Consider the following 1,153,433-nt stretch of genomic DNA (forward strand, 5'->3'; position numbering starts at 1 on the left):
ACTACTCGTACAATGTAGTCTTTCCATATTTTGCAATACCGTTGTGTAATATTCATTGACACTACTCGTACAATGTAGTCTTGCCATATCTTGCAATACCGTTGTGTAATATTCATTGACACTACTCGTAAAATGTAGTCTTTCCATATTTTGCAATACCGTTGTGTAATATTCATTTACACTACTCGTACAATGTAGTCTTGCCATATCTTGCAATACCGCTGTGTAATATTCATTTACACTACTCGTAAAATGTAGTCTTGCCATATCTTGCAATACCGTTGTGTAATATTCATTTACACTACTCGTAAAATGTAGTCTTGCCATATCTTGCAATACCGCTGTGTAATATTTATTTACACTACTCGTACAATGTAGTCTTTCCATATTTTGCAATACCGTTGTGTAATATTCATTGACACTACTCGTACAATGTAGTCTTGCCATATCTTGCAATACCGTTGTGTAATATTCATTGACACTACTCGTAAAATGTAGTCTTTCCATATTTTGCAATACCGCTGTGTAATATTTATTTACACTACTCGTACAATGTAGTCTTGCCATATCTTTCAATACCGTTGTGTAATATCCATTTACACAACTCCTTTAATGTCAATTGTATTGCTTTTTATGACTTGTACTGGAAACTTATGACCATTCACATACCGGTAATTGTCTTTTTAATAAATAAATTTATATTGCAATTATCAAAGCATTTTTATAGCATCTCATAATTGTTATAGCATCTTACTACCCATTGCAATCTCGTCGTTTTATTAAAAAAATACCTTAACTAAAGTAAAGAACATTATTTTACCACTTCTCATCATAAAACCATTTACACATATTTCATTCGCTTCTTTCTTCAAACTATTCTCTAATCATATTTTGAGTATAATTAAAATCTTCCGGATGTTTCCTTATCAAATCAAGGAATGCAATTGCACATCTTAATGGAAATTGCCATAACGTTTCGTCTGAGAGATCCACTGTTTACCTTCATGTACAGTTGGCGCATGCGCTGTAATACAATTTTGCTTTTAGCAAGATATATTCTCTTTGCCCTGTAGTCTGCCCATAAGAATTATTGAGTTGACCACACTGCTATGATGATGAGCAAACCAAATCAAATTCACGGCGAAAGAATGAACCAGATCAGAAGCGCATAAAATATGGGTATTACCATGCAGTTGGAGTATAATATTTTGTTACATCAACACACGGCAATAACAGTGATCAACACTTAAGTGAAAGTGTTATATTTTCGCCGCGATGCAAGCGCAAAAGATTTTAATTCTACAATAAATGTTGTAAACTTAGAGCACAATGGAGAATATTTTGTTTCTACAAGTTGTTAAAACTTTGATCGGACTGTTTGGTATTTGCGGCAATGGTCTTGTTTGTGCAATTATTTCCAATGTTTCGTTTCTCCATACCACAACAAATGCTTTTATCTTCCACCAGGCTGCGATAGACTTACTAGCTTCTTTGTTTCTTCTATTACACGCAAATGTTCCAGATCCTGCTCCACTGCCATCTGGTGCCGCAGGTTCTATTTTCTGTCGTGTATGGAATGGACATGTCATTTTATGGATACTCCTTGTGGCATCAACATTCAATTTAGTCGTGCTAACGTTTGAAAGATACATTGCTATTGTATTTCCTTTTCGCTATCAAACGCTTTTTGAAACTCGTGTTAATGCCGTTATATTAGTATTCGTTTGGTTTCTTGCAATTGGTTACAAATCAGCTGATTTAGCACGATATGATTATCAAAATGGGACCTGTGTGTTTGCAGAAATATCATGGAAAGCAGAAATGGGAATCATAGTTTTTATGGTTGAATATCTCATACCTTTACTCATCATGATATTTGCATATTTGAATATCATTTTGATTTTGAAAAAGAGCTCCAATCGTTTGGCTGATGTTTCACACGTTGTAACCGCGATAACTGCTGCAACAACTGCGCCAACTTCTGCTGCTTCACCAAATTTAGACAACACTCTTGGTGGTGAACTAAAAAGAGCCAGAAAGAACACATTCAAAACACTTCTGATTGTATTTGCCGCGTTTGTAATCTGTTGGACACCAAACCAAGTTATATTTTTAATGTTCAATTTTGGTTATCCTATTGACTATTCCAGTGCATTATACATCATAACAGTCTGTATGGCAAGCTCAAACTGCTGTCTTAACCCAGTTATATATGCCTTAAAATACCGCCAGTTTAGGAAAGGACTAAGAAAATGTTTTGGGCTTAATATTCGAATTGAGGACGGGTCAACGGTAATGTCAGACATAGATTACCATTCATAATGACATTAACAGAAGTATGATGTGTGAAATAAAATGAAAATCATTCGATTTCATTTACTATGGCCATGTGTGTATTGATTTAATATGAACGCCATTGGCAATGAAGGACACTACTCCCCATTCCAGAAAAATACAGAACTAATTTTTTTTTGGATTAAAAAATATTATTCTGTTTTGCCAAATGAAACATAGCTAAATCCTAATCCTTTTAGTTAGTCCTAACTGATAATGAAAGTAAAGTTTTAATATTTGGTCAATTTATGGAAATAAGGGCCAAAAATTGGTAATTTTGCATGTTTTCTTACAATTGTAGTCACAAAATTGTAAGACTTGGCACAAGTCTAAGCATTCAAAATCTTGAGTGTAGGGTAAGAGTTAGCTTATAATTTTAATATTATACGGTATGTTATTTTTGTTAATTGGTTATGAAAAAGATTGGAAAGTGTGTTTTCCAAATATTAGAATGCATAACTTGAAATTAGTCTTTGTTCAAGTCTTTGGGCTTGATTGCCACAGAATACGAAAAAGGTTGAAAACGCCCTAAAAATGCATGTTTTTGGCCCTTATTTCCAAAAATTGATCAAATATTACAATTTTACTTTCATTGTCAGTTAGGACTAACTAAAGGATTAAGATTTAGCTATGTTTCATTTGGCAAAACAGGATAATATTTTTTTAATCCCAAAAAATTAGTTCTGTATTTTTCTGGAATAGGGAGTAGGCAGTGTTTGCTTTCATAAGTAATATCAGGAGTATTACTCATATATCACATCGACGTGTAATAAGAATCTTACTATAAATAGGGAAATGTTGTATCTATCTATCTATCTATGTATGTATCATGGAAAGGCTCCGTCAGTTTCGATCCAAATGTCGCCAAATTCATACGGGAGATCGATGAATATACGGGAACGTGTTTAAACTTTATTTGGTTGAAAACGGTCAAGAATTGGCCTCAAAATCAGTGAAAATGTGGTACGTTGCTATGCTGGGTAAACAAAAAAGGGAGTCAGTTGTCAAGCTAGCCCGTGCGCGTCGTACGGGCGTATCTAATGCCAAGCCGCTCGCGTAGCGCAGCGATAGCGCGCGGGTAACGCAGCACTACGCCATGTCGCGCGTAAACGACGCAGAGTCGCGCAATGAATGATAATACGGGTGAACGACCGACCGTAGGCGTAATAAATACGGGGAAAAGATGTGAAAAGTACAAACAACATGAAGAGGTAGGCCTACTGTAATTAAAAAAGAAAACAAAATGAGGACAAACAGGTAGGCCTACGAGTATGTGGGTTAGCCTATAGTTAGTCACAGTAAGAAAATGAAAACGGGAATAAAATAGGCTAAAGAAGGAAAGAATAATAAAATGTAATAAAATTAGATGATTTAAATAAAAAAAAGCTATTAAACTGAGGACAGAACTAAATAAATAACATGAAAACGGGAAATCACAAGCTAAGCAGCAAATAAAAAATGAAGTCAACAGGGAAATGTAAGAAAGGACAGATTTAGAAAATAATGGGAACGGGATTGAGTAAATAAAAAACATGGTAATGTAAATTTGCAAGCTTAGCAGCAAAATGTTTTTAAAAAATGGAACAAAATTGGCCCATATAGAAGAAACTAAAAAGAAAGAAAGAAACTAAAATGGAAACTTAGGCTTAACGAGGGTCAGACTCGGATAAATGAAATTTACCTTTTCAATGATTCTACCTGTTCAGTAATTCCTCCCGTTTTAGTGAACGCTCCCATTTACTCACCTAGCGGGGCCCCGCGCGTAGTAGCCTGAATCCTTCTGGCCTCTAATGGCGGCGCCTTTTTTTACCCACAATCCTTCACGTTGCCTTATTCACCAACAGCACAACCCGATGACCGTGCGTAGTTGTTGAAAGACTGAAGGATCCAGTCTACGCGCGTAGCGCGGGTGTCCCGCTAGTCAATACAAAAATAATTTCAAATAAATTACGAATACAAATAAAGTGAATACATAATGGCTGAATTTACTAAATTATAATTGATCAAGATTGGTAATATAATAGAATAACAAGAGTGTAAAAGAGTGAAAAACAAAGTGAAAGAGTGATTTCCCCAAAGAGTGGAAATTGCTATCTATGAAAAGAAATGGAAGTAACATGAATTCAATGCCATGTTGAAAGGTGTTATTTTATAGTAGAGAATGTATCATTTTATTAATTGTTCAGAGTGTAGTTGTCATGGCTATATTTTTATTCTTTTTGAAAGATGTGGATTGTTACTTTTGTACATTTAGAGAGTATCGAAAGGATATTGATTATGAAAAAACGTGTACCGTGTACAATCAGTGTAACATATAATTTTATTAGTAACATCAGTAATTTAATTAAAGAAAATGTGAGGGTTTTATGAAATACATAGGGATATGTCACATGTATAAACATGGGCTTACTCAAAAGTGATGCATCAAGAAGCAAAAGACTTGCTGCAAAATTGTTCAATTCTGGCAATGTGCAACTCATATTGTGGATCAGTGTTTACATTGTCATTGTGGGGTATTCAGGAGGATGTGGGACGCGGGGGACGTGTAGACATACAATATATTAGTGCTTAATTTGTAGACAGTTTTTGCAGTGTAGCGCGCAAACACCAACTCACCCCCACACAACTTACCCGTATGTATTACCCCACCCCACACACACGTATACAAACCCACCATTACCACAGACACAACCCCACCCCACACAACCACATACCCTACACATCTACTTGAAACACCACACAACAATACTTAAATTTTCCCCTGAATATGGACCCAGTATAAAGAAGAAATAAACAAACAAACAAACAAACAATATACTTAATGCGCTTTGTTATTGCGACTAGGATATACATGTATAGCGTAGGGGATCCTTGCAAAAATACAAAAGTCTATATATAGTGAACGTTGCCGCATTATACCATGGAAATAAGAACCCTCCATGATTATACTTATGCGTATTCTCAGGCACGCATGATGATGCATGATATGCAGCCAGCATAAAAGGTTTTAACATTATTCACAAAAGGTTAGAACAAATTTATGGATGGCGGAAACCTTCAAAATACGCCTAAGAATACGCCTAAGAATACGCCTAACCTTAGACGTCTAAGATGCATTCTTAGGCGTCTAAGATGCAATCTTAGGCGTCTAAGAAAATCGCGGTAGACTTAAATCAACGAATCACAGGACCAGAAATCCCAAACAACCAATCATCTTAGGCGTATTCAATTATTGACCAATGAAATCTTAGACGCCTAAGATTTTACACGCCTAAGAATTCTTACACGTCTAAGATTGATATTTTAGTGATGGACGGTATCACCAATGTGATTTTCTCTGAGGACTTGCAGCAAAATTGATTAATTGGTTTGATTTTATTTTCGTTGGTTTGGTGTGCTGTTTTGGTGTGGCTAGGAGTAGTCAGGTAAAATGTTGATGAGCATGATGACGGCGACGACGATGACGACGATGATGATATGATGAGGATGATGATGATGATGATGAAAATTAATACACAAACAACAAAGAGGAACAAACATGCCTAGCATATATTTATATACCTCCATGATTCTATTTTTAACATAGCAAATTTGACCTCTTGTCTTCTTGCACTTTGCAGACTGAAATTATGCATATCTGATCTCTTCAATTATAAAAGACGATTTGGCCTTGGCCGGGGGCCTTAGCGAAAATATGTCACACGCTGTTCGAGTTATAAAGACATAGTTGGTTGACCTTATAATGTGTGTGCAGTAATAACTTGACCTCTGAACGTATTGGATATAAACACATCATACCCTACACCGTCAGGTTAACTTTCTTGTTGAATGGAGGTATCGAGGTCTCTTAACTGTGTATTTTGGCTCAGTCATACCATACGTGTTAAGAAAAAACATACATGAAAAGTGAGCAGGGTGACATCATAGACACGTGCTGTTTGTTTAAGCATTACAAGTAACATGAGTGGCAAACATTAATGTTTCATGAAAATTTCATACTAAATTTAATCCTTCATCACTGCCATCATCATCACCACCACGACTCTAATAATCATCTGACATAATTTGTATTATCCATCATCATCATCATCATCATCATCATCATCATCATCAACAACAACAACAACAACAACAACAACAACAACAACAACAACAACACCATCATCATTATCATCATCATTTACACTATAGCCACACAAATAGAAATCTTACATTAACTGCAAGTCATCAGAAAAACAAACTATTTAAAACAAATTAAAGTTTTATCAGTTTGCAACAACAACATCAGCTGCTAGATTATGTTCAAATGAAAAAAAAACCTATTATGTAAAAATATGTTCAGCCTGAATTGTCAAAAAGTGGCTGAAAAGAACAAAACAATGGGCCATTGTGCCGAAAGGTGGGAGAACATGTACCCTACCCCCCTCCCACCCCATCACCCCTTTCTCTTTGGGATTGACGCGGTGGCTATGGAGAGAAAAGGAGTTTATTAAAAAACACACCACCCAGCCATTGTTCGAAATATTCTCTAACGCACAGCGTCCCTTGTACGTTTTGATCGAATTTGCGATACCGTCCATCACTAGTCACGGTCAAATGGTCAATCTTAGACGTGTAAGAATTCTTAGGCGTGTAAAATCTTAGGCGTCTAAGATTTCATTGGTCAATAATTGAATACGCCTAAGATGATTGGTTGTTTGGGATTTCTAGTCCTGTGATTCGTTGATTTAAGTCTACCGCGAATTTCTTAGACGCCTAAGATTGCATCTTAGACGCCTAAGAATGCATCTTAGACGTCTAAGATTGCATCTTAGACGTCTAAGGTTAGGCGTATTCTTAGGCGTATTCTTAGGCGTATTTTGAAGGTTTCCGCCATCCATACAAATTTCCAGAAAACGTTTAAATATTGGATTATATAGGCCTAATTGGTTTAAGACGTTTTCATAACATCATAGGCATTTTTTGAAAACTTACTGCAAAATATTCTAACATAATGTTATTTAAGTGTTGAAGAAATATTTGGCAAAAATGTTTGCAACAAATATTTGAAAATAAAATATTGACATTTCAAAACGTAGTATGACCGTTATATAAACAGACATTTGATGTTATTAAAACGTTTTTACCAAAATTAAAACCCAAAATATAATCCGTTTAAAACGTTTTAAAAACGTTTTGTGTTTGCTGTGATGCAGTTAGTTTAAAAAGTGTGCTATATTAATATTATCATTTTCTCTGATATCATGTACACAACCATTTGACAACCTCAAATTTGATTTAATTAAAAAAGACCATCTTTAAAAAAAATATGTTGACATTGTACTGAATTACAATTACATGGCAATTGCTATTGCAAATTATTATTGTGAATGATATTAAAGGTCGGAGCAACCGTAATATTACAAATAAAGTATTGTTATCCATTTGTGTGGCAAAAAGTACAATCCCAGGTGGTGAGAGCCACGAATTCTCTAAATTCAGTACATTTCCGTTGTCAACCGTGTAATTGAATGGGATTATTTTGAAATTTTTAAACGCTTAAAATATCACAAACAAGTAGGCCTATGTAATGTTCAAAATAAATATTAAAATACCATCAAAATGTGTCAAGGTTTCGTGAAACCTACGTTACCGCGATATGTTAATACGTGTGCTCCTTAGTGGTTGCAAACACTGAACTTGAATCCAAACCACGGTTCGCTCTTCTCACATCCCTTAAGAATGAGCAACATTAAATATAAAAAATATTTCATCTGCGACACAGTGTTTTGACCATAAATCTCTCAAACAACCTGCCGTGGTTTATAAAAGGAATTAATGAAAGATTATAAAACATTACCATTTTTCTGAGTGTAGTCTGGTTGTTTAATTATACAAAAGAAATTAACAATGGAAGTTAAATCATTCGTGAAAATTATAATTCAATGTGTGCGACACGATTTTTCCAAGTACTGCCGATTTATCGGTTTTGACCCTGATTGCTTGAGCATGTTATATAAGTGCAGTTCATTAAACCTGTAATTTCAGCATGTTGGGGGGGGCGAATCTTTACATCAATGATATTAACGACGTTTTAAACGTTTTAAGTGTATTATTATAATATAGTTGGGGATAGTGTAGACTTTCCTTGCGCAGGATCTTCTAACAGAAAATCCCTCAACATAAATGCTCAACATTTATATTTTGCATTTTTCCAAACCTTCTGAACATGATAATATATTATGTATATAGAAGAAACGAAGCGAGTGATACCTCATCTACAAAAACAATTTGCTCGCAAATGTACTCTCTTTCAATTTAAATTGTTGCCATGGGGATTCTTTGGATGAGAAAATACAATGCACTTTCAAAAATTGCATGAACTATTGAACAGCTTTTCAAAACAAATTTGCAACACGGTATTCTCTGCATGATTTCTTCTATTTCACTCATATAAACACCTCAAAAAAGTAACTAACCCCCCTTAAATAATAGCCATTATTCAAAAACGGGCTATTGAATTACAAATCTGTAAAATGCGTTGAAGCAGAATTTATTTCTGCGCATTTTGACACCTCATTTGATACGATAGCCCAGAAAACAATAAAACGCCAGTCAATTTAATGTAGCGAGGTCCAGGTTTGAAAGTTGCACTTGCATACAATACAAAAACACTCAGATATTACACAGATTTCCTTCCATTATACTGAATACAAAATCAATACAATTTACTGCAACTTTCATATCTTTGGTTACATTGATTTAAATGTACGCTGTGACGTCATTATTTAGTCAATTGCAACAAATGAGGTGTCAAAATGTGCAAAAATAAATTCTGCTTCCAACGCATTTTACAGATTTTGTAATACAATCCCCCGTTTTTGAATAATGGTCAATATTTAAGGGGGGTTAGTTACTTTTTTTGAGATGTTTACTTCAATTTGACATTATTCAACAAAGGTGAGTTGCTTCAATTTCCATTTACTAATTCATCTGCTCAAAGCCATTACCATGATTACAGTTATACATTTAGAACGGTGGTCACCATGCAGCTTCTTTTGTTATGCATCGCGCTAAAAGTCGATCGATACATGTTGAAATCAGCACAATTCAGAGATACACCTTTTGATATGAAATTAATTTTCTCGGTCAAATATAAAGCAATAATTTCCTTCAGAAATGTCAGTTAAAAACATAGTGCTTGGATATAGTCTATGAGCTTGGCTTCGGCGAAAAACGTTTCGTTGGAGGTCTCCAGAACCGATTTTTGTTGTATACTAATTATGATAAGGACATACTAGTATACCGTATGTCCTGGGCACAAAATGGTATGTTCCAAAATTGTAAATATGGCACATTAACCCTCAAGGTCACGTGCAAGGTGACGTCTTAAAATACCGATTTTTTTTTTAAGAATCAAGGATAAATTTCATTGCCTGAATAGATTGTAAAAAGACGATTTTAGTGTGTTATCGCTGATTTCAAGAGAAGGTGTGTTCTGACTTTTTCACTAAACAAACAATATTCTTCTTTCCTGCATCAATTCAAAATGGCTGCCAAAATGATAACCTTTTTTATGTGTAGGCCTACAGTTCATTAGGTAATTTTTATAGTGGCTTTAGATATGGAGCTGGTTGGAGTGCTCTAGAATCGACTTTTTACACCTACCAAGTAAAAGTAGGGTATCTCCGAAGTATAAAATGGCACGTTTCCAAAAAATGAAAGTAGCACATTAATCCGTAAGGTCGTGTAGAAAGGGATGCCTTAAAATGCCGATTGTTTTAAAGGTTACATCACAGATAATGTAATTCCAATATTCCTTTGTTCCTGCATCAATTCAAGATGGCTGCCAAAATGGCAATTGCCTTTATGTGTATCGTCTTATCATAGGTACTTGTAGTGAATTTAGTTATAGAATTGGTTGCAAGGAACTAGAACCGACTTTTGCCACCTAGTGTAAAGAAATTGAAAATTAAAGAAGTGTAAAAAATTCAGAATGGCTGCCAAAATGACAATCTTCTTTATGTGAATAAGTACTTTTTATAGCTTAGTTATGGAGTTGGTAGAATACCTCCGAATTATAAATTGGCCGCCACTGCATGGTTCAGCTCTGTTTCAAGTTTAGACAATTTAGCATCAGCAGAAAATTTAGATTAAATAATCAACATGATCAATTGGGATATCGTCCAAACCAGCATAAATATTATAATAGATATAATATAAACCATCATGAGCAACGTGAAAACGTTGAAACCTGAATGGTTACAGAATCACGTTCAGACCATCTGTGACATGCTAGTGGCATGGCGTAGCAATGTCATCATATTGGGGTGGGGGGGGCACCGACCATGATGGGGGCACCAGATCTGATTGGGGAGCACAAGCCGTTTTTCGGTAATTTTCCAATGGGATTTTCTAATTTCGCAATCGATTGGGGGGCACGTGTATGGCAAGCTAAAAGGCCCATTACGTATTGCGACAACGCGTTGCTTTCGAAAGCAACGCGTTGCTAAGCCAGCCAATAGATATAGAGCTTTTAGCAACACGTTGCTTTCCCCAAAGCAACGCGTTGCTTTCGCCTTCTGAAAGCAACGCGTTGCTTTCGCAAGCAACACGTTGTTGTCATTCTTTACGTCTTGTGGCGACAACCAATCACAGCGACTCTTACAGGATACACACAAGCATGCAAGAAACTCTTTATAAGCTTATTTATTGTTCTCATTTTTGTGAAATTTTACGCCTGAAATGGATTTCGTTTTATGATAATGAACAAATTAATATTGTTGCTCAAGGAATTTCTCAGACTGAGTATTTAGGTCTATAATTAAGTGTACAATTATAGTGTGATACACGCAAAACACAAAACATGTAACAACTAGTACCACTAAGGCGGGATGGACATAACCAACAGCTCTTCAAAGCGCCGATACACACTTAAAAATAGGTAGTCAAAAATGACTCTTAAGTAGTCATTTTTGACCCCATATGCAGGGTCAACTATGCACCAAACCCATTGAAGTCATTTTTGACCCGGTACATGAAGTCAAATGATTTGACCCAATAGTAGTTAAAAATGACTACATTTAGGGTCAAAAAATGATTTTACCCCTAACAGAGTCAGTTGAAAAATAACCCTATTAGTGTCAAAAAATGACTATATCCGGGGGTCATTATTAGAAAATTACCCCTAACGTAGTTGAAATGACTACATTCAGGGGTCCCGGTTTAAAAATGACCCCGGAAAAAAAAAAAAAAAATGACTATATTTGGGGTCATTTACATATGACCCTTTTAGGGGTCAATTTAATATGATGTCAACAACTAAAAATGACCCCTAAGGTGGTCAAATTTGACTTCATCAGGGTTATTTCAAATTGACCCCCTAAATTAGTCAAAATTTTGACTACCTATTTTTAAGTGTGATATGATTGGCTAATAAAAAACCCCGGCTTGGGCGCCCCTGAATAATTGAGTATGTAAGCAACGCGTTGCTTTGGGAAAGCAACGCGTTGCTTGTGAAAGCAACGCGTTGCTAAAAGCTCTATTTCTATTGGCTGGCTTAGCAACGCGTTGCTTTCGAAAGCAACGCGTTGCTTTGGCGAAAGCAACGCGTTGTCGCAATACGTAATGGGGCTTTTGGCTTGCCATACACGTGCTCCCTGTGCCACCAAGACGCTACGTAACGCCACTGCATTTTAAGAAATGTACATTTTCATGCATGCCTTTGAATAAACTAAAATTGAACGTTTTAGTATATGGCTAAAAGTCCCATAAAAGGAGCAAATATTGCGAAATCAAATATTCGTAATTTCTGTGGAACTTCGGGCGTAGAATGCTTATTCTCGACTGCAAAAACTTATTATAAAGTTCATGGCATGGGTCTCTAAAACAGATGAGTGTCATATCAGGATCTGACTGGGCAAAGATTTGAACGATTTGAAACAAAATTATATAGTTTATGATATGAAAAAGGTGCTGTACGTGTTTGAAATAATATTTCCCGCCAAACATGATCCTGCGGGGTGTGTGCATCACCTTCCTTACTAGACGTACACAGAGAGTGGTCTGTGAAGGGACACCTTCAGAGCCGAAAAATGTGACTTCAGGGGTTCCACAAGGCACAGTCACTGGACCATTGTGGTTCTTACTTTTCATCAATGACCTTCCTGCAAACCTCACAAGTACAGCAAGGTTGTTTGCAGATGATTGTGTGCTTTATACATCTATCAGTTCACCTGAGGAGCTGACAGTCTTGCAAGACGACCTGACAAAACTTCAGGAGTGGCAAGACAAATGGGGCATGAAATTCAATCCCAGCAAGTGCTCTGTTATGCAGATCACCCTCAAGAAAGAAAGACCGCAGATGAACTACACATTCTGTGGAGAAGAACTCAATGAAGTGACTAGCCATCCATATTTAGGAGTCCAAATCGACAATCGTCTTCAGTGGAAGGGGCACATCAAGATGGCAGCCTCAAAAGCAAGCAGGATCATGGGCTTCCTTAAGAGAAACATCTGGTTTGCATCGCAGGAAACTAAAGGAAACTAAAGTAGCAGCCTATACAGCGCTGGTTAGACCCGTATTAGAATATGCTTCCTGTGTATGGGATCCATACAGAAGAGGAGATAAGATACTTCTGGAGAGAATCCAGCGGAAAGCAGCCAGATTCTGCTTGAAAGACTACGAGCAGCGCAGCAGTGTAACAAAAATGCTGGAGAAACTTGAGTGGAAGACCTTAGAAGACCGACGCAGAACAAACAGACTGACCATGATGTACAAAATCATGAACGACTTGGTTGCAATCGACAGGGACGACATGATCACCATGTCAACGGAAACCAGAACCAGGGGTATAGTCACCAACATAAAATCCTCAAGATGCAAGGAACAAAGGACATCTATTTGAACTCCTTCCTCCCTCGCACTGTGACAGACTGGAACAAGCTCCAGGGGGACACCACTCAGGGGCGTAGCAAGAGCATCAGGGGCCCATGGACAAGGAGCAGTACGGGCTCTTTGAAGCAGGGCGAGATTAACCTTGGGGGCCCTGGGCCAGGTAAAAATTTTGAGGCCCCGAAATCACGTGCCGAGGAAGGCAAGTGAACTCAAGTCAGTGGCCAAGTTTTGGCTTAAGTATAATATGGAGGGGGACTAACATATTTTGTTCCAATGTTACTATATACGCCATTTGCGCGCAAAGTACGCCAAAAAAATTCAGACTATTTTAGACTATTTTAGCGCCAGATCAACATAAATGTTGCTATTTGAATGGGCGCGAATCGCAGAAAATCTTGCTGGTTAAAAGAAAGATGCATAGGACAACTTTGGGGCCCCAAAATTTGGGGCCCTGGACCCGGGCCCATCTGGCTCAATGGTAAATCCGGCCACGTTCTCCATTATCAGCCCTTATTTAATTTTCACTTTTGCGCTCGGGGCCCCTGAACGCTCGGGGCCCATGGACTTCGTCCACCCTGTCCCCCCGCTTGCTACGCCCCTGACACCACTTCAGCAGCCACACTTGATATCTTCAAAAATAGAGTCCAAAAGTAATTTAGGTAGTCATATCAATATCAGCTTGAGCAGCATCAAAGTTGGCGAAAGTACAGCATGATTGAACCTGCCGACTTAACGCGGCTGTGTACTCAAGACGTTGTTTCTTTCGCAAAATTGAGCTTTTTTGATATTTGTTACTTTGTTACTGCGCTATTTTATGGATTTTATTTCACTATTTCATTCGTGTTTGCAATTTTAAAAGAGAGAAAATCTTTGTTGTATCAGCGGGGTGACACGCGCGCAACAACGCATCGCGCTGCGTATCGCGCAATTTGTTAACGCACAGATACGCTACGCATACGCGACGCTTATCTGCATGCGTGGCGCATCCTTTGGAAACACTAATTTCAAGTGGTCAAATGGCTCCGTTTTAGCTGATAAAATGTGGGGTTTTTCAAGTTCTTTTCCTCGATTTGAATATCAAGTTATGAATGGATTTCGCTCAAACTTCTCAACGGGCTGTGGATTTACCCGATGTTCACATAATATAAGGTAGAAAACGAAAACTGCCGCATTCTCCTGTGAGATTCGATGAAAGGGCAAAATGTGACCACTTTAAACTTTAACGGCCATTATTTCAATGTTCATTTTCTCGGTAAAATGACGATTTAGGTACACGATAACTCAATAAATACAGCATCTATAGGTAAGCAAATATGATCATCGTAAAAAGCATGATCGACTCAAGAAACGGTTTTCTCATTTTTTATATTTTGGTCTATTTCCGATTTTAGGCATCATTTTGTGCAAATAGGCGTTTGTGGATTTAAAAAAGTTCAATTTGATGCCTTATATGGTCAATATCTCAAAAACTGAGGCCAATATCAAAAAAAAAAACCGTTTTTGGAATGGAGCCTCAAGATTGAGCTAAAAACAAAATAAAATATTTTGGAAAGAGTGTTTTTTGTTATGATGTACCTAACAAATATTGCCAAAAACTCACTTTTTGTGATTTTTTCATAATTGTTGTTTTTACCCCAAATCTGTATTTATATTAAGATTTATTGATGTCTTGCCTTTATAAAAAAATGTATACTTTTATATGTCTTGCGCGAATAATTACAAAGTTATTGCACTTTTACTACATGCATGTCTGAGAGTACACAGCCACCTTAACCAAGACAAGACAAGACAAGACATCATGATCATGAGCGTAATCGCAGCGTTGAAAAGCGTCGCACGCGCTGAAGTTACCATGTACGCACTACTACTAGCGCTGATCCGCACAACAATCAGCCTGATCAATGAGAGAGGGAGAGAGAGAGAGACTCATGCAGCTCAGAGATATACGAGATTATCATCCTACTATATATATTACTTTATTACTAGGCACATAAACAGAAAGAAATACTCTTTTGACAATTTCAATTACTTCTAGGCTTATATGCCAAATATTCCCATCATGGTTGAAGACGAACGCTTATCGAGTGCTATAGAAGGCGCTTTTGCGTCTCTCCATCGTACAGTGCTTCACGAAGATGAAATCGTCAAATTTATAAGGTGAGCGGGAAACCACGATAATATCAACACTACAAATCATAGACTACAAATAGGCCTGTTGGAACCTAGTTTTAGCACACGTTACAAATATTAACCAGTGAAAAGGGTTAAACTTTGAACATCAAAGTATGAGCTTTTTAATCGAAGTATAGTATGCTACACACGCCCGAGATCATTTGCTGAAGAACTAATTTAAACGGTGATCTAAAACCCAAGGAAGGAACATAATCAAAAGTTGTATGCTATTTGAAGGTTCTTAGCACGATGCTGGTTCCCTTAAAGGAGTGTTTCGTGATCCTAGCATCCTCTTTTTATGACATTTTTCAGTACATATCCACGAAAAAGCCTATTCCCAAAATTTCAGTTGATTCCGATTTTGCGTTTGCGAGTTATGCATGATTATGTGTATTACACTGCTCCATTGACAATGCGTTGTAATTTCGTTCTGGTGCACCAGAACGAAATTCAAATTTCACGATATCTTTGCAAAACGAATTAATCTGCAAGAAATATTTTGTACATAAACATTATGTAGCCAGAGGTTTCCAGTGATATAAAAATCTCAACTTTTTTTGAGAAAAGTGGGGGATGAGGCTGTGGATCACGAAATGCCCCTTTAATAGCAAATCAATATTGCATCCAATGGAGCAAACTGCAAATTTTGAATTTGCATCTTCCTTGGGTTTTTGGATCATCATTTCTTAACCATTTCAACGAATGAGGTCTTAATAATGCAGCTATGCTGCTGGTTTTAATCATTATTGTTTAGGATATTCAGGGGTGAAAATAACAGGTTGCGATTTCCAAACGTACGTTTCGTACGCCTATTATATCTTTTTCACAATCACTCTTCTGTGACGGGATTTTGAATAAACGTACGGCGATACGTATTGGAAATCGCAACCTCTCTAGTATAGCGGTCTGCAGTTGTTGGTTGCTTATATACAAATTATTCCAATCCAGGGACATGAATGAAGAAGCACAAGGGGACACAATGCCGACATTTTTTACCACCAATCAAGATTCTGCCTCCTTATTTGTACTTCAGGTAAGAGTATCCACATTTAGCTGCGCGATTGTAGCATGTATACTCTTTTATGGTATTAAAGCTGAGTAGATATCCACGAAACTAGTTTATTCTGAATTTTCAGTTGATTCCACAGAATTAATTCTGTCGGCTGATTCTGATTCTGCGTTTGCGAGTTTTGTACATAGGCTAAATACAAATTTGACGATTTTTATTAATGTTTATTTATTCATTTATTTATTTTTATGCTAAGCGAATAAATCTGCAAGTAATTGTTTGCACACAAACATTATGTAGCCAGGTGTTTCCGGTCTGGAATAAAAATTCTCAACTTTTTTGATAAAAGTGGGGATGAGCCTATGGATTACGAAATGCCCCTTTAAAGTATTACTAGGCCTATAGGTCGTGCTGCACTGATGTTGGAGGGTAGGCTATAGAATGCGGCCAGAGTGTGGAAGCTCAAAGTTATTATGATTCCGACAAGTCAAGAAGAAATTTGCCTCCAGAGAGGTTGCTTCTTTCCTCCAAATGCCAAACAACCTCTCTCACCCAAACTTGCCACTATATCAAATATATTTAATCGATTATAATCCATGATGATGAATGCAGATTTTCCTTGCGTCGGGAACACCGTGCAATTTATACAAGATGCTTTACTCCGCTCGAATAAAATGTAGGTTTTTTCCCTTTCTTTCTTGCAGAAAGTGCGTCGAATTATGCGACGTCAATCTATTAAATTTCGCATTGTGAGGCGGCTAGGAGCCTTCTTCGTTCGAGGATATTGGAAATGTTACACGACAAAAGTTACTAGTAACCCAGAAGAACATCAACCCCGTGTGGGCTTAGCTCGAGTTCCTAGAGATCGCTTTTTACTCGGAGAATTTACTAATCGTCGCAAAAGGCGGTACATTCAAACGATTAATCATGGCACGGGCACTACGTCATCTTCTTCTGAGTTTCTATCTGCTCACGAAGCAAATATGAAACGTCTGCGATTATCTGTATCTAATGATCAGTCTAATATGCAAAGATTGAGACAAGGGGATAATGTGGGGTCATCTTCATCCACTCAACCTCCAAGTAACTCCTCGTCGAGATCTGATGAAAATATACTTTATCCATCTTCATCGGTGAATGTATTTGTTTCTCATCACGATAGATCTGTCGGGACGTGATGATAAGAGTTTACGTGTGAACCTGACTCTGACTGTATAGATAATTGTTTTAATAATGGACTTTTATTAATCAATGGTTTTTGCGGTCATTTAACGTGGGTTTTTTGATTGTTTGAAATGTATCTTTAAATATGACTTAGGAGGAGATATCGCAATAATTAAATTATCATTTCACTACATGTTAACGTTTATCGATTTAATGACTTGTGTGATCATTATTTTCGAGAGAGTAGGCGGGTGACGAACTGTCTGTTTGTCTATACATAAAGTATGAACTTTATGACTTTATACTATCCTGACGAATCTCTTCCAATAAGTCCTCTAGTGTTGGTGCATGTTTACCATGCATTTTCTTTAAAAACCTGATTTTGGCCAAATTTGCTTTTCTTTTGAGTCATATAGATGACATCAGATGCTATCTTCAGTAGATAGTGCATGGGATTGTGTAATTCTAGCTCATATAGATGACATCAGATGCTATCTTCAGTAGATAGTGGGATTGTGTAATTCTAGCTGATGTAGATGACATCAGATGCTTCAGTAGATAGTCGGATGATGTAATTCCAGCCCATGCAGAGAGTATCAGATGCTATATATCTTCAGTAGATAGTAGGATTGTGTAATTGTATCAGATGCTATCTTCAGTAGATAGTGGGATTGTGTAATTCTAGCTCATATAGATGACATCAGATGCAATCTTCAGTAGATAGTGCATGCTCTCTAAATGTAAAAGAGTGAAAAACTCACTCCCGAAAAGAGTGATTCACTTATAAGACCACTCAAAAAGGAGTGAAATGTGTTTTTTAACTTTAAAACCACTCAAAAAAGAGTGAAAACCACTCTTTAAGAGTGAATTTGAACTCTTTCAATGAGTTAAATGAAGGACAACTCTAAAAATGTGTTGTCCTTCATTTAACTCCTTGAAAGAGTTGAAATTCACTCTTTTATAGTAGTTTTCACTCCTTTTTTTTGAGTGGTTTTAAAGTTTTAAAAACACATTTCACCCATTTTTGAGTGGTTTTATAAGTGAATCACTCTTTTGGGGAGTGAGTTTTTCACTCTTTTACATTTAAAGAGTGGGATTGTTTAATTCTAGCTCATGTAGATGACATCAGATGCTTCAGTAGATAATCGGATGATGTCATTCCAGCCCATGTAGAGAGTATCACATGCTATCTTCAGTAGATAGTGGGATTGTGTAATTCTAGCTCATGCAGAGAGCATCAGATGATATCTTCAGTAGATAGTGGGATTGTGTAATTCTAGTTCATATAGATGACATCGGATGCTATCTTCAGTAGATAGTGGGATTGTGTAATTCTAGCTCATGTAGATGACATCAGATGCTATCTTCAGTAGATAGTCGGATGATGTAATTCCAGCCCATGCAGAGAGCATCAGATGCTATCTTCAGTAGATAGTGGGATTGTGTAATTTTACCTCATGCAGAGAGCATCAGATGCTATCTTCAGTAGATAGTGGGATTGTGTAATTCTAGCTCATATAGATGACATCAGATGCTATCTTCAGTAGATAGTGGGATTGTGTAATTCTAGCTCATGTAGATGACATCAGATGCTATCTTCAGTAGATAGTCGGATGATGTAATTTCAGCCCATGCAGAGAGCATCAGATGCTATCTTCAGTAGATAGTGGGATTGTGTAATTCTAGCTCATGTAGATGACATCAGATGCTATCTTCGGTAGATAGTCGGATGATGTAATTCCAGCCCATGCAGAGAGCATCAGATGCTATCTTCAGTAGATGGTGGGATTGTGTAATTCTAGCTCATGTAGATGATATCAGATGCTATCTTCAGTAGCCAGTCGGATGATGTAATTCTAGCCCATGCAGAGAGCATCAGATGCTATCTTCAGTAGATAGTGGGATTGTGTAATTCTAGCTCATGTAGATGACATCAGATGCTATCTTCAGTAGATAATCGGATGATGTAATTCCAGCCCATGTAGAGAGCATCACATGCTATCTTCAGTAGATGGTGGGATTGTGTAATTCTAGCTCATGCAGAGAGCATCAGATGCTATCTTCAGTAGATAATCGGATGATGTAATTCCAGCCCATGCAGAGAGCATCACATGATATATTCAGTAGATAGTGGGATTGTGTAATTCTAACTCATGCAGAGAGCATCAGATGATATCTTCAGTAGATAGTGGGATTGTGTAATTCTAGCTCATGCAGAGAGCATCAGATGCTATCTTCAGTAGATGGTGGGATTGTGTAATTCTAGCTCATGCAGAGAGCATCAGATGCTATCTTCAGTAGATAATCGGATGATGTAATTCCAGCCCATGCAGAGAGCATCACATGATATCTTCAGTAGATAGTGGGATTGTGTAATTCCAGCCCATGCAGAGAGCATCACATGATATCTTCAGTAGATAGTGGAATTGTGTAATTCTAGCTCATGCAGAGAGCATCAGATGCTATCTTCAGTAGATAGTGGGATTGTGTAATTCTAGCTCATGTAGATGACATCAGATGCTATCTTCAGTAGATAGTCGGATGATGTAATTCCAGCCCATGCAGTGAGCATCACATGCTATCTTCAGTAGATGTGGGATTGTGTAATTCTAGCTCATGTAGATGACATCAGATGCTATCTTCAGTAGATAGTCGGATGATGTAATTCCAGCGCATGCAGTGAGCATCACATGCTATCTTCAGTAGATAGTGGGATTGTGTAATTCTAGCTCATGTAGATGACATCAGATGCTATCTTCAGTAGATAGTCGGATGATGTAATTCCAGCGCATGCAGTGAGCATCACATGCTATCTTCAGTAGATAGTGGGATTGTGTTATTCTAGCTCATATAGATGACATCGGATGCTATCTTCAGTAGATAGTGGGATTGTGTAATTCTAGCTCATGTAGATGACATCAGATGCTATCTTCAGTAGATAGTCGGATGATGTAATTCCAGCCCATGCAGAGAGCATCAGATGCTATCTTCAGTAGATAGTGGGATTGTGTAATTTTACCTCATGCAGAGAGCATCAGATGCTATCTTCAGTAGATAGTGGGATTGTGTAATTCTAGCTCATATAGATGACATCAGATGCTATCTTCAGCAGATAGTGGGATTGTGTAATTCTAGCTCATGTAGATGACATCAGATGTTATCTTCAGTAGATAGTCGGATGATGTAATTCCAGTCCATGCAGAGAGCATCAGATGCTATCTTCAGTAGATGGTGGGATTGTGTAATTCTAGCTCATGTAGATGATATCAGATGCTATCTTCAGTAGCCAGTCGGATGATGTAATTCTAGCCCATGCAGAGAGCATCAGATGCTATCTTCAGTAGATAGTGGGATTGTGTAATTCTAGCTCATGTAGATGACATCAGATGCTATCTTCGGTAGATAGTCGGATGATGTAATTCCAGCCCATGTAGAGAGCATCAGATGCTATCTTCAGTAGATAGTCAGATGATGCAAGTCTAGCTCATGTAGATGACATCAGATGATATCGTCAGTAGATAGTCAGATGATGCAAGTCTAGCTCATGCAGATGGCATCAGATGCTATCTTCAGTAGATAGTCAGATGATGCAATTCTGGCTCATGTAGGCTATATGGCATCAGATACTATCTTCAGTAGACAGTTGGATGATACAATTCTAGCTCATTAGATGACATCAGATTATCTTCAGTAGATAGTCAGATGATGCAATTCTGGCTCATGTATATGGCATCATGCTATTTTCAGTAGACAGTTGGATGATACAATTATAGCTCATTAGATGACATCAGATGCTATCTTCAGTAGACAGTCGGATGATGCAATTCTAGCTAATGCAGATGGCATCAGATGATATCTTCAGTAGATGGTCGGATTATGCAAGTCTAGCTCATGCAGATGATATCAGATGCTATCTTCAGTAGATAGTCAGATTATGCAATTCTGGCTCATGTATATGGCATCATGCTATTTTCAGTAGACAGTTGGATGATACAATTATAGCTCATTAGATGACATCAGATGCTATCTTCAGTAGACAGTCGGATGATGCAATTCTAGCTAATGCAGATGGCATCAGATGATATCTTCAGTAGATGGTCGGATTATGCAAGTCTAGCTCATGCAGATGATATCAGATGCTATCTTCAGTAGATAGTCAGATGATGCAATTCTGGCTCATGTATATGGCATCATGCTATTTTCAGTAGACAGTTGGATGATACAATTATAGCTCATTAGATGACATCAGATGCTATCTTCAGTAGACAGTCGGATGATGCAATTCTAGCTAATGCAGATGGCATCAGATGATATCTTCAGTAGATGGTCGGATTATGCAAGTCTAGCTCATGCAGATGATATCAGATGACTATCTTCAGTAGATAGTCAGATGATGCAATTCTAGCTCATGCAGATGGAATCAATATAGCCAATAGGTTGAATGCAATACAAAGAAATGCTAAAATGACGAAGCTGACCAAAATTTAAAACGGCGCTTATATAGCAAAGGTTATCAGGAACATGAAGGAAAATATTAAGAAACAAAAGTGCAAAACATGATTGATGTTTAAAAAAAAAACGATGATGATTCAGTATACGCAAGAAATTATCTGTTGTCTGATATAAACCGCCGTATATGCTATCTTCAGTAGATAGTCAAAAAGAAACGAAAAAATCATTAAACATAAGGAAAAAATATATACGACAAGATGTTTTTAACAGACTCCGCTGGAGGTATTATTTTCTTCCCATGCCCTAAATGCTTTCTTCAGAAGATAGCAAGCAAAGCAAAAAAACATGAAAAATAATATTTCAAAACACATTGACTAACACGAGTTCTAAAATTTAGATGATGATTCAGTACGGCTCGCGGCTCATATATACTAATTGACCGCAGGCTTGAAAAAAAAAAAAGCCAATAGGCCGAATGCAAAACTATAAAGAAATGCTTAAATGACGAAGCTGACCAAAATTTAAAACGGCATTTATATGGCAAAGGTTATCAGGAACGTGAAGGAAAAAATTAAGAAACAAAATTGCAACATATGATTGCTATTTTAAAAAACGATGATGATTCAGTACGCAAGAAATTATCTGTTGTCTGATATTAAAGCCTTAATGTACGTACGATTTCCGTCAAATTTTAATTTTGGTATTCTTTATTCAAAATGTTGAAATAATATTATAGTAATACGCCTAACTGCCGGGAAGGGTTGCTGTCCATTTTAAGTTGAAATAACAAGGTAAAGTGAAAGAAACCCCACTTTTGACCATTTACAATGCAGTTCTATGGGAGGACATATTGTCATAATTTTTAAATTATGATATGTCGAACTTTGCTCTGTTGACCGACAAAGACAACAAATTTTGCCAATTCCATTTAGGTGCAAGTTGAGACATGTGTAAACATTACAAATATGCACACACAAAAAAATCAGCTTTGAAAAAAATTAACCAATTTCATATTATAAGATCGTACATTATGGCTTTAACCTAGACTTCTCCGTAGTCCACTTGCCCATTGTGCATATACTCTTAAAACTCTGATTTAATTAATTTGTGCACAATTGATAGATTTTCACATCTGATCGTTTTAGACACCGTACTCTTCGGGCTTTCGCGATTATTAAACTGGTAGGCCTAGATTCTAAAATCAGAACTGTTCAATATTGAAGTGCCATTAAGTTGCATTATAAGCCAATTCAATGTTGCATTCAAAAAAAAAAAAAAAAAACCGTTGCGTTCTAGATGATGATTCAGTACGGCGCGCAGCTATAGGACCTACTACTAATTGACTGCACGTTTAAAAAAAAAAGATTTTCAAGAACGTCAAGGAAAAAAAATTAGAAACAAAAATGCAAAACATTACATGATTGATATTTTAAAAACTGATTCAGTACTAAAGAAATTATCGGTTGTCTGATACAAACCCGCCGTATATATACGGTATATCATGTAGGCCCTAGGCCTATATATGCTATCTTCATGCTCAATAGATTAGATAGTGAAAAAAGAAAAAAAGAAAAAATCATTAAACATAAAGAAAAAATATATATACGACAAGAAGTTTTTAACAGATTCCGCTGGAGGTATTAATTATTTTCTTCGCAGGCCATTAATGCTATCTTCATTAGATAGCAAGCAAATAAAAAAACCATGAAAAATATTTATAAAAAAACACAAGTTTACGTGGTGAACTAGGAGGACTTACAAGGTATCTCTTCAATTTTACAACGGTCACAAATTGTAAGTTGAATAAGTCAAATGTCAAATAAAAGATTAGCTCGTATTAGCTCGTATTGGGCTTTGCCCAAAAGTAATAAATGTTACATTATTCACCCCAGTTGGAAAAAAGGAGAAAGTGATCAAATCTGGGCCATAATTGACAAGTGTGTCTGTAAATTTGAGAATGGCATCATCCTGCTATCTACTGAAGATGACATCCGACTACCTCACGTGCGCTAGACCCTCCCTCGGGTCCGTGGAGAACGACTGGTAATGTAGATTACATAGCATTAAAAATCAACCCAATACACGGAATCAGCGCTCAATGGACTTTCGCGTTCACTTATAATACGAGTAGGCCTATATTTCTATATTGCTGCATGGTTGACTGTGGTGGGTGTAATTAGTGGCGTCGATTTGTGGATGAAGAGGAATGGGTTTTGGCATTGAAGAAAATAAGGGGGGGAGTTGGCATTTTTTTCATAGGGCATTACGTAATTATTTATTGTTACATTATCCAGAGATGGAACCGAACCGAGACTGGGGGCCAGTCTACACGTGCGCATGAAGCGATGATCCTTGAACTTTGACATGTGGTTAGTATACGAGCTGCGTGAAACCGTGAAACGGTGGGATATGTTGACAAACTGCACAGGCTATGGACCACTCTATCTGATATTATATTTTGTATAGCATTTCCAGACTTTGGACGGCTTCTTTGTGATATATGCTTACTCAGTTGCTGATAAACACAGATATTGGATCAGTATTGTCATCTGAGGAGTATCATACAGAAGAAGTAAGTATAATAATATGAGGGCAGAAGTGAGGGTAGGCCTATAGCCATAGGCGTCACTCATCATACCATTGCAGCTGGCAGTGAGTGGATGTGTTCAGCTCCATAGTGTTTTAAATGGTCTATGTTCAGTCACGGCTAGTCACAGTCAGTGTGCATATTATATCTGTTCCCTATGGGCCAGGGTGGGAAAATTTATGGCCTATTTGTTGCCAAAAAAACACTTGCACCCCCCCCCCCCAGCCCAGCACAAAACATTGGTCCCCGAGGCCGAGGTTCCCCCGTTCATGTCTTGGCGGGCATGGGAATCATTTGGGAATCTATTTTACAAATCTTGTATGGTATAAATCTGAGACGAATATAACAAAATGATAGGACCAGCCTTCACCGTTGACCTTCAAAACAGCTCTCAAATCCGACCCTGCAATTCACATCAATTAGACCACTCTCTCCGACCTCCAGTTAAAACTCTTTTTGGAGTATTTAGGAGGAAGCACTACCAAGTATATGAAGCAATGCACTTTTACCCAGTGACGTAGTAGAGAGGGGGACATGTGCCCTGGGTGCCACCCTTGGGGGGGGGCGCCGAATTGACAAATTCAGCAACGATTCTGCACCCCTCCTAGCGATGAAAGTCTAAATTTTGGCATTTCAGCACAAGATCATTGGCATATGATATTAGTTTGGCCGCAATATGAGCAGAAAAATGGTAGCATGAAGAGCAACATTTTTTTACTGCATGACCTTGTATTAGGCAAGCATGGGAAAAGCCATTGTGCTCCCCATTGTTCACTCGTTTTGGCTGATTAATTTCCATTGTTAGGAATCCCTGTGCACATCAAAAAAATGAGTTTTGGTGATATTTATTATTATTTTTGATCAAAAAGTGCCACCATTTGCTAACCACTAAACATGAATTTTATATCATCAAAAAGATAACTCTCTCAAGTGTTTATTGTAACACGAAGAAAAATGTTAACATGTTCCAGTGAAATGTTCTGAAATTATTTATCAAATAATTTGCCCAAAAAACTTGAAAAAGAAAGAAAAATGTCTCATTTCCCATTGGAAATTGAAAAACGTACAACTTTCTAACTTAAAAAGTGCCACCTTTTCCCAAAACTCAATGGATTTATAATTTATATTATTAGAAAGTAGATGTAGCAAAGTTTTTAGCAAGCGAAGATATTTAAAAACATTTTTCATTTTCCTGTAGTGGTTGAAGATAGGTAGAAAAGTTGAAATTTTACTAGAATTTCCTGTGTTAAAAAAGACCTTTTGAAAGTGGCGTGAGCAGATGCACCAAAGTTTTCCATATGAAAGATCAATTTTAGACCAATATTCAACTTCATTATAACCAAAATTAATAAGTGATTATATAGGCCCTATTTGTGCAAACTTTCGGGCGCGCATTTGTTTCAAGAATTGAGGGAGGGGCGCCATTATACATGACTATAGGCCTATCCTTAGCCCTGGGCGTCACAATGTAGCTGTGCTACTCCTTTAACCATTGTCCACTGTTAAGGGGGTACTACACCCCTGCCCAATTGTGTGCCTATTTTTGCATTTTTCTCAAAAATTATGGCGCATTGGGGACAAGTAAGATATGTATATTATAGGGGCAAGGACTACAACTACTGCACTGGAAATTTTATTTCAGCACAGCCAACAGTTGTGGAGTTACAGTCAAAAATGAGGGAAAACCAATATTTGATCAATAAATCAATAACTACTTGCTTTGTGTTGCTGTATTTTCAAAACAGTAGTTGTAGTCCTTGCCCTATAATATACATATCTTACTTGTCACCAATGTGCTATAATTTTGAGAAAATTGCAAAAATAATAAAATTGGACAGGGGGTGTAATACCCTATAACCATATCTAATATGTGGCATCATTATTAATACCTTTAATCAATTTCTTAAATTAAATTGTCGCACTCTTTATACTGCCCTTTGAACAAGTCCTTGCTATGCTACTGGTAACCCACAATTATTGAAACTTGCTATTAAATATTATTTACAGATAAGCCACCCAAATAGACTACAACATGGCGGCAATGATCCCTGGGAGGGTATTCCTTATCACTGGTTCAACAGACGGAATTGGCAAACACACTGCTACCAAATTAGCCCAAACTGGTGCTACAGTTCTTCTTCATGGGCCGAAATCAATCACGACTTGACCAAACATTAAGAGAAATCAAAGAGCAAACAAATAACACCAACCTGAGCACCTTCTTGGCTGACTTCTCATCTTTAGCAGAGGTTCGTAAACTATCTGATGCTATTCACCAGAAGTTTACCCACTTGGATGTGTTGATTAATAATGCAGGTGTATTCATGGACACTCGTCAAGAATCAGTCGATGGACATGAGATGACCTTTGCCATCAATGTCTTGGCTCCTTTTCTCCTGACTTCTCTTCTGTTGGATCTCCTCAAAAAAGGCAGCGCTAGTAGGATCGTGAACGTCAGCTCAATCTCGCAAGCCAGCAGAATTGATTTTGACAATTTGCAACTAAAGAAGTCCTACGGTAATGGACACAAAGCTTATGAGCTTTCTAAACTTAGCAATATCATGTTCACATATGAAATGGCCGCGATGCTTAAAAATTCAGGTAAAGATTCAGGTATTACAGTGAACTGTTTAGATCCAGGTACAGTGAATACAAAGATGTTGCTTCAGGGATGGGGTCCATGTGGCATTGATATCTCCGATGCTAACAACGAATTTCATCTGGTCACAGATGCAAAGTTTAATAATGTCACTGGCAAATACTTTGTAGACTGTAGGGAGCGCAGATCTAGCTCCATATCATATGATAAAGAAGCACGCAAGAGGTTGTGGGATATCTTGATTACAATGACAGATGCCAAGTTTGAAGCCTGATGATATTTGTGGCTCGCAAGAAAGTTTGCAATTAGGGGAACAAAGTAAAAGTTTTATTATATCTGAGGGAGAAGGGGTCAGAAAATTTGATTGTGTTGGTTAAAAATATTTAAAATCAAATATTGGTCAACGTTGATCACTCAAGTTGGAATTTTTAACATTTCACACTTACATTTCAGGGAGAGAGGGGTCAGCATCCTAACAAAAGCACTTTCATTTATAGGATGGCGTTAAACTTCTGGTTTGTTCCCTAACACATTATAGGAATATCTTGTTCTGTAAGGGCTGCAATAATTATGAGCCCTGGGGAGGGTAAAATTGGGGGGGGCAAGAAATTTTTGGCGAGCCAAAAAGGGGGGGGGGGAAGCAATTTTTGGCAAGGGGGCAAGCGATTTTTGGCACACATTCTTGGTGCACCTTCTAAATAAAACACTCTAAAAAGGAAATCCGCTACGCTCACAACATGTATATATAGACCATTTAAGGTTTGCAAATTGGCATCCAAAAAATTTGGCATGTACAAAGAGGGGGGCAAAGATTTTTGGCGGGCCGAGAGGGGGGGGTGAGCCATTTGGAAATTTTACCCCCGGGGGGCTCATAATTAAATTGCACAGCCCCTAACAAAATAACATGCAATAATACATGTTCAGGGGCTCCGGAAGATGTTTAATATTGGGGGGCCCAATGGTACCTGGCTCAAATTATTGGGGGGGGGGCAATGGTACATTTCCATAGCCACAGAAATTATTGGGGGCCGAGCCCCCCCACCCCCTGGTTCCGGGGCCACTGATGTTATCATGGTTATTGAACATGGCAAAACACTTGACTATATTATAATAGTAAAGACTAAGATGAATCAAGAACACATAACAGCTAGCAAGGTCAGTAGTTGCGGACAGGTCCCCATGCCATTCATGCCATTGGGGTCTCGTCTGATAAATTGTAATGCTTTTCTTACTGTTGCCACAGATCCTGGTGAGAGGATCTGTGCTGTTGCATGTAATTAATGTCCAAAATGTCCGTATACAAGTTGTAATGCTTTATCAGCATTAATGAAATTGATGGTTTAATAAAGAATAAATAGTGCCTTAAACATATAGATGTTAAAACTGTATTGCATCCAAATGTAAATAATGTCACATATCAAAGTACATGTACCTAATAAACAGTGTTGTAATAAAGTAAAGCATGTGATGTGTCTACTTCCATGATTGGATCTACAAATTAATATCAGTGCCTTGGGTTGTTTGACACCAATAAAATATTCGTGCAACGTATCATATTTAAATATACTCGTACATAAACCTAAATGTATGGAGTTATTTTTCACTATAGTGTACAAGCTAGATTGTACTCTTTATACATACATAGACATGAACCATTTAGGGGCTGTGCAATAATTATGAGCCCTGGGGGAGGGTAAAATTGGGGGGGGGGGCAAGAAATTTTGGCGAGCCGAAAGGGGGGAAGCAATTTTGGCAAGTCGAGAGGGGGGGACAAGCGATTTTTGGCACACATTCATGGGGCGCCTTTTTAATTAAACGCTCTAAAAAGGCTTAGGAAAACAGTACGGAAACGCTTGAATATGCAAATTTTCCTGCTCGCTGCGCTTGCAACATATATCTAGACCATTTAAGGTTTGCAAATTGGGATCGCAAAATTTGGCATGTTCAAGGGGGGGCAAAGATTTTTTGGCAGGCGGAGAGGGGCAAGCGATTTTTGGCAGGCCGAGGGGGGGCAAGCGATTTTGGCGGGCGTTTGGAAATTTACCACCCATGGGGCTGATAATTATTGCACAGCCCCTTATTACACTAGAACCCAAAAAAAGCATCACAGATGTCCATACTCCTGTCACACTGTTAAATTGATCAGTTCCCTTCAGTATATAATACATGTATGCAACTAAACCATTTCACACATGTCAAAGGAGGAACATGAGAAGATCAGGATGGTCACTTAGGCTGCGATCACATACGGTATTCGCTATATATACGCTCATTCAATCAGGCTGAGTCACATTATATAGTATACTCCTATGTGAACTCGGCCTGATTGAATGAGCGAATATTGTATAGCGAATACCGTATACAGTATACTTTATATGTCAGCCTTATGGTAAACATTAGGCAATTACACCAAATTCAAAATGTCTTGAAACTTCTTAAAACTTTAAGGGAAGTAGACCCAAAATTTGAAAAGGGTAAGGCCAATGACCAATGCCCTTTAATTACCCTCCCCCCTGCCATTTTGAGGTTTCACATCATTATCAGCCAGAAACTAAACTAAATTTAATTGTTCGATTGCTGAGCAAAATTTTTCAAAGCATGTTATATCAATGTGGCAACGTAAACAGTCAAAAGGCAAGAGTAGCATATCCAGGATTTGAAATATTTGAGCGACATGTACTTTGTTTCTTCACCCTGCACACGAAGAATTGTCTATAGAATTGTTTATTGTTGACTCCATTTTTTTTCACCATACCCTTCATAAACCGCCAGCCTAAAATGTACCAACAGTTATGATGAGGGGGGGGCACCAACTTCCCCCCCCCCCCACCCACTGGCTATGCCAAAGACCCTTGACTAGCCAATCTTCTCTTGTCCCCTTCAACCTGCCAAAAAATTGCTTGCCCACTCTTGCCCAACGGATCACAGGATCAGAATTCCGTTCCACTGTGCGGGTATCAATCTTAATTCTTGCAGACGCAATTTGTGGGAATCATTTGATTCTTTGTAAACTACACAAGTTTGAAAGAATCCATTTTAATTCACGCAAATCTGTTAGTACTAAAATCTTTACGAGATTGATCGATTCTCGCAGAAATTCTGACCCTGTATTAGCCCCTAACATGACATGTCTCATGTACTTAGTTCATTACGATATATATATTCACAGAGAGCCATGTGAGAGAGAGAGAATTCAGAGAAGAAACTAGTAGGCCTATGAAAAATGCTCATCCATATTAAACATACTTCATAGGTGATATCTAAATTAAGGTTATAGGGTTTACTAATTAGATATAGTCTAAGTAGAACCTAGCCTAACCCTAAAACTGATGATATCACCTGGGGTGATGTTTTTGTGTGTATTATAAAATAGGCATGGATCTAGCAAATTCCTCCTCACCCCCCCCCTCCCCGGAGATGAAACGAAGCAAGTTTTTGTCCAAGTCCCTTCCTCCTTGAAGCTTGCTTCCCCCTGAACCAGTCCTGGCTATGCTACTGGTAAACACACAATTATGGTATTGACACTTGTTTTAATATATTATTTCCAGATAAGCTACCCGGGTAGACTACAATATGGCGGCAATGTTGCATGGGAGGATATTCCTTATCACTGGTGCAACAGACGGAATAGGCAAACACACTGCTACCAAATTAGCCCAAACTGGTGCTACAGTTCTTCTTCATGGACGAAATCAATCACGACTTGACCAAACATTAAGAGAAATCAAAGAGCAAACAAATAACACCAACCTGAGCACCTTCTTGGCTGACTTCTCATCTTTAGCAGAGGTTCGTAAACTATCTGATGCTATTCACCAGAAGTTTACCCACTTGGATGTGTTGATTAATAATGCAAGTGTATTCATGGACACTCGTCAAGAATCAGTCGATGGACACGAGATGACCTTTGCCGTCAATGTCTTGTCTCCTTTTCTCCTGACTTCTCTTCTGTTGGATCTCCTCAAAAAGGGCAGCGCTAGTAGGATCGTGAACGTCAGCTCAATCGCGGAAGCTCGCTGCAAAATTGATTTTGACAATTTGCAACTGAAGAAATCTACGGTAATGGACACAAAGCTTATGAGCTTTCTAAACTTAGCGAGATCATGTTCACATATGAAATGGCCATGATGCTTAAAGATTCAGGTATTACAGTGAACTGTTTAGATCCAGGTACAGTGAATACAAAGATGTTGCTTCAGGTATTCGGACCATGTGGCATTGATATCTCTGATGCTAACAATGAATTTCATCTGGTCACAGATGCAAAGTTTAATAATGTCACTGGCAAATACTTTGTAGACTGTAGGGAGCGCAGATCTAGCTCAATATCATATGATAAAGAAGCACGCAAGAGGTTGTGGGATATCTTGATTACTATGACAGGTGCCAAGTTTGAAGCCTGATGATATTTGTGGATCTCGCAAGAAAGTTTGCAATTAGGGGAACAAACTGAAAGTTTGATGACATCCAAGGGGGAGGTGTATGACTACATTTGTAAAAAAAAGTACCTCTAGTTGTAAATAAAATATTAGACTATGCCATAGTCGAATTTTATTAAAAATATGTTATTATTAGTCATGATGAACCCATTTCGTTGAACTCAAAATTATACTGATGTTTATTAAAATTAAAGTATTCAATAGTAAAATGGTCATAAAGAGTTTAAAATATCAGATGATTAGTGACAATAAAAGTAATTGAATGCAACATTATCTTGCATAATTATAATGGCTCACTTTAATACTGAACAATTCTGATTTTGGCATCTACCAGTTTATTGATAGTGAACCCCGAAAATTCGACTATGGACTTTGAATTGTAAGCAGAACTTTACCCCCTAGACTTTGCTCTCTAAAAACACACTGTCAAGCATACTTGTTTATCAGTCCATTAGCCACAAGTACTAAGCACGGACACACTAGATGTTTGATGAGAGATTAACTTTCGCGTCAACACAAAAGCGCCACAAATACCACAGACAGTTGTGTATGGTGAAGTTAATGGTAATGGCGCGGGCCCAGAAGATTTAAACCATAGCGAGATATGGGCGACCAATCACAAGGCAGATCCATTTAATGATGCATTACATCATGGCCAATTTTCCATAGAGTCCCGTGTTAAAAATCTTAACCGCAAGTCAAAGTCAGTAGTGCACTTGGGAAGCTAACAAAGAGAGGGAGTAGGGTGACTGAAAAGATCAGATGTGAAAATCTATCATTTGTGCACACATTAATTAAATCAGAGTATTAAGCTTAAATACAATATCCAGAGTATGCACAATGGGCAAGTGGACTACGGGGTAGTCTAATAAAATATTGGCCAAATTTACATTTCACACTTCGTCACTGGGCGGGAAAACCTCACTTTTGCCCTTGAACATGGATGAAGCAAACCATACAATACAAAGTCTCACCTACAAGGCTTTATCCATTTTCAAGGGCCAAAAGTAAATATGAGGTGTTTCATGCATGTGCTTTTGGCCCTTCAACAAGGCTGAAGCAACCTCTTCAATATAAAGTCTACACCTACAAGGCTTTATCCATGTTCAAGGGCCAAAAGTACATGAGGTTTTTCCCGCCCAGTGAAGACTTGCATTTGAGGGAGGAAGGTCAGGTCAGGTCAGCAGCCTGATATTTGAGCTATTAACTCATTAAATTTAAAAACATGATGGTCAATCCAGACTACTGATTGGGAAATTCATCCACAATGTTAAAAGTGAACGGAGGTATCATTCATGAGTGCACAGATCCCCAGGCACAGATCGAAGCTATTATAGCAGTTTATGTAAAGCGTTCACAAGCAAACAAGAAAATATGAAGTAGAACAGACATAAAAACAAAATAAAGGCTAATAAAAACAAGGAAATTAAAATTCATAGTCCCATTTATTATATTGTTATCTTGTTTGTACATATTATACAAATATTCTCTCAGCATCATTAGTACTTAAGAAACACAATAGTTTTTCCCTGTACAACTTTTCATCATATTAATATAGTTTCTAAAAGTTTCTTAAAACACAGCTGAAAGGGAGTATTACATTTATGCTTTGTGGTATACTGTGATAGAACTGCACTTGCCATAAAAAATGTACACAAAATCCCGTCATTTCAATTACTCACTTAAATCACAGGTTCTTAGACTTATGTTTGAAAAAATATGACCCCTAAATTATTGTGAAACTCTTCCTAGGCCTCATTATTTAAACACAGCTCTCTTTCTTATTTCCTGTAAATATTTGCTATGGAGTAAGCAGATACACCAATGCATGATGGGATACTCCATTGAGCTGCTGTGCGTTCTTACTGTTACCACAAATCCTGGAGAGAGGATCTGTGCTGTTACATGTTCATTTAATTAATGTCCAAAACGTCTGGTAAATTGTAATGCTTCATCTGCTTTGTCAGCATTGAAATAGATGTTTAAAGAATAAATAGTGCTTTAAACAGAGAAGTTAAAATGTATTGCATCCGAATGTAAATAATGTCACATCAAAGATCCTAATAAACACAGTGGTGATAAAGTAAAGTGTATGATGTGTCTACTTCCATGATTGGATCTACAAAGTAATATCAGTGCCCTGTTTGGTTTGATTCCATACACCTATAAAATATAGATGCAATGTATCGTGTACAGTCCAACCTCTCTTATCCAACCAAGTATTGGCAGGATCAGTGAAAAATCTGGATATGTGAATTTTATGTAATTTTGCATTGAATGTCAGAAGTGCTAACATCTACAGCAAAATAACTACACTGTGTCTCGTCTCAAGTTGAGAGTAGCGTCATGTTGGACTTCTTTATTTAATATTGGCAGATTCAAATCGTGCATGCTAACCTAATCTTGTGCGGGCGTATACACACTTGTAGAAGGGAGATTTATCCGTACGCTGGTCACGCAAATGCGTAAACGCACTGATTCGAGTCTGCGCCGAGTTGTTCTTCACAATTACATTTGGCTATGCCAGTTGAAATCTATACACCCATGTGAAAGACATGACATTAATCTCCCACACAGTGGGTGTTTATTTCAAATGGAGTCACTTATTCAGGTAAACCCTTTTGAAATTCACACTCTTGTGTGGGATATTAAGGTCATGTCTTTCATAGGGGGTGTATGGATTTCAACTGAAATACATGTAGCCCAATTACATTAAAAGCAACAAATGTTTTATTAATAAATCACCCTGCCCTGTTCTTTTCACATCTATTTAACTATTTGAAGGCAAGTTAATTTGTTCCATTTGCTACGTAACATTCACAAAATCATAACAATACAGTTGAAAACAATATCCTTGCAGAAGTCAGGTTACAAAATGCAGATTGAAAAAAGGCTTGTTTACTTGTTGATGCTGTGTTTAATTTACATTCGCATAAAATGAACGTCAGCTTCTTTAATTAACCCATACAAGGATACTGCTATATAATTGACAAATAAAATTTACATTTTATATCTGAATATACATCAAAAAGGTCACAACTTGCATAATACAAGTTAAACCTTTTGCCATCAAAAAACAACAACAACAACAACAACAACAACAACAACAACAACAAAACATAATACATAATAATATATAGTCTGAGTACAATGCCGCAATCAAATCAAGTATCCATTTTCACTGATGCGGCAGTGACATCAGTGCATATTTCATTGGGCGCAGCTTGAAATCGGTAGCATTAGCTCAATGAGCCTATGTACACACATACACGCTTGAAGCTGACACATATATGGGAGTGCGAAACAGCTGCCTCCATGAGCTGACGTCACTGCCATCTTGGGGTGCAAAATGGTATATATGCTAACTGAATCACAACATTAACTGGCAACTCCAGGATACTCAATTTGAGTCCTTCATTATGGACCATGTGATATCATCTTGACAATTTTAATGATATGTTACATTTTAAAGCAATTACTACATGTTGATTAAAAGGTTTGGGAAGAAAGTTAAAATCAATCCAGCAGTTGATCATTTCTCCATACAGCATGAGACCTTACTGTCTTGACTTTAAATTGCACAGTGTTGCTTGATACTGCATCAAATCTGACCTCATGAACTGGGTTTTCCTATTTTTCAATGAGGTATTCATTCTTGGGAAGTTAGTTTCTGTTAAATGACTGACCAACCTGATGAGCACATGCAAACCAAAAATAAAACTTAATAAATCACAAATAAGAAAAGTATAGTCTATTTACCTTCCTCAGTAAGTCAGTAATTCAGATACTGTTTTTTATTCTATCTCCAAATGTAAAAGTATACATTTTCAGAAAGGAAATGATGCAAGGAATCCAACTAGCATAACAGATTTCTGTAAACATTAACAGTTTTTGAGGAAATCTCATCATTTGATTTTACTTTACTGACTCGAGGAAGGTGCATGGACTATTATAGTTTGTCCACTCTGAAGTACAAAGTGACAAAGCGCGCGTATACAGCACGTTAACAGTGCGTAGTGCTGCGTCTCTGCTGCAGGTATGCGTGCCTTCAAAGTCGGCACAATGCGTGCGTCCGCGTCGGTACTTTGTACTTCAGAGTAGACTGACTGTAGTGCTGTGTAAATGTGTTGACATGAATGCACACAAGTGATTATGTTTTTAAGATAAATGGCCATTTGAAAATAACCATGATAACTTCAAAGCAAAATATTTACACAATATAATTCTCACAGAATGCGCCCAGTATTTGATTGTCATCAGTCGCCATGTTATGAGCGAATGTCCAAGATTGCTTATTGCACAGCAATGATTTACAGTTTTACCACAAATTAAGGCTGGTCTTAACCCTGGACTTATGGAAACTTTTGAGCCTCATAACTGCTTAATATTTGATCGAAAAGATTTTCTCCAAAAATGAGCATTTTAGCCCAAACTTGATCTCACAGATGAATTCATCAACTCTTCATACTCTAGATAAAAATTTGGCAGATATGAGGTCCAAAAATATCCATAATGCCAGGGTTTAGACCACCCTTTAGTAAAAGTACAATTGTAGTTTTAGTTCAAGAACCTTATGCTCATCATCTGTTCTGCATCTGTTTTCATCAGGGCCTGCAAGATAAGAAAATAATAGGAAACAGAATTAGTTTCATAACAGTACAACACTGCCTTTAGGGCACGATAAGTGGAGACATAATCCATGCCCAAACTTGAGACTTTTTGATAATTAAGTTCAGGGTTGCTTTAGGATATGTTTAGTGCTGGGTGGCATTTGATGAAAATCTTGCATATTTGGCAATTTTTCGCTTAAATGGACCAAATTCTTGAACAATTTTGGCCTCTGAGTGATGGGTTCCAGTGCTAATATTGAAGCTGATAGGCTCTGCCACCCACCACCACCATATACCCCAGTTGCTCTACTTTTGTGACAAGGTTTTTTTTTAAATACATTATGCAAGCAAAATGTAAACTGTTTGCACTATCGTGTACAGCACATCAAGGTCTAGGGAATGGTTTCTCATTTTTTCTAAATATTACAAAAAAATATGCCACTATGAGCATTTTATTGCAGAATATAGTGACAAAATTGCTTTTTTTTAAAAACATTTTTTCAATATTTTGAAAAATGAGGCCAATTTCCATTTTTTTTAAATCCCTGATTTTATGTTTTTATTAACTTAAAAAACATCTACTCCGAATTAATTTTTTTGTATGTTGTTACAAAACAATTGGGGTATAAAGGTTTGTTTTGTAACCTTTTCAAAAATAAAACTTTTTAAAACAAAACAGACGTTACCATAGAATTCCTCAAAAAGAATGTAAATCACTATAAATAAGCTATTTATTGCACTAAAATGCACAAATTTAAAAGCTTATATACATGTACCCCAAACTGTACACACTAATTCTAAAAATATTACCATCTGGAAATCTTGAATCCAATCTGTCCATCATTGTCGAATCAGCTTCAGCAATGGTTCTGTCAGCGATAGAGCCAAGTTGTTCCTCTGTGATATTTGACCCTACCATCATCTGCAGTACTACTAATAGTTCATCTTTGGATATTCTGCCATCATTGTCCAAGTCATACATACGGAAGGCAACTGCAATGATATAACACAATCATCAATTTCATACACATCATTTTTAAAGTTTCTTTTATTTATTATCATGCTCGGGGGGGGGCATCAACTCTGTGTAATTGCAGATGCAAAGGAACTGTGAACTTCTGCGGTTCCTGGACAGTGTTTCTAGATCTAAAACAACATAAGGATGCATCAAAGTGAATCCATGCGTCTGAAATTCAGTGGCGGCAGAAGCATTAAAATTTAGGGGGGCAAGCAGATTTTTTGTTTATTGCCATAAAAACAACACTATTTTCAGACTATTTTATCCCCAAATGAAGGTGAATTTTGGTATCCAATTGATGGCATGTGGACATAGTGTGTGAGGCACAAACAATTAGGCAATTTTAACCTATTTTGGTGCAGTGTTTTATGTTTATTGGGCTAAAAAGGAAGATGCACATGATAATTCAGGTCGATTTAAGGTGGATTTGGATTCTTGTTTTATTTAGGACCAGCTTCTGCTGCCTATGCTGCACTTGGATAGTGATAGTAAAAAACTCAATAGGGTGGGCCATTGTCCATGGTTGCCAGTGCAATGTTTACATGTAGGTGGGTGGGTGGGGGGCTGGTGGTGTAATATTTTGTGATTTGTTGGTATGATTACACTACTATTGACAGTTACAGTTAATCAGTCTATGGTGAACAATATTTTTTAGCTTTAACATCCAATTAAACTCTCTTTCAAAACTTGAGCTCTGTGTGAACAAAATCATTAACAGTATTTCGACTGAATTGTGCATCACTTTTTTTACAGGAAATGCAATAAGACAGAGTATACTAATATATAAATATCACCCTTCAGTGAACTTTTAAAATATTTATAGAACAATGTCCACATCATAAAACCAACTACTTATAACCCATGGATTAATAGTGTTGGTTGTGATATTAACCATTGCTTTTATTTTCACTCATAAAACCTCTATACCACTACAACAATTATCAACACAGCAGTTTGCCAGGAAAAGGAAGTTACACCATATTACTGAAAACCAGAGGAAACGGTAGCACCTCATTGAAGGTTAAAATCCTTGAAATTGGTCATACACGTACACTTGTTCTATCTGCTGTGGAACATTGAAATTATTCAAGTTAATAGTAGAACTTGCATTTAGCCATGCATTTAGCACTGATAGTCTTCTATGAATTCATTAGCCCAGCTACTAAGATGTCAAGACCATCAAACAGGCACCTTCATGTAGATATACATGTATGGTACACTTTTAAAAAGTTGGGAAATTTGAGGAACTACATACTCAGGCATGAGAATTTTCAGGCTTAAGCCCAAATTCAGGCATCACCATAAAACTCAATCCCTGCCCTAAAGCCAACACTTACATCTGAGTTTGTTTTCTCTACTGTTGATCAAGCTGCCTTCCGCATCTGCTGTAGTAAGTTTGATTGGTCTGAATAGTGCTAATGTCTTCATAAATTGCTTGAAATTAATAGTGTTATCTGAGCTATCCATAAAGAAGGCATGGATGATACGATCTCCCAAGGGATTGATGGCCAATTCAGGTATTCTTAGCAGGTCTTCACGACTGTAAAGGGTTAAAAAGCATATACAATCAAATTAGTTTTGTACCATGTACCCTTAAAACTGGGAAATTCAATCAATTGTTAGTCTCTGAATATTGAGGAAAAGAGCATTGATAAAGAATCAGGAATATGATAGAGAAAGTGACAGAAATAGCAGGCCTGCAGAAATAGTGAGGAGTGATTTTACAGTTCTGTTGGAATCCAAGAGAGGCAGAAACAGAAACCACATTGTAGCTCTATACATGTAGGATATATATTGTTGTGACTTGCTTGTAAAATTAAAACCATACCCTTTTCAAACGGAAAGCAAAATATAAGCAACTACAGAGAAAAACAATGAATCATCATAAATCTGAGTAAAATTATACAGTCTGAATTTATGGACTTAAATTTGTTATCAATGCAACATACCAATTTATGCAATAAATTGAACTTTATTAATTAAAGCCACCTGCATCAAGGGCTTTCAAATTTATGTGCTAAACAGTAACACGGTTGAGTTAATAAGGATGAATTAATTAATTTTGTTACATGTGTAATGTATACTTGTACAATGTATACTACAGCACTTTGAATCTGGGAAAAAAGGTGCTACATGTACATAAATCCAACATTTATTTTTAAAAATTGCGATAATTTAGTCAAATTGAGGGAATTTTAAAATTCTAATTCATATGATGATGACCTGTGTACATAACGAACTTGACAGTTCATCGCTGCTACAGATATTTTATTTCATGTTGCATATAGTGTACAGTAGTATGACTACTGCAAAAGGGAAAATTTTCACAAGGTTTAATTTTCGCGAATAACACCTTGCGAATATACACCAGGCACAAAAAGAAACTCGTCAGTTATATTCATCCTTGCTGTTCAATAACTTGATAATTTTAGATTATTCTGAAATATACATTTTGTTAATTGGACATTTCTTTCTCATTTGACACCCTGTTCGTGAACATTGAGCAAGAATTGACCAAGATATGCGCCTCAAACTCTCAAACCCCAAAATGAAAAGTTGCAATTTTAACGATTCAATTGTGCCTGTTACACTGTGTGCTTTATTGATTGGCCCGTGGTGCTTGTGTGCAATACAACGATGTGTTCCCATTGAAAACCGTTGAAAATGCAACTTTTCTTTTTGGGGTTTGAGGCTTTGGAGGAGCATATCTTGGTCAATTCTTGTTCGTTTTTCACGGAACAGGGTGTCAAATGAGAAAGCAAAGTCCAATTAACAAAATGTATATTTCAGAATATTAATAATCCAAAATTATCAGGTTATTGAACAGCAAGGATGAATACAACTGATGAGTTTCTTTTTGTGCCTGGTGTATATGCAACAATGTATTACAAGTATAGGGCAGGACTCACGAAAATTACTGCCTGCGAAAATATCCCCTTTTAGAGTATATCTTTTTGAAACTTGTGCAAACAGAAATTTAAACAAATTTTTTAAACAATTTACTTACCTTAGTGTACCATTGTCTCCTGTATCTAAACTGGTAAAACGGCTGTACAATCTCACTATTTGTTTTGGTGAAACTATGGAATAAAACAAGATAACAAAATTATTATTGACACAATTTGGTTCTGAAACTAAGGTGATAAAACATATTTTTTGTACATTGTTCATTGTTCAAGGACACTAATAACTAGCCATGGTAGCGGAAGTGTTTAACGCATACCGTATACAATTCAAGATTTTTTTTAATGAAAGAGGGGGCTGCAGACTTTTTTCTTGGAAATAAGGCTTGTGAAAATTGATATTAAAGGAGTATTTCGTGATCCTAGCATCCTCTATTTATGTCATTTTTTCATTAGATATCCACGAAAAAAACCTATTCCCAAAATTTCAGTTGCTTCCGATTTTGCGTTCACGAGTTATGCATGATTATGTGTATTACACTGCTCCATAGACAATGCGTTGTAATTTCGTTCTGGTGCACCAGAACGAAATTCAAATTTCACGATATCTTTGCTAAACGAATTAATCTGCAAGAAATATTTTGTACATAAACATTATGTAGCCAGAGGTTTCCAGTGATATAAAAATCTCAACTTTTTTGAGAAAAGTGGGGGATGAGGCTGTGGATCACGAAATGCCCCTTTAAGCTCTATTGCCATATTAGCAGGTTGATACCTCACGACTGGATGGAGGAGCAAGAAGACATTGCGAAGAAGAACGAAGTGTGCGTCGCGACTCGCGGTGAATCTGTAAGAAGGTTGGTGATGTATGATGGAGCCAAGCTATTGAGAGCTTTGTACAATGTATGTGATGAGAAGAACTTTGAAAACAATCTGATCCTTAACTGGTAGCCAATATACAAAAATGTAACTGATCACTACGCAATGTATCAATACCATGTCTCGACTTTGCGCAGGTGGTGAATGACGTGCATTCTCTAAATTCAGTAAATTTCCATTGTCAACCGTGTAATTGAATGGGATTATTTTGACATTTTAAAATGCTTGAAATATCACAAACAAATACTTAAATAGGCCTATGTTAATAAATAATCTAAATACAAATAAAAACCGTTGGGGTTCGATAATGAACCCCACAAAATTAACCGAGTATATGGTCGCATGTCATAAGTTGGGTACAATTTCCATTACATGGTCAAAAATGACAAAAAATGTATTTTTTGATATGTTGTATATATTGAAAACCTCTAATAATTAACACCATTTTTAACCTTATCACATGCTTAATTTATGAGATAATGCTTAATTACTAATTAATTAATACACAGGTGTCTATGTAAATCTCAATTTTCAAATGCGTTTTTCTCAAATCGGACCTCAATTACAAAAATGACTGTAAATTTTTTATTTTATGCAAGAATGTTATCAGATTTGGAGGATATGGTCTCAATACATTAATGCTTCAAATGAACTATTTAAAATAATTTGTACGTATGTTAATTACATTGTGAAGGTCAATGACCTTTTTACGAATAATTAGCGAGACGGTTATTCTATTATTAAGGAAATTAATATCAAGAACAGAAAAGTACATTAGCATGTTGCTAAAAATACTGAAATTCAACTAGGATTTCATGAAAAATGAAAAAAATGGAACATATATCCATTTAAGGTGGTACTACACCCTTGATAAATTTGTGACTATTTTTGCATTTTTCTCAAAAAAAAAAAAGTTATGTAAATTATAGGGGTATTAGGAATCAAGTTACTACACTGGAATTTCAGTGACTCAAGACAAGTGGTATACTTCATTTACGATAAAAGAGGTACCGCTAGAATGTACCTCATTTCTTAACTTATATAATGAACCCCTTGTCTTGAATCACTGAAATTTCGTGAAGTATATTGATTCCTTGCCCCAATAATATACATAACTTTTGTTACCAGTGTGTACACAAAATGTAGTAATTTTGTAGTTACTTTTTGAGAAAAATGCAAAATTAGTCACAAAATTGATCTGAAACCAACTGATGTGATTTTTTTTACTGAATAATGTATAATTATATGCTTCAGTAGATTGAAAGAGTATAAAATTAGGCTTAAAATGAGGTATGAACCACTGCTGTAGGATATGGGGTTACAGAAAGCCAATCAAATTTGTATCACAATTTTCAGAAAAGTGTAATCCCTCCACCCTTTTTGCATACCCAACTTATGACATGCGACCATATGGAAAATGCCATACGGCCGGGCGGTTTCACAAGTTGCCAGCTTTATCATGCCACTCATCACCTGACTTTGCGAGTGTAAACCAGTCTAACTACAGAATTTTGTACCCTTTGGAGTTTGGCGATATTACTGTTATAAAGGAGACTGTTGTTCGCGTCCAGTCGCGAGGTAACAAAACACCTTGGTCTGGGGCGGACATTTTAAAAATGAATTTAGAAGAGCAGCAACGACATCACTTGCATTACATTCGAGATGTTAAATCTACATCATGTGCAAAATTTGAGGAAATTCGCACGAGTCCGTTTTATTTTAGGGCCATCTGTCTATCACTGGTCTTTACATGTAGCCCTATGGAGAGAGTGCCCGTTGAGGGCGCTATAACCCCCATTTTAGGAACAAAAATGTGATTTAAAAAAAACAGACTCGTGCGAATTTTCTAAAATTTTCAGAGTATGTAGTATGAACATGTAGAAATATAATCAAGTAGTTGCCCTACCTGCTCTTCTCCGAAAAAATAAAAAGTCCTATACATTTTTTGTACCGTACCTCAATGATAATGAAACCTACAATGTAGGTGAAAAGCGCACACTATCATGACTATAAAGCATTCTGCTGTTGATATTGATTGGTCCCTTTGGACGTAAGTTACAATGATAAACACATAGGTTTACTAGAGAAGTCTAGCCACAAATTTGCTCAACAATCGCTTCACTTTCAATTTCAAGACTATGAGTTAATTGCAACTAATCACCCTGCTAATTACATGTATGACAGTAATGTGGAAGTAAATGTGCAGCAAAATGGAAGTAAATGTGCAGCTGATCACACGATCATACGATGGGTGATCGCATGAATAATATTATTAAAATTGAACTTTAGCTTAATTTTATAATATATTCAAAATAGGCAACCCTTACTTTTGAATACAGTTGATTCATCAAAATAACTATCATCGAAATTTGAACATCAACAGAATGTTTTAAAACATGCGTTGTAAAAAATGACAACTGATCTACTGAGTGATAAATGATAAACGAATACGTATCATGTACGTATCACCGATCAAAACCAATTTTTAAAAAAGAGCACAATTTTACAGCATAAAAAATTGCTATGCAAAATTAGGGATTTGCTATACAAATATTGCTATAATTCTATATAAACACCCCCGATTTATACGCTGTAAAGTTGTGCAGTCAGGGTTCGCAGGTTTTTGCCGCAGGTGGAAAAAACCACGGTTTTAACCGCGGTTTTAACCACTTGGCAAAAACAGTTTTTGACAGTTTTTGCCGGCAAAAATGGCAAAAACTAAAAAAGTGATTTATAGTTCAGTTTTTTCATCTCAAAACAAATAATGAATTTACAAAAATAAGTTCCCGAGTGTAACAAGGCCAGATTTTGTAATTATAGGCAATATATTAAGAAATTAAAGGCATGCCTTTTCATTGCTCAAGTGCAGTTAACCAAAATGTGGCATGTATCAAATTCAAAACTTTTTCATTTTAAGGACTTAATGAGACAAAAAATATGTTGAATGATTTGTTAAAAGTTGTGTGTTACTGTTTATGAGCTTTCTGTGTCACTTTTTAATATTTGAGTGACTATATGTGAGTTTTTGCCAGTTTTTGCCATTTTTGCGGTTTAAACCAGGCAAAAACGTTTTTGCCAGGTTTTTGCCACTTTGCCAGCAAAAACAGGTTTTTGCCAGCAAAAACCGAACCCTGTGTGCAGTATGCAGTATTAACTCATGATGTATACAGTCATGACAGTACATGTACTGACAGTATACTGTGTTGTGCAATTGTGTTGAGTGAGTGCCCCGGCTGTGTCCAGTACATGTATTTACAAAATTAGGGATTCAATCATGTTTCACCGTTGTTCATCACCGATTAACAACGATGCGTCCGCGTCGTCTGCAGGCGTGGTTTACTTCGCGAGGGCAGCTTTAGCTGCCCGAGCGGTAAACCACGCAGACGCGCCGGACGCGAAGTTGTTAATCGGTGATGAACAACGGTGAAACATGATTGAATCCTTTCAACAACGAAAACAAGCTAAAGATCGTATAATTCACGATTATTTTATGAGAAATGTCAGTCAATCATTGCCACTCAGCCTTACAAGAACTTCGATGATTTCTCTGTTGATATCAGCAATAAAACTACAGAATAAAACGACAATGTTTAGCCGCTACCTGAAAAATACTGAATTCAAATTTTAAGCTTGCATACGCACAAAGGTTCCAGGCATGACGAATTTTACGCGCTCTCGCGTAACGCGTAATCTCGCTCGCGTTTGCGTATACGCTACAGTAAAAGTGTGGATTCATCATGGATTAACAACGGTTGGCTCCTGTACAAAGGTATAGGAAGAGTTGTTGAAATAAATATCATCATGATGTTTAAAACAAATAGGAAAGCTTTACTCTTCTTCACTCCAGGGCCTAGTCTATATCATGTTATATCCCTCATTAATATATTCTCGTTCATTAATTGGTTAAACGAGTATCATGTGACCAAAAATAGTTTTGCTATTTTGCAAACTTGTTAACAAGCCGATTGATGAGGGAACGGGTACTATTCAAAGTACTATCTCCGGGAAATAGTTTTACTATCTCCTCTGAGCGCGTCCCGAGCGCAGTATGACCTCATAACAGCGTCGCAGTTCCTAGTGGTCAATGCAACTCGCCACATACGCGGGATATCAGTACCGGCTCCGGGGTATTAATGTGGTTAACTGCAACACTAGATTTAGAGAGGGTCAAAAGCCAAGCTTATTGGATCTTGCCATCACTAATGAAGATGGTTTGATTAAGGAGGTGCAAGCCAGATGTCCGTTGGGGAAAAGTGACCATGTGGTTTTACATTTTGAACTTCAGTGCTACATGGAAGAGGATGATGAAGTTGAAAAAGAGAGATATCTATTCAACAAGGGAGATTATGAGTCAATGAAAAAAGAGTTAAATGCAATTAACTGGGAGGAGGAGATGAGAAGTATGGATGCAAATAACAGTTGGAGGTTATTTGCAACTAAGATGTATGAGGCCATGGAAGACAATATTATCAAGACCAAACCAAGACAAAGTAAGCCAGAGAAAAAGAGAAACCCATTATGGATGAATAAAGATGCGATGAGTAAGGTGAAGAAGAAATACCATGCATGGCAGCGGTACTTAGCTACTAGGCAGGGAAAAGACTACAAAGATTATTGCACAGCAAGAAATGCAGCAACAAATGAAGTTAGGAGAGCTAAGAGATCATTTGAAAGAAAACTCGCTGAGGAGATCAAAGTAAATCCGAAAAGTTTTTGGAAATATGTCCGCTCCAAGACCCATGTTAAACAAGGGATAAGTGATTTGGAAAAAGAAGATGGAACACTTAAGCACACTGATGAAGAGAAAGCGGAGGAATTGAACAAGTTTTTTGTTAGTGTGTTCACCAGAGAGAAGGATGAAGACATCCCAGAACCTGAGATGAAACATGTTGGTGATAGGCTAAAGGATATTACAGTTTCAGAGGAGGAGGTGAAGAAAAAGTTGGATAAATTAAAACCAAATAAATCACCAGGTCCTGACGGATTTCATCCAAGGGTGCTTAAGGAGGTCACAGATGCAATTACAAAACCACTGACCATCATCTTCAACAAATCACTTGGTGAAGGGGTAGTACCGGATGACTGGAAAATAGCACATGTGACGGCAATTTTCAAGAAGGGATCGGTAAAAAGCCCAGGCAACTACAGACCAGTGAGTCTAACATCAGTCATTTGTAAACTCCTTGAGTCAATTATCAGAGACCACGTCATGGACTTCATGAACAAAAATAAGCTGCTTAGTGAAGACCAACACGGGTTTAGAGCTGGAAGGTCATGTGTGACTCAGCTGATAGAGATCATGGATTTGTGGTCCAGCATGTTGGATGAGGGCGGAGGTATTGATGTGATATATTTGGACTTCAGGAAGGCTTTCGACAGCGTACCACACCAGCGCCTACTCAAGAAAGTGAAGGCTCATGGCATAGATGGAAATCTACAGAGTTGGATAGAAAGCTTCCTGACAGGTAGAAAACAGAGAGTCTGTGTAAATGGTGGAACATCTGAATGGGCAGACGTCATTAGCGGTATCCCGCAAGGCAGTGTCCTAGGTCCTATCCTCTTCATCATATTCATCAATGACCTACCTGATGTAGTTGAAAGTTATGTAAAGATATTTGCTGATGACACAAAGGTGTTTACGCATGTTCAGAAAGAAGAGGATTGAGAAGCTTCAAGAGGATTTGGACAACCTGAGTTTGTGGTCAGATACCTGGCAGCTGAAATTCAATGTAGCAAAGTGTGGAGTAATGCACTATGGTTCACAACCAACACCATGTACATATAGCATGTCAGAAGAAGGTAATAGAAGAAATTTAGAAGTACTAGAAGAAGAGAAAGATTTGGGAGTGAAATTTGACCCCTCGTTGACCTTTTCAAAGCATGTTGATATGGTTGCCAATAGAGCCAACAGGATGGTTGGAATCATAAGGAGAACATTTGATTACATCAATAAAGATATGCTGAAGATTCTGTACAAAAGTCTAGTGCGTCCACACCTAGAATATGCAAATTGTATTTGGAGTCCAGTTCTACACAGAGATAATGTAAGGATTGAGAGAGTACAGAGAAGAGCCACAAAAATTGTTGCAGACCTGAAAGAGATGACGTATGAAGAGAGATTGAAAGAGCTTGATTTACCCACATTAGCCTACAGAAGATTAAGGGGAGATTTGATACAGATGTATAAGATAATGCATGGTATTAATGACATCAATCCAGCCTCCATCTTTCAAATGGCACAGCAAGGTGTGGGAACAAGAGGTCACAGCCTCAAGGTGCAGAAACAACACACTAGACTCCGTATCAGAGGAAATTCTTTCAGCAATAGAGTGGTGAGCGCATGGAATGGACTGCCTGCAAATACAGTGCATGCTAAGACTACCAATGAATTCAAGAATGGCATAGATAGAGCTCTAGAGAAGACATACAACAAGTTCACCCATGGAACGGGAGCTCTCTGGCAGAAAGTTGTTTATTAACATGGCCCCATAAATAGATTATGCAGTAAGGGTATTGTGATGAAATTGGATGGGCTACATAAGGACTTTTTTTCCTTCAACAAGAGCCCAAGAAGAAGGTGTGTTCAAGGTGTGTAGCAATTCGTTTTGTCTTGCGAAGCACACAATTAAGCAGCACAGAACAGAAGTGCAGCTAAAATACGGCGGTTTAATGGCATAATCTGAGTTACATCAGGATCAGTGTCTTAATATTGATGGTGAAATAACAGGGAACATGTTAACATGGTTACTCGTTTTCACGGCGGTATTGTAGAGGTTGTCACACATTTTCACGGTAAGCTTTAGCCACTCAACTGTGTGCGCGCTTTGTGCATTCAATCAAAACAAAGCAAGGCCGGCGTAGCCTTGACTAGGCCTAGCCTACTACATTTATGCCTAGGCCTATGCCTTGTGTTTAATGAACAAAGAATATATTAATGAAGGATATAAAACAAATATTTACTGCTCTAAATTCGGGATCTGGTGGAATCTATTGGTCCCCGAGGTGAACTGGAGACCGTGAGCCTACTATTTTCCCGAGACCGCCAGGAGCAGTAAATATTTGTATACTATTACTATACTTCAAAACTTACATCCAGATTCTGCCTGAATTTCCTCAATTTCTTCGTTCCGAAGAAGCGTTGATGTTCTTGATCCCATTTTGCACTGTTACCTCTTCTTACAGACACCAGAAACTGGTTTATAAACTTAAAATTAACAAAAGCTGAGTTAGATCACGTACAGATTCGGCTCACTTCCTCATCATCGGCCTCTTCTTCTTCCTGGTTGCAGATACGTGTTGCTATTTTTTTCGCCCACGGAATGCGCACAATTCACATTTGGTGATGACGGACAAGAACTGACGTTTAAACGACATCTGCGGTGAATTTTAACAATCCACAGAGCTACCAACCCTTAAGAGGAGGCTGTGCAATAATTATGAGCTCCCCCGGGGGGGTAAAATTTCCAAACGGCTCGCCAAAAATCGCTTGCCCCACCCCCTCTCGGCCCGCCCAAAAATTCTTTGCCCCCCCTCACACCGACACCGCCTGGCTAATAATTATTTGGTGCAGAAGGGACACTAAAATGAATACACGGGATCGATACACGTGAATTGCTATGCACGATTTTGATATCAGACGAAAATCTTCTGATACCGGGTTAGAAAATGATGAATATCTCCCGTCATGATTTTTTTCTCAAGAAACCAGATTTGGTCTCATAAACTTGGAAATACGTGTTGAACAGATATGATAGTCGCTAGAATGCGCTTTGAAAATTGGCCGTGCGCTTTGAACTCAAAATTTGACCATTTTATATTGCGTTGGTCCTGTTATGGACTACAGCGTGCAGCGTGTAGTACAGCTGCACTCACTGTAGGCAGTATAAAAGTCGATGACCATTGACCTCAATGGGGTATACAAGCTTAATCACGCACAACCAAGATCGATTACCCGGCTATTGTGAGTAGCCTTAGTTATGTCCCTCGACTAATTATTAGTTTAAAAGAGCTTTAAAGGTTTGAACCAAATGGCTAATCGTGGCTGTGGATTTAACCTACCATGGCGATTCCTGCCATGAAGATATAGGGTCGAAGACACTGTGCCCCTTGCACATGCCAAGTTTTTGGGATCCCAATTTCCAAGCCGTAAATGGTCTATATGCATGTTGTGAGCATATTTAAGCGTTTCCATACCGTTTTCCTAAGCCTTTTTAGCGTGTTTTATTTAAAAGGGGCCCCATGAATGCGTGCCAAAATTGCTTGCGGCCCCCCGCTCTCGGCTTGCCAAAAATTGCTTGCCCCCCTTTCGGCTCACCAAAATGTCTTGCCCCCCAATTTTACCCTCCCCAGGGCTCATAATTATTGCACAGCCCCTAATCCTGCAGAAGACTTCCTCATTTGCTGACAATCTCCCGTCTTCTGCAGAACATATTAAATCAACTACGGTACTGCATTTGCGGCAATCTGGCTAAATCTTCAGCATTTAGGCCTATAAGGTTGAGTAGCCTTGGAAAGGACGTGTTATAGAATTTGTAGACCAAAAATGGGGGGGGTTATAATTTTAACACCCAAAATAGGGGATTGCCGGTTGTAGAATTACTAAGGGCTGGTGACTCAAAAGTGTAAAAAAAAAATCAAAATTGTTTAGAAATTGCTTAAAAGTGAAGGATAAGTCACTCAAATTGTCATTTGGTATTTTTGAAATGAAAAATTTGGCAAAACACAAAGAAAACAGCAGTATTTACGAAGTTGAAGCCCCATTCAAATTAGATACTGTCAGTACCTATCTAAATTATAGTTTCATGTAAATTCCTTATTTTTGTCTTAAATACACGGCTTTCGGCTGAACCACTAGCATGCTATGTTTACATATTTATTTTTATGACAATGACAAAGGTACCAAAATCTTAATTTTGATGATTTTTATGATCGTCCTGATGAGCAAATCACTGAATGGGCCTTTAACAATCAAAATGTGGTTACTCCTTCGTGTAATTATACACGAAATTAGGGTAAGGGTTAGAGTTAGGATTAGGGTTAGACTTAGGATTAGCTTACACAAAATAATTACATGAAGGATCGACCAAGTTCGCGCACAATCTTCTTGAGTCTTTGTCTTAAATTTATGTAGGCGGAAGGGGGGTCATAAAATTTGCGACCCAAGATAGAGGGGGTCGTAAAGAAATTTACCCCGCGATGGGGGGTTCATAAAAAATTGACTCTGGTCACCAACATATTCATGGAAGAAAATGACATACCCCTAGAATTTTATCCAAACGGTTACATTCCATCACATCACATCAAACTAAAGCTCCCATTGGGCACCCATTCCTTTTTTAAAGGAATTTTTATTTAGGCCTTCGTATCAATTTGACAGCTTTTAAATTTGGAATCACACGCCCAAAATTCACCCAACCCGTCAGAACCAAAACTCTGGCAACCTTTTCATAAAGGTCGAAGGTCACATCCGCATTTCCCTGTATCCGCATGTACATGTGTAAAGAGATAGGTAAGCTTAAAAATAAAATTTAAAACCCCCAAAAACCAGGGCTGTCAACTTTTTGGAATTGCTTGGCGTGAGACAGAGACGTACCGGGATTTGCCGACTCCAATGTTCATTTTGTACCAGTCCATGATTATTTGAGCTCTAGAATGTGATAAGCGGGGGGTAGCCTGAGGTACTCACACCTCTGTACTAGTCTCACGATTTCCACTGGCCTTCTCCGCGTCGACTGTGAGGAAGGAGCAACGTAGGGCCATGATGTGTCGGGCTGGGGGGGTAGGAGCAACAAATTATTCATGATGATGCGTGAGATTTTACTCATTTTCCAGCTTTTTGCGTGAGATTTACTACCTAAGGCGTGACATTATACTACCTTGGCGTGAGACCGTGAGAAAGTGACCCAATGCGTGAGACTCACGGCCAATGCGTGAGAGTTGACAGCCCTGCCAAAAACTCGTCAAAGGTGTACAGCAAACTAATATATAGGTATGCCAAGTGAATTCAAATTTGCCATCAAATTCAAACTGCATCATTTTATTTGTAATTAAATTCAGGTGAGTTGAAACCATCCAAACTAAACCATCAATCATTTTATTTATATGTCAAATTAAAGCCCTTGCCTTGACTCCCCTTGAGTAAAGAAAGACAAAACTGAAAACCCTTTTTGTCATATAGGATTAGGACTAAAGCGCCCGTCATATTTTCCTGCCGCTTGCCGCTTCGGCAAGCGGCAGGGCGTTTCAACCAATGACAAGCCTTGATTGTGTCCGTTTGTCTGCAATGCGTGTGTGCCACGCCGATCAGCGGCAGGGTAGTATGAAACCAGCAATAGGGTCATAGCACTTTCTGTAGCAAAGTTACCGTATTCATTCCAATAAGCGCCCATGGGATGCCCCAATAAGTGCCCACCCAGGGTATTTTCAATTTGCTAAAGGGTACCATTAATGTTGAAGTAACGGATAGACGTCGATACAGTGAAATAGCTGGGGGATTAGAAGTCCTGTGTAAACCTGCAATATATGGAACGTCTCAGGACCCTTTTATAACGTAAATTTGTCTCTAATAAACGCCTGTTAGGAAAAAATTGGGTAAACCATGTAAAAAATAAGCGCCCACCCATAATGACTTTGTTAAGGCGCTTATTGGAATGAATACGGTAGGCTACATCTTGTCAAAGATTGACTTTCATCATACGGTAGACTGTAAAATCGCACCAGCTAAATTTGCACGCTACAGTCTGAAAAAAAGATCCCGCGAACCATAAATTGACACACGTATGGGTGTAGTGCCGCGTACTATTACGCTGACTTTCAGATTCGCCGAGGAGGACGATTTCGACCTCCTCGTTTGTTTACAAACAGAGAGGTAGACAAAGGGCCTGTCAAAACTGTTCCGCTTGTCCAAATACTCGAGTATCAAAAGGATGGTCCACAATAGAGTGATTCACGCAACATGAATAGGGGATTAAAAAACTGTGAAGTAGGACCATGTGCTTCTTTTGTCCACTTTGCCATCAAGATTTCGAATGAAAACAGTTCAGACCCAGAACAGGATCATGTCAGAAATTAATATTTTGTTCTGGGTCTGATTATTCGGACTAGTATGGGCGCTGCCATGGGGTGCTAATGGGTGCTGGGGTGCTAATGAACGCCAGCACAAGCGTCCAACACGCTCAATAACGCGCATACAAGTTCGCCTATGCGGCCGGTAGTTCCAGGATACGCGATTACACTGCCGCTTCCACGCAGTAACACACTTCTGAACTGAGTGTCAGGGCCCTGCTTTCATCAAAAAGATTCAGCTAACAAAAGAGCATTTTGGTGGTGTTTCTAGATCTTAGTCTCATGATGATAGCAGCTTTTCTATGTGGAACTGCTATCAAAATCCCTCTATTTAAAAATTCCACGTGCGAGTGTCTCATCACCATAAAAATCATATATTTGGGTCAAGTGAAGTATAGACAACATACATGTATTTATGTAGGTTTTCCTTGACCAGGCTGTCCAATCTGTTCTTTTAAATTTCTATGTAAATATGTATTGTGTTTGGGCCAGGTCTTAGGCAGGATTTGAAGGTTTGGGTGTGTAAATTAAAAAAACTGGGTGTGTAAATTTAAGATTTGTGTACAAAGTATAGGCCATGTGGGCAAAAACTTAGTGTGTATTTACAAATTTGGGTGTGTACAACACTCCCTACACGGCTGGCTGCCTAAGCCCTTGGTTTGGGCCCCGGTCTAGGCGAATTTGGCTGACTAGCAAATGTTAGGGTTAGGATTTTTGTGCAAATTTTGGTCAAATTTTGCCATTTTGAGCCTATTTTTGGCAAAAACAATGATTTTTCCCAAGCGATAACAAAAATAGCATTCTCTCAGCAAATAAGTAAACTGGAATTGTTATGTGAGAAGGATGAAAGTTTTTGTCAAACCATATATATGTTTCACTTTTGTCAGAAGATGAATTTTGGGTCAAAATAGAATTTTTTCCCAAAAATGCCCCTTTTTTGACCCAAGTGTGTATCCACATGGAACAACCTAGTTGATTCATGAATGATAAAGATTAACATGTTTTCTCTTGTTTTTTCTTTCAGACTTTTCCTGTAAACAATGTAACAAAGTAGTTTACACACACATGCACAGTGCACACAAACAAATGACTTTTATTACCGGTACTAGGTAAAATGAGCAGCCTAATGATAAAGAGGGTAGCAGCATCATTAACAAGACAGAGTTTGTGCCAATATATACCAACAAACACCCCTAGAGTTATCACTTGTTGTTGTACAAGACACTACCATGACACAAATGACACATACAAATACTGGTCTTTTGACAATCCAGGACTACACCGAAAAGACGACACTTTTCGAACATTCATGAAGCGCAATCTACGCTACCAATGGCTTGCAATAAAAGATACACTTGCAGCACCTAACCCTGATATGGTTGATGAACAGAGTCGTGTTATATGGCAGTATGAAGGACCGGAGAGTGTGAACAGTTTCCTTGTGTCTAGCGATGAAGTCATGGGAGGTAAAAGCAAAGCCTACGTGACGAGTAGCAGAAATAATAAATTGCTCTTTTATGGCAAAGTAGATACCACAGTGCCACGAGATGGAGAGACTGAGAGAAGTGGATATTGTTATATGCAATTAAAACAAAGATATGTAAGTGCTACAGTATTGAATGAGCATGTAGTATGTATGACCCATTGACCTTATTAGTGAAGAAACCAAAAGACTGGTGAAGTCCTAAATGAAACTAGTTTTGTAATAAGGTGAGATTAAAAATGTTGATTACATTTCTCCTTTGATTTTCCCCCTCCCTTTGAGTTTCATAAAATTACAGGCAAAGAGAGAGTTGACTCAGGGGAGTGGATCAATACCAGACTAAATCAGAACTGATTTTTTGAAAAGTTTAGGTCTATGTTGTTTTGCCAGATAAAACAACTTTATCCTAATCATTAAGTTTGACCCGGGAACTAGCAAAAACAGTTGAAATTCTATGTTCAGTCAAAAGACAAAAATATCCTTATGTTACCCAGTTTTTGGGTTTATTGAGAAGCATGCACATTATATGTCAAAGCTGACATGTTTGACCCACAAAAAGCAATCTTTCGCAGAAGATCAAACGGATACACTTACGTACCTTTTAATTTTAAACTGAAGATGAAATCCCTTCAAATTTACAAAAACTTACAACACTTTTTCTCTTCATTCCAGGGTGCATTCAATAAAGAATATCTCATGGATTTTCGTAAATTCAACAAGTTGACACTACGTGTTCGTGGAGACGGCAGAGCCTACATGGTGAACATGAAGCCTGAGATGTACTGGTCTGACAATAAGAATGATTTATATAATTATGTGTTTTACACAAGAGGAGGTCCTTACTGGCAGGATATATCAGTAAGTGAATTGTTGAGTTGTGTATTTGATAGCTTATAGGCCATCCACCACAAAGTGGTAGTAAAGTCGGCTCTAGGTCATTTTCTGTTTATTGCAGAATTTGAAAGGATGCACTTTCAGCTTTAAAATGACACCTCAACCAGCTTCATCGGACATCTGGAAGTGAAGTTATGGTTCATCAAAGGTCAAATTCCTAGTATATTTTACATAGAAATCCATATACTGTTTTTCATTATATCTCAAAATGGAGAATGCCAACTTTATGACCAGTTTGTGGTGGATGGGCACATATGTGACCTGCGCCGGCAAAATGAGCGTTAAGTCGCAACTTGGTAGTTTATGAGACATTCCAACTGTTGAGTTGATGTTCTTTGTTTGAACACACCTGTATTAGTACATTTAGTAGTGTTACATCCTTTGTGAATGGGGACATAATATGCTGTAGTAGTCTGTATTGATTTCTGTCCCCACAAAGGACATACCGCTTGTGACTTACACTCATTTTGTGGGAGCAGGTCACATATTTATTCCTGGTATTTCAGACTATAAGTGGGTATTTTACTGACGTACACTATAAAATGAGCATTGGGCTAATATCCATACATCCCTGTGGAAGACAATGGAGTCACCCATTCAGGTAACCCCATTTGAAATTTACACTCCGTGTGTAGAAGATAAAGGTCTTTTCTAATTCCATAGGGGTGTGTATGGATTTCAACTGGAATAGCATTGTAATGGTACATGTACCAATTAAGATGTTGGTGTAGGACCAAAGAGGTGGACTGGAGAGTCTGGATTCTCCCATGCTTGTGTGTTCTTATAAGAGGGGGGGGGGGATAGTGACCTTTCTGAATTGTTTACCCCAGGTTTATTTACATACAAGCTATATGGATTATAATCCTTGAAGCTTTCCTAGTTTTAATTTCTATAATCTAATTGTCACTAAAAATGTTTGAAAATGTGAGCAAGTATAAATGCATCAACTCGCAAGAAAAATGAACATGATGAATGTGTCCAAAAGCACTGCATGTAGTTAATGCAGTTTTTCTAACATTTACTCTGATTGGTTCTCGCTATCTAAGAGTGAAAGAAGTGTAATGTTAACATGTATAAGCTCAATCTAATTCTGATATGGAAATGTTTTGTATTAACTTCAGTGGGGGGTGGGGGAGAGGCAATTGCTGGAAGTTTTTGTAGCATACTGTGTCAAATTGTGGTAGCATGGTCAAATTTATAGGACTATAAAATGATTGAGGCCTTTCGTGATCATGGTGATGCGATCAAGCAAAATGAGGCATTTATCAAGCAAAATCAAAATTCAGTTTTAAATTCATTATATCAAGGGGTCAGAGCCAAAAGGCCCTAAGTACAAAAATTACCATATAACGATACAGGCGTTTTTGTACTTTGGGCCTTCTGGCTCTCACACATTTCATGCATAGTGTTGCACTTAGAGCTTTACATTTTAGTTGACAACAGTTTCTGTGACTATAACTTGCCCAGTGTTGTAAGGATTATTTTGGTACCAAAATCTCATTTTGGCCAAAAAATGCACTTAGGGCTTTTTGGCTCTGACCCCTCAAGGTGCTATTTTCAGAGCTTTATTTTGCTGAAAACTTCAGAACAATAAACTACAAAGGAAGTTAAGTTAAACACTATTATAACCGTTCTCAAAATCAAAATTGGTGACAAACGGCTCATCTAGCTTGATCACAGCATATTTATTTTGAACTTTTGCTTTCAAAAAGACAACAAATTTCATCAATCCCAGTATTGTAACAAAAATGTGTATTTGTAACCCTTGATGTTTACATGTATCTTTCCTTTCTTTCAGCTACCATTCTCCAAGTTCTTTTTGACATCCGGGGGTCGTCTTCAGGACAGACAAGCACCAATGATGATGGATAAAGTAAAATGGATAGGAATTATGCTTGGCGATAAAGTAGACGGTGAATTCTCCTTGGAAATTGACAATATCAAAGTAGAGTATGATCCCAGTCATTTTGAAGAGTTTGCCTATGAAAAATATGGTGGATTTAAACTATAAATGAGTGCAATAGGACTATCACATGTAGTATTCTTTGATGCAGTTTTTTTTGCTACAAGTACATCAGATGGTGGCCCTGGGATGGTGGCCCAAGATAGTCCAACTTCCATACATGCTCTTCCAACTTTTAATCTGTATCTGCTAACATTGAAGTAAAATAATTCGCCTCAACTCGGGAGTTACAATGATATGAACTTTCAAATTCTTTTAAGACCTTAATGGGAAAATTACTTTGAACTGAAAACGGTTAAGTGCCAATTAATAAAGCCTCAAGAATATGCAGATCATTTGTTTGTTCAATTTGAGTTTTTAAATTTAATAAAATAAATAGTTGATATCTGCAAGAAACTACCAAGGATCCATTTTTTTCAGTGTATGCATGTACCATACTGACAAATGTTATTGTTTAATAAATGGGATTCGTTTTCAAGTTTGATTTCTTTTTAATGCAGCTATTTTTTGTTTTTGTTTCACCTAGACTGGGAGTCTTAACTATATTTGCTCACAGGCAATTCTTTCCTCAGATTTGTGTTTAAGGTGAAAAATGTAGGCCAACATGAAATTCCTACATGAAATTCCTACATGAAATGTAAGCAGAGATGCCACTTTTCAGGTTTTGGCCTAAATTCAGTTTTTTTGTGAATCCAAATTCCCACCCAAAACTGAGTGGCATCTAAGAGATACAAGTACCGTATTCATTCTAATAAGCGCCCAGAGCGCTTAACAAAGTCATTTTGGGTGGGCGCTTATTTTTACCTGGTTTACCTAATTTTTTGTCAGGGCGTTAAATTTATGTATGTTATAAATGGGTCCTGAGACGTTCTAGTAGCTTTTCTGATGTAGGAAATGTATTGGAAGTTTACACAGGACTTCTAGTCCTCTGGCTATTTCACTGTCTATCAATCACTTCAACATTGATGGTACCCTTTAGCAAATTGAAATACCCTGGGTGGGCGCTTATTGGGGCATGGGCGCTTATTGGAATTAATACGGTAGCTGGGTTTTAAGGCTTTCCATTTCAGGCCCAATTTTAAAAGTACTTCCCATTTTAAAGTAGAAGCAAAATGAAAATATGATTTATACATCTTTAGCCGTGTTTGTTTACATTGTTGTTATTTTATTGTTTGGTCAGTGTCTGCCTTCCGTACCTTCATTTGTAATAAAACCAAAACACTATTTCACACAAGAAAAGTTCAAACTGAGATGGATGCACCAATATTTACTTATGTCAGATTTATTCATTCATACATGCAATCATGTATATATAAGAAATTTATATATATTATAAATATAAGGCACTCATATTGTACAAGGAATAGTTATACATTGTACATTCATTCAACAAACTTAGACACAAGGCTTAATAATGGTTTTATCAAAAACTGATTTGCTGTTGAGGATTGTTCTAAAAAGAAAAACGTTTTCACATCCTAGGACCTGATATATTTTTCACATTGTCTACAGCAACTATAAATTTAGGTCTAGGGAAATGAACAGAGTCAATAGACTCATGGTATGTGATGTGATCAAGCAAAATCAGTTGGAAGTCATATTGATTTTCAGATATAGCCTAACAAAGACAATAATTTCTTTTGTTGCATATTGTTTTGGAAACACTTTCAACTGGTCATATGTTTGGAACTAAATGTTCAATTTCAAAAAATGCTTTATACAATCATGTAAAAAAAACCTGAAAATTGAATATGCCCGACTTCAGACTGATTTTGCTTGATCGCACCACATATCTTTTTAATTTAAAAAAAATCACATATTGTCAAATAAACAAAACATTGTTGTCAACAGTAAGTTACTTGGAATGTAAAATAGGAATTGACAGATGTCACTAAATTGCACCTTGTAGCATACTGATTTGTACCCATCAGTCCGTAATGATGCCTGACTACCACACCCAAGTCCCAAATGCAACATTTTCATGATTTGATCCACTTTAATAAAATACCAAACATGCATTTCTAAGTCTCTAAACTATGCATCAAGGTCATTTGAAGCAGATTCAATGTTGCATTTGGAAGATTTGTTTGATTAAGATTGTATCATTTTAAAGGTATAATTAAAGCTCTTTACGTGCCCAGCGTGTAACTACGTAGTGCTGTTGTGATCTGCTGCAAGTCAGCAACAATATTTAGCCCCTCATTGCTGATATTGATAAATTCAGAAAGCAACAGATTGTGCATAGGAATATAGGAATGCATTAAATATAATCACAGACATGCAAAATAATTTGTACAATTTTGGTACTTAAAGGAGGATTTCATGATCCTAGCATCATGACATTTTTCAGTAGATATCCACGGAAAAAGCTTATTCCCAAAATTTCAGTTGATTCCGATTTTGCGTTTGCGAGTTATGCATGATTATGTATTACACTGCTCCATATGCCACTGTTATTATTATTATTATTATAAAACATTTATATGGCGCTCCACAAAGCACAGAGCGCCTTACAAGAAAACATATACAATATCAATTCAAGCAAATTAAAATTAAAGCACTGTTGTAATTTTGTTCTGGTATACCAGAACGAAATTCAAATTTGGCGATATTTTTGCTAAACGAATTAATCTGCAAGAAATATTTGGTACATAAACATAATGTAGCCAGAGGTATCCAGTGGTATAAATATCTCAACTTTTTTTGTGAAAAGTGGGGGATGAGGCTTTGGATCATGAAATGCCCTTTTAATGCTGAAAAAATACAAGCTGAATATACACATAAATGTGTACACAAATGTATGTGGGAATTTGGCATTGTACATGTACTGCTCCATGTAGCCAACAACCAAAATTTACAGCTAGTCTCTCACTTCTTATGGCGTATTATCATCTACATCTGTTACTTGTACCCGAATGCATGAACACATGAGAAGTAAACCAGGAAGTTCTCTAAAATTTGAAACACTTGAGCTTGGCAAAATTTTTGCCTTAAAATTACATTCACTAAATAATGAACACACATACATATCGATTTAAATACATATTTATACAGTCTCTTTTAAAAACTTATATTGCACTATATCAAACCATGCTCACTATTTCTCTCGATGATGGCCAATTAATTGTTCTATCAAATGCACTTCAAAACAAATTATGTCTTGAGTTCGAGTCCTGCATTTTGAATGAGAAAGTTATCATGACTACACCTACATTATTGTATTAATAGATGAGTTGACTTGTGAAGTCATTGCCTGGCAATATATGCGTGCATCATCACAATTTGAGAAAAAACAAATAAAACAGCAGTATTGACAAAATTGAAGCCCCAATTCAAATATAATGTAGCTAATTTCTCTACTTCAGTAGAGAAATATGTCTTCCATTGTCTTTAAAAACACAGCTTTCAGCTTGACCACCAGCGGTTTTGGTACCTTTGTTACTGTCAAAGATGTGCTAAAAAATGTACAATGTGCAAGTTTCTCATGATTAAATTAAACTTATATTTACTTATGATGAATATATAGATTGAATAAAATGTGTATAATTCAAACATGCTTTTATACAACCCTGTCACCTTTGTATACCAACGGCAATTTGGTCTTTTTTTTTTTTTTTCATAAGATGAATGGAACGCATGCAAATATAAAATAAAGAAATTGGAAATTTATAATAATTTACAATAATTACATCACACACTACTTGTAAGGCTTAAAAAAATGATGTGTCTCACATTTGTTTTTCTTAGCTCGTCATGTCAGCTGAAATGTCAAATTAATATTTTATTTCCTTTTTTTAAAAGTTTTTTGCCAATAATTTGAAGAAAATTTACCTGATTTGATACTTGCATGGTTTAAGTATAAACAATTGATATTTGTACTTCAATTGTTTAAATCAACCACAATTTTATGCTGTGTACTTTTGAACACTCTAAAATTACATCTGAATAAGTTTTGAAAAAAAAAATCTTTAAATTAAAAACGCATTCGTTTTTTAACCTGCCATGGCTTTGAGACATAGCATTTTTTAAGCCTAAGCATCACCATCTACAAACATTTTCAGGTTGAGCACACATTATTTTGGTAAAATAATTCAGCATTTTGGTTTCATCTGAAATAAATAAGTATACAAAATAAGTATACATTTTTGGTCTCCACCTGCATGATCAGGAAATGCTTTCTTTAAAAAAAAAAGTTCTAGACCAGATCAAAGTGGACCGATACTTGGACCAGACTGGACCAGAATTTAAATATAGTTGGGTCCAGTCAGATCCAGTCTATACTTTGATCAGCTTGTAATCGGTGGGCCTTATAACATCGGGGATTAATTTCAATATATTTTATTTTAAGAATTGTCTTGTGACATCTCACCAGAAGTATCACAAATTATTAATTCAAGCCCTATACTTTTGTCTACTTTATTTCACATGTACAATATTGACCAGACATGTCAACTATATCACTCTAAACGTGGGTCTACTTTTTACGAGCTGATCAAAGTATAGGATGTCCCATAGGGGATGCATGGCAACATCCGTGTCACATCACCCTTGGTAAGGCGGGTTGGACGGGAGCATGACTTAGCTGTGTCTCCACTCAAATATTGTGACAAAAATAAAGCTTAAGACACAAGAGGCCTGGGTGAAGATTTGTTTTGATATATTACTGCCCATAACTCAAGAACCGCAAGACATATGGAAAAATAAATGCAATTACATTGAATTTGAATGCATTTTGATATCATTAATTTTTTTTTAGGTCAGCCATGAATGATCCTAGCATTTAGGTCTATAAAGTTCAGGGACACTACAAAACCGAAAAAAATAACTTTAAAAAAAAATATATATATATATGCAAATTTCTTACACTATATATATATATATATATATTTTTTTTTTAATTTGGCACCGGGCAGGGTATTTCCTGCCCGGTAATGTAATCTTGGGCGAAAATGCCAGCCTTAATCTCTATCTTGGAGCTTACTTGATTGAAACTTGTGATAATATTAATTCTGATATGATAAATATGTATTGGTAATTCAATATGCGCTTCACTGAAGTGTACACACACTAACAATTTACTCAGCTACCCCCGAGATAGATACATTAGTTGTTTGCTTCAAGTGGATTCAGGTCTCCTCAGCACTTACACTGGGTTGGGCAATGTGCTGGTGTACCTTGTGTAAGTGTACAACATATTGACACAGTCATGCTTTGATACAAAAAGTGGAAAATGCAGTAGGAAAGTTGAAAAGGCACTTGCTTGATAAATGCACTGTGACCAATGTGTACAAAGGTTTTGGGATTAAAATGTGACTTCATAGAAGTAGGTATTTAGAATCCACAAGAAACACTCCTATTCATCCTCTACACATCAGAAGACATATTTCCCAGACCAATGCTGATGACTACCCTGCCATGTTAATGGTACAGCTGCAGAGAATGTTCTTTGGGTTCAAAACCAAATTTTTTTGTAGAATGGTATGGTCTTTTCATTGGTTTCAAGTACTGTCTTGTACGCACCTAGATGTTCACTAAGTAATATCAAGGTAGAAACCAGCCTGAAAAGGATATTGATATCAAAGTGTGTTAGTTGGGTTTGGGGATAAACTAGGATTTAAGCCTAGCTGATGAAGGTGAAAATAAGTGGGAGACGGGAGCCATTTGGCCAAGAAACTCTGAAATGGGCCCTGATTCCATCTTGATTTTAGTTGACCAGGGAACACTTGTCTCACAAAACTGGCCCCCTGGATAGTGAACCAAAAATATCAAATTTGAAGTGCTTATTGAAATCATCTAGCACATCTATTATTTTTATTTTTTCTTTGGTGATTGGAAATGCCCCCTGGTTCCTTTGTAGTTAAATTTGTTGAACCAGGTGCCATTTTTATTATGTAAAAGTAGCCCCTGATCCATCACTCCTTATTTTCCTCCTTGGTAAGTGACTCCTGATTCATCCAAAGTGGAATATTACTACACTAGAAATTTCAATTGAACGAACACAGCTTTCAACGGCTGAATGCATGACCTTGGATGCAATAAGTAAAATACTAACCAATCATGAGTGAGTTGGCATGGATGCATTCACTTCCGCGTTATGCACGTTCAGTTTCACACGCTGGCATACATTGCACAGTATAAGCGAAAAATCATCACACTATGTCAGGCTGTGTTCATTCAATTGAAATTTCTACTTGCAGTATTCTGTTTAACATTATCCTGTCCATTCTTCAAAGAGAAACCATATTTCAATATATGTGTTTGTTTGTTTGTTTGTTTCTTCAAAACCTGATATAATTTTCCCTCCACTGAACAAAAAATACACAGAAAAGGAAAGTTCAGATTTTAAGGTCTTTCTCAACATAACAGTGGTATCTCTGAGAATCAAGTTGAGAGAACTGTCTATTAGGCTTACATACCATAACATACACTTCATTTCTACTTACAATTTTCCCAGCTGTTTTCCCCTGTAATTTTCATTCACCACAACTTCCTCTATTCTTCCTTTCTGAGTAAGATAAAAAGAATGACAAAATGATAAAAATTTGCTGTTTTTAGTTGATGTTACTTTTGTTCTTGTTGATAGTGACATCAGTTGTGCGCACCCTAAGAGGGAATTTTGAATTTAGGCAACTAAAACCACACTACCTCTTTTACAGGTGGATGGACCTGCCAAATACGTTGGTCAGTCAGGATTCTTTTTCTTCTGATAGCATGGATAGTGGATAAATACCCTAAAAATCACTTCAAGGTGGTACTACATCCCTGATAAATTTTGTGACTAACTTTGCATTTTTCTTTTTTTATTAACTACACACTGGTAACAAAAGTTCTGTATATTATAGGGACAAGGAATCCAATTACTTCAATGAAATTTCAAGACAAGTGGTTCATTATATATGTTGAGAAATGAGGTACATTCTTGCGATACCTCTTTTCTTAGCATACATAATGTACCGCTTGTCTTGAGTCACTGAAATCCCAGTGTAGTAATTGGATTCCTTGCCCCTATTATAATTTATATCACTCATACATAAATTCTAGACAGTTCATTGGTTGATTACCATTTGCCATTTTTACCATCACCCACTCCGTGTGATAGTATTTCCCATCATGTGCTTTGCAGAGTGCGCCTAAGCGCCAAGCCATGCGCTGACTCTTGGACTCGCCGATTTAGTTATGGGGTGGGTCCCAAAATGTGAAGTATATCACCGCAAAACATGGTGTTATGTTGATGAAAAAAATGTATTTCCTACCTTAAATAGTATTTTAGTAATAGAATTTATGCATGAGTGATATAAAACAAATATTAACTGTCTTAAATTAGGTGTAATGGTGAAATATAATCACTCGGTGAAAGATGATTGTTCCATTCCACTCGCCGTTCGGCTCGTGGAATGGAACAATCCATCTTTCACCTCGTGATTATATTTCACCATCACACTCATAGACAGTTAATATTTGTATAATAACTTTTGTTACCAGTGTTATTATTATTTGAGAAAAATGCAAAAATAGTCACAAATTTATCAAGGGGTGTAGAGTACCACCTTAAGTTTGAAAAATATGAATTCATAGTTATAAAATTTTCAGTCAAAACAATCCACCTTGGCCCTCCCCCCCATGGATGTTTTTTTATTGCATACAGCTAAAAAAATGCCAACAATTAATGCACAATCTGGGTTGGTTGAGCTCGTAGGACAGTTATGTTTTTGTTGCCTAAAGTTAACCTTCAACTGAATACAGCATTTTATTTGAAACACTAAACTATAATAATAATATTATTATTATTTATTCAACTATGATACAATTTGATAGATATTTTCTCTATATCACACACACATTATTCCAGGGAGCACTATTTATTCCAAGGAGTACTGCAGCGGGCGATATTCACATACCTTGTGATCAAAAGGTAGATTTCATGCACTGCATCTAAACTTGTGTGTAGAGTTAAGACTACCTGACCCCAGTGGCATAGCTATGGCCAAGCTTTGCACGCATTTCAACATAAATAGTCATTTGAAAGACTATTTAATATACATGTAAGATTATATGAAAGACTATTTAATATACATGTAAGATTATATGAAAGACTATTTAATATACATGTAAGACTATTTAATATACATGTAAGATTGATTATAACCAAATTAGTGGCATTTGTGCAAATTTTTGCATGCTATGTGTGCACAATTGTTTCAGGAATGAAGGTGATATTCTTCATCCTTGTCCCCTGATGTCCATAACCCCTAGCTAGATACTGCATGGCCCCCTGGAAAGGAGCATGATGGGATAGGTAAAAAAGGACTACCGGTACTCTTGACTTAAAGTCATAATGTACGATCTTATAATATGAATTTGGTTAATTTTTTCAAACCTGATTTTTTGGCATATTTGTAATGTTTGCACATGTCACAACTTGCACCTAAATGGAATCAGCCAAATTTGTTGTGTTTGTAGGTAAACAGAGCAAAGTTCAACATAAAGTCATAATTCAAGAAATTATGACTTTATGTCCGCCCATAGAACTGCATGTTAAACGGCCAAAATAACAAGCAGTGTTTCTTTCACGTTACCTCGTTATTTCAGCTCAAAATGGACAGAAACCATTCCCGATCATTATTACTAGTATTATTTCAGCATTTTGAGTATATAATGACAAATTTAAAATTTGAAGGAAATCGTACATTAAGCCTTTAAGGGACTCACCAGTGAGCACTGCCTTATAATTTTCTGTTCCATGATTACAGTTGCTGAAGCAATAACTTGATTTGTTTGTGTATCCTCTATGACAATTACATAATAGTAACCATCCTTTTTCATATTATTGAATCTCTCTGTAAAACAAACAAACAAATAAGTAAAATGATACATTTATACTATAAAACAATGTCATCTGGTGAAACCTCATCACAGGTTGCCAACTAGTACAGGCACTAGGATCTCAAGTTGATCAGTGTGTCTATTCTTCCAGAAAATTCAAATTATTCCCTCATGCTACCGTGCCGTGGCTGCATTCTTCCCCAGATTCTTTCCCATAGAAATGGACTCAAAAGGGAAAGTTATATCTTGGGGGCCTTCATGTACTTTCCCTTATTGTTTCTGTCCTCTCCCTTCCTTGACTGAATGTGTCAGACCCAGAAACTTTTTCATACAACTGTTTACTGTTCAGCTAATTTTGAGTTTTATTTTGTCTTCCCTTCAAACCTTTACTTTACCGCTTCCCTAGATGATACAGTCTACCTGGATCTAGAGAAAGTCCAACGGTTCAAAGGGAAGATGGACTCGGACTGTAAAATACCTCTAGTCTCTTTGTATTTGTCATGGGATTGAGAGTTCAGCATTTTAGTTTGATTTTCAACTTTTTTCAGTCTTTTAGGAAACTTTAGGTAAACGGTATACCGTATTTCCTCGAATAAACGCCCCGGGGGTGTTGCATTTTCCAAACGGGGGTGTTTATTAGAGGTCATTTCCCGTTAAAATCATTAGGTAAGCTTAAAAGAACGAACTATGAACTAGAAACACTGACTTTTGGTTCACTTCCGGGTTTCTGATGCAGATTTTTGCCAATTATTGCTGCTATTATTGACCATGTGAGCAACTTGGTAAGCTTACTACACAAGATAGCATGGAAATATCGGCATTTTTGAAACATCTTTGTTGAAAAAAGTGGTGGGGGCGTTTATTTGAGGAGGGCAACTATTCGAGGAAATACGGTATATCTTCAATACAAAAGGTCAAAATTTTCATATGATGGAAGGCTTTTCCTCCAGCTCCATGCACATATTATTAGATTTATAAAGTTTACTTCGAGGACTGTTAAATATCAAAATAATTTGCCATAAATTTATATTATATATCGCAAATTTCAATAAAATTCAAAATTATTTGATATCAGAAGGACATTCCTTGAATTCAGAATGCAATTTGGTGTGTCTGATGTGCTCTCAGGTCCCACAAAAAATACTGTGCAAAGTTGGGTGACCGACCCCTTAATTACTAACCTGTGAACTTTTCTCTTGATATATCTCCCATTTCTGTCAGCTGACCTAGCAATTGAATGATACCTGAAAAAGATGATATTGTTGTAAAATAATTTATTAAGCCTAACCCACCAGGGGCTTTTTGGCCAAACTGTGCCTATATATCACTTAGGGCGATTGCGTCATCACACCATGTGAGATGCACACACGAACAATGCATATATCAAGTAGTATTGTGTAGTACTCAGGCGTGTTAGGGTTAACCGAGTCTATATTGAGTTTCGATAGTGGTCACCTATAAACCCTAACCCGCCAAGGGCTTTTTGGTGACGGGAAGGGAAGGAAGGAAGGAATAAAGAGAGATATCAAAGAAAGAAGTTGTTTGCTCCGGGTGGGGTTTCGAACCCGAGACCCCTCGCATGCCAACCACTGGCTCAGCGGCACTTTGCCAAAGGGCTTGGGTTTCTATATAGCCTATATATCACTTAGCGCGATTGCGTCATCACACCACGTGGGATGCACGCACGAACAGCGCATATATCAAGTAGTATTTTGTTAGTACTCAGACATGTTAGGGTTAAGCCTTGCATAATAAATACAACTTTTTGGTATTAAAAGAGCTTTGTATTTTAGAGCTTAAAAGCTCTATTTCATTTTCAAATAGGGAAGCAAGTGTACAATCACATAAGATGTACATGTTTGTAGCATAATAAAATTGTTGATCCTGGAGTATAATGTAGTGGTAACACACAATTTAATGGAGCATTTCCAAGTTTGTACTTGTATATATTCCAAATTAATTTGAGGGCAGATTAAGTTCAACTAAGCAGGCTTCAGTGTAACTAGAAGAAGAACAATTATTTTAGAACATATGTAGAGGCTTAAAATGTTTTAAGTCAGGTCCATTTTACTCCGTAGATCGGGAATGACGGGATCCTAAAAATATATGTCAGCAAGGTTGAGACGTGGTCATCGGGTGACCAGAATCACATTAATATTTTTGCCCAGCATCAGTCCTGCCTATTAAATAAGAAGTATACCTGAATACCAACCTCTGTCATAATCTCCTAAAGATAATGGCCTCATTACAAGTGACTCTCCTGGATTTGATGGACTGATCACAGGGTCAAAGGTCACCTTACACTTCCTCTCAAAATCAAGCTCTTGTAACAGTTTCGAGTCAAACATCTTGATGTCTGCGAGTCCATTCTGGAAGACAAAATAATGGGAATAGGTTAGATTTAGGTCTATGCATATGGCAACTTTCAGATGAAATCATGAGTGAAAAAACTGGTAACACCAAAATTAGCTGAGTTGCTAGAGGATTGATAGTTAATACTGTGATACATATTGAAAAATCATGGTTGCCCCGAGCTCTAGGTCGGCAATAAGACCCAAGAAGAAAGCTTAAGGGGTACTACACCCTGTAGTAAATTTGTGACTATTTTTGCATTTTTCTCAAAAATAATAACACACTGGTAACAAAAGTTATGTATATTATTGGGGCAAGGAATCCAATTACTACACTGAAATTTCAGTGAACCAAGACAAGCGGTTCAGTAAATATGATAGGAAATGAGGTACATCCTAGCGGTACCTCATTTTCTATCACATTTATCGAACCGCTTGTCTTGGGTCACTGAAATTTCAGTGTAGTAATTGGATTCCTTGCCCCTATAATATACATAACTTTTGTTACCAGAGTGTTATTAGTTTTTGAGAAAAATGCAAAAATAGTCATACATTTATTTATTTAGGGGTGTACAAAGTAGTACTCCCTTATTAAATAACTTACTAACTACGATATCTACTCAACTGTTTTTGGTATGCATCGATTCCATAAATTATTCAGATTAATATTTCATGATTGATTAAAAAAACATTTAATATTTTCCATATTGTTCGGATGATTTTCTGTGGTACAACGAGTTCAAATTTCGCCCAAAGTCGCAATCTTGTCTTCACTTCCGTGTTACACACTGGGAATGTTTTTCTTGTTATTTTGTGATAATGAGAGGCAGAAAATGTGCCAAATAGTATTTGGATTGCAGTTTAGAATGTGTACTTTAGGATGATAGCTCTAAATTTATACGTACATTGTAGTTGAAAGATAAAGTCATAAAAAACATGGATGATATATACATGTAGTTTTGAATGGAGAGCTGCTCACTGATATAGTTTTGCATTTTTATATAAGCTAGTGTACAAAGCGGCCATAACTTGAAATATATGAAGTGTGCTACCGTGTATAGCAATGGAAGTTTGGAAGTAAACACAGCCGATCACGATCGGTTCATTGCACCAAAAAAGTTGGTAAAAATATACTTCTAACTGGGTTAAAATAAAAATATGAAACCTTTGCTCTAATTTGGACAGAGATAATTCAGATACTATGACATATATTTTAAAGTACTTGTGTTGATGTGAAAAGGCAAAAATAATAAGAAATGTACTGTGTGACAAGAGAAAAAAATTAAATCTTCCGAACAAATGTAAAATGTTGCTATATATGTAAAATACGTATTAATTTTTTTCCGGATTTCTCAAATAACAAAAACCAAATCATGGCAAATGCAGTAATATTGACTATATTGTCCCAAAAACAAAATGCGCATGACCAGGGGATTATAGAACACACATTCGCCAAAAGATTCGGTGACTTAACATATTCATTAGACCAATAACCGGGACAATAATAACTGCACACCATCTATTTTGAGGTCATTGTGTGAAATCGGGCCTGGTTTTGTTTTGGGCTGACGTATTTTTCCTCGGAGGAAAAATACCTCAGCCCAAAACAAAACCTGACAATTTCACACAATGAACTCAAAATAGATGGTGCAAAGTTATTAGGCCCCTAACAGTCAATTTTGAGTTTCCCGTCACATAATTTCTGAAAACAAGTGAGGTAACTTTTTCATTATTCATTATTCATTATTTGTCTGCCTTTCATTATATGACCAACACGCATGTAAAATGTGTTGTTATTTGCCGCTCACTCACTTGAAGATGGATGTTAATTAGCCCAAATGAGATTCAAAAGTATATTACAAAGAGTCTGCAAGGTTTACAGTAAAATGTATGTTTTGATTTTGATTTTTCCACAAAAAATAAAGGGATATTCATAATTTTTTTGCAAATATAACCAGTTTTCATTGGTATTTTTTGGAAAATCACAATAATGAATTCAAGTGAGGGTCAGAAAATGAAGTGAGGGCGGGTGACGGGAAATTCAAAATCGACTTTCCTTGGCCTTATTATTGTCATTCATTACCGTCATATCTAATATTTTGAACAAATCAAAATAGCATTTTATGTTATTTTATGCCATAACCAGTTTTAATTATTGTTGTAACCTACCCTACAAAAAATCGGCCAGGCGGATTAAACATTCAAGCCGAGCTACCAATGACAGAACTTGGCGCGACGGCATCGCATAGGCGTGTGCGTTGCCATTATGCTTAGCTTATTATACACGTACGCGCACGCAGAAGTCATTGTAGCGCATCAGGAGTCATTGTGAGTTATTAATGATCTCGCAATTAGTGCGCGGTCAGGCAATCAATTTGTTTTGATTGGATCACAGGCCTCGCATATATTAATGATGTTGCCGACATTGCCAAACTTTTGTTTTAAATTTATTTCTCATTTCTTCGGCTCAAATTAAACCCTAGCCGATATGGCAGACATATGATCAATATCTGACTGTGAAACATGTTTATATAAGGTAACAATAACATCAGAATGGGAAAGAAATTTAAGCTTACTGCCAAATTGGCAATGCCCGGACTGGCCGGAGAAAATGCAGAATCTCGGACTCGATGCTATAGTTAACTTTCTTTAGCATGTAAAATAGAAAGCTGTCTTTTAATTAAGATTTGGTTTAACGTTTATTTTAACATCTTACCTCCATTTTGAGATGATCTAGTTAGAGAGAGTGTTTTTTTTCTCTTTTACTATGCCACGCCACGTAAGCAACGAAAATAAACACAACCAAATTTTTCTATGACAGGCTTTCAATATTTTTGCCAAGCACAGCCTGTAGTATTTATTTTATGAATATTCGTCTTGAATGACATGCTTTATTACAATATTTCATTTAAAATTGATATTTTTTATTTCAAATAATATTATTAAACATATATTTATTATAATAAAGGTTTTAAGCAAAAATATGAAAGAAATTGCTGTACTATTTTAAGGGAAGTACCACGGATCTCAACATTATCGTGAACAAGGCTAAATTAATAGCAAGATGTCAGCGCCCATGTACAAAGTACAAGTGGAGGAAATTCTAAAGTTCAATTCAAATGAAAATTAAAAGCATATTCTGAAGACAAGGTAATACATAGATCGAAAATATACGTTTTTTTAAATATATTTATTGAACACAGACGATCATGACGATATAAATCACACCCATATACATGATAAACTTTATAGTAATGTACTATAATACAGTACATACATGAATCTACAATACATGATTATAAAGGGGGTACTACACCCCTGTGGTAAATTTGTGACTATTTTTGCATTTTTCTCAAAAAATAATAACACACTGACTGGTAACAAAAGTTATGTATATTATTCATTGGGGCAAGGAATCCAATTACTACACTGGTAATTTCAGTGTCAGATTCAAGACAAGCGGTTCAGTATATGATCGGAAATGAGGTACATCCTAGCGGCCCGGGGCGGTGTACTCAAGTTTGGTTTTGGTAGGGACGTGCCGCTGAGATTTTGGAAGTAGACCCATAAATATACCAATTTTTCAAGAAATTTGGACCCATTGATATACCAAAAGTCAAAATTTTCGGCGAATTTACCCAAAATTGTCTTAGTTTTTACAAATTTTCCTAAAATTTTGGAAAAATTTTGAAAATTTTGGCCAGATTAAGGAAAAATTGGGCTGTTTTCCGAAAAAAATTTAGAAAATTTTGAAAAAAGGATCCATTCATATACCAAAATAGGCTTTGAAAAAGGGGTCATTGATATACCAGAAGGCTGAAAATGCTACCCATGTTTGCGTGCACGTCCCGTATGGTCATTTGTACTGAGTACCCCCTGGGCCTAGCGGTACCTCTTTTCTTAAATCATAAATAACATGCCGCTTGTCTTGGGTCACTGAAATTCCATTGTAGTAATTGCATTCCTTGCCCCTATAATATACATAACTTTTGTTACCACTGACATGACTGAGTTATTAGTTTTTGAGAAAAATGCAAAAATATACACAAATTTATTGAGGGGTGTAGTACCCCCTTAAGGTCAGAGTAAGGGGAGACACATTCGTCCACACCCGAATTTGAGATTTCTTGATATTTATCAACACTAAGATGTATTCTTTCACTTGAAACTGATAAAAATACAACTTCCTAATATTTACTTGTATTTTTGCTTGATTTATTTCACTCTTTTCAACTCTAAAAAGTCACATGGCTCAAGACAGCTTAGTAAATTGGCGGCAATGCGCGAATGCGAAATATTGTGATTCTGCGCGATTTGCGTCAGCGTGACGCTGGCGCTAACTCTGCGCGTATGTCCAACATGATCAAGGCGCATTCGCTATGTTGTTAACGCCAGCAAATGTGATGTAAACAATACAAAAATTTGCAGTGAAAAAGCCACTTAGATTTATTAATTATTTTGGATTTAGGCGCACTAAAAACAGACATTATAGATTCATTGGTGCAAAAAGATGCATATTTAGACCATGCACCAGATACAGCTTTTACAAGCGTGAAAGTCTTGCCGTTTTTAAATATAACGACGTTTTGTGCATAATTTTGACATTTTTTTACTAAAACGTCGAATTCTCAGAGTTCATTTTTAACAATATTGTGCGATTTTTGTGACAAGATAACTCGAATAATATGCAAGCAAATGGTAAAACTTTTGCACTATCGTTTAGAGCACATCAAAGTCTAGGGAAGGTTTTCTCATTTTTTCAAAATATTTGTTTTGAACAAAAATATACACCATTATGTGCAATTTTTAGCTTAATAGAGTGACAAAATTGCTTTTTTCTCATCCTTTTTGCTATTATTTCGAAAAATAAGACGAATTTCAAAAAAATAAATAAAACCTTCCCTAAGTTCATGTCTCTTCTCCATGAAAAACTAACTAATTTTTGTTTACTCCGAACGGATCCTTTTTTAAGTTGTCACAAAAAAATTGGGGTAAAAAAGTGCATTTTTGTATTTTTTTCAAAAACTCGAGATTTTTGAACAAATCTGACGTCACCATGGGATTCCTTGACTCATTTCCTTTCCAAAAATGTATAGTTTTATATACTTTGGACATACAATTAAAAAATAATGATGCTCGAAAAGGTCGGTGTTCTCTCCCATTACTCTGCCCTTAAAGGCCCATATAAAGGTTTATTCAGATTTCCTTTTACAAATTAAGCGTAGGCCTACTGAGAGCCGTCCAGCACGTATTATTTACACAAGGTCCAATGCACACGCTTGACGTCGCGCACATATACACAATGGTTAAGCTGTCAAAGGAAATCTGAATGAAACTTTAGAAGATGAATGTAATGAATAATTTATGTCAGAATTTGTTAAAAGATATAATTTCTGAGACTGGATATTGATGAGTTTACTTGTGGTTCCCTGCCAGGCTGTGACAAATCGCCTGTCTGATAGCCCGGGGCAATCACATTTTTTGTCGGGCAATTAAAACTCTGAAGGGGGCAAATAGACAATTTTTGCAAGGCTTATTGATATAATCGTATGGTATTGCATATCGTATGGATTCCGCATCTCTCTGCCCCTCCTCTCCCTCTCTCTCTCTCTCTTTTTCTTCTTTCTCTCCTTTTCCCTCTTTTTCCTTGCACTAGGGGTGGGGGCCAAATAGGCAATTTTTGCCAGGGGCAATTGCCCCTCTGCCCCCCCCCCCCCGGCAGCTACTTCTCTCTCCTTTTTCCTTGCACTAGGGGGCGGGGGCCCAAATAGGCAATTTTTGCCAGGGGGCAATTGACCCCCTGCCCCCCCTGCAGCTATGCCACTGCGAGTAAGCACAGCCAACCAGGATGGAGGATGGGCAATCACCTCAAAAAATGTTGTTAAAATAATTGCACTTCAACTTACTTTTAGACTGTTAGAAATAGGCAACACTTGCTGTTATAAACTTATCAAATTTAAACACTTTAGTACATCATGTACAGGGTGTCCCAAAAAAAAGAGGCCCCACATTGCGCCCTCTTTTTCTCCTACTTCTGAAAGGTTGATTAAATATATATTGTGCTGTAAAGAAACCTTCAATCGTTAGCTTTAATAAACCAAAACAATTATTTCAATCAGCTCATAACTTTTGAAGATATGTCCTTTTAAAGAAATGTATCCGTTTTCACTCTGTCCATGGAGGAGGTTTGGCTACTTCAAAGATTGAAAAGTGCATATACCATGCATGAATATAAAACATTCCTCGATGATAACTTTATAAAATAACAACTTTATTTAAGGGAATGGGCTTTACCGGTGGGCTTATGGGTTATGGATTTTGTTAAGTGTCATTAATTTGGGCGAAATTGATGTGGGATGGGACTTCTGTTGCTATACTTGCAATTACTTATATTTTTCTCGTTTCTTGCTTTCTTTTTATTGACACTGACATAAGTCATTTCTCTTTTTGGAATTAAAAGGTAGCCCTGAAAAGGGCTGTTTAGTTTGTCTTTGGTTCTTTTGAAGTGAGTTTACTGTGCTGCTCTGCCCTCTACCTGGTTGCCTCCGTGGCGAATACAGGTTTCAGCCCTAGTTCTCATTGCATTAATTGCGCTATGCATACCATCCTTAAGGCCTTGTCGCGGATACTTGCGAATGCAGCAGTAATACTGGGTTGCGAAGATGTTTGAAGTTAGCTGGTGATCCTCGCTTATAGTGAATGCTTTCCCAAGACTAATGCTATTATCTATCCATGTCATTAACCGTGTGTTTCGTTTAAATCTTTGATGTAGCCAAACCTCATCCGTGGACAGAGTAAAAAACGGGTACATTTTTTAAAGAGGGCATATCTTCAAAAATTGTGAGCCGATTGAAAGAATTGTTTTGGTTTATTAAAGCTAACGATTTAGGGTTTCTTTACATACCAAAATATATTTGATCAACGTTTCAGAAATAGGAGAAAAAGAGGCGCAATGTGGGGCCTCTTTTTTTTGGGACACCCTGTACATGTATCATCCACAATTGAAAGCTTAACATCAACAGTCCATATCGTCAGAACTAAATGAGATATTCCCATTGTGCCTTCAGCAGCCAACAAATTTGCCAGATGTTCATATCAATCTATTGCTTTTAATTATTTGTTTAGAAAAGTTTTGAGCACTCAATCTAGTGGGGCTCTCTTTTTTGATGTGTTATATTGAAAAATTTAAGCAAATGGTTGACGATTGTGCTTAATACATGTATAGGCTAAGCATAATTTGGACAACCATAGACTATCACATATTCATTCCAATAAATGTGCCCAATCATAATTAACGATATAGATTGTTTTGTTTTGTTTGTAACTTTTCAGCAATTCATCTCACACCTGTTCGGCAAACAGCTGTGTCACCATGGTTTCTTCACTTGTGTGTTCAGCTCTCAAGCTGAGTAAGCCATTACATGTATTAGCCAACGTTTCAGTGTGTGCTACCAGGACTGTACCCCAACAGCTATTTCATCATGGAATTGGTCAAATACGCTGCTTCAAATTGTCTTCAAGGCAACCACAAATGCTATTCAGAACTTGGAGACATCCAAAATATGCTGCATTGAGTTCATCATGTATACAAACAATTCAGCAGTGCCAGTATAGTACCACAAACGGAGTACCGAATAAACAGAATGAGCCAATTAGTAAAGCAACAAAATCCAGGCCTGTAAGAACTCACGATGAGCAACTTGGTGCAGACAAATGTGATGCTGATGATAGCCATAATGATGATGTTCCTGCTCATGAGAGTGAACTTGAAAGTAGGCATGGTACAAGGATTGTGGATCGTTATAGGATGGCAAAAGAAAAAATGCAAGAAACAAGAGAAAAAGTACAAGAAAAGATTGAGCAAGTCAAGGAAACGGTTAGTACTGTGTTTTTGTTTGTTTGTCTCCATATTTGAGTGTAAACAGTGCTAGGTCATGCTACCTTCTGACATACCTTAAAGTATTTTTAAGTTCAAAAAAAGATAATTTGTACATTCAATTTGTCCTGAAGTTTCACATTATTTTTTTTTTCAGAATGAAAACATCTTCACCATACCCAATTTTCTGACCGTTTCAAGAATTCTGTTATCTCCAGTACTTGGCTACCTGGTCATCTCTGAGTATTATACTCTTGCTGCATCATTGTTTCTTGTGACAAGTGCTACAGATGTGGTAAGTTTATTGGCTTTTCCATGTTCTTGCCTCAATTGAAGTTGGTTTCATGTTTTTATCCTTTCAGCCAACAATGCTTGAAAATATTCTTGCAATCCTCTTTGAGATTAAGATCCACATGTGGTGTGCATATTAAATGAACAAAATTTGAAATGATAGAGACATTTTATTGGGATTTCTGTATAGGGTACTATAAAGTTAAAGTCTTAAAACCATTCAACTGGACGCGCGTTTTTGAGAGGCTATGGTATCGCATCTTATCCTGGGTGCAATGTGCCGCAAAAATTTGACACGGTCATTAAATACGAAGTAGTCTGGTAACATATTTTGGGATTTGTCAGTATACAATGGTCACAACAATTTGCACATGTATAAAACTATCAGTATTTTTAGCTTTCAAAGAGGACATTGGGTGGCTAAGTTACAGGGCCGTAACAATGAGCCTTGGGGGCCCATGGACAAGGAGCAGTGTCGGGCCCTTTCAATATCTCCTACGTATGTATATCAGCCCTTTATCAGTCCTATCCCTAACTCATGCTTTTGCTTGGGCCCCTGAGCCCTCGGGGCCCCTGGACTTCTTCCACCCTGTCCACCTGCTTGCTATGGGTTATATATAGGGAAATTTATAACAACTAATACATCAGAACTTGTTTGCCTTGAATGTTTTATACAAGTTGGATTAAGTTAGTTACCTGTATGTAAAGCAGATACTCAAAACAATCACACATTTTTTTGTATTTTCAGTTGGATGGTTGGATTGCAAGGAACTTCAAGAACCAACAATCTGTATTAGGATCAATAATAGACCCACTAGCTGACAAGGTATTGATAACAGTACTCACCCTCAGCTTGACCATCAGTGGGCTTATTCCAGGTAACTATAATGTATATTCACTTTATCAAGTTGCACAAAAAAATGGTGGAGGAAAAATATTAAAATGTTCTCAGTCGCAGATTGCACTCTATTTAGACAATTATGAGAAAAATGTGTATGTTACTTATATTTTATCTTTTTCCACTGAACTAGTGACTTCATAAAACTAGCAAGTAGCAATGTTACCCCATCCTCATTTTATTAGCATCTGTAACTGCCACATGATGACACTGTTGAGTTGTTGAGCAAAAATGTTGTTAAGTGTTTAGGCCCTTCACTTTTTAAAATAATTTTCCCACCTTTTTGAGTGCTATTAAATGCAGCATACAAACATAGTTCAAATCCATGCTTCAGAGCATGAAATTAAGGGGTCAAAAAGTATTAAAAACATGTTTTCTTATGACAGTCCCACAGCCGGAGAGATCCATATAAAAGAATTCTGGACAAGGGAGGTTGGACTGTACATTAGGCCTACTGTAGTCTGTACATTATACTGTTATTATGGGCTCGGATAGCGACGTTGTACATGAAGTTTCCCAAAAGACCTCAAATGTGACCCCTCAGCACAACTGAGCCCGGATGTCGCCAGTGCCACTATTGAGATATGCTCCATTGAACTTAACAATAAATAATAGGAAACAAAGGATTTATTGACTGTGACCCAAATGTGACCCCTCAGCACAACTGAGCCCGGATGTCGCCAGTGCCACTATTGAGATATACTCCATTGAACTTAACAATAAATAATAGAAAACAAAGGATTTATTGACTGTTTTATTGATTTTTCACTACTTAAATGTCAAGTACTATAGACATGATATACATCATTTTAAAGCTAATTTCAAGCAGAATATTTTGGTTGAATATCTCAAAAATGATGATTGGCGACTTCCGGGCTCAGTTGTGCTGAGGGGTCACAAATATTAATTTTTAATAATTTGCCATAAAATTTGTATTATATTGCAATTTCAAATCAAAATTATTTGATATCAGAAGGACATTCCTTGTATTTACAATACAATTTGGTTTGTCTGATGTGCTCTCAGGCCCTATAAAAAATACTGAGCAGAGGTGGGTGACTGACCCCTTAAGCCATTTCATTTCATTACAGAGAAACCTTTTGATATCAACTCAATCTAATCCATACATGTCTTGTGTTTGTGTTTCAGGGGCCCTGACATTTATTATCATAGGCCGTGATGTAATGCTAATTACCAGTGTGTTCTGGTTAAGATATAAGTCTCTACCTGAACCGAAAACTTTATCGAAATATTTTGATTTAACTCATACTACCGTGAAATTGCAACCCACAACTATTAGCAAAGTAAGTATATTATATATACTAGTAGCTTTAACTATTTGTGTGGAGGGTGGTGGTGTGTGGATGTTTGCATATATTGTCACCGTCAAAACATTTCATGTTGGAACCAGGGACGTTTATGGAATTGGCGCCATCCCCGGTTCCCTATTATATGCAATGGGCTGCAAATAGTACACACAATGTGCTGCAACTTCTCTGGCATGAAAGGTGGTTTTCAGATGATTGGTGCATTAGGGCTGCAGCACCTAATATAATCCTATTGTAACTATTGTACATTTTGCGCTTGCAGTAAGGTACAAATATTATGTTTTCAGTGTCACTTCTACACAAGTCACATCCTAATTACACAGTCACATGGTTCCATAGCCAATGGAAATCCATGAACCGATCAGCAATCATCATTTCAAGAGTTGTCGCCAGACGGTTTGTTTATTGACAGAGGAGCACAAACCAACTGGGACCATTCTATAATTCTTGGCTAGAGATTTGGTTTCCTTGAAAGAAAAATGCCAAAATCTTACATGCCATAGTGAAATTAGGGGAAAAAGCTAATAATACAAACTATTAATGGGTGAATTATATTTATAATTTGTGATTTTATTTTCTTCATTATAGTACAATACCTTAATTCAAGTGGCTCTTGTAGGCTTTACAATAGGAGCCCCTGTCTTCAACTATGTGGATCACCCTCTTCTACAAGCACTATGGTAAGCTAATCTAACCACTTTGTCTTTGAACCAACTTGGAATATAAAAGAACTCTTACTTGTTTTCCTATCAGATAAAATAACCGATGTTACAACAAAAACATTTGGTCTGATGATGATATACATAATATATATATTCTAAAGTGTTTTTTCATAGGTACAAAAGTGCAATACAAACTACTGTCCTAGGGCATGAAAATAAACACAATACATAAAACGGAAGAAAATTAACAATTATATGGGAACAGATATCTTTTGTCTATTTCCAGGCAAAAAAAGTATAAATTTGGTGTTAAGAAATTTCTTCCTATCAAAATGCAACTTGAGTGCCCCCCCCACGGCTCGTCTGGTCTGATTGGCCTTCTGCATCTCTTGTTGTGTATTGTATATTTTTTTTATGTTGCATATTGTGTTTAGTACGATTCAGATAAGTGCTAACATGTTCTTTCTTTCTTTTTTCATTTGTAGGTGCATAACAGCAACTTCAACTGTCTTGTCTGGACTCAGCTATGTGTTTTTAAAAGACACCTTCAAGTATGTTAGAAAAACAAAATCAAAGTAACAATTTGAAATCTGTATGTGAAGTATCTTTTTAAAGGGTAGTACATAATCATAGTGATGACAAATGTGGATACCCAATCGCTAAGCATAGATACCTATCATGGCTTTGCACTGGTTGTGGATGGTTTACAGTGGGACCTGCTACCTCTAAATGAGCGTAAGTCATAAGTTGGTAGTTTCAGATGTTCTGGCTGCTGAGTTGATGTTCTTCATTTGCTGTGCACCTGTACAAACCAGCAGTATTTCCTACAAAGGCATACAGATATACTATTGGCTTGTCGAACTAGTGTGTGTCAAAAAAGAATACCAACACAGCAGCCAGAGGATCTCAAAACTACCAACTTGTGATTTTACGCTCATTTCGAGGTAGCAGGTCGCAAATAACATTCCACTATAAACCATTCACAACCAGTGCAAAGCCATGATGGGTTTCTGTGCTCAGCGATTTGCATGAAGCACTTCATAGGTTGTAAAGGGACTTTTTATAATAAACTGTTATTTGTCACTATGCAAAGATCACAACAATATTGGGAAAGAAATGTATAACATTTTCTTTTTGTGAATAAATAGTTTAACTTTGACACTACACTATTTTTTGCTTTTCACTTGTTCGACTAGCGTCTTCAGCAGATAGTGATGCTGTGATGATATCTTGTCTACAATCGGGATATTCCTCATTGATGACGTCTTGTGAGTGACAGTATGATGTCATAGGATGTTACGATGTAGTGCCGCCCCCTGGGCATCAGCAGGCTATCCCAAATAGGATCCATTTCTAGTCCTTGGTCGCGATTCAGTCTTGGTTTTTAAGTCTTTATTTGGATAGCTTCAAGAACTCTCCGGGAAAATTCTTTTTGTTCCCAATCGAGCACCTTGACGTTTTCCATTCAATCTGGTGACCTCTTACAACATGTTCCCTGACCACTGATTTGGAGCCACCAGCAGTAGACTAGTTTTCACTACATGATAAAATCCTATGACGTCATACTGTCAATGTAGACAAGATATCATCACAGCATCACCATCTGCTGAAGACGCTAGTGAAAACGTTCCAGGTGAGGGAATAATAGTGCAGTGTCATAGTTAAACTCTTTATTCATTTTATCTACCACTATGTATGAATATCCACTCGTATATCTTCTTTTTAGTTTTTACTGGTTTGCATATCATTTGCTTGCAAAATGCTGCCATATAAACAATAATGATTATGACAATTGCAATATTAGAGAAAACCTGTGCTAATACAAAAATAGAGAAAACACAGCGAATATCAAAGTACCATAAGTTTTGTAAAAAAATCTCTTGTTCTGTTTATCAGTTATGTGAAATATTTTGTACAGAAAATACCCAATTGTCTCTTTGACTAGAACAAAAGGAGATTTCGACATTTTTCATTTTATTTTGACATTATTTTTAATGGTGGACTGTATGATTTACAGGAAAATATGACAAGTCAAGAAAAGTGAATTGTCAAGTATTATAAATTTTCAATTTCATTCAGTATTCTGCTAAAGATTTTATTCACAAAATTTTTGAAAAAAGTAAAAAGAGATTGAACATATTAATCAAAAGACACTGCATTTTCTTTGATTGTATCGCATCACAAATGGAAAATAATTCTGCTAATGCAAATCTGGCCCATGTATGAACCTGATATTCCAAAATTTCACAATTTTTGAGTTATTATTATTATTATTATTATTAACGAACGTTATAGTCATGGACGTGTAGAGTAACACTATCTATCTTTGCTATAAAAAAAACCAGCCTTGATAACCAAACTTTTTATCTATAGAGGGCAGTATTTTAGCAGGATAATGCATGGGACCACAGATTAACCTAAAATGTCGTTGTTGATTCATCCATCTTCTGTATAGTTTTAATGATATATATATTTTGATAGAGGAGCAAAGTATTTGGTTACTTGAGTTTTAACCCCTCGTCTAATGAAGGGAGTGGTTGTGCCCCTAGGCTTTCCATCCAGGATGATACATTACACACATCAGTACCACTTTATGACTTAGGAGAATTACAAGACCGTCCTTTTAACCTCCATATTTAATATGATTATTTAGTGGTCCAGGTGCTTAAGTCAGTCATTTTCAGGGTGCGCTTATTAAAATTATGAAATGATAGTTACAAAGGGAATTTACATGCATAAAGATTCAAATTACGTTAAAATTAATATATATCTGAAGTTAAAATCCTTATAATCCTAAACTGGAAGGTTTAGAAAAGTGATTTTATTCAGACATTTGATAGAATTTAGTTGTACAGGTGCCTTGAAAAGGTGGTGCAAAGCTGAGGTGACAATATTAATCTTACATTTTGTAAGATAGTTTGGCCAAAACTTAAAATGCAAGTCTATACTTACCGTATTTCGTCGAATAGTCGCCCCCCCTCAAATAAACGCCCCCACCACCACTTTTTTCAACCAAGATGTTTCAAAAATTCCGATATTTCCATGCTATCTTGTGTAGTAAGCTTACCAAATTGCTCACATGGTCGCGAGTAGCAGCAATAAATGGCGAAAATCTGCATCCGAAACCGGAAGTGAACCAAAAGTCGGTGTCAAAAGGTCATAGTTCGTCATTTTAGCGTGACTTTTAAGCTTACCTAATGATTTTAACGGGAATTTTCGTGCTAAAATGACCTCTAATAAATGCCCCCCTTGGGAAAATGTACGCCCGAGGCATTTATTCGACAAAATACTGGTAAGTGTTAATATGGACCATCCCAAGTTGATATGGGTAGTGTACACAAAAAATATTGGCAGTTGCGTAGCACAAGTCATCTAATCGATTGAGGGGCATGTGCATTGTGCACCTATGATGCTACACCGCTGAATATTGTTCAGTTCTATGAATTGGTACCAAATACAATATATGTTGTAATATAACAGAACAGTATAACTTAGTTGTTCTGAAGATAACACTCCACTCTAAGAGAGACTTCTTTAGGAAAAGATCAAATTCTATTCATGTTGACCAACCTAGAATATAATCTGTTGCAAGGTTATTTTTATGGTTTAACCACTGTGTATACGTGTGCGACAGCAAGCATGTGCATAGGACCTTGTGGAAAATAATGTGTTGGACGGTTAGCAGTACGCTTAAAGGCCCATTCAGTGATTTGCTCAGCGTAAAAATCATCAAAATTCAGATTTTGGTACCTTTGTCATTGCCATAGATGTGCTAACATAGCCTGCTAGCTGGAAGCTGTGTATTTAAGATAAAAATAAAGCATTTACATGAATCTGTAATTAGCCACATGTATTTGAATGAGGCTTCAACTTCATCAATACTGCAGTTTTTTGTCAAATTTTTCATTTTACCAAATGACAATTTGAATATAACGTATCATTTACTTTCAAGCAATTTATAAACAATTTTGTTTTTACAATTTCACTGGGATCACTGAATGGGCCTTTAATTTGTAAAAGAAATTCTGCAAAAAAATTATACCAAGTAGTTTCAAATTTTCAGTGTCTGAGCAAATAGTGCAATAATTATGTTGTTGTTTTAGGGAATCCAGAGAGGGTTGCAACCCCTTAGATATTGTGAAACCAAAAAAAATCAGATAAGGATTAGTTGGAAAGCTGATTCCAATAATTCTATGTTCATAATGATACATGTAATATTATTTTTACTTTTTAAATTAAATTTGAAATGAGTTAGAAATACTGGTATTACAGGCTGTATCACAACGGTTGGTAGCCACCAGTTTCCAGTGATTATGGACATCAAAATATATACAACATCGGATCCACCTAATTTATAAATTAATGTTAGGGGTCATTCCAGCAACAACAACAAAAAATCAAAAACATGTTTTGGCTTTGGTCAACACTGTTTTAATAACGTGTTGCATTATGTAACATGGAAATGTTTTATATGAAAAAATACCATACCAACATTTTAAAATGTCAAAACGATGTTGTACAAAAAAAATTGTTATATAACCCACTTATAACATTTTCTTCACAACATATGTGTTTGCTGGAATGAGACTTTAAATTATGGTAATTTCAAGACATTCCAGCATCCATTTTTGAAGATAGCTTTCCAAGAAACATCAAAAGTGACGAGTCATTTTGATACAGTCTGTATGTGCACTTTGCTAATTTCAATATCTTTTTAATTTTTAAGAGTAAATTTGCCAAATGTTAAAATTTACTGTTTGATTTGTGTTTCAATTGATGCAGCTATTAATTATGTGTAATTATCATGGATACACTGATTAAATCAGATATACTTAATAATCTTGGTGTGTTTTTTTATTGAATCCTGTATTCACCTAAAGTTCATTTGGGTTATAAGGCGGAAATTATTCGGCTTTTGTTACTGCACACATCAATTAAGTCCCAACTCACGCTCAGTACGCTCACGTAAATTCACATAAGTGTGCGCCGGTCACACATTACGCAATGCACAACTGCGTGCATGCCATTCTATATCAATACATGGTGTTATGAGTTATTTTGTCCGCCTTATGCAAGCCGAACAAACTTTACCCGGGGGGGGGGGGAAGAAGGAATTTTGACATGATCTGGTCCATGGAGGCTAAAGGAGGCAGTTTTGAAAGTGAGTTAATATAATTATTACCTTATTAATGCTGAAATCACCAAAGGTCTTGTTTCTAAAGTTTTGAAGTTTTATGATGTCTATTTTCTTATATATTTTATTGTTTTTTAATTCCATATTTTTGTCTTTTAATTTCTTTGGCCTCCATGGACCAGATCGTGTCAAAATTATGGCTTGTCACTTTAAGTCGCAAGTTGGTAGTTTGAGACATCCTGGCTGCTGCATTGGTGTTCTTTGTTTCACAGACACCTGTTCAAGCCAATAGTATGTATACTGCACCAAAAAAGTATCCTTACACTTGGAAAAAATATCCTAATTTTAACACGAAACTATATTTGGGTAAATTTGTTTTTTTAATAGATGCACTATCTAATTCTGCAAATTATGACACCCCATTGAATCGAATGCGACCCCAAGAAGTAAAGTTACAAGCATTTGATTACAGAATTACATTTTTTTTTCAGGTGTAAGGATACTTTTTTGGCACAGTATGTTTTATGTCCTGTGTGAATACCACTGGCTTGTAAGTTGTACAGGTGCACGGCAAACAAAGAACATCAACTTAGCTGCCATGATGTCTTGCAACTTTATGCTCATTTCGTGTTAGCAGGTCATATGCCAAAATAGTAAGGGTCTTTTGGTGACAAACTCAATTATTATAAAATATAAGTCAGAAGTATTAAGTAAACATATTTGTGAGGCGATCAAGCAAAATCAGTCGGAACTCGGAAATATTGATTTTGATTTGATTTAACTTCCAAAGATAGTACTTCTTTGGCACATAAATGTATTTTTAATTTGTACTAAAATAAAATTTACATAAATGAAGAAATCTAGAATCCTTTTGTCTTCCATACAGACTGTGTAGAACTGACTGGCAATATTGTACTTAAATGTGATGCGATCAAGCAAAATCAGTCGGAACTCGGAAATATTGATTTTGAGATATAGCCATGCAAAGGAAATATTTTCATTTTTATTCCTGTTGTTTTGGAAACTCTTTAATTATTCATATCTTTGGAACTGGTTGTTCAATTTCAATGGGGTTTTCTGCAAAATGAAGCTTTGTAAATGGTTTTACTATCCCATAAGAAACTGAAAATTTAATATTTCCGAGTTCCGACTGATTTTGCTTGATCGCATCACATTTAAGTACAATATTGCCAGTCAGTTCTACACATTCTGTATGGAAGACAAAAGGATTCTAGTTTACTACAACACTTTTAGTTGCAACCAGATACTTGTAGATGAGTTAACCTCCAATGTCATATTTACATTTAGCGCCAATAGTTTCACACAAACTGTACAGCAAAATAGTGCAGTCGGTACAAATGATGAACGCTGTCGCCAGGTCTGAACGCTGTACCGGCGTTGGCTGAATTCAAGCGGGCACAGGCAGAATTTTACAATCTATTGATTTACTAATCTAAGGCTGTAAACAACAAAGAGTTGTCATTTATACTTGATACCGAAAAAATAGTGTCATGTCATTCCTCCAGATATATAAAAGAGGTCCCACTAGGTCAAGTTGGACTGCAGTGTATTTTCATTTGTAAGAGTGAAAATTTCCACAATTAACTATAATTGCCCAGTAATGCTTGCTACACACGGTTCCTTGCATAGAAATACACACACACAATTTCACTCCCTACTTTATTAACATGATTTACTTTTATATCTACACAATGTAAATCTCACAACATTGGAATGTCTCTACCTTTTATTCTTAAAAACTCAATATGATTCAACATGGAAACTATCACACACTTGAAAGAAATATTGAAAGATATATTTCTTTCCAAATTTTTTAATCTATTTACAATTTCATACATTTGAATTTATACAGGATAACCATAATTATAAGAGTACCAATAGAGGTTATCATAATACCAATTTCTTCAGCTGCAAACATTGCTTTAGTAAAACAGTCAAGGTATTCATGTCCATATTGGTTGGTAAAAAGTTAATATTTAGGCCTATAGTAAACACATCACAAAAAATAAGTCCCCCTGTAAAATTTCGTCTTAACATCGTAAAATAGAACTTTGTACCAATAAAACTTATTTAGATATAATTATATGACTGTTTACTAAATGTTGTGTGAAAATGAAAGATGTCCATAACTTCATGGCTGAATGAGCCCAAATTGAAGACAAAAACTGCCCTTTCCAAAAGTCACAAAGTAGGCCTATGATTATTAACTGCAAGGTGTATTGTGACAAGGAATGGGACTGACCATCTGACAACTCACTGTGCTGAACTCTGCACCAAGAAGGGGATTTTGCATGGCTGAATGATCAAGAATCGATACACATCAGAGTAAATGTTCACTTGGTGAGGATTTTAAACTGCACTCAACCACATGGGTTTTCCATTAGTAACAAGCCATGAATCAACTTTTGTAACAAGCATAGGCCTACTTTGTGACTTTTGAAATGGGCAGTTTTGTCTTCAATTTGGGCTCATTCATTCCTGAAGTCATGGACATTTTTTATTTTCACACAATACTTAGTAAACAATCATATAATTATTTCAAAGTTAGTTTTATTGGTACAAAACAAAACCTTACAATGTTATGACGAAATATTGAGAGGGGGACTTATTTCTTGTGCTGTGTTTATATTCGACCAAATCAAGCTGCATCCGGTTATGTAACCTAATACCGTACAGATTTGCATGTAATGATGCATATGGGTTCCCAAGACATAACTGGAATTTAAGGCACAAAGTAAAAATCCCATCCAGCAAATAAGAACAATTTGAATGTTTAATTTACCTCAAGGTAAAGGAGCCCATAAGCACCATTAGGTGAATCTTTACAGCAGTTTCTCATTTATTTTAAAATTTACACACAGCAGTTTTTTGCTGGCACACAATGTCACAACCAGAGGGGGGGCTTAAACATCGTCAGTCAGGAACTGAGGCCCCCCTTTGAACACATGACCTGAGCCCCCCCCCCCCTTAACCCCATGACCTCGCAGTTCATACAGGGGCCTATGGAGACTGTCCAGATTTTGCCCCCCCCCAACTGCATTTTCCATCAACCCCGGCCCACGGCTCCATCATTTATGTACATCTAGTTGAGCCACTGGTGACTAGACGTAGTGGAGCTAGTTGTGCCACTGGTGACACAATTTGATTCACTCAGACCAAAAGAGGTAATTTTACCCCAAATTCACAACTTGATAAACACTAACAATCCATGAAAGTATCCTGAGTAAAGCTATAAGCTTATATAATCCAGTACAAAATTGATATGTCAGCAAATTAAATCAAAGTTTAGATTCTGGATAAATACATTATATAAAACATTCAATGTTCAAAACTTAGTGGATCTAATCAAACACTATAGTGTGTCTTGTCTTAAGTTGTGAATAATGCCCTGTTGGATTGCATGTACCGTATTCGTTCCAATAAGCGCCCATACCCCAATAAGCGCCCACCCAGGGTATTTTCAATTTGCCAAAGGGTGCTGTTAATGTTGAAGTGACTGATAGACGTTGATACAGTTAAATAGCTTGAGGATTTTAAAGTCATGTGTAAACTTGCAATACATTTACTGCATCAGAAAAGCTACTAGAACGTCTCGGGACCCTATTATAATGTAGGTAAATGTGTCTCCAATAAACGACCCTTACGAAAAAATATGGTAAACCAGGTAAAAAATAAGGGCCCACCCAAAATGACTCTGTAAAGCGCCCTGGGCGCTTATTGGAATGAATACGGTACATAATAGTACTACATGAACTTTTGAATTGATATAATATAGAGCAAAATAATACAAAGTGGTATAAAAGTGAACTGTTGAAAAATATTTCCAAAACTTTAATTTCCACTCCATCCCTGATAAAATTTTTCTCAAAAGCAGAGTTAATAATTATGTCGACTGCACAGTGCCAGAAGTGGGTAAGTGCAATAGCTGCCCTGTGAACATTTGGCATATTTACACAGTATATTGTACTCAGCTACACATGGCAGCTACACAGAACAGCTATAATTGTACTTGCCTACTTTTGGCACTGAGTATTCGATGTATTCAACATGAAATCAAGGTACACTATGTCTTCTTTGTTTCTCCAACATTGATACTTGATGCAGGTTGCATGATGCTTATTACTGTTACTTATAATGTACTGTACATCAGAAAATTTTTGCAGGTGTTTAATTTTCACGCATTTCTCTGTCGACCAGGCAGCCACAAATTTTTAACCTCACAAAAACATTACACATAGTACTTAATGTGAATATATTTGGAAACATGAATTAAACACCCAATAAACTGTCCTGAATTGACAAATCGCGAAAAATTAAACCAGTGAAAATATCCTACTATACAGTATTAACACAATTTGGTTTGGCTAGCTTTAAAGTGTAATGATTGTCTTGTTTTCAATGGTCTGCCTGTTTACTAGTCTAATACACATATGGAATGATCCTGTATGGGACTCTCTTGCAGTAGTTGTCCCAAGCTTTACCATATTTCTCACGGCAATGTCCATCATCACGCATCTCGCGATGAATAAGCAGGATCAGGAAGTAGATTGGGTAGAAATATGGGATGATGCTGTCGAAACCTGGTGAAGAAACGAGAAATAATGATATTGTCAGTAGTCAGCATACATTCTCCTCAAGTTCAGAAGTGACATCAATTCTCTTGCGAGGTTGCACCACAAGCAGTCAGACTAACTGCCCTTGTAAGCTCTGCTTACCATTTGATACCATAATTAGTGAAATACTATTCCTATAATTACTGTTCTATGCTTACTTATTCCCTGCTGAATACTGTACCACTTATTCTTTCACCGATAATATATGCAGGTTAGATTGGAAATGGAAAGAATGAAAAGGTGAAACATTAACTTACCACAAAACAGTGACCATGAGAGCGACATCATAAGATCTCCCAGGTAATTTGGTTTGCGTACCAGACCCCACCATCCTGACACTAACAGACGTCTACCAGATGCAGTTGGTATGGTTTCATAAGCTACAGGCCAAAAAAACCCAAGGTACTAGAATTAAGTCAGCTGCTGGAAATATACCCCTTGATTACAATACACTATGAAACACCATGCTCAAAGCCATATTATATATAGCTATTCTGAGGTCAAGATTAAAGTTGGAATTTCTGCAAATTCTACAAAATTTAATGCCATGAAGTCAGAAGCAGTTGTTATTTTATTAACATTAATTGTTCCTAAAGTATGTTTTGTTACCATTAAGGGGTACTACACCCTGGCCAATTTTGTGCCTATTTTTGCATTTTTCTCAAAAAATTATAAGCATTGGTGACAAGTAAGATATGTATATTATAGGGCAAGGACTACAACTACTGCACTGAAAATTCAGCAACTCAAGGCAAGTAGTTATTGATTTATTGATCAAATAATATCCCTCATTTTTGACTGCAACTCCACAACTGTTGTCTGTGCTGAAATAAAATTTCCCGTGCAGTAGTTGTAGTCCTTGCCCCTATAATATAAATATCTTACTTGTCACCAATGCTTTATAATTTTGAGAAAAATGCAAAAATAAACACAAATTGAGCAGGAGGTAGTACCCCTTAACAATGTGAATATTTCAGCTATTGTAACTGTTAAGGTGATTACTATTGTATTTATTACTTACAGCCACTCTCTTCGCTGTTTGGATTCTTCCTGAAGTTATTTTTCATTGAATTTGATAAGCCTGAAGATGATATAACCTCCAACTGTATCAAAAAGAAAGATAGAAGTGAAGCAGTTTCAAGGTTATTGTGTATTATAGTTTGTTTATGTTTCTCGAACAAAAATGTTTCACAAAACTATTGTCAAATTGCGACTACAATTTCTGTACAATTTCACTAGCAGAAATGAGAGAATTTGAAACCAGCCAAAGCCAACTCAACTGGGATCAACTGAAATGTTGACTCTGGTAAACTTGATCAAACTAATTACCATTCCAAAACTATACTGACTCAACACTGCCTATATCAGTGGAACTACATGCCTTCTATAATTGACAGAGATAAAAAGACTAGTTTGCGTCTGACGTCATTGTCAATCAAATTCCCTACCATCCTTGATTGGTTAATAGTGCGTAAAAGGAAGGTCGATTTATCTGGTGCCGATTGGAGAAAAGGAATAGCAGAACATGGCGAAACATTACGTACTTTTACAAGGCAAAAAGCAACTTTTCTAGGCATTGTTGACATGGTGCCTTCGCGAAAGAAAGTTTCCTACTATAAAGACCTAACTTTTGAGGCGGTTTGTATGTTTGAAGGTGCAAAATTAACAATAAAGGCGCCGGTTTTACGCCCGCGTTCAGCAACTTGTATCATCACGACATTTGAAAACAAACCGTGCTCGAGTTTGATTGACAGATGACGTCAGACGCAAACTAGTCTTTCTATCTCTGTCTTCCAGTATAGGGGTCAGCATGCCAGGAATTCTAGACAGGAATAGCCTAGATTAGGCCAAAGTCATCAACCAGAGTTCTTGACGTATGCCATATCAGGATCAGGATAAATTACCTGCTTAGTGCCAGAAGTGGTTAAGTGCAACAGCTGCAATGTGTAGCTGATGAGTACAATATGCTGTGTGTAAATTGCCAAATGTCACAGGGCAGCTATTGCACTTACCCACTTCTAGCACTAAGCAGTCGAAATTGGAGCACCCTGAACAGACACGCCGGAAGGTACTATCTACCAACATGTACAACTCTCTTCAGAGCCGACTGACACAGTCTTGTGTCAATGATTCAGAATAGCTCAACAGCACCCCACATGCCCGATACTGAGAAATAAGAAATATAAAACAGATATGGACCTATTTCATGTGTATGTACTTACCAGCTAGTAGTATGATTGGTATAAGGCAATACTGTGGCATGTCTTTGGGAGGATGATCCACAAGGTAGCGTGCTTGCAATGAATATGTGAACGGTACCCAGACGAGATCCCCAAATACCAACATGAATCCAAAGCCATCATAAATTATGTCCATCGTTGTCAGAATCGCTTCCTATCAGATCAGATATGAGAGTATAAAGTCTGAGATTGGTATTTTTACATCAGAAACTAATTTGTAAGTGAGAATTAAAGACCTCAGAACTAAAAAGGAGTTAAGTCTCATTGAGTGCATTTCGAGATAATGAAGGCTGTTATATCCATGTATGTAGTTTCAATGCAAGAAGGTGGTTTTCCCCTAACAGTTTCAATGCTCTACAACATTATTTCAACTGTTTTGTGATTTAACCCCTTTTAGTTCTGAGGTCTTCAATTTATTTCCACTAAACAGGGGGGCCTCAATATAAAGGTTTGCATTATGTGCTATTTAATTATTGGAGACATTTTTCTGCTAGTTCTTTCTAGTCAAAGTGATTTGTGTCATATATTTTGCTGTGACTTCAAAAAAGAGTTGCCACTCTAAGTCATAAAACTAAATTATTACAAATTAAAAGAGAAACTTTTAATTACATTGTACAATGTAATTCATATAATCTTTTCTCATGTTCTTAATTTGTTCATATCATTCATATTGTATATTTGTTATGCCCTGTTTTGTATTTGGAAGTGGAACTAAACAAAATCAATCAATGCATGGGGATAATAGTGACACCTTCGCTGTCATGATTCTGAACTTGTTATCATATTCAAGTTACAGGTGTTACTTTAAGAAATCAGGGGCAAATAAACTGCCTTTTGTATTTGAATCATTTCAACTCTGCTTATATGCAGTGCACCATACGTTGACTTGGCAAGCAGTTGGTTGACAGGATATGACCAAAGACTATTCTTATTGCATATTGACTCTTAAGGTTAAGCTTACCTCAAAAATGAGTGCATCCGTGACATAGCCGACTTGGAAGAAGACTACACAAATCAGAGGATAAGGAGGATTCTCTGGAAAATCCGTCCATGCTTTCACTAAAAAGGCTATATCCAGCAAAGCCTAAAAGTAGAACAAAATGTTTATAATATATCATCATTCAAAAACAAAGCCAAATTTAGATTTATCCTTTGTGTAAAACTGCACTGAATTAGCCTATCACATTTGTATACTGAAGGATTTTCAGCTTTATTCCATAAGCTGCTTAATTCCTCATTGGAGTCTTTATACTAGTCTAATTCATGAATATCTTACACCAATGATACACCAAATTGTGTCTATTTTTAAAGGGTTTTGGCAAACCCATAACCTTAGATGGTCTTTATTAAAAACATAGGTGAGGCCAAATTCGTAATAACTGCTTTTAAGGGTGGAATTTCCAGGTAATTTTGTGCCCGGCGTACCTACATAATTTACAGGTGGGTACCAGTATCACTAGGGATCAAGTGGGGTGCAAAATTTGCACTTGGAAACTTTTACAAATGGTCTCCAAACAAGTTGAAGGGGGGGGGGGGAGGTGAGAGTAGTAACTTAAATGACATCTAGTGAAACTATATACCTGAAAAATACACCTGTAAACAACAGCTTTGTTTGACACTGAACTCTGGTCTCTTGTAGTTGCATTTGTTGGCTACAGACAAAGTTTATTAACTCATTGGTGCCACTGGACTTTTCAGGCAAACCTTTCACACAAATTAGGCCATGGTAAGGCTTATAAATATATTAAATAATGACCTTAGGGTAGAGTCTGAAGTTTTCCGTTTTACGGAAAATTGAAGAAATTCACGGAATCGGAGGTACAACACGGAAAATGACATTTTTGTATGTGACAAAAATTGTTAAAAGATAAGAGAAATAAATGTTAAAAACAATCATGAGTTGTGTATGTCAATTTTATGATAAAAATACTGTTTAATAATACCAAAATAAAGGTATATTACCGAGGCATGAACCCCCTATATCCCTCCAAACATCGTAATAGTCGGCCTATTATCGTGAGAACATTCCAATCAGAGCATATTGACTGTGATATTGAACACTTTATTGTGATATTAATATCATTATTTATACATTTTAAGCTTTATTCATGACACGGATTTACAAATTTTACAACACGGATTACAACACGCAAAATGGATTTTAGAAAACGGTAAACTTGGGACTCTACCTTAGGGTAACCCAGCCAGAAATCCAGACCGGTTAGCCTACTGATGGGCTGGTAATGGATAGCCTGACAATATATCCCAGCCTTATTTACCACAGATGCCACTTAGTTTCACTCAAAAAAAAACCTGAAACTGGTGAGAAAAACCTAAAATGGCATGTGAATGCCAAAAAGCACCAAAATGGACTGCAAATAAATAAAAATGCGGGAATTTGGACTCACAAATAACCTGAATTCAGGCTGAAACCTAAAAGTGGCGTCTCTGTTTTCAATGTAACTACAGCATACATGAACATAACAATAACTATATAAAACTTACCCAACCAATTAGACCTGGTCGTAATTCACAGAAACATTTCAGGTCAAAGCTCTTCACAAATGGACGGGGATTCAACTCATGCCCAATGAAAAAGTCATAGACAACATTACCTGTTGAAAAATATAATTATTTAAGATTAGAGGTAATCTGAGAAACCTGTTATAAGTAGATCAAAATTTAAAATGTTTTAAAAATATAGTTCCTTGAAAATATATCCCTGAGCACCTAAAACATCGTTGTTGCTATTGTCCTTGTTTGTTTGCTTGTTTATTTGTTTACTTTTTTTCAAACTGCAGATATTTTATAGTTGTCTCATCACAAGCTAAGCTAAACTCATCTACTTAATTAGTGCATCTCATCATGTTCCTATTCAGCTGGTGTGTTTAACTGTGATTTTATGACAGCATTTTTATCTTGATGTATTCAATTTGTCCCTTATAATTTGGCTGGTCCCATTTAAATGCAATATTTTGTTATGTTATTTATTAATTATTGTTTTATTAAATTAAATTCTTTAGTGCATCTGTGGGGTGTGTATATGGAGGGCTGATAGTTTGGGTGTGGGTGTATGTAAGGTGGGTGTGGAGATGTAGGGGTGTGTGAGCTGTATGAGTGTGAGATTTTGCCTCAACAAGTGCAATTAATTTCTTTGAGTAATTTAATGGTGTTTTTATGTATATTTTATATGTTCTTTATGTCTTTTAATGTAAACAATGCAAATGTAATATTTCATGTAATTTGGCCTACGGGCCACAAATTTGAAATAAATTTAATCTGAATATGAATGAATATCAGCCCTGGTCCACTGCTCCTTATATAGATTTTCAGGCTCTGCTGGGGGCATATGAGACCTAATTCTAACCATCAGGTCAAGCATGGAGGTATGGAAGCACGGAATGCAGAAATCGGACAGTGCAAAAACAGTATGCCTCACGGTGGAGGCATAAACACAACAAATTAAATCTGACCAACCAACCCCGTCTTCCACAGGGTAATCGAGAACAACCAAACAATTTTTTTTGAGGGAGCTAACTTGTAAATTTGAACAATAAGGTTACATATAATGGTCATTATTATCTTGTGTGAAAATATTGGATCCAAAACATAATAATGATAAAATTGGATGCTTTATGCCCAACATTTATTGCTCTCACTATAAATTTTAAAATATTGGGCTCGACAGTGTCTTGCCCAATCTCATAGTTCTACCAATAAATATGGGCTCAATCGATCCAATTTCATATCAAAGTTGAGCTTACCTGAGTTACCACCGGGTGCAAGTGCATGGTTGGGTGCACCAAGAGCCCATACATATAAAAATACACTCATTATCAATGAAAAGATCATGGCACAGGCTGCTAGAGGTAAGAATTTGTCGTACAATGCAGTTACTCCACAGTTGTAGTAAATCATGGCTACAAAGAGTGCAATGCTAATGACGATAGCTATGAAGCCTGGGAAGAGAGAAAGACAGAATGTAAGTTAGTGCATGAGAAATGCTGAGCTACATTCCCTTCTAACAAAAAGCTTGAAAACAGCGTAAAAATGACCAGAATGGCCCTAAAACGGGCTGAAAATTTTAAAAATTCAGGCAAAAGTCTGAAAACTTCCATCCCTGTCAAAATATACAGTGGCAACTCGTTAACACAAACTCTGTTAACATGAAGTCCCAAGCTTATATTCTATGTTATAATGTAACCTGATAAAATGAATTTCTGTTAACACAAACTAAATTGTGAAGCCCAGATAAGTTTGTGATAATGAGTTGGTACTGTACCACTCTTGCAAATTTGCATCTCTAAAAAACAAAGATGAGTATTTGAGTGACACTTGTATACCCAAGTTAGCCAGCTTGACTTTGCCTATCTGATCATCCAAAGTATTGCATAGACACGATCTGCTCTACGGGGGCTAAGGAGGCATTTTTGAAAATTGAGTTACTATAAACTATTACCTTATAGCATTTAGGCTATCATATACTGAAAACACCAAAGGTCTAGCATACTTGGTTCTGAAGTTTCGTGATGTTTATTTTCTCATGTATTTTATTGTTTTTTACTCCATATTTTTGCCTTTATCTCAATTTCAAATTTGCCGCCTTTGGCCCCCATGGACCAGATCGTGTCACATACCGTATTGTTTGTAATAAACGCTCCCCCTCTAATAAACGGCCCCTCCAATTTTTCTGTGAAAAATTGACAAAAATGCAAACATTTCCATGCCATATTGTGTAGGTAAGCTTAAAACTTGCATCAGTCAAGTCAGTCACGATCACTAACATGACTAAATTGCATGGACAAAACCTATTATGACTCAACTCCCATTCATTTCATTGCCTAATGATGGTAGAATTTCACTAATTCCATGCACTTACAGGTGTAATTTTGTTGTATTTCCCACGAAAATGTCATTTTCTGTGAGACAGATGTATTTTCCGTGGGTGCTGCCATCATGTATAGTCGTAAATCCCTCCTTTAACAGGAGCACCATCGGGAAATTGAACCCGATTTTTAAGCTTTTTTCACTGACAATTCACTACTAATAAACGCCCCCCCTTTCGGGGTATTAAAATTACTTTGGGTTAATTCCTTCAAATATCATTGTAGGCCTACATAAAAACGCAACCTTGTACGCTTACTTGACTAATAAAAACTAACATGCCTTACCATTTAATCTGTAGGAAAGACGCTCCCCCGTTCTTAATGGCTGTCCTTTAACAACCTACAAAAAAGAATATCACTTTGTAATTTGATTGAACAGTTTCTTCCATTACCAAATTGACAGCCTCATCCCCCACTTTACCCCATCAAAATTAATACATTGGCATTGACAGTAGGATGTAATAATGCCAGCAAAATTTTAGGTTAGAGATATGTTATATTTTTTCATTCTATTGTAATATCTTTCTTATTTCATCCAGAGTGATGTGAACATTTTTGAAACTAGCTGAATAAATGTACATTTATGACTTTCTATACATCAATCTGGAATAAAATTATTTTAGGCCATCTTAATTAAATCCTGTATCTCAAAGTTTGTGAGAAAAAAATGCGGTTTGTTTTTTTGTTATCTTTTTTTTAATGATTCAGTACAGGATTTCGGACAAGCATTTTGTGCAAAAAGTACCCAATGTTGCAAATGTTGGAATAGTAGACAACATTAAGTCACTGCTATTTTTGTGTCCAAAATTTGTGAAAAACCAGAAACTTATGATCAAATACAAAATTTGAGTTTTATTTTTGCCTTTTGTTGAAAAAAAAAGGGGACCAAAAAAAGAAAAAAAAAGAATTTTGTGAATTTTAAAGAGGACTACATGCATGATTTTACTAACACACGCGGCAGCTTTGAGACACAGGATTTAATTAAGATGGCCTTATCACTTTTACCACTGGCCCCCCTACCCTTTCCCCCCATAGGGCCTGCACTTTGGCTCGACATTTGAAAGGGGCGTGAATTCATTTTTGGATACGCCCCCCTTATAATTAGGTAATACTCGCACACATTCCCTATATGTATATACATGTACCACATGTAGTAAATCTGTCTGCTTTGGCTGCATTGTGCCGTTCTTAAGCAAATAGTTAAACACGATGTCATCAAACATTATAACAATAGCTCTTTTACAGTGTGCAATCATCCCGGGCAATAATTGGGCAATAATAGAGGATGTGCGTGAAATTATTGATTGGCTCCATACAAAGGATTTGAACCGGTGTCCTTCACGTAATCATGGCGCAATGCAGTGCATTCAATCAAACGTTGTCGTCAACCTATTTGATCGTATAGTGCATTTGTTATGTGTGTGAGACGAGCTGTCGCGGTAGATTGCAATAGCTTGTAATCATGGTTTTGTTGAATGAATTTGAGTACTCCGCCATATTTACAGTATGACACGTCATAATCTAGGTGATTATTTGCATTGGATGTCTTGAATACGCTGGCGAAGTTGTGTAATAATCGGATTAATGCTATGACAGTAGGTGAATACTAGTTTTGAATATATCGCGTTGCAAAGCCCCATTCAGTGATCCCAGCGAAAGTGGGAAAAAAATCAAATTGTTACTTTCATAAATTTTTTAATGAAAAAATTGGCAAAAACCCAAGAAAAGCGGCAGTATCGACGAAGTTGAAGCCCCATTCAAATACATGTAGCTAATTTATATATACTGTCAGTATATAAATTACAGATTCACGTAAATGCATTATTTTTGTCTTAAATAGGCCTACTCGGCTTTCGGCTGAACCACTAGCAGAAGATACCAAATTGAAGTTTTATGACCTTTGAAATTCTTTTGTTGCGAGTGACATGGTCAGTTCCAAATTCTGACGCCTTTCCAAGTGAGCTAGATGCTCCTGAGATACGAAATAAAAATAAAATAATACACTGTATACCTGCTTGTGTCGGTAATTGATTTGCTCTAATTCCATAATGGTACAGTGCAACAGAAAAACAGTAACTGCAGTATGAAAGAAACTTTCATTGTCAATTGTCCATTGTTGGTTATTTAACTTGAAAATAATACTCCCAACGTTCAAACAATTTTAAAAGTCAGCATAAAGGTTTGTGTTACATTATTTGGACAGTGTTAATTCATTCCAGAAATAGAATACACGAGTGAGCCACTGAGTGGGAATAACATTGCTATTATTGTCACCGAATTAATCATATCTCTGGTATGGCTTAGTGGTAAATCGTGTATTTGGAAGTTCGATCTTGGTTCGAACCCCGCAAGCACCTCTCTTTGATTTTCGATTTGATTTTAACTCATATTTTTAAATCCTAGTTTTCATATTTTTATTAAAGCCGTAATATACGATTTCAGGCAAATTTGAAGTTTTGTTATTCCAAAAATTATAACAATATTTATAATATTAGTAAATAACTGTCAGGAAGGTTTTCACGTTACATTTGAAGCAGAAGCAGCGAGATAGAAATGAAAGAAAACACTTAATATCTTGACCGCTTAACTGTGGTGTTCTGGGGATTAGTCAGACATCAAAGTTAGTTGCTCTATCTGGACAACGAACTTGGCTGATTCCAATTAGGTGTAATCCGAGGTGTAAGTTGGACATTGTGTAAAAATTACAAATATGCCAAAATATTAGGTTTGAAATTCATGCATCTCATGATTTAATATGTATGCATAAAAGCTCATAAAATATGTTGCCGATAGGGGAGGGGTCTAGTCCAATTAAAAAATAATTGTACTTCAGTTAAATGAGATGATACTACCTTCTTTGACGACTACAATATTTTGTTACACAATAGAGTATTTTGCATTTATAAAATATATAACAATAGACGTTTTTAATTGCTATATTAATCAATATAACATGTATAATAGACAGCGCCGGCTGGGATCCATTTCGTGAAGCATCGTGACACTTGCAACGGCGCTTACGACACGAGGACTCAAAGAACGCAACTTTTCAACCTACGACTAGGTTATTCCACCGCTCATTTTCGCTGAAATTTTAATACAAGCTGTGGTTAATTAATGTTTATCATAACAAAAAAGCATTAGACCGGCGCGCCGCGGTGTTTCCTCAAAGCTGTAGATATAACCATTTTTGTTATCGTGACATGCATTTTCTCTCATTTTTTAGGCTACTTAGCGCACCAAAAGCATTCATTTTTTCCACAATAATTCAACTTTTACACGTTATTCTTTGCCTTATACTCATGTTTTATATCTTATCTATGGGCTCAATATGGAAATGATGGGAGAAACGACTCGTGTATTCCATTTTTTTAATGTTTTCTGAAAAACCGTATTTGCCACCTGATTTTCAACATTGCGTTACGTAACAGCAGAGGTCACGCCGGTAAAAATTACCGGAAGTGAGCTAAGTTGCTGTCGTACTGAATAGGGTGCTTGCACGGAAGATCTTAAGTTCAAATCATCCTCCAGATACGCTCCAGAAGACATATGCAAATGCATGGAGTACAATACCAATCACCTGTAAACTGGTATAGATCAAAGTAAATCTTTGTACTCCATGCATTAGCATATCTTATGGAGCTTGTCTGGAGGATGATTTGAACTAATGACCATTCGACCGTGCAAGCACTCTATTTGACATAACTTTAGAAATATTTGAATAGGGCAACATGAGTAAATAATAAGAAAACAAACATCACGCCCTCGATGCAACTCGCATGTAATCGAAGGCCATAAAAGATAACCTGATAACAATAGCTTGACAATAGCTATCTATAATCCGTTTCGAGTCCCTTCATACACAGTCCCTGGTCCTATGCATATACTGTGTGTATTGTTCCCGGGTATAGTCAATGCAGTCAAGCAAACATGTATATATTACATTTTGAAAAGGCTATAGTGTATCACAGGCATGTATTGAATGGCCAGTCATACAGGAATTAATCAACTTGCAGTGACTGGTTCCTTTGTTACCACATGTCAGTCATCTATTGGTTTTTTGACCATCGTATCACAGTGATGGCCAATCACAGGCGAAGTAATCAAATAGCAGTGACTGTTGCCTTTGTTACCACATGTCAGTCATCTTGTGATTATTGGACCATGTAAACCTGCAAAAAACGAGCCAAAGTGCAGGCCCTATGTCAACCAATGTTGAATCATGATATTTTGTTTCAGCTATTGTGGAAGTACCCAACATTAATTGCAGGGAAAGTGGGAGGGGTTGGGGCATATAGATGGGTTTATACTCCACAATATTATACAAATCAACATGTTTCATAATTTAATTCCACATTCCAGTAACACATTTTGTCAATAGGTCTGCTTTGGATTGCTTGTATGTTTCATCCTCTAAAGAATGTCCAGACTTGTTTTCATTTTTCCAAACTCCAAAATAACCAAGAATTAAGGAAAATACTTCAAAAAAAAAAAAAAAGTCTGAAATTAAGTTGCTTGATTAAGTCATCAGTCATAGCCGCATAAATTCAATTCTTGGTACTTACCCGTCCAACTGGTAAAATTGCTAGAAATTCTTGGAAGACAAACCACCCGATGAAGATTTCAAATGCTGTTACATCAATGTAATCCCTCCAGTTTAATGAAATGATTGAAGGGTCAAAGGTCACTTGACATTTATCTTTTCCACAGGTAAAGTAAAGGTAGAGCACCACCAACGGCAAAGAAAACATTGTGAAGAATGCACCTGTAAAAATTCATTTTCATCAAATTCAGTTAATTCTTTCAAAAGTTTGGGCAGTATCATATTGACCATATAAAATATACCAACCATGGTGTAACAACTGACTTGATAGGGCTCGAGGAAAAGTTCTAAACTGACAGAATATAGAGGAACAGGGTTCTTAGTCAGTGGCATGTGCAAGATTTTTTGACTGGTGGGGCACACAACCCTGTTCCCCCAATGACTGCGCCCAAAAAGGTTGACCCCAATTTTTTGTTTATGGTTTGAAAAAGTGAAGAGCAAAATTTTTTTATATGCCCCTTTTTATGGGGTAAAGTGGTACAGCTTATTCTAAGTTTAATGACCTTATAAGATCAACAAATTTTCCGGCTCAAACTGGCATGAACAGTAATTTTCCGGCTCAAACTGGCATGAATAGTGACCACTCCAGTTCCTCGACTGATAGGTCAAACTGGCCCCTGTCCCATACCCCCCCCCAGGCCCTTTTGCGCATGCGACTGTTCTTGGTTGATTACACAGCCATTCCACCAATTTTAATGTACATACATGTATTATCACGGGAGATGATAGGACAGTAACAACGACCAATAGTTAGTGCATGTAGATTGAACTTATCCAAATCGAGAAATTTGATCAGTATCTGCATGGAAAACCGAAGGTCAGAGTTCACACTGATCATAAACCACTAGTCAACATCTTTGCAAAGCCCATACAAAACTCGCCGAAGAGGCTACAAAGAATGAGGTTGTGACTGCAAAAATACCAACTAGAGCTGGAATATAAAGAAGGCACAAAGATGTATCTGGCAGACACAAGGACATCGTCTTTACAGACAAAGAACCAAGTTTGTATGAAGAACAAGCGAGTATCAACCAGATAGATTATGTCCACCTCAAAGTTGACACAAAGGAACAAATAAAGAAAAAGACAGCTGACGACGAGGCGCTGCAAATGCTGAAGCAGACAGTCCTGCGTGGGTGGCCAAATCGGTAAGACAAAGCACCATTGGCCATTTGTCAGTACTGGGCTTATCAAGACGAAATAACACCAGACAACTTAGGGCTATATACAGAGATGTGAGAGTCATTGTCCCTAACAGTTTGAGAGGAGTAATGTTAAGAAAGCTACATGTAATTGTAAGCCACCAGGGTGCTGAAGCCTGTATCCGCAGAGGAAAAGATATTCTTTTCTGGCCAGGTATGGCAGCTGAAATAAAAGACACAATGGAACAGTGCGGCATCTGCAACGAATTCATGAACAAGCAACAAAAAGAACCACTAATGAGTCATGACATATTCCACACCTACCATGGAGTAAAGTAGGAAAGGACCTATTCACCCTCAACACAGAATATTTGATAATAGTTGACTACTATTCTGACTATTGGGAAATAGAACAACTAGAAGACACAACAGCGGAGACAGGTACATTATAAGGAAGTGTAAAGTACAATTCAGTTGCCATGGGACCCCTGAAGATCATCATATCAGATTCAGCCCGGCAGTTCTGCAATGCTGAATTTGAAACATTCACACAAGCTTGGGAATGTAAACACATCCCAACATCTCCATACAACAGTCAGTCTAATGGTAAAGCAGAATCAGCAGTAAAGATCGCAAAAGGACTTATCAAGAAAGCAACAAAAGACAACTCTGATCCTTGGGAAGCGATCCTGGCATGGAGGTTTACCCCTACTGAAGAAACAACAAGCAGTCCCACTCAGAGACTCTTCTCACGACGCACACGAACCATGCTACCCATCAACAACAAATTACTCAATCAGAAAGTAATCAAAACAGTAGTGGATGAGAAAATGTGTAAACAAAACAAATCAAAAGAACAGTACGATCGCACAGCCCAACCACTATCGAAACAAAAAGTAGGTCAAACGGTACGTGTGAAAGTAAAACCGCAAGAAAAGCATGCAACATGGCTTTTGGGTGTTTGTATGCAGTAGATATCACCTGGAAGTTATGTGGTACAACTTAATGGACGCGCAACAGAAAATTCCTTAGAGCAACCAAGGAAGACGCAACAGACATGATACCAGAATGTCCAGAACCGGAAACCCAACCAGTAAATTTACCACCACAGCAACGCAATGACGCAATCCCAGAAGTACAAGGAACGCCAACACAACGAAGCTCACAAACACGCAATATCCACACACGTTCAAAATACAAAGACTATGTTATGGACTAATCTGCAGATTAACGATTTGAGTGTATTATGAACTGACCACGATTTTGGAATAGCGAATTTGAAATGGATTATATAATATATATAAATTAACTTTGACTGCGATTGACTGCGACTGCAGACTATTAATGTTTATGAGGAAGAGACAATTTTGATAAGTAATAAATTGCGCAAGCAGCGAAACGCCATGGAGAAAAGTAAAATGCAGAGAATGTAAAAGCGAACTTGTGCTCTTGAAAGTAAATATACAATCACTCAAAATTGTGCGCCATAAACTAAGCGAAATTTAACTGTTTTTATTGAGTCCTCAAATATACCCAAATTATATATTTTCAGAAACTGAGATTGTGATATTGAGACAGTTAAATATTATTGCAGCTTTATATTGCTTTGCCAGCACTTTTTATAGAGTTTTATGATTTTTTGCATGCTTACAAATATTTGAACTTGTCAGCAGTGATTATAGGAGTATTATAACTTGGGAAAGGGGATGATTGTTAGTAGATTGAATTTATCTGAACCCCTAGCATAATCATTTACCATGGCAACCTGCTGAGTGCAAGGGACCATTACGTGATACCCTTGATTGCACTAGAAATTGGTACAAACACTAGGATCCAAAACATTCTCAGTATTAGTGCACAGTTCTTTAACCCCAAAACATTTGTACATTCATTGAATGACCTTTGAAAATTTGTGTACAAAAACTCATCCTCTGCAACTTAAGGTCGAATTTTGCACCATGATTGTTTAATTGAGGTTATTGAACTATTTTTGCCATATAAGTTGAACAAACTTAAATACTGCTCTCCCAGGTCCAAAGGTATTGTAAACTATTACAACAAAATCATAATGTAATTATAATAAAACGATAACATATATGTGCATTTCAAAGGTTACTTATATCAGGAAAATCACAATGCACATTTAATTTTACATTCCCTGACACATGGTTTATCCAAATGCACCAGAATGTTGTAATGGGCTGTTCCATCACTCCCCCTATAGTCAAATGCAGCAAACCTATGACGAGCGTGACTACCGTGATGTTGCAAATTCGGAGCTAACATCGCGTACGGCGCACAGTTCATTCATAAATTTCCACTCGGCAACAGCAGATCGCCTCAGCAGCCAATCAGAGACAAGTGCGTCCAACGCAATAAATATGCGAGATATACTTAAAATATGTGCTCGTCAAAGGTTTACTGCATTTGATTATAAAGAAGACATAGGATTTCCCAAAAAAGTCACCATTTTTTGCTCTGGGAATTCCCCCCTAAAATGGTCATTATTCACACAACCCTAAAGAAGACATGACAACACCCCCCCCCCCCCCTTCAAAAGACCCCTTTTTAGGCTTGGGAAAAATTCACATTCAGAACCCTATTTTTATCAAATGAAATTGGCCCTTCCCCTCACCCAATACTGTTGGCGGTATTGCATCGACGAGTATGTGTTCAGATTCAACTATACTTACTTAGTAAAAAAGTATGTCGCAGACACATTTGGTAAAAAAGCTAAGTGCTATGTGATTTTTTATCTTTTTATTTTTTTAAGAAAATGAGCTATGCGATATGCGATTTTTTTTTTTACAGTCAAGACACAATATTTATGTATTTTTGATATTCAAATACAGAAACATAGTAATATACAATACACAATGAATAGATTTGTTTGACTCTTTAACAATAATGGCGAAATGTGTACAAAAACAACAACCAAACTGCATAATTGAATCGCTATACGATGCTAAAAATATTTTAAAATGAACATATGGGCAAAAAAAAAAAATACGGCCAATGCGTAGCGCTAAGCGGTAAATTGGATTTCACATAGCAATGCGCCCGGGTGTTCGAGACATTTTCTTTCTTGGCCTTATTGGAATTCTTTATTTTCATTGCAAATACAAAGTATTTCTTGGCCAAACTGGAACATGCACGTTGTGTCCATGTGGCGTACTATAAGCGTGTAGTGTACGTAATGTAAGGCGCGTCTATGCTTTTTTTCTGTACCGCGCTATATTTGTGTGTTTATCGTGGAGCCACTAGCATTTATAGTGTTCCAGTTTGGTCAAGAAATACTTAATTTTACGGTTATCCCTTTTAACATTTTCAGCTCTTGTCAATTTGGTATTTTGTCCCAAAATTGACCCAATGAGCCATAAAATCCAAACTTATTCTTTACTTATTTGCTTCTGGACAGATTTCTCAACTTGCTGGGTCAATTGAGCACCATTAAATGGCATTAGGAGCTAGGAACACTAATTCCCTTGATCAAAGTATATAGGTAACACAATCTGGTCCATGGAGGCCAAAGGAGGCACTTGTGAAAATTGAGTCATTACAATTACCAAATACAATAATTAGGCTATCAAATACTGAAAACACCCAAGGTCTGGCATACTTTGTTCTAAAGTTATGGAGTTCTGTGATGTCTATTATCTCATGTATTTTATTGTATTTTTACTCCATATTTTTGCCTTTTATCTCAATTTCAGATTCAACGCCTTTGGCCTTCATGGACCAGATCCTGTCACATGAGAAACATTCAATACCCTTTAGAGAATTATAATTCAATATAATTATAATATAAAAAATTATTAATTTATATTTTGATTTGACTTACCTACAGGCCCTCCAAATTCATAATGTGTAGTTTTTGGTACAGCACCTTTCTTTGCATCCAAGTTTTGAACCCCTGATCTGGTAGCTGGCCTTGCACCCTCAGCTTCTGTCTAAATTTACAAGGAAATCAAAATTTAAGGTTAAACATATTTTATTAACATACGTAATTAAACATATGTTTATAAATACGTTTAACAACATATGTTAATAAAATATGTTTATAAAACATATTTTATTTTAAAACATATGTTAGTAAAATATTAATAAACTAGAATTTCGCGGTTCTCGACCTGCACGGTTCTCGACGCAAAGCGTCGGCCGCAATGCCTCCACATTGGCGCCCATCATTTTAACCTGTGCAATTTCACTTGACCCAAAAATGACCTTCACATTATCTGCCTCACTAAGGAGGCCGTTCCCACCAAATTTCCCGAACCTGCAGCAGTCTATGGCGATTTGACCCCAGATGATCCCGAATAACCCCAAAATGACCTTGACATTTTTGCCTTGTTTCAGTGCTTGGCCCTGATTTGGTAAAACGATCTAACTTGAAATTTGGACATTTTGAGATAAATCCATATCATGGGTAATGTGAGGGCGCTCCTTCCATTGGTGACATCCTAAAATCACCACCATGCCACCAAATAATGAGACTTTTATATTTTCTAAGACATTAGATCTGTTTAATAATTTATTTTATTCAAAAGAAAAAGCCAAGTGTTCAAACTTTAAAGCTCTTTTTCTCGAAAGGGCGATTTTAATTTCAAGTTAGATCATTTTACCAAATCAGGGCCGTGTGGTCGTCCCCACAAAATTTCATGAATCTGCAACATTACAATCTATGGCGATTTGACCTCGGATGACCTTGGATGACCCCAAAATGACCTTGACCTTTTTGTATTCCTACAGTGGTTGTTCCCACCAAATTTCATGAACCTGAAACAATATATGGCGATTTGACCCCAGATGACCTTACAATGACCTTGTGATTACGCATTGTTTGCGCTGAAAAGCAAATCAGGTCAAGAACTTCTCGCTGTGCTACTCTCCGCCAAGTTTCATCACTGTAACTTGTACAGATCTCCAGATAATCTGTGCACAAGGTTATTTTCATTGATATGCATAAATTATGCAAATTAGGTACTTAATTACCATATTTTGCAACGAAAACCAGCTAAAATTTGGAGATCACCAATTGCCACCCCTCCACCAAAGTGCATCACAATATGCCTTACCAGTTCTGAGAAATTGCACTCGCAAGCTCGGACAGACATTTGCTTGAATAAATTATGCAAATTAGGCACTAAATTACCATATTTTGCGACGTTATTTGTGGAGGCATAAATATGTTTAATTAACATATATGTTATTAATCAAGTTAGACTCAAAAAACAAAATTTGTCTCGGTTGGGATATGAGGCATTTTCTGGAAAGGAGAAAATGCTTTAAACATGTTATTCAGATTCAGAATTGTAGCTTGCCCAACTTGAGTGCCGGATTATCTTTACTATCCAATTCGAGCTCTGGCTCGGGGCACAATCTTTTTAGCGAACATGAGGGATCGGGAAATAGGTATACCCTCCTAATTTTTTTTAAACTTCTTTTTATGGTGAAAAAATCATTTGTGGAAAAAAAAGAAAAAAGAAAAAATTTTTTTTTAATTCCTGCAACGTAGTGCACCATCAATTACTAAAACTGTTTTAGATCCTTACATATAGGGCTGCTAAGAATACGCAATTGCGTTATTTGCGCCTCAATTTGCGTATTTTGGCTCCAATTGCGGTTTTTGACATTTAAATAAAATCTATTAAAAAAAAAAATGTTGGCGGGAAATCGCCGATTTTTGCATTTCTTGGAAAATCGGGGTGCATTTTTTGGCCTCCAAAATCGCGTATTCTTAGCAGGCCTACTTACATACCTTGTCCCAGATCTCCCAACAGATGCACAAAAAATGTATTAATGCACAGATATCCGGACAGAGAATTTTAACAGGAATATACCACTCTGACATGTAGTACAACTGCTTTACTAATACATTTTGCCAGTTTGAAGTAAAATTTCTATATGCAGCTGCTAGGTAAGGGTTCTAAAAAATCGGACAAAAGATGCACACTTACTCTTGCTGGTGTTTTTCTCTGTGACATCTTGATTTGTGTGCCGTCTGGGATATCTACTGACTTTCTTGATGGCGAAATCTTTCTGGACGGTGAAGCTTTACGACCTGGTGATCGTGACCTCCTGCGTGAGGGTGACTTGCGACTTGGTGACCTTGACCGTGACCGTCTTCTAAATGCAGACTCCTCTATTGGCAAAAACAAAAAGTATGGTAATCCATGGATTCTTCGCAACACAATACTGTAATTACAGATGTACATGTAGTATTTGTGAGTTATTAAACTGCTCTCTATTCAGTTGACATTCAAAAAACACAGAACAATGTCATTTTAAACAATACCAGTTGCAAACCATATAAGTCCTTCCTACAAGTTTTAAATATAATACCTACAACAAAAATTTTATATCTTGAAAAGAAAATCAGTGAAGGTTTGAGACGTACAAACACACCTGGCAAAAAGGTAGACAAGTCTATTGTGAAATGACATAAGTACACCCAGGCAGACTAAACTAAACAATCCAGGGTCGGGTCACAGTGTAGGCCTATATATAGTAAGTAAACAGTAAATCATTTGATAAGAATTTTTCAGTCAGTCAGTATTGTGCATACACCTTATCTTTTGTGTATCTTCAAGGTCAAGATGAATATCAGCTGTATCCTAGCTCTAATTTTTGCAGTAAGGGACCGTTCACAAACACTTGTTAGGAGGGGCCTCACACCGACATCGCCTGGCTAATAATTATTTGGTGCAGCAGAGACATTAAAATGAATACACGGGATCCATACACGTGAATTGCTATGCACGATTTTGATATCAGACGAAAATCTTCGGATACCGGGTTACAAAATGATGAATATCTCCCGTAAATGAATTTTTCTCAAGAAACCAGATGTGGTCTCATACACTTGAAAATATGTGTTGAACAGATATTATAGTCGTTAGCGTGCGCTATGGACTACAGCGCGCAGCAGGCTATAGCGGCACTCACTCAAGTGGAGAGAGTATAACCATTGACCGCAATGTCGTATACAAGCTTGCTCACAGAGCGAGAAATCAATTACCCCGTCTATACAGTAGCCTTAGTCAAGTCACTTCGCTAATAATATGCATCTCATAAGGTCCGAATAAAATGGTCATAGGTGGCTGTGGATTCAACCTACCATGGCGAGTTCTACTATGAAGATATCGGGGCGATGTCACTGTGGGCCTGATCAATGCAAAAAAAATGTCATCACAAAAAATTTTCAGGGCCTCCTTTTTGACATGAAAATTATACATGTAGGTCAACCCCATAGAAAAGCATATAAACTCCATTTTCCCGGGGAAATTTGTAGTCAATTTTGTCAGGCCCCCTAGGAGGGTCGAAACTTTTAAGGGCCCCCCATTTTGCATCAGGCCCCCCTAAGAAGTGTTTGTGAACGGTCCCTAAATTCTTGCCAATCACTTTACATGCACGTCGGAAGTTACACACTAGTGCATGGTGCTGGTAAGTGTTATATAAGACATTATTACCATGCACATGATGCTGTAGGACTAAGTCTCATTCCATTCCATGTACAGTATGTGTGCACAATTTAGTCCAGAGGGCAGTACAATGGTGTACACAGCAAAACTCTGACAACAAGTAAGTTTTTGTCAAAGTACTTGTATTTTTTAACTCAATTTACAATTTGTATTTTTAGCATGATCAGAAAAAATACACCTTTTCTTGAATCTCAGTGTTTCTCAACCCTTGTTTACCGTATTGCTCCTAATAAGCGCCTATGGGCTGTGACATTTCATGAAGGGTGGACGTTTAATAGGGATCAATATTTTGTGTCCGTTTTTGCATTAAATGACCAAAATAACGCCACCTCCCCCGGTTTTAGGTGTGTCCGTTTACAGGAGGAATGGCTTATCATCATGAGAAATGAATTTCCTATATAATATCCAGTGAGACCTAGGAGTGATTTAACATTCTTTTCATGCATATTTGCACTTAATAATTGTAAATTTTATTGCTTTTTAAATTTTCATTTTGGAAAATTTGGGGGGCATTTAATAAAGACTGGGCGCTTATTAGGAACAATACGGTAATTGTTTTCAGCTTTTGCACAGATTAGAAACAGTTTTAACCATTACAAAATAATAATAATAATAATACAAACATGCAAATTTGATGGAAAGTGTGGGTCCATATAGAGCAACCAATTTTAGTTTATATCTAGTTTAAACATGAATCATGTCAGGGTATATCAAGACAGATACAACTATGTTTGCCAATTTGCATTTTTATCTGGGGACACCCATTTCAGAGGTGACACATCATATGTTGAGCTGTTGAGGCCCCTTTCCAGAAACAGTCTTCCAAAGATCGCATATATTGTTTTATGAATGCCAGCATCTTCTCAGGCTAATTTCACTTTGGATCCAACAACCAAGTGCTTCCGATACCTACCTTACTGGTTTACTTTTCAATAACAATAACAAAGTAATTTACAGCATTAGTAGGCCTATATATTAGTACAGTAGTACTAAAATAATCAGACCAGTGCTTTCCCTGGGGGTACTTTCACTTTGTCAAAATAGGCAACACTAGTGCTCAACATAAGCCAAAATTGGAACTCCAATTGACAACTGAGTGTACAATGTTACACTGGTCCACATTAATGTGACTCTTTGTAAGACGACTCTCAAATCAACAGCTGGTAATATCATGGATGATGTTGTTCAAGTCAGCATTGAGTTCATCTTGTTGACTTTGGTGACCTGTGGGCCTGCAGAGTGGTGTACAGGTTTTGGTCTGAGGCTGCCTTATTATTAAGGGAAACATGGAGAGCACAAAATCTTACTTCCACACTCAATGAACTCTTAAAAGACTGGAAGTTCAGCTTTTACCCAAAGACCTTGCCAAAAAAACCAATTTTTTTACAATTTGTTCTCACTGATGAATGCTGTGTTTTCAGCCTCACATCATATCCATTGGGCCATCGGGGAAAATGCCCTTCCTGGTCAGAACTCTCCACACACCTGTGACCCCCCCCCCATTTCAAACATTTCAACTTTTTGCGGCAAATTTGCACAAAATTGGTTGATTTTCCCCCCTGAAATTCACTTTTCCCCCTCCCCTGAAAAACTGCCATTGTCCATTTCAAATAGAAGTGCCCCTTCTCCCTCACACTCCCAAACCTGGGGCTTTTGTGCTTGGCAATGTTTTAAAATAGTTGACAAAAATATCAAATATCCATCCAACCTGCAACCAGGGATGAAAACAAGCACGGACATAATTTCCTGAAACAGCTTTAACATTTCCTGAAAAAGCATATTTTCCCAATACTTTGTACAGGGAAGATCCAAGCAAAATTTCCTGAAATCAGGAAATTTCCTGAAGATTTACATCACTGTGCAACACATACGATGTATTGTTGGTCGAAGCAACAAAAAAATGTAGTTCACAGCATCTTGCGAATGGTAGTGAGCTTTAGCAAAAATTGCATTGTTCAATTCATAGCGAGAGGTGTAGAAGAATTCAAATATCACATATATATTTTGTAGGTCCTGTGGTTCTTGAGTTATGTTGTAAAGAGGGCTGAAACAACAACACTTTTGTAAAACGTACATAACTCATTAACAACAATAAATTAAGTAAGTTTTCAAAGTATAGGATTTGTAGAATGAACTTTTGCAAAACATCAAGGTGTTATTTTTCAATAAAATATTGATCTAGATAGTTGTTTTTCTTTTGGTTGCTTCGACCAACAACACCTCGTCTACCCTTAATGCAATGTTTGATGACAACACTGGACTAAACTGCCACAGTGATTGAGACTATATAGCAACAGGTTATAAATAACAGCAGTTTCATAGTTTGTTCAATGTAATATGTTGGGTACAAAGGTCAAATTTAAGTTTCAAGTAGCCTACAATACATCATACAATAAACAAGAGATTTTTAGATAATTAATTATGTTCATTGTAATAAAGTCAGGAGAATTAGAGCTTAAAGATGAATTGTTGTAAATTTTCCATGACATTGACAAAGGTGTTTGTTGAATCCAGTCCACACAAGTATCTGGATGTGTCAGGGATGCAACTCATGCAAGTGGTCTGAAGCGATTTGCAGTACTTAAAAGCCTGAAAAAGCACACAAATTTAAGCTATAAAGCCTCAAAATGGGCTGAAAAAATAAAAGTGTGGAAATTTAGAGAAACAAAAAGAAGGAAATAGGCCCCATGTCACATTTACATCAGTCTATAATATCGAATTGAATAATTCAAATTAAACAATTCATTGAGTGGCCATGGGCAGCGCCATTAGACATGTTACAAGATTACCAAGTGACAGGAGCTGGACCGTACACACACAAAAGAATAGGCACTTTTTTGATAATTTTCATCAAGGTTACTCAAAAATACAGCAGAGGTCTCTGCCTTTTTAATCATGTTATAAAAATCTTAATTTCAAAAATATTTACAGATGGAAATAAAAATCCATCGACAGATAGTCTTGTTATGCTCTCATAAACTTAGAAAAAAATCTGAAAAATCCAAAATATTGGTCTTAAAATTGGCCAAGGTTACGCTGTCCCATTCAAAAGCACAGGAAGACCACCCACAGCATTGAGGTCACCTTTCTAGACTTCCTGTCTACTGGCAGTAATGGCTACTAGTCGGTATTATACAAATATTAACTGTCTATGAGTGTGATGGTCGAAATATAATCACAAGGTGAAAGATGGATTGTTCCATTCCATGGAACAATACATCTTTCACCAAGTGATTATATTTAAAACCATTACACAAATTTAAAGACAGTTAATATTTGTTTTATATCACTCATGCATAAATTCTATTACTAAAATACTATACATTTTTTCATCAACATAACACCATGTTTTGCTGTGATATACTTCACATTTTGGGGTCCACCCCATAACTAAATCAGCGAGTCCAAGAGTCAGCGCACGGCTTGGCGCAGGCGCACTTCAGCAGAGCACTATGATGGTAAAGACTATCACACAGAGTGGGGGATGGTAAAAATGATAAATGGTAATCAACCAATGAACTGTCTAGAATTTATGAATGAGTGATATAATATAGACTGTTACATGGGAAAACACGGTAAATCGCCCAAAACCGACAATTGCTTGAAATTACCAGAAATTATGCTAAATTGTGACCGATCATTATGAATCGTGTTACATTTTGATAAATCATAGCAAATTTTACAAAATTGTTTCAAATTTTGGTCAAACGGCTAAAATCGCCAAAAATCACCAAAATATCTGCTAAGAAAGCAAAATAGCGATAAATTTAGCAAAAATAATGTGTGATTTATCGTGTTTTCCCATGTGACGTGGGGCTTGGAAATCAGGCAGCTGCCTGAAAACTGACATATCCCTGGTGACTGGTGTCCTATAACAAGTTTAAGGGTTCAGAGAGTCACATATCAAAAATGGTACACTGGATGCCCAAGCATGGGAGGCGGAAACCTGGAAGACCTGCTCTGACCTATACTGACATTCTGGAAGATGACACTGGACTGGAGGCAGCAGACTTCAGGACAGCAATGGAGGACAGAAAGTTGTGGAAAGCCATCCCAGTTCAAAGACACCACTCGAATTAAGCAAGTACGTAAACAAGAGTCACATAGCTAGGACACCCAAAATTATAAAAGGTGTCCCTGTATACTTATACGTGAGTAGTACCCCCTTGAGCCCCTCAAGTGCTAAGGCCAAGTAACAAAAATAACATGTATATTGTCCGGACTTTTAAAAAAAATCGACGAGGGAGGTCCTTATTATTTGTTATTGTGTTATTTTTTTACCATTCATTTCTGTGTAAAATTGCAATTGCAAGGTGTTTGTCAACACATCATAACATCGGGGAGGCCCCCTTATATTTTTGTTATTTCCCCAAAGCCCTACCCCTAGCTTGAAGAAAGTGTTTGCAATGTGTTTAGAGGCTGTGCAATAATTATCAGCGGTAAAATTTCCAAATGGCTCGCCAAAATTGCTTGCCCCCCCTCGTCCGGCCAAAAATTGCTTGCCCCCCCCCTCTCGGCCCGCCAAAAATTATTTGCCCCCCTTGAACATACCAAATTTTTGGGATCCCAAATTCCCAACTTTAAATGATCTAGATATATGTTTGCATGAAAGAAGCGTGCAGGAAAATTTGCATATTTAAGCGTTTCCGCACCGTTTTCCTAAGCCTTTTATTAATGCGTGAATGCGTGCTAAAAGTCGCTTGCCCCCCCCCTCTCGGCTTGCCAAAATTGCTTGCCCCCCTTTTGGCTCACCAAAATGTCTTGCCCCCAATTTTACCCTCCCCCAGGGCTCATAATTATTGCACAGCCCCTTATAAATGATAACCAAGAACTTCTTAACATGTCTTTTCATCACAACAATTTTAGAAATAAAGTAAGGAAGCAAATAGGAAAAATAACAAAAATATTTCAAAATCTCCAAAAATCGGTGAGGGCGGGAACGATATACATATTTATTATTTTACTTGGCCTAATAATAACACGTAATAACGGAGGGCGAGTTAAGCGCAGCGGTAGTTCCCTCGCTTTGCACCACTGAGGTCCGGGTTCAAGCCCGGCGCGCCCAAGGACTCATGTACACTTGGTTTATCCCGATTCCATGCTCGCTCTCGCAGGTTTTCTCCGGGATCTCCGGTTTCCTCCTGTATCGCAAAAATCGGTGATTAGTTGTAGCTAGTTGTTTGGTTATCAAAAACTTCCTTCACCCAATGGAATTTGGGAGCTGCACAGATAATTGGTGGATGTTACAATCTAAATGCGGATAGGTGTGCGCTTGCTCGGCAGCAACCTAGTTGATGCGATCTGATTGTGATGATTCACCATTGCAGCGAAATTACAGCGCTTTGAGTCCTCTAAGATCTGGAGAAAGGCGCTTTATAAATCCAAAATTTATTATTATTTATTAATACAATAAAGATTACTCAAAATGAATATGGAATTATAGCTGCAGTGCTGTGTGATAGAAGACACATACCTTCACATGTTTCTCAGCCAGATTATCTTCAGTTCCATCTTCAAATTTGACTTTGTAGCTATCTTCATATTCTCCTATCGCTGTCACAACAGCTGGGAACCAAAGGGCACTTCCAATCCATTTGGCCAGAACCTTTTCTCCTACCTGTAATCCTTTCATGGTGCACCTGAAGCTGAATGAAACAAAGAAAACAAACAATCTAAGAAATATCTAGTCATTTAGTCTACAACAAAGGGGAATACAGGCTTTGAGTTTTGAGGAGTGCGATCACACTCCTCCACAATCCTTAAATGATCATAAGGATTGAGTGCGATTTATCACACTCCTTTTAAAATCTCTAAGCTTACATCACAAAAGCGTAATCATTCAATAGCATTTATCACATTCCTCAAATAATGACAGCTCATTGCATTACGTGAGATTTACTACCTAAAAAGCGTGAGATTATATATATTATAATATACTACCTTGTCCTTGGCGTGAGACTGTGAGAAAGTGACCAAATGTGTGAGACTCACGGCCAATGCGTGAGAGTTGACAGCCCTGCTCTGCAGTACGGTCGAATAGCCTTTACATGTATATCAAGCCTTGAAATAAGAAGACTGGAACCAGGAGCAATTTGTTTTGAACATTGCTCCTGGTTCACTGGGATTTTACAAGAACCAGGAGCAATTTCTGAAGAAACAGGAGCAATTTTCAATATTAAATCCTTTTCTGCATAATATATACAATACAGCATACCAGCACGACTGCATCAAGTGCAGAACTGTAACAGGAGCAATTTATTTTATAAAATTGCTCCTGGTTCATGTGAATTTTACAAGGACCAGGAGCAATTGATGGCTTTACGAGGGTTAATTTGCTCCCCGCGCCCACTTATTTCAAGGCTTGCTTTATATGTTGGACAGATAGTATCAGTTTGTGAATGAGGACAACGTATAAGTAGGGATAACCATCAACATTTCATGTTGCCCCTATTGCTACAAAAAATTGTTTTCTGGATAGAACTCATCAATAGAAGTATTTTGGTGGTTAAATGGTCAAAATCGGTAAAAACTTTTCAATTATGAATTTTCAAAGTTTCCCATTCTGACCGGTCATTGGAGCGAAATAAAATGACAAGGTCCAAAAATATCAATTGGGAGCAAAATTGGCATTTACATATATTTACCTTTATATATTAATTTATTTTAACATATATATGCAAACATGAAACAAGCATATTGTGATAGTATCAAAGGGGTTTCTTATGAAATGGCACTTTACTAGTCAATGGCATAAATTATTTTTTTTTCAAACCGAGGCATTGAAATCATGCATTTAGAGAACATTTGCAAAAATCATCCAAGATGGCCGATATGGCACAAAATCAAAATTGCACAAAGTCCAGGTAAACCTTTTTTTTTTCACAACCAAAAATTTCGATGTTATTGGGTTTAATATGACCAATTAGTAGGTGTATGCAAATTAAATCTTAAGTGTCATTGAAGGTCATTGACTCATTCACAACAATAGAGGTTATCCACTTCACTCATCATGCTCATGTGTGACTTCTAACAAAAGCAGCTGGTTCCTGTAGTATTCCTCATTCAAAACAATTCAATACATGACCTCGGAGTTACCTGCATGACTTTCGCGGGCTATTTTGAAACAGTTATGGTTGCACATTCAGGTACTTCTTTTGAAAGTTCTAAACAAGGTTTAGCCAGCAGCAAGTTGTAGATGATATGGGCCTAAATATAAGAAAACGTTTAGGGTTGAAATCAGGTGAAAAATACATCAAATGAGCACGAAACTTCACATTTATGTTCAGAAAGGTGTCTTCGAAAAGGAGTATGGAAATTCCAAAGGGAAGCTGGTGATTTAATTTGTAACTCGAGATCTACTTGTTCAATATTTTAACCTTTGTACAGAGGGTATGATAGAGGTATTACTGGCAACTCTGTCAAATTTCAGCTCAGTAGGCCACGTTTTCACCTGAAATTATTGACATGAATATTTTGTGCCATTCTTGAGCAGTGCTGAACTCAGCCACTGGCAATTACCGTGAAGCGCACTGTGGCGATGGACCAATTTTGACTCGCACTTACAGGAAAATTAAATAAGTTATGTTGCTGATGTAATTTGCAAGATAGTTACAAAATATGATTGGCATTAACTTCCCCAATTTTTACAGAAAAATATTGAAAAATAAAAGAATGAGATCAATTTAGAAATGTCTGTGCAAGCAGTGCACAGTTAAGCTCCCTGCATGTCTATGGGAGTGTTCTAATCAAGTTGATGGTTCATGGTCATCCCTAGTATACCTTGTAAGTTGTACTATTAAAGGTCAGGTCTATTGCAAAAACAAGTTTATCTCTATTTGAAGAGAATATTTATTAATACAAGTTGACACTTGTTGCAATTTTTTATGCGTATTTCTCCTGAAAAAGGAGAAATTGCGTGGAAAGTTCAGCCCCGTACGTGTTCTTCCCCCGTTTGAAGCGTACGCGTTCTCCCCCCGTTTGGCTGATGACGTAGGTAAATGAAGCGGACACTATACCATATGTTTTCATCATACAATAACAATCACTTTGACAAGTTTGACATTAGCAACAATGAGTTGTACTTACCATAACAATGCTGCATAACAATATGCACATTATTGTTCTCATTTCGCAACAAAGCGCCACACAGTATTGTTACTATGCGTTTGCTTTGTAATATTTCATCCAACTGAAACTATAATAGCAACCAGTGTATGAGTTTGTGGACTTAACACGATGCTAGTCTCAGATGAAATTCTAAGCTCAAATTATTTATTTATTTTTTAGGCTTAATATTTCTCATGATATTGATATATATACATGTACATGTCATATGAATTGTAATATCACAATTAACGGCTGATTTTATCCATATTAAGAAACCATTAAATTTGTAATACTTTTTAGAGTTTTTTTTCTTGTGAACAACAACAGTATACGTTCTGTCCATTGAGCAAATGTGAGAGCGTTTATAGTCCCTCGAAGCAGGCACATCTCATTTCCTGACGTCACCGTTTTTCTATAGGCCAAATCTGTCTCGTTCGAAGGGACTAGGAACTCACTGCTTAAGTTACGTCTTATTTTCTCAAAAAATGAGTCATTTTCATGGTCCTTATAATATTAGCTTGCCAATGACATGATGTTGTTTTTGCAATAGACCTGCCGTTTAAAAGGAGCAAGGGCAGGCTGCACACTGATTTGTTCAGTGGCAGTGCAGTGCCAGTGCACATTTTGGTGCAGTCTAGTATTTATCATCATGACATTTATTAAAGAAGTTTAGAATTATAACTTACAGCAATACCTGATGTTGATGACCTTGTCTAGTCTGGCTGCAGACAGTTGTGATGCTGATGCATGTGTCCAAACTTCCAAAGACAGATTATCAAAACATCAAAGTTGTATTGTACATTCGTTGATCTCCATGCATTTATGTGACCCTGCTGCTGCTGTTTATGTTTACCGATTTACAGCATGTCCAAAATTATAAAGCGTGAAACACACGGTAAAAACGATACACGTATGTCAAGATAAAGAGACTGTGGTTTGTACAAGAGATGGGTAAGGCCCCTAAAACTGACCAATCAGAAGTCTTATATTTGACCTCTGAAAATTCTAATCCAATCAGCGATCATTTCATTCATGACGCGGCTGACACAAATTTTTTGCCGTTACGAAGCCTTTGTTTGTATGTGTTTTGTCAACTTCCTGATCGATTTCACTACGCCGTAGTAATTTACGGTTTAAATATTGCTGTAGGTTCTGAATTCAACGGTCAGTATTATTACAGATTTCTTATATATATTGGGATCATTCTTCACAAAGTAGAGTAGATATAAGTAAATTCGTTGAAAGTTTTCTGACAATCTGAAAAAGAGTATGTTTTCATAAGCTTACCTATCACTCGATTCATGCACTGCAAATTACCGTGACTGAACTGTGCGGGCAAGACCCAAGACGGCCGTAGCTTCCAACCGGGCCAGGCCAAACCGCGCAGGTGTCAATACAGAGTGGGTGAAGGTTCCAGAGCTAGTGTATTAATTCTGCATTCATATGATTAATCATGTAATTCAGTATGAAAATACTAGATACAGTAAATCATGAAAATGGCTGCTGACAAATTTTGGTATTCCGTTCGTATTGTATTCATGAATTGGCTTTCGTACTTGTCTTGACTTCTTCACTTCGGAAGCATCGTGAGCGTTGTAACTCATGAACTTCCAACATGATACTGCAGCTCTCATTTGGCTAGCTCGTTCACGTAGCGGTTCCGTTGTCCCACTGGCCTACTACACGTAGATTGCATGGCGATCGGAGTGTTATCGTCAGAGCACCTCGGACTAAACGTAGATTGCATGGCCATCGGAGTGTTAACGTCAGAGCACCTCGGACTATCATTTGGCATGTTGGCCAAGAATATGCACAGCACAGGGGCATGATGAGGGAGTAATTACATGGATGGGAGAGCAGAATAATTTAAAATAAATGTCACACTCACACAGCCTACATTTGAAACTTCGGTGGTCTTTTCCTTTCGTAAATTCAGACCACCGCACCAGCCAGAGCTTGAAAAAATGTTCCCGGGAAGCAAGCTGAATTTCCCACAATTTATAGCATGTTTTTATCATGTACCGTACATACAAAAAGACACAATTTCCCTCCAAATACCAGAATTTCCCTCCAAACACCATCTTTTCCTGGGAATGAGCTTCCCAAATTGAAATTCCTCACTTTTTCGAGCCATGCAGACCACCCTCACTATATATGGACTACATTTTTAATAGCATCAATCAAGGCAAGGTTTACTGAACATTACTTTTGCATCAACTCAGGTTAAACAGGCATGCAGGTGCCAAACACTTTGCAATGTTTGCATTTGAAGTTCAAGGTTTATTGGAAGGAGGGCAGGGCTTTGATAAATGTGGGAAATTATGGGGTAAATAAAAGAATTTGTAGAACTAGAATAAGGGAAATTTCTCATGAATACAATAACGCTCTTTTCAAACATACATACAAGTACTAATCTTACAGATATGAGTGATCAGCATGATATAGGCCTACACCAGGCACAAAAAGAAACTCGTCAGTTATATTCATCCTTGCTGTTCAATAACTTGACAATTTGGATTATTCTGAAATATACAGTTTGTTAATTGGACTTTTCTTTCTCATTTGACACCCTGTTCGTGAACATTGAGCAACAATTCGTCGTCCGTATTCCATAGTGGCGTATAGTGGGGCGCCGCGAATAAACAACTTTTCGAGAAAATCGGGTTTGAAGAAATGCCAATTTAAAATCGAGTTGTGTAAATCAGACATTCATTATATTTTGTAAATGATGTGAAATTTCTGTAGTAAACTAACTATATTTTATTGTTATATATTTTCAAAAGAAATAAATACATACTTTTGCTGGCAAACTGACAATAAAACTATACGTCACTATGGAAAAGCGAACAAAACGCAATACCCTAACCTTACGTTAACCAGACGCCACCTCGGTCGCCATGTAATCCCTATGGCGTTACTTTTTCGTCGTTCAGTATTCCATAGTGGCGTATAGGTCCGATACGCTGCTGTCACGCCACTATGACATACGATGTTTTTCATTTTTGCCGATATTTCATAATTATAAAATGTGTATAAAAAGTGTTGTATGGTCGACACGCCACTATGGAATACTTGAAAAATGTCACTTTGTAACTATACATACATTTAATTAATTAATTACTTATTAATTAGCTAATTATGACTGATGAGACTTAGAAAAATGAAAGAGAACATCATTAAAACATATGTGCCAATTTTCAAAAAAAATGACCAAAAATCACTATACGCCACTATGGAATACAGCCGACGAATTGACCAAGATATGCGCCTCCAAACTCTCAAACCCCAAAATGAAAAGTTGCAATTTTAACGATTCAATTGTGCCTTTAACACTGTGTGATTTATTGATTGGCCCGTGGTGCTTGTGTGCAATACAACGATGCGTTCCCATTGAAAATCGTTGAAAATGCAACTTTTGATTTTGGTGTTTGAGGCTTTGGAGGCGCATATCTTGGTCAATTCTTGCTCAATGTTCACGAACAGGGTGTCAAATGCGAAAGAAAAGTCCAATTAACAAAATGTATATTTCAGAATAATCCAAAATTATCAAGTTATTGAACAGCAAGGATGAATATAACTGACGAGTTTCTTTTTGTGCCTGGTGTAGTTCAATGCATAGGTATCGCGTGAACACTGCAGTGTTTGAAAAGAGCGCTATTGTATTCAATCTATGATTGTAGACACAGGTGATGGGTGCAACCTGCTTGTAGTTTAGGGCGATATAGTCAAAATTGATACAATTAGTTGTTTTATTTTATACCCACATCATAGCTTATGCACTAACTAATATTCATTGAAAATTTAGAGTGATTCTATCAAGTAGTTTTAAAGTTACAGCCAAAAGATTAAAAGCAGATGTTAATTTTTGCGATTGCCTCAGACAATCCCCGAAATATGTCCTTGGAACGCTTTAGGCATCTTGAATCAAAAGTGTATTTTTAATGTGGATAAAAATGTTCAATATTTGGAATTAGAAGAAAGCTGGGCCATCAATTAACACTTTTCCTTCCCCACCCCCATCATTCAATGTTGCGACACTTTGGAGACACGCTGAACACATTTGCACGTTTAAACATTGCACGGGGGAGTGGGGGGACTTATTTTCCCCTAAAGACGCTTTAGTGTTCCAAGACATATTTCAGGGATTGTAGTTCCAGTTTTGAACTTGATGCAGTAGCAGGACTAGTAGTAGTGCTGGTATGCTGTCATATATTGTATCTACAGAACAGGATTTACTTTTTCAAAATTGCCCCTGAAGAAACAAGGGTAATGTTAAAAAACAAGTTGCTCCTGGTCCCAGTCTGATATTTCAAGGCTTGATGGTACAACAACATCCAACATTTTAGTAAACAGGTTAAAAAATGACAAATTTCTAGAGATGTCTTTTTTAAACTAAATTTTTGATGTTGATACATTAGAAAATAAAGGAAGAAAATTTCACAGATTTATAGTATGCTGCGCACAATGCCTAGACGTTGATCCACAAGCCCAGTCTCAGCACACTTTACAGGTTGTCACTAAGTTCACTAACCACTATGGCCCCTAATCATTCCATATGTGACCTTCCACCACGAAGTGGTAGTAAAATCGGCCCTAGGTCATTTTCTGTTTATTGCCAATTTTGAACAAGTGCACATGCAGCTTTAAAATGACACCTCATCCAGCTTCATCGGACATCTGGAAGTGAAGTTATGGTTCATCAAAGGTCAAATTCCTAATATATTTTACATAGAAATCCATATACTGTTTTTGATTGTATCTCAAAATGGAATATGCCGACTTTACGACCAGTTTGTGGTGGATGGGCACATATTTTGACAACTCTGGGACCACTGTATTGTAATTTTGCTCTGGTGTACAAGAACGTAATTCAAATCTAACAATATTCTTGCTAAACAAATTATCTGCATGAAATGTTATATGTAGCCAAGGTTTCCAGCATAACAATCTCAACCTTTTTGAGAAAGGTGGCTGTGAATCACAAAATGGCCCTTTATAACAATACCGTAATATTACAGTCAAATAGAATACTAACTAGCTGACCCGCTGGCGCTGATCTCCTTTTTTGTGAATAACATGATACTTCCAGACTCTAATCTGTGTCAATTGATGCATAATCCATCTTGTTTTCAAGTATTATCTGGTAATTACGGGTTTTAGAACTAACCAGTGGCACTTTTGATTGGTCTCGACCAACTGGGATATTCGTTGAAACAAATTCATCGCACAAATCGCGTATGCAATTATTCAAGATTCATGGCTCTGTGTGTGTTTTGATATTTTCAACTGGAGCAAACAATATGAAGGTTAGCACTTAGTTACTTGATTTGTTATCATCATCATTTAGGCTACTTTATAGCATGCACATAGTAATTTAAAATCTTTCAACATAATGTATCAACATTCATATCAACTTCATTTATTTATTCTAATCGGTGACTAACAAAAATAAGCTTAAAATGTAGTATTAGATAAATTTATGAAAATTGAAATTAATTTGAAACGAAAGAAAAGTGTATCTCATATTACTACAATTCATTTTCCACTTCATGGTTCTTTCAGGTCCACCATGGTGAAAGGAGTAAAGGCAGGAGAAAAGGTAATGGCCAAATGGCCTGGAAGTGCCCTTTGGTTTCCAGCTGTTGTCCTGTCGATAGGAGATGATGGAGAAAGCTACGAAGTCAGATTTGAAGACGGAACTGAGGATGATCTGAGTGAAAGACATGTGCAGGTATGTGTTCTTGAAAATTCATGTGCTTGATAAATTGATATAAATTTAATTAATCTTTTCTTGTTTTCACAAATTTCAGTAAACCAATTTGAAATTAAATTTGATGCAAGTTTTCCACATCTTTGTGGAGTTCCGGAAATTTGGTGATAACATGATTAACTACCATAGCAATAGATAACAATTTTTGAATATATCGTCCTACACTACAATGTTCATAAGGTACTTATGGATTGAACCATAGATGTCAAAGAACAGGGATAAAGACCTATATCGTAATTCTAATTCTATAGAATATTCATATCATGCTGATCACTTGCACATGTAACATTTGAAAAGAGCGGTATTGTATTCAATCTATGATTGCAGACATAAAGTTAATTTCTTTAAACTTCCGTGGTCCGAGCTGTGCGACAAGCGACTACGAGCGTACACACAGAAAAAATAAGCAATCACGCTGATTGGCTGATCAACGCACTTGACAACAAGTCGGTTGACCATTGGTTGTCTGTTCAGCGCGTAGTAGGCGACCTTGTCACTTTTACGCGATCGCAATTCACCAGCGCGTACCCCGACCACGGAAGTTTAAAAAAAACAACTTTACACAGACCTGTGCAGAGTTCAACCTGCTTGTGGTGCGGGCGATATATTCAAAAATGATATTCATCTTACATCTTGCTCCTGATTACATCAGCACATGGCAAATTTGAAATTAAGATTTATACAATGCAAGTTTTCTACAAAGTTTGCTTTTTCAGGAAATTTAACAATTTATTTTCATTCCTGTAATAAGATTAATGTTGTGTATTACCAGCAGTAATGAATTGTGATTTGATTTGATTGTTTGTATTCTAATGGTGTAATCTACATTTCTACATAACATAATTCTCAACAAAGTTGCATTACTGAAAGCAATATAAAGCACGTAGCTCAATATGGTTGTCCCCTGGAGTGATTTTTTGGACAAGAGAGGATAAGTGATTATTTGAACACTGCTTGTTCCTAATTTGTACAGTATTTTGACGGTTACATGACCAAATATGGAAAATATAATAATATTATTATTTTATCATGTAGTGAATGAATGAAATGGATTCAAACTTGCTGAGGTATATGAGGTATAACTTAAGGTATTACTTTATACTGTTGTATAGTTGAATATTTTAACTAAAATTTATGACTTTCAATTTCAAAAAAGAAAAAACGGGAGTGCAAAACTGTAATCACTGTTATTGATTATGAATTGTCTTACACACAATCACATCACTCACCATTGAACAGCACACTATAAAATTTTCCAAGCATTGACTTGATTCGTTAGATCAATTTGTGTGTAACATTGATGATTGATCTTGTCTTCTTTTTCTATCACAGAAAGAAACTAATTTTAGACGATCAAGGTCAAGGTCACCAGCACGTAAATCGCCATCTCGTAGAAGGTCGCGATCACCTGCACGTAAGGCGTCGCCCTCTAGAAAGAAAGCTGAATCACCGTCACGTAAATCATCCGCTTCACCATCACGTAAATCAGCTGCTTCACCGTCGCGAAAATCACGCAAAAGAAGCCCAGTAAGGAAAGTGGCCCCTGTAGCAGAGAAGACACCAACAAGACCAGTAGCAGAGAAACGAGTCACAAGGGTACGTTTTCCAATGAACAAGTGAATGTCAGTATTTTAAGGTTAAATACAATTGATTTTCAAGGCTTGATTCCAGAGGGGCGTAAGTTAATAATGGAAACAGCCATGCAGAAAAGAATGAACTCATGCGTACAATAGTGTATCAATCTGAACTAGGGCCACGGACAAACCGCGGCTCGTGAGTCATCCTATATGTTGCAGGGATAGGGAAGGGGCGACCATGATAGGACCATATAGGCTGATGGGGGGGTTGTGGGCAGCCGTTTTGGCAATTTTCCTTTGGATTTTCTAAATTTTCAATTTTTAAAATTATCCTGGATGATATCTGTCGTGAAATAAATCAATGCTTCTATAGGTTATAATAGGCCTAGTATGCCTATTTATACCCTGATTATGCAATATATAGGCCTACAACAATAACTACAACAACAGTAACAAAACCAACAACCAATATTTTGTTAATCTAATTTGCAAAAATATATTCATAGGCCGCGCCTATTAGACTAGCATAGCTTAAAAATTCCTGAATTATAATGAAAAAAAAACGGGCAAAAACAATCAATCGCTGCAGTCAGAAAGAAAGAAACGAACAAGAAAAAAGAAAAAAAAGTGAGAGAAAAATAAAATAAAATAGATAGAATGGACCACATAGGGACGCGAACACGTACCAAAGTTTTCCAGCTCAAAACTATAGTATTATATAGTCGAACGTGAGTTCGGCGCGCTAACCGATTGAGCTACTTAGCGACCTGTGAAATCGATTGATCTCAAACTGACTATTATGACTGATTATGGAATAGTGCATACCAGGCTCTTATGGTAAACAATCTCATCACCGCTGTACATGTCGGAGGTATCGATGGTGAAAAACCTCGATTTTTGCAAAAGTAGCTTAAATTTGGAGTGAAATTCAAATGGTATAGGAATTGACATACTTTTGAGAAATAATGTAGGCAGTTAGAAATCAAAATTAACGTTCCACAATCCAGATATCGATAATATAACATAACAGTGTTTTGTGGTACAAGATTCTCGAAAATTGGTCCCAAAAACGGGCTAATAAAATTTAATCGGTACTGTATTTGGTTCTTCCCCATGGCAACATTATTTCTTTGGTCGATTAGTAGTACAATACAAAAATGGAGAAAACAATCACTCGGCGTGGTTTTATACGGAGCGAATATTTGAAAAAAACTGCATGGAACGTGTTTTTGATCTTGTGAACATGGTGGGTAAAAATGATTTAAACGAAGGATTTTCAAACGGATTCTAAAAATTTGTATAAACACACAAAAATAATGTTAAGATACATCCATGCACCAACATTTGACTCACTGCGATATTTGATTGCTGAGAAAACGCGGTTTTAGAGAACAACTTTATACGTCTTTTATACGTTTTTTATACGTTTCTTCGTGTAACCTTAAGGTGTTGCAGGGAAAAAATTAACCAACAGCAAATGCTGCCCATCAGCCTGTGCCCCATTTGCTTGCCATGCCGATTGCTGCCCTCAAAATGACCCCATGCCAACGGCATACCTAAAGTCTCTTTGCCGACGGTGCCCTTAGCTCTATTTTACTCAAATTAGGCGACATTTCATCGTAATTACCTAACCTCGTAGTCCTACATTTTAGATAGTAAACAATGCAGACAACCATGACAACAAGTCCAGCGTGATCTCTTTAAACCACAACTAAGTAAGTGTAAGTGTGATAGCACATTGTTTCCCAATCTGTGTCATTGTATTTCAACCAAAACTGCCTTGCCCCTTTTTTTTTTTTTTGTGTGATGTGAAAATTACAAAGAAAACATAAAAGTGGAATATAAAAGTTCAATATTTCATCTTTTTATGCAATGGTAGTACATGTATTTTTTAAATGATGTTTATATTGATACTGTAGAGCTACAAGTGTATTGTGTTAGTGGAACCTGTGCCTCTTATTCCAATTTTCATTTCTTAAAATTTGTTTTTAAAGAAATAATTTTTATTTACTAATGCTTCCTCTACAGACTGAAAGTCATTACAGCACACGATCAGCAGTACAGTTAGGTGCTCAAACCCTGGAATCACCAGTCAATCTCAAATCAGGAAGAGTACCCAAAACCAGACAATATGAGTTTGGCGGGCCAGTTGGTAAGTCATTTGGTTGTTTTGGTTCACCAGCACATGAAGAATTCAGATCCAAATAGGCCATTTTCAAACCAATTGCGTAAGGCCACTAACATCTGCCCTATATAGTTTGATCAGCTCGTAATCGGCGGGCCTTATCTCCCCGAGGATGAATATCAATATATTTTATTACAAGAATTGTTTTGTGACATCTTGCCAAAAGCATCCCAAATTATCAATTCAAGTCCTATACTTTGTCTAATTTCTTTCACAAGCACAATATATACCTACTTTTGGGCGTAGTGGTAAAAGCCTAACAATTCCCTCCGATTACAAGCTGATCAAACTAAAGCTAGCTATATAATTGACACTGTATTTTCAAAAATCCAATGTATTTTTTTTTAACTGATCAAAAACAGCACATAATATCAAAGAATATAATTTTAATTTGCCTATACTCAAAATTGACAAAATGGATATTGGATCGCTTTTCTGAACTCTTCACATTGAGATACCAGTATGTTTAAATGGCAAATTGATTTATAAAATCATTTTTCCAGCTAAACATGTGTTCGCTTTTTTCAAACTTTGGAAGTTGTCAAGTTACAAAATTTGAACAGAACCAGTGTTCGATTTACCTGGTGTAGCAGAGCAAAACGCTCCCCATTTTGTTCAACCTGCTACACAAATATCAGCTTGTATACATGTAGCACTTTTCTTACAGTGTAAAAATGCTAATATCATTTTAGAATGTCGCCTGTGTTAGAAATAGTGTTTTCGCTAAAAATTGCTATGCATATTTCTCAAAGTAAATCTAACCCTGAACAGAATCACATCTTCCAAACTAAGGTATTTTCGAATGTGAACTCAGTCATGTAGTCTGATTTCATCAGAGCATCAGTAATGATGTGAAAGAATTTTTGGGTCCATTTTCAGTGCATAGATGTGGAAGTAAAAAGTTGAGTTTGTTGTTAGCAAGCCCTTAATAAATTTTCTTTTTCTCCATGTATCTACAGGAGCTTTCCTCATGATGATTGGATTTCCCATCTTTTCATTTTACCTGTACTTTGCCTGTAATGAGAAAAAGTGCCAGTTCGCCTACCCAACAATCATCTCTCTAAACTGGCGCGATTATTACGACTGCACTGCCTATGAGATTGTCTTGGGATGGTTGGTCTACCAGGCAGTTATGTCTTTGTTACCTGTGGGAAGGGTAAGTTCTTATTGGATGGGGCAGCACATGACTTCCATGGCTGGTGTACCACCAAAATTACCATATTTTTAACCCCTAAACTAAACATATCGCTGCAGGTCTAACATTGGAGTTATGAGAAAAATATGAGCTATCACCTGATACCAAAATCTGCATTTTGATGGGATAAAGTGGGGGAGAGTGATGCTGTCAATCAGGTCACACAGTATGTAAAATAGAGCACTACTTTGTCATCGGATGTGCTATTTTCCTAACCAGCCAGCAGAGCTGACAGGTCCATGCCCTGAAATGTTGCTACTAAATAGTGGTGTACCGACCACCAAAATACCTAACAAAATTGAACAGGACCAAAACTGCACAGTGTCTTCCGTTTAGCCTATTTTAGGCCATTATCCTTATTTTGGCCCATTTCAGCATAATGTTGCAAATTTTTCACAAAGTTTTGAATTAAATCAAATACTGGAACTTACATTTATTGCAACTTGCTACGTTGCGTTTGAAACCATCAGACTTCATCAGGCAACTGACCCGCTGGGCTGGTCATGTGACACTTTGAGACGGCTAGGGATCGTCTTGATGGCCCAGTCCCATGCGTGAGATAAGTTGTATCTCAGTCCCCCTTTCTTGTTAAGTGACGGCTGCTCTACTCTCTCCCAGATGGCTTCCTTGATGCCTCTCCTGTGCCACTGTTCCTCCTTATCGAGAATCACTGCGTCCTCGGTGTCAATATTATGACCAGTGTCTTTAAGGTGAAGGTACACGGCGGAGTTCTGGGCCTCGTTTGTACTGGGCCTCCTATGTTGATTGAGTCTAGCTTTCAAGGCTTGTTTTGTTTCGCCAACATAGGCAGCAGAACAATCAGCGTCACCGCACACTAATCCATACACTAAGTTATCAATGGTATCAATGGGTGATGTGATCCAAATTGTAAGTAATGATCAGTGTGCGTGGGTTTTCTGTAAACATTTGAAGTTAGCGAACCATCGTTCTTCACACTGATCAGGCAGTCTAAGAAAGCTAGCGTGTCGTCTTTACAACTTTCCTGAGTAAATTTGATGTTATCGTCTAACTTATTGATGTGTTGAAAGAAACCTTCTAATTCGGTGCGCTCAATGATCACGAAGGTGTCATCAACAAAACGTAACCAGAGTCTAGGCTTAACACCCGGGTATGATTGCAAGGCTCGCTGCTCGAAACTTTCCATACACAGGTTAACAACTATCGGGCTAACTGGGGATCCCATCGCAACTCCATGTTGTTATTTGTAAAATTTACCTTGGTATGAGAAATAGGTGGTATTCAAACAGATGCTTACGAGTTCCACGATTTGATCAACATTAAGGTTTGTCCGTTCACTCAAGGTGGTATCATTGTTCAAACACTCCTTTACAACTTTCAGCGCAAAGTCTGGTGGAATACATGTGAACAAAGCGGTAACGTCATACGATGTTATTGTTTCACCTTCGCTTAGAGTGATATCCTTAATTCGGTTGACAAACTCTTGGGTGTTTTTGATGTGGTGCGGAGATTGTCCAACAAGGGGCCTAAGATTTTAGCCGCGTGCAGACTTTGCGAGATTATACGTTACAGATCCGATGCTACTCACAATAGGCCTTACAGGTATTGATTCTGGCTTGTGAATTTTCGGGAGTCCATAAAACGCAGGTACTGATGAGGTCTGATGGTTTCAGACGCAACATAGCAAGTTGCAATAAATGTAAGTTCCAGTATTTGATTTAATTCAAAACTTTGTGATTTTAACGACTGGATGACTGAGAATATTCACTATTTTGTTGCAAATTTTTGCGTTCATACGTCCCAGTAAAGTCATTTTGGTAGTTGGTCAGCTGGAAAATTTTTTCCACCACTGATAACTAGACACCAAGACAGCACTCAAGCACCAATACATCAAAACCAAAGTCTCGACTACCAATACATCAAAACTAAAGTTAGACATTTAAATATATGGACCTGTAGGTTACTTTCGGGCAGGACAGGTTACTTGAAGGAGCAGCCTATTCTGCAGAATGAATCTTACACACTGGTCACATACCATATATTCAAAAGGAACTGCTTCATCAGAAATTGTGATACATGTAATTGATAGACCAAACAAAAAGCTAGTGTTCATTTATTTTAGTTTTACAATTTAAATCAAATCTTGAGAAAGTCAAATTTTATCAGTAACACTTCAAACTTTAAACATTGTTTTTCCATGTACAGCTAGTGCGAGGTATGCCACTGAGGACGGGAGTACGTCTTCAATACAGGCTTAATGGTAAGTTTTTACATTCAATACTCAGTTAGCCTATAGATACCAATTAGATTAGGATAAATTTTTGACTTTAGTGGACATGAATGTTTGTGATGTGTGTTAAGTGTTAAGCACTACACAAGTAAAATATGTTTTTTGAAAGTCTTTCCTAATTGTTGTAATCTGAATATTTTAATTTCATTTCAAATCCTCAGGTTTCTTTAATGCTGTGGTCTCCATCGCACTCTTCATAACCATGATATACTACAAATGTGGGGTGAATGTTATCTTGGACAAGTTCCTGCAAATGAATGCTGCTATCCTGTTTGCTTCATTCCTATTGGCTGTGGTGCTGTACATCCTGGCAAGGCGTAGCCCAGGACATGCCTTGGCACCAAAAGGAAATTCAGGTGTGTTCAATCATTTCTTCTACCATTATCCTTACCAATACTGGTATATAAGTGAAAATAAGATTTTTGATCATGGAGTACTGTATGTCCAAATGCATACTGTATGAGCAATAATTGTCAATGGCATGTCAATTAGCAACCGGTTTGCACAGGCCTGCTGTGCACTGCCCATAATTTTCACTGAAAATGTTTATGGGTTGGTGGGCAAGGTAATATACCAGTAGAAGATGTATGTTCATGCTAATTGCAACAGAATGTTTTAAACTTGAAATATGTTTACATGTGTGGAAAAAAATCATTTCCCTTGTTTGAAATAAGGTGTGCACTCTGGCCAAAAGCCTGGGAAAATCACTGGGCCTGTAGATATGCTGTGGCTTGTGAAATTTTGTCACCAAAGTCAGCAAGACTGACTTATTGTCAATGGTCCTTGAAGATTTTGGCTTATTTCAAACACTTAATAATCATCATTTCCCAAGTTATATTATTTTTAAACACTGTTAACGACTTCAGATTAAAAACATTCCATAATCATAGTCTTATTACTAACTAAATACTAATTGAATTCTAATCAAATAATCCCTATTTTAACCTACAGGCAACATCTTGTACGATTTCATCCTTGGTCATGAACTGAACCCTCGTCCTTTCTGGAACTTTGATGTGAAATTGTTCATAATAAATGCTGGGATGGTTGGAATGGTAAGAAATTAGAATCATTCTGGGTCAGAAATGAATACTCATGATCCTCTATTTAATAAATTTGTAGAAGTATTTCTTAGAGAGAACATTATGTGCATATATTGGAATGCTTGCAACAAGAGTATGATGCTGTATCCATGACCCATGTATACATTGGCAATTTGGCACATTGATCAATGATGTTGCATCCAGAACTTTTCATCAAAAAGTGCTGGAAATACACTATTTTGGTACCAGGTATGACAACACGACATGACAAATTTCCCACAGCATTACGCACAGGGAAAGTGTCCTAACCTCTTTGTGACACAATCATGTGATCTCACGTTCGGCAACCAAATTTGTATAATTTCAAGAGCAAGAGGAGTATTTTTTTCAGTGAACAGATAGCACATGCCAATGCCACTGTTTGTTTCATAAACTGGTATCTCTTGCGAGTTTTCTGTTTGCATTGGTATTTTATCCACTATATTACATGTGCAGAGAATTTTAATAGATAAGAAGCACACCATTATGTTTAAGATAAATCACATATTACACTCTTTCTTTTTTCAGATTCTACTTGACATCGGTTACTTGGCAAGAGCGTGGACTGGGTTTCCTGACAATCCCCCCTACCCTCTGCTTTGTCTGGTCTTCTTCCGAGTTTTCTATGTGATGGATATCTTATTCTTCCAGGTAATATAGCAAGTGATCAGAGCTTCAATTCAGTTGTTTAGTAACTGAATAAAAAAGTTCCTCATGATCCTGCAGGATTGAGATCAAAATCTGCACTTTGATAGTTAAGCAGGAGAGAATAACTTTTTTTTTTATAAAATTTGTGTGCTGGATTTTTTAAATCTTAATATTATGCAATTTTTGGGATTTGGATTAATCGCGGTGGGATATTATTTAGTGATCGGGACTAAATTTTTTATCCTCTACTAAGTAATAAGAAATATCTAAAATTGAACATTTTAAAGATAAGATTAAATGAGTAAAATCTTGCACTGGCAGTATACATTTTTAATAAGAAAAATATTAATACATTGAATACTTAGGCTAAACAAAAAAATTGATGTCTCATGGGAATTGAAAATTATATAATGCAGTATGCAGTTTTTTTTATTTTATTTTTAATAATTCAACAATGCCAATTTTGGGTATTGTACTATATCACAAATGCAATTCTATAGTGCTGTCATACAGCACACCCCCATCTGCCCATGTAGGTTATAGTAGGGCCTATACAGAATAGTATTGAAATGGCATTTTACCCTACACTTGAAGTATTTATGTTGCATTTAAGCTGTATGTAATACATTTTTGAAGTTGCCGATTCGATCAGAAGCAAATTTGAAACTGAACATTAATATTATAGCAGATTTTCAACAAAGTAGTATTTATTTTGGGACATTAGAGCACATCAGACATATCGAATTGCATTCTGAATACGAAGAATGTCATTCTGATATCAAATAATTTTGATTTTTGAAATTCACAATTTAATACACATTTTATGGCAAATCATTAAAATTGATATTTTTGATATTTAACAGTACTTGAAGTAAACTTTATAAATCTGATGATTTATACTTAAAGTGTATGTAGGTGGGATGAAAAGCTGACGATCAATTGAAAATTTTGACCTTTCGTATTGAAGATATGGATTTTTTTCCCCAAAACACCAAAAGAAATTAGGTCTTTTTGGGAAAAAAAATCCATATCTTCAATATGAAAGGTCAAAATTTTCAATTGACCGTCGGCTTTTCCTCCCTGCTACATACACTTTAAGAATATATCATTAGATTTATATAATTTACTTCGAGGACTGTTATATATCAAAAATTTGAAAAATATCAAATTTTTATAATTTGTCATAAAATTTGTATTATATTGTGATTTTCAAAAATGAAAATTATTTGATATCAGAAAGACATGCTTCATATTCAGAATGCAATTTGATAGGTCCGAGGTGCTCTCATGTCCCACAAAAAATACTGTCGAAACGCAATAAACGCTCATTTTAGATCCCTTAAAATGAAAAATAAAATAAGAAATAAAATTGATTCAACTTCTGCCATTTTTCATGAGCAAACGTGCAGCATATTAATCTTAATGCGTGCGGGGGGGTACATAAGACAAATCTTTTTTATTTTTATTTGCCCTTGTTTATTTATTATGAATAAATAAACATCTTAATTTTTTTCCAATTAATTATGATTGCAGGAGACAATGTTAACAGGACTTGACATGCAGAAGGAGGGAGTTGGTTTTTACCTGACATACGCTGCTCTTAGTTCGTCATTTCTCTGGTCTCTTCAAGCTCGCTACTGTGCTTCATTTCCCCCAACAAACATGCCATTATATTGCCTGATACCAACAATCTTACTCAATGGTGAGTTCAGTTTTAGTGAATCATGTTTTTAGCAGCTAATATTGTAGATGTCATTTGCTGAAAATTGGCCGAAAAGTATCCTACCCTGATGGCTATCTATCCATTTTGCTGAGGTGATATTATCCACTGAGGTGATATTACCTTAATGGAAATCCACACTACTAGACAAACCAATGCAATTCCCTCTGGGACATATATTATATGGTGTATAATGGTTTTTGTGGTTTAGGGGTGAGAGTATTTAAAAGGTTTTAAACTTTGTGCTTTTTCAGTATTTTTTTAAACAGTTTATCTGACCTGTAGTCATGTAAATGTCACATTAATTATCAATTCACAACAGGACAAAAGAAAACCTGTGGGTCGGCTGCTTTTTTGTAAAATGGATCTAATTGCCAATTTCTATTGTTGATGCAGGTTATTTTTGTACCATACCATGGTAACGCAAGGGACTATTCTTATGTGTATTAAATGGTGGTAAAAACACTTATCTGTATGTGGTCCAGACTATAAATATATTCAATCACTGAATTGTTTGTTGGTGGCATGATGGAATACATTGACTCTCGATTGATCCTTTTTCTTAGTAACGTATAGCAGACAGCTAAAAAAAAGCGCAGTGATTTATAGTGTGCTATGCACAGGTACAACGCCTAGACGTTGATCCACAAGCCTCAGCACACTTTACAGTACTTGCTCATTTCACAATTTTCATCAGAAGTGGTTTTTAACAGGTGTAATGAATAATTCCCACTCCAGATCTTTTCTATGATCAGTACATGTAGTTGCATTTAGGTATTATTCATAAACAGAGACGAGGCAGGAATGATTAGTTTCATGAATTAAAATCCAATGGGTTACTATTTCATCCGGTTGTAGTCAGTGCTGTACGGTGCAAAAACTGATTGAGGAGCCAATGGCTCCTATCTATATAAATTTAGGCGCCCAAATATTGCTCCCAGGCTCCCAAAAATATGAGGCGCCAACTGAACAGCCACATGCGTTGAATGTTCATAGCTGCTGTACTCAATATTCCCATTTACGCTACATACTTCATACATAGCATGTACAGTGTAGGCCTATATATGTTTTCCAGGAAGTCCCCATCAAGACATCATGATAAATGCATATTCATAGCATACGTTCGTACTCTTGAATGCTACATGTACATGTACGTTACATACGTATTTTGCATTTGCTGGTGATTAAAAGCTTCAACAGTTGGTCGCCATTGTCGCCAGGGGTTGAATATTTAGTCGCATCAGAAAAAATCTAGTCGCCAATGCGCCTAAAATGGTCGCACCGTACAGCACTGGTTGTAGTCTTGTAGATGTCGGTTTCAACCAAGTGGCAATGCAGTTGGGCCTATTCTTGTTGCTGGTGTGACACATCACTGATAATGATAAAATAAATCTATTTGCTAAGTTTGAAGTATACTTTTTTGCATTGCTAATAAATTAACAAATTTTATACGTTTTTTGCAGTGGCTGGCTATATTGTGTACAGGCAATCAAACTTAATGAAGTGTCAGTTCAGGAGAAACCCTAACAGCAAGGACATGGCAGGTAAATTGAAATTGTGTGCTATTGTTTATCTGTAAGTGTAAATATTACGTTAACCTTAACACTGGTAAGTTTTAAAAAAACAAAAAAGAAAATAAGATGACTAAGAAGTCACTTGGTCCCCGAATTTGAACCTTACACCCTTGTGTGCCAAGAAAATAGGTTTCATTTGGCCCAGCCAGCGATATATATAGCACTTAGGGTGAATGCGTCATGGCATCACGTCAGATTCATGCATGCGCAGTGGTTATCCTTGTAGTGTTTACTGGTGTTAGAGTTAATGTGAGTTTGCTCAAAATATTCCCAAAATTAGCATACTGTTCCTTGATTTGCTTTGCCCCAACAGCTTTTATTGCTTTTTCTCATTGCCAATCTTTCTTTCCTCTGAGAAATCATAGAATTGCTCATTTTGTCAGCAAAATTTGCTTAGTTTTATGCATGTTACATTTTTTAAAAGCATGATGCTGTCAAACATGCTGATAAATTACCTAAATGTAACTAAACTTTTCATTTCCACAGCTCTTGAGAGTATACCAACATCATCTAGCAGGAGACTTCTGGTTGCAGGATGGTGGGGTCAAGTACGTAAGCCTAACTACCTTGGCGATATCATGATGGCTCTGTCTTTTGGCTTCTATTGTGGTAAGTACGCTGTAATTAAAGATGTTAAAATGCAGTCATAAAAAAGTGTAAAAATGGGTACCTGATCTATTTCCATTTTCATTTACATGTGAAGACATGTGTCAGTCCTATTCAAAATATCCATTTAGCTATGCGGATGGCGTGCATCAGTTTTTAATTGCCCGGCACAGCCTTGTTAGGGCTCATATTGAAATACCCTACCATGTTTTCACACAGAAAGAAGGCAGGATTCCCCTTGTTAAGCGCGCGCCTCAGGAAAGCTCGGTCATAAAACGGATGGATTATATGCATCAGTGATACACCCTGTCCTGGATTTTAACAAAAGAAGGCTAGCACAGGAAAGCTGCAGGATGGCGCATACCTTCCTGTGTAAAGGAATTTCAATATGAGCCCTTACTGATTTATGTGTATACATACAATGTGCATAAATACGGTATTGAACCTACCAATGGGAGACTTAACATCAAATGCATTTTGCAGTATTTCTAATCTGGGTTCCTAATTCATGAAAGGAACTGTGGACCATCCACAGACCACACCTGTTTGACATGTGTCCACCTTATCAGGTGCCGAGTTCAGTTTGTGTCCACGCTTGGTTGCAATTACGAAAAAACCTCTGTTGTATTGGTTGTTTGGGTCATAGGGCCATTTGGTATAAAAGTTGTGATTCAAATCAACCCAATTTAATCGGTTGTTCTCTACATGTTGCTGTGAAACAAAAACTCCCAAATATACTATCCTTAGTCTTTAGTCAGTGATGTCAATGCCTTGAGGCAGCTGTTTCATGCACGTATATATATGCAGCGTCTTTTAACATGTGTGTGTACCCCACAGAATTAGAGAAGGAGAACCGGGACTCCCTATACCGCCACGTACAGTCGCGCCGTCAGCTATGGGGAGAAAATTGGGGGTATTCGGGTCCTTGCCGACGGTGCGCGGAGACGAACGAAAACAACTCTGCGTCTCATCTGAAGCGTCTTGGTACTCGCGTACAGGTCGCATCAAGTGCGTCTCTCAAATGCGCCCATCATCCATGTCGCGCTTGCCGAGACAACGAATGCCTCAAGCGCATTCCGAGGGAAACCGAATACCCCCAATTTTTGCTCCATGCCTGTATCAAGATGGCGGTCGAGTCCTGGTTCTCTGGTTTTAATTCTGTGGTGTACCCATAGCTTTGAGCAAACACTTGGGATTTGACGTCACTGATTTGCCAAGGTAGAAAAAATGACCATGGTTGGACCCACGTTGACTTTGTTTTGGTTTAAACACATTTCTATAGGTTCCACCAATGTGCCTCATCAATATTATTTTTCTTTCTATAACAGGATTCAACAGCATATTCCCATACATCTATCCAATCGTCCTGATACTCTTCTTGGTCGCGCGTGAGAGGGACGACAGCAAAGCATGCAAGGACAAGTATGGAGCTGCCTGGGATCGCTACTGCAAGAGAGTACCCTACAGATTTATCCCATACATTTATTAAATTTTAAAAATGCTCTGTGGTATCTTTATTCTAGTCTTCAAAAGCAAGTCAAACCTGATGCTTTTACATTCCAAGTTTTGAGGTGAAATTCTGGAATGCAAAGTTGCACACCAGTGATTAGAATTGCTCAACTTCATGATAAAGAGTCGCTGAGTAAGCACTTTATATATGCTCTTGTTTTGGATATAACATCTCCAATTTGAATGCAATTCTAACTCGCACTCTTTTGGTTTAGGCTATCAGGTTGAGAACAATTTGGCTTTCATACGACTCAAGATTGTATGAATATAATAAACTGAAATAAAGTCCAGTATTATATTTTTTTAACCACAGTCCTTAAATGATGAAATTCACCTTGTCACGTTAATGTGCACTTACACAGGCTTTTAATTAAAACATACAATGTATCTGAAATGTTTCTAGAAGATTAATGTCAAAACAATAGTGACACTTTCATTTGAAGTTAATTGGGAATTTTGGTTAGGGATTAATCATTCTGTACCAAGCAATAAATTTTTCATTACACAATTTAGCCAATGTATTCTTGTGAAACTCAGGTGAATAATAATTATTAATGTATGCAAACTTGTTGAAAGAAAATTATATGCTATGATACATGCGGAAAATTACTTTTGACTAGAAAAATTCAGGTGCTTTTGCATGGGATTAGAGTACTTTATCAACTCTGGTCTGGTTTAGGATTCCAATGTGCTGAAATGAAAATTGGTAAACAAAATGACTTGGGAGGGCGATTGTTTTATTTATGAAAATTGCAAGAAACAGGGTGTTTGTTTGATTGGTGGCTTTCTTTCCATTCAGCAAAATACATCATGGATGTATAAATTTCTAGTGTCACACTTGTAAGTGAATTTCACAATTTTACAAATGTGTAGTAGTCTTGTCACGTATTTTTAAGAAAGGTACATTTTGTATATAGTGATTCTTTTGCAGCAGAATGATGGTTTTGTAAGATGTATTTAAGTTGACCTCTGTGAATAGCATGCTAAGCATACATACTGTATTTCAATATTTGAACACACAACTTCAAATCATTCACACCTGTTGTGTACTTTTTTGGCATATCCAGTTGATGAATACAATATAAACTTTGCTCATTTTAATTATTCTTTAATCAAATTTCAAGTCCAGAGACAGGGAAATGCTTGTGGTTTGCTTTAGTGTTGAAAGAAATATTTCGATTAAGAATTTGGATGTTTGCAAATGGGCTGTGAGAATGCCAATAAGGTTGCCTGTCTCGAGTAGTACTACGGGCATAAGTAGATTCATATACTTGCATCCGTTTATGCCAGTGATGCAGTGCAATAATCATTGCATTTTAACAACTCATTTGTTTCATAACTTTCATTAGACCTATAGTTTTTATCAAAGAGGCTTTCATAGGGTTAGAGCTGGTGAGCATTTGTAGTGAAACTTTAATGCAGCTATTTTTGTGTAAAAACCACAAGCTTTGTAGAATAGGAGCAAGGTCAGCAAGTAATAGTAGCCCTAAATTGACCTCTTTTGTATATATCAGGGTTAGTATTCAATTGCATATATTGTAAATAAACTTGAGTTTGTAGTTTTATCTGTTATTATAAGTGTTTTATTCAGTTTTAGCAATGTAGGAAAGTCTTGAGCCATGATAATGAAAGACTGCAAGGATCTTTCACAATTTGCAACAATACTGCTTGTTTATGTCAGTATGAATTATGTTTCTCTTAAGTTATAGTATGAAGTTTTAGAATTTTGATGGGGGAGGCATTTTTAGTTTTAATTTTGACAATACATTCATAAATTAATTTTTATTCATTTATGGTCTGTAAGGGGCATTTAACAAGTGCACCTTTTAATTGTAAATGATTAATATTTTATTGAAACAATACAGAATGAAGGAATAAATAATGCTCTGCAATGTAGAATGGCTCTCATGTGTCATATTTACCTGAATATTGTAAATAATTGACATCTTGAAATAATTTTCATAACATTTTAGAAATGTTTTGTATTGTACTTTCAAATTTGTGCTGTATATGCAATGCATCTCATGGAAGAACGTCATACAAGAACTTCAATGTATGTTTAACTGAAATTATTTTGAATTGTGACCTTGTTGTGAATCAATTTATTCCATCAATATTATAAAGTCCTAATCTGAATTTTTAAGATCTTATTAATAGCAGTCCGCAAATAAGAGACATAGCTGAGTGATCAAACATTGTTATAGGCAAAATATCTAATACTCGATCATGAGAAGATGTGCCTTCTGCATACTGTTGCATCATGGTACTTTTTGTGGAACAACACAATCACATGACCTAAGACCGTGATTGGTCAATTCTCAATGCTCCGTAAGCGTGTGGTCTTTGTGTAGTACGCTCGACACAATATCTGTGCGTCCCATGTTGACTCTCATGATCGAGAATTGGATATTTTGCTTATAGTAATTATTGTTAAATCCTACCAGTGATCTCCTATGTGTCAGGCCCTGAACATGTTTAAATCAAAACTTCTTATGTAACCTATTGGCAGATTTGTTTTAAACATATTCAGGGTCAAAGCACATAGGAGGTTTTTCCTGCCCAACGACGATATGTTGGTTAATTATTGGTACTGTGATGATAAGACCATAGTATAATGTAGATACCAGTGAATTGTCTTGTAAATTCAATGTCTTGTATTGCGTGTATTTTGAGAATCTTGACAATAAAGTAAAGTCTCTAAAAAAGAAAAAGAAATCTTGTAAGTGCAGAACATGTACATCAATTTTGTCGGAGTGCTTGGTGGTATTCTTAGAATACAGCTTTCAGTGGAAACTTGTTAACACTAAATTACTAATAATGAAAAAAATGCTATGAATATCTACATATCTACTGACAACACAATCTCCTGTTAACAACAGAAGTATGTTAATGGTCCTAGGTTGCTGACTTGGTTCCACTGGATAATACTTCTCAAGCTGAGACATACAGTGTAACCTGTATAACACAAAATAGTCGGGCCTTTGATTTCATTTCTTGTGTTATCAGGTCAATGCATAAAGGTATATGCATGGGACCTAAAAAAATTGGGAATTATGTGTTCATAAGTTTCCACCAAATGTATCAACAAGTACTGAGTTTGGGCTATTTTGATTTCCTTTACATAAGAAAAAACAGTTGGCCATGGTCATTAGCACCAATCCAGCATGAAATGTGTGTGTGTGGGGGGGGGGGCAATCAGCCTGAATTGTCAAAAAGTGGCTGAAAAGAACAAAAAATGGGTCGTTTTGCCATAAGGTGGGATTGATGGCCATGGTATGAGATAGATTGTCAGTGTGACATAATTTTACAGCTACCATGTGGGTTTAATCAATATAATTACATTCGAAAGAAAAGAAATCGTGTGATAATATAGCACCCATGACAATAAAAGGGAAATATAACATATTGATTTACCAGCTTTTGCCCACAAGATGGTGAAAGGCTGATGGTGTCACTCACAGGAAGTGTAAATGCTGTTGCATTTACAGGGGCATTTTGTAATCCACAGCCTCATCTCCCCCTCCCCTCATTTTTCTCAAAAGGTTATACAACTGGAAACCTCTGGCTACATAATGTTTATGCGCAAAACAATTCTTACAGATTACTTTGTTTAGCAAAAATATGGTCAAATTTGAATTACTTGAATACAGTGGCTATATGGAGCAGTGTAATACACATAATCATGTGCATAACTCGCAAACGCAATTTATCGGAATCAACTGAAATTTTGAGAATAAGCTTTTGTCATGGATATTGACTTCAAAATGCTAGGATCACGAAATACGCTAAGACCTTAGATTTCAAAAAATTAATTAACAGGGATGTACATGTATTTTATATAAATTTTTGTTCCATCCAAAGTAATCTTGCTATTATGCGTTCCATGTTGCCTGTTATATGCAAGCCTACCTTTTCAGTAAATCCCATAAGCCTTTGCATTTAGACCCTTGATGCCATCATGCCGATGAGCACATTGTTACTGCGCACTTCACAGCTTTTAAATTCGCAGTAATGATGTTTGCTGATGATGTGCACATCGGCATGATGACATCACACACAAAGACTTATGGGACTGACCAAAATCAACTTACATCTTAGGGTGGTCTTAACCCTGGAATTATGGAAACTTTCGGGCCTTATAACTGCTAAATTATTGGTCTTAAGTATTTAAAAGTATACATATTTAATAGAATGGCAAAGACATGATAAATTCATCTTTGAGGACAAATTTGGGCCATTTTTGGTGCAAATTTCTCAAAGTTGGTCAAAATTCAAGAAAATAAAAAACGGATCCTAGATACTCTTATCTAGTTTTTTTAAATCAAGAAAAAAAAATTGTGATTTTCTGATTTTTCTCCAAAAATTAGCATTTTGGCCCAAATTTGACCTCACAGATGAATTCATCAAGTCATTGCCATTCTAAAAATGTATACTTTTATATTCTTTAGACCAACAAATTTACAGTTATGATGCCTGAAAGTTTCCATAATTCCAGGGTTAAGACCACCCTTAATAATGGTGCATTGACCCTTGCAATGAAGTTTGCAACATAATTATATTGAAACTTTATAAGGCAAAAAAAAAAAAGGTTTGTCTCAAAGCGGCGCATTTGTAAAATCGTGAGATTTGGAAAAAAACAAATGCGGTAATTTTTTTTATTTCAAAATTTTTTTAGTTTTTTTTAGTTTTTCCAGAAAAATTTGGCGAAAATCAGATTTTTTTCTCCAAATACCATGAAAAAGTCGGGAATAAAAAAATCGCATTTCGCATTTGTTTTCAAACCACTTGTGAGCTTTGAGACAAACCATTATTTTTTATTGGCCTAATGAAAGGGATCCGTATTCAAATTCTTTGTAGTTATCTTTTAAAAAGAAAGTTGGGTGAATCTTATATAATGTAATTCTGTGCAGAATTCAAGGCTTCATTGAAGGGTAGTTCTAAGTCAATTTTCAGTATACATCACAGAATTAGAGAAGGAGAACCAGGACTCCCTATACCGCCACATACAATCGTGTCGTCAGCCATGGGGGTAAAATTGGGGGTATTCGGGCCCTTGCCGACGGTGCACGGAGACGAACGAAAACAATTCTGCGTCTCATCTGACGTGTCTTGGTACTCACGTGCAGGTCGCATCAAGTGCGTCTCTCAAATGTATGACAACGAATGCCTCCAATTTTTGCTCCATGCCTGTATCAAAATGGCGGCCGAGTCCTGATTCTCTGGTTTTAATTCTACCCATGTTTGCGGCACGTCCCCGTTTGGTCATTTGTACTGAGAACCCCCCCTGGTTTAGAATTCTTACAATGTGCATATTTTGGTGATGTTCTAATCCTATTTCAAGAAAACCCGAAGTGATGGTTCCATTGTGTGAATTATGTTATTCATTCATAAAATACAATGTAATTTGAATGTTAGTATTCCTAGATGGAGCTATTTCCCCTCCTCAGTTATTGGTAATTTTATCCAAACTGGTGAACTGGGGCGGTACAAATGGCCATACGGGGACGTGCCGCAAGCATGGGTAGCATTTTCGGCCTTTTGGTATACTATCAATGACCCCTTTTCTAGGCCAAAATTTTGGTATATGGATGGATCCTTATTTCAAAATGTTCTAAATTTTTTCAGAAAGTAAATTTGAGTACCCCCCCCCTCCTCATTTGTTTGTTTTTTTTGTTTTGTTTTGTAATTCAGTGTTCCTTTAAAAATACACTAGTCTTTGTATTTTAATATCAAAATATTTCCTTTATTTCATTGCTTTTGTAGAATCAACATGAAGGGGCTGCAGACTGGAGAAAAGGTTATGGCCAAATGGCCTGGAAGTGCCCTTTGGTTTCCTGCACTTGTAACAGCCATAGATGAAGATAGCTATGAAGTCAAATTTGAAGATGGAACTAAAAATGATCTGGAAGAAAGAAATGTGACAGTATGTTTTCATCAGTTTTGTTTCTTTTCACCGTCAACTGTTGTCATACTGTAAAACATGCAAACATGAAGAGCCTCATCCACCAAAATGTAAAGGGTTTTGAGCAAATCATCGATACACATAGTTATATATGAACAAGTAAACCTGCAAATGTGTGTCTCAACCACAGAATTAGAGAAGGACTCCCTATACCGCCACATAAATCGAGCCGTCACCTATGGGAGAAAATTGGGGGTATTTGGGTCCTTGCCGACGGTGCACGGAGACGAACGAAAACAATTCTGCGTCTCATCTGAAACGTCTTGGTACTCGCGTGCAGGTCGCATTAAGTGCGTCTCTCAAATGCGCCCATCATCCATGTCGCGCTTGCATGACAACGAATGCCTCAAGCGCATTCCGAGGGAAACTGAATACCCCCAATTTTTGCTCCATGCCTGTATCAAGATGGCGGTCGAGTCCTGGTTCTCTGGTTTTAATTCTGTGGTCTCAACCCCATTAGCTCAGTTGGTAAAGCGCCGGACTTTGGTGCAATTTCATGTTTTCAAAAGCACATATGCGAACTATCAAGTTTTACGGTATTTATAGTTGGGGTCTATTACAATGAGGTGATCCTAGATGTAAACATAATGTTCTCCAGATATATTCAGAGTTTTATTATAAAAATTATTCAATTTTATCAGCTGCTCAGTAGTATTTTTACATTTTGATGTTAACCCCCTGGACACTACTGGTCATCTAACATCATTTCTGATTGGTTGATAATGCTCATTTTAATTGCCAATTATGACTAGCCTTTAAACTATTGGTCAAACATGCATTTGCAGATTATCTTATTAATACCCTCCTTGCTTGGTTCAAAATTGAACACAATATGAATATTCATTTTGGCCAATCGGCAGGTAGTTCTCATGAGGTAGATTTTCTCCTTGATTATTTTCTAAACATGAATGAAAATACATCGCTTTTTATTTTAACAGAGGGAATCTTCCTTTAGACGACGATCACGTTCAAGATCACCAGCTCGCAAATCCCCAACTCGTAGACGATCACGATCACCTGGTCGCAAGGAGTCACCAACACGTAAATCATCAAGGAGTCCGGGACGAAAACCATCAACGAAAGCAGCCAAGGAGACCAAGACAACACCTACACGTACAGCATCTAAGCCCAAAACAACACCCACCCGTACGTCAACCAGGACCACTGAAGTAAGCACAGCACAATCTGATGTGAAAAGAACAGTCACAAGGGTACGTATGTATGCTGCCTCAAGCTCAGCCAACACTTGATATTACGCCTCAAATTAAAGGAAGTGTATGGCAATTACAACATTATGTCTTATATGTAATTATCAAGCACGAAATCACATGGTTTTATTTTAAACAAAGTCATATTGACCATAAAAACAGCCAGCTCTCACCACACAATATTCAAAATTCCTGTGCCAAAATTGTCAGTGTGCAAATTGAACGGCGCATACAAGTGATCACGGCAGCTGCGAAATTCACTTCCTGATTTAGTTCCAAGTGTATGGAAATTGCCATACTGCTGAATGATTTTGCCGTCTCCCTCTATCATGCCGCTCTCCACATGTGACCAAGTCCTAAAACAGACAGCACCACCAACGTCAGCTCCACCAGGAAGCCACCGTCAATTTGAGAAAGTGCTAAAATTGAGCAAAAAACTGTCATTGATCGAGGTATGTAACATCAAACTTTGGATTTGTTTAGAAGCATTTTGCACTTACTATTAAGACTTCTTAAGAAACTTTCATAAATGGGACCAATTTTTAAAAAGGGTGAAAAGCCACACAGTAAAGATTTTTTAAACTTTGGGCCCTTTTTACATTTTGAAACCTTTTTTGGTAGTTGGCATTTACTAACATGTTCACCTGACCCATACAACCTAAAATCAATGTGTATGATATATGGTAACAAAGTTCAAGTTGAATTCTCATTTTAATATTTTCAAATTTTTTTCCCTCTCTTTTTACACAGACTGAAACATACAGTACACGTTCAGCTTCCAGGTCTGGGGTTCAAATCCTAGAATCTCCTGTTGATATCAAATCATTCCGCGTACCCAAAACAGCTCATTATGAATTTGGTGGACCAATTGGTAAGTTTATAGCTGTTGATATCCTGACATTCCAGTTTTTGTCTCTTATAGGCAAACAAACCCTTTTTTTTGGCCTAATCACAATCTAAGCTGATCCAGTAAATATTTTATTTAATGTTGTTTCCAGGTGTTTCGATCGTGATGTTGGTGCTACCATTCCTTGCATTCTACCTCTACTTTGCCTGCAATGACAAGAATTGTGCTTTTGCATTCCCGACTGTTATATCACTTGACTGGTTTGATTATTATGACATCACTGCTTATGAGATTGTTGTGGGATGGATGGTATTCCAGTTTATACTCCATATGATACCTGTTGGTAGGGTAAGTGGGAAATAATAATGTTTCTTTTTCACTGGTCAACAACACTTTTTGATCTGAATATTTTACGTCATCAGGGGTGAAATGCTGTTGGTTGAAGTCCGGATGTTTCTTTTATTGTTTGCATGTTTTCTTGCTTGCTGTTGTTGTTGATGTTGTTGTTGTATGATCCATAAGCAATTTAGTCAATTTGCACACAATTGCACAGTCTCTTTTCTCGTCAGATTCTGGGTAAAAGTCAAAAACGTTTTTAATAATAATTATTTTTTAACAATAATAATAATAAAAAGATAATAAAATGGTATTTATCTGAGACGCTTTCTAGATGTTCACATCCCTCAAAGCGCACCACGTGTTGGTCCATATTAAAATGCAGTTTTTTATTTTGCATGAAGATATATCATAATACTAATCATGGCGTGTCCGTCCGTCCGTCCCTCTGTCCGCGCGCAATCGCGTGCGCGTGGCTCGCTAACGCGTGCTCACGGTGCGTATCGCGTTCAAGTGGTGAGCTATCGCGTAGTGCGCGGAGTACCGACGGGCACAGTGCGAGCATCGGAAAGCATTACAGTGTGGTTAATCGTGCAGGTGCATCTCATCGGATCAATAGGCCTATTTTCAACACATATTTCAAAACGGCACACGTGCAGAGGCCTATTAGTAGCAGAACATGACTACTTCCGTGGTGCAATATTTTTTTCCGTAGTTAAACCCTAATCATGTTTTGAATAACAGCCTACATCCAGATACTAATTTCAGGATATTTGGGGGGCCCTCAATCCCTCATATGTGGTAGCAGGAGAAGAGGCGAACAATGGGTTTCCAGATTACAGCCAAGTAAGCATCACAGCTACAAAACTACTAAGTTGATTATTGTGTCAAATTGGGTCTTGATCATTGAGAGACGTATATCATAGTAGTTTAAAAGGTCAGGGCAAGTAGACCTATAATAAGCTCCTATATGGGTAACGGGTGTTGGGTAATTAGAGATAGTCACAAGAACCACCCAACCCGAGAACCTCGAAATCTAGTATTATATAATTCTCAGTTGTCAGCCTGAACATTGACCAGTTGAGGGCAGCAGTCTAGCTTGCCCCTTAAAATGTTAGAATATTTTCTCATATTTTATTTCTGTCCTCACTTTGCCAGGTAATGAGAGGTGTACCACTGAGGGCAGGAGAACGTCTGAAGTACAGGCTTAATGGTAGGTTCTCTTTTATGTATGATCATGATCAGTATGTGCAAAAATGTTAACCCTTGGCCAAAAAATGTTGACTTGTTTTGTTGATTTCTCTCACATGCTTTGATGGATTTCAATGGAACTTGGACCTTGGACACATTGACCCATGGGTACATTGATGTAATGTCAAAAGTGAGGATCTCAATTTCCCAGACTGCTCAAAAATGTTTAACTAATTGCTTCAATTACCGTAATTGTTAATGATTAAATGACGTCCGACTTCTGGGAGCATTTCCCCTGACTAACTGACAAAAGGGGGGGAGCATTTTTTTACGAACCACAAAGGCCTCTTAAAGATGCATGCAGGATTTTTTTTGGTTCGAAAATCTATTAAACTAACAAAGAAAAGTTTATAAAAGTATACATTTTGGAAATGATGAAAGAAATTCAACTGTTTCTTCAAATTTTGAAGAAAAACCTTTTTTTTTTGGTCCACCATAGCTATATACTTATGCTGACACTTCTAAATGATAAAAATTGCATATTATTGTTCTGAGTCAAAAATCTAGTTGCTTAACTTACTTTTTCAAATTGTATTATCCACTTCGAAATTGGCCTATTTACTCAATTGTGGCCTATAAATATAAATAGATTTTAGTCTTTACAAAAGAAGATGCATTATGCAATTCTTTGACACTAAAAAAAGACAAAAGTGCAGCGATGTAGAACGACCTGTCTCTGGCAATAGCCTTTGAAAATTGATGATGGCCCATATATTATTGTCACACCGTTTGAAATTACTTCAACCGCTGAGTAAAACATAAAGATTTTGCCAATTTTAAGTGTCACATGATGTGGACCAAAATGACACATGTAGTTGACAACTTTTCAGACATAGACTATAATAAAATAAAGCATGATAAGTGTGCATTCTTTGAAGATCTACAGTCAACATATAGGTGGTGTGTCCAGGGGGGTGCTTTGGGAGCTGAAAAATCATGTAAAATCAGCCATTTTTTGGCGATTTTAGCCATAAGCCCCCCGCATAACTCTGAAAGCCCCTCTGAGCCCCCCGCAGGAACAGATCCTGGACATGCTGGTGCATATGCATTTTAAGAGTAGACTGTTTGCATTCATTGCAAACATGTCAAGGATAATAACCAATTGTGTCAGAGATGAACATGGAAGCCAGTCATTATTTTGGATTTTTAACTAGATTTTGGTAATCCTCATAAAATTTACCCCATTTTTTGTAGGTTTTATAAATGGTGTGTTCTGCGTTGGCCTCTTTCTAACCATGATATACTTCAAGTGCGGAGTGACCATTATCTTTGACAAGTTCCTGCCCTTGATGGCTGGTGCCGTGCTGAGCTCCTTGATTCTATCTGTGATCCTTTATATTCTGGCTAGACGTGCACCTGGACATGCTATTTCACCCAAAGGAAACACAGGTTAGTGTAAAAACCACAAAGGATCTAGACCAGTGGCATCGCCGGGGGGCATGGGGGTGCAAATACCCCCAGTCAGAACTCTTTCCCCCAGTTGCCCCCAGTAAAAACCCAAAATTATGGAAATGTTCACTTTTTGCAGTAATTTTGCACAAAATTTTTTGATTTGGCCCCCCTAAAAATTCCTTGCACTGCCACTGGTCTAGAATTTGAGAGATCAAGATTTGAAATGTTATACTGTAGCAAGGTGCTCGAATCGTGCACAAAATTACAATGCATCTGTTACTAGTTAGTTACTGATTTAGCCTTTTTTCGATACTTGTTTCTATGGTTATGTGACCAAACACACTTTTACTGACTTGTGTTCATCATCATGATGTCCTGTTTTATTTTGCCTCAGTGTGAATTATCTTCCATTATGCTGTGTTGTGCCCCTGGAGTTGTGCCAGGCTTTGTCATTGTTTTGCACATAGATGTATAGATATCTTCACAACTTATTATTTGTAACCCATTTTGTCTGATTCAATCAACAGGAAATGCCTTGTACGATTTCTTCGCTGGACATGAGCTAAACCCTCGTCCATTTTGGGATGTTGACATGAAACTCTACCTTTTCCATACTGCATTGATTGCAATGGTAAGATTTGAGTTGACCTGTTTATTAATAGCACCATCAAAACCATGAGTGACTCCTCTACCTACCTCAGAGGAGTATTTCAACCTAAAGTTACTTAGGGTCCTTTGTCTTAGCGGGGTAAATTCACACACAACATGCAGAGCTCCCTGCCCTGAAAATCCCAACAAGAATTAAGGGTCTGTACCCTTATTTGCTGGTTATTTCAGTTATATCAAGGGAGCCCATAATGTGGTCTCAAAATTAATATTCCAGACGTCCGACTCATTTTGCTTGATCACATCACATAATGTGCCATTACAAATGCAGGTGCGCGATATATGCAGATGTTTATGGTATTACCTCACATCTGATGAAGACAACTGGTATATGTATCCTCAGCAATCACAAGACACTAAAAAGAATTCTGAAATAATATGAATAATAAAACTGCGTAGAAGGCTTTCATTCATTTTAAGCTAAAGTAACAAGGGTAAGTGAAAGCAACCTGGCTATCATGGTCGTTTAATATCGAGTTCTATGGCAGAGTCATAATTATGACTTTATGTCAAAATTGCTCTGTTGACTTACAAACACAACAAATTAAAATTTTATATACGGGTGTGCCATAAAATATCACATTACCTGTGCAGGCGGTCATGTGTGAAAACTACAGTACTGGTTGCAGCCAGTCACTGCTATACAGTAGTGGCTGCAACCAGCACCAGCAGTGCTGTAGTTTTCACATATTGACCGGTTGCAACGGTAATGTGATATCCAGAATAAAAATCAATTGTTATGGAATCCTGTCATGAAAGCCTATCTACTTACAAACATTTGGTATGATTCCACTTTGGTGTAAGTTGGGACATCACAAATATGCTGAAAAATCAGGTTTGAAAAAAAAATCAGTTTCATATTATAAGATTGTATAGTATGGCTTTAAGATTAGTGTAAAATTCTGGGGAAAAATATTTGGTGGATCATGGGTACACTCAAAGTGCTGTATAAGGCCACAGCGGCTCGTAATGGCAAAGTTGCGCTCTGCGCCTGGCCTCCTGCTTAATTTAATCCAGAAATTTGATGGTTGAAAATAACCTTACTCAATATTATACATGTATTCACTTTAATCACAATAGATAACTCTGTAAGGTTGTTCCCATCTTCCTAGAATAACACTAGCACTGAATTGTATTCTGGTTTTATTTTATCCTGTTAGGCTCTTATTGGCATTTCATTTTTGGTGGAAGCATGGACTGACTTCCCAGACAACCCTCCATACTCTCTTGTTTGTGTTGTCTTCTTCCAACTTCTCTGGGTGTTTGATAACTTTTTCTGCGAGGTAAGTTGTTACTAAAGCATTCTAAATCATTTCATTACTTACATTTCCAGAAATCTTAGTGGGCAGTATCTGAGCAAGTCATTCAAATGTATATAACAAAAATGGTAACTTGTACTTTCAAGAAGGCAATTAACAGATAAAAAGATACAACTTAAAGAGGTATCAAACATGATTTTGGCTCCCATTTCATCAATGGTACTCCATCTTTCATCAGCGAGTGACTGTATTAGGTTATAACTTTCAGGAGTCTACGAGTCTGTAATCACTCAGGTCAAAGGTAAAAAAAAAACCTTTAAAAGGGTTAAGCAGCGTCAAAGGAAATCTTTGAAATGTTGGAAACTGTGATGATTATTTTTATGTGGGGGGGGGGTGGAGAAAGTTACTTAATGAGGTATACAAACCAAAGTAATAATGTGTTGACATGAATGTTAAGTTTGTTAGGATTGGTTTAATAATGTACACTGTAAGGTCGTGTGTCTTGAGCTCGCCACCAAAAAAAGGTGGCGACGTTACATTCTGCCAAAGTCGACTCAAAACAAAATAATGATAATATCTCTGTCAAGCAAGAAGTTATTGTCATGCTTGTGGTCTCATTTTGTTGCTAAATAAAATGCACTTTTAACCCTGTAAAAAGAAATACTTGAACTTTTTTAATACTGACACTGTGCTTCATAGAATTCAGAATGGGCAGGGTGGCGGTGGTGGGGGATGTGGTGGTGGGGGATGTGGTACACACAAACTCTATGGGATTGGTATTTTTAGTGCGTAATCTGCTTCTGTAAAGGCTGTAAATTGGATTTGGACTCTATTTAGCATCTAAACGACTCACGGCCTTACAGCTAAACAATTCTTCTAATTGTTTTTAATCATTTATGATTGGTTTAGTGTAGAAAATACAAACTTTTCCATACAAAACTACCCGTTGTCATATTAAACACTGTAGTAAGTAATGCAGATGTCTTCAAAATCTGAAAGTTACTGTAAAATTTTCTGAAGGGAAATTTGACGAGGAATCTAAATATGGACATATTTTTTCTGTATGGGTTAGGGGGAAAATGTTTAGGTTCAAAATATGTTGAATTGTAAAAAAATCTAACATACTTTGGGACACTCTATATTCGAGATTACCAAACAGCTGTGATTTTGGTTTCTTCCAAGTCAGTTGGCTCTCCATTTCCTCTAACCAAATGAATGTTGTTTACTTCCAGTTTATTACTGTAAGTTGGTAATAAGCAATGCATTGAGTGACCCATTTTTTATCAAAATCTTTTTTATTCCACCCTGTATAACTTGCAGGTCACCCTGTATAATGAGTTGAAATGTATATATTGGATTTGCTGATGCCTTCAGCTTTCCAAAAATGTATACTTTTGCTAGTTTAGGGTTGATGATTGTCGAGATAATCTAATTAGAATCCCGGTTGGTGTAAAATTCATAATATTTGTCATGTAACGCTAAGGGTGGCGAGTTCAGGACACACGGCCGTAAGTCCAAGTGTTTAGGGTGTCTGTAACAATTTTGGCATTTACACAGAAAAGGTATGACACCTAAACACAAAAGTTAACACATAAATACAAAGAGTAAACACTTACGATATTATCTTACAACTTACAAAAGTATAAATGATTGTACACATAATCGCACTAACAAGAACAGTAAAATTCGACAGTGTTTCTCTCAGTGCAGATCAACGTGAAAGTGACATATGACATGTGAAAACATTATGATAAATAGTTCATACATACTCACGATATAACAACGTTTCTGATTGGATTTTCGCTCTCTTTTGCTGGTCATAAATACCGTTTATGACCAGTACGCAGGGCATAAACAAGCTGCGCCACGCAGCGTTGGAACCCAATTAACACGATCCACGATTTGCTAGTGTTGCGTGACATCGCGCATGTCACCGCGCCCATCTCACGCGGAGCGCAAAAGATGACGCGATCACGCGTTGACTCCCGGCCATTGACCTCATGAGCCGAGCTGCTTCCTGCAAGTAGGCCTACTAATTTTCTTCCAATTTATGAAGGAAAACGGTATGGAAACGTTATTTAAACTTGTAAACCCTTATTATTTTCATCTGTATTGCCTTGCTAAGAATGTTGGGTAGGGGCCTATGTATGAGCGGGGTTCATTCATAGGATTGGAACATGATCGCTGTTTATGCCCTCGGCTTTCGCCTTGGGCATAAACAGCGATCATGCCCTCAATCCTATGAATGAACCCCTAAGTCTTTGTCTAACTTATGTACGGTGTCTGATCTCCGCCAAACTCCCCTTTTATAATTCATATCCCCAAATTTTAGTTTTCCCCTTTTGTAAATGCTTTCCCCTTTTTCAAATATTTCCCCCTTTTTTACTTTCCCCGTTTTCAAAAAGTTTCCCCCTTTTCGACTTTCCCCCTTTTCAAATAGTTCCCCCTTTTCGACTTACCCCCTTTTCAAATAGTTTCCCCCTTTTCGACTTTTCCCCTTTTCATATAGTTTCCCCCTTTCGAATCACCCCTTTTCAAATAGTTTCCCCTTTTTTAATTTACCCTTTTCAAATAGTTTCCCGTTTGAATTACCCCTTTACAAATAATACCCTTTTTATTTTCACCCATTTTGTAAATAGTTCCCCTTTTACAAATAATCCCTTTTAACTTTCCTCCCGCTTTTCACAAATAGGTTCCCATTTTAAATAGTTTCTCCCTTTTAAAATAATACTCCCTTTTTGTTTTTAATACTCCCTTTTTTTTTTTTTACTCAACGTTTTCCGTGCGTAGTCTTTACCATTAAGCCTGGACCCTGGAGAGTACCGTGCACTCACTAGAGCTCATTCCGCTACATCCATTATTGGAAAGGCGTTCTACATGAATTTGGATACCAACGTAGGTAGATTTATAGCCTGTTGTGCAAGCGCCCGCTAAATTCAATGGGTTAGGGATCCGTCAACTTTTATGTACGTTTATAGAGGGGCTGTACAAAGAGCAAATCCGATATGATTGATAAACCAAATGATGTTCAGAATGTTAAACGGGTGAAATGGCATGCATAAATATTTATGCTGGTCAAATTCATAGCAATGATGTTTGAAAGTATGTGAAGAACTTGTCTATAAACAGGGATATGTCAGAGACAACAAACAACTGGCTGCCATTGTTACAGAAGCCTAGATAGGCCTAATAAGAATTGTTTGTGCTATATATTCAAAAGGTTTTTTTAAAGTTAGCACCAAAGTTTAAAACAAGCGGTCTTAACAGTGAAATGACAATAAAAGCATACATTTATAAAACGGGCCTGGACAAAATGGGCATTGCATATTTATGACAAGTGTGGCTGTGTGATTTTATGCAACTTTATTTTTAAGCCAGTTCCGAGTAATTTTCGCTATTCTTTGTTTGCCAACAATCCCGTTAACAATAAAAATGTGCTTTCTAATCAAAGGCTCTATGGCATATATTCAATTGACCAGACAAATGAACCAGGGACTTCGGTCAGTGGTGCACGCCTCAAAAATCCAAAAAGAATTAGTAGGCCCTCCCTATATGTTAGATGAAGAATTAAGTAGCAATTAAGCCTAGTCTTTTTTAAAATTCGAGACAAGTCCAAAATAATAACGATTAATAAGGCAATCTAATTGATTCGAATTCCAATCTCCTGGCCTTTTCCTGGGTCTATATTTAGTTGCATGATATAATTCAGATTATGATTTTTCTTAAATGTAGATCTATATCTACCAAAAAACGTTGACAACGTAAAGAAATCAGCAAGTTTAAAAAACCCACCTCGGCTCACTTTTTGAAACTTGGTCCCATTTGTAAAAGGTACTGATTTAAACTTTATCATATTTACATCAATTTAAAACATTTCCAGAAGTGTTATGTATCTTTAATGTGCAGATGCGATATTAATTTGTAAGCTTTCTGGAACGACCTGAACGGTTATTATCTTGTTGCATGATAAGCCAATATCTTTTTGTGTTTTGTTTTATAATATCATGATTAATGATTGAATTAAACGAATAACAAGTAGGCTTGTTTGTAATCTTGTTGGAAACGCCGCCTTCTGTTGAAATAAAATAAAACACTGATTTGCTATTGGTGTTCAAATGGGACCAAGTTTCAAAAAGTGAGCCGAGGTGGGTTTTTTTAAACTTGCTGATTTCTTTACGTTGTCAACGTTTTTTGGGTAGATTTCTTTTCTTTTTATGAATGTAGCCAAGCAGCTCCAAGCTTGGAAAGTCAGGTTATGAAGTGCACCATAAAACGAATAAAACGAAAAATGGATGTTTGAAGTTGCCATTCTTGATTCATGACAATAAATAATTAAACAAAACTTTATCAGTCGTTTATTTTTAAAACTTGCTCGTTACGCGTGACTGTAATGTTCAGAGGCGTACACAATGATCAATACACATTTTAATATACTTTAATTATTCAAGGCTACGTAAATATGTAAATAAAATGTAAATATGAACAACACACACCCAATGTTGACAATGCCAGAGAGACACACATAGAGTAAATCCGATTTAGGCCTACTTCATGTCGGAACTGGTAAATGCGCATATATTTAAGCCTATACTACGGAAGCGCCTAAATGCCCCAGATAATCGTGTTTTAACGTTTGTGGTTCTTTGTAGCCCTGCGGGCAATCTACTTGGCTATCCAATTTCGCGGTTTGTGGTTCTTTGTAGCCCTTCGGGCAACCTAGTTGAATATTCCTATTAAGCGGCGGTTGTCGGCGATCTTCGTGGTTTGTGGTTTTCATCAAGCCCTGCACTCTATCGGGGGTGAATATATAGTTTAAGCTTGTTGAATATCCATATTTCGTGCTTTGTGGATCTTTGTAGCCCTGTGGGGCAATCTAGTTGCATATCCAAATTTCGCGGTTTGTGGTTCTTTATAGCCCTGCGGGCAATCTAGTTGGTATCAATAATAAGCGGCAGTTGTTGTTGATCTTTCGCGGTTTGTGGTTCTTTATAATCGAATAATCGATAGGCCTGCGGGCAATCTAATTGGATATCCCAATTTCGGGTTTGTGGCTCTTTGTAGCCCAGCGGGCAATATAGTTGAATATCGTGGTTTGTGGTTTTAATTTCCTCATCAAGCCCTGCCCTCTATCGGGAGCTAGTTTATAGTCTAAGCTTGTTGGATATCCGTATTTCGTGGTTTGTGATTCTTTATAATCGATAGGCCTGCAGGCAATCTAGTCTTTCGCGGTTTGTGGTTCTTTGTAATCTTTCGTGTTTTGTGGTTTTAATTTCCCTCGTCAAGTCCTGCTCTCTATCGGGAGCTAATTTGTAGTTTAAGCTTGTTGGATATCCATATTTCGTGGTATGTGGTTCTTTGAAGCCCTGTGGGGCAATAGTTCCATATCCAAATTTCGCGGTTTGTGATTCTTTATAGCCCTGCGGGGCAATCTACTTGGATATCAATATTGAGCGGCAGTTGTTGGCGATCTTTCGCGGTTTGTGGTCTTAATTTGTTGGATATCCATATAATCGATATGCCTGCGGGCAATCTGGTTGGATATCCAAATTTCGGTTTGTAGTTCTTTGCAGCCCTCGCGGGCAATCTAGTTGGATACCCCTATTAAGCGGCGGTTGTCGGCGATCTTTCGCGGTTTGTGATTTTAATTCCCTAATTAAGTCCTGCCCTTTAGCCCTGTGGGGAAATCTAGTTGGATATCAATATTCAGCGGCAGTTGTTGGCGATCTTTCGCGGTTTGTGATTTTCATTTATAATATTTATATCAAATATAATTTCAGTCTGAGCTGTGAACAGAGCCACTGATAAATAAATAATAAATAATAAATAAATGTCGGTGTTTTAAATGACGAAGATGCCATGATAGTCAGGCATGGTGATAGCATCTGGATGGTGAAAGTAGGCCCAAGGCCTAGGCCTAAATGTGAATAAAAAATCAAACATGTTTGTTTGATGAAAAACATAATGATATCACAATAGCAATGGATGTTCGAAATGGTGTTATTCTTGATTTACGACAATAAATTGATTAATAAAACATTTAAAAAAAAGTGGTGGGAAGTTTGAACTTGAGCAAAAATTCATAAATGGATTAGAAGTCCATGGCCTTAACCACTTTCGCCACGCTGGACGTCCCGTTATTACGATGTGTGAAAGTGGAGTATTTATTAATATGAATATATGCTGTGGTCCGGAAAGAATAAAAGAATTGTGAAAAACTTGATTTTTTGGCGAATGGGGTCCAGAATTTGTATGTAGGGTATCCAGGAAAATGCCTGGGTATATTTGAAAGTGAATCTGAAAAATTTGTGCGACAGTGACAGCCATGTATGGCTGTAGCAGTGTCGAAAGATTGTGGATATCAGTATGATTAGCTATGATTTGCCACTAATTTTGGCTATGAAATACCGCGTGAAATAAAGCAAGAATGTTTGTTTATTATCAAACAATCGGATTGACTGTAAGATTCGTGTAACTTTTTGAAATAAAGAGTTATTAAAATATGACACTTTGGACAGTAAATACGATTTAGCATGGTTTTAGATATATTTTGTACCCAGCTAAAAATATCATAGAACAATAGCGTTTTGTTCCGTGTAAATATAGTCTCGCGGTGCATCTGTTTATTCTTCTTTATCAGTCGTTTTTTTTAAAACTTGCTGGTCAAGCTACCGCGTGACTCTAATCCTATAGAATTAGAATTCATAAATTACATAATAAGTATCATTTTATTCATTTTATTTAGCTCAAGAATTTGTATCAGACAATCATGTGCTTTCAACGTGTAGGCTGGACCTATTTCAATATCGAAGTACATGTATGCACGATCGAAGCATGAAGGCTGGCACTATAGATGGTCGGTGCCTACTGGTAAAGCCATACGCATCGGGGGAATAAAAAAAAGGGGGTAAAAATTTAAGGAGGGAGGAACTATTTTAATGGGGGATATCTGTTTTTAAAATGGTATTATGTAAAAGGTGAAAAGAAAATTGAAAAGGGGAAACTATATGAAAAGGGGGAAATTCGAAAAGGGGGATACTATATGAAAAGGGGGAATTCGAAAAGGGGGGTTCTATGAAAAGGGGGAAATTCAAAAAGGGGAAACTATATGAAAAGGGGAATTTCAAAAGGGGAAACTATATGAAAAGGGGGAAATTCGAAAAGGGGGAAACTATAAGAAAGGGGGGAAATTCAAAAGGGGAAACTAGGCCTATATGAAAAGGGGAAATTGAAAAGGGGGAAACTATATGAAAAGGGGAAATTCAAAAAGGGGAAACTATATGAAAAGGGGGAAATTCAAAAGGGGAACTATTTGAAAAGGGGGAAAGTCGAAAAGGGGAACTATTTGAAAAGGGGGAACTATTTGAAAAGGGGAAAGTTAAAAGGTGAAAATATTTGAAAAAGGGGGAAAGCATTTCGCAAAAAGGGGGAAAACTGAAAATTTGGGGAGATGAATTATAAAAGGGGGAGTTTGGCGGAGATCAGACACCGTACTTATGATACAATACACCAATCAAGTAATTGATATACCCCCTGAAGCCCTCAAAATACACGAAGAGCAATCGTGTCAACTATAATACACCTATCACGTAATTGATATACCCCTTACCATTTCCTGAACCCCTATACCATAAACGAATGTTGAGGCATATCACCAAATCGTATGCAAGTCATTTCGGTGAAATTAAATAGGGAAGCATCGCCTGCGGGCGCTGCTTCAAAAAGATCACAACCTGATACTGTCACTCACTCACTGATGAAAGATGGAGTACCATCTGAAAATTCTGAGGTAGGAATTAATTCCTTGTGTTTGGATTAAAAGTTAAATCAAAATCATGATTTATACCAACGTTAATGAGCTTTCCTGAAGGTATCAAACGTATTGGACATGATTAGCACTTATTAAAATGATGAAATGGGAGCCAAAATAGGGTGTAGGCCTATGAAGTCAAAATCAGTCATAATCCTTAAGGCACAAGGTGTATGTGGTAAATTTATTATTAGTATTTAAACATTTGACCAATTTTATTTGTTCAGAATTACTGAAAAGGGTTGTAACTTGAACAATTTTATCAGTTGGCCTATGACATTAAAAATACTTGATTAAAAATAATAGTCATGTGGTCCGTGTGTACTGATATAATAAGACCACCAAGTAAAAAATTATTCATATGACTGATCACTACACAACGGATAGGCAATTTTCAGACAAATATCATAAACATAATGAAAATTCCTTCAGAAATTACTATGATTTCAGCCATTCTAATTTTATAATAAGTTGTCATGAATTAAATTGATTGATTGATTTGATTCCTGCATTTCCTTCTTTTTGTGAATTTTTGCAGGAGTTTTGGCTGACCACCGTTGATGTACAGCATGAAGGACTTGGATTCTACGAGACATTTGTTGTCCTTGTTTATCTACCTTTTGTTTATACAATGCAAGCCCGATACCTAGTGTCACATCCTCCTGCAAACATGCCACAATATTGCCTTATACCAATCATCATCCTCAATTGTAAGTACAATGTGTACTTCATTTATTTTTCTTGCAAAAAAGAACAAGGAAATATAATGAGTAAATAAGAGAGGGAGGAGGAGAAAGGAGAAGGAGACAGAAAGAGACAGACAAGCATAGGTGGTGGAAGCAGGGGAAATGGGGGGACACATCCCCTAAATATTTGCAAGGGGCATCCCTCTAAAAATCATAATATATGAAAAAATAAAGCAACAATTGCCCTAAAAGCGCCCTTTTTAGCACAAAAACAATGTGTTTTGGGGCCAAATAGAGTAAAATCGCACAATTTTGCATGCTTTGAACACACTGGCCCATCAAATAGCAAAACACAAAGTCATTGGGGCTAATAGTCTGAAATTGAAATTTTGCGCATGCAACAGAAGTCCCAGTAAAACCAGAATAAAATATGCTTGTCCCCTGACCCCCTAAATTTGAATATTCATGACACTGCTTTTGTATGGTTGGAATATTAACTCCACTGCAGACAGACAGTGAGATATGCAGTCAAGTAACAGATTGGCAGCCAGAAAGAAGAAAAGAATATTTTTTATTTTTTGATACATGTATATTTTATTTTTTTGCAGTGGTTGGTTACATCATTTTCAGACAATCAAATTCGATGAAGAGCTACTTCAGGAGAAATCCCAATGCTAAGGACATGAAAGGTAATCATAATTGTTTTGAAAACTTGTTCTATGGCAGCTGTGAATATGTATGGAGAAATTGTGTCCCCTTGCCATATTCCCCTCTTTTATGTGGATAAGCCTAGAGACATCATTATCTGTGTAGATTGTAGCTGTAGCGGTTATGTAAATGTCTTCTAAGAACTTAACATACATTTCATTAATCCTTTTAAGGCTGCAAACAAGTCACAATGTTCCACTGAATCAAAGGCTTTCTCATAATCAATGTAGCCTATACAAAACTTCATTCATTCTATCCCAATTTCACATGGAAATATTTTCTAAAAGGCAGTTTGCCTTACCACCACCACCACTAGTTACGTGCCTGCAGAGCTCACACCATCAAATCAAGTTCCTATTCTTTTATGTGCTAAAAGGTACACAAAGGTTTGTCATTTTCTCATGGTTAACTCCTTGATGCATTCAAAACACCATTTTGCCTTACGTCAGAGCCATAGCCAGGGGGTGCGGGTGGTGCAATGCCCCCCCACAAAAAATTGCAAAAGTATACAAAGAGTCCCAAAATTTAAGAATTTGTGAGCGTAGCAAGCCAAAAAATAGGATTTTTAAAGCTTTTTTGGTCAAAAAAGGTCCAAATTTGGGAAGAAAGTCCACTTTTCACAAAATTGCCCCCCCCCTCCTGCACTGGGGAAAAAAGTCCACTTTTTCAAAATCAGCACCCCACAAAAAAATCCTGGCTACAGGCCTGCCTAAAGTTTACGATATATTCGACCATATTTTGGTAGTATTGTGCTGCTCAATTTTTCACAGTGGTACATCGAAAAATGATTTAAATCAGTGCATCTATGTTATGTTGTGACATCATTTAGTGAATTGAACCAACAAAAAAAAATGTCGAAAATGTCAGAATTGTAATGTTTTTAATCCTTTTCAGAGATGCCACTTTTCAGGAAATTTCCAGACGATGGTGGACGACATTATTCAATGTGGCAACAGCCAAAAGCGTAAATAAAACAGACAATATGACGGCAACACTGCCTGCACGCAGGGGCGGACTGGCCACTGTGGCGTTGTGGCGATCGCCACATGGGCCGCTTGGTTCTGGGCCGCTCAGGGCCGGTTGCTCAAAAAGAAGAGAAAAAGAAAGAAAAAGGAAAAGAAAGGAGAAGGAGAGAAAGAGAGAGAAAAGGAAAAAGAGGAGAAAGAAAGGGAAAATAGAAGAAAAGGGGAGAGAATGGGGAAGGAGTATCTTAAGACATAGGCCCTAGGGCCTGAGGCATAGGTCCGAGAGCCAAGGCGTAAGGCCCAAGACATAGGCCCTAGGGCTTAAGGTAGGACCTATAGGCCCTAACACTAAGCTATTATAGGCCGGCCACTAGTACACCGTCAGCGGCATCACCTACAAATGGCCTTTTGAATCAATTCTCTAGACCGTAAACACAGCAAAAGGCCAATACTCTAGATGCGATAGCCTACAGTAAAAGTTTTAAATTTTAAGCCAACAGCAAAATATTGGGCCGGCTGTCAATGGAATATTGGTATTTCATTGCGGCTGCGGAATGAGGCTAGGGCCGATATGAGCTTTTGGTATATAGGCAGACATAGGAGAAAGAAAGGAAAAGAGAAGAAAGGGGGATCATTGAGGGGGATGGGTAATATAAGGGCCTACACAGTGTGCTCGCTGTTTGTCTGCATAGTGATAGGGCCTAAGGCCTGCATGTAGAAATATGGGCTGATAGGCCTACAGGCACTCGACTTTCAAGTGACGGGATAAAGTGGACATGGGACACCAGTTTGAAACTATACATGCTATCATAGTGGTCTTTTGGTGAGAGCTTGACGCCATATAACCAAGGGGTAATTCAGTAAGGAGGCCTACAGGGTTCTTTCAGTGAGACTGGGACAAAACTTGGGTCAAAATATAAAAGTTGACAATTGTTTTTCAAAAGTCATCAAAATGGGGTTTTTTTTAGAAACAACGGTGAAAGACTACCAGAAATTTGTCAAAAATTCTTTACAAAGGGAGGTCTTATTGTGACAGGAAAAGAAAAAATAGGGGTCATTGAGTGAGGAGTTCAGTAATTCAGTAAAATAAAAAAATAAAAAAGTGGTCATTGAGTGAGAGGGAGTTGAAAAATGGGGGTTAATGTGGGTTGTGGCCACACTGCACGCACATCGCTTCACTCATTTTTAGTGAGTGCCCCCCTCCCGGCCTTTGGCCCTTTGGACCACCATCGGCAGTCAAAACTAGCACGGCTAGACCATCATTCGAAAACCTCTGGGCTGGGGTGCTCCTTGTAATGCAGGGATTACATTACATAATACTTACAGCCACATTACTCAGTTCAATACTCAAACCAATTTCTTTCCTTTTGATGTTTCAACTCATAGGCGTAGATCCCAGGGGATGGGGATAAATCCCCCAATATTTTAAAAGGGATAGTCCATACAAGCCCCCCATGATGACACCTGTAGGCCTATGTGAGTTTCTGACCAAATCAATCTCATATTTGGCCATTTTAGCCTAAAAATTTTTTCGCGCTTCGGGCAAATTTATTCCACTGCATCATCACCAGTTTACCTTCAATATGCCAAAAATGTCTGTGCGCTTCGCGCGCATTTGTATAATAAACTTATGTCGCCAAAAGGTGCTATTTCAAGAATATTTTTCCAACCCCAATGTCAAAAACAAATCTAAGAGTCTTCTACGCCACTGTGGAGTTTTATCACGCCGCTATGAAATGATCAATGCAATTGTTGCCAAAGCTCACTACCATTCGCTAGATGCTGTGAACTCCCAAATCGCAATAGTTTAAAAAAGTTGCTATTAACCTTTACCCAGTAGGCCTAAACAATTTTTAGCATCTGTCTTTTAATGATTGAAATTTATATATACTCACGATATGATAACACAGTTCTGCAAAGATGTAATTCTATATGTGTGCAAATGAGTCAAAACATAAAACATGCACTACTTATAAATTGAATAACTGTTGGTTTGATCTTGATTATTGCAAGTGAGTGACAATGGATAAAGAATATTTCAAGTCTGTACAAATGGAATTTGGCTTCAGAAATCGTTGTCAAATCCGGGCTTCCTGACCCCCTAGAATAGCTAAAACCCTTAGTTGTCCGGGGGCTTCGCCCCCTGGACCCCCACCAGGGGCTTCGCCCTGGACCCTACCAGGGGGCCCTTACGCGGGCCCCTGGACCCCATGCGCTAGTCGCTACGCTCGCTGCGCTCTATTTGATGAGTAATAGGGCCGCTCTTAATAAATTTGCCACGGCCGCCTAAAACCACCAGTCCGCCCCTGCCTGCACGTTGGACGCAATTATTTTTTCCCGAGCCAAGATGTGTGCCCGGGGATGCGTGTTTTACTCTATTGGCCGGGTGGCCCCATTACAGAAAAAAAATGCACAAAACATATTTCCCAGTGCAATGTATACATTTTTACATGAAAATAAATAATTTTAGATTCAAAGAAAAAAGAAGAAGAACAATTTTGAATCATCGCCACGGGTGGGAATCGATCTCAGGATCCTCTGCGTGGGAGGCGAGACTCGTAACCACTACACCACGTAATCGCATTGGGAAACATGGGGGAAATTTTCAGTATATATCGTAACATATCGTGTGTATTCATACAAAAATTTTTTTTAAAAACAGTACTTCCAATGAGGTTCATTGTCGAACCTCAACGATTTAGACTGATAAAATAGTGCTTGATAACATGCATACACTTTTGGAATTATTTGAGACATTTTTGTGTTTACGTGTAAAACCAATGACGACGTCCCGGGGGGGGGGGGCACTTCCATAACAGATATGCATCATGGGGACGACGTCAAAATTCAGTCAATCTTGGCCGCGTCCCTGGAAATTTCCTGATTTCAGGAAATTTTTGCTCTACCTTTCCTGTGCAAAAGGATAGGGACAAATGCATTTTCAGGAAATTTGGACAACACCAAGTGGTATCTCTGTTTTATGCATGTATATTGAGAAAAACATCCACAAGGCACAACTATCACAAAAAATGGGTTTCATCAGCTTTCCTTCGATACCTATTGTTTTCATTTAGATAGAAAACACTGTTGTTGTTTTTTCAGATTGGTTGGATGCAATTTACGGGTGTGTGGTTTCTTAAGGGTAAAACAAAAGTTTAAAAAGATCATTTTAAATGATCTGCACTCTGCAGACTGGCTCAATATATCGGGATCATTAAAGTTAACTGGTTCAGTTTAAGTATGACTCAAATTGGCATTGCTCATCGCCTGCTATCTACTGAAGATAGCAATATTCAGAATCAGACATGATAAATCAGCTGGTGTGGTTCTGCGAATGAAAACACAGTTGTTCATTTAGATTGGTTGAACCCAATTTAGTTATCTAGTCCTCTAGAAGCTCAACCAATGAATCCAATTATCTCTTTCTATGATACTTTGTGCCAGTTGGAAGAAAGAACCTGCATGGTTTTATACCGCAACAGTAATTTGTGCTTTTTTCTTTTCATACACAGACCTGGCAAGTCTACCAACCTCCACTGGTAAGAGACTCCTGATTGCGGGTTGGTGGCGCTTTGTACGTAAACCAAACTACCTAGGTGATCTCATGATGGCTCTCAGCTGGTCACTGTTCTGTGGTAAGTCATCAGGTTTAGTCATTGAACAAGCATATTCACATCCAGTCAGAATTAATAGGTAAATTTTCACGGGAAAATTTTCTGGACATGTGACACCCATGGGCGCAGACATATTAGCATTATGGAATGTGACCCCGAGCACAGTGGTGTTCTTCCAATGTATTTGAATAGGAAGAATTCCTTCTTTGATGCAAAATAAGTTACTTGTCGCAAGTTAATAATATTATGGTAAGAGTTTCCGTAGATAAATATTTTTTTCCGTAGATAGATATTTTTGAAATTGCGTTCTGATGATATTGTGAAGAAATTAAGATAACATAATATTTAATAAATTTGCAATGCACAAATTTCTATCAAAATTGCGGTCAAAAATACTATTCCAATTCAAAATTACTAAGACTTGAATAGCGAGGTCACCGCCGGGGGTCAGAGATCAAGCTCGAGGTTACACTCACATTGATACGCATTGGTCACGTGTCCAGAAAATTTTCCCGTGAAAATTTACCTATTAATCTTGACTGACATCCGCAGGGTATAACTTTATCAAGTTCAAGGTTTTGATAATATTGATAATAATTAAAATAAATGACAAAACAAAATATTATTTTTATATATAACCAGAGAAAATGTAAGAAAAGGAGGGAGAACAAAATCATATCCTTAATTGAGAGAATCCCGTAGGTAATCCTGTCGCATCTATTCATAGTCCTTTATTTTCAAGTAGTTAGATATCTACTTGATAGCCTTTAATCATGTTGATGTGATGTGTGTAACCGACCACGGCTGATTAATTTGCACTCCAGAATTGGAAATATTTCCAATTATGACACATTTGTGTCTAGTACCTGCTGCTCTGATGGGATACCACATGTGGATACTACAAGAAAGAAATTTAATTTGTAAAAATTCCCACAAAATCCGCCCATTTTGGAACATTATTTATACACTGACCTTTCCCTAAAACTAGTAAGCAGAAACTTGTGTAGTTTTTGTGTATCACACCCATCATGGATATCGAACCACTTTGTTGTATTTTATCATTAAACCTAAATAGAGTGATTACTTTGAATGAGCGGCTGTTCACATATTTTGTTTGAGGATAGCTAGATCAATCTCATTTTCCTTACATCTTATCTGATTTAACAAAGAGGGCAATTGGTAATATCTCATATGAGTAACCACGTGTCTACTTTATATCATGTTTCTTTCTCCTATTTACTTATTGCAGGTTTTGACAGCGCACTTCCATACTTCTATCCAGTTTTTCTGACACTGTTCCTCCTCCAACGGGAGAAAGATGATAGTAAAGCATGCAAGGCTAAGTATGGAGCAGCCTGGGATCGTTACTGCAAGAAAGTACCCTACAGACTTATTCCATACATCTATTAATCTATATTTGCCTCAGTCTTTTTTTAACTCCATTTGACTTTAACAAGGAATGGTAGCCACACTACTACAGACTATCCATCAACAGTCAAAGTTCCAGTGCTTTGTATGATGTGAACTATTGCATATATTCTGGGTCGATGTGTGTCTAACAATCAGGCCAGTGTTACGTGCCTTCACGTATACGCGATAGAGCGTTGCTTATCTTCGCGTTTATGTGAAAGAGCATAAAAATATGCGGTATGTGCGTAACAGTTTTGTTTGTCACACTTCATGGAAAGACCAACCTTCAATATTAATTATCGGGTGATGCTGAGACTTTGTCTGTTTCTAGTATAGTATGTGTCTGTGGTTGTAGCATTCCATGGGCACACAGAAATTTACAACATGTATGTACGAGGGGGTATCAAAAAGTTTTAGAAATCGCACAGAAGTGAAAGAGCTATATCAATGAAATTTTGTCAGTGCAATCACTGGTCCTTATGTACATTATGGTCCAAAATTGGTCTCATAAGTATGTTTACTTTTTTTACAGGAGCTAGATGTCACTACCTGCCTATGTAACCGCATAACCAGCAAAATGGAGAAAATTAAGACATGCAGCATGATTAAGTTCCATTTTAAGGGTTACAGTGCCCAGAAAATCTGTGATGAAATAAAAATTCCTTTTCCAAAAAGCAACAGTGACATACCACAATCACCACCGAAGATAACTTTCATTTCATCATCAATTTTCTAGGCACTGCAACCCTTCAAAAGCAGGATCTTAATAATGCTGCTTGCCTCAATTTTCTCAATCTTGCAGTTTACGGGCAATAACTGGGGCAGCGGGTTATTGGCATCTAGTGCCACCTGTAAAAAAAGTAAACATACCTATGAGACCATTTTTGGACCATAATGTACATAAGGACCAGTGATTGCACTGACAAAATTTCATGATATAGCTCTTTCACTTCTGTGCGATTTCTAAAACTTTTGATACCCCCTCGTATATTGATGTTTTGGGAGAAGTAGAAGTTTATCCCCATAAACCAAATGAACAAAGTCAATCAAAATCAAATCTCTACTTAAATCAGAGTAAATACTGATCAGCTGATGGTTCATTGTTTTAATTTTTGAGTATCAAACACACACCCTCCACATACCAATAAAATATATCATTTGATATGTATGAAAGTTAAACCCATGCATACAGCACCAGGAGCCGGGTCCAGGAGTCCAACTACAAAAGAATGGTTGTGACCAGAGAAGATGAGCTTCCCTGGTTCTGACATTAGTTGTCAGACAATGTGAGTAAGTGCAAATGAAACTGCATATTACAGAACTCATGTAGTCCAGTTTGACCCAAGTTCAGAAGAATTACTAGTAGTCTGACAGTGTTTTTGGTGAGTGCATATCTGTATCTAATCTGGACAGTGGTGTAGCATGTGTCATCCATGATTAGGGTGAGAGGCACCGGGCCTGATTTTTATGAGATTCAAATCAATTGAGGCCTGTGAAAAGGCAAAAGTTAAATAGTGTTGGTTGGAACTGTAGCTTTATGTTTTATATGGAATACAAGTCTATAATTCTTCTATAAGGCAACAAAAAAACACCCTGTTTTATGGGCGCATGGACTTTTCAAGTAAGGCCGGTCAGTAGAGATTTTTGGGTTTTTTTTAAAGACTAAAATGACCCTAGAATATCACAGAATGACTGACAGTTTGAAAAATCTGGCAAAAAATTTGATGATTGTTTTTGGCAAACACATTATTTTAGCAAATAGTAAAAACAAATTTTCCCCAAAAACGCAAAATTTGGGTCGGTCAGGCCTGTAAAACAGGGTGTTTCTATTTTGTCACCTAACATTTTTTTGAATTTGCAAGAAGATTGATTTGAAACAACTAGAACACATTATGGCTGCCACCCTCCCCTATTATATAATTCTAATTATCTAATCAAATTCTCTTACCCCAAATCCACAATACTAACCATAACCCTGATCCCATCCATATAAAAAAACTTACCCCTCAACCCTCATAATATCTTGGGTGACAGCCTTGTTTTTCAAGTCTTTTCAATGATATACATGTAATGACATTTTTATCAGTCATGAACGGTAGATATTATGTACATGAACTATGTGTATTTTACACACACCTCATGATGGTTCACAGAGCTTTAAATACATTTTTTGATTCATCTGTACATTTTGTATATATATTCTTTGAATGCAGAATAGTTTTGTAGGATATCAGCGAATAGCATGCTAGGCATGTTTTAGGGCAGGGTTGCTCAATTAGGGCCAAACACATTTAAAAGATCTGTGTTAAGTGCCAAATACACCTTATTTAGCTATCGTAAAAATTTGATAACAAGCATATGTGCCTATTAACATGATTAACCAGTTGCTCAGACAACACATTTTTAGGGTAGTTGGGTAAACTTCCTTTTTTTTTCTTTTAATATAGAAATATATGTGTTATAGATATTAGTAAATTAAAAGAAACATAATGAAAAAGTATAACAAACTACACTAAAAATTCGTTTTTTGTCTGAGCAACTCGTTAATAGGCACATATGCTTATTATCGAATTTTTACAGTATGTTTACTTTACATATCTGAGCTGTTCAAGGACGAACCACAGTTGGTCAGCGGGCTGGATCTGACACACAGGCTGCCTATTGAAAACCCCTGTTAGGCCATCGAAATTCAATAATTTGTCTCAAGTGCATTAGTAAAATAGCCTGCTTTTTTGCGTCATACCTGCTGGATTGAATACATTTTATTTTTTTTCCACTGTTTTTTTTAATGATTTCCAAAATCCATCCCACAAAAATCTCACTTCTAACATCATTCGTAGATTTTAAATTAAAAATCTACGCATCATCAGACGTAAAAAAAAATGGTCAAAGTCGTTAATCTCTATTCTTGAACACAGTGAAACTATGGAAATAGTAGATGTATGTGTATTCCCAGTGCAAGGCTCTGAGACAAACTATTAAATTAAGATGGCTCTTAAACATTTCCTTGGCAGGTTGACATGTAGTATTACAATTATAATTGTAAGATTTGTAGAACATTAATAAGCTCTATTCTGAATTCCAATTTTGATATCCATAAGCCACCGCGTGTATTAGTATTATATTTGTAAGATTTGTAGAACTTTAATAGGCAAAGTGATTGTAGAAAATTAATAAGCAAAATGGAGATCAATTCTGTATTCCAGTTTTGAAATCCAAAAGTTAGGCTCTGCTATTATAGAAATAAACCTGTTTCCCAAACTTACAAGCTCATGATCGTTGAGGTTGATTGTTATAAACATAAGAACATTTTGAAGTATGCAAAAAGTGCCGGAAGCTTGATATAATTTTGTGTGTGGAACATACTTCTTATGTTTTAAACTGTAGTCAATGGTGTTATTTCTACTAGTACACAAGCAGAGTTTTAAGATTCTAAAAATTATATTTTTCAGGGGGAAAGTTTGATTAATTATGATTTTTAAAACTTTCATGAATATTCATGACACTGCTTTTGTATGGTTGGAATCATTTTTTAAGATGTGATACTTTGTAGATAGTGAAAATTTTGTACTCTGAATTTGAAATGGAATTAAATAAAAGGTGTTTTTACACTAGAAAAAATAACTGCCTTTTTATCTGTTAGTCTAGAAACGTGTCATTCATCTCTACCTTCTTATGTCGTAATTTGACTCACTTTTTGGCAATGATTGTCTGTCTTGCCAATTGCTCACCATCAGCGTTATCTTTAAGCATTTTGGGTATTTTCAATTTGGACCCTTTTGATTGTGAATTTTTCCTCTGAAGGGGTCCAAAACATTGTCCAAGGGCATATCAATTTCTAAGCGCTCTTTAAGCAAAGCCATTGTTCATTGAATTTACAACCGTATAACAAAACAGGCGAAACAGTAACTTTTTGCACAAGATTTGCAATTTAAAGGCCATTACTCATTGCAATTAATAAGTCTAATATATGGACAACATAAGTGTGCTCTTTCATTTAATGACATAAAATTGGCAAATTATTGTAAGGATCAACCTGGGTTTTGACTTTTAAAACCTACAACTTGGTCAAAAATTGTGTGTAGGCGGTTTTCAATAGATTTACCACATTCGCCTGGCTATACATTGAATTGCATCATCTATTGACGTAATGAAAAAAAGTGTTTTTCGCGGGAAGTGTTAGCTTTTGTTCGATACAAAAACTTTTCTGATTGGATGGAGGAAACTATTAAGGTTTTGACAAAACCCAATCACAGATGACATATTTTCCACTAGTCACCAGCTAGAAGCTCACACAGCTCTTATGATGCTATGCACTCAACCATGTAGTGTAAACACAGACTGTGCCAGAATGCAATGCTAGACTCACTGTGTTTGGACAAGTTTGTGTACTCATGGTGTATTGAGGTGGAAACTACATAGATGCATTTATAAGAGTATCATTTTGTAGCCAAACCTTTCGATATGGTATTTTTTATTATTTTGGGTCATATACCCATATGGTATTGAAGTTGAAATTCAAGTTGAATTCTCAATCAACATTTTCATTATTTTTTTCATTAATTCTCAATCAACATTTTCATATTTTTTCTCTCTCCTTTTATACAGACTGAAACATACAGTAGACGTTCAGCTTCCAGGTCTGGGGTTCAAATCCTAGAATCTCCTGTTGATATCAAACAATTCCGAGTACCCAAAACAGCTTGTTATGACCGTGAATTTCCAGGACCAATTGGTAAGTAGATATCTTAACATTCCAGTTCATATTGAAGCCATATTGCAACATTTCCATAAAAAATAGATTAGTAATAAACTTTTTCATAAAATGTTAGCTTTTACTATCAGATATGTCCCTTTTTGATTTTAAGTCGAACAACTGAGGTAAAACTAGTGGCAAATGGTGGTCATAGACCACAAACCTAGCTGGGCGTGTTGGTGTTGTGGAGGTATCTGACCCCTGCAAAATGTCCAAAAATGTTCCCCTGGTTATGAGGTTTGTTAGCACCGAGTTTGAGTCCCAATACTCCTTACAGATAACATAACAATAACATAACATAACAATGGCGCTTGATATAGCGCAATACCAAAAATAGGAACATTGCGCTTTACAAATATACAAAAATAACAACAGCAAAATACATTAGAAAATATATGTTTTAAGACCCTTTTTAAAAGATTCAACTGTGAGAGTAGTGCGAAGGGTAGCCGGTAACTGGTTCCAGAGGGTTGGACCAGACACACTAAATGAACCATCACCAATTTTTCTATGATTCCTGGGGATGACAAGGCAAGTAATATCAAGCTCAGAGCGAAGGTCTTTCCTAGGTGGAATGTAGGTAGCGATGTAGTCGGTGAGATAGATCAGTGATAGTCCATTTAGCACTTTGAATACGTGAAGAATAATTTTAAATCGGATTCGTATCCAGAAAATGCATTTCTAAGATTTGACACCAGATGACCTTTGACCTGACGCCTCTGACCCGGATGTTCCATAACGTCCCCTATGTCATGAGGTTTGTTGCCACCGAGTTTGAGTCCTGTACATCTTACAGATGTCCAGATAATGAAATTCTAAGATTTGGCCCCAGGTGACCTTTGACCTGACCCCTGCAAAGTGTTCCAAAATGTTCCCCTTGGCATTAAGCCCCGTTAGACTGCTGCCCTCAGTCGTCAACCATCTGGATTGACGACTGAGAAAACTACGTGGAAAAAAAGTGACGGATTTTGCAACAGGATTCCTGTGGCATAGAGCGTCTTGCAGTTGTGTCCAAATTGACCTTTTGACCGAGTTTGTTGTTTTAGAAGTTCAGAGCGCGATCTTGTCACAGCGGCGCGGTACAGCGACGCGGTATACTGGCGCCGCTAGTCAGTCGCGCCACTGGCGCACAACCAAAGTCGCATTGAATAGTTTTCAGAAGTCCGTCATGATATGGGCTGTAAGATAATCAGTCGTCACTACGAAGCATGCGAAGTGTAGACGGCTGATTGGAATTAGTCTAAAGCCCCGTACCCCTTACAGATGTCCAGAAAATGCATTTCTAAAATTTGACCTCTGCATGACCTTTGACCTGACCCCTACTAAATGTTCCCCTGGTCATGAGGTTTGTTGTCACTGAGTTTGAGCCCCATACTTCTTACAGATGTCCAGAAAATAAAATTAAAAGGTTTGACCCCAGATAACCTTTGACCTGACCCCTGCAAAATGTTCCCTTGGTCATTAAGTTTGTTGTCAGCGAGTTTGAACCTTTGACCTGATGCCTGCAAAATGTTCCCCTGGTCACATGAGATGTGTTGTCACTGAGTTTAAGCCCCATACCCCTTACAGATGTCCAGAGAATGCAATTGCAAGAATTTACCCCCTTAATGACCTTTGACCCCAATTCTGTGTGCAAGTGATAGGCGCTGGGTAAAGCCGATGCACATGTGTAAGTGACGTCATTGTGCTATGTAATATGTGGCAGAAGAAGCATTTTGAAGGTATTTGGTTATATACCAAAAATGCCCCTTTAATGACCTTTGATCCCAATTCTGTTTGCAACCTATGGGCACTGGATATAGCCGATACATATGTGCAAGTTACGTAATTGTAGGGTGCAACATGTAGGAGGAGAAGCATTTTGAAGTTTGTTGCCAGAAGAAGAAGAAGAACTAGAGCTACTGTGGCTCACGAGCCACGAATGTCAGGCGATGACTTCTGATTGACCTCATTTGACCTTTGACCTCGGGTAAGCGTGAGTTGACTACTCATGCTATCTCAAATCAAGGATAATTTGCATCACATTTAAGCCCAATCGGGCCTATTTTAACATTTGACCTCATTTGACCTTTCCTGTCCTGTAACCTTGGATGACCTTTACGGCTTTATACTCCCCAAGTGTCAGGGATCATTTGGAATTTTTCCAAGTTACAGCCCGATCGGAGCAACTTTAAATTTGACCTGACCTTTGACCTCGCATGACCTTTGTGGTTTCATACTCCCCAATTGTCAGGGATCATTTTCCCCGAGTTACAGCCCTATCGGAGCAACTTTCAATCTGACCTGCCCTTTCACCTCACATGACCTTGGCGGTTACATACTCCCCAAGTGTCAGGGATCATTTCCCCAGAGTTACTGCCCCATCGGAGCAGCTGTAACATTTGACCTTGGATGACCATAGCTGATGTTTCATGATCCCCTTATGATTATTATATATAAGTTTTAGCCCAATCGGACAAATTTCAAAATTTGCCCCCCCCCCCAACCCGAGTACTGGTATTCACCATTATTGCTATATAGCATTTACCATATAGCCTTAGTGTGTATGTATTGATTTTCATAAATGCATCATGGGAAGGAATATAATTTGACCACCATCCCCACCGCACAAGCAACTATATAGCATTTATCACATACCTTTAGTGTGTATTTTCATAAATGCATCATGGGATAGCATCATTTCCAAACCTTTAGTGTGTATTTTCATAAATGCATCATGGGATAGCATAATTTCCAAACCTAACAACTCTTACCTCTTATTATCAAAATAGCAGCATAATATTTACTGTTAATTTTCCTGGAAACTTGAAACCACACCAGTAGACATGCCCAAGCATGCAACGAAACTATATGCTTATCTCTTGTTATCAAATAGCTGTTTCCCTGCACAAGGTTGCTGCCTCTAATGATAGCTGCTTCATTACATTTCACGCAAATATTTTCACAAAATGACCCTATTAAGCCTTACATGAACTTTGACCCCAATCTGTGGTACAACTTATTTGAAGCTTGGGCCAGCGATTCTTGCTGACCATGTTTGGTGGTCATAGCATGTCATTTAAAGGAGCAGTAGCATTTTTAAGATTTTCACAAAATGACCCCTAATAACCCTTACATGACCTTTGACCCCTATCTGTGTAGAAGTTATATTAAGCTTGGGTCAGTGCTTCTTGTGGCCAAGTTTGGTCAACATTGGTCCAAGCATCTGGCACTAGTAGCAATTTTTGGTTCTACTAAAGAAGAAAGAAAGAAAGAAAGAAAGAAAGAAGAAGATTTAGGAGCTTCACAGTATATCAGGCGGATAAATCCGCCTGACATAAAGAAAGAAGAATCGGATAGCAAAACATTATCTAGCTCGGGGGGTTGAAACCCCCCCAGCTAGGTAACAAAGAAATTTGGAATTTACTACCAGAGCCATTGTCACCAATCCTTTGATGTTTTTATGACCGTCCTGCACACCATGTACATACTGTGTTATGAACATCACATAAGTGTTCAACTAATATCATAATAAATAAACATCGGTTCCCATGCTTTATTCAAAATTTCAGATTTTGACAAAACTACAGCACCTAATGTCTCCATTTTTGTACTTGTAGGGTATACAAGTTTAATAAAGTATATTACAATCGTGTAAAAAACAGAATTTTTACAAATATTGTGGGTATCCTCCTCCTCAGCAAATGTTACAATATGACTTTAAGTTAGTTTTTGGGGCGCCCGCTATGGCGGCACCCCTATATTGGCTTGTAGTTCCAAATTGCTTCAAATTTTGGTCTTTCTAGATTTACTATGCAACTGTTTTGCTTAAAAGTAGGCCCATTACGTGCTTGGAAATAAAAACACAACTTACTTGGTTTAGATTTTGCAAAAAATGGGGGGTGCACCTGGTGCCCCCCCACTTAAATCCACCCCTGTAATCAGTAATCACAATCTTTGCTGATCCAGTAAATATTTTATTTAATGATGTTTCCAGGTGTTTTGGTTGTGATATTGGTGCTACCAATCCATGCATTCTACCTCTACTTTGCTTGCAATGAGAAGAATTGTGCCTTTGCATTCCCAACTGTTATATCACTAGACTGGTTTGATTATTATGACATCACTGCTTATGGGATTGTTGTGGGATGGATGGTATTCCAGTTTATACTCCATATGATACCTATTGGTAGGGTAAGTGGTACTCCCCATTCCAGAAAAATACAGCACTAAGTTTTTGGGATTAAAAAAATATTATCAAGTTCTGCTAAATGAAACAGTTCAATCCTAATCATTCAATTTTGTACAAACTGGAGATAAAAGAAAAAGTTTCTTTTTCTAGGTCTTGCCTTCCGAGCGAATAACATGCTTACTATACCTGAACAAGACATTGATTATTTCTGATAATGGTCTGTTTCTCACCCTTTATGTAATACATATTACTGTGCAGTCTCTGTTCCACAGATTCTGGGGAAAAGTCAGATACGTTTTTAACACATAAGTTTCTCATTCGTCAACCTGAACGCTGACAGATTGAGGACAGCAGTCTAATTTAACTTGAAATTATTTGGTATTCTAGGTCGGTAAACATGAGTAAGATTTAATCTTTCCCTAGAGAAGTCCTTTTCAGAGGGCTGAGCTTTCAGAACTCTAGCTAGTGTGATCTTCAGAGCAGCTCTGAAGATGGCACTCGCTAGAGTTCCAAAAGGTCAGCCCTCTGAAGTGCCATCTTCAGAACAGTTCTGAAGATGGCACTCGCTAGAGTTCCGAAAGGTCAGCCCTCTGAAAAGGACTTCTCTAGGAAAAGATTAAATCTTACTAGCTCTTACTCAGCAGTCTAATTTGCCCCTTAAAATGTAAGTATATTTACTCATATTTTATTTCTGTCCTCCCCTTTGCCAGGTAGTGAGAGGGGCACCACTGAGGACAGGAGAATGTTTGAAGTACAGGCTTAATGGTAGGATCTCTTTTTATGAGTTTGTGCATTTTGTGTGAATAAGCTGCTTAAAAACTATACTTTTGTCCCCTCCAAACAAAGTTTGGAAACAGGTTGTCCACGCCAAATTAAGTTTGGAAAGGGGACTTATGAAATGAGCTCCGATGCATGATGTATGTGTGTCTGTATAATCAGTGTGTGCAAAGATGTTTACACTTGGCCAAAAAATGTTAACCCTTGGCTTGTTTTTTTGTAGTTCTCCATATGCCAGTGGATTTCAATGGAACTTGGACACATTGACCCATGGGTACATTAACATGTGTAGTGTGGGGCCACAGGTCTCAATTTGGTGTTTATACAAAATGATCAACTCCAAGCGAACCCCTGTTCGCGAGATGTTGTTGACTTTGACCATCCATTGACCAATGAAATGCATCGTTTTGTTGGTTTTAGCACTGCTTTTGAAAATGATTGGTCAAACATTTGTAGCTCATCGCTGAGCGACTAAACATAGCACATACTTGAATTTGTCAGGACACATACATGCCCAAATTTATATCTTCACATAGCCAGTGCATTAACAAGTTGCCAGCATATTTATTTTTTGTGTTTATTGTATGACCGGGACAATAATAGTTTGTGCATTTGGCGCATTTGAGTGAATTTGTTTTCCAATGATTTCTCTTTTTCGGAATACATGTTGTAATTAAAAATATAAACTGGTCCTTCTTTAGCATACATACTCTATACCGTACCCTGCAACTCAAAATGTCCTCATAAAGGCTAGAGCATGCGAACAACCCAGCAAACACAAAAACGTTTTAAAAACGTTTTAAATAAGTTATATTTTGGCTTTTGGTTTAGGTAAAAACGTTTTAATAACGTTAAAATGTCGGGTTATATAAAGGTCATGATAACGTTTTAAAACGGTTTTTTTGAAACCACACTACAACAACATTTTTAAATGTTTTCAACAAATGTTATTGTAAACTATTTTTGCAAACATTTTTGCCAAATGTTGTATCAATACTTAAATAACATTATGTTAAAATATTTGAACCCAGCAAACACAGAAATGTTCTTAAAATGTTTTTTTCAAAACCTTTTAATAACATTTAAATGTCTGGTTATATAAAGGTCATGAAAACGTTTTTAAAATGTTATTGAAAATATTTTGGGCAAACATTTTTCGCAAAATATTTTTTCAACCCCAAAATAACATTTTGTTTAGAATGTTTTGTATCAAGTTTTCAAGAATGTTTTTGGAATGTTATTAAAACGTTTTTATACCCTTTATATAACCAGACATTTAAACGTTTTCTGACATTTTTGTTTGCTGAGCAGTAGATTATCAAAAAATGTTTTTTAAGGTTATGAAAATGTTTTATACCCTTTATATAACCCGACATTTAAACGTTTTCTGACAACCTTTTATAACCATTTGCGAATGATGTCGAAAACGTTTTGTGTTTGCTGGGAATATATAGGAATTCAAAAGCATAGGGTCTGCTCGCTATCGCGCATACACAGCAAAGAAAAGTATAAAAAAAGTATACATTTTGAAAAGGAAATAATGAAAGAAATTCAACTGTATCTTCTAAACCTTTTTTGAAAAAGGTCCAAAAACTTTTCAGTCCACCATCATGACAATAGCTACTTATGCTTACACTCCTAAATGATAAATAGTGCATATTATTGTTCTAGAGTCAATTTCTAGTCACTATACTTTCTCAAATTTTATGATCCACCTTGAAAATAGCTTAATTTACACAACTTTGCCTCATAATAAAAATGGATTTTAGTCTTAATTATCTGGCCCTAATTATTTGACAATTCAAAACAACCTGTCTCTGGCAATAGCCTTTGAAAATTGATGATGGCCCTTATATTATTGTCACACCGTTTCAAATTACTACCACTGAGTAAAACAAGAGGATTTTGCCAATTTTAAGTGTCACATGATGTGGACCAAAATGACACATGTAGTTGACAACTTCTAAGACCTTTACATAAATTATAATAAATTCTTAAACACTTGAGAACGTTCCTGCAATCTTATTGGTTCTTACCCAGCTTTACCCGTATGATATGACACGATATCACACGGGTCAGTGCGTGCGCGTCAACGCGATACGCGTACTCACTATTTGGACCAATCAGAGGCGCACAACAACAACGAGACTGATCGATTTTAAGCCCTAGGTAATTCCTTGCAAAATGTAGATTTTATTTGATTAAAATTTGTATGATCTTTTTATTTGAATTGAAGTGTTTAAGAATGAGAATAAAGGTATTGTTTTTAGCCGCTATCGTCCATCTATCGTCTCATATAACACGGGCGACATCATTTTATTTTTGGCGTAAAACAACGAGGCAAATTTACTTAAAATAATGATGTTGTGTTATATGAGACGATAGATGCACTCCAGGGGCTAAAAACAATATCTTTATTCTCTAAATATAAGCTTGATAAGTGTGCATTCATTGAAGATCTACAGTCAACATAATTATGCATAGGAGTAGGCTGTTTCATTACAAACACGTCAAGAATGAGCAATTGTGTCAGAGATGAATGCAAAGCTAGCTATCACTGTATCAGTCATTATTTTGAATTCATATAACCTCATTAATATATGCAGCAAGTGCGATCCAATAATTTTTATTTTTTTGCCAAAACGCAAACGCTGAACGCGGTTACTCAACAGTGGATCTCCGTGCCGTCAGCATAAATATTAGTAACCTCCACGCACGTCGTGTTGTGCGTCGAACAAACTGCATACTGGATATATTTGCACACATTGTTATTCGCACTTCTGTTATTGGTCGTCCTGTTTTAGCCTGATCGACTTTTGGAAAGGCAAAATGTAAAAATTGTTTATTTTAGAGGAAAATTGTGTGTTATTTTGTTAAAGTGAAGAGATGAAAGTGACGGTTATGAATGAGGTTAATAACTTTACATCGGTAATATGTCGGCCATTGTGAAAAATCTAAACATTTTGCTTTGGACCTCGGAATATCCCTCAGGGCTGTGCCCAGTGGCGGCGCCAGAAATTTTTTTTTCCGGGGGGCATTGAGGGGGGGGGGGGGGCAAAGTGAATTTCACTGGCAAAATTGCTGCAAGAAGCGGAAATTTACGTGATTTGGGGGGTTTTGCCTCAAAAGTGGGGGGAAACTGGGGGGAGGGCAAGAAAAATATTTTTCCCCCACCCCCACCCGGAGCGCCGCCACTGGCTGCGCCTCTCAACCACCACTGGCTGCGCCTCTCAGCATATTCCGCGGTTCCAAAGGCAAAATGTTTAGATTTTTCACAATGCCTTCCAATTAACTGATGCGCAGTTATTAACCTCTAATTTCTAACTAGAATTAGATTTTGGTAATCCTCATAAAATTTACCCCATTTTTTTGTAGGAATCATAAATGGTGTGTTCTGCATTGGCCTCCTTCTAACCATGATATACTTCAAGTGCGGAGTGACCATTATCTTTGACAAGTTCCTGCCCTTGATGGCTGGTGCCGTGCTGACCTCCTTGATTCTATCCGTGATCCTTTATATTCTGGCTCTGTTTGCACCTGGACATGCTATTTCACCCAAAGGAAACACAGGTTAGTGCAAAAACCACAAAGGATCTAGACTTGGAGAGATGAAGATTTGAAATGTTATAGGTAGCGAGGTGTTCTCCAGGCCCGTAGCCAGAAGCCCCCCCCCCAATGTGCAAAAGTATACAAAAGTCCCAAAATTTAAGAAGTTGCGAGCGGAGCGGGCCTAAAAAATGGGGTTTTTTGGTCAAAAAATTTCCAAATTTAGGGAAGAAAGTCCACTTTTCATAAAATTGCCCCCCCCTTGGAAACTAAAAATGGGGTTTTTGGTCAAAAAATTTCCAAATTTAGGGAAGAAAGTCCACTTTTTCAAAATCAGCACCCCCGCACAATAAATCCTGGCTACAGGCCTGGTGTTCTGTAATGATGCACAAAATTGCAGTAGTGTACTGTTACTGGTGGGTCTTTTTCTATACTTGTTTGTATGATTATGTGGCCAAACACACCTTTTAACCCTGGTTTTTAGGCTTGAATGCCACTGACTTGTGTTCATGTCTTGTATTATTTTGCCTTTGTGTGAATTATCTTCCATTGTGCTGTGTTGTGCCCCTGGAGTTGTGCCATGATTTTCATTGTTTCATTATAGATATCTTCACAACTTGTTATTTGTAACACATTTTGTCTAACTCAACCAATAGAAAACATCCTGTACGATTTCTTCGCTGGACATGAGTTGAACCCTCGTCCTTGGGATGTTGATATGAAACTCTACAATTACCGTACAGCATTGATTGCATGGGTAAGATTTGAGTTGACCAGTTTCTTTATCAGTCAAAATTAATGGGTAAATTTTCACGGGAAAATTTTCTGGACATGTGACCAATGTGTATCCATGTGAGTGTAACCTCCAGCCTGATCCCTGACCCCGACGGTGACCTCGCTATTCAAGTCTTAGTCATTTTGAATTGGCATAGTATTTATGGTCGCAGTGTCGATAAAAATTTGTGCATAGGAAAATTATTTGAATATTATGCAATCTTATTTTCTTCACAGTATCATCAAAAGGTAATTTCAAAAATATTTACAGACGGAAAAAATATCTATCTACGGAAACTCTTGCCATAACATTGTTAACTTGCGACATGACAAGTAAGGAGGAATTCTTCCTATTCAAATACATTGGTAGACCACCCGCTGTGCTCGGGGTCACATGTTCCATAATGCTAACATGTCTGTGCCCAGACACGTGTCACATGTCCAGAAAATTTTCCGGTGAAAATGTATCCATTATTCTTGACTGTTTATATTATAACGCTGTGACTCCTCTACCTACAGAGGATAACCTACAGAGGAGTATTTCAACTTGAAGTTAATATAAGAGGATGATCAGATTATCAAACTCATCCCCACATTCCCACAAATGTCATTATACTGTAACACCTATTGGCGTACATGGGGTCCTTTGCCTTCTAAATTCACACACAAATAGAGAAATTCCAAAAACGAATTAACCCAGCAAACACAAAAATGTTTTTAAAACGTTTTAAACATTTAAATCAAAACGTTTTGATAACATTAAATGTCGGGTTATATAAAGGTCATAGAAACGTTTTAAAACGTTTTGTATGAAAACACACTGCAACAATATTTTTAAAACGTTTTCAAAATGTTATTGTAAAATATTTTTTGCAAACATTTTTTGCTAAATATTTTGTTAACACTTAAATAACATTATGTTAAAATATTTGAAGTAGGTTATCAACAATTGTTTATGAATGTTATGAAAACGTTTTATACCCTTTATATGTCCTTTATAACCTGACATTTTTTCTGACAACCTTTTCTAACCTTTTGCGAATGATGTCAAAAACGTTTTATATTTGCTGGGAAGGGTCCAACCCTTATTTGCAGGTGGGATTTTTAAAGTAGGGCAATTTTAGTTTGTGCCTAAATTTCAGTTATGTCAAGGGCAGACCCGTAACCAGGATTTGTTTGGGGGGGTGACTGATTTTGAAAAAAGTGGACCTTTTTTTTCAAAATTTGGACCTTTTTTTTTATATAAACTTTTTGGCCTTTTGCGATTTGGGGGGCATCTTCCCCCTGACTGTTACCTGACATCTGATGAAGACAACTGGCAACTGGTATACCATATACTCACAAAACACTAAAAGAATTAAAATCTTAACTCAACTGTCTTGCACTCTTTATTTAACAAACAGTTAATTAACTTTTGAATGTTATAGTATTCAAATGCATGACAAGTGTTTTTTATCTTTTCTAGTCATGAAAAATTGGAGGCCTCAGCAGCTCATAACAGAAATTTGATGGTTGAAGATAACCTCAATATTGTACATGTATTCTCAATACAATACTCTGTAAGGTTGTTCCCATTTCCTAAAACATGTAAAATAACAATCAATTTTATCCTTTAGTTGATAAGAATTCTGGTTATTCCATCATGTAATTTTACACGAAATTAGGGTTAAGGTTAGGGTTAGTTTAGGGTTAGGATTAGGATTAGGGTTAGGATTAGGGTTAGGGTTAGGATTAGCTTACACGAAATAATTACATGAAGGATCGACCAGAATTCTGCAATTTCATTGGTCAAACACCACATGGATAAAAATTCATATGACCTGTGTGTACTCCTATAATACAGGCAGGTAATATTTTCTGTATTACCTGCGTAATTCTTACATGCACGAGTATGCATATCATAATTTATGCGATATCCTAAGACTCATGCGCATACTTCACGCACGGCATGGCTGCACTGTTAAAAAGCGAGGAAGAACCTGGTCTACTGTTCAGCAAGGGGGCTATCATTTTCTTGGAAGGGGTCCCAAATATACAGGGGGTCATAAATGTTTGGAAAGAAAAATGGGGGGGGGGGTCATACAATTTTTGATGACCAAAATGTAGGGAGTCACAAGATTATCACAGATGTTTAGGGGTAAGGTATATCGGTGATGGGGGGGTCATAAAATTTTGTTGCCAAATAGGGGGTTACAATTTTATTGACACCAACTTTTTTGCCCCCCCCCCCCATCCAAATAAAATGATAACACCCTAAGATTGTCAATCTAAATTCCTTCAGCAAAGTTTACGAACAAGTCAGAACATACCGGGTAATAGAATTTATGTTCACTAAAGGATAAAAAAAAACCTGTTTGTTCTCACGAAATACGGGAAAATATCTACGGTCTGGTTATGGAATACGGGACCAGGCCGGGTGTATATTCCCATATTTCATGAACAAACAGGGGGTAACTAATAGTATTGCAATTTTCTTTTTTCCTGTTAGGCTTGTATTGACATTTCATTTTTGGTGGTAGCATGGACAGACTTCCCAGACAACCCTCCATACTCTCTTGTCTGTGTTGTCTTCTTCCAACTTGTCTTCATCTTTGATAACTTATTCTTTGAGGTAAGTCACTACTTAAGTATTCTAAATCATTTCATTTAGGGACTGTTCACAAACACTTGTAAGGAGGAGCCTGATGCAAAAAAATTGTATTGCAAAATTTTTTGGGCCCCCCCTTTACAGACCTCAAAAAAAAAAAAAAAATCAGGCCCCCCCTTTTTGACATGAAAATTATGGGTCAATCCCATAGAAAAGCATATAAACTCAATTTTTCCAGGAAATTTTTTCAGGGCCCCCCTTAGGAGGGTCAAACCTTTTCAGCCCCCCCTTTTTGCATCAGCCTCCTCCTAACAAGTGTTTGTGAATGGTGCCTTACTTAAACATTTCCAGAAATCCTAGAGAATCATCTCACGATCACATGGCCAGAAAGGAAAGTCATTCAAATATGTATCCAACGTATATAAAAAAGGTACCTAAAGGATACAATGCCCCCTTTTAAGCAAATTGTTTAATTGAATATATGTATAGTCACTTTCTTCTTTTTGTAAATTTTTGCAGGAGTTTTTTCTAACCAGCACCGATACTCAGTACGGAGGACTTGGATTCAGCGGGACATATGATTTCCTTGTTTATCTACCTTTTGTTTACTCATTGCCAGCCCGATATCTAGTGTCACATCATCCTGCAAACATGCCACAATATTGCCTTATACCAATCATCATCTTCAGTTGTAAGTACAATTTGTACTTCATTTATTTTTCTTGCAAAAAAGAACAAGGAAAGACAAAGAGTAAATGAGAGAGGGAGACAGAGAGAGAGAGGGGGAGATGGAGGCAAAAAGAGAGAGACAAACATAGACGGTGGAAGCAGGGGAGATGGAGGAATACATCCTCCTAAATTTTTGCAAGGGAGCAATCCCCCCTAACAATCATAATAGGTGAAAAAATAAAGCAATAATTGCCCTGTGCATCTTCCTTTTTTACAGAAAACTATGTCTTTTGGACCCCAGATAGGATAAATTGCACAATTTTGCACGCTTTGTGTGCACTGGCCCATCAAATTCCGGCATCAAATAGCAAAACACACCTTCATTATTAATTTTGCCCGCGCATATGAAGTCCCAGTAAAACCAGAATAAAATATGCTTGTCCCCAACCCCTCCCCAGAATGAAGAAAAGAATATTTTGAATTTTTTTATACATGTAGATTTTATTTTTTGCAGTGGTTGGTTGGATCATTTACAGGCAATCAAATACAATGAGGAGTTACTTCAGGAGAAATCCTAATGCTAAGGAAACAAAAGGTAATCATGATATAATATCAGTATGTTTGTTTGTTTGTTTAAACAGTCGTTCTGGGTGGACACATACTTGGGTCCTGAAGGGACCAAGCTCACGCAAAATGCTCAAACCAAAATGCTTAAAAGCTTATACCGTATTTCGTCAAATAAACGCCCCCGGGGGCGTTACATTTTCCCAAAGGTGGGTGTTTATTCAAGGTCAATTTTAGAACGATAATTCCTGTTAAAATCATTAGGTAAACTTAAAACTCACGCTACCATCACTTCCGGGTTTTCGCCAATTATTGATGCTATTATCGACCATGTGGGGAACTTGGTAAGCTTACTACACAAGATAGCATGGAAATATCTGCATTTTTGAAACATCTGGGTTGAAAAAAAGTGGTGGGGGGCGTTTATTTGAGGGGGGGGCGACTATTTGACTTAAACACGGTATGTGCAGGGCTGTCAACTCTCACGCATTGGCCGTGAGTCTCACGCATTGGGTCACTTTCTCACGGTCTCACGCCAAGGGTATAATCTCACGCCTAGGTAGCAAATCTCACACAAAAAGCTGGAAAATGAGTAAAATCTCACGCATCGTCATGAATAATTTGTTGCTCCTACCCCCCACTTTTCACATTCTCAAGCGCCGTGGCTCAAATAATCATGGTACAAAATGAACATTGGAGTCGACAAATCCCGGTACGCCTCTGTCTCACGCCAAGCAATTCCAAAAAGTTGACAGCCCTGTATGTGATGCGATCAAGCAAAATCAGTCGGAACCCGATAATATTATATTTTCGGTTTCTTATAGGATAGTAAAAAGCATTTACAAAGCTGGATTGTGCACAAAAAGCCCATTGAAATTGAACAACCAGTTCCAAAGATATGAGCAATTAAAGATTTTCCAAAACAAGAGGAAACAAAAGGACTAAATATTCCCTTTGTTTCGCTATATATCAAAATCAATATTTCCGAGTTTCAACTGATTTTGCTTGATCGCATCACATATAAGCATGCTGGCCTGAATAAAGAGAAAATAAAGAAACATAATTGAAGAAAACAAGCAAAAGAAAGGCCACTTCCAACAAATCAATTATACAATTTTGACTCTTGGCCATTAAAAGAAATTGGGAGTTCTTATTCCGTGCCAAATACAAGGGCTTATGTTATAAGCCTATCCATGATTCCATCAACAAAAGCAAATTGGACGTCATCCACATTTAAATTTTACTTTTCTACATTGTTGAATTATAGAGCTTGATGAAACAATATATTAGTTTGTGTTTGCATGATTATAGCATTGTCCCGACCAAATATATAATATTAGGAAACAAAAGGAACTGTACATTGTGTGATCTGTTTTGTTGTTGTTTTTATTTTTTGGGGGGTTGACCCCAATAAATAAGCAAATAAATTGACCCCCCCCCCCCCCCATACAAGGAAGGTCAAGGAAATTTGCCTCTGTATTTCTTTTGTTTTCAAATTGTGGTCCTTCAAAAAACTCAAACAGTGAATCTATTTCTACCTTTGTTGGAATGAACAACATGCATGGTGATGTGATGAAACAATTAACAGCAGTCATTTATGAAAGATTTATGATTTTCCTTTTCATACACAGAGCTGGCAAGGCTCCTGATGGCGGGCTGGTGGCGCTTTGTACTTAGACCAAGCTACCTAGGTGATATCATGACAGCTCTCAGCTGGTCACTGTTCTGTGGTAAGTCACATACTAGTATGTTTAGTTATTGAGCAGGCCACATATTCACATCAACAAAGTATACTGTTTGTGCACGTTTAAGTATGAAGTAAGGTACACACATTTTGCGTAAGCGTATTGTGCATCACGTAGTAAGATGCTCATTTGTGCGCCTAGCAGTCAGTGTGTTAATTCCTTTTGACATTACAGCACAGAAACGGCGTAATTTACTTTACTTTGTACTTCAAAGTGGACAAACTGTAATTTGATCAAATTTGAGGTCTGTTAAGTTTGAAAAAAAAATAGTGGGTTATTGAATCAAATAAAAACAAAATTGATAATAAAATAAAAAAAAGTTATTTTTAAAAGAGAAAATTTGTTTGTAATGTTTTATAAAAGTAATTCCATGTCTACTTTACACTGGCATGTGCAGGATCTTTTCCTGCGGGGGGCTCAGAGGGGCTTTCAGAGTTATGCGTGGGGCTTAATAGCTAAAATTGCAAAAACATGGCTAATTTTACATGATTTTTAATAAAGTGTGGGGGGCTTCAGCACCCAAAAGCCCCCCCCGACACGCCACTGCTTTAAATCATGTATCTTTCTTCTATTTACTTATTACAGGTTTTGACAGTGCACTTCCTTACTTCTATCCAGTTTGGCTGACACTTTCACTCATCCAGTGGGATAGAGAATATAGAAGAGCATGCAAGGCTAAGTATGGACCAGCCTGGGATCCTTGCTGCATGGAAGTACCTTACAGACTTATTCCATACATCTATTCATCAAGTGGACATATCCTTAGGGGGCTATCATATTCTTCAGAAGTGAGGGTCCCAAATTTACAAAAAGTCGCCATCAAAAAATTTTATGACACCCCCACCACCACCGATACACCTTACCCCCTAAACAGACTAAAATTGTATTGAAATCAGTCTTTTGAATAAAATAAACACACTTTCTGTGGTCATCTTGTGACTCGATCCCTACATTTTGGTCATCAAAAATTTATGACACCACCCCCCCCCCCTTTTTTTCTTTCCAAATAATATCACTAAGTTAATAAAAATAGACAAGTTTGTTGAACAATCTGGTGTCGTTTACCACCTTTGATGAAGGTCACTTCCCGATTTCCTATCTACAGGTTGACAATAGTATTATAATTGTAAGATTTGTAGAACATTATTAAGCAAAATGGAGCTCAATTCTGTATTCCAGTTTTGAAATCCATAAGTTAGGCTCTACTATTATAGAAATGTTAAACCTGTTTCCCAAATTTACAAGCTCATGATCATTGAGGTTTATTGTTATAAACTGTTATAAACATAAGAACATTTTGAAGTATGCAAATTGATGTTTAAAAAGAGCCAGAAGATCGATATAATTTTGTGCATGGCACATACTTTTAAGTTTTAAACAGTAGTCAATGGGGATATTTCTAATATGTGATAATTTGTACATAGTGATAATTTTGTACTCTGAATTTGAACTGAAATTCAATAAAAGGTGTTTTTTTACACCAGAAAAACTAACTGCCTTTTTATCTGTTAGTCTAGAAACTTTTGCTATTCATCCCTACCATCCTTTTCTGTCCCCTCCCACTGTATGTTGTTATTTGGCAGACACTTTCTAATTTTTTTACTACAATTGGCTGTCTTGACAATTGACCTCATACATAATTGGATCTGGGTCACCATGTGTGTGGCATCCTTTGAGTGTGGAAACTTGCCACGCCCCTCAAGAATGACATCACACACAACATTCTGTGTTTATCTCTGCCTGTGACTATATACCTGTATTAAATGGTACCTGAACTCATGGACTGGTATACATGATGCCCATACCTATACAAGTCCTTGAAATCTATACTAGTATAGTACAGTAGCACTGTACGTGTCAAACACACAACCCTACTTAAAGAGGAAGCCCCACCAGAGCAGTTCTTCTGGGGTGAAACAAACCTGCCTGGTTATCACATTAATCAGTGACAGATTATCTCTGAATTTGACAGGTGCTAATTGATATTATAATGTCATTGCATCAATTAACACCTGTCAAATTCAGAGATAACCTGTCACTGATTAATCTGATAGCCAGGCAGGTTTGGTTCAACCCAGAACTACTCTGGTGGGACTTCCTCTTTAAAGGCGCTTCCAAACTGGGATGCTGGACTGTGCAAATAATGACATTTACTTTCTTTCACCGGTTAACCATGGACGTATGCAAATTATTCACAACTAGTTAGGAAATTTTAACCTATAAACCAGGGATTGATTGTTTTTTCTCACTGATAGGGAACTCGCTCTTAAATACAATTTTAGGTTACTTGCAGACAATTGCACATAATATAATGCAGAGACGGTTACTTGGAGGTCCCCACTTGGTATGTAAAGTATCATGTATGTCCCTGTTCAAAGGCGATTACAAACGCACACATGCCCAAACACACACAATGAACCTCAAAAGAAGTAACACATCAACTATATGCTGATATAAACAACTGTTCATGTGTTCTGTGACTGTGAAGTTGTTAAACCAATTTGGAATGAGCTTATTTCTGTAATTGTCAACAAACATGATATTGATTTTTCCTGCTCAAAATTTAATAGAATGTTTGGTGTCCCAGGTGATAAATTCCTTACCCATTTATTCCTGATTTTAAAATATTATATTTATATTTGCAAATTTCAAAATTTTTATTGGATTTAGGGCCCATGTTAAATTTAATAGGGAAACAGAATACTTTATTGCTAAGGGTAAAGACAAGCTTTCTGCCCATTTCCGTAAATGGAGATTTGATTTGTAATTTTACCTGTATCTATTTTATAAAGTTTTGAAGGCTGCATGATCTACATTGTATGCTATGAGGTATGCTATGATTTTTCAACATTTGTTGCTGGATTGTATCATTGGTGTTAAATTTGTGCTTTTTTTTTTGTGATCTTTGTGATTCGTTTTGATTGCTTTGTAATTCTTTTTTGTGTGATATCTTGTTAAAATAAAAAACACAGAAACATAAAAAAAACTATATGCTGATATAAATGATGAATTGTTAAATTTATTGGAAGAGTGTATTGCAGTTAATGTACCCCGAACATTTTCCCATTTACATCTCCACAGTATGAGAGTTGAGTGGTTGTAGATACCTATTCAAACCTACAGACGATAATGGAATGTTAGTGTGACGTTCTAGTATTGGGCTATTCCAGTTGAAATGGAAGACACTGGCATACAATACAATGTTCAGTGTCTTCACCATGTACACTGAACATTGTATTGTAACTGTGACACATGTACATTATTCTATCTATCAAACCACGTTAGTCCTGCTTATTACCAATAGAATGAAGTAAACCTTCCAGTTAGGGAACAAAGCAATAGTTTGATGTCCTATCAACTAAAGTGCTTTCCTTAGGAGACCGACCCATTCCCCCTCCCATATACAGTCTGTCCACTTAGAAGTACAAACCAAATCTGTGGCATCGGGGGTAGATGCTTTGCGTCATACGCTAAAGCGATGCGACGCGTAAAGAGCGTGGTGCGCTCGGCAAGTACAAATCGCGCAGCAGTTGGCGCCAAAGAAGCATTGCATTGAAATAATTATTCTCATACCTTCAGTTTCCGAGGTTTATTTACTTTGTACTTCTATGTGGACAGACTGTATGTGAGTGTGAAATGTTGAAAATTCTAACCAAAAGTTGAACTTTGACTGATATTTTCAATATTTTTTACAAATGTTATCAGACTTTTTGACCCCCTCTCCCCAACAAAAGGACTTTCGTTTATAAGACGTCATCTTTAGAACTATTGGTTTGTTTCCTTTAACCAAAAATGTTTTAAAATGAAACCAACTTAACATTGGGAAGTAGATTTAAAATTATTTTACAAAATAAAACTACTCTTACACTTTACACTGTCACGATTACACAAAATGAGGACAATATTGTAAATGTTAAATAAATTTGTCAGATTTTTGCACCATAAAAAGAACCATTCTAAATGCAGCTTTAAAAGAACATCATCTGGTAAATCAGCTAATTACACTACAAACTTTGACATCATTGTCTTTACTCCAATTAGATCACATAAACAAGTTAAACCAACACCATACATTCCCCACCTAAACCCACCAAAAAATAACAAATTGGACATTGAGAAAATAATTATTATTGACCTATGATGTTTTCAAGAATCTCATTATTTTAACCTTCCCTTCTTGGTCCCATTTTAATAGAATATTCAATTAACAACTTCTGCCTGTTTTGATACGAACGTGTCTAAAGGCAGCGGAAAAACCTGACGTCACCAATCCATATTTGGCAATATTGACCCCTGTTTATTTTCTTACACAGAATAAATCAGTATACCGAACCAGCGAAAAGGCATGTGCGTCAGGTTTTTCCGCTGCCTTAAGTAGGTTTCTTTTGATACAATATTGAACTGAGCTTTCCATTAAATCAGAACATATTTCTTGTATAAATCAAGCAAATCAAATGTGTGCTGGGTTCCCCATCTACTTCCCGACAGAGATTATGTTTAAAATGGTTGTAAAAATAAAACTGGAAGTTGGAACAGTTCTTAAAATCATTTTATGAAAAAAATGACATTACGTATATCTCCTTTATGCACATTATTTTTTGTAACATTAGACAAGATCATGTTTTGAATATGAACATTGTCAGGCACCTTTACGGCTGAATCCCATGATCTTTCAGGATCCGTTGTCAGTTTCAGTGGTCTAGATTTGTATTGAACAAGACATTCTGTATCGACCTTATATATGCCCATCCACCACAAACTGGTCGTAAAGTCAGCATTTTCTGTTTTGAGATACACTCAAAAACAGTATTGGATTTCTATGTAAAATATATTAGGAATTTGACCTTTGATGAACCATAACTTCACTTCTAGATGTCCGATGAAGCTGGTTGAGGTGTCATTGTAAAGCTGAAAGTGCATTTTTTCAAAATCTGCAATAAACAGAAAATGATCTAGAGCCGACTTTACTACCACTTTGTGGTGGATGGTCACATATTAATAATAAAGATCATTCATCATGATAACACATGGCTTATAATACATGTAGGTGGTCAATGTAAACATCTACCACCAATAGTCATATAAGACTGTATAAGCCTTTGGGTTTTCCTTGTAATGCTGATATGAGTTTCATGACACAACATTTATCAGCTTGCACATATTTTACCAAGTCCTTCTGTATGTTCCACAACTGCCTCAGTGCTGGTCAGTTGCGTATTAATGTTCATTGCACATTACAAATGTGTCCATAGACCATAACAAAGTGTCCATTGAAGCAAGTCTTTATTTTGATACCATTATTCTCATCAGTTGATTGTTGAATTTTTCTAATTTCTTCACATCCTGTGCATGCTCTGTTCTGTACTGTAAGCACTGTAAGAAGAAAACATAATCACAAATTTATTATGTTTCAAACAATTCATTTCCTGCTGGTTAATCATTTTTAAATTTTTAAACCTACATGCAGACCTGCCAACCTACTGAAGTTAGAATGAGGGACATTGAGACCAAAACCTTGTACATGTACACAAACCAGGTACCGGCAAATTCAAAGACTTAAGGTGTGCAATACTTTCAGGCTTCAGAGAAGGTTTTGCAGGTCTAAAGTTATCACAATAGACTAAAGAGAATGCTATAGCAAATTTTAAATAGAAATTTTCATCATTTTCTGCTGTTCTTACATTTAAATTTGTCATCACTGAAATTTTCTGAAAACAGGACTGTCCCTCATTTTCACTTTGGTAAACCCCAAATGAGGGACAGTTGGCAGGTCTGCTACATGTATATCTAATTTTGTTATGCTTCTTAATTCTGAAATAACATTTCCATTTCCTACGTATACATGTATGGAGGCTAGAGAGCCAGAAAGCCTTAACCCACATGACACACATGTAGGATGCCTCATTGATTGATTGCCTCTGTGAGTTAAGGCTTTCTGGTTCTCAACCCTCGATATGCATACCGTATGTAATATTAATAACCACTACTCGGCCGATTATATTTCATAATTTGATGTGCAGGTGGATTTTTTTTTCAAATTTATTTGTGTACTGTACAGATACATTTTATTTTAACAAGTATGTTAAGATGTATACTCAGTACTTACTACTTAGGCTACTTACCACTTTGTCATCTGTAACTTTGATTGAGAGTTGCCCTTTACTATGGCTGTATTTGGTCACAACCCGTGTCTAAAAATGAAAAATAAAATGGAGAATAATACTTAAATTAGGGAGGCCATAAATTAAATGAGCAATGTCATCAAACTTGAAATATTGCTCCCATGAGTCTTGTCTTGATATAAAGTAATGCCCAACACCTAGTGTCTAGTGTGAGTCAAGCACTCTAAGCTAGCAAAGAAATGTTAGTTTAAAGCAGGCTTCCTCAAATAGATTTGTTGAAGCACCACATGAAATAACTAAAAAACTGCAAAGCGCCACTCAATGGCTGCTTGAAGTCGCTGGAAGTCAGAGGGGTTCTGAAGCTATCGATTTTTTTAAATTTAAGGTACAAATGAGGCCATTTGGTGCAACATTTTGTACTATTTTAGCCTGTCTTTACAATGATAACATGGGAATCGCATTGTTTATTTATTTATTTTTTTAATCTAAAAGGCGCCGCGCACCACTCGGGAAGCCACGGTGCGCCACATGTGGCGTGCGCGCCGCTATTTGCGGAGCCCTGGTTTAAAGTCTGATGAAGCGAAGTACTATTCGCCCCGCATTGGGTAAAAATCTCGGACGCGAAATGGGATATATTAACACAATCCTGGCACCCATACACGACTGTGGGAATGAACTTGACTGAGTGAAAATGCCTGTGATTTAATTTTTACAACACTGGCACGTCCAATGTAGGTTCAAACGATCTTTGTTTAAGTTCTGCGGGGACAATCAGACCCAACAGTTGTAATATTTTTTTTAGAAAGTGCTAAGTTCGTCACCATTGGAATACTGTGTGAGCCCAACCGCGATATCTCCCAGATTTTTTCCCGCATTGCACTCTGTTCTGAAGTATCAAAAATGCTTATTGGTGCATCCACCTCCCCATTGTCTACATGATCGATAATCCCTCGCGTGAGTACGCTGTACGCTGACCACGGAAGTATTCAAAAAATTTACTTTCGCTGATACTTGACCTTCCATGGCAGAGGTCCTTTGAACAGAGTTCCTTTGTTGTTTCATAACTTATAATTTAAAATGCCATGTTTTTTTGCTTGTGCAATAAAGGTTTTGCTATAAAAGTTTTAATCTTTCAAATTCATTTATTTGCCCTCCTCCTTGACTTTGTCGCCTGTTTTTTGCCCTCTTAGTCATTCAATAAGGACTCCAATGGAATTAAGGGGGTACTACACCCCTACCCAATTGTGTGCCTATTTTTGCAGTTTTCTCCAAAATTATAGCGCACTGGGGACAAGTAAGATATGTATATATTATAGGAGCAAGGACTACAACTACTGCCCTGGAAATTTTATTTCAGTACAGACAACACAACAGTTGTGGAGTTACAGTCAAAAATGAGGGAAAACCAATATTTGATCAATAAATCAATAACTACTTGCTTTGAGTTGCTGAACTTTCAGTACAATAGTTGTAGTCCTTGCCCCTATAATATACATATTTAACTTGTCACCGATGTGTTGTAATTTTTTAGAAAAATGCAAAAATAGGCACAAAATTTGCCAGGGGTGTAGTACCCCCTTAAGCTTATTGCATGATTGGGTTATTCCTTGGTACCGGTACTCTTTCTTTTCAGTTTCAATCTTTCGGCCTTTTTGGAATATTCTCATTTTTGTTGTTTTTATGCTAATCACTAAATTTGCATTCATCCTGTATTTTAAAAGGGCATTTTGTGATCCACAGCCTCATTCCCCACCCCCCACTTTTCACAATAAACTTGGAGAATTTTATACCACTGGAAACCTCTGGCTATGTACCAACAATTTCTTGCAGATTAAATTTGTAACTTCTTAGCAAACATATCTCAAATTTGAATTTCGTGCTGGTATTCTCTTGGTCGGGCTGACGTCACAAAGACTTTCCCCTTTCTCGAGCTGGTTGCTACATGTGCGCGCTTGTGCAAAGGGGACGAAGGGGACAATGTTCCCGGATGTCCGAACGAGGGAATTCCAGCACAAAATTACAATAGTGGCCTATGAGCAGTGTAATACACATTATCAATCATGCGCGGAAAGCCATAACTCGCAAACCCACAAAATCGGAATTATTTGTGGATATCTACTGAAAATGACAATGACCAATACAATGTCATAAAAAAGAGGATGCTATGATCACGAAATCCTCCTTTAATTATGTCTTTATAATGTGCAATTTAAAATGTGTGCAATTGTAATTTTTTATGTTTGATGCTGAATAACAAGGAAAGGAAATGAAATGGCTTCCGAATTTTGAACCTTTTTTGGTAAGCTTACTAATTCTAATACCGTAACATATTTTTAAGCTTTAATTTAATATACCCTTTCTCTCACCTTTGATGGATCAGCAACATAAAGCCTTTCAGCAGCTTTTGCAAATTCCTCCCAGTTAGTTATGTAAGTCATCTTGAATTGTCAGAAATAACGAAAACTCTGCGGCGTTCTATTTTTCCTGACACGAATCAGTTTGCAGTGCACCTGAGCCCGTATCAACTCGGCCCCGCACGGCTCCGTCCAACTATGATTCGGCTCAAGCTGAACTAACTCCAACTCGGCCCAAAACCAGCTCAGCCCAAGTTTGTTTTTCTTCTCTTTTTTTCTCTCTCTCTCTCTCACTCTCCGTACTCTAGTTCAACTTCTATCCCTATCTTATCTTAATTTAAATCATTTCAATTTGTGATTGTCTTAATTTCTTAATGAACAAATGAAACTAAAGATGAAAAAGCACGGTAGGCTAACTGAAGTCTGAAGCCGAGAACAGGGGGAAGGAAACGTAAGTTGATATGACGAAAGGCTTATGTACTCCTTTTCTTCTTTTTTAATTTTTCTGGGCTCTTTTCTTTCTCTTTTTCTCAGATGAGATGAGAGGAGGAAGGAGGAATTTGTGAAAGGGGACTGGGAGGAAGACACAAACAAAACTGAAACCTGAGCAAACAAATTAAGGAGAAAAAAGAAGGGAAAACACTAAAGAAAAAAAAAATAATTACTTTTCCAGAAATAATCTTAATTACTCAATTCCAGAAAATAATTTGACCTAATTGGCCGGGTATAGCCTAGCGATCATCCATCGTCATCATCATAATATTGTCACTCCATCGACATCATCGTCGTCATCACCATTGTTCAGTGTTGTCATTGTCGTAGTTGTCATCAGCCCCCGGGCATCAGCCCCGTGACCCCCGGGCCCCACCCTACCCCTCTATCTCTCTAAAAAGGAAACTTTTTTTGACGAAATTTAAGGCATCCTTCATCTATGGAATTAAAGAGGAAGCCCCACCAGAGCAGTTCTTCTGGGGTGAACCAAACCTGCCTGTTATAAAATTAATCAGCGACAACTTGGTTATCTCTGAATTTGACAGGTGCTAATTGATGTTTTCATGTTTTTGCATCAATTAGCACCTGTCAAATTCAGAAACATCCTTGTCACTGATTAATTTGAATGATAACCAGGCAGGTTTGGTTCACCCCAGAGGAACTGCTCTGATGGGGCTTCCTCTTTAAGTAAAAATATTATTTTGTGACTGTATATATAGGGCATATATTATAGGGCCTATTGCTCGAAATTCTTATTTTTGGAAACCTTGCTCAATCAGGACCGGCATATCCCAGCCAAATCGCGCCATCAGCAAAATAAAATGCAAATCAGGTCCCCGGGATCAAGACCAAAAGATCACAAATGATATTGAGGCAAGCAAGTTCATACAGGGGCAAATTAGACTAGCCTACTACGGGAGCTGTTGCAAAAATTGGCAAGTTGGCAAGCCAAAAATGCAAGCGGGAGAAGCCATATAGCAGGCCAAGAGAGGGAGGCAAGCAATTTTAACAGTGAAACCTGGGGGGGCAATTTTAGTGGACAATGATATTTACGGGGGGCACCTTAAATAAAACGCTCTACAAAAGCCTCATTGGGGGAAATGATGCAAAATCTCTTGGCTCGCACCAGGCCCGTACGCAGGATTTCATTTGGGGGGTGCTGATTTTGAAAAAGTGGACTTTTTTCCAAGGGGGAGGGCGATTTTGTGAAAAGTAGACTTTCTTCCCAAAATTTTGACCTTTTTTGTCCAAAATAGCGTAAAAAACTTTATTTTTTTGCTCGTTACGCTCGCAAATTATGACATTTTGGGACTTTTTGCATACTTTTCCAAATTTGGGGATGCGTCCCACTCCCACCCCCTGCATACGGGCCTACTCGCTGCATGCCTCGCAATAATAGCTTAAGTGTAGGCCTATAATAGGCCTACATTCGGTGGTTGCAAAAATATAGGCTCCCAAAATATTGGCATTAATGCAAAGGAGGCAGCAAAATGATTGGCAAATCAAAAGGGGAAGCGGCAATTTATTTTGACAGGTGTAGGCCTAAAGAGGAGCGGGCAAGCATTTTTTGGCACTCCGATAGGGGGAGGATATTTTTGGCATGCTGAGAGGCATTTTTTTTTCAAGTTTCAGCCCCCCCCCCATGGGCTTAGACCTACTTGATTGAGGGGTAATTTTTTTATTATTCCCTATGAATCTCACATTTGAAAAAAAAAGGACATTGAATATCTGAACGAGAACCAAAAGATTACCAAATGCCGCCCTTTTATTCAAGAAAAAAATCGTTCATTTTCAAAAATGTTCAAAAGTTATGGCCTATGTGCAAAAATTCAAAAGTTTTAAAAGATTTTATTGTGCAAAAAAAAGTATGACCCTTATTTTAGCAACACATTTAGCAAGGGCCAAGGAAGAAGACATAAAAGGACATGGTGATCAGTTGGAGGGGGAGGGGCATTGGGGCGGGCAAAGTGAATTTCAGGGGCAAAATCAACATTTTTTGCACAAAATTGCACCAAAAAGTGGACATTTTTGTAATTTTTGGGGTTTGCCTCAAAAGTACCATGTACAGGGGGAAGACTGGGGAGAAAATATTTGGGGGGGGGAAATGCCCCTCCCCATGATAGTGCCCACCACTTTGCTGAGGATTTTAATATTGCTTCCAACAGTAGAGAGAAGTCAGATGTATGGAACCATCTAGTCTGGATGGAGAGATCAGACCCTGGGCTTCCAACAGGGGCTTCCAATCTGGGGCTTCCCCTGGGGCTTCCAATAAATTTATCAAGCGCCACCTTTTGTTTCCTCTTGGAACATCCCACACCCCTTCCAAAAATGGTATTACCAAACTAAGATGGCGTCTTGCAGCTGACTACCGGAAAACGTTCAGATGTAGGAACCAAAAGTAAGCTTTTTTCTTGTTTAAGCTCAATATTTGTACAATTTTAATTTGAGATTAATTCAATGATACTTTGTGTACGGTAAGATTTCGTTTTAAGTAAATTAGTATCAGAATCGACGCTTTATTTCATGTTCGTACAATCGTGTTTATGTCTGAGACTCGGAACCATTCATTCATTGTTGATCATCAAATGATCAAGCTTGTCATGCTTTATGTTTTTGTTGTGATGAAACCATGATTAATTTCCATGACCCACCAAAATGACTTTCAGATAATTCATCATAGACATTGTTATCAGTACTTACATGACTGAGAAACAAAATGTACTATGATGGCAAACGTGTGTTGTTCAAATAATTTGCAATATCTGATTTAATTTAAAATGTTTGTGTTTCAGATCAACATGAATGTGATTGTCTTGATCAATAATGAATGATTTACTTGAAAATCAATGAGCACTATCTTTCTCTCACCTGTCGGCTGTGCTGCTAGTGTACAACAAAGAAATGAAAGATGAAAGGCAGGCACTGTTGACCAGTCAGTGATCCCACAAAAATATAAGACTAGAAAAGGGAATACGTCTGGCAGATCTAGCCGCTCATACATATTAATTTGTGATTTGTAGACTAAAGCTGAAATAAAAATTTATACTACATCACTGAGCGATAGTGATTGGTTTTTAGCCAATGAGGTGGAGCGCTTTTTGTTGCTTTGGAAAAAGTGTGCTCCCGTACCTCATTGGTCAATTTACCAATCGCTTGTCGCTCACCAATGCAGTATAATTACATGTATAAATTCAGCTTTACTGTCCAATCACTCCTTTCACTTCAGCTGTGTGTAGCTATTGGCCCCATACTACTATTTACTAGTCTATCATGACTAGATCATAGATGAGACACGCCACTCTGTACAAACGACCATGTGACAATCGACATAATCGTGGAATGAGAATAGTCCAAGAGCCTTAAATAATTAAGGCTTCCGAATTTTGAAGCCATTTATTGAATTACCTGGTACTTTTGTACCAATATAAACAGAAGACTAAAAGATTCACATTTTTGTACCAATATAAACAGAACAACTTAGCCTGTAAAAAAATGTCGTTCCACAGTACTGTCTTTTACCTAACATCGCAGTGTCGCAAGTTGGAGTGTATTTCCGAACAGATTTTTTGTTTGTTTTTAAATAGAATTTTGAAATGCTTGTCAAGGTGACCATTATGCATTTTGATACTCTGACATGCATGTGCTGAGGTTTTTGGCTCTTTTTTTTTTAAAATGAAAAAAAAAAATGATTTCACATTTTGAACCTAATGCTCAGGATTTTACTTCAAAAAATAATGTGTGTGGGAGCCTTGAGAGTTGAGACATAAGTTTTTGGAGATAGATAGCCTATAAATCATTATTAGAATGAATGACTGAAAGGATGGATGGAAATGGAATCATGTAATTGTAATGGTGTGCAATATCATGCTGGGCAACAATATTGTGAGAAAATATAAATTATCATCATGTGATAATTCTCACTGCTTCATCGATGACCCCATGATAAATTATAGACTTAACAACTCCCAAATGAAGCTGAATAAAGTCGCCAATTGATCAAATAATATTCCAAGTTTGTAATCAGATTTTAAATAATGTATTAGACTATGCCATAGTCGAATTTTGATTAAAAAAATACGTTATTATTAATCATGATGAACGCATTCCGTTGAACTAAAAATTATACTGATGTTTATTAGAATTAAATTGTTCAATAGTAAAATGGTCATAAAGAGTTTATATAATTAGATGATTACGACAATAAAAGTTATATTGAATGCAACATATCTTGCATAATTATAATTGCTCACTTAATATTGAACAATTCTGATTTTGGAATCTACCAGTTTATTGATCGCGAAAGCCCGAGTAAAAAATCCGACTTTGTACTTTGACTTTTAAGCAGAACTTTACCCCGGGACTTAGGTCTCTAAAACACACTGTCAATCATACTTGTTTATCAATCCAATTTAACCGCAAGTACCAAGCATGGTAGTAAGACGCGCTAAATGTACGTCCATACACACCACTGAGAGTTAACTTTGGCGCCAGATCAAGCGTGCATAAATTCCATAGATTGCTGTGTACGATGTAGTTAATGGTAATGGCATGTGTCTGGAGGATTTAAACCAGTGTACAAATTAAGTGGTAATTGTCCTGACACCCAGATTTGCCGACGGATAACCAGAAATTCACTGCAGGTTATCCGTCGGACACCCACACTTTTTTCACCTTCATGCAGTATAAAAATGATTTAGTCCCAATATTTTATTAAGCTTACGAGAAATCACCTTGCTTTCCAGTTCTGTCTAGTCTTTGTACTCCTCAAAGCTTTGAAGTTTCAAACCACCACATCCCCAAATAATTAGTTAGGGCTCGAGTGTGCGCTGTGTGGCTTTGTGGGCGCAATAGCGGCGCCTGTGATGATGATGAGGCTTTGACATCAGCCAAAAACTTAGATTTTAGAATCTTATAACACTGGATTTTGTATTGATTTGTGTCTTTTCTTTTATTTTGAGTACTTATATATATTAGTAGTTATGATATTTTATTAAATCCCAATTTTGGCGGATATACGGATTACCAAAAACTCTGGTGGATGACTAGATTTCATGACCTGGTCATCCGCCGGATAACCTGATTTTTTTCTTATTTTGTACACTGATTTAAACCATAGCGAGATCTGGGCGACCAATCACAAGCCAGATCCATCTAAAGATGCATTACATCATGGCCAATTTTAGTTTTATGCTTAAATGTAATAGCCACTTTAGCCAGAGTATGCAAAATGGGCAAGTGGACTACGGAGAAGTCTAGCGATGTATCAGTATAACATAATTCCTTCTGGAACATGAATCCATTTAAGATTATACAGCATTATTTTAAGCTTTGACTACAATTTGTTTGAGTCTTAAAGATTTGCTGCAATATCACAACATGGAAAACCCAGGTGATGCCCCCTTTTAGAATCATGGAAGGAACTTTCATGGATGGATTTAAATGAATGTTATTCGAAAATGAATCATTTTGAGCCAGGTGCTTAAGGTGGTACTACATGTACACCCCTTGATAAATTTGTGATTTTTTTTTGCATTTTTCTCAAAAAATAAATAACACACTGATAACAAAAGTTATACATTATAGGGGCAAGGAATCCAGTTACTACACTGGAATTTCAGTGACTCAAGACAAGCGGTAATTATTTATGATAAGAAAAGAGGTACTGCTAGAATATACCTCATTTCTTAACATTGTATGACCACTTGTCTTGAATCACTGAAATTTCAGTGTTAAGTAATTGGATTCCTTGTCCCTATAATATACATTACTTTTATACATAACTCTCTTGAAAATTATTAAGGTATGGAGTAAATTTAAGCCAACATAAAAATATATAATATACCAATACCATTGCCAATATTGAATATAAGAATTGCAAATTTATGCGCTGTCTTTCACAGCTTCCAGTCCTGCAGCAGTGTCCCAGTTAAAAGTTTGGTATTGATAGAATTACTGCACTAGAGGTGGGTGTTTACACAGTTGAATGAACACAGAATACCATTGGAATTTGTGGCATTACAATTGAAATAGAAGCTGATCTTTGACTTATACCTGCAGTAATTGTTATTTTACCTTGTTCTTATGAATACCCTGGGAAAAGCATAATAGTAGAACAAGGAAGGAACAGTACCGGTAATTAATGGCTTATAAATTTCACTCCACGTTGTTGTCTATTGCCTCCACAGCACCTTTAATTTATTGTTGTTATTTTGTTTTGTTCATTGGTTTAATGGTGTTTTTAAGGTCTTAAAATAGACAGAAACCACAATGAGTAAAATAAACAATTTGTCAAAGTGTCCTGAAGTTGAATTAAAATAGAAAAAGCCCTGAAGTTACATTTTAAAAAGAAGTTGCATTATTATTTACAGGACCATTATGAACAACTTTGACACTCTTGAAGTGATTAATTTTTCTATGAAATAGTAAACATAAATAAATGAACAGAAAAAATGAACAGACAGCAAGTAACCTAGGTACCCGGTACATAAACATACCTGCATGCATGCATACATGTACAACCCCGAACTCCCACCCTACCACCCAAACAGACACCCCCATTTAATCCCCAGTCCCCTCCACACACTCTTCCCTACACACCCCTACACAAGACTAAAATTAAAATATTTTGAAAGTGCATGTATACATAAGGCCAAATAAAAAAAATAAACATGTTTCACGTCCCCTCCCGCTTCCTTTTTTGAGGTTTCCTCAAATATATTTTTATTTTTGAAATTCAGTTATAACTTTTCAAAAAAATATGTCTAGGAAGTTGGGATGCATTCTATAGCCTTGTTAAGATACAAGAAACACTTTCGGAAGGTTTTGTGATCATTAGAGGGGGTGTAACTCTCAGCACAACAAATAAAAAAGGGCCTCCTCCTTTTTCCAGGCATTATTGTATACGCTAAAACAGCTCTAAGTATGGGTATTTACACCAATTTTGCGATAAAAATAGAAAATAAAAGCCCCCTCTTCCTCCTTTTTTTCGAAAACCCGGACGTGAAACATGTTTTATTTTTTACTTGGCCTAACACTTTCATAAAGCAGGCTTACTGTACAATGCAAGAATTTGTTTGACAGACTGGCTGATGATCAGATTTTAATCCACAGATATATTGTTAGTTGGGTTTTTATATCCGGTAGGAAATGAATTAATTCTTACGTCACACAATTATTATAGTTTGGCAACATGTACAACGTGAATAGTGTTGGTCAAGATCAAAAAGGGTAATAAAGTAAGATATTAAAAACACACTTGAAGGAGAGACGGAGAGCCTGTACCTGTGGGTGCCAATGTGCATAGTCAAGCTGAGGTAAGTTACTTAATTTTAAGATAATTACTTAATTAAATAGGTTATTAGTAGGATAATAGGATATACACTGGTCGTGACCATAATAGACACTTGGGATAAGTGGGGGCGTTTGAGAAGTAGCGAGTCAAAACACATGGTCAATCACCCATATCTCTGTCACTATATTAATACATGGACCAGATTTTACATACAAACTACATGGTTTTTAACATTGCCTAAAATTATATAGTGTTATATAAAAATGAATTGATGATTGATATATGCGTTGTCATCATCTTACAGGTTTGTGATAAAGCCTGAATGAGGTACTGTTGTTCATGTCTTTTCCAAATTAAAAAATATAATTTACAAAAATGAAAGTTTCAAATTCAAATATCTTGGCTCTTACTGATTATGAAAGCTATTCTTTTGAGTTTTACCAATCAATGTTTTGAATGGGTACTATTAGTTATCATTCTGAAAAATGTGGTAGAAGTTTTGGTTTCAGTTTACAGTTGTGCTTGCACTTCGAACTGTTGAGCTCTTTTTAAACATTCACACAGTGCAGGGAATTTTTAAAATATCAGAATGCACAGTCAATGGATGGATTGACTGGATTTGAGAGGTGGTCATTCTTATGGGTGTACATCGGATGAAATGGAAGTCAGTTGAGTGATTTTGAATTGATTTTTTTACTGTAATGCATAAAAGTCAGTGTTGATGTCAGACCCACAAGGGGTCAAGTTTTAAAATTGATCGGATTTGATTTAAAGTTGGTGGACATAAATCTGTAAATATCAAGCGGAGGTCATTTGAGGTCAAAGGTCATTTAGGGGTCGAATTGTAAAGTCAGTGGTCATGAAAATGAAGGAAACATGTTTACAAATTATAAAGCAGAGGTCATTCAAGGTCAAAGGTCATCTAGGGGGCAAATTTTAAAATGGTTCCTATTGGGCTCAACGTTGGACGTATATAGGAAGGGAACATAATATCCAGCTCCCGGATCCAGCTGGGGTCATTCACTTGAGGTCAAAGGTCATCTTGAGTCAAATGTCCAAGTTATTTGCATAGCACCACTAACCTCTGTACTAAACGGTTCCAAAAAAGTAAGTCCCCCGGCCCCAGTGTTTACTTTCTGGAATTTGGGTGCGCCAAATGAAGCATTTTACCCCAAAAATTGGCCCAATTTTGCCTCAGTAACTTCTCAAATTGACTAATTGTAATACAGCATTGCAAATTTGTATGCGCCAAATATATTTTTCACTGGGCCAAAATTGCGCCATACAGCCTCTGAGTAAACACTACTCCCCCCTAAGACATTTTAGTATAATTCAAATACGGCTTGATCAATTCTCTTCTTTTAAAGTTTGGAACATAGACTGATTAGTTATACATCAAGTGAGCGGGTTTTTGTTGCTAATTTTTATCATCTTCATTGCAAAATGCAGCCATTTATGAAATTTTCGGCCCAAAAAAAGTTGCATTTTTCTACATAGGCTTTTTATGCTTCAATTTGTGTTTGACAATTTTTTCCCTTTAACATGTTTAAGTGAGTAATTTAATCAAAAAGAAGCATAATTTAAATTAATTAAATTTAAGCTTTTCCTGATTTAGGTGTCACACATTCAAAAACAGTTTTTATGGTTCAGTGAATAAATTAAAATGAATGCTGCAGCTTATTAATGTCTTGCCTTCCTTCATGTGAGATGGCTTCCAAGCAACGTTCTTCTCTGCTGTTGGCCAAGCTGGTCCCCAGCATGCTTCAGGATTTGCTTCAGGAAGTCCTTTAAGGTGGTGTTGTCCCTCACTTGTCCACTTGTAACAAGTTGAGTCTTGATAACGGCCACCCATATAAATGTTTTTTGAACCATTCAAGGAATGACCAATGAAACAAGTATAGGGATCCAGCATAAAAGATCTAACCAGGAATCTGTTGGTCCATTGGTTAAATTAATCAATGAACACATCAAAGTTACAGTTGTTCCTTCCTAATAAATTTAATTAGAATGAAAAACTTGTTACATTTACGCATTTTAATGCATACAAAAAGCCAATTTAGAAAAGTCTAACTTTTGATGATGAATAAAATTTCATAAATGGCTATATGATTACTCACTGAACCATAAAACATGTTTGAAATGTGTAAAAATTAATTTATTTAAGTTATTTTAATAAAAAAAAAAAAATATATAGAAACATTCCTTTTGATTAATTTTCTTCAAGTGAAAAAGGTCCGAAACCAAAAGTCATGCATAAAAAATCTATATAGGAAAGTGCTACTTTTTTTTGGCCGAAAATTGTATAAATTTCTGTATTTCTCAGTGAAGATGATAACAGATAACAACAAAACCCTGTTCACTTGATGCATAACTAATCAGCCTATGTTCCCAACTTTAAAACAAGAGAATTGATCAAACGGTTTTTGGATTATACCAAAAATTCTTAGGGGGGACTTATCTTTTTGGAACCGTTTCTAGTTAGGCTATACTAAAAGTGGTCCACCAACATTCTGTAATTATAATGACCGCAACAACTGACAACCAAGCAAAATTGTAGTTTCTTCCGTCGTTAGCTATCTTCAGCCAGGGTGAGATACGGATGTGAGGTTGCTAAAATTTGATTTCATTTTCAGGTCAATTTACTAATTTGGGGTTCATTATGGCTACATGTAGGATAGATGCTCAAAATTTTCTTCAAAAGAGTAGTACATTTAAAGAAATCAATCCTGATCAGTGTGAATGTAAACATGTCTGTCATACAAACTTTGATGATCTTTCTGATATGAAAACAACTGGAAGACAAAACCCATGAATCCTGTACAGCTGACCCTTAGCATCGTTTTGTCTTTTGCCAAAATGAGTGGGTGTTTTTTCGGGAAAGTATGACAATCAAGTTATCCTACCACTGTAACACGGCAGGAAATAGTTGAACAAGACTTTTGAGGAAGTAGAACTGAGAGAAGTTGCTGTGCTATAGTTTACATTCAGTTTTCTTTGCCAAGAGTTGTTATACTTATCTGAAAGTAGAGACTTTATTTTGATTATTTGATATACACACGGTGTCAGAATTTGCGGGGGTTCCAGTGGTAAGTAAGACAACGTCATCATGTCTAATTTATGACTAAATACATGTTCTTGAGGTTTTTGATATAATTATAAATGTAAATCAGTATTGTTCTGGATTATCTTAAAATTTAGTACAAGGTAAGTTTGTTTCGGGATGTACAAAATGTAATTGGATGTGGATGTACACATGCCCTGGGTTTATGTTATAGCTTGTAGCTTGTACGATGACTGTTGGATGACATGATATCACTGTATGGGGAAGACAAGTGGACTCTTGAGTTGTGAAATTTAAATAGAAAATATTGTTTGGTGTTGTTGTTAATTATTTTATATTTAATTTGTTTGTATAATATTGTACAAATGTACAGCTGAAACATGTGTACACAGCTGAAACACACACTTGACACTTGTATTGTACCTCACAAACACACACAATTTAAATCCTGCTTATCATTCTAACAAACATCAAGAACTCTTTGAAATATTCTGTAATATTTATGCCATTCTTTATACCATATTAACCATAGATAGGTAAATTATCAATTTTTTAAAGTTTTATAAATAATTTTGAGTAGCTAAAGTATGGTAGAAGCAATTCTTGAACGAAATTTCGAAAGCAAGATTTCTAGCTTTTGAGTACTGGTAGCTAAAGTATGGTAGAAGCAATTCTTGAACGAAATTTCAAGATTTCTAGCTTTTTGAAAGCCAGTCTCTGTGACCATACTGTGACCTAGGCTACAAAAATGTGCATTCATATTCAATGCATCTGTACAAATTATGTAATCAACTGTACACTTTAGCTTCTTGCTTGCCATTTGGCAGACAAAGAAACCATAGAAAGTCTTTCTTAAGGTTATACTAAACTTTGTAATGATCGATCCAGAATGAGACTGCATGTAGCCCCCTTTAAAATTATCTATTTCTGGAAATAAATATCGTAGAGAGAAAGCATAAACTACGTCTAAAAGCTGAAAGTGTAAGGGTTATTATTATGCTTGAATTTTCCACTTGGCTCAAAAAAAGAAATGTACTTTTCAAACATTTCAATTTTTTTTCAATATCCGAGCATCAAGATTTTTGGGAACACGGCCATAATTTCTCAGTGGAAGTGGCGATTTTGTTGGGAACTACGACATTACATTACAAACAAGTCAATAAAAGAATGTGCATATTCATTCTTGATATTGCTTGTCTCGATTTGTTTTAGTAAGCTTACATGTTTGCGAATTTGAAGTAAAATGGCCTCCACTTGTATGTCGTTTTGTAACCAGTAATAACAATTCCGTGTACACGATTTCATAGACAAAATTCTGACCTACATTATTTCTATAAACCCTCTTCTATATGCAGGTGCTATTTAAATTTTTATTTCGATAGCAGAAAATTGAGATATTTGCTATTTTTCCGACTCGCTGCTGTCAAATTGTCTAGTTTCGCGATAAAAAGATACAGCGTAAATCAATTTTTTTTTAGAACCATTTCACCTCGTTTGCTTGTGCTTTGAAGTACAAACTTCAAAATTGATATAGTGATTCTATATTTCAAGCTGCGTCATACTGTGTTTTTCTTACCTCTGATTGTCGCTGCTCAAGGCCAAAATTAGAAATTTTTTGGACAAAAGTGACACTCTCATTTTTTTTTTTAAACACGCTGTTTACGTATACTGACGGGCTCTATTTGCCCGATAAAGTGGTGTTGCGAGTTTGGATTTTAAAATATTTAGGTATTTTCTAGCTTAAAATCTAGCGCCAATGAACCTGGTGCATGGGAGGGGAAAATGTGTGTGTGTGTGGGGGGGGGGTAGTTTTTCATGCTTGCTGCGCTTGCAACAGGTAGATATATTTAGAAATCCATTTAAGGTATGGGTATGTAAATTGGGGATCCCAAAAAATTGGCATATAGGCCTAGGCCTATGCAAAGGGGGTGGGGCATTTTGGCAGGCCAAGGGGAGGGGCCACAAAATTTGGCAGTCCAGGGGGTGCGGACAAGCGATTTTGGCTGGCCGAGACGGGAAGCAAGCGATTTTAGCGAGTCGCTTGGAAATTTTGGCTTGTAATTAGTAGGCTAATAGGGCCTACGGTACTGATTGCACAGCCTTCGAGAAAGCAATTTTTTGGCGGGCGGGGAGGGAATAAATTTTGGCATGTCGAAGGGAGGAAGAATGACTTTACCTAGCACACATTAAAGGGGCATTTCGTGATCCACAACCTCATACAACCCCATAGGCCTACGTCCTTTCTCACAAGTTAAGATTTTTATACCACTCATCCCGCTCTGGCCACATGTTTAGGCATTTTCACGCAGATCAAAAGCAATGGAAAATATTGCCAAATTTGAATTTCGTTTTAAAAGCCTACTCCCCATTAAAAAAAACCCACTAATTTTGGGGATTAAAAAAAAGTTCTGTAAAATGAAACAAAAGGCTGCCTCAATCCTAATTATTCATTTAAGGCCAGGCCTTCATTTCTGAATATAGCGGGAGCTCAGTTAGTCACTGTACTCAGGAGCTTGACAAGGAGCTCAATTATATAATATCAATATTAAACCATAGGAGCAGCTCAATAAATGCCATTGGTAAAATTATTAGGCCCACGTTATTTTATTTGACTGTGATCCGTTTTAATAGGCTATATACACTAGCTGTATATACCTTTAAAATTTCTAAAATTGGTGGAATTGAACAAGCTCTAAATTTCTCATACGTCCAGCATAACCAAGGGCAACTGGGGTGGGTGGGAAACGCCCCTAGCTATGGCCATACCCGTAGTGGCGGAACTAGAATTTTTTTCGCGGGGCATGGGGGGAAGTGAATTTGAGACGGGGCACTTGGAAATCATTGCACTAAATTGCCGCATAAAAAGTGGAAAATTACATAATTGTGGGGATTTTGCCTAAAAACTGGGTGGGAAAGAAAAAATATTGGGGGAAATACTGCCCCCCTAGCGGCGCCACTGCATAATATGAGTCGAAGTCATCGAGTCACCAAAACTCGAGTCGAGTCGAGTCGAGTCATTTCGAGTCAGTCACTACAAGTCTGCTGCATATCCATCCATGATGCTAGAATGACGGAAGTTCTGGCGCTGAACTTCAATTTCAATATCACGAGTTTTTATCAGGATTTTACCAAGGGAAGGCGATAGGTGTAGGATTTTGCTGATATACCAGGCAACCCGAGAAAGGAACTGAGGTGTGGCTAAATAAGGGAGTGTTCATTATAAATATTTTCCATTATCATACTTTCGGCGCTTGAGAGCATAATTATTTGAAGCGTACATCGTGTCAGTCACATGGTCACATATTTTCTGTTGAAAGTGAAACGCACATGTCCCTGATTAGCTCGGGGATTAGCTTCTGCGCGCCGCGTGCTGGCCTGTTGTTGTCCCGGGTTGTTGTCGAGTGGAAATGGGAAATTTATGAATGAACTTCCGCAAAGTTTGCAACATCATCACGCATGGCGTAGCTGGGATTTTTCCAGGAGGGGCAAGACTGTAGGCCCTATGGGGCGGGGCCCAAATCCACCAAATTTCCCACTGGGGGCGGGGCCCAAATAGACAATTTTGCCAGGCTTATTGATAATAATCGTATATGGTAGGCCTATTGAGCTGTAGGCCCTATTGCATATCGTTTGGATTCCCCATCTCTCTGCCCCTCCTCTCACCCTCTCTTTTTTCCTCTCCCCCCCCTCTATCCCTCTTTTTTTTTCCTTGCACTAGGGGCGGGGGCCCAAATAGGCAATTTTGCAATTGCCCCCCAGCGGCAGCTACGCTACTGTCATCACGGTAGACACACGCGGTAGCCTACAACTATGAGGTTTACAGACAAATATAGGTCTAGTAGGCCTATCAAAATGTTATATTTTTATATTTTCTGGTGGACTCATGGAGAATATCATGTCATGGAGGTCCCGGCGCTGGGTTGGGGGGTCTCATCAAGGCATTTTGGTATGCCTACCCATGCTTGATTCCGGAGGTTTTTAGCAGGCCCGACCATTTTTTTATAAAAACACCTCGGGCGGGTCTCTTCAAAACATTTGTACCGCGGGGATCAAAGTCACCCACATTTGGCCTAATTTGACGCTTTTTTAAGGGCACTTTTGCCAAAATGCGCCTAAAAGTTGGTCTTCGCTGTAAACCCACCTATCATAGTCGTTGAAAAGGTAGGCCTACCCCAAAACTGTGGCACATCCACGAACCCGAGGGAGAGACCTCCATGGGTAAAAACACACCTCTAAGCGGGACCAGATTTATAATTTAAAATAGTCATCACGACAAAGCGGGCCATGGTAGTGTTAATGGTATTAACACTTTGATTTTAGGCTTAAATGATGAGTGTAGACCTATAAATTGCAAATTTGCACACACACCAGAGGAACCTTCTCAAGTTGGTTTGGGTAAGGATGTGAGGCTGTGACTCGAAAAAACTACGGTGCGATTTTAAACCAAATTTGAATAAAACAGACCCAAAATTGTATCAACTTTTGGACTGAAAGTTTTCGCAAATTTTTACTTTTTCGAGAAAATCATTGAAAAATACCCTTCTTAAACCTAATTTTCAAGACACTGAGGGTCAATAAAATCATGGCTAAAAATACAACAGAGTCTAAACTAAATGGCTGAAAATGCACCCCAAATCTGCCGCACATCCCCACGACACCGTATTTCACCTTATAGATTTTGAAAATTGTGCATAATAAAATAGGCCCGAACTTATCCCAAATTATCCCCGAAAAAAATATTTTTTGCAGGTGAGGTTGGAGTCTTATTATTTTTATTCTCAGAGAGGATATGGGGTTGATATTTTTAGCAGGGTACAGTTTGTCTTGTTTTTGTTTTGTTTTTTGACGTTGAAGTTCCAGATTCTTTTTTTCATATATTATTATTCATTTATTATTTATACCCTGTAGGCCTACGTGGGGAAAAAGACACACGACAGCTACAGAGAAGCCACGAAAAAACTCCTGTGAAGTGCATGAAAATGCCCGAAAATGTGCCAACCGAAACACCCGAACAGGAAGATAAAATAAAAAACCAAACCAAAAACCCAGGAAATTTCCCGAAATAAGTTCAAATTCTTTGTCCCCCACTAAAATATATTATGAACACTCCCTTATGAAGTCTGCCCTCTTCCGGCTATTCTGGTAGTAGGCGTTGACAATTACCTTAATATTTTTGAAGCATGTTTGAACCCGATTTGTTCTCTATTCACATTTTTAACGTTGCAAGTAACATTTCAAGACCTCTATTTGTGACAGGTATTTAATTATCTTGCTAGAGATGTGCCTAAAGTTGAAATTCAATATTTCGGATCGCAAAGATCGAGAGATATAAAGTTGCTGAATATCAGTTTAACACCATGGATCATATGGGCGTCTTATATGAACGATTATGATAGCTAAGCAAAATGCCTGGGATACAGGTTGTATAAATACTACATGAATATTCATGAACTATACAGATTCCATTCTTCTCTAATAATAAAGATGTCAATCACTCTCCTAGCGACAGTTGCTTGGCGCTTGTAAACAAATCGAATAATAGTGCTTGACAAGAGCTAAAAAATAGGCTAAAACACATTTTCACACATTTTTTCCGGATTTTTTATTTCACATGATAAGTAGACATATTTTCTTACGTATAAGGTAATAATATATTTTTTCTGGAGGTAAAGCCCTTCAACACTTTGTTTAACCTTAAGTCATAAATTTATATATTTCTCAATATTTATTTTGAAAGAAGTCTTGCTTGAGCGCTTTGGTGCCACAACATGCATGTAAAGTAACCATTGTGATTTCACTGCATTGCAGTAAACCAGTCAATAGCATGTCCTGGTATCAGGTCAACCTGTGATGCTGTAATATAAGTTCCAAGTCTTTTTGAAAGAAATTGGAGTAAACAACTTTGCATGACTACTATTCACAGGTTTCATGACTTTATGGCAATTTTGGGATTTATTATTTCTTTGACACCTAGAATGCAAGCTTCTGTGACTGGATTTCCACATAAAAACATGTACGGTATGTACATTGGGTACATCACAATCATCGGAGCAAGTAATTTAGTGGATGCAATTTAGTTGTATTTCTCTTTTGCCATTTTAAGGATTTTAAAAATAACAGTATTTGGTATTAAACTTGGGTGAACATACGGCAAAGTAGAGAAAAACATTGATATTTCAATTAATTACATGTCTACAGGTGTAATTCTTCTTAAGTGCATTCATGACATTTTTTCTATTGTCAAAATTGATGCATTTTCATTTATTATCAACCCGATTTGAAGCTTCATAAAAGCCCAGTTTTATGCTATTTTTTAGATTTGTTCACTATTTCCATATATTTTGACAAAGGAACCAAATCGTTTTAATGCTGTTAATTTAACAATTTTGTTATAACTCAAATTGTATTAATTTGTAAACATATTCTTGTTTTATTGACACACTCAAAATAAAGCATGATTCCTGTTAACAAACATGTATTCTTTTTCATTCTTTCTCTGCAGTTTTTCCATGGTGTGTGAATGATAATTACGTGTTCCATGTAGTGTAGCTCCTGACGTCAGTAGCGATTTTTGTCAACTCATCCGTGTTCTTCCCCAAGACAACTGGACCACCACCTACAAGTACTTCTCAATAGACCTTGGCAAGACCATCTACAAAGAGTGAGTAGGGTATTCAAACTATTCATTTTTATGTATTTAACCCCTCCCATTCCTAATTTATGTGAGAACTAATAGTTTGTACTCATCTGAATGTGCGTCCAATGTAAGCCCACAAGCAGTTTGTACCCCTGGGTCTGAGCTTCTACAATTCTGAAGGGCTTGTCAATTTTTGGACACCAAAACTCCAGAGATGAGACCATTCGCCACTTGCACGGTTCCGCCATTATGCACTATATGCGGGGAGAGCCTCGAACTGGCAGCATACATGAAAGGAAGAATTACGTAACCTTACACAGAATGTTATATGACTGGTTCAATTCCCATTCATGTATGCTGCCAGTTCGAGGCTCTCCCCTTTATAGTGCATAATGGCGGAACCTGCAAGTGGCGTAATAGATAGTGACCAGAACCTTTCACTGTGTATGACGAAACATATGTGTCAAAGACTATAGGTAATGCTAGAATTAGCTTGGCTCCAAAGCTGTCCTATAAATTTGTCTACCCTATCAAAAAAGAAAAACAACTGAGATCATGAAATACCGTGATATCCTCTCTGACACTAGTCTGAGGAGTGACCAAAGTTCCTTGGTGTTGTTTCGGTGAGTGGAGATTCTAGAGAGAGCTGGACTTCCTACAGTTTATCCACTTTGAAGTACAAAGTAAAGTACACAGTAAATTACACAGTTTCGGCGTGCTGTAATGTCAAAAGGAATTAATACGCTGTTAGGCGCACACAAATGCATGAGCATTTTATATGTGAAGCACAATACGCTTACGCAAAATGTGCGTACCTCACTTCATACTTCAAAGTGGAAAAACTATAAGTAACTGAGGCTAGCTAGCATTTTGGTTGCCGAGACTAGTGCTGATTCGCTTGAGATAGCACTCCAACAGGCAAAGTCCCTATGCACTGAGAATTCCTGCATATTCATGAGGGCTGATTGTTTGATTGACTGTGCCTTCGTACAAAAGATACGAGGTAATAGTGTAGCAGTTTCGTGTGTTGATTTTCCTGCAATGATTGGCCCTCATTAACAGATGATGCTGGGACTTTGCCAGTTAGTGAATGGTCTATAGTTAATAGTCTACTATGCTGCGATAGCTCTGAGCTATGGTAGAATAAGAGCTGAAATTTGTATTTTTAAGGTGGTTATGGAGGCATTATAAAAGTGCTGTAAGCATGTTTTAAACAGATTTATTGAGTAGAGCAAAGTACACTGATCAATATGCCTTTTGTTTGGAGTCAATTGGTCATACGGTTTTCAAAATATATCAATTTATATTTTCTTTGTATCTTATTGTTTTGATCAATAATCAATAAAGTTAATGAGCTAAATTGACTGGAGAAGCTCATTTACATATAATTTTTTTGCCAATATTTTGCTAAAATCCATGCATAAATGTTCAGGGTACTTTTATTTTGCATAATTTTGCCTGAAACTTTGTCAAAGTGTTTCTAATATGTCCTGATGTATTATATAGTGAAGCCGCTCCCTAATTTGCATATTTGCATAATTAATTAGCATTTATGCAAATTAGCTCATTAATTATGCAAATATGCAAATTAGAGAGGCGGCTTCACTATATAATACATTAGAACATATTTGAAACACTTTGACCAAGTTTCAGAGCAAAAGTATGCAAAATAAAAGTACCCTGAACATTTATGCATTGATTTTTAGCAAAATATTGGCAAAAACTACATATTAATGAGCCTTTCCAGTCCTTTTAGCTCATTAACTATATTGATTATTGACAAAAACAATGGGATACAAAGAAAATATAAATTGATGTATTATGGAAACCGTATGTCCGATTTGCTCCAAACAAAAGGCATATTGATCAGTGTACTTTACCCTACTCAATTAGTCTGTTTAAAACATGCTCAAAGCATTTTCTAATTTCTAGAAAATGCATCCAATACCACCTTAATGTTGATCTTAATGACAAACATAAGAGAGCTCTATAGAGTGTCTTGCTGATTTGGATGTCAAATGTCATGGGCCCTTCTGAGCCCACAGGATGGTATTTGAAGTTGGCCCACTGTGACACAGGTGAAGGGCCTGCCTTTTAATATGAGCTCTGGATGTGCCTGCTTAGATAGAAAAGAATTTCTCAACTCTACATGTTGAAGATTCTCACAAATAAAAATTCATTCATGTGGGTTTATAAAAACAAGCGTACATTAGTGGGTTGATTTGTTTACTGTGATGTTACATCCTGGAGTTACATACACATTGAGGTACAACCTCCAGATGACCTGATGTTTCTTGTTATTCAAAGAGGTCATGCGCAAGTTATGAATGTTTTACCATAGCGCTACACATTACTAATAACATGAGTCATGAAGTTTGCTGTCAACTGTGAACTTTTGAGTGGTACTCTATGCACGTATTATCCTTACTGATGTGTGATTGTATTCATGTGAATTTGATAACATTTGTTCATTGTTTTATGACGGCGTTGGTGATAATTTGTTGAAAGATCAACATGTGAGTATGTGTGTGTGAACGATAGGTTGAGTAATGCTGGCTTGAAGTTCATGCATGTTATTAAAATTTTGCAACATTATTTGTATAGTTCCTGTGTTTCTTCCATTCATCCGCAGGCTTGTGGCCCAGGCCTTTTAAGGCCGAAATGTATTATGTAACTAGGCCCAATTGAAGGTGAATAAGTTGGTTTCTTGTAATGCTCGCTGACAATAGTAGACCATACATGTAGGACTATGTAGTATAAATATCATTACAGGTTCACGCTACCTTAAATAAGTAGGCTACAGTATACATTGCACGCTGGGACACTTTAAGTAAGAAAATTCCCTAGAAGTGATAATTAGGGAAGTGCTGCTAATTAGATAATTAGCGTATTATTTAATATCCAAGCAAAGCATGAATTTGAGATTACAATTTGATCTATTGGACTTACTTTTTAACTACCTGGATGAATGATAATCTTCACATATTCCAAGCAAAGTACACACTGTAATATTGTTTTGTGTGTTAGGGTGTGTAATAATTGTTGTATGTAATGAATGTTATACTTTTCTAGGGTGCATAATTTTGATCTTTCCTCCGAGAAGCAATGAGCTCATCAGCGTTTAATTTTATGTGAATTTTGTACACTTTTCATGGTGTGCATCTTGTAAAGAATGCCATGATTAGATATTACTGTACTAGCAATCTTCCTTTGCTTAAAGCTAAACTGAGCTGTCACACTGGCATGCTCGCTCTTCTCTTCCTGAGCTCAAGTTCTGTGCCTGTTTTCAAATAGTCTCCTGTGCCTGTTTTCGAATAGTCGCCTCAGTAGCCAGTTTGGTTCCGCTCCCTCCACACAAATAGTCTACCAATGACAACATATAACACCATTTCTGATTGGATAAGAGTAAGGCCCGGCAAAAAACGCGATCTCGCTTTTCACGCCGCGTTTCTCGCTATTAACCAACTATCTCGCTTTTTAAGAAAGTTTCCAAGCAGTGCACTTACTATAAAAATGTTGCTTTATGCCATAAAGTTAAGCCAAATTCCATAAAATGCATTTCCAACTTCGCCAAAGTGCAGAATTCAACAGCATTGATGCAAGTACATGGATTAGTGAAAAAGCCATGCTTTACTCAATAAAAACGGGCATTTCATTTCAAATGAGTTCAAGTTTAAGCCAAATATCATGATATTTATTGAATTACTGGAGTATTTTGACTATAAAATATTCAAGGGCAAATTTTTGTCATTATTTTCTTCGTCACCGGCCGGGGACACCGGCCATCAGCAGGTTTGTTTATCACAATCTAAACATTGACTAATTCTGACCAATAGAGGGCAGATTGGCAAATTATTGGATTTTTCAGGCGGCGAATGGCATGATAGAGCCAGCAACTTGTGAAACCGCCCGGCCGTATGGCATTTTCCATATACTTGGTTATTTTGTGGGGTTCATTATCGAACCCCAACGGTTTTCTTATTTATTAACATAGGCCTCTTTGTTTGTGATATTTCAAGCATTTTAAAATTTCAAAATAATCCCATTCAATTACACGGTTGACGATGAAAATTTACTGAATTTAGAGAATGCAATGCGACCACCACCTGGGATTTTTTTTTTTTTTTTTTTGAATTTTTGCATTTTCAGGCGTTTTGAAAGCTTTTTGTGCCATTTTGGAGGGAAAATTGTGCTTTTCTCACTTTTTGATACTTTGGATCTTGTTTTTTACTTCAAAAAATTGTGTTTTTTGCCTAGGCCTAGCCAAGAGGTAAAGTCTATAGAAGCAGAACCAGAAAGATGCATCCGGGAACTTGAGTCTGGGTTGAACTCACGGCCTAATATAATCAGCTGTGCAAGCAGCATCGAAAACCCATTGGTAATAGTGTTTAATGTTGTAGAGAAGGACAATTTTCACAATGTGAATATTTTTACCACGCATAAGCGTTATGAAAAACTGCTTCTGGGCAAATTTGGATGATGCAATGTACATGTAGCCATGGAAGTTATAAAGGTACGGTCCGTTAAAATTGTTCAAGCAGCCGATTTAATTAACCAATTGAAAGCTTTGTTTGAAATTGTGTTGGATGATGTCATTGTAAAAAGTGTTAGCCAATCAAAAAGAACTCATTCGTTAATCATTGGCAGACTGTTTGTGTGGAGGGAGCGGAACCAAACTGGCTGCTGTGGAGACTAATATTCCAAGGGAATTTGAGTCAAGTGGAAAACCTGATTTAGTCTGAAGATCAAGAATTTGTGGTTTCCTGAAGATTCAGGTCAAGGTTTTTCAATTGTGGTTGTTTTAAAGATGAGTTTTAATAAGGGCTTTAGGGATCAGGTTGACCTGTCTGTCTGTCTGTCTGGGGTATTTTGAATGTTCAGGCCAATGCCTTAGTGTTACACATCAGCCAAAAGAGGTCTCAATCTGTCTTTCTTAGTTAGCACTTCTTTCTTAGAGATGTGCAAGATTAAGTTGATGGGTAGAGACATGGATGTGAAGGTGACTGATCTATGTTGCATACCGAGGGTTGAGAGCCAGAAAGCCTCAACTCACAATCACCTGCTCCCACAAAATGAGCATCAAGTTGCCAGAATACTAGAAGATATACAGTCCATTAAACACGATAAGGTAAAGTGAAATAAACCCTACTGGTTATTTTGGCTGTTTAACATGTAGTTCTATAGGAGGACATAAAGTCATAATTTTTATTATGAATTATGACTTTACATGTATGTCGAACTTTGCTCTGTTGACCTACAAACACAACAAATTTAGCTGATTCCATTTAGGTGTAAGTTGGAACATGTGACAACAAATATTCCAAAAGATCAGGTTTGAAAAAAATTGACCAATTTCATATTATAAGATACATTATGGCCTTAACACCAAGACTGCCAAACACTAAAAATACTACAGGATATATCCAACAATGACATTATGTAATGACACAATCACCCTAAGTCAAGTGATACATACGCACACAGTTCCGTTGGCCACAGGTGGCTAGTGCTACTGGTCAACCACAGACGCAATTTAAGTGGTTTGGTAAATATACTATTCTTTGCAACAAAAACTATGGCTAGGCCTACATGTAGATGCTGTCATGTTTCCAATTTCTGACTCTTTGAATGGGAATATGCCCGATTGTGATGGACATTTCATTTTACAGTCTATGATAATTATCCTAAAACATTGCCCTTCCATAAATAAATATTCCATATTTGAAAGGATTAGCTCAAAAAGATACGGCACATATACTTTTAGTCAAAATAAATAAAAAGAACATATCATCTTCAAATTGGTCCAGCATAGATTTCCAGTTCAAGTCCATTGACCTTATAAATTAATAAAGAGGGCTTAAGTATGGATCTATTTTAAGAAATGATCATTTCAAGCCAACTCCCATAAAAACTTCATATCAAAGGCCTCATGCTCTGATTTGTTAAACTTTACTGGAAATTGGGAATTAAATTGTGCAGCACTTGCAGTAGGGAACGATCCTCGAAGAATGACACAAGTTAGGCAGGCAGGTCTTGATCAATACTTTCCTGTGGTTTGCACTGTAAGCACGTATTCTGTGATTGTGTATTTCCCTTCCAAGTGGTCTTGGAATCTCTGACAGTGTGAATGAACAAGAGTGCAGCCCAGTCTTATGTGATTAAATATAGCCATTCTTCATCAGCAGCCAAATATTTAAAGATTGTTTCAACGACCATTGTCATTTTGATCAATAACAGCTCTTGATACTTCTGACAAATATTTATGTTTGCTTGATAGCAGGTAGCAGTGCAACTTCTCTTCACCTGTGTTTGTGTTTGTATATAAACATTGGAATCTTTCTCTTAGTTCATGCAAATTAGATGGTAATTAAGCATGATTGTTTCATAGGATGTAGTCAATTAGGGAGCTGAACCTTTTGTTGTGTGTCACTTCAGGGTAGTATGTCTAAGCCTCAGTGGAAGGCTGAATTGACATTAAATTTTGCTATCGGCCAGGGAAATAATAAAGTCACCAAGATGTTGTGCAAAGGAGCTCAACTACAGTTTCTTCCGACGGCACCTGGAACTCCACCGCCAAGTCCGGGATACGAGATAGCGTTGCCCCCTCCTTCTCCATGAGTCGCGCGTCGCCATAAATCGCATGGTCGCCCACGAATTTACCGTTACCGGAGTTACCTGAACGATGGGTTAATCACTATGGACTAGTAAGGAGCCAAGGAACATGTCATCAAGGGTATGGCCGTCATGCGATGGGAAGCAAATTTATGTTTAATTGTAATAACGGAGGAGTAATACACGATTATCATCACACTGGAATACATAGAGTAGGGCGGCCGGAGCACCATCATTATCAAAGGTAAACTTGTGCAGGCGATCAAAACAATGCAACACATTGTAGTTTCTGTATGTTTGTTGTTGCTTTGTTTTGATGTTTTTTAACTTTCTTTTTATTGCAATCAACTGAATCAAGCTGTCTATTAATAGTTGTAACAAGAACATTTGGCCTACACCTGTCTTCTGTATAAAGGTTTGAAATTTAGCCTAGTCTTGAGACTACACAGTCTGTACATAGATTCTTTAGCATATGGTCTGAACAAATTTCTGGATATTTGGTGTTAGGTATGTACTACTACTGTATAAATTTATGTAGCGACATAAGCAGACATTCTTGATGAAGAGAATAAAATTATTACAATGAAATAGCAAATATATGGTAATGTGAAGGAGTAGGGTTGGATGGGGTAATATTCATGCCTACTCTATGCTTTCGTTGTATTCTACCTCTGATTTTGACATTTAGAGAGCAGAAAGAAAAAATGCATTTTTTGTAGCTCAAACTACATCCAGAAGTAGGCCGAGTGCAGTCATAGACCCTGGGGTAAGCTTTTTCCAGGGTCTATGGTGCAGTGAAATGAAACCAAGTGTCACTTCTTATATTTCACAAAGTCATCTTCAGTAGGTGACTATTATCACCTGAAAATTATCTTCTATTAGCACCATGATTTCCCCTATTTCCATGCGCCTAATCAATTCAGTAAGTAGACAAGTGCTAAACTAATTGGAATGGGAACAGTTTCTGTGGTCTAGGCTGGGATATTGTTGTCATACTTTGTGAAGAAGAGCTCTTGCTAAGGGCCTTTGGCTAATTGGCCTTATCCCTCATGGCCTACTTAATTACTGTTATTGATCGGGCTAAATTAGGCACAAGATTGACAAAAAGGGAAACTTGAGGCCTAATTAATCTTGATTATTTAGGATTTCATGGTAAATCATGAAATCCATGATGTTTTCAAACCACTGGGGCTAGAGTGTATTAAAATCACCATAATTTGAGATATTGTTATTGTATTCTGACTGAAAAATATCAATTCATTGATTAAGGTAGGGACCGAGTCCCAGGAATTCGAGTCCCGCCCGGGTAGCCGAGTACCCGGGCAGGAATTCCATGCCCGGAACCAGAAATTCCAAAAAAATTAATGATTTCAAAAACAAATTCAATGCATTTTGAAATCATTAATAGACTATGACATGAATACAAATTATCAATTTTCATATTAAAAATACAAAACATCTTGAAATATTTTTTTTTAAATTTTTTTTTTTAGGTCAACCATGAATGATCCTAGCATTGAGGTCTAAGTCCAGGGACACTACAAAACCGAAAAAAAAAAAAAAAAACTTGTAAAAAAATAAAATAAACGGGTACCGGGCACAAAATTACCGAAAATCCCAACCCTATCATTGATTTATACATAGGCAGGGTACTTTATTTAGCATATTTTATCGTTGAGAGTGTTTACACAGATGCTGACATTAATTTTCAAGTATTAAAGTAAATATGATCAAATCTTTTACTTACTATCTGGCAGATTTGTCATTTTTGACTGTAGGTTTAAGGGCTGGGGTATGAGCGTTTGGACAGTATTTATTGTGGGACATTAGAGCACATCAGACATATCGAATTGCATTCTGAATCTGAAGAATGTCCTTCTGATATCAAATAATTTTGATTTTTGAAATTAGCAATGCAATACACATTTTATGGCAAATGATTAAAAATCGATATTTTTGATATTTAACAGTACTCGAAGTAAACTTTTAAAATCTGTGTATGTAGGTGGGATGAAAAGCAAACGATCAATTGAAAATATTGACCTTTAGTATTAAAGATATGGATTTTTTTCTCCAAAAACACCCAAAAAAATTAGGTCTTTTTGGGAAAAAAATCCATAACTTCAATATGAAAGGTCAAAATTTTCAATTGATCGTCGGCTTTTCCTCCCTGCTACATACACTTTAAGAATATGTCATTAGATTTATAAAATTTACTTCGAGGACTTTGAAAAATATCAAATTTTTATAATTTGTCATAAAAGTTGTATTATATTGTGATTTTCAAAAAATGAAAATTATTTGATATCAGAAAGCCATGCTTCGTATTCAGAATGCAATTCGATAGGTCTGAGGTGCTCTCATGTCCCACAAAAAATACTGTCGAAACGCAATAAACGCTCATTTTAGATCCCTTAAGTGATGAATCTGTTGATCTTCTGCTCTAAGGTAGGATTAGAATAAAATCATTGAAAAAGTTTTGTTTCTCTTGATGTGCATTTGGGTAAAAATAGCTTAGCTTAGCTTACATGTACACATTTTCCCGTACATTTTTTTTTTTGTGAACTGCTGTTCTGGTTTTATCTCAACTCTGTTTCAAGACTTCAACAAATTTGAGCAATCTGATATGATAAACCTTTGTGACTCAAACACTTTGTTGACTATGGAAACAACAGTCTTCAAGATTACAAGAGTGTTGAGAGAAACTTTTTTTCCATTTTGAAAGTTTAACATTAACATCACAATATGTGCTTTGAATTGTAATATTTGATTCGATGTTCGTACATTGTACAGTACATCCGCCAATTTTTTTTAGTTATTTGTTTTGTTTACTTTTATAGTTTACTTCATTAACAAATAAAATTATGTCGGAACCAGAGAAAACAAATATTCTGTGTTGCAGAGCTTTGGTATTTGGTTACTCCTTCATACACAAAATTTAGGTTAGGATTAGCTTAGGTTTTCTTACACATAATATTACATGATTTGTTGAATTGAATATAATATGTGGAATCAAATTTAAAGTCTACATTGTGCACATTCATAGGCTTAAAAAATTTGATCAGAAAAGATCAAGCTGCTGCTACAACTGAACAACCACTAAACCTGTAAAAAAACATGAAAAATGTATGTGTTCAGAACAGATGTATTCTATGAATTATGAATTAAGAATTAAATCATTATTTTAGTACATAAAACTAATCTAATATCCACTTGTTACTCTCTATATGTTAACCTTGCGATGAGACAGATTTCCCCTTTAAAACGAAAACATGTTTGTACATATACTAATTGACAAATCGTGTGATGTACAGCTAAGCAAGATAGTTGGTGATAGACCTGGGATACAAAACTGAGGAATCACCATACATCAGGATCTGAGCAATTTCTGGTTTGATTGTTATCGTGATCAACTCTGAGGGAAAGATAGGGGAAAGAAGGGAAATATTTGATCAAATATATACACATGTACACCATGCCATGTTTCCTTGTATTTAGTTTTAACATTACACAGCAGTATTGTGGGGTACAAGTTACAACCCACCCTACTTTTTTGACTTGACAGTATGAGTGTGTAAAACGAAATTCTGACCCTGCATTCGGGGATGCCAACTGAACACGACAGGACAGTGATATCATATCAGGAGAAAAACTGGAGCACCTGGAGAAAAACCTTGCGAGGACGAGCATGGATCGGCAAGCAAAATCACATGTGGCAACACTGGGAATTGCACCCCAAATTGCACCCACGCTGCAGCCTGGGGGCACTCACTAAAATGGGTGACAGGGATGTGTGGCCACATTGTGCAACTCCATTTCACGCTAGAACATTTTAGAACAAAGTTACATCTTCCAGGCTGTTGGGGTTTTATTTTAGGGTTGTATGATTTGCCGGGATGATTAGAATAATGGTCCTGGGTCAATCAAAGAATCATGGTATTATAAATATATAATTTGATATATTGAGATTGGCATTGATACTGATATTGGCATTATGAGTTTGGGTTCAAATTAGGATTCAGGACTAGAAAGAGTGGTACCATTATGTAATATTGTTCCAGAAAAGGTCACATTGTTACACAATGATCAGAGGGGTGGAAATAGTGAATTTTGTTTAAATGTATGTCCATCCATCCACCTATCCATTGTGTGATTTTAAATTTACGGCATTGCACAATGAATAGTAAAGCAAGTTTAATAAAATGTAAAATTCATAATTTATAAATGCAGGTGGATAAACAAAAACCATTTTGAAAGCTGTGACCAAAAGTGTTTACAGAGTGGTCAGTGGAGTTGGCATAGCAACAAGTAAAGAAAACTCTGCTTCCAGCCAAAGGAGGAGGGAGAGATTGCAGTCTCTTGACTCTGTCTTAAATGTCCCAAATGACCGGTGAATAAATACTCAACCACAAATATTATAATTTCAAAGCTGATGGGCCCATCAACATACTTGGTCTAGGTACACACAGAAGGAAATCCAAGATGTTAAGGCATGCACCCGGGTACATTAAATAATGATTAAGAAGATCAGTAGAGTGTTAGTCATTCATCTGGCTTCTGGTTTTGTAATTATCACTTTAATGAGAAAAATCTGATTAATTGGGAACGGACAGTCATTTATTTTACTCTGTTATGTTCATCTTATGCCTTTCTTTGAAGTAACAGTAACAAGGACTGAGATGCTTTGGAATGTAAGCAGGAAAAACAACATGAAATTGTATTATTGTTGTCATATCCTGATTGCATCTTCAAAGGAAGGGTAACATTTGATGGCCAAGGCACTTTGGCTGGACCAGAGGAGAGGGCATAATGACATAATTGGAAGGTCAAAAGGGTTAATCCAAGTAACTTATTTGGAGGGGGGGGGGTTTGTAGGCTACAACCTTTGGGAAATGTAGGGAAATTCCAATCACACAAAATATCATAATTTGCCCAATCTTGGTGCTAGAGAGGATCAAGTGTATTTGGCATAGTAAGATAAGCAATTTTGGGCTAATTATTTGGAAAAATTCTGCTCTCCTGCGACAAATGTAATAATTATACAGCCCTACCCCCTACATTTTTTTATCAAAATATGAAACAAACAAAAACAAACATGCAAATTCAATTAGAACACTGATCATATCGTAAAAGTAATGTTGTTGACAAGATCAAAGTTAACATTTTTCAAAACATTTAACATAACTAACTGTTTTGTCTTAAAATTGATTCCCAATTTAGCACATGACTTATGGTGCCAATACATGTAGGGCACAGGACTTTGAGATTTGTGACATTCAAATTCATTGTTTTCCCAATTCAGTCATTTATTATATCATTTTGAGTGTATACTGTTTGTTTGATTGTTTTTATGTATTTTCTCAATAGGACACTGGACACCCAGTAGCCAGTCATAATGAATTTTGAGTGACAAAGAGGGATGTTGGTCTAAGTAGCCTGTCTTTACCCTGCTTTCCAGGCACTTCCTGAATGCATTTCTGGTGATTTAGTGGGTCAAGTATACACCATGCTTGAAATTTGACTGGAATTGACAATTACGCTGGCAGATACATGAATGTATCAACAATATATTTTCATATTTTGTTCATACATTTAGTTCTCATAGTTTTTTAAACAATTTCGTACCAAACATAACAACAAGCATAAAATGAATGTGTCATACAAAAAAACAGGTGTAGCAGGTGCATACACTTTATACATTTTTTAATAAAATTAAAATGAAATATGAATATTAACAATGAAAGAATTAAAAGGAAAAGAGAAATCTAAAAATCTATTAGGTCTACACATTTTGCCTCATTCATGGCACAATATAGTGGCCTCAGGAAGCAGCATAGAAAAATTTAATGTGCTTTTCGCGATACAAGATCTGTCTGTTCAAATTGGCAGGTTAGTCATAGCAATTTAGACTTATCAGTACAAACATGAGCAATCAACCGAAGATAGCTACAAATTCAATATTTGTAATGATCATGCCAGAAGTGTCAAGAATCTGAACATTTGTGTCAAAATCATGTAAATACGTTTTTACTTATAGCATATTTACACACATTATTTCAAGTGAAGTGACATAAATCAAGCATATACATTGTTGTCTGTGGAATGGGCATATGTATCCAGTGCGTTTTCTTTGGATTTATGTGTTTATATTTATAATGGTATTTTAGGTCAGGAAGCCAAGTGTAAAGTGCTCTTTGCTTACCGTATATCTGCAAATAGTCGCCCTTGGGGGCAGTGCATTTTCCAAAAGGGGGCGTTTATTAGAGGTCATTTTTAGAATGATAATTCCCGTTAAAATCATGTAACTTAAACTCGCGCTGAAATGATGAACTATGAACTTTAAGGAACGATGACTTCTGGTTCACTTCTGGGTTTATATGATCAGACTTTCACCCAAACTTAAGTTTTGTGTGCACCTTGGTAAGCTTACTACACAAGATAGCATGGAAATATCAGCATTTTTGAAACATCTCGGTTGAAAAAAATGGTGGGGGGCATTTAATTGAAGGGGGAAACTATCCAAGGATATACGGTATTTACTTTTTCCTACATTTTACTATTTTTGCCAAATGATTAAGGAACTCTAATTTATAATACTAGTATTTGTCAGATTTGCTGGATCTATATTATCAATTAGGAGTACTACAGGCGCTAGCAATACCGCAAGGGACCATTTTACAATTGTATGTGTACATTTGAGTTATGTAGCTTGGTTAAACCATATCTGGAACATGGCCAATAATGTTGGTTTCTTTGTGTACAACCCCAATTCTTGTGCCCTGCATGCTGCGCTGCATGAGGCTGTGCTGTTTCTTGGTCTTTTGTATTACACGCGATTCGGTCATGTTCAGTGTTATAAATCAAACAATGAATTAATACATGTATTGAAATTTTCACCATGTAGTAAACCAAACATTGCGATTGTTATAATGCACAGTCTTGTGTCGTAGAAATTGAAAACATCAGTAATCGAGCCATTTTGAACAAAATGTTTCTCAGTGAAATCAAACCCAAAAGGTCAGCTGTTGTGATGATTTTAGTCTAAAACATGAACATGTATATGTGTATTTATTATCTTGCCGCTCTAATTTAAAAAAGTGGTTGGACATGAATTTTTTTTATATGAAACGGAAAAAAAAGGTTGAAAAGTGAGTCACTTATAACTTGATGACATTGCTTGTGTCTATTTCATGTCTCTGTACTGTGCAGGTACAAAATTGACATCATGAAAGTGATGGATGGGGCTTGAAAGAAACAAGACAAGACAATGTGCTTCCCATGTGCCATAATAATAATCACTATAATGCCACACATTTAATCCAGTTTTGATGCAGTCATATGTGGTGAAGGAGGGGGACGTCCCCTCTGGAGTCCTAATAGAAGAAAAAATAAAGTGCATCATCCTTAAAAACAAAACACTGTGTTTTGGGCCAAAATATAGTAAAATTTCAAAATGTTGCAAAATTCATCTGGGACTAAAATACTCTGAAATTTTGTGTGTACAACAATGCGAGGCGAGATGGCCGAGTGGTTAAGGCGTTGCGCTGCCGGTCGGGAGATACGATCGACGAGGGTTCGAGCCTTGGGCTTGCCTTAGGTGAAAATTCTCTTCCTCCCAAAAAGTTCCTATATGGTCGGGAATCCTTCAATTGGGTTCAGTTATTTAATTTCAGAATTTAATTTCAGAATTTTCTCTCGCCCCCATGCACTGCCTAGCATGTGCAGATATAGGTAGTGTATGTGCTTCGTCCGTGATTCGGAAGTCACATAAAGCCGTTGGTCCCGTGTTCAGGAGGATTCATCCCTGTGCATGTTAAAGTGTCAGAGCTATTCGAAAAGAGAACGGGGACCATCCCCGGTTCTGATATCTGCACTCATCCACTCTAGGTTCCAGAGTTACCTTAGCGACTTGCGGTATTCCGCCCTGCTGACTAAAAAACGCAGAAGGTTCAGAAGGTAATGCAAATGTCCCAGCAAAACAGGAACAATATGCTCCCCCCTCCCCCCCTCCTCCCCCCCCCCCCGACTAAATTATAATGCTTCCATGCAGCTCATTCTTCAAAGAATAAAATTTACAGGAAAGAAAGTCTGGCAAAAGTATTTCAACAAATCCAAAAATTGTTTAATGATGATGTGACATCAAATGTAGCTTCTTGAAAAACTTTCAATATTTTGCCAAACTGATAACCCTCAGTGACCTGATTCATTATTGTTGAACCAATTTAGTGTATTGAGAACTGGTTAATGACTGTTGAAAATTAGCATTATAATTGATATACACCAATAACAACAGCCAAGATAATTGTTTTGATGATAATTTTGTTCTAAGGTAATTATTTAATTGACCATCTCCAATACTTCATTGTATTGTAAATTGATCTGTTTGTTTTTAAATGACCTAGATGATGACTCACTCTGTTTATAAAATTTGATTCTGTAAATTTTCTATAATATTTTAATATCAAAGCTACATAGTAGTTCCATAATATTGTACAGAGCTCTGGTGTGTCAGCTTGTATTCACATTACCCTATAAAAGTCAGCATGGTTAATTACTAGAAGGAAACAAATATATTAAATGGATGTTATTTTCTACAGGAGTAAAAACATACCTGGCTATTAAAGGGGCATTTCATGATCCACAGCCTCATCCCCCCCCCCCCCCCACTTCTCTAATAAAAGTTGAGATTTTTATACCACTGAAAACCTTGCTGCATAATGTTTATGTACAAAATAAATCTTGCAAATTAATGAATTTAGCAAAAAAATTGTCAATTTGATTTACATTCTGGTACACCAGAACAAAATTACAACACAGTGGCCTATAGAGCAGTATGATCATGTATAACTCGCAAATGCAAAATCGGAATCAACTGAAATTTTGGGAATAAACTTTTTCATGGATATCTGCTGAAAATGTCATAAAAAGAGGATGCTAGGATCACAAAAGAATCAATCTCTTACATACATGTATCAATAAAATTAAATGGTTACAATTATGCAGAAAAGACTCAATATCCAAAATTTGACAAAAAATTGTTGTACTTCTTTGCTTGGTTCCCTGTTCACCATTTGAAATTTCAAAATCAGGAGTGAGTAATACACATTTTTAAATGGTTACAATTTGAGTAACAATTATGCAGAAAAGACTCAATTTAAAACAAGTTTTAAATGAAAAATCGTTTGTACTTCTTTGCTTGGTTCCTACATGCAATCGGTCACCATTTGGAATTGCAAAATCAGGTGTGAGCAATACACATGTACATGTTGATATTCATTGAATAAAACTTAGCCAGTTAGCAACGTTGTGAATCGTAATTCAATTACGTCTCCATGGAACTACCTATAGATGTTTGATGTCACTTTGAGTCATCCAGTACAAATCTTTTAAGGGATGCGTTGAGGCTTGATTAAGGGTGGTGTTCCACCTATGAGCTTCGAACGACTAATAAGGCCAACACCTTAACCTACTATTTCAGTCAGTGCGGTACTTAGTAATATTTGTCGACAAATTTAGACTGGGTGTCAGTTTCAGTTTGATTTTCACCATTTCAGAATGTAAAGAACCAATTTTAGCTGCTGGATAGGCAGCAGCAAGAGCGTGTGCAATAAATTACTGTCATTATATCAAAAAGTGCATATTTTATCATGTACGTGTACAAGACGATTCTAGCCAACAATAATATTTTAAAGATTTTTGCATGATTTCTGTATTTTCATCATCATTGGAGTATAGTACTGCCAAAAAAATTTGTCACTATATCGTCACTATATTGATTGGGAAAATGTGACCGTTTATATGTATGGACAAATCCTGCAGAATTGATGTACATGTATACTGTGCATTTGTATGTGCATCGTTTAAGCTGTATTGATTTTTAACTTAGCATAGGTTAACCGCAATTTTTAATTAACACAATTCAATTAATTGGAAGAAAATTTCCATATTTATATCTTTATTTTTTAATACTATTGTGAAGAATATGTAAAAACGATAGTAATGTTTGTTATCTTGTTGTTGTGTAGGTGGGGGGGGGGGGGCGGGTGTGTTTGGGGGGGGGGGGTATATGCCATGGCACAAAGTGCAAGTGATGAGGTGTCACATATGGTATGATGAACTTCAACTCGACCCTGATGCTACTGCTATACTAATATTACTATAAAAAAAAATCATAATTTTTGCCAAATTAATTTTCATTTTTAAAAAAGTCTGCATTATACAATATCTGATTTTGTTTTGCATTTTAATGTTTTATACCACATGGACTCCACCTTGACTATACTGAATGAATTATATTATTACTATTATTCATTAATTGTTAATTTTAATTACATGTACATTTGAAAGTTAAGCGTGTTTAACAATTCTATCCTGTCAAACTCGGATTCACTTGCGTTGATAGACATGGTGGAAATTGCATGCTTACCGTAAGTACCCTGTTAAACCAAGTTGGTATTAACCTCAATTACACAGATTAAGTCCATAATATATTTTGATAGTGGAGGTATTTTGTTCTGTCACCAATTTTGGAAATTTGCTGGAGCTTCTCGTGTTGAGAAGCTGCAACTATATTTTGAATTTACATGACTCCAGATTTACCAAATCATCCTTCATGTGCATACATGTATTAATACATATGACTAGCGGCATGATCTGGAAAAAACAAATGTTGATACAAATCACTGGGGTAAATTGAGATTTAATTGAATGGAAATATGCACAGAAACATACTATTTGGAAGCACTGAGGTTAAAATGAAAGGCAATGACAATTATGATAAATTATGATAAAACTTACATCAAAAATCTGCCTTGATGATATGTTTTACTGCATCTTATCATATAGATCCTGTTTTTGCCAGGATCTGTGATTCTTACTCATCTATCTCTCCAGGATCTGTGTTCAGGAATTAAATAATCAGATTGCATCTTGCAATTTTGAAGCAAGATAGAAAATACATGTAGTTTTTTGTTAAAAATACACATTTTGATCTAATACTGCACAGGTTCCGCACACCTAAAAAAAATCAATTTGTCTGATTCTGCGGTTTTCTACATTAATCTATAAGAAACAACAATATCGATAAAAAAGCAAGTAAAATATTAAATTAATGATGTCATAAAAAGCTCAAGTAAATGTTGCATTTTTTAAGCATGGATGTTAAAAAAATTTTAAGTAATTGTTGAGACTCCAAAATGTCTGCTGATTGTTTAGGATAATGTGTGAATCACTTATTTAGAACAGCAGCAGCAGCTTGCATCATCATGTATTGTTCAAATTGAGCTCAATTTTGATTGAAAGAATTGTATGTAAAGTGAAAGTGATGAGCTAACAGTCAGGGTCATGGGTAATTGGGAAATAGGTTGACATTGCTACATGTATAATGACATGTATAATATTTCCCCATGTCAAAAAAAAGTTACATCCCTGTTTTCAACAGGTTTTTTAAAGCTATTGTTTTAATATTTTCAGATGAGTCAGGTCTGTTGTATCCTTTAGTTTTACCTAACAGAATTACTGGAAAATTTCTGTATTCAAGCATTTTCTGCATTTTAGTTTCAATGTTCATTTATTCTTGCATTCCTTCATTAATTCATTCATTTGTTCATTCATTCATTTGTTCATTCATTTATTCATTCATTCTCTTTTCCTATCTTTCATTGTTTTTCTTTCTTTCTTTCTTTCTTTCTTTCTTTCTTTCTTTCTTTCTTTCTTTCTTTCTTTCTTTCTTTCTTTCTTTCTTTCTTTCTTTCTTTCTTTCTTTCTTCTTTCTTCTTTCTTTCATTTCTTCTTTCCTTCCTTGCCTTGCCTGTCTATTCTTTTTCTTTCATTCCTTGTTTTTTGCCGTAGTCGCTGCTGACTTCGGCTACAGGATCCATAATTTGGCAAGTCATGGTAGATGTGGATTGCATTACCTGATATAGATAAAATGGGTGTAAATCATCATCGTTATTACAAATAAAGAACCTGACTACAATTAAATAGAAAATGAAATTTCCTTGTAATTACTTCTGCGAATAATAGTACAGATGTTCTCACCTCTCAGCAGCCCCAACAGACGTGTATGGTTTAACTGTTACTTTTACGGCTTCCTAATCATGTAGCTAGGCACGTGAAGTTGTCACACAGGAGGTACCGCATTCGAGACCCAGAACAATCTTTTTTTTTTTTTCACTCAATTTGTCCTGTTTTATTGTTTATCAAACTAAAATTATATTAAAAAAATGTGATTGTATACTAGTTTTATTATACTTTTTATTATCTATTTTATGTTTTTGTCTCACCTGACCTATGTTCAGATGGGAACCAAAGAGGTAGGAACGTGATAAAATCAAAGCAGAGGTCATTTGAGGTCAAAGTTCTTATAGGGGTCAAATTTCAAAATTGCTCCAATTATACTAAATATTAAATAAATCGTGAATAATAAATTGAGGTGAGACTTCAGCTCTTGTTTTATATACCTGGCATTTTCCTGGTGACTTTGGCATAGTTTTTTTTTTTTGGAAATCCTTGTTTATTTATACTTTCAATCCTGTAATTGTTTATGACGTTTGATAGGGAAGTGTTTGCTAAAGTAGGAATATTTGTCAACTGTGACACAAGAAAGCAGGAAGCTTTTGCATAGTACAGGATCTAGTGTGCAGCCATCGTCCATATGTAACTTCCTATATTGATTGGGTACTATCGGTTCCTCATTCCAAACCATTCAATATACATAGACTAATTAATACTCTCAGTCCTGATAGTGAAGTTCAAAAGTGATAATACATCTCTATGCTAACAAACATTGACATGTTCAATTCTGGTTATGATTTTCAGATCTCAACTCCACAGAAGCCATGTGTTAAGTTCATGTTTCATAGATGAAGGTCACAAACTGGTTCACTAGGTATGAGAGTGTGGCAAATTAATATATTGTTTTTTGGAAAGTATTTCATGTAATCCAATTTTATTTTCATTTGTAGTTTCATTTCTTTGTCTGCAATGACAATGAACTAATATCTGTATGAAATATCTGAATGAGAGTGACAGTAGTTAGGCTGTTATATTAATTGCTTTGAATCTATGAATGTTATAACAAATTTCAAAGTTTATTCAGAAATATGTGCCAACCTTTTTCTTTTTAAACTTTGCTTCAAAGTTTATTTTTTTCACAGCCATATCATATTTTGCAATTTGTAATTGAATTTATAAGTTATTTTGTTTGACTTTTTGTGTATTTGATTGCTTTATATATATCTTTCAAATCAGTGTAGTTATACTTAGTTTTGCTTAATTTTGTTACTGCTATGTGTAAAATATTTTTCAATCATAAACATAATAGCTTAGATTTTGAGACAACCTGGGATATGAACATGATTTTAAAATTGGGATTCAAAGGCTATTGTGTTTTGGTGTATTCATGGCTGCGCTGGTTATGTTGTTTGATTTGAAATGAATAGTTTGTTGCTTTATTGAGTGTTTTTTCTGCAGTGATATATTTTCTGATGACAAATATGTGCTATATACTCACTAGGATCCACAACATGCTCATTGCTCATCTATCACGGCACAGTTCTTTAACCCCAATACATTTACGCATACATTGAATGGCCTTTGAAAATTTGAGTACAAAAACTCATACTCTGCAACATGAGGTCACATTTTGCACTCTGGTTGTTTAATTGAGGTTATTGAACTATGCCATTGGGATGAGGCTATTGTGGTCCATAGTGACTCTAATCTCCCAAAGAATAGGTAAGGGAGAAAAAAATCCTACTAAAATCCTATCTGATCATGAAGGTAGTAGAGATGCAAGCTATAGGTGGCGCTCTACATTTGCGCTATTAGTAACGACTCACAAGGTCACATTCCGAAGGTATGTATCCAAGCACAACTGGTGGTTCGTAATGCAAAGTGGATGCCTAGAGGAGAGGGCGTGTCAGTCCTACCAGTGACTAGTATCTCACGCTGCGTATACCTGTGTTTATATCGGGTCTCAAGAAAATTGACTTGCTGTGTTCTTAGTTACTATCAGTCTCAAGTTCACTTTATAACCCTATAGTTAAATTCCATGTAATTCAAACACCCCTACTGCGGTCTGCAACCTAACGCTGAGATCGTTACCACACTGTCGTAATTAAACACGATCTTGAGTAATTAGTACAACGAAAACAAATATTATTGTTACACCAGTGTCCACATAGACATACAAAAACTATAGTTAGTTGTTGACTAGTTCGATTGGAACTTTGATAGGAAAGTGACCTTTGACCTTCCATGGAAGTTTTCAACACCAGGTAATGATCAGATGTGCTATTACACTTCCTGCTTGGCTCATTTCAGAGATGTAATATCTGTTACAATCGCTAGTTGATAAATCAGGATAGATCATGGGTCTCTGACTGGAATAGACATCAATCATCTTTTGCTTGGAAGTACATACTTGAGTGTCTTGTAATTCTCCCTGGTCTAGGTTCTATTCTAGGGTGCCCGGCTTGAATTTCTTGACCTTATAATCTAGTGGCTAAAAGAAAAGAAAATTATATGTAAGCAAATTGCTAGCTACATGTACGGTAATTTGTCATTGAGGAGCTGGTACAATATTTGATTTGGGTAAGTTGTTTGAAAAATATTTGTAGCATTTTTGTACATGTAAGCTAAAAAGTTGCGGTATAATAAGTGACATAGACCCCGTTTACACAGAGCCTGAAGTCGATTTTAGTCGAGTTTGAACTCAACTTCATTTGTGTGTAAACAGGGTTGTCATAATTTGAACTCGAATTTGATGTCGCAATTGGCTAAACTTTACTATACCCTACCACATTTGGCCGAGTTTTAGCCCTGCTACACCGACGGCGCGAAACTTGATGATAGGATTACATTAAATGATGTATGGATTAACTCAGTGCAATAAATAAATCACTTAATTCAGCAAATTAAATAAACGAACGAGGGTGATTCTAAACAACATTGTAGTAATTTAATTAATAATGCCACTATACAATGAAGAAGAGGAACATTAGTAAATTTTAAATTTAATTAATTGCTTTGCTTCCCATAATCAGCCAGGAATCATAAATCTGCATAATGATCGGTTTCCATTCATTAATTATCTTATTTAAAGAAGAGATAAATAATTATTAATTAACTTAAGAACATTAAATAAAAACATTAACTTTAAACAATGCTCTGTCATTAATTACCGTATAATATGTAAATTATGATGCACACGAGGAAGGTTACCGTTGTTGCAGGGCTACAGCGACTTCGCCGTTTGATAATTAATCAATTAATTAATGTTCTTAAACAATTAACTTTTATCAATATTCAGTCATTAATGTTATCATGGTTATGCCCATGAGGAAGGTTATCGTTGTTGCAGGGCTACAGCGACATCGCCGTGTGATAATTAATGAATTAATTAACAAACAAACAAACAAATTAACTAACTAACTTTATAAAATATTCACCCATTAATGCAATGCCTATGAAGAAGGTTATCGTTGTTGCAGGGCTACAGCGACATCGCCGTGTGAACTTTGAGCGACAATTTCTCAACAACCCTACTACCGATTTCCCTGATTTTTGTACCAAATTTCTTCTTTTTAAAAGACCTTGCTAAGTATAGGCCTAAATGATAAAAATTATCATGATTTAACGTTGTTCATAAAACGCCCCTACCACTCACAAGCTTTACTTTGCATTGACCGCATTCTTACGTTCAATACAAATCTGAATAAAGATGGACGATAACAGTTCTGTTTCATTCACAATGTTTTGTTGAACTTGTAAAAGAAATGTCTTACAATGCTTATTTTTTCACCTAATTAGTCGGGACTGTATGACCATTTTCTTCTTAACTTTTCAGTGGTCACGGTCCTGTTTTTATTTATAACAACTGCAAAGTATGAAATCACATAAACCAGTGTATACGTCGTTCATAAAAGGCCCCAACCAGTGATAACCAGGTGCAAAAGTTCTGTTTCTTCTTAATTAACTTCTCAGTGGTCATGGTCCTGTTTTTATTTATAATATCTGGAAATTATGAAATCACATAAACCAGTGTATACGTCGTTCATTAAATGCCCCAACCAGTGACAACCAGGTACTAGGTGCAAACTAAGTTATGTGCATTATGCGCTTACCAATGACAACTTAACTTAATATTTCCTCTTGTCAACAAACAAGCAACTCCCCATTTCACATATGTGCATCATATCATTCGCGGCGTCGCGTCGCTGTAGCACGGCAACAGCGGTACCTTCACCTAATGGCAAGGTATAGGTTAGTGGCGTCACTGTAGCACAGCAACAGCGATGCCTTCCTCCTCTTCATTACATTTAGTTGATCAAGTCATTACAAAATACGCAAAAAGTCTAGCTTTGCGCCGTCGCTGTAGCACAGCAACAACGATAGCTTCGCGCCGTCGGTGTAGCCCAGTAAAAAGGTATAGCTTCGCCACACTCATTTGTTAATATGACAACTTTAACAATTAGGCCTACATAAGGTGCACCTTTGCACCGTCGGTGTTGCCTTACGGAAATAGGTCTACCTTACCGCCGTCGGTGTAGGCCCCTCATAAAAGGACTAGCTTCGCGCCGTCGCTGTAGCACGGCAACAGCGATACCTTTGCGGCGTCGCTGTAGCACAGCAACAACGATACCTTCATTCACCATCATATCATTATTCAATATATGATACTTAACGTATTTACTCCATGAAATAAATGCTACTCATTCTTAATCAAACCACTCATTAACAATTAACATTCCTCTTATCAATATAACTTTAATCACTATTAACAATCATTGTTAATTATTTACAACAACCCTCTTATCCCTCACACTCATTATTATTATGTCATAATTATTAATTAACTACCATCGCCCTCTAATCCATCATAATAGTTAGAATTATATAATCATTCATAACCAATTACAATCGGCCTCTTATACGTCACACTAATTATAATTATATCATGCTTATTAACATCATCTTTTGATGCGGTCATCATTTTACTTGAGTACATTAAAATATATTACGCATAATTAATACTTCTAAGCCATTATATAATGCAATATAGTTATTTCATTATGCTTAAATTAAATTCAAATGACATTACTACTATCTAAAAGTAACCACAATAATTTAATCGTACTATCACTTATTACCTTGATGAATGCAAACTTCATTAAGTCAAACGCCGACATACTTTATTAAAAACCTGACTCATATAATACCTCTAACTTAATTTAAATCTATCCCATTATAAGTAATTCGCATACGACGCCGGTGTAGTTTTACAAAAAAGGTGCAGCTTCGGCGGCGCCGCCGATGTGGTAGGGTATTCTAAAGGTACTCCTCGCAATTGAAGTCGGACTTCTCTCTGTGTAAACGGGGTCATATTGTCAAAGTCTAGCCATATCTTTCTGTTTGTAATGTACTGACAAGTTCTGCCAAGATTGTTTACTGATGAGTTCAACAAGAAAATGTAATATAAGTCCATGTGTGAATAGAAATGGAATATCGCTCCAGATTCTAAGTAGAGAATTGATAAGTCTAATTTGTATACAGTTGTAAGGAAAATTTTTATTTTACAAAACCCACATAATTATGTTACAATTGAAATAAATCCTGATGGTGTATTATTTTGGTGCAACATAAAGTAACTGAAATGAATTGTTTACATTGTTTTCAAGTAAGAACCTTGAAGTGTCTTTTATCTGTCTTGCTCTGTTGGCAAAAGTCTGCTTATGAATAATAGGTGTCAGTTATCCTATTGTAATCTAGAGTTGGCGGACATGGGTCAATAAGTAGCTAATACTTAGCCCTGTACAGGTAGTATTATGGCTTCATTGCAGCCATAAAACCTGTGTAGCTATGTTGGCTTCTTGGATACATTATTTGTACTTGTGCATTAGTAACACAGCTATGAGTATGAGGATATATATACAGTGATTTATAAGTTGTGATTTTATCAGAGGAAGAGTCAGTGCTTTTAATAGTAGTACCATCATGGAAAAAACAAAAATTTCAAAGAAAGAATTGGATCGTATAAAGAGAAGTTCTCTACCACCTGCACAACCTCCACCAAGGAGTCCAACTCAACAGCAACGCAAGGTGATCAATGCTCCAAAGAGTCCAGCTCAGTCGCCACGCATGATGACCAATGCTCCAGGGAGTCCATCTCAACAAAAACTACGTATGGTGACAAATGCTCCAGGGAGTCCAACTCAACAAAAACTACGCTTGGTGACCAGTGCTCCAAAAAGTCCATCTCAGCAACCACGTAGGGAGAGCAATGCTCCAAGGAGTCCTGCTCAGTCACCACGCAGGCAGAGCAATGCTCCAAGAAGTCCATCTCATCAGCAACCACGCATGGTAACCAATGCTCCAGGAGGTCCGCCTGAAGGTGGGAAAGGGATGAATTTAAAGTAAGCATGCTACTGTTTTTGCACTGTCTTGTCTGTTTCCAGTTTAAAAATGGATGAAGAGTATTTGAAAATAATCATTTTTCTCAAAGCTGAAAATTTGCATACCCTGAGAATTGTAAAGGGGTCTCCCTGTCAGTCCGAAACACTGTCAGTCCAAAAATCTAATTGAAGTTAGGGTTAGGGCTAGGGTTAGGGTTAGGGTTGATGTGTCTTTTTCAATTAGATTTTCTGACTTTTAGATTGTTTCGGACTGACAGGGTGTACCCATTGTAAAAATGTACAATATTAGTTTATAAAAAATTGGGCGTCAGTATTGGTTGTTGTTGTACCAAAAGCAAGTACCGTCCAAGTCCAAACACAAATTTGGATTAATAGCTTTATTTGTTTCTACTGGACAAGGGTTGCTTGGAAATATTCTTTATATAATCCTGGCTTATGTTTTGAGTAGAAACATTTGCAGTCAGGTGTAACATTTGCAGGGTATAACCAGAAGTTTAGGGAAGTAGCTAACTTTTAATATTAAAGTACCCGATTCCTGACCTTACGTTAAAGCAGCTTGCGGTCACAAAAATAATTCAAGTACTGCTGGTATAGACTGCAAATATGGAGTTAATATTTATAGGTAAATAAATTTGTGTGTCACTTGTTGCGAGTGAAATTGTACAAAATTAATACAATTGCATTAGTTTGTACAATTTCTCGAGCAACAAGTGATACAAATTTCATACACAAGAAAAAAATCCTGTGATTTTTATAACAAAATTGTCTCTAAAAATGCTGGAAAATATTATATATGCAAATCTAAGTCTAAATCAATTCGCAAGAAAAATGAACGCGTCTGAAAACACTGCGCGAAGTATATGTCTGTGCATTATACACAATCCATGCATGGTTCACATCTATTCGCTCGTGAAGTGATGTAATAATCGGATTAACTACCATAGCAATAGGGTAAAACAATTTTTGAATATATCGCACTTCACTACATTGTAGTATGTTCACGCAGTACTTCTGCATTGAACCATATCATGCTAATCGCTCGCACCTGTAAGATTAATATCTTTGAAAAGAGCGGTATTGTATTCAATCTATGATTGCAGACATACACAGGTGATGAGTGCAACCTGCTTGTAGTGCAGCGCAATATATTAAAAAATTGTTTTGCCCTTTTGCTATGGTAGTTAATCCGATTATTACATCACTTCGCTAGCGAATAAATATAATTGCTCTGATTGGTTTTCGCTATCTAAGAGTGTATGAATGTGTTAAAGCATAAACAGAAATATGCTACATCTTCATTTTACAATGTACATGTAGGTGCTGCATGGTTGAACATATTTTAGGTTGGCCGGTTTAAATGCCAGATAACAAAATATTGAGTGATATTAAATATGCAGAGTGCCTAATAATAATAATAAACGCACTGAATCACAACACATGATTCAAGATTTATATAATATACAAAAATAGTTGTGTTGTTTACTCTGACACATGTCCCAATTACAAATTATATCTACAGTGGAATAATCTATATTTTTGTAAACAGCTGCAACTTCTAGCTACATATTGATTCATTAACACTTTTTATTGTGAGCTAATATTGGATCAAAACACTACCACTAATTATCTGACAAATTACATTTTAATAACTAGGTGTAAATTAACGAAACATACATATAGCAATAACCGGGAAAATATATTTGGTAAGTTAACGCTAGGGCATTATATTATGGCACTTGTTTTCTAATTGTAAATACTAAATACTGTAATACCAAGTGCTGTTACATATTAGTACTACTACTAGGGCATGTTTGTAGAGTTGTATCAGTTCAATGTTTGTTCAACTCCTACATTTTTGTAGCACTAATATAATACTCATCCAAATTGATATGAATCATTATTTTCTAGGTAGACCAATAGATTATTATAAATACTATCTGGTCTATATATATATTTCCATGATTGCAACACTGGCATACTTTTCAGATTAAGTTCCTGGTAATCAATTTTTATTTTCCTTAGTTACTGTTATATTTATAAGGAACTTTAATATGTTGTCCCACCACAGGGCTTACATGTGATACTATTTGTACTAGCTTGAATACTATTTGTATAAATTGACATGTAATATTGAGTAGTGGAATTCGGAAGTGTGTAGTACTGTAGGTGGGTATTCAACAAAAATAGGCAAATAAATTGATAGCACTGTAATATAATATATGATCACGTTAACATAGTTAAAGTCATATTATAACATTTCTGTAAAAATAGATAATTATTTATTTTCCATAAAATGTTAGCGTTTACTGTCAGATATGTCCACTTTTAATTTTGAGCCGAACAAGTGAGGTAAAGCATAGAAAATTGGAATTTACTACTAGCGCCCATGCATGTTACTCCCGCGGTTGTAATACAGTACAATCCTTGGGGGGTGTGTGTATGTGTATCCCGCACGTCTAATATTTCCATCGTAATAATAAAACGCCGGTTCCATCGTTTTATTCAAAATCTCGGATATTGACAAAACTACAGCACCTAAAGTCTTGATTTTTGCAGAGTATCTTTATTGACTAAAGTACATTACAATCGTGTAAAAACCAGAATTTAAAAGGGCGTTCTCCTCAGCAAATGTTATAATATGGTTTTTAAATGTAATGATGATGATGGAACTAGTTAATATACATGGCAACTTTTGGCTTAAGTTCAGTTCCCTTCTATGTATTGTAACATAACACATTAGTTGAGCAGTTGGAAAAGACAGAACGATGGTGAACATAATTTATACATCCCATGTTAGATATAGTATTTCAATCCTGGCATCTAATGGGCTTTTTGTACAGTATATATATATAGCATACGGGTAATATTGATTTGGTATCAAATAGCCCCCTCATTCTAATGTTGACATTGCTGGCTGTTGGCCTCACTGAGAATTCAGACCAGTGGTAAATGTATGCTTCCATTGGTGAATATGGAAAAGCTATATCCCATCGGACATAAGGATTGAACATTTTAAAAATGAATTCACCATTAGAGTTAAATCCATATTTGAATTTTGATCCATTATTGTGCAGTTTTAGGGGCAATAATGGGGTAGAGGGTATTCACAATATTAGTGGGATATTCTTACAACTCCTATATTATACATTCAAGAAATTGCTTGCTGAATTTTGTAAGATGTCCATTTTCACAATTTGTCATTAAATGTTATTCAGCTCAACATTGTCTAGTATAAATGACATATTTAATTGAATTTATCTAACAAGGAAACATGTCACATCCTCATCTTATTTCAGTCAAGAATAAATTGTTGACGCTTATAAAGCTTACTTGTTTTGTTTCATTTGGTTTTAACATAGTTTTTATCATGTCATGTAACCTTTAAATGCTGATTTCCATTAATTAATAAGCTTTTAATTGGGTACAAAAAATCATACACTATATCTTGAGTATAACTTGTGGTCTTTGATTGTTGAATGGAGTTTATTGAACTCTGCCACATAAATGGAGACCCTTTTCACTCATAGTGAGTCATAGTAAAATTGATGTCTATTGCACATCTATAAAATACTAAAATAAATAGGAAATTTACATGGTCAAAAGAAGGGAAATGTAATACACATTGTAAAATGAGAATTGTATCGGTCAGTTTGCATTCATTAATACCGGCTGAAATGGGATCGTCATCTCATCTGCTAATTAATCACAAATCTGACCATTTACAAGGGTTTGATACAGATCATATTCCTATGAGAATTGTGTATTAGGATTTAATTAAGAACTTCAAATAGATTAATCTGTGCTACAGACCATGTACCATATTTGTTCCATTAACCGCCCATGCCCCTATAAGCGCCCACCCAGTGACTTTACAAGAAGCAAACTGGATGAATATCTTTGACTTTTGTACATATTATAGGCCTAAACAATGTAAACAAATTACTTTGCTAAGCACCTTTTACAGTTCCTTTATTATTCATGGGGAGAGAAACTACTGGGTATCACACACTCAAAGAAACCGAAGTGTGTACACGTAGTCTGGTGCTGCTTCGTGGCTCACACTGTCTTGCCTTCGCCACTCCGTTCATGCCTAAATCCGGTCATTGAATCGCAGGTAGTCTTAGTCAAACGCTACAAATGGATAGACTCTGTTTGAAACTAGTTTGCTTGAGTAATACGACAATATAGCTCCCCAGTCCCCACCCCATCAGACCTGGTGCCCCGATCATATAACTCAGGCTGTGGTTGAATCTCATTTGGACTTTTAAAGTCCAGTGACTTAGCATTCCTGGAGCAGGTCACAGTCCATTTGGAATATATAGAGTAGATGATAATGAGAATGAGATGATAATAATGAGAATAGACATTTGCTGAGGTGAAGTCATGGTCACATTTTATTGTATCCTTTTTAATTTAGTACATGTAGACTGGTTTACTGTAAATTGCTATCTACTGTAGATAGCTTAGAGGTGGGTTTTTTTGGGTGTTTTTTTTTTGGGTGTTTTTATGCAGAGCTCTGCAGTAGGTCAAGTATCATACTCTTGTGTCATCAAGAAAAGTTATCACACAATCAAAATCTAAAAATGATTTGAGACATACATATAATATATCATAATATATTTCATATTTCATTATGTAGTACTAGATGATAACGAGAACAGACATTTGCTGGTTACATTTATTGGATTCTGTGTATAAGTAGGCTGATTATTAAATAAGCTAGTTGCCAGAATATATAGGTCTGAATATGGCTATCTACTGTAGATAGCTTGGTTTATAAATCCTGTTCAAATTTTATTTTGGTCATTTCACATACAAACATCCTGCATTGTTCAATTGCTATAGTACTTTGGTGGTTCTGGAATCAATTCAAAGTCAAAGAAATTTTATATTTCAGTGAAATAAAGCTTAAAAGTTGAAGCTAAATGGTTTGACTCATCAGCTGTAATTCAGACGTACCTTTGAATGCTCAATGGATCCTCTCTGTCTAGGTACACATCACTTGCTACCTAAAATAATCATCATGCGTGTGCATCTGATATGCATGCACAAGGCTCATCAAAAAGAGTACAGTTATAAAGCGTACTGGCACTGGAGACATTTGGCAATTACTTTTTGCAGCATTAAGACTCTTGAACACTAGCCTATCAAGATGGATGCTTTTATGTGGGAAGAAGATTATATAATGTATGTGTAAATTTCTTGGTTTTTTCTTATTACTTGGAAGCTGTTATGTTGATGGTGAAGTTTTTATCCAGTTGCTCCATTTGTAGAAGTTCTAGAAGCATGTGGAATTATAAATATTGAAGCAAATGTGGTTTCATCGAGTTCATACAAGCACTCAAGCAGTGTGCCAATTGGATATTTAAGAAGCTTTTTAAGTCTGCATGAATTTTTGGCAGACTCAGTACACCGGTCGATCTTACCGTTTCCGATGTTGATTAAGATACTTCTTGCATCGATCCCGAGATGCGGAAAAACCAATAGTCATTTTGTCCCACATAAATGAATAAATAACAAAACCCCGATCCCCGAGTGGACTCACCCATTCGGTGACGTCACACACGGTAATCACCCCTTATCCTCCTTGGTTTCTAGATGAGATAGACGTGTGGATTTTTCTTTACCAACGCTAAGTATCATTACGAACCAAAGGACGAGATATACAGTTTGTTTGTTACACTGAGGTAAAAACCAACCAGTATAGTCGCTAGGGAGATAGTTTTGACGACATTTTTCGGCTAGAAAAGTGACAAAACGATCCAAAAACTTAGCTTGTATGTGTGTTTCCGTTCATATCACGGGACACACGTTTTCAAAATGGCCGCCCTTAGGGACGCCATTTTATATTTTGTTCTCACGTAAAACAACTATAACAGACTAGTAAGTTACAATAGATGTTTGTACAGTACTGTGTATACATGTATGGTGAGTGATTATCGCTATGTTTATGGTGTGCTCTATCGTTATATCTTTCAGTACGCGTCTGATGACGCCGAGTTACTGCTAAGAGTTCGGTGGGTTTCCGAAGGGACCAGCCTGACAAATCTTCCCCAAAAGGTTTTCAGTTTTTCATCCCTTTGTATATATATTTTTATATCATACCACTACATCAGCGTCAGCCACTGTGCGTGTGGGTCTGTTTATTGGGCTTGAGCTTGTGTTCGGGGGGTAGTGCTGCACGCTCCCGATTACTACAATGTCTAGGCCTTGTCAATCATGCCCTTCCCTTGTACCAGAGTGGGACCCGCATCCACTCTGCTACTCCCACAGGGATTGCTCTAAATCAAATAAGTGTGCTTCCTTTTGCATAGGCTTATCGGACATCCACTTCGAGGATTTAGAAAGTAGCGCTCGTTTAGGTCTTCGACACAGACAGAAGAAGACTAAGAAACAGAAGCCTACAGGTAAGATTGATATGGTAGGTACTAGCGAGGCGGCAAGGGCCACGCTAAGGTAACCTCTGGGGCTCCGGTCCGGGCAAGCAGGCGGACCCTCCGGGGACTGCTAGCGAGCCCGAAGGCCTAGCAGCCAGCGAAAGCACTGACTTAACGTCTAAGCTAGTAGCAGGCAGCAGGGCGGTACTTGCCCTAACAGGCGAGTACCAGTCTACCAGTGAGATCTCTAGCGAGCTTCTTGCAGGTGGACACCCGTCTATTGCTGGCTTAACAGCGGGTCTAGCACCCATGAAGTAGCGGCGACGGACAGTATGCCAAGGGTACCCGGGCTTGCCTGGGTTGAATCTAGCATACAGCGTGCAGCGGACTTGCCTCGGCCGGTCTGTAGCACGCAGCGTGCCAGTGGAACGCCGGGCTTGCCCGGGTGGATCCACGGCACGCAGCACGCCCTTCGTTCCCCGCAAGGGTCGTAATGATGGCGTGCATGGGTTTAGCAGAGACGATACCGGGGCTAACGCTTCAGGTGTAGTCTTAGCAGAACCAACTGGGGTTGTCACACGGCAGCGTTCCATGGTGGGACCGCCGAGTGATTCCCTGGGCCTTGGAATGGCTGCCGGCTGTCCTCCGGGACTGGCTAGCGGCTATACCGGGGTTGGGCTCGCAGTCTCTCACGGGACAGCGACCCAAGTGCAAACAGTGGCAGCTACCGAGTCGAGCTACGGCTTGACTTCAGTGGTAGCCACTATACGCACGCCGCCCATAGCTGCCGTGAGTGGTCCGCCACACACAGCGACCTTGGGCAAGGCTCAAGAGGTTAGGGTAGGTAGTTTGAACAGCCTGGCTGATCAACAACCCACTTATGTCCTCGAGAGCCAGCAGAGCGTGGGTGATCCATTACAGTCAATGGGTCAATTACCCTCTTATGATCGATCACTATCTATTCAGCGGAGCATGGCTCCATTGATTGATACTGCCTATTCAGGTAGCGAGGTGACTGATCGGGGGTATACACGCTCAGCTACCCGTGATACTAGGCAAGCTCCTTTTAGCCAAGGGACAGCCAGTATAGCGGGTACCCATACACTGCGGCTTGATCCTCTAGCGGGAACGCTGTGAGGCATGGGTACAGTGGTGCGCAGCCGGGAGCCCTACCGGGCACCTACGCTACAACCACGCAGGTACCGCAGTACTGCGTCCTGGTTACCACAGTCTCTGTGGCAACAGGGGAGGCGGTACTGGTACTACCGTTCCACGGGGTTGCCCTGGTGGCGGATCCTTTCAGGGTCAGCTACCAACAGGGTATGCCCGTGGTATCCGCCGCAGGGTGGTTTCTTCCACGGTGTTCCACCGTGGCAAGTGCCGCCTAGCGTTGGGCAAGCAGTACCACCAGTTGTTACCCAACCCGGCGGCGAAAGTGGCTAACCCTGATACAGCTCAGGGTAGGCCGCACACTGCTATGGCTAGGGCGACAGCAGCAAGAGCGGGCGGATCCCGGGGCGCTATAGCTAGCATCTCGGGGTCTAGCGGGAGTACTCCCTCTTCTGCTGGTGTTCAGTTGGCTAGCCACACGGTGGCGACACCTCCCTGTCCACCTTCAGATGCCCGTCGTCAGATCTCTTCCTCATCAGAGAGTGAGTCAGAGTCTGAAGGCGAGGGAAAGGAGTCGGAAGATGAAACCAGTAGCGACTCACAGTCTGATGAGACTGTGCAGCTAGCTTCAGGTATCCTTCCCCCGCTGCCCCGTGAGGAACTCGCTAGCAATGGTCTGCCTGCGGACACCGCTGAGGTGATGAGCCGTGTGGCCCAAGGTTTGGGCCTGGCTTTCTCTCAGGAGGAGTCCGTTCAGGAGGACCAGGGCATCTTTTCAGTAGGATGCCCAGCTAGCTGGCGTCCACACAAGGGTCGCCGCACTTGCATTCCCGGCGGACCTCAAGGGTAGGTCTCGTAGGGCTGTCAGGCTCGCTGGAGCTTCGACGCCGGCGTGCTTGCACGCTTCCACTGCGTGTTTCGCAGGAGGACTACTGAAACCTACCTCAGGGTCCCTGACATGGATCCAGGCGTTGCCAAGCGCCTGCCGCTAGCGGCCAAGGCGCACGGGTCGTTCTCCCCCCCAGTGGGCGGAGGAGCTAAAGCTCATAGATACGCGCGCACGCTCGCCGACACGACCCTCCAGCGTCGCTACCACGCTTGCCGAGCACCTCGGTAGGAAGGTAGCGAACGACCACGGGCAACGTCGGAACTCTTCCGCGAGGTTAATCTGTTAGCGGTGCTAACAGCTAACCTCAACGAGAGTTCTATGGGCCTAGCCCATAGGATGTCATCTCGCCGGGAGAATGCCTGTCTGTCCCTCCAGTCAACTTACGGCTCCGACTTTGCTGATGCAATGAAGAAGTCAGACTCGGTGGGACAGGGGCTACTCTTTGGACAGGCCTTTTGCGCTACGGTTGAGGACCGGGCAAAGAAGGCCACCAATGAGAGCACTCTGAAGAAGTCGGAGGCTGCCGTGACCAAGGGGAAGGGCGGTAAGGCGACGAAGAAGCACAAGAAGAAGAAGTCTTCTAAGCGTTCTTCAGCGCCAGCTCCGGCTTCAGCAGGACGCCCGCACCACAGACTACACCGAGCCCGAGGCTACTCCAGCACCTCCCAAAAAACTGGGAAGCGCAAGAGTAGTGCTGGACCAGTATGGCAAGCCCCCTAAGAAGAGCCGTTCTTCTAAGGGTGGCAAACCAGATCGGTCCTGAGGGCACGGGCGGTCGACAGTCCATGCCGGCAGGCCTTGGACTTCCACAGGATTCCCCTGTGGGCGGCCGCTGTGCATTACGCCCAGAGATGGCATGCCATCTCACCGGGCGCCTGGGTATTGTCAGTGGTCAGTGGGGGTTACAGGCGGGAATTTACCAGCCACCCCTCGTGCGCCTGCACGATTCAGAGGTCCACGGTAGTGCCGCCAGACGGCCCCCAGCGTCGGGCACTACTGTCAGAGGTCACTCAGCTTCTCACGAAGCAAGCGATTGTCCCGGTCTACCCCCTTTCACCAAGGGGTTTTGGAGCACGTTTTTCTGGCTCCAAAGAAGACCGGCGACTGAGGCCCATTCTGAACCTCAAGCCGTTGAGCGAGTTCATCAGGCCCAAGAGGTTCAGAATGGAGACTCTCGCCGGTGCTAGCCTGCCCCATCAAGGGTATGTGGGCGGCATCGCTAGATCTCTCGGACGCATATCTGCATGTTCCGATCGCACCTCAAGATCAGAGGTTTTCTACGCTTCAAGGTACAGGGTCAAACTTACCAGTTTCGATGCCTGCCATTCGGCTTGTCCACCTCCCCCAGAGTGTTTACACTCCTGGTCAGGGCGGTGGCAGCGTACCTGAAGCGCAGGGGAGTCAACATGTGTTGCTACCTGGGACGATTGGTTCATTTACGGACGCACCCGCTGGAGACACAGTGTCTCGTGGAGTTAGTAGTTCCGTGCGGTGCGGGACCTGGGATTTCTGATCAACGTCAAGAAATCCAATTTGGTCCCCGCAGAACACCACTATTCTTAGGGGCCCAGATCAACCTCAAGGAGGGATCGCGGTGCCCTCACCGAGAGGGTGACGAACATGGCGAGGTGTGCCCGACTCTTGGCGAGTCAGAGGGGCACCCGCTGTGGCATGGATGAAGGTTTTGGGCCTTATGGCCAGTATGGTAGACCTCGCACCGTACTGCCGCTTTCACATGAGGCCTATACAACTACACCTTCTAGCCTTTTACAGGCCCAGTCGTCACCCAATATCCCTCGCGGTTCCGATGTCGGAGATCGCGAGAGGAACTCTGGTGGTGGACCCATCAGCCCAATTTGACTCAAGGTGTCAGGTTTCCTGCACCAGCGGTGCGTCCACGTAGTGACGACCGGCAGCGTCAAAAGCTGGGCTGGGGGGCCACATCCATCGGGACTCAGTCTCGGGCCTATGGTCGGCCACGAGACGGAGTTCCATATCAACCTTCTCGAACTTTGGGCAGTGGAGAGAACTCTCCAGCATTTCGAGAAGGTGATCGTGGGATCTCATATCGTTGTCCAAACAGACAACACAACCGTGGTGGCCTACCTCAACAGACAAGGGGGCACCAGGTCACCACGGTTATGCCTGCACGCTTTACGCCTGATAGGGTGGTGCAAGGCCAGGCAGATTACGTTGAGAGCGATGCACATAGCGGGAGTCACCAACATCCTCGCGGACGATCTGTCACGAGGAAAGGTGTCGGGACCTACAGAATGGTCCCTTGCTCCGCAGGTCGCCCAGACGATCTTCGAGGTGATGTACCACCCTCGATAGATTTGTTCGCATCTCATCGAAATCATCAGCTGCCGGTGTATTGCTCAAAGGTCGCAGACCCACAGGCATTCGCCGTGGGCGCTCTGTCCGTGAGACTGGGGAGGAATGACTGCTTACGCTTTCCCCCCGATCTCACTGCTCGCAAGGGTGGTGACCAAGATCGGGAGGGAGGATTGCAACGTCATTCTGATAGCACCGTTCTGGCGAAACACCTGTGGTTTCGACCGATGGTGGATCTACTAGCGGCTCAGCCGCGAGTACTCCCAGTTACCAAATCTACTCCGGATGCCCGGAGGAGAGGTACCAAGTCTACCACTAGAGCACCTGCAGTTAGCTGCATGGCCCTTATCAGGGAACGTGCGGCGGAGGGAGGCTTTTCATCAGAAGCTGCTTTCTCATCGCCGGGGTAGAGCGAGAGTCTACCCTCCGTGCGTATAGTCAGCGTTTGGCTCCCTACTACGCATGGTGCGATGAGAGAAATACATCTCCCACTAGAGCCCCTGTGCCTCTAGTGGCAGATTTTCTGACAGAAAAGTTCAGGTCAGGACTTCAGCAGGCAGCGATAGCCAACTATAAGTCAGCCATTCTCTCGATTCATCGGGGATTTGAAGACGGGTCGACTATCAATTCAGATGGGTCCCTAAGTCTTCTTCTCGACGGTATGTTCAACGGCGCCCGCCGAAAGGAAGGTGGTCCCTCCATGGGACCTCAACACAGTCTTGGAGTATATTAAGGGTCCCCTTTTGAGCCCCTGTCAAAAGCGACCCTTAAATACGTCACTCTTAAGCGGCCTTTCTTCTGGCGTTGGCTTCGGACGGCGCTGCTCAGAGTTGCACGCAGTCTCGAAGTCAGCCTCCGTGATTTACTAACAACGGAGCGACGCTGTTTCTTCGCCCGGATTTCCTTGCAAAAAATGAGCGAAGTACATTCCGACACTCGCCCTCTTCCTCCCCAATATTGGGCAGGGTTCGTCAATAGCCGAAGACAGGTTGTGGTGCCCGGTGAGGCGCTACAGCACTACCTTGGCGAACACAAACCTTAAGAGGGGCTCATGACCGCTTATTTATCACTCACGCAGAACCGCACGGTCCAGCCGCTAAACAGACTCTGGCACGGTGGCTGGTCCAGGTGTTTAGTGGACTCGGGGCGGCAAAGACGCCGCCCCAAGGCCCACTCAACCAGATCTATCTCATCTTCGTGGGCCTACCATAGGGGGGTCCCCATAGAAGAGATTTGTCAGGCTGTGTCTTGGAAGAACCCGTCGTCCTTTTCCACGGTTTACTACAAAACGTAAACCAACGACCAGGCGATAAGTTCTCCAGGGCTATTCTGCGGAGATAATATGGTGGTTGGGTATCAGGTGTTTTCGCGGACAATCAGAATTCCAACATGGTAAGAACCAGTGTTTCTATTCTTAACCACTGAATTTTCAGTTCAGGGTTTTTGTCTGTTCACGTAGTCTTTCTGTTTCCCGGCAGTGAGGGGGGGAAATAGTTTGACCTCGCGATTACCATGCTACCCACTCTCCCGATCCTTATCAGATGCTGGCCAATCTTGTACCTCCATCCGTCGGTTACTTGCTAGATCGATCTTTCAGATGTTGATGCAAGAAGTATCTTAATCAACATCGGAATCGGTAAGATCGACCGGTGTACTGAGTCTAGTCCCAAACAAAAATGTTTGGTAGACTCATAACGGTGCGATCTTACCTTTCCGATGTTGATTATCCAGACCCCGCCGCCCTACAAGTTTGGCGAGTAGGGGCTGCCCAAGTCGGATAAGGGGTGATTACCGTGTGTGACGTCACCGAATGGGTGAGTCCACTTTCGGGGATCGGGGTTTTGTTATTTATTCATTTATGTGGGACAAAATGACTATTGGTTTTTCCGCATCTCGGGATCGATGCAAGAAGTATCTTAATCAACATCGGAAAGGTAAGATCGCACCGGTTATGAGTCTACCAAACATTTTGTTTGGGACTAATATATAAGAAGAAGAAAAAGCTATAATCGCTATTGTATCGTTCAATAATAGATTTCCAAAATGGCATCACAGATCCTGGAAATTACATGGCATGGATAGCTGAAATCTTGTACATGTGTATAAATTTATCTATCTGCTTTACAGCATTGGCATTGATCAACTCATGGTGAACTCATGAATGCTATTATACATTTATCTAGTATGACAGGTTGTGTTGTCCAGTCACCGAGTGTGTAATACAGGACATCTGATACATCATCTCATCATCTATTGGTGTGATACCCAGCATAGTATCAATGTGCTACCTATGATGAGGATAATTAGTAGTGTACATATTATAGTGTATGGTGTCTACACTACTTGGTATTATTGGGCTCGAATTACTTCATTCAGGATGATGCTCAAGCTATTCTGATATACATAATGCTTCTGCGACTTCATTCATTCCTATCTTACTTTATTGCTGATTATACAATATGTATGTCATTAGCACCAATCTGGCTTGAAATGTGGGGGAACAATTGGCATGAATTGTTAAAAAGTGGCTGAAAAGAACAAAAAATTGGCCATTTTGTCAAAAGGTGCGGGGACACGCCCCCCTTACCCATAGGATTGACCCCATGCATGATACATGTAGATGATTACAACTAAAAAAGGTATCAGTGCTTGCAATGTACAAAAACACATTTTGATGCAACTTATAGCCAGTTTTTGAAGGTCATTTCAAGGTCATCCAGGCAGTTGCAGCCCAGAAATTTTTCCAGGGAAGAGGGGGGGGGGGGGAATTAACCAATTTTAAGAAAAATTGTTGTAAAAAGTTAAATTTTCTTCGTCATTTTCGGTTCTTACTGGGAAAGGGACAAGAGTTCTGACTTGCCCTCATGCACCCCCCCCCCCCGCCATCACTTCATCCAGGTCAAGTATGATGCCATTGCTAGGAAATTGAAACGGAGAATACATCACATTTCAAATATTTGAAATTACTGCCCTATTATTGTTTAGGGATTAGTGATACTAGATTGTTTATATACAAGTCATTAGATGTTTTCCTCTACAAATCCTGAAACCTTTTAACCTGAAGTGTTAAAACACTTCTTGCCCACAACCAGGGGTCGCATGCTTGCATGTCCCACTACCCTTACTTTTTTGTTTTGGACGGTTTGGACCCCTTAAATTACAAGTTGAAATGGACCAACAGGTCCGATCAATGCAGTGTGAAACCACCTTCTGAAAGTCATATAATAATTTAATGCCTCACAATGACTGATCATGTTTGTTCTTTATATTTATATCATTTCAGTATGGAGCAGTCCATTTGCCAAGTGTATGCATCAGTGATGCTGTATGATGATGGGAGAAGGCAATGGATGCCTTCAGGAGGAGCTCCTGGTATGGCCAGGGTGCACATCTACCAACACCAAAGTAACAACACATACAGAGTAGTAGGGAGGCTAATGGCTGACCAATCTGTAAGTAAAGTCAACTCAGCTTTATACCCAGAATCCTTTACAGGGAAATCAAAACTATGGCATTGTCATTGAGTTGATCATCAATGTGGACATTGAACTGGTGGAGAGTGTGCAGTACAAGATGGTATTACATGTAGTTTCATGTTTCATTTGCAAAGGCTTTTGGGTTAGGACAATAGACCGGCTCCAACTGTACAGAACCACCGGTTGAGTTTTGATTTCATCCCTTATGGACTAGATCATTGGTTCACAATAGGTGGCCTGCTGACCAATTGTGGTGGGCCCTTGAACAGCTCTGAAATGTACAGTAAACATAGCAAACCAAGGTGTATTTAGCCCTCAAACACAAATCTGTTCAATGATTTTGGCCATACATCTCCTGCCATTAGATATAATTGAGGAGAACCCGTGGACTAAATATGCTGTAATAATGCATTTGATGCCAAGCCCATTTCTATTAGCCTGGATCAAATTCACTTTTTCTGTAATTTCAAGAATCCTTTGCAAAGAAACCTAAACTACATCATTGTCGGTGCACGTATCAGCACCGGAATCGGCACTGTCCATGTTGAACTGGTCGAACATGAGTAGCAGCAATATGCACATCAAAGATAACATCATTTTGGTTTCATTTGTAAAGGCTTTTGGGCTACACTGTGAAACTGTTTCCTCTTGCATGTGAAAACCTATAGGGTTAATGGTGTTATTGGTGAATGACTTAGAAGTGGCTTCCTTAAGGGATCGGATAGCAATGTTTGCAGTCTTTTTAGACACATGAAAGTGCATTCTGAATGCAAGGTTTTGATTTTTTTGAAATGCGCGATATAATACAAATTTTATGGCAAATTATTAGAAATTGATATTTTTGACATTTTACAGTCCTTGAAGTAAACTTTATAAATGATATGTACTTAAAGTGTATATAGCTGGGAGGATCTTCAATACGAAAGGCTAAAATTTTCAAATGATGGACAGCTTTTGCTCCCAGCTATATCAGCTACAAACACTTCAGGTACATATTAAGATTTGTATAGTTTACTTTGAGGATTGTTAAATGTCTGAAATATCAAAATTATCAATTTTTAATAATTTGCCATAAAATTTGTATCATATCGCAAATTTCAAAGAATCAAAATTATTTGATATCAGAAGGACACTCCTCATATTCAGAATGCAATTTGGTGTGCCTGATGTGCTCTCAGGTCCCACAAAAAATACTGTGCTATCCGATTCCTTAATGGTATTATTGGTAAATGACTTGTAAGTGGTAACCTTAATCTGAGTGAAATATAAGTATCATTAGTATGAATTTTGGATTGAGTTGGAAATATTACACCCTAATTGTGTTCAACCTGATTGCACCACTACAAGTAAAACATGCCTAAAAACATGTTATATTCATAGCATTAGTAGTACATGTAGAGCTGTTGTCAAGATGAATGTTGTTGACAAACTTGTCGATTCACTTTCTTGGTTTATTGATACATCGTGCACATTTCCCAAAAGGAAAATAAATCAAATAAACACTGCTCCCACAGCAAGTTGTTGAAGAAGATGAGTAAATATTGCGCTTTCCATCACAGAAGTTAATATCAACAGTGACGATGTGAGATGATGTTGATATTGATGTCAGGAGTTTAATTTTTAATGATATGTCATCACGAAAATTTAATATCAGCAGTACTTCTGCCAGGGGACAATACTGAAATGCTTTAGTTTAATATTGCTCAAAGCTTTAGTCTGCAGTATAAATTTGTAAAAATTGAAGCTTTTTAATTAAAAGTTTTGGCTTAATTGTATACTTGCATTCTGGCATGTACCAGAATTACACAGGACTAGTATTATAGGCCTACCATACATATTAAGTTGTGTCGGAAGGTCATTGAAATTTAGCATCAACACAGTTATGTGTGCTCCAAGCATTGTTGATTCACAAAGCATATAATTGACAATGAGTAAATAAAGCAGGGAATGCAGTATAGTGAAATAATTGTTCAAATGCCCCCAAAAAGGGAACATTGTTTAACTGTCCCAGAAACGAAACAAAAAATAAATTTGTGCCCTACTAGCAAGTAATAAGTGGCTACTACTAGGATTTTATAGTGTTGGGGGTAATTTTAGGAATTGATTAGAAAAACCATGTTTGGGGTATGGAAAATTATATTTTTTGGATTTACATTTCATGTTACCAGCTTACAAAAATCTGTAATATGATCTGATTTTCACTTGGTTAAAAAAAAATGAAATAACGTTGACGGCATAAAATGCTTCAGTCAGGTATTTCGTCTTAATTGGGCTGAGTATTAGATAATAAAAGATGATTGAATATTAGTGAAACCATACAAAATGAAATGTTATGCCAGATCCTCATTTGGCTATTCCATTTAAAATCCACACTACCCCTGTGGAAGATTTTGGAAATATCTTCCACAGGGGGAGTATGAATTTCAAATCGAATGAACACATTAGGCAGCTTCATTTGAAACTCGCCCTCTCTCTGTGGAAGATTCAGGTTGAATCTTTCTCAGTGGGTGAATGAAATTCAAATGGAGCTGCCTAATGTGTTCATTCCATTTGAAAGTCATACTCCCCCTGTGGAAGATATTTCTAAAATCTTCCACAAGGTTGTGTGGATTTTAAATGGAATAGCCCAAATTTCCTTGATTAAAAAATGCCATACGACAATGTTGCTGAAGTACAGTGTTCCATTCATGTCTTGATTGATTGATGCTGGAAATTAATTTTATTTTATAAATCAGATCATTCCGATGAGTTCATGGAATGAAATTAAAATGCCTGCTATAATTAGATCATGTAATATCCCATGACGTCACAAGTCTGAGTCGTGTTTATTGAATAGCACAGAAACCTCACATTTCATCAAGAGAACATGCACATAGTTTTTAGCATATCTCCACACAGTGGTGATTTTAATCATAATTTCCGTTGGGAGATCCATCAGTATTTGTTGGTATTAATAGACACCTGTCTCGGTGGCAAGCTATCTTGTCATCGGTGCAACCGGGTCGACGTGAAGATGGACATGAAATTGATTTCTGAGGAAATCTGAGAGGAATAAGATGGGCAAAAGTAGCTGGAGATGATAAGTCATAAGACATTAAACTTGGGTTTCCAGAAATAAAATATTTTGATAAAAAAAATCAATGAAGACAATGACTTGGTAGAATCTAGTAATTGCGCGATTTCGCTACACGTTTCTGATGTTGTGTATGTGTAGAACGGGAAAAAGAATTGGTCTTTTTCATGACCAGGATACAACTTATTTTGGAAACGAAGTGCCTAATGAAACACATAACACAAAGGTTTATGTATTACAAGTTAAAATATTACATTAAAATTTTAACCACTATGTACAAATACACTTACAAAATGTGTGGCTAAATCACCTGAATGTTTTGATACAAGAACATACATTTGATAAATGCACAATTGCACGTGGAAAAATAAAAACATTGATAAAAGTGAATAAATTTGTAGGAAATGAAGCCAGACATTTTTCAAATTTATTCCAGTAATTTTTGATTTCAACTAATGTCATTTTTACTTAGATAATAATAACTGCATGCTATCTGTTTTGAGGTCATTGCGGGAAATCAGAGGGGTTTGATTTGGGCTGACGTAAGGAAAAATACCCAGGCCCAAGGCCCTGGATAGTGCATTTGTAAGGATATGAGCCATGCAGACATTAATGTATCAGCTTTCTATCATCTAATCCACATACAAAATTATCTTCACGCCATTAACCAACATTCTGAGTGATTCAGGGCATGCACTCTAATAAACCTAGAAGTTCAGTGTATGCACTGTAATAAACCTAGAATTTCATGACTGGTTGACTGCTGTCAAAATTAGGATCAAATCAAACAGATGAGTTGTATGTCACATATGCAAATTAATCATGTATTATATTGTTTGCAATTCCACACAGAGAGCTATCTATAAATTAAACTTACGTAAACTATATCTGGAACATAATTTAAAGCCATAACATTTCCATAAAAAAATAGATTAATATTTATTTTCCATTAAATGTTAGCTTTTACTGTCAGATATATGTCCCCTTTTAATTTTGAGCCAAACAACTAAGGTAAATAAAATAAAATTGAAATTTACTACCAGCGCCGATATTGACAATGCGTGTCACTTCGTCTGTTGTGTTGTGGCACGATCCTTTGATGTGTGTATGACTCCCACATGCCATGTACGTACAGTGTTAAACGACGGTTCCTGTGCTTGATTCAACATTTTGGATTTTGACAAAACTACAGCACCTCAAGTCTTGATTTTTGCAGGGTATGTTAGTTTAATGAAGTTACATTATCAGTCATGTAAAAACAGAATTTTGAAACATTGAGGGTGTCCTCCTCAACAAATGTTGTAATATGGTTTTAAACAAAATATTGTAACTTGGATGGTTTCTTTTGTTTTCTCCTGTATTAGGTTGTAATAAATTGTGCCATATTAAAAGGTCTCAAATATAACCAAGCCACGGCAACCTTCCATCAATGGCGAGATAGCAGACAAGTTTATGGCCTTAACTTCCAGAGTGCTGAGGATGCAGACAAATTTGCCAGTTCTATGATGGACTCATTAGATGCACTACAAGGTAAACAATAAATACCACTGCTATACTCTATCTGGCTTTAAAAGTATCTGTAACTCCCAAAGAGATTAGACCAAGGAGTACAGACTCAAAATTATCCAGTGTGTAATGCTATGGTAAATCTACCACAGAGATTATACCCAAAGAGTACAGACTCAAAATTGACCTGGGTATAATGCTATGGTAAATCTACCACAGAGATTATACTCAAAGAGTACTAACTCATAAAATGTTCTGTGTGTAGCTATTGTAAATCTGACATTTTGGTTTGTTGCTCATGAAAGGCAAATGCATGCAATTCTACTCTGACATTTATTGGCGAAACCCCAAAATGGAATGATAATTGGCAAATGTAAATATAAGCATTGCCACATTACAAAAGTTTGCTCATCTTAGCTCCAGTTTTTTGGCACCACACGTTTACTTGCAGAATGCAAACAACCACACACTTCAAATGAAAAGTTTGCCGGGTGCATAGCAAAATAATCCAGAGACTATTTCGCTCTCCAGGAGCAACACACAAACATGGCAAAGTTGGTACTCTGTGGTCCTACCTCGTTGGTAACACCACTCCTAGGGTAATATGAATGCACTTCGTTTCACAGGCAGCAGAACAGCATTACGTTACATTTCATATTACTTGAAGCTGGATATAGAATTGTACTCAAGGGGGAGGGGTCATTTGTATTTCAACCTGTATATCATCCAATAGACACAAAAGGAACAGTTGTAAATGTTTTATGGTCATGCAAGGTGCGTTTAGTATACCAAACAGCCAAAACTCCAAAATAGGGAGGTATATTTTAACGGGGATTTACATTGTACAATTGCTGGATATAGCAATTACTTTGATACGGTTTGAAAAAAAACACACACGATTATATATTCAGGTCATTATTAGTAAGGAGTTGTTTAACGCATGAGGAAATTACTTGTTGAGAGTATTTTTGAAAACGTGTGTGTGTGTGTGTGGATGATATACATGTTGAAATGCAAGTGTCACCTAGCCCGGATTGTACTTGATGTGCTCGCCCAAGTACACAACTAGTTTCCTTCTTTGCAGAGTACATGTTAGGCTGCACATTTGTACAATAGTGCCAAAAGTAGCCTGTGGTGTGTAAATACGTTAATGTAAGGTAGGAATGAGTCTGCATTTCAGATGAGATACAGAATTACATTGGTTTGAAGGAAACTAGATTGTTATCGAATACAACATAGCTTCTATAGTTACGCATTACGACCAGAGCAAACACGCACATTGGCATCAATTTACTGATACCAGAGGAGACTGTATTATTATCATAAGGAGAGGGACAAACAAAGCAGTTTATCCTACCTGGTGTTTTACAATTACACATCAAACAATGAAGTAACTAAGACCGAGCCAGTGCAGAGCCCAGATCAACTTTTTAACTTTGATTAATCAAAGTTTACCCCTAGCAGAACGAATGGTTGAGTCCATGTCAGGTCATCGTCAAGGTTTGTTTTTCCTAGTGATCAGTGCATATGGGACAGTTATGAAGCTGGACAGACCCTGTTCAACAAATAAGAACTTTTGTTAGGTGACGTAAATTAAAGATAGTGGTGATCGTTGGAATATTATTCTTTTATTTTAATAGAGGAGAAATTCATGTTATGAAGTTAATAGTCCATAGTAATTATTTTGTGGTGTGTAAATAAAAGTAGTTATTAATCTTGCATTAACCAGTGTACTGATTTATATTTTTTCAGAACAAAATTGAAAAAAAAAAATGAAGTAAGTAGCGATGAGTAACAACCCAGTTGTCACTTACGTTTGAGCCGCTTTGTAGCAATTAGGAAAGTTGTTGATCTGTTGACAGGCTGTGGTGTAATGGTTTGCTGATAGACTAACACATCCAAGATGTCTGTGTAAACAATTAGATGTTACACTTTTTGCTGACGGTGAATTTATTTTTGGAAACATTTTTCACGATTCACTTAATTGACCTGAAGTCATCGATCATGATATCAAGTCACGTGTGACAATTGTGGATTGACAATGGTATAGATTTTTTGCACCATTTCTATTCTGGTCACATACTGTGAGCATGGTGCATTCACCTGAAACATTACTCTATACATCACTAGGTTCAGTTATGTGAGGGTAGCAAAGATAAACAGAGCAAGCAATTTTTTAAATGCAGGCCTTTGAAACTTGTGATATACGAATATGAGATTGCTGTTGTAGATAGGTTGATAGTGAAGTATTTCATGTAATTACTGCATGCAATTGTCGACTCCTTGTCTTTTTGCGTCCTTTTTAACATTCCTCCATAAAATCACTATCCTTTGATATATTTGCTGATCATAGTTTTTGTACATGTAATGTTTAACATGAGGTGTAGGCTGTAGGTAGATGGAACAAGCTTTAGGGCCACAAAGCATCAGCTGTGTATACAATATGGAGTGACTATGTATACGTTAATATTCTAACCAAGTTCAGATCTGTTCAAAATGTTTTACTTCATCTAATCTAACACTGGCTTACTGCCGCCTGACCAACCCTCTCTGACACTCAAGTCTATAATTTGGGCTGACGTGCTTGATGGTAGCTTGTCACACTTTGCACTCGCTATTCAAGGATGTCACGATAGAAGGAATTGAGCCAGTCGTAAGCAATGGTAGTAAACCAATTCTATCCCACAATATTAACCGACTCTGTCAGCACCACATATCGGGCTAAAATTATACGGTCCGTAACAGCAATATGGTCAAAATTGGGGACCTTTCGACTATTAGTCAAGCAGCTATGTTGATACACAGTCTTACACTTGTTATTAATAGATATGCAACAGAGGGTGGTAGGCTAGTCCCAATTTTAGAACTTACTTACACAGAGCATATGGTATCTGAAGCTAGGGGTATAACCAGCTGTGAATGTCACAAGTTCATGACATGATTTTATAAATAGACCATCTTTTTTTATTTGGCTTACATTAGGCTTCATTAGGATAGCAAAAAATAGGGAACAGTAATATTCTTTAAGTAGTCTGACTTGGTCTTCTTTGACATGCTGTATGTATACCGGGGCTGTATGCCTTCAAGAGTATATTGTAATATGGGGATGACACTGAAATTGCAATTCTTGCAATTGTGAGTACAAACTTAGTGGTATTCTGTCGGTCCGTGCCACGTTACTTCCGGTTGATGATGCGACTCAAATTTGAGTGAAAACAAGTCCTTGGTTCGATTTTTTGTTGATGATTTCTGTCATTTGTGTTGTGTATAATTTCAATCGTAAATAGTCAGTAGAATCAAACAAGTTTCTAAGTTTTCAGAGTGGAAGTTACTTACTTGATTTATCGTTTTATATAATGACAAACCGACAATTAAAGTCCATGGTCGAGTGTTGTTTTTTATATATTTTCCGAAATTGACGATGTAGCCACTCCAGTCTGGAGTGACTAGTCTCTTTCACAGCCGGTTTCTGTCGTTCATTACAAACCGTGAGCCACATGAAGCTTGGGCCCAAGACTAGAAGCTAGACCGACAGAATTCGAATGCAAACTATTGTAATTCCATGTAAATTTGGCCAGGAATGATAGGATAACCCCCCCCCCCCCAACAAGCTGGTGGATAGATAGCCTACAATGTATCCAGTATCAGAAAAACATGGTACAAACATTTGATTTTACTTTGAACAATAATATTGACATCACTTGTTTTAGTGTCTTTAAAAGTTGAAAGTCATTTGATACGATTAGGCTAAAAACACAAGGAAGAAGTTGGATGGAAACTGAAACCATACAGATACTTATCTCTTATGTTGATATGTAAAGGGTCGTGATAAGATACATGGAATGCAAATGTGCTTTAATTTAAAGGTAAAATTTGAACTATGATACATGTAGGTATTTATGTAAAATCAATGTGTTGGTATATATTTTCTGATGCAGAAATACATCTTTTTTATTTGTATATAAAAAAGTAGTAGTAATTTAATATTATTCAACAACATTAAAATATTTAGTCACATCACAGGATTAAGAATTGCAATTTTTCTGTGATTTTCAGCTTTTGATACAATTAGGCTAAAAAGACAGGGAAGAAGTTTGGAAGTTTAAACTCAAACCATGAGCCACATCTAAAAAATAATGTTCAAAGATCAAATGAAAATTGATTTGAGTCAACAAATTGTTACTTCTTGGCTAGGAAGTTATGTCATTCAGGATTTATAAAATCAACATTAAATGATAGTTATTTGTCTTCATATATGATAACACTTGAACCTGACCGTACATGTACATCTAACCCAACACCTCCAGAAATCTGTTGACAGTGATGATCCTCCCTGAGGTTCTCCCTTATCTAGATCTGCCTACAACATCCCTCATCATTAACCTTTTATGGGAGATGCTCTTATTTTTGTTGTCCCAAGGCAATAGGAAAAGTTTTTATACATGATATGCAGTGATGAAGATTAGATTATATAGCAGTGATATCACTTGCATTGTGTTCCTTCTTAGATTTAGTATATTTAGATAGTACCACCTCATTTTTGGTAAATATGTTATTTTTAATATATACAGCTTGATACAAGTCATGTTATAATTAGGACATCGTTGAAATGGTAAGCCTGTCAGCGGGTCATTTCCAAAAAGTAAGCAGGAAAAAACTAAACAAAAACCAAAGGATCCACCACAAAGATGGGTTCTAGAGTGACGTCAGGCTATGCCTGTCACTCCATCGCATTCCAGTGGTGAAAACCGGCGGAATACCAAGAACACATGGTCTATGATGTGCAGTATGCTCTTGTCCTACCCTTAGTGTTGTGTTGACATCAGATGGAAATACACCCGATTTGTCAAGATGCAACGCTAAGGAATAACTTGTGGAGGAGATAGGACCAAATAGTTTTGATGTGTTATTGCTTTCCAAATTTTACCATTCCATATTGTGTGTATGTGTGTTTGTATATGGGTAGTTGACTGAATAAACTTTAAATCATCATGAGGAGATCAGCTGTGTGCATCTCTCTTGGTAAGTGAGGATCATCTTTCTCTGTCGTCATCATAAATAATTATCAGCCATATTTTCTTGTGATAATGTCATGGCTGTTTGCCCTCCAGGCATGCGTCATGGGTTAGACTTGCGGCTTGGTTGGTATCAGCTGGGTTTTGAAGCAAGGAGTGTCGCTATGGGACTGCATTGCTCGTAATATTTACCAGTATCAATATATTTTATAAGTTCTAGTAGTTTTAAAATTGATTGTATTTCAAAAGTCAATGTTTTTGAGTCTGCATTGCTCATTTGGTCTGCATTGCTCATAATATCGGCACACATGTACATGTATTTTCAAGTAGCTTTAAAATTTACGACCTTTCAAAAGATATGTTTTTGTAATTTTCAAGTTTCCCATTCTTATTTTAATCTTTTGTTTTAAAGATGCAATTCTCATTTTCCTTATTTCCATGTACATGTATTCATAGCGCTGTTGACATTGACTGTTATTATGCTGAATATAAAGCCAACATTTTAATATCAATTGGAAACTCTTGGAATTTTAATTTACAAGTTACAACAATCTGTAGGGAAAACTAATCATGAAAATTATTTAATAATTTGATAAAATAATTTTTTGATAACTCAAAGTTACAGTGATGATATCCACATCCTTCAAAAGCAAATGCTATGTATACATTTATACCCAGACCTGAAAAATATGTTTTAATTTCCTGGCAAGAGAGATATAAAATTTCCCTCCAATTTGGCAGGATTTCCCACTAATTCTTATATATTTCTTTATCCAGAAAAGCAAAATTTCCCTCCAAACAACCCTGGCAAAGAGATAGCCAAATTGCCTATTTTTCCCAGGCCTGAATTTATACCTTTGATTTAGATGTACATACTGGAATTCACTTGGAACCCGAGAACACAAGGCACCCACACTTATACCTTAAGGATAGATGTCATCAGAGTTTAAGATTCACTCTTATTTGTTACTGGTGATGGCAGGAGTTGATCTTGTGGTTTTATTTTTATCAATTGGAATCACACTCAACTAATACTGTGCCAGTGTGCTTGGTTTGCTGGGATATTAATCTATGACAGGTAATGTTCCAAAAATAGCATGCCTTTGTACAATCTGTGAGAAGAGAGTGACATTTTGTTGGTGTAGTCTGCATTTGGACTCTGCTCAATGGAAGGGGAGGACTAAGACCCACAGTCCACACTAGTATATTTTCATCATCGTGTTGTAATTACCGGATTATGACACGATTATGATAATGAAAGATGAGAGCATCCACATGGTCAGCGCCTCGTCATTGTGTCATAATAAATTCTGGTTAGGCGCATGAAAGTTGATTCTGAGTTTATCGTCCCCCACCCGCGTCACTTTTTGGAAACCAAAAATACCCACGTCAAATTTTCAAAAATGCCAAAATAATTCATTATTTTCAAAGTATCAGTGTTTTCACCAGTTTTAGCAATTGGAAACATATATTTTTTTGTTTGTAAAACATGTAAATTCATAACTTGGAAGCAAAACCAGGCTCTTTTCTAACTTTTCTAGTCCCTACCTTTCGTGAAAATTTTCAGAGGCAATTACGACACGATCATGCTACAAACCGGCCCAATGATGGAAATTTTGATCATTTGTAAATGATGACACGATTATAGTATGCCAACGACATTGAGCGGACACACTGTACTAATATCATAATACGATTATGACACGATCGTAATCGACGGGAAAAAACACACTGGTGTGGACCGGGTCTTACACATAAGTAAAAAGTAACTCCTCCCAAAACAAACAAACCAGTAAACCAACCAAAACTTAAATACTTAACACGCTGACTTATCTAAGGGCATTATATTTCATTATATTTATTTATTTCACTGATTGATCATTTCACAGATTTAGTATTATTGATTGATTATGGTGTAAACAGTAGCATTTTCTTACTTTTATCTAGTTTTGTCTCATCACATTAGACTAACAATTAATTAAATAGTCAAAGTGTCCTTCACTAGAAAGTGTGCAGAGAAAAGCTGCAAGATTTTGCATGAGGGATTACCAAAGAGAAAGTAGTGTCACTCAAATGCTGGAAGATCTCAGATGGGACACTCTAGCTGTCAGAAAGGAGAGAAATCGTTTAGCTATGTTTTACAAAATCCAAAATGAGTTGGTAGGAATCAACAAAGAAGCCTATATTCAAACTTCTTCTGGTGCGGGTTTGAGAAGAAACCACCCGAGAACTGGAAGGGCATGGAATTCCCTCACTCAAACCACTATATCAGCCCCATCTTTAGATATTTTCAAGAAAAACCTCTAGCTTGCCGGTCACCAAATAGTTAGCGATTTGCAGTTTTCGCCCTGCTGACTACAACTTCAGAAGGTTCATGAATGAAAACAAAAACGTTAATAACAATAATTAACACTATAACCTGAATGAAAACAAAAACAATAATAACAAGAATTTATACTAAAGTCCTTTTCTTCACCTCCCCCGTAGTTTACGTACACACTTTGAGAATTCCTGTCAGTTGATAGCAATCAGCTGTACCAATAAACTCAAGTGAAGCACAGTTAACAATTTATACATCACTGCCAGAATCACAGCATCATAACAAGCATTTGTCCCAGTTAATGCAAGGATCATTTGTTTGAATTTTAATAATGGACAGAAATATTGAGTACATTTTGACTGAAGATTCTCAAAATATTGGCATAGTCTCAACCTTGCTTGAACGTACTGTAGACAGGATATATATGTTACTCAATAGATGCTATATGTATGTGATGCAAACTAATCTTTTAGGTGTGTGTTACTCAAGCATTGCTTTTAAATACCAATCTTCTACTTACCATCTGCAATACATTGTATATTAATACCCATACTAAAATGTATGCCACATGAGTGCAACCCCATCTTAGTGCAACATTTGATCAGTTAAAGGAGCACTTAGGGCTCCCATTTTCTTTGGAAGGGTGGGTCATTTCAGTGACTGGAGTCATTTTTTTTACCCCCTAACATGGGCTTAGATTTTTAAGACCCCCCCCCATCTCTGGTTGAAAAGTTTTATGACCCCCTTCTGTGCATATAGATTTGATACTAATTATTCCTTGTCGGAATCAAGGCATGTGGATCATGCAAGAAATGTTTTTGGTGGAAAGAGTAATAAATGTGGGCATAGCACACACAAATTTTGATTGTAACAACATCATGTAAATATTGTGCATACATTTTTGATTGAAAAAGTTTGAGTCACAAGCCCAATATTCTACTCCGCCATTTTTGGTGTCAAAAATTATGTCCCCCTAGTTTTGGTATACAAAACATGACCCCCAGTATATTCATGACCCCTCCTGATGAAGAAAATGACAGTCCCGTTGTAATCCCCAGAATTGTACCCTCCCACCGCAAACAAGATATTTGCGTTGGAAAAGTTCAGAATATGTGGTCTGTGTATGCTGCATGTCCCAGTATGGTTATTTGTACTATCATTTCAGCTCAGTGTGAGGAAGTCTACATGTCTGCAATAATATGAACATTCATAACTAATTTTCTTAAGTTGCAAATGAAGACTATTAAATCAAAGTGATATAAGTCACATAATTGGGCACTTAAAATTATATTACAATATCATTTTTAAAAAGAAAGAATGAAATGTCACCGAATTGAAACTATCTAGGAGATACAGAGGCAACATATGTAAGCATTTGGTTGTCATAACAACACAGTGACATCCACGATGATTCAAGTGATCAAACTTCTTAATCATATGCCCCATTGATATTGTTACTAGTCATTGTAATTGAAAGATGTGTATTTCCCAGAATGTTATCCGACGATGTCCGCGATAGAGATTTATTTTAAATAGCTTCAATTTAGTCATTGATTCTTGGCTTAGTATCTGTCAATCATAAATAGTTCATGAAGACTGTCTAATGGCACATATGGTAGATTTACAACTTTCCAAGTTTATCAGTGAAGTTCATCAGTCGGTTACCTTAAAGCAGTAAAAATATCTTGCTTCATAAATAAGCCTAATTAGCTATCTTGTTACAGGGATAATTCAAGGGGATTGCATCCCATCATTGATGAATTACATGCTTGGTTTAACCCACAACATATGGGAGTAAAACTACATCCGATGACATCACGAGTATGGTCAGAAACATTTTATCCCATTTTCAATTTTTGCTACTACTAAATTGAAAGTTGATATCAAAAGTTTAAATGAGTATAGACTTTTTTAATGAGTGTAGCAGCCTAAATGTATAGCATAATTATATTTTATGTCACAAAATATAGCAAATCTTGGTACGTTTGAAAGTTAGCAGTGTTGAAAGTGTTATAAAAGAAGCAGGGGGTCAGTCTAGCAAGAGGATTCTGGAAACCAGCCTGACTCGGTTGGTATGGTAGCAATCTTGTGAATGCTGTCAGCGATGGTCGGAGCAGTTCGGTTGTTCCCGTCCATCCATCGACCAGCCAGTCAAATTCCAGCTGTATGACATCACTGTATATTTGTATCTGGGATGTTTTTAGAAGATGATGTAGGCACCGCAATGTGGTGAAACTATATAACTGGTATGACGGTGATGGATTCACTCAAGTTGGATGATAGCACACAAGAGGTGAACTGCCCCAAGACATAAAAAGAGATAATTTCAACCGCAAAGGTCGTGACAGATAAAGCTTGGGGGATTAATTGAGCGCACGACTCTGGAAGTGTTTCAGTGTAGGGATTTGTACTATGCCGGGAAGTGCAGTGGTAATGTTGCATGGAAGTTTGGTAACAGTGGAAAGAATAACGACTGCATCGTAAGGGACCATTTCGCGAGACAACGACTCAAAGACAACATGGAAGGGGACGGAGAAGCTGAAAAAGAACAATGTTGCACCCCTTCACAAGCTTTTGCAGCATTTGGGGGAAGTTTACGGAAAAGAAGTATCCCAACGGCAACTAGCAACAGTGATAAGAAGGAAAAGGAGACACCAAAAGCTGTGAAGGAGGTAGCAAAAGCTGCTCCCAAGAAGAAGACTACCTTCACATGGCAACCTGCAAATCAAACACCTAAGGCCAAAGATGATGATGATTCCAAAGAAAATATCAGTACTTCTGATGATATTGTGTGTGATAGTAGCGTAGAGATTACTTCCAAAGATACTTGCAATCCAGATGAACATAATCAAGATGATGATGTTGTTGTTGATGAAAACAATGGGTTATCAAAACCAGATGATGTAGATGACAATAAACCTATTGATGCCTCACAGGGTAGTAACTGTAGTATGGATGAAGACAATAGTCAATCTTCACAGCAAATTGATGCAAATGGTGTGGATCCTACTGAGCAGTGTGATGAGAAGACAAGCTCACCCTCACCAGTACCTTGTGATGGATTAGATGCAAATGCAAACCCAGAACAGGATATTCCAGAGGAAGACTGGAACAATGTCAACATCCAGACAGAGGAAGCTGATGTCCCACTACCGTCTCCTCCTCCTACTCCTCCTCCTTTTGAGGATACTAAGGTGGAAGATGTAGAAGAACCTTTTACGGAAGAACAGAATGAAGAACCTCCAGCTCCTGCTTACTCAGATCTAGATGCAGATGATCATACTAAGGTTGGAGATGGAGTAGAACCTTTTATGGAAGAACAGATTGAAGAACCTCCAGCTCCTGCTAGCTGTGATGCAGATGAGCAGGATGTTGTGGTTGAGGAGGATATGCAGGATGATACAGAAGGTAGTACTTTGGTGTGTGTGCTTAGTATTAAGGCTGATTTGATTTTGTCTATTAACTATTTCAACTAGTTCATTACATAAAATGGTTTAAGGATGAAAAACTGGTTGGTTTTTTCGACAGGAGTAAGCAAGTTATGATAATCTTTTACAAGTTCCGCCGTTGAGCAATTGTTAAATAAGGAAACAGGAAAAGTGATCTTGCCCGGGAATTGAACCCAGCACCCCAGGTTAACGAACTTAAGGTACAGCTTACACTAATCATGAAGCTCCCATTACCAAGTGATTAAGGCACAGGTCTCGTAAACCTGAGATCCTGGGTTCAATTCCCAAGTGGGATCACTTTTCCTGTTTCCTAATAATTGCATGACGGCAAAACTTATAAAATATTATCACAGTTGGTTTAGGATCCTTAAAAAGGTTGTACCTTTGGAGTGTGTTTGACTCCTAGTTAGATTCAGTGAGAATACTAATACCGTTTTCTTTTTTTAAATCCCAAGTTACTTTTTAACAGTAGAGTAAATAACAACACATCTTAGTACCTACACTGAAAGCCAATGTATGTTATTGTCCAGAGTAATCAGCTAATATATAAATAAATAGTACCATTTTAACCTTAGGTTTCAGTTATTAAATCAAATGAAGTGTTCTCCACAATACAACTTTATCCAAAATCTATTTACTGAGTTTGATCAGTTTTCTCTTTTGTCGAATGACCCTATTAAAAAGTTCACTGTGTATGTGTAAACTGTACACCTATATGTACCTTTGCTTTCAAGCTGGTTTGAACTGTGACTTTAAGATGAGTATATTGAACCAGGAAATGATATTACAGAACCATTAAATAACAGGTGAAACAACAATGAATGCACATAACAAGTACATGTAATTGTATTTCAGGGTGAATTAAAAACTATAGACAGGAATACAAGACTTAGTGATTGGGGTGCTAAGCATTGGGGGGGGGGGGGCAAATTAAGCACAAGACATTAACATATTTAGATTCCCTTTCTTTACCATTATTCATGTATGGAGAAATATGATCCCGAAATATGATCAGGTTTCCAAATCTTTGAATATCAGTTTGAAAGAGATTAACAATTTCCATCAAACAACTTAAAATCACATTTTATTTATAGTTTAACAGAGGCTGTTACCAAGTTGATAGTATTATTCAGTCCCCATGTTATTTTAAACAATTTATTTGATCATCAACAATTCATTGAGCAATATCTTTCTGACAACTTGAACTTCACAAAACCCATTGCTGTAACTTGTAAATTTGAGACAGTCTGCACACAAATATTTTAATATGTTTTGTCCATAGTCATGAAATAGTGCAAAGCTAAAGTGGATAAGCTGACCACCCTTTAGTTTTGGTATTTGTTTCAGCCACACTGAGAAAATAGTAGCAATTGAAATAATAGAAATAAAGTCAATAGATGCAAAAGCCTCATAAGTAATTATTCCGATGCAAAAGCCTCATAAGAGATCATTTGATACAATTAGTAGTAAGCTGAGTGTCAAGGAAGAAAGATGATTGCGAGTAAGTTGATGAAAATATTCTGTATTTTAAGTGCACTTATATACTGACAAAACATGTATCAAGATGACAGTATGGTTTAATTTGATTTTGTATTTCTTGATATTTAGTCACCTTCTGATTGTAATGTGGGACTCATTCTTTCGGCAGAGTTGTTGTGTATTTTTATGACAGAGTTGTTATATACAGTAGTAGAAACTTAACTTAAAGTCTGTTTTCAACTATATTCTGGGGTTGATGTATAAATTGCAGTTGGATTTGTAACTTACCTCTCTGGTTTGTAATTGCTGTGTCTCAAATTTATTTTACTACTTTGCAGGAGAAAACATGATCGGTGTGTTTTTGCAGGTTTAATTATTACTTGATTAATGATGATATTTTATCTGTCTCTTGTTTTATCTGTTTCTAGCTCCACCACGTCCATCCCCTCCAACACCTCCACAGCCTCCTGTACATCAAGTAAATCATCAAAATGGACCAGCTGATGATCCAAGACTAAGGTGTGTATACTATTAGGTAGTTAAATGTATAAACAAAAACAAGCTTGCTTTTAAGGGATCGGATAGCAACGTTTACACAGTAGTTTTTGCGGGACCTGAGAGCAAGCACATCAGACACACCGAATTGCATTCTGAATACGAGGAATGTCCTTCTGATATCAAATGATTTTTTTTAAATTTGCGATATAATATAAATTTGATGGCAAATTATTAAAAATTTATATTTTTGATATTTAACAGTCCTTGAGGTAAATTCTAGTTAGATGAGTTTGTGACAATCAATTTTGATGCAAAGTTAAACAAAAATTGCACCCTTAAATCAGAAAAAACAACATATTCATGAATAGTAATTCCCCCTAAAACAAGAAAAGCTTACCAAATTCCCCCCCCCCTCATTATTATTTTTTTTGGAAAAGGCACTAATTAAATTAAGCTTGATCAGAAAAGCTACCTTTGCCTTAAAATCACTTTTTCCCAACCATTATTTGCCCAATCATAACAATATGCATCTTTTAAACTCATTGTTTGTCATGCGTTTTTAACATATCCTGAGTGGGCTCCTGGGCCACACACTTTCCAGACACCTAAGATTTGAACAAAATTAGTAGGATTAGTCAAGTTATTAAGACAAGTAACCATGGTAATTGGTTCTTGATCTCATCTATCAACTGAAATTCTTACACATTTTACTTACAAATTACAGGAAATTTACTGTAAAGTGTTTGTCATACTGATGTTATGAGCTGTGATGAGATGGCAATATAGCCTTTGCCTTTCGTTACCAGGGTTTATAGCTATAAGCTATTCCATTGAAATTCCACACTACCCCTGTGGAAGATTTTGGAAATATCTGCCACAGGGGGAGTATGAATTCCAAATGGAATGAGCACATTGGGCAGCTCCATTTGAATTTCATACACCCTCTGAAAAAGATTCCATCTGAATCTTCCACTGAGGGAGATTGAGTTTCAAATAAAGCTGCTAATGTGTTAATTGCACTTGAAATTCATACTCTCCCTGTGGAAGATATTTCCAAAATTTTCCACAGGGGGAATGTGGATTTTAAATGGAATAGCCCAATATATATTACTTACTGACCTACAAGTTGCACATTCTCCTTGAATATAGAAATGTTGGGAAGATTTGTTGAAATTAACTTATGATGTGGGAATCTTATCATTGAAAAAGGAACTGATACCTACTTAAATGTACAAGAAACATTTTATCTTTTTATTATGGTAGTTATATGATAATTATTGTTTACTCTGTCAACAGCGACATATGTCATATTTGTTTACTATGTCAAAATGTGACACATTTCATATGTTGTTTTGTCTGTTTTTCATCACACGCATGTACAACAAAGCAGTCAAACCCAGCAATAATATATCCAGTATACATGTAGGTATCATCTGGTACTATCTTTACTATCATCTGGTTTAGAAGAGAAACTAGCATGAAGTGAAAATATTCTCACCTCAAAACTGTATTATAATCAATAATATTCCATATCTCGCAAAAACATACCATACTCTCAGTATTCTATTTGCCTAATGAAGATAATTTATGGAACATTTTTTTCAACGATAATACTTAAAGGTAGAAATATTTTGGAATAAGATAATTTTGCATTCTCCTGAGCTTGAAAAAAAAATTAAAAACAGATAAGAAAATTGAAATTGATCTCATGCACAGACTAGATCCATACAGGCAACACAAACTAAGTGAAATTAAAAAAAAATGTGTATTATGTCAAATTTTTAGCACAAAAGTGTATAGCTTTAATCTCAATGTCATCCGCTCAACCCACAAATCCGACCACAAAAAACGCACTTCCTCACGTCACATTCACTTGAATGCAATGTTAGCTTCAATCATGTCATGTTTTCTTTAATCTTCCTTCAATATCTGCACATACTAGTGTCATGTAATACAGTACAGAAATGGTTAATTCATGTTTAATTGGTTAATCAGAGTGCTGAATTCTTACTGTTTGACTTAAATTTATTCCTGCTCAACTTTTATAGCTTTCTGTTTTGAACATACATGCCAAAACTGTTTTCACATAGCTGTATATCGCCCCAACAAAAACTGAATGTCATAATTGTATGTGTTTCAATCATTGGGAGACAGATTCTACAAATTACACATTAATCCATTAGGGCGTATATGTGGCACGTATTTCACATTCTGTTCTATGCTATTGCTGAAAGTACAACATGATTAAATCATGGCCCAGATGTACACTATACACTGAAAAGTATTCACATAGTTTGGAGAGCGCTGCAGATTCTAATTTTTTGTAATGGAATTTGGCAATTTGTAATTTGTAACTTGTGTAATGTTACTTGGATGTACCATATAATTGACCGCTTTTGCAAACTCAGGCTGGAAAATTGGGTCAAACTTAAGCTTATTCACTTGTAATGGTTGTCGAAATTTGCCTATGTCCGGCACAGAAACAGTTTTTCTTAGTAGAAATAAATCTTTTGAAACTGAGAAAAGCAGTAAAAATGAGAGATTCATGGTGAGAAATGCAAGAATGCGTTTTCTCTCTAAGCCTATAACCCAATATGACTTTGCATTGACTAGACAGTTAGTTTCTGGAGGTAACACAATTGTCAGTTTTGAAATAGATATTATATTTGCTTCAGCATTTGTACGGTACTCCCAGATGAACCCCAAATTAAAGTGCCTCAGAGAGTTTGAATCAAGGCATGTTTTGTAACCCTAGCTTCTCTCTGTAAGTAAAACAAAGTATATTGCCAATCCATTGGTGACATTTCCAAAGAGCCTGCCCGTGGCAGACACAAACATACTCAGTTAACTAACCAGTGGAATATTATCTTCCTCTGTACATTCTTGAAATATATGCTATGTCTAGTGGTGGCCATACCATCTTATTACATGTGGCAAAATAATATTTTATATTAATGGTAGGTTTATTAGGCAAAAAATAAAAGGTTAATTTTAAAAGATATGCATTTGGGACCTTGAGATGGAAGGGCAAAATATTTTTATTTTTATTTATAGTACTAAAAACCTGTTTCACATGAAAGAAATTACTGTCGTGTTCCATGATAATTTGGTTTTAAAATGGCAGGGGGGTCAACAATTAGTACTTTGTGACATAACTTGTTATTCAAAATGTGAATATTGATAATTGAATTTTACAACAAATACAAAAATAAAAAATAATCTTTTTCTATTTTTATTTTAAAAATTAAATTTGGGTGGAGGAAAAATGTTTTTCTTCTGAAATTGGAAAAAATACTTTGGGTCAGTTTGGTTACTTTGGCACAAATCTGATTTTACTAAAGTAAATTTAAGTTTGGACATCAGGTTTTAAATCTTAGGGAATGTCAATATTGGTTTTAGTAAAAGTGATGGTGCATCCATGAAAAAAGTGAAATGACTAGGCGCTGACTTCCGATGTGAAGCCAAGTGTTATTCCAGCATGGCGCTGGTATGATTACTGTGCCATATCTTTGCAGTTATTTTTAGAATGAGAGGCATTTAAGGATAAGCATATTATGGGATGGGTGTGGTTGATACTGCCTACAAATGTTTCATTAAAACTTTATATTATTTAGTCTGCAAGACAGTAACAAAGGACAAGTTTAAAGACCTTTTTGCCAAATTTGAAAAAAAAACCATCGCTTTAGAATAAACAGAACAGGAATTAATTACACGACCGGCAATTAAATGATTTCAATGTTAATCAAAGAAATCATCTACTATTTTTCAAGTTTGGCTACTGACAATCGATCTTGAGTTTCCTATCACATAATTTCTGAAAACAAGTGAGGTAACTTTTTCATTATTCATTATTTTTGCGACTTTCATTTTATGACCAACGTGAGTGTAAAATGCATTTTTATGTACCGCTCACTCACTCAAAGATGCCAATGTTTGGATGTTTGATTTTCCACTAAATTTGCACAGGTATTCATCTTTTTTGTGTGTGGGGGTGTGTGTGTGCACAAATGACCAATTTTTATTTTTATTTTTGGAAAATCACAATTATGAATTCAAGTGTGGGCCCAAAAATGAAGAACAGGCGGCCGATGGAAAACTTAAATCAACTTTTTTTAGCCTTATGTAGGAACAAAATTTTGTATAATATAATATGCTCAGTCAAATGATGATTTGTATCACAAGTCTATAAGTCATTCAAGTCTATATAAACAATCATATAATTTTAAACTGTTTCATTCCTAGAATCATCGTGAGTTGATATATCATAAATTTGATTTCATTATTAGTAAACTTCCCAATTTTTGGAGTTTGTGCCAACTTTGTCACACACAGTTCTTATCATGTAACTTGATTAGCATTATGAATATCCTGCATAATATTTGATTACTTTGATCCTTATAATTAGTTTGTTTGTTTTAGGGTCATGTTTGTAGGTTAACCATATTTCCTATTTAAAGGATACATGTACAGGGTGAAAGTTCCTGTTCTGTGTTTTCTTATAAATACACATTTCTGTAGTATTTCAAAACCACCACATGCTGTGTTTGTATGTCAGGGGTAAAAAAATACAAATGATGTAATGACTCAAAGAATAGCCCTTTGCAATGTGTGTTTTTAAACCCTAAATCTAACCATAACTTTGTCCTTAATCTAATCAGCATTTCATTCTTTTGGGTTTGATAAACAAATAAACATTAATATTTAATTGGAAGAGATTTTTGGCCAAATTAATTGTTTCAAATATTTTATCCATTGCCAGTCACTGCAGTGACACATGAACATAATATTTGAAATTAATATTGTGAACAATACCCCCCCCCCCCCTAATTTGTCACTTTGGGCTTGATATGCTTTGTTTTTCTAGACACAAAGGGACTCTGGTCTCATAATCTCCCTCTATCACTAGTCCACTTGATTTGATTTGGATAAAGAACTACATAAATGACAAGTCTTACTTTATTTATTCCATTGCATAATTATATTGTATCTATTTCTTTTTTCACAGACACGACGGGCACATGCAGCAAAGTGCAGGTAAGCATTGGTATTAGAAGATGTTTATTGTTTGTCTCTATGTGTCTTGTACTGATCAAAGTTTCCAAAGTTAAGCCAAATGAACCTCTCCTCGAATATGTATGTGTCGTACACTGATCAATGTTTCTATAGTTGAGCCAAATGGCAATTGAACCACTCGCCATGCCATCAGAATCGATTTGGACAATCAGCCCTGGTTGCCTCCTAATTTTTCTGAAAGACTGCATTGTAAACATAAACAATCCTTGTTTGGAAGATGGAGCACTCTAATAATAGACCATTGTGCAACTGCAGATGTACTGCGGAGGATTCCTCCCATTTAATGAAACAATGGGAATATCTAAGCTCTTTTGGTTTTTTTATTCTCTTTGAGCCTGTTGTGAGGTGCAGTTTAATGTTGTTACTAGAAAACATCCTGATGTGGCAGTGGCATCAACGTTGTAGCAGCTGTTTTGCTCGCGCATCTATGTGGTGTCTTTAAGTGTGTGCGCAAACACTAGCGATTTGAAAAATGCACAGACGTCGCTGCCACATCAGGTTGAAAAATGGTTTAACTAGTTCTTAACTGTGGTTCAGGTATCAGAAGAACTAACAAACTATAAATATCAAAACTTGATTCAGAGATGTGTAATCAGTCAGTTACTTAAAGGGGGATCCAGTTGACCAGGCAAACTTTTAAGGACAACCCAATTAAGTAGGCTTAAAATATAATCAAGTCAATGTTCACCTTTATACCACCAAACTTTGTACAGCTCCCAACTTAATGTGTTTTCCAGATATTTGTAGCGGCCTTTAATTCAGTCAAGATTATGGAAAATATGATGTGGGTTTTGCTAATCCTAACATGTGTTTACTATCACATGGCCATGTGTTTTGAACTCGCCACCCTTAGCGTTACATCACAAATATTATGAATTTTTACACCAATCAAGTTTCAAATTGGAATATCTACACAACTATCAACCCTAAACTAGCAAAAGTATACATTTTTGGAAAGCTGAAGGCATAAGCAATTCAAATATACACATTTCAACTCATTGTACAGGGTGACCTTGAAGTTATACAGGGTGGAATAAAAAAATTCCAAATAAAAAATGGGTCCCTTAATGCATTGCTTATTACTAACTTGCAGTCATAAACTGAAAGTAAACAACATTGATTTGGATAGAGGTTAGGGGAGCCTACTGACTTGGGAAGAAAAAAAATCTCAGCTGTTTGGTAATCTTGGAATACAGGGTGTCCCAAAATATGTTCAAATTTTTTTACAATTCAACATATTTTGAACTGCAACATTTTACCCCTAACCCATACAGAAAAAGTAAGTCCATATTTAGATTCCTCATCAAATTTCCTCTCAGAAAATGTATACTTTGACTATGATAGGATAAGTAATTAAATATTGACAGCAACTTTTAGATTTTGAAGACATCCGCATTGCTTACTACAGTGTTTACTATGAAAACGGGTAGTTTTGTACGTAAAAGTTTGTATTTTATAAACTAAACCAATCATAAAGAGTTCAAAATGATTAAAAACAATTAGCATAATTAATAATCTTTCAAAAGAGCTCTTAACCATGCCTGTAGCCCATATGGATGTAAAGATATGATCAGTTGATTCAACGCGCACACAAAATCTATATTTCTCATAGACTTTGTACATACCGCCACCGCCTCAACCGCCACCGCCTCAACAACCACCTCGGCCATTCTAAACTCAAAAAACTATAACTCCACTATCTTAGCTGATAAGCAATTCTCCTTTGGAGGTCTGCTAGGGCACTCATTTAGCTACAAAATGACACCAAACACACTACAATACCTTTTGTTTAAGCAGAGATATGACAATTTGAACGAGTCTCGATTTGGAAAAGCGTAACAAAACCACCATTTTTGGGTGGCGAGTTCAAAACGCATGGCCACATATCATTGTTGAGCTGTCACACCAGATTTATCATCATTCTCGTAATAACACGTTAGGCGATTAAAACGCTAACAAGGAACAACCATTGGACAGCCCCTATTTACACTATATCAAATGATGATAGAAGGAAGTGAGATCATTATTATGGTTTACTGCAAGGTTTGCAGACAGACACAACTGATTTCAATCAGTCGCTCAAGGCAAATGAGTGTTTTGAAAGAAGCCAGGCAATGCAAGGAATTAGCTGCGATCTTTTAATGAGATAACAGTGACCTCTTTTTTAAAAGTCAAGATTAAGGTGCTTGCTTTAACAATAGTATGTTTGGGTAAATGCCAATATCAGCTGAGGTACATTGCACGTATCTATGGATATGAAATTAATAAAAACAAAAGCATTTCTGTTACAAGTAACCTTTATTGTTAGTAATTATGAGTAAAGAAGTATCAAATTTGTAGTAATTGATTGAGTGTTCTGTTCAGGGCTCAAATCTGTCACTGCACATCTAGTCTCGCAATTTGCAACATGACGCTTAAATGTGTAGTGTTTACTTTTAAATTTGAGCCTATGAGTACAATCTTTTATAAAGAAATTCTAATATTTTGTTGTAAACCTTTGGTGAAGGCATACTTCTGTGAAGTTGATAAGGCACCTACCTCGCCTAGTATGTGTGCTTTACTCGTTGCAGTCATATATGTGTCGCACATTTGTTGCGAGTTCCCAACTTGTCAGCATCGCATAAGTGCACTCTCGTCAATGGTTTGCACAGCAATTTACTATAATTTAACAAAACTTGATCAACCATGCACTTAGCAAAATATTTGCTTGAAATAAAGAAAATTTAAAATATTGGTTAGCCATTTGTGAACCAAAGCAACTGCATCTTGAAATGGACACATTGATCAAAAAGTTTAATGTGAGCTCCGTTGTTCTCTTTCACGTCACAAATAGAGTGCCTACAACTGAACCTATACTGTCAGTGGTTGCTTGTTCAAATCCCTATATTTACTGTTTTGTTAAGGGGCAATTGTTTTGGAAATCAAGATCATGATTTGTTTTTCTTATTGGTGTATTTACAGCTCCATCACCACCATCAGTGCCAGCAGAACCTCCGGCAGTCCCTCGTGCTCCTCCAGCGCCTCCGGCACCTCCAGCAGCTCCACCAGCACCACCCGTACCATCAGGAGGACCCCCCTCACCACCACAGAGTAATTCAGCACCGCCCGCCCCTCCAGGAGCACCCCCTGCACCCCCAGGACCTCCACCACCACCAGGTGGTGGTGGTGCTGGTGGACCACCTCCTCCTCCTCCACCTCCTCCCCCACCTGGTCCTGGAGGACCAGGGGGTGCAGGTGGCGGTGGTGGTGGAAACGATTTAGCGTCACAGATTGCTGCAGCCAAATTAAAAAAGGCTTCAGCTGCACCAAAGGTAAGGATTTCATCATCATCATATTCGGCTGCGGAGCAGGCGACCACAAGATTTCTCTGTGCACAGCCATCTTAAATGCCTTCATCATACCCTAGTACACATTAAACGTAGGTTACATAAGTAGTACATGTAGTACATGGATGTCCCGGTCTTCTTTTGCAATGAGTAGAGAGCATATCTTCTAGCAGGCTGCTCTTCTGGAAGACGAAGGATGTGCCCCGGGAGTCTTAGTTGGCGATTCCTTATGCAGCGGATTCAGCGGCTCAGTGTTGGTCACTGGTCATGGCGCTTGTGCTGGCATTTGAGACATGATCTCTCCGCTTAATATTTACCATAATCTTGAAGCAGGAGGTATCAAAAACATTGAGTTTGCTCTCCATGTACGGATTACTGCAAACAACTTTTCATAAAGTGTCCTTGATACGGACATAAATAAGACATAAATAAGACATAAATTGCCAAGGATCAAAATAATCTGCGATTCTGTGGCTATTTTTTCCCTTAGGAAATGGCTTAAATTTGGTGAAGATCCATTGTTGAAAACAATTTGCTCTTTCCTGTTTGTGAAATAAATATGTTGTAACAAAAAAAACCAATAACAAGCAGTATTTCATACAGAGGATTAATCTAATTTCTCCTTTATTTTAAAAGTCAAACCTGAGGACCTTGTGTGCACTTGTCTTTTGAATCTCTTAGATTTCAAATCAAATTAATGATGTAATTTGAAATGACATATTGCAAAAAAAAACTATGTCTCAGAGCTGCCGTGCGCATTCATTCAGCAGTGTGCCTTCATCTTGGAAGAATTTGGACAATTGCATGATTGAATTTTTTGTACAATTTCATTCTCTGTCAGTTTTTAAAGTGTCAAGCATGAAGCATCGAGAACATATTTTGACCATGTTGCATTGTACCGTAAAATTCCATGTACAAGCATTTATACCTCTAAATGAGGTTTTTTTGACAAAACAGACACCCTCCACAAAAACATTATTTGGAGTTTGAGCAACTAGATTACTGATACAGGCAACTGTATGAACATAAGACCAATCTATTGAATGTTTTGTGGAGGGTGTCTACCTTCCATCTCTTTCGTCAAAAAAACCTCTTGTTTACGGGCATATATGTTGTAGATGGAATTTTACAGTATTTAAAAAAAAAATGCCTAATCTATGATGAATCATCTGAATTTGCTTGTAATTGAACCTCTTGTTACAAAATGTTCTCATTCTTTTCTTTCAAGCCCGAGGGTGAAGAACCACAGAAACGAGCTGGTGGTCCAGGAGGAGTTAACATGATGGCAGATTTGCAACGAAAACTTCAAATGAGAAAACAAAAAGCAGAGGTAAGTCCACCTATCCTCCCTCTTCGTCCCCTATTTTAAACTAGTGAAATTTTAAGTCAGTTGAAATAGTGACATGCCGTATCAGTTGAAATAGTGACATGTCTTATTTAATTTAATTGGGATACTGTAAAATGAGCTCTGATGCCTGTGTGGTTGAGTGTGTGCAAAAAAATGTTAACCCTGGGCTTTAGTAGCATATGTGTACATCCATATCAAAAAGATGCCCTTGACAGCTGCTACATGTCTCTTTTCACAAAATAGCTAGGAATAAATATCAGACTCTTCTCAAGTGGAGGTCACTTCAAATTATCCTCAAGTCACATGGTTTATGAGTATCCCAGAGAACATTCCTAAACCATGTAATTTGGGGATGATTTGAAGTGACCTCCACTTCAGATAAGTCTGGTATTTATTCTTAGCTATTATGTAAAAAGAGACATGTAGCAGCCAACAAGTGCATCTGTTTGACATGGATATGACATATGTGACCAGCTTCAACAAAACCCGGAACAAGTCGTCAGGCATGTTTTTGAGTTACAGGCCTTTAAAGATGACATTCCTATAAAAAAAAATTGGAATTCTTAATTTCATGGTATTTGACCTTGGGACTGAGTGGACTTTCAAATCATTGAAAGTACTTAAAAAGAGGTTTATTTAATCAATAATTAACAGTTGAACTATGATAATCCCTATTGAATCCTGTGTTAGGCAGGAAACTAATTAGCACATTACTCAGACTAGCAATTTTGCAAAAATATCAAGGTATCATTGACAATCCATATCTTGAAAAGTAATGATGCTATGTATATAATTTGGGTATCAGTTTGAAGCTTATTGTCCCATTCTTACATTTTTATTCAAATCATGAAATGTCAAAAATGCAACTTGTTCCTGGTTTTGTCGGAACGGGTCACATATGTGATGTCAACAGATGTTCAAAATACTTTGAATACCATGTACATATAGATTCTTCTTTACTGTAGAGAACCTTTAACCCTCTGAATTTGAACAGAAATAACGACATATTTTCAACAAATATGCTAAAAAAGAATTAGAATTGACGGAGATACAAAATTTGCATTAAAGATTCCTCCCTCATCACTTTTTCTAAATCCTGGGATGAGAAACGAAAACTGTGGAAAGATTTTATTTATAAGGCGGAAAATAATAAATGAATTTGTCTTTTTCTGTTACCAGGGTGGTGATTCAGGAGCCTCATCGGCTCCATCAGCCAACAAAGAAAGAAAATCACCACCAGAGCAAAGATCAGGTAGGTAACCATTGAAACCATTGAAACCTGTCATACAAAAGGTTCTTTTGTTGCTTTAGAGCATTTCAGGATATGTCAAAGATAGACATGAACAAAAACACAAAAGATTTTTCTCCTGAAAATCCAAAGTAGCTTCCGTTTTGTAGGATGAAGTCAGTGGTATTGTTTTGATACGTATCAGAAAAAAAAGTAAATCAACATGAAGTAAAACCGATTTTGATATGATTGGTCTGAAAATTAATGTCTGGTCATCAGATGTTCAAAGTCAATGTATAAATTTTGTTGTAGGTAAGAATAACATCACTGTGGACATATCTAAATTTTTATTATCTAAGTGCTGACTGACCCTGTACCTCTTAAGGCCAGTGTAATGGGAGAGAACATGGACCTTTTCGAGCATCATTATTTCTGAATTGTACGTCAAAAGTATATAAAACTATACATTTTTGGAAAGGAAATGAGTCAAGGAATCCCATGGTGACGTCAGATTTGTTCAAAAATCTCGAGTTTTTGAAAAAATCACAAAAATTCACTTTTTACCCCAATTTTTTGTGACAACTTAGAAAAAAATCTGTTCGGAGTAAAAAAATCAGCTTTTCATAAAGAAGAGACATGAACTTAGGGAAGTTTTTTTATTTTTTTGAAATTAAGTCTCTTTTTTGAAATATTGAAAAAACATGTGAAAAAAGCAATTTTGTCACTCTATTAAGCTAAAAATTGCACAGAATGGTGTATATTTTTGTTTAAAACAAATATTTTGAAAAATGAGAAAACCTTCCCTAGGCTTTGGTGTACTCTAAACGATAGTGCAAAAAGTGTACCTTTTGCTTGCATATTTTTCGAGTTACCTTGTCACAAAAATCGTGCAATATTGTCAAAAGTGAACTCTGAGAAATCGACGTTTTAGTAAAAAAATGACAAAACGTCCTTATATTTTAAAACGGTAAGACTTTCACGCTTGTAAAAGCTGTATCTGGTGCATGGTCTAAATATGCATCTTTTTGCACCAATAAATCTATAATGTCTGCTTTCAGTGCGCCAAAATTCAAAATAATTAAAAAATCTAAGTGGCATTTTGACTGCAAATTTTTGTTTTGTTTACACCACATTTGCTGGCGTGAACAACAAACCGAATGCACCTAGACTGCATTGGACATACGCACAGAGTTGCGCCGCGTTACGCTAAGCGAATCGCGCGCGTAATCAAAATATTTCGCATTCACGCATTTCTGACTCATTATTTCCCGCCAATTTACTAAGCTGTCTTGAGCCATGTGATTTTTTAGAGTTGAAAAGAGTGAAACTAATCAAGCAAAAATACGAGTAAATATTAGCAAGTTGTATTTTATCAGTTTCAAGTGAAAGAATACATCTTAGTGTTGATAAATATCAAGAAATCTCAAATTCGGGCGTGAACGAATGTGTCTTCCATTACTCTGGCAGTTCATTTTAAATCCTGTTCACAATCTAGAAATGACATCCAAGGATGGTGGATGTCCACAGTTCTTTTTTGTCAGTATCAGTGTGTCCTCCTTTGCCAATGTTTACAAAAGCACCCCTACACACCACACACACCCCACCCCATGCGCACACAATAAAATTATGAGGAGTTTGCAAATATTATGTTACTTTGCAAATGGACCTTGTAATCACAATTGTTTGACAGATATCACCCATGGGTTTGTAAGCTGTGGAATCCATAGTCAGCCAGACCAGGAAATGATTGTCAAACTATTAGTTTGCTTAGACATTAATGTGCCTGGATTTTCTCTGAAAAAAACTTTAATGGACTTGGGGAGGTCACATGATGTGTACAAGTCAACTGGCTATGTGGCAACATGATTATGACAACTCAGGTCGCTGTGAGGCATGTGCAAGATTCACTCACTCGGAAAATCAGTATGTTTGTGATAAACAGCTGTTTCTATGTTATTTACTCAATTTAGAATGATGTTATCATTGTTGGTAACTTGGTAAGGAATAATAAAGCATACCCAAGATTGATGTAACATTTTATTATGTACATGTTATCAATAAAACTAAAGCCTCATTTCAAACAGTACTTGGGGAATTCCCACAATAGCGAAGCAAATTGTCTGTCACAACATACTAGCAATGATAAAACAATTTTCAAAAATGAAACAAATAATGCTCATAACAATACACTTAGATGACGGGTACACATGTATTAGATGGAAAAGTCATACAAGATAGAAAAGGGGAAATGTCTCTAGGACTGACCGGTAGAAATGATCCGTGGATTGAATAATTGTCATATCATCATCCGTGCCCTTGGCAACAATGTGTAACAGGAAATATGCAACTTTGCAGGGGGTAGAAATAAGGGACATTTCCTGATAGCCATCTGGGCTATTTAGTCATTTTTTCTGATAGTCCAGAAGGAAATTCAATAGCGCTAAAAAAAGACAGTGTGTTTGCAAAATTAATTGCCAATCATTCATCAAGTATTGCACAAATTCATTCTATGTGAACTTGCCGGACTTTCTTCAATGAGAGATGAATTCTGTGTAATTGTGTGTGATATCTGACTCTTGTCAATTGTCATGCACGTATTGCACGTAGAGCTTAAACACAGCAGCGGGTATCAATAGCCCAATGGGCTGGACATAATAGCCCGATGGAAAATTTAAGAGCCATGACTATCGGGCTATCGCTTATTTCAACCCCTGGCAACATGTGTTAGCCTCTTTAATATGTCAAAATGATATGCAATCTGGAAAGTTTATATCTTGTGATTATTGGATGACCTCAACACATGCATGGCCCAGCAATGTGCTATTCCAGTTGAAATCCACACAGCCTCTTTGGAAGACATGACCTTAATATCCCACAACTTCCCCTTGTCTAGTTGCTGAACAGGCATTGACAAGTATTTGCATAGATGTAGATGTAGGGAGTGTTGATTTCAGACAGTCGCCTATTCAGGTAACTTGAAATTTACACTGTCTGTGTGGGAGATTAAGGTCATGTTTGCCATAGGGGGTGTAAGTGTTTCAACTGGAATAGTCCAATCTGGTTCACAGTTAATCTGTTACAAAAGCTAATCCTAGAAGTTTTGTAACGAAGGATAACGTTTAGAGTCAGTTCCATCCATACATTAGTATAACCTGTATAACAATGTACAGATATTACTTTGTAGGGCTTTACTTTGGAGGATATTCTAAATAAATTAATAACAAATTTAAGCAGATATTGTACATAAAGTACTGTGTCATTTTTCAATGACACAGTCATTTCTGTGCAACCATACCTTGGAGGGATGACACATGTACTAACACCCTATATGTAACACTTACAGGTGTTAGGATGTTAATAGCGACAATTGTGTTATCTTAGTGACTTTTATGTTTATGTCAATGTCACATGTTCTGTCTGAGTTGAAAAAAAGTCAAAATGTTGAATGATGTATTACTTCCTTACCCAGAAGATATTCTCAACCTTGAGTCATTTTGTTGTATTTCCTCTGACAGACATTTGACTATTTTGTCAATATGGCTAGGGAATGAAAGAAAGTATTGAAAAAGGGCTATTCATATTAAAAAGTTGCAGAATCATATTGGGCTTGAATGACTTGGCATTTTAGAGCAAGAAGCATAATATTGTATAATTCGTGGTTTTTATCAAAATGATAAAAACCCATTTTCTTCCCCTATCCAATTTGTTACTTTCTATATCTAACCAGGAATTTCAAGTGAATAAACAGTACAGGGAAAACATATTGATATGCATAGAAAAACGAAAGACACTGTTATGTATTGGAGAAGTCAGTTTGATCAGTATTCTATCTGAGATTGATGAATATTCCCCCATTGTCCCTTCACACACCTACATCCACAAGTCCACACATACCCCCACCCACACAGTCAAGAATATGAGGACCTCAATGAGGCCATAACTTTATCTTATCTAGCCAAGGACACACACATCCATCTCTAATCGCCATACTGTGGACCTAACCCGAAACACACAAGATCCAAACTCTCCAATTGCAAGTGTACCTATAACCCTCACTCTGTGGACCTTCGGCATACATTATTTGTGATGTGTGGAATATAGTCATTTAACGGAGGATATCCTCGGTTGTTGAGTGTCCATGTTTTACTGTATTTTTTCATGTGTGAGTGTATCCTCGTTTGGATGAATATACAAATGCACCCTCTCCTAATTTACCATATACATGCGCACACACCCCTGCATCAGTTTATTTCCTCTTTTGCAATCTTCATGCCAGTCCTGAGTATTGTCAGAGAAGTTCAGCTTTTATGCATTTTGAAATTAATTATGTTTCCTCTCTAGAGAAACATTATGTTTTTTCTCTAGAGAAACATACAAAGAAATGCAAAAGGGGGTTGACAAGTATTGTTGATCCTGATTTTCCGATGAGTCAAGAAGTCAAGGTCAAGGAATGTTTTGTTACCATGGCAATCTTAAATTTATTGGTTTTGAAAAACAGAGTGAATATGAAAAATGCCATATACTGTACTTGATCAAAGAAGTATCCATTTAACATTACTGTGCATCAAGCTCAGTGAAATTGACAGCAGATATCGACTGCTCATTGCCAGAAGTGGGTAAGTGCAATAGCTGCCATGTGTAGCTACCATGTGTAGCTGCCATGTGTAGCTGCCATGTGTATGAGTTCAATATACTATTTATAAATTGCCCAATGTTCACAGGGCAGCTATTGCACTTACCACTTCTGGCACTGAACAGTCAATATGCTGGCTGCATGTACTTATTGACACTTATACTATGTTGAATCTGATTGTCATTTCAATCATTGTTTTGAAAACATTTGTAACATAATTGATATGGTTTTTTTGTTATCACACAGAACCCCAAAAGAATTCCAGGCCGTGGGAGAAGAAAATCACCAATGGAGCAATAGCACCAGGATCGCCTAGAACGTAAGTTGTTTGTGTTCTCTCCCTCACTTCCATGTTGATTTGTTATATGTGATCCATCCCATGGCTTGATGATTACAGGGGGGAAATTCATATCTATGTTTCCTTAAATAGTCCATGTAAAATGAGTAATACGCAATTAAAAGGGGCAATATTTCAGATGAAAATTGATCAAATAGCCTCATAAAAATGTCAATTCTTGGAGCCCTAACTTTCTCACTTAATAAAGGGCAATGGAATACAGGGTCACTCAGTGGGGATATTCTCACCCATATTTTTTTCTCAAGAAAATGAATAAAATACTTTCCCCCTTCCCAAAGATATCAGTTCTTAAGGCCTGATCCATATTAATTGAAGAACAAACATTTGTGTCATTTCCAGGACACAAATTGAAATAATCACAAGGCTTCAAACAAAATAAACACCACTAGGGAATTCATTGTCTTTTAGAACTTAAAGTATTAAATATTCCTGTATTGTTCGATGTTTTTGAATGTATTTAATAAATAAATTGATTTGATCTCTCTTTTTTGTTCTGGGTATCTTGCATGATGCTTGTTCCTTCGTCCCCTGGATATATGCATTGGCTACTATTTGTTGTACGGTCTTGTATTCATGTCTTTGTAAGTCATGTTGTCTTATGTACTCTACTTGCTCATGTTTTTGCATAACATGCTCAATCTGAGGCTATTGGTGGACGTGTTGCTACTACGCTTTATTCCATACAGTACGTGTATAGTAATAGAGGGCCATGCTACGGGCTGTATGCATTGCAATGTACAAAAAGTAGCCATGGTTCGGAACAGTAACCTCAGATTGGGCACTGTCTGTGTTTTTTGCTACCATCAGTTTTGTGGTATACATCATTTGCTCTATTCATCTAAATTTCTGTACTTCTCTGTTTCTCTGCAACTAGATTTTTTTATAAAGGGTATCATGGTTTGCTTAAGCTCTTCGCAAGTGTTTTTTCTATGACTCCTAACAACAATTGCATTTCTTCTGTTACTAATTTTGTATTTGATTTCTGCTGAATAAATGTTTACAGGCTAATTTCTGTACTTCTCTGTTTCTCTGTAACCAAATTTTTTTATAAGGGTATCATGGTTTGCTTAAGGGATCTAAAATGAGCGTTTATTATGCGTTTCGACAGTATTTTTTGTGGGACATGAGAGCACCTCAGACCTATCGAATTGCATTCTGAATACTGAAGCATGTCTTTCTGATATCAAATAATTTTCATTTTTGAAAATCACAATATAATACAAATTTTATGACAAATTATAAAAATTGATATTTTCAAATTTTTGATATATAACAGTCCTCAGTAAATTATATAAATCTAATGATATATTCTTAAAGTGTATGTAGCAGGAGGAAAAGCCCGACGGTCAATTGAAAATTTTGACCTTTCATATTGAAGATATAGATTTTTTTCTCCAAAAGACCTAATTTTTTTTGGTGTTTTGGGGAAAAAATCCATATCTTCAATACGAAAAGGTCAAAATTTTCAATTGATCGTCGCATTTCATCCCACCTACATACGCTAAGTATAAATCATCAGATTTATAAAGTTTACCGAGTACTGTTAAATATCAAAAATATCAATTTTAATGATTTGCCATAAAATGTATTAAAATGCTAATTTCAAAAACCAAAATTATTTGATATCAGAATGACATTCTTCAGTATTCAGAATGCAATTCGATATGTCTGATGTGCTCTAATGTCCCAAAATAAATACTGTCCAAACGCTCATACCCCAGCCCTTAAGCTCTTGACAAGTGTTTTTTCTATGACTCCTAACAACCATTGCATTTCTTCTGTTACTAACTTTGTATTTGATTTCTGCTGAATAAATTTGTACATGCTGTATCAAGTGATTTGTACCGACCAATTTTGATGTTCATTGCAAATCCTGCCTCTTCCAACTGCAACAGTGGATACGCTTGAAATATCTGGAATGTATAGTTAATGACTTGTTATACAATTAATCCACAAATAATTTGAATATTGATGTCTCGGACTCATCTATTATCAGTGAAAGCTGATGGGTACCAATCATTTTGATACAGCTTGTATAACTTGTATAATACAAGATATTTAAGTTTTAACTTCATTTTCAATTTTTTTTAAAACACAGTTTTGGTAGGCCCTATATGTTGCTATTTACTTTTAAGTCTACAAAAAGTTAATTTTGAGTTTCCTGTCGACCGCCCGCACTTCAGATTTTGGCCTGCACTTGAATTCATTACTGTGATTTTCCAAAAATCAAAATAAAATTGGTCATTTTGCAAAAAAGCGATGAATATCTGTACATTTTTAGTGGAAAATCAAAATCAAAACATCCATTTTGCTACCAACCTTGTAGCCTCTTTGGGAGTTCCTTTTAAATCTCACTTAGACTAAACATCCTTGAGTGAGTAAGCGGTAAATAACAACATGTTTTACACTCGTGTTTGGTCATATAATGAAAGTCACAAAAATAATGAATAATGAAAAACATACCTCACTTTCATTCAGAAATTATGTGACTCAAGATCAATTTTCTCAGAAATTTATTTTCCTAATGTTTTCCACACACACCACTGTATGTGACTGCTTCTTGTAATTTGTTCAGTCTTTATTACATGCAGAATAACATGTGATGTACCTCTCTCTTTCAGACAAAGGCGGTCGTCTATAAACAACAAAGAAAATGGTAGTGCAGGAGGGGACAATGTAGACTTTGAGAAGATGAAGCAAGAAATTATGGTAGAAATGAGGAAAGAAATCAGCAAAATGAAAGAAGATATTATTGCAGGTAATTATGGTGGTGTTATGTATTCTCTGCTTCAAATCCCTTGTGGGTGTACCCTAGGGTGGATGTTTTATATAAAAAAAAGCAAGTGCTAATATTGCAATGCAAGTGCACAAGTTATACAATGCAAATGCTCACATTGCAATGCAAGTGCACAAGTTGCAATGCAAATGCACAAGTTGCAGTGCAATTGCACACATTGCAGTGCAAGTGCACAAGTTGCAGTGCAGTGCAATGAGCATCCTGGAAAACATGGGTGTTACTTTGCATTCTAACCATTTCATATCACTATATTTTAACAGCTGACACAAGAGTCAAGTCTGATACTCAAAAAGAGTGATTGCTTTTCTTATTGAAGCTTTCACAAAATATAAAGGTTTAAGGGGTTTGTAACCCACCTTTGCACCTTTTTTTTAAATTTGCGATATAATACAAATTTTATTGCCAATTATTAAAAATTAAAATTTTTGACATTTACCAGTCCTCAAAGTAAACTTTATAAATCCAATGATATGTACTTAAAAGTGTATGTAACAGGGATGATTGGGACTGGGAAAATTATTTGATATCAGAAGGACATTACTCGTATTCAAAAGGCAATTTGATATGTCTGATGTGCTTGCAGGTCCCACAAAAATAATTGAAAATGTCGCTAAGACTTTAGGGCACACAATATATTTGTAAAATGTTGCTGTATATTTGTAAGTAGTCTCACTTTCTTAATCATATTTTTTTTCATTCATTTATTCTTACAGCTATCAAAATGGAGCTAAACAGGAGATAGGCAATATAGATATGAACACAAGATGCCTTAAGAACTGTTAACACTGTGTTGATATAGGATTACATACATGCCTAGATATCAGCAGCAGGCTGATGAGACACCAAACTATGCCGCTAGTCTGCTTTAATGCATCAAGTCACCATGGATACCATAATGTCATGGTGACCCATATGGACGTCCTCTGACAGGGACTGAAATTATCCTGAAATGGATTTTTTTATAATATATGAATAAAATTATTATTATATAATCTTGTATTTTGATCAGCGATGCTGACTGATTGCTACACATCGAGTTGATGGATATTGTGATATAGCAGTAACACAACTTATGGGTAATACCGTCACATACCCTCCCACACAGGCTGACGTTACCACTTTGCATATGGAATTAAAGCCTTACACTGTGTGGTTGGGATATTGGAGGGTGTTACCAATTATGATTGGACAACGAAATTGGGCCATGCATGTAAATCATGTCATGGTCAAGGCAATGGTGCAGTCGCATAGTTCATTTAGCATAACTTGAACATATTGTTGACCAGTTTATTCTGTATGAACTGTAGAAAGATGAGGGTGACTTTGGTAGAGGGGAAGGTATAGCACTGAATCTCCGTAATGTGTGTGACCGCAACCAGGAGATGATGATTAGGTATTTCCCTGTTGAACGAGTCCCGTCCTAATTAACGGTAACCACTTCGTTTCACTTCAAACATTATTTTGCGAAACGGCAAAAATTTTCTGTTTGAAATCCATACATCCTTGATGATAGACATGACCTTAATCTCCTACACATGGGGTGTAGATTTCAAATGGAGTCGCCCATTCAAGTAACCCCATTTGAACTCCCTGTGTGGAAGATTAAGGTCATGTCTTCCACAGGGGGTGGATGGATTTCAACTGTAATAGCCAAATGAAAATGAGCTAACCTGTTATAAGAGCATAATGAAATAGGAAAGGAATTTGAATCTACATTGGAGTTACGACAGTTTTTTGTGTTCAGGGGATTTTAAAATCTGCCCTAAGACAACAAAAGAGCCTCATACGTAAAAGGAATGTTGGAAGTGAAAGTTTGAAGTGTTTTATGTTAATGGAATGGATCAAAGTTGTTCAGATCAGATGACACACATAAAAAAGAGTCACAACTAAAAATATTTTTTACTAAACAAGATTTTCCTGCTACGATTCTGAAACCTAGAAATAAATACAACTCCTGAATAAGAGTTTGAAACTTTATTTTGAAAGTTTGACATCATATATTGATACAGTATGTATTATTAACCAAGGTCCTATATTGTTATTATTGTAGGAGTTCTGTTTGTGTATACTTCCTTTGTAAAAATAATGATTTGTCGTTGGGCAGGAAAAACCTCCTATGTGTCATTGGCCCCTGAACATGTTTAAAGCAAAACCTCATAATTATGTAACCTTTTGGCAGTTTTGTTTTAAACATGTTCAAGGGCCACAAGTACATAGGAGGTTTTTCCTGCCCAGCGACATTATATTAAATATCAGTGCTCTCATTGTTTTCCATCAAGTTTACTTAGGCATGGTAATAGTAGTAAATAATGTATATAACCATGCTAATTCAGTACTCGGTGATATAGCGCATTCAGTATAGGAAAGGGCATTGGTAACTTTTAGGATAACACAGTGGGGCTGTTCCAGTTGATATCCATGTACCCAGTATGGGTGACATGACCCTAATATCTCACAATGGGAATGTAAATTTCAAATGGAGTCACCCATTCAGGTAACCCCATTTGAAATTGACACTCCCTGTGTGGGGAATTTAAGGTTGTGTCTTCCACAGGGGGTGTATGGATTTCAACTACAATAGCCCATTATACACCCTGTCCTTCTTAATTCATATTAAGTAAAAAAACAGCCACAAATGAAACCCCAACATATTTTGAATTTTCAAATCATGCCTAAAATCCCATATATGGTATAGAACAATCCTGGTAGTGATTGGCCAGATCTGTCCCAGTTGTTTGAAAGATTAATTGTCAAAATGTGTGTCAAATGTATAAAAAATTGAAGTATATAAATCAAGTTTTATTTAATTTGCGGAACAATTTTAACCATTTGTCCTGGAAGTTGACTTACTTTACATTTAGTAGCGGTTTATTCTGATAGAACAAAACAGACTATTAAAAGTGAAGTATAACAGCTTGGTGTATTTTCTCCATATTTATGTAAATTATATTAAATAAAATAATCCTTGAATTTACACAAAGTGATATGTGAATTTTTGATTTGTATGTCCACATAAGTTTTTTGTTTTACCTTCTATTTTGTTGTTATTAGCAATGTAATATCAAATATATATGAATATTTTCTTGTTAATATGTATAGAACTTTACATAGTTACCGTTTGTGTAAAGCTTAGTAGAGTTGTTTTTCATTTTATTTTCATTTATATGCCCAGTAATATAATCAATAAATACTTTCAATATTTTAAACAAGATACAACATAGTGTATAGCCTTTGGATTGTGGGTTCCAAGTATGATTAAGGTCACAGGTTTGTCAATTCACTTTTTACGGAAAATCCCAACAGCATTTGCGATTGAATCTCTGTTGACGTATCTTCGATGCACGCATCTTCACCATGCACATTGAAGTTTACGCAGCAAGATGCGTGCATCGAAGATATATTACAAGGATTCGATCATAAATGCTTTCAGATTTTCTGAAAAATGGTGACTGCCCTATATACTGTTTAGTCTGAGACATTACACAGTTTGTGCATTACATGAAATTATTATTATTATTATTATTATTATTATTATTATTATACAAGCATTTATACCACGCTTTACAAAGCGCTACTGCAAATACTGATATCAGAATTAGTTAACTTGGTCCAGAACGGCTACCTTTTGTAGTGCATTTCATGTCGGTTCTTAGATAGCGAATACTAAAACAGCACAGGGAAGCTATTTCACAGCAACATCTTAGCAAGATGCAAGTTTTGATCATCATTTGAGTGAAGGATACAAATCAGTTGCTGCAGTTGATATAATTGTGAATACCAAATGTAATGCCCAGCTGGAATTGAATCATATCCTGATATCATTCCCTGGTATAATTCCATCTGGAATTACTTTCTAAATCTGTGCATCCCGTGGGGTTGGGGGATTTGTGGAACTGCCCAAATGTTACACAGATGTTGTCACTTGTAATTGGACAACTCAACTGATGGGCAATAGAAAGAATGGTACAGACAATACAATTACTATACTTCACTACTGAATACTATCAAACATGTTTCTTTCAGTTACTGTAAAATTTGAAATTTTTAGTGTTCCGCATCATAAGTTAAGCTTGAACAATATTGAAATAAATATTTATTGTGTAGGTCCAGGGGGTGTACCTTAACTATTCGGTAAAATCCAATGGGGGCAGACAGCTTCTGGGCTATTCCAGTTAAAATTTATATACCCCATATGGAAGACATGACCTTAATATCCCACACAGGGAGTGTAAATTTAAAATGGGGTTACTTGAGAGAGTGACTCCATTTGAAATTCACACTCCCTGTGTGGGAAATTAAAAGTCATGCCTTTCATAGTGGGTGTATGTATTTCGACGGAAATACCCAGTAAGAGCTACCAGCTTGACAGGAACTGGAGTCTTGATTAATGAGTCTTATAAGCAGAATAAATTGCTATCTATCAGTCAAGTATGTAAATCATCGGCTATTTTTACTGTAGGTCTGATGTTAAATAAAGTGTAGGTCTATATTTAGCAAACATGAAATTACTTAATTAAATGTGAGCTTGCAGAGGTGAAAAGCATTATGAAAATTACCTTTTGCAGAATTCAAGATTTTACAGGGTTCATTTGCATTTTGTAGCGTGTAAAATCACTGTCAGCTTAACAGGGTGAACCAAGAGACTGTTAGTGTTACCCCTGTGTAAAGAATGGAGCAGTTGGGATGAGAAGCAATCTAATTCACAGGCATATTATACTTGTACACCCTTCATGAAAATACATGTGATTGGCATTGGGCTATGAAGTCCATATACCCTATGGAAGACATGACCTTAATCTCCCACATGGGGTGTAGATTTCAAATGGAGTCACACATTCAGATAGTCCCATTTGAAATTTACACTCCCTGTTTGGAAGATAAAGGGCATGTCTTCCATATAGCGTGTTTCTATTGAGCATCCAGAATTTTTCCAGTGAAATTGTTAACCGGGTAATAGCGGAGAATGGCGGCTAATGGACAATTTCTATTGGGGACTGTTATCCTGCAAGCGCAGTCTGTCGGAACGATGTCAGTTTACATCCGGATAATTTCTCCGCCATTAGCCTACCAAAAGTAGGATAAATTCCCCGGAAAACTCTCGCCACTATTATCCGGAGAATAGCGGAGAAGGTCAGTTTCTATTGGGCACAGTTAATCTCTTAGCGGTTTTTTTTTTTTGATAATGGCCCCAATAGAAACACGCTAATAGAGGGTATATGTATTCCAACTCGAATAGTCCATTTATGTGACAATAATAACCCACTGGTACAATCGTTTAATGTCCAAATACAAAACCAAGTCACATTTGTACAGGTCTATTGTACACCTGTGTGTGAAAAGAATTTATACTTCTGTACAATTCTTAACCACTTCATGTACGCAGAAGTACCAATTCGGATTTTATACTCTTAAATAGTTTTATCCTTGAACTTTTAAAAAGATTATTTAAGTGCATCAGATATGTGCTGTTAGGTATCACTTACCATTGGTTAAATTGAAAACAAGAATGTGTCACAGTTGGTTTGTCTACCAGTGTTGTGAGCCATTACCCTTTCATCATAAGGTTTTCAATCTTTGTAAGTTACGAAGAATATTAGTTAATACTTATTACATTGCAAAAACACCCCTCACAGTCTCCATGTCGGAAAGTTTTTTAGTGTACTGATAACATTGGCAATACTAAGTAAGCAGAAGTAAGAAGAGTCCAAACCACATTAGTGCCTTTTCAATGTTACTTCAAACTACTGTATTTAGAACCTTTGTGATATTGTGTTGTTATAAACCTGGTCACAACAAGTATGACTATTTGTAGTTATAGGCATAATTTGTAGATAAAAATTGATAAAAGTATTGAGAAGTAAGTGTATTGGCCCTAGTTTTTACCCACATGTATACTGTACAAAGAGGGTTAGACGAGGGGAGCTTGGATTCCTCATAGCCCAGTGCATTGTGGGAAATCTGCCATATTGACTCATCATGCATGGGACCAAAATAGAATTTACGGCATAGTCCTAAAACTGTATGGATAAATGGTATGAAGCATTTGCACATGCCACACTAAGTGGTCATTTTCGGGACATTAAATAATACAAAGGCCACAATCACACAAGAATAAACAGTTTGCCAAACACTTGGCAAAATAATCTGAAGGCACATTGTTTCACCCTCCATGCTTAATATGTAAATATGGCAGAGTCCCAGCTCTCTTGTCTAACCTATAAGATTTCATACTGTTCTCCTATGTAGTAAATAGTGCATTCATGTTGCAAAGTGCCAGTTTTATTTAATAAATTATGGCATTAATCGTAAGGGATGAAGACCCTTATAAATAAATTATAATGAACTTCATGAAATTTTTGTGAGAATTTATGACGTGTATTATGATCCTGATTGATTGTTGAGATAAGCGATTTGTGCTTTGTGTACTTGGGGGAAAATGTTTTTCAATAGGGAATAAACCTGGAGTTCATAAAATAATATGAGCAGCAAAATTTAATCTTCCACAAAGGGAGTGCACATTTCAAATAGAGTTACTTGAATGGGTGACTCCATTTGAAATCTATACTCCTTGTGTGGGAGATTAAGGATGGAAAATTTATATTCCATCAAAACTTTTGCCCCGATTAAGGCCAGAATGTAGTATGATGTATTGCGTGTGTTTTACCACTGGATTGAGTATAATGTATGAATGGGCTATTCCAATTGAAATTCATACCCCTTATGGAAGACATGACCTTAATCTTCCACACAGGGAATGTTAATTTCAAATAGGGCTACCTGAATGGGTGGCTCCATTTGAAATTTACACCCCCTGTGTTATATATTAAGGTCATGTCTTCCATAGAGGGTGTATGGCATTCTACATTGTACAGTCCAGTAGAGTGTAGTATGCAATTTACCTGCCATACTATATATTGGCCCTAATATCGTGCGCCTCTGATGTAACCACCATGGTAACATATCATCCAAACCAATATTTTTAATGGTCCCAGGTCGTAAAAAGTGACTTTTTCACTGTGCTCATGTCATGTTATGATGTATATTGTGTGTATTATTCTATAGCATCACTGAAGTGGCCATTCTAAGGAAGACTTTGATGAGACTAACTCTTCAGTCATTGGTCTTGGCATGTGCTCTGTACAAGGTCCATCCAAGGACTAATGCATTTCACCTAAATTCTCTGTTTCAGCGCCTCTTTCAGTGTACCTGTTTCAAGCATGAAATTGGCTCCAAATCAATATGTTACATAACCGATAACCAAATTTGGCATCAAGTCTTAACAGCTACAAAAAAAATGTACTGTTTCTACTTCTTAAACTCAAATTGCAGCATTTTCCTTCTGCATTAGTTTGACTTGTGAATAATGAGAGAATAATAAGCACCCCCTTAAAATGGCTTCCTTGGGCACCCAGGATGCTAATTAGGTTGAATATGTATGATCAATATGAGCAAGGTTTTGTAATATACATTTGCCAGCATTATTTTTTTATTTCATTGTATGTATGTACCATGCATATGGACTTCCAAGGGATTGTGGTTGTACTTACTTGCAAAGTGAGAATTATTATCTCAAAAGTTTATGAAGAGATGTTAAGGTCCTGTGAAATTCCCTATAAACTTGTGAAACTATGCGTTTAAAATTTGATTGAGTATGTTGTTCTGATGAATGTTCACATTGCAGGCATACATGTATTATCTGCTAGAATAGGCTTTTTTATCTTTTGACTTAATCCTTTTTTTCTTTTATGTGACGCTATTTTACGGCTGGATTTTAAACCTCAAGAGACTCTCTCAGTTTAATTTAGGAGAAAACATCTTCATGTGGATCGAATAATAACACACTTGCTGGCAGAAAAGAACGGCATTTGTTTGCGATTTTTGAGAGTGTACACAGCGTAAACACAGAAGTGGAGTTCTGATTGGCTAATTCAATCGTCTGATAATCATAACAACAAACCAGTAATCTGGCCAGTTATCCGTTAAAGAAGTGATCAGCGCATGGCGGCGCTCATTAAAGCCCGGCATATGTCATTCATTAACATGGCCCACACGTCAATCGGAACATGAGAGTTCTGTACTTCTCTAGAAGCTAGCATAGATCGCAATTCATTGCTGCATCAGAATTGTTACCGGGCTAATAAATAAGTTTGAATGGAACAGATATGGCCAAGATATGTCTGGCAAAAAGGGTGTGATATGATGCCAAATCTGCCACATTGGGCTATTCCATTTAAAATCCACACTACCCATGTGGAAGATTTTGGATATATCTTCCACAGGGAGAGTATGAGCTTCAAATTGAATTAATACATTAGTAGCTCCATTTCAAACTCACTCTCCCTCAGGGGAAGATTCAGGTTGAATCTTTCTCAGGGGTGTATGAAATTCAAATGGAGCTGCCTAATGTGCTCATTCCATTTGAATTCATACTCCCTCTGTGGCAGATACTTACAAAGTCTTCCACAGGGGTACTGTGAATTTTAAATGGAATAGCCCAATTTGCTAGATGTTAAAGTTCAAAGTATGGCAGTTACCATGGTTATGCCACCTGTTGTACATTAAATTGTCACATTTGTGTCTCAGAGAGCCAATAGTTCAGGTAGAAATTTACCTACATATCAAAGAGAAGGTGAAGCCTTATATTAGTCCTTCATAAAATATGGTAGTCATCAGTATGATATCATATGCTGCATACGCTTTAGTGTCCTGCTGCTGGTGTGAGCTATGTTAATTAACCCAAGTCTGAGTATATCGTAGATAAATTGACCATACCTAGCATACATTATTTTATGATTCGGAAGTTATGTAGTTGTTACTCAGGATAATCCTGCTGTCCAATCCAAAACCAAGTTTGAATTAATTTATTTTCCCTTCGTCCAAATTTTCAACCCACTCCCTAAACTCACCTTCCAGGATAAGTTCAGTGATCCATACATACATGTCTTGATAGATTGATGCCATAGACATACGTGGATCAGTGAACTTAACTTCCTGGGTACCAAACTATGTGAAAGTGTAGTATGTATGTATCGGTCTTTGTCTATTATAAGTGGCTTACTTTCACTGTTTGTTTTTTTGTATTTTTGTAAAAGCATTATTTATTCAATTCTACTGCTTTCATGATTGTAATTTTCTGTTTCTCATTTGCATAGGCAGTGTAAAAAATAAACAAATTTAATTTCAATTTATATGCCATAAGCTGGTGCCTCTATGCTATTTTTGTGTGTATATAATCCTACTTCTATTTTCAAATACTACATTTAATGGGTTCATACAAAATTAGATCTAGTTTTGTCAATACGCTTGCATGAAAAATCCATTCCAATGCTTTTTTTTTGGTTGCACAGAACTTGTTGATCATATTTATCTATTTGTACGCTTTTTAACAAAATATTGTGACAATAGTACAGTAAATATAAATATTACAGAAACTGTGTGGTTCCTGAATTGGGCTATTCCATTTCAAATCCACACTACCCCTGTGGAAGATTTAGCTAAAGTCTTCCACAGAGGGAGTATAGGTTTTGAATACAATAGACAATTGGGTAACTTCCATTTGAAATACTCACTCCAGTTGTGGAAGATATAGGTAAAGCCATAACACAGAGGGAGTGTGGGTTTTAAAATAATTAACCCTGACCAATTGCATTTGAAAAACATACTCCCCCTGTGGAAGATATTCCAAAATCTTCCACAGGGGTAGTGTGGATTTTAAATGGAAGAGCCCAATATGAGACTAGCAAACTTTTTGAGTAGTTTGTAGCAAACAACTCATTATTGAGTTTGATGTGTAGATTGTGATGACATATTTGTATGTGCCACATTTCATTTCCCCCACTCTACTGGTTTTTACTTACAGCAATTAGGGGAGTCCTTGACTTTGCCAATCAGTGAGATTTGAGGTGATACTACATTACTTTCCTAACTTGTGTAGTTTTCTGAAAGACTTGAATCATAGGGGTGCAGATTTTGGGTGGCTGTGTATGTTCATTCCAAAATTTCACAATTGGCAGTCAATAATATGCTACTAGAAAAGGGGCAAAATGACAACTTGTAGTCTTGGAAACGAGTGAAATATGATGCTGGCATTATCCAGGTTGTTGTGGGGGAAGCAGAATCATTGATAGCATTGAATGCCAACCTTTTAAGCACACCAAAACACAAGTGTCTAAACCCAAGGCAATTCCAGTGGAATTCCATACACCCCCTATGGAAGATATGACCCTAATCTCTCACACGGGAGGTATAGATTTCAAATGGAGTTGCCTATTCAGGTAACCCCATTTGAAAAAATTCACACTCCCTGTGTGGAAGATTAAGGTCATGTCTTCCATAGTGTATATGGATTTGAACTAGACTAGCCAATTGTCATTAATCCCAGACTTGGTTGTTATTTTGTATTAGAATCCAAGACATATAAAGTTGTGTGTAAAGTTTAGTGTATCCACACACCTTGGTACATATACCTTTCAGACAACTTCCACATATTTGGGGAAAAGATTTGTGGCATAGGTGTTATATACTGGTAATAATAATGATAATAAAATAACTAGATGCAATATACATAAATTGTACAAGTACATTATTGTCCCATTTTTAGGGCGAATGGTTCATATGGAAATGAGAAATAAAACTATGGCATAAAAGTAAGAGAGTGAAGTCATTTATTTATGTGGTTACATGTGTTTCTAAAAATTTAATTTGGGTTATTGACAAGTGAGTGTATTTTGTACAGTTGCTATATCAGTGATGCAGTACTCTTCTGGTACAAAAGTGTCAAATTGGATCAATTCAAAAATCAACAGAAAATGTGTCATAATTTGCTTTGTGCCTTGGAGGATATGTGGGACAGGCAAAAACAGAAAAGATGATAAACTTGCATGATTAAGGTATTATTGGAACGCTGGTGTGTCAGAACATTGTAGTATGTTTTTGACTCTATTGTCAACTTATTTGACATTGTAAGCATGCTTCAAATCATCATTTTGATGATCATTTCAGAGCCTTTCTCATTGGTGGACAAAATTATCATCATAATTTTGTACTTGGGATCTAAATCAAATTTGAGGTTATTTCTGCGGAAAGAATTAATATGCAAGACATTTTTTGTACATAAACATGTAGCCGGAGGTTCCAGTGGTATAAAAAACTTTTTTTGAGAAGTGGGGGGATGATGCTGTGGATCACGAAATGCCCTTTAAGTAATTCATATTATGTCCTGCTATGTCCTGCATTTAAAGGTCACACAAAAACTCAACCTTCGCATCATTTGGTCTATATAAGCTCAAAGTAGACAGAGGTGATCCAATGTCTGCAAGTCAATCCACATCAATGCATATTGCCATTAACCTAATTATGCAGCGTTCATGATGATATGATACACCTGGGTACTTGTCTGCCCCGTGATAAATTAATAATTAATTACCCTTAAACCGTAACAGTTTTAATTACCAATTTGCACACCAGAAAACTACATTAAATTCAATCACTAAAACACTCGGGAAATCTGCAGTATCATTCAGAACCCATCAAAGCAGACTACTCTCTGTTTTATGATGGGATTTCAGCTTGGTATAAGATTCTTTTCCTAGGTATGGGACATCCATATCAAACCCATTAGTACTCTTGGTGAACTTCTTCAAAGTGGTGGAGAATGTAGTGTTCTTCTTTTTCCTACATACATGCTGTACCTCACATTTTGAGTATTATCGCACAGGCTTTTATGTGCACAGTTTACATATGATCCTGGAACCTAGGATTGATTGCAAATATCAGAACCGGGGATTGTCCCTCTTCTCTTTTCGAATAGCTAGAACTTCTTGTACACGGGACTAACATATTTACATGACTTCTGAACCACAAGACGTCGCACATACACTATCTATACTCTGCATGTGATAAGCATTGTATGGGGTGAGAAGAAACTCTACAACTATATTCTGTGAAGTGACTGAACACAATTGCAGAATTTCCGACCTTATAGGAACAGTTTTGGGAGAGGAAGAGAATTCTCACCAAGGCTCGAACTCTCGCCAATCATATTCTCCCGCTCATATCACTCTTTCTAATTATTGGAGGCCTACTCTATAGACTGGCGTGAAGGCTTGTGAGTTTGAACCACTCTATAAGACCACCTCTATCTCTGCTTGAAGAGAAAGATGATGAAAGCATCGTGGGAGCATTACTGGAGGTGGGTGGTTGTATTTGCTAGATTTGTTGCATTGGGCATGTTAGTAGGTACATACAAATCATTTGGAGTGTTAATGGATTTTTACATAGAAGATTTAGATGCAACTGCAGCTAAGATAGGAGGTGCTACAGCTCTGTTTTTAACAGTCGCCTATCTCACAGGTAAGCAGAAAACAAAAAAAGCCTGTTCTGCAGGACCAACCAACTCAGATTTTGTGTTTGGGGGGACTTTTGTATAGTTTAAGCTGTATGAAATTAAAAGCAATTGTTTCTATAATTAAAGACAGAGATAAAAAGAATTTATCGCGTCTGATGTCACTGTCAATTACGATCCTTGATTGGTTTTTTGACAGTAAGAGCTCAGATGGAAAATATGACTTTAGGCCAATTTCAATCAAAAATTAAAGAAATTTAGGCCTGTCTTTATCTATATTTTATTCATTTACTTGCTTGATTTTTGTATATAACTATAATTATTGTATTTCTGTATTTTGAATCATGGTATTTATAATGATCTTGTAGTTGATGATACCATTACACTTATTTGTAATATATTGTAAATACATTGTAAATACTGTATGATACTTTGTAAATATTGTGTATCGTAATATGTTTTGTTGCTATATAACATGTATCAATGAGGGCCTGCTTGAAAAGCAGTGCTTGTCACTGAAGCAGTATAACCCTCAATAAAGAAAGAATAAATAATAATAATAATAATAATTTACACAGGTTAATAGCGTAGAAAGGAAGACCGATCTATCTGGTGCTGATCGGAGAAAAGGAATAGCAGCAAATGGCTAAAAAATACGTACTTTTACAAGGCAAAAAGCAGCTTTTCTAGGCATTGTTGACATGGTGCCTTCACGAAAGAAAGTTTCCTACTATAAAGACCTAACTTTTAAGATGGTTTGCATGTTTGAAGGTGCAAAATTAACAATAAGGCGCCCGGTTATACCGCCGCGTTCAGAAAGTCATCATCACGACACTTGTAAACAAACCGTGTTCGAATTTGATTGACAGATGATGTCAGACGCGATATATTCTTTTTATCTCTGTCTTTAATTATAGATTGAAGTGGATTAATTTTGACTGAAATTGTTTCCAAAAAAATTAGAAAATTTTCAAAATATGTTCACAAAAATTGTTCGGATTTTTTCAGCTTTCGGTAACTTTCTTATGATTTCCATCAGATTTTAATTTCGTTATTCTCTAAGGTAAATGTTACAATATGGCTTTAACTAACAAATCATGAATATCTTACTTTAGGTCCCATTGTTGGTGTCCTGACTGAGTTACAAGGTCCTAATGGAGCTCGCATACAGATTATGGTAGGGGGTGTACTGGCTTCTGTTGCCCTGTGTCTGACTGCCTTATCAACCACATGGATACATCTTGCTGCACTTCTAGTACTAGCAGGTATGTATTATAATCCAGAGTGATTCATCACAAAGCTCAGTATTTCATCTTAGAATTATTTAGATACAAGTTATCTACTGCTGATAGCAAATAATTCATCAATGCCCCATCTACTGCTGATAGCAAGTACATGTATTTCATTGATGCCTTACTGCTTTTAGTAAGTAGTTCACCAATGCCCTATCTACTGTTGACAGCAACTAGTTCACCAATGCGCTATCTACTGCAGATAGCAATTAGTTCATCAATGCCATCTCTACTGCTGATAGCAATTAGTTCATCAATGCCATCTCTACTGCTGATAGCAAGTAGTTCATCAATGCCCTATCTACTGTTGACAGCAAGTAGTTCACCAATGCGCTATCTACTGCAGATAGCAATTAGTTCATCAATGCCATCTCTACTGCTGATAGCAATTAGTTCATCAATGCCATCTCTACTGCTGATAGCAAGTAGTTCATCAATGCCCTATCTACTGTTGACAGCAAGTAGTTCACAAATGCGCTATCTACTGCAGATAGCAATTAGTTCATCAACGCCATCTCTACTGCTGATAGCAATTAGTTCATCAATGCCATCTCTACTGCTGATAGCAAGTAGTTCATCAATGCCCTATCTACTGCTGACAGCAAGCAGTTCACCAATACTCTATCTACTGCAGGTAGTTCATCAATGCCCTATCTATTGCTGACAGCAAGTAGTTCACCAATGCGCTATCTACTGCAGATAGCAATTAGTTCATCAACGCCATCTCTACTGCTGATAGCAATTAGTTCATCAATGCCATCTCTACTGCTGATAGCAAGTAGTTCATCAATGCCCTATCTACTGCTGACAGCAAGTAGTTCACCAATGCGCTATCTACTGCAGATAGCAATTAGTTCATCAATGCCATCTCTACTGCTGATAGCAATTAGTTCATCAATGCCATCTCTACTGCTGATAGCAAGTAGTTCATCAATGCGCTATCTACTGCTGATAGCAAGTAGTTCACTGATGCAATATCTACTGCTGATAGCAAGAAGTTCATCAATGCCCTATCTACTGCTGATAGCAATTAGTTCATGCCCTACCTACTGATTATAGCAATTAGTTCATCAATACTGCAGATAGCAATTAGTTCTTCAATGCCATCTCTACTGCTGATAGCAATTAGTTCATCAATGCCATCTCTACAGTAGAGATGGCATTGATGATCTTAATGCTATTTTTATATTTTTAATATATATTTGCTATCTGTACCTAAGTGTCTTTTAGTTCCAGAGTTTGTAATTTTGAATGTATTTTAATATATAATATTTATTATTCTTGTAAATTGTTAACCATTTTGATGTATTTTGTTTGACCCCTGGGCACCCATGAAAAACAGTGTTCACACTGATTGGGTTTCCCCAGGCAAAATAAGATCTAATAAATAAATAAATAAATAAATACTGCTGATAGCAATTAGTTCATCAATGCCCTACCTACTGATTATAGCAATTAGTTCATCAATACCACATCTACTGCTGATAGCAATTAGTTCATCAATGCCCTATCTACTGCTGATAGCAATTAGCATCAATGCCCTATCTACTGCTGATAGCAATTAGCATCAATGCCCTATCTACTGCTGATAGCAGGTAGTTCATCAATGCGCTATCTACTGCTGATAGCAGGTAGTTCATTAATGTGCTATTTACTGCTGATAACAAGAATTTCATTCTTGTAGCTAATCAATGTTAGATCTACTGCTGATAGCAATTAGTTCATCAATGCCCTATCTACTGCTGATAGCAATTAGTTCATCAATGCTCTATCTACTGCTGATAGCAAGAAGTTCATCAATGCCCTATCTACTGCTGATAGCAATTAGTTCATGCCCTACCTACTGATTATAGCAATTAGTTCATCAATACTGCAGATAGCAATTAGTTCTTCAATGCCATCTCTACTGCTGATAACAATTAGTTCATCAATGCCATCTCTACTGCTGATAGCAATTAGTTCATCAATGCCCTACCTACTGATTATAGCAATTAGTTCATCAATACCACATCTACTGCTGATAGCAATTAGTTCATCAATGCCCTATCTACTGCTGAGAGCAATTAGCATCAATGCCCTATCTACTGCTGATAGCAATTAGCATCAATGCCCTATCTACTGCTGATAGCAGGTAGTTCATCAATGCGCTATCTACTGCTGATAGCAGGTAGTTCATTAATGTGCTATTTACTGCTGATAACAAGAATTTCATCAATGCCCTATCTACTGCTGATAGCAATTAGCATCAATGCCCTATCTACTACTGATAGCAGGTAGTTCATCAATGCGCTATCTACTGCTGATAGCAGGTAGTTCATCAATGCGCTATCTACTGCTGATAGCAGGTAGTTCATCAATGCACTATCTACTGCTGATAACAAGCAGTTCATCAATGCCCTATCTACTGCTGATAACAAGCAGTTCATCAATGCCCTATCTACTGCTTGTAGTAAGTATAGTTCATAAATGTCATTACCTACCACTGATTGCAATTCATAACCTCCGCGTATTACGCCATATGTGCGTCCCAATCAAATTGCTCTTTAGATGATATACGCACACCGGCGCGGAGGTTATTGATATCCATCAATGACCTCCGCGTATGCTTATGCGGTACAATGACTTCCACGTGTGCGCATCCGTTGCGCCGGAATACTTCACGCGCACGCAACTACTATATTTGCACATGGCGTGATTGCGCAGTGCTGTAATTGGTAAGTCCGTTATAGTCTGTTCGACTTTTTAAAGGGCGAAATATAAGTTTCGATAAAAATTGTTTATTTCAGCAAATTTTGGAGAATAAAATCTTGAGAATTGGTTGAGTGATGAGTTAAAAATGACGGTTATGAATTAGGTTAATAACTTTGCATCAGTTTATATGGGCATTGTGAAAAATCTAAACATTTTGCTTTGGACCTCGGAATATATTCCTCGGTTCCAAAGGCAAAATGTTTAGATTTTTCACAATGCCCTCCAAATAACTAATGCGCAGTTATTAACCTATAAGTAGTTCATCAAATTCCTATGGCTGATTGCAAGTACTTCATCAATACCCTCTCTGCTGCGTAACGGTACTAGTTATTCATCAGTATTGCTCCACTAGCAGATCTGACTTAGAAGGCACTGCCCCTCCCCCCAAAATCTATAAAATATCATGTTGTCTTGGAGACTAAACAGCCTCTTACAATTTCCATACTTCTGTAATGCAGAGCCTTTTCTTTTTCTCTATTGAAACTCCAGGTGTTGGATATGGCATGGTACAAGTCGCAACAGTAGCTCCACTTCTCATGTACTTCACCGACCAGTTTGGTCTAGCTAATGGAATCTCGGCAGCTGGGGGCGCTGCAGGTATGATAATACTCCCACCGCTCACCGAAAAATGGATTGAAACATATTCTTGGCGTGGAGCATCAATCCTCTTAGGAGTTGCTAGCTTGCACACAACTGTTGCAGGTGCCCTGATGCGTCCACCTACAACCTACAAAGACAAACATTTATATTTCCCAATCAATGGACAAAATGACAGTCTCCTATACAAGGATTATGATAGGTTCTTTACGCCTGTCAAGAATTTTGCATCTTCCTTGAAAGAGAATCTAAGTATAGAGGTGTTTCGTAAGCAACCTCGGTTTGTACTTTACCAGTTCATATTCCTTCTTAGTGCCATTACGTTTGCTGGCTGGCATCTGTTTCTGGTACCAAATGCTCTCAGTCGAGATGTCCCACCGATTGACGCAGCCTTCTTAGCATCAATTGGAGGAGTAGGTAACCTGATTGGTCGAGCAGGAAATGGACCACTACTAGATCATCACATCTTCAGTGACACAATGCTATTTGTTGTTATTCATTTTATCTTGGCAGTGGTTCTTCTGTTTGACCCTTTAGCACAAACATATGGAACAATGGCTTTCCTTGCCTTCTTCGCAGGATTGACTGTTGGTGCTGGGTATGCTGTGACAGTTTATATAGCTAAGAACCTTGCAAGCAGCACCGAGCATGGAGATGGTTCTGTTATGGCAGCTGTGGGATGGACACATTTCTTCATGGGGTTTGGAGCTTTATTGGGAGGACCATTAGTAGGTAAGATATAGTTTATTTATTACTGGTAATAAGTAGTAAGTTCATCAATATCCTATCTACAGCTGATAGCAAGTAATTCATTTCTGGTGAAGGTGTTTCAGCACACTGTATCTCCTGTCATGAACATTGTGAAATTATTAACAATCTTGCGTTTATGCTTTGTTTGGGTTTTGTTGAGTTGAAATTGCTGCTGTGTTGTGTTATATGCTGCAAGAATATTTTTCATTTCTGACTGAACTCTCGAAATAAAGCTGGGCCTACTCAAATACCCCACCAAATGGACGGTGGATGTGAGGGTGGTGACAAACCTTGTATTGCATTATGTCACATAAACAGCTTGCTCAGAAATGTGTGGAATGTGGGCTAAGTACGCAAGTAGTGAACTTGACATTCACAGGGGTATTAGGATAGAGTACATATATTGTGTCATGCAAAGGAGTATATCTGTTAACATTAACTTAGATTATTTTTTAAAATCTACATGTAACCTTTTTTTGGGGGACTCTCGGTATAACCCTACATTTAAATGTTAACTGTTTTGACCTAAACCAAATATAACACATTAAACAATTACAAACATTTTTATGTTTGCTGGGTATCTATCTGCTGCTGATAGCAGGAACTTTATTAATGGCCTATCTGCTGCTGATATCAAATAGCTCATTGATGCCTTATTTACTGCTGATAACAAGAAGTTCACCACTATCCTAACACCACCACCTGTATCTCAACTGGTGCACTGGATTCCGAAGTATGGGAAAAGGAAACAAGGAAGGCCTGCCCTAACATATGTCGACATTCTGATACAAGACACCGGACTTAAAACAACTGACATGGCAACAACAATGCAAGACAGGAATATATGCAGGGCCATCACAGTTCGAGGACACCACTCGTCATAGTCAGGTAGGTAGGCATCCTATCTACTGCTGATAGCAAGTAGTTCATCAATGCTCTATCTACGGATGCTAGCAGGTAGTTTATCAATGCCCAATCAACTGCTGATAGTAAGAAGTTCATCAATGCTCCATCTACTGCTGATAGCATGTAGTTCATTAATGCCCTATCTAGTGCTGATATCAAGTCGTTGATAGATGCTCTATCTACTGCTGATAGCAGGAACTTTATCAATGGCGTATCTGCTGCTGATCAAGTAGCTTATCAATATCCTATCTCCTGCTGATGGCATGGCAAGTAGTTCAACAATGCATTGTATACTGCTGATAGCAGGTAGTTCATCAATGCTCTATCTACTGCTGATAGCAGGTAGTTCATCAATGCCCTATATACTGCTGATAGCAGGTAGTTCATTAATGCTCAATTATACTGCTGATAGCAGGTAGTTTGTCAATGCCCTATCTACTGCTGATACTATAGCAGTCATTCCTCGGTACTGCTGATAGTAAGTAGTTCATCAATGCCCTATTAATCTACTGCTGATGGCAGGTAGTTCATCAATGCTCTATATCTACTGCTGATAGCAGGTAGTTCATCAATGCCATATCTACTGCTGACGGCAGGTAGTTCATCAATGCCCCATCAACTGATGATAGCAAGTAGATCATCAATGCCCTATCTACTGCTAATAGCAGGTAGTTCATCAATGTTCTAGCTACTGCTGATATCAAGTAGTTCATCAATGCGCTATCTACAGCTGATAGGAAGTAGTTCAACGATTCCCTATATACTGCTGATAGCAAGTAATTCATCAATGCCCTATATACTGCTGATAGCAAGTAGTTCATTAATGCCCTACCTCCTGCTGATAGCAGGTAGTTCATCAATACCATATCTACTGCTAATAGCAGGTAGTTCATCAATGCTCTATCTACTGCTGATAGGAAGTAGTTCAACGATTCCCTATAGACGAATCCAAATACACGCATTCCTACACCTGACTAGCAGCCTTTAGTTGGGTCCCTGTCGGCTACAATGCATCCAAAATGTGAAATGATTCGGCCTTGGCGGAAATTTTAAACTGCATTCCATCACCCGTTTTACACCTTCCGCGAAAACACAGGTAGACAAAAGAATAAAGTTTACAACACAATACAGTTCCAACAGTTGTGCAAATAAAGGCCGCCTTACACCAAGAGAAGGTCGAGGAGGGTTAATAGAATAATACAATAGAGATAATTCCGCAGGTAATCCCGTCGCATCTATTCATAGATGTACAAATGGATGAACAAAAGGACTATGTATGAATAGATGCGACAGGATTACCTCTATTGTATATATTATTCTATTAACCCTCCTCGTCTTTGCATCTTCTCCAGGTGTTAGGCGGCTTTTATTTGCACAATCGGGCGCTCAAAACCCCAGGTTGGTGCTAGCAGGAAACCAAAGATGGCCGACCAAATCCTGACCATGACTTGGCTCGTTGGATTCGTCTATATACTGCTGATAGCAAGTAATTCATCAATGCCCTATATACTGCTGATAGTAGGTATGTCACAGTGGCTGCACAATAATTCTGCTACACTGTGCATGCAAGCATAACAGTGAATTGAAAAGCGCGTGCTTCAAAGTTGTTCAATTTTAGAAAACATCCATGTCGATAAATGAATTTCCTCAGTATGCTTCATTTATCCAAATTGTTTGAATTTTTAATATATGGTGTGTGAAGCCTTTCCGAGGCTACCATCGGGTCCCTCAAAATTAAAAATTGTTTTGTTTAAAAGCTACTGCCTGTTTTTATGGATTTTTGAAGATCGCTCATATATCAGTAAATATAGGCCTATTGAAATAAAGGGACCTACCACCATTTAGCTGAAATACTAATCTTTCTTAGCATGTGAATTATTTCCGTCGAAAACGAATGAAACACTTCGAGAAAACTAGTTGAAACAAAACATTATATCAAAGATATTTTTAGGGAGTAATTTTGCAAACCTCAATAGCTCTAAGCCATTGTCCAAGGCCATACTATGTTTGTATACGCGGTACAGTGGGGATGGCTTTTCCGTTTACCATTTATCATCCCATGTTAATCCAGATAACAAAATGTTTATATAAAGTTTTATTGCATGTTGATTATGATTTTTACTTTTCGGATTTGGCTTTGAGCAATGGTGACACATACCATGTTTACAGAAAAAAATGAAAATTCTATTCCAGACATCGTCAAAATGTCAAACTTTGTATGTTTTGTATTATATTTAAGTAATTAACTGCAGTTTCTTCATTCAACATCATAACAGGTTCATACTTGACATATTTATGGTGAATGAATAGACTTTCATTAAATATTGAAAAAACACAAAATTACTCATGCCTAATTTACATAAAAATATCATGAATACATAATTACCTGTAATTAGCTAATTTGCATAATTAATTACTTTTTGTGTATTTTTTGTTATCAATTGAAATAACTCTGTATACATATGTGTGCAAAAAACCGCACCCTGATATCATGTACGGTTTTCTATTGGCATCAATTTTGCATATTAATTAGCTGAACTTAGTCATTTTTTCACCTTTAATTTGTCTGCAGATTGGCTGAATTTGCTAAAATAGTATATTTGGTTAATTTATTATAATTATTCAATGATAGATTTTTAAATTTTGTTTTCTTTAACGAAGTTAGGAAAGATAGGCATTTAACCTGTGGTACTTAAATTAATGCTGCTTTTTTAAGCAAGCGTCCAAATAAACCTTCAAAATCTCGAAATGTGCCAATTTTGTCATTATAGCCATTTGTGGCAGGTTTGAATTCCATTTACGAGCATCTTAAAATTGACACTACATCACAATTCATTGACCGATTTCAATTCCGTTTTTTGATTTTTGATGCTTTAATAAAGCTCATTCATGTAGAAACATTAAATAACGTTTTTTTCTGCTGCGCTTATTTTTGAGGTGATATACCTACTGATAGCAAGTAATTCATCAATGCCCTATATACTGCTGATAGCAAGTAGATCATCAATGCCCTATCTACTGCTGATGGCAGGTAGTTCATCAATGCCCTATATACTGCTGATAGCAAGTAGTTCATCAATGCCCTATATACTGCTGATGGCAGGTAGTTCATCAATGCTCTATCTACTGCTGATAGCTGGTAGTTCATCAATGCTCTATCTGCTGCTGATAGCAAGTAGTTCATTAATGCTCAATTTACTGCTGATGGCAGGTAGTTTATCAATGCCCTATCTACTGCTGATAGCAAGTAGTTCATTTGTTTGTTTGTTTACCCAGGTTGGTCCGTGAAGGACACATGCTAATCCATGGGAAAACCATGGACCGTTCCAAGCTCATACAAATGCACAAGCCTGGATAGCCAGTGTAGGCTAATAAATATGCATGCTGGCCTAGATAAATTTGATAAACAAAGCAAGAAATGGAAGAAAATAGCTAGGAAAAAGAGAAAAGAGAGAAGGCCACTCCCAAACACAATTGTACAATTTTACTCTTAGCCCTTACTTCAGTGCCCTGTATATTGCTGATAGCAGGTAGTTCATCAATGCTCTATCTACTGCTGATAGCAGGTAGTTCGTCAATGCCCTATATACTGCTGATAGCAGGTAGTTTATTAATGCTCAATCTACTGCTGATAGCAGGTAGTTCGTAAATGCCCTATCTACTGCTGATAGCAGTAGTTCCTCGGTATCTGTTCCTCGGTACCTATCTACTGCTGATAGCAAAAAGTTCATCAATGCCATAAATGTTGCCAAAATATTTTGCAAAAATGTTTGCCAAAATTATATTTTACAATAACATTTTGACAACAAATGTTGTTGTAGTGGGAATGAAAACAAGCAAGGTACACCAACGTGATGTGGGGAAACAAGTAAAAAACAGACTAGACAATATGCAGGGGGGGGGGCAAAAACAGCAAATGTAGGCATTAGAAGTAGGTAAAGTTCGATAACCAAAAATTACCAGTTCCAAGGCTCACAAAAGTGCTAAACCTGCAAAAACAGGAAGGATCAATGGGAATACAATGGTGCACTAGAACAAGTGATGAAAATCACTGTGCAGATAAACAGACTCGGTAAACCAAACAACTGATGTAGGCACAAAAACAGGCAAAGTTCGATGGCCAAAAATTGCCAATTTCAGAGCCCACAGAAATGGGAAGTGTTAGCAAAACAGTACAAAAGTACACTGGAGCAGATAAGCAAAACTAAATAGACAAAAAAACAACCAATGTTTCGAGCAGATACACTGCTCTTCTTCAGGGGCAGACAACAAAATATAAAAGCAAACAACAAAAACTACATGCTGTAGTTTAAAAACAAATTCAAGTCAAAACCTGAAGGCAAGTTCAAATAGAACTAAGTAGCAAACAAGATTATTATAAGCGCAGAGCAAAATAAGCATGTCTTACCTCTATGAAAGACAGTTCACTACCAATCACTACCAATTTATCATGTACATCCAACATTTGAGAAATAATTTCATAACCTTTATATAACCCTGCATTTAAATGTTATTAAAACGTTTTGACCAAAACTAAAATGGGTTTATATCACATGGAGTTATAAAGTTTTACAAACATTTTATGTGTTTGCTGGTAGCAAGTAGTTTATCAATGCCCTATCTACTGCTGAATGCTGATAGCAGGTAGTTCATCAATAATCTATCTATTGCTGATAGTAGGTAGTTCGTCAATGCCTTACATACTGCTGATAGCAAGTAGTTCATCAATGCTCTATCTACAGATTATAGCAGGAAGTTCATCAATGCCCTCTCAACTGCTGATGGCAGGTAGTTCATCAGTGCTCTATCTACTGCTGATAGCAGGTAGTTCATCAATGCCATATCTACTGCTGACAGCAGGTAGTTCATCAATGCTCCATCAACTGATGATAGCAAGTAGATCATCAATGCCCTATCTACTGCTAATAGCAGGTAGTTCATCAATGCGCTATCTACAGCTGATAGGAAGTAGTTCAACGATTCCCTATATACTGCTGATAGCAAGTAATTCATCAATACTCTATCTTATGATGATAGCAAGTAGTTCATTGATGCCCTATCTACTGCTGATAGCAAGTAGTTCATCAAAAAGAAATAAGGAAATGCACTGTGATTGCAGGTAAAATCTGCAATTAAACAAATGGAAGATGAGGTACAAAATATATTTTTTGTGTAAATAGTAATTAATCCCTTAACTCAATTTGTATTCAAAATTAACATAATAATTATGACCCAATATTGGTTTCAATATCATAAACCAATAAATACAACACCCATCCAAGCATATTATTGCACCATATACAGCTCTTAGGTTTGATGTATGACACCATAAAAATATGGTAATAAAACGGGCATCTGCTTGCTTGCTGTTCAATTCATCAAATATTATGTTGTGCAAGTCAAGTGAGCTTAGCGGATATGTGTGTGGGAGACTAATAATCTAGCAAATAAAATCTACCAACATAAAACTTTACTTGTAGGGATTATCAAGTGATTGGTGGAACCAAAATACCCTATAAATCATTAAAATTCAGATTTTTGCATTTTTGTAACAAGCGTAGAATGATGTGCTATGTAGCAGCAGGCAAATGACAAACCTGAAATTATCAAACTTATTTCTCTGGGTTGATATATGAACAAATTTTAATCTTTACCCAGCACACATAGGCCTAAATGTTAAAAAAAACATAAAAAACAACCCAAGAAGAGGGGAGCGGTTAAGGCGTTGGACTGTGAATCCAAGGGTCAAGGGTTCAAATCCCAGGTCCGTCCGAGCTTGGCTGGCTCTTTGTGTCCTTGAGCAAGACACTTCACTCTACTTGCTTAGTGCTTCGGAGGGCACTTTAAGCTGTCGGTCCCGTGTACATGCATATTTTCTCACATTAATGTAGTGTGCACGTTAAAGAACGTCACAGGCTATTCGAAAAAAGCAGGGGATCATCCCGGTACTGTTGACTGTACTTCAAAAATGCACTCATTAACTCTAGGTTCCAGAGTTCTCCTCGCCTGGTTACAAATGTAGCGTCGAGGAGTATCAAAGCAGAAGCAGAAGCAGAAGAAACAGTGCATATGGCCAGATTCGAACTGGTGACCTTCATAATACTAGTAAAATGCTCTAATCAACCGAACCACAAAGGCATGCTACAGTAGAACAGTATGATATGGCCTTAATAGACAAAACATTTTGTACATAAAATATCTTTTTTAATGTATAGTAACAATTATGATGATGATGACGATGACGGTGATGTTATTAATCAGTTTTCTTCTGTTGTTCCTCTTGCAATTATCTTACACAGGAGCATCATTTGATATGACAGGGAAATACCATCTTGGATTCCTCATCATGGGAGGCGTTGAGTTGCTGCTTACACTGATGACACTGGTAGAAACACTATATACAAGACGACGAACATCAAATGATGGGTTGAAATATGTTCTCATGTAATGAAAACCATTTAGTGATCTTAATTAAAGAAATTCTACCCAAATTATCAAAAAACTAAATGTTACATTTTCTTCAATGGTGAGGAGTGCTAATATACTCTGCAAAAGCTACACCCCAAAGAACTAATCGGTCAATGTCAATGTTTGTATGAACACATTCAGCTATACATGTAACTGAATTGAGCTTCATATTTACTGCTATTTTTTTGCTCTTTTTGTCAACTTTTCACATAAACAATATACCTGATCACTGATAGAGCCTTTGAAATAAAGAGATTTTCTCCAGTTACAAAGATACATAGCTTACTGTTATGTGGTATCATAATTAGACTCTTATTTGGACCACTGATTAATAGTCTTATTATCCCCAGACAGAAATAAAACAACACGTTGACAACTTTTTGCGACTCATGTCGACATTAGAAAAAGATCAGTGAATTTATTTACCAAATGTTTGTTGACAAAGAAAACTGGAATCAACCAATACACAAGCAGCCCCAAAATTGGACAAGCGATTGCTGGTACTATACTTTTCTGGTGGTTACCTAAAAGTAGCAAAAGGGCAAAGCATGCTAGCAAGCACGCAAAAAGCAAAAGGGCAAAGCAAGCATGCTAGAGACAACTTTGTTGATGTGAATATACCTCATGACGAACTCCGCCGGGACATCCTGGAGTCCATGTAAGCTGACTCATAAAAAGCCCAGATAAATAATAAGGAGACAACTTTACCCGGTATGAAAATACCTACGTGGTGAGCTCCATTCGTGATTACCTATAGAGCAGGTTGCTCACTAAAATGCGCGGTCTTAGCAAAGCTGAGGCCTTCAAATATAAAGATAATTGGATCAAAGCATGATCTCAATGAAAAAGCAAACATTGACTGGCTGAAACCTTCGTTTTCCATATAAATACATAGCGTGCTCCACTAGACTACTGAAGCCATATTTGCTATTCAGGAAGATTACCTGACAGAAAAATAATGATTGTTTTGAAATAACTGGTTAAGTTAATGTAAGAACTACACTATTACATTAAATATCAAAAATTCAGACAGAAAAACTGCCTCTTATACACTTCACGTATCAATTATACCCTAAGTATCGAGTAACATTGCCCTCATTTTGTGGTGAATATATCTGCTTGGTTGGCTTTGTTACTCGACTAGTAATAGTAATAAATACCCACTCTACCTATTCACGAAGCCTCATGATAATTCTTATACTAATTCTGGAAAGTATTTCATATTTTGTTTTGAATATGAATAATATCTTCAATCAATATATTCCCTACCTCCACCATTAATGGGTGTGGTGGGTGGGAGAAATTTTTCACCGATCTTCCTCCAATGCTTCATCGACAGAGAATGACGCTCTAGCTCACAAGCATGGCGTCGAGCAAGCAGTACCGACACACGTGATTGGACCCCACAACGCACCAACGAATCACGCCATTGGCCAAAGCTAGTTACCCGGGAAAACCCTGACCTTTGGCCTGGCCTGAAACTTTCTTTCTGCAGGTGATAAATTGAGTTTCACCGCGATATACGCAATGAAACTGTAATCTCAATAAAGATTACATCTTGAATAAATAATTTTGTTTCTATTGAATTATACACCATTTAGGTATTAATGAATTTCATACTTTATTCATAAATGCAATGGCAAATTTCAACTTGTACGATCTTGACCGATTTGTTAAATGCAATATGTACGTTTAATGCAATATGTACATTTTTCAAAAGCCAAACCAACACTGGTATATGTGACCATCCACCACAACTGAGCCCGGATGTCGCCAGTGCCATTATTGAGATATGCTCCATTGAACTTAACAATAAACAATAGGAAACAAATGATTTATTGACTGTTTTATTGATTTTTCACTACTTAAATGTCAAGTACTATAGACATGATATACATCATTTTTAAGCTAATTTCAAGCAGAATATTGTGGTTGAATATCTCAAAAATGATGATTGGCGACTTTAGGGCTCAGTTGTGCTGGATGGTCACATATGGTTTTATTAAAAACACCCTATGTGAAACTAAGTGAAATACATAAATCAACTTGTTCTATGTATGAGCTCCCCCATTCCCATAAAACAAAATAATTGTGTAGGGGTGTGTTTGTACATGTGCATGTGGACACATGTGCATATTATGCAGGATACAGGCTATATGAAAATGATTGGTACTCATTTGAGTCCTATGATTATGGACAAGATGCAACATAATATCCACCAAATTTTTGTTTAATGCTCTGTGTGCTAGCCATAGGCCTAGCTGCCTAGGCTTCAACATAAACAGTTTTCAGCTATTATTTTTCTCAAAATACCAAGAGCTATCTTAAGAACCACTGAACCAATACTACAATGCTAGACAAAATAGGTTGGAATGAAAAATAGAATGTGCACCTTGTAATGGCCATATTTTCGTTATTTCTAGAGTGATGAAATGGCACTTTCTTGAGTGTCAAGTCTAAACATTACCCTCACCCCAATACCTCCCCTGCCCCACCAATCAATGTTGGGTACTACTGAGCGCACATGAACAAAATGTCAGGATTCAACATTGATCGGGGAACGAAACTCATTTGCAATACCAGATTAATTTCATTCCAACCCTTTTGTCCAGGGTTGTCTCTAAGGCTACCGAAATTACATAATGACACATGTTTTATAGCTATAGTTTTTTATTCTTTGTCCGATTTACATGAAAATTTACATCAAAATAAAAAAATTAATTGTCTTTTTCCTCAATGACAAAACCAAAATTGTTTTAGTGTCACTAGTGTAAGGGAGCGGTCAATTTATGTACATGCAGCCTTTAATTTGAAGTTCATGCAATTCAACTAAAGTAGCTCATATAACGTCATATATTGCATTATAAGTGTTGTACGTCCAAGAAATGTTCATTTTACCCTTTACATGTAAATGAAATATCATAAATGTAATTCATGAAAGTATAATCTTAGAAACAGAACATGAAAAACTGAAATAAATGTTTTTTGAAGTTAAAAAATATACAAAATACATAGAAAATCATTATTTCGTCTTCAGTAGATAGTTAACATGTGTAGTATATTTTACAGGTTTTATAGCTATATTGTTCTTATTGTAAGTCTGTAGAAAGGAAAATTAAAATCAAATGTTCAGTACAAAAACGAAGCATTTAATTTAATTTTTATTCATAGGCAAAAGCAAATTAAAACAAAAGAAAATTTAAAAATGCCGAATTGAACCCAAGCCCTTCCGTTAACTGCCAGTCGCCTTATCCACTGAGCTATTGAGGCGTTGTAATTCTCGTGCACTTTTGTACTAGAGATTCTTTATAAATGAATAAAAAGTGTTTTAAACTAATCCACTTGTTTTATGCAACAATAATTGGCTTATTGAATAGAGAACCACGGTATTCAGACCTTTTCTTCACAAATTAGATTCCAAAACTTGAAATAAATAGAAAAAATGCACGGTATGCAAGCCTGTAAATAGTATAGGGACATAGTATTAAAATCTTTATTGTGTCTGCATACCATAAAACTCATACATTGATATGGTCTAAATTATCGCAAACAAATCGAGTAACATTAAATAGCTCCATTGGTAGAGCGTACCAGTTAAACGAGCTGATTTGACAGCGCGGGTTCGAATCCTGCATGGTCGCTTTTTTATTTTGATCCCGATATTTTATTTTTCCTTAGCATTTATTTATACAGAATAGATTTCAGATTTTTGTTGATCTAAATAATGTTTTACAAGTTTGTAGACTTATTTTTTGGCATTTAAAGTGATCAATTGTGTTTCTAAACAGGGCCAAAAATAGGATATTAGGAATTTTAGTGACCAGTCCCTAAATATGACGGATTAGCTATTGTTACTTTTTGTGGTAAAGGATAATGATAAGAGCTGCTTAGCCTCCAAATTGCAGGTCCATATCTTATTTACTCTTCATTTTATGGCCAAAAACCAAAATTACATGATTTTTTTCAACTTTTCAAATACAGTCTCTAAGGCTACCCGAAATTACATAATGACACATGTTTTATAGCTATAGTTTTTTTATTCTTTGTCCGATTTACATGAAAATTTACATCAAAATAAAAAAATTAATTGTCTTTTCCTCAATGACAAAACCAAAATTGTTTTAGTGTCACTAGTGTAAGGGAGCGGTCAATTTATGTACATGCAGCCTTTAATTTGAAGTTCATGCAATTCAACTAAAGTAGCTCATATAACGTCATATATTGCATTATAAGTGCTGTACGTCCAAGAAATGTTCATTTTACCCTTTACATGTAAATGAAATATCATAAATGTAATTCATGAAAGTATAATCTTAGAAACAGAACATGAAAAACTGAAATAAATGTTTTTTGAAGTTAAAAATATACAAAATACATAGAAAATCATTATTTCGTCTTCAGTAGATAGTTAACATGTGTAGTATATTTTACAGGTTTTATAGCTATATTGTTCTTATTGTAAGTCTGTAGAAAGGAAAATTAAAATCAAATGTTCAGTACAAAAAGCGAAGCATTTAATTTAATTTTTATTCATAGGCAAAAAGCAAATTAAAACAAAAGAAAATTTAAAAAAATGCCGGCAATTGAACCCAAGCCCTTCCGTTAACTGCCAGTCGCCTTATCCACTGAGCTATTGAGGCGTTGTAATTCTACGTGCACTTTTGTACTAGAGATTCTTTATAAATGAATAAAAAGTGTTTTAAACTAATCCACTTGTTTTATGCAACAATAATTGGCTTATTGAATAGAGAACCACGGTATTCAGACCTTTTCTTCACAAATTAGATTCCAAAACTTGACATAAATAGAAAATGCACGGTATGCAAGCCTGTAAATAGTATAGGGACATAGTATTAAAATCTTTATTGTGTCTGCATACCGTAAAACTCATACATTGATATGGTCTAAATTATCGCAAACAAATCGAGTAACATTAAATAGCTCCATTGGTAGAGCGCGTACCAGTTAAACGAGCTGATTTGACAGCGCGGGTTCGAATCCTGCATGGTCGCTTTTTTATTTTGATCCCGATATTTTATTTTTCCTTAGCATTTATTTATACAGAATAGATTTCAGATTTTTGTTGATCTAAATAATGTTTTACAAGTTTGTAGACTTATTTTTTTGGCATTTAAAGTGATCAATTGTGTTTCTAAACAGGGCCAAAAATAGGATATTAGGAATTTTAGTGACCAGTCCCTAAATATGACGGATTAGCTATTGTTACTTTTTGTGGTAAAGGATAATGATAAGAGCTGCTTAGCCTCCAAATTGCAGGTCCATATCTTATTTACTCTTCATTTTATGGCCAAAAAACCAAAATTAGATGATTTGTTTTCAACTTTTCAAATACAATGCTAGACTAAATAGGTTGGAATGAAAAATAGAATGTGCACCTTGTAATGGCCATATTTTCGTTATTTCTAGAGTGATGAAATGGCACTTTCTTGAGTGTCAAGTCTAAACATTACCCTCACCCCAATACCTCCCCTGCCCCACCAATCAATGTTGGGTACTACTGGCGCACATGAACAAAATGTCAGGATTCAACATTGATCGGGGGGAACGGGGGCTCATTTGCAATACCGTACTAATTTCATTCCAACCCTTTTGTCCAGGGTTGTAGGCTTGTTTGTACTCATTTTAATGTATTTTTCAAGCTGATTCCAAATACGGTCATGAAAATGTACATTTCTGACATTTTTGAATTTTTAAAACAAAATGCTACATTTGGAAGAAGCAGACTTTTCAATAACCATCAAAACAGATGGGTACCAATCATTTTGATACAGCCTGTACTTGTACACGCTATGGTGTACCTTTACAATCTACCCCATTATCAAAGTGGAATAAACTGCTCTTAAATTCTAGTTCAGTGCACAAAGATAGAACCCATGCAGTAATAAAACAAAAAACAATAAAATGTATTTATATAATATTCTAAATGGCATTGTCCTTTTGATTAACAAGAATACTTATCCAAGCTTAATCTGGTCTTCATAGTTGCAGGTAACTGTTAGGCTGCTACACAATTTGATTTGTCGATGAGCAATGTATGAATAAACAACTTTATTCACGGTATTTGGCTTGCATTTGAGAATCTTTATGAGCACTACAGAATTCTGTTTGTAATTGTCAAAATTAAAGCAAACTTACATCGGTATCTGCACAGGAACATCATTACTACAGAAGACATTTTGAGGAGGCCAAGGTAAGAGGCTGCTTATTTTGTAAGTTTTGTAAATTGAATGAAATATGATAAAGGACCAGTATTATCAGTATCTTATAGCCAGATAACATTTTTTTCAGTCCGACATGGATGTTTGGATAAGGGAAGTTGAACTGTATTTTTATAAAGAAATGTTGTAAACTTTCGTTACTTTCCAGGCATATCATCAATTACCATGCCAACAGAGAAGCCACCACCATGGGAGTGTTACTGGGGTTGGGTGGTAGTATTAGCCCGCTTCACTGCCCTCTTTATGTTGGTAGGGACGTATAAATGCTTTGGTGTCTTACTGGATTACTACATTCATGATTTAGGGGCTACAGCTGCGGAGGCAGGGGGCGCTTCTGTCTTGTTTGTTGCGATCATCTACTTCACAGGTGAGTTAAATGCGAGCCACTCATTTGAACGCGAGTTGTGCCGGTTCTTTTGATATGTCATGACTGCCCGCATGTACGCCATGTACGTACTCTACTGTGTTATGCACATCGTGTATGCATTTGACTACATTTGTAAATTTGTACATTTATAAAATGAATAGAGTTGAACTCATTCAGTGATTTGCTCATCCGGACGATCGTAAAAATCATCAAAATTCAAATTATGGTACCTTTGTCATTGTCATAGATGTGTTAACATAGCCTGCGAGTGGTTCAGCTGAAAGATGTGTATTTAAGACAAAATAAGACATTTTACATGAATCTGTAATTTATATACTGACAATATTTAAATTAGCTACATGTATTTGAATGACATATCCTTCACTTTTAAGCAATTTATAAATAATTTTAATTTTTTTACACTGAATGGGCCTTTAACAATTACAATGTTATATTAATCAGAAATGTAGACTTTTTCTGTTCCAAATGAAAAATAAAAATACAGAGACGAACCAATTTGGTGCAGCTTTTTAACATAAAACACACCTGTCGAAACCAGTGTGGTTATCAAGTGAAGTGTTCCAATTCAGTTAATTTTGTTCAATGATACTCAAATAACTTTTAAAAAAATTGATATAATGCCAAATCATAATCTGATGACAAAAGCCCATAGCAAATGTAGGCCTACCAACTAATTTCGTCTGATAAATATGCTTTCATATTCATAATTTTTCATTGTGCTGATATTTGTTAATTTTGTCTGAGATGTATTTAAAAAATCTTTGCAATTTGAATTCAGGGTACATTTCTGATTAAAAGCTTGCTATTGGGCAACATTGCATGCTTGATAGAGATCCTTGAATAGTTTGCCAAAAACATAGCATTTAAGGCACTTTGTGGAAACAAGAACTGTCTTGAAAAAAGATAACACAGTTACTCAACGTTCCACAACTGTTTGGAGTAATCTTTATTTTTGTGAGGTATTATTATTAATTGACATGAGGTCCAATTCCCTTTGACATTAGTCCCAACATTCCAATGTGTTATGGAGTCTATTATAATTATTAGGATGGTGGAAGCCAGTAGGCCTAGAACATAGGCGTAGATCTGGAGAGGGGGGTTTTTTATGGGGGATGGTCCATACAATCATCCCTCCCCCAATATTGATGCTTGCATGTGGGTTTCTGACCAAATCAATCTCATATTTAGCCCCTTTATCCCCCAAAGTGCAAATGTTTGCGTGCTTCACACAAATTTATTCCACTTTTGCATCATATTTCATCAGTTTAGCTTCAATATGGCAAAATTGTTCATGTGCTTCACGTGCATTTGTGCAATAACCTTATTCTGTTGCCAAAAGGTGCTGGATTCACTAGTACTTCAAGAATTTTTTTCCAACCCCATCCTCCATGTCAAAAAGAAATCTACACCCCCGGGTCTACACCACTGGCCTAGAGATGAACTTATTCCCTATTCTGTAAAAAAGAAATGTGATTTTGTGTAGTTATAATCATAAAAACAGCAACATTGCCATGCATGGGTCCACTTTATCACACTTTCTTTGTTCTTGATTACTTCATATAAATAGGTCCATTCTTTGGTGTTTTGGCTGACATGCATGGTCCAAATGGAGCTAGGATATGGATCATGGTTGGTGGTGTACTGGCTTCAATTGCCTTATGTCTATCTTCTATATCAACAAATTGGTACCAACTGGCTTTCTTTCTAGGATTAGCAGGTATGTCTCCGGGGGGGGGGCACTCCAACTTTGGAGGTGACGCGTAGGGCTGTTAAGACCCCCTTTGTCAGCATCACTGTCACCGAAAGACCCTTTTTTTTTACGAACGCATGCTCTGTCACCCGAAAAACCCCTATTTTCCATTTGATCTGTCACCCAAAGACCCTTACAAGTTCAATTTGAACAGCAACTTTCATTTATCACTGATTTTTTCACTTATTTTGAAAAAACAAAAACATTTGAAGCCATTTAGAACTAGGAATTTGGCTCTCACCCAAAGATTTTATTTAAAAAAAAATCATGTTCTCACCCAATGACCCCATATTTTTTACATTTTGCTCTCACCAAATGCCAAAAATCATGCTCTCACCCAATGACCCCATATTTTTTACATTTTGCTCTCACCAAATGCCCCCTTAGTGCGAAAGTGCCAGCCCTACACCTATATCCATTTCATATTGAAGTGCCCCCGGGGTTTGTCTACTATATCACTTGTGGTATAGGTTATTGGGCCAGTGCTTTTAGTCGTTTGGTACAAAATTGCTGTACAAAATCAATGTATTGCATTCCCAAAATTAAGAGAATTCATAGCAGGCACCTAAATATTTGCATGTGTATCCAGCAAATACAAAATCAGGGGCGAAGCCAGGGGGGAAATCACCAAAGGTCAAATAGGTCCACTTTGCAAGTGAAAAAAAAACAAGTTTGTTATGCTTTTTTGTTGGTCAAAAAGGTCAAAATTTGTCCCATTTGCAAGCATAACAAGCAAAAACATAAGTTTTTTTAAGCTTCCATAGTTTAAAAAGTCAACAATTTTGGGAATTTTGCTTCACAGGTGTTGGATATGGCATGGTACAAGTCCCGACTGTTGCTCCACTCCTAATGTACTTCACCGACAAGTTTGGTCTAGCCAATGGGCTCTCCGCTGCTGGAGCTGCAGTAGGCATGACCGTGCTACCCCCTCTCACCGAATACTTGATCCAACAATACTCCTGGCGGGGTGCTACAATTATTCTTGGTGTTATTAATTTACATACAACAGTAGCAGGTGCACTTATGCGACCCCCAACATCTTGCAAGGATAAAAAGACTTATTCCTTACTATTTGGCACTGATGATGGTGAGGATGCATCTGTATATGAACTTAATAGGTATTTGCAGCCTCTTAAACGCTTTCTTCTAATGATGAAAGAACGTCTAAGTTTGGGTGTATTTCTCCATAATCCCAGGTTTATGTTGTACCAATTCATCTTTCTCTTAGCAGGACTTCAGTTTGCTGGCTGGCATGTTTTTCTTGTGCCAAACGCCCTCAGTCAAGGCATACATCCAATTGATGCCGCTTTTCTTGCATCAATTGGTGGTGTCGGTAACTTTATTGGCCGTGGTTTCAACGGTCCACTCCTTGATCATCATATCTTCAGCGATTCAATGCTGTTTGTTCTTGATCATATCATCTGTGCGATTGCGCTACTTTTTGATCCACTAGCTAAAGAATATGCAACAATGGCAATATTAGCTTTCTGGGCTGGGCTGACAATTGGATGTAGTTATGCGCTATGTGTAGTTATTGCAAAGAATCTGGCAGAAGAAGAGAAATATGTTATGGCAGCTGTTGGCTGGACACATTTTTCTATGGGATTTGGAGCTTTAGTTGGAGGACCATTAGTGGGTAAGTTAGGTCTAGAAAACAAGTTTGTATTGTCCTTAAAGGTTTTTTTTTCAAATATTTTGCCACATACAATATTTAAAAATGCAATTTCACCGCAAAATACGATGGTAATCAAATAATATTTCCCATTTTCTCTCATTTTGTACACAGGTATGACATATGACAAAACAGGGAATTATCATTATGGCTTCCTGATGATGGGTGGATTTGAGCTGCTTTTGACTACATTAACATTTATAGAATTGATGCACAGACGACACAAACACCCAGAACTAAAGGACAAGTATCTTATCATGTGATTCAGAAGTTTGTCATTAGATAAAGGGGTTTCAGTTCAGTTCAGTTTTATTTCATGGTTATACGATCATCCCTGTGATCATCTTCTCTTAATGAACCCATTTCATACAAGGTGGGTCAAAAAGAGTGAAATAAGGCAATTTACGTCAGAACCAAGTTGAACTTTTCTGTTGTTGAAAGTTTCTATAAATGCTACACTCAATGTATCCTTGTATGAAAAAATGAAGTAAATCTCATCTACCATGTTAAGCATTTTTTTGCAAACTAACTTGCAATATGCAATGGAAGCTATTCTCCGAAATGCAAATTTTGTTTTACCACACCGAGTACATTGGCCATTAAGCTTTTCACTTAAATGGATTTCCATTTGAAATGAAAACTGGCCTTGTAAATAACTCATTTTCTTTTCTGACTAACAAAATACCGATTAACATCGATCATTGAACCAGTTGTGTACTTTCATCAAGCTGTATCTACACGTAATAAAATAAAGATCAGGGTTTTTGTTTGAAATTGGACATGTGTTTTTTTTAACTCAACAAACATTTTTAAACTCAATGTGTTTTTAAATTTGTGCCACAGTAGAATTTGTGCCACAGTAGAATTCAAGCATGGCAACATTGATCATCATTCCTAGAAATTTGGAAACATTCATACAGTGTACGAGATCAATTAATGATAATGATGCTTACCCGCCAGCCTAATATAATACAAGGGAAGAGGCTTATGCCCGGGGGGCTTACGCATCATACACTGGAACATGGAAACATTACAAACTAGCGCACAAGATCAAATTAATGATGCTTAATTGTTATTCTTAATAATCAATATACAGGGGAAAGAACAACTAATTGATCTTGTACACTGGTATGTAATGTGTTGTTTGTACCGTTTACCCTGACTTCTCATATCCATAAGTACTTGACTAGTACTAGTAGTCCAACAGTCTTGCATGTTCTACAGGATCCAGTATGGACTAGTGCACATTTATACTCCCCCATCTTGTATTCAAAGGGCAACTCACATATCAGCAAGAACTGATCACCCATTGAAATTTGTCAACTTGCTCAATCCTACTATAAATGCATAAAAATATGCATTCTACCCAAGAGCCATTGCAGTTTGGAACAGGCTACCACCCTGAGACGAATATACCTTAGGTATATTCGTCTCAGCTACCACCAGCAGCAGTTCTACACTTCGCACCATCTGTGCCCGTTTTCAAGAGTGTTGCAGCGCCAGCAATAAGGGAGATGCAGCCTCTTCATGGACTACATATCCTTTAAATGAATTCGCACCTTGTATATAGCGCACCATTTTGTTTTTCGTTGGCTTATTTGGATATGCTTCGCACCCTATGTTATTTTTTGTACGTCCACAGGCTGTAGACGTCTGATGTACTTTTCATCCTAGTATAGCTGAGATCAGCTTTTAAGGATTACGGAACCAAGAACCAAGTACTCTTTATCAGGGACAGTCTGTGTAACTCAGTGGTATTGCGCTCGCCCATCAAGCAAGAGTTCTGGGGTTAAAGTCCCCGCACAGGCAGGTATGTCTCGGAGTTTTTACTCTGGTATATCTGCCTATGCATGTTATGTTTCCATTTGTAAATAATTGTGCTAGTGTGCGATGCGTAATTCTTCTTTCCCCTGGTGTCAAAAGTACCCAAAGCAAGTATTTTTCATGAGAGTAAAATAGACCTAAAACAAGTAGGCTATGTGGTTGTTTTCCTACCCTAAGCATGTATTTTAGTACTCTTATGCGTCACAATCAGAACACACATACAACCGATGGCAGCGATAAGTCAAGAGACCTAAAGGAAAACAAATGAAAAAGCAAGTTTTGAGGATTGAGTTTTTGAGTACAATTTCCGGGACAATTTCACCCAGAATTTTACCTCATTTCAACTAATTATGATTATGAGTTTAGCTACCCTTTTCAAATAACATATGAGCGATTACGGTATCCATTTCCCCATTTTTTATAAACCCATTTTACTTGTGTGTTTGTACGCGGGTGATATACACCTTGAAATACAAGCGACTCCTGGGATTTTGGCTCCAAAATTGAGGAACATAGACATAAATAATACCTAGATCACTAAAGGCCCAATCATGTGGAAAATCAAGCCAGCGGGAGGAAATTGTAGTATTTCTGTAGCAAAACGTCTACAAATTATCAAAAACAGGGCTGCACATATAATTTGTAATATTAAATGGGGCACACCTGGTAATACTGTTCTTGACTTAGTTGGAAATCAGTTTCTAATAGGCAGCAGTAGTTTCAATAAGATTTTTAATTTAACTTGTCACCTCCTTATTTAACTCATATATTTTCAATTCCAGAGAATCATTACAACTTTCTCCAGAGTAAATTTAATGTTAAGATCCTCAACCAAGGACAGATTTATCATATAAGAAATGGTAGTTTAGAGGTGCAATCACCTGGAACAACAATATTTAGATGAAACTATTCAAAAAATCTATGACTTAACAATGTACATATTTTCAAAAAAATAATGCTATAAGTGTATATTGTTAACATTTATTTAAATCTATCAATTTTATGGTGATGTAAATCATAATTTATTTGTTCTTTGTTTTTTAATATATTTTGCATGTTGCGTTATGTCCATGGGGCCCCATGGGGCCCAAGGATGAACAACTTTGTTGATCTGGGCCTCTGAGGTGAAAGAAAGCTTCCTAGCCTATCCTATCCTATATTCTTTTACACTGGTCTGGACCTTGGCAAGTTGGACACTTCAATTATCATGGATTATGGAAAATGTTGAGCTTGTATAACATTTTATGAATAAATCCATCAGATGTGCTGTTTCCTCTAGCTATTGATGAAGAGTACAACCAACTAAATCTTACAGTTGTTTCACTATCATACAGGTATGTAATTTGTAAAACTTTTTATAATATTTGTTAACAGTAACTGTACCTTTTAGATGACATATCTTGGTAACATATAAGATTCAGGGTATTTTTATATTATGATGAAATTTAAATTCTGTTATCGCCTACATGGAATATTATTAGTATGTTCTAAGATGACTTTGCACTCATCTAAGAGGCCTTTTAGATGTAGATCTATTACTCTGCATTTATCTGATGATACTTGTATGACATAAGAGGAGTACTTTAGTTTAGATTTTAGACACTTTCAAAAATATCAAAGTGCAATCATTTTGTATGTATTTGAAGAGCTTTGTAGCAAAAGCCCATACATCCACTTTTTGACTTTTTTGAGAAAAACGGCTTGTTTTAATTGTGCAAGTATTACTTATTCAATTTGATTGAATTTGGGTTTTGATAAAGTGTTGATGAATAGAAACTAGAAGAATAGGTTTGGTACAATTATCAAGCCTTCCTATTTATTTTATTATTTCTTTTATATTGCGCCTTTTGTGGATGTAAGGGCTTTTGCAACAAAATAAATTTACCCCTTTTCTAGAAACCACCTTTGCTATCAAATTTGAGCCCATTTGTTTGCATTACTTTATGTAACTTGACTAATGCTTTCAAAATCAAAAAGAAAAATTGAAATAGCCCTTTAACTTTTTTAATTATGAATTTTTAATTAAATCTGCCAAAATGCCATTTTTGAGCATTTCCGAAGCTACAACTTTTGTTAGGGGCTGTGCAATAATTATGAGCCCTGGGGGGAGGGTAAAATTGGAGGAGGGCACGTACGAGAAACATGTATTTTTTTTACTCGGCCTTATAACAATATTTATTTTCAAAATAGACTTTAATAGTCTATTTTTTTTTTTTTCATTTCGGCTTAAAATTTAGCAGTTGTGTTTCTAATTGTAATTAGATATGTTGTAATAAAACATAATTTTAATATTTGTATATTAATTTTCTCTGAGGACTTGTAGCAAATTTATTAATCTGATATATTTTGTTGGTGTGGTGGTGTGGCTAGTAATCAGGTAATGATGATGATGACGATGATGTTGATGACAGATGATGATGATGCTAATACACAAACGACAAAAAGAGGAACAAGCATGCCTAGCATATAATTCTATTTTTATTTATACTTTTATTACTTTCCAGGTATATCATCAATTACCATGCCAACAGAGAAGCCACCACCATGGGAGTCTTACTGGGGTTGGGTGGTAGTATTAGCCCGCTTCACTGCCCTTTTTATGTTGGTAGGGACGTATAAATGCTTTGGTGTCTTATTGGATTACTACATCGAGGATTTAGATGCTACAGCTGCGGAGGCAGGGGGCGCTTCTGTCTTGTTTATTGCGACCGTCTACTTCACAAGTGAGTTGAGTGTTGGCAGCTGAATTTATTTTAGGGGGCATGGGAAAATAAATGCAGGGGGGAGTCTGATAATTTGACTGGAAAGAAACAGTGGGTCCAAATCTGGGGAGAAAATTCTCTCTTACATACATACATACATACACACCTACTCGTATCCACCGCCAAACGAGGACACCTAACTTTTCACAGTAAAACCGAGGACCTTATACATTTGAATTTTCACATTCCAATCGTGGACTTTTGTGTGAAAACATGACAATTAATCGACTAACCGAGGACCTCGACATATTACCGGCATTGGGGGACCTACCCCCATGCAATTTTGAGCTGTATAGCGCCCTCTGAAAGCGTTAAAAAAATGAGGACGTCCTCGTTTTTGTGTGTGTCTGTAGTTTATAAGTGAAATGTCAAGTGGGTGTCCTCGTTCGTAGGTGAAAATGCACGCACACACCCCTACATACATAGGCTACATACATACATTAATTTCTTATAAGGCGCAATATCCAGTTTGATCAAGGCGCCATACAAAATACAACAAACAATACCACATGAAATATAATACAAAGCAAAAATACAAAATCAGATTAAAACAAATGAGTTTTCAGAAGTTTTTTTTAAACTGTTGAGCTGGCATTTCTTACATGCTGTGGAAGTGAGTTCCAAAGTGATGGGCCTGCAACAGCCTAAAGCTTGTTCACCTATACATTTCTTACTAAATGGTATTAATAATAATAATAATAATAAACCAATGTTTCTACAGCGCAATTTGCATCGCAGATGCCCCATTGCGCTTTACATTACTAAAAAAGGAAAATGCACATACATAAAATATACAATATAAAATTTACCCATACAACAGGTTAAAATTACAAGAATGATGACACTGGATATCGTCACCCTCACAACCAAAGTGCCCAAGTATGATGGGTTTTGATTCTTGCAAACCAAGACGAAATCTAGGCCCTGGCACGGAAATTAATTTTCATAGGGCTGGCTATATCACACTTTCTTTGTTCCTGATTGATCCATATCAACAGGTCCATTCTTTGGTGTTTTGGCTGACATGCATGGTCCAAATGGAGCCAGGATATGGATCATGGTTGGTGGTGTACTGGCTTCAACTGCCTTATGTCTATCTTCTATATCAACAAATTGGTACCAACTGGCATTCTTTCTAGGATTAGCAGGTATGTCTACTATATAGGCCTATGTGGTATTGGTTATTGGGCCAGTACTTTTAGTCATTTACTGCCACTGTTGGTACATAAAAACTACTGCGCAGTGACAGCACCACGGGGTGCATGGGGGGGGGGGGAAATACCCCAGTCAGAACTCTTGCCCCCTGTTGCCCCCTATAGTAAAAACCCAAAATTTTGAAAATTTCCACTTTTTGCGGCAATATTGCCCCCCTGAAATTCACTTCACAAAAGTGTATAAAAACTGTATCAAAAGTGTATAAAAAACTGTATCAAAAGTGTATCAAAAAACTATCAAAAGTGTATCAAAAAACTATGAAAAGTGTATCAAAAACTATCAAAAGTGTATAAAAACTGTATCAAAAGTGTATCAAATGGCATGTATCAAAAATAGGGCAGTCCCGCTGGCCAGCATTAGAATTAGAACGCTGATTTGATACAGTGACATATTTGATACACTTTTGATATAATTATGTATGAAATGTGTACGAAATGAAAGGATAAAATTTGAACGCTAATTTGATAGTTTAAATTGGAACGCTTATTTGATACAGTTACATATTTCATACACTTTTGATATAATTATGTATGAAATGTGTATGAAATGAAAGGATAAAAATTTCAACGCTAATTTGATACAGTTTAAATTGGAACCCTGATTTGATACAGTTACATATTCGATACACTTTTGATATAATTGTATCAAATTTGTATGAAATGAAAGGATACATTTCATTTGATACTTTTTTGATACATTATCTTCGCATTTGATACACTTTTGATATGTATAATTGTTGAATTTGAGCTTGATTGGATCAATTTTGAAATTTGAAAAACTGTTTCAAAAGTGTATAAAAAACTGTATCAAAAGTGTATAAAAACTGTATCAAAAGTGTATAAAAAACTGTATCAAAAGTGTATCAAAAACTATCAAAAGTGTATCAAAAACTATCAAAAGTGTATCAAAAACTATCAAAAGTGTACAAAAAACTGTATCAAAAGTGTATCAAATGGCATGTATCAAAAATAGGGCAGTCCCGCTGGCTAGCATTAGAATTAGAACGCTGAAAGGATAAAATTTGAACGCTAATTTGATAGTTTAAATTGGAACGCTTATTTGATACAGTTACATATTTCATACACTTTTGATATAATTATGTATGAAATGTGTATGAAATGAAAGGATAAAAATTTCAACGCTAATTTGATACAGTTTAAATTGGAACCCTGATTTGATACAGTTACATATTTCATACACTTTTGATATAATTATGTATGAAATGTGTATGAAATGAAAGGATAAAATTTGAACGCTAATTTGATACAGTTTAAATTGGAATGCTGATTTGATACAGTTACATATTTCATACACTTTTGATATAATTATGTATGAAATGTGTATGAAATGAAAGGATAAAAATTTCAACACTAATTTGATACAGTTTAATTGGAACCCTGATTTGATACAGTTACATATTCGATACACTTTTGATATAAATTATGTATGAAATGTGTATGAAATGAAAGAATAAAATTTTCAACACTAATTTGATACAGTTTAAATTGGAACCCTGATTTGATACAGTTACATATTTGATACACTTTTGATATAATTATGTATCAAATTTGTATGAAATGAAAGGATACATTTCATTTGATACTTTTTTGATACATTATCTTCGCATTTGATACACTTTTGATATGTATAAAATGTGTATGCAATGTTAATTTGATACAGTTTTGATACATAAAAGTGTATGAAATGAGGGTTCCAATTCAAATACTTTTTATTTCATACATTTTTCATACGTATCAAAAGTGGTGTATCAAAAGTGTATCAAATTTCAGCTAGGGCTGTGAGGGAGGCTTAGCCCCTTCCTGGACACGCTGGTGAAATCTGTCATTCTGGTTTGTCACTCATGGAAGGCAAATAGTGAACCTCCCTCGTTTTTCGACAAGAGCCTGCAATTGAACGATTATTTGTGTCTTGAAGAAATGTAAAGGATCTGTCTTTAAAACCCACTATAATTTCATTATCAAAATTTATTTTTAATGCTCATAAAATCAGGCAAACTCTTTTGCCCCCTGGTGATGGGTAAATATATTGTACTGTACTTTATTGTATTGTAAGGCCGAAGGCCTATATATACTGAGAAATAAAATCTCTCCATATGGAGAGAACTGAACTGAACTGAAATCCCAATATATACCTTGTATATGTTTGCTGTATATTTCAGAACTGCTCTAGGGCCAAGCACTATAAATGATCTGTAGGCCAAATCCATAGACTCTAGACTTTCTAGAGTCTATGGCCAAATCTGACCAGCGGGCCACCCATTGAGAATCCCTGTTCCAAAATCACTCAAACATTAACCGTACAATAATAATGATGGAAGACATGACCTAGTCTCCCACAAAGTGTGTGACTTTGACCCTGTTCACATTAGAAAATGTCTTCATTCGACGAAGATAAGTTAATCTTAATTAACTAATTAAGCATGCATACACATTATGCTGAACGAAGACTGAACGAAGACATTGCACTGTGCACATTTGATGAAAATTAACGAAGCTCGAACGAAGCTATTAACCATTGTTAACACCCAGCTATTATCAAAGCCGGCGAAGGTCACTTGTCACATGATCACTTTCCTTCGTCGAACGAAGCGAGCGTACACATTACAAAATTAGCTTCATCGAACGAAGTATTCCTTCATCGGAACAACCTTTTTAGCTTCGTTGAACGAAGCAATTTTAATCTTCGTCAAAGGAAGAAAAGTGCGTACACATTCGTCGAAAGAAGAAAATTTTCTAATGTGAACAGGGTCTTTGACTTCATTTGAAATCTACACCCCCTGTGTAGGAGATTAAGGTCATGATGTGATGGGGGGATTTCAACTGGTGATGGATTTCAACTGGTGATGGATTTCAACTGGTGATGGATTTCAACTGGAATAGCCCATAGACCATTAATTTGCTTTCCATTCATTTTGCTATACAGGTGTTGGATATGGCATGGTACAAGTAGTTACTGTTGCTCCACTCCTAATGTACTTCACTGACAAGTTTGGTCTAGCCAATGGGCTCTCCGCTGCTGGCGCTGCAGTAGGCATGACTGTGCTACCCCCTCTCACCGAATACTGGATTGAACAATATTCCTGGCGGGGCGCAACAATTATTCTTGGTGTTATTAATTTACACACAACGGTAGCAGGTGCACTTATGCGACCCCCAACATCTTGCAAGGATAAAAAGACGTATTCCTTACTTTTTGGCAGTGATGATGGCGAGGATGTACCTGTTTATGAACTTAATAAGTATTTGAAGCCTCTTAAACGCTTTCTTCTAATGATGAGAGAACATCTAAGTTTGGGCATATTTCTCAATAATCCCAGGTTCATGTTGTACCAATTTATCTTTCTCTTAGCTGGACTTCAGGTTGCTGGCTGGCATGTTTTTCTTGTGCCAAACGCCCTCAGTCAAGGCATACATTCAATTGATGCCGCTTTTCTTGCATCAATTGGCGGTCTTGGTAACTTTATTGGCCGTGGTTTCAATGGTCCACTCCTTGATTATCACATCTTTAGTGATTCAATGCTGTATGCTCTTGATCATATCATCTGTGCGATTGCGCTACTTTTTGATCCACTAGCTAAAGAATATGCAACGATGGCAATACTAGCTTTCTGGGCTGGGCTGACGATTGGATGTAGTTATGCGCTATGTGTAGTTATTGCAAAGAATCTGGCAGAAGAAGGGAAGTACATTATGGCATCTGTTGGCTGGGCACATTTTTCTATGGGATTTGGAGCTTTATTTGGAGGACCATTAGTGGGTAAGTTAGGTCTAAAAACAAGTTTTTATTGCCCTTTAAAAATCTCACAATCAGGTCGGTCAGTTGGTAATTTTTTGTTCAAATATTTTGCCACAATATTAAAAAATGCAATTTCACCACAAAATATGATGGTAAATATTAGTATAGTAGTATATTATAGCATAGTTTTAGTATTTGAAAAAACAAATTGGAAAAAAAATAGCCCTATTTTGTCAGATTTTAGAATTTGTCAACAGGGCAATACAAATCTCCTTTTTTAGGCCTTATGACCAGCTTCAATAGGTTATATGAGTCTGGACTACTAACAATCTGAAGACAAAAAGAAAAAATGTAAAAATAAAAATTGCACCAGGCGACACTTTAATATGACTTCAGAAGGAAATGTTTGAGTAGCAGACAAGTTACCAACCCTTACAACCCATATTCATATACAGACAGTTGAAGAAATAAGGTACCAGTTATGTTCACCCCTGTATGTGTGTATATCCTAAAGAAAGACAAATATGTGAAGTGATCAAGCAAAATCAGTCGGAAGTCCGAAACATTGATTTTGAGATATAATAATAATAATAATAATAAAATAAAACGGCATTTATCCACGCTTTCTGGATACTCAGATTTCTCAATCGCGCCACGGTTCGATATGCTGCCAAGCCCCTAAGGGCGGCGCAAGGTGACCTCAATGCTGAGTGGGACAGACAACAGGCCCGGGCTGATCCCCTGCTCTTTATGGAAAGGCCTGCAACTTTTACATGTCCAGATATTGCTCTTCTGGTACACAGGACCACCATTTATGTGACTCTCCGAACCACGGCATGCTATGCACCCACTGTGTTGTCTGCACGTTTAGGGCCACAATTAGTGGGATAGAGGAGAAATTAGAAAGCTGATCTTACAACCTTTTGACCGATAACCTAGTGCACCAAACTACACTAAACGTGTACGACCACCCTCTACCTCTAGGCTAATACTGTAGTGGTTCACCACTGCCTATAGCCAAACAATGGAAGTATTTTCTTTTGTTAATTCATTTGGAAGTTCACAGCATCTTGTGAATCTGGCAAAAATTGCATCAGTTTCAGTTTCAGTTTATTTCACCTTTAAATAATTATTACAGAGTAAAGCAAATTCATATGGTAGGAGACCAAACAGAGCAGAGCTCGACAATTTTTGGCCACCCTTTACAATATTAAGTTAAACATTCAGGACGAAACACAATCAAAAGACGAAGCAGGACATAATTGTGTGCAGACAAAGACCGGACAGGACACGTGAGACAGACAATGTTGGCTATGGTTTAAGATTACCTATTATACATAATAGTAATAATAATTTCAGATTTGTACTTATTTTTGAAGCTTGTCAGAGTAAGTGAATTTTTGGTATTTAAACTAATATTTTTCCATAGTATAGGCCCTTGTCGTCTAACAGTGTTTCGGGCTAAATCATTTTTAAAATGAAGAGCTCTATACATTTCCGATGACCTAGTATTATATGCATGAATCGTACTAGCTTTAGTAAAATAATTTGAAAAAATATCTGGTAGAAGATCATTATAAAATTATACATGAATATTGCTTTCTGCAGTTTGTGGATATCATAGACTGTGAGACTATTGAATGAAGCAAAAAGGGGCGGAGTGTGGGCAAGAAAGTGAGAATTTGAACATAAGCGAATTATTAGCTTTTGCTTAATGTGAATTTTGTTTAAGTTACAGTTATTTTGATCAGCCCAAATAATATTACAATAATTAATGTGTGGCAAAACCAAACTTATATATAATGTAAATAATGTTTTTAAAGGTAGGACATGTTTGAGCCGAAATAAAATACCAGAATATTTGGACACAATATTAGCTATATGTTGTGTGGTGGTTCCAAGTAAGGGACTCATCCAGTGTGATTCCAAGGAATTTAATAGAAGAAACCTTTGAAATTGATACATTGTCAACATATATGGCTGAGTCGTGATATCTTCGATTGCTAAATCTGTTTTTAAAAATAAGGTATTTTGTTTTATTTATGTTGAGTGATAATTTATTTGCCTTAAGGTGGTATTGGATGCATTTTCTAGAAATTAGAAAATGATTAGAGCATGTTTTAAACAGATTAATTAAGTAGGGTAAAGTACACTGATCAATATGCCTTGTTTGGAGCAAATCGGACATACGGTTTCCATAATACACCAGTTTATATTTTCTTTGTATCCTATTGTTTTTGTCAATAATCAATATAGTTAATGAGCTAAAAGGACTGCAAAGGTTCATTAAGGCAGCTGTGTACTCTCAGACATGCATGTAGTAAAAGTGCAATAACTTTGTAATTATTCGCACAAGACATATAAAAGTATACATTTTATGAAGGCAAGACATCAATAAATCTTAATATAAATACAGATTTGGGGTAAAAACAACAATTATGAAGAAAATCACAAAAAGAGAGTTTTTGGCAATATTTGTTAGGTACATCATAACAAAAAAACACACTTTCCAAAATATTTTATTTTGTTTTTAGCTCAATCTTGGGGCTCCATTCCAAAAACGTTTTTTTTCTTTTTTTGATATTGGCCTTATTTTTTGAGATATTGACCTTATAAGGCATCAAATTGAACTTTTAAAATTCACAAACGCCTATTTGCACAAAATGATGCCTAAAATCGGAAATAGACCAAAATATAAAAAATGAGAAAACCGTTTCTTGAGTCGATCGTGCTTTTTACGATGATCATATTTGCTTACCTATAGATGCTGTATTTATTGAGTTATCGTGTACCTAAATCGTCATTTTACCGAGAAAATGAACATTGAAATAAAGGCCGTTGAAGTTTAAAGTGGTCACATTTTGCACTTTCATCAAATCTAACAGGAGAATGCGGCAGTTTTCGTTTTTGTACCTTATATTACGTGAACATCGGGTAAATCCACAGCCCCTTGAGAAGTTTGAGCGAAATCCATTCATAACTTGATATTTAAATCGGGGAAAGAACTTAAAAAACCCACATTTTATCAGCTAAAAACGGAGCCATTTGACCACAAGGTTTTTGTGAAATCAGTGCTTCCGTGGTGTTTCCATAAGATGCGCCGCGCATGCAGATAAGCGTTGCGTATAGGTAGCGTATTTGTGCGTTAACAAATTGCGCGACACATAACGCGATGCGTTATTCTTGCGGCGTGTATCCTGCTGGTACAACAAAGATTTTCTTTCCTTTTCAATTTCAAACACGAGTGGAATAGTGAAATAAAATCCTTAAAATATTGCAGTTGGAGTTTACAAATCTGGATTTTCATTCCTTGTATTTATAAAAAACATAACAAAGTACAAACATATCAAAAAAACTCAATTTTGCGAAAGAAACAATGTCTAGAGTACACAGCCGCGTTAATATGTAATTTTTGCCAATATTTTGCTAAAAATCAATGCATAAATGTTCAGGGTACTTTTATTTTGCATGCTTTTGCCCTGAAACTTGGTCAAAGTGTTTCTAATATGTTCTAATGTATTATATAGTGAACCCGCCCTCTAATTAGCATATTTGCATAATTAATGAGCTAATTTGCATAAATGCTAATTATGCAATTATGCAAATTAGGGGGGGGGGCTTCACTATATAATATATTAGAACATATTAGAAACACTTTGACCAAGTTTCAGGGCAAAATTATGCAAAATAAAAGTACCCTGAACATTTATGCATGGATTTTAGCAAAATATTGGCAAAATTATATGTAAATGAGCTTCTCCAGTCATTTTAGCTCATTAACTTTATTGATTATTGATAAAAACAATAAGATACAAAGAAAATATAAATTGATATATTTTGAAAACCGTATGTCCGATTGACTCCAAACAAAAGGCATATTGATCAGTGTACTTTGCTCTACTCAATTAATCTGTTTAAAACATGCTTAGAGCACTTTTATAATGCCTCCATAACCACCTTAAGCCAGTTGGAAATGTTGCATAATTCTTGATTTATTGTGTTGATAAGATAGGTAAAGTCTTTATGGGAAGCCATGAGATTAGTGTCATCTGCGAAAATTATAAATTTGAAAAACTTTGAGGCATAAACAATATCGTTCAAATATAGGATGAAAAGTAAAGGACCTAAAATTGAGCCTTGAGGAACGCCGCAAGTTGAATGAATTAATGATGATTTAACGTTATTAAATGAAACATATTGTGGCCTATTCATGAGGTAGTTCCTGAACCACTCGAAGGCGATGCTGCATACATCGTAATGAGTTAGTTTGGATAGAAGAATGTCATGGTTTAGCGTGTCAAATGCCTTCGAGAGGTCCAGGAAGATACCAACACTGTGCTGATTGTTATCTAAGTCAGTGACAATTTTGTTGTATGCATCCATAATAGCCATAAAAGAAGAATGTTTTGGGCGAAAACCAAATTGAGATTGATGCAAAATATTCAAACTTGAAATAAAACCATATAATCTATTGTGCACAACTCGCTCAAGAATTTTCGAAAAAACAGAGAGGACGGATATTGGCCTATAATTGCAAAATTTGTGCCGGTCATCGTTCTTGAAAATAGGAATGACTTTGGCCATTTTTAACTGATTTGGGACAATGCCGGTGGTTAATGACAAATTAATTATATGAGAAAGAGGAGAAGCTATGATTGTGCGTGACGATTTAACAATATCGGGTTGTATTTCATCAAAGCCACTACTTTTACCCGATTTGAATGAACGGCAGATATCATTGATCATTTCATAGCGAGAGGAATAGGTCCTGTGGTTCTTGAGTTGTAAAGAGGACTGAAACAACAAAAGTAAAACATACATAACTCATTAACAACAATTTATCAAGCAAGTTTTCTCACGGTATATGATTTGTAGAATGAGATTTTGCAAAACATCAAAGTGTTATTTTTCAATAATATATTGATTAAGATAATGAAAATCAATGTTTTGGCAGCTTCTACCAACAAAACCGCATCTACCCTTTACTGTCACATATTTTGAAATGGTTGTCCAAATTCAATGGGGTTTTCTACAAAATGTAGCTTTGCAAATTCTGTTTACAATCCTATAAGAAACTGAAAATTGAATATGTCCGACTTCAGACTGATTTTGCTTGATCACACCACATAATGTCAAAATTAAAACAAGCAGCCAATTATACCTTTACCTGTACCCTTAAGCTCTGATTTAAGACCTCATAGAAATCACTTGAAGAGACAGTGATCGAAAAACGCAAGGAAGGAACAAAATCAAAAGTTGCATTTTATTGTTCCAATCTGGAAAGCACAGCGCAAGTTCTTTTGTTCGAGAACGCTTTATGTACTAATCTATAGGGCATCCAATAGAGCAATTTGCAACTTTTGAATTTGTATCTTCCTTGGGATTTTGGATAACCATGTCTTTATTTCTTAACCTATTTCAACGAATGAGGTCTTCAATCTGAGCTAAAAGATGCAGCTATTGCCTGCTGGTTCTAATAATGACATATCTATCTTTATTTAAGGATATACACTGGGTGAAAATAACTGGAATCTTAATCCTTTTGCTGTGCGTATAGTATTATGTTCATGCTTGGTAATAATATTACGGGCTAATATTTCCCATTTTCTCTCATTTTTGGTACACAGGTATGACATATGACAAAACAGGGAATTATCATTATGGCTTCCTGATGATGGGTGGATTTGAGTTGCTTTTGACCACATTAACATTTATAGAATTGATGCACAGACGACACAAAAACCCAGAACTGAAGGACAAGTATCTTGTCATGTGATTCATAAGTTTGTCAATGGATAAAGGTTCAGTTCAGTTTTATTTCATGGTTATTATCATCCCCGTGATCATCTTCTCTTAATGAACCCATTTCATACAAGGTGCGTCAAAAAGAGTGAAATAAGGCAATTTACGTTAGAACCAAGTTGAACTTTTCCGTTGTTGAAAGTTTCTATAAATGCTACAGTACTACACTCAAAGTCTCCTTGTATGAAAAAATGAAGTGAATCTCATCTACCATGTTAAAAGGGCATTTCGTGATCCACAGCCTCATCCCTACTTTTCTCAAAAAGTTGAGATTTTTATACCACTGGATACGTCTGGCTACATAATGTTTATGTACCAAAAATTACTTGCAGATTAATTCGTTTAGCAAAAATATCGCCAAATTTGAATTTCGTTCTGGTATACCAGAACGAAATAACAACAGTGGCCTATGGAGCAGTGTAATACACATAATCATGCATAACTCGCAAATGCAAAATCAGAATCAACTGACATTTTGGGATTAAGCATTTTTTCGTGGATATCTACTGAAAAATGTCATAAAAAGAGGATGCTAGGATCACTAAATCCTCCTTTAAGCAATTTTTTGCAGACTAACTTGCGATTTGCAATGGAAACTCTTTTCTAAAATGCAAATTTTGTTTTACCACACACAGAGTGCATTGACCATTAAGCCTTTCACTTTATGGATTTCCACTTTTAATGAAAAATGCCCTTATAAATAACTCCATCCACCATTTTCTTTTCCAATTAACAAAATACCGTATAACATCGATCATTGAACCAGTTGTGTACTTTCATCAAGCTGTAGCTACACGTAATAAAATAAAGATCAGGGTTTTTGTTTCCAATTGGACATGTGTTTTTAACTCAACACACGTTTTTTAAATTTGATGTGTTTTTTAAAATTGTTAAGGTGCCATAGTAGAATTCAAGCATGTCAACATTGATCAGCATTTCTAGAAATCTGGAAACATTCATATAGTGTGCGAGATCGATAATGATGCTTACCCACCAGCCTAAATATAATCACACGAACAAGGAAGAGGCTTATACACGCATCATACACTGGAACATGGAAACATTCAAACATTTAGCACACAAGATCAAATTAATAATGCTTAATCGTTATTTTTAATAATCAATATACAGGGGAAAGAACAATTAAATGAACTCGTACACTTGTATGTAATGTGTTGTTTGTACTGTTTACCCTGACTGCTCATATCCATAAGTACCAGACTAGTAATGTGACTATTTTTGCATTTTTCTCAAAAATAATTACACACTGGTAACAAAAGGTTTGTATATTATAGGGGCAAGGAATCCAGTTACTTCACTGGAATTTCAGTGACTCTCAACAGGCGGTATGTTATTTATGATGTGAAAAGAGGTACCCCTAGAATGTACCACATTTCTTAAAGGTGAACCTCATTGAAAATAAAGTTATATATCAATGGAAAGCTTATGATGTCAGGATATTAAAAATTATTTTTCCGATTTTTTGATTGCTAATAAAGCTGAAAAATTAAAAAATGATTGAATTTTTGGTCTTTTTTAAGTCGCCCAAAAGCACCCAAATCAATCGTCTATGACCTTGGGAATGCTCGTGGACGTAAGCTCAGGGTTCGTGAGTCACATGATCCTACTCGGAAACATGTAAACAAGACTTGCTTCCTGTACTTTGCAAGCTGCCCGGCAAGTCTGATTTTCACAATAAAGCTTGAAATGAGAGGAATCTTCAAATTGCTGGTTCCTTCTATATATATTAGAAATAATAGAATTATTGTCAACACATAAATTTTCCGTGACGTTTTGACAAAATCAGTCATAACTGGCTGGGTATAACTGGGTAATTGAGTTTGAATTTCGCGCTGGGATCAATCCCATGCGCCAATGCTGCTACCGCTCATGTCATGGACTGAATAAACATGATCGAATAACAAATTAAATAGTTGTTTGTGACATTCCCGATATATTCTTGATTCATTTTAAAATGTCTGATTAAAAAAATATCGTCTTGCAGTAATTAAAAAATTAATAAAAAACCGCCGATTTCATCAAATCCAGCCCATAAAAGGTTTTCATATTTAGCGTATTGCGGTAATACATTCTTTCCACACAATCGTGATTGAAAGAAACAGATACTCGGGCAGATACTTTATTATAAAATAAATACAATTTAGGCTTAGTATGCCGTTATTTGATGGAATTCTGAAATCTGAATAAAATTAAATTATTGTCACTTGTGTCATGATTCTTTAATGATAGTACAATCAGTGTACGGTACTGAAAAAGTGAAACATTCATGTTTTATGGATTACCGAACACGATGCGTAAATTGCTGCTGAATTGCAGGGACGGATATGCACAAACACAGCGACTCGCTTCGGGCTTCGTCCTCCGTGTTTCATGTGGTGTTTCAGCAAATTTGATCAATCGTTCCCTTATATTTGGAACATTTACAGGAATAAATTTTGCTGATGAAGTAGCAATAAGTTGGAAATATCAGAATGTGAATATCAAATCGGTCATTTTGTCTGCAAGTTCAGTACAGTCATGGATACTGAACACTCGGGCGTAGTGAGACTCATTCAGTCACTGAGCTCATCCCGTATGTATCTATACTGAGTTCGCCTATCATACATGACCGCCATGACTGGTTGTAAAGCTAAGAAATAATTAAAAAATCCTGTACATGTACCTTATTCTATTCCTTCATTTTCTCATTGTGATAAGTTCATCTCAACTTGGTGTGACGATCTGTACTGGTAGCACTAGCAGTTATTTTTTGTAATCTGTTTTCATTCCGGTTCTTCGGCGAATCTTCGCTCTTCGTGTTTTACTGTAATATTCCCTATGCATATCGTGGATGGCTTGGCCTATCCCAAATCACCCCGGCCAGCACTTTTCCCATTTTTAAATCCACACACTTTATTCAGGAACTTCATTCTTAATTTGATCATGATATTTCCTTCATGTTATTCTTATTTTATTGAAGATATTTTTCATGTAAAGTAAGTTGACAATGACTGAATTCATGCATTGGCCCGATGCATGCCACAGTAATACACGGACATTGTGTTTACAATCAAACCCGGAAGTAACTGTGTGTCCCTGGGCTGACGTCATCAACGAAAGCGCCCAATTTGAACGATTTCGTTTTGTAATTTAGGGGGGGTGCCAATATCCAATCTTTGCATGGAGATTATGTCTAGCCTGGTACGCTATGCAAATAAAAAATATTCTTTTCTGATTCCTGACATCATAAGCTTTCCATTGATATATAACTTTATTTTCAATGAGGTTCACCTTTAACATAAACTGAGCTCAAAAACAAACTTATAATGGTCACAAGGTCATATCTTGAAATCCTGTCCATCAAATTGAACCAAAATTACACACAGATCTACTTCAATACTCTACTCTTAACACATGTCAGTAACCAAGCAGTTATCCAACTGACACAACAGCAAAATGCACTGACATGGGACAGCTTCCTGGACCACATTCACAGCCCAGCCCATTTCATGAAAAAAAAGTGTATGAAAAGCAGAAAGCAGCACCGTTTTATCATCTGTGCAAGGATCTTGTGTGCATTCTCACAGATTTTTTGTCCTGGGTGCCAAATGTTGGGCTGTGAAAGTGAAGGAAGTCCAGGAAGCTGTCCCATGACAGCGCATTTTGCTGTTGTGTCAGTTGGACAACTGCTTGGTTACTGACATGTGTTTTGAGTAGAGTATTAAGGTAATCCTGTGTGTAATCCTGTGTGTAATTTTGGTTCATTTTGATTGACAGTATTTTAAGATATGACCTTGTGATTCACAAGCTGTAAAAAATTATAAGTTTCTTTTTGAGCTCAGTTTATATAATGAACCACTTGTCTTGAATCACTGAAATTTCAGTGAAGTAATTAGATTCCTTGCCCCTATAATATACATAACTTTTGTTTAACAAGTACGCAGTTATTTTTTGAGAAAAATGCAAAATTAGTCACAACATTTATCAGGGGGTGTAGTATCACCTTAAGTCTATACTATTAAAAGACTGCAATTATTTGATGTATAGCCTTAAATCTCTGCTCCAACATTGGTCCCTTCTGTTCTACCCTATTGCATAATTAATTACAGTTTCTGTAATCATTGAGTGTCCTATTGAAACATTAAAGCAATATCGTATGATTTTAAGACGAGAACACCTCATTTTTGCTCAAAATTCTTACTTTGACATGATTGCAATATACTTTGATGAACTAAAATACCTGCATATTGGTGACAAAATATGAGATACAAAAAACCTCTAAATTTGTTAGAAATCTTACAATACTGTAAAGATTCCCCTAATGGCACACATGGGCTCCAATGCCACATGGTAAATTCACATACAAATAGAGAGCTCCTTCTTCTGTATATCCCAATAAGAATTAAGGGTCCATACCCTGGTGGGATTTTTACGGGAGGGCACTTTTAAGCTCTTTTAGTTTGTGCCCAAAATTCAAGTTATGTCAAGGGAGTCTATATGCACCATTTAGACAAATCTATATGGTATTGCGTTAAATACCAGCTACTGATGAAATGCAGAACAGAATAGCTCTTGTTGTTATTGCACTGTTACACACCATACCTTAGCCCTGGACCCCAGTGCTGTGACATGTACCCGTTGCTGGGCGTGCTTTGCGCGTCCTCTTGGCCACTTTGCAGCATTGTTGGGCACGCTGTGTCCGAGCCACTTCGTGGCCTCGTTGAGCCACTTCTAACCATACCCACCTGCAAACAGCATACTGGGGTAACATTCATTTGACAGCCTTTGATGATGTGATGTCTTCACAAAAAGTAACATAGCCATTACAAATATGCCAATTTGATCCATGGAGGCCAAAGGTGGCAAATTTGAAATTGAGATAAAGGCAAAAATATGGAATAAAATACGCTGTTATTTTCGCGTACAGAATTTTTTGCGATTTTGTGATTTTTTGAAATTGCGCAGGTTGTTTATTTCGCGGAGTTTATGCAAGTGTAATGTAATTTATATAAAAACGGTATTTTCACGTGTTGTTATTTTCGCGCCTGCACGTCCACTCGCGAAATTCACGAAAAATAAAACCCTCGTTAAATAACAGCGTATACAGTACATAAGGAAAATAAACATCACAAAACTTTAGAAACAATTATGCTAGATCTTTGGTAGTTTCAGAAAATGGTATGTTTATATTATAAGGTAATAATTATATATGTAGTAACTCAATTTTCAAACATGCCTCCTTTGGCTTCTATGGACCAGACCGTATCACATTTTAACAACACAGCAGTATTTTGAAAGAAAAAACCCCGAATTTAAAAGTTGCACTTAGGGCTCTTTTTGAAATTCCATTACACAGGAAGGTGTGCGCCATCCTGCAGCTTTCCTGTGCTAGCCTTCTTTTGTTAAAATCCTGTGTGATTATAACACTGCAATTAGCCACTTAAATTAGGAGCGCGCTTTCCTGGGTTGTGCGATGAGCCGTAGTCAGAGTAAATCTTCCCATTCGTCATGGACCACTTCAAAAGGCAGGGTGTATCACTGATGCATATAATCCATCAGTTTTATGACCAAGCTTTCCTGAGGCACGCGCTTAGCGAGGGGAATCCTGCCTTCTTTCTGTGTGAAAACGTGGTAGGGTATTTCAATATGAGCCCTTACAGCGATCAATGGTTATTGAACGCAAATATTGTGGTATGCAAAACCCGCCATTATCTTCGCACTGAATTCAAATCAATACAATTTACTACAATTTTTTAATTCAGGGTTTTTTAAAATGTTAATATTGAACAAAACTGGGCGAAAGGGTATCAAACTGCATAACATAAACAATCTGCCTTTCTATGTTAAAATGTTGTGCATACGATTAATAGTTCTGAAGCAATGGGCGTATTTGTAATTACTGCATTACTTTTTATAATGTTCTGCATTTAAAGTGATCACAAAAATTGATGATTGGCACTTTTTGTGTTGTCATAATGCATAACAAATTTATAGACAAAATTATGTCAACAAGTTTACATGTATGATGCAGCATGATCAAGAAGTCTCTGGTCATGTGACAATAATACACCAACATGGATCAACAACCCTACACAAGATCAACTATAGCTAAATAAAGTAATTCTTGGCCAAGCTAGAATGTACCTGTTGCGTCTGTTTAGCCGTACTAAGCATGTACGCAGTCTAATGCATGCAATCTTCTTGCCTGCCTATACGTGCATGAGTCTATCATGGAGCTAAAAGCGTGCTGAGTGTTTGATCTTGGCCACAGATAACCTGATTTACCTATACGCCCTGATGCTGCACCATGAATGCGGTGAGATATTGTACAGCGTGAAAAAGTCATCCAGTCCACACGACCAAATTGAATTACTTTTTTTGTTAATATTCTACTCTATCTGGATGATTGACACCTGTCAGACACCAGAGATTGATAACATTCACATCATAATTCGCTGTCGTAGTGCACGTTAGTAACCATTGGTTACTGCTCCAAGCCTGGGCTCATACACCTGTTCCGAATTTTAATATGCCATAGGCTTTGTGTTGTGATCATTTCGATCAGTGGTTCGTAACAAAGAAAGCGTGATCCAGTTGGCCTCGCAACGGTCATATTGTAACATGCACTACGACAGCGAATATGAATGTAACCCGGGCCTTCTATCTTTCTCCTGGAGCATTAATCAATCAGAGCATCATAGTACTCATGAATATGCTAATTATGTAGCGGGTGATGTCGCTGGAGGTGCCTCAACAGTAATACCAGTAAGAAGATATCCACCAGTTCCACTCATTGTCACCAAAGGATGGGTCCTCTTGGGCAAAACCTGCATACAAAACACAAACATTAAATCATCGATTACAGCATTTACGCTAATGACATGAAATGATGTTATCTGTCACATTTTTTCAATGATTTCATTATTTTGGAAAATTTCATTATTGTCAAAACTTTCATTTATATGGCTATTACTTATATTGTTGACGGAAGACCATCTTAAAACAGGTATTACCGTATTCGTCCGAGTATAGTCCCACGCTCGAGTATAGTCCCACCCCCATTTTTGAAAAAATTCCAGAAATAGTAAAAAAAAAAAAATTTTTTTTTTTTTTAAAGTTTTTTTTTTTCGGTTTTGGAGTGTCCCTGGACCTAGACCTGAATGCTAGGATCATTCATGGTTGACCTAAAAAAAAAAAAAAATTTCAAGATATTTTGTATTTTTAATATGAAAATTGATACTTTGTTTTCATGTCATACTCTATTAATGATATCAAAATGCATTCAAATTCAATGCATTTTGAAATCATTAATAGAGTATGACATGAATAGTTGATGCGTTCACCTAGTTGATGCGATCTGATTATGATGATTCACCATTGCAGCGAAATTACAGCGCTTTGAGTCCTCTAAGATCTGGAGAAAGGCGCTTTATAAATCCAAAATTTATTGATTTAAATTTATTATGAATACAAATTATCAATTTTCATATAGGGGCATTTCGTGATCCACAGCCTCATCCCCCACTTTTCTCAAAAAAGTTGAGATTTTTATATCACTGGAAACCTCTGGCTACATAATGTTTATGTACAAAATATTTCTTGCAGATTAATTCGTTTTGCAAAGATATCGTGAAATTTGAATTTCGTTCTGGTGCACCAGAACGAAATTACAACGCATTGTCTATGGAGCAGTGTAATACACATAATCATGCATAACTCGCAAACGCAAAATCGGAATCAACTGAAATTTTGGGAATAGGCTTTTTTCGTGGATATGTACTGAAAAATGTCATAAAAAGAGGATGCTCGGATCACGAAACACTCCTTTAAAATACAAAATATCTTGAAATTTTTTTTTAGGTCAACCATGAATGATCCTAGCATTCAGGTATAGGTCCAGGGACACTCCAAAACCAAAAAAAAACTTAAAAAAAACCAAACAAAAAAAACAAAATTTTTTTTTTTTGAAATTGAGTATAATCCCACCCCCAATTGTGAAAATGTTCACCTAAAAAACGGGTGGGACTATACTCGGACCAATACGGTAATGCTTAGATCATCATTAGAGACATTTTGCAACAGATTGAGAAAAGATTTGAATTTGTTTTTATTAAAATGAAAAGAAATGTGCAATTTTTGTAATCACTAGAAACATGATGAGGTAATCCTTAAGTTTCCATTATTTACTACATCCTCTACCCCTACAACTAAGAAACACTGCTGATATTGATCAGCAGGGGATGTCAGACCCCATGTCAGACATTTTGAGAGTTTCAATTTTGATTATTTCCATCTCAATTTTCAGATAATTGACTTTTTAATGAAAATAATGAAAGTTTTGGTCAAATTGAAAAGATGATGCGGGCGGGTGACGGGAAACTCAGAATCAACTTTCATTAGCCTTATACCTGTTGCAATCAAGTCAAATGAGTTTCTTTCTTGTCAAGATAGAGGTGTCATTTTATTTACTGTTCTTGCCCATATTTACAGGTTACAATGTGCCCTTAATGCCAGTCCGCAAACCACTAACTGGTAAGGGAACAACCTAAAAGACTGACAATGTCCTATAAAAGAGTTTCTTTCGGGAGGTAGAGGGTTAAAAATGTTAATTACATTTCTCTTATACTCTTAAGGTTAGTAACTATTTTAAACTGTTGCGATTTGGTAGTTCACAGCATCTTGCGAATATTAGTGAGCTTTGGCAAAAATTTCATTGATCATTTCATAGCATTTCGATACAAGCAGGGGAGGGAGGGTCAGCTATAATATATTGTTCTTTTTGGCTGTTCCCCAACTTCACCTAGACTAATTCCAATCAGCCGTCTACACTTCGCACATACTGTGTATGCTTCGTAGTGATGACTGATTATCTTACAGTCAATATCATGACAGACTTCTGAAAACTATTCAATGCGACTTTGATTGTGCGCCCTAGCACAGCTGACGTGACAAGATCGTGCTCTGAACTTCTAAAAACAACAAACTCAGTCAAAAGGTCAATTTGGACATAACTGCGCATGCTCTATGTCACAGGAATCCTGTTGCAAAATCCGTCACTTTTTTTCCACATAGTTTTCTCAGTCGTCAATCCAGACGGTTGATGACTGAGGGCAGCAGTCTACAACTTAACCTCTTTAGTACCATTTCAAAAGTAGCAACCCTACTGCAGGTAATAACTTTCATCTGCATCAGATTTATTCAATTGTAGCACCAGTCATGTCAATAATAGGTATGGCAGGGAAACAAACACAAAATTATTTTAGTAACTTTTCACCCGGGCATATAACTTTTCAGAGTTACCGCCTGAATGACCAGTAACTATTTGAGGCATATTTCTAACACTGCCCATAAACAGTGCAGGAGAGATTGGTGTTCCCCTTCATGTGATCAAAAAGCTCTTTGCACAAGACAGCCTATAATATTTGGTTTAGATTAGACTACTTTGTATTCCCCTTTTGATAAATAATTCACCCCACTAAATAATATACCATTCCATGAAACACAACACAGCCCCAATGACCGCTCTGCCCAGAGAACAGCGCCTCCTTACCAGTTCCAGCCATGATATTGTTCCGAGAGCCTATCACAGATCTGTAATGTTGAGCTCATATTCTATCGTTTTTATCAAAACAACCTAGAGTCACTCATATTTGGTTCCCTTGGGATGCCGATAAATATAGACGCTATTCTTTATTGGGACAATGAAGGGTTACACCAAATGCAGAAAGATTTAGTGTTGTGCACCCATATAGGCACATTAAACTCTAACATTTGTCTACACACAAAAGTTTTGCATGATTTCACGTCATAAGACAATGTATTGAATATATTAACCACTAGACTGAATGCTTTGACATTGTCACAGATTCTTTCTATGTTTGATTCCAAACAAATTCTTCACTAATGTGTGATGACCTGAACGGGGCCAACTCTCTTAACAATGAATCCACACTGGGGGAGTCACTTCTATTTCAAAATGTATCATCTGCCGACAAAATTAAACTTGGGAAAAGGGTCATTTTTTATGGTCGTTATCTTATTTTTATAGGTATCCAAAAACACACACAAAAAATACAAGAAAAAAATTTGCACTGAAAAATTTGCACTTTTCTTTCCATTACTGTCATATTGTGAAGTGCCAATGGACAGTCAGAATTAATAGGTAAATTTTCATGGGAAAATTTTCTGGACACGTGACACCCATGGGCGCACATATTAGCATTATGGAATGTGACCCCGAGCACAGCGGGTGTTCTTCCAATGTATTTAAATAGGAAGAATTCCTCCTTTGATGCAAAATAAGTTACTTGTCGCAAGTAGATATTTTTGAAATTACGTTTTGATGATATCGTGAAGAAATTAAGATAACATAATATTTAATAAATTTGCAATGCACAAATTTCTATCAAAATTGCGGTCAAAAATACTATTCCAATTCAAAATTACTAAGACTTGAATAGCAAGGTCACTGCCGGGGGTCAGAGATCAGGCTCGAGGTTGTAACACTCACATTGATATGCACTGGTCATGTGTCCAGAAAATTTTCCTGTGAAAATGTACCTATTAATGTTGACTGATGGAGGTGTTAGTTCAATATGTTAGGAAAATATTTTACCAGATGACCCCTATGTTGACGTTGGCTAAATAAGCTGTATTTTGCTCATCTGTGATTCAAGATTTTCTTGTCCACTATTTTGAACCCCTAGCTACTGAATAAATACTGTTAACTGCACCTGGTTTTCCAAACTTTTCCTTTCTTGATTTAAAATGGTCTATCAGAATATCAATACAAATTTGACAATATTTTTGCTGAGCGAATGAATCTAAAAGAAATATTTTGCAAACATGAAAGTAACATTATGTAACATTATAAAAATCTCAACTTTTTTTGGGATAAAAGTAGGGGATAAAGCTATGGATCATGAAATACCCCTATTCGTAAAAATGTTCAAACATTTTCAAATTACTTGTTGATGGCATAAAAACAAGCACATATTACTAAATTGTTACAGGTGTGATTTTATTGAGAAAAAAGAATTGCTTTTTAGGACAGTATGATCTCTTGACTTCCATTGGCCAAATGTGTAAAAAATAGTGGGGATGAAAATAAAATCTCAGAGGCTTTATGTTTTCTGTCACATAGTAAAAGTGCCAGAATATGATTCTGCTCAACAATGTTTTCCCATTATCTCCATTAAAAACTACATTCCCCCTCTTTCAGATTTCCCCCTCAAGACCCAAACATTTTTTTGGATTCTCTCTTTAACTCCCACTCCCCATGTCATAAATAATGAATGGTCCCTTGGGGCTCTTGTACTGCCCATCTGTTATGCCACTTTGAGAAAATAGATTTGATACATTTAATTGTCAAGTTTTGGCAAAATGGTCCATTTTGAATGACAATGTGACTCCTATACTTATAATCCTTAAGGTGGTTATGGAGGCATTATGAAAGTGCTCTAAGCATGTTTTAAACAGATTAATTGAGTAGAGCAAAGCACACTTAACAATATGCCTTTTGTTTGAAACAGATCGGACATACAGTTTTCAAAATATGTCAATTTATATTTTCTTTATATCTTATTGTTTTTATCAATAATCAATAAAGTTAATGAGCTAAAATGACTGGAGAAGCTCATTAACATATAATTTTGCCAATATTTTGCTAAAATCCATGCATAAATGTTCAGGGTACTTTTATTTTGCATACTTTTGCCTTGAAACTTGGTCAAAGTGTTTCTAATATGTTCTAATGTATTATATAGTGAAGCCAGGGGTGCAAATTGTGATTTCTTCCTCAGGAGCAAGGGTTTTAGGCTCAAGATTTCCTCAATCATACCAGACATGAACATAGCTTTATTCTGCATTCGAAAGATGAGAATGGTAACATAGCATGTATTTTTAGAGAGACTCTATACATGTATAGTCTTTGAGCTCTCAAAAGGCTCTTTTGAAACAATGTGCGCGCATAGCGCGCAAAAATCTGGTATTTTACACTAGTTTGGGTGAATTTTGTTGTGACACAGGCTCATTTCCCCTTTCTTTTGCACCCCCTTCATTTTTGTCAGATGGAGCACTTTTATATATTTTTTTTGTCAGGGGGCACTATGGCCCCCTTGCAGGGCATTGCTCCATTGCCTCAAGCACCCTTTCAAACTTTGAAGTTTGATAGACTTGTTGACAAAGTCATGGTAGTCCTCTCGGAATCCTTTTTTTTTTCAGCCAGTTTCATAACCGGTGAGCAAAATCATGTGTAAAGTGAGCTTTCTGTAGATTAAATGAATCAGAGAGATACTTCTGAACATTTGTATGAAAATACTGTCCATCAAAGCCTCCTGAGTCCTGCAACTAACTCAATTGATTACTTAATTTTCATTGTCAAGAAAGTTGCATGCAGATGTGATAATTATACAGATGCTAAGCAAATAATTCAATATTCGTGCCTTTCAAATGATATTGTTAAAGAACACTCAGAAGAAGAAAGAGCAATTAAATGCCAAAAAAACTTTCTTGACAAGGAAAGGTTATCAGACGAGCTAGTTGCAGTTCTCAGGAGGCTTTGATGGACATTAGTTTTAATTTCCCCAATTTTTGCATCATAGTTCATCGAATTTGAATATCAAGTTCAATGATTTTTTATTGATTTGGCCTTCTCCATTTGTTTCCTTTTAATTTCCTCAGTAGGTCTTTGGTCAGTAGGTGCCACTTAATCACTCGCTGACCCTTCACTCTAAGAAATAAAGGTTCTAGATATCACATTATTGTGGCCATTTTTCGGTTTTGGAACCATTTTTTTGGTTCTTTAGAGGAACTCTAAGGGTTCTCCTGAGAGGACAACTTTAGAACCTTTTTAGAGCCTTTATTTCTTAGAGTGTTGTATCTCAATTTCTGTTACCATGCAATGCCATGGCTGCCTTTGTTATGTTTACCTCTAATAATGTTGGTCCATTTCCTCAAAATATCCTTTACAATTTGTTCAATGCTTATGATTCTTTTTAAATTTTCTCAAGATATTCCAGGTCGGCAGGCTCTCCTCACTGGCATTAGTATTGAATTCCTTTATGACCTTTCCCCCATAAAATCCTCATTGCTGCCTCTGTATAAATTTCCTCAGATATGTGCCATGTTTCCACCTGCCTTCCCGATTTCTTTTTTCTTGTTAAAATTACATTGAATATCTCTTCTGGTGAATGGTGATAAGTTGTAAATTTCCTCAAATATGCATTTTAACTATTTCCATGTTATGACACCAAGACATTCCTCTTTTAAGGCTCTTATTTTTTGAACAATCATGTGAATTCCTCAAAATTTTGGATAACCATTGTCTTGAGATTTCCTCTCTTCCATTCAGTAGCTTCACTGCCTCACAACCCCACCTATTAACTTGTTGTCTTTTGCTGAGATCTGTTTCCTCCTACGTCATCTTCTACCTCACTCCATCTCCTCTTCTTTTTCTTTCCTCTTTTTCCTTTTCCCTCTTCCTCTCCTCTTTTCTTTTTCTTCTCCCTCCCTCTTTTTTCCCCTCTTTCTTTTTTTTTTCTTCTCAAGGCATTATTTCCTCAATTTTAACTGTCATTTCCTAGGAGCGGTGCTCCCCGCTCCCACACAATTTGCATCCCTGAGTGAAGCCGCCCCCTAATTTGCATATTTGCATAATTAATTAGCATTTATGCAAATTAGCTCATTAATTATGCAAATATGCAAATTAGAGGGCGGCTTCACTATATAATACATTAGAACATATTAGAAACATTTTGACCAAAGTACCCTGAACATTTATGCATTGATTTTTAGCAAAATATTGGCAAAAATTACATATTAATGAGCCTTTCCAGTCTTTTTAGCTCATTAACTATATTGATTATTGACAAAAACAATAGGATACAAAGAACATATAAATTGATGTATTTTGAAAACCGTATGTCCGATCTGCTCCAAACAAAAGGCGTATTGATCAGTGTACTTTCCCCAATTAATCTGTTTAAAACATGCTCAAAGCATTTCCTAATTTCTAGAAAATGCATCCAATACCACCTTAAAGTGAGTACATGAATAAGGAAATGCAAAGTTCATTTGTTTTTGCAGTGGTTTCATAGTGGCATATTGACATCATTTAGCCAATACTGAGCTGATCCAATGGTGAAAATTTAGTTAGGATAATTTGCATTATTTTAATTGTAGATTGAGTTCCTATACTTTATATACTACTACTATATGACTGTTTTCAAAATGTTTAAAGAATGAATATCCGCCATACTTATCTTCTCAATTTAATTTTGTTCATGATAACCATAATCATATAACTAAAATCATACTTCTAATACATTGATTGTACCAAAATTTAAACTTTTCACGTCAGGGCATCCGGCAGCCTATGCATGGAATTCTTTGCCACCGACAGTAAGAGCTCAGATGGAAAATATGACTTTAGGCCAATTTCAGTCAAAAATTAAAGAAATTTAGGCCTGTCTTTATCTACATTTTGTTCATTTGCTTGCTTGATTTTTGAATATAAATATGATTATTGTATTTCTGTATTTTGAATCATGGTATTTATAATTATCTTGTAGTTGATGATACCATTTATTTATAATATATTGTAAATACATTGTAAATACAAATGTATGATATTTTGTAAATATTGTGTATCTTAATATATTTTGTTGCTATAACATGTATGCAATGAGGGCCTGTTTGAAAAGCAGTGCTTGTCACTGAAGCAGTGTAACCCTCAATCAAGAAAGAATAAATAATAATAATAATAATAATAATATACCAAATTTAAAGGCATAATGTGCGATTTCCTTCACAGCGATGCCCTCAATTTTGCGCGGATTTCTACTTTTTGCATAATGCCCAGTGGTGTACTAAAATACTACATAAAAGACTAAGCTTGAAGTGCTTTAATAACAGTAAAATTTAACTTTTTATATTAAAACCAGGTCGACCCAGTTTTATTCAGAGTTCACAGATCGAATGCTTGCTAACATCTCCCGTGGATGTCAGCTTATGTTTACACACGTCGAGCGTGATGCTCTGTGCAGTATTACATGTTACGATTGGTGAGCGTAGTACACGCATTGTAGACGCTGGAATGAAATCGCAATTTTCTTCGTTATACCTCATTTGTTTGGCTCCAAATTAAAAGGGGATAATGTGATCAGTGAAAACAAACATTTAAATAGGAATCTATTCTTTATGCAAATCATACATTATTGCTTTAACTTCAGAAAAGTTCCTTTTGTTGGAAAATCTTGAACTTTATTTTGTATCCATTTTGGTCACAAACTACTTGAATACTGAATGTCATAGGATTCCTTTTGAAAGTTTGTATAGGCAGACACTATACACAAGTTCAAATAAAATGGTGGTTCCCCCTGGGGAATATTGAATTCACATTGAAGTGAACCAGCTCACAAACAACTGATTGTGGTTCATCAGTGCGGTAATTGGGTTTGGCAGGTTTTATAGGTGTTTTGTGTGGAAACCGGATGACGGTACCGGTAAGGACGAGTTTTCTTGGTTGGGAGTGGTTTTAGTTTCTGAGCAAGTTACTAATTTTATATTGATAACTTATTTTCAGAAATATGGTACAAAATATATTATTCTATGGTAGGTATAATTTAGCTGCTTTTAAAACTCTCTCCATGCGGGTGTCGACTGCAGACAACAAGTTGGGTTTTTTTAAATCACAAATACAGGGCTGTCAACTTTTTGGAATTGGTTGGCGTGAGACAGAGGCGTATCGGGATTTGCCGACACAAATGTTCATTTTGACCCATGATTATTTGAGCCACGGCGCTCGAGAATGTGAAAAAACTTTTTGCGTGAGATTTACTACCTAGGCGTGAGATTATACTACCTTGGCGTGAGACCGTGAGAAAGTGACCCAATGCGTGAGACTCACGGCCAATGCGTGAGAGTTGACAGCCCTGCAAATATCAGAATTGTAAATATTCATGACCATATTTTGGAATTAGCATGAAAAATGCATAAAAATGAGTACAATCAAGCCTAGTATTGGTTCAGTGGTTCTTGAGGTAGCTCCTGATATTTAGAGAAAATATCTCAAAACTTAGGACTTTATAATGTTGAAGCTTTTGGCTAGAACGCAGAGTATTAATCATTATGAGGCGTCCCATTAATATCTTTTAAGAAAATTGATATCTGTACACCATATGGAAAAGTTAAGTGCATTTGCTCAGCGATTGTCATACACACTGCTTAACCACGGGAGATCATGGGTGAATTCCCTCTCTGCAGTTCTATCTATCTACATGCTGCTCATGTGTTGATTAAATTTGAATTTACACGAACATGCCCGGAATTAGCATGTTAAAAGTATCTTTATCAATAAAAACATCACTTCAAAACATTCTGATGATGAAAACAGGGTGTCTTTTTAACTTTAAAATGTATTATTTCGCTCAAAATTCCGTGCCGTCAATGGAAAATGGGCCAATTTTTCACTATTTTTGGGGCCTACTCGCGTTAAATGTAACAGCCAATTAATAGGATGGGACTTTTTCTAAGAACACAGCTTGTTTATTGGCATACAGGAGTTAATGTTTCTTCTGATATAAAACTTGCTTTGATTGGATAAGAGGAACAGGGTGACATTTTGCCCTAAAAACGAAACGGCCGACAGCTACTTTCGAGCATGGCGAACCCGACCGGGGTCATCGATCATCAATTAACTCCCTGTGCATGACGTGCGTGCATGCATGCATGACGATGGGTCATAATAGTTCATGCTCATAGCACAGCTGACTGGTCAAATCTTTTCTGAGCAAAAGTGGGCCTAACTATGAAATGGTTTGTTTCACAAATGCTAACCATAAGGAATTGTCTGTTTTCACTAATGCTTAAAGTCATGATCAGATAATACCAATTTTTTTTTGCTTGGTTTTTTTTTCTTCTTCAAAACTGATTTTTAGTATATGTTTTCACAAGTGCAACAGTCATCCATGTAAGTGAAATTAGTCAGTTAGAAAGCATAGCAATGTTATATATTACTTTTATGGTGCAAATAATAAGTCTCAATCTCACAGATCTCCATGCTTAGTAAATGTGCAGATAAAACAAGCCCTTTTTTCGCTTTTGCAAAGTGCAATTAAAAACTGTCAGTGATTACTAAGAACGTGAAGATCGAAAATGTATAATCATAGCAGTGTGCCAGCGGCATGCGCAAAGGGGGGGGGGCAGGGGGCACAGGCCCCCCACTTTTGTTGGTCATTTGGGGGATTCGGGGCAAAAACATTAAAATTTGCCCCCTCAACATAGGATTCCTTGGCCTTTTAAAACGCTAAAACCCCAGAGCTCCACCAGGGGCCCTAATGCGGGCCCTAAGCCCCACCCGTGAGGGGCTTCGCACCTTACACTCCTAATCAGACTCCATTCGGGGCAACTGAACAACCTGCCCCCCAACAGTACAATAATTGCTGTTTTTTTTAAATATTGCTAACGGATGTTATTTGCATGGAAATTAGCAGGCAAATATATAAAATAAGTGGTCAATAATGCAATAAAAATATATGCATTTGTAATTAATAACACAAACATATTCTAAAATAATTGTACAAATATTTATAATTCGTCTAGAAACAATATACATGTAAGGAAGGCGATGTAGGGTCACACATGTCAGGTTCTCGTTGTGACCTATTGCCAAAGACGAATTCCCCATTGTAAAAGGTGCTGATATAACTTATCATATTATCAAATTAAAACATTTTCAGAAGTGTTATGTATCTTTCAGGTGCAGATGCGATATTAATTTGCAAGGTTTATGGATCAACCAGAAAGGTTATTATTTGCTCATGCTCTTGCATGATAAGCATATATATCGTATACATGTTTTGTTTTATGATATTAATTTCATGATTAATGATTGAATTAAATGATAACATAACAAGTCAGCCTTAAATTGCGCATAGATCTACTAGGACTTAAAGCAATAATGTGTGATTTGCATGAAGAATAGATTCCTATTTAAATGTCACTGATCACACTGATCACATTATCCCCTTTTAATTTCGAGCCAAACAAATGAGGTATACGAAGAAAATTTCTATTTCACTTCAGCGCCTACAATGCGTGTACTACGCTCGCCGATCGTAACATGTAATACTACACGGAGCATCACGCTCGACGTGTGTACACATAAGCTGACATCCATGGGAGATGTTAGCAAGCAGTCGATCGATGAACTCTGAATTAAACCGGGTCGACCCGGTTTTAATTTAAAAAGTTAAATTTTACTGTTATTTTAAAAAGCACTTCAAAAGCACTTCAGGCTTAGTCTTTTACGTGGTATTTTAGTACATCACTGGGCATTATAATTATGCAAAAAGTAGAAATCCGAGTAAAATTGAGGGCGTTGCTGTGAAGCAAATCACACGTTATGGCTTTAATAAAATAAGTACATTTTGCATAGTGCGACAGACTTTTATTAAAGCCTCATTACTCAAACTTTGACTGTTCTCAAATTCAGACCCCAACATGATCCCATTTATTTTTCAGGTAATTCTTGTTTGGGAGTATTTATATATACATAAGGCTCAAAAAAGTTTGATTGGAATTACATGAAAATATTAGGGTTAGTAGGTAGGGGTTATTATTATTTTTTTTAAAGGGCATTTCGTGATCCACAGCATCATCCCCCCACTTGTCTCAAAAAAAAAAGTTGAGATTTTTATATCACTGGAAACCCCTGGCTACAAAATGTTTATGTACAAAAATTTCTTGCAGATTAATTCGTTTAGCAAAGATATTGTGAAATTTGAATTTCGTTCTGGTATATCAGAACGAAATTTACAACGCATTGTCTATGGAGCAGTGTAATACACATAATCATGCATAACTTGCAAGCATAAAATCGGAATCAACTGAAATTTTGGGAATAAGCTTTTTTCGTGGATATCTACTGAAAAATGTCATAAAAAGAGGATGCTAGGGTCACGAACTACTCCTATAAGCGGTAAATTGTGTTTGATAAAGACCTTTAAACTTTTTTTCCCTTTTTTTTGAAATTTAATTTATTTATTTTCATTTTTTTTTGTAAAAAAATAGTCAGGTTCTGACCTACTTTTAGGGTTGGTCGGGTTATGCCAATCAAAAGTGTTTCCCCCGCATACGACCCAGCACAGTTCTGAGTACTCTTCTATTACGTCCCGGGTACACTCCCGGGGTAGATCCCGGCCTGTTTGAGAGGCATTACATCCCCGTACACTCCCCACTATGTCCCAAGACTGCGAAGACACATTGAGCTGTTACATCCCGGCCAAGTCCCGGCTCGGACCTCGCTATTGCCAGGCCCTGGGGGCCGGGACTACAATTGATTTGTGCATTAAGGCCACAATAACGTAATCTGCCAACAAGATCTCTTTTTTTATATGAGACCAACTGAAGGTTTCAAAATCTGTTTTTCATTGGGATAATATTGGCACACAATTTTCCATTCACTGTAAATGCAATAATCATTTTATGAGGTTTTTTTGGTCCAAAATTTCAAGAATTTTTATCTGACAAACCAAAATAGTCCAGACGCTAAAATTTGGATGTAGTATCTTACGATAACATGCTATCAAATTATTTTTTATAAAAAAATCCATGACCCACTTGTATCACACACACCCTAAATATGGTACATTCTAAGTAACAGTGACTGATAATAAATCTTTATCAGTCGTTTAATTTTAAAGCTTGCTGGTAACAGCTACCATGTGACTCTAATATATTTTAATTACCTTTACTATGTTAATTATCTTTATTAGTCAAGGCAACTAAGAAAATCAAAATATGAACAACACTGCCAAATCTTCACAATATCAGACACAGCCAGTCAGTGCAAATGAACACAAGTCAGTTTGCAACTGTGGTAATGCGTGTAATTGTAGGCCTACTATATAGAAGTAAGTAATGTGTAAGTAAATGTTTATTGATGTTGGAGCAGAGGATGATAGCCAACACCTACTGGGTGACTATGAGCGTGTTTATAGTGGGAGCAGATGTGCGGTACATTGCGGTACATTGCGGTACAATTTCTACCCGGTTAGAGATTATCCGGATACTTGCCCACTATAAACACTAGCAGTATATGTATGTACGGTACATCGATATCCTTTTAAACCGAAGGATATTGTGGCGAGATATTCCCACTATAAACACACCGGTATAAATTGTGTGCGGTATTACCGGAAGTGGGAGCTTCTTCATGATGTGTAGGATGCGCGCAGGACATTCGGAACGATTCTCACCCCAAGAGTTATCAAAACAGAAGCTACATGTTCACCGCCATGATCATATTGTTGAATGGGCTCTTTATAGCTCACACCACAATATTTACACATTCCCCGTGTGACCTTGGGGCCATTGCAAATGTACGATAATGTTAGTTGGTATATAATTTGTGCGGTAACTGTGTCTCACTATAAACAGCAAGGGTATTGGTATATATACAAGGATTATCGTATACGGTATACTCAATATGCAGTATATTCACTATAAACACGCTCTATGTAGCTGGCATTATATGGCATAGCAGTGTGAGTGAACATGATACCACTGCTCTGCTACTGCATAGAGGCCCTGCATGGTTTTATTGATTGGCTCCAGACAATGGATTTGAACCGTGTCCTTCACCGTAATCATGGCGCAGTGCAGTACATTCAATCAAATTTTGTCATCAACCTATTTGATTGTAGTGCATTTGTTATGTGTATGAGACAAACTGTCACGGTAGATTGCAATCATGCTTTTGTTGAATGCATTTGAGTAGTCTGCCGTATTTATGGTATGAAGCTGTATGATATGTCATATGCACATCCTCTATATAAGTGTATGGTTAAATTTTAATTTGGACAGTAATGGTTACAATTATCCTTTATACTCACATCAGTTTTGTTCTGAAATTGACCAAGTAATAATGACACACAAACAACATCTTTTGCACAGAATTCAATGGGATTTGAAAAGTGAAGTGGCAGTTGGGAAGTACTTAAATCATCCACTGATGTTGGAGTTTATTGGACGTAAGTTAATGTAACCTGCAATAAACATGATAATCAACATCCCCAAATCAAAATAAATGTACCTTCATGCGAAATACTTCTTGCAATTTGGACCACTTTCTTGACATGCTGTCTTCATTTCATGATTTGAGCAGGTTGAGCCAACGCAAACAGACTTTGGCTAACATCTTGCCATTTGTTGTTTATTTTGCTTCTTTTTATTGATTTCATAAGTGTTATTTAATAATGATCTACTCAGGGAAGAGTAGAAGATGATCAAATGCAAATGTGTTTGATTGGGGAAGGTGTATCACAGGACCGTTTTGGATGAAATAAATTGAATTGGAATGAAGCTGTCGTGTCAATTTGCGATTATGTTTGGTGGGGAAGTTCTGTTTTTGGGGCATATTGTAGTGATGATATTGCTTCTCAAAAAAGAGCTGACATATTGAAATACTTAAATTTTGAATCTTTGAATCTGTGGAACTCAAATTTTCAAATGTCCGGTGGCCCACATAAACAAATGTGAATTTTGCCGAAATTTTGCAGGAGCTATTTTTTTTTACATAATGGAAACAAATTAATCAAACAAACATTTTTAAACATCATAGAGCATTTGATGCACGCTAGTGGTGGTATATCATCTCTTCCCACTTCCTGTGACCCAAGCTCCCGACATTGCTTTTATGAGCCCGGGGGGTGTAAAATTTCCGAATGGCCTGCCAAAAATCGCTTGCCCCCACCCTCTCGGCCCGCCAAAAAAAATCGCTTGCCCCCCCTAGGCCGGCAACAAAATCTTTGCCCCCCTTTGCATATGCCAAATTTTTGGGATCCCAATTTGCAAACCTTAAATGGTCTAGATATATGTTGCAAGCGCAGCGAGCAGGAAAATTTGCATATTAAAGCGTTTCCGTACTGTTTTCCTAAGCCTTATTTAGAGCATTTTATTTAAAATGCGCCCCATGAATGTATCCCCGAGGGCTCATAATTATTGCACAGCCCCTAAATGAGGATCACTCTGTCACAAGTGACATTCTATAGAGGTTGTGCATATGACGTATCCATTACGTATACCGTAAATATGGCGGACTTCTCAAATGCATTCAACAAAAGCATGATTGCAATCTACCGTGACAGGTCATCTCATACACATAACAAATGCACTACGCTCAAATAGGTTGATGACAACATTTGATTGAATGGACTGCAATGCGCCATGATTACGGTGAAGGATACCGGTTCAAATCCTTTGTTTGGAGCCAATCGATAAAAGCATGCAGGGCCTCTATATATAGAGGGTACATAACAGAGTCATCCTCATTTTAATAAAATTCTGTCCTCCATATTTGTACCACAGGAAAATTCGCATGATAATACAATAACACATGTGATAGGTATGAATGGTTCTGGAATCGATCTAGAGACCTGATCCTCTGTCATCTTAAGTTATCTTAGAACAGAGAAGATGATAAAAGAGGAGGTCGCTCGCTGCTCACATCAAATAAATAATGTGTGCATCCGCCTATTGATGGAAATAATGATCTAATCCGATTGATCAACTAATACGATATGTAGCTTTGTGAGTCAAGACTGTCTAGTTCTAAACGGCAGTTGACCACGAAATATAATTTCTGCTTTGTTCGGCATGAGCGGCTGCTATTAAGTTTGACACTAGATTCCTGTGAAAAAGGCCCTCATTTGGGATCCAAATATCATTTTTGGACACGTTTGGACACAAAACACGATTATATGGAGAAACTGGCACGAGTTTGAATTACTGATTGCACCGATTTTAAGTTTCCGTAAACTGCCACAAATATTCAAATAATTATCATTGAAATTTCTTTTCCTTTGACTTATATTAATTTTACTAACGGAAAATTATGAATGCTTGACTTTCCATAACTTAACAAAAATGTTGATTTTTGTGTGTGGGAGTTGCGATATATAATGGTTTTTCACTCGTTTAAAAATCATGGTCACCCAGGTTAATGATTTGACTGCCAGATTGGGAATTTAACAATGTACTTCAGTGTGTCGAATATTTTCTCAACTAAAGAGAAGTACCAAATCAGTCAAGCATGTGGGGGATGAACAGGTACCTGTAAAGATACAAGTGGTGTTTTAAATACTCCAAACAAAGAAAAGTGAATAGGATTAACTGTGGGCAATCGGATTATGTTCCAGCCGATCTCCTCTTTTCTCATCTTCTCTGCTTAAGGCCGGCTTACACGATGCAATTTTCCATGCAATTGCCTGTTGCACAGACCTTGGAAAAAGATTGCTCCGTGTAATTTGGATTTGCAAGAATTAATCCCCGTGCATCAGGCAAATTAATCCCCAAAGCAACAGGCAAAAAGGTAGAGACTTGCTCTACTTTCAAGGTTGTTGCATGCAATCTAACCTCCTTCAGCCAATCAGCTAAATGAACACCGGCTGGTCACTGCATTCATTTGGGAATGTGTAGGGACCAGCTTGATTCACCATCCACAACATGGTAAATGTGTGCACATGCTACATTATAATACACTTGTAGGTCTATGTTGTTTGTGGTGGTGGTGTTTAGCCCTTTTGATCTTAGTTTTCCTTAGCCTTTTCTTTATGGAAAATTGTATAGATATACAGGAGAGGATGGCAATCTTTTGCTTTCAGGACAACACATGAGCCATTTGGATATGATTACGAAAATCATTAGCCACTACTTATGTTTTGAGTATATCCCCAAACCTATGAGCACGCTCAAGGAATTGCAAGGCCACCCATTGCTCCGTGTATTTTGTTCAATTGCTTAGCTTCATGGTCAGTGAGCACATAATCTCACCCACTAAGTAATGGGCCTTGCAATGGAAATTTCATCGTGTAAGCCCACCTTTAGAACTATCCTCCAGCATGGCTGCCATTTCAATTGTTTAAACCGTTCCGGTTGGTTTATTGCGTACCATACAGGGATAATACAATTTAAGGAGGTATATGAGGCATTTTCTGGAAACTAGTGGTCTGAGCATGTTTTAAACAGATTAATAGAGTAGGGCAAAGTACACTGAAGCATATCAGACATGAGGTTTTCATAATATATCAATTGATATTTTCTTTGTATCCTACTGTTTTTATCAATAATCATTGTAGTTAATGAGTTAATGACTGAAAAGGCTCATCAATATGTAATTTTTGCCAATATTTTGCTAATAATCAATGCATTAATGTTCAGGGAGCTTTTATTTTGTATACTTTTGCCTTGAAACTTGGTCAAAGTGATTATATTATATTCTAATGTATTATATAGTGAGAAGCCGCCCTCTAATTTGCATATTTGCATAATTAATGAGCTAATACGCATAAATGCTACTTATGCAAATTAGATTGGCTAGGTACTTAATTATGCATAAATTATCTGGAAGCCAATTATTTGAAGCCAATATTAAATAAAAATGTTATGAACATTTATGCATTATTTTAAGCAAAATATTGGTAAAAATTACATATTAATGAGCACTTTCAAGTCATATTAGCTCATTAAGGATACGATACATGATTTACCGACAAGTGACTCATTTTGGAATGTGATCATGAATTTTGAAGAAAAAAAAGTTTCCACAGGCTTCGTTGGGATTCGAACCGGCGACTCGGAACTTCCTTTGATTACGCGTCTAGCGCTTTACCACTCGGCCACGGTGGCAGTTGAGTGGAGGAGTGTAATGATAAATCATAACTCTCATAATGCCATCTTTCTATCTTTAGCCTTTTGTTTACTAAAAAAAGACGCGTTTTGTAAAGATAGATTAGCCGTTTTATGCATAAAAGAGCACGAACATTTGGGAAAGGTTTCAAACAAATAATAAAGACACTGATGTGATGATAAAATTGCGTAAGTCGGGAAATATCTGCGTCGCAATGTTTTGTTTTGGTTTTAGGAATTTGACCTTAAAATTTACGACTTCATAACATTATCATTCGAAATCAACAAAAGATATTTCAACTCATTCTTTCTGTGGAATGTTTTGTACATGTATGTGAAATAGCTTCAACAATGGTTCGCTGCATAATGGTAAAAACAGCATTGACCTAAAAAAGGGCGAGAGGTACCATATTTACCGATTCAGGCTAAATTTAAAATTGATATAAAACGTTTGTTTTTTGATCAATTACAAAAATTAATTTTTATCATATAAAGAAATTGTGTCTGGCGTGAATTACACTACAGTTTTTTATTCTTAGGGCTCTTTAACTTCTTCAAATATTTTTTTTAATGATAGAGTGAATCCCCTGGCCCTCTATAATTATGCACAAAAGATCGAGTCCCCTTAACTAGGTCTATATTGATTATTGATAAATAATATGATACAAAGAAATTTAAAATGTTTGTATTATGAAAACCATGTGTCCGATTAGCTTCAAATAAAAGGCATGTTGATCAGTCTTCTTTGGCCTTCTCAATTTAATCTGTTAAAAACATGAATAGAGCGCTTCCAAAATGCCTCAAATACCACCTTAAAAACTCAAGGTTTCACAGATAATAAACATAATTATGTAAAGTCTCTACACAAAACAATAGAGGTTATCCACTTTACTCATGTGTGACTTCTAACAAAAGGCGCTGGTTCCCATAGTATTCCTTATTCAAAATAATTCAATGCACGACCTCGGAGTTACCTGCATGACTTTGGCGGGCTATTTTGAAACAGTCACGATTGCACATGCAGGTACTTTTTTTGAAAATCCTAAACAAGGTATAGCAGTTGCTGAAAGAATATGCAGGTTATAGAACACAGATAACCTCTATTCATTTCTCCCTAGGTTTGTGTGGTCCTGATGAAGCTTGCAGTACATCTATAATCAGCACCAAGGGCACACCTAAAACCATCATCTTCTCCTCTGCAGGTATGTAGTCCTTGAAGCTTGCAGTACATAACCATTATCTTCTTCTCTGCTGGTATGTCAAAACAGTATTATTTCATCCATTTTACTGGTTTTATTTGGTTTCCTCATAAAGTGAGTGTATTTGCATTTCTAGTTACTAGTAGGCCCTATTACTATGTTCTAGGTATTATGTTCTGACACTTGATGAAGATTGTAGTAAGTTTCGGACTGATATTTATGGCCTAAAAGTTCTTCAAAAAGTTTTCCTAATAGTTATTATTATAGAAACCGAACATGATGATTTCTGAATTTAAAAGTTGAGACTGCTACTTTGATCAGTGGTGGTGCAAGGATTTTTTTCGGGGCATGAATTTCTGGTAGTAAAAATGCTACTAATTCAACGACGCGACTCGAGAGAGCAAAAAGTGGGGGTCTGGGCCAAATTTTAACAAGCCATATCTCCAAAACCTCTTGGAGTTGAGCATTCATTTTTCCCATGTGTTCATTATGCTCAAAGAGGTATGCTAGAAATGATTTTCAGCAACATTTGAGGGGATGACCACTGACCAACCAACACATTTTGTTGATGTGGCTGGAATGACTCATATGTGAGTAGGCAAACCTAACTGATGTTTTTAAAGCAAAGTCATCAAGACCCCAAGCCACTATCTCTCAGAAATGTTAGCCAAGAACATATTTTCAACATACCTGAAGTTGATGGTGGGGTAAAATGTCTGACATTGGTTTTCAGGGGGGTCAAAATGTACACAAAATGTACAATTAGGGTTTTGCATGGGTACTATCTCGGCTAAAATTATTCTAATAGGCTCGATATGGGATAAGAGTAATGTCCTACCAAAGGGCTCTGACTGGCAAAAAAATGGACAGTAAAATTATTTTTACTTTTGGAGTTCTGACCCTCCGAAGTTGGTCCTGGATAGATGAAGTTACATTTTGAGGGCCCTATATCTTTTAGAGTAAATGAGTTACAAGTTTTCTGATGCCAGATTTGAATTCTACACAAAAATGTACCCCAGGATACATACTTTTCAAAGTTGTAGGGGTTCCCTTTATACATTCATGGACCTCCAAACATCGTCTTTCGGCGTTGCGATACATTTTTACGATGACCCACCCCCCAAATTTCAAATTGATGCCACGGGAAATCGAAATGGAGTATGAAGCTCAAATTTTCAGGATTTTACTTTCTCATCAATATCTACCACCACACAGAAAAAGAAAAAAAAGGAAGAGGTGCTGCGGTGCACATCCCTGGAGTTGACATGGAATGGCTCTAAAGGAGAAAAAAAACACAAGCCAGCTGGCATTTCAGAATGGATTTGTTTGCTAGGTGTCTTATCAAAACTTGCATGTCCAATTCAGTATTGTGAGCTCAACAAATTTGGGAAATGAATTCAAAGACAATTTGGACATTCTAAAGTTAACATTTTTGTTTGTATTGTTTTTTCTTCTTCAATTTCAGGCAAGCAGATCGTGGTTGTATATCATTAGGCATATAAGTAAATAAGAATGGCAACAAGGAAGCGCACATCATGGGAGAAATACTGGGGCTGGGTGGTGGTATTTTCTCGTTTCAGTGCCTTGTTCATGCTATTGGGTACATACAAATCATTTGGAGTATTGATGGATTCTTACATCTATGATTTAGACACTTCTGCAGCTGAGGCCGGTACAGCAACTGTCTTGTTCTTTGCATTTGTTTATTTTACAGGTATGTACTAGTAGATAAAAATAATTATTTATCTCTGATTTGTAGCCAGGATTTATTGGGGGTGGAATTTGAAAAAGTTAACTTTTTTTCCAAAAGTGAACCTTTCCCAGAAATGTTTTACTTTTTTTTACCAAGAAAGCATACAAACCTATTAATTTCTGTGCCCGCTACACTTGCAAAAGCAGCAAAAAGTAGGTATTGAGAAATGTCAGCATCCAACCCCCCCCCCCTGGCATTTGCTCATGGTGACGACCTCATTTTTTCTTGAATTTCTTTTTGATATAAGTGCTGGTATGAAATAGCAATAACTAATTTGTTTGGCTAGAATTTATCTCTCAGTGAAAACCAATAATATTTGGGAAAAAAATATAATTAATTTAGAATGTAAATCGCACATTATTACTTTAATTGCAAAGACTTTTCATGACTTGTGAATTTGATTAAGGGGGTACTACACCCCTGTGGTAAATTTGTGACTATTTTTGCATTTTTCTCAAAAAATAATAACACGCTGGTAACAAAAGTTATGTATATTATTGGGGCAAGGAATCCAATTACTACACTGAAATTTTAGTGATTCAAGACAAGCGGTTCAGTATATATGATCGGAAATGAGGTACATCGTAGCTGTACATCTTTTCTTATCATAAATAACGAACCGCTTGTCTTGGGTCACTGAAATTCCATAGTAGAAGACCGTCCTGTACAGTTCGTGACCAACTTTTAGAACAGAGATTTGAAAGTTATTTTGGGATCTTTGATTGATTCTGAATCAATTTAGCTTGGGCTCACCTCCTGAAACTTCCGGGCATTCCAGGGAGGGGTCAATCAAGGTTACATGGGGGTCAAATTTTCAGAATGCTCCAATTATGTCAAGTAATATATCAAATTACTCGTGTGGTCATGAGGATTCCAAAAATGTATAGTTTGTTATGTGTCAGACCTTTCAAACGGGCGCTATGATGAAAACTGTTCATAGGTCAACGACCTTTTTGAATTCTGACCATAGTAAACAACATCCGATTTCGGTGATTTTGGTGTCTAAATATATGTTTTCTTGCATGAGAAATACAACTAAGCAAATTAAAAAACTGTACAAGGAACCGATGACCCTCTTTTGCAACATGGCTGCCAAAACCATCCATATTATAATTAGGAGGTCATCGGTTCCTTAAACAGTTTTTTAAAATTGCGAAGTTGTATTTCTTAGGAGGTGAAAACAAATAATTCAGAACAATCAAAATCCCAAAATAACTTTCAAATCTATGTTCAAAAGTTGGTCAAATGGAATTCCTACAGGATTTGCCTTCTACTACCAGTGTAGTAATTGGATTCCTTGCCCATATAATATACATAACTTTTGTTACCACTGTGTTATTAGTTTTTGAGAAAAATGCAAAAATAGACACAAATTTATTGAGGGGTGTAGTACCCCCTTAAATAAGACAAAAATGATTGATCAAAACATTGAAAGATTAAAAAACAAAATCCTAACTGACCAACTCTACCACAGAATTAGTGTGCCTGGTTCTTACTTTTTATTCCATGTTGAATATTTGATGCAAACATATTTGTTAGGCTTGGGCGATTATTTTGGATGTATTGATGTACGTATTGAACATCGTGTGAATAGGTTGAACATTATTTGTTGCATAGAATCCTACTATTAAACATTGCTGTGCATTTTAAGTGGAGAAAATGTGAACAGTTGTTTCACTTGTTATTCTGGTTGCAGTTTCAGCTAATAATCACCTATAAAGATGCAACTATTTTAAAAATCAGTTGAAAACATTGCCTAAAATCTATTTCCTTATAGAAAAACAATTGATAATTTTGATAAAATCAAAATGTCGATACTGCGAGTACGGTGTTTTTAAACTATAATCGAGTACCCGATTTAAATAAAAATCAATTATTTTTCGATTAATCAAAATATTTCTCAAGACGGGTATTCATTATTCAATATATTTTCAGCCATGTTTAACTTCAAACTAATATTTGTTGATGGAGAATTGATGATATATTTCCACCAGATTTTTGAAGTCAAATATAATTGATTTTTTCATGTAAACTAGCGATAGGGCTCAAATAAAAGGTCCATAAGCAAACATAAAACATGGAACCCAAAGACCCTTGTAGCATCGAAGCTATCCCACTTGTAGCAATGCTGACCTACATTGTATAATGTGAACCCCAACACTTAATTTAAGGGGTGGGATTATATCACAATTTTGATTTATAGAGTGCAAGGTGAAATCTTTCAAATGAAGTGGAACTAAATTATTGCTTTCATGGTCATCCATCCCTAAAATGTTAACAAAATTAATGTAAAGAAATTCAAAAATGCTTGAATGTCCTATTCATCAGCCCTACAATACTTATACCATTCAAAATCAGGTCACAAATTCGGTTGCATTCATAATGCTGTTTTGTTAATATAGTCGTAAAAATATCAAATTGGCTGACAATAAAGAAATCAAGTCTCCCAATTATGTCAAAACATTTCATTCCTCAAAATTATACAAAGTGAAACTTTCCAGCACATCGAGTGTAGTTTTCAGAGTTGAAATTTCTTTATTTTCACAATTTAGATTATTGTTGTATGGATAATGTAATGGTATAATGTGGAAAAAGATTCAAAATTCTGTGTAGAAACTAGAAAAACAGTTCAAAAGCATTCAAAAATGTATAATTTCCTGCTCGCTGGGATGGATATAGACCACTTTTAAGTTACAATGTTTGCCATGTGCTGGAGCCCACTCCCACTCATTTGTTGGCATATCAAGAGGGGATGAGCAAGCAAAGTTTTGGCATACAGAAAAGGGGAAAGAAGCAATTTTGGGCACACAGAGAGGGAGGGGAATCAATATGCTGTTCCAAGATCTTGCCCTCACCCAGGGGTCATAATTATTAACAACACCCGTATGGCCTTATTGTAGATTGGGCTATTCCTAATAGGCCCCCTGCAGAAGACACAGCCTTAATCTCCCACACGTGCATACTTGCGCAGGTGTAGATTTCAAATGTTGCCACCCATTCAGGCAAGCCCATTTTAATGCACACACCCTGTGTGGAAGATTCAGGTCATGTCTTCCATAAAGAAGTGTATGGATTTCAACCCGGGGGGGGGGCACTTCAATTTGAAATGGATATAGGTGTACGGCTGGCGCTTTCGCACTAAGGGGCATTCGGTGAGAGCAACATGTAAAAAATATGGGGTCATTGGGTGAGAGCATGATTTTTGGCATTCGGTGAGAGCAAAATGTAAAAATATGGGGTCATTGGGTGAGAACATGACCTTTTTTTAAATGGAATCTTTGGGTGAGAACCAAAACAGCGCCACAAAAACCTTGAAAATCAATTTCTAGTTCTAAATGGCTTCAAATTTCTTTATTTTTTCAAAATAAGTAACAAAATCAGTGATAAATGAAAGTTGCTGTTCAAATTGAACTTATAAGGGTCTTTGGGTGACAGATCAAATGGAAAAATAGGGGTCTTCGGGTGACAGAGCGCGGAGCGAAGCATGTGTTCGTAAAAAAATATGGGGTCTTTGGGTGACAGCGATGCTGAAAAAGGGGGTCTTAACAGCCCTACATACGCGTCACCTCCAAAGTTGGAGTGCCCCGGGATTTCAACTGGTATAGCTCAATGTAGCCATCTGTAGACCTTCCTAATTGTGATTTTTTTTCTTTGTACCATACTGCAGCTCCTATCTTTGGTGTTCTGGCCGACATGATGGGTTCTAATGGAGCCAGGATCTTGATCATGTTAGGTGGCATCATATCAACAATTGCTATGTGTCTATCAGCATTATCAACAACATGGTATCAACTGGCGTTTTATCTATCTCTAGCAGGTACGTCTAGGCCGTCAGTGTGATGTCACAGTGGCTATCTTGTGGGTACTAGTAAACTCTGTTAAAAGTTTCAAGGCATGAACAACAGGTGAATTTAGTTGACTAAATTATAATTCTATTCAACTGGACTATTTTTGATGGCTACGGTATCACGTCATATCCATGATGCATCATCAGTTGAATAGAATTATAATTTAGTCAACTATTTGATCTACCTGGATGATTGATAATATATAAACAGGTGAATTAGGTATAGAGCAATACTAGCAGTCAGTCAATCTATGAGGTCAGTCATATCAAGCAAGTGAATGAGGAGCTTGTGGGTACGAATCATGTATACAAACACTATTGTCATGATCACTCTTAAAAAATGCTGATGGCCTCTATTATTACATGTATATCAGTCCAAGCTAGGGCTCAAACTTCAACATGTCCGCTCATAAGCAACAAATTACAAGTCAATGATAAAGGGTATCATTCAAAGCCAACAGACTGAAGCTGTTATTCATATAGTGTACCTGATTTGAGCGTGGACATATTGGAAAATGTTGCCAATCAATATTCATGAAGTTCCCGGATGAAGTTGTGCAATTTAGTTGTATAATCAGGTTACTTTATTAGGAGTTTGTATTCACACATTGGGTGCATTGACGTGTATCATCAGGTCATAGCATGTTCATTTATTATACAGTAGAGGGGCCAGCCCCATGACATTTTTGCGTCGTTGGACACTGAGATGTTTCAAATGGAAAAATCATATATTAAAAAGTTCAAAATAGTCTGGAGAATCTTTACTGGCATGTTGTCAAATTTGTAACCTATATGCATTCTATTCTGTTTCCATGGTAAAACTCATGCTATTTCAGGATATGTTGTCATTTTTTAACCAAACTGTTACATTCCTTATCTCATTTTATCTGTAATTTGTTTTCCATTATTTTATAGGTGTTGGATATGGCATGGTACAAGTCCCTACTGTTGCTCCACTTCTAATGTACTTCACCGACAAGTTTGGCTTAGCCAACAGCATCTCAGCAGCTGGCGGTGCTGTAGGAATGATTGTGTTACCACCACTCACCGAGCGCATGATAGATAACTACGGTTGGCGTGGCGCTTCAATCATACTAGGTGTTGCCAGCTTGCATACCACTGTGGCCGGTGCCCTCATGCGACCACCCTCTTCTTTCAAAGAGAAAAGATCGTATCAGCAGATCTATGGCAAAGACGATGCACCTCAGGATGGCACACCTTACGAGTCTTTGACGAAGGTCAAAAGATTTGCTAAATTAATGCAAGAACAGCTAAGCATCGATGTTTTCCGCAAACGGCCACGATTTGTAGTCTATCAGTTCATTTTTCTTTTAGCGGGAGTGCAGTTTGCTGGATGGCATCTGTTTCTTGTTCCAAATGCACTCAGTCAAGACATTGCGCTATTCGACGCTGCATTCTTAGCGTCCATCGGCGGAATAGGGAACATCATCGGTCGTGCTTTTAATGGACCTCTACTGGACCATAACATCTTCAGTGATGCCATGCTGTTTGTTCTAATCCATCTTGTGTGTGCACTCTCCCTCCTGTTGGATCCTCTAGCGACTGAATACCCCCTCATGGCCGTGCTAGCGTTCTGGGCTGGACTAACGATTGGCGCCAGCTACGCTGTGACAATTGTGATTGCCAAAAATTTAGCCGAGGAGGAAAAATACATAATGGCAGCAGTTGGCTGGACGCATTTTTTCATGGGATTCGGTGCCGTGATAGGAGGTCCATTAGTAGGTAAGTGGGTATCTTAATCGTAGGTTAGACTCCAAATCAGTAAGCTAGATTTGAATGGCCATTCACTGGGCTTAGAGAGAAAACACAATCTCGCATTTCTCGCTGTGAATCTCGCTTTTTTGCTTTACTCGCTTTGCCACAAAAAACTGTTTCTGTGACGGATATATGCAGAATTCGAAAACCATTACAACTGGTTAAGCTTAAAGTTTGACCCGATTTTCCAGCCCGAGTTTGCAAAAACGATCCATTTTTGGCACATCCAAGAAACATTACAAGTGATATTCTTTATTTACTACACAAATCATTCCGTATATGACCTTTTAAGCTGATTTATGAAGAAATATTTGTGTATTTTTGGTCTCTCTGGCATCAGGTCTGCTTTTCTTCCCCCCCCCCAATTTTGGGGCCATATGGAAAAGTTAGGCCCACTTTCGCGCAGAAAAGATTTGACCAGTCAGCTGTGCTATGAACATGCACAATAATGACCTATCATCATGCATGCACATCATGCATAGGGAGTTTATTGGCGATCGATGACCCCGGTCAATAGACATCCGGGTTCGCCATGCTCGATAGTAGCTATCGGCTGATTCGTCGACGTATTTTAGTGCAAAATGTCACCCTGTTCCCCTTATCCAATCAAACCAAGTTTTATATCACAAGAATCCTTAGCTCAAGTAGGTCAATAAACCAGCCGTGTTCTTAGAAAAAGTCCTGTCACTTTAATTGGCTGTTACATTTAACGCGAGTAGCCCCCGCAAAAAGTGAAAAATTAGGACATATTCCATTGACGGCACAGAATTTTGAGCAAAATAATAAGTTTTAAAGTTAAAAAGACACCCTGTTCTCATCATCAGAATTTTTTGAAGTGATTTTTTTATTGAAAAAGATACTTTTAACATGCTAATTCCGGGTGTGTATGTGTAAATTTTATCAACACATGAGCAGCATGCGGGTAGATAGAACAGCAGAGAGGGAATTCACCCGGATTCCCAGTGGTTAAGCGACGTGTATGACAATCGCTGAGCAAATGCACTCAACTTTTCCATATGTAAATCTCACTTTTCAATCTCGCATTTTGCAGTTACCATCTCGCATTTTTGGTCAAAAAATTGTGTTTTTTCTCTAAGCCTACCATTCACACACCAAAAAGGGAATGACCTCTGGCACACTTTCTCACTATTAAAACACTACTATAGAAATTGACAAAAATATTAATGATGTGACTTTTAAATACAGACTGAAAGAGGTTATATTACCCCACTGAGCACTACCTGTAGATCTAACATTGCCTCTGATTGGTCATTTACATGATATTTTCACTTTAATCACCAATCAGAATGGAGCTTTGCAAATAATTCACCCCATTTTTTTTTTTTTTTTTAATTATTCTAACAATGTTGCTGTTTTTTCCAATTGATAATGAAAACTTCTTTTTGGCCAATCGGCAGGTAGTTCTCATGGGGTTAAACAAAGTTAAAAGGCTGTAAATCTGAATCAGTTCACACTAATTCCTTTTTCAAGCGATTAAAGTTTTATGGCAATATGGAAAAAGTGGTGATATACCTTTACTTTACCTCCAAAATGTCTTCTGTTTTATTTGTTTGTTTATTCCATGGTTTCTTTTTTTCTCCCCTTTTTGATACAGGAGCCACATTTGACATTACTGGATATTACCATGTTGGCTTTCTTCTCATGGGTGGATTTGAAATACTTATAACAGTTTGTACATTCATAGAACTGATGCAAAGAAGATACACTCAAGATCTAAGGGCCCGCTATCTGCTTATGTGACGTTTCATGCCAAGCCTATATATACCAGTATATGATATGCAAAAAATGGACCAATGATAATGATATTATATGATAATTAAGCCATACACATGTTTTGTACTTAAGGTGGTACTACACCCCTTGATAAATTTGTGACTATTTTTGCATTTTTCTCAAAAACTAATAAAACACTGGTAACAAAAGTTATGTAAACATATTATAGGGGCAAGGAATCCAGTTACTACACTGGAATTTCAGTGACTCAAGACAAGCAGATATTGATTTATTGATCAAATATTGGTTTACCCTCATTTTTGACTGTAACTACACAACTGTTGGCTGTGCTGAAATAAAATTTTCAGTGCAGTAGTTGTAATCCTTGCCCCTATAATATACATATCTTACTTGTCACCAATGCGCTATAATTTTTGAGAAAAAAAGCAAAAAATAGGCACAAAATTGGCCAGGGGTGTAGTACCACCTTAAGGGTACTTGCTCATCAATTTCATTCAGGGGCGTGTTTGAAAAATTGTTAGTAAAAAGAATAAAAAATACTCAAATTCACACCAGGGTTTGAACCCGGATTCGAACCACTGCCAAGGCACTATGAATGCTACAGATGCCTACTGTGCCACGGTGACTGTGGTTAACATTCGGCGATTTTCAAAGATATACATATATTGTAATGATTTTCTCAGGGTGTGGTATATGGATGATGCCTGATTTCCAGCAGATAGGCCGCCCTCTCTATTTAAAATAACTCAGAGAACAGAAAACATGGAGCAAAACGACAGTGGAAGTACAATCACAAAATAACTCGATATATTAATAAAACATAAATCCTAACCATACAGAGACTGCCCCTTATAATTTTGGAAGTCATGTTTCTAAACAATTGGTCAAGCGATCTTTGCACAGAAACAAATATATGTGTTAACTCAACAAGCTCCATATCATAAGTGAAGTTGTGCAGCGATTGACTGGCCCACGTCACATGCCAGTCGACTGGCCAGCAACAGCAACGACCAATCAGGGAATGGCGATGTAAAAGTGTGATGCAAAAGTGCGTCTCACATACGTCGCCACATCTCTCCGTCCTCGTTACAGAAATGTGTATACCTTCCGCTGCATAATGCATACTACAAATGCAGACGCATCCACAATAACGAGGAAGAGAAATGATGGGACATTGTAAATTACAATGTCCCATCATTTCTCATGTCAAAACCTGGGGAGCGACCATGCACATACATGTATACTTGCATGATCGATACTCAATGATCCAGACAATACCATTTGAATATACCGCCCTTATGTATGCATCTGCTCGACACATCTGGTCACTTGCGGGAAGATATACTATACCCTAATAGCTTACAATAGATACCCCACCGTAAATAGCTCACCATTACCTCGCTGTGCCAGTATATACGTGTAGCAGGGCTGTCAACTCTCACGCATTGGCCGTGAGTCTCACAAATTTGGTCAATATCTCACGGTCCCACGCTAAGGTAGTATAATATCACGCCTAGGTAGTAAATCTTATGCAAAGAGCTGTCAAATTAGTAAAATCTCACGCATTATAGAAATAATTGTTTTCTCTTTTCTTTAAAGCAATGATTAAACCCTGGGATTTAAATAGTGTAAAAATGATGCACCAAATGGCTTCAATTGGACTTTCATTTTGCAAAATTTTCCAACTTCTCAGGGGACAACTCCCTCAGACACCCCCTGCGTAGGGGATAAATAAGTGGCCATTTTTGTTTCTACTTTTGACATTTGCCAATGTATGTTTAACACAATATAGGCCTAGGAATAATATGGAAAACTTGTCCACAAAAGGCTTCATGGATCGTCATTTCATAAATTTTCGTTTTTTTCAAACTAAAATTTTACACACTAATATTGCCAAAATGGTCCACCAAATCGCTTAAATTAGGTCTTCATTTTGCAAAATGTTACAATTCCTGATGGGAGACATCCCCCCTGCATAGTGAATAAACAAGTGCCCATTTTGTTTCTACTTTCGACATTTGCCCATGTATGTTTAGCATAATAGGTCTACAATAACAGGAAAATTTGTCCACGAAAGGCTTTATGGACGGACATTTCACAAATTTATCGCTTTTACAAACTAAAACACTATAGTGCCAAAATGGTCCACCAAATCACTTCAATATTAGATCTTCATTTTGCAAGTTTCATACGTCTCAGGGGGCACACCTAAAAGGTGTGTATGCACATTATATGATAAGACAATTTAAGGTTTTAAATTCGGGTTCCCCAAAATCTTAGTGTGTAAAGGGGGGGGCAAAGATTTTTGGCACATCAAAAGGGGAAAAAAGGGGGGAAGGGTTTTTTTGGCACTGCCAAGGGGGGGGGCAAGCAATTTTTGGCAGACCACTTTGAGAATTCACCACCCCGGGGGTACACATATTCTTATTTTCCCCAAATTCTGGTTTCTTTGATTTGGATGATGATTTAGTTATCATTTTGGGAATTTTCTGCTTAAGCACATGATACATGCATGCAATTTGATCATAAAAATAGTTTCAACATTTTGCAGAGATTGTAAATTTATGAAATTGTAGGCATCTGTGTGCATTTAGGTGACTTTGCAGAGTTTTTATGTGTTTTTGTATTCGGATTAATGTTTAAACTTTATACCATTCAGTTTGACATTGTGGACCTACTATCACTTATGGACCACAAGAGCCTCATCCCAATGGCATAATCCAATAACCTCAATTACATAATCATAGTGCAAAATTTGACCTTAAGTTGCAGAGTATGAGTTTTTGTACCCAAATCTTCAAAGGTCATTCAATGAATGTACAAATGTATTGGGGTTTAAGAACTGTTCCTCTGATAGATGAGCATGTTGTGGATCCTAGTGTATGGTCATACTACACTTTATATGACTCAGCATTTTGTTAGCTACTGTATGATTTAATAGGAGGGTGTTGTTGAATTGACCTGTTATTTATTTTGATCAATTTTCTCATTTTTATTTCCATACAGAAAAAGTAAATCCAAAACCAGCTGGCATTTCAATTAAGATTTATTTGCTAGGTGTATTATCAAAACTTGCATGCATCATGTCCAAGTCAGTATTGTGAGATCGATTGAGAAATGAATTCAATGACAATTTGGACATTCAAAAGTCACATTTTTGTTTGTTGTTTCTTCTTCGATTTCAGGCAAGCAGATTGTATGGTTGTATATCATTAGGTATACATAAAAGTAAATAAGAATGGCAACACAGAAGCCACCATCATGGGAGAAGTACTGGGGCTTGGTGGTGGTATTCTCTCGTTTCAGTGCCTTGTTCATGCTATTGGGTACATACAAATCATTTGGAGTATTGATGGATTCTTACATCTATGATTTAGACACTTCTGCAGCTGAGGCCGGTACAGCAACTGTCTTGTTCTTTGCATTTGTTTATTTTACAGGTATGTACTAGTAAAATAATATTTATTTATCTCTGATTTGTTTGTTTTTTCAGTGGCATACTTTTAAGCATACTTTTAAGCTTAAAAGCCATTTTGGGGGTGAATTTTGAAAAACTTACTTTTTTCAAAAAGTGTGTCCTTCCCAAAAATTATTTACTTTTTTTTTACCAAGAAAGCATAAAGAACCAAATTTTTGCACTTGTTACACTCACAAATGGGCAAATTTTGACCTTTTTTGACCGAAATTTTGTTTAAAAACCGCAACACTTACAAAGTGGACTTCTTTGGCCTTTGTCGATTTGGAGAGGGGCAGCCGCCCTCTGGCTATGCCCCTGGTTTTTGTTTGCTTGTTTATTTAGGGGCTGTGCAATAATTATGAGCCCTGGGGAGGGTAAAATTGGGGGAGGGGGGCAAGACATTTTGGTGAGCTGAAAGGGGGGCACACATTCATGGGGCACCTTTTAAATAAAATGCTTTAAAAAGGCTTAAGAAAACAGTACGTAAATGCTTTAATATGCAAATTCGCAAATTCTGCGCTCGCAACATATATCTAGACCATTGGCGGGCAGAGAGTGGCGGGAAAGTGATTTTTGGCAGGCCGAGAAGGGGGGGGGGGGCAAGCGAATTTTGGCGGGCTATCTGTAAATTTTACCCCCCTCCCCAGGGGTTCATATTTATTGCACAGCCCCTTATTTATGATATACCTTGGTTCGCATTATCACATGAGTTTGGGTATAAAACAAAAACTTGTTTGTCTGTTCTCTAGTACTATAGGCAAAGTATCTAATTCTCGATCATGAGAGCCAACATTAAGGTATGCAGTTTATTTGCGTTGAGCGTACTCACACGCTTACGGAGCAAGCAGCTCATTTAAGAATTGACCAATCACACTTTGAATACGGTAGTCGCTAGGCAAGGTCGAGGTTCGGTCACACAATTGTGTTATTCCACTAAAAGTACGCTGACACAACAGTACGCAGAAGGTACATCCTCTCATGATTGAGAATTTAATATTTTGCCTATAGTTTTTACTGTATAAAGGGTTTTATTTTCTTCAATCTCCCTCACATTTTGATAACTGTGTTATAATCTCTAGGGACCTGTACCTATCAAATATTGTATTTGCAGTTCAAAAATGGAATATCTGTATTCACTGAGTTTTTAAAGCCATTATGTGCCATTTGCTAGGGGGGGCATTTGCACAAAAGTGTCATTAAAAGCACATAATCATAGTTAGGGCAAAAACAGCAAAAAGGAGGCTTAGGTATAGAGAAATGTCAGTATCCATAAATATGTGTGGCACATCCCCGCACATTTTTTTTTAAAGAACCCCCTCCCACCGCTGGGCATTTGATCATGGTGACCCTCATTTTTTCTTGAATTTTTACTTGTGTATGATTATAATACCAAATTACCAAATGATATACTTAAATACCCTGTGAAAGACTAAGCCTTACATTCTTTAATTACAGTAAAATTACAAGTTTTTATAATAAAACTGGGATCCCAAAGTTTGGTGCTCCGTGCTGCACACCCCTACCAACATTTAAGTTGAGCCCCCCCACCACCCTTGTTGTATTGAAGCTATCCCATTTGTAGCAAAGCTGACCTTAGACTTGTCCATTGTGCATACTCTGGTTATTGCATTAAAAGCTTAAAACTCTGATTTAATTAATTTGTGCACAATTGATAGATTTTCACAACTGATCTTTTCAGTCACCGTATCCCCTCTGTTTGTTAGCTTCCCAAGTGGACTACTGACTTTGGATTTCTGGCCTACTAAAATTGGCCATGATGTAATGCATCTTTAAATGGATCTGGCTTGTGATTGGTTGCCCATATCTCGTTATGGATTGGTTTAAATCCTCCGGGCACCTGCCATTACCATTAATAACTACATGGTACACAACTATGCGGCCTTTGTGTTGGCGGGAACATGAGCGCATCTTGTACCATGCTTGTACTTCCAAGCTTTGTGCGTGCGGTTAAATTGGGATTGATTAACAGTATTAAGTATGATTGCCCGATCAAAAGTCCCGTTTAAAATGCAATGTCCATTGTCGATTTTTTAACCCGGACAGTAGTATACGGGACTGTAGGGACGATTTCAAGGTCACACGAGCTCATGAATATTAATGAGGGGTGTGGCTAATTAGCATATATGAATATGAATGAGGGGTGTGGCTAATTAGCATATATGAATATTAATGAGGTGGGCGTGGCTAATCGTAACCGGAAATACCGCCATTTTGAAAATTTTCAAAATAAAAAATTTCAAAAAAATTTCAAAATAAAAATTTCAGCAAAAAAAAATGTCAAAATCAAAATTTCAAAAAAATTTCAAAATCAAAATTTTGAAAAAAAATTTTCAAAAAAAAATTCAAAAAAAATTTTCAAAAAAAAATTTCAAAAAAATTTTCAAAAAAAAAATTCAAAACAATTTTGAAAAACAAATCATGAGGGCGGCTAATTACGCAGATGAATGAATGAGCGAATGTAAATAAAATACCGCCATTTTTACTGAATCGAGAAGTTGACTTTTTACCAGCGTTCATATTTAGGGACGTTGACATTAGGGCCGGTGAAATGAGTGAATGAACAGTGAAATGAGCGAATGAGCAGCGAAATGAGCAAATGAACAGTGAAATGAGCGAATGAGCAGTGAAATGAGCAAATGAGCAGCGAAATGAGCAAATGAGCAAGGAAATGAGCAAATGAGCAAGGAAATGAGCATGGAAATGAGCAGCGAAATGAGCAAGGAAATGAGCAAATGAGCATGGAAATGAGTCAATGAGCATGTAAAATGAAATAAACTTTTTAAACTTTTATTAGCAACTTCTAGAAAAGTGCGGTCGATTAATGCGCTTTAGTCATCGCTTTCCATCTCGACATCCTCTTCGTCCTGTTGGAAAAGCCCGACGAATTGAGATCGATGCTTAGCCAACGTTATTTTTACAGCTTTGCCCACGTCCATGCCTTTATCCGTCCTCTCTTCGAGGTCGATCACGATATCTTGATGAGTTTCGTCATATTTCAAATGGACGTTATGTGCCAAAAATGGCCCGTAGCTGTCAAAAAAATCGCGTTTAACGGCCCATGCGGTTTTCATATTGGCCTTTTCCCCGGCCAGGTCTTCAGCCATACCTTCGTTGGCGTACTTTTCGTATTTTTGGGCCCTCATCTCGCGAGTAGCTACTCTGGCCCGTTTAAGCCATTCTCGTCGTGGCATTATCCTCCAACTCCACGTCGCTATCTTCTCCTGATGCCGCGCTTCCCGCTTCGGAATCATCCGGCTCAATTTTCGGGTTCGGAATAAATCCGTCTCGGGCGTTCCTCCTCTTCACCGTGCATCGTTTTCATGTGTCTCCTCAAGTTGAATGATCGATTGAAGCGTTTATGCATGCGCGTGACAAGGGTGGGGTTTGAGCGCTGAAATAGAAGCCATCGTCGACTCCTCGAGCTGATCTCCAAATGACAAAACGGGTGAAACAGGCATTTTATAACCTGCTCATTGACTCATTTCGCTGCTCATTCGCTCAATTCACTGCTCATTTGCTCATTTCACTGCTCATTTTACGTGCTCATTGACTCATTTCCCTGCTCATTTGCTCATTTCCCTGCTCATTTGCTCATTTCGCTGCTCATTCGCTCATTTTGCTACTCATTCGCTCATTTCACTGCTCACTTGCTCATCAAAGGTCACAAGGTTCTGTCCGGGTCAAAGGTCAACCGGAAATAGCGCCATTTTGAAAAGGTCAACCGGAAATGCCCCCTCATTAAGAGAGCGCACCACCATTAAATGCGCCATTGAAATACACAGGGAAAGACGCACTTTTGGATCGCGCTCAGCAGTTCAAAAGCGTATTTCAGCTATCAAGTTTGGTATCAAATTAAAGCTAATCATGTATAGAATATTATTCTTTCAACGGAACATATTGCTAACGTCGACTTTTTTTCGCTATTTTGCCGCAAAGAAAAAGTATGCAAATTTAACCTTAAAAATTACTCAATTTTGAAACCGGACATTGTCCAAATTAAGCATAAAACTCCATCTCTGAAATAAAACATTGGGACTTTTTCTCATATTTTGTCATGTAGACACTTGTCGGAAGCAAATGAGCTGAAAATGGGCAAATTTTGACTAGACGTTTTGAAAATAAAGCCGCAACAAGCTCAAATAAGCGGTGGACTATTTTAACCGAATTTCACTGGTACATAAATCGTGGAGTGATTTGGTGGTGCGCCCTCTTATAAGCGGCAATAGTTATCAAAATCCAATTTTTTACCTTTTAAAGTAAACTAGAGACAGTTTCTAGTCATTTTGCAAGATTTCATACCTCTACGACATTCCGTTCGGAAGAAATGATGTTCTAAAAATCAGCCCGGAGTCACCAAAAGACCCAAATTTCAACATGTTCTTCAACACGCAGAGTTTTGCAGATGTTGGACAGAAAATTGAATGTTTGATGCTAAAAGACACTTTATAATTTGAATTTTTTAGTTGTGAAAAGTACAAAATGTGTTTTCATGTTTTGAATATCTTCGATATATTTAGGCCTATTTACATAATTATGTCAAAGTCCCCCCCCCCCCCCCCCTTCTCTTTCTCTGTCTTAAAAACAAGGCCTACTGATATTGGCAATTGAAGCAAAAATACAAGTTTTTATGCGTTATTCTGATCTGGCATAAATCTACAGCAAAAACACTCACAAAAGTGATTTTTCATGCTTTTCTTAACGTCACAGACTTGTATTTTTGGATAAATCTAAAAAAAAAATCCTAAAATTAATCACAAAAGTCATTTAAAGCGTTTGCGAATGAAATAAGATGATTTATTAAAATTTTTGGCCGTTTTTATTAAGCTTTTTGTACAGAAGCGTACAGCCCAACAAACATTGAAAGCCTCTTATAAGAGAGCGCACCACCATTAAATCGCCATTGAAATACACAGGAAAAGCGCACTTTTGGATCGCTCAGCAGTTCAAAAGCGTATTTCAGCTATCAAGTTTGGTATCAAATTAAAGCTAATCATGTATAGAATATTATTCTTTCAACGGAACATATTGCTAACCGTCGACTTTTTTTCGCTATTTTGCATAAAGAAAAAGTATGCAAATTTAACCTTAAAAATTACTCAATTTTGAAACCGGACATTGTCCAAATGCGCGCCAAAACTCCATCTCTGAAATAAAACATTGGGACTTTTTCTCATATTTTGTCATGTAGACACTTGTCGGAAGCAAATGAGCTGAAAATGGGCAAATTTTGACTATACGTTTTGAAAATAAAGCCGCAACAAGCTCAAATAAGCGGTGGACTATTTTAAACGAATTTCACTGGTACATAAATCGTGGAGTGATTTGGTGGTGCGCCCTCTTATAAACGTCAATAGTTATCAAAATCCAATTTTTTACATTTTTAAGTAAACTAGAGACAGTTTCTAGTCATTTTGCAAGATTTCATACCTCTCGACATTCCGTTCGGAAGAAATGATGTTCTAAAAATCAGCCCGGAGTCACCAAAAGACCCAAATTTCAACATGTTCTTCAACACGCAGAGTTTTGCAGATGTTGGACAGAAAATTGAATGTTTGATGCTAAAAGACACTTTCTAATTTGAATTTTTTAGTTGTGAAAAGTACAAAATGTGTGTTTTCATGTTTTGAATATCTTCGATATAGGCCTATTTACATAATTATGTCAAAGTACCCCCCCTTCTCTTTCTCTGTCTTAAAAACAAGGCCTACTGATATTGGCGATTGAAGCAAAAATACAAGTTTTTATGCGTTATTCTGATCTGGTATAAATCTACAGCAAAAACACTCACAAAAGTGATTTTTCATGCTTTTCTTAACGTCACAGACTTGTATTTTTGGATAAATCTAAAAAAATATGTTCCTAAAATTAATCACAAAAGTCATTTAAAGCGTTTGCGAATGAAATAAGATGATTTATTAAAATTTTTGGCCGTTTTTTATTCGCTTTTTGTACAGAAGCGCGTACAGCCCAACAAACATTGAAAGCCTCTTATAAGAGAGCGCACCACCATTAAATCGCCATTGAAATACACAGGAAAAGGCGCACATTTGGATCGCGCTCAGCAGTTCAAAAGCGTATTTCAGCTATCAAGTTTGGTATCAAATTAAAGCTAATCATGTATAGAATATTATTCTTTCAACGGAACATATTGCTAACCGTTGACTTTTTTCGCTATTTTGCCGCAAAGAAAAAAGTATGCAAATTTAACCTTAAAAATCACTCAATTTTGAAACCGGACATTGTCCAAATTAAGCCAAAACTCCATCTCTGAAATAAAACATTGGGACTTTTTCTCATATTTTGTCATGTAGACACTTGTCGGAAGCAAATGAGCTGAAAATGGGCAAATTTTGACTATACGTTTTAAAAATAAAGCCGCAACAAGCTCAAATAAGCGGTGGACTATTTTAACCGAATTTCACTGGTACATAAATCGTGGAGTGATTTGGTAGTGCGCCCTCTTAATATTCAGATATGCTAATTAGCCACCCCCATCATTAATATTCATATATGCATGAGCTACATGTAGCTCGCGAATATACATGAGCACGATGAACATGAACACGATGCGTAAATTGCTGCTTTTTATGCTGAAGAAATTACATGCAGCCGCGCCGATCAAGGTGGGCAAACACAGCGACTCGCTTCGTCTCTCCGGTAGCACAAGTTTGCGCCGTGTATCAGCAGATTTGATCAATCGTTCCCTTATATTTGGAACATTTACAGGAATTAAATTTGCTAATGAAGTAGCAATAAGTTGGAAATATCAGAATGTGAATATCAAATCGGTCATTTTGTCTGCAAGTACAGTACGTACAGTCGCGGATACGGAACACTCGGCGACTGAGACTCAGTCATAGTCAGTCACTGAGTTCACCCCGCCCGTATGTATCTCTGAGTTCGCCTATCATACATGACCGGTTGTAAAGTTAAGAAATAATTAAAAATCCCATTACATGTACCTTATTCAGTGGCGTGCCGTGGCGCCCCAACCCGGGGGCTGAAGAAGAAACAATTTTGCCGCCCTTCCTTAACAGCCCGAAAAGGTTGACCCAATTTTTTTTTCACGGTCGTTTGAAAAAGTGATGAGCTCATTTTTTTTCTTTTTTTTTTTTTAATTTTTTAAATTTCTTTTTTTCATTTTTTTCATTTTTTTTTGAAAATTTTATTGAAATTTTTTTTTGAAAATTTTGATTTTGAAATTTTTTTGACTTTTTGATTTTGACATTTTTTTTTGCTGACATTTTGATTTTGAAATTTTTTATTTTGAAAATTTTCAAAATGGCGGTATTTCGGTTACGATTAGCCACGCCCACCTCATTAATATTCATATATGCTAATTAGCCACACCCCTCATTCATATTCATATATGCTAATTAGCCACACCCCTCATTAATATTCATGAGCTCGTGTGACCTTGAAATCGTCCCTACAGTCCCGTATACTACTCCGGACTTTCGAGATTAATAAACTGGTAGATTCTAAAATCAGAATTGTTCAGTATTGAAGTGTCAACATTATGATATGTTGCATTCAATAATATAAGCCTACGTATACTTTACTTTTACTGTCACTAATATAATTATAAGACTATTATATAAACTTTTTCATAACAATTTTATACTAGAATTTTGATTTAATAAATATCAGTATAATTTTGAGTTCAACTGAATCCTTTCATCATGATTAATGACATGTTTTATTGATCAAAAATCCACTATAGCATAGTCTAAGCTGACCTATACATGCACGGTTGGGATTATCCAGTTCATTTTGATTATAGAGGGCAAGGTGACCTATTTCAAATGAAGTGGAACTAAATTATTGCTTTCATGGTCATCCATCCCTAAAATGTTAACCCAGGGGGGATCACTCCCATTGTGGCCTGTACACCATCCGCGATAATCAACTTTTGAAAGGCACCCTAAACAAGGATTTAACCCTTGGCTAAAACGATACCCTAAACAGGTTACACGTGCCTGTTTTCACACCCTAAACAGGGATTTTATTTCTTGCATAAAATTTCATACCCTAAATTTCATTTCTGCGTATTAGCAATTGCAATTTTGCTACCCTTTCCCCCAATTTTTCATGTTTTTGCCACCCTAAACACGATACGCGCGTATCGTGCCTACCTACGAAAAACTACCCTTTTTACGCGTTTTATTATCACGGATGGTGTACAGGCCACAATGGTAGTGACCCCTCTGGGATGTTAAAGGTGAACCTCATTGAAAATAAAGTTATATATCAATGGAAAGCTTATGATATCAGGATATTAAAAATAATTTTTCCGATTTTTTGATGGCCAATAAAGCTGAAAAATTAAAAAAATGAATGAATTTTTGGTCTTTTTTAAGGCGCCCAAAAACCACCCAAATCAATTGTCTTTGACCTTGAGAATGCTCGTGGACGTAAGCTCAGGGTTCTTGAGTCACGTGATCCTACTCGGAAACACGTAAACAAGACTTGCTTCCTGTACTTTGCAAGCTGCCCGGCAAGTCTGATTTTCACAATAAAGCTTGAAATGAGAAGAATCTTCAAGTTGCTGATTCCTTCTATATAATATTAGAAATAATAGAATTATTGTCAACACGAAAATGTTCCGTAAATTTTGACAAAATCAGTCAGGCTGGCTGGGTATAACTGGGTAATTGAGTTTGAATTTCACGCCGGGATCAATTCCATGCGCAAATGATTGCTGCTACCGTATACCGTTCATGTCATGGACTGAATAAACATGATCGAATAACAAATTAAATAACTTGTTTGTGACATTCCCTATTCTTGATTCATTTTAAAATATCTGATTTTTAAAAATATCGTCTTGTAGTAATCAAAAAATTAATAAAAAAACCGCCGATTTCATCAAATCCAGCCCATAAAGGTTTTCATATTTAGCGCATTGCGGTAATACATTCTCCGGTACATTCTTTCCACACAATCCCGACACAATCACGATTGAAAGAAACAGATACTTTATTATAAAATAAATACAATTTAGGCTTAGTAGACCGTTATTTGATGGAATTCTGAAATCTTAATAAAATTAAAATATTGTCACTTGTGTCACGATTCTTTTAATGATACTACAATCAGTGTACTGAAAAAGTGAAACATTCATGTTTTATGGATTACCGAACACGATGCGTAAATTGCTGCTTTTTATGCTGAAGAAATTACATGCAGCCGCGCCGATCAAGGTGGGCAAACACAGCGACTGGCTTCGTCTCTCCGGTAGCACAAGTTTGCGCCGTGTATCAGCAGATTTGATCAATCGTTCCCTTATATTTGGAACATTTACAGGAATTAAATTTGCTAATGAAGTAGCAATAAGTTGGAAATATCAGAATGTGAATATCAAATTGGTCATTTTGTCTGCAAGTACAATGCATGCGTACAGTCGCGGATACGGAACACTTTCGGCGACTGAGACTCAGTCATAGTCAGTCACTGAGTTCACCCGCCCGTATATGTATCTACGAGTTCGCCTATCATACATGACCGGTTGTAAAGTTAAGAAATAATTAAAAAATCCCGTACATGTACCTTATTCAGTGGCGTGCCGTGGCGCCTAACCCGGGGGCTGAAGAAGAAACAATTTTGCCGCCCTTCCTTAACAGCCGAAAAGGTTGACCCAATTTTTTTCACGGTCGTTTGAAAAAGTGAAGAGCAAAAAAAAAAAAAAAAAAAAAAAAAATTTCAAGTTCTAGCGCCCTAAAAGCAACCGTTTTTCAATTTTTTTTATGCTTTTTCAATTTTTTGCGCCCTTTTTTCTTTGCCAAATCGTTTTGCCGCCCCCTTCGTTTTTGCCGCCCCTGTTTTTTGCCGCCCCCAAAGCCCCCCCCAAAATACGCGCATGTTATTCTATTCCTTCATTTTCTCATTGTGATAAGTTCATCTCAACTTGGTGTGACGATCTGAACTGGTATACTAGCAGTTATTTTTTGCAATCTGTTTTCATTCCGGTTCTTCAGCGAATCTTAGCTCTTCGTGCTTTACTATAATATTCCCTGCATATCGTGGATGGCCTGGCCTATCCCAAATCACCCGCCAGCACTTTTCCCATTTTTAATCCACACACTTTATTCAGGAACTTCATTCTTGATTTGATCATGATGTTTCCTTCATGTTATTCTTATTTTATTGAAGATATTTTTCATGTAAAGTAAGTTGACAATGACTGAGTTCGTTGCATTGGCCCGATGCATGCCACAGTAATGCATGGACATTGTGTTTACAATCAAACCCGAAGTAACTGTGTGTCCCGTGCTGGCGTCATCATCGAAAAGCGCCCAATTTGAACGATTTCGTTTTGTAATTTGGGGGGGGGGGTGCCAATATCCAATCTTTGCATGGAGATTATGTCTATCCTGGTGCGTTAGGCAAATAAAAAATATTCTTTTCTGCTTCCTGGCATCATAAGCTTTCCATTGATATATTTAACTTTATTTTCAATGAGGTTCACCTTTAACACTGGAAATAAATTCAAAAATGCTCCCTGGAATGCCCTATTCATCATCACTAAGGGCTCATATTGAAATACCCTACCACGTTTTCACACAGAAAGAAGGCAGGATTCCCCTCGCTAAGCGTGCGCCTCAGGAAAGCTCGGTCATAAAACGGATGGATTATATGCATCAGTAATACACCCTGCCCAGCATTTTAACAAAAGAAGGCTAGCACAGGAAAGCTGCAGGATGGCGCACACCTTCCTGTGTAAGGGCATTTCAATATGAGCCCTAAATACTTTACTTTTACTTTTATTATAGTCGTAAAAATATTAGAATTGGCTGACAATAAAAGAAATCAAGTCTCCAAATTCATAACATTTCATTCCTCAAAATTATACAAAGTGAAGTTCCAGTACTGCAAGTGTAGTTTTCAGAGTTACAATTTCCTTTTTTTCAGTTTTTATAGTTCATCGTTGTATGGATAATGTAATGGTATAATGTAGAAAAAGATTAAAAAGTCTGTGTAGGAAAAACATTCAAAAAAGCATAATTCCTGCACATCATTGATGTAGACCACTTTTAAGTTGAAATGTTTGCCATATGTGATGTAGTCCCTTCCCACTCATTTGTTGGCAAATCAAGAGGGGGTTAGCAAGCAAAATATGGCACACAGAAAGGGGGGGGGGCAATTCTGGGCACACAGAGAAGAGGGGGGAATCAATATTTGGCATGCTGTTCCAAAATCTTACCCTCACCCTAGGGGTCATAATTTTTATTTACAACACCCGTATGGCCTTATTGTAGATTGGGCTATTCCAGTTGAAATCCTTATGCCCCCTGCAGAAGACATAGCCTTAATCTCCCACACATGCATGGGTGTAGATTTCAAATGGTGCCACCCATTCAGGTAGGCCCATTTGAAATTCACACTCCCTGTGTGGAAGATTAAGGTTATGTCTTCCATAGGGGGTGTATGGATTTCAACTGGTAAAGCCCATTCAGGAGCTCATTGTAGCCATCAGTAGACCTTCCTAATTGTGATTTTTTTTTCTTTGTACCATACTGCAGCTCCTATCTTTGGGGTTCTGGCTGACATGATGGGTTCTAATGGAGCCAGGATCTTGATCATGGTAGGCGGCATTGTATCTACAATTGCTATGTGTCTATCATCATATTCGACAACATGGTATCAACTGGCGGCTTATCTATCTTTAGCAGGTACGTAAATCATTTGCTGAATTAATTAATTATCATTCCAGTCCAAGCTAGGACTCAAACTTTAACGTGACCTCTCATTAGTAACAAATCACAAAGCATCATCAAAGTATCATTCAAAGCACTAGGGTCCCAAAAGCCAAGTTGATAATAAAGTAATTGGGAAGATTTTGACATAATATTGGATGGCTGAGCATGATACCATAACATATCGGATGAGTCATTAAAATATCGGACGAGCCATCGGCGAGTTCGATATTTGTATGACGAATCCGATATGTTATGGTATCATGCGAAATAAGCCATCCAATATTATCATTATTAACTCCTAATAACCCTGAAAACTTAATAATGAAAAATATCGTAGTGTCATTAAAGCCATAATGTATGATCTTATAATATGACATTGGTTAACATTTTTTTAACCTGATTTTTTGGCATATTTGTAATGTTAACCCAATTTACACCTGAATGGAATCAACCACATTCTTTGTTTGTCAGCATAGCAATTTTGGCATTATGTCATATTCGGACATTAAGTCCGCATAGAACATCATGATGTTAAATGGCAAAAATAGCCAGTGGGGTTTCAGTTACTTTTATCTTGTTATTTCAGCTTAAACTGAACAAAGACATTTCCTGACAGTTATAACTAATATTATTTCAGCATTTTGAGTTTAAAATAATAAAATTGGGCTTATTACATACACCTTTCGGGGAGGAAGTCTTGATTCTATCAGGCTGATGCTATCACATTAAAACAAATGTTTACATCATGTAGTTAAAGAACCACACCCTAGCACTATTAGTTCATATACCATAAGGAACAAACCAAAAGATCGATGACGTCCTATAAACGAAACTAGTTTTGTTTAGGGGTGAGGGGCTAAAAATACTCGATTACGTTTGTAGAAAAAACATCAGTTTGAAGAATGTGTCATTATTAATATTATGTCAACATTTTATTATTACGTTTCTGGCAGGGATGGAGGGGTCGGCCGAGAAATGAAACTAGTTATGTTTATAGGACGTCATCAATCTTTTGGTTTGTTCCCTAAGAAATAGAATTTTTTTTTTGGTATAAAATGTTAGTTTTTGCTCTCAGATATCTCATCTTTTAATTTGGGCCCAAACAGATGAGGCAATACAAAGAAAATCGCTATTTATTACCAGCGCATATGTCACCAATGCGAGCCAGTCATTCGAACGTGAGTTGTGTCGGCACTTTTGATATGTCACAACTGCCCGCACGCCATGTACGTACTGTGTTTTGCACATCGTGTACGCATTTTACTATTATTTCCATCGTAATAATAAAATGAAGGTTCCTGCAGTTTATTCAAAACCTTGAATTGCGACATAACAATCGTGTAAAAACAGAATTTTGACAAATATTTAGGGCATCCTCATCAACAAGTGTTATAATATGGCTTTATTGAAGTAACAAAACATGTGCATAATACACTGATACAAGTATAATGCTTTCACCAAAACAATCTTGATGACCAGAGCCCCTACCATGGGATGAAAAAAAACAGACTTTGTGGAATTCCTGTCCATAAGAGGATCAATAATCTTTGTAAAATTACCAAATTAATATTACAAGTTACAACATGACGCTTCTCTAAAAAGTCTCTAATTTTTTCACATTATTTTATAGGTGTTGGATATGGCATGGTACAAGTTCCTACTGTCGCTCCACTCCTAATGTACTTCGACGATAAGTTTGGCTTAGCCAACAGCATCTCCGCTGCTGGCGGTGCTGTAGGAATGATTGTTTTACCACCACTCACCGAGCGCATGATCGAAAACTACACTTGGCGTGGCGCTTCGATGCTACTAGGTGTTGCCAGCTTGCATACCACTGTGGCCGGTGCCCTCATGCGACCGCCCTCTTCTTTCAAAAGAAAAGATCGTATCAGCGTATCTATGGCAGCGATGATGCACCTGAGGATGGCACACCTTACGAGTCTTTGACGAAGGTCAAGAGATTCGCTAAATTAATGCAAGAACAGCTAAGCATTGATGTTTTCCGCAAACGGCCGCGATTTGTAGTCTATCAGTTCATTTTTCTATTAGCGGGAGTGCAGTTCGCTGGATGGCATCTGTTTCTTGTTCCAAACGCACTCAGTCAAGACATCGCACTATTCGACGCTGCTTTCTTAGCGTCCATCGGCGGGATAGGGAACATCATCGGTCGTGCTTTTAATGGACCTCTACTGGACCATAACATCTTCAGTGATGCAATGCTTTTCGTTCTCATCCATCTTGTGTGTGCACTCTCCCTCCTGTTGGATCCTCTAGCGACTGAATACCCCCTCATGGCTGTGCTAGCGTTCTGGGCTGGACTAACGATTGGCGCCAGCTACGCTGTGACAATTGTTATTGCCAAAAATTTAGCCGAGGAGGAAAAACACATAATGGCAGCAGTCGGTTGGACACATTTTTCATGGGATTGGTGCCGTGATAGGAGGGCCATTAGTAGGTAAGTGGGTATCTTAATAGGTTAGACTCAAAATCAGTAAGCTAGATTTGAATGGCCATTCACACACCAAAACGGGAATTGTCTCTGGCACACTTTCTCACTATGAAGACAAACTGACAAATATTAATGATGTGACTTTTTAAACAGTTTATTCTGAAAATACAGACTGAAAGAGGCTAAAATTTGGAGACCACCATTCGCCACCCCTCCACCAAATTACATCAATATACGCTTTACCAGTTCCGAGAAATTGCACTCGTAAGCTCGGATGGACAGACGGACGGACAACCAGGAAACATAATACCTCTGGTGGAGGCATAAAAAATGGTGACATACCTATACCTTTACTTTACCTTCAATATTTCTTTTGCTTTATTTGTTTGTTTATTCCATGTTTTTTTTCTCCCCTTTTTGATACAGGAGCCACATTTGACATTACTGGATATTACCATGTTGGCTTTCTTCTCATGGGTGGATGTGAACTACTTATAACAGTTTGTACATTCATAGAACTGATGCAAAGAAGGTACACTCAAGATCTAAGGGGCCGCTATCTGCTTATGTGACATTTTATGCCAAGTCTACTAAATACATATATACTAGCATATGATATGCAAAATATGGACCAATGATAATGATTATGATAAGCCATGTGTGCATGCAGGCCCGCAACCATTTTTGACCAAAAAAGCGTAAAACACCTGATTTTTTTGCTTGCTACGCTCGCAAATTTTGAAATTTTTGTATACTTTTGCAAATTTGGGGAGGTGCGGTCGCACCCCCCCCCCTGCGTACGGGCATGTATTTTTTTTACTTTACATGCTTTTTAGAGGTGCTAGCTAGCAATGGTAGATAAGAACTCACACTAGGGGTGTGGGTCCTTATCTACCATTTCTAATTTAAGGATGAAGACAGGGTCACGGTGTAGCCTTGGTCCAAGACTTGGGGGCTTCACAGATATTATAGGTCTATCATCATTGCTTATTTTTATACTTAGTATCCCAATATTATACAACCCCCTCATTGCATTGATCAAATCACCAACAAATGTGCTGATAACTCACAGTGGTTTCTTGGATATTTATCACTGTCTAATAGGTAGTCTATAACGGAGCCCATGTTGCACCTAGCACCACTAAACCACTTTTAATAGTTGCCCACGACAACTGATCAAACTCAATATCCTACACATAGGACCAAGTACAAAATGTACTGCATGTACTAGTAAAATAGGGATAAATAATGCCCTCACTATTTTGCAGGTCAAACTCAAAAATTATAATGATTAAATGCCCTGGACAGAGGTTTACATGTATTAAATGTATCATATCTTTATCCATATTGTGATTGTAAACTTACTAATTTTGTATAGACCTTCATGAATTTTTAATTTTTTGATTCGGTGATATTACTGTAAGCCTATATAGTACATGGTGTGTATGTTAACCACGTGATATGGGCCTATAATATCATATGTCACACCTCTCATAACTTAATAATTTAGGCATAAAACCACATGAATTTTCATTGATATTAATTAAATTTTACTATCCTAAAAAGGTCAAAAAGGCTTGGTCAAGTCTAGTCACGGTGTGGGTTCTTATCTACCATTTCTAATTTAAGGGGGAAGACAGGGTCACTCAAAGTGGAAAAGTTTAGACATTGTTTTGAATTGTTAAGGGTACTACACCCCTGGGGGTACTCAAATTTTTTTGGGTAGGGGTGTGCCTCGAAGATTTTGAAGTAGGACCCATGGCTATACCACTTCAAACCTGATTTTTACTACCGATGTATATACCAACATAGAATAGACACCCATGACTATACCAGTTGAAAAGACAAAAATACCACCCATTGATATACCAACCCCATATACTGACCCATCCATATACCACTATAGGGCCTACGTTTAGAATAATGTAACAAATTTTCATATCATATTTTTTATTTCTTGTTTACTGTATTTTGTATTTTTTTATTCTAGGTTCTATCAAGGGTCTATCATTTATTAATTATTATTATTTTGTTTGTTAGGGGTGGTGCAATAATTATGTGTACCCCGGTGCTGAATTATAGGGGGTAAAGATTTTTTGATAGGCAAAAAAGGGGGGGTGGCAATTTTTGGCAGAACATTTTGAGAATTCACCACTCCGGGTACACATAATTGTTGCACCACCCTCCCCTTATTTTGAAATGAATACAAATCCAAAATATATTTATTGTTGTTTTGTTTTCTCAGTTTCCTTCATTTATGTTCGTTTGTCTTGTACTTCATTGTAGGGCCAATATCTAGCCTAGTTTGTAACAAGTATTGTGTGGGGATAGATGATTCTTGCACTTATTTATTTTAAATTTTATTTAACATACAAAAACCACGAAAACAGTGGTGCAGCCAGTGCCCCCCCATACCCTGCATGGTGAAAGAAGAACAACAAGAAAAAAAAATTAATAGAAATTTTGAACATCAAAATGAATTTTTTTATTTATATTTCTTTTGTACAGTACCTTTTTTCTTCCCACTCATGATTTATTGAAATTTTAAACGAATTTAATATTCATGCATTTCTGTTCAATGCAATTGCAATTATCATTTAATTATCGAACCAAAACAACATCAATTTGACCCATCGATCGTGTATGATCTTGGCAGTGCTGCCGCGTGTCATGTCAGCTGAATTCGGAGCCAAAAATAAAACTCAACTTTACACTAAAAACTTACCCGATTGTTGATAAAACCTATTTATATGATTCGATGCATTTAAAAATCGGCAGTTAATTTACTCAAATTTTGCGATCCCGAGTTCCGAGAGGCAAAACTGACTTAAAAACAGCGATGAAAAAATTGCCGTTGCAACTTCGATACCGATAGGATTTCAGTGATTTATCAAAATTGTCCTGGGTAAACAGAAGTAGTGCTGGGCTCAAATATACTACACCGGAAGAGTGTCGCCATCTGTTTGCAATGACAACTCAACCTTTGCTAATCGGACTATCAATTGATTTGCCCAGCTCTGAATTTATGGTTCTGATTTGCCTTATTTGGATAGCGATGTATCTTATTTGGACACGATCACACAATTTATTTTCGTGAAATTCATGCTAGTTTAAAGATTTTCGACCCATTGAAATTGATATACCAAAATGTGATTTAGACCCCATTTCAATACCAATTTCAACTTACTACCCATGCGTATACCACAAAAACAGAAAAAATAAGGGGTCATTGATATACCAAGCGGCCGAAAATGTGACCCATGTTTGCGGCACGTCCCCGTATGGCCATTTGTACTGAGTACACCCCGGGACTACACCCCTGTGGTAAATTTGTGAGTATTTTTGTATTTTTCTCAAAAAATAAATAACACACTGGTAACAAAAGTTATGTATATTATTGGGGCAAGGAATCCAATTACTACACTCAATGACTCAGTGACTCAAGACAAGTGGTTCAGTATATATGATAGGAAATGAGGTACATCCTAGCAGTACCTTATTTCTTATCATATAACAAACCGCTTGTCTTGGGTCACTGAAATTCCAGTGTAGTAATTGGATTCCTTGCCCCTATAATATGCATAACTTTTGTTACCAATGTGTTATTAGTTTTTGAGAAATTTATCGAGGGGTGTAGTACCCCCTGAAAAGTATACATTTTCAGAAAGGAAATAATGCAAGGAATCCAACAAGCAAGCATAGCAGATTACTGACAAAATGAACAGTTTTTGAGAAAGATGCCATTTTTTGGTCTACCATATAACGACTTACCTTAAATTTCCATATTGATGAAAACTGCATACTTATGTTCTAAAGACACAAAACTAGTCAGTTTAGTTTTCTTAAACTTTTGGAATTAGGACCGTATACAAATTTTATACCTTAAAATATCCACTATTTTGGTCAAAATTGAAAGAAAGTCTAATTTTGATCGTTTTTGATCCATATTTTTAAAAGAAAAAGAAAAATTCTAAAATTTGATAAAACAGTAACTAGTTTTGTTTCTTCATAACATAAATATGCAGTTATTATTGATTTGGAATTTTAGGGTAAGATGTTATGGTGCCATTTTTTGTGCATCACATTTTTTTGTTTACATTTGTGCTCAAAAATCATTAAAATCAGAAAACCGGGCTAGAAATAATTACATGATCAGCAGAAGCAACCAGAAAGCAATGAAAATGTTTATAATCACTGGGTTAACTAATATGCTAGCGACAAACAGATTATGGTGCGCATTGCAGTTTTTGTATTTAAAATATAAAAAATGAAGAAACTGCACTGCATGCACTGCTCTTTTAGACGATGCTACTTGTTATTTTTTGCCTTACTTTAAAAGTTTTAAAGATGCAAAACAATGTACAAAAAAGTCCCACTTAGAGTGACCCTGTCTGTCCCCTTAAGGGGGTACTACACCCCTGTGGTAAATTTGTGACTATTTTGCATTTTCTCAAAAATAATAACACACTGGTAATAAAGTTGTGTATATTATTAGCAAGGAATCCAATTACTACACTGAAATTTCAGTGACTCAAGACAAGCGGTTCATTGTATGATAGGAAACGAGATACATCCTAGCGGTACCCTATTTCTTATCATAAATAACAAACCGTTTGTCTTGGGTCACTGAATTGCCAGTGCAGTAATTGGATTCCCTGCCCCTATAATATACATAACTTTTGTTACCACTGTGTAATTAGTTTTTGAGAAAAATGCAAAAATAGACACAAAATTATCGAGGGGTGTAGTACCCCCTTAACAAACCCTTTACATTGACCACCATTCACTACCTCATCACTCAACATCAAGATAATCAGTGTAATTTTATGTTAGAAACCTACCACATACCTGATAGTTTCTGAGCCACGTTTCTGTTATTCTCAAACTGATTGCTCCTCCTCTCTCCCTCAACTTCAAGTAACACTCCATCAGCGGCTGCAAATATTTAAGAATAAAAGAAGTCTTTTATTGTTTACTCAAATAATTATATTGTCTACACATTATTTATTATAACAACATTAATGACAAAACGGATTAAATTTTTTTGGAGTAAGTTGGCGGATGAGGTTTTGAATCATGATGTGTCCTATTAATAAATAAAAATAAATAAATAAAAGTCGGTGATTTAATGTGCGTGTACCATGTGCAAATCTCCCATTTAAAATTCTAATCGGTAGTACATCTAGTAACTACACAACGCAAAACAATTAAGGTACCAGTTAAAGGTAGGTGATCTGATTGACAGCCTCATTCCCCTCTTTACCCCGTCAAACCACATCAAAAGGCAGATTTTTATAACAAATGAAAGATCCAATTTTCTCACTAACATATTGAAATTTGGCATTCCAAATCGGTATATTACCGAAGATATCATATCATCAAAAAACTGTTGAATTATTAGTACTGACTGTGGTAACCATGTGAGACTAATTCAACAGTGTTTTGCTGATATCTTCAGAAATATACTGATTTGAAACTCCTAACTTCAACATGTTAATGAGAAAAATAGGTTCATTTAATTACATGATTATCATGAATAAAGGAATTAGTCACATTTACATGTTCTTTTTGCATGAATGCTTGAAGGGGGCAATATTTTTATGTTATACACAAGTTTTAAAGAATTCCATTTTCCTTAAATTTTAGGGCTCATATTGAAATACCCTACCACGTTTTCACACAGAAAGAAGGCAGGATTCCCCTCTCTATAAAGCGCGCGCCTCAGGAAATCTCGGTCATAAACGGATGGATTATATGCATCAGTGATACACCCTGCCCAGGATTTTAACAAAAGAAGGCTAGCACAGGAAAGCTGCAGGATGGAGCACACCTTCCTGTGTAAGGGAATTTCAACATGAGCCCTTACCCTTGTATATCCTGAACAAACACAGATATATCACAATTAGAACCAGCAGCCAATAGCTGCATCTTTTAGTTTGGATAAAATGCATTATTCATTGAAATTGTTCAAGAAATACAACACAGACACAACAATCCAAAAACCCAAGGAAGATGCCAATTCATAAGTTGCAGTTTGCTCAACTGCATGCCTTATTGATTTGTGCACAAAGTGTTCTTGAACAAGTGACCTAAGCGCCATACTTTCCATTGATTAGTACATTAAAAACTACCACTGTGCTTTGCATTGATTAGAACATAAAAGTGCAACTTTTGATTTTGTTACTTCCTGGGGTTTTCACCGTTTCTTTCATTCTCAACCAATTTTTTTAATTTTAACAAATGAGGTCTTAAATCAGAGCTAAAGGGTACAGGTATTGGCTGCCTGTTTTAATTTTAACATATTTATCTTTGTGCAGGATATACAAGGGTGAACAAAACAGGTACCTTAATAATTCTTTTGTGGTCTGTATATTGATATTAACTCAAGGCAACGAAAAAGAAAAACCTGTTTAACAAACCCTGTTTCACAGGCTGACAGACTTTTCAAGTGGTCAGGATTTTTTCCTCTTACATTGACCCTCAAATATCACCACCCGAAAACTTGACAAATCACACAAAAATTCTGTGATTTTTTTACAAATATATTTTGAAAATGTACAAACTGCTGATTTTACGTATTTTAACAAAATTAAAAAATAAATCTCCCAAATTATGCAAAATCTGGGTTGGGTGCTTTTTTGTTGTTGCCTAAAGGCATCATTAAAAATATAACAATGATGCCTTTTTACCAATATTGTGGTATTGTGTTAGATCACAAAGATAATATCTTTAACAGTTCAGTTAACTCCTTTGGTAAGGCATCAAACTTTCAAAGCTTGATTTATTTGCATTACATGCCTGATTTGATGAACAATCTACATATAGAAACTCTGCCAACACAGAATTCTACATGTCAAATTTGGATAATAGGATATGGCACCTATAATAGACCCAATCGAATAAACTCAAAATGGTACAACAATTGATATGGCAAACATGTTGGTTCTAAGTGACAGAGGGGCAGGTCTCTCTAGTTTGATTCCACAACCATTCATACTTATCACCTGTTTTATTGTTCTATCATGTGAATTGCCCTGTGGTACCTTACGGAGGGCAGAATATTTTATTTAAAGGAAGTCTCCGGCAATCAAACTTTGGTAAGGCATCAAACTTTCAAAGCTTGATTTATTTGCATTACATGCCTGATTTGATGAACAATCTACATATAGAAACTCTGCCAACACAGAATTCTACATGTCAAATTTGGATAATAGGATATGGCACCTATAATAGACCCAATCGAATAAACTCAAAATGGTACAACAATTGATATGGCAAACATGTTGGTTCTAAGTGACAGAGGGGCAGGTCTCTCTAGTTTGATTCCACAACCATTCATACTTATCACCTGTTTTATTGTTCTATCATGTGAATTGCCCTGTGGTACCTTACGGAGGGCAGAATATTTTATTTAAAGGAAGTCTCCGATGTTACTCAAACTTTGGTAAGGCATCAAACTTTCAAAGCTTGATTTATTTGCATTACATGCCTGATTTGATGAACAATCTACATATAGAAACTCTGCCAACACAGAATTCTACATGTCAAATTTGGATAATAGGATATGGCACCTATAATAGACCCAATCGAATAAACTCAAAATGGTACAACAATTGATATGGCAAACATGTTGGTTCTAAGTGACAGAGGGGCAGGTCTCTCTAGTTTGATTCCACAACCATTCATACTTATCACCTGTTTTATTGTTCTATCATGTGAATTGCCCTGTGGTACCTTACGGAGGGCAGAATATTTTATTTAAAGGAAGTCTCCGGCAATCACAACATTATGCCTTAAATGCACGAAAAATAATTATCAAGCATGAATCACAAGGTTTTATTTAAAGCAAACTCATAGTGACCATAAAAACGAATAAAAACATCCATCTCTCAACCCGCGATATTCAAAATTCCCGGGCGCCAAAATTATCGAGTGCAATGACGTCCCAGTAATGCAACGAAGGCTGATGACAATTGAGCACAAATAACCTTTACGTCATTGCACTTATATATTAGACAATTTATGCGTGGGAATTTTGAATATCGCGTGTTGAAATCGGACTGTTTTTATTCGTTTTTATGGTCATTATAAGTTTGTTTTAAATAAAACCATGTGATTCATGCTTGATAATTATTTTTCTAACATATAAGGCACAATGTGATGATTGCCTGAGACTCCTTTTAAATAAGGATGAGTGACATAGTATTTGATAGGGTCTATTATACAGAGCTGTATCCCATAATATAAATGTTAAATGGTGTATGCAATGTCTTGAGCTACCATGATTCATGGCATCTTATGCAACCTGAGGACTACACCAGGCACAAAAAGAAACTCGTCAGTTATAGTCATCCTTGCTGTTCAATAATCTGATAATTTTGGATTATTCTAAAATAAACATTTTGTTAATTAGACTTTGCTTTCTCATTTGATACCCTGTTTGTGAAAATCGAACAAGAATTGACCAAGATATGCGCCTCCAAACTGTCAAACCCCAAAATCAAAAGTTGCAATTTCAACGATTTTCAATGGGAACGTAGTTGTATTGCACACAAGCACAACGGGCCAATCAATAAAGCACACAATGTAACAAACACAAGTGAATCGCTAAAATTGCAACTTTTGATTTTTGGGTTTGAGGGTTTGGAGGCTTATATCTTGGTCAATTCTTGCTCGATTTTCACGAACAGGGTGTCAAATGAGAAAGCAAAGTCCAATTAACAAAATGTATATTTCAGAATAATCCAAAATTATCAGGTTGTTGAACAGTAAGGATGACTATAACTGATGAGTTTCTTTTTGTGCCTAGTGTATATCAATCAAGGTCTTGATAAGAGCCACAATACTATTTTTCATCTTGGCAAGCCAGTGACGTCAATGCGTTGAGGCATCTGTTTCGCACGCACATCTATGCGGCATCTTTAAGCAAGTGCTTGTGTATGCCAGCACTTTGAGTGAATGCATGCGATTTGAAGTTGCACCTAATGAAATGCGCATTGACGTTAATGATTTTGGTGCATTTTGAATTCTGTTAGTGTACATGAAATGCATGCTATGTATACTTTATTTTTTATTCTTCAATGTACAATCCAATATATCGACTGCTCAGTGCCAGAAGTGGGTAAGAGCAATAGCTGCCATGTAAACATTTGGCAATTTATACAAAGTATATTGTACTCGTCTACACATGGCAGCTACACATCACATGGCAGCTATTGCTGTAATTGCACTTACCCACTTCTGGCACTTAGCAGTCGATATGTATGCATTTTCCAAGAAATGCCAAACTAAGGACCACTTTCCTGTGGTGTCACTTCCATATTGGGTCAATATTGGGTCCAGATGTAAACAACAAGTTACAACACACATGGTTTCCTGGGGTTCATGCAAATATGTGATAAACATGCTGCACTGCTTCTTTTCTCTTCGGTTTTGACTTCTTCCAACTGTTTAACAACTGTTTAACCCTAAAACGTTTTTTTTTTGCTATCGGAAGGCAGAGAAGGAACCAAAAAGGAGAGAAAATGAATAAAGATTTCACACACATGATCACCGACCTCGCTCGTGCCACAGGGGTTTCTCACTGGTGCAGTGCATCACATAACATTGATCACATTACCAGCAAGGTATTTTGCTGTTGGGTGTGGAGGATTATGCTAGACCCAATATCGATTGATTGATGACATCCAGGAAAAAGGTCCATAGACTACCCTTGTGAAAATGTAAGTTGTTTTGCATACCTCTTTGTTGGAGCAGTAGACCACAAATGGTCTGGAAAGAGCCAACAGCTCGATAAGTGCCATCAGAATAGGACTGGGCTGAAATCTACTCACTATTACAAGTCTGTAAAAGATGAAAAAGGTGGAAATATTTAGATAATGATTGAGCTTATGAACTTCACTGGTATGATATACTCCTACATTATGTATTATTAAATAAAATAATCATGAGGCAAATGAACCAATAGCAACTGATATTTTGGGTGTGAATAGTATGGCGCACACCCACTGATTAGTTAGGGGTGCATAATTTACTGGTATGAAGTCTACGATATACGATAATACTTCTATATTGCATATTAAACTGTATATAATATATATTATTCCTTGACATTTTTAGGACATCTTAATTTAATACCGTAGTTCATCTCAAAGCCCCCCCTCCACACTTTAGTAAAATTGGTGGCTTTTTGCGCATTATACCCGCTGGATTGAGTAAATTTCAGGTTTTTTTCCACTGCTTTATTTTTGTGTCAGTTCCTGAGAACTGACACCTTCTAATACAGGTTTGACGATCATGTGACAATTCGAATCATATTGAAAGATCACATGATTTGTAAAAATATCAATATCGATATCAATACTATTTGCAGCAACAAAACGGACCACAGCTGATGTACTAGATTGTCTATTTGAATACAATTATCTGGAGCATAGCCGTGCGCGTGCACAGAATCTAGTTGCCACGAATCGTCAATTCAGTCCCAAACCAATTCGCCCACATGCTAATTCGAACCCTGTATAATTGATGTACAAAAAAAGTTGGCCAAATTTAACTTTTTCGTGATTTTCTCCATAACCGTTGTTTTTACACCAAATCTGTATATTTAGATGCCTTGATGTCTTGCATTCGGTCACAAATCTTTTTAACCAAATATCCTAAAGAGTTGTGCGAAATGTTGAACTTTTCCTCTGGTTATAAAGAACAAAAAAAGTCAGCGGTCGCGTATCTGTACGTAGCTGCAGTTTGTGGCCCTCACGGACTTAGCAAGTAGCGCAAGGCGTTCAACCGAAGCGCTTGCTGACGCAACCTCTCTGGATAGTATATAAAAGCAACAGAGCCCGAAAGTAGTGCTAATCTGTACGATCATTGGTTAATGAGATTACACTTATTGTACTTTGTGCACTTAACTCTACATCATTTCCTACAGAGTCGTACGATATGTCAACTTTTCCCTTGGTCATAAGGAACAAAAAAAGTCAATTTTGTGCACTTAACCCTCTATCTTTTTAACCAAATATCCTAGAGAGTCGTGCCATATGTAGAACTTTTCCTCTGGTCATAAGGAACAAAAAAGTCAGTGGTCGCATATCTGTAGGATCATTGGTTAATGAGATATAGCCACTTTTTAAAAAAATTTGTGCACTTAACCCTCTATCTTTTTAACCAAATATCCTAGAGAGTCGTGCCATATGTCGAACTTTTCCTCTGGTCATAAGGAACAAAAAGTCAGTGGTCGCATATCTGTAGGATCATTGGTTAATGAGATATAGTCACTTTTTTGTACGTTGTGCACTTAACCCTCTTTTTTTTAACTTTTGGATATCGTTTGGAGTCAAATGATTTTTCATTTTAAAGCTTATGATATACATTTTCTAAACACGAAATAAAACAAAATTGACCGCAAGCCGACTTTACAGCTGTTTCGTGGTGGACGGTCACATATATTCATTAACATATTAAATCGTTTATCCCTTTGGTCAATATCGAATTGGTTTGTGGCTGACTTAGCTTGGGACCAAATTGGCATATATGGCCGAATTGGTTTGGGTCCGAATCGACCTGCTTCCATGCTGATAGCAGAAAATGGCGAAAAATGACGTACTTTTACATGGCAAAAAGCTACTTTTCTAGGCATTGTTGACATGGTGCCTTCGCGAAAGAAAGTTTCCTACTATAAAGACCTAACTTTTGAGATGGTTTGTATGTTTGAAGGTGCAAAATTAACAATAAGGCGCCCGCTTATACCGCCGCGTTCAGCAAGTCATCATCACGACACTTGTAAACAAACAAGTTTGTTTTGACAGATGACGTCAGACGCAATCTCTGTCTTGATAATATCGAATGATAGAATCGCCATCTTCGTCCTGTGAAAAAATTTGAAGAATAGAAGGCTGATGTTGCGCCAAAACACGTAGGCCTATGTAAGTGTATAATTAGGCTTATTTAATGATAAATGAACTACCACTAAATGTTCTTGTCAGTGCTGCAGTGCATAACTTCTCTTTAACATTACATTCAAATAATAATTACATTGTAAATTGGAACTGACACCAATTTTTTTCAGGAATATCTTGTTTTTCCAAATCCATCACAAAAAAATCTCACGTCTGACATTGTCACACATAAAATTCTTCATCTTGACCGCAGTGAAACTTCCTTGTGAGACGAAAAGGTGAGCTTGTCAAAAAGCTTGTCCCATAGATTGAAAAAAAATTTAAGAAAAAAAATCCTTAAAAAAATCCGCATTAGGTTTTTAATTTGGGAAGGGCTTTGGGACAAAGTATTGAATTAGGATGGCCGGCCACAATAATCATGAGGCAAATGAACCAATAGCAGCTGATATTCAGTGTGTGAGTAGTATCACACACAACCACTGATTAGTTTCAGGTGCATAATTTTTGCCCCATTCATGTATCAAGATGGTGGTTGAGTAGGGGTTCTCTGGTTTTAATTCTATGATTAGGTCATTGATGTGTAATTATTTCATGCGTTAATTTTGGGATGTAAAACTGGTAAAAAGCCGTTATTAAAACATCTGTTTATGAATAAGGTTGATGACTGCATATGGTTTTGTTTAAGAAAATAATGAATTAATGAATAACAAATGACATCCATTTTAAATTAACACACTTTTCACCAATATGAATGCGACGTCATTAGGAATGAGGATCTTCATAAAATTCTTAAATGCAATTTCACCTGAAAAAAAATTCAACACAGTCCATCGTGCCTCTAGAATCTAGATGATAAGAAATTCAATGTAATGTACTTACGCATCCATATTTTTTTGTTGCAATATTTCCTTCACTTTAACAAACGCTTCTTGTCGTTGTTGTTGTCTTTCAAGCTTAGCTTCTTTTTGTTCTGGCTGCAAAGAGGCAACAATATAAGGAAGGAAATAATGAGTGGATGGATGTGGCAAATTTGAATGGGACAGCAGTCTCAAAAAGGTTGTTTGGTTATATGGGTGGTAAACACACCCATTAGGCTAAAAAAATAGTTAACTTGCTCAGGGTCTTAGCTACAATGCTAGACAAAATAGGTTGGAATGAAAAATATAATGTGCACCTTGTAATGGCCATATTTTCGTTATTTCTAGAGTGATGAAATGGCACTTTCTTGAGTGTCAAGTCTAAACATTACCCTCACCCCCAATACCTCCCCCTGCCCCACCAATCAATGTTGGGTACTACTGAGCGCACATGAACAAAATGTCAAGATTCAACATTGATCGGGGGGAACGGGGGCTCATTTGCAAAACAGTACTAATTTCATTCCAACCCTTTTATCCAGGGTTGTAGCCACCAGTCTGGCTGTCATTTTAGACGGCCAGTTTGCTCCTGGGACGGGCAAAATTAATGCCTTTGACAGATGCTATATTATAAATTGTATGTTTTGAGAAGCTAATTGCCCTTTTTAGTAGGCCCAATTTGTAGAACAAGGCCATATCAACACATATTTGAACTCTTTGAACCCCCAATGGGCTATAGAAGTCTGGTAAATGTTTTAAAGGTCAAATTAGGACAGGCAATTTTATTCATTCGAATGACGGGCAACCCTCAATTTCTAGCTAAGACCCTGAACTTGCTCTTTAGGTGCCAACACCTTTCAGTTGGTCAATATTTTTTTTTTTCTGCAAAATACAATGTGACATGTAATGCTTTGCACAGAAAGTTTTTTATGTTTATGAGCTTTACAAATATATACAACTGCATGCCACGATCCATTTGGATTTGCCGTTACTTGAACTTTCTGGAGCTCAACATCTTCAGGCGTGACAATACTACGAAAAATATGATTCAAATCAATGCAGGAAACGTGACTGAGCACAACTTTGGTGGTTGTGACAGGAAGCCATGTTTAAATTCAAGCGCTGTGAATAACCCTTAAATGCTGACCATTGCCAACATTCCCGGGCCTATTTTACAAGTTGACCTCAAATGACCTTCACCCTCAGTATCTTGACCTTTAACTCCACCATTACATGAAGGCTACCCTATTTGGGCCATAACCCAAGATTGGATCAGGGAACTTCTATTATTATCGGGAATTGCCTGTCACACATGATCGCACACAAGGTCGTAGGCAATTGGTCGGACCTCATATGCCCAGAACATATTGACCCAGGTCAGCATACCACCATATCCTTCCAGACATGCTTAGTAGCCAAGTCCGTAGAAGAGTGGATCCACACACTATGTACACAAATATACATTTGGCCACATTTTATTATACGATTAATACAAATTTATAAAACATGGTAACAAATATTCTCTAGCAAATCGGTTATAGATGGAACTGGTACGCATATTATAAATTCGGGATATTAAATATCTTCCTGACCAGCCAGATCTGTGCATGGTCAAAGACGAGTATCAGACCGACGCAAACTGGCTTAGTCTCCACATCAGCCAGTTTGGTTCCGCCCCTCCACAGGGAGCATAACCTGTGTAGGAGACTTGGTCGGACCTGGTCGGACCTCATCTCTCCCCATCGATTGTGACCTATAATCCCCAACATTGCCCTTATGAACTCACATCCACCTGATTGGATGCAACTGCATTTGAACTGTTCCTATCTGACTTCTTTGTATTGATGAGCTTCAGCTTGCTAAATTGATAAGATAATCAATAACAATCTGTCACATGATTTTGGCTCATTTTGCCGTAACACGGGACTGTAATTCACCTTTTCGGTAAATCATTCCTTACACCCCAGATGTCATCATTTGATGTCACGCTGACTTGCAATGTAAAAAATTTGACATCATGCTGAAGACATCTCAGGTCTAAGGAAATATGGGATTTACTGAAAAGGCCAATTGGTTTCAAACTTCTAACTGACACATTTACACACTTACCGTTTCTATCTTGCGTTTACCCTTTCCCTGCTTCTTCTCTGTACCACTCTCTTCTCTTGAGGTTATTTCCATAGCACTCTCTTCCTGATCCTTCACTTTAGCTGATTGTGCACTTTCAGTACTGCTGCCAACTTCAGTTTTACTTTCGTCCTTCTGCATGTCATCACTAGCTTTCCTCTCTTCTTGTAAGTCTGCACTCTGCTCAGTACAAGTTGCACCTTGTTGTAAAGTCTGTTTAGTGTCACCTGATTCAGTGTCCATCTTCTCTGTGATTTGTACTTGCGACTTCTCAACCTCTGTACTTTCTTGAGCTTTTGGGCTTTCTGTACAGTTGATTTCTTTAAAAAGTCTACCTACATTTCCTAATACAAGTGAGTGCACAGTATCTTGGTACGACTGTGGGAAGTTATAAGCATCGACTGCAAGACGAACGGGTTTGTCCTCAGAGTGGAATTGGACAATGGTGCCTTGACCTGCAGAGAAATACGGAAATAAACATATCACAAGAAATAAGTCCCCTCTCAACACTTCATCATAATATTGTAACATAAAATTTTGTACCAAATAAACTAACTTCGAAATAATTATATTTGCCGATTTTTCAATTCCAAGTGCTGCCGATTGATCAGTTTTGACCCTTTAGTTGTCAATTCAGGTGCACAGTGATTTTCATCACTTGTTCTAGTGTACCTTTTATATCCTTTATTTGATTCCTACCTGTCCCTGAGGGCCACTCACATGTAAAGGTTGTATGTGTTGCGGTAATGGATTTCAGTTCACAAGACAAAAAAGTTTCAAAATATTAGTTCAGAAGCCTCAATTTTTGTAGGGAAATCAACACCCCTCCCAAAATGTTGTGCTCCCCCCCCCCAAGAAGTCAAGATTAATGTGTAAATTTTCTTGGCAAAATTTTCTGGACATGTGACACCCATGGTGGCAGACATATAAGCATTATGGAATGTAACCCCGAGCACAGCAGGTGGTCTACCAATGTATTTGAATAGGAAACATTCCTCCTTTGATACAAAATAAGTTACTCCCTTTTAGATTTTCCATGCTATGAGTGAAAAACGTGCAGGAAAACATGTTGCTTTTACTATTTTCAAGCTCAAATCCTTAGATCTGGGTCCTTATTTCCTAAAAATCCTTAGATATGGGTCCCTATTTTCGGTTAGGGATCAGGCTCGAGGTTACACTCACATTGATACGCATTGGTCACGTGTCCAGAAAATAAACCCCTTAATCATGTTAATGTTGACTATCCAGAATATGCACCTTTAGTTGAGTTCACACCCCTGTGCTTTTGTTAATCAGTTATATCATACCTGCCATTCTCTCCATCATAGCTCCTAGTACAAGTCCCTGTGTGGATTCTACAAGCATCACTTTGCTGGTGGACTGTATGTTAGCTGCTGTCAAAATCTGAGCCAGTGTGTCTGCTCTCAGCTGACTACAAAGAATGATATAATGATGGGAAAGGGTTCAAGTGGTAAATTGAATATAAATTTTGCATTTTTCTTAAAAAATAACTAAACACTGGTAACAAAAGTTATGTATATTATAGGGGCAAGGAATCCAATTACTTCACTGAAATTTCAGTGATTCAAGACAAGTGGTTCATTATACATGTTAAGAAATGAGGTATATCGGGGTACCTCTTTTCGTATCATAAATAACGTACCGCTTGTCTTGAGTCACTGAAATTCCAGTGTAGTAACTGATTCCTTGCCCCTATAATATACATAACTTTTGTTACCAGTGTGTTATTATTTCTTGAGAAAATGCAAAAATAGTCTAAATTTATCAACAGGTGCAGTACCACCTTCACTCAAGACACCGACAAACAGTAAACCATTAATAAATGAACCACTTTCAAATACTACTTAATTTCCACTTTCCTGCACTGATTTGTATTGATACTAATGCAAGTCTAATAATAATAATGGTAAATATTTGTGAATCTATGGAGCAAATCTATGCAGTTATGGTCCACTTAAAATAACTTTAAGTCTACGTGCTCACCAAGCCTCACAACCCTTTCAGATTTCCACAAGCAATTTTGCACTCATTTCTAATGACTTTGCCAATTTGCTGAGTGCACAATAAATGTGACATGATCAACAGAAATGTGTCTTATGGCTCTAATATTAATATTGAGTTATTTCCAAAAACAAAATGTGCTCAAATTCATTTGTCTGTTTTAGGAACTATCTGTAACTTGGGGTTTGCGTTGATAATATCACATATAATCGTGTGCATAATGTGATATGGGTCAATTTACAACTTGATGCCCAGGCCGCAGTTAGCAGCCATGATTCAACTTGCCAAATACATTTACAACTCTCAATATAGTTTGTTCTGACGAATGAGACTCATAACATTGTGCATTGGTAAGCACACAGTTGAGAGCAGCACTTATGCTAAAGTGTGTTTGGTTTATATAAGGCGGAAAAAATAAGTCTCAATACACTGTGTATTGATATGGAATGGCATGCATGCAGTTGTGCGCAGTGCTTACGCTAGTTGTGCGTCTTGTAATGTGTGACTGGCGCACGCTTATGTGAATTTACGCGAGCGTGAGTTGGGACTTTATTGACGCGTGCAGTAACAAAAACTGAATAATGTCCACCTTATATAAGCCGAACAAACTTTAGATGCACATTGAGTAATGAGTGCCTGGGGTGCACTAATGTAAATTTATGCAATGTGCGCAGTAACAAAAACAAATATTTTTTACCAATTGTGAGCTGAATAAACTATAGCCAACAGGCCAATACGAAATGAAAATTATGGAAGAACACAGTACCACTTCATGAACTATTAATTAGAAACAAACACTCACATAATTTTTGATGGAGCCCTGTTCCAATACATGTCGCATAACAGCCTGGTGCTAGGTCGCAAAATCTGAAATCTGGTCAGATGTCTAATAAAAAAAAGAAAGATAAAACAAGGTAAGTTACATTTAGTTTTTGTGGTTTCAAGAAGACTCAAGTGAGTAGGTCATCTGCATAGAATGACAGAATATACTGTCATTTGAAATTTGCAGGAGATCATTAAATAGCTCTTCTGGAGCCTTCACGGAGAGCTGTTTAGAGCATTTGCAATAGAATGTAAGGAGAGAATGATCAACTAAGGAGAGCTATAAATCACTCTCTTATATCAGATGTAAGGAGAGCAGTAGAGAGTGATTGCTCTCGTTCTCCTCAAAAGGCAGTACCTGAATATACAACAGCACATCAAGCCCCTAACTGAAGTACTCTTCTTCTTCTTGCATGTATAAAGGTCCATCAGGTAGATCATAGCTAGACAGGTACATGTAGCTTCCTGCACAGCCAGCTGATGGTGTCTTCATCAAGCTCTTGAAGTCCAGGAGCACCATGTGGGGACTTGTAGATCGGACAGGCATTGATATGTACTCCATCGTATGAATTTCACCACATTCACAGTTGGGCGATGATGCTGCAGCAAGTACTAACACCCACCAAACTAGAATTATGCGGTTTGTAATTAAGGTGGCCCCCACACAAAGGTGTGTAAATAACAAAGGTTTGGGAATATAAGTAATATGCAATATGCAAATAAGCTCATTAACATTCATAAATATGCAAATAACATGCCACAGAACTATACAGCACATTAGGCCACTATATACTATCATAATACCAAGTTAGAAGTTGATCGGTTATCACGTTTAAGCTGCAGAATGGATTAATGAAAATGTAGGCAATATATGCAAATAAGCTCCTTAATATTCATAAATATGCAAATAACATGACACAAAACTATACAGCACACCAGACCACCATATCCGATCACCAAACCAAGTTTGATATAATATTGGATGGCTGAGCATGATACCATAACATATCGGATGAGTCATAAAAATATCGGAAGAGCCAACGGCGAGTTCAAATATTTGTATGACGAATCCGATATGTTATGGTATCATGCGAAATAAGCCATCCAATATTATCATTATTAGGCTTTCTGAACTTCTAATAACCCTGAAAACATAATAATGAAGTTGATCGGGTACTGCGTTGGAGCTGCAGAGTGGATTAATGAATTTGCTTCCCCCGGACAACCAGGCAACCAAACAAACAAAGAAACAGGCAACCATCTGGATGATAACATAAGCCCCACATATGTGTGGGGGCCAAAATAAACGAAGGCTGATCATGTATCTCCATGATCAACAAAAGATCTCAGTAATGTTGACCAGCAACTGAAACTTAACTAAGAGCAGCAAAACTCCATGAACAAGCCAATGGCAGGCTAACTTTTGGGATTTGAATCATTGACTCCCAAATAGTGACATCCTCTACATGCCCCGGTCCTCTTAAATGAATGTACACACTGGTTATACTTCTCTCCAAAGAACAAATTACAACTTACTTTTCTCTTTTCTTCTTTCTGTATTTGGCTTGAGAATATACATTTTTGTCTTTGAAAGAGGCACTATTCTCCACTAGCTGCTCTATAATGCTCTGTAATTTAAAAAGTTAAATATGATGTAAAATTATATTATATAATATTTTCATATGGAATTTGGGTTAGGGACAAACTCAAATTATATTTACTAGTGCAGCAATAATTACATATAACCTGTGTTTACTCTCTCTGGAAATCAGCTGCGCCAAATAAAGCATTTTTCCCAATTTGTCCCAAAATTTGCCCAAATGGACTATTTGCAATACAGAATTGCACATTCTTGTGAGCCAAATTTCATATTTACTGGGCCAAAATCCTGACATACGGCCTTTGTGTAAACACAGCATTGGCCATCAAGTTTTCAAAAATATCTTAATTTTATTAGAAGCAATATTGACCTGGATCCATACCCAGTACACATTATAGACAAGTAGATAGCTACAGCAGGTCAAATACATCCGATTATTTTCTGGTTGTCCAGGATGTTTAACTTTTAAAGTATATGTAGCTTATTTCACACTTGACAGTTAAAATAAGGCTTTGATCATGCACCCGAAAATAAGTCACTGACCAATCCTTAAATGCCGCTAGATTTTGGAGTTTGAACCAAATTTGGGTGAATCCAAAACATAATTGTGAATGTGAATTACCTCTCCAGAATGGCCACTTTCCTTCAATGACGAGATGTCCTCTCGACTCAGCTTCTGTGTGCTAGAATCGTCCACAATGTTACGATTATCTCCTCCACTTGCTGCAAGCATGCAGAAAATTGACAAAACACAGAAATATTCAGCTTCAGTACAAGTTTCAACATTTCATTTGTGCATAAAAATATTTCATATGCTAAGCGATATGTGACTTACAGATAAAAAAACACACCATTTTTACTCATATCTTGTTCAAAAACAAACAAACAAAACACCACATGCTGTGGTTGAGATACTTCACAGTATTGTGTTATTGATTATACTGAATTCTGCAATGCATCGCTCGTCGCTTTTGCATTTATACTGACCTCGGCGATAGCGATTGCAGACAACAATTAAAATATTGCATTAAAATACCACAAAATACATTTTTAGAACATCCATTGCTGTCAATAATTATTGCTTCGAATCAATTCATCACCTAAAGTTGATAATCGAGAAAGGTAAATAAATGAGCAAAATAATAGATCCAGTTGATTGAAAATGATTGGTTGATGTATTCACGGGTCAAACAACATCACTCGCTTCAACTTGCTTCAACTTGCAAAAGCGACATTGTTTTTTTTAAACACTGAGCATGCATGAGAATCGCTTATCAAGTATAAAATTCAGCTTATTTAAGGCTAATAAAAGTATGCAATACTATGCATAGTCTTTATAACTCACCAATTTGTGAATTGCCCTTTTTTACCCAAATTTGAGATTCTGAAAATGTGTGAAAAGGGCAGAAAATGCAATAAATAAATAATTTACACATTCCACCTAGCTCTTGTTGACATACACATGTGCATATTGTGTACAAAATGTATGATTTTTTCTTTTCTTTTGAGACAAAATGTCCTCAATAAGAACAGCTTACAACAAAATGCATACATTTTGTTTTCCTTTGAGGTGAAAATGAACATTACCACATAAATGCATTGCATATAGCCTAACCTACCCAATTTGAGAATTCTGTGGAAGAGCTGTTTAAGGGGGGTACTACACCCTTGGCCAATTTTGTGCCCATTTTTGCATTTTTCTCAAAAATTATAGCGCATTGGTGACAAGTAAGATACGTATATTACAGGGGCAAGGACTACAACTACTGCACTGAAAATTCAGCAACTCAAGGCAAGTAGTTATTGATTTATTGATCAAATTTTGGTTTTCCTTCATTTGTGACTGTAACTCCACAACTGTTGTCTGTGCTGAAATAAAATTTCCAGTGCAGTAGTTGCAGTCCTTGCCCCTATAATATACATATCTTACTTGTCATCAATGCGCTATAATTTTTGAGATAAATGCAAAAATAGGCACAAAATTGGGCAGGGGTGTAGTGCCCCCTTAAGTATGATAAATGTAAATCACATTTCACTACTGGGCTATTTCAGTAGAAATTCACACATTCCCTTTAGAAGGAAGACAAGACCTTTCACACACACAGTATGTAGATTTCAAATGGTGTCACCCATTCAGGCAACCCCTTTTGAAATGCACACTACCTGTGTGGAAGACCAAGATCATGTCTTCTATACTGGGTGTACCGTATGGATTTTAACTGGAATAGCCCAATTTCTCTCCCAGGGTTGCTAAGGGACCATTCACAAACACTTGTTGGGGGGACCTGATACAAAAAAGGGGGGGGCTTAAATGTTTGACCCTCCTAAAGGGGGGGGCTAAAAAAAATAACCTCAAATTCTCCTAGGAAAATTGAGTTTATATGCTTTTCTATGGGGTTGACCCATAATTTTCATGTCAAAAGGGGGGGGCTGAAATTGAGGTAAATTTGAGGTCTCAAAAGGGGGGCGCGAAAATTTTTTGCGATGAAATTGTTTTGCATCAGACCCCCCCTAACAAGTGTTTGTGAACGGTCCCTAACATAAATGTACATACCTGAATCAACTTGTTCTGCCTGGAGGACGCTATGATCAATTTGGACTACATCATTGTTCCTGACTTCCCACACTGTCCCATAGGGCTGACCAAGTGCTGCATCCAGTAGGAAATCTTTCTTGTCCATGAATACTCGCCTGTGTCATAAATTAGAGAGCAACAAACAGTTCAACAGAAATGTACATTGCATTATTCAATTCAAATAATGGCCAACAAAAAGATTACAAAAACAGGTGGTACCCTACGAAAATTTTCTTATTTTTTCATACCCCCCCCCCCCCCCACCACCCGACTGCTCTAGATCGGCCACCGACTGAACATATTTATGAATGCATGGATTACGATCATCTTGAAACTTCAGCGGGGAGACTTTTGCATATATATCATATTTTTGACAATTTCTTTCCAAGATTTTATTTACTAAAGTTTGTACGACACCGCATAATCTATGCACTGTGTAGTGGGGGAGTTGTGTGCAGTGAGTATGTGTTACATGAAGGTATAAAAGGCAAATTCAAATTTGTCATCAAACCACATCATTTTATATATTGAATCAATGCCATTGAGTAAAGAAAGCCAAACTGAAAACCGTTTTGTCATTGCGCTTTCCATTTACAAAAAAAAAAAAAAATTCTTACCCAGAAGAAAAATGCTTGTGCACTTAAATGTATTTTTTTTTGTATTTTCAGAATTTTATAATTTTTTTTAATTTCCAAAATTATGTGAAAGGGTTCTCCTTCCTATAATAAGCCATAAAAAAATTGCAATTTTGATAAGATGAGGCTAAAATAAAGTAATTGAAACTTTATTAATATATATTAATGCATTTACTAAACATGCTAATACAGGTCCGATTTGGGGGTTCCCTTTTGGGGGTTGGGGCAAGGGTGTTAGGCTAGCTGGGCTTGGGTGGGTTAGTATACATGTATTAAGGTTTCGGAAGGGGTTAGAGTTTGTATAAGGGTAGGAAAAACATAAAACTTTATAAAAAAATATTTTTAAAAAAAATTGTTCTGCTTTTTAAAATTTTTTGTTATATATGTTTACACGGTTAACCGACCGGATTGTGGTCCGTTTAAACGGTTAGAAAAATAACCGTGAATTTACACCCGTAGACTCTGAGCACCTCAGACTATAAATCAAATCATGGTAGGTATTATAGAAGGAGGTTCCACAAAAAAATCCTAATCCACTCAATAGGGTTAAGCCGATTACGCTATTCAACACGAGTCATCACTTGAATGGATTTAATCAGCGCAGTCCCTCAAACACGGCGTTTGATGTTTATGATCGTTATGCGACAATATCGATCATCTATTTTAAAATTTAATTTAAACAGACCCCCAGGTGACCCGTGCGAAATGGATGGTATTAGTGCCCTTTTGCATCGGTCACATGATCTTCGATTGCGTCATTGTGTTTCCGAGTTCAAGTTGATTTACTAGATTGATTAGGTTGATTGAATTGCCTCATTTCCTTCCAAAGTTATGGTGAATTTATGTATTTTTTCTGATCATGATTAGTAATACCGGTACTGGCGGGTGTCTGCGGGACTTTTAAACCAGTGGAAATAATTTGGAAAGGTTTTCCAAGACTGGCAATGTTGTTTATGATCCGCCAAGCTTGGCCATAAGAAATATCGGCGTTATAAAATTACCGGGAGTAAATTGTTTTCCTTTGTTTATGGTCACGGCCACAATGCTTTGTGGGTAAAAATGACGTCATTCTGCTTAGAAGTCACGATAACGGTGGTTCATAACCGGCTAAGCTCAACATGCTCAATAGATAAGAAGCTTAGCAAATTCATACCTGATTGCTCAGTATCGACTCATAACGATCATAGTACAAAGGGAACTGGGTTCGTGAATTCTCCTTCTATAATACCTACCATGATCAAATTAAGTAATTCTTGGCCAAAATGGAACGTGAACATGTGCGTTGCGTCCATGTAGTGTACTAAGCGTGTACGCAGCCAGTGTACACTTTCTTCTGTGCGCTATATTAGCGTGTGTTTATCATGAGCCACTAAGCGTTCACAGTGTTCCAGTTTGGCTAAGAATTACTTAAGGGGGTACTACACCCCTGGCCAATTTTGTGCTTATTTTTGCATTTTTTCTCAAAAATTATAGCGCATTGGTGACAAGTAAGATATGTATATTATAGGGGCAAGGACTACAACTACTGCACTGGAAATTTTATTTCAGCACAGGCAACAGTTAAGTTATGGAGTAACAGTCAAAAATGAGGGAAAACCAATATTTGATCAATAAATCAATAACTACTTGCCTTGAGTTGCTGAATTTTCAGTGCAGTAGTTGTAGTCCTGGTGTAGTACCCCCTTAATTTGATTATAGTTTATATAGTTTAATGGGCTATTCCCACTTGGTCCAATCCCATTTGGTCCAATCCCACTTAGTCCAATCCCATTTGGTCCAAATCCCACTTTGTCCAGACCCAGTTAGTCCAATCTCACTTAGTCCATGTCCCACTTGGGCCATGTCCCACTTAGTCCATGTCCCACTTAGCCATGTCCCACTTAGGTCATTCCCACTAGGGCCATGTCCCACTTAGGCCATGTCCCATTTAGGCCATGTCCCACTAGGTCCATGTCCCACTAGGGCCATGTCCCACTTAGGCCATGTCCCACTAGGTCCATGTCCCACTAGGGCCATGTCCCACTTGCGCCATGTCCCACTAGGGCCATGTCCCACTTGGGCCATGTCCCACTAGGGCCATGTCCCACTAGGTCCATGTCCCACTTGGGCCATGTCCCACTAGGGCCATGTCCCACTTGATCCATATCCCACTAGGGCCATGTCCCACTATGGTTATAATATTTGTTGTTGGTCATTTTCAGTACTTGTTTTAGTTTTCATAGTAGGGCCTATAGTTGTAAGGGGGGGTGGGGTGGGAGCTGATGCAAAAAGTGGGTCCTAAATATTTTAATCCGTCTGTAGAGGGTCATTAAAAAATCACCAAAATATTTTCTCGCAGAACATGAGTTTACACTATATTTTCTATGGGGTTGACATACATTTTCATGGCCAAAAGGGGCCCTGAAAATAATTTTAGGTCCCCTAACAAGTGTTTGTGAACGGAAAGATAGTCAATGTCTGTCTAAGTTCTTCTGTTCTTTGGTATAGGATCACAGTCGTCTAAGTATATCCAGTAATTGAGAATATAATGTAAGATTGGATAAAGTTGCACTGAGAGTGGGTCCCATGCATGACCATGCCATTTTTCTTTTAAAAAAAGGTGTTGTATTCAAGAACGAGACTTAAAAGATTTCTAAATTGTTCAGTTGGTGGTTTGTTAAAACATGTTATTAACCTGGAGTTTTCAAAGGCTTTGCATGCTATACCTATTGCTTCAGATAATGTTTCAGTATATATAGCTGTGCCAACTATTATTTCTAGTGAGATATTAGAGTGGGACTGGTTTGTTAGCCTCTAGTTTGTTTATGATGTCAGAAGCATCGTTCACATAATTATATAGATTGTTTTGAGGTTGTAAGTTTTAAGAAATAGTCATAACATGTGGATGTTTTGGATGTAGGTCCATTATGACTAATAATTAGTAGGCTTATATAATAGGATGTGCATGGAAGAGTAAGTTATCTGGAGGTGGTTTATGGACTTCTGGTAAAAGGCATGTGTAGTTTGATATATGGGTCAAGAAAGGCCCATCTTCCTTGAAATATATTTGGAGTTGTACATATCTACGAGTGTGTTATGTACATGTTGAGCTTTATCATGCATTTTTGGGGTTTTGATGACTATATCGTGGATGTTATAGAGTTTATTGTAATAGAGCAGTTCTTTCTTTTGTTGCAAGATTTGGTTGTGGTCATGTGAATCTTAGATGACAAATTTCATTTTTGGTTTTCAGAGTCTAATGGTACCCATTTTGATTTGAGTCTGAAAGGAGCAATTTTGTTTTTGTTTTTAGGCAGCGAAAAAAGAAAACCCTGTTCTCTGGGCCCAACCGACCCAGAGTTTGAACAAATTGGGAAAAAAAATGTTTATTTGTATTTTCTCAAATTGCAAATTATTTACAAATTTTGGTGATTTTTTGGGTCATTAAAAAAAAAGAAGAAAAAAAAGGCCGACCGACGTAGAACAGGGTATCTTTTTTCCGTCAACTTATCGTGCATGATAGAAGATACTCTCATTTTTCTTGCAAAATTGGTGTGTGACGATGTGCGTTCACACAATTTACAAACCTTAAGGCGATATAATACCCTGATTTTCATCAGTACCCATCTTCTTTTTTTTGTTGCAAATTTATGAAGTATATAAATATGTTCATCATCTCATGTCCTGAACTTATAAAATATCTCTACATACCAAGTGGTTTTAAACCATTTTAGAAAATCATTTTAGCCCTATATATTTTTTTTTGTTTACTGTATCCTGGTAACTGAGATGTGTGTTTCATAACAAACCATAATTTATTCTATTGAACATGTCCAAGTAGAATACATGAATAGAATACATTAAATCCTTTGTTATACTATCTATAGAAATGTACTCACTGATTATAACACTCAATTAAATAGGCATAATCTCTTCCACATAGACAATTTAATACTACCCCATGTATGTATCTTCTATAATGTGCTGTTAGGAAAAGAGATTAAAAAAGGCTATAAGGTCATCAAAGGTCAGGTTATAGGTCAATTGGTTCAGGTCAAATTCAGGCATCAATTTTGAATACATGTGATAGTCTGTGATATCAAACATGTCATAAATGAGGCATCAATTTTGATATTTTGTCTGTTACTGGATATATAATGGAAATGTGTGAGGTGGATATACTAAAATACCTTGGGATGTACATGGTGAGTACAATTTAGATTGCCTAGTTAAGATGGATTGGGCAAATAAATATAAAATAGTTACCAAAAATCACAAAAATGAAGCTTACGGAAAACTACCTAATATGGTGGTATGGTGACAAAAAATACAATCTTTTTCAACATTGCTGTAGTGTGGTTGTGGTAACCTGTTACCTATGGCTTAATTAAGTTTCAGTGACATAGTGTCGCAAGTTCAAAATACAAAATATAGCTCGACATTGAAAATAGAAGCATTTTAACCGGTTAGTTTTTTGATAGTTGTGGAGCACCAAGTTCATGAAGTCATAAAAGAAATCAGGGACCACTTATTCCCATTTTACATATCAACATTATTTCCCTATTGTGTTAGCAACACATATCCAAAATTTTAATGAAATCCGTTGATAGTAAGCTTTCCAAAATGAAGTGAATTTAACCCAGTGATGTACCACTTTTTGGCTTATACCATTAGAAGCATGTACGCGTCATTGATACTGATGCCACCAATTAAACGAGAAGATTTGCCCCTTCACATACCACTTTGTCCAATTTCTTTTTCTCATTTCTTCACAAAATGCAAAAAAAAAAAAAAAAAAAATGCAATGGGTGTAGTACCCCCTTAAATGGTCTATATAATATAATGCGAACTATGCAAATTACATAGGCCTATGATAAAATGCCACCAGTGTTCGATTTTCATCTATTTTTTTGTGTAGCAAAAATTGCTACTCACTTTCAGATTTGAGTAGCAATTCCAAAATTTTGAGTAGCAGTTTGTTTTCACCATATTTTATCGATTTTTTTGTATTTTTTTATCTTCTCACAGATTACTCAATCCCAGTACTCAATGCTTAAAAAATGTTATGCAAAGTTCTGCAGTGTTGCAGACCGAATGTGGTTCAAAATTCGGCACCTAAACTTCCTAAGCTGATTATCGTGTGCCCTTTCTAAAGCATAAATTTTCCTTCAATAATCAAGAGAAGTCCTACATTTTTGAGTGGAGGAAACTCACTAATTTATTAGCTGAAGCATTAAAATAATGTGAGGAATCTATGAAATCCTAAAAATCTTGTATAATTTTGGAAGATTGTCACCAAGGACACACGATATTTCCTTCTCACCACTGAACTATACACCATATAAACAGTGCTACTTCTATGACGTCATAAAATTAATATGCACGTTTTTAGTTATCTGGTAATACATGGAAGTTTGTAAAAGTTTGGAAAAAAATTTGCATACAAGGGAGGATACTGTATTTAGTTTAATGGCGTAAACATCACGATTTAGGGACTTTTGGGTCATATTTTTGTGGATTATTTTCTTGGAAATGGAATTTATGGAAACATTTTTGACTTCGACAAATGGCAACTTGCAAATGATGGTATATCAGCGTGGTTCACGATCGCAAGTAGGCATTTTATGGGATTGCATTTTTTGCTACTGGTCTGTGTAGTTGAGTAGCAGTTTGTAAAAAATGACTCGCATTTTGCGATGCGAATCCAGGTAAATCGAACACTGAATGCCACTTTCGTATGATTATGCACATAATTATTATACAAGCCAAAGATCATCATTTATGGGTCATTTCTGTTCATAGTCTCCGGCATTATGTTGGCAAACAATCCCTTCTTCTCCTTCAGTCTCCATCTCCTTCCTTTGTCCTACTGATTCCTTCTCTTTTCCTTCCTCTGTCTATTCTTCACCCTTTTCATCCACCTTATTCTGCTCCTTCTACATCATCTCATTTTTTTTCCTTTCTGTTCTTCTAAACCTTTTCATCTTTTTATGTACATCTAGGCCTATGTACGGGTCCAAATGGGATATGGCCTAAGTGGGACATGGCCTAAGTGGGACATGGCCTAGTGGGACATGGCCCTAGTGGGACATGGCGTAAGTGGGACATGGACCTAGTGGGACATGGCCCTAGTGGGACATGGACCTAGTGGGACATGGCCCTAGTGGGACATGGACCTAGTGGGACATGGACTAAGTGGGACATGGCCCTAGTGGGACATGGACCAAGTGGGACATGGCCCTAGTGGGACATGGACCAAGTGGGACATGGCCCTAGTGGGATTGGACCAAATGGGATTGGACTAGTTCACCACGTAAACTTGTATGGCTCAAAATTCGGACCGCTCGCCATAAAGTTTACTGATTTCTATGTTTTGAAATTTGTTGATGTTTTAATGATCCTTGATTCCCGGTCGATTATTTTAGCTGTGTCACGTCATGTGCATGGCCTTGGCGCTGGTAGGTACCAGCCAAACTTCAGAAAAAAAACATGATCGCCGATAACGATGTGATATGGGACTTACATAGGATTACACAGAGATATTTCTTGCCAAAATTTGACCATTTCTAGGCAAGTTGGCCCTACTTTGTCTGCGCTATATGAAAAAGGACAGTTTTAAGTAAGTAAATGTACAATGATTTTGATGTTTTGATGTTTTGGGAGACTGGGAGGGATCAGAACCAAAAGATGATGGAGCCTATTCTTGACTGTGTAATATTCCTTCACCACATTATCGTACAGTAAGAGGCTTATACGATGGACAGATCTAGTATCAGTTTGTGAATGAGGACATCGTATAAGTTCCTTGTACTAGGATTGGACCAAGTGGGAACTGGACCAAGTGGGAATGGACCAAGTGGGATTGGACCAAATGGGATTGGACGAAGTGGGATTGGACCAAATGGGATTGTATATCTGGTTCCATACAGCAATACGCAGTATTGCTGTCTGGTAAGCAGGTGCAATTGAGACGTTGTGAATTGAGGCGTCGGAGCCGGTCAAACACAGAGGACTAGCCTACATCCCGTATCCTACTATCACTCAAACAAGCAAATCTCTTCACGAATTCACTCACCTTGCGATCCTACATCATCAGTTGAAACAAACATCTAAGTTTCCAAAAACAACTTTGTCATTCCTCAAAACTACAAGTAACTTCATTAATAAAAATTGAAATCATACTATTACCCGTTATTGAAAATTTTGTTCGATTTATGTGAACCAAAAGAACGCATGCGAGTCGAGTTCAGTTTACCAAAATGGTAGCTCCTGCCTCCTGGTCACCTCAGATATGAGCGTCAGTATCAAGCTGCTTATTAAGCGGTGGATCGGATTGGTTGAAATCAACGCCACGTTTTTGACCTTACAGGGGTCAGAGACATGCATATTCATGTATGAAAACAGCGATGCGGATATAGTATCATCACCGAGAACTGAGAATTGCGACATTTTCGATGTTTGTACCGGGAATTTCAGACACGGAGACTCATGGAGATTTGAAAAATTCGTCCAAAGGTAACCAAAGGGTTGGGGATCGCATTTTAACTATCACTAAATGTTTGGAATTGAGGTCGGCTAAAAAGTAGACAGTTTGGGGACTGTAATTGGTGTAGATGTCACATTTTGAACAGTGAGCGATAAGTGACCAATTTCATGCTCAGCACAAGTGACTATCTTTACACAGGGTAATGGGATTGGACCAAGTGGGAATAATCCTCCACAGGATGGTTTCCGAATTTTGCACTCTCAAATAATTTAATGTCAAAAAACAAATATGATTTTTAAAAACTGTGACAATTTACCTCTTTTTCCACAGCTTAAAAAGTTTTAAGCTATTTTCCTTCTTAAGTATAAGATTATCCCCTTCTTTTACACAGTCTGTACTTTCCATTTTAGCTGGTGAACAGGTAGATTTCAGCAGACATAAATCGTCAACAAACCTCATGCACGTGAGTTTGTTTACACCGGAAGTAGACTAATTATTCAGCATTTCTATAAAATAATCTACTTCCCTATTTTGATACTTTTCAATAGTTCAAATGAATTTAACACATTTTACTGCTTTAATGTTTCTTAAATCTAATTATTTTTCAATTTATAGCCTTATTTTAAAATATTCATGATCAAATAATTATGTATTATCAACAATTTTATTCCAACTTTTTGACGTATTTTTAAAAGTGCCTTTGAAAGGTCAGCAAGGTCATTGAAATAATTGTTGCACAACCGTTACCCCAGGCCCCAGCAATGATTTATCCTCTATTGAAACTTTAATGTTTATCATATTTATGTAAGCAGGGACTTTCGAACTTATAGAACCATCAAAAATTGCAGAAACACTGCAGGACCAGGAATCAGTATCTGACTGTGTTGCAGCTAGCAGCTTAAAATTCAAATTTAAGGTAAAGCTTTTAGTAAGCTTAAATTAGTAAAAGCAGAGAAGATGATAAAAGAGGAGGTCGCTCGCTGCCCACATCAAATAAATAATGTGTGCATCCGCCTATTGATGGAAACAATGATCTAATCCGATTGATCAACTAATACGATAAGTGGCTTTGCGAGTCACGACTGTCTAGCTCTAAGCGGCGCAGGCCCGGATATCAATTTGTTACGTCAGTTGACCGCGAAATATAATTTCTGTATTGTTTGGCATGACTGGCTGCTAAGTTTGACCCGAGATCCCTGTGAAAAAGACCCTCATTTTGGATCCAAATAACATTTTTGGACACGTTTGGACACAAAACAGGAGTATATGGAGAAACTGACACGAGTTTGAATTACTGATTACACTGGTTTTATGTTTCCGTAAACTGCCGCAAATATTCAAATAGTTATCATTTAAATTTGTTTTCCTTTGACCTTATATTAATTTGACTGGAAAATTAATTATGCTTGACTTTTGATTTTTTTAATGGGAGTTGCGATATATATAATGCTTTTTCAATCGTTTAAAAATCATGGTCACCCTGGTTAGTATTATTTTTTTTAACAAAAAAAGCATGATTTGACTGCAAAATTGGGACTTAAGCGATGTACTTCCGTGTGTGGAATATTTTCTCCACTGAGAGAACTACCGAATCAGTCGAGCGTGTGGCGGATGAACAGATTACCACAAAGGAAGTTTCAAGTGGTGTCTTAAGTACCCCAAACAAAGAAAAGTGAATAGAGGTTAACTGTGGGTAATCGGATTATATGTTCGAGCGATCTCCTCTTTTCTCATCTTCTCTGGTAAAAGCCTACTTTTTACTTACTGTAAACATGAAATGAAATGATGATGGTCATGATGACTCACATGTGATTTATATATGTCGATGGTATAGTTTGTTTGTATCATTCATAGGCGAAAATTTATTCGGCTTTTGTCACTGCGTGCCTCGCCAGTGGTGCCAAAGCCGCGCCAGGCATAGGCGCACAATTGGGCTACTTTATTAGCGATCACTTGCCGCTACTCAAAAAAGCATGCCGCTACCGAGGCCACTACTCATGCTACTTGCCTAAAATTGGGCTACTTTTTCCAGTGAGTCTCAGGCCGCAGCACTATTGATGTATTTTCCTTTCAATTTAGCCGATTTATTAAGGTTTTGAGTCTCTGAAGCTCCAAATTGCACAATTTTACAATGGGTTTTGTGACCATTTAATATTGATCTGTCAATAGCTTCCCAGTTTAGTACCGGAAGTTTTTAAGTCAAGTGCTTTTCCGCCCAATTCATTGGGTGTTTTGCGTTGTTTATTCGGCTAAATCTGCCCAAATATTCGGTATTGGTCGCTATTTTGGAAGCTTCAAAAATTGGCCTAATTGAGAATATTGTATCGTGGCCTGGCGAGTCAATGTACCGCGCGCGCCTTGACGCTGAAAAGTTTTGGCAACACTGCTGCACGCATCAAGAAAGTCCCAACTCAACACACTCATGTAAATTCACATTTAAGTTTGCGCCAGTCACGCATTACACAACACTGTACACATACACAACAACACGTCACTATAAACTATTGAACATTATTAACATTATAATAATAATAATAATGTGATAGTGTTTATTCCGGTGTAAATTGTTCAAAATATTCTCTCACACAAAGCGAGGGCATCCGTGAGCAAATTCGTTGCTACTGTTTCTCGAGTATGGCATAGCATATTACTTAGTACTGCAGTCACAGTTGGTATACAAGATTGCCTATTTTATAGCTTAAATCGTTGCAAAAAACAACAACATCACTGGTCTACTAAAAAATTATAGCAAGCAACGGACTGTAGCCTTGAATGTGTACCGGTAACTATCGTATGCAAATTCGAAACTTAGAGTTCTTGAGTGACGTAGCCAATAGGAGGTAAGTGTGTTTAACACAGTGAATATGTGACATGTAGGCCTACATTGTACATGTACCAAAATAAGTACGCTCTTTAAGGTTAACAGCAATTTACATGTACTTGTACCAGTACTGAAAGTATGGGTTGTTCAGCTTCAGGTCAAGGAAATAAAAAATACAGTAAAACTTAAATATTTGTAAAAAAAATAAATAAACAGGAACCCACAGAACCTGGTATATCTTCGCCAATTAACTAGATTTTCGTAACTAAAGCGGTATCTCGGCTTGGGACCATGGTGCTTCGGTAACTAGTATGGGGGGATTATGGAGGCTGTGGGGGACTTTAATGTAATTTTAATGAATTAATCCACTTCGCTTTATCCACTTTTCTCTCTATAGTTTGCCAAGTTGATTGATAATTTGCAAATGAATGATGAGATATTATATAATATAATATAATATAACCCACAACCATTGTGTATACTCTGCGGGTTTGATCTGTTTGGAAATGTAGTTGGAATCTTATTTACAGAGGCCAGATTGATATCGACTCCTCAGTGCCAGAAGTGGGTAAGTGCAATAGCTGTCCTGTTAACATTTGCCAATTTACACACAGTATATTGTACCCATCTACAAATTCTACATGTACCCCGGTACACATGGCAGCTATTGAACAAGTTTTATACACTTCACACTGGCACTGAGCAGTCAATATACTGTGCATCAATCATTTGCTTCTAAAGCAGGTATTGGCATAAGCATGTACGTAGATGTACAATTTTTGTACATGTGTAAACTATCTCTGGTTCATGTATGTCTTATATTTCCAGATACCGATTAAAGCATGGCTTCAAATGAAATAGATGATGATCAAAAGAAGGTAAGAGTTATGCTGTCAGAGATATATCTGATTGATGTAACTTGACTCAAGTTAGTACCTTCGGTTTCCAATTATTCTTCATCATAACTTGTAATATAAAGTTATGAAACTTGTGTGTACCATGCATGATGTATCTGTATCTGCATTTTGGCATCACTTATTGTCGCATACATGGGTCAGGGCATAAATGAGGATTATGGGTCAATTTCATCAAGCTCAAACCAAGATTCTTGTAAGCAAATTGAGATTGAACTAAGACCAACAATAATTCTCACCAAGAATGCTCCGTTATAGAAGAACCAAAATTGGATTCTACAACCTGTTTATGAAAATCATTAACCTGGGGTGGGGTTTGTAGGGGTGTGTATTCCCACTTTGTACCATTCCTACCATAGCTTTTACATGCATTTATTCATTTAAATTTGCACTTTTCATGCAGGGTTTGTTCTCCAAAGTAACTGAACCTTTCCACACAGTACCATGCACACGTACTGCATATTTACATGGTTTTGCATCAGGTCTTCTTAGTGGAGTAAGCACATTCCTGTTCACAAGTAAGTTATGGGGTCACAGGTTCTAAGTTCTTCCTAAGACTTCTAAAATAGATAAAAAAGTTGTTGACGAAATAAAAAAGTTCAAAATGTTATTGGTAGCCTATTTTCATTTTGATTTACACACTTTGTCCAATTTACAATGTTAAATGTCATTGCTCATTTATATGTCAATTTGAAAGTTGCAGTGGGTCTGTTAAACTTAAACAAAGCATTCAAAATGTATTCTGAAGTTTGGAATATTCTGCATGCTTTGTGAAAGTTGAATGGAAAAAACTGCCTTACATAATGAGCTATTATGACCGAGCGCAACAATATATGACATTGTAAATTGGACAAGGATGTATTATTTTATAACAAATTAAGCTACCAATAACTGTTGTATGTTTAATTTTGTCACCAACTTTTCAATTTATTTAAAATGTCTTAGGGGGAACTTGTGAACTTTTTATATTGATATTGCAGATTTTCAGTACCCACACTACAGTATATTATACGTTGGCATCATCAGCACTTTCATCAAATAAAAAAAGTTGGTTGCTAATTACCGTACTGAATTTATGTTAATAAGAATGTCCGATGCTGCAGGGTTTGAATGTTCAGGTTAAAGGACTCTAAATACATGTGCTATATGGGTGATCACTAATCAGAAGCTTGACAGAGTTCCTACAAGAAAGTACACACAGAATCTAAAAAAAAAACTCATGTTGGGACATTTATTACTGAAAACCCCTGGAATAGACCCATGTTATGTTACTTTGACTGTCTTAATCCCATAGGAATTAATATTTATTTGAATTACCAAAATAAAAACAATATAATACAACTTACAAGCAAGTAAATCTTAATTCAGGAAAGAAAAATAGACTTGTAAACTTGTCCAAACACAGAGTGCTTTCCTTTCCTGTTACATTACAATGTAAATACAAAAGAAAACACACAAAATAAAAACAAAATTAAATTGATAGAGAACCGACTTGAATGAATGGTTCCCAACTGTTGTCGAGTAATATTTTTACTATTTTCATTGTCGACGTCGACAAGTTGTCAACGAAGTAATACATCAATAAAGTCAACATACATGTATTAAGTTCCGAGACCATGTTATACATCGTTTATTTACATCAAAATATTACCAGATACCCCATATACAAATGTACACAGCATCAGAATATTGAGATTGTATTTAGATAATCTGCACCACTTACAAATGAAAATAGAAGACTGGTGCAGTTATTTCATGGTAAATAATGATGATATTATGTTCATCTCTAATATATTTTTAAAGTCTAGTTTTTTGTCAACAATTGGTCCCTGCTTGTCGACAATCAGGAAAATTGCTTTATCATCATTATTATTGACAACAGCCCTATTCCAATCTCAGTACATTGTATCAATTGAAGGTAATAAGTATTCCAATTGTTTCAATTTATTTCAGGTAATGTTAGGAAGGCAAGCAACCTTGGTGTAGTAACATTTGCACTAATCATGCCAGGATCATTGTAAGTCAATAATTTGTTACTTTATAAAAATTGATCACAATCAGATCGCATCAACTAGGCTGATTGCAGCTGAACCCGATGTTAACCTACTTAGATTGTAATATCCACCAATTAACTGTGCAGCTCTGCAAATGCCATTGGGTGAAGGAAGTTTTTGAAACCAAACAAGTAATCCCTGATTTTCAAATTGAGCGGGAAGTCACCAGAAATAAAGATATGGTCCATTGAGCATGCCACAAAACAATAGAGAAAAAAAGGAAGAACTGAAAGAGATATTGACTTTTGAACACCAAGTGTGATGGGAAAATTTAAATCTGGTTATACCGTGATTTAGTCAAATAAACACCCCGAGGCGTTACATTTTCCCAAGGGGGGGCGTTTATTAGAGGTCATTTTTAGCACGACAATTCCCGTTAAAATCATTAGGTAAGCTTTAAAAGTCACGCTAAAATGACGAACTATGAACTTTTGACACTGACTTTTGGTTCACTTCCGGGTTTCCAATGCAGATTTTCGCCATTTATTGCTGCTATTATTGACCATGTGAGCAACTTGGTAAGCTTACTACACAAGATAGCATGGAAATATCGGAATTTTTGAAACATCTTGGTTGAAAAAAAGTGGTGGGGGCGTTTATTTGAGGGGGGGGGCGACTATTTGACTGAAATACGGTAATGAAGGGAAGAGGTCTCATTGATGCATACCATGGCATTATTTAGTTTAAATACTGGTATACCAAATTATCAGAGGATTTACACAATGTACACGTAAGTTGTCTTTACACTAATATTTTGCTATGGAAAACATGTAGTACCTATGTTAACATTGTGTTTATTCTCTTCCTAGCTTTTATTGCAGATGGAAAAATTTCAAAAAAGAACTTGAAAAGCAGCGATCGACACCAGCAACAATTGCTCCATGGCGACCAGATGACGAATCTAGTGATGTAACAAATGAGATGAAAGAAACATGACAGGAAAATAGCGTCAGAATTTGATGAACTCAAATGGTGCAATAGACTTTATTAAAGAGGACTTTTGCAAGGGTTATGCAACTTTTTCCCATTAACTAGTGTATTGTCAAAATTAGGCAACTTAAAAGGACATTTCGTGATCCACAGCCTCATCCCCCCACTTTTCTCAAAAAAAGTTGAGATTTTTATATCACTGGAAAGCTCTGGCTACATAATGTTTATGTACAAAAAATTTCTTGCTGATTAATTCGCAAAGCAAAGATATCGTGAAATTTGAATTTTGTTCTGGTGCACCAGAACGAAATTACAACGCTATCTATGGAGCAGTGTAATACACATAATCATGCATAACTCGCAAACGCAAAATCGGAATCAACTGAAATTTTGGGAATAAGTTTTTTTCGTGGATATCTACTGAAAAATGACATAAAAAGAGGATGCTAGGATCACGAAATACTCCTTTAATTCGGGGAAATTGTGTATAAATCCTTCAATCGTACCAGAAATGGTCCACTGAATAGAAGGAAGCTCTTCAAGGTTTGTAACGCCAAGCAGAAATAGCTTCTTATTTATTTTTTTAAATTTTGTCCATAAGAACTGTCTGCACATTGAGCTCTGTAAATGAATGTGCTTAAAATAATTACTTCTCTTTTGGATTCTCACCAACTCACACAGCTAGTTGACAATTTTGCATCAAGTTTGTTATTACAAGGATTACACCTGGTGCTGAATGGTATTTCCATCGGACCAAATTAAATAATATATAAATACAATAAATAAATGTTGGCATTTTTACAGTGCCTTTCATGTGTTTCAATATGATCAAAGCACTTAACATTTATTCCGCTGTCGTTAGAATATATGGTGGCTTGCCACACAATGCCCAAGGTATGCTCATACCTTTGGGTGATGCTCAAGGGACAATATAAATAACAGCTCCCATTTCACGCCTGGGTAGATAGAGGTAAGTGAGTAAAGCACCTTGCCCAAATGCACAACATAATGGTACCGCCAGGCTCAAACTTGCAAACATCAGATAGCGAGGCAGAGCCTGTTTTACTAAATTTTGCATAAACTTGTATCAGTCATTTTCCAGCCAATTAGCATGACACAGAAGAAAAACATTCTGTATAAACTGGCAGTTGAAATAATATAATATTTTTAATGTTAGCGCATTAAAACAAAATAATCCATATGTTGCAGAGAAGTAATTCATTGGTAGAGCACCAGCGCAGTCACCTTTCGGAGCCTTATTTCACCCTTATACAGATGAGCACTCCCTTATAATGCCTCTTTGAAGGTGTCTTGGGAAGTATTTCTTGAACTGCATATCTCCTTGTCTTGGGTAGGCATCAATCAATTCTCTGAGGTCTCTGGATTTAGGACCGGACTCTGGTGGGATAAACCGGTTTTAGGGGGCCCCAACCATCCCGCTTCCCTCAGAGATAGATTTAATTAAATCTTCATCAGAGATTGGGCACTCCATCCTACTTTTGTGCGACGCATAATTCTTCTTTCCCCTACCAATACATACTGATGGTTTCAAAAATGATAATCCAGATTTAAATGCAACCATTTGTAAACACAGATAAGACCCCAGTGACTTAAACTTTCAAATGTTTTATAACAATCTTCTATGCATTGAACAATGTGTTATTATATCAGATGATATTTTAGTGAAATAAAATGTGTACAAGAAAGAAACAATAAGAAACAATACTCTTTTATTTCATTCTTTATTTTGATGTCATATTATGATTCTCATCATGGAAAACAAAATGAAGACAGTAAATTGAATACATCAATACAAAATCCTGCACCCAAGTCCATACTTTGTGCCAAATTGAGTTAACGCTTGGGCAATTGTTGCTTATATACATAGGCCTATCACATGTATAAAAGTTGAACCCAAATCCACCTTCTATGTGCATCTATTGAGCATGTGAAATCCAGCATGTATGTATACCCAGCATGTATGATACTCAATTGTTTTTTAGTTTTCTCAACATCACTTTCCATGGACTTGGGCGAGTTATGTATTCAGGTATTCAATTGGTAGTGTAAAGCATGATCATTACATTGCCCTTTGTTCCAGTTTTCTAGATGACATGACACTACTTTATGATGGCAAGCAAATGGCATCTAATGATGACAGGTAGTTGTGTGATACATGGCTTGCTTCATAAAATATTGTGATTATTTTGTTTTACGAAGTCACACCTGGTTGTGCTTGGTCACAATACAATGGCTCATTGTGTAAGAAAAGATGCAGCTTTGAAAGTTACACTCTCATATGCAGAAACAAGCATGTGAATAGGTCAAGCCTACTACATTTTTGAGAGATGAATGGACCCTTTATCTACATGTACACTAAGCACAGAAGGTAACATTTCACACACAAGTTTTTATCAGAAATTTAAAAGAGTTTCACAGATGCTATTGCTTTGCAGGGTAAGAAATTTGGCGTGAATCAGAGAATCGATTCTCGTCATAAACAGATTTGTGTGAATCAAAGTTGATTCCCGCAAACTTTTGTAGTTTACACAGAAGTTGATTTGCGAGAATCAAATGATTCCCGCAAATTTATTTTGCAAGAATCAAGATTAATTCTCGCACTGTGAAACAAAATTCTGACCCTGCTTTGTCCAGTGTATTTTGAATCATGTCACTTGGTGCAATGCAATTTGATCCTCCAAGTTAAACCCATATGAATTATGAAAGAACTGCTTTAATTTTTTCAACTGTTCCTCATTTATTGCCAATTTTTTCATTGCGAAATACCTACTGGTAATTTTAATGGCTTATCCTTCAGTTTTAAGCAATGTATACACAATTTTGATATTTTTGTAATCTTGCCGGGATCACTGAATGGGCCTTCAATCATGATTAAGCTGCAGTCTTGCTCAGAAATATTGGATAGGCCTATCTGCTGCTGTACATATCTGCCATAAAATTGTTGAATTAGATATAATTGAAGGTGTTGTTTCGTATCACCTAAGTCGTACAACATACGAGTCACTTAATGATACATAACGTACCCATCTGTATGGAACGTAAGAGTTATGTCTGTCAAATACTTTCAGGTATTTGATTTGTAGATGCGAGCATACAAAGTCTTTGATTTCAAAATCCAGATTGGCTGGTCCTACTTCTAGTCTGCTGGATGTGGTTAAGTTGTTTAGAGTGAGCTGTGAAGAGAAACAAAAATCAAACTCAATGTTTAAATAGTTTAGCAAGGGTGAAAATAAAAAATGGTGAACCAGGGGTTCCTTTTTACACAAAATGGCCCCTGCTTCACTTCATTCAACATGGAACCAGGGGCCACTTCTAATCAACAAGGGACCAATCTGGATATACATGATATATGTTCATCATGCATGAATTTTTGGGTATAGTGACCAGGGGCCAGTTTATGAAGAAAAGTGTTTCTGGTCAGCTTAAATTTAGATGGGACCAGGGGCCATGTCAGGGTTTCTGGGGGCTAAACGGCTCCCGTCTCCCACTTATTTTCACCCTTGTAGTCTAGATCCATCTATCTTTGAAACATGCAAATAATTTTGTGTGTGTAGACCAGATTTGTTCCTGAAAATCACCTTTGAGTCCAAAGAATTACTTCTGTTGGATTTTTCTTTTGACCAGTAATAATTTGGCATTAGATCCCCTGTCAAAATATACTAGACTAAAAGTCGGAAATAAAAAAAACTAGTTTGCATCTGATGATTTTGTCATTCAAGCTCGTGCACAGCCTGTGATTGGTTAGTATCACGTAAGTAGGGCGGTGCCTTTGTTGGTTATGCGATATTAACTAATCATAGGGAATTTGATTGACAGGATCATAAGACACAAACTGGTTTCTGCTTTTATTATAATGTACTGGATTTTGAAATGATATCTGTTTAAACTAAACTGAAGAGCCAGAAAATGCTACCTGAACCCCGGGCCTGAACCTGCTGCACACATCCTCATACTCACATTTCAAATAAGAACCGCACCCCAAAATGAATTATTTATAGTTGAAAAAGAAAGCATAAAAGGCACTTTTAGTCTCCGGGCCCCCACTAATAAAAGGAAATTTTGACTGGTAACTGAAATTACTCACTCTGAGTCTAGCCGTAGTATCAGTACCTCCTGCAATCTTCTTGATGGCCCAGATGGTCTGTCTCTCACTAGCTTTGTACTCAATGGATTGCCCACTGCCTTGGATACTAGGAATAACACTTCAAAAGAAAACAGAGAAATTTGTATTAGACAAATTTAAGAGGAATATGAAGCGGGTACCAGGAGTCATTTTTCTAAACAAGTGGCTACTGGTTCACAAGGATTTTAAGTGAACCAGTTGAGGTCAATCAGGAGCCATGCAGTCAGTGTCAAACTGGATATTTTTGTGCTATATTTATTTTTATGTGCTTTTTATGTTACAAGGTGCTACCGTGAAAATAACAACATGTAAATATATTCCTTTACTATACGGGATTACGGGTCAATATACCGTATTTCGTCAAATAAACGCCCCCGGGGGCGTTACATTTTCCAAACGGGGGGCGTTTATTCAAGGTCAATTTTAGAATGATAATTCCCTTTAAAATCACGCTAAAATGACGAACTATGAACTAGAAACACTGACTTCTGGTTCACTTCTGGGTTTCCAATCCAGATTATCGACCATGTGTGCAACTTGGTAAGCTTACTACACAAGATAGCATGGAAATATCGGCATTTTTGAAACATCCTGGTTGAAAAAAGTGGTGGGGGCGTTTATTTGAGGGGGGCGCCTATTTGACGAAATACGGTAATGAATCACAAATTCTAAAACGGGGAAACAGTTAAAAAATGTCTACTTTACCATAAAACTTACTCGGTTGTTGCTTTTGGCACTGGTATTGAAATGGCTACATTGACAGCACTACGTGATTTGGGCAAATCACAACGTAGGTGAAACTGAATATCTAGAGCTCTGTAATCAATCAATAAATATATATAATTCAATTAATTAATCATGCAACTTTTTACTATGCAATAAGCCAAGAAATTACAGAAAACATTTACGAGAGTAATTTAGAATTGTGCAGAACTCTACATTTTTGGAAATCAGCATCTTCTGCAAGTCTGGTCAGGAATTCCCAATCATTTTGAAATTGTCATTTGGCCAATTTTTTAGCTCATGTCACAAAGTAAATGGGATCGAGTCAGCTGAATATCACTAGAGTCAGTTGCTTCCTTTTAGCCTCAAGTCACTAGTCATGACTCATTACAACTAAAGTTACATTTTGCTCCCAACAACAAAATTCATTCCATTTCTCAATTATTTTGTAAAACTTAAGTGGAATACTGAGCATTTTGTGCAAAGTGCTGAGCTTTGGTTTAGGCCAAAAAAAGATTGTTTGCTTGTCCTCCACTGACCGGCCCTAATCTGGAAAATCTGGATAAAAGGGTTTTTTTTGTTTTACTGTACAAAATGAATACCGACCCTTATTTTGGAAATTCCAGAAAAAGGTTTTTTTCTTTCAATATTTTTGACATCCTGAAAAGTTTTTTTTCACAGTTTCTACACACTTCTAAACTGTTTTACAACATGAAGTAGAGAAATATCCAAATTCACAACTATTTGCCTATTTATTAAGCTAATTAAAGGCATACAGTCATGGTTTGGCTATGACCTTTAAAAATAAAATTATATGATAAAAAATCCCGACCAAATTCTAAAAAAGTTATGGAGGACCAGAGCCGGATTTACCTTTTTGGGGGCCCTGGGCCCGGCCAAAATTTGGAGGCCCCAATCGCAGCGTGAGGAAGGCATGTGCACTCAAATGGTCAAGTTTTTATCTTCTATTATGACATTTGCGCGTGAAGCGCGCGAAAATTTTTCAATTTTATACTATTTTAGCCCAAATTGAAGCTGACCTTTGCTACATAACAGGCCATTTGCGCGCAATTTTTGGCCCAAAACATGGTGTTTTTCGGCTAAAATGGAAGATGCACACTGCAAAGGGCAATTTTGGGGGCCCCTAAAATTTGGGGGCCCTGGGCCCGGGCCCATCTGGCCCTATGGTAAATCCGGCCCTATGGAGGACAAGCAAACTATCTTTTTTTTTTTTTTTTTGGTTTTTGGCCTTACTGGTATGAAAATGGAAAATATCTTACTGTTTGTCAGCTACTTCTTCAATGGTGGCTGAAAGTTGAAATGGTAATGCACTAGGTAGCTCTCCGGATACACCATACTTCATGAATGTTACCTGGATATACAAGTAAACAGAGAAAAACATATGTGACCCCTTGGCACAAATGAGCCCTGAAGTCGCCAATCATCATTTTTGAGATATTCAACCAAACTATTCTGCTTGAAATTAGCTTTAAAATGATGTATATCATGTCTATAGTACTTGACATTTAAGTAGTGAAAAATCAATAAAACAGTCAATAAATCCTTTGTTTCCTATTGTTAAGTTCGATGGAGCATATCTCAATAGTGGCACTGGCGACATCCGGGCTCAGTTGTGCCGAGGGTCACATATGCTTAAATTTAGTGATGCACTTTGCAGTGTAATTACAATTTCAACAAGTTAAAAAAATGTGAGTGGACACTACGAATGAGCCATAAACTCGGCAAATTGTATTCTGAGATACATGTACAGTGCAAAATGTGCCGCAAGTCATATTCATAGGTGTCTCAATTAGGCGCGACATGTTTCTCATTTGATAGCATTTAAACCAATCAATAATCCTATTGCTGAAGAGGATAATGATCTTCTCCATAAAATCATTAAATAGCTCTAGTCTTTGTTTGCTTTGGCTAAATCCTGTTCAAGTGGTGCGTTACAATTGCATTGTATTTTAGATGGGTATATGTATACCCAACAATTAACAATGAGAGGACATTCCTGTCCCCCGTTGACTTGGGGATGATTTGAAATGACCGCCAATTATGACTTTATTACCAGCAAAGTGGGAAAAGAGACATATAGAACCGAAAAGGGTACCATTTTGTTGAAGGAGCAGAGTTCAACAAACCATAACCCCGCTTCTGGGTATCGTTTGAAGTCAAAAGATATACTATTTTAAAGCTTATGATATATATTTTCTAAACACGAAATAAAACAAAATTGACCGGGGGCCGAGTTTACGGCTGATTCGTAGTGTCTAGTCACAAATGTACAGATTGGATCATTTCTATCCCCTGGCTTTAGCCAGCCATGAAGGGGAATCTTGCGATAATGAATTCCTAATGTGTATAGATGTAGGTGTGTGTACATTCCATTTTGGTTAAGTTTGTCTTTTTTCCCACTATCTGCAGTGCAGATCCGCATAGGGTACAGTAAAGCAACTTGATAGGGGGTAGCATGGCCAGAGGGTCACAATCCAATTAGATTTTCATTGCAAAATATGCTAATGAAGTAACTGATTTGCATAATTTATGCCTATGAATATCTGGAGATCACCATGGGAAACATTGATGTAACTTGGTAGGGGAGAGCATGGTCAGAGGTTCTCAACCTGATTACGATTTTGAGCTATATTATACTAATAAAAGAAGCTGATTTGCATAATTGATGCGTATTAGTTGGGGATGTAAGCATAAAGAGGACCTAGTTTGTTAAGGAAATCTATTACTGGTTTGGCAGGGTCCCAAAATGAAAAAAAAATGTATTCTGAATACGAGGAATGTCCTTCTGATATCAAATAATTTTGATGGTTTTTTTTTACTCTTGCAATATAATACAAATTATTAAAATTGACATTTTTTTATATATAACGGTCCTCGAAGTAAACTTAGTAATCCAATGATATGTACTTAAAGTGTATGTAGCTGGGAGGAAAAGCTGTTTTTTGACCTTTCGTATTGAAGATGTACATTGTTTCCCCAAAGACCTAATTAATTTCAATTTTTTGCCACAAAAATGACCTCCTAAAATATCATTCGGTAATGACTTTGGAGCCTTATTTAGTATTCCAATATCGAAATTAAACAAAAACATCCTGATCAAAGTCGACACATTCATTGTTTACTTTCTTTACTTAAAGGAGGATTTCGTGATCCTAGCATCCTCTTTTTATGACATTTTTCAGTACATATCCACGAAAAAAGCCTATTCCCAAAATTTCAGTTGATTCCGATTTTGCGTTTGCGAGTTATGCATGATTATGTGTATTACACTGCTCCATAGACAATGCGTTGTAATTTCGTTCTGGTGCACCAGAACGAAATTCAAATTTCACGATATCTTTGCAAAAGCGAATTAATCTGCAAGAAATATTTTGTACATAAACATTATGTAGCCAGAGGTTTCCAGTGATATAAAAATCTCAACTTTTTTGAGAAAAGTGGGGGATGAGGCTGTGGATCACGAAATGCCCTTTAAGCCAATTGTGTTTCTCAAAATATAATATTATCAGGTGCAAATATTGATATAATATGTGATCATAATAATGTGTCTAGTTCCTGCACCTGTATGAGTTAATTTCAAAATTAGTTGAACTTAAAAGTTCAAAGTTCAACTCATTTTTGAGAGATTATGTAATCAGATAACACATATTATAGACACAGAAACTGCTTTAAAAAAAAAGGATATATCGGATGAGTACATTTCACTTCAATTCAACTTGCAACAAAACGTTGAAAAGATGAACAAAGTCTAGTCAAATGAAGCTATTTAGAGCAGAGAATCGTGAGTGAGTCAACCGAAAATCATAGATGAAAAAGCAGTGTAATTGTTCGTCAAAACGGGAAAGCTCACACAAAAACATTGGACTAAACTGAATGAAAGGTATATTGCCTAGACCATGGTGTGACAATTTATTATAGCTTAATTGAAAGTAGTGTTAAAAGGATTGGGCTATTCAGTTGAAATCCACACTACCCCTGTGGAAGATTTTGGAAATATCTTCCACAGGGGAGTATGTTTTTCAAATGTAACTGGTCAGCATTAATCATTTTGAAACCCATACTCCCCCTGTATTATGTCTTTACCTGTATCTTCCACAACTGGAGTGAGTATTTCAAATGGAAGTTACCCAATTGTCTATTCTAATCAAAACTCATACTCCCTCTGTGGAAGACTTAAAGCTAAATCTTCCACAGGGGTAGTGTGTATTTTAAATAACTTCAGGTTTGTATGCCACAATAAAATTGTTTGTTTTGAGTTCTAATTCATGTATAATTATTATGTGCCGCAACAATTGTTAACCTTATGGATTTTAAATTTGAGGATTTTTTTATGAAAAAACCCACATTATTGTGTCGCCCGAACAAATCAAGGGTTCTGAACCAGAAAGCCTTGACACTGCATGCATTAACAGAACAGTGCATGCATTTAAAGGCTACGCAACCTTCAGCAGAAAATTGCCTTTCAAAAAGGCATGGGGATTGGGGAATCAATTGGCACATTATGCGATTCCATTTATCACATTTGTTTTCATTGAATTACAGATCGATACTTTGATAGTATACCTGGGAGTGAATTGTGGAAAGGGAAAATGCTTCAGTACAACAATTTGCAAACTTGATAGAAATGACCGGTTGAATTCCATCAAAGCCAAGAGAGCGAAACGAACTAATCTGTTGATAGCTTCATCTACTACATTGCAAGTAACCTTGCCATTTTAGAGTTACTGACGAAATGGTCAAACCATAGTGGTCAAACTGAACTCAAAGCCTCACTCAACAACTGACAGTTACTTAAAACAAACAAGCAAACCGATTTTTTTAAAAACTGTTGTGATTTATACAGTGCTACGGCTACGCACAGGCACAACGCCTAGACATTGATCCACAAGCCTCAACATACTTTACAGGTTGTCGCTGACCACTACGGCCCCATATCATTCCATAATCCAATAAATAACAACACATGGACTTGCAGCTAAGAAGTGCACACCCTAGGCATTCCACAATATAGACCTTCACAGCCAGGATCAGCTCCCCGATTTTGGTACAGCTTACAACGACACAATTAGCAGTAAGTTCCTTGTCCAGGGGAATTCAAGCTAACTGAATTTTACACGAGTGCGTACTAACCACCACCAGGGTTCGGACCCACAACCTCTCGATAAAATGAAGCAAACTCGCCCTCCAGTTTGGAAGCTGATGCTCTACTTACTTCTTGCATATTTTACTTATAAGCTCATAGTGTCACTGAAATTGTTCTGGGATGAGAGCCATCAAAGTCATGTAAATGCAGATCATTCACAGGATGGCAGATCAATACTCCAGATGCAAATATATCACCGTGAGTTCTCTTCCAATAACTCGTTCATGATGCCAGAGACCACATCAGTACCAGTTGACCCTAGAATCATTGTACTTGTTCTTTCCGAAAAAGAAAATGTTCAAAGAAGATCTTTCATACGGAGAACTTTTGACAAACAAAACGGAGTGGCAGTTCTTATGAAAAATGTATTTGTAATAGAAAATTCTTCTGAACAAAGAAGCAATGGTGATACTGATAAGGATGATGTCATTCTAGCCTGGAAACATTACAGTGATCAAAAACTGGGAGAAAAAGATCAAATTGTATGTGGGATTCAGTGGGTTGTAGATAATTATCCCAATGTAAGCTTTGTTTTTATTGTAAGAGATAACATGTATGTGAATTATCCACTACTAGGTGAGCGAATAATGAATGGCGGGAAATATGATGATATGGGAAGTTTATGGATTGGAAATGTGCATGCAAAATTAGCCGATAGTCATATGAAGTTTTGGTATTCCTTTTATGATGATAGTTTTGGAACATATGATTATTACCGACCATTTCCAAAATATTGTCTGTTAGATAATGGGTTCGTTCTTAGTGGTAGTGCAGCAAAGTATTTAAATGAATGGACAAAAAAGTGCAAAACGTACCATTCTGATTATTGTTACAATATTCCTGTCGGAGATATTTTGATTGGGTTTGCTGCAATGAAGGGTAATTGGTCTATAATAGAAGATCATCAAATCATACCGCCACCATATTATGATTCCAGTTGTGTGTGTGCTTTTAAAAATCAAACAATAACAGCTGGTTTTGATTTGAATGAAATGTGGGAGATGGCGCTAGGTGACGTTAGAAATTTTAAGAAGAGATTTTCAAGAGTATGCCAAGATCAAGATTTCAGTGTATGGGGGAATTACGTCTCCAATAAAGATTATTTTAATAAAACACTAAATAGAGTGGTCAACCCCCGTGGTGCGTGTTTAGACAAAGATGGGAAAAAATTATCCAACCTGACCTTGATCATGTTAGTTTACTCCCATCCGGAAAATTTCAATCGGAGGGAAGGTATACGAAATACATGGGCAAAACATAAACAGGTAGGCGATGATGAGATACAGGTGCTTTTTGTTGTAGGAAAAGCCAGGTATCGGCTCGTTGAAATAGAGGCTCGTAGTTATAAAGATATCATACTTGGCGACATAGGGGATTTTTTAAAACAACAGACTTTGAAGCTTGTACTAGGTTTCAAATGGGTCACACAAAATTGCAACCATGCAAAATATTTTTACAAAGGGCATGATGACATGTTTGTCAATATTGAAAATCTATTGCGTGAACTTAAAAAAGAACACGGACATAGTGTTAATATGGATCAACTTTACATGGGTTCTTTTATTAAGAAGGGGGAGGTGGTATCATATCCATACGATTCTGATTATTATGTTTCATCGAACAGGAATATCCCCATATAATAATTCTGGAAAGGTTCTTTCGCCATATTTTTGCTCAGGGCGTAGCTATGTGATATCAAATGGTTTAATACCTAAAATGTATAAAGAAAGTATTTCTACACAATTGATCCCATTAGATGATGTTTACCAAGGAATAATAGCTCTACATTTGGGGTTGCGTGACCCATTACATCATCATGGCTTTAAAACCAATGGAGGGGATTATGATTCTTGCAGTCTGCAAAATGATGTGCTAACATTCCGTGGATATTATGATGAGCATAGCATCGATAATATGTGGAAAACGTTCAAATCACCCTGCATCAATGATAGCCAGGTAGATTTGCATGACTAACCATTTTTGAGGTGTATATAGAACATAGTAAAACAATTATAGAATGTTTATGAGTACAATAGTAAGAATATTTTCATGAGGTGAAATATGGACTATGCCGAGTTGAATGGAACAGTTCATATTTCACCGAATGAAAATATATTTTCCATTGAACAAATAAAAACCATTCAATACTTGTTTTATATAATAAGGGCTCATATTGAAATTCCCTTACAGGAAGGTGTGCGCCATCCTGCAGCTTTCCTGTGCTAGCCTTCTTTTGTTAAAATTCTGGGCAGGGTGTATCACTGATGCATATAATCCATCCGTTTTATGACCAAGCTTTCCTGAGGCGCGCGCTTAGCGAATGGAATCCTGCCTTCTTTCTGTGTGAAAACTTGGTAGGGTATTTCAATATATATTCCTTTTCTTCCACTTAATTTTATACAAAATAAATTTAAAAATATATAAACTATATTTATTTTAGAAGCGATACCCACACTTATAATTGGCGAGTCAAGGTGGTCACCATACATGCTATATGCACACGCATGTCACTGTTGCCGTGGTAGTTATGCATGAGTGCAAAATTAACTATTGCACTTGCAGAGCACAATAGTCGGTTTCTAAAAATAGCAAAAATAATCAATAGTAATTGACCAATCAAATGACAAGAATCTTTGGATGAGCGGATGAGTTTTATAAATAGAATGAGAATTTAAAGAACATTTTATACCAATATAAGCCTAGGATTACAATCACTACATTATGTTTGTGTGCACAAATATTCTTGCAGATTTGATCGTTTGACAAAGGTATCATCCAATTTGTATTTTTGGAGTGTCAACAGGTGAGCAACAAAATTAATTACAACACAGTGACCTATTTTATGAGCACTGTATTACATATGATTATGTGTGAATCGCAATGGCAAAGTCTGAATAAACAAATTCAGGAAATAAGCCTTTTCCATGGATAGGCCGATCTTTTGAATTATACCCTAAAAGGGATGCTAAAATCACAAAATGCCCCTTTAAAACAAATGTATGTCAATTATGGCAGCTATATTGAGTTTGTTTTTGCAGATATTATACACTGTTAAGGGATCTGGAATAAGCGTTTTGAGCGTTTCTACAGTATTTTTTGTGGGACATGAGAGCACCACAGACGTATCGAATTGCATTCTGAATACGAAGAATGTCTTTCTGATATCAAATAATTTTCATTTTTTGAAATTCACAATATAATACAAATTTTGATGACAAATTATTAAAATTTGATATTTTTCACATCTTCAATACGAAAGGTCAAAATTTTCAATTGATCATCGGCTTTTCATCCCACCTACATGCACTTTAAGTATAAATCATCAGATTTATAAAGTTTACTTCCAGTACTGTTAAATATCAAAAATATCAATTTTTAATAATCATTTGCCATAAAATGTGTATTAAATTGCAAATTTCAAAAAAATCAAAATTATTTGATATCAGAAGGACATTCTTCGTATTCAGAATGCAATTCGATATGTCTGATGTGCTCTAATGTCCCACAATAAATACTGTCCAAACGTTCATACCTCATCCCTTAAATCCATTTTTGAGTTTTTTAATTTAAACAGCAACTTGTTCATTTTTTTAATCAAAATTTCAGACACAGGATTTTTTTTAATTTGCCTCCAAAATTGGGTTTCAGCTGCATAAAAATCAAAAACTTATTGAAATTTCCATTTGTAGATTGTAAAGGCAATACAAAAATATACTAGACTTAGCTGTGGTCTAAGACCACGAACACAGCCGTGTTGTGACCCCTTAATCACCTTTGACCCCAAAATATATGAAAACCCCATAGACATTGGCTAATGTCAATGCACGTGTCGACGTGGCATCACTTTGCTATGCTTTATGTGGCAGAAGGGGCATTTTGAAGGTATATCGTTTTATACCGGAAGTGACCCCTTACTGACCTTTGACCCCAAATGTGTATACACCATATAGACACTGTGTTATAACAATGCCTGTGTGCAAGTGGCGTCATTGTCCTACGTAATTTGTGGAAGAAGAAGCATTTTAAAGGTATTTCGTTTTATACTGGAAATGACCTCTTAATGATCTTTGACCCCAAATAAAATAATACCACATATAAACTGGGTAACCATAATGCATGTGTGAACATACCGTTACTGTGCTACGTTTTTCTTAGCTAATAGAAAATTTTGAAGGTATTTCATTTTATACGGAAGTGACCCTTAATGACCTTTGACCCCAAATCTGTGTACACCCCATAGACACTGGGTAATAACAATGCATGTGTGCAAGTGGCGTCACTGTCCTACATAATCTGTGGAAGAAGATGCATTTTAAAGGTATTTCATTTTATACCGGAAGTGACCCTTAATGAGATTTGACCCCAAATAAAAAAATACCACATATACATTGAGTGACTGCAGATCATATGTGAACATACCGTTACTGTCCCATGTTTAACTTAGCTAATAGAAATTTTTGAAGGTATTTCGTTTTATACCGGAAGTGACCCCTTAATGACCTTTGACCTCAAATCTGTGTACACCCCATAGACACTGGGTAATAACAATGTATGTGTGCAAGTGGCGTCTCTGTCCTACATTATTTGTGGAAGAAGATGCATTTTAAAGATATTTCTTTTTTAACCCGAAGGTGACCCCTTAATGAGCTTTGACCCCAAATAAAAAAAATACCACATATACATTGGGTGACTGCAGATCATATGTGAACATACCGTTACTGGCCCATGTTTTACTGATCTAATAAAAAAATTTGAAGGTTTTTCGTTTTATACCGGAAGTGGCCCCTTAATGACCTTTGACCTCAAATCTGTGTACACCCCATAGACACTGGTAATGACAATGCTGCGTGTGCAAGTGGCATCATTGCCCCACGTTATATGTGGCAGAAGATGCATTTTTAGTTGAAATCACGTTTTTGACCCCTATGACCCCTACGTGACCTTTGACCCCACAAGTTTCATGTGACATGTAGGGGCACGGTCAGTGATCATTGTGACCAAGTTAGGTCAAAATCGATGTAAGCATGTGAGTGCTAGAGCAAATGTAATGGTTGACAGAAAGAAGAAGAAGAAGAAGAAGAAAGAACCTGTAAGAAAAAAGACACAGCCGTGACTAACGTCACGGCTGTGTAAATAAAAAACAAACAAACAAAAAACCCACAAAATTGCTGGTAGACCAGCTGTCAGGAATGTTTTATAGATGTCTGTGTTAGTCTGTTTGAAACAAACTGAATTTAAAAAAATAGACATGTGATGTAAAAAAAAAAAATAGTAAAAAACCTAGACAATTGCTGGCAGCCCAGTTGCCTGCAGTTTTCTGCATTTTATAAAACTGAAATATAACAGTATACCTGCTTTTCTTTCCTACTAGCAAATTGAATAAGTATTGAAGGGTTTTGTTTTAATAAGAAATTTTATATTGTACTAATACTCCAGATGTTTTATGTAAATTTTGAAATTCAATACACCACAACAAAACGATGAAGAATATACTGTTGCCAGTGTTGTATATTAGCAGAGGGCGGCCAAAATGAAGGGGCGGATTTTGTTCTTGTAACTCCAGGGCCGAGTGATACTCCATACATTTCATGTCAAGAAGTATTCACTCACCAAGTATTCATTATTCAATGTGTTAACCTTTGGGTACAATACAACTGCCAGGGAGACCTTGCGGTTTACGAACCACTGTATTTTTGAACTTCTTAACGAGTGTTGTCATCATTACACTTAAATACCCATGGATTAATCTATAGCATGTATTTTTTTCAATTTACACTCCATATTTTGGTACAGTTCAGATTTCCTTCAACTACCCATTAGTAAGAATCAAAATATTTTCACAATTATATTTTGCTATATATTTTGCAGATCACCTGTTTTCCTAGTGTACAGCTGCCTATACTTTGCATGCGCATATTTTGGGGGGGCTTTAGGGGCACCAGCCCCCCGGGGTAAAAGCAGAGGCGGCCAAAATGAAGGGGCGGAAGAAGGAGAAAAAAAAACAAAGGGGAGGCAAAAAGAATTAGTAAATAAAAAAGGGCGGAAAAATTTGATAAAGCCTAAAAAATTTTTTTAAATGGTACTATACAATCAAAATGAGCTGCTTTTAGGGCGCTAGCGCCTGAAACCCCTTTTTTTTTTTTTTTTTAATTGGGTCAACCTTTTTGGGCTGTTGAGGAAGTGGCGGCAAAATTGAATTTTCTTCAGCCCCCCGGGGTTGGGGCGGCCACGGTACGCCACTGCTTTGATCAGCTTGTAATAGGCGAGAATTATTCGGTTTTTGTTACTGCACGAGTCAATGAAGTCCCAACCTACACCTGTGTAATTTCACAAAAGTGCACATCAGTCACACAATAGTCAAAGTGCATTTTGCGTAAGTAAGTGCTGCACCCAGCTGTGTGTGCACTTTTTATATCAATCCACAATGTTATGTGTCCTGCCTATTACAAGCTGATCAGAGTATAGCTAAGCCTGCCCTGATAAAAGAAAGAAAGAAATACATTGATTAATCCAACCTCAGAACGATGATCATACACTGTGCTACCAGAACCACAAGGCCACACACTTTCAGAAAGTTGCTCATCACAACAGCCCTAATCATTTCATTCACCATTCCAGGATGTGAAATTCAAGAACAGGGCAAGCCCTAATCGACCTAAATTAACCATCACAGCCAGGTAGACCAGGACAATTAGCAGCAAGTTCTTTAATGTCCACAGGAATTTTAAGCCAGCTCAATATTTCCATGAGATAAGAACAGAAACTGATACTGTAGGGTCTCCAACTAAAACTGTCATATTGCACCAGAGTCACACACCTTACCGATTGAGATAACTGGACCATGCACTGGAAAACTATTAAGGCCCAGAGAAGATATCTTACACTTCCCACGATGCATTTCGTCTGTGTACTGATGAGTGATTTGATATTCAGTGCAACATGGGTCGACAGTGACAAGCAATACCTCAATTAAAACCTTAATGTACGATTTCCTTCAAATTTCAAATTTGTTCTTCTATACTCAAAATGCTGAAATAATACTAGTAATGATTGGCAGGAAGAGTTTTGTTTCTGTCCATTTTGAGCTGAAATAACAAGGTAAAGTGAAAGAAACTCTACTGCTTATTTTGGCCGTTTAACATGCAGTTCTATAGGAGGACATAAAGTCATATTATGATTAATTATGAATTATGACTTTATGTCGAACTTCCATTTAGGTGCAAGTTGGGACATGTGTTAACATTAAAAACATGCCAAAAAATCAGGTTTGAAAAAAATTAACAAATTTCATATTATAAGATCGCACATTATGACTTTAACAGAGCTCATTCAAATATTGCAGTTGTGGTATATCTTGTCACTCGACCCATGTTACACGAATAGCAGATCAATACAGGGAAGAAATGCATTGTGGGAAGTGTAAGATATCTTTACTATACCATTTGTGGGCAGTGAGGTCAGTGCCCATTTCATTAGGTGCTTCAAATTGCTAGCAGACGCTCAAAGCGCATTCGTCACCTGCACGCCCTTCAAGATGCTGCATAGATGTGGCACAAAACAGCTGCCTCAACACGTTGATGTCACTGCCACATCAGGATGAAAAATATTATATTATATTATCAACCTACCTGCCCTTCAGATGGATGGATGATAACTGTCCGCTTCTGGTCAAATTCTGTCAGATTGACACTAGGGTGAAAGTTGGCATGGTCTAGCCTCACACTGGAGCCATATCCTACTTGACTCGTTTTACCTATAACAAGATCGTCACTTAATCCTATTTGCAGTTCTGGGAAAACAAATCAAAATTTTACAAGATCTGAATTCTATTAAAGTGGAAGTCTGCAATAATGTTACAAAGATTCCTAGCAAAAATATGTACATTTGTAACTGACTTTAATTTTTTTTTTAATTTTAGACACCAAGACAGAAACAGTTTAACACCAGATTGCACCACAGCTTGCATAACTACATGAAATGAAACAGAATATCAAACAATAATGCATTTCATACAAATGGGAAATAAGGAATCAAAGTTCCTATTACAAACTACATAAAGACAATAACAAACACAATTTAAAATAACAAAATACTTTCCTGTGCCTGGTGTAAATTATTACCTGGGTTTCCAATGACAAAACTCTTCAGATTGATACAGCCATTGACCTCTCCCCTTATAACAGATCCCTGACAAAATAAAAGATAAATAATAACAATTAGTGGGTTTTTAGCAATACTTTTGGTTTAACATTGCACACAGGTAATAGAAATTGTCTCAATCACAAAAAAGCAAAGTGCATCAACAATCATAATGGTTGATTAATTGACTGCACAAAGTGTGAGTCCATACATATAAAAAATTAATACACTCCTGGCATTTTTGTAACATTCACTTTGATTGGTTCTAAGAGTGTATGAAAGATATAAAAACATACTTTACTTACATTAGCAGATATGAGTACTGTTAATTTTTCAATAACATCTAAGTATATCTCATTCTTGGCACCCCTGAAGAGCTGAGAAGGAAATACAAGTACATGTACATATGTACAGGTAAGTTCACAAACATACATAATATTACAAAAACTATCTATACTACTAAAATGATGAGCTTCATCTGTCCGGCTATACTTTCAATGCACTTTGATGTATGTATGGCCATGTATCTGTCATCTGGTGCATCTAGGCCATAGTTCATAAGCAAGATACAAATTCAACGTACTAACATCCACTCACCTGCCCTGATGGAGCCATTGGTATAGGTTTCTCTGCAGCAGCTCCAGGTGCAACATCCATATCAGATCCAAACTGAAACAGATTTGGGAAATATTTCTATAACAAGTTCTTTCAACATAAATATAAGGATTTATACCACATGACTTGTCAACAGGTATATGTGAAAAGGTCCAATTTTAGAATAAACAATTTTAACACTAACCAGCCTGAATGCTACAAAATGATACAGCACAACAAAATATACTACAGCATGAAGCCACTGTGAGCCCAAACATCCCATGTATATAATTGCGCAATTAAATGAGCACATATATATAGGCACAAAAAGGCTGGGCGCCAAGTTAACACACTTGACTTGCTATATCATGGGCAAGGAGCTCCAAACCTGAGGGGTAACTGGTTCAAAACCAGGCAGAAAAGACAAAGGCACCTTTGTTCTTCATCTTCTTCCCTCTCCCTCCGCCCACAAAACCAGTTAGGTGCGAGGCATAAAAATAAGTTTTGGAGTTAGGGTTTAAGATATATGATAAGGTTAACAATTCTGAAAAGTGTGTATACCATGTTTCCTCGAATAGTCACCCCCGGAGCCATTGCATAATCCAAAAGGGGGGGTGTTTATTAGAGGTCATTTTTAGAATGATAATTCCTGTAAAAACATTAGGTAGCTTAAAAATCACGCTGAAATGTCGAACTATGAACTTAGGAGCGATGACTTCCGGTTCACTTCCGCATTTACGACCAGATTTTGCTAATTACTGATGCCATTAGCGACCATGTGTGCACCTTGGTAAGCTTACTACACAAGATAGCATGGAAATATCAGCATTTTTAAACATCTTGGTTGGAAAAAGTAGGGGGGGGGGTAAGGGGGTGACTATTCGTGGAAATACGGTAGTTGTTATTCATGATATTGATTCTTACCAGTCCTGGGCCTAACCCCAGAATTCCTAGCATTGGTCTATCGGATCTCACTTGAGTCGGGTCACCTTGTACATATGGCTTCAAAGCTTTGGTAGATGTAGTCTGTACATAGCCATAGTCCTGCAAACAGATTGATGAAATAATTTAGTGGTTTAAACCTTTGATCACAACACAAAAATGTACGTGCCTGGAATTTTCAGTTGACACTTTGACTTTCATCAGCAGACTGGCAACCCAAATTAGAGGTCAGCGACCTTTTGGACACTTGAACCCAAAATAGGGTTACAGACTCTAGGTAGCTTGTATCGGTCCCCGTCTCTGTTCAGCGATGGCTGGTTCACTCTGATATAGATGGAAAGATTGATCAAATGTCAAGTTGATGAGGGAGTTGGTGTACACAGGAACAAGACCATGAACAGAGAGTAGGGGACATATTTCCCAAGTCACGTCTATGATCCTTTTTTAAAGAGTGGAAAAGAGACTAAGAAGTACTGGAAACAAGTTTCCCGGAAAAGTGGATCAGATGACCATATCAGTATACCTGATAATGTCCTCCGAAGTGAAGGACAAAATATTGAAGTGAGTAAAAAGCGGGGTAAAAAGTCACTTTGTATTGTCAAGCAAAATGGAAATATTTACACATTTTAATCTTTTGCAACAACTCACATCCATGTAAATACTTACAATAATTTCATCCACCAATTCATTGATCAAAGCAAAGTTGAGTTGTATTGATTCTTCTGTTAAAATGCCGCAATAGTCCTTCACTATGTTACTGAATCTGCAATATGGAAGTGGAAAAATAATTGTATGCCTTACTTGCATATAAACATGCAGCAATATACCTACAATCAAGTGCAAATTTGCTGGGACACTTTCATAGTTCAATGACCCTCCCCGCACCCCTAATTCAATGTTGTATACCAAACGCCTCATTTTTTAAATGGCCTATATTTTTGCTCCAACATTGGTTGGTGGGGAGGAGGGGATTCGAAATAGGTTGGAAACTATACAAATAAAATATCACATGGTGAACTTCATATGACCGGTTTTATTGAACAGAGGGCGCGAAATATGAACAAGTGTCCCAGGGAAATTTGCACTTGATTGTATTGAAGAAGACAAAAATAATCTATTACTTTCAGTAAAATTACCATAACTCGCAAACGCGTTGCTCGATTGACATGATTATTTCACTAATTTAAAACAAATAACATTGCGCATTTTTTGGTTACTTTAATTGTTATTTTTTGTCAAACTAAATATTTTTAGGTATCAAAACGCTGTAATATATGCATTATTTAAGGCATATTAACACATGATTGCTATTATAAGCGCATTATCTCATAATTCACTTTTAAAACAATTTAAAACTAATCAAAATTAAATCATATTGGAAATATAGAGTACAATCGGTTAAAAATACCTACTGAAATAACAAAAAAATCAAAACAAAACAATTGTTTCCCTTTAGTTCATTGGTAAATGTTAATGTAAATTGGCAACATAAAGGAAAAAAAAGAAAGAAAGAAAGAAAGAAAGAAAGAAAGAAAGAAAAGAAAGAAAAAAGAAAGAAAGAAAGAAAATTAGCATTACATGGATTCGAACTCGAGATCGAGAAGCAAGGCCAGTAACTATATGCCACCGGAGACTGATGACAATTGCACTCGATTTCAGCGTATTTAATCCTATCATTGCAATGCTACTGTATTGTGTTATTGAGCTTCGATCCAATGAATTCATTCATTAAAACTCATGTTTTGGTCAGTATTCAGCAGTCATTATCTAACGATATTTTGAATATACACGGTCACATTATACATACCTTCCTAACTTTGATATGTTTATTGGTAATTATTCCTCCATTTAAGCCAAATGAGCACGGTCTTCCATAATGTGAAATAAATATATATTACCTTTTAAGTTATATTATTCTGGTAGACCGTTATTGCGTCATTAGTTCTTGTTATCCTTGTTATAAATAAATTCGCATGAATAACAACAGCTCACCCATGGTGTAGTGGTTTGCTTACTGCCTTGTGATCATGAGGGCTACGGTTCGAAGCTCATTGTCGCCGATGTGTTTACTTTTAAATCCTGCTCTTTATCTCTTTTTTTATTTTTGAATACAATAATAAGCAATAATAAGCACATTTAAAATGTGTAATTGTATATACACTTTTTGGCATGGCATTGTTACGTTGAATTAGCGTGTCTGTGATGGGTAGTTGAAGGCCTATATTAAAGAGTTTAACGTGCATTCCGATAATAGCATTTGAAATAGGGTAATGAGTTTGAAAGATCACTGATGAGACAAACATCATGATTCTGTTCTATTTATTTCTATATTTTCTTAATTTCTTATTTGGATTGCTTTTATTATGTTTGTAAATTCTTCCAAAGGAGAATTTATATGTCCACTCTAATATAAGCAATCAATGTGTCAAATATTCCTTGAAAAATGCATGCATTGCAGGGTGTGATATTCAAAAAAATGTTTATTTTAATAAATTTTTTAAAAATTGGCTAAACATGTAATGCATAATGAAATTATCTTGACATCACTGAAAAAATTATGAAAATCGAGCAACGCATTCGAGAGTTATGGCGATTTTATTGATATTAATAGATTATTTTTTCGCATCCCCTATACAATCAAGTGCAAATTTGCTGGGACACTTTCATAGTTCAATGACCCTCCCCACACCCCTAATTCAATGTTGTATACCAAACGCCTCATTTTTTAAATGGCCTATATTTTTGCTCCAACATTGGTTGGTGGGGAGGAGGATTCGAAATAGGTTGGAAACTATACAAATAAAATATCACATGGTGAACTTCATATGACCGGTTTTATTGAACAGAGGCTGAAATATGAACAAGTGTCCCAGGGAAATTTGCACTTGATTGTAGTCAAAACAAACTGCTATATTAAACCACTCACACTTTATGGCACTGGCTGAAATATTTAGGTGGTACTATACCCCTGATAAATAAAAGTCATGTATATTATAGTTTCAAAAGTTATGTATATTATAGGGGCATGGAATCCAATTACTTTTGGAATCCAAGACAAGTGGTTCATTATACAAATGTTAAGAAATGAGGTACATTCTGGCGGTACCTCTTTTCTTATCATAAATAACATACCGCTTTTCTTGAGTCACTGAAATTCCAGTGTACATGTAGTAACTGAATTCCTTGCCACTATAACATACATTGTACATAACTTTTGTTACCAGCGTGTTATTATTTTTTGAGAAAAATGCAAAAATAGTCACAAATTCATCAAGGGGTATAGTACCACCTTAAATAATAAGAAGATACAATTTATAGCATTCAATAGCATTCACTTACCTTGCCAGGAGCTCCAAGTGAGTAAAAGGAGACACGTCTGATTTGGTTGTGCACACAAAGAATAAGTTAGCGCATTTTATATGAAGCATGTAAATGCCATTTGCTTCCTGTATAGAAAATGAAGAAACCAATACTTGATATCAAATACACACTTACTATTGGAACACAATACCATCATTTGAGACTTCTGAGTGTAGACTCAAATGAGAAAGATCTTTGTAGCACATGTCTGAGCTTGAGTTCATTCTTATGAGCTGTGATAACTTCGACTCAGGGTTTATGCTTGGAGAGGAGAGTTTATGAGGAGATGATCGATGAGGTACATGTACTATCCATAAGTAACCAATCAACCCAATAACACAGTCAAGACGCAAAGAATACATCATGGAGATTTTCATATCATCTTCATATATAATAATATCAATGTATCACGAACATTTATTTAATATGTGTAGACGTGAATCTTCAACATTCACTTCAGGCTATAAGTATATGACTGCTTTCTCTAAACCCGAATCAAAGAATGCTCCTTTTTCTTTCCCTCAAAACAATTTATATTATTCCAGGTCTTGTGCATTAGACGCATTAACATCTCAGTACGCCTGCATTATTTTGCAGAATTTTTGCAATTATTAACCTATGCAGCTGCAAAGGTTCTCAAGTGACATTTTTGGTGAAAACTGAGTTTGATGTATTACTTCTAGTAATCTACACACAAACATTTTACAAATTACAATAAAATAGCAACCTTTATAAAATGTAAACACAGTCCAAGACCAATCTTGTTTAAGTTGAAATTTGTAAATATGGCCCCTATTCACAACAAGCATTACTCACTATTACTGGTGGTAAATCTTGTCCTTTGCTTGATTTTAGTTTTTCTACAAACAACTCTCCTGCATCTTTGGGTCCATCTCCTCTGTCTATAAAACTGTTAAGGATTTGCAACAGATTTCAAGTGTGTAGTCAAGCCCTAATGGAGGAGGCTGATTTTGAAAAGTTATTTTTTTTAAGTTATAATTTCACAAAAAGTATGATAGAAAAAGTAATTACATACCCGGTACATTATTATTTTAAAGTATGGTACCTGATAGCCCTTGGTAGAAACCCTACTTTAGGCCCAGCAACCTTTTTTTTTCTAGGGTTTTCCATTTTCTGTTGAGACAAACCTTTTTTAGCCTACTTTTTTACCCTACTTGCATAAAAACATCTACGCTCTTGAGAGAATACAACGTCAAGCAGCAAGATTCTGCAAGAAAGTGTACACCCGCGAGAAAGGAATTGTTACCAACTTACTCCGGTAGCTTGATTGGGACACTCTCCAGTCAAGACGGCAAGCAAAGAAATTGACAACTCTTTACAAAATGGATAATGGGCTCATTGATATTAAATTAGACGACTACATACACCACACCACACGGTCATCGAGGGGACACAACAAGAAATTTTTCCAGCCAAGATGTAAGACCACCATCTACCACAAGTCATTCTTCCCATCAACCATCGTTAGCTGGAACCAGCTTCCTCCATCCGTTGCTGAGAGCCCTGACCTGAATACTTTCAAAGCAAACTTAGTTCAACACCTCAAACCAAAACTATAATTGCTGCAATCCAACCGCTGCGCAAGTTGGTGTGATGTATCCTCAAGATATTTTTGCCAGCATCGACTTCAGATTCATACATGTAGCCTAATGTAAGTTTTTCCTTTCTTGGTTTTTCTTTTAAATTTTAATATGAAAAGGATACAATCTTTGAAGATTAAGACATCTCCTCTTGAAGATAAGATGAAGAGTTGTGCTAGCATGATGATGTCTGTATGTTGTCCACACTACATGGCGGCTAACATCTTTGCATTCATGTGGAGTTGAAAGGTTGCTTTAGATTCACAAGTGATGTCCTTCCTTCAAGTCCAATGACACGTCATAGGGTAGAAACGATAGCTATATAATTGTACAAAATATACATTTTGTTATAGGCCTAAAATTATGTGCACAAAAATGTGTTTCTGTACATTACGCAAATCTTGGGATGTTACACACATATAATGTTGATTGCTAAATGGACCAATCTTTTGTCACCTTGAGAGTCATTTCTGTCACATAATGTGAAAACCCAAGTAGCAATATTTTAATGGTTTCTGCTTCTTTTTCTTGTACAATACTGGCCAACATCCCTATCGTGGAATCAAGCAGTCAGGTTTACTCTGCTTACTCCTATCACATCTTTTGTTCACCTGATCCTCGATTGATACATTGTGAAATAAAGCCTCTTTCATCATGGCAGTAGGGAAAAACAATGGCACAGAAGTGGAATGTAAACACTTAATTTCCATCACCGGCATCACTGTGTAAATGAATATGAATAGAGGAAATGCAACACTGGATTTGCAGATTGAAATCATTTGAAAATTATAGTTTTCGGCAAGGTTCTTCAACAGTCTGCCAATTTGGCACTGTTTAGATTATAGTGTAAACATGGGAGTGTTCTGATTAGCCAATTGAATTACATCATCACATCGGCACTTCATTTGCTGATCAAGCTAGACTCGCTGCTAGTCCTATATACGCTGTACCTATATGTGTATATTTAAGACTAGCACATACATGTACAAGCCAATTTGTATGTCTATCAGTTGTAGTAACTACAAATTTCGAACGTTTGATGACTTGTTCTGATGATTTGTAGGAAGTGCCATAGGGTGTCTCCAGTGTTAAATGTTTTCATTATAAATGTCGCAAAATATTTACATTGACAACAATTAACGACCTGTTTGACATATTCATACATTGCTCACCTGTGTTTTCATATCATATTTGTGACCGTACAGCACAAATGAGCCGTAAATGTCCTAAATTGTATTCTGAGTTAAAGTGTAAAATGTGCACAAAGGTCGTATTCATCGGTACCTCAAGTTGCTTCGACAAGTATCTCATTTAGATAGTCAAACACCTTTTAAAATTTAAACCAATCAATAATCCAATTCTTGAAGAGGATCCTTGGATGTTTCTATAGAATTCTTAATAGCTCTGGTCTTTGTTTGCTTTGGCTAAATCCTGTTCAAGTGGTGGGTTCAAATCAATGACCGCCAATTATGACTATTTGATATTTATTACCAGCAATGTGGAAAAAGAGACACATTATGTAGAAACGAAAAAGGTACCATTTTTGTTGAAGGAGCAAAACCATAACCCTGCTTCTGGATATCGTTTGAAGACAAATCATATACCATTTTAAAGCTTATGATATACATTTTCTAAACGCGAAATAAAACAAAATTGACCGGGGGAGGAATTTACGGCTCATTTGTTGTGTACATGTACGTTCACATTTTGTGGTGAAAAATGATTACGTGTAATTTGCAATCATTTGTAGAGCAAAGATTTCTCCATTCCGACAGCTAAGTACAGATATGATTGCATGTACACAGCACTTCTTGGGTCAGAGCCGGGAGTTTCAATAATTGGAACTGTATGTGTATGGGAAATACACACTTAATGATTTGCGCAGGTCAGATTTTGGTATGTACGGTATAAAAATTGGTACCCACCTTATTGTGTTTGCTAATAAGACTTAAATTGAAATACAATTAATGATCGAATGCATTTTAGTGTCCAAAAAGGCAGAAATTACCCTCAAACTGTAGTTGAGCGCACATTTTCATTCCCATGCATGCAAATGTAAAAAAGCATCTAGGCTAGATCAAGCTGCATAGCAACATGCAATATAGTTCTTTTTACATGATAATCAGGAAGAGCAGGTGGACACTGCTGAAGAACTTTGCCAAATACTATATAAATACTAACTTTAATTGAGAACAATTTCATTTTTTTCCTAGAAGCTACACCTATCGCACGGTCATCTCAAAAGGAGGTTCTACCCGCAAAGTGTGTGCTGTGTGTGCGTACGGCTATCAAACGCATGCTTTAATTAAGCTACGATGCTATAAAAACTGTAATCTGAGCCAGGTTTTTACGAGCTCAGCAGTGAAAATTCTCATCACGTAGTGAAAACTTCGGTCCGCGTTGGAGTTGGAAAATGTTCAACTTTTTCGCATCGCACTGCGATATCGCAGCCGAGCACACTTGTGATTGGCTGCTAGAAAATCAAGGTCGGTAAAATGACCTTAAAAGAGATGCAGACCCACATACTTTTCAAACATCGCAACATCGTGTAAATGTACAAATATGGTTATATGCATATCATTGACATTGTAGGTATCCTAGGTGAATTCAAATTTGCCATCAAATTGCATCGTTTTATATATCAAATTAAAGCCCTTGAGTAAACTAAGCCAAAACTGAAAACCTTTTTTTCATAGCACTTTTCGTAGCAAAGTTACATCTTGTCAAAGATTGACTTTCATCAAAAAGATTCAGCTAGCAAAATTCCCCAAAACGGCATTTCGGGGGTGTTTCTAGATCTTAGTCTCATGGCGATGGCAGCTTTTTTTAATGGAACTGCTATCAAAATCCTCTAAAATTCCATGTGCGACTTGATTATCACCATAAAAATCATATATTTGGGTCAAGTGAAGTATAGAAAACATATTTATGTAGGTTTCCTTCACCCACCTATTCTCGAAAAAAATTCAAATTTCTATGTAAATATGCATTGTGTTGGGGCCCCGGTCTCAAGCGAATTAAGCTGACTAGTAAATGTGTTAACTAAGGTTTGCCTAGGTTACCTAGACATTGTGCGATGCTGCGATGTTTGAAAAGCATCGCATCGAGCTGCATAAGCACTGTGCCCAAAAGCGTTCACGTCGTTTTATATCAATATACTGTGTTATGAGTCTTTTTTTTCCGCATAATAATAAAATTTATAAGCCGAACAAACTTTAGGAAAATGGTAAGCTTAAAAAATGTAAATAAATGCCAAAATGGCACAGACACAGTGCTGCATGCTGTGCATCCAATCCATGACATCTGTTTTATGACACAAAAGCATTATACATGCAAAATAGAATATACTGACCCTGATACTCACTGGCTACCAAAAAATCTCACGATTTGGTATCGAAAAAGGGGATTCTTGACCTTAGAAAATTATATTAAAATAATGTAAATGTTGATTTCGTTTTCACAATATTTAATTAGCGACAGCTCGTAGGACAAAACCAACCAAGCAAGCCTGAAAAGAACAATAGAAGAAACTGAAAAGTAAAACATAAAATAAAAAAATAATAAATACATAAATACATAAATAAATAAATAAATAAATAAATAAATAAATAAATAAATAAATAAATAAATAAATAAATAAATAAATAAATAAATAAATAAATAAATAAATAAATAAATAAATAAATAAATAAATAAATAAATAAATAAATAAATAAATAAATAAATAAATAAATAAATAAATAAATAATCAACATAGGCCTATCATCAATCAATCAATGACTCGAAACGAATTTTTAATTTTATGTGCCACATGAATGAATGAATGAATTGTTGAATGAATGAATTGTTGAAATGAATAAATGAACGAACGAATCTCACGCCAAATTATTACTGACCTGGTATGTAACAGAACAGCCTCGGAACCATAGACATATCGTTTGTCTGGGCTCGGAACAACGTTTGCCTTTAATTATGTTAAGACTAAAGGCAAGAAGAACTTTTTATAAGCTTAGGCCTATATAGATTCAGAAACTTTTAAAACAAGTGAAAAAAGTTGAAACTGAGGCTATAAAATCTATCAATCGACCAATTAATCAATCAATCAAGCAATCAATCAATCAATCAATCAAATTAATTCGTTAGTCCGCGCGGCGCTCCTCTCTCCTGACACAAGCGGCTAGGGAAGCGGCGGCCGGCAGGGGTAACCTTGTCAATCAAATACTTCATCTATGACTCTTTGTGATTAGTTTCTAGATTTCTGTCCAATTTTTCGAAGAGGACACATTTTAAGCTATTTTAAAGGGGGATTTTGTGATCCTAGCATGACTGCATCTTATTTTGATAATAGTATCCACGAAGAAAGCTTATTCCCAAAATTTAGTTGATTAGTCCGATTTTGCGTTTGCGAGTTATGCATGATTAGGGCCTATAGGTCTATGTGTATAACACGGCTTTTGACTAACACACGCGTCGCGTCACGTCACGTCACGTCACGTCACGTCACGTCGCGTCTTGGCTGCAGTTGTTAAGCTTATATCATGTAAGCTTATAATACGTGAACTGTCATAGGCGATGACTGACTGTGTGTGAGTGTGATACACAGATGCATTTTGCAGTTTGCTGTTTATGTAATGCTTTCTCTGTGCAGAAACACACTTATGTCCTGGTGGGACCAGCATGACCATAGGCCTACTAAAAAAATCCAAACAACCCTATGATGTGGTTATTGAGTAACCCTATAAAACAACCCTTTCAAATGGGTCATTTCATTTGACCCCGAAATGAGGTCATTAAGTAACCCAATAAGGCAACCCTTTTGAAGGGGTCATTTCATTTGACCCCGAAATGTGGTAATATTTTGACCCCAATGGGGTTACTATTTGACCCAAATACGTAGTCATTGCAATGACCCCGACCAATGGGGTCAAAATGACCCCGTTAGTGGTATGGTGTTTAGTTGATAACTATGCTGGGGTCAAAAATGACCCCGTAGTTTTAAGTGTGTAGGTCATTATAAACTTCTCATATTAGCTACTAGCTACGCGACATATAGGGACGCGTTCATCGAACTGCAGCCAAAACAAAAAAATTACACCAAAACGTAATTTTTTGTTGCATTAATATTGATACATAAATACAGATGGTTTTAATGGAAATCTGTGTTGGGAACATATGGGATTTCTCAAAGATTTAATGCAGTTATAAACTCCTTATTCGATTTGTATTTTGCATACCCTGAAGAAAATGCAAAAATGTGCACAAGGGGCACGTTCGCCCTTTTGGGGATGGGGCATGTTCGCCCTATATCTTCCCCGGGCGGACTTACCCCAAACTGGAGGGCGGACCTGCCCCATCAGCGTATTATGCAAAATATTGATAATTATACCATTAAACAAGGTAAAACTACTGAAAAGCATGTTTTTTAAAGTTATGTGGTATCAGTATTACTCATACCACCGTTTATGTCCTAATCCATAATCTCCCCGAAGTTGTTAACATGATACGTTTAAGCTCACTTTGGACCCCTACATTTTACCATGACCCGACCCCTGCAACAAATTTAGTGACTCCCCAGAAGAGAATGAATGCCCTGTATACTCTTGCTAAATGTTTGCATTGAATATGTTATTGTTATGCAATGTTTAAATCATTTTTTGTGATTAGGGTGAACTTACCCCACCATATGGGCGAACCTGCCCCAATATGGGGCAAGTTCGCCACTTTAAAACTTTTTTGTTTGCTCTATCCTGTTGCTATTGTAAGGCCTATAGTTCTGGGATTGTGGCCGTATATAGCTAAGACATAGGGCTTTCACGTGGGCTAATCAGGTCACCCCTAACCTTAAAATTGACATCGCTAGGCTGGTCAGAAAAAATAGGGCGAACACTCCCCGCTCTCCCCTACACAGTGCTCTTTCCCATTGACGCGTGACCTCTACAAATAGCCCTACGTTAAAAGTATGGGGATATGATTAGTTAACGTCGCTGTGTGAAAAATAACCGGCCAATATTAAAAGTACTCTTCTAAAGTTCTAGAAAATATAGTTTTTTAACATGTCCTAAATTTTTAGCTAATTTAGATGTTTGGAAATATTCGTACTTTGGTGTTTTAGTTAATGTTATAGGTAGGCCTAATAGTACATTGCCTAGTTAACGTCGCTGTGTGAAAAATAACCGGCCAATATTAAAAGTACTCTTCTAAAATTCTAGACAATATAGTTTTGTAACATGTCCTAAATTTTTAGCTAATTTAGGTGTTTGGAGAGGGTCGCACTTTTGTGTTTTAGGAAGGACATGTAAACGACAGATAACACCAAAAATATGAAGAAATTATTTCCAAACCGTGTTAAGTCAACAATCATTATGTTGCTCATTTTCAAGAATGCAGGTTTACAAAAAGCACGCCATTGTCTCATTTCGTGAACAAAGGTACACATACCATTGTTTCCTTTCGTTTCCTTTATAATCGGTTACCCAACTGAAGCTATGAATACCAGCTTTATTGCGATATCGCACATGAAAACAGATTGTGCACAACCAGAGAAGATCCGATTTAATCAGTTGAGCTGTTTCAATGAGTGTTATCTTGGTTTAATAGCTTTTAATGGGGTTAAGTCCTGCAAAGGTCGAGATGAATTCTACTGTAGACATGACTGCATCATGATAGGCCTAAATTAGTTGATGTTATAGATTTAAGAGTAGGCCTATAATGGCAGAGGCGCTGTATTATAACCATATGCGTAGATCCCATGGGGGGGGGGGGAGATAACCCCACCAATATTTTGCCAGGGGGATGGTCCATACAATCATCCCCCCCCAATGTTGATGACTGATAATGAGTTTCTGACAAACTTAACCGGGAAAATTAACCTCACATTTGCCCATTTTAACGGTGCAAATTTTCGCGCGCATTTATTCCACTTTTACACTAGGCCTAGGCCCCCCCTATATGTCATCAGTTTAGCTTCAAAATAGCAACATTTTTCGCGCACTTCGAAACTTATTCTGTCACCAATTGACTATACTTTAAGATTTTTTTCCAACTCCCCCCCCCCCCCATGTCAAAAAGAAATCTACGCCACTGATTAGGCCTAGGCCTATAATGTTATCAGTGATGGAGGAAGAACTTTTGAATGACCCTCATAGGCCTATATTTTCGTCTTAGGCCTACTTTGTTTTGTTTTTCACAACTCAAAAAAGTCCTACTCATAAACAAAATAAAAAGTTTGAAAAAAAAGGGGGAAAAACAGGACTGAAACTGGCATCGAGAAAAACAGGGAAAAAAAAACCAAGCCACTGCGCCCTCTGCAATCAAAACTAATCAAAAGGGTGACAGGCTGTAAGTAACTAAAAGGGAAAAACTTGGAAATTTCAAAACGTGAATAAAATAATTTTAGACTTGTCAAAAAAGATTCTGTCATTCCGAATTTACCGACAACCTTAAATTCGATTCTGGAAGATACTTGGGGCACAGGGCCTGGGCTGTTACCTGCCGATCGTTTGAATCTACTTTCATGGTGAGTACAAAATCAAGTTTAAAATCAAATCAAACCTATAGTCGATTTTTGATAAATAAACATTATGTTATTTAATCATGATCATTAGGCAGGCTATACCTGATCTCATGTACCAATACCTTGTGTATTGGTACATGATTCGGCGGGTATACTTCAGCAATAGCGAATAAGTGGTCGTTTTTTACTCTGTTCAAAACGTCACATGTACACCAAATACAGCCCCCGGAATGGTCTACTTTTAGCGTGCCTTAACTCCGAAACAGTTTAGTCAAAGTTAAAAATGCGATCCCCAACCCTTTGCTTACCTTGGACAAATTTGCAGTATTTTCCGCTAGCTCCGTGTTGAAAAATGGCTGGTACATGCCCGGTACAAACATAGAAATGGCCACATTTGCTTCAGTCCTGGTATGAATATTTCTTCCGTAATCCAATGGTTGCAGCGTGGGCATCACGATGATAGTCTCCTACACAACCAGCTTTGTCGGCCTGGCGCTTCGTCGATCCTAAAAGTGAGGACAGCGTGAGCTCTTACCTGCGTAAAAGTCTGTTCGACAAAGGCAATAAGGATGATTGACAGCGCCGTTCATTGGGCGGAGCCATTATATTACAGCAGACAGGTTGCGCTGTTCTCTGACCTCGACTGTTCGTCACGTAGACATACCGTGACCTGGGTACACGTACAAAGCTGGGGGGATGCGACTGCGGCCGCCATTTTGAATTTTTGACACGCGGTATCTACTCTTCAGAAAAATTACTTTTGGTGACGTTTTATATCAAACAATTTTCGATAACGGATTTCTACTAGGATTTCAATTTTTTATTAATGAAGGTGCATGTAGTTTTGAGGAATAACACGGGATGTTTGAGTTTTATTTCAACTGGTGGTGTAGGAAGGTGAGTGAATTCGTGAGCGAGGCGGGATTGAGGTTTTGTTGTTTCAACGATCCGGTAGTAGGATCTAAACGTAGGCTAAAATGTTTAATGACGCCATGTTTACATGAAAACATTAGCTGCTGCGAGGTCAGTGTCGTTGAATTCTTTACCTAAATTCCTTTCAGGATATTCTGATTTCACTTATTTATGATGTGTACGAAAATTCACCATATAAACTCAAAAGTGTGAATGCAAGCCGTTATTGCTGACAATAGAAACATTGTTGCAAAGTCATTAAAAACAGGTCTGTATTACAGACGTTCTTTGGCCGAAACGAGATACAGGCTAGTTAGGCAGTCTATAGGCAGGCTTAGTTCACCACGTAAACTTATGGCTCAAAATTCGGACCGCTCGCCAATAAGTTTACTGCTTTCTATGTTTTGAAATTTGTTGACGTTTTAACGATCCCCGATTTCTGGTCGCTTATTTTAGCCGTGTCACGTCACATGCATGACGCTGGTGGATACCAACCAAACTTCAAAAAAAAAAAAAAACCTCGATCGCCGATAAATCGCCGATATGGGACTTACATAGGATTACACAGAGTTATTTCTTGCCAAAGTTTGACCATTTCTAGGCAAGTTGGCCCTACTTTGTCTAAGTTATATATGAAAAAGGACAGTCTTAAGTAAGTATAAGTGCAACGCTTTTGATGTTTTGATGTTTTGGGAGACTGGGAGGGTTCAGAACAAAAAAATGATGGAGCCTATTCTTGACTGTGTAATATTCCTTCAACCAGTTGCCGTGCGGTAACAGTCTTATACGATGGACAGATAGTATCAGTTTGTGAATGAGGACATCGTATAAGTTCCTTGTACTAAGGCAGGCTGGACACATCACACTACCGTGTGATGTGTCCAGTTCTTCGCCGAACTTACATATAAGATGGAGAGTTTAGCATAACGGCCTGCCTATTTACGCTTCCTGAAAACACTCTTGCACATAACATACAAAACCACAAATTCACTAACTTCAACTTGCACTACCGACACCATGAAAAATATTTTAATTATTACCGATCCTTCAGAATACTTGCAAATATTGGCAGTTTCATAAAATCCTGCTGCTGAAAATCGTAAATTCCACAATCTTCTGTCAGATCCAGGTCAGTAATCACAGATGGGCGAATCTACCAGCGTGACAAGACCAGAGATAATAAAGGATGAGAGGCCACGCCGTACAAATAGCTAGCCTGATTGGCAAGCGTTGTCGCTGGCCAGATCTTCTCTGATGCGTGTATGATGAGTAGAGACCATAGAGCCCTATCTAGGGCTCTGTGGAAGAAACAGTTCCTAATTTTGAAGCCATGGATAATATATTCATTTATACGAGAACCATATTTTTGTACCAATCACAGAACAGAATTTCACCTACTCACAGCTGTCAATCATTCTTGTGAAAGCGTAAGCTCCGCCTAGTATCAAGGTCTTCTTCTGCGCATTGGTTGTGCGCATTAACTAGCCTCCAGCACAAATCCTGTGCACACGATCAGGTTGGATGGGCGGTTTACGCCTGGTTTACACAATAGGAACTGCAATGCATCCTAAACTGGATCGTTTCCGTGTATTCGCATTGCATGGTGGGTAATCGCCTGCCAGTTTGCGTAGCTCCACGTTCACAACAGTTTAAAATCAACACAGGTAAATGGCCCATTTCACGGTTAGGCGCCACTTTTTGATTTTCAACGTATCTGGCCTGGTGTGTAAAAAATAATGGGGTTACAGAATTGACTGTTGGTGATTTTTCATTGTCTCTGTATAGCCTACCTCCACTAGCTTAATCGGCCTTTCTGCTTTTATCTTTCAGGGCCCACAGGGGTCAGAAGTGGTCAAAAACCACATTTTACTAGCAACCTAAAAACAGACATTTATTTTCCAATGCTGCCACTTTTAACTATGTTGAGCCTACCAGCTGCTTTTGTTGTTTTTATGTAATGAACAAGTTGCACTATACAGCCATACATGAACAAAGTAGTAGTTGTCAGTTAAACTAGCATGAGAACCATTTAAATTTCTGAATTCGGATGTGACATTTTCGTTCACATCTATGTACCTTATTCAATGTGGAATAGATCGACTAATACTTTACATGAATGGCAAACTAGTGTGTTTTAGTAAAGTTCAGAGTCTTGTTACTATTTGTTGAACAAATTACACTTGTTGCTCTTAATACGTAGATACAGCGATATTTTGAATTTTTGCCAACAAATTCGTTCACAATTTTGTCACATCCGATTAATTTTCCAAATAGTATAATTTATTAACAAATAAGTGGCAGAATTTGTTCTCCTTGATTTTTAAAAATCTCCTGCTATGACCTATCTAATGACACCATTTAATGAAAACTCCTTCGTCAACTTAGCTTGCAGATGTCATTTCAAAGTTTCCGTTCACATGTGTCACATCCATGGTACCTGTCACATCCAAAATAGTTTCTTCAAAGAACTAAGACAGGAATGGGACTAGGATGCCAGTTTGAAGTTATTTCATTACAGGTTTGTTGGGGATGAAAAGGCACAACAATTCTTTAATTCAGTATGCCTTCTTTAATTGTGACAGGAGATTCAAAAAGCTTCAATTTCCGTTCACATGTCACATCCTCAAAATTAGTAGTTTTTAGGCCAAAATACTTAAACAACATGATATTTGACTTTCTAAAATAGGTTTATTATTTCATACATGTCACATATGATTATTTCATGGCTTTGTTGTTGTCTTTTAGGGGACAGTTTTGTATATAATTTACAGAAGCGGATGTGACATTTTCAATTGTGAAATGGAATATTTCAGTATTATAAACATTTTGCTTGGCAAAAATATAAAGGGTCAGGAAAAACATTTTAGCATTGCTCAATTCAATAGAATCTATCAAAATATATGTGTTAGAAGTGCTTTAAAGCTTATATTTTGACAAGCAAACTGTTTATAATAATGAAATATTCTGTTCACAATTAAAAATGTCACATCCACCTCTATAAATTGTAAACAATGTTTTAAAATGAACACTAACACAGGTTAATATGTTTCAATATATCCCATTTAATTTACTGAGTGTGTGAAAACTCTTTGAATCATTATTTTCTAAAACATACTCTACTTTACAGTGTGTGGTTTCCGTTCACATTGACATCAGTCACATCCAAAATTGCACAAACATAAGAATCTTGAATTTGACCTGTGCTTTCAAACTGGCTGATATTATTTGTGAACATTACCCATATTATGACCATCAAAGCTGTGAAATATCAGAGTCATTCATTGATTATTAAAATTGTTGAGTAAACCTTTTCATGTCAATTTCCCTTTTTTACCACAAAAATTACATGTAAGTGGCCATAAATTTGTCATTACACAACAAAATTTGCCCAAATTTGGTCAGAAGAGAGCCTATGACATACTTGTTTATTTTAAATATCTATTATATATGTATTGGACAGTAAAAGTATAAATATTCACTACTCAATATTTATCAAATTTGTTAAGAAATTGCATAACATGAGATAATAAATTATAATTTTCTTCAAGAAGTAGAGAGATTTAAGCTGGGAAATGATATTTTTATGAAAATCTGGTCTTATGTGGAAAAGAAAACCCCAATTAAATGAAATTTAATCCATTTTGAAAATTTCAAGTTTTTTTCACCAAAAGTGGCGCCTAACCGTGAAATGGGCCAAATCCATATAAAAATTAAGGTGGCTGTGTACTCTCAGACATGCATGTAGTAAAAGTGCAATAACTTTGTAATTATTCGCATAAAACATATAAAAGTATACATTTTTATGAAGGCAAGACATCAATAAATCTTAATATAAATACAGATTTGGGGTAAAAACAACAATTTTGAAGAAAATCACAAAAAAGTGAGTTTTTGGCAATATTTGTTAGGTAGGCCTACATCAAAAAAAAAAACACTCTTTCCAAAATATTTTATTTTGTTTTTAATTTTAGCTCAATCTTGAGGCTCCATTCCAAAAACGTTTTTTTTTTTTTTGATATTGGCCTTATTTTTGAGATATTGACCATATAAGGCATCAAAATGAACTTTTAAAATTCAAAACGCCTATTTGCACAAAATGATGCCCAAAATCGGAAATAGACCAAAATATAAAAAAATGAGAAAACCGTTTCTTGAGTTGATCATGCTTTTTATGATGATCATATTTGCTTACCTATAGATGATGTATTTATTGAGTTATCGTGTACCTAAATCGTCATTTTACCGAGAAAATGAACATTGAAATAATGGCCGTTGAAGTTTAAAGTGGTCACATTTTACACTTTCATCGAATCTCACAGGAGAATGCGACAGTTTTCGTTTTGTAACTTATATTACGTGAACATCGGGTAAATCCACAGCCCCTTGAGAAGTTTGAGCGAAATCCATTCATAACTTGATATTTAAATCGGGGAAAGAACTTGAAAAAACCCACATTTTATCAGCTAAAAGCGGAGCCATTTGACCACTAGGTTTTTGTGCTTCCGTGGTGTTTCCATAAGATGCGCCCGGCGCATGCAGATAAGCGTCGGCGTATAAATCCACGTATTTGCTTGGCGTTAACAAATTGCGCGTTAACAAATTGCGCGATCACGCAACGCGATTAGTTGTTGTGCGCGTGTACCTTGCTGGTACAACAAAGATTTTCTTTCCTTTTCAATTTCAAACACGAGTGGAATAGTGAAATAAAATCCTTAAAATATTGCAGTTGGAGTTTACAAATCTGGATTTTCATTCCTTGTATTTATAAAAAACATAACAAGGTACAAACATATCATAAAAACTCAATTTTGAGAAAGAAACAATGACTAGAGTACACAGCCGCGTTAACATGGACACAAAATTGACATAGCTTATGTAATTCAAATAATAAAATGTAATATTATCATGATAGATGCACGTTTTATTAAAACTTGAAAAGATTATTAAGTCCAATAATTTGTTTGTGTTAGCTTACACGAGTCACAAAATGGCAACCCATCACGCATTTTCTGCATGTGCCGACATTAGTAACTCATAGTGACTGTCCTCAAACTAGCGCCAGTGTGTCTCAGGCCTGATAACGACCCCAGGTAATTTTATGCAGAAAGGTTTCTTGCGAACAGCTGCAGGTGACAATTAAACAATGAACACGGCTTGTTTATGTACATGCGTGGGAGGCTTTGTACGTCAGCTGGCGTGTTTTGGACATGTTCGGCGTAAAAAGTGTCGTTTTTCTTCATGAAAAATACCAGCGATGACCAGTTTTTTGTGGGCTATGTTACAGGTATGTCGGTTCGTCATAGGGTAGAAATGATAGCCGTACAATTTGTATAACATACAGTTTAACATAGACCTAAACATTAAATGGGCACAACTCGACCTTCCGTATTATGCACAAGTATGTGGAAGTGGCAGGCATACATGATCATGATGAACGCCTTCAGTTGAATTGGGTTCATTCATATATTTTCATGACTAAACGGTTGTTTATGCCCGAGGGGCCGCATGATGATTCAGATTCAGATTCAGATTCAGATTTTATTGACAAATACCAAATATAAAGGTGTAGTCAGTTGAATTAGGGGTTCATTCATATAATTGTATTTTCATGACTAAACGGTTGTTTATGCCCGAGTGCCGCTTGCCCCGTTCATACATATACCAGAACATTTTGTGATTCTTATTTCATCAAAGTTACTAAAATGCATGATTTACCTGCACTTTTCCTACCCGGCGATCTAACATCCGGGACACCGGGCATAAACGCTGTTTATGCCCGGCTCTCGACCAATCACGCGCGCTGTTACATAGCGTGTATGTATGAACTCGAAATAATACTTATACCTATGACATATGATCCTGACTTTTAGACCACCCGAGCTATATAAGGTACAAATTGCAAATTTATCATATTAAACTTTCACAACAAGGTTAAACTTAAAGGAGTATTTCGTGATCCTACAGCTGTAGCATCCTCTTTTTGTGACATTTTTCAGTAGATATCTACGAAAAAAGCTTATTCCCAAAATGTCAGTTGATTCCGATTTTGTGTTTGCGAGTTATGCATGATCATGTGTATGACACTGCTCCATAGGCCTCTGTTGTAATTTCGTTCTGTAGGTGCACCAGAACGAAATTCAAATTTCACGATATCTTTGCTAAACGAATTAATCTGCAAGAAATATTTGGTACATAAACATTATGTAGCCAGAGGTATCCAGTGGTATAAAAATCTCAACTTTTTTTGAGAAAAGTTGGGGGATGAGGCTGGCCGGCTGTGGATCACGAAATGCCCTTTTAAACATGTTTTCAACTGTACAAACATACCTTTTATTCCATCGAACAAGCTTTATTTTGTTCCAAAATTCATGTTTTTATAGCTATTTTTGACGTATAAAAAGAGCTGGTAACAAAACCGGTGATGCCAGCTCCGAAGTTTTTGCGTAACACTAGCCCTTGATGTACGCTGCTTTTGGCGGTAATTTACGCTAGCGTATCATGCATTTTCAAGCGCGTTTGACACTTTACTGCGTGACGCAATTATGCATTTATTCAAAATGGTGAATTTCTCGAAAAACGTGATGTATTTTACCCCGTATTTTCCATCATTACTCAAAGCCCTGCCCTCTTTCACAATATTTTAGCTTCTTGGATATCATCGGAAACGTAGATTAGTAATATTAGGTAGGTCACTGTATTTTTAAAGATTTTTTAGATGATTTTTACGATGAAAAAATTGATGTTTTAAGCTTCTTTTCAAAAATCGGTTTTAGCTTGTTAAAAAACGGGTTAAAAATAATTTTTAGCTTGTGGGATATTTTTGCTTAATAGTTTAAAGCTTGACTCCTTACAAATGTAGATGAAACTTTTAGTTTAAGTTTGTTAGAATATTAAACCTTGATGAAATAGTAATATTTGAGCCCTACATGTATATATAGCGCGGGTGGTCTAAAAGTCAGGATCGCCAAAATACTAATAAATGGTTGTGACAGTAACAGTAAACTATACGTAGGCTTATAAATATTATTGAATGCAACATATTATAATGGCATAATTATAATGGCACTTCAATACAATGAAGAGAGGTAGTAATCTGATATTATCATGCACAGCTCAGAGGTGGGTGGACAGGATTTGAAGACACCTGAAAAAAAAAATAAATCGAGAAGCAAAAAAACAAAACAAAAAAAACAGGAAAAAAAACGGAAAAAAAAACCACCATCCCAGAGCCCAGACGCCTCGAACCGAGGCTTGAGTTGAGAGTAACTGCTAACACCATCATGACCATGTTGGATTTCGCAGTGGCAGATTTAAATCGCTTGCGCTAACCTGTAGGGTGATTTGTCCATACGCTGGTGACGCAATTGCATTAAAATGCACTGATTTGAATCTGCCAATGCAAAATCCAACATGGCGTTACTCTCAAATTAAGTCTTGAGACAAAACATACTGTTTCTTTAGTAAATCAAACTAGAATATAAATTTACAAATGCAAGCGATTCGCACACAATTTGCAATGTTGACGTATAATAAAATAAGATGCAGCTTGACTTGAAATTATTACAATATGTTCAAAAGGACCTTGTTTCCATGATAAAAAATGTCTTTTTTCAATCGAAAATCGGGCAAACAGAAACCATTAAGTAAAAATTAAGGCCAGGTTAGTTTTCATGTTGCGTACAAGGAATGACTTTTTAAAGTGACAAAAATTTAGTGTGCTGACTGTGCTTATTTAAGCCTTTGATGTATTATGATGGTCAGTTGCTGTGTTTTCGCCCAAATTTAACATTTATCTTTAGTTTTTACAACTTTTCCTCCAAAATTGTGGGTAAATTTCAAATACTATATCATTGAGGCAAAATTGGACTATTTTGCAAAACAAATTTTGAAAATTGACCCATCCACATCATCATACCAAAATTGACCAAGAAAAAGGGTCATCGATATATATATTATGTAAAATCTTCAAGCTTATTTATTTTACACTATTTTGGCCCATGATCGGGGTAAATTTTGGTGGGAAACAGGATCCTTGCTTGCCCCTTTTTTCTTCCTTTGCCTTCCGGATTTGATTTTCGCCTTTTTTTTTTTAATAAGAGGGCACTTTTCTCGTACATTTTTTTGTGAATTTTTAGAATTTAAAAGGCATTTCATGATCCACAGCATCATCCCCCCACACTTTTCTCAAAAAAAGTTGAAATTTTTTTCTACCACTAGAAACCTCTGGCTACATAATAGTCCGACGAGTAGGACCTTTTTTTCTAAGTTTATACTCATTTCACACTATGATCACCATCTCACATGGTGCAAGAAAGACGAATCGCGAAAGTCTAGTAACTGCGCCGCCCCCCCCAAATTTTTTTTTTTTCGGGAGGCGCGGTTAGTATATTTTTGTGGTTAATCTTTCTTGAGCGATCAGAGTTAGAGTATAGTTGGTAACTAAGAAAAAAAACAGGTCCTACTCGTCGGACTACTACATAATGCTTATGTCCAAAAATTTTCTTGCAGATTAATTTGTTTAGTAAAAATATCGTGAAATTTGAATTACGTTCTGGTACACCAAAATGAAATAACAACACATTGTCTATGGAGTAGTGTTATACACATAATCATTCATAACTGGCAAATGCAAAATCAGAATCAACTGGAATTTTCGTGGATATCTACTGGAAAATGTCATAAAAAGAGGATGCTAGGATCACGAAATTTGATTTCTACTTTTGGAGGTTCAAGCCCTTGGAAGTTCACGCTCTTCTGAACAAGCCCATTGTTTATGACATTCTTTCTGATTATCAGATACCTATCTTATCAAAAGCAAATAGACACGCAAATACTTTGTAACAAAATGTTAAACCACTTGTGTCATCTAATCTGTGATGTACACACACAAATAGATAGTCAGATCTTGATTATCAAGGTTAAACATTGGCGAGACCAATCAGTTGAATCAGAGCAGTTGAATATTAACTGGAATGCCAAGAATGTTATCAAATTATTACAGGTTTTAACACTCCTGTTGAAGTGGGTAATTAGTGTATTGTTTTTGTTTGTGTAACTTTTTAGTGGTCCTTACCTTGATTAAAGAAAATATTTTATTCTATCTGTGGTCAAAACATGATGTAACAGTAGTAGAACTGATACTGGTTCAGTCCTAGTATCAATTTTAAACCTGTTTCAAGTTAATGTTATTTAATAAATATAATAAAATGAATATTAAATCTGTTCATCTGGACTTATTCTTTTTGATAGCGACAGTATCGCGTCTCATCCAAGACGCATCATCAGGCTGACTGATCAGGTTGTTGACTTTTGACCAGTGACACACTTGGTGGTATGACGTCACAGGAGAGTCGCCAGGGTAGTTTCCGGATTGCTGCGTCGTAGGTCCTTGACAGGTTGTGGCGAAGTCCCCCTCCTCTGTTGAGCGAAGGTTCCTCCCGCCGGACATGTATTGCCTCCTTAACTCCTCTTTCAAACCACTTATGTTCTCTGTCGAGCACTAGCACATCCTTGTCCTCAAATTATTAAATAAATGAAATTTAATTTCTGACTTAAAAGGGCATTTTGTGGTCCACAGCCACACCCCCCACTTTTCTCAAAAAAAGGTGAGATTTTTATACCACTTGAAAAAATGTTTATAAATGAACAAAAAAATTCTTGCAGATTTATTCATTTAGCAAAAAAAATTATCAAATTTGAATTACATTCTGGTGTAGCAGAACAAAATTACAACACATTGTCTATGGACCAGTGTAATACACAAAAATCATGCATAACTCATGAATGCAAATACAAAATCGGAATCAACTGAAATTTTGGGAATAAGCTTTTTTTCGTGGCTAGTAGTGAAAAATGTCATAAAAAGAGGATGTTAGGATCACAAAATACTGCTTTGCACTTTCCCACAACCTCACCCTGCCTCCAAAAATAAAAAACTTTTATACCATCAGAAACCAGGACTAGATAATATTTGTGTGCATTAACTTTCTTGCAGATTTTGGTAGTTTGACAAAGATATCTTCCAATATGTAGGCCCTAATTGTATTTTCCAGCTGTTGTCAGCCTAAAATTACAACAAAGTGGCCTATATTATGTCACTGTAATAAATGCGAAAATCACAAATGCAATACATGTCCAGATCAAGTGAAATTTTGGAAATAAGCATTTTTTCGTTGATGTCTACTATTGAACCATACGCTAAAATCACAAAATACCCCCTTTGTTAGTTTTTACTGTCACATCCCCTTTTAATTTTGAGGTTAAGAAATGAGGTAAAACAAAGAAAATCATGTGCTATTTATAATTCCAGGCAAAGAATACTAATTCAATGTGTCCCTGACTGTTCAATAGAAGTAAAAGTAATCAAAATGTACAACTTTATCCAACTTTGTAAAAAAAAAGTAATTTTTTTAGTAGCAGTATTTCTCTGGTTTCCAACCTTGAATAACAAGTAATTTTGGGCCTATAACTTGCTTTTTCAATTAAAAAAAAATAGCCTAAGGAGGTAAGATGTATCGGTAGAAGGGGTCAAAAAAATTTTGTTGCGGAAATAGGGGGGTCACAATTGATTTATTTCGAAAAAAACCCAAAACAAAACCAAAAAACCCAACATTTTTTTAAAGATTTTTTTTTTGATGTCGACATGTCGGGATATGTGCCGATGTTGACATTATGTCGATGACGGCCTTAGGGCTCTTTTTGAAATTCCCTTACACAGGAAGGTGTGCGCCATCCTGCAGCTTTCCTGTGCTAGCCTTCTTTTGTTAAAATCCTGTGTGATTATAACACTGCAATTAGCCACTTCACTGACTTAAATTAGGAGCGAGCTTTCCTAAGGCGCGCGCTTAGCGAGGGGAATCCTGCCTTCTTTCTGTGTGAAAACGTGGTAGGGTATTTCAATATGAGCCCTTAATGATTGTATATGTACAACGCTACATGGTTGCGAATAAGCCAACCGGGAAGCCAACTATGGGGCTTCATTTAAAAGGGCATTTCGTGGTCCACAGTATCATCACCCCACTTTTCTTTCATGAATAGTAAAAAAAGTTGAGATTGAAACCTCTGGCTACATAATGTTTATGTACCGTACATGAATAAATTTCTTGCAGATTAATTAGCAAAAATATTGTGATATTTGAATTTATATGTTCTGGTACACCAGAACGAAATTACAACACATTGTCTATGGAGCAGTTTCTCATTTTCTCTGGTAATATACATATTGAATCATGCATATTAACTCGCAAACGCAAAATCGTAATCAACCAACATTTTAAAGCTTTTTTCGTAGATATCTACTGAAAAATGTCATAATAGAGGATGCTAGGATCTCAAAATACTTCATTAAGGGGTCAACTGCATTTGTTTTTCATTAGGCCTGCTTATTGCCTGTAAACTGTATGGGGAAACTGCACCATCGACAATCTGTACCTTTTACTTTCCTTGACAATAATTGAGGTTACTTTAACATTTAAAAATTCCTGTATAAAAATCCCAGGCATAAAATTCAGTGGCATTCTGTCATGGCAACCTGCCAAGTCACTCAACTCATAAATTCCAGCCTGTCTGATTTACCCAAAGAGGGGGGAACAAGTCTCTTCCCATATTGACCATGAATGTGCTACTCCCTGGCAAAAAAAATATTGAGTCAAGGCTTTCCCAATCCATTCATGATGAGTCAAAACACCAGGGTGGTGAAAAGTTGAGGAGGAAAACAAAAGTGTGCAGTGTGTTTGAAATGGTTGATTTAATAGTCTGTGGGCTGTGGTATGCCATGTATGCCAGTCTGTATTATATCCAGTGGCTCACACTCCATCCAGTCATATCTCAATGAGAAGTGTGTGTGTACATTTGCATATGAATTACTGGTATGGAACTGGCTCGCAGGGGGTATATTGCTGGTGGATTCCTGGTAAATAAGTTCACTTTAATCATAGACCAGCGAAATATACTGAAATTGGAATGTTTAACTCTGTGAATTTTTATGCTAACATTGATTAATTGCATAAAAATTACTTAAGATTCAGAAATTGTAAGCACTCCAAACATTTGTTTTGGACAAGTTTGTGGCAGGTATAAAGTTTCTTTCATCCACCCCTCAGTAACAGTGGAATAGTCCTGAATGGCTGTGGTATTTTGTATCCCAACACAGCAGATGTGCTGAGAAACCTAAGCTAATAGTAATGCCCTGCATCTTGCAGTCAAACCATTGAACGCAACGTCAATAAGGATAATATTGTGAATGCTTCCGTCTGCTTAAATGTTACCACAAATTCATAAATTTGGATACAATAAACCAAGGATATAAATACATCCAGGAGATACATCAATAGTGCATATTTTTACAATCAAATTAGAGCAACTGTGTGCAGGATTCACATGTTTACATGCACAAACACACTTGACATGTCTGTATGCAACGAGTCTGTATGCATATGAGCAGTAGGAACCACTTGTGTATTGGCTAAATACTACATCTACTGAATCTTAACTCTTTTGTTGGATATATATATTTTGCATGGATCATATATGAAATAAGAAGGGAATTAATACTATTATACGTAACATAATGGTGAGTACAGATTAATCTAGTTGCGTATGTGTAAAGAACCAACCGCTAAACTAAACCCACACAACGCTTTGTTGTTCTGGTCCATGGTCGTTTCTTTGTCAAAACCTATTGTATATATCCAAGAAATGACAACTGACTTTGATACAAATGATTGTAATCTGCAATTTTTTCACACACATTCCAAACTATATATTTGAGCTGAGGCTGCCAAATTTTGTTCAAGTAACCGCATGACATGAGGTACATACATTGTACATACTGCAGTGATTTCATGTGCACACCCTTTCCAAATTTAATGAGGTGGATGTTTGTAAATTATGACACTTGTTGCTTTCAAGTTGCATCTAACTTTGTGCAGCCAGCTTCTGCTGGACTTGTTTTTACACTGACAAATCCCTTCATGACCCTTTTAAAGGAGTATTTTGTGATCCTACCATCCTCTTTTTATGACATTTTCCTATAGATATCCACGAAAACAGCTTATTCTCAAAATTTCAGTTGCGATTTTGCGTTTGCAAGTTACGCATGATTATGGGTATTAGTATTGCACTGCCAAATATAGGCACTAACTGTGTTGTAATTTTGTTTTGGTACACCAGAACGTAATTCAAATTTGATGACATTTTTGCTAAACAAATTAATAAAGTAACATAAATGTAACCAGAGGTTTCTTTTTTGAGAAAAGTGGGTGGATGAGGCTGTCTGTTGATCACAAAATGCCCACTTAAATACAAGTCATCTCAATGATTCGCACATATTTTTGCATAGTCAAGTCTCACTATTTCTCACAACAGTAAGTACATTAAATGTGATTTAAATGTGATTTAAACTATGTAGCCTAATTGATAATAATATAATTTCCCCAGATTGTTTATCTGATATACAATACATGTATATTGGCTGAGCTGGGGTATATATTGCTCCCCAAACTGAGTGTTGATGTATTTCCAACAAAATAATAAGATTATGTGTTCAGGTTGTAGAATGTATAATTTGCACCAATACTTACAATGTACATTGTACATGTATGAAAAAATATTTACTTACAATGTACATTGTACATGTATGAAAAAATATTTGATACAATGTAGATAATTTGAATAGACGATTTCTGTGGAACCCTGAATTTGTTGTGCACAATATTTTCTCCTTGCTGCGCCATGCAAGTTGACTCGTTTGTATTGCTACATTTTAGACTGATCCACCCACATGCAAGGTTTAAATGGAAATTGCATCAGATAAAATACCAGACCTGACTTATTGATCGTTTAAAGTGCGTCAATAATCATAATAATGAAACATTCCTCTGAAAATCAATTCTTTAAAAGTAGCAGATCTATACCTGTGTGTACAATGTACATGTAATATCAATGTCATCCATCTTCAGAAACATTGCGTACCGGTATATAATAGCCTATACAGACTTTTTGTTTTAAATTTTTGTAGTGATGAGCAAATAATAAAAAAATTAAAAGGCACTCAACATTTCCCAAAATATATTTGTATTCCTTTCATTTTAGAACTTTAGGCTTAGCTAATTTCTCTTAGCCACAAATTCTTCATTTTTTTCATACAATATTGTTGATGATGCTAATAAATTCAACATTTACAAAAACAGCATTATCATGAATAGGAAAGAAATAGAGGAATTATCATAAATTTAAAATTAACAATTTTTTATTTGCATGAAACACATGTACCATATTCGTTCCAATAAGCACCCGTGCCCCAATAAGCGCCCACCCAGGAAATTTCCAATCAGTGTTGAAGTGACAGATAGATGTTGATACGGTGAAATAGCTGGAGGACTACAAGTCTTGTGTAAATTTACATTTTCTACATCAGAAAAGCTACTAGAATGTCTCGGGACCCTTATATAACATACATAAATTTGTAGAATCAACACCCCTTACGAAAAATTGGGTAAACCAGTTAAGAAATAAGCGCCCATCCATAATGACTTTGTTAAGCGCCCTGGGCGCTTATTGGAATGAATACGGTATGTACAAATGTATACTATGTGTCAGAGTAGTTTACATGCATCCAGACCAGATCCAGACCTACATGTACATGTACAATTATGTACATCCGGGAAATCCCATTGCGGCCTGTACACCATCCGCGATAATCAACTTTTGAATTTAAGCACCCTAAACAAGGATTTAACCCTGGGCTAAAACGATACCCTAAACAGGTATCATGCGCCTGTTTTCACACCCTAAGCGGGGATTTTATTCCTTGCATCAAATTTCATACCCTAAATTTCATTTCCGCGTATTAGCAATTGCAATTTCGCTACCTTTTTTTTCCAAGTTTTCATGTTTTTGACACCCTAAACACGATGCGCGCATATCATGCCCACCCACGAAAAACTACCCTTTTTACACATTTTCATTATCGCGGATGGTGTACAGGCCACAATAGGAGTGACCCCCCGGGCATACAGTACATACGTACATTAAATTGAAACTGAACTGGTTGATGTTCACCCTTCATGACTCTGATACTTCCATCTGGTATAAATTGTCCTCATCACATGCTGCATGTTTAATCAAGTTACACAACATTCAATGTAATACATACTTGCAGATTATCTAATCACATTATTACGCCGCCTCCTCCTCCTCCTACCCGAATGTCAACTTTGTCGTCAATTTCTTGGTATCGTTATCCTCGCATACCACGACGTGGATTCTGTTCGTACCAATACCAACAAGTGAAGATGAACCAGAGCTGTACACTGAAGTTTATTTTTGATTCCCTTATAGCCATAGGCATTATGGCATTTCTTGGGTAGACCATTGTAGATGTGATACAGCTGACAGGCCATGAAGCAATCCTGGGAGCTGGAAGGATTTCACCCTGATATACTCATGAATGCTCATGAATGATATTTTACATACATGTAGATATTATGAGGTTTTCAAAAAAAAAAAAAAATTGTGCTATACAAAATGCACAACTGGTCACATACATGATTTGATTAGATCCGATCAGACCAAAGTTGGCAAAAATATGTTTAAATATATAGGTTAAAAACAACAAAAACCATAACAAAATGGACATAAATTTTGCAGCCTTGCAACCAAGGGATTTCAACATTGGTAAGATTATATACTAAAAATTATTAAAAAGTTATTATTTGATATTTAACTAGTGGCAGCACCAGGATTTTTTTTGGGGACCAAAGTGATATTCAGGGTGGGCAAAATCGACAAATTTTGCGCAAAATTGCCCCCCGTGTAGTGCCGCCACTGATAATAACAAAATTTTCAACATTTTAAACTTTGGTCTGTGTCTGAGTGGATCAGATTGGGCCTAACATTTAGACTGGCAATGTTTAATTTATATGAATTTGTGCATAGATAATTTAGATATCATACAATTTACATACAATTTGTGTGCAATATACATATGTACAGCTGCAGCTTGCCTTTTGCTTTAGTCTGTTTGTTAGTCTGTATCCATAAAATTTAATTGGCAGTGTTAAATTTTTTATTAAACTGAGCTGCTTGAAGTGGTGTGCAAATGTTTGTTAGGACTGGTGGATTTTGTAATTAATGTCAGAGAGGGCCTGTCACAGGTTTGACATATTATACTTAATTTCACATTACAGATTGACCACTGTATCCAAAAGGGGCAAACTTATGGCCACTTCAGAATCTATTTAAGATATATAGAAATGTGTACAAATATAAAACCAATGCATTTTTTGATCTTTAATAGATTTTGAAGGGAACACAAACTTGTTACAAATCTGCCCCTTTTGATCCATGGATACAAACTTGTGTAATTTATGGGTGATTTTATTGTTTTTCAAATTAACCATGATAATATCAGCACATTTCGTCAGGTCCAGGGACTCTCTAAATCCACAAAATTAATTAAAAGTTGTATATTTAAAATTTATTTTTAGAAATTGCATTTTTTTTAAATTGAGGTGCATATTTTGGCCTCCAAAATTGTGTATTCTTTGCAGGCCTAAGTTAATTTTGTAGCGAGTGAGTAAGACATGAAGTTTGACATGGACTTTTTTTTAATATCATTTCTTGTGCATGATGCATTGCCCCTTTCCAAAAAAGAACAAACAAACTAACTACATGTACAATACATTTTTTATAACATTAAAACAACAATAAAAGTATGTTCATCCAACCATCCACACCCCCATCCCAAGTTTGCCACACACCCCCACTTGTACCCACCCTGGCCTGCACCCACAGTCCACACATATTTTTCGTATGTACACACACCCACATACATGTACCATGGGCAATTATGCAATCATGAAAACTCATTACTATAGTATATTGATTTTGTGGTATTTTGCAGGACTACTTGTAATTTGTATACATGTAGTAATTATTACATTTTGTACTTGCTGTAAACAATATTGTTTACAAGTGAGTAGGATACTACACGTGGGCTGTTACATACATGTAGCTTCCTTTTGCTCTTGAAACTAATTACTAACATTGATTGCGATTTCATTATTAGTTCATCAGCTGACAAGGTTTTGAATTCTTAATTCCAATTTTGCCAGCTGGCATACACTTTGTTTAAAAACATCACAGGAAATGATTTTGTACAATGGGCTATCCCATTTAAAATTCACACTCCTGCTGTGGAAAATTTTGGAAATATCTTCTACAAGGAGAGTAAGTTTTTCAAATGTAATTGGTCAGAGTTGATCATTTTGAACCCCTGTGTATAATGGCTTTACCTACATATACTTTATATATATCGTCCGCAATTGGAGTGAGTATTTCAAATGGCAGTTACCTAATTATCTATTTCATTGTTTTGAAACGTATACTCCCTCTGTAGAAGACTAGCTAAATCACAGGGGGAGTGTGGATTTAAAAATGTAATAGCCCAATGTCCCCAAATCAAAACACAGTCTGATGAATAATTTCATAAATGATCCAGAAATGAAGTCACCCCATCTCAATGTGTTTATTTAGATGGTGTGTCTGTGTGTCAATTGTTTCCAGGAAATCGCATCTCGCCACTGGGGTAGATCTACACGTAGAACGTAGAACGTGGCAGTTAATTGACGTTGGAAATATTACGCTGATAACAGATTTCCTAGCAGGGATCTATTCTGCATGTAATTTGATGTAAATACTGCATGCTGGTGTTAATGTGTGCTTCCCATCAAAATAAATGCATGTGAGCGATTAATATGTCTGCTACCTTGCAAACATGTTGTACAGGGAAAAAATGATTCACATGTAACTGCTGGTGCTGGGATAAATTTCACATGATCGGCTGTGACATCCCATGCCCATGTTCTGCTCCAATCATCATGTTCCCTTAGGTCATAATATATTTCATTTCTTTTATGTACCTAATGTATGTAAACAGGTATTTATATTGTCATTAATCTTAATTCAAAAGCCATCATTACCATGATGACTTCAAGGTCATCCTTCAGTTGAAATGAAAATTGGAATGACAACTTTACTATAGGCCCTTAAAAATGAACACATTGTTGCTAAGTGAATTTGTGCTTAAGTACCAACTGTAACAAGTGAAAGATTTGAGCCATGTAGATGTGTGGAAAAGGTAGTCAAGCAAAATGTTAACCCACAGTGCCCCCCCAATAGTGTCTACAGAAAGAGAGCTAGCTTGCTACTCAGTCATTTAAGTTTCATTATTAATTTGCATATTTTGTCTTCTTTTTGTTTCAGGTCAATGGCGAATGACATAATGGGACTGCATCTTTCCTTGCTGGTTGTCATTCCATAATGCCTCGCCTGACTGGAGGAGGTAGCTTAACCTCCAGCTCCAAATCTCTTCAAACTAGCCGGGGTAACAAACCTCTCAAAGTAGTCTCAGTCAACTTGCTCAATGATGATGAGGAATTGCAAATAAATGTGGAGGTAAGGATTAGTGCACATGCTAGAATTTAATAAAAAAAATTTTAAAAATTTAAATTGTCTTAACTTTGGTTTAGGTGGGGATGTGCGGATGGGACTCCAAGTTCCAACAAGTTCTTGAAACCAAAATTTAACAACAAAGTGACTTGAAATTATACCAATTTTGGAAAATTTTAGCAAATTTTATGAAATATTATACTTTCTTGGGGGAGGGTCTCAACTTTGGTTTCGGTGGGGATGTGCAGCTGGGACTCTGACAAATGACTCAAAATTTTACAAAAAAGTGACCCGAAATTATACCAATTTTGGGAAAATCTTAAAAAACTATGAAAAGTTGGAAAAACACCCTTTCTTAAACGAAATTTTCATTTAATTTAGGGCCAACCCCATTATGGCCCCATACATCCCTGTACCTTTGTTTCTGCACAGTAACATACAGTATGGCAGTTATGGCTTTGAGTGGATAAGGACTCGAATCAAAACTACAGTGGAAGAAGGAATAGATCATTTGAAAAGATCAAGATGAAGAGATAACACACTTGTAGCAAATCACGAACAATCATCACAATGTTTACAAGCAAAGTTTATAGATCACTGCATTCTTGGCATGCTAAAGTTGTGTAATTATGATCATAACCTTTATTACAAATCAGATCTATTAATTTGTATACCTCCTATTATGATTATTAGTTTTTAAAAACAATTTTGTATGTGTAGGTTGTGTAACTAAACAAGGTTATACTTTGTAACTAAGCAAGCCACCATGTACATGTAGGCGGTCACGAGCAGTTTAAGCTCTGGAATGTGTCCAGTTACAAAGTGCCTAATGAACTAGAATCCGGAATTTAATTCGACATTGTATTTGTGACCGCTTTGGTATTTAGATAAAAATGTAACACCGGAGTGGAATATTGGACAAGAAAAGTAAGAACAAACACCTTTTAAGGTTATTTAGGAGTCAGTTTTGTTGATATTCTTTTACCAAAGGCAAGAGGTCTTTTAGGCCAATTCGGATTGCTTATTAAAAATTTTAATGATCTTAATTATTGTCTCAAATTATTGGTGATTAAACAATTGGAATGAAATTGATCCCAGTGCATTTTTCAATTGTTGTATAAAATACCCAGACAAAAGGCTTTGTGACTCAGCTACAAACAAGCAAGTAGAATCCCAAACATTCTCATCTTTTATTACATAGTTAGGTAACCCCAATATACTTGCACACTCTTACAATGACCTCTAGATGAGCTTGCTACAAAAACTCATACTCCATAATTTAAGGTCAAATTTTGTGTTATGCTTGTTTTCAAGATTATGGAACTTTGAAATTGCACATGAGATCATTTTGACTTGATAGTGAAGTACATCACTACATGTAGATGTAGGACCCACATGCTCATCTATCAGGACACAGTTCATCAACTCTAATACATTTGTACATTCATTAAATGACCTTTGAAAATTTTGGTACAAAAACTCATACTCTGCAACTTGAGGTCAAATTTTGTACTATGATTGTTTGATTGATGTTATTGAACTATGCCATTGAGATGAGGCCATTGTGGTCCATAGTGCATGTTCATGGTCTTGTTCATGTCTGGAAGTTCACCTTCAGATTGGAAGAGAGTCTGTTATGGCAGTGACCATAAGAAATGTGGAATGTGAGGCATGTTTGTGGTTAGGTTTTACAGAATAAATACAGGGTTAAGCACTATTTCCTGTTTTGATGGGAAAATACTATGTGGTCTTGATTCTGGTCTTGACCATGGACTTTGATTTGAACATGATGTAAGGACAAGGTAGCAGGTTCTTGGGGGTGGGTGCACTCATTAGCGCCAATCCAGCTTGAAATGTGGGGGGGGGGGACACCTGGCTAAAATGGTTAACAAGTGGCTGAAAAGAACAAAAAATGGGTCATTTTGCCAAACGGAATTGGGACCCTGGAAAAAGATTTTTACAATGTATATTCTACAATGATACTGCTTACTCCCGTTATAGTACATTCTTTAATGTATTTTTGGCAGTAGGAATTAACGATTAAAATTCCTTGAAAATCCTGCATGGACAAATAATGCAAAGCAGAGCTCTTTTTGCTCAAAGGACAAAATGCTCCAAAAATTTGACAAGAAAGGGTGATATTTGTGGAATTTCAAGTACCCATGCTACGACCTCCTTCCTATTCAGTTTCAAGGACTTGAGTTTGTTTGGGCAAGGAAAAGCTTTTGGCTAATAGTCAAGAATGGGTTTTAAGGATTGTTTTCTTTATTTTCCTTTATATATTCTTTTCTTTTTGTTTTGTGTGTCACATATTTTGGAAAACATATGGCACATACCAAACTGACTTCAAATATCATGGTATTTTTAATTATACAAATTTGTTTTATAGTAAGCCTATAGGCTCACAAGTTTATGATCAGCGATGATGTGGGAGCAATACATGTACATGTACATTGCAAGGACCAAAATTTGTTTGAACACATTCACATATATGTATACATGTAAACTAATACTCCACATACATTGTATGTACAATTTCCATCAAATTCATCAAATGATGAAATAATTAGTAAACTACATCAGTAGTTTCAGGAAGGTTTTCTGTCCAAGCAGAAATAATGAGGTATTAAAGACAGAAAGCTCACTTTGCTGTTAAACATGGAGCTCTATGTGTGATTTAGTGCAAATTATATCGTATGACTTTACTTCAAAATTGCTCGTTAGTATACTAGTCCTAGTACAAACCACAAACACAACAAATTTGGCTAATTCCAATTAGAGTTTGGATGTGTCAAAAATATATGCCAAAAAAATGTACATGTAGGCCTAGCCTAGCCTACGGCTCTGTGAATGTGTGCATGTTATTATCCAACCTTTTCATCTGCCATTTCTCTCCTTGATTTGTTGTACAACCTACATTTAATTACAATGTACATTTGCATGTGGGAGAGCAAACTTTGGATACATTCACTTCCTGTTTCTACATGTATAACAAAATAAAATAAAAGTTAGTACGGTACATATTTTCATTTCCACTGACCTTGAAAAAAATAAGATCAATAAAAGTAAACAATTTTGTACACAACACATGGGTCATAAACACATTGTACAGATAGATCGGATGATCTAACGGGTCACAAGTTTCTTTGTATTTGATATCATATTCAATACACAAGTTTGTTGATGATCAAACTTCATTACAAGTAGTCTATGAACCTGCTACCTTGCATTAGCAGCCAATTTCAAGTGCTATGATCAGAATGTTTTGTGTGCGATATGATATCCCTGTGTTGTGGTAATGGTTCAGACCGGACGGTTAAAAAGTGAAAGTAACACTGCTGTTTGTCAGCTATTATATAAGCCTTGTGAAAAAAAAATATGTTCATGGTTTCCATTGTATTTAAAAAAATTGAAAATATGCCTATATGTTTTCCGTTACTAATTTTTTGTAAGAACCCCAACCCTGGAACTATATGCGGGTCTTATTTTCATTTTTGGAGTAATTCTGGTATACCCTGCGCATATGTATAATCATAACCCTAATCCTAGCCCTAAAAAATAGTGTGCGCAGGGTAATTAAGAATTGTATTGAAAACATACATGTAGGGTGCGCAGGGTAATCCAGATAATTGTACCAAAAATTTGTACGGGTATGTGGCACACAGACTTTCAGATACATTGTTTATGCTGATTTTCTCTTTACCTACTTTTTGCTGTTTTTGCTAACCATCAGTATACCAATTTTGAACAAAAAGCACCCAAAAATCACAGACATTTGCCATAATTGGGCGCTTTTTTAAGGGCACTTTTGCCAAAATGTGCCAAATTGGGCGCATTGGTATTCAATGAAAACCTACCCATCGATATACCAAAATTGCTGAAAAGGTATCCCAAAACCGTGGCACATCCCCAACGATTTCCCATATACATGTACCTTCAACCAGGGAGAGCCCCCCCCCCCTGGCCGGCATACAAATGTGGAGTACAGTAAAATGGTGTTTGGGTGCAAAATAGTTGCCTACATTTTATTTCTTATTTTGCATGACAAACCCAGAAATATTACTCACGGCTTGAGCTTTCGCCATCTTGGCTGATGGCTTGATCACAAGTGTCTGTTGTGATCCAGGTCCCACTGCGTTCCTTGGAGGTTGGATGCACTCTCACTCCCAGGGTTGAAAGTTGGTTTTAGCAGTGGATCATATACGTGGCACACAGACTTTCAGATACATTGTATATGCTGATTTTCTCTTTACCTACTTTTTGCTGTTTTTGCTAACCATCAGTATACCAATTTTGAACAAAAAGCACCCAAAAATCACAGACATTTGCCATAATTGGGCGCTTTTTTAAGGGCACTTTTGCCAAAATGTGCCAAATTGGGCGCATTGGTATTCAATGAAAACCGTCGTCGACGGGGCTTATTCTCTCAGTCACGTATATGATCCACTGCTAAAACCAACTTTCAACCCTGGGAGTGAGAGTGCATCCAACCTCCGCTGGAACGCAGTGGACCGGATCACAACAGACACTTGTGATCAAGCCATCGCCAAGATGGCGTAAAGCTCAAGCCGTGAGTAATATTTCTGGGTTTGTCATGCAAAATAAGAAATAATTTGATCTACAACCCTACTGATGCATCTGTTTACGGTAGTTGCCTACATGATTAGGATCTCAACATGCTCATGTGTCAGGACACATTTCTTTAACCCCAATGTCCGTTTCTACATCCATTTGAATGAGTAGGGTACAAAAATACATACATGTACTTCAGATAAACTTACGGTCAAATTGGATGGAGGTTTAATGATTTTCACTACACTAACAATGAGACAATTTGAGCACATAAATGTATAATTTGGTTCACCTGAAGTTTGGTAGTGACGTCAATGCTCATTCGCGGTTGCGCCGCAAGCGTGCTGACAAACCGCCCCTGTGCACGTGCGTGTACACTCGGGTCGTTTAACTTAAGGCGCGCGATTCAATACTGTGGCAAGCGAAATACGCACCTACGTCACTACCGAACTTGAGATGAACCAAAGTATAGATTGTAGTGCTCCAACACACATATCTTAAAATGTAGAAAAATAAAACATTTGGATATTTTTGTGTATGCATAATTGTCAAAAACACAAACTTGCAACATTACAATACATGTAAATATTTTCCTTGTAAAATGACCTGCAATCCAAGCTGTTGGTATTCCCATCAGCATCAGGTGTGTTTCCGGTTGCATATTCATTGATAATTAAAGGCAAATTAATTAATGCAGCCTTGAAGATTAACCTTCATTTAAATGTAATTAGATTGGCTAGATTGAGTCACATAATTGTACCAAGTTCAAGTATGAAGTAATTAGTTCTTGCTTATAATTTCACTGTGAATATCTTTGTTTGTTTTTTTCAGGGAAAGGCCAAGGTGCAAGATTTATTTGATGAAGTTTGCCAATCCCTCGGAGTTAAGGAAACTCAGTTCTTTGGGTTAGCCGTATTCAAGCGTAAGTTATACTGTAGTAACTGTACACATAGCAATATCTTATACACCATCCTTTGTACCAATTTTAAGTGGATTTACTGATTATAAATACTGTAATATTACCACAAATAATGTGGAGAAGGTATGCTAATTTTATTTCATGAAACAAGCCCATTTCTCATTAATTAAAAGCCTTTTATTATTCTCTTTCATTTGCCTCTTTTCTTTTTTTCTTTAAATTGTCTATAGTAATACTTTATATGAAAATAAATTCGCATGTTTGTTTGTTTCTAATCTTTCACTCAAATTTCAATTCTTCATTTATTGGACTTTATTTCAATTGATGTTAGTCAAAACAGGAATGCTTCTAGATAATCTTTACACAATTACAGACATTTTGTAACAGATTGAGAAAAGGTTGAGCTTGTTTATTAAAATGAAGAGGAGTTTTCAATTTTTTGACATCACCAGGAAAATTTTCATTATTGACTTCATCCTCTACCCATACAACTGAGACAAATTGGGCATGTCTGACATTTTGAAAGTTGAAATTTTGATTATCAGGGTTGATTATTGCCAGCTCAATTTTCAGATGATTGGCTTTTTCGTGAAAATAATCACGAAAGATTTTAGCCAAAATGAGTAAGTGATTCGGTGGGTGCCAGGAAATTTGGAATTAACTACATGTATCATTAGCCTAATGTGAGCTAGTTTGAAAATGACATGCACCTGGAATAGAAACAGAAAGAAATGTTTGCAGTGTCTTATCAAATAGCAAATACTACATACATAGGCCTACATATACATGTATAATTTGCAAGAAAATTAACACATTTGTTATACATGTCAACCCAAAATCATATTAAATGAGATTTTTGATGTTTTTTTGATTCACAGATGCTGAATATGAATTTTTAGACCCCAAATGTAAACTTTCAAAGCACGCTCCAAAAGGCTGGAAGTCTGATTCAAGCAATGTAAGTATACCAAGATGTAAAAAGAATTTCCATCCCAGAGATTGAGAAGGGAGGGGACAAGAACCAAAACATTTACATTGTAATGTTAATTTTCACTGATAATGGTTTTGAACAGCACAATATATTTCTTGCTATTGCAAAAAAAAAAAAATTTACAGACAGAACTGATATATAAAATTATCTTGCTTGTCTCCATACCATTTGTTAGAAATTGCATGTATGACAGCCAGACAATAAAACCATTGTACAAGGTACATCATAGATATTAAATTGAAACTTTTCTCCCCGCCAATTTAAAAATAGCCTCAGAAACTTTTTAGGATAAACCACAGACCACCAATAAATAATGTGGCTATACTTGGTTCCACAAACACTTCAAGAAATTTGTCCACATTTATGATTTCCCATGCAGTGAAAATTGAGCTTCCCTGTTGTGCAGTTATGTGGCCCTTTGAACCCCCTTGCATTCCTGTGTAGAGAAGCGGGTTAAAGTTTTGCCTGATGGTGCATGTGGTGGGGTAAATCATTAAGCCCTACCCAGTTTTTCATCATGACTTGTGGCCTTGAACTTCATGTGATGAAATTCTGGGGGAAATATTTCCCTATTAGCCTTATTTGGGGTCATTTACTTTGATTTCTCTATTTTATACTGATGACTGACATGTACAACATGCAGGAATGCAACCAAAGTTCATGATGACTGCACAAGACCTTTTTATTTCATGTGTGGTAGACTGCTGCTGTACAGATTTATGTGGCTAACATTCAGACACTATCAATTGATTGTGCATAATTCTTTCCAAATGCAACATGTCAAAAGAACTAAATTATTGTTGGTCTTTATGGTTGGTATTTGGTATAATTCTAAATATTTTCTCAGAGATATTGTTGCGTTTTGAAAAGCTATGAACATTTACAGCGTATGTTCATGTTAAAAATCATGATTTACAGCGGGATTTACAGTGTATGTTTAACTTTTTCTTGTGGATAAAATGGGGATAGGGCCAGGGCTGATTTTACCAAGGCTTTTGATCCTGAAGAGGAGGTCTACATGTTGGTTATGCATGGTACTAATTAAATGCATGAGAAGAAACATTACCCACAATGTATGTTATGAGCATATGTTATGTAAATATTTACAGTACAGGTGAATAACATACTTGTTGACCTTTTCTAAGGTCATGGTTCAAACAAAATGTTAAACATACTATGATACATGTAGGGGCCTATCTAATATATCAATGATCATGTTACCTGCATGTATTTATGTAGAGAGTTTGGTACATGCAAATTTTTGAGAGTCAAATTAGAAACCTTTCTACATGTAATATATTTTTGTTGATTTATCATGTGAAAAAAGTACTTAACTATCTAGAGGCTTAATTATCCTTGACAAGCTTTTATAAGCTAATCATGTACCATGATTAGGCATAGACTGGGCATAGACCTAAAGACACTAGATAAAAGTAGGCAAAATGAGCTATGTACATGCGCATAGTTCTAAATTAGATTTTTGGTGTCCTGATATGAGGTCATTCACATCAACACTTGGGACCCTAGATGCACCCCTTGGAAAGAATAACATTTCCAGGGTCTTACATGACAAAAGCCCTGGGGTCAAAGCCATAAAAATACCTTCTCTTATCTGGCTGCTTCTCTCTCATATTCATGGCAGGAAAAAGTGGGCAACACGGGGAAACTCATTGCAGGGAAATATTTGGTTTTTGACCAAAAAAATAAAGAAATACATAAGTCATACTGGAGGGAAATTTGGTCAAACCGGAGGGAAATTATGGATTGCTTGCAGGGGAAATTTTTTTTTTCAGCTTCTGCTCATATCCCTGTTTAGAAGCATGACACCATGCATAATCTCATAATATTTAGGCCTATGGCTACAATTTTTGCACTGTGTCAGGAAGAATAGTACATTAATATTTTGAATATTCTCATTTTAGGCCTATGGCTACAATTTTTGCACTGTGTCAGGAAGAATAGTACATTAATATTTTGAATATTTTCATATTTCCTGGTCTAAAAGATTATTATAAAAAATATTAAAGTAGAGTTTGTAGGCCTACTTGTTTGCGGAAGAATTTTTATTAGGGGGGTATCATTTTCTTCGGAAGGGGAGTTACCCGTCCTTTTTTTACAATCTCCAACAGTAAACTTGGAATCACTTGCGAAGGGCTTTAAAGTGGAATACAAAAAATATTAGTAGCAAATGAGAAAAAAAAGCATATTTCTAGGGCTATATTATGGCAAGAAATATGACAACAAAATATTTGGTTCAGCTGCAGAAATGGTTCAGTTTTCATGATAATTTGAGAATTAAAACCATTCCTTTCAAATCAATAGGATAAAAGACAGGATGAGCCAATCTGTAAAATACTCGGCTTATAATGTCTTACAAAACTGTAATCTATACTGTGTTAAACAAGCAGCAAATCAACATGTATGAAAAAAGGAAATATCCAAGCAATAAAATGTGTGGCTGAAATCCATAAAAATTGATTTCATAAGAACTTTATTTGTCACGCTTTTCAAAGTCTACTCCTATTGTGAAAATGCATCCTTATCAATTTTTATGGAATATTAAAAAGAGTTATGTTACGAAGGTAAGAAGCACTCATGTGTAAAGAAATTAGCATGGTATGCCCCTTGGGGTTGGTTGTAGATTAACATAGGTGACATACCATTGGTGATCTCTTCTCTTGTGTAATGCAGGGGCTCAGAATGGGAGAACTGTGTGGGTGTGCACAAGGTTGCCAGGGTGCCTCATCTGCCCAAATTGGCTGTGGAGTTGCTTTCAAATGGTTTGCCTGGCCTCAGAATATAGGCACTGGGCTCTGCAAAATGTGCATGTGAACAAAAGTTTGTTTGTTTTAAATGATATTCTTGTAGGAACGGAACAACGACCCATAATAGGAGAGGGTTACTGCGTCTGCTTGCAGTACCCCCACCCCAGTCTATGTCAAGCTGGCACATTTTAGGCCAATTACTACCTACAAACTTTTACATCTTTCAGGAAATGCCAAATTGAAAACTTGTTTCTTGACAATCCATTTTGGATGTTACACGAGCCTTCTGGGTAAAGAGAAAGTACCTCAATTTTGGATTAAAAATCATGCTAAGAATTTTGGGGTAATGCATGTTGATTATATTAATAAGATGTACATTTTGTAGCTGCATCCTTTGCACCTAAACAATAGTATGGCATTGACAGTCAAAACATCCACAACATTCATTCATAGTATTTAGAATGCTTAGTAGGCCTGTATATTACTATATTATTATTAAAAGTTTCAGGGTGTGGCAGTTTTCCATGGTATATTTCGTTTTGCAGATTTTCACAGGTTTTCAAATTGTTGAAGTGCTGAATTACTCTTTTTAAGTGTCTTTGTCACCACTTCAATTCAGGAAGTGCAAAATTTGGTGATTTCTTTGAATTTGGTGAAAAATGTCCTTGGTACAGTAATGTTTGCACATTTGATCTGAAAATGGCAACTCTGTTCTCAACAGATATTTATGCAGTGACGTGGCTAACTGGAAAACCCAACATGGTCCTTTAATATCGCAATGAATGTTGTTTTGTTACATTAAAAAATATATATTTATATAAATTATTAAATCACATGATTTTCTTTAGGTAGGCCTACTTATAAAATTGTGTGGTCCAAAAACTCTAGACATTGTTTCTTTCTAGGAATGGAGCTTCTTTGATATGTAAGAGGCCTATGTTTTTATAAGAATAAGGGTAAAAATAAGAGTTATTCCACCAAGATGCAGTTTTGGGAAAAAAAGTAATACCTGGTTCACCTGAATTTAGTCGGGGACTCACTTCAGTCTAAACAGGACTCACTTTTGTTTTTGTAAGTTTTAACACTATGGACCACAATGGCCTCATCCCAATGGCATAGTTCAATAATCTCAATTAAACACTCATAGTGCAAAATTTGACCTCAAGTTGCAGAGTATGAGTTTTGGTACCCAAATTTGCATAGGTCATTCAAAGAATGTACAAATGTATTGCTTGGGGTTAAAGAACTATGCCCTGATAGATGAGCATGCTGTGGATCCTAGCGTAACTTTTAACTTTCCCCATCCTTTATTTCAATGCTCATTTTCTGTTCTTGAACTTCAGATACAAATTGTCAATTTATGTATAAATCTTTTGTGTTGGTATTATTATTTTTTAGAAAGAAAAAAACAATGTAAATGTAAACTTTTGTAAGTGCATTTAGAGTTTTTGCATTTTTTTAAAGCATTATTTGAGGCTAAGAAGGTTCAAAATGTAACACAAAATAGCTTAGCCAGAATGAGGGAGGTGGTTGTGATTAGCCTAATAATTACGATTGATTGATCATTAAAATAATAATTTCATAATAATAATAATAATGGCCCAAGGTTTTTAAACATGTGCATGTCCACATGCACGATGAAGGCAGTATATAACTTGAGTAAGTTGGGTATTCTGATTGTTAAATAGAAAACCTTCATAAATGATAACAATCACTTATGCATGACAATATGCTCATCCTATCAACATACTTTGAAGAAATAAAATGTGGAAAAGAACAGTCAATCACAAGCATGCTACAATGATGATTTAATGCAAGGTTCAATAGATTAGTGCCATTAGCATGATTGGGCTGATAATGGAAGCATTCAGAATAAAGAATGTTAAGAAGAAAATTAAAGGACATTCCAATATTTGTTGTAGTGGAATGATTGACTGGATCAGGGATAACTGAAGAGTTGTTTGTAGCCTTCTGTTTATAGGCCAACTTGCGTGCATGTATTGGGGGGGCAGTAGCATTTAGCCAGGGAGAAGGGGAAGCTTCCCCTGTGAAAAGTCTTGAATGCTGTTGTTGTCATGATGGTCATGGTCATTGGCATTGTTATTCTCATTAATAAAGCCACGCATACATTCCCGGGATACGTTCTTGGGATACATTCCCAAATCCCAACCCATCCTCAGAGGGCCTGTAGGTCAAATTCATGCCCACCAACTGCTCTCCACTCCAGTATTCGGCCCTCAGACTAACTGTAAAATGTGAAGGAATATAACAAACTGGGATGGGGTAGGCCAATGTTTGTGTCCCTGAACAATAAAGTTGAGAATAAGTCAATGAGAACTTTTTTTTTTTTTTTGATTTGATTTGTTCGGGTTGTGAGAACCCTGGATAACCCAAGAAAGCCTCTATTGAAGCTTATTTCCATTGGGGTCCATTTGAACGCCGGGACGGGTTGGGAACATTCAGGGGTTAACACCCTACTCTTTTCGAAACTGGCTGCGAGATACATGTACAGGTATGGCTCTCTGCACACGGGACCGACGGCTTAACGTCCCCTCCGAAGGACGGAGTACTTTCATGATTCATTTACCCAATTCTAAATGAACCACTGTGATAGCAATATGTTGGTACATGTAAAGCATGGTAAAATAGGCGTATTTGACACAATTTAACCATATTCAAAAGCTTTAAACTATGAAAAATCTAACCATGTTCATCAGCTTTAGCCCACATCACATGCCTGAACTAAATCCTTGCCATTCTTGCCCTAAAAACCTGGAATATGTTGGAATCATTTTGATCTTGATTTGTTATTCTATTTGTGTAAGTCCTGTACACAAAATTCCCCTTAAATCTCTCCCTGTTTAGTAGGCCTAACCCTTGGAAAAAACCCTGCTCATATTGCCTACACAACAAGCATTGAGGTTTATCAGACCTCCAAATGACTTCACGTACTAAGGAATGCCCTGTGAATAAGACAAGTTCAAGCCGGATTCTAAATATACCTGGTTAAAGTTCAAACGTAATCCACCTTGGTATGCCGCTAAGAGATGGGTAGGCTCTTGGCAATTTTCTCCCAATTAGAGCGGCAAGCTATAAAATCTCTGCCAGCAAAGCTAAAATGCTCTTTTGAATTTAAGCTAACAACTTGTAACATGTGGTGGATTCAATATTAGATAATGTACAAATTGAAGGTATTTGCTCAGTAGATACATTTTAAGCATTAAACCATGCCCATGCTTGTACAATGTAGGTCCCATGTGTCCATTCAAAAAGGAGACTCACCCTGATACACAGTTTGATGACACTGTTTGAGATATATCAAAATTGTCTGATCCAAACAGAAAATTTAACAAGGTAAACAGATTCGGCAATCGGCATGCCTGCAAAATAATATGTAGGGAACTCGGGATCAGGAACCATTATTGCAATGTTGCAATTTGAAGGACAATAATCTGGCATATAAAAAAATGCAACCATATAATAAGAAATGGTCAAATGATGGGAAAAATATTGCAGTTGTGGAGGAACAATTAATTGTGTATGTTTCCCAGAAAATAACCATAAATAATGAAGGAGGCGGCCTATATGCTTCACCCTAGCAGGGCGGAAGACAATGCAAGACACACACTAATATATGCGAGGATCTGAAATAAACATATTCAAATGTATTTTTCACTCATGCAGTACACGGTACATGTATGATACTGGGAAATCTCAAAGCATGCCACTTTACAATGTATATTTAGGCCATCTTAATAATAGTTTGTCTCAAACTTCAGTCCCCACACGCATTAGGCCTATATGTAGTAAAATCGCCCGTTTTTGCCCGTTATGGTTGTGTGATCCATAGTGAGAGTGTCTACCAATTGATCAGTCAATCAAAATTAAACAAATGATCAGTTAATTACTTTTGATTCTTCACTTTCCACAAAATGTGTCCTGTGACAGCAAGAGTCTAAACTTTGAAAGAGTTCATCATGCATTCCCACAGAGTGCTTGCGGGTATAGGGCAAAAGCCAGTGGAGTCACAAGAGCACACAAAAGCGATCAGTGACAAAAGCTAGCTGCTATGCCAACAGGTATGGGAATCAAAGTCAAGGTCATGACATGTCATGCCATTTTGCAATTTCACATCAGGATGAGCCAGGGAGCCACACATACCTTACATAGTATGATGACCAGTAACTTTCACTTAAGTTCTTTTTCATATGGAGCCATGAAGCCAATATCTTGAAAAATGGACCCATACTGTACTTTCATCCTCACTTTCATTGATTTTCATGCAGAAATTATTATATTAATCAATGGGTACAAAAAATGTATATATAAATCCTAGTATTTTATAAATAAGTTTGGTTAAACCATAGATTTTTAAAAATTGAAGATTTTTGGTTAAAACAAATGAACAATATTAATATGAGCAATGAATGGAGAGAGCAGAAAAATCAGGACTCAATTGACACATCCCAAAGTAAAGGTGTTCATTGTTCTGAGAAAATAGTTCAAATTATTCACTTATCACGTCAAACGATGATCCACATTGCACACAAAGATTTATCATTAACAAGTTTACCACAATTACATCAGCATGAGATTGCAGATTGTCTTGTCTTAAAAACTTTCTCAACCAAAAAACCACACAACAAACACAGATTAGCTATAACAACATTCCATTCACAACTTTGTAATGGTTATCTGATAACCAATTATTGATTAGTATGCCACATACAATGTAAAATCAAAATAATTGATCAGCAAGAAACTTATAGCATCACAAGGTGGGTTCGTAAGTTGATTGTACTTTTGAATGCATTCATGTATACAAATTGTCAGTCTGCATGGCATCCTCTTGTATCTCAAAAGGCTGCCTTGTGGGATTTTTATCATTGATTGTATTTCATGTTGTTATTTTAGATTTCATCATGCTTCTCTCTTTTTATGAATGGACACAAAATTGTAATATTGTAATAATACCATAAATTAATATATTAAGTTAATTTTATACTAGTGTATCTCATTACAATTAGATGACAATAATACAAAAATCGAAAAAGGCAGCCTTTTGAGATATGAGAGTATGTAGGGCAGCTGACGTTACAATATAGGTATGTTTGCATACCATGTATGTAACCCATATTTCAAGACTGCTGACTTTTACCTTTTTATTGACACATTTTACAGATTTGGAAGGTTAGAAAAATGTCTGTGGGTTGATATCCTGCTCTATGGGTTTATAGCAGAGCTTTTCTTAGAAAGATAAAAGAATTCATTAAATATCTTCTGATGATTACAGCCCATTTCATCATGCATGCAGTCTAATTATTAACTTTTCCCATGCCATAATCCAAAAATATTTCACAAAAAAAAACCCCAACACCCGGTCAAAGTGAAAATTGGCAGGCTGGCCTCCATATCTAGCTAACCTGGATTCTTGTGTGTGAAACCAACGTGGGAAAAAGAGCCTGGCAAAAATACATGCTTGGCTATCTGCAACACCCAACATCTGTGAATGGAGTCTTGGGGCATACAATGTTCGCAAGTCACTATGGACCACAATGGCCTCATCCCAATGCCATAGTTCAATAAACTCAATTAAACAATCATAGAGCAAAATTTGCCATCAAGTTGCAGAGTATGAGTTTGTGCAGCCAAATTTTCAAAGGTCATTCAATGAATGTGCAACTGTATTCTGTACTCTGATAGATGAGCATGTTGTGGATCCTAGTGAGTTGCATAGTTCATATTGACTGGATTGGATGATGCAAAAATGATGAACGAACACTAGTACAATGTAGCAAAGCTTACTGTTGCAGTATAGTCCTCTATGATGGGGATTCCCCCTTCAATAAAATTTTGGAAGTGTGATGAACAGTGATGGCGCCAAAGGCCAATGGGTCATGGGGGAATTTGCCCTCTCCATATTTGCTCCCCCTTCCATCAGAACAAAAAAACATCCAGATTTAAAAAAAAACATCCTTGCCTTGTGCCACCAATGGTCATGAAGCCCTCAAGCAAACTCTCAAACCCTTTATGGAATTGACCACCTCCTTTGAAATGAAGTAAATCCCTCCTTCCACAAAAGCAACCACATACAATGTCGAAAAATTTACCTTTCAAACAATTTTGAGTAATAAAAACATTTAAAATTGTCTTGACATTTTGACCTTTAAGGCCAATTTTCAACAGTAAAGTTCAAAAACATTAGCTATCTGTGGCATTTGGAAGGCTAAGGAGATGTCATTTTAATGTGCATTTGAAAAACAATCTGACATGATAGTACATGTAGTACCCCCTAATCCTCTTTGATCAAATACTCAACCCCAGAAAGTCTTACGGTGAATGAACTTTAAGATATTTGAATGTAAAGGCCCATTTATATACATTGTAATTACATTATTGAAATTATGTTGGAATTATGTATAGGCGACTTATTTTCCCTTTATTTCATAAACCCTTGAGTTAATTTTTCACCCATGGAATGTTGAATAGGAATTTGGACTAAACTGATCAGTGTCAGTGTACTACTGGGATATGGCCAATAATTTGAGGGTATTTGGCTGTGTCTCAAGAATTTTGTGATTAATTTGGTTCAAAAATGGTTGTATTTTGAGGAATTTGGCAGGCCTGTTTCTAATAAAGTTGTATTTTTATACAATATGTTGCAATGAATTATTGTCATCATAAAATTTAATTGATTATTAATTGTGAGAAATTTACTTGTAAACAAATTAAAGCCATATTATAACATTTCTTTAAAAATAGATTAGTATTAATTTTCAATAAAATATTAGCATTTACTGTCAGATATGTCCCCTTTTAATTTTGAGCCAAACAAGTGAGGTAAAGCAAAGAAAATCGGAATTTACAACTAGCGCCAATGCATGTCACGCCGGCGGTTGTTATATGGTACGACCCTCTGGCGTGTGTGTGTCCCGCACACCGTGTACGTAGTACTGTGTTGACATCGCATATGCGTTCAACTAATATTTCTATCGTAATAATAAAACGCTGATTCAGGTGGTTTATTCAAAATCTTGGATTTTGACAAAACTACAGCACCTAAAGTCTTGATTTTTGCAGAGAATCTTTGTTTACTAAAGTACATTACAATCGTGTAAAAACCTGAATTTAAAATTTTTGTGAGGGCGTTCTCCTCAGCAAATGTTATGATATGGCTTTAACAATAATTTTAGGCAACTGTAAAATCTGTAGTGCACATGTGTTATAAATTCCATGATTTATCCATACAGTTAGATTTTTGATTTAAACAAACTTTGTAAAACCTATATTTCATTTATATTTTGCTAATATCATTTATTGTACTTTGTTATTTTTTGTTTCATTTTTTTTTAGGGATTGGACAAATCTGGCAAGCCTCTACTCAGTGTCTACTTCAAAGTGCAATTATATGTGGAACATGTTTCCCTTCTCAAGTAAGTTCAAATCTTAACAAATTTATTAACTGTAAAGTAGTAATATTTTTGTGTGTGCACAAAATGTGTCCACAAAAGCTGGTCTCAGTATAACAAATCTGTTCCAATCAAAAGTATGTGTTTTTCGTCCATCATACTAGTTAACAGTAGTGGATGGAAAGACAATGGCTGGCTATGCAGATGCCAACAAAGCTTTACATACTCATAAAATGATATTATAAAATGTATTTCAAAGAAAAGAATGCAAAATATTGATGCTTTTGTTCATGTTTCCCCCACAGAGAGGACCTGACGAGGCACCATTATTACTACCAACTAAAGAATAATGTGCTTTCCGCACCAGTATTATGTCGGGAGGAAGCTTGTTTTGTGCTGGCATCGTATGCACTGCAGGCTGATATGGGTAACTTCTCAGAGGAAAATCACACAGGGCATTACTTCAAACCAAGCAGTTACTTTCCACCTTGGGTAGGTTGTGATTAAAGATGAGCAGGGCATACTTTTTGAATTCCCTGACCCGAACAAATCCGGCAGCTAACTCCCTGAACCCGGACTGTCCATGTCATAATTTGTTTTGGCCGGATTGAAAAATGATCTCATTAAAATTTTCCCAACTGGGAATGACCTGGCAGTATCCATGTTTAATCTGTCCCCAAGATCCTCAACACTTCCTTGACTGGACTGGTATCAAGACCATCTGGATATGTTGATTTGGTATGGGATGCAGAGATGACACTTTTCAGGATTTAGCTTGAATTCCCTTTTTTGTGAGTCCAAATTCCAGCATTTTTTATTTTCAGCCTATATGTGAATGCAGGCTTTTTGGCCTGCATTCACATGCTTTTTCAGGTTTTTCTCATAAATTTCAGGTTTTGAGTGAAACTGAGTGATATATGTGGGGATGCGAATGTTATTTATTTGTGTCCAATTTGAATTTACCTAGTGTATTGTGAACAGACTCGGTAAAAGCAACAATCCAACATATTTGAATGATAAATTCCTTTTGTACATTTTCCAATTTGTAGGTAATCAAGAGACGAGGGGAGGATTATTTTGTGAAGCACGTACCAGCCATGCATCTTGATCAGAAGGGAACCAGTAGGGTGTATGCACAAAAGGCTTTCATCAGGGAAGCATCTAATACTGCTGAACATGCAATGCATTTTTATAGACTTAAAAAGGTAAGGAACTGGTTTAATCAATGTTGAGTTCTTGAAGTCTACACTTTGTTCGTGCTGGTAACCCCCGGGGGGGGGGGGGTACTCAAGTTTGGTTTTGGTAGGGACGTGCCGCTGAGATTTTGGAAGTAGACCCATAAATATACCAATTTTTCAAGAAATTTGGACCCATTGATATACCAAAAGTCAAAATTTTTGGCCGAATTTACCCAAATTTGTCTTAGTTTTTACAAATTTTGAAAATTTTGGCTAGATTAAGGAAAAATTGGGATATATTTCGAAAAAAATTGAGAAAATTTTGAAAAAAGGACCCATTCATATACCAAAATAGGCTTTGAAAAAGGGGTCATTGATATACCAGAAGGCTGAAAATGCTACCCATGTTTGCGCACGTCCCGTATGGTCATTTGTACTGAGTACCCCCGGTAACCCGTTCTTGTTTGCTTGAATGTACTCTCTGTGTAATTTGATACTACGACCAATGAAATATATTCTACACATACAGTTTGTTTGACTTCAAATTGGCGAAAAAATGAATCGTAACATTGTGTAAGCCTATTGATATAGAATGGCGTGCACGCAGGTGGGTGCAGCACTTACTCTACTTGCGCGTTGTGTAATGCATGACTGGCACTCGCTTTTGGGGATTTACGCGAGAGTTAGTTGGGACTTTATTGACGTGCGCAGTGACAAAAACTGAAGAATTTTGATTGATTATAAGGTGAACAGACTGTATGCCACTACCAAACTAGAGATAAATCAAAGTATAATCTAAGACGAATTCAAAAGATATTTTGCGTCACTCAGGGCAAAGGCATGATTGGTTGCTGACCTGTGCAGTACGACTTTTTCTTGACAGGACATCTTTTTAATTCTGTCTCAGATTATGCATGTTATGTATCTGATATGTGTATGTTAACTCACTTATACATTGGTTACAAACATATATCAACTTGTACCCCCTCATTATCACTACAGGTGGTCTGACAGTTCTGTGTGTTCCCTGTTGTGTGCTCCCACAACTTGTACCCCCTCATTATCACTGTAAGTGTCTGATAACACACTTATACATTGGTTACAAACATATATCAACTTGACAGGTGGTCTGATAATACACTTATACATTGGTTACAAACATATATCAACTTGACAGGTGGTCTGATAACACACTTATTGGTGTTATATTCACAGGTGGTCTGACAGTTCTGTGTGTTCCCTGTCGTGTGCTCCCAAGGATTCTCATTGCTGGAGTGGATGGTATGATATCAGATATATTCCCTCCACTTTCAGCACATTCTTTGAGTGAATTTCCTCCGTTCATATCACAAAACACCGCATACCAATGTATAAGAACCGGTATTCCTGGAGGCTGATTTTGTGTTGCATATACTTAACAACTTATCACATGCCATGCATTAATGCAAAAGATATATGCTGTAACAGACACAGTCAATTTTGTCACATACACACATCATAAAATAATTGGTCCTTGTTAACAGATAAGGTAGGCTTTTTGCAAATTTGTAATATTGCTGTTCTTTTATTCATCTGAAGTTGTGCAGGTTATTTCACAATGTTTGTCTTATGCCTGGGCCTTTTGATGTAGATATATGGTTAAAGGCAGCTGTCAGAATATACAACTTTGATGGGTTCATAGGATAGCAGTACCTTGCACTGAAGTGGCTACTAGTGTACACATACCCTGTATATCATATGAAAGCTGAAATAAATTTATTGCACAGTCAACTCGTTTTTCTTGGTTGAGGAGTTAAACTTAAGTTTCTCAAAGGGCAAGAAAACGGACCTTGTGCCAAGAATATAGGCCAGGACCTAGTTAATTTCTATCGATATTATGATACGTTTTAATTAGCAAAATCTGTTTAAGTTTGAAGTCAGTTAATCCTTTTTACCATAATAAAAAAGGCCCTACTTTGCTACTGTGTGTGTGGTGTGCATAAGAAATGAGGATTCGTAACATGAACCCATGGTAAAGTTACAAGGATGAAACATACACATATTTTTCTTATGACTAACTAACAATATAATTGGTAAAAATCTTTGTAAAATTGGCCCCTGATGTGTGTTTATTTCTGGAGAAATGTGGAAACAAGAACCTACAGGGTGAAGAGATGTGCCTCTTCAGGTTTTTATGTGGTTGCTGGTTTATGAAGCACTTCATGTGTTAAGCAGTCACAAAGTCATGGGTTCAATTCGTATTTAAGAAATTATTGTAATTTTCTTTCTTTACCTTTCTTTAACTTTGTTGAAATTGGCAATTTGAAATTAATCGGTAAACATGAGTAGGATTCAATCTTTCGTTAGAGAAGTCCTTTTCAAAGGGCTGAGCTTTCGGACTCTGCCAAGTGCCATCTTCAGAACCAATGAAGATGGCACTCGCTAGAGTTCTGAAAGCTTAGCCCTCTGAAAAGGGTTTCTCTAGGGAAAGATTTAACAAATCCTATCTTTCACAAAATTGGTACACAGATGAATGACAATTCATGAATCTTATAAAACATTTTCAATAATGCAATTTTGGTATAATTTTACTACTCTCTTATAATCCATTAGATATAATAGGTACAAAAACTGGATCAAAGATACATAAAATCATGTTAGTATGATACATGTAGTTTTCAAATCCCATGTTATTACGGGAAAAATTAAGTCAACGATTATGAAGACTGAAATGTGCTACGTGCTGAAAATTGCAATCTCGTTTCTCTTTCTTGGAGTGTATATTATGCCCTTGACACATGGTCTATTAAATCAACTCAAATGTGACTTGATGTTATGACATGCAAGACTTGGCTTAGGTTTAACATATTAAAGGCTCATCTGACTATGCCAACTTAAAGGCACATTTAAAGGTACATTGTACATGTTTATATCATACTTTTGGATTGTGGGAAAAATGTAGTTCACAACATGGCTTTTAGGATAAGTGCTAGGTTTTTTTAAGCATACATGTATGTAGGACTACATGCAGATTTACAACTACATTTATTATTATTTTTGTGGAGTATTAGTAATAAGAATTCTGGTTCAAAGTTTTCAGTGTTAACCCTATCTCTATAAAATTGTACAGAATCTTACAAAGAAAACCATTGTGCATGCATGCATTTCATGTGATGCCATGACGCAATCAGCCTATTAATATATGCAGGGAATCGGCCAGCAGGTAATGGCCCGGCCAGCGAAACCCCTGTGGCTGGTGGCTACAAGTTGGTGATCTTGTGCGGGCACCTGAGGGGTCTAAGGTTCGAATCCTGGGGGTGCCAAGTAACTACTTTGTTTATCTTCTCTCCTTTTATGTTCCTTCTTTCCTTTCCGATAGCCAAAAAGCATGTTTAGCGTTAGGGTTAATATCAGGATATAGGTTAGCAACATAGGACTACTATGAACAAACTTTAATAAGGACTGCTATTTTTGGGATAGCAAGCCTTTATAATGAAGTTCTGGATACATGTACCAGGAGTTTCTAACTGATGTGATAGAACTTGAAGCATAATATGTAGACATGAAAGTTGGCCAAAGTGTACCTTAAAGTCACACACACTTCACCAAGCATATAACTAAAAAAAAAAAAAAAACTCTTATTAACATATAATAATGCTGATTGTTAACGACCAATTATGCCAGTTTTAAAGGTAAATTGGTATGCTCAGTTTCAGGGTGATTGTTAATGATGAACCAGGCCAGTTTGGTTTTAAAAGTAATTGATGTGTTCAGTTTCATTTCTTATTGACTGGATTTTCACCTTGATGTTACCCTTGATTGCATTCACTAGGTTGGGATGTATTGTATATATTTGCTTAACCGTCTCCATGCAGGTGTTGACTACAGATGACAAGTTCCAATTTTTCTTCAAAAATTCAAAAATTTCAGAATTGTAAATTTTCATGATGATATTTGGAATCAGCATGAAAAATGCATCAAAATGAGTACAAGCAAGCCCTGTATTGGTTCAGTGGTTCTTGAGCACACTCTTGATATTTTGAGAAAACATCTCAAAACTTGGGACTTTTCACGTTGAAGACTATAGCCAGTGTGCAAAGCATTAAAATAGTGACAAACATACCATGTACTCTCAAGACTTCGAAGTTGCGATGTAGCCCTGAAAATGTAGCATGTGCAAATTAGTAGTGAGCATCAAATAAAACACTGTTTAAGACCAGAAGTTTCATTTTGAAAAGAGAGCTTACCATTGATTTTGGGATTTGCTTTGATCGGAATTGAAACAGCTTGCCAGCATAAAGTGTTTTTAAACAGTAGGAAAATCACATTGAACATAGCAATTTAGTCATATTGTGATGGCAGATGGTGTCTAGGATATAATGCTTTTCATGGTTAAGTGCAGACAAATCTAATTCTAACACATCTGCAATGAAGCAGAGACACATGATTTTCTGCTAATCAATAAGTGTACATTTTGTAGAGCTCAGAACTCTGATTCATGCATGGAAATGATTCATGCAAATATTGATTATAAGACCCTTCTTAACATTCACACCATATTACAAACTTGATTTCTTTCTTATTTTGCATATGGAACTGTCTAAAAGTATCTTACATGTATCTGTATCACAGGATTATTATTGATTATTATGAAGAAAAACTTGGCCATTTATGGGCTCAGGTAGATGACCAATAACACATACCCAGCCCCTGGTAAATAAACACTTGGTTAATCAGGATCAATCATTGTAAACAGGCATTTCTTTCTTATTCAGTCAAAAACAAACTGTCTTTACCATTTAACAAACCAGCAAAACCAGCAAGTTTAAATGTAATTTTCACCAAAACCTTTTTCAAAATTGATTCAAATCTTGAAATTTGATGTCAAGCAATGTGGTCAAACCGAACATTCTGAAACAATCACAATGCATAATGCATTACTTGTGTTTCCAGAAGCAAACAAATGTCTGAAACAAACATGTTTCAAAACAAAAGGTTTCATTTACCCAATTGTACCTCCTTACATTAGTCAGCATAGTCTATTATGTTGTAGAAACAATACAACCTAATACCCAGGTTTGCGTGACTTTCTCATCCATTAGTGCGTCCAAACAATACACACAGGTGTATCGGTTTCCCTACTTAAACTGCAAAATATATCATGTACTCATTATGGTTGTATTGTGGTCATGATGTGACAATGAAACCCATTACAGGTGAAATGTACTAGGCAACAGACAAACAAATATTTCCTGTAACTTCACAAAAAAACCTGTTGTATAAAACCACAGACGACAAATTACGATATAATAGGTAATGGAGTGATATTTTAAAACTTCACCTTGACTTTTAGGTGACATCTTTGACAATTATTTAATATTTAACTTAGAAAAATTTAGAAAAAAATAAAAATAAAAGATAAATAACTCATCAGCTTGTTGTCAAGTGTTAACTTAAATACTGTTTAGCTGTTGCACAGTAACAAGATTCCTTTTAGACCTGAAATTACCAAGTTTTAGAATACCCAGAACAAAACAATTTAACAAACCAAACATACCAAACTGAAGATTCAATTTGCTCAAATTTCACACAAAGTTTGAAGTTTGTCTAATATTCATGTGATACTAGTGTAGGTTTACTGCATAGACTGTCAAACAAGCTAGTGTCTTCATCATGGGTTATGTTGAATTCCAAAATTGGGCCAGTTTTTGTTGCCATTTTGAATGGGGAGGCACATAACACAAAATAATGATCATATGGGTATGCTCTCCAGAAAGCAGAAAAAATCCATTTTTGGACTGAAAGACCCCTGATTTTGATAATTTCAGCTCTTGGACCCTTTAATTGCTCATTCCGCACATTTCTGTTTTTTCAAGGTGATTTTCAACCAGAAAGCCAAGAAAGACTCTTGATATTTACCATTTGCACCTCCGAAAGACTCCCCTTTACCGGTATGATGTCAGCTTCCAAAGACCCCACCATCTCCAAATTCTGGGGGAACATACCCACCAAAAATTGACGATGTGCCCTCCCCTCGAGCCATCCCTCTGGTTCAGGCGCGTAGCAAGGTGACAAAAAGTGGGGCACCCCAAGTTACACAAAGCTGCAAAAAAGTTCAAAATAGTGCAAAAAAGTGCCAAAATTGCACATAGTGCAAAAAATGGGGTGCCTCGCTGCCAACCTTATACTACTAAACCTTGCTTATAAATACTTTTTTTACTAATAGTAAATAGTAATACGGTACTACCAACATGCACAGCCTGATTTGGGATAAAAACTCTTCAGAAATCGGGCTCTGTTGATTGTTTCTTGATCTAACCTTGGTATCACTATGTCGCTTTTTGTCTTGCAAAAATGCAAATCTGTTATTTTGGGGGAAAAAAGCAATTGTTGTTAGTTTTGTATGTGTGTGGTGAACATTCCATCACATAATTGAATAGCTATAAAATGGAACCAAACATACCTTGTCTAGGTGTTGTTATCTTTGTCCATAAATATGCAAGATATGCACCTGTGGTTTCTAGATATGACTTTTTTTGTTTAAAAATATGAACATTTTAAAGGATTTTTGCACACTTGAAGAATTTGCTATTGATAGAAGTACAATGAAGATAGTAATCTTATCTTTATTGAAGGTACAACAGCTGACAAGCTCTGCTTTCCAAACAGACCATCATGCCAGGCCCAGAACCAGGATTTGGACCTTTTTGGACCAGGGGGCAGATTTTGAAAAATTGGACTTTTTACCAAAATTTGGACCTTTTTTGACCAAAAAGGCATAAAACACCCCAATTTTTCGCTCTCTATGGTCGCAAATGGGTAAAAAAAGGGTACTTTTGGGGCATTTGGGGATGGGGGGGTGGGGTCTGCCCCTCTGGTTATGGGCCTACATCATGCAAATGTTCATATTACATTCCATTGCAACATCATAAATATTTAAAATGTACTCAAAATTTACAGATTATAAACAAAATAGGATCAAGCAACTCGAAATACAACAAAAAAGGTTATCAACAATGGAATTGGTTAAAATACAATATATGCAAGAACAAACTTTTAAACAGGATCTTAGCAAAGTTTTGATTTCCATATTCATGAATGCAGAGTGTTTTGTTGGCTCACTTTTTTAGGGAACAAAGCCCAAAAATACCATTCTGTATTGAAAAATTGTTGTTGCTAGATTGCTTTGACAGAGCAGCAATTTGGAATGGTTGATAAAGGAAACGGTACAAAAGTAGATTGATGACCTGTCAGATTTGAACTTGACCTTTTATGATATTGAAGTATTTTGGTTCTTTTCAGCCAGTGTGTGGTGCTGATTTCGTATTCCCAGTATACAATTTAATAGAAACTACAGATTGCATGAACCAAAGTATAAATATAATAAATTATATAGTAATTTATGTCAGCAGCTTGAATACAGATATCAATTTTGAATAATTTGCTAACCTTGAGTTATTTTTATGGTTGTATCCATTTTTGATGGCATTTGTTAACGAGATTGAAATATTTATTCATCGGCATGTCAAACACAAAACACATGATGATAATTGGTCTGGATAGTATTTGCAAGAAATTTGCTACATGTTAAAGTGTAGATTCATTATATAACAAAGGACCTACACAGGTATTATTGAATCAAGTGCTCATATTCTTTGAGAAAAATGTTTTTGTGGTTGAGTAGTCAGGATCAGTAAACCATAAATTACTATATCTTACATTTTAAAATGATATTTTTCAGGGGGAAGAAGAATTATGCATCACACACTTAAACATGAATTTACAAATGGAAACATGACATGCATACATGTAGGCAGATATACCAGAGTAAAAACTCTGAAATACCTGCTTGTGCAGGGACTATAACAGTTGACAGTTTTGTTAAATTATTTGTGTATTTATTCATAGTGCTTTTGTCTTTTTTTATATTACAGACAAAAACAGAACAGTCACCGTCCATTTGGCTAGGGATATGTACGAAAGGTATTCAGTTATATGAGGTAGGTTTATCAGTCTGCAAAGACACAACAATCATTTCATTAAATGGTAGAGTGATATAATGCAGTGGTTGCATGGGTAATTGAATGGATACATTTACATCAAGTTGGTGATTGAAATAATGTTGAGTGTTGCATGTGCTTGCCACACACGCATATGCAAATTTGTAATTCCATGAAGCAGATTTATACTGTTTGTTCTAAAGTTGTGCCAAATTAAGGGTACACTAGGTATTTTTGGTTGAAACAGCCAAAAAAATTGATTTTCATTATCTAAATCAATATATTATTGAAAAATAACACTTTGATGTTTTGCAAAAGTTCATTCTACAAATCATATACTTTGAAAACTTGCTTTGTTCATTGTTATTTATGAGTTATGTACATTTTACAAAAGTGTTGTTTCAGCCCTCTTTACAACATAATCAAGAACCACAGGACCTACAAAAGTATATCTGTGGTATTTGAATTCTTCTACACACTCGCTAGGAATTATTGTTGTTTTAATGAGTTATGTACATTTTACAAAAGTGTTGTTTCAGCCCTCTTTACAACATAATCAAGAACCACAGGACCTAGTTGATGGTTCACATGACAACATTTGTAAACACTTTATTCTGGCGATTTAATCATGGGTATGAATGAGATGAATTGATTGCAATACAACATTTGTTTGAAATATGAGCTTCTAAATCATCTTATGTATACAATATCTGATTCTTGGTGTTGTTCTTTCTCCTTTCTAGGATTCAGGAGAGGGTAAATACCCACTATGTGAATACTCATGGGGAATCATCAAAAGATTGGTTTTCCAGGTAAGAACTAGCAAATAATGTTAATGAGTTTAACATAGAAATGAGAAATATGCCACAGAGTTGAAAGAATAAGTATACTTATGCAGTATTTAAATTTTCCAACAATGTGTGATGCAAACAGCCTAATCTATTGTATATACACTTTTTGGTTCACAGAAGGAATATTTTATTTGCAAATTTGGTTACTGGGTACAAGACATGAGACTTACATGTATTATTGTAATGTTACTTCCTGTAGTACTTAATTGCAAAATACCCTTTTAAAGACCTGGTGGGGAGGGTACTACTCACAGAGTACAGGCATACAGGGATGTGCCGCTCCAGTGGTAGTGCTTTTCCCGAAAATTCCCTGACATGTGTCTATATTTTGAAGAAAAAAATCTTTAGATATTGGTCTGTTGTTCAAAAATTCCGGTGCTGCAGTGTATGTGTGAAAAACATGTTACTTACTACTTTCAACCTCAAATCCTTAGATATGGTCTCTACTTTCGGAAAATATTTGGATATGGGTCCCTATAGTTGGAAATCCGTAGATATGGGTTCCTGTTTTTAGTAAAATTACACTTGGAAATGGGCAAGGGTTCAGAAGCACAATCCACACATACTTGTCGAAAAATAATTGAAACCAATTATTTAAATGTTTCTGATGGCAAGTAACATTTTGGTTGAGACTGAAGTTGATGGGGAAGGTATTATTAAAAATATGTGGACTAAATTGAAGCATTTAATAGGCCTTAATTAGCTATCGTAACAACTATATCCGTATTCATTACCTATAGAAAAAGAAGTTTGAACTCCAGGTGGAAGGTGCTGAAGGTCGCAAGATCACCTACTACACATCGAGTGAAGCTAAGTAAGTACTTCTTCCAAGAAGAATCTCAGTTCCTTAAAGGAGTATTTTGTGATCCTAGCATACTCTTTTTGTGAAATTTTTCAGTAAATATCCATGAAAAAAGCTTATTCACAAAATTTCAGTTGATTCCAATTTTGTGTTTGCGAGTTATGCATGATTATGTGTATTACATTGTTCCATAGGCCACTATGTTGTGATTTTGTTTTGGTATACTGGAACGTAATTCAAATTTGACGATATTTTTGCTAAACTATCTGCAAGAAATTTTTTTTGTATATAAACATTATGTAGCCAGAGGTTTCCAGTGGTATAAAAATCTTTTTTTTTTGGGGAGTCAAGTGGGGGATGAGGCTGTGGATCATGAAACGTACCTTTAATTATTGAGTAAGAACCCATCCTATTGAATTTAAGACCAATATATTTTCAATGGACATGTGAGTTCATTAAATGTTGATATTTCAGATGGTAATGTGAATATTTGACTAGAAAGAAACAGATTATCAATACAAGTGATTTCCAGAAGATTTTTATTTTTTTTGAAGATGAATTCATCCAATTAAACAACACCGAATGTCTTTAGCATGAATGATACTCAAGCTCTGTCATATTAAAGGAATGCCAACTATGGGAGAAGATGATAAGGCTCTTTAACAATTTATAACTTGTATCTGCTGCTTCATCATTCATATAACCAGACCTTTATCTATTCAGCGTTGAATGTGGCATTCTTTCATGAATTTGTCCGGTTTTGTGTCTTTCCATTATGTTTATATACAGACCTGAAATGTTTCAGCTTTTTATCGGATTTCAGCTTTTTCAGTTGCTCAAATTTACGTACTTTCTTTTATTTCCACCCAATTTGAGCTATTTTACCTCAATTTTATGCTATGTTTCAGCTTTCAGTTTCAAGCCAATTAGTCAAGTAATAATCTAATATTGTATTTATTCATTGTAAATTTATTTTTTTACAGATCCAAGCATTTGCTGAGACTTTGTAAGATGACCCATGCCTTTCAGATGCAGACACAAACTTTGGTTGATAGGGCGAAAAAGAGGGAAAGTGCTGCAGGTAAGATGATCATTGCGATCCATGTTGGTCTGGAGATAATGGATTGATTAGATGATATCATGATTCTGTTATTGAATCTCAATGTTTTAACATGAATGGAGCATAATTATTGAAGATCTCAAAATATATTTCACTTCTGGGAAATCTTAGGCTGGAGCACATCAGAAGATCCTCTACTACAAATTCAGCTGGCTTGTATTTCCAACACTCCATGTCTGTCATCATCAAAAGAGGGCTTGCCGCATTATCCTTGATGCTAATTACTCATCCTACACAGATTCCCTTGATCAGTTGGAACTCCAAACTTTGAATGATAGAAGACTACATCTCTGTACACAGTTTGCTCAAAAATGTGCCAAATCTGATAGGTACTCAGAATGGTTTCCACACAATATGAGGACACACAATATGACCTTTAGAGTAGACAGTGCAATAAGTATCAGGACCCCAGAACCAAAACAAAAAGATATGGGAACAGCTCAATACCCTATCTCACTCATCTACTTCATCTCATCATGTTCATATTCAGCGTGTGTGTTTTAAATGTGATTTTATGACAGCATTTTATCTTGATGTATTCAATTTGTCCCTTATAATTTGGCTGGTCCAATTTATGTGCAATATTTTGTTATTTATTAATTACTGTTTTATTAAATTTAATTCTTTAGTGCATCTGTGGTGTGTGTGGGGTGTGTATGGAGGGCTCATAGTTTGGGTGTGAGTGTATGTAAGGTGGGGGTGGATATGTAGGTGTGTGAGAGCTGTATGAGTGTGAGTGTGAGTGTGAGATTTTGCCTCAACAAGTGCAATTAATTTCTTTGAGTAATTTTATGGTGTTTTTATGTATATTTTATATGTTTTTTATGTCTTTTAATATAAACAATGCAAATGTAATATTTCATGTAATTTGGCCTACGGGCCACAAATTTGAAATAAATTTAATCTGAATCTGATCTGATAATAATCTCCTCATATAGAGGCAATATCAGCTACGTACCCAAATATTAATGGTTCATATTGATCTTGTTTGGTTTACCCACAGATAAGAAGAAGTATCGCGAGTCGTACATCAGTGGCGATGTGTCCTGGTCAGATTTAGACAGCTCAATGACAACGACATCATTCAGCGAGGTATCCAACATGATGGAACTTCAAAGACGTTCAGTTGTCAGCAACGTTAGTTCTGTGACTACATCAGGAATTGTCTCTGATGAGAGACCACCACTGGAAAAGAATTTAAGTGAAGGTATGGATTTATCACTGCAGTAGAAATTCAAAATGAATGAACATAGCCTGATGTAGCGTGACAATTTTTTTTGCGTACACTGCGCGATGTACGCCAGCGTGTAGGGGTGCATGCGTAAGTGAATCCAACCATGCTAACACACTTTTGATTGGTCAGTTTTGTATCTGAGGTCATGCGTTCTTAGTTGTAGTTTGAAATATGCGATATATGACCGTGGCTGGATCGTGTACAGCTGTTGAAAGCTGTGTTCATTCAATTGAAATTTTTACCCCAATATTTATGTGTACAGACGTGTAGCAAGGTGACAAAAAGTGGGGTGCCCAAAGTTACGTGAAACTGCAAAAAAATGTTAAAAAGTGCAAAAAATTGCACAAAGTGTGACTTGCCTGTATGTGTACTGAATAGAATAGAGAATTGAATGTATTGAGTACAAAAACTCATATTCTTCAACTTAGAGGCAAATTTTGAGTGATGGTTTTTAAATGGAAGTAGTTAAATATTACACCTTTTTGCCCAGTGCACAATCAAAGTAGCAATATTAATAGATGTAATATTTTGGGTCTGGCCTATAGCCAGAATCCAAATCAAAAAACACAATTATTAACGTAAACTTAGAATGGCCACATTGCGAAGGCAAGGTAATGGTTCATGCTTGTATTTTAAAGACCGGCGTATCCATCAGGGGTATGAGAGTTCCTCTTTTCAGCTGATTTTCTCATTTTGGGTTGACAAAATTTATGCATTTTCTTTTATTTTCATGCAGCCCATATTTGGTGTTTTTACCCAGACTTTACGCTGTTTTTCAGCATTTTTAGTAGTTTTCCTCTTTTTTGGTCTGTGGCCTTTCACACCCCTGATCCATCTCTCTTTCGAAGCAACTTGGGGCCCAACTCCTCTGTGAATAATGTTGTTGTGGGTGGTCCACCACACACCGACATCGCCTGGCTAATAATTATTTGGTGCAGCAGAGATATATACTAAAATAAATACCCGGGATCGATACACATGAATTGCTATGCACGATTTTGATATCAGACGAAAATCTTCGCATACCGGGGTAGAAAATGATGAATATCTGCCGTAAATGATTTCGTCTCAAGAAACCAGATCTGGTCTCATACACTTGAAAATATGTGTTGAACAGATATGATAGTTGTTAGCTTGCATCTTGAGAAAAGGCTGTGTGTCTTGAACTCAAAATCTGACCAAAATTCTAATTTTATATTGCGTTGGTCCTCTATGGACTACAGCGCGCAGGCTATAGCTGCACTCACTACTCCAGTGGAGGCAGTATGACCATTGACCGCAATGTCGTATACAAGCTTACTCACACAGCGAGAAATCAATTACCCCGGCTATTGTCAGTAGCCTTAGTCAGGTCACTTGGATAATTATGCGTCTCATAAGGTCGGAATAAAATGGCCATGCTTGGCTGTGGATTCAACCTACCATGGCGATTTCTACCATGAAGATATCGGGGCGATGACACTGTGCACCACTCCTCCCACACAACGAGTATGTTTACCTTCCTAGCATAAGCCGGTATCCACCTGGGAAGAAGGAGACAATACAGGTTAAGAGCCTTGTCTAAGGGTACAAGACAATGAATTCACAATCCTCCTCCCGTACCACTAGGCCACTGTGCCCCCATAAACATTTACTTTGCCTTGAGAAAAGAATTAAATGATAATGACATTTTTTTTTGATGTTTCAGTTGAATTTGACATCGATGATCAGCATATGAGTGGCTACACATTAGAATCGACTCTGACCCACAATACAGCTCTCCCTAAGTCACTTTCACAACTCGAAGCGAGGCATTCAAGGCAGTCATCCGGTAAAGATGAGAAGGCTAAGATTGCATCATGGCTTCCTGGTGCATCCGTTGGTGTAACGCCGGCAGCAAATAACCGGCATTCAATGGCTCTGTCGGATGCGTCAAGCTCTCGTGATCCTGCTGGTGGTTGGGGCAATCCTGCTGTCATATGCAGTGACTCAGAATGGGCTTCAGATGATGAGGTGAGCATCCTACCTAACCATATTTCGTCGTCTGCATCACATATCGTTGTATCTCAAAGGCTGCTTTGTGTGATTTTTTTTTATTGTTTTCATCAAATTGTGATGAGAGACACTGTAAATTAACTTTATATATTAATTTTGATATATTATCACAAATTTACAATCTTATATCCATTCATAAAAGAAAGAAGCATGCTGAAATATAAAATAACAAAATGAAATTTATAACAATGATAATAAAATTCACACAAGGCAGCCTTTAGAGATATGACAGTATGTGATGTAGATGACAATTTATGTTTGTTACTGATACTGAGATTTTTAGATGATTCTTTCCAAGAAATTTAACTCCAACCCTTTGGGGTGGTTGGGGTGTGTGGGGGTGTGTGTGTGTGCTATGTGTTGTCCACCCTGTTCCATTCCAGGGAGGGCACCCAGGGTGTGGGATTTTTCTGGGCCAATTTTGGTATATGGATGGGTCATTTTTCAAAATAATCCCAATTTTTTCTGAAAAATAGCTCAATTTTGCCTAACTGTAGAAAATATTTGGCAATTTGCATTCAATTTGACCGAAATATTTTACTTTTTGTAAAGCGATGGGTCCAAAGTTCATGAAAAATTGGTATATAGATTGGTCCACTTTCAAATTATCAGCGGCACATCCCTACCCAAACTAAACTTTGGTACCCCAGGCTGAGGGGTGCATATGTGTGTGTGGGGGTGGGTTTGTACATGATTTTAAACAACAAAGTGAAATTACTATAAATTAACTTTTCTTTTTTTTTCTTTCAGGCTGAGGATGATGATGAAGAGGATGAGAGAGACAGAAAGAGGAAAAATGTCAAAACAAAACATGGTGCCAAGGTGGATGCGAGCAGCACAGATAGCCAGCAGCTAGGCTCGAACCAGCCACCTGCAAAGACACTCATTGATCCCTTGAAATCTATTCAGGCAGAGATTGCAAGTAAAGATGTATGTACCCCACTGTTAAGTGCACTGTGCAACGACCGCTCACTGCTGATGATGCAGCAGTATGAGCACAATACAACTCAGGATAACAACGGCAACGAAGATGATACCGACAGGTGCCACAGCCCCAGCGATCTTGAATCGGGCCACGATTGTCAGACGGCCAGTCAAACAGACTTGAACATTTCACTGACCACTTTGGTCAGTCATAGTTCGTTTGATTCCGACATGCACGGCTCGATTTGCGAAAGGTTACATGCGACAACATCAAGTTTGGTCATCTCAGAGAATGATGGAAGGTACTTAAGTGGTCACTTATCAAAACATCAAACACTGTCAATGCTAAATAATTTACCCGATGCAGAAACTGCTAGACTGCCGTATAATGGTCATTATAATGGTGGCAGTGATGGACGCATTAAATGTCAGACATTACCTAGTAAGATAAATGCTAGTGAGCAAATGTTACTCATGGGTAGAGCGGCTAGTCCGGCAGCAATAAAGGAAGAGTATGTGTCATATTCGGCGCCGAATCTCTCGCCGGATACAGAGATACAAGTGCCAATACCAGGATGCTAGATGTCAGGGTATTTTGTACTGGAATATTTTTTATGTGAATGTAGAAATGAGAAAGGCTAGAAACAAAATGTTTGTCGTAAGGGACTGGCCCCCAATAAACTTCCTGATTTGATAAAATAAAAAATATACTTCTCTTGCAGTTGAAGGCAAATATATACTATGTGAATTATTAGGTAACTTCTTAGCAAGTGGGGCAGCAACATCATCAAAATATGTTTAGGTAATTGCTATTTTTCAGTCCATTACAGCAAACAAAACATTTGTCTTGCCTTGCCTGATAAAAATGGGAGGGTAATTTATAACACTGAAGTCAGTATTCATTTGTATTCAAAAAAAGAAAATGTTATTTAATTATACAATTCAGATGATATTTCCTCAGAAAATACCTAATATCAATTTTATTATTTTAAAGGAGAGAGCATTAAAACTTCTGTGTTTATTTTTCTGATGAAGTTACTCCAGAGAAATGTCATTACAAATTCATGATCTCATGATATTTTTCTTGAGCAACTTCAGCCAAAACATAAACAAATACAGAAGATGGAATGCTATGTCACTTACAGCTATTTTGACATCACACACCAAACTCAAAGTGGCACACAGTATAGGGAGTGTCTGACAGTACATGTATACCAGGGGTATGGACATGCAGCATTTTGTAATCTGTCAATTTGATACTGCTAGACTGAATAGAGATCATAAGGCTGAAGTTTTTACGCCTCAGCCTTCTAATCAGCTGGGTAGTAGATAAGGTGCCCATGCTATATTCGGTGGGGCACGTATTTGAATACTGCATATTGCATAATGAGTTCAGAAAATGGCTGCACCAAACCATTATTTCAGCAAAGGATGCCTCATGTAATATTGAGATATTGCAGAATTATCATTAAATAAGGGCTGAAATCAAAATTCAACTAAAAATTAACTGCTGGTTTTCTCTGGTTATCCATTGTTTAGAACAATAGAAACTGGACAGAACCGACAGTCAACCACAGGTTGAGTTTTGATTTCAGAAGTCAGTGGCTCGTAAGATGATTCTGTATGTAGCTGCTCTGTCTTAAAATAGCAATTTTTAGACCTAATACGCTTAGTTTCACATGGAGTTTGGTAGGGATGTTAGTACCTTTAAGTGGTTGTGCTGATAAACTGCTCTTGTACGATATGAGTGAATATATAATTGCTGGATTAGGTTCATGCACACGATAAACGATTTAATTCTGTTAAAAACGCATCTACATCACTACCAAACTTGAGGTGAAACAAGGTATAGCCAAAGAGATTATAGTGTGTCTCATAGCGCCATTGGATTTCAGTAGTGGCAGCTTTGAATCAATGCGTTCACGTGTCGCCAGTGTACTGACAAATTAAGCCCTTCTACATGTGTGTGTATATACAACTGTCAGTGGGTTTGGGTTAGCATGCACAATTCAAAACTGCCACTGCGAAATCCAACATGGCGTTATTCTCATGTTGAGACGAAACAGACTGTAGTTGGCTTGGGCTATTACAACTTTGATGCACCTACATTATGGCCGGCCATAATGCTGCTTGATTGCATCATCAGTATACTGTCTGTTTGTGAAATGATGTAAACAAAAATGAATTGGTTTGTTACCATGGTTACAGAGAAAGTAATTTACAGCGTTGATTTACACAAGCTTAAATCACATTCAGCACATTGTATAGTATGAAATTACTATTTATTAACCCTAAAAAAACCAACAAAAACAGGTACTCTGCATGTTGGGTTGGATGTTAATGTGTCAGGTCAGTTGTATTAACTTGTATAGAAAGATATTATATATTGGGTGGACTGTTTTATGGGGTTGTATGATGGGTCCCTTTATTAGAGGGTCTGTACATGTTGTTTGAAATGTTTTATTGTACAAAACTCGACTAAAACTGACCACTTGAATATTGAAATGAAACATATTTAGCCAGTTGTGAAAAAATGTATTTGAACTATTATGATAATGTTCCATAGATCCACAAAATATGATAGACGCTGTTCCCCTGGCTGTATGTTGTTGGATTAACAGGACTGCCCCCCCCTCCCCCTTGGTCATCATAACATATATGTTATTGGATTAACAGGAATTAATGGGAAATTAATGTCTTTTATTCCAAACATCTCGGCAATAAATTGTTATGTAATATAGCTTTGCTTTGAGGAGTATTACCGTCAATGCGTAAAACATACTCAGAGTTAGCCCAGTATCAATGCAGTGATGGAAGCCAAAGAAGAACGAAGAGGTTGTGATTTATTACTGCAATGCCTATGTGTAAACCAGTCACAGAGTTACATGGTTTTAAGAGATGGCAAATTCAGTGCTGAGATGTTTGTGAAGTCAGTAGGTTATTCCATTTAAAATCCACATACCCCTGTGGCAAATTTAGCTAAAGTCTTCCAAAGAGGGAATAGTAAGTTTCAAATAGAATAGACAATTGGGTAACATCCATTTAAAATACTCACTCCAGTTGTGAAAGATATGTAAAAACATAATATATACAATGGGAGTTTGGGTTTTAAAATGACTTACTCTGACTAATTACATTAAATATACTCCCCCTGTGGAAGATATTTCCAAAATCTTCCACAGGGATAGTGTGGATTGCAAATAGAATGAGCCTAATACTAATCCAGACTCAGACAGGTAATCATAAAGTACAATAGTCCAAATTCAAGGTACTCATCAGAACAATTGGTTAAAGCTTTCTCTGGTTATTGAAATGGGCATCAGCAAAGTGATATTGGTAGGCTAATGAACCTACTTGATTAGAAGTCAAAAAACATACACTTTATTAAGAGTTTAATAATCCAAACTAAAAATTCAATATAAATAATTGGATTAAAACACAAACCCATATAGTACAACCTATAATTGTTTTTCCGAAAGTTGCACTGATGTCTTTATGTAACTTGCTGTATGAGAGGGAATTACACACATGAAGATAATGACAACAATGGAATGATTCCTTTGATTCGTTAACTTGCACTTGTATTACTAATATAAACTTCACTATGTCGGTTGACCAGTCCTGTTACTGTGCTACATATATTTTAACCAGAGGTGCAGGAATTTTATCAAAGTGATAAACAATGAGAATTTATTGTATTCATATACAATTTATACAGTATGTCTGAGAAATTGGGTTGAAGATGTGTAATGATGTATTTTTTTGTTTGTGTTCAAGAAAAACAATATATGTGTCAAATTTTTAGACAATTCAACCCTAATACATGTCCTCCCAAAGAGAGTTTGAGTAATTACCTATCTGCAACCAGCAAAGTTAAAGCATATTTTGCTTGTGTTTGTAGACAAGCACGTTAGTGGCTGAAGATAGATGGTTTATTCTGTCAAACTCTCTTTGAGAATATCAATGTCTAATGTGTGATATTGCATACTTGTGTAAGCCTGTGTCCTTGTAGAAATTAATGAATTTATGACTTTGATATCCATTTTAATGTTATTTTACCTCGTATATACCTGAAATTTGATTGAAAACATGTCATATAAGGTTTTGTAACATTTTTTAAACTGTGGCATGCAAAATGAAATTTCTTTTATGGTGTACACACCTTTTATATTTATACATGGTGTTCCAATGGTGTACAGGTCTTTTAATAGGAGTTTTTTAAAAGCAGCCCCAGAGAAATGTACCTTTCAAAGCTGTTTTCTCACAATTATTTTGTCTTTTTGTAAACTGTGTGGTCAAGAAAACCCATGGTTTTGTGCTGATAATGAGTAAAAACAGCATTACATTTAGATAAAATCATACTGTTCAAAACAATTTGAAAGTTACAAGTTGATATAATGTGGTAAGCTGTCTAGGACATTTTGTATTTCTGTAGTATTGTGGCTCTACCATTTTTCACCCTGATGTGGCAGTGACTTCAGTGCACATTTCGGTGGGCGCAGCCTCAAATCACTAACGTTTGTTTAAAGAGCTGGTGTACACACACACGCTTAAAAGTTGCCGCATTGATGTGCATGCGAAACAGCTGCCGCAACACGTTGACGTCACTTGCCACAACAAGGTGGAAAATGGTATAATTCAGTGATTCAACAAATTTTTTTTGCATGCCAAGATGTTCAGGTGCCAAATATGAATTTTTATCCTTAAAATAAAGAACTGTTTTCTACCTGTGTATATTATTATACCACCGATGTGCAGCTACATGTTTGGGAAAGTGTTTATAGTTATTGTGAATTATTCTTGATATATCACAAGTCTTGTGATGGACTGCATTTGTTAAATCCTTACCAAAAATACAACCAAAAATATTTCGTCAATATACCTGATGTAGTGGTCATATCTTCTTTGCATACAGTATCTTGAGCTCCTTTTTGCATACTTCATCAGTTGTGTGTGTTCTTTAATGGTATGTTTCTTACATCATCTTTAATTCCTCTTTTGGTCTCATTAACATGTAGTTGCAAATTATGTATGCAACCATAAGTAACACTTAAGTTCAGTCTTTGGGCTGGTCCCAAAATAAGACCGATAATTGTTTTTTATGCATTTCTTTTCAAATATCAACATTCACCAGATATATTATTAAATTGAGTCAGTCTTCCAGTTTCAATATTGTATTGCCAAATCACCCACCAAAAAAAAGAAAGTAAAAACCAAAGGACATTCATTAGCTTCCATTCCTTTCCCATTTCTTGATTAATTTGGGACTAAGTAGCTACGAGACACAAGTGAATTCAGAACAGCCTGAATCAAATCGAACTTGGTTGTCTATTAAGTCATTTCCCGTAATCATGATAATGCATCAAACATGATTGGAATTGGGAGTAAATGTTCAGTGTTTCTCTCTAGCTTATATCGAGGGGTCAGTTAAAGACGTAACTCCATTTTGGCCATTCTGAAAAAAGTTTAAAGTTTAAAGTTAATGGTCCACATTGACTTATGGAGTTAAGTCAATGTTTCACTGGCCATTGATTTCAATTGGGTGCTAAATGGAGTTACCTCTATGTGTTTATTGAAAAGTGCTCATGTTTCTGAAAATTTTGCTATCGAAATCTCCATTCTCCAAAAAAATGGAGTTACGTCTTTGTGTCACTGATCCCTCGATATGTCAAAAACCTTCATAGGTGCTCAGTTATATCCTTTACAAATCATGCTTCATATTTAAAAGTGTGTGTAATTTATAGCATGTTGTGGAGTACTTTCATACATTTAATAGTTCAATTTATAACATACATGTACTTCATGAAATACTATAGCATGTATGGTAAAGGGTGCAAATACATGTGTAATGATGCTGATCACAATTATATTTTAATCTTGTTGAACAAGGATGAATATATAGAATTGCAGATTCATACGTAGTGGTAATAACAATGAAAATTATTAATTTAAACTTCAACACTACTTATTTATTTCGCTTACCGGAAGCGCTTTCGAGGAACTTCCTCGTCATCAGCCGATGTTGTTAGCTCTGATGTTTTCTGTGTGGGACAACCTGATCAAACCCAGCGGCACCAGGGCAGGAAACTTCCGACCGGTGGCGTCATCAAGTGTGATGTCACCTGATCAGGTTGGTCTCTAGCCGTTTCCAAGAAAACATCAGAGCTAACAACATCGGCTGATGACGAGGAAGTTCTCAAAAGCGCTCCCGTAAGCTTAAATAAACAAGTAGTGTTGAAGTTTAAATTAATAATTTTCAAGGATGAATATGTTTTTCATCCATGGGTACTAGCCTGAACTATAACTTGGTATTTGAGGTTAACAGAATGATCCCAATTTATTCTTTTCCTTGACTTGACCAAGTTTCATCCTTAATCAGAACCTGGGATCTCTCTGTATCTAATCAATGCTCTAACAAATAGAGCTAACATTGTAATCACCACTTTTTCTTCCATGATCAACTTAAAGGATTTCTGAGTGGCCCTAGGATGGATTGGTGGGTCGAAATGAGTGGCCCTAGGGTGGGTTGGTGGGTGAAACTGAGTGGCCCTAGGGTGGGTTGGTGGGTGAAACTGAGTGGCCCTAGGGTGGGTTGGTGGGTGAAACTGAGTGGCCCTAGGGTGGGTTGGTGGGTGAAACTGAGTGGCCCTGGGATTTGGGTGGTGGGAGGGCCTGATTGGAGACATTATTCATGTCGTATCTTACAATATTATTAGTTCACCTTTTCGGTAAATCCCGTAAACCATTTCGTTTTCGTCCCTGATGTTGTCACCTGATATCACACTGATGTGCACATTGTTGGCAAACATCATTACTGCGCAGCGATATGCACATCTGCATGACGACGTCAGTGGTCTAAATGCAAAAGCTTATGCCGAATGAATGGTGAACTGATTCCAATGGATTTTCCTTGTGGTGCCTCAAGTCCCTTTGATGAGAATTTTTATAATTATATATAACATGTACTAAGCACTGTGTATTCATATCATAACTATATTTGGAGGGGAAAAGTTATTAACAAATGTGTACATCCATATCAAAACGATGCACTTGTCGGCTGCTACATGTGTCTCTTTTTACAGAATAGCAAAGAATAGATACCAGACTCATCCCAAGTGGCAATCACTTCAAATCATCACAAAGTCACATGGTTTAGGAATTTTCTATGCACATGGTTTAGGAATGTTCTCTGTATTCCTGAACCATGTAACTGATTTGAAATGACCTCCACTTGAGATGAGCCTGGTATTTATTCCAAGTTATTATGTAAAAAAAGACACATGTAGTAGCAGCTGAAAAGTGCATCGTTTTGATATGGATGTATACAAATTCTATCAATATTAGCGAAGCAGAAATTTAAAGCAGCTTGAATTTGGAATGAGTTTTTAACCAAGTCAAACTTAATAGAAGAGTTTAACTTCAACGCTACACTATTTTTCACTCACCTGGAACGTTTTCACTAGTTCGACTTGCGTCTTCAGCAGATGGTGATGCTGTGATGATATCTTGTCTACAAGCTTGTTTGAGATTTTAAATTCTGCTTTGTTGTTGTATAAATCAAATCAACCATTCTGTTCATTGTTTAACAATGTATTTACTATATAAATATATTATATTATATAACCAATTTATTTATATATAATGTTTTGATACCAATACTTTTGTGGTCAGTTCACCTGTTATAATAAACAATATTGACCTCATGTTATATTGGCAGTATTTCATAATTAATGTACATGTGTTTATCACTGTTGTTATGATAACATTTTTTTTCAATGGTCTATGTTTGCATTTTATATGTGCTTAAATGTTCTAAACATTGCAAATACATTGTATGTTATATGGTGTTATTGTTCATATTATAAATGATATTATGATACCATTATCAATAAACATTGAAAACTTTTAATATTTTTAGTCTGTGTGCTTTTTTATTAGTGACTTATCCAGATGGGTGTGTAAAAGGCAAATGGGATGGCAGAAGCCATATTTGTCCCATTTTAATAAAAAACTGCAGAGTTCTCTTGATATCAATACATTGATCTTTAAGGGGACTTGATCTTTTGTGCGTAATTATAGAGGGCCAGGGGATTCACTCTATCATTAAAAAAATTATTTGAAGAAGTCAAAGAGCCCTGGGAATAAAAACTGTAGTGTAATTCACGCCAGATACAATTTCTTTATACGACAAAAATTAATTTTTGTAATCGATCAAAAAACAAACGTTTTATATCAATTTTAAATTTAGCCTGAATCCGTAAATATAGTACCTCTCGCCCTTTTTTAGGTCAAGGCTATTTTTACCATATGCAGCGAACCATTGTTGACGCTATTTCACATACATGTACGAAACATTCTAGATAAATGTTGATTTCGAATGATAATGTCATGAAGTCGTAAATTTTAAGGTCAAATTCCTAAACCAAAACAAAACATTGCGACGCAGATAATTCCCGACTTACATAATTTCATCATCACATCAGTGTCTTTATTATTTGTTTGAAACCTTTCCCAAGCGTTAGGTGCTATTTATGCATAAAGCGGCTAATCTATGTTTACAAAGCGTGTCTTATTTTAGTAAACAAAAGGCTAAAGATGGCATTATGAGATTTATCTTTTATCATTACACTCATCCGCTCAACTGCCACGGTGGCCGAGCGGTAAAGCGCTAGACGTGTAATCGAAGGAAGTTTAGAATCGCTGGTTCGAGTCCCAACGAAGCCTGTGGAAACTTTTTTTTTTCTTCAAAATTCATGATCGCATTCGAAATGAGTCACTTGTCGGTAAATCATGTATCGTATCCTTAAAGAAACTGAGGAAGCCAATAATCACAGTGACATTTATATATCTTATCTTGGGTTCTTGATTTAAGGCCAATAATGTGTTTTGGGCATTTTCTTCCTCCCAAGCAAAATCATGCAACTGTGGCGGAAGTAACACGTTAGGCCCTTTAATAGAATCCATGCAATTCATCTTGTCAGCTTGATTTGTCGCAATTGATATTTGAGTGCAAACACCACCAGGTCATGCCCCCCTCTGTCCTGCCTTAAACATTTCAATAGATACAGTCCTGGAGATGAGGCAATTAAATCATCACAGGACATGAAAGGAAGGCTATACAGGATGTTCTACTGAAAAGGGTCTTAATTTTCAGCACTTTGGTATAAGGATAGGTCCTGTTCTGTGTGAAAATTGGTAGATGGGATATAGTTTTCAAAATGTTCTCAGGTTTGTTGAGCCAAAATTTCTGAAAACATTTAACTTACGAAAAATTTGTCAAATTTGGTCAAAAATCTGGGCCTCAGGATAGACAGTTCCTATTTTTGATGACAATTGGTATAAATATGGGCAGGGCTGTCAACTGACCCATTGAGCGTGACAGTTGTGCATTCGGGCACTTCCTCTCACCAAGGTAGTAAAATGTCATGCATCAATGTTGTAAATGTCATGCCAAGGATGTAATACCACAAAAATCTCATGCTTCATCAAATAAATTGTCATCCCTACCCCCAACGTTTTAGATTTTCGAGCGCCCTGGCTCAAATAATCATGGATCAAAATGAACATTTGTAGTTGGCAAACAATAATTCCATCTCAGTATGCCAGTGGTTGGACAGTGTCTCACACCAAGCAATTCCAAAAATTTGACGGCCCTGATATGGGTCCATTTTGTGATCCCTCCCTACCCAAAACAAAAATGCACCTCCCCCTTGGCTTAGTAGAGGATCAAAATATGGTGTGATAAAGCAAAATCAGTCTGAAGTCAGACATATTCAATTTTCATTTTTCTAAATGATTGTACAAGGCATTTGGAAAGCTACATTTTGCAGAAAACCCCATAGAAATTGAACATTTAGTTCCAAAGATATGAACAGTTGAAGTGTTTCCAAAAGGGATAGCAAAAGAAATTATTCTCTTTTTTGGCTGTATCTGAAAATCAATATTTCTGACTTCCGACTGATTTTGGTTGATTACATCGCACATGATAGCAACTATGCTCAATCAAAGCCTTCAAAGGAAATATACTAGAAAATGTATACTGCACTCAATCATTTTCATGGTGTCTTTCAGCACATTTGCCATTTATTTGCAGGAGACCTTTACAGTATCTTTCAAACCTAACATTACTGTCCATAGGTCACTGAAGCAGTTTAATTGGGGTTTTGTGGCCTTCCGTAAGTTTAAGTTAAGCCTTGTTATTCATGAACACAAACACACATTTTTATTCACAAAACACAATAAACACTACACAAAATAATGACAATATAGTTGTAAATAGCAGTTTATTTCTATTTTTCCAAGCAAAATGTTTCAGAACATTTTGCAAAACAAATAAGTTAACTTACAATGGAGTATCAGTTATGAACTTATGATCAACTGTTCTTTGATCCCAGGTCTTTGATAATGCTGGCTAGAGGAACAACCATCTTGTTGCAAAGTTTTCTTCTACGATTCATAACATCAGCATTTTAAAACACATGACAATGTTTGGTATTATGAGCATTATAAAGCACAGGTGAAAATAATGATAGTATATATTGCATCGCTGTTTTTAGTTCAGTTTTTTTGCTCTTTCCAACAACCTATAGTAGTATGTCCATGAACACATGCAGAAGTTTTACCTCAACAGTTTATAGCGGAAAATAATCAACATTGAAATGGCCATGCTACATCAAAGTTACAGCACTTGTGTAGACTGGTGGAACCGCCCGTGGTACATATACTTTGTGAATCGACAACTCAGAATGATCATGTCAATCCTTGAGCTATATCTTAAAGGTGCATGACCAGATTATGGTCAGATTATAATATGTTGTGTTTATCTAACATTAAGGTCCATCACCTGCACAAGTTTTAAGATAAACTGCTTCAGCAATTTGGATACTAGAAGCAAAAACATGTATCCCAGTGGCCCATAGAACAGTACATCACTTCCGTTGCCTAAACAAAATGTATTCCGGGCCTTAAATTTCACTGGGGTTATGAGAAAAAGATGATAACAAAGTATGCATTTTGATGGGGTATAGTAGGGGGATCAGTCTCTCACTATAGTCACACACCTTTAACTTTGATGTATATATCAGTAGTTGCAACATTGAATCAAATCAAATACTGGCAAATGCACCATTTTACATCCAGTTTTTGAGTTAATATTTATAATAATAGTTATTTTGAATGTTTGAGAAATTTGGCCTGTCACTGAATGCAAAACAAAGTTTGTCATTGATAGTAATACTTGTACATTTGATGTTGACCAGCAAACAAGTGTTCTTTTATAGGTAGAGACCTTCTGGAGTGCCTTCGTTTTTGCGATACAAGACGTTTTCCTTTGACTTCTTGAAGTCTTCATTGGTGACTTTCATCCTACGTTCTCTCAGCGCCATTAGACCAGCTTCTGTGCAGATAGCCTGTGTTGGACAAAACATAACACAAGGTTGAAATCTAAGATATGTGACAGTGGAGCAAATTCAATGGCAATATAATCAGGTTCAAAAGGAGGCAGGATTTCGTTTAACGCAAAGTTAGCTTGATATTTGCAATTTTCCATTACCATGATAAACCCTTTGATACTAAGTTTTATAACATTCTGCATTCACAATCAGGTATCTTATGCAGAGTCTAAGTCTGAACTATTCTAGAATTAAGAATAATTCTTGCTTCATTCACTCAAGAAAATCTTTGTGAGAACTGATACTTCAGATTCTCACCCACATTCCAACCCTGCAGTAAATGTTTGGTGTATTACCACAAATTCAGTGTCTGATGTATTCAAAACAACGACATGTGACACACCCTAATTAAGGGTGAGAACTAAATCACATTATTGCATGTTTTTGATTGCTTAAAATTCAGAGTTAAATCATTCCAGTTGCTGCGTCATTTGCTAAAAAGTGCACTTACAAATTGGGATCCAAATTTTTTTCTCTTTGAAAGCCACCTAAGCCACTAAAATACCTACCTTGATATCAGCTCCAGACAGATCGTCCTTGGCCATGATGTACTCATCCAGATTAACATCATCAGAAAGCGTCATACGACTTGTGTGAATGTTGAAGATGCGGCGCTTGGTTTTCTCATCAGGTAGTGGGAACTCAATCTTCCTGTCAATACGACCTAACAGAGCAGGTAAAGAATGATATGATTATATGGATTTGCAATCATAAGTACTGAGAATTTACACTCACCTTGCCACCTTCATTATCAAATGTTTAAAATTTTTTTATTGTATCAGAGAAGAGTGAGAAAAAGTGAACAAAAACGACAAGAGATAGAGAGAAGAAGAGAGTGAAGAGAGATGGAAGGAGGAACATAACTAACGCTGACGAAACTTCGGCCAGGTACAAGTGACCTGGTGAAGGGGGTCACCATAATATATAGCTGGTTGGGGACTTTTTACAGGACAGGCCAGTGTAGCCAACAATCAGGCTTATTTCCCTGATAGAAACTGACTGTAACAAGGTCTTTTATCATGGGTCATTTGCCCTGCATTTACCAAATGAGCCACAAGGAGAGCAGAAATAGATTTTTTCTTGTCCTGCAGGGAATTGAACCTGCAACCTCTCGCACCAAAGGCAAAGACCTTAACCAGTGTGCCACATTGCTCCCCAAGAACACAAGAACCAAGCCATTATTATTACCTGGTCGTATAAGAGCTGGATCTAGTGTTTCTATACGATTTGTAGCCATAATCACTTTGACGTCGCCTTTGTGGTCAAAGCCATCAAGCTGATTAAGAAGTTCTAACATGGTACGCTGAATTTCACGCTCACCACCAGAGTTGGATTCATACCTGGATAAATGCAATGAATAAATACATCCATTTATCAATCATTTTACCAATCAAACAATCAATCATGATAAAATGAATAAAACATGAGTCATAATTAATAACTAGAAGATAGACTAAACTACTGAATCAAGATATAATGATTCTACAGTACATCCATCAACTTTGTGAATTCAAAGACTTGTAATGAATCTGCGTTAATTGGTTAGTGGCAGTCTGGATTATACGTGGTACAAGTCTACAAGAGTGTCATCTCACCTTTTAGTGCCTATAGCATCAATTTCATCAATGAAGACGATTGAAGGAGCATGCTCCTCGGCCACCCTGAATAATTCTCTCACCAGCTTTGGACCATCTCCCTGTGGAAGAGACAAAAGAAGTATCGCCATTACAAATTTAAATTCACGACTATGTATTTAATCAGACATTTCAAGCAGGAAAATATGGAATGCATTACCTTACTTTTCTCCACAAATTTCAAAATGGAAAGGCAGTATGTTTCACATGGAACAAACATAAAGGCAGTGTCCTGTACTCTTATGTTACTAATCTGGTACTTTACTAAATGGAAACTTTCCTGAAAATCGATTTGGCTCTTGACCACAAGTCCGATTGTTTGCAATGCACATGACATCAAACATTAGTATATCACCAACCTAAAGTTTTATGTTTTTGCTCCTTTTATGCTGAAATATCATCATCCAATTCCGGAAATGTGAAACGAATGAAAATGCTTTATTTTTCAAACATTTAGTCGATCAGTATAGGTCCTTCAAAAAAGTTTTATCTAAGGACTTTAGTCCTCAGATGTATAACACACATAATGCACACACAATTGAACTCTTACCAAGTACTTCTGGATGAGTTCTGAGCCTACAACTCTAAGGAAAGTAGCAGACGTCTGATTGGCTACAGCCTTAGCTAGCAATGTCTTGCCTGTTCCCGGTGCACCGAACAGGATGACTCCTTTGGGTGGTTTGATGCCCATCTCCTCATAATATTCAGGATGAGTTAATGGCAGTTCTACAGATTCCTGTGTTAACGTGAAACAAAATTAATATCCGAGTTATTTGGGCAAACCTGAAGGTGTAGATTCAAAAATGTGTTTGCTTACACAACATATCAGAGAGCAAACATTTATCAATGGATGAGGCAAATATAAAGAAGTACTTCAAAATACTAGATAATAATGCCATCCACCAGTCTGCAGTGACAAGGTAGGGTTATTTATAACAATGCCAGTGAAAGCATTAAGATTAGTCCCAAACAAAAATGTTTGGTAGACTCATAACCGGTGCGATCTTACCTTTCCGATGTTGATTAAGATACTTCTTGCATCGATCCCGAGATGCGGAAAAACCAATAGTCATTTTGTCCCACATAAATGAATAAATAACAAAAACCCCGATCCCCGGTGGACTCACCCAAAAGGTGACGTCACACCATATGATAAATCCCTTATCCGACTTGGGATCCCTATTCGGACCAAACTTGTAGGGGTGGCGGGGTCGGGATAATCAACATCGGAAGGTAAGATCGCACGGTTATGAGTCTACCAAACATTTTTGTTTGGGACTAGACTCAGTACACCGGTCGATCTTACCGTTCGATGTTGATTAAGATACTTCTTGCATCAACATCTGAAAGATCGATCTAGCAAGTAACCGGACGGATGGAGGTACAAGATTGGTCAGCATCTGATCAGGGATCGGGAGCGGGGAACGATGGTTTTCGCGAGGTCAGAAAATATTTTCCCCCAACGGTCGGGAAACAAACAAAGACCACGCGATCACAGACATAAACCTCCTTACTTAATAAGTTTGGTGGTTAAGAATAGCGACACTGGTTCTTACCATGCTGAGTATTCTGTATAGTCTGAAAACCTGGTACCCGTACACCACCGTATTATGATCGCCCGAACAATGTCCCGGTAAACCTCCGCCCGTCTCTGATTACTAACGTAAGCGGAAGTATCGTAGAGAAGGGCGAAGGTGGCTTCCGGGACACCGCCTGCTAGATCTCCTCAAGGGACAACCGAGCGGTATACCCAAGATGATGAGATAGCTCAGTGTCGAGTGGGTCGTGGGGACGCGAAACCTTCGCGATCCCCGGACCCCACCAACACCTGGACCAGCCATTGCGACAGCGGCTGGACTGAAAGGCTCTGTAAGGGTGATGAATGCGGTCGTGAGTCCCTCGCAAGGCTTGTGTTCGGAAGAAATAGTGCTGCAGCGCCTTATCGGACACCCCAGCCTATCTTTGGCTTCAGCCGAACCTTGCCCAACCCTGGGGATTGGAGAGGGGACGAATGTCGGTATGCACGCGCCCGTTCAGTAGTCACGAGAACAGAGCGCCCGAAACAGTGTCGCTCCAGTGTTTGTGAACACGGAAGCTAACCTCGAGACCGTGTGCAACTCAGCACCGCCGTCCGAAGCCAACGCCAAACCGGAAAGCCATCTTGAGAGTTACGTATTTAAGCGGCGCTTTTGGACGGAAGGTCAAAAGGGTGACCCTTAAAGTAATCTAAGACTGTGTTGGGATCCCTAGGAGGATCACTTTCCGTTTTGGTAGACACTCGTTGAACACATACCGTCGAGGCGTAGACTAATAAGGTAACCATCGGCTATGATAGTCGACCGTCTCGAAACCTCGGTGAATGGAGAGGACAGCTGACTTATAGCTGGCCCCAGTGGCCCGCTGAAGTCTTGCTTGGAACTTTTCTGTCAGAAACTCCGGAACTAGCAGCACAGAGGCTCTAGCGGGAGAGCTATTTGTCTCATTGCACCAAGCGTAGTATGGAGCCAGACTCTGGCTATACGCACGGAGGGTAGACTTCCGTCTAGCCCGGCGATGAGAAAAACAGCTTCTGATGAAAAGTATCCCTCCGCTGCGTGTTCCCTGGTAAGGGCCATGCAGCTAACTGCAGGTGCTCTAGTGATAGACTGGGTACCTCCGCTCCGGGCATCCGGAGTAGATCTGGTACCTCGGGAGCGCCAGCGGCCTTGCCGCTAGCAGAATGACAATGCAGTCTTCCCACCCGATCTTGGCCACCACCCTCATGAGTAGTGAGATCGGAGGGACTGCATAAGCTGTCATCCTCCCCAGTCTATGGACAGAGCGCCCACGGTGAATGCTTGGGGTCCGCGACCCTTGAGCAGTACACCGGCAGTGGATGATTGCGATGAGATGCGAACAGATCTTTCGAGGGTGGTACATCCCTTGAAGATCGTCTGAGCGACCTGCGAACAAGGGACCATTCTGCTGGTCCCGACACCCTTCCTCGTGACAGATTGTGCGCGAGGATGCTGGTGACGCCAGCGATGTGTATCGCTCTCATCGTAATCTGCCTGAACTTGCACCACCCTATCAGGTGTCGTGCATGCAGGCTCAATCGTGGTGGCCCGGAGTCCCCTTGTCTGTTGGGGTAGGCTACCACGGTTGTGTTATCCGTCAGGACAACGGTATGTGATTCCACGATCACCTCCTCGTAAGCGAGGAGGTTGATGTGAAACTCTGTCTCTATGGCCCCCATAGGCCCGAGGCGGAGTCTCCGTGGATGTGGACCCCCAGCCCGCTTTTGGCGCTATGGTGCGTCACTACGTGACATACCGGGGTGCAGGAACCTGACACCCTGGGTCAAATTGGGCTGATGGGTCCACCACCAGAGTTCCTCTCGCGCGATCTCCGACAAGCGGAACCGCGAGGATATTGGTGACGACTGGGCCTGCAAGCAGGCTAGAAGGTGTAGTTGGGTAAGCCCTAACGTAGAAAGCGGCAGTACAGTACGAGGTCTACCATACTGGCCATTAGGCCTACCACCTTCATCCATGCCACAGCGGGTTTTGCCCGAGACTCGGCCAAGAGTCAGGCACACCGCACCATGTTCGTCCCCCGCTCGGGTGAGAGCACCGCGAACCCCTCCGTGAGGGTGATCTGGGCCCCTACAAATAGTGGTGTCTGCGTCGGGACCACGCTGGACTTTTTTGAGCTGATCAAAAAATCCAGGGTCCCGCACCCTACGGACTATCAACCCCATGAGACCCGTAGTCTTCAGTGGAGTGCGTCCGTATATGAGCCAAGCGTCCAGGTAGCAACTGATGTTGACACCCCTCTGCTTCAGGCACGCTGCCACCGCTCTGACCAAGAGTGTTAAACACCCTGGGAGAGATGGACAGGCGGATGGCGGTATCAAAACTGGTAATTTTGATCCTGTACCTAGAAGCGCAGATGCCTCCGATCTTGAGAGGCGATTGGCATATGCAGATAGGCGTCCGAGAGATCTAGCGATGCTGTTCCCATGCCCCTGATGGGGCAGGCTAGCACCGAGGCGAGAGTCCCCATTCTGAACCTCTTGGGCCTGAAGAACGTGTTCCAGCGGCCTGCGGTTCCGGATGGGGCTCCCGTCGCCGGTCTTCCTTGGAGCCAATGGCTCCAAGATCACCCGTAGAACGGGGGTAGACCGGGACAATCGCCCGCCGTGAGAAGCTGTGTGATCCCTGTCAGTAGTGCCCGACGCTGGGGGCGTCTGGCGGCACTACTGTGGACCTCTGAAATGTGCAGGCGAATGTGGGGAGACTGGGTTGCCAGTCTGTAACCCCCACTCACCACTGACCATACCCAGGCGCTCAAAGAGATGGTTTCCCACCTCTGGGTGAAAGCCATAAGCGGTCGATCCACTGGGAGATCCCCTGTGGAAAAACCGCTGAGCCCCCAGGAATGCTCTGCCTAGCTTCCCTTGGAAGAGCGCTTGCTCTTCTTGGGGCTTGCCAGCTGTTCCTGTGCTACCCTTGCGCCTCCCAGAAATGGGTGCTGCAGAGGTAGTGGGCTCGGGTACTGTTGGTGGTGCACGGCCTGCTGAAGTCGGAGCTCCTACCCATGGTAAGGGCAGTTTCCGACCTCTTCAGAGTGCTCCGTTGGTAGCTTCTTTGCACGGTCCTCCACCGTGGCGCAGAAGCATCCAAAGAGAAAAAGGACCCTGCCTTTCCATCGCGTTGAGCGATTGGAGTGGCAGGCCCCTCCCCCCGGCGCTGAGTGGACACCCTATGGGCTAGGCCCATGGAGCTCTCGTTGAGGCTAGCTGTTAGCACCGCTAATAGGCTCACCTGTGGAAGAGCTCAGATGTTGTCTGAGCGTGATACGCTTGCGACATCTGGGTCCCTCTCGGATCCCCTCAGGTAGGTCTCGTGGTCCTCCCGCGTTACACGCAGAGGAAGCGTGCAAGCACGTGGCGTCATAGCTCTACTGAGCTCGACAGCCCTACGATATCTACCCGTGAGGTTTGCCGGGAATGAGAGTGCAGGCGTCCCCTGTGAGGAAGCAGCAGCTGAGCATCCTACTGAAAGGATCCCCTGGTCCTCCTCCATGGACTCCCCCTTAGGGGGTGTCCGGAGGAAGATCAGTGCTGTTGCTCCCCTCGCGGGGCAGCGGGGGAAGGAGACTGTAGTGATGTCACTACCGGACTCAGCTTCCGACTCCTTTCCCTCGCCCACAGTATCCGTATCATGCTCTGATGATGACGGTAACTGAGGACGGGCATCTGAAAGCGGGTAAGAAGGCATAACCACTGTGTGGCTCGCCGACTACCTGCCAGCAGAAGAGGGAGTACTCCGCAAGACCCTGAGGTATCCGCCATGGCACCACTGGGTCCGCATGCTCTCGCAGCCGTCGTCCTAAGCGCTAGCAGCTGCGGGCCTACCCTGATCAAGATCTGGGTTAGCCCCATGCCGGCTGGCCTGGTCAACAGCTGATGATGGTACTGCGTGGCCATCGCTAGGCGACACTTGCCACGGTGCTAGGCCGTGGAAGAAACACCCTGCGGCGGGTACCACGGGGCATACCCCGCCGGCAGCTGACCCTGAAAGGATCCGCCACCAGGGTAACCCCATGGTACTGCAGTACCAGCACCGCCTCCCCCTTGTTGCCACAGAGACTGTGGCGACTAAAGCGGTGCTGCGGTACCGGTCGCGGTATCAGCGTGGGTACCCGTGAGGGTTCCCAACTGTGGACCGCTGTACCCTCGCCACACTGCGTTCCCTGTTTGGGGATCAAGCTGTGTGCTGGCGTGGTACCGCGCGGTACTAGCGTAGGTGCCCGTGAGGGCTCCCCCGGCTGTGTACCACTGTACCCATGCCTCACTGCGTTCCCCGCAAGGATCAAGCCGTGTGTATGGGTACCCGCTATACCGGCTGTCCCTTGGCTAGAGGGAGCTTGCCTAGTACCACGGGTAGCTGGCGTGCATACCCCGATCAATCACCTCGCCACCTGAATAGGCAGCGTCAATCAATGGAGCTATGCCCTGTTGATTTGACAGTGATCGATCAAGAGAGGGTAATTGACCCATTGGCGGTAATGGATCACCACGCTCCGCTGGCTCTCGAGGACATAAGTGGGTTGTTGATCAGCTAGGCTGTTCAAGCTACTTACTGTACCCTCTAGAGCTTCGCCCAAGGTCGCTGTGTGTGGCGGACCACTCACGGCAGCTATGGGCGGGTGCATAGCGGCTACCACTGAAGTCAAGCCGTAGCTCGGCTTTGTAGCTGCCACCGAATGCACCTGGGTCGCTGTCCCGTGAGAGACTGCGAGCCCAACCCCTGAATAATCGCCAGCCAGTCCCTGTGGACAGCCAGCAGCTATTCTAGGGCCCAGGGTATCACTCGGCGGTCCCGCCATGGAGCGCTGCTGCGTGTGACAACCCCAGTTGGTTCTGCTAAGACTACACCCACAGCGTTAGCAGCGGTATCGTCTCTGCTGAACCCATGCATGCTAGGGTTCAACCCAGGCAAGCCCGGGTACCTTGCATGCTGCCCGTCGCTGGCTACTACTGTGGCTGTTTGAGCCCGTGAGACATGCCTGCAACAGGCGGGTGTCCTCCTGCTAAAACCCGTGAGGATTTTCGCTAGAGGGCTGGTATCCTCCTGCTACAAAACCCGCTAGGGTTTCCGCTGGTGGTTACCGCTCTGCTGCCTGCTACTTTGCTCCGGACGTATAGTCAGTGCTTTCGCTGGCTGCTGAGCCTTTGGACGCGCTTAGCAGTCCCGAAGGAACCGCCTGCTTGTCCGGGACCGGAGCCCCTTAAGCAGACCTGCCATGACCCATAGGGGCTGTCACAGCAGAATCTACCGTGTCGACTGGTATCCTCCTGCTGCAAAACCCGCTAGGGTTTCGCTGGTGGTTACCGCTCTGCTGCCTGCTACTTTGCTCCGACGTATAGTCAGTGCTTTCGCTGGCTGCTGAGCCTTTGGTCGCGCTAGCAGCCCCCGAAGGAACCGCCTGCTTGTCCGGGGACCGGAGCCCCTTAAGCAGACCTGCCATGACACATAGGGGCTGTCACAGCAGAATCCACCGTGTCGACCTTACCAGTGCCCTTGGTAGATTTCTTCTTCGTCTTATGGCGATGGACGGAGCCTATCCCAATCGTCAAGCTGGAACTCGGAGAGTCCTAAGCAAAAAGAAAGACATCTAGAAGATCGTGAGCACTCCCTGTGGTTGCAACAGAGCGGGTGTGGGTCCCGCTCCGTCACCAGGGAAGGGCAAGCCCGACAGGGCGAGGCGAAGCGAGGAGAAAGGGAGGGGGCTACCCCCCAACACGCGACTCAAGCCCAGTAAGCAAACCTGAGCACGGAGGCTGGTCGCTAACGTTAGTGGTAAAAGTAAGGACTGGCTAACTTTATTACTAAAATGTCAGACGGGTCCCTACCAATCCCCACCGTATGAATATCTGATTAACTCGTCTTTATTGGACGGTAATGAAGACATAACGATAGAGTAATCACCCTAACATAGCAACAATAACCTACCGTACATGAAATACAATGTGTATGTACAAACATCTATTGTAACTTTCAGGCTGCAATGGTTGTTTATGTCGCAAACAAAATGAATGGCGTCAACGAGCGGCCATTTTGAATTGCTCGTGTGTCCCGTGATATAAGCGGAGGCACGATATGTAGCTAAGTTTTGGATCGTTTTTTGTCACTTTTTTGCCAGAAAATGCCGTCAAAACTATCCTCAGCCGAACAATACCGGTTTGGTTTTACCTAAGGTGTGAAACTACAACCGTATATCTCGCCTTGGTCGAGAAATTGATACACAGTGCTATGAACAATCGATAGGCACGTCTGTGTCAGTCGGAGACCAAGGAGGATAAGGACGATCATATGGTGTGGCGTCACCTTTTGGGTGAGTCCACCGGGGATCGGGGGTTTTGTTATTTATTCATTTATGTGGGACAAAATGACTATTGGTTTTTTCCGCATCTCGGGATCGATGCAAGCAGCATCCTAATCAACCTCGGAAACGGTAAGATTGACCGGTGTACTGAGTCTATCAATTTGCTTTGTGCATTTTGAAGAAAAAAAATGGGGAAAGTCATACAATATTTGTGTATTTTAAAACTGAAAATGTGTTTCATAAAAGAAACCTCTGGCCTACCCACTCCGTTGTTTTTCAGCCAGTTATATTAATTTGTCAGGCCCAAGTAAGAATGAACATGGAATTTGATCACATTTGTGTTTGAATTTACCTTGATCTCCTGGATCTGTTGGTCTAAACCTCCGATATCTGCGTATGACTCTTGTGGGGCTTTCTCTAACTTCATGACTGAAACCATTGGGTCTGTATCATCACTTAACACACCAACTATGGCTAACACCTACAAAAGAAAAAAGAGACAAAAACACATCAGGTAATGGTTAATAACATAAACAATACTCTACTTTCTACTCTTACTTTGAGAAATATGCAATTGGATTAACTTTTCATGGAGACCAAATTGTAACCATAACCCTTACATTACATAAAAGTGTATGCAATAAGAAAATTTGCTATAAATCGGGTTGGCCCGGCAATACAAGGGCAATTCCAGTGCACTCATGCATGATCTTTTTGACCCTATTACGCACAAACACACTACTCTTTCTCTAGCACCACCTTGTTTTCACCGGCATGTGACATCATCACACCCTCAGCTGTAACATTTGTTTGCATACAGTCTCCCTTTGGATGACCTAATGAAAGAAACCCAAATCATAATCACTCCTTTTATGTTTGGTTGAGAAGGGCTGTGTGCACCTTATTCACTGACCCAACCAGAAATGGGCAACTTTGCTGTCCAGCCAAATAACTGTCCATCTGACAGACCTGTAGCAATTTCATCTTAGTGTGTATAATCCAGTAGTGCCGATAATGCTTTAGAATCACTGATCTAGCTAGCTAGTTAGTGTCAGAAAAGTTAAGACACAACACTGCCTCTAACAAATACACAATCCAACAAACAAAGCAAAACAATACAATCACCCATCCAACTCCCCTCACCTTGTGATTGAGTAGAACTGTACAGCCTGGTTCAAGTTGATCTTTATCTACAAAGGACAATATACTGACGTAATATTCTGAGCCAACGGACGCAGATACAATGGCGTGGTTATCATCGATGATCTCCTCCAAGCTACCTACTGACATAGGGGTACCACGAAGGTCATCCACTTTGGAACGTTCTTCCTGTAATGGGCAAATCATAAAAACGCAATGCTTATGAAACATAGGTGGAAAATTTGCAAATGATTATGGTATTTATATAATAATAATGGTATGTTTTAATGTACCAAAATCCACCAAGAGCAGGGGTGCTCAGAAGGTGCAGAAAACAAAAACTGTATGGAAACAAACTTGCATACATCCCTCATTAATTTCTGACTCCTTTACATGTATATCAATCAAGTCTATCTTTTGTTATTCCACCAATAAAAAAAACAATAGGTTGAGATTACTCTTACACACCTCATCTTTCTCTTCCTGTGGTTTGAGTCTCTCCTGGTTACGAATAAACTCTTCCTCCATCAGCAAATAATCCTTAATTCGTTCTTGTTTCAGCAATCTTAATCTGCATCTTGTGTGTGGTGTAACTGTTCAGGCAAAAGAAAATAGAAAAAGTTCACAAAAATTGTGATTAAATGAAAGAGTAAAATGATCAATAAAGCCTTTGTTTAATTCACCTTTTTGGTAAATTCCATAAGCCTTTGCAGGAATGCAGGTAGACCTGAGATGTTGTCATTTGAAGTCATGTCGATGTGCACATCCTTTACATGTAGCGAACATCGTTACTGTGTATTGAAAGCTGTGAAGTGCGCAGTCAAGATGTGTGCATCAAAGTGATGACATCAGAGGTCTACCCACAAAGGCCTACCGGAGTTAGGGCTCATATTGAAATTCCCTTACACAGGAAGGTGTGCGCCATCCTGCAGCTTTCCTGTGCTAGCCTTCTTTTGTTAAAATCCTGGGCAGGGTGTATCACTGATGCATATAATCCATCCGTTTTATGACCGAGCTTTCCTGAGGAGCGCGCTTAGCGAGGGGAATCCTGCCTTCTTTCTGTGTGAAAACGTGGTAGGGTATTTCAATATGAGCCCTTACCGAAAAGGTAACAACTATCAATCCGAGTTGTACCTTTGAGAACATTGGTCAGGAATGGTCTACTGCCAATGGAACTGATAACTTACAAAGACCTTGAGGTAAATGATGAATATATAGCCATTAATGAAATGTGATAGAACACCAACCTTAATTCATTCAAAATGGTCAGGAAATTTAAAAACTTTACTAATTTCCTCTCCCTCTGTGAAATTCTTGACCAGCACCACTACCATTACCTCTCCATCTCGGACTGATGGTATCAATGTTTAAATACTTTGAATCCCATCATTCAGAATCTGTTCAAGACAAGAAGTTCAGCAAATCATTATTGAAAGGCACACCTGGGCAGGAGGCTACATTGTGAAACCTCCTAATATCTAGCACCCAGGGATGCGAAAAGTCAAATTTAAGTTTGCTTACCTTGTGGCAATTTGTTAGCGGTATCTGGACCCCTGGTTCGTCTTCTCTTCTTACCCACTCTTGTGGGTACGGGAGGTTCATACTTCTTCTTCTTGTCCTGTACAATTAAAAACAACAACAAATAATTTAATCAAATGTGTGATTCTCATCAAATAACGGGTACCAAACCTGAATATTGGTGTGAATCTATTCAGTATTTCCTACTACTAAGCTGCTGATAGGAGTTTCTCATTATTTTCAGCAAGTGATCCATGGCCATGCTGTAAATTTATCACTATTAATTTGAACTCGCAAAGTTTGATAGATCATGGTTGAGGTGTTCCCGGAAGTAGCATTAAAAAGGGTCTAATTTGACCTACTGAGATTCCAATCAAAATATGAAACAAATTAAATTGTAAGACAGAGAAATTAGAACTAGTTCCAATAATTGGAACTCACAGCTTCGACTGTGAGTTCCAAGGAGCTATGTGTATGTGTCGCCGCGATTTAGCGTGCATTCATCACCATATTCACATGTACATAATCGTGGAGTGGACTTTTCGCTACTCAAAAAACATCTTTTTAAATATTTCTTTGGACAAAAGCTGATGCGTAGAATATGTTGAGCAATCACAGATGACATACATCAGTGACACATGTTTCTAAAAAGAGTATTTTACTAGATATACTCATGCAAATTTGCCAAAATAAAACCCTGGAGGCACCCTACAGGAGTACCTACAACTTGAGAACAAGTCCTCAAACATTCGAAATTTGTAGTTACTACAACTAAATTAGAACATCTTTCCTTGTTGTTCCATCACACAAAATAAAAGGAGATTGGGTTATTCCAGTTGATATCTGTACAGCCCCTATGGAAAACATGAACTTAATCTTCCACACAAGGGGTGTAGATTTCAAATGGAATCACCCATTCAGGCAACCCCATTTGAAATTCATACCGGTACTCTTTGTGTAAAAGGTTACGGCATATATAAGGGAGTGTACAGATTTTTGACAAAAAAGTACATTGACCTTACCTTGTCATCCTTCTTGTCTCCACCACTACCACCACCACCAGGACCTGATTGGTTTTGACCCTAGATAAAATAAATATAAATAAAATAAAAAACAGTTTTGAGTCAAGGCTCACATGTCAGAAGGAGGGGCAGGGTTTCGATAAATAAGAGAAAACATTGAGTAAACAAGGTTAAAACAGCTCCTTTGAAAACATGTGCAAACAGCTGTGAATAATCAGGATACAAGCATACCACGGTACTCATGATCAGTTCTTTATCAGCATATATACTTCCATCACAAGAAAGGTCAATCAAAGCCGGTAATCAAAGCGTGGGAATGAATTCAGGGAGAATTTCCTATAAAAAATGGAGAAATTCAAAATCTGAATCTTGAGACTCATCTTACATGAGAACTCTAGCTTCGAATTTGCACATGATAGTTACGCATTCGATGCTCGAGTACGTTGCTATCGTTTTTTCGGTCGGTGCAAATTTGTTTTTTTTTTAGGTCAACCATGAATAATCCTAGCATTTAGGTCTAGGTCCAGGGACACTACAAAACTGAAAAAATAAATAACTTGAATGAAAATCAATGGTTCCGTTCGGAAAATATTGCCGTTTGAAAATGGACTTTTTTCTGGTGTCAAAACGAGCAAAAATTTCGATGACTGAAGATACTCAAATTTCATTTATCTGTAATTTTGGTTATAATTTTTTGTTGGACATGGTATATTTTTTCTGACTTAGCTGGATGCCAGGCTTCCCGTTAGTGTGTGTCATTGCGTCCAGACGCGTATTTTACAAATTTGGACGCAAATTCACATGGCTAATCAAGTATTTTGCACAAATTCAATTATTACAAGGTATATGTTTAAGACTGAATGTCGCATGCAATATAATATACAAAGACGCAAGGTATGCACAAGTTATACCCGTCAAAAATGACTGTGTTAGTCAATAGTCATGATAGTGGGAATTTCATGTAACATAATTTTCCAAGTGAAAGTTTGTAGTATTTAAAAGCTATGAGCCAAAGATGCGTTTATGTCAAAATGTATTGTCATACGTGTTTTCGTGTGTCATATTATGTGCCGTTCTCTTTCTTTGATTGTTTTCATTATAGTCATATGTTATAACGAGATTGTACTATGAATTTCATAATAAAGATGGCATATAAATCCAAAAAAAAAAAAAAAAAAAAAAAAAAAAAAAAAAAGTATTTTGCGTCCATGTGGGCATGAAAAACTTTCGAAATTTAATCATTAATTGATGATAAAAATAAGACATATTTATTCTTTTATATTTTTAAGATAATAAAAGCCCCAAAATTTTGACCCACCTACTAAGAATTGTAGTAAAATCTGTGATATTTGTAAATGCATCGTCAGGAAATCGTGCACTTTTGCAAGCTTTCCGTCGATCGTTGTTTGATGGGAAAGTCCCCATTGATGCTTTGTTTACAAAGCTTGCTGGAATGATGACGTGCGGCTACCGTGCAGTTGCTGTTTATTTAATTATTTATCACAAGCTGACAATATTCAGTTTTTAATGTTTTAAGTTTATTTTCTCATAAATAATCTATGTTTCCTTTATTAGTATTATTGTTACGATGAATAAAAGCAATTTTAAAGACAAAATCCAAATGATAATCTTTTTTGTATTATTTGTGGTAGCGTGTGTTTTAGCTTTTATATCATCAACAACACGTTTTAAAATGAAAGAAACCGAAGTAAAAGTACGAAAATTTGCGAATGTTTTTGCAGCTGTTTCTGACCACGTTTCCGACACAGAAATGAGAAAAATTATCATAGCGACTGGAGATGGAATATCATGGCAAAAATGCACTTTTATTTTATTTTAACAATCAACATTTGATGAAGTGTAGACCCGGGGTACGGGTACGTGTGTTAGCAACAAGGGGCTGCCGTTCTGACCATGAAATTCCGCGGCGTTTCCCAGTATGATTGATCGTGAATTTCAGATGGACGCACAAAAATATGTCTGGACGCAAGTTTTTTCAACCTTGTCAGCAAACTTGCGTCACACATGACGCACATTTTAAAATCCTTAACGGGAACCCTGCTGGATGCTTATTTCAAGTGGTCATGATCATGATGGATTTTACTGCGGAGGATCCAGGTTTTTCAATGGAGACGGACAATATGCACGAGGTGTTTTCACCAAATTTTACAAAAATTTCACCGATCCTACGCACACGATTCGTCAGTTCTGTGCACGTGATGTCATGCAGGGGTGCGTGGGGCAGTGCTAGCAAATTTGCATAACTTTAACTTGGTAAGGAGTTTGATTGTGTGTCTGGTTGTCATGACTGAATTTGCGGCGATCTTTTCTTTTAGACCACCTGAGCTATATAAGGTTAAAATTACGAATCTATCAAATTAAACTTTCGCATCAAGGTTAAACATGTTTTAGCTACCAAACATATCTTTCACTTCGTCGAACAAGCTTTATTTTGTTCCAAAATCCATGTTTTTATCGCAATTTTGGACGTAAAAGAGCTGAATGCAAAACTGTTGATGCAAACTTCGAAACCTTTGCGTAGCACGAGCACTTGATGTACGCTCGCATTGACAGTGATTAACACTCGCCTATCAAGCATTTTTAAACGTGTTTGACAGTTTTTTACTGCGTGACGCAATTCTGAATTTATTCAAGATGGCGAATTTCTCGAAAAACACAATGTATTTTTCTTTAAAAAATTCCCTCATTTCACAAATTCTTTGGCACTTTCCACTCATTTGATCATCTTTTCATGTAACGGAAGTGATGCTGCTTTTATGAAGGTACCGTACCGTACCGTATGTTTCTTATTTTTCCGATAATTTTTAAATTGTTTTTTAAGACAAAAACTTCCAAGCAGAATAGGCATTTTCACTTGTTTGCAAAAAGTTGTTTTAACCTTGTTTTTTACCCCATAATTTCCCTCATTTATCGAAGCCCTGCCCTCCTTCAAATATAAACCTTGGCAACTGTTTAACATTGATAGGCATGTTCACAAAATTTTCAAGTAGGATATTTCACATGGAAATTATTTTGTTTAAAAAGGTGATTATTTAACTTAAAAAATGAGGGGTCAACCATGTCTGTAGGTCAAAAATTAGCGAAGTTATGGGCAAATGTCTGTTTTTAAAAAAAACCATGTAATGCATCATTTTTCGCCACGGCGATCCATTTTACACAAAGGCGATTTTATTTTATGAAATCTAACTTTCACTGCATGCTGACTTCTGTATCAAGGATAAAGTACCGGCACATTTTAGACTACGTCGTCAAGTTTCTGGTGTCCAAATTTCAAATTTGTGTATTTCCCTTTTTGGATTGAATGTCGCCCTCTATAATAAGGAATGTGGACATGTCTAACATTGATGCAAAAGTAAACCTTGATGCAAAAGTAATAATTTACTCCCTTTATATAGCGAGGTAGTCCTAAACCTTAAACATCATTTTCCGAGGCGCGGAAGTACACCAAATTGGTGTCGGGTGACCTTTGACATTCTTTAGTGGCGAGTGACATGGTCTTTCAAATTCAATTCACGCAGAGTGTACTTGACAGGCTTGTCTATGCTTCAGTGGTCATGAAAGAATTCAAAAGATAACCTCTGCCCCAATAATCCCAAGCCAAGCTATTGTCTGAAACTGCACCTCGGAAGATGTATGGTAAGAACTCAGCTCAGTCCTCAAATGATAGTCATATAAAAAATGATATATGATATAACGACCAAAAGATAAGTGACTGACTATCATTGCATTGAGGACTGAGTTCCGCAGTCTAGCGAGGGTGGAAAGGAAAAGATCGCCGAATTTACAGGCCGCTCAAGTACATGTTAACACACAACACACACAACAGAAGAATTAGAAAAATTTACTTCACTTTGCAAACAATGATAGTTGATACATGTTTGTTTATAAATATTATAAATTTTATTGTTCTCAAAAAGGCATGTTAAGCTTATGCAGTTTCCTCCTCTACCAAAGCATATTAATTAATTTAATCAATATAATTCATTACTACATTACATTAGCAAATAGTCACAAAAATAAAAGAGCAAAAAATTAAGATATACATGATATATGAGGCATTTTTAAGCACCTGTATTATGACTACTCACCATGATTTTCTTCACACGACCGGTTCGCGAAGATGCTGTATCATGCACTGGTGTCTAGGAAGTATTGTTTTTCAATTAATTATAATGCTGTGTATTTTAAGTAAATGTACAAGAGATAAAAAGCGTCAAAAACAATTTTATAAGAGTTAATGGATAAAATATAATTTCTCTAATATTTATTTATTGAATTTTTGAATTTCACTGTTTAATTAGGAGCTTTATGGGTTTATTGATAAAATTTTGGAAATATTTTTGATGTAAATATTTCTTTACGCCAGTATTTGCGCCACCAACGGCAACACAAATACAGCTATAAACATGCTCATCTACAGAGTGCAAAATTAAGTGAAAGCAGATCTAATGCGTATTGTGCTGAATTGTGTCTCTAAGTTGAGCGTAAAAATGTAACCGTTGAGCCAATCAGCTGGGCATATGTTGTGAAGCAAAGAGCGGCTGTTTTCAATTTGATGTTTTAATATTTTTTAACCCCCTGATATACTTTACTGCGTCTGCATTAGGAAGGTAGGTAAATGTCCAATATAAGGCAAAATGTATATTGTCTTGACGTTTCGTGCCATTTCTTGTTTGATGTAAAATTGTCAAAAAATTTTAAGCTTACCTAAATTTTTATTACTTCCGTGGTCCGAGTACGCGCTGGTGAATTGCAATCGCGTAGAAGTGACAAGGTCGCCTACTACGCGCCGCGCCGACGACCAATGGTTCAACCAGCTTGTTGTCAAGTCCGTTGATCAGCCAATCAGCGTGATTGTTTATATCTTCTGTGTGTACGCTCGTCTACTACGCTTGGCGCACAGCTCGGACCACGGAAGTAATAAAGAATTAACTTAAACTAGTCCTAGACTGTCCTAGTCTAGTCTAGATAGACCCTAACTGCATGCTGCATGTATAATCAAATTAAGTATTTCTTGGCCAAACCGGAACACTGTGAACGCTAGTGGCTCCGCGATGAACACACGCGAATATAGCGCGGTACAGAAGAAAGTATACACGCGCCTTGCACTGCGCACATGCTTAGTACACTACATGGACGCACCGCGCATGTTCCAGTTTGGCCAAGAAATACTTAATTTGATTATAGTTGTACTTGTAGTAACTACAAATTTCAAACGTTTGAGGACTTGTTCTCAAGTTCATGAAGTTGTAGGTACTCCTGTAGGTATATCCTGTCTGGACACATCACACTTCACGTGTGATGTGTCCTGCTATTCACCAAACTCCGATATGCAGTCGAAGTACTTCGAGGACGGCCCGTCACTTTTAGCTTCCTGAGAACACTTTACGAAACCACAAACTCACTAACTTCAACTTGCACTATTCATAACATAAAACATATATTAATTATTACCGATCCTACAGAATAACTTACATACATTGTCAATTTCATGGAATCCCGTTGCTGAGAATCGAAAATTCCACACAGAAACGTCAGACATGCTTCATAAATCACAGCTGTTACGCCGACTTTATACAACTCGCTCGTTTTTACAGAAAAGTGAAGCAGCATGGCACTGCAGCACAGTGCACTATGAGGCGGGGGTGCCGTGTCATAAATCGAACAAAATTTTCAATAACGGGTAATAGTAGGATTTCAATTTTTTATTAATGAAGTTACTTGTAGTTTTGAGGAATGACAGTTGTTTTTGGAAACTTAGATGTTTGTTTCAACTGATGATGTAGGATCGCAAGGTGAGTGAATTCGTGAAGAGATTTCCTTGTTTGAGTGATAGTAGGATACGGGACGTAGGCTAAAATAGTACTTTGACCTGCTCTGACGTCTCAATTCACACGGAATTATTCGTACCTGCTTAACAGACATAGTACCGGCGTTCCCAGAAAAAAATTCATAGTCGCAGAAAAAAATCAAGACAGGAAAAATATTTTGAAACATCCTATCTTTTAATACCATTTTCCTGCAGATCTGAAAATATTCTGTGAACACACCACCTCTTGTAAAAATATATTTCTGTGAACTTTAAGGATAACTGATCAATAAAATTGAATGCCAGGAATATTTGTAAACAAAATATGAAAATAAAAAGATGTCTTTTAATTTGTTGATTTAAAATTTTGTATGACTCGATCGACTGTAGTCTCTAAACGCTGCTTCTACAACAGGAGCTCCAGACCAGATGATCGTATACACCGCTTGGATCCCAGAATGTATATGCGGTCTAACCAGCATCTTGTTTTTCAAGGGTTCATACTACAAAATTCGCCATACAATAGTCCCAACTTTGCATAAAAATTGTGTTAAATTGGTACAATATTAACAATTGTGTTGAAAATTGTGTTTGCTAGAACTTGTGGTGAATGTGATCTCTACAAATTTGAAATGAAAACACAACAAATTGAGTGATATTTACGATTATGTGCGCATGAATTAACACACAATGTCAAAACACGGTTAGCTTAGACTGCTAAGAATACGTGATTTTGAAGGCCAAAAACGGAAAAAAACCCGATTTCACGCCAAAAACGCAAAATCTTTAAAAAAAACCCAATTTTTTGTTGTTGCGATTTTTAATTTTTTTCCCCCGGATTTGGAGAGTCCCTGGACCTAACATCAAGTGCTACCATCATTAAAAAATTTGAAAAAAAAAAAAAAAAAAAAAAAAATAAATATCGTAACCACTCTGGTATAAGCCCACCCCCCTAAATGGGCAATTTCACTTCAATAATGGGGTGGGCTTATAACCGGGGAGGGGCTAGTAGTTGAATTTAAAAATAAGAACAATCTGCCTTGGCATTTGAATATGCCCGATGTACCAGCAATTTCTTGTTCATCTTTGTCAATTTTTTTATTTGTAAGTATGGAATGTTAATTTTTAACTGATATTTTTTTTAATATTTGTTCGTAACTGTGAAAGAAAAGTAGCCAAAATTGCTACCGGGCTTATACCCGAGTGCACCCTTGTTCTCGGAATGGTTTGAAAAATAGGGGTGGGCTTATAGCTGAAGGTGGGCTTATACCCGAGTGGTTACGGAAACAAATTAAAAATCGTGTTATTTAAAAAAATATTTCGCGGATTTTGAGAGTCCCTTGACCTAGAGTGAAGTACTGCAATCATTTGTGGTTGATTTAAAACAATTTGGAAAAAAGTTACTAAAAAATTACAAGTTTGTATCCAAATGGGACCGATTTGTAACTTGTGTTCACTGCATAATCTATTAAAGATATAAAAATCCATTGGTTTTGTACACAAGTCTATCTAATAGATTTTGAAGTGAACACAGGTTACAAATTGGTCCCATTTGGATACAAACTTATAATTTTTGGTAACTTTTTTCCAAATTTTTAAAAATCAACCACAAATGATTGTAGCACTTCACTCTAGGTCAAGGGACTCTCAAAATCCACGAAATATTTTAAAAAAACCAATTTTTAATTTTTTTCCCCCCAATTTTTTTTAATGATGGTAGCACTTGATGTTAGGTCCAGGGACTCTCCAAATCCGTGAAAAAAAAATTAAAAATCGCCAAAAAAAAAAAAAATTTAGATTTTTTCAAAAATGTCAAAAAACCGCATTTGGAGCCAAAATATGCAAATTGCGGCGCAAATAACGCAATTGCGTATTCTTAGCAGCAAATCGGGGTGCTTAGCAGCCCTATTTTATACTTTACAGGTGCAACTCTGAAGGTTTAAAAAAATGATATCTTTACTATTTGTAGGTCACACGTTTGGTGGCTAAATAATATCCATGATGTCAAGCGAGAGTGATGGTTATGATGCAACTGATTCTAGTGTTCCATACAGACGCGGAGCACCACCTAGGAGACGTGGGAGAAGATCATCTGCATCCACCGCTGACCAGATAGATAGCATCACATCGGATCTTAAGGTATGTCATCAATGACCTGATCTGTCAAAATCGGACAATTGTAACCTGCAAGTGGTAAAACACTATGAAATTTGACCTACTGTCCTTCATGATTAATTATTAAAAGACTTTCCTTATCACAAAAATCTGAAAAGGTTATCAACTTATCATACATGAAACAGATTTTTAAGTACCCGTATGTAAACTATATATAGAATGATATACGGTCCACAACTTATAAGTTCCCCCCTAATACTTTTTAGAATAAGTCAAAAATATTTTACGAAATGTGAAAATGTAAAAAGATATATGTATAGCCCTTTTTTGTTTTACACATGTGCACCAATTTATAGTGTCACATGTTATTGCGTTCAGTCACAATGGTTAATTGTGTAAGAAAAGAGGCTGTTTTAAAAGTTGCACCTGAGTCCATCGCAGTCAGGTTTTCTTTAACAAACACATGAATAGATCTGGCTACTGTATTGTTTGAGAGCTGACTCCTATGGACTCAGATGCAACTTTTAACACTGTTTAAAACTGTCTCTTTTTTTACATAATGAACCATTGTGACTGAACGCAATGATGTGTGACGCTATAATTTGGTCCAAATGTGTAAAACAAATATGGCTACCCATACCTTTTTACACGTTTGCATTTTGTCAAATAGTTGTCGATTTATTTAAAAAAGTATTTAGGGGGGAACTTATAAGTTGTGGACCCTATGTTATACATTATGTGTGTGATGATTATGCAGAGTTCCTTGTGTTGGAAATTGGTAAAATCCAATAACATTATGTGTACTGTATATGTGTGATTCCGATGTGTGTTCCCTAGACTACCAATGAAGTAGCTGGGCAGGAATGTACCTCTGGGGCAGCAGTAATAGGAATATGATACTAGTGTTCTATCCATTCTGACTTTTGGTCCTGAAGTAGAATGCGTAAAATGTTGTGTAAAAATAATACTTTCAAAATTGTTTCAGGAAACCAATCGCAACCTTCGATCTGTGGATGGATTATTAGAACAATATAGGGACACCAACAGAGAGCAAAGTACTGCAATTGACAGGGTAGGTGAAAGGGCAGATGCATTTGCTTGCAAACACAGAATGTTTCACAGAAAACATTTAAATGTCAGGTTATATTACGTTTAAAACATTTTATTAACATTCAGAAAACATTTTTAAAAACTTGATGCAAAATATTCTAACATAATGTTATTTTAATGTTGATAAAAGATTTTGAAAAATATTTGCCAACAACAAACATTCCAACAAATATTTTGCAATAACATTTTTGACAACATGTTTTGTTGTATTACTGAACATGTTAATCAGGACTGTTATTGAAAATAAAGACAAATTTCATAAATCTGGTCCAATAAAACAGCACTTACTGTGGACGTTTCGAAATCTGTCAGATTTCTTTATCAACACAACAAGTTTTACACAGAAGGTCGTCACAACAACTTCAGTGTTGATAAAGAAATCTGACAGATTTCAAAACGTCCACAGTAAGTGCTGTTTTATTGGACTAGAACTATGAAATTTGTCTTTATTTATTATGTTTTGTTGCAGTTTCATACTTTCATATAAAAGTTTTTTATTTAAGCATATTGTCACAACAATTGAAATGTTATTTAAAAAATGTTTTGACCAAAACTAAGCAGTGTTTATTTGTAATGTTTTAAAAACATTTTGTGTTTGGTGGGTACTCAGTGACATCACATGAGCCAATTTTGTTAGATCCTGGAATCAACCATTAATACTACGTCAATACTTATTTTTGAAATGAAGTATCAACTTATTATCAGAAGTAATGGTAAAATTGTATTTGGATTATACATACAAAGATTAAGTATGTATGCAAGATTGTGTTATAGACCCTGTTTACACTCAGAGAAGTTGATTTCATTTGCGACATCGATTTCAGATTGTGACTAAGGATTAGCGTAAATTATTTGTTGACAGGGTGTTTACACAGTAGTCAACTTCAAAACAAATTGTGAATTTGACTTGCTCATGCTTGAAATTACCATTATGAAGTCGGCTTTTAATTGCGTGTTCGTTTACACTGCAGAAGCCGGGTTTGAAGTCGAGTTTGAATTTGATAAATGTTGCTCTGGGTCATCATTAGAAGTTGACTAATGAAGTCAATTCAAAATGCAGCGACCCTGTTTAGACACAAATGTGTAACTAAAGTCAACTTCAGGGTCATAGTTTAAAGTAAAAATGAAGTTTTATTAATAACATTCCTGCCAAATGTGATGCTGCATACACCCTTCACAATTTAATTTCAGTTCTTAATGCTCCTCACTTTAGCAACTCACTCTCCCACTTAGTCACTACAACTCTCGGACTCACCCAGTCACTGTAATAAAGCATACCGGTACAATAAAAGTTTGATTAATTGTCACTTTCTTACTTTAGCTGCGAGAAAACCTTGCTCGTTCAACCGATAAACTCCGCAATGAGCGTGTGCGTCGTAGGTCACCTCCTCTTCAGAGAAGCAACAGGAGCACATTGAGAGCAAGTGATTTAGAGAGTAGTCGTCAACGGAGATATAGGACAACCTCACCTCTCAAGGACTATAGGGTAAGATGACAGTTCTTGTTTGCTAAAAGGGACTAGGACTAGTCACGCATGGCCACAATTTACATCCCGGTTGTTGGTGTTTTTTTTATTGGATGGTACTTGTTAAAATATATGCCTACTTTCACCTTATTTCAATTTGAAATAGCACCTAGTACTAAATAGGTTCCACCTTGTCATGGTTTTTCAGTCCACTTAAACTTTGATGTTGGAATCTTAATATCAATTAATTTTTGTGTGGTGTATTTGTGCAAGTCACTAAATGAATTTTGGCTGTCCTGTAGATCATTCCTATTGATTGCTATAGAGCTTTTCAGCGGCTGATTGTAAATCATTGGAAACTAATTCAAAAAGATGCCACACGCAGTAAACAAAACCCACAACAGCATGTTTAATGAGCATTTGGCATAGTATAAATGTGCACACCAATCATGTACCATGTTGCTCTTAATTGACACAAAGTTAGCTATCTCTAAGGTCCGCTATCTCTAAGGTTCGCTATCTCTAAGGTTTGCTATCACTAACGTGTAAAGTCTATGGAGATCAGAATCCCGCTATCTCTAATAGAGAAAAAGGTTTGCTATACCTAAAAAAATGTCCGCTACTTCTAAGGTTCGATATCACTAATTTAGAATAAGGTTCGCTAGTTCTAAGGTTCGATATCACTAATTTTAAATAAGGTTCGCTATCACTAATTTAAAATAAGGTTCACTATTACTAATTTTGAATAAGGTCCGATATCACTAATTTTTTGAAGGTTCGCTATCTCTAAGGTTCGCTATCACTAATTGCAATAAATTTCCGCTATACCTAAGGTTCGCTATCACTAATTTCGTTTAAGGTTCGCTATCCCTAATTTATCAAGGTTCGCTATCTCTAAGGTTCGCTATCACTAATTTCGATTAAGGTTACGCTATACCTAAGGTTAGTTATCACTAATCTTAAATAAGGTCCACTATCTCTAATTTTAAATAAGGTCCGCTATCTCTAATTTCAAATAAGGTTCCCTATCTCTAATTTTAAATAAGGACCGCTATAGCGAACCTCATTTGAAATTAGAGATAGCGAACCTTATTTAAAATTAGAGATAGCGAACCTTATTCAAAATTAGAGATAGCGAATCTTATTTTAAATTAGTGATAGCGAACCTTAGAGATAGCGAACCTTAGAGATAGCGAACCTTAGAGATAGCGAACCTTAGAGATAGCGAACCTTAGAGATAGCGGACCTTATTTAAAATTAGATATAGCGAACCTTAGGCATACCGGGATTGTTAAAATTAGAGATAGCGGACCTTATTTTAAATTAGTGATAGCGAACCTTAGAGATAGCGAACCTTCAATAAATTAGTGATAGTGGACCTTTTTTTAAATTAGAGATTTATTTAAAATTAGAGATAGCGAACCTTAGAAATACCGAACCTTTTTCAAAATTAGTGATATCGAACCTTAGGTATAGCGGACCTTTTTCGTAATTAGTGATAACTAACCTTAGAGATAGCGAACCTTAGAGATAGCGAACCTTAGAGATAGCGAACCGTAACCGTGCTTTGTACCCCCTCAACATTGTTCTTGGGTAGAATTGTGTAGTCAATAGAAACAGATAATAATGACTTTGTCTTTGTTTTGCACATTGTTACAGGTATTATATAATTATGTAAAATTATTTCCTGTGACCAAAGAATGTACATAAAATGCTTGGTATAGAAAATAGTGATTCTTTAAAAACCAATTAATCTCATCTCAATATTATGTCAAGTTTTGTTATTTGTTTTTGTTGCATTAGTCTGAAGTTGATACTGCCAGCACAAGAACCAACATATTCCGACCATCTGTCCGCTTTGATGACAATATTGATGAGGTATGATTTTGAGATAAATATAAGATAGGAATTGTTGTTTGTCCAAGATTGAAATCTATAGGTGTCAACCTAATATTCCGCTCTTCTCCAGCATGCCTCAGTTCAACACAGTTGCTCAGTTGGTTAGAACATCGTGCTAGTAATATAAAGGTAGCTGGTTCAAATCCAGCTAGATGCACTGGGGTTTTCTTTTCAACATTACTGTGTGCTGGCTGCTCTGGCTACAGATGAAATTTTGTTCATCCTATCAACCCAGAGAACTAAGTATAATACTTTCATGGTAGAACTTGTTGTCTAGAGGTCTTTGAACCTGCAGACAAGATGTTTGACCTGTTTTCACTACAAGCAGTTATTCACCTTTGCTGTTGTCTCATTAGAATACTTATAATTTGTATGGAAACATAATTGCTTGCAATGGCTGCCATGTGAAATTTCTGTTAATGTTGACATCTTTGTGAGTAGGTAAGTATTCCTGTAACTCTCTTGGAATTACTGACTTATGATTTAATTATGCGGAATGTAAGTTCTTGATTCTGTATCAAATGTAGTGACATTATTATTTTTCTGGAATTAAATAAATTACTGATAATATTACAGGGGTGCAAATTGTGATTTCTTCCTCAGGAGCAAGGTTTTTAGGCTCAAGATTTCCTCAATCATACCATACATAAAATAGCTTTATTCTGCACTTCAAAAGATGAGAATGTTAACATAGAGTGAATTTTTAGAGCGACTGTATGTTAGGTCTTGGAGCTTCCAAAAAAGGCTTTGTGGTGACATTGTGCGCGTGTAGCGCACAAAAATTTGGTATTTTACACTAATTTGGGGTCAATTTTGGTCGGACAGAGGCTCCTTTCCCTTTTAGTTTCCTTTACCCCTTTCCTCTTTCATTTTTTTGTCACAGGAGCACAACTTGTTTAGTGCTTTATATGATTCTTCTTTTTAAATTTCCTCAATATTTTCCAGATTGTCCTCTTCTCAGTGGCATTAGTATTGATACTAAGTACACTGAATTCCTTCATGACTTTTGTTCCCATAAAATCCTCATTGCTGCCTCTCTATAAATTTCCTCAGGTATGATTGCCGCCTCTCTAAATTTCCTCAGATATGAGTCCTGTTTCCACCTGTCTTCATCCAACTTCTTTTTTTTCCTGTTAAATTACATTGAATACCTCCTATGGTGGTGAATTGTAAATTTTCTCATATCTCATTTCCATATTCTAACACCAACACCTTCCTCTTTTTTGCTCTTATTTCTTGAACAATAATGTGAATTCCTCCAAATTTTGCACAACCAGTGTCTTTAAAGATTTTCTCTCTTCCATTCAGTAGCGTCACTTCCTCACAGCCATCCCCTATTAATAGTATTATCTTGTACCTCACTCTTCTTCTGTTTCTTTCCTCTTTCCCCTCTTCCTCTTCTCTTTTCTTCTCTCTCCCTCCTTTTTCCTCTCTTTCTTTTTTCTTCCCATGGCATTATTCCCTCTCATTTCCTAGGAGCGGTGCTCCCCGCTCCCGCACAATTTGCATCCCTGGATAATAAGATGTGCAAAGATCCTTTTCTAAGTTGCATTCTGTATCACTGTCATATACAGTAAATGACATGCAAGGTAGAGAAGGTCTTTCAAAGATGTGTCTTGTTATTTAATTCATTTTTTTAATGTTTGCAGTAAATTGGTTCATAATCTACATAATAAGGTAACAAGATTCCTGGATAAAACATCATTTTTCAAATAAAAGAAGTACTAACAAATGATGTGTTGATTTTAGTACTAAAATCCTAATGCTGCACCCATCTGGATTTTAGAATTTGATGGTATCTCAAATTTGAAGGTGTCTAAAATTATTCCACCCTGTTATTTTTGGATTTCATATGTTAGTGCCCCTGCCCTGAAATCGTAAGGAGGAATACTAGTTAAGGCAACCTTTGCATGTATGACTTCATTCCATTGCAAGCAACAATAATTTATACTAAGTTCTTACTATTTATACTAAGGGACTTTTTAGAGCATATTTAAGGGTCAATTACCTCTCAACTATTCCACAGTTGGAAGATTCTGATGCATAAAAACTATTGTGTTTACCTCTAGTGTCCCTTCTGACTTCCTCACAGGAAGCATAGCAACTCCTCAAAGATGCCTCCTCAGTGATATCAAAGGGCTGACATTATACCAGATGGGTTTTTAACATTAACGGTCGTACTACTATTCAAGGGTCTTGAATATTAACAACCACTATCAATACAGTATTATTAGCCTTCAAATGGTAAATGAATACTAATCAAAGGGTATCTTAGCCTTCCTGTTTGGTAAGGGTACCAAAATCCTAATTCTGCACCCATCTGGATAAAATGGATTTCATGTGTTAGTGAGGCTGTTCGGAAATCGTAAAGAGGAATACTAGTAAGGCAACTTTTGTATGTGTGACTTCACTTCACTTCAACGATCAACAATAATTTATACTAAGTTCTTATAAAGGACCTTTCAGAGCACATTTAAGGGTCATTTACCTCTCAACTGAAGATTCTGATGCATAAAACTATCGTGTTTACCTCTAGTGTCCCTTCAGACTTCCTCACAGGAAGCATACCAACTCCTCAAAGATGCCTCCTCAGTGATATCAAAGGGCTGACATTATGCCAGATGCTTTTGCTTTGGATTTGTCAGTAATGTAAACCCTCTAGATAATTCAGGATGGAATTTTCAAGGAGATTGCAGGAATGCCAACACAGACTACCTTCTGGGACTATCCTCATGTAAATGTCATACTGTTTTGTGCCACTCTTGTTTTTCACAGTTTTCACTCCAATTGAGGATAAGTAAGAAAAGCAAAATGTGTACAGACATATATTTCCATCGATTTGATTTCCGCATTTACATCTTCAAAGGTTAGGTCATTAAAGCTAATGACTTCATGTATTTGAGTTAATTCCACAATAATGGTTTTAGGTTAATGTTTCATGCTATAGTGTAGAGTCCAAAGTTTTACGGAAAACGGAAAAAAATCACTGAATCGGAGGTACAACATGGAAAATGACATTTTGTGTGATGTGACAAAAATTGATCAAAGATAATAGATGTAAATGTTAAAAACAGTCATGAGTTGGGTATGTAAATTTTATGGTAAAAATACTGTTATAATGCCGAAATAAAAGGTATATACTACCAAGGTATGAACCGCCTATCCCTCCAAAAATCTTAACAGTCGGTCTGTTATCGTGAGAATATTCCAATCAGAGCATATTGATTGCGATATTGAACACTTTATTGTGACATTAATATCATTGTTTATACATTTTAAGCTTTATTCATGAAACAAGATTTACAAATTTTACAACACGGATTACAACACGGAAAATGGATTTTAGAAAATGGTAAACTTCGGAATCTATGCTATTGCCATATGTTGTTGTAGAATTGTCAGATATATATATGTAGATGAAGAGGGACTTTGGGTATATTCTTTCTATAGTGTGTCTCGTATCAAGTTGACATTAACACCATGTTGGATTTTGCAGTTGCAGATTTGAATCGGTTTGTTTACGCAGTTGTGTTGCAAGCGTATGGACAAATTGCCTTCTGTGTATGTGTATTCGCCTTGGGGGATTAGGTTAGCATGCATGATTCAAATCTGCCCCTGTAAAATCCAACAGGACGTTACTCTAAACTTGAGAAGTGACAGACTAAAGTCTGTGCATTCAGCTGAATTATAACAGTACATTCGTAGGAGCCACAAAGTTTTAAAAATGCACTTACATACATGTACTAATTTTGATTTTGTCAAGTCAAATCATGTCTTCCGACAGGGGCATATAGATTTCAACTGGAATAGCCCATTAGTTTAGACAGGCGGCATATAGATTTCAACTGGAATATCCCATTAGTTTTAACAAAAGAAGCTGCAAGAATGGAATCAACCACATACATTTTGCATAGGTGAATGACCTCGGTGCTAGCCTAATGTTAAACAAGTAATAATAATTTACAGAAAGATGCAAATTGCTCAACAGAAATGTGATCAATTGCATCAACAATATCTTGTGATCTCTACACTTTGTATTAAGGTAATTCACCTTTCCTTGCCAGCCAAATGTTCTGTTGAACAAGTTCCCCTAAGAGGTCCATGCAGTTATTGGGATATATCCAAGTGGTAATCAAATTAATACCACAATTCTCAAGAGTACACTCTGCCTTGTTGGATAGGGTTTTTCCCTCCAAATGTTAGTTATGCAACTCTGTAAACTCATCATGAGGAGTCATTGGGTGAAAACAATGTACCTGTAAAGGCTGCTGTAAAATATTTTCAACATTTTGATTCCGATAAAGAATCTTTAATTCTGGCCTAGAAACATTTTTTATTTCTATGGAAAATGTGGCCAAATTTCTCACCAAGATAAAACATGATTTTCCATAGTTGTTATTATCTATTTCTTTATAATATGAAAGCAAAATGTTGCCACCAAATGCCAAAATTCAACAGAAAGAGGCAGCTTCTTGATTTCCAAGATTTTTTTCCCAAGGCATGCTTGAATTTTGAAAATGTTCTCGTATTAGTAGTTGATCTTGATATAAAGCGAGATAGTCAAGGAATCAGAAATCATCCTTAAAGCGTTTTTTGAGTATCTGGTTATAAAGTGATGTGTCTTTTTTAATTGAGTAAAACAATTTTTATATCTTTTTTCATTGAACATCATTCATTTTACCTTACACAATTTTCATTGAACACAATGCAAGGGTTCCAGCAATTTCACTGACCTCATACAAAGGGTCAATGCCTTTGACTTTTGATTTTGACCTTGAGAATTTTACTGAAGAGTCAAAAATGTTGAAAAATACATTAGTGCTAGTTCTAACACTTTTCTATATTGACTTTGAGCCTTCACTTTGATCTTTGACTCTTGAGAATTTTACCCAGTGAAATTGCTTAGTTACAATATACTTTTGAGTATTCTTTTCTGATGTAAAGATTTATTAAGATATATGACAATTTGTGTTCCCATGAAAATTGTAAGATACCAAAGAACTTCTTGACTGAATTTTACTTGCTTGATCCCATCTCTGATAGGTAATAATGAATTTTTAAAAAGCAGCTATTGGGGCTACAAAAAATTTTCACTCAGGAGTGCGAAATATCCCAGTGGTGTCTGCTAGCTCTGGGTGTTCAGGAAACACACATTATATCACAAATTATGCAATGTTTTCAACCTAATTAGTGCCCTGGATGCTTCAAGTAAAAGTCATCTGCATAATTACCTTAATGCTTAATAATTACCGCAAATTGAAAGTCAAACTAGATGTTTTTCATTCAAAATAATATTGTACTTCAGGAATATACCCCAAAATTTCACAGCCGTGTTCAGATGTTTTTGCTGTGATATGACTGCAATTTTTTAATCCTATATTGGACTATTCCAGTTGAAATCCATCCATACACCATCTATGGAAGATATGACATTAATCTTCCATACAGGGAGTGTAGATTTCAAATGGAGTTACCTGAATGGGTGACTCCATTTGAAATCTACACCCTTATGTGGGAGATTAAGATCATGTCTTCCATAGAGGGTGTATGGATTTCAACTGGAATAGTCCATCAAGAGCACTGAAAGTGTGGTTTAAAATGGATACATGTAATAGAAAAGTTGACAATGGGGCATCAATTAGAAGAGCGGCACTAATTAGGTCAAATAGATGTGTTTAAAACATCTCCCTTTATGAGATTCATGAATATACATGTACTACTTGAGATATGATATTTGGTAATTTTGATTTTCAGCTTTTTATGAGGTATAATTGCAACTACGTGTATCAGATGGAGACATTGATATTTCAACTTAAAGGAGTACTCGGTTCAATAGCCTTTTGGGGCATGTTTTGCTTATTTCATTTCGTTTTTTATAGTTGTAGTTTTGCAGTTTCTAATTTCTGTCTTTTTATTCATTTTGACATGTTCATCAAGAGCCACAGGATCATTGTATGATCTAAGAGTGTAATATTTCGATTCCAGGGCCTCAGATTTGACGAGAATGAATTCATTCTCTTAATGATTCTCGTAACATTTGTTGCCAGAATCAATATATTTCATTGAATCATGCAGTAAGTAAAGCGACTTGGATGCTTTTTGATTCTTGCAAACTGGCACAAAATCTAGACCCTGGATTACTTTGAATGCCTATGTTAAGATGTACTGAGACATATGAGATGCGTATACTTCCTAGAGGACACGGGGCAGCTCTCTGTGGAAGGGATTCTAAGGCTTTGTACATTACATTTTGTTTGTCAACAGATTCATGAAATTCACCAGAATGTGAGAGACCTAAGTAGCGACAATCTGAGACTGGGCGAGGAATTAGACAGAGAGATACAAAGACGTAGCCAGACGGAGATGGAAAGTAGAAGGTCATTGCTGCAATTGTCTGAGAATCTCAGGAGAACACAACACATGGATAGGGGAGACAAGGTAACATGATTTATACTCTGTTCTGTATAAGGTGGGACATGACATGACCTTTACAAAAATGTATAAATTTTGCACAAATGGTTCAAAGGTCATGTTGCCAACTTGTGGTAGAACATACTTTAGTTGTTAGAGCTCATTTAGAGAAAGGTGGATCATTATTATGGACAGGGCATATGAGATAACAAAGGTCAATGGATGGGGTCATGTTTCACCTTATACTGAACATGACCCAGTGAACTTTGTTAACTTAAAATCTGGAGAATATGGGACCTTAGGGGAGCTCAGAACTATCAAATTCATAGAACCTTAAAACACTAAGATCTGTCATAAATTTTACAGAGCTTAAAGATCTCACAGCACTTTAGTTTCTTTCTTAGAACCTTAGATTTTGGAAGTACTTGAGAACCTTTGTATCTCTCTGAAGTTAGAAGTACTTGAGAACCTTAGATTTTGGAAAGTATTTATGATCCAAAAGCCCTTAAAGAGCTCCCAAATGTTTCTGTTTACTTTGCAAATAAATTTATTGGTTTTAATTTAGATAAGCATTAGGCACTAAGAGATGCATTTCACTGAATCTCACATACTTAATATCAAACATAATAGCCTCAAGTATACATATCTGTCATCATTGACACTTCAACAAGTCAATCAAGTTTTAGTTTCAGAAAACCATGTTAATCCATGTTATCCATGTATTGAAATTACATTTAGCATACATTGAAGTGAACCACTTGTAGAGATTGGTTGTACGCTGTTGATGTCACATAGCCATATAATTAGGATTATATATCCAGAGCTTAATGTAAAATAGGACACATGAAAGCAAAGGTGTTGTCACAAATTCTTAATTTAATAGTGTAAATGAGTCTACATATGAAGATGAGAGACATATCAAATGATATTGTAGAGATTCATCAGGTTTGTTAGTAATCAACTATTAAAGATTGATTTTTTTACCAAATCCAATAGAGAAGTGGTGAAATGATGGTAAAACTCACCAACTGAAGTTTCATCCATCTAGACCAGCTCTGCTACCACGGGAACTAGTGTTGCCAGTCTTGTCGTATGGATTAGGAGGAAAGGAGTTAACAACATCATGAACTGAGAAAAGGGCACATACAATCTTAGTAATCTGTACAGTCCTCTGCTACAAAGTGACAAAAGGACACAAGTTCCCGCTGTAGCAGATCTTTATTTGCCATATATTACAGCATTTTTTTTGTCTTGGCATCACCAATAAAATAAATGTTAAATTACAGTTGTTTTGGGCATCTGAAGAAATCTCATATTTTTTCACAACCCCAGTAAAGTTGGACCTGTATTATTGATCATCATTCATTTGAGATGCATGTTTTTGGTTCTTATATCCAATTCACTATACCAATTTAACTCAAGAACTGTTGCCAGGGCTATAGATATATGAAGAGTATCTACCAGTACACATTGCTCAACACAATCCCGCAACAAGACATTAATTCATTTTTCCGTCCATTCCTTTTGGAGATGACCTGTAACTTGCAACTGGGAAAAATAACAGTAGGACCTAGAAATAGATTCCAAAATAAAAATTATAGTGTTCCAATGAAAGTCTTTGCTATATGTTGGTCTGTTTTCAGAATATCTATATTTATTGAAAAACACATTTTCCAACCATATCAAGTATTTTGTAAACTTGTGTTACCTATTGTATTACCATTTGTTTCAGTCTTCTGCAAGAGTAGAAAAGAGATTACGAGATATTCAAGATGAACTGAGACAACAAAGACGACAACGAGAATCTAGGGACACAAGGTCATCAAGGGAAGATAGAACGCAGGCTTCAATCTCAGCTGAGCTAAGAGAGGTGAGTGGAATATAGGGGTCAAGGTGGGCGGCGGCGTGCGGGCCCGCTTTGGACTGACGCGGGCCAGCCGGCATTAAAAATACTGGTGTGTGTTTTTACACTTAATTTTTAATATGATTTAAAACTGGAAAATCTAGCTTATGACTGAGTTAAAGAAAAATTACGAGGAGCATGGGCTCTCGGTCTCAGGACAGGGTCTTAGCTAGAAATTGAGGTTTGCCCGTCATTTGAATAAAATTACCTGTCCTAATTTGACCTCTAAAACATTTACCAGACATCTATAGCCCATTGGGGGTTCAACAAGTTCAAATATGTGCTGATATGGCCTTGTTCTACAAATTGGGTCTACTAAAAAGGTCAATTAGCTTCTCAACACGTACAAGTTATAATATAGCATCTGTCAAAGGCATTAATTTTGCCCGTCCCAGGAGCAAACTGGCCGTCTAAAATGACGGCCAGACGGGTGGCTAGCTAAGACCCTGTCTCAGGACCTCATGCTTGAGAAGTAAGAGCTGTACCACTGAGCTATTTAGAACTTGGTTATTATGTGAGAAATAGAGAAATACAAATTGGCTGTTGACTACCATTGTAGAAGTAGAAGTATTTGTTTGAAGCTCTATTTTCTACTCTTTTTACCTGAAATTCAACAACTTCATATAATGCATTTTATAGTTGGGTCAACTTTATGATGAAATGTGGTCAAATAACTCCCCAAAATGAAAAAAAGCATGCACCAACCGTGCCATGCAGGGGGTTGTGGTGTCAACGAAGATTATCCGCACAACCGTAATTTGAATAAACACTTCCTACTTCTTGATGCAACAAGTTGCCTTCAAAATAACACTACAAAGTCAAGACCATAGCAATATAACTAATTAAATTGTTTTATAAATAATACCACACATTTCATTTTCTAAGACTTTTTGAACAGGAGTGAATGGATATCAATGTAATTCAATATATCAGTTATTTATTGATTAAATATGTACATTTAAATTGACAAATTTAGGTATTTGAACAATCAGTTGGAAGCTGTTCCGTGTCAGTGCATTTTACTGTTGTGTCAGTTGGACAACTGCTTGGTTACTGACATGTGTTTAGAGTAGAGTATTGAAGTTATCCTGTGTGTAATTTTTGTTCATGTACAGGCGATTAATTGGAACCCAACAAAAGAAATATGGAAATATACCCTGTGTGGAATATTAAGTTCATGTCTTCCGTAGGGGAGTCAATGGATTTCTACTGGAATAAAACCTCGAAATTTGAAATTTTCATTAAATAAAACCATCATTAGTCATGCACAGGGCATAGAAAAGGGCAGGAATGAGGTTCACAAAAAATCTTAAGAAGTGGCAGAAAATGAAATTGAGATGACATGTAAAATGCAATAAATTGTCACTAACTTGCTGCATTTGTCATTTTGTTTTTGTTTAGGGGTACTACACCCTGTGGTAAATTTGTGACTATTTTTGCATTTTTCTCAAAATTAATAACACATTGGTAACAAAAGTTATGTATATTATTGGGGCAAGGAATCCAATTACTACACTGAAATTTCAGTGAATCAATACAAGCGGTTCAGTAAATATGAGAGGAAATGAAGTACATCCTAGCGGTACCTCATTTTCTATCACAAGTATCGAATCGCTTGTCTTGGGTCACTGAAATTCCAGTGTAGTAATTGAATTCCTTGCCCCTATAATATACATAACTTTTGTTACCAGGGTGTTATTAGTTTTTGAGAAAAATGCAAAAATATTCACAAATTTATTGAGGGGTGTAGTACCCCTTTAATGCACAATTAGTGCATCCAAAGGCTATTTTGTGGTCAGAAAGTTTGAGCAAATATCAGAAATTTTCTGCATAGTTTAAAAACCATGCAGAAAATTTCTGACTTTTGCTCAAATCGGCTTGTTTGTTCCCGAAAAATTGCTTTTTATGGCCTAGTCATACTTTTTATCAGGCTTATTAATGATCTGGTTTTGAGATATTTTCTCAAAATATCAAGAATCACTGAAACAATACCAGGTTTGTTTGTGCTCATTTTAATGCATTGTTCCCCGGTGGGGTCACTCCCTGGCAGGGGGGACACGTAGGACCGTTACCACAAGTACAAATTACCCCCTTTCGCAGTTGATTTCGAGGACAAATCATGAAATTTTACCCCCTTTTTTACTCCAAAACAAGGACAAAATAGTACTCTGAAACACCCCTATTTTTTAGATTCCGAGGACACATGATTTGCAATTTTGACCCTATTTCAACAAGGACAAGGCTTTTATGAATGTTTTTTTTCAGTAATTAACAGGGCATCACAGAATTCAAGTAGTACCCCTTTTATATTATATATTATAAATCAGAAATAGGGCCAGCTATCCACGGGATAGGGAGAAAATAATAAGAACCCCTTTTTTCAATTTCGCGGACATTTGTGCGATAAAACACCCCTATTTTTTCAATTTCACTGACAATTTTATCCGCGGACAAACCCTGAAGATGACCCCTTTTTCCGCGATTTTGGTAACGATCGTGCGGTCGGTATTGCAAGTTGAGAGACCCCACCGGGCATTGTTCATGCTGATTCTAAATATACTCATGAAAATTAACAATTATGAAATTTTTGAATTAAAAAAACTTGTCATCTGCAATCGACACCCGCATGGAGAGGGAAAGCGAGTTAGGTGTACAAACCCCGACTAATGTTACAGTGTATGTGCTTGATTATTTTACAGTAACATGAAAGAATCCACATTTTTAGTGCTGTAGTCAGTAAATATTTCTTTACAATGAAACAAGTAATAATATCCCAAAAAACTTCCAATCAGATATACTACAGTAGTGTATAATTTCCTCTTTAACTCATATTTCATGCTTGAGTACAACAGAGAGAGAGAGGAGGCTGTGAATAAGACACATTACTCTCTATGGAGTAATATATTCATGCATAACTAACATCAGTGAGCAAGCCCTATAGGCAAAACTGTCTGGCAGAAGTTCATAATACGTGATGTGATTAAGCTCTAATGGGTCATTCGTCAAGTGCATTCCAAGTTCAATTTTTCATCAAATATTCTTCCCAATTGAGCATTTTCACAATATGCTGAAATTGCCATCAAAATTGAACTTATGGTTCCTGAGAGATGTGATTATTTTCATGATGCTGAAAATAATAAAATACATACACATTTGAATACTTACTTTGTTCACACCAAGTTGTGTTGCTCGATCACACCATATATTCAAATTCTACTGTAGCAAGTTGAGAACCACCCTGTAAATTTTATAATGAATGGAGATTGTGGCATACTGTTTTTGTAATGTCCGTCTGTACATCCATACATCTATCTATCGGTACCTCCGTCCAGATGCTGTAGCTCTTTTTTAACAATGTACATCAAAGTGGAGGCATGTGTCAAGAACCGCACATGTCGAGAACTGCAAAATAATAGTATTTTTATTTGAAATGACATCTTTATTGACGGTAGTCAGTTGGGGTGCCAGGAATTTTTTTTTTTTTTTGGGGGGTGGGGGAAAAGTGAATTTCAGGGGGGCCTGCCAAAATCAACCAATTTTGCGCAAAATTGCCACAAAAAGTTGACATTTTTGTAATTTGGGGTTTCTACAGGGGCAGGGCAAGAAAAATATTTAGGGGAAAATGCCCCCTTGCCCCCATTTTTTTATAACTTTATCACCTATTTTATCACTAGTGAATTTGACGTAAAATTTCCACGCTCTTTATGCGCAGTTGTCATACGTTTTCAGCAGGTCAGCGGCTAGATGTTCCTGGCCTCTATTTTTTGCCCAGCATATTATTTATAGACATCATCATACCAGTCAAAAATGATGTATACATCATGCAAAAATTGAAGCATCTTTGGGACTTTTCCCCCTTAGCAATTGTTACTTGTCTCTGATATTCACTGTATTTGACTTCTGCTGTCTTATATTAGGCTATATTTTCATTCAATGGCTTGAAGCAAGTGCTTGAAGCCCTATATTGTATAATGATACCGATTATTCTGCTGCCTTTGATAGTTGAAGTTTGAGAGGCAAAAACTTGTATAATTTGTCTAATATTAAAAAGTAACATGGAAAGCTCATAAACAGTAACACACAACTTAATCGATCATTCAACATATTTTTTGTCACATGAAGTTTAAAATGGAACGGTTTTAAATATGATATGACACATTTCAGTTAAGTGCCCTAGTGAGTAATGAAAACCCATGCCTTTAATTTCTTAATATGTTTCTTATAATTGCAAAATCTGGCCTTATTTTACTCATGAAATTATGAAAAATGTGAAATGTTTATCACTTGCCATTTATGCCGGTAAAAACTGTTTTTGCTTTAAAGTGGAAGAAAACGCTGTTATAACCATGGTTTTTTCCACCTGTGGCAAACACCTGCGAACCCTGACTGGTAGCCCTAGCCTTGGCCTACCTATTACTAGATACCTAAGTAAATACCAACCTGCTGTTTGCTTGGTGTTTAGTATCTTCAACTTAGGCTTATGTTTCCCACTAATGTCGATAGAGGGTTGCATTTACGCTGGCTTTTACCATTCTCGCAATGCGTCTGCAGATCTGTGCACAAATCCATTTATAGTGAGTTAGCAATGAATATGTGTCATGGTGGTTTGATTTTGTGATGCCGCTATTTTTTTTCTTTGAAGAAGGAAGAAGAAAGATAAGGAAAAAATGGAGGCATGAATGGAAGAAGATAAAATGAAACCATGGGATTAATACTGGTGTACAACTAATCCATCCAATTTCAAACCCTAAACAAGCCCTGTCCACCTTTTTAAACCTAAACACTTTTTCTTGTTTTTCCAAGTGTGGTCACTTTGTCGAGACCTAGCAAATCCTATTTTAGAGCATAATATAGCAAATGATAGAATTTGGATCTGACTTGTGTTCGGAATGTATACTGAGTGTTAAAGAATATTGAAAATGGACAAAATGTGACACAATCTGGTCTATGGGGGCTAAAGGAGGCATTTTTGAAATATTGCAAACATTAAGCTATCATATACTGAAAACACCAAAGGTCTTGCATAGTTGGTTCTAAAGTAATGAAGTTTTGTGATGTCTATTTTCACGTAATTTATTGTTTTTTACTCCATATTTTTGCCTTTTTTTTTCAATTTCAAATTTGCCGCCTTTGGCCTTCATAGACCAGATCGTGTCATAAATGGGAGAGGACAAAATTACGATAAATCATAAAGCTGTACTTATTGGGAAGCCGTAATACTTAATTTATAACATCATTTGTAGAATATTAAATGTCAGCTGGATCAATGTTTCCTTTCGCAGGTTTAATTTACCTTCAAATATATGTGAATCTTTTAATCAAACTGCATATTTTTAGGTTTATAAATGAATTTGGATTTGTTGTCCAAATTAACACCACTTATTATTAGTCCCTTTTGAGGTGTTTTTACTTATTTTCAATTGTCACCACTTTCATTTGCATGGAAATTCTTTCACCTATTTAATTTAGTCCGGGACCAAACTTTATTCAACTTGTTTTACCATGTCTACAGGTAGTCGGAAGTAACATCTGGGATTATATAGAATAATTGCATATACAGTTGGACACAGCACCCACAGCAAGTGTATTTTGCATAATGTGTGATGGGTACACTTATGAGCTTACACTCAAACTCAAAAGTCACACAATCCACAGAGCGCACTTGACACATGTGTACTGCGCCAAGTGTTTGTATATTCTATATATGAAGCAGTTATTGTGAGTTGAATTAAGATCCAAATGTTGCCACAGGGTGTTTTATCCACATAATTGGGCTACTTTCAAAAGTCACTGCATGTCAAGAAAAATTGGGCTACTTTTGCAAATATTGAAGGCTTGCATAGCAAATCCCCTTTATTTACACAATATTTACATACTTTTGTTATAAAAATGCAGTTCTGATGCCTTCAGATAGGAATGCGACAAACATCATTCAAACCTAATACCTATAGATTTATATCTTCCGCTCTTCCCCAGCATGCCTCTGTGGCTCAGTTGGCTAGAACGTCATGCTAGTATTACGAAAGTCGCCTGTTCGAATCCAGCCAGATGCACTGATGTTTTTTCTTTAACGTTTATGTGTGCTGGCTGCTCTGGGGAAAGATAAAAAATTTGTTCATTTTAGGATGTTGGGTGCATTTTTTGTTGTTGACAGGAAAATATTGGGCTTTTTGAAGCTACTAGAGCGCCATCTACAGCTGTCTTGCCAGACTGCTCGCAGCACAGTTGGTCTTAAAATTTATTACAATCCTGATAACATCACTACTTTCATCATTTTCATAAACAAGTTGTATAACTGCGATGCTTCACTTGAAATGTAATAAGCATGATTAGGAATAAAAACAAGATATCTCATGACATGAACAAGTCTCGAAAAAATGGTGCCCATGAAAAAATGGTGCCCATGTTGGCGCATTGTTGATGAGGGTCACTGATGCAAGGCTCAAGTTACTTTGCCTCTGGATATCCTGGCGTATGTGTTCCAAGAAAAACAGCTCTGTAGCTTGACATTGCTGGACTACTTGTTGTGATACAAACAATGTAATCGATAGTTCATACAATGTTGAACCAGTATCAAGTGGAGCAAGTAGGCTGTCAACAATTTTCCATATGTATAAGTTTACAGGTTACATTTTGACTGCTCAGTGCCAGAAGTGGGTAAGTGCAATTATAGTTGCCATGTGTAGCTGCCATGTGTAGATGAGTACAACATACTGTGTGTAAATGGCCAAATGTTCACAGGGCAGCTATTGCACTTGCCCACTTCTGGCACTGAGCAGTCGATGTATACGTTTACAGGTTACATTTGTCTTATTTTTTTATCAAAAAACTTATGCAAGAAAAAGGAAGATTTATCACTCGTGATATAATGTTTTGAAGAGTTCCCTTTACAATTAAGCAAACTCATAATGCTCTCACCATGTTACCCTGCACTATACTATAACAAATTATGCATATGATACATGAAAGTTCATTAACTCAACAACAGCAGATCGTATCAACATTTGTAGGTCAACAGAGCAATTTTGGTTCTTAACCCTAACAGCCTCAGGGCTTTTAGGCGACGGGAAGGGAAAGAAGGAAGGAATAAAGAGAGAAAAGAAAGAAAGAAGTTGTTTGCTCTGGGTGGGATTCGAACCCGAGACCCCTCGCATGCCAAGCACACGGTCGGCGACACCTTGCCACGGGTCTTGGGCTTCGCTAGCCAGCGAAACCATGCCTATATATCACTTAGGGCGATTGCGTCATCACACCACGTGGGATGCACGCACGAACAGCGCATATATCAAGTAGTATTTTGTAGTACACGGTACGGTTAGGGTTAAGATAGCTCTTGATAATAAAGTATCTCAAAACTTTGAACTTTTTATGTTGAAACCTATCTTGCAGAGCACTAATGTCTACTTTGAAGTATTTTCAAACAAAAGGTAGACAGACTTTCAGACAGCATCACTAGAGATTGAAAGGCAGACGCAACCCATTTACAAACGTAATGATGTATGCTCTACAAAGTACATCAGCTTTGTTTTTTAAGTCTTTAAATCTTTCTTGCTTTCTTTTTCAAATACAGGCTGTTAAATCTCAGTCGCAACAACAAGACAGGGAATTGAGAGACCGCTTACTGCAAGCTGAGGCAGAGAAACAGAGGCTAAGCAGTCAGTTGGAGAATGCTCAGCGGAAACTGGACCAATCAGAGGGTACTAATACTGCCCTCAGTAGCCAGGTAAGAGTTCTGTGCTTTAAGGGGGATGATGATGTACACATATCCAACTGTTCTGGCTATCAACTCAACTCTATCTATTTTCTGTTGGTGTCTTTGAATAACTTCTCTACAATGGTTACTCTTTAATCATGGTACTTAGCTGAAATGCCCTCATCAAGTTGCCATGGATAGACTGTTCTGTAACAGTCATACTTGTTTCAGATAGACTATACTGCATTCATACACTCTTAGATCCACATAGCCAATCAGAAAAGCAGTTAGAAAAATATGCTTAGTGCATTAATATTGTATAATTGCACGGACGTGCACTCCGCGTACTACGCGCAGTGCTTCCGAACGCGTTCGCATCTCGTAGGATTGATTCATTTTCCTTGCGGGTTGATGCATTATATTTGCTCGTATTTTCCAACATTTGTAGTGACAATTTTGTTATAAAATTAGCAAAAGTTACAGCTTTTTATCTTGTGTATGAAATAGGTTAATAAATGCGTATTACTTGTTGCTCGAGAACGGGGCTCGTGCACTAGACGCCTCAACATCTCAGTACGCGTGCATTATTTTGTACAATTTCACTCTCAACAAGTAAGACACATTCATTAACCTATAATTCAGTGATCTATGAGAAAGGAACAGAAAGAAGGGTATATTCCAGTTGAACAACTATTAAAGTTTTTTGTCAAGACCAAAAGAAAAACTTGCGTTTTCTGCTGACAGTTTGTCTGCTGACAGTAGTTGTCTTAATCAACAGACCTGATAAACCTCTTCGGTCATATTCCAGTTGAAATCTACACACCCCCTATAGAAGTCATGACCTTAATCTTCCACACAGGGAGTATGAATTTCTTCCACACAGGGAGTATGAATTTCTTCCACACAGGGAGTGTGAATTTCAAATGGGGGTTATCTGAAGGTGTGACTCCATTTGAAATCTGCATTCCATGTGTGGGAGATTAAGGTCATGTTTTCCATAGGGGGTGTGGATTTCAACTGTAAGAGCCCAATGCAATCAACTTCATAGCATAGAATGATCCCATAGATTCTTTGCATGGATCTGGCATCTTACTACCAAAACAAAGTTTTCCCTACAAATGCATGCACAAAAAGTGCATTGTTGTTTTTCACACTTTTCTAGCAATGCCCCAGAAGGCTTTTAAAAGCAAAGCGTACGTGGTAATTAAAGCATGCATATGAAAGGCATACACACACACAAAACACCCTTTGTTGGTAGTACCTCGTTTTGAGATGACCATGCGTAGAGTTAGTAGAATGAAACTAATTTTGTGAGTAAATATTTCATAGACGATGGGTGATGACATAGGGTCTATCACCAACCTCACTGTGAAACATGGTAAACAAATTGATACTGAATATGGGAAGGAGAAAAGGAAAAAGTTGAAAGGAAATAAGATTTGCAAGAAAATCCGAGCTCATACAAACAAATGAGCTATGGATTAGCCCAGGAGCAGGTGACGACAAAGATATATCCCACAAACTCTTGACCTAAGCTTGTATAAGGCATAAACACATTAAGATGGTTTCTTGAAAACCAAGATGCAAAATATACCTTTTATTTTTTTTCAAAAATTATTTTTCTTTCCTAATATATGCCTCAAATCACACATATTGATGGTGAAGACAATTATAACATGGGTTTAATATAAAAAGTTTTTTGCAGCATTGAGGATTGAATTTTATTTATTTTGTATTTTAAAATAATATGCAAAAAAAACCTTCAATTTGGGGCTACTCACCAGTAGCATTGATATCATGTTTGTTTGTGTATTGTGTTGATGTCATGAGCCATAAACGTAAGCCACATATGGCAATGAGCTATTCCAGTTAAAATCCATCCCCATGGAAGACATGACCTTAATTTTCCACACAGGGAGTGTGAATTTCAAATGGGTTTCCTGAATGAGTGACTCCATTTGAAATCTACACCCCTGTGTAAAGATTAAGGGCATGTCTTCCATAAGGGGTGTGTGGATTTCAACTGGTATATAGCCCAATGTATTCTGTCACAGACTGAGTTCTCTTAACAGTAACCTCAAAGTGTGCACTTTCTAAACATGTCAAACAATTGCTAAAGAAAATGAAATGCATGCTGCCTATGGGAAACATACAAACTTTGTTTCTTTTTTTTTTTTTTTTTCCTTTTTTTTTTTTGCCTAATGAGAGCAAGTTATTTTGAATATGAATGACTGCCATGTTTTTCTTCTTTGAGCCTTCAGGGCTCACAATTTAAAAATGAAGAACATAGAAATAAATAAAATAAGAAACTTGATTCTGATCATTGCCCTAGTTTTACCTGTATAAATACAGTTTACCATCCTTCAAAAATACACCAGCAGCCCTAATTGTTCCACTATTTCTTAGTGTTCATTGCCCCACATTTAAACCATAAATAATTCACACTTATCTACCTGGCCGCTGCTGCATTGTACATTTCACACTCGTATCACACCTTGGAAATCAACAAAAAGAATAAGTTGTAAAGTACATGACGCTTTGAGTGTCACAATCATCACACTGTATCATTTTTCAGCCTGAGGTATCGTTGCCAGAATCTCATCCGTACTGACTTGCCAGATCAAGTGTTCATTCACCCTCTGGTGAAATTTGTTAGGCTAAAATGAGTCTATTTGGTGGATTTTTCTCTCTCTGAGACGAGTTATGTGAGTCATTTTGAACTGATTGAAACATTGGGCTATTCTATTCAAAATCCACACTACCCCTGTGGAAGATTTTGGAAATATCTGTCAAAGTGGGAGTATGAATTTCAAATGGAATGAACACATTAAGTGGCTCCATTTGAATTTCATACACCCTCTGAGAAAGATTCAACCTGAATCTTCCACTGAGAGAGGGTGACTTTCAAATTTAGCTGCTAATATTCATTCCATTTGAGTTTCATACTCCCACTGTGGAAGATGTTTCCAAAATCTTTAGCCCATTCACATGGATTTTGAATTTAAATCAGGGTGGCTACAATTTGTGCTACCTTGTTGTTTCGGAGAGTTTTTTTGTGGACGTTTTAATTGCTCTCCTTGAAACTCGGGCTACTTTTCAACCCATCAAATTTGAATTGTGCTAGGCAAATTTTAGTATGGCATCAACTAAGCATATTCTGGTGCGGTATGAATGCATTTAAACACAGTTATGGGGTTGGTAAACTCTGATGTTGTAGAAAAGGTAAAGATATACTTAATAGTGATATAATCCCAGTGATAATTAACTAAAATATTAAAGCAGGATTATCGCAAGCTGGCAATGAACTAAGGATGACTTATTAAGTTGATGAATTGCTTGCAAAAGTGAGTTAATGACAGATTCAAAAGTTTCACTTAGTGTTACTACATGTACTTAATATTATGCCAGAATATTATGCACTTCATTGCAAAGACAAGTACTTGAATTCTGAAAGAAGATATATCATAATCAATTTGCTAAATTTTGAAAAAAATGTGCTGCTTAAATAATATTCAATTTCAGACTTGCATAGAAAACTATTGGGTCATGTACAAGTAAATGTGTATATGTGATGCGATCAAGCAAAATCACTCTGAAGTTGGTCATGTTCAATTTTTAGTTTCTTATTTGATTGTAACAAGCATTTACAAAGCTGTATTTTGCAGAATACTCTATTGAAATTGAACAACCAGTTCAACAGATATGAGCAATTAAAGAGTTTCCAAAACAATAGGAAACAAAAGGAAATATTTCCTTTGTTTGGCTATATCTCACAATCAATATTTTTGACTTTCGACTGATTTTGCTTGATCACATCACATATATCCCAAATTGGTGGTTAAATGACAATACTAGGCATCACTTATCAGTGGCTATCAGGTACCGCTGCAGGCACTTGCCTACAGCCCATTGAGGATATCATTATACATGCCAGGGAAGGGTAGGGAGTATCACTTGTATCTAGGCATCAACATTGACCCAATTCCTCACCTGGATACAGAATCAACAAAAAAGTCATCCTGTTGTATTTAATCTATTGGACAAAATTTTACCGGATTGGTTATAAATTGTACAGGTTTTTAGTGGCGGCACCAGGAGTTTTTTTTTGGGAGGAGGGAAGGCATTGGGGGAATGTAAATTGGGGGGGGGGGGGGGAAAAATCAACAAATTTTGAACAAAATTGCCACAAAAAGTGGAAATTTGTGTAATTTGGGATTTTTTTTTTTTTTTTTTGGAGGGGGAAAGAAAAATATTGGGGGGATGGGCCCTTTCCCTCCATAGTGCCACCACTGTTATTATTAAGTACATGTTTTGTATCTGCATGATAGCATACCAATTTCCTTTTCTTTTGTTATATTTGGAAGTTGATTGCATTTTATGAATTTTTTCACCAAGAGGTATTTATTTGATGATTTATCCCATTGAGTGCAACAGTAGGCTTCCACTACATGTCAGAGGGTGTAAGATGGAACATAAAAAAACCCAATGTAATAAAGCGATCTATTACAAGTGACGTCATGCAACTGACTGAATTGCCTGGATAAGTAAAAAATCCAGAAGTGAATTCTGCATAGGATGTCTAAAGTGCTAAAATTGGAACAACAGAAAATTACTCTGAAAGATTATACTGAAAGAGGGTATTTGAATACTTTGCAACATATAGCCCACTTGACATTTGACGTCATTGCCTGGCAGTATGCACACGATTTATGGCAATTTCCATTGTTCTTTGCTCTGCAGTATGCATACGCATCATAGTTTGCTCAGGGCATGTGCATTTTAAATCGCCCACCACATTTCATATAGTGCAAGAAAGCCATTGAACAGTGTAGCGGTTCATTCAAGCATATCAGTAGACCAGTCCCTCACCTTTGTTGATAAACAATGATGTCAAGTGGTCTATACTAGCCTACACATGTTTTCTAAATGCTTTGGAGCATAAGGTGTCAAAGCATTAAAAACATGTTTTCTCATAAAAATTACCAGGTAACAGAGATCCGTATAAAAGAGATTCACATATGTGATGCGATCAAGCAAAATCAGTCAGAACTCGGAAATATTGATTTTGAGATACAACCAAACAAAGAAAATATTTTTTATGTTTCCTTTTCTTTTGGAAACACTTTAATTGCTCATATCTTTGGAACTGGTTGGTCAATATCAATGGGGTTTTCTGCAAAATGCAGCTTTGTAAATGCTTTTTACTATCCTATAAGAAACTGAAATTTAATATTCCCGAGTTCCGACTGATTTTGCTTGATCGTATCACATATTAAAGGGTGGTTGGACTGTACTAATATTCCTGTATATAAATTTAATGACTGTTGAGATAGTATGACTTTACCAACTTAATTCTGTGGCAGGTCACTTTATGAATAATTCATGAATAAATACAATTTGTGCATTGTGCAATCTAAATCATATTTTGTTATTTGTAACTACCATACTTGAAATGAAATCTTATAATGGTCATGCTCTTTGTGACATAGTACATTGATGCAAAATAATCACCTCCACATGTGACATTATATGGGACCAGAAAATGTATTCCTGCAATTGGTGCAGGCGATACAATTTTCCATCAGTTATTCAAAAGGGGAAGGAAAAACACTTGAAACTTTGTTCAAAATTTATAGTAATAATAAAAGTTAAAATGGTATCAGTTATGACAGGAGGATATAAACTTTAAAATTCACTCATTTTTAGTATGGGAAAGCCCTCTTACCCATTTCAAAACATGTAATTCCAGGGAAATATAAACATCTCTTGAAACTTATGGTATGGGAAAATAAGCCCTTTCGTAAAAATATATACTCTTGGTTATGAATGAGGTTAATAACTTTGCATCGGTTATATTTTTTGGTATTGTGAAAAATTTTACACATTTTAATTTGGTTCCAAAGGCAGAATGTATAGATTTCTCAGAATATCCTGTAAACAACTAATGTGCAGTTATTAACCTGGAAATAGTTGAAAAGGCAAACTTATAGAAAAATATTAACTTCTAAAATCAGATGTCGATTGTAACAACTCCTGAACTAAAAAAGGAATATAAATAGGTACTTTAAGATACAAGATACATAAATAACAACACTAATTTTAAACCACTTGGAAAAAATGCCCAACTTCAAATTCCTGAATGTGAAATTTTAATGTGCATACACCGATCTCAATATTGCAAATGAACCACATTTTGGCTCTAGGATAGAAAATAATAGAATTATAGCTAGGTAATCAGACATTAGAATTCCTTATGGTCTCGCCAAGCGTGAACTTCAGTTGTGCTGTTAAGTGGTATGCAAATTGGGTAGCAGAGACTCTTGGGGTGATAGCATGATCTTGAGCTCAACGCACTCTTTACGATTGTTGGGAAATACCCTTGCAGTTTGCAAACAGTTCACCTTTTTTTTTAATTGACTGAACTTCAATTATACCTATGCACCATATTTAGAAACCAAAATGTAGCATAGTTTTCATCAGTTTACTCACTGGTGTGGCAAGAGCGTGAAAATGATGCAGTGAGAAAAAACTATTTTGAAAGTACTGCAAGGGCCCCATTTTGATGCAATTTGCATGAATCAAAATTGAGTCTCACAAACTCATCTGGCGCGAATTAATTGAGAATCAAATGATTATTCTATCCGTGTGCAGTCTGAGCATAATTTGGAGAGAATCAATTCTGATTCTTGCAAACTGAGGTAAGGAGAATCGTTTTGATAGCCGGTTCTTTGATTCCTGTTAAATTTTGAGGCCCTGTACTGGTTGCTTGCATCAAAATGAAATTTACTGTAATAGGATAAGCTTCAGTATATATTCTTTTACAGACAAAGTTGTCTTTGAACTTACCAAAACATTTTGCTTACATAGTTTTAGTCTTAAAAGAATTCCACCCCTAAACAAGGCTGCAAGGAGCTGACCTGGTACATATTTATAGACACCCTGTATTACAGATGAAAAAGGCTGTTACAGTGTTCACTTGAGAAAATTTACTCGTTCTCCTCTGATCATATTAGACCTAATTAGGCATGTTTTAGCAGAAAAGTGGTTGATATAATACCAGCGTCTACAGTCCTTTGTACATTTCATTGATATACTAAGAGGAGGGGAGCAGAAAGGAAAGGTACTGTGGTAATTAATGGGCCATTGTTTATATCACTTGTGCCAAAAAAGATAGTTTTACATACACTCACAATGTAATAAATGAGGTCTCACATCTGAGACTATAACAGCTAGACCTTATGTGCTAAAGAGGTTTTCAAAATGTTTCCTCTACTACCCCTAAGCATCATCAAATGTCAGAATGTATTCATCCCATTTGCATCATTTCCCTAATAACGGCATAGACGGTCTTTGTTTATAGTCGAGGACTTTGTAGCGACACCCTGGATAGTTCTTATAGTCAGGAGAAATAGAAGATCATGTAAGTGTCGTCAAGTGATTTTTGCCCGCAAACGTAATGATGACAGCCGAATTTGGCGTGTAATGCGGTAAATGAGTGTAGCTTTTCTTCATGCATTTAAAGAGGTATTTAAAGGAACTGCTTGGAGCTATCAAGGACATTTTTAGTGCAATGTCAGTTTAACATTGGGCTATTCCAGTTGAAATCCACACTCCCCCTGTTGAAGAGGTTAGTTAAAGTCTTCCACAGAGGGCGGATGGGTTTCAAATAGAATAGACAATTGGGTTATCTTCAATTTGAATACTCACGTCAGTTGTGGAACATATATATATGTAAAGCCATATACAGGGGGAGTATAGGTTTCAAAATAATTAACCCTAGCCAATTCCATTTGGATAACATACTCCCTCTGTGGAAGACTTTTCTTAAATCTTCTACGGGGGGTATAGCAGATTTCAATGGAATATCACTTTTATATTACTTTTTAAGGACTCACTTATTTTCATGATATGATTACAGGCTTTGTTTCAATGTAATGACATCAACCGTATTAAAGCTGTGTCACGTATCACATGCAGTCATGGTCAGATCTATTTTTTCCACACAAATAGTCCCGTTCCGGAAAGTATAATTTGTTTTCAAGTGTACCTTGTCAATGCTGTTTCCATGTTTCTTAGCTTATGTTAAATTTAAAAAAACCTGTCTTTTCTTGTATAGTCAAGCATTCATGTTTGTTAGGAGTATTATTTTTGTGCTAGATGTATTACAATTACTCTTGTTTCTTCCCTATCATTATCGTCGTTGTCGTCATCATCATCTTCATCATCATCTTCATCATCTTCTTTTTCTTCATCATCTTCTTCTTCTTCTTCTTCATCTTCTCAGGCCTTGCCATTTGAGGCGAGCGGTCGCTCTCACTCGCCACCGCTCGCCCAAACTCAACTTCTAGTGAGCGATTTTAACTCACCAAAAACACTCAATATCGCTCGCTGCAAATCACCCAAAATTCAATAGAGTCAAGTTTCAGCACTTTCAATGTATTCGATTTATAAAGTGATCTTAGCCTTAATCTCTGAAAACTGGAGAGAAGGTGTCAACAGTGTGGAAGTGTTTCATATTGGTATGAAGATCTTTCAGACCTAGGAGTGATTTGATCACTATGTATTAGAGAGTGATTTAGCTCTGGGAGTGATTAAACCACTCGCCTAGTATCATTCTAGCGAGTGATTGACTACTCGCCTTTAAAATCTAAACAACAAGGCATGTCTTCTTCTTTGTCTTCTTTGTTGTCTTCTTCTTCTTCATCATCATCACCATCAACACCATCAATAATGCCACCCATGGCACTCAACAAGTAAGAATTAATATTCAATATGGGATTAAGGGCAATGTACATGTAGCTATATGTTGAACACATTACCAGAATACCCACACAGTATAATGTCTGCCCCAAGTTGAGTTTTCGTCACTTGTGCATCTAGTGTTTTATCCGCGACACTAATTTAATGATCAAGGTCCATTTTACAGTCATAATTGTTGTAATATGACATCAATAATGTTCACTTACTTAACAGCAATTATTGATCTCATAAAGTGAAACATTGAAAATAAAGATCTGTTGCTATGGCAATGCTATTTTTAGTTGAACATTATGTTATATTTCTATGGAAATGAGGTAATGTAATGAATGTTGCCACAATTTATTAACATGTATTTCCTTTCTCCTGTCCAATAGCATGGTTATGGGTAGTCTTTACTGATTTTTTTTTCAAAGGTTTTTCCTATCATCGAGATTGTAAAATTTTGTCTCAAGGTCTATTGCGGCAAATTGGAATTTGGTTCCAGTATTTTAGAAAAGTAATAATAATATCAATCTAATTGCTGTATGCTGAAATAATCTCGGATAGATGAGGTAAAAGTTTTAGTTACTAAAATCAGCTGTAACTAGGGACGATGGTCTGATGGAAGATTTTTCCACTCAAGAGGTCCAAAACCCAAGAAGGTTATTGTCTATGTGAATACTATTGAATATCAGTTTGGCCTAAACAGTGAGAAAAGACTGGTGATAGCAAATGATTGGACTTAATCTTTTGTCTACACTGACTGTGCATGTATTTGGTGTTATGCTTGTAATAATGACTGACAAACTTACCGCTTGTATCATGTGGGACTCATGAAAATATTCTCTCTTGACTTTTGTTGTGTACAATTGGATACTGCCTATTGGCACCTGTGTACCGCACCATTGTACTGCGTCATTGTGACAAGATTGCACTTTGAAGTTCTGTGCTCAAAAACTAACATGGTCAAAAGGTCAATTTGGACACAACTGCACAATCTCAGATCATCTGAATCTGGTGAAAAAGTCAGGCACTTTAATAACATTTAATTTGTCAACCTATATAACAATGTTTGCGGTTGTCAGTGTAGGAAATGATGCCTGGCCAACTGTTCTCTTATCAGGTGCATCACTTAGCTGACTTACCGGTATGATTGACATGAGCCTGAAAATATGCCACTGCCTGTCAGGTCTTTCCTTTTGTATCTTAAAGTTAGATCATCATCTACCTTAGAGCAATTTTCAGACTCATTTTCAAACTTTTAGCCGTTAACTTAGTTTTAGACACAAATTTCTTGTGCATATTTGTTAAATAGGTTGGGTGAATTGGTACCCAAGTTGAAAATGGATGCTATTCCAAAAGGATTCCAAAGTGAATTCACCCTCCACCCTTTCTTGTCCACTACAGAGAAGTTTTAGAAAGGGTTCTTTACAAAAAGGAGGCCCATTTATTACACAATTTCATATTGAGAAATTGAAATATAGGACAGGTAACTTGTTAAGGCTGTCTAGACTGTCCCGCTGTCTTATTGAATTGGTGTTGAATATCCAACCTTACTGGTAAGTATTACGAGGCCTCTGTAAGCAAGTATACTATGCATACGGGGGCTAGCATTTGTTAAGTTTGTGGAAACTGACAGCAGTAAGTGTTTTCATAATTAATTGTAGTTAAGCTTAATCTAGTAACTGAAATAATCATGCTAATTCACATTGCAAATACTCTTGCTTGATTTGCGTAGGTTTCAATCCAGCCAAACTTAACAAAAGAATATGGCGTAAGTATTATATTTTTAATCTCAATGTGGTTTCGTTGGTAACGGTGCTGCTGCAAACAAATGCATTTGAACCAATATTAACCACTGCTATAATGGGAATAATCCAGAGCTACCCTGATGACTAAGGGGCTATTCCATTTGAAATCCATGTTATGCCCAACTGCAGTCTTCCACAGAGGGAGTATGTGTTTCAAATGGAATTAGCAAGGGTGAATTATTTTGGATCCCACACTCCCTCTGTAATATGGCTTTACCTATGACTTCTACAACTGGAGTGTGTGTTTCAAATTGAAGTTACCCAATTGCTTCTATTAGAAACACATACTCCCTCTGTGGAAGACTTTAGCTAAATCCTACACAGGGGGACTAGTGTGGATTTCAAGATGAATAGCCCAATATATGCATAGCTAACCCAAACCTCGCTTTTTTTAACCTTGGGCCAAAAAAATGTGTTGTGTTGCCACCCTCCCAACCAACGTACCCATCTCCAGTAGAACAACAAAAATATGTGACCAATTTCTCTAAATGGGGTGGGTTGCTGAAGGAAAAAATGAAAAGTGCATCCAAATTGAAACATTTACTTTAAAAAAAGTTTTTTATGAAAATACTGGAACTGACTGACCCATCTTTGGGAGGTGACACAATATTTTCTTGGCTGTGTGCATGGTTATTGCTTGCTGCCTGCATGCATGCTATCCATTTCACAGTAGTAGTTCAATAGAATTGCATGGAAGTAAGATTTGTCTCATGTCCCCTGCGTGCATTGGATTTCTGATGGTGAAAATGTTCAAAAATAAAATTTCATTTCACAAATTTTATTTTATTTTCAAAAAATGAAGACAAATCGCCATTGGCAAAACACAATGGGCCAAAAACCGGTGATTTTTCAAGGGGGTAACCCCCCTGAACATCTGATTTATTGATGAAATAAAAAATGCATACCGCATTAGATTTCAAACTAATGGGACATGAGACAAATCTTTTTTTTTTTGCCTAAGCCTGTTAAGTGATTGTACACCATGAGCTTCTGATTTGATACAATATTGGCATGGTTTTTTTGTTATTGTTTTTTGTTATTGGTTTTTTTTCTTGTTTTGTTTTTTCATTTTTTTTTTCAAAAAAAAATGGACAAAAGAAGACTCATTTTAGCTGGTGAAAGACTTTCTTTCCGCTTTCCTCCCTTTAAATTCCCACTCCTTTTAAGTCATCATTGAGCAAGTTCCAACTCATAATATAAAGATGGGATTTCTCACTTGAGAATATAAAACATTTAGTACCTAGCAGGATTAGCTTCTAAAAGGTAACACTTTCGTAGTTTAATTATCAACTCATGGGGCTTATTTTCTCAGTGTAGGTTGAGCAACAAGCATAAACAAGCTCAAGTTTGACACGATTAATTGTGCCATTTCCATTAATTTTTCCAGCTGGGGCTTATCTATCACAAAATGTTTCTGAAATTCTTTGTATATAGACCTGTCAGGGCAAAGTTACCACAATATCATGGCAAATGAACAAATGTGTACTACAAATGTGTGATAAATTAACAATTTGGTATTGCCTACACCTGCTTCCTTTCGCAAATTATGTTGATATTAATTCATTTTCAGGCCTAAACGTGTATGTTTGAAAAAATGTTAACTGTTTCAAGAGTATAGTGTTGACTGATTACTTACTGCTACTCATTGATCAAGACAGAAGCATGTCAAAATGGTGGTACTCAAGAGCTGAAAATATAGAGGTCCCCATTGCTTCTAAAAATAATTAGGAAAGCTTTTTCAATGTGGATTATCCTTTTTCTATTTGAATTCCTTTTTGGATTTCATTTTTCTTTTTGGATTTCCATTTTCTTTTTATATTTCATTTTTCATGTTTGTTTCCTTTTTGGAATTCCGTTTCTTGTTGGAATTCCTTTTTCTTTTTGGATTTCCTTTTGAATTTTCTTTTTCTTTGTGGATTTTCTTTTGGATGGATATCTTTTTTTTTTTTTGGAGGAAATTTATACTCTATTGCCGTTATTATTCACACCACTCAACAACCAAATGTGGTGAAGTTCATACCAATGTATCCATCAAGAACATAACCACAATAATGTTCATCAGGGATGTAAAGTTTTCAGGCTTTTGCCCAGGGCTTGAAAAAATGTTAATTTCCCTGGAAGCAAGCTAAATTTCCCACAATTTATAGCATGTTTTTAAAAAAAAAGACACAATTCCCCTCAAAATACCAGAATTTTCCTCCAAACACCATTTCCTGGGAAGGAACTTCCAAAATTCCCCACTTTTTCGAGCCATGCTTTTGCCTGAATTCAGGCTTTTTTTGTAGTCCAGATTTACACAATTTCATTTATTTTTGGCTTGTTTTAGGGTCATTCTGGTCATTTTCACACTGTTTTTCAGGCTTCTACAGGCTTTCTTTAAAAGTAGAGTTTCATCCCTGGTTCATGCACACCACTCAACAACTGAATGCGGCAAAGTTCATATCATAGTATCCGGAAAGAACCTAGCCATAACGTTCATTCACACCACTCAACGACTAAATGTAGCAAAAAGTTCATACAGCAAGAACTAATCATGATTCTTATGCCATGGTGTGACCATATACCACATAAATGTCAATCCAAGATAAGATTTCACACAAAGGTGTAAGTGACGACGGCACGCTCACTAGCGGTCGGTATTGTGATTGTCAAATCAGAAACTCACAGCGGTAAGATGTAACTTGCATGCAAATAATGTTTAAGGTGCTGCTTGCTGATTGAGCCTGTACTGAATATATCTTAAATTAAATAGTTTGAAAGGAAAATGTGGACTTACATGAAAGCTGACACAAGAGCATACTTATTATTCATATACTAACGTAAGTCTGTGACTTCTGAGTGAAAATCATTAATACTTTTGAGCTCAGACATAGCAATTATTGTTGTTAGAAAACACTTTTCGTTTTTTCAAACTCTTTTGTGGAGCATCACTTTAAATGGGCATGAAATGAAAAAGTCATACATCCTAGACTTCATTGGAAAGCAAAGTATTTTTACATTCAGCATTAGAGTCTATTGTATGAAATGAACAAGTCATACAACTTAGACTGCATTGGGAAGCAAAAGTATGGGGATTCAGCAATCAGCAAACTCCATGCTTTTGATGACATTTAAAGGTTATGAGTAGTGACTCTTTGTGAAACTTTTACCAAGTTGTCTGAATTACACACACAGACATCCCCCCATCCCCACATACATACATTGTACTTGTAAATTTGCAACTGTGGACCTTTTTCTTCTCAGTAGACACCAAACCATGGATGAACCCCACATATCAAAATTAACTGCCTACCCAATGACACCCATCGGACACACCAGACTTTTTACATACCAAGGGTTGACCCCCTACCAGAATAAACATGGACACATTGGTGAATTACACTCTACTTTGCATTTTGGCAGATTCTGGCAGCCAAAGATGTTCTCAGTTGCAGGTGTGTGTCCATTTAGGTGGTAAAAGGTCAGATAAAAGTCCATGGTTGCAGGTCTATACAAAATATATATCCACCCCCCCACATACACCCCCACACCTTAACATCACCCAGGGACCACTGAACCATCCAAAACTAAGTCTCAATCAAAAATTCTATAAAATGTCAAACTGGAACCAAAATGTGAGAGTGCCCTATTTATTACTCTTTTCAGCATATCATAATTCCTTAATGGTACCTACTTTTAAATAGTTAAAACTATTTGATAAAAGCATAACATGATAGCTTTATGAATTTGTGTTGCGCAGAATATCATGTGTATATGGCAACATATTCTCAAGAGGATTTTATCAATTGTAATACCTAATGAATTTGTGATCAAAACCCTTTTGAGTGTAATAGAAGTTCATTTAAATACCAAATTGTGAAAAAGATTATTAACTATTAAATCTATTACATTTCCTTGAATATGAAATTTTACTATGACTTGCATAGAAACACAAGTTATCAAATTAAATTGGCTTTGATTAAACTTCAGTCATCTAACACGCCGTGTAGTCGTTAAGTTACTGCTTTCGTGTGCTCGGCATGCTGCTTTTCAACCAACAAGGGGGTTGTGCTTCAGTGAAAATGGAAGGGCCTCTCACTCTCCAGAGTCCTCTTATGCAGGAACTCAACAACTAGCCCAACTTGGTGGCAGTATCAATGCAGAATTTTCCAACAGCAGTTTGTATACCTTAAGTATATCGCGTTTTACGTGAATGGCTTACAAGATTAATCCAATAGATCTATTGTGTTAACATTGACATCTCGGTGGCTTGATTTGAATGCGGTATCGATAGAGTAGAGAAACTTAGTGGTAATGGGTAACGGATGATAATTTTGGAATGGTTCAATTTTACTGCAGTCAATTTAAATAGATTTATTATAACAAATTTGTAGTAAAAGTACAATCATTTGTTGGCTTAGTTTCTACATATTACATTGGAAAGGAATGTACATGCTGGAATATAAAGTTTTATGTTTTTTACTAGTATGGTCTATAAGATTTCACACCACCAAATTCTATGATTGTGCACCATTAATTTCAATTATCAGAAAAACCCATGGCCAGCTAAATTAAGGATTAAAATGAGCAGAAATTTGCATAATTTTGGCAAAATTTGGATTGGTCATGATTAGTAATGTTAAATACTGCAAGTGTACCACAGGTGGGACGTGGGAGACTGGAGAGCTCTAATAATTTTAAATGATTTTAAGCAGTCTTTTCTTTACAGAAACACTGGCATGACTTTGCCTGTAAAATAGGCAATTTCCGGACATCGTAGACTTAGAGGGCCAGTCGTAAAAAATAATGACGGTCAACCTATATTTTTTCCCAGCCAGAGGGATCAGGCAAGGGCTGATTTCAACCATCATAGCTGTCGCTTTTAAGCGACAATTTTAAAAAATTGAGTTGCTCCTGTGAAGAAAAAAAATGATGTTTTCTTAAGGCAAATTTAGCACATATCTGTATGGGACTCTGATTTGGTGGTGTGAGATGATAAGCTTATCCCATTGGGCCACTAGTTTTGCATTATTGGTAGTAGTCTGCTTAGTTTAGGGCCATTGCTTCATGCTTGGAAATAGATTATTTCACCTGGCCTACATACAGTAATCCATCTTTCCCCTCATTTATACATATATATTTGAATCTCAGAGTAAAAGGTCTTACATGTAGGATATTTCAGATATTATCGAACACCTGTTGTGTTAAAAATAATAATGCAATAACCATAGTAACAAAATTCATCCTGCAACCTGAAGCAATGTTACAATCTAATATTCATAATGGTAATCTTCATTATTAGGCCATGTCTGCATTCTATCATTAATTCAGATGATTAAGATCTCCTACTTTGATAGCAATCTTTTTCATTTGAAGTGTACAGATGCAAAAATGCAATAAACACCAATCAGGATATTAGTGTTCATCGCATTCTGCCTAGAACCTGTTGCTCCCATATTCATTCTGCATGGGATATATCATGCACTGCAGCAAAATGAATACAATGGGATACATTGTCACCAATCAGAGCTGTCAATTTTTGTGCAGCAGGTAGGTTAATGGTAATCAGGATAATGGTGTTTATTGCATTTTGCATCTGAACGCTTTATTTTAAAGCTTTGTCCTTATTGTGTTGTAGATAACATGTGATTTCCACTATTCTTAGCATTTAGGAGCTCAATTACTCCGGAGCTCCTTGACTTGCTCCTAACTCTATTTGAGGAGAGTTATTTATTGAGCTCCTTGTTCTTCCTTGCTCCTGTGATTTTGATACTGATAATTTCTAATTGAGCTCCTTGTTGAGCTCCTAGACAAGTCCAGCAGTGTAAAAAAGAAAGTTTCATCAAATTCTAGATATGAAGACCTGGGATGGATGAGTTATGTGGATTATGAAAACCACAATGAAAGTCAAAAATCAGCAATTTGTTTCTGCACAAAGAGGTATAGAATTTTGTTCACCTCTTTCATATTATGTAACTTTTAGATTTCATTCAGCAGGTAAGTGATGACTGAGGTATTGTCCATCAAAGAAGGTGTTTATTCTTTGTTTAGTTGTTTTTGTTTGTTTGTTTGTTCGTTTGCTTGCTTACTTGCTTGCTTGTTTATTTGTTGCTTATCCATTGCAGGGGTTAATAACTTCATGAATCAAGTTGAAAACAGGAAAGTAGGGATTCTTGACTCGAGACCATTGTGTCACATTAATGCATATAATGCATAGAATGGAGTCAGCCTGTCTGCTGCATGCCAGGCAACTTGTACAAAAATATACAAAAGTTTTCCTACATGTAAATGTAGTTCCACATATGAAAATAAGTGACATATGTGATGGTTATGAATTTGTAATGTAAAACAAATTTAGTGAATTATGCCATTTTATTGCGTATGTGCTACATACATGAAATTTGCATATTTGGGTCAGCGCTTGTGTAAGATCTTGATCAAATGTATGAATTAAGGTAGTTTGTGTGTCATTATTTGAGTGTTCCAGTTTTAAAATGATCCTATTGTGTCAGCATTTTGACATGACGTGTTTTGAGATAACATAGCATATTTGGCTCATTGGATGAGAGAGAAATGTGTTCACAAAGATTGGGTATTCCGAATTTGCAGCCTCATTGGCATATCCTTACATGGTTAACTCATTATTTACACACAGGTGTCTTAATCAAATGAAGCAATAATTCGAACAGAACTCAACAAATAAAGAGTGGGAATCAACTTGTGATACTGTAAAAGTAGAAATTTTCGCGAGGTTTTATAAAATCGCGAAAATAAAAACTCGCAAAAATAACCTTTTGCATTAGGTTTCTATTGTATCAATATCAAAACCGCGAAATTTAATTCTTGCGCTATTGACAAAATCGTCAAAATCTCGGAAATATCTTCTCGCGAAAATATTGACTTTTACAGTATTACAAATTGGATATAATAGAATGCATTTGTAAAGGGCATCTGTACATGATCTGTACTGATGTAGCCTGATTATGATCATGATATTCTTTGTGTAATGACTGGACTGCCCAGCTTAGGGTTAAATCCGAGATACTAGGATCTGTGGGAAATGCTGTAGAGATTTTGATTTCTCCTAGTATTGAAATGTACAAGGATCACTCTTCAGCAATAGTTCAAATTGAGTAAGAACTTATAGTATTATTGTATTGATTTAATAACATCTGAATCATGATTTTGTTGATTGTGTGATTCTTACTCAATCTGAACACCCACTAAAGAGTGATCCTTGTACACTCCCAATGATAATTGGTGACTATGGAGCAAAGCTACTAGTAGATGTAATATTAGGTTACGGCATTCAACTATGGTGCAAGAGGTTGGGGGTTTGAACCCTGGCGGTGGTTTAGTGCGCTTTAATGGAAAAATTGAGTTAGCTGAAAATTCCCCTGAACAAGGAACTTACTGCTAATTGTCTCATTGTAACCAGTACAAAACTCGGGGAGCTGATCCTGGCTGTGAAGGTCAATTGTGGAATGTCTAGGGTGTACGCTTCTTAGCTGCAAAGTCCCTGAGTTGTTAAACTTCTCAGTTTTTTATGGAAGATAGAGTGCGATGAGGCTTGTATATCAACATCTAGGTGTTGTGGTTTTTTAGGTTGTTGGTTCAAATCTATACACCAAGGTAAGGTACCTTGTCTCAGTACAGTTGGATCATCCTACAGTGGTTCATTTAAGCATAGACAATGGAAAAAGTTCCGCCGTTAGGTGCATATGTCTATGGTTATATAGATGGTTACGGTAAAATCATTGTGTAGAGGTACAGCAAACCCCCACAGCAAATATTACATGGGAGCTGGAGATGTGGCCCCAAACAATATTGATAGAGAGCTGGGCACTCCAGGATGCAGCGCCTTAGGTGTTACCATTCTGTACCCTTTATCCAATATTTGCATTGCATGCCTCAATAAAAAGCTGTCCTTAATTTGTATTCATTCATTGATTTATAACCTACAACCTAGGTATTCTATAAAACAGTATATTTTTTGCAGCATCAAATATTTGCACATGTATCCATCTCGCAGTTTTAAATTCCATGCTTGCAAAATGTACCGCAAGTAAAGTTTTATATACTTTTGTAATCTGCTCCAATTGTAATGATATCCTTTGTACGATTTTTGTAGCGAATTTGTACGACTCACAGCATCGATGTGAAGACAGTTTGCATGTTTTCGAGTAGGTAACAACCAATACCATCCTCCACGTGCCTACCTCACATATGTAACTCCCTGTAGCTCCCTGGCATATTCCCTTCATAGTACTCGTACACCAGCAGTCATATATCATTACACAACTTGACCCATTTTGCTTACAATTCCTAAAATACAATCAGGTTGGGAGTTTCTTTCACTATCAAAAGCATTCATTTTCTGTGTGTTGGAATATGGATCCCACAAGAGTCTGGAAAAAGGAATTTAAACAAATTGCAGAAGTCCAAAACATCATGGAAAAGTCAAATTGTTTCCAAAAGAGAAAGCGAGAATGCAATTTATTGCTTTAAAAAAGGTGAAATAAGTAAAAGAAAAAAGTCCTTATAGTTATAAATCTTTTGATGTTTTCCATGTGTAATTGTGAAAAAAATAATAGGATTAGGTTTCAGATTTACTTGTAGCGGGAAACAGTCTAAATATTAATTTCTGTACTTTTTAAGATATAGATTCAAACTAATTTTATTTAAATTCAATCTTGCTAAATTGCACTAAGTGTTACAAATACATTTTGTTCACCTAAATGGTCTTTCCCCCTAATAATTCTTATAATTCTTTAGATGTTCTTAGTGTAATTGGAGAAAGAAATTCAACGGAAATCAGTTGGGAAATCAATCCCTCCTGAGTCACTTTGTCTGCAAGTCATAAAGTAGTCATTATAAATAAACCGTAATTTCTACCACTTTCCTCTTGATTTGAAAATATGTGCTTTTGCTTAAGGAGCAAGTAAACAAATCTGTTCTTTTGATCGTTGGAATTGAAGAAGGGTGAATCCAATATTATATAGAGTAATAATAAATAAAAGGAGCCGTATGATTCCAAAACTAGGCCATATGGCTTGGTTTTCTAATGTAATCTGGTGTTTAGCGTATGTATATACACACGTATACGATATCAAACATTACGGTGTTTTGTAGATGATGTTGCGTATGTGTAGTGTTGATTTCGGTGTTGATCATGAGATCATGCCGAGCTCTTTCCTGTTGAATTTGGTGACATGTTCGGATGTGAGAAATATGATCCTAAACGATGTGTATTGTGATGGATTTCAATTTGAAGCTTATTAGCTTTTAGTACAGTCACATGTGAATAGCTGCTGCATGTCAATGTTGTGTATGCTATTGGCTCCTCCAAATAGCCAAATTTCCTTTTAAAAACAATAATTTCCCTGGAATGAGCATTCTGGATTCCAGTTTTTATCCAGGCTTGCTGAGTGTGGTATGATTGTCTTTCAAAATAACAAGGATCTTGTAACATGGGAGTTTATAAAGGTATGATCTCTCCATAAGATCGGCATATTCATATGCTTTGATACACATTGTGTTTTTTGCTTTGCTATCTTCTGAAGATAATTAATACCTTCAGCAGAAGCTGTTAAGAAACTCTGGTATATTTTTAAGTTTGATAAATTTTTTTTTTGCTATCTACTGAAGATAGCAATTATGGTGGGTTTATATGATACATTGATCAGCCATTTATTATAGCTCCAAAGCATACTGAATCATCATCCCTTTTATATATCAGTCACATTTTGCATTTTTGTTTGTTGGCTCATATTCTATAGTACTAAGAGCCAAAAGCAGGCAGCCTGTAATTGCCACTCTTAAAGCCAATGCCATTTTTTTTTTTCAATCTCTGGATATATTGTTAAAATGGTCCACTTTTGGGGACACCTTGTACTCAAACTGGTGACTTATTTTGAAAGTGCCATTGTAAGCATGGATATACATGATTTAATGAAACCTTTCATGGGAGCATTTTAGTTATTCATATCACAGTGATTTGCCTTTTACAATCTGGAAACACAGACAAGTATGTAACATTAGAAGATCATCTAAGTATCAGATGGAATTAAGTTAATTAGCAGAGATTTCATTGCATGTTTAATGCTTTGCTATAAAAGGGTATATCATTTACCTTGCATTGTTTATATCATGCTTCGCTCGCTTTATATGATTTTGCTGCTTTGTTGATCTCTGCAGTACATACAAACAGGTATATCTTGATGAGATCTGATCACAATTGCATATGTTCTTTTTCTCCAGTATGGACGATTTTGTATACAAAGTTTGATAAAATGAATGTATTATGATGTAACAGGTGCATCAAGTTTTTAGAGGAACATTATATATATACCAAAATAGTAACGGTATTTCATACCTTGAATACTAATACTAATTATGTTACTTGTATCTTCCACAAGTCACTCAAATTTCACAGCAATGTAAACAGTATATCTTTAAAGATATTCCATAGAGCCCCAACAGCAGTGTTTGTTTAATTACTAAATTGCAGATCTTGATGCTTTTTCACTGAAATACTACATAATTATACAGGTCCTACTAATTTACTTTAGGACTTGTGGATTACAAGTCTGACAGGTCCTTAAGTTCTAAGGGCTCATATTGAAATTCCCTTACACAGGAAGGTGTGCGCCATCCTGCAGCTTTCCTGTGCTAGCCTTCTTTGTTAAAATCCTGGGCAGGGTGTATCACTGATGCATATAATCCATCCGTTTTATGACCGAGCTTTCCTGAGGCGCGCTTAACGAGGGGAATCCTGCCTTCTTTCTGTGTGAAAACGTGGTAGGGTATTTCAATATGAGCCCTAATGCATTGTATTAACTTTTAGCCAGTTCAGTTCTGCATTGATTATTGGTAAGAACAACGTAATCTATGTGGTATTTTTGAAACTGTTTGATTGGCTGTAACCAAAAAGTAAAGTAAATTATAATGATCGATCAGTGCACTTTTTGCCAAAAGGCAAATCTGTTTTAAGCATGCCTGGAGCATTTCTTAATCTGATATGAAGAAATTGGGTTTCTCCAATTAAAATTTATATACCCACTATGGAAGACATGACCATAATCTTATACACAGAGGGATTTCAAATAGGGTTACCAGAATAGGTGACTTTATTTGAAATTTATATCCCTGTGTAGGAGATTAAGGGTTCCAAAATGAGCGTTTATTGCATTTCGAGAGCAGTATTTTTTTTGTGGGACATGAGAGCACCTCAGACCTATCGAATTGCATTCTGAATCTGAAGCATGTCTTTCTGATATCAAATAATTTTCATTTTTGAAAATCACAATATAATACAAATTTTATGACAAATTATAAAATTTGATATTTTTCAAATTTTTGATATATAACAGTCCTCGAAGTAAATTATATAAATCTAATGATATATTCTTAAAGTGTATGTAGCAGGGAGAAAAGCCGACGATCAATTGAAAATTTTGACCTTTCATATTGAAGATATGGATTTTTTTCCCAAAAGACCTAATTTTTGTTGGTGTTTTGGAAAAAAAATCCATATCTTTAATCTAAAGGTCAAAATTTTCAATAGATAGTCGTCTTTTCAACCCACTTACATACACTTTAAGTATAAATCATCAGATTTATAAAGTTTACTTCAAGTACTGTTAAATATAAAAAATATCAATTTTAATGATTTGCCATAAAATGTGTATTAAATTGCGAATTTCAAAAAATCAAAATTATTTGATATCAGAATGACATTCTTCGTATTCAGAATGCAATTCGATATGTCTGATGTGCTCTCATGTCCCAAAATAAATACTGTCCAAACGTTCATACCCCAGCCCTTAAGGTCATAGGGGTGTATGGATTTCAACTAGAATAGGCCATTGCCCTTAGAAGCCATGGCTAAAGGAGGTGAGATGTAGATAAATAATAAATTGGATACAGCCATTTATCTTGGTGACGAGAAAGGGCCTTGCACTAAATATATCACATAAAATGTTAGCACATTTATCAACATTTCACACTGCATGTTATCATTTTATTCCCAATAGTTGGATGATGTACATGACAGATTGGCAAAATCAGATCATAACCGCTCCCAGTTGGTTGGTAAACTGTCTACATACCAAGATGCTTTAGAAGAAGAAGGATTGCCGTTGAATAGACATGCTAGAAGAGAAAGAAAACTTATTGGTAGGTTTGATTTATTTTGAAAATAAAAAGTATATCATAGTGATGTATTCTGCTTTTGACTGGACTAATATATTTTGGCATCGGGACTCATTGAAATAATAAACTTAATTTTGGTATTTCTTTTTCTGTATTTTGACTTGAGTAAAACATTCTTCATGCGATGTTACAATAATTTTTTATACTTAAAAAATGCTATTTTCAGGAGATAATGAAATTGTGAGTACTCGTATTTGAACCTATTTAATAGCGTGTTAAAAATCCCAATACTTTATTTACCAGCACCAGTGGTAATTTGTAACTTTTTAGACAAGATTTCAAAAAAAGGCAAATTTTACATTTTCCCCCCAAAGAGTCTATAACACAACACAAGGTGGTACGTTAATAAGTTACAAAATCACGAAATTGGAGCCAGTGTCAGTTCCTGCTACTAGGGGGTTTATCTACACCCTCTATGCAAGTTTCATAGTGAAATAATGTGTTAGCACATTAAGACTGCTTGGACATAACTACCACCTTGCATTCAGACTACCTGGACAAAAACCTTTGCTATTTATCTTGAAATGCTCTGACTTAACTCCCTTTTGGAACTGGCATCGTTAATTACTGATGCACTGACACTATGAGAGGTGGACATTTTTGGCACAGTGTATGTTAATTCCAAATTTAAATTATATCGAATCATTTGATCTTCCCATTAGCATCAATATAAACTTCTTGAGATGTAAATTTTGACAAGATTTAAATGAAAATTTTGTACTCTTTCTTCCTTTAACGACAAATCCTCTTCATGTTTTCATTGAGCAGAAACCCAGGAGAAGCAGGACAGTCACCGGCAGAAGCTTGAAATGGAAATAGACAGCCTCAGGACACAACTCGGCCAAGCCAACGGTCTAAGAGAATTAGACCAGACTCGCAAAGAACTACAGCGCAGCGAGAAGCAGCGCTATCAATTATCTGAGCACCTTGAGGTAAAAGCCACCGTACCCGAGCAGGGTTATTTCTTTGTTCAAGTTTCGTTTTACATGTAAATTTGTTAAGTCCAGTTAGGATTCTGTCGAGTTGCTCAGCCAATGGTTTGTGAGAAAGTACATAAGGTCAAAATGTTTAACAAGCAACATGATCAAACTTGATACAAATCGACTTGGCCCCTGTGGGCAAGTGATTTAAATTATTGGTGTACTATTTCAAAAAGCTGCGGTTTCATCCATTCTCGGAATGCGGAAGGCAATTTTGATACCTCAGGATTATCAAATTGACAATTAATTTGCTAGCATTATGTTTATTGACTGGGGGCATGGCAGTTCCTCTTTTCAGCTGATTTCCTCTTTTTTTGTTTATTCTTTTCAGCTTTTTACTCTGATTTTACGCTGTTTTTCAGCTTTTTTAGTAATGGTCCTCTTTTTTTGGTCTGTGTTTCTCACATCCTAATTGACTCTGACTTCATAAGGTAATAAGAAAACATTTTGAAATAGACACAAATCTGCCTACTCTTCTACTTGATGTTGTATATTAAGAAAGCCTTTCAGGGATGCAAGTTTGCCTGATTTCATTCATTTTGCTTGGGTCTTCCTGGGATTACACATTTTCAGGCAATGTTGAAGCAGTTTCAGGCATTTTCTGTCAGTACTGCATTCAACTATAGTCCGAAGTTTACTGTTTTCTAAAATCCATTTTCTGTGTTGTAATATGTGTTGTGAAATTTGTAAATTTGTGTTTCATGAATAAAGCTTAAAATGTATCAATGATATTAATGTCACAATAAAGTGTTCAATATCGCGATCAATATGCTCTGATTGGAATATTCTCACGATAATAGGCTGACTGTTACGATGTTTGGAGGGATATAGGGGGGTCATGCCTTTGTAATATACCTTTATTTCCATATTATTTTAATAATATGGAAATAAAGGTATATTACAAAGGCATGTATATTACAAAGACTAAAGCCGCAGCTTTTTGAAATAGTGCACCAATAATTTAAAAACAGTATTGTTTATAATAAAATTGACACACACATCTCATGATTGTTTTTAACATTTGTTTCTCTTATCTTTTAACAATTTTTGTCACATCATACAAAAATGTCATTTTCTGTGTCGTACCTCCGATTCCGTGATTGTTTTCCATTTTTCGTAAAACGGAAAACTTCGGACTCTACTTTCAACCCTGGCCTTTTATATAAGCTCTTATTCCTGTTACAAATTCAGGTGTTTTTATCCCAAACCAATCAAATTGTTAAATGATGTGTCCGCAGTAATCAACTCTCACATTGTAAGGTGAAGGCGTTCTGAATTAGCTACAAACATGCGTAGCCTTAAGTTAGCGATTAGGTTTCTTATTAGGTAAGTCAAGAGTTTGGCATTAAAACAAATGTTAATTATCTGTGTCGGTGTATATATTTCTTGCCTGTTCCTGCGTGTTAATACAAAAGCCTTATTAATAATTACTGGTGTTTTAATGTGGTAGATACCTTGAAGTGTCTGTGATCTAGTTTCCTAGGGGCATCTTTACTGACTGTGCTTGTGTAGCATGGTGTTAGGGATTTTAAGGTGACACTGTTGGACTCAATATTTGTTATTTTTACTCAAGTATTTTGAAATTAAAAAGAACAGGTTGGTGCAATGGTCAACAGGAACCATGATGTCAAAATATGGGGATGGATGAGCTGCACATAAAGTTGCACATAATAAAAATACTGTATTTATTTTATTGTCATTGACTCATGATAAAACACTGATATTATATGTGGCTATAAGTATACACAGTTAATCACCTGTGTACTTTATTTTTTCCTTCAAAATTTGCAAGGATGGCAAGTCCACTTAAGGGGGTACTACACCCCTGGCCAATTTTATGCCTATTTTTGTATTTTTCTCAAAATTTATAGCACATTGGTTACAAGTAAGATATGTATATTATAGGGGCAAGGACTGCAACTACTGTACTGAACATTCAGCAACTCAAAGCAAGTAGTTATTGATTTATTGATCAACTATTGGTTTTCCCTCATTTTTGACTGTAACCCCACAACTGTTGTCTGTGCTGAAATAAAATTTATAGTGCAGTAGTTGTAGTCCTTGCCCTATAATATACATATCTTACTTGTCCCCAATGCGCTATAATTTTAAGAAAAATGCAAAAATAGGCATAAATTTTAGCAGGGGTGTAGTACCCCCTTAAAAGCAGTGAGAGAAATGGTTTTAGTGTTGTTTGGAACATTGCTGTGCAATCTTTGTGTCACCAGCTCCATGTTCCAATTGTGTATGTTTTTTGTGTATTTGTTTGGTTTATATTGTCTTTTGTTTTTGTCATTTGTAGGTGTGGGTATGTGTATTTCTAAAGTGATAGTCCTGATAATTTAGACAAGATATTTAATGTTCTACTAAGTTGATTGAATTATAAAAAATACATGCTTCCAAGGTAAGGCAAAACAGGATATGAATTACATCTCAATCCAATATTGATCCAATATATGAAATCAAGCATTTGGTGAATTTTGACCTACCAAATTTGAACCTCTTTCAAAATATGAAATTTGAGTCAATATTTTCTAGTTTTATGAGGATGTGTCACCTATTTTGTGATGTAACTTGCGTGAGGCTTGCACAGTGATATATATTTTGACGTCATTTGAGATAGGCTCTTGGTTACAAAGACAGGTAAATGACTGCTAGTAACATTATATGGAAGCGGAAAGTTTGCCTCGGAAATTGTTTGACATAAATTTTATCATATCTATAAGGTAACAATAGCAAGTACAAGATGAATTTCATTCAAATGTGTCCCTCTTTGGCCCCACACATAGGGGGCTTATGTTATCGCCCAGATGGTTGTCTGTCTTTATCTCTTTGTTTGGCTGTCCAGGCGGAAGCAAAACTATTAATCCACTATGCAACCGAACAACTTGATATGGTAATAGCATATGGTGGCCTTGTGTGCTGTATAGTTTTGTGTCACATTATTTGCATATTTATGAATATTAATGAGCTTATTTGCATATTTTGCCTCAACTTTCACTAATTCACTCTGCAGCTTATATTCAATAACAGATCCACTTCTAACTTGGTCTGGTGACAGGGTATGGTGGCCTCATGTGCTGTATAGTTTTGTGTCAGGATTTTGGATATTTATGAATATGAAGACCGTATTTGCATAGTTTTTACTTAAAATGCCATTACTCCACTATGAAGCTTATATGCAATTACCAATGAACTTCTAACTTGGTCTTGGTAGGGTGATTGAGTATGATCACCTCTTCTGTTGTATAGCTTGTGTCAATCTATTTGCACATTAATATATTAATGACTTCAATCACATATTCTTTGTATTTACAAACCTTTGTTGTGGGTCAGTGCATACATTTTACTGGTCTCTATTTTTCCCAGTATATTATTTATAGGCTCATACCAGTCGGAAATGATGCACAAATCATGCAAATATTAAAGTATGTGTATCCTCTCCATGTCACTATTCTCTGATACCCACTGTATTTGACTTCCGCTGTCCTATATTTGTCCTATATTTTCATTCAAAATGTTCCTATTATTCCTATATATTTTGGCAAGAGCTGGCTTGAAGCCCTGTGATAAGTGATATTACACTGACTGACCCACACCCAACATCACCTTAAAATCCGTTAATAGGCATGCAATACGGATAGCTGTCTCCCGCAGCATGTCTCTACTTATATCAATTGTGGATTCTAGCTGGCTAGTGTTTTTGTAAAGCTAAACAATGCCATGAAATTTGATGCAACTTTGTGTGGGCTCATGTCCTATTAATTAGATTTTCCTTATCTTTAAGACCGAAAAAAGAAAGTGTCCTGAAAGGGCTTAGGTAGTGTGTTGTAAAATAAAAAGCATGAGCTATGCAGCTTGTGACTGGACAACTTATAGACCTATTGCTCACAATTGAGTTTTCATGGCCTTGATTTAACTGACCATGTTTTTTGAAGATTTTGATTAGATTTTTTTTTTGCTTTAGAAATATAACATCATTTCAGTATTGATTTAATGTGTTTTTGTTTCACTCTCTCTCTCCCTCTCTTTTTAATTTTATATCTCCTTCTTTTTTCTCACAAAAAGGTCAAGTACATATGCAGCTTGGTGCACAAAAGGGTTAACCATAAAGGTTAAACAAAGGCAGTTAACTCTTTTGTGCTCTAGGCAGTGCATGCTAGATTGTGAGTCGACTTCCATTTTCCTTCTCTCCACTCGCCCTTCCACCATCTCACTCTCTCTCTTTCTCTATCTCTCTTTGTCTGTCTTTCTCGCTATGAAAGACAGACAACCTTTCATGTAAATGTTGTTCTATGTCGTTTTATATCAAGCATAATATAAGGCCAAAAAATAATTACTAAGTATAAATTTTGCAGTATGCTCATTCCTCCTTTTTTGTACTCACAGAAATTGAATCAAGAGTTAGAAGACAAAGAAAGACATCAAACCAAATTTATCCGCAACTCCAAGAGAGCAGTGATCAATTACGGAGACAGAGCAAGAGCGCCAGCAAGCTCTGTCGCAACTAGAGGATATTCAGGAGAGGTTACGGGATACGAGCAAGGTGACCAATGGTCAGGAAGACAGGCTGAAGGACTGTGAGAAAAGATTGGAGGAAAGTGAAAGGAAGAGAGCTCAGATAAAGAGTAAAGCACAGGACACTGTCAAACAGTTAGTACAAGTTCACTTTTGTTTTGATCGTTGTATGTAAGAAAAGTACTGCATGCAATGTTACAAATAAAATGCTTTAAAATCTGGTATCAAATTATATAAGACCATCTCCCTCCTTTTGAAAGATAATGACAATGATAGGGCTTTTACCTACACTACAGGATTTCTGTTGTGGCCGCCTGCACAGGTACACTGTCGCCAAGGTACCTGACTGGAACACACAGAGTACCTACACAGTACCAATGCTGCTACTGCTCAGGACCCACCAGCAGTGGTATTGCACTGGTACTACACTGGTACAACCCTGGTACTCCCCAGGTACCCCCCTGTTACTGTACAATACCAGCCAAGTACCTTAGCAAAGGTGTACCTGTGCAGGCAGCCCCAATAGGAATCTTGTAGTGTAGGCAATATGACAAAATTATTGCCAACAAAGATATTTAGTCTTCACAGTTTTTATATATAATCATTCACATTATTTAATAAATTGATCACCTGTTTTTTTTTATTTACAATTTACTTTGCGAGACTTATGTGCAAGCTGAAAATATTTGTTTGGATAAAACTATCCATTTTGTATTGTTGTAGTCGTGGTAGTAAAATCAGAATTTCTTATGATCAAAAGTCAATGATAAGTAGCTGGCACGCTTGACAATTTGATGATTATTTTTGGTATGAAAAGAAATTCTCCCCTTCCTTCCCACACACACTCTGCTTTGTTCACTAATGTTGCAAGATAAAAGGATTCAATTTGCTAAAGCAATTCCATCAACATGTCATTATCTTAGAAAATGAGTGATTCTTTACATCTAGTATTCAACAGTGTGCAAACATTTTGTCTTTGATTGCACATTGATGTGTATGTACAGCTGTCTGATTACACAATGAAGATTCAACAGTATCAACATTTAATTCTAAACTTTCACGCTTGCTTTCCAACTTTGTAACAAAGAGGATTGGGCTCTTGTTACAAAGTAAAATACATACTCTCCCTGTGGAAGATTTTACACAGGGGGAAATGGAATGAACACATTAACAGCTCCATTTGAAACTCACCCTCCCTCAGTGGAAGATTCAACCTGAATCAGGTGCATGTGCTCATTCCATTTGAAATTCATACTCCTCCTGTGGTAGATATTTCCAAAATCTTCCACAGGGGTAGTGTGGATTTTAAATGGAATAGCCCATTTATGTGCCCAAATCACAGTGCCAGATCGGTTGCATTAACGTCACAGGATTACGTTGTAATGTCGGAGGAAATTCTTATGAAAATACCAATCATGTCAAAAAGGGTGTATTCTGCAAGTTATTTCTTAATGTTGTACAGCCTGTTACCCCTGTTACGAAACTGCAATATTGGTAATGCTATTGTCAGGCTATGTCTAGTTCCTTTGCTTACCATGCATCGCCTTTCCTGCAAGTATAATACTATGTTAACATAACTTGAGGTGTTTGATATTATTTTGCTGTTCAGACTGTAACAATAAAATTTATACAATTGCAATTTTGCTTTTTAGAAAAACATAAAAGAGATCATGGCAACAATGTTATATGCAGTTGGAATCAATAACATCTTGTCTGGCTAACAGAAAAACTTTACTTGGTTTCTTTACTAGTTCGGGCTCAAACGCCATGCTCAATTAAAGGGGGGTAACCCTATCGGTTTAGGATATGGATTCTCTTCAAACTTACATACAACGTCAAATATTGTCCGCTTTATCAATCTATGTGAGAAAACGGTAACAATTTCAGCATAAATGTGAATAATTAGCATATTAGCAAGCCAATACACTGGTACGCGTGAATTGCATTCTGGTCAGGCATCCCGAAACAACAGCCGAGCGCATGTCCCGGTGAACAGGAAGCGTTCGCCTTGGCACTGAAAACCGGCTGGCCCCTGTACACTTTTATACCCTCTATTCATACTGATTAATCTCAAAAAACATTACATATCACTGCGCTCATTATCATTCTTGACAAGATAGCCCATGCTGTATTTACTTCGCTTAATTATTTCTTTATTTTTAGCTATATGATGCACATTTTCACATATTTATGATTTTTCTTTTTAACTAATTTTTTAATGGGGGAGGTGCTCTCATAATTTTTTCATATTCCTCGTATCATGCTTGACAATATAGGTCATGTTTCCTTATTTATTTCCCCTCTTATGTATTTCTTTATTTTTGTTTTTGTTTTATATCATTATAGCGCCATCTATAGTTTGACATTAGGGGCCTATTTGATGTATTTTTTGGACAATTGGTACTGGGGTGAAGTCTTCCGAATCTATTCCGATTTCATTATATGACTTCCCAAAACTCCCGTGTCATGTAAAATGCGAACAACTGGTAACCTGTAAAAACCGCTGTGTTTCATGATTTCTCCGGAAATACGTCGACTTGGAGCGTCAAATTTCAGGATAGTAATGAGAAAAATAGTATCTATTATGTGATACCAAAACCTCATCAACAATGAAAAAAATTGGGGGGATGATGCTGTCGATCGGGTTACGGACCTTTAACTAAATCATCCAGAAAACGAGTTGGGCCACTTTTTGCCATGTTCGCACGTATCAAGTTTGTACCATGTAAAATGAACTTTCATTCTTATTGTCAAAGATTTCAGGACAAAAGCAAAGGTTTTTTATGTTTTTATTTCACTTAACTGACATTAGTAAATAAGTAATTTGATATTTATTTCATATTTATAAATTAAAATACCACTTCAAATGCCCCATTTTTTAACATTACCCATCTTAAGATGAGCACCGATGAGATGGCTCATGATTCAACTCAATTCAGTCACTTTTGTGACACAGACACAAAAGTGGCCCAAGCTGTTTTAGGACTACTTGTAGACTTCCGATTTAATTGAAACAAAGCTTATGTAGGAATTTAAGAAATTACCTTGATGATCAATAAGTGACATGTTTGCCTCATTCAATTGTCTAAATTGTATTTGTTACAATATGTATGTTCAAAATATGTCATTCCCTACCCCTCTCAAACACACAAGGGTAGTTTGAGAAACCTGCATGCATGTATGTGACATTGGATTTGCCACATATCAACTTTTGGGGCCTACATTCTTGAATGACAATGTTCTGGCATTGAAGCAGCCAAAAAAATGCCACATAGGGCATGATTTTTTTTTAGGAAAAGAAATATGTTGCCAGTGGCTTTTGGCCACATGTTTCTATGACAAATCTCAGTTATTGTTCTTGTTTTGGTTTTTTTGTTGTTTTTTGTATTATTATTTAATATGATTACTTAGCCGCCAAAATAATAAAATATGTTTTCAATTATGTATTTTCTGCCAAAATGAATTAATTGCAAAAGAAGGTAGGGAAAGAGGTGTCACTTTGATTGGATATGAAGCTACTTTAGCTCTTTCTCCCATGCAAAAAGCCACACATTGTCTAAGTTGGTTAAGAAGTTGATTAATGTGGAATATGAAGCATTTTCAGGAAATTATGAAATGCTCTGAGCATGTTTTAAACAGATTGAGAGAGTAGGACAAAGTACACTTATCAATATGTATTGTGGCTGAAGCAAATTCATTCAAACAAAAGCCATATTGAACAATGTACTTTGTCCTACTCTATTAATCTGTTTAAAACATGCTCAGAGCATTTCAGAATTTCAAGAAAATGCCTTACATTGTTTGTATGTTTTTGTTTTTCTGAAAAGAAAACAATAAAAAAAAATGTCACAATTTTTCTCTCCTACAGGTGGAAACTGAAATGTAAGAAATTAGAACGTGAAATGGAAGCAACAAAACATGGTACGGGGCAACTCTTAACTCGAAACGAGCAACTTGTCAAAGAAAATGATGCCCTCAAGGAGCAAAGTACAACAATGTCGCATACAGCACAGAACACGCTGCAGAAGGAGGTCAACGATATACTGGTATGTTGTTGCAATCAATACATTTAGCTTACAGGTGCCATAAGGGCCAGTGTGATGATAAATTGGTGTTGATTCTCATGAAAGAAAAGAGGGTGATACTAATCAACATGTTGCACAAACATTGATAGGAATGTGAAAGAATTGTTGCTAGGGGTTTGTGTGGGGGTGGTGTGTGTGGGTGTAGGGGTGCAGGAAGTGCCTGTGGATTTGTACATGCGTGGGAGAGTGCTGTCAAGTGAAGGTACTCACTGTACTCACGCTAGCAAGTGCAGTCTCAAGTCCAACTGTTGACTGCCCTGAATTTCTTTTCACACTCAATGTACTAGAAACATCCTAAAATTGTGCACCAATTAAAAAAGTTCTTTTCTGTAATCAAACGGCTAGCTTTTACAAATTCCTCATTGCAGTAGGCTATTGAGTTGAAATCCACGCTACCCCTGTGGAAGATTTTGCACAGGGGGAGTATGTTTTTCAAATGTAATTGGTCAGAGTTAATCATTTTGAAACCCATGCTCCTCCTCTATTATGGCTTTATCTATTTATCACACCTGTAGTGAGTATTGCAAATGGAAGTTACCCAATTGTCTATTCTATTTAAAACTTATACTCCCTATGTGGAAGACTTTAGTTCAATCTTCCACAGGGGTAGTGTGGATATTAAATGGAATGACCCAATGCATGGTGTGGTGTGTGGGTGTTTAATGGGAAACTTAAACTACCAGCTTCCAGTTTAAGGTTTGGTCATATGCAGGTATTCGGGATCTTGGTGCTCTACTTGGTTAAATTCTTAATTAAAGTAATTGCTACTTCGGTAAAAATTGAGGAATGAGGAATATCGTAACTGATCAATGGCAATAATTTCAGTTTCTAGTTTTAATTATTTTGTTTTGTTTTTGATATTTTGTTTTGTTTTTGATATTTTGTTTTGTCTCTGTTTGATCATGTAGGAAAAGCGAGCTTATCAAGATGAGCAAGTCCGTGTTCAGGACATTGAGATCAACAAGCTCAAATCAGTCAAGACAGACTTGGAACAGGAACTCAGGGACACCAGGAATTTTATGGACAAGGTAGGGCAACAGAATAGCCTTTTGCACCTTCAGGGTTTTGATTTTGGATAGGATTTGTACAAGCATGGATTAGGGTTAGAGTTTTAGATAGTTAACTGGTGATTTATTTGTTGAATTTTTATGAGTTTACAATGTAAAAGTTTCTATGTCTGGCTGAAAATTCTCTCTGAAACCAGGATGTATTCTGCACACATCTGTGTAGTGAAACACATTAACTATATTAACTATAGAAATAAAACCCTTGTAATAGTCAGTTCAGAATAGTGTAATGCATACCCATATGATTGGGCTATTATAGTTGAAATCTATATACATCCTATGGAAGACATGACTTTAACCTCCCACACAGGGGGTGTAGATTTCAAATGGAGGCACCCATTCAGGGAACCCCATTTGAAATTCACACTCCCTGTGTGGAAGATTAAGGTCATGTCTTCCATAGGGGGTGTATGGATTTCAACTGGAATAGTCCAATGTAAAGTTGTTTAATGCCTTAATGGAAATTCTCACTGAAACCAGAATCCATTGTGCACACATCTGTGTAGTGGAACACATTAACTATATTTTCTCTTGCCACTGTCAGTCCAGAATAGGCTAATATATACTCATTGATAAGAGGAATGTGCCTGTCTGTAAGTCCTCAATTGGATAGGTTTGGGGCACCAATTGTATAATTGTAGACTGTACAGTGGCATATTGGTACAGACTGTGATTCACAATGAAACCGGAGGTTCCGGGTTCGAGCAAGGAGGAATCTGGCCCAAAGGCCAAGGAAAGAGGTTCTACTTCTTCTGACATGAACTTCAGGAAAGCAAACCCTATTATAATCAAGTGTATAATGCGTGAGTTGTTCTCTGACCATGTCAATTAATTGTCACCATGTAGGCTAACACATGAAGTGGTGATGAATATGATTTCAATACCTTGGAATAATGCACTATAGTAGTGAAGGCAAGTAATGCCATGCAGTATCATTGCCAGCTTGCAACATTCATTTCAATAACATTCAGATTACCAGAATGTACTGCTAGCTTGCTGCTTTTGTGTGAAAAAAAGTTCATCCTATATTTATTCCATTGATGTCATTTGCTGTCAAACATGCAATTGGCCATTCCAGTTGAATTCTATACTTTGCCTGTGGAAGACATGATCTTAGCACAGGGGTGTAGACTTAAATTGAGTCACCCATTCTTATGATATCTGCAATAGAAAATATGATTGAAAATGGTTTTGTAAATATGATGAAAAGACCAGTGTTATGAGTAATCGAAACACAACAAATATCTTGTAGTAGCTCAGCATGAGAAATATGTAATCCATTTGAAACATATCTGCCCAACAAATTTATTCATATTATATATATATCACCTCATGTTAATCTGGACAGATTTGATGTCTACTTTTGGGGCTTACACATCCCTCCCTTTATCTCTGCTCATGCTTGCTGTACATACATGTGCATATGTGATGTGATCAAGCGAAATGAGTCGTTTGTCACTAGTATTGATTTTTTGATATAGCCAATAGTAGTATTCAACTTGAGCAACACTTTTAAGTGACCATAACTTTAGAATTGTAAGTTGAATTGTGATGGAGTTTTTTTTTTATTGAAGTGAAGCTCTGAAAATGGCAAATATAATAAACTTGACAACTTTGCTCGACAAACGAATCATTTAGCTTGATCAAATCAAATATTTCATTTTTTTGGATGAAGGTTAACAAATACATGCTGCTCTTCAGAATTCTTGATCAAAATTGTTAAAATTTCACACATACAAAAGATAGGGGAGACAAGAGGCTTGTTTTCTTTGGGAAATTGACATCTTGCATCATGTAACCTCATCCTTGATTTGTTCAACATACACTGAGTATTGATGCCCTCATACTCATAGCTATCAACGTCAATCATTCACCAAATTTGGGATGCAGGATGTTCAGATTTGCAATGCTTTACATTACACTATCATGCCAATCATTATTGAATAATGCCAGTGAAAGTCAATTCATTCTGTCCCATTTCCTGTCTGCAATGATTTTTCACGCTAACCAATATTTTCATTATTCTTGAAGGAAAATGGACCATACTTATCAATTGTTTAATTAAATGTAACCATTCTCTTCAGATTCTTTTTGACATGTGCCTCTCATTTTCACCCAAACTCCCTGTTCAAAATATGACCCTAAAAACATAATTAGACCTCTGCACCTTGTGGGGTTCAAATAGCTATTGCCATTAGCCTGGTCTTGTTTTGAGTTCACAGAACTTATCCAATCATTATTTTCAGAATTTAGCATGTGCCAGAGGCATTAACTGCCCGCCCGAAATGATGGGTGGACGGGTGGCTGGCTGACACCCTGCCTGTCTTCCTAATCAATTTAACAGTTGCATATCAGTGGGGACATAAAACAGGGTTAATAATGGCAATTACTCCTGAACCAGAAAGTGTTTGCAACAAAAATTCTTAAAAGTTGCCAATGATGTGGTATGCTACTGTAAACCACCTCCCTGTGTCTAGGTTTTATTCATGAATCTTATTAATCTAGGTTGTAGTACTGACATTCCACCATTGATATATGCAATTACTCAATTACTGAAATTAAGGAAAATAATGAATAATAAAATAGTCACCTCTTCCCAGATCAAAAAGGATGAAATGGGAACCAAGGAATAAAGTTTCATTAGCCTAATGAGCAAGGTGATCCGATGTTAAAGGAGAGGTAAAACTACACATAGAAAGACGCACAGTGTAGCCTAATGTCCTGATATGTGATGGGTCTGTTATTTGAAGCCATAATGTAATATGAAATGGGTTCAATCCTGATTTTTTGGATAATTTGTAACATTTACACCTGTCCCAACTTCACACCTAATATCAATCAAATTTGATGTTTTTGTCAGGTGAAAAAAGCAATTTTGACATAATGTCATAATTTGCATATTACATCATAGGGTTTCTTTCATGTTACATTGTTATTTCGGTATAAAAGTGAACAAAAACCTTTCTTGATAGTTTATATTACTGATATTATTTCAGCATTTCGAGTAAAGAATAACAAAGTTCAAATTGGATGGAAATTGTACATTATGGCTTTAACTAGGTACCTTAGCCAAGAATATTCATGGATTGTCATAAATTTGTAATATGAATTAAAAACTATTGACTTTTCCCCAAAAAAGTTGCTTATTTTTCTTGAATTGCATCACACATGTGACCCAGCACCACTTACATGAGATTCATGGAATGCCTTTGGTACCAAGTGTTTTTTCAATTGTGTTCACTCCATTCGCTGGTGCCATGTGGCCAATACCCAACAACATCATTCATTATATAGAACACAGTATTGATATTTCCAGGTACTCAGTAGTCAACATCAAAACATAAAAGAACCAAATGTTAGTTGCGGGACTTCCTGCGTGATCCCGTTTAGGGTAAACTTATTTCCTATCTACATTCGTTCACTTTTTTTATGTAATCCTTGTCTGTAAATGCCTTGCGGTTATTCCAGAAAATTATATAAGCATAGAGACCTTGGGGTTGGTGAACTTTATAGAAATGTTATCAATGTGGCACATTATATGTGCACACATTGCACATAAATGGTATATATAAGTCATGTTCACTGCAATTTTAGCAGCTGTTTTGTAGTATTCATATTGCACTAGCTTACCTACTTCTGGCACTGAGCAGTCAATTTCCCAAAATACATCCATTTGGAGAATGTTACTCTGTATGCAATGTGCATAGGAAATTAGGAATACACCATGTGGCTCACTTTTTAGCAGTGTAAACAGCTTGCAAGTATCCTGTCATTTAGTTCAGTTTACCTAACAGGAATGGCATGATCTGAACATGCTATTAGATAGAACTTTGACCTGCAAATTACCAAAAATTAATCTTTCTTAAAATCAATTAAATCTTTCTTAATGGTATCAATGTGCTCATTATATGTGCACACATTGCACATAAATGGTATAAGTCAATCACACATGTGACCTAGCACCACTACATGTGATTCCTGGCATGCCTTTATACCAAGTGTTTCTCAGTTGTGTTCATTCCATATAAAAGCCCCATCCATGTGGCCAATACCTAACAACATCATTCATTATATAGAACACAGTATTGATATTTCCAGGTACTCAGTAGTCAACATCAAAACATAAAAGAACCAGATGTTAGTTGCGGGACTTCCTGCGTGGTCCCGTTTAGGGGAAACTTATTTCCCTTCTACGTTCATTCGCTTTTTTATGTAATCCTTGTCTGTAAATGCCTTGCGGTTATTCCAGAAAATTATATAAGCATAGAGACCTCGGGGTTGGTGAACTTTATAGAAATGTTATCAATGTGGCACATTATATGTGCACACATTGCACATAAATGGTATATATAAGTCATGTTCACTGCAATTTTAGCAGCTGTTTTGTAGTATTCATTGAACACCATGGGGTACATCAAACGTCAAAAACCACTAAATACTAAGCATGTTTATAGCATTTGAGAACACAGTAGAAAGCGTTATCGAGACAAATATTTGAAACTATTCATACAATGTTGATTCGATTGAATGTGAATAGGAGCAAATGGTTAGGCTTTTATAGATCATTAGGTTATAGCACTGTATGTAGCACAGCATGTTGTATGCTGTATAACATACTTTGAACTTCTGGCACACACATATGTTTAAATGTAAAAATAACTATGTTTGTTTCATCTGCAGAATGTTATCATGGTTATGTGTATGTGATTTTTGCCAGGAACAAAATTAGCAGGGTTTAAATGCAATCTGACTGGAGTAGGTTATTGTTTTGAATAAAGCAGTTTGACAGCAGTGCTTTGAACTGGAAGTAGTTTGAAAATCATTAAAAAATATGTTCCAGCTGACCAGCAGGGAGCAAAGAATCTGTTCAACAACTTGACAAATTGTAATGTCATTGTTTCCTTAATTGTCGCCACCAAGTAAAGGTTGGAAGGGGGAATATATAATGAGCTGTAATGTATGTTTGGCTGTATGTGTATGTCTGTGCACAAAATGTTAACCTTTGCAAAAAAATGTTAACCCTTGGCTTCTTTTGTTGATTTCTCCCACATGGTTTAATGGATTTCATTGGGACTTGGACACGCTGACCCTTGGTACATTGACATGTGCGAGGTCAAAGGTCATATAGGGTCATATTGCACTAGCTTACCTACTTCTGGCACTGAGCAGTCAATTTCCCAAAATACATCCATTTGGAGAATGTTACTCTGTATGCAATGTGCATAGGAAATTAGGAATACACCATGTGGCTCACTTTTTAGCAGTGTAAACTGCTTGCAAGTATCCTGTCATTTAGTTTAGTTTACCTAACAGGAATGGCATGATCTGAACATGCTATTAGATAGAACTTTGACCTGCAAATTACCAAAAATTAATCTTTCTTAAAATCAATTAAATCTTTCTTAATGGTATCAATGTGCTCATTATATGTGCACACATTGCACATAAATGGGATAAGTCAATCACACATGTGACCTAGCACCACTACATGTGATTCCTGGCATGCCTTTATACCAAGTGTTTCTCAGTTGTGTTCATTCCATATAAAAGCCCCATCCATGTGGCCAATACCTAACAACATCATTCATTATATAGAACACAGTATTGATATTTCCAGGTACTCGGTAGTCAACATCAAAACATAAAAGAACCAGATGTTAGTTGCGGGACTTCCTGCGTGGTCCCGTTTAGGGGAAACTTATTTCCCATCTACATTCGTTCACTTTTTTTCTGTAATGCTTTTCTGTAAATGCCTTGCGGTTATTCCAGAAAATTATATAAGCATAGATACCTCGGGGTTGGTGAACTTTATAGAAATGTTATCAATGTGGCGCATTATATGTGCACACATTGCACATAATGGTATATATAAGTCATGTTCACTGCAATTTTAGCAGCTGTTTTGTAGTATTCATTGAACACCATGGGGTACATCAAACGTCAAAAACCACTAAATACTAAGCGTGTTTATAGCATTTGAGAACACAGTAGAAAGCGTTATCGAGACAAATATTTGAAACTATTCATACAATGTTGATTCGATTGAATGTGAATGGGAGCAAATGGTTAGGCTTTTATAGATCATTAGGTTATAGCACTGTATGTAGCACAGCATGTTGTATAATAATAATAATAATAAGACATTTATTAAAAGCGCACTATTACACACAAAGCGGCCTCTAGGCGCTGAATACATAATACACATAATAATGAAAATAATACAGCATTTATAAAAAATTACAATACTTATCAATATACAAAATATGAATTTACCTTAAAATTAAACAATAAAAACTATTCATAAAAAAGCAGGCCAGCTGCACATACACAACATCAATGGCATAAAACATAGCAAAAACACAACCATCTCCATCCAAGGATGGAGACGCCTGTGTAAGAAGCATGCGAGACCCACCGATGTAGCACAAGTGCCAATCCGTGGGCATCACATGCCCCTCAACATAATTAAATATAATGACACTTACAATAGAATTATTACACTCAAAGAAAACACTACTCTCATGAAATAAATAGCATGGCAAATAAATAAGCAATAACACGACCACCTCCATCCAAGGATGGAGACGCCTGTGTAAGAAGCATGCGAGACCCACCGATGTAGCACAAGTGCCAATCCGTGGGCCTCACATGCCCCTCAACATAATTAAATATAATGACACTAACAATAAAATTATTACACTCAAAGAAAACACTATTCTCATGAAATAAATAGCATGGCAAGAAAATAAGCGAAAACACCACCACCTCCATCCAAAGGATGGACACGCTTGAGTAAGAAGCATGAGAGACCCACCGATGTAGCAAAAGTGCCAATCCGTGGGCCTCACATGCCCCTCAACATAATTAAATATAATGACACTAACAATACAATTATTACACTCAAAGAAAACACTACTCTCATGAAAAAAATAGCATGGCACATAAAAAAGCAATAACACGACCACCTCCATCCAAAGGATGGAGACGCTTGTGTAAGAAGCATGCGAGACTCACCGATGTAGCACAAGTGCCAATCCGTGGGCCTCACATGCCCCTCAACATAATTAAATATAATGACACTTACAATAAAATTATTACACTCAAAGAAAACACTACTCTCATGAAATAAATAGCATGGCAAATAAATAAGCGAAAACACGACCACCTCCATCCAAAGGATGGAGACGCCTGTATAACATACTTTGAACTTCTGGCACACTGATGTTTAAATGTAAAAATAACTATGTTTGTTTCATCTGCAGAATGTTATCATGGTTATGTGTATGTGATTTGTGCCAGGAACAAAATTAGCAGTGTTTAAATGCAATCTGAGCGGAGTAGGTTATTGTTTTGAATAAAGCAGTTTGACAGCAGTGCTATGAACTGGAAGTAGTTTGAAAATCATTTAAAATATATGTTCCAGCTGACCAGCAGTGGAGCAAAGAATCTGTTCAACAAATTGTAATGTCATTGTTTCCTTTAATTGTCCCCACCAAACAAAGGTTGGAAGGGGGACTATCAAATGAGCTGTAATGTATGTTTGGCTGTATATGTATGTCTGTGCACAAAATGTTAACCTTTTGCAAAAAAATGTTAACCCTTGGCTTCTTTTGTTGATTTCTCCCACATGGTTTAATGGATTTCATTGGGACTTGGACACGCTGACCCTTGGGTACATTAACATGTGTGAGGTCAAAGGTCATCTAGGGTCATATTGCACTAGCTTACCTACTTCTGGCACTGAGCAGTCAATTTCCCAAAATGCATCCATTTGGAGAATGTTACTCTGTATGCAACGTGCATAGGAATACACCATGTGGCTCAATTTTTAGCAGTGTAAAACGCTTGCAAGTATCCTGTCATTTAGCCCAGGAATGGCATGATCTGAACATGCTATTAGATAGAACTTTGACCAGCAAATTACCAAAAATTAAATCTTTCTTAAAATTCTATTAAGATAATGATTTTTCACCTCAAGAACCAAATCAAAACTTTTTAAAAATCCTCTTGCGATAGTGATTTGTCATCTCGAGAACCACCGAATAAGAGTTAGACTTATTTCCACAATGGATATCTGTTTGGATTCCATTAAGGGACAAAATCGAAACTCGACCGGCGGTCAACTGCCAAACCGGACGAAACCACGGTTGACCGCCGGTTGAGTTTTGATTTCATCCTTAAGTGGTAATTGATATTCTCATTCTCATTATATACGAGGGGGTATCCAAAAGTTTTTGACATCACCCAGAAGTGATAGAGCTATATTGATGAAATTTTGTCAGTGTAATCACTGGTCCTTATGTACATTATGGTCCAAAAATGGTCTCATAAGTATGTTTACTTTCTTTACAGGTGGCGCTAGATGGGCAGTAGGCGCATAACCGTATCATGATAAGATCCTCCACTTTCTTGAGTTTCTTCACTGTGGCCGCACCATCCATAAGGGATGGACGTCCACTTCTTGGCTCATCTGTGAGGGACATGTGGCCAGTTTGGAAATCCCTTTTTCAAAAAGCAACAGTGCCATATGATGGGCAATCATCATCACCGTAGATAGCTTTCACTTCATAGATTTTCTGAGCATTGTAGGCCTAACCCCGGGCCTAACCCTTCAAATGCAGAACCTTAATCACGCTACGTTCCTCAATTTTCACCATCTTGCAGGATATGCACCTACTGCCCATCTAGCGCCACCTGTAAAGAAAGTAAACATACTTATGAGACCATTTTTGGACCATAATGTACATAAGGTCCAGTGATTACACTGACAAAATTACATCAATATAGCTCTTTCACTTCTGGGTGATGTCAAAAACTTCTGGATACCCCCTCGTACTTGTAAAATATCAAAATACAGTAAAAATAGTGAATTACATACCTTTCTCTCTTCTCTGTAGTGTTATACATATGATTTAGCTATATATATAATATAATCATAGCAATGTCTGTGTATAGCAAAAGGAAGCCTGTTTAAGACCTATGGTATCAGAAATGTAAATTATGAAGGACCCCTGTTAGATCCCCAGTAACCCGTGAATAATCCATGAATGTACCCAACACATAGAATACAGATTGGATTTGACCTTTTTGGTAAATCCCATAAGCCTTTGCGAGTACACCTGAGATGTCGTCATTTGACATCATGCTGACTTGGACAGTAACGATGTTCGATAAACTATGTGCGCATCGGCATGACATCAAATGATGAGTTCTCAGGTGTACTCGCAAAGGCTTATGGGATTTACCGAAAAGGTTAATTGCTGTGATTTTGAGAAGCTTTTGAATGGATATCAATTGAGTAAAAATCCATGAAAAGAATGCTGAACTCCCTGAACGTAGCATTGACCCATAATTGTTCAATAACAAACTGGAAATTGCTTCCTTTTCTAAACACATTTTGTGAGACAAAACTATAAAAAGCGTGTCATATTGAGAGTGTACGTGTAGGGCTCATTTTATTAGAGCTGGTTAAAAATCTTCTCATTGTCTCTGATTTGATTAGGCCTATCAAACCTTAAATCAGGGATGTTTTGCCCTGGTTATTAGTACTAGTTAGATCTTTTGGAAGCAAGTTATGTTGTCATCTAAATTATGGAGTCACACCATCACAAATGAAAATCGTTGCATATAGCATTAATTTAATAGAATTGTGTAAGATAGTGTCAATTTTCATGGTTTGCATAAATAACTATCTATTCAACAATAAAAAAGGCATGGGAATATTGACTTCTTTGTTTTACGCAATTTGTCTTTATTAACATACCAAAGCATTGTGTTGCTTTTCAAGGAAAAACAGATAATTCCAGTTTGAATATTGCCTCTTTTCCAGCTTCTTTTAGTTCATCAAATCAACTTTTCAATAATGCCTTTCTCACTTAGGAAACTGCTTGCTTTTAAATAAATTGATTTATCTTGATTTCTTCTTTCCCACAAATTTGCCAATTCTTGGAAGCCTCAGGTGTTTTACAGTGACCGGAAGTGTTCAACCCAATCACAGTGGAATAGCTAGAATTGACATTGACCAATTACAGATCTTAACCCTCCATTTGCTGAATTTGAATCCATGTAGAGGTGATATTTCAAAAAAGCAAAATAATTCCTTAAAAATTCCAGGAGGGGTGTCATACAGGGATGTGCTGTATATGGATATCATTTTTGGACCTCTGGTATAAAAATAGCCCCCTTTTCTAGTTTAGGTATAGTTTTGGTATAAAATGGGTCTTTTGTGTCAATTTTTTTTGACAAAGTACCCATATTAATTGACTTACTGAAACCAAAATTAAATGGGTCCGCTTTCAGATTCTTGGAAGAAACCTAAATCAAACTTGAGTCCCTGGTAAAATTCAAGCTTAGAAATCTTGGGTATTTTTTTTTCAATCGCTTTTTTAGAAGAAACCTTAAATTTGGACAGTATCAAGGACATTTTATATTTGTTATTCACTCATTTTATTTATTAAATGTATATTTGATTAAAAACAGGCAATATTTCTATTTAATTAAATTCAGACCAAGAATGCACAATTTTTTTACCGTAAAATGATCAAGCATTTGTCAATACTAGCCTTTTCAAAATGGAGGAAAAATGAAGGAAGAGCCCATGTGGGATCGACCTACCGACCCTCCAAATTTTTGTCTTGGAAGGGCAACCAAACAATTTTTTTTTTCCTTATAAAATTGTCCTACTCTTAATTGAAATATACGGAACATTATAATATTTATATGAGAACAAACGTACCTAGTATTAGGTCAGTGGCTATGCAGTATGTAGGTATAGTCTTTGTCACTGGTAAAAGACTTGAATATTAGCTGATTTTGGTGAAGTGAAACTCGAAGCCATATGCCCGTGGTTAATTGATCAATTTGGGCTGCTAGTTGTCACACAATTGCACTCTTCGTGCAAGTAAATGGGTTTCTTCTAACAATTATGGGTATGCTAGTGCTAACAAATAAAGTTAAGTAAAATGCAAGACTGTAAAGAAAGGTTGCCCTACTTTCACTTCTCTACACTAACATGTCAAATTATAGAAACCTTTTGATTTATTTACTTTATTTGCCTCCCTACAGAGAATCAGAAGCCCATTTACTATTCTCCTTTTTCTTTGTGATTTTGCGATTTATAGGCATAGTTATTTTTGTGGTAAAGTGCATTGGTTGTATGTGTGAAAGTGTGATCTATCTTACAAATATAATGTCATTTGGATTTATCTATGGATATATTTCTTGGCATTATTATCATCATTCCCATTGTCTTTGTAAATTTGTATTTCAATATTACAAGATTCACTTTGCAAGTAGAACTTGAACGGGGGCTGAAAGTAGAGGTAGTGAATGTGTTGTTTTGTTTTTTATATGAGTCTATTTATTATTCTTCTATTTTCTTTTTCTTTATATTTAACATGCTATATGTTGAATGCCTCATGTCCCTGTATACAAAAACGTTCCTTAGACGCAAAGCTTTGATTTTTGTTCTCTTGGAAGAAAAAACAATGTGATAGAAAGGAAATTTGAATGTGGAAAATCAATTCTTCTCTTGTTGTGAAAGTTAACCATCTGCCTGAGTAGTTGTTAGCTGTGCAGTATTTCAACAGGGGAGGGGGACTAGCATAGTTTGTGAATTTTGTTTTCAAATTCAGACTAATTTTGACAAAAAAAGAAGGTTAATTTTAGCCAGCGTGCAAAATTATGCAAATGATCCTATTTTAGTTTAAAAGTGTTTTCCATGCTAAAAAGGAAAAAACAAAGGGCAATTATTGCTTTATTTAATCTTCTATAGGAGTGTCAGGTGGACATCCCCCCATGGAAAAATTTTTGGGGATGTGTCCCCCTCTTCCCTCTACCACCACACTTCTGCTGCTTTTGAAGCTATAATGAGTCAAAAACCCTGCAAATTTAGAGCCAGTCAAGCGAGAACTCTAGTGAGTTTTAATTTAGCATCAAAAGAAGTGAATTGGTGCAAATGGCTGCCAAGTGCCAATTAATGCCAATTTTTGGATTATGTAAAAAGCAATCACAGAATAAATATTGAAAATAGTACTGTGATGCATACTGTGATGTAAGTACTGTGATGCATAAAAAAAATTGAAAATACTTATTTTGAGGGGAAGATACCAATTGTAAATATTAGGAATACTGTTCCATACAACATGTGTGCACCGCAATAGTTTCTGTCTCGTAAAACTGAAATTGTTGATACTTTTTGATTGCAACTTTGTAAATACATGAATCAATAAAACCTGGTTAGTATACATTGATTTATAAAATATTTAAACACTAAAACTAAATGTGGCTCAGAATGTTGTACTGAACTTGCTAATACTGTAAAAAAAATCTATGGGAGTCCATTATAAATGCAATCCACCACATGGTCTATCGACACCCCTGAGCATGCCTCCATTATCCTCCGGTAGTTTTCGAAGAATTATTTCCACCTGACATCATCTTTTGTCACATTGAGGACAATTTGATCACATGACCGTGACTTCAGCACTCAACTTGTTAAGCTTTTAGACAGACAGTTGGATTGTTTGTACGCTAGCAGCCAAACACATTGGTTTATAGACATATAATGTTAGAGAATATGAAAAACAATTGATTATCTGTCTGTGAAGTAAAAGCTACCCCGGACAAAAGCTGCAATGTTTTGATACATAGTGGCGCGATCCCTGTGGCATGCATATCGACTGATTCCATTACACAATGACGTATCCGTAAGTTTGTGTTCGCGGAAATCTGCATCCTGTTGCTGAAGTTTTGCATCACTTTATGATATCGTTTTCTCATGGCAGAAGGTAGTAAACAGTTGGCTGTTCCAGTTGAAATATATACACCTATGTGTATGGATTTCAACTGGAATAGCACAATGGGGAAGTTCCATCATAAGTTTACTTCATTTATCTACGTAATCTTTCATACCATTATAAACTTTGTCCAAAATCAAGGGCAAAGTAGTCTTGCTCATTATAAAGATATGTTATCGTTTTCTCGTGGAAGAATGTAGCAACCAATGGGCTATTCCAGTTGAAATCCATACACCCCCGTGGAAGATATGACCTTAATATTCCACACAGGGAGTGTCAATTTCAAATGGGCTTACCTGAATGGGTTACTCCATTTGAAATCTAGACCCCCTATGTGGGAGGTTAAGGTAATGTCTTCCATATGGGGTGTGTAGGTTTCATTTGGAATTGCGCAATAGGGAAGTTACATCATAAGTTTACTTATCTGCATAATCTTTCAACATACCATTATAAAATTTTATTAAAGAAGGTATGTATCTTTGTATATTCCTTGCAGATACTACCATTTTTGTGTGTGAAATATCTTTGGCTGGTGTCCAATATCAAGGCCAAAGTAGTCAACATTGTTAGCTCATTATAAAGGGATACTCTCTTTTGGCGAAACAGGTCTGAAAACAAAGCTTCCGGAGAATTTTCCTTTTACGCTGAAACTGAATCAATTGCGAGTGAGAAAATTGATTGATTGCACCAAAAATAGAATAATTTTGTTATGCGTTTGTTTGACACATGGTAAAGGTGTTGTCGATGAAGCCGGATACACAGCGTTAGCAAATATTTTGATGATAAAGTTCCACACTGATTTTCAAGGAAACGTGCCTTCATTTTTACTGATTTCTTATTATTGATCGAGTCTGTTACACAAAAGAGTAATTTTGAAACCTTATTTACAAGATGTGTTTATGAAATGTAATGGATAAAGTGGTTGAGTCTGTTAATGATTTCAGTAACAAATTATTGCCAATTTATTTAAGTAATCAAATTGCGTAACTTAATTACAAATATGTGAATGACACAATTTACCTGCCATTACATCACTTATTTATCTTGGAGTAGTTGGACTCCAGAGAAGATATCTTCCCCTTCCCACAATGCATTGTTTCCATTTCAGTGTTCTGTACTGATTTGCAATCCAGTTCAATGTAGATCGATAGTGACAAAAGGTACCTCAATGAACAGAGCGCATCCAGAGCTTGCAAATTCTGTTTACTTCATGACTATCGATCATGTTTAGCCAGTCTAATCTCAACTTGAAACAAAGGGAACCTGTGCAAAGTAATTAATAGGAGCGTCATTTGATGAAATGAGGTGATGTGTCATGTTGCAGAGGATTCTGGGAAGGGCAAGATATATTCTTTGATTGGACCCTGAGTTGGACAATAAAATATATTAACAATGGAAAGCCGAAATCTGATTTCTGTGAATAAGACATTTCATTTGGGCTTCATCTCCTACAGTGGGTCAAAAAGTGGGTCAAAAAGTGGGGCACAAAGATCAAACAATATTATAAAAACCTATACTGATTCTGCTCAGGTAGAGTCTGTAAAGGGGTCTTTAACTCTTTCCACACAGGTGTTGACTGCAGACGACAAGTTACTTTTTTTTGTAATTCACAAATTTCAGAATTGTACATTTTCATGACCATTTATGGAATCAGCATGAAAAATGCATTAAAATGAGTACAAACAAGCCTAGTATTGGGTCAGTGGTTCTTAAGATAACTCTTGATATTTTGAGAAAATATCTGAAAACTTGGGACTTCTTATGTTGAAACCTATGGCTAGCACACATAGCATTAAACAAAAAGTTTAAGAAAGAATGAAGTCTTCATATTTTCAAGTATCAAAAGTTTCATAATCTGTAAATTATTTATGTAACAAATTAGTGCTAATTTATTTACGTAAATTGTGTTACGTAGTAATGAACTGTGAATAACGCAATATACCTCCATTACCTGTCACAAATTATCTACATTTCATGGCCGGGATTCTTGGGAAATTTATTTTTATTTTGCAAGTGTCCTTCATGCTTAACCATAATGGAAATTATGTATTGTTTTCATGGTTATTATAATAGAATGGATCACGATTCTTTGATTCAAATTTGACCAAACTGTACGAATAAATTTCCATTTAATTGCAGACGTTATTGTTGCAGTGAAGATCTGTATTCAGCTGGTGCTGAATACATGCATAGTAAAAGTGTTGCCAGTTACATAAACTTCAAACAACATACATTACATAGCACACTATTTAAGTTAATGCTTGACTGCAATTCTTAACATACCAACATAAGGAGCAAGAATAAATCAGACATCAAACACTATAATATTTTAAACATATCACTTTAAACATAGCATGTGTAGACAGGTAATAAAATGTGTGGGGGATTTGAACACCAGACCATTGATATACAAGGTCACCTTGTGTTGCCTATTTGGTTACTTGGTATACCTTGATTCACCTCAAGTTCAGTAGTGATGTCAATGTTTTTGAGCCGTTGCATTGTAAGCATGCCGACAAACCACCACTGTAAGCGTGCATGTACTCTGCACAATTAACTTGGCATGTGATTCAATTCTGCGACCAGCAAAATATGCACCTACCAAACTTAAGGCGATTTAATACCCCGATTTTCATCAGTACCCATCTTCTTTTTTTTGTTGCAAATTTATAAAGTATATAAATATGTTCATCATCTCATGTCCTGAACTTATAAAATATCTCTACATAAAAAGTGGTTTTAAACCATTTTAGAAAATCATTTTAGCCCTATATATTTTTTTGTTTACTGTATCCTGGTAACTGAGATGTGTGTTTCATAACAAACCATGATTTATTCTATTGAACATGTCCAAGTAGAATACATGAATAGAATACATTAAATCCTTTGTTATACTATCTATAGAAATATACTCACTGATTATAACACTGAATAAATTAAATAGGCCTAAATAATCTCTTCCACATAGACAATTTAATATACACCATGTATGTATCTTCTATAATATGTTGTTAGGAAAAGAGATTAAAAAAGGCTATAAGGTCATCAAAGGTCAGGTTATAGGTCAATTGGTTCAGGTCAAATTCAGGCATCAATTATGAATACATGTGATAGTCTGTGATATCATACATGTCATAATGAGGCATCAATTTTGATATTTTGTCTGTTACTGGATATATAATGGAAATGTGTGAGGTGGATATACTAAAATACCTTGGGATGTAAATGGTGAGTACAATTTAGATTGCCTAGTTGAGTTAGATTGGGCAAATAAATATAAAATAGTTACCAAAATCACAAAAATGAAGCTTACGGAAAACTACCTAATATGGTGGTATAGGTGAAAAAAATACAATCTTTTTCAACATTGCTGTAGTGTGGTTGTGGTAACCTGTTACCTATGGCTTAATTAAGTTTCAGTGACATAGTGTTGCAAGTTCAAAATACAAAATATAGCTCGACATTGAAAATAGAAGCATTTTAACCAGTTCGTTTTTTGATAGTTGTGGAGCACCAAGTTCATGAAGTCATAAAAGAAATCAGGGACCACTTATTCCCATTTTACATATCAACATTATTTCCCTAATGTGTTAGCAACACATATCCAAAATTTTAACGAAATCCGTTGATAGTAAGCTTTCCAAAATGAAGTGAATTTAAATCATCAGTGATGTACCTCCTTTTGGCTTCTATCTTCAAAAGCATGTAAGCTACATCGATACCGATGCCACCAATAAAACGAGAAGATTTGCCCCTTCATTTTGCATACCACTTTGTCCAATTTTTTTTTGTAATTTCAACAAAAAAAAAAAAAAAAAATCAATGGGTGTAGTACCCCCTTAAGGTGAACCAATGTTTAGAGCAATGGGCTGAGCTGCTAAGGCAGTCATGTGGCTATACTATGTGGAGGGGGTAGGGTCATGGGGATAATGCCTCCCAGTCAGAACTCTTGCCTGCAGATCCCCCCAGTAACACCCAACATTTAGAAAATGTCCTCTTTTTGCTGCAATTTTGCACATTATTATGTTTTGATGGATCCAAGTTGTGATAATATTGGATCCAAAACATAATAATGATAAAATTGGATGCTTTACGCCCAATATTTATTGGTCTCGCTATGAGTTGTAAAATATTGGACTCGACTACGTCTCGTCCAATATTTTAAAACTCATAGCTCGACCAATAAATATGGGCTCAACCGATCCAATTTTATATCAAAATTGGTTGATTCCCCCCCTTGAAATTCATATTGCTCCCGAAAAAAAGAAATTCTAGTGCTGGCACTGAAGAAAGTCCAGATATATAATACTAAAGTCTAGTATTCAAAATTATGCAGTCAAGATAAACAGCACACATAAGCATAGGCCTATGACATAAGTAAGGTAATTTGTATCATATATATCAGTATTATGATAGGAAGAAAAGAGGAATGCACCTTTAAAGTACCCATGTCAACCCATATAGGTAATGTAGACTAAGTTTATGATATAAATATCACATCAAGGCTTATGGTACACTTTTTTGTTTGTTTATGTAATATCGATCATTCTGGAGCATCTGCGTGGACTAGCAATTTCTTTACAGGAATGCGATTGATTTGTGATCATTCAAGTAGTACTTAATATTGCACACAGTCAGTTTGGGCCTGCAATGAACCTCAGAAATCATTAATGGGACCAGATGAGCATGGAACATCAAAACATCTTCAGGAGTGTCTGCGTGCGTGCGTAAGCATGTATTGATCAGAGGCATGTTGATAACATAACTTCTGTGTTAAGCAGCTAAGAAATGCTGGCTGACTTTGTAATGAATGTTTTTAAGGCATGTTTGACTGTTCTTCCAAAGCCATTAAATACGTTAGACATGATGTAAATATGAAAATAATGGAAAGAGAGGAGGAAGAGGAGGATACAGAGAGAGTGAGAGGAGGGCATGGGTGGCAGAAAGAGAGAGCTAGAAGTGTAGAAACAGAAAAGAGAAGCAAATGGGAGAGCGTGGCCTAATGGTTAGGGTACTTGTCTTTAGTGCATGAGGTCCCGGATTCAATTCCCAGCGGTGGAAATTTGCTGGGATATTGACTTTATTAAGTTAATTGGTAACCTCTGTAGATTAGATTCAGACTTTCGCTCCCCCCATGGTTAATTTAGAATTGAATAAATGAATCATGAAAGTACTCCGTCCTTCAGAGGGGACGTTAAGCCGTTGGTCCCATGTACAGAGAGCCATACCTGTATACATGGTATATGTATCTCGCAGCCAGTTTAAAAAAGAGTAGGGTGTTAACCCCTGGCTGTTTCCAACCCGTCCCGGTGTTCAAATGGACCAGACCCCCAATGGAAATAAGCTTCAATAGAGGCTTTCTTGGGTTATACAGGGTTGTCAAAACCCGAACAAATCAAATCAAATCAAATCAAATAGATGACTAAAAGAAGAAGTTATTTAATGTAAAGTAAAACATGCATCTAACAACAGGTGTACATTGTAAGTCATCTAATGGGGAGGGGCACTTGGCTTGGTTGAGGGAGAACCCTGGTGTTCTCACTTATCATTGACCATCGGATGGAGGAAACCAGTTGGCCTGGTCAAGAAACATGTTGATTTGTAACATAGAGCTTAAACCAATTCTTATCACTCCAATCTCTCCCCTCTTTTCCCTAGTCAATGCTTTTTTTTCAATGACAAAGCACATGCTAAATACGATCCGACAATTTTGTTCCGGATTGTAGACGTCACAGATAGTGCAAACTATTCTTTTTCTGAAACCTCTAAGCTAGACGAACAATTTGCTTCAATTTTTACGAAAATTGGAGCAACTTTGACATTTGACCCATGCACAACAAGTAAATTGACTTTGAACCTTTGTGGCCCTTAACTATAGGTCATACATGCACAAATTTACATTTCTGGGATCTGTGGGACCAGACAAGTAATTTGACATGCTTAAAAGTGTTATTGAAATCAAATTAATTTTTGCCCCTATACGATCATGTAGGGTCATTTTTGGGCCTTTTTGAGGGTCACAGTCTCAAAATTCTACTTGGCAGAGTTAGCATACCCAATTTAACAAAAATAAGCTGGTTGCCTACTTTTATGCAAACTTGCAGATTGGAACATGATTTTTCCAAAATAGAACCAATCTATATTCTTAACATTCCACAATTACCGGTAACCGGTTGTTTTCTTGAACTGCACCTGATCTGTGATTTCAGGATTGTGGCTTGTCTATCGCTGCATCAGCTTGGTCATGCCAATTGATTTTAAAGTAGTTTACTGTAAGGAGTGTACCTACCCTATAGTTCAACAACACTGTTTTTAGAAACACTTGAATTGGGATTTTAAAGAGATCTTGCAAGTGTCATCAGGTGCGAATTACTGCTTCTTGATTTTCCAAATAAGAGTTGGTCAAAGGAGGACAAGGACTATTTTTGCCTTAACATGCTGTACCTTTGCGTAACATGCTGCAGTAATTATATATTGCAATTAACAAATAAAATTAAATGTAACATAATAAATAATCGGTGTAGTGCGACATCTCCAGCAACACTCATTCCTGTTTCCAAGCTGTTGTCAAGAAAACTGGAGATTTAAATGAAGAAATTAACAATTTAGAGTGGTAATACTGTTGAAACCTTAATTCATCTGTTGGTTTTGCAATAAGATGTTTTCATATTGATAAATATTTACTATTCTTCTTTAGCTTGCATGTTTTTATAATACTATTGTATACCTGAATATACAAATATATTGGCAAGACTTATATTTCTGCAAATTGGAATCACTCATGTAATGCACTGCATAAAATTGCTGACCAAATAGTTTTTTCCTTTTTTTCTGTATCTGCTTGTACATAGTCTCCATTATACAGTATCTATTGAAGACCCGTTAAGGAACAAACGCTTCTTGACAAATTTGTTAAAAAATACAAAGGAAACATTAAAACATAATAAGAAGTGTGACGTCAATGCCACAGGGCAAAGATATACTTGCATTGGCTAGTGACCAGCAATGCCACAGGGCATAGATGCCTGTAATGTAGGGACATATGAATAAGTGTAGAAACATGCTGTGGAACAAACATATCACATCCTGATTCTAAAGCAAATTAATAAGTCGTCACAAGATGGCCAAATTGGACAAGTACATACTAACTGTGAAATTAATCACAAAGTGTTACTTCATTGTAGCTATTTATAGTCAGTATTTAGGCCCAGTTAAATATACACACATGGCCATTCAGGCTTCCATCCCAACAGTTATTTGTGTCTATAAGACGTCATAAGATGGCCAAATTGGACGATTACATGCTAAACATAAAACTAATCAGAACTGTTACTTAATTGCAGCTATATGTAGTCAGTAGTCAAGCCTCAAAATACACATACCCAGGTCCGTTCAGACCACCCTCCCAATGGAATCATTTGCGTCTAGGACTAATTTAATTGTACCGGTATTTACCGACACTTTCTGTGCAAGTGTATATGGGGCAATTAATACCTTGTGACAAAATGAAAACAATAAGGGAATTCAATATTAACATCCATTGATTCAATGGTTCCTATTTATAGTGAACGCCCAAAGGTGGAGAGTTATAATTGGCAAGAACCACAATAGTAGGCTAGGTGTCTAATTTTAGCACAGGCAGCAATGGGCTATTCCATTTAAAGTCCATATTCCCCCCGTTGAAGAATTTGGAAATATCTTCCACAGGCGGAGTATGAATCCCAAATGGAATGAACACATTAGGCAGCTCCATTTGAATGTCATACACCCTCTGAGAAAGATTCAACCTGAATCTTCCACAGAGGGAGGGTGAGTTATAAATGGAGCTGATAATGTGCTCATTCCACTTGAAACTCATACTCCCACTGTGGAAGATATTTCCAAAATCTGCCACAGGGGTAGTATGGATTTTAAATGGAATAACCCAATGATCGCCATGTCTATCCACCCACAAGAAATGCCAGTCAAGGGCAAACATGCAGCTAGCTACGGAATGCTGAGCACCCATTACATTATGTTTTTCTTTAACTACAACATTATGAATGTACCGAATGTACTGTAGTGAACTGTATTGATATGATCTATGTGGGGAACCAACAGCTGGCTTGGGAAGTGGCTGGGTTCAAAGAAAAGCCACACTTGATGTTCTCCTGGTCCAGGTGCATCCTTGTCCCTTTTCCTCATCCTCACTTTAAGGTGATACAGAGCCAATCTCAGGGTAGCAGCAGTGTATAAGCGTTGGCTATGTTTTCACTCTATATCCCAATGATGCAACTAGATGGCCTGGTAGATTATTAAATGGCAGTACTATAGAATATCAATTTATAGCATGTCTTTTTTAGCAGATTGTTTACTGCTTGGATTAGTATATATGATGTTACACCATTACATTACATTACATTACATTACATTACATTACATTACATTACATTACATTACATTACATTACATTACATTACATTACATTACATTACATTATATTACAAGCATTTATATAGCGCATCAAGAACAATGCGCTTGGAAACATCAGAAACAATGGAATATGACATCAGAACATTGTAAATACAATAGTAATGTAATTTTTTAAGTGTAGGAATTAGGAACTAATTACGGTACATCAGTTATTCTCCCCTCCACTGGTCAAAAAGAGGGGGGGATTTATCCCTCTATCTACATCCCCTGGAATCTGTGACTGTGCTTTTGAAATATTTGGAAGCCCCAAATTCTGTAAACATAGCTTTCTACTCATTAAGTAGGAATTAATCTACAGACCTGTGGGATCTGGGTTTTCATCTGACAAACAGTTGATTAGCCTTCCATAATCTATAGACAAACTACTGGAGCCATGCATTCTCTGCTGATATGGCCCCATCTATAGTTATAATCTTCTATGATAATATCTGCAGGTCTCTGGCCACTGAGACATTCACATCACGATACAATCATGAGAGCTTTTTGTGTGTTTTGAAACTTGCCAGTATTAGATCAGATCAAGGATGCCGTCCTTGTCAAAAGGGAATTGAAATGGCCAGAGGAAAATAAAGTGTGAATGGGTTTGAATTAAAAACCAATAAGTTGCAATGTCTCATGAGTGTAATACTGGGCAACTTAGGCTTAAGTGGGTTCAGAAACCTTTTTTCACTGGACTTGACTTAGATACCTTAAGGTATAAGTGGTCATCAAGGACTGAAATTAATGTAAAGTTATAAAATGTAGGAAGCTGTAATGTATAGCTAGTACATTTTAAAGGGTTTCTTTTCATTATTATGATTAGAACTATTTTGCCAATTGGACTACAAGGAAAGTAACATTAATACTTCCAATGATGTTGCTAAACCTAACATCCTTGGGGTATTATTGTCAGAGGTAACTTGTCCACCCTGCCTTGTGAAAGGGGAGACACACGAGCAGTAACATTTTGTAGTACATGGTGACTTTAGGGCAAAATATTGGAGGAGAGTGGTTGGTGTGCATGTCTTACGGGTGTGCCAAGGTGCAAAAGAGAGTGTGTACATGCAGCAGGTGTGTCAAGGGGATCTGAGAGGTGCTTTGGGTAAGGGATGGGTTGGCGATTGTCAGTCATGGCATTGGTGGATGACCAGTGCTGCATGTGCTGTCTCCCTTTGTTTTTATCTTTGGGTTCGTCCTGCAAGTGCTGTTACATAAACCTCATAAATATGTGAGCAGTGCTGTTTTTTGGTCAAATTTGCGAAGTCAGTTTTGGACATATGGTCGAATCCAACGAAAAGTGTACACGGCATGTTCAGGGCCATAACTTAAAAGTATTAATCAATTGGCATTCGTTTTTTGTATTGTGTTTATTCGCCTTGATCATACGCTTCGCGCCATATATAATAAGACCCCATTCTGTGAAAAACTTAGACACAGAGACCCCAAAACATGCTATTTTTACCCATTTTTTCAAAATATTTCTTAAAGTATTTTTAAAAACATCTAAATCAGTTATGAAAAGAAGTCATTGGATTGAATCTAAATTGATTTCCTGAAAGGTGTGTATTCAAAGATTGCCTGTTCAATTTTTCACATATTTGTACATAATTATGAATTTTTGTGATACTTTTTTGAGTGGTATTTTATTACATTACCTACGAATACAATTTTTCATAGCACTAGAAAAAAAAAAAAAAAATGGAAATCATTTATAAATGCGCAATTGATACAAGCTTTGATATGTCCAATACTGAAATGCATTGCATTCGGACATCTTTATTATTGTGTTTAGCTGCCAGAACTTCTGAATGGCATAAAGGTAGGTTTGGTAAAAAATATGCATTACCTCCGAATACATGTTAAAAGCTGTGTAATTTCCACAAAGTGAGAGAATAGTAAACAATAGTTAAGCAATAGGTGCAGGGTAATACACTCTTTATTTCTACCAAGTTTCAATAGCCTGCGTTTAAATATTTCTGAGATGTCAACAATAAAAGCAAGTATCAGTAGGTATATTTCGGTAACGAATGTTACCTACTGAATACAATTTGACATCATGACAGTATTGTGAAACACCGCCATTCATGCCAATGCCCATATTGGTACATAACGAAGGCCTGTATGTTTGCTATCAAATCATATGTCAATGAAAGTTCTTGAATTCACATACATGCCCACCATGCAAAAGTGAATACGGCTTAATTGTTGAAAAATATGTACTGAAATAGACGACGGTCTGATCATTTGAAAGAAAAATCAGATTCAAAGAAGATTAGAAGGGATAACTAATTGGATTTGTCAACTGTCATGTGTGCTTCATTTTAAATGTTTACCGACCTTCTGGTTTATGAGTAATTTGTGTCCAAATTGATTTATTCGAAGGTAACTTTTGACGTTTTCGCTAAGGTTACCTACGAATACCATGGAAAAAACGACTGTTCTCATTGTCTCATGATCTAGACAACACAGTGATGGACCCTGGTATAACGCTAATTGTAGTTGCCCTCAAGTGAAAGGCCACAAGACGTAACTGACTCCAAGATGGACTTCACAAGTCTGCAATAACGGTTTTAAGCGATTTGTGTGCAATTAGGCAAATTAAAGTCACTTTAGTGCCTTTGTTTCTTACTTCAATCCTCTTTCAACCGCTGTGAACCGACATTATTAATACATGATAGGGTATAAAGTATCAATAAACGCACATAAAGAAAATAATACATTAAAAGTGCTTTATAAAAATGAAGTTTTGATTGCGATATCCACCAAAAGTCTAATTCTTACCTACAAATACTGAAATGTTACTTACGAATACAGCATAATACATGACATGTGTAATGACGTGTCCCTACCAATGGAAATTAATTGTCAAAAACTTTAAGCGGTACCCCAGGACACTATTATTACCCATATACGGATTCATTCAACAATTATTTATTATGTAAAATTGCTGATTAACTACTTGTATATCAAAATGAAGTGGTCAAAATCTTGCTAAAAGCATCAAAAAATTTTTGATCTAAGGTAATAGCATTTATTCATTTGGACGTACCATCTGAAAGAGATCTAAAAACTACCATTTTATTAATTCGTTACCATAATAGCAAAATTTAAACCTCTAAACTCAACAATATAGATATTGTTAAATCGCTCATGTTACCTACGAATACCCGGGTTTCTTCACCTTTTCATTGTATAAAGCGTTATGTGTATGCGTATAATTCCTAATATTCTTGAAAACATATATCCTACTCGTTCTTATACAATGTGTAAATTGATTCATACTCATTTGATAAATAAAATACAGAAACTGACCTAAACTTCATTTTCAAAAATAAACTAGCATAAATTGACTAAGATCATATTGATCGCGTTATAAAAATAAAACAAATATTTTCTGGTTGAGCTAGCATTTTCCTGACACCCTGTGGTCTACATTACACGAAAAAAAAGCGTTAATGGGAATATTCCATTTGTTTTAGGTTGATTAGTATTGCGATAGTGAAAGCATCCTAGTGGTATTAAGTAGGTAACATTGGGTTTTGATATCACATTTACTATCACACGTCCTGGATTTATTTTTCCCGTCAAGATTAGTAGTGGCACTTTTGGTTCCTATAAGGGAAAGATGTAGATCAATCAATGGGCCAATTAAAAAAAAAACATTGTTATTTCGGACTTTTATTTTTGGCCCGTGGACACTTTTGGTTGGATTCGACCATATGGTGCTCCATAACCCTATCATCCTTGGGGTGGTATTGTCGGAGAACATACAGAGAAAACAATACCTTCAATCTCTTGCCCGCCCTTGTCCTTTAGGGGGAAAGACCCAGGAAATAAGTAGTATTTTATAGTATACAAATACTACATGGTTAGAGGGAGAATAGGGCAAACTATTTTCCTGAGGAACTGGCTATGGGCCTATCACCCCGAACCCAGAGGATGAGAGGTGATAGGCCGAAGCCAGTGCCGAGGGAAAATAGTAACCCATGTAGTATTTGTTTTATTACACCGACCTTTGACTATGCGGATGAGGTAATCGTGATGGTAGGGAAAACTATTGCACGCTGAAATAGGTCATGTCATTTGTGATTGACCAATTAAGTGACCTGATTATTCATGAATATGTATGAGGTGTGATAATATATTTTAGGGTTAATATTAGAGTGACCAAATGTGCTCTTAGGAAGAGAACAATTGCACATATTTTTAAATGGTAATTTATGGTAATTTCAGGTTATGGTTCAGGGCAAACATTGTTTCAAATCTATCATAATCAATATTATCAATTTACCCCCTCATCAGCAATGGGCTGCCAATCATAAGAATGGACCATACGTTGCTTCATTACAACACAACCTTTCTATTTATCTATATATAGTGATGTTGTTCTTAATGAAATATAAATTGCCTTGGAATTTAATAAACACCAGAATGGAGACATTTATCACACAGACCCAATTACTTAATGCTTGACATAATTCTAAACACAGGTGATAAATTGGGGAAGACTTGAAATGCTGTAGAAGGGAAAAAGGTTGAAATTATTGTATAATTGGCAAGAGACCTTTTTCATAGGTAAAAAACCTTTATAGGTATAGAATCTTGTTATTATATCAGGGAAAGGTTACCAATGAGGTAGAACCAAAGAGTACCGACTCTGCCATATATGTTTGCGTGTCGCTTGTGGAGGGCAAATAGTGTACCTTTCGATTATTTCTTTATGAACCCTGCAAACTTATATTCAAAGTGTGTGGATGTTTTTGGGTTGTGCTTAGCGCTGTATATTGCACAAATAGTGTGTCAGGGGTAGTTAAAATGTAAATAATGGGTGAGGCGCAGCCGAACCCATTATTTAAACATTTTTACGTTAAGAGAGGAAGGTTAGAGGAAGGTTTTTTATTTCAAACATTAATGGTGACCCGCAGGTCAAATTGCTAGAATTTTACATTAAACACACCTGAACAGACACAATGCAATTTGCAGGCAGCCGCCTACTCAGTGCCAATATTGCAACATATAACTATACAAACATCCATCCCCCAGTAGGCAATGAGGATAAAGTGCCTTGCCCAAGGACACAACACTTTGGCACAAGCGGGGTTCGAACTTGCAACCTATGGATTATGAGTCGGGCACCTTATCCACTCGGCCACACATTCTCCATGTGTGCTTTCAAGAGCAGACACTAGGTTTTCTTGCACAATAATGCACACTTTATCGCATGTTCATTTTGGATGCAAGATTTTGTATAGATCTATTAAATTACTTTCATGTTCACCATTTTGTTCAGTTCATCATAGAAATATGAATTTTTATAAATTTTTTATAAATTTTAGACGGCTCTATGTTAGTCAATCACTCAGAGATGCCACTTTTCAGGGGTTTTTTTAGTCCAAATTCCCACGTTTTTATTTATTTTCAGCCTGTTTTGGGGCTTTTTGGCCTGGATTCCCATGCTCCAGTTTCAGGGTTTTTGAGTGAAACTGAGTGGCATCTCTGCACTCACTGTAATTCTCTTTAAAATCTCGATCTCCCAAGCTGGATAAGTGAGAATGCACAGTGTTGAAATAAATGCTCTAAACACTTCCTCTGTATATATTTGGTTTCAGCTGGACAATGAATTGCGTACTCAACAAGCCAGGCACACTGCCCTCTGTGACGAGAAATTGAGAACTGAAGAGGACCTTGGCTCATCCAAATCAGCACAGCACAGAGCTGCTATACAGTTGGACAAATTACAGGTATGGAGAACGTTTTGTCTTTAATTGTTTGAAATCACCAGAACTATGAATAGTGGTTGCAATAGCAGGACTGTGTTGAAACCTGTTATTTCACTGCACTTATTACTGCCAGTAGAGGGCATGGCATAGTACTTCATTCTGGTTGTCTTTTAGTCTACTAAAACAAGTGTGGTTTTTGTCAAATGAAAATGAAAAAATTTCTCTGAGAATCACATAGATGGTTCATGTCAGAAAACTGAAAAAAATAAAAAACTTCATTTTGTAAAACAGAATCGTGTATTGTAGAACTATAGAAATATTGAAATTGAGAAACTTTGTCCCTATGTTCATATTTACCTACTATCCAATCAAAGAATTAAGACTTCTTCTAATTTGGTATACTAAGGATTTCACTTTCAGTATACTATTCAGGCGCAAGTAGGTATGTATGATCCAGACAGAAACAGAATATGTAGGCCTACATTTGTGTACATTACCCAGGGCAAAATGCATGTACACAGTATGTGATGTGATCAAGCAAAATAAGTTGGATGTTTAGAATATTGATTTTGTAATATAGCCAATAACTTCAATTTCCTTTGTATTTCATTGTTCAGAGCAACACTAAAATAGCCATATCTCTGGAACCGTACATCTAATTATGATAAGAGTTTTCTGCAAAATGAAGCACTAAGAATGGCTCATGCAATGAAATTGAAAACTGAGGCACGAGGGATTCTGTGTTGCAAAGCTTGAGTTGTACAGAAATGATGAAAGAAAATGGTTTTAGAGATCTAGCTCAATTCAACTGTTCAGTGTCAGAAGTGGGTAAGTGCAATAGCTGCCATGTGTAGATGAGAACAAAATACTGGTTGTAAATTGCCAAATGTTCACAGGGCAGCTATTACACTTACCTACTTCTGGCACTGAACAGTCAAATTATTTGCTCCAAATGAATATTTATTTAGCATAGATGCAGTTGAATTTAGTACAGATATTGGGAAAAAAACCAATCCAAAGTACAAAAAGAAATCATTTTGATTGATTAAGCTTACAATGATCAATCTGTACATCAGATAAAATATTTAAAAAATCTAACACAAATATGAACATTTAATAGTTTGCTTCACAGAGGGAGTGCGGATTTTGTATAGCAGATCCTGTGTCTATACCAGTACAGCTATCTAAGCATTGAGACCCCCACATACAGAGGGTATACAAATGATGCTTGCAAGAGCTGCATCTGTCATAGAGATTTGAAGGTGATGATACCATGTTGTCTATCCGCAGTCACAGCAATATGTCTCTAATTAGCCCTCCTGGCTTAATTGAATCATATTACTTCATCTCAATTGGTCGTATTCGTTCCATCGGTATGAAGACGCGCTATCAGATTAGGGAGTTTCAGGGAAACCCAGATTTGAGGTTAAAGCGATCAGAATCGTTTCATGTCTGTATTGTTTTCCCTATAGAGGTTTAATTTCAGTAGATAGGCAGACATTACAGAAGTTGATGTCTAAGTAACTGCTCAAGTAACAAATTTCTGCTCAGTTTTCATTTCCGCTCTTCATTGTCAAGCAAGGTTGATATTGAATTTGAAATAAAATAAAATAATCGTATATGACTTAAAAATAATATGATTTAACCTAGAAATTGAAATATGTGCGCAATGTTATTATTGAAAACAAAATACCTTGAATATTTCTATTATTTTATTTCCTAATAGAGACAAAATCTCCTGAGTCTGGTGATGGTTTAGTCTAGACAAGATTTCTATCAAAACCTTGAGACAATATTTACCTTAAAACTTGTGGAAGTTAGTAAACAATGAGAAATGTATTTTTCATAAGTATTTTGAGATTTGAAGTGGTTCTGCCTTGAATTAAGTATTTGCTTTAACTATCAAAATCAATTGAAAAGTTTCTTTACTGATAAATTGAAGGGAAAATTAATTTTACACACATTCAATTTTATGGTAATTAATGATTTTTGTACTTGCTATTAAAATGAAGGTGATGTATAAAATGACTGCATGCCCAAATATAATATATCTTAGAATCCACTCTTAATATTTTGCATAAAATTGTTATTTGCAAACCTTTGTAAAAAATTATCTTTCATTCATAAGCTCATGAATAGATGTGATGCGGGGGGATCCAATCACATTTTATCATTTCTAAACACACAGACTCAAATGTTGCTAATTAATATCTCACATTAATATCTCATATTTGTGTATCGAGTATTATATAAATGCGCATTAAAACAGTGAATGGAAGATCACATTTTAAATAGCCTTTTAAACTAAAAAATGTGTTATTTTCATGAAGCGATATTGTGAAATAATGCTAACGAATGACAATAACAACTTTGGACCATCTGTATTTTTCCTTGGGAGATCACGCTGCCTCAGAAAATCTAATCCCCTTAGTATTAGGGAGTGTTCAGAAATACTTTGGTGGGGGGCTGGAAAATATTTTTTTTTCATGTCGAAAGTTTGTAACCCCCCCTCGTTGCTAACCCACAAATTTTTGACCCCCCTCTTAATGGACCTAAAACTTTTTTGACCCCCCCCCATCATAATACCATTCTACTAATTCAATTCTACTACCATTCAAATGGCATTAAAATTTGTATTCAAGTGCAATGAAATTGTACCCATGTCATTGATATAAAATATGTGGAATTGGAGCATGCTAAAATTTTGCCATTTGAAAGCTAAACGAATGAAATTTGATGTAAAAGTGGATTAAATACGCGCAAAGCGCGCACTAAATTTGTACTTTGGGGGCTGAAATGGCCAAATATGAGCTTAATTTGGTCAGTAACACACATACAGGCGTCAACATTGGGGGATGATTGTATGGGCCATCCCCGGGATCTCGCCTATGTTTACTGGGACTTTTTGTTGCGCGAAAGCGTAAAAACAAGACTATTTTAGCCCAAAATACAGGGCATAGCCAGTTTTCTTGGTCGGGGGGGGGGGGGGGTGAATAAAATTTTGGGGGCACAGACGAAAAAATAAATTGCAGTTGCAAATACATATACCGGTTTTGTTTTTTAGAGAGACTGATGTACATGTATTTTAGCTTCCAAAAAAGGCTTTATTGGGACAAAACGTGTGCAAAAATTGTGTATTTCGCCCATGATGTGATGAAAATGCCTTTATTGTGACAATGTGCGCACACAGCGTGCAAACATTTTGTATTTTAAACTATTTTGGCCCATGATCGGGTTGAATTTATATGGAAAAGGGTCTCCTTGCTCCTTTTCTTTGCCCTCAGATTTTCTCTTTCATTTTTTTTGTCAGAGGGCACTTTTCTCTTTCATTTGTTGTCAGGGGCTCTTCTGCCCCCTGTCTACACTACTGCGGAAATGGTGTGTTTTGCTATTAAATTGATGGGCCAGTTCGTATGATCGCGAAGCGCAAAATTGTGCAATTTTACCCTATTTGGGCCCAAAACATGGTGCTTTTTGACGTGCTAAAAAAGTTGCACCTGGTAATTATTGCTTTATTTTTTTCTTCTTTGGGATTTTTAGGGGATGTCCCCCATGGAAAAAATTAGGGGGGGGGGCGTGTACCCCGGTTCTCCAAGCTTCCTCCACCTATAAATTGTAATGCAACATGATTTAGTTGTATATATCAGTGATAATAAATAATAATCTGTACTACATGAAACATTATTGTAAAAATTGTCAACACTAAAGAAGAACAAAGATATTGCAGCTTTTAGAGCTGACCAGAAAGAACTGACACAAACCTCAAAATTAAGTTATAGATAAAAAATTTTAACACTGGATCAAATGTAGGCCTACTTTTGTTCTGGTTTAATATGGGAAGATTTGCGCGCGCAGCGCGGGAAAAATTTTACCCCCTCCTCTACGTGCCGAAAATTTCATAACCCCCCCCGTTCATACACCCAAAACTTTTTTAACCCCCCCTATTCAGAACTCCTAAAATTTTATGACCCCCCTACATATTTTCCAGCCCCCCCACCAGAGTATTTCTGAACACTCCCTTAGCACATGTAAGCAGCAAACACTACATCAAGACTGTTGTAGATGCCTGCCACTCAAGTAGCCTCATTCAATATAAACCAACCACACCCTGAACTTTGTTGGATTGGTTTTGGATTTTTTAAGGTATATGGCATGATTGTAGTGATCAGGAGAAACACTCAAGTAGCCTCATTCAATATAAACCAACCACACCCTGAACTTTGTTGGATTGTTTTTGGATTTTTTAAGGTATATGGCATGATTGTAGTGATCAGGAGAAACACTCAAGTAGCCTCATTCAATATAAACCAACCACACCCTTAACTTTGTTGGATTGGTTTTGGATTTTAAGGTCTACTTCATGATTGTAGTGACCAGGAGAAACACTCAAGTAGCCTCATTCAATATAAACCAACCACACCCTTAACTTTGTTGGATTGGTTTTTGGATTTTTTAAGGTATATGGCATGATTGTAGTGATCAGGAGAAACACTCAAGTAGCCTCATTCAATATAAACCAACCACACCCTGAACTTTGTTGGATTGTTTTTGGATTTTTAAGGTATATGGCATGATTGTAGTGATCAGGAGAAACACTCAAGTAGCCTCATTCAATATAAACCAACCACACCCTTAACTTTGTTGGATTGGTTTTTGGATTTTTAAGGTCTACTTCATGATTGTAGTGACCAGGAGAAACACTCAAGTAGCCTCATTCAATATAAACCAACCACACCCTGAACTTTGTTGGATTGTTTTTGGATTTTTTAAGGTATATGGCATGATTGTAGTGATCAGGAGAAACACTCAAGTAGCCTCATTCAATATAAACCAACCACACCCTTAACTTTGTTGGATTGGTTTTTGGATTTTTTTAAGGTATATGGCATGATTGTAGTGACCAGGAAAAACACTTGAAATGATTGGCTAAAACACAGCTCCTCAAGGGCATAGTAATGTATTAGGAGACAAAATCTCTTGAGCCTGGTAATTGTATTAGTCTAGACAGCGATTTTATTTCTGTCAAAACATGAAATAAAATAATGTTATTATGACCTAAAAATGAGATGAATTAACCTAGAATTTTAAATATGGGCTTAATGTTATTATGGTAAACACAATTCCTTTGACATAATATAAAATCTCTTGATCCTGGTAATGGCATAGTCTAGACGGTGATTCTATGTCAAAACCTTGAACACTATTAACTTTAAAAGCTTTTGGACATTAGTAAATAATGAGAAATGTATTTTTCAAAAGTATGTTATGATCTGAGATTTGAAGTGGTTCTGCCTTAAATTAAGTAGTTGAATTGACTATCAAAACCAATTAAAAAGTTTCTTTACTGATAAATTCAATGTGAAATGAAGTTGCTTTTCAAATGAACCGACATATATTTGATTGTATAGTTGATGGTATACTAATAATGATTTTGGTGCTCCTTAAATTAAGTTGATATACAAAATGACAGCCCAAATATATATTTGAATGCACCCTTAATATTTTTGCATAAACGTGTTACCAATATACACTACCATTGCTGCTGCCCTAGAGGTACACTGCTGCCCAGCTACTTCATCGGTACTCAAGAGAACCTGTGTGGGTACTCTAGAGTACACAAATCAGAATCACATGTACAATACACATACTGGTATTGGATTAGTACCGCACTGGTACCCACAAAGTAGCTGGTCATCAGTGTACCGTCTGGGGTCTGCAGCAATAGGACTCTGATAGTGTACATTATGAGTAGCAAACACTACATCACGACAGCAGCAGATGCCCCTAAGTAGCCTCATTGTATGTTTTTCGATGTAAACCAACTACACCCTTCTTTTTGGACTTTTGATAGAAGGTATTCCTCATTACCGTGGTGAGAAACACTTGATTGGCGGTACCATCTGGGGTCGGCAGCAGTAGGAATCTAATAGTTGGGTGATCTAGAGCAATTCCGTGACCGTGGAGAGCGAAGGTTCGTTTTTCAGTGGATTTGTCTTCTATGAAGGTTAATTAAAAAATTTAGCGGGGGTGCCCCTCGCGAAAGTGTGGGCGGAATCTGTGGGAGCCCAAAATCCAAAATGGCCGCCATCGGCCATTTTAAAAATTATTTTTTCAATGGTTTGGCCTACAATGCTGTTCAGTATATGTTTTCTGAGGTTTTATGGGTCGAGGAATTCATATCTGATGTCTATTTTATGATATTACCAACTTTTGACCTTTAAATCCAAGATGGCCGCCGATTTTCAGCTCAGAAAGGTCAAAGTTTCACATTTGTCGTAGAGCCTTCATAATAGGTTCTAATTAAAGTTCTCCTCATGCCGAGTTGAATAATTGACTCTAAAAACTACCAGTAATAATGATTTGACCTATTTTTGACCTTCAAATCCAAGATGCCGCTGATTTTCAGCTCAGAAAGGTCAAATTTTCACATTTGTTGTAAAGCCTTCATAATAGGCTCTAATTCAAGCTCTCAACATGCCGAGTTGGGTGATGGACACTAAAAACTACAAGTAATAATGATTTGACCTATTTTGACCTTCAAATCTAAGATGGCCGCCGATTTTCAGCTGAGAAAGGTAAAAATTTCAAATTCGTCGTGTAGCCTTCATAATATACTCTAATTAGAGCTCTGAGTAGTCGTAGAGTGTTCATAATACCTCGAATGAATACCGTACCCCATTCTGGCATACACATACACCCCGCACACCTACATATACATTATATTCACATAATTTGAACGAGTTTAGTCGTTATTGGTTTCAGGTGTACGTGTGTTTTGCTCTGCACCCTATCAACAAAGAATGAATGCAGCATCAAAGACATTTATATATATTTAGAAAGAAATATTATTCTATCAGACTAGTGCATAGATCACCTATAACACTGCTTGCTTGTTACCTACAGCAAAATCATCCCCTATCAATATCTACTGAAATGTAGCAATCCGTGTAGGACCTAAGTCCTATCATACTATTGTCCAAGGTAAATATGGTAAATGGGAGAGTTTACAAACAAAAACGAAAAACTGGTCAGGACTTGAAAATTATTGTGATTTTTACAACACCTCCTCATGGAAATATGGGTCTAGCAGTCATTACATGCATCACATGTTACATTATATCTCAATCTCATCTTCAGACAGTATTAAAAAGGCTCAGTATTCAAGTAAACCACCAAGTTCTGAACGTGATGATGAGACAGAGGGACCATTGGCACCCAAGCGCCCGCGTCCATCTGGCGTGGACCTCTTCACGAAAAAACTAAATGTGTATGGTGCATGCGTGGTGTGGATCTGAAGCACCCGGATAGACCACGGAGTTAGCTGTTCATAATCAACACATACTCAGCATGGCGCTCCTTTAAGCGCCACACAGTCCTCGTAAAACATGGGGAGCTGCGTCAGCACTGTCAGATCCTTTCGCAAATTGATATTGAGTGTATCACCATGCCTGTTGGTTGAACCATGTCAACCACACACAAATCGATGTGTTTTCAGAACGTGTGTCTCGCAGAGGTAAAGAATTTGGTCTTTCGACACATGGATTCGATCATCTTCACTAAACACAAGATCCGTTCACTGCAGCCCCTCTTTATAGCAGACTACAAACGCATGACTATGCTATGCATAGTGACTATGACTATGCATGCAGTGGGTGCTGTAAAATCGTCCAATCTCAATGACCTGCTCAATTCGCATTAATGAGTATCAAGAGACAATTGGCTTCAAAGAGAGAAATGAGAAGATAACAAGGGTGAGTGGGTCTATAATATTGGGGGAAGAGGTGATGACACTGAGGCTGCCATTTCATCACTTGGTATCAGTAATGAACAGATCATCCAGAAGAACCTGGCACAGCGGCTGTCTAAGAAGATCAAAGACACATCTACTGCCGCCTGCCCACCTCATATCGATCATCTTGAAGAACACAAAGAGATCTGTGAGTTGATTAGTTAACAGTTAAAGCTGCCGACTTGGCTAAAACAGCCTCAGAGAAAACTGCCGATCTCAACCATTCCATACTCAGTCTGGCCTGCATGATCACAGCACTGGACAGATCACCACCACTGTTATCAACCTGGGCATCAATGTTCCTTGTATAACGAGGAGTCAAGATCTGGTGGAACTCTACACAAGAGTCGTGTCTGCATCAGCTATGCTGATTTTAAGATCACTGGACTCTAATGGTCGTTGAAGCATAGGCAACCTGCCAGCAGGAGATTGCAGACAGCAAGCCAGCCATTGTTATCGTTAACACTGACGACTTCAAGATCGATACTATAACAGGCAATGCAACAGGAGTAACAGAGGGAACTTGATAAGAGGGTCTCGTGAACGGATCTCGTGCTCGATGAAGGATCGAATCCATCCACGTGTCTAAAGAGCAAATTTTTTGGCTCTGCGAGACACACATTATGATGATGCATTACATCATCTAACTTTAATTGTGTGTGATTGACGGCTTGTTGGTACATGATATCATTTGCGAAAGGACCTGACAGTGCTGACGTGGACTCAACAAGCTGTGTGAGACGATCCCTCAGCTCCCCATGTTTTACGAGGACTGTGTGGCGCTTAAAGGAGCGTCATGCTGAGTGTGTGTTGATTATGGACAGCTATCCCTGTGGTCTATTCGGGTGCTTCAGATCCACACCCCACATGCACCACACACATTTAGTTTTTTCGTGAAGAGGTCCACGCAAAGATGAACGCGGGCGCTTGGGTGCCAATGGTCCCTCTGTCTCATCATCACTTTCAGAACTTGGTGGTTTACTTGAATACTGAGCCTTTTCAATCCTGTCTGAAGATGCGATTGAGATATAATGTAACATTATGTGATGCATGTAATGACTTCTAGACCCATATTTCCATGAAGAAGTGTTGTAAAAATCACCATATTTGTCAAGTCCTGACCAGTTTTTCGTTTTTGTTTGTAAACTCTCCCATTTACCATCTTTACCTTGGACAATAGTATGAAAATCGGCGGCCATCTTGGATTTGAAGGTCAAAAATAGGTCAAATCATTATTATTTGTAGTGTTTAGTGTCCATCACCCAACTCGGCATGTTGAGAGCTTGAATTAGAGCCTATTATGAAGGCTCTACGACAAATGTGAAAATTCGACCTTTCTGAGCTGAAAATCGGCGGCCATCATGGATTTGAAGGTCAAAAATAGGTCAAATCATTATTACTGGTAGTTTTTAGAGTCAATCACTCAACTCGGCATGAGGAGAACTTTAATTAGAGCCTATTATGAACGCTCTACGACAAATGTGAAAATTTGACCTTTCTGAGCTGAAAATCGGCGGCCATCTTGGATTTGAAGGTCAAAAGTTGGTAATATCATAAAATAGACATCAGATGTGAATTAATCGAACAAAAAAACCTCAGAAAACATATACTGAACAGCATTGTAGGCCAAACCATTGAAAAAATAATTTTTAAATGGCCGATGGCAACCATTTTGGATTTTGGGCTCCACAGATTCCGCCCACACTTTCGCGAGGGGCACCCCCGCTAAATTTTTTAATTAACCTTCATAGAAGACAAATCCACTGAAAAACGAACCTTCGCTCTCCACGGTCACGGAATTGCTCTAGATCACCCAACTATAATAGTGTACATTATGATCAGCATACACCACATCTAGACTGTAGCAGATGCCCCTAAGTAGCCTCATTGTTTGTTTTTCGATGTAAACCAACTACACCCTTAATTTTGCTTCATTCTTTTTGGACTTTTGATAGAAGGTATTCCTCATTACCGTGGTGAGAAACACTTGATTGGATTTTTGTGAAACCCTCTGCTGCTTCAGCTTTATAATCAATCAGAGACGTACCCCAAAGCATTGAAAAAGCAGCCTGTCATTTCAGACACCAGACCTGGAATACTATGTAGGGGAAATGTTTTGGCAAACTAAGGCGACAAACAAAAAAGACCCTGTATAAACCTGTTCTATGGGCTAGACAGACTTTCAAGTCTGGTCGGTATGATGCTTGAGGTGGTTTTGCACACATTTTCCAACCACTATGATTCTCATATACACATATAAGGTATGTGTGCTAATATAAGTTTGTATTGTATTACTCATCAAGCATCAAATTTTAATTTTTTGGGGTGCACATTTTCAAGGCCACTGGGCAAAGACAAAGAAGGCCAATGAAGAATGCCTTGAAGTTGATGCAAGATCTGGGGCACCAAGGCCAAGGGCAGGCAATGGCCTTGGTGGCCTCCCTGAAATTTGAGCCCTTTTACTCATATGAGGAATAAGTTGCAAAGAATTGTTAATAAAAACATTTCCTTCATTTTGGTAGTGTAAAATTACGGAACCAAATAATATGACGTTAAATTAATGCTATTTCTCAAAGCCCTTGGCAGTTTCAAAAACGAATGCTTGTTTCAAACTTATTTTTGAATTAAGATGTCATTTGCGAGTGTTCAAAAGTACACAGCATAAAATTGTGGTTCATTTACACAATTGAAGTACATTAATATCAATTGTTTGATAATTATAATCAAATGACGTAAATTTTCTTCTAAATATAGATCAGAATGTCATGATTTTACAGCAAAAAGATATTAAAAAAATAAAATAAAAAATGAATTTGACATTTCAGCTGAAATGGATGCACCTAGAAAAACGAGCATGCGAGCGGGTGCTTTGAGACAGGTTTATTTTTTTAGCCATATCATAAAATGTGTTCTGAAAATATTTTCAACCTTAGGTCAGTATTCATAAACATTTTGGTAATTTTCACAAATGTGGGTCATATAATTGGGCCTATATAATAGGTTTTCTTTTTTCCATCGCCAAAATTTCAAAAGCACATTTTCAAGTGAATAGTGTTGAAAAGGCCCTATCTGCAATAGCTGCCGTATAGATATTAGGCAATGCTGCATTCTATGCTGTGCACATCTATTAAAATATGACACTTGGCAGCTATTGTAGATAGGCCTTCTTGCACTAATCCATTGTTGAACCCGATTTCAAGGAATGTGAAGCTCAGCAGTCTTAATCAAAATGAACCCAATTGTAAAGCAATAGGAGTGTTCAGACGGTCATGGAATTCTCGGGGGTCGGTATACTTGAGAAATCTATTTCTAAGCCAATCTCCAACTTCGTGTCCACACGATTCCATTGGAATCTTTGAGTTTTTCTATGCTTAATGATGTCAACTTTGGAATTACAACCGGAAGATTACTGTGAAAATAAATATAAGGATTCCAAATTGAATCATATTAAATATAATTAAACCAAATTCATTGGTTAAGCTCAGCAATCGAGAATCACAGAATGGCTCGTTCATACGGCACATTCATACGGCAGTAGCACTCGAGGACCACTTGAGACTCGGGGAAATCGCAACATCCTCTAAATTTCTTGGGGATAAATTTGGGGACAAACTTAAGGATTGGAATCCCCAAGACAGTTCACATGGCAGATTTACCCAAGTGTCTTGCTTAAGAACCATCTTGCTTAAGCAAAAAGCCTGGACGTGCCTAGTATGTGTTAAACCTGGTTTGGTTTCTTACCATAGCATTGATGAAGTGTTACCGGATGGTTGACCTAATTGTGATTGGTCAGTAGATGATTGATAACTAGTTAATCACCTGTTTGACAAGTTTGCTAATATTGACATGCTATACATGTAGCAAAATCTTAAACCAGCGTAGGTCAATTCTTAATAATCTGCCAGTCACTGTCACAGTCAAAGTCAAAATATTTTGTTGTAGATCTACTTTTATTTGGAATGCTTAAGTGATGTTAATAATAACAGCAATTTGAAGTAGTTGTGCTGACAAAAAGTTGATGAAAATGTTTCTAAATTGTTTCCAAAACTGGCTTTACTTTTAATTTACCTTAATTCAAGAAGCTTCTTCATTAAAGTTGTATTTCAATTCACATAGGTGAGCAGCATCTCAAATTTATACATACCATTTTTGTTTTAAGGGTTCATTTATTTTTAGACCTGCAAAATTCATCAAGAACTTACATTACATCATGTGATCAAGGAATGATTGATGATATTGGGTTAAAGTAGTTCAAAATAGATGTATACCAAGCAAACACAAAACGTTTTACAGAAAACATTTAGCCCCGGATATCGACGACAAAGAAAGACACAGAACAATCAAACTTTTGTGCGGAATGACCACGGAATAATTTTATGGCTCAATAATACTGAATAAGAAGAAAAACATATACTTTCAACATGTACTTACACAATGTTTATGCTGTCGCCATACTACTACGGGCGACTCGACTAAATGTAACAATTACCAACTGTCACCGTGATACACAGGCGAACAAAGAAAAACATATACTTTCAACATGTACTTACACAATGTTTATGCTGTCGCCATACTACACGGACGACTGAATATAACAATTTGTAGCAAATCACAATAGTCCCTAAAAGCTTAAAAGTTTTTTCCCAACCCCTATTTGTTCCCGAAGGGGCGCGTCCCCACCCACGCTAATAATCTGAAAAACCCGTTCAGGCTCCAAAAAGTAAGCCCTCCCACCCACTTTAAAAAAAAACGAAAGGAGGGCGGGTAGGGTGGGTTTTCATTTGAAAGAATGGCCATCAAAATTATTCGAAGTCAAATTGTGACATCAACGGCCAGTGCTGCGCCCTCATCGTCGATCCGGGACTAACACCAATTAACGATAACAAGTCTCGCTAATTGTACTTAGCCCCGGATATCGACGACAAAGAAAGACACAGAACAATCAAACTTTTGTGCGGAATGACCACGGAATAATTTTATGGCTCAATAATACTGAATAAGAAGAAAAACATATACTTTCAACATGTACTTACACAATGTTTATGCTGTCGCCATACTACACGGGCGACTCGACTAAATGTAACAATTACCAACTGTCACCGTGATACACAGGCGAACAAAGAAAAACATATACTTTCAACATGTACTTACACAATGTTTATGCTGTCGCCATACTACACGGACGACTGAATATAACAATTTGTAGCAAATCACAATAGTCCCTAAAAGCTTAAAAGTTTTTTCCCAACCCCTATTTGTTCCCGAAGAACCAACCGCATGATTCGAGTGCGCGAATCCGGATTCGTGCAACTAGAATCATGGCCACCAACCCATAAGGGCGAAACCATGAAAACTAATAAAAGAAAGCATCTGAACTAGCAAAAGAAATCGTTAAGCTCTCCTTATGGTGAATATAAACTGCGTATAGTTCAATATTGCTCAAATGGAGGCAATCCCATACGTAAAGTCAAATAACAAGGCCCCTGTTGCATTGCTCACTCTTGGCGCATACAATGGTACCTGATATCCTGAGTGCGGTATGTCCTGATTTCGTGCATGTTTGATAGATGTGTCAAAAGCGGCATAGGATCATTGCTGCATTCTCCTCTAGTGAAAGCAAAGCATGGGAGATCAGTCTGCTGTGGGAGAAGTGTCTGATCAGCCCTAAACCCGGGCAGTTGTGGGCCGCTTTCAGTCCAAGTGCTTCCCCCAGTACTATATACCACTCCTAGCTCACCAGGCAAGGACGACGCCTGCCCTGTGATTTCTGGTGGATTTGTGTTATAACATTTGGTGGTGGGTTATTAACTGCGCCGCTAACGCCATTAAAGCGGGCGCTTGCTGCTGTCTTTCTTTGCTGAACTTCCTTGTTGGCGTCTTTCTTTGCTGAACTTCCTTGTTTGTGTTTTCGCATGACATTATCTGTTGAAAAGAAAAAGAAAATTAGCTATTGTTCTAATAGGTATGAATGTGTATTATAAAAATTAAAAAAAAAAAAAAAAAAAAAATGGGAGCCCGACTGACGGCCTCATCCCCCAATTTATCGGACCAAAATTCAAATTAGTGAATCGAGTGCAAAATCGCACCTCTAGTCCCAGGTGTTCCCAACCGGTACCACAGGAAGCAACATCGGGAAACACGCCGATCTGAAACCCCAACGAGAAAAATAGGGTTCCCATCTGATAACAATGCCAAATATGCACACGGAAATCATTATAAAAATAATTAGGGATGTCCACCGTCAATCATGAACATCATTATAAATATAAATAGGGATATCCACTGTCAAACATGAACATGGACATCATTACAAATATAAATAGGGATGTCCACTGTCAACACATTTGCTGCTAGAGCAGTTTCCCACTCACTATGTGCAGTACTCACGCACAGTACATGCTGGTGGCCCAGTTTAGGCCTAAAACAAACAAGAGTTTCAAGAAATCCCTCATTTCACACCAGAGAACAATAACCAAATCTTTCATGATAAATATGTTAATAGAAAGGACCGTTCTTTATCAGGGGTTCAACTTGAAGACTGTTTACGCCTACCAAAACTCGTCTCAAATTATGCACTTCTAACCACCATTTCAGATATGATACCCAGTGGGGCTTCCATGCTGTAGCATGCACACACAGTCTATTGCTCAGTGTAGTAAAGTTAACCCCTTTGGGTTGGAGCAAATTCCTCAAAATGAATAGTGATTAATGTTACCAGACTGATGCCATGATGAAGATAAAATGTGCTGATCTTAAAATGTTGAACAATGTTTAAGACTACCACTAGTCATTTAAAATAACGCACTTATTTTTTCAGCTGTGAGCTATCTTGGCAGTGATGGCCTCAGCTGATAAATGGTGCACAAAAGTCTTTAAAAATACCGAATTTTATGTGTTTTTAAGCATTTAACATCAAATCAGATGTCTTTTATGAAATTATCTGAGATGTCAGATTTTTTCGGCTGTACCAAAATAATCCATTTCCCATGCTATGAGGTAAATTGCACCAGCCGTTTTGATATTGGAAGTAAAATGTGTTATTCAGAGCGGCATGTGTGGTATACCATAAATTGGAGATGAGGGTATTACTTTTTGGTTCATAAATAAAAATGTGAGATGTAGTTGTTATTAATTAAATAGTGATTTTTTTTTTTTTTTTTTTTTTTTGAGTTCAATTTTGCTGTTTTTTTTTTTTTTTTTTTTTTTTTTTTTTTTTTTTTTTTTTTTTTTTTATTTTTTATTTTTTTTATTTTTTTTTTTTTATTATTATTATAATTTTTTTTTTTTTTTTTTTTTTTTTTCATAACATTAAATGTAATATATTTCCTTTTTTTTTCTTTTTTTCTCTTCAGAATTTTTTTTTTTTTTTTTTTTTTTTGATTGTATGATTTAATTAATTGTTTTATTATTATTTTTTTTTTTTTTATTGTGTGTGAATGGGTTAATAGTAGGTATATCACCTCGAAAATAAGGGCAGCAGAAACACGTTATTTAATGTTTCTACATGAATGACCTTTATTAAAGCATCAAAAATCAAAAAACCGAATTGAAATCGGTCAATGCATTGTGACGTAGTGTCAATTTTAAGATGCTCATAAATGGAATGCAAATCTGCCACAAATTGCTACAATGACAAAATTGGCACATTTCGAGATTTTGAAGGTTTATTTGGACACTTGCTTGAAAAAGCAACGTTAATTTAAGTATGACAGGTTAATTACCTATCTTTTTAACCGTCAAAGAAAACAAAATTAAAAAATCTATCATTGAATAATTATAATAAATTAACCAAATATACTATTTTAGCAATTCCGGCCAATCTGCAGACAAATAAAAGTTGAAAAAATGACCAAGTTCAGCTAATTAATATGCAAAATTGATGCCAAAAGAAAACCGTACATGATATCAGGGTGCGGTTTTTTTCACAAACATATGTATACAAAGCTCTTTCAATATTGATAACAAAAATACACAAAAAGTAATCAATTATGCAAATTAGCTTATTACAGCTAATTATGTATTCATGATATTATTATGTAAATTAGGCATGAGTAATTTTGGTTTATTTCGATATTTAATGAAAGTCTTTTCATTCATCATGAATTTGTCAAGTATGAACCTGTTGTGATGTTGAGTAAAGAATCTGCAGTTAATTACTTTAATATAATACAAAAAATACAAACTTTTGACATTTGGACGGTGTCTGGAATAATATTTTCATTTTTTTCTGTAAATATGGTATGTGTCACCATTGCTCAAAGCCAAATCCGAAAAGTAAAAATAAAAATTCATTTGCAATGAGACTTTAAATTAACATTTTGTTATCTGGATTAACATGGGAAGAGAAACGGTAAAAGGAACAGCCCCTGTATTATACCACGTATACAAAAATGGTGTGGCCTTGGACACACACAATGGCTTCTAAAGAGCTATTGTGGTTTGGAATATTACTCCCTTTAAACTCACTTAAAAAATGTTTTGTTTCAAATCGTTTTCCTCAAGTGTGCCATTCGTTGTCGACGGAAATAAGTTACATGCTTAGAAAGATTAGTATTTCAGCTAAGCGGTGGTAGATCTTGATTTTTCAAAAGGCCTATATTGATTGATTTATGAGGATCTTCAACAATCCATAAAAACAGGTAGTAGCTCTTAAGCGAAGCAATATTTATTTAAAAAAAACCCGATGGTAGTCACAGAAAGGTTTCACACACCATATATCAAAAATTCAAACAATTGTGATAAATAGCACATATGAGGAAATTAATTTTTCGGCATGGATGTTTGCCAAAATTGAACAACTTTCATCATGGCGCTTTTCAATTTACTGTTATGCTTGCATGCACAGTGTGGCAGAAGTATTGTGCAGCCACTGTGACATGCCTATTAATAGTTTGATTATTTGTTTATTTATTTTAATTGATTGATTTTTGTAAACTTGTGTGTTGTAGATTTGGCTGTTGTTGTTGTTTTTATTTATTTTATGGTTGCCTCTCTCTTTGTTTATTTATTACTATTATTAATTATTATTATTAATTTTAATAATTATGTGATAATAATATAGGAATGGATTGATTGATTTTCCCATGGTTTAAAGTGTTTCTTGTTATTATTATTATTATTATTATTATTTTGTGCTTAATACTTTGGGGTGCATGTCACTTTTTTCTTGTACTTGTTAAGATTTATCTTTGTAAATTTTCCTTGCGTAATTTGTGTTTATGTAAAGCGCCTAGAGACCTTTTTGGCATTAGGCGTTATATGAACGCATTTATCATTATTATTGATAGATTGATTTTCTTTTAATAAAATTGATTACTTTATTTTCATTATTTGCTATTTATTTTCTATTAATTGACTTTATTTTTATTTATTTATTTATTTATTTATTTTTTCTTTCTTTCTTTTGTATTTATTTATTAAAATTTATTTTTTTTTTTTTTTTTTTTTTTTTGGTAACTTTTTGTGTACTAAATTATTTACATATCTATATATTAATTAATTAATTAATCAATTAATTAATCAATTAATTAATCAATTAATCAATCAATCATGGTATGGTGAGTAATCAATCAACCAATCAATCACTCGATCAATCAATCGATCGATCAACCAAGCAACCAATCAACCGACCAATCAAGTAATCAATTAATGTTATTATTTATTATTATTTAAACCTTTGCTTCTTAAAATTGGAATTGCGTCTTACAGCATATGTACTTGTTGACAAATACTTATCTTTTTGCCTTTGAATATTCCGATGGTTCTGGTCTTTTTCTCCGTTTTAGCATGGTGAAACTGGTCCGCTTCAGTTGAACGCCACGTGTTTCACTGCATGCCGCCATGGCCGTCGGAACTGTACGGTATGAACCGCAATGTGTATCAGTACATGCATCAGCATTGGTGGTTCAGCGCTATATAGCATCGTGCGTATATGTCCACTGTATGCAGTATAATCAAATGAGTACTGCACGATTGACCATTTACACCTTTATATAGTTCATTTCGACCACTGTCCAGTCTGTTATTGTGCCTGTTTATTCCATGGACACTTTAACTTTCTTCTGTTGGACAAAGTTCTTGCTGATACTCCCTAAGAAGTGGTTATTTAGACAAAATATATTTTTCATTTGAAAGAATGGCCATCAAAACTATTCCGAAGTCAAATTGTGACATCAACGGCCAGTGCACACGCCCTCATCGTCGATCCCGGGACTAACACCAATTAACGATAACAAGTCTCGCTAATTGTACTTAAATGTCTGACATTGTCAGGTTATAAAGGGTATAAAGCATGTTAATAACATTCAGAAAACATTTTTGAAAACTTTCTAACATTCTGAAAACATTATACATAATTAAGTGTTGACTAAATATTTTGCATAAATTTTTGCCAAAAATATTAAGCGATAACATTTTGACAACATTTTAAAAATGTTGTTGTAGTGTTTTTTGTATAAAACGTTTTTAAAATGTTTTCATGACCTTTATATAACCAGACATTTAAAGTTATTAAAACGTTTAACCAAAATCATAACACATTTATAATGTTTTAAAAACATTGTGTTTTGCTGGGTATTACCTTAACCCTTTATCTGCTTGCATCTGTATAATACTGGTGACAAATGTTCAAATCCCATCTTCTTGATCAAGTTTAACTACCACTTCAAGGTTAAGATGCAAATCACACAAACCTTAACACACATGCTCTACACAGCATTTTAACTTGCAATATTCCCGTTGCTGAATGCAAACTTCCTCCTTTTTTTTACTTCAATATTTGACCTTTTCTCTTAGATACACAAGCCAAAGAGCAACGTTTAAAATAATTTGTCCTACATCTGCAAGTTACATATTTACTAACATATTCTATTCCACTCGCTAGTGGACCGGACTTCCTGCTGTGCTCTAACAGTATGTTTACACTCCAAGCCAAGATGACACGGTTTATTTGATGTGTTCATTCAGTCATCTCTATCTCACCCGGTATACTTTTGCTCTCTTTTACTTCTCACTCTCATTCTCTCCGTCACACAAAACTGTAAAAGTGGGAACGTATCCGCAATAAAAGTGAGAGGCCAAAAGGAAGATAATGCCTCACCTTGGTCTGGGGCGGACATTTTAAAAATGAATTTAGAAGAGCAGCAACGACATCACTTGCATATCATTCCAGATGTTAAATCTACATCGTATGCAAAATTTGAGGAAATTCGCACGAGTCCGTTTTATTTTAGGGCCATTTGCCTATATCTGGTCTTTACATGTAGCCCTATGGAGAGAGTGCCCGGTGAGGCGCTATAACCCCATTTTAGGAACAAAATGTGATTTAAATAAAAGCGGACTTGTGCGAATTTTCTAAAATTTTCAGAGTATGTAGTATGAACATGTAAAAATATAATCAAGTAGTTGCCCTACCTGCTCTCCTCCAAAAAAATAAAAAGTCCTATACCTCAATGATAATGAAACTAGGCCTCTTCAGACCATGAAACCATAATAGTGGGGATATTTTATGTAACAGTGTTTCATAATGGATATGTTATTAAAAAGTCCTGTATATACAACAGTTTAAAATAAAGACTGCACAAAGAGTAATGCAGCTGTTATAAATATGCCTACAGCATCAGAATTAATAATGGTTTTCACAATATTTCAACATAAAAAGAAGTATAATTTATTTACGCACATTTTGATACCCAATTTGTCCAATTTTGTTCAATATTAACAATACAGCAGTGTTTTGAAAGAAAAATACTCGAATTAAAAAATTGCAGCTATTTGTATTGATTTGAAGTAAGCGCGAAGATAATGGCGGGCTTTATGTGCTACAGCACTGGCATAATAACCATTGATCGCTGTAAACTTTAAAATTCGGGTATTTTTCTTAAAAAGCACTACTGTCTTGTTAATATTGAATGGCATTCGACAAATGGGGTATCAAAATGCGCATAAATAAACCATCCTTTTCTCTATGTCCAGGGGTGTGATTTGTGTAAAACCCCTCTGGCTTCGGGGGGCTTCGCCCCCTCGACCCCACAGGGGACCTTGAGCTGGCCCCTGGACCCCCGACCGCAACAGGCGAGAGCTCCGCTTCGCAATTTCATTGCTTTCGGGTTTTTTTCTTAAAGCACCAATCACACCCCTGCATGTTGAAATACTGTGAAAACAATAATTAGTTCTAAAGCTATAGGCGTATTTATAACAGCTGCGTTACTTTTTGTGCATACTTTAGGATATGTCCCGTACAATTATAATGCTACAGTAAATATGAAGCTTCCACTGTGTCCTCACTTTACATTTGAGTCCCCACGATGTGAGTGAAAATCCTGCAGATGTTCCCATCTCTTCCCTTTACCTCTTCTCACCCACTCCTATTGGGCTATTCCAGTTACAACCCTATGAAACAACCCAACATTTATCTCCCACACAGGGAGGTAGATTTCAAATGGAGTCACCTATTCAGGTTACCCTGTCTGAAATTCACACTCCCATGTGTGGAAGATTAAGGCCATGTCTTCCATAGAGGGTGTATGGATTTCAACCGGAAGCACTCCTTTTTCCCACTCACGTTCTCATCTGTCACTCTAAAGTTCCTGTCGCTGTCATTCACTCTCTTGTTCTCTCTTGTTGCCTTTCTCCTCTCGTTCATATTTTCTCTTCTTTCGTCTCTCATTTCTCTCTTTGCATTCTCACACTCTTCTCATCTGTCTTGCTCACTCTTGCCTCTCTTCCATCCACTCACTTCTTTCTTTTCTCTAAATCTCTCTTTCTTTCTCTTTATCTTTCTTTGCCGTCTCCTGCTGTCTTCAAAAAATGTTTCAACCCTTTCTTTGCGAGTGACAAAGATGAAAAATTGCAAACCCATAATAATTGTATATTTTCAACTATTAGTGAAATCCAAATTTAAAAAAAATGCCATCTTACTATAAACTTTTCTAGGCTTGGTCCAGCAGTTCTTTATTGACCTAATTAGTTTCAATAGTAACTCACAATAATAAGAACTTTATACAGTCCCTACTTACTGCTGTAATCAAAGTCTTAAGGCTCGGCCGGTCAAGTTTAATCATCACAATTGCAGAGCAATCTGTTTGCACAACTGGATAGCTCTATCCATTACGAAAAAAAGACTTAAGACGATAGCTGCCTTGAAGACAATTAAGATGAGAAAATAAGAGACTGTTATTCATCCATTATTGAGGTAATGTGCAGTGAAATATTGTATTGGGAAGTCATTCATGTTTCATTGGCCATATCAAATGGTTATGGAGGAAGCTTAATTAGGTGTGTAGCTAGAGGCTGGTGAAAGTGAAAGCGTGAAGCTAAATCAGGTTGGCAAAATGTGTTTACCACTCCATTATGGGAAAAGCAGACTACAGTTTCAGAAATTTTATATAAAATTTTGCAAAACTGTTCAAATTATGTTATTTTATGATGATATTTTACAAATATAAGTAAAATATTAGTGATGTGATTGTTATAAGTGTGTTTATTGCAAGGGGAAACCCCTAAATTTCTCGCATTGAGACGTGACACTGTGAGCACAGTATTGAATTGGGAGCGGACATATCGGTTGCTATGGCACGCTCTAATTGCATGGGTGATTTGGTTATCATGCACATCTGAGCACCAAGAAGAATTTGTTTATTCAACATGTGACTTGGCTGAGTGTTGAGTATTTAGGCTTTCAGGCTCAATGGTGAGGAATACAGAATTTATAGAATTCATTTCATTAGGGAATACATTTTGTAAATCGTTAGTAGAAAAGATAACTAGTTTTAAAATTTGCAGAAATTGATCAGTGTATGAATAATTGACTATTCAGCATTATTGTGTCAAAATTGTTTTAGTGTATTTTGGGTTACTTTATCATAATTATCAAGCATTTTGTAAACCGGCTCAGACCATCGTCACCTTGGTTTTCATTTTTTAATGCTAGATCAATTATATTTTTCCACAAACACAACCAACATGTAGGTGATTATTTTATTGTTGTTGCATGGTCAATTGGGAAAAAAATTGCTGCCTATAATTGAAGACATGCCTCAAAATTGGCAAATTTAATGCATGGTCCACATCAACTTTGACAATATGTAGTAGGCACAAAGTGAACCTAGCATACAGGTGATGGCTGATTTGGGCTTATCTAAAGTGGTTTCTGGGCTATGCATGGTCCACATCAACTTTGACAATATGTAGTAGGCACAGAGTGAACCTAGCATACAGGTGATGGCTGATTTGGGCTTATCTAAAGTGGTTTCTGGGCTAATGCATGGTCCACATCAACTTTGACAATATGTAGTAGGCACAGAGTGAACCTAGCATACAGGTGATGGCTGATTTGGGCTTATCTAAGTGGTTTCTGGGCTAATGCATTGAAGTACACCTGTATTGACAGAACCTTAACAGGGCACACTCAAAAACTCATATCTTGTCACAGACTTGTCTTCATTATTGATTTCATGCCAAATTGGCTCATAATTAAAATTGCATTCCACACTGAGAGATTCATTGGAGTTTGAGTTAATCCATATTGGAACTGCCAATCTATGCTGACATGCACCCTAATTTATTTATACTTAAAGAGCCATTTTGTTGTGAACCCAAATGGAATGTATATCTGGTTTATGTAGCTTCAATGATAGCAAGAGTACAATGCTGTAGACATTGCTATCTTCAGTAGAATGCTATCTTCAGTGGATTGCTATCTTCAGTAGATTGCTATCTTCAGTAGATAGCAAGAGTACACTGTTGAAGACATTGCTATCTTCAGTAGATAGCAAAAGTACAACGTTGTAGACATTGCTATTTTCAGTAGATAGCAAGAGTACACTGTTGAAGACATTGCTATCTTCAGTAGATAGCATAATTACAATGTTGTAGACATTGCTATCTTCAGTAGATAACAAGAGTACAATGTTGTAGACATTGCTATCTTCAGTAGATAACAAGAGTACAATGTTGTAGACATTGCTATCTTCAGTAGATAACAAGAGTACAATGTTGTAGACATTGCTATCTTCAGTAGATAGCAAGAGTACACTGTTGAAGACATTGCTATCTTCAGTAGATAACAAGAGTACAATGTTGTAGACATTGCTATCTTCAGTAGATAGCAAGAGTACAATGTTGTACACATTGCTATCTTCAGTAGATAACAAGAGTACAATGTTGTAGACATTGCTATCTTCAGTAGATAACAAGAGTACAATGTTGTAGACATTGCTATCTTCAGTAGATAGCAAGAGTACACTGTTGAAGACATTGCTATCTTCAGCAGATAGCAAAAGTACAATGTTGTAGACATTGCTATCTTCAGTAGATAACAAGAGTACAATGTTGTAGACATTGCTATCTTCAGTAGATAACAAGAGTACAATGTTGTAGACATTGCTATCTTCAGTAGATAGCAAGAGTACACTGTTGAAGACATTGCTATCTTCAGTAGATAGCAAAAGTACAATGTTGTAGACATTGCTATCTTCAGTAGATAACAAGAGTACAATGTTTTAGACATTGCTATCTTCAGTAGATAGCAAGAATTTGTTGTTGAAGATATTGCTATCTTCTAAGATAGCAAGAATACAGTATTGTAGACATTGCTATCTTCAGTAGATAGCAAGAGTACAATGTTGTAGACATTGCTAGCTTCAGTAGATAGCAAGAGTACATTGTTGTAGACATTGCTATCTTCAGTAGATAGCAAGAATACAGTATTGTAGACATTGCTATCTTCAGTAGATAGCAAGAGTACAATGTTATAGACATTGCTATCTTCATTAGATAGCAAGAATACAATGTTGTAGACATTGCTATCTTCAGTAGATAGCATAGTCCATTGTTGCAGACATTGCAATCTTCAGTAGATAACAGGAATACAATGTTGTAGACATTGCTATCTTCAGTAGATAGCAAGAGTATAGTGTTGTAGACATTGCTATCTACAGTAGATAGCAAGAGTACAATGTTGTAGACATTGCTATCTTCAGTAGATAGCAGAGTCCATTGTTGCAGACATTGTAATCTTCAGTAGATAACAGGAATACAATGTTGCACACATTGCTATCTTCAGTAGATAGCAAGAGTATAGTGTTGTAGACATTGCTATCTTCAGTAGATAGCAAGAGTACAATGTTGTAGGCAATGTTGTCTGCAGTTGATAGCAAGCAATAAATGTATTAGACATTGATGACTTCAGTAGATTGCAGGACTGAGAGATTCATTGGAGTTTGAGTTAATCCATATTGGAACTGCCAATCTATGCTGACATGCACCCTAATTTATTTATACTTAAAGAGCCATTTTGTTGTGAACCCAAATGGAATGTATATCTGGTTTATGTAGCTTCAATGATAGCAAGAGTACAATACTGTAGACATTGCTATCTTCAGTAGAATGCTATCTTCAGTGGATTGCTATCTTCAGTAGATTGCTATCTTCAGTAGATAGCAAGAGTACACTGTTGAAGACATTGCTATCTTCAGTAGATAGCAAAAGTACAACGTTGTAGACATTGCTATTTTCAGTAGATAGCAAGAGTACACTGTTGAAGACATTGCTATCTTCAGTAGATAGCATAATTACAATGTTGTAGACATTGCTATCTTCAGTAGATAACAAGAGTACAATGTTGTAGACATTGCTATCTTCAGTAGATAGCAAGAGTACACTGTTGAAGACATTGCTATCTTCAGCAGATAGCAAAAGTACAATGTTGTAGACATTGCTATCTTCAGTAGATAACAAGAGTACAATGTTGTAGACATTGCTATCTTCAGTAGATAACAAGAGTACAATGTTGTAGACATTGCTATCTTCAGTAGATAGCAAGAGTACACTGTTGAAGACATTGCTATCTTCAGTAGATAGCAAAAAGTACAATGTTGTAGACATTGCTATCTTCAGTAGATAACAAGAGTACAATGTTTTAGACATTGCTATCTTCAGTAGATAGCAAGAATTTGTTGTTGAAGATATTGCTATCTTCTAAGATAGCAAGAATACAGTATTGTAGACATTGCTATCTTCAGTAGATAGCAAGAGTACAATGTTGTAGACATTGCTAGCTTCAGTAGATAGCAAGAGTACATTGTTGTAGACATTGCTATCTTCAGTAGATAGCAAGAATACAGTATTGTAGACATTGCTATCTTCAGTAGATAGCAAGAGTACAATGTTATAGACATTGCTATCTTCATTAGATAGCAAGAATACAATGTTGTAGACATTGCTATCTTCAGTAGATAGCATAGTCCATTGTTGTAGACATTGCAATCTTCAGTAGATAACAGGAATACAATGTTGTAGACATTGCTATCTTCAGTAGATAGCAAGAGTATAGTGTTGTAGACATTGCTATCTACAGTAGATAGCAAGAGTACAATGTTGTAGACATTGCTATCTTCAGTAGATAGCAGAGTCCATTGTTGCAGACATTGTAATCTTCAGTAGATAACAGGAATACAATGTTGCACACATTGCTATCTTCAGTAGATAGCAAGAGTATAGTGTTGTAGACATTGCTATCTTCAGTAGATAGCAAGAGTACAATGTTGTAGGCAATGTTGTCTGCAGTTGATAGCAAGCAATAAATGTATTAGACATTGATGACTTCAGTAGATTGCAGGATTGTAACATTGCAGACATTGCTATCTTTGGTAGGACAGTGTTCAAGGTCCTTGAAATTGTTTGAATTCTTAGTTCAAATATTATGGTTAAATTTACTAGCCAAATTGAAGGAGTACTAGAGGTCAGTCAAATGTCCATAACAATTTAATAACATTCTCATGACAATACTAAAGTTGTACTTATTATATCCAAGTTGATCCGAGGCAGCAATATGGCTTGTGGTACGATTGGTGATAATTGCCGGATAGGGAATACAGCCCTTCATGTTTACTTGTGTTGAATGCCGTTCCGCTGTGTCAATCCTGTTGTGTCATTAACATGGTAAATAAATGTATAAATTCTAACCAATAAAGATAAGAACATGGTGCTCTCATCTGTGAATGAGACAGAAATATACATTTATGAAAATTTAAATTGACAGAAAATTGTATTGATTCAATTGGGACGGATGTTGTTTTAGCACATTAAAGGACCGCTGTTGGGCATTATAGGGTTAGCAATGCTGAAGATAGTAATTTCTACCATATTGTGCTCATGTTATCTACTGAAGATAGCATATTGGGGAAACTACTGAATTATAATCCTGCTGTCTGCTGAAGTTTTTAATCTGTACTGCATTAAGTTAATGATGTGTACTGAAGATGGCAATGTTTTTTCTCGTATGCCTGCTGTGTATAGCACATAGCAATAAACTATCTACTTGTTACTCCTGCTATCTACAAAAAAAATCAAAGACTACTAAATTGTACTTCTTTTAACTACTGAAGATGCAAGTATTACATTGGTACCATGCTGACTACCAACATTTATTGCTACTACATTTATTTAGAGTAAAATGAACTACATCGAGGAGAAGAAAAATTGTGATTTGCAGATTGCTTCTTTTTATGCGTTTAGTCAGACTTTTCATCAGCAGAATTGAGTAAGACTATGAAGCAGTTTCAATTCGTGATCCAACATATACCATATCCAACCATGTACTTGTAAAGCTGGCCTATTTGATTTAACTTGATATGAAGAAACTCCCCTTTAATAGACTACATCAATCCAACCAATCAATGTCTATGTGAGCTGGGGACAGGTGAAATATCACATGGGTTCACCATCTTCTACTCACCAGTCTCATCTGAAAAGGATGTATTCTTGTATTAACTATCCCAGTTAGATACTTTCTTTTAAATAAGTTCATCCAATTGTCAGTTTATTAATATAGCATGCAAGAATGGTGCATCACATAGAGATATTGCTGTGTGAGCTGCATTATTTTACCATTATCTTGTTTCAATTAGGGAAAATGCTGTTATAAAAAAGAGCATCATTATGGTATTCATATTTTAGCTAACACCAATTTTAAGTGCAACTGAGGGAAAACTGGTGGTTAATGCTGTGGCATGTTAGCCATAAAAATTCCAAGTTTTAAGATATTTTCTCAAAATATCAAGAGCTATATCAAGAACCAGTGGACCAATACTAGGCTTTTTTGTACTCATTTTAATGCATTTTTCATGCTGATTCCAAATACGGCCATGAAACTTTAAAATTCTGAAATTTTTTAATTTGTTAAAAAAAATTTGAAACTTATCGTCTGCAGTCGACACCCGCATATAGAGGGTTAATACTTTGGTGATAGAAAGTCTAAATTAGCCAAGTTAGTAACAGGTACAGCCTTTTGCTTTGACAAGGCCAGTCTGTATTGGTTATTGAACTGGTTTTTATTTTGGCAGCCCTATCTTAAAGGTCAAGTTCAGATTAGGCGGAAATGCTTTGTGTGGATGTAAGGACCAGGGGGATTATGTGATCTATAGTTGCCATAAATTATGGGTAAGATTTCAACATTATCTGAGAAGTATAGATGGATGTTGTGATTACAGAAACTATTTATAGGTGGTTATGACGTTATGACAATGATGAATAGTTGCTGTACAAAATAAGTATCCATGTTGAAGTTATTACATAATTGGCCAAAATGTTTGATTCTCTATGTTTTACTTTCTGTTGTGGTATTTGTCAACTTCATTCTAATATTTGAATTTTGTTGTGGTTCAAATTTTTGATTTGCTTTAGTTTGGTTTTTATTTGCAATTATTTTTGTAAATACAATTCAAGTGTTTGATGGGGCACACAAGGGCCAATCAAGCCATTGAGATTGAAAACCATGCTCGGATGTGTCTGCTACCGGGCTTGATCTGCATCAACATTTTTTAAGGATGTGCACAGTCTTGAAGATGTTAGTATTATTAAGCCCAAGTTATAGATGAATCCAACGAGTCAAGTCATGGTCAGGATTTGGTCGGCCATTATAGGGTCCCGCATGCACCAAACAGGTGTTGTGAGTGTCCAATTGGGTAGATTAAACCCGCTTAAAATTCGAAGTTAGATTCTTTTGTGTTGTAAACTGTCATCATTCTTTTGTCTACGTGTAACACGGGTGATATATAGAATGCAGTTTAAAATACCCTTCAAGGCCGACTCATTTCACATTTTAGGTGAGATAGCTGGGTCCCCGTCGTGGTTATGGCTGCCATTGAGGTGTAGGAATGCGTGAAATTGGATTCTTCTATACTACATCCTGTTGTCAGTTCCTTCAGCCTACTGCAACTGCCCCCAACTAAAATAATAATGCCCCCAGTAAAATGATACTCATCAAGGTGGATGCATTTGCATCGAGAACCACAAATTTAGTCGCCAGACTTAGAAAGGCATGAGTACCCCTGCATCAGTTGGCTTAAATATGAGACTCCAATCTTGTCTTTAAAGACAGGAGTCTTTATTTTATCTGTTCTAACCAAGAGTTTGACCCACCTTGAATCCAGAAAAAAAATCCTGCCACTATTGTGGTATGTTTACTTTGCCAGGGGATACAGAAGGGAAGTAGTGAGAAAAGGTGTAAGACATACCATGACCAGGGGCAGCTTCATGTTAGCCACTTGTGTTAGTTCCAAGCTTTCAGACTTCAGTGTTATGAAATTCTGTTCACCTTTCAACTTTTCAAATCAGACTATGCAATGTGTAACATGATGTGTGGAAAGATGTTATGTATAGCATTTTGATTGGAGATATAAAATATGATGGCACATTAGGCCCATTAGGTTTGGAGCGTATTTCTATAAATCTATCATACATACCAAATAGCGGATATACTTAGTAAACATAAATCGTCAATTGCCTTGCAGAAACATTAAACAGACCTGAATCTGAGCATGGAAAGTATTCAGATAATGTTGTGCTAATAAATTTGACAGTTTTGATTGAAAGTAATGTGCACATAGAGAGAGAAGGAAAGGGTAAAAGAAACAGCGAAGAATGGAAGAAGCGCTAAGTGCAGCCTTGTTGAGTGCTGGTGATACGGCATACCAAATGTTGTACACATGCTAACAGTGAAAGATAACATCCACTCGGAATAGGTCAAAAAATGTTGCAAGCTATCTTAATGTGACAGTTTTGCTTTGATGCATTGCTACAACATTTATGCTCACCACATGAAATTATGCCACACAGATGTTTGACACCTTTGTGATGATGATGTTTTGATGAGGCCAAAGGGGAAAAATGTTGGGTTGCCCTCTGCAACTTAACTGAGATACTCTCTAAATGTGAAAGAGTGAAAAACAGCTCAAAAGAGTGGTTTTCCACTCCTCCTTGGAGCCGTATGAGTGACCACTCCTTTTAGAGTGAAATTCACTCTCCAAAAGAGTGAGGATATTCACTCGAAAAAAAGAGTGAATAAAATCACTCTTTAGGGAGAGTGAATTTCACTCCAAAAGGAGTGGTCACTCATACAGCTCAAAGAGGAGTGGAAAAACCACTCTTTTGAGTTAATAGCTCTGAAATAAAGAAGTGAATGAGACTGACAAAAATAATCACAGAAATAGGCACAAAATGTTCATTCATTCATGTATTTTTGTGAGCAAAGGAATTACAACACAATAAGTGTTATTACATGTTAATTAAGATTAAAATGGTAATTTTGGCATGATTAAAAGCTTAGTGACGTAGGACCATAGGCCTAGTATCACACATGCAGATAGGCGTGCTGTAATAGTACAGCCTTTTGGAGACTGGTCAGACATAGAGGCCTATAGTCCTCTGTGACTTTTGGCATCACACATGCAGATATAACGTGCTGCAGTATATAAACATGATAAATTAGAGACTGGTCAGAGATAACAGGCCTATGCTTTGGCCTGATCCTATGGCCTAAGCCTAGCTAGGTATGGCTTTGCTGCATGTGATCCTGTGGCTACTAGCTACTGGTATGTATAGCATGACTAGCGCATCGGACTCGGAGACGTGATCGGGTACATACTAACAATAAAAAGGCTGACGCAGTATAACAAACATTACAATTATTACACAAGTACACTCAACCATTTACAGGTTTATGAAGTAATACACCAGGTATGCATAGCAGTGCATGAGTGTGCCACCGTAATGCTGGACCGACAATGTGAATCAATGTGTTCAACAAAATGAAGAAGCTTCATGGGTACAATTATCACCTTTGAGACAGTAACATCAGATTTTTAGTTGTCGATTACAATCTGCAATGATTCAACATATAAATAAAATAGTTCAAAGTATACTTACCGGCGAAAATATTGGCTATTTCTTCGCCAAACTGCTACTGACAACTCCACCGCCATTGCTGCAACGACTATTCGCGAATGAATAATCAAAAAAATTTCGTGGCTCTCAGCATGAAAATCCGGCTTTCTGATTGGCTGTACGAACTGTGTGGATTCACTCCGCAAAGAGTGCTTCTGATTTCACTCTGAAATTGAGCGGTAATTTTGGGTCACTCTGTAAGGAGTGAATCTAGATTGACCGAGTAGAAGCTTTTTTTCACTCTAAAAGAACGACTAACCGCTTTCGAATAGAGTGAGAATGAAATCACTCAAGTTCAGTGAAAATTTCACTCTTTTACATTTAGAGAGTAGGGTGTGTCGGTAGGAATTTTCTTTCTTCACCATTCCTCAACATTGAATGTGTTAAAAAAACAGTTAGGGAAATAACATCAACAAAACACAGTTTATGATATATTGATTTTAGTATTATTACAACTGGTTGAGAAATTACAAAATAAATGTCTATTTCTTCACTTTTGAATAGATGAATTTGTGTTGTGAAAACTAAATTTGGTGTTCTTGGTTTCATTTTGTGCCCAGTTTATTTTTGTCAGTGCAGACCAGATGCAGTAGTTTCAATGTTTCAGACTGTAGTGTTATGAATTTCTGTTCACCTTTCCTTTGCCTTTCAACTTTACAAATCAGACTATGCACTGGGTAACATGATGTGTGGAAAGATGTTATGTATAGCATTTTGATTGGAGATATAAAATACGATGGCACATTAGGCCCATTAGGTTCGGAACGTATTTCTATAAATCTATACGCCACATACCAAATAGCGGATATACTTAGTAAACATAAATCGTCAATTGCCTTGCAGAAACATTAAACAGACCTGAATCTGAGCATTGAAAGTATTCAGATAATGTTGTGCTAATAAATTTGACAGTTTTGATTGAAAGTAATGTGCACATTGAAAGAGAAGGAAAGGGTAAAAGAAACAGCGAAGAATGGAAGAAGCGCTAAGTGCAGCCTTGTTGAGTGCTGGTGATACGGCATACCAAATGTTGTACACATGCTAACAGTGAAAGATAACATCCACTCGGAATAGGTCAAAAGATGTTGCAAGCTATCTTAATGTGACAGTTTTGCTTTGATGCATTGCTACAACATTTATGCTCACCACATGAAATTATGCCACACAGATGTTTGACACCTTTGTGATGATGATGTGTTGATGAGGCCAAAGGGGAAATATGTTTGGTTGCCCTCTGCAACTTAACTGGGATAGGGTGTGTCAGTAGGATTTTACTTCACCATACCACAACATTGAATGTGTATATTTATAGCAAGTTTAGTGACATAATGTGAACAAGACAGTTCATGATGTATTGGTGTTTGTTTACTTAGCATCATTACTATTGGTTGAGAAATCTCATTGAACATGTTTTTCTTCCTTTTTGAATAGATAACTTTTGTTTTCAAAAATAATTCTGGTGTTCTTTTCAAATTTTTTCAAATTTATTTTGGTCAGTGGAGGACAATCAAAGACCTTTTTAGGGGGTCATAGGAGGAGACTTTGCTGTTCAGTTGTTCTGGTCATGGGTGTCAATCTGGGGGGGGGGGGGTCTCATTTTTTTTCAGCCACTTTTTAACAATTTTGGCCTGGTGTCTGCCCCACTTTTCAAGCCTTATTGGCGCTAATGGTTCTGGTCATCATAATATGGTGATTTATACAAAAAAAAAAAAAAAATTCAAACAAATGCTGTACCCAGTTAACATATTTAGTACCGTATAGTTTGTGATTAAAATGCATTTAAAATGTTTAAAAAAAAGGGAGGTATTTATCATTATATCATGATGTGAGTTGTGTTGTTGACTTGTTACAATTAACCAAGATGGTGTAACTTTGTGTTGTCAGTAGTCTTTTGATAATGCGATGTTTATGTCCACCTGAAATAAGATAAGATGTTTATATCCCACCAGTAAAGTCACATTTGTTTTTATATCTGATTGATATTATCCACTTGCAAGCTTCCATAACTAACGAAATTTTCACAAAATGGGTAGGTTTGTGTGGAAATGTTAAACTGAACAATTTAACAAACAAATTGTTCAGAATGTTTTAGATACTTGACGAGTGCAAAAAGTACTGGCATCGCACTTGACTGATAGCAATGTGTGCTTGCCTTGCTATCGCATGTATATTCTCTAGGTATTCAGTTACTATAATTGTGAATCAAATTAAAGGATTTCACCGTGCCCTAGTACATGTACATCAAATGGCTGAGTTGCCTCAACAGTTATTTTAAACTGAAGTGAAGAAGTCCTCTGAGATTGTGTAACAGGGGTACCCTCCACGCAGCGTACAGGCAAGTTTTGGCCTGCGAGGAGTTTCTAGGGAGTCTTGTATAGCAGAGGTACCCTCCATGCAGAACATTTGGCAAGTTCTGGCCTGTAAGCAGTTTCAGGGGAGTCTGTCTTCAACATAAATAGGTTAGATGGCTCTACTGTTGCCTACAGTACCTGTCATGATTCTTTTTGCATTGTTGTGGTATGCGAGTGTGACGTTTGGAACTGGCCTCTTTCATTGGCTGTCAATCATGTCGCATCTGGTGCATGACTCTTTTCGCACATTAATCACTGCTTTTACCAGTAAATGTTAAAGGTTTGGGGCAGCTATTTTAAGATGTGAACTCCATGTGCTGTACTGTGCAGTGAACTTCAATCAGTTGAAATGATAGTTGAAAACTTCTGTATTCCACAGATATTTTTTTTAAAAGTTTCACACTACAAATGCAGTCCACAGTAAGATTAGCAGTAAGTATACTGTTATCATACAATGTATTTGTGGTGAAGGATATAATCATTAGCCTTAGGTGGGAAAGATCAGAGAAGTTGTTGAACTACTGAAAATGGGATGGCTTAAATTTGCACCTGCTGTATATTGAAGATAGCATTGTCCATTAAACTGCACCTGCTATCTACTGAAGATAGCATTACTTCCTATATTGTGCTGAAGATATGTCTTGAACAGTTTACTCATTAGTCGATGCGTTAACAAAATTGTATTTAAATAATGAAGAAGGAGGCGGCCTATATGCTTCACCTGGCAGGGCGTAAGACAATGCGAAACACAAATTGATATATGCGAGGATCGGAAATAAGCGATGCAAGCCCGAGAAATTATAATTTAAATGGCGTGATTGGGGCTCGAGCAAACTGGCATATGAAAATATTGAGAGAGAAAAAATCAGGACTCAGCGGGGATTGAACCCCGGACGCTGGATTACCGGTCCAGTGCTTTACCACTGTATTTAATTATATAACATCAAGTAAAGATAAGTATTTAGTTTATAGCAATATAAATTGAATTGTGATTAATTAAATCATGTCAACCAGAAAAACTCACTTTTTGGTCGGATGTTATCACCGACGTTGCGGCCAAAACCTTTGGCCTTCAGCTGGGTGGATGATTTAGGGTCATCCAAGGTCAGGAAGTTGCTTGATGACCCGATCCCAACCGATTAACTCTAACGCCCCCTCTCCTGTTGAGGGACGGTTGTTCAGCTCGTACCCACACTGCTTATTTGACTCCCTGTTCAAACCAACGTAATGTCAATGTTAACATCAACCAAAAAGTAAGTTTTTCTTGTTGATATGATTTAATTAATAAAGAAAAAAGAACCTGTTTTTGTCGCATATATCCTTTGAACATAACTATGCCACAATACTGCTCCTTTTGATCTATTAATGCATTTATTGATTACTATTTATAATTTGTTATTTGCCTTTAGTTATAAATGATCTTGAAGCACACTTGCTAGCTTTGTTTTCCTAAAAGGGGTTATGACTTTGTCAACCTCTCAATGTTTTGTCTGTTTTATCAGGTCATTGTTGTTGCGGTAATACAATTAATAAAAGTGAGTGTGGCATTCAAATGCATTAAAAATTTAGTTGCATGAGGGTGTTGTCCAATTGACAACCTCATCCCCACTTTTCATTTTTGATCAGATGGAGATTTTGGCATTTTTGGTATTTTTTAAATTTTTATACAGCTTTTGGGCCTTCATATGCATGTTTTATAGCTTTCATATCAAAAGGAATTAAAATACTAGAATGAAATTCTATGGATGGCGTGTCAAGGTCAAGGGCATTCAATTAAAGTGGAAATAGCATGAATTTGACTATCCTCCTTTAAACCCGATACCTAAATGTACTCTGTTGTGTCTTTTACTGATCAAGTGTCATTCAATCACAGGTTATGTCAAAAATGGTAATTTTATAAAGAAGATAATATTGATGTATTAGTAATAATGCTTGCATAACCACCACAGCTTCCCTTTAACACATCCCTATCTTGTATCATATCTTCTACCTCCCAGTAGTTGTTAATTCTTAACCTTCCAAATGATTATGTTGTTGAGATGACGTATTTTTAATCAAAAATTGTAGCATTTTGAATCCTATTTATTTGTATCTTTGTAACAAAGGCCTTCAAATAAGTACAAATAAACCTAGTATTGGGTGACTTAAAACAAATTCTGTGTAGTATTTAGACAGCTTATGAACACCCCTACCAACATGACTTTATTGCAATTTTTTTTACTCAGTGGGTAGGGAATTATTACGAGAGCATGGAAGTCAACGTAATTTAGCTCTGCAAAATGTTTGTACCTCTTGGGGTGTCTTTTCAAGTTCCATGTCTTTTCCCCCCGTAGCATATCGTTGAATTGCTCCCTCAAAGCTGTTATATGTATAATTTAGCATTAAACAAAACATCCGAAAGAGCCCTTTAGAAAGTTGTCTACCTGGTATGTTTTTTGAAAACTAAACCTTAAGAAAAAGAGGCAGAGCAATTGGCAGAGTTTATGACATAGATTTGAGGCAAATGCTAACCTAGTTTTTTTCCCTCTGTTATTTGTGTTGCTGTGTGTCATGCCACTGATTTATTTGTAACTCAGTAGAATTGTAAAAAGTACAATTATTTGCGGCGCTTTAATTTTGACATATTTCAAATGCTTATTAGCTGATGCGATATTTAAACAAACTAACATATTATAGTGTTGGGATCCCGGTTTCTGATTATAGGTTGATAAGATTAACTTCAAATTAGTCAATTTACAAACAACTAAATGTATTAATCAAAAGAATGGTGAAAATTAATAATGTAAAAATTATCATTTTTATACCGGTAGTAACTAAGAGTATGGAGATCACTTAGGTTGCGCTGCTTGGTGTTGGGTTTCAACTTCAGCAGACAAGGAAGAAGATTTAATTAAATTATTTCACAAATTTTATGAAAATTAACAAAGTGCAAATTACAAGATCTTTTGTGGATAATCTGATTTTTGTTGTTAGTTTTTTTTATAAAAAGGTATAAGGAGGAGGCCTTTTACCTATTTTTCCGACGATGGCTATTAGCTGTTAAATTGACGATATCCAATGGTATGTAAATTCAAAATAGGTGTTGACATCTGAAGATCTGAAAGTGGAATGAAACATTGGAAATAATTTGATTTATCAACTAGAAAATTAAGTTTACATAAAGGTATCATACTTTTTTCCAAGTATTTTATAAAGAAAAAACAAGGCCCTTTTCAGCAGTGGATGTGTGATCTAGAAAGTAGACTCTATCACAGGCGAGTGCTTTGTTCCGAAGCACTCACCTGTGATGAAGTCTATTTTCTAGATCACATCCACTGGGGCTACAATCATCACCGCTTCTAGGGAACAGAGAAAAAAAAGAGCCAGCGTCAAAATTCGGAGCAAGTATGTAAGATCAACTGATAATAATTTAACACGGCCAAGCAGGAAATAAAATCAGGTTTAGAAGTGCTTGCATCAGTAGGTTTAGTGCATGAATCATTAAAAGTCCAAAGTTGAGAAATTTAGTAGCGCTTGAATTATGTGTGCATTAAGAAGAGGAAATTAAAAAAGAGGCTTTTGTTCTCAATATTCAACCACCCAAAGCATGATTTGCTTTACTTACTGTAAAAAGTGTTATAATATTGGTTGGATTATTGTTATTTTCAGATATTGGGTGGACAATTATCTTTTTATGTATCACCATTAACATTTATTAGTGTTACTTGAAATTGACATCTTAGATTGGCAATTAGTACGGATCACATGACCAATGGGTAGAAATAGATGACTAAAGTGTGTGGGCATATTTCTTCCTGGAAATGGTAATTAATGTCAAGGATTTTCATCCGAAAGGTGACGTACTGCATCATTCCTTAGCTAATAAACGGGTTTTGTGTTCGGTCGAGTCTCAAGTGCTATGTTCAGATGAGATATGTATTGATAGATGAAATGTCCATCACTTCCTTAACACTCTAATCAGTACAAAATAACCAGAAAGTATTTGGTCTTGGTTTATCCACCTGTCAAATGAGATGCAATCTCGTATTTGTAGGCATCTTGTAACACAAACGGATGAAGGAGCAGAATTAAAGGGTGATGCTCTGTTTTTTATGCTTGGTAACGTGCAGTGGCGGTGCAGCCGCACTCACACATTTATTTTTCTTCTGGTTGAGGATACATCTATATCTATTCTGCTATTTCAAAAAAACATGATTTAAAAAAGAAAATGTTAACATTTTGTCCACTTATTTATACATAAATGTATAGTGCGTATGTCCACAGCATTATTGATAGTGTGTGTCACAGAGAATTGGCATGTATAAACCCATACATATTACTTCAGTGTTTTGCTATGATTCAGAAACTTAGGAGTATGTTATTGTAAACAATGTTCATCATTATAGACCAATAAGTATATTTGAATAATGTACCCTTGCTGGAATAGAATTCACAATTTTACATGGTATGCCTATTTGGACCTGATCAAAATAGAACACTGACAAAGCCTTGTGTGTAAGTCCATCAGCACTCTATAATATGATGCTTATTGTTTTTAATGTTTCAGATTCTGCTGGTTAGTCATAGCGTCATATGGACTGAAAATGATGAAATGTTTAAACTTATTTTCAGAATGTTGATGAGATGTTTAACATGGTAGATTATGTTATTGTGTTGAAGCCTTAAAGCCTTAATGTACGATCTTTTTCAGAATATACCTTTATTTTTTTCAAAACTGATTTTGTTGGCATAATTGTAATTCCAACTTAAATCTATGAGCAAACTGTCAAATTCGCCCTATTTGTAGCAAAACTGGATGATTTTCTGTTGGCCCGACATATTATCATAGCGTCATATGGACTGAAAATGATGAAATGTTTAAACTTATTTTCAAAATGTTGATGAGATGTTTAACATGGTAGATTATGTTATTGTGTTGAAGCCTTACTGAGTCAACAATTTCACAAATTCTTTCAACATAGTGTTCAAGAAAAGTTGGTAAAGTTTGTTATTTTATGATCAGTAAATAGCCCTATATTTTCCCTATTTTATTTTGATGTTTTTGCCTGGACAATGCCTTGCTGCTGCCATCACATCTGGCTATTGGGGACTACTACTATATATGCATCCTTGTTGCCTCTCTCCACTTTATCCTGTTCTATACTAGTTAGTGTCTTGGATTGAATGCAAGTTATTACAGCCTTTTGCAAAGATTCTTCACAGTTTTTATCCCACCTCATACGCTCGCGTAAGTTCACGCCTGCATCACACGATTGATTGGGGAATGAGGTGCTGATGTGTTGATGACATGTTAAAACTAGCCAATCAGAACCCGACTTCAATGTTTACTCCATAAACGGCGCCAAAATAAAAACTGTGAAGGAATACATATCCTTCAAGCACATTTGTTTTGGAAACATATTTTGTCCTTCACATACGCTGCTATGTGTTGCAATCGACACAATATGCATGTTTATGAAATATGAATTTGAAATATATATATCTGTATTAATTACCTCTTGGGTAAATATCAGAAGAGGTCAACGTAGCATACATAATATCACTGATGATATCAAATCTACATTATTGAGACATTGTATACATACCTAACGACAACCCAATTAACGAGAGACTTCCAACAGTTATATCATATTCCATAGCTATGCTATAGTACCGATGTGTAGGCGGTATGTAGTCAGGAAGCAATTCCATCCATTCTGATACCAATCATGAATCGGGTTAATGTTTTAGCTATATATAATGACATTACTTGTTATCAAATTTGATGAGTCCTTGTATGTTTGTTTGGCCATTATTAAATGTTTTACTTTAAATTACTTATGTCCATTGTGATTTCATGTTTAATTGTGCCAGTGTGCGATGCATGGTTCTTCTTTCCCCTGTATGTTGATATATTAAGAATAACGATTAAGCATCATTAATTTGATCTTGTACACTAGTTTGTAATGTTCAAATGTTTCCATGTTCAAGTGTATGATGTGTAAGCCTCTTCCCTTGTTTGTATGTTTATATTAGGCTAGCTAAGCATTATTAATTGATCCTGTACGCTGGCGAGCTGTGTGTTGTTTGTACTGTTACCCTGACTGCTCATATCCATAAGTACCAGACTTGTGTCCTGTTTATCAGGGACAGTCTTTGGTCTCTCAGTGGTTTGAGCATTTGCCGCATAAGGGAAAGGTCTGGGGTTCAAGTCCCTGCAGAGGCAGGTATATTCAGAGTTTTTTGTCTGGTTTATGCATGTTATGTTTCCACTTGTAATTTCATGTTAAATTGTGCCAGTGTGCAATGCATGCTTCTTCTTTCCCCTGTATACATAGGTCAGGTTATTTAAAGATTAGACAAATGTTTTCAAACATTTTGTTTTTTCTAAATGTTATTTTTTTGAAAATAAACATTGAAAAAGCTTTTGTCAACACTTAATAATATTATAATACTATGTTTGTTGTATTTTTTCCAAATGTTTTGAAAATGTCATGAAAATATCTGATAACCTTTAAATAATAACCTGACATTTAAACCTTTTCAGGTAAATCTTTATTGGCCCAGTTTGAAAATGTTACAAAAATATTTTGTCATTTGTTAGAGATTCTGTACAAAATGGCTGAAAAATTAATCAAAGAATCTCAGCAACAATATGTCTAGCAGAATGAACTGCAGGCAGGCAGGCAGGCAGTTTGAGGGGAAATTTGTAGTTGTAATGGTAGCAGTTGATTAATGTGCATCGGATGTAAGCAGCATTTTGTGATCAATTACAATTGCTCACTTTGTCAAACAGTCATTGAGTCTTAAATGGTCCATAGACTACATTTTTGTACCGTTTCCTTGAATTCTATGCATATGGCTACACTATAGCATGCTAAAGTTAACCAGATTTGAGAAATCTTACCAAAATATGAAATTATAGCAAGAAGCACCAGACCAAACTTAACATGGAACATGGAGGTATTTTTATGTAAAAGCTTATATAATCATAAAATGTTGACATTTTTGGGGAAAAATCACAATAAAATAAACTTATGTGTCATCCCACAGAAAGGGCTAGTCTGTACCATACAATACTGTGTTTTACCATTTTTTTCTGATAATTTACAACTAGTTCTGTGATCATTATGTGGATATGCCCAAGGTATTTTATTGATAAATACTTTCGATATTGTGTTCCAAGAAATGAGACATTCTTTCACAAATTTGTCTGGATGAATGAATATCGTACTGATGGATCTATGTCTTGGAAAATCAATTTTACACTTGAAAACTTCTGCTTCAGTTTTATTTGTGGTAAATGCAAATTTCTTTTGATTCAAGATTATTTTTAATTTTAACGTTCAAAGTTCTTTAGTTGTGACAATCGATTTTGTAGATCAAAACTTAGCTCTAACTTGATGTGTGAATTCACAGTTTGTTCAACTCACGCTAGAGGGATACTTTTTGTATTTTTAGTTTTCACTACAGATTTGAAAAAAAAATAGTGAAAGTATTTCATCCATGCATGTAATCATCAGCAGTTTGTCATTATACTTCCGATTCGTCCCCACTCATATTTCATGAAAGAGGAACAGTTGCTGTCTCTTCATCCTTCCTTATTTTTGTCCTTGTGCTATTAGTTCTATAGCCCTAACCTTTGACCCTTACCCTAATCCTACATCTTATCCTAATCCTAACCATATGTGACAAACCATGAATCATAACCCAGACTATATAGAGCAAATGGTAACGGTGCACAGCACATAGTACAGGGCGCTATGGGTTTGGGATTTTATATTCATCAATCATTCAAATACAATAACAGCAAAACATACACATTTGAATAAGGAGATGCTCAGAAGGCCAAAAAGGCCTGAACAAACATCCCCTTAACCTTAGCCTAAGTTTCCTAATTTATCTAATAAAAAACAATTACATACATATGAACACCCCCCCCACCCTCTTTCATACATTCATGCAGAACTAAGCAGAAAAAAAAGATGAATAAAGAACATGCAGAATATAAGTGTAAGACAAATTAAGATTTCATAACATATACTCACATATATCGCACAAGAAAGCTGACATTTTGTGAGTATGTGAATATAGTAGGCCTATAAATGCTAAAAGATTAGTTAATTTTAAGCGATTTCTTAACAAGAGAGGAAAAAAAACAATTACGAAGTAACCCAAACTAAGAGGTATTAAGTGTACATTTCCTACGTTAATAGTAGAACCAATGTTTATTTTGCATCCTTAAACCTGAAATGATACAAATTTGGTTGGTTCCATTTTTTCTATGCCACCTGTGGTTCCCACGAGGGGTCAAAGGTCACAGTGGGGGGGGACTTTAAAATGGTACCATCATGTTGTAATGTATCTCAAATTGTTCCTCTTATCACACAGAATAAAAGGAGTTATAGGTCAAATGTCAAAAATGTTATACACAGAGGTCAAAATTAAAAAATGGTCTGATTTCATCAAAACTAGTCAAAAAAATGCCCCCTTAACATAAGAAATCTCAAACATATACTTAATTCATAATTCAAGTGCATTTTTTTGTATTGTCATGTCCCCCTTCAGAGTCCATGCAGCCAAAGTCCAATAGAACTATGTACAAGCATAACATTTGACCCATAATTTCATCCGATTCTGAGGTTATAAATTTCTCATAAATTATTTTTCTATTTGGTTTGCCGAGAGGAGTAATTGAAGACAAATTTTGATTGAATCGGTGCTTTTTAAAATTTGGCTTCTGTGCATGAGATATTTGACATTTGACCTTATTTACTTTGTAACTCCTGAACTACACACCCTATACTAGTGCAATATGACAATTAACTTTTTTATTCCTAGCAATGAGAGGAACAACAAGTATATTACAGCATGATAGATCAGATATTAACTTTTGTCCCCATTATGACCCTCGACCCCTCATGGGAAGTATAGGGGGCATAGAAAAAAATGGAACTAAATCTAGGTTTATCCTTTGAGGTGTAAGGATGCCAAAAACATTGGTTCCACTGTTCCACTAATGTAGGAAAACTAGATGCTAACACAAAAATCACCCAATAGCGTGCTGTACTAACAGGACAAAATAGTAGCACACAGTAAGTAAATCACAGATTACACTCGGAACTATTAACAGCAATTTCCTTATTTCAATTCATAATAAAAAAAGACAGTGAGAATATGACTGGCATGTCTGAAACCCCGGAGGCTGCAATCTCATCTCATCGACTCACTAGTGTTAATCATCCGTGAATGGCTACTAAATACTCGTCTTTTAATACGATATCACTTCTAAGTTCTTATGTTTTATCAGGTCAATCAGAATAACAAAACCCATTGGCTAAATTGACTGCTAGGACAAATTGACCTTCTTGGTGGTCATTTTCTTAGGCTTTTTGACCACCTGAGAAGTTAATACACTGGAAGGAATGTGCTTCCTTTCTTCTTGCCCTTTCTGTGCATAAATACTTAACCTGTACATATCTTGATGATTAGTGTATTTAAGGAATTTTAAGTTCAAATAAGGGGATTTTTTTAACCCAAGACTTCAGTTCGGTTATCAAGAATATTATTTATTTATGTACTTAATCAAATTTAAGATTGATTGTAAATCTGTGTGAAATTGGCCCATCTTCTTAGGGTATATATACCATCCATGCATAACTTGCTGAATACAATATAGTCATCTTTTGGGGCCACAAGGTACCTAAAATTGACTACTATCAAATAGCCTGGCATGCCACTGAGTAAGCTGCAATGCAATGTCAAACCTTGGGCCCCTTCTCCAGGTATTGTTTTGTGTCAGTTTAAACCAGTGATTTCCTTTTAATAACACGCATGATGAGGGTTAAGATTTTTGATGCCTTTTGCTTCGACTAGATAGGAGTGCTGCCTGCTGCCACCTTTGGTCTAGTAAATGGTTATAGCAATCCATGCATATATATCCATGTTTACTACTCTGCACAAGGTATGAGGCAAATCAGTGATTAACTTTCCTCTTTCCCCCCAGTCTGTTCCATCCAATGATGACTGGGGGAAATATTTGAAATATGTGTGATGAGGAGGGAGAAATAGTTGAAATACTTGTGGTATAGAGGGGGAAATGGATATGTCCTAAACCAATGGTAATAAAAATTGTTGATAGTTGACCATGTCTATAACAGTATGTAATAGTCAATCTTAGACCTTCAAGTCAATAAATCTACTTCTATTTCTACTGAGATATTCGAAATGATTAGATATTTTATGCTGCGCCTGTAAGCAGGACATCAATTTTATGTCAATTGTGACATGGTCTGGTCCATGGAGGCCAAATGAGGTATTTTAGAAAACTGGGTTACTATAATTATTACCTTATACAAACATTAGGCTGTCATATACTGAAAACTCCAAAGGCCTAGCATACTTGGTTCTAAAGTTATGAAGATTTGTGATGTCAATTTTCCTATGTATTTTTTGTTTTTTTACTCCATATTGTTGCCTTTATCTCAATTTCAAATGGACCATGGACCAGATTGTGTCACAATTACCTATAGCAATCAACATGTTTGAAAAAAAAAAATCAAATTGACGTCATGCATACAAGCATTGTGTACACTGATTCAATAGAATCCGGCTCCAATTCATATTCATTTCCAAACTGATTTCTTCATAGCTTCTGCATGCATTTTGTGTCTATTATAATCATTAAAAATGTATCTAAAGATAGGCTATAGAGGATATCCAGCATTAAACCATGATTCAGACGATATCTCTGCCAGGTATATCTTTGTTGCATGCTTTTAACAGAAATAGAGTTTATCATGAACCATTGCAGAAGGCAGTTAAGATTCTGTTAAAGGCAAATATGGTAATAGCACTTTGGCTTGGAAAGGAGCAGAAAATGTCACAAGCCCAAGCAGAGCAAAAGATTACACAGGCAATCAACCCATGATAAAAAGAGAAGACATTCCCAAACTCTATTGATTTCAAAGGACAAAATCAAAACAAAGTACTTGTCACAGTTGTTAATTTGGCACATGATCTTTTTTTTTCCGCAAATCGAATCCATTTGCTATGTTGCGGGAGTAGGGAGAGTATGTTGCCATAGAGGGTAATTTGACATTGAGTCAACTGCAGGTGACATTTTATTTTCCCAGTCAAAATGTGCGTAGGAACCTCATATAGTCTGAGGTGATGTGCATTACTGATTGCAGAGTGTAGGCCTACATATTATAAAAACTATGATTTAAACAAGTGCCTTGCTGACAAAACAGGTTGTGTTGCATGGTGGTGCAGACTCTGGACTGTGGAGCAATACATTATGGGTTTGAGCCCAGGCACAGTCTTAATTCTTAGTTTCTATTTATTTGTTTAAAGCTATGTGCCTTGCTGGCAAAACAGGTTGTGTTGCATGGTGGTGCAGACTCTGGACTGTGGAGCAATACATTATGGGTTTGAACCCAGGCATAGTCTTAATTCTTAAGTTTCTATTTATTTCTTTAAAGCTATGTGCCTTGCTGGCGAAACAGGTTGTGTTGCATGGTGGTGCAGACTCTGGACTGTGGAGCAATACATTATGGGTTTGAACCCAGGCATAGTCTTAATTCTTAAGTTTCTATTTATTTGTTTAAAGCTATGTGCCTTGCTGGCAAAACAGGTTGTGTTGCATGGTGGTGCAGACTCTGGACTGTGGAGCAATACATTATGGGTTTAGACCTGGACATAGTCTTAATTCTTAGTTTCTATTTATTTGCTTTAAAATAGGAATGGCTTAAAAGTGAAGGATAAGTCAATAAAATTGTCATTGGGTGTGTAACAAATGGCAAAACGGAAGAAAACAATATAGTGCAGATAAATCTGAAGCAGCATTCAATTGCATTAAGCTTCAAGAGTATCTACTACAGAGAGACTCCTCCAGCATTGACTACAATATTACGCTGTGGTTGGTCTTATCACTTGCAATAGTACCCCATATACTCTTACCAAAAAAAAAAAGATTTTCGATGATTTTTTAGATTTTTGGACTTTGGAGCATTACTGAGCGTGTCTTTAAAATAAAGAGAAGTACAATGAGTATAATGATCAATTGCTGTTGTGAATACCATGGAATCTATCTTCATGTATGTTTGTCTCTTCAGTGAAATCGGGCTTTAAGTACTGTCTTCAGTAGATAGCATGATTAGAATGTTGCTAATATTCCTGTCTTCAGTAGATAGCATGATTAGAATGTTGTCAACATTATTGTCTTCAGTAGATATCAATATTATATTACCAACATTGCCGTCTTCAGTAGATAGTATGATTAGAATGTTACCAACATTTCTATCTTCAGTAGATAGCAGGATTATAATGTTACCACCATTGCTGTCTTCAGTAGATAGCAGGATTATAATGTTACAAACATTGGTATCTTCAGTAGATAGCAGGATAGCAGGATTACAATGTTGCCACCTTTGATGTCTTCAGTAGATATCAGGATTATAATGTTGCCACCTTTGATGTCTTCGGTAGATAACATAATTAGAACGTTGCTAATATTGCTGTCTTCAGTAGATATCAGGATTATAATACCACCATTGCTGTCTTCATTAGATAGCATGATTAGAATGTTGCTAATATTGCTGTCTTCAGTAGATAGCAGAATTATATTACCAACATTGCTGTCTTCAGTAGATAGCAGGATCATAATTTTGCCACCTTTGATGTCTTCGGTAGATAACATAATTAGAATGTTGCTAATATTGCTGTCTTCAGTAGATATCAGGATTATAATACCACCATTGCTGTCTTCAGTAGATAGCATGATTAGAATGTTGCTAATATTGCTGTCTTCAGTAGATAGCAAGATTGTAATGTTGCTAATATTGCTGTCTTCCGTAGATAGCAGGATTATAATGTTACCAACATTGCTATCTTCAGTACATAGCAGGATAGCAGGATTATAATGTTGCCACCTTTGATGTCTTTGGTAGATAGCATAATTAGAATGTTGCTAATATTGCTGTCTTCAGTAGATAGCAGGATAGCCAGGATTATAATGTTACCAACATTACTGTCTTCAGCAGATAGCAGGATTATAATGTTGCAAACATTGCTGTCTTCAGTAGATATCAGGATTATAATGTTGGAAACATTGCTGTCTTCAGTAGATAGCAGGATTATAATGTTGCAAACATTGCTGTCTTCAGTAGATAGCATGATTATGTTACCAACGTTTCTGTCTTTAGTAGATAGCAGGATTATAATGTTACAAACATTACTGTATTCAGTGGATAGCATGATTAGAATGTTGCCAACATTGCTGTCTTCAGTAGATAGCATGATTAGAATGTTGCCAACATTGCTGTCTTCAGTAGATAGCAGGATTTTAATGTTGCAAACATTACTGTCTTCAGTTGATAGCCGGTTATAATGTTGCAAACATTACTGTCTTCATTATATAGCGGGATCATAATGTTGTTCAGTTTGCTGTCGTCAGAAGATAGCAGGATTATAATGTTGCAAACACTGCTGTCTTTAGTAGCTAGCAGGAATGTAATATTGCAAAAATTACTTTCTTCAGTAGACAGCAGAAGAACAATGTTACAGTATTACTATTTTCAGCACTATCTTCTGTAGATATATAGAAGTGTAGGGCAGTAAACAATGCTAATTTAAATAGCAAAGTACACACTTAAAACTACGGGGTCAAAAAATGACCCAAACGGGGTCATTTTTGACCCCAGCATAGTTATCAACTAAACACCATACCACTAACGGGGTCATTTTGACCCCATTGGTCGGGGTCTTTGCAATGACTACGTATTTGGGTCAAATAGTAACCCCATTGGGGTCAAAATATTACCACATTTGGGGTCAAATGAAATGACCCCTTCAAAAGGGTTGCCTTATTGGGTTACTTAATGACCTCACTTCGGGGTCAAATGAAATGACCCATTTGAAAGGGTTGTTTTATAGGGTTACTCAATAACCACATTTAGGGGTTGTTTGGATTTTTTTAGTAGGCCTATTGTCATGCTGGTCCCACCAGGACATAAGTGTGTTTCTGCACAGAGAAAGCATTACATAAACAGCAAACTGCAAAATGCATCTGTGTATCACACTCACACACAGTCAGTCATCGCCTATGACAGTTCACGTATTATAAGCTTACATGATATAAGCTTAACAACTGCAGCCAAGACACCAGCCACGACAGCATGAAATTGGAATGAATCTGCGTGCATAGACAAGGGTCTATGCATCCTTGCAGTCTCACTTTTCAACTAACTTTTCATATTCCATCATGCAGACAAGCACACACGACAATCCGCTGAGCTGCACAATCAGAACAAATATGGCGCTGATGTGACCACGTGAGCCGATGCACGGTGTGCAAATACCGTGTGTGCAAATAATTCCGAAATGCAAGTCATTATAAAGTTGACAAATTGGGTAACTTCGGTCAAAAAATGAGTTTTATTTATTAATCAACAAACATTAATTGCAGCTCATGTTTAAACTCATTTATGAATTGAGATTTTCAAAGCGGAAGATTGAAACTGATATCAATGCGTGACGGTATCGGCAAAATGACCACTAAGTTTTTGACCACGTTCGTCGTGGCTAAAATGACCTCGTGAATGTGGTCAAATTAAAACAGTACAACCCCCTTGAAGGGTCAAAACAACCCCAAACATGGTCAATTCAAAATGACCACGGAAAATATAACCCCGTAGTTTTTAGTGTGTAAACTGAAGTAGGCATTATTTCTACTTTAAAATATATCAGGATTATAATATAGTAGAGGCCCTATCTTAAGTAGGCACAGCACTCTAGTAGACATTGTCATCTTGGCATAACCTAAGTTAATCTAATAAGGTATATGATTATAAAATCAGCCCACTGTAGCAATCAATAGTACTAATGTATCATGACCATCAATTAATGCATGTGTAAATAGCCTAGACTGACTTACCCCTAATGCCATACCTTACGACTTACTCTAGCAAGTGCTTGCCTTTGTTAATGTCCCAATAGCTGCTGGGGTTTCCTGTCCAAGATAATCATGTGAATAATAGGAATTCATTCCTGGCCCATGGTGTCTGTAGCGAGAAATCCATTAAGACTTTGTGGAATAAAAAGATGAATATGGGTCAAAATGGCATGGATTTTTAATAATTTATAAACTTGCGGTGATAAACTGTTTCATCTGTGTTACATACGGATGTTTCAATATAACAATTTGATAAAAATGGGCTATTCCAGTTGAAATCCATACACCCCCTATGGAAGACATGACCTTAATCTTCCACGCAGGGGAAATTCATACTCCCTGTATAGAAGATTAAGGTCATGCCTTCATAGGATGTGTATGGATTTCAACTGGAATAACCCAATAAGTTACTTTGAAATCTACTTGTATTTCATTTATATATCTTGTGTGTAGATTCATCTTCAATGGATGTTGCAGTTGCCTTGGTGTTTTAAATGGGTACATTAGGGAACGCGATATCAATATTTGATGAAGTCACAAGCTCAGTACATCGCTCATGAATTTACACAAGCATGAATGACACTGGTAGAACCCAAGGCGGGTGATATGGCTAGGCAAACCTAGGACAAGGCAAATTGTTAAAAATCACACAACATCAGCCCTTTTAAGCCTTGCGGAGGCATAGGGTGCCAAACAGGAGGCTGTAGAATGCAGCTAAATAATTTGCAGTTTCTTGCCCCTACAAGCTATTCATTTTTATTGAGTATAATTTACCATATTCATTTGTAATGTACAAATTGTATGTATGGGCATAGAAAATAACAAAAATAAATTCAGCACAATATTAATGAAAATATGAAATCCTATAAATAATGCATCCCTTTTTTCACACGAGAGGCAGGTGTATATAAAGACCTGAGTTCTTAGGGATGTACAATTTTCAGGGGGGGGGGGCATGGACATTTGGGTCGAATCCGCCAAGGGCGTCAAAACATTTTTATTGATACCTCTATGCAGAGCTGGATAGGGGAATTATTTTTTTACTCATCAGTGGGGTAAATTTTTCTTTCACTAGTGGGTGAAGTTTGTTTTGTTTTTTCAAAAAATTAAGTATGATTTTTTTTGCTAACGCATTAGGAACAATACAGTATTTAGTACTTTATTTGTTTGAAAATGACTCCCCAGGACACTTATATCTTGGGACTGCAACTACTGATCCCTTTCAAAAAATAAAATGACTCTTCTGGTGTGTCTACTCAAATACCAATATTTAGTGTGCAAATACTATAAATCCTTCCCATGAACCCATCAGGGAGCTGTGACTGCCAGTTGCAAGAGGCCTCCCATGCTTTTGGTATATTGAGGACAAATTATACCTTTCTCTTATTTGTGAAGCGGAAAATACTCAAATTTTCCATCCCTACAGTTGTATGCACAAGTAATCACTGCCTATTTCGCACTGATTGAAGTATAATATGTGGCTACGTGAGAACATTCCTTGACCCACACCTGAAGCAGTTTTACCACTCTGTGAACGTGACTTGAAATTATGATAAGCTAATTGATTTATCTTACATCCCCTAGTATCCTATTGTTCTGCTTCAATCACATGAGGGTAGCGAACTAATGTCGTACGAAGATGGAATCTCACCGCTTACTAATGATTCAGCCATTTTCTATGTGTGCGTATTGTACTTAAGTAACTTGGGGGATTTTTAATTAATCTAGCCAATTGTTGTTTATCAGATATCGCAAGTTATTGCACTTGAGCTTATCACGTTTACGGAAGAAAGTTCAAGGTTTCACGTTACATAGCCGGCGTTAATTAATACTTTAAGGTGAGCTGGTGCTAAGGTAGCTGAACAATATACGATTGAATCCTAAGATAATTAACTTTCCGTTTCATATTCAGATAAAGTAATGACATTTCATATTTCGTAGATATTTCAATACATGATCATCAGTCATTACATGATAAGTGTTGGTGTACTATTTCTCTGTGTATCCGGTAAAAGGTCATTGCCCTCTGGAGAGCATAATAGTACTAATGCATCTTGTGAGCGAGGAAGGGAGTGGGATGAATGGCTGGTTTTCTGGAGGAGAGGAATCAGAGGAAAGAAAAACAATAATGCCTCAGTGTATCCTTTTCCATGTTTTATCTTCTTCATTTGTTGAAGTCAGGTCTGTCAAACCAACAATGCACCACAAGACAAAAGCTGCAAATATATTTTTAAAATTCCTTTAAAAATTATGAGCAGGCCCGTCCATACAAAGGATTTATGTTAGGGTGGTGCTGAACATCCATAAAGTTGACCTTTTTCGAATGAAAAGTGCATTTGCGCATATTTTTTGTGAAAAGTGGACCTAAACCGCCCCTAAAATTGCCGTTTTTGAATGCCTTACCACCAAAAAGTGGACCTTTTGTCAATATTTCTCCCCCTTTACGACCTTTTTATTGAAAAAAAATAGCAAAAAGTCAACGTTTGTAGACCCTGCACTCCCTCCCCCCTGCTTGGGAGCCTGATTATTGGTGGAGCAATGAAAAAACCAGCAACTATAAAGGCTTTGAGACATGTTACATAATAACAGAAGCATATATCAACATGTAATACACTAATTTGAAGACCAGACACCAATATGTGTTGTATGTGACTTCTCTCTAGTCCAAAGGGTCGCTAGTCCGAAGATTCTCTAGTTCTAAGGGTCGCTAGTCCGAAAACCAAATTAAGTTCACTAATCCAAAGGTTCTCTTGTCCGAATATAGAATACGGGTTAGTGTTAGGGTTAGCGAGCCTTATTCTATATTTGGACTAGAGAACCTTATTTATTATTCGGACTAGTGAACCCTAGGACTAGAGAACCTGATATTCAGACTAGCGAACTTTTTTCAGAATTCGGACTAGGGAATGGTAAATTATGTGTTCGGACTAGCGAACCTTCGGACTAAGGAGCCTTCGGACTAGGGAACCTTCAGACTAGAGAGTTGTCGCCGTGTTGTATACCATAGATCAATCACAACATTCTATAAATTAGTTTGGTTTAAAAGAAATTTTGCTTTGCCGCAGTTCTGCTACTACTAGGCAGTTATCATTTTTCATAAAGACCTTATCTGGTGGAGGTACCTCAATGCTAAGATTCTGAGAACTGAACTTAACTTAAAACATAATTTAATTATGATTTTGAATCTATAAAAAGTAACATTATAACATGTAGGGAGGAGCCAATTTGGATGGATGATGTACTTTTTTGGGGGGTAAAGGGGGTTAATTTAACTTATCTTCCTAATTTCTAATGCTCAGGAAAAAAACTGTAAATCAATCAAGTGACTAGTTGCAAGGTTACTGTAAGTCATTCCACCCCGTTACTAGGATCCACAACATGCTCATCTATCAGGGCACAGTTACTTAACCCCAATTCATTTCTACATTCATTAAATGACCTTTGAAAATTTGGGTACAAAAACTCATACTCAACAACTTGAGGTCAATTTTGCATTATTATTGTTTTATTGAGGTTATTGGACTATGCCATTGGGATGAGGCCATTGCGGTCCATAGTGTATCTGACTGGTTGACTAATCAAGCACTAGATGGCTTCTAGAATTGCAAGATAAGCATGCCACCACTTTCAATATCGCACTACACGCATGGAGGTAACTCAATCTGGAGAGTAGTTTTATTGAAAGTTTACGTTTGCCTGGGAATCTGGATACCTTCCTTTTGATCTTGTCTGGATTATTGATTCAGTCATTTTGTTTTCCCTCGGGTGAAGCGTGACGAGATAAATCCTGGGAATTTTTGGACTTGAACTTTGTGGAATCCAATGTCAGTTTTGAGGCTTGTGGCATTTATCATTGAAATCTGATGTTCTGTTTTATTTGCTGAACTTGATAGAGGATGAATATTGGAAGAAAGCTTACTTACTAACATCGTTCTATAATATTGATAGGTGTAATTATAGATGAACTTTCCTCTTTTGGTTCAAGGTGAGGGTTGATGTTGGATTTGGGTTTAATTTGGGGTTATTGTTAAAGCCATATTGTAACATTTCTATAAATAGATTAGTATTTCTTTTCCATAAATCGTTAGCTTTTACTGTCAGATATGTCCCCTTTTAATTTTGAGTCGAACAACTGCGGTAAAGCAAAGACAATTGGAATTGACTACCAGTGTCAATGTGTGTTATTCCGTTGGGCGTGCTACGGTACTGTCCTTTTATTCAAAATCTTGAATTTTGACAAAGCTACAGCACCTAAAGTCTTGATTTTTGCAGGATATCTTAGTTTACTAAAATTACATTACATTTATGTAAAAAACAGAATGTAAAAAATATTGAGGGCATCTTCCTAAAATAAAAGTGTAGTTTATATTTGTATTTTTTACCATTTTTTACCATAATCATCAATATTAAACTATCTGTACCTTTGAACGTTATTAAGTATGCAGGAATGACAGCCGGGAAAAATGAAAAAGTTAAGTGTGTGTTGAGAAATTTTACCACTGTTAGAAGCTTTGTCCAAAAATGTCACTTGCATGAAAATCTTAATAAACCAGATAGACAGATGTGGCCTCTTTACTAGATGGGTAATAAATCATTACAACACTCAAATATGCTTCCTTTAATTCTTTCTATATTTATGCAACTGTGATGCAACAGACAATCAGTAGTTATTAAGATTGCAATGAATGCCAGGTTATATCGGTGCACACCATACAATAATAGAAAATCTATATTTCAAACGAAGTATCAAGGTAAAATGGTACTGAAATAAGAGCTGAAATGCTATATTGATTGCAATGAGATCACTTAGGTCAAATCAGGACAAGACACAGTGAAAAATGCTCCAGCCCTAAAGGGAATGTCCCATTTCCCCTCAAATTGCAAAAATAATCCATTTTTCTACATTTGCAGCTATATGTATACAATGTGACTGCAGAAGCTATAGCAAGAAACAAATATCACACTTGATTAACGCTAGATAATTTTTCTCTCTTTCTTATTTTTTCTCCATTTCTTCCTTCCTCTTATTGTTTCTTTTCTTTTGGATCCATCTCTTCTTGGCATTTTCTAATAGAATTATCCACCTATAGCATCCCATTCTAATACATGGAATGTAAGTATAATACTTGTTGTTTGACAGTCCCCAAGGCAAATTGTCCCATCATGTCAAGAGGTATAGACAAGTAGTCAGGTGGATTGTATGAAAGCGTTTATGTAGCATCTAGTGACACTCAGTGCATCTTAGAAGTCTTTTCATCCCAAACCACACTGTAAGTGTTGTATGCCTGATAAGGAGATGTTGGTTGAATGTCCACTCTCTATGTGAATGGAAATTATCAGTACTGGATTATCATTAGCTGTATCTTACTTGGGTAAAACAAGATAATATTCTTTTAATTAAAAAAAATAGTGCTGTATTTTTCTGGAATCAGAAGTTGATCTCTCTTCTTTTCAGTGCTGGAAAACACATGAAACAAAACACATAATAGAAAAAGCTCTTAGGCGAGTAAGCAACAAAATTTACTTATGGAATAAGTTTCAAATATTTTCAGCAAAACTAGAAATTTATTATTATCACTTCTGTACATCACTAGAAATGACCAAATGATCACTTCTACAGTTGTGTCATCATTTGGCTATTCCATTAAAAAATCCTCACTCCCACATGGAAGATTTTGGAAATAATCTTCCACAGGGGGAGTATGAATTTCAAATGGAATGAACACATTATCCAGCTCCATTTGAATATCATACATAATTCACTCTCTGAGAAAGATTTAACCTGAATCTTCCAGTGAGGGAAGGTGAGTTTCAAATGGAGCTGCTAATGTGTTCATTCCATTTGAAATTCATACTCCCTCTGGAAGGTGATTCCAAAATCTTCTACTTGGGTGAGCGAGGAATAGCCAATTTCTGTAAATTGGCAGCTTAAAGATATGTATACAATGTGACTACAGAAACTATAACAAGAAACAAATATCACACTTGATTTACGATAGATAATTTTGCTTTCTTTTTTTCCCGATGTTTCTTCCTTCCTCTTATTGTTTCTTTACCTTTGGATCCATCTCTTCTAAGCATTTTCTAATAGAAGTATATCACCTATAGCATCCCATTCTAATACATAGAATGTAAGTATAATACTTGTTGTTTGACAGTCCCCAGGGCAAATTGTCCCATCATGTCAAGAGGTATAGACAAGTAGTCAGGTGGATTGTATGAAAGCGTTTATGTAGCATCTAGTGACACTCAGTGCATCTTAGGAGTATTTTCATCCCAAACCACACTGTAAGTGTTGTATGCCTGGCAAGGAGATGTTGGTTGAATGTCCACTCTCTCTATTAATGGAAATTCTTGTACTGAATTATCATTATATAGGCAATGTCTTACAAAATAGTTTACCATGCCCGTACTAGATACAGATGATGCACTAGATAAGGATGATGTACTTGAGGTTGGTGTTTAGGATAAGGGTTTTGGTTAGTCATCAGAGGAATTGCATCAGCTTTAAAGCCATAATATACGATCTCATAATATGAATGATTTTTTGGCATATTTTTAATGTTTACACATGTCCCAACTTGCACCGAAATGGAATCCGCCAATTTTGTTGTGTTTCTAGGTCAACAGAGCAAAGTTTGAAAATTCATGAATTATGACTTTATGTCCTCCTACAGTAACTGCATGTTAAACGGCCAAAATAACCAGTAGGGTTTCTTTCACTTTACCTTGTTATTTTAGCTCAAAATGGACAGAAACCCTTCCTGACAATTATTACTAGTATTATTTCATCATTTAAAGTATAGAATAACAAATTTAAAATTTGAAGGAAATTGTACATTATGGCTTTAAATATTTTAAAGGGTTATTGACCCTAACAGCCTGAGGGGTTTGGTCAGAATTGCCCGTATGTTATTCACCCCTGCCCGCAGCAAGGGAGGCAACCTAAGCTTATAGTATTCTGTCGTATTCAGGTGGTTTACAGTATTCATGTCTACTAAATTATGATATAGAACCTTATGTGCTCCCAGCAATGACAATCCATCTGCAATTATTGTTGGAATATCTATATGCCACAGAGCTACAACAGTGTTTACTCTGATCCCCCCATTATTTCCTTGGTCACTGTTGATTGTAGTTGCATTATAACATGGTGATTCGGTAAGACAAAAAAAAAATTAGACTATCTGGAAATGATGTTTGTAGTGATATAATATTTATTACTCTTCATACTGGTGCAGATAACTCCAGAAAACTAAAATGATAAACAACCAGAGCAAAAGCTCCCTGCTACAACCTCATGTGTCTTGGTAAGAGATAGAATGACTTCCTCCTCTCACGTGCCCGGCCGGGTTTTGTTAAAAGCCCAAGACATCAACCCATACAATCTTGTATCTGATTGGTCGATATTGCATCTTGTAACATTTCTATTGTTTCAAAATAGATTGGAAGAACTTGGCAATGGCCGTTTATGAAAAGGATCGGAATCCAAAATCTGAGTTCAAAAAGGATTGGAATCCAAAATCTGGTGTTTCTATTTCTTATTTTTGTAAATAATAATATTATGAAAAAGGTTGATTGCCCTCAACATTCTGCCACTCTACCATTACAGTAATGATTTCACCCTTCAAGTCCTCAGCATTACACTCATTTTGACAAGAGTTAACACTGTGTAGTCACCTGATATCAAATTCCTTAATTAGCCAATATTTAATCTTAGCCGGCCATTTTTAATTCCTTCATTCAACGAAGCGCAGCTGAAGCTTTGATGTAATAGCGTCGGCCATTGTGTTAAGCTGACAGTTTATCAATCATGCCCCTGCACTCATTTGTGGTGGACATTGCGTTAATTACAACTTCAACTTTAATGAGAGTTTATTACTATCCGGCATGAACGAACAACCAGTCTTTCATCAAATTTCAACCAGACACTTATACGGTGGTATTCACCCATATCAATTGTCCTCCTTTCCTTTAATTCAACTGCTAAAAGGATTAATCGGACAAGAATTGGCAGGTAGATGGTGATTGTGGGCACTCAACTCCTCAAAAATCTCATCAGAAAACTAGGTCTAGTGTGTTCAAGTTGGTACAATGTTATGAATTGATAACAGTTTTATAATTATGTCTTGTTTTCAAATTTCTTAAAAATCCTTATTTATCATTATAGTTTAATTGTTAAAGAGGCTTTTTTCCCTACTCATGGTAAAAGAAGACCACAATGCTAGCAAGCTACATGTGAATCCCTTATTTGTACTTATATTTCGAGGGTTGAGAGCCAGAAAGCCTTGTGCCAAATTTGATAAATAAATAAATAAAAACATTTCTACATGCAAAGGACTCCTTTCAGTTTAAAGAAAAAAAGTTGCTTCTAATAAGTGTTGTACAGTACATCATATATATAGCACATTCTTGTTCACCCTAACCCAGATTAGCAGACTATCATAAAACTTTCATTACTACATGCATAGTAGAAAACATCAATATGGTCTTATCATTTATTAATCTCCCAGCAGTTTGCTTTCTTTTATTTAAATTGGTGTACGGTATATCACTTTGCGTTAACAAATAATCACAAGTAAGAATGGTATATTTGCTGTATTAATTACTGCTAGATACTTTCATTAGTTATAGTTTTAAAAAGATTGTAACCCAAGGCATCATAAAACAAAGTATTTTTCTTATACCAAGTTGTACTATTTCCTCAGAAGTAGCAAAACATGTTCTGGGCCATTCCATGTTTTGGGACAACGGTAGGTAACACGAGTAACTAACAGTATGTCCTCTCTCTTGTACATCCTGTAAAATCACATACTCTTTAATATCATATCAAGATTGTGACCTTGGTATAATATAAGAATTCAGATGGCTTACTTCATGCATGAGAAAGAGAAAAAAATTGTTGGTTACTCATGTTACATACCTATGTCCCCAAACTGTGGAATGGACCTTCTATTTACCAATGTAAGAGAGAGTACACAGCTAGATTCATGTTTCTACAGGTGGACTTGTGGACTATTAGTACACCCGTGGACTACCTTTTGTATTAGGAGTAATATACATTAGGAATGTCTTCAGTTAATATTATATCACTCAAAATATCAGTCAAAATCAAGGGTCTTTCTTGGCTTTCTGGTTGAAAATTGCCTGAAAAAACAGAAATATGAGGAATGAGCAAGAAATTATCCAAATCAAGGGTCTTTCGGAGCTCTATTTTGGTCAAATATAGGGGGTCTTTCCGAGCTGCGAAATCCAAAAAGGGGGGTCTTTCCGGGGAACAAACCCGTATGGTCATTTATGTTAAGTGCCCCCGGTGCCACGGATGTGGTGATCTGTAGAACAGTACAAGGAGTAAGCAATATGTAGATCCACTAAAGGGTACCTTATAAAAGGAGGAAACTGTCTGTGTAGAGTCAAGTTAGATACACAGATACACCCTTACATGAGACAACCATACGACACTCACAGCCTACAGATATATTCATGTGTCCTCTGTGATTTGCTAGCTTTTAATGAAAAATTCCCTTCTTGTCATGGGATACTTTTCTTTAAAAAAAAATAAAGTATTGTAATTTTCAATGTGTCATTTAAGGAGACATAAACTAAAAGGCAGACATTTTGGAATTTAGTTCACTTTATTACACCTAAAACCAATGTTTGGTGCAAAAGGGTTCCCTGCACAAGCATGTTGGCCCAGAAAATGGGGTCGCTAAGTCACACATCAAAATGTAAAGAAAATAAAAATAAAGTAAAACATACAATATATGTTTAGAAGAGCACAATTTGGATATGTGATACATAAAATTGCAAGATATTCAATAAACATGATAAAAATAGATATTTTATTGAATGTGTATACACTGAAACTGCATCAGGTCTCATCTTGTTATATGCAGGAATATTTGGATATGATAAATATTTTCCCTGGAAATCATAGCTCTTAGGGTTGTCATTAGTGTTACATGTCAGTGAGTAGTGCAGTAGAAGTATATGAAAGAATTTGCAACTTCAAAACTATAGCACCTGTTGAGCGGTATTTTTTTAGTTTTTGTTTTTTCTTGCATGAGTTTAACAAGAGAAGGTCATTTGTGTTACAGGACCATTGGGCTATTCCAGTTGAAATCCACACTACCCCTGTGGATGATATCCCCCCAATCTTCAATGTTTTTCAAATGTAATTGGCCAGGATTAATCATTTTGAAACTCATACTCCACCTGTATTCTGCAATATGGCTTTACCTATATCTGCCATACCTGGAGTGAGTATTTCAAATGGAAGTTACCCAATTGTCTATTGTATTCAAAACTCATACTCCCTCTGTGGAAGATTTTAGCTAAATCTTTCACAGGGGTAGTGTATAGTGTGGATTTCAAATGGAATGGTCCAGTATGCCTCTGCAACCACAAATAAAGTTCCAGCTTGTGTGTGTGTCCATAATGAGTGTCTTCCTTACTATGCTTACCACAGAGAATCTGAATTTCCCCTGCCTCTCGATTTTAAATATCTTGTAATGCTACATCCATAAAATATTTTCTATAACATCAGTTTTTACTGTTATGTGTTAAGTTGTTACAAAAATATAGGGAAATTGTATGGTATGAAAGGAAATTGCAAATATATTGGAGGGAATATGAATTTCAAATAGAAAGAACACATTAGGCAGCTCCGTTTGACTTTCATACACCCTCTGTGAAAGATTCAACCTGAATCTTCTACTGAGGGAGGGTGAGTTTCAAATGGAGCTGCTAATGTGTTTATTCTATTTGAAAATCATACTCACCCTGTGGAAGATATTTCCAAAATCTTCCACATGGGTAGTATGGATTTTAAATGGAATAGCCCATCGGGACGACAACCTGTAGCTCACCCTGGCCCTTAATACTTCAAATTTCATACTTCATATGGGATTACAGGTTTACAATGAAAGGAAATTTCCCCTGAGATTCCAAGTTTTTCTCCCCATTATGAAATACACAAAATACTGCATCCTTTAAGTCATTGATGAAAATGGTAATGTTACAAACACTTGTTGAAAGGGAGGCTGGCAGTTGATGTGAATAATTTAGATGGCATGTTTCTGGGAATATTCAAGTGTTTCCGAAGCTGCTGTAAACATGGACTTTGATCACGCTGTTTTTGTGAACTGAGAGATTACCTTCTTTGCAAATTAGTCTGACAATTTGGGCTGTGTTTAACTCATAGCAAATAGAATACCGACGATCTTACATCATTTAGGGTGAAATAAAGGAGGCACAGAATGCATAGAAATACCTTTCTAATGATAAAAACTTTTCGACTGGTTTTGCACCAGGATCTGTGTCTTGCACAGTTTTTTAGTGTTTTGGGTTGGGTTTTTTCCTCTTCCATGGGAACACAGATCCTGGAAAGAAATTTCAGGATCTGTAATTGGGAGGACGAGCTAAAAAAAGTAGGTTCTATCTTGTATGACTACTTACTTAAAAGTATGAGGACATCAGTCTACTAGTCAAACATTAAAACAAAATACATGGAGACATTTTAGTTTTTCATAACTACATTTGAAGTGTGGCAATTAGTAAGGTCAGTTACCGGTCAAGAGTTTCCTGGGCTGGGTGGGACTGTTCAGAATTTTGATCCTGTCTGTGTCATTGGGCAGTGTGATTGCATTTGCTCTTGAAGATACACCCAGATTCAGAGAATGGTGGTATATTTGGCTATTCCAGTTGAAATCCATACATTCTTCATGTAAGACATGAACTTAATCTCATCCCAACCAGGTGCAATGGGAAGCTGTTTAGGGTAGTCACAGTCGTTGTACTGATGAACCCTGCACTATTTGTAGGCAGCAAACGTGGTTCCGACATATTCTAATGATGGCGGAATAAATGTAAAGCGCTTTGAGGCTGTTTACGGCATAAAGTGCTATATAAATATCTACATATTTTTGATCTCCCACACAGAGGGTGTGAATTTCAAATGGAGTCACCGATTCAGGTAACTCCATTTGAAATTCACACTCCCTGTGTGGAAGATTAAGGTCATGTCTTACACAGGGGGTGTATGGATTTCAACTGGAATGACCCATTACAAAACCAGTGGGCAGTGGGTGTATTGAAAATATTCTGGTGTAAGGTCTGGAAGCTCAATTGCACCTGTATTATACAACACTATCATTACCAATTATCATCACAAATTAAACTTGTCCATGATAATTACTAATTTGAATTATTACAAAGTTAGCCTCTATTGAAGTAAAAAAAATGACCTTTGTAATTATTGAAAATGTGAAGGTGTTGGACAAAAAAGGATAATAGAAGAAAGATATCTGAATAGATCAAGATAAATATGTGAATGGTCAAAAATTAGCTGAGAAGTATTGACTCCCTGTAGCAAAGGGCTATTCCATTTAAAATCCACACTACCCCTGTGGAAGATTTTGGAAATATCTCTCACATAGGGAGTATGAATGGAATGAACACATTAGGCAGCTCCAGTTGAACTTCATACACCCTCTGAGAACTTGAGAAGATTCAACCTGAATCTTCCACAGTGGGAGGGTGAGTTTCAAATGGAACTGCTTAATTGTGTTAATTCCATTAGAAATTTAAACTATCTCTGTTGAAGATATTTCCAAAATCTTCCACAGGGGATTGTTATTTTTTAACGGAATAGCCCAAATGTCCAAACGGTTTACTTTGCGCTGGGTTAATGAACGCATCAGTTTAAATTATTTAATCAATATTATAGAAAATACAAAAATAGGAATGTTTCCCTACCTGCCATGACATAAAATATAAAAAGAATGAACGGAATAGAAGTAAGTGACATGATACAGGAAATATTGTCAAGATGGAATTGATTTTCTGACAGTTTAATTAAGTTTTTACTCTGAATGGAAGGTAGATGACCTAAAAGTGGACATTTCATCAAAGCAAATTACAAAGATTATTACATGTAATAGGAAATTCATGTTTGACATTTAGGTGTACTGTAAAAAGTGATTTGTGCCAATAAAGTATCCTTACACTTGGAAAAATAATCATAATTTCAAAACTGAACAATATTGAGGCAAATCTGTTTTTTTAATAGATGCACTATCTAATCCTGCACATCATGACACCATATTGAATCCAATGTGACTTCAAGAAGTAAAGTTACAAGCAATTGAATAGACGAAGGTCCCGTTTTAAAAGTGACAAAGTGGCATATACAAAGGCGTAAAAAGATTCCAACAAAGCGAAACAAAGAGACAACACAGTTTCTTCAATGAAGCGTTATTTAAAGCAGTTTTTATTTCAGTTTTTACTTCTCTGTACTTTTCATAACTTTCATTTTATTTGTCAGTTCTTTTGTTTCAGTTTTCTTTTGTTCCTTTTGTTTTAAATTAAAGGCAAAGCGCATAAATTAGCCATTCACCACTCTCAAACCAGATGGCTAGTCTGTGGAGTTTAATAGGCCAGTTTGTCACTTTTAAAACTGGACCTTCGTCTAATCAAATGCTTGTAACTTTGTTTCTTGAAGTCGCATTGGATTCATTGTGGTGTCAAAATGTGCAGGATTAGATAGTGCATCTAGTAAAAAAACAAATTTACCCCAATATTGTTCAGTTTGGAAATTGTGATTATTTTTCCAAGTGTAAGGATACTTTATTGGCGCAGTATATAAGAGTATCATTAAACTCACAGAGGTTTCATGTTAGGCCATGAAAATGCATTTTTGTTTTCTTCCCTGTTCTTTTGACCATTTCTTATTTTATCTGTTATTTTATTTCTTATCAATTTTTTCAGTCTTATTTATTTATTTAAAAAAAAAAAAAAAAATTTACATTTTTTCTAAATGACCAATTAAGAAAAATAGTGAATTTTTCTGACATTTCTTTTTGGGTTCAGGGTTCAATTGTAAGGACAATAAAGCAATTTATATCTGTTGAAAGGTGCAAATTTTTTTAGTACTAGTAGTGAATTCAATGGAGATGTTATAAATTCATATAATATTGTGATATGATAAATCATTGGCATTATAGAATTTCAATACTTGGATATATGTAAGAAGTATGATGTAGGAAGCTTCTTTATTATTTTGTGTTGTTACCATGGTGTATGTCCTTATTCCATTAAGGTGTAAAATTTTGAAATATAAAATTGTATTAAAGGAGTATTTTTGTAATCCTAGCATTCTCATTTTATGACATTTTTCAGTAGATATCCTCAAAAAAAAAGCTTATTTGCAAAATTTCAGTTGATTCTGATTTTGCATTTGCGAGTTATGCATGAGTATATGTGTATTACACTGCTCCATAGGCCACTGTGTGTAATTTCGTTTTGGTACACCAGAACATAATTCAAATTTTACGATATTTTCGCTACACAAATTAATCTGCAAGAAATATTTTGTACATAAACATTATGTAGCCAGAGTTTTCCTGTGGTATAAAAATCTCAACTTTTTTCTGAGAAAAGTGGGGAATGAGGCTGTGGATCACAAAATGCACCTTTAATATATTTGTTGTCAAAAGTGTGTACTTATGTTAAGTGGATGTTATTGCAATGAGATGAGATTTTGATATGTGATGCTGTTTGGAAGTGAAATATTCTCATTAGCAGCATGTAGTATCCATATATTTGGTATATATGCAAATCATGCTCACCTATGCATTCATTTCTCTGTTTTCGGTATCTTTTGGGCTCGAAAGAATATTTTTGGTAAATTTTTTATTTAACCTGTGTAGTATTCAAATACTGTTTGGCCATCATATAATATATGAACAACCCAGCAAATATAAAACGTTTTACAGAAAATGTTTAACTGTTGGGTTATATAAAGGGTATAAAACATCTTAATAACATACATTCAAATCATATTTGAAAACTTGCTGCAAAGCATTCTAACATAATGTTATTTTTAATTGCTGACAAAGTATTTTGCATGAATGTTTGCCAAAAAAATATTTTACAGTATCAATTTGAAAAAATGTTGTTGTAGTGATTTCTCATGTAAATGTTTTTGAGACTTTTATATAATCTGATATTTAATGTAATGAATATGTTTTGACCAAAACCAAAATACATTTATATGTTTGCTGGGATTTATAGTAGGTATTATCTGGATTTGAACTGACAGAGATATGTTTTCCAGCCACATGATGCACCTGATCCTCATCAGGCTATTCCATTTGAAATTCATACACCCCCTATGGAAAAAATGACCTTGATCTTCAACACAGGGAGTGTGAACCTGAATGGGTGACTCCATTTGAAATCTACAACCCCCTGTGGTCTTGTCTTCCAAAGCGGATATGGATTTCAACTGGCATTGCCGATTTTAATTGCAGTAATTGAAAGAGCATAAGTTTTTTTATACTCCTTTTTTGGAATTGAACCCAAGACCTCTTGTATAAGAGACAAAATACTTTCATTGATGCACTATGCAGCTTACCAGGTGCTTGCATGGTAAACATTATTGATAAGACATGTTGTATCTACATGTCCCGTCAGGTGTAAACCGTATAATTACAATTATACACACTTACAAAGTTAAAACCTGGAAAACAAATAGACATAATTTGAAGAATTCCTTGCTTCTGGTAGTTGCAATACAAATTTACACATATCCCATTTAAAAACATCGAATTAGACTGCACATACTCATTTGATGACATTAAATAAACATTTGTATTCCAATGTATGTGATTGAAATTTAACATGCAGCTTCAAGGAGCAAGGATGGTATGTACATGGGAAAATAAGATATGTTAGATTAACAGGTTAGTTTGTTTGCTGGTTGAAAATTACTGATGATTGTCTAGAAGTGGATCAGTTCACAAGCCTCGACACCTCCTCGAATAGCGATGCTGTGGCACATTCTCAGCAACTCTATTGGGCTATGTTAGAGGGTTTCAGACAGCACAGAACCTGTACTATCAAAAGCTTAACTTTCAAGCTAGTTTCTTGGGAGTGGCATAGTGGGTCGAACCTGTGATCAGACCTAGTATTTATGATCACAAGGTTATGGGATTTGAACCTCTGCTGAGTGATCATTCTGCTGTCCTAGGCAAGGTGTCAATTCATGTGCCGCATTTCACCCTGGTGTAGAACTAGCTCAGTTCCTTTGATCGTGATGCCCTCAAATAGTGCACAAAGCACACATGGCATGCCAAGTCTGCCAATTGGTTATTGCCAGGTATGGTTTGAATCAGTGCTACCCTGGTGTAATGGGTAACTGTGATTACAGTCGTAAGTGAATGTCCTGAAAGGTTGTTGAACAGTACTTGAAGCAAAATGGTTCTCAATAAATCACTCACATCTATGTATTTTGTTCAAACTAATATGCCAAACAGTGACTGACTTTGAAGATGATGATGGAGGATCCCTCAGCTGGCATCATTTGTCATGTTATTCATTTAACTGAGTGGGCTAGTGGCTAACACAACATAGTGTCATGTGCATCAATTAATTAATAGACGCATGTTTCCGACTATTGATTAGCAGGACATTTCTTAAGTTTCAAGCTTCATTGCTTGTGCAAATTTAAATTGCAGTATGAATTGATGTTTTGTTTTTGTATGCTAAAAGCGGTACATGTTGCAAATAGGGCTCAACAGATAATCGGATTGGATATCGTATCAACCCGATATTTGCGATACCGGAATCGGATATCGGTAAAAATTTTTTAAACTTTTTCAACGTTTTTGATGACTTTGGAGAACTACTGGACCTATTCTGAAATGCTAGGATCATTCACAGTTAATTTGGAAAAAAAACCCATTTTACCGATATCAGATCGGATCAGAAATCAGCTGATATTATAAAATCGATATCATATATCTGATCGGTAGACAAATTATGCCATTTCAGTTGAGCCCTAGTTGCAAACTCAATAATGCCATTTCTACCATTGCTTTGTTACTCCTTCATAATTATACCCAAAATTAAGGATTAGGGTTGGGATTAGGATTAGCTTAGGCTCTCGTACACAAATATATTACATGAAGGATCGACCCATTAATTGTTGACCCACTGGTCATTGAGCACGTAGAATAGGGAGACTTCACTTCTTCTATGTGCTCAATGATCATCATCGCATATTCGGAGTTCTGACAAATTAGGAAATTTATTTTAGTACTTCGACAAAGGATTCCTTTGTGAGTTAACTTAAGGCTTTCTGGTTCTCAACCCCTCGACTTGTAAATTGCATAATCATCAATTGAGAAACGGAGGGAGAGGTAGAGAGATAAACATGAGCGTGTGTGTACATAGGTGTGCAAGCGAATGTATGAGTGTGTGAGAGAGAAAGAGGGAGGGAGATTCAATAAAAGCATTTATTTGACATGCTTATATTGGAGTTCATGACCAGCACAGTATAGAATGAACAGGGAAGGAGGATTTGTGTATTTAAGAGAGTCACATGATGTGTGATAAAGTGTGGATAATTAGTGATTTTGTCCTCTGGGTGTATAAGATGGTTTGTGTGTTCATTTCACAATCATCACCATCATATTTGGCTAAGTAGAACTTGGGACTTTGTGTAAATGAATATGGTGTGCTGAATGCCAGAAAGCTGGATAGTATTAGTAAGAAATTTGGGGTTAATGTCCAGAGATGTATTGTGCAGTGGATGGAGTTAATGACCTTGACAATGATAGAAAATTATTAGCTTATATTTTTTGTACTCTGCATGGTTTATTTATGTAAAATCAATAGAGACACAGACAAAACATAAGAGCTTATGACCAGCTTATGAAAAAGTAGTAATCTGGGCGTCCAAATGAACTGAAAGTAGCATCAGACGACCTCTTTCACCCCACTAGTCCCAATGGATAACTAGTTTCAATTGGGTTTGTTTGATAAGGAGGATTGCATTTTGTTAATAACATTTGTATCATGTACACATTACTTGCAATATATTGTTGATGTGACCATAGATCCTGGAAAAAGGGATCGAAAGGTAAATAAAATAAGAAAATGGATCAAAAATGTCATCAAAACTCTATTTTACTATCTTCAGTAGATAGCGAGTAGTGTAGTTGCCAAATTGAGAAAATTATATTCTATGAACATGTGTTTTGATGCAAATTTATTATCAAATAATAAATACGGATCCAGCCTTTGGCTCCCTGCTGGTCAGTTGAAATAGATTTTCTGAGTTTTTCTTAGCACAACTAACACTTTTGAAATTGTCCAACAAATTTAAAACAGAGGAAAAAAGTGTGGGTGAATTTAAAATTCTATTGGAAATTTTCCTCATGTGGAATATTTGGGGAAAAATACCCAGCTTAAATATGTCAAAACTGTTTATTGAATCCAGCAGGAATTCACATTGTACAGGCAATATTATTTGCGGGATTGGACATTATGTACAACTGGATATGTGATAACAAGCGTTATCGTCCACAGAGGGTGTATGGATTTCAATTGGAACAGTTTAATCCAAATATTGCTCCTAGCTTTGAAAAGTTCATTGAAATTTGAACACTACAATCCATGATTCTATGTGTTTGGTTCTGAAGGTTGTATAAATGTCTGTAAACATCTATTAATCAAGATTTGCACCCAGGCTTGAAAAAATAAATTAACATAAACTGGATGAAACGGGAATCATTGAGCTCGAATGAATAGGGTGCAAAAGATGCATTATGAAGAATTTCTAGCCTAAGGAATTGTGTGTATTGGGTATGATTGTAAAGCTTATGATATGCGCTTGCATATAAAGAAATGATGGGTAGGGCCTCAAGGAAATTCCCAGAACTTTCACTTTGATAGGTTAGCCTAAATAGACAATCGTTAAAGGTTGCTTGAAACAAAATAGTAGACACAATGATTGCTCCTTTTTATGCAATGATGATGACTAACATTAAAATCAAAATCTGTAATTTTCTTCCTTGCAAGTTGTTAATTGGTAGTAAACTTGCAGTCTTGATCACATGCATTCTACTCAATGTTGCAAAATTGAGTTTTCGTCAACACACAGTGCTCATGGAGCACAAGGATTGATAATTTCATTCGACCATAGAACAGGTGAATACAAAGTTTCTCCAAAAACCACCTCCATAGCTAGTGAGGCAATAGCATCTGGTTATAAATTGTTGTTGAACTTGGTTGTATTGCCAATAGCTTCTTTGTAGCCCTTTTCTCCTTTTGCCATGTGTATGGACCATGAAGAGGGTCAGGTGTTCTCAACAGGCGGCATACAGGTCAAAATCCAACCTACCAACCTCTGATGTCATAACACTTAATATAATGAACCATCTATCTTGATATCTCTTAAAACACAATTTTGTTTGCTTGCATGTTTATCGTTTTTGCTTGTTTGTTTGTTTGTTAGCTTTTGCACTTCCACTGTGTTATTGTTTGTCAGTTTGTTTGTTTGCTTTTCAATTCCACTGAAGCCACATTGTCACAACATTAACCAATAAAAAATTCATGAGTGAAACCAAACACATAGATTGTGCCCTACTTTAAGTCTGCAAAACAAACATGTATTATTAAAAACTAGAAATAGAAAAGAAAGTGCCAGTGAACTTTGTGCCGGAAGCCGGCCATAGGATTTCTCCTTAAGTGTCACTACACATACCGGTTTTCATCTCGCTTTTTCCAACTGCATCCCATCTCGGATCCGTCTGGAGAAATTGGACAGGAAATGCGGTATCACGATGCATGCCATAGGAGGCAAAACAGATGCGGGACCGCTTACACACAATCCAACAGTACACTTGAGTAGTAATTGCTCACTTTATAAAACAAATGGCCTACTTTTGTGTACTTTTAGTTCATTTCCTGTTCCATTCATAGATTTAAACACACATTTTATCTTGTCATTTTTGATCAATAACAAATTTTTATGCACATTGTATTTTTAGCTAGTATTTTGACTGCTTTTAAGCTATGGGTCTGGTTTTGAAGGTGAAGCTTTTTTTAAGGTTTCCTAGTGAGTCTCACAAGAACCACTGAAACAAATGTGTGATATGTTTGTGCTTATTTACAGAAATGCAATTCCATTTAAAATCCACACTACCCCTGTAGAAGATTTTGGAAATATCTGCCAGGGGGAGTATGAATTTCAAATGGAATTAACATAGGCCTATTAGGCAGCTCCATCTGAATTTCATACACCCTCTAAGGAAGATTCATATTTCACTGAGGTAGAATGAGTTTCAAATGGAACTGCTAATATGTTAGCTCCATTTGAAATTGTTTTCATTCCATTTAAAATTCATACTCCCTCTGTGGAAAATATTTCAAAAATCATTTAAATGGAAAATAGCCCAATGTTGGGACAATGACACGTATACATGTTGGGATACAATCATGTATTTTGTCAATACTGGAATATTGTGACCTGTTGAGGATCAGGATAATATTTACTGAAGTAATTTAGAGAAGTGGTCACTTAGATACAGGTCGTGCAGACCGGAGACTTAATAGGTAAAGACATTAGGGCTATTGCATTTAGATGAACCAGTAAATTATGCATGGTATACTTACATGTGTGGGTAGCTACAATCACAGAAAACATTGTTCAAACACAATTATTTGAAATGGTCCGCCTTCTACCCCATACAATGTTGTAATGCACGATGTGCTCTTCTATGCCATATCTTCTTCCAACATTTATTGATGGAGAAAGAGGATGTGTATACAGAAGTGAACATTGAGACAACACTATTAGAATTCTTTCCAGTGAGTTTCCAATGACTGATATAGTATGCACACTATATGGTAAGGAAAAAACAAGGTAATTGGAGTAAGTATTCAAACACATTTTTTTTCTGATATTGTAGGGGCATGAAAATTGTAGGAGAAATAATTGAGTTTTGAGCTAGATTTGGTCGTTTGTTGTTTTATGAATGGATATCAGATAATTATTCCAGTAATTTATTACACTATAAATTGTGTCAAAATATCCAAAATTGTGAGGAAAAAAGTCAGGATATCCAAAAGGATTATGAGACCCCTCCCCCTTGTGGCAGTGAGTCTTGTGTATGCGCGAAGCAAGCAGACACTATGTTTTTAATTTTTTTTGTTTTTATTTTTTATAAGAATTACACAAAAACAATTTTTCATATCATTACATTGGAATGTTCAAAACTAAAATAAATCAGGATGTGGGGACAAACATTAATCTAAATGAGGAGGAAAGGGCCAGGGATAAAAACATATTTTAATGGTCTAAGATCCTGGTCTAAGATTAGGTTCGAAATTGCCTACAATCTACATGTAATATCTGGTTTCCATATCTTGTACATTTGAATATTATTTGCCAAATGTTCACATTTTGCCAAACAAATCTGTGCAAAACACTGGTTTACGCTTTCTCTGTTTTGGATCGAGCTATTCCAGTTGAAATCCATACACCTCCTATGGAAGACATGCCCTTAATCTCCCACACAGGGAGTGTGAATTTTATATAGGCTCACCCATTCTGGTAACCCCATTTGAAATCTACACTCCCTGAGTGGGATATTATAGCAAGGTCTTCCATAGGGGGTGTATGGATTTCAACTGGAATAGCTAATTAAACATAAACCTGAGAGTAACAGCTATCGCTTGTGATACACTTGTCTAGATTCTCTTCCTGCGCATGATTTGTGAATGAAACGGAAAGAAATGACAGTCCTGATTATGCTTGACTCTTCACTTTGTCCAAGTCCATTCTATTTACTCTAGATTTGCTCACGTATCGTTTACTCATTGTTTGACCCAAGTTTAAGGGGTTTTTATACCTTTTGTTTCTCTTACTGTGGAGCATTGGATAAAAATTCTAATTTACTTAGCTCACCTATCATTTACTCATCATTTAGCTCAAGGTTTTCTTTGCTGTTTCAGACCTATTGTTGCTTTACCTGTGTTCCCTTACATATTATTCACTTTCAATTAAGTCACCCATGGTTTACTCATTGTTTCAATGTCTTCATGCCTCTTATTAACCTCTCTCTGTCCCATCCCATATTATATGCATGTCCTCAAGTTTGCCCATCTTTCAGGTTTCTTGTTGTTAGATTGATCAAGGGCAATTGTGTTCCACTTGAATGGGACACTCCACACAGTGTACTAAATCTGCATTAATGTGAGCTAATGTAATCCAGATCTATGTGGAATAGCTTAACTTACTGTCTGCACCTTGCAAATTTCATAGACCAATATTTTATCGAAGTGGACATCTACTACTCAAAATATTGGAACATGGTAGAGGATAGTAAAAATGAAAACAAATTGTTTATTCTTTAATTATAAGGCAGAGGAAAAGTCTTGCTGAAAGAACGTAATCGCACCCATTTACCATGCAATGCAGTATCACGTTACATCCGTTTAGTACGCAGTGCAGGTCATGGTCCCCTGTAGATTGCACATGTTAAATCATTTTATTTTAAACTTCAGAACTTAATTTTCATGCCCAGTTTTGAAACCACTGTGGAGAAATTGCATTGAGATCGATAAGCACTATGATGTCTTCTGTTGGTACAATGTATATATTGCTGCAAAGGATCTTATCCTGTTAAGGGGTATAATCCACGCGTCTAGTACGCACTCGTTTCTAACTGAAATTTCTGTGAAATCTTGTCTGCGCAGTTTTTCCAGCCACGCGCGCGTCAAATTCAAAACTGCGTGGAGTGTGCGCCAGGCACATTGTAAAAAATATGTTTTGCAAATAGTTTTTGCCAAATATTTTGTCAACACTGAAATAACATTAATTTAGAATGTTTGCAGTATAACGTTTTTGAGTGTTTTGAAAACGTTTTATACCCTTTATAACCTTTTAAATAACCCGACATTTAAAAGTTTGCAACCTTTACTAACCTTTGCGTATGATGTCGAAAATGTTTTGTGTTTGCTGGGTACATGCCTAAAATAAGTTGATATTTGAGTAATATATTAAAATATCATTCTAAACATGATAAATAACGGGATCCGCTAATATTTAAGTTAATAATTAAAGGCCTATTCAGTGATAGCCTGCAGAAAATTAACATTGTTTATCAATTATTATTGCATAGCTAGGAGTGAAGGATAAGTCATTAAAGTTGTCATAGGAAGGCCGGCAAGTATATTTGCTATATGTAAAAACAACGAGAAAAAAACGGTAGTATTGACAAAGTTCAAATTCAATTCAATTTGAAATTACAGATTCATGTAAAATATCTCATTTTGTTTGTTGGCTTAACCACTTTTGGTTTTCGATTTTTGAAGAACTTCATATTGAGTGAAACTATATAACTTAATGGATACTTTGGAATCAAGAGGGTTAATAAAACCGAAGAAAATCACCCACTGTCATGTTGCAGGTGTTTGCGATATCACCTGCATCGCTTGAACAATTTAGCGCGTATGAGCTGCGACAAGTTTTTGCAGTGACGCGCTATGATATCGCTGGTATTTTGAACCAAAAAATATGCCATTTCTGCTCAAATTGTGAAAAAAGTAACTCGGTGACCCCCATTTTTTATTAGCTTTAATGAAACATCCTATCAGTGCGCATATTATATCAAAAAATCAGCAAAATTGTTGGGGTAGTTTTTTTGTTATAATCGAAAATATGTCTAAATTTTCCATTTTTCCATAGACGCCTGTACTAATTTTTCCCCAAAACAGCCTTTTTAAAATGGTTATTTCTCAAAAGCGAGCTCGGTGACCCCTAATTTTTATTTTAGATATTCAAGTATATCGATGAAAGTTAATTGGTGCGAAGTTTAAGAAAAATTGTTGGACGGGATCTTGTATGGATTATACCCCTTAAGATATCGACAGTACCAGAAGTGGGTAAGTGCAATAGCTGCCATGTGTACAGCCTGTCTCAAAAAAAATTGTGCAAGTGAAAAGCGCCCTCTCTGGCAATTAGAAAATACCGTTGTGACATGATGCTTACACCAACGTCAAGGACGTAGTCTTAGCTCTTAAATGCCGTTTGTTCTGTTCAATTTGCTTGTTTTAATCTCGAGATATGATTAGTTAAAGACGAAAGGGTAAAATCACAATTGTGCCACTTTTACTAGGGAAGAGGGCTTTACATGTAATAGTGATAGCATCAAGTTTATCAAGAGTTCCTTCGTGAAATCAAAAGAATGCATATCAATTACACAATACAAAATTTTTCTGACTGTTTTTACTGTTTTATCATGATGCAGGAATGATGATTCTCTTTTTCCACTTTAAAGAGATCAAAAGGTAAATAAATATTTCACATTCTGCTGTAAATATTAAATACATGTGCATGTCAATGATTTTATCATGGTAAATACTGATCTCTTAGTCACTTCAGACATGTTAAAAGACAAACAAATATTGCGCACTTATACATGTTATAGGTTAATGAACGCGATTACTTGTTGGGAGAGATATTAGACAAAATAATGACGTTGTTGGCGCTGATGTTGATGCGCCTAATGCATGCGCCCGAAAGTGGGAGTGCATTAGACGCATCAACATCAGCTATCATTGATTTACATGTACAGCTCTGTTCCCTAGTAAAAGTGGCACAATTGTGATTTTACCCTTTCGTTGTTAAATAAACATATCTCGAAATTGGAAAAAGCAAATTGAACAGAACAAACGGCATTTGAGAGCTAAGACTGCGCCCGTGACGTTGATGTAAGCATCATGTCACAACGGTATTTTCTAATTGCCAAAGAGGGCACTTTTCACTTGCACAATTTATTTTGAGACAGGCTGTAGATGAGTACAATATACTGTGTGTAAATTGCCCAAATGTTTGCAGGGCAGCTATTGCACTGAGCAGTCAATATTTGTGTGAATTCAACACTATGTCCTCAAGCGTGTTATTTGTCTTTGCTTACTTACAATCATGACAATAATTATCAAGACAGGTTGTATGTTAAATTTGTGTTGATTCATACATCTCCACTACTTCGTAGTTTCGCTTACTGGGAGCACTTTCGTGGACTTTCTGTGTCGTCAGCCGGATGTTGGAAGCTCTACTGATTTCTTGGAATTGTCTAGAGGACATCTTGCTCAGGGTTTACTTTGCTTTTTTTTAAGCTCCAAATGTCACTGGCAATCATCTGAGTGTCCATTTTCTACCATTTGGCTGACTCAATCACTCAGTAAATGTCTCAATCTTTCGTTCCTGTTTCTTGTACGCTATACCAGTACAAGTGAACTGCTCAATTTCATGCCATTTATTTTTACACTTTCATGCTCCATGTTTCTTTAGTCTGTGGATTTATATTTAAAACAAAAAAACAAGCAAACATTCTTGAAACTATCATAGAACAAAAAATAATTGGTGTGAAAATTAGCCTTCAAATAAAAAAGTGGGTGGTAAGATTTTTTAAAATTTGTATTTGCTCTCTCACATTGAAGCCTACGATTAAAACAATCTTTTTCCAAATTTTGAGCTGTATTGCTCTAGCAGTTTTGATATGAGAAGCAAAAATGTGCATGATGCCCCATAGGATAGTACATCGTACATACTTCCGGGCTCTGGCTGAGGTTACCACTTATGTGTCAAGTTAACACAAAATCAAAATACAAGAAATATCACTAGATGAAATACTAGGCATGACTATACTTTGATGTGTACTGTATTTGAAAGAATTTGATCTGCAGTGATGGATAACCCACCTTTACATTGTGAGTCTTAGGCACGAAACCCAGTAAGAATGCGGAAGTACATAACTAACATTCCATTTTGAAAATGGATTTAATTTCATGTTTTTACTAATAGCCAAGTATGCAAACAGATATCAGAAATAACTTCAAATTGGCGAAATCCGATTGAAACCATGTTCAGTGATCATTGGAATCACGCTGGGGCAAATATTAAGTCTGTCAGTTGTAATTTCACTGAGCGTTGGTGATGGCTGGCCTTCCATGCATCATTGATGCATCTCTCTCCTGCCAATAATAGATATAAGGTAGTATGGTTCCTCCAGTGCCATGTTGATGCCAGCTGTTACTCCTGGCTTTACAGGTATAGGTTTTAAAGCAGAAAAAATCAGTGGCATGCCCATGGAGTGACTTTTTAAGCTCCTGGGTTTTCTGTAAAATCATGCAAAATCATTCTATTTGGGAAACATTTTAGCCACTCAAGCCCCAGGTGGACTCCTAGCCCCCTACGGTCAAAGGTTTTTGAGCAGGCCCTGAAAATGGTATACTCCATGGAAAAATCATCAAATTGCATGCAAGGATAGCAAGTTACATGTACATTTGTATGTGGATAGTAACAAATCTTTTTAAAGATTGAAAGAAAAAAGTTCAAAATTTACTACTTTTGACATAAATTCTCAAGTATTCAAGAAGGAAATTACTTGCCTTTAACCAAAAACACATGCCTTGGCTCACAGATTGGACAGATTGGCCATAACTAAGATATATAAGATAGCAGCTCGACTGCTCAGTGCCAGAAGTGGGTAAGTACAATAGCTGCCTTGTGAATATTGGGCAATTTACACACAGTATATTGTACTCATCTTCACATGGCATCTACACATGGCAGTGAGCAGTTGTAACATTCTTAAAAATCATGATACACCGTGCCTTTAAACAAAAATGCAAGCTTTGGCTCACGGATTGTCCATAACTAAGATATCTTGAGACAGCAGCTTTGTTATGTTCTAGATAAAGATAAATGGCACTCAGTGCTTCCTCACACATTGTACCGATTTATTACGGACTCAATCAAGTGTGAGTTACGTCTGGGGATCTGTAGTAGCTAGCGTGATATGATATGTTGCGTGCAAACAATTATTATTGCTGGTAATATTTTGTCAAGATTGATCAAAGAGCAGATGTTGACTGTTCCAGTTTATTGATTGAGGTAACTCAATGTCATCTTAAGGACTGCACTTGATCCGATTGGTAATCTGGGTGAGGGACACAAATTGATTGGCTTTCTTTTATGAAAGTAATAAAGAATCTGATTTAAAAATGTTTGAGAATGTTATTGTTAAAATGTTAAAACGTGCTATGGTAGGAATACATAAGGAATGCTATCTTTGCTATCTTCTGTAGATAGCACACACACATCTGTATACTGCATTTTGTTTTGTATTTAGCAAAAAGCATTTCAATTTGAATAAGTATACTATCCTTATAAGACACTGTATGAAATATAATACATATTTTTTTTCTTACTAGACATGTATTATTCGAAATATAACTTTTATTGCCCCATATAAAGTCTTGGGTATATAAACTTGCAAATTGTGTATTTTGGGTTTGGAATAAATAAGCATTTATGGAAAAAATAAGACCCTTTACCTATTGGAAAAAAACCATGCCAAGTCATTAAAAAGTTAAACATCTCTTGAAAAATTAAGGCATGGTAAAAAGTAAACCTTTCTGTAAAAATATATACCTGATAACCTGTGTATATTAAAAGTTGTTTATCACCTGCACCACATATCTTTGGTAGATAGCAGTCCTAAAAGTTGCATGGCACATGCTATCTTCAGTAGATAGCATATAAGTACTTTATATACCATACTAACACAAAGTGGTATGCTATCCTCATTCAGTTGACAACTTTCTTAAATATCATATTTTTTTAGCATCTGTAGATAGCATAAAAATGTAGTCTTCAGAAGATAGCATTTTAATATTTGTGTATTACATGCTATCTTCAGTTGATAAGTTGCTAGACACTATAACTATAAAAACAGCTGTATAATCGATATATACCATGTCAGTAGTTTCAGATTGTATGTATAGCAAAATACTAACTTCCAAAAGTTGACAGGTAAAGAAGACCAATGTTCCAACCATGACCTGTTTTCCAATAAATTTCAAATTTGCTTGTTTTCTTGAATTTGCCCCTGGGATAAGCAATTAGTTATTTTGAGTACTATATACTAGAATCTCTACAACACTGCCCCTTCACTACTATTATGCCCCAATAGCTTAATAATATTTCACAGCTATCAATTTAACCCATGGGTGGTTTAACTAAGCCATAGTGATAAGAACCACACATTTATGATATCAAACCATATCATGTGCATCGTGAACCAGAAAATACCAGTCTTGTTTCCAAAAAAGCAATCAGTTAGTCATGATAGTTTGATGTAAATTGTTTTTAGAAAATGCTCATTTCTTTGAAAGAAATTTATGATTGTGAGAAATAAAATGAGTCAAGACTACTAAAAAGATGAAATAAATACATTGTTGGGGATAAAAATAGGACTGAAGATAATAAGATTATATACAAGTTTGCTGTTGCGGTGACAGTATAGCATCAGCAACTGTGATGCTGATGCGTCAGCCTCATCTCATCAACATTCATTCTCATGTTAAATTATAATTTAATAATGATGAAGATTATATTAAAATAATATTGAAATACACTGGAACATCTCTCAATATTCATTTTGTAGAAATAGGTCGAGCACATACTCATAACTACACATGAAAACAAGATCTGAAATCATGTTCTGGAATGCTAATTTGTGCATAATTTTGACTTGTTAAGAAATGAAAAATTAGAACTAGCAGACAGACAAGCATCACTATGTAGTGTATTGATATCAGAAATCATGGATACTGAGAATCAGTATTTCACATCCTGTATGCCTTTGAAGTATCCATCTCTACTGTAATATATTCATAGACATATCCAAGAGGCTTGTGATAGCTCATAATCTTGGGTAATCTTGATGGCACAGAAGTTGGTGTATGAGGTTGTGAATTATGTAGTGGACCTTAAGATGGAGTTGGAGTAGTTAGCTGTTGTGAATTGGTCGAATCGTGGTATCTTGTGAATAGTAATGACCATAAATTTTGGTTATTTTGAAGCGGGCTTGACGAAAAATTGAAATATAGCAGTTACATTTTTGTAGGTCTTGTGATTCTTGAGTTATGATGTAAAGAGTATCAAAACAAAACATCTTCATAAGAACAAAAGTACATTAAGAAAAGTGCAATTTTTTCATTCTCTTCCCATGCATTCAAATCTTCAAGGTGTATCTTTTCTTCAATCCTCTGATCTAGGCAATGAAAATTGATTTTGAGCATGTAGTATTTCTCCCCAGCCATGAAGTATTTCTCCCCAGCCATGACCCATATGTTTAAAGCAAAAGTGTGTCACATACAAGCACAAGTTTTGCAAGCACATGGTTAAACAATTAGAGGTAACATATTTCCCCTTATACAACTGACATGCACACATAATAAAGTCTGTATTCTCCTCTGTTTATTAAATTTTTTAAAACATTATTAGATACTGGCCCAGTCAAAGTACTCCTATCAGTAAAGTGGGTTGATTTAACATTCCCCATTTTAAAAAGTTTTCAACCAAATTTTCAAAACTGAAATTTACGAATTTAACAAAACTTGTACCATGGTCATCATACCTTAAATGATAGTTCTACGACCTTTTAATAATGCTCTATTGAGGTAAGGAGACCTTTTAGCATGGAGGATGTGCATGGGCTGGTTTTATTGATTTTTGTGTCCTTTGGGCCAATTCTGAACTGTTTGCTGAATCTTGCTTTAGAATGAAATCAAAGCTTAATTGTTCATTATGTGATGTACTTAGGCAAAATGAGGCAGATGTTGGTACAATTGGTTCCAGATATTGATGGAAAGGAATACTTTGAATTCTTTTGCATAAGTTGCTTTCCTCAACATGAAATTATTAATATCTTGGGATCTGTAAGTCAAATTGTAAACAATTTAAGCACATTCCTCTTAAATTAATACTGCTTAATTTTATTATAATTTAAAGATGTAATTGAATGCTATTATATCTTCAAATTATATCTACTAGGCGGTTACCCGTATTTGGCGGTTCTCGGCTGTCGCGATTACCTGGCTGATGGTGTACTCACCAAGTGTTATGCCCATAGGACAGTTTTTACTAATTTGACCTCAGATGACCCCTTGTGACCTCGAAATGACCTTCCAAAATTTGGCTCTAAATGTTGACTGTACCCACCACGTTTCATGCCCATACGACAGTTTTTAGTAAGTTGACCTTAGATGACCCCAAAATGACCGTCCAAAAATTTGATTCTAAAAGTTGACTGTACCCACCAAGTTTCATGCGCATACGACATTTTTTACTAATTTGACCTCAGATGACCCCTGTGTGACCCCGGATGACCCCAAAATGACCGTCCAAAAATTTGACTCTAAAAGTTGACTACCCACCAAGTTTCATGCCCATACGATAGTTTTTACTAATTTGACCTCAGATGACCCCTGGATGACCTCGGGTGATCTTGGCCCACTAACTGAAACAAACTTGTTCTGTCTGAGGTCCAGATGCACCCATCCACCAAGTTTGAGGAACGTGCGAACCCTAGTCTCCGAGAAAATAGGCGGAAAACAGTTTTTACTAATTTGACCTCAGATGACCCCTGAGTGACCTTGACCCACTAATCAATACAAACTTGTTCTGTCCTAGGTCAAGATGCACCTACCCACCAAGTTTCATGCCCATATGACAGTTTTACTCATTTGACCCCTAGATGACCTCTGGTGACCTTGACCCACTAACCAATACAAACTTGTTCTGTCCCGGGTCAAGACGCACCCACCCGTCAAGTTTGAGGAACATGCGACCCCCCCCCCTCCAGTCTCCGAGAAAAACAGTTTTGACTCATTTCACCCCTGGATGACCTTGGGTGACCTTGACCCACTAACCAATATAAACTCGTTCTTCCTCATACCAAGCTGCACCCACCCACCAAGTTTGAGGAACGCGCGACCCCCGGTCTCCGAGAAAAGAGGCGGACAGACAAACAGACACACAAACAAACAGACAGATTCTGGTGAATTATAGTAAGACTAGGCGGTTACCCGTATTTGGCGGTTCTCGGCTGTCACGATTACCTGGCTGATGGTGACTGTACTCACTAAGTTTTATGCCATAGGACAGTTTTTACTAATTTGACCTCAGATGATCCCATGTGACCTCAAAATGACCTTCCAAAATTTGGCTTTAAATGTTGACTGTACCCACCACGTTTCATGCCCATATGACAGTTTTTAGTAATTTGACCTTGGATGACCCCAAAATGACCTTCCAAAAATTTGATTCTAACAATTGACTGTACCCACCAAGTTTCATGCCCATACAATAGTTTTTACGAATTTGACCTCAGATGACCCCTGGATGACCTCGGGTGATCTTGGCCCACTAACTGAAACAAACTTGTTCTGTCTGAGGTCCAGATGCACCCACCCACCAAGTTTGAGGAACGTGCGACCCCTAGTCTCCGAGAAAATAGGCGGAAAACAGTTTGTACTAATTTGACCTCAGATGACCCCTGGGTGACCTTGACCCACTAATCAATACAAACTTGTTCTGTCCTAGGTCAAGATGCACCTACCCACCAAGTTTCATGCCCATATGACAGTTTTTATTAATTTGACCCCTAGATGACCTCTGGTGACCTTGACCCACTAACCAATACAAACTCGTTCTGTCCCGGGTCAAGACGCACCCACCCGTCAAGTTTGAGGAACGTGACCCCCAGCCCCGAGAAAAACAGTTTTTACTAATTTGACCCCTGGATGACCTTGGGTGACCTTGACCCACTAACCAATATAAACTCGTTCTTCATCATACCAAGCTGCACCCACCCACCAAGTTTGAGGAACGTGCGACCCCCGGTCTCTGAGAAAAGAGGCGGACAGACAAACAGACACACAAACACACAAACAGACAGATTCTGGTGAATTATAGTAAGATAGTAAGATTGCTTACTGCCTATGCATACACCAACATTCAAATCAAAATTACGTGAACTGAAGATAGCATGCATTAAGCTGAGTTGATTAAACATCTTAATGCTGTCTACAGGAGATGGCATGGTTGCAATTCCAATATAAATATCTACTAAAGGTGTTTGCTATCTACTGAAGATAGCATACACTGCACTTTCATTCAGATCAAACGATGTCTACTAAAATACAAATACAATGCAATGACATTCCAATTAAAATGCTATCTACTGAAGATAACATGCACTGCACTTTCAGATCAAATTATGTCTACCAAAAATATAAATACACTGCAATGACATTCCAATTCAAATGCTATCTACTGAAGATAGCATACACTGCACTTACATGCAGATCAAATGTCTACTAAAAATACAAACACACAGTGACATTTCAATTCAAATGCTATCTACTGAAGATAACATACACTGCACTTTCAGATCAAATTATGTCTACTAAAAATATAAATACACTGCGATGACATTCCAATTCAAATGCTATCTACTGAAGATAGCATACACTGCACTTACATGCAGATCAAATGTCTACTAAAAATACAAACACACAGTGACATTTCAATTCAAATGCTATCTACTGAAGATAACATACACTGCACTTTCAGATCAAATTATGTCTACTAAAAATATAAATACACTGCGATGACATTCCAATTCAAATGCTATCTACTGATGATAGCATACACTGCACTTTCATGCAGATCAAATGTCTACTAAAAATACAAACACACAGTGACATTTCAATTCAAATGCTATCTATTGAAGATAACATACATTGCACTTTCAGATCAAACAATGTCTACTAAAAATATAAATACACTGCGATGACATTCCAAGTCAAATGCTATCTACTGAAGATAACATACACTGCACTTTCAGATCAAATTATGTCTACTAAAATATAAATACACTGCGATGATATTCCAATTCAAATGCTATCTACTGAAGTTATCTTATAACATACACTGCACTTTCAGATCAAACAATGTCTACTAAAAATATGAATACACTGCGATGACATTCCCATTCAAATGCTATCTACTGAAGATAACATACACTGCACTTTCAGATCAAATTATGTCTACCAAAAATATAAATACACTGCAATGACATTCCAATTCAAATGCTATCTACTGAAGATAGCATACACTGCACTTACATGCAGATCAAATTATGTCTACTAAAAATACAAACACACAATGACATTCCAATTCAAATGCTATCTACTGATGATAGCATACACTGCACTTACATGCAGATCAAATGTCTACTAAAAATACAAACACACAATGACATTCCAATTCAAATGCTATCTACTGAAGATAACATACACTTGACTTTCAGATCAAATGATGTCTACTAAAAATATAAATACACTGCAATGACATTACAATTCAAATGCTATCTACTGAAGATAGTATTAATGATAGTATACACTACAATGGCATTCATATCAAAATTATTATTTAATGAAAAATGCATAAATTTCATGGAACTGCAGTCTACTAAAGATAGCATGCGCTGCACTAACAATCAAATGAAACTGATCTTACTCAAGGTAACATACACTACACTGACATGCAGAATAAGATTGTGTTTACTAAAGATAGGAGAGCTGATATATTATTATGTGAAATTATGGTGTATATTTTTAACGACAGGGTGGTATTGATTATATACAGAATCAATTGTGACAGCAACAATCTAGCTTGACTGTTTTTACTCTTCCTATTTTTATTAATTTATAAACATTACATGAAGTAAATCAGGTTAAATGGTTTACTGGATTTGATATGTTTACCAGCTGAGTTAATGTGTGTTGGATGGATGAGGAAATGGGCTATTAACCTGGAAACATTCATTTCACCCTTATTCTGTACAAGGGATTAATGTCGTACTTGGAGTCTACTTTTAAAATACGATTTAGTCGCAATTGACTGTTACAGTCCCACTTCGAGTTTGTTTCATTGTGATGTCAAAGGTCACATTGAGGTCAGGTTGTGATAAATCTGGTGAGACTTTTAGTTTGTTAACCCCATGAGAACTACCTGCCGATTGGCTGAAATGAATAGTATCCAATTTTGAACCAATCAAGGAGGGTATTAATAAGATCATATGCAAATGCAAGTTTGACCATAAATAGTTTAAAGCCTAGTCATAATGTGCAATTGAAATGAGCATTTCAAGTTATCAACCAATCAGAAATGTTGTTAGATGACCAGTAGTGTTCAGGGGGTTAAAAACAATCGTGTTGGAAGTAGAACCCTGATCAGTCAGAAACCTTTTTAGACAACTTTACTTACTTGTGAGCAGCAAACAATCTATAACAGGAAGACATGTTTCTTGTGTTCAAGAATGCTAGTCATGCCTTGCATTCTGAAAGAATCTCTTTGCTTTTCTACAAGTTGACATAAGGTGACTACAAATCAAGCGGCTTGGGATTACAAAGTAGCAGCATATTTGTTGAGGTTAAATCAATGTCAACTTTGGGGTGTGATTCAAATTGTACACACTCAAGCAACATTCTTATTCACTGCATGTCAGCCTTTATTTGGGTAAATGGAAGGACAAATACCAAAAAACAGAACTTCAAAATTTACTTGCTAACTCTCCAACTAGTGCTAAACTATGAAATAAATTGTTATTTGTAAACATCTCATTTCAACCAGACTTGAAATGCTTTGGCTTTTTAACAATAGGACTTTTTTTATAGTAGAAGCTTTGGTCTCCTTAAAATGTAAGGCTTTGAAATGATCCTACACTGTTCAATATGCAAAAAAGAATTGATGTTAAAATCGACTGTTTTCCAGCAGACTTGAAGCAGTTGCATCAGCTGTCTGTGTGACTGTTAGCACATGCATATTACTGGCTGTTGACTTGTTGACGTAATTGCAAACTCTCGGGATGCTAAACTACTTCTCGATTGCTTTCCAAATGAAAAGCATCCAACACTATGAGGAACATATCCACCAAAAATAGCAACAAACACATGAATAGTGGCAAGCCCAAAGCGCTGATTTAAATACCAAATGTTTTTGTTCCCGGATAGAACAAGTAAATTGAAAGAACATACTCAATTGTTCCCAAGCGTGTTGAACTTAAGAACTGAAATCAATTGACTCGGTTATGGAGATTTAGGATAATGAGAACTCTATCAGCTAATGTTTCTGTAGGGTTGGCAAATTCAATTCTATGTCTGACTGTTTTATATAATAGTTATTATTCCAGGTTTTTTTCTTATCAAATGTAATTATTTGCCGCCGAATGTAATTAATGAGCAAATGAAATGTAACTATTAATAGTATGATTAAATCTATTGTAATATTCCAGACATATTCTGAAATAAACAATATCTATCAGGTTTATGGTTGCAGGCATTACAAGAACATAATGATTACAGCTTGTAAATTTTACTCTCATGTTATACAATTATTTGTGTTATGACATTCCGATTGTATTAAAATCTGAGGCAAACATTCATGTTCATAAATATGATTAAGTAAATATGGATATAGGCATGTCTGACTTACGCATTGTCTAAGGATACCTTGCACTTGTCAAGACATGAACGGATGTATGTTTTTAATGTCAATTTTCTTTTCTTTCTTTCTTGTTTGCTTGCTTGCTTTCTTTCTATCTTTCTTTCTTTCTTTCTTTCTTTCTTTCTTTCTTTCTTTCTTTCTTTCTTTCTTTTTTTTTTTCTTTCTTTCTTTTTCTTTTTTCTTTCTTTCTTTCTTTCTTTCTTTCTTTCTTTCTTTCTTTCTTTCTTTCTTTCTTTCTTTCTTTCTTTCTTTCTTTCTTTTCTCTTTCTTATTTTCTTTCTTTCTTTTTTTCTTATTTTCTTTCTTTCTTTTTTCTTTCCTTCTTTCTTTTTTCTTTCTTGCATTCTTTTTTTCCTTCTTGCCTGCTTTCTTTCTTTCTTGTTTGTTTGTTTGCTTGCTTGCTTGCTTGCTTGCTTGCTTGCTTGCTTGCTTGCTTGCATTCTTTCTTTCTTGCTTTCCTGCATCTACTTTATGCAATCAATGTAGCAAATAAGTGTTTAAAGCCATATTGTAACATTTGCTGAGGAGGACGTCCCTCAATATTTTTAAAAATTCTGGGTTTTTTTCTCACTAATGTAATGTACTTTATTTATTAACCTTTAGGTGCTGTAGTTTTGGCAAAATCCGAGATTTTTAATAAAATGCAGGAACCATTGTTTAATTATTACGATGGAAATATTAGTTGAACTAGATCGGATGTTCATAACACAGTACGTACATGGCATGCGGGACAGTGAGTTATGGACATATCAAAAGCTTGCGCCATAGCATGACCGACAGAGTGATATGCATTGGCAACATTGGTGCTGGTAGTAAATTCCAATTTTTGCTTTACCTTAGTTGTTCGGCTCAAAATTAAAAGGGGACACATCTGACAGTATAAGCTAACATTTTATGGAAATGAAATACTAATCTATTTTATGGAAATGTTACAACGTAGCTTTAATATTATTATGAGAACCGAGGGTACACTATTTTAACCCCTTAATATTACAGTTTATGGTTTTAATTTAATAACATTGAGACTAACATAGGTGAAGGTATATCTGCAAATGCAAATCAATCCCTTTTTAGCTACAAATCAATCCCTTTTATTTTACCTTTTTAGTAATTTTCCATATTTAGATCACCGTAATGATTTCTGCCAGGGAATCGTATCATACACTTCTAATTTTATATGTGATGCGATCAAGCAAAATCAGTTGGAACTCGGAAATATTGATTTTGAGATATAGCCAAACAAAGGAAATATTTTCTTTTGTTTTCTCTTGTTTTGGAAACTCTTTAATTGCTCATATCTTTGGAACTGATTGTTCAAACTTCAATGGGGTTTCTGCCAAATCCAGCCTAGTAAATTCTTTTTACTATCCTATAAGAAACTGAAAATTCAATATTTCTGAGTTCCGACTGATTTTGCTTGATCGCATCACATATATTCGTTATGCTTCAGAATCATCTGAAGTCATCTGACACCTTATATATATATTAAGGTTTTAATAATATATCTACTGTTTAGTGAATCTGTGATGACGCAACTCTACAACTCAGGAGACATCGGGCGCTTGCCTGAAATAGATAACAATGGACAAGTAGAATAGGTCCCATGACCAAAAATAGAACAAACACAAATAAAAAAAGCCCTCTAAACTTACCGAAAATAGAGCATGTTACTATTCTGGTACCTTAAAATAATACTAATAAAAAAAGCCCGCGACTCAAGAGGAAGTTTGGTATTGGAGAGAAGGAGCCGATACGATTAGTTAGGATAGGCGCTCATGTTTAGTGAAAGTGTTGCTTATCAGTGTAGTTAGTTACGTAAATGCCTGCAGGCCTGTGGCAATCATTGTCATTGAGAGTTGTCCCAGTGAAAGGGGTTTCTTCACTTTGGAACATATGTGGATCAAGATTCGTGATACACATACCAAACAACTGATATGTGTGTATGCTATCCCCTTACAGCCCCCTTTTTAACAACTTTTTGAGATATTCTAAGCTAAGAAAATAAATGAAATTAACAGAAATCCCTGTGAACAACTTGGAAGGATACTCTAACCCAATTAGGATATACCTTCACTTCTGTTAGTCTCAAGGTTGTTAATTTAATACGAAAAATTGTAATAATATGGGGTTCAAATAGTGCACTTTCTGCTCTCATATTTTTTGATGTTGTCGAGTTAATGTCAAGAAGTGCTCCAGGGAGGTGTGCATTTTTCATGTTCTTACACACCTCACCTGTTTAACTGAAAGTACAATGTCTGAATTCTGTACATCTCCTACAGTTAGATTCATGTGTTACAGTACTCATCTCAATGATGTTGTGAATATGGATTTTTTTTTGTAAAAAGCTGCTGAAACTTTTTAGTATCACTTTTAATGTTTATTAATGTGAGTTTGAACAATGTAGGATATTATAAGCAAAGTTTGATTAGTTATAGTGCTCCATGTAGTATGGTATACCTCGTAAGGGCTCATATTGAAATACCCTACCACGTTTTCACACAGAGAGAAGGCAGGATTCCCCTCGCTAAGCGTGCGCCTCAGGAAAGCTCGGTCATAAAACAGATGGATTATATGCATCAGTGAATACACCCTGCCCAGGATTTTAACAAAAGAAGGCTAGCACAGGAAAGGTGCAGGATGGCACACCTTCCTGTGTAAGGGAATTTCAATATGAGCCCTAAACGAAATATGACCATATAGCTCATCACATACTCATACAATGTCAGTATCCAGTTTGTTGATTTTAATGTATCCAGTAGTCATGGTAGTTGCTGAGTTCAGAGTTCTTTGAAAAGTTTGCTGCAACTTGGCAACTTCTTTTCTGGTCCATGTCCCACTGGATTGGTCACATGACCATGATGGCAGATAGTTTGGAATTTCCCAGGGTGCCTTGTCCCACGTAAAAGATATATTGTAGCACAGCCCTTTCTTTTATTCTACATAGAGCAAACTCTCTCCCATAGCTTGATGTCATGCGACCACTCCAGTGAGTCCAATTTAACCAGAGAAGTGGTGTATTGAGTGTGCGTCTGTACATTATATACAATTAGTACACTCCTGTCATTTTTCTAATGTTTGCTCTGATTGGTTCTTTCTATCTGAAAGTGTATGAAATTTATATAATTAGCTTTTTCATGGAATTTTTTTTTGAGACAACCTCTACCAAATTCTAATGGTATATAAGATTCTTTCATTTTGGACAGAAAAACCCTCATATTGAAATGATTGCCACCCCTAAACATAATCATAACTCTGTCCCCAATCTCATAATCCCTGTCCCCAATCTCATAATCCTAATTCTAATCTTAACCCTAACTCTAATCCTAACCTAGAGTGGCAAGTTTTCCGTGTCACAGAAAAACGGACAAATTCACAGAATTTAAGAAAAAAACGGAAAACACAGAAATTCGCGGAAAACATGTTTTTTCCTTAAAAAATAAAAATGATGAAAAAATAATGAGATGTGAGGTTAAAATAATGAAAATGAAGTCCGTACTCAAAGATATCAGGCTGAAAACAACTAAGAAGATAATGCAAGTAACTTCTTTTTACCACGAATGTGAACACGGAATTGAAATTACATCACGGAAAATCACGGAATTTGGTATTTAAAACCACGTACGGAAAATCGTGGAATTCTGTGTTTTAAATCACGAAAAACTTGCCACTCTATCCTAACCCTACAGCCGAACCCTATTCTCTTGGACTGGCAGAAGTTACAAATTTGAGAGTCATCAAACACTTCTGTTTAAAAAGTCAACCAATCCAGTATACTTTGGGCTATTCCATTTAAAATCCATACTCCCCCTATGACCTTAATCTCTCACACAGGGGGGTGTAGATTTCAAATGGAATCACCTATTGAGATAGTCCCACTTAAATTTCACACCCCCTGTGTGAAAGAATAAGGTCATGTCTTCCATAGGGGTATAGATTTCAACTGGAACAGCCCAGGCATTACCTGCATAAAGAGTGAGGCAAGCATGCCAGCAATGTTTCTAAATTATCACGTCATGAGCTCAGCATGTTAGAGAGCGTCTAGATTGGATTAATTCCCGCTACAGCATGCATTGCTCTATATTTAAATCTAACATGGAACATACTGTGTACGATGGGTAAACAATAAAAGTTTATAAGTCTGATAGCTTGAAGCACCTGATCTGTGTGTTAGTCTGTGAGCGGAAGGACTGGGTTTCACATCTATCTGTGTGTTAATCTGTGAGCGGAAGGACTGGGTTTCCCATCTATCTGTGTGTTAGTCTGTGAGCGGAAGGACTGGGTTTCCCATCTATCTGTGTGTTAGTCTGTGAGCGGAAGGACTGGGTTTCCCATCTGTTTCACCTGTATAGTCTATCACAAGATATGTGACATGATCTCATCCACTGAGGTCTTACTTTCAAATCTTAAATTTCAAATGCAAACAAAAACAACATAGCAGAAAGAAACAGCACAAAACAAAACCAGGGCTGGATTTACCTTTTGGCCAAAATTTGCAGCCCCCAAACTCACCGAGAGGAAGGCATGTGCACTCAAGTGGCCACATTTTGGTTTAGTGTAAGCATGACAAGTAAATTTGTGGGCAAAGCATGCAAAATATTTTCAATTTCAAACTATCCTAGCCCGAAATGTAGGTGAATTTTGCTATATAAAGGGCTAGTACATGCGAAGCCCGCAAAATCGTGCAATTTGCCCTATTTTGTCCCAAAACATGGTGTTTTTTGGGCTGACAAAGGAAGATTCACAAGGCAAATTTTTTTTTGGGGGGGGGGGGGCCTGGGCCTGATGCCATCTGGCCCAATGGTAAATCCGGCACTGAACAAACATCAAAAGGTAATCATGAAAATACCAGAACTTCACCACTAAGTTTGCTGAAAATGTGATTTTTATGATGTCTTTTTTCCCTAATACATATAATATGTGCAATAACAACACAATGATAATTCTATTTTGACAGTTGTCAATTTTGCCAGAGTCAATTAGATTATGTCACATATAGTAGCCATGAGTAAAGGTCTTTCCCAAGGGTTCAAGTGTTAGATTTAGCACATTTATGGTTCTGTTCGCCACTGCCGCAATTCAATTTGGCTTTTATGACAATGTCTGGAAAACTAAAAGACTGATTGCCGCATGCATCATGCATCTAGATACTAAATCTGTAAACCAATTCCTAGTTCTGGTACCAGACAGCTTCAAATGGCACCAGGTAGAGTCAAGTAGTGTTGCATAATAATTCACCTAAATGGAGTCATTTAATTGTTTTGACGTGTTTAAAACACTATCTAACAGTTGGTTACTTTTTTGGTATTCTATTATTTAACTTTTTAAATACAATTTAGTAGTTAATCATAATTGTCTCATTGCAAGATAATGTGTTAGTTCAAATGGTTGTGTAGTTCTTGACATATATGAGACAATGAAAAAAAATCAAAAAGTTTTAGCTGGCACCTCAAGATCGGTTGAATTCAAAGGACTGACAAAACAATTCCTTGGCATCTCTAAATCTTTCTTTTTTATACTGCTGATTTGGTTTTGAAACAACTTGAAAGTTGATAGAGTATGATCACCTCATGTGCTGTATAGTTTTGTGTCAGGTTATTTGCAGATTTATGGATATTAATGAGCTTATTTGCCTATTTTGTCTGAACTTCCACTAATCCGCTCTGCAACTCACATGCAACAACCAATTAACTTGGTAGGTGATAGATTGTTATCACTCTTGTGCTTTATAGTTTGTGTCATGTTATTTACACATTCGTGAATTTCAATTACCTTATTTGCAAATATTTTGTATCTCCAAATCTTTGTTGTGGGGGGCACCTTACGAACTGCACAATTCAAGTTTTAAATATAAATCGAGACTACTTTAAAACACAGATGGACCCTTCAACATTACTTTAAAATATGGGTTAATCTAATTTTAAATATAAATCCTGACTACTTTAAAGCACAGATGGACTCCTAACCATTACTTCAAAATATAGGTAAGGGCAAGGTGAGAGTAAATGATGTCCCTTAAGTAGGACTACCCTCTGTTTCTTGCAAATTAGGTCGGCTGAACGTCCTTTGAGAGGGTGAGGAAATCTTGATCAGCAAATAGCTAATGGATATCAGTTTCTTGATGTTATTTCGGCTATGGTTGTAGTTGAGGAGACAATGTATGTGTTGTGTGGGTAATTGTGTGTTTGTATTTATTCTCAATGAATGCTAGCAGATAGATCATTGCCTGATTCCCTGGTTAGTATTTGCATCTGTACTTGTACATACAGTCAAATTAGCTCATTTGATAAAGGCATTCGACTATGGTGTGAGAGGTTGCGGGTTCGAATCGTGGCGGTGGTTGGTACACTCATGTTAAAAATTAGGTTAGCTTGAAATTCCCCTGGACAAGGAACATACTGCTAATTATCTTGTTGTGGATTATTCCCACTTGGTCCAATCCCATTTGGTCCAATCCCACTTCGTCCAATCCCATTTGGTCCAATCCCACTTGGTCCATTCCCACTTGGTCCAGTTCCCACTTGGTCCAATCCCATTTGGTCCAATCCCACTTTGGCCAATCCCACTAAGGCCATGTCCCACTTGGTCCATGTCCCACTAGGGCCATGTCCCACTTGGTCCATGTCCCACTAGGGCCATGTCCCACTTGGTCCATGTCCCACTAGGGCCATGTCCCACTTAGTCCATGTCCCACTAGGTCCATGTCCCACTAGGGCCATGTCCCACTAGGTCCATGTCCCACTAGGGCCATGTCCCACTAGGTCCATGTCCCACTAGGGCCATGTCCCACTAGGTCCATGTCCCACTAGGTCCATGTCCCACTTAGGCCATGTCCCACTAGGGCCATGTCCCACTTAGGCCATGTCCCACTTAGGCCATGTCCCACTTAGGCCATATCCCATTTGGACCCGTACATATGCCTAGATGTACATAAAAAGATGAAAAGGTTTAAAAGAACAGAAAGGAAAAAAATGAGATGATGTAGAAGGAGCAGAATAAGGTGGATGAAAAGGGTGAAGAATAGACAGAGGAAGGAAAAGAGAAGGAATCAGTAGGACAAAGGAAGGAGATGGAGACTGAAGGAGAAGAAGGGATTGTTTGCCAACATAATGCCGGAGACTATGAACAGAAATGACCCATAAATGATGACCTTTGGCTTGTATAATAATTATGTGCATAATCATACGAAAGTGGCATTTTATCATAGGCCTATGTAATTTGCATAGTTCGCATTATATTATATAGACCATTTAAGGTTTGCAAATTGTGTGAACGCACATCGTCACACACCAATTTTGCAAGCAAAATGAGAGTATCTTCTATCATGCACGATAAGTTGACGAAAAAAGATACCCTGTTCTATGTCGGTCGGCCTTTTTTTTTTTTTTTTTTTTTTTTTAATGACCCAAAAAATCACCAAAATTTTTAAATAATTTGCAATTTGAGAAAATACAAATAAAAACTTTTGTTCCTGAAATTTCTGAAATTTGGGTCGGCATTCATTTGTACAGGTAAAATTTTTTTCCCAATTTGTTCAACCTCTGGGTCGGTCGGGCCCGTAGAACAGGGTTTTCTTTTTTCGTTGCCTAAAAACAAAAACAAAATTGCTCCTTTCAGACTCAAATCAAAATGGGTACCATTAGACTCTGAAAACCAAAAGTGAAATTTGTCATCTAAGATTCACATGACCACAACCAAATCTTGCAACAAAAGAAAGAAATGCTCTTTACAATAAACTCTATAACATCCACGATATAGTCATCAAAACCCCCAAAAATGCATGATAAAGCTCAACATGTACATAACACACTCGTAGATATGTACAACTCCAAATATATCAAGGAAGGTGGGGCCTTTCTTGACCCATATAAAGGTGGGCGTACACAAGGCAATTTCCATTGCAAGGCCCATTACTTAGTGGGTGAGATTATGTGCTCACTGACCATGAAGCTAAGCAATTGAGCAAAATACACGAAGCAATGTATGGCCTTACAATTCCTTGAGCGTGCTCATAGAATTGGGGATATACTCAAAACATATAGTGGTTAATGATTTTCATAATCATATCAAAATGGCACCTGTGCTGTCTAGACAGCAAAAGATCGCCGTCCTGTGTATATCTATACAACTTATCTTTTTGGGCCATATGTGTTGCTTTGGCCATGTTTTATTTGACTAGCAAGAATTTGACAGCAACAACCCAGGGGTAACAACAGCATAGGCCTACAATGTAGCATACCATGTGCACACATTACAATGTTGGTGAATCAAGTTGGTCCCTACATTTCCCAAATGAATGCAGCGACCAGCTAGTGTTCATTCAGCTGATTGGCTGAAGGAGGTTAGATTGCATGCAAAAACCTTGAAAGTAGAGCATGTCTCTACCTTTTTGCCTGTTGCCCGGGGGATTAATTCCTTGCAAATCCAAAATACACAGAGCAATCTTTTTCCAAGGTCTGTGCAACAGGCAATTGCTTGAAAATTGCATCGTATGCCGGCCTTTACAAACTACACATGCCTTTTACCAGAAGTCCATAAACCACCTCCAGATAACTTACTCTTCCACGCACATCATATTATATAGGCCTACTAATTATTAGTCATAATGGACCTACATCCAAAATATCCACATGTTATGACTATTTCTTAAAACTTATAACCTCAAAACAATCTATATAATTATGTGAACGATGCTTCTGACATCATAAACAAACTAGAGGCTATACTACAAACCAGTTATCTCACTAGAAATAATAGTTGGCACAACTATATATACTGAAACATTATTAATCTGAAGCAATAGGCATAGCATGCAAAGCCTTTGAAAACTCCAGGTTAATAACATGTTTTAACAAACCACCAACTGAACAATTTAGAAATCTTTTAAGTCTTGTTCTTGAATACAACACCTTTTTTTTTCAATAAAAAAATGGCATGGTCATGCATGGGACCCACTCTCAGTTCAACTTTATCCAATCTTACATTATATTCTCAATTACTGGATATACTTAGACGACTGTGATCCTATACCAAAGAACAGAAGAACTTAGACAGACATTGACTATCTTTCCGTTCACAAACACTTGTTAGGGGACCTAAAATTATTTTCAGGGCTCCTTTTGGCCATGAAAAATGTATGTCAACCCCATAGAAAATATAGTGTAAACTCGTGTTCTGCGAGAAATTATTTTGGTGATTTTTTAATGAGCCTCTACAGACGGATTAAAATATTTAGGACCCACTTTTGCATCAGCTCCTACCCCCACCCCGTTACAACTATAGGCCATACTATGAAAACTAAAACAAGTACTGAAAATGACCAAAAACAAATACTATAACCAAAGTGGGTCATGGCCCTAGTGGGATATGGACCAAGTGGGACATGGCCCTAGTGGGACATGGCCCAAGTGGGACATGGACCTAGTGGGACATGGCCCTAGTGGGACATGGCCCAAGTGGGACATGGCCCTAGTGGGACATGGCCTAAGTGGGACATGGCCCTAGTGGGACATGGACCTAGTGGGACATGGACCTAGTGGGACATGGACCTAGTGGGACATGGCCTAAGTGGGACATGGCCCTAGTGGGACATGGACCTAGTGGGACATGGCCTAAGTGGGACATGGCCTAAGTGGGACATGGCCTAAGTGGGACATGGCCCTAGTGGGAATGACCTAAGTGGGACATGGCTAAGTGGGACATGGACTAAGTGGGACATGGCCCAAGTGGGACATGGACTAAGTGAGATTGGACTAACTGGGTCTGGACAAAGTGGGATTTGGACCAAATGGGATTGGACTAAGTGGGATTGGACCAAATGGGATTGGACCAAGTGGGAATAGCCCCTTGTTGTAACCCCTACAAAACTCTGGGAGCTGATCCTGGTTGCGAAGATCAATTGTGGAATGTCTAGGGTGTGTGCTTCTTAGTTGCAGTGTTGTTGTTTAATGGTTTATGGAATGATATGGGGCCGAAGTGGTCAGCGACAAGTGTGCTGAAGCTTGTGGATAAATGTCTAGGCGTTGTGCCTGTGCAATAAGTTCCTATAAATGGTTAAGTTGTTATAATTATGGTGTATTTATATGAAAGGATGTAAAAATCAATTGTTAATATAAATATGAATGAAGTGTACTAAACAGTTTCTTGGTTCTGATCATGGAAGTAGTAGTAGTACATCTTATTTGTGATCCATTCCCACCAAATCAGAAACATGGTAAAATAATGCTTTTTGTTATAGCTGTAAATATAGGCTTTAATTGTTCCAAATTTGTTTTTGTACCATGTATACTTTTGAAGATTTGGTGCAACTTGTCTAGTGTTTTTTAAGATATTGGTATCAAAGTGATTCTGAGAAATTAAGTATTGAATTTATCCAATTACACAGCGATGAAATGGGATTAACAAGCAACTATTGATGTGATTTGGTATTAGCGCTTCGGATGCCACATCCTATTAAAATCGCCAAAAACTCACTTTCAAATATTTGGCCAATTTGTATGGTATGTATATTTCATGCAGTGTTCAGTACTGATGTGACAGACCCACCTTGGCGCTTGCCAATTGCATTCCAGTCACCATCCATATTGGGGCTCCAGTGGCTACTTCATATCCAGCCCATTCCATATCAATTTGTTAGCAGCTGATTTAGGACTTATCACAGTATATATTTGATAGTTCAGGTTCAGAGACCCGGAGTCCACAATAAAGTAATCATAACCTACCCTCGCAAACCCCAATGAGATGTGCTCAATGGGCAACTGTCACTGGATTTTCATGGTCAGTGGACTTATGCCATGGTCACTGGGTAGGGCGGTCACTGCCACTAGACTGTCATGACCAATGGAGTTCAGAAGGGCTCTGATTAACAGATGTATACTTTCATGTTCTGATGTACTTCATAGGGGAAGTGTGATGGTTGGGGCATGGTTGGGGTGATCTTATTAATGTCAATATACTATGAAAGTAATGTAACTGATTGCATAAGCTTAAGTCAATTTCATATTAGTTAAGTTATTAAATGTACAACTGGAAATGTAGAAGAAATTTTTTTTTTTCATTAGTTGCATTACAACTACAAGAAGTACAATCATCATTGAAGACAGATGAAATATATTGCACGGGCAAAGTTACATATTAAAATATGCACATCAAAAAAACATACATGTACACATTATTGGATTACAAGGAAGCCTCTGCATAGTGATGAAATCAGTTATAGGACATCAAAATAATAAGGCAATTATACAACAAATTTTGCTCACTGTATAATGTTCAATTTTTTTCCAAACTAATGATGACATTATGTGACAAAGTGATGAGATGTGAATGGACATAGATAAATAAAAGTAAATATAGTGCTATGAAATAGTGTGAAATGAAATGTTGACAACTATTTGGCCTAGGAGCTACAACACTTAGGTTCAGAGGGGCATTTGATTTTCCTGAATCATGTCACTTGCTTTCAATGCACAGGTGTCTTAATGCACTTGCTTTCAATGCACAGGTGTCCAAATTAAATGCACTTGCTTTCAATGCACAGGTGTCTTAATGCACTTGCTTTCAATGCACAGGTGTCCAAATTAAATGCACTTGCTTTCAATGCACAGGTGTCTTAATGCACTTGCTTTCAATGCACAGGTGTCCCAATTAAATGCACTTGCTTTCAATGCACAGGTGTCCAAATTAAATGCACTTGCTTTCAATGCACAGGTGTCTAAATACACTTGCTTTCAATCCCCCCTTTCAATGCACAGGTGTCTAAATGCACTTGCTTTCAATGCACAGGTGTCCAAATTAAATGCATTTGCTTTCAATGCACAGGTGTCCAAATTAAATGCACTTGCTTTCAATGCACAGGTGTCTAAATTAAATGCACTTGCTATCAATGCACAGATGGCCAAATTAAATGCACTTGCTTTCAATGCACAGGTGTCCAAATTAAATTATGCACTTGCTTTCAATGCACAGATGTCCAAATTAAATGCACTTGATTTCAATGCACAGGTGTCCAAATTAAATTATGCACTTGCTTTCAATGCACAGGTGTCCCAATTAAATGCACTTGCTTTCAATGCACAGGCGTCCAAATTAAATGCACTTACTTTCAATGCACAGGTGTCCAAATCAAATGCACTGCTTTTAATGCACAGGTGTCCAAATTAAATGCACTTGCTTTCAATACACAGGTGTCCAAATTAAATGCACTTGCTTTCAATGCACAGGTGTCTTTATGCACTTGCTTTCAATGCACAGGTGTAGTTCTTATGGAATTTCTGACACTAGAAGTGGCCAACCAAAGACCCTAGAAAAAAGATCCATTGCACTGTAGAAACCATTTTTTTATATGTGTGAACTGTGGCTGGTTTGAGATGTTTGATCCATGCTGGCATAATTTCATCCCTAATTTGCAATATTTTGTGTAGAGTCATTGACAACTAAGGCATAATTGAAGTTATGGGTTTTTTTTAATATTGTTTTTGTTGTTTTTGCTGTCGTTATTGTGATGGTCTTCTTTCAATCTTTTACATGACATTTAGGTTTGATTTGGTATTTTCTCACAGTAGACTTGAAAGTTACTTGTCATAATCACCTTACTATTAGCAGAGAATGCCCTTGAAATGAAATCAAATTAAACTCTTAGTCAGTATTATATTGGAATGTGAATTCCAAGTGAAACACTCTATAAATGTTATGCAGGCAACAATATTTTATCTGCACAGCTAATGTCAACTAAGCATCTCCTGTACCTGATAACATCTGAAGAGGCAAGAGGCAGCCAATACACTTTCATTCTTGCTTACATAGACCTGTTGTAGGCAAGTAAATGAACTCTGTGCTGTCAACTGGAGGTGATAAGTCAAAAAACTTGAGAACATTTTCTACCATCTTTTACTTAAGCTAATTTAAAATACACAAAATCATGGGGTCAGTGGTGGCACCAAGAGAGGGGGAGGGGGGGGGGGGCATGGGAGGCAAATGCCCCTCAGTCAGAACTCTTGGCCCCCTTCCCAGTTGCCCTTAGTAAAAACCCAAAATGTCCACTTTTTGCTGCAATTTTGTTAAAATTTGTTGATTTTTCACCCCACCCTGAAATTGACTCCCCACCCCCAAAAATATTTCTGGCACTGCCACTGAATGGGGTACTTCTTCTTCTTATCATGTCCAAGCGCAGGATCAAATGCGCCCGAGCCAATAGCTGACTCAGTGACGAGCAGAATCGTTGAATTCAGCTAGGTCCTCATGTGTGCAGTGTTGCCCCATCTGTGGACAGATGGGGTACTGCCATGCCTAGTATAGGTACAATAATTATCAAGCTATTTCTTTTTCATTCATAACACTATTTTGTGTAAGTTTTTTTTTTCAGCGGGTGTCTTTTTTTTAGCTGTAGTTTCTTAATTTTAATTAGAGACACTTCCGAGTTGTTAATAAACTAGTGAAATCTGTTAAACCTGCTCAAGACTGTGCACTGAATGGACAAGACTTTCTCACCCGATAATATGTCAATACTAATACACTGTGTTAGAAATGACATGACAGTATAAATAGCACTTAAAAGTGGCTGACACCCGCCAAAACCACTACTGCTGTATGCCTGGCTTTTGTGGCTGCATTCCCATTTCCATCAGGCAATGCTCGTAACGATCAATAACAGTTGCGGGCAAGACGACGCACCCTTTGAGGCCCTTTTAGCGACATATCTCGCGGTAGCAGGCAATACAGTGATTTGAAGAAGCCGTTAGGTAGTAACCTCCCCAGTGCCATTGGGGTATTGCTTTTGGAGTTCAACTTACTTAGCCCAATACTGCTGTGGTGGTATACGCATATCAGGTTCAAATTCTGGAAACAATAGAAAGAAATGTTAACTGTTAATGATATTAATTGTATGATTGTGAACAAAAGTGTATTTAAAGAAGGACAAATATGCCCCTTGTGGGATAAGTGGTTCTTGCAGATAATCTTCTATTTGGGTATAAATGTTTTTACACAAATTGTCTTTTGAAAGTAAAACCTGCAGTCATGCATTGGGCATTATCGGGATAGGTTGATTCAATTGTAGGCAAGACACACATTAAATCAAAGACTTGTTTCTTTTTCTGTTTTCCCCCGTTATTCAATCCAACAGGGCGACATAAAGGAGATGAGCCTGCAGCAAGCCGAGTTGTCGGCCAGACTGGCAGAGGAGACTAATCGTAAGCACGAGGCCGAGGATGAATTGCGGGAGGCCAGGAGACGGGAGAATGAAACGCAGGAAGAATTAGCGTCTTTAACAAAGCAACTTAAGGAGGTGAGTGGTACAAAGCGGATAAGTGCAATAGCTGCCATGTATAGATGAGTACAATATACTGTGTATAAATTGCCAAATGTTCACAGGGCAGCTATTGCACTTAACCAACTTCTAGCACCGAGCAGTCGACATATAGTATACAGGTGGGAATGAAGTGCCGGATGGCTTGTACTTTGTAGTCGGGTCACCTCTCAGGACAATAGTACTGATTTATATTGATTGATTAATGGATTAATTGATCAATTAATTGATTGTGTGAACAGAGATAAATGTGAAAGTGTTCTTAAACAAATCCAAATAACATCGCAGATTCAGAATAAGGGGAGTTTTCATGACGGAATAGCGTTTAATTATTAAAATCCAATTATCTGACTAAGAATAAAAATAAATGATATGAATTTTTGTTTTTACTATGTGTGATAGATGATAGGCAGGTGAGGGTCAGCATTTTATCATAGTGGATACCGACCCAGTAAAAACAAAAATTCATATCGTTTATTCTATAATTACACATCAATCAACTTATACATGTTGAGCCAAGATTTGTTGAAATATTGTGCAGTTCCACAGATATGGCCCTAAGTGTTAATCCGCTGTTGAATTTAAGGAATGCATCCATCTCTCCTACACACCCGACAACCGTGGACCCGTATTGTGTGTGTGGTAGTTAACAGTGAAACTGTGGACCCACACACACAGACATCATAATCCAAACGTGGACTTCTATGATATATCACTGTGGACCTGGTATTACACCTATGATATAGGACCCTACTCTATATGCAAAGTTATGCTGTATAGCACCCTCTGTCACTGTCTTATGACCGTTGGACGTACACAGTTCGCTATGTGTGGTTTTTCACTACATAAGTGTGGACTCAAAGTCCACATTTGTAGGTGAAAACAAATGCACCCCCACACAAGTGGAAATACACAAGAAGTGTTGAAATCATATTTAACATATTTGTCTATGCATTCAAAATCATAATCAAAATGAGTCGCAGGTTGTGAAAATCAATCTTCAAATACAGCAAAAACAGTAGAATAAATCCTAAACCGTTCGCATCTGAACAACATGTAGTATTCATAATGTGTGAAATAATTATGTAGAAAATACAACATTGAGTGATGTTAGCATCCAACTCATTGAGGGTATCAAATTTTAGGTTGACATTTGCAATTTTACTCAAAATCCTATCGAGTTGGCAACTTTCAAATCCCTACGATATAAGACTTGACTGTAGATATTATAAAAAGAAATGAAGCGTCACAACTACAGGGTGTCCCAAAAGTCTCTTAACCATTTTGAACCATCATATCTCTCACAAGTATTATTATAAAGAAAATCCAAATACATATTTGAAAAGAGCAAACTTGTTCAATTTTTCTGGTACAAAACTTGACATAATTTTCTTTTCTTTTTTCCCCATTGTAAGCATTCTCACCATTTCCAATCCACTCAAATATTTCATTGAATTCATTTGCAGCTCAAGTACCAAGGATATCAAATCAAGTCAGGAATGTTTGCTGGTGGTATTTGCCAACTTTAAATATTTGATTTTGGACTTCTGAAGTTTCAAATTCAGTCACTAGGGACCTCTCAAGACTAGAAAATACCCATTTAAAGTTTCAGCTAAAAAGACCAGGATGTTGTCAAAACTTGCATCACTTGCAAGGCTTCATTCTGAAGGCTTTCATGTTGGACCCTCATCCGGGCCCTCATCCTGTACTCTTCAAAGTTTAGGTACTGCAGTAAGCATGTAAATTTTAAGACCAACAAAGAAAAGTCATCTCAATTCTATCCAATTTGAGTCGATTTTCAAAATGAGATCTATTTTCCAAAAGTTATGGCCTGAAAATCATGGCCCTACCACAATGCATACAGGTCTGCCAACATTGAAATCCTAAAAAGAGTACTCAATGCGAAGCGTAGCGAGCGGTGCTCTCGCGGTTCACGGCCATTTTGCTGCGTTGAAAAGCTGTCCTGCCGATAGTAAGACTAGAAACCCCAACATAAAAATAAGAAAATGGGCTATTCCATTTCAAATCCACACCCCCTGTGGAAGATTTTGAAAATATCTTCCACAGGGGGAGTATGTTTTTCAATTGTAATTTGGTCAGGGTTAATCATTATGAAACCCATACTCCCCTGTATTATGATTTTACCTATATCATAAGTATTTCAAATGGAAGTTACCTAATTGTCAATTCTATTCAAAACTCATACTCCCCCTGAGGATGATATTTCCAAAATCTTCCACAGGGGGAGTGTGGATTTGAAATGGAATAGCCCAGTGTTTAAAACTACTGGTCAAGTTCAATATCAGAGCAAGTGTACAAGTTTCCTCCTTGCCAAAATCCATTCATATTGTTCATAATAATGTAATGTGTACAAGAGATGTAGGATTTTAAAATGGTATAGAAACATTTGGGGCACCCTGTATATCTACATGTAGATAACACTTCGCTATATATCAAGTGGAATGTTTAATATGCCTCGGGCCTAACTTACCATTCACACATAAATGATATGTCTACACCACTTACTCCTCATCACAGCACTGATCGTCACATCCTCGCAAAGAAACTATAAGATTGACTGGCTCATGGGCTCATTCGTGAACACATCAGTTACATACTAGCAATCTAGCATGATTATAGCCTTGTACAAAAATAAAATTGATTTTTATCCTTCTTTAAATTCAAAATGATCCTGCTGCTATATCCCAACCAGGGGTAACGTATGTGTTGTTTAATTTTCCCACGCTTCACACGAATGTTTCGCAAGTAATATCTGCTTGAGTGCAAAATATTTTATTTCTTATTACAGTATTACGCCTACTCCCCCTCCCTTCTCAGCACACAGTTACACCTTTTTACATACCCCCTAAGGGCTACAGAGCACAGTTTTTAAGAGCTTTCGTGCTGTTCAGTGTGGGTTTTCTTTAATGTGTATCGGATCTTGGTGATATAACATATGCCGTGTCCAATTTGTAAATGTAATGTGGAGTACACAGGCACAAGTCGTATTCAGCTGGTCATAGAATTGTTGAGGATCTGTGTGCTCGAGAATTGCGTTTCCTAAGTCAATCCCGAATGTGTGTCCATACGATTTCATTGAAGACTGGAGTCTTCGAGTTTTGCACTACACTTATTGAATCCCCCAGGTCTCTTGAATATTTAACTTGGTTGCAAAGTTATGAACCTTTTATATGTCCATTTCTTATGTTTTTTATTGGTTTTTCTCCTCACTTTTTGCCTATATCTCAGTTTCTTTATTGCCGACTTTAGCCTGCCTGGATTAGATCTGATCACATTATACAGATTTATTTTCTGATTGTGATTATCAAAGAAAATAAAGCCTTAAAAGTAAACTCCATAAGTGAACCCTAACCTTACTAGCACCCTTTGAGCTATATCAAGATGTTAGTTGACATTTGGAAGTGCCCTCATTCAGGGTTTAGGACTGGTTCTATTTATGGATTAGGCAATTCCAGTTGAAATTCATACTCCCCCTATGGAAGATATGACCTTAATCTTCCATACAGGTAGTATGCATTTCAAATGCTGTTACCTGACTCCACTTGCAGTCTACACCCCCCTGTGTTAGTGATTAAGGTTGTGTCTTCAATAGGGGGCGTATGGATTTCAACTGGAATAGCCTGTCTGTTCAGTACATTAGTGAATATGTCTGCACTTTACGTATCTTGAATCACAAGTACTATACGTGATCCTATCATGCAAAATGAATAGGGTGTAGACCATATACACTATGGACCACAATGACCTCATCCCGATGGCATAGTTCAATAACCTCAATTAAACGATCATAGTGCAAACTTTGACCTCAAGTTGCAGAGTATGAGTTTTTGTACTCAAATTTTCAAAGGTCATTCAATGAAAGTACAAATGTATTGGGGTAAAAGAACTGTGCCTTCATAGATGAGCATGTTGTGGATCATAGTGATAAACTTTTCTGCATTATGAGTTTATACATGGTGATGCACACAACATATTGTTGAAACTTCATTAGAAGTGTATTGGTAGGTTTGGAGATGAGTATTTATAGTGTCATCTGAACAATAGGAAACAATGCTTGTATCTTACAATAGATATTCACAGCCATGTGACTCATTTTGATAGATTACGTCACATTTTGAAAACATGGAATGTGAATTTTAATGATTACAGATCATTATTCGTAAGCAATAATTTTGAAATTGTTGGCTCCAGTCTGTGCATCACCACATATGAAAACACCATGCATGACTGATATATAGCAGCAGAGCTCTTACTACTTTTGATCCCAAATTTAAATGTAAATAAATAAACAAAACAACTTGGAAGACAAGTATCTTGGAAGCAGGTGTAAGTCAAGTTATATGGGCATAATGTGATAGCTTTATGTCTGTTTCAGTGGCGGTGCCAGGGATTTTTTTGGGAAAAAGTGAATCTTTTGGGGGACAAAATCAACAAATTTTGCATAAATTGGCTGCAATTTTCGTAATTTTGGGTTTTAAGGCTGACAAGGCCTTAAAAGTGGAGGAGGCAAGAAAAATGCACCAAGCAAAGTGCAAAGTCAAAATATTAAATCCTAGCCAAGGAAAAAATTGGAACATACGAAAATGTAATCTAGTTCACTGGTACGCGATATACATTACATATATTAGTGTGCATTTTGAAGTAGAATATAAATAGACAATCTGAACTCGTGCCAAGTTGCTCTATATGCAACACATGTATAAAAATGCGACCGCCTAATCTGTTTTTCACAAAAAAAATCTCTTTTAACACCCACATAAACACTTGAGAAACATCATTGTCCATTAAGTGCTTGGATGTTATTTTTCCCCTTCCTTCTTACTTGAATGACCAAAATGCTCCGGTGTTGACGGAGGAAGATGGTGAGGTGATAGAAAGGCCACGAGACTGGTAAACAAAAGTGCATCACAAATATGCAGGAAATTGGAACAGATTTAAGAAGGGCAAATCTTTTAGTATTTTCTTCCGGTGACATTTTCAACAATACCAATTTGCTATGTATTCGCCGTAGGAGTGACGTATAGCAATAGATGAAAACAATTTTTGAATATATCGCCCTGCACTACAAGCAGGTTGAACTCATCACCTGTGTCTGTCTGCAATCATAGATTGAATACAACACCTCTCTTTTCAAAAATACTTATCTTACAGGTCCGAGTGATCAGCATGATATAAATATTCTATAGAATTATGATTAAGGTTTTTATTCCTGTTCTATAACGTCTGTGGTTCAATGCATAGGTATCGCGTGAATGATGTAGTGCAGGGCGATATATTCAAAATGATAAATGTCTGATTTACACAACTTGATTTTAAATTGGAATTTCTTCATACCCGATTTTCTCGACAAATTGTTTATTCGCGGTGCCCCACTATACGCCACAATGGAATACAGCCGATGAATTTGTATTGCAGGCATGTGGGGGTTCCTCAGCACCTTGTTATGACAATCTGTGCCCACAAGATAAAACTTGCTTGCATACCAAATTCACAAGTATGACATTCCAAAATAACATTCAATTAATTAACCCAAATTTGGCATAAAACTAAGTATTTTGACCCATTTTTTGCTGTTGAAAAACCATAACTTATTGTTCACTTGTTGCCACAAATAGGATGCAAGCATGATGCATTCACTAGTGCTTATCATTTGACACTGATTAGGTGTCTCTTCCACACCTCATCTCTATTATATTTCCATCTTTTGATTGGAATTTAATAATGGTAGCATTTTTGTTTGTTTCTTTTTATTAAGTGCATATCTAGATATTATTGTCATGTTAGTGTTACCCCTTAATATCATCAACTAGCCAAAATTGTTAAAAAGTAGCTGAAAAGAACAAAAAATAGGTAATTTTGTCAAATGGTGGAGGGATCTGCCCCCCCCCCCCGGATTAAAACCCATGCCCCTTATAATTTCAAATATGATACTATATTAAACATTCCAATGTATCTACAACCTGTTTGTCCCATATAATGGCCACTCTGTGTAATGGACCAACCACACAATGCAATTTTGTATCCAGCCAGCGTTTCTGAACTTCTGCAAAGTATGCACACAATCTAACTCTATGCGAACAGCTATGGCCAAGTGTAAATATGCATATAGTAGTGACCAAATTTTGCTTCTCAAGTTTAAAACTGATGCAATGATCAATGAAACTTTACTTTGCAACTCAAGAGTAAATACACCTCCCCCCCCCCAATACACACACACAGTCCTATAGGTATATGCTGTCAAACGGGCATCCTGTACTTAACTATCCAAATGTTCTTGAAGGGTTAAGAGTTCAGGCTGAGTTCTTGAGTTAATCCTGAAATATACTAAAATGAATATTTGGGGTGTTCCCTCACAAGAAAACTCATCGATATGGGGGGGTGACACCCCTTCTGTCAAGCTTTGGGATCTCCTTTATAGAGCCAATACTTTTCTTCTTTAGTGTAATTTTTCCTTGTGTCAATATTTGAGCGTGAACACCGCTAGGTTAATACACCTCTAGGTTCCACTCCCCACCGACTCACCATAAACCACCTGGATGGTTAGCAATTCACTTCAGCTCCTACAGATTGATACGGTAAACCATTACAAATTTGGCAATTTGCTGTAAATTTTAATTAATCCTGCTTTGAAATATTTACAGGTAATTAACTTTGGAAGTTTCCAACACATGACTTTGACATTACAGCAAACATTTTCAGAGAAGTTGACAAATGTGGCATGCAAGTGAACACATGATTTTGACATTATGGATAATATTTTGAGAGATGCCCGACAATGTTGCATGCAACTTTACCAAGATTGATGGTAGCGATGGTGGTAATGACTTAACTGTGTATGTGTCAGTGAACTTGTTCAAATGATCAGCCATCTGACTTTTTTTATAAATAAAAAGAAAGTGATAGAAGAGTCCCAATGGTGTGATTGTATCATCCATCTGTTGTCTGTCTGTTAAGAGTGTGAAGTAATGTGCCATTCCAGTTGAAACCCATACACCCCCTGTGGAAGACATGACCTTAGTCTTCCACACAGGGAGTGAGAATTTCAAATGGGGCCACTCATTCAGTGTTGGCTGCTCCAAAATGGGTTATTCAGTTGAAATCCATACACCCTCCTATGGAAGACATGACCTTAATCTTCCACACAGGGAGTGTGAATTTCAAATGGGGCTACCTTAATGGGTAACTCTGTTTGAATTCTACACACCCTTGTGTCTTCCATAGGGGGTGTATGGATTTCAACCGGAATAGCCCAATGTCCTCCCACACACAAAAACCCTCGGAAGTGAAATTAGTGAATATGTGATGATACACGAAGCAGACGACCACCCCTGGTTTAGAGTTAGCGTTACTTATCATAGGATCAATTAGGTGCTATACGAGAGTACAGAAGACACTGCAATCACATTTTGGAGTCAAGTGAGAGAGTTGTGATTTCCAACATCAATTGCTTATTTCTACTGAGTCCTTATTAATGGTCCCACATCAGTGATTTTACAGTTGTGAGAGGACAAGATGTTGATTCAGCTATCAATTATTATATAGCATTTTGACCAAATACTTTTTAATCTAGTGGCATTTTTTCAAACTGTATTCTTTATTTTAAAACACCTTGTATTGTTCAGAATTTATTTTCAGCTGTTGTTACATCATCCACTTCTTTTTGTTACATAATCAAAGTGGTCAATATCACAGATTGACCAGTCGGTGCCCTTTTCTCAGGATCAAAATTGCTTCGTATTTTTGTTCAGTCTGGTTGAGACACATTTGTTGTCATCACCATTACACTTGTCATCATGTTTCATCATTTTTGTCATTTTCATCATGCAATGGTACCAATATTTATAGTACATCATTTAGCTACATAAGGTGATGCTGCTGATTTTCTTGGCTCCTTGTGCACATGTCTTTTTGCTGCAAAGGGTAGAAATGTTAACATATTTTTGGGCAGCCAACTTAGGATCATTTTATGTTAACATAATTTTGAATAGCCAATTTGGATAATTTTGGCCTCAATTGTCATGCCGATGAGGTAGAACTTGTGTCAAAGCAGTGGGAGAAGTGAACCTATACAAATCAGTGTACAGCAATAGCAGCTGATCGGTTTACCAAAGATTGGACCAAGGATGGCCCTCATTTGACTGAACAGGTTTAGTAGATAGCTTGACTACTACACTACACTACAAGATTCCTATTGTGTACCTGTGCAGGGGAGCCATAATAGATATGGCAGTGTACAGTAGTATTAATATGAATAATATATCTGACTGAACAGGTTTAGTAGATAGCTTGACTACTACACTACAAGATTCTTATTGGGGCATAGGTACACAGTTGCCAAGGTACCTGACTGGTACACACTGAGTACCTAGACACAGTACCAATGCTGCTACTGCACAAGACCCATCAGCAGTGGTACTGCACTGGTACTACACTGGTCCTCCCCTGGAGTAGTGGAGAAGTGAATCTACAAATCAGTGTACAGCAATAGGAGCTGAACGATTTACCAAAGTTTGGACCAAGTACTGAAACGATTTAGTAGAAAACTTGGCTACTACACTACAAGATTCCTATTGGGCCACCTGCACAGGTACACGGTTGCCAAGGTACCTGACTGGTACACACTGAGTACCTAGACACAGTACCAATGCTGCTACTGCACAAGAACCATAAGCAGTGGTACTACTAACACTGGTACTCCCCTGGTACTGCACAGTACCAGCCAAGTACCTTGGTGGATCAGGGGGCCGCAGTAGGAATTTGGCAGGGTAGTATTAATCTGAATAACAATTTAAAATTGCACAGATGATATTTAAAAAGTTGTGGTAACAGCTAGGCATATTATTTATCTCCAAAAGTATCTCTTCAGTAAGTTACAGCTTTCACAATATGTTTAAGTGATTTATGAGGGAAAAAATGCAAATAACCTGCCCAAACTGCAAACACATATAACATCACTTTAAGTGAAATATTTCAATATTAGCAAGAAAAAAATAGTTTCATTAAATTTAAGGCCATGTCACCTAATAGCAGAAGTGACATTTCTCAGATACATACGTAGAGAATCAGGCTTATACCATATGAGAATCCATATAGATCTTGTGGGAAATTATCTTGAATGTAGCTACTTATTGATTTACAAAGTTGTCAGATGTGTTGGGTTTCTTCATAGAAAAGTTAATATCAGACCAAAATGAAGCTAGTGAGGTACTCCTGCCACTTCTGCTCAATCTTAGATGGCTGTGGCATTTGGATGTCACAAGACGTATACAGTGTACAAGTTTATTAGCTTTTATTGCAAGGAACTCATTTCAGAAATTTGGGATTTACCATCTAGGGATTGAGACAGGGGAAGTATTTCTTGGCATTCAAGTTTGTACCTACTCCCCATTCCAGAAAAATACAGCACTGATTTTTTTGGATTAAAAAAAATATTATCCTGTTTTTCCAAATGAAACATAGCTAAATCCTAATTGTTTAGTTACTTGCAATAAAAGTCAAATTTTAATAATTTTGCAATTTGAGGGAAAATGGTCCAAAAACGGTTCAAGAAACTCATTTGAGAGAATTTGGGATTTACCATCTAGGTATTGGGGTAGGGGAAGTATTCTTGGTATACAAGGTGGTACATACAGTCCAACCTCAGTCCAACCTCCCTGATACAAACCTCTTTTATACGGACCTGTATGTTATTTGGCTGTGTGATTTTCATAAAAAACATGCATAAGATTTATTTATACAAAAGAAATGGTAAAATTACATTAAAATACAATATGATAATAATCTACATCAAAACTTCCCTCACGTCCCCCAAGAAAGTTCTATCTCAACTGTCCACACACAATTTCAGGCTCGTGAAGTATATAGAACTTTAGACATATTTTACGTAAAGGACATATACCTATAGCACTCCATTACCATCTCGTTATTTCCCCCCCATTTGTGTAATTGTTTGTTGTGCCAATTTTACAAATCATTCACTTATCCTGATTTTCACTTAGCCAGGCAATGCTTGGTGCCTTGGTCTCATCAAGTCCAGATAAAAGAGGTTGGAATGTGTGTGTATTGCTCATTCAACTGGCTCGGAAATAACCTGTTTGGTGGTAACAATATGAATTATTCCTTTGAATTAAACAAACATGTTAAAAGATATCATAATTTCCTACCCTTTACGAGACGACAACAGAAAGATGTTGTGATTTTAATTTACTTAATGGAGTTATCACCAGTAGATCTATTTAAGATATCACACCACCAAATAGAATTCTGGTGGAGTGCCCTCTATGAGTCTGTTTTTTGTTTTTTAGGACTGGCTAGTCTGAAGATTAAAATTTACATGGTTTGGGCTAAAATTTGGTCATGATTAGTATTGTTCTATTCTACACCTCTACCACAGATGGGATAGATCAGGTCATTTTTAATGATTTTAAGCGCCGCTTGTCATAGCATGATCTTGCATAGAGAGCATTTGAGCCCTGACATCAGGGGCATAGCAAGCAGGGGGCAGGGTAGATGAAGTCCAGGGGCCTGAAGGTTCAAGAGCTCCAAGCAAAAGCAAAAAAGGGATAGGCCTGATAAAGGCGATGTTAAAAGGGCCCACATTGCTCCTTTTGTCCATGGGCCCCCAAGGCTCTTGCTACGCCCAGGTTCAGGTTTACAATTACTCTTAGTGACCACTATTTCCAACACCTTTCTTGTAATCGTCTGTTCGCTGTAAGTTCTTGTTTTTCTTGACAAGCACCAACCAGTACCTCACCAATGTCAAGAAACCCACAGCTTACCATGGGCTTTAGTGCTCTTATGATTTACACAGAATCTGTAAAAGTGAAATCTAGCCTTTTAAAAGGCTTCGGGATTATGTCTTCAAATAATATCATGAAAAAATTATTATTTAAACTTGGAAGCAGACAAAAGCTATTCATTATTGTTTCATTTGCTTTAAATATTAACTACTTTACTTAAGATTAATTATGAATTATTATGGTAACATTACAGAAGAAAAGGTCTTACAAACTCGTAGGTACAGAAAGAACAGAACAGCACAATGTAAAGAGTAATTATTGATATATACACAGTGGGCTGAGCTGAGCACCCGAGGGGAGAAACATTACTTATATTCCCTGGGAGTATCAATATTTGATCAATACGCAACTTGTCTGAATCGGTTAATTCTTGCAGGGGAAATTGGGAATTCTGCGCTTGTTGCTGAAAAGTGTCACAGGTTTCAACTTGTCTCATTCATTATTGATGTCTCATCAGGAATTATCAAACTAATGCTAGGCATGTGCATGCTTTTGATGCTAGTATGAAATATATAAGAACAATATTTGAAAGTTTGAAAATATTTGTATTTTTTTTGGGGGGGGGGGTTATATGTAGTTACAATCTGCACTTGTAGAGTTAATATTTAGTGAAGTATTAAAATCTCCCTTTTTTTTCCTACTCTGTATATTGCTAAAATCTGGTCAAACCACAAAACCTAGATAAAAATTTAAAGTATTAAAATCTCTCTTTTATTCTAACTCTGGATATTGCTAAATTCTGGTCAAACCGCAAAACCTAGATAAAAAATTCAATCATGTTCGCCAAATTGATATTTGGTCATCTTGAACACCAACAATACTGAATTTGATATAATAATGTAGTTAAGATTTAACTATTGCAGTCAGAACCAAGTTGATTTAATATTGAAGAAAATCACAAAGCCAAGTTAATTTCACCAGCATTGGACGTATGCATAAATACTCATGAATAACATCTGAGATTATTATAACCTAAACTAATCAGAATTTCTTCCATGATGAAATATATGTACTTGGTGTGATGTGGTGAAATCAGAAGTACAAGTCAGGCAAATGTGTCAGAATTTCTTCCTTGACAAAATATATGCACTTGGTGTGATGTGATGAAATCAGAAGTACAAGTCAGGCAAATGTGTCAGAATTTCTTCCTTGACAAAATATATGTACTTGGTGCGATGTGGTGAAATCAGAAGTACAAGTCAGGCAAATGTGTCAGAATTTCTTCCTTGACAAAATATATGTACTTGGTGTGATGTGGTGAAATCAGAAGTACAAGTCAGGCAATTGTGTCAGAATTTCTTCCTTGACAAAATGTATGTACTTGGAGTGATGTGGTGAAATCAGAAGTACGAGTCAGGCAGTTGTGTCAGAATGTCTTCCTTGACAAAATATATGTACTTGGGGCGATGTGATGAAATCAGAAGTACAAGTCAGGCAATTGTGTCAGAATTTCTTCCTTGACAAAATATATGTACTTGATGTGATGTGGTGAAATCAGAAGTACAAGTCAGGCAAATGTGTCAAAATTTCGTCCTTGACAAAATATATGTACTTGGTGTGATGTGGTGAAAACAGAATTACAAGTCAGGCAATTGTGTCAGAATTTCTTCCATGACAAAATATGTGCCTTGGTGTGATGTGGTGAAATCAGAAGTACAAGTCAGGCAATTGTGTCAGAATTTCTTCCTTGACAAAATGTATGCACTTGGTGTGATGTGGTGAAATCAGAAGTACAAGTCAGGCAATTGTGTCAGAATTTCTTCCTTGACAGAATATATGTCCTTGGTGTGATGTGGTGAAATCAGAAGTACAAGTCGGGCAATTGTGTCAAAATTTCGTCCTTGACAAAATATATGTACTTGGTGTGATGTGGTGAAAACAGAAGTACTAGTCAGGCAATTGTGTCAGAATTTCTTCCTTGACAAAATATATGTACTTGGTGTGATGTGGTGAAATCAGAAGTACAAGTCAGGCAATTGTGTCAGAATGTCTTCTTTGACAAAATATATGTACTTGGTGTGATGTGGTGAAATCAGAAGTACAAGTCAGGCAAATGTGTCAGAATTTCTTCCTTGACAAAATATATGTACTTGGTGCGATGTGGTGAAATCAGAAGTACAAGTCAGGCAATTGTGTCAGAATTTCTTCCTTGACAAAATGTATGTACTTGGAGTGATGTGGTGAAATCAGAAGTACGAGTCAGGCAGTTGTGTCAGAATTTCTTCCATGACAAAATGTATGTACTTGGGGCGATGTGATGAAATCAGAAGTACAAGTCAGGCAATTGTGTCAGAATTTCTTCCTTGACAAAATATATGTACTTGATGTGATGTGGTGAAATCAGAAGTACAAGTCAGGCAAATGTGTCAAAATTTCGTCCTTGACAAAATATATGTACTTGGTGTGATGTGGTGAAAACAGAAGTACAAGTCAGGCAATTGTGTCAGAATTTCTTCCATGACAAAATATGTGCCTTGGTGTGATGTGGTGAAATCAGAAGTACAAGTCAGGCAATTGTGTCAGAATTTCTTCCTTGACAAAATGTATGCACTTGGTGTGATGTGGTGAAATCAGAAGTACAAGTCAGGCAATTGTGTCAGAATTTCTTCCTTGACAGAATATATGTCCTTGGTGTGATGTGGTGAAATCAGAAGTACAAGTCGGGCAATTGTGTCAAAATTTCGTCCTTGACAAAATATATGTACTTGCTGTGATGTGGTGAAAACAGAAGTACTAGTCAGGCAATTGTGTCAGAATTTCTTCCTTGACAAAATATATGTACTTGGTGTGATGTGGTGAAATCAGAAGTACAAGTCAGGCAATTGTGTCAGAATGTCTTCTTTGACAAAATATATGTACTTGGTGTGATGTGGTGAAATCAGAAGTACAAGTCAGCCAAATGTGTCAGAATTTCTTCCTTCACAAAATATATGTACTTGGTGTGATGTGGTGAAATCAGAAGTACAAGTCAGGCAATTGTGTCAGAATTTCTTCCTTGACAAAATATAAGTACTTGGTGTGATGTGGTGAAATCAGAAGTACAAGTCAGGCAATTGTGTCAGAATGTCTTCCTTGACAAAATATATGTACTTGGTGTGATGTGGTGAAATCAGAAGTACAAGTCAGGCAGGCAATTGTGTCAGAATGTCTTCCTTGACAAAATATATGTACTTGGTGTGATGTGGTGAAATCAGAAGTACAAGTCAGGCAATTGTGTCAGAATTTCTTCCATCACAAAATATATGTACTTGGTGTGATGTGGTGAAATCAGAAGTACAAGTCAGGCACTTGTGGCAAAATTTCTTCCTTGACAAAATATATGTACTTGGTGTGATGTGGTGAAATCAGAAGTACAAGTCAGGCACTTGTGTCCAAATTTCTTCCTTGACAAAATATATGTACTTGGTGTGATGTGGTGAAATCAGAAGTACAAGTCGGGCAATTGTGTCAAAATTTCGTCCTTGACAAAATATATGTACTTGGTGTGATGTGGTGAAAACAGAAGTACTAGTCAGGCAATTGTGTCAGAATTTCTTCCTTGACAAAATATATGTACTTGGTGTGATGTGGTGAAATCAGAAGTACAAGTCAGGCAATTGTGTCAGAATGTCTTCTTTGACAAAATATATGTACTTGGTGTGATGTGGTGAAATCAGAAGTACAAGTCAGCCAAATGTGTCAGAATTTCTTCCTTCACAAAATATATGTACTTGGTGTGATGTGGTGAAATCAGAAGTACAAGTCAGGCAATTGTGTCAGAATTTCTTCCTTGACAAAATATAAGTACTTGGTGTGATGTGGTGAAATCAGAAGTACAAGTCAGGCAATTGTGTCAGAATGTCTTCCTTGACAAAATATATGTACTTGGTGTGATGTGGTGAAATCAGAAGTACAAGTCAGGCAGGCAATTGTGTCAGAATGTCTTCCTTGACAAAATATATGTACTTGGTGTGATGTGGTGAAATCAGAAGTACAAGTCAGGCAATTGTGTCAGAATTTCTTCCATCACAAAATATATGTACTTGGTGTGATGTGGTGAAATCAGAAGTACAAGTCAGGCACTTGTGGCAAAATTTCTTTCTTCCTTGACAAAATATATGTACTTGGTGTGATGTGGTGAAATCAGAAGTACAAGTCAGGCACTTGTGTCAAAATTTCTTCCTTGACAAAATATATGTACTTGGTGTGATGTGGTGAAATCAGAAGTACAAGTCAGGCACTTGTGTCAAAATTTCTTCATTGACAAATATATATACTTGGTGTGATGTGGTGAAATCAGAAGTACAAGTCAGGCAATTGTGTCGGAATTTCTTCCTTGACAAAATATATGTACTTGGTGTGATGTGGTGAAAACAGAAGTACAAGTCAGGCAATTGTGTCAGAATTTCTTCCTTGACAAAATATATGTACTTGGTGTGATGTGGTGAATCAGAAGTACAAGTCAGGCAATTGTGTCAGAATTTCTTCCTTGACAAAATATATGTACTTGGTGTGATGTGGTGAAATAAGAAGTACAAGTCAGGCAATTGTGTCAGAATTTCTTCCTTGACAAAATATATGTACTTGGTGTGATGTGGTGAAATCAGAAGTACAAGTCAGGCAATTGTGTCAGAATTTCTTCCTTGACAAAATATATGTACTTGGTGTGATGTGGTGAAATCAGAAGTACAAGTCAGGCAATTGTGTCAGAATTTCTTCCTTGACAAAATATATGTACTTGGTGTGATGTGATGATATCAGAAGTACAAGTCAGGCAATTGTGTCAGAATTTCTTCCTTGACAAAATATATGTACTTGGTGTGATGTGCTGAAATCAGAAGTACAAGTCAGGCAATTGTGTCAGAATTTCTTCCTTGACAAAATATATGCACTTGGTGTGATGTGATGAAATCAGAAGTACAAGTCAGGCAATTGTGTCAGAATTTCTTCCTTGATAAATTATATGTACTTGGTGTGATGTGGTGAAATCAGAAGTACAAGTCAGGCAATTGTGTCAGAATGTCTTCTTTGACAAAATATATGTACTTGGTGTGATGTGGTGAAATCAGAAGTACAAGTCAGCCAAATGTGTCAGAATTTCTTCCTTCACAAAATATATGTACTTGGTGTGATGTGGTGAAATCAGAAGTACAAGTCAGGCAATTGTGTCAGAATTTCTTCCTTGACAAAATATAAGTACTTGGTGTGATGTGGTGAAATCAGAAGTACAAGTCAGGCAATTGTGTCAGAATGTCTTCCTTGACAAAATATATGTACTTGGTGTGATGTGGTGAAATCAGAAGTACAAGTCAGGCAGGCAATTGTGTCAGAATGTCTTCCTTGACAAAATATATGTACTTGGTGTGATGTGGTGAAATCAGAAGTACAAGTCAGGCAATTGTGTCAGAATTTCTTCCATCACAAAATATATGTACTTGGTGTGATGTGGTGAAATCAGAAGTACAAGTCAGGCACTTGTGGCAAAATTTCTTCCTTGACAAAATATATGTACTTGGTGTGATGTGGTGAAATCAGAAGTACAAGTCAGGCACTTGTGTCCAAATTTCTTCCTTGACAAAATATATGTACTTGGTGTGATGTGGTGAAATCAGAAGTACAAGTCAGGCACTTGTGTCAAAATTTCTTCCTTGACAAAATATATGTACTTGGTGTGATGTGGTGAAATCAGAAGTACAAGTCAGGCACTTGTGTCAAAATTTCTTCATTGACGAAATATATATACTTGGTGTGATGTGGTGAAATCAGAAGTACAAGTCAGGCAATTGTGTCGGAATTTCTTCCTTGACAAAATATATGTACTTGGTGTGATGTGGTGAAAACAGAAGTACAAGTCAGGCAATTGTGTCAGAATTTCTTCCTTGACAAAATATATGTACTTGGTGTGATGTGGTGAAATCAGAAGTACAAGTCAGGCAATTGTGTCAGAATTTCTTCCTTGACAAAATATATGTACTTGGTGTGATGTGGTGAAATAAGAAGTACAAGTCAGGCAATTGTTTCAGAATTTCTTCCTTGACAAAATATATGTACTTGGTGTGATGTGGTGAAATCAGAAGTACAAGTCAGGCAATTGTGTCAGAATTTCTTCCTTGACAAAATATATGTACTTGGTGTGATGTGGTGAAATCAGAAGTACAAGTCAGGCAATTGTGTCAGAATTTCTTCCATGACAAAATGTATGTACTTGGTGCGATGTGGTGAAATCAGAAGTACAAGTCAGGCAATTGTGTCAGAATTTCTTCCATGACAAAATGTATGTACTTGGTGCGATGTGGTGAAATCAGAAGTACAAGTCAGGCAATTGTGTCAGAATTTCTTCCTTGACAAAATATATGTACTTGGTGTGATGTGATGATATCAGAAGTACAAGTCAGGCAATTGTGTCAGAATTTCTTCCTTGACAAAATATATGTACTTGGTGTGATGTGCTGAAATCAGAAGTACAAGTCAGGCAATTGTGTCAGAATTTCTTCCTTGACAAAATATATGCACTTGGTGTGATGTGATGAAATCAGAAGTACAAGTCAGGCAATTGTGTCAGAATTTCTTCCTTGATAAATTATATGTACTTGGTGTGATGTGGTGAAATCAGAAGTACAAGTCAGGCAATTGTGTCAGAATTTCTTCCTTGACAAAATATATGTACTTGGTGTGATGTGATGATATCAGAAGTACAAGTCAGGCAATTGTGTCAGAATTTCTTCCTTGACAAAATATATGTACTTGGTGTGATGTGGTGAAATCACAAGTACAAGTCGGGCAATTGTGTCAGAATTTCCTCCATGACAAAATATATGTACTTGGTGTGATGTGATGAAATCAGAAGTACAAGTCAGGCAATTGTGTAAGAATTTCTTCCATGATGATCATATTTTGGAATTTGTATCATGTTTAGTACAACTAAGAAATCATTTCTAGTTTCACCAAAGCCTCACAAATGCCACTTGCAACAGTATGAAACACTCAACGAAACTATGTGTCGTATCTTTTATAAGGAAAGGAATTACAATGAACAGTTTAACATTCCTACCTAGGTTACTACAAATTACTGGAATCCTGTAATAGTTACATATATAATTTATGTAGACATTGATGCAGTACAACATGTAATTTACGATACCATTAACATTGGTGGTTAACACATACATGTAGCAAATTTCATGTTCAACTCATAACTACTTCACCATGCATGCATCTTGTACATTCTCAAGAAACTAACCATGCTAATAGAGATAAGACCATCAAAAGAATCCTTGCCATTGCAAATCAGGGGTTATTCTAGGACGTTAGTAAATCATGATCAGCTCATTGGCTATGCCATTCATAATCCACACTCCCCCGGGTAGGACTTAAAAGTGCTGCACAAATCTGGTTGAAGTTTAGCAATGAGACTAAGCGATTTCAGCAGTGAGACTACCTGCGCTCACAATCCCACCCACAGTTTGGCTGGATACAAATTTGGAAATCTTGTGCAATCTCTGAGAGATTTTAGCAATGAGAATGCATCTACAAGTCATCTGTATGTAAATTTGGAAATCTTGTGAACTCCGCTAGATGAGAATTTGGAAATCTTGCGGAATCTCTAAGAGATTTTAGCAATGAGACTACATACACAATTCGTATGTTTGCATATGCTGGCAAGATAATAAAAAGTTCAAGGTGGAAATAAAGAGTGCAAAGTGAAACATATGATATCTTGTGACAATCAAATAAAAGGGTAACATTGCTATTATGTTGTCCCACTGTGATGTTGTCCCCGCCAAATGAAGTTTGGAAAGCGGATTATAAAATGAGCTTCAATGTGCAGGAAGTGTTAACCTGTTTGCATTAACCCTACCTTCTATGGTTGATTTCTCCCACATGCTTGGATGGATTTCAATGGAACTTTGACCCAGTGACCCTTGGGTACATTGACATGTGTGATGTTATTAGATGTGAGGTCAAATGGCATCCAGGGGTCATTTTGCAAATATGTGGTTTGTTTTTTCCTTTTTCTTTTACAAACCATGAAAGCCCTAGAACTTCCCATTTTGGCAGGGACACATTTTATGCACCACATAATTTACTAATCTACCTGTTTTGACTTGATTAAGTTACTGTTGGTTTGATATGTTATATCTGTTTCATAAAATCTAGTCCTCAAGTTGATTTGTTTCCTCATTAAAAAAAATCTTTCTTCATTTTAAACAAGAAACTGTCCACAATAGCTACTTCATATTATAATAAAGAGCCTTTGGGCCATACATTTTATTGTTACTAGAATTTCCAAGTGTATAATAGGAAGCAATAAAAATTCTATATGAAAATAAAACTCTCCCAAGGGGCATATGATTACTTAAAGGAATAGCTAGGCTGATGTAAAATAGTGTTTATTCTGCTACATTTCATGTAGCCAATTTGAATCCATACATACCCACGTTACTCAGCAAGTGCAGGTAGTCAAATATTAGCCAGTGTATGCTATTCCAGATTCAGCTAGCTCTGGACTTTTTCATTCTCTAAATGGGTCTTTTGTTTATTTGCTTTAATTCTGACAGTTGCCGTGGGATATGTATTTGAAGTAATCTGTTACGGATATATAGGAAACAAATTACATGTACTAGGAAAAAATCTTGCGATAGAATTTGTGTTATTTGAATGTGACTTGATTAGGCACTATAACCACAATGGCCTCATCCCAATGGCATAGTTCAATAACCTCAATTAAACAATCATAGAGCAAAATTTGACCTCAAGTTGCAGAGTATGAGTTTTAGTACCCTAATTTTCAAAGGTCATTCAATGAATGTACAAATGTATAGGTTAAAGAAATGTCCCCTTGGTAGATGAGCATGTTGTGGATCCTAGTGAGGGAAGGTGAAGGTAACCACCAGTAGGAAGAATTACACAGTCTGTCTTTAATATCAAATTGATTAATTCAAATTAAACAATTCATTGAGTGGTCATGGGCAGCGCCATTAGACAAGTTACAAGATTACCAAGTGACAGGTGATGGACCATATGCACACAAAAGAATAGGCATTTTTTTGATAATTTTCATGAACGTTATTCAAAGCTTACCTAGCTAGTTTATTATACAGCAGGGGTCTCTTTAATGTATTGTGAAAAACTTAATTTAAAAAATATTTACCAGCCGCAATAAAAGCCATCAGCAGAAAGTCTTGTTATGCTCTGACAAACTTGGGAAAAATCAAACATTTCGGTCTATAAATTGACCACGCTTACTGCTATCCCATTCAAAAGTACAGCAAGACCATCCACAGCATAGAGGTCACCCTTCCAGACTTCCTGTCTACAAGGAGTAATGGATGCCACCAGTGCTAGCATCAATGAATTGTTTAAACGAATTAATAAATTTGGTATTATAGACTGACAGTAAACATTATTGTTCATTCATGGCAAACTAAAACTGCAAGACACTGTCCATGTGGATTCTCATGAGCCTTAAGTTTTAGAGGCATGGCAGACACAATATGATGGTGCTGGACAGTGGGTCAAGTCTTTTCTTTATATTCAGTCTTCAGATTGAGTACTTCTCTTCTTTAATGTATGACATACTTTGAAAAGGCTAATTGTTGTCAGCACAAAAGGTGACAATGTGACTTCCGACACAGCTTAACAGGCTTCATTAGTATCCCTTATAACAAGAGTCTAGCATAAATTCAGATGAAAGTAAATACCTGTGCTATTTGGGTGGGAAAATGGGTTCTTGGTGGGAATTTCTTGCAAATAGTCAATCAATGGGTATTGTAGGGCAAGGATTGTTTTTGTGCTCCCATTTGGTTTTCAAAAAGCACCCAAATAACCTAATTAGCATTTGTCAAATAATTTCAGATATATGGGTTGTTTATCTTGAGTTAGGATAGCAATTATATGTATTAATGAATATTTTCAGTCATCCAGGTAGATAAATATAGTTGGACTAAATTATAATTCTGTTCAACTGGACTTATTGTTTTACCGTAGCCATCTAAAACAGTAAGTCCAGTTGAACAGAATTATAATTTAGTCCAATTATAGCAATTACATAATTGCAAAGTTACATACAAGTATGTTAAATCTTGCAAGTGGAAGCAGTTTTGCCTACTGCAACTTTTTGCATGCAGTGGCAATACATCAATGGTATCATGTTTTATTGTAAAAACGGAAAAGTGTACTGTTTCTCTCTTTATTCTGTGTGATTGATCTGTTGCTTAAAACACTTGAACCCAAGACGAGCCAGCTCTGTTTGACGTCAGTATTATATTGACCGATTAGGCAACCTTGTCGGCAAATTCTGCCAATTATATTAGTCAGGTATTCGCCATCCTATTTTGATGTTGTATTCCATTGTGGTGTTGTGTGCATGAATCTTGCTAAGTAAATTCACTGAATATCAATGCCAACAGGTTCATAAAAAGATTCATCTTGCGCTATTGGGAATCCATCACCGCTTTCTAGATGTACAATGAATATGAGCTATTCAAGGAGATCGCAATACATTGTGATATCCTGCTTGAGTATATTGCACCTAGATCCAAGCATAGCCAGTGTGTACTGGAGGAAACAGATGCTATCACATACAGATAAGGCTTTACTATCAGCTAGAAGAAACATTTTCAGTCCAATGGATTTGCTATCTACTGAAGATAACACTGTGAAAGATAATATTATCACAGTACCAGAATTGGCTAGTGAACATGACTCTATCATATCTACTGAAGATGACATTTTCATTTCAATTAATCTGTTATTCGCAAAGAATGACAGGTTAACACCACCAACTGGAAATGACATATTTATTCCAACAGGTTTTTTATCTGCAGAGTATGACACTTCAAGTCCAACGTATGCTGATGATGAAATTTTTATTCCGTTTTTTACTGTTCAAGATTACATGGAGTCTTCAAGGTCATCTGAAGATAACATATTCAACAATCCCATTTTACAATATCCTAAAGATGACATATTAATATCTGCTGAAGATGATATTTTTGTTCTGTCAGATTCATTGTCTACTGAAGACTACACTTTACTTTCTGCTGAAGATGACATTTTCAGTCTTTCAGACTTGATATCTAATGAAGAAGACACTTTCAAATGCATAACATAGCTTGCTAATCTTGCTGACTGCATAAGTATCATTACAGAAACTGTTTTTTAATATTAAAGAAATTTTCAATTGAATATCTTTCAAAATGTACAATTGTTGGTAATTTTAATTCAAATGAAAATGAAAATTTAACAAGGGAACAAAACAATGTGGAAAGCATTGGTATGTTTTGTTGAATTACTCACTGGGTGAAGTGGGTATGATATGAAGAATTACCATGGGTTATTTCAGTTGAAATCCATTATCCTCTATGGAAGATATGACCTTAATTTTCCACACAGGGAGTGTGAATTTCAAATGGGATTACCTAAATGGTGACTCCATTTGAAATCTACACTCCCTGTGTGTGAGATTAAGGTCATATCTTCCATAGAGTGTATGGATTTCATCGGGAATAGTCCCATGGATGAAGCCCTTATATAATGAGGTTAAATAGATGGTCTCTTCCTGTATCATTATATGAATGCTGCCAACAATGTATTGACCATAACAGTAATGGGTCTTTCAACATTTGCACCATTTTCCCATACGTACAAAGCATATGTATGAGGGGAGGAGTGGTAAAAATAAACTATGGTGCATATTGTAAAAAAAAAAAAAATGGCAAAAACAATTTCTGCGAGAAAATGATGAAATATTTGCCATTTCTTGAGGGGGATTCGGAGGGGTTGAAGAAATATGTACACTTTGTACCATATATAAGTTGGACAAAATTATAAATCTGTTCAACTGGACTTACATTTTTTACTGGCTACAGTATCACGTCATAGCCAACAAAAACAGTAAGTACAGTTGAACAGATTTAGTCCAACTATACTTATCTATCCGGATGGTTGAGAATATTCATAAATACATTTGTACTGTTTAGGAAAAGTGATATATGAACATACATATATCATATATCAATAGAAAATAAAGAATTTTAAGTCAAAAGCATGTGGCCAATGTATATGGAAATGAGTGTACAGTAGTATACATCACACTGAGATTTAGAAGGAATTTAGAAGATATGCATAATGCATGGTAAATAGATCATAGACCAATATCATAAATTAAAAAAAAAAATTATTTGACATTACAAGGACATTTCTTGTATTCAGAATGCAATTTGTTGTATCTGATGTACTCTCTGGTCCCACAAAAAATACAGTGCAAACGTTGCTATCCGATGCCTTAACCTTATTGCTGAAACTACAATCAAGGAAAAAAGTCTTGGAACGCTTGCGTGTAAATAACGGAAAACTGTCACCCCCTCTCCCCCGTGCAATGTTGAGAACTGCCAATGTCATCAGCGGACCCACAATGTGTTACAACATTGCTTGATGGGGAGAGGGAAGGTAAATCATTGTTGTAGATGTCATGTTTCTTCCCAAACACAATATAGGTCATTTCCATGAACATAAGAAATTCTGCACGGAATTTCGACAGAGTGTAAGCTGCCCAAGGACTTTTTTCCTTGATTGTCTCTACCGAATGCAAAATATTTCATCTAAATTTCGTTTTTGTCTCATAACTCAAAAACGGAATGTCGTATGAGCTTCAAATTTCACACGATTTGAGAGTGGGTTATATACTTTGCAATCATAATAAAATTGTTGATAACGAATTTGGTTTACTTAGGGAGTGGTCACCGAAAACACCCCATATGCTAAATTACACACGTTTCATAATTATGGCTCTAAACTGCTCTAAAATGTCGTTTTTGTCCATAACTCAAAAACAGAATGTTGTATGAGCTTCATATTGTACACGATTTGAGAGGGGATTATATGCTTTGCAATCATAATAAAATTGTTGATAAAGAATTTGGTTTATTTAGGAAGTGGTCACTGAAAACACCCCATATGCTAAATTACACACTTTTCATAATTATGGCTCTAAACTGCTCTAAAATGTCGATTTTGTCCATAACTCAAAAACAGAATGCTGTATGAGCTTCATATTGCACACGATTAGAGAGTAGATAATATCCTTTTGAATCATAATAAAATTGTTGATAAAAATGTTGAGTTATTTAGGGATTGGTCACTGACAACACCTCCTATGCTAAATGACACAAGTTTTGTAATTATGGCCCTCTTCTGTATGATACTGAGTCAATTTTCGCTTTTTGTCTCATAACTCAAAAAACACTACAAATGCATTTTTCGTACAATATCACAATGTTTTGCAGCATGTTTCCAAAATGTTTTTTTTTTAATGTTATTAAAACGTTATGTACCCTTTATGATATAACCTAACGTGTAAAATTTATGTTTCCTCTAAAACTTGTGTTTACTGAGTATAGGCACATCCGAGCGAATCAGAAAGATTATGATGTAACAATTTGAAACAACGCTTTTCTGAATAGTATTTATAACAAAATACGCTTATGCGATGAGAAAAAAATAAAAGAAAAAAACAACAACAATTTAATACACTTAAAGAAAAAATATAGACCACCATTGGGACTCGAACCATGCACATCAGTCAATAGCCAAAAGGTTAACAGTCGGAGGACTTATCCGCTACGCCACGCTGCCATTGCACAAACGAAGTAACAAGTTTTGTTCTTTTATAGTAGTCAGCAGTGTTGGAGGACTCGGGACTCGGACTCGGACTCGAGTCCTTTTTTCAAGGACTCGGACTCGGACTTGGACTCGGAAGCTAAGGACTTGGACTCGGACTCGGACCCCAAGGACTCGGGGACTCGGCCGAGTCCTCCTCGAGTCCGCTAAATAGGGTCTTTTAGGTCTTTTATTTTCGTTCATTGTAAACTTCTTATGCTTGATCAATGATCACATCACATGATTAATTTAAGTAGTTTTACATGCAAATAAATTCAGTTTGTAAATAAAAGTAGGCCTACAATCAAAAAGCAAGATTGCTTTCAGATATATCTTTAATTGGTTAAATGGATTTTAATCATATTTGTTTATTTTGACATGACTGCTTTGTTAGACATAAGTCTAGAATGTACATAAATAATAATAATAATAATAATACTCTGGGGCACTCAAGTTAAATTTTGGTAGGGGTGCGCGGCGCCGAACTTTGGGAACTATAAGAACTGATTTTGGTGCAAAATAGGGGCTTGATGAACTGAAATTTCAACATTTTTGTGGAGGTCTAAAGTTGGGCCAAATTATAGGCTTTGGAGCTAACAAATTCAAAATATTTCCAAATTTGAGCTAAAGACCTACAATTTTCAGAGTGCCTCTCTAAAACACAAGCCTAATAAGTTGGTGGGAGTCTGTGATTACACTCTGTTTCCAGAGGATGATTTAAGCACTTCCCACCACGCCACTGTGTGGTTAGCACAGCTGTGTGAGCATGTGAGTGAACATGACACTACTGCTCGCACATTGCATTGACGGGCATGGTTAAATTTGAATTTGGACTGATATATTTACAATAAAAACGTATTCACAATGCTGGTCGATTTCACATTTTATGTGAAGGTGTGAATTATCCTTCATGCATACATCACTTTAGATCTGAAATCGACTAAGTAATAATGACACACGCACAATTCTTAAACAACATCTTTTGCACAGAATTCAATGGGATTTGAAAAGTAAAGTGGCAGTTGAAACTCTGGTGATAACACGTTTGCAGTGCATGATGGGGCTTCCTTAAATCATCCTCTGCTCTGTTTCCAAGGTATGCTATTTTTTGACCGATCGAAAGGCAGGGTGGAAGCAATTTTTGGCAAGCAGAGAGGGGGGAACAAGCAATTTTTGGCACATATGGGGCACCTTTCAAATAAAACGCTCTAAAAAGGCTTAGAAAACAGTACGGAAACGCTTACATAATACAGATTTCCCTGCTCGCTGCACTCGAAACATAATTATCTAAACCATTTAAGGTTTGGAAATTGGGATCCCCAAAAAATGGCATGTGTAAAGGGGTGCAAAGATTTTGGCAGGTCGGGAGGGGGAAGCATTTTGGCAATTTCACCCTCCGGGCTCAGAATAATTATTGCACAGCCCCAAAACAATACTAGGCATGCTAGGTGGGACTAGCAAATTATGTATTTACAAGAAAATAATATAGAACTAAAATTCTGGTTAAGTATAGGCTATACACGTTGATAAAGTATTGGTGAAAACCCCGGGCTTGAATTTGATACATAAGGACTCGGACTCGGACTCGGACTCGAACATTGAGGACTCGGACTCGGACTCGGACTCGGACATTAGAAATTGGCAGGGACTCGGACTCGGACTTGGACTCGGACACCAAGGACTCGGACTTGGACTCGGACTCGGATGACGAGGACTCGACTACAACACTGCCATTTTGTCATTATGGTAAACTGATACATTTTGAGGTTTCTACTATAGGGTGCTTGCATGGAAGATCACAAAGTTCAAACCATTCTAAAGACACGCTCCAGAGGACATGCAAATGCACGGAGTACAATACCAATCACCTGTTTAACTGGTTTTGATCAAAGTAATTCTTTGTACTCCATGCATTAGCATATCTTATGGAGCGTGTCTGGAGGATGATTTGAACTCATGACCTTTCGTGCAAGCACTCTATACAAGTTTACACTTTCCCGATACCTGATTACTATAAAAGAACAAAACTTGTTACTTGATTGCGAAATGGCAGCGCATGAAGCGGATTAGTCCTCAGACTGATAACCTTTTGACTATTGACCGATGTGAATGGTTCGAGTCCCAGTGGTGGTCTTTTTTTTAAAAGTATATTCAATTGTGTTTTTTTTTTTCTTGTTTTTCTCATCGCAAAAGCGTGTCTTAATAGAAATAATATTCAGAAATGAGTTGTTTCAAATTGTTACATCATGATCTTTGTGATTCGCTCGGATATGCCTATACTCAGCATACACAAGTTTTCCAGAAAACATTTATATATGCCTATACTCAGCAAACACAAGTTTTAGACAAAACATTTACATGTTGGGTTATATCATAAAGGGTACAAAATGTTTGGAGTTTTAATAACATTGAAAATATTTTGGAAACATGCTGCAAAACATTGTGATATTGTAAATAAATGTATTTGTAGTGTGTTTGAGTTACGAGACAAAAACGAAATTTGACTACAGTAGAGGGCATAATTACGAAACTTGTGTAATTTAGCATAGGAGGTGTTTTCAGTCACCACTCCCTGAATAACCCAACAATTTTATAAAAATGTTTATTATGATTCAAAAGGATATTATCTACTCTCAAATCTGGTGCAATATGAAACTCATACAACATTCTGTTTTTGAGTTATGGACAAAAACGACATTTTAGAGCATTTTAGAGCCATGATTAAGAAACGTGAGTAATTTAGCATAGGGGGTGTTTCCAATGACCACTCCCTAAATAAACCAAATTCTTTATTAACAATTTTATTATGATTACAAAGCATATGACCCACTCTCAAATCGTGTGCAATTTGAAGCTCATACGACATTCCGTTTTTGAGTTATGAGACAAAAACGAAATTTAGATGAAATATTTTGCATTCGGTAGAGACAATCAAGGAAAAAGTCTTGGGCGCTTGCGTGTAAATAACGGAAAACTGTCACCCCTCTCCCCGTGCAATGTTGAGAACTGCCAATGTCTTCAGCGGTTCCCCAATGTGTTCCAACATTGCTTGATGGGGAGAGGGAAGGGTAAATCATTGTTGTAGATGTCATGTTTCTTCCCAAACACAATATAGGTCATTTCCATGAACATAAGAAATTCTGCACGAATTTCGACAGAGTGTATAAGCGTTCCAAGGACTTTTTTTCCTTGATTGTAGTAATGAAAACTCAAATGTTCAGAATCCTTATATTTTCAACCTCCATATTAACATGGCTAATTAAATCCCCATAGACACAATGGTGTCCTGATTTTGTTGAACCACACCTTCATTTCTGTACTGGATAGCTGTTACTTTTTATTCTATACACGGACCCTGGGAAGGAAGGGTCCATGATAGATTTAAACCCAAATAACCCATATACATCACCCCAAAAACACATGACATCTGAGTTCTCTCAAACCAGATTACCTGCTATTCTAACATAATACACTGTGGGTGTTTTTGTATTCCGTATTAAAGTCAAGATTGATTTAAATCCACATGTATTATATAGATACCCTGAAAGATCATGGGACTTTGTAGATCAGGAAAGCAGGACTCGGCCATGTTTGCATATCATTGACAGTTTACCTCTTGAACATTTGACTTTTCTAATTTGCCAAGGATCATTAAAATGTATGCATGTTTGATTTTTATGTGTGATGCAATTTTTCAGGCAACCCACCTTACTACTTTCATGCGCAGACCCTGATTTTGATCGAAATTCCCTAAATCTACATCCCAATATTCTCTCTATCCACATTGGTTGTATTCAAACACAATTGATCCCATTTGAACTAAATCCACATTGATGTATCTCAATGTGGATCCACTCGTGCCATGTAGCTATTCTCATAGACAAGCTGTGCATCCCAGTTCTTTCAAACCACATTAACTGTATTCAAACACAATGACTAAATCCACATTGATGTAGTTCAATGTGGATCCACTCGTGACATGTAGCTATACACACAGACAAGCTGTGCATCACAATTCTCTCAACCACATTAACTGTATTCAAACACAATTGATCCAATTCGAACTAAATCCACATTGATGTAGTTCAATGTGGATCCACTCGTGCCATATTGCTGTCCTGCACAGACAAGCTGTGCATCCCAATTCTCTCAAACCACATTAACTGTATTCAAACACAATTACGGTTACTTTGTAGTCAATGCATCAACATTGAACAAAACCACTTGTCTCTATAGCCCCAGAAATTAACCCCCCAATCTAATTAAATTTCACTGTTTGGTATCACAGCATTAATTACATCAGGAAACCTCATAGGACAGTCATTACAACAATTCCCAGTACGACACTGTCCTTGAAATGCTATGTTCGGCGTAATTTGTATGTAGCTTGTAGCCGTTATAATCTGAATTTTAAATGTTAAGTAAATAATGGGGAAGTAAATAACGCGACAGGAAAATGAAAGCAAAACAATCGTGGCTGGATCACTAGTTCTATACCATAACTTGAGGTCTGTTGTTTTTTTCTTCTCCATAGGGAACCATATTTGTGTATGAACGGTTGACAAACTGAAAATGATTATTCAAAAGAAATTGAAATTAAAAATGCAGTATGAAAAACACTTTGATCGTGATTCATGTTTGAGTGCTTATTTAGAGGTTAATGGCTGTATGTATGAGTTGTAGTTCAAATTATAAATATCAATGTACATGTATGCACTATGTTATTTTTGTATAGAACATTGCACAACTCTGATGAAAAATATGAATTTGGTACCTGTCATTTGAACATAAAAACAATCATCCAGTTATTAAGCTAATTAAAAATATATCATAATTACCTAAAAAGTTTTAAATCCCCAAAGGGCCAAAAAAAGTTCAGTCATGCCCCCCATCCCTCCCGAAAGGCCTCGCCTGCAATTAAAGTGAACTTGCCATTACTTTGTAGATACGCACAAATATATGCATGTAAATTGTTCAAAACGGTGCAGCCATGCAATTACCAATAATATGCTTGGGGTACATCGCTCCATTGCAAAGCTCTGCAAGTGGTATTTCACGTCATGAATGTTAATGATTTTATGAATAATAATGTTAATTATTTATACAGGAATTAAACAATTGATAGCACATTGACTTCAGGTGAAATTCAAAAGACAGCACAATATCTAGTCGGGAGTGGTTGGTTGGTATGCAAAACTTTGATGTTGAATGGGCAATTCCAGTTGAAATCCAATGGAAGACATGGCCTTAATCTCCAACCTCATATGAAATTCACACTCCCAGTGTGGGAGATTATTAAGGTCATGTCTTCCATAGGGGGTGTATGGATTTCATCTGGAATAGCTGCAACGCATTTGCTTCAGTAGACTTGGCAACATGTAACATTCTTTGAGAAGTGAAAAAAGTCTCCATTGTCATAATTACTGGTTGACTTGGATATGTACAAAATCTAGAGAATTTTAGATAAAGGAAATTTGTGCTTAAAAGCTAAAACCACTTTAAATGTGTCAACCTTCCAATACTTAATATAAAAGAAGCTCCTTATGAAGAGAAATTGAGTAGGAACTAAATTTATAATAGGTGGGATTTGATTGTCTGCATTTACTGTCAATGCCCAACCAGACACAATACTCTAAGTAATTCATAATACGCAGGACATTATTACCTCAATCTAGTGGAGTTCTTATTCCAACACTTAAAATTTTAATTACATTTCTGAAATTTAAAACTTTGTTGAAATGAAGCAAGGAACAGGCAGACCTATTATTCCTACCTCTGTGATTTTGAGCATATTTTATTTAGAAATATTGCAACAAAATATGTGATGCAAACTAGGAAAAAATGAGTCTTTTGATTGACAAAATTAATTTTCAGATTTCAGTTCAATATTATAGCCTTTTGTATTGGCAACAATTTGCAGAATACCCCATCAAAATTTGACGCATGCTTCATCAGAAATGATAACTTTCACGCTGTTGAAAACAAGAAAATATAAGAGAAATGAAGCACTTCTTTTGGCCCTCTCTCAAAATCAATCCTACTGACATCTCTCTCATTTTACTTGATTACTTCATATCGAAATCGTAGACAGCAGTTGCTTAGGAGGTTTTGAACCACTATGGAGTTTGAAAGGATGAAATATTAGTACATCTTAGAATTATTACATTAAAGGTGTCAATAGAAATTTTTAATCTGTGTAAGGATTTATTTGGTAATGTGCCATGCTCAGTAGTATTTGAAATGGTTTAATGTATGGTTTGCCAGACCATTCTTAATTTAGTGGAAGAAAGCTTAATTGATAGGGTTTTTAAATGATCAAATAGTCTGTCAATCTTTATTAACAATTCTACCATAAACAAAAAAACAAGTAAAACCATCAAGATGTGCAAAAAATTCCTGGGTCATATACCAGGGGTCCATTTCACTAAACAAGGAACAGACGGACCTATTATTTGGTTCTGGTGCCTTACTAATGTCCTCTTTGGGTGACCTTAATGATTTGATCTTGGCAAAAGGAACAGTTTTGAACATTGAAGCCAAAACATCTGTGGTAGGGGATGTGACTACTTGGGTGAAAGTTTAGTTATTGAGATTATGAGAGAGGGCAGATGTGCTGCATTCACTTCCTGAAGGTGTGCCAACAATACTTGACTGATAAGTTTGGCGGTAAGTTTTCTGTTACTGAAAGGATTGCTAAGTATAACCCATATTTACCAAGTGGTTTATTTGATTATTTAAGTCATGGATAGATATCACCCAGAAAGGTTGCAACCACACCTTCTAAATACTTTAGGGGACACCGTATTTCTTGAAATAAATTAATGAATGCATTTGACATTTCCCCTTCTTCAAATGTTAAATTGCTATATGCATTTAAACATGTGTATGACATTTACAATTTCCAGAAATATCTTTATTACTCTTCCAATTTTCTTGAACCGGCCTTCTACCATGTATTGGCAGCTGCTTAACCACTGCTTGAAATCGAAGACCCAATGTGATTATGGTATATGTCATGTGCTAAATCAATTTACAAATGAACTAATAAAGATTTTTTATTTTCTTCCTTTAATATTTCAGAATCATGAAATTCATAACAAGGGGGTCACTGAATTACGTAAAGAGATCTCAACATTAAAGGTAAGTAATGGAAACGGATATTTAAGTCGGGTAAATACAATAAAAATACAATAAACGGATATTATATAGCGCCTTAGCATAAATACCAATGGAAGACATAACTAGAATGGGCGATTCCATTTAAAATCTACAGTACCTCTGTAGAAGATTTAGCTGAAGACTTCCACAGTGTGCGTATGAGTTTAAGATAGAATAGACAATTGGGTAACAGTAATTACAATAGACCAGCGCCCTCCGGGGTTTGGATGTCGTGTCGTGACCTTTGACACGACATCTAACTTCCATTTTAAAAATACTCAATCCAGCTGTGGAAGATATAGGTAAATACAGTGGGAGTATGGATTTCAAAATGATTAACCCTGACCAATTACATTTGTAAAACATACTTAAGGGGGTACTACACCACTGGCCAATTTTGTGCCTATTTTTGCATTTTTCTCAAAAATTATAGTGCATTGGTGACAAGTAAGATATGTATATTATAGGGGCAAGGACTAGAACTACTGCACTGAAAATTCAGCAACTCAAGGCAAGTAGTTATTGATTTATTGATCAAATATTGGTTTTCCCTCATTTTTGACTGTAACACCACAACTGTTGTCTGTGCTGAAATAAAATTTCCAGTACAGTAGTTGTAGTCCTTGCCCCTATAATATAAATATCTTACTTGTCACCAATGCTCTATAATTTTTGAGAAAAATGCAAAAATAGGCACAAAATTGGGCAGGGGTGTAGTACCCCCTTAATTTAAGATATTTCCAAAATCTTCCACAGGGGTAGTGTGGATTGCAACTGGAATAGCCCAATGCATTTGTTTCCTTATTTTTACTGCTGATATTTCAGTATTTGCTTCAGAAACTCACAAGTTTGTGTTACTAGTCATAATTAAAATACTGAACATCTTCAATTTATGCTGTGATACTATTTTCATCTGTAATGGACTATTCAGTTGAAATCCATACACCCTCTATGGAAGACATGACCTTAATCTACCACACAGGGGTGTGAATTTCAAATGGAGCCACTCATTCAGGTAGCCCCATTTGAACATCACACTCCCTGTATGGGAGATTAAGGTCATGTCTTCTATAGGGGGTGTGTAGATTTCAAATGGAAAAGCGGAATTGCTCAAATTACTTTTGTGTCTCATAGGATATGTTTTTACTGACATAGAGCTTTGCTACGCTTCGCCATTGTCAGATTTTTTTTAAAGTGTCCATCATCATCCCTGCAAGATTCAGAACCAATCAAATTTTAACTTTGAAAAAGAAATCAAAGAGGTGATATTAATTCTGGTGCAGCAAAATTTACTGATTTGAAATCACAGAGAAGGCAGAACTTTTGCTATAAAAAAGGACCTGTAGTCCATTGCAGGGTAGTCTAATTTTGATGGATTTCAATCTAAACAACATAGACAGTTCATGCTATCAGAGAATGAAGTTCAACTGATTGTGACTTCGAGTTCTGCTCAATATTGACTGATGCATTTTGTTCTTCTGCTCTCTGGCTATGTAGAAGTCAGCCACATGTCATGTCCAATAATATTATTCTGTCAGATATGGTGTGTTTATCTTACCCAGGAAAACATGCGGATGCGCTGTCTTGATAAGATAGCAGTCTATTATTTCATATTGAAGGACACCACCGTGATGTTCTGTTTCCCACTTGAGGGAGTAGCGTGGCACACTGGTTAAGGTCTTTGTTTTTGGTGGAAGAGGTCCCGGATTCAAATCCCAGCTGGACAACAAGAAAATGCTCTCCCCGTGGCTCATATGCTAAAGGCGATCCAGATGAACCATGATAAAAGACCGTGTTACAATCAGTTATGATCAGGTAATAAGCCCAATCGTTGGGTAAAGTTGCCTGTCCTGCAAAAGAAAAAGCCTGACCAGCTATCTACGGCAACCCCCTTCACCAGGTCACTTGCGCCTGGCCGAAGTTTTATCAGCATTATCTCTTAGATTTCAGCTGTTAATGCCTGGATATGCTTGATATAAAAAAAAGGATAACTCTAGGAGAACGAATGGGTTGATTAAACTTGGTGGTGATTCGTAGTAGCATTGCTGTCTGAGGTGATTTTCATTGGGGGATGCCGGTTAGCATTCACACTAGCATTCCTGCAGGTTAGCATTACATTCACACTAGCATTCATACTATCATTCATGCAGGTTAGCATTCACACTGGTATATCATGCAGATTGATATAGAGTTCAAGCTGCAGAACATAATTTTCTCTACTTCTGGTTTTATAGCCACAAATAAGTAATAACGTATTATTTAAACTTGGGTGAGTCATTCAGATACTTTTCGCCCACATTGTCCGTGATGGTTTACGAACAACCAAGTACTACCAAAACAGAATCCACTACTTCTCACCCACGATTCAAATGCAATAGCTTAGAGAGGAGATAATTGTTAATGTAAATGCATAGATATTCCATGCCAATGATTACTCTTATTCTGTATCATTGTTAACTGAATTGAAATTGGATTCCGATGAGAATAAATAAACAATCCTGTAATGCAAGCTTTATTTGCTGAAGGAATAATAACTCTCATTGTTTTAGTATTTTTACACACCCATGGCAAATTGTTTTATTTCATTATAATTCCCTTTTAAAAACAAATCAACGGTGCGTGTTCACAAAACTGGTATGATTTGCATCCTGCTACTTCTAACTTCACCACAAAATATTCAAGAAAGCACACTTGTACGTGTAGTTGCATTAGTTCAAGGCAAATAACATGCTCAACATTGTTCATTCATGTGAAGTACAGTAAAGATTTGCTGCTATTGGGCTGTTACAGTCGAAATCCATACGCCCACTGTGGAATACACAACCTTAATCTCCTACACAGGGGGTGTAGATTTCAAATGGAGTCACCCATTCAAGTTGCCCCCATTTGAAATTCACATTCCCTGTGTGGAATATTAAGGTCATGTCATATACAGTGGGTGTATGGATCTTGGATGGAACAGCCCTGGAGCGAGATGGAGAACTGTAGCAGTTCAAGTGAAATCATAGGCTTTGGCCAGACAACCTACATGTGTGGGTTGTGTGGTAAATTATTAAAGGAAGAAGTGATGTTAGAATTAATGCCCTTTGTTTTAAGAAATAAATGGAGATGCAATATCTTTTATCGCACAGGCTCTGATCAGACAACCTACATGTGTGGGTAGGTAGTGTGGTAAATTATTAAATTATTATTAAAGGAAGTTGTTATACCAGGATTAATGCCCTTTATTTTAAGAAATAAATGATGATGCAATACCTTTTATTAATGAATTTTGTATCAAGGTGGAAAAAAAGTAAAATAATGAGTTTGATTATGTTTGTTATTGCCATTTGGAGGAGCAAGCCCACAAATGTAGGAGATACAATGTTTTTCATGTTGTTCACTGTTTTTTGCTGTAAAACCATTTTATCTCAGCCCTGAGTACAAACTGGCTCGGAAAGCATGAGAGGGTCTCTAATAGCCTGGCCTATAATAGGCAGGCTGACTGCAAAACATGTTTATTTGAGAAAGAATTTAAAGAAAAGTCACATTTTATCAATTTTCTATTAGTATGAACAAGATATTTTGGAGAAACACACAAAAAAGGGAGTGGTCAGATTTTTTCATATTTTTTTCTATAGGGTCCACAACTTATAAGTTCCCCCCTAAATACTTTTTAAAATAAATCGAAAAATATTTGACAAAATGCAAATGTGTAAAACGATATAAGTAGCCTTATTTGTTTTACACATATGACCAAATTATAGCATCACACGTCATTGCGTTCAGCCACAATGGTTCATTATGTAAAGAAAAAGACCATTTTAAACAGTGTTAAAAGTGGCATCTGAGTCCATATGAGTCAGATCTCAAACAATACAGTAGTCCAGGCCTATTCGTGTGTTTGTTAGAGAAAACCTGATGGACTCAGGTGCAACTTTTAAAACGGTCTCTTTTCTTACACAATTAACCATTGTGACTGAGCGCAATGATGTGTGATGCTATTGGTTCACAGGTGTAAAAAAAATAGGGCTATACATATCTTTTTACATTTTTATATTTTGTAAAATATTTTTCGACTTATTTTAAAAAGTATTAGGAAGGAACTTATAAGTTGTGGACTGTATATCTTACATTAATGCCAACCAATTAAAACGATCGGTTTCCAATAAGTTTCATAGCTCCAGCACTTTTGATATGAGAAGCAAGAATGTGTATAACATTGCCCATAGGATAGTACATAGTTTTGGTGGTGGTTACCGCAATTTACCACCTTTTTTATTCACACCATCTAAACAAAAAATTCTTGGCGTTAAATTTTACTGGGGATACCAAAATCTCAATTTTGATGATGAAAAATGGGCGATGAGGTTGTTGATCTGGTCACACACCTTTAAAGTTTAAATATAATCCCAGAATTTTTTCGGAAGTTGTCCAAAACTGCCCAGAAGCAAGCCTGCTGAGACCCCACTCAGTGCTAATAAAAGAAAAGCAATACCTTTTATATATCTTCTTTGATGCTGGTCTCATCAGGGACATTCCATAGAGACTTTCTTGGGTGGTTGACCTCCTTTCTCACAGAGTGTTTTAATATCTCTTTCTTAGTCTCTTCTCTGTAATCAATCGTAAGGTCTGAGACCTTTCTCTTCATTTGCCCTTTTCTCAAGGCTCTATGGGATAACATACCTTGCATTGCCAGCCTCGTTTGCCAGAGATTTGTGTACAGGGTTGCCTTCACTAGGATTGCCACAATTAGTTGGACCAACTTTGTGTTGTGTAAAGGTGGCAGCAGACAGTGTTCAAGTGCACACAGTTTTGTGTTCAAAGGCAAAAACACTGTCCCAAATACTGCATGTTTGAGTGATTTTGCTTAAGCCAGTCAAGAAATCCTCAAGTTTGACATAATACTACCTGATTAAATACCCATCCTATGATGCATTGTCTATAAATCACCATGTACAAAGATTTTTAGCACTTTGGAATTTTAAAAAATAAAAATAATTAAACAAAAAATTGTTTCTGAAGTATGGTAGCAGGAGTATAACTGTCTTTTAAAGACAGTGATATTCCTGCTACCATATTTTTATTTATAAGATATTTTTCACATTCTTGTTCACTCCTAATAGGAGTGGACAAGAATGTGAAAAATATCTTTTTTCAAGCAAATAGGGGTACTGGTGAGGCTCAGGGGCAAAACACACTGCTAGCGATGAAACCACTTAACATTTCTCAATACTATAGTCACACCGATTAGATTGCCTGATAGATGTGATATAACTGGAGCGATGTCATGTACTTTTTGCTCGGAAGTGGTGTGATGTTGAATAGTCATTTGTATGAATTGTACACCAAGTCATATGCTAGTATGTCTGTATTCCAGTGGCCTATTCCAGTTGCAATCCATACACCCCCTGTGAAGTTAAGACCATAATCTCCCACACAGGGGGTGAGAATTTCAAATGGGCTTACTTGAATGTGTGATTCTATTTGAAATTTACACCCCCTGTGTGGGAGATTAAGGTAATGTCTTCCATGGGGGGTGTATAGATGTTAAATGGAATAGCCCCAAATGGACTTTGATAGCCGTACAGCTCGATTTTCTCAAACTTTCAGCACTTAACCCAGTAACATTAATGCATAAATCATTAATATATAATGTCAATTTACAACGACAATCTTTGGGTTAAGTTCTAGATTAGAATAGATTTGGCACATTAAAATTGATCCATTGACATAAATGTTGGCGTCTTGTCAAGCGCCATTCATTACGTTTTGGTAGTCCGGATAAGTGTATAGAATAATCCCTAATCACCAATATTTTAAACACTGCGTGCATTGAATTACCATTTGTTTGCTAAATTTGGGCGATTGCAGTTGAAAACCTTACACCCCCTTGACATGACCTTAATTTTCCACATAGGGTGTAGATTTCAAATGGAGTGGTTTATACAGATAGCCCCATTTGAAAATCCTACTCCCTGTGTGTAAGATAAGGTCATGTCTTGAATATACAGGGTGTATGGATTTCAACTGATATAGCCCAATGGCATGGAGGAAAAATAATTGTCTTAGATTCTCATAATTTGTCTCCATTTATTCTCAATTATTTTCTCTGGTCAGTGCATGGTAGCCGTGTTAAATTGGCCCAAATGTATTGGAGATGCATGATATGGCATAAGTAATAAGTAATGATATGGCAACAAGGAATACCACATGGTACCGGCCTTGTGGCTACTTTAATATATGTATACATTGCCTGTCATGTCACAGATTCAGTTGCAACCCCTTCCTTGAAATTACACTACTTCAAGGCAAGAAGGTACAAGATGATACGTTTTAGTCAACTCATGAGATCTGATTGATTGGAACAGTTTTAATTAATTATTAAAACAAGTAAATGGGAAATCTTTTGCTAAATTTCTGTATTTGGAACAGAAATAAACAAGCTTCGATTGTAGATCACCTTTAACAACTTTGATGTAGAATTGCTTGTGATGTTAATGGGCTATACACACCCCTATGGAAGACATGACCTTAATATTCCACATAGGGAGTGTGAATTTCAAACGGAGTCACCCATTCAGGTAACCCCATTTGAAATTCACACTTCCTGTGTGGGAGATAAAGGTTGTGTCTTCTCTATAAGAGTTATCATGGTTATATGGATTTCAACTTGAAGAGCCCAATGGCATGGAGGTAATTTAATTACAATGTCCTTGATTCTTGTAAGTTTTCTCAATTTTCCCCCAATTTCTCCGGTCAGTGCATGGTAGCCATGTTACATTGGCACAAATGTATGGGAAATGTATTATATGGCAGTAAGGGATGCTACATACTGCCTTGTGGCAACTTGTGCATGTTGTCTGTCATACAGATTCAGTTGCAACCCCTTCCTTGATTTTGCACTAATTCAAGGCAAGAAGATACAAGATGATACGTTCCAGTCAACTTGATTGAGATCTCATTGTGATTGGAACAGTTTTAATTAATTTATTGAAACAAAAGAATGGGTAGTCCTTTGCTATATTTCTATATTTGGAACAGAAATAAACAGGCTTTAATTTGAGATCAGATTGAACAGCTTTGATGTAGAATTGGTCTGTTTTCTTACATGTTTATTTTTTTAAATAATGATTTGGATGAATTTGCTAAAAATCTTCTTGTTTCTTTTATCTTGTCAACAAGTCCAGAAAAATGCATTTTATACTGTAAGCATATCTTTGCTTTGTTTTAAACCAGCAAATTGAAATTTTCAAACTTAGTTCTTTGGGTTAATATGATGAAGACTTTTTTCATATTTCCCCAGAATTGCCATCAGCACACATAAATGTTTAAAAGGACAAGGTGCATTGGGCCAGATTCAAACCGGCAACCTTGGTAGCATGACACTCTATAACCAGAGTACCTATATATGAATCCAACAAGCCAAGTGATGGTCAGAATTCAGTCGGCCATTACTGGGTCCCCGGCGCACCAAACTGGTGTCGTGACTGCCCAATTGGGCGTATTAAAACCGCTTAAAATCGATGTTATATTGTATTGTGTTGTAAACTTTCATCTTTCTTTTGTCTATGTGTAGCACGGGTGATGGGATGCAGTTTAAAATTTCCGTCATGGACGCATCATTTCACATTTCTGGTGGGATTTACTCAGCGGGGACCCAGCTATGGCTGCCATTGAGGTGTAGGAATGCGTGAAATTGGATTCGTCTATATATGTGGCTCAATTGGTTAGAATGTCATGCTAGTAATACAATGGTTGTTGGTTCAAATACAGCGCTTGTTTTTCCCCAATGTTTAATGTGTGTGAGCTGTTCTGAGGAAAATAACATATCTTCTTTTTAAGATGTTTAATTACTATATTCAATGAGAAATGGTATAGTAATTTGATATAATGTAATAACATTGTACATTAGTACATCCTCTTATATTTTCCGCTGTTCATATCATATCCATTGTAAACTTGCTTGCAGGAAAGAGAAGAAAAAACCATTCGAGAGTTACTTAAGCGTCAGAAACGAGAGAAGACCGAACTTGAGGCAGAACTGCAGGCAATGAAGGTAAGTTTACTGTGATGAGATACCTTGATCAAAGTGTTTACTTCAACATCGCACAGCTAGGCCTTCACTATGAGGCTTGGTAATCATGTAAAAAGTTTAGATGCTGCAAAAGATGATAAATGCTGTTTCAAACTTTTTGCGTCAAGGCCACCAATATCTGACATATAATGTTGGCTTTAATTTGACACCCTACTTGAACAGTTCTACAGTATCATTTGAAATTATGAGCAAAGGTAGCATATACTTTCTTATTATTTTCTTTATATTTTACCAGTTTTTGTTTTCCTATTCTTCAAATTGAGAAAAATAGATCAATTGATTTTTGCATCATTCTGGACTCTTATTAACCCTAATGCCCCATGTGCTTTTTTGACGAGGGGAAGAAGAAACTTTTTTTCTCCGGTGAAGTTTTGAACCACAGACCCCGCAGGTGCCAGACATGTGAACGGGGATAACTCGCCACAAGGGTCTACCTTATCCGGCAAAGCTTTCAGTATAGTAAACATTGATGAGCAGGGGTACCAGTGGTGTACCACTGGTTACCATTTGGATGCATGCTCATGTTTATACATGGTGATAACATGATATAATTTGGATATTTAACGTTGTGATATTCCAAAGATTCCTTTTCATCTAATTATTTGCGGAATAACATTTTGAACCCCTCGGTTAAATTGATCAATGAGTCACTTTATTGTCTATTTCATCATCATCATCAGTCGGCTGCGGAGCAGGCGACTACAAGCTTTCTCCAACTAATGCGATCTTGGGCAAGCGAAACAATTTTGTTTGGCTGCAGCATCCCTTCAATATCTCCCAGGAGGTGCTGGACATACTGTAAGTACAGTGTGCACGGCCGTCCCGGTTTCCTCTTCCCATGTGGTGGAATATTTTGTTTTGTCTAATATTATTTCTGAAGTTTTAAGACTTTGTTAGCTTGTTTGTTTTTTGTTAAAGTTTGTAGACAACAAAAATGTTGGTCTTTGTACAATAGGAATGCAAAAGACTTATAGCTGCCCTGTAGAACTTCTAATCTCATTTACTTACCCATTGATGTAAATAGTCCTACTATAATTTGAGACCAAATTAAAAAGACTATCTTGCATATGACGTCCAATCAACCAGACCGAAAATGCTGTACTGCGCAGGTCAGCAACCAATCACGCTGCACCTTTGCCCTGACGTCAGGACATAAACTAGTCTTTTTCCATTTTGTCTTTGATTATAAGGTTTCTTTATTCTTTATCTTTGACATTATATCACCAAAGCTTTTCCGATCTCTATCATATTGATATTGTATGTAATGTAAAAAGAACATAAGGCAGCAATTTTCAATATCTTAATTCTAATCACATGGTGCTGTTGGCTACTTCTTTGTAGCAGAATGAGGAAGACGTAATGCAACATTCATATTAAACAGTCATGACTCCAGTGGTTAAGGTGGTGCTTCCTGGTTTGCAATTTTAATTTCAAAATATCCAACAACAGGCTATTCCTGTTAATATTCATACCTCCACTAATGGCATGACCTTAATCTTCCACACAGGGAGTGAGAATTTCAAATGGGGTTACCTGAATGGGTGACTCCATTTGAAGTCTCCACCCCCTGTGTGGGTGGGAGATTAAGGTCATGTCTTCCATAGGGGTGTATGGTTTTCAACTGGAAAAGTCCCAATTCAAATGAATCTTACTCATCTAATAGTGAAAGGGATGACATATTAGGGATCGATTGTTATTTATGGCAGGGGGAATGGGCGTTTTGGAAAAAATATCGACAACAAATTTCACGTTCCCCCCCTTGTGTCTGCTCAAAATGTTCGCGTTCCCCCTTGTTTTCCCAATTTTCTCCATTTAAAATTTAACAATCCCCCCCTCCTGGTTCAACTAAAATTTCAGGTTCCCCTCTAAAGACCCCCAAAAATTTTGTGTTCCCCCTAAATTTGCCCATTCCCCCCCCTGTCATAAATAACGATCGCTCCCTTAGTAGGAAAACTGTATATCAATTCATGCAAGTTTATTGAACTTTTTAGATGAACAATTTTCAGTGAATTGCATTACTTTTAAACTGAAATTATTATGTTGCAATTATTATGCATTCATATAGGTCATTGTAACTGGATAAGAAATATATTTTAAATTGTAACTTAAAGATGCATGTTACTAGAATACAACTGTGATTATTGAAGAAAAAATTAATAAAAAGCACCGTAAAAGGTCAGAGCCACCTTTACTACAAGTGCTATGCAATATATTACCAATTTAATATATAGCTCTAAGCCTGGCTGTTGTATTCAGCATCACCAGCCCAAAACTGCATACCATGATATTGTCAAAATGCTATCAAGTTTATATTACATTGCCGCCATAAGCTTTGCCCCTTCTTAATATACTTTGAAATATTCCACCCTCTTTTCATGACTGCATAGAAAAAAAACGTACTGTGATATCTCGACAATCAGTACCGGTCTCGCAATCATGCTTCAGATCTTTCACGCTCTATGACGTCAAATCTATCACCTTTCACCAAATGGTGCAAATTGCGGGCTATAACACTTCCATCCTCCTACACTGCAGATGAAAGCAAGAATTGGCACAAATTCTCCTTTTCTCTTTGTCTTGACTTGTATGGTGGGTATGCCAATATTCATGTGCAATTGCCAAAGTTGCTGTAGTATTGTGATGATTTTAAGCATTTTGTTTTTACTTCAAAAGAAATTCAAGATTATGAAATTAATGTTCAATACAGTGTTAAGAGTCAAATTTAATATGTTTAGATTGTACTCTCATTGTATTGTATGCCTGGTGTCAGTCGCAAGTCCTAAAGGCAAGAATGAGCAAAAAGAATGGTATGGTTATTCCCTTTCTACTGCTCAAAATGGGGCACTGATTATGTGTGGTGTGACATTGAACTGCATCAAATATTGCTGTCAACAGACTTTGCAGTATTATTATAAGGCATAGTGCTATGAAATTTTGAGAACCAGAGAGAGAGAGAGAGAGAGAGCGAAGGAGGGGAGAGATGGGCGGAAGAGAGGAGAGGAGAGGTAAAGAAAAAAAGCTTGATTTGAATGAAGAAAAAGAACAGAGAGAAGATAAAGAGGAATGGCAAAAGAAAGAGAGAGTTGGGAGATATGATGAAAAGTAAGTAGGAGATCACATATGAATTACAAAACTTGCATAAACTTCATAAGTAAGCATTTCCTATATGTATTATTTGCAATTGCTAAAAGCAACATACATAATAAGTATAAAAGGAGAAAATGTACATCTTTATACTCATAGGTTATTAAACTGTGCATTGGTAACTCAAAGCAAGCAGCCAATTGGCAAATAGCTAAAAGCAACATTGTGTGATGCCATAAAATAACAAACAAATACAGTTGTTCAAGTTCATCACAGGGTCCATAGCAATGTTGCATTTGATCATTGCTTTAAAACATGATAGCTGGAAATATCAAGGTTGATGAATTGCGTGCAGCTATAGTTGATTCAATGCCACTGTCACCGAATACTATGAGTCTCGTCACAAGACTTACTTAACCAGTCCTAGGCATGTTTGTACTTTTTAAAATACATTTCACATGCTGATTTCAAACAAGTGAAGTTAATAATTTTTGGCATGTTTTGACAAATTTATTTACATTTTGACGATATCGCATACTTCCAAAATCCACATGGGGAGGGCTATTATACATGTAGACATGAACGCAACAGGAAACTGAATGAAATCCTATCTAGTAAAGCATCGCAACATCTGAAGGGCTGTACAAGATTATGAGCCTTAAGCTTACTGATGGAATTGGTATTAAATTTCAGACATTATTTGTACGGAACAGTTCTCCGCTATCATGTAATGTTACATCAAATTTGATAACGAGGTAAAATATATTGAATTGCATCTAGCTCTTCTCTTAAAGTGGGATTTATTTAAGATGGTCTATGTGGAATACAAAATGTGTTCAATGTATATGTGAGTCAATGGGTAACAGACCATACAGCACCAAGTAATATACAAATACAAAGTCTGTGAAAGATGGATTGTTTCAGGAACGACGAGTGGAATGGAACAATGCATCTTTCACTTGACTAAATGTTATATGTCAACCATTACAGAAATTTAATATATGTTTAATATCGCTCATAGTCATACATTCACTAACATTTCAAAACTAATGGCTTCATTCATTTGATCCATTCAAATGTACCAGTAACTTTTAAGTCTTCACCGCCCACTTTCTAGATTCTTGAGCAATAGTGGGTCATACATTCACTAACATTTCAAAACTAATGGCTTCATTCATTTTGTCCATTCAAACGTACCAGTAACTTTTAAGTTTTCACCGCCCACTTTCTAGATTCTTTCTAGTGGGCGGTGAAGACCAATTGTTTTTTCAAATATTTTATTTTCACTACTTAAAACAAAAATTATATTATTTACTGAGTTACCTTTGCATGTTTACTCTGTTGATATATTCTTACAAAATTGTAGTAGATAATTAAGAACCTATGCCATTGCTCTTGTGTGTCAGCTTTATTTGTCTCAATATTTGAGGGCAACACCACTAGGTCATGAAATCCTCTGACCCGCCTTAAGGATTGATATCCTTCGACTCACCTTAAGGATTGCTGAATCATTTCATGTACAGGAAATATTGCTTAAATTTTGACATGGCTTCTGCAAAAGGTACACGTATATAGTGTTCACAATGTAATGCAATTATGTAGAAAAGACACAATTGATATCCGGTAAACATGCGAGTAATTTCCATAATTGCTTCCAATGCAATACTGATTATTTGTTTTAGCTATTGACTAACTTGGTAAAGTGGATGGGAAAATCGAGCATTATTTCAAGAGAAAAATTATATAAATATATAGAAAAAAAGTGTAGAAAAATGAACAGGAAATTGACTGCTAATAACATTCAGGAGCGAATCAAATATGTTAACCTCTTTCTTCTAAAACAGAATTTCTTGTTTCTTGTGACATTCAGGATGTGTAATGTCATTTCAATTTGTCCATTGACTATGACTGAATTCAGCAATTTACACTAATGCAACTTTGGCTTGGCACATATTATATCATGTAGGGCCAAGAAAATTAAGATTCTTGTTTCCTGTTACAAACATTATGAGAAAAGAGAAATAGGCACCTGTAAAGATATCAGAAGCTAATAAAGGAGAAAATATGCATATGCTTGACAGGTCTTTGTAGAAATGTTTGATATATTATTCTATTATTATAGCTCATTGCAACTTGATACAGCACAAGTAGATTGGCCTATCCTCAGATGACCATCTTACTGGTCAATAATCCCCCCCCCCACATCATCATCCCTAGTGACAAAAGTTCGATCCACGAAGGTATAGGACTAGGCATTAAGATTGTATCATGGTTTTCTGGATAGCATGAGAAAATGGGAATTCAACTAATTTATTATAGCAACAACAAAACTGGCAGTGTCCGAACAGAAGTGCTTCACTGTCCGAAGCAGATATTGCAGTTCTGATTCTGCAGAAGGATGCTCGAAACACCCAATTTATGATTCTTAAATTAATTCTCTCATAAATATGTATGAGGTGTAATAAAACAAATACTACAGGGTATTTTCAGGGAAATAGGGTCACTATTTTCCTCTTGGTACTGGCTACAGGCGTACCAGGGTGAGGGGTGGTAGGCCACTACCTCAGGAAAAATAGTTTCCCCTATTTCCCTTCAAACCATGTAGCATTTGTATATTATCTGAATAGCTACTATTGATGAGCAGTATTTATTTGAATCTATTCTGCGTAGAGTAAATAGGTCATGAATGCAAAATATCTGTGGTCTGAGACCTAATTAATCCTTGGTGGTTGCTATCTCTTTGTGGGGTAAGAAAGCTATATAAAGGGCAGCGATTTGGGACCTTTTTAGTCCGATTATATAAAACGTATGGTCACCAAAGTTGTATGACATTGATAACATGTTCGCGTTTGCCCCAGGGCTTTTATTACAAATCACTAATAAAAGAACGATATTACTGATTCAGTGTTTAAATATGAAAATCTAAAGAATAATGAAAAAACCTTCTCCCCCCCCCCCTTTTTACATTTTTCACTGCTGCTATTTTCTTCCTTTCTGTCAATATTTCCATGACAATATACTATTAAGCTATTAATTCCTACAAGTTTCAAATATCTATGCTTAAAGGATCATTGCATGATAGATAGTGGTCTTTAAGTATGTCATGCCAAGAGACCTTAAAGCCTTAACTTTGTCAAAGTTTGATTATATTAAAAACTTACTTGAGCCTCCAATCCATGCATAGATCAGTAATTTCATAGGGAGTATTAAGATACAATTTTGCCTATAGGTTATGAATGTCAAATTACTGTCAGTTGGGAACAAATAACAGTAAGCTCATTTGACTTCGATGATGTTAAAATTCTTGAGATATGTTTCTATATTTACATTATTATCCTCTATAGATCAGCAATATTGAAGTATGTATTTAAACGCTGCATGAATCAATTCCATGTGGGTATTACATTACAGTTTTCAGTCATTTGTATTATGCCTTTGCTACTGGATTCAAAACACTGTACTGTTAAATAGGTTATGTATGACAGCTATTTGTGGTCTGGGACCCAATTAGACCTATATCTTTAGGTTCTTTCAAATTGCACGCACTTGACAATTCCATTTAAAATCCACACTCCCCCTGTGGAAGATTTTGAAAATGTCTTCCACAGGAGGAGTATGAATTTCAAATGGAATGAACACATCGGTAGCTCCATTTGAATTTCGTACACCCTCTGAACGAGATTCAACTTAATCATCTACTGAGGGAAGGTGAGTTTCAAATGGAGCTACTGGAAAGCCTAATGTTTGGTGAAGTGATTTTTATGCTTTTGACAATAAAAAAATTCAACCAATGTAAACCAGGGGTATTCAAGGTGAGAAGTAAGAGCCCACACCCGGGGGTCAATTCTTAAAACATGCAAAATTAGCATATTTGGGGTCTTTTCTTGTTGTTGCACACTACCGGGTTGCCACTGTGCACCCCTTGTCTAAGGTTTCTGGATATGCCCCTGCACAAAATGTTTCTGTTGCTTTTCTAAATTGGTACTTCCGTTTCAGCTTTTTTTTCTTAGTTTTTTTTTTGTGTCCTTTTGTTTTCATTAATTTTATTTCTTTTCCCCCCATGTACTGTTGTCTGTTATATCATACAAATTAGTAATTTTCGATAGTGTGTACAAGTGCAAAAAACCCACAAATTTCATTTATTCATTAATGTTTTCTCTTTGTTTATTCAGATTGAATTAGCGGAAGACAAATCATCAGTGAAATCCATACGTCGTCAGTTAGAACGAAGCAAGTCGGACTATGACCATCTGCACAACGAGTTCAATAAATTGGAAGATGAAAATGCCAAGGTGAAACGTAACTATGACAGAATACGTATGGAGTTTGAAGAACAGGCACAGATGGCTGAGGTGGATGGAAATAGGCAAGTATACAAACCAAAAAAATATAATTATTTTCCCACATAGTTTATTTATTTCTCTGTCTAAAAAACATACCTTGTAACATCTTAGTGTCACTTTGACATAGATTTGACATTGAAATATGGGGATTGTGAATGATTGAGGTTACAGAAGCTATGTTAATTGAAAAAAAAATGTTTTTGCTGCTGGAAAATTTTGTGTGAACCGGATTGTCATAGCTTAACCCCCTCACTCTAAGTATGCCAAAAATGGACTTTTTACAACTAAGGACCTCTAGGGTGGAAGGTAGGAGTCCCCTATCAGGTGGAACAAACTTGAACTATGTGAAAAAATAAATCGGCAAAAAGTCCCCAGTTTATAGCCGGTAAAAAAAAAGAAGAAAGAACTGTGTGTGTTTGTCCCCCAGTTGGTCAGTAATTGTCTTTGGTTGACCACAATGCTTACAGAGGTATAGGGGTTTGTGTGCATATTTGTACAAAATAAATAATAGTACATCTTTACATCTTTATAAAATGACCCTTTATCACTGTTTCATAGCAGGTAGTCACCATCAAGGTATCAACTCAACATGATGCATTTTTTCATATTCACATTCAAAGGTTAGGCTTACCTATTCATGATTAATCTATAATTAAGTCAGACATTTCTTCCCTGGGTACAGGATTTAGGTGCTTAATTCATGTGAGTCACCTTTAATGTTCTACATCTAAAGAAATCTTGAGTTAGTAAAGTAGTATTTATTTGATCTCAACATTAATTTTTTTTTTTTTTTTTTTTTTTGCCCTTCATTGGGAAACTGGCAACCCAAGTTAAGGATCATTGACCTTTTGGACACTTGACCCCAGCACTGTTATATGTCCAATATTTTTGGTAATTTGTGAAGGCCCCTGTCATGATTGGATGATGGTTGATCAACTCTGATATAGATAGACTGCTTCACACCCCTTTTGGAAATTTTGCTTGCTAAAAACATTTAGGGCAAAGTTTTGGGGTAAAGTGTCCAAAAGATCAATGTACCCTTTTAGTAGATAGCAGGATTATAATGTTGCAAACATTGCTGTCTTCAGTAGATAGTATGATTATAATGTTGCAAACATTGCTGTATTCAGTAGATAGCATGATAATGTTGCAAACATTGCTGTCTTTAGTAGATAGCATGATAATGTTGCAAACATTGCTGTCTTTAGTAGATAGCAAGATAATGTTGCAAACATTGCTGTCTTCAGTAGATAGCATGATAATATTTCAAATATTGCTGTCTTCAGTAGATAGCATGATGATGTTGCAAACATTGCTATCTTCAGTAGATAGCATGATGATGTTGCAAACATTGCTGTCTTTAGTAGATAGCAAGATAACGTTGCAAACATTGCTGTCTTCAGTAGATAGCATGATAATGCTGCAAATATTGCTGTCTTCAGTAGATAGCATGATGATGTTGCAAACATTGCTGTCTTCAGTAGATAGCATGATAATATTTCAAATATTGCTGTCTTCAATAGATAGCATGATAATGAGGCAAACATTGCTATCTTCAGTAGATAGCATGATAATGTTGCAAACATTGCTGTCTTTAGTAGATAGCATGATAATGCTGCAAACATTGCTGTCTTCAGTAGAAAGCATGATGATGTTGCAAACATTGCTGTCTTCAGTAGATAGCATGATAATATTTCAAATATTGCTGTCTTCAATAGATAGCATGATAATGTTGCAAACATTGCTGTCTTTAGTAGATAGCAAGATAATGTTGCAAACATTGCTGTCTTCAATAGAAAGCATGATAATGTTGCAAACATTGCTGTCTTCAGTAGATAGCATGATGATGTTGCAAACATTGCTATCTTCAGTAGATAGCATGATGATGTTGCAAACATTGCTGTCTTCAGTAGATAGCATGATAATATTTCAAATATTGCTGTCTTCAATAGATAGCATGATAATGAGGCAAACATTGCTATCTTCAGTAGATAGCATGATAATGTTGCAAACATTGCTGTCTTTAGTAGATAGCAAGATAATGTTGCAAACATTGCTGTCTTCAGTAGAAAGCATGATATTGCAAACATTGCTGTCTTCAGTAGAAAGCATGATGATGTTGCAAACATTGCTGTCTTCAGTAGATAGCATGATAATGTTGCAAACATTGCTGTCTTCAGTAGAAAGCATGATAATGTTGCAAACATTGCTGTCTTCAGTAGATAGCATGATGATGTTGCAAACATTGCTGTCTTCAGTAGATAGCATGATGATGTTGCAAACATTGTTGTCTTCAGTAGATAGCATGATAATATTTCAAATATTGCTGTCTTCAATAGATAGCATGATAATGAGACAAACATTGCTATCTTCAGTAGATAGCATGATAATGTTGCAAACATTGCTGTCTTTAGTAGATAGCAAGATAATGTTGCAAACATTGCTGTCTTCAGTAGAAAGCATGATAATATTGCAAACATTGCTGTCTTCAGTAGATAGCATGATGATGTTTCAAACATTGCTGTCTTCAGTAGATAGCATTATGATGTTGCAAACATTGCTGTCTTTAGTAGATAGCATGATAATATTTCAACTATTGCTGTCTTCAATAGATAGCATGATAATGTGGCAAACATTGCTATCTTCAGTAGATAGCATGATAATGTTGCAAATATTGCTGTCTTTAGTAGATAGCATGATTATGATGCTTTTTAATCTCAAAATTTGATTTAACTTTACTGACTCGATCTCGAGGAAGGTATACAAACTATAGATATCCAGTCTCCAAATGAAGGGTAAAGTTATGACCGGATAATATGAGGTAGGTTTAAGCATATGTTGAGATCAAAAGTTTAATATACTAAATTATGATTTAATTTTACCAACACATAAACATAAACATAACATAAACAATGTGATTTATAAAGCGCCTTTTACAAAAGTAGGCAAAGCGCTAAAAGAGAGAAAGACAAGAAAGGAAAAAGAGCTAATGAGTGGGAAAGAGGTGGGTTTAAGGAGATTCTTGAATGTGGTAATATTTTCTTGACCTCGGACAGTGGTGGGCAACTCGTTCCAAAGGCGCGCCCCACTGTTGAAAAAGGCGCGATCGCCAGCTTGTTTCTTGGAGCGAGGCACTTCAAATGTGACAGCAGCGTCAGATCGAAGCGCATAAGATGTTTTGTGGGTCCGAGGTTGAAAATAAGAAGAGATGTAATCAGGTGATTGGGTCAACCTTTGTCCAAGTTGGGTTTCTTCTGTGTTTTTAAATCACCATGTGGACAAGAAACTCTAGCAGATCACATATATAAACTCTAGTCTACATCTATGGGAAAGTATCTATGTGAACGAGACTTGTTTGTAGGTCTGTAGGGTTTGCATCATTGCAAAAGGATGTCCTGACGAGCCGGGGTTGACCTGCATGGAATCCAGTAAAACAACTAAACCATGGACGATGTTTACAAAACAAATACAGTCTTTAAGTCTTTTACAGCTTTCCATAATTAAAATCCTCAAGCTAAATATTTAGGAGGAAGTTCTGCCTAGCAAAATAGTTAAATCTCTGAATGTAGGTGTTGTACGTGTTGGAGAGTCGTGGTAAAGGAATAGAACGGGAAGTGAGCTTTGTTTTTGTTGAAGATTTATATGTATAAGGAGATTGGATGTGTGATCACTATGAATTATATAAAACAATCCCTGCACAAATATTCTAACTGAGACTTGAGGATGAAGCAGGAAAGGTCTAGTGCCCTTTAAGAGGCATTCACAGTTTTTGTTGATGAAACTCAGTCCCAATTCAATGCTCTGTGTGCTAGCCATATACTTCAACATAAAAAGTCCAAGTTTTGGGATATTTTCTCAAAATATCAAGAGCTATCTCAAGAACCACTGGACCAATAATAGGCTTGTTTGTACTCATTTCGATGCAATTTTTATGCCGATTCCAAATATGGTCAAGCAAATGTACAATTCTGAAATTTTTAAATTTTGAATTTGTTAAAACTTGTTGTCTGCAGTCAATACCCGCATGGAGAGAGTTAACATAAAAGACAAAGGATGTGTATATTCTTAGTATAATAATAAGTTTGGGGAATATCAACATCTGGATCAATTTGATGAGCCAGCCCTTCATTCTTACTACTCAAATTTAATAGTGTATTGACCCCAACATGGATTGGGCTATTCCATTTGAAATCCACACTACCCCTGTGGAAGATTTTGGAAATACTGTCCACAGGGGGGGTATGAATTCCAAATGGAATTAGCACATTAACAAGGCTGAAGCTGTATTTGAAGCTGAAGCTATATTTGAAACTCATCCTCCTACTGTGGAAATGCATTATGGGAAGTGTAAGATATCTTCACTGATTACCAGCTTATTCTGGTGCCAGAGAAATTTGCAGTGTATCTCATCCAGTAACAAATCCCAAACCACAGCATTGATATGGGAGGATGCTAAATACATAGAACATGCCAAAGAGAACATGGGTTAAAATCAATGAATGTCCCTTTAATAGTGTAATTTAACCGACTTGCCTTGTTCATACGTCATTGCGACTTTGAGAGGGAATGTAGCTCTAAAGAAGGACAGGGATAGAAACAGGGATTAGTCAAATAATTCTCTTATATGCAGACTAAATGGCAGGCATGTTTGAGTAGCAATTTGTTTTTAATGAAGCTATCTTTTTGTTTCAAGGTTTGTCAGAAAGTAAAAGCAGTTGGGGGATGTAGATTGATTACTTTTGTATTTTTGATATAAAGAGTTCTGACCTGAGTCAAGTTTTATATTTTAAACAAAATATACTTTCATGGCACATTACCTACTAGAAATGGTAATATCCTGCTATCTCTAAGGACCGCTATACCTAAGGTTTGTCATTTCTACAGTTCGCTATCACTAATTACAAAAAAGGTCCTTTATTCCTAAGGTTCGATATTGTTAATTACAATTAAGGTCTTTACTTCTAAGGGTCGATATATATCACTAATTCCAAATAAGGTTCGCTATCTCTAATTTCAAATAAGGTTCACTATCTCTAATTTTGAATAAGGTTGACTATCTCTAATTTCAACTAATGGCTATCTAAAATTTCAAATATGTACACTGCTTGTGAAATTAGAGATAGTGAATCTTATTTGACATTAGTGTTAGCAAACCTGATATAAAATGGGAACTAGCGAACCTTATTGCAAATTAATGATAGCAAACCTTCAATATTAGAATGTGTACAAGCATTTGTTATAAATAAATTGATCACAGGTACAAAGTTGTATTGCCAAGCTAATGTTTTGAAAGGAGATATTACAAAGTTTATTATAATCAATACCCTTTCAGAAAGAAAAAGGAAACATTACGTTTTCTAGAGAGGTAAATCACTTTTTGTAGGGCAGATTTGCAACAAGATATTGTTATAAGATTTATATACTTATGTAGCAAAGATGAAAGTAAGCATGCAATACTGAACTGTAGTTTATAGTACAGTAGTAGTTAAGTTTCTTGACCTGACATAAGGTCAGGTCACAGGTCATTCCTTGTTAAGCACCTATTTTTATTATCCCCTATTTCATTAAAGTGTTAACGAATATTAATCTTTAATACTGTGTCGTATTTGTGTCACATAACATAAGTTTTAGTAAATTTGTGCTTCGAATGGCAACCATTACTGCTATAAATACATGTCACGTTTTAAATCAATGAGAGGCAGGACATTGCGGTTTCTTTTTACAAGCAGGGTTGCATGTTATATAGCAGGGTTTCTCAAACCGTGGGCCACAACCCAAATGTGGTTTGCGAGTACTTCTTCAGGAGGTCATGGACCCTGAAAATGAAAGAAAAGCAAGTAAAAAAATACATGGAGTACAAGTGATGTGTGTTAAAAACAGAAAAGATTCAAATTTGAGTAAAGTTTCCATGCAGTTTTTTGTCTCATCACAATATCAGCATGCAGGTTAAACCAACATTGGTTCAGACCTGCGATGTGCCGTTTCCACAACACTTCCAAACTTAGAGACAGGTTCTCCGCAAATCAGCAGTATTATGCTGTGGATCGCACAATATTATTCTTATAACATTTGGGTCACAGGAAAAAAAGTTTTGGAAGCACTGCTATATAAGTTGATTCAGCATTATGTGAGTTGATTAAGTACCTTGTATTAAGAATAAAACAATATCAGATGTGAGCAGGTATTAGTATTTACAAGAAAACATTAATGCAGTGGGTCAGAGGAAAAAAGTTCTGGAAGCTCTGCTATATAAGTTGATTTAGCATATAAGTTGATTAAGCGCTGTGGTAATTTGCGGTTCTCCGCAAATTACAACTAAAACAATATAAAATGTGAGCAGGTATTAGCGTTTACAAGAAGACATTAATGCAGTAATTGCTGGTTTTAAAACTCTATTCATTGACAAAAAAACCAAGACTAATCGCATTTGTTTTTCTGTGAGAGATTAGACATTCCTGAAAGCTTTCAATGGAAAATATTAATATAATCTGATTACATACTTTATAAAGAATAAATGTCATTCGAATACGAGAAGAAATTTGCTTTAAATAAAATAATAGAAAGAAAAGTATTATTTCTAAGCTTTAAATTCTGGTTTTGACATTGTAGTATCTACAACCACATGGGACAAGATCATTTGATTTGTCATCTTATTGCTTAATGATGTTGTTGTTTATAAAGTTTGCATTATCGTCATGAAAAAAAATAATATTGCAACTTGCTTGATAACTTTTTGTGTGAATTTGAGTCTGGAACATTGATACAAGTTCCACATTTGCCAAGAAGAGCAATATAATATCAATCTTATCACAGGCCTTGCTGTTTAGATTTTAGAGGTGAGTGGTCAACCACTTGCTTGAATGATGCTAGGCGATTGGTCGAATCACTCAAGTGTGTCTCCACACTGTGCGACCGTTTAAACAAACAAACAAACAAACTCTAGTGTTGGAATCACTCTAGGTCAGAAAAAATCATTCATACCAATATGAAACGCTTACGCACTGTTTACACTCTCTTGTGTTTTCAGGGATTAATTATATTCTAATTTATTAAGATAAATCAAATACATTGAAAGTGCTGAAACTAATGTTGGGTGATTTGCAGCAAGTGATATTTAGTGTCTATGGCAAGTGGAAAATCGCTCACTAGAAATTGAGTTGGGCAAGCTGCAAGCAGTTGTGAGCAAGAGTGATCGCTCGCCTCAAAATTGCAAGGCCTGTTATCAATTTCTGAAAATGTGTCAACTACAACTTTGTTTCATTAGCATTGGGGTATTCGCCCTTTGCATGTATCCGCCATCTAGCTACCAAAACGAGGTTCTCCCTGCAAACGCATGTGCAAAATGTGCATTTTTGTTTCTCAAGCTTTTCTAGCAATGTGCTAGAAAGCATATGCGGGCTTTATATTATTATTTCAGCTCAAAATGGACAGAAACCCTTCCCAACAATATTACTAGTATTGTTTCAGCATCTTGAGTATAGAATAACAAATACAAAATTTGAAGAAAATTGTACATTATGGCTTTAAAAGCCTATAACTGATTGAAAACAGAAGTTATAGTACCCTTTAGGTACTCTCTACAAAGACTTCATCGGGGGAAAATACATATGAAGGGCCACAAGTAAACAATATTTCAAAATTATTCAGTTAAACTTGCATATGATGTTTACAGTTATGTCCTTCAGATTATCTCATTCTGTATACATACAGGGCTCAAGCTTCCTGCTCTTCCCCATTAGATTATGCCTCTGCCCTCAAGTGTTTGATTACTTTTACATGAACACATTGTTTCATTCACTTGAATGGTTCTTTTATTTTGACAAGGGAGAAAAGCATGTGTGGATTTTGGAGAAGAAGATGTTTTGGCAAGACAGTAGATGTTTTGGTAGTATACATTAAGTTTGTTCTTACAATTCTCAAAATCAATTTCATTGGTGTTGACGTATGTGAAAATGTGTGCACACACACAATACATGATACTGTCCTACCAAAACATCTCCTTCTCCTCCAAAATCAACACATGCTTTTATCTCTTGTTCAAAATAAAAGAAGTGAATGACACAATGTGTTCATGTAAAAGTAATCAAACACTTGAGGGCAGATTCAAAAACACACTTGAACTCCCAATGAACTGCAGTGGCATAGCCAGGACTTTTTGGGGGGGGGGGGAGGGGAATTGTACAAAATGGATTAAAATGTACAAAAAAAGGCCTAAATATGTTAAATATTAGGATGGACAACATCCCACAGGGGGTGGCAAGAGGGGACAGTTGCCACCTTTGCCCCCCCTCCCCAGTTATGCCACTGATGAACTGGCATGTCGTACAGGTGTCTATGGAGATGGTCCAGATTTTGTCCCCACCTCACTTTCCCCCTCCTGCCTCTTGATTATGAGAGGGCTAAAAAGTGCAAAAAGGCCTACAAATCTTGAATATTAGGGGCACCAACATCACACATGAGTGGCAAGAGGGGGCAAGAGTTCTCACAAGGGGGGACAGTTGCCCCCCTGGCTACCACACTGATGAACTGGAGATGATCCAGATTTTGCACACCCCACACCTTACTACCCCCTCCCCTGTCTCTTGATTATGAAAGTCTAGTTGCCACTGACTTCGTGGAATTATAACTTAATCTGATGAATCACTTCAGAGGTTTTATGTTTGCTTTCCACGCTGGTGCCGTGAATTTTAACATCTATGCACTGCAGCACTTGACATGCTCTCTCTCTCTATAGTCTTGAGTAGTGAATCTCAGGATATGTGATAACTCTGTGCCCTTTTTTTTTAATCAAGGAAATTGTAGAGCGAAACACTAGGCTAAATTTGACACAGTATATTTAGAATTGTCATCAGGTGAGTGGAGCAATGTTGAGTGTTTTTTTAAAAAGCAATGCCGTGGTAGCGTTTGAAAGGTGCTGTATAAATTGGTTAAGATAGTTTGAGATAGAATGCTGTTCAGGAATTCAGATATTGTGCGTGCTTACAGTTAAAGTTTAGCATGCAGTAGTGGGTCTTGCAATTCTTGACTTTGAATTAACATCAAAGTTGGAAACAGTAATTTTAGTGTTGGTACTTAGCCATGTTAAGGGGTCGGTCACCCACCTTTGCACAGTAATTTTAGTGTTGGTAGGCCTACTTAGCCATGTTAAGGGGTCAGTCACCCACCTTTACAAAGTATTTTTGTGAGCCTTACAGCAGATCACATCCGACACACTGAATTCTGACAAATTATTTGATATTATCAGAATGATATTCCTCGTATTCAGAATGCAAATTACTGTGTCTGATGGGACTCTCAAGTCTCTCACTCAAATATACTTGCAAATGTCGCTATCTGAGCCCTTATCCCACAGAAAAATAATAATTTGAAAATTGTGACATGATCTGACCAAATCAGACTGAAGTTGGCAATAATCATGATAATAAAATTGAGATATAGGCAAAAAGATGGGAGCAAAAAACAGGGAAAAAAGACATATAAAGTTTGTAACTTTGCAACCAAGTACATCAGAAACTTGTGGATTTCAACATCAGTAAGTATGGGTACTGAGTAAGTTAGAAATGGTAGTACCGGGGGTACTTAAATTGCATGTTGACAGGGGTATACTGCTGGAACCCCTACCCATATTTCGCGATATTTTTTACCTAAAAAAAAACCGGCTGATTTGACAGATTTTTACCAATTTTTGCTCCAATTGGGACCCATGTTCAGAGATTTTTTTTATCAAATTGGGATCTGTATTTGATTTTTTTACCTAAACAATTGACAGTTTTTGTCCAATTTTTCTCAATCGGGATCCATGTTTAGATCTTGCAAACAGCAACCCATTAAAGCGGCATGTCCCTGTATACCTTAAGCTGTATGTGATGGTATTAACCCAATTTCAACAATTTTGACTTGGGCCTGAATGGCTCAGATCGTGTCATAATTAAAATATTTTATTTGAGTGGAAGCTGGTATCAGTATCCAGCTTCTATAAAAGAAGAAAAAAGAAAATTCAATATTTTATAAGAAATACAACACCAAATCAATGCCAATGTAGCGTGTATTCCCATTCAAACTGTGCTTTGTATTCCTCATCATTTTTCCTGTGTACAATTCATGTGATATATAGATCAATAAGAATGGAAACCTGTTTTCTTTCTTTCTCACTCTCTTTTTTTAATAAAACAAGTTTCTCCTCATCCACTAGATGTTTTGCTTACTGATGAAGTAACAAAGGTGCTGATTGATTCTTTCCAGGTTTGTTCCAGTTTTTCAATTTCACAGACGACGTGAAATGTAATTTTTGTGCTATCATTTTTCAAGCTACAAAAATATCAGGCAATTTTGACAAATTGTGCAGACTCATCAATTTCTTGTTCTGTATTTAAGGTGTTCTATCCAAAATCATCAATGGCAAGTTTTTAAAGTGCTGGCAAATAACTAATGAGTACAAATTAACATATACACTCATACCACCAAAAAATGTCCATTAAAAAGTTGTGAACATATAAGTCCAAATGATTCAATTTTGGGAAAGTAAGCATGCAAAGCTTTTGCAACGGAAAAAGACAATTTGCTGTACAAGACAAACTGGTAATTACAATGTGATGAAATCACTGTCATTGTCAATCTCTACTTGGCAGCATGTCATACTTAGTCATACTCATAAATGTGTGTAGGTGTCTATCACTCATTTGGTCTGTATGTCTGTGTGTCTGTCTGTCTGACTTTCAAGGTGAGAGAATTGGTTTACAATGGGAAACCAAGAAGTGGTAAAAGTACATTGTGTGAGCACTTGAATAGGTTCCAGTTTGAATGTATCTTTATGGTCAGTCCCCTGAATGTTTGTGTGTTTGTTTGCCAAGTTCCCTCCAAATCTCTAATTTCCCTCGAAATCCAAAAGATTCCCGGCCCCTGGAACTGAAACGAAAACTTGTCTCAGCCCTGGAATGAGTCTCCAGGATTCCGCATTTTTTTCACAGACCTGCAGTGTTTGTTTGAAAGTCAAACTAGACATTTTCAATGTACAGCAACAGTCACAGCCATTCCAACTCAATGCCCAGACATTATTCCTGTGATTTAACTTAGAATTTCCTTCTCTGTGTAAATCAAGGGGCTCTTGTGCAGATGTAAGTTAGAAAAATTCACAGGGGGCATTTGGGAGTGTCAGTAAATTTAATGTTGGCTGCTATTCCTAGGCTTTTGGGAGATGGGTTTATGTGAAATGGGTTCTGTTGCAATAGTGGTGGGTCATTTCATAATTTGACTTGACTATTGTTTAATTTTTGATATGACATTTTCCTATAGACTAGCCTTTAGCTTCTTAATATCGACCCCTTCATAAACATCTCTAATCAAGACAAAGTGATTTCTCACGAGGCGGGATACTCATGCCTTTACTCTGCTTTTGAAAACACAACCTAGTTGAAACTATTTTGTGATGGTCAATTACGTTCTTGATACAAACAGTGGACTGTTTACATAAGGGGCTAATGTAACAGATGAGTCGAGTTGTGAATGCTATGCATGTCTTAGCAAGATGATCAGGTCTGCAAGTTCATGACAAGAACTTGAGACATGCCATGTATAGCTACTGGCTAATTGACAGGTAAACAGTACACAATGTAGTCAAAAAGTTAACCGATTTATACATTTATTTTGTAAGCTTGAAGCTTTTAGTGTTTAAGTCAGTGGCTTAAACTAACGAGACAATTGCGTACACAGAACACAACCCCAAAATAGAAGGTGAAAGGAGGTTGGATAAGATGTTGAGGTGACTACAAGGTACAAATTAAAACAAATGTAGGGCAGAGTCTTGACTGGATTAAAAGAATCATTTAATATTTAATAACAACACTAGGTTTCATGAGTATGTATTAATGTTCTATGAAGCCATTTACCTAGATGACGTAGACTACCACCATTAAAGTTTTGATTCTTTTTCCAAATGCGATTATATAAAAAGGTAGGGCACTTGAGAAGGAGATGACTTGGTTCTTTACAAATCTGAGACATTGTTGTTGTGAGATAATTTTTCCTTGCAGACGGTGACATTATAATCTCAGAAATGAGGGTGAGAAAAAGAAATGAAAGCCAGGGGTAGAAATAAATAGGCAAGTGGAATATGCTATATATGTGTATGTGTGTGACAGTATAAATGTTTTAACATTTATACTGTCACACACATACAAACCGGTCATTTAAATGTAGCTTAAAAGCTACATTTAAATGACCAGTTTGACAAACTTATCATCTCAAGTATGACCATAGCTGGAGAACAGTACATGTCAGTGGCATAGCCAGGACTTTTTCAGAGGGGGGAGGCAAAGCAAATTTACAGGGGGTAAACTTTGATAAAATTACAAAAGAGGCCTCCTACAGGGGGTAAGAGGGGGCAAGACTTCTCACAGGGGGCAGCTGTCCCCTTGGCTACTCCACTGGTAGAGGCCTAATAAGCCATATCAGCATTACAATATTTGCAATGCATTTGGGACAGTTTTGGTACATATGAACTTTAACCTATCTGGAAATTGCTTTAATTATTAATTATTATTTTTAAAGCATTTTTAAACAATATTTTGTAAGCACAAAAAATATCTCCCTGATCTTATGTCAGAGTTAAGCAGTACTCAAATGTGCCAAAACTGCCCCACAATGCATCATTAGGAATTTGTATTGCTGTACTGGCTTATAAATGCTGAAGATTTTCAAAATTTGTTAAAAGTCATGCTTGATCCCATACTATGATCTCAGTTTTAAAAATCGACTTGTTTGTTATTTGGTTATCTGACAGGGCTTCCATGTTGGAAAGGCATCGCAGACAGCTAGAAGACCGACTGCGACAACAAGGCATGGAGTACGAGGCCATATTGAGAAAGATTAACAGGGAAGTTGATGTTCTGGTGCAGATTGTGTCAACTGAAAAGGAAGACAGATATAAAGCAGTTGTAACGCCTACTAAAGATGTGACAGGGAAACCAGAACACTGGCTAGCAGATATCAAGGTGAGTGCAGAATTCAGCAACCATGTCCTTGTTTTTGACAAGCCACATTGTATAATTCCGTAAATTTCATGCAACTCCAATAACTAAAACATGCAAAAAGACCCATTTCCAGAAAGATCAAAATATATTTTTGTAAAAATGACCATTTTACCATTTTTCCTGCAGAAGTGTGTAATTGTGAGAGAACAGATCATATTTCTGTTAGCTGTTTTTTCAGAGAATAGTAAATGTTAATTGTAATAAGTCAACATGTATGAGAGTGGGAGGCAGGGTAGGAAGAATTAAATAAAAGGAGGAAAGAGAGAGAGAGATTAACATTTGGAAGAAACTCTAGAGCAAAGATGACATTGTTTCCTTTTTTCTGGTCCTTTTTGCAGTGGAAAATGTTTCTCTTCAATCATCCAATTTCAATCTGTTAACCCCTCCGTTTTATATTTTTCTCATTATAAATGATATATTTAGCCTTTCATTATAAAAGTAAACATATTGATTGAAACGTTGGCATTAAATTTGTTACATCATCAATTACTGACATGGTGACTTGTGCAAATGCCATAGATCGTTTCCTGCTCATTAAGGATTTTACAAGATACCTCATTTTGTCCTGCAAGAAACGAGCGTCTAGCTACCTATTGTTTTGTTCATTATTATCAATCAATATCTTTGCAGGTAAAGAAAATGAGCTATTCCTTTTGAAATCCATCCACCCCCTATGGAAAGCGTGACCTTAATCTTCCACACAGGGAGTGTAGATTTCAAATGGAGTCACTCATTTTAGGTAACTCCATTTGAAATTTACATTCCCTGTGTCTGTGTGGGAGATTTAGATCATGTCTTCCATAGGGGGTGTAAGGATTTCAAGTGGAATGGCCCAATACACAAGTTGCTGTGCCTCGCTTGGCTGCAGCTGGCTTGGCGTGTGTGTGTCATTTACAAACACTGATTAGTTACTGCTAACCGTGGTGGAATGCTCTGTTCGTGCATATGTGTGAGCCAGCGCAATTGGACGAACAGGTCTGATTGTGTTATTGCATTGGTGCAAGCCAATGTGCGCAAAATTGCTTTTGTATTAATCAAATTTGCCTCCATAAAGACGACAGGAAAACACAGGAATAGTGGCGAGGTCAGAAATTAAACATGCTGAGCTGACACCTTAGAAAGGGCAATACTTGAACGGCTTTTACTTTAACAAATAGTAAAGTTACAAGATCTGAACCCAAGTTTGCATGTGGGAGGAGGTTTGTTTACCAGGAAAACAGTCTCCTTTACAGTCTATAGAAGCTTCCCAAGTACTTCATTTCATACTGTAGTGGAAATTAGGGAAGACCAAAGAAAATGAGGAAAGGAAGGGAAAAAAAGTAAAGAAAAGAAAAGTTGATTTCTTAATTGTGTCACCTCTCTACTCCAAATGGTGACGTTTGCTATATTTGAGGAAATACAGTGAAATTTGATATTAAGTAGCATAGTCAGGTCTATCCCAGGTGGGCAACTTGGCCATCTAGAGCAAGGAAATGAGAAATGGAGGCAACAAAATGGAAGAGGAAAAAGATGAAGATGAGGAAATTTCCATGATCTCGCCTACCCGGAGTAATGAGGCTAATTATGCTCTTTGCTTCTGTGTAGGGGAGGATGACAAATCCTAATAAAGTCTGTATGCACAAAACAAGTTAGACTGGGTCTAACTTTAGATTGGTCTAACTATGGAGATTAGAACTATGGAGAAGGAACTTTTTTAGACTTTACGTATCTTATTCTATATTATTGTAGATTCTGTTATAGGCAAATAAATGTAGCTTATATTAGATGGAAGCACTTTAATTTTTGGACTTTCCTAGAAGTAGAGGGGAAAAAGAAAATATTAAAGAGATCCCTCCCTTAGTATAACCTCCATATAGTTAGATCAGGTCTAAAGTTAGACCCAGTCTAACTTGTTTTGTTCCTACAGACCTATATATAGGGTATTGACTTGCTCATGATGTAAAGAGGGCGTCACACACAGAGATGGCAATACTAAGACTCTTAACGCTCCATAAAGTTATATCAGTTAATACAACAATGTTGTTTATTGTGTGTGCAGCAAGTATGCCAGTCAAATTATTACACTTCTGAAATACCAACATTTATATATTTTGTGGCACATTTTCCAAGCTGCTCTCTACAAATCAAAATTGTTTTCATTAAAAATGTGTAAATGCAAACTTAATGAAGTCAAAACAGTCTGTGCCAGAAATAATATTGCATATAAATTGTGTCGGTGTGTGAAGGAAAGGGAAATGTAATTATAAAACGACAATATTGCCAGAATTTAGTGTTTTGTTAGCAAATATTGCATCAATTTTATGCTCAAGTAAGGTGAAGGCACCAAAGTATGCAGTGAAGGAAAAATGTTTAAAGTATGATGAATAATATGTATTTAGCATTTGGGTATTTTGTAAAATTAAAATTGTTTTAATATGGAGTAAGGATTAGTACAAGTCAAGAATTGTGGACTTTTTGATGAATGGAGGTTTTGTCAACAGCACTGTTCAGTTTCTTTCTTTTTTATTTTTTTTATTTTTTTAATTTTGCTGTCTTCATCAACATGATAATAATCATACATGTATATTGTGAGTGCCGATTTGATGCAAGTTTCGTATATTAATTGTAGCCTACAATATGAACATGAATGTCAAATGTTAATGCTCTGCATGCTAGCCACAGGCTTCAACATAAAAAGTCCAAGTTTTGAGATATTTTCTCAAAATATCAAGACCTATCTCAAAAATCACTGAACCAATACTGGGCTTGTACTCATTTTCTGCATTTTTCATGCTGATTCCAAATATGGTCTTGAAAATTTACAAATCTGAAATTTTTGAATTAAACAAGAAATGTCTTTAAAAAAGACAATGCCTTCAAGATACCAGTGGACACCTTTTGTTATTAGTTATACTTATAATGCTAGCTTTAAGGCCGCCCGCTATTGGATATAGATTTTTGTCTGATTAAAATATGTGAGTCCATTTTCTCCTAATACAAGACTGAAAAATTTATTTTAATCGGATATTCGGTTACCAAAATATGGCCTGTCAAAATGGAGCGAAACTAAGTCGTTGGCAACAACTTTCTTGTTATGCAATGTTGTCAGGTAGGCCTTATTTTCTAATTATATACGCAAGAATTATGCAAAGTAAAATTTTCAGATAGGCTACAAAATAAGATATAAAACCCATGGATGCATTTGGCAAATTTGAACACCACTGCAACAGTCCGACACACCGCTAGTCCGAATCTGAAAACACTTTAACAGTCCGACACACCCCTAGTCCGAATCCGAAATACACTGCGCTAGTCCGAGTCTGGAAAACACTTCGTCAGTCCGAAACTGCAGAAAACCAAAGCGGTAGTCCGAATCTGAAAATCACAGCGCTGGTCCGAATCTGAAAAACACGGCGCTAGTCCGAATATCCGACTAGCGCAGTGTTTCCTAAATTCAGATTCGGAATAGCGCCATGTTTTGCAAATTCGGACTAGCGCAGTGGTTTTCAGTTTCGGACTGGCAGAGTGTTTTTTAGATTTAGACTAGCGCTGTGTCGGAGGAGTGTTTTCCAGATACTGCCAACTGCAGGGCTAGTAAAGGACTAGCCCCGGGCCTAGCCCTAGACTAGCCATGCTAGCATCATGCACTCAGTCATGCACTACACATAACTGTGCGACATACAATGTAGATTTGACACAGGTTCTGTTTTGTATTTTAATTGAGGTCAAACTCATGAACTTGCCATTTAAATGTTGATATCAAGATGAACAGAAATAAATAATCCATTCTACTTTCTAGTCATAAACCGGCACGGATCTCACTGTTTAGTGTAATGTATGGTCACTGATGGTCATGAGTTTGCAATATTGAAATTGTTATTGAAATCAGTTTCTTCCAAGTTCAAGATAAAAGTAACATGATTGTATTGAAATGTAAGTTATAAACATTCTTCCTGCTGTCCAGCGGGTATGATGTAGACACGATGATTGCGTGCCTAGTCGAGCCTAGCATGCTAGCCTGCATGTCAGTCGGTCTGCTGATTCGCCCAAAAATACCTCCAATTTTGCACAAAACAATCCATGATGTCAAATTATCACATCCAAAGTGTCGCCATGAACGTCAGCTTCAACTTCTCCAGCCAAAGTTTTTCCATTGATAATCAGGTTTCATGTAATCATGAAATTAAACCTTGTTTAATGTGTATTCCCATTGCCACACACAGCATAACGGTTGTCCGACTTAATTTCTACGATATTGCTGATGTGATGAGGCTACAATCCATAATTAAATACCGAATTAAAAAAATACTAGTTTGCGTCTGACGTCAGGACAAAGGCGCGCCGTGATTGGTTGCTGACCTACGCAGTATGGCATTTTTGGTCTGGTTGACAGGACGGCATACGCAAGCTAGTCTTTTTAATTCGGTCTTCAATTATACAATATATGAGTTTAAAAAAATTCTAATGCATAATTCATGAGCTTGATAGACCCGCACCATTGTCGCCACGTGCTAGGTGTTTCTAGAATCCTATAAAATAAGATTAATTTTAATGCTAAGTAATTGCACATGCTGAGGAAGCGTGATTACCTTTTGAACATTCGGAAATGGCGATAGGCTTAATTTATGTATGGCGCAAAGAGGTGGGGGATATATATTGGGCTCTCGATATTGGGCGGAAATTAGAGTACTTGTCAGAAGATAAATTTGTACAATCGGCCTACATGCCGCGCAATGTGCGGCATTTTAGGTGTAAATTTCAAAGCAAACTACCTCCTGCGGAGGCAGAAAAAAAAATTGTGAACTATGTCGTCTGTAGACGACACCCTCGTGGAGAGAGTTAAGTGGTAAATTGCCTGTACAAAGTAAGTGAGTCATTTGGCTCAATAGCGTCTTTGAAACAACTTGATGGAGAACAGTATTTTTGCTTAAAGGGGCAATCAGAGATTTCTATACATAATTTTCAGTCAAACTGCTCTACCGTGCATTGACATTCGTAAATGTAAATCGGTCATAGTAGCACATTCTTACTTCATAATACAATGCAAATAACTTGTTTTAATGACTATCACCAGCATCGCCTCCTTTATGCAAGCATTGTAATGTCTTAACCATGTTTTTTAAAATTTGATTGACATACTTAGGTGAGGAAAACATGGACATAATTATCCTACCTTCATGTTAAAAAAAGGTGACCTAATATATTTTGAAAATCAAATTCTTTCAAACTTACTTTCAAGTATTCATGCAAAAAGAACACATAAATGTTCCTTGTAATTAATGTGACTGATTCCTTTATACAGCATGATACTGGTAGTCTATAGTGTTTTTATTAATGATAATCATCATGATCATGTAATACCGTATTTCGTCAAATAGTCGCCCCCCTCAAATAAATGCCCCCACCACTTTGTTCAACCAAGATGTTTCAAAAATGCCGATATTTCCATGCTATTTTGTGTAGTAAGCTAACTAAGTTGCGCACATGGTCAATAATAGCGTCAACAATTGGCGAAAATCTGGATCAGAAACCCGGAAGTGAACCAAAAGTCAGTGTCAAAGTTCATAGTTCGTCATTTTAGCGTGACTTTTAAGCTTACCTAATGATTTTAACGGGAATTGTCATGCTAAAAATGACCTCTAATAAACGCCCCCCTTGGGAAAATGTAACGCCCCCGGGGGCGTTTATTTGACGAAATACGGTATATTGATATAGTAAGACCCTATTGTTCTCATTATATTGAAATGAGGAGTTCCAAATTGGTGTATTTCCAAAGATATCATCAAAACAATGTAGAATTAGTCTCAAGCGTGGTATACCACAGTTGAGACTAATTCAACAGTTTTTTGAAGATTTCTGTAATTTCAATATTTAATGTGAAAAATATGAGCTTTCACCTGAAAATCTGCATTTTGATAGGGCAAAGTGGGGAAAGAGGTTGTCAATCAGGTCACTCACCTTTAAGTGTCCATTTTATCTTTAGTAGATTGCTTTCATATTTGCCATTTCCATCGTTTGTCAAATAAACACATTTTTGCTTTTCTGAAAAAGCCCAAGTCTTAATTTTGATTAATTTTAAGGTGTTTTGGTTTTGAAAATAACTAAAAATCCCTTTAAGTTTTTGATGAGGAGCATAATAAAATCTTCATAATTTATAATTAAAGTGACTGACCAGCTTGTAAATATTATGACAAGCAATGCTCCATAAAGTTTAAATAGGAAGGACATCAAGTATATTTATGTGAGTTATTAATAGCACCATTGGTTACTATGATCAAATGCTGGCTGGTGTGCTAATTTTATCAAACTGTTTTCTCTCAAAAGAAACAGATTTTGTGTAAAATAATACAATTTTAGTTCATTCATCCCGCCTACCCATTCAACCCAATTTAAATATTTTAAAGCATATAAATGGGTTGTATAAACTTTAATTTCACATTTAAAAAAAGATCAGCTAGGATTTTTCTTTTTTCAACCTGTGTTGTTATGAGAATTCACATCTATTTTTTGTAAACAATAATCTGTCTAACTTTGGCAAAAAAGTGGCCCTGGTTCACCAAGATTTGGAGTAAACCAGGGCCACTTTGGGTGCAATAGGTTAGGATACCAATGCAGTGAGCTTTTCATCTTCCAAATTCTCAATTGTGACAGGCAGAGTAGTGGAAGAAGTTATAAATTGGGTCATTCTCCTTTAACTTTCATTGTCATGGTCATTTTCAGGTCACAAAGGATAAAGCACATATTGTTAGATTTTTTTATTTTTTATTTTCCAAATTGATCCAAAAATACCCCGGCTGAGTAATCTGCATCACTTTATCATGTTAGCTAAACATTCATTATCATACAAATTCTGTTGACACATTGCACACTGCTGATGGTGTGTAACTTAAGAACGTCAACTCAAATTAATGCATGCATTTAATGAATAATATTTTATACTTATATTAAAGGGAAATGCTTGAGAAAAACTAATAAGTTGACAATTTTAAAAATAGCAGTTTCACCCCTCAGTTTTGCTTGATTAACACAGTTTTTGAATACAAATTTCAGAGCAAAAATGCAAATAAGATACAAAATCATTGTAGCATTGGCACAAATTATACACCATGTATTGACATTGCACACATTATTGGCAGAAGAATATTGGCTCCGATTGATTAGTAAGTCATTTGACAAATCATTATTTTACATTTTCATTTCCTTGAAATACCTTCATTACAGAAAATGTTCCATCACCTATGTCTGCGCCACAATTGATGTAAAGGTGAAGGATTGTTAACAATTGGAAAACAAATAGGGTTGAGAAAGATTGACTTGTTGTGTTATTTTGAATGAAAATAAGTAAATGAATCACAGTTTCAAAATAATCATCAAGTGAATATTTAATTTATATATAAAGAAGAATCACGCATCACACTCTAGCACAACTAAACATGAAATTACAATAGGCAGATAAACCAGAGAAAAAACTCCTGACATATCTGCCTGTGCTGGAACTGTTACTCTATAATGGTTCAAAACTGTTCTGATCTTATGTTGCTTATTAGAAGCGAAAATGTGAATCAATTACCTTTTTTTAAAATCTATTTCTGCACCTTATGAAGCTACCTTACCTTTTTAATTTTTGATAAAAGGGGGAAAATGGTCATTCCATTTAAAATCCATACTACCCCTGTGGAATGGGGATTATGAATTTAAAATGGAATTAGCACATTAACCAACTCTTTTCAAAACACACCCTCCCTCTGTGGAAGATTCAGGTTGAATCTTTCCCAGGGGGTGTATGAAATTTAAATAGAGCTGTCTTATTTCCAAAATCTTCCACAGGGGTAGTGTGGATTTTAAATGGAATAGCCCAATTTAGTATGCTTACCTCGTTAATTAGAATTCTTCTGGCGCCATCAAACTTGTGTAAAAAGTTACCTTTTGTTTTACTTCCTTAAATTTTAATTACATTTCACACAGAGATGTGACACAAGTATTATCTCCATGAAACTAACAGAAAACTTCTTATACTTAATATTTTTCATCTTAGCTAGGCATCTTTAAATGTACGCTAGCAATTTGAGCGAATGCTCTCGATTTGATACTGCTCCCAATGATATGCGCATTGACGTCAATGCCTTTGCCAAGGTGAAAACGGTATAGTAATTATATTTACTAATTACATGATTTTTTTAAAAGAATGAAATACTTGTTTGTTGTTTTGTTGACTGATTTCCAAGCTTAGGGTATCCACCACAGCATGCCTTAACATCAGTACTTTGAAGGTCAGTAGTTCATAGGTAATTAGATAACGCATAATTGTGTCAAGTATTCCATCACCTGTCACGGAATAATTCATAAATCATACATCGGAAAAATTTCACTTATGCTATTCAGGTAAAAGAAATAAAAACAAAATAGCCGTAAGAAACCAATGATAAAATGCAGTTGCTCATCATAGCAACACTACCAATTAATTTGCAAAAAGAGGTCTAGCGATGACAAAGCAAAGTCCCCGGAGATTGTTTACAAATTGGGTGGATGGCGAGACAAGCTTGAATTGATAACTAGGCCTGCATGTTTCCTCCAGCACACACTATCCAGCGTCTAGAGATACTTTGTCTCCGTCTAGAGATACTTTGTCTCCGTCTCATCTGGCAGCGTCAGTAAGCGATTACAGTATCAAATGAAACCCTTATTAAATACTGCCTGTATGTGTTGCCATCCAACGGACCGTACCAACTACGCTTTGATTTATCATCAGTCAAGCCTCGATGGTCAAGCATGGATTAATTTGCGAGTCGGCTCTCCCGGTGGGACTAGCGCGGTTTTGTAATTTTCAGCTATTAGCTGACTTTAGCTTAATAAATAAGGCTCATTAAAGCTACAGATTTTGCTAAAAGACTAATCATGGCCCTGTCTGGTCACAAGGGGAGAGATGTTATATGTACCCATTACAAAAAATAGAAGACATTTTGTAGAATTCTGTACTATAAATCTCTGTCTGCATTGTTAGTGAAATAAATAAGTAGAAGAGCATGAAGCATACCTAGCATAGAAGGAAGTTTTTATTAGGTTAGGAGAAAAAAATGTAAGGAAGAATTTCAAAATGAAGTAATTTGTGTTTTAACACAAATAATCAATTTAAAATGCTTAAAAGCATTTTAAATTGATTATTTTTTATGTAAAACGAAATGATGAAATTTCAAGATTTTTGAGACTTTCAGACTAAATACTAAATACAAATAATTTTTTTTGATTTTTTGTTTATCCCATCATAAGGGCTCTTCCTTTGAACCCAAAGTGGTTGCTTTCATTCACAGCCCCAACCTGCCTTAGTGCACCCTCTTTATACAAATATATTGTGTCAAAAGTGTATAATATTCTGCAAGTAGAAGAAAGTTGGATAACTTCTGTGTATTTATCTGCCTCAACTTTGCAGCATTGTGGTCGCTGAAATTGTAGAAAATTGTAGCGTACGTGCTGAAACACTCTGTTTTTCACACCGAGTAAATTTGATAAAAGGCAAAACAAACAAACAGAATAAATGAGCTGCGCAGGTTCCGTATATTGATGCGCAGAAGTGATGCATCCAATCAACTGAGTATGTCAGTTGCCAAAAATCAATTTGACATTCTTTTTGTGGATGGTAGAACAAGGAGTTAAGATACAGGCTGCACATGTATCAAAATGTTTGTTCTCCAAAAATCGACTGCTCAGTGTGAGAAGTGGGCACGTGCAAATAGCTGCCATGTGTAGATGGGTACAATATGCTGTGTGTAAATTGCCAATTGTTTACAGGGCAGCTATTGCACTTAACCACTTCTGGCACTGCGTAGTCAAAATGCCTGTATTTTCAATATGCACTATTAGATACACTTGAAATTCTCAGACTTTATACAGTTTATCTTAAAAAGTCTGGCCATTTCAAGTACATCCAAATTCCAATAGTGCATGTGATAAAGAGGTAGACTTCAAAAACACCAAATAATTGATGTAAAACAATCTGTATAACAGTCTGTATTTGATATAATCTGATCCAATCAGATCAAAGGAATCAATTTGAAAATTTAGTTATTATTATTGTCAATTTGCCTAGTAACTAGGCATGTTATTTCTGAAATCTTTACATTTCCAGCATTCTTGGTTTGCTTTTTCAAATGTTTCTTTTTTTTCTTTACAAAATCTTACATCATTTTGTTGATTTTTTCCCCTATCTATTTGCCTCATATCAATTTGCCAATCTAAATGTTGCAGCCCTTTACTGATTGGCGCATATCATATGACATTGTGCTGGATTGTTTTTTGTATCTTTTGATGTAAATACATGAGCATACAGTGCTGAGGAGTTGATAATTAAACTCTGTCCTCAACTTGATTTAACATTGTTCTTGAAGACTTACATTACACATTTTATAGGGTCAAATGATTGAGGAGGCTTTTAAATTTGCAGTTCAATTAACCATGAAAAGCATGAAGTGGAACCTTTCAAAAATTACCTGCTGTAGAGTACCCATTACCAGGCATTATGGACTACTATAGCCTCATCCCTATGGCATAATCCAATAACCTCAATTAAACAATCATAGTGCAAAATTTGACCTTAAGTTGAAGCGTATGAGTTTTTGTACCCAAATTTTTAAAGGTCATTCAATGAATGTGCAAATGTATTGGGGTTAAAGAACTGTGCCCCTGATAGATAAAGGAACTGTGTTGTGGATCCTAGTGAGGGGATGGACTGACCATTTCATCTTCTAGCCCTACACCTCTACCCATGCAGTTAATTACCCAAATTCATCTATTAATACTTACCCTAATCCTGAACCCTAACCTAAACCCTTGACAAGCAACACCTCGTGTCCAGAAGGAGGTCATATACTTTTGATCATTTCTAATCTATAAATGTAGTCGAGAAATTGGTCAATTTAGAAATTGGATTCACTCAGCCATTACCGAATCAAGTGAAGACAACGTGATCCAATAAATATCACATGAGAACATACCTATCGATAATGGCAGTACCTATGTATTTTATTTGCCACGGAGTAATATACAACAAATTGGAAGCAACATAATATTGCATGAATATTCCCATCATTCTTACTGCATCAATGGGGCTATTCCAGTTGAAATCCTTACACCCTCTATGGAAGATGTGATCTTGGTTACCCACACAGGGGGTGTAGATCTCAAATGGAGTCACCCATTCAGGTAACCCCATTCGATATCCACACTCCCTATGTGGAAGATTAAGGTCATGACTTCCACAGAGGGTGTATGATTTTCAACTGGAATAGCCAATTATTGAACGTTTTGTATTTAAGCTATGAAACGTGGATTATGTTGCTCGTAATTGTTGCGTTCCACATAGGAGTGCATGGAAGACACCTGCAACGTGATGTGGTCAAAGAAAATAAGTGTGATGTCGGGAAATTGATTTTGAGATAAGACCTGAAGAAGTACTCCCATTTTTTTAATAATTCTTGTTTTTAACAACAGGAAATTGATCATATCTTAAGAACCACAAGTCCAATTTGGGTTGAATCTTTATTATATCGAAGCTTATAATATGTGTGATGGTTTTATAATGAATAAGTAACAAATTATTTTGTGGACAAGGCACTCATTTTGCCCAATCACATCTAATATAAAGGTAATAATACAGCCGTGTAACACAGTATCAATGTTAAGCCATTTGCAAGAAATACAATAGATTTAAGTTGTATCAAATGTTCCAGTTGAGGAAAAAATAATCCTTTACAGTGGAAGGGTTGTATCTTTTAAGCCTATTCAATTATCATAATGTCTTCTGTCATGGTTTATTCCATTCAATGTTTTGTACTTAGGAAAAATATTGAAAAGAGAAAAGCTAAACTATTTAGTAAATAGATGCATCTATATGATTGTAGATAAATAATTCAAACATTGTTGCTTGACAAATCCACTGAATCTCATGACTTTATCTTTCACCATCAGGGCTGATAGCTTGATCACAAATGACTATATCAACTTGATTTATAGACCCTATCAAATACTATGTCACTCATCCTAAAATAGAACAGGTATGAATGTTTGTGGAATCGAACTAGAGACCTGTGTTAGAGACAATTAAAACATAGGACCAACATGTCTGCCTTATCAATTGTTATACCATTCCGATTGAGTTTATTTGATAGAGGCGATTGACAATTTCACTTGGGTGTAAAAAACCAACATGCTGGGCTAGCCATCCCAGAGGTAGGAACTTTGAAGTAAAATTTCAGAAGTGGCCACTCATAATAATGTGTAATAATTTCAGATCAGTATAGTATTCCACTATGTCGGACAAGTACGCTTTGTTGCTGGGCTGGCCAGCAACTTTTATTAGAATTACTGACATAGTCGCTTTTACACAAATTTAAGATATAGGCCTATAGTCCTATAGACCTAATAAAAACTGTGGTTGCTCTGTCTTCTGGTAGATGAATCCTGATTGTAGACAGAACTGGATTAAACAATTATCATAATTTCTGATGTGTTTTTTACCCATGAAAGGACAAATTTAATTCTCTCCACCCAGGTGTTGACTGCAGACGACAAGTATTAAACTTTTTAAAAATTCAAACATTTTATAATTGTACATTTTAATGATCATATTTGGAATCAGCATGAAAAATGCATTACAATGAGTACAAACAAGCCTAGTATTGGTTCAGAGGCTCAACAGATAGCTCTTGATTTTTTGAAAAAAATGTTTCAGAGAATTAATGGTTTTAAAAATGAGCTATTATCTATATACAAATTTGAAAATGTATCTTTATTGTGGAAACTATAATTGTGAGGGACAACACAAATCTTATTTTGCCTAATCACAAAATACCTGCAACTGGTCATGCAAAAGTTTCTCCCCTTTATTGGAGATGAATTTTCTCATCACTATGACTCAAATTTTGGATGGAGACATCTTGCTGCAAAAGTCAATCACCAATAACATCTTTTATCTCTTCTCGCATCCCTAAATTGTAAATTTACCGTAAACTATTGAAATTGTCTAGACTCTATTGTCGTAAATCTTTTCTTCCTCGCCAGTAATCTCGTAGGTTTTGTTACCCGCTGCAGCGGATCTATAGCCATCGATACAGACTTGCGTGATCTAAGATGAAAGCTGTCAGAATCTTGATGAATGGTGCATTGAATGGAAAATAAGCAGTGCTAATTTGTCACCTTTCAAATTGAGATTTTGTAGTCATAGATCATCTTCTGCGTGATATCTCTTGCGCAGAAGATATTGTGTACTTGGGTGTTCGTACAGCAGTATGTGAAACTGGAGACACTGGTAGTTACAAGATTGGACGAAATATGATCGTGGGAATTCAGGGAATATGTATTTTACTGTTACAATAGTGTCAATAGTTTTGAATTTCAGTATGAATTGGTATCTTATTCAAATGGTTTTAGTTACATAAACTTATTTTACATACATAAAAAACAGGGCTTAAAGATGTTAATAATTAATTCATTTCTTTTGTTGATGATGATTACATCATTTAAAGGAGATGCCAAATTCCTCAGTATTTTAGTCTTGGAAAAAGTTATAACTTGTGAATGACTGATTTCAGTTGTGTGATGTAGGCAGTTTGATGTTGTCATTTGATCGTTGTTGCCAAATTTCACATAACACATGAATATCACATTTAGCAAAATTCCAAGAAATTTAAATATAGGGCATCTTTTGTGAAATTTGAGACCCAGTGCAATAACATGAGGGTCTACACCACATAATTAACTTCCTATTGTTTTATGTGTAATAAGGTACAGAAGAATTTGTCAATTTCTTATGGTTAAAACTCCGTGGTGCATTCAAAACACCATTTTGCCTTAATAGTTATGTTATTTGCAACCATATATCCAGTGATATTTTGGCAGGTAAGCAGCTTGTTTTTTCGCAGTGGTGCATTGAAAACTATTTAAAGCCTGTCAATCTTGAAAGCACACCCCCTCTATGAAGTGACATTATTTGGTGAATTAATCAAAAAAAATGTGCCTCAAATTTGAGAATTGTAATGGTTTTAATATTTTTATGCTTGAGCAAACCATCCACAGCTATCACAAGAAATGGGCACATCAGCCTTCATTTCAAACTTTTCCCATTTAGATCAACCAGGTGTGGTTTAGCAAATAAAAACACTTGTTATTTTGTCAGTCAGACAGGTTGGTCACAAGGCACTGAGATATTTTCATGTTAAATGTAATATATTTTACATTTGAATTGCATGTTTTGATACCAAATCAAAGCTTAAATTGTTTTTGATCTATCTATTCCAAAATAATGAACAATTTAATTTGCCTATTTTAATTTAGTTTTGTTTTTTATAATCATAACTTTCAACCAACCAGATATCCCTTTCTCAAACAGTTGAATGATCACTATTTTAATGTATGGAAGCTATGGAATTACTAATTAAAAACAAGTGAGACAGTTACAAATTGGCAAGGTGCAAAAAATTACATGCATGAAAATTTCCACTTTTGTTGTACTGAGTCAGAAATTCCATGTAGTACAGTACCCGAAGACCCTTTAATATACCAGAGTCTTAAGCACCATACTACATTTTCCATAAAAGTTTCTAATGCAATTGCATGTGCTATAAAAACCAATACACAGAGATTTTAATTTCATAAGTTGCTTAATGGCTTCCCTGATAAAATTAAATCTGCCAGTCTTGCAGAACTAATTTAGTTAGAGCTAGTTACGTGAGTACTATAAATTTCACAATGTAATTAGAAGACTAAAATATATCTAGCTGCGTTCAGTATGCAGGATGATCCACCTCAACTCAACCTTTTTTTTTTCTTCCTAATTTGCATTGTGTGGACCATGTTTAACAAAAGCTAATGAATAATATTTTGTTATGTAACTTTTATATAACATATCAATTGTGAAGTAAAAAGCTGCTTCAAAACTGAGATTTTAATATGTTGTTCTTGATTTCTTGTATGAATGTGTGCAGCGTTGGCCATAGCCGGTATCGCGGAGCAAAATGCTGCTCAATTTTGATCACTTTGCTACCCAATTTGGAAATGTGTAGCAATTTTATGCCATAGACTTGTACAGTTAAATGTGCAAATGTAACAAAAACCAAGAAGTGGAAGCTGATAATGCTACGCATAAAAAAATGCCTTACATCCAACGCTGAATGTGTGTTGTAAAAAAAGTGTTTGCAAAACTGCCCAAATCAAGAGAAGATAGCTTACACTTACCATAATGCATTTCTGCCATTTCAATATCCTGTATTGAATTGCTAACTTATCTGTTGCTAACTAGTGCATCATGGGTCTATAGTAATCATGAAATGTACCTCAATGAACAGAGCACATCCAGATCTTGCATAATATGTTATTTCTTGACTATCGACCCATGTTTAGCCAGTCTATTCTCAACATGAAAACAAAGACAACCTTTGCAAAGTAATAAGAATAAGAGTGTCATGTGATGAAATGAGGTGGTGTATCTTGTTGCAAAGGATTCTGGGAAGGGTAAGATATCTTTTCTGGCCCAAATTCATGTCCTTAACAGTGGAGTCTGCAGGTTTTGAAAAGTGGGGGACCACAGGTCTTGATTCCCCCAACTTTTTTTTTTTTGCTTTGCTCGCTGTAATAGTGAATTCCGCAATTTTCCCCAATTTAGTGCATTCCCCAGACTGACTGACAAAAGTTGAGGGCACAGCCCCTCCTCCCTTTGCGCACCCACTGGTCCTTATGTTTGCATCTGTAGACTTGTTCAGGGGTAGTAACAGTCTTGGGAAATGTTTTGAGGCATGACTTTGAAGATAAACTTGTGTGCTGACCAAAAAAGGCATTAGAAATATATATTAAAAGAACAAGAAGTATTGATATATATGATTTTTTTTAAGATGCGATGTCTACTCTGTTTATTTCCTGACACTCACATACTATGACGTCTATATCCATCCTCTTACAATGTTATTAAACCCATGCGTATCTCAATCCTGTTATTTCAGAGCAAACTTCAATGGTTACAAGAAGAAGTTCAAAGCCAGTTAGATTGCCAATCCAAGGTAAAGCGCAGTCTCAACCGTAGTCATAGTGACCTACAGGAACTTCTCAAAGCCAATGAGGTGGACAAAATCCAATATGAAGCTCAGCTGTCAAAACAGGATCAAACCATAACAGAACTCAAAACTAATCGGGAAGGTAAGAAATGTGGTATTGCCTTTTGCTGCCAGTAAACATTACAATTGGGCTCACTGATAATACAATCAAAACACATGCTTACAGAAAGTTATACTTCATTTATATAAGTAGCCAGCTAGCGGGGTGGGGGGGGGTGGGGTTTCAGGGGGTGTAGCAAATAGCCAAAAAATGAAAGAGAAAAGTGCCCCATCTGACAAAAACTGTTCAAAGAGAAAATCAGGAAGTTAAAGGAAAAGAAAATGAGAAATTAACATGTTTCCCAACAAAATTCACCCTGATCATGGGGCAACATTGGCTCCCGCGACTTCCGATAGTTTCCTGCCCCATAGAAACCAATGGTAAAGAGAAAAATTGGGTGACTTTTCGATTATTTGACCCGCGATTCAGGCTGAAATCTTTTGGCAACCTTGCTGACAGATGCTTCCAACTTATACCAGCTTCCAAGTTTGTGGTGGTATGAAGTCTGCATGGTCAATTGTTTAGCAACACTGGCTTAAATATTATATCATATTAGTTATCTGGATAGCGTGGCCAAAGGTTTATGTAACAAACCTATGATAATATTTTCATTATTATGCAATAAATTGATTTGAGCGTATGACTACTCAAAACTATTCCACTACGATGCGATGCATATTAATTGTGCATTGATGTGGCTGTGTCATATCGTGTCCCTCTATTTAATTAGGGATTTAGTCAATACTGAGTGATGTTTAATCAAGTTACTGTATTATCATTTTCACAATAGCAGTGGCATAGCCAATGGAACAGTGCCCCCCGCCCCAGCGACAAGTCCCCCTTCCCATCCCCACCCCCGCGGATGTTGGCCGACATGTTGTTAAAGATTATTAGGCCTTTTCTGTAATATTTAGCCCATTTTTGGCCCGGGGGGGTACTCAAGTTTGGTTTTGGTAGGGACGTGCCGCTGAGATTTTGGAAGTGGACCCATAAATATACCAATTTTTCAAGAAATTTGGACCCATTGATATACCAAAAGTCGAAATTTTCGGCCGAATTTAACTAAAATTGTCTTAGTTTTTACAAATTTTCCAAAATTTTAGGAAAATTTTGAAAAAAGGACCCATTCATATGCCAAAATAGGCTTTGAAAAGGGGGTCATTGATATACCAGAAGGCTGAAAATGCTACCCATGTTTATGCACGTCCCCAGTATGGTCATTTGTACTGAGTACCCCCGGATTTTTGGACCATTTTCGTCTTAAAAGTTGCCCCCTCCCTCCCCCCAAAAAAGTCCTGGCTACGCCACTACATGTGAGAAGTGAAATTAGCATCCATCTTCAAATAGTTCAAGGAGCAGATTTCACAGTTTACCAAGTCATGTTCTTCACAAGATACAGAAAACTTCAACTGAATTCATACTTAATCGCTCTTGCAGAAAAGCGATTTGCGATTTGCGTGTACTCCCGTGTTTGGAGCATTGAGCTGATAAAACATCAATGTTGTCCTTCAAATGTATGTTATGGTATTTTGAATATTTTAAGAGTTGTCTGCAATAGTGATCGCCATGATTTGTATAAATGCAAAAGCGATGAACGATTATATCATAAAAACGAGTGATTGCCCATCGCTTTTCGAAAGTGATACGTCGCAATCCCTCAGTGATCAACTATAAATTCAGCTTTGTAATACTATTCTTGATTCTAAAATCAAGCAGCAGAAAATTACTCCATTTTCTATGGAAATATTTTGTGCCAAAATAAAATATTATCGTAGAAATAAATTGTCTCCAATCTTTAAGAAAGAAACAAACAAATGGTTAAGAAAACTAAATGCAACCACATCATCATCATCATCTCCTTAACACAGCATGAGTTGGCTAGATGGATTATTAATAGCGCAAGTAAACATGATAATCTTTTTTACATTTCCACTACATCATATAATAGTGATTGATAAAGCCCTCATTTGTGTCAATTAATAAAAACTATGTTGAAATGTGACAGGAGAAATGTTGTAGATGGATATTAATGATTAGTGGTGTTGATAATGATGTTGAAGAGTTGGTAATGAGGGGGTTTTGATTTCATCAGGATATGACAGGTGATGTGGAGTGATTATAACGCTGGAAGGAAGCAATGCGACCTTTGTGAAGCTAATAAATGAAGGGGTATTGTTAAAGTGGGTTTTTTTTTATCCCTCCTTTCTATATGAGCACCGTTCAGAGGATGTATAAAATCTCTGCTAATATGTGGTTTAAGTCACAAAAGATTAATTAAGATATCTTAATAGTAGTAACTCTTTTTCTTTACATTAATGATTGCACTTTCCATGACCTTGCACGCTTTTGTGAAACATGCCAAAGTGATGCAAATTGAAAAAAAAAAATTGGAGGCACTAAAATTGAATGTCATGAAAACTGGTCCATAACCAGGATTTATTTCAGGGGGGGGGGCAGAATTTTAAAAGTGGTGTTTTTTTTCAAAATTTTGACCTTTTTTGCAAGAAACATGCAATTTAACATATTTTCTTACAATTGTAGTCAAAACATTCTAAGACTCTGCAATCATAGTCTTAAGCATTCAAAATCTCAAGTATATGCTAAGAGTTAGCTCATAATTTTAAATGTTATTTTTTGAATGAAAAAGATTAGAAAATGTGTTTTCCGAAAATTAAAATGCATAACTTGAAATAAATCTTTGTACAAGTCTTTGGGCTTGATTGTCACCACATACAAAAAAAACCCACCATAAAAATTTATGTTTTTGGCCCTTATTTCCAAAAATTGACCCAATATTAAAATTTGACTTTCATTGCCAGTAAGAAAAGATTAGGATTTAGCTATGTTTCATTTGGCAAAACAGGATATTTTTAATTAAAAAAAAATCAGTGCTGTATTTTTAAAGGACATGCCACATTTTTTGTTTGGAAGGTAATTTTTGAATCGGTTTGATTTCCCCAAGTAAAACAAAATATCAGGCTGTAATTAACCTAGCATATACTACATTGTAATTGGGACAGCAGACAGAGAAAATCGATATCATCATCTCAGCCATATCTTGTGTTTTTATGGTTCCATATTTCTGTCCCTCAACTGACCTTTTCTGTTTTCTCCCGCTCCAGGCTTCATTTAGTTTTTATTCAACTAATTTCTAGGTTAGCATATTATATAATCTGATATTACCTATATGATTGTATTTCATATGTTATATAATGCGCTATTCCAGTTAAAATCCACACACTCCCTTTGGAAGACATTACCTTAATCTTCCACACAGTGAGTGTGAACTTCAAATGGGGCTTCTTGAATGGGTGATTCCAGTTAAAATCCACACAACCCCTATGGAAGACATGACCTTAATCTTCCACACAGGAGGTGTAGATTTCAAATGGAGTAACCCATTTTCCCCATTTAAAATTCACACTCCCTGTGTGGAAAATGAAGGTCATGTCTTCCATAGGGGGTGTGTGGATTTCAATTGGAACAGCCCGATGGCCAACCGAGCGCTGCAAATTTCCCCCCCCAAATGGCAGTATACGAATGGTGGTAGTGTCTTGATATTGTTTATCAATTATAAAAATATAGCTACCCTACTTGCATGAAATGAAATGAAAGTAAAAAATCAATTGATTTCTAACTTTATTTTTAAATTTTCTTCAAATTTGAATGGTCCATTTTCTTTATTAATTTGTTAATTTTGTGTGCAAAATTTGGAGGAAGTTTCATTTAATATTGTCAGCTGGTATTATATGAAATGGAAACTTTCTTTTTCAATTTTCTTTAAAATTTGAATGATCCGTTTTCTAATTTGTTCATTTTCTATGAAAAATCTGGAGGAGAAAATTGTCAATTGGTATTATAAATGGATACATTTCTATTCACATCTTGAAAAAAGTCAGTCAGTATGATATTTCTCAGAACATTTTTTATAAGCTTGAAATAAATACTTATATAGTAACTTTCACAATACTGCTGTGGTTATGGAGACTTAAGAAGCATTCAAAGCCAACACTATTGATAGAAAGTGATGATGACCTACTAAGTGTTAGTACAAGGGAAACTATGAAAGGTAATCTTTGGCAGGGAAAATAAAGCCATTGAAGCCTTTATTTATGTTATCATACCCCAGTTCAAGCAAATAATATAATACTTTGTTACTGATTTGCACTGCATGCTCTAGGGTGTTATTGCTTATATAATATTTCTATTATGTAGTTCTTATTAATCTGTGTCAATGAGAGAGGAAGAGAGTGAGACAGACAGACTTACAGACAGACAGATGGACAGACATATAGAAAGTGGGCGGGAGAGAGGTAGAGGGAGGGAAGAAGAATTAGATTAGAGGAAGGAAAAGAAAAATGCATAGAACTTGTAAAGGTGATAAAAACACTTACTGGGCCTTGTGTCTGAGAGTAGAGCAAAGTATTCTAAAGTCTGCACAAAAAGTAACTCAGCTGTTATAAATTACGCCTATAGATTCAGAACTAATAATTGTTTTCACAATAGTTCAACATAGAGAGAAGAATGATTTATTTATGTGCATTTTGATACCCCATTTGTCCAATTTTTGTTCAATATTGACAATACAGCAGTGTTTTGAAAGAAATATACCCCAATTTAAAAGTTGCAGTTATTTGTATTGATTTGAAGTAAGCGCGAAGATAATGGCGGGCTTTACATGTTTACAGTGCCTGCATTATAACCATTGATCGCTGTAAACTGAATGGGGTATCAAGATGCGTGTAAATAAATCATAATTCTCGCTATGTTGAAATATTGTGAAAACAATTATTAGTTCTGAATCTATAGGTGTATTCATAACAGCTGGGTTACTTTTTGTGCAGACTTATTTTGAATATACTGTATGCAATGTGTTTCTGTGTATTTGTTGTGACCAGAACACAGTTGCTGGAAACTTTCATTTAAAGAAAATAAAGAAAATATTTATCAAAAATAATGAAAACCATAAGGAATTTGTACCATATTTGTCACATAATATCGATATTCTATCAATGTGTGAGATGTTATTTTTATTTTTTTAAATCAGTTCTTTAACTTGGCCGAGAAAGCCTGATTTACACTTTCAAAGACCTATGCTGTGTTTTGATGTGATGGGTCACATTTAAAAAAAAAGTTTTGCACTTCTGGCCAACAATATTTGGATACAGGATTGATATTTATTAACAGATCATTTCAAATCAACATCGGAAATGTTCAGAAAACCAGGGCACGTGCACCAGGTACGTACACATCGTAATAAAGTATGCACATAATTTAAAGCACTCGCCAGTGACACACATTAAACATCTAGCATTATAGGTGCTGTGTCCAACAGACAGCTGCATGATGACCCGCAATATTGTTGTCAACTGGGTCATCTGTCAGCTGTCTCGGAAACCTTAGATCTGAAAAGTCCTATTGGCAGCTGTGAACCAATAAATTTACTGACTACTGAATAATGCAAAGTCCACCGAAGAATGCTAATGAAAATAAATAACTATTTTGATTTGAAAGAATAAAAGTAACGCAAGGTACGGTTTTGAACATCCAAATTAAAAATTAATAAATACAAAAATGTTTCTTGTGTCTATATCATGGAGAGACCAGTAGTGAGCACAAGCAGTGCAATGAAATTAGACCAGCCATTAGCAGGGCCACTATAGCTCTGTTCAGACAGTCACATAATCTTTGAGGAGTAGGGTATTTGTGACAATCTGGTCCGGGGGCCAAAGGAGGCATTTTTGAAAATTGAGTTACATGTACTGTAATTATTACATTACACATACAATAGGCTATCATTTACTGAAAACGCCAAAGGTCTAGCATACTTGGTTCTAAAGTTATGAAGTTTTTTTATATCTATTTTCGTATCTTTTGTATTGTTTTTTACTCCATATTTTTACCTTTATCTCAGTTTCTAATTTGCCGCCTTTAGCCCCCATGGACCAGATCGTGTCACATATGAGAATTGCAATTCGTAAGTCATTCCCCGACTGCATGTGCACATGACTCCTCAAGTTAATAGAATTTCTTCTTTGGAATTGCAACTGCAAGCTGATAGTGATCTCTCGCATTTATAAAAAAGTTTGTTTTGCCCTTAAAGCTCCACAGTCAGGGTCAGTCCGGGGCATACATTTTTTTAAAAAACATGTTCGCTACAAAATAGGATGGCAAACAGTGTTATTGTTATATGCACTGCATTACCAATCAATTGCTAACTTCCCCATTTGATAAGGTTTATTTTTCCAGATATTTGGGTTGTTGGGAAAGGGCAAGTGGTGCACAGAATTAAATTGTAATTAAATTATAATTAAACCAAGCTCAGCACTCCAGAATTGTAAAATAGCGGAATCACTTGAGGATGAGATGGGCTTGATTCGCGACATATCCACTGGATTTCTTGGGGGATACATTAGGGAAACATTTCTTAGGGAAACATTTGGGGACAAACTTAAGGATTGGAATCCTCAAGAAACTTCACATGGCAGAAGAACAGCATTGCTTAAACAGGAAGCCCCGTCTGCCCAGTTCTCCACAGAAGAACTGACAATACATCTGTTACTTTGATGACAGACAGAACAGAATTTACATGGATAAATTTTAACCTTGACTAATTCCCTAAGGAACTTGAACCAAAAGTGGGGCTTCCACTTTAAGCATAAAACCTTCTGTGTGAACGTGCTCGATATATGTTACTAGTCAGTGCAATGAAATTAGGCCAGCCATTAGGAGGGCCACTATTACTAGTCAGTGCCAGAGAGAGCAGAGATTGTAATTATTACAACTATCTGGTTAGAGGGAGAGAGGGAGGGAGGTCAAATATCACGTAATTAACTCAGTTATGAGCCATTCCTTCCATACAAGGAGGAGATAATTGAACCATCTCAGTTACAAATTGATAGATATGTTGAATTGGGTTTCATATGAAAAGGGGAAGGTTGTTTTATTTTTTTGTCCTTGCCAAGCGAAGTTTGAAGAGACTATAAAATGAGCTTCGATGCATGTGTGTGTGGGTGAACGTGCAGATAACGAGACACATTTTACGCACCACATAATTTACTAATCTATTACTTGTTTCAAATGGGCGATTAACTCTTAAGTTGTATTGCCCTTTTCTGATCTGGCTGTACGTGCAGAAAACGAAACACATTTTACGCACCACAGAATATACTTATCTACTCCTCGTTTCAAATGGGCGACTAACTCTATTGCTTTTTTCTGATCGACCCAAAATCTGAAAATCTAGTTTTCATCTTTTGGTATAAAATTTGTTTAAATTCATTAAAAATGGAGAAAAACACATACACACAATATTTAAAGCAGTTGCAGATGTCTCGGTGTGGCAGTATTGTAACTTTGTAATATCATCCTATAGCAATTTTTTTAAGGGGGAACCCTGATACAACTTTCTTTCTTTTATTAGTCTAAGAATTGGAATACCGTAAAAATTTGATAATAAGCATATGTGCCTATTAACACATATTTAGGGAACTTTTATCAACTTTTTCATTTTTTTTCTTTTAATTTACATATTTATAAATGAAAAGAAAAAATGAAAAAGTTTAACAAACTACCATAGAAATTTGTTCTTGTCTGAGCAACTCGTTAATAGGCATGTATGCTTATTGTCAAATTTTTAAAGTAGTGTAACAACACTCTTTTGAAATTGAAATGTTCACCTTAAAAGTAATTTTGTTGTATTCTTCTGAAAGAGTGTTTTTTCATTGTTTTTACATTTGTCCGAAATGCAAAAACAAAAGACATGGACTGGAACTTTAAAAAGTTTTTGTTTTTGTTTTAGCAAATCCAATTATCCATTTCTTCAAGGATAGATGTCCACATTAGTCCATTAACTGCACTGAAGTTGAGTCATATTGTAGCCTTGGTTCAAGGCTATAAATGTGCATACTCAGCATGCAGATCCCTTGCCTCAATCCAATACACAGTACATAATATGTAGGCCTATACGGCTGCAGACAGGGTATTCTCACTAGTTTGCCTGCTCTGGGCTGGAGCAAACCCTTGGCTGGAACAACTATGGTATAGACTTTGTATGGTTTCTGCACACATGGTCTATGTGTATTGCCCATGATGATTATGAATACAAACATGTTCAAATTGACAGAAAAATGGATCAATTTAGTACTTGTACTACAAAAAAGCCTGAAGACTTGTAATAAGTCTACTCATATTGCAAATGCAATAACTAATAAGATTGACCTCAAATTTATTTTAACAAGTTCTATACAGCAATGTGGATCATCACGTCATCTTACATATTTCTGTGTTGGTAACCTTGAATAAATATTATTTAAATTGTTAAATAAATAGCATGCACCTCTTCCAAGTAAAAGAAATATAAGCGGAAATAAGCAGGACACGGACCAGAAGCAATGTATTAACTAAGTTAGGTATTTCCATTTTAATTAGGACATATTTGAGCTAGATTCATTATAACCACACAACTGTGAACAGTAGGGTTGTAAGGGAGCAAATCAAAAGATTGATTGATGAAGCCCTATAAATGTAACTACCCATTCCAGAAAAATATTCCAGATTGCCGAAGGTGTTTTTGAAGCTTTAAACAGCCTCACATTTATTTGGAGATTAAATTATGTTTCATTGTTGCTCATCACCGATTAAGAACGATGCGTACCCGTCGTCAGCGTGGTGTCAGCGAAGAAAACCACACAGGCGTGCCAGATGCGAGTTGTTAAACGATGATGAACAACGGTGAAACATGATCGAATCCCTTTCAACAAGGAAAACAAGCTAAAGATCATATAATTCACATGATTATTTCATGAGGAATGTCAGTTCATCATTGCCACTCATAGCCTTACAAAAAGATAAGTGATTTCTCTGTTGATATCAGCAATAAAACAAAAGAATAAAATGGAAACGTGTAGCCGCTACCTCCAAAATGCTGAATTCAACTTGTAAAAATGTATACACACACAGGTTCCAGGCATGACAAAATTTACGTGTTTGCGCACTTGCGTTCACGTATAAGCTACTGTAAAAGTGTGGATTCATCACAGATTATCATCTGTTGGTTCCTGCAAATGTATAGGAATAGTTGGTGAAAATGGAATTCACTTATGAAACATCTTGATTTCTAACATGGAGCTTAAACTCTTTCCTATCCCACAACGCCCTCCCCCTTTCCCCTAATCAACATTGGGTACTTCTACACTACAACAGCAGAAACAAAATGCCATATGATTTCAACATTGATTGGGGGGAAAGTGTGATCAGTGACAAAGCACATGTTAAAAGTGGTACAGAAATAGCTTGTCCTAATTGTTTTGAATAATTGCTTACATTTGATTCAATGACTGAGCTAATAGGATTACGTAAAGTCATCAATCGGTGTCAGTTTGTGTTGGGATCCTCTAAGATGCAAATTTATTTCCGGGATTTATTTATTTACTGATTGGTCATTCTCTAGATAGTGATCTTATTTTTTGATTTCTGGGAAAAATCAACTTTTATGTGGGGTTTACATAGACCAATAAAACACGGGACACTATAGTAAAATTTTTATTTGAATGAACACAGCTGCCAACAACTGCACAAGATCTGACCGTGATCACGTTTTAAAATACAATGAGAACACACGACCTTGCATACTTAATTTAGATACTAACCAATCACAAGGGAGTTGAATTTACTTCTGCATTACGCACACATGTACGTGGACAATCGTCATGGTGTTGGCAGCTGAGTTCATTCAAATGAAATTTGTATAGAATTAGAACTAAAAAATTTCCCTCATTTTGGTCGCAAAAAATACTAATGGCTCTGTGCAGACAATATTGTACTTTTCTGTTTAAAATCCACACTCCCCCTGTGGAAGATGTTGGAAATATCAGCAGAGGGAATATGGAATATTAGACAGCCCCAATTGGAACTCATACTCTCTATGTGGAAGATTCATGTTGAATCTTTCTCAGAATGTGTATGAAAATCATATAGAGCTGCCTAATGTGTTAATTCCATTTGATATTCATACTCCCCCTGTGAAAGATATTCCAAAATCTTCCACAGGGGTAGTGTGGATTTTAAATGGAATACCACATTGCTTATAAAATTGTTTAGATGAAGTTTAGTCACCTTGTGCCATCCACAATCACTACTTTGTATCTTAGGCAAGATCTTGTTTTTTAATGCATAAAACTTGCTTTAAGTTGCAAAAATCTGATAGCATATTGACTGCTCAGTGCCAGAAGTGGTTAAATGCGATAGCTGCCATGTGTAGCTGCCATATGAGATGAGTACAATAGTACACAGTATGTTCACAGGGCAGCTATTGTACTTACCCACTTCTGGCACTGAGCAGTCGATGTCTCCTGAGGATGATTGAAGGCATTCCCATAACACATAGCATTATAAATTACTTGTGTGCCTCATTCATGAAACAAAATTTAATGCAAGCATGTCGCCCACACACTAGCGCATATTGAAGTGTTAAATATGCATTTTTTTATTCAAAATAACCTGTGAACATTGCACAATGAGAAAGATAATTAGATTTATAGTACATTTCAACTATCCTTTGTAAGAATACTAATTCTTTTTTACTATCATCTCTCTGGAATTTTTTGTACTGCAAGTGTAAAATAGACACATTTTGAACACATGCAATTTAAGAGCTGAGCATTTGGCATGCTGCTTCATCAGTAAAGAGCAAAGCACTTTTGCAGTAGATTAGGTGACGACAAAACCCACCATTTTACAGGCGGATGGACTTTTCAAGTACGGTCAGTCAGGATTTTTTTATTCATTTTTTTTCTGTAGGCTAAAATGACCCTAAAATATCACCAAAAGCTTGAAAATTTGGCACAATTTTTGATAATTTTTTGCAAACATATTTGAAAATGTTGTTTTTTCAAAACATTTCCACAAAATCAATCAATTTTGGCCCCAAAACGATTAATTTTACATGATTTTAGCAAAAAGTTTTTCCCAAAACTTAAAATTTAGGTCGGTTGGGTCTGTAATTTTTTTTTTCGTGGCCTTATGGGAAGACCTAAAAACATGTCATGATGTGCTTCATGTCACACCAAGTAAATATCATAAACTTATCATTATTAAAATATATAGATGTGGTTCACAAACTAATTTCAATTTCTTTACCAAGAAGAGACTGAAAAGGACATTTTCCTTCAGGTCTATTAGTTTTATTTGCTGAAAAGTGCACAAATGTGACATGATCAGGGAAATGCAGTCATCTGTCACGCAAAATCAATTTCAATTTTCATCCAACATTTAAACCCATTAAACTTGGTTTCTGATGCTATTCCATTTTAAATCCACACTGCTTGTGCAGAAGATTAAGCTAAGGTCTTCCACAGAGGGAGTATGAGTTTTGAATAGAATAGACAACTTCCATTTGAAATACTAACATCATAGGTAAAACCATAATACAGGAGGAGTATGGGTTTTAGTTACATGGAATTTGCTAAAATATGATGATAATCCTACTAAGATTGGAGTTGGTTGTCAAGAGATGTGGGTATTTTTATACTGGGAACAAAGTTGAATATCTTTTTTGGCCATACCTTGTTTTAAAAAGTAATTTTTGGGACAAAAGCATAATTTTGCTTGATCATGTTACAAATGAAGATTATAAAGAAAACAGCCCTGTAAAGTGAACCAAACAGATTACACTGCCATTATACTAACATAAATTAAATGTGTTTTCATTTTCAGAGCTACATGTGATTAGAACTGTTCTTCTTTTAATACAGCTATATTCAACTCCTTTAACATTTGGAATGTTAAATTCAACTATTAACATAGTTCTTTTTGTACAATTCCATGAAAAATGAAGATGTTGGACTCACATTTTAGTGACATTTTAATCGGCTCACATTTTACATAAGATTCCTTAATAGATAAGATGTAACTGAAGTATACAAAGAAACATTATTAAATCAAGATTGATTAATAATAGTAAGTTTTGTGTCTGATGAAAGCACTAGTGTAGTAGTGAAACATTACTAAAAATGTGAGTCTAACATCTTCATTTTTCTTGGAATTGTCCAGTGGTGTAGCTAGTGGTTGTGGCGCCTGAGGCAAGGATACCAAATGGCGGCGCCCCAAACCTGTAAATGTACCTACGTAAAATGATTTGCCCGGAAATTATAAATTGTTGACCCCAAATTTTTTTTGCCTGGAGCACTCGAGAATCTAAAAAGTGTGGGGGTGGTAGGGATCATATTTTTTCAACGCACGTTGAACATTGACAGCAAAGGCTGCACCCAGGGCACATGCCCACCTTGCCCTACATTAGCAGTAGCTATGCCACTGCAGCAAAAACAAACATAACAATGGCTATTTTATTCGTTATTTTTTATGTGGAGTTCTTTTTTGGTCGACCATTTTAATTTTTGTCCACCATCATTTTGGCGCCCCCTAATGTAGCATCCAGAAGACATATTCTCCTTGCCCCCTAGCTGCATGACTGAATTGTACAAAAAGAACCATGTTAACAATATTCAACTCCTCTGTCAAATGGATTACAATTGATGCAAACATGCCAAGTAATGGTTTAGTGGTTACTGAGATAGACATTGTCATAACATACAGTTTCTGTAAATCAGACATTTTGTATCCAGAATTTTACAGCTACGACTAAAGCTGAAATGTTTACTTCTCTTTCTGTAACACTTTTTATAAATAGCACTGAGCACTCGTTATTTATCAATCACTCTAGAAGTAAATGAACGGTTCCAGAGAGTAATACAACAACAAAATGGCAGCAAAACTAGAGCATGGCAATTCAGAACGCCGTTATTAGATTAAAAACTATTAAATCTCCAATAAGCCGAATTTCACCATAAGCAGAAAGAATCAATAGGTTGGATGTAATTGAATTCATAAATGGCCTTGGTACTGTGAGAGGAGGGCAGGTATAAAAAGATAAAGAAGAGGAAAAAGATGGTATTTGTGATTGATTGATTGATTGATTGGTGGTGTAGCCTTGACATTGTCACATGCACTTTATAACCATAGATTTGGGTTGGGAGTATAAGGTTCTATATACTAAAAGTATTTTAATGGTTTGTATGATGGAAAATCTGCCATAATAGGTTGTCAAACTTTGGGACTAAAACAATGTATCTCGAGCAGTTTCAGCAAATAATGCTGAAATCACACATACCTTGGCACTTGGAAAGCATTTGCGTTATAAAAACAAGCCATATAGTAGCAATTGGTTTGTTACGTGGGGTCTGTTATTCTGTAAAATAGCCTCGGTGCACTTTGAGTTTACAAGGTTCACATTTGCACACTTTATAACATGGATCACAAAGGAATATTTTATAATTTTGCCATTTTGTGTTTGTGACACAATTATTATTAATGTCACATTGCAAGTTGTCAATTTACCGTGCTCATTCCTGATGCATTGTGCTTAGATCAACAACAATGTTCAATTGAGCAAACATGATTCAAGAGATAAAAGGTTCAAGACACACTCCAGTTTTTTCAAGATGATCATACTGCTACTACTTCAATATAAATTCAACAATTTTGCAATTCCTATATATGATGATAAAATCAAACAGAAACAAGTTATTCATGCCATTTATAAGAATTTGCCTCTGTTTGAAGAAAGAGAAGTTTCTCATATATAACAGATATCAAACATTTCATGTTATATCATATATCATAGATTTGGATACTGATAAACATAAGCTATGTTCCCATTCTAAAGTGTTCTGACTATATGCGAACAAGCTATTAACATGGTATCATTTCATTTACTTAGTAATATATTTAGCTATCTACTGCTGATAGCAATGATAAAATACACTGGCTTAACGCATTGCCACATTTTTTCCACTGTATCATTCATTTACAAATGCTTTTATACACTGAATGATAGAAATTTATTATGAAAATTGCTTGAAATTGCATAAGCAGTGAATAATAATATTTATGTAAATCGTAAATAAATAACCATCTAACTCAGAAAAACACAGAATTAGACCCCTCAAAGTGTCACAGCATATTTGCATACCTGCACAGTCCAACATCCTACAAACTTACACAACAGCACTGAGCAATGTGACTTACACTAAGTGCATTTCAATTCTCTCTCTCACAGATCTCACAATGAAGAACTTACATAAGGGAGAAACAGTGCATTCTCTTGAGAGGCAGGTTGCCCAGCTGGAACATCACATTGAATCGGTACGTTGTTAGCTTTTCTACATCTCTCTTTTTGTCTCATTCTTCTCTCTAACACGTTGCACACTGTACCTTGCATATTTTAAGTTGTTCAGTTATAAGGATGTAATTTTTTTCTGAAAAGGAACAATTACATCATTGCCACACAAATTATTTACCATTCTTCACAATAGGTCTGCTTGACCATGGAAGCAGGCCTTGAAATAAGCCAAAATTTCTGAGGGCCATTTGGGCCCTTGATCTTAAATGTTTGAGGGCCCTCACAAATTTTTGTGGGCCCAAATTTGGGCCACTGGTTTTAACCTATGAACCCCACAAAAAAGTGAGCAAATTGCCACAAATTTTGCGGGCCATTTGGGCCCACCAGATGTGTCTTTTGTGGGCCCTCACTGATTGTCAGGGGCCGAGGGCCCTTGGGCCCTCCTTATTTTGAGCCCTGCATGGAAGTTTATACTTTTTATTATAAACCAACTCAATAATTTCATTCTGTATTTTCGTGATTACTGGTTTGTTTGTCTTAATGAAGCATTATTGTGTGGTTTCCAAATTTCACCATCTACATTAGACTGTGTTTTCATGTACTTTAAGATAAGAAAGTCTAATCTTTTCAGATTTTGACAAAAAGGATGTGTTCAAGCTTATTTATTGCAAGGAAAATTACTCCACTGGTAAGCATATAAACATGAAAAAAACTTGAAATTATGAAAAATTGTGCAAAGGTTGATGGCAAAAAATCTTTGCATGTAATGTTTTGTTTCTTTGTTAAATTGTTGATTTTATAGTAGTCTCAGTTCCAGACTCACCATTTTCAGAAAAATACATAAATCACAGGCTATTCGTATCCAACTATCAGTAATGGAATTTAGAAATTGACTGATCCTCTCCCAAGCTTGTCGCCAGATGACAATGGAACCACAAACTGTCTGGAACCCAGACTAGACTTTTAGTTATAGAGCAATAATATCAGCTATTGATTAGTATTATATATTACATATCAAGAGTAAATGAGGTCACAATATTTGTCAGGAGAAAAGTAAATTTAGGTCTTACATATAACATACCTGTGTCAAATTCAAGGAATAATCTGTATCTACTTATTTCCTATCAGTAGTTGATGAAGCTCTTTAAATTGAGTTATGTCACTGCACACAAGAAACCAAGTTATTTTTGCTGAGAATTCAGGGCCTATTCAAAAGATGAAAAATGGCTCACAGCAAAAGAAAGCTTTAGTAACATTAATAAAATTGATAAAAAGAACACAAAATATACACAAGATCAAATGGACAAAGGATTCAGACCTTTTAGAGAGTTCATTTCCCCAGAAAACAAAAAATATTGTACAAACCCAGCTAAATTTATCTTCCACTTGTCATTGTTAGGGAACTAAGTTATGGATCCCATAGAAGAGATTATCAAAGTTCATCTTGAAGCATTATTACCATATAAATTGACCAATTATGACCTTGTCACACATTTGTTTCTATTAATCAAAATTACGGTCCTGACATCAGCAGCATCATTTACACCTGATAGGTCATATATTTGGCATTGCGTTTCTTCCGGTTTGTTGATTAATTATATTGATTTAGGTCTTAATGAAATGCTTTGGTTACGTTTTGTACCACCTCTTCATCCAACTTCATTCCACATCATCATTTCTTGGTTTAAGGTGATGCTGACCTTAAGCCAGATAGATGTAAAGATGTTTTCGTTTTTGAAATCTGAAAAATTCTACAAAATGTCCAACATTAAAAAGCTCTTTTTTTTCAGTATGCCTGATGATGGTTTTTTTTTTCCACCGAATTGAAAGTTCATATCTTGATGTTATGTCAAATTCTACAGAATGGCACTTATTGAAACTACAAGTGTGCTAGTTATCGTCACCTTAGGCCAAAAAAAAAGCATTCTTGTGTTACCCATCACAACTGCCCATTATTCAACAACAACAAAATCAAATTAATTATTGAAAGCACCATATTACCCAAATTGCTTGTTGTTGAGTTTTTGGGAGGTTTGTTTTTTTTTTGTTTTTTTTGCATGGAAAATCCACTGCAATATTTTTGATCTGATGAAGCATATGAACTTTCAAAGTACCATTTGTTAAGCAACTGTGTTACATAAGGTTAAAAACCATTGTATTCAAGAAAAGCTTTTTATTTCAATTGTGCACACAGACATTCTGTACATTGTTGCTTTTTATTTAATATCTTGCTGCATTAAACGTTGTGCAATTTGCCTTTCTCCTGCTTTAAGCATGTTAAGGCCATGCACTTATACAAATTGCTCAGCACTTCGCTTAGTAGTTTTGTTAATACTTAAAATAAAGTTAATGTGTTTAATAATTTCACTGTTTTGTTTTGTTTGACTTAACATCAATCACACATCATTTTTTCAATTGATGTTGTCCATTTTTGCTGCAAATAGAATCCTGATGACAGATCCGTTAGTTCATCTTCCATTCAGATGAAGATTCAGTACCGTATGCATATTAAAATGTCATTTTATTCATACTCAGAATTCGGGCATCAGTGCCTTTAAATCTGTCCACCATATAGAAGGAAAATGACCATTGCATGTAATAATATCGATTCAAATGGTTGGTAATAAAGTGTTAGCATTCATGTGACAACTTCCATACAAGCAAGTTGTATCAACATTAATGCTATGCATGCTAGCCATAGGCTTCAACATAAAAAGTCCAAGTTTTGAGATATTTTTTCAAAATATCAAGAGCTACCGTGAGGATCCCTGAACTAATACTAGGCTTGTTTGTACTCATTTTAATGCATTTTTCATGATGATTCTAAATATGGCCATGAAAATGTACAATTCTGAAATTTTTGAATTTTGAACTTTTTTTCAACTTGTCGTCAGCAGTCGACACCTGCGTGAAAAGAGTTAAGGAATTGAACATGTTATTGGTTAAAGCTCATTAGTGCAAATTATATTGAAAGTGTGATAGGACTGCTTTCACCATTTCCATTTTTATTAGCCCATTTCATGGTTTATTAAGCACATTCATGTTAAATTTTGTTTAAGCATGTAGTATCAACCATAAGGAACGTTCAATTATTGAACACATTATTGGTTAAAACTTATTAGTAGCATTTATAAAAGCACAATCAAACAATGAAGTGTTCATTCTCTCATGTTATTTTCTTGTTTCGCTTGTTTTGTATAAATTGTATACACTTTTTTATCATATTTTAATTTTTTTCACCATTTCCCATCATTTCATAATAATTTTAGTCATCTGACATTTATCAATTACATGTGTTAGATACCTTCAACCATGTGTTATGTATTTGATACCAAGTTATTGTACCATGTACGGATGGACACAGTACAAATGTGAAACTGTCATGTTGAAAGACATTAAGACTTCATTATTCATTACTTGGGCACATTAATGTATTCTAAGCAGCCCTAGTAAAGATCCGGCTTTGATGCTTAACCACGAACATACATCATGTTACCGCACGTAAGGAAATCTGCAGAATTATGCAGACGGTCTCCTGAGATAAGAAGGTCAGCTGCAATATCACAGTCTACACAAGTTCCTCCTCCTCCCTACCTCCATGCAGGGTTCGAATTCGTTAAAAAATTTTGCATAGCAGTTTTTGGTTAATTCATCATAATCAGGATACTCCTGTATACTAAAGCATTGTAAAAAGTGCTATACAAATGCGAAATTGGGTAGCAGTTACTTCAAAATATTGAGCAAACTGCTATGCGATACAGCCGAATCCGAACCCTGCCTACATGGATCAATCTCTTCTCTCTCTCATTGCCCTTTCTATCCGTTTCTTATTTCCTTCCTTTGATTTTCCTTTTTCTCATCCTTTGTTTACCATATTCCCGCTTCAGCAATTACATATTCTGTCCCTCACTTTAACTTTCTCTCTCTTTCTTTCACTCATTCTCTCTCCTATCTGTGTGACAATCAGCATACATGTTTTGTTATCTGTCTGGATATGTGACATGATTATGGGTAATGAGTCACATGTCGGCAATTTTCAATTACAAGTTTTTTACATCATTTTCTGGCAGTATATGAATGCTACATTTTGATGCAAACCCCATCAAAATCGGACATCTGGTTACCGAGTTATGAGCGATTTATCAATGGCTGAAAACAAACTAAAACAAAAGAATTTAAACACAGTTTTTGCCAATATTTTAAAAACAATATTAGCGACATCTGACTCATTCCTCTTGATGATGTCACAAATGGGCCGTTCTTCAGAAAGTAAGCCTACTTTTGATTTCCTGGAAAAAATTAAACCTGTCTATGTGGTTATATAAATAGGGTTATTTCACTAAAACGTTTGCAGCAACTAAACAAACAATTTCAGACACAAAATTTTCTAGATGATCTTTTCATTCATAAATTAGTATATGTTTTATACACAAAATTTCACAAATGTTACAAAAAATGAAGAAAAAAAATGTTACTAGTGGTATTAAGAAGATATTGTAAGAAAAATTGCAACCAAGGATTTTACTTGAATAGCAAATATCGATTGCTCAGTGGCTGAAAATATTCTTTCCACAAAACCGTATTCCACAATGTTACAAATGTTACCGACCTTCAGGTCCAACAAAAAAACTTAATTATTTGATTGGCAAAATATAAAGAAAAAGATTGGGGTAGGTAGGTCGGGATTCTTGTTTGCATTAATTGTAAAAGACTGCTAAATCTTACCAGTTTTCAAATGCTAAACGACAGTGATAGACAAAGGACATCATGAGATAGTTCAAATGCATATTTGCTGTATATTTTAACTTCTTTTAACTCAAATTGTCACTTAACATTCCATGTTTAGAGCATTTATTTTCTATAATATCAAATTTAAATGACCCATTTTTCTATACCTTTCTCAAAATGAATTACAATATTCAGAGTTGGCAGTATATTTATGGTAAATCGGGTTATGCCAATCAACCAATTGGGTTTACAAATTTTTGCCTTTAATTGACTGCTGTTCCTTGAACTACAAACATTTTGAACTTTTCTTTGGCTGATTTGACCTGTCATTAAAAATTATGTAAAAAAATGTTAATCAACTAACAAATCACATGTTTTTATAATATTTAAGGAACTATAGTGGAAAATAAGTTCCAAGTTGTCCCTCTTTTTGGTCACAAACTTTCCTGAAGAATGGCTTTATGGGTTTCTAGCTCCACCTGTTCTCCACATCCCTTCAATTCTATTGTTTCCAATTCAATAGTTGCATCTGGAGATTACAAGATGAACATATCTAGTTAAAAAAGGAATTTTGAAATACCAACAATTCTGTTCGTGCCATTCTACAGGCACATGTTCCACATATTTCAAGTGTATGTGTCTGCCGATGCAACCATTTAATACTCATCCAATATTGACTTTGACCAATCGGAGACGTAACTACCTTCACATGTGGGAAAAGATAAATAATGAGGCAAGTTAAATCCAAATGAATTGTTTGATGTTACAATGTGCCTAACATTAGTTTCATGGCATTTTATGTTGCCACACAATGGTGCCCTACATATGCTAAGTGATGATTGACCCAGAATCCTGAACAAATAACATGGTGATTTTCAGAAAAGAACAAGTCTTGACATACAGAGATTAAATTCCGACGCTTTAAATGTTTCCTTCATCTGCGATTATGCAAATACGCACTTCCACTTGGCGGAGCAATCATGGTCTATGTTGAGTGCAACTGATTTTTAAATTGTTTCTAAATTTCTCAGCAAGCCATATGAGTTGAAAAGCTTTGATCTGCTCCGAGCATTGCATGTTATAATGTGCACTACTTCCATAAAACCGGGATCATGATGGCCAAGCTCAAATTTGGAATAAAATCCTCGAAGTCTGGAATGGGATACAAATTGCAAAGATGTAAACATATTGTCGACTTTTCCTGTAAAATGCTCTTATCCTTTAAAAAATCAAAGATTCACAAGATTTTCTGTGAAAATTTTTGCCTATAGTTAGTCACGTCTCAAGTTGAGAGTAATGCCTTGTCGGATTTCACAGTGGTGGCTTTGAATCGCATGTGCTAACCTAATTCCACGGGGCGTATGCACACGCCTAGAAAGGCAGCTTGTTCATACACTGGCGATGCAATTGCGTATATGCACTGATTCGAACCTACCACTGCAAAATCCAACATGGCGTTACTCTCAACTTGAGATGAGACACACTATAACTGCTCCACCAAATTTATCAACAAGCATAAATAGTTAAATTTAATCATAACAACTCATGTTTATTTCATAAACATTGCAAAATAACTTGTTTTATAAGTGTTAACGGTTGTCCCTGGTGTCGTCTGCTCACGTTTGCGTCGTCTGCTCACGTTTACTTTATACATATACATATTTTTCAGGATTTGACAGTCTCACCTGTGTGAGAACACATGTATATAGTTTTAGTTTAAGATTCAAGAGATTTTCTGTAAAACTGTTTTACCCAGTGAAGATATTTTACCTATCCCAGAATCCTTTGCAACAGGTGGTATGCGCCGTGTATTCTCTAAATTCAGTAAATTTCCATCGTCAACCGTGTAATTGAATAGGATTATTTTGAAATTTTGAAACGCTTGAAATATCACAAACAAATAGGCCTATGTTAATAAATAATATAAATACAAGCTATAGTGTCTACAAAACTAACCAAGTATATGGAAAATGCCATACGGCCGGGCGGTTTCACAAGTTGCCGGCTCTATCATGCCACTCGCCGCCTGCCCGTTACTTTGTACAGGTTCCCTTTGTTTCCATGTTGTGAATAGACTTGCTAAACATGGAAAGAAATAAACATATTTTGCAAGATCCGGATGTACTCTGTTCATCGAGGTACTTTGTGTCACTATTGGTCCATGCTGCACTAGATAGCAAATCAGAACTGAAAATTGAAATAGAAGAAATGCATTGTGGGAGGTGAAATATATCTTCTCTGTGTTTTGTGCCTAACCGCTCTACCAAATGATCAACAAGCATAAATAGTTAAATGTAATCATAATAGCTCATATTTATTTCATAAACATTGCAAAATAACTTGTTCTATAAGTGTTAACGACTATCCCTGGCGTCGTCTGCTGGCGTCGTCTGCTCACGTTTACTTCATGTTATACATAATTTCGGATTTTGACAGCCTCACCTGTGAGAGAAAATGTATGTATATACATTTATCCTACATCCATGTTATAAATTTAAATTTTGTCTTTGTTAGATTCCTTTCACATTTTACATTTTGCATGGTTTGTTAGCAAATTTATGCGAGAATTGGGAATTTAGATTCATCTTAGCCTGTTATGGATTAACAAAACCCAGATATAATTATCATCCTGTAATTTCCACATGTACTCTTTTGATGAACTGAACCAGTTCTAAAACATGTGGACTTATTAGATCAGATTCAGTTTTAAATGACATGTGATAAGCCGCGATAAGTGGCGTATGAACTGTGTCAGTAAACTATGTTAAAATCCATTAGAAAGATGAAAGTAGAAAGTTGCAGTACAAATGAAATTGTGCTGTTTACAATTAGTAAAATATACATATACCTGACTGCCAATATTAGCTTCCGTGGGTTTGCTTCTCCATAAACTAAGTCTTTGAATGCCTAGCTATGACCCCACTCACTTGATCCTGTTGCAAGATCCCACAGGTGTGGTACTTAGCCTTATTTGTCTGGCCCCCATTCACCACTCAAACTGTCTTGAGACACTTGGCTTGAATTCCACCAGACATGAAAACAAGAAAATATGTACTCTAATAATGACTTGTTCATATCTAAACGTGCTTTCAGTGTGATGTGAAGGAAAGGCTTCAAGAAGGAAAATAATATAGTGCTAGTAGTCCTGGACTAGCAATTGGTGTTATTCGAATGAAGTAGGACTGTGTACTTTTACCATTTTCATAAACCATACAGCATGAAACAGGTACCTTTTAATAATTATGAAGTTTAATTTCAGGCAATGAAAGTCCTATCTAGTTTGAGTAAGACATTGATTTATCCCCAAATCAAAATTGTTGCCATTTTGTGAATACCATACCAGGTTTTGATCCACATCGATCTACATCTGTTTGATCCATTTGCATCCCGTGAAGAGCCCCAACATCTTCCTCAACTCATCTTTTGAATACACAATTTTTTGTGTAAAAAGCTGTCGATTTTCAGGTGTAGATTAGTGAGGCAAAATCAAATGATATTTTATGTTTGGGAGAATGAAATACACCCTTGTGCCTAAGGCCAGTAATTATTCACTGTCTCCATGATTGTAAGTTTGCAATGAAGAGATATAAAGACACAAACATGAGAAATGCATGTAGATAGAACAGTTTTATCTGCTGGTATAAATATATAGTGACAGTTAATTTTGGGGGAATAGAAATAAGAATTCTACACAGGCTGTTTTCACAACCTTTTCAATTGGATTCGAGCTTGGAGGGGTTTGCTTGTGCATCGGTGATGTCTTAAGTAAGAAGAGTAAAAACATTGATGATGTTTCGTAGCGAAGCATACCAGATGGCAAAATGCAACCGTGCGCTTATTGTTTACTGCCAGAATCGTTCAAATTGATTACATGGAAACGGTTTAGTTTTTCACAGTATAAAACTTTCACTTTAATTTATATATATAGTACTTTTGCAATCATAATGTTAGCAGTTGTCAATAGCATATGATCATTTATCACAGTAATCCCTATTGGCACAAATATAAATTAATCATGACTGCAGATGATCACCAACTTTGCCAACATTAGTGAAAATAAGTGTAAAGTGAATTCAATGTGTCTCAAATCAACTCGCATTTGTCTAAGACCTCTAAGGTATCGCTTTCAGTGTGTGAAGAGCAGTACATACCTGAACACCTAGACAATTGATGATGGTTATACTTAACTTTGAAAAGTGGTATCCAAGCAAGATGATGTTGTGAGAAGAGAGGAGCGAGATGAGGAAAACAGGCATGGTGAGTTGTGATAAGGAGGGCCAGTAACCTTGAGGATTGTCAACCTGACTGCAATATGCCTTGTTTCCTCTTCATTACAAATTGCTGATGGCGGAAGGGAGGATGGTAGAGTTGGTTCTCTTCACATATTCTTTCTCCGTATCCTTAACATATTCTTTCTTTTCCATGATTTTTGTCATCTTCATTCAGTGTCTGTTAAATGCACAAGGATATGCTTTGATGGATGAACTTCAGAGAGAAATATTTATAGCCACCCTATATGGGTTTGTGTATTATATGAAAACTGTTGAAAAGAAAGCTTCTGAAAGCAAAAATCATGGGCATTTAACTGAAATTTACTTACAGAATTACAGGTGCAAGGAACATGTTTTATTCATTAAAACATTTGGAGCGATTGCGAATAGGGTGCAACTCTACTAGTCTTATTACAAGACTGCCCTACCCCAACCCTAAACCCTAACCCTAAACTCCGTAAGCGAGGACTGGACTCAAGTCTAGCAAGTTGCACCCTATTCGGTAATTGTAGGAAACATTTTTAAATGTTTTTAAAAAAAGAGAAATGGACTGAGAATGGTTTTCTATAATGTCAAACATAGGTAAGACTACGGCTTGCACATATAATGGCAAACATACACTAACGTATGAGATCAAGCTAATGGTACTTACCCACAATTCTTAACATATCAATATACAGGAGTAGAAAGAATCACACATCACACACTGAAACATGTTTAATATAATTATAATAATTTCTTATCAAATCATACTGCTTAAGTATCTAAGCCTAATGAATTAACAAATATATATATAATTTTACTCTGCATATTTTCATACCTAATTCGGCACAATGTGACTTTATTTTCCTAAGTTATATCAATTTATATAGAGAGCAACAGGGACAACATTTACCTAGACTTTTCTTTCGAAAAATGCTCTTTTTATGAGCATGGCAAGTGAGTGTTGATAAATAATATAATGAGCTTGTTAGAATAGCTGGTAGGAATCACCCTGAAGGAGGAAATAACCCAAATTTGTCACTTATGAAATGCTCTCTTTTCCATTGAATTTGGTATAACTTGCAAAAATAAAGTCAAATTGTCTCAAATTAGGTGTCAAAACACACAGAACAAAATGATCCATTTATTGATTACTTAATTTGGTCATTTAGGTCAGGTGTCTTTAAGATATTGCTTTGCATAGGACATCATAGATGGTGAAGATGCAAACACAACAATGGTGGCCAAATGGGTCATCGGATGGTATAACATCTGACACACCCTCCTCTCTATAACATTGAATCTGCTTTCCCATACTATTGACCAAAATATATGATATATGATATACTCGAGATATAAAAAGCACACTTAAGTTTAAAGTATTTTGTCTTATAAGGTTCAATAGCCAACTGACTTTCAATTTTGTGTTGTTCTTGTCTTGTTTTGTTTTCTTACCCCCAAAGTTAATTGTGACTCGGAGGTACTGAGCCTTCATTGAGACATTACATATTTCATGTACTGGGAGCTAGAGATGTTTATGCCTATATAAGTGATGGCTTCTCCATACAGGGATAACATGAGTATAATAGCAGTGCATGCATATTATGTTTCTGTTTACTAACAAAATAAGACATTATGACTCATACTGGTACATTGCTGTATTGCTAGTTATAGTCGAAATCATAGAAAAGTTGCATATGTGACGCAAATATTAAGAGTTTTTAAAAGATTATTTGATACAATCGCAAATGTTTGCAAGAATTTTGCAAGGATTTGTAACAATCATTTAATCTGATAATAATGTTGGTTTATTTTAACAAATTGTCAGGTAAGCTTAATTGAAATTCTAATAGTGCCAACCTTTCTTAATATAATGAGACTTGTTGTCTTCTACTTTGAAAGTCTAATGTATTACCACATTTGCATTTTGAGTTATAGGACTTGGAAACTAAAGACAACTTGCACCGGTGTCTGCATTATCATGTGGGCTCATGTAAAGAGGCATGAATAAGTTCTCAGCAGTCCTGTTAAACTGGTGAAGAATATAATGTGTGACCCAATACGAGTAAATGAGGCATATTAAAGGAAAGTGCAAAATTTAGATATTTATATTATTCACAGTATTTTATATGAATCTGTGAATATTTTGATGCTAAAATCAATGTTATACAACATTATTTTTCATCACATCAAATTGATATTAGCAAGTTATCATCATTTGAAGTTCTGTTAGAGCATCAACAGGAAAACACAAACACCTTTAAACATGATCTCCTCTTAACTTTCATGCAAATAAGCCTTTGACTTTAATAGTAGAATATATTTCAAAATTCAAAAGTGCAGTATTATAATTTTGACGTATTCTATTTTTTTCTTGATGTATATATTTGATGTATTTTGACCTTGTTTCACATTTATGCTCAGAAATCAAAAAGGCCTTTGCCACAATCCACCTCATTTTGTGGTGTTGGGTCATATTTAGTCATGCCTTGCTCACAGATACACACTTCCAGTTCTGCACCAATAGCGCTAACCCTAAATAGATGTGCCAGATGTGATAGTCGGCTTGATGCACCAACATTACCTGAAAAGATAGGTTACAACAACATAGAACGGAATAAGGCATTCAGACACTCACAGAAAAGTTGCATGTGGGGTTCAGTGTATCACTATGGACCACAATGGCCTCCTCCCAATGACATAGTTCAGTCCATCCTCAATTGAACATTCAAAGTGCAAAATTTGACCTCGGGTTGCAGAGTATGAGTTTTTGTACCCAAATTTTCAAAGATCATTCAATGAATGTACAAATGTATTGGGGTTAAAGAACTGTGTCTTAATGGATGAGAATGTTGTACAAGCAATGGAAATTGGGCTATTTCAGTTGAAATACATACACCCTATGGAAGACATAACCTTAATATCCCACACAGGAATTCAAATGGAGTTGCCCATTCACGTACCTCTATTTGAAATTCACACTCCCTGTGGGGAAGATTAAGGTAATATCTTCCACAGTGGGTGTATGAATTTTAATTGGAATAGCCCAATGAGGGAGGGCAATTACCTGGTGACTACTAGTATGGTAGTCTGACTGACTAGCTGGCTTGCTTTGCTATTATATATAGTGTGCCTAGAATGTATTTCATGATGTACCGCATTCTCCGGTCAACATATTGATTGGTTTGTAATGAAAGATTACATGTGATCACTTGAAAAGTTTCATCATCGTGAAGATGGTGATGTATAAACTGGGTTGACTAGCAGCGTTCCATCTATAGAAGTAGTTATGGTTCACAATTTGTCATCATTTTGTGAGATATTGACAAACAGGTTTACTCTGTAGTCAAAATTAATTTTCTGAACTATAAGATGTATTGTATTTTATAGTGTCTTCAAAGGGGCATTTCATAATCCACAGCCTCCTACCCCCCCCCCTCTTTTCTCAAAAAAAGTTGTGATTTTTATACCACTTGAAACCTCTGGCTACATAAAATTTCTTGCAGATTAATTTGTTTATCAAAAATATTGCAAATTTGAATTACGTTCTGGTACACGAGAACTTAATTCAACACAGTGGCCTATGGAGCAGTGTAATGCACACACTCATGCATAATTTGCAAACACAAAATTGGAATCAACTGGGAATAATCTTCTTTTTGTGGATATCTACTGAAACTTCCTTGGTCTTACAATTCTGACAGAGACAAATGACTACTTTCTGTCTTTCAGAAGAAAAAGCTTAGTTCATTGTTAGTTTTTGCACTACTCATTAAAGGTTCAGAATCTGGCAATCGTGATTTTCATTCTTTCTTTTCTGTTCTCATGGTGCTAACCAAAGTGCTTTGCAGTGTCATGGGACTTCAGTACTAGAGAGTGCAAGTTTTCTGTTACTGAATAAAATGACACTCGTCTGATTTACAATGTTAATGCTGTTTTTGAAAAATGATAATAAATATATTTGATCCTTTAATTTTCTAAATAGTATATTTGCAAAGGGAAGGTAGAAATTACTTGAAAAGAAAATTTGTTAAGTATAAATTGAAAATCTGGATCATTACCCATCAGGACATTAACCTCATTACACCTGATATCCCTATTACAAGATTTGTTACATTTACCACATTCCTGCTGTTAATAATTAATTCACTCTCAATTGAAAGATTGTCTAACAACACCTCATTTAAAAAGCAGGTCACCAATTTCTGGAGATTGAAACATATGAATAGATGGGTCGATGACTGCAAGGACTTGTACATCTATTACAGAAGGATATCATGTGTCAGTCCTGTAACTTGTTTGTGTCATCACTGGTACAACTTATTCTTTTATGGGTTGGCAAGTTGTCAGCACATGGGAAACTTGTCAGGACAATAAAGTAAACTCAGGAGAAAGAAATAAGGAAATACAATTAAGAATGTTAAGAGTTAAGAATGAGAAGGGGGAAGATAAAAGGTGTGGCTGTTGGGAAGCCCGAGGGCCTCTTGCATTACTTGTTTGCACAGTGTTTACACTTCATTTTTAAGGGCATTACCATGACCATGTCCATTTGAAGCCACAGAGCTGCCCATTGCACATGATTGTTATCACCATCTTTTACCTTTAACATGTGTAACTCTCTTCACGCAGGTGTTGATTGCAGATGACAGGTTTTGATTTTTTTATTCAGAAATTTCAGAATTGTAAATTTTCATGACCATATTTGGAATCAGCATGAAAAATGCATTCATATGAGTACAAACAAGCCTAGTATTGGTTCAGTGGTTCTTGAGATAGCTCTTGATATTTTGAGAAAATATCTTAAAACTTGGACATTTCATGTTGATGCCGAAAAAAAATAATACCGAAAAGGTAATAAAAAAGGAGTATGCAACTGTACCTGAAAACCTCACCCTTTCACAAAGACAAAAGCTTCAAGATTAACGATATATGTGAAACGGTCTGGTCCATGGTTGCCTCAGGCGGCAAATTTGAAATTGAGATAAAAGGCAAAAATATGGAGTAAAAAAACAATAAAATACATAAGAAAATACACATTACCAAATATCAGAACTTTAAAACCAAGTATGCCAGAGCTTTTCTGTTTTGAATATCTGAAAGCCTAATGTTTAAAGCCTAAAAAGGTAATAATTATAGTTAACTCAATTTTCAAGAATGCCTCCTTTGGCCCCCCATGGAGCAAATCGTGTCACACATATTATATCCATACTGATTACACTGTACAGACATGTAAATAGATGGTAGCATAGAAAGTAAGATCACAAGAAATATGGAAGGACTAGTTTATGCACTTGTCAACATGTAGCCATTATGAATAACCTCATCTTAACAAGCTGTATCTTGCTTGTCAGAGATCTTATACTTTGAGATATGTAAGCCATCTAATTTGTGGTTGTCTTGGGACTAGATTTTTTTTAGTGATTACCAAAGCTACATTTATATTTTGAGTTTGAATTTGAAAAATTGGTGTGCATTATCAAATATCCTCTTTGTTTGATTTCTCATGAGTTTACTTGTTTCTCTGCAATTGCTTTATTACTTGCATTCTGTATGTTGATAAATACGAGTGATGTATGAATTAAGCAAATCCGTAACATATTGTAAGACAAAAGAAAGGGTTGGATACTGCAACAAGATAATTTTTCATCCAGTGGTTGCAGTTGAGTTGACCAGGCATTCAAGGCAGGTATCATTGGAATTTAATTTGGTTGTACCATGATGTAGCCATCCTTTAGTTGCCATTGACTCAATTGCAGAAATAAGGTTCTTCTTTTATTTCATCAGCAATATATTCAACAAGAAGTTCAAGGTATCCTGTTTTTTTAAATAAAACATTGTTTCAATATCTAATTATTTTGTAAAGTGTCTGCAAACAGCCAACACACCATTGTTCTGCAATTGTACATCATTTTATTAAGCACGCCATAGTGGATGGTCAGCGAATAGATTTAATCCAATTATGTGTATTCTGATCTTCAAAAAACAAAGATGGAGATGCTGGTAAAATGGATGTCATCGAGTGGTCGATACCTGTGCGGAGAAAATTGTAGAAATTGAATGTCATGCAATGTTTGTACAACTTGACATTGATTGTATTACTACAATGGTTGAGCAATTATTAATAGCGTAACTTGCAATCAAGTGTGCATAATTGTGCCTTGGTCCTTGAATAGAACAAATACTATAGTCAATGCCAGATCTATTGTTCGAATATTGTTGATGTCATTGACTTGTGAGTGGTCACTTCAGGTTAAGATGTTTGCAAGACTGGAGGAGATATGGTGCTAATGAAATTGTCCTTTGCTTAATGTTTTGTAAACCGTTAAAAGCAAACGGATGGTAGGGAAATTCCCTGCTGTGTCCAATGGCATTAAGGAAGCCATGATGTTAGCCAAGTTTGGCATTAAGGAAGCCATGGTGTTACCCAAATTGGACATAATTCCATTAATGCTGATATATATGCAAGTAGTGGATGAGATGAGAGCATTTACAAAATGAATGTTCTGTGAAATAGTGTATGAACAATTTGAACGATTTGACAAATTATATTGGTAATGTTGGCAACTTGATGATACAAATATCACACAGATTTTAAGTAAAATTCTTGTAAGAATTGTAAGCATCTTGTACTGGCCATTTACAGTTTTTCCTGCCACACATTCAATTTATTATTTTCCTTTAGAATATGTGACCATCCACCACAAAGTGGCAGTAAAGTCGGCTCTAGATCATTTTCTGTTTATTGCAGATTTTGAAAGAATGCACTTTCTGCTTTAAAATGATACCTGAACCAGCTTTATCTGACATCTGGAAGTGAAGTTATGGTTCATCAAAGGTCAAATTCCTAATATACTTTTCATAGAAATCCATATACTGTGTTTGATTGTATCTCAAAATGGAAAATGCCGACTTTACGACCAGTTTGTAGTGGATGGGCACATATAACAACCAAGTATAACATGATGCCAATTGTATTGTGGATAGAGACACTTTAAATGTTTGAAGTACAGAAATGTACCAGAAGGCATGCAAGAGACACATATAATATAGTTTTACCATATTCTGCAATACCATTCTATATTAAACAACTCCTTTATGTAATACTGGTGTAAAGCAGAAAACAATCTACTAACTGTTATCATCTACAATCACACTTTATAATGTAGTCTAACTGTTTAATGATTTGATATTAGGAATTACTGTGCCATTGTTTTTCTTAATAAAGGCATTTTCCATATGTGATGCGATCAAGCAAAATCAGTGAACTCGGAAATATTGATTTTGAGATATAGCGAATAAAGGAAATATTTCCTTTGTGTCCTCTTGTTTTGGAAACGCTTTAATTGCTCATATTTTTGGAACTGGTTGTTCAATTTCAATGGGGTTTTCTGCAAAATCTAGCTTTGTAAATGTGTTTTACTATCCTGTAAGAAACTGAAAATTTATTATTGCCGAGTTCCGACTGATTTTGCTTGATCGCATCACATATGGTCAATAGCATTATTTGCAGTTACAATACAATAGAATCCTTTATAATGTTTGTAATGAAGCAGTAGCATAGAATTGTTGCATAACTTAAAAGTTTATCACAATGTGGTACAAAAACAAAATAAAGGTAAGTACAAGCAGCAAAAAGTACAACAACTTAGTATAGTTTCATATGATAGATTGAAGGAGGAAATGAGTTCCATAACATGGGAGCAGCAGGAATCCTTGTCCAGCAGAAGTCCAGATTTTGGGATTTGACTGTCAAAAGCCGGTTTTCAAAATTTGAGTGGTGTAATTGTAATATGAGTATAGCAGAAATAGTTGACAATATAATGAAGCATTCAAACATAAAGTGTGCAATTTTCTACAAGAGAGTGTAATTAAACCAGTTTTACAGCACTATTACAAGTTATTGATGAATTTATGACTTTTCACAACAAATATGTTCACTTACGTGAGCTTTCGGCCTTGCGGTCGCTAAGCCTTTTTCAAACTGATGTTATTGATCTTGATGAGTCACATGATGAGTTGTTGTCAACAACGTCATGAGACAGGATATTACAAGTTATGTAAGACAGTTTAGCAACTGCAGTGTCTTACTAGTTTAATCTCTACATTGCATTGTACTTTACCATTTATGTGACTGGCACCTTACTACTTTAATCTCTACATTGCATTGTACTTTACCATTAATGTGACTGAGTACCTTACTACTTTAATCTCTACATTGCATTTTACTTAACCATAAATGTGACTGGTACCTTACTACTTTAATCTCTACGTTACATTGTACTTAACCATAAATGTGATTGGTACCTTACTACTTTAATCTATACATTACATTGTACTTAACCATCAATGTGACTGGTACCTTACTACTTTAATCTCTACATTACATTGTACTTTACCATTAATGTGACTGGTACCTTACTACTTTAATCTCTACGTTACATTGTACTTTACCATCAATGTGACTGGTACCTTACTACTTTAATCTATACATTACATTGTACTTTACCATAAATGTGACTGGTACCTTACTACTTTAATCTATACATTACATTGTACTTAACCATCAATGTGACTGGTACCTTACTACTTTAATCTCTACGTTACATTGTACTTTACCATCAATGTGACTGGTACCTTACTACTTTAATCTATACATTACATTGTACTTTACCATAAATGTGACTGGTACCTTACTACTTTAATCTATACATTACATTTTACTTAACCATCAATGTGACTGGTACCTTACTACTTTAATCTCTACATTGCATTTTACTTAACCATAAATGTGACTGGTACCTTACTACTTTAATCTCTACATTGCATTTTACTTAACCATAAATGTGACTGGTACCTTACTACTTTAATCTCTACATTACATTGTACTTTACCATTAATGTGACTGGTACCTTACTACTTTAATCTCTACGTTACATTGTACTTTACCATCAATGTGACTGGTACCTTACTACTTTAATCTCTACATTACATTGTACTTCACCATTAATGTGACTGGCACCTTACTACTTTAATCTCTACATTGCATTTTACTTAACCATAAATGTGACTGGTACCTTACTACTTTAATCTCTACGTTACATTGTACTTAACCATAAATGTGATTGGTACCTTACTACTTTAATCTCTACATTACATTGTACTTTACCATTAATGTGACTGGTACCTTACTACTTTAATCTCTACGTTACATTGTACTTTACCATCAATGTGACTGGTACCTTACTACTTTAATCTATACATTACATTGTACTTTACCATAAATGTGACTGGTACCTTACTACTTTAATCTATACATTACATTGTACTTAACCATCAATGTGACTGGTACCTTACTACTTTAATCTCTACGTTACATTGTACTTTACCATCAATGTGACTGGTACCTTACTACTTTAATCTATACATTACATTGTACTTTACCATAAATGTGACTGGTACCTTACTACTTTAATCTATACATTACATTTTACTTAACCATCAATGTGACTGGTACCTTACTACTTTAATCTCTACATTGCATTTTACTTAACCATAAATGTGACTGGTACCTTACTACTTTAATCTCTACATTGCATTTTACTTAACCATAAATGTGACTGGTACCTTACTACTTTAATCTCTACGTTACATTGTACTTTACCATCAATGTGACTGGTACCTTACTACTTTAATCTCTACATTACATTGTACTTCACCATTAATGTGACTGGCACCTTACTACTTTAATCTCTACATTGCATTGTACTTTACCATTAATGTGACTGGCACCTTATTACTTTAATCTCTACATTGCATTGTACTTTACTATCAATGTAATGGGTGCCTTACTATTTTTTTTATCTATATAATACATTGTACTTCACCATTAATGTGACTGGCACCTTACTACTTTAATCTCTACATTGCATTGTACTTTACCATTAATGTGACTGGCACCTTATTACTTTAATCTCTACATTGCATTGTACTTTACTATCAATGTAATGGGTGCCTTACTATTTTTTTTATCTATATAATACATTGTACTTTACCATTAATGTGACTGGCACCTTACTACTTTAATCTCTACATTGCATTGTACTTTACCATTAATGTGACTGGCACCTTACTACTTTAATCTCTACATTGCATTGTACTTTGCCATTAATGTGACTGGAACCTTACTACTTTAATCTCTACATTACATTGTACTTTACCATTAATGTGACTGGAACCTTACTACTTTAATCTCTACATTACATTGTACTTTACCATTAATGTGACTGGAACCTTACTACTTTAATCTATACATTACATTGTACTTTACCATTAATGTGACTGGCACCTTACTACTTTAATCTCTACATTACATTGTACTTTACCATTAATGTGACTGGAACCTTACTACTTTAATCTCTACATTACATTGTACTTTACCATTAATGTGACTGGTGCCTTACTACTTTAATCTCTACATTACATTGTACTTTACCATTAATGTGACTGGAACCTTACTACTTTAATCTCTACATTACATTGTACTTAACCATCAATGTGACTGGCACCTTACTACTTTAATCTATACATTACATTGTACTTTACCATTAATGTGACTGGAACCTTACTACTTTAATCTCTACATTACATTGTACTTTACCATTAATGTGACTGGAACCTTACTACTTTAATCTATACATTACATTGTACTTTACCATTAATGTGACTGGAACCTTACTACTTTAATCTCTACATTACATTGTACTTTACCATTAATGTGACTGGTGCCTTACTACTTTAATCTCTACATTACATTGTACTTTACCATTAATGTGACTGGAACCTTACTACTTTAATCTCTACATTACATTGTACTTTACCATTAATGTGACTGGCACCTTACTACTTTAATCTCTACATTACATTGTACTTTACCATTAATGTGACTGGAACCTTACTACTTTAATCTATACATTACATTGTACTTTACCATTAATGTGACTGGAACCTTACTACTTTAATCTCTACATTACATTGTACTTTACCATTAATGTGACTGGTGCCTTACTACTTTAATCTCTACATTACATTGTACTTTACCATTAATGTGACTGGAACCTTACTACTTTAATCTCTACATTACATTGTACTTAACCATCAATGTGACTGGCACCTTACTACTTTAATCTCTACATTACATTGTACTTTACCATTAATGTGACTGGTGCCTTACTACTTTAATCTCTACATTACATTGTACTTTACCATTAATGTGACTGGCACCTTACTACTTTAATCTCTACATTACATTGTACTTTACCATTAATGTGACTGGAACCTTACTACTTTAATCTCTACATTACATTGTACTTTACCATTAATGTGACTGGTGCCTTACTACTTTAATCTCTACATTACATTGTACTTTACCATTAATGTGACTGGCACCTTACTACTTTAATCTCTACATTACATTGTACTTTACCATTAATGTGACTGGTACCTTACTACTTTAATCTCTACATTGCATTGTACTTTGCCATTAATGTGACTGGAACCTTACTACTTTAATCTCTACATTACATTGTACTTTACCATTAATGTGACTGGAACCTTACTACTTTAATCTCTACATTACATTGTACTTTACCATTAATGTGACTGGAACCTTACTACTTTAATCTCTACATTGCATTGTACTTTGCCATTAATGTGACTGGAACCTTACTACTTTAATCTCTACATTACATTGTACTTTACCATTAATGTGACTGGAACCTTACTACTTTAATCTCTACATTACATTGTACTTTACCATTAATGTGACTGACGCCTTACTACTTTAATCTCTACATTGCATTGTACTTTACCATTAATGTAACTAGTGTCGTACCTCTTTAATCTCTAAATTACATTATAAAACATTATGTGACTGGTGCCTTGTTACTTTAATTAATGTGGCTGGTGCCGTTTTTGATGTATTTGTTTGAAAATAACTGGCGAACTCTTTCAAACTGTGTGTCAAGTAATAAATGTGATGGACATAGTGCACCAAGCTCAAAGTATTACCATGGTTTGCTTATCACGCTTGGTATTGCATACGAGTATACGAGTTTGTTTATTGAATCATTAACGCCTCGTTTCACTGTGAACTCTGGTGTCAAAAATATGGTAAATTAATAGCTGATAAGTAGTCATGTATGTGACACATAGTCATATGATATTAACAATTAATCAAACCTGTCCGCCGTCCGATCAGATTGATAAGTGAATATATTGATATCATGTGTCACATTAAGAACTAGCCAGTGTAAGGTTCAAGGATGTGAGTACAAGTATTGCAACCAGGTGTAAATACTTCATGGAAAAGTTCTACAGTCATGTCTGTAATACAACCGTATCCTATAACAATAACAGAAGACACGTCCATGTTAAATAGTAAATAGTTGGACATTGCATTTTCAGATGTCCACTGCGAGCTTGGGTTCTGGGCTGTGATTTTTTGCCGAACTGATTAAATTTGGGCTTTGTTCGTTCTCTTGACGTTTTCTGCAGCAAATTGTTGCTGCTGTGAAAAAACACTGCAGCATAATTTGCGATGCCTTAGCTATAAGCTATTATACAGGATAATAACATATGTATTGTCACTTAAAAATGTCAAATTCAAATGAAGAAAATATTACTAGTGGGAGCAGAACTAGATCTTCAAACGGTTCCTATATGAAGCCTGGTGATCATTCAAATGATTGCCAACACTTAGTAGTTCTTGACAAGTTCAAGTTTGTGGAGAGACGTATGTGATCTATTTTATGTCATTTGGACTTGCATAGTGGACACTGGACACATCATTTCTGAAGGTCGTTTGTTTACGCAATTCATATTGATTCACATTGAAATCCCATTCTGTAAAGATAATGCGACGTTAAAATTGACGATTTCTGTTTAGGTTTTGATGAACAATTTAAAGAAGTATTAAGTAATCATGAATTGTACTTCAGCAGATACCAAATGGTTTTGATAATATAAAATATCAATAAAGGAGATTAAACAATACAATAATTCCGTTGTGTTTGTGTTTTGTAAAAAAAAAAAGGGAAATCGGAAAGGAAAAAGGCGTAATTTAAACATATTTGATCCAGGTTCAATGCTGCCAGTTATCCTCTCCCAAAATCTAAGATTTCGATCCATTTATCTGTTTACTTTATTCAGCAATGTATTGCCATGTTCGTATTTCCCCATTTCAAATCTTAAAGCCATAATGTACGATCTTATACGATTTTTTTTTTCAAACTTGATTTTTTGGCATATTTGTAGAGTTTATACATTTCCCAACTTGCACATAAATGGCATCAGCCAAATTTGTTGTGTTTGTAGGTCAACAGAGCAAAGTTCGACATAAAGAGAATTGTAACTTTATGTCATCCTATAGAACTGCATATTAAACGACCAAAATAACCAGCAGGGTTTCTTTACCTTGTCATTTCAGCTCAAAATGGACAGAAACCCTTTCCAATAATTATTATTAGTATTATTTCAGTATTTTGAGTATATAATAACAAATTCAAAATTTTGAAGGAAATCGTACATTAAGGCTTAAGTTTTAAATTTGTAGAAGCATATTCTGTTTTCATGTTATACCCATTGGAGCCAATTTAATTGGTACTAATGCCTGTATAATTGTACAAAGTGTAGTTAATAACATTCAACATGTTTAATAACCCTTTTTATACACAAAAGGCATGGATTATTATTGGAAATGACATTTAATCATCTCCCTTTTAGTCTGTTTTGCCAACCGTTGTGTTTTAATCGGATATCTTTTCAAAAGAGAACATTTAAAAAATCTTAAGTTGTACTACATTATACAACACATTACTACAAAATTAATACGCATTATCGTAATAACCGATTACTTTTAAAAAGCGCATAAATTTAGGTCATGAGATTAGACATTAAGTCCTTTTAACTTACGATACAAAATATGCTATGATGTACTAGTATCGGAAGCAAAATGCTCTAGTATAGTCACGTTTGCGCCCTCAAGTTTCTGCTCCAGGTTCAATGCTCTCAAACATGCTTATGATCAGGTTAAGAAAATGATCCATATTAAATAATTAATGTCTCTTCCCAAGATAAGTTACGCGTCAGAATCTAAGATGAAAAGGATTTCAGGTAATTGCCGCTTTGCATATCATTTCACGGGGATTTAGTGTACATTAAGAATGGTTTACTTATCGGTTTCAAGGACCGCTTCAAGTGCTTCTTCAGCTCATTTTGATAACGGAATCATGTTTGAATAATTACGATATGGTTTGCACAAAATCATGGTTTTAAGGTATTGAATTACGAAAAGTAGCTCAATGATTCTCTAATTTCAAAAACTTTGATTTTTAATGAATCGGTGAAGTCGTATCACGTCGTATCACTCCATCCATGATTTATTCCACCGTGCTGATATGGAGATGAACAGAATATCGTAGGAAAATTGTGAAAAGCAAGAGATAATTTTATTGTCTGATGTTTAGACGACCACGTAGGCAGGGTTAAACGTGATCGACAAAATAAGGGGAATTTGCTTTAATTAAGCCAGTTAAGTTCGGTAAATAAAACACAGTTGAAACAAAACATTGGCAATAAACTGAATAGGGGGTAATAACCTAGACTTGAACTAGACTTTACTGAATCGTACCGGCCCCTAAAAGGATGCAGTGCCTTGAATTCTAAGCAGGGGATTTGTATGGATTTTATGTACTTTCATAATGGCATAATGAATTACGTAACTGCATATATAGTCTCAATTTATTGAATTGTTAATATCTTGGGTATAAGGAGTGATTCAGTTTTTCAATAGACATTAAACATCTGTAGTTCTTGAAATACAAAGTTTGAATACGTTTTGGTGATTTGACCACATAGCAGATATTTAAAAAAATAAAAGTCGTCATCCAGTTAGAAATTAAGCAAATTAATTTATAATGAAAGATTTATTTGTGTAATCGTTTTGTCAAATATTGTTTTTGTAATTGTGAAATGCATGGTTTATCATAATAATAATAGTAATAGTAGTAATGATAATCTACAGATGACCTCCAATATACATACAGGACAAAAAACGCGAGTATTTTACAGCGGGATTGCAGGCATTGGTAAAACTACATTATGCATTTCTTTGTATTTGTATTATTGATTTGTTGTATTTGTTAATGTCTGCAGCATTTGTTTGTACAGTGTTTAGTAAATGGGATCGCTACATTACACAGGTTTATGTCGGCTGGCCATGTATTAAAATACACTTAGCGTGGATTTGCGTTATTCATTAGATGTATCCTAAATATCTGTAGCGCCGTAGCGTTATATGAGGAAATTAATGTTATGTAATGCAATTCTATACTTTTTTTTCAATCTGGATGTGTGGATTTCCAGTCATATGCATGATTTGTATATATATGACCTTCAAAATTACAAAAATAAATAAATATATTGCTTGTTTAATTAACACTGTACTATACGTCCAAAGTTTGGGCTGTTATATAAAATGGAGTTTTAACAATTACAGCAGTGGGTCTACTCATTTCGATGATTCGAACAGGATCAATGAAGTTTATGTTAAGTACATTTATGCATGTCAATTTCATGTTGTGTAGCATTCTTTAAATGCGTAAAAAAACCCTACCGTTTTAAACAAATTGGCAATAAAATGTATTGTCATGCCATAATTATGTACCGTAGAATATTATATTAGTACAAGCGTGGTTTGGGTTTTTTTTAAACAAAGGGAAACTATTAAACATGTAGTTGAATATTGCTGCAATTTGAATCTTTACTTTAAGCTTGCCAAGTAGAGTGTATCACGTGATTAAAATTAAAAAAACATTTACGATTTAAAAAAAAGCCAGGTAGCATGATACCAATACAAAAGTAGGGATCTATGTGCCACAACTAACCATTCATGCCAACCAGTTCATCGCATGCAAATTAGTATATAGGTATTCGAAGAAGACACCGTTGATCAGTTGTTTAGCGATGAGTGGAAGGCTCAAAATTCAATAAAATGTGATGGAATGACATGACACATCTCATGTGTAGAAGATCTAAACAAATCGTGTTTGAAGAATAAACAAAGTTGTCCAATGAGCGACTAGATGTATAAAGTACGGGGGTAAGTGATGGGCATAGTGTAAATAATACGTTCGGCAATATCGCCCGTATAATGTTTAAGAAGTGAAAGCATAACAGAAACTATATCGGAAGTTCTCAACTCTAAGGTACTTGTCCTGCTAGGACAATGTGCTCTTATTTTGACGTGGTTCAACAATCTATCCACAATCTTCCAAAGTTAGGTATTCAAATCTGTGTTTGGTTGTCACGTGGAACAATTTGATGTCAATGTAAAGCATCCCAAATTTGAATTTGTTCCGGATACAGGATTCGGAAACGTACTTAGCACGTTATTTGCTAACAGCAGTTATATCTAGTTCAATTCTCTCAGGTAGAAGATCGTCTTTTGTTAATTATTTCACGTCCTGAAAAAGTATAGTATACTTAATACACACCTCATGCACACCCCTACACCCCCCCCATACCCCCCCCCCCCACCCACATACACCACGTATTTGTAAACATAAATCATTTCTCTTCGTAAGTAAGTCATGAATGTTATACTTCTACTGATTGAACGCTCATGAAAGAATTACGTTATTTATTTCGGAACTAAAGATATTTCCTCAATGTATATGGGTGACCTGGTTACTGAACAAACCAATGTTAACATTCCCCCGCAAGACCCCGGCTTTCATTTCCAGTTTTAGGTCACTTTGTTGATTCCATTCTGATAATATGATATCGACGTTTATAGAGGGAAGTTGCAATACAATTTGATTACATCTCCGTAACGCCACCGCGTGTTTGGATATTTAAACGTCCAGTGCTAAGTATTATTATTAATAAGATGTTTATCCGAGTGACGATTGTTTAAGTAGCAAATACGACGAAAACAAAATAAATTTTGTTTTGCATGGGTTGACTCACACATGTTTCATTAGCCCATAAGAAAATAAGCTTTAGATTGTTTTTATTAGATTTAGACATATGAAGTTAGATGGAAGAATTAGTATGGTTTTTAGTAGTCTACGAACTAAAGATGAAACTTATTGTGAGATAATTTTTCTGTTTTGCTAACATGACTTAATAATAATAGTTGTGCTCAGCAAAACATGAAAATGACTAATGACTAGCAGTTCAGTGGCGACATTACAATTCAAGGGCGTGCGAACAGACTATTTTAGTCTAAAATGAAGGGTGTGTTTTGCTATATTTGATGGGCCAGTGCGCGCGCAAAATTTGACAAATATGATATTTTGGCTTAAAAAAAGGTTTAAGATGAGCTATTATTGCTTAGTTTTTCTTCTATTAGATTTTTAGGTGGGGATGTCCTTCCATGGAAAAAAATTAAGGGAGGGGCGTGTCCCTCGCCCTTCCGTCGCCTATGATGATGTTGTATACAGGCGATAAAGCGGTATTTCGTGATTTTAGCATCCCCTTTTAAAGTATGGTTCAATAGATCCACGAAAAAAGCTCATTTCCAAGATTTCAGCTGATTCGGACATAAATTTGCAAGTATTAGGTGTAGTACAACCAGGGGGATGACACTCTTATTCACATTTTCATTTTACAACGCAAACCTATATCGAATCCCGGTGGTTTGCGAATAATGAAATGTCCGCATCCCAGATCAATTAAACCCTGGTATGAATTATTTATTAGCTTTCGCCACGATCCGTTTTGCAATAACATAAAAGCACTTCAAATAACAGCCCGTTGAGTTCAATGAACTACGCCCTGAAACCGATAGTGCCCCGTAAAGAAGCTCTAGCTCCCATTGACCTCTATACAGGTCAGTGAGCTCTCCATACACAAATGAACAAGTACAATAGGACAAGGCCAGCACCTATGACCTGCTTAGTGACATGTTATTTTGAAGTCTTCTAAAGCTTAATATCTTGAAGATTAGTATTCGTTTGTACATATGGACTGCGCATTTATGATGCAAAATATTAGTTCTTATATAAAATTACAAAATATTGGTATTATGACACACGGTATAGGTGATATAAAACGACTAATAAAATCATGTCATCATGGCGTCATGTCAAAGGTTCATTATATCCCGTATGTTTGTCTAAATTAATTAATATTTTCAGAACAATTTCTACACCCATTTAATATGTACTCAGGTGGAACCCGACTTTTTGAATTTTCATTTTTTTTATGTAACAAATTCAGGTTTTTCCATTGCGCGCGCTGCCGGGCAATACAAATTTAATGCTAACATTGAATAAACGCGGAATAAAGAATATGCGTTTCTAGTATATACAGCGTCTGACTCTACCTGAGGACCTAGCCTGAGTCCCATGGGCTCCAAGAATGGCTCTCCATACACAAATGAACTAATACAATGAAGGGTCGCCATTGCTCTCCATACACAAATGAACAAATACAATGGAGAGTCCGACTGCCATGCAAATGAGCCAAGTGTCCTCTCAAGGTATGCTCTGTGGTACAACGATCCAAAATCAAGGCCACTGTATTGTAATTTCGGTTTGTCAATAGCTGGAAATATAAATCGTCCGACATTGTTGTCAAAGGACCACCGAATCTGCAAGAAAGCCGATGTACCTGGGAACCAAGGGAGAACAGTGCCAGTGCATTGATTTGGTTTCTGATGGTGTAAAAAATCCGATTTTTTTTAGTTACTTGGTGGAATGAGTAATTTTTTCTGATTTTGTTTCGCTGTTTTAACTTCTGTTTTATGTACTTAACTCTTGTTGGTGCCCTGAACCTTGGATAGCAATATGCCGTAGTTATTTCAGAAGTAATGTTATAGTAGAAGTAGTAGTTTGTAGCAGTAGAAGTAGTACTAGTAGTTGAGAAGTAATGGTAAGTCACATTTAAACGAATTGTTCCAAGTTTTCGTTGAAACTGATAATTAAAGTTACAAGCATAACAAGTGCAGGCACTTGATCGTAACATACAGCAGCAACTCGCCGAGAGTTTTATTACTCGTACTTATATAAGTGGCATTAGGACCCTAGTCATTCAAAAAAGTGTTTTTTATCTTCGTAGTAAAAACTGCTCACGAAAATAAAAGAGTCCATTAGAGAGTTAAGGTATTAAATGCGAACTCATAGTGCCTGATGAACGTAAAGAAAAGCAGTTGCTATGACCACAGATTATTGGATACGTTCTTACGTTAAGTCATATTGTTCCATTTAAGATGAAATATTCCATCTCCTTTAATTATTGTTCAAGTTCCCATCGCTCGTTTATAAACGAACTATAAATCGGTTGTAAAAGTTAGTTATATGTATCTAAAATGCACAGCAATGTAAAATTTCGTTTTTTAGTTTTAGATAGAAAACCGATAACCAGCGCTGATACCTTTGGGGTATATATAATTTCACCCTTAAAAAGATTGGCACTCTATGTTCAGATTGCTTGGGGAATGTACCGTCTTCATGTTCGTCATTGTTTCTTTCTCAACCATCGTACTTTCACAGATCTGAAGTCGGGCTACAGTCATGGCAGTGTGCTTGGTTTAACTCGTTTAAAAGTACAAACACATCTCAAATTGCTTCAGTGCTTCTTGAGATTTGTAAAGTAGACAATTATTTCAAATTGGAAGCCCAGAGTCGGGTGTAAAATCGATCGTGTGCGGTTCAATTAAGTGTCAATTTTACGTTACCCAACACAAACCAGTTTTTGATTGTCGGGTAGTACATAATCATCAGAATCTTCATCATATAACACCACCACCACCGACGGTTGTTTGATATGATCATTTATAAAATTTTATAATAATGTTCAATTCTAGACCTAGACATACCAACAGCTATCACACTAATATATACTTATATTTTTAGCTGTTTTTAACGTACATTTTCGTTTCCTTATCAACTGATTCATCTTTTTCTGCTTTTTTTTGTGGTAATTTTTATTCTATAAACTGTATATTTGTGTTCAAATTGAGGGCGCTATTGACATATATTTTAAAATTTGTTTTAGCCAAATAATATATATAAGTTATTCCTTACATTTCATGATAAAAAAAAGTTTTTTTGAATATTTCCTTGCTATTTGTTGCTCTTTGTGGTGTATTAATGCCACTATACCAGTGTCTACACCTTGAAAAGATGAAAACACGATTTAAAATAAATAGCGCCATCAGTGTTCACTTTTTCTTTTAAAATGACGTAGTTTTATATGCCATCAAATAACCATGCACGCACCAATAGACTAGTCCAGAATTTATTCTTTAGAACACGCTGATTTGCTAACAGTTTCACCTTTACCTCCTTGGGAATTCACCAGGGAATTCACAGGTGGTTTTTTTAATGTAAAATATTATGTCAATCATTATCACCTATATTGTCTTTGTTTTCACTGATATACTACTATAAGAGACATTCAGTACTGTTGACAAGTGTATTAAAGAGTTTTGGGGTAATTTTCAGAATGTGAACTGGCAAAGTGCAACACCTTGAAGCGCATATATAATAAAACGTCAATGTCATGATACCGAGTATAACAAGATTTGTAATGCATAGTGAACCGAGGAATGGGAAATCAACCGTCTCAACGATATAAAAAGTTAATGTCATTGCCGTAAAGTATTTCGACAGGTGATTGGAACCATGTCAATTTACGTGTAACATAACACAGAGCCCGGAACTGATGATAGGTAGCGTCAAAATGTTACAAAGTGGTTGTCGCAAGTCGTTTCGTACCAAATTGCTACTTAAAGCAGTAACCACGTATACTTTGTAAAATGATGTCATCAAGTATTGGCCTTCAAGGCGTTCCACTTTAGCAGAACATACTTTGAAAATGAGGCAAGCGTATATGAATGAAACATTACGAGAACAAATGCGACAACACGATGCGATTAAGCTGATATACTCGCATGCAACAAACTCATGAATGCAAGGTACGAATTAGCCTTGTGAATAGGGTAGAGAAATTGGAAATAAATCATGTCTTGTTTTTCATCTGTCATGGTATCATGTTCGGTGAAAAATATTCAATATTGTATCAAACATCCTCGCGGGCATTGTTAATTAAAACATTTTTATTGAAACAAAGATATTGTTAGTGTGCCATGCATATTATTCTAAAATAATACCAATATGCTTATTTTTAAAGTTCCCCATTCTGAAATGATTGCAGCAAACGCATAATATAAAACACCTATCGTGTGAAGTCAAGAGTAATTAACTCTTAATGAACTTGAAACTAACACTTTCTTATATAACCCAAATATTTTATAGGGAACAAATACCTCTGTAGGAAATTTTAACGTGTTACGCCTTAAAGACAGTTTGACACACATACCGAAGCACCCGAAATGATGTGAATGCATGTGTGATACGACACTCAAGAGAAGTTTGGATTCGGATAGTAGACTTATTCCTTACATCAAATACCAATTGCTTGGTAATTACGCTCTTATTCAGCTTATTCAGAATCAGCTGGTTCGCCGGAGGAACCAAAAACCGAGGTATGCAGTTATTCTTTTAAATACTATGGTGACATTTCATGGAAAGAGACATTTTTTTCTGTATATCACAAACTCAGACTCAAATTTACGACTTGTTTGCCAATTTTCCTTACACATCAAGGAATGTTGACAGTAAATCAACGGACTATAGCGAACCAATATACGAGGAAACATTTCAGGTTGTTTTAGTTTTAAAATCGGTAAACACCACTTAATATCATGAATATAAAACGTGACTAGAGTTTTATGGTCCTCATTTGGACTTGTTGTTTGCGTGATTACATCATTAACATGTGTATCGAGAGTATTTGCTTGGAAGAAAGTACTCAAGTACCTCACTTTAGCCTATGTAGTCCATTTCTGGCCTGTCTACCTTTCTTGGGTTTTAAGTTGAACAATCTATGCAAATGTATTCAACACGTAAGCCTACGTAGTTTTACAAACGATTCCCCTAATATACATCTAAAGGGTAGCAAACAAGAAAGATCTTTACAAAATATCTTGGGGAATACTGAACATGCTGAATCAATAGAATGTCGGTAGCTTATGAACAAATGTTCATGCTGATTCCTATTTGCTTGCCGCGGACACGGAATTTCCACAATTTATAAAATATTTCACCTTCGTCACGACAGACCCATTTCTAAACCCAAACCACACTGTAGAGAAACGCTTTGTAAATTGCAGATTAAACTTTGCAAAGACCAGACTCACCCGACACCGGGAAAGCTTACTCTATAATCATGTTTGTATTATCAAAGAGGGTTTTTTACACAGTTCCAGTAAAACTGTAACATATACAACTGAACCAAGGTGAATAAAAGGGTAATCTTGTTAAGCAAGAAACCATTGCTAGTTTATGTACTGTGATCTGTTATTGTGAAACAAAAAATGCGGGACGAGGAAAAACTTGCTACATATCCACGATAATCTACTGTGTTATGAAAACTGTGCCAGACTATGATGAGGTATCGGTGTCATCACCTAGAACTACTTCCATTCAGCCCAAAGGGGATAAAAGAACAAATTTATTCACCACGCCAGCAAGTTTATCTGTGTAAATAAAATCTCATGCATTGGCACGAACTACATTTGTTTCTTCTTCAGTTATACTTTTCCGGCAGCGCGTGGCAGTTGCAATCTTTGAATGTTCAAAAAATCACATAATTCCAAAATGTTCTTTGCGAAAGTGCTACACCTGCTAAGGTGTTTCAGTTGTAACCGTGATTGATCATTTTGGCATATCCTGGTCCAGCATATGCAGACAAAAATGTCAACGTAGTTTTTACACGTTTGCATCTTCGTGTGTACAAATCGCAATACATCCGTTACGAAAACCAGGGGTTAAACCGACCCTACATTATACATGTTATACGTTCAATTTGGCTTCAACCGGGTGAAATGATTATCATTTTGTGAAACGTATCCCGGAAATACAAGGTGTCCCATGATATTGTTACATGTAGAAAATGCACCGCATTTTGGGATGGTATAAAAAAATATTATTTCAGATATCATACATCCTTCTTGTAATTGTCTGCTAAGTTTCAACTCCATATCTTAAGCAACTTTAACGTATGAGTGCAAGATATTAGGGGTGTCAAGATTGGCTATCAAGATATCGAACAACGAAAGTTGAAGACAAGCACACGTTTGTTTTCATATTTAACGCTTCTTGATTCTTGGTAGTAACGAGATTAGAGAAGAACATATTTTTGAGGAAGGCCGCGTTTCTTCACATAGTATCTCCTGGCATCAACATGACTTTTTGGTTTTGTTAAGTTGAAATTGCTGCTGCTGTGTTTTATACTGTGCGAATATTGCACATTTCTGACTGAACTCTTGAAATAAAACCGAACATGTTTATTTTCTGTTCATCGATATAAAATACTGCATCTGCCATGTTATGGCTAGGCCTGACTCAAATGCTCCACCAAATACCTCGTGTTGCATTATCTCGCGTAAACGGCTTGCTCTGGAATACGGGTTAAGTACGCAAGTTGTGAACTTGATATTCACAGGTGTACTAGTAGAGGGTATATGAAAATGTCTTGAAAGGGACATTTATTTTTATTAACATTAACTTAAGATTATTTTCAAAAATTTACATATAACATTTTTTGGGACACCAGGTATATGACATAAAATTGGTTTATCTAGTTTAATTTTTTTCTATTTCTTATTGCACCGTTTTGTAAAACTTTGTAGCCATAGGCCTACCTGATTTTAAAAGTCGTTCCTGATATCAAAATACTGCTGGAAGAGAGTTTTATTGTGGATAATTAAACTTGGTCTCATATAATATCAAAACATTGTTTCTCATGAATCACCATGACTACATATCCATATATTTGCGTCATTGTGCGGCAAGTTTAACAGACAACTACAATGTCACGTACCAATGAAAATAATAACCTTCGAAAAGCTGGAGTATTTTTTTTCTATCGATGTGCTGACAATACGACATGTTGATATCAACTTACGACGACGTCACGTGACCTAGTAATAGGGCACATTCGATGTTCATATCATAAAGAAAATATTGTTTTGCGTGTGCAGAACTTGTCTATTAGAATTCTTTATTATTATCTTTCTAGTCAAGGGTTTTGCTGAATGTAAAATGAATTGCCTGGTTTGACCCGATTTTTTGACACGTAATTTCATTATCTCTGCTGCTAACTGTATCCTAGACTTCATCTGTGTCTGCACCATCCAGAAGCGTACGACAAAACTACCAATTAAAGACTAGTCTTTAAGAAGGAACCGATTGGCCCACGTCAGTTCAAGCGGTATAAAAACGGAACATGAATAATATTGCATAATGATACCTATCTAGGACAATAGCTAAACTGGGTTAATCTCATTATCTTCCATGTGCTGGACCAGGAAATCAGCAAGGTCTGTACATGATTCAATACATGCGCCCTATCCTTTACTGTGGGAGCTAACCGTCTGGTTGGTTTGATTTCAAATTGATACGGTCAACATTCGCAGCTTCATACAAATCCAAAAGGAGAGCCAAATCTAGTAATTTATGGGGATCATATTTTTTGTCCGTTGCAAATCTGATAGAAATTGCCCAGTAGGTTGGTTTTGCCAATTCGAAGTTGATTACTGTTCTATCTCTACTACTTGACCAGCTTGTAATCGGCGGGAATTGTTAGGCCACTATACCGAAAATTAGACCGACGTTATGAGTGATATAGTTGACATGTCTGATCATGGGAGCTGCATCTATATTTTGCGAAGACGAAGTATAGGATTTCAATAATTCGTGATGCTTCTAGCGAGATGTCACAAGACAATTCTGAAAATAAAATATATTGATATTAATCCGCGATGTTATAAGGTGACACATAATGGACAATTCGAGGTATCCAAGGTCAAAGTTTATACAGGCGTCACAATTTTGAAACCCTCATAAGGATTCAGAAAATATTTTCCCATTAGATAACCACGTGCTGCTGGAGTGTACAGTCAAGGTCAAAGGTTTTTTTTTCTCCATTTGGCGTTATTTTGAGACTGCGCGTCTTTGGTCGTTTCTGCAAATCTCGCATTGTCAAAAAAATTATATTCATGCAATCCATAAACGTGAACTATTTACTGAATCATGAAAGAAATAGAAAAAAGGACTATACAACATACAACCATTCTTTGTGAAATCGCTTAACCTCATCCATTTCTAAATCCGGGATTTTCCATAATGTGATATTTGGCGTTGACTGAAGCAGACAAATGATGCACCAATGCAATTCGGACAAGCTGCAAGATAGCAATGGTCTTGAAGATGATTTTAAATTTAGGCCATACAGGCGGATAATCAGTCTATGTATTACATTCCAGTGCCCTTTTCAAACGAGCGCGCGCCCTGGTATAAAAAAAAGAGGTGAAAAAACGGAGAAAGAGAAATGCCTGTGTGCATGTGATTTTGACGGAGTTAATCTCATATTTGAAGCTATTTGACCTTTTTAAAAAAGCAAATTCAGTCTCGCTTCGCGTGAATTTGTTCCATTTAAGCTTCAATATGTTATAATTACACGTTTCATGATCCTTCCTAAGCTCACCAAGAAATTCGCGCCCCCTGTTGCTGAAGTTCTGTATACGCGCCTTTATTCATTTATCTAACTAATACTGATGTGTTTTTTTAACGCGGCGAGTTAGCACAATTTGAAACCGCTTTAATGAACAAGTAATTAAAATAATTTAAAAAGCACATATTGCACGGAATTAAAGTACGGTATAATATATATAACATCGTGCTTGTATTTGTTGTTAGTTTTACAAAATTAAAGCTGTCCTCTGCAAAAGGTTAGACATCCTTTTTTCCTGACCGGAAGGTGACCCAAATCTTCAGAAGTTACGCTACACCACATAATATGTGATGGATCTCTCCTATGGCATCATCCCGCGCGACCGACCTGCAAGGCATCATCTAGGATTGTTGTTATCCAGCCAATCCATAGTTCGGATGCTCCAGTCTATTTACCACTTAATATTCAACGGATGTACTTTGAAAGAGGACACCTTTCTCTATTACAATAATGAATTAACCGACGGAACAACTTCTAGAAATTACATTGAAGGGTGGCTGAAATAAAAGAACCAAGGACAATATTTTTGAGGTTAACTTATTTTGACGCTAGCAGGCACTTTGGTTTGTAAGTTATGCAGTTGGTTTATAACTTGGCGAGTATTTGCTAGCTGACTGGCTGGTAGCCGTAGGCATACATTGACCACATTCCCCATACAAAGCTCAATGACCACATCTGACAGGAATGAAGAGTGGACGTAGTATTGAACCTGCTCTAGTTATCCATATAAGTTGGAACGTCAGAGATACGATACGATGATATCTTGGCTTACTCGCTGCTGCATACCCACAACTTGAACTTCCTGTGCGAGCGCGTATCAACTCGAAAATCATAGCGAACCTTTGCACGACGTACATTGCCGAGCAGACGGGTTCACTCACTTCTGTATGGATGAAGAATAGCAAAAAATGCAGGCAGCTTGGATTTTATGCTTCATCTTTTGCGTCACTAGATTAAAACAGAACAATAAAAAACCCACAAAATCAAGTTAACATGTTTATTATATCGACCTTTTCTTATTAAGCTGTGATTAAGGTTGACATTTTAGCAGTGAGCTCAACACAGACCGGAAATCAGCGATTTGCCATGTCATGATCAGGCACCTTTGATTTGTTTTTCCCAGAAAGTCGGATAGTTCGAGAAAGGAATTACTTTTTGCAATGATAATATCGAAACACCGCTGACACTAACTGTTGTCCATAACATGAATGAAATGCATATCGCAATATAATGATATCCAGCTAGTATTTCATGTGATAAAACTTGACACGAACTTGACCTTCTACTCCTCATGATTCGCATCCACACATTCGATTGAATTTGTTTCCTCGTGCGATAAACAATATGATTAAATCTATAGTTGTAGTTTTTTAAGCAACTTATTTCTAAAACATGTAAAAATGCTTATTACTCCCATTGCAATTTGAATTGTGCATTTACTACTACACCACGTAGTAAATTGAAGCGCCCCCAAAAGAGCTGAGTACTGATTGTAATAACAATGGGTCATCTGAACAAAAAAAAGGTCACAAATAATAAGGGAGTGCCGTCTCCAGTCTTGATTTCTCTATGGTCTTTTAATACCTGTGCTCTAGCCACAAAATTCCAACAGGCAATACTGTACTCTGAAGGGAATCCTAAGACCGTACGAAACTTGACACGGTGTAAATAATGAGATGAAGCCCGAGAATGGTAAGATAAATCGACAGGGATTTACTCCGGAGCCATTGCGATCGTGTTTTCCTTTAAATTTGTCACAACCATGCACGCATCAGTAGTCAGTTTTCAACATTCACAATATAGCTCAATGTGACCATTTATATACATTCATACCAGAAAGCAATAAATTATTGAGAATATGAATATACAGGGATGTAAGTTTTCTGTATTTTTACAGAATTCAGGTGTTTTTGTAGTCCAGATTTACGAAATTTCTTTTATTTTCAGCCCATTTTGGGTTTTTTAGCCCGAATTTACGCGCTTTTTTCCCAATTTTCCGTATTTTTTCTGCAGGGTTACTTACATCCCTGAATATAAAAGTCAACAAATTAGTTACCGATTATGAAACAAGTTAATCGTGGTGTTGCTTCCAGAGTTCGGTCAGTTCTTATATGATCCGTAGGCAATTTTGGTCACTTGTGACAGCTTCAAAATATGTATTGGAATAATACACCAATAAATGAAACAAAAAGAAAAAGGACATATGAAAATATACCGTTTCTCTCCGCCTCTGGTGTGTAATTAAGTGTTCATTGACCGTGTTTGTCTCGTTCATTTTCGTCCAAAATCATATAGGTTATAAGTTTATAATGTTCTATACTGGAATCATAGCTTTTATTTAAAAAAAAAGAACCCCATGAATGTCATTGGCTGCCATTTAAAATGATACGGTATATAACACCGAAATGGACAGCCGGATTCCAGTTTCCAGATTCTATGTACTATTTAAGAAAACGATTCTCGGTCTGTCGATGTCATCGACAGTCCGACCTTATTATAACATAGACCCTAGCAAAAAATGTTAGGGTCTGAGGTTCTAACAATTAATATAACAATAATTAAAGGAGGGAAAAACCAAAGTCGTCGCAGTTTTACATGTATCTACATTCAATATACAGAGTTCAAATTGATTGATTTTTTCTCCGAGTATTCTTCGACGTGTTTTGTAGCCTGCCAAGTCCCTCCTGGGTACCCGTATTAGCCCAGATTGTAGCTGATTACTGCCTATAATTCATCAGTCATCCTAAAACGGTTTGATGTGTTGCTAATTTTCCACCATAGCCTTTAGGTAAACAATAACATAACATAGGAACTAGTGATGTGGATGAGCCAAAAAAGGTAGCGTATACGACTGTGAATGCAGGAGAGTGCGATTAATTTGTAGGACGATTACTGATGATTACTTTTCTCTCCTCTCTTTTGTCTTTTATTGTTGCTACAGAATGTGATGGCTTTACAGAACAGTACAGAGCAGATATCAATGCAAGATTCCTTCCGGGTAAACTCTCCCGATGAAGAGTTAGACAGACTTAAGGTATGTTTATGCGTGTTGGGGTCCCGGGTGTGGGTATCCGTGCCCGTATCCGTGTCTGTAAGTCTATGTACCTTGCAATGTCAAACTTATTTGACTTCAAAACCTTCATATAAGTACATTTCTAATATAGGGTTCAGTATTAATTTATGCTGAAAATATAAAACATGTAAAAAGAAAGACCAATTATTATATAACTGTAGAGATTGTGGCATGGGTCTGAATTTTCCCCACCCCTCGTTCCCTCACATATTAATAGAAGAGATTGCGAGTAGTCGAGCGCTTGCGCGAGGCGTGGATAGTATATTCTTATTCAATGGGTGCGTCTTGTAAAGAAATCACGTAATTTGATTGGTTTTCTGGTGTATAATATCTCACAATAGTTGATAGTGATATTAGTCAGGGCGAGTGCCGACACGCAACGGCGGCACGCTTGTTGCTCCTCAATGATCGCGCGATAATGCGTTCGCGTAATACACGTGCGAGAACTAAGAACGCGATTCGGCGGCTTAGATGTTCGTGATGGTTTCGTTCATTTAAAACAACGGGGATGTCCTCACAAAAGTAACTTTATTTTTTTCTGAAAAAGGCAGTTTTCTCGCAAAATTACATTAAAACTGAATAAGAATGAGAATAAAAGATCGGCATCCACTACTCAAAATATTGGCCAGCCCATCCATTATGACACGATATTGGATAGGCAAAAGACAAAATCCTATCTTTTTTTCTCTAACTAAAAGCAACAGAGCCTGAAAGTAGTGCTACTTCTGACACTGTGTTTGCCCATTCGATTTACAAGGCTGATAACGCCATCTGTTATATAAGGCATGTTAGGTGGTATTTCGTTACACGATCCAGAAACCAAAGATATTTCAACCATTTCACGTACCTGCAAGTTTGTTTATGAACTTCCAACTAGAATTTCACCGCAACGAAGTGTTAAGTTTACTTGAACCGCAGCGTGGTGGTAAGTTTACTTGAAGTTGGATTCAATGATGACCTCCCAAGTACGACCAATGGACCTAATTAAGTAATTTAAGATAGTAGTACAGTAATGACAAAAACGTGACATATATACGAGGTGATATAATATTGCAGTGAGATGATAAATATTGAATTCAAGTCATAACTTTTTTTTCTTGTGTACAGGATTTACAACGAGAACGTGATCGTATCAACGAGCGATACAACAGGTAATAATATTAAAAACAGAACTAGAAAAAAAGAGAAGTGTCATCTATTTTAGTAGCTTACAACTGCAGAGATACCCCATGGCCCGTTTCGGGAAATTTCCTACATGTCAGCGTTATTCTGCCAAAAGTACCGGAAACCATACAAAATCCCCTTCAGGATTTTCGCAGACTTTTCAAGATATTTCGCCAACATCAAGTGGGAATTCTAAGCTTTAATATAGTAATCGTGGTAATACCTTTTCGGAATGTATTTTAGAAGAGATTATGTTTTGCGTAAGTTGGTTCGAATGACCTTGAAACCTACAGCTAATAATTATAAATGCAATATTGTGCGCGTGTTGGATGTTCCTGCGTGTTTGAAAATGTTTGTGTTTCTTCAGTTGCGTTTGTATGTCCCACAGAAAAGATGAATGATAAATTCGGAGTCTATTTAAAAGCCTTTCAAGAACTCTTGAAAGCAATAATAATTGTTTTCCGTCTTCGTTGGGCATATGTTCTAGTATATCTTAGTATCTTCAGCACATTATTTTAGGCATATTATTTGCCCGAGCCGTGGCTACGATAGGTTCTCTTTGCGGCGGTAATACTGTATATGCCAATACATTGCAATGTAACGATCTCACATCCTAGCAGGCATTAAATGACCCATACAATCGCCAACCCAAACTACACCAACATTTCCCTACGGCAATAAATACTTATTAAGAAAAATACGAGTTGGACGTCGTACTTAATTAGTTCAAAAAGTGTGAAATCACGACTCCAAAAACGTATTACCTGCACCGCGGCGTGGTCTCTCTTTCGCTAATAGAAATCACACAAGTATATCAGAATCAAATCAGGCAGCATATTCATCTGACCATAGTGCATTATTGTGTATCACGTTTCCAACTGATTTGTTAGATTGACATCTAAATCGAATGGCATCATTTCTATTTCAAGTTCGTTTGTTTATTAAACTGCAGATTATAATTTATTTACAAAGTTGTAAACATTTGATTGATGTAATCACATTTTTTATTAAATTCCATACTTTGATTCATTGGTAAACATATGTACATTAAAGCCATAGTGTAACATTTGCTGAGGAGGACGCCCTCAGGTTTGGGACAAAATTCTGATGTTTACATGATTGTAATGTACATTAATGAACTAAGATACTCTACCAAAATCATGCATTTACGAGTGCTGTCCGATATTTTTAATAAAAAGATGTGTCCCGTAGTTTAATTCACACGATCCAAATATTATTGGTCCAACACATGCGATAACCGTACGTACTTGGCTACGGGATGGTCATAACACATCAAAATGACCGACTGAGTCCCGATCGAAGGAGCCGCACGCATTGGAGAAATCACTGCGATTTTCTTTTTTTTTTTTTCTCATAACATTTTGTGGAAAATACAAATCTATTTTCAATAGAAATGTTACAATATGGCTTTAAGTTCTGAGCCTCCAATCCAGCGTTCAATGAGTATTGAGTGCGTGATATTGGTGGTTTAATTTAGTCTCCCACTGTATACCAGAAGTAATTCGATTTCTCTTTACGGTGTTCAGTTGCAAATCTTGATGTTGAAGTGCCTGTGTTGGGTTCGTCGTTTTTTAATTTGTTCACCTTTTCTTATTCTTATTTTTAGAAAGCGTTTGTATTTGTAACTGTCTGTGCTATTTGAAGTTTGCCTGCAAACGACTCCTTAACTAGATGTGTTGAAGGATTTAATTTCAAATTTGACAGAAAGTACAGTTGATAATATTTAGTTTTTGTATTAATTTTGATAATTATAAAGTCGCTTTTTCAAGTCTCGATTACTCATTTTTTAAATTCGAAGAGACGTCACTTTTGTACTTAAATGTGCTGTTTGTCGGATAAGTATAATTCTATCATTGTATAATATTGTTCTTTAATGTTGTCTTAAACCATACATTAACTGTACAAATGTCTTGAACTTCTTTGCATCACTTCTGGGTTCATGTTGAAGAAATTGAAATATTTAAGGCATAATGTACCTTAAATTACTGAACTGCACTAGCTGGCAGTGGAGAACGACACCTTTTGCCCATGGTAATAGTACAATGCGTAAACACGGACATGACGGATGTGGGGTCCGTTTTGCTCATTCAATCGTCCCACAATGATAAGTTAACAACAGACAGGAAATCTGATCATGCTGATTGGGCGATTACGCGTACGTCAAAGCTTCGTTCGACGCTCAATGAAGGGTCACAATTCAAAGCCTTGCACATATGTCGCTCACGCGCGTGGATTGGAAAATATTTTTGTAATCGTGTTGAAAATATGTATCCATTGAAAAGCTGTAACAAAAGAAAATAAATTACGTCGATGCACCCACACACAATTAAGACGGATTACTTAACAAAGAGGCCCATCTGAGAGTTACAATTATGTAATTCAAAGATTTTAACTAACCCTTTACTATTATTATTTCAGCATTTTGAGTATAGAATAACAAATTTAACATTTGAAGGAAGTCGTACATTAGGGCTTTAATTATGATACTTTTGAAAGCTGTGAAGTGATGAAAAATGACAAGAACTGAAAGGTTAATAACGTCCACACGTTACTGACATTTTAAACAATAAATTATTTGGATTAGCGTTCAATTTAACTATCTAAACATGCTAAAAGATGATATATAATGACATTTTTGCTGCAACTATCAAAATAATAGTTATGTTTCATCTGAAAAGACAATAAGTTTACTAACCGAGTGCCGTTTCGTTTTTCGTGTATAATTTTAATGTCTTGAATATTATGCTCATCTTTCAAACGTTGTGAACTTCCTTGCTTTACGAAACGCGTTTAGTTCATTAAAGCTCGCAACGAACACGTTGTGACCCTGGACCAGTGTTGCCCAACGTCGGTCATCACACGAACTTGTGTGTCTTGTGCGATACGTGTGCCTAGCTCTGAGAGAAGAAGTTCGTCCGCCACCACTTTATAACTCTATACCAATTTCACAAGTCCAAGTTTGTTTTTATTATTATTCTGTATGCATCCAGGTATCGCGGAACAGTATCGCTCCTGCAACAGCAACTTGAGGAGGCAAGGCGTGCCACGAGATCATCAAGACGCCTCGGTAATGCGTCCAATGACGCCACAGATCACCGACGAAGCAACAACAACGATGGCACCTCTCCACCGACGAAGATTAATCAGAGGAAACGACGAGTAGCATTTGAGGAGACAACAGGTGTTAGCGCAGGCACACCTGCTCGTAAGAGTGCCTTGAATAGCAGCTACTTGTCTCGCTCTCCACACCAAGATATCACTTAAATCATATGCCTGGCTTGGTTTGCGGTTACTACTATGATCAACATGTAAAAGATATGGATCAGGACGAGCAGAAAAGGAGCCAGCGGTGGACATTTGCTCTGCAATATCATTGTAAACCTTGCAGCATGTGGCTATATACTTTTAAACTTTCATATCTATTCCGTAGTTCCCAAACGAATAAAGTAAAATTCATCCCTCGTCAGCCGGAATCAGTATTTGGGAGTCATTCAAGATTACGTGGGAGCTAGAGACTTGTTTTTCTGAGTGTTGCGCTAATTCAAGTATTGCAAAGAAAACTGCACATTAATGTTTATAAAAACACATCTCCTGTTGTTGACAACAATGGACAGTTTAACATTAAGGTTTAATTCTGTGGAATACGCTGGACCCTGGGCCGGACAACCTTAATTACAAATTCAAAATGGACATTACTTGAGTTTTGAAAAATCGCCGAAATATATTGGTTTCTGTCTTGCTGACCAGCTGAAGATATTCACGTACCACTCAAAGCATAAGGTTTCACTCTATATCGATCTTTTATTTCATCTAATTTGGCGATAAATCAAAAATGTTGTGTACATCACGCGTGAACACTCACAGCCTTTGACTGTTCGGTAGTACACTACTGGTGTGATTACATCACCCTTTAGCTGTGCAAGCTGTATAAGGAATGAAATACTACGTCCTTCCCATTTATCATAAATGGCATCTTTTTTTGTTGCTCAATGTCATAGAATGTGCCTTAATCTCCCAGTGCCTTGATTTCTACAGGGTCAAAGTTTGTATTCATTTGTTCAGTATTCGGTATTAAGATTTTTTGTGCTAAAAGTGAAAATTGTTGCCCACGTGCTAATTTAATCGATCAATAATTTCTTGAATTAGTAAAACCTATTGAGTTACATTACATAAGCATTTATATTAATAATGCAACAAGTGCGCGCGATGCAGTGAATGAAGTTGCAGTACTACGAGACAAAGTACGATAGTGCCATTCCGTGACAAGCAATAACCGATAATAACCGAAGGGCCCATCAGCGTTGGACATACCTTCTGTAAACACAGCTCGTATAGATTGCCCATTCGATTAAATGAGAAACAGTTTTTGATTTTGTCCGGTGACCGAACCATTGCTTGCAGGTATACTATATTCATTAATCACACACGGTGCTGCTACATTCTATATATAGAATAAATTCGGAACATTGTTTATTACGATTGCCTATGACATGGTGTATTAACAACTTGTTTATAACAAAATCTCTTTGATTTGAATTCTAGTGTAAACATTGGAAATTAACGTACCTGACGATTATGTGACCTTGAAAGATGCGAGCGAACAGAACATTAACAGAACATTAATGTATACCAAATGATTTAGCTTTTTATACAAAGTGTGAGCGTGACTTGTTCAGATACATTCATGTACATGGAATTTTGTTAATGAAATGTTTGTACGGTTTTTTTAAAATATGCTTGTTGAAAATAAGCAATTTTTGATACAGTAATACATATATGTAAATAATTAGACTATTTTTCTTGAAATGTACAGACACGGTTTTATATTTTATTTGTATATGATTGTTGGAAGAAATAGAATTGAATACAACGATTTAATGCAATTGATGTGTCCTATTCATTTTGTTACTTTGTACGAGTATTCATCAAAGTGTTCTTCCGTTTATTAAATTGTATTTTCGATGATACGTGTATAGAAATATCAACCAGGAACAAATATATTGAATCGTGCCTTCTGTACTTGACACACAAATCTATAGGCCTATATATGGACTATGTTTGTATTTAATCTTAATCCTAATCTAAATCAATGCAACTCACATGCCAAATAACGTAACCCAGAGAGTGCGCTAAATTTGGTGGATTTTAAATGTTTTTTGCTTTCTTTCTTTTTCCACTCACTCGATAATTTAGTGTCTGACGACTGGCCATTTTAACCTTCTTTTGGTCATTTTTTAAAATTGATTTTGCGTCTGAAGGCAACCAATTTTCAAAAATAAAATAAAATGGCCTCTATCAGCGGGCGGGGCAATGTGAGATATGGACATGATGGTTGGGGCGTTAAAGTTCATACCGATGTCAAATTTGCTCATATATTGTTGAACACATCACCCGAATCACCATTGTATTCGTCATAAGGAGTCAGCGACATACCGTTCTAGAGCAGAGATCACATTTTAGATCGGATGCTCGTTGGGTCTTGAAAAGCAAAATCAACAACAGAACTCAAGAAGCTAAACAACAGTTTTGAAAATTACTTTTGTGTTGACGACACGACCGTACTGCGCATCTTCTATGGTTTTCAGAAGCCGTGGATGTGTCTAAGAGTGAGTCAAATGTGCGTGATCCACCAGTGAAGCGTCCCTCCGCAAAACTTCCGGTATTAGAAGGTCTGCGCGCGGGCTCGGAGGCGTAGGGAATTTGATTATTTTGTTTCTGAGTGCAACAACTCCGACAGTGGAGTCTCCGATCGAAGCAATAATCCACCGCTACAATACATATTATCTGCGCCCGAGCGCAATAACACCAACTATGGATTCTCTAAGCCTGAGCGCAGCAATGATCTACCGCTATATACAACAAGAAAAGGTTATTTGTGACCGTCCACGGCGAATGAGCCGTAAATTCCTCCACCGGTCAATTTTGTTTTATTTCGTGTTTAACAAATAAACATCATAAACTTAAACACGGTATATCATTTGACTTCAAACGATATCCAGAAGCGGAGTTATGGTTAGTTAAACTTTGCTCCTTCAACAAAATTATAGCTTTTTCCGTTTCTATGTGTGTCTCTTTTTCCACATTGCTGGCAATAAATATCAAACAGTCATAATTGGCGGTCATTTCAAATCATCCCCAAGTCAACGAGGTTTAAGAAGGTTATCTCATTGTTAATTGTTGGTTATGCATACCTATACAAATTTAGCAAAAGCAAACAAAGACCAGAGCTATTAAAAGTTCTATAGCCATCTAAGATAGAAGCTTATTATCCACTTCAATAATAGGATTATTGATTGGTGTTGTGACTATCAAAATAAGACAGATGTCGCGGCAGCTTAAGTGACCGATGAATACGACCTTCGTACACATTTTACACCATAACTCAGAATACAATTTAGGGAATTTACGGCTCGTTTGTGCTGCCGGGTCACATTTTGCTTCTGAGCGCAAAATATCCGGGATTCTCTGCGACCCCGAGCACAGAACTTCCGTAGCAGAAGCTCCACTGGTAGATCACGATACATATAGTTGGGTTGGTGAAGATCACAAACTCGAAGCTTCACTTTGTAAACATAATTATCAAACACACGCACCCATATCACATGTGAGTCATTTAGTGATTTACTCGCCCAACCCAACTTTAAAATAGTCTTCATGAATAAATACCTCCTGGCTTTTTTCGTTTTTTGTGGTTTTTTGGTGTAGCTATGCTGTCCATAATAATCTGATATCTCTCCATTAGATTCGCTTTATTGACCTTGACACTTGAGCTTAGCTGACTACGGATAAAAGACAAGTAACTTTGACAAACAAAAGATATTGTCCCAAATACAAAAACAGTGCAAATATTCTGTATCCAATGGCTTAAAATGAACTAATCTTAATTGGATGGATTAACAGTATTTCAGTCTGATGATTTGAAATGCAAATCCATTAGATTTAAATATTTTAATCTAAATACATGCTGAATGTGATTTACTTGTGGGTTTCGATTATGCGTGTATTAAAGCCATATTATAACATTTCTTTAAAAATAGATTAGTATTAATTTTCAATAAAATATTAGCATGTACTGTCAGATATGTTCCCTTTTAATTTTGAGCCGAACAAGTGAGGTAAAGCAAAGAAAATCGGAATTTACAACTAGCGCCAATGCATGTCACGCCGGCAGTTGTAATATGGTACGACCCTCTGGCGTGTGTGTGTGTGTGTCCCGCACGCCGTGTACGTAGGGGTGTGTTGACATCGCATACGCGTTCGACTAATATTTCTATCGTAATAATAAAACGCTGATTCAGGCGGTTTATTCAAAATCTCGGATTTTGACAAAACTACAGCACCTAAAGTCTTGATTTTTGCAGAGAATCTTTGTTTACTAAAGTACATTACAATCGTGTAAAAACCTGAATTAAATTTTTTTTTGAGGGCGTTCTCCTCAGCAAATGTTATAATATGGCTTTAAAATAGTAATCGGAGACTTATTCTTGAAATACAATGATTTATGCGGTGTTTGGATGGGTACATTTTCCTGCTTGACACTCACTTGTTTGCCTCCCTCCACACCCACCTCATGTATCGCGCGCTTCATTCTCTTAAATATGCAGTCCATAATATCTGCTACAAAAATATGTAATATTTATTACAATTCGCATTGGTAACACAACATCCCGCCAAATCAAACCAATGTCAAAATAAGGAAGGAAATCGATTAAGTTCTTGCGTCTACGTCATGCAGCTGCCCAAGGAATTGGGGAGTTGAAAGGGAAAAGGAGAATAATAACAAAGAGTGAGGCCTGTCTGATTTCAATTTCAATTAATTTGAAATTAAATTTTCATCAAAACAATCGCCTAGTTTCTTTCATGACGTAGTACCGTGTGATCGTTGATTTCTTTTGGCGTGACAACGTGTGATAGAAATGTTTAACATGTCATTGGTTTACAGATCATAAAGTATCTTATGAATTTCATATATGATATTACACTTTTCTTCATTATGTGAAATCAACGATTTTGTCCTTTTTGCACGTGCTGTTCATCAGTCTTTTATTTTTTACTTTCTAAATGCCCAAAATTCTATTGCCATACATTTCGATGATCATTATATAACCCGACATTTAAAACGTTATTCAAACATTTGGTAAATTATTTAAATTGTCTTTTATTTTTAAGTTCCTGTGGACTACTAGAATATAAAGATTGCCAGATGCTTTGCCCCCCCCCCCTCCCCCAAAAGACCTGGCTACGCAACTGCCCCCCCCCCCCACCTCAAATTTGAACGGTATGTACCCCGGGTAAAATGTTCCGTAATAAAAACTCACAATGAATTTCAAATACTGTGCATAAGTAAGCATAGTCCGCTTACACATTTTGGTAAATTAAAACTCATATTTTATTTAAATTTCAAATCTTTTTCTTACCATAAAATTAATAAAAGCTCTCTTCTTTATAATGAATACTGAGAACGTTATATCTTAACATAAATACAAAGTCTTTAGTAATAGCTGTCACACGGTAACTACATTATTTATGATTATTGAACTGAACTATTAAAAAAATAATCGACGATATTCTACTATAATTGTTTTATGTGTTCAATAAGAAAAATCATACATTCTACCCACAACCGATTAGGCATACAATCCCAACTAATGCTTGTATTAACCCAGAAACGTCACCTAGGGAAAACACATCGGAAATACATGACTTAAACATAGAGCACCGCAATAATGTATTAAGAGTCGTACTTTATAATGGCAATACTTCCAACAAAAAGAAAAATACTAGACTTTTTGATACCTATTTTTGATTTGTTGATCTTTGATCCATATTTTTGATTTATTGACCTCTTTGATCCCTATTTTTGATTTATTACCCATTTTGATGTTTTTGTTTCAATGGACCTTTTTGATCTTTTTTTAAAATTTAGTGGCCTTTAGATTTCTCCTATTTTTGATTTATTGACCTTTTTATTCATATTCTTGTTTTGTTGACTTTTTCTCTAAAAAGCCGCAAAAAATTCCCCTAAAATGTGACAAAAAGGAGGTTATTTCCACTCAGATAATCCTGTTATATGTTCTTGATAACAAATTTTCACCAAATCACACATTTTAGTAGAATATTATTTTCCTCAATTTGCACCAAAAAATACAGGCTACCTGAAACCAAACGACATCAAAAAAACCAAACAAAATACGCAGTTTTGAGTGATTATGTTTAAGATTGCCGCATCAAAATGCAGCATAAGATCCTCCCAATTTATAGATTAGTGTTATAAGCAGAGGTACTACGCAGCTAATTCTGTGTATTTAATTTTATACAACGTGTATTATCAAAATATACTATCGTACTTTTGATAAAGAATATCACAATGATGTCAATACGATCAATCAAATATAGATATGCATGAAAACATCTCGTAAGACCAGGCAATATAAAATATTTACTACGTATCGCAATAAAAATATTAAATTATTTGTCAGACCATTGTAGTAGCCGAACCAAGAATTGCCTTCATTTATTACTTGCAGTTTTTTATTAACAGAATTTGGTAGGATAATAATAATGTGTCTTTGAAATCATAATAAAATTATGACGTTACGGCAACCTCCTTACCTTCTACATAATATATATTTATATATTGAACAGGGGCGGCATTCACTACTATGTAGTGAAAGAATAATAGTACTAAATTGTGAAATAAACATGCTAATTCCCTCAACCATCTGTGTTTCAACAAGCGCATTCATCAGTATGCTTCGACTATATTTATAAATTCGTTATTATAAATACGCACGTGACCACCTCTGCGCTTCCATAACAGCTTGTAAACAGCAAGTCTCGAAGTGACCTACACTACATAGCGTGTACAATCTTCCTATACATTTGAATGTAAAGGCGGAACAATATGCGACTAATGTGCAGCAAAGTTGTCTATTTTGTTCAACTTTGTAATTATATTGTAAACGTTTGCGTCGTTGAATATTTTTTCCCGTCGTCAAATACTTTCAAAATGTTGTTTTTGATAACATATTACAAATTCGGAATCCCCCCATGTGTAATAATTTTGCTGTTCAATTAATACTTAAATTTGATGATATTTATCTACAGAGTTTCTATCCATTTCTGTATAGGGGTCAAAGCATGAGGATTTGGTCACGCTTGCTGGTCATGGTATGTCGTGCCCATAGGTCACGTGCATATTTATAAAAACGCATTTATAAATACAGGCGAAGCATACTGTTCATTTATTTGATGTGCCGTAATTTGTGGAATTGATGACGCCAAATAACGATGTTACGGATTAAAACTTACTTGCCAAAGCGCAGTTCATTAAACTGCGTAACAATTTACAATGTTTTTCTCCACAAAGATACTCCAGTGGCAGTTCACTTCAACAACTCTAGAACAATGTTAATGTTGAGTTGAACTTTGCGTTGCCGGCATTTTGTTTCAATGACATCTGCCAGCACTATCTGGGGAAAAAGTAATAGTGAGTATTAATTGCCCTGCCCTGTCATCCCGTTAGGGCTAGTACACTGTAAGTTCTGATCACAGTGGAATATACCATTATAATCCAACAATAACATTCAAAGCATTGAAGCATACACCTTACTAGAGACATTGGGCTATTCCAGAAAATAGAGGCACACCCCCTATAGAGGAGTTCGGATATCCGGACTTTTTGTCCAGTCGTGACTGTTGGAAATCCGGACTTTTAAGTGCCCAAAGGCAAAAAATCCAGCAGAAAAATAGTTTAAAATCAGAAATCCTCAATTTGAGAGCTCATTTTCAACATTTCCGTGATTTTTCCTTCAATTGATTGGATTTCCAAGCTTTTTCCAGTAATATTGGCAACTGGAAATCCAGTCGTTTTCTGAAAGCAGACTTGGAAATCCGGATATTTCTTTGATTGAAAATTTACTCCTCTATAGGGGGTGTGCACCTATTTTCTGGAATAGCCCATTCTATCATGAAGCATCGCAGCCAGCACCAACTTCGCGAGTTTCGTATGGGGAAAACCGAGAAAAAAATGTTCGTTGTCTAGAGAGTTTCAAAGGGACTAGTGAAAATTGAAATAACTGCAACGTTTGAATTAAAACAATACACTCGATGCCTGTGTAACACACCAGAGTAAACTTTGCGATGCTCACCGATTAAGCTTCCATAAGTAGTTAGCTGCCATTATATTTCAAAATAATAATTCAAGAAATCGGTATCAGTTGCTCTAACTTTGTAGTAACTAGTAAAAAAGAACAAGTTTACTAAGGGACCGTTCAATTACGCCAGTGGGGGAATATTCCGATAAATATTTACGCCAGTGGGGAATATAAAATTTTTGGTCAAAACTCCCCACCTCCAGCGTGAATATTGATCGGTCCCTAAGTATAACATTTTTTTAAAACTTTGGTACTTGTCTCGCATGCGTGGATTGGGTTACTATCCGTACTGCTCGGAAACTATAGCTCAACTTCTGACTTCTCAATGTTATAAAAAACCAACACAGCTTTCTTTTTTCCCCTCAAACGGGATATCACTCTTTTATCATCTGTGAATTAATATAATAAAGAAACAAACCAACCATATTGAACCCAACGTGGGCGTACATGGACAAGATATCCTGCTTCAAGACCAAACTAATTGGACGTGCTTAGAATGACGAGAATCTCAAGGTCAGATATCTTAAATGACAGAAATTAATACCATAGACGTGGGCAATGTAGTTTATCCATTTGTTTTGATTGCATTAAGGAGATCTCCTCTTGTTGAATAATGCTATTTGATTGAAATATGCAGTAATATCATGTAATGTGATTTCATATACGTCTGTTAGACTTATGTGGTTTCATACTTTCGTACCGCTTGCCGCTCTGATGACGATTTTGCTTCACTGCGCAGTCGCACCAGAAACGCTAGCGGTGGCCAGGGGCAAGCTGATATATCGATCAATCCACCGCTATGCCCAAGCGGCAGCATCACTAGGAGTTGAATTCAAGTCAACTTGGGAGCGGCGCCGCTCTGAATATGAGACCAGGAAACGATTTTTGGCCTTGCTGAATGGCAACATTGGCTTTCATAGTCATGCCGTTGCCACTTAGCGGCGTGCCGCTCCGCTGGCAGAAATGTACAAGCGGTATGAAGCGTCACGCCGCTCAGCGTTTTGCGGCATCCGGCAGAAAGTATGAAACCAGCATTAGTGAAAAGAAATAGAGATTACTTAAGAAGATTTAAGAGTATGTCTTAAAGAAAACTACAACCATCGACAGGGGACCACCATCATGCGACATTGGAGATCTTGTCAGAGGAAAAAATTACAATTTCTATATCGAATTACTAGATTTGACAATGAAGTAGTAAGCATAGTTTTATGTTGAACTCCTTTTAACTACTCGCAATTGAATGTTTCTTGTCATGTCATGATGTGATGTTTATGTTCTTTCACACACATCGTGACCTACATCGTTCAAACAATTTTTGCTTTGGATTTATCATGAAAAGTACTTTGTAATGGACCTAACATTGTTATATTTGGCGTTGCTTGTTGCAGATAAATTGAATCACATGAGCGCCAATTTAGTTAGAATTGTCATGCTCGATAACTTGACTACATATTTCACTTATAAAAGCATCGTGTTTTCCGCGCTTCAAATGGTTATCGCATATGTAATAGGTTCAGTTTCAATGCAAAATTTGACCTCAAGTTTCAGAGTATGTTTTTGTACCCAAATTGTCAAAGAATGAATGTGCAAATGTATTGGGATTAAAGAACTGTGCCTTGATAGATGAGCATGTTGTGGATCCTAGTGTTACTTGCCTACAGAATTTAAAAATCAAGATTTTCAAGGTTATGATAATAACAGTCAGTCTATCCTCATCTCGCCTCACGTAGGCTGTTTCATCCTCAGTGTATGAAGCCTCTTCAAGAATCTTCCATTTCTGTCTGTCTTGTGCATCCATTGCCCAAGTAGTGCCTCACCTCAATACGTAGGCTGTTTCATCCTCTGTGTATGAAGCCTCTTCAAGAATCTTCCATTTCTGTCTATCTTGTGCATCCATTGCCCAAGTAGTGCCTCACCTCACGTAGGCTGTTTCATCCTCTGTGTATGAAGCCTCTTCAAGAATCTTCCATTTCTGTCTGTCTTGTGCATCCATTGCCCAAGTAGTGCCTCACCTCAATACGTAGGCTGTTTCATCCTCTGTGTATGAAGCCTCTTCAAGAATCTTCCATTTCTGTCTATCGTGTGCATCCATTGCCCAAGTAGTGCCTCACCTCACGTAGGCTGTTTCATCCTCTGTGTATGAAGCCTCTTCAAGAATCTTCCATTTCTGTCTGTCTTGTGCATCCATTGCCCAAGTAGTGCCTCGCCTCACGTAGGCTGTTTCATCCTCTGTGTATGAAGCCTCTTCAAGAATCTTCCATTTCTGTCTGTCTTGTGCATCCATTGCCCAAGTAGTGCCTCACCTCACGTAGGCCGTTTCATCCTCTGTGTATGAAGCCTCTTCAAGAATCTTCCATTTCTGTCTATCTTGTGCATCCATTGGCCAAGTAGTGCCTCACCTCACGTAGGCTGTTTCATCCTCTGTGTATGAAGCCTCTTCAAGAATCTTCCATTTCTGTCTATCTTGTGCATCCATTGGCCAAGTAGTGCCTCATCTCACGTAGGCTGTTTCATCCTCTGTGTATGAAGCCTCTTCAAGAATCTTCCATTTCTGTCTGTCTTGTGCATCCATTGCCCAAGTAGTGCCTCACCTCACGTAGGCTGTTTCATCCTCTGTGTATGAAGCCTCTTCAAGAATCTTCCATTTCTGTCTATCTTGTGCATCCATTGGCCAAGTAGTGCCTCACCTCACGTAGGCTGTTTCATCCTCTGTATATGAAGCCTCTTCAAGAATCTTCCATTTCTGTCTATCTTGTGCATCCATTGGCCAAGTAGTGCCTCACCTCACGTAGGTTGTTTCATCCTCTGTGTATGAAGCCTCTTCAAGAATCTTCCATTTCTGTCTATCCTGTGCATCCATTGCCCAAGTAGTGCCTCACCTCACGTAGGCTGTTTCATCCTCTGTGTATGAAGCCTCTTCAAGAATCTTCCATTTCTGTCTGTCTTGTGCATCCATAGCCCAAGTAGTGCCTCTATTATGCTGTTATTAATTCATCTCTCCATCTTCGTCTTTGCCCATTCTTGGTTGCCACTCGGTGACTCTTTTTGTCCATCTATTGTCATTTTTACATTCATTAATCATTTATTATTCATATACATCATAAATAACGATGAGCGTTCGGTCAAATTGAAAGAATAAACTAGTTTGCTCTGTCAAGCCCATCGATCGAATCTTGGTGAATCAAATCCACACCCACAACCTATTTGGGCACCCAAATAACCATATGTTTTTGCTTACATTCAAGTGAACGCATAGCTCCGTCCCGTTGTGAAAATATGGAGGCCATGTTGATGCTTCTTGTTGCACCTATTATGAAAATATATTCACGAATAGATCTAATCGGACTTTGAAGTTGCCGCAATTGAACAAAGACGTATCCACTCTACTGCATACATGATACTTACACTTGAGGGCGCTATTTTCATAAATTCATTTTAAAAAAAGCGGTGACTTCAAAAACCGATGTTTCTTCAAATTTAATATTTTCAAGAAACATTATATATCAAGAGAGAGGATAGAATAAAAATATTACATTTGTATAAAAATTCAACTGTCAAATTTATTAATGGTGAAAAACATTGACCTTTAATGCAAAAATAAACCTTGAGCTACGAGCCACCAATAATAATTTAAATCTTTATTCTTCTTTACTTCATGAATGCTAAACAACAACATTACTAGAACGTCATAACATCCTAAAATGTCAAGCTATGTGAAATAAGGCATTTGTATAGCAATACCCTGTATTGACGTAAATACCAAACGTTGCTCTTAATACCTCACACGTACTATTTCCAGTACCGAGTCGAACTACATCTTAAGGCTGTCAGGAAACCAAACATATCACATGACTCGTGAACTATTGGACAACTACTAGACATGTTTGTACCGATTTGAATTCATTTTTGTCAAACAATGTCATTGAGGTTTATTACTCTGGAAGATTAAAAATTAAATATATCGGAAATTGTCGATGTGATTCGGCATCTAAAAGGCGTGCTGTAAAGAGGCCATCAGACCATAGTATAATTCCTATAGTACCAACAGTATGTATCTTATAAACGTTTCTTTCCATTATTTTCTTCTACAATCAATATGTATGTCCTTTTCGTATAAAACTGGGCGTAATGGGTCAATTTGACACTTGGGCACCGCAATCATGGGACCCAGCTTTGATGCTACATCGATACTTGTAATTAATTAATTATCGACTATAAGACTTTACAAGACTTTGTCCATGTCAGGTCAAGAACTTTTATTCTGTCATATTGGTCCCTAGTACTACCTGCCGCTCAAGGGGAGTGGATGTATATTTACGTGCTGGTCACCCCACTACATGGTTAGATGAACATACCTCAGTGTCGTTGCAGAAGCGTCCACGTAGCGATCCCTGGCAGACTTCACTTTGGTGTATGTTGTACGTATGTACAACCTGTACATACATAAGAAGAAGAAGAACAAGACTTTATGGTAAAATTGCATCAGATGCTGTGACTAATATTTGATATTTTCCACAAAAATAGGTGTCGAAGTTCGAACCAATTTGGATGAAGTGCCTTCCCAGCAAACAAACAAAAATATTCGGAAAAGGTTGCAAGGAAACGTTTAAATATCGGGTTATATTAAAGGGTATATCAAGGCGACATATATTAATTATTTCATTGATATTGTATGACGGTAAATTCCAAGTGTGGGCTGTTGGATTTGAAACGTCGAACAGTATCAATGAAGTAACGTAAGTAAAATTCTAAATATTTATGTGTTATAAAAGTGAAAAGTGTATTATGTTTCAGAATCGTTGTTGAGGTTTTAATCAAGAAGAAACTACTTTAGGCACTTGAATACTAATGTATGTAAAGTACAGATGCAAATGGAAGAGAACTTTACGATAAAAAGCCAGATAGCCTGATACAATGAAATACAAAAGTTGGAATCTAGGAGCCACAGCTAACCATTCATGCCAACCAGTTCATCGCCTGCAAATTATATCATAGGTATTCGAAGAAGACACCGTTGATCAGTTGTTTAGCGATGAGTGGAAGGCTCAACATTCAATAAAATGTGATGGAATGACATGACACATCTCATGTGAGCTAGCTAGAAGCTCTAAATACATCGTGTTTGAAGAATAAACAAAGTTGTCCAATGAGCGACTAGATGTATAAAGTACGAGGGTAAGTGATGGGCATAGTGTAAATAATACATTCGCCAATATCGCCCGTGCAATGTTAGTCAAGAAGTGAAAGCATAACAGAAAATATATCGGAAGTTCCTTTGGGTACCTTTAAGTATTCTAGTCATTCCAGACCATCCGTCAGTTTTATTTTAAGGTACTTAATCCTGCTAATACCACATTCCAAAGTGGTACAGCAATCCACCAACGATCTTCCAAAATTATGTATTCAAAGTTAACTCTGCTTGTTCGTTACGCGTCCCAAATTTGAATCAGAGTTATTGTAGTTTCGTATTTGTAATGTATGTGAATACTTGTGCTAAACAATGTGTCCAATCTGTCGATGTAATTTCAATGTTGATTGCAAAGCTTGAAAACGTATTGAGACCATTAAGAGATTTGTAAGTACAGATATTTTTAGTTTGATTCTCGTTGGTAGAAAGGCGCACTTTGTTTATTGTTTCAGTCCTGGAAAAGTACAACACACTAATATACACAACCCTGGCGCACCCCCTTCAACACACCCAACACCTCACCCACCCCTACATACATACATACATTCCACGCTGATAATAAATGGTTTTCTATTCACCAAGTAAGTCATGAAAGTTACTTGTACTGATTGAACGCGCATGCAGTAAATGAAAGAATTACGTTATTTAATTCGGAACTAAAGACATTTCCTCAATATAGGTGACCTGGTTACTGAACAAACCAATGTTAACATTCCCCCGCAAGGCCCCAGCTTTCATTTCCAGTTTTTTAGGTCACTTTCTTGATTCCATTATAATGATTATAATATCGACATTTATAGAGGAAAGTTGCAATACAATTTGATTACATTTCTTCGTTACGGCATCGCGTGTTTGGATATTTAACCGTTCAATGCTAAGTGGTATTATTAATAAGATGTTTATCCGAGTGGTGATTGTTTAAGTAGCAAACACGATGAAAACAAAATAACCTTTGCTTGCATGGGTTGACTCATAGATTTCATTAGCCCATAAGAAAACAAGCTTAGAATTTATTTATTGGATTTGGACATTTGTTTCTTTATCTTATTGAAGAATTGGTTTAGTTTGAGTAGTCTATGAACGTGAACTAAAGCTGAAAAAAGATATTTACATACTAACATGACTAAATTCTTGTGTATGTGCTCAGCAAACGCCACCATTTGACATACTTGGAAAATATGAAAACTAAATGGCATGATGTTGTTTTTTCTTAATTAATCAATTTGTTCTAGTTTTGCTTTTGTAGTTATAACGTATATTATACATTTATGTATGCTATCTTAAAAAACTCTTGATTGTGTCCTTGAATCGCAATATGCTATAGTATATTTATTGTAAAATGATTTATTTTAGTGGAAGTATCAGTAGAGAAGTAATATGTTATTTGTATAGCACCATAGGTAACTCCTTGGGGATAACACCCCAATATTTTGATAAGAGAGATGGTGCATAAAATCAAACCCTCCCTTCATGTTGACGCCTGTATGTGGGTTTCTGGCCAAATTAACCTCATATTTATATTTGGCCATTTTAGCCTGAAAAGTTCAATTTGTTCCTTTTTTGCACCACATTTCACCATTTTAGTTTCAATATGGTTACATTTTCGCGCGTTTCGCGCGCATTTGTACCATAAACTTAGTCTATTGCCAAAGCTGCTGGATTCGCAATACTTCAAGAAATTGTTTCCAGTACCATCCCCAATGTCAAAAGATTTTTAAGCCACTGTACGCAGTACGCACACGAAGTAGTCGTAATACTACGTAGTAGCAGTAGTTTACCCTCAGGTAAATTGATTCATTTTTTGCTAGATTAACTATGATGTTCAATCACATTTAAACAAATGTTCAAGTTTTCGTGAGTCCTGCTAATTGATGTTACAAGTGCAGGCAGTTGATCCGTACCTACCTAAGTGGCATTAGATGCCTCCATATTGGAAAGTGGGTTTTTTATCTTCGTAGTAAAAACTGCAAGGTGTTAAATGCGAACGCATAGTGCCTGGTGAACGTAAAGAAAAACAGTTGCTAATGACCATATTGAAATATTCCAGCTCCTTTAATTATTGTTCAAGTTCCCATTGATATTAACTGAACTAAAGTCTGCACAAAAAGTAACTCAGCTGTTATAAATACGCCTATAGCTTCAGAACTAATATATTCGAACACAATATTTCTACATAAAAAGAAGGACGATTTATTTACGCGCATGTTGATACCCCATTTGTCAAATGTCGCTCAATATTAACAACACAGTAGTTTAAAAGTTGCAGTTTACAGCGATCAATGGATTTTACACAAACATTGTGGCACATAACACCCTCCATTTATCTTCGCACTGACTCCAAATCAATAGATATAGCTGCAACTTTTAAATTCGGGTTATTTTCTTTAAAAACACTGCTGTGATGTTAATATTGAACGAAATTGGACAAATGGGGTATCAAAATGCGCGTAAATAAATCGTCCTTCTTATATGTTGAAATATTGTGGAAACAATTATTAGTTCTGAAGCTATAGGCGTATTTACAACAGCTGAGTTACTTTTTGTGCAGACTTTACAATACGTTGTAGGTGTTAGCTGTATGCATCTAGAATGCACAGCATTGTGAAATATACTTTTGATTACCAGATAGAGAACTAAGGGCCAGCTCTGCCGTTTTGGTATATAATTTCACCCTAAAAATATTCGGTGCTGTAATGGTGCTCTCTGTTAAGTTAGCTTGGGGAATGTGCCTTCCTCAAGTTCGTGATTATTTTATTCTCAACCATCATTATGTACTCCCATTGATCTGAAGTCGGGCTACAGTCATGACAGTCTATGCCTACTTGAACTCGTTTAAAAGTACAAACACATCTTAAATTGCTTCAGTGCTTTTTGAGATTTGTAAAGTAGACAATTATTTCAAATTGGAAGCGCAGAGTCGGGTGTAAAATCAATCGTGTGAGGTGGGGTTCAATTAAATGTCAATAAATTTAGATACGAAAGTGCCGTTTCATAAATATGCACACGGTGCAGAACGTCTCGGCATATGTTCCGTCAGAATTTTGAAGCAATTCTGAATTTAAAACTATTTAAAACTAATTTAAAACTATTTCACACAACCATCACATCACAAACCATCATTTGAATGTCGGGTGGTAATAATCATCAGAGTCTTCAGCATGCACCACCACCACCACGGTTCAGCCCAGAATTGTAGTCGTGACTGATCTGTCCGAGACCAAAACCGAGACTATAGACAGTCCAAGACCGGCTGGTCCGACTGTCCGAGACCAAGGCCGAGACAGGTAGGTCCGAGTCCGAGGTTGGGCTTGAAAGTAATATCATTAATGAATGGTAACTATCTCATTGACCGGTACATGATGGAGGACTACATAATCCATTTTTAGTGCTGGCCAGGGGGTTATTCAATTTCTATAAACTGTTTGAGCAGAATTATTTTGCCGGTGTCGGACCGAGACTTCGAGGCCAGGAGGGCCGAGACCAAGACCGAGACCAAGACTAAGACCAGAATTAGCTGGTCTTATCTGGTCTCGAGACCCGGTAGCACCATTGGGCTATTCCATAAATTAGTAAACCTAAAAAGCTGTCCGTATCTGAATTCCCATTTTTCATTGAAAAATATGAGTTGGTAACTGAAAATGCACATTTTCATTACCTTTTCTTTAATTGAGATTTCACATTTTCAACTTTACCCCCTCGGATTTCATACGTTTGTTTTTTATGTGCAAATATTCTGACAAGAGGTGTCAAATACTCGGGGTCAAATAATAATTTAATACCGTAGTCTATTATCTTTACCATACATCAACATTGCAATTTCGATGATGACGATGATAACGAGCACTATCATTATCTGCATCTACCGTTTTCACTGATATACTATAATAAACATTCAGTTGAAAAGTATTTTAAGAAGTCTTAAGGTAATTTTCAAAATGTGAACGGGCATAGTGCGAAACCTTGAAGCGCATATACAAAACGTCAATGGCATGATACAGAATATAACAAGATTTGTAATGCATAGCGAACCGAGGAATTGGAAATCAACCTTCTCAACGATATAAGAAGTTATTGTCATTGCCTTTAAGTACGTTTGGCATGTGATTGGGACCATGTCAATTTACGTGTAACATAACACAGAGTCTGGGACTGATGATAGTCAGCGTCAAAATGTTACAAAGTGGTTGTCGCAAGTCCTTTCGTACCAAATTACTACTTAAGTAGTAATAGCAGAAAACCACAAATACTTTGTAAAATTATGTCATCAAGTATTGGCCTTCAAGGCGTTCCACTTTAGTAAAACATACTGGGGAAATGTGGCAAGCGTGTATGAATGAAGCATTACCAGAACAAATGCGACAACACGATGCGATTAAGCCGATACTAGCTTGCCATGAATACAAGGTACGAATTAGCCTTGTGAATAGGAAAATAATAAATCATGTCTTGTTTTTAAGCTGTGACTGTTTCATATTCTGGAAAAAATATATAATGTTCTCGCAGGCATTGTTAATTAAAAGATTTTATTTATTTAAAGATTTTGTAAGTGTGTCATTCTTTTCCATGCATGTTATTTCAAAATGAGACCAAGTTTTCTTAGTTTTAACTGTTTTCCCTCTTCCGAAATGGTTGCAGCAAACGCATAATGTAAAACACCCATCGTGTGAAGTCAGGAGTAATTAACACTTAATGAACTCGAAACTAAAACTTTCGTATTAACCCAAATATTTTATGGAAAGAATATCTACACGAGATTCTAACTTGTTAAGCCTTAAAGACAATTTGATTTTGACACATACCGAAGCACCAAAATGGTAATGAAAGTTGACGATACAACACTCAAGAGAAGTTTCTATTCTCATTGATGACTCTATTTCGTTATTTCTGACATCAAATACCAATTACTCAGCAATTACGCTCTTCTTCAAAAACATTTGGTGCGCTGGAGGAACTAAGATCGACGGAATCTGCCATTGTTCTGCAAATATTTAAAATTGTCATTTCGTTGAAAACCCAGAAAAACAAATGTACGAATTTTTTGCCAATTTTCCTTACACATTAAGGAACATTGATTTTCGGCCGAAATGACGCAATTAGTATATTGAACCAACATACAGGGAAACATTTCAGGTTGTTTTCGTTTAAAATCGGCAAAAACCTTTTAATATACAACGTGACTAGAGTTTTGTTATCCTCGTTTGGACTTGTCGATTGCGTGATTACGTCATTAACATGTGTATCGAGAGTATTTGCTTGGAAGAAAGTACTCAAGTACCTCACTTAGCCTATGTAGTCCATTTGTGGCCTGTCTACCTTTCTTGGGTTTTTAAGTTTAACAATCTATGCAAATGCATTTAACACGTAAACTTACGTAGTGTTTGAAACGAATCCCTCTAATATATTGGGTAGCAAACTATTCGGATTGTTGCATAATATCTCAGGGAATACTGAACATGCTGAAGCAATAGAATGTCGGTAGCTTATGAACAAATGTTCATGCTGATTCCCATTTGCTTGCCGGGGACACAGAATTTCCACAATTTATAAAATATTTCACCGTCGCCACCACATACCCATTCTAAACCACACCGCGCACGTGTCAAAGAAACGCTTGGTAAAATCCATATTGAACTCTGCAAAGCCCAGACATAGACGCACCCTACATCGGGAAAGCTAACACTATAATCGGGACCATGAAAAACTTGCTACATATTCACGACAATCTGCCAGACCATAATAAGGTATCGATGTCATCACCTAGAACTACTTCCACTCAACTCAAAGTGGATGAAAGAGCAAATTTATTCACCACACCAGCAAGTTTATCAGTGTAAATACAAACTCATGCATTGACACGAATTGCATTTGTTTCTCTTCATTAATACTTTTCCGGCAGCGCGCGGCAGTTGCAATCTTTCAATGTTCAAAAAGTCACATAATTCCAAAAATTTCTTTGTGAAAGTGCTACACCTGCTAAGGTGTCTCAGTTTTCATCGCGATGGCACATCCTGGTCCAGTATATGCTCACATCAATGTCAACCTGGATTTGCTTAACGTTTTCACCTTGCTCCGTGACGAGATGGGGTTAAACCGGCCGTACATTACACGATCAATCTGGCTTCAACCGGGTGAAATGGTTAGTCAGCATTATGTGAAACAGCCCAAAATAAAAATATATATTGGTTTATCTAGTTTTCTTATTCCACAGTTTGTGAAATTTCACAGACGTATCAGATTTTTTAAATTTCGAGAAGTTATTTTCTAATCAGTCTTTTTGTTCCTGATATCAAAAAACAAAACAAACAAAACGACTGCTAGATGAAAGTTAGTTTTATTGTGGATAATTAAACTTGGTCTCATATAATATCAAAACATTGTTTCTCATGAATCACCATGACTACATATCCATATATTTGCGTCATTGTGCGGCAACATTGACAGGCAACAACAATGTCACTTACCAATCAAAATAATAGCCTTCTAAAAGATAGGGGTTTTTTTTATCAATGTGCTGACAATACAACATGTTGAAATCAACTTACGACGTCACGCGACCTAGTGATATTGAACATTCGATGTTCGTATCATAAAGAAAATATTGTTTTGCGTGTGCAGAAGAATGCTTTATTATTTTTTTTTCTAGTCGAGGGTTTTGCTGAATGTAAAATAACTGGCTGGTTTGACCCGATTTTTTGACACGTAATTTCATTATCTCTGCTGCTAACTGTATCCTAGACTTCATCTGTGTCTGCACCATTCAGAAGCGTACCACGAAACTACCAATTAAAGAATGTATATACGGTAGCTCTCTAAGAAGGAGCCAATTGGACCAGGAGAGTGCCAAAATCAAAATGTTCATGCAGTCCGTGGATTTCAACTGTTTACTGAATCATTAAAGTAGTCAGAAGAACCCACATACAATTCTTCTTTGTGTATCTAATATAGTATCTCAAATATAAGTTGACCATTTACAATCTTGTATTGTTAAGATCATGTTTTTGATGCGACCAGCTGCAATAGGTTTCCTAACATTTCGCTCTGCTTAACAATGATATCAGTCCATATAACATATGGTACCATCCCGCGCGACCGACCCGCAAGGCATCATCTAGGATTGTTGTTATCCCCCCAATACATAGTTCAGATGCTCCTGTCTATGTTCTTTGAAAAATGGCACATTTCTCAATTACATTAATGAATTAACGGACGAATCAACAATTTGAAATTACAGTGAATGGTTACTGAAATGAAAGAACCGAGGATAATATTTTTGAGGTTAACTTATTTTGACGCTAGAAGGCACTGTGGTTTGTAAGTTATGCAGTTGGTTTAATAACCTCACGAGTATTTTGCTGACTAGTACCCGTAGGCATACATTGACCACATTCCCCATACAAAGCTCAATGACCACATCGGACAGGAATGAAGAGTGGACGTAGTATTGAACCTGCTCTAGTTATCCATATAAGTTGGAACGTCAGAGATACGATACGATGATATCTTGGCTTACTCGCTGCTGCATACCCACAACTTGAACTTGCTGTACGAGCGCGTACAAACTCGAAATTCATAGCGAACCTATTCACTGGATCTTTCGACTTCTGTAAGAATAAAGAGCAGCAGTCAACTTGGTTTTTATGCTCCATCCTCTTTTTGTCACCAGAAAAACAAGTTCAATTTTATTTTGTTTCTTTGTCGTTCGCCGTGAAAGCTGATGATGGTTGTCTATCATCAACACACATGTGTACTGTGCACCTAAACATTCACACACTCGCATGAACACTCTTGCGTTTTCCTAGATTGTCACATGCAAATACGGGAGTGCCGTCTCCAGTGGTGATTCGTCCATGGTCTAACCTGTGAGTTCCTGTGCTCCAGTCATAGAATTCTTCCAAAATGTAGAAGGGATTGACACGGTGTAGATATGGAGATGAAACCAGAGAGTGTTAGGGATTTATTGGGGAGCCTGTACGATTATGTTTCCCATTCATTCACACTAAAAACCAGTAAATGATGAGGAATATAAATATAAAAGGCAAAACCGTTACCGATCTTGAAAGAAATTTAATCGTGATTTTAGAGTTGAGTCAGTTGTTATAAGCGCCGTAGACAATTTTGGTCACTTATGACAGCTTCAAATATGTATCGATCTTACGGTATTATGTTATATGAACATATCAAAAAGATATACCATTCCCAAGTGCCTTCGGGATCGCGTTACCAAATAATTAAAATATTAATTTACCGTCTTTGTCTCGTAAACTTTTTCTTTCTTAATTGGTAGTCTGAGAAAATTCTATTTTCTAAAATCATATTCATTTCTTTGGCTGCCGTTTAGAAATGATTCGGTATACAACACAGAAATGGTCAACCGGGAGTTGAAACAACTCTCCCCTGCTGGTGTCATCAATACTCAACTTAAAATTCAACTTCACTGCAACATATTGCTTTGCCCGACCTTGTTAGAACACAGACCTTAGAAATTGTTAAGCATGTATTTTAGAATGACACAGATTTTTAATGGCGTACCAACAATTAGTATTACAATAATTATAAGAAAAAATAAGTCATCGCCGTTTTACATTTATCTGTATTCGTCCGAGTTCAAATAGATCACGAGAGTTTCCGCGAGATCACTCGAGTATTCTTTTTGTAGCCTGCCAAGTCCCTCCTGGGTACCCGTATTAGCCCAGATTGTAGCTGATTACTGCCTATAATTCATCAGTCACCCTAAAACGGTTTGATGTGTTGCTAATTTCCACCATAGCCTTTAGGTAAACAATAACATAACATAGGAACTAGTGATGTGGATGAGCAAACAAAGGTAGCGTATACGACTGTGAATCCAGGAGACTGCGATTAATGTGTAGGATGATTAGTGACGATGATTTTTTTCTCCTCCCTTGTATTTTATTGTTGCTACAGAACAGTGGACTTCGGTTGTATATATAAATGCGCATATATAAATGCGCACGTGACATCTACAAGTCGCCATACCGTATTAAACGATATAAGGTACCCGGATGTACAAAAACTCCCCGTGCAAAAGTATAGGGGAAAATGACAGGTCGCAAGGAAAATTGCTTTTGCAAAATAGTGGCATTGATTGCAAAGGGTAAAATAACTTGACCCGAAAGATAAACTCTTTATTAACGTTTTCCATCACGGAAAAAAAAAATAACTACGGAAAAGCTAGATATAGCTGATTTACAAACTTATATTTCATAATTTCCGTGCTAAATGGGTGTGCCAATTGGCCATATCTATGACGTAGTGCTGGTTTCATACTATCATGCTGCTTGCCGCCGAGCGGCGTGACACACGCGCATTGTAGACAAACAGACACAATCAAGACTTGTGAATGGCTGATAAGTCATGCCTCTTGTCGCAACGGCATGAAAGTATGAAAGGGGACATGATTGGCTTTAAGGTCAGAACTGTGCAGGCGGCGGATGACATGATCGAGCCGGCAACTTGTGAAACCGCCCGGCCGTATGGCATGGGGTTCATTATCGAACCCCAACGGTTTTAGCTTGTATTTATATTATTTATCAACATAGGCCTATTTGTTTGTGATATTTCAAGCGTTTTAAAATTTCAAAATAATCCCATTCAATTACACGGTTGACGATGAAAATTTACTGAATTTAGAGAATGCAATGCGGCCACCACCTAGAACTGGGGATTTATCCCCCCCAATATTTTGCCAGGGGGAGATGGTCCATACAATCATCCCCCCCCCCCCAATGTTGACGCCTGATAATGGGTTTCTGACCAAATTAACCTCATATTTGCCCATTTTAGCCCCAAAAGTGCAAATTTTCGCGCGCTTCGCGCGCATTTAATCTACTTTTATACCATATTTTTCATCAGTTTATCTTCAAAATAGCAAAAATTTTCGCGCGCATTTATATCATAAACTAATTCTGTCGCCAAAGGGTGCTGCATTGACTATACTTCCAAGATTTCATCCCCTCCAATGTCAAAAAGAAATCTACGCCACTGCCCCAATCTTTCAAAATACTAATATCCGGATTTCTCTCCTTCGCTCACTGCGTTTTATACCCATTCGATAATTCACAAGGCTGATTACGCCATCTGTTATATAAGGCATGTTAGGTGGTATTTCGTTACACGAGCCAGAAACCAAAGATATTTCAACCATTTCACGTACCTGCAAGTTTGTTTATGAACTTCAACTAGAATTTCACCGCATCGAAGTGTTAAGTTTACTTGAACCACAGCGTGGTGGTAAGTTTACTTGTAGGTTTCAATGATGACCTCCCAAGTACTACCAATGGACCTAATTAAGTAATTTAAGATTGGTACTGTAATGACAAAATCGTGACAAATATAATCTTTCAGTGAGATGATTAATAGTGCATTCCAATCATTACTTTTTTTTTAAATTTCTTGTGCACATAAGCAACAAGAACTTGTTTACAACGGGATCGTATCAACGAGCGATACAACAGGTAAAATATTAAAATAGTACAATAAGAGCTGTCATCTATATATTAACAGTCGTGACTTTTCGGAGGTCTCAATATTTGCGAAATATTTTCGCAAAGCGATGAAATCCCTTTCTTAAACCAAAATGGCTGCAAATTTAATGCACCCTGAGTCTAAACTAAATGGCTGAAAATGCACCCCGAACATTTCCGAATCGGTCGCACATCCCCGTACCCTAATTTACACTAAGAACCCCCGTGACAACTTTATTCTGTCAAAAGTACAAGAAACCGCACATTTCCCCGTCAGGATTTTTCTAGACATTCAGGATTTGTTTGACACCGACTGGCATTTCTAAGCTATATTACAACTAGCCCCGTTCTCAAACCATGACGCCTCTCGAACAGCGACCGTCAGTTGGAAAATCTTTAGATCATCATACAGGTATCAGAGTAAGGCCCAGAAGCCTGTGCTAAGCTATATATATATCGTAATCTTAGTATTACCTTTACTAATATGTTTTACAAGAGGCAATGTTTTGACCTTGAAATCTTCGGCAACGCTAAATGCAATATTGCTTCGCAAGCTACCTGTGTCAAACGAGCGTCTGGTGGACCACCGTCAATGTATCAAAAGGTTTGTTTGTGTGTATTGGGGTGTGTTTGTTTATGTGGGGTGTGTATATGTATGTCCCGCCATGGTCCCACAGAAAGAAAATGCAGAATAATACAAAGATCTTAGTCTCTTGAAAGCAACCCGGGGAAAGCAAGTAACCATAATTGTTTTCCGTCTTCGTTGAAGGCATATGTTCCACTATTTCTTATTATCGTCAGCATATTTAGGCACATTTTTTGCACGAGCCGTGGCTACGATTAAAGATCCTATTTTATTTTTAGGATCTTTGCTACGATATCATCTCTTTGCGGCAGTAATACTCTACATGTCAATCATACATTGCATTGTAACGATCGTACATCCTAGCAGGCATTATATGACCCATACATTCGCCAACCCATCCCACACCAACATTTCCCTACGGCAATATATACTTATTAAGAAAAATACGATTTGGACGTCGTAGTTAATTAGTTCAAAAAAGTGTGAAAATCACGACTCAAAAAACCAGCACTGTGGCATGGTCTATTTCGCTAATAAAAATCACACAAGCATATCGCAATCAAATCGGGCGGCAGATTCATCTGACCATAGTGTATCACGTTTCCAGTGTATTTGTTTAATATTGAAGCTATATAGATTGAAATCAAAATCGAATGGCATCATTTTGATTTCAATTTTAGTTATTACACTGCAGATTATATTTGATTTACAAAGATATAAAATACGATTAATATTTTGGCGGCTAAAGTAATTCGCAGATGTACATTAACTTTCGCGCTTCCAACTCAGCATTAACTGAGTAATGGTGAGGTGTGTGGCATTAGTGTTTTTAATTTAGTCTCCCACTGTATACCAGAAGTAATTCGATGTCTCTTTACGGTGTTCAGTTGCAAATCTTGATGTTGAAGTGCCTGTGTTGGGTTCGTCGTTTATTAATTTGTTCACCTTTTCTTTTTCTGTTTTAGAAAGAAAGCGTTTGTATTTGTAAATGTCTCTGCTATTTGAAGTTTGCTTACGAAAGACAAGTTGATTTATACTTTATTTTTCATCATTAACTCAAACTCAAATTACAAGATATTGTCACTTTTTTAGTCAATATTATTCATCTTTTAAACGTAGACGTAATTGTTTCACTTAAATTCTCTCAAGTTGAAGTCTAACCTTGTATATTGTTCATTAATGTTGTTGTAAACCATACATTAACTGTGCATCTATCTTGGACTTCTTTGCAATAACACTTCTTGGTTGTGTTGAAGAAATTGAAATATTTAAGGCATAAAGTGGTTACCTTTAAATTACTGAAGAGCACTAATGGCAGTGCAGAACGAGACTGTCTTGCTCATGGTGCGAGTACAGTGTGTAAACACAGAAGTGGGTCCCGCGCCCGATTGGCTAAATCAATCATCCCGCAACTCGGGTCCCACAGTCTTGTCTAACACTAACAGAGAACAGCATTTAAAAAGATATTCTCCTTATTCTTATTCTCATTCTCAAGCTTTAGAGCTGGGATGACCAGCAAGAAATCCTAATAATTGTTGTCAATGTTATACCAGTGCCCGGGGTTGGCCCAGGAATCTTTAAGTGACCAATTTAGCATTTTGTTTCCGATAATTGACCGGAAGTAGCCTCAGAGCGAGCTTCTTTTATCTCATATCGTAAAATCTTACTTTCAGCATAGCTTAAACATAAGAATACTAATTTTGAAAGTCTGTGAAGTGATGAAAAATGACAAGAACTGAAAGGTTATTACCATTCACACGTTACTGACATTTTAACAATAATTATTGGGAATAGCGTTCAATTTAACTATCCAAACATGCTAAAAGATGATACATAATGACATTTTGCTGCAACTCTCTCAAAGTAATAACAGTTATGTTTAATCTAAAAAGACATTAAGTTTACTAAATGAGTTTTTCGTGTATCATATTAATGCCTTAAATATATCCTTGTCTTTCAAACGTTGTAAACTTCACATGACCTTGTTTTATGAAACGCGCTTAGTTCATTAAAGCTCGCAATGAATATGTTGTGATCCCAGGTAAGTTTCACAAACGTCGTGTCATTTTACGAATTCGATCTGTCGCGACTTGTGTGTCTTGTGCGATACGCGTGCCTATTTCTGAGAGCAGAAGTTCGTCTGCCACCACTTTATAACTCTATACCACTTTGACTTCACAAACCGACAATAACAACGACAACACAGTGCCCCATGTTTTGGTTTAATCTTATTACTTTCAATTTTAATTTTACTTGGCGGTAAGAAAAAACAAAAACATAGTACGAAAATTCTCTCACCAATAACTTAATCTTAATGGGATGGATTAATAGAATTTCAGTCCGATGGCTTAAAATATAAATCCATTAGATTGAAATATTAGTTTAATCTAAACATATGCTAAAATTGATAAAGTTGTGGATTTGGATTAGTCGTGGATTAAAATAGCAATTTGAAGCTTATTCTTGATTCAAATTTCATTTCTCAAAATTTAATTTTTTTAAAATCTAATTAAGATTTGTTTGGTTAACTTACACATCGGATTTATCCCTTTTCACAGTCTTAGATTAGTTTTACAATTTTACGAAGTTAGTGAGCATAATAACACGGCAACAATTAAAAAAAATACAAGTTTATACAATAGTACGAAATTAACCAGCGTGATGGCCTAGTGGTCAGAGCGTCCGTCTCACGATCGGGAGGTCGCGGGTTCGAATCCCGGCCGGGCCATACCAAAGGCTTTAAAAATGGTACCTACTGCCTTCTTGCCAGGCGTTCGGCATTGAAAGAATGGAGTAGGGAAAGTTAAACACATGGCTACCAGTGGACTAACCCCCTGCTTTAGCTTTTCTGCTTGCAGACATGTGGCCTAGGTTTATGAAATGGAGATAGGCGCCGCCCAATGGGCCGAAAGGCTTGGGAAGGATTTAACTTTAACTTTAACGAAATTAAGTGGTAGTTAGGTAGGCTTGCCATTCTTTTCGCTATACCTTTGTGAATAAATATTTGAAATCCTAGTATTATTTATGTAATGCTTGGGTGTGTGTGTTGTGCGTTTCCTTGCGTGTGATACCATGGATTCGTGCTATAGAGATACTTGTTTGCCTCCCGCCACACCCACATCATGTATCGCACGCTTCATTCTTCTAAATATGCAGTCCATAATATCTTCTACAAAAATATGTAATATTTATTACAATTCGCATTGGTAACACAACATCCCGCCAAATCAAACCAATGTCAAAATAAGGAAGAAAATCGATTAAGTTCTTGCGTCTACGTCATGCAGCTGCCCAAGGAATTGGGGAGTTGAAAGGGGAAAAGAGAATAATAACAAAGAGTGAGGCCTGTCTGATTTCAATTTCAATTAATTTGAAATTAAATTTTCATCAAAACATTCGCCTACTTTCTTTCATGACGTGGTGCCGTGTGATCGTTGATTTCTTTTGACGTGACAGCGTGTGATAGAAATGTTTAACATGTTGGTGGTTTACATATCATATATTATGTATCATAAATTTGAATCAAATATGAATATGATATTACATTTTACTTCCTCATGTGTAATATATAATTGGGTCATTTTTGTGCTGTTGTTTTTCTCTTCTTTGTAAGTAAACACGGTTCAGTCTGTTTGTTATTTTTACAATCAAAATGTCCAACATGCTATTGCCATACATTAATATAAAAGAAAATTTTGCATGTTTTATTGTTTCTGAATCCTATTCAGCAATAGCTTTTGCTTTTAGGTGTTTGTGTTTCCGTGTGATAAAGAAGCTCCAATAATTCCATTTTAATTTACTCTCTGCTCTCAAAATAGACACTGTACAAATTATCGTCTTGCCTGAGGACAACATGGTAAGACCTATCTTTGAGACTGGTTTTTGAGCCCGGTTTTTGAGCCATGTCATGTCTTGCATAGAGAAATAAAAGACAAGACGCGTCTCCAAGATTCTTTGTTTAAACATGACTTGGAAGGCATCAAATATGTATGTAGCCAGCCTACAGCCATATCTTAATAATTTAAGGTACAGATGTATTTGATGTAGTGACTTTTAACTTCATGTCATAAATAAAGACACTTAATTGATGTAGTGACTTTTAATAAGTCACTTCTTCTAAAGTCACTTATTTCATGTCTCTAAACTAGACATGGCAAAATACGTTTACTGTACTGTTATACTTTAATGTTGAAAAAGTGTGAAAAGGGGAAGATTTTACAGTGCAATTTTTTCAATATTACTTTAGTACTCCTACTCTTAATTTCGGTAGTATTCTGTAATACAAAATATTTTAAACATGTCGATGATAGTTTTATAGCCCGACATTGTGCTGTTAAAAAAGTGTTTTTTATTGTCTTTTAATTTAAAAAAACGAATCGTTTCAAAAATTTCTGGGATGCGGTATTGTTTTCCTCGTGGTGTAAGTCTCATTGTAAGTCGAAAGAAGAGCAAGGCAAGATGGTTTGACCAGTTAAAGTGTTTATGTTGCACATTACTGTTTTATATGGGTATGCAAAATGGGATTCTTGGGGTGTACAATTATCACAATTGAGCAACTTATTCTCTAATTCCCAGAGATGATATGTTACAACCCCTATCATATTTTGCACATTGTATATACCAAATACTTTCACTGCAAAAGCATCTGACCAAAAAAGAATGTATATAAAGCAGCGTGTTAAAAAATATATGGTCTCAATAAATGTATGAATTGCCTTACAACATGTACAACTTGTTTTCTTACGTTGAACGTGTACAGAATTATGTACGCGAAACACGCTCGTGTTCGACCTGCTGGCTCACGTGTAATGGAATACATGGATTTTGTCTAATTACATTGGTACTTTCCGCACTCACCTAAGCACTCAAGAGCCGTTATTGTAGCTAACGTAATTATGCAACATTAAGAAGATAGAACCTGCAATACGTGCAGAGAAAGTCCCTTCTTGCTTGCTTGGTTATAATTGTTAACACAATTAACCAATTACCGGTGTAAAAAGAAATGGGAATAATCGAGAAATAGGAAAGTCGATGCGATTTGAAAAGTTGCCAATTCAAATTGATAACGCGATGTGTGACATTGGTCAGCCTACGACATTACTCTCACCAGAAGTGATAGTGTGTCATGAAACAGTAAGAATCTGACCGCATAGCAGTCTTTTCAATTTGGAGAGCCCTTTACCTACCATCTAATTGAGACATTTCTTGTAACACGTCTAATAAAGGGGGAGGGTAGCTGCACCCCCTTTGAATTTTCGCTACAAAACGTCTGATGTCTATGAGTTAGGTGCTGATGGATGTGTATAGGTCTCATCTTTCTATTGATACCAAGTACAAACATCACCAAATTGACGTCACAATTAGCCAACGTAAAATCATAGAAACTTAAAATGATAGGACACCACTATTATAACATTTCATGCCCCAAAAATTCAAATATCTTACAAAAAGGGATGAAAATGTGCACCTGGTCTCAACCCCTACCCTACCCTAGAAGTTGTGCGGTCTACCCTACCAAGATGGTAGGGTAAATAAAAGCACGCTAAAATGACATGCAATGGGCTATTCCATTTAAAATCCACACTACCCCTGTGGAAAATTTTGGAAATATCATCTTCAGGGGGAGTATGAGTTTTGAATAGAATAGACATTTAGTTAACTTTATTTGAAATACTTACTCCAGTTGTGCAAGATATAGATAAAATCATAATACAGAGGGAGTATGGGTTTCAAAATGATTAACCCTGACCAATTACATTTGTAAAACATACTCCCCCTGTGGAAGATGTTACCAAAATCTTCCACAGAGGTAGTGTAGATTTTAAATGGAATAGCCCAAAGGATAGGCGGATAATTATATGGAGCCGTTTGGCGGTTTCTTTCATCGTTTTACGACGATAGGAACAAAATCCGGAGGCGGTTACATACCCGCCTTCGTAAGATTAGTGTTAAAGCGTTTCTTTTTACACGGTTGCAACTTTTTAAATCGCTCAAATTCCCGGGCTCAAATTCTATTCGTTTTGTTTTAATCATCCTGTTTTCTTTTTCACACAGTTTGATATCGTACTACAGCTAAAGAATTATCCACACGTTCATGTGTTATTGATTGCATTGTGCTCAAAATCAAAACCAATAAAACTTTCGTTTGTTTTTGTGAAGTGTAAGTACTTATTCAATACAGCTACAACATATTTTTATTGTGACATTTGTCGAAATATACGAGAGGAGCCACTTCAAACGGTAGTACAATGGGCGGGTTCAAGTGTTTGCTTTACTTTTCGTTTAGTTTTTTGTAATTTTTTTCAGTGTGTTTCGCAGCTTACGTAAGACCAGAGCAACCATTTCGTGTCTCCTAATCAGATTTACCAAACATTTGGCCGACACTGCCGTAAATCATGTCAATAGTCATCATTATTGATATCGAGGGTTCATAACCAGAAATCCTTTACTCATTATGATCAGCTCTCACAAAATGAGCATAAAGTAGGCAAAACAACTTCCTGAGATATTACAGATTTGCAATATTTATTTTATACCCTTTAACTTCATACCAAACATGTTAGGATAGCTTCCTGCTTTGCTTTGGTCTTCAAAAATATATTTCCTCCAGAATTTCTTTTGTTTTCTATTGGTTTTTGGACTGTATCTTCTATAGTGTCCTGGCGACTTTATGCTCATTTTGTGAGAGCAGGTAATTGTGAGTTAAGGCTTTGTGGCTCTCAACCCTCGACATGGATTTACTAATCTAGTCAGTCAGGAATTTGTAACGTGCACTTTTATTCGTGGATGGAAACTTTTCCCAAACCTGCTGAACCTTGTGCGAGTGGATAGAACTAAAAATCCTTGGATTCATATTTTCGATGAAATATGCATGCATTAAAATTTCCTGGCGGGTATAACAAAAGAAATAGGCCACATAAATATACCCCCACCCACACCACTCAACCCCAATCCCCCACCCACACATCAGTAAGGCTACGTAAAAATAATAGTTCCTGAAAGGCTGTGACAGAATGATTAACAGCAGTATTCGCCGTAGAAGTTATGATGTAACAGGACTAACTAACTGCACTAGTACGTTCACGCGGTACCTCTGCATTGAACCATAGATGTCAAAGAACAGGGATAAAGACCTGGATTCTATAGAATATTCATATCCTGCTGATCACACGCACCTGTAAGATTAGCATCTTTGAAAAGCGGTATTGTATTCAATTTATGATTGCAGACATACACAGGTGATGAGTGCAACCTGCTTGTAGTGCAGGGCGATATATTCAACAATTGTTTAAATCTATTGCTATGGTAGCTAATCCTGTTATATCATGGCACTTCTACGGCGAATAGGTCACGTTCTGTATCTAAGAACGCATCAGTGGCTTACCAGGAATGGAATTACAACGGATTACAAAACTTTTTAAGAATAGGTCCTTTTTCTGAGAGTTACAATTTGTAAATCAAAGACTTGAAACTGCCCATTGTCTCCTTAAGGGGGTACTACACCTCTGCCCAATTTTGTGCCTATTTTTGCATTTGTTTCAAAAATTATAGTGCATTGGGGACAACTAAGATATGTATATTATAGGGGCAAGGACTACGACTACTGCAGTGGAAATTTTATTTCAGCACAGACAACAGTTGTGGAGTTACAGTCAAAAATGAGGGAAAACCAATATTTGATCAATAAATCAATAACTACTTGCTTTGAGTTGCTGAATTTTCACCCCATACTAGTGATCGGAGGTGCGATGTTATAGGTATGTGAGTAGTTCTCGGTGTGCGCCGATTCTTGAGAAAAATGAAAAAAATAGGCAACAAATTGGCCAGGGGTGTAGTACCCCCTTAACATGCGTCCCTTTTACAAAAAATAAATAATTCGGTTTCCTGTAGTTCATACTCTGCATAAGTAAGCATAGCGTATTCCCTGTACACATTTTGGTACATTGCCACTCAATGTGTTTTGAACGTATCTTTTGTTTAAATTCCACATGGGGACATGAAAACAGCTTACTGAAACTTTTCTCTGACCATAAAATTCACAAAACCTCTCTTCCTTACCATGAGCACTGAGAACGCTATATCTCAACATAAATACAAAGCCTTTACTAATAGCTGTCACACGGTAACTTAATCGCAATACATTATTCGTGATTATTAAATTGAACTATTAAAAAAACCCTAATAATCAACCATATTCTACTAACTTGAATTACTTTACATGCGTTTAATAAGAAAAATCAGGCATTCTACCCACGACCGATTAGGAAGAATAAAATCCCAACTAATGCTTCTATTAACCCAGAAACGTCACCTAAGGAGAACACATCGGAAATACATGACTTAAACATAGAGCACCGTAATAACGCGTTAAAAGAGTCGTACTTTGTAATGGCAAGACTTACAACAAAATACAAAATACTAGACTTGTTTGTACCCCAGTACTCATTGGAACATAATTATCTTTCACGTGGATTAAAATGTATCCTTAATGTAAATTTCAAATGTGGGCAAAAAGTTGTCGGCGTGTTATGAAAAACTTAGAAAACTTGTCAATACGAGCTTTCGCGCAGAGGAAGTTGAAACACATTCAAGTTGAACAGATAGTTTATACAGGCTCTCCATGGGAGGATTTGATGCACTGCAGTATGTTCTACGGGATTTATAAACTAACAAGTATGTGGGAATAAAGTTTAAATACATTATTGCCGATTTGAAAGCGGCACCTGAATACTGGTAAAGTGTCTTAAATTAGCTATAAACATTTATATTTCATAACTCATACAAAAGGGTGGTGTTGTTTTCTTTATGTTGACAGAAACATTGTTTTGTTCTTGACAAAATTCTTTTCTATAATGAAAAAACTTTTAAGCAACGATTTTAAGCTTTTCTACAAATAAAGTTATTAAGGTTATATAAAATTATGCATGTTTAGAATGGCAAAGACTTGACAAATCCATCTGTAAGGTCAAATTTTGGCAAAAGGCTCAATTTTGGAGAAAATCTTCATCAACTTTGCCATTTTTTTGTTGGAATAATGCTATTTGGTTGGAATGTGCATGGATATCACGTAATTCGATTAACCCATAGCAGTCAGGTTTTCTTTAACAAACACATGAATAGATCGGACCTACTGTATTGTTTGAGAGTTGACTCCTGTGGACTCAAATGCAACTTTTCAAAACCGTCTTTTTTCAATTTCAAATACAATATTGCTATAATGTTTGAAACTTACATACAGATTTTCAAGGTTAAGATAATGATAACAGACCATCATTTATTATTCACACCCACACACCCACACCCCCCCCACCCCCCCCCCACACATACCCCCACTCACACACACACCCCACACACACCCCACGCAGCAAACTGCTATAACATGGCCCCATTTCAGGCAATGTGTTTAAACTTAAATGTAAAGGGGAGGATTATAAGTAATCTATAGGTATAGATAGATATAGATGTATTTGGGAACGAATCGGGGTTTTTGTTCAAATCCTTGGCACATAGTTGTTCTACGTTCTCACTATAATGTCGTAGCTTATCCAGAAAATATGTACTTACACGGTACGAAGGTTGAATACATTGTGCTGACGAAGAACATAAAGCGTTCTGCCAAATTGAAAGAATAAATTGTATTTGGTCTGCTATACCCATTGATTGACTTTTGGTGAAATTAAATTCCCACCCACAACCCATTTGCGTACCCAAATAACCCAGACGTGTTGCTTCCATTACATGAAGATATGTGGCCATGATGTTGTTGTTTGTTGTACCTATTATGTGTACCATTCTACTGCATACATCACACTTACACTTGAGGGCGCTCTTGTTTAATTCGGATATTTCATCTTTTAAATCCATGTCTTCAAAAACACATACACTTATATCTAAGAAGCAATATATTTCAGGAGAGAGGACATTATCAAAAATTTTATTAAAATTCAACTGTCATATTATTAATGATGAAAAACATTGACCTTTAATGCAAAAATAAACCTAGAGCTACGAGCCACCAATAATAATTTCAATCTTTATAATTCTTCATTTCATAAATGCTAAACAACAACATCACTAGAACGTCATAACATCCTAAAATGTCAAGCTATGTGAAATAAGGCATTTGTATAGCAATACCCTGTATTGACGTAAATACCAAACGTTGCTCTTAATACCTCACACGTACTATTTCCCGTACCGAGTCGAACTACATCTTAAGGCTCTCAAGAAAGCAAACATATCACATGACTCATGAACTGTTGGATAATTACTAGACATGTTTGGACTTATATGATTTAGTTTTTCGTATCGATTTCAAACACGGTAATTATGGTTTTCTGAAACTAAAATGTATAACCAATAATCTTAAACAATAGTTTCCATTGTTCTCCCACAATTAATCATAGACGTAGATCCCGGGGATGGGGATAGAGGGGGGGGAGTAAATACCCCAATATTTTGACAGGGGATGGTCCATACAATCACCCCCCATGTTGACGTCTGTGATGTGGGTTTCTGACCAAATTAACCTCATATTTGGCCATTTTAGTCTAAATAGTGTCAATTGCTTCGCGCGCATTTTGTACTATAAAATTATTTTGTCGCCAAAAGTGTTAAATTCACTATACTTCAAGAAATTTTTCCAAACCTCACCCCCCCCCCCCATGTCAAAAAGAAATCGCCACTGCAATCAACATGTACGGTACTCGAGTCTATGCCTATTTCGTATAAAATAGGGCATATCCCGGTGAATTGTGTAGAGACACACTTGGGTCCTGATATGACAAGGCTCAAACAAACTGCTCAAGTCAGGCTAAAACCCTGTAGGCTAAAGCATGCTGGCCTGTATGGAAAGAGAAGTGAGGAATAGATTTGAAGATAAATAACAAGGACAAGAAGGCCACTCCCAACAATCAAGGAACTATTTTACTGTCAGCCTTTTCGGTCAAGAGAAAAGAAATATCAAGTGCCACTGAGGCTAAGTCATGTATGTATCGTAATTTAGTTCCCTTTTATTCCTACAATGTTATCATATTAGTCATGTAGCAAATACAACGAGTTCAAATTGTTCGAATTTATACTGCCTTGAAGTTACATCTTTGAAGCACTTAAAAGACACTTTCAATACATGTAGACTGTGTGTTTATTGGACAAAAACAAACAAAAAACACACATTTTTGATTGTCAATATTAGCGATTCGTTTTTAGTATAGTTTGATCAGCTCGTAATCGGCGGGCCTTATAGCATCGCGGATTTATATTTATATTTTATGTTTCGAGAATTGTCTTGTGACATCTCGCCAGAAGCATCACAGATTAATCATGGAAGTCCTATACGTTTTCTATTTTCTTTAACACGCACAATGTATCACTCTTAACATGGGTCTACTTTTCGGCGTAGTGGTAAAAGTCTAACAATTCCCGCCGATTACGAGCTGATCAAACTATATAGTTCATTTTAGCATCTTATAAGTCACTGATCAATCGCCCGTCGGTAGCGACTATAGTATGTATTCAGTTTTAGAACTGAATCATACGTCTCGTATAATATTACTTTGGAACGGTTAATTGCTTGTTCTACAATAACATCTGAAATTGTAAATTTTAATGAATAGGTTTTGTTTAATTATTACGTCGTTAACGTGGCAAATCAAAATAATAGAATTTATGTATTTTTATTTAATCATTTCAATCTTTATTATATACAATTACATCAAAACAGATCGAAAAGGAGACATACAAATCCAGACAAGAGTATGGCATCAGAAAGAATTCAGTTGCCATATCTCTGCAGGAGTAAAATGGATGAAAGACAGTAAACAAAATATATTAAAAACAATAAACATTTCAAGATATGTACAGATTACAAAAGCACCTAGGAGATTGACCAGTCCTGGTCATATTTGGAGTAAAAGATTGCATATGAAGCCAGTATTGCACGTTTACTGAGGTTGGCTTGAAATTTCTTGCACAGTATTTTGTGGGGTTTATTACCCAATGAAACAGAGGTGAAAATGTTTTGAATATTGCACTTATTGTCGTCAGTAATGAGGCCTCTGCTGCCAATTTCAATACAAAATAACTTGGCGTCATAACTCTGTCCCTGAAGATCCATGATCAAACTTGAGTATTTGTTTACCTTGCGGTCGTGAGAATTTCTGATGTTTTGTTCGAACGGAATAGTTAGCTCGAAGACAATGATCTTTTTGAGTCGCGGTTGACGAGGACCAGGTCTGGTCTCTGTTGAGTTGCCAAAATATCAGGAGGGATAGTGGTCCCCGCAACTTTGGTTGTACCAGCTAGGTCACAATAGAAGGTCCATGATGGGGCAGCTATTTCCTGAAGAGTGTCATGGATGATACGAAGGACAGAGTCATGGCGCCAAGTATACCTGCCTTGTTCGAGCATAATCTGGCAGTGGTTTAAAACATGGTGAAGAGTTTCTTTTTTAAAACATAAATTACAGTTTGTGGACAATTTTTTGCCCCAACGGCTGAGGTTATTTTTTGTTGGGAGGGTGTCCAGAAAAGAGTTGACCATGAATTTCATGACACCTTTAGGCATATTAAAAATGAAAGACTTCCAAATATGATCTGCCTTTTCAAGGATGGAAACGCGCAACATGTCACCCTGGACAACAAGATCTTTAAGTTGGTTGATCCAGGTTTCATTGATCTCATCTTTGATAGACTTGATTAAGACATCTTTTTTCTTTTTGTGAGATGACATGCCAGTACTTTCATTACATACCTCAAACTTACTTTCAGCATAGCAATAACTTTCGGTGTTTAACATGCAGCATTGTTACAAAAATAGACTGCATTATCGACTACTTAGTGCCAGAAGTGGGTAAGTGCAATAGCTGCCTTGTGAACATTTAGCAAGTTACACACATTATATTGCTACTCACCTATACATAGCAGCTACATATGGCAGCTATTGCACTTACCCACTTCTGGCACTGAGAAGTCACTGAGAAACCAGCCGTCAAAAGAATACAATACGAAACGCCAAACATAGCGTATAAACCAGCCATCAAAAACGAAGAGCCAAACATAGCATATAAAGCAGTCATCAAAAGAAAACAATAAAATACGAAGCGCCAAGCATTGCGTATATACCAGCCATCAAAAGAATACAATATGAAGCGCCAAACATAGCGTATAAACCAGCCATCAACAGAATACAATACGACGAGTCAAACATAGCGTATAAACCAGGCATCAAAAGAAAAGGCGCCAAATATAGCGTATAACCCAGCCATAAAAAGAAAACAATAAAATATGAAGCGCCAAACATAGTGTATCAACCAGCCATCAAAAGAAAAGGTCTAGTAAGCGCCAAACACAGCGTACATACCAGACATGAAAGAAAAGGTCTATTATCCATGATTATAAAGCGCCAAACATAGCGTATATACCAGACATGAAAGAAAAGGTCTATTATAAAGCGCCAAACATCAAAAGAAAAAGTCTAGCGACATTCTAAAGGATCACATTTCCATTGCAATGTATATGATAAATACGTGAGTAAACGGTTTCATAACGCATGCTGGAGGAAGGCTTCGTGCGCAATAGCTGTTTTTCTATGTTTAATAAAACTTAACAATAGGTTAATGCAAGTCATGATAATTTTTGTCGAGCAGTTTGAACACGAATTACACAATAAGATTATGAAGTGCTGGTATGCAAATTGTACACAAAATCCAACCCATTTCGTAATTTCTGGTAACGTTTTACCTGTGTTTTTAAGAAAATTTAAACACTTTAAAATTAACAAGCTGTTGTGCTGAGTAAAACAATGCTTCAATCATATCGGCTCATTGCTTAAAGGTGTAATTTAAATCTGTTTTTTCCTTCGGTAATTGATCGATATATGGAGAAATACTGCATCTGTGCTCCAGCTCTGCCCTTCGATCAATCATTCGAAACTCCCACTCGATAGAGATATTCATGCATTTTGAAGTATCATTCGTTGTCTATGAAGCTCCATATGCGTATAAATAATATATAAATCTAATAATATTACTTTTTCCCATGAAAACCGTGTTTAAAAGTATTCCAAGTCGGTGTATGCTGACGGGTATTGTCTACATTGTATAAGGGATGAAATCAAAAATCGACCGTCGGTTGACCGTCGGTTCCGGTTGGAGCCGATTTCTATTGTTCTAAACAATGGAACGTGGCTCAACCGGCGGTGTCAAGTTTTGACTTCATTCCTTATCATATATTCAATAATATGCAAGTATCTGCCCGAAGTGTTTTGACTTCTGAATATACTCATGAATGATGAAAACCTTTAACTGATGGAACTACAATTACGATAGCTGTCTTTTATAGAGCTTTTTATAGAAGGCAGGTTTGATTCAGACCAATTTCTCAAGTTTTAACAGAGTTATAAGCATCCGACTTGATTTAAATTGCGTTGCGTGGTGGCAGTCAGCAGGGTAATTTACAGCCTGCCTCCCATCCCATTATCCAGCCCATTCGGATTCGACGATTGTTCTCTATCTAGATCTTCACCATCGGACACAGTTGTTAGCTCCGATGCGAGATTGTTGAGGTGGCAGGAGGTTCTTGGTGATTACTGGGGAGGCGAAAAGGGTCGTGCTCCTTTGGCTTGCTTGTACTTGTTGCCCCCTAACCCCGGCCCCTAACTCAGGTTACGCATTTCCAGTGTATAATTTGATCAGTTTCTAAATAAGGTGTCTAAAGAATAACGTCTAAACGACGGTTTCTGATACCTTATACTGTGCTCTGTACTTTATTAGTTTGGAGTTGTCAACATTTATTATTACACCATCTCGTATTTATATTGTCTGTAATAATGGAAAACAAAACAATGTATTCAACAACAAAGAGTGATATGGACTTTGCAGAAGTACTGATATCTACTCGAGAAATTGAAAGTCACAATCAATTCTTAGGTATGCGTGTATGGTGTATATACAGTACGACCACGTAGTAAGTTATTAAGTAATAACACGATAAGACAAGCTTCACCCTACTTCTTGCTCCAATTAGAGTCGACAACCGCTTTTAACGTGTTTACAACTTGCAAAGGTTTCTCTTTGCAAGTTGTTTTAGTAATCTCGTGCCAAAGTAGTGCATGTCACAATCTACAAGACAATACAAATATTTTAGTAAGGAGATATTTACTCGTACCTCAATATTTCGTCGTGAAGACACACGTTCTCATTGACAGATGGTGTGCCGAAGCTGACCTCAAGACCCACAGATGACATTGGTTACGGCTGATTTGAAGAAATGTGTCCTCACTTTCTTCACTATTTAAGATTCTGCAATTGCCCCAATAAATGTAATGGTTGGTTTCGGAGCTGCGCGTGTTCTTTCAGTCGTTGTCCCAGTTGTCGGACAATTTGTTTTGTCTGGGCCTGGACTAACAACAATTAGAACAAAGGATTTAATATATTATACGCATATGTACGCCGAATCTTTCTCCTAAAGAATGGCTTCCTTCGGGATACGCGCAATTTCTCATGGGTTGTCTGAGGTTTAAAGATAGTTGGTATGCCGTCGGTCAGGGGGATGAGTTTGAGTGTTCTTGTGGCTAGATAATGTACTCTCCATACTGTAGACACTATTCTGTCTGATATAAACTAGTTTGTTATAAATGACTTGAATGATTATGTTGAGCAGAGAGATAAACCGATATTTTGATTGATCTGCTTCGGAATTCCTCTTGCACATGGATGCTACAGAAGTTGTCTTCCGTTGGCAGGGTCACATGGATTTGGTTTAACCCAGTCACTTGTTTTGCTAGGCGTGAGGAATCTGAGCCTGTTGATTTCCTCAAAGGAACCGGGTGAGCTGGATGTGGATCACCTGCATCCGGTAGTTTACTTACATCACAGATATAGAGTATCTGTGGTTACATTCCTCTGAAAAAGCTTAAGAACACATATTTTACTCACTTGCTTTGATATGGACAACGATATAATATTAAAATCGGAGTGGGAAACCCTTGAGCGAAATATTTCCACCATTCGTTTAATGCTCGAGTTTTGTCAGTATAAAGATCGTCCTTCAGTTTGGTGTTGCTAATATAGTTTTCTCTGCCAGTTGTCCCATGCCCTTTGTCTCACCCTCCTCCCCCCAACACACCCCCAACACACACAAAATGTTTGAATTAAAAACCACCATTTGCATGCACTTAGAGAGATTAGTGTGACCAATCATGAGCCGAGATTCTTTCACCCAAATACAATTCGGACAAATATGCTCGCCTGCACACCCCACCACACCCATTCCTCTCCTGCCATACATACCCACCCTTGCTCATAAATATGCATCATCACTCAGTGACACTCACCCTCATATCATATTCATGTCCAATATTGCTTGTTTAATCCAATACAAAACGGAAGAGTAATATAAGCGGTCTTCAACTGTAGTGCAAAACGTGAAAGCTGTTTTATTATTATGTTATTACCTAGCTGGGGGGTTTACACCCCCCAGCTAGGTATTGTAATCGTTTGGTTCTTCCGCTGGCAACAAACCACTGTAATCTTCCCGTTTTCTTCCGCTGGCAACAAAGTTAGTACGAGGAACCCATACCTTAGTAGCTCTGCACAATAGGTAGATAGATAGGGCATACCGATAAATGATGTGTCTGTTTTGCCCGCAATTAACATCTGTTCGTCATCCAAGCCCAGGGAATGTGTGTATGAGAGGATTGATGGCTAATATGATTTTGGAAGGGCTCAGTGGGAATTGAAAGGTTATTGCAAAAAACTTGAATAATAGTGACAGTGATTGGTGTACACTCTAAATTAGAAAGACTTGAAAAATTAGTTGAGACATGTAAATTTTTAAGTCTTTACAATCGCAAATTTCCAATTTGCGAGTGTTCTGTTTTTGGTCAGTTACCTAGCCGGGACACCGGCTAGGTCTTGTGATGCTATCGGATCTTTCTTTCTTCTTCTGGCAACAAATTCAAAATGCTTCTTCTCCTACATGTTACATCCTACAATGACGTCATTTGCACATATGCATCGGCTATATCCAGTGTCTATAGGATGTTCACAAATTTGGGGTCAAAGGTCATTAAGGGGTCATTTCCGGTATAAAACCAAATATCTTCAAAATGCTTCTTCTCCTACATGTTACATCCTACAATGACGTCACTTGCACATATGCATTGGGTATATCCAGTGCCTATAAATTATTCACAGAATTTGGGTCAAAGGTCATTAAGGGGGTCATTCCCGGTCTGAAAGCTAAAAATATTCAAAAAATCACTGTTTTTACAAATTACATAGCAGAGTGTTGTCTTTAGCACACATGCATTGTTACCAACCAGGGTCTTTGGGGTGTCTACAGTTTTGGGGTCAAAGGTCATTAAGGGGTCGCTTCCGGTCAAAAACCACAAATCATCAAATATGTTAATTTTTAATCTCAAAACATAACCAGACCAGAGTTGCATTAACTTCATATATGCATTAGTGTTACCTGATGTGTGCACGGTATTTTTATTTTTTTGGTCAAAGGTCATTTAGACGTCATTTCCGGTTTTAAGCTAAATAAGTTCAAGAATTTTTATCTCCATAACTAAGCATAGTAGATTTTTTTTATATAAACTGTAACAATACATTTTCGTGGTGTATATGAGGTTTTATTTGTATTGGGGTCAAAGGTCATTAAGGAGGTCAAAACGTCAAATTTGCAAAAAAAATGTTTAAAACTACGGAAAAGTAGCTGTATCTCAGCCTATGGAAGACGGATAAAGCCCCTACATGCTACAGTGATGCACCATTAATGGTATGAGATGTCCATAAACTTTAAGACTGGCATTTCCGGCTCCGGCTAGGTCCAGATCTGTAACCAGATCTAGTTCTTCTTTCTTTCTTTCTTTCTTTCTTTCTTCTGTCAAACTTTTAACGAGCCATTGTAGCCATATGCTTTAGGCCAATGTAACCATATTTGGTCACAAGGACCATTGGGTAGGGGCACAAATGTTACATGACCAACTCGAGGTCAAAGGTCATCCAAAGGTCATTATGGCCAAAATGTGATTTTCACTAAAAATGCTTCTTCTTCCACAAATTACATAATACAATGACGTCACTTGCATACCTGCATCGCCTTTAGCCAGTGTCTAAAAGTTGTACAAAGAATTGGGGTCAAAGGTCATTAAGGGGGTAAAATCTTACAATTGCATTATCTCGACATCCATAAGGGATATGGGGCTCAAACTCGTTAAAAACAAATATCATGACCAGGGGAACATTTTACAGGGGTCAGGTCAAAGGTCAGCAGAGGTCATATTTTAGAAATGCATTTTCTGTACATCTGTAAGGGGTACGGGACTCACACTCTGTGACAACAAACTTGATGACCAGGGGAATATATTGGAACACTTTGCAGGGGTCAGGTTAAAGGTTATCTGGGGTCAAATCTTATAATTTCTTTTTCTGGACATCTGTAAGGGGTATGGGGCTCAAACTCAGTGATAACAGATCTCATGACCAGGGGAACATTTTGCAGGGGTCAGGTCAAAGGTCATGCAGAGGTCAAATTTTAGAAATGCATTTTTGGACATCTGCAATGGGTACGAGGCTCAATTTTGATGACAACAAACCTCGTGACCTGTTAAACATTAAGGTTAAAGGTCAGATCAAAAGGTCATTAAAGGGTTACATGCCTGGCGATTGTCTGCGTTCTGTGAGCGCAACTATCTCTAGTTAAGATTTATTTTACGCGGGGTTGGATTTAAATTTTACTTTTGGGATCGGGAAATGAAAATCTATTTTTAAATCTTTCGAAAGACTTAAACATTAAACCAATCACAACGCGATGGTGCGTGCACGTGATCAAATCGAAACGTTTTCCTGGACTGCTCAGCCGCCATCTTTCTTTTGCGATTTTGTGTGGTGGCGAGCGAATGAATGAAGTGATATGGGCGAATTTGTTTTGCAGAATGGCATCCCAAATGCTGTAATTGCCAATGTCAGTGACTATATCTTCCATGAAAAAGCTTACATTGTTGTGCACGAAGGGCCAATGTGAACATTATCTTCAATCGCCAAGGTAGTAGTCTGTGCTTCTGCTGTATAAGCTTACCTATACACATATATAATTTATAAATGGGTAAGCTTATATCCATGATGGATCACACTCGGCCACTGCAGTGACACTGGAATTATCATGGCACTGCAGACTATTGCTTGAACTTTATGAAAGAAGTAGTCCTGACTTGGTATTACTTCTGTGAATAGACGTATTACTTGATAAGAATTCACACAGACTTGTAATTAATATCGATATTTAAATCCCCATAAAGATTTATATTATTTTGAAATAAATCCCAGATATGCTTAAAAGTAAATCTTAAAGGACTTGAATATTAAATCCAATGGACTTGCTGTCACATTTTAAATCTTTCACGGATTTGACATTTTAAGTCTAAGGATAGTCTTATTTTTTTTTTTTAATCCAAAGGTTTTGTCACTGATTACAGTCCGCCTTGGATTTAAAAATTAAATCTTTTAAACTTGAAAATAAGTCTTTGAAGTATTAACATTTGCTCTTTGTAAATTTAAACTTTTAATCTGAAAGTTTCATTTTTTAAATCCCTGTGGGACTGAAATTGATAAAACTTTGTAAAGACTTATTTTAATCCTATATTGATTGGTCCTAACTACAGTCTTTGAAAGTTTTGTAAGTAAGTCTTTTGGATTTGAATTCAAATCCCTGTAATTTAGAGTGTATAGTAAGCAATAGTTAAAATAATGGCAGGTGAAAGCAAAGCTACCAGAGTGCCCTATTTTACATCTCTGTACAGAAAATATGTCAGTTTACAACCATTATTATAATAAATTATACCAGATATAGTACACTCTTAGGGGCATATACCAGTTCATCGACCCATTATGCCTTTTAGTGGGTCACTACTGCTCTGAGCGAAGACAACAAATAAAAAAAGTAACATTTCTGACCAAATTTATGGTCCCCAAGAATTGTCTGGTCAATTATCCTTTTTATGATTGAAAGAAAAACACCACATTTTATAAACTCTTGTGATAAGAACGGGGTCAACAGTGAAATTGGTTTTGAAATAGAAACCAGATTTTGAATCATATAAGAGAGTGAGATTATTGGGATCACTCCATTTTCAACTACACCAACACTCTCGTTTCAGTACCATACCATCTGCACAAGGACATTACTTTGTGAAATTTTTGTAACCAGTTTTAGTTCTGCTGTATTCTGTTCAAGTATCAGTATAGATGTAATCCCAAATCTGAAATGTTTTGAGTATTGGGGTTCACGATCTTTGAGCATTTGCTATTATAACTGTTTACATATTTAGTTGATGTAAACTTATTTGTATTTTCTGTGTTTTGTCATCTTGAATGAGCAACAAACAAGGTAAGAAAATTATATCGATTTCATTGTATTAATTTTGTAATTCTAATATTGGGTGGATGACTTAAATTTAGATTAGATCAATACGTGTCGATATTCATAAATATGTCAATTCAACAATTTAAAATGAGTGCTGTAAGTCCAACCATCATAATGTGTGTATCTTTTTACATTTTGTGGTTTAGATATAAAAAATGATTTAATTAATGCAGCTCCATTTCATATTATGTATTGTACTGTAATTATTTCAACATTGCTCTGTACATTTAGGTTTTACCTAGCTGGGGTTTACAACCCCCAAGCTAGAATCCTGTTTTTCTATCCGATCCTTTCTTTCTTTCTTTCTTTCTTTAGGGGTGGTGCAATAATTATGTGTACCCGTGGGGGGTGAATTCTCAAAATGGTCTGCCAAAAATCGCTTGCCGCCCCCCCCCTTTGGACGTGCCAAAAACCTTTGCCCCCCCCTTTCGACGTGCCAAAAACCTTTGCCCCCCCTTTTGATGTTCCAAAAATCTTTGCCCCCCCCTTACACATGCAAGATTTTGGGGAACCCAATTAAAACCTTAAATTGTCTTAACATCTAATGCGAGCGCAGCGAACAGGAAATTTTGCATATTTGAACGTGTTCATAACGTTAGAAACGGTGCCCAAAATATCTGTGCCAAAATTGCTTGCCCCCCCCTTTCGACCTGCCAAAAATCGCTTGACCCCCCTTTTGACCTGCCAAAAATGCTTGCCCCCCCTTTTGGCCTGCCAAAATATCTTTGCCCCCCTATAATTCAGCCCCCAGGGTACACACAATTATTGCACCACCCCTTACCTAGCTGGGGTATTCTAATGCTATCCGATTCTGCTTTCTTCTTCTGGCAACAAAAACTAGGAAATTTCAAAATGCTTCTCCTCCAGGTTACACCCTACAATTACGTATCTTGCACATATTTTATATGTATCAGCTATATCCAGTGCCCATAAGGTGCAAACAGAATTGGGGTCAAAGGTCATTAAGGGGGCATTTCCGGTATATAACCAAATACCTTCGAAATGCTCCTTCTGCCACATATTACATAGCACAATGACGTCACTTACACATGTGCATCGGCTTTACCCAGTGTCTATAACTTGCACACGGAATTGGGGTCAAAGGTCATTAAAGACCCATTCATGGATCCCAGCGAAAGTGTAACAATTTAAAATTGTTCATAAATTGCTTAAAAGGGAAGGATAAGTTATTCAAATTCAGGGGTCAGGTCAAAGGTCATACAGAAGTCAAATTTTAGAAATGCTTTTCCTGGACAACTTTAAGGGGGTACGGGCTCAAACTTGGTGACAACAAACTAAATGATCAAATGAACATTTGAAACACTTTGCAGGGGTCAGGTCAAAGGTTAACTGGGGTTAACTGGGATAATTGATATCCTCTACTCGGAACTCGGAATAGTATAGAGGGACTTATGGGACAGACATAGGTTATCGTAAAGCAGTGTGAGAAGAGGACTGATGAACTGTCGATTTTATTACTCTCATTGAACTTTGAAAAGGAGGCCCGCAGGCAAGTTACAGTACGGTACCTTCTTGTCATAGAACATTTCGAACAATTGTGAAGTCATGCGTATGTTAAATACGCACATCTTTATTGTGCACACCGAGGAGTAATAGACGTCTCAGCACGTAATATCCACGTCGACACTTTTTTCATTGCATGAAATTGATGACAGAAAAAAAGGATGAATTATCGCTTGCTACAGTAATAAAATGGGGAGACTGCACTGTACTTTGTATCCTCTTCACCCGGGCAATTAGTGATAGTCTCAATGGGGGACAAAACATTCATGATTTTGATTATACACGTTTGGTCCACAACGAAATTTTGCTTCTTCGAATTTCTTCTGGAGGCAGTAGATTCGTGTTCTTTCATGCGTTATCCTAGTTGTCGGACAATTTGTTTTGTGTAGGCCGTGAGCAAAAATAATTAGAAGAAAGTAAGGATTTATTACACTATACCGTGGCCGTCAATCGCGGACCATTTTTTGTTCTTTTCAGTCACTTTTTGATAATTTTGACAGGTTGTCCCCACACGTTTCAAACCAGATTGGCGCTAATGTATTATACGCACCTGCACCCCGAATCCTTCTCCAGAAGAATGGCTCTCTTTAGGATACGCGCACTTTTCTCATGAGTAGTCTGAGGTTTAAAGTATCCGGTTGGTCAGGGGGGTGCGTTTTAGTGTTCTTGTGGCTAGATAATGAACTCTCCATAATGTAAAAATGATTCTGTCTGGTATAAACTAGTTTGTTAACGACTTCAATGATTATGTTAAAAAGAGATATAAACCGAGATTGATTGATCTGCATGTATGGATGCTACACAGGCTGTCATCCGTTGGCAGGGTCACATGGATTTGGTTTGACCCAATCACTTGTTTTGCTAGGCGTGAGGAATCTGAGTCTGTTGATTTTCTCAAAGTAGCCGGGTGGGCTGGATGTGGATCACCCATACCTGGTAGTATATTCTCTGCAAAAGCTTTGAGAGCACATATTTTGCTCACTTGCTTTGATATGGACAACGATATCATATTTAAAATCAGAATGTAAAACCTTAAGCGACAGGTTTCGTTTAATGCTCGAGTTTTGTCAGTAAGGTCGTATTTCAGTGTGGTGTTGATAATATAGTTCCTTCTCTACTATTTTTCCAGTTGCCATTTGTCTTCGCACACACACACCCCACACAGAACGTTTAAACTAAAAACCACCATTTGCGTGCACTTGTTAGATTTAGATTTGATTTGGATTTGCTTGCAGAATCTTCCGGAGTTGATATCAAATCTAGGACTCCAATATATGCATGATTGAACATTGTCTTGTTGACTGGTTTTTGTGTAATTAACTAGGCCTATGCCTCGTTTCAACTAACCACTAATTAAAACATTCTATTCTTACACACTTACTAATAACTCATATGCAAATTCTAACAACATAATGAAATCAAAGAAGGTTGCAACTGGCTTGTATATGTGGCGAAAGGTTCAACAAGATAATAGACATTCATACAACTAATCTGATGTCATTTGATCCCGATACAGATACGTAAGAATAGGATTCCTTTCACTCTGATTGATGAATACTAAAATATATTCTAGTCACAGCATCTAAAGTAACCCCGGCCAAATGTTTGTACTCTGCCCATTGTCAGTAGTTTAAACAACGCGAACTCGTATCAGTTAATACCTACACTCCACTCCATGCTTTTCTCCATGAAAAAATAGCCAACGGTATCTTTAGAGCCAAGGAACGTTTACTACGCATGTTTGTACGTACTCCTTTGAATGTATAGTATTCTGGTGGACATGGTGGATGTCAAATAATTATGTAGATAACAAAAATGCGTTATTTTCAAGCGTCTGGTTTAATTCTATGATAATAGGTCAGATTTGTTGGTCCATGAAGACGCATTTTGATGCCAGCGCTTATGGGGTTATATCAGCTTCATTTAAAACTGTGCCTCGTATTGGCGGAAATTCAGTTGCAACTCAGGATCGCATTTCTACACTAGACTCTGCTGTATACGCTAACCTATTTGTGTTCAAACAGAAGCAAACTTCCACTACCGTATTTTACTTCTTAAATGTGTGGACACAATGAAGTACAAAGATAACACGAGAAAAACAAATACGGAGAATTGTTTGAGTTTTTTGTAAAACTGGAAGATGGTTCGATGTTAATCTCGATAGTATGTTTACAATTGATTGTGTTTCAGCAAGCGATCGGTCATAATATATTTAACTACGAGAAAACCTTGATAATGGTTTCTGTTCGGGAGCTCAAAGTCATGTGGAGGTCAATTGGTTTAGTTACTAGAACTTTGTTTACTTTCAACACTTGTACATACCTACTTTTTTTATTTTCTATTTTGTATTTGTAGTAGAACGCTTTCTTCCCTTTTTTGAGCCATTCTGATAAAAGATATTAGTGTGAGCCATAATTAGCTGAGATTGTTCACCGACATAAAATACGGACAAACATGCTCGCCTGCACACCCACACCCATACACCGTATATTCCACCTTCCACACATATCTCCCCTGCTCATAAATATACACCATCACTCACTCTCATATCATATTCATGTCCAATATTGCTTATTAAATCCTATACAAAACGGAAGAGTAATATAAGCGGTCTTCAACTGTAGTGCAAAACGTAAGGCTGTTTTATTATTATTTTATATAAGATTATACTTTTAAATTCTGCACTTATTGGCTTGTATAATATTTATAATCTTCCTTACATTAATCAAATCGCTGGAAATTAATTTGATTCGACGTGAAATCAATAATAATCTTATTGGTTTCATTACAATTCATATAAATTCACGTGGGTATGGAGTAATTGCAACAGGGTCACAATAATTGCTATGCTTTTCTTGTTTGGAAATGCATTCTTGTTTGGACAAACAGACCTAGTATTGGCTGGTACATAAATGGTAAGGTTTGCTTTTACTTTTGCTGTTTACACAAAAATTCTTAGCACCATGACCAATACTGTAAGGGCTATGTAAGAACGAGTAGTATAGAGGGACCTATGGGACAGACACAGGTTATCGTAAAGCAGTGTGAGAAGAGGACTGATGAACTGTCGATTTTATTACTCTTATTGAACTTTGAAAAGGAGGCCCGCAGGCAAGTTACAGTACGGTACCTTCTTGTCATAGAACATTTCGAACAATTGTGAAGTCATGCGTATGTTAAGTACGCACATCTTTATTGTGCACACCGAGGAGTAATAGACGTCTCAGCACGTAATATCCACGTGGACACTTTTTTCATTGCGTGTAATTGATGACAGAAAAAAAGGATGAATTGTTGCTTGCTACAGTAATAAAATGGGGAGACTGCACTGTACTTCGTATCCTCTTCACCCGGGCAATTAGTGATAGTCTCAATGGGGACAAAACATTCATGATTTTGATTATACACGTTTGGTCCACAACGAAATTACGTTCCTGCCTGAAATTGACGGGTAAGGCATTATCGGTGAAGATTTGCAGTTGTTTTCTGCGATATTCAGGTGGAACGTGTTTTCTTGAGTATTTCATGCGTTTTCTACATAATTGTGTCAACAATTTGATGAGAGCACTTTTTAATTAGGTATGTAGCCTTTTTGGAATTTGCTTCTTCGAATTTCTTCTGGAGGCAGTAGATTCATGTTCTTTCAGGCGTTATCCTAGTTGTCGGACAATTTGTTTTGTGTAGGCCGTGAGCAAAAATAATTAGAAGAAAGTAAGGATTTATTACACTATACCATGGCCGGGACCATGGCCGTTCTTTTCAGTCACTTTTTAACAATTTTGACAGGTTGTCCCTCACACGTTTCAAGCCAGATTGGCGCTAATGTATTATACGCACCTGCACCCCGAATCCGTCTCCAGAGGAATGGCTCTCTTTAGGATACGCGCAATTTTCTCATGCGTAGTCCGAGGTTTAAAGTATCCGGTTGGTCGGGGGGGTGTTAGTGTTCTTGTGGCTAGATAATGAACTCTCCATAATGTAAAAATGATTCTGTCTGGTATAAACTAGTTTGTTAACGACTTCAATGATTATGTTAAGAAGAGATATAAACCGAGATTGATTGATCTGCATGCATGGGTGCTACAGAGGCTGTCATCCGTTGGCAGGGTCACCTGGATTTGGTTTGACCCAATCACTTGTTTTGCTAGGCGTGAGGAATCTGAGTCTGTTGATTTTCTCAAAGTAGCCGGGTGGGCTGGATGTGGATCACCCATACCTGGTAGTATATTCTCTGCAAAAGCTTTGAGAGCACATATTTTGCTCACTTGCTTTGATATGGACAACGATATCATATTTAAAATCAGAATGTAAAACCTTAAGGGACAGGTTTCGTTTAATGCTCGAGTTTTGTCAGTAAGGTCGTATTTCAGTGTGGTGTTGATGATATAGTTCCTTCTCTACTATTTTTCCAGTTGCCATTTGTCTTCGCACACACACACCCCATGTTAATGGCGAATTTTTAGTATTTGATGCTTTAGTATTTTTATATTGATTTCTTATTTTTTTTACCTTGAATTTTTTGTGTCCTAAATCGTGACATATATGCACACAAAACGTTTAAACTAAAAACCACCATTTGCGTGCACTTGTTAGATTTAGATTGGATTTGGATTTGCTTGCAGAATCTTCTGGAGTTGATATCAAATCTAGGACTCTAATATTTGCATGATTGAACATTGTCTTGTTGACTGGTTTTTGTGTAATTAACTAGGCCTATGCCTCGTTTCAACTAACCACTAATTGAAACATTCTATTCTTACACACTAATAACTCATATATGCAAATTCTAACAACATAATGAAATCAAAGAAGGTTGCAACTGGCTTGTATATGTGGCGAAAGGTTCAACAAGATAATAGACATTCATACAACTAATCTGATGTCATTTGATCCCGATACAGATACGTAAGAATAGGATTCCTTTCACTCTGATTGATGAATACTAAAATATATTCTAGTCACAGCTTCTAAAGTAACCCCGGCCAAATGTTTGTACTCTGCCCATTGGCAGTAGTTTAAACAACGCGAACTCGTATCAGTTAATACCTACACTCAACTCCACGCTTTTCTCCATGCAAAAATAGCCAACGGTATCTTTAGAGCCAATGAACGTTTACTACGCATGTTTGTACGTACTCTTTTGAATGTATAGTATTCTGGTGGACATGGTGGATGTCAAATAATTATGTAGATAACAAAAATGCGTTGTTTTTCATAGTTTAATTCTATGATAATAGGTCAGATTTGTTGGTCCATGAAGACGCATTTTGATGCCAGCGCGTATGGGGTTATATCAGCTTCATTTAAAAGTCTGCCTCGTATTGACGGAAATTCAGTTGCAACTCAGGATCGCATTTCTACACTAGACTCTGCTGTATACGCTAACCTATTTGTGTTCAAACAGAAGCAAACTTCCACTACCGTATTTTACTTCTTAAATGTGTGGACACAATGAAGTACAAAGATAACACGAGAAAAACAAATACGGGGCTTTGTTTGAGTTTTTTGTGAAACTGGAAGCCCGGACTGGAAGATGGTTCGATGTTAATCTCGATAGTACGAGTCATATGTTTACAATTGATTGTGTTTCAGCAAGCGATCGGTCATAATATATTTAACTACGAGAAAACCTTAATGATGGTTTCTGTTCGGGAGCTCAAAGTCATGTTGAGGTCTATTGTTTTAGTTACCAGAACTTTGTTTACTTTCAACTTGTACATACCTACTTTTTATTTTCTATTTTGTATTCATTTGCTTATTTGTTCGTAGCAGAATAACTTCTTCCCTTTTTCAGCTATTGTTATAAATGAGATTAATGTGACCCATATTGAGCCGATATTTCTCCATCCACACACAATGCGAGCAAGTATGCTCGCCTGCACACCCCACAACCACACCCCTACTCATACACCCTACATTCCACCCACCTACCGCACATACCCACCCCTGCTCATAAATATACAACATTACTCACCCTCATATCATATTCATGTCCAATATTGCTTATTAAATCCTATACAAAACGGAAGAATAATATAAGCGGTCTTCAACTGTAGTGCAAAACGTAAGGCTGTTTTATTATTATGTTATATAAGATTATGCTATTAAATTCTCCACTTATTGGCTTGTATAATATTTATAATATTCCTTACATTAATCAAATCGCTGGAAATGAATTTGATTCGACGTAAAATCAATAATAATCTTATTGGTTTCATATAAACTCATATTAATTCACGTGGATATGGAGTAATTACAACAGGGTCACAATAATTGCTACCTTCTTCTCGGAAAGATACATCAAATATGCATTCTTGTTGGGACAAACAGACCAAGTATAGTTGGTACGTAATTGGTAAGGTTTGAAGCAAGTTCTGCTGTTTACGCAATTTTTTAGCACCATGACCAATTCAGCATCGAAGTGGTTACGTAATTCTCTTGGTTACCGGATCACGCTACTTTGGTATGCCTTCGAGTGCCATATACTTCATGTGGTGATCATTTCGATCGTGGTTCATTACTCTAGCGCGTGATCCCGTTGACATAGTAACATTACGTAACTTCGATACTGAATACTGTAAGGGCTATGTAAGCACGAATACTAATAGTAGTATATAGGGATTTATGGGACAGACATAAGTTATCGTGAAGCAGTGTGAGAAGAGGACTGATGAACTTTCGATTTTATTACTTTCATTGAACTTTGAAAAGGAGGCCCGCAGGCAAGTTACAGTACGGCACCTTCTTGTCATTGAACATTTCGAACAATTGTGAAGTCATGCGTATGTTAAGTACGCACATCTTTATTGTACACACCGAGGAGTAAATAGGCGTCTCAGCACGTATTATCCAAATCACGTCGACACTTATTTCATTGCGTGAAATTGATGACAGAAAAAAAGGATGAATTGTCGCTTGCTACAGTCATAAAGTGGGGAGACTACCTGCACTGTACTTCATATCCTCTTCACCCGGACAATTAGTGAATAGTCTCAATGGGGACAAAACATTCAGATTTTGATTATACACGTTGGGTCAGCAACAAAAATGCGTTCGTGCCTGAAATTGACGGGCCGCGTCATCGGTGATGATTTCCATTTGAGATATTCAGGTGCCACATGTTTTCTTGTGTATTTTTTGCATTTGGAGAATGTTTTTGACACTCAACTTTGTCCGAAAGCATTGCGATATGACATGCTACCTTTGAGTGATTTGATATAAAAAAAAAATGATTGTATGCAAGTGAAAAATTGCAGTGATCTTATATATTTTTTTCAAAATCTGGTAGGTAAAACATAATTTCCGTATAATTTCATACGTTTTCTACATAATCGTGTGAACAATTTGATGGGTGCCTATTTTAATTAGGTATGTAGCCTTTTTTGAAATTCGCTTCAAATTTTTCCCTATTTACGGCCTGATTGATGGTTTGTCGCCAAATGTCTCAATTTGGCTTACTATAGCGGCGTTGGTATCACTAAGCAACGAACTGCTAACAATCCGGTCAATGAACAAATTATACAGTTAAAACATTCATCATTTCGATGTATACACCTAAACTTCAAGCTCACCTATTCACAGTCTTAATCGCGGCGTTTGTATCACTGATCAACAATATGCCGTCAATCGCTGACGTGGTCGTGTTTCTGTCTCGAACTATAATACATCTTTGTCTGACACCCTCTACATTTTATTTTGTCGCGTATCCGTCACAAACGCATTTTCGTCATAGTCAATGAACAATGGGGATTAAAAAAATGTATCACTACAGTTAAACACCTAAACTTTATTTGCATCTATTGGTGTAGCTATTTGTAGTTCAGTATGGTGACCAGTTCCATGTTTGATGGGCTATTCCGTTTAAAATCCACACTTCTCCTGTAAACGAATTTGCTAAAGTCTTCCACAGAGGATGTATGAGTTTAGAATAGAATAGAATAGAATAGAATGGAATAGAATAGAATAGAATAGAATAGAATAGAATAGAATAGAATAGAATAGAATAGAATAGGATAGGATAGGATAGAATAGAATAGACAATTGGGTAGCTTCCATTTAAAATACTCACTCCAGTTGTGGAAGATAAAGGTAAAGCCATAATACAGGCCAAGCACATTTGACAAGAATTTCAACTGGAATAGCCCAATATACCACAAACCAATGAAATAGAATATGAATACCTTTGCGCAAATGCCATATTGTTAAGATACGTTTATGCCTATGAACATTTTGCCGGTATAATAATATCATAAACTAACTGTATTATATTAAAAGGGTGTCGTAGTATTGATCAAACTTATAAAGATACCTAATGCACAAACTCAGAACTAGTTCATTATAGTATGAACCTTTATCATATAATCCAACTAAAAGTTGATAAGATAATACTATACAGTTGGAGAGCGAATCGGCCAACCGATTAGGCTTAACTTTAATGTTGGGCAATAAAGACACTAGCATTAGCCACGGAAATCCCAAAACGTGCTCACGAACCGTCTGGTTGTAACATTGCCAGCTAGACGCCAAAAGGGTAGTTATCAAACAACATATTAACAGCTCTATCAATATTACCTCGAAGCATTTCATCAGTCACGTACACGAGAATGTGCCCAAAGCGTACTTAATGCGTAATTATGAAAGATTATGTGTCACCAATGTTATAGTACTGAAGAAAACAAAACAACCTAACCTAACCTAACCCAATTTAGCATAGCATAGCATAGCATAACACAACACAACACAACACAACACAACACACACACACACACAACACAACACAACACAACACAACACAACACAACACAACACAACACAACACAACACAACACAACATAACATAACATAACATAACATAACATAACATAACATAAAGTATGTATTTTAACCTGGGTGGCATTTTTGTGACAAAATGGGAGCTTCCTAAGCATGCTAAATATGGCTTCGTTTTTCAGGTTTATATAGAGCGGTACAACGATGGCGTTTATTTCTAAAACATCACCAATTATCTATGCAGCTCCCCAAATTCCATTGGAAACAACTAATCACCGATTGTGAAAGCAGGAGGAAACTGGAGATCCCGGAGAAAACCTGCGAGAGTGAGCATGGATCGGGATAAACTATAAGTACACATACAGTTGAAGGCACGGCCGGGGCTTGAACCTGGGAACTCAGTGGTGTAAGGCGAGTGAACAACCGCTGTGCCAACTCGCTCTCCACAAGGAGCATTTCCATACGGAAAGAATAAAGTTAAACATGACTGCCAGAAAAACAAAAATAAAGAAAACATTTTAAAATTTTAGTGCATTATGTAGATGTAATAACGGATACCACATTTATAACTATAACATTAACTGTCAATTCTTCGAAGGCCATAATTATATAACACATTTTTGTGAGCCCGTTTTCAATCATTATTATAATAGACGTGGGATCACATCATCACTTGTTTGGTTGCCAAAAGTATGAGAATACCAACATAAAAGTGTGTTAATGCCCTTTCTCAGAAGTGGCGTGTGAAGATTCATATTAAACAGCACCAAACAAAACCCCGGAACAAATATAAATCATAACGCAACATTCATAGTAATATAGCTAATTATTGCATACGATCAAAACTCTACTTGGAAACAAATTCATAATACAAGATAATCATTCAGACTATAAGAAAATAGAAATCTATGCTTGGAGTGTACTAGCTCAAATCGTTGAATTTTGTCAAGTAAAACTATAATATAAAGCTTACACGCGGGAAATGCCACGACGAAGTTGCCGTGAGCAAACACACTTGCCAGGTGATACTTATATCTTACAACTCTCTTGTGTGCACATTATTACGTATGTACAGATTAGTTTTTAAAGACGAAAAGCGGTGTGCCTTAACTACAGGCAAAACACCGGGTAGTTGGTTTTTCATGTATTTCTGAAACAAATTAATCAACGCATAATTATGAAATATAATAACAAATAATAACAATAATAATTGGCGAATCATTTTTCTATATTAGAATACACGAAGGTTAATGTTTTGATAACTAAGGAAATGCGTGAATAATGCAATAAGGTAAGATTCCAGGGAAGATTCCCTTAGCTACCTTATTGTTAGCGTTTTGCTATTATCGAACGAGCCTTACTTATTATGCAAACTATGTATGGCGGGAATCAAAATAGATAGCAACCTGATCAAGCGTAAGCAAAGCTCGTCTTCCCACCAAAACCTGTGCTCTTTGCACCACAGGAGATAAGAGCATTTACAGAGAAGGTTTAATTGAAGAACAGAAATTATAGACGACACAACCGGAATACCCTGCAGGCACTTTGTCCGTTTCCCTTGCCAGTGGAGGAACGAAAGGCACAATTTGATCTCTTTGCCGGTATTGACCACATTTCATTTGACCATAATATGTAATTGATGTGTCAAAATTTCATGATAAATTTATTAAGTACTGGTGACACACAACTGTATAGTATCGCTAGTTGTTTCAAAAATGGGGCGGTTTAGTGCGAAACGAAAAGAAGCGACAATCAATTGGTAGCTAAAGCTAAGCATGTGTCGCCTAACACAGCAGAGATCACGAGGTCTTGTTACCTTGCTTGTGGGTAGTCGGCTCGCCTCATATAGTTGACTACCTTTACTAGTGACAGGTTAACTTTAAAAGGTTACAGACTAGCCTGATTAGCTTATGAACAGATAAAATGTTATTCTCCGTTTTGGTCAATGAAGTTTAAAATGCAGTGATATGATATCGAGTGTTTAATTTGTGGAAGAGCAGGAAATAGAAAGCCGACACTTTTATATTAACTGATAATAGTTGGGGTGACGCTGAATACGATCAATATACATTATGCACAGAGGAGATATTATTCTTTCAAAGAAGAAATTAATGAGGAAATCAAGCAAACTTGACATATAAAACATACTGGAATTCTCATAAATTCCCTATTAAATAAACGCCATGTCTTGTGGGTCTAGGTGAACCACGACCTAGTTTCTCCCCTATCGAGATTCATGTAGCAGCACGCGATTTTTGCTATGAATAGTAATTTTTCTCTATAGATATTTCATATCAGTGGATATGATATGGTCACAATGGTGGCAAGAAGACTTGCTTCGATCATGATCTAATTGTAATTTCAAGCCATTGATTTATATGGAAAAGATACTAAATATTATACTTCTAAGTTCTAAATGATAATCTCCTCTAATACCTTTAATCACGTTAAGGGAGTACTACACCCCTGCCAAATTTTGTGCCTATTTTTGCATTTTTCTCAAAAATTATAGCGCATTGGTGACAAGTAAGATATGTATATTATTGGGGCAAGGACTACAACTACTGCACTGGAAATTTTATTTCAGCACAGACAACAGTTGTGGAGTTACAGTCAAAAATGAGGGAAAACCAGTATTTCATCAATAAATCAATAACTACTTGCCTTGAGTTGCTGAATTTTCAGTGCAGTAGTTGTAGTCCTTGCCCCTATAATATACATATCTTACTTGTCACATATGTGTTATAATTGTTGAGAAAAATGCAAAAATATGCACAAAATTGGCCAGGGGTGTAGTACCCCCTTAAATAAAACATTTACATGTACACAAAATATACAAAATTTACCAACCGCGGAAGACTCTGACCGCGAAAGACGGGTGACCGCTAGTATATCTAATTAAGACGTTTCTTTTCATATATTATTTTCTTATTGTCGAGTTATTATTCAAGCATGTCATTTTGTATGCAAGGATGTGAATGTAATGCTTCGTGCGTGTGTCACACCCACATTCATTGATAAAGGTCTGTCGTCTCATGAAACGAATTGTATTAATGGTACCTATTCGCCGTAGAAGTGATGATGTAACTTCAACATTCACGCGGTACCCACACCACTCCACTCCATACATAAATTCTCCCAGTCACATTTCCCCAATATGAAATTAAAAAAAAAAAAAAATTTAATTTTACTTCTTTTAAAGTTTGGCAGAGGCAGAATTCGAACTCACGGCGCACCGCTTTGGATACTCTATGAGCCTAGCGCCTTAGACCACTCGGCCACTTGTGTTGTTGGTATCCATTTGAAACTTATTTGAACATATAATCGCAACTTCAACATGGGCCTAACACGTGACAAGCAAAAGCAGAAAACGTACCATATTTTGGACTTTTATTTGCCTAAAAACATTAATGTGTATTAATAGTGCTCAATTGTTGTTAACTGCGTGTTCTACATCCATAAATCAGACAATAAACATGATTAATGGGCGTCTATATGGACAATACATAATATCGATTTTGACACGTGCTCCTGTGTCAGTACATTTCCATGGTCAGTAAAATACTATTATAGAGGAACCTACCATTTTTCTTGTATACACGTTCGATGTTTTTATCAATTATATAACAAACCCACATTACACCCCAAATGTTTTTTCAGGAAATAAAAGATTAGATTACCATAAAAACGAAACAGTAATCTTTGGCGGGGTCTAATGTAAGTTTTACATAGAATTTTCAACGTTTTTTCTATCCTTATTCTTGCTCAATTAAAAAAATATTTTGGCGTATATAAAATTGAAATAAAATTCTCTGCTTCATAAACGACATCTAATGTGCCACAATTGGGTATCACGAATCGTTATACCGTAAAATTCCGTCTACAAGCATATATATGCCTCTAAACGAGGTTTTTTGACACAAGAGACAAGAGGCAGACACTCTCAACAAAAACGTTATTTGGAGTTTGAACAACTATATTACTGATAAAGGCGGCTGCTGTACAAACATGTATATTTGAAAGACCAATCTATTGCAATGTTTTTGAGAAGGGTATTGGCCTTTCATATCTTTCGTTAAAAAAACCTCGTTTAGAGGCATATATGCTTCTAGACGGAATTCTACGGTATGTGATGTGCAGTTAATATTCATATTTTCTTTTATACAGAGGATGCTTCAGTTTTGACAGGAAAAATATTTTCTTGAAAACCCTCTCACTCGGTTATTTCAAAAAGGTAACCACGCTTCCCTAGAATGTGCAATAAATTAGCATTAAAATTTTTCTTATTTTAACAGCATTCTAGAAACTCTTGCAGTATGACGAAATGTGGTGTACGCGGTGCCTTGACAATAGATGACAAAGAACAGGGATAAAAACATGGATCGTAGCTTTAGCACCTGTAAGATTAGTATCTTTGAAAAGAGCGGCATTATATTCAATCCATGATTGTAGACAAACACAGTCAGGTGATGAGTGCAACCTACTTTTGTTTAAACTATTGCTATGGTAGTTAATTATGTTACATCGTCACTTCTACGGCAAATATTTACCGACATGTGACTCATTTCGGAATGCAATCATATATTATAAAAGGAATAATAGTTTCCGTGGCCTCAACTGTGTTTAGCCTTTTGTTTACATAAAAATAACGTATTTTGTGAAGATGAAATGGCCGTTTTACGTAATAAATAGCACGAATGTCTCGAGAAGGTCTCAAAGAAATAATGAAGACACTGATACGGTCATGAAATTAAATAAGTCAGGAAATATCTGAGTCGAAATGTTTTATTTTGGTTTGGGGGATTTGACCTTAAAATTTACGACTTCACGACATTATCATTGGAAATCAACAACAGATATGAATACATGTATATGGCATCATTCTCTGGAGTTTTGTGAACATGTATGTGAAACAGCCTTGACCTAAAAAGAGCGATAAATGCCATATTCACGGATTCAGGCTAAATTCAGAATTGATATAAAACGTTTGTTTTGTGATCGATTATATAAATTAATTTTTGCAATTGATTGAAATTTTGCCTGTCAATCATTACACTACAATTTTTACTCAAATCGCTCTTTGATTTCTTCCAATATTTGTTAATAATATAAATAGGCGGTTACCCGTATTTGGCGGTTCTCGACTGTCGCGATTATCTGGCTGATGGTGACTGTACCCACCAAGTTTTATGCCCATAGGACAGTTCTTACTAATTTGACCTCAGATGACCCCTTGTGACCTCGAAATGGCCTTCCAAAATTTGGCTCTAAATGTTGACTGTACCCACCACGTTTCATGCCCATACGACAGTTTTTAGTAATTTGACCTTGGATGACCCCAAAATGACCGTCAAAAAATTTGACTCTAAAAGTTGACTGTACCCACCAACTTTCATGCCCATACGACATTTCTTACTATTTTGACCTCAGATGACCCCTGGGTGACCCCGGATGACCCCAAAATGACCGTCCAAAAATTTGACTCTAAAAGTTTACTGTACCCACCAAGTTTCATGCCCATACGACAGTTTTTACTAATTTGACCTCAGATGACCCCTGGATGACCTCAGGTGATCTTGGCCCACTTACCGAAACAAACTTGTTCTGTCTGAGGTCCAGATGCACCCACCCACCAAGTTTGAGGAACGTGCGACCCCTAGTATCCGAGAAAATAGGCGGGAAACAGTTTTTACTAATTTGACCTCAGATGACCCCTGGGTGACCTTAACCCACTAACCAATACAAACTTGTTCCGTCTTAGGTTAAGATGCACCTACCCACCAAGTTGCATGCCCATATGACAGTTTTTACTAATTTGACCCCTAGATGACCTCTGGTGACCTTGACCCACTAACCAATACAAACTTGTTCTGTCCCGGGTCAAGACGCACCCACCCATCAAGTTTGAGGAACGCGCGACCCCCAGTCTCTGAGAAAAACAGTTTTTACTAATTTGACCCCTGGATGACCTCGGGTGACCTTGACCCACTAACCAATACAAACTTGTTCTGTTTGGGGTCAAGCTGCACCCACCAACCAAGTTTGAGGAACGTGCGACCCCCAGTGTCCGAGAAAATAGGCGGACAGACACACACACACAGACAGATAGATAGACAGATGGACAGACGATGCGTATTATTATATAGATAATGCAAAGAGCTATAGAGTCAAAGTGAATCCCCTGGCTCTTTATAATTATGGAAAAATGATCATGCAGGTAACCTTGCGAAATAATTGTGCGTTTTACAAATATTTGAACTATTGGTTGACATAAAAAGTTTAATCAATCGTCTTGCTCGTCTTCCCACCAAAACCTGTACTCTCTACACCACAGGAGATAAGAGCATTTACAGGGAAGGTTTAATTGAAGAACATAACTTATAGACGACACAACCGGAATACCCTGCAGGCACTTTGTCCGTTTTCCTTGCCAGTGAATGCACGAAAGGCACAATTTGATCTCTCTGCCGGTATTGACCACATTTCATTTGACCATAATATGTAATTGATGTATCAAAATGTTCACGATAAATTTCATTAAGCACTGGTAACACACAACTGTAGTTTCGCTAATTGTTAAAAATGGGGCGGTTCAGTGCGACATAGCTTTCTATTGTAGCAATCTATATGAAAGAAATAAAAACAAGCGACAACTAGAGCTAATTTGCGCATACACATATACGCGACCTTAGCAATAGCTAATTAACTAGGCCTATAGCTAATTAGCCCAGCTATCTACAACCCAGGAAATTAATAGTTGGCACACCTGCACTAAACAATGGAAATGCGTGCCCTATTAAAATTGGTGAGGCGAGGGAAACATGCATGCAATATATGTGAAGTACAGACTCCCCTATATCTCACCTTCCCCACTCCCCATCATTCAATGTTGGAGGGTCTCACGGACCTGTTGACAACATGGCTTGGTCCAACATTGAATTGGGGGCAGGGGCAGAGATATACCAAAAGACAGGCAAACTGTGCCAACCTTTTTTCCTGGATTGTCCGAGTCAAATCCTAAATATTGCATCTGTTTTCCGTTTTTACTCAATAACTTTGCAACGGAATGTTGTATTATCTTCATATTTCACACAAACACATATAAGTGATAGGGCTTTACGATAAATAAAAAAAATAGAAACAATGTATTTGTTTATTTAGGGGGTGGTCATTAAAAACATCGCTAAAGCCTGGTTTTGCGTCTTGGCTTGGGTCTGAATTACGCGAAAACTCTTTGACAAAAAAAGAAAGAATGATTTTTAAATGCAGTATTACATCGAATTGCTTCTAATTCAAATGATAAATAAAAAAGAACTGAATGAGCAATTTTCAATCAGCTATTATTACATCAAATTAATGTAATTACACCCGTATCATAGATAGGGCAATTTTACGTATGTTTATTATAAAAACATCATCAGTGCGGAAATTACGATGATATTTGTACAGTGCCGTAAAATATAGGTAGACATACAGAAAAAAGACGGACATTGGCTTATGACAAATATAATATGATGAAGAATATTGTAAAATAAAAATGAAAAAGAAATCTAAATACATTCAGGGGTTCGAACCCGTGTTCCACTGCGCCTGAGGCAGATGCCGTATCAATTGCGCCACAGAGCTGTGTAACTTCAACAGGCTTAAACTATAATATAATGCTATTCAAGATGCATGTATATAAATATACGCTCTACAAACGGTATACAGTCCAAAAATTACTCTCTTACGGCATTTGTTTCATTAACTGAATATTTATCATATAGCAGGTGTTGGCTGACATTGTGCTTCACATTTAGTTCAGTTTTGTCCGGGATAAATGACTACGGGACAAAATCGGACGGTATACACGTCTTTAAAGAGTAAAGAATTTTAATATAATATTACTTTCTTTTTTATTTATACAAACGTGTATATCGTTCGATTTTGTCTCAAAGTCATTTTACCCCGGCCCAAAACTGAAATAAATGTGGAGCACAATGTCAGCCAACACCTGCTATATGATAAATATTCACTTAATGAAACAAATGCCGTAAAAGTGTGATTTGTTTGACTGTATACCGTTTGTAGAGCGTATATTTATATACATGCATCTTGAATAGCATTATATTATAGTTTAAGCATGTTGAAGTAACACAGCTCTGTGGTTCAATGGATACGGCATCTGCCACAGGCGCATTGGAACACGGGTTCGAGCCCCTGAATATATTTAGATTTTTTTTTTTTTTTTTTTTGTTATTATTTTACAATATCCTTCATCATATTATATTCATCATTATATTAATTTTTGCCAATGTCCGTCCTTCTTTTTTCTGTATTTCTACCTTTATTTTACGGCACTGTACAAATATCACCATAATTGCCGCACCGAGTTGTTTGTCAAAATGGAAACTCTGATGGCTTTCAAAACAGAGCATCACGTGTCCACGGCCATGATGATTGAACTGAAAAAAGTTTGAAATTGCCAATCACAATGCCTAATATGGCCATTATATACCATGAGAGATTTTTCAATTCAGAAAAAATATTTGAACCGTTTTTTACGAAAAATGTGAATTTTAAGGTGTTACAATCCAAACCGGAAACAAGTTTCGTTCATTCAGGTTGCATGAGATATGATGTGCATATAAATGGTAAAAAATGATGCTTTTATAGCACTTAGGAGAAAGTCATATTTTCAAATTACTGCAGATATACAGTTTTGTTGGTTGCGTAGGCCTATACAATTTAAACATTGAATATTGAAAAAGGATTGATTGATTATCGATAATCGATAATAATTGATTATCGATATTATTTTTGATTAATTTTAATTTTTGCATATTGAAACGAATATGGGGATTAATCCATGAAAATTTAGTGGTCATATGCTTAATGCTTTATATTTGATAAACCAAAATATGAAATTAGATGCATTTTTGGAAGAATTATCATAGCTTTAAACTACGAAAATAATCGGCAATCATATAATATTCTTTTGACTTATCCCTTATTTCACAATATTTTTTATCAATATGAACTTTACATATTGATATGAATGTGAGGATTACTCCCTGAAAATTTGGTGGTCATACCTTTTATGGTTTTTTGTTTATAAACCAAAATATGAAGTTAGATGCATATTTTGGACGAGTTATCATAGCTTTAAACTTCGAAAATAATCGGCAATTATATAACATTCTTTTGACTTATACCTTATTTCACAATATTTTTTGTTAATATTAATTTCATATATTGATATGCATGTGAGGATTATTTCCTGAAAATTTGGTGGCCATACCTTTAACGGTTTTTATTTTACAAGCCAAAATATGAAATTAGATGCATATTTTTGGAATTGATTCGGACATGTCCGAGTCAAATCCTAAATATTGCATCTGTTTTCCGTTTTACTCAATAACTTTGCAACGGAATGTTGTATTATCTTCATATTTCACACAAACACATATAAGTGATAGGGCTTTACGATAAATAAAAAAAATAGAAACAATGTATTTGTTTATTTAGGGGGTGGTCATTAAAAACATCGCTAAAGCCTGGTTTTGCGTCTTGGCTTGGGTCTGAATTACGCGAAAACTCTTTGACAAAAAAAGAAAGAATGATTTTTAAATGCAGTATTACATCGAATTGCTTCTAATTCAAATGATAAATAAAAAAGAACTGAATGAGCAATTTTCAACCAGCTATTATTACATCAAATTAATGTAATTACACCCGTATCATAGATAGGGCAATTTTACGTATGTTTATTATAAAAACATCATCAGTGCGGAAATTACGATGATATTTGTACAGTGCCGTAAAATATAGGTAGACATACAGAAAAAAAGACGGACATTGGCTTATGACAAATATAATATGATGAAGAATATTGTAAAATAAAAATGAAAAAAGAAATCTAAATACATTCAGGGTTCGAACCCGTGTTCCACTGCGCCTGAGGCAGATGCCGTATCAATTGCGCCACAGAGCTGTGTAACTTCAACAGGCTTAAACTATAATATAATGCTATTCAAGATGCATGTATATAAATATACGCTCTACAAACGGTATACAGTCAAAAAATTACTCTCTTACGGCATTTGTTTCATTAACTGAATATTTATCATATAGCAGGTGTTGGCTGACATTGTGCTTCACATTTAGTTCAGTTTTTGTCCGGGATAAATGACTACGGGACAAAATCGGACGGTATACACGTCTTTAAAGAGTAAAGAATTTTAATATAATATTACTTTCTTTTTTATTTATACAAACGTGTATATCGTTCGATTTTGTCTCAAAGTCATTTTACCCCGGCCCAAAACTGAAATAAATGTGGAGCACAATGTCAGCCAACACCTGCTATATGATAAATATTCACTTAATGAAACAAATGCCGTAAAAGTGTGATTTGTTTGACTGTATACCGTTTGTAGAGCGTATATTTATATACATGCATCTTGAATAGCATTATATTATAGTTTAACATGTTGAAGTAACACAGCTCTGTGGTTCAATGGATACGGCATCTGCCACAGGCGCATTGGAACACGGGTTCGAGCCCCTGAATATATTTAGATTTCTTTTTCTTTTCTTTTTTGTTATTATTTTACAATATCCTTCATCATATTATATTCATCATTATATTAATTTTTGCCAATGTCCGTCCTTCTTTTTCTGTATTTCTACCTTTATTTTACGGCACTGTACAAATATCACCATAATTGCGGCACCGAGTTGTTTGTCAAAATGGAAACTCTGATGGCTTTCAAAACAGAGCATCACGTGTCCACGTCCATGATGATTGAACTGAAAAAAGTTTGAAAATGCCAATCATAATGCCTAATATGTCCATTATATACCATGAGAGATTTTTCAATTCAGAAAAAATATTTGAACCGTTTTTTACGAAAAATGTGAATTTTAAGGTGTTACAATCCAAACCGGAAACAAGTTTCGTTCATTCAGGTTGCATGAGATATGATGTGCATATAAATGGTAAAAAATGATGCTTTTATAGCACTTAGGAGAAAGTCATATTTTCAAATTACTGCAGATATACAGTTTTGTTGGTTGCGTAGGCCTATACAATTTAAACATTGAATATTGAAAAAGGATTGATTGATTATCGATAATCGATAATAATTGATTATCGATATTATTTTTGATTAATTTTAATTTTTGCATATTGAAACGAATATGGGGATTAATCCATGAAAATTTAGTGGTCATATGCTTAATGCTTTATATTTGATAAACCAAAATATGAAATTAGATGCATTTTGGAAGAATTATCATAGCTTTAAACTACGAAAATAATCGGCAATCATATAATATTCTTTTGACTTATCCCTTATTTCACAATATTTTTATCAATATGAACTTTACATATTGATATGAATGTGAGGATTACTCCCTGAAAATTTGGTGGTCATACCTTTGATGGTTTTTAGTTTATAAACCAAAATATGAAGTTAGATGCATATTTTGGACGAGTTATCATAGCTTTAAACTTCGAAAATAATCGGCAATTATATAACATTCTTTTGACTTATACCTTATTTCACAATATTTTTTGTTAATATTAATTTCATATATTGATATGCATGTGAGGATTATTTCCTGAAAATTTGGTGGCCATACCTTTAACGGTTTTTATTTTACAAGCCAAAATATGAAATTAGATGCATATTTTTGGAATTGATTCGGACAACCCAGGAAATTAATAGTTGGCACACCTGCACTAAACAATGGAAATGCGTGCCCTATTAAAATTGGTGAGGCGAGGGAAACATGCATGCAATATATGTGAAGTACAGACTCCCCCCTATATCTCACCCTTCCCCACTCCCCATCATTCAATGTTGGAGGGTCTCACGGACCTGTTGACAACATGGCTTGGTCCAACATTGAATTGGGGGAGCGGGGGCAGAGATATACCAAAAGACAGGCAAACTGTGCCAACCTTTTTTTCCTGGATTGTAGCATGCATGCATGTATTAAGGCATATAAACAGCCAGCAGTAGTATAATATGCTGATTTTACTGAGAGGTCTTTTTTGAAATGCACTGTAATTTGAAATTGACCATAGGGACAATGGGAGCAAGGTTAATTTGTTAGCTCACCTATAGCATATGTGAGTTCAAAAGGTCCAGCAGTTTGGTGTAATTCATTGGAATATACATGTATAACTATAACAGAAGTTTGTAGTATCATATAATTAGGCCAAGTAAAATAAAAAACATGTTTCAAGTCCGGGTTTTTGAAAAAAAGGAGGAAGAGGGGCCTTTTTATTTTTTATTTTCATGGCAAAATTGGTGTGAATACCCATAATTTGAGCTGTTTTAGCATACACAATAATGCCTGGAAAAAGGAGGAGGCATCTTTTTATTTTTGTTCTGAGGATATAGGCCGGCCCCTCTAATTTCCATAAACCTTCCAAAAGTGTTTCTTGTATATTAGCAAGGCTATATTTCTGCTTCCTGGATGTAGGGCCTATTTTTTGAAAAGTTATAACTGAATAAATATATAATTGAAGAAACCTCAAAAAAGGAAGCGGGAGGGTACGTGAAACATGTTTATTTTTTTATTTGGCCTTATAATTATTAATTATATTACATAATTATTTTCCATAGTTGTGAAATCATTTTGTTGACCAAAAATTATTCAATATTCATGTAAATATTTCTGTGCAACTTTGGTCATGCGCTATTAGAGTGCGACTTCCTAAGGTATTTTGCTACATACCGGAAATAATATCTGCATGACCTTTGACCCCAATGACCTTTGACCCCAATGGATGAATACAAGTAATGTCATCATGCTATATTATAATTTGTGGAATGACGTAGCATTTTTAGTAACAGAACAGAAAATCAAATCAGCCATATGACCTTCGCATGACCTTTGACCTCAAGGCTAATGCATGTGTCAAGTGACATCATCTTGCTGTGTAATTCGTGTAAGGAGTAGCAGTTTTAGTAAAAATAACAGGAAATAACATTTTCGGCCATAATGACCTTTCCATAACCTTTGACCTTGAGTTGGTCACGTGACATTTGTGCCACCAGCTATTGGTCCTGATGACCAAGTAACATTGTTGTACCATATATATTTGCGACAGCAGCAGCATTTTAGGGTATTTGGTCATATACCGGAAGTATCCCCTTAATGACCTTTGACCCCAATTCTGGACAATAACTTTTAGACACTGGGTATAGCTGATGCATGTACCCAAGTGCCATCATGGTGCTGTATAATTTGTGGAAGAAGTAGCATTTTTAGTGGAATCACGTTTTTGGCCATTGACCGGAAGTGGATGACCTTTGACCTGAAGTTGATCATGTTTCATTTGTCCCCCCACCCAATGGTCCTAATGACCAACTATGGTCAACATGGCTCAAAGGATATGGCTACGGTGGATCATTATAAGATTGACAGAAAGAAAGAAAGAAAGAAAGAAAGAAAGAAAGAAAGAAACAAAGAACTTGACAGAAACAGACCTTAGCAATTTTGCAAATTGCTAAGGAACAATTTTGCAAATTGCTAAGGAACAATTTTGCAAATTGCTAAGGAATCAATTGCCAGCTAAAGCTAAGCATGTGTCGACTAACAAAGCAGAAATCATTAGGTCTTGTTACCTTGCTTGTTGGTAGCTGGCTAGTCTCATATAATTGACTACATTTACTACTGACAGTTTAACCATAAAAGCATACTAAAGATTAGCTTATGAAGAGATAAATGTTATTCTCCTTTCTGGTCAATAAAAGTTAAAATGCAGTGATATGATATCGAGTGTTTAATTTGTGGAAGAGCAGGAAATGGAAAGCCGGCACTTTCATATTAAGTGATAATAGTTAGAGGCGGCGCTGAATGCGGTAAATATATTTTATAATGATAGAGTAAACCCCCTGACCCCTATAATTACGCAGAAATGATCCGGTAACCTTACGAAAACTATTGGTTGACATAAAACGTTTGATCAATCGGCTTTGCATTTTACCTCTAAAACAAACAAACAAAATTGCATATAAATTACACTGTAAAAATATGTGCGAATGCCGTAATTTTACGGGCATTTCCGGTAGCCAATTAAGTTGCGGGCAGATTCCGTACAGTAAAAGATATGTACGAAACTGGTCTGGGAACTTTGCTGCCGTGTCGTAATTATATGACATGCCGCGTCGGAATTATCATGATTATAGTACATATTACAAATTATAATAAATTATAGCACATACTCGTATTTTATTTCAAGCGTTAAGCGTAAATATCGTATATAGATTCGACACAATTGGGTTGGGCTTTATTAATTTGAATGACGTACAGATAAAAAAAAGACAAAAATAAATAAATAAAAAGCCTATTAATTTTTCCCATACCTGGTTTATTTTGGTGCATTTTCCAAGAAATGTCATATATTTATTGCACTGTGAGTGCTATATCTAACAGTATTATTACACTGACAATGATGGATGCTCTATTTAATTACATGAAGCATGTTAGGCCCACTTCTTGATTCGCCATCGAATTCCGGGATGCAGGCGTTTCCGTCAAAACAATCGCTTCCAGTGTTGTCGTTTTATGAAAGAAAACAAACTGTTTTCCTCCAAGGCTTTCAAAGTGAAAAATATATTATTACAATAACATTTGGCGGCACTTCATGATCTTTCACATGTCTGAACATCACAACATCAGATGCTTTCGTGAATTAAATTGTCTGTTTTAAAAGCTTTTCAAAATGAAATGGTATGCGATAATGACGAGAAGTAGAAAAATAATTGTTGGTTAAAGTTTTTTTTAATCAAAAAATAATGCACAATAGATGTTTATTATTCCAAGTATTGATCCTATTCTCCTCCGGGACATTTGAAATTGTAATGCAAAAACTGCACGGTAAAACACATACAAATGAAAAGCAAAGAGGCCACAACAAAAGGGGGAAATCGAGGAATAAGCTGTGGGGCAGAAGTTACGTACAAAATTCAAGGTTTGTTGATTCTTCTTCAAATATTGTCACAATCATCGGAATAATGCTTTAGAAGGTCCATTTTTCATGGCAAACATGATATTACCTATTAACATACCAACTACTATTTCATATGTAATTGAATGTGCGCATTTTCAATTCAGATGACAATTTAGGATAAATACTTCTATTTGCTGGTGCAACTTGGCACATAGTGCTAGATTTAAACTTTACGATCTTTTCAGCGCACCTTATTCTTTATTCATGCTTGATTGTCCATTCGCTTGTGCCTTCCAACCCTTAACTGACAGTGCTTGTTATATCCGATGTGGTGCTCCGCACTAGCCGCAATCCAGGGAAAAAAGGTTGGCACACTTTGCCTGTCTTTTGGTATATCTCTTCCCCCGCTCCCCCCAATTCAATGTTGGACCAAGCCATGTTGTCAACAGTCCGTGAGACCCTCCAACATTGAAAGATGGGGAGTGGGGAAGGGTGAGATATAGGGGGGAGTCTGTACTTCACATGCATGCATGTTTCACTCGCCTCTCCAATTTTGATAGGGCACGCATTTCCATTGTTTAGTGCAAGTGTGCCAAGTATTTTTTTCCTGGATTGCGGGTCAGTGGTTCAATATCGGTCGAATATACAACTCTTTATTACGAGTCGTACTTGACTCAAGGCCAAAATCACCTTTTACCCGAACTCAGACGAATGCACAACACAAATACACTGTTTCATTAAGCTAACAAAATCTAAGTCTTTAATTGAAAACACAGTATGCTTGGTACATATAACAACAATATTGCAATACAATAAAATCACACAATTACAGTTTTATTCTATCAGTACTTAACCAGCGGTCTTCTTGTTGGTGGTGATCTTAGAGTTCTTGCAATGTTCTGGACGACTGATGAGGAAGAGCACATTTGTGTGCTTGCTATCTCCTTCGTTGCTGTATTAAAATAGCTCAATTATTGGCTATATAAACTGGTTAAAATGTACTTCATTTTTGAAGCACGAAGACCATCACGCACATGTGGAGTATACAATCTCCCATGACATTCTGTGAAACCAAACTCCAAATCTTCACCTTTTATACACACAATATATTAATAGACCATTACTTCCTGGGGACTTTCCAAAATCATGTCCATTTCACAATCTGTTATCAGGGATTCCCTTGATCATGCTGATGGTGCAACTATGCACTGGATATTGAGTAATATCGAAAATCCCCTATATGATATTAATAACTCGGATTCAGTTTGTTTTGATCATTTGATGAATGAAAGGGAATTCCCCCAGAACATGCCATAACACACAAACTCAGGCTATTGCCAGTGAAAGGGAGTTTCCCATCTCATGAAATACTTTCAGCATGTAAACAAAATTAAATAATTTAATTAAATTACTGAGGGCACATCACATCTTCATCTTCTTTCTACCACAAAACAACGAAATACAATATGAATGCAAATATTTGCTCTTGCGCAAATATATTATTGTAATATGCGTTTGTTTGTGCGCACGAAATGTAATATCAGAGGTATATTTATAATATATACATGGCTCAGAACTTTACCTATCAAAAGTGTGTCGTAGTTTTAATCAAACTTATGAAGACACCAAATGCACAAACTAGTTCATTTTAGTATGAACCTTTATCATATAATCCTAACTAAACAAGTTGATAAGATAATACGGTACTATACAGTTGGAGAGCGAATCGGCCAACCGAGTAGGCTTAACTATAGTGTTGAGCAATAAAGGTGTTAGCATTAGCCACGGAAATCCCAAAACGTGCTCACGAACCGTCTGGTTGTAACATTGTCAGATAGCAGCCAAAATGGCAGTTGCCTAACAACATATTAACAGCTCTATCAATATTACCTCGAAGCATTTCTTCAGTCACGTACACGAAAACAATGCCGAAAGCGTTCTTAATGCGTAATTAATAATTGTATATGAAAGATCATGTCTCACAATTTTATAGTAATAAATGAAGAAAAAAAACCTGAAACCTGAAGCAACCTGACCTATAACATAACAGGACTTAACAGAACAAAACATATCAAAGCATATCATTGATCATGTAATCAGAGCCAGGGTCCAGTCTAGACCATGCACAAACCCTTTGATCACCACACAGGTCCTGAGACTGCCCATTTCCTCTAATCGCGAAATATTTAGTGGTCGCTGCCAGCCGATTCACTGGCAAGTCTATATAGAACAGCGCAGAGAGGATAGGTCACGGTTTTCACAATTTTACTGAGGACTCATATCAAGGCTCAGAAGCTGACTTTAGCATAACATTACATAGCACAGCATAGTATAACTCAGAAAAGAACGAAGTTAAACATAAATGGTAACATAAATAAGAAATAAATAAAAGGAAAAAGAGAACAACTGTTATCATCGTTATGATCAATTTTTAAGTTTTATTGAACTATGCAATACAATAAATGATACCACATTTGCATAATATTTCTGCCTATTTATCCAAGGCCATACACAACAGATTATTATTTTAATACACGTGGGATCGCATCGTCTCTTGTTTGGTTGCCAAAAGTACGAGAACACCATCATGAAAGTGTGCTAATGCCCTTTCTAGAAGAAGAAGAGGCGTGTGAAAACTCATGCAGCACAAGAAAAAAACCAGAATTGGAACATATGATAAATTATAAAGCAGAATTCACTCTCATGATAATGCATCTAATTATTGCAGACGATCAACTCTACTTGGAAACAAATTCATAACACAAAATAATCATTAAGACTAAAATATAAATCTATGCCTCGGAGTGCACTAGCTAAGATCGTTGAATTTTGTCAAGTAAAACTATAATATAAAGCTTACACGCGGGAAATGCCACGAAGAAGTTGCCGTGAGCAAACACACTTGCCAGGTGATACTTATATCTTGCAACTCTCTTGTGTGCACATTATTACGTGTGTACAGATTAGTTTTTAAAGACGAAAAGCGGTGTGCCTTAACTACAGGCAAACAGCCTGGTAGTTGGTTTCTCACGTAATAATATATCTGATGCAAAATAATCAAAGCATAATTATAAAATATAAACAAATAACAAGAATATGTAATGGTGAATCAGCTTTCTGTATTAGAATACACTAAGGTGAATGTTCTGATAACTAAGACAATTTGTGGGGAAATGCAGATTAATTAAACTAAGATTCCCTGGTAGATTACCTATGCAACCTAATTTTTGGCATTTTGCAATTATCGAACTAGCCTTTGTTTACTATTTTAAAAAATGAGGCAATTAAATCAACTGCATGTTTCAATCAACAGACACGAATATAAGTAATTATGCTGAGAAAAAACCCGCGGGAATTAAATATATATCAAGTTGCGCAAGCGTAAGCAATGCTCGTCTTCCCACCAAAACCAATGCTCTCTACACCACAGGAGATAAGAGCATTTACAGGGAAGGTTTAATTGAAGAACAGAAATTATAGACGACACAACCGGAATACCCTGCAGGCACTTTGTCCGTTTCCCTTGCCAGTGAAGGAACGAAAGGCACAATTTGATCTCTTTGCCGGTATTGACCACATTTCATTTGACCATAATATGTAATTGATGTGTCATAATTTCATGATAAATTTCATTAAGTACTGGCAACACTCAACTGTATAGTATCGCTAGTTGTTTAAAAAATGGGGCGGTTTAGTGTGACATCGCTTTCCGAATAGCAATCAGAAAGAAACGAAAGGAAGCGACAATCAATTGGTAGCTAAAGTTAAGCATGTGTCGCCTAACACAGCAGAGATCACGAGGTATTGTTACCTTGCTTGTGGGTAGTCGGCTCGCCTCATATAGTTGACTACCTTTACTTGTGACAGGTTAACTTTAAAAGGTTACAGACTAGCCTGATTAGTTTATGAACAGATAAATGTTATTTTCCTTTTTGGTCAATGAAGGTTAAAATGCAGTGATATGATATCGAGTGTTTAATTTGTGGAAGAGCAGGAAATAGAAAGCCGACACTTTTATATGAACTGATAATAGTTGGAGGTGACGCTGTATACGGTAAATGTACATTATACTTGGAGGAGATATTGTTCTTTCAAAAAGAAACTAATGAGGAAATCAAGCAAACTTGACATATAAAAACATACCGGAATTCTCATAAATTCCCTATTAAATAAACGCCATGCTGTGGGTCTAGGTGAACCACGACCTAGTTTCTCCCCTATCGAGATTCATGTAGCAGCGCGCGATTTTTGCTATGAATAGTAATTTTTCTCTATAGATATTTCATATCGTACCACCGAAATGCACCGATATATCTAATTAAGACGTTTCTTTTCATATAGTATTTTCTTATTGTAGAGTTATTATTCAAGCATGTCATTTTGTATGCAAGGATGTGAATGTAATGCTTCGTGCGTGTGTCACACCCACATTCATTGATAAAGGTCTTTCGTCTCATGAAACGAATTGTATTAATGGTACCTATTCGCCGTAGAAGTGATGATGTAATAGGGTTAATTACCATAGCAATAGATGAATACAAATATTGAACATATCGCTCTACACTACAACATTCACGCGGTACCTATGCCTTGAACCATAGATGACAAAGAACAGGGATAAAAACATGGATCGTAGTTTTAGCACCTGTAAGATTAGTATCTTTGAAAAGAGCGACATTATATTCAATCCATGATTGTAGACATACACAGGTGATGAGTGCAACCTACTTTTAATTATGTTACATCGTCACTTCTACGGCAAATATTTACCGACATGTGACTCATTTCGGAATGCAATCATATGAAAAGAATAATAGTTTCCGTGGCGTCAATGGAATTCGAACCAGCGATCCATTACTTTGTTGTTTATGAAACCAGGTCGCTATCGCTATAACATAAATCTCATAATGCTGTGTTTAGCCTTTTGTTTACATAAAAATAACACATTTTGTAAAGATGAAATGGCCGTTTTACGTAATAAATAGCACGAATGTCTCGAGAAGGTCTCAAAGAAATAATGAAGACACTGATACGGTCATGAAATTAAATAAGTCAGGAAATATCTGCGTCGCAATGTTTTATTTTGGTTTGGGGACTTCACGACATTATCATTGGAAATCAACAACAGATATGAATATATGGCATCATTCCTTCTCTGGAGTTTTGTGAACATGTATGTGAAACAGCCTTGACCTAAAAAAGGGCGATAAATGCCATGTTCACGGATTCAGGCTAAATTCAAAATTGATGTAAAACGTTTGTTTTGTGATCGATTATATAAATTAATTTTTGCAATTGATTGAAATTTTGCCTGTCAATCATTACACTACAATTTTTACTCAAATCGCTCTTTGATTTCTTCCAATATTTGTTAATAATATAAATAATATAAAGAGCTATAGAGTGAATCCCATGGCCTTTTATAATTATGGAGAAATGATCAGGTAACCTTACGAAATGATTGTGCGTGTTACAAATATTTGAACTATTGGTTGACATAAAAAGTTTAATCAATCGGCTTTGCATTTAAACCTCTAAAACAAACCAACAAAATTACACACAAATTACACTGAAACAAATATGTGCGATTGCCGTAATTAAGGGGGTACTACACCCATTGCATTTTTTTTTGCATTTTTTTGCATTTTGTGAAGAAATGAGAAAAAGAAATTGGACAAAGTGGTATGCAAAATGAAGGGGCAAGTCTTCTTGTTCAATTGGTGGCATCAGTATCAATGACGCGTACATACTTCTAATGGTATGAGCCAAAAAGTGGTACATCACTGATGTTTTAAATTCACTTCATTTTGGAAAGCTTACTATCAACAGATTTCGTTAAAATTTTGGACATGTGTTGCTAACACATTAGGGAAATAATGTTGATATGTAAAATGGGAATAAGTGGTCCCTGATTTCTTTTATGACTTCATGAACTTGGTGCTCCACAACTATCAAAAAACGAACCGGTTAAAATGCTTCTATTTTTAATGTTGAGCTATATTTTGTATTTTGAACTTGCGACACTATTTCACTGAAACTTAATTAAGCCATAGGTAACAGGTTACCACAACCACACTACAGCAATGTTGAAAAAGATTGTATTTTTGTCACCTATACCACCATATTAGGTAGTTTTCCGTTAGCTTCATTTTTGTGATTTTGGTAACTATTTTATATTTATTTGCCCAATCCATCTCAACTAGGCAATCTAAATTGTACTCACCATTTACATCCCAAGGTATTTTAGTATATCCACCTCACACATTTCCATTATATATCCAGTAACAGACAAAATATTAAAATTGATGCCTCATTATGACATGTATGATATCACAGACTATCACATGTATTCAAAATTGATGCCTGAATTTGACCTGAACCAATTGACCTATAACCTAACCTATGATGACCTTATAGCCTTTTTCTTTTACCTTATAGTCTCTTTTCCTAACAACACATTATAGAAGATACATACATGGTGTAGTATTAAATTGTCTATGTGGAAGAGATTAGGCGTATTTAATTTATTCAGTGTTATAATCAGTGAGTACATTTCTATAGATAGTATAACAAAGGATTTAATGTATTCTATTCATGTATTCTACTTGGAAATTATGGATTGTTATGAAACACACATCTCAGTTACTAGGATACAGTTAAACAAAAAATATATAGGGCTAAAATGACTTACTAAAAAGGTTTAAAAACACTTTGTATGTAGATATATTTTATAAGTTCATGACATGAGGTGATGAACATATAAATGTACTTTATAAATTTGCAAGAAAAAAAAGAAGAGGGGTACTGATGAAAATCAGGGTATTATTCCCCCTTAAGTTGCCGGATGATGCCATAAAATGTTCTGTATCAATTAAGTGCCTATAATATTTTAACTGTAAGTTTGACAGAAGATATGTACGGAACAGTTCTGAGAACTCTGCTGCCGTGCCGGAATTATAGTACAAAAGCACATAATTATTACAAATTATTATAAATTATAGCACATATTTTATTTCAAGCGTAAATATCGTGTATAGATTCGATACAATTGGCATGGGCTTGAATAATTTGAATGACGTAGAAATAAAAAATGACAAAAATAAATAAGTAAATAACCTATTATTATTTCCCATCCCTGGTTAATTTTGGTGCATTTTCCCAGAAATGTCATAAATTTATTGCACTATGAGTCCTATATCTAACAGTATTATTACACTGACAATAATGGATGCTCTATTTAATTACATGAAGCATGTTAGGCCGACTTCTTGATTCGCCATCGAATTCCGGGATGCAGGCGTTTCCGTCAAAACAATCGCTTCCAGTGTTGTCGTTTTATGAAAGAAAACAAACTGTTTTCCTCCAAGGCTTTCAAAGTGAAAAATATATTATTACAATAACATTTGGCGGCACTTCATGATCTTTCACATGTCTGAACATCACAACATCAGATGCTTTCGTGAATTAAAGCGTCTGTTTTAAAAGCTTTTCAAAATGAAATGGTATGCGATAATGACGAGAAGTAGAAAAATAATTGTTGGTTAAAGTTTTTTTTAATCAAAAAATAATTCACAATAGATGTTTATTATTCCAAGCATTGATCCTATTCTCCTCCGGGACATTTGAAATTATAATGCAAAAACTGCATGGTAAAACACATACAAATAGCCACAACAAAAGGGGGAAATCGAGGAATAAGCTGTGGGGCAGAAGTTACGTACAAAATTCAAGGTTTGTTGATTCTTCTTGAAATATTGTAACAATCATTGGAATAATGCTTTAGAAGGTACATTTTCATGGCAACCATGATATTACCTATTAACATATCAACTTCTATTTCATATGTAATTGAATGTGCGCATTTTCAATTCAGATGACAATTTAGGATAAATACTTCTATTTGCTACTTGGCACATAGTGCCAGATTTAAACTTTACGATCTTTTCAGCGCACCTTATTCCTTATTCATGCTTGATTGTCCATTCGCTTGTACCTTCCAAACCTTAACTGACGGTGCTTGTTATACCCGGTGTGGTGCTCCACACCAGACGGGTCAGAGGTTCAATATCGGTAGAAAATACAACTCTTCATCTTCTTTCTACCACAAAACAACGAAATGCAATATAAATACAAATGTTTGCTCTTGCACAAATGCGTTTGTTTGTGCGCACGAAAATATGTAATATCAGAGGTATATTTATAATATATAGCCTACATGGCTCAGAACTTTACCTATCAAAAGTGTGTCGTAGTTTTGATTAAACTTATGAAGACATCAAATGCACAAACTAGTTCATTTTAGTATGAACTTTTATCATATAATACTAAACAAGTTGATAAGATAATACTATATAGTTGGAGAGCGAACCGGCCAACCGAGTAGGCTTAACTATAGTTTTGAGTAATAAAGACACTAACATTAGCCACGGAAATCACAAAACGTGTTCACGAACCGTCTGGTTGTAACATTGTCAGATAGCAGCCAAAATGGCAGTTGCCTAACAACATATTAACAGCTCTATCAATATTACCTCGAAGCATTTCTTCAGTCACAATTGTATATGAAAGATCATGTCTCACAATTTTATAGTAATAAATGAAGAAAAGAAAACAACCTGAAATATGAAACAACCTGACCTATAACATAACAGGGCTTAACAGAACAGAACATATCAAATCATATCATTGATCATGTAATCAGAGCCAGAGTCCAGTCTTGTGACTTGACCATGCACAAACCCTTTGATCACCACACAGGTCCTGAGACTGCCCATTTCCTCTAATCGCGAAATATTTAGTGGTCGCTGCCAGCCAATTCACTGGCAAGTCTATATAGAACAATGTAGAGAGGATAGGTCACGGTTTTCACAACTTTACTGAGGACTCATATCAAGGCTCAGAAGCTGACCTAAGCATAGCATTACATAGCACGGCATAGTATAACTCAGAAAAGAACAAAGTTAAACATAAATGGTAACATAAATAAGAAATAAATAAAAGGAAAAAGAGAACAACTGTTATGATCAATTTTGAAGTTTTATTGAACTATGCAATACAATAAATGATACCACATTTGCATAATATTTCTGCCTATAATTATACAACACAACATATTATTATTTTAATACACGTGGGATCACATGATTCACATCGTCACTTGTTTGGTTGCCAAATGTACGCGAACACCATCATGAAAGTGTGCCAATGCCCTTTCTAGAAGAAGAGGCGTGTGAAAACGCATGCAGCACAAGAAAAAAAACAGAATCGGAACAAATATGATGAATTATAAAGCAGCATTCACACTCATGATAATGCATCTAATTATTGCAGACGATCAACTCTACTTGGAAACAAATTCATAACAAAAAATAATCATTAAGACTATAAGAAAATAGAAATCTATGCCTTGGAGTGTAATAGCTTAGATCGTTGAATTTTGTTAGGTAAAACTATAATATAAAGCTTACACGCGGGAAATGCGGTTACGGTTCGCTATCTCTAAGGTTCGCTATCTCTAAGGTTCGCTATCTCTAAGGTTCGTTATCACTAATTACGAAAAAGGTCCGCTATCTCTAAGGTTCGTTATCACTAATTTCGATTAGGGTTCGCTATACCTAAGGTTCGTTATCACTAATTTTAAATAAGGTCCGCTATCTCTAATTTTAAAAAAGGTCCACTATCACTAATTTATTGAAGGTTCGCTATCTCTAAGGTTCGCTATCACTAATTTAAAATAAGGTCCGCTATATCTAATTTTAACAATCCCGGTGTCCCTAAGGTTCGCTATCTCTAATTTCAAATAAGGTCCGCTATCTCTAAGGTTCGCTATCTCTAAGGTTCGCTATCTCTAAGGTTCGCTATCACTAATTTTAAATAAGGTTCGCTATCTCTAATTTCAAACAAGGTTCGCTATCTCTAATTTATAATAAGGTTCGCTATCTCTAATTTTAAATAAGGTTCGCTATCTCTAATTTTAAATAAGGTTCGCTATCTCTAATTTTAAATAAGGTTCGCTATCTCTAAATTTAAATAAGGTTCGCTATCACTAATTTCAAATAAGGTTCGTTGTCTCTAATTCCAAATAGGGTTCGCTATCTCTAATTTTATATAAAGCCCGCTTCATATCTGTAATTGAAAATAAAATTCGCTATTTTAAAATAAAGCCCGCTATCTCTAATTAAAAATAAGGCCCGCTATAAGGCCCATCTAATTTAAAATAGGACCCGTTATTTCTAATTTACTGTAAGGTTTGCTATGATCAGTAATTTTATTTTAATAAACATGATAAAGTTTGCAAGATCGCTAGTACGTATACTGGTCTGGTCCGAACAACCCAGAAAGAGATTTGAATCAGTTCACCGTAGCGTACCAGTATAGGCCTACAATTGATAGCGCTCAGGTGTTGGGGATATATGTTGTGTCCCCCTAAGAAGTGATTGCCCCCCTGGCAAAAATTGCCTATTTGGGCCCCGCCCCCTCAGACCCTGCGCCCCCTAGGGGGAAAAAGGGGAAAAGGAGAGAGAGAGAGGAAAAAAGAGCCGGGAAAAGAGAGGGGGAGATAGGGAGAGGAGGGGAAAAGAGATGGGGAATCCATACGATATGCAATAACATAATATTTAGCCAATTGTCGGAGATAGGGGCCAAAAACATGCGTTTTTATGGTGTTTTTCATATGTTGTGACAATCAAGCCCAATGACTTGTAGTAAGACTAGTTTCTAATTTTTGGATTTTGGAAAAGACATGTTTCATTCTTATAACCATTTAGTTAAAGTAACACAAAAAGTGAACATTACAGCAAAATTTCAGCATATACTCAAGAATTTGAATGCTTGTTCCAAGTCTTTGATTTTTGTGACTTGATTGTCAGAAAATTCATGTTTTGGTTCTTTGTTTTTCAAAACATTTATCTCCAGTTAGGACTTAATGAATGATTAGGATTGAGCTATGTTTCACTTGGCAGGAACATGATAATATTTTAGTAATCCTAAAAAATTAATGTTGTATTTTTCTGGAATGGGGAGTAAGATACAGAGTATAACTGTTAAACTTACTTTGTTGATAATAAGGACAACAGTGTTGCTTTTGGAATAGACGGTGTCTTGACTGTGCATGAAACTCCCAGAAAATTCGGGAATTCACATTTCATGAAACAAAGAAACATTCATTCACAACCATGACCCAAATACTAAGCTTAACCATAAAGCTGTAAGATTTATGGCTAAAGTCATTGTTATCTACTGAGGTAGCTGATGGCCATGTGAAACAATTTCTATGAAGTCAGTGCTACTGAAAATACCTGTTTGCTCTTTGAAGTAATGGTTATGTGAAGTTTAAATAGTTATATACTAAAGATAGCTGATGCCTATCTACTGATGGCTATGATAAGTCACTATCTACTGAAGGTAGCTGATGGCTATGTGAAGTCATTGCTCACTGAAGATAGCTAATGGCTATGTGAAGTCATTGCTATCTACTGAAGATAGCCGATGGCTATGTGATGTCAGTGCTGCCTACTGACGTGAAGTCATTGCTATCTACTGAAGATAGCTAATGGCTATTTAAAGTCATTGCTATCTACTGAAGATAGCTGATGGCTATGTGATGTCAGTGCTGCCTACTGGACATGTGTCACTTTCACTGTTAGAAATGTTCCGTATTTTTTACGGTAAAATACCTGGCAGTTCTATTTCCAACGTTTTCCCGTTAAAATTAGAGTAGCGCGATACTCAATAAATTATAAGGCTCTGTGGTACCGGTAGTCTTTAAACAAAATATGTCAAGACAAATACGGCTATTTCCTATTTGTGGAAGATGCAACACATTACAAAAAAGTCAAATTTAACGGTTTGTTCAATGCCTTCTAAGTTTCCTCCCTCATGACACAGCACTTGAATCCTATAGTTTCTAATCTACAAGCTGCTTTTGGGTGGGGCATGATATCCATGATATGAGGGCACAGACTGCGGCTACTTATAATCATGCGTAAGTTGAACGATCGAACTCGGGTTGAGCCTACGAGCCCATAGGCAGTTTTGTCAGTTCGTAGCTAAGCCCAAGTTCGACTTTTCAGCATACGCACGGTCATTAATAGCCGGAATCTGTGGCCCTCACTAACTTCGCGAGCCCCAAAATGGTTCAAGCGCAGCAGGGAGGAAATCTTAGAAGGCCTTGAACAAGGCTAGGTACTAATATGCCTAGTCTGAATTTAATCTACAGAAGTTGCCAATTAATTTCAGACTTTTTTTTTCCCAAGTCAATATCCCAGCAAATCGCCACCGCCGGGAATTGAACCCGGGACCTCATGCACTAAAGGCAAGTACCCTAACCATTGCGCCACGCTCTCCTAAATCTACGTGCTAAATAGGGGGTCGCGTTTTAGGACATTAGTCGAGTTACCTCCAACTTTATAATAATATTGTTGATATCATAAATCAGAACAAAATTCCGCATATCTGAAAATGACATTAGGTATAGGCCTACTTTTTAAGAAAATTAGCGACAGATCATACTGCAGTTACTGTCCGTTTTCCTATACACAATACACAGTGCTCTTTCCCATTGACGCGTGACCTCTACAAATAGCCCTACGTTAAAAGTATGGGGATATGACTAGTTAACGTCGCTGTGTGAAAAATAACCGGCCAATATTAAAAGTACTCTTCTAAAGTTCTAGAAAATATAGTTTTTAACATGTCCTAAATTTTTAGCTAATTTAGATGTTTGGAAATATTCGTACTTTGGTGTTTTAGTTAATGTTATAGGTAATAGTACATTGCCTAGTTAACGTCGCTGTGTGAAAAATAACCGGCCAATATTAAAAGTACTCTTCTAAAATTCTAGACAATATAGTTTTTTTGTAACATGTCCTAAATTTTTAGCTAATTTAGGTGTTTGGAGAGGGTCGCACTTTTGTGTTTTAGGAAGGATATGTAAACGACAGATAACACCAAAAATATGAAGAAATTATTTCCAAACCGTGTTAAGTCAACAATCATTATGTTGCTCATTTTCAAGAATGCTGGTTTACAAAAAGCAGGCAATTGTCTCATTTCGTGAACAAAGGTACACATACCATTGTTTCCTTTCGTTTCCTTTATAATCGGTTACCCAACTGAAGCTATAATACTGCGATATCGCACATGAAAACAGACACTTGTGCACAACCAGAGAAGATCCGATTTAATCAGTTGAGCTGTTTCAATGAGTGTTATCTTGGTTTAATAGCTTTTAATGGGGTTTAGTCCTGCAAAGGTCGAGATGAATTCTACTGTAGACATGACTGCATCATGTTTTCCCGTATTTAGACCCTACATCTGACTGCTAACCACGTTTTGAACTCGTGCGCACATAATCGTAAACATTGCTCAAATTTTCGCATTTTATTTTCAAATTTATAGAGATCACATTCACAAGTTCTGTAAAACACGATTTTATGCAAAGTTGGTACTATAGGCGTGATAAACTTTTGCCGGAAACTGCTTCACAGACAGGTCTTAAAAAGGATTTTGTTATATATTTTAATTAATTTTTGGGTTATTTCCTTTTATATATACTTTAGACACGCTGGCGAATTCAACGCATTATAGTTGCTGATTTGCAATTTTCATGAAGATATCAATAGATGTTAGGAATAAAAGTCGTTTGAACATCTTTTACAAGTACTATCATCAAAAATTGAAACACAAACAGGCCTTTCCCACCCATCCAGCATCGGATTTAATCCCGTTTTGTCCAATAAGCAAATGTGATGATTGACTATTTGAAATTAAATTTTTAATATAAATTCAACTTTGATTATTAGTAATAATAATTTGGAACACATTAAACATTGGTATATATAGAGCAAACTAGAAACCTATATGAATTATTTAAAAAAAACTTAATTTTTATGCAATTTAATTAAAATTGAAGGCCAAAACTTGAGTTTAAATGACAAAAAAAAAATAGTTAAAACAGCTAACAATAACATTAAAAAGTCTCTTTGTAATTTAAACACCAATAAACATTGTTTTCTATATTTTTAACCCTTCTTTACTTATATTAAAAGGTTTCTAGCTTCTTCCAAAATCGGAGCAGTTATTAAATTGGAAATGAATGTAGGCCTATTCCCGGCAAACGCACGTACAGCGAAAAACCTGGTGGCGTCCATGCACGCGCTTGTGGATGTCTTCATTTTTTCACGTGCATTTTAAATAGATAAAGACACGAAAACGCATGGAAATGCTCCTTAAAGGGTACATACCACCCCAAAAAAAACTTTCCATAGACTTTAGGTGCTAAATAGGGGTCGCATTTTTAGGCCATACGTCGAGTTACTTGCATCTTTAAATATATCATTGGTATCATCAAAATCAGAACAGGGGGTCTTTTATGCAATTTATATCTTCCAAACAACATATATTATGTGATGGAAATGAAAACAAGGATTTTTTCCCAACAAAAGGGGTCACTTTGGGGTCAGTGTCATTTGGAAAATCCTACCATAAAGCAGTTACATCAATAACAGATCAGGCTTCAGATCGGCAGCTTTACCAGCCATCCGAAGACCGCAGCCTCCTGCTTCCATCAACGGGTGGTAACTCCCACATCAAGTTTATAGCAGCAGGCCATGAAAATATGCATGACAAAATTCTCTATCTATTGACTACTTTATCTTGTAATTTAGTTTTAGTGTCTTTAAGAAACGGCTTTTTTTTAAAGAGTTCGTGTACTTTATGTGTATATTTTCACCCGTATAAACTATTCAACTCGAGGGCGCCTTTCCCGCTTTATTTAAAATAATTTTTAAGTCAGAGATAGTGGGCAAATTTAAATTAGAAAGAGCGAACTTTATTGAAAATTAGAGATGTATAGTGGGCTTTATTTAAAATTAGGAATAGCGGGCGCTATTTAAAATTAGAGATATCGGACCTTATTTGAAATTAGAGATAGCGGACCTTATTTGAAATTAGAGATAGCGGACCTTATTTAAAATTAGAGATAGCGGACCTTATTTGAAATTAGAGATAGCGGACCTTTTTTAAAATTAGAGATAGCGGACCTTTTTTAACATTAGAGATAGCGGACCTTTTTTAAAATTAGAGATAGCGGACCGTATTTAAAATTAGTGATAACGAACCTTAGGTATAGCGAACCCAAATCAAAATTAGTGATAACGAACCTTAGAGATAGCGAACCTTAATTAATTAGGGATAGCGAACCTTAAACAAAATTAGTGATAGCGAACCTTAGGTATAGCGGACCTTTATTGGAATTAGTGATAACGAACCTTAGAGATAGCGAACCTTCAATAAATTAGTGATAGCGGACCTTATTCAAAATTAGTGATAGCGAACCTTATTTTAAATTAGTGATAGCGAACCTTATTTAAAATTAGTGATATCGAACCTTAGAACTAGCGAACCTTATTTTAAATTAGTGATATCGAACCTTAGAAGTAGCGGACCTTTTTTTAGGTATAGCGAACCTTTTTCTCTATTAGAGATAGCGGGATTCTGTCTCCATAGACTTTACACGTAAGTGATAGCGAACCTTAGAGATAGCGAACCTTAGAGATAGCGGACCTTAGAGATAGCGGGATGTCACCGGAAATGCCACGAAGAAGTTGCCGTGAGCAAACACACTTGCCAGGTGATACTTATATCTTACAACTCTCTTGTGTGCACATTATTACGTGTGTACAGATTAGTTTTTAAAGACGAAAAGCGGTGTACCTTAACTACAGGCAAACAGCCTGGAAGTTGGTTTCTCACGTAATAAATCTGAGGCAAAATAATCAAAGCATAATTATAAAATATAAACAAATAATAAGAATATGTAATGGTGAATCAGCTTTCTGTATTAGAATACACTAAGGTGAATGTTCTGATAACTAAGAAAATTTGTGGGAAAATACAGATTAATTAAACTAAGATTCCCTGGTAGATTACCTACGCAACCTAATTTTTGGCATTTTGCAATTATCGAACTAGCCTTGTTTTGTTTACTATTTAAAAAATGAGACAATTAAATCAACTGCATGTTTCAATCAACAGACACGAATATAAGTAATTATGTTGAGTAAAAAAAAACCCGCGGGAATTAAATATATAGCAAGTTGCGCAAGCGTAAGCAATGCTCGTCTTCCCACCAAAACCTGTGCTCTCCACACCACAGGAGATAAGAGCATTTACAGGGAAGGTTTAATTGAAGAACCGAAATTATAGACGACACAACCGGAATACCCTGCAGGCACTTTGTCCGTTTTCCTTGCCAGTGAAGGCACGAAAGACACAATTTGATTTCTTTGCCGGTATTGAACACATTTCATTTGACCATAATATGTAATTGATGTGTCAAAATTTTCACGATAAATTTCATTAAGTATTGGTAACACACAACTGTAGTTTCGCTAATTGTTGAAAATGGGGCGGTTCAGTGCGACATAGCTTTCTATTGTAGCAATCTTTTGAAAGAAATATAAACAAGCGACAATCAATTGCCAGCTAAAGCTAATCATGTGTCGCCTAACACAGCAGAGATCATAAGGTATTGTTACCTTGCTTGTGGGTAGCTGGCTAGCCTCATATAGTTGACTACCTTTACTAGAGACAGGTTAACCATAAAAACATGCTAAAGATTAGCCTGATTAGCCTATGAACAGATAAATGTTATTTTCCTTTCTGGTCAATAAAGTTTAAAATGCAGTGATATGATATCGAGTGTTTAATTTGTGGAAGAGCAGGAAATGGAAAGCCGACACTTTTATATTAACTGATAATAGTTGGAGGTGATGCTGAATGCGATAAATGTACATTATACATGAAGCAAATAGTGTTCTGTCAAAAAAAGAAACTAATGAGGAAATCAAGTAAACTTGACATATAAAAACATACCGGAATTCTCATAAATTCCCTATTAAATAAACGCCATGTCTTGTGGGTCTAGGTGAACCACGACCTAGTTTCTTCCCTTATCGAGATTCATGTAACCGCACGCGATTTTTGCTATGAATAGTAATTTTTCTCTATAGATATTTCATATCGCACACCGATATATCTAATTAAGACGTTTGTTTTCATAGTACTTTCTTATTGTAGAGTTATTATTCAAGCATTTCATTTTGTATGCAAGAATGTGAATGTAATGCTTCGTGCGTGTGTCACACCCACATTCATTGATAAAGGTCTTTCGTCTCATGAAACGAATTGTATTAATGGTACCTATTCGCCGTAGAAGTGATGATGTAATAGGGTTAATTACCATAGCAATAGATGAATACAATTTTTGAACATATCGCTTTACACTTCAACATTCACGCGGTACCTATACCTTGAACCATAGATGACAAAGAACAGGGATAAAAACATGGATCGTAGTTTTAGCACCTGTAAGATTAGTATCTTTGAAAAGAGCGGCATTATATTCAATCCATGATTGTAGACATACACAGGTGATGAGTGCAACCTACTTTTGTTTAAACTATTGCTATGGTAGTTAATTATGTTACATCGTCACTTCTACGGCAAATATTTACCAACATGTGACTCATTTCGGAATGCAATCATATATTATGAAAAGAAAAATAGTTTCCGTGGCGTCAATGGATTTCGAACTAGCGATCCGTTACTTTGTTGTTTATGAAACCAGGTCGCTATCGCTATATGTACTTCTAGTGCCGGTTTCTATTCATCATTATGTATAAACCTGCGCGCTAAACAATGCATTATCTAAAACCCGCACGCTAAACAATAGATTTTAGATAATAATATTGCCTATTGTTTTAATACACTCAAAGTATATGACGCATAATGTACTCGTGCAAATGCATTCGTCAAGATAATCGCACTTGCCATGGAGTTATTGACTCCACGGCGCGTGCGTTTATCTTGACTAATGCATTGCACTCAGTTCATTATCCTTATCATAACATAAATCTCATAATGCTGTGTTTAGCCTTTTGTTTACATAAAAATAACACATTTTGTAAAGATGAAATGGCCGTTTTACGTAATAAATAGCACGAATGTCTCGCACGAATGGTCTCAAATAAATAATGAAGACACTGATACGGTCATGAAATTAAATAAGTCAGGAAATATCGGCGTCGCAATGTTTTATTTTGGTTTGGGGAATTTGACTTTAAAAAGTATTTAAAACTGTATGTGAAACAGCCTTGACCTAAAAAAAGGGCGATAAATGCCATATTCACGGATTCAGGCTAAATTCAAAATTGATATAAAACATTTGTTTTGTGATCGATTATATAAATAAATTTTTGCAATTGATTGAAATTTTGCCTGTCAATCATTACACTACAATTTTTACTCAAATCGCTCTTTGATTTCTTCCAATATTAGTTAATAATATAAATATTATAAAGAGCTATAGAGTGAATCTCCTGACCTTTTATAATTATGGAGAAATGATCAGGTAACCTTACGAAATGATTGTGCATGTTACATCGATCGGCTTTGCATTTAAACCTCTAAAACAAACCAACAAATTTACACACAAATTACACTGTAACAAATATGTGCGATCGCCTGTAATATTGTAACTGTAAGTTTGACAGAAGATATGTACGGAACACTTCTGAGAACTCTGCTGCCGTGCCGGAATTATAGCACATATTACAAATTATTATAAATTATAGCACATATTGTATTTAAAGCGTAAATATCGTGTATAGATTCGACACAATTGGCATGGGCTTTAATAATTTGAATGACGTAGAAATAAAAAAATGACAAAAATAAATAAGTAAATAACCTATTATTATTTCCCATCCTTGGTTAATTTTGGAGCATTTTCCCAGAAATGTCATATATTTATTGCACTATGAGTCCTATATCTAACAGTATTATTACACTGACAATAATGGATGCTCTATTTAATTACATGAAGCATGTTAGGCCCACTTCTTGATTCGCCATCGAATTCCGGGATGGGGGCGTTTCCGTAAAAACAATCGCTTCCAGTGTTGTCGTTTTATGAAAGAAAACAAACTGTTTTCCTCCCAGGCTTTCAAAGTGAAAAATATATTATTACAATAACATTTCGCGGCGCTTCATGATCTTTCACTGAAACAAAAACTGAAACTTCACATGTCTGAACATCACAACATCAGATGCTTTCGTGAATTAAAGCGTCTGTTTTAAAAGCTTTTCAAAATCAAATGGTATGCGATAATGACGAGAAGTAGAAAAATAATTGTTGGTTAAAGTTTTTTTTAATCAAAAAATAATGCACAATAGATGTTTATTATTCCAAGCATTGATCCTATTCTCCTCCGGGACATTTGAAATTATAATGCAAAAACTGCATGGTAAAACACATACAAATGAAAAGCAAAGAGGCCACAACAAAAGGGGGAAATCGAGGAATAAGCTGTGGGGCAGAAGTTACGTACAAAATTCAAGGTTTGTTGATTGTAACAATCATTGGAATAATGCTTTAGAAGGTACATTTTCATGGCAACCATGATATTACCTATTAACATACCAACTACTATGTAATTGAATGAGCGCATTTTAAATTCAGATGACAATTTAGGATAAATACTTCTATTTGCTAGTGCAAATTGGCACATAGTGCTAGATTTAAACTTTACGATCTTTTCAGCGCATCTTATTCCTTATTCATGCTCGATTGTCCATTCGTTTGTGAGATATAGGGGGGAGTCTGTACTTCATATATATTGCATGCATGTTTCACTCGCCTCTCCAATTTTGATAGGGCACGCATTTCCATTGTTTAGTGCAAGTGTGCCAACTATTTTTTTCCTGGATTGCGGGTCAGTGGTTCAATATCGGTCGAAAATACAACTCTTCGTCTTCTTTCTACCACAAAACAACGAAATACAATATGAATACAAATGTTTGCTCTTGCGCAAATGCAGTATTGTAATATGCGTTTGTTTGTGTGCACGAAATGTAATATCAGAGGTATATTTATAATATATACATGGCTCAGAACTTTACCTATCAAAAGTGTGTCGTAGTTTTGATTAAACTTATGAAGACATCAAATGCACAAACTAGTTCATTTTAGTATGCACTTTTATCATATAATACTAAACAAGTTGATAAGATAATACTATACAGTTGGAGAGTGAACCGGCCAACCGAGTCGGCTTAACTATAGTGTTGAGCAATAAAGACACTAGCATTAGCCACGGAAATCCCAAAACGTGCTCACGAACCGTCTGGTTGTAACATTGTCAGAAAGCAGCCAAAATGGCAGTTGCCTAACAACATATTAACAGCTCTATCAATATTACCTCGAAGCATTTCTTCAGTCACGTACACGAAAACAATGCCGAAAGCGTTCTTATTGCGTAATTAATAATTGTATATGAAAGATCATGTCTCACAATTTTATAGTAATAAATGAAGAAAAGAAAACAACCTGAAACCTGAAACAACCTGACCTATAACATAACAGGACTTAACAGAACAGAACATATGAAAGCATATCATTGATCATGTAATCAGAGCCAGAGTCCAGTCTTGTGACTTGACCATGCACAAACCCTTTGATCACCACACAGGTGCTGAGACTGCCCATTTCCTCTAATCGCGAAATATTTAGTGGTCGCCGCCAGCCGATTCACTGGCAAGTCTATATAGAACAGCGCAGAGAGGATAGGTCACGGTTTTCACAACTTTACTGAGGACGCATATCAAGGCTCAGAAGCTGACCTAAGCATAGCATTACATAGCACAGCATAGTATAACTCAGAAAAGAACAAAGTTAAACATAAATGGTAACATAAATAAGAAATAAATAAAAGGAAAAAGAGAACAACTGTTATGATCAATTTATTGAACTATGCAATACAATAAATGATACCACATTTGCATAATATTTCTGCCTATTTTTCCAAGGCCATATACAACACAACATATTATTATTTTAATACACGTGGGATCACATCGTCACTTGTTTGGTTGCCAAAAGTACGCGAACACCCTCATGAAAGTGTGCTAATGCCCTTTCTAGAAGAAGAGGCGTGTGAAAACTCATGCAGCACAAGAAAAAACCCAAAATTGGAACATATATGATAAATTATAAAGCAGAATTCACACTCATGATAATGCATCTAATTATTGCAGACGATCAACTCTACTTGGAAATAAATTCATAACACAAAATAATCATTAAGACTATAAGAAAATAGAAATCTATGCCTTGGAGTGTACTAGCTTAGATCGTTGAATTTTGTTAGGTAAAACTATAATATAAAGCTTACACGCGGGAAATGCCACGAAGAAGTTGCCGTGAGCAAACACACTTGCCAGGTGATACTTATATCTTACAACTCTCTTGTGTGCACATTATTACGTGTGTACAGATTAGTTTTTAAAGACGAAAAGCGGTGTGCCTTAATTACAGGCAAACAGCCTGGTAGTTGGTTTCTCACGTAATAATATATCTGATGCAAAATAATCAAAGCATAATTATAAAATATAAACAACTAACAAGAATATGTAATGGTGAATCAGCTTTCTATATTAGAATACACTAAGGTGAATGTTCTGATAACTGAGAAAAGTTGTGGGAAAATGCAGATTAATTAAACTAAGATTCCCTGGTAGATTACCTATGCAACCTAATTTTTGGCATTTTGCAATTATCGAACTAGCCTTTGTTTACTATTTTAAAAAACGAGACAATTAAATCAACTGCATGTTTCAATCAACATACACGAATATAAGTAATTATGCTGAGAAAAAACCCGCGGGAATTAAATATATAGCAAGTTGCGCAAGCGTAAGCAATGCTCGTCTTCCCACCAAAACCTGTGCTCTCTACACCACAGGAGATAAGAGCATTTACAGGGAAGGTTTAATTGAAGATCAGAAATTATAGACGACACAACCGGAATACCCTGCAGGCACTTTGTCCGTTTTCCTTGCCAGTGAAGGCACGAAAGGCACAAATTGATCTCTTTGCCGGTATTGACCACATTTCATTTGACCATAATATGTAATTGATGTGTCAAAATTTTCACGATAAATTTCATTAAGTATTGGTAGCACACAACTGTAGTTTCGCTAATTGTTAAAAATGGGGCGGTTCAGTGCGACATAGCTTTCTATTGTAGCAATCTTTCTGAAAGAAATATAAACAAGCGACAATCTATTATTGAATACCTGAGTGGAAGAAGGGCCCAACTCCATCAAAACTGTTTTCATCTTCAGGGGATCTTCAATACATGAACATACAATATTACATACATTCAAAATTATATATGATGTTTCCATGGCAACGGTACAGGTCTTAATACGAGCTGGAGTTGGGCCCTTCTTCCACTAATATATTGCATGTGCCAGTTCTGTAAGCAGATGGGTTATAAATAGCTACAGAAAGTTGGTAATTATCCATTAATTGCACAAGTAGAAGCATGTAATATGTTAGCAAGAAAGTTTATTGTAGTGAAAAGCAGATTTCCATGGATGAAAAAAATCCTCTTTAACCCAATATTTTGGTAGAAGGGCCCAACTCCATGGAGTTGGGCCTTTCTTCCATGAAAACCATGATTAAGAGTGCGTGGAAGACTATTTGGAGAGTGGATTTTGGCTCATCTTTCGCACACAAGGAAGAACAGTCTGCTGCCAATAATATGCTGAGTCTAACTCATTTTTGTAAAAAATTGGAGTTGGGCCCTTCTTCCACTCAGGTTTTCAATTGCCAGCTAAAGCTAAGCATGTGTCGCCTAACACAGCAGAGATCATAAGGCATTGTTACCTTGCTTGTGGGTAGCTGACTAGCCTTATATAGTTGACTACCTTTACTAGTGACAGGTTAACCAAAAAAACATGCTAAAGATTAGCCTGATTAGCCTATGAACAGATAAATGTTATTTTTCTTTCTGGTCAATAACATTTAAAATGCAGTGATATGATATCGAGTGTTTAATTTGTGGAAGAGCAGGAAATGGAAAGCCGACACTTTTATATATAAATGTACATTATACACGAAGCAAAAAAAAAGAAACCAATGAGGAAATCAAGTAAACTTGACATATAAAAACATACCGGAATTCTCATAAATTCCCTATTAAATAAACGTCTTGAATAAATGTCTTGTAGGTCTAGGTGAACCACGACCTAGTTTCTCCCCTATCGAGATCTATGTAATGACACGCGATTTTTGCTATGAATAGTAATTTTCTCTATAGATATTTCATATCGCACACCGATATATCTAATTAAAACGTTTCTTTTCATAGTAATTTCTTATTGTACAGTTATTATTCAAGCATTTCATTTTGTATGCAAGAATGTGAATGTAATGTTTCGTGCGTGTGTCACACCCACATTCATTATGTATGACAAAGGTCTTTCGTCTCCTGAAACGAATTTTAGTAAGAAATGATTGTGCGTGTTGCAAATATTTAAGCAATTGGTTGATATTACGTAAATAGTTTAATCAATCTGCTTTGCATTTCAACCTCAACAATAAATAGAATTGCATTTGACGTACGCTGTCAAAAACATGTGCCGAGTGCCGTAATTTCCGCAAAAATCCATAACTTCCCGGAAGAGTCCGTAAAATTATTCCATAGTTATGAACTGTCTGTAATATTTTTACGGTAAGGTAAGTAGTTATTAGAAGATTTTAACGGAATACTTCTGCCAACTTTGCTGACGTGCCAGAAATTTACGTAAATTACAGCACATAGTTTTTATAGTGTAAATATCGTACATAGTTTTGATACAATTGGGATGGGTTTTAATAATTTGAATGGCGTACAAATCTAAACAAAAACAACCCCTACTATTCCTTCCTACACCAGTTTTATTTTGGAGCAATTTCCCATAAATGTATTGCACTGTGGGCCCTATATACAACAGTGTTATGACACTGACAACTGCGGATGCTCCATTTAATTATATAAGACATGTTGGGCCCACTCATTGATTTTCCATCGAATTCGGGGATGGTGCGTTTCCGTCAAAACAATCGCTTCCAGTGTTGTCATTTTTATGAAGGAAAACAAACTGTGTTCCTCCAAGGCTTTCAAAGTGAAAAATATATTATTACAATAACATTTCGCGGCGCTTCATGATCTTTCACATGTCTGAACATCACAACATGTGGTGCTTTCGTGAGTTAAACGGTTTTTTTCAATGGTGAATGATAATGGCAAGAAGTAGAAAAATATGTTTTTGTTAAAGTTTCATCTTTTATCGAGAAATAGGAAACAATAAATGTTTATTATTCCAAGCATTGATCATGTTTTCCTCCGCGACATTCGAAATTGGAAAAATGTACGTTATAACACACACAATTGAAAACAAAAGACACCATAACAAAAGGACGAATTTGAGGAATAAGCTAATACAAAATTAAAGGTTTGTTGATTCTTCTTGAAAAATTGCAATAACCACAATAGTATACTCACGTACATCAATACTATTTTTTATATGCAATTGAATGTTTACAATTTCTATCAAGTAGATAATTTAGGCTAAATACTTCTACTTGCTATACAGCTTGGCCCATAGTACTAAATCTAAACATTTAAGATTTTTCAATGTACCTTATTCCATATTCACGCGTGAACGTCCTTCCACTTGTACCTCCCAACCCTGTCAAATTTTGTTAACTGACGGTGCTCATACCTGCAGAAATGGACCGCCACAGGTTATCTCTTTCACTTCATAGGGATTACGTGGGTCTACATGGCACTTTTTATTCCATTTTGATTCAGATTAATGTGCTTATAACAGGTGGGTGACCAATGTTGTGGGCAAATCAGTATTTGTGACTGATCCACGTCATAAGTGTGTCGCGCTACATTAAAGTTTTTTCGCATCTTCTTTCGCATTTCAACCACACTAAGTGATTATTTTAAAATGGTGCACATTTGTTCGGAGTTTATATTATCAATAAACAATGAGGCTTGCACAGGTTTATAGAAAGATCTAGGTCATCGCAATTCAATTTTATCCTAAAATTATAGTTTTTCATTTAAAGAAGTACTTGCAAAGGGACATAAAAAGCTGTTCACAAGTACCCTTTTACATTTATTATGTTTATCAGGCAGTATCCAGAATTGTTAATGATTTTAATCAATAGAATGGATGGCCAAGAGGTACACAATATCGCGTCTTGAGGGTTCAAGATCGCATGTTGAACGTCTTTGGTTTAGACATATAATCTTGTACGTATTATGAGCCTCTATTAGGCCCATGAAAGTCAATTACGAGTTTATCGTCACTTTTTTTCCAGGTTGGTGAGGTGACTTTTTCATTTTCATTATTTCATCAGATTTCATTATTGACCTAAAATGCGTGTTGATTTAAAGCCAAACTCATACATGTGATTTATAAACGTGTTTTTTATATGGGCAAGGATTAGAAAAGTTTTGCTTCCAAGTTGTGAATATATGTTTTACAAACAAAAATATATGTTTTCAATTGCTAAAACTGGTGAAAACACTGATACTTTGAAAATAATGAATTATTTTGGCATTTTTGAAAATTTGACGCGGGTATTTTTGGTTTCCAAAAAGTGACGCGGGCGGGGGACGATAAACTCGGAATCGACTTTCACGCGCCTTATGAGCATATTGAACAATGAACAGTCTTGGAGGTCCAAGAATGCATCTTGGACGTCCAATGAGACAAATCTGGGAATCGAACCCGTGATCCTGGATTCTGTGAAGGAACCATGACAACGATGAATAAATTATTCTTACGGTGATCTTTATTGTTAACCAACAGGTCTAAAAGCATGCAAAGTACATTTATGCGCATCTAATTACGCAGGCCAGGTTTCCAATATTCAATCTGTTAAATCTTGGGTCCCATTTCGGACCAATTATAAGGTAGCGCTGTATTCGATACGGTGTAAAGCACCCTGTGCATGATTGTGCTTACTGAGTTTTATACATAACATTCAAGAAGTTTGTCCGCTTACCAATAATGTTATGTGTCCTGATCTTGGCGAAAGGTCAACTCGATTATTGATCAATGAATATCTTCAAAATTGCTTTTTTGTTTACCTTTCATTGGCGTTTTTGTAAAAGTGATCGTTTTATTCGTCAATGTGTGCCTAACCCAGAATGATATGTAAATCTAGATTAATATAAATCTAAAAGCGCCATATAGATAGTCCCTTATGTTGCAAAACAGTGTTAGTTTGATTCCATTAACACTTCAATTTCGATATTTTCACTCGTTATATGCTTCTATAGAGTAACATATTGAAGAAACTTATTACGTGGGAATGGGTACCTGCAGGGTTTCCATCGGGCCTAGCACCTTTAATCATTGTTTATTACCATGCATTAAAAGAATTGCCTGGAATGAACACACGCGTGTATTACCTCACTATGGAACTTTTAACTTTCATGTGAATTTAAGCTTTCAAAACAATGTCGTTACTGGATGTCTTTGTGTTAGTTGTTTATATTATTCCTACACCCAACCTTTGTGATCAATTATGCCACTCACCTCTTTAGAAAAGAACCCCTGCAGGGTTGAACTCTCTCCTACAATTACCCAAAATTGCAAGAAGGTGATAGATTGATTAATGGGCACAGAACGCAAAAATGAACAAAATCGGTTTGAAGTACATTGTAACATTCTAGTAGAGTGCGTGACTGTGCTTATTTATCTTTGTTACTGTCTTTGCGGAGTGATATTGCGACAGTAGCACAATAAATAGCAAACTTACACTGCAGAGTTCTATTACAGGAAGTGGTACAGCTGCACGTAAAACGATTTATAAAGAGTAAATCTGTTTCTTTGACGGTATTAATAGTAATCATCAAAAGAAAAAGTTAGTGATATCGCGCGAGCTGGTAAACCCCATTTTGTTGAAGCTCCGATCGATAAGAATTTCTAAATAATTGATCAATACTTACGCTGTTTGTGCGTATATTGTGTTTGGCGGCAAACGCAGACGATTTTATAAAACTTTACATTCCAAACGCGAATGCCACTGTAACCCCGGACCGTCCTCGTTTAGCCGAGATGTGTAATTGACTACTACAAATAGCTTAAAATGTATTTGAGAGTGCGCCCTCTATTGTTGATACAAAAAGATTAGTACGCCCGGTTGGTAGGTTAAAATCCAAAAAAGAATTTATATAAAACGGGTCAACGTCCCCCGGGTATGCGCAGAAAAAATGAAAACAAACAGGGGTGTGGGGGTGTGTGTGTGTGTGGGGGGGGTGCATATGGGTGTCTGGAGTGGGTGTATGGGGTGGGGGTATGCCTATGTATTTGGAGGATGTATTCTCCTATTATATAAAGCAAGGCTTCTGAGTGCTGATATTGTTTAAATGTTTATTATTCAATTATTCAATGTTCACCGAATTTTGTGTTGATCTATACACGTTAATACGTACGTGCCATTGCATTGCATTTGACAAAATCAGGGTGTACATGCCCTAGAGATTGATGTGTCATGCATGCTGTTGATATTTGAATTTTACAGCAAATTTGCAATAATTAACACAAAAAAATGTTTGATTGATTGGTTGGTGACGGTTTGAAAGTCAATTTCTATCCATAGCTCGAAGCACGCGCTTACTTGTAAGATCATTCAAGTGTGGATATGTATCTTTATCTTGTTTTTGATATTTTTATTTCTTTGAAAGCTTAGGTGTTTAAATAATCCAAATATTCCAAATGATTAGGCTTACAATAAATCCTTATACATTGATTGATTAAAATGTGTTACCTGATAACAAATAAAAACATTCATCTTTAACCTTTACGTAGTATGATCATTATTGTAATGATATTTACGTTTTGACAAAATAAGGCGAGGCTAATTGTACGTTGTCGTACATATGAAAATCCGTAATATGCTAGTTAAGATCAACTAATAATGAGAGCATTGAATTTGAACCGGCCAGCAGACGATAAAACCGATGGTGATACCCTGATCACCGTGTCGGTTTCTGCTATTATGCAGAACCACAAAAATGTTAAATCAAGACGAATACGAAACTCTTTGCCTCAGCAAAAACAAAAGTTGCAATACAATTATTACCTGTCCCGGATGCAGAGGCTAAGTACAAAGCCAAGGTAGGCCTAAGATTAGCACAGTAGGCCTATGCCTGTAAGAAATGTTTTAACTAATCAATATTAAGCAAAAAAAAAGAATGAAGGCTAATATGCAAATAGTACTCATGAGGCCGCCTTGGGCCCGTATATTTTTACCCAGAGCCTCTCAAGACATGTAAAATACCTTGTAAGGAAACTTGCAATAAGCTATAGTAGTTAACGCATTAGTCGTGTGAAGGCTAACAAAAAGACAGTGGTGTAAAACACGGCCAAGGTTAGCTCCAAGCCATGACTTCGGCTGCAAATCGGCTAATCACGCAACTAATCACTTCGAGGTAAAATGATAGATCAAACTGCGCGAAAAGCACGCGTCAGTGTGCTTACATAGATGTTTGTGATTAGGTAAGTAAACGAGTGCTGTGTGGATGAATAAGCTGGACAGCCCCTGTTATCTACTCTGCGTGAGGACCAATTTCAAACCAGTCGAACAATTTTGTTTTACATGATGCCGTTTTCACTTGTTGGTTAGATTCTCATGAAATCCTTGCATTTTATACTTAATAGCCGTGTGATTATATCAAATGCTTTCTGCTCTAATAATCAGAAAATATTAAATTAAAAGCACTTTGGGGCTACAAATTGCAAGGAACGGTTAGGATTGCGGATTAAAGAAACTGTTGTGTGTGGCGTCCAAAATGAAGAGACAGTTTAGCACACTTTGTATTTTTCCTCTATCATTTTCGTAATATCATTAGTTATCGGATCATGCAGACCTGAAATAGCACGCGATTGGTGGTTGTAAGTTGATGCTGCTGGTGTTATATTGCTGCTACTGTCTTGTTTAAATACCATTTTTGATGCATGATGTTGTTCGAAGATATCATTGAAGTACACCCGATTATTATTTCTACTGTTTGATCCAGAATATGATATTCCTTTTTACTGATGCGCGCACACTGTGAGAAAATTTAAAATAATAAAACCAAAAAACCAATGATGCAACAGTTTTGACCAAATCATTATGAGATCGTGAAATGTCAATGCTTCACTAGTCTGTGTCACAGTCTGACATGCCTGAGAAACCGATGAAAACTGCCGACATTATAAACGCGCAGTACGAAATAATTCGCCATAGAAGTGACGTAATTAATCGGATGAACTACCATAGCAATAGATGAATACAATTTTGAATATATCGCCCTGCACTACAACGTTCACGCGGTACCTATGCATTAAACTATAGATGTCAAAGAAAGGATGATCACTCGCACCGGTAAGATTAGTATCTTTGAAAAGAGCGGTATTGTAATCAATCTATTTTTGCTGACATACACAGGTGATTAGTGCAATCTGCTTGTAGTGCAGGGCGATCTATTCAAAAATTGTATTCATCTATTGCTATGGTAGTTAGTCTGATTATTATGCCACTGCTACGGTGAATAGGCCTACATGGTAGATCCGCCTCGTGGCTTAGCTGCTTGGCATGAAACACAAAGGTCTTTGACAAAGACTAAAACTTCACATACATCATTCATAATATAGAGAGAGCCAAGGTGTTAATCTTAATCTACGGCTTTCAAATTGCGCTACGTCCATACTTAACAAAATAAATAAAAAACATTGATACGCAAGCTGCTCCACATCCACAAGGATGCTGACTGCTGGCATTGGCTTTTACCCTCGTTAGAATGTTTACCCCGGACTACATAACAAGATAAATAGTATTTTCTTTCTTTTCACTTATAAGGTGAATTTCACTACAATAGCATTGCTTCTGGTCTGAATCGGCTTTTCAGTGTAATACTACCCCAGCGCCTTCCGTACAAAAGACGGCAAAGAGGTGTTACATGGATAGTTGACGCATTTCTAGAGTTACTAGAAAAGAGGACAAGGAGACCCATTTGGTTGTGTAATCCACTACAGTTTTTTCCTAGCTTTAAAGTAGTGATATAAAAATAAAATTCCTACCCATTTTATTTTTGTTAAGCCAGTCATCTCAATTCTACACATATGTCCAGTGTAGCCCAAGTGGTATAACACTACATTGCTAGCGCATCTGTACTTTTACTTAAACATTTCACATAAAAAAAAGAGTATTACACGCTGCTATTCCAAGAAGTGGTACAATTACTTTACTAGCACATTTGTACTTTTACCTAAACATTTCACATATTTTAGTATTTAGTGCTATTCCAAGAAGTGGTACAATCTAGCATATTTATACCATTACTTTATTAACATTTCACATAACAAGGAGTACTAGCGCTGCTATTCCGAAAAATGGTAAAACTACTTTACTAGCATATTTGTACAGTTATTTAAACAATTCAAATAAAAAAGATTTGTACGTGCTGCTATTCCTAGAAGTGGTAAAACTACGTTACTAGCATATTTGTACTGTTACTTGAACAATTCACATAAAAGTACACGCTCCCATTCCAAGAAGTGGTAAAACTACTTTTACTGAAACATTTCACATACAAAAACGAGTAGTAAAAGCTGCTAACAGAAGAAGTGGTAAAGATACATTGCTAGCACATAATGTGTACTTTTACTGCACCATTTCACATAAAAAGATTAGTACACTCTGTTATTCCAAAAAGTGATAAAACTACATTACTGGCACATTTGTACTTTTACTGAAACTTTTCACATACAAATGAGCAGTATGCGCTGCTGGTGCAAGAAGTGGTCTAGCACATTTGTACTTTTACCTAATCACGTAAAGAAGAGTAATGCTGCTATTCTAATAAAGACTAAATAATGTGTTGTATTGGCTTTAACCCGACTTGCCCAAAATAAGCACGACCTATGCTAAACCAACGAAATAAAAAAACCAGAAAGCACACATGTCATAGACGCACAGAATAGATTTCTATTAGACTCTTTCATTTTGCACTCGGAGTTTATTATACAGATTTTAAAAGCTCTGTATAGATGAGTTGATCTCAATGTTTATCAACAAAGGCAAGGGACTGGTATATCGATATGCTTGAGTGAACCGAATACAACCACAATACTGTTCAATAGCCTTATTGTGATGTGGCGGGGGTTTTAAAAACACGAGCCCTGATCAAAATACAATAGAATTTGTAATAATGCGTGCGCATACTGCCAGGCATTGACGTCAGAAGTCAACTCATCTATACGTATTTGAAAGAGCTTTAAAGTTTGTCTTTTTAGATTAATAAAATTAAATCATGCTTTTTCCCCATTCAGCTATGCTTAAGCTTATACTAATATATAGACAGATGGGATCCATACCATTATCTAGAACTTTAAGTCACTTCGTTTTATTTTCCTTTCGCAATTTAGCCAATCTAATACTAGTAACACTTAACGTTACTCTGGTGTTCACTTACCAAATGAATACTAACAAAATAGAACGAGTCAATGGGATAAAAGTCGCTGATAGCGATTTTCAATCATTGCTTTATTTATACCCGCGATTTCTAGTGTGTCAGACAGAGTTAGTTCGATGGTGAATATGCGTACCGATGCGACACTTATTGAAAGAAAGTAGAGTAACTGCATTCATCGATGTTGAATTTGCCATGCGGTAGAATGTCCGGGTGTGAAGTGACGCTCGTCAAAAAACGTAAGTTGTCTGTTACTGATGAAAAACAAAACAAATCAGAAAACAATTTAAGTATAATAAGACAGAAATAGTATGATAATGGGATAAAAATCTTATTCTTAGGACTTTGTCCTGAAGAAGTCAGAGCTACTCCTGACGAAAGATTGACAGTTCTAAACTTGTCAGAAGGGCGAACTCACTAAAAACTTACTACAACAGAAATAGTTAGGACCATGCAATTAGCACGATTATAGCAGTCACATCACATCAAACATTTTCAAAATGTCAGGATTTTGTTGTTGCTGATGTTGTTGTTGTTGTTGTCGTATTGATACAGTTGCATAATCATTTTGCCTGATACCGTAAAAAGCCATACTAATTCTTGAATTCTTACGTATATTGTATTAGCACCCGAAGTAGAATCTAAAACAAGGTCGAACGGACCCAATATTTGTGTATGGGATCTGGAAATGGATTAGAATATCTTATCTTGCCGTGATTTGTACTTCGCAACATACATCCCGCGGTACAGGGCGTCAATTGGTACAATGTATATACCTTATTCAGTATTGACATGCCGTTGTAATTGAACACATTTATAAGGTCCAATCAGATGTATTTATCGATAAAACACAATGTGTACTCTGGCTCCAATTTACTTTGCAAGACGTTTTTACATCGATCAATAAGAAGATCGTATTGATGAGCAAAGTGCTGTTCCTGCCCATCAAAAACCAAACATCGACGATCTTTCGGTAGATGCCGCTTTGGAATGTGTTTACACTCCATTTTCAAAGTAGTGTGTATTGAATCCGATACTACAGAACGAATCTAGCCTTTTACGTGTTGGTACCTCTTTTTTTCATGTGAAACATTTTGTTAAAGATGACCGTGTTATATAAATGATTTGTGATACAGGAATGAACACACCAAGTAACACAATTTGGTAATGAGATTCAGTGATTATTAAAAGGGTTTTTCTATAAGCAAAGTGACTTTTAGTCCTTCGTGACAATCCGTGCTGAGTGCAAATAAGAATCATCAATCATCCAGTTATTTTGTGGACAGACGAGAAAAGAATCTTTCGAATAGGGACTAGGCATGCATCCAAATAAAATAGGCCTACACGAGAAGAGGTTTAAAAACAACATTAAGCCCCAATTCCTGTTTATTCTGGATTTAGCAGGTGCTCTTTGAATGTGAAAAACAAGTAAATAATCCATGTGATTTTGTAAAGATTTTGTAGACTTTTTCATATAGGCCTACAGGACACATCGCGCTATTTCGAGACTATGCGATAAACATTCGTTTGAAAAAAATGTATGTGCAATCCATCTGTTTTCTCAACTCTAGATGACTCTTAAACGCAACAAGTCGTTTGCTTGCTGTCTGGATCTGTTCGCAGTGAGGAGGAAATACATTGGCTGGTTTTGATGTGCGTCACAGGTGTTAAGTTTGTCACCGAATCCGGGAAAGGATAAAAGGCGTGATAAGGATGAGACACCTAAGCATACTTTGTGAAGTTTAAATTGTTGTGGAAAAAGCGCGCCATAGGAGCTGTTTCCGGATGTCTGTTAGATCCGAACACTTCAATTGCATATTCTGATTCGTCCAACACTATTTCTAGGTTTGATAAAATTTAAATTGCTCTGCGATAAAAGTCTATGTTCACGAGGCAGCTGATGTAGGTCTAATGGTATATAGTATAGCAATCCCGGATACCAACACGATCACGCAGCGGTGTGAAAGACTTCACAACATAATTCTCTCGAAGATCGACGTTATGGGTCCGATGCGAATGCGATTCCTGATTATCACGACAAGCGTATTTGTTATCAGCAACCATAATGGGCCGCAACTTGAACCCTAACCCTAAACGCCAACCCTAACCCTAAGCCTAAAAAGGTTAGACGTATTGCGGCATGTTATGATTGCAGATAAGAAATTAAGCTTCCTACATTGCACTATCGGGCGGTAAATGCCTAAATGGGTAAAACGCGCGGAGGTCGGGATATACCGAGAGATATACACAAAGCCAGAGCCTGCCGTAAAATGTCTATATGTGCAATCATTAATGTAACACCTGGGTGCCGTCACCCTTACTCCTTATTATTTGGCTATAAAACACTAGTGTGCATCAGATCCTATCCAAATAAGCGGGCTGTTTTAGCATTAGCTTTTCATTTTACAATAATATTGTATAAACCCTTATAGTTTATTAATTGTGAGTGAGACCTAAAAGCGTAGAGCTCTAAGAACCTAATCATTTGCCCATTATAGCTATGGTATTTATATGGTATGAAGAGCAGACTAAAACATTTGATCACTTACTTAGGCCAAAAAATGTTTGGTTGCCCATCCAAGACAAACATTTGGAAGGTCGGTAGGTCAATCCTTGTAAGGTTCTTTGGAAAAAAAAAGGCATTGAAAAAAAAAATCCCGACCTAAGATTTCAAATCATTTTGGTCGGACGCGGAGGACAACTAAACATTTTTTGGTCTTATACTCCAAAAGCCGCAGTCTTCCTGAACAAATACGTAAATGCGATTTCACATTCTTCATTTCAAGAATAAGTATCCATTAACTTCAAAACACGACTTTACCTTCTTCACATGAAGAAGAAGTATCAATTAACTTGAGAAATCGACATGCTTACATCAAACCACAGAGTGGTGAAAAGTGCAAAGAATAGCCTTAGCCCTTGTAGTGCGACAATGTCCCTTGACGGCAAAAGGTACTAAATTACTCACTTTTATACTTGTCCACTTAGGCCAAAAAAAATGTTTAGTTGCCCATCCAAGACAAACATTTGGAGGTCCGTAGGTCGATCCTTGTAAAGTTTCTTTGAAGAAAAAAAATCCCGACCCAAGATTTTATTTTATTTCGGTCGGTTGTGGAGGGCAGCTAAACATTTTATTTTGGCTTTATACTCTTTGAAAAAAAGAAGTCATTGAAAAAAATCCCGATCCAAGATTTCAATTCTTTTTGGTCGAACGCGGAGGACAACTGAACATTTTTTTGGTCTTATACTCAGAAAGCCGCAGCCTTCCTGAACAAATACCTAAATGCGATTTCACATTCTTCATTTCAAGAATAAGTATCCATTAACTTCAAAACACGACTTTACCTTCTTCACATGAAGAAGAAGTATCAATTAACTTGAGAAATCGACATGCTAACATTAAACCACAGAGTGGTGAAAAGTGCAAAGAATAGCCTTAGCCCTTGTAGTGCGACAATGTCCCTTGACGGCTAAAGGTACTAAATTACCCACTTTCATATATATATGACGCCTTTTCATTATTTTACTAAACGTCCATAGCGTTAACACATAGAAATATTGGCTTGGTAATCCTTGAACAACGTTAGATTTGTTGGTATAATTTTAATAGCGTAAAATTTAAGGCCCAGTTGGCCCGTGATCCTAAAACCTCAAGACATGCGGATAGCAATGAAATGTCTGGAAAGGAACTGAAAAAAACAACCACAACCGCGCAAGTGGAATTAAAGTAATGACATCGTCATCAGAATAAAACATAAAGAGGAGAAAGCACTATTAAAATACAATGTCATCAGAAACGCGCGACTGATACGTACAGATCCCATTTATCTTTTCAACTCCAGTCTTGAAAATGGTTGCTATTTTAATGAACTCAACAAAATACGTTAACAAATAAACAAAGAAAAAATAATATTAAAACAAGTACATATTAAGGAAAGAAAGAAAGAAAGAAAGAATGAAAGAAAGAAAGAAAGAAAGAAAGAAAGAAAGAAAGAAAGAAAGACAGAAAGAAAGAAAGAAAGAAAGAAAGAAAGAAAGAAAGAAAGAAAGAAAGAAAGAAAGAAAGAAAGAATGAAAGAAAGAAAAAGAAAGAAAGAAAGAAAGAAAGAAAGAAAGAAAGAAAGAAAGAAAGAAAAAGAAAGAAAGAAAACAATAGAAATTGTAATGATGCGTGCGCATACTGCCAGGCATTGACGTCAGAAGTCAACTCATCTATAAGTATTTGAAAGAGCTTTAAAGTTTGTCTTTTTAGATTAATAAAATTATATCATGCTATTTTCCCCACTCAGCTATGCTTAAGTTAATACTTATATATAGACAGATGGGATCCATATACCATTATCTAGAACTTTTAGTCACTTTGTTTTAGTTTCCTTTCGCAATTTAGCCAATCTAGTACTAGTAACACTTAACGTTACTCTGGTGTTCACTTACCAAATGAATACTAACAAAATAGAATGAGTCAATGGGATAAAAGTCGCTGATAGCGATTTTCAATCATTGCTGTATTTATACCCGCGATTTCTAGTGTGTCAGACAGAGTTAGTTCGATGGTGAATATGCGTACCGATGCGACACTTATTGAAAGAAAGTAGAGTAACTGCATTCATCGATGTTGAATTTGCCATGCGGTAGAATGCCCGGGTGTTAAGTGACGCTCGTCAAAAAACTTAAGTTGTCTGTTAATGATGAAAAACAAAACAAATCAGAAAACAATTTAAGTTGCCGTATCTCTTTTACTGGGAGATTTGAGATACGAACATTTTACCCAAGTATAATAAGACAGAAATAGTATGAGATAATGGGATAAAAGTCTTATTCTTAGGACTTTGTCCTGAAGAAGTCAGAGCTACTCCTGACGAAAGATTGACAGTTCTAAACTTGTCAGAAGGGCGAACTCACTAAAAACTTACTACAACAGAAATAGTTAGGACCATGCAATTAGCACGATTATAGCAGTCACATCAAACATTTTCAATATGTCAGGATTTTGTTGTTGCTGATGTTGTTGTTGTTGTTGTTGTCGTATTGATACAGTTGCTTAATCATTTTGCCTGATACCGTAAAAAGCCAGACTGATTCTTGAATTCTTACGTATATTGTATTATTGTATTATAGAATCTAAAACAAGGTTAAACGCACCCAATATTTGTGTATGGGATCTGGAAATGGATTAGAATATCTTGTACCTTGCGGTGATCTGTACTTCGCAACATACATCCCGCGGTACAGGGCGTCAATTGGTAGAATGTATATACTTTATTCAGTATTGACATGCCGTTGTAATTGAACACATTTAGCTACATTTATAAGGTCCAATCAGATGTATTTATCGATAAAACACAGTGTGTACTCTGGCTCCAATTTGCATTGCAAGACGTTTTTACACCGATCAATAAGAAGATCGTATTGATGAGCAAAGTGCTGTTCCTGCCCATCAAAGCCAAACATCGACGATCTTTCGGTATGCCGCTTTGGAATGTGTTTACACTCCATTTTCAAAGTAGTGTGTATTAAATCCGACACTACAGAACGAATCTAGCCTTTTACGTATTGGTACCTCTTTTTCATATGAAACATTTTGTTAAAGGTGTCCGTGTTATATAAATGATTTGTGATACAGCCAACAAAAAGTGACACAATTTGGTAATGAGATTCAATGATTATTAAAAGGGTTTGTCTACAAGCAAAGTAGCTTTTAGTCTTTCGTGACAATCAGACAAGAAAAGCTGTCTTTCGATAATGGACTAGGCAACCAAATAAAATAGGCCTACACGAGAAAAGGTTGAAAAACAACATTACGCCCCGATTCCTGTTTATTCTGGATTTAGCAGGTGCTCTTTGAATGTGAAAAACAAGTAAATAATCCATGTGATTTTGTAAAGATTTTGTAGACTTTTTCATATATGCCTACAGGACACATCGCGCTATTTCGACACCATGCGATAAACATTCGTTTGAAAAAAATGTATGTGCAATCCATCTGTTTTCTCAACTCTAGATGACTCTTAAACGCAACAAGTCGTTTGCTTGCTGTCTGGATCTGTTCGCAGTGAGGAGGAAATACATTGGCTGGTTTTGATGTGCGTCACAGGTGTTAAGTTTGTCACCGAATCCGGGAAAAGATAAAAGGCGTGATAAGGATGAGACACCTAAGCATACTTTGTGAAATAGACAAAAATATGAATCAAATACTGGACTCACCAACGATTTTTTCAGTAACGTTGCGACCCGTTCACCGGGTCTTCATCAGACTGCGCAGAGACTTGACTGATGGTTTGGTCACGTGATGGTAATCGGCGAGGAAGTAGTTTCACGGTGGGGTCCCGGTGAACGGGTCGCAACGTTACTGAAAAAATCGTTGGTGAGTCCAGTATTTGATTCATATTTTTGTCTATTTTATACTACTGGATGACTCAAAACATTCATAATCTCATACTTTGTGAAGTTTAAATTGTTGTGGAAAATGCGCGCCATAGGAGCTGTTTCCGGATGTCTGTTAAATCCGAACACTTCAATTGCATATTCTGATTCGTCCAACACTATTTTTAGGTTTGATAAAATTTAAATTGCTCTGCGATAAAAGTCTATGTTCACGAGGCAGCTGATGTAGGTCTAATGGTATATAGTATAGCAATCCCGGATACCAACACGATCACGCAGCGGTGTGAAAGACATAATTCTCTCGAAGATCGACGTTATGGGTCCGATGCGAATGCGATTCCTGATTATCACGACAAGCGTATTTGTTATCAGCAACCATAATGGGCCGCAACTTGAAGCCTAACCCTAAACGCCAACCCTAACCCTAAGCCTAAAAAGGTTAGACGTATTGCGGCCTGTTATGATTGCAGATAAGAAATTAAGCTTCCTACATTGCACTATCGGGCGGTAAATGCCTAAATGGGTAAAACGCGCGGAGGTCGGGATATACCGAGAGATATACACAAAGCCATAGCCTGCCGTAAAATGTCTATGTGCAATCATTAATGTAACACCTGGGTGCCGTCACCCTTACTCCTTATTATTTGGCTATAAAACACTAGTGTGCAACAGATCCTATCCAAATAAGCGGGCTGTTTTAGCATTAGATTTTCATTTTACAATAATATTGTATAAACCCTTATCGTTTGTTATTTGTGAGTGAGACCTAAAAGCGTAGGGCTCTAAGAACCTAATCATTTGGCCATTGTATCTATGGTATTTATATGGTATGAAGAGCAGACTAAAACATTTGATCACTTACTTATGCCAAAAAAGTGTTTGGTTGTCCATCCAAGACAAACATTTTGAAGGTCGGTAGGTCAATCCTTGTAAGGTTCTTTGAAAAAAAAAAGAAGTCATTGAAAAAAAAAATCCCGACCCAAGATTTCAATTCTTTTTGGTCGGACGCGGAGGACAACTAAACACTTTTTGGTCTTATACTCCAAAAGCCGCAGCCTTCCTGAACAAATACCTAAATGCGATATCACATTCTTCATTTCAAGAATAAGTATCCATTAACTTCAAAACACGACTTTACCTTCTTCACATGAAGAAGAAGTATCAATTATCTTGAGAAATCGACATGCTAACATCAAACCACAGAGTGGTGAAAAGTGCAGAGAATAGCCTTAGCCCTTGTAGTGCGGAAATGTCCCTTGACGGCTAAAGGTACTAAATTACCCATTTTTATATATGACGCCTTTGCGAAGTTTTCATTATTTTACTAAACGTCTATAGCGTTAACACATAGAAATATTGGCTTGGTAATCCTTGAACAACGTTAGATTTGGTGGAATAATTTTAATAGCGTAAAATTTAAGGCCCAGTTGGCCCGTGATCCTAAAACCTCAAGACATGCGGATAGCAATGAAATGTCTGGAAAGGAACTGAAAAAAAAACCACAACCGCGCAAGTGGAATTCAAGTAATGACATCGTCATCAGAATAAAAACATTAAAAGGAGAAAACATTTAATACGATGTCATCCGAAACGCGCGACTGATACGTATAGATCCCATTTTCCTTTTCATCTCCAGTCTTGAAAATGGTTGCTATTTTAATGAACTCAACAAAATACGTTAACTAATAAACAAAGAAAAAATAATATTAAAACAACTACATAGTAATGAAAGAAAGAAAGAAAGAAAGAAAGAAAGAAAGAAAGAAAGAAAGAAAGAAAGAAAGAAAAAGAAAGAAAGAAAGAAAGAAAGAAAAAGAAAGAATGAAAGAAAGAAATAAAGAAAGAAAGAAGGAAGGAATGAAAGAAAGAAAGAAAGAAAGAAAGAAAGAAAGAAAGAAAGAAAGAAAGAAAGAAAGAAAGAAAGAAAGAAAGAAAGAAAGAAAGAAAGAAAGAAAGAAAGAAAAAAAAAGAATGGTAATTCTCATAACATGTCGACGCAGAAACCAATAAAACAAATTTATCATACCGCAAAATTATTCTTAATATTTTAAAAGTAATATTTTTAGACATGCTCACAATTTACCGCATATAGCAGCAATAGAATGATTGAAATATTTCCACCCGCCCAACTTCGTGTCCTACCTTTTTAGAACAATGGAGTCGCCCAATGTAGGAAATACGCTGTCACGACCTACCATGAATCAGTACCAGGTAGTGCGCGCTTACAATACGCACATAGGAAATAGTATCAACAATACAAGCGGGCCGGTACATTCGATGTTTTGGGTTTTATGCGGTATGAGTCCTTGGCATATCTTATGTGTTTATGTTTTTCGTTTTAGTCTTCGACGCGCGCGTACCCGTCCGGGAAATATAAAATATACTCTCTAGGTGTGCCCTTTTTTGACATATTGATGTGGCACTGAAAACTATGGATCAGTGTGCCAAAAGGGCCCGTTGTCCCGTATTTGAGACATAACTGTACTGTTACTTAGGGGTTCTTACATGGATTTCAAACTATTTATGTTTGAAAATACGCTGAGAGACAAATACGATATTGGTACCGATCCAATCTGCAATCTGTTGGCTTCTATTGCCGATGGAGAGATAGTAGTACTGTAACGGCATTTCCAGATACCTCCGTTAATGACACGGTAAGCTTAAAACGCCAAAATAATGAAAATGCAGTCACAACTCATTTCATGTCAGTACCTGGCATTATGATTTGGGATCGATCTGTCTTCCTCTTTCCAGTAACCTTTACTTCTATTTTATCCTTATATCACTCCGTAAATGTCACGGATCTACAATTTTTTGGTTCAGGATTTAACTACGAAAAACAAACTAGCATGACTGCTGCTATATGGCGACTGGCGAGACTCGAATCTGTTGTCTTTTCTAATTCTCGTCTAACTAGCATAGGGCACTGTTAACACTTGATAAAAATACCCCTTAGGCAATATATAGCTGAAAGAATACGGACATATATTTATCCTCAAGTCTATATATTACATTTAGTAAAAGGTCATCTTAACTACTCCATCTTTCACTGGCTATTCACATAGCACCAAAAACATTTCATTATGTCTCTAAGACATTTGACTTAACCTACGCGGGTGGATGTTCTAATGAAATGTATATGAAAAGTTATTGTATACAAATAAGACACGATATTGCTTTCTGCGATATTTACTGCCAGATTTCATTAAAAAAAAGAACAGCCGGGGGCTAGGCTACGGAAAGCACTAGGTTTATACATGTACTACCGTTGAGCCGTAGCAAATATCCGTATCATTTTTCTTCTGTAAGGAAAGAAGTTCCGCAATTATCGTAGAATTTTTGCAAAGTGATGCAGAAACCATGTATATTCTTTTAAATTAGACTCTTCGGGCCCGTCTCGTGTTTCGGGAATAATTTGAATAGACAAGTCTAGACGAAATGTAACGCAGTGTCCAGTGTGTCAATGAGATAAGATACGCAACATTGCAAACATAATTGACAGTATTAGTTTTTCGTACGTGCCGAATGGTTACATCGTCGGTTGAAATGTCAACACGCGGTTTTCCAAAAAAAAAATCCCGTTCCCCAGTAGCGTAGATCGTTTTTTGACATGGGGGTGGGGAGTTTCTTGAAGTATAGTGAATCCAGCACCTTTTGCCTCAAAGCGCAAAAAAAATTGACACCTTTTATGCTAAAATGGCCAAATATGAGGTTAATTTGGTCAGAAACCCACATACTTACCACCCCCGGGATCTACGGCTATGCAGTTGTTCAGCGAGAGTGGTTGGCGATTTCCACCCCCATTTGGCCTCCTGATGGTATATTTTCCCGGTTTACCCTTCGATTCCGAACAATATTTTTGGCTGAATCGGGATGGAAATAGTGGCAATTTACACATTTGTTTCCTTTAAGCGGCGGAGCACAGCCTGTTCTACGGGTAGACAGACATGATGCGGCCGCGGTCATTTTTGATATTTATTTCAAACAAATTCAGCAAAGCAAAATCAATCTACTTCGGTCAAAAACGGTTGTTTCACAAACATCCCCCGGCAAAGTCCAAAACTCAAAATCTCGGTCGGTCGGGCCTGTTGAACATGGTTTTTTTCGTCGCCTTAGTTCCAATCATATTTTCTGTTCAATTGAGTAAACATCACCGATACGCAATCTTAGTTTGGAATAAGATATCATTCTCTCTGGTGGCTAACAGTTTAGGTATTGGAGTATGTATTATTTCTGGTCATGTAAATTGCATTTATAATGAAAATCTACAATGATCTAGGGGCAAGTGACAGGTGGGTATACCCACAGCGACAATTATGTGTTCTCTGCTTCAGCTGGCAAGGAACTCTATGTAATGGTATTTTTCTAACATTTGATCGAGATTACAATTCTATGCAATATCTGATATAGCATTTTAAGCTTAAGTTGCTTCGCAATATCGATTTGAGACTAAAATTGATGCAAAGTTATCCTATGTGCTGGTTGCTATAGGGAAAATATGTTGCTTATCAAAAGTTGCTATATTGTCTGCACAAAAAGTAACGCAGCTGTTATAAATACGCCTTCAGAACTAAAAATGGTTTCCACAATATTTCTACATCGAAAGAAGGATGATTTATTTACGCGCATTTTGATACCCCATTTGTCAAATGTCGTTCAATATTAACAACACAGTGCTTTTAAAGAAAAATACCCGAATTTAAAAGTTGCAGTTTACAGCGATCAATGGTTATTATACGCAAGCATTGTGGCACGTAAAACCCTCCATTTATCTTCGCGCTGACTTCAAATCAATATAAAACGCTGCAACTTTTAAATTCGGGCATTTCTCTTTAAACCCACTGCTGTGTTGTTAATATTGAACGAAATTGGACAAATTAATGAGGTATCAAAATGTGCGTAAATAAATCCTCCTTCTTTCTTTGTTGAAATATTGTAAACACAATTATTAGTTCTGATGCTATAGGCGTATTTATAACAGCTGCGTTACTTTTTGGGCAGTCTTTAGATATTATTCACATTGGCACCACCCTGAAAGGCCAAAAAGGGTTGTTTTTATAAACACCAGGCAAAATCCAAAATCTCGGTCGGTCGGGCCTGTGGAACACGTTTTCTTTCGTCGCCTTAGTTTAAATCATATTTTCTGTTCAATTGAGTAAATAAAACTAATACGCAATCTTACTATGGAATAAGATATAATTCTCTCTGGTGGCTAACAGTTTAGGAACTGCAGTATGTGTTATTTCTAGTCGCGTAAATTACATTTATAATGAAAATCTAGGGGGAAGTGACAGGTGGGTATACCCACAGCGACAATTATGTGGTCTCTGCTTGAGTTGGCAAGGAACTTTATGTAATCATATTTTTCTAACATTTGATCGAGATTCCAATTCTACGCAATGTCTGATATAGTCTTTTAAGCTTTATGTAGCTTCGCTTTAATAGTCTCCCTATGTATAATATTGGCAAGAGTGGTCTGAGACTATATCTTGTCATTTGGTATTAGATCTGAGTGTCTAAAATAAGTAACACGTGATTTAGCCTCCAGTGTTTTACCTTGATAATATTGTACAATGGTTACGTGATGTATGAACATTGATACGTTTAGCCTAGATCGAAGGCATGTTTCGCTTAGCTCCCCTATATCTCGTTACAGTTTTGATGTTTTTTCGTTATCATGTTTCAAGGCACAGACAATGTGCAAATATGTAGCAAGCCATTAAGTAGATACATGAATATCTTTTTTCACACCTATCGCATGTAATAAGTTACTGGTAAAAGTGTCAGGTTTTCAGGACTCGCGTGAAACTTTTCAGATTTTGGCGCATGAAATACCGAGACACTCTATTACCGAGCAGAAATTGGTGCTTTCATACAGTATTACCACAGTTACGGAATGGATTCATATTCTTTACTTACCTTACGACGTGGCCCTCCTGGCTTCCAGCTTCTATTCGCCACCGTCTTCAGACTTTGTATCAAAGCTTGATCCTCTCTCCCACAGTAGAACCTTGTTGCACAGATACAAATGTGACCTGCTACCACGAAATGAGCGTAAAGTTGCAGGTTGGTAGTGTCGAGACACCCTGGCTACTGTCCTGGCTGCTGCGTTGGTGTTCTTTGTTTCACATGTAGGCCTACTTGTTCAAGCCAATATTATGTCTGTATGTCGTTCGTGAATGGAGACACAATGGGTCATTCACGAAGTACATACTGCTGGTTTGTACAGGTGCGGCAAACAAAGAACATCAACTCAGCAGCCAGGATGTCTCGAAACTAACAACCCATGAACTCGCGACTTTTATTCACATTTCGTGGTAGCAGGTCACAAATGTGTATCCAAACAGCACTGGGTCGAATTGGAACCTCACCCTACTCATTTAGAAACTGTGAGCTATAATGTATGTACAGATATGTTCATCTGTATTTCCGGAAATGGCGGCCTATAACGTCCCCTGTGAGGGACTGGCGCACTCTCTTGTCTCATTAATCCAATTTTAAATATATCATACTCTTCTTCTCCGTCTTTTTCGTGTAGAGTGTAGACTTCATAAAATGAAGCCGCAGTGTGCAGACTTCATAAAATGAAGCTGCAGCTTCATAAAATGAAGCTGAAATGAAGCTGGATATTTCAACCGCCTGGTCCTGTCCAGTATAACCTTAGTAGAAGTGTGCAAACTTCATTAAATGAAGCTGCTGAGCTTCTAAATTTAATCTCTATATGTTTTTTTAATTATTTTATCTTGGTCAATAACATTCGCAAGTGACTCCTCCGAGACTCATCAGAGGAGAGATGGAGCCAATGCGCAATGTACGATCTCCTTCAATAATTCAGGGTGATGAGGAGCGGGTCCGAACCGCATTCCATTGTTTGGAACAATAGAAACTGACACCAACCAGACAGAATCGGGCGGAACCGGCGGTTGAGTTTTGATGCCGTCCTAAACAATTCGGTTGGAAAATCCGTAATGCAACTATATTACACCTCTTTACACCTTTTCCAATCAGACCCTCTCTATGAGAGCACCACATATACACTCATCGCCCCCCCCCCCACACCCACCACACACACCCCATACCTAAATACACAAAATAATACACACCTATAATAACTTTCACCTACACCTGCACTACTTCTAACTTTCCTCAAATTCACAAGTGGGCATACCACTAAATAAACGTTGGCTTTTCACAGTGAGCGTGTTTATAGTGGGAGCAGATGTGCGGTACATTGCGGTACAATTTCTACCCGGTTAGAGATTATCCGGATACCTGCCCACTATAAACACTAGCAGTATATGTATGTACGGTACATCGATATCCTTCTAAACCAAAGGATATTGTGGCGAGATATTCCCACTATAAACACATCAGTATAAATTGTGTGCGGTATTACCGGAAGTGGGAACTTCTTCATGATGCGTAGGATGCGCGCAGGACATTCGGAACGATTCTCACCCCAAGAGTTATCAAAACAGAAGATACATGTTCACCGCCATGATCATACTGTTGAATGGGCTCTTTATAGCTCGCGCCACAATATTTACACATTCCCCGTGTGACCCCAGGGTCATTGCAAATGTACGATAATGTTAGTTGGTATATAATTTGCGCGGTAACTGTGTCTCACTATAAACAGCAAGGGTATCGGTATATATACAAGGATTATCGTATACGGTATACTCAAAATGCGGTATATTCACTATAAACACGCTCATTGTGACAAAGTTGTTAAAGTTTCGAACGGGTTTCTGAAGTACAAATTCTGAAATTTAATAAAAAAATTCCAACATGTATTTAACAATCGCTCCTCCTTCACAAATAATTCACAATCAATTCGAAACATTTCTTGAACAGATTGTTAATGTTGAGGTTCTACTTTATTGTATTCATTCAAGCACGATTCCGACTCAAATTTGGTACTCTCGAGACGCTGATATATTACACTCAGGCGCTATTTTTAACCGGGGCTATACTGGGTTATACACCAAATGCAGAAGGATTTACTGTTGCGCCCCACAATTCGGATCCATAAAGCCCGTGTGACACTAAGCACTCGCAATTAGTGTAGCGTTGTTATGACGCTTTTCGCGTATAGACGAATCTTACGAGCCAAGTGATGGTCAGAATTCAGTCGGCCATTACTGGGTCCCGTCTGCACCAAACTGGCATTGTTACTGCCCAATAGGGTGGATTAAATCCGCTTAAAAATTGATGTTGAATTGTATTGTGTTGTAAACTTTCATCAGTATTTTGTCTACGTGTAACACGGGTGAAGGAATGCAGTTTAATATCCCCGCCAAGGCCACATCATTTCACATTTTAGGCGGGATAGACCTAAGGGGGGACCCAGCTATGGCTGCCATTGAGGTGTAAGAATGCGTGAAATTGGATTCGTCTATACCGTCACTTGATTGGACAAGAGATGTTGATATATTGATCAGTAGTCGCCAGCATGCCTCAGCGTCAAATATCTACCAGTTGACTTCAAAGGCAACATTCTATAGACCATTGTTATAATTGGCACTTCCCTGTTGCCGTTGATGAGTTGAACATTGCTAACACGTACTATAGTATCACGTGAATATTTCATTATTTTATAATCACGTGATATCCTTCTTGACCTCGCTTTCGTTGTTTTAATATAGTGCATGATAGTGATACCAATGTGGTATCAATGTTCACCCTAATGCCCTAATGGGGTCCCCCATCTCCAATTATATAAATGGTCATAGACTACATTATTGCTATAGCGAAAGCTCCCGGAGCATGAATTTTGCTTGTTTATAAGTATAGCCACTACTGAACGATATGATTAGCGTATTCGCTGCTGCATGCTGGCGCTTGATCACCAGTGATATTTTCTGTCACTCGCTGTCACTACGGTACTGGAATGGGTGTAGGCATTATTCTACGAAGTCTCGAAAGCGTGTCGAAAACATTTGGACATTATACTACAGAATCTCGAAAACTCTGAGAATTCTGCTGTCCGTATATGAAGTTCTGGAAGAAACTTTTAGAACGTTTTTACATTTGCCTATAGTTGCAAATTGCCTGAAATCCACCCTTTCGCAGGCCACGACTATGATAACTTTGACCTATTTCCTTCTCCTGTTTTGTTTTTCACATCCCGCAGCTCTTGATTGACATGAGCTCGTGAAGTTCAAAACGGTTTCATTTATTTCAGAAGACAAGTATAGACTTGCGGACCAACAAATGCACAATGCTATACGCTATAAAAATATTACATTGGAATGGGCAAAGGCAAGGTCGAGACAATAAAAGCATAAAAGAACGACATATGCACTTCAGATATTCTTAGAGACAGCTCGTTGTTTTTACTTCTTTCAGTATTCTTCATATATCAACAATTTATGGTACCGGGAGCACACTAAGTATTTTCAGACAAATAAGTCAGCTGCATATATATATCTTTTTTTTCATTATAATAACAATTAAATCTTTGTTTACAATGATATTTGGCATAATGTACACCATTTTATGTCCATTTAACATTGGTAACGTTTCACAATTCTGTTATTCATTAATATCGAGATAATCTAACAAAATTTGCAATGAAATTCACAATATCAACGTAAAACAAACAGTTTTCTACAAAAATGTTTCCATTGTACGTACTAAGTAATGTGTTACCGTCAATGTAATGTATTAAATGCAAACTAGGGCTATTTTCGACAAAGCAATTTTCCCGATTGTCGACAAGCATGGGCCAATTTTCGACAAAATGTAGTTATTAGAAAAAATAGAGAAAAGATATGCTTAACATCGATTTAGCATGATATAACTGCATCAGTCTTCTACTTCATTCGTAAGTGGTGCAGATTATCTTTCCATTAATTTGATATAAATAAAAGACGCATAAGGTGGTTTCTGAACTTAATATTTTGACTTTATTGATGTATTGCTTTGTCGACAACTTGTCGACGTCGGAGATTTGACTATTGTCGTCAATATAAATTATACTCGACAACAGCCCTAATGCATTTAAATGTGGATATTTGAAACTGATTTAAACAGATAAAGTATCAATTTTGGGAAAATAATGATAGATACGAACGCAGTTGCATCAGACGGAATGACCACAGCCAGACTAATGGATTTCTTAAGTCTGACTTAAGTCAGTCCCAAAACTACCTTTCTGCACTAATGTAACCGTACGCAATGCCAAACAATTACTATGTTTGAGTGGTAACGATAATCCCTCTTGAAGTATTGATCGATCAATATCGTCCTATTATGTTGAAGTAATTACTTAATGCAGGTTTCATACGTTCTGCCACTTGCCGCTGAGCGGTGTGACGTTTCATCGTGCCGCTTGCATTTTGCTGCTAACGGGACGGCATTCCACTGAGCGGCAGCGGCATAACTCTGAAAGCCAATGTTGCCACTCAGCACCGACATGTGCTCATCATTGGCTAAAAATCGTATCCTTTTCTCATACGTCAGAGCGGCACTGCTCCTGAGTTGACTTGAATTCAATTTCCAGCGCGACTCCCGTTTTTTGACAAAGAGGTGGAGTGATCGATATATCGGCTTGCCGCTGGTCACCGCTAGACGCGTTTCTGGTGCGACTGGGCAATGAATTAAACTTGTCGTTAGAGTGGTAAAGTGGCAAGCGGCAGGAAAGTAAGAAACCAGCATTAAAGTGTGATCGCTATCGCTACCCAAGTATGAGCGAGTCATTGAAAGTACATCTTGTCAACTAAATCCCCTGGACTCGGATAATAGTATTTCACGCAACAATTATTGCGTCGATATTGGTTCAGTGGTTATTTTTGTTCTATATATTGATCTGACTCAAGGTTATGGATTAGAATCATTGCGTCGGACGCAAAGCCTTCCGTATCTAATAGGGAACCGCACCTTATGTCACGTCCATGTGGGCTTTCATGATAACATTTGTCGCACACGCAACCTCGAATGACTGAAACCTATATCACCCCTTCCAGTATTATTACATTATTACATGTATGAAGTTTGTGGGAAAAAAAAGAGTTTTAGACTTTGATTTGTCTAAACGTAATAAAAAACACTTTGTGGACCATAACACTTGATATAACAGTATAAGTATGAAAACGTTTATTCAATCTGTTGTACACTGGTCACCTTCGTTCGTACGGTCATGCGTTCTGTTGTCAAATAAGCATGTAAAAGGAACACAACATACATTTTTCAAACGTAATGCAATTGTTGTCGTCACCGTGTATAGGCGCGTATAGCCAGATTCTTTAGGGGGGGCGAGTTGCGGAATTTGCAAAATTTCCACCAAAAAAATCGTTAACATCCAAAAGTGGAACTACTTTGTAATTTGTCCCTTCTTGAGTACATTTTAACATCGTTACCCTGAAAAGTGAACCTTTTTGTATATTTGTGGGGGCGAGGTGTAGAGCGCACACCCACACCCATGGCTACGCGCCTGACAGTGTCCAAAAAAGTGCAATTACATTTAAAATACCATATTAATTATTCCAAAGTAGAAAAACAAATTTGCCTTTCACAAATAATATTGATATTATTCAACTACAGAGTTTTCAAGTTACCGTTACATGTACAAAAAGACAATACATATAGTATTGCCGTACACACTAGTTTATTCCCATAGTTGTGCTTTGTATATGATATACGTTACCAAGATACCAGATCATGGTGTATTTGCTTTATTCCTATCGAATTTCATACAAGCTTTTATAAACAAGCAACATCGTATGTGCAAGCCTCTGTTAAGGTACCTTCAATAAATGTAATACAATGATTCATAGAAAATAACCATCTCTGCTAGTGAAAGGGTTTTACAAGTATACATAAATAGCTTAAATGAGTACCAGATTTACTAGAAATCAAAGTTGCAGTACTGGTTTATTTGACAGTGTATTGGCTCAATTATAATGATATTTATCAATATGCATGTAGTATATTTACCGTGACGAATCTTTGTATTTGGATAAACAATTTTCAATTAAAACGTTGATGTAAATTGTTTGGTCGCATTTGAAATAAATTACCCATTCACGACATATGTTGAGCCTTCGTGGGTTGTGTTTGTTTATAATTAATGTTCATGTTGGAAGGGTGAGTATATACATTGTACGTATGTGTCTATCGTTTCGTGTTTATATTTGACATTGTTTATGCAGTTTAATGTTTATTTGTATAATAGCTGTAGTACATGTAGTGTATAGATTTCAATTTACTCATGGATATACGCATGCATTTTTCCACATTATTCTGGTAAACAAGTCAAATTTGGATGTATTTAACAGGAGCCAGCAAAATGTAATGCCAACAACCAAAAATGAGGTCCGCCATTTTGAATCGAATAGTATAGGTCGTTGTCGAGTTCCTACGGGAAAATCATTTAAAACAAACAAACAAACAAACAAACAGACCGCTATGTTTGGGAATCACGGATGATGTTGTTATCGACCCACTTCCGGTCAGTCAGCTATGTAAAGGAACTGTTTACATCTAGGGTAGGGCGTCTACAGTCTTTTTGATTTCCTATTATCTTATACATAATGTAGAAGTCATTGTAATGTCATGTAGGCTATATTGTGTCAAAGGTCAGCGTTAACCGAATGTATTCTAAATGATTGTATTTTTATTCTTTAATGTCAACACTCACAGTCACATAACCTGGAGCAAAGGTCAATTTGGTACTAATTTGATGCCAAAAATTAAATGTATACGGACTGTGCATAATGGTTATTTTCAGAGTAGAGGTCTCAGTGTCAAATGTCAGCGAAGTCAGCAGACAGTATTAAATGTCACATATTAGCAAACATGTCAAATCAAGTGAATGACAATATCCTAACCCGAAATTAATTCTCTACCGTAATGATACATGACTACAAGAGTCGTCAAGGTCTGAATATTTCCAGACATCAACCCGAATGGCTGAGGGTATTTTGTGTTACTTGTGTGTCAATTTGGAAAGTGGTCATTCTGTCAAATATCGTCTATGGTGTTTAATTATTCTTTGTCCTTGTCAGTCCTGTCAGTCCTGTCCATTTCTACTGAAAGATTTGTCTTCGCGGATTAAGTAAACATGGTAAAGACGCGATGGAATTATAAGAGATTGAAAGAGCAACCAGTTAGTGGTTACTTGAAAATTCGCGTTTAAGGGTTTGGTTTCCTTGTGTCAAATTTGTTTTTTATCATACATGATAAAAAAAATTCGTTACTTACGTGCTTAATGCTAAAGTCAAAGAAGTTTAAGTCGGAAATACGGTATACCTAAGTCGTCTTGTGGGCACGTCTAGGTCTTTAGTCATTCATTCCTTCGTCTAATATAGTCATCACCACTTCCAATAATATTGCCCTGTGTGTCTCTGTCATTGCCGCAAATCGCAAGTCGGAAATGATGTCTGATCTAAATTTGTATCAGCTTCTGCTACCAAGGACAAGTCATAATTGTCATCTAATTGGATTAGTTTTTGATTAGTCGGATATAGTCAAGCGGACATTGTCTTGTGATCAGGCCTTGGAATTGTTAGAGGATACTAAAAAGTCTCAGTCGGTCGGAAAATGGTTGATAGTTTAAGCGTTTTGGTCATTCAGTATCGTCATTACCCATCAAACACAAAACGTTTTAAAAACGTTTTTAACAGGTTATATTTTGGAATTTTGGTTTTGGTAAAACGTTTTAATAACATTAAATGTCAGCTTATATAAAGGTCATGAAAACGTTTTAAAACGTTTTGTATGAAAACACACTTTATACCAAATTATTTTTAAAATGTTTTCAAAATGTTATTATACAATATTTTTTGCAAACATTTTTTGCCAAATATTTTGTCAACACTTAAATAACACAATGTTAGAATATTTGCAGTAAGGTATCAACAAATGTTTTTTAACCTTTATATACCCTTTATATAACCCGACATTAAAACGTTTTCTGGCAACCTTTTCTAACCTTTTGCGAATGATGTTGAAAATGTTATGTGTTTGCTGAGTAGAGTGGATGTATCGGGTCCATCTCATTCACAGGGTGATGTACATTGTTGCGTCAATATGTCACAGAGTTGTCATGTCCGAAGGTGTGCACTCGCTCGTGCACAATGTATAGTTATAGTTGTAGAAGTAATGGTAGTTTAGAAGTTTGGAAGTAGTAGGAGTGGTGGAAGAAGTAGTAGTAATATAGTAGCATAAGCAACAGCAGCAGGAACAATAGGCTAGAATATAGCAAATAAGGACAGTCGATGTTAGGGTTTTAAAATGTCCATATATTGGCCACTCATTATCGATAAAACCGATATATCGATTTTCAGAAAGTGATATCGGCGATATTGATATTATTGGATAGCCGATTTTTTAAAATTATTATCGATACATCGACGGTCCTTACTAGCAAATGAGTTAAAGTAACGCATTGTCCTTGAATGACTACGATAGCATATTTGACTCGTAAGAATCTATAGTGTCAATTTTGGTCTCTTTCAAATCATAGTCTTGCCTAATGTCAACTGTAATCTCTTTATTGGTTGGTCAATAATACTCTGTTGGTATCAAGTCTAGTCTGTCTGGTCATGGTATTAGACAAGTCACATGTTATTCTTGGTCTGGTCTTTACTTGAAAGTCCGTCGTCAGAGTCTCAGAGAGCGTCTATTCTATCGTCAGTTTTAGCACAGAGTATAAAATCTGTACCATTAATTGTCGGTCTCGGTCATGGTAAGTCAGCTCTGGTAAGTCAGTATTAGTCTCGGTTGATATAGAAGTCGGGTTGCGGAAACTAAAACTCTGTATGTGTTTCGTTCCGGTTATATCGTCGTGTGCATGCGTAATCGTCACACCATATCGTATGGATCATCGTCAGTGGTCATAGGATCGAATAGGTAGGCCTACGCTTTTGTGAAATCGTTTGATCATGCGCTATACTATGACTGATCGTCTGTTGTTCTTCAAGTTTAAAGGGATGAAGCCAAAACTCTACCGGCGGTCGACCGCGGGTTCCGGGTGGTTCCATCCGGTTGGAGCATTTTATCTAAACAATGGAACGCGGTTCAACCGCGAGTAACCAGTAATCAACCGGCGGTCGAGTTTTGATTTCATCCCTAACATGCCATCACATTTTGAATAAAAAACTGGATCTTTTCAAACAAATTCAAACATTAAAGAATCATTAGTCAATAGGGTAGATTTGTTTACAAAGATAGAACTTATGTTTAAGCAATTGGGCTTTCGGCTTCCTTCAACTCAACATGAAAACCTTTTTAACTTGCAATCAGATTAATAGATTCATTGAACCAGTTTGTTATTTGACAAGTAACGTCGTCTGGAAAAATCTAACTAATGTCTGATTCTATATACTTGAATCTGTCATACCATGAAAAGCTGTTAACATGTGTAGGAATCTAATGGCGTAGCAAATCAATAATTAATGCTGCAATAATTGTAACCAAACGTGACAAACTATGTACATTGTAAATCCAGGATTTCAATCCGAGCCAAATTCAATATGTAATGATATCGGTTCAGGAAATTGAACTTTAATTTTCTCCGAGTCAGTATTTCAGTGCTCTTCCCATTCTGTCTGAAACCGAGAAACCTGCTTAAGGGAGCAGTGTATCCTCTTGAGGCATTAAACTGATAAAATAATTTACTGACATAGTAACTATTGCTAAATCTGTCATAGATTTTCCCCCTATACGTAATGTTAACCGTTATAATGTATTATAGATTGCGGTAGAATCCCCAGCTGTTTTGTGGCTTCCCTGTCTTGTCACCAAAAAAAAGCGTAGTGTTCTGTGTTTTTCCACGGGGGGATGTCCGTGACAGGAAAATGTTTCTTGAAATATTTAAAATGTTGTTGCCGTAGAAGAAAAATAACCTTTTTAACGCTATACAACCACATAGTTCAAAAGCTAGTTTGAGTTACCGGTGTATCTTTCCGTAAGGAGAGAAATATAGGTACCCCCACCTAATGAAACCGGAGAGATATTGTTCATTTTTCTCTTTGAATCGAAACTGTTGGTCTGAAAAGTTCTAAGGTTTAGTTTTTTATTTAAGGATGCCAAAATTTTATTTGACTGTATAACCCTTTAATATTACTGACATGCTGAAGATTCGTACCTTTGCCGATTTTGTTCAACCTAGCCACACTGTCTGCAATTGGAAAACGAACTCGACTAGATGTGTTATTTTCCATTCTGTGAATGTTTAGACTGTAAGACAATATCCAGATCTAATTGGAGTCTGTTTTTGAAGTTGATCAAGCAGTTTATGTCAACTACATGGTTACATATCTGATCACAACTCAGGCAGACGGATGCATTATTACATGTCTATATTACTAAAAGAATCTGTGCAATCGGATAAATCTGGATTTCTGTGATTCTTTAAGCAAATGAAAATATACCTTACGACCTCTGTTTTTATTAAATGAACTATAGGGACAATAGCATTACCCCTAATAGCATACGCGTTTGTACTTATTTGAATGCATATTTAATAGTTATATCAAATGAAAATACATATTTCTGACACTCTTTCGACTGACTAGGACGTGATAAATTGGTACATTGAAGTGCTACTTCGCAGTGTTCTCTTAAAGCCATATTATAACATTTGCTGTTGAGGACGCCCTCACTGATTTTTAAAATTCATTTTTTACACGATTATATTGTACTTTATTAAACCAATATACCCTGCAAAAATCAAGACTCTAGGTGCTGTAGTTTTGTCAAAATCCGAGATTTTGAATAAAGCGCTGGAACCGGCGTCTTATTATTACGATGGAATTATTAGGCGAACGCATACACGATGTTCATAACATACAGGACGTACACGGCGTATGGGACGGTGATCTACACAACAAAGGGTCGTACCATAACATGACCGAAGGAGTGGTACGTATTGGCGACATACGCGCTGGTAGTAAATTCCAATTTTCTTTGCTTTGCCGCAGTTGTTCGGCTCAAAAATAACAGGGGATATATCTGACAGTAAAATCTAACATTTTATGTCAAAGAATTGCTAATCTATTTTGTATGATAATGTTATAATATTGCTTTAAGTCATGTTATTGGAACATTATGTCAATCATAAGCATTAAAACAGCTCAGCTAAAATCGTGGACATTAAGCTGACGAAACTTCAGCCAGGCTAAGTACCTGGTGAAGCGGTCGTCGTAGAGGTCGAGGCATTCTTACACGACAGGAAACTGTATCCGACAATCGGGTGTTACCCCGATCGGAACTGACTGTATCGAGGTCATTATCATGGGTCATCTGGCCCGCCTTTCCCAGATGAGCCACGGTGAGAATGCCGGATTGAATCCGGGACCTCTTGCACAGTGCACCAAAGGCAAAGACTTAAACCAGTGTGCCACGCTGCTCCCTATTTGAAAGAAATCTATGCACTGGCGTTCGTATTTCGAACTGTGAATTTACGGCATATATTTATTTCAGGTCTGTAAACACAATCTTGAAACTTAGATCTGTCGTGGCACCAAATCCATCTTCAATTGGACAACTAATGTGCGAGGGTAATGCGGATGTATAATAATTTTAGTTGGAACATACCAAACCTTATAATTGTTGGTCTTGTGTGCTCTAATAGGAGTAAAAATAAATAAAACCATGACCTGGCAACAAAGCAGACCCAGTTAGAAACACGATATGCATAGATTAGGAATGTGATGCTTAATGAAATTTGGAATTATTCATGTTCTTACCAAATTTCTCTCTTTGGTGGCCCTTAAGGCTATCAATATACAATGCAATGAATGACATTTGATCCAGAAAAGCGCTAACAAATACCCATGATGATAAACATTTTGACCAGATTATACCACCCTTGTTTACTACTAACAGGACGGCGTTGTAAAGTTAGAGATGGCAGATAACATTGACTGTACACTTGTATTGCCTAGGCGATGCGTGACCAAAGTGAAATTTAAGTCATCTAGAAACCATGTGGAACTGCACTGGCTTCGCTTGATTCTTTATCTTGGGAAGATAGATTTCAAGCCACGAGTTATTTCATATCGCATTCCTTAGGGGGCAAAAAGCGTGGTAGCATGCAGCCGTCGCCAGTGTATTTGTATGTTTGTGTGAAATTGTGCTGCTGGTAATATTATGTAGGCTGCTCATGACCTTGGGAGAACTTTTAAGACCAGTAATTTTATATTTTGTTTGAGTACTTGGGTTTCGTTAATTCATTGCATCCCGGGAATAAATCAACACAAAATAAATATTGCAAATCCTAATTGCCCGCCTAATTGATTACTAGAAAACCTCACTGTGAAATATGAAAAGAAAAGACAGGGAGGTAAAAATAAAACGTAAGAAACAAGGAGGCGAAGGTACTACAAAGTGTGCACACCCAACTTTTTCCAGGGTCTATGTTTCGGCTAAAGGTATATAGTCCGACTGAAAGTATACATTCCGTGCTCATGACTTTTAATCGCTCAAAATGGTGATATGGTGCATTAGCATGATTTAGGGGGCCGCGAGCTAATTTATACATGTTGTGTGTGTAATTTTGTTGTTGTGATGTTGAATATTGTGCGTGGGGTGTGCGCGTTGGTGTACATGGGGAGTCTTTTGTCGTTGTTTGCCTGTTGACAGGGGCGGATCTAATTTTTGCAGAGCGGCGCCTGACTATGTGTATTTTTGCAGAGCGGCGCCTTACTTTGTGTGGTGTGGGCGCCGCAGCGGCGGTGGCTCGGCGCCCCCTCTATTGAAAATTCCTGGATCCGCCCCTGCTTGACGTGTGATTTTGTTGGATAAGTGCTATGTTAATGTAAGGACGCGTTTGTAATGGTGTGGGGTGGGGTGTGTGGGGGTGGGGGGGTGTGTGAATATTTCTATGTGAGCCAATATACGCAATTGGCGCATGTATAGGGTGCGATGTAAAGTACATGGGGGGGGGGGTGCGTATATTTATATATATATACATGAAAGTACCCGTGTTATACGCATGTAACCAAATGTGAGTCTGTAATTATGTGAAGGTGAGACCATCCGTGTAGCGAGAGTTGTTTGATACCAAGCAATAGGCATAATAGTACATTTGCACAAATGTACAATGTGTTGAGTGATAAGTGTAAACAATCAATTTGTATATCATGAAAAGATTTAACGATGTTGATGCTGTGGAATCGCTTCTTAAGTTAGAGAGCACATATCTCAATGCCAGATTTGTACACATTCTGTACTGTAACATATTGTTCCCTTTTAAATACTGCATACAATTAATAAAGCAGTCAACATTTGGTAATTGTAAAAACGCGATACAAAATATTCTTCAGAAGTCAATGTTTCTGTCAGTTATTAAAATCAATAAACCTCTAGGATTTTGTTCTTATGGTTAGTGCATTCTCAAGCTCCATACATGTGTTGTATTTTTGGAGAGAAAATTGAAAGTAGTGTACTCAATATACCGTTATCGTATCCCGAAGCCAATGTCAACGCAAAACAATTATATATTATTTATTTAACATGTTTAAAACAGATTCCTATAGATAGGAATTGTTACTTTTAGTGAAACGTACAGCAGTATCTTGTAACACTTGAGAAAACACTACCCAAAACAGTTTCAGGTCACAACGTATCTATACTACATAGATTTAACAATAGCCAGTAAAAATACATCAAAGTCAATATTTTGCTCCTGGTATACGTCCTCCGTAATATCCAATAATTGTGTTGACCTTGAGAAGTTCTGGAGCACCTCGCAATTCTTTTAAAAAGATTCCTAGAAGTCAGAATTATTACGTTTTGTGAAAAACACACCATTATCTTGTAACACTTGAGAAAACACTACCCAAAACAGTTTCAGGTCACAACGTATCTTAAGTACACAGATTTAACTTGTGAAAATATATCAATGTCAATATGTTGCTTCCGGTATACCACGATACGTCCTCCGTAATGTCCAGTACATGTGTTGACCTTCTGGCGCACAAAATTTTTAACAGATTCCTATAAGTCAGAGTGTTACGTTTCGTGAAACGTCCAACATTATCTTGTAACACTTGAGAAAACACTACCCAAAACGGTTTCAGGTCACAACGTATCTAAAGTACATAGATTTAACAACATCCTGTGTAAATACATGAACGTCAATATTTTGATAACGGTATTGCATCCTCAGCAATGTCCAGTACTTGTGTTGACCTTGAAAAGTTCTGGAGCACAAAATATCTAATCTTTTTAAACAACAACAAGCATTACTGTGCTGCAAGTTTCCGTTAGATTATACAGCAATTCTTCCATTGATACTACTACTTGATAACTATATAAATTGTTCTGAATTTACAGTGATGACAAATAGTCTGAACCCGTTCATAACGGCACCTTCCGCAAAAATCCGTATAAATATATGCCTGGATTGCCGATTTCACACAATTTTTTTTGTTTCTTTACATTGTATTGACTGGATAGTTTTAAGGACTGCTGATATGGTAATATCTGTACAAATGTCCGTCTGTTCTACTGTAGTGTCGAAACATACCAAAATAAATAATCTCTGATTTGAAAAATTAAAATAACTGTTTCTACATTAACACTTATACGTTATAAATTAAATACAAAAGTGCTTTTAATATCGGTTGACAATATTATTCTTGTGTGCGCGTCGTTAAAACGCCTCCGATACCATTAACTGTACGACATCAAAGCTGAAAACAACGTTGATCAGCAAACTACAATTATAGGTATTTTGCCGTTTTAAACATCGATACAAAATTCAACATCTGCAGCAAGAAGCTGATTATAAGTGAAAACAACCGAACATAATTTATTATAAGGCATCAATATATACAAAACATACATGTATAGTTATATATATTTATATATATAATATGTTCATCGTTATAACTATAATTTGACAAAGTTTATAACTTTGTTTTGCATTTAAACAAGTCAGAGCGTACTCCGATTACAATAACTGCTTTGAAAGCTGTGCTGTTTCTTTTAAAAATCAGTTACAAAAAAGTATGTACTACTTTTGTTTTTGGTTGCATCGTTTCGATGGTCAAATTATCGACATAAAATGGAACATGCTGATAATATTTTGTTATTAGGATATTTAAAAAACTATGTTTTAATGCTTTTGTTATCAATTTGTTACAAATTATGACGTTGGCTAAGTTAGAAAAGCATACATACGTGTATTACAAAGTTTTGCATTTCAACCCAATAACAAAATGTTGCAGTAATCGTATGTGGCAAACTATGGCATTTCAATTTGGTCTTATTATTGAGTTTGGTGTCTATATTCATACAGTGAAGAATAACTATTGTTTTTCCCTCTCATTGTTCTTAGTTCTTTGGAAAGCTACGCATTTCTTTTTTTAAATACTGAGCGCCTTACATGTTTAAACAAGTTTGCGATGGTCCAGTTTATGCCAGTTAATTAAAAGTGGGAGGAAACATACATCATGATTACACCATAAATTAAGTTAATAAATCATAATTAAGTGACACGAAGGAATTAAAGAACAAGCATCTGGGAAATGTCGGTTTCTTTATTGTATACCAAATGAAGTTGGTCGTAAGTTTCTTTTTAATACAAAAGGCTTGTAAATTTATATAATTATATACAGCACAAGAAACAAACATTTCCGACAATACCTACAATAGTTAAACATTGTATCTACAAGACATGAAATTTGCTGCCTATAGCTTTTGCTGCCTATAGTACTATAGCTGCGAGGCACACTTTGCTTAATTTCCCAACTGTGAACAAAACAAAACAGAACAAAATCAGTAATTTGGAAAGCGTTAAGAGTGTCGGGATTTTAATTTGCCTTTTGAAATTCTGAAGATGCAAAACAATATAAGGGAACATTAAGATACCGAGAGCAAGAAAATCTCGCGAGATTTGTTAGATTATCCGTCTTGCTTGTTGAAAGATTTACAACAAATAATGAAAGATTTGTTTTACTTCCCCTGTAAGCAATGACGTGTAGACAATGTCAATGCCATGTTTTAATTGTAGTGAACTAAATTAATTTTCAAGTTCTTGTCAAGGACAGCATATTTCATGAGCGATATAAAACAAAATATAGGCAGTAGTAGCAGACGATGTACAAAATAATTATTTGCTCCCTACAATGTGGCATAAAACATAATTACTGGTATACATATATCAGGTATGTAAGCGACTTTGTGTAAAAATGTCCTATCTTTCAGATTGTCTACTTGGCGAAGGCATTTGTCGCACCTTTCTATGAGCTGCCTGGTAGCGACTTTGTTTCCATTTGCATGTTAAAATACGTTTAAAAGCCCGCCGAAAATTGGTATTGCACAAGGCATAACAAATAGGATTAATCGTGCTATTGAGATAGCAAAGCCAATACGATATATTGAATATCATGTTGGTTGTAGTGTTTTGGAAGTTAGGGTTGAGAAATAATAAAACCAAAATACTATAAGGTGTCCAAGTTATAATAAAAGCTGATAAAATAGCACATAAAGTTCTTGCTGCCTTCTTTTCACGAATTATTGCCGATTTCCTTTTTTTCACCACATTTGTTTTTGCCCTGGACGCCATTTTGTTTACCATAGATATAGTGCTGATGCTTAACGGACCACCACCGCGGACTGCTCCTAATTTAGTAGTACTACCACGTCGAGGAGCATGAGAAGCGCTACATACTGAATCCGATCTAGCACGAGGTAGGGTTGTATGATTCCCGGATGGAGGCACTAAGTGCGACCCTTCCTGATCATGCATCAGTTCAGCATCCGTTTTAGGCGCACCTTCAATTAGTGTTATACTTGGCAATTTTTCATGTTCGCTTTCCGGAGAATTTTCGTCGGGAAGCTTAATCAGAATAGTATAGAGAGAAGCTGCAAAACTCTTATCATTGTTGTGGTGTGGAACAGCTGCTCCGGATGACGCAGCGCGTTTATGTCTTGCTGGGGGTGATAATCGAGGCGAATTTTTAGGAGAGGAGGCACTGTTACAAAGATGACTTTGAACACCATTGCGGGATTTCGTACTGGATGTATGCGTCGTGTTAGTGGAAGGCTGTGGTGAAACAACATCACTACTGTCTTCCATGTCATCTTCAGGACCAATAGCAGCAATAGCACAACATATACACCTGGAGAAGAAAGAGTTTGAAGCTCGTCGATCACCATCCACATGGTCGATGGAATCATCATGAGATAACATATGCTTCCCAGTTCCATTGGTCGATATTTGGCTACCTTCTTGAAGATGTCCTAGTTCCTTTGCTCGGTTTTCGGTTTCCCTCCAAATTCTATAATATAACGTACACATTAATGAAACTGGAGCATAAAATGCTATTAAAATAGTTATAACATTCAAGCTAACGTTGTCCCAGAGAAACTGAATGTAACAATCGCCTGGTGGAACGGTTCTTTCATTTACAAACGGAAAAAATTGCCAGCCAATTATAAGTGGAATCCAGACAAAGATAGATAAAAGCCACGCAACGGCTATCATAATTTTAGCTTTTTTCGGTGTTCGATTAGCACGGTATGTCAATGGTTTAGTTATGGAAAAATATCTATCGAAACATATAATGCAAAGATTCATAACGGACGCATTTGATGCGGCATAATCTATTGATAACCATATATCACACACAATAGGACCCAATCTCCAACCTTCTTGTAATAGGTACAATGTGTATAAAGGCATAGAAATACCTCCAATGATGATATCGGCTACTGCCAATGACAGTAAGAAATAGTTGTTCACTACTTGAAGTTGCTTTTCCATATAAAACGACAAAAATACCATAGCATTGGCAGTGACGGTAAAAATACTTAATGTCGACCCGACTAGAATGATGAGCACCGCTGCCCAGACAGAATGACTTCCAAATGGACGGGGTTCTGTGTCAGTATTTGTCACATTTATCGAGATATTTTCCTCTTCTATATACTCTGTATATTCTGCAATGGTAGTAACTGACGCCCATATTGTTGGGTCACCTTCAGGAACGCTCATGATTTCTCACTGCAAAGAGAAAAGTGAAAAGTACGGAAAATGTGATTAATAATAATGAAACATGCGTGGTAATTTGATACAAATATGTTTGGAACATTGTTATCCATGCCTTACTATCGGGTGTATAACCATTATTAAGATGTAGAATGTATGCTCACTCTGATACGAGCAGAGCTGACCAAGATCGACAAGAATCATCCTAAAAATTCTCGAAAGAAATACAATTCTAAGAGACTGTTGTATTCCAGAGTGTTGTTAAAATCGCGTTTATAATATACATATACAACAATTCACTCAATGTAAATGAAAAATAATATGTCCGGCAAGAGAGGTTTGTTTTTTATATTCTGTTCTAACTTGCTGCAATTTATATAGACCAATGGTTAGCTTATAGAACTCCATAGTATTCATTATACAAGACCACAGTGTTTATGCTTAAGCAACAATGGTTTAAAAGATATTTACAAATGGTAAGCGCATTGTTCAATTTATCGCAAGAAGAGTATATTCAATAAACACTAACATGTTTGGATGTGTTAGTATAAACAAAACCAGAAAATCAGATATGAGTAACAAAAGTATAAACAGAAAATGAATGGACAGTGTTTGTTCTCAATTGAATACAACGTCGAAAGCTGAATATCAAGGCGTCACGAAACTGCGGAGACAAACGTAGCATAAGCGGTCAGCCGGTCAAGTGGCGCAAGTTTCAAGTAATCGATCGACAATCAACCGTGACTTAAAACAATGATGTTTGTATGGCCGTGATCGTTATAGATAGCAAAATCACCAATCTGTGTTTCTTCTTTGTAATTAAGAGATGAAGCCGAATTATAAACCTATTGCGTAAGTAAGTATTACAATCAATCCAACCATGGCCAAGTTCTTATGGCATATCATAAAGACAATCCGGCGTCTGTTTGTATCTTAGTTAGTCTTTTTTTTATTTTATAAGAATTACTCTTCTTAATAATGAAGGAAGATATGATAGAAAATCATATCGATTAGTTCGCCCCTAGGGGGAGGAATGGGCAAATGGGAATGGGAGTATTAGAACAACCGGAAAACTCTACTATGGGGAAAGCGAAATTGTGCGATAGAAGAAAAGATTGACACAAATTAAAAATCGACTTGGCATGCTTGGTAAGAAGTATTCAGGGACACGCAATATATAGGCTACATGAAACGGTATACTCTTAGGAATGACAGTTGCAAAGGCGGAAATAGCTTTATCGGACTAAAACTGCTTATGAGAGTTTCTAAAATGACATTGTTCGATTTGTCTCACGCACCAGTGAATCTAAGCAGGCTCATCTTGACATTTTGAACAACGTTGTATGTCAATTGTAGATAATATCTTAGAATTCATCGTAAATAAACTATGCTCAAAAAGAAACTTATGATCTTGTGCCATATACTGGGGTACCCAAAAAGGTGGCTTTGTTACATTTTGATGTGCAGTTTGGATTTCAAAACACTGTCTCTTGAGTATTCCTTCACTTAGAAGATTCAATTAGGTCTTAAATTGAGGCTAATTTATTCTATATTACTCATGTTTTTATCCTGTTTTAAAATATTTTTCAATTATTTTCTTTTGACGTTTGGCATGAAATGTGCCAAGGGTGGCTGAGGATTAGGGGGAGGAGGATTAGGGGGAGGGATTCATATTGTAAATTTGATTTATAACCCCCTTTAAAAATTTGAATCTAGTAAAAAAATGTCTAAATGAACTACCAGACATCTAAACCAAGTAAATAAATACAGAAGTTCATTTAAAAGACCAATACTTGCTCAGAATGATTGTAAATGTGGAAAAAAGAGGTGGGTTACATCCTCCCTACTTTGTGATTGTTTTTGCCCGCACTCTCTCATTTTCTAACCGATTTCCATAAAAAAAAGGTGTCAAAATGCTCAGAAGGATGAACCACTTCAAATGAGATGTGCAGGTAAAATGTTTGAACCTTTTCATTTTTTTGCTATGTAACACAAAGGTACCCCAGGTTGGGACACAGGACCTTATAATATTTCACAAGGTCATATCTTAAAACCCTGTCCATAAAAATGAACCAAAATTACACACAGGATTACTTCAATACTTGTCAGTAAACACATGTCAGTAACCAAGCAGATGTCCAACTGACACAACAGCAAAATGCACTGACGCGGAACAGCTGCCTGGACCACATTCGCAGGCGAATAATTGGCACCCAGCAGAAGAAATCTGTGAAAATGCGAACAAGATCCTTACACAGGTGATAATTTCCAAAGAGTAAAGTGGAATAGTGTGGAATGGTGCTGCTTCTGATTTTCACACACTTTCTTCAGGAAACAGGTCTTGTTCCACACTATTCCACTTACTCACAGATTTCTTGTGTTGGGTGCCAATTATTGGGCTGTGAATGTTGTCCAGGAAGCTGTTCCATGTCAGTGCTGATATGACCTTGTGAAAAATTATAAGTTTCGTTTTGAGCCCAGTTACATCCTGGTTTATTCCCTTTTATCAATACAATAATAGAACAAGTGTACCCTGTTCTATATACCTTGCGACATTTCACATTTTAGGTGAAATAGACTTAAGGGGGGACCCAGCTATGGCTGCCATTGAGGTGTAGGAATGCGTGAAATTGGATTCGTCTATACGTGCAAAATCTTCAGTACTGGCTAATGAGCGATCTCGCTTCGTAATAACAAGAGAGTGGTTTTGAATTGTTAAGACGGGTGTGTGATCACGGTGTATAGAATTGCAACGTCTCTATTGCAATATATTGCAACTTAAAAGCACCGAAGAACATTCAGCCGCACTCCACCCGCACGTCTCTATTATATCAAAGCTCAATCATGCGTAATTTCGTCATGCTTTTATTGACAAACTTGATATTACGGTGAGTTTTCCGGATCCTGGGTGTACATTAAACATGTTTAAACGATTTATAGGTTTATAAAATGGCACTCACACACTCCATACACATACCCAACAAACCCACCTCACAAACACACACACGCGGCACACATTTAAAGGGTATACAATAATAGCCCGTGACAAATAATGGATTGTAATTTTGAATTAAAGGTTAAAAGAAATTCAGGGCATATTGTTATGGCAATAAGAAAGATTAAAAGGTTCATGAGGTAAGAATGAGGTAAAATGGGGACAATAGACGCATATTATGCATAAAACGTGATATTGGAATTTGGAAGCCAGCATTTCTTCGAGAATTACAGCGAACAAGCAGGGCGGTAGATGATGATAATAATTACCGTAATGGAGTTCTGCAGCATGCAACTGTCATTCGTATTGAGAGCCAAAATAATACAACCTTGGCATAATTTATAAGACGTTTTTGTACGTTTACAATGTCATCGCTCTGGGTTGCTCTAGACCACCATTTATAATAGATTAACCCATTTTTTTTTATAGTGGCTGGTGATGCCTATACCATGATGCTATGTTTGCGTTCAAATGTCATGGTATTGGGGAAAAATCCTATAGTTGAGTTAATTTTACCTGGAGGCGGGTTTGCCGCCAAGACATCAATCACATAAAGTCATTATCTTCACTGGTTCTACAATAGTACTTACTAATGTATAAAATATGCAGATGGGGATATTTTACGAGAATTAAAACTGGAATTAGATATGTTATGTACAAATATCAATATTTGAACATGAAAAGGGAAAGCCAACATTGTCAAATTATCTACACCGCTTATTAATCATGCACATATAATACAAAAACCGTCATAACTAGGCCAGAGTTTACATCATGCACTTGAGCCCTCTATCAGTTCATAAAAAGCAGCAGAGGACCCTAAAATATGACCAACCTACATCTCCTCGCTTAACCCCATGAGAACTACCTGCCGATTGGCCAAAAAGAAGTTTCATCACCAATTGGACCAATCAGCAACATTGTTAGAATAATTTCTACACGCAAAAAAATTGAGGTGGATTTGCAAAACTCCATTCTGATTGGTGATTAAAGTGAAGATATCATGTAATTGCCCAATCAGAGGCAATGTTAGATCGGCAGGTATTGCTCAGGGGGTTAAGCTTAACAAGTATTGAGCGAAACCGTATGGTATGAACTCAAAAGTAGAACTAACTTGATTTAAGTAAGCAGCTCTGGTCTGGATGAATAGGTGTTAAATATCCGTAAGGAAATCTGGTGATGAGCCAGAAGCATAAAGTGGTAAATGTCGTGTATGAACAAGATCTATGTTTGCACATGTTATACCTCTCTGTTTTAATTAAGTAAAATAATAGCTTCACTTAACCCTAGAACCACTGAGCCATGTTTTGTAACACGGACTACGACGAGGAGGGGAGGGGGGTAACACCCCTAATTTTCAATAATAAACGTCATATACCAATGTATAGCTATGGATCTCCTCTATTCAGTGATTCCAAAATAAGTACAAACATTCCCCACATAATGTCACTATGACGTCATAATGTGAGGGCGCCAATACAAATGTGGGAAATTCTGGCTATAGTATTGTGTACAAAAGTATAGACAAAATTGATTTTCGCCTAAAAATTCTACAAAAAATGCGATTTTCATCGAACTTTCTCATCAATATGAAAGGACATGACTATTTCTACCTAAAAAGTAAGTAGCTCTTGGAATAATTGTACACGCGAGAAATGATTTTACTGTAGAAACCAATGGTGGGCCTCATCAACCCTCCTCTATGGTCATCTTTGACAGCCGGTTCTACCCCCGGGTAAGGTGCTGGGGGTAAAGTGTTATCACTAAAATGAGCACAAAGGATGGATCTACAATTAGCTTAGGTCGTTTGGGCGTAAACGCGCGGTATGTGGAAATATGTGATATAAGTCAGCTACCTTGTGGACAACGCCAAGAGCTACTTTTACCATTCTAACCAGACGTCATATTTTGGTTCTATGTTTAGCACCTATGTAGACAATGTAATGCCAAAGTCATTCATCATGTTAATAGGTTGGATGAGACATGGGAATTGGCAAAAAGGTTAAAGGGTCTTATATTGATTTGATTTGGTCTTTTGGAGAATCATCCATCAATTTAAAATGGGTTGATGCTCAATATAAAAAGGTAAGGTGGATATTTAAATGAGAATTCAGGTAGACAACAAGTTGTGTAAATCCTATATATCATTCAAGAATTCACAAACAATATTGATTAATGTTTCTAGTTTTACTGCCTCATCCTTCATGTACGAGTTTGCTCAAATTTGACTTGAAGTACAATTTGTGTTATTATATAAAACGTTGATTTATTCGAACAGAACAATATATTATTAAACACATGAGAAACCAGCTATCAACTAAATTGATATTAAGGGCGTTGGCTCTTACTAACGTTGTTCCTTGTTATGAGACAGTTTACGTTCTGTAGCTTTTACACTGATATTTCGGGGCTTTGTTTTTGTTATTTCCCTATTTCACGTACTGGTACATCAAGGCCATTTCTATACACGTGAATGAGCATGAAAAGAATCTTCCGCACGACTATTTGGTGCGAACTAAATATCATATTAGTATACTCAGGAAATGTGATGATTAACACAAAAGAATATTAAACAGTAGCACTAAAGAAACAGTTTACAATCAGAGTAACGGTAATTAATTAGCCTACATGACAGCTTGAATGGAATGGTTGGCATCTACCGTAGTTTAATTACCGCATTGTAATTATTTCACGATTTGTGGCAAGCAATTAGCATAATTGATTCTAAATCGTACAAGCTGGTAATTATAGCAGTATGCAATGTACTTTTACTAATCACTCGTTTCTGCGGAAATTTCTTTAGATATCATCACCTCGTGAAACTAATAGTGATATCGAATCTTTACTATTTGTACATTTTGCAGTATCCGAAATCAATTAAATATGATAAATAAGATGTCAAATGCCCTAACGGTTACTTCTAATTAAAAACACCACCTATGTGATTACTGACATAACCGTTGTACCTACAAATCTTGGAAAACCATTTATTCAGTTCCCGCATGGGATTGCGCAGCACTGAACAACCTTTATTGCGACAAAATGTCTTTTTAAAACCCTCTGCATCATGGATGATGGAGAAAATAAATTGGTAGGCATAATGATTGTGATGAGCAACGGAAGAAGTGTAACACCTACGGCGTTCTACACCTCCGATCAATAGGTTTTATCTGGGTTTGCCTAGGGTAAATTGTGTTGTCGACAAAATGGTGAAGACAATAATATAGCTCATTCAGATCAATCTTCCTAATTCTCAGTACGTGACGGTACCAGCCAATTTTTTTATTCATTCCAGGAATTATCGTAAGAGCCACTGGCCCAATTGTGGGCATGTTTGTACTGATCAGAATGTATTTGTATTGGAGTAATTAAATGTGTTCACAAAAGTGAAAGAAAATATATTTTTGACATTATAGAAAATGGTTTTATCTGGACGAGATACTCGCATAGAGCGTTTAAGTAAAATTCTTCGGAGTAAATGTGAGCATTTAAGCTCATTCCGTCTTAATATTACTGAATATTTGTGCTCCCCAATCCTTCAAATTGTTTAGCTAGAAGCTTTATCATAAATTAAAAAGGACAGTCGGGTCGGGTTTTATGCCCTAAATATATATCTGGATAGAATATAAACATGGAGTCAAAAACAACTGACGCAGTGTAATTCGCCTCAAAGCGCGATTTTTGGGAATACGTGCAGAGTTCGTACTATGATCGAGATGAAATGGTATTAATTAATTGAAATTTATTTCCGGTTGAGAGTCCCATGGATTTGGTTAACCTTTCCTATCTTTTGGTGGGCGTACTGATGGTGAGGTTATAAAAACATTAAAATAACATCACATTTAACTGGTTATACATTAATATCTTGTACGACTGAAACAAAGACTAACATACGTCGAGAGTTCTTGCTTAATGGTCCCTAACATCGTTGGAATTTTGTTGCTTTTTGCGCAGTGAAAATATGCTTGAAATGATCAAGATTATCGTCGATTCAGGCAGAAGGAAAAGGTGTTTTGGGAGAAAGAATGGCGGTGTGTGAAGTGTTAATTGTATTGTGTGTGTGCGCTTCTAGGAAGATGGGCCGACTAGATATGATATGTAATATATGAACCAATTAGTGTTATTCAACTTATAGCATATTTTCTCCTTCACTCAATTATAGCAGATCGTTCATATTTTATTCCCGTATTAAAATATGTAGGCCTACACATTTTACACAAAGATCATCGAAAATCAAATTGACATCAACAAACTCTTATGACAGCGTTTTCCGTAACAAAAAGGCTACAAGTATTAAAAAATAAAGAATAGACTCATTAAAATAAATGACAATAACTATAAAGAAAAGACAAGGAATCTCTCGAGAAAAGAAGATATTAATAGCAATTAGATAAGTATTCGCGCATTTTTTGCGTGTGCTTAAATTAAACGCGGAAATGTGTCATAATGTGAATTTTGTAATATCTTCTGTCAAACCAGTTGTTCAAATAGCATAATCAGAGAAAAAAGCAGTTGGCACTTTATGACACAAAAACATCGCTTACTCTGTTACTATGTCAGATAATAAGAGGAAATTTATGTTATACCATTAAAGTTTCAGTGCTTTGACAATATAGTTATCATGGTTATAAGTCAGTACTACGTTGTTTTATAGCTATGAAAAAGAATTTTAACTTCAAGAACACACCAGCTTGGGAAACCTGTAATAGTACGACCAAAATCTGAAGATAAATATGCCAAAAGCAGCCGCGAGCCGGAAGACGAGCTCAACTCGGTTAACGTCTACCAAGATATACTCCCACACAAAGCGCATATAATATATATTTTCATCAGATTCCCAAACTAGTGTCTTGCGGAAAGCACTTGCTTTTTCAATGCAAGCACCCGTCGCCACAAAGGATGTGAATAAGTCAACGCTAATCTCTGAGAAGCTAAAGGATAAGATTAAGAAGGTTGAAGTTTGCAGGTCACGGTGCCAGAACAGAGGACAAACCCACTTCAAAAGGTACTTACATATGACAACCTTAGCGTCTCCATTCTGAATTCTCAACTATCCGATTTTTATATAAACAGGGATATATATTATATACGTTTCCCCCGTAAATGTTGCAAATAAAAAAATACATCAGGGGCTGGGTTGCATGTTTTTGTTAACGTGACTGGATAATTATCTAAACTTTTGAGAGTTTAAATCAAATGATAAACTCGTGATGTATGGATTGCTGTTTATGGTATGATTCGAACATTAAGGAAATCTGACTGTCTCTGCATGTCGCAAAGTGTGGGTAGAACGGTTCAAAGCATGTTTCCCCAAACCAAGAAAAATATTCTTAACCAAATCATCTGATCACTAAATTTTAGTCTATTAGTGCATTTAGGGATGGCTTTAAAATTCAACCGCTGGTCGACCGCCTCCCACCGGCGGCATCCTGGCAAAATAGGTGGTTTAACCAATCTCTATTGTTCCAAACAATAGAGGTTATCTATGTTCTATAAGCTGCATATCCTATCAACGACTGCTATACCTTGTTTAGGACATTCTAAAGAAGTACCTGCATGTGCAACCATGACTGTTTCAAAATAGCCCGCCAAAGTCATGCAGGTAACTCCGAGGTCGTGCATTGAATTAGTTTGAATGAGGAATACTACGGGAACCAGTGCCTTTTGTTAGAAGTCACACATGAGTGAAGTGGATAACCTCTATAGAAACCGGTCCAGTTACTGGTTCTGCTATATGGTGCCGGTAGTCGAACAGCGGTTTAGTTTTAAAGATAACCATTTGAAGAATAAGATCAAGTGCAATACAAAAGACTTCGAAACTAGTCCCGGGCAAATCAATACAAGTATCATTGCCCGTATATCTCGTCGCCGTCATATTGAAATAATCATTACATTAAAAACCGAGTCGAACTTCAAATACATAGCATAGCTATTTATATGCTTGCTGGGCAGAATGGTGCAATGAATAAGAAATTCACGATGGCTCGTGACTGCGGCAATAGTGCGCCAGCTTTTCGTGAGTAACCAGAGAACTGATGCACCGTAAATTGGATAAAGATCCTGCAATTGCAAACATATTGCCGTAAAACCTCACAGCCATCTTATGTAAACAAACGGCACTCTTTACCTACATCGAATGGTAAAGTCATTTAAAAAAATATACATTTCTGTCTGTGGTCAGGTGTTGTCCATTTACGGTCAATTAATTAACAGTGCTACGAGTATTTATTAGTTTGCAGTGTACTCTTTCTCTTTCATAGATCTACAGTACTAACCACTCAATTCGAAACGACAAAACTAATTTGCAAGATCAATTTGAGTCATTCATGTGTGCTTGCTTATTAGTAGTAGCTCAAATACATTCAAAGCATGATTCAAATGGTTATATAAAATTCAAAATTTGAAGGCTAGTGATAATTTGGTAAAAACCTTTCGATTCATCCTCGACATTTCAAATCGACCTAGGACTTCCGCGCGCAAGTGAAAGGTTAAATACTTGCACATGTAATATTGGTGTATTTAACACTGACCAGTAGTGAGAAAGTCCGCCAAAAATATACATGATGTATGCATGGATCAATACGACACAACTCGGCAAATAAACCACGCCAATCAATATACGCATATAGTGCATTTGAATTAGGTTAACAAATGCGGACAGAAATCACAGACTAGTTAGATTTCTCCGAAAGGTCTGTTGGAGTTTTAGCTTACTATAATATTTTCGATTGTGCACGGTAAAACAATGTTATGTAGAATAGTCTTAAATAAGCTCATCAAATGACTTTAAATGGTGTAAATTATCTTTTACACAAAATATTCAGTTTGGTTAACAACCTCTACTTCTGATTTTCAATTGGTAAAAAACAAACGCAGCTTATCCTGTCTTGACATAGATTACTGTGTTGTATCGCTGATTAACTTCAGGTAAACATTAACTGCCACTCTTTGTGCATTAAAATGGGAACACTATCAGTCATCCATGACATTTTCAGCCATAATATTTTTACAAGAGCAACTCTGAGACTACTAAATGTCATATTAGCTTGACTTAAAACAAAATACAGGCTGTATCAAAATGATTGGTACCCATCATGTTTCTACAAAACTGTCATATCAAATTTCAGCATTAGAGCCACTCAATTTATAGTAGAGTAATGTAATAAAAAGATATAAGCTATAAATATTATCGTGGTCATTTCAAGTGGATTAAATGCTGCATTTGGAAGAAGAGGCATTTTCAATAAACACCAAATGTGTACCAAAATTATTTTACGAGCGTAATGCAGCCTGCGATGAGAACGAGGAAATCAGATATGAAAAAAAGAAACGTTTTTAATACTTATAGGCGGCATAATATCTATCGGTTAAACCGACCAGAACAGAACATTAGCATGATTAGCATGAATAATTTGTAATGCGAAACATGCATGTTTGTAATAATTGAACGATACATAATTATTATTAATAATTGGAGGTAATATGCGCTCAATTATTATTTAGTGTAATTTGAAATATTGTTCACTGTTCATTCATTAATCTCAATGATGACCTTCCTACAAGTGACATAATCTCACCAACAAAATGAAAAGAAGAAAATACGTTGTCTCTTTGTTGCTAAATTTACAGGTATTGTGTTTGTAATTTATAGTAGTTCTTAAGATGTATCTGGCGAACCGGTACGGTGTAACCCACAATTCAACTAAGTTACCAAGTGATTCGTACTGCGTTCAAATGCGCAATCTTTGCAGTATAATCACCATCGTTTTTGCCAGCGTGACGTTGTACATAACAAACACCCAAGCCTTCATTCCATCAAATTTAAACCATCGCTCGTTGTTATTTCAAACATTTCTTCACACCAGCAAAACCGTTTTCTTCTTCTTCTACTCCTAGCAAATGTGGGTTATGACCAGTCGTTCACGTTTACAGTGCGTCTGCATTGATTAGGATTGACATCCATTAAAGGAGAGAATTAAAAACTATCTAGATCCATTGTAATTGATGAATACCATTTTAACAAGATTGAAAACGAGCAAATTTTGATGGAACCAAAGATATCACATGCGTTATCGCTGGATTTAAAGAGTAACATTTTATTAAGAAGACACTATGATTCTTATTATACAAAATATGATTAAAGATTTGGAAAGGTATTATATATTATCAATCGAATTCAATTTCTTTCTCCGGAACAGCCGGGCGAAAAAATGTCATCTCCCGCGGTGGGCCCGTATAGTTTATTGTCACTGATAGATAGATTGATGATAGACATTGAGTTAATTCTATACTCCCCTCTTAAGAGATATAGACGTAGTTGCATAACTGTTTTTTATCGCTACTATTTTCCTATATATTTCTACTGGAGTATTTCCATTTCCGTTAGTAGTTTCCTTCTCTCTCACATGAGGATCATGCTCATCTATCAAGGCACAGTTCTTTAACCCCAATACATTTTCCCATTCATTGAAAGACCTTCGAAACTGTGGGTACAAAAACTCATACTCTGAAACTTGAGGTCAAATTTTGCACTATGATTGTAAATTGAGAATATTGAACTATGCCATTGGGATGAGGCCATTGTGGTCCATAGTGTCTGCTATATCACTAACAGCATTGAGTAAGGGGTAATTGGATCAGTGATACCATAAGCTGTTGCCTTTTGCAATGCCAGCCCATTACGTAAAGATACTTTCAAATCTATATGCCTCCTTCGCTAGTGCACAACTATAGTCAACCCTTTAACCGTTCAAGCTCAAATCTTTTTCAAACTACAGGCTTAGAGCTATCTTTAAATATACTGAGCTAAACCTAGACGCGTACCTATCTGTACGAGTAACGCAATTCAAATACCTGAAGGAATATACATTGGAATATACAGTTTTGTATGAAATAAGATCTCACTTATAATAACTCAAGATAAGTTGTGAAACATTATGTTATTATACATACTTATTGTTAGTGTTTAGTGTAGTAATGGTTAATATTGCAACATAATGATTTATTGCTCTGGATTGGGTTGCAAATCGAAATCGAGTAACATTAGATAAAACAGTATACACTTTTTTCATTTTGTAAGAGCAGTACACCTATATGATGCAGATATAAGATTAATTGACTTACGATATTAAAGCATGACCATAATATTGCTATCTTCAGTAGATAGCACTGATCATTATATTGCTATCTTCAGTAGATAGCATCGACCATAATATTACTATCTTCAGTAGATAGCGCTGATCATAATATTGCTATCTTCAGTAGATAGCACTGACCATAATATTGCTATCTTCAGTAGATAGCGCTGATCATAATATTGCTATCTTCAGTAGATAGCGCTGATTATAATATTGCTATCTTCAGTAGATAGCACTGACCATAATATTGCTATCTTCATACCTAATTATGCAGGTGTATGAATTGCGTTAGATGAACTAACTTAAATTCGCATCCAAATTTAGTAATACGTGTATTTCTGCGAACTGATAATGTCTGTTTACCATAGGCCGGATCCCCATGGTCTTGTACTTGTACTACCCAAGTAGACCTACTGGAATAAGCTTTGCATGCAATTTGCAAAGTACGCTTTCCGGGTATTGGATGTACATGGTCTTGTACTCGAGTTTATCACAAGTTAAATTTAATTAACGTTAATGCGAGATTACGGTTTCTTTTTGTGTTTAATTCGTTCCCCCTGTTCGTTCGTTTTTTTAATTGATTGCTTTTTGATTGTTTGATTTTGTTTCGATTTTCAAAGCATGGCTTTAAAATTACCGGTAAAACAGACATCGAACTCACTGGGTAAAGCATTTTTAGTGGTCCGCCTTTGCTCCTTTTATATGTGATTCGTCCAGTTGAAGCATACATGAAAATGTGCTGGAACCAGTTTGGGGAGTGTATTAATCAAACAATGAAAGTTCAGGTAATCAATAACTTATAGTTTACGAGATGAAAGGCTGAAGTTTAGCTTTGGTTGAGTTGTGAGGAAAACAATCAAGTAGCATCAATTAGACAATCAGCTACAGATACAACAGCTACAAGAACATCAGCCAGCAGAGAAAGCACTATCAACAACAACTACAGCAGCAGCTGTGATAACAACAATAACAAGTCATTGAGATTTATGATAACACATTCAAGGCAGCAATAACATACGGTACAATGGCATCAGACATGACAACAATTCTGCAGCATTCGGATAGGCAGTTTGCTGTTATTTTATCAATACAATACACACTTTCAACAGCATCAAAGCAAAGACGGTACAACCAAAGACGTTCTTAATCCCAAAAGGGAAAATGAATTCATACCAGAAATGTTTATCCCAATATATACCAGATATTTAATTGCTCTATCGTATTTAATGTACTTTGAATTCATCCATACAGCTATACGTGAATGTATGCATGATAGACAAAATGTTGTTTTAATAGCCTGAACGTTTACACCCAAGTCTGAATCACTCCTAATTCTAACGCGTTTTTTTAAAATTCCAAACCCCGTGGCAGAGACCTTGCCATAAGAATCACCAAAATTATTTGAAATCGCCTAAATGTGAAGGATAAGTTATAAAATTGACATTAGGTATTTTTGAAATCAAATATTTGGCAAAAACTAGAAAAACAGCGGTATTGACAAAGCCAATCAATACTTCAGTTGCAAATTCTAATACTAGACCTATATGAATGATTTATCTTTGTTAACTTGAACAGTTTTTAAGCAAAACAAATAAAACAGGCATTAATTGTGTAAAACATAAAACTGCTGCATACGGTAAGGGACATATATTAAAGTGACAGAGACCTTTTCCACTACATAGTGAGACATTGAATGTATTTAGATAATGATCTTGGTCTTTTCAATTCGTGCAATATTGCTCACAAGGGAATTTAAAACTCGATTTGGACTGCTCTTAATGTTAAAATAATATCAAAATTTAACTAGCCTGTGCGCGAAATTAAAAAACCGGTTAATTGATGCAGGATTGTAGTGTCACGAAGCACCTTTGTTCTTTGTGTGTTTGACTTTAAAAGAGTTTGATCTTTTGTAATAATTTTTGAATAGGGGCACATATAAAACGTGTTTCCATCTATTCTTTGAGAATTACGCGTGTAGTATTGAATACAAAATGTATAAGTGTTTCAAATAAAAGTCAAGGTTATGTTAATACTATAGATATTTCAAGTAATTTATTATTAGCCCTGTTTGAACGTACCTATGACGTTCATGCAGTGTACTGCGTGTACTGCGTGTACGCAGTGTGTAAAAGTACCATTTTCTGGACAGCGTTGTAAAAGGTAGGGCCTATAATCTTCTGGATACGTCCACATATTTGTCGCAAAGCTATATTAGCAGATGATCGTGCCGATTCTTTCTCCAGGGCCAAGAATTAATTGAAATATATATAGTATTGTTGTTGCTGATGTTGTTGTTGTTGATTTACCCCTATTGTTTTTGATAATGTGGTTATTATAGAAAATTATAGAACATTTTTATAGTTCGACAGAATTTCCTAGTTCAGTTGACCCGTCCATCACAATGTTTTTGCAAATAAAAAAAATCTAATAATGCTGCATTTTCAAGTACTTCCAAGATTCCAATATATTTCATTCTAAAGCTGCTCTGCAATTACCACAAGTAGTGTTTTCTTGTGGATAGTGTATAAGAGCAAGCATTTCTCTGTGCTGTCCTCACATGTTATTAGCAATTGGCATGGTGACCGAGGGAAACACATTACCAGTATCACGATTGAATTTACTCATTGCATCTTATATTGAATCAGAATAAATCAAAGGATCTGCTTTTCATCTGTAACCTCATTGACGCAATGTGCTATTCCATTTAAAATCAACACTCCCCATGTGGAAGATTTAGGAAATATCTTCCACAGAAGGAGTATGAATTTCAAATGGAATGAGCACCTTAAACAGCTCCATTTGAATTTCATGCACCCTCTAAGAAAGATTCAACCTGAATCTTCCAAAGAGGAGGGCACGTTTCAAATGGAGCTGCCTAATGTGTTCATTCCATTTGAAGTTCCTACTCCCTCTGTAGAAGTTATTTCCTAAATCTTCAGCAAGGGTAGATGGATTTTAAATGGAATAGCCCAATGTCTCTTCACCGTTTTTGTGACGTACTTCATTGAAATATCGGGTCTATACAACTGCTTAATTCATCGATATGACTCCATGTTATGCAGCTTTATGTGTGCATAGGCATATATATGTAGGTAAATAAAGACATTTAAAATGTTTTGTACTATGGAGAAATGGTTCACCGAAACATAAACCTTCAAAGATATGAAAAGATATGAAAATGTTAAAAGTACGACTTGCTTACTCAAATATTAAAATTCAAAGTGAACGTAACACGATTATATTGCGTCATACGGGGAAAAAAAGCTGTGTACTTTTATGATATATATATTTATTTATCTTCAAACCTGACGAATCTATTCATTCACTTTTATGATATGTTTTATAATCAATCGTTGGTATTGGCTTATAACTAAAAATGGCCAGCAGGACGGTGCTTGACTTCGTGACTTGCATTGCAGCAATCACAGATCGTCAAAAATAGTTTAACGATCTACGTATGTATTATGCAGGACGAGTCAATACTACAATATAGATCTGTGGTAATAACGAACTGATGATTTAGCGCCTTTTGCAAATAGATTAAAAAGCGGTGTCTTTTTAATATCGTGTGACTTGAGCAAGCGTGGTCAATCATATTGTGAAGGGTGAAGGTCTATAACCTACTTAACGTATAATTTCGATATTTCTGACGTCGCCTGACATAATATTCAAGATATTAAAATGTATACCATTGTTAAATCTGACAATTATTGTAACATTTTAGGATCGGTGACAGAACTTTTCAAAATTGAAATCGGCAAGTGTAATGAACTGTTAAAATCCATACACTCCCTATGGAAGACATGACCTTAATCAATATCTTCCCCACAGGGGTGTATATTTCAAATGGAATCACTCATTTAGGTATCCCCGTTTGAAATTCACACTCCCTTTGTTAAAGATTAATGTTATGTCTTCCATTGGGGGTGTATGGATTTCATGGATTGAATAACCCAATTACTGTAAAAACGGAAATAATGCAAGGTAGGACTGTCTATCATGTCTATCATGACTGCAACGATAGATTTGTATCAAGTTCATTAAAAAGATGTAGACGATTAGCGCCTTCCAAAAATCTCTGAGGCCACTTACGTAAATTATTCATGTGTATACTCAATTGAAGCGCACAGATTTTCCCACATTATTATGATGTTCCACCTTAAGTTGTAATGTGCCTTGTTTCCTTTATCATGAAATGATTGATGTCACATTATGGAAAGGGAATTGGAATCACATAAAATCGAAGATTTCCGGATTTCTTTTCCTAATCATAGAAAAAAACCATAATGTATTGCAAATTCAAAACGGTTGTAGCACCGAAGGCATAGAAGAAGACTATAGCTGGCAAGCTAGTTAGTATCCATGCGATGTAAGAATTCGAGTGCGAAATCTAAAATTAGAATCATATTGCTCGATTTACCACGCCTGAAATCACTGTAATACAGTGAACGTATGTGGACCTTGATGTGGACGGGTAACGCATAGAGATGGGACGTATTCACAAAAGTAAATCAATAATATTTTGTGTCAGTATAGCCTATAGCTATCTTTAAAAGTCACTCTGGTCTGAAATGCTATTTTAAAGTTAAGGCAAATGGCAAAAATTAAAGCTATAGGTATGTTTTTACTCAATTTGATGTTTATTTTGCGTCTGTAATTCTATTATGTTTATGATAATAATATAAGATTCTGACAATCTTGAATAAAGTAAATATGAGGAACAGTTGAGTACTAAAAACCAACATCTGGTCGTACCAAAACATTTCATCTCTAATCTCATTGACGCAATGTCTCTCCACCGTTTTGTGGCGTACACCATTGAAATATCGGGTCTATACAACTGCTTAATTTATCGATATGAATCCACGTTATGCAGCTTTATGTGTGTATAGACATATTCCCTTATGTAGGTAAATATTAAAGACATTTAAAATGTTATGTACTATGGAGAAATGGTTCACCGAAACATAAACCTTCAAAGATATGAAAGACATGAAAATGTTAAAAGTACGACTTGCTTACTCTACTCAATATTAAAATTCAAAGTGAACATAACAGTAACACGATTATATATTGCGTCATACGGGGAAGGAAAGCTGTGTACTTTTATGATGATGTTTTATGATCAATCTATGATATTGGTCCATAACTAAAAATGGGCAGCAGGACGGTGCTTGACTTCGTGACTTGCATTGCAGCAATCACAGATAGTCAAAAATAGTTCAACGATCTACGTATGTATTATGCAGCACGAGTCAATACTACAATATAGATCTGTAGTAATATTAACGAACTCATGATTTAGCGCCTTTTGCAAATATATTAAAAAGCGGTGTCTTTTTAATATCGTGTGACTTGAGCAAGCGTGTCAATCATATTGTGAAGGGTGAAGGTCCATAACCTACTTAACGCATAATTTCGATATTTCTGACGTCGCCTGACATATAAAAATGTACTGTCAAAGCTGACAATTATTGTAACATTTTAGGATTGGTGACAAAGCTTCCAAAAATTGAAACCGGCAAGTGTAATTGGCTGTTACGGTTGAAATCCATACACCCCCTATGGAAGACATGACCTTAATCTTATCAACAGGGGGTGTAGATTTCAAATGGAGTCACTCATTTAGGTATTACCGTTTGAAATTCACACTCCCTTTGTAATAGATTAAGGTCATGTCTTCAATAGTGGAGTATGAATTTCAACTTGAATAACCCAGAAAACGGAAATAATGCATGGTAGGATTCTGACTGCAACGATAGATTTTGATCAAGTTCATTAAAAAGCTGTAGACGATTAGCGCCTTTCAAAAATCTCTGAGGCCACTTACGTAAATTATTAATGTGTATAGTCAGTTGAAGAGCACATATTTTCTCACCAAATAATATGTTCCTCCTTCAGTTGTAATGTGACTTTCTTTCTTATCATGAAATGATCGAAGTTACATTACGAACTTAAAATGAGAACCACATAAATATCTAGTAAAAGGTGTTTCATAATCATAGAAAAAAGCCTTAATGTATTGTAGCTTCAAAACGGTTGTAGCACCAAAGGTATATTATTAGAAGAAGACTAGCTGACTAGCTAGTTAGTATCCATGCGATGTAAGAATTCGAATGCGAAATCTAAAATTAGAATCATATTGCTCGATTTACCACGCCTGAAAGCACTGTAATGCAGTGAACGTATGTGGACCTTGATGTGGACGGGTAACGCATAGAGATGGGACGTATTCACAAAAATAGATCAATAATATTTGGTGTCAGTATAGCCTATAGCTATCTTTAAAAGTCACTCTGGTCTGAAATGCTATTTTAAACTTAAGGCAAATGGTAAATTAAAGCTATAGGTATGTTTTTACTCAATTCGATGTATGTATGTAAAATTCTGGCAATTGTAAATAAAGAAAAATAAGGAACAGTTGAGTACTAAAAACCAACATTTGGTCGAACCAAAACATTTCAAGGTCACTCAAAGTGAGATTCTACAGAGTCCATCTTCTCCTATTGCCACATGGAGCCGAATCTTGGACATTGCGTAAATGAGCAAGTTTGAAGTAAATAAATAAAATTAAAATAAATTTCGGTTTTTATATAGCGCCTTTTTACCAGATTTTGGAGGATTCAAAGCGCTGTAATTTCGCTGCCATGATGAATCATCACAATCATATCGCTTACTAAGCATTGTGCAGCCGAACCCGGTGCAACCTAACAGCTCCCCAAATTCCATTGGGTGAAGGAAGTTTTTGATAACCAAACAACTAATCACCGATTTTGAAGTAAGAAGTAGAAAGATTAAAAGTTTGAAGTATATGAGATAGACGTCTTCGGACAAATGGACAAAATAAGGAACATGGGAATGAGAAGATCGGGGGCAGACTGAACGTAACAAATATAATTCTTGAAGAAGTGTCTCAACAACGGATGATCTCATTTGCCATGTTGTGCGACGGGTAATGTCCGTATGTCTAACTACCATTTCACTCTCCAAGCCTACTAGAACGAATTCACTGTCCCTAGGCCAGCAGGTCTCCTGGTCACCAGATGTGGTGGAGGAGGATGATGACTCGTATGATGAGGGCGAAGAGACATATCGCCCTGTAAGCATCCAAGGTAAGGTAAGGCAAGGTAAACTTAAATCTCGTTCCCTAAGGAAGCCGCTGATCATATTATTACCATGATACACTGATACCATACAAAACACAATGAAGCGATTAAGTCTGCTCTGTTTACATTCAAAAGCCTTCTCACGGTCTCTAATGAAGCTCTTCCATTAGCCTGGATCTAATGTTTATTTTGGAAACACAAAACTTAATTGAAACCTATATTCTACATCAATATTACGTAGATATGACATTTGAAATCTGCATCAAAAGACAGTCACGTGCCAATCTCATTATTTCAATATAAGACCCTTTTTAGAGGGTGAAAGAAAAAGTTTTATCTATGTTTTAATTTTGTTGTTGGTGTGATATATAACACAGCGTCTACAGTTAACCTCATATAATAGCTAATATGAAACAAATTACATATGGAATAGAACTCCCACACTTGTTTCATTGGTAATTGGAAAATTTAAACCACATCTACAATAAAAGATAAGCATTTTTTTGAGCCACCCTGTATATTGCTATCGTAAATGAAATAGTATCATCTGTATACGACTTGCGCACATATTTGGTTAAGGAAGTGATACTTCAATAGTTTTCTTACACGTTGCAATGATATACAATGGTAATCCCACCAAAGCTAACTAAACGTATTTCGTGGAAACAGGTCGTCTTCGTGAGGTCTTATATAAACTCTTTCAACAACCCATGGGTGGAGCAGAGCTTATCTTGGATATTACCTCTATTTGTAGTGTTACAAAATACTAATTATCAGCGACTTTTAGTTCTTCTATGGCTTTTCAAAGATCATAAGCTTACGCTAACTAGCACTGGATGCTGAGTTAATAAATTTGTAATTACAGTAGGACAAATAGCCAATGTTTTGGCATAGTCACAATACAAAAGCCCATTGCCGATATGAATTACAACCTCGTGGATCAATACAGCAAGTAAATAATGCTTCATTCGTTTATGAAAAAGTCCAATAAGATATGTAAGAAAATATGAAAATGAAGATTTCACTTATAGTTTTAGTGATATTCTCAATCATCCAGGTAGATAAACAAAATAAAATTAATAGTAAATCTGTTCATCTAAACTTACTATTTTTGATAGCGACAGTATCGCGTCTCATCCAAGACTCATCATCAGGCTGACTGATCAGGCACTGAACTATTGGCCTGTGACACAGTTAATGGTACGTCATACCATCAACTGTGGCATATGTCAATAGTTCAGTGCCTGATCAGTCAGCCTGATGATGCGTCTTGGGTGAGACGCAATAGTGTTGCTATCAAAAAAGGCCAGATGAACAGATTTGATACTCATTTTATTATGCTTACATTACAGTTTTAGGTTTTCCGAATATTGTACAACCACTTTAAGGTCAGTCTGAATATTTATTGAAAGTCCAAAGCTCAAAATGAAAAAAAAAATTGCACGTACTTGACTTTACAGCTGAAAAAAGCATGACTATTATTACGTGGTTTGTTAACTTGGTAGCCATATCATTTGCAGTAAAATCTCCTAATTTAAGAGTGACAAGCCACATAATAATTGCGTCTCAACTCTTAAAGCTATATTTTGCAAGAGGTCCGGCCCAAGGTTTTAAGATTATCATACGGTTTTATGGTTAGGGTTAGAAATATAACCATATTGGAGGGCATATTGCATCGCATCCCCCGTGTTGCCGCAACTGCGTTCGCCCACTTTCTTGTTATCAGATATTGCAATTACTGTTGTTGGTTGTGATACAAACGAAACACGCGTCAATTATATATGATAATATGACTCATTAATATATCATACATAGAAATTCTACTTTAATAAAATGGGAGAACATTTCAATCATTCATAACGTGTCATTAGTTTCAAATAATTCTTAGAAACAAGTCATCCATTTAAATGTATATACGAAGGGATGAAAATTATGAGGCATTTATTAAAAATGTGCCTTTATTGTCATTCTATTAAGATAAAACGACCTGTTGGAACTGTTTATCCACAGAAATTGCCCATGTAGTTAAATTCAAATTTGGTTAATATCGTTTCTATTTGGTTAATACTGTTTCTATTTGGTTTATACTGTTTCTATTGACTAACACTGTTTCTATTAATGACGTATAATTCTGGTTAATGTCACGATGATGTATTATTTCTGTTTTTCTCCTTCTGAAATGATCAAAACAGACTTTTTTGTATTTTTGTAGGAATCTCAGTCGCAATGGTGCACTATAGTTCCCAAATTAAGTTAATAGCGAAAACATTTTGTGCATAACGTGACAATGATCTAATCAACTGCAAGATATGCTGTAAAATGTGGCGCCAACATGGCCAATATTAATAATAATGAGCACGTTTTCATTCCTCATATAAAATGTAAAGCTGTGATAAAAGAGGCGTTACACGCAAAAAAGTCGTCGCTTATATCGGGAGACATAACCATTTAATTGAGCCCAGATTTAACGGGTTAATTTGATAATTTGACGTCTTACAATTTTTAACTTTAATGATCATTAACATTTGCTCACCTCACATATTTTGTTCAAACAAACTTATTAGGCCTAGCGTACAACATATCGTATCTTTCAGTGTAAAATCTCCCAGCAAACACAAAACGTTTTCAGAAAATGTGTAAATGTCGGCTTATATAAATGAGAAAGGGTAAAGAAGTTTAAAAACATTTAAATTATTGAAAAAATGCTGCAAAGCATTGTAACATAATATAGGGTTGACGAAATATTTTGCAAAAATGTTTCCCAATAATTTTGACAACATGTAAGACCTTTTCTTTTTATAACTGGGCATTTAAATGTCATTAAAACGTTTTGAGCAAAACCAAAACACATTTATAACGTTTTAAAAACACTTTTTATGTTTGCTGGACTAACAATTGGAATGCCGGTACCTGTCTCAGGTAAGACGCACATGATCATATTGCAGTGCAGTCCAAGATGCGCAAAACTTTAACATTGTGCTGAACTACGAATTTAATGACCGGATTGTATGAATTACTTACTTTTCAACATACTACTGAGATTGTTTTAATGAAAGGAATACAAAAGCCTACGGTGCTATAAATATCTTACATAATCAATACAATCTATTTAGCTATGACAGCATGTCGTATCAAAACCGTTGTAATGCCACCATAGTTCATTTAACAATATTTTACGGGCTCTTAGTTTGATACATTTGTTGTCATGGTGACGATTAAAACTATCTATTAAAGATGATTACGGGAAATTAAAGCAAAATGTTCAAGTGGCCGTTAAATTAGTTTCTTTTGATATTCTAATGGACATATTGTTCTAAAATCACAAATTGATTTGTCAGTATTCAAATAAATAATTGTTTTCATTTCAATCTCAGCTATACATACCGCTAAATTAAGGTTACTTAATATATAACATATTTAGTTTGAGCTGTTTAAAACATGCATAAACCATGAAGGTACCGGTACTTTATAAAACGCCTTACATAAATCATGGTAGTACTAGAGTCTCTCGTACTTCCATGCATAAAACATTGACACAGTCATAATGAATTATAAGCATGAAATGAAAAGCTGGAACCAGCCAGGGTAGATAAAAAGGAAGTTTGTGTCTGATAATGGTCTACTTCTCATCCTTGATCCAGTACATAAACAAACCTATATGCCATGCAAGTTATCATACATTTGCAGACAGATCTATATGTATACAAAATGATATATGATCAAAATAAACGCAGAGAATAGATAATCATTTTCCTGTCAAAGCGTACAGTTACGAAAACCCAGAAAACACTATAATGAAAACTAAGAAAACACTACTGGAATAATGAAAATCCAGAAAACACTACTGGAATAATGAAAATCCAGAAAACACTACTGGAATAATGAAAATCCAGAAAACACTACTGGAATAATGAAAACTCAGAAAACAAGATTGTCAATGATGACAAAATAGATTGAATGAAACCCCAGAAAACGTTACAGCATCACAACCCCAAAATATATCAGCAATAATAGAACCCAAAAAACACTACTGTAAAAATGTTAACACAGAAAATGTGGAACACATAAGAAATTATATACTACTACATTAATGAAAGCCCAGAACACACTACTAGACTGAATGAAAACACAGGAAACACTGCTGGAATAATAAAAGCCCAGAAAACGCTACTGGAATAATGAAACCCCAGGTATTATACTACTGCAGTAATGAAAACCCAGAACACACTACTGGACTGAATGAAAACACAGGAAACACTACTGGAATAATAAAAGCCCAGAAAACGCTACTGGAATAATGAAACCCCAGGTATTATACTACTGCAGTAATGAAAACCCAGAACACACTACTGGACTGAATGAAAACACAGGAAACACTACTGGAATAATAAAAGCACAGAAAACGCTACTGGAATAATGAAACCCCAGGTAGTATACTACTGCAGTAATGAAAACCCAGAACACACTACTAGACTGAATGAAAACACAGGAAACACTACTAGGGCCCATTTCACAAAGACTTACGATCGATCTTACTATTGATTTAATAGGGGATTACGTTTGGTAAATCAATCGTAAGATCAATCTTAAGGCTTTGTGAAACGGGCCGAATAGTAAAAGCCCAGAAAACGCTACTGGAATAATGAAACCCCAGGTAGTATACTACTGCAGAAATGAAAACCCAGAACACACTATACTGGACTGAATGAAAACACAGGAAACACTACTGGAATAATAAAAGCCCAGAAAACGCTTCTGGAATAATAAAAGCCCAGGTATTATACTACTGCAGCTGCAGTAATGAAAACCCAGAACACACTACTGGACTGAATGAAAACACAGGAAACACTACTGGAATAATAAAAGCACAGAAAACGCTACTGGAATAATGAAACCCCAGGTATTATACTACTGCAGTAATGAAAACCCAGAACACACTACTGGACTGAATGAAAACACAGGAAACACTACTGGAATAATAAAAACCCAGAAAACGCTACTGGAATAATGAAACCCCATGCAGGTATTATACTACTGCAGTAATGAAAACCCAAAACACATTACTGGACTCAATGAAAACCCAGAAAATACTACTGGAATAATGAAAACCTTATACATAGACATGATAGATTTCAATCTTCTCGCATCTGTGGCTCAGTTGGTTAAAGCGTCGTGTTCGTATTACAAACACTCATGCAAATACTCAATGGTGAGTAAAAAGGGAACAGAGCAACAATATAGAACTCAATGTTGAGTATTGAGTATTTAGAGTGAAGATTGCAAAGTACGAATCCGCCCAGATACATGCACTGATTTTTTTCAATCATAAACGCGATGCTATGAAACATCTCCTCCTATAGTATTATACCATCACCACTTTATTCTCAAATCTGTGTTACATGTTATAATTCTGACCACAAATATTTAGACCTTACTCAAGAATGATTGCCTTTGGACCAAGATTAAACGCGTTGTGTATTTTTTTTAATTTGTCATATTGCCTGCATTTTTTTCAATGCTATATTGTGTAAATATCTTGTTTGGTAATATTTTGAATGCTCGTTTATTCCAACAAATCGCTTGTCTAGGTAGGTATTATGCTATACCGATTCCTTTTGAAGAAATAGCGTTTACTATATATTTACTTCTAAGGTTGGTTTGATCTATACTTTGAAACCAAATTCCACTTTAATAAAGACTGATATGGAAAAAAGTCTCAATTGGGAGTACTCGCAGTAACATGATATAATAATGTTCATAAGATTGGCCCCGGAGATTGGCCTGTATTTATATAATTTTCATTCTTGTACTTACCACACTATCAGACGTAATAATATTGAGCCATGTAGGTAAATACTGCTAGTTTTTGTGTAGTTTGTTGTCGGATTTAATGTAATGCAAGTAATATTCATGTGCGATTTTCTCACAAAATATATGCAGTGATGTGGCCTTACCACCATATTGTCAGACTTTCGCATTTTTAAAAAAAAGGGAATGAATGGGTGGGGGACAGAATGTCTCATGCTTGAATAAATCTTGCAAATGAAAAGATGTAAGAAATGATGAAACACCTATTCTGATACAAAATTGAGTTTGGTAAGATTTTCAAAACTGTAATACAAATGCATGTTGATGTCCAAAATATATTTCCTGAAAAGCAAAGAGTTTGCTATTTTTGTTCGACAACACAAAATCCTAGGATTGAGCAGTGAGCGTGACTCGACTGACTCCGCGACCTGATTTTACGTAAGGTTAAACATCACGCTAAGATGACTCCGAATTTATAAGTAAATATACAAATGTATCATTACCTTGTCAACTCATGTGGTATAATTGATATCTATATAAGCAAATATTTTGGCCGGTCCACCTTACAGAGCTGAAGATTCATCTTGAGTATAAATTGACGGTCTGTATTTTTAAATAGAATTGACTAAAGTTACTGAATAAAAATGAGATGGAGAATGTCAACCACAAACAGGCGCGTATACAGAACTTCAGCAACCGGTGGCGCGAATTTCTTTGTGAGCTAAGAAACGTATAAATATAATATATTGAAGCTTAAAATGGAACAAATTCGCGCAAAGCGTGCCTAAATTTGCTTTTTTAAAAGCTGAAATGCTCAAATATGAGATTAATTTCGTCAAAATCACATGCACAGGCGTTTCTGTTCTCTTTTTCTCCAAATTCACTTCTCTTTTTTTAATATCCGGGGGTGCGCACCCGTTTAAAAAGGGCTGTATACGCTACTGACAAAAACAAATACAAAACAAAACAAAAAAACATACTAGAGTTGCCCGTATCGCCATCTTGCAAACCATATCGTATAAAAGGTTCTGTGACTGGCGTTCAATTTGCTTTAATAAACTCGACAATGTAAATGCCTATAAAATTTGAATATAACAGTTACTCCTCTAAAATGCATTTTTAATAAACACCAATCGTTATACACTTAGCTTTAGAATGTTGACATCAATTTTTATTACTTCACTTTTGTTATAGATGGTTGCTACAAATTGTTGCAAACCTCATGTGCGAGCGGCCAGCGTTGATAGTTTGATTAATAACAAGTCATGTATGTTGTAAGCAGGCGCGATTCCATTAGTCCAAACCAACGCTCAATTATGGGTTACCTTGAAGTTCACTTCACAATGACGTGCTATTTTCAATCATAAATTGTATGCTATGTTTATTGCAAAAACAAACCGATTGTCTACATAATGCAATGAAGGAATCTGTGAAGTTTATGTTGTAGTGATACGGCATGTTAGTTGGAATAAATCAGAAGATCCAACACTGTATGTCTTTCCGTGTGTGTTAATCTTTTCTATTGTAGCCTAATCTATGATCTTTTCTTGTTCTTTCTCTCCCTCTTAGTCCGAAGTTGCTCAGACTGTACTGATATTCTCCAAATTGGGAAGACGGTGACTGAGGCTACAGGAACCGAGCTGTGACTGTGGCTACAGGAACCGAGCTCTTTCTCTCGTCTTGTTGGTATTCTTGTTATTGTTTTTCTTTGTTATCTTCTTCTCTTCATTTTCTTCGTCTTTCTCCTTCTTCTGTTTCATCATATAATCTTTTCCAGGACATTTCGTTCTCCATCCTCTTATGTTCGCTGTCTCTCTATTTCCTATATCTCCGTCTTCTTGTTGTTCTTTCTCCTTTTCCTTTTCTCCTTCTGCTTCTTCATCATCGTGTCATCTTCCACTTCTTCTCTTATATGACCTTGAAAGACTCTCTTCGTCTGCCCATGCATGTACTCTGACCTTCTTTCGGCTCTCTCCGTCTTTTTCTCTTTATATGTATATGTCTCGTCTCTCGTCTCGTTTCTGTCTGCATCATACACTAGGATCCACAACATGCTCATATATCAGAGTGCAGTTCTTTAACCCCAATACATTTGTACATTCATTGAATAACCTTTGAAAATGGGGGTTATTAAAACTCGTACTCTGCAACTTGACGTCAAATTTGCACCATGATTGTTTACTTGAGGTTAATGAACTATGCCATTGAGATGAGGCCATTGTGGTTCATAGTGATAGCTAACAAGATTCTCAATCTTTTCCTTACACTCTCTCTTTCTATTCTCATACTTTTCCTCATCTCTATCTTGATCTTTGCTATATGTAATTTACGGCTCCACCACCTATCACATAGCGCTATCTCTACATAACTGTGAGGTTAGGAGCGTAGTCAAAAAGCGTGCAGCCAGTCGTGAAAGTTGGTTTACCGGCATTTTCTCTCTCTACGGTAAAGCTCGATTAAATTACCGACAGCTAGAGCAGTATTCCGCTGAAATTCGCAAATCTAAAACACCTAGACACTCTTCTACATAATCTAGGACAGTCACGGTTTGTAGAATAATATTCCATAGGAAAGTTTACTGCATTTTTATGCCTGGAATTAGTGGAGTGATACGAGAAATGAAAACCAGGACGCTTGTTAGCTGGTGAAATTTGCTGTGTTTGATTCACATTCAAATAACGTTGGTATTGATGCCTTAATGTCCTGCTATGTCCCGCAAGATACTAAGATATGCGGTTAAAATGTAGACATTTGTATTTTGAGTATATACATTTTATAGAGCAGTGCAATAAGAGTATCCATATGGAAATGTGGGTACGGGTGGGGTTGTGTATGATTTCAGATTTGAGATGTATGTGGGTGCATGGTGGAGGAGGATATAGGGTGTCAGTGTGTGGGCCGATTGTGGGGATGTGGAGTATATGTGTGAGTAGATGTGAAATTTGATAGCACTATACCACTTAAGTAATAAACATAACCCGATAGTAACGTACACTTTCCTGGTAACGGTTTAACACCGTCTTTCATGTATATGTCAAGTTAGAAGCAAGAATTTATTATTCTTATTGCAGGTGTGAGTGGGGGTATCAAGGAGGATGCTTAGGGTGGGGTGTGTAGTGTTGGTTTTGGCTAATGGAATCGCGCCTGCTTACAACATACATGACTTGTTATTAATCAAACTATCAACGCTGGCCGCTCGCACATGAGGTTTGCAACAATTTGTAGCAACCATCTATATATAACAAAAGTGAAGTAATAAAGATTGATGTCAAGATTCTCAAGCAAGTGTATTGAAGTGAATGTTTACTTTTTTTAGTATGCAAAAATTAATATCGATTTGACAAACAAAAAACAATTAGCAGTAATAGCAGAACAGTTTCTTAGCCGCTACTGAAACACGATACGGTATAATCCTAACCCTAACCTTTTACTCCAACCCTGTATATAAGATAGCAGTTGCGCACAATTTACACATGATTACCATCTACGTACTACAAGATGTTCAGGCAGGCTGATTGGTCAAATATGTCTTGTGCTCCGTTCGCAACAAAACTTAATCTTCTATATTTTTGTTTGCAATAGGTATCCACAATAATTGTTTAAATTAAATTAAACAGCGTGTGCTATTTCTACATTAAACTTAATGCCGTACACATTTTTGTCATAAACAGTATATGCTTTACCAGGCCAATGGACGCGTTCAAATACATAAGAAGGTTTTTATGTTATGTTTTTCAAAAACACCAACACCAAAATTGATCATTTTATAAGCGGTAACGGTTTGTGCAATAATGTTTCAATCGCTCAACACCTCGCGTATAAACATGATGGGATGAGTTCGCAGTACATTTTATACTCGTCCAGATTTCCGGGTGTTTTGTCGCCTACCTCGGCTTCGTTACACCCAAGTATCTCAAATATCTTTGTTGAGCTGCTAAACTTCGTTCACACCTTAACCCCTTTTCTTAATATCTAGGACAGCGCGGTGTAATCTATCGATGAAAGAAAGGGAAGGGGAGTTCTTGGCATAACTCGGATGTGATTATGAAACACGGAGCCGTTGCCTCTATGCACACAGTATAAAGTTAACTCGGCATGGTGACTAGATGGTGATCTTAACGACTACATTTTGACTTGTAATGAGCCTTATATTTTGTATCAAATTGTCCAAAATGAAAGTTTGATACACAAATTAAAGCACTGCAGAATTTTATTGAAAATTATTTGAGAGTTATTACCGGAGTTGCAATGTCTTCGATTTTAACCGAATACATTACTGTGATTTAAAACAGTACAAGTACATATTAAACAGAAGAAGAATCTGTAAAATGTACAGGGTGTGAAAAGTGGAGGAAGAAAGAAGGTAACAAAGTAAGAGAAAGATTGAAAAGGAAGGAAAGAAAGAGAGAAAGAAAGAAAGAAAGAAAGAAAGAAAGAAAGAAAGAAAGAAAGAAAGAAAGAAAGAAAGAAAGAAAGAAAGAAAGAAAGAAAGAAAGAAAGAAAGAAAGAAAGAAAGAAAGAAAGAAAGAAAGAAAGAAAGAAAGAAAGAAAGAAAGAAAGAAAGAAAGAAAGAAAGAAAGAAAGAAAGAAAGAAAGAAAGAAAGAAAGAAAGAAAGAAAGAAAGAAAGAAAGAAAGAAAGGAAGGAAGGAAGGAAGGAAGAAAAGCAATATCCTTGTTTTATACCTAAGTTCAAATGCAATGAATGTGAAGTGCTCAAATTGGTTGAAGTGATCTTAAGCTATGTGTACATGGTCTTAAGGAGGATTCTCAAAATGAAAGGATTTGCTTTTGAGGAAAGATGTTTGCGTATGGGAGACAGTCAAATCAATAAGAATGTCGGGGTCCTGTACCTCGCGTAGTTTGAACTCTCCTAAGAAAAGTATTCAGTGATAATGACGTACTATTATGTCTTCTTCTTTAATGAATTCCAAGTAATATGCAAGTGTTGTTTGTAATAGAATACAAGCTGTGTACCTTAATTAAAATATTAAGTATACCTGCCTCTGCACTTAATGATAATAAATAAATAACAAACTAAAATAATTTGTTTTAAAGCGTTTTTGTTAAAGGTTTTGCACTTCAGCGCTTTCCTGGTTCATATCAATATCTTCATGTCATCACAGTTTACTCAATGCAGTCTCCGGGTGTGTGTATGTCCGTGATGGTTTAATAAAACATGAATCAAGTTTAATAAAGCGTTAATAACTAAACTGACCCAAAATGAAGGGGGAGGTTGACAATATTGAATCGCTGATTGCGGTAAAATGTCAACGGGGTTAAGGTACTGGGCGGGGAGAAGACCGACGAGCAATCGACAAGAAAATAGCCTTGGGCGGTGTGTTCTGAAACCACGCTCTACTTTTTGTATATTTGATACTGTATGCACCAGTTCTAAACAAGAAAACAACAACAAAATGCAAACACTGTAATTTGCCTCGGAGGTTTGTGGTCTTTTATCATTATCAATTTTTGCAGAACCGAATGATCTTGATCGTATCTAAGTTGATTAAATGTTTTGTTTACGTCTATGAGAGTAATGCCCGATAAAACAACAAATACTTTTAGAGGTCTATAAATGGATGTCCACTGTATACATGGTATACAAATACATCAAAAGCAAACGGGTACAGACGTAGGACTCCTCAATTTCACGCCCATCCATTCAAAGGCATTATTCGCGTTACTATACAGAGCTGTCTAATCCCTATAAGACGCATAATTCACAACTGAAAAGTTGATTAACACCGTTATGGCGCATTTTACTGGTGTTAATGATTACAGATACAGATGAACACAGACACATCTGAAACACAGAAATACGCTTCTCGTACTATCGACTTGATGTAACCCGAAACAATTGGGAAGTTTTGCATTTGTCACATTGTTATCTCGTAACTTTTAGACACACCCCAACATATGGATGTAAACAATATAGGGGGATGTAAAGGTTTGAAAAGATGAAATAGGATTGTTGAGTTAATGGCAAATAGAAACAAAAAGGGAAAGGGCTTACTTTTCTTTTGCGCAGAATTTTGGTGTTAAATAATCTGTCCGATGTACTTTGGTAATCTATTGAGATTTACCGTTGGTTTTTGCAACCACATTAGTTTACACAAGATGCGAACGCACCCCAACACAGACGCGTGCTCTTCCCCTCTCCCCCTTTCTTCCCCCCCCCTCTCTCTCTCTCTGTCACAACGCCCAACAAACCCACCCCACCCCACGCACCAATACACACCCCTATATGCACAAACGTGATACAGCCAGCTATGTTTACCGCTTGGGTGTTTTATGCGAGTAACCTTTCAGTGTCTATGCAAATCATGATATTTTTATATGGTATTGTTGGTATTATGATTACAAAACCTAAAATTCACAAATGTATTTCATTCACACTTACCTTCAAACGATAAGTTTGTTTAATGGTGTGCATAGCACATATTCCAACTTAGTAATTCCTTAGTAAATTCCAGTGTAAAACAGTGCATCCCATTATATAAATCCTTTGGCAAGCGCTGCTGATTATACAGCAACACAAGTTTTACTATTAATGGTTAAAAAATAATATCAACTGCACCCAGACAGCTGTTTTGCTGTAATAAATTCCTTTAAGATACTTAAAAGTTACATTTTGTTCTTTTTCAGCGCACAATGATGTGAAATTATCATTATTAGTGTCAGTATTTTCCTATGAAATAATATTTCTCATCACTATAGTGGTAGTAACAGTAAATGGTGCAGTATGCCAGCACAGCCACACTCATTGATCATTGTGATTACTGTTTGAAATAAAAAAGTACGGGTAGTTAAAACTCCGCCAACGCTGATGACGACGACGACGATGATGATGATGATAATGTAGTGATTGCACTACGCATGCGTTAACTGAACACACTACATTCCGGACTAATTCATTCATATCACAGGTAGAAGAGAATAAACTAATAGTACGTTTTGCTATACCGTAATAATATTCAGTAATGTAAATGTAATGCCACCAAGACGTGAAACGATATAATATGATCAGTGAGCCTTGTTTTTCTTTACACCATATTTATTAATTGGTGCCATGATCATTAATGTTCAGCGATCGAGCATTACATGAATGTGTGTGATATTTTTACAGTGGCCCGAGTGGACGTTTTGCCTGCGTGATCCTAAAATCATTGGTTGCTTGGAAACCGCTATTTAGCGTTGTAGAAAGAGAAAGTATTTCAGACTATTTCACTTTTCGTGTAGTTAAAATTTAACTACCAGACGACTAAATGAGGGCGCCAAATCAGAATACAGTACGGCACCAAACCTGTATAATTTAGGTTTGCTTTAAAATCATTTTGTGTTCTCATCAGGAGCATAAGGATAATTCAAAAGCGAGATGATTGTGTTATTGATGAACTGTTTTAAATTTGATAACGTTGGCACAAGAAACGGGTTCAAAACGCTTGAACAAAATCAGTAAAGCAGCAACTCCTTAAACCTCTCCTTGAACTTGAAAATTGAATCAATTCTGATCATCAATCTACTGATTGGACACGGCCTTTCAAGTATACTATGTATGTACAGGGATTCTTCGTCATCTTGAAGCATTGCTCAAACATGTTGAAATTAAACGTATTTTCAGTACCAGTTAATTTCTATTCACTCGATAATTGCTAAGAATATTATTCTTGTCTGGAGGTTTCGTGTTTGGAGTTGAAAGCTCAACTATGTGGGAAATTAATTATAAAAAATGGTTTCTAACACAAGTCTCCACATATCACTGCGGTTTTTAAAAATTTAATTTGATCAGGTACTTTATTTACATTTAAGCACTTTTTCATGAGAGATATGAATTCCCATCACAATGCATTGCATCATTGTAGGGGAAAAAACCTGTTACTTAATGCGGATGTGAAAAAAACCCGAGTTTTTAATAGAATGAGGACTTTCCAGTGTGTTTTGTTGTATATTCTGAAGTATAACGTGAGCAAAAGGTGTTTTCGGCCTTCGGTCATTATAGATAGGTAGCAACAGCCAGTGAAACAATTAACTGACCATCCAGGATTTGAACCTCAGTTGGTAGAGCATCAGTCCGGTGATCTGAAGGTGTCAGGTTCAAATCCTGGATGTCTGTCGTTCATGTATACGGAGAGTTGTATTGAAAACATGTTCTCATAATTTGACAGTATTGTAGTTACCAAACCGTATAGAGGCTCCTCTTGAAAAAATATTTGAGGAAAACCTTTTACAAACATCTTTATTTTTTTGCACCTACAACTAGCTTCCCCCACTATTGGGCCTAAATGCAAATGCAGTCAATTTTCCTTTTTCTATTATGTCGATCAGCTGTGCACAAGAATTTTAAGTTGCACAACACACAGGGGCGTAACCAGACCTGACCTTCCGGGGGGGGCAAGATTGAAAAATTTCCCAATTCTTGACCAAAAGTCGCGAGCGGCTTGCCGCGGAGCGTTAAACGGGTGGGGTCCAGGGGTGGGCCGTAGGGGCCCTGGTGGGGTCCAGGGGCAAAGCCCGGCGGGGGTCAAGGGGGCAGAGCCCCCTGAAGCTCCTGGTTTTTGGCATATTAGAAGCTAAAAAATCAGTGTTTCAGAGTAAAAATTTCAAATTCCCTCTTTCTTTACCTTTTCTCTTCTCCTTCCCTTTTCTCTTCTCCTTCCCTTTTTCCTCTCTTTTTTTTTTCTTCTTTCCCTTTCTCTTCTTCCCTCTTTTCCCCTTTTTTTTCTCTTCTCCTTCCCCTTTTTTCTTCCTCTTTTTCTCTCCTTCCCCCTTTTCCCCTTCCCAATTTTTTGCTCTTCTTCCCAGTTTTTTTTTGTGTCCGGGGGGGCAGCTTGCCCCCCCGGCCACCCCACTGGTTACGCCACTGACAACACATTATAGCGAGCTTTTCTCACTTATATATTTCTATCCTCTTACTCCAAAGTATTTCCAAGTATAGCTCGCTTGTTTTGTCCATGCAATACACCTCTGGCTAATATTGATTGAAGCCTGGCTTTGGCGGTAACATAACCCAGGACAGGACAAACAGACGCGACCTGCTTGATTTCTCTTGATTTTGATTTCTCGTTGCACCTTGAGAAACACGACCGTCTCTATTCTCCTACACATGAAGTTATATATAGGGTATAGTAACGGCACACTTTTCTTAGTACTCTCAGGAACCCAGTGTAATAGATCCAGGACAGGGTGAACTTCAATATCTCAAGGTAGAAAAAAAAACTCACACTTTTTTGCAGCTTATTTATTAATCAATTCACATACACACAAATTAACCACACACAACTTCTACTTGGCTGAGCCAAACACCATGTCAACAGATATGCTTGAAGACTGAGGGAGAGAGAGGATAGGACTACATACACACACAAAAATATCATGAGACGAACTCGAACTTTAAAAGACCATGAAAATCCGTCTTCTGGAAAGTTTACGTTATAGCAATACAGGATATTGATTGACATTTATTGGGAGACAGAAATGTATACCGTATAGGATATAGGCACATAGTTTGTCCAAAAAACAGGCATGGGCAGACAGACAAACAAACATTACACCTACAAATAGTTATAACTTACAATAATTGTTTTCTTCTTTTGAATTGCCTTGTGAAAATCAGCAGGGTATAATGAAAGACAGAGATAAAAAGACTAAATCGCGTCTGACGTCAGGGAAATGGCGCGCCGTGATTGGTTGCCGACCTGCGCAGTACAGCATTTTCTGTCAAGTTGTCAGAATTTCAGACGCGAACTAGTCTCTTTTCATCTCTGTCTTTCATTATATCCTTTCCATCTTAAAATGTTGTATAACTATACTGCAGTGTCGATGTTTATGATTATTTATTGTTTTGAACTTGTTTGTTTTCTTAATAACTGGATCAAGGTTAATTATGACGAATAGCTTTATGACACGAGCATACACCAAATCGATGTACTTCTCATATGCACTTGATCTAGAATAAATTACGAGGATTTCCTGTCCGCCTTCCTGCAAAATATCCTCAAGGTAAAATTGACTTATGCTTCGTGCTCATATGATGTTGAACAACAGTAGACCGCCAGGTAAAATTGACTTATGCTTCGTGCTCATATGATATTGAACGGCATCCAACAGTAGACCGCCAGATAAAACAAGATTGAAGGCAATTAATACACCACTATCATGACCATGAGTAAAGGTATGTAACACAAAAATGATTTTATTTTTGCAAAGGACTTAATGTCTATTTTATGTTTAAATACCCGAATTTATAAATATAGTTCACAGGAATTACTCAGGATAGTAGTATAGGGGGGCCTATGTAAAACTAAATGTGATGGCGTCAGGTTGGAGAATACATGTGAGGGCGCCGACCGAGTATTCGCCTGGTACTGTGGTGAGGTGTGTTTGTATATGAAGAGCTTATTTCCAAACCGTGTTAAGTCCACCCACCTTCAAAATTGAGATTTTCATGAAAATGGGTAGTGAGTAACTAGGGCTATCCAGCAATGTGTTTGTTTTTTCCCAAAATTAGTCAAGTTCCGAAATATTGACACGCAAAGTATCAATTTTTTCCAAAACGTGTTAAGTCCAATCCAGTTTTGTAGCAAACTGTGTTAAGTCCACGAACACTGCCCTTGTGGGCAGCTTGTAGGCAAGTAGCACAGCATAGGGCTTCCAATAGTTAATCGCCAAAGTTCTTGTTTGGTCCTGAGACTAGTATACATGAATTTGGTCTGCATAAAAGTTGTTGTTGTTGTTTTTGTTTTATATTAGTAGGCTTAGTTTGTATGGGATTTCTGAAATATTTGATAGATACCTCCCGAAAGACATGAATAGGGTGGGAAGGGGGAGAGGGAGAGGCTGTGATGGTAGAATTAATGTTAGACGATGACCAGTGGTAGAGTTAGTTTTTGATATTATTATTTTATTCATAATTATTGTACAGCCCCTTTATTATTCTAATTCAAGGTATTATTTTTAAAGTTAAAGACTTAAAAACTTACAACTGTCAATATGAGATTAGGGTGGCAGCATGGGGGGAGGGGAAATATTTGTGATAATGTGATAAAACAAGTGGATATTTCAGGTCATCACTTATTGTCAGTGAAATGATGTTTATTCAATTCTGAGAAATGCAATTCAACTAAGTTTTGAATTTTGAACTATTTTAAACGTCGATTTTGGTTAAAAATGGGCAGCAGGAGGGGGTTCGAGATGCAAGGTGTTTTGTGGCAAAATTGTGTTTTATAGTAGAGAGAATCACATTTTGTATGTTTTTAATAAATTTGTTATCTTTTAAGACTAGTTTGAGAAAAATATGGTTAGTTCTGTGTTACAGATACTATGTTTTGTGTCAAAATGTGTTAAGTCCATGCCAGAAATTGCGTTTTGTGTCAAAACGTGTTAAGTCCATGCTATTTTTAAAACAAATTAATTCATTAAAAAAAATAAAAGGTCTCTAGATTTTAACTTAACATGTTTTATGGTCCTATATATGTCACCTTCACTTCACTGTAATTTTATAGAAATCGAACTTTTTTTCATTGCCATAAAGAAAATTCCTGATTTTCTTCAAAGTGAATATTGTGGACTTAACACGGTTTGGAAATAAGCTCTTCATATCTGCAAACAAAGACAGTTCTGTGTGTACATCCAAAGACAGGTAAGTCTACTTTGCTATCGCGGTTGCTTCTGGGTATTAAAGGGGGGTAACCCTATCGGTTTAGGATATGGATTCTCTTCAAACTTACATACAATGTCAAATATTGTCCCCTTTATCAATCTATGTGAGAAAACGATAACAATTTCAGCATAAATGTGAATAATTAGCATATTAGCAAGCCAATACACTGGTACGCGTGAATTGCATTCTGGTCAGGCATCCCGAAACAACGGCCGAGCGCATGTCCTGGTGGAAACAGGAAGTGTTCGCCTTGGCACTGAAAACCGGCTCGCCCCTATACACTTTTATACCCTCTATTCATACTGATTAATCTTAAAAAACATTACATATCACTGCGCTCATTATCATTCTTGACAAGATAGCCCATGCTGTATTTACTTCGCTTAATTATTTCTTTATTTTTAGCTATATGATGCACATTTTCACATATTTATGATTTTTCTTTGTTTTATTTGTTAACTAATTTTTTAATGGGGGTGGTGCTCTCATAATTTTTTTCTTATTTCTCGTATCATGCTTGACAATATAGGTCATGTTTCCTTATTTATTTCGCCTCTTATGTATTTCTTTATTTTTGTTTTTGTTTTATATCATTATAGCGCCATCTATAGTTTGACATCAGGGGGCCTATTTGATGTATTTTTGCGGACGAATTGGTACTGGGGTGAAGTCTTCCGAATCTATTCCGATTTCATTCTATGACTACCCAAAACTCCCGTGTCGTGTAAAATGCGAACAACTGGTAACCGGTAAAAACCGCTGTGTTTCATGATTTCTCCGGAAATACATCGACTTGGAGCGTCAAATTTCAGGATAGTAATGAGAAAAATAGTATCTATTATGTGATACCAAAACCTCATCAACAATGAAAAAAATCGGGGGGGGATGATGCTGTCGATCGGGTTACGGACCTTTAACTGGGCGTGTTTGGTGTAGTATATATTGGGGTGTGTAGGGTATGTAAATATGTTGGAATATAGCTTGCTATCTAAATGGAGGGTGGGGTAGGTTAGATTGTGTATGTGGCGGTGCAAGCTATTGATAAGGGTTGTTCTGTGAGGCCACAATGCTACAAACAGGAAAGTTGACTTTTGCTATGACTGTTTTGTGTGCGTTGTGCCGAGGGGTGTGTGCCGGGGTGTATTGGGATACTTACTGCAGTGAAGTTCCATTGTGTTGAAAAAAGTAGTTTTGTGAGTACATCCTAAGACAGTAAGTCGACTTTGCTATCACGGTTGCTTCTTTATGTTCACAGAACTGAGTATCAACTGGGCGTGTTGGTGTACCTCGTACTTAGATGTGTGTGGGGCGTACTTAGATGTGTGGGGTATGTAAGTAGGTGTAAGTATAGTTTGGTGTTTAAATGGAAGGTTGGGTATGTTTGTTTATGTTATGTGGCGATGCAAGCTATTGATAAGGACTGTTCTGTGTGATCATACAAAAACAGGAACGTTGACTTTGCTATGACTGTCTTTTGTTTGTTTTTGTGCGCGTAGTGTATTGGGATACTTGCTACAGTGGAGTTCCATTGTGTTGAAAAGGGCAGTTCTGTGAGTACATCTAAAGACAGGTAAGTCTACTTTGCTATTACGGTTGCTTCTTTATGTACACAGAACTGGGTATCAACTGGGCGTGTTGGTGTACCTTGTACTTAGATGTGTAAGGCGTACTTAGATATGTGGGGTATGTAAGTATGTGTGAGTAGTTTGATGTGTAAATGGAAGGTTGGGTATACTTTGATCAGCTCTTAATCGGCGGGCCTTATAACATGGCGGATTAATATCAATATATTTTATTTTGAGAATTGTCTTGTGACATCTCGCCAGAAGCATCACGAATTGTTAATTCAAGTCATATATATTTTCTTTAACTCGCAAAATATAGAGCCGACAGGTCAAGGCTATCATCACTCTTAACGTGGGTCTCCTTTTTGGCATAGTGGTAAAAGCTTAACATTTCCCGCCGATTACGAGGTGATCAAAGTATAAGTTTGTTTATCTTATGTGGCGGTGCAAGCTATTTAATTGATAAAAGGGCACTTGATCTAGAATAAATTACGAGGATTTCCTGTCCGCCTTCCTGCAAAATGTCCTGAAAGTAAAATTGACTTATACTTCGTGCTCATATGATGTTGAACATTAACAGTAGACCGCCAGATTAAATAAGCTTCAAGGCAATAAATACACAATGAAATATCATTGCTTAAGGGATCTAAAATGAGCGTTTATTGCGTTTCGACAGTATTTTTTGTGGGACATGAGAGCACCTCAGACCTATCAAATTGCATTCTGAATACGAAGCATGTCTTTCTGATATCAAATAATTTTCATTTTTGAAAATCACAATATAATACAAATTTTATGACAAATTATAAAAATTTGATATTTTTCAAAATTTTGATATATAACAGTCCTCGAAGTAAACTATATAAATCTAATGATATATTCTTAAAGTGTATATATGTAGCAGGAGGAAAAGCCGACGGTCAATTGAAAATTTTGACCTTTCATATTGAAGATATGGATTTTTTTCCCAAAAAGACCTATTTTTTTTGGTGTTTTGGGGGAAAAAATCCATATCTTCAATACGAAAGGTCAAAATTTTCAATTGATCGTCGGCTTTTCATCCCACCTACATACACTTTAAGGTTATTCATTATTTAAACTGTTGTGATTTGGTAGTTCACAGCATCTTACGAATGGTAGTGAGCTTTGGCAAAAACTGGTTTGCTCAATTCATAGCGAGCGTGTAGAAGAATTAAAATATCACAGATATACTTTTATAGGTGCTGCGGTTCTTGAGTTACGTTGTAAAGAGGGCTGAAACAACAACACTTTTGTAAAACGTACATAACTCATTAACAACAATAAATTAAGCAAGTTTGCAAAGTATACGACTTGTAGAATGAACTTTTGCAAAACATAAGGTGTTAATTTTCAATAATATATTGATCTAGATAATGAAAATCGATTTTTAGGTTGCTTCGACCAACAATACCTCGTCTACCCTTAAGTATAAATCATCAGATTTATAAAGTTTACTTCAAGTACTGTTTAATATCAAAAATATCAATTTTTAATGATTTGCCATAAAATGTGTATTAAGTTGCGAATTTCAAAAAATCAAAATTATTTGATATCAGAATGACATTCTTCGTATTCAGAATGCAATTCGATATGTCTGATGTGCTCTAATGTCCCAAAATAAATACTGTCCAAACGTTCATACCCCAGCCCTTAAGGGTTATATGTCAAGAAGTAAAGGTATGTTACACAAAATGATTTTACTTTGCAAAGGACAGTAAAATGTCTTTTTTTATGTCAAAAATACCCGAATTTATACGTGTAGTTTCCGGATAGTAGTATATGCAAAAGCAAATGTGATGGCGTTAGGTGGGAGAATAAATGTGAGGGCGCCAGCCGAGTTTTTATCTGGTAGTCTACTGTAGTCTACGGTACGGTGGGTGTGTGCTGCGTGCTGAAAGACAGGTAAGTCTACTTTGCTTTCACGGTTGCCTCTTTATGTAAAGAGAACTGGGTATCAACTGTGCACGTTGGTGTACTTCGTACTTAGATGTATGGGGTATGTAAAGTATAGGGGTGAGTAGTTTGGTGGTTATATATAAACTCCTCAACAAAAGTTTGGAAAGTTTTTTCAAGCATCTGTATCCCCAATTATTTGTGACATATTCATATCGTGTTGCATATCACTGGATAGCTACAATACTCCCTTTACAATGACACCCCATTTGAAACAATAACATTTTTTACGGCTGAGTACATGCCTTGTGATTGTAGTGGGGTCTCAAATGAATTTGCCAAATTGACCATTATTCTGTGCAGCAAGCTGCAATCCCATAACTTCACAATCTGGGACCTAATGCAATCCTCCAAGATGACACCGCTCGCCCCACATAGCCACGGTAGTCAACGACTACCTACAGAATATGGGAGTAGAGTCAAAATGACCTGCCATCAGGCCAGACCCGGGGGCCAGACCTCAATCCGATTGAACACTTGTGGGACCAGCTTGATCGTGCTGTGCGTGCCAAAGAAGCCCATAGGCAACCACATTGAATGACCTGCGACGAATCCTTGTGGAAGAATGGAATTCCATCCCACAGTAACGTGTAACCAGGTCGGTGAGCAGCATGAGGAGAAGGTGCCTGACTATTGTGGCTGCCTGTGGTTTTTCCACCCGCTATTGAGGTTAGTGGCTAGCTTTGTTTGAGCACAGAATAATGGTCAGTTTGGCAAATTCTGTTTGAGACCCCACTACATTCACAAGGCGTGTACTCAGCCGTGAAAAATGTTGTTGTTTCAAATGGGGTGTCATTGTAAAGGGAGTATTGTAGCTATCCAGTGATATGCAACACGATATGAATATGTCACAAATAATTGGAGATACAGATGCTTGAAAAAACTTTCCAAACTTTCGTTGAGGAGTTTAGATGGTGGGGTAGGCTTGTTTGTGTTATATTGATAAGGTCTGTTCTGTGAGGTTATACAAAAACAGGAAAGTTGACTTTGATATGACTGGTTTTGTGTGTGGGGGTGGGTTCATACTGTATTGGGATACGTCCTATAGTTCCGTTGTTTTGCAGTTCTGTGAGTACATCCAAAGACAGGTAAGTTTACTTTGCTATCACGGTTACAGAACTGGGTATCAAGTGGGCGTGTTTGTGAACATTTACTCAGGTGTATGGGGTGTGTCAGCAGGGGTGAGTAGTTTGGTGTGCAGTAAAATGGAAAGTAGGGGTAGGTTTGCTTGTGTTTATGAGGCGGTACAAGCTATTGATATGGGCTGTTCTGTGAGGTCATACACAAACTGGAAAGTTGACTTTGCTATGACTGTTTGTGGGGGTGTGTGGGGGCGTGTGTGTGGCTGTTGATTACATAACTCCATGTATGTCTATTGATACCGTGTGTTCGTTCGTATTGTATTGTTGTGTGGAGGGTAAGTAGAGTTCTGTGCATGTGCGTGGTGTATTGTGATAGTTGCTGCAGTTCTGTTGAAAGGACAGTTCTGATCCGAACAGAGGATAAAGTCACTGTTTCTACCGACAAACTCGAACATTAAATTTCATCAGAAATGAAAATCGTCCTAAAATTCATTATTATCTCCCTTTATTTAGTCTGTTTTTACACAAAATAACATACTGTATATAGCTCAGTTACATACCCTTGATCGATCTTCATCTCTTTATTTGAGCCCCGTCACATCCTTGATCCTTGTTTCTTCATATTACACTACCGTATCAATGTTAACATCTGCAATTCTATACTATAGCCCAGGTCCATCCTTGATCTTCATCTCTTTATTTGAGCTCGTCACATCCTTGATCCTTATTTCTTCATACTACACTAGTCAAGGTAAACATCTGCAATTCTATACTATAGTATATTCTATACTATTTTCATCTCTTGGAGCCCCGGCATATTCTTGATCCTTATTTCTACATATACTACACTCATCAATGTTGATAGCGAGCAATCCTTCCCCATTGTGTTTAGTTGTTCTTGTGCAGGATGCGTATCCCCATTACCTATGATATTTACTTAAAGTGTATGCAGCTGGGAGGAAAAGCCGACGATCAATTAAAAATTTTGACCTTTCATATTGAAGATATACGTTTTTTGCCAAAAAAAACCTCAATTTTTTTGGTGTTTGGGGGAAAAATCTCTATCTTATACGAAAGGTCAAATTATCGAAACTTTTTGCACGCAAACTTAATTAGAGATATACCGACGTGGCCTCTTTAGAAGGGAAGCTAATTTAGAGGAAGGGAGAGGGTAACGCGATGGATTCAATTGTTAGTCATAATGGATGAACTCGAAAATAGTCACTTTCTAACTGCAAAAGTGGACAATTATGGTGATATATTTTAGATTATATATTCCTGTAATCTGATTGGTTAAAACTGTGGTCATTGAATTAGCTATGCCCTCAAAATGAACTATGGACCGGTCATGGAAACGAACTACATGTATGGACCGGTTTGAGTCTATGCATGCGCAATCGCAACATACATCCATTCGGTATATAAAACTAATATTTAACTGCTTTATTCGGTACATGGTTAAAATTACAGATCTCAAAACCATGCTATGACCCTCGGCTGCGCCTCGGGTCATAGCTTGTTTTTGAGATCACCTTGTAGGCCTACGTATTATTTTACCCATGTCCCTCATTGCGGTCAATATTTGTATAATATAATAAAGACCATTTACACACTAGGAGTTTTTATGTTTAGTTTATTTCAGTTGAAAACATGGCAACATGTAACTGATGGAAAATGGAGTTGTTAACATGTATATCTATATAATAATAACAATAATAACATATTTTTTACTTTTTTCCCCTTTCATTTGACACAATTCGTGGGTCATAACTTCTTAACATTTCGAAATAGGAAAATAACTCAAGATGTGAATATTAGGAGTGTCACCCCCGCCGTGGAAATTATTTGTATTATATGTTTTACTTTTTTCTTTCATTTGACACCACTCGGGGCCATACCTTCTTGGCATTTCAAGATATAAAACGGACCCATATGAATATTGACCCGGGTCTTATAAAGAGTGTCACCCCGGGTGGCAAAATATTTTTATTACATTTTTTTCTCTTTCATGTGACACCACTTGAGGTGGGGGGGGTCATACCTTCTTGGCCTTTTGGTTGCTGAGTAAAGAAGCAAGATAGGCTAATGTAGGCTGAGACCATTTCATAATCATAATCATAATTCAGATAAGTGATTACAAAAGACGAATATCCAGGAACGAATTATCATTACCACACCAGTCTAATAAAGGGAAAGATACCAATACCAATGATAATCTTATTCTTTTCTCGAGTCGTCGATTATTGTTTTTTACCATACAATATTACGTGGTTCCTAATATGCCATAATACACCCATATAAAAAGGTACAAATATCCTCTGTTTAGAAAGCAAATTTTTTACGCCTACTCAAATTTGGTACATTCACCGGAGCGCTTTCACCAGGTCAACCGGCGTTTTCAGCGGATGTTATTGCTCTGAAGATTTATTGTTGCTTGTGATGTTGTTGAGACACCGTCTTCTTCTTTGACGTCATCTACATCTGTGACGTCATTGAAGGAGGTATCTCAACAACATCACTATAGCAGCAACAAATCTTCACTAGCAATAACATCCGATGAAGACGCCGGTTGACCCGGTGAAAGCGCTCCGGTGAGTGTACCAAATTTGAGTAGCATATATAGAAGTATAAATTTGCTTTCTATTTACGTTTACCGCTACGTATATGAATATATATCATTATATCCTTTATTTAATTTTACAAGACCATAATATTTTTCATGAGCTTTTATAACCGTGAATCGAAGAGATATTTTGCACGATGCAAGCATAGCCTACCATGCAACAGTTTACACCCACAATCTGAAACATAAAATTTTGGTTGTTTTCCCTTTGATGAACGCAAAGGATTAAAAAAAATAATATTACGTAAATATAAACCACTATATTATATAATTATTATTTACATAACAAATGACCGTCACCAATCAAGCATTTTCAGTTGCGTGTATTTCTACAGTCCCAGCTGGTTTTTTCATCATGATAAAGTTGCCATCAACACTTGATATAGCGGTGACCGTAAAAACGGAATTGTTGTTGGACGCATTGTTGGAGCTGGAATTTTTGCGACTTTTTTGCTTTTTTCTTCTGAGTTTACTATCATTCTTTCCTGCCATTGGTTGTACCCCAGCGTCGTTCTCAGCAATTTCTCTTGCTGCTTTAATTTCCTTTGCTCTTTTTAATATCGCATTTTGAATTATTGTTCTCCTATTGTTTGTGATCAAGGACTTTGTCTCAGCGCTTGCCAGTTTTCTTTCACCAGAGACGATGACTTCATCCAAGAAACAACACGCTGAATTGAGACTCCCGGATACCGCCTGAGAACTCTCGTGTGGTTCTCTTTGTAACTCAACAATATCGTCCGTTTCGTTTGTGTTTAATGCTGTCAATTCAAAACTGTCATTCGGTAGTTGCCAAGCAGATTCAGATTCAGATTTAACAGATGAAAGAGACGTTTCAGTGATATCATTTGGGCGAGGTTGCGACCCTTGTCTGCTTTCTCTTTGAGGAACAATCAAGGAGCTTTTGTCTGATGGGTTCATATCCGACATCTCCCATCTTTCTGTAGTTTTGTTTGGACGAGATCGAGAAGAACCAGACTGTTGGCTTGAATTACACTCATCACTAGACGTCATCAGTTCCTTGGTAGTTGTGACACTACTAGTCTTCCTACTATTATCCGTGTTAACTGGGTGGTATGATATGGTTCCATCTGCTTCTGGTTGAAACCCGTAGTTCACTTGACTTTTTGGTGCATACGTGCTTCCCTTTCTGGAAATACACAGACGGTAGTTTAGAGAAAGTTTATGAAATAGCATGAACAATGTGTTTGCACTTAAACTATATGTTTAAATTCATTCCATTTTCAAGTGAAGCGAACATTTTTTCCATTAAAAACTGAACAAAAAGTAATACATGAATCAAACTTTAAAAACTTTAAAAAGTGTCACAATTTGATACCAAAAGTTAACAGAAAGAGCTATACATTGAAAAGGTACCCGTTTTACTATGATCTTCCTCAGACGCAAGATAACAATACAATGTGATTCGAGTGCGGACGGTTCACACTTAGTTGATATTTGGCAATATGTGGGATGGGATCACATGATGATTTATGCGCTGTTTATTATTGTTTTTTAATTGATTATTAATTATTGAATTGAATTGAGGGAAATATGAGTATTTAGTACCAAAATCAACATTATAGACCTACAAACAGCATTCCTCAAAAAAGGATGAATAAATTAAACAATTTATTTTGCTGCCAACATTGAATCAATTTTGACCTTGTTTCACACTATTTTGTGCTTTTATATCAACATGGTGTTTGCTGCAATGAGCTTCATTTAATTAGTTAATTAATCAATTAATTAATTAATTAATAATTTATCTATTTATTTATTCTTTTAATGGTACATTTCTTTATACCTAGACTCTGCAAGTTTGTTGTTTTTCCTTTGAGATGCCACCTTCAGACCTATTCCAATCAGGGCAGTCATTACCACAAACCATATCCCTGCAGCCACTACTGCGTACACTTTCGAATCTGTATAAATGTTGGTAAAAAGCCACACAATAACTCATGTTGTCAGTGATCTTTATTTTGGTTCTTAAAAACCATCAGCGGCGGTGAAAATTGTCAACTTTTATGCACAAAATTACCAATATTAGACACATTTTACGACTGTCCCCTCTAAAAATGTCTTGCTCCCAATTTTTCTTGCAGAATAAAATCCTTGTTTGGCCACCGCTTAAAAACATTTTGAAGTGACATCATACGTCCTTTGTTTTCTTGGTAGCGTTTTTTAAAGGGCTCACAAAGGTTACCAGAAAACGTTAAAATGTCGACTCTAGTATAAAAAGGTTATAAAAAGTGTTCACAAATAAACAGAGAAAGAGGCTTACAAATATTTTGCAATGCATGTTTTCAATTTTATTAATGTTTGGAGAAAATGTTTAACATGCAAGAATTAACAGAGCAATTTGACATAATGTCGTATTCAGATGATTCACCCATAGGACCTCATCCGTGATTCAATATTGCTCTTTCTAGTTGTTGAAATTATGAAAGGACACAATGAAAATGGAAATGTAAATATTAAGCAAAGAAAAATTAGACGATTTCGGTAGCATTATTATTACCAAGGTAACGACACAAAGAAAGATACTTACCATTAAATAGTTCGAATTTTTCACATCGTCTTCCATAGAAGTTGTCATCTACACACCTGCAAAAAAAATTAAAAACTTACTGCAAAACATTCTTATACGGTATTATGCTATTAAAGTGTTGAAAAAAATATTGTGCAAAAATGTTTCAAAAAACATATTCCAATAACAGTTTGACAACATTTTTAAAAACGTCGTTGTAATGTGCTTTTATACAAATGTTATAAAAACATTTTGACTAAAACCAAATCCCAAAAATATTACCAGTTTTAAAATGTTTTAAAAACAAAGTTGTGTTTGCTAAGAGGGTTATGTAAAATTGAATACGGTACATTAAAGTAAAATCTTTTTAATGAAACTTACAAACACGATATTAGATCATGTCCTTCATGTCGTACACACGAGCCTTTGTTCATACAGAAACCAATATTGTCGTTACAATAGGATGAGCAGACAAGTCCAGAAGCTATACAGGTCATGTCAGATGGACACGGGAGAGTCAGACAGGCATCTACTGTAGAATTGGACCCTAACAATCAAAATAATAATGAACGTTAATGCAAAATTCAATAACATGTTTTTACGGCATATCCGGCCCCGGGCCTGCCGGCCCTGCGGCCTTGATGTTTTCAGTATTAACAAAAACATCAAGGTCGCAGGGCCGGCAGGCCTGAGGCCAACGACTCCCCATACGACTACTAAACACTCCAAGTGGGACCCCAATAAAGATCAGGTATAAGGATATCAGGAAGATGATATCGCCACTTTCTAGATCTTCCTCTTGCCCTAGTTCGGGTGGCTATTGGAGGTAGGCCTATACTTGCTGTAGCCTGTAGGTTGACTAGTACATGTAGGAGTTCTGCAAAACCACCCCATTCTTCAAATATATATTATAATAGGGTCCACTCGCACCAGGTGACCTAACCATCTTACTTATTGTTTGGCAACAAAATCTGTGACTGATATGCATGTGGTGTCTACTTCAGGGAAGTACCTTATCAGCAAGATATCAGTTAAGTGCTCGCTGTTATAACTTGCAAATGACACACCGTAATATTTTTTATTATGTTTATAGGCCTTAATGTTTCGCACTCTTCGAAACGTAAGGCCGGGAAGGGACAAATGTATCAAAATGCGCAGAATAAATTTGTACCCATCAATGAAATGCAATTATACACCCTTTTTTGGAATGTTGATTTCTTTGACAAAATGCTCATTAAAGTGTAACGATATAAAACTTTTAAGACACTGGAGGATATTGACGTTACTGCTTCACTCTAAAATTTTAGAACACTGGTGTTCCAAATATGAGCGGCAGTGTTCAAGGTGGTGTTCTAAGTTGAATACTGGATGTTCAAACATAGAACACCACCTTCAACACTGCCATTCATATTTGGAACACTAGTGTTCAATAGTGGAACATATTATGGTGTTCAAGAACTGTTATAAAAAAAATGGTGTTATCAGGCATCCAAAAATTTAGAGTGCTGCTAAATTATAAGTTCCGCTTACCGTCTTGATTTTGAACAATGATCTCCTGGATATTCACTTTAAAGGCATCTTCCTCCCACGCTTCCAAGACAACAAACAAATACTGTCGTCTGCCGTCAGCGCTAAGTTCTTCAGTGAAAGCAAGACTAACATCTGCTACAACACCACCGCCATCGCCAAGTCTATAATATCGAATAAACAAAGATAAAGTTAGTGTATTTTAATGTTTATTATTTGAGCGTTTGCATAATGACATGCTCCCAGTTACCATGGTTACTCGGATATAGGAGGCAAAGTTCATTCAAAGAGAACGGAGTATTACTATTAGAGGAGTAATATATTCATTCGAAAGATGATTTAAATTTGCCTCGGCTGATTTAAACACGCATATTATATTAGAACATGAACATTCATTCAGACATTATTTCAAAATTTACAGACCACGACAAACCGTTACTTGGAAAGTCTACGTTTGTATGGATTATGTCTTCAAAGTCCATTCAGTGATCCCAGCGAAAGATTAAAAATTTAAGTTGTGTGCAAATTGCTTAAACAGGAAAACAACAATATTGACAAATAAGAAACGTTGAAGCCCCGTTCAATTCATGTAAAATGTCTTATTTTCATGTTAGCGCATACATGGCACTAAAAAGGTGCCAAAATCAGAATTTCGATGATTTTTACGAACCTCTGGATGAGCAAATCACTGAAAATGCCTTTAACACCGGACCGCAATATATACAAAGTATACAGTGATAACGCACTTTCATCTACAAGACACGCCACACACACTTCCACAAATAACAACCCCTCCCCCCACGGATAACACCCACCACCCCACCCCAATACCCTACACATAATCACGATACTATAACTGCCTATGTGAATTATAATTCAGAAAAAAGTGCTTATTTTGGAAGAATTTTCAAGGTCAGCATTTAGGACTGAATTTTGGCAAACAAACACAAAATATCCGAGGTCATTTATATACACTTATTAACAAACAATCAACACATTAGAAAACGAATCAGTTGTTATAATTCCATTAAGCAGTATACAGACTTTTTATTGTACGTACAATATTGTATGTACAATATGTACGTTATTTAATCTATTGCCATTCTATTTCCAGTACTGTTTAAGTTCTAACGAATGTTTGATGACGTAAAATCGATAATATATTTCTGCTAGATATTGTATGTAACATATTATCGATTTTTCGTCATCAAACATTCGTTAGAACTTAAACATTACTGGAAATAGAATGGCAATAGATTAAATAACGTACACCCGGGAACGTACATATTGTACATACAATATTGTACGTACAATACTCGGAGTCTGAAGCGCGCTTTATGGTTCATATATATATATAGTACAGACATCCTAGGAAAAAATACCTGAATCCAGTCGTAACAGCTCCTTGATAAATCACATCATTGTTGAGAACGTTGTTAATCTATCAAACAGAAAAATAGTTATGTCAATGACATTTGAAAAATGCTGGAATGTTATCATAGATCATCAAAAATAAATAAATCAAACATTTTTAACGATCTATGATCATAGTCATCTTTACTTGTATGAGCAGGCCCATTGGGGATGGGAAAGGGAAGTTTATTGAAAATGCTGTTTCAATTAAAGATTGTACTGGAGAATGGACGAAGACCGACAAACCAAGAAAATTGTTGGTGTGACAACGATTTTTATATTCTTCCTGGTTTGTAAGTTCCTAGATAACCATCAAAATACTAAGAGCCCGTCTCCTCGGAAATGACTGAGTAAAAGCTAAAGCAAAGCGGTTTCTCTTACAAGAAACTTACGACGGGAATTTTGTAAAACATCCCATCAAAGCTTTTATGATGACGCCCATAATTAATTGTTTTGTGTTTTACTTAAGCATACACTTCTAGTGCCCGTTTCTATTCATCGTTATGTATTCTTCTCCCGTGCATTATTTTCGCGAACTACCCTTCACAGCCCAAATTATATAAACCTGCACGCTAAACAATGCATTATCTAAAACCTGCACGCTAAACAATAGATTCTAGATAATACGTGCACGCTCAAATACTAGAAATACTACTTTCACATAACCATATAGTAGAGTTAGGTGAAGCTTTCGACACAGAGGTCACATAACTATATAATTGTCTGTTCGATATATATACCATCAAAAAAGTACGAATATACATTCTGTGGTGTTAAAATGGTATAGTTACAAACGGTTGCAATGTGCAATGCAAATATCATTGTCATAAATTATGATTAATGATCTCAAATAAATCAAACATCAAATGAGAATAATCGAGATGACACCATTGCAAAATATTCAGCATTTTACAAATGAAATACATGTAGGCCTATATCTAAAATAACATAGCCGGGCCAGGAAACACACACTAGCGCATAATATCATGATCATGCTTTTATAATACCATAGGCCTTCAAACACATGTGTTTGAAGGCCTATGATAATACTGAACAAATTGTTAAATCCCAATGTCGTGTGTTTTAATATAAGTAGATTTTAAAGTTCAAATTATAGAGCTATAAAGTCCAGTTGATATTCACCGTAGTACTAGTCGGACATCTAAATCGATCGTTTCCAGGTGAACTGGTTCAGTGCTCTCTGTGTTCGAAACCACGATATTAAATGATCACAACATAAAGTCAATTGGTTACAAACCATGCGTGAATAAGTTACTAAAGTATGACGTATGGCGCAATCGATACCATTGATAGCTAACTTATACAGGGATTGATTTTCTTTACCAGTTAAATGCTACGTAGCTGGTCAATGTCCTGACGGTGTTTTTAAAATGTAAGATATTTTCCCTAATATTAAAACTAATATAATGAATGCAGCAATTAGTATTGCCTATTGTTTTAATAGGCCTACACTCAAAGTGTATGACGGATAATGTACTCGTGCAAATGCATTCGTCAAGATAATTGCACTTGCCATGGAGTTATTGCATTTAGCTCTTGAGCCTATCGGCTCTCGAGCTAAATGCAATAACTCCACGGCGCGTGCGATTATCTTGACGAATGCATTGCACTCAGTTCATTATCCTTATCATAATACATACCGTGTTATCTAGAGCGTCTGACAATGCTTTAAATTGGTCTGTCCTGCGATCTTGCAAAGCATCAGAAAATGCAAAATTTAACAGCACCATGGACAAAAGCAACCGGTGAGAATCTGAAGAAGAAAAAAAAACACAATGTGATAACTATTGAATGCTGTGTCAAGATATTGTAAACATTATTTTGCACATGACTCAGGGGCAGCGCTTTTTCCCCACTCAATAAAATTACGAACATTTCCACTTTTTGCGGCAATTCTACTCAAAATTGGTTTATTTTGTCCCCCATGAAATTCACTTTGCCCCATGAACCCTCCCCCGCAAACTCCTGGTGCTGGATTATTCCACTCTATATTGAAATATAATGTGTGTTATATTTTATATTATTTTCTTGTAATATGCGCCAATATAATTATTATAAGCCCTTAACATAATACCAAACAAAAATTCTTTGACAAGATAACATAAACTCAGAATTATGATTTAAATTCGAGAAGCGAACTAAGTAAAAGAAAACTTTCTGAAATGGTTAGTGTTAATGAATGTTTTGATGGACATAACCATGCTTTGTGATGTAGTAAACAATTAACTGAAACAATGATAAGAAAAACGAAAACAAAAGCCGAAAAACCTACTAGACAGTGATTCCGATATGACTTCAAAAGAGCATTGCACCTGGTTTCCAGATGGGTCAGTGGCTGTGTACCTCACCACAGATCGTCCAGGAGGAAAGAGGTCTCCCGGTTTGTGGTTACTGACAACGTTGACAACATTGGAATTATCTGTTGCTGTTGGTTCTGGCCACGATGCTTCCACATCTACTGGTCCGTTCGATAAACGGGAAATAGTGCTGGATGGACAGTCATTTAGTTGGGGATATTCTAGATCTGAAGGATAAAGTAACATAAAAGTAATATAAAAATGTTCAGATGGTGTACAGTATAATAATAGTATAATATAGCAGTATGCCCTATTACCGCATATAACTGTCGACTATATAATAATATCAGATTGCTATGAAATGCCCGTGACGTGTCTAATAACACGATTTGCAAACCATGGCAAATTTAACAAGAATAAAACAATCGATAATACCGCCCTCTATAGTTGGTACAAATGGGTGATACAGTTATGTTGGTTCGTCAATAAGAAAACCACAGCAAATTGCATGAAGATTTGTACCTGCCATAGTCTTTCATTATCAATGTAATTTCAAAGGACTCAGTGTTACTTTTTTGTTCCTTTGAAATTCCAAACTTATTAGCTTGCAATGCAATCAGTTTATAATGATGCAAAAGGCTAATGGAATTGAAAACTTACATTACATCTTCCCATAAAACACAAACTAATTTTTTAGAATTAATAATATGTCCTGACAATTTTTTCTTTTGAATCGTAAGCAAATTCCTTTAATTGATTTCAATAATTTTTTAATTAAAATAGGCATTTACCTTGTATCGTAACTGTAAATATGCATGATATTGCATTGTTCCGTTCATCGATGGCAGTGTACACAATGTCAGTATCGCCGATGGTAAACTTCTCCCCAGGCTCGTGATTGGATATCAATTTTACATCTGAACTATCCGATGCAGTGGGAGGTAGCCATGATATTGCTGCAAATGATTTGCCCGGTTCAGACGGTCGTATGATGTCACGTGGGCATCCAGTAATGACAGGGACTGTGTAATCTGGGGGAAAAATATGTCAACAGTTCAAAAAGTTGGTCAAAATAGCAACCACAGAAAAAGATTTTTCGCTGATTATTGTTCTTTGGGTGGCGTAGTTAGGGGTTGTGGCGCCCGGAGTACCCCACCCACATTTCTGAATAGAGTATAAAAATTTGCATAAATACCACTAATTAGTTATAAATCTAAAAGTTGAATTTCGATCTGTCAAATGACTATATATGTTGAAATGCGCGCAAAGCCCGCAAAATTGTGACTTTCACCGTTTGGAAAGGGCACAGAATTGATGCTAAATAATTGGCGCACGTGACATCCCTTTCCCCAAGCTGCGTCAATGTGTAGTACAAAATAAGATTCGGGTTTGCGTAAAATTGTAATTCTTGAAAAACTGAGAACTTCAAGGTCAAATTTAATGTACAAATTCAACACTGGTCAAATTCTGTCCAAATCCATGCCAAAATATTCCCCTGTGTCATACAGATATCATACCGTATAATTCCATCGACAAGCATATTCCTCTAAATGAGGTGTTTTTTTTAAAGAGACGAAGGGCAGACACCCCCCACAAAAACATTATAATAGATTGGTCTTACAAATCCTACATGTTTGTAAAGCCGCATGTTAGTAAAATTGTTGCTCAAACTCAAAATAATGGGTTTTCTTTTATGATGATGTCTACTTTTCGTCTCTTCGTCAAACAAACAAATGCTTGTAGATGGCCCATGCGATATGGTAAAGAGTATTTCTATAGTAGAACCATTCATTGTTTGAAATTTCATGGATAGACGAAGAAAGTCCTTCGAGCGCATAAAAAAGAGAAGAAGAAGAAGAAGAAAACTGGTGAAGAAGAGAAGAACAAGGATATAAGGAGTAGAAGGACGATGAGGAGGAGAAGGATGGTTGACGATGAGGAGAAAGAAGAGAGCAAAACTTACCTATCAATCTTTCATAATAATCAAATGCATGATTCAGCACAAGCGTAGCATCCCCTCCGGCTCCAACTTTAGTACTACTCAATCTGCACTCCCCAATCGCATTATAATCAACCGAATGACAAACAAAAGTTTTCTCCTCAACACACGCAACAAGACATTCAAATATACTCAAACCGGACAGATGTACGTCATCATGACCTGATAGCAGAAAACCGCCGGTTCGGGAAAATTCATCGAATGGGAATCCTATGAGGTATAATAACATAACACATATACTTAGAAGTCAAAATGTTTATCATATAAATAAAACAAACAGAAAATAAGACAGTAATGTGACAATCTAATTATGGTATTTATGTAATCAACTAAATCAGATTTGCAAATACAAATGAGAATAAAAAAGAGAGAGAAAAGATTATTATTGCAGCATGCGTTAAATGAAGGTGTAAATCAGACAGCTTCCAAATTTTAAGTGAACCAACGTATAGTCGCTATCAGATCGTGCTTTTTGTTAACACTATTAATGGATCTTATAGAAAGTCCTAACTATAGGCCTAAGTACAAGGATAATTCTAAAAGTTCCACAAGTACATATACAATCCCATTTATATCCCAAGCTGCCATATGAAATGATTGGGATACGGTAAATCTTTTCAATATTTTTTTTTTTTTTCTTTAGTTGCAACGTTTACTAAATAAAATACTAGAAGATTGCACAATTGATATCATGACTCTTACCCAAAACAGTGACACTGAATTCACAAACATCCGTGTTCCCAGCATCATCCATTGCTATATACGTCACTGTAGTGATTCCAGATTGGAATACGTCCCCAGAATAATAATTGGACGTCACATTTGGTTTATCGGCATTATCTGTCGCACTTGGTTCCCTCCACACTACCGCAGCACTGTCTTCCCCGTCGTTTGCTGAGACGGCGATCGAAGATGGGCAATCGACAAAAGTCGGGTCTTCAGTATCTAGGAGAGGATAATAAAATAGTTAACCTTATGAAAATTATTGGAAATTATATAATTATTTTTATATGAAATACAGATATGCGCCCGAAAGAGCACAGAAAATGCATCTCCAATTCCAATATCTGAGCTTGCTGAAAGATCTTCGGAAGATACGTTGTATGCTATTCGGTATAATGGATATGCGAACGGATATAATGTAATCCCGCCATCAGAATTCGTGGAAGAAGCTCCGCTATCTGGTCACCAGATGTTCTTTTATTCAGCAACAATTCCATCCATTACCTTCATCTACCAATCTGAAACTGGGGAAATACCAACCTTGGACTGCATGTTACCATGAGTCAAACCTTCTAACAACCTATCGCATTGACATCTCAAGGTCACTCTAAATGAGAATATTATATAACCCTTATCCTCCCTATTGTCTAAGGAACAGAATCTTGGACTTTGCGCAAATTAGACCAAACCAAATTGAGCTTGAAGTATATATGTGTCTTTGGTCTATCAATGGTATTACTATTAGGCTAATGGACAAGATAAGGAGATCCGGCGCAGGTCGAACGTAACAAAGTAACGTAAACAACGTAACGTAACAAAGCCTATTTGGAAGTAGCAGCCCAACGACAGATGAAAAATTATGGTTTGGCTATGTTGTCCGTACGTCCAACCACCGTCTACATCGCATTCTCCAAGCCTACCAGAATTACTTCACTGCCTCTATATGCTACCAGGTCGTCACAATATAGAGATGCCGCCACAGGATGCTAAACAGAAGGCCCAATCCACACTAAAAATGGAGGAAGATGACTCGGAGGAAACCGAAGGGCCACACCGGCTTATGAACGTAAACCAAGAAAGTCGAAAAATGTCCCGAAACAATTACTTTGTCACAGCTACTGGATTATTACACGGCCTTTGGTGTTTCAGGTCAGGGATTGTTTGAATGTAGGGCTGTATGCGGCGACTTGGAAATCGAGACGATGGTCGGACGTACGGACAACATGACTAAACCTTTTAATCTGTCGTTGGGCTTCTTCTTCCAGAAAAGACTTTGTTACGTTCGACCTGCGCCGGATCTCCTTATCTTGCCCATTAGTCTAATAGTAATACCATTGATAGACCAAAGACACATACCATTGCATACTTCAAGCTCACTTTGGTTTGGTCTCATTCTGTTCCATAGGTGACAATAGGGAGGAAAGTAAAGAATGTTCTATGACGTAGCTCCAGAACTCCTTCAACATCTGTTACCAGATCGTATGATTATTGATCCTCGTCTGTGGCATTCTGTCAGATCCCACGACCAAGCTGTCAAAATCTTAAGATCCAACCTGGTCAGCCACCAGAGGTCATTCCTTCCATCCTCAGCTCACCTGGAATGCGCTACCTGGTCAAATTACCTCTAACCAGAATCGGCTGAACTTCAAACGGGAGGTTAACAACTATCTTTGCGCCAACCCATCAGCGCTATCACACCGACAGCAGCTGTTAATGCCTTGCATAGTTCAGACATTAAAAAAAGTAAGTCGAAAAAGGTCCGAAGACAATTACTTTGTCACATCCACTGGAATATTACCCGGCCTGTGGTGTTTCAGGCCGGAGATTGTTAGAACTCCCCTTAACCAATGAATTCATTTCATATTTTTCTTACCTTCAATGGTAATACTGAATCTACAGTTCTGCTGGTTACTATACACATCTGTTGCGGTATACTCTACCACAGTGACTCCTAAAGGGAATATATCTCCGGGGTTTTCCCATGAAATCAATGTCACCATCTCTCCTGTGTTATCGGTTGTCGTAGGGACATCCCACATGACACTTGCAGCATCATAGCCCGAGTCGACAGGCTGAGTGATTGAATCGGGACAGTAGATGAACACAGGGGGTTCCTTGTCTGAAAATGATACAGTATTAGTAATAGTAGTGGTATTTATTTCATCATGCACATCAGAACAATTCACTATATAGGCTGTATCGGTTTCAAAGATATATGCTTACCAAATATACATTCAATTTCTTTTGACGCCACCGCCGCCGAAGTCGGAGATATTTTGTTTATTTCTTATTTTGAGCTGGGTAGGGATTTTTTTTTACTCATCAGTGCATGGACAAGTAAAAACACTTGATAAAGACTTTGGACTTTCATAATTTGAGATATCAACAAGTCAAAAAGTTTAGAATTGCGATTTGAAGGATACGGATACAAAAACACACCAACCGCAGAACGAAAATATTGTGAGGATCTGTGAATAAAACAACAACAACAGAAGTAACAACAATAACTTCTTACCTTCGACCTGAATAACAAAGGTGCAATTTTCCATTTCTGTACCATTCGGATCAAGAAAGCTATACTCGACACGTGTTTCACCGATGGAAAACTTCTGGCCAGGTTCATGTGTCCATAGAAACTGCCAGTCATCATGGGGTAAATGAGCTACTGGTTGAGTCCACTGGGCTGTACCAACGTTTGAGCCAGGATCTGTTGTGATGTTTAAATTATTTGGACAGCCCTTAATTGCTCCACCTGCAATTATAAGAAGACATAAGTGAGTGTTCATAAATAATTTGGTGGGGTTGGAAAATATTTTGGCTCCTAAAAAGGGGGATCAAAAATTATTCAGTCCTTAATAGGGGGATCAAAAAAATTTGAAGGTAAAAGTAAAAGGGTAAAAAGTTACACTTTTGATGTGTTCATAAAAATCCGAGTATTTTTCAGGTTTTAACCCCTTTGGAGGTCAAATGGTGACCTTTGACCTTTGAACCTTTGAACTCCAGAAGGGAATGTCACAGCTAGGTAAAGGTATACTTTTTCTGGATCGGCATGACAAGAGGAATAATTTGGAGACATTTTCAACAGCATTTGAGCAGTTAGAATTTTGACCTCTGTATGAACTTTGACCCGCCATATCTCAAAATGCTCAATGCTGACAGAGGTCCAGTAAACTTATTTTTGAGGTTGGTGGTCTTGAGAAGCAATATCCATCAAAAACAAAACTATGGACACCAAAACAACGCCATACCCACTGGCAGCCAGACTAGTTTGACCCACCTCCCACTTATCGTTTCCGACTTAGAAAGATCAAAGGATGAATTTGAAGAGTGGGCTAACGTGGGCTAAAATGAAGGTATAGAATTATCCAAGTTTGATGATGGATTCTAATTATTACGAATAAGATTGTTGTTATTGTTACTTGAGTCCATGCTACGCGGCTTATTTGCTTGATATTACGATAAAATGTACTCACCTATAACATACACGGCAAATGTGCAGTTGCTCTCATTTCCTGCGTCGTCTTGGGCTATATAGATAACTCTCCATACACCCCGTGACACGGACAATCCTGGACGATAGTTCACCGAGATAAACGGAAAAGCATCAGCATTGTCGCTTACGGTCGGCTCAATCCATTCAATCGGATCGCTGTAGGTATGTGAGGGATCGGAAAGACTGGTGATGATGTCAGATGGACAGTTTTGGAAAAGTGGTGGCTCTATATCTGTAATTAAATACGGTAAAAGAAGAAAGAGAATATATTTTGACCATATCCTGGTAAAGATGCCGAGTTGTACGAGTCCGAAACATTTCTTTCTGTTTATTTTTTCGGTAACTTGATAAGAAGCAAAGGTATTTGTTATGGAAGGCATGGGTGACCGGAAACTTATGACTCCATGACGCGCCAGTGGGAACTTGGCACGATATCACGAACTGTTGGTCCTGAAGCTTCTGAGAAGTGTCGTCTGTCAGTCGTCAAACAAACAGCATACGTCAGCATACAACATACGCCCCTTGCACCAATATGGGGAGGCTGGCTCTTCAGTTATTTATGGGCTGATGCAGAAATCGACGTCATAGGCATACAAGAACATCGCCTATCACTGCCATGCCAACCCCACAAAACAGTATTATGTTCTAATATAGAAAACTAGGTGTTAATCTACAGCAAGGCTACGGACCAGACAAGGTGGTGTTGGTCTACTGATGTCTAAGCGCAAGCACATGTACAAATATCTGCAAAGCGTGAACTATTTCTAACAGGATTGTCGCTAGTACTTTTTAAGGCAATCGTATAGCTTACTGTGGCGACCGTCTATGCTCGCAAAGAGTGTGCTTCCTCAAAAGACAAGAATGAGTTGTACATTAACCTTAAACATCATCTAGAACCGGTAAACACACAATACACATGGTTATGGGGGACTTCAATGCTCGAGTTGGAACTAACAGTCATGTAACACACCCTGGAGTTATTGACCGTCACTGTTTTTACATAACAAGTAGCACCCTCGCCATATCCATATCCATCTTCCAGTGTGCTTGCGAATCGTGGAGACTACAGCAGATCTGGAAAGGAGAGTACAAGCACTGGATGGCTGAGGTGTTTCCGGAAGATCCTCAACATCTCATATAAAGACCACGTGACCAAAGCATAGGTTTCATTATCATTGAGGTATAGGACTTTTTATTTTTTCGGAGAAGAGCAGGTAGGGCAACTACTTGTTTATATTTCTACATGTTCATACTACATACTCTGAAAATTTTAGACAATTCGCACGAGTCCGTTTTTTAAAAATCACATTTTTGTTCCTAAAATGGGGGCTATAGCGCCCTCAACGGGCACTCTCTCCATAGGGCTACATGTAAAGACCAGTTATAGACAAATGGCCCTTAAAAAAAACGGACTCGTGCGAATTTCCTCAAATTTTGCATATGATGTAGATTTAACATCTGGAATGTAATGCAAGTGATGTCGTTGCTGCTCTTCTAAATTCATTTTTAAAATGTCCGCCCCAGACCAAGGTGACGTTAGCAAAGACAATCCTACAGGGTACCGTGAATGGTTCAAGAAAAAGAGGAGACAGAAAAAGAGATGGGAAGACAACATAAAAGAATGACCTGGCCTGAACCTTGCCACCTCACAGAGGGCAGTGGAAGACAGGAACAGATGCAGAGAGATTGTTAAGATGTCATCAGTGGTGCCCCGACGATCAGGCCGGTTAAGGGAGCAGTATAAAGTAAAGTAACAACAACGACGAGACACTAATGAGCATGGAACGCAAACTTCATCCAGCTCAAATGAGATTTCCCCAATCTAGACATCGTCAATGGACATGGTCAAAATAAGAGATGGTGTTCCACCAACAAGTGGCGTGGCGAGGACCTACTTGCAGAATGGAGGGAATACTTGAACTCCCTTCTCAAGAACAGCAATGATCGACCTCCATCTGGACGCCCTGACTATTATACCTCCACTGCACTGGCTGTTCGGAATGTGCTTATCGAGGTCAATTCGCCAACACATGACGAGACACTGGAAGTTTAAACACCAAATGAAGAACAACAAGGCTATATGCATTGAGAGTGCAATTACATCTGAATCACTCCAGAATGGCGGTAATGCAATGGTATACAAAATCCATGGTTTTTGACTGAAGTATACAACACTTTAACACCACCGGACCACTAGCGTCATCGTTCCTCTGCATGGGATGGGAGACCTTAGCCTCATGACCAATACCATGATTACTGGGGAATTCTATCCTGTCAACTGCAGCTATAGGTTTACAACAAGATCTTGTTAAGCAGAATCCGAGATCATAATTATTAACCCCATCTTAAGGAGCAACAAGCTGGTTTTTGGCCAGGGAGAAGTTTTGTCCAGCAGATCCACATCTCTAGAAGGATCATGGATGCTTTCCAAGATTACCAACTTTCTCTTTCAGTCACATTTTATAGGTTTTAAGAAAGCCTTTGATTCTATAAACAGGAAGGTCATGTTCGCAGTGCTGCGATATTACGGGATACCGGGGTACCGGAGGCAGTGATCAACGCCATAATGGCAGATGGCAACATTTACGATGTCGCAACTGGAGTTCCTCAGGGCGATGTTCTTTCGCCATTCGTATTTATAGTATTAGTAGACTCTTCACTTAAGAATGGCACATCAGATTTCGACTCAGGCGTTGAAACACATCCTCGTCGCTCCAAAATCTTTCCAAACTGTTATTAAATGACACTGCTCTGTTGGAATCCACTATTCCCCGGGTATAGGCGCAGCTAGCCAGTACAGCAGCAACACAAGATCTCAACCTCATGAGGTCCTCATAATTAGCGTATCCAATACAGTGCAGAGTTTACAACTGTTAATTGACCTTAAGAGACGCAAATCATTAGCATGGTGTGCATGTGTTTTTTTGCAATCTGGAACGTATGGGAGAAACTGACAATTATCCATCTCGGCAAAAGTAACTATTCCACACTATCTCTGTGACCATTCACCTACATGGCTGTGAATCCTGGATGCTATCAAAAGATATGGAAAGGAAAATGTTTGTGCTATCTCATGCTACAAGATTATGATAAATACCAAAGGGAAAGATCATGTCTAAACACCATCATATATATATACGACAAACACTGAGCCCCTAATCAACTGTATAAGGAATCACCAGCTGAGATTCCTAGGGCACATCCTGAGAAAGAGCCTGCTATAGAAGGTATCCTCTCCACAGTCCACATACCACCTCATGGCAAAAGAAGACCTGGACGCCCACGCACCTCCTATGACCTTTATCCAACGTGTGCTGGGATACGATGAAGGCATCATTCAAGCAGAACAGATAGCCACACTTGCCAAAGATCGCTGTACATGGATGAATCTTGTGGTCGCCTGCTCCGCAGCCGAAGGATAACAATGACGGGAAATGACCAGATAAGAAGTGGGCGAAGCCTATATGTATTTATGCCTTTGAACTTTGAAAATTCTGAAACATTTGGATCCAATGTCTATTTCATGCTTCGATTTATTTCATTTTAATTATTGATTTGTCTCCCCCTCCCCATGAAAAAGATCAATGCCAAAAGCTTCCTGGGTCTTTGTCACCCCCATCAGGGCTTTGCTTTGGTTTAAGGGTCCCCATCCTTTCCGGACCCCAAATGGGTCTCTGACCCTATCCGCTGTGTGCCGAAGGTTTTTTTCACTAGAATGTTTGCTTTTCCAACATGTTTCCTTTTTAATCTCCCAAATGGATAAGCTCAGGCCTGTTTTGGCTTCACCACCTGACCACGGTCCCGTGGACCCATCCGCTATGTGCCGAAGTTTTTCACTAGAATGCATGTTGTCTTTTTATTTCCCAAATGGATAAGCTCAGAGACCTGTTGGCTTCACCAGCACATGATTGTATAACCTTGTAGCGGTACTGAATGGAACAGAACCAGTAGACTCCCCCAGGCAGATTGCCCCACACCCACACCTAAAATGGGGACGGAGAAGTGGAAAATGGGGATGAGAAGAAGGGGAGAAACGAGAGAAAGAAGGGACATGAGAGGGAGAAAGAGAAGAGAAAGGGGAGGAGAGGGAGAAAGAGTAGGGAAAGGGGAAGGAGAGGGAGAAAGAGGGGAGGAAGGGGAGAGAAAAATAGGGACGGTACAGCCGTTTGCCCCCCGCACCCAGGACTGACAATGCTGGCTGCGCGCCTGAACAGAACCATTCTTTCTTACCGCTTACTATGATGTGAAATATGCAAGTATCTGCTACTTCAAATCCTTCCCACAGAGTATAGGTAACGCGAGCCTTCCCCACGTAAAATAAATCTCCAGGTTCATGGTTCGACACTACATCATTGTTTGTCGTGGTGTCGCTACCGTTTGTCACTGATGGTGGGATCCAATAGACATCGGCATATGGTCGTCCTGGGGATGTGGTTGTTTCTTTGTCTGTGGGACAATTCTCAAATCTTGGACCTAGATGGCAAAACAAACAAATAAACTTTAGAGCAAGTAAAAAAAACACCATTTTCAAATGATTGTTGGGAACAACCTGCTTGTGTACTTTCCTTCGATATGAATTAACGCAATGTATAACCTGGATCTTTCCAACATCCCATAATTTACAATGGATGTGGCACTCACTGGTATCAGTTTTTGTAAAGTGTGCTAAAGCTTGTGGATCAACGTCTAGGCGTTGTGCCTGTGCGTAGCGCACTATAAGGGGCCGTCCATAATTTTCGCCATTTTCACTTATGTACAAAGCGTACGTAACTTTTTACCCCCCTCCCTCCCCCGAGTTACGTACAAATAAAATGGCGAAGGATTCCCATGAGTAGACCTACTACTTATAGCAAAATTGAGATGTTGGGTTGAGGTAGGGGTTAGAGTTTTGGTTAAAGGTTCGATTAGGGTTAGGGTTAGTGTTCCAGAAGGACAGTTGGTTCTGGATTAATGTTTTTACAGATGCGTTGAAAAATGCTGAAAAACATCCTTTTTAAACCATATTTTCCTGAATACGAGATCAAACAATTAATTAAAATATAATTTAAAATGCAGCCCGAATCTAAACTAAATGACTATATGCGCCCCAAAATCTGCTGAACATCCCAATACTCTCTTTTCAAGAACCCCCGGGATCACATCATATAGGAACCAGGGGGACATCCCTTCGGCATGTCTGGCGTATGTTCTTGCAATGGGTTTCAAGTCTTTTGTCACAACGCTGACAATCAACACTTGGGCCTTTTGCTGCCATTGATCCTAGCGCAGATAGAAAATACTTTTGTAATGTATTTTGGTATGAAATAAATTAAGCACAATGTAAAATAGGACCACTATACATATTAGACTAAAAATTAAAAGGGAAAATCATTGTTAGTTGCATGTCATATAGAAATTGTTATTTAAACGAATTGCACAATTTTAGGTTAAGTTATGAATAAAATATTAGAAAACACCATAATTTTTCACTTATTTTACTTTTTTTATAGCTCAAACAAATCGCCATTTTTCTTACGTACACATGCCCAGGATTTCTACCCCCTCCCTCCCTCTTACGTACACTTTGTACGTAAGTGAAAATGGCGAAAATTATGGACGGCCCCTAAATCACTGCGCTTTTTTTTCTTAAGACCCCAGTTCAAAATAAAATAAAAGTCCATTCCCAATCCAAAACAAATTTTACCAAGATTCAGTTCCCAAGACCATGAACTAATGAAGACCCAAATAATTGTACAAAATCAGTTGTTATAAAGACCCAATTAAAACATCAGTTCCCAGGACCCCTAATTCGGCATCTCGTTCATCTATATTTTGAAGCTATTTGCATGCATTTCAAATTGCTCAAAACGTTCCCACATATTAAATATTTGTATTATGATTATCTTAATTGCCCCATGGGTGACACCCCCGTCAGTCCGAAACACCGTCAATCCGAACCCCGGCAGTCCGAATAACGGGTTTTCGGATTGACGGGGGTTAAGGACGGGGTTGCCGACTGAGGGGGTTCGGATTGACGGTGTTTCGGACTGACGGGGGTTCGGATTGACGGTGTTTCGGACTGACGGGGGTTCGGATTGACGGTGTTGCGGACTGACGGGGGTTCGGATTGACGGTGTTGCGGACTGACGGGGGTTCGGATTGACGGTGTTTCGGACTGACGGGGATTCGGATTGACGGTGTTTCGGACGGGGTTCGGATTGATGGTGTTGCGGACTGACAGGGGTTCGGATTGACGGTGTTTCGGACTGACGGGGGTTCGGATTGACGGTGTTTCGGACTGACGGGGGTTCGGATTGACGGTGTTTCGGACTGACGGGGGTTCGGATTGACGGTGTTTCGAACTGACGGGGAGACCCAGTTTCATCTTTATTTCAGACATCAGTATTGTTTATATAGGTTATTAAATGCGTATCACTTGTTGGAAGCGAAATTGTACAAAATAATTCACGCGTAGGCCTACTGAAATGCTGTTGCGTCTAATGAACGAGCTCCGCATAAGGGGTGCATTAGACGCATCAACATGACAGTACGCGTGCATTATTTTTGTACAATTTCACTCCCAACAAATTTCCAATTCCAAATAAGAAACTAGTGTCATGGGCCCGGGACTCTGGCCACCAGATACACGTGTACATGTATTAGGCTATATTCTATAGGGCCTATAGGCCTACTACAAGTCTTCAATGTTATGCACCCTCAGTCATGTCAGTTATTCGTACTGTCTTCATCAACGTCTTCGAGTAATTTTAATTGATCACCACGTCAGTATTTTTGGAAGTGACTGGTGGAAATCCATTAAAAGTAAAAGAAGGCCTAATATATGCCAAAAAGGTCCGTCATCCGGTAACCATAATCACATAAACCAACCAATCGAGAGTATAATAGAGATAGGCCTCGTTCCGGCCACAAAAATCTGAAATTATCCGCAAAATGGTCTTATGCTATTCAATTGTCGTTTGGGGAATGTATAAGGCTCAATGTCTAATAATTCGATAATCCCAAGTCCCGGACCCAAGTTTTTCAGTTGCTCAGCCGATAAACCAAGTGTTTCAATTGAAAATCTTGGTCTATTGTTGAAAAACTTGGTTTTTCGATACAGATTCGAAAACCATGACTTGCATTTTCAATTTTCACCGATAAACCAAGTTTTTCAAATGAAAATCTAGAGGTTTATCGACTAAAAAACTTGAGTTTATCGGCGAAAATTTTAATGGTTGTATATCCTAAGAAAAGACAATTATGTCAAAAATACCCATTAGCTCTGATTTAAGACATCATTTGTTGAAATTAGTTGCGAATTGAAGAAACTATGATTGAAAACCCATGGAAGGAACATGAACTAAATCAAAAGTTTTAATGGAAAGCACGACGACATAAGGGTACACACCACTAAATAAACGTCCCACTGAAATACACGGGAAAATACAAGAAAGTAAGTTTGTTCATGGTTTGTTTTTCTACCCCATGTAACAATATTTTTGATATTTTGATCTTATATATCTTATTTAAATTTGATTTTTTTGAAACAAGTTAAGACAAACGAATCCCTGAACAGTGGCATCCCGAATTTCAGCCGACACTTGTGCCTCCCACAGTGTCATCGCCCCGATATCTTCATGGCAGAAATCGCCATGGTAGGTTGAATCCACAGCCACGCATGGCCATTTTGTTCCGACCTTTGAGACGCATAATGAGCAGAGGGACATCCCGACTAACGCTACTGACAATAGCTCGGTAATTGACTTCTCTGTGTGTAAGTGAGCTTGTATACGCCATGTGAGGTGGGTGCTCACACTACGATGTGTGTGACCTCTGTGTGAGTGTGAGCATGTATATAGGCCTATACGCCATGTGAGTGAGCGCTCACATCAGAAAATCAGAATATTTCTGTCAGTTTTTGAGTTCAAGACGCTCGCTTCTTTCTCAAGACGCTAGCTAACGACGATAATATCCGTTGAACATATATATTCAAGTGCAAGGAACCAAATCTGGTTTCTTTATACGAAATCATTTACGGGAGATATTCATCATTTTCTACCCCGGTATCCAAAGATTTATTGTCTGAATATCAATCGTGCATAGCACATTCACGTGTATCGATCCCGGGTATTCATTTCAGTGTCTCTGGCTTTATAATGTAATTATTAACCGGGTGATGTCGGTGTGCCTCCTTACCAGTTCCGGCCATGATCATATTATTCCGAGAGCCTATCACCCATGCACATTCGATTCGGAACATTTTCTGAACAGATTTAAAATGTTGAGCCCATATTCTATCGTTTTTATCAAAGCAAGCAAGAGCATAGACTCTGAAGACATGGCAAGAGTCACTCAAATCATAGACTCTTCAGAGTCTATGCTCAAATTCGGTTCCCTCGAGACGCCGATATAGTTTGCATTTCAAAGCGCCATTTTTTACCGGGACTGACTTATCAAAGATTAGACCAAATGTGGAATGATTTAGTGTAGTGCACCCATAACAGTTCTTTTGTTCGCGAACGCTTTAGGCCAAATAAAAAAATAAACATGTTTCACGCCCCTCCCGCTTCCTTTTTTGAGGTTTCTTCAATTTTATTTTTATTTTTTGAAATTCAATTATAACTTTTCAAAAAATAAGCCTAGGAAGTAGAGATGCTTTCTATAGCCTCGCTAATATACAAGAAACACTTTTATAAGGTTTTGTGATAGTTAGAGGGGGCAAGAAATAAAAAGAGGCCTCCTCCTTTTTCCAGGCATTATTGTATACGCTAAAACAGCTCTAATTATGGGTATTCACACCGATTTTCCGATAAAAAATAAAAAGCCCTCTCTTCATCCTTTTTTTTTCAAAAATCCGGACGTGAAACATGTTTTTTAAAATTTTACTTGGCCTTATACAATATGTATTATGGCATCCAGTGGATTTTTATGCCTTTATTTAACATTTCTTGACCGATTTCAACAAATGAAGTCTTATATCCCAGCTAAAAGAGGCAGCTATTTGTTGCTGGTTCCTATTTATGACATTATTTGTTTAGGATATACAGGGGTAAAAATAACCGGTACTTTAATTTTGTTGGTGTCTGAGTCTAGGCCTACTGTACTGTGTATCGCATAGCATAATATGTACTGATAGACCCCGCGGGTACGGACGGGTATAGACCGTATAGGCCTACTATACGCACCTACATAAAAAATATCCAAACAAAAGCCAAATCTTTAAGGTGGTACTAATTGGTGACTGATTTTGCATTTTTCTCAAAAAATTACTACACACTGGTCACAAAAGTTATTTATATTATAGGGGCAAGGAATCCAATTACTTCACTGAAATTTCAGTGATTCAAGACAAGTGGTTCGTTATTTTAAGAAATGAGGTACATTCTATAGCGGTATCATAAATAACGTACCGCTTGTCTCGAGTCACTGAAATTACAGTGTATAGTAACTGGATTCCTTGCCCTATAATATACATAACTTTGTTACCAGTGTGTAATTTTTGAGAAAAATGCAAAAATATCACAGATTTATCAAGGGTGTAGTACCACCTTAAGACACTTACAAAATAAAGTAGGCGATAGATGGAGAATTTTGTTTTGCGTACATTTTTTGGCACGATGCGATTTTGTTCCACTAAAGTTCTACTCATTTGAATGACAAATGGTCAAGTTTCAAAAGTGACAAATGTAGGTATATTTCTACGGTCAAGGCGATTTCTGATATTGTTTAACGTGTTCAATAAATTTGTGTCACTTTTGAAAGGCTCTCTTTTTATTCAAATTGCTAAGTTAGGATAATAAAGTTGCATCGTACCGAATGAGGTATCAAAATACAAAATTCTTTGAACAACTATTTTATTTTGTTATTTAGTCTTTTAGTGTCTTTAAGGGGTCCTATGTAACGGTAAACGCGGTAAATCGCTCAAAAACCGACAATTGCTGGAAATTACCGGAAATTATATGCTAATTGAAGTAAATTTTACAAAATTGTTTCAAATTATGGTCAAACGGCTAAAATCACCATAAAATCTCCCAGGGGCGTAGCAAGCGCCTCGGGCCCATGGACAAGGAGCAGTGTGGGCCCTTTTTTAACATCTCCTTTATCCCTACCCCTAACCAATGCTAACCCATATAGTACTAAGATCATCTCTCACATTACTAATAATTATAATAAATAGAGTCAAAAATTCAGACTATTTTCCCCCCAAACTGGTGTGTTTTGGTGGGGCCAGTTTAGCGCAATTTTTTTTACACTTTTACCCTATTTGGGCCTGGGCCAAAATACGGTGTTTTTCGTACTAAAAGGAAGATGAACAGGACAATTATTGCTTTATTTTTTCTTCTATTAAAGTATTAGTATTTTTAGGGGGACGTCGCCCATGGAAAAATGAGATGAAGGCAATTTATTAAATCGTTTTTTCTTAAATTATTTTGAACATGCATTTCCGACCTAGGGGCCCTTGCTTCTGAAAATACCCCAAAGATGGAAATGTTAAATTTGAAGAGTATCGTTTTGACGGATTTTATTGAACCTCAATTGCCTTACACTTATCAGCATATAGATTTTAGGGGGTCTCATACTGGGACAAACCACCCAACCGCTTTTGTGTTCTGTTTAATTTGTTAATCATGTTAACTAAAAGGGCATTTCGTGATCCACAGCTTCATCCCCCCACTTTTCTCAAAAGAAGTTGAGATTTTTATATCACTGGAAACCTCTGGCTACATAATGTTTATTTACCAAAAATTTCTTGCAGATTAATTCGTTTAGCAAAATTATCGTCAAGTTACAACGTAGTAGTGCTTTTACAGAAAAAAACCGAATTTAAAAAGTTGCAGTTTACAGCGATCAATGTTTATAGTGCCAGCACTGTAAACACGTAAAGCCCGCCATTATCTTGGCGATTACTTCAAATCAATACAAAGTGCAACTTTAAAAATTTTGAACAATGAATATTGAACAAGATTGGACAAATGGGATATCGCGTAAATAAATCATCCTTCTTTTTATGTTGAAATATTGTGAAAACAATTAGTTCTGAAGGCGTATATATAACAGCTGGGTTACTTTTTGTGCAGACTTTATTTAACCCTTATACGGTCTTCATCTACATTGTACATCGTGTATGGTCTTAGTTAGCATCTTAAACACATAATTTTAAACGTTGGGTTTTTTTACAGATAATCTTATACGAAACAGGGATAAATTTCCGGAATAAATTAGCACCAAAATGTAAGGCCAAATAAAAAAAATAAACAAGTTTCACGTCCCCTTTCGCTTCCTTTTTTGAGGTTTCTTCAATTTTGTTTTTATTTTTTGAAATTCAGTTAAAACTTTTCAAAAATGTGTCTAGGAAGAAGAGATGCTTTCTTATAGCCTTGCTAATATACAAGAAACACTTTTATAAGGTTTTGTGATAGTTAGAGGGGGCCTAACAAATAAAAAGAGGCTTCCTCCTTTTTCCAGGCATTTATTGTATACGCTAAAACAGCTCTAATTATGGGTATTTACACTGATTTTGTGATAAAAAAATAAAAAGCCCACTCTTCCTCCTATTTTTCAAAAACCCGGACGTGAAACATGTTTCACTCAAAAAACCTGAAACTGGTGAGAAAAATCTCGTGAATGCAGGCTAAAAACCCCAAAACGGGCTGAAAATAAATAGGCCTACAAAAAAAAACCTAAAAAAACCCCAACATCTGAATTCAGACTAAAACCTGAAAAGTAGCATCTCTAATAAAGAGTATTTCAAGAATTAATTTCCATGTTTGGTATCAAATAAATTTCCTGACCGTCGCTTTATCACCCGGCTATAGCATGTAGAGAACCGTCCCGTAAATATAGGCCCTACAATCCGAGTCCGACACGATTACATGTAGGCCTACTTATTTCCGACACTGTCTAAAAATCACCAGATTTAAATATTTCTTGTTGTCTCTATACAAAAATTATGTACCTGTGTCTTGAGAAAGCACCACGTCCACACCATGAGTTAGAAGAGCCAGAAAGCTTGCAATCAATCCACATCGACTCATTTCGCAAACTTGTATCAATCCACATCCACAAAAAAAAGTGCAACAATTAAGGGTACATAAATTCAGCTAACACAAGTGGCGAGTTGGCACTTGAATTCCCCGGGTTGAATTCGTACACTGATGATCTGTCTCGTAATCCGGTAAAACTTGAACAAATTTCGAAGTGAATTCAACCTGAGACTAACCGAATTTAATTTTTGATGTTCAAACACGGGGTAAACAATATTTCCATATAGGCCTAGTGTAAGCCCATGAGCTGAATCTCCGCTTAGTTGATTTGAGTGGCCTCTGTGATGACTTGTCTACGACTGAGTGATCATACGGTTTATAAATTTTAATAGAGCACTCACTGCACTGTGAATAGGTAGGCTAAATACCCGGGCTAATAGGTCTGTCACACTACACCGAATAGGTCTTCCGTACAAGAAACGGATGGCATTTTAGTAAATCCGTTGTTGTTCGTCAATGATCGTTTTATGTTCTTTTTATGTCCTGCTATCATCCGCCAAATGCGTTTCGTGTTAGGTGATGTTCGTTAAGTCCGTCGGCAAGTTTGTTCATGCACAAAACTTGAAACGGAGTGTACCGAATACACATGTTCGGTATTTATCCGATGTGTGTTCGTATGGTGCTGCATATTGCCGGAGTTTGTTCGCTCTCCTTTCGTTCATGTTCGTTCTTTGTTCGTTGCACTCGGCCCGTGTTCGTTGCAAATACGTTCTTCACCACCGGATAGCATATTTTTGCATTCGGTGATGTACGTTGACCCAGACCGTCTTAGTGTCACACTACACCGGATCGGTCTTCCGTATAAGAAACGGATGGTATTTTAGCAAATCCGTTAGTGTTCGTCAATGTTCGTTTTATGTTCTTCATATGTCCTGTTATTATCCGCCAAATGCGTTTCGTGTTAGGTGATGTTTGTTTAGTCCGTCGACAATACGTTTCAAGTTTTGTGCATGCACAAAACTTGAAACGGAGTGTGCTGAATACACATGTTCGGAAGTTGTCCGATGTGTGTTCGTACTGTTCTGTATATATACCCTGGGTTTGTTCCGTTATTCTTTCGTTTATATACCGCGGGTGTTTGCAAGGTTTCGCAGGCGCTTGTGCCGGATGTAGGCCTATGGCGAACATGTGCATCGATCATGGGGGGGGGGACTTTCTGAAGGGTGTGTGACGCAATATCATATTTCCCCCAGTACTTTAGTGACTGACAAGTAGAAAAAAGGGGGAAAGGAGAGAAAAAAAAGAAAAGAAAGTGAGAAAAATTGAAGAGAGAAGAGAAAAGAAAAAGTTAAATTGCACGTAATTTAGTAGGAAAATGAATGAAAGTAGTAATGGGGGAGGGGCACTTTCTGAAGGGTAGAGGACGCAATATCAAATTCCTACCAGTTTTAGTGATTGACAAGAAAGAAAAAAGAAGAGAAAACATGGAAAAGGTTAAATTGTATACGTTATTGAGTATAGGCCCAGGATAGTAGTACTAGTAAGCCTAAGTATAGGCCTGTGATTATTATAGACAGTGCTTAAATGTGGTTCCTTGGCCCAAAAGCCTGTGAAAATTACAGCCGGCCAGTCCATATGCAGGGCCCGTGATATTTTGTCACCAAAGTCAGTATTTAAGACGGACTTATAGGTCTATTCTTGACTTTAACATATCAATCCATGCATGCTTTACCTGAAATTACGAGTCTGAAGTCTTATATCTAAGTGTTAGTGGATCAGTGTAACATTTTAAATTTTGCAAATTCAAATCAGGCCTTCTTTGTTTTTTGTTTAAGGCAATAATAGTGAAAAAATGATGCACTACAAACAATTTTCCTAATTTTCCATTTTTAAAACTAAATTTATACACAATAGACCTAGGCCTAATAATGTAAATAGGCCCTACAGTCCCCAAGCAAATGGCTTCAATTGGACCTTCATTTTCAAAAATGGACAAGTCTTCCTTTTTGCTTCTGCTATGGACATCCACGTGTTATTTTTAAAACAATTGTTTATATTATACAATAATGGTGAAAACTTTTTAATGGCTTCAATTAGGCTTTCGTTTCACCAATTTGCGGCTGTTTCAAACTAAAATAGTACCCAATAATAGTGCTAAAATTGATCCAAAAAATGACAAATGGCTTCAATTGGGCCTTCATTGTCCAAAGGTTTCTCACCTCTATTGCCCCCGGACGCTGGTTGCCCTGATATATCAGATTTGTAGACCTTTGGTACTTATTAGCCAATATTTGACCATTTTCGTCAAAATTTACCCCCTTAAAAGTTGTCTTTCCCCACTTTGTTCACCCTCTGAAAAAGCGCTTGCTACGTCACTGCCTCTAAGGGGTCAAAAACCCTCTCAAACGCTCTCCTCCCCCACTTTTCTGATAGGGTGGACGTCCCTGTTGGTGCCACATCTTCTGCCGGACTGGTGATTATTCCACCGAATAAAATATTTTTGTATTCGGTGATGTACGTTGATCCAGTCCGTCGTAGTGTGACAGACCTATAAATAACTAAGAACCCCCAAAAGTAACTCAAAACTCAAAAACTATTCACGCGTTTCAATGTATACGGCTTATTTTTAATCAGCACGCCGCGCTTTTTATGCAGAAGTATATAAAGTAGGCCCTACTATTATCAAAACATATTTTGAAAAGAGGTTTTATGTAGTAAAATTTCATTAGAATTATATTAAAGAAATATGAAGGTCTCTCCTTATGGTGATATGAAGGTCTCTCAGAACATTGTGATGAGGCTAAATAAAAAATATTTAGGCGCTCTAGCGACCTAAAAGCAAAACATTTTTGTGTATAGTTCCATTTGTTTAAAAAAATGTTAACCTTTTTCAGAATTGTTGTGCCCTTTTTTTAAATAATCCTTTTTGCCGCCCCTTCTTCTTCCGCCGCCCCATTCTACGCCGGGGGGGCAATACGCGAATGATATAGGTCCGATTTTAGGTGAAATCAACCCCAATTCCCTACTATGGTAACCACTTTTAAATTGATTCCTTCTCGATGGTCAACATGAAAATAGAAACTTATGTTTCACCACTGAGTTGGACTGCCTCCGACAGATATCCCAATGCTGCAACTCTCAAGGGCCATTCGCATGATATACTATGCATACGCATTATATCTGTGATTAAACAGATGAGACCAAATACATCCTTGTCTCCCCCTTGCCCCCCCCCCCTCTAGGCCAGCCGAAAATCGCTTGCCCCCCCCGCCAAAAAATCTTTGCAAGGAAAATTTGCAAGTTTAAGCGTTTCCGTACGGTTTTCCTAAGCCTTTTTAGAGCGTTTTATTTAAAAGGTGCCAAGAATATGTGCCAAAAATCACTTGCGCTCCCCCCTCTCAGCTTGCCAAAATTGCTTCCCCCCCCCTTTCAGCTTGCCAAGAAAAGTCTTTGGGCTTGATTGTCAATGCATACGAAAAACACCCTTAAAACGCATGTTTTTGGCCCTTATTTCCAAAAGGGGACCAAATATTTAAATTTGACTTTTATTGCCAGTTAGAATTAAGTAAAGGATTAGGATTTAGCTATGTGTCATTTACCAAAACAGGATAATATTTTTGTAATCCCAAAAGATTAGTGCTATGTTTTTCTGGAATGGGGAGTATGAGGCCATGTGTCCTGAACTCGCCACCCTTAGCGTTACATCACAAATATTATGAATTTTTACACCAATCAAGTTTCAAATTAGAATATCTCCACATTAATTAAACTAGCAAAAGTATACATTTTTGAAAAGCTGAAGGCATAAGCAATTGAAAACCTGAGTGGAAGAAGGGCCCAACTCCAATTTTTTACAAAAATGAGTTAGACCCAGCATTTTATTGCCAGCAGACTGTTCTTCCTTGTGTGTAAAAGATGAGCCAAAATTCACTCTTTAAATAGTCTTCCACATACACTTAATCATGGTTTTCGTGGAAGAAAGGCCCAACTCCATGGAGTTGGGCCCTTCTTCCACAAATATTGGGTTAAAGAGGAATTTTGTTCATCCATGAAATCTGCTTTTACATTTATATGAAAAATGTTGACAAAATGTTATTGCAAAGTGTTTTTTGCCAAATTTTTACAAAATATTTTGCCAGCACTTAGTAACGTTATGTTAGAATGTTTTGCATGAAGTTTTCAAAAACGTTTTCCAAATAAAATGTTATTAAAACGTTTTATACCCTTTATATAATCCGAATTTTAATGTTTTCTGTAAAACATTTTGTGTTTGCTGGGGAATAGATGTTTCATCTCGCAAAACAGGATAATTAAAATTGATTTGTATTTTTCTGACATTGTAAATGTGGCTGCACTTGGTGGAAAAACTAAATTCAAACCACAGAAGGCTACTCAAGTTTTTTCAAAACATACTCTAAACAGGATTTGTGATTTTGTGCAAATAACACCCCTCACTCAAGAGGAATTTAGAGTTTCACAACAAATGTATCACTCACATCAACTGATTTCTCATATAAAATGTATAAAAAATATGGTAAAATTTCTCCCCAAAATGAAATGCACAACCTAACAGTAACAGGAAACAAACTTGTTTTTTTTTAGTCTTATACATGCATCATTAATTGCTATCAGAGCTGCTAAAGTCTTCCGAGTACCCTTCAGTGGAATACTCTTTCTTTGAGACTCTTGATCTTGTCTTATAGTCCTTTTCAGAGTCTTTACTGCTGAACTCTGATGTAGAATAGTTCTCAGCATGTTGAGATGATGAAGACATTGTGCTTCCTGTCTGCTGCAGGTGATGCCTTGGTTTTGGTGTCGGTGGCGATGCCGTTTCGTTTCTATCCTCTTGAATATCAGCCGGTGGTTGAATATGAAGAGATGGTCGTGATGATCTTCTCACTGCAAGAGGTACTGGAGATTTAGTCGACATTAATGGCTTTGGAAGAGCAAAACCTGTGGCGTGTCTTCCAGCTGGTTGAGGATGATCCATAGTTTCCTTTGGTTTTGCAGATTCAGCGTCACTTGATTTGGTTATATCTGAGGAGGAAACTGATCTACTGGAACGAGAGTCTTTGGACAAATCAAGATGCGGATCTTCAGATCTATCAGAACTTGATCGAGACAGACGAGGAAGGTCTTGTTCTCCGGTGGATTCAAAGTTCTTGGAGCTGTCAAAGTTAGCTGAATATAGAGATGGTGATGCCTTCTCTGCATCTTCATCTTCTTGGGGTGCTGATGAGTCCATGCTAGGAAATCCAGGTATGGATATAATAGGTTTATGTGGGGTTACTGGTAGTGACTGTGGCTCTTCATTATCCTGGACAGATTCATCCATCATCGGTGTTGGGAGGTACACATCAACACTCCTGACACTTTTCTCACTACTGCTGACTTCATCTGAAAGCAAGTAAAAAGAATAATTGATATACAGAATGCACAAGAGTTAAGGTACCGTACCAGTTATGCTTACCCATATCCTATGCAAAGATAAATATGTCAAAATTCAAACCAGCAGCCATTGGGCTATTTCACTACCCCTGTGGAAGATTTTGGAAATATCTTCCACAGGAGGAGTATGTTTTTCAAATGTAATTGGTCAGGGTTAATCATTTTGAAACCCACATTACCCCTATATTATGGCTTTACTTATATCTTCCACAACTGGAGTGAGTATTTCAGAAGTTACCCAATTGTCTCTTCTATTTGAAACTCATACCGTAAAAACTCGATAGTTAGCATATGTGCTTTATATCGAGCGCTTTTGAAAACATGAAATTGTACCAAAGTCCGGCACTTTACCAACTGAGCTAATGGGGTTGAGACACACATTTGCAGGTTGACTTGTTCGTATCTAACTATGTGTATCAATGATTTGCTCAAAACCCTTTACACTTTTGTGGATGGGGCTCTTCATGTTTGCATGTTTTAAAAGTGCTCGATAGTAGGCACATATGCTAACTATCAAGTTTTTACGGTACTCCCTCTGTGGAAGACTTTAGCTAAATCTTCCACAGGGGTAGTGTGGATTTTATAAGTGGAATAGCCTATTGCCTATTACCTGTACCCTTCAGCTCTGATTTAAGACATCATTTGTTGAGACTGGTTGCATGGTAATTAAATAAATGGTGATCGAAAAGCCCAAGGAAGGAACAAAATCAAAAGTTGCACTTTAATGTTCTGATCAACAATCAATGGAAAGCATAGTTCTCTTGTTCAAGAATGCTTTGTGTACAAATCAATAGGGCATTCAATGGAGCAATCTGCAACTTTTGAATTTGCACCCTAGATCCGATCTAGGGAACCTGTGATTCCCTAGATATGATCTTCTCATTTGATAAGAGCTGAAGAGGAAATGTTTTTTTAAATTGCCCCCCTCCCACTGAGATAATTTTGTCACATTTTTGCTGGAATCATCTACCATTATGAAGAGCTTAGTTGTAAAAGCCCTTACATCCACCTCTGGCTGAAATTGAGTTATTGGCATGACATTATAGTGTGGGTAAAAATACACACTTTGGTGGTTCTTTCCCGGGGGTTCTTTGAGATTCATACAACCTTCCCTTCCAGAGATATCTGAACTTAAAACTTACAAAAGCAGCCTTGAATGTTCTTTAACTATTAAAACCAAAAGGAACTGTTTTTGGGTCACTACATGTATGTTTATCCCACTTTTGCAATGGCAAAATTTGTCATGCGTTTTGCGCACATTTGTACAATGGACTTAATCTGTCGCCAAAAGGTGCTGGAATCATTACACTTCAAGAAATTTTTCCAACCCCATTCCCCCAATGTCAAAAAGAAATCTACGCCACTGAGAAAAGGGGTAAATTTATTTAGTTGCAAAAGGCCTTACATCCACAAAAGGCGCAATATAAAAGAAATAATAAAATAAATAGGATGGCTAGCCCTGAAAATTTTACCAAACCTATTCTTTTAGTTTCTATTCATCAACACTTTATCCAAAACAAAATGAATCAAATCGAACAAGTAATAATTGCATAATTAAAAACGTTGTTTTTCTCAAAAAGTGGATGTACATGTAAGAGCTTTTGCTACTAAAGCTCTTCATAATACTGGCGGTAATGATAAATTATTCAAACTAAGGTTAAAGAGTAGAAATTGTATTTTGTTAAACTGGATACCAACCTACATTGCAATTCTTAACACAAAAATAACTACATGTATAGGTAAAATTTCAAATAAAAGTTAATAACAGAATAGAATTTCTATTGTATGAAGTGACAGAAGTCCCTGACCCATCCATAAAGCTACTTCTTGTACTTTTTATTTCAAAGGAAATGATGTGTGAAATGAAAAGGGCACTAACTAATAAATGATACCTTTCTTTAGGATCAAATTAAAAATAGGGGAAACAAATTCAAATGGGCATGTGTTCTTGATATAAACCATGTCACATCAATTTTACAAATGGTTTTTTTCCTTATTTCAATTTTATTCATAATACACATAAAAACATGTATATTGAAAAGGAACACAGTAAAGGCCAGACAGGAGGCTTGAGAAGGTACACAACCAGGCTCATACATCTGCAGGCATATTAAACAACAGCACAATACAACAAATTGTTGCAGGTCATAAAAGAAAACATTTGAAATATTATATTTTATGAAAAAATATTGCATAAAAAAGTTGATAGGGGTCCACCCTGAAAACAATTACACTAAAAAGGTAAAATATGGTCTAAAAGATGGTATTTTTTAAATCGACCAGTCAATAGTCATGGTCATATTTTATGTAAAAAATTGAGTAGGAACATAGGATTGCACATTGACTGAGAGATTTCGAAAATTTATCAAAGACCTGTCTCATTCATCCTAAAAAATGGAACAAAACTTGTAACATTCAAAACAGTAACATTAAATTCAAACTATATAAACAGCCAATGCCTGATCATCGCTTACATTTTTACTGTTTTTTGCTCTAAAATATCATTAGAAAGTCTTACTTGAAAGTTACAATTGCCACTGTAACATCTCTTGGACAACCATTTTGCAGTGGTTTACCTGCAACGGAAGCCTGTTTGGGCAGGGCTCATGTCCACCAAAAGGGGGGAGGTAGGCAGAGCCGAAGCCAGCTTTCTTGGTCGAGGGGGGTGCAAAATAAAAATTTCATATGGAACTGCCCCTAATGATAGATTCCCCCTCTCTCTCTCCCTTCCTCTTCTCTCTCTTTTCCCCTGCACTGGTAGGGTGCAGGCCTGGGGGCATTCAACTTAAATTTTGGTAGGAGTGTGCGGCGCAGAGCGCTGAACTTTGGGAACTAAGAACTGATTTTTGGGCAAAATAGGGGCTTGATGAACTGAAATTTTAACATTTTTGTGGGGCACTCTGAACTAAAAGTGGGCCAAATTATAGGCTTTGGAGATAATTTTTTTTCCAAATTTGGGCCAAAGAGCTATAATTTCTAGAGTTTGAGGCTTAATGAACTGGAGCATGATGCAAATTTTTGCCAGGGGCCTTATTCATTTCATTATTATTTTGTTACCATTAAGTACTGTGTACTAGAAGTATCAGCCTAATAAATCCTATAAAAGGGTGTCCCTGAAAAACTGTCAGATACTTTTAAAAGGGTATTTTATTATTCTTATTGCCTGAACCAAACAGAACTATAGCTCATTATGGTATGCCAATGCATGTTAGTACACGTGAGTTGCTCGTCTCAGGTTACATAAAGTCCTGTTAAAATTAAACCAAGGGAACTACCTGCCGATTGGGCAAAATGAACATTGTGTCAAATTTTTAACCAATCAAGGAGGGTACTAATAAGATCATCTGCAAATGCAAGTTTGACCATATAGTTTAAAGCCTAGTTATAATTGGCAATTGAAATGAGGATTTCAAGTTATCAACCAATCAGAAATGCTGTTAGATGACCAGTAGTGCCCAGGGGGTTTAAAAAGGTGTTCCTGAGAGAACTGTACTGTTAAAAACTTTAATTCAAGAATATTAATTGCCTGAACCAAACAGAACTAAACAGGTCGTTATGGTCGGTGCCAATGCGTGTCCGTACACATGTTTTGCTCATCGCAGGTCAAATTTAAGCCCTGTTAAACTTAAAGGGTGTCCCTGAGAGAACCGAACTATAATACAATGGTATTTTATTGCCTGAACAAAAAACAGAACTATAGATCATATGCCATTAGCATGTTCGTACACGTGCTTTGCTCAGCTCAGACCTGTGTCCCTGAAAGAACTGTACTGTCTGTAGTGTCAGAAATTTTATTTGTCAGAACTCTATTTGAAGGGTATTTTATTGCCTGAACCAAACAGAACTGTAGGTCATGGTATGCCAATGCATGTTTGTGCACGTGCTTCGCTCATCTTGGTGATTGGTTTAGCTATGGCTTTGGAATGAGTGGTGCCCCCCCCCACGCGGATGCGTGTTGACGAGCGTATGCGGAATCGCGATCTCTTCCTCAACCATCTGTTTGAAAAGATGTAATCTGGTGACTTCCTTTCTGTCTGCTAGTGAGTCCCATTGAAGTTCTCCCAACATTTTTTTAATGACACTTTCTCTCCATTTATAATTATTTAATTTGACACAAAATGGACAGCTCTTCTTTGAACACTGTCGATCCTACGTATGTTTTTCATTGTGTATGGATCACAACCCCCGCTGCGTACTCTAATAGGGGACGAACCAGGCCCGGGGAACCAGGCCTAAGTAAGCAGTCTATGGAACATTGCTTCAAATTTCATTGAAGCACAAGAGTTTTGTAAGCTAGGCCAAAAACAAAAGAGGTAGAAAGGTGTGGGTTGGTACATGTAGGTCGATTTCCTTTTCTTTTTTTTTACACGTGTTGCAGCAAGTGGGGTAAGAGAAAATATGCAACATTCAGCCTTATATTTTGTAATTTAATGTATTTCAACCTTACCATATAAAGTTTAATCTCTTTGGCAACAAAATCTTGCATGCAGGCTGGGAAATATGTGGGGGCCAGGAGCTAGCCCCTGGTTCATTGAAAATAGTCCCTGGTTCCCTGTAAAACCCTGTGAACCAGGGGCTATTATTTTTACGAAGTAGCCCCCTGGTCCGGCGCTACTTATTTCCCAGAGTGACATCAAAATGAACACAACAAATTTTCCCATCCATTGAATAGCCCCTGGTTCATAGAAAATAGCCCCTGGTTCCCTGTAAAACCCAGTGAACCAGCAGCTATTGTTTTTACAAAGTAGCCCCATGTCCAGCGCTTCTGGACAAAATTGTAAAGTAAATAAGTTTAAGTTTAATGAAATTACACCTGAATTTGTTTCTAATCATATTAGTAATATGCAAAATAACAAATCACCAGGATTGGATCAGTTTAATGTCAGGTTGTTGAAATTGGCTGGACCCTTCATTTCAATTGTCAAGCTCATATCTGCAACCTGTCATTGAATGGATCTACTTTTCCTGATGAATGGAAAAAAGCCAAGGTGACACCAATATTTAAGTCCGGTGATAAAACAGATGTACAAAGTGTAGGGAACTTTAGGCCCATTTCAGTATTGTCAATTCTATCAAAAATTATGGAAAGGGCTGTGCATGATCAATTGTATATGTATTTAACTAATGCAGGCCTACTGTCTAATGCTCAATCAGGTTTTTGTGCTAATCATTCCACTTCCACCACACTACTTGATGTTCAAGATTTCATTCTAAATAATATGGATGATGGATATACTACAGGTGTAATATTTCTTGATTTAAAGAAAGCGTTTGATGCAGTGAGCCATGAAATTCTTATTAACAAACTTCAGAAGTATGGCATAGTGAACAGTGAACTTTTATGGTTTAAATTGTATTTGAGCCACAGATCCTAGTGTAAACTCAACACTTTCTGATTTTCAATCTGCCAACATAGGAATTCCTCAAGTCTCTATACTAGGTCCATTATTATTCATAATTTTTGTCAATTGCCTGCCTGATGTTGTTGGTTGTAATTGTAAAACTGTTATGTATGCTGATGACACATCATTAATGTGCAAAGCTAAGACTGTTTCTGATCTTCAAATGCAATTAGAGTCATGTCTAAATAAAGTAGCTGATTGGTTCAAAGCTAACAAACTCACTTTAAATGTTGACAAAACTAAATTTATGATGATAAAATAAAAAGAGTTTAACTTCAACACTACACTATTTTTCGCTCGCCTGGAACGTTTTCACTAGTATATCCACTCATATAAATTTATGATATTTGGCACAAAACGTAAGCTTGAAAGGTTTAGTGAAATTCAAGTTATCTATAATAGTACAATTATTGAAAGAGTTGATGAATTTAAATATCTTGGTGTAAAATTTGACTGTAACTTGTCCTGGTCAGCTCATGTTGATATGTGTAAGAATGTTTCCAAATGAACTGGTATTATACGGTGTGTAAAACATTTTCTTCCATTCCACACCACTGTAATGTTATCAAATGCCCTTGTTCTTCCTCACCTTGGCTATGGAAGCACAGTTTGGTCAAATTTTTCAGTTGAATTTCATAACAAATTACAGGTACTTCATAATAATTTGGCCAGAACAATACTTTCTGGAGATATTAGAACGCCAATAAATGAATTGATGGAAACACTTCAGTGGATTAAACTAGATAATACATGTCGATGGCATAATCAATTAATACTGCTCATTTTTAAATGCTTAAGGAACTTAAGTTCATCATACTTATCTTCTCAATTTAACTTTGTACATGACATCCATACCCACCTAACTAAAAATCATAGTACAAATACATTGATTGTGCCAAAATTTAAATCAAATTCAGGGCTAAGTACATTTCATGTGAGAGCAGCCTATGCATGGAATAATTTTTCTCCGGTAGTTAGCATGGTTAGAGCAGAGTTGGAGAATATTTCAATAGGCCAATTCAAATTAGAAGTTTACCACGCTCCTGTTTGAAAAGTTTTATCCTTGTGTACATTGTAATTTTCAATCAACTTTTCAACTTTTTTGTTGTATTTCTAGTTACTTGATCCCATTTGTTTTGGTGTTTTTAATGTGTACAAAAATTTTCGCACGCCACACGCACATTTGTACCATAAACTTTTTTAACTATACATCAAGAAATTTTTCCCAACCCCATCCCCCAATGTCAAAAAGAAATCTATGCCACTGTCCCTGGAAGAACTGTATTGTCAGACAGTACTATGATTCTAGGGTATTTTCTTGACCAAACAGAACTAAATATACAATTTTTCAGCCTGATGTGGCAGTGATGTCACTAGCGCTCGCATTACTTCATTATATTCAAAATATTTTTTCACAATTAAGTTAACTGCTCTATTCCGGGTGATTCCATATGGGAACATGCATGGCCTAAAACATGAAAAATGCTAGAAGATGCTACAACGGCAAAGTTGGTGTCAAATAAATAGGTGAGCTAAAGTTATAGGTAGTGAACGCCACGCATAGTAAATATGTGAAACTCATTTTTTTTTCATTTTCAGCCAATTTTACAAGGTGACCTCAAATGACCATTGACCTCAAAATGTGACCTTGAACAGTAATGGAGACCACCAATAGATGAGGATTCCCATAGTGCAGCTTTGACCCAAGTTTGGTTGCAATATATTCACACATGTATGAGACCACATTGTTGACGGACACACAGGCACCCCACTCCAACTGACGACTGATTGCTACAAAATGTAGTTGAAATATGTGGAATATTGAAAATGAGGTATTTTCATAAGCCTTTTACTTCAATTTAAGAACAAAATGGTTATTGTACATGAATTTGGGCCAGAGAAGATTTCTTACCCTTCCCAGAATCCTTTGCAACATGATACATCACTTTATTTCATCACATGACACACTTATTACTTTGTAAAGGTTCCCTGTTTTCATTTTGTGAATAGACTGGCTAAACATGATGGGTCGATAGTCAAGAAATAACATATTTTGCAAGATCTGGATGTGCTTTGTTCATATACATATGTATTGTCATTTTTGTAGTCCTTTGACATCTAATCATATATCTATATAAATAAAAGGAAGTCGCTAAATCTTGTCCAGAAGCAGGCTCCGAGATGATTTGACTTTCAGCTCTGATTTATGCGTACATTGATCGGGTACATTGCCATTAAACCATCTGACGTTCATTTTTGCAAAACTATTCAATCACTATGGAAATAACAAAACAAATGGTCAGTTGCTAGGCCGTTGAGGTCAATAACCTTATGGGTCAGGTCATGACAACAAACGCGTCAAGTGGCGAGTCACGCTACTGCGCGTACACGGCAACATGGTTTCACGCGCTTTACCGCGCATGGTATGGACGCACTTAATGTTGGCTTGCCGCGCGTATGCCTACGTATGTACGTGACTGACTTCTTCTGTGAGACAGTGGCGGATCCAGAAATTTGGGAAAAGGGGTGGGGGCACACTCGAAGTTTTTGCCACCACCTTCTTGAATGGCCACGAAGCCCCATTGTGTTCTTGGCTGTGCGGGGGTTGTGTCCCTCAGAATTGGAAACATGGTCAAAGTAAAGGCCTTGAAGCCATTTCAGGGGGATCATTGGGTGTAAGCTGATGAAAAAGGGGGTCATTGGGTGACAGATTTGCAAAAAAGTCCACTTTTCAGAGGGAATGTTAAAATGTAGCCAACAGGGGCCGAATTAGTCATTAACTGTTCAGTATTAGCTCGAAAAGGTTAAATGTTAGGGGTGGGTGAAAGTCCACAAACACGGAAATGTTTTGCATAACTTTTAAACATGTTTCTTACATGTTTTATACTATTATAACCCGGACTTGAAACGTTTTCTAGCAACCTCTTCTAACCTTAATGTTTTATGTTTGTTGGGATAAAGTTAAAATCAATCATTCTGTCACGAGCTGTTTCAAAAGTAATCTGAGGATTGAGTGAGTAGGCCTAACAACATTATCACAGGTCTGGATAATTATGTTTATCAAGCTAACATGATCATTACTATACTGGATGAATAATCTATACCAAGACACCATGATTATCATCACCGTTTACCATGTTTACTAACCACTCCTGTTTACTAACCGCCCCCGTTTACTCAACTAGCGGGGACCCGCGTGAAGCGCGGGTCTCCCGCTAGTAGTTGATACATGTTCAGTCATTATGGGACGTGCCAATCTGAGACAAAAATACAAAAGTATTCTCGTCTCACGTGTTCAAACATGCGTTGGCAACTGAGACGAAAATAAAAAAGTATTTATGTCTCAGTTGCCAACGCATGTTTGAACATGTGCTTCAAATTTGCTTAATCATCTCATATTAATCCTTTTGCCCATGACTTCAGGGTCATCTATTACTGTAATTCAATAAAAATATTCAACAGCTAGTTGTACATCATAGATGTTCAGTGGATCATGGTATGTGCCAAGGGCTTAGGCAGCCAGCCATGTAGGGAGTGTTTTACACACTCAGTCAAATTTGTAAATACACACCCAGTTTTTGCCCACATGGCCTATACTTTGTACACAAATCTACACTTTGTACACAAATCTAAACTTCAAATCTAATCTAAATTTACACACCCAGTTTTTTGAATTTACACACCCAAACCTTCAAATCCTGCCTAATATAAAAATAGTTTCGTCTCAGGTGCCAAAAGATTAAATTTGCTTCACTTCTCTTAGATTATCCTGTAGACCATAACTTCAGGGACATTTTAATTCAAAAACATATTTGACAGCTAGCTAGTCGTACATCATAGATGTTCAGTCATGGTATGTGCACAATCTGAGATTGCTTCATTCTCTTAGGGGCGCACCATTAGATTTCCAGGGGGGGGCATGGGAGTTTTTGAAAAAAAAAAACTTTGCCCACTAGTGAGAAAGAAAAAAAAAACTTAGCCCACTAGTGAGGAAAAAAAAAAAATTTTGCCTCACTGATGAGTAAAAAAAAATTTCCCCACCCAACTTTGTATAAAATGTACATTAAAATTGAAAAAAAAATAACTTAACTTGAAGGCAAAAAAAAAAATTTGGTGCTCTTGGAGGCAAAAAAAAAAAAAATTCCGCCTGATCCAAACTCCCATGCCCCCCTGAGAATCTAATGGTGCGTCCCTTAGATTATTATATTAATCTTGTAGACGTCCATGAGTCCATGACTTCAGGGACATTTTAATTCAAATAAATATTATTGCTTCACATAAATACCAATTTAAAATTAATACCAATTTGATAAGCCCACTTAATTTCATGGAGAGGTGATTCTATTATCAAATGAGACTCCCACAAAACCCAGACGAAGTCATCAAAGCTTTATTTGTGATACAGTCCACTAAACATGCCAAAAATCGAGGAACACAAAGGAATTTTGAAGCTAATGGTGTAATTTAAAAGGACATATGATGAGTAATCATATGTTACATATCATTTTAAAGCAGACAATCTGAGCATTTTAAATGTGCTTATAATATTTCCAAATCATGATTTCTTGACTTTATCTGGGTTTTGTGGGAGCAAGTCTTAATATCATGCAAATTTAGAATTAAAAAAGGTGGTTACAAGTGATTTGCCCAAAGTTTGAAAAATAAAATAAAACAAATTATTAGCAATAAGCAGTAAAATTTACGAGTATTGATGTCAACATATGATGAGTTCACCATGCTCACACAGTCACACTAAACCTACATTGTACCACATGCTGTGGGGGCCACTTACATGGCGGGGAAGGGTCTTTTTTACGGTCAAGTGTGATATCCACATATCTTTAAAAGGATAGCAAAAACAGCAAAAATTGTGAAAAAAACTCCCTTTAAAAGGGAAAGCCAGCCTCAATGTAGAAGAGGTCTTGTAATTAGTTTTGGTCAATGTGAAAGGCATTTTAGGATCACGCTTACATCTACATGACAGTCCACCAAACCATCAACGATGAGAACATGCACACTGAAACAGCAGAAAACATCAATTCCTAATCTCATGTCAACTCTTTTAATTCATTACATGTATTTTTGTTGTTGTTGTTGTTGTTGTTGTTGTTGTTGTTGTCGTTGGTTTTTTTTGTCTTTTCAGCTTTTTACCCACGATATCTCAATTTCCAATTTTGTAATACCAGAACTTACGAACTCAATATCTTCGCTTAGGAATGTCCGATTTCACTGCTTTCGATATATACACTGCGGTTTGAGTTAACTAACATGTACATTTTATTTTAAAATAACGTAATTAATTAGCAATGTATAGTTTAAGCCTACTATATTATAATAGATAGTGGCCAGCACATTTATAAAGGACTGGTTACTCACTACAATCTTCACTCTTAAACTGTGTTTTTCTGAATGTGCTGATCATGTTGATTGCTAGTCGGAAACTCCCTTGAAGCTATGGACATGGCATCTTACATACTCCATTCTATAACAGTCTGCCTAGTGCCTTGTGTGTTTTCTCTTCAATCATTTTGTTGAATGTAATTTTATGAATCAAATAGTTATGTGTCATTTTATTTATAATAAAGAAGTTATTAAATTAATAAAGTAAGACAATTTATTTATCTATAAGTGCATGTCAAATGGGGTACATTGTTCAATACTATATGCATAAATTATGCCCATATTATAGCTAGGCCCTAAAAACTTTATTTTGCATCGGATTTTTCCCGTTGAAAAGACAAAACTGATGTTTATGATAGCAACCATTTCATCAATAACATTTTGAGTCATTTTATCCATAAAAGCGACACAGGATATGATAGATAACTACTTTCACATCAATATGGTCCATATGATCACAGATTGTTGAGAATCTGTGATATGATCCAGGGATATGATGAAGATTTTGATTCTATAGATCTGTTATCAACATGATATCACGCTGTTCAGTGGTCAAGGAGTAAGGACCCCGGTCAAGGACACTGATATGACATCATAGGTGATGTCAGATTTTCTTCTGCTGACCATATGATGCTATATATATTAACTATTATTGTTACATTTAGGCCTTTAAACTTTTAAAGTCATAATTAATTAGTTCAAACATAACTTTGGTAATACTCCCTCGTTTTAGATTGTTGAAACGACAAAACATACATACTTTTCCTAACAAATCGAATTAAAATATTTAAAAAAAAATTTAACCACAAAAAGTAAAAAAAAAATCATTCCAATACTACTAAAATATAATCTCTTGAGTAAACTGACCCCAAACCTGAAACAGGTACCAGCCCGAATGGGCTGGCGAAAAGGAACCTTAATCACACATTTGATACTTGAAACAGGTACTTCAAGTTCACCCACATGCCAAAACAAAAGTTGATATTATGTAAATTTCAAGGTGAAATTCCACTCAAAAAGGTCCTTTTGACATCTGCCAATGTAAAAGATTTAGTAAATATTTAAAATACAATGTACATTGTAATTTTTGTAAATAGGGTATTACCATGGACTGTACGTAGAAAAAAAAACCTACTGGTTTCAGGTATTAAAGTTTGGAAAATACTTTCTATGTACTTGTACTTGATTTGGGTCCATTTTACACAAAGGAAAAATACTTGCTCTACTTTTTGAAAGTCCTTGTATAATAGCGGGTGATATACAACTCTGAATACAAGTGTCCCCCCAGTGCATTTGTACATTGTACGGCCTACTTTGGAGATAACACTGGGGTATTCCAGTTGAAATCCATATACCCCAAGGAAGACAAGATCTTAATCTTCCATAGGGAGTGTGAATTTCAAGTGGGGATGAAGGAGTGACTTCATTTGAAATCTACACCCTTGTGTGGGAGATTAGGCAAAAAGAATGTTGTTTGCTTGTCCTTGTCAGACTGACCGTCTCGGCAGTCCCGACCATAGAGCTCCTTCTCAGCGGCGTAGCTGGGATTTTTTCCAGGGGGGCAAGTCTGTATGGGGGCGGGGCCCAAATAGACAGTTTTGGCAGGCTTATTGATAATAATCGTATGGTATTGCATATCGTATGGATTCCAATATCTCTCTTCCCCTCCTCTTCCTCTCTCTTCTCTCTTTTTTCCTCTCTCTCTCCCTCCTCTTTCCTCTTTTTGCCTTGCACTAGGGGGCGGGGGCCCAAATAGGCCATTTTTGCCAGGGTGCAATTGCCCCCCTGCCCCCGGCAGCGACGCCACTGCTCCTTCTTTTTTTTTTGAAAAAAGGGTTTTTTTTACCATTTCCCCCAAAAGTCATAAACTTTTCGCCTGAAAATTGAAGATATAAAAGAAATGTTGCAAAATCTAAATTCCTGCATGTTTCCCCTGTCTAGTCATACCTGACTAAGGGTTCCGATATATTTTGTTCCCCTTTTGAAAACCTGCAGATGCCACTGAGTTGAAAAAATATTTACCTTGAGTTTGATGATTCTTTTCTGCAATGTACTCTGTGAGTTCATCATGAACAGCACTGTGATCTCTGATCTCTTCTTGTATTCTATCCACATCACTCCACTTGAATGTAGTACCATCTGTGGCCCTAGGTGTGCGAGGACTTGGTATGGGTCTTTTTTTCTTGCTTCTTTCATGAATATCATCTTGCAAATCAACACCTGTAAAAGCAGAATAGAGAATAACAAAAATGTTGATTCCAACAAATATGAGCACTTTTAGACTTTGGAAGTATTTTGTTTTAATTTTCGAGCACTGCAGTACTGCTTACTCTACTTACATACATGTACATCATTACATGATGTGAAATAAAATTTATTCACAATGTATACAATTGTAATGTACTAGCCAAGGGGAATAGTTTCTCCTTGGCTCAAAATACTGGGACATACATGTACATTGTACATGCAATTGGTAAAAATGTGATATGTATATATGTTTTTTCAGGCTAATTTACTTTTATTTTGTTCCTGTGCTCCACACACATTCTGGGAGAAAGGGGGGCAACATGCCCCGGGCGTCCACCCTTAGGGGGGCGCCAAATTGACCAATTCAGCATCGATTCTGTGCCCCTCCAAGCGATGAAAGTCAAAAAAATTTGCGCGAATTTCAGCATAAAATCAATTGACAGAACATTTTAAGACCGATATTCAACTAGTAACCAAAATTAATTAGTGTATAAGCCTTATTTGTCTAAAATTTTGTGCGCAATTGTTTCAAGAATGGGGGCGTAATGTATCCTTGGCTCCTAGCTACGCCATGTCCGCGTCTAAGATATTCTCGGGTGGGGGGTAGGGGCCAGGTCAGGGCTGTCAACTCTCACGCATTGGGTCACTTTCTCACGGTAAGGTAGTATAATCTCACGCCTAGGTAGTAAATCTCACGCAAAAAGTTGGAAAATGAGTAAAATCTCACGCATCGTCATGAATAATTTGTTGCTCCTACCCCCCGCTTTTCACATTATCGGCGCCGTGGCTCAAATAATCATGGTACAAAATGAACATTTGGAGTCGGCCAATCCCGGTACGCCTCTGTCTCACGCCAAGCCATTCCAAAAAGTTGACAGCCTTGGTAGGGGCGCCAATTTTGTTTCTTGCTCCGGGCGCTACCAACCCTAGTTACGCCACTGGCCTACATATACATGTAAAATGTGCAAGTGTTCATTAGAGAAACTATGTGCAATTAATTGTTGGATGACAATGATGCAAATATTATGAATACATTCAGGACATATAGGTCCTGATCTTGCTGCAAAGATTCCAAACGCCTGTGCAGATGGGCAACTGGTCAATGAAAGGATGCTCCACTCAAGTGAGAGTTTTATGTTTCAGCCTGTTAGTCATCAATATGTCCTCAGCAAGTTACGATCGTTGCCGGAGGGAAAAGCTACAGGCACAGATGATCTTCCTTCCAAACTCATCAAAATGGCGGCTGCATCAATCGTTGAACCCATTGTCTATTTGATCAATTTATCTTTGGAAAGCGGGATTTTTCCTGATGCCTGGAAAAATGCCCGGATTTGTCCTATTTACAAAGGTGGTGACGCTACGGATCCAGGTAATTACAGACCCATCTCCATTTTGCCTGTAATTTCCAAGGTTATTGAGAGAGCGGTGTTTGATCAAGTATACCCTTTCCCCGGTGGGTTCAGTTTGTATTTAAAGGTAGGACGTATGACCGTTCCATTTGAAAATGACCCCTATTTCACGGGGAATCGAGGACATTTGCAGCAATTTTACCCCTATTTTGCACGAAATCAAGGAAAATTTGCCCCCAAATACCTCCCCTATTTTTATCATTTCGAGGACGCATTTTCATTTCACCCCCTTATCACAAGGAATCGAGGACATTTTTCCGAAATAAATACCCCTATTTTTACTATTTCAAGGACGCTTTTGAATTTCCTCCCTATTTCATAGGAAGACGAGGACAATAACGAAAACTGTAGCGGTAAAGCGCAGACGAAAGTCCTAGAAATACACCCTATTTTTCATTTCAAGGACAATTTTGCTCCAAAACACCCCTAATTTGAACAATCGTGAACAATTTTGTCCTCGAAACTTCCGCGGACATTTCTTGAAAAGTACCCCTAATTGGAACCATCATGCGTACACATTGTCAGTGAAGACTGAACCCACCGGGACCCTTTCCTTAATACTAATGGCATGATTTATGATAAGCAGTCTGGTTTTAGACCCCAGCACTCCACTCTATCTGCTTTAATTAATATTACTGAGGACTGGTATGAAGCCATAGACAAAGGTAAATATGTTGGCCTTGTCATGATTGATTTAAAAAAGGCTTTCAATACGGTGAATCATGGAATATTACTTCAGAAGTTGAGAGCTTTTAATGTTCACGAGACAAGCATAAATTGGTTCAATAGTTATCTGGTTGGAAGAAGTCATAACACTGTAATTAATGGTAATATCCCGGGTAAGGCCGTATAAAATTAATGTTTTGGTTCTCGTCAGAGGATTTTCATGAATTGATGAGGGAGGGAGGTGTTTTTTATTTGTTTTTTTTTTTCAATGTAAAATTAGCATTGTCAGTAGTTTTCGGTCTTCTCCAACAGTGCTCGAGGAAGCGATGAGGCCCTTTTTTTTTTTTTCAAATGTGAGATTCTGAGGATAAACCCCTAGAGTTCCACAAAAGACTTGGAAGTGATGCTTGTTCTCTAATAAACTTATTTATATGTATGAAGATTTCATAAATCATTCCAAAGTCTAAAAAAATTGAAAAATCTAAAAAAAAAAAAAAAAATCTGACAAATCCCAGAAATTGAGGAGTGAGGGGAAGAGAACCAAAATATTAATTTTACACGGCCTAATATGTCTAAGCCAGCAAATAGTGTTTGTTTGTAGCATACCTCAAGGTTCCATTCTGGGACCAATGTTGTTCATTATCTATATAATAATACGCATCGTCTATCTGTCTGTGTATCTGTCTGTCTATCTGTGTGTCTGTCCGCCTATTTTCTCGGAGACCGGGGTCGCATACGTTCCTCAAACTTGGTGGGTGGGTGCAGCTTGGTATGAGGAAGAACGAGTTCATATTGGTTAGTGGGTCAAGGTCACCCGAGGTCATCCAGGGGTCAAATTAGTAAAAACTGTTTTTCTCGGAGACTGGGGGTCGACGTTCCTCAAACTTGGCCGGGTGGGTGCGTCTTGACCCAGGACAGAACAAGTTTGTATTGGTTAGTGGGTCAAGGTCACCAGAGGTCATCTAGGGTCAAATTAGTAAAACTGTCATATGGTCATGCAACTTGGTGGGTAGGTGCATCTAGACCTAAGACGGAACAAGTTTGTATTGGTTAGTGGGTCAAGGTCACCCAGGGGTCATCTGAGGTCAAAGTAGTAAAAACTGTTTTCCGCCTATTTTCTCAGAGACTAGGGGTCGTGCGTTCCTCAAACTTGGTGGGTGGGTGCATCTGGACCTCAGACAGAAGAAGTTTGTTTCGGTAAGTGGGCCAAGATCACCCGAGGTCATGCATCGTCTATCTGTCTGTGTATCTGTCTGTCTATCTGTGTGTCTGTCCACCTATTTTCTCGGAGACCGGGGTCGACGTTCCTCAAACTTGGTGGGTGGGTGCAGCTTGGTATGAGGAAGAACAAGTTCATATTGGTTAGTGGGTCAAGGTCACCCGAGGTCATCCAGGGGTCAAATTAGTAAAAACTGTTTTTCTCGGAGACTGGGGGTCGCACGTTCCTCAAACTTGACGGGTGGGTGCGTCTTGACCCAGGACAGAACAAGTTTGTATTGGTTAGTGGGTCAAGGTCACCAGAGGTCATCTAGGGGTCAAATTAGTAAAAACTGTCATATGGTCATGCAACTTGGTGGGTAGGTGCATCTAGACCTAAGACGGAACAAGTTTGTATTGGTTAGTGGGTCAAGGTCACCCAGGGGTCATCTGAGGTCAAAGTAGTAAAAACTGTTTTCCGCCTATTTTCTCAGAGACTAGGGGTCGCACGTTCCTCAAACTTGGTGGGTGGGTGCATCTGGACCTCAGACAGAAGAAGTTTGTTTCGGTAAGTGGGCCAAGATCACCCGAGGTCATCCACGGGTCATCTGAGGTCAAATTAGTAAAAACTGTCGTATGGGCATGAAACTTGGTGGGTACAGTCAACTTTTAGAGTCAAATTTTTGGACGGTCATTTTGGGGTCATCCGGGGTCAACCAGGGGTCATCTGAGGTCAAATTAGTAAAAAATGTTGTATGGGCATGAAACTTGGTGGGTACAGTCAACTTTTAGAGTCAAATTTTTGGACGGTCATTTTGGGGTCATCCAAGGTCAAATTACTAAAACTGTCATATGGGCATGAAACGTGGTGGGTACAGTCAACATTTAGAGCCAAATTTTGGAAGGTCATTTCGAGGTCACAAGGGGTCATCTGAGGTCAAATTAGTAAAAACTGTCCTATGGGCATAAAACTTGGTGAGTACAGTCACCATCAGCCAGGTAATCGCGACAGCCGAGAACCGCCAAATATCACCCGAGGTCATCCACGGGTCATCTGAGGTCAAATTAGTAAAAACTGTCGTATGGGCATGAAACTTGGTGGGTACAGTCAACTTTTAGAGTCAAATTTTTGGACGGTCATTTTGGGGTCAACCAGGGGTCATCTGAGGTAAAATTAGTAAAAAATGTTGTATGGGCATGAAACTTGGTGGGTACAGTCAACTTTTAGAGTCAAATTTTTGGACGGTCATTTTGGGGTCATCCAAGGTCAAATTACTAAAAACTGTCATATGGGCATGAAACGTGGTGGGTACAGTCAACATTTAGAGCCAAATTTTGGAAGGTCATTTCGAGGTCACAAGGGGTCATCTGAGGTCAAATTAGTAAAAACTGTCCTATGGGCATAAAACTTGGTGAGTACAGTCACCATCAGCCAGGTAATCGCGACAGCCGAGAACCGCCAAATACGGGTAACCGCCTAGTGTATATTAATGATCTACCTCTTTGTACTTCACATGTTAATGTTAGTATGTACGCTGACGACACTGCATTGTATGCTGTTAGTAACCATAGGCGTAGATCCCGGGGGGGATGGGGGGATTTATCCCCCCCAATATTTTGTCAGGAGGGGGTGGTCCATACAATCATCCCCCCAATGTTGACACCTAATAATGGGTTTCTGACCAAATGAACCTCATATTTGCCCATTTTAGCCCCCAAAGTGCAAATTTTCGCGCGCATTTATTCCACTTTTACACCATATTTCATCAGTTTAGCTTCAAAATAGCAAAATTTTTGCGGCGCTTTTGCAGCGCATTTAGCCTAATAAGCGTATTCTGTCGCCAAAAGATGCTGCATTTACTATACTTTCAGAATTTTTTCCAACTCCATCCCCCCCTATATGTCAAAAAGAAATCTACGCCACTGTTAGTAACAATATTGATGACTTTGACATTATTAATAAAGACTTGGTAAATGTCAGTGATTGGCTTGCATGTAATAAACTAAGTTTGAATGTGTCTGTCTAAAACAGAATTCATGTTAATGGGGTCAAGACAACGTCTTGCTGTAGTCAAAGACCACAACATCAATGTCAACATAAATGGTGTTAAACTTCGTCAGGTACACAACTGTAAACATCTTGGTGTCATTGTAGATGATAGTATGACCTGGCATGATCAGGTTAACAACATCAGGAAGAAAGTTCTTTCAGCTCTTTACATGCTTAGAAAATGTAAGAATGTATTACCATCAGAAACAATGTCTCTCATTTTTAAAAGTGTTATTGCACCTCATATAGACTACTGTGATGTAATATGGTCTACTTGTAATGTTAATGATATGGATATTGTTCAAAAACTCCAGAACAGAGCTGCCAAAATTATCACTGGCGCTAAATGGTCTGATTCTAGTTCAAACGCACTGTCAGTTCTAGGTTGGGATTGTATAAAGCAAAGGTGTGATTATCATGATGTTGTTACAATGTTCAAAATTATGAATAACGACACGGCACCCTATCTAAGTGATCGTTTTAATATGAGAAATAATGAGAGATATAACTTTTGTGGCTATCGGGCGCTAAGCATTCCTAAACCTAACACAAATTTTAAGAAGAGAAGTCTAAGTTACCGGGGTGCTGTGTCTTGGAATGCTCTAGATGACCATCTAAAAGCTGCCCGTAATGTTAAACATTTTAAATACTGCTTTAACCATGTTGATAGTATTAGGCCAAAAAAAAAAGGTTTGTCTCAAAGCTCACGAGAAAATTAAAAACAAATGCGAAATTCGATTTTTTTTAATTTTTATTCCCGACTTTTTTCATGGTATTTTGAGAAAAAGTCTGATTTTTCTGCAAAAACTAAAAAAAAAAAATTTGAAATAAAAAAAATTTCCGCATTGGTTTTTTGTCAAATCGTGGGATTTTACAAAGCCGCAGCTAAAGCTTTGAGACGAACTTTTTTTTTTTTTCCTTATATGAATGTTTTTTTATTTATGTGTCATAGAAATTTAATCTTGACTTCTTGCTCCTGTACAATATGATGTTCCTTAAATATGTGTAATTGTGTATTAGTTTAGTGCAATTTGTAAAATCGCCTTAATTCTGGATTTGATATAGACTTTTGTCAATGTGCTTTAATTTTCCTATATTGCTGGTGCTTTTCTTTTTTATATTATTGTACATTATAATATAGCTATTTTAAATTTTAAAAACTGTGTCATTGTGTTATAGTAAATTGCTTGGGAAAAGAGCTGTGGATGCATGCTTGTGGATTTAGGATGAAGGTGCGCTATGGGAGTAAGATGTGGGTGCAAGGGGTGTGTGGTTTTAAAGTGGGTGTGTGGTATTTATGGGTGTGCTGGAGTTGGGGTGTACTTGGGGTGTATAGGTGTTTGTAGTGCGAGTGTGAACTTGGTGAATGTGTAAGTGGTATTCAGATATATGTTGCAATATAAGGTCTAGAACTTTTATTTCATTCTGGTGATTATATTTATATTCTTGCCTGTTTTCTTAGATTTTGATGTCATACTGAAATGAGTTTTACTGGGTTTTAAAAATTTTAAAAATATTATATGTTCTTATGCTTTCATAATTTTGTAATATATATACGTACTAATTTATAATTCTGTTACTTTAATGTGTATATGCCACGGACATGTGGAAAAACAATGACTTTTATATTGAACATGTTTTACCGTGAATAAATAAAGATATTATTATTATTATTATATGATACATGTAAATGTAAATAAAAAAATGTATGTGCACAATTTTTGGCCAAAAAACTTGCAATGTCTGCTTTTCAACCGTATGGACCCAAAATACATGGTTACTGATTATGTAATATGAAATGTTATGAGTTTCATTTATTGTATGACAGAACAGTGCATTTATAGTTTTAAAAGTTAAATTTAATATTAAAGGCCAAGGAAAGTTGATGTTAGCTTTCCCCATCACATTTTTTGTCAAGTTACAAAAATGTATTCTTCTATCATTATTTGAGACTGTATTTCATCATTCCCCACATTGTTGCTGCCTGTAAGACCATGTTTCCAGACATTTTGCAATGTTCAGAGTGAGAAAAGATTTGAGTTTGTTTTTATTTTAAAAATGAACAAAAAAATAGCAATCTTTTAGGAAAATTCAAAATCCTTAAATTTTCATTTACCAGTATTTACAACATCCTCTGTGATCCCTACAACTACAAGTACAAACTGCTGAAATCAAATAGCAGGTCATGTTTGACATCCTTAAGGGGTTGTTTGGAATGACAGGTGAGTCAGGGGTCAAAAACAAAATTTTTACCTTTTTAACCTCAGTACATGTGTATGTATGATCTGCCATACAAAAATTAAAAAACATTACCTCAAAGTATCATTTTTAATGTTTTTTGTCATAATCACGCTTTTCTACAAATTTCATCTGTTTGTACCGGGCGTGTCTGTTGCCAGGTAGGCCTACATGACAGCATAGACACACGTTACAACCTTGAATAATAATACAGAATTGTGACGTTATAGTCTTCTTAACCTATCTTAGAACTGCCTATTATTTCAATTGTTATACTGTTCTGGTTGGTTTACTGCATATACTGTATAGAAATTATGCAATATGACGTCGAGCATGACAGAGTCATCTTCATTCAAATAAAATTCAGGTACCCGTAAGGTACCACGGAGCAATTCGCACGATAATACAATAAAACAGATGAAAGATATGAATGGTTGTGGAATCGAATTGCAGACCTGTCCCTCTGTCACCTTAGAACTGCATCTCGTAGGCAATGGTAGGTAATAAACCAACCTGAACGGTATAACAATTGAAATAACAGCATGTCTTGGTCTCAATTCAAGATGTGCAATTTGGACACACCTACTCGTTGGCTGATTTATACTTCAACAGTTCCTCAAAGCGATATCAGAAAAGCCACTATCTCATTGTTCATTGGCCCAGAGTATCGCCGCCGGGGCACTCAACTTTAGAATTGATGGGTATATGTGCCTACAAGCGTCATGAGTAGGCGCATATCAGTACAAAACGTTAGGTTTTTATAAAAAAAAAAAAAAATGGGGTCATTATGTACAATCAAAATGAAAAAGGGGTCATTGGGTATAATATTTTGAAATCTGAAGGTGCCTGGTCATCGGGTATAGTCGGCTTCAAAAGTGGGGCATATGTTGACAGACACATACCGTCACCTCTAAAGTTGATGCCCCGGTGCTCGCGATTATATTTTGTTCATGGCTCGGCTTTTAAAACTCCCACACATCACAATAAGGCTATTGAAAAGCGTATAGAATAGCTAATGAAAGACCGGTCCTTGCGATTAGTCGCGGACCCGAGCGACAATATAGTAAACACATCGAGTTTATAACACAAGTGACAGTAGTCGTGAATTATGGAGGGTTTCATTGAACTTCTACCAGCAAAATATGGAATAATACTAACACAAGACACCAATCGAGATGATGATACCAGCCATAATGGAAGGCTTGTATTTGACCTTCTTATGAATCCAATTTCGTGGCGAGAAGTTAAAAGGTAATGTATATTTCAAGAAATTTGGGTTCAAAATTCCGTATCAGCTCAGTATCATCAATTCCGTAAATATGGCGTATAGAGGCACAACTTGACAATAAACTGAACTATTTAAACGTAAAGGACGACTGGATACACATAAATTTGTGTTTCCTTGCTGGCGGAATAGTTGCAAAACTCTTATTTGTCAAAAAAGTTGGACAATTTATGAATTATGATTGGCAAAATAGCGAAAAGAAATAGACTTTTCCAACCATGTAAAACTACACTGGGTTGTTGACATGGTCGACATACATTAAGGCATACGCATGTTCCTAAAGTAGGAGGTAAGTACTATAATTAATTGTTTAAAGTGCTCAACATACCAGCAAAAATTCATAGGGTCATCAGAGTACAGGGACTTTGTGAAATACTGGGTTCAAAATAAAAGTGCATCAGCCGATATGCAACATCAAATATAAAAGCCGATTTACATAATTTCCCATGACCTTACAGAAGTGATCGTGCTCAAATATAAAACTATAGAGTTTGGTCCTTGATATGCACCATCAATTGTGTACTTGTGATCAATATTGCTAGGCAAACAATCACAGCAAACATGCCAAAATCCTCCCATTTCTCCTCCATTTACACACATATAAACCCATCCCTTAAGAGTTTTAAATTTGTTATTATTTCCCTCTCAATTTTCAGATAATTTACATTTTGATGAACATTTGGGCCCAAATGAAAATACAATGCGGGAGGGTAACGGGAAACTTGCAATCAAATTTCTTTAAGGGGGTACTACACCCCTGCCCAATTTTGTGCCTATTTGTGCATTTTTCTCAAAAATTATAGCGCATTGGGGACAAGTAAGATATGTATTATAGGGGCAAGGACTACTAACTACTGCACTGGAAATTTTATTTCAACACAGACAACAGTTGTGGAGTTAGTCAAAAATGAGGGAAAACCAATATTTGATCAATAAATAATTGCTTTGAGTTGCTGAATTTTCAGTACAGTAGTTGTAGTCAATGCATATTACTTGTCACCAATGTGCTATAATTTTTGAGAAAAATGCAAAAATAGGCACAAAATTGGCCAGGGGTGTACATGTAGTACCCTCAGGGCTGGAAAAAGTGCACAATTTCCTAGGAACATAGTTAAGATTTCCCCCTCTTCCTTATGTATTTCTTTATTTAGAACTCAAACATTTCCCTCCAAATCACAAAATTTCTCTGGAACCAGGTTCCCGAGTTCCCTATTTTTTCCAGGCATGGTACATGTACCTCCTTAACCCAAGTACCGTACCATAACAACATTGGCAACAACAACAATGTTCATGAAACACTCACTGTTTTTACTCTGTGGGGCTGTGATGACATGCGTCTCAAGTTTCTGGTGACCTATGTGATGACTGATCTCTGTGGATACATCCAGGTCAAACTCATTTGCTTCAGATATCTTCATTACAGTTTTTTCTTTCCGTTGCACTTTTTCAGTCAAGCTTTGCCTGTAAGACTGTACTTTTGCCTCTTGTGCTTCTAAATGTTTCAAAAGTTCTGGGTTGTTTTTCTGCAGTCTCAGTTTCTGGGTATTAGTCATACCATAGCGAAGTTTAGTCTTAGGTTTAGGTTTGGAGACTTTTATAGGCTCTTTGCGAAGCCAGCTTTTTTTAGGTGGTACACTGCGAGGGGTTCTTGTACACTCTTCATGTTTATGACGATATGGACTTTGTTTGGGATTTGAGAAATCTGCTTCAAGGAGGTTTTCCTTCCCTTTCAGTGACATACTTTGTTTTGATGGCCTTTGGATTGATTGATGTTGCGGATCAGTTTCAACTGTTGAAACATGTCTTGGCAAGACATTTCCATGCAACAAAGACAGTTCTTGTAGCAAAGCACTTAAAATTGGCATCTGACTATGATTTAAGAAGTTTGATGGAATCAATTCATGCGTTTGGCCAGAATCTCCGCTAGGTTTACCACCGATTCTTGACAAAGATTTAACTTGGTGACTAGAAGTTTGCTTTCTGCGAGTTTTCCTAACAGACATGGTGGTTTGCTCCCCTGCTGCTTGTGATTGATACTGATAATGAGTTTCTGTGTATTGTTCTCTAGAACTGACAGATGTTGCCTCTGAGCTGGTGATGCTAGAAACTATAGAGGTATTGACTTCATGTTCATAAACAGGCTCCATATCAACATCAACAGGTACTTGTCTTTTATTTTCCATTTCATGGCTGCGGCCAATCTCTACATTGTTTACAGGCAAATCAGCATTGAAGTACAACGGCGGTGGGCAATGAGTATTGCTTATAATCATGTCAGTATTGGGCAAATTAGTTCTTGACTGAGCGGGAAATTCTAAATGCTTGCTTGACTGTCTCTTTGATTTTAAATGTACTGTCTGTGTTCCACTAGTTTTGACTGGAGTTTGGACTTTTGTCAAATTCGTTTCAGGACATGATGTGGCAGAAGTTGTCGCTGGTTGCAGTTTTTTGCTGTTAACTTGTACTGGCCCAGTTGTAGCAACTTCAAGATCTTCAACAACAATATCAGTAGTTTTACTTTTAGGCCTGTGTTCCGCTTGAATATTCTCGCTCTTAATATTATCGTCACCGACCGATTTTCTGGTAACTAAGGCTGCTTGAGGAATATGAGGCATCAGGCTTCCACCTAAGCTTAGTAATCGTAACCCAAGAACAATCCAACCTATCTCTGATCCCATAAGATTGCAAAACTTGTAGCTGCCACGAATACCATGAACTGAAGGCATTTCAATTCCAGACTTCTGAACATCATTGCATATACTTTGAATTACACCTTCTAATGAGACCGTACAACTTGCTACTAACTTTGGTACTTCAGGCCAAGTATCAACAAGCATAACGTACAATGGAGCGCTGCACAAATGAGCCTGCAGTGTCTCCAGATTCATTTTGAACATGCACGATTTCCCTTTTTTCACAACAAAATTCCCCTTGTGATCCTTCAGCTCTTGCAGCTGCAGAGGAATACCATTCAACTCTTGGTCCATGAATATTGTGTCCTTAATTTTTGAGGCATCCTCTGGTTCAACATGGTGGACCAGTAAAGTTGGAAAGTCAAGTAGTCTGAATGCAACTGCTGGCAATCGGCAGGTCACTGTTGAAGATTGCAATCGCATACATTCGACGGCAACTTCCAGCGAAAATAGAGTTTCGTGGCCCGCCATAGTAAACTTTTACAGTGTATAGTGACGTAATTCTTCTTATCATCAGATTGATACTATATTGAATGCTGATTTGTGCTTGTTAACGTCAAATCTACACGTTAATTATCTCTGTTTACAAAAATCAAGAAGCTTACTGGACGTCGCCATTTTGGAATTTGCGCCCTCGCGCTATGCATGATGGGAATGGTTGGAAAATCCAGACGATGTTCGACGCGACTCCCAAAGATGTTTTACTTTTCTAGTAAGGGGCTGTGCAATAATTATTAGCCCTGGGGAGGTAAAACCTGGGGTAAAATTGGGGGGGCAAGAAATTTTGGCGAGACGAAAGGGGGGCAAGCAATTTTGGCAAGCCGAGAGGGGGGGAAGCGATTTTTGGAACGCATTAAGTTCACGGGGCGCCTTTTAAAGGGGCATTTCGTGATCCACAGCCTCATCCCCCCCACTTTTCTCAAATAAAGTTGAGATTTTTATATCACTGGAAACCGCTGGCTACATAATGTTTATGTACAAAATATTTCTTGCAGATTAATTCGTTTAGCAAAGATATCGTGAAATTTGAATGTCGTTCTGGTGCACCAGAACGAAATTAGGGAGCGATCGTTATTCATGGCAGGGGGGGAATGGGTAAATTTAGGGGGAACACGAAATTTTTTGTGGTCTTGAGGGGGGAACCTGAAATTTTAGTTGAAACAGGAGGGGGATTGTTAAATTTTAAATGGAGAAAATTGGGAAAACAAGGGGAACGCGAAAATTTTGAGCGGACGCGAGGGGGGGAACGCGAAATGTTTTGTCGATATTTTTGCCAAAACACCCATTCCCCCCCTGCCGTAAATAACGATCGGTCCCTTACAACGTATTGTCTATGGAGCAGTGTAATACACATAATCATGCACAACTCGCAAACGCAATATCGGAATCAACTGAAATTTTGGGAATATGCTTTTTTCGTGGATATGTACTGAAAAATGAAAAAAAAAGAGGATACTAGGATCACGAAATACTCCTTTAATAAAATGCTTTAAAAAGGCTTAGGAAAACGGTACGGAAACGCTTTAAAATATGCAAATTTTCCTGCTCGCTGCGCTCGCTATCTAGACCATTTAAAGTTTGGAATTTGGGATCCCAAAATTTGGCATGTTCAAGGGGGGCAAAGAATTTTGGCGGGCCGAGAGGGGGGGGGCAAGCGATTTTTGGCGAGCCGTTCGGAAATTTTACCCCGGGGCTGATAATTATTGCACAGCCCTAATAATTAATAGATCTCTGTCCCGGATTTTTGTGCTCTTCCACCAGCCCGCGGGCAGCTCTATTCCTAATTTCCCCGATTCCTTTCCCCTCAGAGCCATAATCTTGTACTAATTTAGTCTATCAGACTGTAAAAGTGTAAAAGATGATCTTTTTTGCTTGCGGTCTACGCCTAGGGGGATTTAGCTCAAAATTGCTGTTTTTCCATTGAATTTGGCTGTATACAGATAGGCCTGTAATTACCGTAAAATGGGGGTAACTTTGGGCACTTTTCAGAGTTTTTAAACCATTGCTTCCAAACAAAACCAATTATATTTCTAATTAACTCTTTTTTATGACATTAGGGTTCCCTTCTACACCTTGAAGTTGAAAAAGATTTTTTAATAATTTTGTATGGGTGCCCTAGGGGTTAAAAATAGCCTAACCAAAGTTACCCCGCATTTGAGGCAACTTTGGTCAGAGTATTACATTCCATGAAGGAAAAAAAAATCAAAAAAATTGATCTTCGTTGTTTTTGGGCAACTTGTTGTTTTTTGTGACATTTGACCCCTTGCAAAATTAATCAAGCACACATCCTTGCTCACAAATTAGGCCTATATCGATTTTTATTTTTTCTGAAAAAAAATGTAAAAAAATGCTCATTTTTGGTCCAAAATCCCAATTTTTTCGTAAATTTCGAGGAAATTGGACATGAGCGATTATTATTTCTTCCAAACATATTTCTTAACAAATTGACACCAAATATGACTAAAAACAATATTGCTGTACGAAAATATGACCATGATTTAGAAAAATATATTTGACCGACCAAAGACCCCGCTGACGTATATCACCGAAGTTACCCCATTTTACGGTAGTATATGCTTAGGCTATATACCTAGACCTACAGTGGCGGCGCTAGGAATTTGAGGTGGGATGGGTGGGGGCAAAGTTAATTTCAGGGGGCGGCCCCCATCCCAACTCAACACAAAAGTTGGCAACCATGAGAGTTACCAAATCTTTTAAAGAACCCCTTTGCAATGATTTTTCATCAAATTTACCCCCCTTTTTCATGCAAAATTTGGCCAAAAACAACCCCTTTTTGTGGTTTTCAATGACTAGAATTTCCAACACCCCTTTTCAATGACTAGAATTTCAAACACCCCTTTTCAGTGACACTAAATATTGACATAAAATTACCGGATTTTCCCAAGTATACCCCTTTTATCCAAATTTTGCGGACAGTGCAAATTAAATACCCCCTATTGCCGATTTCACGGTCAATGTCCAAATGAAATACCCCCTATTTTCCCAATTTCGCGGTCCTCGCTACTGGTAAAAAAATTACCCCTTTTCCGCGCTATTTGGTAACTCTCATGGTTGTGTCGGAGTTTTTATGTTGAGTTGGGGGGGCGGGGAAATCAGGCCGCAATTTTGCCCAAAATTGATGCAAATTTCGTAATTTTTAGTTTTTAGGCCTACGGGGGGGGCAAAGGCTATGACTGCGGGCCATTTGTCCCCCATGCCCTCACCTACGGTGGCGCCTGGCGCATATAGGCCTACAAGCAAAAAAAAAAAAGTAAACAGAAAAATTACGAATTTCTAAAGGCGATTTTACATTTGACACACCTTTCCTACTACGAAAGAGTGAACAGCAGGGCGCGGCATAACCCTCGCCTACCCCAAGATATAAAGGTTCTAAATAGAACCTTTTTGTCCTCTCAGGGAACCCTCTCTCTTGAACCTTTCAAAAGGTTCTTTAATTTAGGAGAACCCTTTAAAGGTTCTCAAAAGAACCGGAAACGGTTCTGTATCACATTGGAGCCATTTTCGACGGTTTTGGAACCATTTTTGGTTCTTTAGAGAACCTCTAAGGGTTTTCCTGAGAGGACAACTTTAAACAGAACCTTTTTAGAATCTCTATTTCTTAGAGTGTATATAGTGTTCATAAAATTTAAAAAAAAACACCGGGGGTTTCGGTTAAAATCATGCTCTCTCACCCGACGACTGCAGTTTCAATCTCGACTCATCCAGGATTGCGAGGATCTTTAACATACAAAGGCTGTGTACGTGTCTCATGATCGAATGCCCCTCGGAAATACGTGCCTTACACTTGTGTCATTTCAAATATTTCAGTACACACCTGAAGTTTTACCGTCTTCTTGACGGCAAATTTCTAGCATGAAATGGTTGCGAAAGATGACGGTATCGACAGCAAGCTCTCTCAAATGGTTTCTCAAAATGTATCGGAAGCGCCAAACATTCAGAAGAAGATCTCAATGAAGTACTTTCAGAGAACACTTCTGAACAATACAGACTGAATCCAGGATTATTATAAGGCAATTTAGGCAACATGTATGATTGCTTATGTGAACATCGACTTAAACTGGTAATATCACCCGGTGTTGATAAAGCGTTTGATTTAGTTGAAGCGTTGTCGGTTATGTCAGATACGTTCATCAGAGATAGATTATTCTCGTCTATATTTTGATTTATGCTAGCATAGCAATCCGGAGACTGGTAGATTTCATCAGGAGGCAGTCTTGAATATACTGAGAGATAGTTCGCCCTTCTGTAGAGTCCTGCCGACAAAGCCTTCCGATTTTGAGGCATAAATGAAGCATCATTCTTCCCAGAAGCTGCTGGTGCGGTAGTGGGCCGTTTTCTCGAATTAATGTTACCAACGTTGTCAAATCGCAAATTAAGAATGTGACTGTTGTACATTTTCATAGTCTGATGTCTTTGGAATTCTATCGTCTCCATTTTAGTCTGCAAAAGAGTTTCTTGAACCTTGTTGCATCTTCGTGCACTTTGCACTCTTTTGGAGTAGCAGTTGGGTTTCTCTCCCATAGTCTTCATCATTTTTATTTGAATGCATAAACAATTAAAATCAATCAGTATGTCATGCAACAATGTCAATCAGTATGTCATGCAACAATGTCAAACGCACCGTTTGATGTATAGCAATTGCATTGTTTTATTAAAAATACTATTTAGGCACGCCTCGATGAAATCTGTAGTATACTCCACAGGGCGAAATATTACAGCGAGCTATTTAAAGGAAATATTCGATTGAGAGCTATAGGGCCAATTTCATTAGCCAAATAAAATGCGATACGAGCAATGTATCGTTTGACACCACTAATTAAATTGAGGCTGTAGAATGTACATAGCGAGTCTGGTATAGCCTTAAAGCCATATTATAACATTTCATGCATAAATACACGGCGTATTTATATCCATAAAACAGCACACATCCTGAGGATCGATATGTCCCCTTTTAATTTTGAGGAGTAAGTATGCAAAGCATAGTAGTAAATTCCAATTTCTATGCTTTATCTCACTTGTTCGGTTCAAAATTAAAAGGGGATATATCTGATCTGATCTGACAGTAAAAGCTAACATTTTATGGAAAATAAATACTAATCTATTTTTACAGAAATGTTATAATATGGCTTTAAGGCTATACCAGACTCGCTATGTACAACTCCATAGGTGTAATAAAAAATTTAATCATGCATGCTCTGTGAACTTGTGATTGACACGTGTGATTACGTTTCAATTAACTCCATTTTGGTAAAAGTGCATTTTGGGGTTCTATTTATAGTATTCCGCATCCGGTTCTTAATTTTGTGTTCAAAAATGGTAAAAAGATACCTTCATCACAAGAAAACAACATTACACGTGACAATAAAAATTCATCTGTCTCATTGCCATCAATTAGCTACAAAGTCTGGGATCAGCGCTGTTTATTACATTCTACAGCCTGAATTTAATTAGTGGTGTCAAACGATACATTGCTCGTATCGCATTTTATTTGGCTAATGAAATTGGCCCTATAGCTCTCAATCGAATATTTTCTTTAAATAGTTCGCTGTAATATTTCGCCTTGTGGAGTTACTACAGATTTCATCGAGGCGTGCCTAAAAAGCATTTTTAATAAAACAATGCAATTGCTATACATCAAACGGTGTGTTTGACATTGTTGTGTGACATACTGATTGCTGTTAATTGTATTTTAAATGTTTATGTATTCAACACTGTAAAAATGATGAAGACTATGGGAGAGAAACCCAACTGCTACTCCAAAAGAGTGCAAAGTGCACGAAGATGCAACAAGGTTCAAGAAACTCTTTTGCAGACTAAAATGGAGACGATAGAATTCCAAAGACATCAGAGAAAGGCAGCAAGATTCTGTATGAATGACTACAAGCAACTCAGCAGTGTCACAGAAATGACCAGAGTGCTGGGATGGGAAGCGTTACAAGACAGAAGAAAAGACGCCAGACTCCAGCTCATGTATAGGATCATGAATGGGGAAGTTGGAATTAGAGCGGAAGACTATGTTCAACAGGGTGGAACAGCAGGATTGAAAACAAGAGGAAACAGCAGGAAACTCAAAGGGAGCTGATCAGGAAGGATGTACACAAATTCAGCTACTTCCACAGAACGACGACCGACTGGAATGACCTCGACGAGACGACAGTGACAGCGACGAGCGGGGAAATGTTCAAAAATAAACTTCATTAATTAGCTCTTTTCGCGACGCGACGCCATTAAATGCGCATAGACCTTTGACCGCGAAGTTGGTGAAGTACAGCATGTCTGGCAATGCCGACTCAACCAGAACCAGAACCAGAACCAGAGACTATGAAAATGTATAACAGTCACATTCTTAATTTACGATTTAACAACGTTGGTAACATTAATTCGAGAAAACGGCCCACTACCGCACCAGCAGCTTCTGGGAAGAATGATGCTTCATTTATGCCTCAAAATCGGAAGGCTCTTTCGGCAGGACTCTACAGAAAGGCGAACTATCTCTAAGTATATTCAAGACTGCCCCCTGATGAAATCTACAAGTCTCCGGATTGCTATGCTAGCATAAATCAAAATATAGACGAGAATAATCTATCTCTGATGAACGTATCCGACATAACCGACAACGCTTCAACTAAATCAAACGCTTTATCAACACCGGGTGATATTACCAGTTTAAGTCGATGTTCACATAAGCAATCATACATGTTGCCTAAATTGCCTTATAATAATCCTGGATTCAGTCTGTATTGTTCAGAAGTGTTCTCTGAAAGTACTTCATTGAGATCTTCTTCTGAATGTTTGGCGCTTCCGATACATTTTGAGAAACCATTTGAGAGAGCTTGCTGTCGATACCGTTATCTTTCGCAACCATTTCATGCTAGAAATTTGCCGCCAAGAAGACGGTAAAAGTAAAACTTCAGGCAAAGAATACTTTGCTTCAGGTGTGTACTGAATTATTTGAAATGACACAAGTGTAAGCACAGATTATAGAAGTGGTGTAAGGCACAATATTTCCGAGGGGCACTCGATCATGAGACACGTACACAGCCTTTGTATGTTAAAGATCCTCGCAATCCTGGATGAGTCGAGATTGAAACGGCAGTCGTCTGGTGAGAGAGCATGATTTTAACCGAAACCCCCGGGTTTTTAAAAAATTTTATGAACACTATATACACTCTATGAAATAAAGATTCTAACTTGAAAAGGTTCTGTTTAAAATTGTCCTCTCAGGAAAACCCTTAGAGGCTAAAGAACCAAAAATGGTTCGAAAACCGTCGAAAATGGCTCCAATAAGATACAGAACCGTTATCGAAATTTGGATAAAAGGGGTATATTGTATACTTGGGAAAATCCGGTAATTTTATGTCAATATTTAGGCCTAGTGTCACTGAAAAGGGGTGTTTGAAATTCTAGTCATTGAAAAGGGGTGTTGGAAATTCTAGTCATTGAAAACCACAAAAATGGGGTTGTTTTTGGCCAAATTTTGTCCTCGATTTTGCATGAAAAAGGGGGGTAAATTTGATGAAAATTCATTGCAAAGGGGGTCTTTAAAAGATTTGGTAACTCTCATGGTTGCCAACCTTTGTGTTAGTTGAGATGGGGGCCGCCCCTGAAATTAACTTTGCCCCCACCCATCCCACCTCAAATTCCTAGCGCCGCCACTGTAAGCCTATAATATAGGCCTAGGTATAGCCTAAGCATATCTACTACTGTACCGTAAAATGGGGTAACTTCGGTCAGCGGGGTAACTTTGGTCGATCAAATATATTTTTCTAAATGGTCATATGTTCGTACAGCAATATTGTTTTTAGTCATAGTTGGTGCCAGTTTGTTAAGAAAATGATATGTTTGGAAGAAATAATAGTCGCTCATGTCCAATTTCCTCGAAATTTACGAACAAATTGGGATTTTTGACCAAAAATGAGCATTTTTTTTACATTTTTTTCAGTATATAGGCTAAAGTAGGCCTATAAGGCCTACATTTTCAGAAAAGAAATGATGTAGGCTAACTGGCATAACAGATTCCTGCAAAAATTAACGGACCCATTCCATGTCAACTCCAGGGATGTGCACCGCAGCACCTCTTCAATTTTTTTCTTTTTCTGTGTGGTGGTAGATATTGATGAGAAAGTAAAATCCTGAAAATTTGTGCTTCACACTCCATTAAGTTTTCCCGTGGCATCAATTTGAAATTTAGGGGGGTCAGCGTAAAAAATGTGTCGCAAAGCGAAAGACGATGTTTGGAGGTCCATAACAACTTTGAAATGTATGTATCCTGGGGTACTTTTTTGTGTAGAATTCAAATCTGGCATCAGAAAACTTGTAACTACTTTACTTAAATATGTCCTTGGACAACATTTCTGAGAGATATTGGCTTGGGGTCTTGATGGCTTCAACACATTAGTTAGGTTTGCCTTCTCCATAGAGTTGTACATTAAATCATTATACATGCGAAATCAAAAATGTGTACAACTCTATGGGAGTAGGCAAACCTAACTGATGTGTTGAAGCCATCAAGACCCCAAGCCAATATCTCTCAGAAATGTTGTCCAAGAACATATCTTCAACATACCTGAAGTTGGTGGTCGGGCAAAATGTCTGACATTGGTTTTCAGGGGGGTCAAAATGTAAAAAAATGGTTTTGCATGGGTAATATCTCAGCTAAATGTATTCTAATAATGCTCAATATTGGATACGAGTAATGTCCTACCAAAGGGCTCTGACTGGCAAAAAAAATGGACAATAAAATTATTTTTACTTTTGGAGTTCTGACCCCCCGAAGTTGGTCCTGGTTGGACGAAGTTGCATTTTGAGGGCCCTATATCTTTTAAAGTAAAGGAGTTACAAGTTTTCTGATACCAGATTTGAATTCTACACCAAAAAGTACCCCAGGATACATACTTTTCAAAGTTTTAAAGGGTTCCCTTTATACATTCATGGACCTCCAAACATCGTCTTTCGCGTTGCGACACATTTTTACGCTGACCCCCTAAATTTCAAATTGATGCCACGGGAAAACGAAATGGAGTATGAAGCTCAAATTTTCAGGATTTTACTTTCTTATCAATATCTACCACCACACAGAAAAAGAAAAAAAATTGAAGAGGTGCTGCGGTGCACATCCCTGGAGTTGACATGGAATGGGTCAACGGCTTTTGACAAAATCTTAAAATTAGATTTTACTTTACTGACTCAGTCGAGGAAGGTATGGGCCTACTGACATTGAATAATTTTAGGCAGGCCTGATTTATATAGATTAGGGCTGGTATTTTCTTCGGAAGGGGTGGGTCCCAAATATACTGGGGTGTGGGTCATACATTTTTGGAAAGTAAAATAGGGGGTCATAAAATTTTTGATGACCAAAATGTATCATGAGGGAGTCACAAGATGACCACAGATAGTGTGTTTTATTTTATGCAAAAAGACTGATTTCAATACAAGTTTAGCCTTAGACTATGCCATAGTCGATTTTTGATAAATAAAACATGTCATTAATCATGATGAAAGGATTCAGTTGAACTCGAAATTATACTGATATTTACTACATCAAAATACTAGTATAAAATTGTTATGAAAAAGTTTATATAAATATATTAGTGACAGTAAAAGTAAAGTATACGTTAGTCTACTGTAGTAGACCAGTTTAATTTATCATTCCCTAAATTAATCTCTCTGACCTGACCATGGAAAACTCATCATTACCTAGCTGGGGGGTTTACACCCCCCAGCTAGGTATTGTAATCGTTTGGTTCTTCCGCTGGCAACAAACCACTGTAATCTTCCCGTTTTCTTCCGCTGGCAACAAAGTTAGTACGAGGAACCCATACCGTAGTAGCTCTGCACAATAGGTAGATAGATAGGGCATACCGATAAATGATGTGTCTGTTTTGCCCGTTATTTAAGTTTGTGTTGCGAACTACAACAAAGTGAAATTGCACATGTTCTTTTGCTCATCTATCAGGGCACAGTTCTTGAACCCCAATATATTTGTATATTCATTGAATAACCTTTGACAATAATGGGTACAAAAAACTCATACCCTGTTCTCAAAATGCAATTATCATCTGTTCGTCATACAAGCCCAGGGAATGTGTGTATGAGAGGATTGATGGCTAATATGATTTTGGAAGGGCTCAGTGGGAATTGAAAGGTTATTGCAAAAAACTTGAATAATAGTGACAGTGATTGGTGTACACTCTAAATTAGAAAGACTTGAAATATTAGTTGAGACTTGTAAATTTTTAAGTCTTTAAGATTTATTTTACGCGGGGTTGGATTTAAATTTTACTTTTGGGATCGGGAAATGAAAATCTATTTTTAAATCTTTTGAAAGACTTAAACATTAAACCAATCACAACGCGATGGTGCGTGCACGTGATCAAATCGAAACGTTTTCCTGGACTGCTCAGCCGCCATCTTTCTTTTGCGATTTTGTGTGGTGGCGAGCGAATGAATGAAGTGATATGGACGAATTTGTTTTGCAGAATGGCATCCCAAATGCTGTAATTGCCAATGTCAGTGACTATATCTTCCATGAAAAAGCTTACATTGTTGTGCACGAAGGGCCAATGTGAACATTATCTTCAATCGCCAAGGTAGTAGTCTGTGCTTCTGCTGTATAAGCTTACCTATACACAAATTTAATTTATAAATGGGTAAGCTTATTTCCATGAAGGATCACACTCGGCCACTGCAGTGACACTGGAATTATCATGGCACTGCAGACTATTGCTTGAACTTTATGAAAGAAGTAGTCCTGACTTGGTATTACTTCTGTGAATAGACGTATTACTTGATAAGAAGTCACACAGACTTGTAATTAATATCGATATTTAAATCCCCATAAAGATTTATATTATTTTGAAATAAATCCCAGATATGCTTAAAAGTAAATCTTAAAGGACTTGAATATTAAATCCAATGGACTTGCTGTCACTTGCATTTTAATCTTTCAAGATTTGACATTTTAAGTCTAAGGATAGTCTTATTTTTTAATCCAAAGGTTTTGTCACTGATTACAGTCCGCCTTGGATTTAAAAATTAAATCTTTTAAACTTGAAAATAAGTCTTTGAAGTATTAACATTTGCTCTTTGTAAATTTAAACTTTTAATCTGAAAGTTTTATTTTGTAAATCCCTGTGGGACTGAAATTGATAAAACTTTGTAAAGACTTATTTTAATCCTATATTGATTGGTCCTAACTACAGTCTTTGAAAGTTTTGTAAGTAAGTCTTTTGGATTTGAATTCAAATCCCTGTAATTTAGAGTGTATAGTAAGCAATAGTTAAAATAATGGCAGGTGAAAGCAAAGCTACCAGAGTGCCCTATTTTACATCTCTGTACAGAAAATATGTCAGTTTACAACCATTATTATAATAAATTATACCAGATATAGTACACTAGGGGCATATACCAGTTCATCGACCCATTATGCCTAATAGTGGGTCACTACTGCTCTGAGCGAAGACAATAAATGTCTGACCAAATTTATGGTCCCCAAGAATTGTCTGGTCAATTATCCTTTTTATGATTGAAAGAAAAACACCACATTTTATAAACTCTTGTGATAAGAACGGGGTCACCAGTGAAATTGGTTTTGAAATAGAAACCAGATTTTGAACCATATAAGAGAGTGAGATTATTGGGATCACATTCATTTTCAACTACACCAACACTCTCGTTTCAGTACCATACCATCTGCACAAGGACATTACTTTGTGAAATTTTTGTAACCAGTTTTAATAAATAATAATAAATAATAAATACTGAACTTATAACGCGCACAAATTTCCAAGGGATGCGAGGCGCGAGAAGAAGACAGAAGGAAGGGAAACATCATATTTGGGGAAGAGATGAGTTTTAAGGAGACTTTAAAAGTCCCAGTGCTATGGGCCATTCTGATGACTATTGGCAGCTTATTCCAAAGACTGGGGCCAGCCACAGAAAAGGCAGTATCCCCAGCCAGTTTGAAGGTTCTGGGGATAACAAGCGAGTTACCAGCCGATCGGAGATAGTATGAGGACTGGCGGATATGGAGCAATGAAGAGAGGTATTCAGGAGAATCCAGATTGACACATTTGTAAGTGTGGACAAGCGTACGAAATTTAATTCGTTCAGCCACAGGAAGCCAGTGAAGCTGGGCAAGTAATGGGGATGTGGAAGTGAATTTTAGTAGTTTTCTGAAGTAAATCGCCCATTGTGTAGTTTTCAATACAGATATACCTAATCACAAAGTAAACATTCAATATGTTGGCCATGACCTGTCAACCTAGCTTTGATTAACCAATCAGTTATGTGTATTGTCATCATGTGATGGCTATAAGCCAATTACAAACATGTTTATAAAAAAAGGCTACTCAATTACTACACTCAACAACTCATTACCAAATTTAAGGGATAATAGTCCCGGTCATGTGTGGCAGGATTAGATAAAGGCATACAAACTAGGGTATGAGATATTAGGAATTATTTCCTAGACTCTTAACCACACCGGGTTGATGGGCTACAAGCTATTCAAGACACATGACATGTAAGGGATAAACTGTGCATATGAGATGTTGGGGCAAGTGGCATCATTTCACTGCCGTGCCAAAAAATGTTTTAATTAATGCAGCTCCATTTCATATTCTGCTGTATGTATTGTACTGTAATTATTTCAACATTGCTCTGTACACTTAGGTTTTTACCTAGCTGGTGGGGGGGGGGGTTGTAGGTCCTGTTTTTCTATCCGATCCTTTCTTTCTTTCTTTCTTTCTTTAGGGTGGTGCAATAATTATGTGTACCCGGGGGGGTGAATTCTCAAAATGGTCTGCCAAAAATCGCTTGCCCCCCTTTGGCCGTGCCAAAAACCTTTGCCCCCCCTTTCGACGTGCCAAAAACCTTTGCCCCCCCCTCCTTTTGATGTGACAAAAAATCTTTGCCCCCCCCCCCTTACACATGCAAGATTTTGGGGAACCCGAATTTAAAAACTTAAATTGTCTTTACATCTAATGCGAGCGCAGCGAGCAGGAAATTTTGCATATATTTGAACGTGTTCGTAACGTTTTCCTACGCCTTTTTATGGCGTAGAGAAACGGTGCCCAAACGATCTGTGCCAAAAATTGCTTGCCCCCCTTTCGACCTGCCAAAATCGCTTGACCCCCCTTTCGACCTGCCAAAAAATGCTTGCCCCCCCCTTTGGCCTGCCAAAAATCTTTGCCCCCCAGCCCCCGGGGTACACACAATTATTGCACCGCCCCTTACCTAGCTGGGGTATTCTAATGCTATCCGATTTTGCTTTCTTCTTCTGGCAACAAAAACTAGGAAATTTCAAAATGCTTCTCCTCCAGGTTACACCCTACAATTACGTATCTTGCACATATGTATCAGCTATATCCAGTGCCCATAAGGTGCAAACAGAATTGGGGTCAAAGGTCATTAAGGGGGCATTTCCGGTATATAACCAAATACCTTCGAAATGCTTCTTCTGCCACATATTACATAGCACAATGACGTCACTTACACATGTGCATCGGCTTTACCCAGTGTCCATAACTTGCACACGGAATTGGGGTCAAAGGTCATTAAAGACCCATTCATGGATCCCAGCGAAAGTGTAAAAATTTAAAATTGTTCATAAATTGCTTAAAAGGGAAGGATAAGTTATTCAAATTCAGGGTCAGGTCAAAGGTCATACAGAGGTCAAATTTTAGAAATGCTTTTCCTGGACAACTTTAAGGGGTACGGGCTCAAACTTGGTGACAACAAACTTAATGATCAAAGGAACATTTGAAACACTTTGCAGGGGTCAGGTCAAAGGTTAACTGGGGTCAAATCTTATAATTTCATTTTCTGGATATCTGTAAGGGGTACGGGGCTCAAACTCAGTGACAACAAATCTCATGACCATGGGGAACATTTTGCAATGGTCAGGTCAAAGGTCATGCAGAGGTCAAATTTATTTTGAAATGCATTTTCTTGACATCTGTAAGGGTACGGGCTCAAACTATGTGAAAACAAACTTACTGACCAGGGGAACACTTTGGAACACTGTGCAGGGATCAGGTCAAAGGTTATCTGGGGTCAAATCTTAGAATTATATTTTCTGGACATTTGTAAGGAGTACAAGACTCAAACTCGTGACAACAAACCTCATGACCAGGGGAACATTTTTGGAACATCTTTCAGGGGTCAGATACCTCCAAAATACTAACATGCCCCAGCTAGGTTTGTGGTCTATGACCACCATTTGCCTCTAGTTCCTGTTCTGATTCAACAGCTCAGCTATCCATGAGAAAACTGCTTTTTCTCTGGGCAGGGCAGTCACTGGAGATGTGATGTGTTTCGTCATAGATTTTATTTAATGGTTTCATGCATGGAAACGTATGAATTGTTTATCAAAATAAAAAAGGAATGCAGCGCAGTCTAAGTATACGTAGGCTTATATTATTAAATGCAACATATCATGTCATAATTATATAGGCACTTCAATACTGAACAATTCTGATTTTAGAATCTATCAGTTTATTAATCGCGAAAGTCCGGGTTAAAAATCGACTATGGACATTGCATTTTAAACGGGACTTTGATCGGGCAAAGTCCCTAACGCACACACTGTGTACTTGTTTATCAATCCAATTTAACCGCACGCACAAAGCTTGGAAGTACAAGCATGGTACAAGACTCGCTCGGGAGTTTAATGTTCCCGCCAACACAAAGGCCGCATAGCTGTGTACCATGTAGTTATTAATGGTAAGTGGCAGGTGCCCGGCCGGAGGATTTAAACCATAACGAGATATGGGCGACCAATCACAAGCCAGATCCATTTAAAGATGCATTCATGGTGCAGTCATGTCTACAGTAGAATTCACCACGACCTTTGCAGGACTTAAACCCCATTAAAAGCTATTAAACCAAGATAACACTCATTGAAGACAGCTCAACTATGTTAAAGCAGATCTTCTGTGGTTAAATCCACACTACACATGTTTCTGTTTTACCTGTGCAATGAGCAATGAGCTGGTATTATACAGTTGGGTGAACGATTATAAAGCGAACGCAAGGTAACAATACTGTGTGGGCTTTTGTTTACGGAATGAGACAATAGTCTGCTTATTGTTAACCAGCATTCTTGAAAATGAGAAACATAGGCCTAATCATTGCAGACTTAACACGGTTTGGAAATAATTTCTTCATATTTTTTGGTGTTATTTAGGGGTTCATTCATATATTTTCATGACTAAATTAGGGGTTCATTCATACATTTTCATGACTAAACGGTTGTTTATGCCCTTTATAACCAGAGCATGCACAATGGACAAGTGGACTACGGGATTACTAGTTTAGCCTGTGTAAGGGGTAAGGTGTATCGATGGTGGGGTGGAGGGGGGGAGGAGGAGGGATGATAAATTTTTTGTTGCCCAAATAGAGGGGGGTCGCTATTGACGACGCTGACATTTTGTAAATTTGTGGGTATGGATTTGCCTAGGATTTGCCTGGATCCGGGGGGCCGGTCTGCCTGGATCCAACCCGAAATAACCTATAACCCGAAAAATGTCGCCCTCTAACGATTCATTTTTCACAAGTTTTCTGAACTTTCACCTTTTGCAATCAAAACAAATTTTGTGGATCCGGTATGTAAATGGATTGGGAAGTTTTGTCATGTTTTAGATTTTCATGATGTAGATAACAGCCGATTCGTTGTCATGGAGCTTCAGTTTCCAGATATACCTACCGTAGATGAAGATGAGCTGCCGGTTTGTATTTTCCTTATATTCTGTTCACTTTTATGATCCATGTTCTATGATGTTGTTCACATTGCATGTTTGTAAGCTTACATACATCTGTACATGATACATTGTAGGTATGCCAGGTGAATTCAAATTTGACATCAAACTACATCATTTTATATATCAAAGTAAAGCCCTTGAGTAAAGAAAGCCAAAACTGAAATCCTTTTTGACATAGCACTTTCCGTGGCAAAGTTACATCTTGTCAAAGATCGACTTTCATCAAAAAGATTTCTGCTAGTGACTGCTACTAGTGCTAGCAAAATTCCCCAAAACAGCATTTCGGGGGTGTTTCTAGATCTATCTTATGCTGGTTTCATACTGCCCTGTCGCTTGCCGCTGAGCGACGTAGCGCACGCGTATTGCAGACAAACGGACACAATCAAGGCTTGTCATTGGTTGAAACGCCCTGCCGCTTGCCGCAGCGGTAAGCGGCAGGAAAGTATGCTGGAGGCTTTAGTCTCATGATGATAGCAGCTTTTTTTAATGGAACTGCTATCAAAATCCCTCTAAAATTCCATGTGCGAGTATCTTAACCATAAAAAATCATATATTTGGGTCAAGTGAAGTATAGATTAGGGGTTCATTCATATATTTTCATGACTAAACGGTTGTTTATGCCCGAGGGGCCGCTTGATGAACCCCGTTCATACATACCAGAACATTTTGTGATTCTTATTTCATCAAAATAATGACAAAAGATAACAAGGAACATCATAAAAAACGATGAATTTCCTTCGTTTTTTTACCCCGAGATCGCACATCCGGGCCACCGGGCATAAACGCTGTTTAAGAAATTTGTGGCGAGCCAAAAGCGGGGGCAAGCAATTTTGGCAAGCCGAGAGGGGGCAAGCGATTTTTGGCACGCATTCATGGGGCGCCATTTTAATAAAACGCTCTAAAAGGCTTAGGAAAACAGTACGGAAACGCTTAAATATGCACATTTTCCGCAAAGAATTTTTGGCGGGCCGAGAGGGGGAGGGCCAAGCAATTTTTGGCGGACCGAGGGGGGGGGGCACGCGATCAAAATTATTATTGAGCCCCTTACTGAAAAGGTCTTATTGCACTTCCATGTAACTTTATACATGTAAGCTTACTCATTTCTCATCTGGACACCCTCACAAAATCCCTATTGATTTGTACTTGCCTTTCAGTTTCACATAGAAAGTACCGATTTGCTTTTCCTTATTGTAATTTTTGGGAGTTTATTCCCGATAAGAAATCAAACTTTTTGAATTGTTTCACCAAGATTTATTTATTTTATGACATGTTTTGTGATTTCTCCAGTGCAGGGTTGTAGCTACTACAGTTTGTCCACTCTGAAGTACAAAGTGACAACGCGCGCGTATAAAACAAGTTAACAGTGTGTAATGCTGCGTCTTTGCTGCAGGTATGCGTGCCTTCAAAGTCAGCACAATGTGTGCGTCCGCGTCTGTACTTTGTACTTCAGAGTAGACTGACTGTATGGCCGGCACTGACACTGGCCGGTCAAATTTTATTTTTTTCATCATGTAAAAAGAGCAAAAAAACCCCAAATTTTTTAGGGGGCTTGAGACCCCTGCAGCCTATTTCCCAATCCCTTGCATTCACGAAACAGATTGTGCCCCAAACCAGCGCTCGAATTCATGAACTTGATATCAAAATTGGCAATCTTAATGCATGACTCGCGCAGCCTGTTGCCCATCATGAGATGTCCCGATAACCATAGGAAAACATGAAAGTGAATCCCATTTCATGAGATGAAGCTTAGAAATAGTTCTATGTTTTGATGGTGATATTATATTCATGCTGGTTCTGCCACTGGATGGCAGTTATACACATCTATTATGGCGGCGGGTGATTAAATGTTGTAGCAGGATTTTGTATATTAGATTAATTTGAGGTTTCCTTTGAATAATTTTAATATCTGGGATACTTTGTTGAACATGGGTACCGGGTAGCAAATATAAAAATTTTGTTGAATGAAGGTATTTCCAGCGTAGGGTATATGGCCTTGTTTGACTTCTGGTGGAGTTGGATGCTATGAAGCTTGATTTATTTGAGTAGTCTGGCTTTGAATTTGCTCACAGATAGCTTCATCATATTTGAGGCAAGAGTCCAAAGCTATCAAAATCTAGTAGCAATTGATGATGCACGGTCGATCACAATGAGCGATTGCATCAAAAGTATTCCTAAAATTACACTCCATCTGTGGAGAGCAATCTGTGGGTTATTTTAGCGGGTTCGCCGTCGGACAAGTTTAGATCCAAATTTAAACATTAACAGAGTATTCAACATGAGTTGCAAAAAGTGTCATTCCATTCTTTTTTCCAAATTATTTAAGGTCTCTCCTATGTGGGATGGTTCTAGAGGTGAATTTACACCTGTTTATCCCAGCCTATTTGCTGGTCTTTTAACATGTTTTTTTTTTGTAAAAAAGCTTCTATATTTATATTTTTCAATATTTTGATGTGCAATAATTTTGTACCAGTGATGAAGTCTAATAAATAAATAAATATTGCATGAGCTGGTAATCTTGACAGGCTTTGGGGGCAAATTTTTGAGTAATACTTTTGTAGAGGTTCTTTGTTTTCAAGTTGAGAATAAACTGGCTAAACTGGGTCAACAATAATAATAATAATAGAAATTTATAACGTGCAAGTATCCATCAGAGCCGCTCACTGCGCAACAACAAGAATCTATATGAAAACAAAGGACAACATGATGAACAGAGCAAAATACAGAAAATAGTCATGAAATAAATATAATTTGCAAGGTCTGGATGTTGAAGGGGGCAGCAAAATTCATCTTTTCTCCAGCACCCTGGGTAGGAGCGATCTGGGTACTGTATGCCATCAGGGGCGTCGCTAGACCAATATGATTGGGGGGGGGTGTACAACATGTTTTGCCGACGGAAATATTTTGTAAATTGTAGACCCAAATTTATTTTAGCCAGGACGGCGCTCCAGAATCTAAAAAGTGTGGGGGGGTAGGAGTCAATAAATTTTCCGCAATTTTTTTTTCATTACTAACTAGTACTACTATAACATTAACAATCGGTCTATTACGTAACAACTGGACAATTATGACTCTTCCTATTTGCCAACAATCACAAAATTGTACCCCCCCTCTAGCGTCGCCCCTGTGTGTCACTGTAATGCTCTGTATTATGTATAGTCAACAAGCAAATTCATAAAAATTGTGCTGTGTGAATTGGCCATTAATTTTAAATAGACTTCTTTTCTGTGTATTTCTTTTAGGACTGGGTGTACACAAAAAGGAGAGAAATGCAGGCAAGTACAATAGTTTAATGTTTGATATCGTGCCATATAAATGATCTGGAACATCTGATGAAAGATATGTGTTGCAGAAGTGTACGCACAGTACGGGGTCACCAAGCCAGGGAGGGTGGCAAAATGTCCAAATCAGGGTTGTTTCATTTAAATCAATGTAAATTTTTTACCATTTTTGATAAAAAAATGTCTTTGTTGAATTGACTGTTTTAATTCATTCCTAATGTTTCTACAACTTTTGGATACAATTAAAATACCTCTATGATGTCACTTTATCTATCTTCAAGTGCAGAATTCAACAGGTTTTCCCCATGATTTTACCAAATTTGTTTCTTTAAAATATTCACAAAACATGTTTTAATTGTTTTGTTAATACCTGATAGGATTGTGCATGTGTTTAGCATTCCACTAGTTTCTTTTGACTTGATCATGTGATATAGCAGTTTTTGGAATAAAAATAAATTAAAAAAATATTGATTTAAAAAAAAAAAAAATCAGCAACCCTGGTCCAAATTCTCCGCTAATCTGCTACTAAAAATTACTTTGCTGCAACAAAGGCCTTCGAAAACGTGCAATTTTAATACTAAAATGTGTCAAAATTAAGACAATCATGGCCCAAATCTGTGCCAAAGGTAGATGCACATTACAACTTTGGTTAATTTCATCCTGGTATGGAGCCAGGGGCAACCTGCTCCCCCCCCCTTGGGTATGCTTCTGATGTGTTGTCATTTAGTAGTGAATAAATGGCATCATAAAATGGGTGACATTTGCTTTTGAGTGCATAAACAGATCCAATGGTGAAGGTCATGTATGGAATTAAAACTTTCATATGAACCACTGGGAAGTCAAAGATAATGTCCTATCCTGTATTGTTTTCTGTATAACAATTATTGAAAATGTTATGAAATAAACTGATGTATAAAACATCAATTTTGTCTTTTCAATGTGAAAAATCTGATGACAAATAAAGTTTTAGGGCCTATGATATGGGGCAGGCATAATTTATACATGCATAGTATTGAACTGTACCCCATTTGACCTGGTAAATCTGAAATATGATCTTCATATAATACGGCATAATTCTTATTTGCTGATGCAGGAAATTCTTCCTGGTGTTTTTCTTGGTCCATATGCTGCAGCTATGAAGAGCAAGGTAAGCTGAAATATAATACAAAAAGGTTTTAAGCCCCACCTTTTTATTTAGTATTTTAAAATTTTATAAAATACTAGATTTGGCAGTTCTCATATTGCGCAGTTTTCAGTAGTGCCACTCTGAATATCTGGGGCTGTCCTAAAATGACCTAAAAAATAGTTTACTCTTGAAAAAAAAATCAAAGAGTGCTGCCCAGGAGAATTTCAAGCTAACTCAAATTTTCCACGAGAGCGTACTAAACCACCATCAGGGTTCGAACCCACAACCTCTAGCACTATGGGTTACATCAACAAGACAATTAGCAGTAGGTTCCTTGTCCAGGGGAATTTCAAGCTAACTTTTCAAATTTTCCATGAGAACGTACTAAACCACCATCTGGGTTCAAACCCACAACCTTACCTCTAGCACTATAGTCGAACGCCTTGAGCGTACTAAACAACAGCCAGGGTTCAAACCCGCAACCTCTCACACCAGAGTCGAACACCTTATCAATTGAGCATATATAACCACTGCCATTGTTCAAACTTGCAACCTCTCACACCATAGTCGAACACTGTATCAATTGAGTGCACTTAACCACACCCAGATTCAAACCAGCAACCTCTCACACCATAGTCAAATGCCATATCGATTGAGCTGACTTAACTGCTCAAGATTAACCGATATGATTTCTACATTCTTTACAGCTGCAGTCTTTACAGAATGATGGCATCACACATATTGTGTGCATCAGACAAGATGTAGAAGCTCATCTTATTAAACCAAACTTTCCTGATCATTTCCAGTAAGTATGACTTTTGTTCATAGAATATTAATCAGGGTCATAACTGACTCAAATCACAAAACCACATTTCAATGTGTCGCAACATTTTCAAAATGGTGCACAATGATTGGCAGTAAAAGTTCAAATGTTTTGTTATAAAGATTATAAAACATGCGTAACATAATCTTAACATTTTCCAAGTTGCCAAAAAAACCGTATAAAACAATGTAATTGAAGTGTTCCAAAGGGTGATCTTAACCCTGGAATTATAGAAACTTTTGAGCCTCATAACTGCTAAATAGCTGGTCTGAAGTATATAAAAGTATACATATTTATTCAGGAAACGTAACAAAAAAATTCTTGAGTAAAAAAAAAATGTTAATTTTTAAGAAATAAATATTTAGGACCAAATTTTTTTATAAATTTTTTGAATTTTGATCAACTTCTCCAAAAATATTTGAAATTTGGGCAAATATCAAGCTTTTCTATGATTTTTGAGCAAAATTTAGCAATTTTCAACAATTTTGGTGCAAATTTCTCCAAGTTGGTCAAAATTCAAAAGGGTGTGTGTGTGTAGGGGGGGGGGGGCACGTGCCCTGGCCGCCACCTTAGGGGGAACCAAATTGACCAATTCAGCATCAATTCTGCAACCCCTTGCACGCATTTCAGCAAAAATAGTCATTTGAAAGATCAATTCAAGACCGAAATTCAACATCATTATAACCAAAATTAATTAATGGTATTTGTGCAAATTGTTTCAAGAATTTGGGGCCATTATGTATCCTTAGCCGCGCCACAACCCCTAGCTAAGCTAATGGACTTGTGCTACCTTTGTGATATCTCAATTTAATTTCTCTGTTTGATCTAAAGTACGGTACATGTAGATCAGATCGTGTTTCATATGATTATGATGTAATGCATTAGCTTCTACACACTCTTCACGTAGACCATGTGAACTAACGACCTATCGCAGATATTCTCATTTATGATCAATCATTTGTCTCAAGATATTATTTTCCCTGAAAATGTCATTAGTTTGAATGATATTTGTAGAATTGAAGCAGATTGAATGACGAATAATTTTTGAAAGTATTCAACGTCGAAAAAAAGAAAAGTCCAAATCAGCCATTAATGAACATCTTAGAAATGGGAGAAATAGGTCTTTGACCCAGATGTCCAGGCAGTTGTTAGGTGTCATAGGTGACATTTGTGGAAAGCTGATATTTTAGATGAATGTACATGTATGGAATTAAATAAAAATTCCCTTTAAAAGGGAAAACCAGCCTCAATGTAGAAGAGGTCTTGTAATTAGTTTGGGTCACATGTGAAAGGCATTTTTAGGATTACGCTTAGGCATTTTTAGGATCATGCTTACATCCATCATGTTTCATGCACACTGAAACAGCAAAAAAAAAAAAACTCCTGTAGGCCTACATATTTAAGTGTGTGGAAATGACAAGACTTAAAAAAAAATTACAAGAATTAAATCTAAAGTATAAAGCACCACTACTGATGTTGATGCAGCATAAAGCGGTATTTCTGATGTTTTCACATGTTTTGTTTTATTCATTATGTGCAGGTATCTAGTTTTGGAAGTAGCTGATAGTATGACAGAAAATATCATTAAGCACTTTCCTAAGGTAATGCCAAAGAAGAAAATAGTATGCCTCAGACAGGGGTGTGAGAGTTCAGCTTTAAAGCTGATTTCAGCTTTTTTTATTGTCAAAATATATATGTTTTCTTTTATTTTCAGCCCATATTTGGCATTTTTACACTGATTTTACGCTTTTTTCAGCTTTTTGTAGTAATTATCCTCTTTTTTTGTCTGAGGCTTCTTATACCTCTGCTCAGAGCTGCCGCATGCCGGAGAAATTGGCCAATTTAATTTTTCCCAATTTTTTTAAACCAAAAAATACTGGTTAAAATATGTTTTAGAAACATTTGTTAGAAGAATTGTGTGATTAAACTTTAAATTAGTGAAAATATTTCATGTGTATAAGAAGGTTTTGAGCATTTCAAGCTTATTTTGACTGAGTTTGATTCAGGGAAAAAAAAAGGAGAATAGAAAAATGCATTCCACAGTAGATTTTAAATTTTTGGCAAGCTGAGACATATATTTTATTTTGCATTTAGTTTTCAGTAGATATTTTTCTAAGCATAGAGACATACTATTTTTTCCCCTTTAATAAATCCAGTATTGTAAAATCCCTATATCCCGTAGTCAAATTTGTATTTTTTTCTGCTCATATATAGGTTAAAGCGTTTATTGATGGGTGTTTACAAGCTGGAGGCAGAGTATTAGTGCACGGGAATGCAGGAATGTCAAGAAGGTAGGCAAAGAACACTTGTGATATGTGGTGGGAAATCAGTCTTTCTGGGAAAAGGAAATGGGTTATTAGATGTACACCAAAGTCAATTTTGGCTTTTGCTACCAAGCCTACATCCAAATTAAATACATTGTTTCCGAGATATGAACCTTCGCAAGTTGCCAAGTACTGTATACGCCAATATTTTCGCGGGAATATATTTTCACGGTTTCATGTATCATTGACAATTTCACGGGTTGTTAAATTCGCGGTTGTGGATATCTCCTCAATAGAATAACATAGTAAAATGCTTAATTATCATGTTTTCACAGGGTTTTATTTTCACGGATGCCTCTTGATCAGCGAAATCAGCGAAAAAATTAAACCACCGCTGAAAAATTTCAGCGATACAGTAGTAGTAATGTATGTACTGTATTTACTCTATTAATCGTACCGGGAACATTGCATTTTCGAAAAGGGGGCGTTTGTTAGCAGTGAACTTTCAATAAAAAAACTTACGTAATACGACTTCCGGAATTCGCGAAATACAACTTCCAGTTTGAAATTCAACATGACGTCGTCCACACAGGGATCACATATTATCAGAAATACTGCAAAATTAGATCTTTGAGTGCATTCTTATGCAAGAATGCAATTTATTTAGTTTTAACATAATATTGCGGTGAATTGGATGGAAATAAGTTAGAAAAAAAATCAAGACCGACTGACCTTATTTGGAAAGTCTGTCCAACCCGTAAAGAGGGGTTTCTGTCACCTAATGAATATTGTGATCAATTTGGGATAAGCCAAATCAACTTTTACCTGTTTAATACTACATGACCTGACTGTGGATATTGGAATTTTTGTGCTTATGTTTGTTTTTCGCAAGAATTTTATTTTAATAATCTCTGTATATTTACATAATTCTATTTACAGTGCTGCTTTAGTGATTGCCTATGTGATGGAGACTTATGGAATGACATACAGGTAGGCAGCTTGTTTTCTGTCTTTAGTTAAGATGTATTTTTCCAGATTAGAGTTAACCCTTACACCAGAAAAAAACACAGAATACCACGATGAAAAATTCTGCGCATGCATGCATCCCACGGTCCGAGTGTCAAATGCTCACGGAATTGCTGGCCGGGCAGCAATTAGCCGTGTAGCTCCCGGTCCGCGATCGTGTGCTTGTCATGCGGGGGGTCAAAGGTTTGAATCCCGGGGGTGCCAAGTCAAAAATTCTTCTTCTTCTTCTTGACTTTTTCGGATCTTCTGTGACTTCCGATAGCAAAAAACCTGGGTCAGTGTTAGGGTTAGAGGAAATTATGTTGGCAGTACAATATAATTTTCTCAGCATGTATAAGGCCAGACTCACAAATTTGCGGAATCTAACAGCATCAAAAAGTAAATAATGTAATGTCACTTGCAGGTATGTCCAGAGTTTTTTCTCTGGTTTATCTGCCTATGCATGTTATGTTTCCATTGTAATTTCTTGTTAAATTGCACTAATGTGCAATGCATAGTTCTCCTTTCCTCTGGACGTAAAGATGGTTTCACAACACCTAAAGGTGAGCGATATGATAGTAACATTTGATGTTTTCTACTTTGCATTGTGGCCCATGACACAAATACTTATATTCCAAATTTTGAGAGAAATTGCTTTGGGGTTTGGATTCTAGAAACAAAATCAGTTTGGTTTGTATCACAGTGGTTGAGTGAACAGTACACAATGTCCGGGGAGTGTACCCTCAAACTACCATGTTTTGGTTTATACTGCCTAAACTTTACATTTTTTTATTTTATTTAAAAAAAGGATTTAGTTTTAAAATCCTTGAAATAAACAAACCATATTTCAGGTCCTTTTTTCATAGGGCAATAATTGTCTATCTCTCATTGAAACACATTGGAACAATGTCTTGGTTTTTTTCTTCATACAGAGATGCCCTGAAACATGTACAACAGAGAAGATTTTGTATCAGTCCAAATGAAAGTTTTGCCAATCAATTAACAGTAAGTAGCTATATTATTTTGAAATATGAATTTGCACACCTGTAATGAGAAATGAGCTGAAATCACATTTGTAGTCCAAAACCATGGTTGCTACCTGCACTCGGTAAATTATGTAAGGCGCTCCTCAGGCTATATAGGGATAGTTAATGCTGTGTGTGCTAGCCATAGGCTTCAACATAAAATGTTTTGAGATATTTTCTCAAAATATCACGAGCTATCTTAAGAACATCCAGTGGCGTGGCGCCCCCAATCGATCTGAAATTTTTTAAATCCCATAGGAAAATGGCGAAAAATGGCTTGTGCCCCCCAATCAAACCCGGTGCTCCCCCCAATCGGATGACCCACGATACGCCACTGAGAACATCTGAACCAATACTAGGCTTGTTTGTACTCATTCTAATGTATTTTTCATGATGACTCCAAATTTTTTTCAAATGAAACTTGTCGTCTGCAGTCAACAACCGCTTGGAGAGTGTTATTAGCAATCTGGTATCACAATGTTGCCTATATGATTTAATTTTTGTTAAACAATTGATGTATGTTACTTGTGGTGATGTCATAATGAGGTGATAATTTGTATGAGTACATCCATATTTGCACAGATATATAATAATTACCAATATATTTTTCTTGTCACCAGGAATATGAACCAATTTTCACAGCAAGATTACAAGTTTCACATCAGCAGCAACAGTTAATGCAAGCAGCTTCAGGTAAGTTGCTATTATGTGTGCAATATCATCATCTTTAATGTGATGACTTATGGGGTATGTACATGGTGAGAGGATAAAATACGGTAAAGCAATGGTCACATTAATATATTCAGTCAATATGCAATGGAACTGGTCACACGCACCCCATTTGCACAGGCATGGTTCCACGCTACTGTAATTTGTTATTAGTGGGAAACCTGGTAAATTGTTTATTTTTACAAATTTCAGAGAATAAAATCTTGTTATTTTGTGCAGTAAAGAGTTGAACAGTGACTGTTATGAAGTAGCTAAGTTAATACATTTGCATCAGTTATATGTGAAAAATCTAAACATTTTGTTTTCCAAATGCACAATGTTTAGATTTTTCACAATATCTTCCCAATAACTGATGCGCAGTTATTATTAACCTATAAGTTAGCCACAAAAAGCCACACAAAGCTGCAAAATATGTATCTAAGATTTGTAAATACCACACACTTATATGTAGCCTGAACTATTGTTCTAAAAAGAACTTGTTTGACTAAACAATATTCAGTGTGGATAAAGAGGTGGATAGGGAGCACCAAACCCCTAGCAAATCTACACAAATCATGTAAAATCAACATATTTCAGCCAAATTTGGCCTCTTGTAATGCAATCCGCCGCTGGTAAGAGTGTTAGTCCTACAGGTCTTGATATTTGCACTTACCCTCTGTATAAACTTCATTCATGAATTTGTGGTTTTTATATTACCCTCTCTTTCTCTCTATAGGGTCCAAAAGGAGAATTGACGATGTTGATAGTGAGAAAGAAGATGAAGCCTCAATGGACCACTGACAGTAATAGGCAGGATCTTATGGTGCGATGATAAGCTGAAATATGATCATCATTGGTCATATAACCATCACAGATGGTTGACTCCTTCATGGGATTGAGTGTACGCTAAAGCATAGCATCTTCTAATGCACTCCTTCACATCCAGAAGGCTCGCCAATGTAGTTCCAGCCGAGGTGTCAAATGTTGGTAATAAGTACTCACATTCCTAGGCCGAATTTTAAACATTCTCAAAAAAGAACTCTTGTTTTCCCACAATGTATGGATATGTTGATTTCATGGGTTTGATCTGGTGAATTATGAACCCTGGAAGTAGCCCAGCTACTTCTACTGTCTACCAAGAAGTTGCTATTTTGTTATTTATAGACAATTAGATATCCTAGCTGTCATTCAAAGGGCTGCACTGCTTTCAGCACACATGTATGGCGGCCTACTTTATACCATCATTTAATCTTTTCTGAATATATAGTCTACCAGTTAGTTCCATCAGATACTAATCATACATTGATCACATTTGAATAGACAGAAGTTGTATCCAATATGAAATGTGTGGATTTAGATGACGACCTGGATAGGTTGAAATGTTTAAATATATGGGCAAACTGGTTGAATCGATTTATCACGCTATCAACCCTACAATGTACAGTCAGAAAACATTACGGGTAGCAATGGTGTAAGTTTATATGCCAGTGTTAAGATGTGACTCTTTCTGCATGCTATTTGTCAATTTTTGGCTGTATTTTTTTCTGCTAATAAAGTGCACTTTCTGATGTTGGTATTTTGTAAAATGAGCCATAAATTTGTTTGGGTTAACCCTGTACCCTGTGAACAGTGTCTTAGCTATCCTTTGTTCAACTTATAAATGACACATAAATGGTAGGATTCATAACATCATGGACTGATATAGAATGGTGTGTACAGTTTGGCACAGCAAACACATTTACATTAACATAAGTTGGAACTGTATAGATGCACACAGTAACAGAATAAAGTTGAACAAAGTATAGAATTTGAGGTTTGCCCGTCATTCGTATAAAATGAATCATCCTAAATTTTTAACAGCTGTACTTGTCCAAAATGAAATGATAGGGGGATGGTTAGCTGAGGCAGTGCTCATGATTGTTGACAATGACTAGAAAAGCTTATCTGTTGATCACTGTTTATGATTTTACCCAAAACCTATATTTGTGCGCACAAAATGATGTAGAAAGTTCTGCCAGGGCCTTACATACATACATACATACATTATAAATATTTATATAGCGCTGCTACATTTAGAACGTAGCGCTCAAAACAAAAAACACAAAACAAAGCAAATTCTTTGAACCTGGGGATGTATCTGGACTTCTTTACATGAGATGGCCTTTGAGTGTCACTATATGTAATGACTTTATTTAAGTGTCACTATGTGTACTAACTTTAGGCCAAAAAAAAAAAAATTGTTGTGTTGCCCTCAACCGTCCGGTCCTAAATCCTGAAAAAAAGGGTCGCATTTTTTTTTTTTTTTTTTTTTTGGAATGATGATTTTTACAGATTTGTTCAAAAAATCAATGTTTTTCACTTAAAATTAATATTATATTGAAAGACTAGTCTTTAATTGATGTCTAACAGGTATCCAGAAGTCAAAATTGACAAATGTCCCCTAATTGAAGAAGCATTATTTAATATTTGAGGGGATTTAAAAAAAAAAAAAAAAAAAAAAGAAATCCGACCCCGACCCAACTTTCCCATTTTTCCACTTGAGGGCAACACAACAATTTTTTTTTTTGGCCTTATGGCAGTAGAACAGAGTACATATTTTTTGGTCCACCATCAAGTTCGGTAGTGACATCAATGCCTTTTCACGCTTGCACTGCAAGTGTGGCAACAAACCGCCCTTGTACATGTGTGTGTATGCTATGCATAATTAGCTGTGCGACTCGATACTGCGGCCAGCGAAATACGCACCTACGTCACTACTGAACTTGAGGCGAACCAATGTATAGTTAGGAGATACTTAACCCCCTGAGCACTACCTGCCAATCTAACATTGCCTCTGATTAGTCAATTACGCGGTATCTTCACTTTAATCACCAATCAGAACGCAGCTTTGCAAATAATTCACCCCAATTTTTTTGCATGGTGAAATTATTCTAACAATACACGGAAAAACCAATAGGCAGGTTGTTATTCTAACAATGTTGCTGATTGGTCCAATTGATAATGAAAACTTCTTTTTGACCAATAGCCAGGTAGTTCTCATAGGGTTAAGCAATACCAATAAGTATATCTCATGTGTGTGCTGCTGTTGACAGGTGGCATAAAATTAATGATTTGTGTAAACTATAATAATGTATATCATCCTATTTTTGTATCTTACCATGGGATAATATTTTTTGGGTTATATTTTTTTCTGATTATATTGGTGGTATTAATTGTATTTATGCAATGAAATGGGTGCATGATAAATTGAGGCTCGGATGCAGAAACATGATACATCCGATGGCTGCCTTGTGTATGTTGGGCTATTCCATTTGAAATCCATACACCCCCTGTGGAAGACAAGAGCTTAATCTCCCACAGAGGGTGTGTAGATTTCAAATGGAGTTACTCATTCAGGTAACCCCATTTGAAATTCACACACCCTGTGTGGGAGATTAAGATCATGTCTTCTACAGAGGGTGTATGGATTTCAACAGAAATAGCCCATTTTGTATTAACATTTTGTTTTATGTAATGAAATGGTACAGCACACTTTGCATCAGTTTGAGTGAGATGCCCAGGGGAGTCACTCCCATTGTGGCCTGTACACCATCCGCGATAATGAAAACGCGTAAAAAGGGTAGTTTTTCGTGGGTAAGCACGATACGCGCGTAACACGTTTAGGACATGAAAACATGAAATATTGGAAAAAGGGTAGCAAAATTGCAATTGCTAAATACACGGAAATGAAATTTAGGGTATGAAATTTGATGCAAGGAATAAAATCCCTGTTTAGGGTGTGAAAACACCTGTTTAGGGTATTGTTTTAGCCAAGGGTAAAATCCTTGTTTAGGGTGCTTTTCAAAAGTTGATTATCGCGGATGGTGTACAGGCCACAATGGGAGTGACCCCCCGGGGTGAGATGCTAGACTCTTGTGAGGACTATAATAGTGCCACCTGACAAAGAGAGAGAGAGAGAGAGAATGAAACTAGTATTGCTTTCGCTAAAGGGACACTTTGGTTTTAAACATGTCCATTCCAAAAACAAAGAAAAAATATGTGCTACAAAGCAGACTATTGCTTTCAATAACATATTGTTGTTAAAAGCAGCGCAAGACAGCACATGATGTATGTATCACATTTTGTGACTGAACTCAATTATTTTCTTATTTAATTCATGTAATGGGATCAATAATACTGTACAAATTACCATATATTTGTTCCATTAAGCACCCAGAAATTAAGTCATTTTACATGGGTGGTTGTTTTTGATAATTTCTTAATTTTTTGTTAATTTGAAATATTGCCTATTTTGAACATTCTTAAATTTTGTTGAAGTGCAATTTTAGCAACATTTGTGATGCGATCGCCCGTCGTGATCGGCTGTGTTTACTTCTGAACTCTGTAGCCACATATGTGGAGCTCATCGGTGTGCAGATTCGTAGCTAGACTTCTTGAGCAAATATAAACTTTAAAAAATATGACATCGGCAGTTATAGTTCATCTTTAGGAGCATTTGGACATGAAAATATATAAAAATTCAATGGAATATCCTGAAGAAAATAATACTCTGATGCCTATTTTAGCCACCAGTTTGGACAATTTTCGGCAGACAAAGAATCATGTATTCCAACATGTACAGTACTGTGTATAGGTAAACTTAACCAAACTGCATGGATGGGCGGTAATGATAGTATCTTGTTCTTGTTCAAATACTGGCCAATACTCCTTCTGGAATCAGATGGGCAGGCCATACCATAAAACCCAGTCTACAAGCATATAGAGTGCTTGTTGAAAGCTACATTAATCCAGGCGCCATTATGGAGTTTGAGCAAATAAGTTACGGATCCAAGCATATAAAAACAAGTATTATTTTAAGACCAATCTATTTTATTGGCATATTTACGCTTGTTTTGAATTAATTTAGCTTAAAAAACACTATATATGCTTGTAGACGGGGTTTTACGGTATCCCGGAAGTTAAAAAATTGTGAGTTGGCACTTATTGGAGGAATGGGTGCTTAATGGAACAAATACAGTAAGTCAGATGTTTGTGTATATTTTATTCTTTTCAGCAATATGTCAATTATCCTATATCAGTAAATGGGATTTCTATAATAATTTTAGCCTGTATAATAGGCAATAATATCCAATGAAATTGTGACAATTTGATTTTGCTCTACAAGAGTAAAGTAAGTATATATGAAAGTAGGTTGAATGATTTATTGATCTTTGATTTGCTTGATTTAAATTGATTTTTATTTCATCAAATACATGTACCTATATTTTGTTAGATATTTACCAAGCTATTTTATCACATGGAAGAAGCTATTGTTTCTTTGATGAATTTTCGGAGTCAGGGGCAGTAGGAGTCTATGATCTTGGTTGAGTTCCCATACATGGAAAGGGTGAAAGTGCCCTTAAAGAGGACAATATATGGTGAAAATGACCCCTCTGCTGGACCCAAAGATCATAACCATGTGTCTGGGAAAGTATGCAAGTTATTGTATAATGACGAGGTTATACTTTATATCATAGAATTCGATCTACAACAAGTGCCTCTAAATAGGGGTTTTTTTTATGAAAGAGTTGAGAGGCAAACACCCTCCACAAAATCATTACAATAGATTAGTCTTACAATAATACATGTATTGTTTTCATACAGCTGCCTGTGTAAGTAACATAGTTGCTCAAACACCAAACAATTTTTTGTGGAGAGTGTCTGCCTTTTGTCATGAAGAACTCATTCAGAGACATGCTTGTAAATGGAATTCTACGGTATAGGTATAGAGTACACTTTATGTTCTTGCCCAATGCAATGGAGAATACGATTGGCCAAGGTATCAATAAGGCTAGGCACGTCTAATTTTGTTTATTTCATTACATGTGATATATCCAGTTACACATGTTCCTCTTATCTTGTACATTAGTATATCCCCAAAATAATTTCCCCAATTTAAAAAAAAAAAGGAAGATGAACAAAAACAGTATTAAGGCTACGAAAAAAAATCCTGTCCTACAGGCCCAGCCGATTTTTTTTTGTTGTTGTAGCTGTAAGCATCAGCTGTATTTAAGCCATAGGTGGATTAAGTTTGATCAAAATTGCTGTATGCATGTGAAAGCCGCTGTTTTGGACAAAAAATGATTGTTTTTTGACTGAAAAATGCAAATGAAGTAAGGGGAAAAAATGCAAACAAAATTGCAATTTATTTACAGATTTTTATGATTTTAAGAGTCATTTGCAAAAAAAAAAAAAAAATTATAAACCCCCACCGATGGACCCTACTTAAGAAAGGTTCATCTACTCGTAGAACTGGGGGTTTTTTGGTTGCCTAAATGCAAATAAATTACGCTTGTCAGTACATAGCTCTGCATAGAGAAACATAAACATACAAATAAAGGACATCAATGTAATATCAATGTAAAAACATGGAATAGGAGCATGGAATTTTTGATCAAATCAGTCATGTACAATTTAAATATACAGATCAATAAGCATCCATCCATGTAGTAAATGTGAAAAAGCAAGTCAAATTTTTACACATGGTACAGTCATGTTATGTTTTTCAATGCTTGAAATATGATAAGGTGGGCCCACCGCTCTTATCCACGGGCCAAAATGCCAGTGAAAATTACTGTGGGTCCATATGCTACCCTGCAGGTCACATGAAATTTTGTCCCCAAAGACAGAAGACTGAATGCTGATTTCGGTATCAAATCCGTGGCATTACCTGTTGCTGATATACGGGTCTGAAGTCTATAAAGTGTCAGAATGTGGACTGGTGTAAAATTTACAATTTAACTCTTTCCACGCGGTTGTCGACTGCAGACAACAATTAATTATGCATTAAAATGAGTACAAACAAGCCTAGTTTTGGTTAGTGGCTCTTAAAGTAGCTCTTCATATTTTGAGCAAATATTTCAAAACTTTTTATGTTGAAACCTATGGCCAGCATGCAGAGCATTAAGTCTGGGCCCAAATGGCACTTGAAGCTTTTGTCTTATTTCAAGCACTTCCTACATGCCTAGTGTTAATTAACATAGGCCTAAATATTACATATAGTTTACTTTAAATCATCAACAACATCGTCATCATCATCCTTTGGCTGCAGAGCAGGCTACCACAAGATTTCTCCATGCGCAGCGATTTTTAGCAAATGCTGCTTTAATATAATAAAAGGTCTTTCTGTTTCAACTCCTTTCTCTTCAGTAGCATTTAATAGTTGCAATATGTACATATTTTGTTCTGTAAGTTCAGTATTAAGATGCTATTTTTTATATCATAATTATGTTGATTTTGTTATGATGAGAAATTTCATAAAAGATAAGAGCACAAAATGGGCTGTTCTAGTTGAAATCCATACTCCCCTATGGAAGCCATTACCTTAATTACCCATTCTGTCAACTACATTTTGAAATTCACACTCACTTTGTGGAAGATTAAGGTCATGTCTTCCATAGGGGGTGTATGGATTTCTTCTGGAATAGATAGCCCAATGAAGAAGGTGCTTGTATGTCTAAGGCCATCTGCCATCCTCTAGTTTACCCATTTGCTATATATTATCATCTTCCTACCCTAAAATATTTTATAACTGTACTATAATATACTTTGTTCAACTCGTAATAAGCGAGACTCTTAACATCATGAATTGATATAGAATGGTGTACTCGCCCGGGGGGCCACTGTAGTGGTGAAGGGGGTATCAGGCGCGTCCGTAAATTCACGTAAAAAGGGTATTTTTTCAGACTGGGGCACGTTACGTGCGTAACACGAATAGGGTATCAAATTCATGTAAAATTCGTGTAAAAGGGTATGTTTTTGGAGCTCTTACGTACTTAGGGTAGTTTTGCCAAGTTTGCGATTTTGTGCTTTCTTCATTCTTGAAAAGTGAAAGAAAAATCTGCGGTCTTTTCTCCCTACTCCAATGCTACACCCCAAAAGCCAGCCTTCAGCTGTCCGCGATGACAGATCCCTACTGGCCCAGCTAGCATACTAAACACGAGGTCCCCGGACAAGGTCACATAAACCTGGCCAGAACAGTTTTTTCTTAACTTGTGGAGTCAATATGAGGAAAAATATAAGAGACTTTCCAATTGGCTGAACCTCTTTAAACTCATCAATATTCATGATAGTCTTGATAAGCTTCCTGCCCAATGCAACCACGAACTTTGTAAACAAGCTGTGTGAACGAACTTTTGACATGTGTTACATTTTACCGGGTATTTACAAATCGCCGATTGAATAATTTGGAACTATTTGCTGGCTTTCCTTTAATATAAATCAATGAGTTTCAGGATTGGTTGGATTTACCACTAAATCCAGCATGATAATTAATGCTCTGGGATGTTTTAAATGGAGACAAAATTAGGAAAAAGACCAAGCGAGACTGGCCGTGTTTGTCTTCCAACTTCATAATAATGTATGGTTTGCAATTGCCATGGTCGTCATTTGCGTTGGACTTGCAGTTCAAAATCATTCTCTTGGAAATGTGGAGAATTGGGTACATCCCAATCCCAAAAAATAAATTCTAATATTTCAATCCAAAGGGTTGGACCTGTGATCCAAAAAGGGGAAATTATTGGCACAAAAATCTTGAGAATATTGGACATACTGCATGACCTGTGAGGTAAGCTTTAACATGTTTCTTGAACCAGACTCTGGCTATGCAGAGCCTCCGGCATATCGACAAAAAGCTCCTGAAGGCAGCAACTTCTTATTTAGGGTTAAAAGTACCTGTTTCTGTGTGTTTACTTGTTTAGGGGTAATAATTGCATAAATTACTTATTTAGGGTTGGGTGAAAGACAACTACTTGTTTAGGGTTGCAAATCGTGCTACTTATACTTGTTTAGGGGTGAAAATTTCAGTCTCAGAAATACTTGTTTAGGGTGCTTTTTGAGAGTCCACGGACGCGCCTGATACCCCCCTTCACCACTACAGTGCCCCCCCCCCCCGGGTGTACATCGCAATTTGGTACAGTACTTGTGCTAAGAGCATTTTGTGTAATGCTTTGGCAACCCGGGTTTGGCAAGCACCTTTTGTAAATTTTACGCTTGGATAAGGGAACAAAGCAAAAGTTTTATGACATCCTATAAACAAAGGTCCTTTTGTTCAGTTAAGGAGGGAGGAGGTCAAAAAGTCTATCAGGTTGGAATTATTAACATGTCACACTTATGTTTCATAGTGGAGGTCGGCCTCCTAACTTTAGGGGCTGACCTAACTTCAGTTTATATGACGTCATCAAACTATAAGTTTGTTCCTAATCCTGGAAGTCCAATGGATGTGTGCAGTAAAAAGCAACAGATAATCTTCAGCTATTACCAGTTGAACAAAGAATAACCCTGATCTTAATATTATCATACCGTTATCCAAAAATCCTAACCCTAAATTATAATCATGATTGCGGACCAAATGTCATAGGATGATAGCTGATGGGAGTGAGGGAGAAATCTTAATAAAATATTCTTACTTTAAAAGTTGTGACAGGAATTAAGACTTGATTGTATTTCATAAGGATTCTTCATTAAAATACCATTTGCTCCTGTGGAATATAATAACTGTTATGTTACTTTTGTGGGCATTATTTCTGTGGAATTTTCTGATGGATGTATTTTTGTTTTTCTTTCTCCTTTTACTTAAGGTGGCACACAGGATCACTCAAAGGGGGAAATTTTAGACATTGTTTTGTATTGTATCTGTAAAATAATGATGATAAATTAACTACATATAAGTATATGTACATTTTCAGAAAGGAAATGATTCAAGGAATCCAACTAGCATGGCAGATTCCTACAAAAAGGAGCATTTTTTGAGAAAAGTGCCAAATTTGATTTTCTATGAGAAAACCGTTTCTAGTTTTGTGATTTGGATATTTAGTGTAAGTTGTTATGATGGACGGAAAAAAAATGGCAAAAAAAAAAATCAAATTTGGGACTTTTCTCAAAAACTGCTCATTGTTGCAGAAATCTGCTGTGCTACTTGGATTCCTTGCATCATTTCCTTTCTGAAAATGTATACTTTCATGTACTTATCATCATTACTTTATTAAAAGATACAATACAAAACAAGGTGTAAATTCTCCCACTTTGATCCTGTGTGCCCCTTAATTGCAGAGTTAGGGGCTGTCAGTTTCTTCAGATGAGAGGGGTCCCAAATATGTTGGTGTTGAAGATCAGAGTCAATATTTTATGACTCCTGGCTGTACCATGGATTAAAAATGTTTGTGACACCTACCTTCTTCCGCAAACTCAGCCCCAAAGCAAATTTTTCAAAAAGATCTTACATAATACCTTTATATACAAGATAATATAAAGTGCTATTTAAAAGCGCATTTAGATCACTAGTATGTAGCCGGGTATGTAACATATAATTATAAACAACATACATCAAGAAGTACATTATTAAGGGAACAAACCATGAGATCGATGACGTCCTATAAACGAAAGTTTCGTTTAGGGGGAGGGGGTAAAAATACTCGATTACGTTTGTACAAAAACATCGGTCTGAAGAATGTGTTATTATTATTATTATGTCACAATTTTCAACATTTCATTATTACGTTTCTGGCTGGGAGGGAGGTGGTCGGCTGAGAAACAAAACTAGTTACGTTAATAGGACGTCATCGATCTTTTGGTTTGTTCCCTAAGATATAAGTGAGTCATGATATGTTTTTTACAAAGGATTTAGAGAGCTAGATGTTACTATGGAGTTGATTCCATGTTTACTTGGAAAAAATTATTGGCTAATAGTAATATTTAAAGGAGTATTTCATGATCCAAGCATCCTCTTTTTATGACATTTTTGAGTAGATATCCACGAACAAAGCTTATTCCCAAAATTTCAGTTGATTCCGATTTTGCGTTTGCGGGTTATGAATGACACTGCTCTATAGACAATGTGTTGTACTTTCATTCTGGTATACCAGAACGAAATTCAAATTTCACAATATCTTTGCTAAACGAATTAATCTGCAAGAAATTTTTGTACATAAACATTATGTAGCCAGAGGTTTCCAGTGATACAAAATCTCAACTTTTTTTTGGAGAAAAGTGGGGGATGATGCTGTGGATCACGAAATGCCCTTTAAAATGACATATTATCAAGCCCTCAGATAATTTAATGACCCCCCCCCCAATTTTGTGTGTAAAAACTAATTATTCCACCACATATTTGGGACCCCTTCCAAATAAAATGACAGTCCCTAAAATATCTTGGGAGTGTAGATTAAGTCTGACTGATTTTGCATAATTATGATTGGATGAATTTTGATGTTGACATTCCAATTACTGCTGTATGTCAGTGCTAGTGTGAGACCAAGAAGTAAATGCTTGGCTTGTGTGTCTTGTAGCTATGTATGTGAAATTTGGGACCTTTTTGTTTTTAGTTGTCAGAAAATAAATTTACATATTTGGCACAGGTGGGGATAAAATGGCCCAAAAGTGGAAGAGAAAAAACTGAACTAGCACATACATCATTTTCTAAACTACAAAAACCAAGAAATAAAAATGTATAAAGGTTAGGGTTTATTAGAGAGGTTAACCACTCTTTAATTTTGTGGTGGTAGCATTTTTACAGCTAATTTCAATTAATGGTTTAAACTACAGAATATTACATGAATATCATTGATGGGTGCTGTGTAATTATCGATCACTGTTAAAGTCTACTAAATTACCATCTGTTTCATTATGGGTCAACTTTTATTTTACACTAGCTTCCAGAGAAGTACAGTACTTTTTTGCTCTGATCGACGCGAGCACCCTGTTAATGAGCGACATACATGAGGACTTTGTGTTCCCTTCTTGAGCACTGCTCTGCACCGACCAATGATTTGACATTTGTAATTGGCCAATCAAAACCCCACTTCTGTGTTTACAGTTAGGGAACAACTCAAAAGTTCGATGAAGCCCTATAAACGAAAGTCCTTTCGTTAGAAGGCTAACCCCCTCCCCCCTCCCCTCTAACGTAAGTTTTCAAATATCGAAAATTCCAACCCGGATTCATAGGATACAGGACCGTCGCTATGGTGGATGAGGATGTGGAGGAGTGCGACAATGCTACGATATTGATCACGTTTTCATGGAAGAAAACAATATTCTATTTTATTTTAAAATATTTTTCTTCATACCTTTTCGGCACGAAAAAAAAGTATGACTTGCTGGATTTTCAAATAAAAAAGAATCAAGGCGCGGTACAGCTGATTAAAAAAATGAACTTACAAATTACAGGTTGCGAGTACTGCACTCTATATTGATTTGAAATTATTTTGAAGCAACCACTGTAAAATGTCAATATCGTACTTAAGAAAATTCTAAAAAATTTTGCAAACGTAATAGGACTTTTTGACCCCCTCCCTCCCTAACGAAAGGACTTTCGTTTATAGGGTTTCACCAACTTTTAGTCGTTCCTTACACTATATGCGCTCTGAAAAATATACACAATAAAGTGCCATTCTTCTCTGCCAGCAAGTGTAAGTACTCTTTGGTTTGGGTATTTGGTTGATGGTTTCAGCCAATTGTGTTTAAAAATAAATCAACTGTAACCTTAGCAGCCCATTTGACAGCAGCTTCTTTTAAACATGTCGTCTGCTCAGTGCCAGAAGAGAGCAAGTGCAATAGCTGCCCTGTGAACATTTTGCAATTTACAGAGTATAATACTACACATGGCAGCTATATTGCACTTATCCACTTCTGGCACTGAATAGTTGATACCATAATATTGACACGTATCTCAGTTGAGATGAAAGTGCATTATTTGAATTACATAAAACAACATTTAATTCATAGAACACCAATAAATTTATCAAATATATTATACTCATTACTATTTATGTAAATAATACAATGCAAACTTGACACATATTAAAATATAACTGAAAGTTCAAATATGTCTACAGGTATATTAATGTATGGAAAGATAACACTCACTGTGCACTTAAAGCCATATTATAACATTTGCTGAGGAGAACTCCCTCAAAAAATATATTCTGGTTTTTACACAATTGTAATGTACTTTAGTCGATAAAGATAATCTGCAAAAATCAAGACTTCAGGTGCTGTAGTTTTGTCAAAATCCAAGATTTTGAATAAAACGCCGGAAACGTACGTACACGGTGTGCGGGATACACATACACACACCCAGAGGTTCGTACCGTATTACAACCGCGGGAGTAACATGCATTGGCGCGTCTCAAAATTAAAAGGGGGCATATCTGACAGTAAAAGCTAACATTTTATGGAAAATAAATACTAATCTATTTTTACAGAAATGTTATAATATGGCTTTAATATGTTTTGTTCAAATCAATGTGGCTTTCAGAACAGCCCACAACTGTTAATGACTTCCTGATTGAAAGTGACATGTCCAAGATCCCGTCTACACAAGGAAAGAATTGCTAGTCGATTTTGACTTACTTGCTTTTGAATCAGTAAAGCCATTGTAACATTTTTTTCAAAAGTAAAATTTGATTTTTTTTTTAATATTAAAAAAGAGCTACGCACAGGCTCAACGCCTGGACATTGATCCACAAGTCTCGGTACACTTTACAGGTTGTCACTGACCATTATCATGGCCCATTCCATAAACCATTTAACAACAACTCAAAGGACTTTGCAGCTTCAAGAGCGCATACCCTAGACATTCCACAATTGACCTTCGTAACCAGGATCCGCTCCGGAGATTCGTATGGGTTACAATGAGACAATTAGCAGTAAGTTCCTTGTCCAGGGGAATTTCAAGCTATACATTTAATTTTGCCACAAGAGCATACTAAACCACCGCCAGGGTTCAAACCCGCAACCTCTCGCACTATGGTCGAACACCTTATCGATTGAGCTAACTTGACTGCTAAATACAAAATAACGAAACAGTCGATTTAATATATATAGGCCCCTATGATAGATATTCGCTGAATCAATCAAAGCCATTAAAGCCATCTAATTTTCCTAAAGATAACTTCATTGTACTGATAGTGCAAGTATCTCCTGGAATTTGAGGTCAAAACCAATGAGGGTCATAGTAATAGCCAGTGTACTCAATCACTACAGAATGCTGAATGTGCCTGTGTTATTAGTACTTATTCCAAGAATTAATTTATCATCTGATTAAAATTAATGATTTAAAGAGAAAAAACACGACTCATTGTACAGGACAACATTGAACCTTTTGTCTTCGCTCTCAGTTTCGTTACATGTACTACTTCAAATTCCAGAAAAATACGGCACTTTTTTTTTTTGGAATTAAAAATATATTATTTTATTTTGTAAAGTAATCCTTTAGTTAGTTCTAACTGGCAATAAACGTCAAATTTAAATATGTTTTCAATTTGAGGGGAAATGGACCAAAAACATGTTTTCTTACAATTGTAGTCCAAAATTCTAATATTTGTCATAAGTCTAAGCATTTAAAATCTTAAAAGCACAGGCTAAGGGTCAGCTCATAATTTTAATATTTTATGTTATTTTAGATAAGTGGTTATGAAAAAGATTAGAATTTTTTTTTTCTAAAAATTAGAATGCATAACTTAGTATTTGTACAGGTCTCTGGGCTTGATTGTATGTTTTTGGCCTTAATTTCCAAAAATTAAAAGTTGACTTTCATTGCCAGTTCGAACTAACTAAATGATTAGGATTTAGCTGTATTTCATTTTGCAAAACATGATAATATTTGTTTATCAAAAAAAAGTGCTGTATTTTTCTGGAATGGGGAGTAAGTCACTTTTCCTCATTGACTTTACTGATAATGATATTATCAAAAAGGGTTAAGGGTGTTCTGGTGGATGCATTCAGGATTGTATTTTGTTGGAAATGTTTTGACTATACTTTCAAATAGCTTTATGAGTTCCTGTATTCTTGTTATTTTCTCTCTATTTTTGTCTAGTTGAATTTTGTATGTGTGACCCTGTATTAATCTTTTTTGTGAATACCGCATAATGACGAACCCCAAATTATTATAAACCAATAAATAGTGGAATGAAAATGTGGTTGGGCATTTTGGGGCGATGAGAAGGTTGAATTTACTGGGTGGGTGAAATAATTTACTAGGTTTACCCACCCAGTTTACTTGTTATTTACCACCCTGCTCCCCATATCAAAAACCGGGATCCTCCGATTTCCTTTCCCATTTTCTCCCCCCCCCCCTCTCGTGACCACACCTGCTCTAAGGTAGCGGTTCCCAGACTGTTTCTATATATATGTATCGGGCTCTATGAAATGAATTTTAAAGAAAAAGGATGATGAAGTGTTAAAAATGACATTTTTATCTGGAAGTGACCGTGAGAAAGGCTCTACTAAGCATCTTTGCTACATATTTTAAGCACGGGTTTTTAAATTGTAACTACACGGAATTTTAATCTCACTGCACGAACGTGCCAGGAGATACGTAAAATAGCCCATGTGAAAACAGGTACCAGTTCGTCAATGCCCCATCTACTATTAATAACAGGTAGTTCAACAATACCTATCTAGGCAGTGGACTTCGGGTATATATAAATGCGCTTTTATAATGCGCACGTGACATCTACAAGTCGCCATACCGTGTTCAACGATGTAAGGTACCCGGATGTACACAAACTCCACACGCAAAAGCATAGGCGAAAATGACAGGTTGCAAGGGGAATTGTTCTTGCAAAATAGTGGCATTTATTGCAAAGTGCAAAATAATTTGACCCGAAACATAAACTCTTTATTTGGGGTTTCCATTACGGAAAAAAAAGAACGACGGAAAACCTAGATATAGCTGAACTACCGTACTTGTTATCAGCAGTAGATAGGGCATCGATGAACTACTTGCTATCAGTAGTAGATATATGGCATCGATGAACTACTTGCTATCAGCAGTAGATAGGGCATCGATGAACTACTTGCTATCAGCAGTAGATAGGGCATCGATGAACTAAATAACATCATCGACAGCTACGCAGTTCTGACCTTAATGCCCGTAAGAATCCCATTTCGTCATCAATATGGGCAATTGCCACGCCCATTTAGCACGGAAATAATGAAATATAAGTTTTTAAATCAGCTATATCTAGCGTTTATTTTCTTTGTTTTTGTCTTCATTATTTCTTAACCAAGTTGATTATCTCTCCTGAATCCTTATTAACTTATTGCTGCTCGTTTACTTCTTGGATAGCACTGTGAAGAAATATGTCATATATCTGTTCCCTGTGAGCAATCTCAAGATCCCTAAATGGTAACTCAGTTGAATTATTCAATCTTGGTGATTGTTGAGGTTACAGTACTGGTAATGCTTGTTACAGTAGGCCGATTAAACACTTTAGAAGCTTCGTTGTAAATTTGCACAAGATCCGTGTATTTACGTCGAAATTATATATTAGGGCCCATATTCTTACAAAAAATGTATTGACCATCCTTATACAAATATGGCACACAATTACTGGAAATAAAGTCCGCAGCTACTACTGCCAGTTTATTAAACAGGCACACATTACAAAAGTAATCGTTTGAGTAAATGAACAATTCTTACTCAGGTAATTCATAACTCAATTTGTATGGACCCTGTCAAATACGTGACTTCAATTATACCTTTATAATTGCTTGCTCGTTAAAGACTGTTCAGTCCCAAAGAGCGCTCTAATGCGAAAAATGTGACCTTTTTGTTGCATGAACCACTATTTATTCGTTCATGTACATAGGTGTCAACGACCATGATAAGAGTCAACTCTATACGATGGGCTATTCCATTTAAAATCCACACTACCCCTGTGGAAGATTTTGGATATATCTTCCACAGGGGGAGTATGTTTTTCAAATGTAATTGGTCAGAGGTAATCATTTTGAAATCCATACTCCCCCTGTATTATGGCTTTGCCTATATATCATGCCTATATCTTCCACAAATGGAGTGAGTATTTCAAATTGAAGTTACCAATTGTCTATTCTATTTAAAACTCCTACTCCCTCTGTAGAAGACTTTAGCTCAATCTTCCACAGGGGGAATGGGGATTTCAAATGGAATAGCGCAATGCTAACTCACGACGGAATTTTAAGTGAGGAAAGTGAACATTGTCATGCAATCAATCACATTGGACATATCAATGGCAAACAATAATATGTCACCTTGCAAAATTGCAATGCGATATAGAATTAAAGATTGCATTTTGGTTAAAGTCATTTTTCGAGAGTAAAAGCGCGCTTGAAGAGTGCTACCGTAACGATCGCGCATGCTGGTTCTGTACACGGTTTCATATTCTAGAAGATGGGTTTTTTTCTTCAAATTAATCATAAATTTCATAATAACCCCGTGCTCAACATAGGGCATTGATAAACTAGTTTATCAGCAAATAGTAGATAGGGTATTGATGAAATACTTGCTATCAGCAGTAAATAGGACATGAATTACTCGATATCTATATCAGATAGAGCATTGATGAATAGTTACTATCTGCAGTAGACACGGAATTGATGACGTAATTGATATCAGCAGGAACTACTTGCTATCAGCAGTAGATAGGGTATTGATGAACTACTTGCTATCAGCAGTAGATAGGGTATTGACGAACTACTTGCTATCAGCAGTAGATAGGGTATTGATGAACTACTTGCTATCAGCAGTAGATAGGGTACTGATGAACTACTTGCTATCAGCAGTAGATAGGGCATTGATGAACTACTTGCTATCAGCAGTAGATAGGGTATTGATGAACTACTTGTTATCAGAAGTAGATAGGGTATTGATGAACTGCTTGCTATCAACAGTAGATAGGGTATTGATGAACTACTTGCTATCAGCAGTAGATAGGGTATTGACGAACTACTTGCTATCAGCAGTAGATAGGGTATTGATGAACTACTTGCTATCAGCAGTAGATAGGGTATTGATGAACTACTTGCTATCAGCAGTAGATAGGGTATTGATGAACTACTTGTTATCAGAAGTAGATAGGGTATTGATGAACTACTTGCTATCAGCAGTAGATAGGGCATTGATGAACTACTTCCTATCAGCAGTAGATAGGGTATTGATGAACTACTTGTTATCAGAAGTAGATAGGGTATTGATGAACTACTTGCTATCAGCAGTAGATAGGGTACTGATGAACTACTTGCTATCAGCAGTAGATAGGGTATTGATGAACTACTTGTTATCAGAAGTAGATAGGGTATTGATGAACTACTTGCTATCAACAGTAGATAGGGTATTGATGAACTACTTGCTATCAGCAGTAGATAGGGTATTGACGAACTACTTGCTATCAGCAGTAGATAGGGTATTGATGAACTACTTGCTATCAGCAGTAGATAGGGTATTGATGAACTACTTGCTATCAGCAGTAGATAGGGTACTGATGAACTACTTGCTATCAGCAGTAGATAGGGCATTGATGAACTACTTCCTATCAGCAGTAGATAGGGTATTGATGAACTACTTGTTATCAGAAGTAGATAGGGTATTGATGAACTACTTGCTATCAACAGTAGATAGGGTATTGATGAACTACTTGCTATCAGCAGTAGATAGGGTATTGATGAACTACTTGCTATCAGCAGTAGATAGGGTATTGATGAACTACTTGATATCAGCAGTATATCTGCAGTAGACAGGACATTGATGAACACTTGTTATCAGCAGTAGATAGGGCATCGATGTATACTACTTGTTATCAGCAGTAGATAGGGCATCGATGTACTACTTGTTATCAGCAGTAGATAGGGCATTGAAGAACTACTTGTTATCAGCAGTAGATATGGCATCGATGAACTACTTGTTATCAGCAGTAGATAGGGCATAGATGAACTACTTGTTATCAGCAGTAGATAGGGCATCGATGTACTACTTGTTATCAGCAGTAGATAGGGCATTGATCAACTACTTGTTATCAGCAGTAGATAGGGCATCGATGAACCACTTGTTATCAACAGTAGATAGGGCATCAATGAACTACTTGCTATCAGTAGTAGATATATATATGGCATCGATGAACTACCTGTTATCAGCAGTAGATAGGGCATCGATGAACTACTTGTTATCAACAGTAGATAGGGCATCGATGTACTACTTGTTATCAGCAGTAGATAGGGCATTGATAAACTACTTGTTATCAGCAGTAGATAGGGCATTGATCAACTACTTGTTATCAGCAGTAGATAGGGCATCGATGAACTACTTGTTATCAACAGTAGATAGGGCATAGATGAACTACTTGTTATCAGCAGTAGATAGGGCATCGATGTACTACTTGTTATCAGCAGTAGATAGGGCATCGATGTACTACTTGTTATCAGCAGTAGATAGGGCATTGATGGAACTACTTGTTATCAGCAGTAGATAGGGCATCGATGAACTACTTGCTATCAGCAGTAGATAGGGCATAGATGAACTACTTGCTATCAGCAGTAGATAGGGCATTGATGAACTACTTGCTATCAGCAGTAGATAGGGCATAGATGAACTACTTGTTATCAGCAGTAGATAGGGCATTGATGGAACTACTTGTTATCAGCAGTAGATAGGGCATCGATGAACTACTTGCTATCAGCAGTAGATAGGGCATAGATGTACTACTTGTTATCAGCAGTAGATAGGGCATTGATGGAACTACTTGTTATCAGCAGTAGATAGGGCATCGATGAACTACTTGCTATCAGCAGTAGATAGGGCATAGATGAACTACTTGCTATCAGCAGTAGATAGGGCATTGATGAACTACTTGCTATCAGCAGTAGATAGGGCATTGATGAACTACTTGCTATCAGCAGTAGATAGGGCATAGATGAACTACTTGCTATCAGTAGTAGATAGGGCATTGATGAACTACTTGCTATCAGCAGTAGATAGGGCATAGATGAACTACTTCCTATCAGCAGTAGATAGGGTATTGATGAACTACTTGAACTACTTGAACTACTTCCTATCAGCAGTAGATAGGGCATTGATGAACTACTTGCTATCAGCAGTAGATAGGGTATTGATGAACTACTTGCTATCAGCAGTAGATAGGGCATTGATGAACTACTTGCTATCAGTAGATAGGGCATTGATGAACTACTTGCTATCAGCAGTAGATGGGGCATAGATGAACTACTTGTTATCAGCAGTAGATAGGGCATCGATGAACTGCTTGTTATCAGCAGTAGATAGGGCATTGATGAACTACTTGCTATCAGCAGTAGATAGGGCATTGATGAACTACTTGCTATCAGCAGTAGATAGGGCATTGATGAACTACTTGCTATCAGCAGTAGATAGGGCATTGATGAACTACTTGCTATCAGCAGTAGATAGGGCATTGATGAACTACTTGCTATCAGCAGTAGATAGGGCATTGATGAACTACTTGCTATCAGCAGTAGATAGGGCATTGATGAACTACTTGCTATCAGCAGTAGATAGGGCATTGATGAACTACTTGCTATCAGCAGTAGATAGGGCATTGATGAACTACTTGCTATCAGCAGTAGATAGGGCATTGATGAACTACTTGCTATCAGCAGTAGATAGGGCATTGATGAACTACTTGCTATCAGCAGTAGATAGGGCATTGATGAACTACTTGCTATCAGCAGTAGATAGGGCATAGATGAACTACTTGTTATCAGCAGTAGATAGGGCATTGATGAACTACTTGTTATCAGTAGTATAGGGCATTGATGAACTACTTGTTATCAGCAGTAGATAGAGCATCGATGTACTACTTGTTATCAGCAGTAGATAGGGTATTGATGAACTACTTGTTATCAGCAGTAGATAGAGCATCGATGAACTACTTGTTATCAGCAGTAGATAGAGACAAATATAATCATTCACTCGTTTGGGCGTACGTATTTTTGTCAATTATTGGGTATTTTTATGCTTTCATCATATTAGCATCATAATTTAACGCGGGTTTATAAGCTTTATAAGTATCCATTGGTTGAAAATACTCTTACGTGTGCATTTGTTTGTTCTGATATCAGTGGCGTAGCCGGGGGGAGCTCTGCCCCCTATGAGAAGTCTTGCCCCCCCCCCTATTGCCCCCTGTGGGAGGCCTTTTTTTGTAATTTTTAGCCCATTTTTGACCATTTTCGTCACAAAGTTTGCCCCCTGGAAATTTTCCTTGCCCCCTCTTCCCCCCTTCTGAAAAAGTCCTGGCTGGCTACGCCACTGGCTGCTATCAACAAGTTCATCAATTTCCTTATTATGTCGTATCTGCAACAAAAAGTTTACTGATGCATTACAAATTTGGTAACCAAAAAGAAACTTAATTATAGACACGCATAGAATTCTGATGTTATCACGAGCCGAATATAAAACCCAATAATTATAAACCAAAAAAGGTACGCCAAAATTAGTGAATGATTATGTTTGTATCCGATTCTGAAATTTGCTTTAATGAGTATTGATTATAATTATAGGAAAATGACTGGTTTGGTTAAAAAGGTCACGCTATGTGTCATTTTATTGTTTTATGCGCATTCATCACAGAACGTCATTATCCCAATAAAACCAACACTCGATAAATTCAGAATAGGAAAATATAAAAGCTCTTAAAATAAATGTCATCTTCCAAGTATATGTCACTATCCAGTATTTTATAATTCTTGCAACTTGTTTCCACCACGAGAAGAAACGATCATATTGATCAATGACTTTTTGATGCAAAAATAACACTTAACGATCAGTGACTGATGATGTTCATCTTCAAACATCGCCTTGCTTATCCTTTCTGCTTTCAATGTGATAGGCGTATTTGCAAAACAAACGTTGTATTGCAAATACATAAATGGAACATTTTGTTCGTGATTATGGTTGCTAATCAATTTGAAGCTAAACTCTGTTTGCTTAGAATATACTGTTGGTTTAATCAAGTTGTAATTATGTATAATGACCAAGCATTGGGCTATTCCAGATGTATTCCGCACCCCCCCCCCTATGGAAGACACTTCCGGGCTAAATTGACAGCCGGAATTCACATGTCAGGAAAACCCCATGGAAGACACTGCCGGAATTGTGGTAATAGGCCTATGTCTAATATGGCCAGCCGGAATTCACGTAAATGTAAATGTCTTCCATAGGGTTCCAGCTGGAATTAGAACATTTTTTGTTTCCAGCCAGAATTCAAGTAAATGTCTTTCATAGGTTAATCGAGATGGTGATCATAAGTGAAGATTCTGCTGGAATTGGAGCATTTTTGACCATTTTCCAGCCGGAATATTAAGAAATGTGAATGTCTTCCATAGGCACATCATGGCCTTTCACAATCCCCACTCTTGTTTTTTCGTTTATTTTAGCAGCCGGAGTTTCACCTAATCTCAATGTCTTCCATACCCTCCTTTGCTAAAAATGACTGCTGGAATTCTAGACACATCTCAATTCCAGCTGGAATTGTATTTTTTAAATGTCTTCCATAGGGAGGGGGGTGCGGAATACATCTGGAATAGCCCATTAGTGGCTTTCATGCATACAAACATTTGAATATTATCTATAGCGCTGCTACATTTAGAACCGCTCAAAGACCAAAAACAAAGCTGTAAAAGAACAACATGAGGAAAAATTCAGCGAGAACTGCTTGAGAAAGAAAGACTACATAATTTGAGGAAATAAATGCGACTCTTCTTGAAAATATCTACTGATTGTGATTCTCTTATGCCGAATGGTAGTCTATTCCAGGTGCGAAGCGCAACATAGGTGAAGGTCCTGCGTTCAAACTAATGTGGGGTTTGATTGTACTGTGCTCAGTCAGGAGGATGGTATCAGCGGCATAACCCAGATCATATAAAATAATTTTAAAAAAATAAAATAATAATAATAAAACAGCATTTATATAGCGCATTGTGAATCTCAGATTCCTCAATGCGCTTTACAGATTTAAAAACTACCAAACTTAATTTACAATAATGATTTAAACTTAAGAATTACACAAACAATACTAAGCATAAAATAGCAGACCAGCTGCAAGCAAATAACTTTAGAAAAAAATGCCAAGAGTAACACCAATGAGAGGCCCAGCGACAAAATCCCCATCCTTTGGATTTGTTTTTGCTGGTGTTCAAATTTGTTTTGCCATGTATTATTGCTGTTGTGTATAATTTTGTTGGTGTGTGGGAGGCTCATGGTTGTGTTTACATCGATGAGTCTCTTACACACTCTACACATGCATCTCCATCTTTGGATGGAGATGGTTGTGTACTGTTTCATTTGGTTTTAGTGTGGTTGTGTTTACATCGATGAGTCTCTTACACACTCTACACATGCATCTCCATCTTTGGATGGAGATGGTTGTGTACTGTTTCATTTGGTTTTAGTGTGCTTTTGTTATATGAGAATATTAGTGCCATTTTTATCATGTAAACTGTATTTTTATCTTGCTTACATAAAATAAATTTCAGAATGGTCATTCATTCTTTATCTTATAATTGTTGAAATTCAACTATTGATATATGATTTATAACGACACTTTACACAGAAAAAAATATTATCTTTCAAATAAACGTTTCAGATAAAACTAAGTGTAAGTATAAGTTGTTGCTTACAAAAACATTTTCAGATCGTCAGGAAGTACATTGTGGAATTACAATACAATGCGCCGCCAACGGTTGCTCTAGCTAGTCCAATTTTTGACCTTCAGGGTCGACATCGCCTTCCTAGCCACCATTGGATTTTTTACGCGAGTATGATAATAATAACGCTGAAAACAGCTCCACGAAGGATACCGTGTGATCAATAGATCGAAAATGGATCTACTACAATTATTGTAAACTTCTGTTTGGTATATATTATTATATGGACATTTAAACACACAATAACATGTTCCTGTGTTGTATTCGTATTACGCGGGCTTTAGATATTTTCCCATGATGCACTGCGTATTTTGACCTACCGCTGGAGGCGCATCGTATTGTGAATCGACCGAACAGGGCGAATTGATTAAACAACCGGGTGATTTAAGTTTGAATGGGTTTTGACATACCGATTGTTGATAGAGCGAAAATGTCATTACAATTTGCACCAACAAACATGTCTGTATATATCGGCTATGATTTGTTTTCCATGCATGATTTTAGGAATAGCTTTCTCCATTCAAGCTAGTGCGACTATCAATTTTGCCAAGTGACATTGTTTGCCTTCCACATGTCACCTTTGATTGATTCAGTGATGATGTTCGCTTAAAATTCCATCGTGTATGAGTTAGAATTGTCTCGATAACTAGTGTTGACTTAATCTTTCATCATGTTCATTACACTAGAAAACAGTAGTTCATAATGTAAGAAGGTAAGATGACGTATTACTATTTATATAGAGCGCTCCCTGAGACATGGTCAGCCTTTGACCATGTTGACAAGTATTATATTATATACAGTATGAAGTATAATAGAAATCGTGTGTATTTAATAGGAATCACGTATTGGGTCGATGCAAATCGAGTTATAAATTACTAAGATGAAGTTGTACATTTACTCAACCATTATTCCATTATCAATTGTAAAGATATTAATCCATTTATAGTATGTCATTGGTAAGTTTTACATATAATCTTTTAATTTTAAAAGGCAACTCATCTCATTAGGAAACGAATTTGGAGAAAACCTTCTGTTAATAAAATACTATGCTGAGCCACCAGCCTGGGTGGCTCACGCTCCAGTAATTTCAGATGATTGAGCTCAGTAATACATCAAAGAATGTCTTCCAATTCATGAAAACAAAATAGATAATCAGCTTATCGGATTAAAAGCTTAGAGGGAAGGTCTTGCTGCTCAGTGAGTGTTTGTAATTATCAGGTTTTCTCCAAATTCATTCTCTAAACTGATGGGTTTTGTGAAAATGCACTTAGAGACTTAAAGTCACTAAAGTGCTGTCGCTAGACAGGGACAGCACTATATTGGGGAAGGGGAAAGGCTGAAAGAGGCAAGTTTTTCTTTGAGGCAAGTTATTTCATTCGCCGCTTTCGGTGACGAGTTTATTTTACGCTAGAGACTATAATTGCCCAGGTTTTTTGTAATTTTCATGCATTGTACGTCACTTAGGTGGGGAAACATATTATGAACTTAAAGTGGGATTTCCTAACATGTTATTTTCACCTTGATCACGCAAAACATCTATGTCGTTTTGTGCCGGTATTTTTAATCCTTCAAGCATTTGAAGGCTTCATTTGCATTAAACCACTTTATACACATTAGCTTACAAAAGCATCCTTTCGAACTGATAAATATTTCACCAAATCTTCATTTTTGGTGGAGGACAGTTGAGAATAAGGTTGATGATGGGGTTGAGCTCAAATAGGGGGGGATTTAGTCCTTACGATTTAAACAGATTTAACACAATTCACGCAGAAGTTTTTATTTGTGAACTGATTTACTTCACATATAAATAAATCATCTTCTTCGTAATAAATGAGGTGCGATATATTGGGTTGTTCCATTTAAAATCCACACTACCACCGTGTAAGATTTAGCTAAAGTCTTCCACAGAGGGAGTATAAGTTTCAAATAGAATAGACAATTCGTCGTCCGTATTCCATAGTGGCGTAAAGTGGGGCGCCGCGAATAAACAACTTTTCGAGAAAATCGGGTTTGAAGAAATGCCAATTTAAAATCGAGTTGTGTAAATCAGACATTCATTATATTTTGTAAATGATGTGAAATTTCTGTAGTAAACTGAATAGATTTTATTGTTATATTTTTCAAAAGAAATAAATACATACTATTGCTGGCAAACTGAAAATAAAACTATACGTCACTATGGAAAACGAACAAAACGCAACACCCTAACCTAACGTTAACCGTACGCCACCTCGGTCGCCGTGTAATCCCTATGGCGTTACTTTTCGTCGTTCGTATTCCATAGTGGCGTATAGGTCCGATACGCGTACGCCACTATGACATACGATGTTTTTCATTTTTGCCGATATTTCATAATTATAAAATGTGTATAAAAAGTGGCGTATGGTCGATACGCCACTATGGAATACAAAAATGTCACTTTGTAACTATACGCCACATTTAATTAATTAATTACTAATTAATTAGCTAATTATGACTGATGAGACTTAGAAAAATGAAAGAGAACATCATTAAAAACATATGTGCCAATTTTCAAAAAATGACCAAAAATCACTATACGCCACTATGGAATACAGCCGACGAATTGGGTTACTAAACTCCCCGCTAAATTTATTTTGAAATACTCACTCCAGTGAAAGATGTAGGTAAAGATATAATACAGGGGGAGAATGGGTTTCAAAATAATTAACTCTGACCAATTCCATTTAAAAATATACTCCCGCTGTGGAAGATATTTCCTAAAGCTTCCACAGGGGTAGTATGGATTATAGATGGAATAGCCCATTGCAGTTCATGACTGCCTCTGTGATATAGGTTTACTTGTACCAATTCTCTTGTCTAAATGCTGTACCAATAACTTGTTCCTGCCAGATTGCTGTGAGTCGTTTGGGCTATCTTTTTACTCCTTCTACTGGATTATTTGGAAAATACCGTAAAACCTCGTTTACAAGCATTTTGATGAAAGCTGAATTCGTGTTTTTATCGGTAATTTATTTGCTCAAACTCCATAATGTGACAGTTATAATTTGTCATCAAAAGCACTCTATATGCTTGTAGACGCGCTTGTAGACGAAGTTTTACGGTATATCAGCATCATTTCTAAGCAGCCCTTATATCAGTTATCTATCCGTTACATTGTAATCTTTCTTTACTTTAAGTCAAACGATCTACACAGTTTGTCCATCCATGTGTTCAATTGTAATAGTTTCAGATAGAACCATTATTCTCTTATAGAATAAGAAGCTATAGACCAACACGTTTGAACTTTGCGCCAATAATTAGTCTCTCTCGCTCCAACGCATCCAAACCGTCGCTCTCAGCTCAGCTCCTGACTCTTAATCTCGGATCAGCCCAGAAACCCAATAAATGTTGTTAGCCGAATGTTCTCTATATCTAAGCGAGTCTGTGTGTGATCGGTACCGTTTAGGCCGATTCCGCCTGAATACGTTTTCTGAATCGTTAAGACCAGACGAATAATTTGGTGTGGTCATGGTGGTTTTAACCAAAACCATTTTTTTCCTTCTGATATTGACTATTTAATAAACTATTGTGCTACGTCGTATTTGCACTTGGCAAGACGCATCTAGCACTTTAACAAACTTTCGAAGAAATGTCCCAAACTGGTGAATTGGTTCCAGTTTTCGATGTGTCTGTCATGTCTGTCAGACAAGAGTTGGATGTTTGCATTGCTCGGGATGCTCCCAAACTCTTTGAGTCTACAACGCTAGCGTTTTCTCTCTCTTCGTCATCCTTTACGAATGTTGTTTTAAAAGCAGGCAAAATCTTAACCAAAACCATCACGTAAGCCTCGCGAAAATTTTCGTTCATAATGCCATAGATTATGAAATTTATCGAACTGTTTGAGAGACAAAATGCAACGGCTGTTATAAAGAACAAATCAGGCCATGAAGCGTTGGTGTCAAATAAAACATTGGTTGTATACGGGGCCCACATTATCATGAAAACAGCCCAGATTGTTATAACCATCTTGAGGATTCTCATATCCGCGTCTTGCCACTTGTGTGGATTTCTGGTAACGACATTGTGCTTAGTAAGACGACGTCCTGATTTACGGACCAGAAGATATATATTGATGTAGCAAAACGGAATGATAATCATTGGTAAGATAAGTTCAAAACCAATAAGATACCAAGAGTAGAAGTAACTCACATTAAAAATACACGTACAGATACGACCTTTTGGGAAATATCCATATATGCCCCATCCAAACACTTCAAAATAGGGAAGTGCAATGGAAAATGCGATGATCCAAAGAAATACCAATATCACAGGAGCTGTGCTACGGTTGAAAATCTTGGGATAAACTGCACGATGGCATATGTGGATGTACCTCTCAACAGATATAGCGACAATTGTCCAGATGGAACAAGCGCAACAAGTGACGACGAATGCACCGGCGAAAATGCAGAGTCCTGGATGGCTATAGAAGAATTCACCCTCATTGAAGACAGCGACTACAGAAAATGGGTCAATAATGGTTGTAACAAATATATCAGCAAATGCTAAATTTACGACGAAAATATTGCTGATTACGCGAAGTTTTTTGCTTACAACTAATGAAAATATAATGAGAAGATTACCAGCCGTTCCAATTAATGCCATAAGTATCAACCACGTAATGTAAGGTATGAAACGACCCGGCAGAAAGGGCACTGATGATGAACTATTGTAGTTTCCAGTTGTTTCATTTTCGTATAATGTTGAATAATCAATCCTGGTGTCATTTTCAGTATGGTTAGTGTCAATAAGAACATCCACATCCATTTCTAATGTAGATTAGTACGTCATACCAAGACCGTCAGTATTCATATGACTGACTACCAGCAACACGATTAAATGAAATGGTACTGGTGGAATATAGCAGTGGCTTTTATGACATATCGCTTTTCACTGATAGTTTCAATTGGTTTGAAGGGAGGTGGGCGGTGTTATGCAAATTGTGCTGTAACCGTACATTTACAGTGGCAGTACTCCTCTTTTCGCCAAACGCCAAGTGTTTCTGGAATGCTGCTAAAATAAGAAAATTTTCAATGCTAATTTATTGCACATTCTAGGGAAGCGTGGTTACCTTTTTTAAGTGAGAAGGTTTTCAATGAAATATTTTTTGTGTCAAAATGTGTATATGTATAAAAGAATGAATATTTACTGCACATCATATATAACGATTCGTGATACCTAATTGTGGTACATTTGATGTCGTTTAAGAGGCAGAGAATTTTATTTCAATTTTATATACGCCAAAATATTTTTTTTATTGAGCGAGAATAAGGATAGAAAAAACGTTGAAAATTCTATGTAAAAATTACATAAGACCCCGCCAAAGATTACTGTTTCGTTTTTATGGTAATCTAATCTTTTATTTCCTGAAAAAAATTTGAGGTCTAATGTGGATTTTTTTATATAAATGATAAAAACATCGAACGTGTATACAAGAAAAATGGTAGGCTCCACTATTATACTGATATAAATCGATATAATAGAGAGATTTCCAAACGTAGGTATCGGATGTACGTTGATCTATTCAAAACCACTCTCCTGTATCGTATCGAAGCGAGGTCACGTATTTAGCCAGTTTTGAAGATTTTCCACGTGCGAAATAAACGTAGATACATCGTTGAAAATGCACAAAATTTGTCCATTTCACAATATGTTAAAGACAGTCAATGATAATGAACATACGAAGGAAAGTCTAATTACTATTATGATCCTTTTTGTTTGTAACAAATCATTATAATAAAGGTACAGCGATGTGTTGAAAATCGACTAAATTTATACGCAATGTCCATACGCAGAGATTGCCCATTGAAATGTGTGTGATACTTTGCGTACAAAAAATGACATTGCGATTTCCCATTTTGGATTCCAACGTAGTATAAAACGCAGATGCTACGTTGAAATATGCTGATTTTACCTCATGTCGAAGTTCATTATATGGATGTAGTGATCTTTAATCTACCAAAATGTGTGTTTTTGGACAACTATAATATTTTAGTCAAAATCAAAAGCGGGCTGTTTGAAATAGGCAGAGACTCAATGGCCTTCGCTTACTGTTAATTTTTCAATCACTATGCCCTCTATCGACCTAGATTAGATTAGATCAGATTTATAGTCTTTATTCCAGCCGACTTGTTCTCCTTCATGACGAATGAGCACAATCCAGTTTGGAACCGTAAAAACGTACGTGAAAACGTACGGTCCACGTGCTGCGTTTGGATCATCGCAATCTCTCTATTGTATTGTCCATGTAGAGGCCCATTTATTGTCGGATTTCTGTACATGCTGTATGTAAAACACGCAGTTAACAACAATTGAGCTCTATTAATACACATTAATGTTTTTAAGCAAATAAAATTCCAAAATATGGTACGTTTTCTGTCTTTGCTTGTTATGTTGAAGTTGCGATTATGTTCAAATAAGTTTCACGATGGATACCAACAAGTCAGGTAGCCGAGTGGTTTAAGGCGCTAGGTTCATAGAGTATCCATGATAGCGGCGCACCGTGAGTTCGAACCCCACCTCTGCCAAACTTTATTTTACTTTTTTTTAAATTTAATACTAGGGAAATTTGGCTGGGAGAATCTATGTATGGCGTGGGGAGGAGTGCAGTGGCAGTATACTATTATATCCGTCGTTTTATCTTTTCAGTTTCTGTTTCCGTATCCGTATCCGTTTTTGTAAGTCATTGTTATTCTGAAGTGGTAGCCTCCCAGGTGTGACCAATCTTTTATTCTAGCCTTTTGTTAGTTACTAATAATTTGAAGCTCGTGAATTTCAGTTTTCGTTTTGGTAAGTTATGTTAATTTCTGACATAAAAACTTGAAATGAGAGGATTGGTGCTAATCTAAACAAAAGAGATGTCTAAATTTTACGGTCTTAAATTCGCGATCAGTTGAACGGCTTCAATTGACTTGCTTTTGGTGTATAAGCACTTGAGTGGCTCGTAAAAAATAGTCTAGCATCGAAATATATAATAACCATGTTGCCAAGTAGTAAGCAAAAGTCGATATGCAATACAACAGAATTGCGTCGAGCGAAGGTAATTTGTTCTATTCATTCTTCACAACAGCAATTACTAATCTGATAATAAGTTGGGCCTATATACGAGACCAGAGTTTATTTTAAATGTTTATTTTTGCGGAGCTGATTTTTGTCTGTCTTTTACCATAAATTTCGCAAGGGGAGAGGGGGAAATACTTGAGACTGACAGACTGAACAGGTGATATCGGGAGGGGTGAGGGAGATAGAGATGAGAGGGAGAGACGGAAAGACTAGAAGGAGAAGAAAACGAGAGGAGAGAGAAGGGACTGGGAGGAGAGAGAGGGGAGACTGATTCGAAGGGGGGAGGAGGAAGCGAAATGGGGAGATATACATTGACACGAGGGAAGGGCGACACGGCGGCCCTACACAGGCCCGTAGCCAGAATTTATTGGGGTGCGACCGGCTCATAAGTGGACCTTTTGTGATTTAAGGGCCTATTTTCAACGTTTTAGTGGACCTTTTTATTGGATTGGCATTTTGTCACATTAATGTGATCCAATTTAACAACATCAAAGACGAGAGGGGTCCTAGACTACTAAAAACGCCGGCGTTCCATAATCTTGTCTTATCCAGCATTTATTGACACAGGCATCCACCTCTATTGAAATAAGCTGATTGGTACTTCAAACTTAACAATGAAATCAGGTTACAGATCAACTCACTTAATCCCTTTTGATCATTTTGTACCGCCCATTAAAATACTGATGAACATGATAAGTATAATTAACTTAGTGCCGTGCCAACCTAGTTTCTCTAATATTTAGCCTACAGTTAGCATCCTGGACAACCGATTCTTTTGTTTGGCAAGGCTCACTCAGTCATTTAATGAGGCAATACAAACGATCGAATTTGGTGTTGAAATGTGCTAAATTTTTAGTTACACCTTTTCGATGTAAAATTAATTTTCTCGGCCAAATGAAAAGCAATCATTTTCATTTTTTCAGTAAATGTCAGGAAAAATTGTAGTGCTTGATACTGTATTTTTTTTCAAATTCTAGTGTTAAACTTAGGCGTGAAATTTAGTCATTTAGTGTAAGATTTTCGATTTTGATAGGCTTAAACTCTGCCCGCGAGCCTTTTTTGGATCAACCTTTTAGCTTTTCAAAGTAAGATAGTTCGCTAATGAAGGATTTTTCCCAACTTTCTAACGCACATCACCGTGAGCGATATATCATAGTTTTGTCAGAATTTGCGTTTTCATTTCACCATTTTTACTGCCGGCTGACCATTTTTCAAAATCAACGAGTGAAATCTAAGGCTAATACTAGCATTGTGGATCGATATCCCTGGGTTTAATAGGAATACCGGCATGGCTACAGTGTTGCTAGAACTTCAATATAGCAAAGAAATTCCCAGGCCTATAGCGCTCCTACTGATCATGTTTAACCAGAACACTCAATTGGGGATTTGGGCTACCAAATCGCTGGTCGGGCAATTTGCTTTCAATGGAAAATTGACCTGGATAAACAACAAAGGAAATATCGACTATTTCTGCTGGTTGCTCTCGAGATAAAAGTACTCAGTTAGACATTTTCGGAGCATGAAGGGAAAAAGGGTAAAATAAAAACGGAAATTCTAACAAAACTATAATATATAGACCCACACGATGTGCTTTACAGAGGTGGGAAATATCTTTCTTTAGCAAACTATATTAGTTTGAGACGCTAAAAATGAATTCCGTAAAAAGCTCGCGGGCGAACTGAAGGCCTATAAAAATCAAAAATATCACACTAAAAGACACAATTTGATGCTTAATTTTAACACCAGATTTGTAACTGACATTACTGAAAAAAAAAAAAAAAAATTGCTTTATATTTGACCGAGAAAATTAATTTCATAGCAAAAAGGTGTATCTCTGAATTGTGCTGATTTTAACATGTATCGATCGACTTTCAGCGCGACTAAGCATTTCTAAAGAATCGGTTGTCCAGGTTGCTAACTGCCTATATCGCACTGAATCACATTCGATATTCAGTCTATATTGCACTGAATATACAGTATAAATTACGCCCTCTGTTGGACTAGAGTGGTTCATAATATGCAAAATATTACATACGACTCATTTGTGCTGTTTTGAGCTATTGCGGTTGCAGAAAGAAATTACGCTTCCCGCACCATAGCTGAACTATGGTTTAGCTATTTAACGTTAATAAAACGTTAATATTTGACAACATGGAAACTAGTAAAAACAAGAACGTCGAACCACTAACCGCGAAATGTGGATATCCAACTAGTTTGCACCGCAGGGGTACAAAGAACCACCAACCGCGAAATATGGATATCCAACAAGGATAAATTAGCTCCCGACTGAGGGCAGCGCCTGAAGAATAAGGGGAATTATGGGATTAAAAAAAATGTAAGACGTATATAATTTGTGACGAGCTGACACTAATTCTGAAATGTGTCTAAGTATGATACTGGGCCCCAGTATCAACAAAAAATGCCAAGGCCGCAGGGCCGGGAGGCCCGAGGCCGGCGACTCCCATTCGATGACTAAACACTCCAACAGGGTAAGAAAGCAAGAGTAACCTTAAGGTTGGTCTGAACCCTGGAATTATGGAAACTTTCGGGCCTCATAACTGCTAAATTGTTGGTGTAAAGTATATAAAAGTATACATATTTAGAATGGCAAAGACTTGATAAGTTCATCTGTGAGGTCAAATTTGGGCCAAAATGCCATTTTTGGCCCAAAATCCCTAAAATAACGGTTTTTGGCCCACTTCTTTTTCGTGCAACGTAACAAAAACTTCACATGTACTACCTATTCACGATTCACCAAGTCTTCTTAGCAATCAATTTTCAAATTTCTTCATCTCCAAAATTGTGACAATCTGCTCAAATCTGGATAGCAATGTTACTACTTCTACAAGTACTACAATTAATTATGTGTCATTCGCTGATAATCATGCCGATCTTCACGCACTTTCGACACTCAGACCTGCCACCGAAGAGGAATTTAGAATGTTTATTGGCAAATCTCCTAGCAAAACTAGCAGACTTGACCCAATTCCAACGTGGCTTCTAAAAGAACTGTTGAGCAACGTACATCTTCTTACTCTGATCACTAACATTATAAAAAGAAAAAGAAAAAAACGCGCAGTGATTTATGGTGCGCTACGCACAGGCACAACGCCTAGACGTTGATCCACAAGCCTCAGCACACTTTACAGCACACTTTCTAAACTCATCACTTTCAACTGGTACTTTTCCTAATGCAGCAAGACATGCTATAATCAAACCACTGTTGAAGAAGCCATCACTCAACAGGAATGTCCTTAAGAACTACCGACCTGTTGCCAACTCGACATTCATTGGCAAAATCATTGAAAAGATTGCATGTTCCCGACTAACCGATCATATGAACTTGTATAACCTTGCTGATCCCTTCCAATCAGCCTACAGATCACATTCCTGCACAGAATCTGCTTTAATAAAGGTAAAAAATGACATTATGTTTGCGCTGGATTCGAACCAAGTTGTATTATTGGTGCTTCTCGATCTTTCTGCCGCCTTTGACACCATCGATCATGGAATATTACTTTCACGCCTTTCAAATCGCCTTGGTGTCAAAGGTGTTGCCCTCAAATGAGTCCTACCTCACTGGATGGTCCATTCGCGTTGATGTAGCAGGGAAACTTTCACAACCAGTAACTGCAACATTTGGGACTACCACAAGGTTCACCGTGTTGGGCCTATTGGCTACATAATATACACACTACCTGTCGGTGATATCGCCCGTAAACACAAAGTGTCCTACCATGTCTACGCTGATGACACCCAACTCTACGTCTCCTGTAATCCAAAGGTACCTGGTGAATTAGATAATGCTATTGCAAAACTTCAAAACTGTATATATGAAATCAAAACTTGGATGATCCAAAACAAATTACGACTCAACAATGATAAAACTGAATTTTTCATTGCATCGTCTCCTCATAACACACGCTTTGTCAACAATGTTTCGCTCAAAATTGGAGATTCAACCATCTTGCCATCAGAGTCGGTTCGTAACCTTGCTTCATTTTTGATACAAATATGTCTATGACAACGCACATCACTAATTTATGCAAAACAACTACATTTCATGTACGTAATTTAACTAGAATACGGAAATATATTGATAATGATACTTGTAATCATGCCGCTCGCACACTTGTTTTGTCCCGTTTGGATTACTGTAATGGTCTCTTGTCTTCAATTCCACATAAACATGTCCTTCGTCTTCAACGTCTTCAAAACTGGGCAGCTCGACTTGTTTTTAATGTACCTCGCAAGCACGATTCGCAACCATTGTTATCTGCTCTTCATTAGCTTCCTGTCCAACAGCGTATTATTTACAAACTGCTCCTCTGCGTCTACAAGACTCTAAACCACTTAGCACCAGATTATCTGAATACTTGTCTCCATATTTATCATTCAACCCGTAATCTCAGATCCGTCAATGATTTCCTTCGTTTGGATTATCCCAAGGCTCACCTTAGAGCAGGCGACAGGACATTTACTTTATGTGCTTCACGGGAATGGAATAAACTTCCCATCACAATAAGACAATCCTCTTCCATCGCGAGTTTGAAAAAGTCAATTAAGACCTATCTTTTTCCATGATGTGTTTTACTTTTATATAATATTTTTTTTCTATAATATTATTTATTTAAGGCTTTTGCTTTGTGTACCTTGAGATGTTTTTATCAAAAGTTTTCTGTTATGTTATGTTAACAGAAAACTGAAAGTGAGGCCAAAAATTAAGTTACATACGCCTAATTATGCAAAGTTAATGTGCCAAGTAACTGCAAGGATTCTCTAGCTGAGACTTGGTACACAGGTAGTAAGTATATTACGTTTAGCATTTTGCTCATTTTAATCTGCATAATTAATTAAGAGTTCATTTCATTTTTTCAAGAAATTAACCCTACAACTGAACACAATGCAAATGTTGACCAGTAAAAAATATATCGCCCCCGGTAAGACCCCCGTTTCTGGACAGCGCAAGTCCTGAAGTCCCCTGAATTCTACCAAATTAGAATTTGGTTATCCAGACATGTGATAATGGCATCAGAGGCGGATTTAACGAAAAGGGACCTGTCAGCAAACTATCCCAATGGCCCTTCTATAACGGATCCGCTAAGGGGAGATGGAGTATTTGTAAAATGAGCATTACTTTGTACTAATATGTTTAGTAGGCCTTATTTTTACTCAAATATCCCATCATCTTGCACCAATACTGAAATATAGGATTGAAAAATGAGCCAAAATGACTTTTTGTCCATGGCTACTGTTTTTGAAGCCTGTGCAAATATTGTTCAGAAAGGTTATAACATTCTAGATATGTTTTATGCTGACATTTTACTACCGATGGGTTTTTTTTTATAGTATATCTTATGACATAATGGAACTCTAATGTAATGGTTACCATGCCATCATAATTATACATGTTATACCAACATCAGTTTAATGTATAAAGCACTTAATAACACATGAAGGAACCTGCATTAGCATGATTAGGAAGCCATGTTATGGCAACTAGTTTGTTGGAATGATAGTATAATGGTCTAAGCCTGCATTACTTTTATTTTCTCATAAACTGCCATCACAATTATAATTAATAAATGGTTCGGAAAATGGCAATGTTATATTCTGTATAATTATACATACTTTATTTCCATTTGCTTTAATGAGACATCCGTAATGCATTTCTTTTTAAACAGCATAATATGCTGTAGGCCTACAATATAATAGGGTGTGGCAAATTGTTATTATGGCCTGTTGTACGGGCATTACTATTCTACCCACTGACATGGCTTTAACTTTAACAGCTTAAATCCGCCACTGATGTGTCTGTCATGTCAGTTGAACCAAGATAAGAGTTGGATGTTTGCATTGCTCGGGATGCTCCCAAACCTTCTGAGTCTACAACGCTAGCGTTGCCTCTCACCACCCTTAAAGAATGTTGTTTTAGAAGTAGGCAAAATCTTAACCAAAACCATTACGTAAGCCTCGCGAAAATTTTCGTTCATAATGCCATAGATTATGAAATTTATCGAACTGTTTGAGAGACAAAATGCAACGGCTGTCATAAAAAACAAATCTGGCCAGGATGCGTTGGTATCAAATAAAATATAAGTTGTATACGGGGCCCACATTATCATGAAAACTGTCCAGATTGTTACAACCATCTTAAGGATTCTCATATCTGCGTCTTGCCACTTGTGTGGATTTCTGGTAATGACATTGTGCTTAGTAAGACGACGTCCTGATTTACGGACCAGAAGATAGATATTGATGTAGCAAAACGGAATGATAATCATTGGTAAGATAAGTTCAAATCCAATGAGATACCAAGAGTAGAAGTAACTCACATTAAAAATACACGTGCAGATACGTCCTTTTGGGAGATAGCCATATATGCCCCAACCAAACACTTCAAAGTAGGGAAGTGCAATGGAAAATGCGATGACCCAAAGAAATACCAATATCACGGGAGCTGTGCGATGGTTGTAAATCCTTGGATAAAGTCCACGATGACATATGTGGATGTACCTCTCAACAGATATAGCGACAATTGTCCAGATGGAACAAGCACAACAAGTGACGACGAATGCACCGGCGAAAATGCAGACTCCTGGATGGCTATAGAAGAATTCACCCTCATTGAAGACAGCGACTACAGAAAATGGGTCAATAATGGTTGTAACAAATATATCAGCAAATGCTAAATTTACGACGAAAATATTGCTGATTACGCGAAGTTTTTTGCTTACAACTAATGAAAATATAATGAGAAGATTACCAGCCGTTCCAATTAATGCCATAAGTATCAACCACGTAATGTAAGGTATGAAACGACCCGGCAGAAAGGGCACTGATGATGAACTATTGTAGTTTGCAGTTGTTTCATTTTCGTATGATGTTGAATAATCAATCCTGGTGTCATTTTCAGTATGGTTATTGTCATTAAGAACATCCACATCCATTTCTGATGAAGACTAGTTTTACATTAGCACGTCATAGCAAGACCGTCAGTATTGATATGACTACCTACCAGTTAAAACACGATTAAAATGAAGTACTCGTGGAATATTGCAGTGGCTTTTATGACGTATCGCTTTTCATCAATAGATTCAATTAGTTGGAAGCGAGAGGTGGGCGGTGTTATGCAAATTGTGCTGTAACCGTATTTATTTATAGTGGCAGAAAATAAGTTATTTAGAGGTTAATAACTGCGCATCGGTTATTTGGAGGGCATTATAAAAAATCCGGGAAAAATCTAACATTTTGCCTTTGGAACCGAGGGATATTCCGATATCATGCCTGTAGTCTAAACTATTACATGACACAGTAGAAGTATACCTGTAGTCTCAACTATTACATGACACAGTAGAAACTTGCGGTCCTGATCAAGTTCCACCCAAACTGGTCAAAGAGTTTGCATATGAGTTAAGTGTGCCGCTTACTGATATTTTGAATAATTCTTATAGTGAGGGTTGTGTTCCTGAGCAGTGGAAGAAAGCAATTGTCATCCCTATTCCTAAACAGTATCCACCAAGTATTGATAAGTTGAGACCTGTTTCGCTCACATCAATTTTTGCCAAAATAGCTGAAGGTTTCATTACTGATTGGGTCCTAAACGATATTCAAAATGATATTGACATCCGCCAATATGGTAATGTAAAAGGAGTGTCAACTTCTCATTATTTAGTTTCTCTTGTTCATTTTCTTTTCCAGGGAGCGGAGAGAAGTCGCAACATAGGAACGGTGGTACTTACGGATTTCTCGAAGGCGTTCGACCTCGTCGACCATACGCTTCTTATTGGTAAGATCATCGATATGGGAGTCCGTAGGTCCATTGTTCCTTGGATTTGCGATTTCCTCCGTAACCGTCAACAGTGTGTCAGATACAACAGTGTGCTCTCAGATTATACAACTCTTCATGGTGGTGTACCCCAGGGTACAGATTCTTATTAACGAAGCAGCACAAGACGCTGGTAGTTGGTGTTGGAAATATGTTGATGACTTGACATTTGCTGAGAATTTTTCCGGTGGTTGTGCTAGTCCACTTCAGGGTGATCTTGATCAGTTCTCAGAGTGGGCTAGTGACAGCCTCCTGAAATTGAATCCCAGCAAGTGTCAAGCCATGCAAATTGCTTTTTCTAATCCATTGCCGCCACATCGCGACTTAAGAATTGGCACTGAACCACTATCATACGTCACCGAAGCCAAGGTACTTGGTTTGTGGCTACAGAACAACCTTAAATGGAATGTCCAGATGGACGCGATGTTGAAAAAGGCTAATTCCCGGTTGTTCATGCTACGAACCCTTAAGCGTTTTGGTTTACCAACCAAGAGCTCGGTGTCGTATATAGTGGTTATGTCAGGCCAATTCTTGAGTACGCTGATGTGGTGTGGCATTCTGGAATCTCAGCTAAACAGTCCAAAGATATAGAGGCCATCCAAAAACGTGCCTGCAGAACAATTCTGGGTCGGCACTATTTATCTTATAGTAACGCGCTTCAAATCTGCAAGTTTGACACCCTCTCTGATAGGAGGGAGGACCACTGTCTTAGGTTCGCCGAAGGGCTTACCAAAACAAATCGAACAAGTTCTCTTATCCCTCCTACCAGGAAGGAGTGTCATGGTCGTGCTTTACGTAATTGCAGCCAATTTTCTCAGTTTAGGACTAGGACAAATCGTTTTAAAAATAGTCCTCTTCCATATTTCGTTGATCTCCTAAATAAATAGTTTGTGTTTTTGCTTTGCCACCTAGAATTGTTCTGCATATACTATACTTTCAATGTCATTTTATATATAAAAAAAAGTGCAATATTTCATAATACGATTTTAGTGACTTTTATAATCAATTTTCTAAATGTTAATTCAAATTGTATATTTTTGTGTGTTTTATATCTTGTGCAATGCCTGCCTAAATATTTAATTCTAATTGTTCTTATGTGTATTTTTTATATTGTAATTTATTGTATGTAATTTGGCCTACGGGCCACTAATTGGCAATAAAATAAAATATCAATATCAAAAAAACTCAATTAACATCTATTGTTTATTCAACTAATTTGTCAACATTAGCATGTATTCTGTGTATGGAGAACCTGTAGTCAACAGTAAAGTGTTTGTTTGTTGAATTGGTTTGTAAGTGAAGCTTTTGAAGGACAAATTAATCAGGGTAACCCAAATGGGTGACTTTTGAACAATTTCACTGAGACTTCCCATAGGAACAGATCATGGTTAAGAAAACAATTGAGGGACTTTTCAGCAATGCAGGTGCAAGTCTACATTTATTCAACTAGGGGACTGGGTCGGAGAGGGTTTGTCTGATACCGGGTCTGATACAGTAGCAGCTGACAGTTAATTTGTGTCTGTGCAAAATATTTAGGCCCATGTGGATTTTGATTGTTCTGAGACTGCACTTCAAAAGTTGCGCTGCATCAGGTGAAATTGCACCACAACTTTGAAAATGGGGTGCACCCCAAGGTAACAAAATTAACTCAAACATTGAAATTGCATCTGACCTTCTCAATTGTAATTCTAAATGACAATATCCTCTCACCTCACTAATCACATTAAATAGAACATTTAAAAAAATTTATATAAAACATCAGTACTGCAAAAGACAGTGACCGCGAAAGACGGTGACCGCGAAAGACGGTTGACTGCTAGTACTAACTAATTTTCGACTGATGTAGCATGCGATTGGCGGTCCCGTATCACGTTTCATGTAAATTTTGGCATCCAGTCTTCTGGATTTTCGGACTTTACCCCTAAATGGACCATTGATGGTTCTTTTTATCATATCATTTCAAGGAAATGGACCTTTGTGGTTTACCCAAATTTTGACCTTTTTCTCATGAATTTTCACAGTTTAGAGGTAACAGGGTTCTGTTGAAACCTGTTTTTGCCTGAAAAGTGGCAAAAACTGACAATTTGTTGATAGTTTTGCCGGTTTAAAAACCGACTGGGCAAAAAGAAGAAGATGCATAAAGTCAAACATTACAAAATAACTCAAAAAGCTCATAAACAGTAAAGTGCCGCTTTTAATAAATCATTAACTATATTTTTTAAAATAAAAAAGTTCAAACTTGACACGATACACATTTCAGACAATTGCACTGTTCTAGTGAGCATGTCACCCAAATAATTGTCACCCTATTGATTTGTTAATTTTAACCGTGAACAGGTTGGTTTAAACAGGCATTATTACTGCCCATCAGTCATAAAAACACATGCTTTTTGTCATTTGGGAGCTCTAATATCTTATTATTATTGTTATTTAAGCTGGATGAGATGAAACAAAAGGCTCATAATATAGGCATAAAGAGATTTTCATTATCAAGAAATAGGAGCCGTAATATGACAAAAGTTGACTGTATTGTCATGATGAATTCAAAACACAAAACATGTAATTAAAATTGTAAATCAAAAAAGCCTACAATGCCTAGAAAGGTGAGAAGTTCATCACTTATATTATTTCCCTCTAAATTTGTTATTATTATTATTAGTGTTATTATTAGTGTTATTATTATTATTATTGTTATTATTATTATTATTATTATTATTATTATTACTATTATTAGTGTTAGTGTTGTTGTTGTTAGTATTATTGTTATTATTAGTGTTAGTATTATTAGTATTAGTATTATTGTTATTATTAGTGTTAGTATTATTACTGTCTGTTCAATTAGCTTAGATTCTTGTATTTTTAAGATATTTGAAAAAATAACAAATTTTGGTCTAAGTCATCAAAGAAAAGTGTTAGCACAGCCTTAGACCCAATGTGATTTTAACTTTTCAAATTCCAAAGTTCAATTTAAAACCCCATTTCTTTTCAATTTTGCCTCATTTTAGGCAGTTACTTGGGTCCACAAATCGAGTGGGATGGTCCATTCTCAACTTAGGGCATAGACCCTATCCAATTCAGCAAAACAATCTGTCCTGCCATTTCAATTGTTATGTCGTTCCGGTTATTGGATAGGGTCTATAGGTGACGATTGTCCACATGTTTTTGTTGCACGAAATTATATGCGCGAATACGTTTTATGCATAACATTATGTTGAGCATTATCTTTTTCCTAAACAATGACATTAAAATTATGGATTTCGTTCTTATTTCAACTGGTTTACAATGTAAATTGAGTTTTGTTTAACACCATCATTTCTTTCCAATAATAAATATAAATACGCAAGGAATGTATTTATATAAGCTGGGCCTATTCTGGAAAACCTTAGTTCATATTCACATTTTTATAATAACGTAATGATTCAACGGTTTCAACATAAAAAAGTTAGGCCTACTGGCAAATATATCTATTTAGCTGGACAATACTTACTGATGCGGATGGTCGAATACTATATCTCAGCGCAACTAATTATTATGACATTCGTCCCCATTGCACTAAATGGATTGAAAAAAAAAGTTTATGGTACCTGACGTTCTACGGCTTTTTATAAAAATATCGCGGGAAAAGACCAAAATTGAAAAGAAATGGGGTTTCAAATTGAACTTTGGAATTTGAAAAGTATAAATCACGTTGGGTCTAAGGCTGAGCTAACACTTTTCTTTGATGACTTTGACCACAGTGTTTTAGTTTTTCAAATATCTTAAAAATACAAGAATCTAAGCTAATTGAACAGACAGTAGTATTAGTATTATTGTTATTATTAGTGTTATTATTATTAAAATATTATGAACATTCTGAGTCAAACATCGGGCCAAACAATCATCCTTAGCGTTTGTAAATACGTCACCTGATCAATTATATTTTTATTTATTCGTTATTTATTCAGGAAATTCCATCAATACAAATGTACTGGTCTCCCTGGAAGACCTGATTTTATATATATATATACATAAACATGATAATAAGAATATAAGAAATATATATTACAAAATGAAGGAATTAAACATGATACAAAACAATATATAGCTCAGGATATTATACAAAACTTATAGACCAATTGCATTTTTAAATTCACCCAAACTCATTGAATTAAAATTGACACGAAGATTGGGAGGAAGCTTGTTCCAAGCAACTGAAGATCTATAAAGGAAGGTTTTCTTTCCAGAAGAGGTTTTCCATATTGGAACAACCAAACTGTTTTGCGCTTGACCCCTTGTGCATTTGGAATGAGTAGAATGAGTGAAAATAAAATTTGAAGAAAGATACTCAGGAGCAATGTGCGTGAGACATTTTAAAGTTAAAATAAGTATTTGATGCTCCCATCTACAGCCAAGTTTAACCCAGTCCAGGTCTTTCATCATACTGTCCACTGAAGTTCTGATGTCTGCAGAGAGCAAAACACGGGCCAGCCTATTGTGCAAAATCTGGAGCTCATTATTGTGACAGGCACTGAAATTGGACCAAACAGAACTGCAGTAGTCAAAATG

The 1,153,433-nt window shown here is 36.6% G+C and overlaps 28 protein-coding genes across 44 annotated transcripts; 17 read left to right on the forward strand and 11 right to left on the reverse strand.

Annotated features, from left to right (window-relative positions):
- Window positions 1-1,329: 1,329 nt before the first annotated feature.
- On the forward strand, window positions 1,330-2,434 carry LOC140152167 (galanin receptor 2b-like). Its single transcript, XM_072174467.1, has one exon. It carries the CDS (start codon window positions 1,330-1,332, stop codon window positions 2,320-2,322), a length of 993 nt encoding a protein of 330 aa, XP_072030568.1. The 3' UTR covers window positions 2,323-2,434.
- A 21,910-nt stretch (window positions 2,435-24,344) lies between these two features.
- Window positions 24,345-32,858, forward strand: LOC140153064 (retinol dehydrogenase 14-like). The gene is given in 3 exon segments (XM_072175666.1): window positions 24,345-24,579; window positions 30,742-31,244; window positions 31,247-32,858. Coding segments are annotated over 2 exon segments (828 nt in total). The 5' UTR covers window positions 24,345-24,579; window positions 30,742-30,766; the 3' UTR covers window positions 31,597-32,858.
- Window positions 26,736-27,467, forward strand: LOC140152169 (retinol dehydrogenase 14-like). The gene has a single exon (XM_072174468.1). The coding sequence runs from the start codon at window positions 26,736-26,738 to the stop codon at window positions 27,465-27,467; it is 732 nt and encodes a 243-aa protein (XP_072030569.1).
- Window positions 32,859-33,058: 200 nt separating the features above from the next.
- LOC140153065 (calcineurin B homologous protein 1-like) lies at window positions 33,059-48,334 on the reverse strand. Its single transcript, XM_072175667.1, is given in 6 exon segments — window positions 33,059-36,251; window positions 37,060-37,092; window positions 37,095-37,235; window positions 38,598-38,800; window positions 40,268-40,340; window positions 48,133-48,334. Coding segments are annotated over 6 exon segments (579 nt in total). The 5' UTR covers window positions 48,200-48,334; the 3' UTR covers window positions 33,059-36,189.
- A 2,138-nt stretch (window positions 48,335-50,472) lies between these two features.
- On the forward strand, window positions 50,473-57,240 carry LOC140153067 (complex I intermediate-associated protein 30, mitochondrial-like). Its single transcript, XM_072175668.1, has 4 exons — window positions 50,473-50,550; window positions 53,131-53,706; window positions 54,262-54,447; window positions 56,282-57,240. The coding sequence occupies exons 2-4, from the start codon at window positions 53,221-53,223 to the stop codon at window positions 56,492-56,494; spliced, it is 885 nt and encodes a 294-aa protein (XP_072031769.1). The 5' UTR covers window positions 50,473-50,550; window positions 53,131-53,220; the 3' UTR covers window positions 56,495-57,240.
- A 4,153-nt stretch (window positions 57,241-61,393) lies between these two features.
- On the reverse strand, window positions 61,394-70,455 carry LOC140153068 (glucosamine 6-phosphate N-acetyltransferase-like). The gene is made up of 6 exons (XM_072175669.1): window positions 70,337-70,455; window positions 67,482-67,638; window positions 66,451-66,513; window positions 65,156-65,283; window positions 62,890-62,951; window positions 61,394-62,004 (listed from the first exon to the last, which is right to left on the reverse strand). Exons 1-6 carry the CDS (start codon window positions 70,340-70,342, stop codon window positions 61,899-61,901), a joined length of 522 nt encoding a protein of 173 aa, XP_072031770.1. The 5' UTR covers window positions 70,343-70,455; the 3' UTR covers window positions 61,394-61,898.
- A 214-nt stretch (window positions 70,456-70,669) lies between these two features.
- LOC140151863 (cardiolipin synthase (CMP-forming)-like) lies at window positions 70,670-79,346 on the forward strand. Its single transcript, XM_072174182.1, has 7 exons — window positions 70,670-70,770; window positions 74,953-75,496; window positions 75,654-75,791; window positions 76,536-76,665; window positions 77,835-77,989; window positions 78,602-78,693; window positions 79,161-79,346. Exons 2-7 carry the CDS (start codon window positions 74,993-74,995, stop codon window positions 79,252-79,254), a joined length of 1,113 nt encoding a protein of 370 aa, XP_072030283.1. The 5' UTR covers window positions 70,670-70,770; window positions 74,953-74,992; the 3' UTR covers window positions 79,255-79,346.
- Window positions 79,347-85,472: 6,126 nt separating this feature from the next.
- Window positions 85,473-107,544, reverse strand: LOC140153070 (delta(14)-sterol reductase TM7SF2-like). Its single transcript, XM_072175676.1, is given in 12 exon segments — window positions 85,473-88,410; window positions 88,701-88,823; window positions 89,465-89,522; window positions 89,524-89,546; window positions 90,666-90,837; window positions 91,645-91,767; window positions 93,189-93,298; window positions 94,448-94,642; window positions 95,855-95,909; window positions 100,135-100,334; window positions 105,156-105,264; window positions 107,272-107,544. Coding segments are annotated over 12 exon segments (1,587 nt in total). The 5' UTR covers window positions 107,530-107,544; the 3' UTR covers window positions 85,473-88,249.
- A 10,382-nt stretch (window positions 107,545-117,926) lies between these two features.
- On the forward strand, window positions 117,927-185,702 carry LOC140153069 (delta(14)-sterol reductase TM7SF2-like). Of its 5 annotated transcripts, none has more exons than XM_072175673.1 (13): window positions 117,927-118,065; window positions 122,464-122,632; window positions 124,004-124,267; window positions 126,277-126,400; window positions 127,393-127,589; window positions 129,813-129,867; window positions 130,059-130,253; window positions 130,849-130,952; window positions 131,508-131,630; window positions 133,161-133,329; window positions 134,811-134,891; window positions 135,408-135,530; window positions 136,856-137,499. In XM_072175673.1, exons 2-13 carry the CDS (start codon window positions 122,471-122,473, stop codon window positions 137,014-137,016), a joined length of 1,758 nt encoding a protein of 585 aa, XP_072031774.1. In that variant the 5' UTR covers window positions 117,927-118,065; window positions 122,464-122,470; the 3' UTR covers window positions 137,017-137,499. The 5 variants fall into 5 exon arrangements, with proteins under 5 accessions (XP_072031774.1, XP_072031771.1, XP_072031772.1 ...); XM_072175670.1 differs by lacking the exons at window positions 122,464-122,632; window positions 124,004-124,267; window positions 126,277-126,400; ... (7 more) ...; window positions 135,408-135,530; window positions 136,856-137,499 and adding exons at window positions 142,800-142,959; window positions 143,937-144,209; window positions 144,957-145,077; ... (7 more) ...; window positions 163,636-163,758; window positions 185,322-185,702 and having other exon boundaries at window positions 117,955-118,065; XM_072175671.1 differs by lacking the exons at window positions 122,464-122,632; window positions 124,004-124,267; window positions 126,277-126,400; ... (7 more) ...; window positions 135,408-135,530; window positions 136,856-137,499 and adding exons at window positions 142,800-142,959; window positions 143,937-144,209; window positions 169,756-169,882; ... (7 more) ...; window positions 184,623-184,721; window positions 185,322-185,702 and having other exon boundaries at window positions 117,955-118,065.
- Window positions 185,703-187,735: 2,033 nt separating this feature from the next.
- LOC140153071 (signal recognition particle 9 kDa protein-like) lies at window positions 187,736-193,388 on the reverse strand. The gene is made up of 3 exons (XM_072175677.1): window positions 193,225-193,388; window positions 190,859-190,927; window positions 187,736-190,109 (listed from the first exon to the last, which is right to left on the reverse strand). The coding sequence occupies exons 1-3, from the start codon at window positions 193,294-193,296 to the stop codon at window positions 190,020-190,022; spliced, it is 231 nt and encodes a 76-aa protein (XP_072031778.1). The 5' UTR covers window positions 193,297-193,388; the 3' UTR covers window positions 187,736-190,019.
- A 2,620-nt stretch (window positions 193,389-196,008) lies between these two features.
- LOC140153072 (uncharacterized) lies at window positions 196,009-296,660 on the forward strand. Of its 8 annotated transcripts, none has more exons than XM_072175684.1 (13): window positions 196,009-196,102; window positions 210,559-210,717; window positions 230,125-230,194; window positions 249,715-249,883; window positions 254,345-254,510; window positions 267,178-267,268; window positions 272,253-272,281; window positions 275,282-275,631; window positions 276,875-276,976; window positions 278,174-278,246; window positions 283,102-283,174; window positions 285,835-285,971; window positions 286,724-296,660. In XM_072175684.1, the coding sequence occupies exons 3-13, from the start codon at window positions 230,169-230,171 to the stop codon at window positions 286,750-286,752; spliced, it is 1,245 nt and encodes a 414-aa protein (XP_072031785.1). In that variant the 5' UTR covers window positions 196,009-196,102; window positions 210,559-210,717; window positions 230,125-230,168; the 3' UTR covers window positions 286,753-296,660. The 8 variants fall into 8 exon arrangements, 7 of the variants coding, with proteins under 7 accessions (XP_072031785.1, XP_072031786.1, XP_072031783.1 ...); XM_072175685.1 differs by lacking the exon at window positions 196,009-196,102 and adding an exon at window positions 203,943-204,081; XM_072175682.1 differs by lacking the exons at window positions 196,009-196,102; window positions 210,559-210,717; window positions 230,125-230,194 and adding an exon at window positions 217,331-217,549.
- Window positions 296,661-297,929: 1,269 nt separating this feature from the next.
- Window positions 297,930-312,219, forward strand: LOC140151864 (monocarboxylate transporter 13-like). The gene is made up of 4 exons (XM_072174183.1): window positions 297,930-298,361; window positions 299,469-299,618; window positions 302,886-303,725; window positions 310,949-312,219. The coding sequence occupies exons 1-4, from the start codon at window positions 298,169-298,171 to the stop codon at window positions 311,095-311,097; spliced, it is 1,332 nt and encodes a 443-aa protein (XP_072030284.1). The 5' UTR covers window positions 297,930-298,168; the 3' UTR covers window positions 311,098-312,219.
- Window positions 312,220-316,753: 4,534 nt separating this feature from the next.
- Window positions 316,754-321,890, forward strand: LOC140151865 (monocarboxylate transporter 13-like). The gene is made up of 5 exons (XM_072174184.1): window positions 316,754-317,328; window positions 317,505-317,723; window positions 319,312-319,461; window positions 320,297-321,130; window positions 321,281-321,890. Exons 2-5 carry the CDS (start codon window positions 317,522-317,524, stop codon window positions 321,427-321,429), a joined length of 1,335 nt encoding a protein of 444 aa, XP_072030285.1. The 5' UTR covers window positions 316,754-317,328; window positions 317,505-317,521; the 3' UTR covers window positions 321,430-321,890.
- Window positions 321,891-324,175: 2,285 nt separating this feature from the next.
- On the forward strand, window positions 324,176-337,672 carry LOC140152170 (monocarboxylate transporter 13-like). Its single transcript, XM_072174469.1, has 5 exons — window positions 324,176-324,324; window positions 325,495-325,713; window positions 326,751-326,900; window positions 329,911-330,744; window positions 336,351-337,672. Exons 2-5 carry the CDS (start codon window positions 325,512-325,514, stop codon window positions 336,497-336,499), a joined length of 1,335 nt encoding a protein of 444 aa, XP_072030570.1. The 5' UTR covers window positions 324,176-324,324; window positions 325,495-325,511; the 3' UTR covers window positions 336,500-337,672.
- Window positions 337,673-339,162: 1,490 nt separating this feature from the next.
- LOC140153073 (tRNA (adenine(58)-N(1))-methyltransferase non-catalytic subunit TRM6-like) lies at window positions 339,163-419,650 on the reverse strand. Its single transcript, XM_072175686.1, has 11 exons — window positions 419,485-419,650; window positions 411,048-411,184; window positions 409,116-409,216; window positions 408,430-408,521; window positions 406,874-406,957; window positions 405,357-405,481; window positions 404,032-404,504; window positions 401,945-402,039; window positions 398,909-399,011; window positions 394,017-394,103; window positions 339,163-343,352 (listed from the first exon to the last, which is right to left on the reverse strand). Exons 1-11 carry the CDS (start codon window positions 419,625-419,627, stop codon window positions 343,245-343,247), a joined length of 1,548 nt encoding a protein of 515 aa, XP_072031787.1. The 5' UTR covers window positions 419,628-419,650; the 3' UTR covers window positions 339,163-343,244.
- LOC140153074 (monocarboxylate transporter 13-like) lies at window positions 352,016-373,657 on the forward strand. Of its 3 annotated transcripts, none has more exons than XM_072175687.1 (6): window positions 352,016-352,115; window positions 362,331-362,414; window positions 363,877-364,125; window positions 367,832-367,981; window positions 368,927-369,754; window positions 371,403-373,657. In XM_072175687.1, exons 3-6 carry the CDS (start codon window positions 363,924-363,926, stop codon window positions 371,546-371,548), a joined length of 1,326 nt encoding a protein of 441 aa, XP_072031788.1. In that variant the 5' UTR covers window positions 352,016-352,115; window positions 362,331-362,414; window positions 363,877-363,923; the 3' UTR covers window positions 371,549-373,657. The 3 variants fall into 3 exon arrangements, with proteins under 3 accessions (XP_072031788.1, XP_072031789.1, XP_072031790.1); XM_072175688.1 differs by lacking the exon at window positions 352,016-352,115 and adding an exon at window positions 357,319-357,557 and having other exon boundaries at window positions 362,331-362,466; XM_072175689.1 differs by lacking the exon at window positions 352,016-352,115 and adding an exon at window positions 357,320-357,557.
- Window positions 374,658-389,131, forward strand: LOC140153075 (monocarboxylate transporter 13-like). The gene is made up of 3 exons (XM_072175690.1): window positions 374,658-374,982; window positions 386,543-386,692; window positions 388,350-389,131. Exons 1-3 carry the CDS (start codon window positions 374,781-374,783, stop codon window positions 388,664-388,666), a joined length of 669 nt encoding a protein of 222 aa, XP_072031791.1. The 5' UTR covers window positions 374,658-374,780; the 3' UTR covers window positions 388,667-389,131.
- Window positions 419,651-419,917: 267 nt separating the features above from the next.
- On the forward strand, window positions 419,918-427,482 carry LOC140153078 (cytochrome c oxidase assembly protein COX20, mitochondrial-like). Its single transcript, XM_072175693.1, has 5 exons — window positions 419,918-420,084; window positions 422,818-422,867; window positions 423,307-423,421; window positions 424,857-424,920; window positions 425,767-427,482. Exons 2-5 carry the CDS (start codon window positions 422,832-422,834, stop codon window positions 425,891-425,893), a joined length of 342 nt encoding a protein of 113 aa, XP_072031794.1. The 5' UTR covers window positions 419,918-420,084; window positions 422,818-422,831; the 3' UTR covers window positions 425,894-427,482.
- Window positions 427,483-427,613: 131 nt separating this feature from the next.
- LOC140153077 (AP-4 complex subunit mu-1-like) lies at window positions 427,614-454,047 on the reverse strand. 2 transcript variants are annotated; one of them, XM_072175692.1, is made up of 14 exons: window positions 453,919-454,047; window positions 450,679-450,872; window positions 449,770-449,855; window positions 448,933-449,039; window positions 446,260-446,356; window positions 445,576-445,695; window positions 444,655-444,726; window positions 444,363-444,434; window positions 444,039-444,105; window positions 443,547-443,707; window positions 432,035-432,126; window positions 430,749-430,847; window positions 429,993-430,110; window positions 427,614-429,081 (listed from the first exon to the last, which is right to left on the reverse strand). In XM_072175692.1, the coding sequence occupies exons 2-14, from the start codon at window positions 450,734-450,736 to the stop codon at window positions 428,884-428,886; spliced, it is 1,347 nt and encodes a 448-aa protein (XP_072031793.1). In that variant the 5' UTR covers window positions 450,737-450,872; window positions 453,919-454,047; the 3' UTR covers window positions 427,614-428,883. The 2 variants fall into 2 exon arrangements, with proteins under 2 accessions (XP_072031793.1, XP_072031792.1); XM_072175691.1 differs by having other exon boundaries at window positions 453,907-454,031.
- A 3,887-nt stretch (window positions 454,048-457,934) lies between these two features.
- On the forward strand, window positions 457,935-510,881 carry LOC140153079 (uncharacterized). Of its 2 annotated transcripts, none has more exons than XM_072175696.1 (14): window positions 457,935-458,070; window positions 477,244-477,435; window positions 482,833-482,923; window positions 483,799-483,878; window positions 494,030-494,109; window positions 494,391-494,577; window positions 495,135-495,290; window positions 503,177-503,242; window positions 503,986-504,054; window positions 504,834-504,907; window positions 505,879-505,976; window positions 507,019-507,222; window positions 508,937-509,241; window positions 510,034-510,881. In XM_072175696.1, the coding sequence occupies exons 2-14, from the start codon at window positions 477,301-477,303 to the stop codon at window positions 510,787-510,789; spliced, it is 2,301 nt and encodes a 766-aa protein (XP_072031797.1). In that variant the 5' UTR covers window positions 457,935-458,070; window positions 477,244-477,300; the 3' UTR covers window positions 510,790-510,881. The 2 variants fall into 2 exon arrangements, with proteins under 2 accessions (XP_072031797.1, XP_072031796.1); XM_072175695.1 differs by lacking the exon at window positions 457,935-458,070 and adding an exon at window positions 471,127-471,550.
- A 9,592-nt stretch (window positions 510,882-520,473) lies between these two features.
- LOC140153080 (26S proteasome regulatory subunit 4) lies at window positions 520,474-539,062 on the reverse strand. The gene is made up of 11 exons (XM_072175697.1): window positions 538,953-539,062; window positions 534,844-534,903; window positions 533,825-533,921; window positions 532,772-532,896; window positions 532,307-532,492; window positions 531,516-531,644; window positions 523,842-524,027; window positions 523,253-523,353; window positions 522,846-522,997; window positions 522,167-522,321; window positions 520,474-521,615 (listed from the first exon to the last, which is right to left on the reverse strand). The coding sequence occupies exons 1-11, from the start codon at window positions 538,953-538,955 to the stop codon at window positions 521,481-521,483; spliced, it is 1,329 nt and encodes a 442-aa protein (XP_072031798.1). The 5' UTR covers window positions 538,956-539,062; the 3' UTR covers window positions 520,474-521,480.
- Window positions 539,063-539,351: 289 nt separating this feature from the next.
- LOC140153081 (centrosomal protein of 128 kDa-like) lies at window positions 539,352-595,504 on the forward strand. 2 transcript variants are annotated; one of them, XM_072175698.1, is made up of 13 exons: window positions 539,352-539,474; window positions 542,643-542,812; window positions 543,774-543,860; window positions 545,220-545,384; window positions 547,167-547,241; window positions 553,527-553,700; window positions 555,406-555,543; window positions 563,147-563,299; window positions 573,747-573,782; window positions 585,834-585,975; window positions 586,780-586,943; window positions 591,381-591,644; window positions 595,378-595,504. In XM_072175698.1, the coding sequence occupies exons 2-12, from the start codon at window positions 542,672-542,674 to the stop codon at window positions 591,573-591,575; spliced, it is 1,470 nt and encodes a 489-aa protein (XP_072031799.1). In that variant the 5' UTR covers window positions 539,352-539,474; window positions 542,643-542,671; the 3' UTR covers window positions 591,576-591,644; window positions 595,378-595,504. The 2 variants fall into 2 exon arrangements, with proteins under 2 accessions (XP_072031799.1, XP_072031800.1); XM_072175699.1 differs by lacking the exon at window positions 573,747-573,782.
- LOC140152171 (uncharacterized) lies at window positions 595,412-853,300 on the forward strand. The gene is made up of 13 exons (XM_072174471.1): window positions 595,412-595,555; window positions 596,503-596,622; window positions 623,519-623,650; window positions 720,260-720,421; window positions 751,981-752,040; window positions 760,010-760,096; window positions 767,392-767,585; window positions 780,341-780,551; window positions 796,556-796,748; window positions 810,823-810,908; window positions 848,449-848,541; window positions 849,688-849,731; window positions 852,756-853,300. Exons 1-13 carry the CDS (start codon window positions 595,412-595,414, stop codon window positions 853,027-853,029), a joined length of 1,800 nt encoding a protein of 599 aa, XP_072030572.1. The 3' UTR covers window positions 853,030-853,300.
- A 128,977-nt stretch (window positions 853,301-982,277) lies between these two features.
- LOC140153082 (muscarinic acetylcholine receptor M1-like) lies at window positions 982,278-1,016,386 on the reverse strand. The gene is made up of 2 exons (XM_072175700.1): window positions 1,015,997-1,016,386; window positions 982,278-984,564 (listed from the first exon to the last, which is right to left on the reverse strand). Exon 2 carries the CDS (start codon window positions 984,553-984,555, stop codon window positions 982,753-982,755), a length of 1,803 nt encoding a protein of 600 aa, XP_072031801.1. The 5' UTR covers window positions 984,556-984,564; window positions 1,015,997-1,016,386; the 3' UTR covers window positions 982,278-982,752.
- Window positions 1,016,387-1,027,726: 11,340 nt separating this feature from the next.
- LOC140152172 (uncharacterized) lies at window positions 1,027,727-1,043,417 on the reverse strand. Its single transcript, XM_072174472.1, has 15 exons — window positions 1,043,414-1,043,417; window positions 1,042,480-1,042,731; window positions 1,041,522-1,041,758; window positions 1,040,880-1,041,125; window positions 1,038,986-1,039,228; window positions 1,038,248-1,038,493; window positions 1,037,076-1,037,315; window positions 1,036,260-1,036,511; window positions 1,035,628-1,035,740; window positions 1,033,936-1,033,994; window positions 1,032,557-1,032,717; window positions 1,031,408-1,031,573; window positions 1,031,048-1,031,103; window positions 1,030,304-1,030,421; window positions 1,027,727-1,029,646 (listed from the first exon to the last, which is right to left on the reverse strand). Exons 1-15 carry the CDS (start codon window positions 1,043,415-1,043,417, stop codon window positions 1,028,803-1,028,805), a joined length of 3,237 nt encoding a protein of 1,078 aa, XP_072030573.1. The 3' UTR covers window positions 1,027,727-1,028,802.
- A 14,495-nt stretch (window positions 1,043,418-1,057,912) lies between these two features.
- On the reverse strand, window positions 1,057,913-1,085,127 carry LOC140153083 (uncharacterized). The gene is made up of 3 exons (XM_072175701.1): window positions 1,083,108-1,085,127; window positions 1,072,735-1,072,932; window positions 1,057,913-1,059,859 (listed from the first exon to the last, which is right to left on the reverse strand). The coding sequence occupies exons 1-3, from the start codon at window positions 1,084,966-1,084,968 to the stop codon at window positions 1,059,081-1,059,083; spliced, it is 2,838 nt and encodes a 945-aa protein (XP_072031802.1). The 5' UTR covers window positions 1,084,969-1,085,127; the 3' UTR covers window positions 1,057,913-1,059,080.
- A 14,960-nt stretch (window positions 1,085,128-1,100,087) lies between these two features.
- Window positions 1,100,088-1,112,526, forward strand: LOC140153084 (serine/threonine/tyrosine-interacting protein A-like). Its single transcript, XM_072175702.1, has 10 exons — window positions 1,100,088-1,100,246; window positions 1,103,519-1,103,551; window positions 1,104,651-1,104,704; window positions 1,105,391-1,105,488; window positions 1,107,047-1,107,107; window positions 1,107,721-1,107,797; window positions 1,108,710-1,108,760; window positions 1,109,708-1,109,780; window positions 1,110,421-1,110,493; window positions 1,111,245-1,112,526. The coding sequence occupies exons 1-10, from the start codon at window positions 1,100,196-1,100,198 to the stop codon at window positions 1,111,307-1,111,309; spliced, it is 636 nt and encodes a 211-aa protein (XP_072031803.1). The 5' UTR covers window positions 1,100,088-1,100,195; the 3' UTR covers window positions 1,111,310-1,112,526.
- A 24,042-nt stretch (window positions 1,112,527-1,136,568) lies between these two features.
- On the reverse strand, window positions 1,136,569-1,138,817 carry LOC140151866 (melatonin receptor type 1A-like). The gene has a single exon (XM_072174185.1). The coding sequence runs from the start codon at window positions 1,138,763-1,138,765 to the stop codon at window positions 1,137,572-1,137,574; it is 1,194 nt and encodes a 397-aa protein (XP_072030286.1). The 5' UTR covers window positions 1,138,766-1,138,817; the 3' UTR covers window positions 1,136,569-1,137,571.
- Between the last annotated feature and the right edge of the window lie 14,616 nt (window positions 1,138,818-1,153,433).

This window comes from Amphiura filiformis, chromosome 5, assembly GCF_039555335.1.
Source record: "Amphiura filiformis chromosome 5, Afil_fr2py, whole genome shotgun sequence".
NCBI classification, from domain to species: domain Eukaryota; kingdom Metazoa; phylum Echinodermata; class Ophiuroidea; order Amphilepidida; family Amphiuridae; genus Amphiura; species Amphiura filiformis.

What these genes read in the sequence shown, in the direction of transcription:
- LOC140152171 (XM_072174471.1), top strand. Translation starts at nt 595,412, where the DNA reads ATGGAAGCAACAAAACATGGTACGGGGCAACTCTTAACTCGAAACGAG. An exon ending in AAGAGATCTCAACATTAAAG is followed by an intron (nt 752,041 to 760,009) that starts GTAAGTAATGGA and finishes ACTTGCTTGCAG; the next exon opens with GAAAGAGAAGAAAAAACCAT. An exon ending in ACTGGCTAGCAGATATCAAG is followed by an intron (nt 780,552 to 796,555) that starts GTGAGTGCAGAA and finishes CTGTTATTTCAG; the next exon opens with AGCAAACTTCAATGGTTACA.
- LOC140153069 (XM_072175670.1), top strand. Translation starts at nt 142,807, where the DNA reads ATGAAGGGGCTGCAGACTGGAGAAAAGGTTATGGCCAAATGGCCTGGA. An exon ending in TCTGAAGTACAGGCTTAATG is followed by an intron (nt 146,603 to 147,834) that starts GTAGGTTCTCTT and finishes CATTTTTTGTAG; the next exon opens with GTTTTATAAATGGTGTGTTC. An exon ending in ATACTGCATTGATTGCAATG is followed by an intron (nt 148,664 to 149,858) that starts GTAAGATTTGAG and finishes TTATCCTGTTAG; the next exon opens with GCTCTTATTGGCATTTCATT.
- LOC140152170 (XM_072174469.1), top strand. Translation starts at nt 325,512, where the DNA reads ATGCCAACAGAGAAGCCACCACCATGGGAGTCTTACTGGGGTTGGGTG. An exon ending in TGCGACCGTCTACTTCACAA is followed by an intron (nt 325,714 to 326,750) that starts GTGAGTTGAGTG and finishes CCATATCAACAG; the next exon opens with GTCCATTCTTTGGTGTTTTG. An exon ending in ATTTGGAGGACCATTAGTGG is followed by an intron (nt 330,745 to 336,350) that starts GTAAGTTAGGTC and finishes TTTGGTACACAG; the next exon opens with GTATGACATATGACAAAACA.
- LOC140153068 (XM_072175669.1), bottom strand. An exon ending in TTTAGGAGATTATGACAGAG is followed by an intron (nt 66,514 to 67,481) that starts GTTGGTATTCAG and finishes CATCTTTTTCAG; the next exon opens with GTATCATTCAATTGCTAGGT. An exon ending in ATCAAGAGAAAAGTTCACAG is followed by an intron (nt 65,284 to 66,450) that starts GTTAGTAATTAA and finishes TTTGTTTTACAG; the next exon opens with AGAGATTCAATAATATGAAA.
- LOC140153079 (XM_072175696.1), top strand. Translation starts at nt 477,301, where the DNA reads ATGCCTCGCCTGACTGGAGGAGGTAGCTTAACCTCCAGCTCCAAATCT. An exon ending in ATTTTTATAGACTTAAAAAG is followed by an intron (nt 495,291 to 503,176) that starts GTAAGGAACTGG and finishes TTTATATTACAG; the next exon opens with ACAAAAACAGAACAGTCACC. An exon ending in AATGGGCTTCAGATGATGAG is followed by an intron (nt 509,242 to 510,033) that starts GTGAGCATCCTA and finishes TTTTTCTTTCAG; the next exon opens with GCTGAGGATGATGATGAAGA.
- LOC140153081 (XM_072175698.1), top strand. Translation starts at nt 542,672, where the DNA reads ATGATGTCAAGCGAGAGTGATGGTTATGATGCAACTGATTCTAGTGTT. An exon ending in CACCTCTCAAGGACTATAGG is followed by an intron (nt 545,385 to 547,166) that starts GTAAGATGACAG and finishes TTGTTGCATTAG; the next exon opens with TCTGAAGTTGATACTGCCAG. An exon ending in ATACTGCCCTCAGTAGCCAG is followed by an intron (nt 563,300 to 573,746) that starts GTAAGAGTTCTG and finishes TGATTTGCGTAG; the next exon opens with GTTTCAATCCAGCCAAACTT.
- LOC140153077 (XM_072175692.1), bottom strand. Translation starts at nt 450,736, where the DNA reads ATGCTAGCACAACTCTTCATCTTATCTTCAAGAGGAGATGTCTTAATC. An exon ending in AATTGGTGGATGAAATTATT is followed by an intron (nt 445,696 to 446,259) that starts GTAAGTATTTAC and finishes ATCTGTTTGCAG; the next exon opens with GACTATGGCTATGTACAGAC. An exon ending in TCCATCCATCTGAAGGGCAG is followed by an intron (nt 432,127 to 443,546) that starts GTAGGTTGATAA and finishes TTGTATATCCAG; the next exon opens with GTAACATTCATGAAGTATGG.
- LOC140151863 (XM_072174182.1), top strand. Translation starts at nt 74,993, where the DNA reads ATGGTTTCTTCACTTGTGTGTTCAGCTCTCAAGCTGAGTAAGCCATTA. An exon ending in CATCAGTGGGCTTATTCCAG is followed by an intron (nt 76,666 to 77,834) that starts GTAACTATAATG and finishes TTTGTGTTTCAG; the next exon opens with GGGCCCTGACATTTATTATC. An exon ending in CCTCTTCTACAAGCACTATG is followed by an intron (nt 78,694 to 79,160) that starts GTAAGCTAATCT and finishes TTTCATTTGTAG; the next exon opens with GTGCATAACAGCAACTTCAA.
- LOC140153067 (XM_072175668.1), top strand. Translation starts at nt 53,221, where the DNA reads ATGAGCAGCCTAATGATAAAGAGGGTAGCAGCATCATTAACAAGACAG. An exon ending in TGCAATTAAAACAAAGATAT is followed by an intron (nt 53,707 to 54,261) that starts GTAAGTGCTACA and finishes TCTTCATTCCAG; the next exon opens with GGTGCATTCAATAAAGAATA. An exon ending in CTTACTGGCAGGATATATCA is followed by an intron (nt 54,448 to 56,281) that starts GTAAGTGAATTG and finishes CCTTTCTTTCAG; the next exon opens with CTACCATTCTCCAAGTTCTT.
- LOC140152172 (XM_072174472.1), bottom strand. An exon ending in CTTTGTTATTCAGGTCGAAG is followed by an intron (nt 1,041,126 to 1,041,521) that starts GTAAGAAGTTAT and finishes TATCATTTTCAG; the next exon opens with ACAAGGAACCCCCTGTGTTC. An exon ending in CATTGTTCAAAATCAAGACG is followed by an intron (nt 1,031,574 to 1,032,556) that starts GTAAGCGGAACT and finishes TTTGATTGTTAG; the next exon opens with GGTCCAATTCTACAGTAGAT.
- LOC140152167 (XM_072174467.1), top strand. Translation starts at nt 1,330, where the DNA reads ATGGAGAATATTTTGTTTCTACAAGTTGTTAAAACTTTGATCGGACTG.
- LOC140151865 (XM_072174184.1), top strand. Translation starts at nt 317,522, where the DNA reads ATGCCAACAGAGAAGCCACCACCATGGGAGTGTTACTGGGGTTGGGTG. An exon ending in TTTCTTTCTAGGATTAGCAG is followed by an intron (nt 319,462 to 320,296) that starts GTATGTCTCCGG and finishes TTTGCTTCACAG; the next exon opens with GTGTTGGATATGGCATGGTA. An exon ending in AGTTGGAGGACCATTAGTGG is followed by an intron (nt 321,131 to 321,280) that starts GTAAGTTAGGTC and finishes TTTTGTACACAG; the next exon opens with GTATGACATATGACAAAACA.
- LOC140153072 (XM_072175678.1), top strand. Translation starts at nt 264,341, where the DNA reads ATGGAAGGGGACGGAGAAGCTGAAAAAGAACAATGTTGCACCCCTTCA. An exon ending in GCTGATGATCCAAGACTAAG is followed by an intron (nt 267,269 to 272,252) that starts GTGTGTATACTA and finishes CTTTTTTCACAG; the next exon opens with ACACGACGGGCACATGCAGC. An exon ending in GCACCAGGATCGCCTAGAAC is followed by an intron (nt 283,175 to 285,834) that starts GTAAGTTGTTTG and finishes TCTCTCTTTCAG; the next exon opens with ACAAAGGCGGTCGTCTATAA.
- LOC140153078 (XM_072175693.1), top strand. Translation starts at nt 422,832, where the DNA reads ATGGCTTCAAATGAAATAGATGATGATCAAAAGAAG. An exon ending in AAGCACATTCCTGTTCACAA is followed by an intron (nt 423,422 to 424,856) that starts GTAAGTTATGGG and finishes AATTTATTTCAG; the next exon opens with GTAATGTTAGGAAGGCAAGC. An exon ending in CTAATCATGCCAGGATCATT is followed by an intron (nt 424,921 to 425,766) that starts GTAAGTCAATAA and finishes TTCTCTTCCTAG; the next exon opens with CTTTTATTGCAGATGGAAAA.
- LOC140153071 (XM_072175677.1), bottom strand. Translation starts at nt 193,296, where the DNA reads ATGACTTACATAACTAACTGGGAGGAATTTGCAAAAGCTGCTGAAAGG. An exon ending in ATGTTGCTGATCCATCAAAG is followed by an intron (nt 190,928 to 193,224) that starts GTGAGAGAAAGG and finishes TTTCATTTTTAG; the next exon opens with ACACGGGTTGTGACCAAATA. An exon ending in AAGTTACAGATGACAAAGTG is followed by an intron (nt 190,110 to 190,858) that starts GTAAGTAGCCTA and finishes TTCTTCTTACAG; the next exon opens with TGCTTACAGTACAGAACAGA.
- LOC140153084 (XM_072175702.1), top strand. Translation starts at nt 1,100,196, where the DNA reads ATGGAGCTTCAGTTTCCAGATATACCTACCGTAGATGAAGATGAGCTG. An exon ending in CAAAAAGGAGAGAAATGCAG is followed by an intron (nt 1,103,552 to 1,104,650) that starts GCAAGTACAATA and finishes TTGCTGATGCAG; the next exon opens with GAAATTCTTCCTGGTGTTTT. An exon ending in AATGCAGGAATGTCAAGAAG is followed by an intron (nt 1,107,798 to 1,108,709) that starts GTAGGCAAAGAA and finishes TTCTATTTACAG; the next exon opens with TGCTGCTTTAGTGATTGCCT.
- LOC140153082 (XM_072175700.1), bottom strand. Translation starts at nt 984,555, where the DNA reads ATGAGCGTTCCTGAAGGTGACCCAACAATATGGGCGTCAGTTACTACC.
- LOC140153075 (XM_072175690.1), top strand. Translation starts at nt 374,781, where the DNA reads ATGGCAACACAGAAGCCACCATCATGGGAGAAGTACTGGGGCTTGGTG. An exon ending in TGCATTTGTTTATTTTACAG is followed by an intron (nt 374,983 to 386,542) that starts GTATGTACTAGT and finishes ACCATACTGCAG; the next exon opens with CTCCTATCTTTGGGGTTCTG. An exon ending in GGCTTATCTATCTTTAGCAG is followed by an intron (nt 386,693 to 388,349) that starts GTACGTAAATCA and finishes ATTATTTTATAG; the next exon opens with GTGTTGGATATGGCATGGTA.
- LOC140153074 (XM_072175687.1), top strand. Translation starts at nt 363,924, where the DNA reads ATGGCAACAAGGAAGCGCACATCATGGGAGAAATACTGGGGCTGGGTG. An exon ending in TGCATTTGTTTATTTTACAG is followed by an intron (nt 364,126 to 367,831) that starts GTATGTACTAGT and finishes ACCATACTGCAG; the next exon opens with CTCCTATCTTTGGTGTTCTG. An exon ending in GATAGGAGGTCCATTAGTAG is followed by an intron (nt 369,755 to 371,402) that starts GTAAGTGGGTAT and finishes TTTTTGATACAG; the next exon opens with GAGCCACATTTGACATTACT.
- LOC140151864 (XM_072174183.1), top strand. Translation starts at nt 298,169, where the DNA reads ATGATGAAAGCATCGTGGGAGCATTACTGGAGGTGGGTGGTTGTATTT. An exon ending in AACAGTCGCCTATCTCACAG is followed by an intron (nt 298,362 to 299,468) that starts GTAAGCAGAAAA and finishes ATCTTACTTTAG; the next exon opens with GTCCCATTGTTGGTGTCCTG. An exon ending in ATTGGGAGGACCATTAGTAG is followed by an intron (nt 303,726 to 310,948) that starts GTAAGATATAGT and finishes TATCTTACACAG; the next exon opens with GAGCATCATTTGATATGACA.
- LOC140152169 (XM_072174468.1), top strand. Translation starts at nt 26,736, where the DNA reads ATGGGCCGAAATCAATCACGACTTGACCAAACATTAAGAGAAATCAAA.
- LOC140153080 (XM_072175697.1), bottom strand. An exon ending in TCCAGCTCTTATACGACCAG is followed by an intron (nt 522,322 to 522,845) that starts GTAATAATAATG and finishes CTGCTCTGTTAG; the next exon opens with GTCGTATTGACAGGAAGATT. An exon ending in TGTCTGGAGCTGATATCAAG is followed by an intron (nt 521,616 to 522,166) that starts GTAGGTATTTTA and finishes TGTCCAACACAG; the next exon opens with GCTATCTGCACAGAAGCTGG.
- LOC140151866 (XM_072174185.1), bottom strand. Translation starts at nt 1,138,765, where the DNA reads ATGGATGTGGATGTTCTTATTGACACTAACCATACTGAAAATGACACC.
- LOC140153083 (XM_072175701.1), bottom strand. Translation starts at nt 1,084,968, where the DNA reads ATGGCGGGCCACGAAACTCTATTTTCGCTGGAAGTTGCCGTCGAATGT. An exon ending in AGCCCCACAGAGTAAAAACA is followed by an intron (nt 1,072,933 to 1,083,107) that starts GTGAGTGTTTCA and finishes CTGCTTTTACAG; the next exon opens with GTGTTGATTTGCAAGATGAT. An exon ending in AAAGAATCATCAAACTCAAG is followed by an intron (nt 1,059,860 to 1,072,734) that starts GTAAATATTTTT and finishes ACTTGCTTTCAG; the next exon opens with ATGAAGTCAGCAGTAGTGAG.
- LOC140153073 (XM_072175686.1), bottom strand. Translation starts at nt 419,627, where the DNA reads ATGAGGTTTGTTGACGATTTATGTCTGCTGAAATCTACCTGTTCACCA. An exon ending in AGGGCTCCATCAAAAATTAT is followed by an intron (nt 405,482 to 406,873) that starts GTGAGTGTTTGT and finishes CATTCTTTGTAG; the next exon opens with TCAGCTGAGAGCAGACACAC. An exon ending in CGTGGCTCAGAAACTATCAG is followed by an intron (nt 343,353 to 394,016) that starts GTATGTGGTAGG and finishes TTTTGTATGCAG; the next exon opens with GTTTTGCCCAAGAGGACCCA.